This window comes from Mus caroli, unplaced genomic scaffold (assembly GCF_978045245.1).
Source record: "Mus caroli unplaced genomic scaffold, Mus_caroli_1 scaffold_6, whole genome shotgun sequence".
NCBI classification, from domain to species: domain Eukaryota; kingdom Metazoa; phylum Chordata; class Mammalia; order Rodentia; family Muridae; genus Mus; species Mus caroli.
In genome coordinates this window covers 50,794,517-51,767,500 of record NW_028227261.1, presented here as the reverse complement: position 1 = coordinate 51,767,500, position 972,984 = coordinate 50,794,517, and the positions used below count along the sequence as shown (strand labels likewise).

General features: G+C 42.6%; 1 protein-coding gene and 1 pseudogene across 4 annotated transcripts; both read left to right on the top strand.

Moving 5' to 3' along the window:
- The first annotated feature begins 66,554 nt into the window (after positions 1–66,554).
- On the top strand, positions 66,555–953,780 carry Dab1 (DAB adaptor protein 1). Of its 4 annotated transcripts, XM_085839129.1 has the most exons (24): positions 66,555–66,701; positions 69,740–69,842; positions 76,314–76,565; positions 139,704–139,796; positions 140,437–140,587; positions 143,522–143,681; positions 354,324–354,395; positions 472,824–472,935; positions 688,069–688,270; positions 816,416–816,555; positions 824,366–824,464; positions 888,366–888,497; positions 889,117–889,236; positions 889,739–889,777; positions 891,266–891,331; positions 898,027–898,086; positions 922,819–922,869; positions 922,961–923,008; positions 927,346–927,408; positions 929,662–929,770; positions 936,704–937,252; positions 940,791–940,918; positions 941,236–941,346; positions 950,433–953,780. In XM_085839129.1, the coding sequence occupies exons 9-23, from the start codon at positions 688,204–688,206 to the stop codon at positions 941,329–941,331; spliced, it is 1,767 nt and encodes a 588-aa protein (XP_085695255.1). In that variant the 5' UTR covers positions 66,555–66,701; positions 69,740–69,842; positions 76,314–76,565; positions 139,704–139,796; positions 140,437–140,587; positions 143,522–143,681; positions 354,324–354,395; positions 472,824–472,935; positions 688,069–688,203; the 3' UTR covers positions 941,332–941,346; positions 950,433–953,780. The 4 variants fall into 4 exon arrangements, with proteins under 4 accessions (XP_085695255.1, XP_085695257.1, XP_085695256.1 ...); XM_085839131.1 differs by lacking the exons at positions 922,819–922,869; positions 922,961–923,008 and having other exon boundaries at positions 898,027–898,080; XM_085839130.1 differs by lacking the exons at positions 922,819–922,869; positions 922,961–923,008.
- LOC115030879 (glyceraldehyde-3-phosphate dehydrogenase pseudogene) lies at positions 132,987–133,966 on the top strand (annotated as a pseudogene).
- Positions 953,781–972,984: the final 19,204 nt, after the last annotated feature.

The window sequence follows — 972,984 nt, the reverse complement described above, 5'->3', positions numbered from 1 at the left end:
GGGAGGAGTGATAGGAGTTCCCATTTAGGGCTTGGCTTATTCAAGTGTCAGTTATTCTCAGAACTTCAACCCTTGTAAGTCTCTGCAGAAACTGACACTGACTACAAAAGTGAGTCTCTTGACCAAAGTTGACAGCAGCACTGATCTGAGATATATACCAAATTTTTTCAGAAGACAAATTGACAGGCACATCATATCTAGTTAACAAAACCACTAACTTCAATGAAAACATTGCCCAGTTCCTCTTACAATCAAGAATAGAGCTGACTCTGTCATAGACTTAGTAGTCTCTATTAGCCAAGGGTCTGTTTTAGTCTCGGACCTTTTCTTGATCTGGCCTGAGCTTTTGCTACACACTCAGGCATATATGGTATATGTGGTAGATTGTATCTGAAGGTAAGAGCACAATTTCATTCTATGGATTGTTTTAGGGCTTCAGATCTAGTTCCAAATGTGGCCCATTTCTCCTTTCAGTTCAGAGAAAGGTGGGGGGTTAATTTAAGCACAGAAGAAGTCAAGTCTGTAGACTTCATTTTCTTGGTCCTACCTCTGACTGGAGTACATACCTCACATATTGATCTCCAGGGAAAGACTGAATACTTTGAGGTGGTAAATAAGGGACTATTGGAAAACAGAGCATACACATAAATCTCTGGAGAATCTAACCCTTCAGGAATCTATCAAGGAGAGGCAGACTGTAGAACAGAACTCTCAATGCATCTTCCAATAGACACCCTTCAGGAAAGGACAAGATCTATATAATAGATTAGTTCTAGGACTTTTCCACTTTATTGAGAACCAATGAATCAGAAATCTTCCATTGTCCAAGTCTGATCTCACTTGGGAAAGTACTGGTAAACATTATAGGAGCTAAACTCCAGTTCAGCCTTTAAGCAGGTTATGTAATGCATTCTGATAATGTGTTGAGTGAGTAGCATATTTGATTCATGAGACCACTTCAACAGGTGAATACCATCATCTTCTCAATACACAGAAAGGATCTGAGTCATTGAAAGTTCAGTCTTGTCCTGTCTTCTACTAGTAAAGAACTCAAGTGAATGGAGCCTGGGTGTGTCCCTTCAGAGCTCTTCTGAACAATATCATGAGCTGCTGAGATGGCTCAGTGGGTAAAGGCTAGCTAACTCTAATAGTTTTTCTAAGAGTAAATCTCACTGTCTTACATTATTCTAAAAAGTTCACTGAAAGTACTTCTAGCGATAAAAAGCTCCTTGTTGAGAATTATCTAATTATCCCATGTTAATGGGAGTTCTCCAGAGAAACAGAACCAATAGGGCACGGTTGTTGGGTGTGTGGAGGGCATTGGAAGATTAAAAGAAGCTTACAAGATCCATTCTAAGAATTTGGCTCCTGCAAATTTTGGAAACACAACTCCCCAGACCTGTGGTAAGTGAGCCAACACACACCAATGCCAATGCTGTAGTTCTTGTTCCTCTCTGAAGAACTAGTGGTACAGATTCTGTTCTAAAAGCCACCAGTTTGAGAGCCAGAAATTGCTGATGATTGAGTCTGAGAGCAAAAAAACCTGACATCCAAGCTCATGTACAAAGACAGCAAGAAATGTATCCTTTGTCTTTGTGTGTTGCCTTAGGCTTTCATCTGACTAGAGAAGGCCCACCTGTATCAGGAAGGATAGCACACTTTACTCAGTTTCAATCAAACATTGCTGTCATCTGAAGCATCCTCATAGAGAGACTCAGAGTAACATGATATTTAGATATCTCATGTCTCAGCCAAGTTGACACATTACATCAACATCAGATACTCAAGATATCGTTACCATACTGTGACCCCAACCAAAACAATGGTCACAAAAATCACTGTTTAGTGGATCTTTATACTACCATAAGAAGTGGCTATCCATTGTGTTTGCAGATGACTGTACAAAGCAACCATATCTACACAGATGTTTGGACCATGTTTGTAAGTCTTTTTTCTCATCTCTTATTTCACACTTGGTAACTCAGCTGGGTATTTGAAATACATTTCACTTGTGCCTTCTATTTTTGATATGGGTCATTAAAAGGATGGAGATGTAAGTTCACTTGTCCAAAAAGAACCACAGCAATTGGAACCAAGCCACACCCAGAGCTTTCCTATCTGATCTCTCTACTGCATGCCAGTTCATTGCTTATTTATTATTAGCCAAAAAGCAGCCACCACTTTCTGTTCCTCTCTCCTGACCAGTAGCAATTTTCTGATCTTATGACTATCGTTATATCTAAATATAGAGAAGGCACAAATTAACAAGCAAATCTAAGAGATATATTTGTACTTAATTCTCCTAACAGGCAACATAATTACAAGAGAGTTGAGAGCATTGCTTGACAAACAAATTAATAATAATAATAAAAAACACCCTCTCTCACACCACTCCTGAGCATAAATTTTACCACAGAAGGCAAGAAGAGGCTGTGCTTGACAGTTGTGAGGTAACAGCCTTGAAATATATCTACATTATGTGAGGGGCTTTTGAGGTCTGTTTTGGAATGTAGTTAGAAACTGTGCTAATCAACTACTTAATGGTCATATTTTTGCAGGATGCATCTTTATTTTTTTCAAGGCCAAGCTTCAAGGCCACAGCAGAAAACTGCTTAGTTCTACGTGAGGGTTCTCATTAATTTATGTGTTTGAAATAGTCAAACCTGTCCAGCAAGTTGGAAGTTGTTAGATCAGTATATAGGTTTTTTTAATCTCATAATATTTTAATAACGAGAACTGACTTCCATAAATAATCATTTACATTTCTCCTGTGCTTCATGGTTCATTCTTTTGGCAATTTGTAGAAGGCAATCTTTAGTGAGAGCTGAAGTGACCGATGCAAACTCTGATCCTGGTCTAATGGCTCACCCCTTTGGGTATTCTCAACTCTGCCTGTGGGTCAGATCACTGAAGAACATTTTGAGACAGCAATGTCTACCCCCCAACTCGGAGAACTAACTCTATTCCTCTGGTCTTGTGGGGGAAGGGGCTGGTCAGGCACCAGTGTTTTCTGAAATGCCAACATGTAAAGCCCGCCAGCTGGTGGCAGGGAGAGAGATACACGTGATAATGTGATGCATTGTTTTAAGGACAGGAAGGGGAGGGGGTGTTTCTGGCTGTGGAATGAGTATGATGATGCCTTCCAACCTTGCAGGAATTGTTACACTTGAGGACATTAGAGAAGGTTGTCTTTATTTTTCATTTTGGAATAAAGCTTCATCTGTCATTTGATTTCTATTTTTGAATGGCGACAGAACATCAGAGAAGGAGAAAGAAAGGTACAGGTGAAAAAAACCAAAGAAACACAAACATACTTGAAGAAAAGCCTCAGGTGCTAATTGTTTGAGTAGAGTGAATTCTTCTCAATAAGTCCATTGGCTAGTCAGGAAAATAAATCGTGAATAGCAATGATGATGGTAGGTGTAGAAATAATGACTGAAACTTTGACAAGATACTAAGATAAAATTGAAGAAAAATTCCAAAGTTGTGTCATGCAGATATCTAGAGCAAACAACCTAAAGGCAAGAGATGGGGAGGGAGGATGCGCACACTGGGGATTCTGCTTGGAGAAGCCTTTACATTTCCCACTGAGGACAAAGGAGAAGAGGAGAGGTCTTTAGATCCTTGTACTCTGTGGTCCAGAGATAGGTGAAGGATGTTCTTACCCACAAGCTTAGATGTAAAGGTCTTTTTTATGCTTCTTATAGTTAGTTGGGCATTCTGGTGTGATCTCTCCTTTTGGAGAGTATAGTAGTTTGAACATGCTTGACGTACAGGGAGTGATTCTATTAGGAGGTGTGTCCTTGTGGCGGAAGTCTGTCACTGTGGGAGTGGGCTTAGCCAGTCTTCTCCTGTTTGACTTTGGAGCAAGATGTAGAACTCTCAGCTCTGCCAGCTCCATGACTGCCTGGATGCTGGCATGCTTTCTGCCTTGATGATAATGAACTGAACCTCTGAACCTATAAGCTTGCCCCAATTAGCTGTAGTCCTTTATAAGAGTGTTGCTTTGGTCATGGTGTCTGTTCACAGCAAGGGAAGCCCTAAGACAGAGAGGTGGGGAATAGAGGTGCGGAAAATTTTGCTAAAGGACAATAGTAAGAAGGCTTTCAAAACAATACACTGCCCTGTATTCATCCTGTTTATCTGTTTTTCATTCTTTTAAAATGTAAGAGCTGGGATAGTGCGATGATGGCTCAGCAGGTACAAGACCATGCTGCCAATTCTGCCAGCCTGAGTTCCATCCTTGGGACACATACTGTGTGTAGAAGGAGGGAACTCCTGCAGGTAGTCCTTAGACTGCTCAGACACTGTAGCATGGGCGTGCCCCCCACGCATGCCCATGCATACTCACACACATAATTAAATGTAGTAAATGTTTTAAATGTGAAAGCCATGTTTAGCACTATGGGTTATAGTTTACTGACCTCTAATCTAGAAGAGAAATAGTCCAACCCTTTAGGTAGGGAGTCTGTTGTGGGATTCAGACTATACTCTAGAGTTGGGGCAGGGCTAGGTGAGTGCTCCCATGGACCTGCCCTGAGCCACACTGGAGATTTTGCAATGATCTCCCATGGTTCTCTATGACAGGCGTGGCAGAGGCAACTCAGCATGACTGGATTTTTAGGGTAGGAAGCCACAAGCAGAGTAGTTACAAACAGGGACACTTGTAAAAGGGACCATTAGTAACTCAGTGGCTTAATTAGAAACAAAGATGAGACAATGGGACCAAACCAGCCTTTTCTGAGACAAATCAGGATATCTGGTCAGTCGATTCCAAAGGGATCAAGGAAACTGCGATCTCGAAGCCTCCTTGGAAAATACCCTCAAAAATAGTATAGCTGCCTATGGTTATCCAGCCAGAAGTACTGGCCATATGTATATGTGTCCGTGTCTGTGTGTATATATATATATATATATATATATATATATATATATATATATGAGAAAACATCCGATAGAATATTGATATTCTCATGGTGGTTATATGTTGAAATAATACTATTTTATAAACTGTTTTAGATGTTTGCATTGGTATGAAAAATACCTGAAGGAGGAATTAAAGGGAGGAGAGATTATTTTAGTGCATGGTCTCAGAGGTCTCATTCCATCATGGCTGCCCCCATCACCATGACCAGGAAGCAAAGAAACAGAAACTCTGTACTATTGGGCTTCATTCTTCTTCCCTATGTTTCCCACCCAAACTATCAGCCTAGTAGGTAGTTCAATTCCACTACCTTCAGAACAGGCCTCTTCTACTTATTTAGTCCTATCTGGAATCCATGACCCAGATGCAACATCTCCTAGGTGTGTCTTTATCCAATCAAATTGATAATCAGAATTATCAGTCTCAAACAAGTTAGGTCAAATAAAAATACATCATTTATATAAGCCTTACCTGTTTCTTTTACCTTTTAATATATTGAAATTAGAAAATAGAAATTTGCATATATATCTCACATTCAGGGTCTCTGTTGTGTGATATATATATAATACACACACACACACACACACACACTTCATCTTTGTTCTGAATTCCCCACAGTTACCCTCCTGACCAAGAGATTCCCTTAGATTTATAAAAGACTCAGAGGCCCTAAAGCCAGCTTGCTATACTCTAAATGAGAACAGGACCTCTCTTAACCTATCTTCCTGTCTGGTGTGCCACTCAGAAGGCCATGTGGAGGAAAGAGAGGCAAGGGGGTACAACAATATTTAGCTTAGGACACAGTAGATGACAAGAACAAATGGGAGTCTTGGTGGACCCTGCCCTCTGCCTGGTCTACTGTGGGTTGGTTTTGTTTTGTTTTGTTTTGTTTTGTTATGTTTTGGGTTTTGTTTCTGTTTTTGTTTTTGTTTTTGTTTTTCCCTAAAGTGGCCAGAACCCAGATATGGAAGACTTAACAACACTAACTTATAGTTAGATTTTGATTTGTTTAGACTGGATGTTCTTATTCCTGAGTTGAATTTGTAACTTAAAAACAAAAACCAGAGAAGTGCCTTCTGTCTCAGAGAGAGAAAGAATTTGAATCTCGGGGTAAGAAAAGACTACTCCACTGAAGATATTTATCTTCTGATCCATCATTGATTCTTAACTTTTACTATCAGAAATTTAAACTACACAATGACGTAGAAAGGATAGTTAAAACCAGATTCTCTTGCCCCTGGATACAGCTATGTTGCTGCTTCTGTGAACAATGGAAATCTCAACTGTCGTCATATGCTGTTAACTAATATACATATACATTTTACAAATTTTATTTTACCTAATTTGCTTTTTTGGGGAAGTAAGAACAGGACTCAAGTATTTAAAGGAAATACTAGGTATCTTATTACTATATACATAAATACTATGAAGATAAATAATTTTCTTTTAATATAATGCATCGTATTTTAAGGAGATGGCAAAAACTGGGTAACTGTATTTCAGATATATCATGAGTTGTGCCTTTTAATATACTGTATCAATGGCAATATACAGTGGTAGGGAGCTTGAGACCATTTGTCCTCTGTTGAAGGTCACTGGGGAGAAGGAATTGAATAAAGTCCCCGGAGATAAGTCTGGTACTTAAATCTAGATCTACCCTGTAAACATTTAGCCAGCTTGCTCATCTTATGCCCCATGGGGCCCATTAGAAAAGCTTGAACTTGGCTTCCCAGGTCTCTCTGGCACCTTCAAGAAATTGCCTTTTCATTTATATCCAGCATCCCAAGGAGGAGATTCTTAACTATCAATTGTCCTTTCATTAGCCGCTAAGCTTGGATCTCTTCTTGGTGTGATTGTTTGGCACTTAATGTTTTAGAGAGGCTTTAAAGAACACTTTGGGGAGACATGAAGGGCAGGTGGATCCTCAAAGCATCCAGGACTTTGACTTAGATGTTTGGCTTCCAAAGGAAGCTTTAAAAGCTCTTTGCATGGTCTCTCTAGCTTCTTAGAGAAGGTAGTGGGTCACCTGAATTCTCAGGTGTGATGAGTCTCTCTAGCCTCTAAGAAGTCATTTGTCTCAGGTTTTGGGGCACAGGTTTACTTTATGAGAGGAGAAAGAGAGTTGAACCACCTGCTCTTTTCCCCTGGTTCCAGCTATGTTGCTGCTTCTGTGAACGATGTGAACTACTCAGCTGTAGTAACATCGCCCCACCTGAACTGGTGCTTCATTTTGTATAACTCTGATCCAGCCCATTCCCTATTGACAGTTTAGCCTTACTGCTACACCTGCTTGTCTCATCCAATTTCCTATCCTTTGCTTTTATCCATACCTGCTTGCTTCTGTTTTCTTGGGCCACAGATATGGCCACTTGCTACCCTGTTGTTGTCGTTGTTGCTGTTGCTGTTGCTGTTGCTGCTGCTGCTGCTGCTGTTTTCTTGTTGTAGTCTTTGCCATTGGTGCTTTTCCACTTTCTCCAGGCCTCACCCCATCTCACCCTACTTTCCCACTTAAGCCTATGGTCTCATGAATTCTTATTCTGCTTTAGAAATCTTCTTTCCAGGACTTCCATTGGGAACAACTAGAGCTCTCTTCTGGTTCTACTAATTGCTAAGCATGTAAATTGGGGTATGTTGGTCAATCTCTCTATTCTTCAGTTCCCCTCATTTACTACAGCAATAAGGTAACTATATTAGAAGATTTTTATTAAGACTTAAGTAGACTCTACAAAACACATCAGTGACTGGCATTGACTGTTTAGGTCACGCACACATGCTCAGATTCGTGCCTGAATGTAATAGGTAGACAGGAAGACTGGGTCTGGAGGAGCTTCTGGCTTCCTCTGCACACTGGGTTCATAATCCTCAAAGCCATAGAGATGATGTCAACAGTTGTTGACATGTTTTGTTCTCACCTCCACAACACTTGATTTCATTGTTAAATACCATTTGGGTGCGACTAGACGCTGCTTTTGTTTGTTTGCTTGCTTGCTTTTTCTTCAGGAGGCTTCTTAATGCTAAATTATTTATCTCAGTTTCTCACTAGGATCAGCTCTGCAAAACCAGAGAGGGGAGGGCCTGTGTGCAGTGGCCGCTTTATTCTTAGAACGAAACATTCACTGAAGCTGTGGTTCCAGTTGAAGTACATTTGCTGGAGAAGTAGCTGAGTTTGTCTTGATTAAAAGTTGCTGCTGCTATTGCCACTGCCATCGCCACCACCACCGCCACTGCCAATGTCCTATGGAACATTCCATTGCCTTTTTATATCTCTGTCCTCAGTTTATGGTCTAGTGAAGAAGCTCGACAGTATTCAAGCTCCTTGTAGAAATTCCAGAGTTAATGGCCATTAAAAAAGCAGAAGAAAGTTATTTTAGGCATTAATGGCCTAGCTTTCTGAGGAAGAGATAGTTAAGCACTTCCTTGAAGCGAGAGGATGAAAGGCAAGGCTCCTTATGCAGGTAGCTTAGGTTTATGCTCCTGGGCCTGTGGATGGACATGTCCCGTGCTACTGAATCAGATTCCACCAGCTTCAGGCCACCCACTGTGTAGACTAAGGTCTCTGGCTCTAGTGGGACATCAAGGAGGTATTGTGCATGTTTGAGAAGGATGTTTCAAATTTTAAAACGTATTCACAGTTCTTAGAAGAAAAGATGGACCATCTAGAGACTGCCATATCCAGGGATCCATCCCATAATCAGCTTCCAAACGCTGACACCATTGCATACACTAGCAAGATTTTGCTGAAAGGACCCAGATATAGCTGTCTCTTGTGAGACAATGCCGGGGACTAACAAACACAGAAGTGGATGCTCACAGTCAGCTATTGGATGAATCACAGGGCTCCCAATGGAGGAGCTAGAGAAAGGACCTAAGGAGCTAAAGGGATCTGCAACCCTATAGGTGGAACAACAATATGAACTAACCAGTACCCCGGAGCTCTTGACTCTAGCTGCATATGTATCAAAAGATGGCCTAGTTGGCCATCACTGGAAAGAGAAGCCCATTAGACACGCAAACTTTATATGCCCCAGTACAGGGGAATGCCAGGGCCAAAAAATGGGAATGGGTGGGTAGGGAAGTGGGGGGCAGGGTATGGGGGACTTTTGGGATAGCATTAGAAGTGTAATTGAGGAAAATACATAATAAAAAATGTTTAAAAAACATTATAAAGGAAAGGACTGAGATTTTGTAGCTTCTTGGGGGTGGTTATTGATATTTGAAATCAACATGCATTGGATTTAAGATAATAGAGGCATTGTCTTTTAGATTGGGACTAACTGTAGCAGCCACTCAGTATAGTGATTTAGGCTGTACTCCTAGGATAGTGGACCTTCAGACAACATCCAATATCCTTACTTGATTAGTTATACTGCTGAATACCAGCCTACTTAGCAATAGTATTAAGAATATTTCCGAAGTGATACACAAGGGAAAAAATGGACTGAATATTAAATAGGCCTAGGATCAAATTGACCCTACTAATTATGTGCTGTTGGACAAGTCACATCCTCTGGGGTTTCAGTTTTCTCATTTCCAAAATGTAGACAGTATTATCTACTTCTATGCCCTCCTTCTGTGCATATATATGTATATATATCTCATATATTAATATATTAATTAAAGCATATATTAATAGATATTAAAGAAGCAACATAAGACATGTCTCTGGCTTAGTATAATCACTTAGTGAATGGTAATTTATAGTAGGTAGCCAGTAAATGTTAATTTATGGTCTTCTTCCTGGGCTAAATATTTTCTAACCTTCTAGGGCTGACAAATGTACCACATTATTGATGAGGTAAGAGCTATTAGTAAAGCTACAACACAAAAGCACCATTTTATTCCCTTTCTATTTTTTAAACTCGGTGCCTAATGTTATAGCTGTAAAATTATGGGCATTTGTTCCAGTGGTGAATAAGGCCTTTGTAGCTAGCCAAAGGAACTCTTCCATAATTTAAAAATAAATAAAATATGAATTGCCATGGCAGTCTGAATCACCATCCTTTTTTTTTTTCTTTTTTGCCATTGGAATGACCCGAGCCATTTTAGCATCTCAGAATAATAGAGCCGGTAGTCATCTTAGTATTCATCATACCCGGACCATTCGTGTTATAGATGAAGAAACTGAAGCCCAGAGAGATGGTGTGAGTAGCTCTAGGTCACACCTATAGTGCATGATACAGCTGAGACTAAATGTTGGTTTCCTAACTCCAAATCTTTTCATTGTGTCATGTTGTCTCTCCAGAGAGTAACATGTGACACAATGATGTCCCTGCTGCATATCCAAGTCGTTAGTAATACAGCTGGCAGTCTCCTTCATGTACCATCTCTGACCATGTCTTTTATCCACGTGGGCGCCACAGCGCAGCAGGACTTTGGGTTTCTCAAGGAAGAGTAGGAGAGGTTTAAAAGAAGAAGAAATGGCAGCGAGGGTTAGAAAACTAGAAGTGTGATTACAAAAGCAGTTAATGCCACTTGATTCCCCACCCCCAAATGCAATTAGTTAGAATTTAAATAGAGATTGAGGTCTAGCAAAAAGAATACTAATATTTTTGCAAAGATACATTGGCTCAGATATTCTGGAACATGTTTGCATCTCTTAACGCAACAAGCAGCTGTAGTGGAAGGACAGAGGACCCAGTGTTCTCTGAACTCCAGGCTAGCTCAGCCCATATAGTTCTATGTACAGTGAAGATGTACTCCATATGGAAGAATAGGAAGTTACTTGTGTGATTCTAGACCCAGAGAGTGGGTGAACAATAGTGATAACAGTTTGAGATAAGGAAACTGCTGAATTCAGCCGTTCTTCACACATCTACCAACTCCAATGGCAGCTCCAGGGTCCGTATCAGAAACCACATCCTGCTCATTCATTTAGCCACTCGACAGTCAGGCCATATGCTTGCAAGATGTTTGAGATTAGATCCCAGGTCCCTTAGTCATTTGTTATGCTTTTATCTATTCGATAAATATTTCAGAATCTCCTTATGTCAGGTGTGCTGCTCCACATTGCACGCCAGCACATCCAGCCTTTGTGACTAAGACGACAGGAAACAAGACTCTATCCCCTCAAGCCATGGTGGACTCCTTCCAACAACATCGCTGTGCCTAAATTCAGGAGAGGATACCGTCAGTGCTGCAGTCAACTAGATTGAAAACCAGCTTCTTCCTAAGCCAGGACAGTGTTCTAAACTGGAATTTGTGGCTGGCTTAGCTCACAGCACTGCCTGTTTATTCTACATCCTGTCTCTATCATTCACTTACTTTGTCCCTGAGTAGATGGCAAAATCCATTAGCATAGATACCTAGTACTACTCTTTTCTATGTTCCCTCCTTAGACCAGCCCTGGTATATTTTTCATGATTCTTATCTTGTTTTTCCTGTATTCCTTCTTTCTTTCATTCTTCATCTCCTTCATCTTTCTCTCCTCTCTCAAACATATACATTGAGTTTGCTATACTGTACTAGGATCTGTGGAGTCCACAATCCTTGACTTACAGAATGTAAAGCTGAGAGATAGAAGAGACAACACAAACGTGTCTGCTGAGTGGTGGATGCTGCCACCAGCTACAAACCAGCTCAAAGACTGACCCAGAGCTGAGATGGAGTGGGGTCAAATGGAACACCGTGACATGTTCAACAGTGAGAGTTTGTGACCCCTTACCTCCAAATGAGGCATGCCAAAAGAGCAGCAGGCCTATGCAGAGAGCATGATTGCAGCCAAGTCCATTGTCTTAGCTACTTGTCATTTTGCTTTGACAAAATGCCCTGGATAGAGACATGTCAAGGAGCAGAGGTCTTATTTTAGCTTACCAATGAAGGATGCAGTACTTCATGGGGAAACCCTGGTGTCAGGAGCTTCAGGCACCTGATCACTTTGCACCCACAATCAGGAAGCAAAGTATGATGAATATTGGTAGTCAGCTAGCTTTTCCATTGTGTAGAGTCCACTTTTAGGGTATGTTTTGCCACTGCAATGAATTTAATCAAGATATTCTCTCTTTATCATGGCCATAGACTAATGTAACTTAGGTAATTACTCACAAATCCATCCAGAGACTTCCTTTCAAGTTGATTCTAGGTCCCATCAAGATGACAATTAATACTGACTCTCACACCATCACATTCATAGATATGTGACCTGAGAAGGGAGATTATTCATGCACACTATAGCTCGAGTCTCAACATCTAGTAGATATTTATTTCTAAACCCCAGTCTTGGAACTTCCATGGCAACTGCACAAGTCCAGGGTCTACAAGCCAGTGATTTTATGATGAGTTAGTCAGTAAATGTGGATATCCTTGAAAGGTAAGAAAGGTGACCAAAGACAACTATTCACTCTGAGGGAGGCAGTGGAGGGCTGTGGGAGTGTCTGGAATGATAGAGTTTGTTACTAGGCAACCAGACCCAAGATTTAGAAATGCAGAGCTCTCTAAGACCTGAGGTCCAGAGATGCTGGGAGCTGGAGTATAACTCAGCTACTGAAGAAATGCCAGAAAGAGAAAGAAAAGGTGAGGAAGATGTAAGGGAGAGAAAGGAAACAAGAGAGGGAGGCAGAGAAGGATAGACAGAGAAATAGAGGTGAAGAGAAAGACCTGTATTTGTCAGGCACTGGCAGAGCCTCTCAGGAGACAGCTTGATCAGGCTCCTGTCAGCGATCTCTTGTTGGCATCCACAGAAGTGGATGCTCACAGCCACCCATCCGACTGAGTACAGGGTTCCCAATGAAGGAGCTAGAGAAAGTACCCAAGGAGCTGAAGGGGTTTGCAGCCCCATAGAAGGAACAACAATATGAACTAACCAGTATCCCCAGAGCTCCCTGGAACTAAACCACCAATCAAAGAAAACACATGGTGGGACTCATGGCTCTAGCTGCATATGCAGCAGAAGATGGCCTAGTTGGTCATCAATGGGAGGAGAGGCCCTTGGTCTTGTGAAGGTTCTATGCCCCAGTATAGGGGAATGTCAGGGCCAGGAAGTGGGAGTGGGTGGGTTGGTGAGGATGGGGAGGGGGGATAGGGGAGGGGATTTTTCGAGGGGAAACTAGGAAAGGGGATAACATTTGAAATGTAAATAAAGAAAATATCTAATAAAAAAGAACAAAAAACAAACAAACAAACAAAAACAAGAAAAAGGAAAAAAAAAAGAAAAGAAAAGAAAAAATAAAGACCTGAATGTTGCATCAGGATACAAAGGCCCAGTGAATGGAGTCAGAAGCATGGATACCATGATCAGTCTCCTAGGCATGGAATTGCAGTCATTCCTCCAAGCTTGGTTTTGATGTATGAGAATGACTTAATGCATCATATTGGGCCTTAAAGTGCCAGGCACAGTGGCAAACAGAACTTTGACCACCATTTCAAGACCTGGTTGAGACAATGGGGAGAAGACAGCTAGTAAGAACACGGGCCTCTCCATTCTCTGGGTGCTGCTGAACTGAGCAGACTCAGAGGCACTAGTCAGGAGCTCAGCCAGGGCACTGCCAAAGCCTGTTTATTGACAATTTGATGGGGATTGGGAGTTGGGAACCACAGGGTGAGGCTTAACACTGAGGTTTGAGTTCTGTCTCTGTGCTAACTTTATTCTCTGGAATCGGGAAGCAGGAGCTACTAGAGCGCCTGAACTTGGCCTCCCCCACCAGCCTCACATATGGGGATGCCACAACCCACAAACCTCCAGTTGGAGCTTGTCATTATGGTAGCCACAGCAAATAATGCTATCAGCATCCACAGAGGACTAACTCAGTGTCAGAAGTACACTGGCTTCTTCACACCCTTCTAATTTCCAGGTTAATCCTGGGCAGTGTTTGGCACAGTGGTGGTTTAGAAATGGGGTTACAGAGGCCAGTAGAGGCTTGGTGATTTCTCAATGGCAGTAAAGTTTGAACTCAAGTATGTCCAGTTGTAGGGCTCCTTCTCCTATTGTGCTTGCAGTGGGGGAGCAAATGGTATAGAGACAGACATGGTTTCAGCCCTGTATGTCACATACTTACCCAAGCATATACAGACTTGGGGATGGGGCAAGGTTCTATGGACTAACTGTCTCCCATCATTCTCTGAGATCTGGCCCTGGCTTGGCACAGGTGGCAGTGCCACTTGGCAAGAACAGAGTGATGGGTTTCCAACATGGGCGTTTTAATAGTCTGTGCCTAATTGCACAGCCCTTGTGCTGATGAGACATTTGTCATGGGCTTCCTGCCAATGTGAGATCCAGGTGTCATTCTGGGTATTCTTGATCAGAAGTGCTCAAAGTGTGGTTCAGAAAGCCAGCCACGTGCAAATGTGCACAAGCAGGGGCCTGGGAGAGGCATACCGAAGAAAGCTGCAAGTTGCCTCCCATCGGGCTGCTGCCAGTACTGCTACTACAACCTTGGACAGATGACTCCATCTTCCATTGCCTGATTCTATGATTGTAAATAAAAAGAAATGCTAATGTATGTACTAAGGCATGTCTTAAAGATCCCGACTCTGCTGCAAAGTGCTCAGTACAGGATGGGTATACAGAAGATCTGGATTAGGGCAGTTCCTTTTATTGCTCATTAAGCATCCATTATCTCATCGTATAAGTGGGCAGTGTATACATCAGTGAAGGCAGAGGCTGCAACTACCTTGTTCATTGCTCTGTTTTCATTTCCGACACTGCATTCACACATAGTAGTTTTAGATGGATGATGGAGAACTATCTTACAGTTGGGTCTGACAGACACAGTTGGTGAATGACAGAAGATACAGTAAATATGAACAGTTCATGGAGAAGCTATCTTCTCCTAAATGAGGATGACCAGCCAAGGGTAAGGGAATTATGAGTGTGAGGATGTGAAGGTAAAGGGAGAGTGGGGCAAAGGTAAGACATTAGGATATAGAGAACAAAGGGGCCAGATGTGGTGCTTGGCTGTTCCAAGGAGGATTTGGCTACTTTGTAGGCTCAGGGACAATGAAGAACCATAGTGGCCAGGACACACATGTCCCCATCTGTTTTTAATGTATTAATTCAGTATTTTGAAGTTAGTTTTTAATGTTTCAAGGGGGATTTTAATAATAAATATAAAAATCATGCATAGGACTTTCCATGGAAAGAAGATCTGACATGCTGATTCTCTCAGTATCATTCAAGTGGCCATGGACTGTAGGTGACAATCACACTGACCCAGCATAACTGCAACTAATGATCACTAGTTCAAAACAACAGGCCCAGCTGTTCATATGCTCATAATCATAATCCTCTTCTTTCTTTCTTTCTTTCTTTCTTTCTTTCTTTCTTTCTTTCTTTCTTTCTTTCTTCCTTCCTTCCTTCCTTCCTTCCTTCCTTCCTTCCTTCCTTCCTTCCTTCCCTCCCTCCCTCCCTCCCTCCCTCCCTCCTTCCTTCCTTCCTTCCTTCCTTCCTTCCTTCCTTCCTTTCTTCCTTTCTTCTTTTCTTCCTTCATTTCTTTGTTTCTTTCCTTTGGGGTTGTTATTGCTGGTGAGACAGAGTTTTACTATGTTGCTCAGGTTGTCCTAGAACTAACTATATATGCTAAACTGCTCTTGAATCCCCCTGCCTCTACCTTCTGAGTGTTGGGATTAAAAGCATGCTCACCACACCTATCACAAACTTTTTCTTGTAAATCACATTTTCCTGGAATTTAGCCATGTTCGTTAATGTATATATCGTCTAAGCTATTTTCATGCTATAAGTTCAAGTAGGTGTTTCAAAAGTCATATGATTAGTAAAGACTAAAGTACTAATTATTAAAAGAATCACAAAGCCTATTCTGGCACCTGACTTAAATGCTTATGAGCTCTTCTGTCTCTCCAAGTAAGATGCAACCAGCTTGGTTCAAGATGGAGTACCTGAGCACCCAAGGATCTTTTCATCTCACTCAGCTTCACCATCCCAAGCACACTGATCCCCTCCCCCATTGCACTGTTTGTGTCCTTTCATTGCTACAAGATGACAACAGCAAGCAGATATCTGTTATATCTTGGAATAAAACCACCGATGCAGGAGGAAGGCCCACATCTTTTTCTGGTATCTTCTTTGCAGAAATGTCACAGAACCCTCTGTGTATCTCTTATTCTGAGCTCCAGTCTTGGTCATATTCCCTTGCAAATGAGACAGTATTAATGGAGTGGCTTTGAACTTCGGAAGCTCAAGTCTGGGTATGCATTAGAATGCATTGCATGGGATCTGGCTATGAGACTGTTAAAAAGCATCCATATGATTCTAATGTTCAGCCAAGAGGACATGGCCACTGAAGCAGGTGGGTAATTTTGGGGCTACTTAGGTGCTGCAAGCACACTCATCATGGTACAATGTCCATAAAGAAAATAGTAGCTAGCAGCCAGGCAGAATGGGTTCCTACTTAGCCCATGATCGACAGGGGAATCTTGGCAGCTGAATGGACTAGACAAGATATTTATACAGTGGAGGCCAAAATTAATATCATCAAAAATTATAAATTGTGGCCAGTAAGAAAAGGCACAATTGGTGCCAAGAAACAGAGCTATGTATAGATCCAGGGGTGCAGATAGAAAGAGGGCACACATGTCCACATCCCTATCTTGGGCCTATGGGCTGCATTTGGCATTAGTCAGTCAGACAGAGCTAAAGCCAATCATATAAACAGGAAAGGCACCTTCTGCTGCCTCTTGTTTGACTCTGGATTTCTTGATTGAGACACGAAACCTGTAGCTCTGTTGATTAAAAGCATTAAAACACAATAGTTTTGTGAGGGTTGGCTTTGTACCAGCTTGATCATCCACACAAAGGTGTTCAAGCTACTCCCTAGTGACCACTGTTTCCACATTCCTGTGCCTCTATTCTTTGTCTCGTTCTTTTTCTCTTTGGGGCCATCACTGCAAGCCTCTCTGTTACATCCTCCCTCATCCAGTTGTGTTATTGTCATCCATTCAGTCATAGATTCAGCCACTTAGCCATTCAGTACATGCTCACACAGTGTCCTCTGAGTACTTGGCACCCGTGCTCTCCCTTGAAAATCCAAGGTAGTAAACCTATAAATCCACTGTCAGCAAGTCCACTGCGAAGTCAGTGAGCTAGAGAATTGGTAATCCATGCCTATGGGGCAAGATGTAGTTGCAGTGTGACCTTTCCAGTTCTGAATCCAGATGATGTGGTTAGGGAAGAACCAGACCACAGTGGCCACATCTGAACCACTGTCTCTGATTGGTCTAAAACTCTCAAACCTATGAAGTCAGCCTCCTGAGCTGTTTAACACAGCCCAGCCATGACTGCTCAGTCACCTGTGGAGTCTCTAGAGGACAAACACCTGCAGCATTTGATGTTTTACTCAATTGCATGACCCCATACAGAGAAAGGTCTAACATAAGTATTTTGTTATTCTTCCCCTTGCCCTGTCCACCAAACTCATAGTGACTCTCAAGAATTTGAAATTGAAGGTGAGCTCTCCTTTTACTACTTCTGACAGGGTAGAAATAAGACAAGCGTGGGGTCAGACAGCTTATTTCAGAGTGAGGTTTTCCAAGTACCTTGGGTCTTGGCCGTTAGTACATTTCTTAGCTTCTCTGAGCTTTATTTTCTACATTGGAGCAGAAATAACACAACATTGTCTACTTGTGTGGATGTCATGGGACCAGAGGAATACTTTGTACTTGTTAAGTTTAGAGGCCCGGCATATCATCCCCACGACCATGTTGAATACGATAGCTATGATTATTGTGTTATTACCAGTGATAAATGAGTAAATGTTTACACCACAGATATCTTTGTAAAAGGAATAAGGGCAAGAGAAAATAAAAATACCATGTTCTGTAAGTGTGTCTGTTTCTGCAGTGTGAAGATGCCCACGGTGAATGACTCTAAGTTAGGATGCCACCTAATGAGGGGCTAAGGAGTAACATGCAGAGTTGACTCATCTGCTATGGGTATGTTCCAGCACAACACTGATTAGTATTAATGTCACTCAAGTAAAGCAGGTGACAATAGGACAGAAGCAGGGTAGCTCTGGCTTGGATACAACCACCCAGATGTTGTAGGAAGGAGTCTGTGCCAGACAGTGCCTGGCACTACCATCTGCCAGACTCTTGTTGGGGGTGATCACTAGTCAGTTAATGAGTTAATACCTTTGAGTAGGGCAGTTACTGCGAAAGGAAGAAAGCCCAAGAAAGCCTTCAGTATATATGTCTCAGAATGGCAGGAGCCTGTGTCACCTGTCCAGCCTCCTCTTGTGGATTGGATTCTTTGATAACTCCAAACCTGGGGTCCCCACTGCTTTTCTAAGGTGAAATGAGTAATGGCAACTCTGCCACATGACTTCACTTGGGAGTTTTCCTGCTCATTCATTACTTGGCCTTCACAGCAGGCTATTGTTACCTCTATGTTAGAGAAAAACAAATAGAATCTCTATTACACAGGGTAATTTAACAAAAGCTACTGTAACAAATAATCTTGAAGTCCCAGTGGCTGCACATAGCACAGTTTATTTCTCATCGCATAGTGTTTAGTGGTTTGGAGGTCTCTCCCCTTCAGGGTATCTAGGAGGAATTCTGTTGCCCCCTGCCTCTTTGGGAAGTTGATAAATGAAGACTTTTCACATCTGAAGGAAGAGAGCAGTGAAGCATCTGCTTGAGCCACAATCAGGTCGGGTGGCTATTGGGTAAATGTAGTCATTCCAAGATTGGTCTTTGAACTTCTGGGGTCTCTCAAATCCTTTCTTCTTGCTTGTTAGTAGATATCTTTGTTCAGGCTTCTTGGGCAGATTGATATAGGTAGGGTAATATTCACAACAGACATTCATTTCCTAAGGTAATAAGATCCAGGGATCACAAGGTTGAGGCACGGGTACATCTGATGCCTGACTCACTTCCTGGTCTGGAGATCGATATACTCTTGTGTCCTCATGTGAAAGATAACACAGAACCAAAGCCAGTCCTCATGTCTCTTCTTAAAAGGGTACAAATCCCATTTGTGAGGGCCACACCCTCATGGCTTACTCACCTCCAAAGCCTCCATCCTATAATACAAAATTAGGTGTTGGCTATCAAACCATGAATTTGGAGGAGAGGGTCAATCATCCCGTCCATATAACAGCTTAGATAATTGAACCTGAAGAGACTTCTGAAGAGGCAAAGGGAAGACAAGATGGAAGAAGGAAGCAGCCTGATTCCTCGAGTCACTTCACGGAGTAAACTACCTCCAGAAGTTTTTCAGATTGTGATGGAGAAGAAAAGCTTTTTGGGTTAAGGTTCTGAGATTCAGAAGTTGGTTTGCCTCAATGGCTATAGTCAGTTGTCCTGGTTATATCAGAATGAGTCCAGAGATATGTATTATTCTTCTCTGTGCTCTGGACATGTGAAATTAGATCACACTGTAAGGTGGCCTCTGACTCCTCAGACCAGACTGCAAACTCCCCTGGGAACAGTCACTATCTGTATGGTATCCGGGTAGCCATGGTTTTGTTCAACCTTCTTAAATAAAAAAACAAGCAATCATCTATCAGGTAAAGTATGTATGCTTGCTTGATAAGCATTTGTTTTTATGAAAATATTTTAAAAACAAAACCACAGAATAATCAATGCCGCCTGACAATTAAATAAGGAGAGAATTATTAAAAGGAATTCATACTGATGTTACAAGTAGTTTTATTTTTCTGTGTTAGTATTAACTGCTTGGAATTGGTTGCTTGGAAAGCTATGTTGAGAAATAGTTGAGGTTTCCTTTTCCTAGGGAGTATGGAATGGGCAAAGAGTTGTTGATAGATTAGTGATGTCTGCAATAGACATGTTGGTGGGGGGAGTAGCATATGTGTTTCTGTGGGCCCTGCAGGGCTAGTACAAAATGGAGCATCAGTAAATGTTAGTTGAGTCGAGTGGAGTTTAAACATAGTCATTGTGCCTCTCTCAATTTTTAAGCAAATAATTGAAGTGGAATATAAAGAAACTGAAATGGGATAAAGGGAAATTAACATGGAAATCATATTGCAGGCACTTGACAAACTAATTAAACTGGGAAATGCAGCTAGATTTTCTTTGGTGCATAAACATTCTTCTTCTTTTGCAACAAGGGGGTAAGAGCGACAAGTGTTCACATTACACTTTTATGTGTGTGCTCTTCCAAGCATGTGTGGCACTTTGAAGAAGGCTCTGTTGTGTTTGGAGCAGAAGAGTCTAATTGCTCTGAGAATTCTTGGAATTTTGTCAGATATGTGTACTTTTGCCTGAATGAAGGCAAAACAGAATGCTTCTTTCTGTAATAAAAGACTGCAGCTGCTTTCCCATCAAGTGCGTGGCCTGGAGCCTCAGTTCTTTTCATCTCTAAGGTGGGGCTAATTCTGCTGATCTTAGGGTTGCCGTGAGGATCGTGGGAGAGAATGGACATGATAGGACTGTTTACCATTGTTCACACACTCTGAGTCACAGTTATTACCAGAGTGAGTATTGGTACTACATGCCTGGCTGCCTTGGCTGGAATTCCAAATTCACCCCTCTGTCCACTGGACAAGTTCACTTCATTTCTCTGTCTGTTCTCATCCTTCAAAAAATGGAGAAAATAATACATGAAAATAACCTTGTGGAATTGTGCAAAAAGATAAGACTTGGAAAAATACAAGTCAATCCAAGGTTGGTACAGTTACTGTGATAAATATTGTCACAGGAAAGTATTTACTCAACTATATGTTTAGTTTCTGGGAAATATCATGCATGATGAGGGGTATTGCAGTAGAACCAAGGGCATGTAGAACACACTCATTTCTGATGGACTTTAATGTTGTGGTAGTGAGAAATGGAGATGTGCACAAAAATTATCGTATTAAAGGAATTTAGGAATTTTAAGTCCATTTTTATAATACTTGATAATGAAGCAAAATATTAAAAAAACAAAATTGGATATAAGAAAATTAAAATACGTTCATATATACTGTATCAAATTATCTTCATTACAACCCAATATCCTATAAATAGTATACATCCTACCAATGTCATGGATTTTTACAAAATAAGATGTATCACATAGGAAAAAGGAACCCTCATGGTACAAGTTCTCAACAAACTGTCCCTGCTTGGTGTCCTTGCTTTGGCTTTCTTCTAAAGGCACATAGGCACAGCCAAAGTGAAGCATGGACATGTCCAGGTATTAGTGATCACTTCGGAAGGGTTCCATGGCCTATAGACTGCACAATGCCAAGGTAAGTGGCTGGCATGAAGCCATAGTAACAGAGTGGAAAGGAAATCCCAAACAGCCATGTTTCATCTCTGAGGGGTTGATCTGAATCTAGCTGATGAAATTCTTCAGGTTTGAGTTTCCATGTCTACAAAGAGAAAAAAAATGCTACCAACCGTATTCGAGAGAAAAGAGGTAAATTATGTGCATATTTTTGAAGACTATTTTTGGAATACATACAAATAAATGCATATGGGTGTTCTTTAGTTGTTCACACTAATTGCTCAGCTATGTAGCGATCAGCCCGCATGATAAGGAGTCTTTCAGAATATAAATCAGTGACCTGGCATTGATATTAGGAAATAAGATCGGCAGAGTTGTGTAGCAATGAGCAGAATTGGGAACAGACTTGAATTCAAGTCTTTTGACCTTTCATACTAGAACTTGGATATATTCAGTGAGGGCTTGTATTTCAACAATGCTGGTATCTCAAAGTGGCATAAAACCAAACATTTTACTATACTGTGCAGGTGAAAGATACAGTTAATCATTTTTAACTTTTTCAATGATAAACGCATCACGTGCTAAGAGATATTCTACAGTTTGATCCCATGTCCTCTGTCTGTCTCTTTCACTCTCCACCTTCTTCCTACCCCAAGCTCCTGAACCCTAACCTATGCTTTTCAGGCTCCTTAGGCTTGTCCCTGCTGCTGAGTCCCATAAATGGTCTTTCAGACATTGATCAGCATGTGCCCCACTGCTCCAGACCTAAGCCAACTGGTGTCTCCTTTGGAGACTCTTTCCCACACTGTCCCCTGGGCCCTCTTTTCACATTTCTCTGAGCCTTCGCACTTCCTTGCTTCCACGTGGAACCAGATTTTACTTACTTACTCCTTGTTCAATAAGTATTTTCATGATTGACATTTGCAATTTTGGGGACCCTGGAACCGAGTGCAGTAATTCTAAAATTCCAGCTCTAAATTCTCCTCGGCACCCCCAGCTCTGTGGCCTTGAGCAAGTAATTGAAATAATCTGAACTTTACAGTTTTCATCTGCAAATGGGGACTATCTGGCCCTGAGTGTGGAAGGGTGAGTGAGAGCTCACTGCATGCTGTCTAACTGATGCTTCCATGCTGGAAGGGGTTTCTCTGTTTCCCTTTCCTGAAGAATGGAGATTCTGTATGGCCCATGCCTAAATCTCATGCATAATGCATGACTCAGAAAAGGTGATGAGGTGATATCATTTGTTCCCTTAAAAATTAGTAGGTAGACAGATGCATGAAAGATTGCAATATGGCCTACAAACTTTTCCTCCCTCCTCTCTGTATCTGTGGGAAGCACTAACCATATTCTGGGTCCCTCCTTAAGTAGAGGACATGTGTGTGTGTGTGTGTGTGTGTGTGTGTGTGTGTGTATGTGTGTGTGTGTGTTCATGTATTTGCAGGTGTATATTTGAATGTGTGCACAGAGGACTGGTGGTCATCTTCAGACATTATTCCTCAGGTGAAGTCCAGCTTGTTTTTTGTCTCTCACTGGGACCTGAGTTGGCTTGCTGAGAAGGCTACACTGGGTAACTAGTGAGCTCCAGGATCTACCCGCTTCCTGCCTCCTTTGTGCTAGCATTAAAAACAAGCACCACTATACTCAGCTTTTTACATGGATGCTGGAGATTGACCTCAGGTCCTTATGCTTGTGTGGCAGGAACTTTCCTGACTAACCTATTACCCCCAACCCCAGAGGATAGTATCAGTCAACCCTCCAAGTACATATTCAACTGCCTCTGTTCAATTGTGTGGCTCTCTGTCTTCAGTAAAGTGGGTGTGCTATACTATCCATAGATCATCTCCTATAAGAATGATCCATACAAATCTTGGGTGAGTGACATCGGTCTCTGAATTCTAGCCACATTGCCCACTCTTGTGAAGCAACACCAATGACACAGCCAACTTTCTGAACTCTAATGAGTTCTGTTGCTTATACATCAAATTTGCTCTGCATCCATGTTTGTTAAAGTGAGAAAAAAAAGATTAATAAAGTACGTGTTTAAGCTTGAAAGAATCATTAACAGGGTGGTATATGTTTTAGCTCTAAAGCTGTCTTCATGTCTTCACATTTAGCATAAAGCAGAATTTCCCCTTGAATCCTTCTGAGGATGAAGGATTGGCTGGCACAAAATTTTTCCCCTTAGGCATGTTGAATACTTTTTTAAAAAATGAATCATATTTAAAAATTATTATTTTTCCAAATTTCAAATAAGTTTTAATCAGCCTTGTTGTGGGATCTGCCTTGGTTTTGGATTTGCCTATCATTCAATTAGCTGCCTGTTCTTTGATAAAAGGGATCCTAGGCTGCACTAGGATTAAAATCACCCAGGGAGAGTGCTGTCTGTCACTCAGTTCTTGTCAGGGCTGCAGTGGTGGCTGGTAACAGCCCCCTCATGGACTGAGTGATTGGTGTACATAACAAACTAACATCTGTAAGGTGCATCTCTGTATGGGTGTCAGGGAGGCTGAAGACAAAGCCGAATGCCTTCGTTAGGGCCAGATTTAAGACTCCAATTTGTGTCACATTTGCATAACAACTCGCAGGAGCAACCATTCACTGTTCCCTTTCAGGATTCCCTGTTTCACTTTCCCCAAGCATTCCCCAGGGAGGGGAGGAGGAGATCCCTGCAGAAGAGGCTCAGCTACTCAGAATGCCTTTGTAAGAAATAGGTATAATATAAAGTAAATGAAGAGTCAGAGATGGGAGTGGAGTGCAATGGTAGAGTATTTGCCTGGTCTTGGGTCCTATAGCAAATCTATAACTAAAAAGAAAGGAATGAATGAGGGAAGAAAGGACATACAGATAAGAAAGAAAGAAAGAGCCAGGCGGTGGTGGTGCACGCCTTTGATTCCAGCACTTGAGAGGCAGAGACGGGCAGATTTCTGTATTCAAGGCCAGCCTGGTCTACAGAGTGAGTTCCTGGACAGCCAGGGCTACACAGAGAAACCCTGTCTTGGAAAGAAAAAAGAAAGAAGAAAAGAAAAAGAAAAGAAAAGAAAAGAAAAGAAAAGAAAAGAAAGAAAAGAAAAGAAAAGAAAAAACAGAGAGAGAAAGAAAGAAAAGAAAGAAATAAGAAGAGGGAAGAAAGAAAGAAACAAAGGGAAGGAAGGAAGGAACAAAGAAAGAAAAGCTTTGATACCAAGAGCTAGAACCCACAGATGGCCTGGGTCCTTTTATTAACTCAGTCTCTGAGCTCCCCAGTTCATCTCATAAGCCATCTCCTCACCTCTGCTGTGATAGGCCCATAGTAGGAGTTGGCCATTAGTGAGAGACTTAGTAACAGAGGTACTAAATAAGGATCCTTTATGCTTCCAACTGTTCCCATCTCTTCCCCTTTCAACACATTGAAGAAACTGAGGCACACACAAGGCGTTCTCCAGTTATTCAACCTGCATAGTAAAGGCAGAACCTTTCACTGCCTTTTATTTCAAGTGGTTGAGGCTCAATAGGGACAACACAGTATAGGATGATGTCGCCTATCAGGCCCTGGCACTGGCACTGAGGCACTGAGTGCTTGGAATGGGTTATCCTCTCTGTCTCCAGTCCTGGCCAAGTGCCCCAGACTCTGACCTATGTAACATCAGCTCCATTTGCCTTCCCATCATGCTTCCTTTGGCTCCAATCCTACCATCCTTAGCTGATTAAAAGGGCAGAGGTACAAGGGACTAAGATTTTTGAAAAATGGCTTGTAGTAATGATTAATTGCAGAGCTAGGAAAATTTGCTTTTAAAAAAAATCACTGAATTCTAAAATTGAAATTGCTGAATGTAATAAGCAAAACACAGAGGAATGAAATTAAAGACAAAACAGGGGGCAAGCAGTTGAGGATGCTTATGCTCAGACAGGTCATTTAAACAAATATGCAAACGAACAGTCAACAAATCAACTCAGTTTTCTCATCAGGAAAAAAGAATCAGTTCCTTGTATCCAATGCTTACGAGTGTATGAGAAGACTATGAAGACTATGGCTGTGATTGTTGGAAGCATACCTTGTCAACAAAAATATTGGTGTCAGGGAAGATGGCTCAGTGGTTAAAATGCTTGCCACCACATGTGAGAACATAGGTTTGTTCAAATCCCTGGCACCAAATAAAAAGCCAAGCATAGCAGCATGCAGCTGTCTCCAAAGCACTGAAGGAAAGAGGCAGGCAAATGCTAGGGGCTCCCTGAACAGTCATCTTAGCGGAGATTCAGGCTCAGAGACCCCATGTCAAAAGAAAGAAGAAAGAGAGAGAGAGAGAGAGAAAGAGAGAGAGAGACAGAGACAGAGATAGAGAGACAGAGAGACAGAGAGAGAGAAAGAAAAGAAGAGAAGTAATGGAGGTAACACCCCCCTATTAGCCTACATCTTCTACAAGGGACATCAGTCTCTGGCCTCCACATGTAACATGAGCCTTTGGCATCTACATACATCACCAGGCTATCTACTTGCATCCACTCTGGACATTCCTAACCTGCTCGGCCAAAGAAACAGGTTCTGAATCTTAACTCTGCCATTGACAAGCTGTGTGACCTTGGCTGTCGAAATAGGTTCAGTATTTATAACTGGAACATGCCCATATGTTTATATATCATAGGTCTTAAGTTATAGTTAAAAATGTTTATAACTACTGATCTGGGGCAGGGCCTGTGAGGAATAAGTGTTTAAATGTAGGGAAAGTCTTCAGGAGAATGGGTCTGGGGATCCCTTGCTCCAGCATGCCTGCAGCTAGAGAGTGATGGGGGATATATTTTGCTGGCTTTGGACCCCCACCTCTCATCTTTCAGCCAATAGAGGCTGAGGAAAGCTGAGAGCCTAAAACTGAGATGGATTCTGCCCAGGCTTTGAGCACAGCAAGGCAAAATAGGAAAGCAGCTGTAAGATGAGACCACAGTCTCTCCTTCCTGTTTGTAAACTTTAAGGCCAACAGGTTCTTAGAGCAGCCATCTGACAGTGATGGCTAGTGACATTTCCCATGTGGCCATGCTATGCAGGAAACATCCACAGATGTCAGTCAAAGAGCAATGACCCAGTAGACTTTGAATCTCAACCCAAGATACTGTCAGGGTGCCAGGATGCAGCAGAGGCACTCTGCATGCTGAAGAAGCTGGCACACAAAGGCTAGGGTGTCCGGATCTGTGCAGGTAGAGTCTAGAAAGGAAAAGGGGGCCTGACACCTGCAGTAATGAGAATGTCCTCATTTAAATTGGATTTTAGAGGGAAGTAGTTTGAAAGAAACCCTTGAGTCTTTGCTAAATGTAGAAGTGACTGATAAAAATGAAGTTTCTTTCTTATACAATATAAGTTTTAAATAACGTAAGTTGGATTTCCATAAAACCAAAAGCCATCTATTTAAAAAAAATACATGTCAGGAGAAAAAAGTCATAGAATCAGGCTGCTGCTTTGAAGTTTCTTTTGTCACTGAAGCAGGGAGGAGTACAATGTCCTACTTGCCTGATGAAAGAAAAAAAAAGACTTATTTATGAATCCTGACTACATACTATGGCCACTGGGCCAGCCACCTTTAAGCTCTTACAATAACCTGGTGCTGAAGTGCAGAGCGCTCAAGGCTCTAAGAAACAAAGTAATATGCTATGAAGATACAATTAATAAAAGGAATCCAACTTTGATTTTCTCTGCTAATAATATAGCCATGTTATGTGTTACATAATAGACAGGTCACACCTGCTGTGGGGCTGGAATATGAAACCTTGAAGCCTCTGTTACTTACTTCCTCCACCTCCTAAAGGTTCCACAAATTTCTAAAATAGCACCACCTGCTGGCTGCCCAGGGTTCAAACACATGAGCCTGGGAGGGACAAAAAAAAAAAAAATAATAGACAGGTCACAACAGATGCCTACATATTAGTAAATCCTTCTACAGTAAACTTATATGACTACCAGGGCTGTCCCCATGGTACATAGAAGGAACAGAGACTTAGGGAAAAATTAGTTTACAGGCAAGTCATGGTGATGCATACCTTTAACACCAGCACTCAGGAGATAGAGGCAAGTACATGTCTGTGAGTTTGAGACCAGCCTGGTCTATATAGTGAGTTCCAGGTCAGCCAGGACTACATAGTAAGATCCCATCTCAACAAAACAACTAGAAAACTTGTCTGATCTGAAGATATGACTCAGTAGTTAAGAGCATATGCTCTTCATGCAGAGGACTAGAGTTCAGTTCCCAGCACCAATGTTGGGCAGACTACAGTCATCTATAACTCAGGTTGCTAGACATCTGATACCTCTTAGAACCTCTGTGGATACCTGTACTCAAGTATGCACACCCACTCCTAGACATACCCATATATACATGGTTATTAAAAATTAAAAAAAATTAAAACTAACTCAAATCTAGGAGACTAATTATAAATGGCTGGGCTAGGAATCAAAGCAGGTCTGGTTGGGTATGAATTTCTTCTTGTCGTTTTTTTTTTTTTTTTTGCCTATTTGTAAAATACTAGCCCTCTAGTCTTAGTGTATGTATACTGGTTTAATTGAGATGGAGTGGATCCCCTATATAGCTGCTTATGACTTACATTGCAGCTGGGATCTCTTTGAGCAATCGTACTGCAGGTAGGGAGCCCTGTGCTTCCCTACGGGAAACGCTGCAGGGTCTTTTCTTACACTAGTAGATCAGGGAAGAAAAGCGTATGCAGTTAAGGCAGATGGGTATGTGGGAAGTGGGGCAACATGCAAAGAGTCATGGGTCTTCTCTATAACAAATACAATAGTCACTTTTGACCACAAGTGGGAGATTATGTATCTATGGGCTAGAAGGAGAAAACAGATAGTAATGCTGGACGAGAGTCAAGGCTAGGCAGGGAGTCCGCAACTACAGCAAGGAGCAAGGCAGCTCAGAAATTTACCATTGTAGCATAGGAGCCAGTATGCTAGCTTTCTGAGGCAGCTCTAACAATAACAATGAACCATAAACAAAAAAAGTTGTTGTTGTTGTTGCTGTTGCTGTTGCTGTGGTGGTGGTGGTGGTTATAGTTGTTTTCTGCACAGTTCTGAAAATCAAAATAAAATGAGTGATGCTGGACAGAAATCGTCCCCCAGCTTGCATATATGGGAGAGAACCTCATCCTTGCCAGATCAGCTCCCAGATGCCTGCATCCTTAGAGCGCAGCCTAATCTCTACCTCTTTTTCCCATTAACTCCTGTCTTTGGCAAATGTGTTCATAGCCCTTCTGTGGTGACATCCTGGCTGTTATTTAGGATGTACCTGGGTAATTCCACTGATTTCTCCCTTCCACAGTCTTAAAGAACTTGTATCTTCAAAGATCTATTTTCCACATTAGACAACATTCACAGGTTCTAACACTTGGGGACACAGGTTCTTCTTCTGCCTGTTTTAGCCAGATCTGGGACCTGGATCTGTATTCCTGGGTAGCAGAGCCATCCCTTGCGTTTTAAATTCTTTGCATTTGAGTATTATCCAGCCCCTGAAGGTGGCAATGCCCCCCTCTAAGAGCACTGTCCTCACCCCTGCTGAGGATACCATAGAGGGATGGACTACAAAAACAGCTTCTTTAATACCAGGCAGGTGGCATGCAGATGTGCTGCTAAGGACTTCCTGAGTCAAAACTGGGCAGGGGAAGAGGACATTCAGAGAGCAAGGGAGGGGCAAAGTGAAGGCTGGATGGAAACCAAGTGCTGGGACAGAAAAGGGAAGAGAAGGTGGCAAAGAAGGAAGGAGGCTGGGGTGGGGTGGGGTGGGGCGGGGCGGGGCTGGGAAGCGGGTGCCAGGGAAGACAAAAGCATGCTTTAAAAAACATGAAGATAGTAAAAGGAAATGGAAAAAAGTCAAACTGGAGAGAGGATGGGGAAAGAGAACAAAGGAAAGATGGGAGGAGGAAAAATGGGAATGGAAAGGATGGAGAGAGAGAGACAGAGACAGAGACAGACAGAGACAGAGACAGACAAGGCAAGCTGGAGGAGAGGAGCAAGCTGATGGAGGAAAGAATGAGGTGTGGGCTAAACAAGCAGAGAAGAAAAAGGCAGGCAGCTTGAGACCCTGCTGGGGGAGGGAATCACATAGGCTTTTGGTAAGGTGACAAATGTCTATATGTTAATATGCTGAAATAAATACAGCAGCTGCAACTTAGAAACCACATTCATCGGCTGTTACAGTCTGGTAATTGTCCACACGCACATTTTTTTTCCTGGTTCCAGACCGTGGCTTATCAGAGGACAACATGCTTTTGAAATGCCACATTATTTTGTAAGTACATTTCACGTCCAAAAGTCTCACTAAGTGTGAAATACTGAAGACTTATTGCTTGTGCTTCCGTTCATTGTTGCTCCCGGGCTCCAGCGCAAGGATGTTAAAATGGCCATTTCCATCATCAGTCTGCTGGCTTCCTGCTCATCCTCCCCAAATCAGTCATTCATCTCCCTCCCCCTCTTCTCTCCTCGCCCTCCCATTTCTTCATCCCTTTGTTCATTTAAGTGTGTTCCTTACTCCTGTTTCTCCTCCCTCCCTCCCTCCCTCCCTCTCTCCCTCCCTTCCTTTATTTCTTCCTTCCTTCCTTCTTTTCTTCCTTCCTTCCTTCTTCAATTCCTCCTTCCTTGCTTCCCCCTCTCTCATTTTTTTTTCATTTCTCTCTTCCTCTCCACCAACCTTGTGTCTTTTCACAGGGCACCATAAAGCTCTAAACCCCAGTGTATTGACTTGGGGCCTTATATTTATTTATCATGGAGACTGCCAGAAGCATTGTTGAATTTTAGCAGTGCTCCTGGCCTGTATCCACTGTGCCAGGAGTAATTTCCCCTCCTTTCTGTGATGACCACCCAACATGTGTTCAGGGCATCGCCAAGTGTCTGATGAGGGTCAAGCAGCTGTGTGATCACTGCTGGTTGAGATATTTGTTGGTGTGTAGTTAGATCTTAACTATGACCCCTCACCCTGTGATCACAGACAAATCCCACAAATATTCAGATGTATCCCATTACTTGTGTAGCTAATTTAAACACGGGGTACTGAATGCCAGCACTGGAGCTTTAGAGGCAATAGATTTTGGTGTGGCCTGGCAAGATGTTTGTTCTGTAAGCTCTCAGGTATGCTGTAGCTTCCAGTCAAGGCTATGCTCTCAGAACCACTCTTCTGCCTATCACTGGCTGGTCTTCAGTGTCTTCACTAAAACATAGGGCTCCCACCCAAGACATCCCTCTCCCTCTTATCCTGTAAATTAGTAGAAATAATGTACCTAAGATATGCAGCATAGGACACTGGTCCATGGTACGTGATTCATAAATACTAGCGCATGAAGGAAGTTCTCCTAAAGGAAGCTGCTCTATGACAGCAAGTGTGGGGATTAATAATGTGTCTGGATATATTCACCGCAGCACACAAATGCTTCCATTTTTAAAGAAGAGGTTCAGTGGCTTTTTAGCAACAAAGTATCTGTGCTTATTAATAAATCTCTCTCAGTGGGATCAGTCCCCTGCAGTAAGAGAAGATAAATGATGGAAGCCGGCACTCTACCTCAGATCCTGGGAATCTAAAATTGATAACCCGTACACACACTTGTTAATAAGACCAAGTGCAAACTCTGTTACTAATGTCCAAGAAGAGAGAGTGGCTGTGGTTGTAGGTACCTAATCTGTTTTCCCAACCCCTCTCCACTGTAGGGAATCAGTATTCCCCACAACACTGCTTGCTCAGAACCAGGCAAGGGGCTAGAGAATTCATCTTTGTGCATTCCCCTGTAAAGTGCCCTAGAAAGAAGTTGTCACGTTAAGAAACTAGAGCTCAGAGAGAGGTTAAATGATTGGTCATGTGACACCTAGTTGTTCAAGGCAGTACTGGGATTGTGCCTTTGTTCCCTGTGACTCTCTGCTCCAATACAGATAAACACCTGGCTGGCTAGAATTCCAGCAGCCCATGGAATGCTCTTTAGGATTTTAGTTTCCCTTTCAGGGCAGCAAGGCTCTTTGAAATCTCCAAGCTTAATCTGGCATAATGACCTGTGTATGATTGGCACCCACTGCCTGTAGGGTAAAACAATGAACATAGGATTCTCTCCATCCAGCGTTCAAGACGTGTCAGAGAAATAGCCAGGTACCACACGGTAGCCTGCAAAGGATTCTGGGTTCCAGGGTCTAAGTTTACTACAGATAATTTCATAGAATTGATGAAGCCAGTTTCCCTCCTAGCTATGAACTGAATTGTGACTATCTTCCCACACCCAATTCGTATGTTCCAACATTACTACAAGTGTGACTATATTTAGAGACAGGGTCTTAAGAAGGTGATTGAGGTTAAATGAGGTCATGGTCAGAGCCCTGATCCCATTTTTCAGAACTCATTTTCTCAGATCAAATTAACTGGTACTTTTATCTGGGGTTTCTGTCCTTAACCACCACTTTCTATTACTTAGGCTAGTCTGTCTCTGATGTTTTGTTATGGGAACACAGGAAAAACAGTTATCCTCCACCATACACATATGCACACACACGCACACACACATACACACTCATGTATACATACACACATGTCATACACACACATATGCACACACATACACACATATGCACACATACATGTACATGCACACACATGCACACACAGATACATACACTACACATACACACATACCCACACACCACTTTCTTTACCTGTAAAACATGAAGAATTTAGATTGAATATTTTCTTCCTGGAAAATCCCAGGGTGCAGCCCAATGTAAATGAGTCTGGTTTAATAAGAAGGGAACATTCTAAACTTTCCACTCTTTCCCTAGAAATTCATGAACAGGTGAACAGTTACGTGAAACCCCAAAGTCCAAACAAAAACTCTCAAGCAAATTTCACTTAGACAACTGTCTCAACCTTCCTGTGTGGGCACCAAGTGGCAACTAAACTTGCTTTTAGAATATGTTTTTAATGGATAAGAGGATTGTGGTCAGGACAGTCTCATAAGCCCGAGCTCTACTCATGTTGTGTATAAGCAACATGAGTAGAGGAAAGTTCAAACTCAGAGCTGCAGTTTAACATTTGTGGTGTCCCTTGGCCTGTGGTTTAAAACATCCTATGCCCTGCTTGTCCTGGGCAGTCAGAACCGACAGCATGGGGTTAAGTGGTAGACTGTTCAGTAATGATATTTCTGGCTGCTTCTGGATCATTTAGTATATTCCAGGTACTTCTGCAACTGGGTTGGATGCATTAAGTCATTTGACATTCATAAATACCCAGTTAGAGAAGAAGGCACTCATGTTCTTCTGGCTGAAAACTTTAACTTTGTACACAGGCTGATAAAAGTTAGAAGCTACTATTGAGCTGAGCCATTCCTGCCTCTAGGGTTTGTGTTTACACCACCCTAGGCTTTTAGTCACTGCCTCTGGTAGCATCTGCATTTTTAGGAGTTCAGCTAGAGTAGAGACATTTCTAGAGTTTCAGCTCAAAAGAACCAAGAACTGACTTGAAAATCATAGAGGATTTTCAGTCTCTTCTGCCTTTTTATTCTTTCCTTTAGTCTCTGGCTTCTACTTACAAAGTAGCTGAACTTCTGGTCCTCCTGCCTCTACCCTCCAGGAGTGAAGGGATTATAGGCATGTGCCACCATGCCCAGTTTATGTGACAATCCAACCCAGGACTTGGAGTGAGCCAAGTGCTCTCCCAACCCAGCTGTATTCCCAGCCCAAGATAAGGTTTTCTCATGATATTGCTCTATACACTCTATTTCTCTTTAATGCAGTTTCTTCCCTTGTCAGGCTATGGAGGGAATTTTCCCCTATCCACCATTGCCTACATTTTCAGTTTTGGGGTTGGATGTCACCTCTTGGAAGCACTGGGTGCAATCTGGAAGGACCATGACTTTGGAGCTGGTTAGTACTTCACAGACAGATGTTCACAGCTGGAAGAAAAAAAAACCCTTTCCTTGCCACAGCCCTAAGGCTGGCTCTCCCCATATTCTCCCTACAGCTAGGCAATGCCCTGGGACGTCCTCTTCATAACCATCCTCATCACCTGCAGCTCTATCTCCAAAACCATCCTAGGAAGCAAAGCTCCAAGAAAGGGAAAAATGCATGGAAAGGGAAGGCTCTGGGGGACTCACAGGAATTATGTGTCCTGATGGGTGGTAAGAAGGAGGGCCAGGGAGAAAGGACTCTGCAGCAGCGTCTGCAGAGCATGGAGCAGAAGCCAGCGTTCTCCTCACATTTACACCTTCCTTCTCTTCTGTGGTACTTCTGTCACCACTGACGCACCGTGCTGTCAGGCAACTTGACATCCATGTAAACAGCTTAGGCAATGCAGACGGGATCAATGCAGAGACTCTGAGCAGGAGATGGCATCCCAAGGATCCACATTCAGTTCCCTGAATCCAGGAAGCTCAGGGAAGGGGGTATCCAGTTCCCTTTGCTACAATTAAGGGGCAATGCCTTCTTAATGGAATTGCGCCTGAATTGTCATTTGTTAAACATCTCCTATCCTACAGGCCTTTAAAAAATATATAATCTATTTAATCCTCACCAGGGCTCTAGATGGGAGACATGATTACTCTCATTTTTCAAGTGAGAAAACTAGGGAGCAAAGAAACCCCATGACATTGCAAGGGCAAAATCCCAATCTGTCCTGGCTTCAAGTCTATGATGTTTCTGATATCCCCCTCCCCCACTTTTTTTTTTGGAGAAATTCGAGGTTGAGGGTCTCTGCTGCAGTTTAAGTCTCTGCTGGACTCATTTTCCACGTTTTAAACTTTAAAAGTTTTCAAGGTTATGCTATCATTTTTCAGCCTGTCTCTAGAGTATCTCCATCTTGATACCTTCAAGTTATATGGTTTGTTTGAATAATCCATTAACATTGAGACAATTACCTTCTCATTATGAAGTATTTGTCACCTTAATACTAATTACTCTGTATTTATTGAGGATTAATGACTGAGCAATATTTTATTAATAACCAACTGGCATTTATTATTACATAAATAATAAATAGTGTCTCATTAAATATAAATGCATTTTTATTTAGGCACCTTCATTGAAAGTATTGCCAAAACTTTTATTTTGCATTGATTAAAAAATCTCATTAAAATGGTTGGCTAATCTTGCCTTGGTGCCCTCCCCCCATTCTGCCCCGCCCCCCCCCAAGAGTTCCTGACAATTCCTATCCAATAGGGAGACTTGGGGATTATTCATCAGTCTGTCAGGAGAAGGCCCTCCGCTGCTGTGGATTCTGGTTGCCATGAGAACCTTAAATTTGTGCTCTGCTCTCATACTTTGTTATATTTACATTTGTAATACTCACTAGTGTCAGAGAGTCACTGCATTTAAGAGCTACAGCTCAGCATGAGTAGCACATCTGAAATCACGGACCCAAGGAAGCAGGGAAACACTGTTCTTGCCATTTCTTTTCAGGGAGGGAATGAAGCCCAGGACCAACAGCCATCAGCAAACAAGGCAGGAACAGGATGTGGCCTGGTGACCTATGAATATCAGTGCTTAGTCCCAGTGGTGCTGCTCACACTCTTACCTGTGCCATTGGTCCACCCATCTGTCTTACTCATCACTGTATCCTGTCCAAAGGTCAGCGGTCACAGAACTTCATCACCTGAGTTATGTCCTGATGTTTTCTAGCTCTAAGCCTCTCCCCACAAGTATTCTATCACTCAGAGTTCTTCCCATAACCAAGATTCCCCAGGTATGTGTTTACCTTCTCTCATAAAGCTAGTCTGTCTGATGACCATGTTACATATGTCCCCTTCCTCTCTGTCCTTGCCCCCTATGTTATTGGATACTCTCTGTCCAAATTCTTCTGCCAGTCAAATGGTGCCCATTCTGGGAAGAAAAGTGTCCTAGAAGACTTGATTGCTTGCCTTATCCCAAAGCTGCCAGTTTAAGAGATTCTGGGAAAGTCCAGGGATCTTGGAAGGAATGAAACCTTGTTCCCTACCCTCTGGATGCTATGTAGCATAGCATCTGGTGCCCTATGTCTCACTGTCTCTCACAAATACAACATCTTCAGTTCTGATCTTACCTCTTGCCCTGCAAAGGTTCCACCCCTGATCAGAAGGAGAGCACTAGGGGAAGGGGACAAATGTCATCACCCTCTTCCTTTGACTGTCCTTGACTTCATTTCGAGGTCTCTGGCCTCAGATTACTTCTTCATTCAAGTAAAGCTTAAAGGTGCCTAGGCATCTTGTGGATGAATGGAGGACCTCCACAGGGTGTTACTCTATTGGTTCTGGTATTGGAAATTTCTACAGGTCATCCATTCTTCTGTAGGGACACTGCCCACTGTACCTAGTCCCTTGTCCTGGGCCTTTTTCTTCTACTTTCACTAGGTGGAGGAGGACTTGGATCCCGGATATTCTGTCCTAACCCTGAGCCTGGAATGCTTCTTGTGTTTAAACTTGAATGTGTTTCTCCATCCCCTAATGTATTTCCCAGGGACTTCTTTGTGGTGTGTGTGTGTGTGTGTGTGTGTGTGTGTGTGTGTGTGTGTGCATAGGCATTATCAGGTGACCTGGGGCTGGACCTACAGGTGATAGTGTGCTGCTGGACAAGGCATGACATTGGTACTGGGAACTGAACTTGAGTTCTCACCAAGAGTAGAGAACACTCTTGATTGCTGAGATATCTCTCTCAGCCATCTTTTTATTTTTATTTTATTTTACTTTTATTACCTGGCTTCTGTGTCTCTAGCACTTAGTAGGCACCTTGTAGGCCTTCCAGAGTCACTTGATAAATCCACTTGAAAGAATGAATCTATGCTTCCTTCCTTTGGGGATGAAATTTCAAGAACCATTGTAACCAGGCTTTCTTTGACCTATGGAATGGGCTAAGCCCGGGAATAAAGGTCTGGTCCAATTTCCAGCTTCAGCCAGCAGAATGAGCTCTACAACATGACATTTGCATCTATTTCACTAAGACTCTTGCACTCTGTCTGCCTCCACCCTCAATCCTGTAACAATAGAAGTCCTCATTCCACTAAAACTGTGTCATTTCTTTAGCGTTTTGAGGGTTAGAAATTAGGACAAGACTATCAGCCAAATGCAGCGGGCACCAGTGTACTGACTGGGTATCTTATCAGATATTCAAGAATGCAGCAAGAAATGTCACGGGGAGCTTCCGACAAAAATATTTAATTAATAGCAACAGCTACAGAAATGAATAACAGCATCCAGGCAATTACAGTGTTCAATAAACCAGCTCTCCCAGGATGGGCGGCAGCAGATTACTGACTGATGGACTGCATTTAAATATGTTATCTGCTCACTGGAAAGACCCAGTGGGTCCCTCCCTTCTAAGACATGGCCAGGGGTTATGCTATTATTGTAGCCTTTTAAAAACGAAATAATAAATTAAATTATCTGTCAGAGTGGTCAGAGAGTTTTAGTCCTCCTCAAAATACCCAACAATTATTTGACCCTGTGATAAATACTGGGGACCCTAGAGGGATTTTTATACCTCGAGCATATGTTGGTGGTCAATGGGAGATGGGAGAAGTTTGGGCTTTTAAATTTCTAGTGCTGGCTGTATGACCTTGGATAATTTCCTCTACTCCATATACTGGAAAGTACAGGTTAGCTGTTGTCATTATTATGCACTGAGATTTTCCTAGCAGGGCAGTAGTTTAATGAAGGCGCTAGGCTACATAAAGCTCCTGTGAACTGTTGTAGTATGGTACCTGGTGATGCTTCTCGCCTTACTAAGGGTGTCTGTCAGTTAAGGAAGGGGAGCTTAGTTCTTCTATCCATTAAGCTGGCTGTATGACCTTGGATAATTTCCTCTACTCCATATACTGGAAAGTACAGGTTAGCTGTTGTCATTATTATGCACTGAGATTTTCCTAGCAGGGCAGTAGTTTAATGAAGGCGCTAGGCTACATAAAGCTCCTGTGAACTGTTGTAGTATGGTACCTGGTGATGCTTCTCGCCTTACTAAGGGTGTCTGTCAGTTAAGGAAGGGGAGCTTAGTTCTTCTATCCATTAAGGGACTCATCATAGGGGCAGGGAGCCAGCTTGACCTAGGGAGAGTTGAACGGGTCAAGCGGAGAAAGCACAGTTGGAAATATGGCAAGACACCTCTGAGAGGATGCAAGCAGAGTCGAAAACTTCCATGAGAAATGCAGGATTGTACTATTGTAAGGTTGACACAATGCCCAGGACCTGTGTTCTACAGAGAACAGGAACTATTCACCAACCCTATCCTATCTAGAGCTGTACTCCTTGGGATACCCCCTCTTAGGATGCCCCTTTAAAGGAATTTGTACCTTGTACAAATCCCAGAATAGAGCTTTAGTCAATAAATTGTGGGTCCCTCCTTATAGCTGATTCAAAGGCAGAATGTCAATACCCTGGACACAGTATATTTCACACAGTAGACATGCAGGCAGGAAAGTCCAGAAACAAAGCACAGTCATTTGGGATCTGTAGCACCTACTTTGTTCTGAGTTCCCTTCCAGTAGCTTAAAATCAACTGATGGGAAGCCAACAACGTGCCAAGAAAAACATCAGTTACCAGAGAGGCAATGGTATGGAAGTGGTGATCAGCCAGCACAACTCAGTAAGCACTGGTCAGAGCCACAAAGGTAAAGTCTGCTGGAGTGCATGAGCAGAACCTTGATGTAGCTCAATCACCTCCCATGTAGAATAAGCCTCACTAGCCAGGCCTGGTGAGTTCTTGTTGAATTAAGTAGAACCCAGCTGTCTACGAGAGGAAGCCAGGCTCTCGTACAGACACAATTTTCAAAGTTACGTAGGTGATTACAAGTCAAATTCTAAACAAAGTATGGAGAAGAATAATGGAAAGCATATGCTCTAACAATGGAAAGTGACATCTATCAGATGTGAAGTTGACATTGACAGAAGTAACAGAAAAACAGCAATAAACAGAAATAGGACCTGTGTGTATAGCAGACAGGACTACTTAGCACACATCAATCTTGCCTGCACACACCCATGGTCTTACTCGGCTCTCAGAAACTAAAAGAGGCTGTGTTCATGATGAAAGTCCATTGGGTATAAGCTGCTCTCGGGTTGGTGTGAAAGCATATGGCAGTGGACCTGGTAGGTTTGGCTCTGCTGCAGCATCATTACTTCGTCTCCATTTGGTTTAGGAGGAGACTCTGAAGCCATTCTAAACATCAGTTTCTTGGTGAGAGTAGGACTTTCTAGTTGTCACCAAAAAGGCAGTGAGAGGTTCATGATTGTGAATGGGAAAGTGTGTCATCTATGAGGAAACACTGTGGCTCTCCTCTCTAGAGCGTCTCCTGGCTCTTCAGATTTGGACCTCCAGAGGCTCTCTGCCTATTCCCATACCAGTGTCTCATAGAAACTTCATTCTAATTTGTTGAAATGTATTTCAGAATTCCTACCTACAGAGAGTGTCAGCTAGATCTCCCCATTAAAATATGATCAACAGGTTATGGACTTTTCTATATCCCTTATTTCTTTAACCCACTCCATCAGGTAGAATGCATTGCTGCTTGAAATTGAATATTCTTTCTGTCTCTTTTGCTTCTACTTTCATTCCTATGACCTTGACCTCTCCACTGGACCAGTGCCTCGGGGGTCCAAGTGAACATTCTCCTCACTTGTCACCAGCACTGAAATGGTCTTCAAGAACATAAGTCTGCTTGTACTGCTTTTTTTCCCAAGAAACTTCTAGTGATGTTCTACTACACTGAAAATAATCTTTAAACCCTTTCCTAAGACCCATGAAGACCACAGGGGTGAGGTTCCTGCCTGTCTCTGCCCACTCTTCCTTCCCCATTTATCAACACTTGTGATCAGGTGTGTAGCCCTGCTCAACCATTCCTTCTGGAAACCACCCAAGTGACTTTCAAGAGAGACAAGGCTGTAGGGTGACTCACTGAAATTGAGGTAGCAACGGTATCCACAGAAGCATCCCTCAAACATCAGGTTACTAGAAACATAACTGACCGTTAACATAAAGAGTAATGGAAAGATTTCAGCCTCTGTGGTTTTCCTCCTAGATCTGCATATGAATGCATTGATTTCATATATCATTACTTTGTTTGCATATACTAAGGTCTGTGTTAGGGAACAAAAAGGAAGAGTGGCAACCTTCTCCACTTTGATGTAGCATCATACAGAGCACACACTAGATCACCCTAGCTACTCTATTAATTGGTTCTCTGCTCTTCATTCTACCTATAACAAACAAAACACGTGTGTTAATAGATTCAGAGTTAGACGGAGAATGTACATAACAGATTAAGGGTGCTGTTTGTGGAGAAGTGAACTGAAGTAAGGTTTTGAAGAAGAACATGGGATTTGAAATGTCACAGGTGGGGTACAAATTCCCTTTCTGTCATTTAACAGCTGTGTGATCTTCATTAAGTAACTGATCTTCTATAGGTCCACCATGCTGGATTGTGGCAAAAAAATAAACAAGATGACAGGTGTATCTAGAAAGAGAATGATAACTAGAGTCATTGAAGCATCTCTATTATTCTGGGTAAGTAGAATCCCAGTTTACTATGATGTTTAGCGAGCAACCTGGGGTGAGAGTTGGGGGTGGATAAGACACTTCCTCCACTGGACACCTCACCATCCTTAGCCCTACTCTGGATTGCTTGCCCTTTAAACTTCTTCCTCGTGGCTTTCCAGAGTGCCTTACAGCCTGTCTTGGCTGAATTATCACAGTCGGGGTTGCCAGTGACCCAGGCAGGTCCTGTCACATTATGGAGAAATGGTACATCATTTGTCACAGCCCCACCAATACTTTGGATTTTGAGGGGGAAGGAAGCTGGGGTGGAGGAATAAAGGATAATGCAGAGTCTCCAAAATTAATGAGGTAATGGGTGAGCGTATTTCCATCTAAATGAGCTGGGGTCATGTTCCTGGGAAGGAACAGCAAAGAGGAATAGCCAATTGAAGAAGCTCAAAGTGGAAAGCAAGCAAACAGGCTGAATAAATCAATGTCCAGTTGTGTCTTATTTGTGGCAATTACCTCTCTGAGCCTCACATCCCCAGTGCCTCACAATTGGGCTACAGATGCTCATTTAACAGCTCTGAGGTTGACATCTTAATGTTTTCCTTCCCACAATAAAAATGAGTATCTGCTTCGAAATACATACTTGTCATTAGTGTTTTCCACAAAACCTTTTTGTTCCAGGAAATAAAGAGAATTTCAGGGATGAGTGCACCCTTGTGGTGCCAGGAGACAACCATCCAAGACACAGTGTTGTCAGCTGTCCTAGTCAAATGAAAAGTCAGTTCAGCAACTTCCATTTATTTGATCTCCATTCCACCTGTGTTATGTTCTTTGTTAGGATGAGCTTCCTCTTGGTCTAAGGATAAGTCATGATTGGGTATGATAACCATGTCTTTGCCATGTCCAGAGTATTCTCAGGCTAGGGAGCTGCAGGAGAAGTAAGAGGCATGTAAAACCCACCTGTTGGGCTCAGTGATACACACTGAGCTCGAAATTTGTATGTCTGCTCTATGAGGTATCAGCACTCATGCCTGGAGAAGTGGAAACTGAGGTGATAAGTGATTCACATAGCCAACTCGTGAGTGTCTGGTATGCCCATCTCCAAGGTCTAGTTTTTCCTCACAGAGGGGAGGCTGAGGGACTTCAAATGAACTCTGAGAATGCATTCCCCATCTCAAGAAACTGGACACACACACACACACACACACACACACACACACAAAGGAAAAGGAAAAGAGAAAAGAAAAGAAACTGGACTCATTAGAAGTATGGAGACAAAAAGGCTCATGGAATCATGGTCTGGCCTAAGTTCATGTCATGTTCCCTCCAGTACTCTCAGCAGAAGCAAATTTCAGGACTCATAGTTAGTCTGAATGCCTGGCACTGGCATTTCTTTGACTTCCCAAGCGGCTCTGGATACTTTGGCTTTTAAGCTCATGGAAGTTTAAGAAAAACTGTGTGCCTCAAGTCCTCAGCTCAGTAGTTCTACCTCCTTCCATCCCTGGCAACCCCCTGGGCAAATTTCTACCCAATGGATTTGTGTACTCTAAAAGTGCTCCACATCTCCATGAGAGTCACAGTGGGTGAAAGGCCAGGAGATTCCACATCTTAGAGACCAGGGAAAACCTTGTGAGAATGATCTAGGTACCACAGCTTGTTTCCCAGTTCAGTATTAGTGGGATACTTCTGTGGATGCAGGGACGTAAGTTTCTTAAATACTTTCTTTGTAATCTTCAAGTCCCTAATCTAAGATGCTGATAGGCCTTGGGTATAAAGGACCCCTTCAAAGGCTCTTCCCTTGAAAGCTTGATCCCCAGCTGGTGGTGCTATTATGAGGTGGTTGAGTTATAAGGGTACTTATTTCAATGAACTCATTCAGACCCTAGTGGGCTGTTGGAAAGTGGTACCTAGATAAAGCAAGTAGGTCACTAGTTAGAGAAAGTATGCCATGAGGACATAGTGTTGAAAGGCATGTCTTCTCCTCAGGCCCTTCCTCTCTGCTGCTTCCTGACCACTGTGAGGAGGATAGCTCTGTTCCCATCATGCTGTTCTTCCATGGTATTTGCCTCATCACAGTCTAGAGAAAATGCAGCCAAGTGACATTGATTAAAACCTCTGAAACTATGAGTGAAGATGAGCCCCGACTCTTTTAAGTTGTTTTTCTCATTGTCACCATGACCCAATCAGACAAGCAAATGAACAAACTTACCTGAATAATACAGATGCCTTTCACTCCCCTGGTTTTACATAAGGGAGAATGTAGCTTAAGGGGGTGAGTGATTTGCTCAAAGGAACACAGCTACAGAGTCAGATCTGCACTTAAAACTGCCTGCCTTTTGTGATGAGGCATCCTACCTCATGTTCTACAACCTCAAGGCTTGCCTTCCCTGCTGGCTCCCTCTAGATGGAGCCGGCTTTGCTTTTCTCATCAGGATGATTGCAATGGACCTCCACTGGCTTGTCCTGGCCCCCCTCAGATGGCTCCAAGTTTTCTACAGGTCTCTCCTGACCAACCTGGATTTGGAAGTGCTCACCTGGCCCTGACTCAGTTTGACAATTGGATGGTTGGTTCTATCACAGATGAGCTCCTTAATGGCATGTTTGTGAAGAAGAGGACAGCAAACTCTCCCCACAGATACTGTGGACATGTGATCACAGCCCAAGGAGGCTCATCTTCGATACAGTTTCTTTTTCTTTATCATTAGTAACTTTTTTTTTCCTGAACAGAAACCTACTCCTGCTTTGGACCAAACACTTCCCAGCACTCTCCATTCCTTCCCCCCAACTCCTCCACCAGCAAATTAAAAGCTCTCTCTGAGCACCAGCTGAGGCAGGTGTCTTATAGACATGGTAATTAGTGCAGCTTTCTGAAGACTGGATGGGGAAAAGCATTGGATTTTCTCAACTAAGCACCTTTGGCTGTGATCTGAAGCCCATGTACTATGCTTACCACACTTTACTAGGTATAATACATGACCAGAGTGGTTTGTACCACAGTAGAGTGAGCCCACATCTTACCTCTAGACAACCCTTAGCTTTATTCTTGCATCTTTAGGTTTTCTACTTGTCTGGGGTTTTTGTCCTTGAATAATAGACATGATACCTTTGAACTTCAGTTTCTTCATCTCTATAATATAGAAACCCATATCACCTCCCAAACAGTGTGGTGAGCTGGTTACGAACATGCTAGGGAAACACATTGGGTGAAAAGACACACATAGTTGTGAGTTGGCATCCTGAAAAGACAGAGCACCCATCTATCATTGTGGCTGGGCAGTGTTGGCTGCAAAAGCTATCTGTGTAAGGACTGGCAGTTCCCTTTTTGTGAAAGCAGCCCATGTATGATTGAATGAATCTGGGTGTTTTTAGAGAAAGAATCATAACCAAACGATGAATGATCCAGAAAGACAGTCATTAGCTAGATTAACAAATTAAAACAATCAGAGCCACCCAGACTGATCTAGAGCAGTTAGTTAGAATCAGGAAGCCTGTTGTGGAATCTCAGCTCTATGACTTGTAAGCTGAACAACCCTTCAGCCTTCAACCCTGTGATCTCAATACCATGATCTGTGAGGTAAAGGCAGTGGCAGGAACTATTGCATATAGGTTTTAATAAGAATTAAATGTGCTGGGTTAGTGAGATGGCTCAGTGATTAAGAGCACTGACTGCTCTTCCTGAGGTCCTGAGTTCAATTCCAAGCAACCACATGGTGGCTCACCACCATCTGTAATGGGATCTAATGTTCTCTTTTGATGTGTCTGAAGATAGTGAGAATGTACTCACATACATACAATACACATACATACAATAAATAAATCTTTTAAATAAAAAATAATTTAATGTGCTAAGACATGTAAATCACAGTATCCAGCATGTACTACATACTCAACCCATGATAATTTATTTTAACCCAAAAGGCAATTATAGTTGTGAGGCATGAGAAGTTGAAAGTTTCTTGTGGAGAGCCACAGAAGGTACATGGCTTTGGAGGCTACCTACAAACAAGGTCATCTTCATTAATTTTCAATAGCACCATGACTAAGGCAACTGATAAAATAAAATAACTTAATTTGGGAACTCATAGTTTCAGAGGGTTAGAGTTTATGGCCATCTTGGGGGTTGAGGGAGCATGGCAGCATGGGGGCACGGTGTGGAGTGTGACTGAGAGCTTATATCTCATTCACAAGCATGACACACGCACACACACACACACACACACACACACACACACACAGAGGGGGGAGAGGGGGAGAGGGAGGGAGAGAGAGAGAGGAAGGGGGAAGGAGAGAGAGAGAGAGAGAGAGAGAGAGAGAGAGAGAGAGAGAGAGAGAGAGAACTAACTCATAGTGATATGGCCTTTTGGAACATCTAAGTCCACTCCTAGTGGTGCACCTCCTCCAGTAAGGCAACATCTTCTACAACAAGACCACACCTTTTTATTCCCTCACAAGTAGCTCCACTAGGGACTAAACATTTGAGCCTATAGTGACCATTCTCATTGAAACCACCATAATGGCTTTGGAGGAGGACAGCACTTTAACAGGGTTGAGAAGGGAAACTCCTGTTCTGTTGTACACAGGACCTCCATTGTGGTGTGTTGCTACAATCCCTTCTCTGGAGACATAATCAACACCTACCCCTCTTCCTAGGGTACAAACTTCCCAAGGACAAACTGAGAAACAATTACATCACAGTTCACTTGGGGATGAAACTGAGTATATTGGGTTTTCTTATGGAATATGGATGGAAAGTTACTTATGGGAATCTGGGTACTTCCTCCCACAAAAGGCTACCCCAAGAAGTCTTTACCTAGCAGAGATAACACCTATAGCTACCTATAGCTACTGGAGAGCTAAAGGTCCCAGCATGGTTTTTTGACTTGGAGTATAATCCTGTACAGCATGATGTCTCTTATCTATGAGCTACATTTTCCAGCAAGAGAACTGATGAAGGACTCTTTGACAGACAGAGGAGAGAAGGTCTCCGAATGGCTGGCAGTAGATAGGGTCAGTGGTGTTTTGGTTTAAACAATTCAGTTTAATTTTTTTCAAGCTTCAGTTTCTCTATCCAAAAAAAAAAAAAAAAAAAAAAAAAATAATGGTAGAACTCACCTAACCTCACAAAATGGTTAGGATAAAACATGCCAAGAGATGACAAAGCCCATCAGACCCCTGGGTGCCTGGTCTGCTCATTTGCGTTGTTAGCATCCTCTCTCAGTATGCTACGTCTCTAGGTCTGGGCATGTTAGGGTCTTCACACTCCTGAAGTGCATGAAGAACATTAGCTACGTGTCTTCTCACCTCCTCCTCCTCCTGTGCTCAGTGGACAGCTCTTTCTGTGTTTCCAATGTCAAACGCAGAGCCTGAGGTGTCTAATACAGCCATTAATTTTCTCCTCTGAGAGTCTACAATGTGTTAAGAAGCACCTCAGAGGCCATATTTGTTTCACATTGAGTCCTCACCAGCAACTCATTCACCTACGCCTTTGAAATTATTAACCCCTATTAATATGTCAAGGGTATAGGGAATGCGCTCATAATGGGTTCTAGGATATACAAATTAATACCATATATTTCCCATCCTCAAGAAATACTGCAATACAAAGTGAACATATTTATTACAGGAATGCCACTATTTCCAGATTATGTACGCAAAAACAAAAAATTAGAGAGATACTATTATGAACTAAAGCAGATTTCCATTCCAATTTCTACTGTGTCTCCCTTAACCCTGCCCTGAGTGATGTAGTTTCCCAAGTCCCTTGATTGGATTATGGGCTTTCCATGTTGAACAATCAAATTTGGGGAGGAGAAGAGAAAATCAGGAGAATGGAGAAGTAGGCAGGAAGCAGAGAAATGTGATTTAACAGACTTGCAAAGCCTTTTAAGCCACCGACCTTCATGCTCCTGCAGAACCTGTTGAGCTTACAGCATGTTGAGGTGCCCCAGTCATTAATGTGGAGTGGGGAAATGTGTTTCTCAAATGCAAAGTAAAAGCACCTAGGCTCTCCAAACCCTGGATCTCATTAAGTGAGCTAATTCACCTACTGCTAATTTGATGGAAGCCCTATGAGTAATTAGGAGGCTGGCATCTTCCAAAATCATATTCTTAATTGTGGCATTCCTCTGCATCGCAAGGATGCTGGTCACCCTTCCTTCAGAAGACAAGCGGCTTCCTCTTCGCCCACCAGAGCTGTGTGGTGAGCAGTGAGTTTCCATTTAGCACACTTAGCATCATGATAATAATTAAGAAGAAATATTAATTAGAAATCTGAGGCCACCCTGGAGATCCAGCAGAATGTTTGAAGTGCTGGATTTGATCTATTGCTTTTCTTTCTTTCTTTTTTTTTTTTTTTTTAAAAGCAATCTGGGGTGGTGAAATCTTGCAGTTGTTACGTTACCAGGGTGAGCTCCCATTTCTTGATGCTGTTTGCAGCAATTTATAAGGGTTTACTGAAGCACGATGCTTTACTTTGCCTTGTAACCCACAGCACAATATTTCACTCTTGAGATCCTGCATCCATTTGTCATAGCAAAGGGTGTGTGTGTGTGTGTGTGTGTGTGTGTGTGTGTGTGTGTTTACACAGAAAGAAGCAACATTGTTCTTTACACAAATAACATTTTTCTGGAGGGAATGTCTTTCAGGCCCCTGTAAACTGATTTGGGCATCCTGAAGGTAAACTCACTGCTTTGAATTTGACTAAGAATTTTATTGAGGATTGATTATGAAACTCAAGAGGAGTCTGCAAGGAGATGTCATGGCAACAGTGTGTAGAAGACATGTTTTCAACTGGCTGCTTAGCTAATTGGTAGTCCTGGGGGCATTGACAGATACCTGGAGAGGAATAGTGGGTGCAAGTATAGGGGTGGGGTGTTCCTCAGTCAGCAACTCTTGTTGTGTATGGCACGATGAGCTATATCCTCCTGGCTTTGGTCTTTCATTTTCTGAGAACCTCAGTGTGCTCTGCCTCCCTGGATGGGGAAAAGGTGTTTACCATTCAAGTCTATGCTTTGACATGCAGTTCCCTGACCAGTCTTTGCTCCCCATTTCTCTGTCCAGTGAGCTCATCAGCTTCCCTGCCTTCCCAGTATTCTCTTTACTCAATGCCCAGAATTATTTGGCTAGATTCCATCCCCTGAACCTTGCAATGTAGCGTAAGTAAGGACCTTGATCCAATGTTTGGAAAGCGATTTTTTTTCTGGTTCTTACTCTACTACAAGCTTTTTGCGTGGGTGAAACAAGTTGTTAAACATTGGATGTCTGTTTTACTTAACATGTTCAAGGCCAGGGCTCTTTAGGTTCCAAATTTTGGTGACCTTGTCTTCGTTATAAGAAACCACAAAGACTAAATAATGAACAGACTGAGCATTTTGCAGTTTTATTTTCCCCCCTACCCTCCTTTGTCTCTTCCTAAGGAAGAAAGACCAATGGCATAATTGGGTAACAGGAATGGCAAAACAGCACCAGGTTGTAAGAGGATGGGCATTCAAACATGTGTGGCTGTAAGCCAGCTCTACCACTATAAAGCTCTGTGACCTCAGGCCTCTCTGCACTCTGGGGGCCCTATATCCTCTGGAAAAATAGAATCCTACTACTCCACAGCCAGAGTGTGAAGACTCAATGAGAGAGCATTCAGGAGTTTGTGTAACAACAGGAGATCAGAGGAGAGTTTTGCTCTATCCTAACCCTTCATCTGCTTTGACGAGGTGAAGCACCATAGCTGAAGTCATAAAGCAGGGACTCAAATTAATAAGTAGTAGCTGAAGACCGTGGGAATGAAGAGACGATGAGAAGCCAGCTGCCTTCACTGTGATGGAGAGATTTGCTCATTTGAAAGCAACAGGGGAAAAGGCAGTCTATACACTCTCTTTTATTTGAAGGGGAGTTCTGAAAGACACTGAGCCTCAGGGGAGTGTCCTGGTATGTGCCACTGTTTACATAGGCAGCCATCAGCCTTAGAGGTGATATGTATAAATCAGTTGGAGCCCTGCACTAGCCTAGTGAATAACCTAACACTAGGGAAGTATAACATATGCTTCGAAGCTGAACCTAAAGAGGAACAAAGAAGGGGTTTGGAATTGTTTGATTTAAAGCTATGTGCTCTGCCTCTGGCACTTATGCACTGGACAGGCAACACAGCCTTTGAAGTAACTCACACAAGTGAGTGCTTCACCTTGACTCTACCTAACATGGATTCTGGTAAAAATGCCAATTTCTTCTTGAATACCACAGGTTTGGTGAAAGGCAAGTGTCTTTTTATTGATGCTGGATAAGTCAGTGGAAACATTAGTTTGAACATAAATAGGCTGCCTGCAGAAAGGCATATCTCATTCATGGACAAAACCAAATCTGCATTCTTTAGGACTTGAAATTTCTCCCTGCTAGGAGGGACCTAACAAGCACCATTGTCTACAGCTCAGGGGCAGGGAGTGAAGGCTGACTTCCTGTCATAGAAAGAGAGACTGTTCTATATGCTACAATCAACTTCAGAACTGGGTTTTGACTTGAATGGGAGGTAGTCCCCTCAGAGGCAGAATGAAGAATTAACTGTAAAGAGCCAGTGGCAGGAGCTGAACTTACTCACAAACCCATGCTTACCAACATGACGTCAGTCACGAGTCTCTGTAAGGAGCTACTGGCTCACACTTATTTTCTTACGTAGCACATAGTAAGGTAAGGGAAATATTTTTAGTGATATTTTACTCTAAGTCTCTTTGGTAACATAACCTCTATTTTCCTTACCAAAAGCCGACGACATTTCTTGTCTCCATTTCTATCCATGAGGATTCTTTTTTCAGTGCTTCTCTAATGTCAGGGAGAAGCAGACATGAAGGAAAATTCTGAAATGATTTTGTCATGTCACGCTAATATGTCATCAATACTGCTTAAGTAAGGAGAAACGCACTCCAGTAAGAAAGGGAGGGCACTGAAGGGTTAAACTCCCTGCAATGGGGCTTAGCCAAGTCATGGAGTTCTACCTATGGCTGCATCTTCTTCCAGTGTGGTTTTGGTTTTCATTTCATTGTATTATCGCTATGTACACAAGTTTAAACCTTGCTTTTGTTTCCTGATCATTAATTCATTTTCCACATTATTAATTCAGACTTGTAAATATAATACTTAATAACTGCACAATGTTCTACCCAGTGGCTATCTCTTCTAATTATTCTCTCTTGCTCCTCCTCTTTATTCCCTTTCCTTCCTCCTTCTCATTTTCCTCCCCTCCCTCCCTCCTACTTCCCCTTCTCCTTCATTCCTTTCCCAACTCATCTTCTTTGCCAGCTCATGAAGAGGGATTCCACTTCAGCACCTGATAAGATAAGATAAGATAAAATAAGAACAACCTCCTCTTCTTCTTCCTCCTTCCTCTCTTTCTCCTCCCCCTTTTCTTCCTTCTCCTCATCCTTTGCCCATTTCTCTCTTCATGTGACTTACATTTATTAAGAGCATTGTAATGTGTCAACTTCAAGTTCAACTACTTCCTTGGAGCGTTTCATCTACTCTGTATGGTAACACTAAGAAGGAGAGTGTGTTATCTCTCTATAAAGACGAGTGTTGCTGGCACAACCAGCTCATGTGGGAAATGCGCCCGAGAGACCATGACTATTAAGAAATGGAAGTGATGTTTGTTCTTTCCGTCTTTGGAACTGCAGGTTTTTACTTCTCCCATTTCTCTCTTGTTAGCCATTTAGGTTGTTCCCGGTCCTCCCCTGTGAAATCATACGTGCAACTCATAATCATAAATGTAACTCTATTTATATATTATACACAAATACAAATATATATGCACGTCTATGTATTTTTTGTAGTCACTTCTTAAAACTCACTTATGGAAAAGTATAACTCAACAAAAAGCTTGACAGTTTTACAGAGTCAACTCTTAACTACCAGATTGCGTTTTAAAAGTCACATCTACTCGTTTCTGCCTGTGCTGTTTGAAAGGGTTTCCCTAGTCATTCACTGGACAGAAGCAAAAAGAGAGAGGAGGGAAGAAGCAGGTTGTGGACGTGCAGGAGCACTTGGTTATGGAGGGATAGCAGGGGCTTTTGGAGTATAGGGAAGCATCTTGGGAAGAAGGAAAGGATGAATAACATACTTTATACTCAGAAGATACAGCATGGAAAGCCCTCTCTACCTCTCTACCACTTACTAATTGTTAATGCAGGAACATCAGCCTCCTTGTTTGATAAGGTTGTCCTTTGGTTGTCATTTGTCCATTGGTTTCAAGCCTGGAGAATTAATATGAACTCAGGAAAAGTGTTGCGTATGAGATGAGAGAGAGAGAGAGAGAGAGAGAGAGAGAGAGAGAGAGAGAGAGAGAGAGCATGGTCTTAGTTATTAGGGTAGGAGTCCAGTTAGTAAGATAATAGAAGAGCATTCCCTTAGACAAGACTTGAGATAAAGACGGGAAGTCATGACTTCTGTGCACAATGTACAGTGGGATCAGCAAAGGCTGACAGCCTCTGCAGGTGGCTGTCCCTTGACTTGAGGCTGGCATGGCAATGTCAGAAAGGACTTTGAGAATCACACCTATCATTCTGTGGAGTTAGAACTTGACTAGTAGATGAAGGGATTTAATCAATTGTTGCTCTAAGAAAGGATGTTTGCTATGATTTGTATATTTGAGCTAGGTCTTAAGAAGGATAGAGGACTAGTCAATACAGTCAACACTACTTTGATGTTCCCTATACATCTACATGCGTGCCTAAGTATATGTGGTTTGACCAACATAAGTCCTTACTTCGAGTTTTAGTTCAAGTACCTAGGAGGTGGAACAAGCCCAGAAGAGGAACTGAATGTTTTTTAACCTGCTTTCAAGCTCAAAGGGAGAAATAAAGAGAAATAAAATACATTAAATATAACACAGATTCTCTGCAAAAGGAACAACTTTATCCCTATTTCACACATACATGAGACAAGCAAGACATGTTTAGGTTAATAAACATTCAACACTACATAGAAAATAATGCTACAATTTGAAGCCAAGTGTGTCACCAGGTCCCAAGACCCACCACTGTGCTCGAGTGTCTTACTGGATACCCCCTTGGTATCCACTAAGACGTGCTGGAGTATCCACTAAGACGTGCTGGAGTACGACCTTTCAGATGAGCCTCAAAGAAGAATGCCAGCTTTTTCCAGCTAGACAATTACAGATGAAGGCAATTCTAGGAGAGAAATGGCCTGAGTCAAGCAACATAGTGAGATTTTGTAATACTTCTAAGAATGCACAGACCTGATATATATGCATACATAATCCTGTGCTTTCATATGCATATATACATCTTTATATAGATATATCTAAAGGCAGTATATATATATATATATATATATATATATATATATATATGTATATATATATAATTTCTCTGTTGATAATTGATTGCTTACTATGTGCCAAACTCTATTTTTAGTACTACATGAGTACTGAATCTTTCAATCTTGTCTACAGCTTTTATTAGGTACTGTTATTTTCTTCACTGTACATGAGCCAGCAGACAACAACACATACAGCACGTAAGCTGCAGAGCCAACATTTCAATATAGGCTTTCCTAGCTCCAGACTGTCAACGACTTTGCTAAGTGGCCTCTTATCTATAGTGCTGATGCTACAGCTCATAATTCCCTGGCCTCAAAGGGAAGGAATGGATAAAGCCAGTCTATGGTTTCTTCTCTTTAAAGAGGAAACATGGACGTGGATATCTTTAATGAAGACCCTTACCAACCAAGGCAATCTGGACATCACTTTTTTTTAATAAACATAACAATAGTGACAGAGAAAGCTACTTTCCCCCTGGGACTCTGATGCTGACTAGGTATCATATGGGATGCCTTATAGATATCCTTTCCTGTACAGACAGCAGCAGGTAGGGGTATGTGTGTTGCCCCTGGACGGTGATCCCTGGGTAGCACATAGGATACCAGTATGGGAATGGTAGCCTATACTAGCTAAGCGTGGGCCTTAGCTACAGAGCAACAGGAGAGGGTTTGAAGCAAGTGACTGCTAAAATTGAACTGAAAGTTATAAACTCTCTCTTGGGAGTGATTGGGAGAGGAAAGACAATGTGATTTCAGGAGAGTTTGCATGAGACAGTTGATGGTGGCAATCTTGGTTCCTGGGCAGGGCCTGAAGTGATCTAGTGGCCATGGGAATGGAGGGAATGCAGGGAACGGAATCGGCCTAGGAGTGAATATGAACCCAGTCACAGGTAATGTCAGATTGTTTATGTACAGGGAGGCGGAGAGACACTGGGGATGGCACCGTTTCTGTCTTCACAGAGTACTCATTTCCTTGCTTGGCTGGGAAGCTTCATCTCTACAGAAAAAGTATATGGATGCTGGGGCCAGAAGCAATTTACTTGTTTACTTTTCTGTGCAGAGAAAGCTGAAAGTGTCACATAGCGATGCGCCCTAGCGATGAATCCAGATCCCTCCTCCCCTCCCACTTAAGAGAAAAATTATTTTGCTCATAACTTTGATGAGCTTGGTGAGTGTTCGGATATCACCCCAAGCTCACAAACCACCCAGGTGCTGGGGAAATCAGTAATATTTTACTGGTGGACTTGGTTGAGCAAACACAATAAAAACAGGTCCAGTGTCGCTGCACACTGGAAAAGCAGATGGCGGTCGAGCAGAGCTGGATCCGGGTAGTTTGAAATTTCAAATTAAATCAATTTGGAGCTTTGCTTGTGCCTCAGGCAAGATTGTCCCTCAAATGAAGGAGACAGGAGAGGTGAGCCCTTTATTCCTGGGCTGGCTTTGCAGCAGTTGGTGAATGACATGAGGCTTTCTCCTACACGAGGTGGGCTGACAGAGACAGGGGAATTGGCTTGCTCTGATCCAAATTTCTAGACTGAAGTCCTGGAGAATGAACAAGGGAGCAACGTGAGCCTTTCTAGGACCCTGACAATGCCACACACATGGTTTAAAGCTGCTGGGTCAGGATTGTCAGGATCTCATGTGGAAGACTTGATACCCCTAGATTTAACCTCTCCAGAAAGCACCTTGCTCCAACTCGCACAAGTCAGGGAATTAGCAGAGAGTGACCCAAGTGGAACACAAGAGTCTATGGTGGTGAGGGTGCTGGAGGTTCCAGGATTCTTACAGGCTGCCATCAGAAGGTAGGGATGAATTAGCAATTGCCTTGGGAATCCTCAGGCTTTTTTGCAGGCACTTTGCAGGCAAAGTGCTTTGCAGGCATAGCAGGAGGTAGTTAGCATAGTCTTTATCCCTTCTGCCCTGTTTCTTCTTTTCTCTGTAAGCTGGTCCTGAGAGTTCCCCTCCACCCGTGGTCCTCACCCCTGGCTATGCATCATGAAATTTTGTCATAATATGTGTTTTCAACCTGGAGATTTCAGTGTCACAGATCTGGGTTCATTGTCTTGGCTACATTTAGCACAGGTACTGATATGAGACATGATAAGCAAGGCAGGCTTCTGTTGAGTTAAAATAAACACGCTGAATAACTTATGTATACCTATACAAAGACACTAATTTCTATATTTTGAATAATTGTGTTCCCTTGGCACCAAGAACTCCCCCTATTCATTATCTTCTTCTTCCCACCTTTAGGACACTAGTCATTTGTTCCCTGTTTCATTTTAAATAGTCGCAGTCAGTATGGCATCTGGCAGTTTCCTGCCTTCCTATCTCTATGCTCCCTGCATTGGCCTTTTTCTCTGTTTAGAAATTGAATTGCTTTGGGGACTGTCTTAGATAGTTTGGACTTCTATAGTGAATTGGCATGCATGGGATGCTTAAACAATATTTGTCTATCAGAGATGTCGGAAGACTTGATGCTAAGTGAGGGCCACTTCCTACTTTTGATAATGGCTGTTTTATCACTGCATTTTCAGATGGCAGGGAAGGCTCATAGACCCTCTCATAAGGTCACCAATCATATCCATTGGGGCTCCAAACCCATGACTTGTTTAATTACGTAAGTATTCTATTCTACTCCTAAAAACATGAAGTTGATAGCTGAGATTTAAACCTATCAATTCAGTGGAACATGAGCATACAGTCTATAGCAGTGAATAAGCTATGAGGAATCTTAGCGCTGGGTACCCAGTCTATATATCAGTTGTACCACCTACCACAAAGAAAGAACCTGGGAGATGATGGTTTCATTTCAGTCATTGCTAGTTATGTATATAGTGATATAAACAGCAATGTAAGGAATATTAGTGTATGTGGTACCTAATATGTATACAGAGGTGGACATGGAAAGTCTATGCTTGGGGCTGTAGATGTAAATAGAAGGGTTTGTGTTGTGCCCCCATATTTAGTTCATTGATTCTTTACTCAGAGGTACTCGAGCATCTTACATTAGTATAAAAATTGTAGAACCCCTTGCTCACTGCCTTAAAATGTCTGCTTTGTGCTGAGGGGATGGTATTTTTAAAGATTCCCCACACATAACTCAGACTCTCAGCCCAAGTTGAGAGTCATTCATTAACTTGGTAAGGATGTGTCGAGTGCCTACCATATGCTGGCACTGTCTTGGACTCCAGGGACACACCATCGAACAAGACACAGAAGCACTTTTATTTGAATGGGAGGGAAGTAGATGAAAAACAAATCAATACATGCTGGAGAGACTTTAAAATTATACTAAGTGTTGCAAAAAGGAATAATGAAGGGGGGTGGTGATGAAATGGAGTGTGATTGTCGTGATCTTGCCTTGGCCAGGGGAACTCTGAGGAAACAGCCTCTGTGCTGAAAACTAAATAGTGAGGAGACAGCTGTATGATTGAAAACCTGGAGTGAGACAGGGGGAATGGCTAATACCAGAACCCCTGAGCTCTAAGGTGCTACTTCACCCTGAGCACAAAGGAGAAAGCTGGGAGCATGGGCTCTGAGTGAGAAATCTGAAATCAGCGTCAAAGTCATTGATCCAAGATGTTGCCTGGACACTGACTCTCTGGAGACACTAGTGGGGAGAGTCCATCCCTTGCCTGTCAGCTTCTGGTGGTGGTTTGCCTTGCTTAGCTTGTGACATGCTTCTCTAATCACTGAGAGCATCTTCTGTCAATCTCTAACTTTTGTCTTCACACTACCTTCCTGGATTTGTGTCAAGCTCCGTGTACCGTCTCTTCTTGTTCCTCCTTCCTATTAGGGCAGCTGGATTGCATGGGAATCACACATGGATAATCTAAGAGACGTTTCCCATCTTAAGATCCTGAAATCATATCTGCCTCCCTTTTCCAAGTGAGGCATCATTACAAGTTATAGGGACTTGAACCTGTGAACAGTGGGGCTTGAGCCATTTAGAGAAATACGAGGAGTATAGCTTCTCTGCTTCTCCCACTCTAGCTCCCTCTCCCTCTCCTCCTTCCTCTTCCCCTTCACTTCCCAAAGAGGTGTGTGTGTGTGTGTGTGTGTGTGTGTGTGTGTATGTATGTGTGTGTGTGTGTGTGTGTGTGTTCACCCGGGAGCATATGTATATGTGGCTATCTTGGGGAACCTGTGAACACAAGGCCCTCTTTGCCTGACTCCCACAAAGTACACCTGTTCTCTTTTTCATTCTCCCCCACATGTCATTCACCTATTTAATGCTCAGCAATGTGGTACACACAACCCAGGCTGTTCTTGCTTTCTTGCCACATCCAGATTGTATCTGGAAACCATTACAAGAGGAGTCCTCTGCTGATATGACTTGTACTTCCTTAGAGCCTCTAGGCAATCTATTTTAAGTTTGTCAGTACTTAGGGTTGTTTCCTAACATCTAAGCTTATGGAATCGCCTTTAAAGTTCAAAGTGATGCTTCCTTCCCTGTTTGCTGGGTGATTATGTTGAATATGATTCATGTGCATTGATGGAGAATGACACGCTGAAATGGAGTAAATGTGTTTATGAATGAAGGTACATGATAGCAGTCTCAGTGGCAGCCACTTATACCCAAAGACTCTGCTGGAGCCATATTCTTGGCAAAGGATAGATAATGTTGATTGTGTGTACAAATTCGTGATCCTTCGAAGTTTGGGATCTGTAGCCTACAGTGGAAAGTGTTATGCTGGAAATGGGAGCCATAAGATTACGGTATTCCTCACAGAGTTTGACTATGAGGTATGTTTTGGCCAATTGGTTACCTTTTATCAAATAGCTAAAACATGAAGCCTTTATAGTTTCCTGTGTGTTCTAACCCTCCCACTCACAATTTCACTAAAAAGGCCTGCTTTCTAACATACCTGGATAGCCCTTGAGGATATTTGCTTTGTGTCTCCTAATATAAAAATAATTATATACCTTTGTAAAAAATGCATTGTCTCTAGTTTGTAAAGTGCTTTGATATTTCTTCCCACATGCTTGGGACAGAGATGGGACAATATTTTTTCTTGTTTGAAAGACAAGCTAACTGAGACTCTAATAGTTAACCACTTGTCTGATGTCATCAAACTCATAAGTGGCCAGAAATCTGGGCCTCTTGACTCTCAGAAGGTGTGAAGATGATACTGATTTTGTATAATTGGCTGCTGTGCTCTACATTTGGAATTTGTTATTGTCAGCCGAGAGCCACCAGAATGAGACCTAGCGAGACAGGAACAGACATCTGAGCTCTGACAAAGGCCAGGTTAAACTCTGCCCACTGCAGACTATAGACCTTGACAGAAAAGGGTTAGAAATACAGGGAAAATGGTAAAAGAGATGGTAGAAAGTGCTTATCCACACTAGGAAAAATGAAAGGCAGCTAGCAAAAGATGGAAACCCAGCACAACTGAAGAAGGCAGAGCTCTCTGCTTTTCTCTGCGCCCTTTACTTCATCTCCAAATGCCTGCTCTTCTTTGCTTCTCATCTGAAATAAGGATGGAACAATGGTACTCACTTCCCTGGTTTTCAACCATCAGGGTGATGTTGGAATTTTCAGTCATGATATTCTGAAAACACCCTATTAAACGGAAGCTCCATCCTACGGGACAAAGCACAGAAGACGTTTAGGTAATATTCTAAGAGAGGAATTAATTTTCAATCTGTGTGGTCAATAAAATTCTCTTTATATATCATACAGACAATTGTGCTTTCTCAAAGGGACCTGGATGCCCATGACAGACCTCAATGACAGGTAATTTGAAAGTTGTCGGATGTTTTCCATAAATGCTGTAGGAACAGGCATCTAATCTATCCACTTTCTGGCTAGAAAAAGAGTTTTAAATGCTTATTCTAGGCATTTGGGTGGCTGGTGGATGAGGTTGAAGCTGGGTGATCATGATGGGTTTTCACTTTCTCAGGAGTCTATTTCTTGCTCATAAGGATTCTGAATAATCTACTGGTTTTAGCTAACACCATCTCCAGAGGTTGCAGGTCTTCAACAACCATGATCTTCAAGGGCTCTAGTGTTCCCTTTTCCCATGCTCTAGTTCCCAGATTGGATTGTAACTTTAGAATGTCTCAGCACGGAGCCCTGCCAAAGTCCATGAAGAACTTAGTGGGATTTTTTTCCAGTCTACTTTCCTGCAGGGCTTTATGGGAAACCCTGTCGGCTGGTTAACCTTCCTTAAGAGAGGATGATGAGCAGCTGTGATGGTCTCTGCATATACTTGTTTCCATTAATTCTGAAGCAAAACTCTCTCTTGCCTCTAGTTCTGATCTAATTTTCTTGATGCTTTTATTATTTTTTAATATAATTTCAACTGCAGCTCATCTAGGCTATCCACCATCCCCCCTCAAAAAACAAAACAAAACAATAACTGTAAGCCATATGGGGTTACTTTTGACAAATCTTGAGGTTGGTTAGGCAAGGTAAATTGCATCATCCACAGCCCAGCTGTAGTGGGACAGTAGAGTTAGATTCTAAGAGACCAAGAAAATGGCCAGTGTGGTCTGTGAAACAAGGTGAATTAGGAGTTAGAACCAAGGAAGTCTAACATAGAGCGCAGGAACTGACCATCAGTAAAAGTTCAGCAATGCCAGTCTGAATAGCTGACACTTCCCTCTCAAACCACTGCTTTAGAAAGTCAGGAAACTCCAGGCAACTCTCATAGTGTTGCTCCACTGAAAAGATCCAGCAGTTCTAAGGCTGATGCTGCTCAACTATTAATGAGTGGCTCAGGGATACATCTATAGCACCACTGAAGCCTAGTGGAGGTGGCATGTTATATGAGCAGAGCTTCCATCCAACAATGCCTGGCTCGTAAACCATACTCTTCAGAGCTTCCCTGGAAGCCCAGTGCTCCTTTACTGCACCAAAGTTTCTAAGGCAGTGATTCTCAACCTTCCTTTAATGCAGGCCCTTGGGTGGTGCTGACCCCCAACCATAAATTTATTTCATTGCTACTTCATAGCTGTAATTTTGCTACTATTTTGAATCGTAATATCAGATATGCAGCCCCATGGGGGTCATGACACACAGGCTGAGAACCACTGTTCTATGGGGAAAAAGTCACTTTGAATGTTAGACTACATCACCACAGTCTCATTAGTTTAGCTTGCTTTTGTGCACGTATGACCAGCATTCCAAAGAGTAGCCAGTTTAGCATGTTTTCTCTTGCTAGTTTGTCCTGACTCCTGTTATATAGAGGGACTTGTCAGCTCTCTAAATACCCATTGTCTGAATGCTCCAGGCTCAATCCACTTTCATTGTTTCTGCTGACTTCACAAAAGTCTTGCAGATGGAAGTGGGTATTTCAGGAATATGATATTTGAGTTGGACATTCTTGCTTTGCCCAGGGATCATGTACAAATCAAAGCACCAGAGACTAGTACCTGGTAAAGGTCTGCTTCTGCCTTCTCACTGTGACCCCACATGGTGGACACACCAAAGCAGGTCTCTACTGTCTACTTACGCTACATCCCCCTTCATCCACTCAGGAATGTTCCATAACATTCTAACCAAACTTTCAAGACTCCAGTTCAGAAGAATACATTACAGTGTGGGTTAGTGTTTTCACTTGTCAGTGGTGGGCACACAAATATTCCACCTAGAGCAAGCTCTGACGCACAACACTTACGCAGAGTGAAGAGATCATTAATCTGGTTCAGTCAGAGCCTAACCGGGCAGAAAAGTGGAACATACTCTCAGAAGTGCTACATCATGACTGCTGATTTGCTTGCAAGATTCCAGTGAGACATAATATATTTGACTACTTTGTAATTGTGTATGTAAGAAGCCATTCCAGCACTCCAACTTGCTGTATATTTAGTATTGAGATTGGGAAATGGACATAAAATACCAATGTCATTGCATTCTTGTAAGCTCTGCATATAGGTTTTAGAAAAGCATAGCTGAGTTTTAACTATTCCTAGATTTCACAGATAAGAAAACCAAGGGACAGAAAGGTGGAGATATAAAGGACCCAGAAATCCCAGAGGTCTTCTGACCGACAAGCCTCCTGACTTGTGTATCTATACTCCACTGCATTCCCAAAATTCCTATTTTCAGGTTTCTAGCCTCAAAGCAGCCATGCTAATTTTCTAGGCTGGAATTGGCCACGGGCCTACAGACAGTGGTTTGTTTTGTAAAAAGATGAAAAGGATGGCTGGCTGCATCTTTTATTCAGTTCTCAGAATGGTGTTTAACAAGTACTTCTTATCATGAGACCTCAAATGGTGGGTTTCAGCTCCCTTCGCTTCCCTAGATCCTGTTGCTACTTGGAAAGCCCCGTGGTTCACAGCTAATTAAAGAGAGATGGAAGAAAATTATACCTCTGTTGATGCTATTGTTTTAATCTATCTCAAAAGCTCCTTAATAGCAAGTCAACAAGCAGTGGCCCTAGAGGAGTCCTTGGTGACAAAGAGGGCACAGGAGACCCTGGTACATCCATCATTAAGTGACACTTAGGTATTTCATCTTGAAAGACACACACACATTCATGAACATGTGTGTGCACCCCCCACCATGGGCCTGCATGCATTTTTAGATGGTATCCTGGCATCTGCCAGGTTATAGGAAAGCAGGGAGATCCAGGATAAATAAAATACACTGGTGTTATGTATTTATTTATTGGATGCCTGACATCGTGTTTTCCTGTTACATTTCCTCTTTTAATTTCCAGAAGCATGTGTCTACATTTTATATAGGAAAGCCCTGAAATGTGGAAAAGTTAAGATTGCACAGCTGGTGTCAGACCTAAGATTCAAAACTACATCTGTGTTTGCAGGGTTAGAACTATCACTTTCATTGAAATGCCTCATAATTACTGAGGATTCAGTATGAGTTGAGTCAATCCTTGGCATGTCCTATATGTTAGTATTTAAATGCAATTCAGTACTCACTAAAACCTGTGCCATAAGCATTATTATCTTAGAAATATAGAATTATGGCTACCACAAAGTGCTATATCTGGTAGTCTAGTTTAGTTCTAGAAAATTGGACCTTGACCACAATGCTAGATCTCCATCCAACCTAAGCATCTCCCAGCTTTACATCCTGCATTAATGAGGCTGTCAGCGTTTGTAGAGCTTTGAGAGTCTCAGCTCCTTTTGAGCCATAATAAAAACATATATGACTCCAGTTCAGACATCCTTGGGTTATAGTTTTCCCAGATATCCAGACAGTATCCATCATAGACAACATTACAGCTACAGCAAGTGATATGAGTTCCAATAGGTGAGATTATGGGTCCACTGAATTCCTCATTGTTTAACAAAACACAACTCATTTTAGCATGAAGGACCAGTATGATCAAGTGACAACTTATAAGAAAAGGTTTCAGACCTTTTGGCACCTAGATGCATGGCCACTTAACAGGAATTTACCAGCACAGTGTGATCAGCACCCTGGACAGCTCCAGTATCCCTCTCACAAGATGCTGTCCTCTGATTTGCCCTTCTGGACTTGCGCAAAGACTCTGGACCCATGTTGGCCTTACTTAGCAACTGAAAGTTTAAAAGTGACTGACACTCTTGGGTGTGTGCATAAACATGCATTCACACATTTTTAAGTTTTATTTTACTGTAGTAAAGATATTTAATGTGAGGTTCCCCCTCTTAAGAACAGTTTTAACTGCACAGCATAGTATTGTAATCTATACTTAATTGGTCAAAGAATTTAGTGAAAGGATGTTTATTGTCACTAATCAGTAGAAAATGCAAATTGACTCCAAAACAAGGTGAAAAATCTCCAGATGTGTTTGTGTGTGTGTGTGTGTGTGTTGGGTATGTGTGTTGTATGTGATTCACATGTGTGGTATATATGTATGCTATACGTGATGCATGTGTATGTGTGTGTACATGCCCATGTGGAGGGCAGTAGAAGGTGTTAAGTGTCTTCTTCCCTTAATAAGTGGTAACTTACTGAACTCACAATTTTTTTTTTAAATCTAGGCTGAATAGCCAATGAACACTAGGAATCTTCTTGTCTCTACCATGGCCTTCAGACCTGGGGCTGTAGGCATGTGTGGCCACACTCAGAATTTTCATGGTGCAGTGTAGCAATTGCTTCTTAACTGATTCATTTCATCCTGTGATGTCACTCCTTAAAGCTCAGAATGTCTACTGTCAGCTCTCTATATGGAATGGGTAGGCATTTGCTCATGTCTATGTAGGAATAGTGTCACAGATCGCATGACATGTGGGGTCTGAACTCAGATCCCTATACCTGCCCAGCAAACACTCTTACCACTGAGCCACATCCCTGCCCACTCCTGCCATTTTAAGACTCGCTTTAGTCTTAAAGCTAGTTATTAGACTTTTTGAGTACTCGTTTAAAAACTGGATGAAAACAACATACAGGATTTCTAGAAAAACTAGTAATGTATACCTACATGAAAAAAAAAATCTGTACCTAAGCATTACATAACTAAAGAATCTCTTTAGCCAAGCTAAAATCATGATGTGACAAAGTACCCCCAAAGAGAGAGAGAGAGAGAGAAAGAAAGAGAGAAGGAGAGAGAGAGAGAGAGAGAGAGAGAGTTATCTCAAACAACAATATATTATTAACTTGTCAGGGCAGTTTTGATGGGTGTGTCTCCCTGGGCTCATTAATGTAGCTCTAAAAAAACCCCAGAGAGGCTGAGCTGACCCTCAGGGTATCTCCAGTTTCATGTCTAGAAGTTGGTGCTGCACCTTTGCTCAGGGCCTCTGTTCTCTCTGTGCCATCATCTTTTCCTGGAGGAAACATTGTCTTCTTTACATGATGAGGTAGGGTGACATGCCACCTCCTGGCGTCAAGTCTCTAGACACTCATAAGACAACCAACTCTCCTGCATGCTTGTGGTCAAAATGGCTTGTGGTCAAAACAAGTAAGACACTTACCCCCGGATTCAAGAAGGAAGCTGTGAAAGGTAGCCATATTTAACTTATCACAAGCTCTTGAAAATAACTGAACAAACTAAGCCATAATGAACAATACAGCCCCTCCCATGCTCATTATTTCATCTAACACTATGGTGTTCTGTGAGCTACTCTGTTATAATATTAATAGGTTTGTGCATTGAATAAGCAATTACTGAAGAGTACTTGTGAGCAAGGCAAGGCGCCAATTCTTTTTTTTTTTTATTTACATTAGCTCATCAAGTTATTATAAAAATCTATCGGATTCATCTTATCCTCCTATTTTAAGATAAAAGCACGTAATTTCAGAAAGATGAAGAAATTTGCCTCAATATATATGATCAACCCATAGCCATCTTCTATATAGTAGTTCATTTATCATTTGCATTTGGTCTGCTTCACTGCAGCTGTCTCTTAAGCTGATCTCTCTCTCCTGAGGTTTGTAAACTCAAAACAAGACTGTGATTTTTCCCTTTGTTTATTATCAATCTACAGGGCACAGCTGGAAAGGGCTTGCAGGTTCATAACATGTGTTGGTGGGTAGAAAGATTCAGGGACTTTCATACTGTGGGTATCACATTCTTTCTTTCTCAAGAACATCCCCCATTAATGCCATCTGAGTCCTTGCGGCAGAGAATAATACAACTCAAAATAACGACTTTTATGAAAAGTTTACAATTGTCTTAAATATATACTTCATAAAGCTTCACCAGTTCTGAAATATTTGCTATCATCTCTTTTTATCATTTACTATTATCTGTGATGCTAGAGGTTGACCTCAGGGTTTTCACACGCTAGGCAAGCACTGCCATTGACTTATATTCCCAGCCCAGGACCATCATCTTGATTTTGCCAACAAGGAACTAAGGAGAATAGAGTTAAACTCCCTAAAGTGTTTGTCTAGTGAGAAGACAGAGCAGAAATTTGAGCTTAGGAAGAAGTCAGGGAGGGGCCAGGAAGATGAGGGTTTGAAATATAAATTACAGCATCAAAACTAGAAGGCTGGACAGTGCCAGACATCACAGACATGGTAAATATTCACCTGTTCACTTCATAGGACCGGATGAGCATAGGTTCAAATCTGGATCATTTTCTTAGTAACTGTAAGCAAGTCATTTTAGGTTTCACATGCGCAGTTATTAAAGCTGTGAAACAGAATCAATAGCGCTGGTCTCAAAGGGTTTCTTCAAAAATTGAACGAGTAGTGGATAGCTGTCATGTAATCTCACTGTATTTTAACATTCCAAATCTTCACCTCCGTTAATTCTGGGAAGAATATGCAGCGATTAGAAGCATGTTGTTGGACAAATGAATGAAGAAATGGACAATTTAATAGGCAAATAAATGAAACCAGCAGTCTCAAAGTGGATGAAATTGGAGGAGCGCAGGGACACCAGAAAACCCTACAGGACAAGGGGCCATCAGTTCTATGAGGCACCAGAGTCCCAGAATTCATCTCTTCTGTCCCTTGTTCCTCACCCCACCCCCAAAGGCCATGCTACTGCTTGCTCTTTCCCAGGAGATCCAGGCAGCCTTGTCTCCTTTGCGTGGAAGAGATGTGTGATTTTACTGTCAGCGTGATAGTTCTAATGAAAAGCAAATGGCGTCCAATGTGACTTGGAAAAAAAATGCACAAACAACAACAAAATTACATGTTCTTTTTTCCTGTAGTGTTCACAGGGAGAGTATGCGACTTGTTTGCTGTCAATACGGCTTATAATGACATGGTGCACAGAAGCACTGCCAAAAGTGTGTGGCATTCATTACACACATGTATTAAATGTAATGCGATAGGAGTTTGGAGGCTCAGCAACTGAGCTGAGTTCTGCCCTGGGGCTAATGCAGAATTGCAGTGCCTCTTCCAATGAGACCATAAAAGGGGGTGAGGGGCGGGAAGAGGAGAGTGGGCAGCAGTGTGGGTGGCAGCCTGGGCTGTAGAATGTTCAGGATTGATGCCAATGAAGTAGACAGAATATCTTAGGGCTCAAAAGATCCTGAAAGATGTGTCTTCTTTGAGTGGGGGCAATGGTAGAGTGCCTACTAAGTGCTAAGTGTGGAACAGAGCCTGAGAATAAGATTTTTAGTTTTCAAGAAGTTAGCAAATGTGCAGGAGAGAAATGAGAATGAGGCTTCTTGGTGATGTTTACACTGTTACCCACAATCCTCACAGAGAAGGGCGTGCAGGTGGCTTCATGACACTGATTCAGAGAGGCCTTCTGGGCCTTTCCTAGATGACTCACCTGGAATGCATGTTCATGTCTCCTGAATCTTTTCCTTCATGCCCCATGTCTAGCTGGCTGCGTGTGATATTCACATCAATATCTATTTGGTTCCCCAACTCTCAGACCTCTTTAAGGCCACTCCGTTCAGCACCCAGACACTATGTGATAATCCAACAATATTTGTGCATGCCCTTGAAGAATTGAAATAATAATCATCATAATGACTAACATTTATTAGGAATCATCAGAGTCCAGGCAGGTGCAGTGATAACCCATCTCTAGATACATATTCAATGCTCTCAACAGAACTGCAGCTCAGTGCTGTGAAGATCCCAGCCAGGAATAGTAAATGGCTTGTGATCATCTAGATAATTTCCAAGCCACTCTCTGAGAAGACACAGCAGGTTGAGCTTGTCAGTATATAGACTTAAATCTAAGTCCTATGGACTCCCATGTCCTGTGAGCCTAGCTTTGATAGCAAACATATCTTTCCTGTCTGAGTGCTGTTTTTTAGGGAACTGTGACATGCTCACTTGCATAGATAGTTTATTGAATGTGGAGGGGGACTGTGGAGTTTTGCAGAAGTGACTCTTGAAAGTATGTAGGTACCCAATGTCTCAGTGAGGTGGGAGGGAAGGAATCCTTTGGTTAGAGAAAATGTTGAAATGGGTAAGTCATAACACAGGAAGCCCATGGGTCAAAAGTCAGTTAGAGGTCGATGAAATATTCCTGGGGTAAAGTTTTTCCATAGCATTTTGCAAAAACTATTATGTGTATGAGAGGGTGTGTGATGATAAATTCCCTTTTTGTGATTTTCCTTCATTTTCTGGACTATGGGCAAAGGAAGATAGAAGAAATTTTGATATACTGACTTGTGTATAAAATTCCCCTCTGTATCTGTGGAAGATTGGTTCTAGTGTCCCTTTAAATACTAAAACTTTGGATGCTTTAAGTATCTGTATTAGGGGCATACTATATATATATATGTGTGTGTGTGTATATATATATATATATATTTGATTATCTCTGCATTATATATAATGCTTAATGCAATCTTAATGCAATCTTAGGGCTGTCTCTCTAAATATCAGAATATACATATATGGATATTGTACACACACACACACACACACACACACACACACACACACACACACACTTTTACCTTGAGTTTTGCCAGTTCATCTATGTTGAACTTCTTATCTGTGAACACAATATCTGTTTGCACATCTGAGTCTCTGGATGCCCTGGAACACCTGAAGGTCCAGTCTGGAGTCTGTTCATTTAGTCTGAGATCACATACAGCTCTTGAGTAAGGTTTGCAGTAAGCGAAGGAATTGCCCACATATCACAAGGCAGAAGTTGTCTAACCTAGGCTTGCTAACCAGCCCTCAAGGGTCTCCCTATCTTACATCTACCACATCTCTCTTTCCCCTCTCTAAGTCACTCGATACTGTGCCATGTTAATTTCCTTTAAATTTTTAACTTGTACATTTGTGGGATATAATGTGATGTGCCTATATGCCCACATGTTATATAACCAAGTAAATCAGAGCAGTTGACATAGCTCTTGTCTCAATGTTTATCACATAGACAGAGACTAGCAAAGTGATTACCGGAAGGTAGAGTGGAGATAGGAAAAAAACAAGATCAAGGCTGGTCAACATACTGTCAAAATTATGAGTCAAGGAAGGACACCATTGAGTGCTCTATCATGAAACAGGGTGCCTGTCCTTATCAGTAATGCATCATATATTTCTAAAGGCTGAAAGTAGAGTTTGAATGTTCTGTCTTTTGCACTCCTGTATTTCCTAATATTTTGTACTGTTGAATTTCTCTGTTTGTGGCTTTGCTTTTCCCTCTTTCTGGGTGATGGGCTCATTTGAGAAAGTGGAAAGCTGGGTGTACCAATTTGTGTACTGTGCTGTGTACCCTATGAGGGCCAGCACACACATCAGCTCATTTGCCCTCCATAAGAGTTCTTGTCTGTCTTTTATGTGACACAAAAGTTAAGCTCAGAGAGAGAAATACGCTGAGCATAGGCACACAGCTAGAACAAGACAGAGCTTCAAGCTAGGCACCAAGGACCCTAAAGCTGTGATGTGCCCATTACCTCCCTGGTCTCAGCCCAGACTTCCTCTGCCAGACAACCTCCTCCCCTTGCAAATGCCTTCCCTGTGGCAGGACCTTGTGGCAGTAAGCCCGGGTAGTGTGGAGTGCTGCAGCAAACATGCGCTCTGGCAGCTTTGAATGCTGCACAAGGTATGCCAGGAAGAGGAGGAACAGTTGGTGAACAGTTGGCGAATGGATATTTTTATGCAAGGGTTGCCTAGAGAGAGGGAGAAAAAGAGTCAGGGAAAAAAACTGTTTATAAAGAAGCTACAATTAATAAGGTCTTTGTTAGCTTTTTGGATTTAGATTTTCAAGTCCATTGCTTTGGGTTTGAAAAGAAACAGAAAGGCCCCCACAGAGCCAAACCCCTCAGTTTCCAGAGCATGAAGGCATCTAGGAAGCTGATTCAAGCCTGAGTATGCATTGAAGGTTTTAATTATTCAGCACAGAGTTCAAAGATGGTCTAAATTCCTTTGGACAGTTTCTTATCAGGGTTGTTTATTTTGTAGGACACTTGGTATGTGGGCTTAAAAATCCTCAGAATGACAAAAGAAAGAAGGGAGGGGAGAAAGAGACAGAGGTTTGAAAACCCCAACCTTTCAAGGACTCCTGAGAGATGCTAATGGCCTATGGCTCCACAGCCCCTTCCAAAGCTTTGCTGTTCTCATCTATAAAATAGCAGTCATCAAAGTGAGTAATTTCATGTGTGTGAAAATATCTTATGAACCCTAAGACATATTGTTGGTCTTTCTAGAACATTCTAGTTCCCTTACCACTTTTTTTGTACATAAATTCATTCCTCAAGCATTTAATACCCATATTATAACACAGATTTTAATGTCATACATTAGTGTTTAGAATATGCTAAAAACTATAGTTTGCTATAATTGGCCCTTTTTGACAGTATAAAGTAGACATTTTTTCTCCCCTTTCATTTCCATGTCTGTTTGAGAGCTCACAAAAATGAAGGGGCCTAAACCAAAGCCAATAAGAGGCAGATTCAGGACTGAGAGATAACCACTGGGCTTCAATATCAGTTCCTGCCCACCAGAGTCAGAATCTCCATAGCCATCTCTATAATTTGCACAAAGATGGGTATTTGGTTATGCTAAAATTTGTACCCTACCCTACATGTTAATAATGATGTCTTAACCTCTAGGATCTCAGAATGTGATCTTATTCAGAGACTGAGTCCTCATAGACCTCATTCCTTGTATTAATTTAATCAGATTTAAGTTGTAGTCCAACATGATTTTAGTATCCTCATGTTAAGGGGACACTTGACATAGTGACAAGCATTGACAGATAGAAGATGAAAGAAAATAACAATTTATAGCCCAAAGCCTGAGGCAGATCCTTCTCTAATGAGTCTTAGAAAAATACCAACCCTATAAGCTTCTTGATTCCATACTTCCGGCCTCTAGAACCAGAAGAGAATGCAGGTGTTTGTTTCAGCAACCCAGTGGTAGTGCTTTGTGATAACATCTTTAGGAAACAAATACATAATACTGCCTTCTTTTATCCATAAACAACAGAAGAAACAGAGATAGACTTGTCTTGCTCATGTTGAAAAATACATAGCCCCAGGCCATGCTGAGATCGCCTTCCCTGTGGTGGCTGGAAAGCTTTGGGGACAAGCTCATTTTTCAGCTTTGCTCACTGCTGTGTCCCAAGCACTCATCTCAAAGTAGCACTTACTCAGTGAAAGAATACATTAGCTTTCCTTTTCCTAACCACCCAAGGTATCACAACTATGGTTAAAATATATCGTGTTGGAGTAAGAGTCCCAACCGTCGCATAGCTCACAGGGGTTGTCACAACGAAGAACAGTAGACTCTGTATCCATAAACCTTCCTAGTAAGACAAGTAATTATGAGCAAGTCTCCAACTAAACCTGGATATTTTGTTTTATGGATTCCAGGGTACAGAATGCCAAGATCCTAATTCTTTCCTGCCTGGAACCTGTTGACTTCTCTTCCTTTTTCTCTGGCTCCCTTGCAGCAATATCATCAGGTGGTCTTTTCTATCCAGAGTTCCCCCCACACACACACCTCTTCCTTTCCTTTCCTTTCCTTTCCTTTCCTTTCCTTTCCTTTCCTTTCCTTTCCTTTCCTTTCCTTTCCTTTCCTTTCCTTTCCTTTCCTTTCCTTTCCTTTCCTTTCCTTTCCTTTCCTTTCCTTTCCTTTCCTTTCCTTTCCCTCGTTCCCTCTTTCCCTCTTTCTTTCCCTCTTTCTTTCCCTCTTTCCCTCTTTCTTTCCCTCTTTCTTTTCCTCTTTCCCTCTTTCTTTCCCTCTTTCCCTCTCCCTTTCCCTCTCCCTTTCTCTTTCTTTCTTTCTTTCTTTCTTTCTTTCTTTCTTTCTTTCTTTCTTTCTTTCTTTCTTTCTTTCTTTCTTTCCTTCCTTCCTTCCTTCCTTCCTTCCTTCCTTCCTTCCTTCCTTCCTTCCTTCCTTCCTTTCTTCCTTATTTTCTTTCCTTTTTTTTTTTAAAGCAGGTTATTTCTCATTTTCTTAAACTAAACTCTAGAGTGTTCCTGGGTTCTGCGATTTTGTGTATGCTCACTCCTTTGGGAGGCTGATCCCCTCTACTGTCTTTAAATACTATCTAAGTGTTGACAATACTCAAATTGGTATCTTCTGCCTAGATTTCTGTGCTGAATTAGACATTTCTATATCTAAAAACCGGCTTAACATATCCACTCAGATATCTAGTATATATGTCAAAGTCAATATGTTCAAAACTGAACTCTTAGTTTCTCCTCTCACCCCCAACAAAATATAGCTCCATCTGAATTCTCCACATTAATGAAGAGTTTTATTCCTGCTTTCACCCTAGAATCTGGCTTGACTCCTCTCCTTCTTTCACACCTAACATTCAGCTAATCCTGCAGTGTTAACTCTTTTTGCCTGGATGATGGCACTGGGCTTCTTCACTGGCCTTTCTGAACCTGCTCATGGACAAGGACGCACTAATGCAAAGGCTGGTGACTTGGCAGAGAGCAGAACTGAAAGCCATGCCTCGTGAAGGAGTACAGGAGATCCAGTGGTGATCTCAGCATCACATTTGCCAACTCTGGCAAGTCACTTTGGCCTCTTCCTATACTGATGTCTATGGATGAAAAAGGGGTCTGGAATATGTATGTATTTCCTAAGGATGTTATCCCAAAGCTCTACCACCTGGGTGGCTGAAACAAAACCCACACATTCCCTCATGATTCTAGAAGCCAGAAGTGTGACATGGAGAAGATGGCAGTGTTGGTTTCTTTTAAGACCCAGGAGAGAGGGAACTGCCCCAGGTTTGGGCCTGTAAATTGTCACTATCTTTTGTCTTCTATCTGTGCACATCGGATTCTTTGTCTTTCACCCTGGGACAGTCCCTTCTGATTACACTTTTATTTGGGCTAACCCTGTCTAGGAATATAAGTCTAATCACAAAGTTTCCCAAACAGCCTTGACACATGAACTGCTTTCTGCCCTCTGACTGCATGCCTGTTATTTCCCCATTCGCTGGATTGATTTCTTTTTATTCATAATATTTATGATCATGTCCATTAACAAAAGTGTTCAGCAGACACAAGGTTTTTCTGATTGAACAGTCCTAGTTGAATTCTTTGTCTAACTAAATTCTATACTATCTCTAGTCTAGATCTTCCCAAAAGAGTAATAACTATATGTCACATTGCCTAGCTGGGCATTAACACGTTGTCTTCATTTGCATTGACTTTCTCTTAGGAGAAGACTAATCCCCCTGGTGTGTTGCAAGTGCTTTTGTGCCTCTTGTGTCTTTTGATCAAACTTTGTCAGCAAGAATCTAACCTCATTCATATAATCACAGGTAGGTAAAGATGCTACAGTCCCTTCTGTACTTTATCATCTGTCTCTACACCATCGGATTCTTCATGGCCTCATTAAAATAGGATCACTGTCAACCTTTCATCACCTGGCTCTCCCAGTTGTCTGGCTTGTATGAAGCACCTCACTGGCTTCTTGTGTCTAAAGGCTTTCTGGATGAAGCTCCAAACAGGAGAGAAAGAATTTTTTTACCTGGCCCCTTCCCTGTGAGATCACTCTGGGTTGGGCTGGCTTTGGCCCAGATACCACGAGAACTTGTTCTCATCCAGGTGTTCTCCTTTCTCTTCACTTCTGGCACGGAGGGTGCCAGGATGTACCTCTTAAGCCTCTGTTCCCCAGCCTACACCTTTGTAATCAATAATACTATTAACTGAATGTGCCATCAGTTTGTTGGGACCCAGGTACACATATCTATCAGTTGAACTATAAGTGTCCTCTTGAAATAGTATATTTAACCTGTAGTCATCAGGATGGATATATTCTCTTCCTTATCACAAATGAGCCTTTTCCTCTTCAGGACTGCACAACTGAAACAAGACAAAGTCTATCTTGAAGATAAGCTTCTAGGCCAACACGGCTCCCCTACTATCTATCATATCTTATGCATTTTTAGGTATTGATGTGTTGATCCAGGAGTTTCAAACTCATGGACTTACCTGGGATTATAGTTCAGCAGAGAAACACATGTGTAGCAACACATAGCACTGAGTTCAACCCCTGGCACTTCAAACACTTTGACTCCAGTCTTAGCCTGCCTCCAACTCCTAAGAAACTAGGACTGCAGATATTCACTCTGTGCCTGGATCTCAGGTATTTCAAAACCAGACTCATATGACTGATAGAAAAATATTTGTTCCTATTCTTTCTTCTTCACAGTAATGCATATCTTCTTTGAGCCCCTTTTGTCTCATTTTGGTTAACCCAATGTCTTAGATTTCAGTGAAGCTCTTGGTGTAGCACAGCATGTAATTTGCTGTCGGATAATTTTCTCATCAGACGGAGTTGCTCAGGAGCTAATTTGGGCTGTATCCTCTATTTCAGCCTTTTGTCTCAGTTGTAAAAAGCACATCATATTGTTTTAATCTGTACTTTTCCCTATCAGACTTTTCCTCCTCACTGAAAGTGAGACTTTCTAAAATACCACTCCATGCTCATAGCCATCGGCTAAAAGACACGGGTAGAAAATGATTCCACAATTAGAAAATACTCACCATTTTCCACATTGGAGGGACCTTTCCATGATCTTGGTTTTTGGCTTCACTGACAGTTACTGTATAAAGCATTTGATGAAATCAGTGCAACTTGGTTCTCTTCAGGTTTCCAGCCTTCTGAGCTCGGATTCAAGTTCACACTAAGACAGGTGAATGAAGTTACTAACAGGAGTAGTTCTCAAGGTGGAATCAAGGAGGTTAAGTCAGGAGGTGGAGAACTGGCATGTTGCCTGTCAGAGTATAACCTGGAGGTGGAAACAGAAGAGACTGTGTGTCTCAAGGTAAAAAACATGAAAAGTATTTTCAAACAGAGAAGACAGTGGGAAAATGAGTTGTGAATAGAATCTATGATTAATCCAGAAACAAGTTTATGAACACAGGTACCAGGACTCTGCAAGGAAAGCCTTCATGGTATGATCCCAACAAGGCAAGACCAAAGTGGAAAGTAGGTTTGGGGCTATAGCCTGCCTGAGCCCCAGGGTAATGTTAACTAAGGGGACAACACTCTCTGTCCTATTCATCACCTGAAACTCTTGTAATGATAAGGTTGAGATACAAATGTGAAGACATAAGCAAATATCTAGCAGGTACTTCACCATAGAACTAAGGTCATGTATCAAGGCAGTCAGCATCAGATTAACCATGGATTCCATCTCCACTAGGGATGCATTACCCTGGAGAAAACTATACACAAAGAAATATAAGAAAAACATCAACAAACTGCAGACTTAAAGAAGCCATTATATATCTGGGTTTTAAGGATGACAAGAACCATATCCTCAAACAAAGATGCTTGACCTCAGCAATCGCTTCTTTTGTAATTCCATTTAGCCAGGTATCTATTGTAGCTCAGCTTTTTCTTTGGGGCTAAAACATAGCCACTGTGGCTTCCAGGCTACCTATTCCTAGAGCTACCACCTACCTAAAAGAAATATCCTTCTTTAATAAGTTCTGTTTCAAAAATTCATGAGAGAAATTATATTGGCATGGATTCTATGTCTAGTCTATGACCAGGGAATGATACTCTTTGATTAACACGTCCTCACATTGGGTAAGGGAAGAGGCTGTTCTTTTTTTTTTTTAAAAAAACAAAAACCCATAAGTTTATTTTGTATTTAAATCAACTACTTTAAAAGGAAATTAATGTTACAATAATGGGGGAAAACATCAGTTGTGAAGAAAGTATTGGCAAAAATTTGGATGTAATAATATAGTGGTAAAATAAACAGGAACAGATTTTAAAGTTTTTTTAAAGATTTATTATTAATTATATGGAAGTACACTGTAGCTATTTTCAGACACACCAGAAGAGGGTATCAGATCTCGTTACATATGGTTGTAAGCCACCATGTAGTTGCTGGGATTTGAACTCAGGACTTTCGGAAGAACACTCGGTGCTCTTAACCACGGAGCCATCTCTCCAGCCTCCGATTTTAAAGTTTTAAGAAGAAATTATGAACTAACCAAAGTAATTGAGTAAAACAACCAATACACAACTTTCTTTTTGCATTGATTAGGATAATTGGCTAGAATAACATTTTGATTCTGTAATAACATTTTATGTGGTTAAAGGCTACTTAAGGCTGCCTGTGCATGACAATCATTTTGTGCCTTGTGAATCTTAAGGGCTTCACATTAGGAAACCATGGTGTTATCCAGTCTCTTCTGTCTTATAGATGAGGAAGCAAAGGTCCAGACCTGGCTGCTCCCACATTACAACAAAGCTGGGTATGCAACTGGCTTTCTATCCTACTTCACGAGGCTTCCTTGGCATTTTGGAATAACGTTGAAGAGGCACGTCTCTCCTACCATGCCTCCGACAAGCTAGCCAAAGTTAGCTGCTACTGATGCCGCTTTTAGACTCTGGACACTCTCCCCACTTTCATAGTACTCCCAAGCAGTGACTTTGTCAAACAAACAGGAAAACAGCCAGGAACAACACAAGTATGTAACTGTGTTAGCCAGCTTTGTCGTATTATGACAGAATGCCTGACATAATAAAGCTTTGAGGGGGAAAGGTTTGTTTCATTTATACTTTAAGAAATTTCAGTCCTTGCTTAGTTGATCCTATTGCCTTTGGCCCTGTGGTGAGGCAATACAGCTCAGTAGGAGTTATACTAGATAAAGCTGCTCATTGCATGCAGCCTAGAAGCAAGAGGGGAGACATGCAGAGAGACCAGGGTTCCACTGTCCCCTTCAAGGGGTCACTCTCAATGCCTAACATCATCCCAGGAAGGCCCACCTCTTAAGCTTCTGCTACCTCCCAGAAGCATCATGGACCAAGGACCAAGTCTCTAGGACATGCCATAGCCAAACTGTAACAGTAACCATGTCTCACGAAAGCAGCATGGAGACTTCTTACAGCTGACTTCCTGTCTGTCTTTCTCCCCTCAAACAATGTCCAGGAGAAAAGAGGTATCATGACTCACGGAAAAAGGCAGGGCAGTCCCGAGGGACACATGGACTTTGGAGTTAGTCTGGTTTTCTTGGAATTGTGATTCTTTGTTTTTCTATCTATGTGGCTACAAAAAAAGCTGTCTCCGTTCTGCGTGTTCTCCCACGTGTAAAGCGAGACAAGCACTGGGTTGCAGTAGTTCCTTAGGATTGTTGTATGGAGAAGATTTATAAGTATGTAATATTATTAGAGTCTGCTTTCTATTGTTGTGATAAAACATTCTGACCAAAAGCAGCTTGGGGAGGAAAGTTTTGTTCGGTTTACATATCCCAATCAAAGCCCATCACTGATGGAAGCCAAGGTAGGAATTCAAGACAGGAACCTGAAGCAGAGGCCAGAGAAGGGCGCTGCTTACTGGCTTGCTCAGTCTGCTTTCTTTTTTTATTATTTTTTATTTTTAATATTTTTTATTACATATTTTCCTCAATTACATTTCCAATGCTATCCCAAAAGTCCTCCATACCGCCCCCCACTTCCCTACCCACCCATTCCCATTCTTTTGGCCCTGGCATTCCCCTATATTGGGGCATATAAAGTTTGCAAGTTCAGTGGGCCTCTCTTTCCAGTGATGGCCGACTAGGCCATCTTTCGATACATATGCAGCTAGAGACAAGAGCTCCGGGGTACTGGTTAGTTCATCCTGTTGTTCCAACTATAGGGTTGCAGATCCCTTTAGCTCCTTGGGTACTTTCTCTAGCTTCTCCATTGGGAGCCCTGTGATATATCCAATAGCTGACTGTGAGCATCCACTCCTGTGTTTGCTAGGCCCCGGCGTAGTCTCACAAGAGACAGCTATATTTGGGTCCTTTCAGCAAAATCTTGCTAGTGTATGCAATGGTGTCAGCATTTGGAGGCTGATTATGGGATGGATCCCTGGATATGGCAGTCTCTAGATGGTCCATCCTTTCATCACAGCTTGAAACTTTAACTCTGTAACTCCTTCCATGGGTGTTTTGTTCCCAATTCTAAGAAGGGGCATATTGTCCACACTTTGGTCTTCATTCTTCTTGAGTTTCATGCGTTTAGCAAATTGTATCTTATATCTTGGGTATCCTAAGTTTTGGGCTAATATCCACTTATCAGTGAATACATATTGTGTGAGTTCCTTTGTGATTGTGTTACCTCACTCAAGATGATGCCCTCCAGGTCCATCCATTTGGCTAGGAATTTCATAAATTCATTCTTTTTAATAGCTGAGTAGTACTCCATTGTGTAAATGTACCATAATTTCTGTATCCATTCCTCTGTTGAGGGGCATCTGGGTTCTTTCCAGCTTCTGGCTATTATAAATAGGGCTGCTATGAACATAGTGGAGCATGTGTCCTTCTTACCGGTTGGGACATCTTATGGATATATGCCCAGGAGAGGTATTGCTGGATCCTCTGGTAGTACTATGTCCAGTTTTCTGAGGAACCACCAGACTGATTTCCAGAGTGGTTGTACAAGCTTGCAATCTCACCAACAATGGAGGAGTGTTGAGGCTGTTCTTTATTTGTAGAGTAAAAATTATTGAAAGGAACAAAATTAGATAATCACTACAGGGATCTAATTATCACTGCATCATTCATATATATATATATATATATATATGCATGAATAAATGCATACATTCCTCTGTTTTAAAGAATATCCCTATTGCATGAGTGCATGATGACTAGGTTGGTAGGTGTTCCAGCACAGGTCAGAGGAGAGCTTTGTAGAGTTGGTTGTACCTTCCACATTTATGTGTATTCCAAAGATTAGACTCAGGCTTCTAGGTTTGTTGGAAAGTGCTTCACCCACTGTGCCATCTAATCACCCACTCTCTCCTCTTCTTTTTTAAGAGTTTCTCACTGAGCAGTCTGTGCTGGTCTCAAATTCCTGATTGTCCTCCTTCACATGATAGATGCTGAGATTATAGATATATACCGTGCCATACCCAGCCCTAAGCTATGTTTTTGAGACTAAGGCATCTGGACCTTTTAGTATGGACTTGTTCTCCGCCCTTTGGAAGAATACCAAGAACAGGACTGGTAGTGAATTAATTAGGGTCCTGGGAGGGAACAGATGGTATACTCAGAAGGATGCTTTAGAGAAAGAACTATTTAAAGACATGTAAGAAGGGTTAAGAACAGACATAAAAGGTTGTCAGATATCTACAGATTGCTGTCAGTGGGCAGTCGTTTTTGTTCTTTGCCCTGAAAGAACAGAGTGGGTATCTGAACCCACTGGGTCATGTAACCATAGAGGAAGGCCAGCAGAGGATCCAGGGCCTTAAGTGCAGGAACCCATTCATTCCCAATAGGGGGTAAGGAGATAGGAGAACAGTAGCCTTTATTGTCTCCTATATTTCCCATTTCATGCTATGCCTCTCTTTGTCCAATCCAGGCCAGAAGTCAGAATTCTAAAACTTATCTTGGTTCATTTCTAAACAGTTGTATAACTACTATACAAAGCAGCGGAATAAAGGGTGTGAGTGAAGTTGAGGGAGGGTTTGCATGGAGCCTTATACAAGTCAGTCAAGCACAAGCTTATTTAGAGTCAGTCCTGTGAAATGGGATGGCTTATGAGAGTCATAGAACTTGAGGACTAGAAGACCCTTAGGATCGCTCAGACAAGATTCACAGACTTCTTCCCATCTAGGCACTGGGTTTATTTGGTGGCTAGCATGGTGCTATTGAAGAAAACCAGTACAAGTAAAGTATAAACAGACAAGGGCCATAAGTGTATGCTAGTATTTTTTTCATGTTACCTAATCTCTCCCATGGAATGAATTTATTAACCTCTCTTCAAATGATTTGATTCATAGACTTATCTGAAAAGCCTAGAATCCTCATTTTTCAGATGAAGAGGTTGGACTTGGAAAAGGAAGGCATGGATGGAATTCTATCTGAACAGATACAAATAGATGTTTACAGACCAGAGAACCATGTGCTTGCATAGGTGGGGCTGCCTCACACACTGGAGTGAATTATTTGAATGAGAGCTATGAGAGGATTCCATGTGTTCTATGTGGGCCCAGGAGATGAAACTAGAACAACACAAGACTAATCAAATTAAGGTAAGTGTAAGTCTGTATTTGTTGAGTCACTTCCCAAATGGTCTCATTGCCTCTGTCCATTGAGATTTCTTTCCCATCGGTATGGACAGATGGTCAGTCTACCGCACAGAACCATCTCATCGTAAAGGCAGCATTGAGGTCAACCTTCCCAGTCCTCCTGCTCTGAGTTGAAGAGACATTGGGTTGAATTAAGAGGATGGTATGAGTCTTCTTTGGAATTTTTTTTTTAAAGACAATAGATTGTCTTTAACCTGATTTGATTTAATTTCTATAGGACAGAGGCAAGGTGGGGGATTTATTTTAACCCTATCTTAGAATCACAAGCCTTCCTGTCTTGAAGAAGCTAGTATGCTTGCCTAGCTCCTCTTTGCGTTTTCTACCACAGGCTCTCTCCATCTGCTCCTTTAGGGTCCCCTCTTCCTTGCCATGTGTCACACTCAGTGACACCTCCACATGAGTTCTTGGCATTGTTAGTGAGGAGACTAGATTTTCTGCTGTAAGAGAGAGAAGCAGGAGAGAACTGGGGCTGTGGGATCTTCTGGATCCAGAGTATCCATGCCCAGTGCTTCTAAACGCTGACCCCATTGCATACACTAGCAAGATTTTGCTGAAAGGACCCAAATATAGCTGTCTCTTGTGAGACGATGCCGGGTCCTAGCAAACACAAGAGTGGATGCTCACAGTCAGCTATTGGATATATCACAGGGCTCCCAATGCAGAAGCTAGAGAAAGTACCCAAGGAGCTAAAGGGATCTGCAACCCTATTGTTGGAACAACATGATGTACTAACCAGAACCCCGGAGCTCTTGACTCTAGCTGCATATGTATCGAAAGATGGCCTAGTCGGCCATCACTGGAAAGAGAGGCCCATTGGACTTGCAAACTTTATATGCCCCAATATAGGGGAATGCCAGGGCCAAAAGAATGGGAATGGGTGGGTAGGGAATTGGGGGGCGCTATGGGGGACTTTTGGGATAGCATTGGAAATGTAATTGAGGAAAATATGTAATAAAAATATTAAAAATTATAAAAAAAAGAAACACACACACACACACACACACACAAAAGAACCCAGCTTCTATGCTCCAGCATCTCCACCCCTTTCTTCTCTCTCTCTCTCTCTCTGACTCTGCTCCTCCCCTCTCCCCTATCCCCATCCTCAGCAGGAGGAAAAAGACATGCAGAACAAATACCTTGGATTTGAGATGTGATAGATCACCATTTTCCATATCTTATTTCTGAAACTTTGCCTGGAGCAAAGAGGGCTGGGCAGTGTAGCTTCTAGCTGGTTGGTCAACTACTCTGTTAAAGTGCATAGAGCCTGGAAGAACAGATGAATAAACCAAACAGAGGGGGAGTAAATGAATAGATGAAACCAGGGAGCATTCTTGGAGGCCTCATTTGCCTTCTGAAAAGCCACATCTTTCACATACTGGTTTAAAGCCACCTATATTCTTTAACACGGCCTTTGACATCCTAAGAAGATTCAGTTCATGCTGTCATAGGTAAATGCAAGGACTACCTACATGAAGAGTTGGTTCGGGTGCCCCCACCACTGTCTTGTCTTTGTCATTTCCCCTGCTCAGCAAAGAGGAAAACTAAGATGCTATACGCTTAGGTTTATTGAACACCTACTGTGCTGCTTGGGTGATGGGTATTAGCTCATTTGCTCCCTGCAGTTGGCCCACAAATTAGGAGGTGCTATTGTCCACTTTCCATATGGAAAAGTAAAAAGCCAGTGATGTCACTTTTCAGAGCTCTGCAGCTAAGAAGTGCCACATCTAGAATGCAATCATAAAACTGTCTGGCCCCGAGGTTTTATGGCTCCTTTCTTCACAGAGCAACTTCTCTGTAAAGAGCTTTGTAATAGGAAGTTTCATAGAACTGAAACAACTGGGTAATTCGGTGTTGATACATTGGTCAGACTGGTAATTTGAATAAGATAGACGAGGCACAAAATTATAGTCATCTCGTCCATTGTGCTAATTTAATTTTCCAGGTGAATGTATGCTTCTTTGTGAATTAGGTGCCTCCTCCTCCTGGGTCTATTTTAAGAAAGTACTAGAGAAAACATATCCTTCCCTATGTCACCCCATGTCCCCCCTGCCACCAACCCTCATTTTCTTCCTGCCATGATTCCTTCCATGATTTTCTCTTGAGGAAAAGAAGCAGATTGAAAACTGTGGTTATATATGTACCCATTAAAATAGATGTTCTGCCTATAAAAATGAACTTGTGCCGGGGTCTAATAAATTACATTATAATGTGCCCGTTCTCTAGTCTGCAGGGGAATCGCTGTGACGCTCCTGATCACAGCAGCATGAGTCTGAGCTGTTCTGTCACTAGCTCCTTACCTGGCCCAGCTGAGGATTTAATAGACATTCACACCAGAAAGCAAGGTGCCGAATATGAGCATGTCTTGCCCTCAGGAAGATGAGTCTATAGAACAAATCAGGGAGTCTAACAACTGCTGTGCCCAATTTATCTGATGGCTTATGTGTATGGAAGGTGCTACTGGTTCAAAAGAGATTTGACTCTGAAATGAGGAGGGAAAAGAATGTCTGTGCTGAGTTTTGAAATAAGAGATAATCGGATGAGGTGGGTAGCATTGTAGACAGAGAGAACATAAAATACAAAAACACAGAGAGATGAAACAAATCCTGTGTTCTAGGGACTATAGGCAGATGAAACAGTTTGCAATGTGAACTAATGCCTTTAACTTAAAAACCTTGTGTGATGTATGACGGAGTCAGGGCCTCCATGAGCTTAGTGAAACTGTAGAGAGGCCTCTAGCAGGGAGAGATTGAGGATGGATCCCCTGATAGCAAGAACTGGCTGTAGACATGACACATTCCATGTTTCTTCAGCTCAAAGTATAAGACTCAGAACAAAGGAAGATGTCCCTGGAGAGGTAGCTGTAGAGGGTCTTGGATAGGAACTTTACAGAGCAGAGGAATAGGTAACTAGTTTGGAATCTGCCCTGTCTCGCTGCTGATGGTAAAAAGCAATCACCAGAACTACGTTTCTTGTAGGTTTCCATGTGCCAGTCAGTCTGAGACATCCCTTAAACCTTCCTAATGCTTCAGCCCTTTAAGACAGTTCTTAGGTTATAGTGACCACCAACCAGAAAATTATTTTTATTGGTACATCATGACTATAATTTTGCTCTGTTATGAATTGTAATGTAAAGATATGATACATAGAATATCTGATATGCAACCTCAAAGGGGTTATAACCCACAGCTTGAGAATTGAATCAAACTAGTATTTTTCATCTAGGAACCTTTTTTCCTTACATGGAACATTTGCCAATATTCAGAATTACTTAGGTCATCATGGCTGGAGTAATGGGCATATAAAACATATATACAAAGATGCTTTTACACACCCAGAGAGCACAGGTAGATACTCAAAAAGGAATATCTTTCCAGGATGTCAATGGTGCAGAAGCTTTGGGACAATGAAATATCCTGGCTGAATGTTGGAGGAACTTGGTGGGCTGTTGGCAGTGCTTAATTCTGGTCATGGGTCTATGGGAATTTCCTGAAATTTGAGTAAGTCTCTGAATCTTAGGACTGTCCTTGCTCTACAGAGTAGTCTGCTGGGCACATGCTTTCTAAGCCTGCAGCGATGAGGTCAAATTTCTACTCATCCCTCTACCAGTCCTGGGACAATCCTTCTCTATGCTTTTGATTTATTATTTTGTATAAGAGATAATGGTATCTACTTCAGAAAAGTAGGAGTTATTGGGGATACCCATGCAAACCAAGACACATAGCAAATGGTGCACAGACAATGTTTAATAACCATCATTGCCAGGACACCATGACCATGACTAGAGAGTCAAGTCTTGAGGATGGCCTCTAAGATGCTTTCCAACTCCTTCATTTGCTTTCTCTGTGTACAAATGCACACTTGATATGCTTTAAGAGAGAAGTAACTAGGCATGTGTGTCATACAGGGTTCTTGGAGGAAGCCTAGACTGGGAAACTTGGGGAAATTTTATCAGGAGTTCTGAATGTATAAATGGAGTTAGACAAACCAAGAGTAGCGAGGGCTCTTGGAATGTTTGCCTACACCCGGCAAGGCAAGGAGAGAGGTCATTATCAAAGTTTAGCAATAGCCAGCTCTATATAACAGGCCAAATAGTTGTGAGCCTTGTGAATAGCTAGGGAATGCCCATCAGGTTTTACCCTCTTCTTGTACCATTTCTTTTATGGATACTCATACTCTGGTTCTCTGAACCCAAGAGGAAGCCAGAGGGAAAAGCTATAAATCAACCCTTCTGATAGACCAGGAGGGGAAGTCAATCTGAGGACAGAGAAAGTATTGATACTAGTACAGTTTGAGTTTCTAAAGTAGCCACCTGAGGGGTTGGGAATCATGACTTTCCATCAGAGTCAACATATTAATAAGTGTCTCTTTTCAGAGGACAGTAAGCTCCATACACATATCTTTTTATACCATCTTAAGATCATCTTCACAGCCACACCTAGACCCTAGATGAAACACGTCTTCATCCTGATAAAGGTGCATGACTAAGAAGGGAAATAAGGGCTGTCCATGTTGCCAGACAGAAATGGCCCAGCCTTGGTAGGGAATCTGAATAACTGGATGGAACAGTGGTAATGGGAGCCTCAGTTCTGCCTTTGTTACTTGCTAGTTCTGTGACCTCAGGGACTCAGTTTCTTTACATGTTCCCTGGGGTATATAATATACCTATTCAGTAGCACTATCTGGCTTACAGACTTCTTTAAGGGTTCTATGCAATGAGAAGAAATCTGGTACTCACTAACAGTGCTGTCGATTTATTATTGATCTGATGAGCTGCTCCTGGGTGCCGACTATGTGCTGGACCTTGAAGTAAAATCAATGCAACTAAGGCGAGATCCATAACTCTAAGGAAATCCCAATAAAGAATGGGGTTACTTGCAGGGGTTGATAGGATGGTTTTAAAGGTTATATTAACCCTTTGAAATGGAAGACAGAGTTTGTAGATGTATAGGTTTGGGTATGCATTTTTTAAAAAAATATATTCATTAGATTCTCCAGGATATTGAGGAACTTTTAAATTGAGGAATCCTTGAGATGGAAAAATTATAGATGGACCCAGTAAAACAGGTCTTCCAACCATAACACAGCACGAAGTGTTCAGCGTGAAGAACACACAATTGGAAACAGGACCCCATAGAAAGTAACCCTTCATGGATATATTTGGGTTAGGGAGAGAAATTTCATGAGGAGATATTGGTTCCATCGAAATACTTAACTTTCCAGTCCTCAGATACCAGATCTGGAGGTGTTAGCACTCAAGGAGCCAATTGACAACCCACCAGTGGTATGCCAGAATGGGAAGCCTAGGGTCACATTCTGTCTTTAGGTTTTATTATCTTATGGGGAGAGTATGTGAAGATGATCACAATGAAGGGATGATGGAGAGAGAACTGTGTGTGTGCATGTGTGTGTGTGTGTGCGTGTGCGTGTGCATGTGCGTGTGTGTGTGTGTGTTTGCTTGCCCTTCCTGTGTGTGAGGTGCCACGGTTGAATGAGTAAGACACTTTTATAAGATGTGGGTGGGTGTGTGGATGACTGTCAGGAGACGGAGGAGATTATATCTTTTGAAATATCTTGCTGACCTCAAAGGTGTGTACCTCTTCAAAGGCTGTTTTAACTAACACACATAGGTATCATTAGACCCTTCTACATCATTCTGATAGCCTTAACTTTCACCAAGATTGGGAACCAAGGAAGAGTCTCTTTTGGAGTTCTTGAAGATTCCCATAGGGATCAATGATAAATACTAACTTTAACATTTCTTTACCTAGGAAATCTCAAGGGGAAAGTGACACTGATTTTCCATCCATCAGATATTTCTTAAGCACATATGTAGAAGAAACTGAACATACATGATAGATACAGGGGTGGGTAAAGGGGGAGAGGAAGTTTATCCTTATTGAATTGAAGGCATCTAATGTGCCTTAATCAGTATATCAGTTTCACAGGAGGCTATCATATTCATTTTACATTTACAGAATCAGGTTGGACAATTTGTCCAAGATTTAAAGTTGTGACCCCTGGAATGTCAGCTTTAGACTGAGGTGCAGTTATTTCAAACTGGGCTGTTTTCTGAATCTCTGCCCTCTGGCATTGTGTGGGAACATACCCATGAGAAGACACATCCTCTAATTGGTGCCCAGTGCAACCCAATGAAAGGAAGGGTAGGGATGCTGAAGAACCAGTCAGTGCTCACATTTTGCTGGAGGAACTGATATCTTAATCAAACCCTGGAAACTGGTTAACATACACTGGCTGGAAGACAAGAAGGTGGGTTGGGGAAAACCTGTGAACATCTGTGTCAGTCTTGGTGTGGGGAAGGTTAAGGGCAATCGACCAAGTACTGTAATGGCTGTAGAATCTAAGCCCGGGAGAGTAGATAGGGAAGAATTATGAAGAATGTTACATGTGTTGTGTTCAATACAAACTTTAATGACATTAGGAAGCCCCCATCTCTTTTCATCAGCCTTAATCTTTTAACACAAAACACCCATTGGCCCTTTCTTCAATCCAACATGTCTCTCCATAAATCAGGAGAAAATTCCAGGTTTTCGCATGGCTCTCTTGTTACCAAGAGAATGTTGAATGTGATGGATGGTGGATTTCAGAGATGATACAACAGAACTGTCCTGCCTTTCTCATTTACAAAGCAATTTTTATCCATGTATCCTGTTCTTTACTTTGATCCTTCTGGCTGAGGTGGGAGGTTCCCACAGTCACTGCTGCTAAATTACTGGCTTTCTTACTGATGAACTTCCCTTATGATCCATGACTGTCCTTTCTGTTGCTACCAACTTTACTTATTATAGCTGTGTGATAAGCAGAGGCATATAGAAGGATGAGGGCTAGTGTGTCAGGATAGTGTGTCAGTGTGTTAGCCAGCAGAGCTGATGGAATGTTGGGTTTCAGCTCCATTGACCTGGTTGGCTCTTCCATCAGGATAGGAACTCCCCTGAGGGTGCCTTGTCGGACACCCTTCCATGCTGCACACGCCAGTCTACTTCACAGGAGGCCAGTAGCAACTGCTCAAATCGTAACTGCCGGTATTCATGCTGTCACAAACTTGAGTGTACCTGTGGATTTGGTTTTGCATTATATCTAACTCTTGCTTGATTTTTAAGCATGGATGATTCTTTTCTTCTTGTAATTCAAAATCTCCAGATCTTGTTTAGTATTTTGTATATGAGTAGAAACCACACAAGGTTGTAGACAGGCATCTGCTTTTTGGGTTGGTTCTGGAATTTGTGTGTGTGTGTTTTAGCTGTGTGGTCTCTAGCAAGTCACAGTATACTTTTGCTTGTTATCTCCTTACCACTATAATGGAGAAGGCAATGATTTTCAGCTTAGCATAGTTGTGAAATTAAGACATGATGCAGATAAAAGTATATCACTCAGTGCCTGATACTTTGTAGCTGCCTAGTGAATGAATGAACCAATCAATCAATCAATCAATCAATCAACCAGAATTGCAAACTGCTTGTAGTTTAATATATAATGAAATATTATATAGCTAGATTCAAGACACAATGTCCCAGCAAGATGAAAATGTCTCTATTACCAACCACAGTGGGCAGGCAGTGGAGATAGGTAGCCCCATAACCCCTCACTCATCTGAGTGATCTAAGTTGTCTTGCTGTAGTATTGAATAATGAGGACTGCAGAGCGTGTTTGCTTTTGTGGGAGAATGATGTTTGGAAGACATCTTTCCCACGGGAGTAGAACTTGATCTCTTAACTACACCAAGCAGCATTTTGTCACTGCTAGGTTCTGACACTTTCACTTTTAGGTACTGCTCCAGTTACATCTGCCCTACCTCTTCTCTGTAGAAAAGCTGCCCAAGAATTAGGACTTTACTCCTCCCTCTTTGAGTGTTATTTTGAGCTCAGTGCTGGACCTGGCTCATTACAACTGCTCAGTGATTTTTAAGTGACTAGATAATTGAAGATCATGTTCTCTAGAGTGGATGCTAAGTCAGCCTACAGCCCAGCTTGTGAGGAATCCTACAACAGAGTGTGTCAAGAGAAACATGGGTCCTCTCTTCATGCTTCACAAAGCTGCCCAGAGGGTCATGAAAGCCAAGTAGCTCTCCCATTACTGTCTGCACGTTGAACCTTTGAGTAACATCTATTCATTCTATTGCCCAAGCAGGTCAAAGAGAGGTGCATGTAGGCAGGGATGGGAGAGGGGAGGGTGCTCTCTAAATACATAACATTTTACAGGCAAGAAAGCTAAGGCTTCAGATGGCTTAGGCACATGCCCAAAATTGCTTGCCCTGTTACTGCATCACGGAGATCACTACAAACACATTGTGTCCTTGTTATGACTCCTTAGTGTTTATATATAGGCCCGTGTAGGCACACTCACACGTAGAAGCATCCTCAACATCTTTTAGCACTGTACCTAGTACACAGGAGAGGGTGGACCACAATCAAAATAATGGCAGATTAGAGTGATCTTCTCTTTGTAATTTCTCTATGGTTTCATCCGTGAACACATTTAGCCTCGGAATGGCTGTTGGAGGCACTGTGGTGACTAATATCCTCTTTTTTTTGATTTTTAATATTTTTATTACATATTTTCCTCAATTACATTTCCAATGCTATCCCAAAAGTCCCCCATAGCGCCCCCCACTTCCCTACCCACCCATTCCCATTCTTTTGGCCCTGGCATTCCCCTATATTGGGGCATATAAAGTTTGCAAGTCCAATGGGCCTCTCTTTCCATTGATGGCCGACTAGGCCATCTTTCGATACATATGCAGCTAGAGACAAGAGCTCCGGGGTTCTGGTTAGTACATCATGTTGTTCCAACAATAGGGTTGCTGATCCCTTTAGCTCCTTGGGTACTTTCTCTAGCTTCTCCATTGGGAGCCCTGTGATACATCCAATAACTGACTGTGAACATCCACTCCTGTGTTTCCTAGGCCCCGGCATCTTCTCACAAGAGACAGCTATATTTGGGTCCTTTCAGCAAAATCTTGCTAGTGTATGCAATGGTGTCAGCGTTTAGAAGCTGATTATGGGATGGATCCCTGGATACGGCAGTCTCTAAATGGTCCATTCTTTCATCACAGCTACGAACTTTGTCTCTGTAACTCCTTCCCTGGGTGTTTTGTTCCCAATTCTAAGAAGGGGCACAGTGTCCACACTTTGGTCTTCATTCTTCTTGAGTTTCATGCGTTTAGCAAATTGTATCTTATATCTTGGGTTTCCTAAGTTTTGGGCTAATATCCACTTATCAGTGAATACATATTGTGTGAGTTCTTTTGTGATTGTGTTACTTCACTCAAGATGATGCCCTCCAGGTCCATCCATTTGGCTAGGAATTTCATAAATTCATTCTTTTTAATAGCTGAGTAGTACTCCATTGTGTAAATGTACCATAATTTCTGTATCCATTCCTCTGTTGAGGGGCATCTGGGTTCTTTCCAGCTTCTGGCTATTATAAATAGGGCTGCTATGAACATAGTGGAGCATGTGTCCTTTTTACCGGTTGGGACATTTTCTGGATATATGCCCAGGAGAGGTATTGCTGGATCCTCCGGTAGTACTATGTCCAATTTTCTGAGGAACCGCCAGACTGATTTCCAGAGTGGTTGTACAAGCTTGCAATCCCACCAACAATGGAGGAGTGTTCCTCTTTCTCCACATCCTCGCCAGCATCTGCTGTCACCTGAATTTTTGATCTTAGCCATTCTGACTGTTGTGAGGTGGAATCACAGGGTTGTTTTGATTTGCATTTCCCTGATGATTAAGGATGGTGAACATTTTTTCAGGTGCTTCTCTGCCATTCGGTATTCCTCAGGTGAGAATTCTTTGTTCAGTTCTGAGCCCCATTTTTTAATGGGGTTATTTGACTTTCTGGAGTCCACCTTCTTGAGTTCTTTATATATATTGGATATTAGTCCCTTATCTGATTTAGGATAGGTGAAGATCCTTTCCCAATCTGTTGGTGGTTTTTTTGTCTTATTGATGGTGTCTTTAGCCTTGCAGAAGCTTTGTAGTTTCATGAGGTCCCACTTGTCAATTCTTGATCTTACAGCACAAGCCATTACTGTTCTATTCAGGAATTTTTCCCCTGTGCCCATATCTTCAAGGCTTTTCCCCACTTTCTCCTCTATAAGTTTCAGTGTCTCTGGTTTTATGTGAAGTTCCTTGATCCACTTAGACTTGACCTTAGTACAAGGAGATAGGAATGGATCGATTCGCATTCTTCTACATGTTAACAACCAGTTGTGCCAGCACCATTTGTTGAAAATGCTGTCTTTCTTCCACTGGATGTTTTTAGCTCCCTTGTCGAAGATCAAGTGACCATAGGTGTGTGGGTTCATTTCTGGGTCTTCAATTCTATTCCATTGGTCTATTTGTCTGTCACTATACCAGTACCATGCAGTTTTTATCACAATTGCTCTGTAGTAGAACTTTAGGTCCGGCATGGTGATTCCACCAGAGGTTCTTTTATCCTTGAGAAGAGTTTTTGCTATCCTAGGTTTTTTGTTATTCCAGATGAATTTGCAGATTGCACTTTCTAATTCGTTGAAGAATTGATTTGGAATTTTGATGGGGATTGCATTGAATCTGTAGATTGCTTTTGGCAAGATAGCCATTTTTACAATGTTGATCCTGCCAATCCATGAGCATGGGAGATCTTTCCATCTTCTGAGATCTTCTAGAATTTCTTTCTTCAGAGACTTGAAGTTTTTATTATACAGATCTTTCACTTCCTTAGTTAGAGTCACGCCAAGATATTTTGTATTATTTGTGACTATTGAGAAGGGTGTTGTTTCCCTAATTTCTTTCTCAGCCTGTTTATTCTTTGTGTAGAGAAAGGCCATTGATTTGTTTGAGTTAATTTTATATCCAGCTACTTCACCGAAGCTGTTTATCAGGCTTAGGAGTTCTCTGGTGGGATTTTTAGGGTCACTTATATATACTATCATATCATCTGCAAAAAGTGATATTTTGACTTCATCTTTTCCAATTTGTATCCCTTTGATCTCCTTTTGTTGTCGAATTGCTCTGGCTCGGACTTCAAGTACAATGTTGAATAGGTATGGAGAAAGTGGACAGCCTTGTCTAGTCCCTGATTTTAGAGGGATTGCTTCAAGCTTCTCACCATTTACTTTGATGTTGGCTACTGGTTTGCTGTAGATTGCTTTTATCATGGAGAGATAATGTGTGAGTTTGGTTTTGTCGTGGAATACTTTGGTTTCTCCATCTATGTTAATTGAGAGTTTGGCTGGGTATAGTAGCCTGGGCTGGAATTTGTGTTCTTTTAGTGTCTGTATAACATCCGTCCAGGATCTTCTGGCTTTCATAGTCTCTGGTGAAAAATCTGGTGTAATTCTGATAGGCTTGCCTTTATATGTTACTTGGCCTTTTTCTCTTACTGCTTTTAGTATTCTATCAATATTTAGAGCATTTGTTGTTCTGATTATTATGTGTCGGGAGGTATTTCTTTTCTGGTCCAGTCTATTTGGAGTTCTGTAGGCTTCTTGTATGTTCATGGGCATCTCTTTCTTTAGATTTGGGAAGTTTTCTTCTATAATTTTGTTGAAGATGTTTGCTGGTCCTTTGAGTTGAAAATCTTCATTCTCATCCACTCCTATTATCCGTAGGTTTGGTCTTCTCATTGTGTCCTGTATTTCTTGGATGTTTTGAGTTAGGATCTTTTTGCATTTTACATTTTCCTTGATTGTTGTGCCGATGTTCTCTATGGAATCTTCTGCAACTGAGATTCTCTCTTCCATCTCTTGTATTCTGTTGCTGATGCTGGTATCTATGGTTCCAGATTTCTTTCCTAGGGTTTCTATCTCCAGTGTTGCCTCATTTTGGGTTTTCTTTATTGTGTCTACTTCCCTTTTTAGGTCTAGTATGGTTTTGTTCATTTCCATCATCTGTTTGGATGTGTTTTCCTGTTTTTCATTAAGGACTTCTACCTGTTTGATTAGGTTATCCTGTTTTTCTTTAAGGATTTGTAACTCTTTAGCAGTGCTCTCCTGCAATTCTTTAAGGGATTTTTGTGCTTCCTCTTTAATGTCTTCTACCTGTTTACCAGTGTTCCTTTGTATTTCTTTAAGTGTGTTATTAAAGTCCTTCTTGAAGTCCTCTACCATCATCAGGAGATATGCTTTTAGATCCGTGTCTAGCTTTTCCGGTGTGTTGGGGTGCCCTGGACTGGGCGAAGTGGGAGTGCTGGGTTCTGATGATGGTAGTGGTCTTGGTTTCTGTTAGTAAGATTATTACGTTTCCCTTTCGCCATCTGGTAATCTCTGGGGTTAGTTGTTGTCGTTGTCACTGTTTAAAGATTGGAGCAGAAGCTGTGTTCCACTCACCAGCAGTCTCAAAATCCTGTGGCGGGGGTCGTGGGTAGCTGGTGGTACCCCGGTGCTGGTCCAGCCGGAAGAGGCCTGTGGTCCTACTCAGGCCGGTTTTCTGCTTCCCTAACTAATGCAGTCTCAGGTCCCGCGAGCAATTGGATTGGAGCAGAAGCTGTGTTCCACTCACCAGAAGTCTTAAGATCCTGTGGCGGGTGTTGTGGGTAGCTGGCGAGTATCAGCCGACCCTGTGCCCTAGCTACCCTGGTGCTTTTCTGACCGGAAGAGGCTTGTGGCCCTATGTAGGCCGGATTTCTCCCTCCCCAACCAAAGCAGTCTCAGGTCCCGTGTGATTGGACTGGAGCAGAAGTTGTGTTCCACTCACCAGCAGTCTCAAAATCCTGTGGCGGGGGTCGTGGGTAGCTGGCGGGTGTCAGCCGACCCTGCGCTCTAGCTACCCTGGTGCTGATCTGGCCGGATGAGGCCTGTGGCCCTACTCAGGCCGGTTTCTGCTTCCCTAACTAATGCAGTCTCAGGTCCTGCGTGCAATTGGATTGGAGCAGAAGCTGTGTTCCACTCACCAGAAGTCTTAAGATCCTGTGGCGGGTGTTGTGGGTAGCTGGCAAGTGTCAGCCGACCCTGCGCCCTAGCTGCCCCGGTGCTTTTCTGACCGGAAGAGGCTTGTGGCCCTATGTAGGCCGGATTTCTCCCTCCCCAACCAAAGCAGTCTCAGGTCCCGTGTGATTGGACTGGAGCAGAAGTTGTGTTCCACTCACCAGCAGTCTCAAAATCCTGTGGCGGGGGTCGTGGGTAGCTGGCGGGTGTCAGCCGACCCTGCGCTCTAGCTACCCTGGTGCTGATCTGGCCGGATGAGGCCTGTGGCCCTACTCAGGCCGGTTTCTGCTTCCCTAACTAATGCAGTCTCAGGTCCTGCGTGCAATTGGATTGGAGCAGAAGCTGTGTTCCACTCACCAGAAGTCTTAAGATCCTGTGGCGGGTGTTGTGGGTAGCTGGCAAGTGTCAGCCGACCCTGCGCCCTAGCTGCCCCGGTGCTTTTCTGACCGGAAGAGGCTTGTGGCCCTATGTAGGCCGGATTTCTCCCTCCCCAACCAAAGCAGTCTCAGTTCCCGCGTGATTGGCGACTAATATCCTCTTTAACAGATAAGGAAACATGCTCAAGGAAGGATAAACTATGATGTTCTTACATTCCCTCGGGGTGGTACAACCTGAGCTCAGTTATCAGGGTTCTGGCCCTGCAGGACCCACCCCTGAACAGACAGAATGATACAGTCCAAACATTTCCTCCTACCCTATGGGCTGCATCCATCTCTAGAGTCAGGCTTTCTTATTAATGAGCTGTTGCTGGAAGCCCAGACTTGCACTTGAGTCCCAAGCTTCGGAAAAAGCGGTAGTATATTTTAATTATAGCCACTTGATAATCCTGGTGTGATGGGAGGGAGACAGTCCTATATCAAGTCTAAGAGTCTTGAAGGAAGGGATTGCTGGACATCCATGAATATTCATTGTTATGCTAAACCACAGGCTGCATTTCCCTTCATTCACTATAATGAGATGCTCTCTCCATCCTCTCTAGCTTTATAGCTGCTCAGTGGAAGCATAGAAGCATCGATTACCATTTGCTAGGGTTTCCTCCTGCCATCACGTGGGGATTTTGAAAGCCCAGGTGAATCACTAAAAAGATGAAAACCTGCCTGAAATCTGGCCAATAGTCCTCTCTTCCTCTGCTAGTGGCTTCTCTGACACTGTGGGACTGTGCACCTCATTGCTTCTTTGCCTTAGTTTCCAAAGTGGATGTGAGTGAAGGGGCGAGTTACTGGGATGGGATTCTGATATTCAAATAAAATCTCTGGAGCAGAGGCTAGTATTAGGGCCCTTTAGCAAGGCAGAACCTCAAAATTTACCTTGCTTCCACAAAATAAGAGTTTGCTCAGTGACCAGAAACTTAGGGTGTATGTTTGTAGGCTACGTACCAGGAGCATCAGGCTAGGAGAGAGGGTCTTAGCTGTAATCTGCTCTTCTCTGTCCCTGTGGTTGTGGACAAATCTCATAACCTTTGGACCACTCAGGCCTCTCCCAGTGGGTGAGAAGATAAAGTGTAGATATAATCGAATCTATTTCAGGGAGGTGAGATCTTCACAAATACAGAATAATAAAAAATAAAATGCATATCCTCTTTGAAATGTAAACAATGTTTTCTTGTGACAGTGACTTGTACAACAAATTAGGCACATGTCTTTGCACACCATGGTCCTAAATGATCAGAGATACAGAACCCTTGATGCAGGCCTTTCCTCTTCCTCTGCAACAAAACTCACAGTCTCTAGTGTTAGCAAAGGCTTAATGACAACCACTCAATAGTTCTCGAGTAGTTGAGGAAGGGATCGCCTATATTACACATTAGAATTTGAGGAAAGGGGTTGTTAGTCATGAATATTAATCGCTATGCTAAATTATGAGTTGTATGTCCTTCAAATTTTTCGAGTGCTAAGATAAGTGTACATTTAGCCTCTGATGGAGCTCTTGGTTCTGTGTAAATCCAACCTTCTCATCATTGCTATCATGGGATTGGACTTTGGTAAATAATGCTCATATCTTAAATGGTTGTGATACCACATTAGAGACACATAAAATTGACAGAGTTACTCATGGTCTGCTGTGAAGCTGGTACTGTTCATTTCTTCAGCCCATGTACTTTTCTGATGCAGTGCTATGGGTGGGACCAAGAAGGAAAGTTGCACAGCTTAGTCAAAGGTCAAAGGCCTCACCCTTCCCTACACATAGGGGTTCTCTTAGATTCACAGCTCTGTCCTTCCTACACCTGTGCCAGAGGATAATGATGTGCGAGGGGCCTGTGGAGAAGAGGACACATGTATACTGTGTCCTTACTGGAGGGATTTGGTTTGAGGCATCACCATGGCTCTGCCTTTATCAACCAGGGTGTTAGTTTATCCTGGAAGAAATCAGAGCTCTAGACTGGGACCTTGAAGACAAGGATGAGGCTGATAGATAAAGGCAGAGGTAGGGAGTGGCAAGAGTAGAAGGAGACCTTCTAGAAGCATGAGCACCTCCACATGTATTAATTACCCTCTGGGGAGACATCAGTCCGCACCCGTTGAAGCTAGGTGCAGAGGTGGAGCTTTCAGGCTTAGAATCTAACGTCCTAAGAGCTAGCAAGATAAGCTATCTCAGAAGTTGCTATATGAATGAGAAAGAACATATGCTGCACAGTGAAGCAAACCTCAGTCTCCATATCTGTGACGGGAATCTTGGAATGGCTTTCCATAATGGTTTTAGAAGTGGGATGTCCCGTAGGGAAATGGGCATGAGGGAGGCGTTCTCCCATGAGGGAGGAATTCTTCTGAATGGGATGTGGAGAACACTAGGATGAAGAGACCAGAGCACCAACCCTACCTTGTAAAGATGAAGAGAACACAGGCACCTGTGGACAAAATAAGCGTCTTTGCTAGGACCCACCACTCCAGGATCCTGATCTCAGCTTTTAGTCCAGAACATGTAAAGACTTTTTGTTTGTTTGCTTACTCTGTTTTTTAAGCCATCCAGTCTGTAGTAATTTGTTATAGCATCTCAAAGTTATCAAGATATTTGCCTATGGGAAAATTGTTTGAATAACATTATAAAGTGATCAGAATAATTTGGACGTTGAACACGTTTGGCTCAGCACTCAGCAAGCAATGGCAAGGTAGAGGACAGGAGGGGCTAGATACTCCACATTAGTCTACCAAGAGGCTGGTTTAAAAAAAAAAAGGCCATTGAAAATCAGGGGATTAAGACCCAATTTCTTAACCGAGGGCCTTGTTGGATGTGTTTGCATGGCAGAAATAACTCTTAAAATGTGTGATTTTCAGTGTTGGATAATGTTGAGTTCTTGGTTTTTAAGTGACCAGGGTACTTCCAGAAACCTAGGAGTGGGGCTAATGTCCTAGAATTTCTCCAGACCTCCTTCTGGCCCCTGTCTCCCGTCTACATCCCTACTTTCTCCTACTGGCTGAATCTCCAGCAGTGCTCACTGCAGTTTGATGTGTTTCCCATGGCCCTCAGACCTGCAGCTCTATGTCAGCTCTACCCTCTCTGCTGAGCACAGTTTTGATGCCCATCTTCTGCTCTATCAGAAGAGACATTGGCTAAGAGATTCTGGAATGTCCTAATGGGTGTGGCTAATCATCATTTTCAGGTGACTTTTACCACCTCTCACCCTATCCTAGCACCCAGGCAGATGCAGAAACAATTACACTGGTTTCTTTCCCTCGATGGCTACACTCCACAGACATCATCATATAGACTGAATAAATATCTGCTAGCAATACTCATATATGGCTCCTGTACATATTGACCAATCATCAACTATAAGACCAACTTAATTTTAACCATAGGAATCCCATGCTAAATAAGACAAGGTCTCTGTTTTCCTGGAGCTTCTGCTATGACTGGGTGGCTCAGAGTCAGAAAGTTAAAATGATAACAATATCAAGTAGGTAGCATACCCACTAACTGTATGGTGGACTAAGGGTGGTAGGAAGAGGCTATTAGTGTTTGAAATTGCCTGGGTCGATGCTTAAACAAGACATAGGAGACATGTAAATATATGCCCCTGAGATGGAGGCGAGATCCTCGGGTGGGAACACACCGATTGTGTCATAGGAGCAAGGACATCAATATGGCTGGACCCTAAAGTCCTCATTCAGAGCATAGGCAATCAGGTAGGGTTGGAGGCTGTAATACCGTGGCCATGATGGGATTTTAGCCTCTTACAGAAAATTTGGATATAATCGTAATGAAGGTATGTGCTCTGTACCTCTAAAAGAATGAATCATATTGAGAAGAAGCAGAAGAGAATCAGGAGTTGCAACCTAAGTCAAAGTCATGGGGAAGAATCAACAATTTCTTGGGCCAAAAGTAGATCAATTAGAACATGATCTGGGTGGAACATCACTGAGTCTAAGCCTCCAGCCCATGAAAATGCAGGGCTGTGCGAGACTCTCCACATCCCAAGGTAGGATATGTGCTTACTAATCTGCTTTGGGACCGTCTACCTGCAGGGCTTCACATTCCACAGACAGATTCTTTGGTGACTCAGGCAACATGCTCATTTTCTAGATGAGAACACAAAGGGTTAGGATGGTTGATTGACAGCCCGACCACACTTCAAGACAGATTTAAAAAACGTAGATCCAAATAGGTCTTCTGATGACTGAGCCCATGCTTGTATGCTCTTTCTTAAGATACATTCCTTCATCTTCAAAAGCCATGGACTTCTTTAAGCATGCCCCTCTAAATCAAGACGATCTGTTGGACATTGTCCCCAGAATGGAGCCCAAGGTAGCAGGGAGCTGTCCAAAAGGGAAGGGCATTCTTAGGGCTGCTTTTTGTGTGTGTGTGTACCCAGATTATTTTTCTAATGGTTACCCTGGACTTTCACAACTCAACTTCTTTGGTCTTTCTTAACCACTTTGTAACTTGTTTTCCTCATCTGCAAAATGGGACCTTTAACCTTCCTGTCAGAATCACTATAAATCCAAGAATAGTAAATCCAGCGTTTAATTAGTTTTGAGTGAATGACAGTTCACCACTTTGTCCCTTTCCTCTCACTGACCAGTGCCACTCACTTCTGTGCAATAACCTCGGATGGGGACAATCCCCATAATCATATTCAATATCTATTGACCACTAGGCTAAGAACTGTGATCTGGTTTACACTCATTACCTGAGTTAATCTTCACAGGAACTGAAAGGTATCTGTTGGAATTATTGTCCCCATTTTGCAGATAATGCAAGGGACAGCATCACACTGTTTTCCAGAGATTACATGGCTGGAGAGTAGGGCCAGGCACCAAATTCTGTCCCTTTCTCTGCAGATCAGACTGGGTGCTTCAGACCATTGATATTCCCTGCCCCTTGTGGCAAGGCGAGCTGTGCTGTTCAGCCCGGCTGCCTTGGTAATTATCCTCTGCAGCTGACATCAGTCAGCATCAGGCCAGAAGCTGGTGGCTGGGGAGCATCTCTCAATTAGGCTGGGAGTTTAACTTCTAGAGGAGAAACAAGAAACGGAATCTCAGAAGTTGCTAAGTGAATGAAATTGAAATTGCCAGAGATGACTCGCCTTAGGGGAGACAGACTCCTTACTTCCCAGGTCACAGAAATTTTGTTTTCTCTCTCTGGCAGAGTTCTGACCCAGCAGAAGCCATGCAGCCTTACAGCTGGCTCTGATGGAAACTTTAAAGGGTCTGAGAAATTTGGAGCAAACACTGACAGAAGGATTCCCGGTATGGTGTCCTCTGTTGTAGGTGATATTGTAGCATGATGTCACAAGAGGGCTTTGTATAGTCCTGTGAGCAGGCAACTCAGAGTTAGGCTGACATGAGTTCAGATCCTTCCTTTATCTGCAGGATCTTGATCAAATCAGGTGCTTCATCTGTGAAAGAAGCATTCAAACTGATGGAAGGTGTTGCTGAGAATGTTATACTACGTCATGCTAGCACACTGGGGCTGGGCTTCATGCTCCTTGCTGGAGGGGATGAACACCTAGAGCTTGGAAGGTTTTGGAATATGAGCAGTTTGTTTTATTTGTGCCGGCTCTTATGTTCATGCTATCAACATTGCCAGAGCACAACTTTGCTTTCTTCTAACCCCCACAGTCCAGAATAATATATTTTTTAAAATCCTCAAAATTCTGCCGCTAGGTGTTTCATTGTACATCATTTTCAGGCTGGTGAAACATCAGTTGTTCGTGTGCCTGCTGGACAAGCACAAAGATCTGGATTCAAATCCTCCTCCAACACACACATACACACACATACACATACATACACACACACACATACACACACATACACACACACACATACACACATTCACACACATACACACACACATACACACACATACACACACACACACACACACACACACACACACACACACACACTCTGAAGTGGTGGCATGTACCTGTCACCCAATGGCTATGGGGTGGGGTGGGGTAGGGCAGACAAGTAGGTCCTTGGAGCTCATTGGCCAGTCAACCTAGCTGAATCAATAAGACCATGTCTTAAAAATTAAAGATGGAAAGTTATCAAGGAAAAACACTCAAAGTTGCCTTTGAGCCTCCACGTAAACATGCACCCATGTGCAGACATGCACACTAACAAGGATACACACAAGCATACACACACTACATAACACATCATGCAAAAAATATTCTCAGATATCTTAGACATCTGAATCATCTATGTTCACAATGAGATTCTAAGATCTGCTTACCAAAATGATGAAAATTAGGAAGACAGGCATTTCATGTGATGCCAGTTGTGCAGACTGTGAAGTTGGGAAATGGTATAATCTCTGTAAAACTAGACTCATGCCTATTCTGTAACCATGGCATTGCCATTTCTGAAGAGAAGGTAAATATCTATCTACAAAAGAATTTAACTGAACTATTCATAGCAGATGATTTTATTCTGGCCACAGGCTGGAAGGAGCTCAGGTGTCCATCAATATAAGAATGGGAGAAAAATATACACATGAATACATCTCAAAAAAAGAACAAATTATTGATTAATATAACATCAAGGATGAATCTCAAAGTGTACTGAACAAAAGACTTATAAATGACACACATGTAGTGTGATCCTGTCTAGGGAACTTCTAGACAAGGCAAGACTATTGTGGAAACACACACAGACTTCCAACTCTGTCCTAGCCACTATCTTCTATAGGTTTAGTGTAGACAGCTCTGAGTTAAAACAAAAACAACAGCAGGAGACTGAGACATATGGAGGCACCTACACTTTTATCAATGTTGTCTCTAGTAACTTGACCTGGTTCTTACTTTCAACATTAGAGATGTAGACATGCCTTCATTATGGGGTGAGATTAGATGGGGTTTGTTTGTTTGTTTGTTTGTTTGTTTGTTTGTTTTTTGAAAGCATACAAGAGCATTCTATTCTACTTAACACAGCCTCACCTCAGAAAAGACTAACAAGGGTGAAGTTTGCTTAGCATTTATCAGAGCAATCTGGAGGATGTAAAATACCTCACACTACCTAGATGTAGCTGTCTATACAAATAAAAAGAAAAATGTTAAAATCTATGCCCAGGAAAATATTCTGTCTCACTCTATGACAGAGGAGAAGGAGAAGGAGGGACTGGCAAGCATACATGATAAGTCCACGGAGCAAAGGCTCACAAAAGACCAAGGTCTAACTACAGAATTGTCCAAAGCCGCTCCGTGAACCTTAGCACTACATGACTAAAGGCCTCATGATAGTGCTTCTTTTCACTTGGTTCACATGTCTGACTATAAGGAAAGACCTACATGGCATACCAGACAGATGAACAAATGGATGGGGAAATGACAGTGCAATATAGGTAGAAAGATGGAAATTCTGTGAAAAAAATAAACTAAAAAAAATGCCCAAGATCAAAGCAGAATGAACTTTTTTAATGAACTCGACACTGGTCCAGGACGCTGAGGAAAGGATCTCCAAGCAAGGGTGTATCCGTAGAAACCATTGACAGTGAGGAGAGAAGGCCGAGAAGATGAGACCTACTGTCCAGGGACCGTACCACACTAACGAAAGTATATACTCCACGTAATAGAGTATGGTAAAGTAGATAAGGTTTATGTTCCAATATAAGCCACTTGTCCTCCTAGTGAAATGACATGGTGCTATTTTATTAGTAGTAATATGTTTGCTGCTGACACACAGGTATCCACTAAACTAAGCTCTGTAAGAAAGGGAAGAAAGTGGAATCCTAAAATTTCCCAGTTGTAAGAAATGAATCACAATAAGGAAGATGGCAGAAATAGGAACAATGGAAAACACCAACTAGATAAAGCACTAACAGTTAAGGTAGATAATATCTCAACTAACTCGGGACTCACTGTGGATAGCAATGCTTTAAATATTCTTAATTAGAAGATACATTGCCAGAGTGGGTAAAAAATGTGACCCAACTACACGTTGTCTATGAGAAGCTTATTTTAAAGTATGGACAGAAGCTGGATTAAAAAGTCAACACAGGAGACTGTACCATGCTGACAATGACCCAAAGGAAGTGGGTATCACTATGATAATTTCAGAGAGAGCAGATTCAGAGGAAGAAAATTTGCCAGCGTTGAAATTCTGTAAAGCTACTCAGACCACTTGTTCCAGAAGTCTTCACATTTTTTTTTTAAGAAAAAGAAAACTTTAATGGGCAGAGAATTGCTTGTCCTGGTTAGACTTTTTTGTAATTTTTTAAAAATATTTTTTATTACATCTTTTCCTCAATTACATTTCCAATGCTATCCCAAAAGTCCCCCATACACTCCCCCCCACTTCCCTACCCACCCATTCCCATTTTTTTGGCCCTGGCCTTCCCCTGTACTGGGGCATATAAAGTTTGCATGTCCAATGGGCCTCTCTTTCCAGTGACGGCCGACTAGGCCATCTTTTGATACATATGCAGCTAGAGCCAAGAGCTCCGGGGTACTGGTTAATTCATAATGTTGTTCCACCCATAGGGTTGCGGATCCCTTCAGCTCCTTGGGTACTTTCTCCAGCTCCTCCATTGGGGGCCCTGTGATCCATCCACTAGCTGACTGTGAGCATTCACTTCTGTGTTTGCCAGGCCCCGGCATAGTCTCACAAGAGACAGCTATATCTGGGTCCTTTCAGCAAAATCTTGCTAGTGTATGTAATGGTGTCAGCGTTTGGAAGCTGATTATGGGGTGGATCCCTGGACACGGCAGTCTCTAGATGGTCCATCCTTTCGTCACAGCTCCAAACTTTGTCTCTGTAACTCCTTCCATGGGTGTTCTGTTCCCAATTCTAAGGAAGGGCATAGTGTCCACACTTCAGTCTTCATTCTTCTTGAGTTTCATGTGTTTAGCAAACTGTATCTTATATCTTGGGTATCCTAAGTTTTGGGCTAATATCCACTTATCAGTGAGTACATATTGTGTGAGTTCCTTTGTGATTGTGTTACCTCACTCAGGATGATGCCCTCCAGGTCCATCCATTTGCCTAGGAATTTCATGATTTCATTCTTTTTAATAGCTGAGTAGTACTCCATTGTGTAAATGTACTACATTTTCTGTATCTATTCCTCTGTTGAGGGGCATCTGGGTTCTTTCCAGCTTCTGCCTATTATAAATAAGGCTGGTATGAACATAGTGGTGGCACACGCCAGTAGGATTTGCTGAAGGAGGCAGAGGCAGGAGGATCACGAGTTCGAGGCAAGCCTTCACATTTGTAACATACATGCACCTAGCAGCAGAGTAGCAAACTTGGTTGGAAAAACATAATGGAGCTAAGAGAAGCAAGTGAAAACACAGTTGTTGGAGACCTAGGTGCTCCTCCATCAGAGCCAGAGCCATCACACAGGAAGGACACATTGGACTTGGCAATACCTTTAACCAATAGGATGTAATTGGCATCTACTAACTACTTTACCCAACAACAGCAAAATACACCCTTGCCAGACCCCATGCGGTGCTCATGAACAAAGGTGATATCCCAGGGCTTAAACATGTCCTCATGAGCTATAAATAATAGAAATGTACAAGGTTTGTTTTAGAGCACCATGCAAATCAACCAGAAATCAAGAACAGGAAGCTAACTGCAAGTTCCCCAAACATACAGAGATTAAGCAGCATGGTTCTAAATAATACATGGATTGGGGAATAAATCTTGAATGAAATAAAATCGAATGAAAATACAACTTATTATAATTGCTGGCTGAAGCAAAGGTGGGGCTTAGAGAGGTTCTCCTGGCGCTGAAAAATGTGTGCTGGAAAATAGGAAAGTTCTAAAATCAGAAAGTTTAAGTTTTCCCCTTAGGAAACCAGAAAAGGAAGAATAGTAAGGCCAAGTTAGGCAGAGGAAGAGCAATAAAAACTAAAGCAGATGTCAGTGGAATTCAAAACAGGAAACCAATAGGGCAAATTGTATAGACACGGGTTGTGGTTGCTGTGAGGTGTTTATAGGGTTTCGTGTCACTCACCTCTTGTTCATTTGCTCTCCAGCCATATAAAGACACAATGTCATCCCTTTTTAATCTCTGTCCCTTATACCATGCAACACACACCAACAGGGTGGAAGTAGAGCAACCCTCCCCAGACACCAATGCCGATGCAGTAATCTTGGACTCTCCAGGCTCCGAGACTGTAAGAAATTAATTTTCCTTTGTTATAAATGACCTACATGTGACACTTCATTACAGTAGAATAAACTGACTGGGACAATTGAAAGATCAAATGCCAGTCACTCTGAAGAGCCATGGGAGACCTCATTCACTGCCATTATGGAAAATAGTTGGCAAGGGTTTGTTGTTTTATTTTGCTTTGTTTTGTTTTTATAAATACCCATACCATATAATAGAGTATTATTTGTCTTTGGATTTGTACAAAGATTTTGAAAACAATGCTGCACAAAAATCTTTGCAAGTTTGTTTGTAAAAGCTTAATTGTAATTTCTAAACTTGTAGCAAACTAGATGTCTTCAAGTAGATATATAACCTCTGGTATATCCAGAAACTATAATGTTACTAGGCATTCCAAAAATAAGCGATCAAGCCACGAAACAACATGAAATAAATACAGATAAAAAATTATCAAAAAAAGAGAAAGAAACCAGCTTGAAAGGCTACAATATGGTATTGTCTCAGACTTTGTGACATTCTTGAAAAGGAAAGTCTAGAAAGTCAATATAAAGGTCGTTGTTTGCTAGGGGTTGGGAAAGCAACAAAATGAATACATAGAGAAAGGGTACGAATCTAGCTGTCCTGTTTTCCACCTTTGTGGTCATTTATCATTTAAACCTGCCAGAATGGAGTGGGTACTACTGGAATGCAGAACACTTTTAGTGCAGTGACTCAATTGTGTATGAAACTCTAAAGGACAATGATATTATAATGCGCCGAATAAACAAATCAATTCTGATGGAAGCTATGGTATTCACATGATTACTGCATCCCAGTGTAAGTTCACTGATGGTTTCCTGTGTAGTACTGTAGATGAAATAGCAATAATGTATGCTGGACAGGATGGGGCAGAGGGTATTGGGATGTCTGTGTGTCTTCATCATAATATTGTTGTGAACCTAAAACTATTGTGTTTTTATATATATATATGTATATATATATACACACATATATATGATGTATATATATGTATATGTGTGTATACATATATATAATATATATGTGTATGTATATATACATATATATATATATATATATATATATATATATATATATATATATATATATATTGCAGTTTTTTTAAGATGTGGAATCATGTTGATCTCTGAAGTGGTTAGAGGTATAAAGGAGAACGAGTTTGAGAGAGATTTCTGGTGTATGAAACATTGCACAATTAAGAAGAAGCTGGGTTATTCAAGCATATGAATTTGTCAACAGCTTTTAACTCTAAGTGAGCAAAAGCCTGGAAACAAATGGCAAACTCCAGATAACAATACATGTTCAGAGATTTAGAAGCCATGTACCGATGTCTCCCTGCCCCCTTAAAATGGGCAGATGGGGAGCCATAGAGACAGATAGATGAATATACACACAAAGTGCAGAAGTAAAATTGTGAACATGGAGGTGTTCAGTTAAAAATTCTTCTGTGGATTTGAACATTTTCATTGAGGGGAAAGAAAACCCAGCTCCCTGGACAGTTTGCCTCCATCTACCTGAAGAAGAAATTCTAAAGGTCACGCTGGAAAAGTCAGGGTTTTTCAAAGTGCAAACTTTCAAATTCCTTGTGTCTCAAGTTTCAAGCCCTCAATCAAAAGGCATTGCAATTTAGTGTAAGAATGTAAGTAGAAGTTCACAGTTTTTCAATGCCAGTATCTCTAGAGAGTGGTTGTCAGAATTTGTTGCTTTGTAGTTACACTGGTAGACAGGTCTGGTCCCCTGTAAGGCTGCTTGTTTGGGATCATTCCTTCTTCATTGTGTGAACAGGGGCAAGTGAAGGTGTGGAAATTTGTGCTATAGTACTTACATTATGAGCTATATTGGAGGGCTGCAAGGTGTCACTACCAACCTCATAGGACAGATGAGGAGAGGTTAATCTATATATGTACTTTGAGTCAGGTAACTTGAGAGTGGCAAAGGTGAGAGTGGAACCCAGGTTGCCTGGCTCTGTTTGTCCACAGCTGCCACTGGGAGAAAGTGTTTGTGGTAGGAACTCTTTCTTTGGATCTGAATGGTAAATGTCCCCTAAAGAGCATGGATGAAAACTTGCCCCACAGCCTGTGACTTGTTTGGGAAGTTGCAGAACCTTAGGAGGCTGAGGCTTGTGGAAGGAAGGGAGATTGTGATCTCGTAGGTGGAAGTTAGGCGCTAGTAGGAAGAAGTTAGGTTTAGGGGGTCATACCATTAAGGTAGCTCCGGAGATTCTTTGGAGACCTTGTTCCCTCCCCCTCCTACCTCCATGAAGTAAACTGCTTCATTCCACCACATGTTTCCTCCATGATGTGCCATGTTACCATGGTGTGCTGTGTCACTACAGGCTCAAAGAGACAAGATTAACCACCATGCATTATAACTCCACACCATGAGCTAACTAGAAACCTTTCAAGTTGTTTTTCCCAGTCATATTGTCTCTACAACAGACAGATGACTTATAATGTATACCTTCATCTGCCCTTTCCCCTTTCAAATTTGAGGCTAAGTGGGATTTTAGGGTCTCCTAAGATCCTACCCAACAAATGACATCATTTTGAGGAAGACTTATATTTCCTAAACTATGAACTTAAAAACAAAACAAAACAAAAAAAGCAGGCTTCCTATAATCATTTTGTGCTAATAGTCACATCTGATGCTAGCATGTGGCTTTGCCACTTGCAGAATGTCCTCAGGTGCAGCTGTTGGCTTAAAGTTTCAAAACCTACTTTAATAAGGGTTCTTAAACACCTTGACTTCTCTTCTAGGCCACCACCCACTTGAGGTAGAGGAAAAGAAAAGTTATTAGGACATGGGGTAGTGGACCTGCTGAGAAAGAATTTTGGGATGATTTCAATCTTCATGGTCAGGACATCAGCAGTTCAGTCAACTAGCAAACAGCCATCCATGAATCAGCAGCTGCATTCCAGGCCACTCTACAGACTCTGCATACGACTCAGCAGCAGAGTAGCACGAGAAATGAAGTCATGACAAGCACAGATAAAGGAGTGTGGTGCAAGGCCAACCGATGCCAGAGCGTCATCAGCAGAGAGTAGCGAAGCAGTGCATGGTGAACCAAAGCATGGGCCTTGTCACATCACCATCTGTGGTCATAGTTATATCCTTTCTAAACATCTCACGCCCTTTCACATTCCTGCTTCAGCAAAACATCCTCTCACCTGTGTCTTCTTCAGCAAAACATTCTCTCATGTGTCTGCTTTAGCTAAACATCCTTCCACCTGTCTGCCCCAGCAAAACTGTCATTTGACATAACTGAACTTCCAAGGAAACCAGAAACTTTCACTTCATGCAGGTATATGAGCCTCTCAAGTACCCTGTAAGACAAGGATAGGATCATTATTTCCATTAAGCCTAAGGGATGTTCAATGGTTTGACCAAGGTTACACATCTGGGCTAGAAATAAAGGGAGGAATCCCAGTCTCCCAGATCCCCTTTCACATGGCTCCCACATGACCTGTTTTTTCATCTCAGTCTGGCTCTAAGCCTCTGGGCCTACCTAATTTACATATGAGATCATGCAAGTTCTTGGGAAGTGACCAATATATAATGTGTAGCTAATATGATAAAGAACAAGTCCACTTTTGTTGCAAAGGAAGGGAACTCTCCAGGGGATCATAACAGTCAGGCCCCTCTCTGTGGAACTCAGAGAGTTTTATGGGCATCGGGAAACAATCCATCCTCACAATGGACCATTGGGCCTGGCAACTCCCGTTGTTCTCACCATTCTGTGGAAGGGGAAAGGATATTAAGAGATTTGGCCCAGGGTCACAGCATACAGGCTGTAAATCACACAGTCTCGGTGGCAGCATGAGCAATGGAAGCCGACTTTGGAATAACCATCCTGAGAGTTGAGGGTGTGCTCTGGCTCTTGTGTATGTAATGTGTTTTTAAGTACCCTCAAGAGCTCATGTTGAGGAGCAGAAATTGATGTCACACACGTCAGCCTTGACACTCATTATCGAGTTCCTTGTTCAAGGTCAAAGGAAATCAGAGAAAGATCATGAGGACTCTCCGTCTTTTTTTCCCATAAAGATGGGAAAAGAAAAGATGGGCTCTGCCCATCATTTGAGGGATGCTCATATTCTCACAGTTTTCTAGTCTGGTCAAGTCTGTTCCCCTCCCATGGTCAGGCCTCTGCTTGGGGATGCAGAATCGGGGAGAATACTAGCTTTGATAAGGATTACAGCCCACCTTTAACTTTATGACCTTGGATGAGTCACTTTCTACCTTTGAGTATTCGTTACTACTCCAGGAATGACAGTCAGAACAGATGACATTCTAGAACAATGAAGAAAGGCAAATTCCCACACAGAGGCCTTGTGAGCATTTTTTTTTCTACTCTGTGATTGGGAACACAAGGACTATTCTGTGTGCTCAGTGTGCTGTATCTGGCCCAATTCTTGACAGGAGAAAGGCACTTGATGGATGTGGAATGAGTGAATAAAAATGGCGCAGCCCTGTGGCTTAGGATGAGCAATGTTGCCCTGAGTTCTGTCGGTAGCTTGCATGAATTTCAAGCGTGACCCATTTCAGGCTGGAACCTCTGGCTGTTAGTCATCCCCAAGACCTGTCAGCATATAATCACCCACGTCAAAGGTTCCCATGACATAGAAGGCCAAGATTTTTTCTCTGTATCCAGAGGTTGGAATGATTGATGTGCAAAGTTAGTGTAATAGCAGGGGTCCACTCTGCTCCTGCCTTCCTAATGGTATTTCAGAGGTTAAATTTTGAAGTGGAGAGTGGTAATCTTGATGGGAGTTGGGGTGACCATTAGCTGGGGAAGGGAAAGCTGGGGTTGATGTCTCTTTGTCTGCTTCCAAGACCATGAGTGATTCAGTTTATCAACCTGCTATTTTTATAGCAAGTGCACAGATACTCAGAGTGCGGCTATGAATGGCTAAGGACTTAATTTAAATCCTATGTAACTCATGACTTTGAATAACTCTGATATGACTGCTATTTCAAAATGGCATTACTAAAATGTGTCAATCGTAACAACTGGTTTTGATGGATTACAAATGTCAAAAGCTTTGGGAAGCAATTATTACCACCCACCCCAAGGGGAAACTGAGACACAGAATGTTAGTAATTCACTCTAGGTTCTTGGCAGAGAAGAGAGCAGACCTGGTCTCTTCCTCAGTGTCTATTTGGCTGCAGAGCTGAAGTTTATGATCATTAAAGTCTTGTTTCATTCTTCCATCTGCTCCTCACAGGGTAGTGGCATAGATCAAAGGGGGAAGTTTCTAACTGTATCCTCCATCTAAGGATTAATTCCTCAAGGTGCATAATTCAGCTGGGGATCCTCCCAAGGGTCTGATTAACAAAGAGTGCTCATTAACAGTTTAGTGTGAATTACTAGGGAGTTAATAAGAACTCTTTACAAAGAGTCACAGTGCTTTCCAACGGGTGTGTCATTTATTTATTTAATGTTTCCAACTTGTATTCAGCTGTGTGTAACAACTCTGTTCTTGCAAGGTAGATATTGAAAGAAAGCAACTTATTCACAGAGCAGAGCCATTTTACTTTCCAAATACTGGTTTGTTGCGGATGTTTCTAATTCCTGTCACCGTTACTGATACTGTGTTATATCTACATTGGCATAAAATCTGCGTGAAAATTATGGCCTACTCTTCTATGTTCTCCATTTCTGATAAATCACATTCCATCTAAAGGCCTTTTATTAGCAATCTTACTAATGGTGGGAAGAGAGAGTAGAAGTTTTAGCCTGTAGAATTCTCACAGCAGCTGTGTAAGGCTCGTGTTCCTGTTTTAACTTTGTTATGATGATACCAAGATAGGTTCACCCAGCAAACCTCAGGACTCTGTTAGAAACATATGATATCATTTCAGACTTAGTATCTTCCCTGAAAGAACTTTGTGGAAGGCATTTGAGGGCAGTTGCCTTGAACTTTCCAGCAACTCCATGCACCTACTACCATTATCTTACTGCAGATAATGATATTGAAGGTCTTAAAAGTGAGAGATAAATGCTGTGTGTAATAATGAACAAATCATGTCAAAAGGAAATATTACCCCATAGATGGATGAAGTGAAATGAGGAATGAAGAATATTGAATGGGAAAGAAAGATAGAGGGATGTTGAATGTAGTATAAACCAGCCATTACTTGTATGACAAGACGTACCAAGGAGCCAGTATGAGTGAAGTAGGATGGTCAAAATGAGCCCATTCAGGAGATGGGTCAATGGTGGCTGGGATGCTCAGAAGCTATGTTAGGGATTTCTGGGTGAGGTACTGGATGGCAGTTGAGCAGAAAATGACCCGACCTGATCTGATATAGCTTTAAAGCAGTCACTTTAAGTGTCTTCCTTGACAGGAAAGGGATTATAGGATGTGAGATGGGAACAGAGAAGTGTTGGAGGAGTGTTACAGAGGCCCAAGGAGGGATTCTATTGAACAACATAGGCAGGTGTCCCATAGTGGCAAGAGAGGATCTGATTCTAGCTCTCTGTCCATAGCACAGCCATGGTAGGAATTCAGGAGAGTAGACACAAGAAAGAAAGAAATGAGAAGAGCCCCGGGGCTGCCTATGGTGTAGGCAGCCACGGACTGACCCCAGGAGATGGTGTGGATCTACTTCTTTGGAGCTTAATATCTACTTAGGGAGTCAGCATTTTTATGGTACTTTTACTTCTGTTGCTATAAATGAACACACAGCCTCCTGGTAGAACAGTCCTAAAATACACGCTGTAGACAGCCCTGTTTCCCGACTTCTTTCCCAAGAGAAAAACACTATTCCAATCTGTACTGTATTTTTCTAGACATGATCAAAAAATATACAAGAGTGTGCATGTGTTATACTTTCTTTCCTTTATTAAGAAATTATAAATTACTTTCTGTTGTAATACCATGGTCCAGACTACACAAGCTGTTCTACAGCCTGCTTTCTCATACATCTCAGCGATTAATTCATACCACTGCATATAGAAATGTGTCAGAGTCTTTTCCACTGTATTTCCTTATTGTTATGTATTTAATTAATTCCCTACTGAAGAACACCATTGCTGTTTCTAATATTGTTAAATTACTAATGATGCTATGATAAGTAATATCTTTGAACATATATATTATATGCATGTGGAATTCGGTTCATAGAATCTAATTCTGGGAGTAGATTTTATCTATGTACCTACTATTTATCATTTATCTTTCTTCTTCCTTCTTATCTATCTATCTATCTATCTATCTATCTATCTATCTATCTATCTACTCAGATACCTACCTACCTATCTATTATAACACACACACACACACACACACATCAAGAGTGCCACTAAAAGTATTGTAACTTACAGTCCATCCTCAGTGCACCTGTCAAGGAGAAACTGCTTATGATGACAACAACACAGATGGCAAGCTGTGTATGTATAATATTCTATATTTGGCTGACTGCCATCATCACTGCTCTTAGTATGTATTTTCTGATCTCCAAAATCAAATCCAGGGAGCAGCTATAGTCTGTACTTACTTTTTAATGTCGAGGCAGACACTAAGAGATAGCAGACTTCCTAGTTAGCAATGAAAGAAATAACTAATATACATGCTTTCTCAGGTAGGGATGGTCACCAAAACTCCTAGATGTGGTTTCTCTGTTAAGGTCATAAAGACAGAGCTGTGAGTAGATCTGGGTTGTTATGTAATGCCTTAGGGAGGACAGCAGGTATACGGAGCAAAGGATGCAGGCTGGCATCGGACATTCCTATCCATGCCTGGGAGGCCACAGGTCTAATGGTTAGAGGAATCCTTGTGAGGGCCTTGGAGAACCCTGCCGGAATTCCCACTCTGGTCATCCCACTGACTGTCTTCAGAACCTAGAATGAATTGTTTAACCCCTCAGTTTCTTCATCTGAAAATGGGACTTTATATTATAGAGTTATTTTCAGAGCTAAGCAAACATGTAAAGTCCTATCAGAGCAAGCTGCCTTCTCTCATTACACAGATCTGTCCTAGAGCTAGAGTATGAAGAATTTAAATGTCAGGCTATGAGATTCACCCTCTGTCATTCTTGGTTTGGACTTGAAGGAATCTGGGTTTGGAGGTTTCCTTATGTTCGAAAACATTAAGGTAGAGTAGAACTGGAGTCCAGGGACCAATGAAGAGTGGCTGCCAAGTTCTTTATGGTAATTTCATTGTCTGGAAGAGAGGAGGGCCAAGCTGTGACTGCACTTGGGCCTTGTCAGTGCCCTTCAAATCACCTGTCTGAACCAGCGCACTGGCTGCTATGGCCAGCTTTGAGTCAGGGAGTAATTATCGATTGTTAATTTATAGGAAATAGGGTTTATTTCTTTTATCTGCCTAGAAGAGGGTCTTCTCTATGGAAGTAGTCCTGAGATCTGCACACAGTTTGGGAACTGGCAGAGAGCTGGAGGCATTCACTCCTGCAAGGAGCCTAGCCAAGCTGGCTTAGGCTGTAATGATAAAGTATTCTCCTCTGTGGAGACACCTAACAATGTGACATTAGGCTTTGTCTGGTCAACCTCTGGCTTGGCTGCAAAAACAGACCCTCCTAAAATAAACTCCTACTACGCGTATAGCTGTACTTTACTCCCAGGAGAGCAATTGCAAACCATTGAGAATTGGACTGGGAATGCTCAGAGCTGATGGGCTGTAACCACTCTTTCCCCACTCCTACCTTGCACATATGAAAACCTTTAATAAACGGTGTACATGTGTGCTCGCCAACCTTGCATCTCTGTCCAGAGCAAGGCTTTGGAGAAATATGGTGCCCAATAACTTCAAGGGATCAAGCGCTTTCAAGAAAATTTTCTGTTAAGAAGTTGAGCTAGGGGGAATTGAAAGCGAGGCTGCCAGCTTTGATGTCTTAAGTAGGAAATTTCAATGGCTTCCCAGCCGCCAAACTCTGATTCTTGTGCGGCTGGGGCAAGATTTGAGAAAATGATTGTATCACACATCCCATGGGCGACAGGCAATGAAGTGTCAGAAGCTTGAGGAATCCAGAGAGAGTTTGGAGGTGGGAGCTGGCTGAGGTGGTTTACCAGTTCCTCACCCTGTTCCCTTTTCTTTATTTTTGTAAAGATAATTTGGTTTGGAAATTTCCCATTACAAAAATATTCTCACTATCAAGATGTAAAGAAATCATGGAAAATCAAAAGGAAGACTAAGTAATTTTGCTATTCACAAAAGGCAAATATTCTGTTGTATTATTTCTGTTATAAAAAGGTTGCTAACCGGATATAATAATACCAAATTTTCTTCTACACACTTCTGTTTGTATCCATAGAGTAGTGCACCCCTCATCCCTCATCAGAGAAGCCTCATTTTGCCTGTGATGGCAAATAATAAAGAGACCTACAGCTGCTGAGAGCACAGAGGATGTGTGGTAGGTAGAGTGCTCAGTCCTCAATTAAACATACACACACAGACACACACACACACACACACACACACACACACACACACACACACACAGCTCAGAAAACATTTCAGAAGAGGGGCTGGAAAGATCGCAAGAGCTGAAGATCAATCAGTGCCTTCTGGACATATCAGGGCCATTGAACACAGGAACTCACAGTGGTGGCAGTCATTGCCACAGACCTGCACAAGAGAAGGCTAGTCAAAATCCCAACACAGATGGGTGAGGAGCTCCACAGCCCAGGAGCTATGACAACTGAGGGCTGGTGGGGTGGAGTATCCGTTTTCTTCAAAGAAGTGGCCTCTGCTACAATGTCTATGCTCCAAGGGGCAGCCCTACACCCATGCACATAAGGACAATACTGATTGGACTCAGCAGACTATGGGAAGAGGACAGAAAGCTGGGTAAGTGGTGTGAAAGGAGGGGACATCTACGAGTAATTGGAAAGAGAATATGTCATTATGGTATTGGTATCCAAACATTGTATATGTGCATGAAATTAACGAAGAATTAATTTTTTGAGGTTTTATACCTTTTCAACTGTCTACATACCTTAGGGGTTTGTTTGTTTGTTTGTTGTTTGTTTGTTTTTGATGTCCTTGGTTGACTAGTTTTGTCTTGGCCAACCAATATGACAAAATGTTTCTAAAATGGTGTTTTTCAAGTTATTGCAAAACTCTCTGCAATTTACATGTGAGATGAGGAATTCCCTAGAGTTAAAACACATCTATATCAATGGTAGAATTTGTGAAAATTCTAGGCAGAGGCCTGGAAATCAGTATTTTATGACACATGACAATGTTGGTGGCTTGGAGGCTTATATGTCATAGATTACACTTGCAGAAACATTTAGGTCAAGTTAAATATCTTGTCCCTATTGATGCACTGAGTGGCCTTTGTGTGCAGTTTTGTCTATTTCTACCAAACTGACTGTATGAATGCTTCATGGATTTTCACTGTAGCCACCGTGAACATCCATGGCTATTCATTTTATTCATTCATTCCATAGAGTTTCCATTCATCTCTTGCACAAAATAAACCTTTTTTCTAGGTGCTAATGACCAGGTACAAGGAAGCTCCAATTCTTTGCATTAACCATTTATTACTGATGGATATAAACACAGAAAGAATCATTATATCACCCTGGGGTAGATTGGAAGAGGGTCTAAAAGAAAGTCCCAACTGCTGTGGGGAGATGATAGAAATTCAGATGCCCCCAAGGCCTCAGCAAAGAGATGGCATGTCAGGGAACCTTTAAGGGAGAACAAGAATTAGTAGATGTCATTTCCTAGATCTGTATCACTCCCATCCTGGGCTTCTGATGTCAAATGTGTAGGGAGTATACCACTGAGGGTCCAATTAGGAAAAAAATAATAAATTGATAGTTTACAAAGGGGACTGGATATAAAATAGTTTGGAGAGCTTGCAAAGCAAATGGGGAATGTGGGATAAGCAAAATTAGTTAAGTACAGGATGAAGCTGCCCTCATTAGTGGCTAATATACCAGGAAGGTTGTAAGGCTTCTAGTCCTCACCATTCCCTCTCACTAAGCCGTGCTGCCAAGAGTAGAGAAGGGAGCTGGCTGCTGCCAAGAAAGTGCTAAAATCCAGGAGAGGTGGAGCCATGGCTAAAGCTGGATCAGAGAAGGGCCTGTGTGGCTATGTCCCATTCCTAGAGTGCAGTGCAGGCACTGCTGAGAGCTCTCCAGGTGGCCATGAGAGAACTCAGTGAGAGCACCATGTGGCTGACACTGAGATTTAGGAGGCAAAGCTTCCTTCCTCTAGGCCTGGGATCAAGGACGGAGACTTACATCCCAGGAAGGATGAAGGTCTAGCTGCCCACTATGACTGAGAGGATGCCAGAAGAAACTGGTAACAGCAGGAAACAGCCCCTTTGTCTTTCCTCTTGCCTTTTACTGTCTTCCCAGAAATTACTATGGGTGAAACCAGAGCAGATGCCACCACGGAGGACAGAAATGGGAGCAAGATCAAAGGCATGTGGTCAGCACAAGAAGAAAGGAAGCCCCAGTCACCCATCCTACCCTACTTTTCCAAACTGCCCTGGGGGTGTTTGGCATTCCAGTGGTTATACATTCCATGACTCATCAAATCCTTAGAAGAATCCTCTTCAAGTAGTCTATGTGTTTGGCCTAGTAGCACAGGTCATAATCCTAGCTACTTGTAGAGCTAAAGTGTGAAGATTCAAAGTTCAAGTCTAGCTTTGATTTCCAGAGGAAGTCAAAGCAAGCCAGAGCAACTTAGCGAAACTCTACTCCAGATGAAAGGCAAAATGATGGGTCAGGGAGATGGCTCAGTTCACAAAATGTTTGCTGCATAAGCACGAGGATCTGAGTTCAGATCCTCAATGCCTATATAAAAAGTGGGTATGACAGGGTGTGGCAGAGTATGGCAGAGTAATGCCACCACTGGAAAGGCAGAGAATAATGATCCCTGGGGCTTTCTGGCCAGACATTCTAGCATACTTGCCAAACACCATATTCAGTGAGATATCCTGTCTCAAAAACAACTGAGAAGTGACTGAAGAAGACACCTCTGGTGTCTGGTGCACCCAACACACACACACACACATACACACACACTCTATCTATCTATCTATCTATCTATCTATCTATCTATCTATCTATCTATATATCTATCTATCTATACATATATATATATACACACATATATGCATGCACACACATATACATATATACACATACACACACATATATGTGTGTATACATATATATGCATGCACATACATATACACACAGTCACACATACATTCAAAGATAAAAAGAAGGCTGGGTATGTAGTTCAGTGGTAGAGTTGTTATTTATCATGCATTAGGTCCTACCTTTAATCCACAGTAGCATATACAAGCATGCATGAATGCAAATACAAGCACAAGTATATGTGAGAGCACATGTATACACACACTCTCTCTCTCTCTTTCTCTCTCTCTCTTTCTCTCTCTCTCTCTCATTTTGTGCATACATATTCCTTTGAGTTTAAAGGGAAACTTTTATGTAAATCTTGGCTTGGTGGATGTATGTACGAATGAATGAAGCCTTCACCACCACCATGTTGTTGGTCTTACACCTTGCTAGACTTCCTTCACTGCAGCTTTATATGTGCTCCTATCAAAGTGGGCATCACTCCTTTCAATCAGTGAGACTGAAGCTCCAGGAACTGATGAGACTCAAGTTTATTAGCCCTCACAGTACCCAGCTCCTTTAGCAATGTCCATATTTGGCAGGCCAAAGCTGAAGGACCATTCTCCCATAATCCACAGAGGCAGGTGGAAAGTGGTTTGTAACTTACTTGAAGTTCTTTTATGGTTTATGGGTAGTAACCTGGGAGCTAACTGACCATGAAACCCCAGTGGAAGTGACAACCTTGCCATTCAAAACTGTGCTGTGGCTCCAGGCTCCTGTCGGAAAACTCTCCCCTGACCTTTTCTTAACACATGGCATTTTAGTGTTCTGTTGATTACGGATCACTTACATGCAGCCCACAGTTGACTGTTAAATTGGAAAGTGAGAAAAAAAACAGAAAGTGCATGCTTGCCAGAGCAGTGCATCAGAGCAGTTGTTCCCAAGGTATTCATCTCGGTGGGTCTAAACACCTATAATTAAACTAGCTTTGGAGTCATGCCTCTTGGAGAGAACAGAAGAATCAATTCTGCAGTGTGCAGATCTTGTGCTGTGAACACACAGCTCAGCAGTGAAGATGTTCAGAGTGGACCAGATGCTGTGGCTCAAGAATGCAATTACCCACCTATCAGGGTGGATGGATGATGTCCTGATCTTAGGGACATCTGAGCTCAGGAGAGCAGAGGGAAAGAGACAAGTGATGAATATGGTAACCTCCAGTTCTCCGTGCCTTTACCCCAGCCTCATTTCCTTGTTGGGGATTTTATTTTTGTAGCATGGATGCAATGATCCCCCAGTAGCTTTGTGTTAAACAGCTAATTAATGGGAACTCAAGTCAAAGCTGTCTTATTTATGAGACTCTGGAGTAGCCAGAGACACAACACTCATCTGGAAAAATAAGTTGGGATCAAGCTGCATCTTCTGTATAAATATGTGAGGCTCTGCTGTCAGACATCAGTAGCCGCCAACACTGTCTATCTGCCCATGAATCACTAAAATGACCTGGACCTTCCGTTTGAGTTTGATTGTAGCTAATGTGTGCCATATAATCTCATATGCTCAGAATGTCTTGTGAACCAAGCGTGCTATCAAGATACAATTTTAATTAACATTTGCTTTTTACATAATATACACAATTTATTTTGGCAAGAGTTCATTGAATGTAAAATCTACATAATTAAGATACTAAACCTGCAATATTTTTTCTTTGTAGTAATTTTTTTCCCAAACGACACAGATTCAGCAACATTTATTGCCCTGCAGATCGCTGCAATGAGCAATCACAAATTTGTAGCTGCTTTTTCTCAATCTCCTTTTCTTTTTATTTATTGTTTCTCTAACCTCAAGATACAAAATTATATATAGCTTGTTCATTTTTTAGATTCAGGAGTACGAAGCTTTTGTGTAGTTGAATTTTACACTAGAAATGCAGTAGGACCTGGGTATACATCCCTATAAGCCCAGCACTCTGGAGGCTGAAGCAAGAGGATTGTGAACTTGGGAGGTACATAGCAAGTTTCAACATCGACTGAGCTATGTATGTATCAAGACCCTAAGAACAAAGAAAGTGAACTCCTGCTACTTTGGTATAAAATCCTGTTGTAAATTTGTAGGTTATTTCAGAAATCGGTATTACCTTCTGAGTTTGGTTCACGAAGCATTTCAATAATGATGTTACTGACTTACAGTCAAGTTGAAAGTGGGCACACCTGTAGAGACCCTTCACTCTGAGGTGCCTACTGACCCTGAGTAGGAATATAATCCACCCAGATCATATCCTGGAAGAAGCCAGAGCTAAGGTTGGAGCCTGTAGCCCTCCAGTAGCTAGACCTGCTTTGTAGAAAAATCTGCACTCTCTCTTCAGGAAGCCTCACCAGGAAGATCTTCTAAACTTGAAAACACCTCTGAATCCTGGAAATCAGACATGTTTGGGGGGGTGGAGAGGATAGAAACAGGCTTGGAGCCAGGCACTTTCCCAGATGAAGGGCAATGCAGTAGCTGGATCCCAGTTGCTTTGTTCTCCCAGATAATTCCTGTAATTGTGTCAAAAGGATAATGACTTGGCTTCAGGAATCAGAGCCATATGCTGCCACAATGCAGCCAGCCATGATCCCCCCAACACCAGAGAGCTGTCAATGGTGGAAGCCCTTGGCCTCAACTGAAGCATACTTCAACCAGACTGCTGCCCAGGAAGGGAGGAAGAACCCACCCTGCCAGTGGTGCCATTTTCAAGGTCTTCCCTCCACTCTTTCCAATCTGCTTCATGTCTGGACTGCCAAGTTCTTTCCAGACAGGGCCTAGACAAGGACCTTTCCCAGGACCCTGCTGTGCTCTCTTGGGATGCTCAGTGCATAAGGCACGGATGGTGCCTGTGTCAGTCTCCTGCTCAGATCTGCAGAAAGCTGCTAATTAGTGTCAGTAATTGCTGGAGAAGAGGGGAACTGGCTGCCTGTTGGCTGGGGGTGGGGAGTGGCCAGCTTTCTCCCTCCCTTTCTCCATCTCTCCAGCAATCATAAATGCCTGCTGGTCCAGCTGCTCTCTGTGGCATCCTGTCAGGGTGGTAGGCTGGCTAATGGATCAGCAAAATGCTAGTGACTCAGGTCATTATAGAAGAAGACTCAAAGGTATACTTCTGCAGAACAGAGGTCCCAAAATGTGTTTCTAAAAGGAAAGAAATAGCACTGTAATCTGAGAGCGACATGCCAGCAGATGGGGCAAAAATGGGGCCTCTATCTTGCCAGGTTTATTTTTTGCTGGTGCTGCCCCCAATAGCTAGGGCAGGGAATAGGCTTCTCTTAGCCTTAGCTTTTCTTACTCCCTTGATGGGCTGGAAAGAGCATCTACCTTGTAGAATTGAGAGAGGTTTAAATGGACTAACACATGTACATGCATGTAATGATGGGGGTGGTCTCAGCAATGCATGATTAGATATCCATACTTCTCGAACATCCAGAGGATACTTACAAACTTGTAAGATAGGCAGGCCAACATCCACATCACCTTGCAGCAATGGCTTCACAGGAGAATCTAGTGGGTGTCTGCCCGTGGAGCATGCAGGGCTCTTTTATAGTCTACTTGCTGTTTATGAGTAGAAGTAATGATAGTAAGTACGGGTCAGACATACATAAACCAGTATCACATATATCACGATTATAAAATGTTATGTACACTACAGCTTAGTATTGTACTTGTATGTAACTGACAATGATTCAGACTTGGCTACCTCAGAATCATCACAAACCCACGGAGCACAGCACACTATCCAGGCCAGCCCCTGCTAGAGTCTTTCCAGCTCTATGGTCATCTCAAAGGACCACGGCTACCTGCTGTGCAATGTATGGAAGTGCCCAGCTCAGAATAATGCTCAGTACAGAATCCCTGTCCCTAAGTAGGAGGTCCTGAATTACTATGAACTAGGTTAATGTAGATAGTACCCTAGAAACTGGCCGCTTGTGTGCTGGTAAATTTCAGTGCTACTTCAACTTGACCCCGGAACATCTTTTAGTGGGCTTTGATTAGCCCCCGTGGTCCTTTTTCCACCAGCTCTTCTCACCTTTTATGGCATGTGAAGGAAAGGTGTACTAATAGTGGTGACCAAGTTCCTATGATGAATACAACCTCTCCTATATATGTTCAGTGTGGCAGCCACGTGCTTACCCTGCTTAGGTCTTCGCCAATAATTGCACCATGCATCTCAAAGCCCCAGTAATATGGACCTAGACTATTCAATAATATGGAACAGTGGTACATTGCTTTATTTACACATGGTGTAAGTATAAACTAGCATTATTATTGTATGTACCGCTGTTGGTGTTTTAACCTTCCATTTCCTGAAGATAGAGCAATTGCTTCACCTGATATTCATTTGCTTAGCAAACATACGTATGGGTATATTATAATCTTACTTTTATATGTGTGCTACCAGTACACACACACAGCTCTTCATGTATTTATTCAACAAATAATTACTGAGAACCCAGAGACGCTCAGGATTGCAGATTAAGAGGGGGTTGAACAGCATCCTATTGAGGGCCTCAGTGGAGAGAAGGAGGCAATCACCCAAGAATAGTAAGGCTCATTTCTTCTCTTCAGGTAGACTCCACTGCCCCTCGATACAGTTACTCAAACAGCAGGCATACATTTCATCCTCTGGGATAGCCAGATCACAATTCTGGGGAGCAAAGCTCTCTGACCTTCTGCCTGGCATTGGGGCAGCTGCTTATAGTGGGTTCCAAGCTTATAGTCATCCAACCTCTTGTTTATTGGCACCACAAATCTCCATCACAGAGTATGGTAAGATAGGTAAGAGCTATGCCATACTGCTTGGGTTAGAATAATGGTTCTGCTGTGTTCTAGCTGTGGGATTGTGTATACATTACTTAACATGTTCATGATCCTCTATTCTCATATAAATTAAGGATGTTGAATTAACAATTTGAAACCTATGAAATATTCAGGGCTTATCTAGTTACATACATAAGTATTCATTTATTACTATTGGGTGTTCTGCATTCCTGAGAAAACTCTTCTATATACACCATGGTTGTTGAGGCACCAGCCATCCAAGTCACATTCTGGTCAACATGGATGTCAAAAGGAATTTTTCTTATTAAGCTGCTATATTTAAGGATATTCTCAAGGACTGGAAAATTAGATTTTATTCAAAATACTTGGCACTTTATTAAGATGTTGTCACTAAAGAAAAGGAGAAATGGTATGTTTTGAGCCAGTGATGGCCTCCCTTATATCTCATGGCTCATAAAAAAAGATCCTCACCCATCTGCCTCTCTCTCATTGGACTGCCCAGGGGCATGAATTCTACTTGTGAGCATAGGAGTCTATTTGGTCTTTCCAACCACAATCTAGAGCAGTGATTCTCAACCTTCCTAATACTGCAGCCCTTTTAATACAGCTCCTTGTATTGGCATGACCCCTAATAGTAAAATTATGTTCATTGCTCCTTCATAAATGTAACTTTGCTACTGTTAGCGATCATAATGCAAACATCTGTGTTTTCTGATGGCCTTAGGTGACCCCTGTGAAAGGGTCATTCAATTCCCAAAAGGGTTGCAGTCCACAGGCTGAGAACCACTGCTCTAGGATCTCCCAGACCATCTTCTCTCCACATGACTGTGACTCTTCTCTTCCTCTCAGCTCTGTATCTATGAGACCCATTGGATACAGAGTTCTGCCTGCTCTCCACCCACATTCACTGTGTGGCTAAGGACCAAACAGTACTGCTGATGCCAGCATTTGTACCTCTAGCCCAGACTTCCTCCCTAACCATACTTCCTCCCTAACCATTCACACTGATCAAATCTCAGTCCACCCCCTTGTGTGTTCTTCCCTGGGGTCCCTTCTCTCAGAACAAAGGTACATCTACTGTCTTCTTGAAGTCCAACACTTGGTAGTCAGCCTAATACCTCCATATGCTCAAATGTCTCACCCCACATGATAGTTCTTATAATCCTCACTTTTCCTGGACAGTTACACCTTAGTCCAACCCAGCAACATGTTCAACTGTGCTACAGAGTGTCTTTCCTAGGGAGTTATTTTGTCTCATGCTTTTCTGAACATAGCTATAGATAGGCTTTTTGGGTTCAAATCTTACTCTTACACATATTAGCTATTATGTAATGGGTTAAGCTTTGTTTGTATGTCTGTATAGGTATGTATGCATGTAAGTAGTTGTGTATGTATGTAGTTATGTATATAGTTATGCATGTATGTGAATGTGGTGTGCACATGCCGTAACACTTGGTCAGAGGATAAGCTATGCTGTCAGAGTCATTTATTATCTTTCAGCAGATATGCTTGCTTAACCAGCCTGGGAACATCTGAGAATTCCCTTTCTCTACTGCCCATTTTCCCATTAGAGCACTGCGATTTCAGATCCATGCTACCATGACTGGTTATTGTGGGGATTCTGGGTATTTGAACTCAGGTCCTCCCTTTGCACAGCAAGCATTTCTTAACCTCAGAGCCATATGACCGCCCCCAGACAAGCTTTGTATGATTCTTGTCACTGTTTTCCATCTGTAACAGGAGAGCAATAGTAGTACCTAGCTCGCACAGTTATTGTGAGCATTAAATGAGCTAATATAGCAAGGCACTCGGCAATGCCTGGCATGTAATAAGCACAATCAATAAATGTTGGCTATTATCATTAGCTCTTATTACTATACATTTTTCATGAAGCAGCCAGATGATCATTTAAAAACATAAATTAAATGCAATCATTCTTCTACTCAAAACTCTTCAGTGATTTTTCCATTTCAGCTACAATGAAATTTTAGCACCTCACAGAGGCCAGCCTGTGACCTCAGCCTTGCCTCCGCCTATCTGAGCACTTTGCCAGCACTCGATAGCTGGCTGGGATACATTAACATCCCATGCTTTTTGCTTCCTTTGGGGCTTGGCCCTAGCTCTGCCCTCTGCCTGGGAAGCTCTGGCCCCTCCAGCTGTTCACAGACTGCCTGTTCCCCCCTCCCTGCTTTTCATTAGATCCCCGTTAAGTCATCTCTCTTTGTCATAGATCCTCCCCCATAGATCCATAGATCATGGATATTAAGGAGCAACACCCCCTCCCCCCACCCCGTGCTAGCAACTTCCCCTCTCTGTTTTCCACAGCATTGACCATGCTCTTCCCTTTCTTGTTGGTTAATTTATAATCTTTCTCTACTAGAAAATGTGGTGGGTCTGATCTCACCTTGTAAGTTATGATTCCTAGAACCTCAGCTGGGCATGCACAGAGTAGGTGCTAGAAGCCAGTTGATAATGAGATGAGCCACCCCTGCAGAGGAGCTATGAAGGATATGCATGCCAAGGGAAAGGCAGGGATTTGAGGCAGTAGAAACAAACAGCATTAGCAAAAACACATGGATGGGGCACTACAGTTTGCAGAGCTATCACAAGCATGATATAATCCTCAGACCTGGGGAATCACCTGCGGGTTTCTAAGGACTGCAGAACCTCTGGCCCCAGCTCAGATATGATAAGTCAGAATTTGCAGTGTGTGTGTGTGTGTGTGTGTGTACATATGTGTGTGTGTATGTGTGTACACATGTGTGTGAGTGTGTATGTGTGTGTGTGTGTACACATATAGGTGTGCCACATCACAATACATATGCTGAAGCTTGCAGTCAATGTCCATGGTCTTTCTCTACTATGCTCCACCATATTTTTTGAGACAGGGTATCTCACTGAACCCAACACTCAGTGATTGGCTATGTTGCTGAGCCAGCATCCCCTAAATTCTCCTGTCCCACCTCCCAGTGTTGGGGTTACAGGCATGCATCCCCATGCAGGTGTTCTCTGTGGATACTGGGAATCCATACTCAGCTCCCTGGGCTTGCAGAGATAAAGAGCACTTTATCCACACAGCCATCTCTCCAGCCTGAGAATTTGCATTTTAAGAATGCAAATTCTTAAACACAGGGGTGTTCTTTGAGAAGAACCGGGATAGCATGTTTAGGGAACAAGACCTCTCCAGCATGGAGAAGGCAGTACACAGGCAGATGTGTGCACTGATATGTAAGTTCAGATATAAGTGACAGAACCTAGAACAGGACTGTCATCTCAGACAGGTTGATTTGTAACTCCTGTAAAAATCTGAGCTAAAATGGATGTTTAGAAATAAGTGGCTACAGGCTCAGCATAGTCCTAAGTAGTCTGTAAGGTGAATTTTCCAAGCTTGCCCTTTAATAAAGCTTTTCTGACATTTTGAGCTGCCTCTTTATGGCTAGTTGAAACAATCACCCCACCATAGTGAACACCCACTACCTGCTAGGAGCTGGGGACATACTGAGGAGGAAGCTACCATTCACCCTTAGGAGGCCTAGGGGAGAAAAGTTAGCAATGAGGTTGCTGATCCCTCCTGGTGACTTTTCAGGCAATGAAAGCTTCAGGTGCACACAGCAGGGGTCAGGAATGAGGCCTTGGTGATGGACGGTGGAGAGGAGCCCAAGGCTCATGCTTTCTTTCAGGACACTTAATTGGAGCAACAGAAAGCTTAATGGCAGACAAAGTATACAGCACACTGAACAACAGGGAGGGAGGAGCACCTGTGGGTAGAAGGGGAAACTGTTGATAAGAGCAACCACCTAGTATACAAGGGATGGCAGAACCAGGAAGCCACTGTTTGCAACCTGATCAAACCTATTATTCTAACTGATCAGTGGACTGTGAAAATTATTATGGCACTGTGAAAAGTTGGGAAGAGAATATTCATATGGTCTCAGATATAGTCTCAAATATATAGTCTCTGATTTCTAATTGGTTGAACAAGGAAAGGCAACTTTATAATGTAGAAGTCTGTCAGACATAGACTGGTAATGTAATATCCTTGATGACAGGGATTAATGGAATGGTACAACTCAAGTGGAGGGTCATTCTAAAAACAACTCAAAGCCCCTGTTCAAGAATGACAGTGTGGTGGTGGGAAGACTGAGAACCAGGTTCATATCACAGGACGACAAGAAATGACAGCTAAACATCATTCATTGTTGGATTGACTCCTGTCTGGAAGAGACGTACACATCACAGTATTGGGACAGTTAGGGGCTCATGAATGTGGACTTTGCACTGGGTAATAATTCTCTGGCATACTGAATGGGATCATGGTATTATGACTAGGTGAGACGATGCTCTTATTCTTATAATTGACATACTAAAGAATGTAAGTGTGAGAAATAATGATATTGCCAACTGAATCTCAAGTGGATTCAGGGCCAGGTAGAGACAATAAGAGATGAGATGGGCGTGGCCACTGTTAACAGCTGGTGAGGCTAAGCAAGGGACACTCGGGTGTTCTTTGTACTCTAATTGCAGCCTTCCTGTAAATTTCCTTTCCTTTGGAATCACTGGGATGTTTTACCATTTCAGAAGGCTGATTCTAGGTAGACTAAGTGAGTTCAGGGGGCACAGTGGCTTCCCAAACTCACATCACTTGTGTTTTAGCTAAAGGAGACCCTCATTGCTTATACACCAGGGAACGGAGTGGGGGTTGATCTTGGCAGAGGAGATGGCAGAACAGCAGAGATTCAGCCTCTGAGGGAAAGCTTGCATCTGTTTCCTTGAAGGAGAGTGGAGAGTCTGCACTCACTTCCACACCAGAAGCATAAAGTCTAAACTCCTAGGACGGTCTGGAAAGGAGCAGGGGATTTTGGGGTGGGGTGGTGCTGGAATTTTATTGGCAAGGGCAGGGGCTGTTATTACTGTGGGGAAGTGGGGTAGAGAAGTGGTGGAATTATAATTATGAAGACTTGAGAAGAGTGGGTTTCAAAGAACATTTTTAGTCACAGATGGTTGAAGAGAAATGCAGAGAACAGGCCCCAGCACCTCATCTTCCTATCTGATTGCGGGGGGTGGGGGGGGTGGGGAGAGCTTGCTAATGAACACATTTATTTCCCAGCTCCCTAGAACAATAGCAAATGCTTTTTGCAGTTATTAATTGGAATCCCACAGCAGGTGTGGGGGAGGGAAGGCACTGCTGATTTGGAGTTTTTCTCTAGGGATTAGGTGAATAGAAAGAGCAATGGCGAAGGTCATGTAAGCAAGGATGCCTGGAAGACTTGACACCCAACTCCCAGCCTGGCTTACAGACAGATTAACCTTTCCCTTTAGACCCTTACTTCCTCACTTACAAAAAATTAGAATACCAGTTCTCTCTGTGAATAACAAAAGAGTGAAGTAAGATAGCTAATATATGGGAAATTCTATGCTTTTGAGCCATAGACCATTTTTCTTCTAGGAAAAAAATTAAATCAAGAAACATTTTGAAACACTCACTCTGTGCTGGGAGCAAACAATGAACAGGAAAAACACGGTTCTTGCCTCCCTAGAACTGATCACAGGCATTGACAAAGTAGGATTAAGTGTTCTGATAAGGGCTAGAGATCTGCTTAGCAGGTAATGCACTTGCCATAAAAGCATGAGGATCTGAGTTCAGATACACAGGACTCTAAAAAACTGATGCAGAGCTGCACATCTGTAAACCTGGAGCTGGGGAGGGGTTGGATCTCAGGAGTTGCTGCTTAGCTAGTCTAGCTTATATTGCAAGCTAGAGAGTCACTGAGAGACTGTGTCTCAAAACAATTCGAGTGTAGAGCAATAGAGGAAGAAATCTGATGCCAATCTCTGCATCTGCACACATGCACATGCACACAATGCATATATGTACACATGCACAAATTTATTTTAAATCTGGAAAATCTGATGGGGACTGGCTGCTATTGAAAACATAGAACAGGACCAACTTGGGACATCAGGATGGGACACTGGAAGAAAGGAGTGTCATCAAGGAAACCCATCAAAACAGCAACACTCCCCCAGTGTCTTAGTCAGGGTTTCTATTCCTGCACAAACATCATGACCAAGAAGCAAGTTGAGGAGGAAAGGGTTTATTCGGCTTATACTTCCATACTGCTGTTCATCACCAAGGAAGTCAGGACTGGAACTCAAGCAGGTCAGGAAGCAGGAGCTGATGCAGAGGCCATGGAGGGATGTTCTTTACTGGCTTGCTTCCCCTGGCTTGCTCAGCCTGCTCTCTTGTAGAACCAAGACTACCAGCCCAGATATGGTCCCACCCACCAGGGGCCTTTCCCCCTTGATCACTAATTGAGAAAATGCCTTACAGTTGGATCTCGTGGAGGCATTTCCTCAACTGAAGCTCCTTTCTCTGTGATAACTCCAGCTGTGTCAAGTTGACACAAAACTAGCCAGTACACCCAGGTATCTGCAGATTGAACCTGGTTGGCCAGATGGGCAGAGGTCTGGAGACTTGTGCAGGAAAGGTTGAGTTCCCCCACCCCCCATGGAGCAATGGCCAGCCTGTGACCTCTAAACAACTCCTGAATTTCACTAAGCCAGAGCTCAGCTTGAGCTGGCTCAGCTACCAGAGCTTTTAGACCTCTGCTGGGCCTAAAAAGCTCTGTAGAAACTCTACCCACCATCCTGGAACAGGTTTCCTTATTCTCAGGGGACTGAAAGTCTTATAATAAGGCTTAAGTTTTCCCAAACTGGACAGGTAGCTTTAACCTCCTCCTAATACATGAACAGCAAGATACTGATCTTATTCCTGGATCCATCTGTCATCCCTCAATGTGTTCATTTCTCCCAGGCATACATATGTCTCCATGGGAGGTTGTCTGTCCCACAAGCCCAGTGCCTGCCATAAGAACTCTGCTATGAACGTGTCCCATTGCACTGGCTGCTTTTGTCCGAGTCCTATTACAACATCCTTCGAGTTGGGCTTTTCCAAACTGGTGGACCAATGGCCAGCCTACAATAGGCAGAAAGACTGGGAGTTTGCATTCAGTTCACATTTGGCCCGCGTTTTCTGTGCAGTCAAGAAGAGAAAAGCTTAGGGCTAGAATTCAGAGCAAATACTCTTCCAGTTCAGAGGAGCAGGTTCATGGGACTATTGCATTGTGCAAGGGTTAAAATAAGGGGAGAGTAATACAAGACCAAGTGCGGTGTATCATGCCTGTGATCCCAGTGCTTGGGAGGCTGAGAAAGAAGGAATGCAAGGAATGACAACTGTATGAGGTCAACCTGAGCTACATTGTTCCAAATTTGCCTGGCGTACAGAGTGAGACCGAGGCTCTAGAAACTAACAACAATGACAAAAACCAAAAAAAAAAAAAAAAAATGAGCATAAAATAAAGGGAAACACAAACATTCATCCTTGAGTTCCAGGGTTCTGTCCCTCTACTCCTTTTGGTTCTTTGTTCCTCATTCCTTGAGTGACCTTATGCAAGCCAGAGATTCAGAGCCTTTCAGGGACTCTATGCAGTCTGTCCTCCTCTGTGACAGTGGAGGTGTCATCTGTGAAATCTCATGTAGGAAGCAGTGGGGGATGGGGTGAATCCTGTAACCCCTGTGATGTCTTCAACGGCTTGGCCATTATCTGGTCAGACACTAATTCTGAATCAGTGCATATAATGGATATCATACTTGTGCTCCTGAGAGACAGATTCTGGAGAGGTACACAATAAGGGAATTTTCCACAGGCCTCCCAATCTGACGGTGGATTAGATCACCGGCTTCATTTTGTCCCCAGGATTCAAAGCAGTTCCCATGCTGTTGGTTTAGAGCACAAACTTCACACCTAGGTGAAGCTGAGAAGCCACTCCTATTTTATGAGAATCTTTAAAATCACATATTCTGTATTTAAGACTTCACAAAGGAAGAAAGGCATAAGATTCACACATTTGCAGGAAACTGCTGGTATCTGCATATCTCCCAGAAGCAGGGAAAGCTGACTAAAATGCAGTTGAAGTTTCCACATGTAAAAGAATAATACATCTATTGGTCACATGGATGAATAACACCACTAAGAAGATCCTGTCCAGCTGTTGTGGTTTCTGTTTGGTCTGTTTTGTTTATTCTTATTTCTAAGCTCTGGAATAAATTGATACCTGTGCTATCTTATCCCTAAATGGCAAGGCAAAGTTGTAAGACTTTGAATTCCTATCTCGTTAAGGCACACACATACACACACACACACACACACACACACAGAGAGAGAGAGAGAGAGAGAGAGAGAGAGAGAGAGAGAGAGAGAGAGAGAGTCAGGATTAGCCAATATGAAACAGAGATAGGATTTCATTGAATGTATTCTAGTACAGATTTTAAGCATGGAACTTAATAGGAGCACTTAGAAAGACACCCAAGTGTAAGTATTGGCTGCTTAAGAGAGAGCAAGAACAGCTGGAAAGAACCCAAATGTCCCTCAACAGAGGAATGGATACAGGAGAGAGAGAGAGAGAGAGAGAGAGAGAGAGAGAGAGAACACTGGATTGTCTTTGCTTTAGCCATCTGGTGGCTCTCAGTTCTGTCTCAAAAGGTTGCTAAGAAATATCTTTTTTTTTTTCATTTTCTCTCTCATTTGATGAGTGAGAGACTAAGTTGGCTCTGGAGGTGGTTGGAATTATAGCCTGGTCATCTGGGACTCACAGGGCTATGCACAGGGTTTAGGGCATCTCCTTTTCCTGTAAATGCAGTTCCTGGCGAAATTCCGAGAAAACTGAAGGTTTATAGCCGGATGGGGAAAAGGCCTTGAGCAGTTGTAGAAGTGTTTGCTCCTCTGCTGGTGAGATGCTTCTGTTGGACTCCTGGGTGAGAGGCTGCTTCCCCTTCCTGCATGCCATGTCCTTGCCTTCTATCCAGTGTCAATCTCATTCCATCACAGAGTGTGTGGGAGTACCCCAGCCATAGGAGGTTGTGAGCTTATTAAGTGTTTGCCTTGGAAAAGCTCCTTAGTCTGTGGCATCTTTTTCCTGGCTGTATAATGTGGGACTGCATTGTTGGAGAAGGATTCTGGGGGTGGGGTTACAGTAATCCAGAGGAGAGGTCATGACCTCCTGCTGAGCTCCCTCCTCAGCCCCTTCCCTTATTTTCTCTTGAATGCATCCCTTCTTGTAGGGCCTCTTCTCAAGTTAGCATACGGAGTGAGGATTTGTGGGGGAGAGGGTGGTTCTGACTGTGCCTTACAGTTCATTCTGCTTCTGCTCTTTCTCAAAGGAGCTAGATATGGACGCCAACTACCTCAGCACAAAATGGACTTTTGCTGTATCCCTCACCAAGCCCCCTTGCCAGCTGGGCCTCAGTTTCCCCACTTGTAACTTGGAGTGATCACACCATCATCCAAGTGTCCAAGTCATATCTCCCCACCCATCACTAGCATCCTCATCTGCAGAGGAGGCTGCCACATCCACTCATCTGTGCTGGCCAGAGAGTAGAGGGATCCAGTCATGAAGAAGCTGAAGTACCCTGAAAAGGGCTTAGGGCAGGGCGGCCAACCTGGAATGGGATGGAATTTTTTGTCTTTAAGGCATGGAGCAGCCTCTAATCTAGTGACTCCAGAAGACGCAATAGATAATTGGCCAGACCCTCTGTTGCTAAACTAAAAAATTTGTGTAATCAATTGAGAGAAAAATCAATAGCAGACCTTGCGCACACACAATGAAAAGGCAGGATTGCCACACAATTAAGAGCCGGGCTCAGGACGCTACACTCTGCCTGTCTTGTTCTCTTGTTTCTAGGCCACAGTTGTTCGTCAGAAATAATTAAACATTTTCCCATGGGCAACAATTACTTGCTTAAAATATTATGAGTAAGGAGAATACATTTATAATTACCTAACCTTTCTGAAGGTGAAAATATATATTATCCTTTTCTGTTCCATCAAAGGAGCGTCTGGAACTGCCAGCACTCTGCCTCTCTCTCTCTCTCTCTCTCTCTCTCTCTCTCTCTCTCTCTCTCTCTCTCTCTCTCTCTCTCTCTCTCTCTCTCTCTCTCCAGGATCTATGCTCTCATCACTCCGTGCTCTGTCTCCTGACTGCACTAATTGCCAGAAGGGTGGAACACAGCACTTTCCAGATACCGTTCTTTGGTTTTCATTTTTGGGAACTTTTACAAAATCAAATCACAGTTCCTCTTTCATTTTTTTTCACGCCATTAAATGGTCTGCCTGTCATTATTAGGCATCTTTGAATGGCCCCAGTGCTTTGTACAATAAGAATGATGAGTACTCTTTCTTCTTTGGAATCCAGAGCCTGGGATTGACATGTTTTCAATAGATTCTAGATTTCCTCTTAAACTCTCACACAGGGAAACCATCAAAGTAATGGTGATAATAATAATAATAATAAAAATCAGCAACAATAATGTACAATAGTGAACTCTTAGAGAAACAAGCATTTCTTCAATGGTCTTATCTGTATCTATTAGTTATACATAATAATGGGTTTCGTTATGGAATTTCATTCACACACATAATGTATTTTGGTTACATCCCCCCATACCCTGTACCTGCTCTTGCCCCCTCCTGCTGCTGCTAACCTCCCTCGTCTTCTCAATTAGCTCCACTTCTGCTTCCTGACTTTTTTTTTAAGGCAGGCATTCTAATGATGTATGCATACTGTCTCATTCAGTGCAAGCAGAAAATTTGCAGATGATAGAACTGAGGCCCAGAAATGTTAAGAATCTTGCCGAGGATCACACAGCTAATGACTAGTGAACTTTAAATCTGGTCTAAAGATGATCCCTCTGGTCAGCGTAACCTTTTAGCTGGAAGGCTTGCTCCCTCAGATTTCTCTATCAAGTCATTTCTGTTCAGGGTTTACTGGCAAAGGGACATATTTTGCATGAAATGCTCATCACAGAACTGGCGGCTCTCACCTTTTCATATTAAGCCTTTGTGCTCCCTAACTTTTTTATACCTGTATACACAGAAATATGATTATCTCTCTCCCTCAGTTCTTCCCCCTACTATACCTTCTCTTCCTCCTGAGTCCATTCCAAATCCATGTAGATTTTGATGTCCTTGTTTCTCCACCTCCTAATCCTTCTCCATCTCTTCCTCTTCCTTCTACTAACATAACATACAATTTCAAATTATTCCTACCACACTTGGTCAACTATGTTCACAGCGGCTTTATTCATACTAGTCAGAAAGGGAAAATGACCCACATGGCCCTCATTCAGAGAATGGCTAAAGAGAATGTGGTATATTTACACAATGGAGTATTACTCAGCTGCTAAAAACAATAACACTATGAAATTTGCAGGCAAGTGGAAGGAACTAGATTTTTAAAAAGTTCTGAGGGAGGTAACCCAGACCCAGAAAGACAAACATGGTATGTATTTACTTATAAGTGGATATTAGCTGTAAAGTAAAAGCCAATCATGCTACAGTCCACAGATCCAGAGAGGCTAAGTAACAAGGAGGGCTCAAGGTAGGGGTGGTTCAGAAATGAGTCTCCCTAGAAAAGGAAAATAGAATAGATATCATGGGTAGAATGGGGTGGTGGGAAGGATGGGAACAGCTAAGGGGAGGATGGAGGGAAAGAGAACTAGATGAGAGAGCTGGAATTTGGAGGGGGGATATCTTTGGGCTGAGCTAGAAACCCAACACATTGGAAACTTCCCAGGAATCTATGAAAGTGACCTTTTAAGACGCCAAGCAATGGCAGATATGGGGCCTGAAATAGCCATCTCCTGTAACCAGACAAGACGTCCAGTGAAGGGATTGGGACACCAACCCAGTCATATAACTTTTAAACTACAATATGTCCTGCCTACAAGATGTGCTGGATAAAGGTGGCATAGACATTGTGGTAATCACCAACCACTAGTCCAGCCTTAGACCCATGCCACAAGAAGAAACCTACCCTTGACACTGCCTGGACGGCCAAGCCCAGAGGCTAGATAGCCCAGAGACCAAGGATAGAATCAAAGTAGTCCTACTTATATATACACAAATATAGAGCCATCCACTGGAGCATGGGCAACATACCAATGACCACACTCCCAATGAAGAATGACTCCCAACAGCCATAAACTGCCAGTAGCTCCTTAGGAAGAGGTGAGACACGGTCTTGTATTGCTGATGTGAGTTTAGAATGCAATAGCTGTGTCACATCTAGAAGACAGCATTTCATAGCACTCCTTTGCATTTCCTGGTTCTCACATTCTTTCTGCCTCCTCTTTCACTTTATTCCCAGAGCCCTGGCAATGGTATCGATAATGGCAATCCATTTAGTACTGAGCACTAGCAGTCAGTTACCGTCTGTACATTGATTGGTATGAGCTTCTCCACTGACTGCTGCCTATTGTAAAAAGAAACTTCTCTGACCAAGACTATGAGTATAATCATAAATATATAAAAGCCAATTTCACGACACATCGTTTAATAGCAGGTTCCACCCTGAGATTGTTGTCCACTCTCAATGGGCTTTTCACTAGGCATTCAGTACCAGGTATGAAGTTACCTCCTGTGGAATAGGCCTTAAGTCCAAATAAAAAGTAGTTGGTTACCTCCACATAGATATGCCACCATTGTACCAATTAGCACAGTTTACCTGGCATGTTGTTATTAAAGCATACAGAATCCAGCGCTGGGTAAGACCATTGATAACTTTTCTTCCCCAACAGGCTGCATAGTACTTTCCAGCACTATGGCGGATAGGCAATAGGGGGGAAGCTTCCTGGTCACTTTAAACTTGATTTCTCAATGTCTTACATTCGGCCTTAATGGGTGTCCATCTAGCAATATGTTATAGTAGTAGCAGCTCTGCTTCAGTTCCTGAGTGCGTGACTGAGACAGACACTGACTTAGGGCCTTGCTCTTCTCCCCCAGCATGGAGAAGAATGATGCCTGGTAGGTATCTCACCTTGGTTTACCAAGGAAGATGCTGATGCGTGAAAAGGTTAAGAGGTATTGCTAAGGTCACACAGTTAGTAACCTGGAAAGCAAGAAGTTCAGGGCATTGGTACCCTGTTTAACCTGTTCTAACTCACAGCTCGTGCTGGGTCCTGACCTTCAGATACTAATGGGAAAGAGGTCTCAGAATCCACAGCTTTTGCTAGATATCAGCCTGGCTGACTCACAGCCTCGGTTCCAGGACCAGTAACATAGAGAGTTTCAAAAAACAAACAATGCTTCCTTCTGAAGTGCTCTTTCTCTTATTTTAGGAAAACAAGACTTGGCTAATTATGTTGAGTTTTAGTAGTCTTCAGTAGACTCAAAAAAATTAGGTAAAAATCTGGTTAAAATGATAGATTTCTTAAAAAAGAAAATAGTGTGTGCCTGCCAAGCATTTACACACCCTATTGGTTTGGAGCATGGTCTCTGTGTGGTTTTGATTCTTTGCTGCATTCCAGTGGCAGTGGGTATATGGGTTCCCTACGAGCTCATCCTCTGTGATGCCTGCAGTGTATACATGCTATAGTATTTTATGCTGGGACTCATGCTAGAGATGCACTGCAGTACAGGGTCTCCTCAACCAGACATCATTTCTTATTTGCATAGTTCATTGAGGTACAAATCCCTGAATGAAGGACACGTTCTATAGCCAACCTGATTTTTCTACCTCGGTTCTATGGCTAACCAGCTGTGTGACCCTGGACTAATTGTGCATTCCTGGCTTTTTCTTCCACCCATTTGTGATACTGGGATGATGGGAACATCAAGGGTCTCTGTGTGGATGAACAGGTAGATGTGGATCATGCTTGGGATAACTGGATCTGGCACACTAGCACCTGCAAGTGTGGGCTCTTATTACTGGTAGCCAGCCATAGACCTGTCATTTGAAGAACACTTTTTTTAAATAAAAGAAAAACAGCTCCTCATTATCTCCCTCCACCCCTACTTTCAAAGGGCCACTGTATTTTTCATATTCTCTTCTTGTAATGACACCCTGCACTTCTGGTGAAGGTGAGAACGCAGCAAGCCTCTGTGTGAACATTTAGAGCAGGCAGGAAATCTGCATTGCAGCACACTCTGCAATTAGCAGCACACTCTGCAATTAGCTGCACTGGAATTCATGTTACCCTTAAGTCCTGTACTGCAGCTCTGCTGTCTGATCAGTCTGTAAATTTTGATTGATGCAGCTGGTAAACTATTTTCCCTCCCTACCCTACCCTACAAGTCTTTGGGTGGCATCCCAGTTTGTATATTGGGGGAATCCTATCCCCAAGGACCCTTTAATTTTTGCTGTTTCTCTTATGAACCTTTCTCCACAAGGCAGCCAGAGGGATGTTTTTTGCAGATCAGATAGGGCACTTTGTCCTAGACATTCCTAGAGTCTTAAGAATTCCTAGAGTTGCAGTAAGAATCCAGACCTAGACTACCCTGTGGACTACAGGTCCTATGTGCACTGAGGTCCTGGGTTTACTTCACTGTATGATAACTCCCCTTTGTCTGCAATATTCTTTGCTGGCCATTTGCTATCCTGTGGTCTCAACATGAGCTTTTAATGGATCCTCAGATGCCTGCTTTATCACATTCCTGATATCACCATACTTGGCAAGTTTCTCCAGGTGGCAGGTCAGATCCATGATGGATACATTGTGGATAGGAACATGGAAGGCCATGCCAGTGAGCTTCACATTCAGCTCTGGGATGACCTTACCCACAGCCTTGGCAGCACCAGTGGATGCAGGGATGATGTTCTGAGCAGTCTCCCTAAGTGAGCCTGCTTCACTTACTCTGCATGAAACAGTATACAGCTACCTCATTGCCACAGTGTCATTATTCCAGAATCAAATGCCCTCTTTGCTAGATTATGGTCCTGTTCTAAATGTTATTTGCACATTTACCTGAGTCCTCTGTTTGCTCTGGAAAGAATAACACTGTCTCTGAGCTGTTAGTCACTGGTTTTGTTCTTTATTTTTTTATTTCTTGAGATGGAAATGAAGTCAGGATAAGAAGTCTCTAATCACAGCACTTGGGAGCAGAGGCAGGCAGATTTCTGAGTTCAAGGCCAGCCTGTTCTACAAAGTGAGTTCAGGACAGCCAGGTTTATACAAAGAAACCCTGTCTCAAAAAAAAAACCCAAAAAAACAAAAAGGAGGACAAGAAGAAGAAGAAGAAGAAGAAGAAGAAGAAGAAGAAGAAGAAGAAGAAGAAGAAGAAGAAGAAGAAGAAGAAGAAGAAGAGGAGGAGGAGGAGGAGGAGGAGGAGGAGGAGGAGGAGGAGGAGGAGGAGGAGAAAAGAAGAAGAAGAAGAAGAAGAAGAAGAAGAAGAAGAAGAAGAAGAAGAAGAAGAAGAAGAAGAAGAAGAAGAAGAAGAAGAAGAAGAAGAAGAAGAAGAAAGAAGTTGTCTCTTCAGCTGGGCTGGAGAGATGGCTTAGAGGATGCCAACACTCATTTCAGAAAGTTCACAACTGCCTGGAATTTAAACTCAAGGGATATAATTATAGTTTCAGCAGTTTGGAAATATGTGCACAAGTATATCTGGGATGTAGTTGACAGACAGAATTCTAGTATTGAGGAAATTACCAACTAGTGAGACACGACTAGCAGAGATGACTTAGTGCCTTCACTAGTTACCAGCTATGTGGCCTGAGTAAGTTACTTACTCACCTGGACTTCAGATCCTAGGAATGGCTTACTTTTGAGGTCTCTTCTGATTGGATGGGTTAGAGCGGAACCTGGGTTGTACTAAGGTTTCTATAATTACTGTTATAATTACCAAATGACTGCACACAGAGGCATCAGATGTACCTTTTCCACTGAAATGCATGATGAACAAGGGGTGAACACTCAGAAAGATTTCCATTGCCTTCCTGGTAGGCCTGGTAGGTTTAGAGCTTGGTCACTCCTTGCAAGCTAACGAGTCACTTCTGTATCCCAGAGTTTCTCAATCAGTACCCAGCGTCTCAGCAAGATCACCTTGTAGTTATACTCTACAAAGGTTTTAAAAGTTGCACTGTAGTATCTCTGCTCCTTCCTGTCCCATCAACAGCCACATCTTTTCATGTTTTGCCAGCCTTGTCTTATAGACATCATGGGAAAGATCAGAGTGAACAGATCGGGCCATATCGGGTGCCTGGTTACCAGGGCTGTCTTGTGCTCTGCATCTCACAAACTGGAGATTGTTGCCATCAATGACCCCTTCATTGACTTCAACTACATGGTCTACATGGTCTACATGTTCAGTATGACTCTGCCCACACCAAGTTCAATGGCATGGTCAAGACTGAGAATGGGAAGCTTGCCATCAATGGGAAGCCTATCACCATCTTCTGGGAGCGAGATCCCACTAACATCAAATGGGGTGATGCTGGTGATGAGTATGTTGTGGAGTCTATTAGCATCTTCACCACCATGGAGAAGGCTGGGCCCACTTAAAGGGTGTTGCCAAAAGAGCCACACAGGGTGATGTGAACCACAAGAAATATGACAACTCATTCAAGATCGTCAATGCTGCATCCTGTACCACCAACTACTTAGGCTCCTGGCCAAGGTCATCCATGACAACTTTGGCATCATGGAAAGACTCAAGACCACAGTTCATGCCATCACTGCCACTCAAAAGACTGTGGATGGTCCCACTGGAAAGCGGTGGCATAATGGCTTGGAGACTGCTCAGAGCATCATCCCTGCATCTACTGGTGCTGCCAGGGCTGTGGGTAAGGTCATCCCAGAGCTGAACGGGAAGCTCACTGGCATGGCCTTCCATGTTCCTATCCACAATGTATTCATCATGGATCTGACCTCCCACCTGGAGAAACTTGCCAAGTATGGTGACATAAAAGAGGTGGTAAAGCAGGCATCTAAGAGCCCATTAAAGGCATCCTAGGCTACACTGAGGACCAGGTTGTCTATTGTGACTTCAACAGTAACTCCCACTACTCTACCTTTGATGCTGGTGCTGGCATTGTTCTCAGTAACAACTTTGTGAAGCTCATTTCCTGGTATGACAATGAATACAGCTACAGCAACAGGGTGGCAGACCCCATGACCTACATGACCTCCAAGGAATAGAAAATTCTGGACCACCCACCCCAGTACACTGAGAGCAAGAAGTCCAACTTAGACCCAAACACTGAGCATCTCCCTCATGATTTCATCCCAGGCACCCATAATAATGGGAGGAAACTACAAAGCCCTACTCTCTTGAATACCACCAATAAGGTTCACTGAATCCTCCAAAAGAGGGAGAAGACATTTTTTGAGCTCAAAGTGTTAAGATAGTTCTGTGCTTGGCCTTGTAGCTTTTGAGGCAGGAAGGGGTAGGAGCAGATGTCCCCACCATGTCATGGGGTAGGAACTGATTGTCATTTGCCTAAAAATTCAGGAAAGTTCTTCAGATACTTTGTACTGGAGAAAGTTCAGCGTAGTGGCCATGGGAGGTCTGAAAAAGAGTAAGACTGGGGAAATGGGCGTCCTGAAATGTCCTCCCAGGGAAAAAATATATCCTAGAGGTAAAAGAAAATGGAAGGAACTAGGCTAGGGGATTATGGAAAAGTAATTCAGGTGATCAGGACTGAACATGGAGGAGGGAGAAGCCAGAGAATTCAGTGTGACTTGAGCTTGAAACTTAAAGCTTGTTATTCTTCATAACCCATCCTGAGAGTGTGTCATGGCTGACTTTGTTGAGTCTGCACAATGCAGAAACTTGCCTTGTTCTCCAGGCAGAAATCTCTTCTTCCATACAATTGAAACTTCAGCATGCACTTGAAACTATTGGATGCCACAGAGTCTGTAGACAAGTTGTCCTACAGGCACCCTGGGAAGGACTGGTGTTTGACTTCCTTATCTAAAGCAACCTGTTGAATTGCAAAGTCCTCAGTTCCCCAGACCCTTCACAGAAGAGTCATTTGGTGCAGCAGGTTTTAGCCCATCTTTTATGTGCAGGAAGTTTTTATTTAAAATATAATTCTGTTTTATTTTAATGTATTAGTCTAAAACCCTTTTAAAGGCAACAGGGTCCTTTTAAAAACTAGTTATACAAGAAACTTCAATATATAAAACAGAATAATGACAGTTGCTTTTGCTTAAAAAGAAAGACCTGAGCCCCAGGTACTTCTTTCTTCATTTATCTCTAATTTCATTACTCTACAGATCCCTTAGAGCATATTAAATGATCTTGAAACCATTGTTTTAAAACAAACATACTCTTTGCATCACTGACTTTTTAATAGAACAATCAAACGTATCTTTTTAATGACATGGGCATTTTATCAGAATCATTGTTGTAATATGATTGAGCTGGTGCAGATAATTTGCATTGACAAGGGCAGGGATCTAATTAAAATAAGCAAAGCCACAGTATTATTAACATGTACAGATTGTCAGTCTTCGTGTGTTGGTGAAAGGCCTACTTTTATCCAGGTGCTAATATGACTTTTCTGGGACATTCTCCCTAGATATCTGTTGATTCTACCTTTTTCTGCTGTTACCCATGTTTGCTCATGCTATAGATGCTGTATCCTTGTAGCAAATATGATAATTTGGGTAGTTCTAAGGTAAACTCCTTACAGGTCTTGAGCCTTTGTAGCAGGATTCTTATTGGCAATTCTTGGGTCACATATTGTCTTCATTTGGTTTCTGTTGCTGTGATAAAACACCATGACCAGAAGTTACTAGGGGAGGAAAAGGTGTATTTCACCTTAGAGCTGTAGCCCATCATGAAAGAAAGCCTGGGCAGGAGTGCAAGGCAGGAACCTGGGGGCAGAAACTGAAGTAAAGACTATGGAGAAATGCTGGTTCCAGGCGTGTTCTCCACAGCCTGCTCACCCTGCTTTCTTTCACCATCTGGGACAATCTGCCCATGGGCTTGGCTCTCCCACATCAATCATCAATCAAGATTCCCTACTGACTTGCCTGTAGGCAATCTGATGGAGGCATTTTCTCAGTTGAGGTTCCTCTTGCCACATAACTCAAGCTTGTGTCAGGTTGACAAAAACCAACCAGGACATATGTCAACCCCTAAAGCTAGTGGACATTCAAAAGTCACCGTGATTGATAGTTCCTCCAGTGTCCTGCTGGAAATGCCAGGTGAGACCACTCTCTGATTACAAAAAAGGTGTTGGCAAGAATAAAGTAGCAGATGTACACTACAGTGCTACAGCCTCTTTTAAAAAATACTGTTCACAAGGTAGCCCAATTAGGGGAAAGGCATCCAAAGGTAGGCAAAGTAGTCAGAGATAGCCCATTCTCCTGCTTTAGGAGTCCCACATGAAGACCCAGTTACATATGTGCATAGGGCCTACGTCTTCCCATGCTTTCTGTCTGGTTGGTGGTTCAGTCTCTGTGGGCTGATATGGGCCCAGCTTAGTTGATTCTGTAGGTCTTTGTGTGGTAACCTTAACCCCTTTGGCTCCTTCAATCCTTCCTCCCCCTCTTCCACAGGATTCTTGAAGCTCTACTTAATGTTTGGCTGTAGGTCTCTGTATCAGTTTCGGTAAGATGCTGGGCGAAGCCTCTTTGATGACAGTTATGCTATGTTCCTATCTGCAGGTATAACAGAATATCATTAATAGTGTCAGGCTGGGATCCCTTTTATGGCATGGGTCTCAGGCTAAACCAGCCATTGGTTGACCCTTTCCTCATTCTGCTCCATCTTTTACCCAATATATCTTGTAGAGAAAAAGAAAGAAAAGTAGATCTAAGGTTTGTGGCTGGATTGGTACCTCAATTCCTCCACTGGAAGTCTTACCTGGTTATAAGAGATGACCCATCTCTTTCATTGTTAAGAGTCTTAGCTAGGGTTGCCCTCATAGATTCCTGGGATTTTCCATTGTCTTAGGTTTCTAGCTCATTCCAGAGATTACCTCCCCCCCTCCTGCAATCAAATTGTCTCTCCCAGTACTTTCTCCCTCCATCATCCCTCACCTCATTCCTCCTCTTTCCATCCCCACCTCCTCTAGCACCTAGCCCGTTCCTTCCATCACCCTGATGTCTAGTCTAATCTATTTCTCCTTCTCAGTGAGATTCAAGTGCCATCCCCCTCCAATCCCTTGTCTCACTTCTCTGGGTGTATGTTTTGTAACATTGTTTTCTTGTATAATAGAAGATGTGCCTAGTCTTACTGCAACTGGATATGCCACGGCTGGTTGATATTCCATGGAAGGCCTCTCCTTTTCAAAGGAGAAGGGGAGGAGGGGAGGGGAGAGGGAGGGATTGGGTAGGAGAGGAGGGAGAGGAAGCTACAATCAGGTTGTAGAGTAAAAAATAACAATTATAAAAATACATTTAACATTGATACTGTATGTGAAACACTGTTGCAAAGATCAAAGATGGAAACACAGAAAAGCACCTAGGACTGTGTGTGTGGGTGCCTGGCATTTCATATAATCTGATGAGATGGACCAGGCAGAATTCATCAAGAGTCTGAAAGAAATTGACTGAACAAAGGAGCTGTTAATTGTTCCAGGGGAAATCAGCTATGAGTTATTTGGAGGTGACATTTGATAATGTTTTCCATGGTGGAGGTAAAAAGAGCTCTTTAGGTAGGAAAAAAAGAAGAAGAAGAAGAAGCATGGAGAGGCTTGGAATTAAGTACCAAGATGGGGTGTCAGAGATCAAAGCATGGATCTAGAAACCTGCAAACTGTAGGAACTCAGTTTATCCACACTCCTTCCTAAGAGCCACTGCCTTCCTAAAGGCATTTAAAGTCTGGAGAGGTGATGTGTATGGCATGAGTTCTGGTAAGTCTCACCTGTCCCAAGAGCTGGCCTGCTCTACTCTGTTTCCATAACTCAAGCTACGTCTGCACAACCCTCCAGAGAACTCTGGCTCATAACTTCCAGATCCCCTGAAGCCCACTGCTGTGGAGCATAGGACCCCTCCTTTCTTTCTGACCACACCCCTACTCTTCCTGCGCTCATCTTTTCTTTCCCCATTCTGTTGTTTGAATGATCCACCATACCTTTCACCCTTCTTAGGAAGAAGGCCGCTCCTATCAAACACCATCAGCCAGTTTATATATCCTTCTACTTCACCCCAAACTATTATGTGACAGTCAGAGTTTGTAGAATGTGATCTCCATCCAGGCTCCCTGAAATTTACCAGGTCAGGCTTAGAGCAAGTTGTAAAACCTCCCAAAATAACATCAACATGCGGTCAATTTGAGAACAAACTGTTCAATGGCTGTGCAGGCTCAGGGGTCCCTGGGCTTTGGGCACTCCTCTTGGAAGCTTGTCTGTGGCTGTCCTGGCTAAAGGTGTGACCTGCTTTGCATACTGCAGAGGCAGAAGTCTAGTCCCTTCATAATCACCAAGAAGACTCGGCTGTGCTCAGGGTTAATGGCATATTCCCAGGCTTGTTAGACTGTTGTCTTGTTCTCAAAAATTATGTTTTAGCCTTCTGGACATCTAATTTTGCAAATCAGTGTCGGGTACAGAAAAGATCCTGTCACTTGAGCAGCACATTCAGTAATTTTAAAGGTCAAAGCCCCACATGGAAATGAGCTTTCAGCTATTGAAGTACATTGATTTAAACACACATAACAGAAAATGTGTACTTATGGCACAGGGCTACTTATGCATATATAAATTAGCCCATTAGATGCACTGATAACCAATATCTCAAGCACTACTCACTGATCATCAGGGCAGCATGGTAGAAAAACACTGATAAGTGCAGAAACAGGCTTCATTTTAAGGACATTGCAATAATAGCTCTCAATTATAGAGTGTCTACTTATGACAGGCATTCAGCAGCTCTGTAGTTTACCTCAAATTCACATGACAATCTTGCACAGTAGGAAATCCAAGTTCAGCCAAAGAAGGGGACACATCCAGGACAGTACAGAGAAGAGAGCAAGACATTTATGGCAGGCCATGGAGTTCAAGTGCCCTCGACAGCACCCCTTGCCATGGATGGCGAAGTACAGAGAGAGCATGCTCTGTGGCAAAGGCTGCCGGGAGCAGGCTGCCCACAACGAGCTGGAGAATCCTCCCATATCTGTGTCCCACAAAGAGAATTCTTTTCTTTCAGAAGAATATGCTGATTTCAGAAGTGCTAGTGATAACCAAGGTTAATTATATTTTTGGTTCATATTCGTTCCAATTAGTTTCCTTATTTTGTATGATCTGATTGGGTTGCATTATCTAGGAAGTAAAAGACAAGCAATGATCTTTTGTGAACTATCCTTATATGTCATCATCAGTATAGATTCACAGCCACTCTCTCCAAAGGTTACCGCGTGCTCTCCGTTGCTTTGTTTCTCTTTACTCAGCCAAGCAGTGTATCTCTGAACTGTTTGGAATCTGGAAGCAAAACTGACCAGGACTGGTAGAATGTCTGTCTTGATAAATCGGGAACAAAAAGACCAAAACTAATGGCTTCCACAATGGCAGGTGCCCTGGGAAATAAAATATAGACAGAGGGACTGGGGGTTTGTTTACTATGATTCTGTGTATCCATCTGATGGGAAGTATAAATAGGTTTCTTTCCACAAAGGACCTGGGGAGCAGTGAATGGGGAATAATTGACTTGTCTTGGTATGTTTGTGAATGTGCATTTTTATCTGATGGTAAATATGCCGTTGGCCTTTGAGTCAGTCACCCACCATAAAATTTCCTCAGCCTCTTCTGCACCAAGATAACGCGCCCATCCCCCTACCGAGAAAACATTTCAAATTAGCATTAATCATCCAGTGTCTTGGTTTGGGCCCTATGGTGAAAGCCACCTACTGCAGCTGAATACCATTCAGCAGGCAAGAAGTGATTTGCAATATAATTTAAATGAAGAGTTGGTTTCCTTTCCCATTTAGAACACACCAGTATGGAAAACCGATTGTCAGACACTCTGGTGATGTGCATCAACTTGGCTATTCACTCAGAAAATGAAGTTTCCTGAGACACCGGTACATTTAATTTATTTTTTTTTCCTGTGAAGTTAACTTCAGCTTGTTAAATACAATGACTATGCAAGGCGCAAGAAAAAAAAACCAACACTATTAATTTTAATGGCTATAATGTAATGGAAGGAGATTATATTCATTTGAAATCTTTTTTCCCTTTTAATAGAATGTTTACTTGCCCCACTCCTTATGAGTTAATTATTACTTTCTCTCCATAACGCTCTACTTTTATCAGAGCAGCCAAACAGTGTGTCTATTACTGTCCTGAGTTTAAGAATTGGTGGTGAATCTAACATTTCTAAATGGTTTATTGCTAAAGCTTCCAAAGCTTGGCAGCATGATGTGTGACTGTGTAGCTGACAGGAACACAACATAGCTGGTCCCGTGCATAGCCCTGACATCTATTCATATAAAGCAGCTCCCTTTAGGACAATTTCTTTCTTATGCTTTGATTGTCAGGTTGAATGACTTTTCTGTGAATTATCTAGTAGTAAGTTATGATTTGGTGGCTTTCTCTCTTTGCTCATTCTCTTATCTATTTCTAGTGCATTGGCTTACTCAGTTAATAGACATTTAGTGACACTCACGTCAAAGCTGTGTGAAGTGTTAGGGATTGATGATTAAAACAAGTCTCCATTTTTAGGGAACTTGCTGTGGAGTAAGAATTGCAACAAGAAGCTATATCATGGGAACCAAGGGACTGATGTGCAAGAAAATCGGGTACTGAAAATAATAAAGAAAACAGAGGCCAACGTGGAGGCGAGGCTCTCTGGAAAGGGGACCCCCAAGTAAAGGTGTGTTGGGGCTGGATCTTGGAACCCTTGTCCTTGGCTTCCTCTTGTTCACTGTGGAAGGATGCTAACAGTATGAGAAGGTACTTCAGGCAGAAGCTCTAACATGTGCAAGCTGAGATAAAAAGATGTCCATGACTTTGACCTTCTGTTGGGTTACATCTCAGCAAAGCCATTCGCAGCTGAAAATGCATGGAGCTTACACACTTACAGAACATCATGGCTTGGCAAGTCAGTACCCCTAGATTACAGATTGTTCTCCTCCTGATCCCATAGTTGACTGGGATCTGCAGCTCACTGCCCCTACCCAGTGTAAAAAAGAATGCCAGAGTGTATTTGTCAGGTTGAGAAAGTAGAAAACTTTAAAAAGTCTAGTTTCTACTCAATATATATCACTTTCATCCATCACTGAGTCAGAACATTGTGAGTGGGACTATCATGCCTGTATCTTAAAAACAAAACAAAACAAAACAAGGCAACCTATAATGGTAAGGGCTAACACTCTCCAACCTCCCCATCAGTGGGCCACTGTTTTAGAGTTTCTTATTTGTAATCTGAGTCTTCGGATGACACTTTGTAAACAGGGTGTAAGCATCCCTGTTTACAAATGAAACACATGCCAAGTTTGGTAACTTGCCAAATAGCAGAGGCACTGGACTCAGCATCAATGGAAATCCAACTTCTTTGACTCCAAAGCCTATGACTTTTTTAAAGATTTATTTATTTATTATATGTAAATACACTATAGCTGTCTTTAGGCACTCTAGAAGAGGGAGTCAGATCTCATTACGGATGGTTGTGAGCCACCATGTGGTTGCTGGGATTTGAACTCAGGACCTTCGGAAGAGCAGTCGGGTGCTCTTACCCACTGAGTCATCTCACCAGCCCCAAAGCCTATGACTTTTTAATGCCGTGTTCATAGCCTCTACCCTTGAAAGCCTTCAGTCCAGCCTCACAGATGAGATGTGCAATGAGTGACAGTCACAATGCCTGTGTCAACAAGTGACAGCAGCACACACAAGTGAGGAAAGGTTTAAATGAGATGCAAAGTATGTGAAGTATTGAGAATCGTATCTGCTACACAGGGAAGCAGGTGCTGACTGCTGTCATTGTGATGATTAACCTTGGAATAGTGTTAGAGTCCAGGAGCACTAGGGAAATCAGAGATAGAAGAGTGTGTATCTGAGGTCAATGGCCATGAAATCCTACAGAGTTGGTGGCAGTTGATGTAGACTTGAATGGCTTTGGGGAAGAATCCATATTGAGAAGATTTGAGGGAACAAAGTGATTGCTTCAGCAAAAAGAACAGGATGCAGAAATGTAAGCTGACTGGAGGATTCCATTAAGTTTAATAAAAGCAAATAGACCAATTCGATTGAAGTGGGGCATCTGAATAGGAGTGAAGGAGATCAAGCAGAGAGGCGGGAGCTGTTTACAGATCATAATACCCATTGACAGACATTATTCACATTTAATTCTCATAAAACACTTGCTGAGGTTGTAAACTCGCTTTTTCATTGACAGAATGAGGTTCAGAGAAGTTGGGAAGCTTTTCTAAAGTCACCAAGTTGAGGAATGGTAGACCGTGGGCTAGGAACTGGAGTCATGTTCTTTTGGTTACACTGCACATTTTGGTTTTGTAGCTCATCTTTCAATGATATTGTCAGTATTTATAGAATCATTTTCATTCTGATGAAAGACATAGAAAAAAGTAAGAAAAATGTGTTAATGTGTTGACATGTTCTTCTTCGGGGTTTTGCTATCACTCCCTGTAGCCCAATATTTTGAAATTCTAGTTAATAGCCTCTGTGTTCTTTCATCAAGATGGTAAGAACCAGCTCCCTGGTTTGATTTCTTGTGTATTTCCCCCCTCCTGCTTTTCTATCCATGTGTACCTGTCATAGCATACATCATCAACAACAGGCCATCACTTGGAGTAGAAACTGAAAATTAGAAGACTAGGCTGTGAATGAGGATGTCAGGTGCTGGGGTTACAATCTTTACTCTGCCCTTAACAGCTGTGGTCATGAACATATGTTCTACGCTATCTTTGTTTCTATCTCTTTATTTGTAATAACAGTAATAACCTTAACCAGAGGTTTATTGTTAATTTACAAATAAGTTAATACATGTACTGGCTGCAATCTGCACTTAAAATGCTGTATCATTGATGAAATAGTAACACCTGTATTGTCATTAATGTACCTTCTCTTTCCTATCTTTCCATAGAAGAAATTTCTTGTCTGCCCTGTTTGTGAGGGTGTGGGAAAAGCCCTTTCCTATTTGCTGAAGAGAGTACACAATTAAACCTTTGCAGATGTCATTTGGTGACATTCATCAAAATTTAAAATATATAATTTAAAATATAGTTTATCATCATTGATTGTATATGTGTATTTTAGTATATGTGTATGAGGGAAGGTACCCACAGAATTCAGAAGAGGGTATTGAATGCTCTGGATCTGGAGTTGCATGTCATTGTAGGCCTCAAAATCAGTGCTGGAGACCAAGCGTAGGTTTTCTGTAAGAGCTTTGGCACTCTTAACTGATGGGACATCTCTGCAGTCCCAAATATACATGTTCCTTACCTTTGCTTCCACCTCAATGCGTTATTCCCACAGGTAGACTCGTAAGTAAAATATGTACAATTTGCAGTTTTGGTGCTTTGGCTTGCATGTGTATCACCCAGTCTAAAATCTTGAAATAGAGGTTGAAGAACATTTGCAGTTTCATGGGTTTTTCACATAGTTCAGCCCTTTGCTTTAGCTCCAGTGCAGCGCTCAGGGCTTCACACCCCATACTCTCTTCTGCTTTAGACAACAGGCCTCCTCCCAATCACTTAGTCCCAACTCCATGGTTGGGACCAAGTCAACACCAATCCTCCTTTCTCCTTCTGTAGTCTGCTCTCAAAACTGACATGGGCTTCTTTCACTGCAGCTGCTCCCTGCCCTTTCTCCATGAGTCCTGACTCTTGGCCCTGGCAATCTCAGAAGAGCTTCACTGAATTCCCTTCCGAGCAGAACCTGGGAACTCACTTCCCCCAGCATCTCCCCTGTGCAGCCTGGACACACTGAGTGATCCAACTTTTAGGACACTTGTGAGTACAACACTTGATTCTTTTATAAAAATATTGCAAGTCACCCTTCAGCCCGTTACTCTCTATTTTTAGTTCTCTCTTTCCTCCCTTTCTGGAGCTCACTGCTGGCCCCAGAGTTTAACACCTCGGGACCCTCATGCATTTAATCACTAACTATTGACTGTGGTGGTCGGCAACAGCTCTGAGAACTGCAAGGCACATGCCTTTGTTCTCCTGTGTGGTTCCTTTCAGGTTACTTGTCTCTCACTTAGATTGGAAAGTAAATGGATTAGAATAAAACCAATTTGAGGGGGAAAGGAAACATTCACAGGAACAGAAATAGAAAAGTCCTACTATCGTGGCTGCCTAAGATCTATAGACCTCACCAAGGAATTGAAAAAGTAATGTTTCTTATCATAAGTGACAGAAATATGCTGCTTTCTGCATCAGTAGATATGAAGATTAAAGGGTCTGACCGTATTAAACAGTTTCACACAGCACCAGGCACTTTGGGCAGTGCTGTCAGCCTTATTACCCTTCTTCGTGTGGCTATTTCAGGGCCAATTTAAGAATACAATGCAGCCTGGCTTTGCAAATTGACATCCTTTAATTTAAACTGTCTTATGGGAGAATTAAGAAATTATGGAACAATTATTCCCCCTCAGTTGAGAGCTGGATGACATCCGAAGATTCTTGTACATTAGCCATTTGAATTGATTAAGTCACGTAATTGAATTACACCTTTGCCCCCATAATATCTCGTGGCAGATATGTTGGTGTTTCGTGTTGGGAAAATGCTCTCATAAAAATAGAACAGGGGCTGGGGTTGCAGATTGACCTGGGCAGCAAAGAAACGCTCAGAGCAGGTAGTGGTGGGAAGAGGTTTGTGGTGGTGGTGGTGGATTGAAAAGGTCAGCAATTTGTCTGGCATCACGTGGAAATTCACAGATGGAAACAATAGCATGGTATACAATGTATCCTTCCCCATCATCCTTGAGCATCCAGCTTCGGGCTGTACCACTCATTCCCTAAGCTTTGGCTAACATTGCCAAGGAACAGAATGCTGGATTTAAGGCACCTTTCCTTTCTCCTCCCTACCTTCCCTATAAATGCCTTCATCAAAGATACCTACCAGGAAGTAGGCAAGTCCCCTTTCCTAGGCAGTGAAGTCAAGCTGGAAGCTATTCCCAGCTCATCTGTTTGAGCCGGATATACAGTTCTTTAACCTCTGAAATAATTTCTTTTCTATCATAGCATAGAGAGGTAGAATCTGCTTGCTAATTTTGAAAGCACCACACTTAAAAGTGTTTGTATCACCTGCATCTTTAAAAGATTGTATTTGTTAAACCCAATTTATTTATTTATTTTGTTCAGAGAATTGTGTTCATTAAACACAATTCTCCAAGTAATAGATACCGATTATAGACAAAAGCTAGGCAGATTCTAATGGAGAAAAATTGGTCAAAATTTATTTCCATTCTTTAGAGGGCCCTGATAAAAGTGGAGGGGAAATATCCAGATCTGAAAGTAGAAGGTGGACTACTAGGGATTAGAAAGCATGCCAAGAAGGAGCAGAGGGGACAGGGGTCGATAGAGATGATGGCTACATGCCACATGTGTGTTTGGGACTGTCATGACGGATTCTTATTCATTTGTGTAATTAGTATGTGCTAATAATAGGAAGAAAAAACAAACTGAAAACAGTGAAGTCGTGCATTACTGTTTTTTTTTTAATTGAGACCTGAAGAGCAGGTAGAGCACAGTTGACAGAAGTGCAGAAAAGTGGTAGTGGTCTTTCCTTTTCCTCCCTCTCTGGAGTCTGTGCTGCCCTGGCTGGCCCTGCCCCCTCACCCTTTCCCACAACATCCATTTGGAACCCAGCAGAGAAGAAACCTCTTAGATTCCCAACCAGTGTTCCAGCTGGACATGTGCCTTTCATTGGAAAACTCCTGTGAAGGAGAAAGGTTTAAAGCTCGGCTCCCTGCACCCCTCCCCCATGCCGACATCCAGCCTGCTACTGCACCGCACAGCATTCGGAGGCTTCGGATTCTTTGTCTATTCTGTGTGGCAGGAGAATCGCTCACTCTTTTTAAAAGCCCTTTACCTTTTCTTTGCTTTTATCAAAGAACACTCTCTGAGCTTTAAAACCCAACCACAGCTATCCTCCTGAATATTTCTGTGTGGAAGGGATTAATCAAGTCTGTCAAACGCTGAGCGGTAAAATCTTTAATATTTCTAAAAGGTTTAAAGCCTGCATATTTATCGCATGCATCATTGAGAATAATCTTTCTTTTTATATATATAAAAAAATTAAATGCTCATGGTGAAATCCCATCGTGATGAGCACAGTGGGCGAGAGGCTCATGCAGGACCCTGTTGTGATACTGGTATGGAGACTTTGGTCTAGCCATTCTGTGACATTACCTGACTAGGAGCCCCCATCTATGCCCACATGTGTTTATGCTAAGGCTTATGCTGGAATTTGAGCACAAGGATGCTCAAGAGAAAAGGAGGAAGAATGTAGTATGCAGCAGACATTTCTGCAGAGTGCTTGCTACCTGGGCAGAACTGTGTCTGCATCTCTTGAGGGGTTCTTATGTTTTAATTTTTGCAACACTCTTTTGTCCTGGACACCATCTAACTATTCATAGATGAGGATAACAAAGTCCCAAGAGAGGAGAGCAGTTTTCTCGAGCTCACATAAATGTCCATTGATGAACCTGGGACTTGACCCTGTACTTGTCTAAGTCTTTGGTTCTGCATGTATAGCAAGTGCTTAGTGCAGGAATGTGTTCATTTGTCTTGGTTAGGGTTTCTATTGCTGTGCTAAAACTCCACGACCATAAGCAACTTGAGGAGGAAGGGGCTTATTTCATTTTACAGCTCATAGTCCATTGTCTGGGAAAGTTGGGGCAGGAATTCAAGGCAGCAACCTCGAGGCAGGAACTGGAAGCACAGGCCATAGAAGAGTGCTGCTTACTAGCATACTCTTCATGGTTTGCTCTGCCTGTCTCTTCCATTGCCCAGGACCACCAGCTCAGGAGTGGTAGCAGGACCACCAGCTCAGGAGTGGTAGCAGGACCACCAGCTCAGGAGTGGTAGCAATTACAACGAGCTAGGTTCCCCCATAGCAATGCTCAATTAAGAGTTAACCTGCATTGTTGTCCACAGGTTAATCTGGTGGGGGGATTTCTCAGTCTAGGTTTGCTCTTCTCAGAGAGATGACTCTAGCTTGTGTCAAGGCCACATAAAACTAGCCATCACATTACTCAAACTCCATCAAAGGTGGTTAGGATTGAGATGTCTGAGGATATTTAAAGAGTCATCATTATTTTATAGGCAGACAGTATAACTAGCTGGACATGATTTTCAAAGTCTAAGCTGCTTTGCTTAATTCAATAAAGAATTTCTTAGAATAGAGATTCGCTCCTGTGAATATGACAGACTTTTACTTTTTTATTTAGAAAGTACCTTTATATGCAGTCTAATGTAATACACTTGATCTCCCTGAGAAGTAATATTAACACTACTGACATTTGACAAATGGGGAAACTGAGTCCCAAAGGTATAAGTCATGTCTTTGGGTATAAAACTAAAGCAGTTACAATGATGCTCAAACTCTGTTCCTCTTATTCAAGAATATTTTCATTAATATTATTTTAGACACACAATACACACAAACACACACACATACACACATACACTCGTATACACGTACACACGTGCACACATACACACATACACACGTACACACGTACACACACACTTAAGAGTATAGAGTTAAATGATGTACTGGTGGTGGTCAGTGGGTAACCTCTGACATGTGCCCTCATCTTCCAGCTTGTGTGGGGACAGTATTGCCTTATTTTTGCCTGTGGAGCATATCAGGCTGTCTGGCTGATGAAGTCTCGAGGACTCCCCTACCTTCTCCTCCCCCGCTGCTGCATGAATACTCAGATTTTATGTAGGGATTCAAGGTCAAGCCTTGATGCTTGTGTGGCAGTCTCTTTACACACTGAGCCATCTCTCCACCCCTCCACTAATATGATGGAAGTATTTGTTTTATGTCTGAGAACTGAATGAATAGAAGAGTTGTAATTTTATTGATAAGAAGTATACAGTTTTCTAGAGTGCTTTATCAGTTGTCAAAATATACTGGATTGGAATTTAATGTTTTTTATTTGAAAAGTTTTACAAACACTTTTCATTTAGAAGATGTAAAGAGTTATGTGTTATTTTATGGGAATGCATACATAATAATTTTCAGCTTTATTGGCAAATAAAATACAGTTTTGAAGCTTAAAAAGACTTCAGAGACCTGTGTGTCTAATTTTCAGGTTTTGCAGCTGAGGTCCCAACACTAACAGTAGTGAAACAAAGCCTCTATAGCATCTTGTGATGGAAGAAAAATTTCTTTCTTTCTGGTGGGGATCGGAGATACAAACTTGGGAAGTTTTATTGGAAGTGCAGAGAATTTTAATTATGGGAATATATTCAACAAGTGGTTATTAAAAACAGACTGGAAGGACTGTATGCATGGCACACTGATAACATGGGCAGAGGTTTCTTATGACAGCTCAAGCTTGTTGTTTCAATATAATGGGTTGTGTTATTGTATCCTTAGACTGCACCTTAGAGGGCTATCTACATAATTAGACCCTTGGGCAGACAGAATGTAACGTCTGGCTCCTCTATATCATACTACCATTTGGCATGAGCTACCACAACCGAAGGAAAGGCCCCAGGATTGGAAAGATGTGCAATCTCAACCCCATCCTATGCAAGAGTAGTTGCTCTGGATTTGCCAAGTCTTTGGATACAGTAACGGATAAGAGGAACATGAACGGCTTTTCTCCATATAGGCTACCAGGAAGACAATGGGTCAACTTCTGGAATTCTTTGGATGGGCAAGTTGTTTCCCCAGCTAAGATTCTGTATGTACACTGTAATTAGCATCTGTGAAGAAAGAGTAGTGAATTCTATCCATTTCTCTGTACTGCATCCTGCTCTGGAGGACTGGCCCAGACACTGGGCTTTTCCTATGTGTACCTGATCTATGCTGTTGAAATGAGTTCGTTGTAGGGTAAAGCTCTTACACGTACTAAGAGACAGAGGCAAAGGGCATGGTCTTTTTCAGATGGTGGAATAGGTCTTAAGTGCTGCAAGTTGGCATTCAAAGCTCTTAAGGGTCCCATTCATTCTCTCAACCCCATGTCAGCTTACTTGATATGCTAAGCACTCCACTGGACACAGGTCTACAGAGCACCCACAAGTCTCTCAAAAGTTGAACTGGCCAGAAAAGGTCAGGAAACTGAAAATATTAGCTGAGAATCTTGGGTTTGGGGACCTGTGAGTGAATCCAGTGCTTATTTTTATTAATTAGAATGAGCCACATTAGCGTCCTTATCAACGGCCCTTCCCACTCTTAGACTTAGCACAACTGTAGGGTATTATTCTGCTCATTGCACCCATTTGGGGAACTGGGTTGCTTTCTAGTCTTACATTTCCATTCCCTTCTCATGTTGCCAAAATGTTTAAAGAAGAGGACAGAAAGAGGGAGATTCCACTTGATGGTTTTGGAGGTAATCTAACTGAACACGGCCTACGTCTCTTCTAACTATAGTCACTTGGCTGGAGATCAGCCATAGAACCCACCGAATTGTGAAGGAACAGCAAATATAGGTTAGCTAGAGCAGAAGAGACACATGTATTTTTGTCTCAATATGTTCCCTTAATTGGTTTTTATTCAAACTTAGACAAACTTTCGTGGCCATGTCAAAAGGCCCCATCACAAAACATATTCTGCGGTGGAAAGAAAACTCTGCTGACAATTCACCTGCACACAGTTGTTCTAAAGATGGTTACCTAACTCTTTACCCCAGGATTCCTCATCTACTATCCTATCATAAAAATAGAAATAGCAGAGAATTGTGACCAAACAAATTCATTCCCATGAAGTTTTCTGAAATTTTGAAAATGAGCAAGAAACAAACGTTCACAAGTGAGAAAAAGAGTTTTTAGGGTTTTGTTCCCTTTTAAGCAAGGTAGAAATGAAATAAAATGATCTCTAAAGGCTCTTTAATGTTGTTAATGACATATGGACAGAAGGGAGGAGTGAGAACTCACAACAGTCTTTTCCTTGCAAACATATGCTTAGGTGTGTAGTTACAGACAACTGAAGACAGGAAGACTCTGCATTAACACATGGATGGATTTCTCCCCTGAGTGGGATAAGGACTCCTATCCACTCCATTGTTTCTCCACATAGATTTTTCTTCTAAACTTGCCATATCTTTTGTAAATATGAAAAGTATGACAAGGCTTGGTATGACGGCTCACCAGGTATGATACCTCCCACTAAGGATCAGAGTGGAAATCCTCAAATTTTATATAGAAATTGAGTCGATATGGTAGCCTGCCTAGAAACCCTGGCCCAGACACTAGCTAACCAGATTAAACAAAGCAGCAAGCTCAAGATTCAGTAAGAGACCCTGCTTCAGTAAAATGGGCAGAATGGTCAAGGGAGACAATGCCAACTTCAGGACTCCACATGCACAAACATACATGCCTGTGAACATGCATACATACATGCAAGCATACCACACATATACCTTGCCTGAACAAAAGAAAACAATTACTTTTTTTTTTCTTTTTAACAAAGTAGAAAGAATGGCTGCGGATGTCTGGTTCATGAACAGACTTATTATGCTGTGTGTCTTCCAATTGTATTAAGAGAGCTGGAGAAATAGCCAGCTTGAGACCAGAGGACACCATGGAAGTCAAAGGTTACACAGACTAAGATGTGAGTAATGCTTTTTTTCACCTGGGTTGGAGAGTACAAATCCCGACTTTAATTGCCTTTCAAAACTGAAATAATTGTTAGTTGTGATGGGACATGCCTATAATCCCAGTTTGGAAAATGGATCCGAAGTTCAAGGTAACCCTCAGCTACTTAGCAAGTGTACTAACCTAGTGTTTCTAAGGCCCTGTCTCAAATAGTAAAACCTCTGCAACAGGTGACTGATGTAAAAATTCAAGACTATGACCATGCGTTCAAATCGGAGACTTCTGTCTAGTAGTTGTCTGGCTTTGGCTATATAACATTGCAGCTCTGAATGTCCTTGAAAATTAGAGATGATGCCTCTTTCTTTATACTATTAGGGTTGCATCAAATATGATAATATCTTCAAATATTAGATTTGTATGCATTTAATTTATGTAGATATTTGTATTGTGCACACATATTTGCATTTGTGTCTATATGAATGTATAAATACTATACATGCACACCTGAGCACCTGTAACTAGAGACTTAGAGAAGTGCACTATCGGATAAAAGCACTTTCCTTATTGTACCTCTTTCCATCTTCTGAAGGCTTCTTTCCCCATCCCATGCCCTATATTTCCCTAGATTTACCCCTAGGACCACTTGGCGTTTTATTTCAGGGAGACTGCGCCTGGGACCCCACGTGCAGTGTGGGGAAGTTACTCCTGAGACTTTTGCCCTGTACAATTTCAGTTTGGTATGGACAACCCAGGCTCACTCCATACCCAGCTTGTGTGCCAACTGTAAAACAGGAGGAACAACCTTGCCTAAAAGTTCTAAGTAAGACCTTCCAAGGCAAAACAATTCTAGGTTAGCATTGGACATGGCTAACTCAGGGTATTCTTGGGCTGTGACACTTTCCAGTGCTTGCAGGAAAGGCAAATCTGGGATCCAGAGTCATTTTCTCAGTTCTGTCTAGGCCAGTTCTCAGAGACCATCCCAGCAGTTCACAAAAGAGCATACATGTGCAGCACTGGGCACCAGTCCCTTATGCCCAGGGGTATTCTCGATATTGTATTTCTTTCAACAAGGAGTCATATTTTTCTCTCTTTTTCCTTCTTGGGCATCTCTGTATTCAACTGCTTAGCTGGATGGACAAGGTCCTATCCATGTGTTACTTGGGTTGTCTACACTTTTTCTCTTGTACAATGGAAGGGATCTGGTTGGCCAAGAATCTTAGAGGGTCCTTGAACATCCTGCCTACAGGGCTTCAGCATCATTAAAATTGTGCTCAGTAACTTCTAAGAGAAAATAGGCAAGGAAATAGCTCGTTTGCAACTTAGAGCTCATTCCAATCCTAGCCTAGTCTCCAATTTATGCTGCCAAGAAGCCTATTGCTGATTATGCTGGATGCCCCATAAATTAATGAGAGCTGGACTTAGAGGTGACAACGATCGCTGAGCCTGTGGAGCAGAAAATGCAACACTAATACATATGTTTCAGAAATGTCCCTTTGTCTATATATTTGGAGAAGAAAGTGCTGATGAGGATCAATTTCATATTGACTTTAAATTTTTCAATTGACCCAGTGCTCTTTTTATTAAGTAATGCACATGAGAACATTTCGTCCCAAGCCTACTTTATGGCTTGGAGAATTCCCTTCAGAATCCAGTAAGCTGGATAGAATTTGAAATACAATTCATTCATGTATTCTTTTATTCATCCTTTAATAAATATTTATTGAGAAGCTGCTATGTGCTTAATTCTAGAAACGAAGCTAGAATGTGAGTAAGACCCAATCTGCCCTCAAGGAATCTAAACTCTAATGAGCTAGCCAGACCCATCAACATACAGCTCTGCCCTGAGCAGTTGCCTCTTATTAGTGAGCTGTGTAACTGGTAGGAAAGTACTTAGGAAGGACTCAGTATTCTTGGCATCTGATAAGTACCAGCTCTTTTTGAATGAATGAATAATTAGATGAATAAATGATATGGTCATTTAGCTGAATTTTAAAATGGCACAGCAATCAGTTACACAGAAAACAAAAGTCATTTGGTATTGAGGAATCCCAATGTGTAAGACAAGGCATTTTGGTGTTTTAAATGCCCCCCAGAGCAGGAGAGGAAGAAGTAGGGTCAGCTATTCTAGAAGACAGAAGAATCTTGGATGTTAAGCCACCACTTATGCAAATAGAATAGACCTGCTTCTAGAAGAGGCAGTTCAAGGTCCTCCTGCTGTAGGGATGGGTCTGGCTACCCAGTGAATGGCTCAGTTGTGACTACTTTCTATAGTTGGAACAAAGATGATAAGCAAAACAGAAAGTGACTGCTCATGCCATTGGATGTGCATCTGAACATGCTCCAGGTAGAGTGTAGAGTATTACAGTGTAGAGGCAGCCTGAGAAGAGCCAAAGGCCTGCTTTCAAAACGAACCTGATTCAAATCCTGTTTTGCCACATATCAACCACAGCTCTTGATTCTGGAAGCCTGGATCCTCCTGCTATCTGTGCTGTGTCTTCAGCTTGACTGAATGTTGGGCAATATGCTATGAAGTGTTTTCTCCTTTATGCTTTCCCTTCGCATGCTTTTCTCAACTAAGATTTCCCACATCCTTACTTACTGTCTGTCTGCCTGCAAGTGGTGCTGTTCTGTTTTGTCTTAATCCTGTTTAAGTCTTAAGCAAGTCTGGGCAAACATGAGCGCCTCTCTTTTGAACACCTGCCTCTGGGACAACCTCCCTGTGCTGTGCATAGCAGCTTGGAATCTTGGGCTCTCTTGAACTTGATGCAATGCCTGTAGTGGCCTGGTTGATTTATGGCTGCTTGCTCCTGTGTTTGATCTTAGAACAGTCAGCTGTGATGTAGCGCCTTCATTTTACTCACCTGCTGGCATCTTCATGTTTGGTCAATAGCTTGTTAACTACTCTGAGGACAGGGACTGCCCTTCCTGGCTAACATTGAGAGTGGTCTCTATGGTAACTGCATCCCATCAGAGACCATGCTCATTCTTCAAGGCTTTCCTCTTCTATTTTTCTCGGGTGACTTCTGAGTAACCTGTAAGGTTTGGAGCCCTGTCTCACCCTGCCAGGAAGCTAGTGCTGATTGAAAGTCTCACAGAGGAGCTGAACAAGACATGCTGCTTTCTTCTGGCTAGGCTGGCTTGTTCTGTGTTGCATTTGGGCCAGGCCTGCTGGGACCTGTCATGCCTCCTTTATCGTTGCTTTTTGTGGCGGTCCCCAGCTACTCCTCTTGGTCTCTCTCAGAAAGCTTTGCTGTGGATTCTCCAGATCTCCCTGCTCATTAATATCTTGCAACAATCGCCTCTTGAGTCCTGCCACTCTGTGGGTGCTTTTGTTCATTGTCTCTCTTTGTTTAGTCATTCTCTCATCTCCTCAGAACTGACTCCCAGGCTTTCTGTTCTTCATCTGTACCAGAGAAATTATGCCAAAGATACTCATGTAGACTGCTCAGATAGAATACAGAAGGAAACCATCATTTATATGAGATAGGATGCTAGAGTTTTCAATCTGCTTATGACATTAGGGCTCAGCAATAACACAGGTGATCACAAGCCTCATGTGGAGAGCTGTGTTCCAGGCACTGTGGTGAGCTCATCAAATCCTTACAATGCCCTAGCAAGGAACATTCTTTTTTGTCCTCATTGTATAGATAAAGATAAAGTTTCTGTCTCTTCTCCAAATCCCTTCATATTTTAAAAGAAGTATGCCTCGTTGGAAGCCTAGAAGGCATGCCACATTACCATGTTTTTGCTCTGCCCATTTCTCTGCCTTAAGTTCTTTCCAAAGCTTCCATGATTGTTCAGTTCTGTAATGCTGACAATTGAGATGTGGAGGCAGGATGATCATGATTTTTGAGGCCTCTTAGGACTACTCTGTGAGTTTTAGGCCACCTGGATTTTATATGGATCCACTGTTGTCTTAGCCACCATTCTATGGCTTTGAAGGGACACACCATGATGGCTCTGTTATAAAAGGAAGACATGTAACTGGGGGCTGGCTTATGTTTCTGAGATTTAGTCCATTGTCATCATGGCAGGGAGCAGCAAGGCCACTCCTGCTCCAACAATACACCTCCTAACCCTTCTGACTCAGGGAATAGTGCCATTCCATGATAACTAAGCATTCAAATATATGGCTATGGGGGCTATTATTATTCAAACCACCATATTCCACTCCCCAGTCTCCATAGACATGTAGCCATAAGGTAAGGCAGAAATGCATTTAGTCCAATTTTTAAAAGTTCCTGTAGCCTATCACAGTCTCAACACTGTTTCAATGCTCAAAGCCTCTTCTGAGACTCAAGGAAATTTCTTAACTGTAATCTCTGTAAAACCAAAAAACATATCATATACTTCTAAATGGCAATATATATATTATATATATATATATATATATTATATATATATATATATATATATATTACCATTTGAGAAGGGAATAAAGGAAACTTGGCGAGGAAATACTGGACCAAAGCAAGACCAAAAAAAAAAAAAAATAGGGCAACCTCTATATTCTGCATCTCTGTATCTGATATCAAAGCATTCTTCAAAACTCCAACTCCTTTCTGCTTTGTATATGGCAACCAACAAACTTGTTCACTTGAGCTGGCTCCATACTCAGTCTGCAGCTCTCCTTGGCAGGTATGCAATGACTCAGATATCACCAATATCTTGGGGGGTCTCCAGTAGAATCCAGGCATCACCTTCACAACTTCACACAATAGCCTCTCTGGGTCTCCACGCAGGGATACCCCTGACAAATGTCTGACTTCAGCCGCCTTCCTTAGCTATGGTTTAAAATTCCATAGCTCCTTTCTTATATTCTCAACTCTGAAGCCAGAACTAACGCTATCTACTTCTACTGCTTGGTGGGACTGGGACTTGGCCCCCTCTTTCCACTAAACTTGCAAGAGTATTTTATTGCTAATGGTTCCCTTTTCTGCGTTAGCTCTGCCTTAACTGCTTTTTATAATTAGGAAGCTTAGTTGTGTGGGTCTTCCTCTGAGGACACAGCTCCCTCTATTACATTAATTATCAGGGTTTTTTTTTGTTTTGTTTTGTTTTAAACATTTTTAAAACATTCTTTAAACATCTCCTTGAGCACTGGATTTATCTCAGTTACACTTCCTGGTGCTCCCTGTTCCTTACAGTGTACATTTCGTAGTTACCTTTGTCCAGCTTGCATGTTTGTTTTCATTATAAATGTGCTTAAGAGTGATTACTAATGTGCACATGACAGAGTCAACACTAGGCTGTTTTGGAATCTCTGCCAACAACATTAATACAAAAACTCTTCAATTTAGCCTCCGGCAGAATTTTTTGGACAAGGGAAGAAAACAGCCACATTGTTCAGAAAAAATACCACAATAATGGTCTTTACACTACCTACTTCTCTGGAACTTCCTTATCTGGACTCCCACAGTTCACATTGCCTACAACATGATCTTCCATGCTTCTACTAGAAGGGCCATAAAGTCATGCTCAAAGCATTTGACTACTTTTCTAGTCTAAAGTCTTCCATATCCCCCCAATAAGCACCATGGTCAGGCTTATCATAGCAACAGCTTCCTCCCTGGTCCTGGTCCATAGGTTGAGATGAGAAAGAAAGGAAAGGCAAGGTCTGGTGTGAGCTTCTGGAAACCTCAAGCCAACCCCCCAATGACAAACTTCTTCCAACAAGACCACGCCTACTTTAACAAGACCACACCTCACAATCCTTCACAAGTAGTTCTGCTCCATGATGACTAAGTATGCAAATGCATGAGCCGATGGGATCTATTCTTATTCAAACCACCACAGCAGTCTCAAACAAAACAAAAGCCCATTCATGTATATGTTCTATTGTTCTTTCTCCTTGATTCCCCTTTCTAACCATCTACCCTGGGTTCAAACTATCAAACTTTCCAAACTTTCTCCTTGTCCACATTACCATCTACAAGGGTTCAATCTTTCTCCTTGTCCACATTACCATCAACAAGGGTCCACTCTGCCTCTCTCTCCTGGCAGACTTACAATATTCTCAACTACAAAACTATTCTCAACTACTGTCCTCCTATTTACTTTTTCTCCTGGGTCACGGACACCCTTCTCCTCAATGCTGATGTGAGGAGGTGGGGATTAGGAAGAAAGGACCCACACCATTTACAAGGGTGTTTGATGAAAGTCTGTGCTTTAAATGCATGTATTTTGCTTCCATTTTAAAATTTTATCTTATAATTCTTTATATTCTATTTTACCCTTTTCTCATTTTGTTTTCTTTCACATAGCCAAAGGATGTGTTCCTAAAATTACTTTATGTCTGAATCATTCTGATTTCATGTGTTTTTAGATAAATTGCCTGCTAACAGCTGGTGAGGATTTTGTAGAATGTGAAAGGCCGATCCTGAGTTCAGGGTATGAGGGATCTGCTCTGAGCAGGCTAAGAGTATGACAGGGATGCTACCTACTGCTGTTGCTACTTTCCCATGAATTCAGAATCTCTAGGCATTCCGTTCTGAATGGCAGCTCACACCCAGCACCAAGAGATGCTTTACAATGATCTGCTCATGTTATTGTCAGTCATTTATTGGATGAGCCACTGTTTTCAGGTGCCACATAAAATGCTTTTCTAATACCATGTAGCTCACTCTTAGGATCAGTCACATTCTGATGGGCATATGAGGCTGTTCAGATAAGTAAAGTGAAAATACAAGCAAAAGGTCATGGTTTGTGGTCTAGTCTTCTTTCCCCATTCTTCATACAAAATTCATATATTTACATAGTTACTGTGTGTTTCATACTGCTTCTTTCCTTTATCAAGCACTTTGTATTTCTATATAAGTGATGCAAATGCACATTTTCTAAAAAGCCATGAGGTAGATACTCTAACCCTTTCTATAGTTGAGCAAGCAACACAGACAGCTCAGGTGAATTCCCCTAGGCCCAGAGCTGAGAGTCCCACATGAGTCTGTGTCATACCTAAGACCTTCAGACCTTTCTAGCATGCCATATGGATGAATTCTTTTCATCTTTCAGAACAGCTCCTTGGCTGCACTCAGCCATCTCTCCTATGACACTGTGCCTGTCCTCTGAAATTTTACTGGAAGTGTGTCTACAATCATATCGGGGTTCAGTTTTCTGCAGCAAATACCTAGTTGTGCACAGAGACCAAGTCTAACAGATATTGATGTTACTTTGGGCATATCATTTACATACAGCACAACATTTCATCTTCATATCAAGTCAACTAGGAAAAGAAACCTTAGTTAACACAGGACAAAACAGAAACTTAGATTGTGCCTTTCGTAGCATCATAAAATATGCCTGCCTTCAATACACACTGATACACCCTCCCCCTACTCCCAACCTCAGAGCGACTTTGGATAATGTGGAACATAGTCTGAGAAGACTTCATGAAGAAGAGGAAGGCTAATGGCACCACAGAAAGCTTATCACACAGCTGCTGGAGTGTACTGCAAGGCAACGAGCATGTTATTACAGCTATGATTGGGTTTCCATGTACTTCTCAAATCAGATGTGTAAATATAATCAAAACCATTTCTCTCTGCAGCACAGACCTCCAGCGGGCTCTACCTGGCATCCTGGTTCTGAGGGAAGATAATAAATTAGCTTTAATTAGCTTTCCCGAATGCTGAAGAAAAACTCTTGTCACAACTGGATAAAAAGGGTAAAAAGAGCTGCCCTGGGCCTCTCATAAGGAGAGTGGTCTGTGGTGGCTTGTGGGGTTGATGGATCATGGGCTGGCTGACGTGTGACCTGTCCTGCCCCAGATTGTGTTTCTGCCATCTCTACCCTATGGAATTTATATTTGCCCTCTCACCCTACATCCCTTCACCCTGTCTATCCTCACTGTGTCCTAGATTTCACTATCAGGAAGCATTTCCAGGATGAGATTTCTACTTTGTTTGTGCAGAAATTGAGTAATATAGGGTCTACCATGATCAGGCTTACACTTGAATCCTGGGGATGCAGAGATGGATAAGTACCGATATTTGTCTTTATGGAAGTCCTATATTAATGGAAGAATAATATCAAGAACTATTCAGTTTTAGTACCAGAAGCATGGCCATACCCAGGAAAAGCATTCTTTTATTTAATCTCTGCAAGATTAAAAAAATATTCTTCTCTCATACAATACACTCCTACCACACCCTCTCATCCCTTCCTCCCCTCTTCCCAGTGCTCTCAAACCACAGATCCACATATCCACTGCTCCTCAATTTCCCTTCAGAAAAGACCAGAAACTCCTGAGTGATATCAACCAAACATAGAATAACAAGATACAATAAAACTGTCCAGCCTGGAGATCCTAGCCACCTAGGCATTGTCTGGCAAGGATTTCCCTTGTGGGTTGGGCCTCACATGAGATCAGTCACTGGTTGGCCAAACCCAGAAGCTCTGAGCCACCATTGCCCTAGCGTATCTTGCAGGAAGGACAGGTTGTTGGTAGTAGGTTTGATGACTGGGTTGGTGTTCCAGTCCTTCCACTGGAAGCCTATCCCGATTACAGATGATGACCAATGGAGGCTCCATAGCCTCCATTACTAAAAGTCCTTGCTTAGTTCAGCCTCATAAGTTCTAAGAAGTTTCTACTGCGCTAGGTTCCTATATCACCCCCTAAATGCCCACCTATTCCCAGCCATCTCTTCCTATAGTCTCTTCCTCCATTAGCCCTCAATTTCCCACTAGATCCCTTCTGTTCTACAAGAGATTATTGTGGGCTTTTGTAGGCTGGGGAGTAATCTCAAGGAGGTAAGACATTTTCTAGTGCATGTGGGCACTCTGAATCCAATGCAGAGCGTCACTCTAAGCTACTAGATTACATTGTCTTACCCCGAAATGCAGGAGACCATAAAATAAACAGTGCCTGCAGTAAGTCATAGGGAGGCTGTGGCCGTGAGCTGTGTGCCAGCTCAGTGATCAAGGTGAGCTTTGGTGACAATGGCCATTGATCAGATGCAGTAAGGAAATAATCATGAAGGCTTTTTATTTATTTTTTCTGTTTAGTGTATGCATATGTGCATGGGAGTGGGTACAATCTGTTGGGGCGAGGGGTCCGTGTGTGTCAAGGTGCCTGTGTAGCTGTCAGAGCACACACAACCTTGTAAGATCGATTCTCTCCTACCTTTAACACCGGTTCTGGGGATTAAAAGCGGTTTGTCAGACTTGCATTAGAGCAGTGGTTCTCAACCTTCCTAATACTGTGACCCTTTCATATTGTTCTTCTTGTGACCCCCAACCATAAAATTATGTCGTTGCTATTTCATAACTGTAAGTTTGCTACTTCTCTGAATCATAAAACAAATATCCGATATGTAGGAATCTGACATATGACTCTGTGAAAGGGTTGTTTGACACCCAAAGGAGTTACAACCCCACAGGTTGAGAACACCCACATTACTGGATATGAAGTACTTTTTACTGGTGAGCCATCTAACCCAAATGGAAGCCATCTAACACCAAAGTGGAAGAGAAAAACATTTTAGATGGAAGAGTCAAGACATTGATGTATGAAAGAAAGCCATGGGAATAGGCAAGGGAGAATATGTGCTGTGAAGGAGTCATAAGGAGGCCAACTATGCTAAGCCACTTAAATGACAAACTTACTGAGTGCCTACTGTGTGTCAGTTTGTGTTGATAGCCTGAGGATTCATGTGGTGACATCCCAAAGCTCATACCCTTAAGGAATTCAGAATTTTGACACACTGCTTTTCAGGAGGCACCAGTCTTATTCCTCAAATGGCACTTGGCAATGTATAGAAAGCTAGTCTTTGCCTGCAACTGAGGGATGTTTCCTCTGTGTGGTGAGTGAAAGCCAGACATTCTCTAAAATATCCTTAACACACAGGACATCACCCCCCCAAACACACACACACAGTTGTCTGACCTAGTTGTCAATAGCTAGCAAGTGACAAGCCAGGGGGAAAATTTACCCACAGCTTTCCCATATAGCATATCTTCCAGCAAGGAAAGATAATATCAGATGGGGTGGCAGCTAAAAACCTCTGTCACCGTAAATGACATCCCAACACAAAAGAAATCAGTTTAATTACCTGGGCTCTTTTATGAGTGACCTCTGATGACCCAGAAAGTGCTCTTCCACCACCTCTGGTTCAGATCCACTCAGCTCTTATAAGAATCTATGGCCCCCACAAAGAGGATGTCAGGCAGTGTCTTCCTTCTTAATCAAATTAAGTAAATAGTGTCTCTACAGAAACACCACACAGCCGAGGAATTTATTACAAATTACCTAATAGCTTGCTTGCTTCTTCCACGGATGAGAAGTTGATCAGAGCACCTCTCCTCTTCCCCTCCTCACTCACTCCACCTTAAGCAATATTTATCAGACCTGCCTGGCTCACCAGTAACAGTCGGTGGATCTCAACTGTTTTTGTTTGTTTGTTTGTTTGTTTGTTTTTTAAAGTGGAAGTCCACTTTTCATGGTTAGTTCAAACACATCAGAGCTCTCTGGCTGATCTAATCCTGGGTGAGAGCTGGCTATGGCTGAGACTGAGGGTTCTGCTTCTGAAGGGTCACAAGAGTAGGGTCAGGGTGCTGGAGGCAAGCTCCTTGGACCAACCCTGGCTGTCCAAATTCAGTGTCACAGGCCTTCTTGCCCACCACTGCTATTCCCGGTGTAACCTTGAGCAAATTGTTCACCTCACCTCCCCGAACCTCAGTGTCTCTACCAGAAAGAGTTAAGAATCAGCATAGTGCTTTGTTGGGTTGTTAGGGTCTATCAAGGCGAAGTTACCAGCAAAAAGTAACGTGGCACAAAACAACACATGCACTCAGCAAATGGACGCAGGCTGATAAGGTTTCACTCAGATCTGGCTTCTGAATATGGGGTGTGTCCAAAATAATAAAAATAAAAATAAAAGCAGCTCTGTGGCTTAGTTACTTTCCTCGTCTGTTAAGCACCGACAAGGGGGAAAGGATTCCTTGTGCCCTAGTCGCTTCTTAGCAATTTATGCAATCCAGCCCATGTTGCAGGGTGCAGGCTGGGCTGCATGGAAGCTCACTGACAGATCAGAGAGAACACGAGGGAAAATCAATTAAAAGGGCCTTTCAGTGAAGGAGGGGTGGGAAATGCCTAGCATTAATCCCAAGAGATACCTGAATTTCCATAGCAAGCAAGGCTTTCACATTAACCCATTGGCTCCTCCGGTTGGAATTTCCCAGGGTGAAGTCCATTACTAGCAATGGGTGTGCCGGGCGTGATTAATGACCCTGGTTACAGGCCGGTTAGCAGCGGAGAGCTCCATCCATCTCACTTCGTGGAAGCATCACACACCATTTATTGTCTGCCACCAGGATGTGTTCCTTTGCAATTAGGTAAATGCCTTCTTTGTAGGGGATGCTATGGCTCCTTCATCAGCATCCTTCCTCTCCTCCCTGTTCTGTCCAGCACCTGCAGGAAGACACGGGCTTGGAGAGCCATGGTAGGAATAGGTAATAACATTGCCAATTGGGGTCCTGGAGCTTGCCTACTCCCTGAAGTTTTATATGGTGGTGGGAGGAGTCAGTATTCACCACAAAGAGACCATAAGTATCACAACTTTGAAATCCATCTAAGGGGTGGGCAGAATGAGGGAAACCAGGAGACAGGGTCTGTTAATTTGGATCTGGTACTCCCTCTTTACTGTACAAAGAATCCTTTAAAATCCTACTTTTAAAAGCCATGTTGGTCATTCAAGGAGTAATGAACTTCATACTCTGTAAAGTATAAGCTACATCGTTCCCAGCCACAGCTAGGGGCAGTCAGATTTGAGAGGCGAAGAGCCAGGCCTCTCTCTGAGTTACCCAGAACCAAGCTCTCCAGTCTCCCCCCTCTGTCCCCCTAATAGACAAGTATGAAGTAGGAGAAAGAGAGGGGCCACTTGTGGGTACTTGCTGCCTTAGAAGTGCAATAGAGAGCATGGATTCTTATTGCAGCTACTCATTGATACCCACGGCTGCTGGGCATCGTTCTGACAGGTTATCTGTGAAGAAGAAATGTTCATGATGGAGGCTACATTCCATCTATAAAAGGGGATGACAGTAATGACTGGCAGATGTGTACCTCAGATCCTGCTAAACATTTATATGCAACACAGCATTTAATCTTCACCGTTGTTATCAATGAACAGTGAATAATAACTATGGAATTACAAATGAGACAACGGTACCACAAAACAAAAAGGTGCACTAGTCAGAATTTTTGTGTCTTTCACAAAAGTCATGTATTAAAGTCTCTGCCGTCATGATCAGGATTAGACTCCAAAAAAGACTACAGAGAGATGTCATGTCCCTTCTACCACTGAGGACAAATAAAGAAGGCACCATCTTTGATCCAGACACCAAATCTGCCTGCATCCGGATCTTGGACTTCAAATCTATGAGAAACCCACTGCTGATAGGGTGCATAGTCTCCAGTATTTTTGTTACAAAGAACAAACCTAATGAGGATGGATAGAGTAAAATAACGTAGTCAAGTTGATGCAAGCTGATAGACTTGCATCTTGAATCCACAGTAAATGTCTCCAATTTGCTTTTGCATACTGAATAAACAGGTCCAGGTATGTGGGGATTCCTCTAGGCAGCTGGGAAAAGACTTTAGGAAGGTAACCTTGAACATGAAAAGCTACAAATTTTAAGAGGTCCAGAGGCTTGGAGAAGTGGCATGGTAAGTCTGTGGAAGGAAGTGGGGGTACTTCTGCCCAGTGAACTGGAGGAGCTGCAATTTTTAAACCACTGAAGCCAGTGTAGACTGAGTGTTGAGACCCAACAGAATGGCTGATACAAGGTGGGTATAGAGGTCAGGGGCTAATTGATATAAGCCCCACTAGGCTGTTTGGAATCTTACTTTACCATTTGGATCCTACACAAAATGGAAGCACTCTGTCTGAGATCATTAGTGCCCATTCAAATACCATGCTACTTATGTCTCATGGGTAATCATGGGTAAGTACAGGATTATCTCTTTTAGAAATGTTTTTATTAATTGTTAAAAATTTCATAAATGCATTCAATGCATTTTTAATCATCTATTCAATATATTTTTTACATAGTCATCCCCCACTGGCCCTCTTAACTCTCTGAGGTACTCCCCCTAGACCCCCTACTGAGTCCAGTTTGTGTTGGCTATATACAGGATATGGTGGGGACCATCCACTAGAACATATGGCCCTGCCAGGGACCACTCTCATGAAGAAAACTGACTGAACCCCCTTTAGCAGCCAATAATTGCTAATTGCAATAGTGCCTTAGTTAGATGTAGGAACACAAGTATCCTTCCCCTCTCTAGGCTGGAAAGCTTGTCTCTTGCCAGAGATATACTGGGGATTGATGCCTTTCATCAGTTTAGGATTAGGAAAAGGCAGGTGTGGTGTGGCCTCTCTGTCTATTTCAGTTTAATTTAGTTTAACATTGTCCCCTCCCAGAAGGAATCATCTGTGAGACTCTAGGTGATGGTAGACCTCAAGGATGGAAGGGGGCTGTTTGGGTCCTTGAATCACCCTGTGACACACAACTCTCTGTGGAAGAGATTTCTTCATGAGCAGAAAATAAATTATAGTTGTTGATATAATGAGGTTTATATTTCAAGTAGCTATTATTAGGATGACTAACTATGGAGACCTGATTGGCCTTTTCAAGGGATTGCTCTGGATATAGAAAGGAAAAGACAGAGACAAGACTCAGGAACCCATATGGTTCTGCTGAGAAGTGTGAAGCCCCCAGGTCAGTGTAGAGATGCACACAGGTGTACAGTATGCATGCCTTCTTTAACTCTTCCCGGTAGAAACTGTTCATTAAGAAAGACTAGCTTGAAACAAAATATCAAATTCAATTTCTCTGGAGCACTTCCAAGTGTTTTATTTTTATATAGTGTTTTCATGGTTTACAAAGACTAAGTTTGCAAATAAGTAAGGGTGGGGTTAGATACAGTGCATGTAGCTGTGAAGTCACACTGCTGTTAGCCCAAGCTGTCTACTGGGTGCTCAAGAGCTCACGATCAGTGGTCTGAAGAGCAGGTGGAACCAAAGTCCCTTCTCTAATGACTTTGATTGTAGTTTATACAATTCTAATAGATTGTCTTCATTCGCTCAACTAGAAGAATAACACTAGGTCTCGTCTTATGGGGTTACCCTAAGAACTCTATGGTACCCCAAGAGGGTCCAGTAATAAAGTAAATTATAGCCCGGCACAATTAATCCCAGCACTCTGGAGTCAGAGGCAGGTCGATGGATCTCTATGAGTTTGAGGTCAGTCTGGTATACCAAGTCAGTCTGGACTAAGCAAGACCAGAACATCCAGAGCTGTTACACAGAGAACCTTTATCTTGAACAAAAGAAAGAAACAGAAAAAGAAAAAGAAAGAGAAAAAGAAAAAGAAAGAGAAAAAGAAAGAGAAAAAGAAAAAGAAAGGTAGATAGATGCTGTTTTCATGATTGCACAGTAGAACACTTTATTCCCAATCCTACTTCCCAGCATCTTCTTTTGAACCCTCTGCATTTATCCTAAAGAACGTCTTCTCTCACACTCAGCTACCTTGACTTCTCCTGATTGCTCCTCAGAGGGCTCTCCAGGTTGCCCATTCTCAAAATGGTCTCTACACGCCATGACACTTTGCTGTACTTCCTAGCACATGAAGTCACAGCTGTGTGTGACTTGTTGCTTCTCTCAACCCTTTAACATGCTGTCACTTAGAAAGCAGCCCTCTTATTTCTAGTTTGCAGCTGGATATTAGGGTTCTAGCACAATGTTTGGCACAGAGTGGCAGCTAAGCGCACAGCCCGTGAATGAAAGGAGGAAGAGAAATCATCTTATAATAGGTGCTCTGTCCCAGGCCCTAGCTGGCTTCAGACCTCACTGTCCCCTGCCTCCCTGGCATCCTCATGGATCACCTAGTAATCAAAAGCCTGTGTATTAGTTTTAATCTATGATCCTCTCTCAACGGATGCTCCCTAGACCTAGGTGTCTAGTACATAGTTTGCTGTCATAAAACTTCTGTGTCTGATACAAAGGGGTCAACAGGTCTTCTTAGAATGGGTGACAGGCCAGCTTCAGTGCACATCAGTCCTCTATGTCACTGACCCCAATTATGGAGAACACACATATCTCCACAACTCCCTTTTGTCAAAACCTTCATATTAGAACACTCAGTCAAGTCAGAGGAAACTGCTTCCATACTCTCACCAAGGTTTTAAATTAACAGGCCATACAAAGACACACATATTCTACTTTCCACTACATACCAATTATGTCATATTGTTACATGGTAGAGACTAATTCCGTGATTAGGACAGAGCCTTCATGCTTCCATCTCTCCCTTTAACATGAGTCTTTGTGGAATATCTCATATTCCTATCATAACAAAGTTAAGAAGCTTCCTTAAGGGTCAAATAATTTACTAATATGCTAAAACCCTAATCCCAGTGATGGAATTAAATCCTGGGTCTTTAGGAGGTAAGTAAGTGCTGAGGGCTCAATCCTCATGGATGGGGTGAGCACTTTGTAAGAAGTAGCTACAGAATCATCTGACTGTTGCAATGTGGAAAAGAGCCCTCATCCATATTAACCCATACTGCCATTCTGACCTCAGAATGCCAGCTCTCAGGAATAAATGTCTGTGGTTTATAAACCAGACAAGCTGATATGTTTGTTAGAGCAAGCAACAGATAGGCATAAGCTGAGACATGGTCTGAGTTAAGTCTGTGTTTGCTGCCCTCACATACCCTGTGTTCATATTGCCTCTGCTTAGTCATTGTCTGGGACAACTACTACTGGCATGTTGTTCTCCAGTCTCCTATATCACAACATGCCCTCTTGTCTTTGCGCCAGTGTGAATAGGTACTTAGCTCCACAGTTGCATTGTTTATGTTTTGCCCAGCTAGTCACCCCAGGAAGTGGCCAAATGCCAGGCTGACATGCCTGAGGTCAACCATCTGACATGCTCTCTACCCAGTACCAGCATTCAGATCTCAGCTTTATGAGAGAATGGCACTCACCATCCCCAGTTGGAACAGGTCTTTCCTAGGCTCTTCCTTCTGGCCTATGAAACGTTTATTTGTTTTGGAAGTCTTTAGAAATGGCAGCTTTCTCATCACACCACAGTATGGAGTGTCCCCATTTGGTGCCTGTCCACCCAGCAGACAATATTTACTCTGTCATGGCAAAGCTGTTGGACCCTTAGATCCTAATCATCCAAAGATATTTTTGTGGCTTCTAGAAATCCATCCTGCTCTTCTGCAAGCAAGTGAGCCTGCCTCCCTGCCATCCCGATTACCAGTTCTAGTTGGCAAGAGAGCCATAATGATACTCACCAGATTGTGCCAAACAGATGTTACCTAGCAACCAGTGGGAGCCATTAGGATGCATCCTTGTATTATCAACACAGTGGTATTCTTTAAGCTTCCTGAATTTAATGAAGAGTAAAAGTGTGTTCCACAAGGAAGGCTTGAGAGAAGATCTTTGTGGCTAGACACACTAGACTCTATCCTGTAATTCTAAAAAGACTGCATGGTCCTCTAAGCCTCAGTTTTCTAATCTGGATGGCGGGGAGTAATAGTTGTGCCTTCTTCACAGGAGTGCTGCGAATATGATAAATGTCGCAGAATACATAATATTCTATAATATACTATTCTGTATTAAAAAGTTATTCAATGAATGTCAGCTCACTTTGGAGTATATTTTGTTTTCTAGGTTACATTATTAAAATATATAAATCTAAGTCTCAAAGGGGCCAGAATCCAGTTATCGGTACTCTACCTTAGTAAATCATTTTGTCCGTAAGGAAGTTTTTTAACTTCGTTATGATTTGAATACAAGTTAGCCCACAAAGGCTCATGTGCTCAAGGAAGCAGTCGGATCGTGAGGGCTCTGTCTTAATCAAGGGATTAACCTTTCGATGATGTAATAATATGGCATAATTGCTATGTGGTAGAAAGTACAACACGGAGCCTATTTGGAGCAAGTAGCTCACTGGTGACATGGCTTCAAAAGATATATTCTGTCCCCTGACTCTTTTTCTGTCTTTCTTCTTCCTGGTTGCCGTAAGATACGCAGCTAAGCTCCACCATCTTCTAGAACAATGATATTCTGCTTTGCCACAGGCCATAGACAGTGGAGTCAGATGGCCCTGGGGTAAAAACATCTGCCACTGTGAGCAAAATGAACCCTCTTCCATTACACCGCTTCTCCTGATGTTTACCACAGCAACCAAAAGTAAGACACCACTTTTTACTTCTTTCACCTGAACAATGGTACTAATGTTCCAAAGCCCTCGTTATGTGGAAACATAAGAAGAGACTAAAGTCTGGTCTCTGCATATCAGAGGTGGTCCGGACACCTGACTGAGGGATTTCATCAGAGGAGGGCCAGCAGCACTGGAGTCTGACCCAGGGGACTTGATCCAAATGTAACGTTCCCCTTTGTGCAGGTGTTCAAACTGCACAAGAAACTTGAAGTGGCACTGAAACCCATCTATTCTGTCTACCTCTGCCTTTTCTCTTTCTTATCTCTCCTCACCTGAGAAAATGCATCCTACATGTGTGATCCTATGAAAGCCAATTACCAAAGGGGATGGAAGGGATGCAGGGTGTGTGTTAATCAGGCAGGCTGGAGAAACAAAGTGCATCAGACTGGAATGATGAATACGAGGTACAGAGCATCTTGCAAGATTCTCAGGTTTGGAGTGAGGTAGCCATGGATTCTTGGTCTTGTGCTTTCCATCTCTGAGGACACTGAATCTCAGTCTCCTCACTTATAAAACAGGGAAACCACAATTCAATTGCAAAGCCGTTGCAAAGGACTGGAAGCAATGTATATAAAGTACCTATTATGGTGCCTGAAAGGTCAAGGTTCCTCAACACAGGAGATAGGTTGAATATCACCAATATCAATAATAGCAACATACAGACATACATAAAGAAAGTAGAGCCCAAATTAGAATAGTTCTGAATGGTTGGCCTGAATGGTCTGAAACATTCGATAGGGAGGCAAATATAAACAAACGTATGGGATTGGAAGCCATGGAGATGAGAAACTGGTCAGCAGACAGACTGACGGGGACAAATAACTAGGGGTTCAGACTAAGAAGCAGGCCTGATTTTTCGATTCTCAGCCTAGAGTGCAGAACAGGGCCAACATCGCCTACTTGGGCAGGTCAAGCCCTAGGTCTTTGTTGTGTCCATCAGGAATCCACTGGCAATGCTTTGAGAAGAGTTCACTGGACCACTGGGATGCTCTAGGCACAGGGTACTGGCCTGTGACATGTCTGATGTCTGTCCCTGGCATCACAGTTCCTCCGTGTAGGGAATTTCTCAGAAAATCTAGCACCAGAGCAACCCCGTCCACCTAAGGTAACCCAGTTAAGTTGTTTCTCCTTAATGAAGTGAATGTGGGCACAGCCTAAATGCCTTTTGGGCACTGTCTTGCTGGCTTCATAACCTCAGGGAGGCCAGCAGAAAGGTGATCTGGGAAACAAAGTGACTTGAAATGCATTCAGTTTATCCAGTCACACATCAGCCAAATGAAGCTTTGATTTCCAACCCAGCCTCAGAGAAACAGCTAGACCAGCAGTCTGGGAATACAGGTTAGGAGTAGAACAGAGTGTCTGTCATTAGCACCTACAAGGATGGCTTTCTTCTGTAACATCTGAACCCTAATTATCACTTGTCAACCTCATCGAGTTCAGAACAATCATGGAACAGCCAGAAACCAGTTCTGTTTCTAGGAGCCTGACACACCGAAGCTGGGTCGGAGAAAGTGACCCGGAATTCATCCACCTGTCATCTTATCTGTGCATTTGTGGATGAGGGCTGTTGAATTCACTGTGCTGGTGGCAATTCCTTCCCCCCACCAGGAACCCCAGGACATGTTATTTCATCACATGGAGCTATAATTTTTAAATACTTTAAGTAAGGGACAAATAACCCCTGAAGATCCCATTTTGAAAATATACTTTAAAGTGAAATGCTTATCAATCAGACTTGAACTCGAGAGCCAATGAAATTCTCTTCCAGCGATAGAGTCCCACAAAAGCAGTCCAGGTCCAGCTCCCAATTGACACTGTATGCTTGATGCAGTCGGCTTGATTTTTGAAAAGTAACACTACCAGCTTTGGTTCATTTCTGCTTTTGTAAATAAACTCTCACTCATATTCCTGTAAGTAACCCCCCAAAAACTTACTGCTTCACCTAACAAACAAGCAAACAAATAATAAAATAAAGAAGAAAAGATAAATAGTACTATCAAAACTTACTCGATCCAAGAGCTTACTCTTGTTCTGTGGCTAGTATGTGCATGCATGCGTGAGTGCATGTGTTTTATATTGGTGAGACAGGAACAAAAAGCTTGTAGCAGGTAACTTTTAAGGAATTTTCTGTGTGAGCATCCTAATAATCTTCGGATGGTAGCACTGCCACAATGTAAAAGTACTTGGATCATGATCTTAACTTCATCGCACATATTATAAAGAATTTCTCATAAAAGCCCTAAATTATCCACCTGTAGTATAAGACTTAGCACACAGGTGATGCCTAGGCACAGGTAGTGAATGGCTAGTTCCTGCCATCCATCTCACATAGCTTGTCCTGTCATCATCTCACATCTCCTGTCCTGCCATCATCCCACATCGCCTGTCCTGCCATCCATCTCACATCACCTGTCTATTTGCTTCAGTTTTGCAACAATGTGTCTCCTGGTAAACTGCTCAGTACCTATGTCTAGGACATGTGTAAAGTGGATGTATTAATAAGCCCTACCTCATGGAACTGTTTAAGCATAGAATGAGCTATCATATGTGGTCACTCATAACAGTGACCAGGACATTGTCTTCACCATCATCATTGCCCACTCTCTGTCCTCTCATGTAACCACACTGTCTTCAGAACTCTGCTCTATACAAGTTCATTTGATAATTCACAAATACCTCATTTCCTTGGGAATCTATGTTGGCTCCTTCAGTGTTGCATCTTTGATGTTTCTGTTGGGTCTCTTGAGTAATGTCAAGGATCAAGCATAGCATATCCTTTTCACCAGGTTGCGAAGTGAGTTTTCTTGTCTCCTCTTTTTTTTTTGTCATATTGTCATTTCAAAATGCAACACCAGATTATTACTTTACTTTCAGCTATCTCTTCTGCATCCTGCTTGCTAGTTTCTCTGGATTGCAAGGTGATATCAACATACATGTAGAGATGATGGAGGGTTCTGCTGAGTTGACTCATATATACTCTGTGAGCATGTAGTTAGTCAGTGATAACATGTCTGCTGGGCATTTTCTGTGTTTCACCTTGTTTTCTAGATACATGTGCTAGTTAGTTCTTGTCAACTTGACACAAAGCTAGACAAGTTTTTTTTTTTTAAGTTTGTCAATTGAGAGGTCACATCTATCTAATTAGTCTTTGGAAATGTCTGTGGGATACTTTCTTAGATTTTTAATTGATATAGGTGGGCTCAGCCAATAGTGGGTAGGCCTAGACTATATTAGAAAGCTAAGCAAACCAGAGGAAGTAAGACAGTAGGTCATATTCATCCAGGGTTTCTGCTTTAGTTTCTGCTTCTGGGATCCTGCTATAGTTTCTTTCGATAACAGGCTATAACCTAGAAACTGAATAAGTTGGTTTGGGTCATGGTATCTAACACAGCAATGAAAATCAAACTAGAGAAATACCCATTGTTAATTTCAAACACTGAATGTAGCATCTGTAGACCCTTTTATATTTGTTAAATACATTCCTATTGAACTCTTGCTACAGATTAGACATTCATATTTGTCGATAAACTTTTCACATACACAGTAATATGTTCATGGACAAGGATTAGATGTGAGATGCAAAAGGCTGGGTAGAGCTACTTGCTAATATTAGAGAGTGCACCATCTCATGGTCTTATTTATAAAATGATGTAACATCTTACATGTTATGATAAGTACACTGATATGGGTACAATGTATTTGTTTTCTCAGGCACTTTTCTTTCAGGAAGTACCTTTTTTTCCCCTCTCATTCTATTTCAGTCTCTGCACATATGTTCCTCTCTTGGCAAATTCCTTCCTTACAACTTAGTCTGAACTACCAATCAATTTCCCCAAACTTAGCCATTTAGCACCTTTATACTATCTCCCTTTGGCAGAGAACACAAACATTATTGATTTATTTGTTTATCAAAGGAACCTCAATTGTAATATCTGTTCCATGGGGACAATGACATTATCAGCCTTGTTAGTTTTCATGTTCACTGGAAGATCTGATATATGATGGCCATTCAATAACTATTTCTTAAGTAATAGATAAATGAGTATAATGTAGAAATATATTTGTAACCCCCCAAGGTTCAGGTTTTGAGCTTGTAAAATTTGGCTACTTCTTGCAATGACTACCTCACTTCAACTGGCAAATCCACCAGCCTACCCTTTCTGGAATGAGGCATTAAGCAGACTCTAACCTCCTGGTTCCCCTTCTCAGGCTCACTTATTCAGGAATTCACTATACCTCTGTTTCAGCAAAGTTAATGAATTTCTTTCTCTGGATTAATAAAAGGAAAGGTAAAGATACATATAGGAAATGTACGAGTCATCATTTTCTACATTTACAGTGATCCTCAATGCTTCAGTGTTAAAGTGTGCTGCTTTAACACAGTCCCTTATGCTGTGCTGACCCCCAATCATAAAATTATTTGTTGATACTTCATAACTGTAATTTTGCTACTGTGATGAATCATAATGTAAATCTGATATGGTGGTTTTTCTGATAAGTGTCCCCTGAAGGGGCCAAAACCCCGAGGTTGAGAATTGCTGTTCTACAAGGAATTAAAAAAGAAAGATCATTATCTTGTCTTTCATGACTTCCTGGCCATTTGTGTTGAAAATATGAATGTTAGCACCCCATGTAAATAAATTCACATCAGGGACTACTTTCATGGCCTCCTTGTTTTAAAGTCCCAGTCTCCGGGATCATGGCCCCTAGTCATGCTTCCCCAATACCTGGATTTCCTGCTCCCCTTGTTGTGCAACTGAGCAGATTCACTTCAATGCCAAGTGAACTGAGTTAGAGAAGTGAGCCAATCACCAGTTCTTAAACATACAGGCAGGCCAAGATGTGTGAGAGAGACACTGGGGGAGGTGCGAAATGGAGAGACTGGAGAGATGGAGGAAGGGAGGGAGGGAGATAGAACGAGATGAGGGGAGGGAGAAAGGAAAAGGTCATTGGTGGAAGACCCTGGAGTCCAAATTCAGGCACACCGTGCTCACAACCTTGTACATACCATTAATGTTCTAGAACCTTCCATGTTATAACCCATAAATGCCCTTTCTTGGAGTTGTTGTGAAGATAAGATTAAGCTGTCGTTCAGGATGCATGTTGTTCATGGAAACTTGGGGAGTGTGACTCTCCCACTCCCTTCACAGTCCCCCCCGCCACACACCCATCATGACATTAATATCCTCCCCTTTACAGAAATGGGAAGTAGGCTCAGTAATGGTGCCTTGCGGACACCTCAGACACAGTGGTACCCCGGTAATTATCTGAGCTTGTGGAAATGTCAGGGTCTCAATGTCTAAAGAGTTCTAACCGCATTTGAATTTTATTAACCTGGAAACGGTCTCCGCAGGATTATTTTAGGGAGGCAGAGAAGTATTGAGCATGGCGTGCATCGAATACATACATCTGCTGAGTGGGTGAAGGGATGCACGAAGTGACAAGTGGATAACACAAGCCCAAGAAGAGCTCCAGGGGTTCACACTGGTGTAGCAGTAAAGTGTCGGCGCTGGACCCTGTCACCCAGGGAAGTGACATCTGAAGCATGCTCACCAGAGCTTCCCACCGAGAATTTACTGTGCCGGAAGGCTGTCCTCACAGTACACATTTTACTTACAAAGATTGTCCTGAGATGATCACCAGCTACATCTGGGGAGAGAAAAAAAGCAGGCGGGTAAAAAGGAAAATTCATTCTAGTTCTGAAAGAATCAAGAATTTCAAGAAATTCTTTATTTTTTTCTTGGATAAATCTTTATTTACATTTCAATTGTTTTCCCCTTTCCAGGTCTCCCCTTCGATAACCCCCTATTTCATCTCCTCTCCCTCTGCTTCTATGAGGGTGTTCCTCTACCCACCTACCCTCTCCCATCTTCCCGCCCTGGCATTCCCCTACACTGGGGCATCAAACACCCTCAGGCCCAAGGGCCACTTCTCCCACTGACTTCCAACAACACCATCCTCTGCCACATATGCGGCTGGAGCCACAGTTACACTGATAACAAAACCACACAAAGACCCAACAAAGAAAGAGAACTTTAGACCAATTTCCCTTATGAATATCGATGCAAAAATACTCAATAAAATTCTCGAAAACCGAATCCAAGAACACATCAAAATGATCATTTACCGTGATCAAATAAGCTTCATTCCAGGGATGCAGGGATGGTTCAATATATGGAAATTCATCAATGCAATCCACTAAATAAACAAACTCAAAGGAAAAAAAAACACATGATCATTTCATTAGATGCTGAAAAAGCATTTGACAAAATTCAACATCCCTTCATGTTAAAAGTCTTGGAAAGATCAGGAATTCAAGACCCATACCTAAACATAGTAAAAGCAATATACAGCAAACCAGTAGTGAACATCAAGCTAAATGGAGAGAAACTTGAAGCAATCCCACTAAAATCAGGGACTAGACAAGGCTGCCCACTCTCTCCCTATCTATTCAATATAGTACTTGAAGTTCTAGTGGAAGCAATTGGACAACAAAAGGAGGTCAAAGTCATTCTTAATTGAAACCAGCATCTACCCCTCTAAGTCTCCACTACTGCCTGTGTTTCACTCATATTTTCCTTCTTTCTATGTAACCCAGGCTAGCACTGAACCTCCTATGTAGTCCAGGCTGGACTCAAATCTGTGTTCTTGCTTTAGCTTCCTGAGTGCTGGGAGCACAGGTGTATGCCTCACACCTGGCTCTCATTCCCCTAAACATCACACGTTGATTGTGTGTTCTGCCTGCAACTTCACACTTGGGCCATGCCCAGCACCCTGCTTTGTTCTTATGATATCATAATCAGCAAAGATCAGTATAATCTTTCACTAACTGTTTTCTTGAGTGAGAGAGAATTGTGCCACTCAATATGCAGCAAAAATACCTTCAAATCTGATTGTCCAATCTTTCCCCAGCGGACTTCTTGAGCGCATCAGTGGCTCAGCTAATCACATCCTGCCATTTGCTTCTTCCTCCTGCTTCACTGTCTTTCTTCATTCATTCTCCTCCACAAAAGCTTTGTCTTTTTTTTCCTGTGTAGCTAGAATCCTTTCCTAAGCATTGTGGTCTAATAACCTTTCTTTCACCTTCTACTGGAAGTGTCATCTCAGCCATACAGAATTTCAGTCTGCTGCCCTTCTCAGAATTGGTGGGAAAAGATTTCATGGCTAATTATACTCTATTTTTTACCCCTATTTGACAAATAGATTGCAATTAGTTATACTCTATTTTTACCACATTTGCCAAAAAAACCCTAAAAAATAAAAACACAGTGCAATTGCCCCAGCCCTCAAGTAGCTAATTATCACACTCAGCATAGTATAAAAAGACTAAGATTCACTCCTTTGACAAGTATTTATTGAACACAGAACACATGCCAATCCCTTCCCTCAGTACCAGCAATGTGGCAATGAACTAAATAGGCAATAGACTCATTTGAAATAAATAGGTAAAATCAACTTGTATCTGCTGATAACAAATGTGATGGGGAAAGCAAACCAGAAGGAGGTGCCGGGGAAGAGAAATGGGTTACTTGCTGCCCACGCAGGAGTGTGACAACTGAGATCCAAGAGAGAAAGGTAGTGTGGGCTCCCGAGTTTTTTCGAATATGTGTGATGTTATTTGTGATGGAATCAGGCAATACCACTGTGCTATAGAGGTGGGTAGTAGGGAGCAGGGAGAAAGTGGTACCCTTGGGTGGGTGTCTCTGTTCTGCTGCCATGGTGACATGGGCATCCTTACCACCACTGGTTGCCCTGGATCCTCAGAGTGCCTTGGCTGCCACCCTGAGTTTTACCAGTGAATCATCTGAAGAACAAATGGGATTGAAAGGTAGGGTTGGAAACCCTCACCTTCCTTCTTCACGGTGAGCATGGTAGAAGCAAAGGATAGGCCAGCAAGAAGAAAAGCATGTCAATTTTGTTTTAAAATGTTTTGTATGATATTGAATCTCTAGGAATGAAGGTTTTACAGCCCAGGGGAAGGAAAGTTGGTATCTGTGCAGACTGGCAAGAGTCAATTTCTGTTAATAATCCAAGGGAACGCCAGTAGGATTTTTCTGTTAGCCCCTGGGCCACCCTTTATGCAGCCTTTGCATCTCATTGTAGGACAGGACAGTTATTACAGGAAGTCATTCAATGGAGAAAGAAGAATGGTAGAGAATAAACATTTGTATTTCCTATAGTGTGTGTGTGTGTGTGTGTGTGTGTGTGTGTGTGTCAGAGAGAGAGAGATGGGGAGAAAGAGAGTATGCCAAGTATGTAGAGTACTCATGGAGGGCCAAAGAGAGTGACAGATCCCAGGGAACTGCAGTTACAGGTAGTTGTAATTTTCCGACTGTGGATGCTGTGACTAAGTCAGGGTGCTGGCTTCCCTGGAAGAGTAAAACATGTTCTTCAATCACCAAGTCACCTTTCTAGAACACGAAGAAATTGCTAGATTGTATAGCTTGCTCCAGATCAAGAGTCCTAACTTTCCCTTCTGAGGAGAATTTTAATTTTTCTGACATACACCAGGATAGAACAGGAGAGGGCAGGACACAAGTGTCCCAAAGAACTTGCTTCAGGGCTCCTCCAGTCTTCTCAGCACAGAGCACTGTACTCAATGTGTCATGGTGATCATTGTCAGGGCACAGTGGTTTGTACCCAACAGCTACATGGAAGTGGGAGAGGGTGGAAACAACCTGAAAAGTGGCCATGAGTGGAAGGCCAGGGCCAAATACATGATGGCAGAGTGAGCCCAGAATGCCAAGTACAAGTCAGAGAAACAGAGAGAGATGCTGGTTGCTGTCATGGGAGAAGTGCATACAGACCATGCCTGAAGCCCTCACACCCCCAGCAATGAGGATACATTGAAAGCCAGAGAATGCAATTGGACAAACTTTCAGAAAGACCAGTCCATTCAATGTTCTTTTTTTTTTTTTTTTCACTGATTAGTGAACCTATAGCCTTATACATGATGGGTAAGTGCTCTACCTACCATTGAGCTGCAAATCAACCTTTTTTTGAGATAGGATCTGATTACGCTTACCAGACTAGCCTGAAATTCACGCTGTGGATCAGACAAACCTTAAATTTGTAAGCTTCCTGTCTCAGCCTCTAGAGAGGCTGGGTTTATATCCCCGTGCCATCAGATTCAGCAGGAACTTACAGTTTTCAAGCCAAAAAGACAGAAAAAAATACCTGAAAGAAAATAAATGCTTCATCAGGGAGCAAGGGTAGAGCTTAGAAGAAGAGGAGAGGAGGAGAGCTCAGAGATGCAGTGTAAGACCAGCCAGCCCTGCAGCTGTTATTCTTTGTCCCTAAACCTTCTAGTCATTGGAGTCACCTCCCAATAGCTAGCACACTTCAAGTATGCTTGGGGCCATCATTACAGGCTGTGTCCTTTTTTTTTTTTTACATAGTCCTGATGTCCTTTCATGCAGAAATATACATGGAAATGAACAGGTGTTGTGAGCGGTACTATAGAAAAGGAGAATCAGGAAACAACATCTTCAAGGCCAAAATAATAACATTTTAATTGGAAATGTACCGTGAAGAGACTAACCTATGTAGATATATGCAAATCCTATGCAAATACACATGTGGTCTCTCTCACTATTGTCAGAACCTCAATTTGACTCGTGGGAATTCTTAACACCAGATTCTTGCTTTTAGCAGAGGCTAAGAGCTGTTGGTGAACAATTCTAGGTTTTTACCTGTGTTTAAACTATAATTAAGAAATATATTGACGGCAACCTGAGCTTAATTAGCCTAATTGAATGTTGGAATTGATTTGGTCTTGAGAGAACCGGGTCTCTGAAACTAAGCCTTGGGGACCCTGTAGGGTGTAGATGGTAAACTAAACTTGAAAGTCCCTAACAGAAATGAAGAAGAATGGGCTAGAAGCCACTGGGAGTATTATTAAAGGGAAAAGACTTTTAGCAGGGAGTTGAAAGAGGAATGCTTAAGTCTCAAGTCACGCACAACCATTCTCGGTGAGACCACTCTGTCAGGTTGGAGAAAATGTCTGTCAGGAAGCGAGATTCTGGGAGACGAAGGAGGAGAGGCAGGTGTTGAGGGTGGATATGCCGCTGAACAGAGCAGGCAACTAAATGGCTGTAGTACAACCCAGCATCCCAGACTCTCTCTTTACAAAGCCCTTGTACTGCAGGACGTGAAGAAGGGCTGTGAGGCTCTTAATAAGGCTAGTAAGGAAGAGGTTCAGGGATGCTGTGGGTCTTTGCCTTTTAGTTATTAAGAACTAATTATATAAGAAATAGTCATAGTTTATAAATGGTTGTACTAACCCCCTGAAAAGCAGTAGCATTACCTGGAATTACATACTGAGATAAAAACCCCATTGTTGTCCACATTTTACAGTGCGACCTTGGGCAAATGTTTTTTTGTGTCTGAAACTCATTATATTTCTTTTTTCTTTATTTAATTTTATTTGTAATTCATTTTTATACTCCATATTCCATTCCCTGCCCCTCCCCATCCACCATCCAACTGCTCCACATCCCACACCTCCTCCCCACCCACCCCGTCTCCAACCCCATCTCCACGTGGAAGCCCTCACCCCCCACCCCACCTGACTTCTAAACTCCCTGGGGCCTCCAGTCTCTTGAGGGTTAGGTGCTTCATCTCTGAATGAACACAGACTCGAAGTCCTCTACTGTATGTGTGTTAGTGGCCTCATATCAGCTGGTGTATGCTGTTTGTTTGGTGGTCCAGTGTTTGAAAGATCTCAGGAGTCCAAATTAATTGAGAGTGCTGGTCCTCCTAGGGTCGTCCTCCTCCTCAGCTTCTTTAAGCCTTCCCTAATTCAACAACAGGGGTCAGCTGCTTCTATCTCAGCCGTTAAAGGCTAGGCTCACAACCCAAAATATTATATATATATATATATATATATATATATATATATATATATTCAACTAGGAATAGTATAGTTCAAACATGTAGGAAGGAGGGGAGGTGGAGCGGTAGTGAGCCAGCATGGTACTGATGAATACCCTGACTTGTCAGTTCTTGGACTGACACATCTACCCAGGCCCAGGTCTTAGGTCTCCTTCATTCCTCCATGTATCTCTGTCTCAATCCCAGACCCCATTCTGGCCCCTGTTTCTCCTCAGAGCAACTGTGAGAGCACTGTCTAGAGGTTCTGGCTGTTTCTACTCCACACACCCCACATTCCCCACGGTGACTGATCCACTAGTGTGCTCAGAGCTGAGTCCAAGGTTAACTCAGCCGCTTGTATCTCCCTCCCTCAGCAGTGTCCCTGTTCATTTCTTCCATAAAACTCTCCCCTTCCCATAGCCATGACAATGGAATGACAATACAGAGTAAACTAGAATAGACAACTTGAATTACATTTTTCATTTCATTTTCATAATATTGCACATATGCATACTTGCACATCTCTGTACTCAGACAGGAAAAAAAAAAGGGAAATTGCTGGGAGGGAAAAAAAAAGCCAAAATGTTACCAGATGTTATTTTTGAGCATGGTTGGAACTTTTCAAATTATCCACAAGACATAGATTATTTTTAATGAGAAAAATAAATGGTAAAACAAACAAACAAACAAAAAACCCCAAACAAAAAAGCCATGATTTCACTAGCCTAGGAAGCCTTGAACCTGGCCTTCACCTTGCCTTTCTCCCCCAGTACTGTGTACCCAAGAGAGGTATGTTTTCTCTCAGAATTCTCTTACTTCATGCACTCTTGGTTTCAACTGCCAGACCCTGTTGGATGTAAAATTCAGGAAGGATTGACCTTTCTGTGGTGGCCACTCATGTGCTCTATTTCCTTGAATGTCAGTGCTGGATTCGGATTTTCTCTTACAAGGGTCATGGTATGTTACTATGAGCAAGGGAAAGAGGTTGAAGGAAGGCAGGGGTGGGTGGGGCTAATAAGTGTGTACCAGAGCAGGTAGGACCACATCTTTCTGGTGCAGTTGGCACAGTACCAAGGGCCCTTGGACCTGATCCACTCCATCTTTGACCTGCTGCATTCTACTGTCTTGGGGCAAGGCTTGCTTACTGTCTGCACCTGGGTTACAGTGACTACCCATAAAAATGCTAATTTCCTTGTTGGCTATACCCTGTCCCATGTTTTAGCTGCATAAGAGCCAAACACATTTTTGTTAAAGAGCAGTAGCTGGAATCTGTAATGTTATAGAAGCACAAAATCTGTTTCCAAAGTTAAAAGTCTAACTTTCCACCTTTAGAAATTCTGAAGCATTTTTTCCTTCAGGTACAGGCCCTGGAGTAGACTTTCTTATGATTTTTTAAATGATGCTATAAGTATGTAAACTCTTATGCAAACCCTGAAAATGAGAATTTTTCAGCAGTTCTGTACACACACACACACACACACACACACACACACACATGCCCCCATTTTGACCGTGACCACATGTACCTCCATACCTGGCTCAATAATTTCTTTAGTTTGGTGTAGTTCATATGCAACTTACAAGGTTCCTTCAGCCATGGGTATTATGCTACTGATCTGGTTTGGACAATCTTGGTCACCCTGCTCTATTCCGTCTATCTGCATCATGGCTCTTGTTACTTTCTGGTGTAGAACAGTCCCTTTCTGTCTGTCCTGGTGTTCTTAACATCAGGAGCTCAGACTCAGCATCACAAGGCTACAACTCTCATGGAATAAGTTATGTCTCAAGCTGGCCATGTGGTTTTCTCCTTTGACTTATGAATAAGAAGTATCACATTGCTATATACATATCTGGAATACCAGAAAAATCCCATGAATTACCATGATTCTTTTAAGAAAAAAATAAAATATCGTATTAAGTGTTCAGCTTAGAATTTTGCTGTCTTCTTCACATGATTGTTTTATGTGGGGTGTGTGTGTGTGTGTGTGTGTGTGTGTGTGTGTATGTGTGCATGAGATGTGTGTGAATGTCTGTTAGTGTGTGTGTTTGGTGTGTGTGTTATCTGTGTGAGAGTGGTGTGGCTCTGTATGTGCATGAGTGTGTGTGTGTGTGTGTGTATGTGTGCATGAGATGTGTGTGAATGTCTGTTAGTGTGTGTGTTTGGTGTGTGAGTTATCTGTGTGAGAGTGGTGTGGCTCTGTATGTGCATGAGTGTGTGTGTGTGTGTGTGTGTGTGTGTGTGTGTATGTGTACATGAGATGTGTGTGAATGTCTGTTACTGTGTGTGTTTGGTGTGTGTGTTATCTGTGTGAGAGTGGTGTGGCTCTGTATGTGCAAGAGTGTGTGTGTGTGTGTGTGTGTGGTTGTGTGTGTGTGTATGAGTGTGACTGCCATCTTGGTCAGATTATGATGTCTCTAGTGTCTGGATTTATACTGTGTTCAGATCAGTAGTCCATTCTGGATTTTTTTTCTTGAGGCCTCTTTGGATCCTAGCATTAAATCACCTTGGATGATCACTGTTCTCTTTTGCTTACTAAAAAGGGTGTGGTTTCTCACTCTGGAGTTCTTTAGCCCAACATTGAACATAACAGACTCTGTGGGTACCTGCTTCTCTTTGGAATGCAGCTTGTACATACTAGCAATTTAGCAATGCCTTACTTAGTCTTAGCTAATTCATTCACTTCCTGTTGCTTCAGCTTTCTCAGCTCTAATACAGGGTTAATAATTTATTTCCATGTAATAGTTTATGTTAAATATTCAACAAAACAATAGTTTGTGTCAATGTTCAAATTAATACCTAGGACACTGTAAACACTCAAGTCAGCTCTATATCGCTTTATAATTTTTATATTTGTACCTTATTAAAGATGGTATCTAGTTTTACCTTTTGTTGTTCTAGTCAATATCAAGATACCACGGAAGGTTAGTTTTTGTTATCTCTTTATACGTCTGCATCTTGGCTTGGTATATATTCTGCCATAGGTAACCGCATGCCTCTTGTTGCTTCATTGAAAAGGCTGCCTTTTATCAATATAAAATAACCTTCTTTGTCTCCCATAATGCCGGTTGCCATGAATTTCACTTTTAACTGTGGCAAGTCACTGCTTTCTCTGTGTTTGTTTTGTGAGCTTGATAAATATTTGCCAACCTTATCCCCTTTCTTCTTGTTTTTGTTTTACTGTTTGTCTTTTGCAAGCAGCATATGGTAGAATTTTGCTTTTAACCCAGTATGAAAGACTCTATCTTTTATTAGGGGAACTTAAACCATTTATATCTACTGTCATAACTGATGTGTTGGGCCTTATTCCTGTCTCTTTGTTTTGTGTTTTCTCTCCTTTATGTTTTCTTCAGGCTGGGTTTACTTCCTGGTTTTCATATTCAAGCTAGCTTATCTTCATACTTTTGTTACTTCTTAGTGATTTAAAAGCTGGATATCTGTCTTTTAGCCAATTGTATGTGAATTTGAAAAAAAAATCCCTGTGTCCCTATAGTAACATCAGTGGGTGGTAGGCAGGCCACTGAGTATGGAAATCAGTAAATCCTGTCTTAAAACACAGAAAAATGATATTGATCCTTTCTTAGGGAGTTGGCCATAGTGACATAAAGCTCGGGGCACACTGCTGGGCTCTTCCTCATATTCTTGTGTTGCATGTAGGAGTACAAGCTGCCTCCCATCTCCTCCAAGACCTAAGTACCATGAACATTAGGCATGCCTCACTATGAACCATTCTCCAAACCACACAGATTCTCACATACATCCATGTTTCAGCTCACCCCATTTCCTTCTTACACAGAAAGACCACTAAGACTTAATGTACACATGTGTTTTGCCTTTGGCTTCTTCATATTTTTCTATAGATAGAATTATGCACCAGAACTCACTAGATAAACTAAGCTGGCATCAAGCTTCACCTTTTTTTAGACAGTAAATGCATACACTTCTGAGCTACACACACTATTGACAGATTTGGAATGTGCCTCTCACCCCACCAAACCCTCGATTTCTAGGATAGTATTCCGGTCATGTGATCCACACAACATCTTCATTTATATTGACCAGCCTTGGAAAGAACCACAGGCCTATGGCAAATTTATTAAAATGTAGTCTATTTGTTCAATTTATTAAACAAGGAGTATGTGAAGGTTTTTCATTTAGAGAAGAGAGTTGATTTATTCTGTTTGGCTTCAGAGAGAGGCCAGGGCTAACTCCAGCGGGGCAAAGTTATAGAAAGACAGATTTTAGCTCAACCTAAGAATAACAAATGGTTTATTGAATGTGGATCCATTTCTTTACTTATTTGACATGTTTTCATCAACAGGGCATCAGAAAAGAGCTGACACCTTTTATGCAGCTTCTTTTTCCCCTCACTGGATCACAGTGGTAGGCTCTTTCTTATATGTCAATGTTTCTCTTTGCTATCCATCCATCCATACAGCCATGGTTTTATTTACATAACAATTGTTAAGGTATTCTTCATATAATTACCTGTTATGCAGTCATTAAAAACTCAACAAAGTTGTCACTTGTCAGGCTGAGCAATAGTTTAAGTCAGATCTTCTCGAGTTCCCCTTTTTCTGCAGAGTTCATTCTCTTCCCTCTTGACTCCACTGTCTCCCAAACAACAGAGTATCTTTTATGTATGGCCACCACAAATTGGATGCAAGATTAGAAGATCCATCATCCCACCCCACCCCACCCTCAATACTTTTCTTGATCTTATACCTATTTTCTGTTCATCTCTGCTATCCCCACAACAGTCCCATCATACACAAAATTAAATTCTTGGTATTTTTTTCCCCATCACATTGTAAGTGGGGGCACTTCTCCAAAGCATTGCTCATCGTCACACATGCCCTCCACTTCATGGTCTCATGTGTGTTTTCCTCATTCATATTTAACCTGGAGAGACATGTGGGGTTTAGTAGAAGTGACAGAGTAAATGGTAGATCTGTAAGAAACAAAAGAAAGGCATCGTTCACAAAGCAGGATTGGAGAATCAATACAGGCAGTGAGTTCCCCAAGGCTGGCATAGCAGGAAGCTGATGCCATTTCTACTTATAAAACAGCAAATTTGGAAATCCGTTCTCATGTGAGAGTCCGCTGTGGAGAAGCCACCTGCCATTCTGGATGGGCACAGCTATTGCAGATGAGGCTCTAAAACTGCAGGGAAGGAGGAAGAAGTATTTCAGATTCCCTCCTGGTTTCTTCATGTTCCCTCAGAGCTTCCCATTGTTAGGAACCAGCCAAAGGTTACGGAGGCTCTGTCACACTTCTGTAGGGTCAATTCTCTGTTGCTCCAGAGGACCAGCATAAAGGGGAACTCAGTAGAAAATAGCTGGTTTAAAGAGACGAAACAAACAATCCTGTGGGCAGATATAAATTGCATATTGAGCACCATGACAGAGCCTCCGCCAGCATCTAAGGCCTTACTGTCCAGGAGGGAAGAAAAAGAAACCTCTGCACAGTTTTCCTCTGGAGGTAGCTGTCCTTCTCAGAACCCTGTCAAATGTCATGCTACTCAATGGGAAAGGGTTCTCCTGGTTGTGATGAGTCGTTTCCATTCATTCACCAGAGAGTCACAAACTGTTGTACTTTATTATAAACACTGGGAAGGAAAGGGTGAAGAAGGTTGGATTATTGGTGTAAACAACATGTCACCACATGCCGGGGAAAACAGAGCATGGGTTTCTTATGGGGAGAGGAAGAAAGAGGTTATAAATGAACAGAATGGAACAGGTTTGTCCTGAAAACTGGCAAGGTAGGTGCTGAGGAATCACAAACGAGGAGATAGTATTTAGAAGAAAGAGCTTGTAAGAGGCTGTATCTATCATATTAAGGGGCTCAGGAACTTCTTTTAAAAAAAAGAAAAGAAAACAGAAACAAGCAAAAAAAAAAAAATGACGACAACAGCTCACCAAAATGTGGCTTCTTCTCTACACCAAATCATAAGCAGATATTCTCAGAAGATATTCTCAAGCATGGCCATCCTGCCCATTTCCTCCCATAATCCTGTGAGACAGGAAGCTGTGCCCCTATTGGTGGAGAAGAGCCTGGTGGTACCTAGTGATGTGTTTAGGTAGATATGGTACAAAGCCAGGTTATTTCAGGTTAGTTGGCTTTTTTTTTCAAAGCCTCCAGCTTGTAGATTTTCTGGACAATTGTAATAGGCTAGAACCTTGCCTGCAGTTGATTCCTAAATTGTTGAATTCCAGGAAGCTTCCAGGAGGGACAAATTTTTTGCTGATGCCCAAAATCAGGAGGAGGGAAATATGGTGTTTGAGGTTCTGCTACATGACAGTAAATGCATATCATACTTTTTTACATATCTTGTTAACTCTATGGTCAATTTTGCAAATAGGAAAGTGGGACTCAGAGATTAGGCTTATCTGAGATCACCTGATAATATATGAAACATAATTCAGCCTCATGGGGTAGGAATCTAAAAACCATGGTGTTGGTTGTCTTTACAAGACAAGGCATAGCACACACAATCAATACAGGAAGGCTGGCAGGAGGGGCCATTACCCTATAAATGAATGCATGTATGTTACAAGGTTTCTGAACTTAAAAAATGAACATGCCCTCTTGCTTCTTGCTTCCGTGATGTTGTACATGCCAGTCTCACGGCTGCTCTGTACTGCTCTATACTCTTCCCAAATTCCACACAACTCTTTTTTTTTTTTTTTTTTAGAATTAATTTTTTTATTAGGTATTTTCCTCATTTACATTTCCAATGCTATCCAAAAAGTCCCCAATACACCCCCCTCCCCTACCCACCCACTCCCACTTTTTGGCCCTGGCGTTCCCCTGTACTGGGGCATATAGGGTTTGCAAGTCCAATGGGCCTCTCTTTCCAGTGATGGCCGACTAGGCCATCTTTTGATACATATGCAGCTAGTCAAGAGCTCTGGGGTACTGCTTAGTTCATAATGTTGTTCCACCTATAGGGTTGCAGATCCCTTTAGCTCCTTGGGTACTTTCTCTAGCTCCTCCATTGGGGGCCCTGTGATCCATCCAATAACTGTGAGTATCCACTTCTGTGTTTGCTAGGCCCCGGCATTGTCTCACAAGAGACAGCTATATCTGGGTCCTTTTAGCAAAATCTTGCTAGTGTATGCAATGGTGTCAGCGTTTGGAAGCTGATTATGGGATGGATTCCTGGATATGGCAGTCTTTAGATGGTCCATCCTTTTGTCACAGCTCCAAACTTTATCTCTGTAACTCTTTCCATGGGTGTTTTGTTCCCAATTCTAAGAAAGGACACAGTGTCCACACTTTGGTCTTTGTTCTTCTTGAGTTTCATGCGTTTAACAAATTGTATCTTATATCTTGGGTATCCTAAGTTTTTGGGCTAATATCCACTTATCAGTGAATACATATTGTGTGAGTTCCTTTGTGATTGTGTTACCTCACTCAGGATGATGCCCTCCAGGTCCATCCATTTGGCTAGGAATTTCATAAATTCATTCCTTTTATTAGCTGAGTAGTACTCCATTGTGTAAATGTACCACATTTGCTGTATCCATTCCTCTGTTGAGGGGCATCTGGGTTCTTTCCAGCTTCTGGCTACTATAAATAAGGCTGCTATGAACATAGTGGAGCATGTGTCCTTCTTACCGGTTGGTCCGTACAACTCTTGCTGCATCTCCTTTTTCTTTATCATCTCAAAGTTGGCTCAGATGTCCTTCCTATAGGAAGCTTTGCATTCTTGCATAGTACTAGATGTGCCTTAATGATCCCTCACTTCCAGACACTGAGCCCCTTTGAACTCTTCCATGTGGCTTTAAGCACTGTCTGCAAAATGTCTTCTATCAAATAAATAAATCCAGATCTGAGAAATTCTACAGCACGCCAGGCACTTTATAAATGATAGCTTTCGTTTTTTCTCCTTCTAGAGACTGGCATTCAATCTAGAAATTGAATAAAACTCAGAAGCAAGCAAAATAGTAATTACTTTGTTTGAATTAACATAATCCAGGAAGTCTTCTAAGAAAGACTTCTTCCCTCCCTGTTTCTTACTGAAGAAGTAATTTCTAGGTCTCTGTATTTGTCCAGGCTGGGTCTTGACCACCATCATTCGGTCCCCTTGGCCCTGCATACAGAGCATAGATTCCACCTTTCCCAGGGCCTGTCTCTTGCCTGAAATGATGCTGAGGCTCTTCCACTCGTGGGGTGAAGGCGGGGCTATCTGATGGATTGGCAGGAGCAGGGTAGCACACAAAGTAACAGTAAAGCAGAATGATAATGCATTTCCTAATGGCCTCCTTCACAGCTGTGTACACTGATTTAATCTTTGCAAAGCACTCTATTGTTTATGAGGCCTCTGGGTACAATTTTATGCCTGACTGAAGAGGTTGCTAATAGCTGCCATATTTGTGTTTAAGGACCTGCAAAGGATTAAACGAAGTATTTTAAAGCAATGAGCCATAATAAACTAATAATATATTGCAAATAATAAATGTTTTTAGCCAATAACTAACTACAAATCTGGTGAACTTTAAATGACAAAACATACTAATTATAAATGCAGCCATTCCATATCTCCTTCAATAAGGATGGAAAATCTGAGATAGGTAGATAAGTTGGGGCCATTTCAAGTCACTGGGAATGGTCGCATGGTCCCTGAACTCTTCCACTGGCATCGTGGCTAAGAACCATCAAAGTCACTTAGTGAAATTCTGGGTTTCATTTCCGTCTTAACATCTTGGAGGGCTAAGCCATGCACTTATATTGAAGACTCCCCCTCCCCTATATTCACTGGCCTAAGGGTCCTCATGCTTGGTTTGAATTTATGATAATTGCCACAGGAACAACCCTGCTGCCCCATAGGATCCTGGAACTGTGGTTAAGTGGAACATAAGAAAGCGAGAGTTCATATTTGCAAAGTGCCAACTTGTCTTATTGTTCAGTTAAAGGATCTGAGACACAGGGATAGGAAATAAAAGGCAGAGTGGCAGAGCCAAGCACGGACTCAGGCTGTGTCTTCTTCTATGAGCTCTGTAGGACACATGAAAGGGGTCTCTGCTTCCTACCCTTAGGAAAGATACAGTTTGCCACTTTCAGATCTTTTCATCTCCAGTTATTTGGTTCAGCTTCCTAGATGATAAATAGTCATTTAAATTTGAGACCATATTTTAAACTCAATGAAAATTTAAACTACCTATAATTCTGAAATCCAAAATATCCAGTACAGATTTTCTGTGGCATTGTCTTCAGTAGAAATGTTATGAAATATTAGTGTTAAACTATATTGATAAATAAACTAAATATTGAACTATTCAGTACACTGATGGGCATTCCTTAGATTCTGAAAAGCAGGTGGATAGCTAAAGAAGTGTTTTCTGAATTAGGGATCCTAAGGAGAAGCATCTTTGGTGGTGGGGGGAGGAGGATGCCATGATGAGGCAGTCAGTCTTTTAAGGTAATGATGAGACTTTGTGCCTCAAGCCAGACTGTATTCCTGCTCTTCTTTTAGAGAAAGCTGTAAGGGGGAAGGTGTAGGAGGCTCAGAGGGGGAAAGACAAGATCTCTGTTAGCTATTATATGCAGCAATAACCCTCGCTGTGTTTATTGCCCATTTAATAGAGTGTACATTACAACCCACAGTGATAATCAAGAGATGGGAATGCCAAATAAGATGCAGAGATACCATAGGTGGGAAATTTATTTTCCTGCAAAAAGGTTCGCATTTATGAAAATGGATTCAGGATGAGTCTCAGTCCCTTACCTTTCTCAGTATCTCCTTCATTCCCCAAAGTGGGAGCTCAGAAACCTTTGAGCATGAGCAGTTGGAGGCAGAGATGATGAGCATACAGATAAGGATGTCCTGGCAAAGGGGTGACTCACCCACAGATTCTAAAGGCCATTCTTTTCCCTGAAGGGATAGGATGAGGACACCCTGGATTTTGCTGCCACTTTTCTAAAATGACAGATTCTTCCTGTCATAGTCAAAAGCCTCTTTCTTTTTTATTAAAGATTCACTATATTAAAGTATTATTTTTCTGTAACATAAGATCAAAATGTCTTGGAAATGTTGCAACAATAAAATGAGAAACGACTCATAAGATCCCAAGTGCTACGGTTGGGGTTGTTCATGTAATTCTTTCCACTTTCTCTCATTCATTTCTCCTCCATACTTTAACAGAACCAGCCATACTCCTGAGGCATGGGTTTCAAGTAGTTTCCTGAGGCAGAGAGAGTAGGGTATCCTTTATTTTCCTTGGGGCCTTGGTCCACATGGGTACAGTGTTCGAGCACCTATATTGGCCAAGACTCAAGCTAGCTCCTATAGAAGGTTACTGGGCTCTGCCAACCCAGGCAGTCTTCCCTCTGTTCCTGGGAGCTGGTTGGCTTTGGGATATCTTGGAAACAGCAGCAGCTGGTGACTGCCTGAACAGTCACCCGGCTGCAGGCTTCAGGAAGAGCAAAACGCAACATCTGTGTTTCTCCAGCAAAACAGCAGGGCTATTAAAATAGCTCTTGGGCACCATCTATCACTTCTATCATTGCACCGTTTCCCTTGTTTGCACAGGCTGTAGCTGGAGAAGCACGTCTGGAGAGGCAGCCTGAAGGATTGGTGCAGGAGTTGCCATGGCCTCTAGAGACTTGGATTCATGTCCAGGCTTTGCCTTAAAAATGCTGGGTGAAATTGGGCAAGCCATTTGGACTCCCTGGTCTCGTTTTTTTGGTTTGTTTGTTTGTTTGTTTTACCTTCAAAGCACTCAGAGGCAGTCTGGTTTCTAATGAGAACCAATGCTTGGAAATTGGTAGGAGGTTTGTTGTCAGATATTAGAAGACTTTTCATTGCTTCCATGACTTAGTTTCCTTTTCTACCAGCAAAGGCAACAATAACTATCACAAGTAATGGCTGCTAAAATTGTCTGTGATTCTGACTTGGACATTCTAGTCTTAGTTCCTGACTTACAGTAAGTTCCCAGCCAATGTTGTCTAATAACTTGTAAGGCCATCACTATATAGTCAGTCTACAGCACAGAATCTAGAATCACATTAAGGGTGAGTTCCATGAAGGATCATGTGTCCCATGCCCATCTTGTGGCCTAGCCACATTGCTCCTCACAGATACATGATCCTGAGAGTTTCTCCCACTCTCCCACTCTCCTAGATCTTCACCTCCTTTAAGCTGTGAATCCTCTACCAGAACTAATGACTCGCCAGGTGACATAACTTTCTCCAGTTCGGTAAAGGATGGAGTCAATGGGCTTGAGGAGAGCTTGCTTTACTCAAAGTCCATTCCCATTGGCCAACAGAGGATGAGGAATGAGACGGCCTCAGTCCTGGACCACATACATGACTTCTCTGGTTCCTCTGCTCCTCATGATAGCTTTCATCATATCTTATGTCCACATAGAACAGTATGTAGGAAAACTCTGCCAATTAAGGTTGACGTTCACCATGACCAGATAGCTTCTGGGCTTGACACAATCTGGAAGACCTCCTTCATTAGCAGGACTTCTCCCTTCTCTGACCTTGTCTGGGGGATTATAAGCCCCCACATATGCCTTTACCTGAGGAATGTCCCGTAGTCTCAATTAGATTGCAGGATCAATTTTCTTTCTCCTGATAAAGCCTATTAAGCCAGCACCTGAGGTTCCTGAAATGATTCCCCATGCTAATGAGGCATTTCAGGTACCCTAAGCCCCCAGCCAATGACCTTTGCCCATCCTGGATGTTCCTAACCTCAGTTCCCCAAAATTATATAAACCTCAAATCACCCTAGGTAAGGTTGATCTGCCTCCTGATAACTGGTCCCAGTGTGTACTCACCATATGTATTCATGGCTTCCAAACCCCATCCTGCTTGACTCTGCCACTGCCCTCATGAACTGTATGGCCAACTATCCATGAGATTGGAGAGACCCACAGCTATGTACAGTTCATGCATAGTTCTTTATGTATGTGTGTGTAAGTGTCTTTTAACAGTGATCGTGATGAATCACTGTATGTATATTCTTCCCATCTCACACATGCATATACAGTTTTTTATTTCATTCATTTCTCCATAGGCTGGTATATTTGAGAAGACAACCATGCTGCTGAATTCCTATGCACCTTTGTTTAAATAACCTAGCGTTTAAAACACAGAACTTGCTAATGAATGTTTAGAGAGTGAATTAAATCTGTAGCTAATTCAACAATAATTATTCATTGATTATACATTGTGTTCCTGAAGGCAGTTACCATGAGCCTTCTCTTCATTTTATTTAGTTTTCAATTGTTCCTCTTGGCAAAATGGTTGAAGTATAAACAGCAAAAATTGTATTTCCTTAAAACTTCATTTTGTACTTCTAACAAGCATTCCTAATCCCAGTGTGGAACTATGGACAAAACTCTGAAATTTTTCTGGGGCCTAAAATCTTATCACTATTACACCATTTGTTATAAGTCTTGGGATTATTTAATGCTACCTGTATTGTCACATTTTATTTTCTAATGCTTTATACAATGAAAGATTTCAATTCATCAGCTTCTGTTTAGGATTGTAAATAGGTTAATAAGATGCAAATGGAAGCCACATTTTTTTGATTCTGTTACAAATATTGTATACAGATATCACTATGCTATTTGGGCAAATGTAATGAAATGTAATTTAATATGATACTTTCCAACACATTAGATCATTCCTAAGGTCATTATAACTATAGTCCTAAACTGTGTTAAACCATAGCTAAAACAAGTCCAAACAAAATGAGTTTCTTTCCTCATTTTATGGGCCTTCCTAGTTTGATGGCTTTTGGTTGTCCATGCCAAATGATGTTTTGAGTTTCATATGGTTAGGCTGGGCTATAAATGAGTTTGAAAATATTCAGCTCTCCTCATGAGAATATATTGCTGTTTCCACTTTTAGCTTGTTCTTCAATTCACCAACTATTCTATTTATTAATTCACCAAACTCACTCACTCATTTATTTATTCTACACAATGTCTAGCTATATGCTCCTGGAATGAATCTTTCTGTTTTTTCTACTCTCATTCCTAAGTCATAGGCTGTGGAGTCTGGGATATCCTACTTTAACAGGGCTCGGGATAGTTCCTTGTTCTTAAAGAGATATGGATATACAGACACAGGAAGAATAAATATGTGCTTTCTCCTGAATACAATTAAGGTCATTTGCTCTAATAATTAACTGTACCACTCAATGTTTATGAAAGACACACTAGCAAACCCATTCCTATGTCTATAAATTGGGAATGAAACCCTTCCATGTTTTCTTTGAGGATGAAACAATAAGCCAACTTTGCTGGAACATGACCTGATATGTAGTGTTTGTTCTGTTCTTTTCCTGGTGAAATATAGCAGGATTTACTACTGAAAATATGATATTGCAACCACCAGGGGAACATGGGCAGGGCATATTTGTATATCCCAGCTCAGAAAAAAAAATCCAGAAAATGCCCCTGAGCACAGCTCCACAGTGTTGGATTTTCTCATTGGCCCCGTCTCTGCATCAAGCTAGCTTTTAAGCTTGGGAGAGAGATGAGAAATGACAATGTAAGTCCTGCTCATCTGTTCTCTGCCCCCTTTCACCTAGTTCACCTGCCTTGTCCTTCAGACACCTGCCCACATATCAGTTCCTCAGGGAAGCCTTCTGTGACACTTCTCTTTATGTTAGCCTGGGTGGCTTTGCGCCAAGCCCCACCCCCCACCCCAGCTCCTACACACACCTCCTCTGTGTGTCAGGTCCCATTGGTTTGAATGTGTATATGATTTCATTGCTATGCATTTCTCCGGTGGACAAAGTTACACGGCTCCCTTCTGATTTATTTAGACTCCAAGTATTATGTGGAAGAGCCTATGCTATTTCCATGTTTTCTTTCCTCAGCACAAAGCCTGGTGCCCACTCCACCCCAAGCCCCAAAGAATGCCTGGACATTTATTAGCTGGATGATTGGGAAAATAAAAGAAGTGTGTATTATTTGCTCTATAGAAGGACTTTTTATGTTATGAATGAGGAAATATTTTGAAAGGGGCCAGAGTCACCCATAGCAATGATTTCCTTGAGGCATATCAACCCATCATCACACTCAGGACTTGGATGTTTACAGAGGTCCAGCAAGTATGTGTGGCAGGATCAGTAGGAGGACACATAAGTGGAGTCCTGAAGACTCCAAATTCAGCCTTCCTAACTTCTAACCCAGGAGGGTCACATGGGAGTTACTTTACCCTGTATAAAGAAACAGAATTCTTATGCTATTTGGGCCCAAGGGAAGTCCTTTTGAAACTTTAGTGGTTTTGTTAGTTTCGCTTTTGGTTGTTGTTGTTGTTGTTGCTAGAAAGCATCTGTAGCCCAGGCCGTGCCCATAGGTTTTATGGATGCTAGGTATATACCCACTCTGTTTGATAACCACCAACATCTCAGCACTTGGGTAGAAAAGATGTGCTCAGCATAGACCACATCCTTTGTACAAACAGCCAGGTGCCATGGATCCATATTATGAGTTAAGGATCACTTGAAGAGCCAAGTGCCCAGCTAATACCCAAGGAGAGATCTTGTAAGCAGGCCCTTTGATGTAACAGCTTTGGGTACTTATACTGGTTCTGTTCCTGCAGAACACACCAGGTCTTAATTTACTCAGGTACGTAAGGAGACACATACTCACATGCCTGTTCACATATAAGCTGAGAGATGCTGTTTAGAGGTATGGACACAATGCTGCTGAGGGAAGTGGATAAAGGTGGCCAGGTCTGGGGACCAAGTTTATTGGGTTTCAAAGGCCTAGCTTTAACTCTGCTGTGTTTCCTGGGACAAGCTTCCAACATATGTATGCTATTCACTCACATGTGTAGTGAATAAAGTTAGAGGACCTCACAACACTGTTGTAAAGACGAAAAGAGATCGGGGCCTCATTCAATAGCGTTTGGTAGGGAATAAGTATGCCTTCAATGGGTGCTGTGCTATCTTTATCACTGTTTAATAAGTTACAATGTTTAGCACTCCATGTTTGTCTAGTGCATATTAGCTGAGTCGCTGAATCTTCATGGGACAAGCTACTGAGTTCCAATCCCCAATTCTGCTTCCTGCCAGTGGTTTACAGAATAACCTTGAGATATTACGTAATCTTATAATCTTGGCATTCTTCATTGTCTCAGTTGCCTTGCTTTTCACACTCTGTGTGTGTGTGTGTGTGTGTGTGTGTGTGTGTGTGTAGTTCCTGTAGCACAGCAGGAGAGAGCAGATGAAAGCCGGTGCTTGGTGCATAAAGTCAGATGATGGGACAGCACTCCAGAGATTCTTTACCCTGAGTGTTACCCATTACTATTGGCAGCACTGTAGTGATGCTTACTGGAGACCCAGGAGTGTGAGAATGTTCTGAGCGCCAACTCATTAGCTGGGTTATGTTCTTTCAGACAAAACCATTTTAGCCTGTAGTTTTTGGAATTATTTTTATTCGGCTGAGGGGGTAGTCTCTGGGGTTGGGGGAGGCACACTTCATAAAGGGGGTGGCAAGGAGAGTTGTCCCCCATCAGGCTGCAAGTTCTCTATACTGCACCCTTTCCTAACACTAGGTCCTCAGCATGTAGCACTATGTCTGTCTATCCCACAGGAAGCTTTCAGTAAGATCTGAACACAGAAATCTAATCAACAGGAGGGATGACTCCTCCATAGCAAAAGCATGCTGAATGCCTGCTGCCATGGATTGGATGTCCCACCAAAGCACATGTTGGACTGAGCCCCTGCTGTGGGGAATTAGCAGGGTGCAGATTATAGGACCTTTAGGAGGTGATTGACATTAATTAGAGCTATAAGAGTGGGTCCCTAATGCAATGTTGCTCTGACTTTATAAAAAGAAGAGACCTAATCTAGAAATTTCTGTTTCTCCTCACAGTGTTCCATGCTTTGGGTCTCTGTAGACAGTCCATATCTGCAAGAAGTATCTCACTAGAACATGGTAACTAGATGTACCCACCCAATCTTTGACTCCCAGTTGTTCACAACCATGAACCAAATGACCTTTGTTTTTTTATAAATTGACCAGATTGTAACATTCAGTTTTAGTAATGGAAAATGGGTTAAGATGCCTACAAATCTATGAAGCATATAATGGGTGATCTCATTATAGTCACTATCAGACTTAGAAAGCAGGCTTTACCCTTTACATCTTAAGCAGATGAAAAAAACGAGATCCTTAGGGGACCAACTAGAACGCAAGTTCAGTCCTGTGAGGCCCCAAAACCACCAGATACTGCCTAACTCTAAGACTGCCCCTCTGTTTGCTTACTCCAGTTTTCTTAAGTGGGGCTTCTTAAATGTTTCATAAAATTGCTAGTCAATAATCAGACCCAGTCTCATAATTCACTTTTAAAATTTTCATAATATACCTTGGCAAGAGAGGAGCCAGTCTGAATGCAGATATCATAAGTGGCCTTCCTGTCTGTCACTTAAGACTGTCCCCCCCAACAATGTTATTACATGAAGAGAAGGGGGGTTGGAAAAATGAAACATTTATTAAATTATCCCAAAGAGTGCTCTGCTAGGCTTCCCTAGTCTATGCCTTCAATGTGATAGATTCAGTGAAATAAAATTATTGAATTGAGAAGCCATTCATTAAAAATGAATTTCAGGAAACCAGAATGCTTTTTATAATATTACCACCACAGCTGCCTATTAGATGAAAGTTATGTGTTCTCTGCTGATATTGAAACTACTCGTTTGTCATCCTATCCTCCCAACCTCCTTTCTAACAGTGCAAAAACTTATAATTTACAACTTTTGACATAATTGGAAAGTTAATTAGTTTTCTTCAGATTTCACCTGCTTTATTTTAACCATGATTTTCTTAGCCCTTCCTTTTTCTATTCCTGATTGTCAGTAATGTCACAACATAGTGCATTCTCCTCTTTGTCTATCCTTGATGTCAATCGAAATCTAAAGCTCACTGTATTAGTCAAGTCAGTCTCTCCATGCATACGCCACTGCGTTCATTTTTCTTGTCTCATTTTTTTTCTTTGACTTGATTCTAATACTTTAGTCAACAGACTTTTGTTGAGCATATGACAGGATGGACAGAGGGGGGAAAATACAAGGTAGAGGGAAGAAAGGCTGAGGAAAGGATAGGGAGTGATATAGAAATGTGTTGGAAGAAAGCCTAGGGCTGCAGATGTAGCTCAGTGGTGGAGTGCCTCCTTAGCAAGAGACCCTGAGTTAGACCCCTATTGGCACCAATGCAATAGAAGAGAGGAAGAGAAGAGCAGGAAGAATACACAAGATTCTGAAAGAAGCAGAAGTTTGCACATCCACCATCTTGAATAGGTAGGATTTGAGTAAGAGATGTGTTAGTCCTCTGACCCTGGTAAGATGATGTCATTTGAGTCAACATGTAGTGACATTAAAAATAAGCCAGTGAGGATCCCCCAGTAAGGCTTAGAAGAAAGTAAGCTCTTGGAACTGGTCAGTGGCTCTCTTCCTCCATCCCCTCCTCGCACACACACTGCAGTTATGCTAGAGCAGGAGACCAGAAGTTGAGGCTCTTGGTGTAGATTTGGAATATGAGTAGACTTGACATCACTATTATCATAGAGGCAGAGAAAGAAGAGTAGCTGCTACTGTACATCTGGATGGCTTACCTTGAAACACCAAATGATTTCTCTTTCCCAGTAGAAGTTGATGAGTTGTATACCGTGCTGTGTCAGATTGAATTATGAGGAAACCATTTGGGGTGTTTCATTGATGGAGGCCACAGAATGATAAATCAACAAGCTAGGGCTCATGCATAGGTATGGTGACTATACAGACAGACAGACAGACAGACAGAGTGGTCTTTGGAGTATCCCATAGCCCAAGCATCAACCTCTGGCCATTAGGGTCCTCCAAAGTACATGAACCCACCTCCATCCCTTAGAGTACACTAAGGTACAGAAACCACCTCTGGCTACTGGTGTCCGCTAAGGCACAGATACCCACCTTCAATATTTACATTCCTACCCTAAGCAATGTGCTTTACTCAACTTCCTATAGGGACCTGAGCCACAGATCCCTCTCATATTTCTTCCTAGCTTATAGGAGAAGGGCAGATTATAGAAAAGAAACAAGCATAACTGTTTTTCAAAATGGGAATAAAAAACTGGATCTGGCCTTTGGCGGCATTAATTTTTCTTTCAGTAATGTATCTAAGATTTAGCTCCTCTTCTATTAAACAATAAGGAGTTACCATAGCAACCTCATTGCCATGTAATAACACTTACATTTTTCCCAACTGTAAAATCAAAGCCAGAAAGCAAATAGAAACTATCAAGCCACCCAAATAGCCATCCTTAGTCTCCTCCCCCTTTGTAGAGTGTCTATTGATCAGTCATTATTGTAGGTCAGTGACACTATTACTAATCTTCTTCCATTTTTCCATGTTTGTTGCTCTACTGATGAAGGAGAAAAGATGAGGGATGAGAGATGAATATTTGGTGGTGCCTTCAGCCCTTGGAGTAGCAGAACACTTGCTATCCCATGACGACAAAGTCTGACACTGTTTTATGGTTTGCTAGCTGCTGCCAATCTTGCCTTGGGGGTATTTATTTCTCATGCTGGCTACAGGACACTTTAGATAACCCCAGGCAGCAGGTGCATCTGCTGTGACGCCTGCTCACCGTACCTACTCACCCTCTGTCAAGAATTCACTGTCCATGTTAGAGCCTCAGGCTGGAGCCTCTGTAGCAGATGTTCTGTGCAGCTGGCCCAGAATAGGACACAGCAGTGCCTGCTCCCCATCATCTTTGCAAACATGCTGCAGCCTCCTTTTTCTCTTCTTGGAAGATTTTTTTTTCTTTCCTGAAAGAGTCCAGTTAGGCATGACCTCCATCAAGCACCGTGCCTGATATTCTCAGCTTGGATGAGGTACCTCTCTACATAATACATATACCTATGCTCTGTCCATCAGCAAATATGAACCTAAGAAGTGACACTCTATAGCACTGCATCCTGTAGCATACCAAGCATATGCAAAGAACTCAATAGACGTCCAGCTCCTCACTTCCTTGACACTGGATAGCTTGTGACTGTTTATTGGCACCAATCAATGGATAGATAATCAGACTGACTGGTCCTTCCTTTCCTTCTGAGATTTTAAAATGTGAATAAAGGTAGATGGGCTGAGAAGCAAGTTTGGTTTATCTGCAGTATCTCCAGCAAAGCACATCTTTTTAATTTCATGCATGGATGGAATGATACGTCATGCCTGTTCCAGTGCGACAGCTTGCTACCTTCTACAACTCAACATGCAGTTGCAGCTGGGCATGCAAAATCATTCTAAGAGGGGTCGGACCTAGGAAATCAGAAATGATACCAAGTTCCCCAAGATGGCAGGGGGTTTCTTTCCCCTTTCCTCATAGCCTTGTCCTTCCGGGGACTTGACCTTAACAACATTCATGTATGAACCCCACAAGGGACAATTTTATCTTTACTGCATGTAAGGTCCTAGGAGCAATATGCCACTAAGAAGAGAAATTTCTCTTCCTAGGGATCAAGAAATATTCATAGGAGCCTCTCCAATTGTTTGAGAATGAGTGAGTTAATGGAGGGCAGAGGCCATCTCTATTCCCAGTCCAACCTTTGCCCTGGTGCAGCTTCTCTTCTACATAAACTCATTGGAGTCTTCCTCATTTTCAAGCTCAGACACCCCTGATGGCATTTGTCTGTATAGACAGATTCCTGAGTCTGAACTTGGGGAGACAGGCATGAGCCTGTCAGTTCTGCATTCAGTTTCAGCTGTTGCCCAGCAACCCCTCCTCTCATGCTCCTGCTTCCTCTGATGAATTTGTGTTTCCTTTTTCTAAGGGTTTTCTTGTCTGGTGGGGAACTAAGGAATATCTAATCTCTTCCTCATAAGGTCTTTATGATAAACCAAAGTTTGATTCCACCAAAGTTTACCTCGAGGAAGAGGTGGACATATAGGGTTTATTTACATAGCATGGGTAAAGACTTACAGGTAGGAGTAAGTGTGACCCTAAAGCACCTGCATCGGATGGTTGCTTCACCATTGATACATGGAGAGAACAGCTTCTTCCTGCTCTTTCCCAGCTGGTATGCTCAAGAGCCTTCCTCCCTGAGACCAAGAGGCCATGTGCAATTAGGACAGAAATGTTCAGAGACCCTTCATAATTCCCTCCTTCTGTGAGAGAGTGTCAGCAATCTATTGGTTCTATTGTACGCGAGTCTTGGGTGATTTTCTGAAGATAACAAGTATCCAGTTTAGAGGATGTTTCATGGGAACAATGGGATAGGTAGTGACTTTCCTGAAGGGTGGAGTTCTTGAGTTTTTAAGGTTTACAAAATAAGTTCCTCTTGAAGCTGTAAGATCTACACCATCTATAGCTGGATGCCTTATCCCGTGACAAAGCCTTGCTTTCTGGCCAGCTGCAAGCTCACTGTGGACTTCTTAGGACCAGAGCATTGCTGAAGAGGGGAAATGAACTATATTAAACAAAGAATCGTAAGGATATGAAAGCAAATTGAGCCTGCTCTCTTGGAGACTGCTGAGAGTCAGAGCAGGTAAGTGATTTGTGAGAGCCTGGGAAAATCTGTGTCCATGTGGGCACTGTGCCCAGTCTAGGCACTTTTCCAGCTTCTTCTGACCTCCAACTCTCCCATGGAGGTATCCAGAAGGCCATTCATCTGCAGCCCGGTGTCATTCCTGTTCCTCCCCAGGCAGCTCACCTGTCAGCTGCTCCTCTGGGCTCCGAGCTTTGGAACTCCCTGGGAAAGCATTGTGCTCCCCTGCCCAGCTGCTGATGAACCCCCTGAAGCTTGACAGAGCTGTCTCTGCTGGCTAGTGCTGTGGATGAAGCCCATAAATATTTGCTGCAGGCAAGGAGGGACTGGCACCAGGAATAAATATTTGTTTTCTCTGAGAGGTTACACTATAATGTTGCTGAAGAGGTGTATCCCACTGCTGGCTTTGGGCAAAATTGCTAGTGAATATGTGATATATATCAGACTCGTACATGTTATCACTGAGGTCACAGATAAATCCTAGGCTGAGAATGGCCTGTATTGCACCACAGTCAGTAATGAAGCTCTCAGGATCACCTTGAAAGCCATTTTAAGACAGCATGTCTTGGATGTTGCATCTCTGTAAATCACCCTGGAAGAACAGCTAGGAAAATTTTTAAAAAGTAATCAGCTTTAGTCATCTGGGCCTCGAGGAAAGTTATAGGCAAATTTCTACTCATTGTCCTCTAGTTGGACCACATCTATCCATGGTCTGGGATGCACTGCAGGCAATGGATGAGAATGGAGGATAATTCTATGAAATGGACTGTGGAATGAAACCACCATACTTCAGATTGTAGTTTGGCTACTCCATCTTTGAGAAATGGCTTAAAGGTTCAACTCTCAGCTTCTTCTTAACATGTATCTCATAGTGACACCTACTTCCTAGGAGGGTTATGTGGGCTGCCTGGATTAACACAGAGTAAACTTTTAGAGCTACATTAACAAGTGCAGTCGCTCTCTTTTTCTGGAGGGTTGCTTTCCATTGTTCTAGTTACTCAGTAAGCTGTGCTCCGAAGCTATTACATGGAAAGTTCTAGAAATAATTAATTCATAAGCTTAAAATTATTCCTCCTTCTGAATATCTTGATGAAAATTCTAAAACTATCCACTTGGCATGTGAGTCATCCTTCTCTCCAGCAGGTCCACACTATAGATACTACCTGCCTATTAGTAGCCACCTCATATTAGATTGACTGATATGGCACTATAAAAATTATGTGTAGGATTCAATACTATCCATGGCTGCAGACATTGCCTCAGAGTATTAGAAAGTATTCCTTTGTCAGAGGGGGTTAGGGTAGTGTGTGTATTACTATAGCATGTAGTATGAATATTAACTATCATTATCATCATCACAGTGATAGAGCTGTTATAATCCTTGTAAAAATGAGTCACAGACTGGCTAGTAGTCTGGTGTAATGGTAGAAAAATGTGCTTCCTTTTTCTCTTTGGTGCTGAGAATCAAGATAAGGGCATTTTACACCCTAAGCAAGCTCTCTGCAGACAAGCTGTGCTTTCTGATTGAATCCACCTGTTAGTGGTACCTCACTTCACTATCAAAACAATCTTAGTTCAAATTATACATTGATTTGTTACCCTACTTAGGAAGAAATTCCTGAACCTGGTGAGTGCCCTTTTCTCAGAAGAGCCAGTAATTTTCTTTACTAGTCAATTTTCTGTTACCACAACAGAATACCCGAGAATGAGTACTTTATGAAGTAAGAAGTTTATTTGGTTCAAAGTTTTTTCTGTTTGGACTAGAGCAGTCCAAACAACATGGTTCTGGTTTCCTTAAAAGGGTTCCCTCGTTACATACCAACATAGCCAAGTAAAAGCTGCATTTATTTACATGCAGGAGAAGCCAAATTAATTGGTGGACTCCCTTTGTAACAGCTAGCTACAACCAGAAATAACACAGTACATGACAGCATCATTAATACTTCCTAAGTATGATGTCCAGTAACCTAATTATCTTGTCCTAAACCTCATATCTTAAAGGTTCCATCACCTCTACCCTCTACCCATGGTTGGACCAGGCTTTTAGCAGATGAACCTTAGGTAGACAAAGAGAACCATATTCAAACCTCCACACCCTGGTGGTATGGCCAGGAGGACAAACTCTAGTCTGTGCCAACAGGTCATCTTTTCTGTGGTTTCATTGCTCACTGCCCAGACCATCAGAAGAACTTTCAGAAAGAAGACTTACTTCCTATTTGAAAAAATAAAATTAAGTCCCAATTCTTGATTTCCGTGAACAGCATGATACTCTATGTCCATTTATGCAATTTACCTGCATTCTCTTTATTAGCTTAGTCCCTGTTTTAGAATAAGTTTACCAGCTACAAAATGGTCAGAGACACGTGCCATCTACTCCAGTCACCCCGTTTTCCCCATTCAGATCCCTGAAGGAAGCCTGAGGTTTGCAGACTTGGTACTGGGAACCAGACATAGTCTCTGCTGTGGTTCAGCATTCACCTACCTCTCTCAGGTGGTTTGAGAATACTATCTCCCTCCCAGAACTGTGGTCTTCAGAGGAGGGCATAGCAATTAGTTGAGTCCCTATCAGTTATCACATAGAAACTCAGCTATCTTGTCTTCTGTTGCCTTTTCTTAACCTTGTATCAGTTCACTCTCTCCAATACAGAAAGTGGTCACTATATGACTTTACTGTCCCCCTTATAAAGGAATGGCTATTCCTTCTCTGGTTGTTGGTATATAGCATCCTGACCTCGTCCTGACCCTCTGTTATCTAACTGGTGGGATGCAGTCCTTCACATTCTATTATGGGATAAGGTCTTGCTTAAATATTCTCTTGGTCAGTAAATTCTTCACCAATCCATCCTGCTTTCCAAGCAGCTGCATCCCCTGAAGTTCCAGAGCAGCTACAAGGAAGTTTGATGGCTCTTAATGGCTGCCTGAAGATACTCTCCCATTGGTTCATTTGTGCCTCTCAGGTGGCTGGGAAACTTTTATTTAAATCTGTAGTGGAAAAGCAAAATTGCACTCTGATCTATCCTATGCTGCCTCCATCACAGTTGTGACAAACAGAAACCTGACAGCTCAGATCCTGCCAATTAAGGAGCTGCTTCTAGCCTCACCGTTGGATGAACAACAGCCAGTGGCTGGGCTGGAGAAGCTGTGTTTCCTGGTCATTTGGGAAGAATTCTTTTTTTTCTCTCAATTCTTTTACCCCTTCCTTCTCAAGAGTACCTTCTGGCATCAGCTATACATACAGCCTGCATCATTAAGTACTGAGATTTCACATCCTAATTCTATGTGAGAGGTTTTCTCTCGGGGCAATGGTGCGTCTGCAGGAAAGGAGCCCCGTGTATGCAGGAGGTGATGTGTTGGTGGGGGTGGGTGGCATACTTAAGGAAACAGCTGTACAGAAACTTCTTGTGTTGGGGGCAGGGGAGAGAAGCTGTATTCGCTTGGGTATTTCACAATCTAATGTGAAAGGTGCTGTCTTGGCTTGGAGATTTGTCAAGGGAAAAACCTTAAAGTCCTGAACTGTAGCAGGAAAGAATGACAACTTAAGATGTGGGATAATTTGTTGAACTTACATTCTTTTCATATCTGGGAGGCTCATAAAGTGCTGAGCAACATCACTGATTTCCACTGTTCCTAGGAGGCTTCTTAATATTATTTAATACCCATTTCAATAGAACGAGGGCAAAACCAGGATAAAATTATGCTTTAATTTTTTAAAAATGTAATTCCTTGTGAAACAAAAAGATGTCTGTGTTCAGTAGCTGGATAGATGTACAGCAGATAGAGGAAAGGCAAACTGTGTAACATCAGGACCAGTTTCTATAGCAACAAAAATGTCAGCCATCCTTTTGGCTGATCCTATTAATCTAGTAGAAGCAATGATACTGACACATTCAAGATGTATTTAAACCAGAAGGTGGAAATACAAACCAGCTGCAGATTTTAAACAGAGGTAGAGCGAGACTCCACCAAGGTGGAACACTGAACCTGATATACTATAAGATGATCTCACGGACAGGCCTTGTGTTTTATTTATTTAACTCAGAGAAGCAATGAATCTCTTTCCCAAGACGTTTTTGCAAACATTCTTGGGCCAAATATAGTCGAAAGACAGGGAAGTACTGCCCAGCTTTGGTATTTAAAGTAGAACTGGCTTTTCAACAGTGTTGGCCCAGGGGAAACGGTAGATATTACTTGTTTTGTAGATAATGAAATCTGAAAGTAGGAGACGCCCTGGATGGATATGCATCTCTTCAGAGAGAAAACAGTAGGCCTCGAAGAGAAGAAATCTGGTTTGGGGGACCCAACCTATAGTAGTGGGCTCTGCTCTTTTAACTGCAAGCAGGGCTCACGTGAGGCCTGTGAACAGTCTCATTCTCTGTTAATGGAGGTAACCATCAGGCCCCCTGTCCTCTACAGTGCTGAGCCCAGGACCAAATGAGATAATGGATGTGGAAATACTTTGAAAGAAGCCTAACAGGCTCAAGTAATGTAACATGTTATTCGTATTAAGAAAATGCCAAAGAAACACTCTTTCCCTTAAAGAGTAGCCCTTGCAGGGGGAGCTGAGGAGGTGAACCGTCGTGTCTGAAATCTGGGTCAGTGGTGAGGCCTCGTCAAGCCCCTACGGGGGACTGTGAAGATGTTATTCTCCGCTTCTCCCCTTTGATGCCTTTTTACTTGAGAATCATTTAAGCAGCTAAATATTTTCTCACTTTTCAAAGCACCATGACAGCCCCTGGAATATTTTTTGCTGTGGGAGCACAAAATAAATGGGATGCAGATTTGTGTCGTTATGATGAAACACCATCTTCTCAGCCTTACCTTAGCATTCCAGATTCCTTGGGGGGTGTGTGTGTGTGACCACCTCTCATTATGGAAAATGAACTTGCGGAGGGGGAATCAGAAAAAGATATCTTGTAACTTGTTTTTGGTTCCTCCTGTTCCTAAAGCATGAAGGAAAATGAGTTCCGGGGTCTGTTCTTTGCTTATAGTCATTAAAACAATTTCTGTTCCCTCACCCACTCCCCAGGTCTCTGAAAAGGATGGTAAAACAACAGATGAGGATGGAGTCCTAGCCTGGGAAATAAATTGAAAAATTAAACAGGGCAGCCTTCTATAAAGAAATGCAATCTCTTAAAAAAATAAATGAGTGGCAAAGATCTGGTTGTTGCTACTGCAGTCTGGGGCCTCTTTCCTAGTCTTCCGAAGTAATTAACGCTCTCAAAGAAAAGGAGATGCCTTTCATTGTGTCTCCGAATAAAGCGTTGTTTTTTTTGTTGCATGTACTGTGGCTGGGGATATGCAGCTGTCACCCTCAAGCCCTGCTTCATGACTGATGATCAAGGAGGTTCCCCAAATCTCAGACTTGGTCCACATCCATCAGTCAAGCAGTCAGATCTGTGTACAGAATCAGGCACAGTTCATTCGGATCAAAGAGATGGATCATGAGACGAATGTAAATATATATATATATATATATATATATATATATATGTGTGTGTGTGTGTGTGTGTGTGTGTGTGTGTGTGTGTGTGTGTGTGTGTGTGTATACAAACATTCAGGCATTATAATGCCATATTTTTGTAAGAACACTTGATTAAAATACAATGACTATTTATGTACCCTTAGGGAACCAAAGGGGCTACTTAAAGGGATTAGTTAAAATTAACAGGCTTCAGAATTCCTGGTTCTCATTCTACACAGAGTCCTTCAACTGTAGATTTTGTAACTGCCCCATTAACTTCCCAGAGGCTCCTTTTAAGCAATTATGAAATAGTGACAAGGAGGGTCTGCTTATAGGGTCAGGCCTAAGCTGTATGACTTACCGGCTGAATTTAAGCAGCTTCCCTGAGCTTCCATTTCATTTCTTATAAAATGAAGAGCAATAGATCCTAACCCATAGGATTCCATAAGAATTTTATTAAGAAAGTATATGAAATATGCTTAGTTGACTGGGTGACATGTACTGAGAGTCCGATAAATATTAACAGGTGGGATTCTTACCCTCTGTGTTAATGTTATATAATATTTTGATCCCTCTTTTTTGGTTCAGCTTATAAAATAAGTATATTTTAGTAGCAGGTGGCAATACAATAAATACCTTTATGTCCCCCAAACTTATCCCAGTAACAGTGGTTTGAGTATATGTGGCTCCCATAGACTCATGTGTTTGAACATGCTTAGCCTAGGGATTGGTACTATTAGGGGGTGTGGCTTTGTTGGAGGAAGTGTGTCACTACAGGGGTGGGTTTTGAGAGCCTCCTTCTAGCTTCCTGGAAGATAGTCCTCTCCTTGTTGCGTCTGGAACACCATACCTGCTTGGATGCTGTCGTGCTTACCACTATGATAATGGACTAAACCTCTGAACCTATAAGCCAGCCCCAACTAAATGTTGCCCTTTATAAGAGTGGTCTTGGTCATGGTGTCTTTTCATAGCAATGGAAAGTTTTACTAAGACACCAGCCCAGGGAAGCCTCAGACATGGAGGAATATGTAGGGGCGGGGGGGGGGGGCTATGGATACGGGATCTAGGATGATGCTAGTAGATCCTTGCACAAAGGAAGGACTGTGTGCAGGTTTTGAAAGAGTATCTATTTATGTCCATTCTTAGATACATCTATCTACATATGCCTTGCCCAGGTTTTGATGTGTAGTGGCCGCCATGCTAACCATATTCTCTAATTTTTCTCCTTCTCTTCTGACAGTTAGCCTGTCACAGTTAAGCTTCATTGTCAGTTTGACTGGAGTTAGAATGAGCCAGAAGGCTGGTGAAACACACCTGAAAGGATATTTACAGGGGCATTTCTAGAGAGGATTAACTGGAAGAGGGGCTTGCAGATCCATTCTGCAAGTGGCCATTATCAGCCTACATCCAAGTACTTGGACAGAGTGAAGCAGGAAACCGCAGACCACCAGCATTCCTAGCTCTATGCTTCCTGGCCCCAATAACTGGAAGTTCTCTGTTTGGTCATGCCTCTATCTGCCATAATGGATTGATACTTCTGAAAACTTTTAAGTTGTTTCTCTCAGGTACTTGTCAGTGATGTAAAACAGCAACTGATATAGAATTGCATCTTGCTAACTCCAAATTTATTCAATTTGATATTCTAATTATCAAATGCTGTTTGAGAGAGTAAGTAGATATCTATTTGTTGGATTAATAAATAACAAAGATAACAAAGAAAAACAAATTAAAGAATTGATTTTTAAAATTAAAAGGAAGCCTGCTTATGTTCCCATGTGATGAGGATTGTTAGTGATACATGCTTTGAACTGGCTGACTTCCAGCTAGGAAACAAAGTAGTCTCTGAAGAGTGTGGTTCTATGGCTCTGGCCTTGGGCAAGGAATAGTTTTTCCTGGCCTTGAGGTAAGCACAAATTGAGAGGCTCTGAGAGTGTATGAATGGTAGGTCCTGATGGGGAGGGTAAGCTGGCCTCTCTGCGGCTCCAGCTTCAATTCTCCGCCACACACTCAAATCAATAATCGTGAGTGGGGCTGCCGGAAGAGCAGCAGCTCATCAAGTGTTGCCCGAGGAGCCCTCAACCTTCTGCTGCCAAGAAGTGTGACCTGCTCCCTCCACACTGGCAGTCAGAGCAGAGAGAGCCTGAGGGAGCATCTCCTGGGAAGGCAGAGCAGAAAATCCCTTCCAGAGCTCCTGGATAATAGGGACAGGAGATGGGGCTGGTGTCATGGTGGGAGAGCATTTTGATGTCTGATTATTTGTGGACAGCTGGTTAAAGAGCTTGGACTAGACATCTCAAGCAGTCAGGAGAATATTTCTAGAGTTAACGGTTATTATTCTAAAATATCTCTCCCCTTAGACAACTGCCTTTTGGAATGACCATGACACCAGTTACCCAAATCATCCCTTCCTTCCTTTGAATGATCCATCCCAAGGCTGAGCCCTGCCCTCATCCTCATTTTCTACCCCGATTCATCATCTTGGGTAAAATAGATATGGTCCCTGATTCTAAATGGTAAGTACAGCTGTCACGACAACCAATATTTACTTACTATCTAGCATGTGCCTTGCCTCTCTGTATTCACTGTGTCTTCCCCACATGATAAACTATGACATTGAAGGTAATCTGTGTGTTTAGTAGAGAGAAATTAGACAAAGAAGCACAGAAGGATGATGATAATGAGTTTATCTATGAGTGGAAAATTCAGTCTTGGAAGATAAGGAAGAGAATTCTCAGGGGACATAGCATCTCGAAGGCATGTGGATGTGAAAGGCTTGTTGCTTGTGAGTAGTAAGGTCCCTGGCACCATGGAAGTACTCAGCAAACACGGGTTGAAATAAATCAAATAACACATTTGGATGAGCATCACTAACTGCACACAGAGCAGGATGCAAGGGAGAGCCTAACATCCTTTGCTTTCAGAGGGATGAGTGATACAGATTTCTCTAAAAGCGAGAGCAAATTTTATGAGGGCCCCTCACAGATTTCTCATAATAATGAATTCACCATTAAACATTCTCCCCATTCACGCGCACTGATGGATGAACCTCTGAAACAGAAAGTCCTCCGAGAGATCTATGGGAGTGAAAACATATCAGAGAAGATGATGCCGTTCATCACTGGTTATTACAGGAGTCAAAGAAAGATAGGACCGTTTGCTGGACTCTGTTTGAAAGCCCAGTGACAAATGAAGAGGCCAGCTATGTGTTGTCCAGTGCTCCATTCATTTTCACCTCAGCTCCAGTCACTGGTGACTGAACAGGCTTTAACTTAGTGAAGGTGGGGTGTACAGGAGAGAGCATCCCATTGTGGGCTGAGTAAGACCAATGAGATCATTGTATCAAATAGAATTTTAAGGCAGAGGCCAAACAAATAAAGAAGGTGGAACAGTTGAGAGTAACCAGGCAAAGGATTCTGATTATGGGTCTCCCGAAGCAGACCCGTGGTATGTGTATCATATTGGTGTGTCCAGCAAGAGAAACAAGAACACATGGCATCATGACCTTTTAGTATCACCAAGCAGCTTCTAGCAAAGTCTCAACCTAGACAAGGGTCTAGAACTGTTGACTCTGCTGTTCATTCTCCAATATTATTCTATAAACATTGCTTGCAAAAGTATTTATTGAGTAGCTACTCAGTAATGGATACTGCCAGCTTAGAAGAGTCACTGAGAGAAGAAGTTTCCAGTTCTTACAGGGTCTGAGGACAAGCTCAGTGACATTTGTTATTTATTTTCTCAATAGTAGCCATTCTGGTTGGGGTTAGATGGTATCTCAAAGCAGTTTTAATCTACTTACTAGTTTCCAAATATACTGATGGTCCTTAAATCAGTTTGAAAAACCATTCATCATCTGAGCCTTGCCCCTATCATTTTATGGAAATGGACCTAGGAAGCTAAGTGACTTTTGTGCCCTCCTCTATAACCTACCATGGTGGTTAGGTCACATGGAACTGTAGGGAAGTCTAGTTGATTTCTTGGACTCCAACTCAGTTTCAAAATCTTTATTTGCAGTGCAGTGAAAATTTCTTTATCCCCCTGTTTTTTTCTTGTCCCCAGTGGCTGCTGGTTTTGCCTCCTCTTGGCCATTAGCATAAGATAAACTCTGAAGATAGGAACAGACTTAAACATGAACATAACCCATCCATGTACCTTGCTATACCTCATGTGCAGTCTGGGAAATCCCAGTAAGTCATTTTTCTTTCTATGCCATCTCCTGCCCTCTAGACTTTGCCAAATTAATATGTATTTTTCTAGAAATTTCTTCCAGTTGCTGTCTTAATGTGACTTGGGGAAGCTGGACTGGAGGGGAGGGCAGTGGGGAGTGAAGCTTCTTGAGCCTCATGTGGAAACCTTTCTGCTCTTTCCTGCAGGTTTAGTGAGGCCAGGCTCATCTTGTAAATATTTAAAAGCTCAGCATGTGGCAAGCCTGATTCCTTACAGGCTGCATCTATCCTTAGCTTCATATTTTCCAGTTCAACACCAGGACATGCCACATAGGGAGAAACCAGGATTGGGATTAGATCGGCATCTAAATGCCAACGGTAAAACATTCATTTCCTCACCTCTAATTTTCCTAACACTTCTTCTTGTTTAGCTTTGCCCAGACTGAGACGGGAGCCTGATGAAAAAATAATAGATATAAATTGTGCTTCGGTCGTTGGCTGTTTATCTTAAGAAAAGAAACTTGTTTCCAGGCTGCCTGATAATTGGACATCTGAAAAGTCCAGTAAGAAAGGGGAGGGCAGGCCAGCGTGGAGAGGCAGTGCCAGCATGTTGATTTTCTTCATTAGAGGAGGGAAGAGCCTGCTGATCTTTTCATTTCTCTAAGTTAAGGGCTTCATTGTTCATTGGGTGTGACACCTACTACCTAAACACTTCATGAATTATCTATGAATTCTAAGGCTTCCAAGCAAGCCGTTCTCATACTTGACTTGTTAAGGAGGGTAAGGAGCAGGCAGTCTTGCTTGGTAAAAGGATCAGTTTCTCAACAAGAAACTAGACTCACCTCTTCAACCAGCATTCCTCCTCCATTGGCTCATTACATAAGTGAACGCCATGCCCACAGGAGCAAAAGCTGCACATTCTTTAAAGTCTCTCCCAAGTTACAGCAGTTGGCCTTCTACTCTCGGGTTCCACACTGTGAGACAATTGCAGATTTACACATCCCCCTTTGCTGGGAGTTCCTGGATGGACAAAGCCGTGGTAATTTCCCTGGAGCATAACTCTGCTCAGTGCTTTCTGCAGAGAGGACTCCTGAGGTTGGAGATCATCATACATGCAAGTGTGATGAGCAACAAGCCCTTACTCTAAAGGAGTAATTATACTCAGGACTTAGTTATTCTGTCCAAAAGTACCCAAGTGCTCTGTACTGATTCTCCCAAAAATTGTCATCTTTCTGCTCATTTCTTTACTTATTAAAAGTAAAGGGAGGGCTTCCTTGTTAATCCATATTCCGTTTGAATTTAATACATATCTCTACATTCTCATTGTTTTTTATTTATTTTTTTTTTTATTTATTTTTTTTTTATTTATTTATTTTTTTTTTTTTGGTTTTTCGAGACAGGGTTTCTCTTTATAGCTCTGGCTGTCCTGGAGCTCACTTTGTAGACCAGGCTGGCCTCGAACTCAGAAATCCGCCTGCCTCTGCCTCCCGAGTGCTGGGATTAAAGGCATGCGCCACCACGCCCAGCTCTTACATTCTCATTGTTATCTCAAGTACTTTTCTATGACTTCTATGTTGTATGTGCATCTAAGCATGAGCTTGGGTAAATATATGATATATATGATACCTCATGCTTAGCAAATATATGTGTATGTTGTCCAAATATATTTATTTATCTGTGATATCATTTAAAAGAATAACTTGAAGATGGGGCTATATGAGGTAATGTGTTTTTTAAGGTTTATTTTTAAATTTTATATGTATACGTGCCTGTGTGTATGTGCGTTCATTTGTACTTTTGTGCTTGGGTGCCTACAAACCCCCCTCCCCCCAAAAAAATAGAGTGCCAGATGCCCTGGAGTTGATGTTATGTTACAGGAAATTGTGGGGTGCTATAATGATGTTGGGGTTGGAAACCCAACTCTTAACCACTGAGCCATTTCCACAGACCCAAATGTAGGAGACAGCACAACAGAGCAAGGGCTGAAAGAATGTACTCCCTCCACAAGTGACAATGTGGCAACATCCCTCTTCCCTGATGTTTCCTCCTCTGTGAAACTGCCACAGCTCCCTTTAAGATGGCACAAGTCTCAACTGAAACAGTAAATGGGGAAAAAAGAAAAGAAAAAAACAAAAACAAAAACAAAAACAAAAACAGCCCTTTGCTGACTGAATCAACGTGAAGGATTAGAAAATCCTAAGCGACTCAATGATTCAAGCGTGTGACTTGGACACGACCCTTTAGTGTTTGAGAATGCAGATGGGAAGAGAAAGCACATTCTGAGGCACCTTGCGCTAGCACTGGCTTTCAATGCGCTCCTGGCACTACCATTGCTTTCCACTTCAAACGTGGAATTCATTTCCACAGTCTTGACAGCTACCAAGAACACTTGTTAATTCCCTAGAGCCCATTCCCATGTTTCTCTTTTCCCTATAGTCATTCCTTTCTCCTGACCCACTGGAGGCCTGCACCTGTAGTCTTCTCTCTAAGGATGGGCGTGTTCAAAAGAATGCATAGGCACCTGATGCAATGATGTGTGCCTATAAATACCCTAGCCTTGGGGGTGACAAGGCGGGAGGATTGAGAGTTTGAGGTCAGTCTTAACGGAGTAGGGAGTACTTCAAAAATGTTAGTTCACTTGACAGTTCAACTTCTCTGCTCTTCTGCCCCTTCTAAATCTCATGGGGTTTGTCTTTCCACACTTCTTTCCAGCAGCTTTGTAGAGAAACTCTGGCTATGTGGATTTCTGGGACAACCAGAAAGGAGACTTCTTGCGGGCTGGTATCCATAGTGAGACTATAGATCTTTCTGTGTGGAGTACACAATACATTATATATATATATATATATATATATATATATATATATATATATATATATAAATGAGGCTAAACATACATACATCCCATTCCACTAATAAATGCAAACCAAATCAAGATATTTTCATCTTGAAGAAGTTATCTCTTTTCCATATTTAACCAGGAGAGATACAGGCTTCAGAAGCTAAAAGGCTAGGGGGTCATAGTTTTTGTCAAGGTGAGAGCATAAAATCCTGTAAAAGTGATTTTGTATGTGATGCCTTTCAGTGATTTGTGACAATCACATAAAGGTCATGATCTTCACTGTCCTAAAATCCCTCAGTGAGGTATCCACGTTATGATACAGCCCTATCAACGGGAATAGCCACACCAAGATGGCTCAAGTTTGCTAGAGCATTCAGGTTTTCATCCAACTAATTTTTTTCAACATATGTCCATTGCACATAGATTTCTGTGTGTCATGAAGAGCAGAGTGGAAAACAAGATCAGAGTCCTCATGACAATGACAACTTTGTGGAGGCTTGAGTGCCTGTGCCTATGGATACCTTCTTTCCAATTCCCCATTCTTGGAGTTCTGTAAGGGGCAAAAAGAACTTGGGAGCTATGATTAAGTTATAGATTCCAACATAGTGAGATTACTGTGGATTATCAAGGCAGTCATAAGTGTCTACAAAGCAGGGGCAGGGAGACTTGATGGACAAAGACCATGTGAGTCAGGGAGCACTGACTAAAGCAGTGTGGAAAGAGCCCAGGGATACTGGAGGGCAGGAGAAGCTGGAGGTAGATTCTGTCCTGGAGCTTCCAGAAGAAAATGACCCTAATAATAATGATGCCTTGATTTGAGCCCGGTGAGGCTAAGTTCAGAGATCTTATCTATAAAACCATAAGCAAGCAACTTTCTGTGGCCAGGTTGTGGCAATTTGTCATAGCAATCGGAAAGCAATATAGACATTTATATCTAGTCCTAACCAAGCAATCACCATTCAGAACGAAAAGTGTTTCCTTCAGGAAAGTACAGGATTTGAAGGAGACCCAAAGCAAGAGAATTTGTTCTAGAATGGGTCTTCATGGAAGACCCCTTGGATGGACTGATATCGTAGTCAAAATTTAAAAGTCAGGTGTGAGCTGTTAATCAGACCAAAGTCATAAGATCAGGTGGTTGGAGGAAGAGCAAACTACCTGTGCAGTCTGTACCTTGCCATGTCCTCCTGTCTTTCTACCTCACACATGCTAGCCCCCTATCCTTCCATGGTACCTTCATACCTGCACATATACAAGAATACACATAAAATGTGCACACGCGTGCACACACACACACACACACACAAACATTTTCCCAATGCTTTGTTTTATAGTGCCCTTTTGGAATGTATCTAGTCATTATTGAAGGATGCTGAGAGGTTCCTCCCAGGCATGACTGCCTCCTTGGTGGTTTCTAAATCCTCATAGCCAACATGTCCTGTTTTGAAGGAAACCTCAGTCTTGTTTACAGAAACCCTGATTCATACATATGGGAGGAGGGAATCCCAGCCCCAAGTGTCAGAACTGCCTTTTCATCCATCTCTCTCTTGGGAATCCAAGTGACCCAGAAAAGGGAAAACCTTGAGCAAGGAGGAACTTTAGGTGATGGCAACTAGGTTGAAAACTCATTCAGAAAATGTTATGGCCCCTCAAAAAAGTCTTCCAAGCTGGTGGGTGGGGATCCTTGGGAAAATCCTCTTAAATCCTTCCTGGTAAGCTGCTTTCTACCCATGCAACATCAGTGAGTGGGGCTTTCTAGGGTGCCCAGAGCTTCAGCAAAGAGGAAAGTCACGGTGGGGAACCAGTGGGTCTGATGTTTTCAGACACCTAAGAATAAGAAAGTTAATTAGTAATCTGTCTCTACTACTTTCCTTCCACCTAGAATAGAAGCAAACAGCTGTGTAATCAAAGACAAGATTTTTATTCCCTATTTTCCTACTGGTTGCTATGGTGTCAGGAGGAGAAGACCCATCCATAACTCATTGTTTTTTGAATCAGGAGACAACTATCAGTCCTCACTATTCATTATGAACAATAATAAGAAACGGTTGTAATGACGAGTTCCTAAGATTATGAGGGAACCCTAAAATAATCATGTATTCTCTACTGGGAAACCCTTTTAAGGTCAAAAAACACTGTCTTTGAGATCAAAACGTCTCTTCAGGTCCTAGCCTTTCTGTTGCTGTGATGTAATGCAACATTCACTGTCCTTCTTTGGTCATCAGTTTGCTCATCTGAAACATGGACATCATAACACTGACTTGTATGCAATATCCAATTCGTGAATAGAGAAGAATCACCCCTAACTGAAGGGCTTGATACAATGTCTCAGTCCCCGTAGGACTTCAGCAAATAGGGTTGATTAGAGGTAGGAACACTATAATGGACAGGCTGATGTCTTGGTGTGTTCAACTCAATTTTTAATTAATCAGAGTGTTGATTTCTAGTGATGTTTTTCTGCTCTTGGGAATGGCAAGTACTGTTGCCAGTTTATGAATGGACAGAGACTTTGGGCAGAATCTAAATCATAATGATTAAATCGGAGTATATCAAATTGCATTTTAAGTGTACCCAATACCACTCTGTTCAAAGGTTCAGACTTTCAAAGGCGCATCTGTGATTCAGTGTAGCCCAAAGAATCTATGAAGTGGGCTCTGTCCTTGAGAGCATGTGACTAGGTGTTTGGGGTGTCCATAGACTCCCCTCTCCTGAATTCGCACGAGCACAGCAACAGTAACAGCATGAGCCAGCAGCCAGGAACAGCGCAGAGAAATGACACGAGAATCTGCTCCTGTTCCATGACATGGTATATGAGATTCCACAGCTTCTTTGTCCCTAAATAATTGGAGAAAAGTCACATGAGCTAATATGTGTGAAAGCATCTTGAAACTAAAGTTTTCATTGTAATGGATCATTATTATTCTAATTACTGCTAATATGAAGAACCTAATATAGCATGGGCCAATTATCCAGATAAGAGTATTTCTGAAGTTGTGAACATTTGGTGCTCGGTTTTATGCTGTTTTGCTTTGTTCTCTAATTGTTTCGTGCATTTTAATCTTATGCCTCTATTCCAAGTAAATTGTAAGCACGAGCACTTCCTCCTTTAGTACAGTCAGTGATATCAAAATCCTTCAGTAGAGGCCTATGCCTGCCTATAGGGCAAAAGCCTGTAGCTGGGGAAACAGCAAGGATGCTTTCCCTGCCTGCCCTCTATAAGCTCTTACCTGGATGGATGGAGGAGACAATGAACCAAGAGCTGAAGGCTGTGAGGGTGATGAGGGCTCTGACTAACAGAGAACATCTTAGAGCTCACAGGGCAGACCATGGCTGGGGCTCAGACAGTGAGACCACAGTTGACCAAGCAAAAACAAAGCAAGAGGGGTTCTCTTAAGTAGAGAATACAGTAAATGTAAAATCTCTCTCTCTCTCTCTCTCTCTCTCTCTCTCTCTCTCTCTCTCTCTCTCTCTCTTTTTCTCGTGTGTGTGTGTGTGTGTGCGCGCGTGCGTGCATGGTAACATGCAATGTAACATGTGACAATCCAGGAATTTGGTAACTTATAACAACAACAACAACAAAATAAAAATAGAAATCATCTACTTGCTAACTTTCTTCCATGAAGGGTTGCTGGGGAAAGTTTGTCTCTTCTATGAGTTGAATAAAGGAGGAAATCCTTAGAGAAAAGATCTCACATACAACTGGTTCCAGATCAGGTAGGATCTTTGGCAAATGAAAAAAAGTTTCTTCTGTATAATGGAAAACCATTGAAGCACTGGGCCAAAGGAACATTTGTATTACTGTTTTTCTTACAATATGTTAGCTGCTTTGTTAGGAATAGAATGAAAGCACAGGCCCACAGTTAGGAGGTAACTCAGTCTTTTGGAGGACAGACTCTGTGGTTAAACCAAGGAACATCAACAGGGGATACACTTCTAGATGGACGGATTAGCTAATGGGAGATGATCAACAGGAAGATGGTGTTGTCATGAACTCTAAGTACATCTAGAGCTCAGCAGTGGATATGTTAAATCTGAGATGCCTGTAGGTATCTAACTAGAGACACCATGGGCATAGCTGGATATGCAAATGTGTGTTTCCAGAAACAGTCAAGACGGCAGGTATAAATTTGAATGTCATTAGTACATGAATATTTGAAGATATGCAGCACAGAAGTGTTTTTAAGAAGCAAGTTACCTTCTCTGCACTTTTTATGCAGAGTAAGATAATATTCTTTCTCTTCAGGCATCACAGTAGGAAAGATGACAATAGCCAAGGACAGGCATGCATAACCAGTCCAAGTTAGATGAAAGACTCTTAATAAAGAAAACCTGGCCACTGTTCTCTACATTGATGATGTATGTCTTTTGCTGTTTTCTCTGAATGACTGGGTTTCATTTCCAAATAGCTTGAGTTATCTTCTTGCTTCCTCAAGAATGAACCTACTTCCTGAAGGTACTTACATACAGTAGCTTCGTATTCCTAACCCATCCACAGTTCATTTCCAAGAAACCCGGAGCAGCATGCAGAGGGTTAAAACTCCCACCAATGGGGGTGCACAAACCGTTCTAAATCTCAATTCCACATGCCGCCTCAGGGAGCATCATGGACTACAGCCCAAGATAAAAAGGCCTGACAGAGATTATTGACGGTTTACCTTTTAATGAGCAGCTTGGATTGATTCTGTTCCCCTCTGGGATGGCTTTCTCTGTCCTTCCTCCACCAGAGAGGCCATGGGGACCACCACCAATAAAAAATACAAATCTCCAATTTGAATAATTGCAAGAATCTTCTTTCTGGCAAATAAAGTTTCCAGGGTGAGAAATAGCTTACAGTTTTAAAATATATAAATACATGTGTTTAGAAATGTTATGATTATCATGATTATTATTAAGCACTACTGGCACACAGGATATTTTCAGAGGCTGGTTGCCTCTAATTGGATATTCCTTTCAATTTCCCTCTGGGTAGGTCAGCAGTGTTAACTCTTAATCATCCAAGGCAATTAAATGCATGTGCTTCTAACCTATGCACCAAAGGCTGCTGGGCTCTTCACAGAGTTACAGTGGTAGAGCCAGAGGTAGAGCCAGCCACCCACAAGCAACTTAGGAGGCAGAGGTTACAATATAGACTCATACATAGCTGGTTAGCAAAAGGAATGTATACATTTGTAAATGGTGGTGAGTCAAAGTTCTGGCGATGCTAAACCCATAGCCAGTCCAAGTACATTTCCCTTGCCCTAAACTCTCCCTTGGTCCAGATCCAAACTGTTAGGTCAGTTGCTGAACTGAATAAGATCTTCAGACCTCCTGTTTGAGGGGGTTATGGCAGTGACTAAAGTATGAAAGGCCAAATAGGCAAATCAGTCATTTTTTGATCATCTTTTGCATAAGGTTAAAATGCTATGATGATAAGAAAACATTTTATATCGTCTTTATCCCCCCTCCCACCTTGACTGTAAGGCTATCTCTAATCTGTAACCCCGCACTCCAGTCCTGATACATTGCAGAGATGAGAAGGGGAGATCAATCATATACATTTTTAAGAACACCTCCAATGACCCCATACTTATTAGAACAGTGACTTTAGAAACTTTATTGAAATGCACACAAATATATCTTATATTCCAACTCATTTACTGTGCACACAAGTAAAACAGGGAAGTTTCACGTCTCTGAACTCTGGTTATCTGGCAGCATGGTCAACAGTAATTACAAATACAGTTTGATACTATATATTCTTTTTGAAAAAGAGTATATTGTGTCAATTAACTTGGAATTCATTGTCTGAAATGCATGGTTTGGAAATGTTGAGCTAGAGGAAGAAGCAAGGTGGTCTCTGGCATATGGGTATAAAAATTAATGAAGATTCCAACAGATCAACTTCTATCAAGAGATTTTCTCCCAGGCAACCTTTCCAAATTCTGGCCAAACTGTAGAGACCAAGTCCAATACACTAATCTGGCACTAGAGGTGTCACAGAATTTAACTGTGGGCCCTTAATTTGCACTGGATTGTACTTTCTATGCTCTTGCCCTTTCCAGACCACCCAGCAGTAGCTTGGGCTCTGCCCTGCATTTGGCATTAAGGAGTGCTTGGAATTTGCTGATTCCCCTATAGATCTGCAGTGTGCTCTTCCTTTGGCTTCCCACCAGGAAGACTATGCCACCTCATGTTGCTTCCTCCCTGGCTGGAACATATCTATGTTCCACTGAGGCAGATACCAGCAGGAGAACAGAGAGGGAACAGGAGGGTATGACCTTAGTGCGCTCTCTCTCTCTCTCTCTCTCTCTCTCTCTCTCTCTCTCTCTCTCTCTCTCTCTCTCTCTCTCTCTCTTCCTCTCCCTCTCTCTCTCCAAGCCTTTGGCTGAGAAGTACTAAATTCATTTGCCCAAAGGACAAAGTTCCAGTCAGATAGCCCCCTTTCCTCCTCACAGCCATCCAAGGCAGCAGGCAGCAGTCACGGTCCTTTGCCCCCGGGGATTGTGGATGTGATCCACTGAAGTTTAAAAAGAGTAATGCCACCTTCTCTTCCACTGTCTGTCCCTGAATTGCTCACTTATGCAATCAGCTTCAAGTTTGTTGAAACTTGAAACTCCTTCATGACCCACCTCAGTGAAAAGCCATACCATGTTGGGTCATGCTCCTTTAAGAATCCTTTCTCTAGTGACTAGGTGAAGTGAGGAAGCAGGCTGGACCAGCCAGGCAACTGAGGCCTGTCGTAGATGACCTAAGTGGACACTGCTTATCCCAGAGTTCCCACAAGGTGCAAAGCCTTTGGTAGGTACCTCAGCTCTCTCGCTCTAAGGTTCTTCCTACTTCCTCCTCAGATCTCTAGCTCACCCTGTACCTCTGCATCTGCCTCCAGATAACCCATTGTGACAGGAGACTGGAAGTCAAATTTAGCCATAGGAATACATCCTCTCTTGTCTTCCCTGAAAAAAAAATGACAGCAAGAAATGAATAAAGCGATAGTGCTCTTTATGCCTGACCATTGCCCTTTTATGAAACTCAAGTAGAGAAAGGATGTCCTCAGAATTATCCATTCCTCCTTAGGCTTGGATAGACACATTTGGCATCTCTCTCTCTCTCTCTCTCTCTCTCTCTCTCTCTCTCTCTCTCTCTCTCTCTCTCTCTCTCTCTGTGTGTGTGTGTGTGTGTGTGTGTGTGTGTGTGTGTGTGTAGTCTTTGACTCTTTCTCTCCTGAGACTTGCTTTCAGGTGGAATCCAGTTTCTTGGTTTGCTCAAGGTGATTTTGAGATATAGATTTAAATTTTGATCTGAACCAGAAGAGTGAACATTATAATAGCCTTTCCCTATGACTCTGATGAAATAAAATAGAATATTCTTTAGACTTCCTTTCTGAAGAGAAAGAGGACCTTCTCTCCCTGGATGTTGTGGCTGCTTTGTTTTCCTTGGCACAGGGCCTTCAGTATAGACAGGGAAAGTGTTAACTTGATCCCATACTTCACTTGTCTCCTTTCCTTCTCTAAGAATATTTAAGATGTTTGTTACATCCTTCTTGTGATGTTAAGTCACATTCTACAAGCTTTCTTCTTACAGAGAAAAGAATGGTATGTACAAGAGGAGGCCTTGGAGACTCCTAACATCTTGCCTCTGTAATAGCACAGACACCATGTTCTTTATAAAGTTGTATTCCCCCAGCAGATCTGTGCCTAAGGAAGGAGCGAGTGTGGCTCTCTTTACTGTCTTCACTGCTTATGGCTCATTGTGATGCTGGTTTTTTAAAATAAATTTAGCTGAGAGAAATGGCCGCATATGCATCTGCAAATAAGTAGGCAGTGGAGACTACTGTTTCCTGGGGAGGGAGGAATGAAAGATCCAATTCTGATTCTAGGCATGGGATCTCCTGGTCCTGTTTAAATCCATATGTTAGCTAAATAAATGTGATTTATTCTCCTTTGGATTCCTAGTGCCAATTTCAAGCTTGGCATTGAACAGGTCCTCGGTAAATTCTTATCTGTGCCTAGATAAATGAATGAATAAATGGCGACTGGGTACCAGCAGCTCAGAGGTAGGGTAGTCCCAGCCACCATCCCCCATCACTTTCATCTCAGCAGGCATCTGCTATTTCAGGTAGGCAGCAGGAAAAGAGCCAAATTACCCTGTAGCCCAGTCACCGGTCCTGATGAAGGAGGTTTGGGTTGGGGTGAACAGTAGATGCAGGTTGCCATTAATGCGAGTGATCATGCGATGTGATGTATTTCTTCCCAAGACTGTAACTTAAATCCCAATTACCTTCTGGTGACAAATGAACTGGCCAAGTCATTCATTCTGGTGGTTGGAGCTCCCACCTTCTGTGTTACCACCGCATGGGGAAGGTGTATGACAAATCCCCAGATTTAATTTTAGTGCTTGGGAGCCCAAGTGGCACAATTACCAGATCAAGAGTGATGGCAGAATATTAACATGAGCAGTTCCTGTGAAGCTGAGCTTTAGCTAAGGATACTCTGGCTTGTAAGCATTGTAGAGTTCCTGTAGGTTCCAGGATCCTAGACCTTGGGATTCTAACTTCCTTGAGATCTAATTCTGCCATTCCCCTCAAATGTCCCCAACACCTCTTTTGAATTCTTCCCTCTACATCATTCCTTACCACCTTTCATGATGACCAAAAAACAGTAAACAGTGATTAAACAAACAGATCTCATGTCCCACTGTGAGCTTGCCAATGTGCAAGACATTAGTATAGGGAATGCCATGACCCAGGTAAAATTATAGCCGGTAGCAAATGTGCCATTATTTTAGCTTTCAAGATAACATTGACATCCTAATCTGGTCCTTATTCGCTGTAAGTTTGGTTTGGTTCTCCAAACCAGTAACCTGAGAGTGCTTTCTGACCAAAGAGTAAATATTGTTAGTTTAGGGGCCACTTGGTTTCATGCAGCTAGTCAGATCTGCCAATGTGGCCAAAGCAGCAATTATGACTAATAAATAAATTATTATGGACAATAACATTTTATTTACAAATTATACAGGGTTGGTTTTATACAATTTCCTGGGCCATGAGAAATTATATATATGTGTGTGTGTGTGTGTGTGTGTGTATACACATACACACACACACACACATATATATGTGTATATATATATATACACACATATATATGTTTTTTCTTTAATTGTGATTCAGAGTCTATGTTGCCCTGGCTAGCTTTGAATTTACAGTACTTCCATCTCAGCATTCTAAGCAGCTGAGGTTATAGATGTGACTCACCATACCCAGTTTTGGTTTTGATTTTTAAAGAAGTTATTCAAGGCTTTAAGACTCATTCTTAGCTGTGGTATAGTATAAAAACAGATGGTGAGCTGAGCCGGTCTGTGAACTTTCCTTGGCAGGCATGTAATCTCTCCTCTATTCTGTGGCCACTTAATGTCCTAAAAGAAGCCCCGAGTTTTGTTTGTTTCTTTTCAGAAACCTCCACTCACTGTGTTCTCCACAATCAGACGTCATCAGTCTGACCATGAGAATGGTTTGAGTTCAGAGCCTCAGCAATTTCAACAGGATCTTCTTGGGTCTTATGTCACACTCCCAAAAAGTCCCCTTCCTTGCAAGAGTGTGTGGTATAATTGATTGCCAGTGAGTGAAATAGTGGGGGTAAGGGCAGCAGGCCCTAGTATGGCTAGAGTCTGCAGCACTGAGCATCACTGAACAGCACAGGGACAGAGGGGATGAGCAGATGAGGACATCACTGCTACCCTCCCCAAGATGCTCACTGTACCAAAAGCTTCCTCCACTCATCTGTTCTGTCCCATACTCATGAGGACTATATAGTGAAACTATGTCTCCATGTTCCAGCCAAGGACACTTACTCACAGAGAGATTATATAACTGGCCCAAGGTCACACAGCAAGTATGCAGTAGAGCCAGGGCTTGAATTTAAGTCATGTGGAAGCAGCCATTCACCCTCTGGAGTATTTTCGTGCATGGCAGCTGGTGACCTTCTGAGAGGAGCTCCTTCAATTGATGGAAATAAATATTCCATTATCTGCATAAATGCAGACAGAGTGCATAATACCCTTCCCCAAGATGAATTTCTCCTTTCTGTCAAGCCCAGATATATCAGGGGGAAATAAGGTACTTTATTTCCAGCTTCAAAACCAAGGCATAGTTTTCCTACTCCCACAGGCAGTCTTGAGGATGAGTCAAAGAGGAGGGAAGCAATGCTCTCTCTGTGTTAATCCATAGTGAAGGACTTGGTGCCTGGAAACACTGTCTATCTCCCTGCATCATCGTCACCAGGGGATCCATTTTAGGCAGAAAGGGAGAAGCTGCTAAAATGAATTACTCGTCTCATTTTCCTGCAGATGGAGGTGAGAACGGATGAAGGTAATATACCCTGACACAAGTGGCCAACTTCCTTTCACAAGACAAATTGGATCTGAATTGGGATGTTGGTGGGAGAGGTGAAGCCCTTTTACGTCCCTTCTTAGGATCTCAAGGCTTTTGATGCTTCTAGGGTAGGATGAGTTTAGAAGACAAAATGCCTCTAGCTATCTGTTTTGGGCATCTGAGCCCTTGTCAGGACATAGTGGAGAACTTCCCTTAGCCCAGAAGTCACTCAAGACCTTCATTCCAGGCTTACTTGTGCTTAACTTGCTGGATAATTTTGAGCAAGGTGGTTGGACCCTGTTTTGTGTCCTTGGTTGTGAGTTTCCGGACATTCTAAGCCCATTCCTTCTTTGTAGGAGGTTTGGGGGTAGGCACTCTGACGTTGTAGTAAAGGGCTTGAACTCTGAAAGCTAATCATTTACATTTGAACGTTGAATCTGTCACTCATTGCTGGGTGTCTTAGAACCAATGATTTAGCCTGCCTATACCTGGGATTCCTCATCTTCAAAAATGAGGAAAATAATACCAGTGTATTATCAACATGTGATGCAAGGGTTTGATGACCCGGTCCGTGTAAATCTCCCTACACTTTTATAGAACTCAAAGCACATGATAGTGCATAGGTGTAATTATCATAGTCTCCTGGTGAGAGCAAGCTAGAAAGCGATACTGATATTTGTGTGACTCATTACAGTTTTTATATAATTAAACCACATTCTATCTTTATGGGAATCTTATGGGATACTGTGGTAGATACGTTTGTTTCAAACACTTGTGAGATATAGAAGTGCCAGTGGGGTTAATTAATTGTCAGAAGCTACAGGAATTATTATATATTGTTGACCCAACCAGGCACCCTGTTCTGTGTTTTTTCCAGACTTTGTTAACTCTCGATTCTTTATGCCCATAAAGCCGAGCATCCCTGTGGAATCAGCAGCCCCCACTGTTACCACATTCTGGTTTTTATAAGCTTTATCCTATTTGCTCTTGTGTTGACCTAAAAAAATAATACTTTGAGGTTTCTGGTTAGAGTAGTGTTGTCTCAAGTCACTGAGAATATCCATTAAGTCACAATTAGATCAAATGTGCTGAGAAAAAAATGTGAAATCAAAAGGGGAAAATATTAATATTTCTTAATTTGTGAAGTAGAATTATATGGCAGGGCAGGAAGCTTGTCAATCAAACTGTAGACAGAAATCTCCAGTTGCATAGATCGCATCCTTAGCCACTGAGTTTGACCTGAAAGGGCCCTTTTCCCTGGCCCAAATTAGGAGAACCACAGAGTCAGCTGCCCACTAGGGAAAGGATCTAAGTCAAACCAGGCACTCATTGGTTAGTTGGTTTGTTGGTTAACTGGCTTGCTAATTTACTTACGGATTGGGACACAGAGCCTTATATACACAAGGCAAATGTTCCACCATTCAAATGCATACGTCATATGGAAAAGCCTCTTTCTCACTCTGAGGGTTGTTTGGAAGGAAAAGAACAAAACAACAAGATGGGGAAATGCATTGTTATAGAACTCTCCAAGTCAAGGCAAGCGCTCACAGGCTAAACCGTTCCACCACTGTAACAAACTTGTTCTTATTCCTATCCATTGTCTTAGACTTCTTGAACATTTAGACCACATCTGAACCTGCATAGGGTTTACAGGTTCACTGGTGAAGCAGTAAAGATGTGGAAACTAGAAATCAGACAGTGGGATCCCCCACAACAAAGTGGAGGAGGGGTGAGTGATGAGTGTCAGACTCATCTTGATATGGGCCTGCAGTCAGGGACCAAAGTACAGGACAGCAATGTTCAGACCAATCTCTGGAGCACACCAGACTAGACTCCTGCTACCCACATGGAGGGGGGGAGAAAAGCCAAGTAGTTCAGGGTCATGGCCCAGAGTTTAAAGCAAAAGGAGGCTGCTGTACCTCTACTCCTTCTCAGCCACCACAGCCCAGAGTACAACTGAGCCATTTGTTCAGGGAGGAGTAGGGAAAGGGAGAAACCACCCAGGAAATTGAACATTGTTTTGTATTTTTGTTTTAAATCAGAGACATTGAGCACCATTATAAAGGGCCTAAATTATAGAATTGGAATGAGCTGATGCTGAATAGTACATTTAGTTTGCCTAGAAATTGCCATCCATTATATGAGAGTTTGAGACAGAGCCCAGATTAGAGTAGAAAATAAATAGATTACGCTTTATGTACACACATTAATTCTATAGTGAGTTAAATTTAATCACAACCATATATATACATATGTATAATTTAATATATGTATGTGTGTATATATATATAAACGCTTTATAGTTTTAAAAGCATTTTATACACCAACAACATTTGTGTGTTCCCTTGTCTAGAAATCTGTCTTCAAAGATAAATCTGCAATGATCCAGGGGAATTCCTGTATCTATAATTTCTCAAAGTTTGTTTCTGGAACACTAATTCCCTGCCATGAAAATAGTTTTAACAAAGAAAAGGAATTCTAGTGCTCAAATAAGTTTGGAACCACCAGTCTAAGCATAGTAAATAGATTTTTTTCAGACAATTTGATAGGGTAAATGAAGTCTATAACTCCTTAAATAGAATATGGCACATTTCCCTGTTAACCACAGCAAATTCTTTTCCATGTTATTCCACATTATTTCTGTTCTTTGAAGCACACGTTAACACTGCTACCCTAATCAATAACTCTGATGAATGGGAGAGAGTTGGGACTATGACATGGGTCATTCGCTGACCATTAAGGTTGACTCGGATGACTGGATGGATGGATGGTTACACACTGTAATCCATGCTCTAGCAAACAGTCTACCTTTCCCGAGCGGACTATTATTAGGCAAGTGACTGTAGTTCCTGCTGGAGCACTGCTTTCCATAGTTCATATGTCTATAGCTGTGAATTTTTCTAGGCAGAAACATGGTCAGGCTAAGAAATGTACTACAGAAGTTAATTTTGTTTCTTAAAGCAGGGAAGAGTTTTGAAAATGTATAAGGAGTCAGACATTGTAGTGTGTGCTGGGGATATAGAGATAAATAAAACCAGGTCTCTCTGGTCACTGTTCTTTGAGGTTTCAAATCTAAGGTGGCCTTGAGAAATGAAACACATAGCAACTAGCATGATCAGCCAGCATGGCATTCAACAGCATGTGTAGTCATAGTTACAGAGGAGGTATAGAACCTGAAGGTCCCAGCAGGATCCAGAAAAACATTAAAGAGAAAGCTTATGGAGTAAATAATATGTTCATCTGATGAAAATGGTGTCAAGTAGAAGGCAGAGCATGTTCCCTAGCAGAAACATCTGAATGCAATGGGCTACCAGAAGACATCAAATGTACAACATACTGAGATGTATAGAGAGGTAGCCAGAAGGAAGCATGTGCTGGGCCTCATGTCCCATCACCAGCTTAGGACTTCTTTGTTCTGCTACAGTGAGGCTCTCTGTCTAATGACTTTTCTTTTTCCACTGACTTTAACAAAACATGGAGTATGACAAACATAGTCAGCAGCCTGAAACTATAGTGGGAGGACTTAGGACTCAGCCAGTCTGTAGAACCATGTCTGCACTTTGAACCCAGTCATGAGGTTCTTCTAGACCAGTGATAGGATTTATGGTTAAAGGAAACTCATAACCACAGAAAATATTGGAGGACCCAGGTCTGGCACCCCAAATTTAAGCTTTGTCTTAATGCTGTAAGGGCATGCCATGCTACTCAGGACCACAAGATGCATGTTAAAATCTGGGTAAACAATGTGGGTTTGAAAATGAGAGTTGATCACGATATTTGCCCGAGCATCTTTCCTAAAGGCCAAATAGCAACTATTATCTCAATCAATTCTCATAACACTTAGATGGTTGTGATTTTCTTTCTTTCTTTCTTTTATTGTTTCTATGCTCATTTTATAGAAGAATGAAGCTGTGGTTTAGAGTCAAAGAAATCTTGTTCCAGTTACGCTGGGAATCAGTGGGCCCCACCATGCTTCCAGGATTATTGGTTTGGATGCCCTCCCTCTTGGTTACCTCAACTGATATTAGCTAAAGAGCACTGAACCAGGACTCCCTGGACCTTTCCAAGTGCCAGCAGAAGGGTGAGAGTGGAGCAAGTCATGGCTTGTGGTACCTGCCGGTTTGGCCATTCGTAGTTCATTCACATCCATTCCATAACCTGTTTCCTCTGTGTTCACCCCTGGACCAATGTCTTCAAGTTCACCATTCTTATGGTTGTTCCCCTGAGGGGTTCAGTGCATTTTGAAGAAACAATCTCATCTATCCCCAGCCGTTCACTTGGGGCAGACCCCCTTTCTGGCCTCTTATTTCAGGTACTCAAGTCAAAGGAACATTTTCCAAGGTCACGGAGAATGTTCTCCACCTACTTGGGTACTTCAAGAGCCCATGTGGGAAGATGCTTTTCATTTATCTTTTTTCCTCTGAATTTGAAGTGATATACTCTGTCTACATATCAGCATTCTACCAGAGATGTTCTGTTTGAATAATTAAATTCCTTAATTAATTTACCAGCAGATTTTTTTTTAAATGAACTGCTGGAGAAATACTTATTGAAAGTCTAGGGTGGTGGCACATTTCTGTTATCCCAGTACTCAAGCAGTTGAGGCAAGAGGCTCTTGAGTTCATATAAAATAAGTTCCTATATTTGAAAAATAAATGAACAAACAAACAAAGGCATATTGAACACCTGCTATGTGTAGGGCACTGTGCTGACCACTGAAGGTACGCAAGTGAAAAGGGACCAAGCTAACCTGGCTGTCTAGACAAGAATTGATTTGTAGGAGGAGGCAAATCCATAAAAGAAAATTTCAGCATGAGATGAGAAGAATCATAGCAAAGGAATAAATGAGGTTTGTGGGAGCAGAGAATAGTTTCTGCTGTGGCCTGGAGTGTTCAGGGAAGCCAACAGAGAAGGCCTTGTTTTAGTTGAGGAGGGAGAACTGATGTCTCATTGGATGTAATTAACCAACAGCTACTTGTTCTTCAGCAACTAGAATGGGCTACCCTAATTTTAGTTTTCCTGTTTCAGAATTAACAACAACCACAATAAACTTTAACAAGTGAGGTTTTAAGAGTCTTTCACTTTAGGAGAGTGAGAGCCTTTGAAACACTCAGCCCTAAAGGGGTCTTGCCATGAAATTTTTCCCTTAGAGCTCAGGGAACCCCAAGGAAGAAGAGGAGGAGGAATGAGTCCAAAATCCAGAAGGGATGGAGGACATCTCTAAATCAACATGATCAAAGCCCATATGAACTCCTGGGAACTGAAGCAACATGCACAGGGCACAGGGCCTGCACAGGTCTACACCAGGTCCTCTGTGTAGATAGTATTTAGTGTTTTAACAAGGCTCCCCAGTGTGTGAACAAGTGAGTCTCCAAATCTTGTGCATCCTCCTGGGCTCCTTCCCTTTTGCTGGTTTGTCTTGTCCAATGTTGATGTAATAGTTCTACCTTACTATATTCTATTTTGTTATGTTTTTAAATGAATGAATGAACAAATGAATAAAGGAATGAATGAAAACCTAACCATTAAGTTAAAGATTAACAACTGACCTGTCATGTATGCCTGTTAGAAGAGAAAAATCAGTTTTCCTCAATGTAGTGATACTGGGTTATATCAACCACTTTGGAAGAGGCCTCATGTTCAGAAGTAGTTGGCCAACATGAAAAGGATGCCACAGGTGGATTTGTGTGTGTGTGGGGGGGGGGTATGGGGGATTGTTTGTTTGCATGTATGCTTTTATTTGGGTACAGTTTGTTTGGGGGTATTTTTATTTTGTTTTATTGATTTGGAGGGCTTTCCTTGAACTTTTTAAAAGAACATAAGGATGGCTGGGTAGGAAGGGGAGAGGATCAATAAGGACTTGGAGAAGGGGGAAAAGAATCTGCTCAGTAGGAAAAGATCATAAAGAGGTAATCTGACATCCTCAACTCCCCCCCCCCCCCGCCGCCACACACACACACTTTGCTCTGAAAGGTCCAGGGACATCAAAGGAGAGGACGTAGCAAGAAAGAAAAGCTGGAAGGTGGTGAGGGGTAGCATGAAAGGCTGCCACTCAGATAGAACTTTTGCAGTCATGAACTCACAGCAGCCATGGATACAAGATGGGCACTTCAACAGTCCATCATAGGTAGCAAGGTGCCCACAAGGTCCAACCCCTTCCTTCTTTGCTCCAGAAGAGGGTGTATTTCTCTAATATTGTAGCCATTGGGAGATTAAATGAGAAGAAAGGATAAAAAGGGATAATGAGAGCAAATATTATCATACATTACATATATATTATATGCATAATACATTATATATAATAGTACATATTAGTATATAATACCACATATTATTTATTATATTTTATTTATTACATATGTATTATATACTACATTATATAATTATATATTAAATTATCAAAAAATTAATGCTTTTACCAATGTAGGAATAAATATGTCTGGCATAAAAATAAATATATACATCTGACAATGAGGGAAATCAAAGAAAGTAATTGAAAGTAATAGGAACCTACATAGTGTTCAAAGTTATTGAAAAAGCTTGGTGAGATTACCATAATTGTAACAGACAAAGGCAACTTGATAAGGGAATGCCAAAATGAGACTAGTGGGGAAGATTGGAGCAGAGGCAGAGATGGATAATCCACTTTCCAAGTCCACATCCAGTTATCCCTCAAAGGAAGGGTTGTCGGAACCTCAGAGACCTGCCCAGCATAATTTGCTGTCAGGGAAAAGTAGACATTCCTTTAAAAAATTAAGTCTTTGCCCCAGTCACTGTTAGCAGAAGTAGCTGGGAGATGAATGCTGGAAAGGAGCATAAATTCCCTTTCAGAGGAGAGGGAGAGGCATGTGGAGGCAATAAAGGCCGATCCTGACAAGAGGAAGCTGATTAAGAAGTGAGTGTGCACAGAGATTGGGACAGTAGTCAAGCCTCGAGTGATTGATTGGTGTGTCTGGAAAGGTACCTTCCTAGCAGGGTGATGTCTGAGCATCTCTGGGCATTCAGCAGGGAGGGAGAGGAAGAGCCGGTCCTGTGTACACAAAGATATTGTGCCTGTGGATATGCAGGAGGTGGGGAGCTAGTGTCTGCTGGAAAGAAATTGCCTGCTGGGCACTGGGCTGGGTGCTTTACATAGCCTGTCTCATTGATTTCTCATCATACTCAGGAAGGTAGATGTTATCATAAGAAAACTGTGGGTCAGAGAGGTTAAATAACCTGTCCAGGTTCACATGGCAAGTGGCAGACCCAGAATTTGAACTCCAGTCAGTCTGATTATAAAATCTATACCTGCATACGCTCTTCACTTCATTCCAATGAAATAGTCATATCCCTGTGCATTTCCATAATGGATGTGTCAAGTGTAGTAAAGTGGTAGGAGCTCAAATAATGGTAGCTGGTGAAAATAGAGCAAGGAATTGCAAGAGGAGGAGGGGAGGAGCTGTGTGCAAATAGCCATCATACCTACCCAAAGAGCCGCTGTGAGAAATGGGAATGCGTGCCAAGTTCTCTCTAAGAGCCTGGGGTGGAGTGAGGATTCGGAACCTGGAGGGTGTTTCCTTGGTACTGAACAACACATATCCTACTTATCTGAGAAACTTCTTTGTCTGAATTCCCCTCCCAGATTATCAACTGCCTGCCAGTTTAAATATGCCCAAGTAAAATACAGTTTGCAAGTTACTAGATTATAAAAGAGCCTGGTATAATCCCATGTCCTGAGCTATTGTGTAGCCACTGAAGGTAACACCTTCCTTCCATCTTTCAAAAAAGCCAACAAGACACAGATGGTTCAAGAAGAGGTGAAACATTCCAACCTGCAGGCAAGGTTTAAGAGAGGAAATAAACAACTCAAAATAGCTTAAGAAGCTCCCTAGAACCAAGCAGATTCACTAAACTGCCTCCTTAAATCGCCACCCCCTTCTCTCGCCCCCCCCCCCCCCCGCATTGAGCATGATCTAAGCAGTAAAGTCGGAGAGAGTCACTCTCAGACAAATGGAACTTCTTAAAAGGGGCTCACACCAGCTGGGCTCCCTGGAAGAAGTAAAGACCAGCTCAGTTGTCTGGGACCCAGACCAATTGAACTACCTGGAATGCGCACCCTAGCCCACTGTGGGCAGCACCATTCCCTGGCCAGGCGTTTCTGTACTGTGTGTGTATAGAGGGAGTACTGAGTATGAGAAGCGTGTGTCAGTTCATTTCTTTCTTCTCTAGGCTGTGGATGTGATATAAGCAGATGCTTCAAATCCCTACCTTGATTTCTCCACAGTGATGGACTGTAACCCAAAACAGTGAATGAAAATAAACCGTATCTCCCAAGTTGCTTTTCCAGAGGGCATTTTATCATGGCTGCAGAAATGAAACCAGTACCAATCCTTTCTCTCATTTAAAAATAGTATTCCTGGTATTGAGTTTTAAATCCTTTCTCTCATTTACAAATAGTATTCCTGGTATTGAGTTTTAAAGGGTCTTATGCATTCTGCACACATATTTTTTTTTAACGGATGCATGTTTGCAAATATCTTTTTCTCAGTTTGTGGTTTGTCTTTTCTTGTGCTTAACAGTTTCCCTTGAAGAGCTAAAGTTTATAATTTTTATATTATCAGATTTTCCTTTTATGATTTCATGATTTTTTAATATCCTATATTACTGTTTTCTCTGGCCCAAGAGTACTGGTACTTTTTTTTTTAGTTTTATAGTTTTAGATTTTTATTTAGGTCTATGTTTCATTTTGAATTAATATGGCATAATGTTATATCTCTCCTTTTTTTCCTTTTCCATGTGGGTATCTAATTGTTTTGTAATCACTTGTATTAGCATTACATCTTGCAAGAAAAATCGATCAACTGTCTATAGCCAGATCTGCTGGACTGTTGTCCTGTGTTCTATTGATGCATTTTCTCTGCACAGCAGTACCCATTATCCCGATAACTATTGTTTTATAGCAATTCCTAAAATTAGATAAACTAAGTTCTCTAATTTTATTTTTTTAAGAATTATTTTTAGCAATATTCATCCTTTAGGCGTTCACATGAACCATATATTGCTGGTCAATTTAAAAATGTTGATTAGGATGTTGATTAGGATTATATTGAAACTAGGGATCAATCAGAGGTAATTGACATGTTAATAATATTGATTTTTTTTAACCTGCTACTATAGTTTATTTTTCTATTATCTGGACCTTCTATAAATCCTACCATCATTTTTTTTAAATGATAGTAGCAAACAAAGTTACAGTTTAGTTATCGCAATCCATCTATGTTTTGTGATTTTTTTTATTGTTTTTGAGAATTTCATATATAAGTACTGTAGAAGGGCTTACTGAAGAAATGGTGATGACATTTTGTCTGTACCTCCTTCCTGTGCATCCAGTCACTTCCCACTGTTCGGATAGTGGATTTGTTGTCACAGGCTCACAACACCACGGTGAGGGAAAGGGTACACAGCAGTGTGGGATTCTGGGCTGAAGGTGCTCCCCACTCAGCACCCAGCACTGACATCATTGCAGATCCAGGTACTCCATCTTCCATCTCCTCATCTGTATGGCTGTAATGATACCTGCCTCATAGTATGAGGACTTGGTGATCCATGTTAAACAATGGCAAGCACATAGAGAAAACTTAAACCAGGTTAGATTTTTGTGATTTATTAGCCATATGGCCTTGAGAAACCTAATTTTTGACCCTGGAGAAAGTAATTTTGATAAGCTTCCACCTCTATGCTTAGAGATGATGAAAGCACTTATGAAATGTTATTGAGGACAAATTTAAAATAAAGCTTTTAAGCTAGGCCTTGTGGCATAGGCCAGTAATCTCATAGGCTAAAGAATGAGGACCACATGTTCAAGGTCAGCTTGAGCTATAGACTAAGATTAAGGCTAGGCTAAGCAATTTTGGCAGAACCTGTTTCAAAATAAAAAGTATAAGAAGGCTACCTAGATAGGTTTGCACATACTCTTAGACCCAACACTTGGGAGGAAGTTAGGTGGACGTATAATATATATATATATATATTATATATATATATATATATATATATACACACATATATATACATATATACACACATATATACATATATATAATTATATAATATATATTATACATATACTTTATTATATACACACACATATATATTTAATCAACAGTACTCATATAGCCAAAGCTATACAGTGTGACCCTGTCTCAAAACTAACATATATATATATATGTATATATATATGTATATATGTATATGTATGTATGTATGTATGTATATGTATCTCTCTCTCTCTCTATATATATATATATATATAGAGAGAGAGAGAGAGAGAGAGACCCTGTCTATATGAGTACTATAGGTATATAGATATAGCCCTGGCTATTATATATACTGTAAGAAGGATTGGGAGTACTGACATGATGTCTCACCTGGTAAAATTCTCATCTGATTGGCATGATATGAGTTTGAACCCCCTACTACACCTATGTAAAAAGCCAGCTGTGGTAATACATCTCTGATGCCCAGCCCTGGGGCATCAAAGATCAATGTGATCACTAGAATTCACTGTCCTGCCAGCTTACCTCAGTCGGTAAGCTCAGGCTCAATAAGGGACATTGTCTCCAAAAATAAGGAAGAGAGCAATTGAGAAAGGCACCCAATATCAATCTTTGTCCTCCAAGGACATAAACACAAACAGATAAATGCAAATAAATTCAGGCAATACATACATACATAAAATCACAAAGCCTTCAAAACACAGTGCTTAAGCTTGGCACCCAAAAAGCCCCAATTAATATCAGCTTTGGATAGTATCTGTATTGGCACAGTATTTGACATGTGTCCATATCAACTATTAAAAAAAAAAAAAAGATACTTGCTGAACGGTGAAGTTACATAAGAGCTCTTAAAAGAAACTCAAGTCCTAGAAGGGGCTGTCACAATATTGAGATGATGCCCAGACCAGCTTACAGCAAGGGAACTGGCTGTTCTCAACCATTCATGTTGAATGATTTGCTTCAGCGATCCAGAATATTCCCTACCCCCACTCCCCCCATCCCTCCTTCCCCACACTGTTTATAAGCCTGACTGCAGACAGTGATGTTCAGGCCTGGAACTAAAATCAATCTATTTATTGTAATGACTTCTAGTTACATACACCCAATTACCACTGTCATTAAGAAGGCAGTAGCAGCCAATTTTGAGTAACAGTACAACATTAGGCATTCAATGTGTATAACTTCAAAACAATGACCTTCTGGGGAATAGGTAAAGCTTGTAGGAGAAAAACCTTTTGTTTTTCACTCATCCCCCTTTCAAAAAAGCAAACCAAAATCTTTATGTACTTATTAATATTGAGCCAGAAAGGAGGTTCAGGAAGCTGTGCATAGTGATTGAACGTGTTGATTATTGGCACACACGGTAACACAACTGCTAGGAAATTAAAGTCCAATCTTTTTGGAAGGTGTTTGCAAAAATGTGGGCATCCTGGTTAGTAAAGAAAAGGAGCAGAGCTTGGGGAGACCTTATGGGAAGAGTGGAGTAAGATGCAAGCCCTGCATGTGAGTTTCAAGCTCCATTGTGTGCTGTATCACTAGGCTGTGTGCCTTTGGCCTGATCACCTGACCCCTGTTCCCATGTGCTTCATCTTAAAATCTGGAGGAGTGCGAAGGATGGATTGGGGCTTGCCCTGGCTCGGATTCTCTGGAGTTAAGATCCATCCTCTGCCTTTCACCTGCCTTCTAGTTGAACGGAAAAAGGGGACCTGAAGTGCGTGAAGAATTATCCCAGTAGGATCTGACTAGGCAGTTAATTAACAAAACAAAGCAGTGACATTCTACATCATATTAGTTGTGAATTAGTGCTGCAGATTGCTACCTCATCTATAAGACAGATTCCATTACAATCCTTCTGGGGCCCATAGAGTCAGGAACTTAACAGTTTTCAAATTTCTCGAACACTGAAAGTTAAGTACTTGCCTTTTTGAACCTATTGTTTACCTAACCCTTTTAAGAATCTCCGCAGCAGCAATGTCACTTTTTTCATTGCTATGATGAAATACCACTTAAGGAACCAAGAGTACATTTTTGCTCATGTCTCTGAGGGAGAGATGGTGGGAGAAGCAGGGCAGCCATAGCAGAAAGCTGAAAGATCACATTTTGTGGCAGGCAGCCTAGAGGACAATTTAAAGTGGGCGTGGCTGGAAACTCTCCAGACTCCTACACCAAGACTCCACCTCCTCAGTGGTCCATACTCTCAACCCCAAACCAACCGGGGCCCTACTGTTCAGATGCTTGAGGCTATGGGGGACACTTCATTGACATCACTAAAGACTTAATAAGGAACAATTGTGCTCTGAAGACCTTTGAACCCAAACTATGCCTTACTAAGGTATAATCCTTAAAAATATAAAGCAATAACTTTCCTTATCATATTGGTACTACAGATTTCTGCCCATCCACTCAGGTATCTTCCTGACTTGAAGAGACAAAATTATCTATTAATTTTATCAATAATAAGTACTTATTAATTGATGTATATTTTACTAATTATAATTAAGCAATTATTAATAACTAATCTATTAATCTAATTAATATAAGCAATTTCTGCAGCTACACCATCACCAAACCACTCTGTCTGCTTTTCCCTTTGCTCTCTCCATCTTTGTAACTGATTATGTTGACTCTTCATGATGAGCTAGTCCATGTCACCTTGGGTTCAAGTTTTCCGATCCAGCTAGAGAGTAGCTGACTTAACAGAGAACATACCTAGCATGCTAGCAAAGGTTCCTCTGTTGGTCCTCAGCACCAGACAAAATTTTAAAACCCTCGGAATGATGTTAAAATAAAAGGCTATGCTTAAGTCTCATCTCAGCTATTTAGTGAACGGTGTGATTTACTTAAATGGCTTTTTCCCATGGGTCTCAGTTTCTCCATCTATTAAAGGGGAATGATTCCATTTTGTAGGATTTTTATTATGGTCAAGAAATCAAGTATAGAAAACCTTAGTAGAGTTCTGAGTACCAAATGTGTTTCTACGTAATCATTATTGGTATGCCTGTCTCATTCTGGATGAAGAGGAGGCAAGGCTTCAGAAACCTTTTCTCATTTCACTGCACATAATGCTAGATTCGTTAAGTGGTTTAAATTGGAGTTGCCTAAATAAAGAACTTTTTGTTTTTCATTCCAGCAGTTTGTAACCAGGGAAAATGGTTATGAATATAAGATAGGAAATTATTCAGCAATAAAAGCAATATAATAATGTGGGATTATAAGGAGAATTTTAAAAAATAACTACGGTAACAAAAGTGTATATACTGTGTGATTCCAAGTAGATAAAATACGCATAGAACAAAAAATTGGAGAGAAACAACGAAGAAAGTTTTAAAGTGGGTGGTGTTAAGAATATGGTATTTTTTTATTTTCCTACTTTTCAAACTATGAAAAATTTCTGTATATTTTGCAATGTGAATATCTGTTCTTTTTTTAAACTTTTATTTTTTTATACAGGGTTTCATTATATATTCCTGACTGTCTTACAACTCACTATGTAGACCAGGATGGCTTCATCTCCTAGAGATCCACCTACCACTGCCTCCTGCATGCTAGGATTAAATATTCCATTTTTAAAACTACAAAAATTCAGTAGGCATATTGAAAGATATAAAATACTATTTATTTGCATGCAGAGTGAAGAGTCATTTGTTGAAAAAATTTTGATGGGGAGGGAGAAATCCGGCCTACATAGGGCCACAAGCCTCTTCCGGTCAGAAAAGCACCGGGACAGCTAGGGCGCAGGGTCGGCTGACACTCACCAGCTACCCACAACACCCGCCACAGGATCTTAAGACTTCTGGAGAGTGGAACACAGCTTCTGCTCCAATCCAATTGCGCGCAGGACCTGAGACTGCATTAGTTAGGGAAGCGGAAAACCGGCCTGAGTTGGACCACAGGCCTCTTCCGGCTGGACCAGCACCTGGGTACTGCCAGCTACCCACGACCCCCGCCACAGGATTTTGAGTCTGCTGGTGAGTGGAACACCGCTTCTGCTCCAATCTTTAAACAGTGACAACGACAACAACTAACCCCAGAGATTACCAGATGGCGAAAGGTAAACGTAATAATCTTACTAACAGAAACCAAGACCACTCACCATCATCAGAACCCAGCACTCCCACTTCGCCCAGTCCAGGGCACCCCAACACACCGGAAAAGCTAGACACGGATCTAAAAGCATATCTCCTGATGATGGTAGAGGACTTCAAGAAGGACTTTAATAACACACTTAAAGAAATACAAAGGAACACTGGTAAACAAGTAGAAGACATTAAAGAGGAAGCACAAAAATCCCTTAAAGAATTGCAGGAGAACACTGCTAAAGAGTTACAAATCCTTAAAGAAAAACAGGATAACATAATCAAACAGGTAGAAGTCCTTAATGAAAAACAGGAAAACACATCCAAACAGATGATGGAAATGAACAAAACCATACTAGACCTAAAAAGGGAAGTAGACACAATAAAGAAAACCCAAAATGAGGCAACACTGGAGATAGAAACCCTAGGAAAGAAATCTGGAACCATAGATACCAGCATCAGCAACAGAATACAAGAGATGGAAGAGAGAATCTCAGGTGCAGAAGATTCCATAGAGAACATCGGCACAACAATCAAGGAAAATGTAAAATGCAAAAAGATCCTAACTCAAAACATCCAAGAAATACAGGACACAATGAGAAGACCAAACCTACGGATAATAGGAGTGGATGAGAATGAAGATTTTCAACTCAAAGGACCAGCAAACATCTTCAACAAAATTATAGAAGAAAACTTCCCAAATCTAAAGAAAGAGATGCCCATGAACATACGAGAAGACTACAGAACTCCAAATAGACTGGACCAGAAAAGAAATACCTCCCGACACATAATAATCAGAACAACAAATGCTCTAAATAAAGATAGAATACTAAAAGCAGTAAGAGAAAAAGGCCAAGTAACATATAAAGGAAAGCCTATCAGAATTACACCAGATTTTTCACCAGAGACTATGAAAGCCAGAAGATCCTGGACGGATGTTATACAGACACTAAAAGAACACAAATTCCAGCCCAGGCTACTATACCCAGCCAAACTCTCAATTAACATAGATGGAGAAACCAAAGTATCCACGACAAAACCAAATTCACACATTATCTCTCCACGAATCCAGCCCTTCAAAGGATAATAACAGAAAAAAACCAATACAAGGACAGGAACCACGCCCTAGAAACAACAAGAAGGAAATCCCTCAACAAACCTAAAAGAAGACAGCCACAAAAACAGAATGCCAATGTTAACAACAAAAATAACAGGAAACAACAATTACTTTTCCTTAATATCTCTTAATATCAATGGACTCAACTCCCCGATAAAAAGACATAGACTAACAAACTGGCTACACAAACAAGACCCAACATTTTGCTGCTTACAGGAAACTCATCTCAGAGAAAAAGATAGACACTACCTCAGAATGAAAGGCTGGAAAACAATTTTCCAAGCAAATGGTATGAAGAAACAAGCTGGAGTAGCCATTCTAATATCTGATAAGATTGACTTCCAACCCAAAGTCACTAAAAAAGACAGGAAGGGACACTTCATACTCATCAAAGGTAAAATCCTCCAAGAGGAACTATCAATCCTGAATATCTATGCTCCAAATACAAAGGCAGCCACATTCATTAAAGAAACTTTAGTAAATCTCAAAGCACACATTGCACCTCATACAATAATAGTGGGAGACTTCAACACTTTCACCAATGGACAGATCATGGAAACAGAAACTAAACAGGGACACAGAGAAACTAAGAGAAATTATGAATCAAATTGATCTGGCAGATATCTACAGAACATTCTATCCTAAAACAAAAGGATATACCTTCTTCTCAGCACCTCATGGTACCTTCTCCAAAATTGACCACATAATTGGTCACAAAACAGGCCTCAACAGATACAAAAATATTGAAATTGTCCCATGCATCCTATCAGATCACCATGGACTAAGGCTGATCTTCAATAACAAAATAAATAATAGAAAGCCAACCTTCACGTGGAAACTGAACAACACTCTTCTCAATGATACCTTGGTCAAGGAAGGAATAAAGAAAGAAATTAAGGACTTTTTAGAGTTCAATGAAAATGAAGCCACAACATACCCAAACTTATGGGACGCAATGAAAGCATTTCTAAGAGGAAAACTCATAGCTCTGAGTGCCTCCAAAAGGAAACTAGAGAGAGCACACATTAGCACCTTGACAACATACCTAAAAGCACTAGAACAAAAGGAAGCAAATTCACCCAAGAGGAGTAGACGGCAGGAAATAATCAAACTCAGGGGCGAAATCAACCAAGTGGAAACAAGAAAAACTATTCAAAGAATCAACCAATCAAGGAGCTGGTTCTTTGAGAAAATCAACAAGATAGATAAACCCTTAGCCAGACTCACTAGAGGGCACAGGGAAAGCATCCTAATTAACAAAATCAGAAATGAAAAAGGAGACATAACAACAGATCCTGAAGACATCCAAAACACCATCAGATCCTTCTACCAAAGGCTATACTCAACAAAACTGGAGAACCTGGATGAAATGGACAAGTTCCTAGACAGATACCAGGTACCAAAGTTGAATCAAGATCAGGTTAATGATCTAAACAGCCCTATATCCCCCAAAGAAATAGAAGCAGTCATTAATAGTCTCCCAACTAAAAAAAGCCCAGGACCAGATGGGTTTAGTGCAGAGTTCTATCAGACCTTCAAAGAAGATCTAATCCCAGTTCTTCACAAACTATTCCACAAAATAGAAACAGAAGGTACTCTACCCAACTCATTCAATGAAGCCACAATTACTCTGATACCTAAACCACAAAAAGACCCAACAAAGATAGAAAACTTCATACCAATATCCCTTATGAATATTGATGCAAAAATCCTCAATAAAGTTCTTGCTAACCGAATCCAAGAACACATCAAAACAATCATCCATCCTGACCAAGTAGGTTTCATCCCATGGATGCAGGGATGGTTCAATATACGGAAATCCATCAACGTAATCCAGTATATAAACAAACTCAAAGACAAAAACCACATGGTCATCTCGTTAGATGCGGAAAAAGCATTTGACAAGATCCAACACCCATTCATGATGAAAGTCTTGGAAAGATCAGGAATTCAAGGCCCATACCTAAACATGATAAAAGCAATCTACAGCAAACCAGTAGCCAACATCAAAGTAAATGGTGAGAAGCTTGAAGCAATCCCTCTAAAATCAGGGACTAGACAAGGCTGTCCACTTTCTCCATACCTATTCAACATTGTACTTGAAGTCCTAGCCAGAGCAATTCGACAACAAAAGGAGATCAAAGGGATACAAATTGGAAAAGATGAAGTCAAAATATCACTCTTTGCAGATGATATGATAGTATATATAAGTGACCCTAAAAATTCCACCAGAGAACTCCTAAGCCTGATAAACAGCTTCGGTGAAGTAGCTGGATATAAAATTAACTCAAACAAATCAATGGCCTTTCTCTACACAAAGAATAAACAGGCTGAGAAAGAAATTAGGGAAACAACACCCTTCTCAATAGTCACAAATAATATAAAATATCTTGGTGTGACTCTAACTAAGGAAGTGAAAGATCTGTATAATAAAAACTTCAAGTCTCTGAAGAAAGAAATTATAGAAGATCTCAGAAGATGGAAAGATCTCCCATGCTCATGGATTGGCAGGATCAACATTGTAAAAATGGCTATCTTGCCAAAAGCAATCTACAGATTCAATGCAATCCCCATCAAAATTCCAAATCAATTCTTCAACGAATTAGAAAGTGCAATCTGCAAATTCATCTGGAATTACAAAAAACCTAGGATAGCAAAAACTCTTCTCAAGGATAAAAGAACCTCTGGTGGAATCACCATGCCTGACCTAAAGCTCTACTACAGATCAATTGTGATAAAAACTGCATGGTACTGGTATAGTGACAGACAAATAGACCAATGGAATAGAATTGAAGACCCAGAAATGAACCCACACACCTAAGGTCACTTGATCTTCGACAAGGGAGCTAAAAACATCCAGTGGAAGAAAGACAGCATTTTCAACAAATGGTGCTGGCACAACTGGTTGTTAACATGTAGAAGAATGCGAATCGATCCATTCCTATCTCCTTGTACTAAGGTCAAGTCTAAGTGGATCAAGGAACTTCACATAAAACCAGAGACACTGAAACTTATAGAGGAGAAAGTGGGGAAAAGCCTTGAAGATATGGGCACAGGGGAAAAATTCCTGAATAGAACAGTAATGGCTTGTGCTGTAAGATCGAGAATTGACAAGTGGGACCTCATGAAACTACAAAGCTTCTGCAAGGCTAAAGACACCATCAATAAGACAAAAAAACCACCAACAGATTGGGAAAGTATCTTCACCTATCCTAAATCAGATAAGGGACTAATATCCAATATATATAAAGAACTCAAGAAGGTGGACTCCAGAAAGTCAAATAACCCCATTAAAAAATGGGGCTCAGAACTGAACAAAGAATTCTCACCTGAGGAATACCGAATGGCAGAGAAGCACCTGAAAAAATGTTCAACATCCTTAATCATCAGGGAAATGCAAATCAAAACAACCCTGAGATTCCACCTCACACCAGTCAGAATGGCTAAGATCAAAAATTCAGGTGACAGCAGATGCTGGCGAGGATGTGGAGAAAGAGGAACACTCCTCCATTGTTGGTGGGATTGCAAGCTTGTACAACCACTCTGGAAATCAGTCTGGCGGTTCCTCAGAAAATTGGACATAGTACTACCGGAGGATCCAGCAATACCTCTCCTGGGCATATATCCAGAAGATGTCCCAACCGGTAAAAAGGACACATGCTCCACTATGTTCATAGCAGCCCTATTTATAATAGCCAGAAGCTGGAAAGAACCCAGATGTCCCTCAACAGAGGAATGGATACAGAAATTATGGTACATTTACACAATGGAGTACTACTCAGCTATTAAAAAGAATGAATTTATGAAATTCCTAGCCAAATGGATGGACCTGGAGGGCATCATCTTGAGTGAAGTAACACAATCACAAAAGAACTCACACAATATGTATTCACTGATAAGTGGATATTAGCCCAAAACTTAGGATACCCAAGATATAAGATACAATTTGCTAAACGCATGAAACTCAAGAAGAATGAAGACCAAAGTGTGGACACTGTGCACCTTCTTAGAATTGGGAACAAATCACCCAGGGAAGGAGTTACAGAGACAAAGTTAGTAGCTGTGATGAAAGGATGGACCAAATAGAGACTGCCGTATCCAGGGATCCATCCCATAATCAGCTTCTAAACGCTGACACCATTGCATACACTAGCAAGATTTTGCTGAAAGGACCCAAAGATAGCTGTCTCTTGTGAGACGATGCCGGGGCCTAGCAAACACAGGAGTGGATGTTCACAGTCAGCTATTGGATGTATCACAGGGCTCCCAATGGAGAAGCTAGAGAAAGTACCCAAGGAGCTAAAGGGATCTGCAACCCTATTGTTGGAACAACATGATGTACTAACCAGAACCCTGGAGCTCTTGTCTCTAGCTGCATATGTATCGAAAGATGGCCTAGTCGGCCATCAATGGAAAGAGAGGCCCATTGGACTTGCAAACTTTATATGCCCCAATATAGGGGAATGCCAGGGCCAAAAGAATGCGAATGGGTGGGTAGGGAAGTGGGGGGCGCTATGGGGGACTTTTGGGATAGCATTGGAAATGTAATTGAGGAAAATATGTAATAAAAATATTAAAAATCAAAAACAAAACAAAACAAAATAAAACAAAACAAAACAAAACAAAAAATTTTGAGCACATTGATGAATCCATAGTGTATCTCATGCTAGTTAGAAATCAGTTTTGGTTTGACAAATACTTATCAAATTCTCTCAAATCAATTCCAACTGATTTCTTTGCTCTTATACTTCTGCTTTCTTATTATTATGATTTCATGCTTACCTTAAATGTTTATGGTATATACAGTGAAGACTGGCATTTGGTATTAGTGAGCTAAACTATTACTAACCAGTGGTAGGCATGATGTGCACATTTTAAAATGGGAGAGATGGATATGGAAACCTCCAGTGTTCAGAGTCCCAATGGCTCCAGTTTGGGTGACCATTATGTGAGGTCTGAGATGGCGCCACAATTTCCTTCTGTGACATAATAATACCCACTTAATTACAGATGTTTTTTTTTTTACCTCAAGGCCTTTTTCCTCCTATTCCATAATTAACCATTGATAAGAAGTGTGGGAGACTAGCCGCCAGGCAAGAAGTGTGGAAAGTGGCTCAGGGGGTGTCCAGTCTCTGTGCTTGGTAAAGGTGGAATAGCCCAGTCATCATAGACGTCTGGATAGAGCTTGTAATGGGGATTGCAGATGAGCAAGAAGCTCTGAGACTTACATCTCTCTTCTGCCCGGCAAAGCCTTTCTTTAGCTCATTAATGACAAAGAAGCAGTTTCAGCAGCTAAAAGGCATATGTCTAACCTTTCCCAGAAAGAATCTCAGATGCAGACGCATCCGGAACATCCTAACTATTGCCATTAACAGGTGGCACACAGTACCTTTGCAATATAATTGGGGGCGCTTACATCATTCCAAAGCATTTTAAAAAGTATAGTACTGTTAGGAATTTTCTTAGAGATAGAGAGATTCAAGCAAAAATCAGATTTTATCATCATCCTTTCCTTAAAAAGACAAAAACAAACAAACAAAAAACAAAACAAGCACAGTAAAATCATCTGTGCTATGACTCTCCCTCGTGGAATGTTTCATTACCAGAGCTATCATCTTTATTTATTTGTATCCATAATTTAACACCATCAGAAACTAAACTCAAAGCCAGGCAGGACTTTCTTGCCTTTTATTATTAATCCTCGATTCCCTCATTGAATACTTGGAGAAAGGATTAAGGGAGGACAGAAGGACATCTGGGAGGTAAAAGGCACGGAAACAATTATAGATCAAACAATCCCTAAAACTGTCCTGCCTGGTCAGTCCCTTACTCTGAATTTCACAGCTGAATAAATTGAGGTGAGAAGAGACTCTTACTGCCATTAGGACCGTAGCTAGTGAATGAACTCAGATTCTGAGTAGAGTCCTGTAAATACATCTTCTGGACCATCTCCAGCTGTGCAGGAGTGAGGCTGACAGTCAGCCGGCTCTTGCACTGCAAGCAAGTGGAAATCTGGATGAACTGTATGGAACAGCTGATGTTAGGTTAGGCACTGGACCTTGGAGCTGTTCAGGAAAACGATCCGTGAGAAACAGAAACCATAGGTGGCAAACAGTAAGCTTGCTCTGCTTTTGCCTTGAAGACACTTCCTAGATTATATAGCAGAGAGACAACAGCCATGCCGGGCATGGCTCACTTAACAGACAAAGAGATAGATGGTGCTCAGGTTTTGGTGGAATGGAGGCATCTTATGATTCTACATAGGATGCTCTACAGAGAACAAGCTCCAGTAGTATGCCCACAAGTCTGCTGCTGTTATTTCTCAAATGTTTAAATGATCGAGCTCATCCACAAATAACTGTTCAGACACATTTTAACACTGTTTAAAGGGAGACAGCAAACCCTGGGGACTCAATAACTAAACATTTACAGTGGCCAGCATCCAAAAAATACAAGACATTGTACAAACAGGAATGTGTACCCTATTCTTTAAAAAAAAAAAATAGTAAATGCTTGCAGACCCAGACGTGGCTGCAATGTTGGAATTAGTAACTTACAAATGGCTAGTCTAGATGCACTTGAGTTTAAAGCAACCCTGTTCATCGTAAAAAAAAAAAAAAAAAAAAAAAAAAAGATTAAACAATAAAGGAATAAAACAGAACTCATAGGATTTGAAAGATTATCTGAGGCACATAATTCACTGGAGATACATAATCCACTTTCCCACAGACTAAACACTGCTAAAGAAAGGATGAGAGAAGTAAAAGTCGTACGATCAGAAATGATATGGGCTAAGCCTAACAAGAAGAGAGAAAAGAGTTTTCACCAAGTTAACAAGTATGCAGCTTAGACTCTCAGGAAAAGGAGAAAAAGCAGACACTTTTTAAAAGTAATAATGTCTTGAATATAAAATAATCAAAAGAAAATCAATGAGAAACAGAACAATGCCAGTGGACATTACAATCAGTGTTTTGAAAATAATTAAAAATAAATATTTCAGTATTTTATTTATATTTTAAGTGTGTGTGCACACACAGGTACATTTTTCTGTCTGTCTGCCTGCCTGCTTATGTCTGTGTGTGGGTACATAAATTATGAGCAAGCAGGGAGGTGTAACCAATACTTAGAAAAATAGTAAATACATTCAAACCCAGACATGGTGGCAATGACGGAATTAGCATCTGCAGGTGCCTACAGCTGCCAGCACAGAGACTTGGATCTCCTGGAGCTAGAGGTATAGGTGGTTGTCAGCCACCTCACATGGGTGCTGGAAGCTAACCTGTGGTCTTCTATAAAAGTGATACACTACCATGCCATTTCTCCAACCCCAAATGAATATACTCGTAAGGTGCAAACAAAGGCTGGATTAAGCGTAGAGTAACAAAATAGTGACATTGGAACTTCCATCGGCTAAAATGCAGAACACAATGGAATATCTTTAAGATGCTTTAAGAGGGAAAGTGTCCTTCAATATTAAGACAGCAGGAGAGTTCTCCTAGAAAACCGAAGCAGAGAGCATGCCTTACTAATAAACCTAAGTTTAAGTAGCATTTTAAAAAGTTTTCCTTGAGAGGAGAAAATGTTATTTAATGAGAATTTATATCTATAAAAAGTTATGGGAAGTATCAGAAATGGTAAATAATATAATATTTTGCCATTTAAATTTTTATTTTAAATGGCATACTACTTAAAGCAAAAAGATAAAAGATAATATGATCTTCATGAAGCATATACAGATAACACTATGACAGCAAGCACAAAGAGGACATGGAAGTGACTTGCGGACATATTCTTACATCGTGAAACAGTTTAACAGCTTGTTAGATTTTGATAAATTACAGATGTAATTTATCTACATCAGAGATCTACCAAAATCCAAATAGCAAATCCATAAGCAATAGCATTGAAGGTGTAGCTAACAAGCCAGTGGCAAACATAATAGGGAATGGCTAACAATGTGTAATCCAAACACAAGTGAGACAGAAGAACAGATAAAACCAGAGCTTTCCAGTGAGCCTAAATCCAGTTAGACTGATAATGAAATGAAATCTGGCCACCCTGCCAAGGCTGGTGGAAAGGTGAGATAACATTCTGCATGAAAAGCATACCTTCAGAGTGGTTGGACCAGCTTGCAATCCCACCAACAATGGAGGAGTGGTCCTCCTTCTCCACATCCACATCTGCTGTCACCTGAGTTTTTGATCTTAGCCATTCTGACTGGTGTGAGGTGGAATCTCAGGGTTGCTTTGATTTGCATTTCCCTGATGATTAAGGATATTAGCCCAGAAACTTAGAATACCCAAGATTCAAGATACAATCTGCAAAACACATGAAACTCAAGAAGAATGAAGACCAAAGTGTGGACACTTTGTCCCTTCTTAGAACTGGGAACAAAACACCCATGGAAGAAGTTACAGAGACAAAGTTTGGAGCTGAGACGAAAGGATGGACCATCTAGAGACTGCCATACCCTGGGATCCATCCCATAATCAGCCTCCAAATGCTGACACCATTGCATACACTAGCAAGATTTTGCTGAAAGGACCCAGATATAGCTGTCTCTTGTGAGACAATGCCGGGGCCCGGCAAACACAGAAGTGGATGCTCACAGTCAGCTATTGGATGGATCACAGGGCCCCCAATGGAGGAGCTAGAGAAAGTACCCAAGGAGCTAAAGGGGTCTGCACCCCTATAGGTGGAACAACAATATGAACTAACCTACTCCTCAGAGCTCATGTTTCTAGCTGCATATGTATCAGAAGATGGCCTAGTTGGCCATCATTGGAAAGAGAGGCTCATTGGTCTTGCAAACTTTATATGCCTCAGTACAGGGGAACACCAGGGCCAAGAAATGGGAGTGGGCATGTAGGGGAGTGGGGAGGAGGGTATGGGGGACTTTTGGGATAGCATTGGAAATGTAAATGAAGAAAATACCTAAGTAAAAACAAAAGCATACCTTTAATCTCAGTGCTTGGGAAGCAGAGGCAAGCAGATCTTTGTGAGTTTGAGACCAGCCTGGTCTACAGAGCTAGGTCTAGGATATCCAAGGACACAGAAAGAAATCCTATCTCAACAAACCAACCAAACAAACAAACAAAAACTGAAAAGAAAAAAGAAAAAGAAAGAAGAGAAGAGAAAAGAAGGGAAAAAAGAAAAAAACAAACAAAACCAATAAAACACTGCTGAGAGAAATTGAGAGAAATGCAGAAATGCTAATCAACAACAAGCCATAATAATAGAATAATAGATTTGGAAACTCGGTGGTTTTGAGTTGTTCATTTTCCCCCAGTTGACTTCATTGATTCACCTCAATGCTAATGAAAATTGCAAGATTATTACCGTCCAAATTTACAAGTCTATTATAAAATGTATATAAAAATGCAAAGGGCTAGAACAGCCCAAATACTTTTGGACAAGACAGGCAAGCTGGAGGGTCTCTAATACCTCATTTCAAGTTGATGACCAGATGACAGTAATCTACACTACAATAGGATTGATGCAACCTGAACATTAAGTGCAACAGAGTTGAGATTCCAGAAATAGATCCATACATATATACTTAATTGATTTTCAACAGGATTGCTAAAACACTTCTAGGGGAGAAGTGGGAGATAATGGTAGAATTTTCACACGTGAATAGCAGGAGTCTAAACCCTCTCCTTACAGCATGCAGGGAAGTCACTTGAGATGGTGATAGATTCAAACATAAAGGCAGAATCGATAATCCTCCTGGAAGAAAGCACGAAGCAAAGGCTCATAACTGAGGTAGGAATCACATTCCTTAAGAAACCAGTCAGGTGCCACAGAAAGGCTACTCTATACCTTTTAGTTCATTAGAACTTAACACTTTCTTTTTTTTAATTTCATTTTTATTAGATATTTTCTTCATTTACATATCAAATGCTATCCTGAAAGTCCCCTATACCCACCCCTGCCCTGTTCCCCAACTCACCCACTTCCTGACCCAGGTATTCCCCTGTACTGGGGCATATGATCTTTGAGAGACCAAGGGCCTCTCCTCCCATTGATATTCAACTAGAGACACAGCTCTGGGGGGGGGGGGTACTGGTTAGTTCATATCATTGATCCTCCTAAAGGGTTGCCAACCCCTTTAGCTCCTTGGGTATTTCCTCTAGCTCCTTCTTTAGGGGCCCTGTGTTCCATCCAATAGATGACTGTGAGCATCCACTTCTGTATTTGCCAGGCAATGGCATAGCCTCACAAGAGACAGCTATATCAGGGTCCTTTCAGCAAAATCTTGCTGGCATATGCAATAAAACTTAACACTTTCATTCATTCAAAAGCAAAATATGCCTATGCTCCATTGATTCCAAATTGTGACATTTGCCTGAAATAAAAATGTTTATCTTCACAATGCCTTGCACATGAATGTCCACAACAGCTTTATTCACAGAAATGGAAACCTAAAAATAATCCAAATGTCCATTAACAAGCATCATATTCTATCTGTGCTGTCAGAATGTCTGAAGCTAAGTCGCCAGCATTCAGAGAGGATCATTTTACTGTATTATCATCCCTCGGTAGAAAGGCAGGAAAGAAAGGGAGAGGCAGTGATTGTACACATGAACAGAAGAATGGAAGACACTATGATGCATCTCATCATACAGAGTCACACCAAAGGCATGGATGCTAAGCCACTGACAATGGTAAGGCTTCACTACTGGTTAAAGCCCCCCACTCATGTTAATATTGGGGTACTAATACACTGAGGACTAAGTTTCCAATACCTGATCCTTGAAGAATACATTCGAAGCATAGCCCCAGGTAAAGATATAAGTTGTAGTAAATCTATTCAAAGGAATAGTGCTAAAAAGGAATAAATATTGACACGTGCAAATGACTTAGGTAGGGCTCATGACTAGCATAATAAAGTCAAGAAATATGACTCTGAACCTAAGCTACACTCTGTAAATTGCATGCAAGTGAGTCTCGGGAACCAAGGAAACTAGTCTATGCTCCGCCCCATCAGATTTCTGGGAACTGTGCTTCGGTGGAAAGTTCACTCAGAAGTGTCAGAGAACTTTAGGGAGTAATGGAGATGGGGAGATGCTTCAAAGGTGTACGCATTCACCAAAGATGTAATGAGGAGAAGGAGGAGGATGGCGATGATGATGATGTTGATGTTGGTGATGGTCTTGATGATTGGTGGTGGTGGTGGTGACAATGAAAAATACATTTGAAATGGGTTCATTTTTATCTTGGATATTATACATCCATAAATCTGAGTTTTAAAATAACTATCTGAGATTTGTCTGTGACGATTATTATCTACCTCCTACTGTAGCCTGCATATACACAAGTGAAATAGAAGAAGAGCCCTTAACACCAAGTGCCCGCCTTTCCATCGGCAGCCAACCAGAGCACTCTCCTGATGGAGAATTTTAGGACCTACTACAAAATGTTAATATTGGTATTTATATGTATTCAGTGGTTGCTAATTATTCTATTTCACAGATGTGGGTCAATTACACTATGTTCTGAATTTTGCTGGCCTTGTAGCTTTTATAAATTGCCAACCCCTAATAGAAACTTGATTGCAGTGAAGTGGAGGAATCTGGGAGCTTCTTCCTAATCAACTTGTGGTTGAAATTCTGGCCCTGCCACTTATTGGCTGTGTGATATCCATTCCTTCATTTTAAAAATGGAGCAGAGGATATGACAGGCCAGATATTTCCCTAGGTCAAAAGGTATGTAGTAGGTCACAGTCCTTGGCCCCCAGGAGCCACCTGTGCTTTCCTGAATCATCTACCTCCCTCTTTTGGGCTCTTCCTAGACTTTTGTCATCGTACAATGACTCATGCCTGTGTATAAGGATACAGTGAGGTCATGAAGTAATTTACTCAGTGTACAATAGACAAGAAACTAAAGCTCTTGCTGCTGTTCCTACCCAAGAGTTCTCAACTCCCTAATTGCCTTCTCCTCTCCCATCCTACCCTTCTACATCAGGCATTGTGCTTTGGGATGCTACACTGTAATATTATACCACAAATTGATACTTGTCTATATTCTCAATAAAAATGGTTTTTACATTTCAGAATGAATTCATTCTACTTTTTCCATTAAAATCATGTTATTAGATTTGATTCAATTTGATTAGGTTAGGATAGATTAGATTAGATGGCATTAAAATAACAGTTCTTGGTCTTGGTGGCACATAACTTTAACCCCAGCACTTAGGAAGCAAGGTCAAGTGGATTTTCTGTGAGTTTGAGGCCAACCTGGTCTACATAGTGATTTCTAGGCTAGCTAAGGCTACATAGTAAGACCCTTTGTCCAAAACTAACCAACCAACAAAAAAGAGTTCCTGCATTTATTTGGGAATTATCACCTAATTAAATGAAGCTCAGCATTTCTTAATAATAACTCTACATTTAAATAAAACTTGCCTTTACAAAAACCTTATAAAAATTGAGTGTGAGTATGCATAATATGTGTAGGAAGGGCTTGCTTCTGCATGCATGCTGTTATCAGAGGACAACCTTGTGGAGTTAGTTGTATCTTTCCAACTTTCAGTTGGTTTGGGGTATTGAACCCAAGGAATTTGCATGGCAAACACATTTACCTGCTGAGCCAACTCACCAGCCTGTCAATGCTTTTGAAATCTATTATCTCAGCCATCTTAACAATCCTGCAACAGATCAATGAGAGGATTATCGTGACTATGACAAGGCTTTCTTTCCTAGGATGGAAGTGTATTTAGGTCAAAACTGGAGCTTGATCCTGCTTCTCCTGACTGAAACATAGTTTCTGCTGGTTTTTGGGTTTTTTTTTGTGTTGTTGTTGTTGTTGTTGTTTGTTGTTGGTTTTTTTGTTGTTGTTTGCATCTGACTGAATTCATCGAGTACCAGTGGTACACTGGGTGTAGGGAAGCTTACTGTGTGTTGGGAACCAGGTTGCACATATAGAGCATCAGCTGTCATGTGCCCTTTCAGTGACTGGGCACAGCTAAGAACACAAGAGTGGAGGGTGCTCATCAGAGAGCCAAGGGTCAGTCCTAGGACATAGGAGAAAGGGAAACAGAGCAGTTCTGTGGCTGGTTATTATTACTGCATGTGGGCAAGGAAGGGAAAGAACACCCTAAAACCCCCAAATCTAGCCATAACCTGGTACTCACCAGTAGGGTCTGTACCTGTAGCTATTTCTTGAGTCTTGTCCCTCAGTCTCTGGCCCTGCGGAGCATGGTGTCACCTGACCAGGAGATCATGTGACCAAGGTCTGTTCACCAGTATGAATTTTTTGAAATGCATGAAGAATCAAATCGCCTTGGCATACTCTTTGTTTCCAGCATGTTTGATGAGTACTACCTAACAGGGAATGAAATAAAAAGAGAGCATCTATCCAGAGAAATTCTCATTCTATGCAAGGGCTGAGGTTAACTTGTAATCCAATGTTCACCTTTGAAGGAGACATCAATGGCCAGAACTGTTCCAGGCATTGGCCAGAAGTCTTGTAGTGGCCCATATTTATGTTGTTTTCCTTAGTATGGCTGTTTGCTTTGTTCAATTTCATTTTAAGAAGTATTTATATATCTTTTGGGGTACCTTATACCAATTTGAAATATGTATGTATAACAACCAAATTATTGTATTTGTTTCCATTGCTTCATGCATTGATCACTGTCATATGTTATTCATTTCAGGTCTGTTAGTGATTTTAAAATACCGCATAAATCGTTTTGATCAACAGTAGCTCTACTTCGTTAAGAATAAAAACTAACTCGGCTTTGGTACCCCACATGGATCTTCTTTCCATCTCCCTCCAAAAGCTCCATGTCTCCAGGGGCCACTATTCCACACCATCCATTCATGAGACTGACTTACTAGTTGTCACAAGTGAGTGGCCATTGTGGTGCTTGCCTCTCTGACTTATTTGACTGCGTTCCTTTCTTTTTTTATGACTGAGGAATATTCCATTGTGTGTATGTGCCACATTTTTTCTAATCTGTTCATTTCTGTGGGCATCTGGGTTGATTCCATATTTGAGCTACTGTGAACATTGCGCTGCAGTAAACATGGGATTGACTATATCTTTTTGGTTTAACGACTTCATCCTCCTTGGATGTATATCCAATGGTGGAATTGCTGGATCATATGGCAGTTCTATTTTTAGGGTTTTTTTTTTGAGGAATCTCCATAGTGTTCCCTAAAATGGATAAACTAATTTACATGCCCACTAACGGTGAAAGAGTTTCCCCATCTCTGCATCTTTGCTAACGTTTGTTACATTTTTTTCCTATTTTTTTTATAAGACATTCTTCCTGGAGTGAGATATTTAATTGTAAATTTGATTTCCATTCCCACGATAATGAAACTGAGCATTATTTATATACTTGCTGTCTATTTATCTGTCTTCTTTTGAGAACTGTCTATTTGATCCTTTAGCTTATAATTACTTCATTGTTTAGCCTACCTCTTAATTGGACTTTTCCTGGGAGGGGTCATTCATCTTTCAAGTTCTTTGTATTTTGGATATTAATCAGTTCTCAGATACATAGTTTGCAAATGTTGTCTCCATTATGTGGATTGCTCCATACTCCCATTGATAACCTCTTTGCTATTCAGGAGCTTCTCAGTGGTCATCCCCTTAAATAGTTTAAAGGTTATGCAAGTGTATAAGAGTAGACCCTCTGCTGGGCATTAAAAATGTGAAGAGAATAATACAATGCAGAGACTTCGAGAATTGCATCAGCATTGAAGAACACTGGCTGCTTTCACAGAGAACCTGGGTTCAGCTCCCAGCACCCATGTCAGATGGTTCCCAGCCACCTGGAACTCTAAGCTTAGGCAATTCAATGCCCTTTTCTGGACTCTGGGAGCATTGCACACAGTACACAAATTTAATCACATATACACCCAGTTTAAAATAAAAGAAACATTTTAAGAGGATGAGACGCACATAAAATATGGCTCACTGGGGGGCTTCTCCTGAAGGATGGTGTCTAGCAGAACTGAGGCTGAAGGTAAAGAAACAATAGCCCAGATGAAGCAGCCAAGCCAACCCAAGGAAGTGGCAGGTGACTATCTAAGAAAGCAGGCTGTGTGCCCAGGAAAGGGGAAACATCTAATGAATAGGTTGAAGGTAATTTTGTTGTGCTATGTCAAGTAAGCCCTCCTCCACAGTGCTTATGAAATATTAAGTAAATCTGTACTGCTCATTAATATTTGCTGAGTAGATTATCTAAGTTGAGCCCTGTATCAGGTTTGTATGAGGCAACAGAGACTGAACATAAAGATAAAGAAGTACATGTATTAATATATATGTGAGATCTACCTCCCTCTGTGTGTGTGTGTGTGTGTGTGAGAGAGAGAGAGAGAGAGAGAGAGAGAGAGAGAGAGAGAGAGAGAGAGAGAGAGAAACAGAAGAGAACAATTGCCCTCTGCTTCCTGGACACTTCACAGATTCTAAAAAAAAAAATCTATGCATGCCAAAGCCCCTTATAGAAAACAGCATAGCATTTATGTATCTATGAACTCCTATATGTATACTTTAAATTACCCATATACTGCTTATAATACTTAATAATGTGCAAATGCTATATAAATAGATATTATGCTGCTTTGTTTGGGGAATAGTGAAAACATCTACAGTTTGTACTACCAGGTTTTTGTCAGAAGATTTTCAGACCATGCATGGCTGACTCCATGGATTCAGAGAGCCCATAAATGTGGAGTGCCGACTGTCTGTGCTCTATAGGTATATCCCTTAATCAATGCATCCTGGGGAAGAAGAAAAGATTATTACTTGTACAGTACATCCTTAGTGTGGCAAAGTGGGCAATATGCATCTCCTATGCACTAAACCTTTTAAGGTACTGTAAGTACAATGTGTCTGCTCTAACATTTACATCAATTTTATCATGTGTGTACAGGCATCATTGAGCACTTTTCAGAGAAGAAATCTGAGACTTGGGGGAGTCAGGATACTCGTCCAGGGACACACAGTGAGAAGTGGAATTGAGATTTGAATCCTTGGACCCTGTCTCTGGTTTTTTGACTCATGCTCATTATGCCTTATTACATAAAAAAAGCTATGATTTACCTTTTAGTATTTTTATAAGTAACTAAATCCTCCAGTTAAGGCTCCCTGGAGGATTTGATCCCAGAGCAGCCAAATGCACAGACAGACCTAAGGTTTCCACTCTTGTGGTATCAAATGCATGATAGATGATAGATTTTGATGGTAGATCCTGACTTACCATCTTTAATTTGCTTCTTTCCTCCAACTAACTGTTGAGTGGCCACTGCAGGAGGTGCCATTTGTGGTGTTGGAGAAGGAGCAGGGAACTAAAGGGGGGAAATCCCAACCTACTAGGGAAGACAGCCGAAGAGGGAATGTTCAGCTCTCTGATCATGAGAGCTGCTTCAGAGAAGAGCCACCATGAAAGCACAGAAGCTGCTCCTGTGTTCTATAGAGGGCCAACAAAGCCTTAGGACCTAAGGACATTGGAGCAATAACCTAAGAAATACATATTTGGTCTTTGTCCCTAATACCCCTACAACCTTTGGCATTTCCTGAGTTTCAGATACAAGAAGAGCACTTTATTATTCATAACACCTTCTTTTCAACCAGACCTGAGACTATGCTTGGTGAGTGAGACACTTGAAGAGTCATGGAGGAGCCAGGCCCCTCCCTCTACCTTGCTCTGTGTGTCAGTTCCATTTGGCTGTCTCCAAATTGATGTCTATGACCAACTAGCAACTGTAAGCCAAGTGCCTTCCTGAGTTGTCCTAATGTATCATTGAACCTATCAAGAGAGTCATAAGAACTCCTTCACCAGGTCCAAATAGCACAGGAGTGTGGTAGTCTGGAGACCCATTGCTTGCGATTTTCACTGGATGTAAAGGCGGTCTTGAAAGGCAGAAACCTGGAGCCATGTGGAGTCTGATGCAACCTCCAGGTACTGAACATCAGGAGAGAACTGAATTATGGAACATGAAGCTGGTGCCCAGAATGAGAGAACTGATTGGCACAAGGACAACACACACTCATTTCATGTCAGAAGTGTTATGATGGAAAATAGCTCCAACAGAGACCTGTCGGAAGGCAAAGCAGTGACAGGGTAGCCTGGGAGGATGCTGAGGAGCAAGAATAGGTCTCACAATGCAATAGATATTTATATCATTAAACTGGCTGACAGAAGGGAAGAGGAGAGGAGAGGAGAGGAGAGGAGAGGAGAGGAGAGGAGAGGAGAGGAGAGGAGAGGAGAGGAGAGGAGAGGAGAGGAGAGGAGAGGAGAGGAGAGGAGAGGAGAGGAGAGGAGAGGAGAGGAGAGGAGAGGAGAGGAGAGGAGAGAAGAGAAGAGAAGAGAAAAATTCACTGACATAATTCAAAGGCACAAATCTGAGAAATGTCTGTATTTAGAGGCTGGAAAGATGGGAGGAGCTGGCAAACAATAGTTAAAGGGGAGAAGCCAGACAGGAGAGGAGGAAGGAGAGCTAAGCCCTGGAGGTCAAGTGAAGAGTGTGCTTTGTAGAGAAGGACTGACCCACTGAGCTGCATAGTGTTGACATCAAGTGAGGACTGATTACTGACCGTGCATCAAGCCATAGTGAGGTCATTGGTGACCTTCACAGATGTTGCTTCTGTGTGCTGGAGGGGACAAACGCTTGATTGGAGTGGGCTTAAGAGAAAATTGAGTTACCCCTGGATATGCTTTCACACGGGTTTGTCATCAGAGTGGAAAGAGAATCTACTTTCACACTCCTCTGAGCCCGGGAGTCTTGTCTTACACAACCAGAGCTCAAAGCCCTACTGCTTCAGAAGCAGCAAACAGAAAAGGGAAGCCTTTGAACTTGGGAATAGTATTAAATAGTCATCTAGGGCTTGAAATGTTGGCAGCACAGATCCTGCCCCAGGAAATAAAATGGACCTGTAGCTAAGACCACAGCCAATGATCTCACTTGTATATTTATGCAGGGAACATGCCTTGACAATAAACACAGCATGCTCAGAAGTCAGTGGTGTGGGCTGAAAATCTCCATGTTCAAAATTTCCTCTTCACGGTTCACAGTACCTCCATATATTGATGCAGCATCCATTGAACATCTGGCATGATGCTGTAAACACAGGACCAGGACACTAGAGAACTAGATTCAGATGCCTGCTGTGGTTCTAATTTACCATACAGAAATATTTATATCATTATACCCTTGTGTCTTCAAATTTGGGTAAATAATTTCTAAATTTTACCCTGAATCTCTGTCTCTAATTTTTCTAAAACATAAATTTGCAGGTTTTCCATTTACACAACTGTCCTTTCTTTTTACTTAATCACAGATCTCCCTTGCAGGAGGTAAAAGGGATATTTTGCAACCCTTTGCTTGACATTATATGTCTATTGATTTCAGTAAATAAACTTTGGAGAATTGTATTAGATTTCCATGTCTCAAAACCCCAGATCTGAACAGAGAATAGCAGATGAGACCCACCAATTTCAGGATCGAGTGGAAGTAAGATTGGTGCCCTGCAAAGTTCTGAATCCGATTGCCCCCTATAGACTGTTGGTGCGAGAGTCAGTCATCCCATAATAGCTGTCATGGGCTTCTGTGCCTTGGTATCTCAAAGAAAGAAGACATGTTTATATGGTGGAATGTAGGTATGGCTACTGGCACTTACCTGTCTCCTTACTAGATAAATACCTGCAATTTTTTTAGTTGCTTAGCAATATCACTCATAGGCATGACTGGAAAATGTGCATTTTTCCTCTTCAAGACAGGCTTTTTCTGTGTAGCCTTGGCTTTTCTAAAACTATCTCTGTAAACCAGGCTACCCTCAAATTCACAGAGATCTACCTGCCTCTACCTCTAGAGTGCTGGGATTAAAAGTGGGCGCCACCACCACCACCACCAAGCTATTCGATATTGCATTGTTAAAGAGGCTTGACTTGTTATAGCGCGATCTGCAAGCTTTTTTTTTTTTTTTTTTTTTTTTTGGCTATATGTCTACCCAGAGAGTGACCTGTTTTCCTTTTAGGGGTCTTTGCCTTGCTTTCAATATTCTCTTTCACACACTTTGGAAAGGAATGGGCATTTTAAGTTCCTTTGGGAGAATATAATCTTTCAACCACATTTGGGGTGCTCCACAATTAGTTGAAATGTAGACTCATCCTGTTTAACATCAGTTATTTCCTCTGCTCAGTTGACAGAGGAGTGGGTTGGATGACACAGACCCTATGCCTCCCTGGCTGCCTTTCAAGCTCCTTTGGGAAGGAGAATCTTTTCTCCCTCCTGCACATCTGATGCCTGGGCTGGATCTGGTCCACTGATGTATCACCACTGCTTGTTGGTGGGATGAACTGTTACTGGAACTCAACCTCCCTTGCTTTTGGGATGTAGTCAAGAGAGTGATGGCATGGGGTGTTGGGAATAAAAGACACCATCCAGGTTGGCCAAGACCCAGAAAAGACAGAGAAGGTGAAGCTTTGCAAGCCGATGAGTAATTTCTGCTCTGAGAATTATAATTCCCAAGCCATAGTCTACAGGTGGGCACTGGGCAGGACTCCTCACTGACGGGGAAAGAAAATGGACAGCAGAGTTATTTTTTTTTTCATAAAGCTAAATTTATGTTTTTAATCTGAGTTTATGGCCTTCCTGCATTTCTTTCATGGCTTGCTACACTGAAATAACCTTCTTTCGGAAATTACGGTGAAGATAAATGGTAGATGTTTTTCTTAATGTTCCTATCAGGGGCGAAAACATTGTTACCTTACATTGCCTCTCAGTTTAGTTTAGTCTAGTTTGGACATTTTTCTGCCCCGTGTAAGCTTTTCAAGGAGCTTTGTTAGGACAGTGATATATACTGAGATGTGTACCATTTTGGGAGTCTAAATTATTATAGCATCTTTACAGAAAAGTCTGTATGTATGTACACATACACACATTCATATACATGTGTGCACGCACATGCTCACATGAAAATGGAGAGAAAGAGAGACAGAGCGAGACAGAGACAGAGACAAAGACAGAGAGAATGTTTTGCAAATAATTCTGGAAAGTCCCCAGGCTTCTGTAAGACCAGACACGGAGCTTTGTGAGAAGCCACAAACTTGAGTTTGGAATTCTTGAACCAAAGGAATCAGATGCTTGGCTATTACCAAACAAGCCCCATTCCTCTGCTTTTTACTGAAATATTGACTATAAATAAGAGCCCATTTAGGATGGTGAAATGCCAGGGAACCAAGACTAGTGACCAGGGGACTTAACAGATATTTTTCACTAGCAAATGGTCCTCTGCAAAGGCAGCTGACAGCCAGTACTGTAGCTAGCTATCTGTGGCATGGTGGGTACACGGACTACACTTCCCCCTTGGCATTTTTGATGAACATATGCTACAACCCATCACCACTGGCAGAGCTCTGCATTTCCCAGGCTGTTGGGGAGTGTCTTGTTGAAGGCATTTCAGCCATCTGTTAGTGTTTTCTGCTCTCAAGAGTGCTTTGATGGCATGAGGAGATGCGACATGACATTTGGAATCCAGGCATATGTGTTCAATGCCAAGGGCAGGTACAGTCCTGGGATGACTGACCCTGGGTCCATAATATAGGGAGAGATGAGCATGCCAGTCAAATACATCTGGTTACATGGTTATATAGGCAGTTAGGCTGCTCACACTGAGAGGCGAAGGGCCTTAAAGACCTTCAGACGAGGATAATACCTTTTGATGCTCATCTTCTTCTGAGAAAGCCCTGGGGCTGAAGTGAGGAGTGCAGCTGGAGCAACAGCATTGGCATCAAGCTTAAGGAAACATAAAATCACTCCCGGGGAGAATGCCTCAATTTTTACTTACTAAGCTCCATAGTCATGGGTTTTTCTTGTTTGTTGTTGGTTTTCTTTTCTTGTCTATGTTCTGGCCAGCAACCATTTGTTGTATTTTATGTAACTCCTATTCATATAACATAATTGGGAATAAGAAGGAAATAAAAATATCATTAGACATTCTAGCTAAAGCCACTAGTTTGCAGGAGGCTCCTTGTTCAAATGAGAAATTAGAAAGGGCAGAGGGTTTGTTGAAGGCCCTTCACTGTGTTCTCAGTCAACTTTTCTCTGTGATGTGCTACAAGAAAAAGTGGCTAAAGATGGGCCAGAGAAACAGGCAATGGGTAAGAAAGACCCACATCTATAGACTTATACTTTATTTCTCTTCTAAGTTCCCAAACCTCAGCTCCAGGTCTCAGCGATAGCACAGTGAATACATGCTTGATCTTTTGCGTGGCAACTCTCTAAATTGAAAAACAATTTACTGAGGATGTAACTTGGCTTTGCTGGTGTGTGTGTGGGGACTCTGGGTTCAAGTTCCACTACAGACTATGTTTGTGAGCATAGGACTGAGCTGAAACTACTCAGGGACACAAGAGTTAGTCATGTGTGGCTGTAGGCTATCAGCGCGTGCTTTGACAAAATCGTCTCTACATAATGTGGTGGAGCAACAGCTCAAAGCTGCCTTGCTTTTCAACATCAGTAATCCATGCAGTGATGCTCCAATATGTCAGTATACTCTCCTGCAAGCCTTGCTCCTTCTGCCCGCTCAACCTTGATATTCTCTTTTAACTGCCCACAGAGAGCATAGTCTCCACAAACCTCAGTGTTTTCTGTTCTTCCTCCCCAGTTCCCTTCAGACATCTGAATCCCTTTCTCTGATATCTCCCAGGACACATGGACCTCTGAGTGCATCTCAGTCATTCTCTATCCGGGTGATCGGAACCCGAGTCACCCTTCATGTCCTCCCTTTGTGAGTCCCCATGCATGTGCCTGCAACTCCTACATTAAGACCAATTTTGCTCCATTCCTTCTGTGCCCACAACCATCTATGCTTATTAGGTCTCGTTTCTTCCAGTTCTAAATGGGTTCTGGGTATCATATGCTCCCCCAAATATTAATTGGGAATGCCTGATAATAGTCTAGTATGGTCATTTAGCTTCCCTGCTTAAAAAATAAAAACAAAAAAACAAAACAAAACACTTCATTGTCTCATCACAGAAAAAAATAATGCAGGCTTGTTGATGATTATATGTGATACTCTGCAGGATATGGGCACAACATTGGTCTATTTTGCATAAGAAAACAAGGAGTTTCCATATTAATAAGGGGCAACAACTCCAAGGCTAACATTCAGGGTCAAAATAATCACCCTTAATATAAAATTTAACAATTGTTAAGGGTAAAATATTATACTGATCTCTCCCCACCCCCCATAAAGCTTTTTATTCATATCTGTTTCCCTTACTCTCCATACAATTCTGTGTATAGATGGAATCATTGTCCTAGCTTTACAAACCTGAATATGCTTAAGTCACTTCCCCGAGGCTACACAGCCTGAGAAGCAAGGTCAGAGCCCAGGCAGACCCCTTTTCCCTGCCCGTGATTCATGGGAGTTACTAGAGGAGGGAGCAAGCAGCTGCCACCTCCTTCCTCAAAGCCTAGCTGTTTCAGGCTGTCTCACCGTAAGTTAAGACAGCTCTGCTCCTTCCCCCTCTGAAGAAAGCAGAACTTCACAGCAGCCACAATTAGGAATTAACTGTTTAAAACTGATAATGCTTCTGGAGGGCCAGGATGATCTTCTTCCAAAGAGGTGATTACCGGAACCCAGTGAGGACAGTGCGACAATGGAATCTGAGCAGTCCTAACGGAAATGTCAAAAGGATAATGTGTTTTGCAAATGTTTATTGCAAACAGACAAAAGTGGGTTCAATTACTCTTCACAGCCTACACATTTCTTTCTTTGTTGGCTGGAAAACACTCAGGTGTTTTGTTTTTCAAAACGAGGCGGGAGGGGGGGTGCTGTTTTCTTGGATGGCGAGAAAGTATTTTTAGCTTCAGATTTTTGATCTTGTATTTCGATGGCCTGCTTTAAAAAAAAAACAAAACAAACAAACAAACAAAAAAAAAAAACAAATGGCAATGTGGCTTTGAAATGAGAAGGCTAACAAAAGCTAGAGAAGATGATGAATCCACAGGACGTCATATATCATCTGTCCTTTGCCCCTCCCCCGCCAACAGGAACGCGTTTTACACCTCATTTGTGATTCTGGGCACTTTGAAACTAGAATCTATATTCAGCACATGTCCCTACATGGTTAAATAAAAATAATAATCATCTTTCTGACAGTTGGCCCTATAGGAGAGATTTCTTTTAACCACACCTTGGCTACTCTACTCCTTGTAAGCCCATTGGAGTGGGAACACATGTTAGGATTTGTGGAAATAAAAGTTTTAAAAAAGGGTTATAAATCATACCAACTGTTACTGTATAGGCACCTTTCCCTTCCCATCCTCAATCTCCTGTGATATGTGGTGGCAAGGGTGCTATCTGCTAGGCAGCTGGGACCTTAATGGGAGCCACTGGAGGAATGCCCAGGGCCTAGTAATCCTCACGATGTGATTGCACAGGTCAGTGAGCCAGATGTGCTTACCTTTAGTTTTCCTTTCAGTGTGACTCCATGAAGTGAGAATCATTGTTCCCATTTCACAGATAAAGAAAGAGAGACAGGGGAGGAGGGGGAGATAATTACATGCATGGTGTCATGCTGTTATCCCTACCTACCTACACAATCTGAACCCTCAGGGTCTCAGCATGGGACTCTTTGGGAGGGACCTTTATAGAAGTTGTTACAATGCGATGGCTCCTACCTAGTAGGACTGGATGGTTAGTGTTATACAAAGGGGAGATTGAAACCAAAGAGAGAGACATGATAGTGGGAGGACACAAAAGGAGAAGGCAGCTGTGTGACCAGAGTGACATATCTACATCTGCAAGCCGACAGTGGCCAGAGATGGCCAGATACACCAGAAGCTTGACAGACAAGGGAACTTTCTCCCGGAGAACCTGGAGGACAGAAGGCCCCCGCTGACAGCCTCCTGCCCTCCAGCTCTGTGAACCAATGACTCACGCCTTTAGTCACCCAGCTCTTGGGAGGTCACAGGAGCAGAATTGAAAAAAATCAAAGCTATTGCCTCAAGTCAAGCCACTCACAGTAGCATTTAGTCCTTGGTCATCTGGCTTGAACCCTGGTCCCCTAACTGCTGTAGCTGTTACAAGCTTGGTCCTTCACCAAACAGCACAGCCTCAGCTCAAAAGCGGGGTTGTCTGTGCCGCTCCAAACCTATCAAATCAGTCTTCCAAACAACATCCTTTGGGACTGCTTCTGTACAATTTGAGAAAAATGGCCTTTCCGTGTTGAGCAGCAAGCATCTAGTCCCCTCTCTTTGGTTTGTGTTTTGAGTCTGGCCAGGCAGCCTCTGGTAGGACTTTCTGTTGTGATGCATCTCCTATTTCATTTTCTTCTCAGCTCAGCACATCATCCTTAATCCCCCAAGACTAACTTTGCTGTTTAACCATGGCCAGGACTCTGAGGAACAGTAGAACCAGGATTTGCTTGAGGAAGCTGTAAACTTACTTCCAAGTGCTGCTCTACCCCGCTGAAGGTGAATGAAATACCAGATTGCTATGTCTTCTCTAAACTCCAACTTTTTTTTTAATGTATTCCTAGGGCCATGACCCCAGAAGATATCAACATCAGCTTCTGACTGAACTCCCGAAGTAGCCTTGTCACCTCCTCACATGAATCTCAGATTATCTTTGCAGGATCCTTAGTGGTTTCTCTCCCCCAAAGCTAATCTGGATCTGTCCTTTCCCTTCACTCTCTACCAGTGATATAGCAAACTTTAAGATGAAGCCGGAGTTCCTGAACCTGCCTTTCTCTCTCCTTAGTGTTCCGCCATGCATGCATTCCTACCCATCTCCCTTGCCCAGCCTCACATGCTTCTTTATTTTCTAGGTGTGCAAAGCTGCTTTCTTGCCAGGGTTGACAATCGCATCTTTCAAGGCCCTTTCTTGCACGGGGCCTCTCCTTCCCAAGCTGCTCTGACACAGGTGTGACTTCTCCGTGCTTTCCTGTACTGCGCTGTTAATCAGCCTGTTTATTAATGGTAAGTGGGGTTGTTTTCACTCCTTCCCACACTCCATGAGACCAAGGACAAGGCCACAACTCTCATTACGATGTTTGCATCCCAGCACCCAGTCTGCAATTGGTCCATAGGCAGCCTCAATGTGTGCTTGCTGAATAGATGAAAGAAATTGGGAGCTGACCCAGTTTCAGGCAAGCTCTGTGCATTTTCTTCAAGAAACATTTGCTTCAGAAATCCCACTGCCGTTTACAGATTAGGTGCCAGGTGCAGGGGACGTGCAGTATGTTTTTTTCTTTTCTTTCTTCTTCTTCTCTCTCTCTTTTTTTTTCTGAAGAGTCTTTGTTCTTTCCCACATAATGCAGCCTCCTGTATCCTATCTTGTTGAACAAAGCTACAGCATTTTCTCCTAATTGCTTTAGGGAAGACTGTGAGATCTAATCACTAATCAGGTGCTGTGTTTAAGACAGAAAAAAATGGCTAATTAATGGAATCCACTACTGCTGGCGTTAAAGATCATGGCTCAGATGTGGAGTTGTCGTAATGGGAGACACACTGTGGAGTATGAGAATCCTTGGGCACAAAGTGGCTTCTTCACCCCCCAGAGATGTTAAAACCCACAACCCCAGTCAAATGACAAGCAGGAGCTCAGAGTGAGGGTGAACGGTCACGGAGTCCAGGGACTCTGTCCATCCTGTAGGTAGTAACAAGAAATTCTAAAAGTTTGCTTGTTAGGATTACAAACTGCATCTCTTTGCAATTCTTCAATATGGCTTTATTTTCTAACCCAGTGTCCCCATTCCCTTAGCCACCCCTGCTAGCATAACCGCAGTCCTCAGGAGCATGCTGGCATGGAAGAAGGCAAAGATATCAAACGGAGGCAGCGCCTGGGAACACTGTGATAGGGGCAGTGCTGGCTTCTGACCCTTAGCCAGCTGCCTGGAAAGAGTGTTATCTGAGAGCTGGAATTGTGCATAGTCTGTAGAGCACCAGGAAGGCAATCTGGGAGGGAGGCTTGGGCAGCCATAGCCTGTGCTCAGGGTAAGCCAGGCCTCAGCTGCTACTTATATAATAGGCCTTCAATTTGCTTATCCTAACCTTACTTTCCCTGCTGAACACCACTGAGTTACAGTGTTATGTTAGTACACTGTGAGGTCCCTGAGGTGACTTCTACCAGCACTGTGACCCCTACCATCCCCAGCTGAAAGCATGCACCCTTCAAGTGCCTAGGTGGCAGGTCTCCAGGTTGGGAATAGGAATGGTTCCTGATCAAGATCTGGGAAAGGAAGACGTCATATTCATATGAGATGGGCTGATTTGAGTCTTTTATGTACCACGTGCTCCATCAATTACTATTGAGTGCATTTGCCATGTATGACATTTGCAAAAAAAATAATAATAATATTGAAAAGCTTAGAAGAAGTCATGAATGAATGGAGAGGAGTCCTCTACAGTGTGAAAATTCCACTCCTCCCCAAGCCCATAGGTTCATTCAAAACTGTTCTAATCAATTTCTCTCAGTGCTTCTCAGGGAAATGTTCAGGCTGGGCCTTAATTCATGGGCAAGTGTAAAGGCTTGAGAACAGCCAAGGATTCTTGAAAGAGGGGGAGATGGGAAGGGAAGGCTGACTTACTCTGCTAGGTAGCAAGATTTTTGCTTACGGCCCTTTTTTTTTTAATTTTAATTAAGAATACTAAGTTACAGAGGACACTAAGTTTTGAGACAATGACCCATAGTCATTCTACACTGAAATCAATGTGGCTGAAAAGGAAGGACACACAGCAAGAGTGTGCTGTCCCAGAGCACAGCCTTGAAGGAAGAGAGCCTAATCCAAGAACAGAAGAAAGAACAGGTACCCTCCATCTCAGGCAGGTATCTGAGGCCCTAGATCTGTCCTCCGTGTCTATGAGGTTTTGACAGTGGCTCAACTTTTCCAATTTTTTTATTTCTTTCTCTGTAAAATACATCTTAAATGAAATAACTTGAGAAATGGTTGTTTGGCTATACTTAGAAGTTTAAGTAAAAGAATCCAGATTCAGAAAGGCCATACTTCCCCTTATATATAGAACCCATATTTTATGTGTAAATGGGCATGCATGTGTGCAGATGCATGCACACAAACTTCTATCTATCTATTCTCTATCTCTCTATCTCTCTATCTATCTATCTATGAATGAATGACATGAAGGCAGAGGGGACTACTGGGATGGGAACTGGCAGGGGTGAGAGGACAGGAGGGGGTCATGGAGTTGATTGTTAAAGGACATGAGATACTTGAAATGAAAAAAGTCACAACGACACCTATTCCATTGTATAATTAATAAATACCAATAGGTTAAAAAATTTAAAAGTTGTAAGGCCCCTCCTGTAAACCAGACTCCATGCACCAGCGTTTACGGGTAATGCCACATAGAGTGGCTGCTTGGATTTTGCCTGGGAAGGAGCATGACACCCTGAGTGAGCAGTATACATGCCAACCTGGCATGAGTACTTCAATTCAAGAGTGGAGACAATGCATAAGTCAGATTGAGTCCGAGATGAGCTGTCTTTCCGGCTCTGCTTTCAACTGATATGACAGTGGAGTGGTCCAGAAAAAAAGGAACCTCACTCTCTGAGCTTTGTTTTGACATCTTTGGAATGGGAATAGTGGACTCCCCAGGGGATGACTGTTGCTCTATGATTTATGACCCCCATTTAGGAGATGGACTTGTGGGTTTGTCAGTCTTTCTTCTAAAATGAAACATGAAAGACTCTCACTGCCTTGTTGGGATGACCTAGACTCATATCTCGATTTTGCTATTGACAAAGATGCCATTGGAGAATATCCCAGAACCACAATGCAGTCATTCTCTATCATGAAAAATATAAAGAAAGAATAATTATGACTCCTTTATAGAGTTGAGGTCAGCATGGTGACAATTACACATGAAATGTTTTGTAAATGGGACAGTAATAGGAAGGTTGGTATAAGCATGATAGAAAACGTTGAAAACATTCTACTCTTTGAGTGGTAGCCAGTATATTATTTCATAACCCAGCTTGTGTGGGATGCAGCACTTTATTTTTTATCTTATAGATGGAACTATTGAGATTCAGAAGTATAGAACAGCTTGTCCTATAAGTCACATACCAATCATCGGCCAAGACACAAGTCACATTGCTTACAGAGTCAAAATTCAGTCTTATTTTTGTGCCCTATCTTTCCATGAATGGGTCAGCCATACAAAATGCTAGAGTCCTACAGTTCTCACAAGGTGAATGGTGGTGTCCAGAGAGACCCACTGAGGTAGAGAATAATCAGTCAGATGGTGCCTTCATCCCTACAAAGGAGGCAGCTAGCTGTGTTTGCACAGAGAAGGGTTGAGGGCTTTTTCCAGGAATGCTATATTAAAAGTCTTATTGTGTTGGGCAGCCTGGGAAAAGACACCTGCCTCATTGGGGCAGGAGAAGGTCGGCAACCTCAGGTGAACTTGCTCTTGGCTGGGGCAGAGCATAGATGCTGAAAGGAATCGCCTCTTGTTTGCTTAATGCAACTGACATGCTGTTGCAGCCCCAGGGAGCACAGGTCAGCAACTTCATGAATTACACTTTTGCTTGTAATCCAGTTGCAGGGGTGAAATATTATGTTGCCTAGGGCAGGGCTATTCCTGGTTCTTAGTTGTTTAAATTACCAAGTTTCCTGTTTGGAAGGAAGGGAGATTTATTGAATAGCTACCAAGTATCAAGCCTGGTGCCACTGCCTTTGCCATGATGGCTTTATTTAACCCTTACAAGAACCACATTCTATATTGTGCTATGTGGTTGATTAGATGTTAATAGGCTCTAGTAGTAAAAAGAATGTACCAAAGGTCACAGTTTGGTAGTGTTAGAGCAGAGACTCCCAGCCTGTGGCTGTCAGTCTCACACTGATGGCAGCAGCCTTCTGCCTATCTGTGTAATAATGGCAACAAATGTACCTGTACAATCCACAGCCCTTCACTGATGAAAGGCCTGCAGTGGTAGACAAGTGTGGTCTAGCCCAGAGAAAGCCTGCTAGTTTTGTAAACAGACAATAATTCGCTCATTTGCTAATACTGCATCTCAGCCCAAGTCTGAGTCCTGTGTGCCTTCACTCTGTCATAAGGCATGAAAGCAAGGATGCTTCTACAATCCAGTGTGAACAACATCTTTGAGCCTGGCAGTAATGGTGCATCCTTTGTCTCGACATCAAAGGCCCATTTATATCTTGACAAGTCTATATATGTATAGAAAAACACAAATAACTACAGAAAAATCAAGCCCCTCCGATATCCAATTGTCCCATTTTCCAAGAAAATGAAAGCAAGGATAACTTAAAATGAATAAAAATATACTCTCCATTTGGAAGTCTGCAATTGACAGTGTTTATCAGAAATTACATGAGCTGTAGATTCAAGCTTCTATTTGATTGTGGGGTTGAATCCACGCCTGAGCTCTGAGATTCGGGCTTGGTGAGTGATTGCTACGGCTGGGGGAATTGGCAGTGTGACCGGGCCGAGGGAAGGATAAGATGATTAGGTCCAAGCCTCCACTTCACTGCCTCTTCCTCCGAGATTTAGAATCCATCTCTCTTTCACTCTCTTAATATTTCCTGAACACCGTGAATTTCTCCAGGGGGGCTTTATGGCCAGAACTGATCACGTTCAATTCTCCCAGGAGGAAATAGGCAGGTTTGTCTTGTTTATTTATTTATTAAGTAAAGAGCAGAAGTGGAGAGGGGAGTCTCCTTACCGTTTGCTGGAGTGGCGGAAGAAGCCTAGGCAACTCAAGGGTGATCAGCCCCCAGCCTGAATCTCTTCTCTAGTGGATCACTGTCCCCAAAGCCTGTCTTCTGCTTCCCCATCCTTTTGCATGCCTTTCTTCTCCTCCCTCTCTTCCTTGCCTTGGCCCAGCAATGACTTCGCTCTGGACAGACACTTCAAGGCGCAGTTACCAAGCTTCACTCTAAGTATCTCAGTTAACCACAGATTTGTTTTCAACACTGATCAGCAAACCATCAAGGTTGGGGGCTGATGGCTGAGAGCTAGCTTCTCCCTCCACCTGCTGCTCAGCATCCTTGCCACTTCTTCCAAAGACAGAAGTGTCCAAAGACAGACAGTCAGAGCCTACCTGTTCTCCAGAACTTGAACTTGCCCATACTCCACAAGGCTGTGAGCTCTCCCTGTGGTTCTGGTCACTCATGCCTTCGTCTCCTTTGTTTCTCGCCAAGCTTCTTTTCCTCACAGGCGCATCCTAGTAGAATCTGTCTGATGCCCTTCATGGTTTCTAGTTTTCGATTCCCGCTAAGGCTGATAAGTGGGAGATGCTGAAATGCTTTCTTCTTCCTCTCCTGACTGCCTCCCACTAGGCAGCTACTCATGTCCGAAGTCTTGGCCTTTGGATTATCTGCCAAAAACATGGGGTGTTCAGCACTGTGTGGTTATCTGAGACTCATCAGTAAACTCAGGGGCACACCATCAACTACCTGTGGATGTGTCCTATGCTACTGCATTGTGGAGAAAGAATCCCAGAGGTGGGACCTTGAGAGAGACCATCAGAGTACTCAAAATGTTTAGGGCACCTCTAGGCCTGAGACCTCTGACACTGTGAGCCAGGGCAGCTGGTAGGCAGGGGGTGCTTCTTCAATGATAACATCAGATCTTTGCTTAAGACTGTGTCACACCAGTGACCATGAATATAAAGATAAACTGGCATGATCTTTATCTCCAAGACCCTTGAGAGGCAAGGCAAGTGGCATTCCGGGTCCTGCTGCTCAGGAAACACAGGACATCTAGGTCAGCCCCTGTTTCCCAGATGAAGAATTAGAAGCCCAGAGGTATTGTTAGTACTGAGACACTGGCCTAGGGTCTAGTTATGGATAGAGATTTCATTATATCTGAATGCTAAACACATTGTAGGTAGGTGATGATACTGGGCAGGGGTTGGGTAATATAGTGAGGGTTACTTATAAAGGCAGTATTTAAAACGAACATGTTGAAAACACAGCAAAGACTTTATTTTCAAGTCGATCCTTGCTCACCAGTGATTCATCCTTCATCCATGTGTTCATGGTGGACTTCTGCACACAGATCCTTTTCCCAAATGAACATGATGGCCTAGCAGGGAAGAGGGGAGCGTGAGTCTCACAGAGCCCGTGCATAGATGGCAGGACCTGGCTGTGCAGTGATAGAACATTCTCTCCTTATTTTCCCTAACTTTGAAGCTTTCTGCTTGAGTAAATTGCTATCTGAAATGGCATGCATACAGAGCTTTTCCTATAATGGATTCACCATGTTTCCTGTTCAGAAAGCAGCCCATCCAAGTGAGTGCCATGCTGGGGGCACCATGTACAGGAAGAGGTACTGGACTAAGTAGCTGCTGGCTGTGCTGGGGACATCTGTAATTGAGGAAGGCCCCCATAGGCAGGGGAAGAGAGGTGTTGGGTGTGGTATTTCATGTCATCCCCATGGCCTCGGATTTCTTCATCTCTCTTTACTCTTCCACCTTGGCCTCTCTCCCCTCTTTTTTCTATGTCTACTTTCTCCCCAACTCTTCTGTTATAGTTTTGTAAAATAGGTAAAATACTAGATTAAGATCCTGCCTGACATTGCCTTGGGGTTAGGGACCAGTAAACTTAGGACCCAACACTAGAGAGTGGAGAAGACTGAGCCACCGGTCGGCACATGCCTCAGCTTCAGATTATCAGATTCCCAGCTCCTCCTAGCATGAAGCTCAAATCTGGATTCGTGCTGCAAAGCCTTCCAGTATTCCTAAGTAACTTGAAAGTTCAGATTTAGTATGATGGTCATGATTCTTAAATAGTACCAACTAATTAAACTTTATAAAAGGCAAGATTCGACCCCTAGGCCTTCAGAGTGGTCTGTAGTAGTAAACATCATTTAAAGTCTGACTTCTCGACTCGCTGTTTAACTCCAAGCACATTTTCTTAACCTGAGTGTTAGCTCTATTGACTATCAAGGGTCCTATAAGATGGAGTATCAGAGCCCACCCCACTGTCCTCTGTAAAGTTGATGGCATCACAACCAATAATTTCCTCTACTCCCTCCCAACCACCCCACAGGGTGACCGTGGTGTTTTAGTCATAGATACATTTGATTCCAGAGAGGCAATACCAGTGGGTCCTGTACTCTCAGCCTGAGTTCTCCCTGTAAATGATCAAATCAGGAGAGCTCGCAGTGTGTTTTCACCCTGCTTTGTTGAAAGCCATTTCCCCAAAATGCATTTTACGTGGGCAATGAGTCTCTATTCATGCACAATTTCACATGAAAAGATTTGCCCTTTTCATCGCACGCATGGCTTGAATCGGCCAGCCTGCATGAAAATATTTCCATTCATTAGCATGCCAAATGATGTCACTGGCCTGGAACTTAGGTCGAGATTGCCATAGACTCACAGAATCCTAAGACTCCAAGCATTCTCGGAGGGCCCTTGAGTCTAACCTTCCAGCTAATGGTTCTTTAAATGTATCTGAAATCTCCTTCTGTGGTGGTGGAGCTAAGCATCCTAAGAAGTTGCCCTGACCACTCTTCTTACGTGGAATGCCTTCATTATATTGAATACAAGCTGGAATTTCACTAATTTCTGCTCACTGATCTACCTTCCAGAAATAATGACAAGAAGTTTAATGGCAGTACTTTATGAGTGACCACAAAATAATTGTAATGGTAAGAAGGTACATCACACATGTCAGAAATGTTCTAGATCTTCAATGCATATTTATTTATTTTACATGCACAAAGCCACTCTAAGGATGGCTGTGATGTCATTCTGATTTGATTAATGAGGCACAGAAGTTGCATGCCCCAGTTCCAGGGCTGTTAGCCCTTAATGTTTGCAGCTATAAGTCACCCTATGTACTAGGATCTACTGTAAGATGGAGATGCATGATGTAGCTCATAGCCAACTCTATAACTTACTGTAGAATGAGTTTGTGTATGCTATTCTGTATCCACAAAAATGTATTGATCATTGGTATATATTTATTGTGTCCAGTGGTAAGTCTTGTCAAGATATTGTCATACAAACACGTTATGCACTTTGACCTTATTCGACCCCCACATCCTTCAATTTCTCTCTCCCAGACAGCTCTACCTTCATGGTGTTCCCTCCACTCTCTCAGACAGACCTTCCATGTCTATGGCAGGGTGTTATCTAAGTATATAGGATCCAGAACTTACAAATGAGAGAAAACATGAGGTATTTGTCTTTCTAAGTTTGACTGTGTCCTTTTAATATGATCTCCAGATGTATCTATTTCCCCAAAGAGGACACAATTTCATACTCCATGGCTAACTAAAACTCAGCTGAGTATATATGCCACATTGTCTTTATCCACACATCTGCTGACAGGTTGATTCCTAACTTAACTATTGAAAATAGTGCTACAGTAAACACACATAGGCAAAAACCTGTGTGGTACAATGAGTTAGAATCCTTTGGTTACATGCCTACGAGTATAGGTGGGTCATATGGTAATTTTATTTTTAGTTCCATCCTGTATGCCACCATTTCTCAACCTGTGGGTCTCAGCTTCCACAGAGCTTACATATCAGAAATCCTGCTTATCAGCTATTTACATTACAATTCATAACAGTAGCAAAATTGCAGTTACTAAGTAGCATTGAAATAGTTTTATGGCTGGGGGTCACCACAACATGAGGAACTGTATTAAAGGGTCGCAGCATTAAGAAGGTTGGAAACCACTGCTTAAGCTATCTTCGCCCAATCATTCCCTTTGCTGTGCTTTTGCACAGCTTTATTCTCATGCAACACCATTGATCAATTGTTGGTTTTATTTCCTCGACTATTGGAATCCTTTGTTGAACACTTTTGCCTATGTCCTTGGTTTCCATATATTTTTTTCTAACAATTTCAGAGTCTTGTTTATGGTTGTTTAACGTCTCTTGTTTAACGTCTCTGACCCATCTTGAATTTTTTTCTGTGTGCATCGTGAGAGGTGGAGGTCTAGTTGTTCTCCATGTCACTCTGCAGTTTTCTAGCACTGGTCATTGAAGAGACTACTTTTCCAATATAGGATGGGTGTTTTGTTGTTGTTTTAATTTTAATCTCAAGTTGGCTGAGTCTGTGTGGGTTTATTTCTAGATCTTCTCTTCTGTTCCATTAGTCTACCTGTCTGTTTTCATGCCTCTAAATTTGTTGTTGTTTGGTTGGTTTGGTTTTAGCTATGCTAATTAGACTTAAAATCAGGTATGGTTGATGCCACCAGCACCATTCTTTTGCCTGGGATTCTATGGTGATTATTTTGTCCTTTTTCCCACCATATGAAGAATAGGATGGTTTCTCTTATTTCTTTGAGGAACGCCACTGGGATTTAGATGGGAATCTGCGGACTCAGAATTCCTTTTGGTAACTGAGCCACTTTACAATATTAATTGCTGATCCACTGAGGATGGGAGGTCTTTCCATCTTCTAGTATTGCAGTCAATGTCTGTCTTTGGTGTTTTAAATTTTTTGTTGTAGAGATTTTGCCTCCTTGGTTTGGTTTATTTCTACATATTTTTGAAACTATTGTGAATGAGATTGTTTTCTATATTTCTTTTTCAAAACATGTTTGTTACTGATCAGAGAAAACTACTGATTTGGTATATTTATATTCTGTTGTTATATTCTGTTGTTAGCCTACACATTTTCCAATGAAGTCTTCCATGTCTTACATACAGAGCCATGCTGTTTGTAAACAAGGATAATTTCATTTTTTTACTTTTTCTATTGTTATTAATTTTTATTTTTCTGATGTTTTTGTCCTAATATAAAATTTCAATGACTGTATAAAGGAATAATGAAGAAAGTAGAAACATAAATTATTTCTGGTTTTAGTTTTTCCCCATTTAGTATGACGTGCATAGTAGACTTCTCATATACAGCCTTTGTTAAACTGGCATGTGTTCATTCTTTTTAGTCCTAATCTCTTCAAGTTTTTTTTTTTTTTTTTTATCAAGAAGGGATGTTAGATTTGCTAAAGTGCCTTTCTGCATCTATCAAAATGATTGTATGGTTTTTTGATTTTTAGGGTATTGACATAGGATGTATTTATTACTTTATTGTTCTGAACCATCCTTGCATCCCTGGAATCAAGCCAGCTTCATTATAGGAAATGATCTTGTTATGTTTTTAAATAAATTTGTTGATATTTTATTGAGAATTTTTCTTTCCATCTGCAACAGGGAGATTCAGTTGTAATTTTACTTTTTATTGTATATTTATCTAGTTGGGTATCAAAAGGAGATTGGTAATGTTCCTTCCATGTCTATCTTATATAATAGTTTAAGGAGCATTGATATTATTTTTTCTTCAACTGTTTGGTAGAACTTAGCAATGAAGTTGCCTAGCCCTGGAATTTTTGTTGGAAGATGTTATTCTTTCAGTCTCATTGTTTGTTCCATAGTTATTTAAGTCATGATATACTCTTAAGTTCAGGAGGTCATGTGTATCTAAAAGCTGATCTATTTCTTTCAGATTTTCCAATTTATAGGAATATTCGTTTTTAAAATTCACCATAATACTCCTCTTAATTTCATTGATATTTGTTGTAATTCCATTTCTTCAGCTCTAATTTTATTACTTTAAAATTTTTCCTCTTTTTATATTTTGGTTATTCTGGCTTTAGAGTCACAGAGGAGAGCTACTTCCTTGGAATGTCTGTGAGAAGGTCTCCAGGGAGCTTTAGCCAACTCTGGATGTTGGCAACACAAGGCCTTGGCAAGATGCCTAGGCTGAGGAAAATGGAACCTTAATGGTAATTCTAAGAGAGTGTGGAAACCCAGAAGGCCAATAAAACTGTGGGCAAGGAAGACCTAGATTACAAAATCTTAGATGGGTCCAAGGATTCCATAGGGAATTGGTCTAGAAACCATTTATGTCATATTCTTACAAAGAACCTGTCTGCGTTATACCATGTCTTGAGAACCATTAAAGACTGTGGACACTCTTGAAATTAGAATAAATATACTTAACACTAGGAGTGGGGAATTAGCACTAGGAGAAGCAGGGACAGATTTTTGTGGCATAGAGTGATATGTCTTGGTGACAAGTTGTCATGGGGTGGAATTGTAATTGTTGGTTTTATTATCAACTCAATGAGATTTAGAACCATCCAGGAGACGCTGCTCTGGATGTTTGAATAAGAATGTTTCCAGAGAGATTTAATGGAAAAGGGAACACCCACCCTGAATTTGGTCTGCACTATTCCATGCCTGGGGTTCTGGACCAAACACAAATATGGAAAAGAGAAAGACAGAGGAGCACCAGCATTTGCTTGTCTCTGACTGCAGATGCAGTTACCAAAGGCCTTAGGCTCCAGTTACATGTACTTCCCACCACAATGGATGGTATCTGATGTAAAAACCTTGCATTCTTCCTTAAGTTCTGTTACCACATATTTCTTCACAATACTGAGAAAACTAGTAGAATGTTTCAACCACAGTCTGATAGGGTGGTCCCTTGGTGGGTTCCTGTTAGGTATTCTAAATACTTTCTATACACAGATGGACATCTCTTTATATTAATTTGGGAAATTTTATTCTATGATTTTTATCTAATACATTTTCTGTGTCTTTGGCTTATAGTTTTCCTTCTACATCCATTGCGTTGTCACGGTGCCCTACAGACTGCACTGTTCCTACTTTCTTCGTATTTTACCTTTATGTTTGTCTGAACATTCTAATTTAACTTCCTTATCATCAAACTCTACCTTCCAGTTGGTCTTTTCCTTCGGGGAGGTTTCCATCGTGTGTGTGTGTTTAATTTGACTTATTATTTTCATTTTAAATTTTCGATATTAAGATTTTAGTATTTTTATCTACTTATTGACTTCATTTTAGCACACTATATTGGATTCCTTACACATTCGTCTGCTTGGTCTTCTCAGTTCATTCAGGAATGACTTGCATCCTCTTTTGTTTTGTTGAATATTTTAATCATCTTTCTTTTGAGTTCTTTGGGGTTTACATAATTCATTCTCATAAGAACCCACTACCATGGCATTTGTGATTTTGAAAGAGTCATGTTCCCTTGGTTATTTCTTCACTGGGACTTGTTCATCTTAGATTATATTATCGTCTGCCATTTTAAAATCACCTCTGTTTGCAAGAGTCAAGAAAAGTAGGCCATAGCGGAGTTGTTGGTATCATTCATCCCGCCTAGACCAGGGCTATGTGACCATAGTGACACCCTCAGGCCACGTACTTGTGACGAAAGGCCTGCCTCCCGACCCCATTGCAAGAAGAGAATATTAACAACAAAAGCAACCACAACTCGCAAATATGTCTGCTGTACTGAGTAATCTCATTCTACTGGGGTTTGAGGTGCCCTGTCATGCTTTTATGTGCTTTGTCCTCTAAGTCTAGAATGCCTCCCATTTGGTGTCTGTGTGGTCCTGTGGTTCCCAGGTCCTGTCCTCCTAGTGGGTGGAGACAGTGTTTTGACGTTTAGAAATGTGGTTCTGCTGAATTTCCTGTTCTTTCTGACAAGGTGGTTTGGACTGCAGTTTCTCTTGAAGTCCGTTCTCTTTTTCCCCAGTCTAATAGTTAGGGATGGTGCAGTCAGTGGTTCTCCATCTAACCTGTGACTCTACAGCTGACAATGTTCATTTTGTCGTTTCCACTTCTGAATGTTCTTCTTTTCTCTTTTGTCTTTAGTTTATGGACCCAGAGTGGAGGCAGGAAGACCCTGTGTCCTCCTTATCACTTTGTTCAGTGCTTGAGGTTATAGTCTGTTTCCTTTACACACCTGATGTTCAATATTTCTGTTTTTCATCTCGTCTCCCAGTCTGCTGCTTTCTGACATGCTCCATCGCCTTTGCACATGCCTTTCCTCTTTTTCTTTTAGCTCACAGGACAAAGCGGACTGCTGTCTCTCCTCTGCCAACTTAACCAATCTCCATTCCCAGAAATTTAACCCAGAGTGATTCTACTTTTCATGGATCCTGTCAATAAAATCTGTATACATTGTGTCCAGTGATTCCTGACAAGGGCTTCATGTCTTTTAAGTAAACATTTAAGAGTCCCTGGACAGGGCTTTCCCTGGTCCTGCTCTCAGTAGCAGTCCTTCTTCAAACACTCTGCCACCCTTCTATGGATGCTCTTCACTCTCCACTGTCTATTTGACTGACTGTGAAGGATATTTTAGTGCCATTTGTCTGTCTCAGAATACAGTGTTCTCATGTGTAGAAGATCCTATGATCATAGCTCTGGTTCAAGACTGCTAGTATACTTCTTTCTTCTCTTCCAAATGTCTTAGTCTATTGCAAGCACCATGTTAGTAATTAAAGATAAATCTATGGGGTTTTACTAGCTTTACCCTAAAGACTATTCTGGTAGAATATTGAACGTGACACAACATTATGAAAAAGGTAGGAAGGGGACATTAAAGAGAAGAAAGCTTTTCTCTACTGAAGGGAGCATATCAAACACATGTGAGTGAAGAAATTATATATTATATATAGTGAAGGATACACACACACACACATTTATATATATATATATATATATATATATATATATATATATATAGAGAGAGAGAGAGAGAGAGAGAGAGAGCATTGGGGGTACCAAAATATCTACAAATCTAGAAATCATTAAACTCTAAGGTAATATGTACATGCCCTTAATGAATCCACAGAAGGTAGACATACAATTTACCAATATTACAAAAGGGAAAAGAAAGAATAAAATTTAAGTGAAACCAAGGAAACTTAATTTAAGTGAAATCATGCATAATAACATGCATCTATGAATTTTAACTTTTGTATTTTTGTATATATGGGAGTGTTCATGTACATATGTGGGGGTGCATATGGAAGGTGAAAGAAGGCATTAGGTCCCTTGGAGATGGAGGTTGTAAGTCACCTAGTATGTGTGCTGCTGGTGACTGAGCAGAGGTCCCCTGGAGGAACAGCAAGTGCTCTGAACCACAGACACAACTTTTTATCTCCTTGTGTCTTTTTTATTTTAATTTAAATCACATACAAAGATAAAGCAGCAGATGACGGTCATGCATAAACTGTGTCTCAAATGCTCTGTTAAAAATAAAGTATTTACTCACGAGAATAATGACTGCTGAAGACCACAGAAGAAATACAGCTGCTTGCAAAGGCCACCTAGAACTTTTACTTCTCCTGATAGGTTTGCAACAGCTTAAAACAATTTTAAAGGCAATTGAGACTAAAATAAATGTTAATAATTATCACCTATTCATGGCCAATTCAGGGCCACTTGTTTTATAACTTAGTGTCACTTTGTTTATTTTACAGTACAGCTCCGGAAGCACTTGAGCTCACGGAAAGGCTACATCTGGCAGTGAGGGTGCAGAACAGCGCTCTTTGCTGGCTTTCCTTACAATGGGTAATGTTAGATACTTGAACCTCCAGCTCAGGGGGAAAATGAAAGGAAATATAGCGATTTAAATGATTTCTGATTATAGACTTAAAAAATGCCATTAGGAAACAGTAATTTAATTTGGGGCTAACTACCAAATATAAACTATTAAACAAAAACTCCCACTTCGTGCAATTCAAAATTTTTTCATTCCAGATTCAGCCAACACTATAGTTTAAATGGCAGGCACATGCCAGGTGATGAGCAGACATGAAAAAGCAACTTCCTTGGAAGCAGAGCACCAACCCTCCCTTGGAGGCTGTGTTCCTTCACTTTTAAATCTATCCTGAGTCCTGTAATCCAGTACATTTCCCCCTAAACCTGGAAATGTGCACTTGATTGTCTTCCATCTACAAATGAATGTATTGAAATCAAGAATTTGCCCCAAGTCACTGTCAACTTGTGAGTGGCGAATGTCATTCTCAGACTCGGGTTTCCTGAGATTAAGACTTTGGGGAGTTTCAGTGACATCAAGGTCCCTTAGAAAAACCCAGCATTTTGTAAAATGTGACTTTCTAACTTTTACTTTTCGTCCTTGAAACTGAGAAAGAAAATTGTAGGTGGAACTAATAGTCTTTGAATGGCGGGCCTGCCTCCTGTTCAGCTGTCCTTCCCACTGTGCAGAAACCATGACATTGGTTGTGATTTGCTCTGTGCCGAGGGTGTGCGCATTTAAGTGGAGAGTCCCTCAGAGCACGCTGTGCACCTGCCAGTGACGAATCACCGTTGGGGCTGGGAGGGGGCATATGAGCTCCTAATTGTCTTTTCTCCATTCAGAGGACACCAGGTCTCATGGGGAGAGGGCAGGAAGTAAGAGGCTGGTGCACAAAAAGCAGTGGAATCTTTATATCCAAGGTCACGGTGTCCTTTCATCTTCACTTGTGACTTAAGTAACCATTACTGATCCTGAAATCATATGTCTTCTAAGTGGTGCCAGTTAGCTTATCCACATATCAGGAACTAAAGGAAGAGAATGTGTCTAGAGAGTCCTTTGACAAAATCATCACGTGTCCCCTGGTTGTTTCTCTTGCTCCTCAAAGTAGCCATATGAGGTGCAAAGAAAATTTTCTAAAATCATCAACCTGCCCAGCAGACAGGAAGTAGTAGATAACACTGTGGTATGTGGGTTTTTGAATTAGAGTTAGGGCTTAGACTGGAAGAGCGGACATAAATCCTGACAAGACTATACACCAGTTATCCTTGGCTCCACGGGCTGACAGCAGACCTCCATGGGAGCCTAGATGTTCTACCTGTTTCTGACTCAATTGTGGATCACCAGAGACATGCAGGTTCTAATCCAGCTCTTTCTCCTTGTGAGATGCCCAGGAGTATCCAAGATGACCTCCATCAAGGTACCCTAATTCCAAGGGTATAATATTAAGAAGAAATGAACCTGAAATGGGGTTTCCACCTTCAGACAGCATATGAATAAATGTGTGTACAATAAGGCGTGACTCCCATGTCATAGATAATTAGTGTATGCACCAAGTACACATGCATCCCCAAGGAACAGTAGCATATGGAATGTCTTGGTCCTGTGTCACTGATAACTGATGTACATAAATGCTTATGGTACAGTAGCATGTGCAGTAACTTGTTCATGTGTCTTCAATAACATATGTGCATGCCAAATATATTATACTGCATGGATGCAGTGGTACACGGGACAAAGGCACAGGGATTGCCCACTTCAGCGCTGATGCTCAGCCTGCACCAGGTCCATCTTGTGGGATGCTCATGGCCTTCTTACTTCTGTGCCTTCACAGTCATGGCTCACTGTGGTTTAGATAGCATTTTTAGGCACCGTGGCTTCTCAGCACCCACCCTTGTCTCAACCCTGGCATTCCTTCTTCATGTCAGCCTTCATCTCATGTCTCAGGAATGGCTTCTTGGCTCTCCCTTCTCTGGATTGCTTATTTCCATACAAGTCCCAGAGAGCCCATTGTTTTTGAGTGTGTGTTGGGTCACATTGGTAATCGGTGCTTTTTCTATGCCACAGGCATGATAGATCTAGGAGAACCTAAGAACGTTTTCAAGTATTCAGGCTCCTGTTTACATTTTACCAACACTCAGGTTCCTGGCCTCAGGGCAGTTCTATTGGTCTAGCAGGCATCTCCTAAGAATACTTTCTATACCCATTATCATATCATCCTCCTGATGAGAACGGCTTGGGACTCAATTGGAATTGATGATGCCTTCCCATTATGTCCCAAGGTTAGCCAAGATTAGGGTTACTTACTGGTTCTTCTCTCCCCACCCCCCATTTAGAGAGAAAATGTTCTACCCTAGATTCATCGCTATCCTTGTTTTTAAAATAGGTAACCTACCTACTTTTACATTTTTCTTTTACTGAAATACTGTGGTACACTACCTTCTTTCTGCTCTAACTTGCCCGGGTTGGTTGCCCCTTGTGGGACTCCTACAGTGCCCAGTTGGATGGCTTGAGGAAAACCACACCACACTTGCTTTTACTGGGGTTAGAAGTTCTGTAGTCACTGTGGCTTTTACTTTTATTTACAGATTTTACTTATTCACTTTATAATTCTGCAGTTGCCAAGGAGTTCAGTTGAGATCCCCAGTCTCTTCAGTTTTAATGAGTCTTGTAAAGCTCTGCATAAGTCAAATTGAATACTACCACTGCATTCTTCACTGACCTGTCCTACTAATATTAGCTCATGTGCCTGTAGGCCTTTAGTTTTCAACCTTCCTAATGCTGAGACCCTTTAACACAGTTCCACATGTTGTGATGACTCCTCCTCCCCCAAGTCATAAAAATTATTTTTGTTGCTACTTCATAACTGTAATCTTGCTACTATTATGAATCATAATGTAAATGTCTGTTTTCCTGTGGTGTTAGGCTACCCCTGTGAATAGATCATTCAACCCTCAAAGGGGTCGAGACCCACAGGTTGAGAAGGTCTGTCGTAGACTATCAGCATACTGTGTGAGTTTGCCCAAGCCTACCCTAGGAGGACTACAAGTCTCCATCCTGTCAAACATAGCTTTGCCTTATATAGTAAATGGGCCCACCTGGAACACTGATGTCCCCTCCTCATGGGATGCAATTTATTTATATATTCTGAGAAGAAGTATGGGTAGTGGTTGTATTCACATATTTTAAGTCAGTGAACCTCAGTATCTTTAATTATCAAAGAGGGTGCACATCAGGAATGTGGTGAGGCTCAAATGAAACACATACACTGTACAGCCTGTGGGAAGCAGTTGATACCTGGTAGGCTTCATCGTTTCCAATGTTAGTCATTAAGATATCCCTGCAGAACAAGATGGAAGCAAGGCATAGAAACCCTGTTCCTTCCCTGAATAAGAAGACGAATCTAGATGAAAGTGACTTCATAGCTTCCATGGGCATTAATTAAGCTCTAGCACTACAACATGGTCTATCTGCACTCAAAGCTGATGTCAAGGCCGGAGAGATGATCCAGCCATTGCGAGCACTTGCTCTTGCAGAGGACCTAGGATTGATTCCCAGCATGCACATGGTGGCTCCCAACTGCCTACAACTCCAGTTTCAGGAGATTTGACACCCTCTTCTGACATCCCTGGCTTCTCCACACATGGAATACACAGACATATACTCAGGAATACACACATACACACATCTCTGGTGCTGAACAGTAAGAGGGAGGTACTAACCTGTTAGCATTCTCAGAGTTGTCCTTCTAAAAGGGTGAGAACAAACTGACCTTGGTGAGTTCCCTTCCTGTTTCACCTTAGGGCTTTGTTTTAATTTAGCTTTTGCTTGCTTGTTTGTTTAATTTAGTAAGTATACAAAATATTGGTGTTCTTCTTATTGATTAAATTTGTTCTTTAGCAACTTAATACAGGTGTATAATACATTCTGTTAACTCTCATCCCCAAAAGTCTTGCAACTGCCTTCTGCCCCGTTATCTTTCACCTCCTCCCTACAAGTCTTGTTTTCACATTCATGTCTTTTGTCTGACTTTAGCCAGAATTCTGTGTGACTAGTTCAGGATTGGAAAGACTACTGAAGCATAGTGGGTCCATTGTTAGGTATACTACTAGGAACAATGGCTGCCCCTTCACCAGAAGCCATCACTACTCAATAGTCCCTCAGGGCAGAGGAGTTCTCCTTGAGTCCCTTCTATGAATGATTGTACACAGTCCCAGTCTTGTTCAGGTCCAGAACAGGCTGCTAAAGTTGTGTTTGCAGTGACTGTGTCATGCCCTGGGATAACATTTCACAGCCTTCTCCTCCGCATCCAGCTCTTAAATTTTTTCAACCCCCTCTTCTACAATGCTTTTGAAGCCAGGGTTGAACACACAACAGTCACTTATTACCAACACTTTGATTATCTATGAACCTATTCATTCAGTCATTCACTGAGCAGTTGGAGGTTTAGGGGGCAGAAGTAGTATGGCAGTGTTCTTAGTGCTATCAATGAATGCTTCTGATTACTATTGTATACTGTACATGTTCAGAATCATGTACAGTGTCTTTCTGTCTGCCCCTTCTTACACCCAGTGCCCCCTTTCTCTCCTCTCCTTTCTGCTTTTGTGGCATGTATATTATACCCACATATGAGAAAAACCACAAAAGATTGTCATTTATTCTCTCTTGTTTCTCTCTCTTGATCAATTCATTGCTCCATATGGTTCTTCTTTTTCACATCATATATGTGTGATACAATGATATATATGCATATATATGTATGTAACACACTGTGTGTGTGTGTGTGTGTGTGTGTGTGTACATATGTGCAAAGTACATACATCTGAACCTAGCTTCTGGGTATGAGAGAAAACACGTATTATTTGTCTTTCTGAGTCTGGGTTATTTTACATGATATGATTGATGATCTCTGGCTCCATCCATTTTCCTGCAAATGACATAATTTCACTCATCTTTATGGGTGAATCAAACTCCATTACACACGTATGCTACAGTTTCTTTATTCATTTGCCTTCTGATTGGCATCTAGGCTGGCTTCATTTCTTTGTTACTGTGAATAGTACTACAATAAGCAGGGACATACAACTATCTCCACAGACTTAAAGCCTTTGGGTGTGTTGCCAGGTGAGTCATATCTGGGCCATATGAGAGTTCTATTTTAGGTTTTTGGGAAACCTCCATGCAAATTTTCATAGTGTCTGAGGTAGTTCCCATTCCTACCAGCTAAGTATAAGGATTCTCATTTCCCCACATCCTCACCAGTGTCTGCTGTCATTGGCTCTCTTTATGACAGACATTTAGGCAGGAGCAATGGGGAATGTAGTTTTCATTTGTGGTTACCTGATGGCTACTGTTGGTGAACTTTCTATTTCTTCAGTTGAGAACTATCTGTTGAGTTGATTTTCCCATCTGTTGATGGGATGGTTTGGGGTAATTTTTGGAGTGTTCAATAGGTTTTCGATATTTCCCCCTTGCCAGATAAGGAGGAGCTTCTTCTACTCTGTGGCCATCTCCTCCCTCTGCTCCCTGCTGCTTTGTCATGAGGCATTTTCATTTCAGGCAACCCCATTCTTGCTGCCCTGTTTTGGGCTAGTGGAGTCCTCTTGAGAAAGTCCTATGTCTTTGAGTATTTCTCCTGAGTTTTTCCCTGATAGTTTTAGACTTTCAGGGTTTTTTGATCAAGGAGTTTGATATACTTCTCATAGACTTTACATATAGGTTGAAAGATGTAGGTTTGCTTTCTCAGCAAAATTTGCTCAACTGGATAACTTCTCTGGCATGTGTTTTTGATACCTTTATTGAAAAACCAGCTTGTGGAAGATCTGAGGATGTATTTCTTAGCCATCTGTTCCATTTCATTTGTCGACATGTCTTTCCATGTACAGTGCCATGCCGTTTTTGTTACTGTGGCTCTGTAGTATAGTTTGAGATCAGGTGTTGTTATACTTCTAACATTAATCTTTCTCCTTAGTATTCTTTGTCTGTTTAAGGACTGTTGTTCTTCTATTTGAATTTAAGGAATTTGGGGGAATCTTGATGGTGATGGTACATTTGTAGATTCCCTTTATATGTATAAACTCAGGCCTGCAACTTTTTTTTTTTTTTACCTTGACCCAAAACACATGGTTAGTAGTGCATGGCCACAATATAAATCAAGCCTGTCACCTTCCAAGCCTTAAGTCCTACTTACTAATACCTAAGAAAGGTATTACCAGTAGGATGCAGTAATTACCAGTAGATATAGGGACATTTTTGTGTGGCACACAAATGAGCATATATTGTTTTAGCTTTATATAACTTTGGAAATTGTGCCATGGAAATATGACTAGACGCTGAGGAAGGGCTGCTGTGTCTTTCAGTGTTAGAGGTTGTCTTTGCAAAGCATCTGGTAAATGATAGGGCTTTGGGATCATGGATATGAGACAGGAGACACTAGGAATTACACTCTCTTGTCTCCCCACCATATGAAACTGCAGTAGCAGGGAGAAGCATGCACACTGACCTGTCGGGGATGAAGCCACAGGACTGAGGTCAGGCTCACACAGGTGTGATTTAACACATCTGCCTGAATTTTTGAACTTGATACTATAGGCAATGAGGGGTTGTCTGTGACATCATGGCATCATCTAATAATACCTATCCTTAGAAGTCAGTGCATGATTACTTTCCACTTGGATGTATAATAGCTTGACAGTGTCAGTGAGTAAGCAGTGTCACCAATAGCCATTACAAACAGCTCCTGAATTATAACACTCTTAGACTATGTGGTGAAACTTGCTGAATAGCCTTAGCCTGCAACACTCACCTGGGCATCTTATAAATTAGGCCATTGTCTTCTTTCCCGAAAGTTGTTTCTAACTGACAAGCATGGTAATCTCGCATCTTTCTCTATTTGAAATCATAAAACTAATTGAACAATTCATTGAACCTAATGGCTTTAGAAAAATCAATAATTGCCTCCTTCCATTATTGATAGCATGGAAGAAATTACTCAATACAAAAATAAGCCCATTAAAATAAATAATTCAACAAGCTGTTTGGCAGCCTATTCAATTTTTGAACTTGAACAATTGTGAAGAGTTTCTTAAGTATAAATAATGAGAGAAATGTGCTTAACGCTGATAGGTTGTAAACAAAAGAGACACACATGGCAGAGACTGGGTCCTGACACTTACCTTTGAATGATGGGACTACGCTGAGAACACACAGTCAATTGACTGTTTATTAGCTGAGTGTGTGTGTGTGTGTGTGTGTGTGTGTGTGTGTGTAAACAATAGCTCCCAATGTGTTTCATTAGCTTTGAGGTCAAAACTTGATGATAAGTCGCCAATGCTCAAATACATCTCACAAAATGCAAGCAACTTTCACATCTACCTGTATCTACCTCTAAGCCAACTAGGAAGGTTGATGATGGGAAGCTGAGGGTCAGCAGCATGAATTGGCCTGTCCATGTCATGGTGGTAGTAAATATAGGGATGGTAATCCAAGTTTTTAAACTCGTTGTCCTCTGCTCAGTTCACTATTGTCACTGGTTTTGAGGTTTTTTTGTTTTTTGTTTGTTTGTTTGTTTGTTTTATTTCTTCCTGCCTGCAAAGGAACCTGCAGCAGAAGATATTAGGACTAGAAGGCTCTGAAGAATAAATCACAAAGAAGTACACTCAGAATACATGGCTTCTGTTCTCTCTGTGTTCTATGAGTCCAAGAGGCCCACACTTAAAGGAACTGCTGCATAGATCAAAGAGAATGAAACAGGCATTTGAAGACAGGTCTTCTAACCCTTATCACAGAGCCCCATTCTTAGTCTCTTCAGGTAGTCCTTAGGATGTCTGTCCCCAAGGCTAGGAAGCGGTGTGATTAGGGAAAACATAATCCATCCATTACCAAGAACATGTAGCATACCAAAGCCAGCTCCTCAAAGCAACCCAAGCAACCCGCTCATGCACCCCAACTCCAAGTCATTGGAAGTCGTCAACGTAGAGGTGATCAAAATTGATGGAAACTGAGGACAATGGTTCTGACCTCGAGGAAACAAGAATGATAACAGGAATGTTGTCAGGGAGGAAAAAAACCGCAACCACGCTCCCAAACCTGCTACTTTTCCCATCACCTCTCCCTCTCACATGTCATAGTAATGTCAGAGAGGCATCAGGGAGGGGAGTCAACAGAAGCTGTGGTTAAAGATGTTCCAGAAAGCGTTTTGCTCACTCATCTTCATAGTCCATCCTTGTATCTCAAGTAAAAGAATATGGGTTAGTTCTTTACACAGCCCTTGGTGTGCACTAGACACTGCTCTAAGTGCTTTGTACCTATTTATCTCAATCTTCACCACAGCTCATGAATAGATGCTTATACTATGACTGTTCAATGGATGAGGAAACTGTGGCATAGAAAAGTTAAGGCTCCCAAAGTACCATAGTAGTAGAACAAGGATTACAACTCAGCCAGGTGGCTCTAAACCGTTCATTGTAAACAGCTAGTGTATTCTGGTGGAGAATTGTCTGTTCTTGCCTATATAGATCTGTCCCTAGGGATCTCGGCCAACAGGCTTATAGCCTCCATCAAGAGCCATCTAGTGTTCATTGGCTTCTTGACAGTATTCGGCCAGTAGAAGGGACCAGTAAGACACCAGATGGAAAAGAGCTCGTAAGGGCAGGGGAGGGTCTCTTGGCTCTCTCCCTGCCAGAGCCTTGTGCTTCCCACCTAAAACCATAGTTCTTGTTTTGTGACTACAGACACAGCAATCTCCTGATCACAGGAGTTGCTCCCTCCCTTTGCCCACCCTTCTAGCATTAAAGTTAGCAAAGGTTGTCCCTAGAGCTGTCCTTGGACTGCTTTACATACCTTCTCCATTAGCCTTAACCCTGGCTATACCTACATGATCTGTCGCTACCTTAAATTACTGTCTGCCTAAATAAACCTACTGTTTCATGCTTCTCTCTAGATTGATACACATGTCTATAGGAGTGCAATCTATATAAGCTATGCACTTAATACAAATACTTTTGGAGAGAGAAAGGAGATGAAGAGAAAAAATGGGAAGGTAATAAGGAGAGACAGAGAGAAGAAAGACAGGTGTGTCTACTAACTGCTTAAAACATAAGTTACCTCACCTCTCCTGAGTCAGGCACCTTCCTACAAATAACAATAAGATAAAACATAGAGTTCTATGAAGCTCTTTCTTTTATTTATTTTCCTTCTTACTGATGTAGACAGAAAGGTAGGTATCAAACCTAGGGCTTTTCACATGCTAAGCATCTTCCCTCTCACTAACAATTGCTTCCCGAAAACTTTTTAAAAAAATTTTATTACATATTTTCTTTATTTACATTTCAAATGTTATCCCCTTTCCTAGTTTTCCCTCTGAAAATCCCTTATCCTCTCCCCCTCCCCCTGTTCTCCAACCCACCCACTCCAGCTTCCTGGTCCTAGTAGTCCCCTATACTGGGGCATAGAACCTTCACAGGACCATGTACCTCTCCTCCCATTGATGATCATATAGGCCATTCTCTGCTACATATACAACTAGAGCCATGAGTCCGACCATGTCTTTGGTTGGTGGTTTAGTCCCAGGGAGCTCTGGGGGGTACTGGTTGGTTCATATTGTTGTTCTTCCTATGGGGCTGCAAACCCCTTCAGCTCCTTGGGTCCTTTCATTGCTCCTTCATTGCTTCCTTAAATTTTTCTTTTAACTTTAAACACAAGCCTTACTAATTTTAAAAAAGTTTGTACTGGGTACCATTTGTACAACACAGTTAATTTAAACATTTCCATTTTGTCTGCACGTGAAAACGTGGTAGTAGAAAATAAATTTATAAGAATTTTAAATAGCAGAATAGGCAGTTTCGCCATGCAAGAGAAGTAATATTAAATATTAGTTTTCAAAAAAATCCACATTTAAAAATATTTAGTTCAAGTCACAGAACTTTTCTCAGTAGAGACCTCAATGCAATTCGTGACTAGCTGCCTTAGATGGCCTGTTTTGAAAGGACAAAATCCCTTTCAAAGTATAACTTTACTGATTTAGGGAAGCACAGAGAAGTCTTAAGAACAAGAATGCACCGTCTTAGTGAACGCCATTAAACCTCCTTACTCTTGCTTTGCTTTCTTTCCTCTGTTCCTCTTCCCACTGTGTTAATCATATTCTTGTTCTTAAGACTTCTTTTCTGTGCTCCCCTAAATCTTAATCATGATAAGGTTATTACTATGTAACCTAGGCTAGCTCAAACTCATAACCCACCTTCCTCGGCCTCCCAAATATTGGAATTTATAGGCATGTGCCATGTACTTAGCTTGTTATTTTATCTTAATGTGGATGGTATTATTCCCACTTTATAGTGCACAAAATTAATCGCAGAGGCTAGAAAATAATTTGCCTATGTTGATTAAGTACCTCATCCTAGACTGGGTCTGTGGAGAAATTCTGTTTTTTCATCCTGTCCACTTCCCTTTCAGGGTTGAAGTCTCCGACTGTCAGATGCTCCCTGCCTGACCTTATAATCCAGACACTGAGGAAGTGAAAACAACCTCGGAGGGACATCATTCTTTTGTCTGTGGCTTCACTCCCAGTGGGAGTTTAATTTCCTGAGCTTCTCTGCCTCTCCATATGTCCCTACTTGTTCTCTGGCTCCCCCTAAACCAATCTTCACTTTACTCATGGAGAAGAAAAGGAAAATGACTCCAGGGTTGAGAAATGTCTCAGGTTAGGTGGCTCCTTTCCCCCTCTGTCTTCCAAGGTAGCCCAGGAACCATTTTTATGAGGTGGCATAAAGCAATCGATGCGAGAGAGTCTAATGTACTTTTCTGATGGCTTCCTTTGAAAAATGTAGGTCTTTTTTTTTAACTTAGATATTGATATTTGTACAGATGGGTGGCATTTGAATGTATCACTGTGAAATTCCCTGGAGGACCTGGAAGGTCCCTCTGAGAAATGTTTATTTGAGAATCAAAAAGGCCATCACTTCTCTCCATGCTGTTGATTTCATTCCCCTAGAAGTGCATTAATTCTGAGCAGAGACAGTGCCTTTAAGGTAGACTGAAAATACCAGTTAAGAAGTCACATTTTTTTTTCTGACAGGAGGAAAAATTATGATTGTGTCTCTGAATATTTAACTTTCTAAACAACTGACCAGAAAATGAACCTTAACTGCAAGCGTGGATGCGAATCTAGGTTTCAGAGACAAGGTTGAATGGATTTTGGGGGATTGAACAATACATGAGTTTTCAGGCTGAAAATGAGGCAGGTGGATGGAACACAAATGAGAGAGCACATGGACTCCAAAGGCCTATGCTTGCTCCTTTATCTTATCCCTTCCCCTAAACAATGAGCTTCCTACCCGGGGGCATTTTATCTTATTTGGTTTCCCATCCTAGCTGCTAGAATATTAATTAGCATATAGTCATCACATGCTGGATAATTACCAACTGGCTCACTGTCTGAAAGAATGATTTATAAAATCATTTTTCACTTTGTGTTTGACCTTCCAAAATTTCAGTAAAATAGACACAATCAGAACTTATTCTCCATCCCACTTTATAGAAGAATAAACTGAGGCCAGGGTAGGTGCTGCGTCTTGTCCAAAGTCAGACAGTAAATAACTGGCAGAGCCAGAAATAAAATCTTGACATCTTTTAATTATTGGGGCAGCTGCTTTGGCAGTGATTTCTCTTAGTCTCATATTTTATCCTTCAGTTTAGTTTCCACACACTCCCCTAAAATAAACCTCAGAATAAAAATGGCATTTGGAAGCAAAAGACGGAAAACAAAAGTCTTTGTAAGTCAAAACCCATGAAATCCCTAAGTGAAATGGGAGCCAGTGAGTTGCCTGATACAGAGATCAATGTAGTAGAAGAAAAGTGAATGACAGATATGAAATTAATGACATTTAAATTTATGCAGTTACAATAGGAAACACTTCTTCTGGAATGCCTTCCTGAGGCTTTGATATGTAGCAGTAATTAAAAGGACTCCTTTAAATCATTTATTATAATTATGTTTTAAATGATCCAGTCTGGAATGTAGCTGGCTTGGTGTTGTTTACTGGTATCTGGTGACATTTGGAATTGACTAGGCATTTGCAATAATTTGACTACTTTTAATACACAGAGAACAGAATGCCTCCTGCAGCTGAGTTAGGAAAGTGAACCCCAATGTTTAGAGAACCAGGTACTTTTCCCTTCTCTTAGGATCTGATGACGTTCCTGGGGCAAAATAAAGTTATGAGGGACTAGGACTTCGGCTCAGACATATTCTGAAACTTCCAAAAATAGAAACATTAGTGAGAAAGTGGAGCGTGGGACGCCTACCCTGGTTGTGAGATTTCACTCTCTGCAGGTCCAGGCTGACTGTGTGTGACCTTTGTAGAGTTGCCTCAAGCTTGATGCTAACAGAGTCCCACAGGAATCACCTTTCCAGCAACAGCCTAGCCTTCCCCTGTCATGTTATCTTTTATCTTATATTTTCCTTTATGAATAACCAGGAATGAAGTGAGGACATATAGGTCATGGTGAGCCTAGAGAAGGTAAGATGGCTTTGGGTTCTGGGTTTGATGCTTTCTGCTTGGACTGTGTGGTGCACAGTGTTTGACAAGCATTGTGATACTTGTTGAAGTCTGTAAGTTAATGAAAAATAGATGTTTTTAAAGGATTTTTCACAAAGTAGAAGTATTCCACACTAGTGAACGATGCTGCTCCCAGAGGACATGGATTAGAAAGTGAAAATCTCAGTGCCAAGCATGGGTGACCTCTCGATAAGTTATTGGCCAGAGGGGGCTCAAAGGTATCTAAAACAACACAGGCTATTGCCGTTACTATTGCTCGACCATTATGATTAGAGTGTAAGACCCTAATCATGGTAGTACACGTTTTTTGGGTATAGGTCACAGAGAAATCAATCTGATCAGGAAGCACTCTCCCTGATATTAGCTTTTAGAGTATATGGAGGTTCTAGGCAGGCTGTTGGTAAGAAGAGACATCAGTGGTCTTATCCAGTGCCGGACCCTGCATGCTGTCATACCAACCTGTGAGGCAATCACGTCCCTTGATCAGTAGTGGCAAGACTGTTTATAGGAGTAACAAACTGCCCTCTTGATTAGATTGGAGACCTATTCTGTGGGAGGGGATTTGTGCTTAAACGTGATCAAAATCTGTAGATGGTAAAGGCATGGGACCTACAGGCTATCCTGGTGATGTTTTTCTAAATAGTCAAATTGTCAAATCGCCTTATAAATATGTATGTATATACTCATATACATAAACTTACACATCCAAACTTTGCCATCGATGCTTTCTATAACAGTGCATAGTGATTAATAAAAAAAGACTCATTAGTATTCAAAGTGATGAGAATAAGTGACGCTTAAATGCTCAGCTGTAGATGAGATATCTATACAAACTCCCTTCCCAAGGCTCAGGGAACATCCCAGAAGAAGTAGAAAGGATGCAAGAGCCAGAGGATGGGGATAGACCGTGAACTGCTGCCCTCTGGATGTGACTTGGCTGATACACATGTGAACCCTTAGCAACTATGGTTATCTAGACAAGATTAAGCCAAGTAAAAATTCCAGCATGGAGGACAAAGGGACTCCCAAGGCCCTAGACTACTAACTGGGGCACTGCTGCTGCTCCCCATGCCCCAGTAGATCACCCTATACCTATATACATATAGGATCCACTAACTTGACTCAGTAGGTAAAAATAAATAAGTAAATTATTGGAAAATAAGAAATTTGGAGAGAGATGGGATAAGGGGATCTTGGGAGGACATTTAAGGTGGGGAGTGAGGCTTTGATATGACCAAGATATATTGTATACATGTATGAAATACTCAAAGCACTAAAATGAATATATAATTTAAAAATAAAAATGTGTCCCCTTTTTATTTAGGTTTGGAGTATCAAGGTATCTAACTCAGCCAAAGTCCCACTGTGAGCATCACCTACATGGTTTTAACAGGTGGCAAACAGCACTGAAGGACACGCCGGGCGTGGTGGCACACGCCTTTAATCCCAGCACTCGGGAGGCAGAGGCAGGCGGATTTCTGAGTTCGAGGCCAGCCTGGTCTACAATGTGAGCTCCAGGACAGCCAGAGCTATAAAGAGAAACCCTGTCTCGAAAAACAAAACAAAAACAAAAACAAAGCACTGAAGGACACTTTTAAAATTGATTAAAGAATGGGGATGAGTAGGGGGAGCACCCTCATAGCAGCAGGGGGAGGAGGGATGAGAGAACTGAGAAGGAATCTTGAAGAGTTGGCCTCAGGCTTGTTGCTATGACTACTGCCTGCTCGGGCTGCAGCCCTGTCATGAACTAAGTTGCATCGTCTTGCTTCACCTACTTCAGCACTGGATTACACTGGGTGTGTCATGAAGCTGCCTCACGGTAGTGTGTTACGTCTACGTTCTCATTCTCCGTTACACTTGCACAAACCTTAATGGTAACTGGAGCGAAGGTTTTTGTCTGCATCTCACACCATCTCACATGTGGGGACACTTAAGACTGGGAACTGACAATTCCACCAGAAACTGGAACTGTCAGTCAGACCACAAGACTCCAGTCAGCTCATCCAGCTTCTCACTGCAGGTTTGGGGTGTGTGTACCTATTCTACCTTCTTCTGAAAGGAATTGACTAGAGCAGTGGTTCTCAACCTTCCTAATTCTGCTTTTCTTCAATATTCTTCCTCATGATGTGGTGACCCCAAACCATACATTTTGTAGCTGCTTCATAACTTTAATTTTGCTACTGATATACATCATAATGTAAATATCTGCTATGCAGGATATCTGATCAGTTACCCCTATGGAAGTTATGACCTAAAGGTTGAGAAGCATTGGACCTTAGGGTACTTACTTATTCCTGAACATGCTTCTTCGCTAATGCCCTTTCCTTAAAATCACACAAGACCTTGAAAACTAGAGACATTGCAGTCAATTGATTTCTTCCTAGGTAGCATGACTACAAAGATGCTAAGATAATTCTTCTACATATCCCAATGTGAGTAAGCTGGAGAGACAGAACACAAAAGAAACTATAAGGAATGCACCTATAATGCTCTTTCATTAAATATTAACTCTATTTCTTTCCTCTTTATTGTGGTAAGATACATAGGACAGAGCACCATTTTGAGGATTTATTAGTGCATTCAGTGGAAACACAGAGCCTGTTAAGGTAACTCTCCATCCCTCTCTCCAAGACCTGCCAGCGAACCCCCTCCTTCCCTACCTTGCTTTCCTCCAATAATGCAATCATACAGTATTTGTTGTTTTATGACTATTCCAGGTATCATCATGCATCAAATTTCATCCTCATTATAGCTTATCTAAGAGTGTCGTTTAAGGCTGGATCAAATGCCAATTTATGTTTATACTGCATTTTGCTTATGAATTCATCCATATCTGGACCCTTGGGTGACTTCATCTTGCACCTATTGTGAGTGATGCTGCTATTACTGTGTGTGTGTGCAAACACTGGCTCCTGACCCTGATTTTAATTTTTTGTATGCACTTGAACTGCTAGTTCATATGGTAATTCTAGATTTTGCTTTTTTTGAGGAATGCCCATACTATTTCCTATAATATCATTTTCCATTCCTACCAACAGTGCACAAAGATTCCAATCTCTCTATATTTGTACCAACACTTAATCATTTCTGCTTTGTAATAGTAGTCATCACAACAAGTGTAAACGGCTACTCATTAATTCTTTTATTCATCTACCTATCCATTTATCATATTCAATATATCAGATCATATTGAAACATTACTTTGTGAAGAACCAGAATAAAGAAAGTCTACTCTTGTCTTCTAGAAGTTCAGTGCTTTACCTATTAGGCAAAGACATTAATATTTAAAATTCTCCATACCTACTTCTACCCTGCCCAAACCTACAAGCTAATCCCCTGACCTTGTGTTACATTGATTTCCCATCTCTCTCCATACCTCCTTCTCCTTACCCCTTTCCACTTGAAGGCATCTAAGCTGGATTTCACTTAGAGAGAAGGGCAAAGCTCTATTGGAACTGCATCTCTAAGGTCTTCTACATTAGTCCTCCTTGAATGAAAATTTAAATTCATGTGCTAAAGAGCCCTGAACTTTGAAGCCGGCAGCTGGGGTTCAATGTTTTGGTCTGCTACTTCATGAACATGCTACAGACTTCAGAGAACAAATCATATAACCCCTCTTCAGCTCTTGTTTTCTCTCTGAGTTCCATGAAAGATTAAGCAAATTAATTTAGGCCTCCCTTATTTGACATCTGCCCCAACGACTTCAGCTCAGTGACAAGTGCTCTCTGAACCCCAGAGTACCAGATGGCTTCAACAAGTGCTTGAGTTGAGATAGGATCAGACTAAGATGACTAGTGCCAACTCCCCATTAGCACAGTAGAGTAGATAACACTGGGGCTATGCCATTCCTCAGACCCCAGCCCGCACCTCACTCTCTGCTGTCAGCTGGGGTTGCTTTCCCTTGCTTCACTTCTGCTTTAAAAAACAAGAGCAAAGGTTTCCCCCCCCCCCCCCGGCCTTCTAGTGTGAAGCACCTATAAAACAACAGAGGCGATTGTTTTCATTGTAATATTTGCAAAGAGCAGAAACAAGGCAGACAGTGAGAAAATCAGATACTGTCCCTCTCCTGACAGAATGTCATTCTCTGTTTTCCAGGGGACCACTAAAAAAAGAATTCCTGGGGACAAGCTGTTTCCGTGACAGAGATGTGTGGGCAAAGCCCCCGTCTATTGATCCTCTCAATCATAGCTTCCTGATTTGCTCTTCTTAACAGACCTCTCTAACTTCTCACAATTCCCTGGGCAGCTATGGATAAGCTTCTGCTGTCTTCCCTTCCACTTCAGGGCAGAAAGGATGGTGTGGGTAGTAGAGGATGACACTCCGTGAGCCCCAGAATCTCAGGAACTGGCTGCCCTTCAAAGCAATAGGTTCATGGATGGAAAAAGAGCAATAGCCATCTCTGCTGGACCTTGGGTCTGGACAGTCATGTTTCATCCAAATAGCATTTGCTTCCAGAGCCAATGTCACACACCAGAGCAGAGCTATGCTTCTGCATGGCTTACCATTTGCAACCTTGGTTTTCCTAGTTGGATTTGCTGAAACACAAAAGTCTGGACTTCCTTCTCTAACAATAAAAAAAAAAAAAAAGGTAAAGTCTTACATCAGCTACTTCAATGTTTCCTTTTTTGAAAAAGAATGAAAACTATTTTGAAATGAGTAGATGATCCATCCAAAAACTCTGAATAACTACCGTCTTATCAAAGGATGTGAGGCTCTAATGTACTAGCTCATCCACCTCTCCCTCTATTGGAAGGAAATGTTATCTGTTCATAGAGGAAAGGAGGTATGGGAATGGGAAGGTGTGTCCACTTTTCTTTTAGGTCAAAAGTAAAGCCACTGGAATCCAGTACAGCTTCAAAGCAGGTCTCCCTATTAGGAAGATATCTAGATTTGAGAGCAGTGTTTTGTGTAGCAAGAACAAAGCCCCAATAGCCTCCTTACCTTACTGATCACACCTCTCCAGGACTATGTCTTTAAAATTTCTCTGTGTTCAATATTGCATTTGCTACACACACACACACACACACACACACACACACACACACACACATTCCCATGCATTTTCCTCAAACTGGCTTCAAGCCCAGATCTCATCTTCAGTATCCAGACAACCACTGATATCATCATTTGTTTTGCAAGAGAGGTAGCTCTTATTGAGTCACTTCTAGAAGTACCTATTCGAGGGCTGGCTCAGTTTAAGAGCCCTTGATGCACAACTGTAAGGATTATAATTCAAATCCCAGTACCTGCATACGTGTAGACAACCACACACACGCACACACACACATACACATACATATACACTCACACACACACACTCAATACACACACATTTGCACACATATACACAAGCACACACACAAACACATGCGCACACATAATACACACACACACACATTTCTGCACAGGAGATCTAAAAGACCAGATCACATGAATCCCACCCTCTTTCTACTGCATCTGCCTCAGCCTCCCCACAGCCACTCACAACCACTCACATCCCTCAATGCACAATCACCACTCCCAAGTTAAGAACAAGACTGGCTGGTCCTTAGTAACCTGTATCCCTGGTCTTAGCTGAGTTTAGAAACTGTACAGGGGTGACACCTAAGAGTTAAATATAAAAAGCAAGCAGACTTTTCCTAACCACACTCCATTAGAGGAGAGAAAGACAGAGACAGAGAAGTGGAATAGGGAGAAGAAGGAGTGAAAGGGAGGCTAGATGGGAAGAGGAAAAGGAGGTGGGAGGCAAAAAGAGAGGATCTCTAGAGATGCAGAAGATTTATCTCTCTATAAATTATGAAAGTGGCCCGAGGATCCAGCAGCCATTGATGGAGCACGCAATGGTGCAGACAGAGTCCATTCATCACCATCCCTAAGCCATCCCCACCTGGTCTACCTGTGATTTCAGGGATACAGATGTGTTATCTAATAGCTGGGCAATATGATGTGAAGGAACAGGTGACACACAGGCTGCCTTAGCCTAATGCTTGCCATCACTTAGCAACTCGTGCCTCCACTGCTATTCCTGTGGGTGTCCGCCAAGTTGTGTAAACAGCTGCTGAGGTTTAAGGCATCAATTACGGTTAGGAATTTTGTCTGTGGAGTAGTTAGACCTGATGTTTCTTGAAAATAGCAGTGTCCATGTGCTGGCTTGAATTTTTGCCTGACACTTAATTGGGGATCCATTTAGGAATAATGAGCGCCTAGGAACCTCCTCTGCAGGCTTCTGAAGTTGAACTTTGAGTCATCTTCTCTAGCTGGGGTTCTTTCCATGATCCCTAATTTGCTGGTTTCCCTGTCCCCGTATTGTTGCTTGTCATCATCCAAGCATGCCACCTCCATAACGGTGTTCTCAAAATTTCACACTCAGTTGATCCTGTCATTCTTAAAGTCTGTTACAGAGCCCTTCAAATATAAAACTCAATGCTCATTCTTTCATTGAGCATGCGGTTCTACAACCCCTACTATTTCCCATCCCATTGCTATCATTCCCAAACAGAAATCTAATGGCATCAGAAGAGATTTTTGAGTAGTGACAAAAAGGCTGGACTGGGCAGAGGAGAGGCTGGGTTCAAATCCTACCTTTGTCACTTCTGAGTTGTTTGCAGCCTTTACCAAGACTTTTAACTACTCTGTGTGTCGAGTTTTTATACTGATCAAAAGGGAAGTTAATGCTCACAGTCTCAGCATGGTAGACATTTAGAACAACACGTGGCTTATGGTGAATTAATTCCCCAAGATCTTTAGCTGCAGTAATAATGACTTTCTTAGGGATCAAGGTTATCCTGTTGGTTCAGAACTTTCCTGGTGTGCAGAGACAGCAGCTGCTCTGTAGCTCCAGTCCCATACCCATCGTGCAAGATGAAGTTAAGGGTCTGCATCCCACCTCCCATGGATCCCACTCAGAGGACATCCTCTATCCCTTCCTCTTCCCTCTTCTCTTTGCTTCCCTCTGTCCCTCTCTAACCTTGCTATCCACGACCCTGTTATGTTGCTTTGAGCTGGCCATGATACAGAATGTATGGAAATACAGGGGAAAGCAGGAAAGGTATCCATGTGGTTCTTAATTTTAAACCTAGAATGAAAGCTAGCAATAGCCCTGCCCTACTCCCAGCTTTTCCACTTCTCAACAGCAAACTCTCCCGCCCTTAGTCTGATGTACAGTGACAAATGTTTTCTGGGAGCTTCCTTGCCCTGGCTGATCTTCAGCCTTCATTTCAACATGGCTGGAGCAGAAAAACAGGCAGAGGTGGAGACAAAATAAAAATCAGACCTGAAAATCACTCTTTCTCCCTGACCATGGAATACTATTTGCTGAAGGAGATTGAAGCCCATGATGGTGCCTGCTTCACTCCCTGCCAGTTTAGCGAACTTTTAGAGGCTGGCAATCAGAGAAACAAATCAGCAGTCTTCCCAGCTGAACTCTGGGACAGCAGAGGCAGAAGGAGCAATGGGCCTGCCCCCTGCACACTGTAGCCACAGCCAGCTAATTGGGGGCACCACATATCTGCAAGCAGGAACAGGGCTGAAAATGAGGAAGTCAGGGACAAGGACTCAGGGCAAATCAACTGCTTTTGTGAGAAGCACCTCTCCTTCCTGTCCTTCTGCCTGTCCAAGTGTGTGAGAGAGGCCTCTGCCAGCTTCCCATCCCAGGGCATCCTTCTTGAAGGGGAAAGTTGTTTCTCTGGATTTGAAGCAGTCACAGAGGTTGCTAAGCATAAACAGATGCCATACTCTGGAGAAGCAACCATGCTGTTACACGTCAGGAAACTGCAGATGACCACTCACTACCAAAAATACAGGTATAGCTGGTACTTACTCTTGCTAAATGACAGAAAAATGTCCTAAGAGATTGGGTCTCAACCTGTGGGTCATAACCCCTTTGGGGTCAAATGACCCTTTCACAGGAATCACCTGAGACTAAAAGAAAATATAGATATCTATATTATGATTCATAACATTAGCAACATTACTGTTACAAGTAAACAACAAAAATAATTTTTATGTCTGGGCATGGTGGCACATGCCTTTAATCTCAGAACTTGGGAGGCTGATGCAGGCAGATCTCTGTGAGTTTGAGGCCAGCCTGGTCTACAATGCCAGAAGCTTGGCTAAGACTGTGATATGTATGATCAGTGCCAAAATCTCATCTAGAACACCATGGAGAAACATTGATGGCTTCTGTAGATTGCAGACAGTTGAGCACAATAGTATATTCAAAATCTTTGGGATGCATTTCTCTTTGATCCTTTGGCATAGGAAGTTAGTTGTTAGTGTTTCTTTCATTCGAGCAGGAGAGAGGATGGAATTAGTCAATGGTTGAGTTGGGCTGAGTACCTTAGATGGAGCCTTTTACTGTGCTCCATCACTTTCTAGATGCCCAGTACTCACACACGAGTGCTCAAGCTTCTTGCTAGAATGGAGGGTATCAAAGATGCTGCACACTGTATCCCACTGGTATGGTGATAGACTCACCAAGATCCTTCTTACCTCTCACGCAGGGATGAACAGTTGGCTCTCTGTTCTCATTCCTTCCTAACCAATAAACATTTTGTAGTGAAAACACCACATGGAGAAGTTTGAAGCCCAGTCATGAGGAGATCTGTTTACTGTGTCCTTAAGCCTTTAAGTACATGGAGAGGGTACTAGACACATGGGTGATACATATGTGCTAGTCATGAGTCACTGGAAGAAGCTTGGAAGCCCCCATCTCTTTGGAATTATGTTTCATTCATAGAAAGAAGCTGGAGTGTCTAACTTACTTTTAGCATGTTTAGCCTAAGTACCTTTCTGTGCATGATAGTGTGGTTATGCCTTGCTTTGACATTGGGCTGGCTTTTTACCTTTCATTAACTTTCTTGTGTGCCCAGATTCTGCCTCTGGCTCTATCCCTTGCCAGCTGTGTTGGTACAGAACAGACTGCACAAACACTCTGCTGTTTCCTGACTTGCTAGAAGTAGAAATTAACCTAACTGTCTCATAGGGCTCTGGTGAGAAGTCAATGGACTAGTGTTGCTGAAACACTAGGAAGCTATTTGCTGCATGCCAAGTGATAATTATACTATAGTGTTTGGTTCTTTTTATTTGACCCACCTTTTCTTTTGAAACCCAGTTCAGGGTTGGATGCAGTTTGCTTCTCTGTCCATTAGAAGGTGTTATGTTCAAAGATATTGCCCTACTACCTCCAGACAGTGGTTTTTGTAGTAGGTGTATTCTCCTGTGGTAAGACTCCGGACAATTACTGGACTATTTTACTGCCTTCCTGAAAACCCCTTCTGTTTTAAACACCATAGGGTACAACTGTCCACCTGTGACTTGGTGGAAGGAGACCGAGTAGAAAGACAGGGTGGCTCCAGGTCAGAAGTACGGAGCTGTGGGGGTTTTAAGCAGGTGAAAAGTTGACTGGAAAATTGTACCATCAATATGAGCAGACAGGCTAATGAAGGCCTGCAATCTGAAGATGCCTATCTGTCTTACTCCTCTGCCTTCACAGGAGACAGCATATGCTAATCAGGATGCCCCTAGACTAGACCAGGGCAAGCTGTGGAGGAGGCTATATTTAACTTTGGTGGGAATTTTCTCAACTTTGATCAAATGATGTCCTTTCAGCCTTTCAAATCTCGATGGACAAAGCACAAAGGCTAGGTACAAAGAGAGCTTAAATGGAATTGGTCAGATCATGAGAGAAAAAGAAAGAAAGAGAACTTGAATAATATAGTTAAAGTAAGTAGAAGCATATGTTGAAGTATCACAGTGAAACCTCTCCTTTTATGTAATTAATATATGCCATTCAAAATAAATAGTACATGCTGGGCATGGTGGTACACAACTGTAATTCTAGCACCCAGGAGGCGGGTGGATCTTTCTCTCTGAGTTCAAAGCCAGCATAGTCTATATAGTAAGTTCCAGGGAATCCAGGGGTATGTAGTGTGAACAAAACATATATTTTGTTCATAAACAATAATACTTGTGCTATTGAGAACCCCCAGAGATGGATACCTCTGACTTTTTCTTTAGATCAGGGCAATAAAGTCAACAAGAGATAATTCAATTCCCCCTGGCTCCTCTCTATCTCTATGTTCTTTTCCATCCCATATTCTCAGAGCACGAGAGTGCTCAACTGTGCATCTGTGTAGTGGACCACACACATGTCACTGCTTTGAGAACTGGAGGGATTCTGGGTAACAGAGCTGACAGTGACTGGCTAGCGCGTTCAGTCAGTGTCATTCCGCAAGTCCTCTTAGTTTGGGCTCATTTGTTACGAGTTGAGGCAATCAGCTGAGATGTGTCAGTCATTCTTTTTCCATTCTGAGACGCCTGAAGACTATGACCCTAACTTGAGGGATCATCAAAGTTTTTTTTTTTTTTTTTTTTGAACCAAAGGAAACCTCAGAGAAGCTTTTGGATTCAAATCCTGCATTTTACAGTGGAAAAGGGAATTCAAGTCAAAGAGGCATTTGCCCTAGGTCATGTGGAATGGTGACAGTTCTGATGGCCTTCACATCCATCTTACATTTAAGCATAGAGAAAAAAGCCTTGTAGTGTACTCACCTACCTCTACTGCTGTATCCTATTAGACCCTGGGAGTGGCCTTCCCTCATTAGCTCGCCAGGATTCGTGAATAAGCCACATGAGAATATGGAGGAGGTTTTGTTATGGCCTCAACTCACTTCCCTCCTGCTTATGATTACCCCTAAGTCATCCCCGCCCCCCTTCTCTGAGGTTTTAAAACAGTTTTATGTATATGGATGTTTGCCTATATCCTGGCTAGTTTTATGTCAACTTGACACAAGCTAGAGTCATTTGGGAAAGGGCACTTCCAAATTGGGAAAAGAAAAAAAAAAAAAAACCCTCAGTGATTTATGTAGGAAGGCCCAGGCCATTGTGGACAGTGCCACCCCTGAGCAGTGGTCCTGGGAGCTGTAAAAGACCAGGCTGAATGAGGCATGAGTAGCAAGTCGGTAAGCAGCATCCCTTCATGGTTTCTACTCAGTTCCTGCTCTCTGTTCCTGTCTTGACTTCTCCTCACATTAAACTGTGATCTGCTTGGGACCTGTGATATGAAATAAACCCTTTACTCCCCACACTGCTTTTAGTCATGGTGGTTTTGGTTTTGGTTGTTTGGTTGTTTTTTGTTTTTGTTTTTTTTCACAGCAATAGAAATCCTGACTAAGAAGCCTCCATGTATGTCTGTGCACCCTATGATACCACAGGGAGAGGGAGTTGATGGTTGTGACCCTCCATGTGGGTGCTGGGAATTGTTCTAAATAGCTGAGCCATCTCTCTAGTCCTATGGCTTCTCTTTCAACCATACAAACCCTACTCCAGTCTTCTTGAAAGGAAGCCAAGAAATTAACAGCAATGCTGGGCCATGTGAACAACAGTTGTTTTTATGGAGAACAGGGAAGAGCACTCACTGTTGTGGTTATTTGTGGCACGCCATCAGCCAACAATGTAAATTAAATTAATTAAAAGGCATTGTATATTTCTAGTTCCAGCATGGGATTCACTCCATGGCCATGGAAATTTTGAATAATGGGTAATAGTCATCTCTAATTTCTCAACATATGTTTTTTTTCACTTACACAGCTGTGAAAAAAATTATATTTATATTTTTGTTGATGCATAATTTCCATCCTGAAAACAGAATTCTTATTAGCATTAAACTGCCAACAGGTGTCTTTTATTTAATTTCTTCTTCTGGTGAGCTGGAATAATCCCTTCTCTGGCAGGAAGTCGGTATTTTTTCTCATTCACTTTTACATTCTTAAGAGTGCCTTTAGCATTATTTTCTACTTGATAAAACACATCCTCTCAAGGCTTCGTTATTTTCACCCTGGTGTTATCTGATTGAATATTTCAATCACGGAAACTTGGCATATTTATTTCCTCTCTGAGACCACATAGAACTAAGGCATGGGGGGAGGTTGATGGTGTTTTAAAGGTTTTTCTCTATGGGATATGCAGGACTTTAAATGACCCAAGTGCATTCGAAGCCTGGATTCTTTTTTCTTTTTGACTATTAATTAAAATGTTCTTTTAGATGCAAGGTAATCAAACCAATTACAAATGCATCCTGCATTATATCTAAGAAGGCCTTTGGAGAGAGAAAAAATTCCCGTGAGACCCTGTTGGTTTCTTCAAAACTGCTTTTCTCTCTCTACCAACATGAAATAAATAAATAAATAAATAAATAAATAAATAAATAAATAAATAAGCAGCTTGAGCTGATGTGATGCCTCTTTTGCTTGGCTGCCCCGATGCTAAGTTCTCCAGACTGACTTCTTTGGGATTTAGCTCTGCAAGGGGCTTCTCCCCAGCAAAGACTTCCTGTATTGTCACCAAATGACACCCTCTTCCACCTGTGTTGTACATAGCTTGGTTTTTCTCTCTAAAATTTCACATTATCTTTTAGATGGAAAACATAGCAAAATATAGTTAAGGACTGGACCTCTAAAGCTAGATTTCTTGGGCTCACAGCCGAGCTTTGTCATACTCTGCATACTATTGAATAAAATATATAATAACCTCTCTCTGCCTTATTTTTTTCCATTGTGAAACAGAAGAAATAACAATACTTAGTTGATAGGTTTTTTTATGAGACAATATATGGAAATTACTTAGAATAGTAACTGGCGAGTAAGCAGCAAACATATACCTAATGATTGACACATCTTAGTTGTTATCAAGTGCATTGTACTTGATAATACATTGATTGAGTTCCCTTCATTTAAGAAGGCCTTTAAGAGAAAGGAAACATCCCTGTGGAGTCTGAAGAGACTCCAGACTATGCCTCTCTTCAGAGCTAGAATGTGGTTCTACACTCATGTACCCCAGGTGCCTGTGCTTAGGAACAGATGTAGGTAGAATGAATGAATAAATCAATAAAGACAGACAATCTGGAAGTCGGCAAGCAGAGGCATCTCCTATTTCTGTTCTGCAATGTAGTTTCCATCCTTGGATAGTCGTACCATAGTTCACGCTAAAGGTCTGCTTGCCCCCCCCATCCCCCAAGACTCTCTACACATTGGCTACACATTTGCAAGAAGGGTTGAGTCCATCGCCCACACTCTGGTGGCCTAACTTGTCCTGTTTTACGTTCCTTTACCAATGCCAAAATGCATATCCATTGATCAGATTTCCAGTATTCATCACATGCAGGCACCAGATGGATCTGAATAGTTTCCGTAACAACCAATTTGCATTTGGACTCCGCTCCAAAAATGCCTTCCCATTATAGCTTCCATTTGCCTTCGGTGGGTGCACTCCATCATTTTGCAGTCTTTTCTGAAGGCCATACCTCTGATTTTGGAAACTGTGGATCAATCTGATACAACTGAGCTGCCTGGAATTAGAACAAGGAATATTTTATTGCCAAATCATGACTTGCTCATGTATTTCTACGTACACCATGTAACAAAACTTGTCACTATAATTTTCTTTTGCAGACAGCCCCCCAAGGGATATCTGCGAGACTGAATTTCCCCTTGCACTCTTCCTAAGGCCTCATCTTTGGGTGACATTGCCTCGTTGGCACAGTTCTTAAGCCAAGGTCTTCCTGTTAGAATTGTTATGCTTATTTGAGACGCATGTTCAGTTTCATGAACTTAAATGAGGAGTAAGTAATAAATTCATGGGAGAAATTGGGTTAGTATGTGATTAACATCATGGCTGATGCAGATGGGTGTACCGATGATGGCAACATGTGCTTGTATCATGATGAAATGCAGATTAGAGGCCCTGGAGCCAACCCAAGGAAATCTGCCCAAAACGGTTTCATCTCTGTCAGCTTTAATCTGATTAAAAGAGAGTGTGCTTTAATGTACCAAGAAAAATGAGACTGCCTGATATAACCAAGTGGCACTCCTCCTTCCATAGAGATATTATGAAAATACTTTTCATCGCGATGCTTTGGGACATCTGCTGGACTCTAAGAGCAGAGGATGTGGATTCAAGTTTCCTCTCGGTCGCCAACTTACCCAATGCAATCTCAGCAGGGTCTCAGTTTCTACATCTGTAAAAATCAATGTACTGGGCGTCACTAATGATTTTCGATCATTTTTTCCCTTCGCATACAACTGAGAAATGATATTCAGGCACTCCCATGAGCAGCCTCAGGGTTATGCGCAATTACCCACATGCTGGGACAGCTCAGTCCCTTCTTTCTGCTCAGTAAGCTTGTCAGGAAGCATATGAGTGAAACTGACATTTCCAAATAACCTTGAATCCTGTTCTGCCTAATTTATTTAAAACAGTACAAGGCAAATAATTTGGAATTTTGAGTACATACTTAGCTTTAGAAAGTGATTTGCTCTGTAATTTCCACAAAGTGCATCTTGAAGCCCATGTTGTTCTTCTCCAGCCTAAATGAAGTTTACAGTCCCTTCCGATGATATTTCTGTTTCTCTGAAAGCAAATCAAGGGACCAGAAGAGAAAGCCTCATGGCGTGTAGTCTTTAGTTACTTGAAATGGAATCAGCAGCAAGGCAGGTGTGCAGGGAGGCCTCACTTTGGTAGAGTTTCTCATTCCCTCTTGAAAAGTGATGGCTTACAACAACTCCCTGATTCGTATGCTGAAGCACATGAAGAGATTCACTTGCACAGTGATGGAATCTCACCAACACTTAAGGACATGATGGACTACTTTTTAAATATAAGCCTAGTTAGTATTTGACTCAAAACAAAGCTAAGATAAGCTTCAAAATGTTTTCGTGTGTAGTATTGATCTGCATGAAAATAAAACAAATATTTGTAGTATCTAGTTATTAAAATTCTGAGTAACAGACAGATGTGTTTAAGAAGAAAGCTACAAACAGGCCATTGGATGTTAGTGTAATTATGAACGTAAATGGCTTACACAGTTTTTCCTTTGTAACAGTAGGCTACTATAGATAACCTGAAACACACCTGGATGAAGAAAGTATAAATGCAATTTGGACCTCGTAAGAAATAAGGGGAAATACACGAGTACTTCCTGAAACAGAGAGGGCAAGCTACAAGCCAGCAAGAAGTTTGAAGAGTTACAGAAAAAAAATAAATGTAGAACTGAAACACTTCTCGTTCCTAAGTCTTGGTCACCTATGCTTAAGTTTCCATTGAGTAAAGTCCTATTCCTTTACCAGCAGTTCTCAGGCCTCCGATGCTGAGACCCTTTAACGCAGTTCCTCATGTTGTGGGGACCCTAACCATCACAATATTTCTTTACTATGCAATAACTGTAATTTTGCTACAATTATCATAGTGCAAATTTGTCATATGCAGTATATCTGATGTGTGACCACTGTGAAATGGTCATTTGACTCCAAAGGAGTCGCAACCAATAGGTTGAGAACCATTACCTCAGGCTATCTCATATTGGAGTGGAAACTTTTGATAAAACAAAATTTAATAGGAAAAATATCTATCGAGTAAAACTTGTCTTTTAGAGTAGACAGCAATGAATCATACACAACGAAATCATTTTCCTTATGAATAGAAAGAAATCACTATAGCAAAATACCAAAATAAGATTGACATTAATATAATATTTATATATTTATAATTTAGTTTTATGCTTTTTATATGTATATGTATGTGTATGTTTATATATCATATTATACTATATTAATGCAATAACTGCTGTAATAAAAAATTGAACCATTTGAACACCATAAAGAACTTTGTCATGCCGATGTAACCCACTTTATACTACCTTCTCTAATCAATAGTAGGCTGTTCTCATCTTTACAGTTTTGTCATTTTGAGAATGTTATATATAAATGAAATCAAAGATAATGTTACTTTTTTCTATGAAATGTTTTTCCTCCATTGAAATCATTGTATATTTCTCCTGCTCATATCCTGTGGTAGCTAAGTGTATACCATAGCCTGGACACAGCACCTTTTGTTTAACTGTTCAAACATGGGTGGCTATTTTGCTTGTTTCCAGATGAAATCTATTACAATTCATGCTTGTAAGTCTCTATTCCACGAAATGTTTTTATGAAACAATGTTTTGATTTCTGTAGGTGTGGATACTCATGAATGTGAGCACATTAAAATGACAGTGGCTCCAGAAGAGTAGGGAAAAGAGTCACATGAACGAGGACTCGGTGTCCGAAGAAGGGAGCAGAAACTCAAGAGGTAGAAGGATCTGGGGAAATGGCTCAGTTGTTAAAGTGCCAGCTACACAAGCATAAAGATCTGAGTTCATATGCCAGCACACACATAGAAAGCTAGGAGCGAAAGCTGGGCATGGAAATTCATCCCTGTAGACCTGGCCCTAGTCATTGGCCAATCAATGAACTGCAAGTTTAGTGAGAGTCCCTGTTTCAAAAGACAAAATAAAATAAATAAAGGTGAGGAACAATAGAAAGACACAGGCAGTGTTGATTACTGGCTCCCAAACACATGCATGCATCCATGAACACACCCATACTTACAAGACCATCCAAGCTAGTACAGGCACCCAGGCACATGTGCATGCTTGAAAGACTTACTGTCAAGATACACCCAGCAGGGCTAGATGGGCAGCTCAGCGGTTAGGAGCACTTCTTGCTCTTCCAGAGAACCAGAGTTGGGTTTCCAGCACTCAAGTCAGGTGGCTTACAACTACCTGTAACTTTAGCATCAGAGGATACAACATCTTCTGGCCTTTATAGGCACCCACAGATGTGGGATATACTCACCCTGATACACAAGCATACATATAAATGAAAATAGAAAGTACTTAGAGACTTCCAGTTGATATTGTTGCCAAGGAAGTGGATTCATGGTGAGGCTAATGCATAAGCTTATTGTCTAATAATTTAGTGAGTGGCTCTCAGAGCACCTAGCCCCCCAAAAATGAAGGAGGAGGAAGAGGAGGAGGAGGAGGAGGAGGAGGAATGGGGTTAACCAATAGGGAGCAGAAACGAGTACTTTTTTTTTCCTGGGGGGATAACTCATTTGAAACAGGCCATTAAAATGAAGAGATAGGGTATCATACTCAACATATCAAGACTCGGTCTAGTATCTCAATCCTTAAATCCCAGTGCTAGGGAGGAAGCAAGCAGATCTCTTTGAGTTCAAGGCCAGTCTGGTCTACATAGTGAGTTCCTGAACAGCTAAGACTATGTAGAGTAGTGCTGTCTCAAAAAACCAAAAAAATAAATTACATAAAATAGGGATATCTATGTATGAAGTCATGGTGCTAACAAAGAAAGGGGTTGGAGCAGTGGTCTGTGTCTACATGAGTGAAAAAAAGATCATGAACTTGAGTGTGACTGTGGAGCTAGGAGTCCAAGGGCTTTTCCTCTAATGCTAGGGGGACTGGAGTCTTTCTTGTGGCCATGAAGGGAGGATGGAGGCATTTATACAATGTACTGAAGAGTCTCCCTGGAAGCACTGTGGACAACTGAGAGCTAAGAAAGGCCCAGGCTAATGGCAGCACCTGAGTAATGCCTCTCAGCTTATCACTCTTGGGGCATATGTGTTGAGTCTGTTAAAAATGAAAGTATTTCTTAGCAGCCCTACCTTTCTTCCAGATCTTTAACTTCTGTAAGTCTATATCATCTTAGGTCTTGAGATGTTAATGACTTTGACTAATTGTCAACACTGGCAATTACAATGACTGATACCTTATCATCTCTCACGGTGAGCAATGCTAATTAAAATTGATTGTACAAGAGCTCTCCTAGCAATTGTCTGGTTCTCCCTGACCCCCACTATTTTTTGTAAAGACTTGTGCTTATTGCGCTGACTTGGTGAACTACACAGGCAGGCTTATCCTGATTCTCAAGTCCTAGTTCCAGGTGTGAGCCACATCAGCAACAATTACAAAGTGTCAGGAAAATAAGAATGACTGAACTTGTACTGTTAGAAATATCCCAAATTTTGATTGATTGATTGATTAAGTCATACATTTATTCATTCATTCTCCCAACAGGTCTTAACAGACATCGGCTATATGCTAGGAACTGTGTTAGGGGGCATCAAAGGAGCAAGATGTAGCTGGAAGAACCTAGTGATAACAGCATACTTACAGGATAGATAAATGTCCGGTGAAAGTACTGAAGTGGACAGATGTGAACTCTGCCTAGGGAGCACGGAGAGATTACAGAAAGATAACAATTTTTAGATGTGGACTTTGAGCCATGGATGGCAACTTCTTTCCTTGACTTTCACTTCTGCTACCTGTCCTTATCTGGGGAATATTTGCAAATTATATAAGCACAGAAGGTTTGGAATCCAAATCAGGATACTTCCAGGCTAAGAATTCCAGGCTACAGAAAAAAGAAGCCATATTCCTCTGTGGAATGAAGTATATAAAGTTCTAAGTTAAAAGGAACTCATCTCAGACTCCAGGAAGATTCCTGGGACGTGTCCCAGTGTGTAGTACCGACAGGAAACTAGCAGTCAACAGAGGTGTCCAACAACACGATTACCTTCTAACTGAGCTTCACCAGCTCTTTATTCCTCATTAGGCCACTCTGTAGGGCTGAAGTATGCACATTGCCCTCAGCACTGGAGTTGATCTGCTGACTGCTTAACCATGCCTTTCTTAGGGCTCCATCATTAACACACAGTTGTTTTATTCAGGTTTAAGCCTCTGCCTAGAGAGGCAGCTTGTGTTCAGTAACTAGCCGCAGGGTCTTATCTTTCTTTGAAAAGGGTCATCTCAACCCCCGAAACTCCCTCACAGAACAACCAATGTATCTTTCCAACCACATGTCACACCTCAGATTTTTCCTCTGCTGGATCCAGCCAACCCCCACTCCCCATGATTTACAGAGCAGTTTTTGGCCAACATCATGCAGAAGTTTCAAACTCAAGGTTGTTTCCTGGAGAGCTGAGCCTCAAAGAGGCGTCTACTATGTGCTAGTTTGAGAGATCTAATAGTACGACAGTTAGGCCACCAACCTCACATACACCACAGGTCCATGGATGTCAGAGCTTCTGGGTGCAGTGCAGAGCTTTAGGAAACTGATAAACCCATGAGCTACGGGAACAGAGGAGGAGGAGGACTTCAAAGTACATGCAATTAAGTTGTATACATAAAACAATTAAGCCCGAAATATTAGGGTTCTCTGACTTCCCAATGCCTTTACAGATAAAGGATGGACAGCTAAAGGCTAGAGAAGATCTCTCCTCCTAAGACTACTGGGCACTCGAGATCACTGCCTTCTTTAAAAAGGATGATTAACAACCTCTCACGGTGCTGTATTCTAAGATAGCTTTTCTTAAGAGGAAATCCTTTCTTGTATTTTGCAAAAACATTTTCTCAGGTTCTGTCCTCTACAAATGATACAGATGGAATTGTCGCACTTGTGCAGGATGCTAGTATTTCAACATAAAAATAATTTACATGTCAAATCACTTTTTAATTTAGGAGATAATAGAAATTTTTGCATTAACTTGATAGTTCTTGATATGGGGTAATCTTTTAGTTGTGATAATAGTTTTAGTTTGTATTACACTTAAAAAGAATCATTGTATTTTCAACATACAAATTGAGCTATTTAGAAATGAAGTAATAGATGTGTTGAATTAACTCATGATAATGTGGAAGAAAAAAATAAGCAGGAACATAGATAAAATAAGATTGGCCATAAGTTACAGTTGAGACTGGATAATGGCAGCCACTTTAGTGACACACATCAAAATGTTCCAGGCTGGCAGGTGTTATGAGATAACTGTGTAGTAGACAGCCAGGATATAATGGATATTTGGGGGGTTGGAGGGGTGGGAGTGGAGGAGAGGTAGTTATGCTTGTTAGTTTTTATCAAGCTAAGAGTTGCCTGAGAAGACAAGCCTCAATTGAGAACATGTCTTCATCCAATTATCTGTAAGTAAGCCTATGGGTAAATTTCTTGATTGATGATTGACAGAGGGTTGAGGATTGGAGATTGGAGATGAAGGGCCCAGTGCATTGTCAGTGGTGCCCCCAACTCCAGGCAGTAGTCCTGAGTTATATAAGAAAGGAGGCTGAGCAAGCCATTAGGAACAAGTCAGTAAACCCTGTTCCTCCATGGTCTCTTCTTTAGTCATTGCCTTGAGTTCCTGCCATGGCTTCCTTCAATGGACTGTGATTCACAATGTGTCAGTAAAATAAATCAGCTCCTTTCTAAGTGGTTTTTGGTCAGGGTTTTGCCACACCAATAGGAACCAGAGTAGGACATGGGTGGATGCCTGGCTGCTATTTACCCCTCCTGGATAGCTCTACTGTTCTGTATTAGTAACCTTACATGAATCTCTCTCACAGTGTACTTATGTTCTTGGGTATGAAAACTCTGGGGAACTGAGCAGTGCAGTCAGTCTCATTGCTCATCATCAGTCAGTCCTTCATCCTGATACTTTGTATATCAGGGACTTCTTGAAATTTCTTATTTACTGAAGAGTACCTTCTCATTTTGATAGATTCTGGGTTTCTGCCCTTTGGCTTTCTATGATGTTTTAACTTTGGCACCAAAGAGTTTAAATACATGTACTGTTGCTGCTTTCTTTGATGAGATGATGCTGTCCATTTATTTGCATGTTCATTCTACCAAAGATCTCTGCTTATGATATCTTCTTGTTGAAGATCCTCAGTCAACATGGCTGAAATCCATGTACATACATGGCAATGTGTTTGTCACCAAACTAAGATGTTGAAGTTACTTAAAATATGTCTATTTAGGGTCTAGGGTATTGTGGGTATAATTAAGATGAGGCAATACTGACATAAGAATTTCCCTAATCCAAAATGGCCAGGGAGTGCATCCCTCTGAAGACACAGGAAGAATTCTGCATGGTGATAAAGGTAGAGAGTGGCCAAGGAGGTGCAAGCCAAGCCATCAGAAAGCTCAGAAGAATGAAAGAAGGACTGTTTTTCTCACATTTCCAAGGGAACAGTTTTCTGGTGGCATCTCAATTTCAAACCTCCAGAGAATAGTCTATGAGATAATAAATGTGTCTTGTTTTAAGCCATCCACTTTGTAGTACTTGTGTGGCAGCTCTAGAAGTGACGCAAACCGAAGGAGGCAACAGTTAAAAGTTGGTAAACATTCACTGTAGGAATTAAGGAATCCTGGAGAAATGCCCATAGCGCAGTGAGAGCCACAGTGTCACTAAGTTAGAAACCGCCTCTGGAAGGGAACACAAGCCAAGGAATTCTGGCCACACTGAAAGACACCAGGAAATTAAAAAATATGGATTCTCGCTGGATCCTCCAGAAATAAATTAGTTCTCTAGATAACTTGATTTTTAGCTTAGTCATAGAAGATTTGCAGAACTGTAATATTATAAAATTTATATTGTTTTAAGCCAATAAATTTGTAAAATTGTATTATGGCACTCACAGGAAGCTAATTTATTATCCCTTCCTGTAAAACTGCAGGCTTCTATCCCCTTCTGGGCTCGTAATCCTTCCTCCTATTCTTCTAAAAGAGTCCCCAAGCTCCATCTACTGTTGGACTGTGGGTGTCTGTATCTGTCTGAGTCATCTGCTGTGTGGAGCCTCTCAGAGGACAATATGGCCCCTGTCTGCAAGCATAATAGAGTATCATTAATAGTGTCAGGGACTGGTGTTTGCCTATGGGACAGGCCTCAAGTTGGGCATTGCCTTAGTTTCTACTCCATTCCTTGTAGACAAGATAAATTTTGGATTGGAAGTTTTGTGGGTGGTTTGGTGTCTCAATTGATCCAAAGGACTTCCTGCCTAGCTACTGGAGGTGGCCTCTTCAGGTTCTATATCCCCAGTGTTGTGAGCTAAGGTCAGCCCCTGTTGATTCTTGGATACCTCCCTTATTCCAGGTCTCTATCTCATCCTGGAGATGCCCCCCACCTCCACACACCCATCAGTTATAGATTTTCATTCATTTTTATGGCCATCCAGCCATCTCTCCTGTCCTTCCCCATACCTGGTCCTGAGCCCTCCTATTCCCCTCCCCAGCTTCCCTCCCTCCCAGTTCCGTTCCTCTATCTGCCTCTTATGAACAAAGTCAACTAACCTGGACCCTTGGGGCTCTCAGAGTTATACACAGGCTGGACCTAGGTCTCCCTACAAATATGTAGTAGATGTGCAGTTTGGACTTCATGTGAGTCCCTAACAACTGGAATAGGCGCTTTCTGAAAAGCTGTTGCCTGTACGGAAGATATGCTCTTCTAACTGGGCTGCTTTGTCTGGCCTCAGTGGGAGAGGAAGTACCTAGCCTCTCAGAGACTTGAAGTGCCAGGGTGGGGGAATACCCAGGGGGGTCCCTCACTATCTCAGAGGAGAAGGGGAGTTGGGTATAGGAGAAAAATTGTGGGAGAGGGTGACCAGAGGGGGGCAGTGAGCAAGATGTAAAGTGAATAAGTAAAACATAAAATTAAAAACACAAATGAACACAACACAACAGCAGCAAGCTGCAGGCTCACAGCTAGCACACCGGGACTGAGGATTTGGCTCCATAGTAAAGTACCTAGCATGCACTTGGCCTTGGATTTGATCCCCAGCACTGACAGAAAGGAGGTTGGAAGCGTAGTACCTGATCCAGGAAAGAACGATTGAGTTCCCCAGAATTCTCTTTGCTGTTACAAATACTAAGCTAAATCCATAGCTAACTATTATCTTTGTAATTGCTTCCCCCCCCCAATACCATTTTCTCATGCTGAATTTTCAGAAGAATCAAAGCCCAAAAATCTGCCTGAAAAGATGGAAGTGACTTTGTTGCCATCTTTTCCACAACACAGGTGTGCCCTCAAAGCAGTGAGACCTGAGTTCCAATCTTCATTCCATCCATCACAGGTTGTGTGATCTGGAATGAGCTGTTTTAAGCCATATAAGCTCCACCCTCATGAGGAAACCAAAGCTAGAAGTAGTGTCAACCTTCCAAGGTGACCAGTTCACTGACATGATATGATATGACATGACATGATAGTCCTGACCATCTTAAACTTGGAATACCAAGAAGTAGGCCCATGCTGGTGTTGACTTTACCCTAGAATTGTGGTACTGCCTAATTGTGGTAAAGCTTAAACTGCAAACCACTCCCTCTCACTTTGTCCATGTATAGTAATAGAATATATACCCTGGTAAAGGCTAAACAGTTGTGAATCTGTGCATGCATGTGAGTACTGACGTCATGTGTGGCCCATAAATCGCAAACACTACTAGCACAGCATGAAGAGAGGTTTAAATAATCATAATATGAACTTGAACATGAATTCAGTAGCTAGAGTTTGGCAATGACCCTCCTCCACCATCTCATCTCTATAGCCTGTGTGCAGACTGGAATAGCACTCTTAGAGATTTAAAGATGGTGAAGACCCTCCTCTGCACTCCTGTCGTCACCCTGCTCTCCAACCTGAAGTTCATTCCACAGTCATAGATGGTTTTAGTTCTCATCTGCCTACTGCCTGATGGCAACTTGTTTGGTTTCAACACACGAAGTAGAAACTTTGTTTTCTTGCTTCAGTGTCAGTGGCTTTTCTCAGCATTCCATGCTTAAGAGAATTTCTACCTGGGACATCTGAGTATCATTCAGATTGGACCTAAGTTCCAGACCTAGCTTCATTACTTTAGAGCCCTTTTGACTTGGACCAAGGGGCTCCACATCTCTGTACATATTATTCTGCAAACAAAATGGGGAGAACCCAGGTAAATACTGGAGAGGATGTATAGAACATATTTATAAAATGCCCAGCATTAGAATCTAATAACAATATCCATCATACTAACATTATTACTGTTTGTTGCTTCTCTTTCCCCTCCAAAGCCTGTCCTCCTGCCTTCCTCAGGTCTGCTTTTCAGCCTGATCCCTTGAGGATCCATCTCCAGGGGCCACTTCCTCTGATATATTGAGCTACAAGCTCTACAATATTAAAGAGATAACCAGTTCTTGATTTTATAGCATGTTAGTTACTGAATCAGGTGCAGAATGTCCTTTAATATGGCATCAATTAATAAAAGCTAAGCTGCCCCCTACCTAGTAGAGAGGATGAGAGCTTATTAAGACAATGTCTTCACAGTACTCATAAACCCCTTGAAAGACATTTACTAGGTAAACAGTGGGATTTGATTTTCATGTTGTTTGTTTCGATTCTTAATGCACGGTCCCTGTTCCCTGGAATGTTTTTAATAGATCTTCTGCAATGTCTCCCACTGTGTGGGTGCTTGTTAGAGCTGCTACATGCCCAGTGCTGGTAAATGCTGCTGTTGGGTGCCTCTGCTTCACAGGGTATTCCTCCCCCAACTCTCTCTATCTCCCTCCCTTGTCTTTTATCCTTTGGAGCCTTGGTCCCTCCCCCTTCAAGCTTCCCAATCCATCGAGCTTCACATTTGAGGACAAGTAAGACTCATGGGAGAACTTTCTGAAGAACTAGATGACAAAACTATATTCTAAACTATCAAGGCGTAGTCCATAGGCCAAGGCTCCAAGTTCAATGTTCCTAAGCTTTTCCAAGTAGTTCTAGTGTGCAGCCAAGGCCATGAATGGCTGAGCTCACCTGACTGCTATATATCCTGCAGATCCCAACCATGTGACCTGATAAACAGACAAATTAGGCCTTATAGCTTATCCCTACTTACCCAAGAGCTCCTCTATGACTTGTTTGTTTCTTCTTCTCCAACATCAAGGAATACTAAGACCTGGAAAAGAGAGGGTATTCAATCTACATTTCTTAAGCTAAAAGCATTCCTTTTCCACCCTCACGGGATTACCCTGGTTTCAATAATTGGTCAGAATTCACATTAATTTTACCCACTGATTGCTCATCCTCTCAGTGAAGACTAATTTTGTTGCTGTCTGATAAGAACAGCAGACCAGTGCAGTGGCATGGTGAAGCTCTCACCCATACGGTCAGTCTCAGCCAAGACTACCCACAAGAAGACTTGGGTGCAGGGACAGAGTAGAAAGAGCCAAGGCCTCCCAACATTCACAGTCAAGTTCAAAGACACTCTTCCTTCCATCCACAGTCCTCTCCCAGTGGCTTGGATAAAACGAAGGATAATGCTTAGTACTCAGGTGGTCTGGGTCATTATAAAACAGGATGTAATGGACTTGATGCACCCCATGCTGATCAGTTGGGACATCCACAGTAAAACACCAAAGAAGGTATAGCTTAAACACTGAGCATCTCTTCTGCTCATTTTTCCGGAAGTGGAAAAGATATACACACAGCTAGTTTTTTCCTAAGGCCTCCCTTCCTTATTTGCAGGACTGCCTTCTGGCTGGACCCCACCATGATGGAGAGAAAAAAAAACTGAGAATGTTATAGTGTATCTTTTTAAAAACTAATGTTTTTACTAATTTTGAGATTTTAAAAAATTTTTATTAGATATTTTCTTCATTTACATTTCAAATGCTATCCCAAAAGTCCCCTATACCTTCCCACCGCCCTGCTCCCCTACCCACTCACTCCCACTTCTTGGCCCTGGCATCCCCCTGTACTGGGGCATATAAAGTTTGCTAGACCAAGTGGCCTCTCTTCCCAATGATGGCAGACTAGGCCATCTTCTGCAACATATGCAACTAGAGACATGAGTTCTGGGGGTACTGATTAGTTCATATTGTTGTTCCACCTATAGGGTTGCAGACCCCTTCAGCTCTTGGGTACTTTCTCTAGCTCCTCCATTGGGGCTCCTGTGTTCCATCCTATAGATGACTGTGAGCATCCACTTCTGTATTTGCCAGGCACTGGCCTAGCCTCACACAAGACAGCTATATCAGTGTCCTTTCAGCAAAATCTTGCTGGCATATGCAATAGTGTCTGTGTTTGGTGGCTGATTATGGGATGGACCCCCGGGTGGGGCAGTCTCTGGATGGTCCATCCTTTCATCTTAGCTCCAAACTTAGTCTCTGCAACTATTTTGAGAATTGTATACAGTACATTTTGATTATATTCATTCACTTCCTCTGACTCCTCCTCCTAGATCCTCTCTGTAGCCACCCAACTTTATGTTCTTGCTCTCTCTTAAAAATAAACAAAAAACCATGGGGTTCCATTTTGTTCTCCAACTACTTCTGAGCATGTGCCTGCCATGGAGTATGGTTTCTATACTCAGTGCGTCTCCACTGAAGAAAACTGACTTTCCCTCTTTGAGCAGCTATCAATTGCCAATAGCTCCTTGGGTAGTGAACTGTCTTCTAGAAAGAACTTAAGTCCTTTCCTATTAGGACCTAGCCCTGATTAATTTAACTCCATGTTGGCTCCCTATCCAAGCATTATCCTCCATTGGGGGCTTAGCATTTCAACACTTTGGATCAGTATGTGGATCCAGCTTGTCCCATGGTTGTCTTAAGCATGTCATATGAGTTAGGAATAAAAATATTGTGCCTTTCCCTTGCTCCCTTCCTTACTTTCCCTCCTTTTCACTCTTTCTCCCTCCCTCCTTCCTCTTTCCTTCTCTCCCTCCATCCTTTGAGAGAACCAAAAACATTTCAATGAGTTTTGCTTTTTCTCCAAAGCTGAGGGACACTTATACCAGCTCTATATCTTGGCTAGCATGAGCTGTGCTGCAATATGCACGGGATGGCAGATGTCTCTTTGACATACCCTCATTTCTCTTTTCTGTATGTCCAGGTGGATCTATGTATTTTTTTTTTTAATTTCTAGAACAACTTCCATACTGTTATCTATAATGGCCATACCAGTTGATGCAAGATAAAGAAAATGTGAAACCCACACACAGCAGCAGAGTACCAGTTTACCTTTGGGTAAGGATGGAATTCTGTCATTTGTGCCACTGTGGATGGAACTATAGATTATTCTCCTGAGTAAAATAAGGCAGGTATGGAAACACATGCCTCCCATGATCTCACATGTGAATCTGAAATGGCTGATCTCGGAGATGAAGAAGATGGAGAGAGAAGAGAGTGTAGATGAGATTGGGGGTGGGGCTGCCCCATGGGAACTGAGTTACAGTGAGAGGGTCTGGTGGGCTCTTGTCAAGTGTGATGAAAGAGAAGCCAGTAACATAGTGAATATTGAAAAAGGCATATCAGATGTTTTCACCATAAAGAAATGATAAATGTTTAAGGCGATAGTGATAATTAAACTGATTTAAACATAACAATGTAATGTTTCAAGGTTCCATATGGTGTCCCATAAATGTATATAGTTTTATGTTTCCATGTATCGGTTGAAATTTGTAATTAAAACAAATGAATAAATACCAAATTTAGAAAGAAATTATATAGGCAAGCAAAGATAAATGCATTCAAAGAAAGGAAAGCATCAGAGGCTGGTTAAAAGGCCTGGTGAAATACAGTTTAACCAGGAGTGGGAGGTTGATCATGGCAGGAGTGGGGCACATTAATTAAAAAGGAGGGTGCAAAGCTAAGAGCCTTTGCATTTTCATGTGAATCTTTTTCTTCTGAATTTTCTTTGACAGTAAGTCTCTTAAGGCAAAGGCCTCGTTAACTGCCCCTTTGTAGCCCACGCTTAGCCTAGACCACTGCCTGGAAAATGCAGCAAGAATTGCCACACAGCTTGTCATATCAAAACCACTCTCTTTCACGTGTGCTCACTTTGACCTAAAGCTATCTGGTGCTTGCGTTGATCAGAACAGCTTGAGGGATCCAGCATCACTCACTTGAGACTCCATCCCTACTTCCTGCTTCTAGATCATCCACTGCCACAGTCTTAAACACTCCAGACAAATGTCTTGCCCCCAAGGGGAGAGGGTTGTGCAGTCCTGCAAGTCCTCCTGTTGCCCATGGGCATTAGTGAACAGCCCTGGCACATCAGCACCAGCATGCTCTACTACACACGATGGTGATGCCTCTGTGGCTCTGTACTCCTTTCCTGTGCCTGGTTGGCAAGGTCCTCTTAAATCCTTGGCCCTTCCCCAGGATGCCTGCATGAGAACCTTAACAACAGGTCTCAGCCTTTGTTCTCACAGTCACATGGAACTGGAGATTTTCAAAACCACATTTGCAACCTTGGTATAGTTCGTCTCTTAAGGGCTCATACACTGAAACTTTGGTTGATAATCATGACAATATTAGGAGATGGTAGGATCCATCAGAGGTGGAGCCTGGTGGGAGGTTGTGGGACAGTGGGCTGTGCACAGACAGTCTGGTTCCCAGTCGAGCAAGGGTCTTGGAACCCTGGTGACCTAGTTGGTGGTGATTTCCACCTGCATGGGACAGCAGGTGTTCGGCCACACCTCATGGGTTCCTGGTTCCTGTCACGCAGCTACAGCCTTCCACACCCCTCCCCAACCCCCACAGAGAGTTATGTGGCCATCAGTCACATAGGAACAGCACCAAGCCCTCCCACATACAAATACGTTTTCCCCAAAGCTCTCAGGCCAAACCAATGAGAAGTACCTGTTGTCAGACCCTTACCCACCCCCAAAACTGTATATAAGCATCCTATCTGGAAGGATAAGGATGTGCAAGAACTACTCCATAGTCCGAACCTTCTGTCCAAAGAGCTGTAACACTTGGGAGGAGGTCTGCCCTCTGGAAATGCTGCCTGAAGCTCCGTTGCACTCCTCACTGGCTAGTTGGCCTCTCCTTGGCCCAGCTCCACCCCACTCAGTGCAGGGCACAGAGTTACCTAGTAACCAGGAAAATGCTGCAGAGATGGAGGTGGAAGCGACTTCGACTTCCGACTTCACCTCGCTGCCAGCGCTCGCTTCCCTTCGCTGGAACTCTCACACCAGGCCCGGCCAGAGATCTCCACAGAAAGCCTCTGGTACACAGACCCACAGGAGGTGACTGGGTCTGGACTTCCCTTGTGAAGGAATCATCTTCATCTTTCGTAGTGACTAAGACTTGGGGAATGGAAGAGTTCTCAAGCGAGCAGGTTGTTGTAAACGAGACTAGCACCTCTCTCAATCATGTGCACTCTATCCCTGAATGCCCTCCTCCTTGTGATAATTTTCATCACCTTGTGATGTAGGTAGAATGCTGAATACGGATGCTCAGTTTGGGACTTTTACTCTCCATAACAGTGAGCCTCTTTTCTTTATAGAAGTAACCAGTCTCGGTTAGTGTGTCATAGCATTACCAAACAGATTAAAATGCATGCAACACCAGTTGTCATTTCTTTCTGGTTTGTGTCTCTTCTAGTGGGCACATTTTGTCCGTTGCCTCTTGAGCTCTGAGATATTTTTGCTAATAATCTTCAAAGCACCAAGCTTTATGCCTCTCCCTCACTTGGGCAATCTGAATTAATTGCATCAATGGTCTTGACCCCCTGAAACACAAATGCCTGTTTAAAATAAAAGGCTGATTATTATATAATGAACTATATTCAGTTTACTAAATAGTTAACTTAAACATAAATATATGTATATATTTATGCTGAATAGATGTGTAATTTATGCTAATGATAATTACCAATAATACAAAGGCATAATAACTCCTCTGCAGTGATGGTATTCATTACCCATGCTTCATTTCTCTTGTGCTCAACAGTCAGAGAGTGACAATTCGACATGCCTCAGGAACTGTGCTGGGCAGTGAGGACACAGAGACTGCTGTGATGTACGCCATGTCTTCAGAGCTTAGTTGGGGTGGCGGGGGGGTAAGGCAGGTGTGGAGCGGCAGAGATTATATTAGAAATCTGTGGATGAGGAGTGATGAGGTGAACCCTACTTTTGTCAGGACTCTGGAGCTTTCATATTTGTGGTGCTGTTTCTGCGTTAGCTGAGGCTTTATCTTGTCCACGTGCATGGCAGTCATCTCCTTGTATGTACCGTAGAGTATGTACGTCAGTTAGACTTGACTCCACTCCGATGCTATAACAAAATAACCCCTCGTCTCTGGATGAGAACATTAGCATAGCAAAGTTTTGGGATTTTTGTTCATGGTCTGAAGATGGCAGCAGCTGCTTCACTTGACTACCCAGGGATCTAGGATCTGATGGTGCATTTAGGGATTCAGGATCTGTCCGTGAGTTTAGGGATCCAGGATCTATTCGTGCATTACTCATTGCACAAACCACATCTCTCATATTAAAGGGGCCAAGGCAGTTTATTCTGGAGCCATTTTGAATGATCATAGCCTGGGATCACAGATCTGGATTGCTCCAAATTCCATGTTCTGATGTAGAAGCAGTTTCATGAAGTTTTACAGTTTTACAGAACAAAGAAAATCCTAGGTGAAGGCAAATTTAAAATACATCAGTGAGTATATTAGAAAGCCAGGTACAATAAGATGAAGGAAGCTTTCCTATAGGCCCAGGATGTTATCTGAGCTTTTGGGTTGGTGGAAGCTAGTGATCTGCTAAGTCAATAGATTCCAAAAGGTTCTGATCCATTAGTCACAAGATATTAGTTCAGACATAGAGTTAAACAAGGAATGGCTGTTTCCGAGGGACTAGAACTAGCTCGACATAAGGTAATTAGCCTCTGGATCTGCAAAATTCTAACCTCCCAGTTTCAGTTCCAATCAGTCAGCCTCTGCAGACACAGCTCCTTCTCAGTTTTCCTTCACAGTGCACTCGATGGAGTATCAGGCACCGGCTGTAGGCCTCAGGACTCACTTCTTGGCATCAGCAACATGCTACCTACAAGAAAGACTGGAAAGCAACAGAACCCATAGGTTATCTCGTGGCTGCCACTGACCTAGCAGGGTCATGACTTGAACTTTAAAGCTCAAGTTCCCTCTCTTTTGAATTCTAACTGCATTACTTATTTTTAGAGATTGCAAGAGGCAGGGGGAGGGACAATATAATAGTTCTCTTTCTTCTCTGGAATTTTGTAATTTAAATATCAAGATAGAATAAAAACAAAGAACAAACTACTCTTTCTATGTTAATGATTGGGAATGGATTGTAAAGTTATTAACCAAGTGGGTCCCCTGTTAGACTCAAGAATCCTGCTGGCATCTGGACCAGGTGAGACGTGACTTGGTGAAACAGAACTCTGTGTGGTACACGATGACTAGCCCCTGGGAGAAAGAGGAGGAATGGGAACACAGCATGTCGATTACTCTTACCTTCCTGCCAATAAGCTAGATCATTGTATCAGGGAGGCAGAGGCTGAGTGAGTGAAAGGGAAGAGGCTCTAATGGCAGGAAAGGAGAGGAGGGGAGGGGAGGGGAGGGGAGGGGAGGGGAGGGGAGGGGAGGGGAGGGGAGGGGAGGGGAGGGGAGGGGAGGGGAGGGGAGGGGAGGGGAGGGAAGGAGAGGAGAGGGGAGGGGAGGGGAGGGGAGGAAAGGAGAGGAAAGGAAAAAGGAAAGGAAAGAGGAAAGGAAAGAGGAAAGGAAAGAGGAAAGGAAAGAGGAAAGGAAAGAGGAAAGGAAAGAGGAAAGGAAAGAGGAAAGGAAAGAGGAAAGGAAAGAGGAAAGGAAAGAGGAAAGGAAAGAGGAAAGGAAAGAGGAAAGGAAAGAGGAAAGGAAAGAGGAAAGGAAAGAGGAAAGGAAAGAGGAAAGGAAAGAGGAAAGGAAAGAGGAAAGGAAAGAGGAAAGGAAAGAGGAAAGGAAAGAGGAAAGGAAAGAGGAAAGGAAAGAGGAAAGGAAAGAGGAAAGGAAAGAGGAAAGGAAAGAGGAAAGGAAAGAGGAAAGGAAAGAGGAAAGGAAAGAGGAAAGGAAAGAGGAAAGGAAAGAGGAAAGGAAAGAGGAAAGGAAAGAGGAAAGGAAAGGAAAGGAAAGGAAAGGAAAGGAAAGGAAAGGAAAGGAAAGGAAAGGAAAGGAAAGGAAAGGAAAGGAAAGGAAAGGAAAGGAAAAAGGAAAGAAAGCAGAGGAGGACTGAGGCTACCACTGCCTCTTGCTGGTTGTTCTATTGGATCTGCTGTGAAGCCTCTCTGAGGACCAATTTGCTCATCTGTACAAAAGGCAATCAGATCTCATGGTGTCTCCTTGAGTTTTTAACACCCCTGGAAGTTAGGGGGCTTGCTGGACACGTAGTGAGAAACAGTTTTTCAAATGTCTTCCATCAAATGCTCATGAATCCATGAGGTGACTGCCTGGTTTATAGAGACCAAATGGGTATAAACACGTTCTTAACCTCAGTATTCAGCAATCCTCTGAGTGGGTTCTTCAGAGAACTGCCCCACTGTTACTCAGCAGACATTTCTTCAGCGACCCTACAAGCTGTCATTGTCCCCACAGAAAAGGCCTAAAACACCCTTTCCCCTCAAAGCCATCCATTCTAGTCTTTCCATGAACGTGTTCTGTTTTAACCCATTCCTCACTATGCCTATTTGAGTTTGACTGACAGGGGAGAATGGGGGAAGGGTAGCATTCAGCAACGAGATGCATCCACTTTCTTCTGAAGGAATAATTAGCTTGTGGCCTAGAGAGCCTGAGGTTGAGTCTTCTCAGATAAGAGATTTATTTTTTTAATCTAAAAGAACTTTAAAAGTAGAAATGTTTTAAATCAAAGTATTAAATTACACAATTACATGTGTAGACACGGCCATTGAAGGAGTTATTTTTGTGGTGTAGGCTGAATCCAGCATAAAAATATTTACTGCTCTGAAATGTCAATATGAAATAATCAGAATCCAAAATTAAATATTTACCGTCTAATCAGCCTGCATTCATCCATTCACAATGCCCCCTAAGAAACACTGATTGCACTGCATTTGACCACCTGGAATCTCGTGTTTGCCGGCTTGAAGCTGGGGAGCCTACCAAAGTCTCATTCACAGGCATTTTCTAATATCTTTCCAAGGTACTTCTGGACCAGAAATGTATACAAAAGTACAACTGACGTCAGATCAATTAACATAACATGTTCACTGTAAGGAATGAATGTCTGGGTCCTTGCCCAAAAGAAAACACAGATTTTGTTTGAATACCCATCCCTAATGTGATTGTATTTGGAGGTGGAGTTTTAAAGTCCTCGGAAAGTTAAGATTCTCTTGAATGGGGTTAGTGTTGTTAAGTCCAGAAAGGCTCCTCATCCCTCTGTCTTTCTAAGGAAGACACAATAAGGTGTCAATCATGAAGAACAGAGATCCCTTGGTCAACCTCTAGGCCATGATTTATGAAGTCATTAATCCTCACTAATTCTGTCTAGTAACAGATCAATAATAAACAACTATACCAAACATTAAGATTGTATATGAGGTCTAGGCTCTTAGGAAATCTGCTATAAAGAGAGACCCATAAATAGTCAAGACAATGTCTTTTGCTCTAATGCCATGTTAAGTATCAGCCTAGTGGTAGTGCTTTATAAAGGTGCTAAAGACAACCCACTCTAAGATATTATCTCAAAATGAAGGTAGTTTTTTTGTTGTTGTTGGACAGAGTTGGAATTGAATAATGAGGCTTGTATTTCTTTAAAAAAGAAAATTAACATGTAGTCTGCAGTACCACCCATATCTGTTTCCTCTGGCTGAAAATAATAGCTCCCCTCCCTTGTAATTTACTCAGATTGCAATTTTCTTACAGCATTTATCATGGCTGGACTATTGGTGGTGGCTCACTTTTAAGAGGCACATCAAATTACAGGCGAGTGGGTAGGGATGGAATATTCTCTAATTATCAAAATTCCTCAAACAACTGAGCAGACCACCAGAAGCGTTTGCAGAGATCTGGGTTTCTTCTGTGTCATTTCTTCCCCAGCCCCACAGGTTGCTATTTCCTCAATGGGGCAAGATGGCTCACCACTGACTTGTATTCCAAACTCCTTCATCAAAGATGGGGAGAGCATAAAAATGGTGGTCATGTGATCTCCTCCCAATGAGCAGTGCTCAGCTCTGTTATTAATAATAAGTAGGTAATTTTCATGGGTTTAGTGAAATGCCAGTTTAGTCTGTGTTGAGTAAAAATAATTTCAGTGGTGCTGAATTATGAAATCAATATAAAGATACATGTTTGATCTTCTTGGTGGCTCTAGTATTATGACAGCTATTATCGTAATGAGTGTACCAGTATGGTTGCACTTGAGAGAGAGAGTTTCTTTTTGTATTTTGTTTTGTTATGAGCCAAAAATCGACTCAAGCATTTCAGTTCTAGTAAATTTTGAATTCCATGCATAACTCAGCAGCAGTCTCCCAATCCCTGCACTATTTTCCAGACTCTTTGCCTGTAGCCAAATCCTATTAGATGTATTTCCATGTCATGTTGTGTTTAAATAATGTGGCAGGACAGGGCCTTGACTTAGAAAATGACACCATTCCTCCAAGGCGGCTTCTATCACAAGCATCTCATACAGAAATCATGTCTTGTATTTTGCCTCTGTGGAAATTGGTGACGTTGTTAAAAATTTATTTCTGCTGCAAGAAAATCTGATTCTTGGCTTATTGTGTCAAACAGCTGCTCGTATGTGGCACTGGGCAACTATCCAGCTGTGCGGTTCACACAAATTAATTTAACCCTGCAGTACACTGTGAGGCCAATTAGAATGGTCCCTGCAGGTGTGGCAGGCACTAACTTAGGAAAACTGTCCATGGTGGGGCAGGAGCCAGGTTCCGGATAATTTGATGAGGTCCAGAGCTGTATAAGGAATATTTTCCAAATAGCAAGTAATCACATCAAGCATGTTTGTGGCAGCTTGAATACATATATGATCAAACTGAGCTGAAGGGGGTCACAGAAGAGCTTGGCTAGCACAGTTGAGGACATGACTTTCAGAGCAATTCATGGTATTTGACTACAATCACATCAGAACCCCAAAAGTCTTTCTGTTCTGTTCTGTTTTGTTTTATTACAGACATTTTTCACTTAAAAAGTCAACTAAGTCCAGGGGAACTGTTAGACAATCAGTTAACAATAATCAAAGCGGTTCAAATACTCGAGCAAAAATGAGCCCAGTCCTGATGGATACAAAGTGGGCAAAGAACCTAGTGAACCATTGCTAGTTATAGCAGATGCCCCAGCCTGGTGCAAAGAACCTAGTGAACCATTGCTAGTTATAGCAGATGCCCCAGCCTGGTGCAAAGAACCTAGTGAACCATTGCTAGTTATAGCAGATGCCCCAGCCTGGTGCAAAGAACCTAGTGAACCATTGCTAGTTATAGCAGATGCCCCAGCCTGGTGCAAAGTTCACTGTTCTGACAGGCAGCATGGCTCAATGTCCTATTGAAAAATTCTATATGTGTTTTTGTCATGCTTTTCTCTTCCCTCAGCCATTTCCAGATCTTCCCCCATCTCCTTACCCACCCAATTTTCTCTTCTTTTTCCTCCCTCTCTCTTTAAAAACAAAAACCAAGAAAAACACACACACATGTACACACATACACAGACACACACACATACATATATACATACATACACACATACACACACACACACATATATACATACATACATGTATACATACATACATACATGTATATGTTGCTATAAATCTCCAACCCAAATATGCCCTGGCAATGAAAACACAACACAATTAATATGAACACATGCTGTGTGCCTAAATTGGGCAGATCTACTGCTACACTACCGTAGTCTTCCACAGCTTATGAGACCCCTTAGAACTTGTGGTTTCTCCAGGCCATGTGCTTCTGCCCCGATTTTCTTCTTCTTCTTCCTCCTCTGTGTCCTCTCTCTCTTTCTCTCAAATTTTCTCCTTCTCCTTCTCCTTCTCCTTCTCTGTCTCTGTCTCTCTCTCTCTCTCTCTCTCTCTCTCTCTCTCTCTCTCTCTCTCTCTCTCTCTCTCTCTCTCTCTCCCTCTCTCTCTCTCCTCTCTCTCTCCCCCTTCTGCTCCACCTTCCCTTTTATCTGCCCAATCATCAGCTCTCCTTTATTTTACAAATGAAGGTGGGAAGCAGGTTTACAGGAAATCACCTAAGTGCTGACTCATTCCTTGTTCTCAACCACTCACAGGAGAACAGAATTAACACCAAATATAATTAGCCCCAGGCTATCTACAACATGTATACACATACAAACACACATATACATACATCTGCATGTACAAGTATGGAAACCAAGACAAAGAGAAAAAGACCAATAAGACAAAAATAAATAAATCAATGAATAAATAAATAAATAAATAAATTCCAAACCTAACAAAATGAGACAGAAAGTCTAGAAAAATAGCATTGAGTTGGCTTTACTTTGTCCAGCTACTCTTGGGCATGCAGCCTGCCCTGAAGTGTAGTTAATATACTCCTGTGAGGCGCCATTGGGATTCACAGAGTTTTTTTCCTTTGCCAGTAGGTATCAATTGCAGATAACTTCTTGCCTGGGTGGAAGGATGTCCACTCCCTCCTCTCAGTGCTGGAACTCTGTCTATCCTGAACTTGTTCAGGCCTTGTGAATAGTAGCCACAGTCTCTGGGAGTTCATATATTCATCAATCATGTTATGTCTGAAAGACACTGTTTCCTTGGAGACAACTGTCAACTCTGGCTCTTACTACATTTCTCTCTCTTCTTTCACAGAGATCTGTGAGTCTTGAGGGGAGGGCCTGGATGGAGACACTCCATTTGGAAACGAGCACTCCAATGTTACTCTCTGTATACAGTCCACTTGTAAGTCCTGGGTTAGTTCTTGTCTAGCAAGGAGAAGTTTCTTTGATGAGAGATGGGTCAAGCACTGATCCCTGGGACATTAGAAGTCATTTCAGTGCTATATTTGTTTAGCAGAGTGGTAGTATAAGTTTTTAACCATAGAATCATGACCTATCTAGTATCAGGTTCTTGGCTACTTTAGCAGTGTCAGGCATGGGTTTCATCTGTGCTAGAACCTTAAATCTGAATGGACTTTCAATCCAATCAGAAAGGGGTTACTTAGTCCCATAACATCTGTGCCACTATTGCACTATGTTCCTGTTGTATGGTTTAGGGTTTTGCATCTGGGTTACTTTTTTCCTCCAGCAGCGTGTAGAACAACTACCAGTACCATGAATGTTACTCAGTAGGGGTGAAGCTTCTAGTTAGTCACCAGCTCAACTTCACTGTGTTTGATGACACATGTAAGTGCTGCCTTCAGCACTAGGACCTTATGGTGTGAAGAGTAACCAATAGCCTAAGCAGTAGCCTGTGAGGTTTAGGGGTTTGCATTGGGCCCCTTAGGCTAACAACACACACACACACACACACACACACACACACACACACACACAGGTAACCTATTCCTGGCACAGGAGGTTTTACTTGGTGATATAGGATAGCTAGTTGGGGAATTGTCTCTCTGATTATTTGGTGACTCCATTTTTATTTCTTTCATATATGTACATATTTTAAGAAGTTTCTCCAATAGTAGATTTCCATACAACTTTTCAAATGACTTCAGTGCTAGTTGTCCCTTTTCGTATTCCCTCTTTTACCCCTCTCTTTCAGGACTCTTTCATTCTCCCACCCCAGTCTACTACCTGCCTCCCATAACAACCTATTTCCCTTTCCTTGGGAGATGCTATCCTTCTCCCTTGTCCCTTACCAGGTACCTAGCCATTGTGGTTACTAGCCATGTGGTATACATATCAAAAGCTTAAACACTGATATCCACATATAAGAGGGGGCATACAATTTTTGTCTTTGGGGACCAGGGTTACCTCACCCAGATTGGTATTTTTTTCTATTTCTATCCATTTACCTGTGAGTTTTGTTTTTTCTTTACTGTTGATTAACATTCTTTTGTATAAATGTATCACATTTTCACTATCCACTCCTCAGTTGATACACATCTAGGCTGTTTCCAGTTCCTGGATTTATGAATACAGCAGCAGTGATCATGAACAAGCAAATATCTCTATAGTAATATAAAGTCCTTTGGCTATATGACGAAGAGTGCAATAGTTGGATCTTGAGGTAGATCTATTCCCATTTTCCCATGGAACTACTCACTATAGAACACTGTGCTGACCACTTTGCATTAATCCAGTTTGCAATGGATTAATGTTCTGCTTTCCATATATCTTTGACAGCATATGCTGGCATTTGTTTTTATTGATCTTGGCCATTCTGACTTGTATATGGTGAAATAGTAGTTTAAAATTCCATTCTGATGACTAAAGATGCTGAACATTTCTTTATGTGTTTCTCAGTAATTTTTGATTATCATCTGAGGATCCCTGCCAAGTTCTGTACCCCATTTTTAATTAGCTTATGTCTTTTATTGGTGTTTGGGCTTTTTGTTTAGTTGGTTTTTTTCTTTTTTTAGTTCCTTATATATTTTAGATACTAACCCTCTATATCAGATATAAAATGGTTGAAGAACTATTCCCATTAGATACACTGTCATTTTGCTCAAATGATAGTGCTTTTGACACACAGAAGATTTTTCAGCTTTCTGGGTCCCATTATTAATCATTAACGTTAGTGCCTGCATTATTGTATCCTCCTCAGAAGGGTTTTTCTCAAGGCTCAGAACGTTATGATCTGGAACTGACCCAAATGTCCCCTCCCTAAAGACTAGAATTTGTGGTACTGAAGGTACCATGTAAACTTCCAGAGAGGGGAGGTAGCCAAAGTCTTGTCCCACTACCACATCTATAAATCATAACAATCATGGGAGGATAACCCATGGTTGCAGGAGTGGCATATATTCCTTGACAGTAACCAAAAAGCTCTATGATTGGACTTAATGAATGTTCAACAAAAGAAATACAATGCCTAATACTGGAAACCTAGCTAACTAATCAGTGCTAGTGAAATCATGGTTATAAAAGGAGAATTTTCAACCACTGGTTTACTAAACAGTGTATTCCCTAACAACAATCTATAAATATTTGTCCTGGCATCCACAGATAAGTGTAGCTTTCACCTCTCAGAAAGAAAATTTCTCTTTGAAGAAGACACTACAAAAGCCACAACCAATCAGTATGCTGAAACGTGTAGCCCAGTCCCAATGAATACATCTACAAAACAATCCCACAAGAAAGGCTTAGGGGACATTGCAGAAGAGAAAGTGGATAGATTGTAGAAGTCAGAGTCAAAGAGGGTTGGCTGTGGAATTGTTTCTCCTTGTAACATCAGAAACTGTTCACATAAAGTCTCACCAACATGACCACCCAAATGTGAGTTGAATAACAAGGGCACCAACAAGAAAGTCAAATTGTACAAGGAAAAACCCCATGGCCCTCAATGCTACACTAACAACTACAGGCAACTGAGTAAAGCTAGGAGCAGGACAGGTGGCCCTCCCCAGGGAAGAGCACACCAATTGGTTGTGTGGTGCCAAATGGTCAGCCCTGAAAAAAATACATAAAACTAAGGTGGTGTGAACTCAACAGATTATATTTAGGAATATATATGTATATACAAATGACATATATGTCTGCAATGACAATTGAAGAAAAAAGAGTCATTACCTTGGAGGAGAGTAGAGAGGAGCACAAGGTAAGTTTTGGAGGGAGCAAAGGGAAGAGAAAAATTATAATTAAAATGCAATCTTAAAAATAAATAAAATGAAAGAAAGAAAGGAAGGAAGGAAGAGAGGAAGAAAGAAAAAAAAAGAGAGAGAGAAAGAAAGAGAGGAAGAGAGGAAGAAAGAGAGAGAGAGAGAGAGAAAGGGAGGGAGGGAGGGATTGAGAGAGGAAAGGAGGAAAGGAAGAAGGGAAGAGAAGGTTCTTTACTGTGCCTAATTTTAAAGCCTACTCCACACTCTCTTTTGTCTGGTTCAGTGTATCTGTTTTATGTTTAAGTCTTTGGTTCATCTGGAGTTGAGTTTTGAGCTTGATGATGAATATAGATCTATTTACATTCCACATACAGTCATCCAGGTTGACCAGGACCATCGTTGAAGATGCTTCTTTTCTCCAGTGTATATTTGTGGCTTCTTTATAAAATATCAAATGTCCATAGGTGTGAGAACTTACGTTTGTGTCATCAATTTGATTCCATTGATCGAAGTATCTATTTTTATGTGAATACATGTTCTTTTTATTACTACAGCTCTGTAGTGCAAATGGAAATCTGGAGAGTGCTACCTTCAGCCATTCTTTTAGCATTCAGGATTGTTTTTAACTATCCTGGATTTGTCTGTTTGTTTCCATATGGATTTGAAATTTTTTCAATTTCAGTGAAGATTTTTTTTAAAGAATTTTGATGAATCTATTGATTGCTTTTATAGAATGGCCATTGTCAAAATTTTAATCCTACCAATCCACTAGCATGGAAGATGTTTCCATTTTCTGATATCTTCAATTTCTTTCGTCAATGTCTTAAAATTTTTATTATACATGTCTTTCATTTGCTTTGTTAGAATTATCCCAAGACTTATTTTGAGGCTATTGTGAAAGGAACTTTTTTCCTGATTTCTCTCTCACTCTGTCTGTCATTTGTATATAGGAAGGGGACTGATTTGGGTATGTTAATTCCATATCCTGCTACTTTGATAAAAGTGTTCATTAGATATAGATGTTCCCTAGTAGAGTCCTTAAGGTACATTATATATGAAATCATATCATCTAAAAATAAAGATACATTAACTAACTTCTTCCTTTCTTATTTGTATTGCTCTAGCTAACACTTCAAAGTAGTATATTTAATAGATATGAAAAGGATGGACAACCCTGTCTTGTTTCTGATTTTAGTAAAAATTCTTTGAGTTTCTGTTTCAGTTGAAGGTAACTACTGACTGATAGTAAATCATCCTTATTATGTTGAGGTGTGTCACTTGTATCCCTACCCTTTCTAAAACTTTTATCATAAAGTGTTGTAGATTCTGTCAAAGGCCTTTCTGCATCTAATGAGATGATCATGTAGTTTTTGTCTTTCAGTTTATGTGGTAGATTAGATTTATCAATTTATGTAAATTGAACCATCCCTGCATCTCTGGGATGAAGCCTATTTGATCATAGACAATAATTTTTTATATGTACTTGAATTTTGTTTCCAGGTATATTATTAAGGATTTTTTTGCATCTATATACTTAAGAGATATTGCTCAATAATTTCCTTTTCTGTCGGGTCTTTGTCTAGTTTTGGTGTAAGGGTAACAATGGTCTCATAAAAATAATTAGGAAATGTTCTTCCAATTACTATTTTGCATAATAATTTGAGGAGTGTTGGTGTTAGTTCTTTGAAGATCTAATAGAATTCAGCACTGTATCTATCTGACCATAAAATATGTGGGGGAGTGTCTGTGAGTGTGATTTTTAATTACTGCTTTTATTTCACTACAGCTGATGGGTCTGTTTAAACTTCTTATTTGATAAAATTTATCCATTTCTTTTAGATTTTCCAATTTAGTGGAGTACAGATTCTTGTAGTGTACCCTTGTGTTTCTCTGGATTTTCTAGGTATCTGTTCTTGTATTCCTGTTCTTGTATTTGCTGATTTTGATCTTTTATTTCTGACTTTTAGTCATTTTGGCTAAGGATTTGTCAATACTGTTGATTTTCTCAGAGCACAAACTTTTCATTTCCGTGATTCTTTGTAACACTTTGATTCTTTCTATTCTATTAATTTTAGCCCCAAGTATGTATATTTCTTGCCATCTTCTCTTTCACATGTCGTCTCTTGTATTTCTAAAGATTTCAAAAGTGTTGCTAAATTACTAATATGAGATCTCTGCAGTTATTATGTGTAGGTACATATCATTATGAACTTGCCACTTCAAGTTGCCTTTGTTGTATCTCATAGGTTTGGATATGTTTCAATTCTCATTTTCTCTAAAAAAAATTAATTTCCTTTCTTGATTCTTTTCTTGACTCATTTTATATTCAGTAATGAACATTCTGTTCCCATAAGCTTGTATACTTTCTATTGTTGATATCCAGCTTTAATCTATGGCAGTCACACAGGATACAGGATGTTATTTCTATTTTCTTATATCTGTTGAGGCTTGATTTGTGTCTAAGTATGTGGCCAATTTTGGGGAAAGTTCTATTAACTGATAAGAAAAAAAAGGACATCTTGAGTCTTGGTAAAATGTTTTGTAGATATCTGCTAGGTCTGTTTGATTTATAATATTATTTTACTCCAACATTTCTCTGCTTAATTTTTGTCTAGATTACCTGTCTCTTTATGATAATAGTGTATTGAAGTCACCAACTATCAGTGTGTTAAAGTCAATATGTGATTTCAGCTATAGTAGTGTTTCCTTTATGAACATGGGTATCTTTGTGTTTGGTGCATATATGTTTAGAATTACAACAACTTCCCTTTGTGGAAGATATGTGGAAGATATTTATCTCTTCTGATTAGTTTTGGGCTTACCTCTAATTTGCCAGTTATTAAAACAGCAATAACTTCTTGCTTCAATGGCCCAATGGGTTGCACTATCTTTTTGCATCCTTCTACTTACCCTGAGGTGATGTCTATTCTTAATTGTGAGCTACGTTTCGTAGATGCAGCTGAAAGATGAATCCTGGTTTTGGCATCCATTTTGTTACTCTGGTTTGTTGTTGTTGTTGTTGTTGTTGTTGTTGCAGAATTGAGATCATTAATGTTAAGAGATAGCAATGAACAGTGTTTGTTGATTCCAATTAGTTAGTTGTTGTTGGTGTGTGTGTGTGTGTATTTCCCTTTTGATTGGCTGTTCTGTGGTTATTTATTCTCTGTGCTTTTTTAAGCGTGGTTAACATCTTCAAACTGAAGTTTCCTTTCTAGTATCTTCTGTAGAGCTACATTGGTAGATATATTGCATAAAATTGATTTTACCATGGAATGTTTTTCTTTCTTCATTGCAAATGATACTGTTGCTGGTTATAGTACTCTAGGCTAGCAACTGTTGTCATTCAGAATTTGTAGAGCATCCATCCAGGATCTTCTTGCTTTCAGAGTCTGCATTGAGAAGTCAGGTAATATTCCAACTAGCCTGCCTTTATATGTTACTTGGTCCTTTTCCCTTGCTGCGTTTACTAGCCTTTCTTTGTTTTCAATATTTAGTGTTTTGCTTATAGCACGTTGTGAGTAATTTCTCTTCTTGTCTATTTGGTGGTCTGTATGCTTCTTGTACCTTGACAGGCATTCCTTCTTTGGACCGGGGAAATTTTCTCCTGTGATTTTGTTAAGCACACTTTCTGTGCTTTGACCTGCATTTTTCCTGCTTCCTCTATTCCTATTATCCATGCATTAGGGTTTTTCTTTTATAGTGCCCTGGATTTCTTGGGTGTTTGTGCCTGGATTCTTTTTTTATTTCTTTTAGCTCTTCTTCAACACCTTAGATTGTCCCTTCAGTTCCTTGTAATCTGTTGGTAAGGCTAATCTCTGAGATCTTTGTTTGACCTCATTTTGAGTCTTATTTCCATTTGTGTTTACTCTAGGGATTCCATTTTGTTGTTGTTATTGTTGATGTTAAATTATACTTCCATGCCCTGAATTATTTTTATTATTTTATACAAGTGTTTGTGTTTTCATGGACTTCATTAAGGGATCTATTCATATTCTTTTTAAGTTCCTTGAATATGTTCATAATTGCCATTTTAAAATCCTTGTCTTAGGCTTCAGCTACATTGTATTTTTCAGGGTCTACTGCAATAGGATTAATGGCTTTTGGTGGCAACATATTGTTCTGGCCTTTCCTATATGCGTTGTTGTTGTTGCTGCTGCTGCTGCTGTTGTTTTGTTTTGGTTTGGTTTGGTTTTTTGAACTTTCTGTGAATCTGGTTGGCATCTGGAGTTATGATATTTGAATATCAGTATCCAGTCTTTCCTTTGTTGGGTTTGTATTCCATTCTTGGTGAGCTATTGTGCTCTCTGAATCCTAGGCAACTCTTGGGCTGTTGGTTTCCTGGTAGAAAATGTCCTAGCCTGGAACAAGAATCACACCATTACCTCAAAAATCTCTTTTTTGTCTAATCTTCCTCTCTTCTCACTGTTCTTATCAAAAACATATTGAACTCTATGAATCTCATGATGCATGAGCAACTTTGAAAGTAAACCTAAAAGGTAAAATTTAGCAGAGATGTGATGGGCCTCGTGTGGTTCTCAGACCTTGGTCTAAGGATATTGAACTGAGCGTTCAGTCAATGTAGGTGATTTCTTAGACGAGCACACTCATAGACACAGTCATAAGAGCAAGCATGGAATTCACACTGTTGTGTCCACTGAGTGTGCTTCCATTCTTGTGGTTCAGAATATGCATAGATCAGCACTTAGCATCACGGTTAAATCTAAAGAAATGATAACTAAATCATCATGGTGTTCTCCTACACTCAACAATGTCCACAGATTGCTTGGTGGGAGGTGAGGGGCTTCAGAGAAAGAATCTAAATTTCACTCGGTCAAATCAATTTTCCAAGTTTTTGAAAGGACTCTCCTTTGGATCTTCGATCTCCTTTTGTCTGACTTTCACTTCAGCTGATGAGGATTTTTAAGAAGCAACACTATATTATGTACATAGGCTTTGGGGAAGAAATGCCCAGGTCTGGGCTATGATTCTTCTCTGCCACCACACATCACCAGCAACTTCCCCTAGACTATTTACTTATTCTGTTCTAATACCCCTCAGAGTTTTGACCTATGTGGATATTATAATTGACTCAAATAAATCAAAGTAGTCAGTAGTCATATGTGTGCTGATCTGATCCTGTATTCAATAACAGCAACCATAATGATAGCAATAATAATGAGATGATAGCAGCTAACTCCCATTTGACAGCTACCATGTACCAAGAATGATAATAGGTACTATTAGAGATACCCGTGCTGCCTCATTTAAGCTTCAACATACCCTTATAAGATAGGTACTTTTGTCCTTTCAGAAAAGAAGTTAGGACAGAACTATTCAATAATGTAAACTATATATGCCACCTTTCATTTTCTAGCATTCCTCATTTTTTACAAAGTAAAGAGCATTTAGCTTTGTATCTACGTAATTCAATGGCTGAGGTAAAACACAGCCCTATTTAAAACAACAACAACAACAACAACAAAAACCGAGTTTAGTGAATTTATTGTAACGACTTCCATTTTCTGAATTTCAATGAATGAAAAGAAAAAGTAAAAACATCCAGTTTCCTGGTCATACTGAAGTCTCTCGGGTGCCCAAGCATTTGATGTAGCGAGCAGCTTCTTTACTGCATGGCATAGACTTGTTTCTCTCTTTTATTTCAGTGAATATTTACTAAATGTCTTTTATAAAAGTAGTACTGGAGAGCTAAAGTCCTAGCTCAGCGTTAGAGCCCCGTGTGTTAGGTACTGAGTTTTATCCTTGGTACCAATAACTGAACTAAAGTAAATACAATGCAAAAGTCAAATAAAATAAGCATGGTTTGGGAGACATGGTAGGTAATAAGGCCAAACAGATGAAGCACTGCTGTGGGAAGCTTTTGTCACAGCAGGAATGATAGGGACAGTAGAAAAATAACTGGAGATGCAAGGTGGTATTCAGTATCATAAAAACAGCGTGGACATGTGATGGACAGGCAGTGGACAGATGTGATGGACAGGATGCAGTGAACAATCCCTCAGTCTGCACTCTGGCCAACCCCTGGGCAATGTTTCACATTGACTGTAATGAGTTCCAGACCTCAAACTTGTGCCAAGCAGTAACCCTGGGATGTGATTTCAGTATTCCACAGAGTAGTCAGGTTCTCCAACAAGGGAAGGCCATTTCTGCAAAGATTTGGAGGCCATTAGTGTAGGTTTCGATTCTTCACAAGCTATTTTACTAAGGGTTCTCAAAAGCTTTGATCAGCTCCCCATTCTAGCTCACCCTGCAAAGGAAGGGGAGAAAAGAGGGAAATGGGACAAGGAGATGTGGGCCTTTTTAGAAGTATTTCTTTGTGGTGATTCTAATCTCGGTTTGTTCGTATAGCAGCAGTTCAATTCAGTAGTGTCAGGATACCAGCAGTCTATATCCATCATGTCACCAAACACAAATCAGCAATGGAGGAAAGGTCCAGCAGAAACAGCCAGGCCTCCACCAAATTGGCACCAGTCAGCTGGGGTAACCAGAATCAGCTGGGACTCCAGGAGAAATTCTGCCATGCCTCTCTCATCAAAAATCAGCAAAAACACTAGACCAACAATGTATTGTACAGGTAGCTATGCAAGCAACCCATCCCTGTCTATAGAGTCTTATTTATACTCTCTCCAAACATCACGTGTCCTTTTATAGGCCTTGTCTTAGCAAAATATCATGTGAGTCTGACTCAGAAAAGCACCATGTGAGTTTCCATCATATGATACAACCAGAAACTTCCACTTCAATGAGGCAGCAAGCCACACCAGTATCTGGCAAAAGTAGGTTTTTGGAGAGTGAAGAGGGATAAATGCTTAGATTGAAAACGATGCTGCCCCAGAGAGCAAAGGTTGGAATGTTGAAGGGGAGTTTCTTGTTCATGAGGTCATCCTCCAGCATCACACTGCTTCGAGTGGGGGCTTCTCCATTAGAATCTAACATAGCCAGGCTCTGTCTCATTCATACATTATCTCATTATCTCATAGCATGTGTAGTGCTGACCATTCAATATGTAGTTAATGGGATAATACATAATTCTTCATTTATTCTATTGATCAGGAAACTAAACCCCAAAGAGATTAACATTAAATAGCAAGTGTGATTAGAACCTAGATGTCTGTGTTGCACAAACATGATCACGCATACACTGCATCTCCCTCAGCTTAGGTTGTCCTGAGGCCAGAGCCGTCCTGGCAGTCCCACTACCCTCCATCACTCTGTGCTGGCCCCATAGCTTCTTCCCCAATTTGTTTTGGAGATCTAGATGAGAAGAATGGAGAAGAGCAAGAACAGTGATATGTAGCACATGATTTGCCTTGCTATTCAGATCTAATGTCTTTTGGAGATCTAGATGAGAAGAATGGAGAAGAGCAAGAGCAGTGATATGTAGCACATGATTTGCCTTGCTATTCAGATCTAATGTCTTTTGGAGATCTAGATGAGAAGAATGGAGAAGAGCAAGAGCAGTGATATGTAGCACATGATTTGCCTTGCTATTCAGATCTAATGTCTTTTGGAGATCTAGATGAGAAGAATGGAGAAGAGCAAGAGCAGTGATATGTAGCACATGATTTGCCTTGCTGTTCAGATCTAATGTCTTTTGGAGATCTAGATGAGAAGAATGGAGAAGAGCAAGAGCAGTGATATGTAGCACATGATTTGCCTTGCTGTTCAGATCTAATGTCTTTTGGAGATCTAGATGAGAAGAATGGAGAAGAGCAAGAGCAGTGATATGTAGCACATGATTTGCCTTGCTGTTCAGATCTAATGTCTTTTGGAGATCTAGATGAGAAGAATGGAGAAGAGCAAGAGCAGTGGTATGTAGCACATGATTTGCCTTGCTGTTCAGATCTAATGTCTTTTGGAGATCTAGATGAGAAGAATGGAGAAGAGCAAGAGCAGTGGTATGTAGCACATGATTTGCCTTGCTGTTCAGATCTAATGTCTTTTGGAGATCTAGATGAGAAGAATGGAGAAGAGCAAGAGCAGCGATATGTAGCACATGATATCCCTTGCTGTTCAGATCTAATGTCTTTTGGAGATCTAGATGAGAAGAATGGAGAAGAGCAAGAGCAGTGGTATGTAGCACATGATTTGCCTTGCTGTTCAGATCTAATGTCTTTTGGAGATCTAGATGAGAAGAATGGAGAAGAGCAAGAGCAGTGATATGTAGCACATGATTTGCCTTGCTATTCAGATCTAATGTCTTTTGGAGATCTAGATGAGAAGAATGGAGAAGAGCAAGAGCAGTGATATGTAGCACATGATTTGCCTTGCTATTCAGATCTAATGTCTTTTGGAGATCTAGATGAGAAGAATGGAGAAGAGCAAGAGCAGTGATATGTAGCACATGATTTGCCTTGCTGTTCAGATCTAATGTCTTTTGTGCTGGCTATGGTCTCTCTCCTCTTTGCTTTCCCTGAACCGACATTCAGAAGATTAGGCCATGCCACTTCTCTTCCTCTTTCCTCACATGGTTCCCTTTGCATGATCTGCTCTTCCCAAGCTTATAAGCTCACAGACCAGACTCACAAGTGACACCACCCTTCTTGGTTTTCCTCTAGGGTGGACTTGGACTTAGACAGGTGAGTGGGCAAATGCCCCGGCAGCAACATCTGATGGAGGCTTCACTTGCATATTCCTAAAGGCACATGATGAGCAATGGTGTCTTAGTTTTTTCATAAGGAGGGGTTTCTGTGTTTTACAAATAGAAGGGGGCAAATGTCAGTTTTGTAAGCCAAAGATAACCCCATTAAACTTTCTTTTGTGTACTTGCTTGCTAACTATTTCTGTTTATATCCTATTTGTGAGTGTCTGTGTGTGTGTGTGTGTGTGTGAGAGAGAGAGAGAGAGAGAGAGAGAGCGAGCAATGGAGAGAGACAAAGACAGAGATGGTGTATATATATAATGTGTATAATGTGTAGTGTTTGTATGTGATGTGTGATGTGTATGTGCGTGTGTATATATATGTGTGTGAGAGAGGGAGATAAAGAGAGAGATGAGTGAGTGTGGTATGTGCGTTAGAGATGTGTGCCTGTAATGTGTGTGTAACTTGTGCATGCTGTGTATCTATGTTTTGTGTGTGATATGTGCATGTGATATGTATGTAAGTATTTGATATGTGTACGGGTAAAATGTATGGCTTGAGTAAGTGTGATGCACATGACAGAGAGATGTGTGACTGTGATGTGAAGGATGTGTGTGTAACTTGTATATGATGTGCCTATGTTTTGTGTGTGTGATGTGTACTTGATGTTTGTGATATGTGTGTGATATATATGTATGTGTAATCCGTGTTTAGCCATTTCTCTCCCTCCTTCCTCATATTTGGTTACTTAAAAATAAACTGATTTCCCTTTACATATATCATTCATTTTTTATTACATTTAATTGTCTACGTGTCTGTGTGAGTCTGCAGGCTTGTTCCATGCATACATATGGAAGTCAGTGGCAGTTTGAGCATGTTAGTTCACTCCTCTTTCCATGGGGTCCCAAGGATTGAACTCAGGTCCTCATGCTTGATGGCAAACCTGCTGAGCCTCTTGCCAGCTCATGTAGTATTCATGAACACTGCCTCAGTAGCAATATACTATTGTCCAACAACAATAGCACCATCTCCTCTACAAGCAGGCACATAAGTTGTTTCTAATTCTACTGCCATGAATGGTATGGCATGGCACATTTTTATCAGAACATAAATTGGGTGTGCAGAGAGTCCTTTGGTCAAAACCTCCCAAACGTGAAATCATTCAGTCAGAAGCTACAAGTCTCTCAGTCTGCTGCTCCAATTTGCTCAGGCACCATGTAAACACACTGTGCCTCTTTAAACTTTTACCTACAGCATGTGTCAAATCCTTTCTCTTCCTGATAGTGCTAAGTATTGTTGTTATAGCTTTTTATGTAAACTATGCTAAATTGCTAAAAGCCACAACTGTTTAATTAATATTCATGTGTTTGCTTGCCTTTAAACATGACTATTTTCATCTGCTTTTTATTCATTATGCTAAATATTTTATTCATGGCCTTTCATCATTTATCCATGGGGGCATCAACTCAGAGGATAGGCCCAACTCTTTATAGAATAAACTTATTGCATTTGCCAAATATTTCTCCAGAGACAAACTTTTCCAGAATATTGTTTTCCCCGTGTTGTTTATAGCATGAACTTTAATATAAATTTAAGATAGTCTGTACCTTCTAAGGTAGAAAATACATTCATAGTGTGCATTTTAGGAGATGCAGATAAGCAAAAGTGAGATAGTAAAATCCTCCTATCCTCTTACTATTCAGGAATAGACATTCATAAAATTTATGGATTTCATTTTTATCTTTTCCCTATGTATTTAAATACTTTTAAATAGATGTAGGCTCACAATGAACAATCTGCCATTCTGTTTTTTCCTATCTAATGTGTTAAGAATATATTTGACAGCAATAAATACTCTTTCTCGTTGTTTTAATGACTTCATAATAGAAACAGAGAAGTTCATTTTTCCAGGTCACTATTGTTGGGTCTACGTCTAATAGCTACTGCTTTGGTGATGGGTAATCTCCTTCAGTGTGGGATGTGGAAACTTCCATAGTTATTTGCTTAGGATGATTTTGCCTCGAGTCAAGTCAAAGGTTTAAACAAATGTTATGTTTTTTGGGTTTGGGGGGGGGGTTGTAGTAAACTACAAATTTCCTTTCAAACCCATGTCTTAAGTTTATGGCATGGAATTTACTTTGACTTAAGGTTATAAACTTTTGCACAGTATTTGAAGTGATTTAAAGGAAGGAATTTACCTAGCTCCTCATGTGTCAGGGGAAAATAAGATAAGTAAATATACAATGTGCCAAGCATCCAAATCCCCAGAGCAGATGCATCAACTCCAGAGTAAGCTAAGTTTCAAATGTTGGTCATTTGCTTTGTCCACATTTTACTGCACAAAGCAAAAATTTCCAGATCTACTAAAGATGTGGAGACAGAATCAAAGAACTGACAGTGCCACTCACACCTGCCTATGTGATGTGATCTGAGTCCTGGCCACTAGTGTGTGACTACATGATCTAAGTCTTGCTCACTAGCACATGCCTACATGATCTAAGACCTGGATAATCTCTACTCTTTCTCTGACTCGAGGTGTAGTTTCATTTTCCAAAAGAAGAATCCAGAGAACTTGGGAACATGTTGGGGGGGGAGAGGGCTTGTTCTGGTTCACAAAGGCATATGGCCTTTACTGTCTAGTGTTTTGTTCTTATGAATCAAAGGTATCAGCGTGACTTCTGCTTCTACCCCTCCCCAGTCCTGTCAACTTATATGAGGATTTCATGCACATTCGTAGCTAAGCTTTAAGAATCCAGCAGAAGTTCTCATTGTAGCCTTTGGTCTCTCTCCATTCTTCTTTATTTTACTTAGACCATTCTAATGCTGTACAGAGTATACCCAAACAGAAGAGTTTAATGCTAATAACATTAATCATATGTGTACTGTAAAATAACATAAACCCAGCAGCGATTGTTTACATAGCTGGGGATATATCTTAATATTTCTATATTCAGCATGGAATAATGTGGTTTGTAAAGGCCATATGGTAGAAAATATTTTAAGGAACTTGCCATAATTAATTAAAAACATGTAACAAACAAGGCAGACAACTGCACTCCATAGTGAGACACAGAACAAATGATTCATATATGTTTGGGTGCTTTGTAGAGGCTCAATAGAAAGAGATGTCACAAGTTCTTTAATCTTATCTTCATTTCTTACTAATATGTCACTTGGGAAAAATATCTCCTCTTTGGCTTCTATTTTCTCACCTTTAATATATAATAATATTTGCTTCAAACCTGGGAGTTGAGTTCAATATGGTAGTCCAGATGACAAAGTGGTATCAAAATATTATCAGAGAAGAAACAGGAAAGTATCGAGAACTGAGGGGTTGCTCAGTTGGGAGGGTATTCGCCATATAATCATGAAGCTCTAAGTTCAGATCTCCAGTAGCATGATAAAGAGCCAGGTGTGGCAGCCTCTGCCTAGTCCGGAACTGTGGCAGTAGAGACAGGAGAATTGTTGAGGCTCATGGGCCAGTCAGTCCAGCCAATCATTTAGTCCCAGGTTAGGTGAGATGGGGAAGTCACTGAAGAAGACATATGATGTTTACCTCTGGTCTCCACATGCCTGCTCACACACATGCACCCACCCATACCAAAAAACAATCAAACTTTTTTAAAGGAAGAAGGATAATATAAAACATGTTCCCAAGTATTTCTGGTAGATGACTTGTGAGAACACCATGTCCTTTGACTCCTGAGGTCATTCACCTCAATAGTCTCTTCCATCTCCACTGCACAACACTAGCTTCTTTCTCATCTAGGATAGGCATTCTCTGGACTTCAATATTGCATATATGACTTAAGGATGCTATCTCTTTGCCCTACCTGTTTATGTCATGCAAATACATGTCTCTGAGTCAACAAAATCAGTTTCCCTTTGCTCAAAAGTAGAGAAAGGTGAGAAGGCTTAATTCTATCTAAATCCTGAGAAACCATGAGCCTCTGATTCTTCCCATTACTATAGCTGCTATAGCTGGTAAGCAATACCATCAGAGAGATGAGACTTCTCTAGTCCTCGGGGTGTTTCATTGTCACATTTCCTTCTAAGGCTTATCATTCTTCCATTCCTGAGGCTAAAACTCTTTGCTAAAACCCTTCAGGACCTTTCTTTAATTATTATCCACTAGAAGCCAGAACACTGTCTCCAGGTAAATTCAGAGACAAGCCAAAGACTATACAAAAGAGACTCAAAGACATCTTGAGTCAAATCATTGTCCTGAAATATTGTAGCTTTTTCTCTCTGGGGAGAAGTCTAGAGAAAGTCTTGCTCAGTCTAGGGTCAAAATGACTGACAGGTGATGGCAGTAATCCTGCAAGGGTACAGATCAGCATTTGTCAGCCCTGTTTTCAAATGACAGAAACCGAGGCAAGTCAGCATTGCACAGAGAGGGGAACATTGAGTGACAACAGAGTCATTGTCCTTTGAGAGACATCAGGCTTGTACCACAGTGTCTCCAACCCGCCACCACCACAGGAACAAGCCTCCCAATTTCATGGAATTCTCTAGGTAAACAGTGTGACACAATGTCTTTCCTGTCACTGAATTTTGCCCATAGCATCCAAGAGTAAATATTTTTGTCTTGAGGATTGGTTGTTCTCATGTATTTTATTTTACACAAATTCATCAGAATTCCCTGCCACCATGCTCTGAGTGAATGACTTCCCTGCATCTTTGCTTTCAAGGGCTTTGCAACACTCCAGAGCCACTTTCAAGAAGCTGACTAGGAGTTGATTTGCATAGGGGATGGTACCGAAATCAGGATGTGACTGAGGGGCAGCCACACAGTGTCATAGAAACAACAGAGACCATGCCAGGCTCTGCTGCTGAGGTGGCACTGCAGAGTCGAGCCAAGTTGTCAGTAACTAGGTACCAGTGGGAGAGAAGGTGCCCCCAGGCAGGGTAACAAGGAAAATAGGTGTTAAGCTAAGCTGTCAAATGCCTGTCCTACCAGTCAGTTTCCAGTAAATGATAGTTCATGTATAAAGGAAGAAGTATTCACTCAGCTGTCCTACGGCACTGGGCCATCATCCCCAAACTGGCATTACCACCTTCCCCTCCATTCCATTTGCCATCTTCACCTATGAATGCTACACAAACAGGGAACATATTACACAAGCACATCACCTAGCACCCAGTACCCAGCACCTAGCACCCAGCACCCACAAGACCTCTCCAGAGTCAGTGAGCTATGACTGGAGTCCTCGTGACAACCTGAACGATCAAACACTGTTAAGAGAGGAGCCTCTGATTAGGAAGTTAGAAAGCCCGGTTTTGCTGTCGTTTATATAAATCTGACCTTTTTAAATTCACTCTGCCTTTGCTTCTTATGGTTGATCTGTGAATGTCCTTTGCATGGTTTTTGGTACATAACATGCCTTTAACAAAGATGAACTCCCCCCCCCCTTCTGTTCATAAGGTGGGTTTGGGTTACTTGTTACCTAGGGTCTCTCTGAAGTCCCACATCCACTCGAAATTTTCTGATTCTGTTTTATTTTCCTTCTGCATTCTTGATTGACAGAGTTTGTAATAGGCATCTTTGGTTTTTACTGAATTCTCATGATTATGAAATCTCATGGCTGGAGGCAACATCTGATTCCGTACACCCATCTTCTTTTACTCGTGAGTCAAGAAGCACTTTAGAATGGTGAGGGAGAAAATTAACTTGTTCAAGGTCACATCAGCAGTGACGACAAGGTAGGGAACACCACCCAAGCTTCTGAACCATCTGAGACTCGCCAGCCCCACCCCAGCCCAGCCCTAGCTGCAGCTAGTCTGTTCTGGTCTATAAAGCAGCACGGTCAGCTTTGCTTGTGTTAACATTATTCTAGCATGTAATATGAGGCAACTACCTGAGAAATACTTTTATTTCCAGGGCTTCGCTTAGTCTGCAGGGTTTATTAATTTTATTTATGTATTTGATCTCTCAAATGAAATAATAAACTAATTAGTGGGACAATTTACTGGTGTGTTCCACTGAGAGTGTTTTATAGTGTCTGTGTAAGCTGGTTGAGCTGTAGTGTCAGCAGATCCACTTTCTGCCCTGCCGCCCTTAATTGCAGCCATGAGACATACATGGCAGGCGGCCCTGTTTGGGACTTGCATTTCCAGAGATATCTGGAAAGGTCAGGCCATGGAGCAAAGGGAATTTTGCTCCCAGAGCCTTTCCAAATTCCTTCAGCAAGCAGGCTGCTTTATGTCATTGCAAGGATCTGATTGGGGCTCCCAGAGCTGGGTGTGTAGAACAAGGATTTCTAGAGAATAGGGGAAGTCTGAGAAGAGAAGTATTGGAAGTCAGAGCCAAATGGGTTCATAGTCCAAGGTGGAGACCATTGAAAACACTATTGGCATTGGGACACTGTAAGTCATAGGAGCAAGTGAAGGAGAAATGCTAGCAGAGCAGACATTGGGATTATAGGGCAGTGGACCTAAGTTATTATGGCCATTTGCTTTGTCAAAATTGGTTATGAAGTGAGTTCATTTCCAAGGTAGCCTCTCATGATACAGACAGTTCTTAGCTCTATTCTGTCATTGTGAGACTCTATCCTCATTTATGAACACCAAAAGTCAAAAGTGTCTAAACCTAAGAATTGAACCTGGGGTCTCTGGAAGCATTAAGAGCCAGTGCTCTTAAGCATTGAGCCATTTCTCTAATTCCCAGAAGTCATATAACTTCTCAAAACCATCTGTAATTCTAGTTCCATTGTATCTGACTTCCTCTCTGCCTGTACAGGCACTAAGCATGCATGAGGCACACAGACATGCACACAGACAAAACAGTGACACACAGAGATACAATAAAAAATTAGAAAACAAGTATCTAAAACTATGCGTGGAATATAAGAAGGGCTCAATAAACATCTATTGAATGAAAGAATGAATAGGTAGAGGGATAGATGGATGGATGGATGGATGGATGGATGGATGAGTGTGTGTATGAATAAACAGGTGGATCAATGGCAATCTGATACTTATGAACTACAGTATAGTCAGCAGTTCTTTCTTATGTGATGAGCTGAGATTACCTTTTCCATTCATTTATATTCACCATAAAATTATTTCAATAAAGTAAACCATATCCAACATACAAGCCTTCCTTGACTTAAGCATGTTTCTTGTTAGTGCACTCAGTACACATAACCACACTCATCTACAATAGACGTAAAAGCCCTACAGTGTCCTCGAGTCTCAACAGTGCTTCTTCTGCGTGCTCATGGGCTCCCTGGAGACACAAGTACAGTCATTGCTCTGGTAGTTGCTGCACTGTCACTGTGGATTAGAGCAGCATGTGGTTCTTGTTGGTTAAATTCCAGATCTCTTCCTACAACCTGGCTGGAGCACCAGTAGATAGGATGGGGAGAGTTACAATCATACTCATGAAAGCTAAGATGTGTTATGTTCATCAGTGGAGAAATCTCATATTGTGATTGGTTCCTCTAAGGCTTTTACTCCTTATACCTCTGCTATGATTGGTGGTACACAGATTAGCAAACTCTCAGTACAGTTGGTGCACATGTCAGTTCTGCTTCCCTTTTGAACTGGATATAGAATTTTAAGAGCTAGTTCCATGAAATGCCCCTGACTTGTCAATGCTGGTCATATACAGTGGCTCTTGTTGAGACATAGTGCATCCCTGTGTGTCAAGTGTGTTAAAGTGCTGGGCCCATACCTAAACCTGTGATCATAGATATTATGTGTATCTCTATGAAGCTGGGACACAAAAGGCCTCATTGATGTTGGGTTTCTAGATCTAGCCAGTGCGATGGTATATCTTAGAAATCCTTGGCAAATACCTACAATTATTTGTGTAACATACTGAATTATATGACTCACTGCTTCATCTATGCCAACCATACATAAATCACTGTGCCAAGGTTTTTCATTATAGTGCTTAGCACCACAGCATGTCCTCAAGTAGAGCAAATTAACTAAAGTTTAGGAAGGAAAAATGGTGTATCTGAAGTCATGTAAACCTCACTGTATTAGTAAAAAAAAAAAAAAAAAAAAAAAAAAAAAGATTCTAAATGCTTCCAGAATTGTGACAATCACCAAAGAGGTAAAAACCAAAGTGAAACAAATGTTCAAATAGCAACTTTCCACTGACATGGTTTTGTATGCATATATGTGAATGTGTGTGTGTGGGGGGGGGGGTGTATCTCTGTGTGTGTGTCTTTATAGATGTGTGCCTATAGGTGTGTGCATGTGTATAGGAATGGAGGGAAGAGGCTGCTGTCAGGTGTATTTCTCAATTGCTCTCCACATTAGTTTTTGAAACAGTCTCTTGATGAACCTGAAATAGATTGATTGACAGACTACTTGGACAATGGCTTCCTGAGATTCTCCTGTCTGGGTCTTTCCAGTGCTGGGGTTACAGATACTTGCTGCTGCACTGTACTTTTTATATAGGTGCTGGATATCCAACTTCAGGTCCTTATGCTTAGGTGAAAACACTTCATTCATTCATTGAGCCATCTACCGTGCCTCTCCACTGAATTTTTTTCCACCATGAATTGGATAGGTAGCAAGGATAGTGCTTACTAAATCTTAAACTATGATATCCACAGAAAGCTGGGAGAATGCCTACATTGAACTCTATCGAGAACTCTTTGGTTATTTCTGTTCTGTTTCCAGAACAGAAACTTTTCCAGGCTTCTAGATGCTCCCAACTGGCAAACTGCAATATCCTTCTGGTCTAAGCCTGCACCATGAATAAGGAAGCAATAAAAGCAAGATCAAGTGTGGGGTCACTAGAAGAGTGCTTCGGCAGTTTGGACCTTGAGAACAGAACTTGTGATTGTTTGGTAGTTTATGACAATTTATCATTGCCTGTAATAGAAAGTCTGTTTAGTTTATTATTAAATCCTGATAAGTAATCTTGATGCTAAATACTGATAAAATCAGTGTTTGACTTAGTTAGACTGTCAACATGTGCTGGAATAAACAATGATGAGCAGGTGGATGGGAGAATGCCATAGGCAGATACACCCTATTGGCTGTGAACACTCGGGTTAAAATCATAGTCATTGAAGTGTCATGGACATTTATAGAGGGATAGGAAATTTAACCAGTGTAATGAGATATTGAGAACAAATATAGAATCTAAAGATTTGAGGTCTTTGTGTAAGAAAGATCACTACAAATCAATTTTGAAATGAAGAACCCAGAACTAAATATTACATGGATAACACGCATCTACAAAGAAAAGTGGTAAAATCCTTGTATCACATAAACATTAATTCCAAGTAGACTAAATATGAAATTAACTTCTATAAAGTATTTAAAAGGAACTGGAAGTGTATACCCCAGAGGTCTTGGACCAATGACTTACCTCAATGAAGGTTTACAAGTAAAGATGTTTCGACAAAAGGGTATACTATATGATACACCATGATACACAGCAGCTTCCAGGGAAAGATATTTTTCCTGTTTGTTATTTTTATTTTTTCCTTTTTAGGAGAAGGATGCAAGGGCAGGGGATAGATAGGAAGGGATGGGGTGATGAGTGGGAATGGGGTACATAGTGTAAAATTCACAAAGGATAAATTAAAATAAAAGCAACAGCAACAAGCAAGTGTTAAAGAATACCCAAGATATAAGTTACAATTTGCAAAACACATGAAACTCAAGAAGAAGGAAGACCAAAGTGTGGACACTTTGCCCCTTCTTAGAATTGGGAACAAAACACCCATGGAAGGAGTTACAGAGACAAAGTTTGGAGCTGAGACGAAAGGATGGACCATCTAGAGACTGCCATACCGGGGATCCATCCCATAATCAGCCTCCAAACACTGACACCATTGCATACACTAACAAGATTTTGCTGAAAGGACCCTGATATAATTGTCTCTTGTGAGGCTAAGCCGGGGCCTAGCAAACACAGAAGTGGATGCTCACAGTCAGCTATTGGATGGCTCACAGGGCCCCCAATGGAGGAGCTAGAGAAAGTACCCAAGGAGCTAAAGGGGTCTGCAACCCTATAGGTGGAACAACAGTATGAACTACCCAGTAACCCCCAGAGCTTGTATCTCTAGCTGCATATGTAGCAGAAGATGGCCTATTTGACCATCAGTGGAAAGAGAGGCCCACTGGTCATGCAAACTTTATATGCCTCAGTACAGGGGAACGCCAGGGCCAAGAAGTGGGAGTGGGTGGGTAGGGGAGTGGGGGGGAGGGTATGGGGGACTTTTGGGATAGCATTGGAAATGTAAATGAAGAAAATACCTAATTTTTAAAATATATATAAAAAAGATTTTCCACATAAAACAAAACTCCTCCCTGGAAGACAAATACTTACATATCTTTTATGTAAAAAAGTATTTTCAAAATTGATACTGGGCTAGAGAGATGGCTCCATGGTCAGGAGTACCTGCTATTCTTGTGGAAGACTCAGGTTGATTCACAGCACCTACATGGCAGCGCACAACCATCTGTACCTCTAGTTTGAGGGGATCCTGAACTCCTCCTGGCATCTGTAGGCACAAGGCACACATGTGATGCACTAACTAACATATATGTAAGAAAAACTCTCATACATAGACAGTAATATATATATATATATATATATATATATATATATATTATATTACAATATTTATTATGGACATAACTCCAATAATATATTAAACCATATATTATATCTTATGTATATATGTATATATCATTCTCAGAAAAGGATAAATATATTACATCATAAAACATATGGTATATGATTGACATAAAATATATGATACATGAAATAAGATATAAGATGCAATATAATATACAATATAGTAAATTATGTATGTAGTATGTAACATCTAATATATGATATAATATATAATATAATTGTGTTTATAAGTAATATATAATAAAATAAATTTATGTATAATGATAAATATATTTATAATGTACATAACATAATTTTTAAATTGTATGTTTCTATAAACAAAGTAAAAAGTCAAAGTTTTAAAAATTATAAATTTGGTAAACTAACCTGAGGTCTGTTAGCCAAAACATATAGATGAGACCAGGAATAACTATAATAAATTTCTATGTCCCTCCACATCCTTTGGTCAGATATTGTCATTTCCCATTCATTGTGCAGCTTCTTCTTTTTTTTTTAATTTATTTTTTTATTAGGTATTTTCATCGTTTACATTTTCAATGCTATCCCAAAAGTTCCCCATACCCACCCCCCCAATCCCCTACCCACTCACTCCCCCTTTTTGGCCCTGGGGTTCCCCTGTACTGGGGCATATAAAGTTTGCAAGTCCAATGGGCCTCTCTTTCCAGTGATGGCCGACTAGGCCATCTTTTGATACATATGCAGCTAGTGACAAGAGCTCCGGGGTACTGGTTAGTTCATACTGTTGTTCCACCTATAGGGTTGCAGTTCCCTTTAGCTCCTTGGGTACTTTCTCTAGCTCCTCCATTGGGGGCCCTGTGATCCATCCAATAGCTGACTATGATCATCCACTTCTGTGTTTGCTAGGCCCCGGCATAGTCTCACAAGAGACAGCTCTATCTGGGTCCTTTCAGCAAAATCTTGCTAGTGTATGCAATGGTGTCAGCGTTTGGAAGCTGATTATGGGATGGATCCCTGCACATGGCAATCACTAGATGGTCCATCCTTTCGTCTCAGCTCCAAATTTTGTCTCTGTAACTCCTTCCATGGGTGTTTTGTTCCCATTTCTAAGAAGGGGCAAAGTGTCCACACTTTGGTCTTCGTTCTTCTTGAATTTCATGCGTTTAGCAAATTGTATCTTATATCTTGGGTATCCTAAGTTTCTGGGCTAATATCCACTACCCAGAGATGAACCCACACACCTATGGTCACTTGATCTTTGACAAGGGAGCTAAAACCATCCAGTGGAAAAAAGACAGCATCTTCAACAAATGGTGCTGGCACAACTGGCGGTTATCATGTAGAAAAATGCGAATTGATCCATTTCTATCTCCTTGTACTAAGGTCAAATCTAAGTGGATTAAGGAACTCCACATAAAACCAGAGACACTGAAACTTATAGAGGAGAAAGTAGGGAAAAGCCTCGAAGATATGGGTACAGAGGAAAAATTCCTGAATAGAACAGCAATGGCTTGTGCTGTAAGATCGAGAATCGATAAATGGGACCTCATAAAACAGCAAAGCTTCTGCAAGGCAAAAGACACCATCAATAAGACAAAAAGACCACCAACAGATTGGGAAAGGATCTTTACCTATCCCAAATCAGATAGGGGACTAATATCCAATATATATAAAGAACTCAAGAACGTGGACTCCAGAAAATCAAATAACCCCATTAAAAATGGGGCTCAGAGCTGAACAAAGAATTCTCACCTGAGGAATACCGAATGGCTGAGAAGCACCTGAAAAATGTTCAACATCCTTAATCATCAGGGAAATGCAAATCAAAACAACCCTGAGATTCCACTTCACTCTAGTCAGAATGGCTAAGATCAAAAATTCAGGTGACAGCAGATGCTGGCGAGGATGTGAAGAAAGAGGAACACTCCTCCATTGTTGGTGGGATTGCAAGCTTGTACAACCACTCTGGAAATCAGTCTGGCGGTTCCTCAGAAAATTGGACATAGTACTACCGGAGGATCCTGCAATACCTCTCCTGGGCATATATCCAGAAGATGTCCCAACCAGTAAGAAGGACACATGCTCCACTATGTTCATAGCAGCCTTATTTATAATAGCCAGAAGCTGGAAAGAACCCAGATGCCCCTCAACAGAGGAATGGATACAGAAAATGTGGTACATTTACACAATGGAGTACTACTCAGCTATTTAAAATAATGAATTTATGAAATTCCTAGGCAAATGGATGGACCTGGAGGGCATCATCCTGAGTGAGGTAACCCAATCACAAAGGAACTCGCACAATATGTACTCACTGATAAGTGGATATTAGCCCAGAAACTTAGGATACCCAAGATATAACATTGTGCAGCTTCTTGTCCTTCACAAGGGACCTGTGATGACACTGACTTTCAGACTTTCTAGTGTCTGCTCACCGTCCCGTTCAGTGTAACGCTGAGCTCCCACCCACTCCTGGCACTGTTTATTCGTTCGCACTGTGGCTTTTCCCCATCTCTAGCTGACTGACAGACTAGGCATTGGCTTTCTTACTTGCTTCATTTTGTCTCCCTCCTATATAAAGTACATTGAAAACTGGGCATAAAAGAGAAGCAAATGGCCAAAGGAAAAACATACATGGCCAATAATGGACAGAAGAAATCTCTCTCACCAGTAGTTAGAAAAGTGTTAATAAAATAACATGAGGTATTTTGCATTCAGAAGATTGGAAACCCTGGGCTGGAGAGATGACGTGGTAGCTAAGCAGAGTACCTGCTGTTCTTGCTTGCAGACACAGGCCTGAGTCCCAGCACCCAAACAGAGATTCACAACTAACTCCAGTTTCCGGGGATCTTATGTCTTTAGCTCCCAACCAGCACACATGTCTATATACCTATATACAAGCCACCCAGCTACATATAGTTAAAAATAACAAAATTAAATCTTAAAAAATTAAATTAAAAAAAAAAGATTGGACAACCTGAAAAGTCTGGCCACAAGAATATGTGAGAGAATGCTGGATAGATATCAACACAGCCATCCTCTTATGGAGCAACCTGTATGCAATGTTGAAGGTGGATTTTCTCTCTGCCTGGGCTATCTGGGTTGGATTTGCTCTCATACCTATGTACCTTAGAAGTGCATATATTGTCTCTTATCCATCTGTGTTGTCACAATAATACTGGACAAAATAAACTCACTCCTGATGGATGCCTGCAGTTTGAACACCATTTACACAGTTTCCGAGATTTAGCATTGGCTATATTGTTAATGGATGCAAGTGTGCAGTAAAGGCTGTAGCGCAGGCTGGTGATTTAGGAGAGCAGGTATCATTGGGGAGTTATCATTGGGGGTACTGGGAGAACATTCATGGCTGAGTTGACTTTCATCTACAGTGCTCAGTCTTAAAAGCAAAAGACCTGGGACACAGACGGGATGTCAGAGTGCTGAACCCCAGCCAGTCTGGTCGAACTACATGCCTCCTGGTATAATTACACCTGTATTCAACTCCATACATGAAATAGTTCATAAAAAAAGTGGAGAGCACGTGAGTATAACTTTGAGGGGAAAGATTTCAAGCCACAGTCTATCAAGGAATCCAGCGTGGCATGCTAAGATTGTAGCCCGAAGTTTGCTGGAATGGCTTTGTTCACCAGTCCTCAGAACTAGACATTCTGAGTTTGAATCTTGGCGTACCTACTACTGAGGTGTTTCAGGTTGATGGTCAGTCTGCTCATCCTTAAAGCAGACAATAAATCCTAGACGGAGATAAAAATAGAAAAAAAAATCAGCCTACAGACAGCTGAATCTTCAATAAACAAATAAATAAATAATTCAGCAACACATAGAAACCTTGAGCTAAATTTCACTCAAACAAGATTTCGCTAAAATCCGAAGTGAAATAAAATACAATTCTGCCAGTTTCACAGAAATTGCCCAAAATAAAAACTATAAACTTGAAAAAACGAGAGCTAAATATTCAAAGTGTGAAATGAGCTCAGACCTGTGGTGCCTTGCATGTGTCATGGCACTTCCTGAAGCTAAAACTGGGCATGCATTCCGCAGCACCAGGTATTGATTTAAAGGGGAAGTAATTCTGAAGTCTGTTTTTGAACTTCATGTTTTCTGTCATATTAGTTAGCTGTTTTTACAATAAACTTGTGAAATATAAATTCATTTTATTTATAAGAAAATTAAGCATTATAAAGACCCAATCAACTCCTAACACTGGGAACAGGACCCGTCTCTGACTCTCTTGCCTGCTTTGTGAACCTCTTCCTCCTACTGGGTTGCTTAAGAGAACAGGAGGTGCTTACTCTTACTGAAACTTGATGTGCCATGCCCAGTTGCTATCCATGGGAGGCCTCCTCTTTCCTGAAGAGAAATAGAAGCGAAATGTATGGGAAGGGAGGTGTGGCGGAGGGACTGGGAAGAAAGAGGGAGGGGAAACTGTGGTCAAGATGCAAAATAAACAAGAAAACAAACAAACAAACAAACAAACAAATAATAAAGGCCCAAGTCATTTACCCAAGCTTACCTGAATTACTGGGTCTTCCTCCAGAGAAATATAAACACAAATTAAAACCCTGTGTATATTTCAGTAGTTTTATGAATAGATTCAATTGAATTTCTATAAAACACCATTATAAGCTATCCCTTTGGGCAGGAAGTCAACCAACCATAGCTGATGAGAACTAATAAAAAAGACCTACCTTGTTTATGTATTTTTAACCACTAGTATGTAAGGGAACAGAATTGTTGTAAAGGAGTATTACTAAGTACATAATCTTGCCTTAAAGAGATTCTCCGTGCTGGAATATGCCAAAAGATCACTAGGGCATGTAGTCCATTACATTGGGGCTTTGTTATTTTTAACTACAGACTTCCCCTCCTTCAGTCTCACTGCTGTCTGTGAAAGCCTGTTTGCTGTTTTCTGCTTGGTGTCCTCTGGCCATGAATCCAGTGGAAGTTTTCTTGGTTATCACAATTACTTTGACTGAACGTTTTTTCATTGATGAGTTGCATATTCAATCGCTCACTCAGTCTTTTCTTTAGGCACCAAAGGGTGATTGAGTGACAGCTCAGTCGCTGGTTTAGGTTCATGGGATGCAAAGGTCAATGGAGAATGACAACTTCATCAGAGAAGCCCATGACTACAGGGAGGCAGGGAGGAACACGGATAATGCAGGGCCAGATGACACCTTCAGAATGTTCATCTCCATTGTGTGGAGCAGGGAATCCCCAGCAAAATAAGGAGGTATGGGGGAAGAGGCATGAAAATTGTGATGCTAGAGATGAAAACTTTATTTCTGTCTAGATAAAAATACAAGATCTTTGTAGAAACATTGGAAAATATAAAGAAATGAAAACTCCAAAATTATGCTACAAAGGTACCCACTGTTATATTCTATACTTCTCCACAGATGAGCTCAAACCCCATCAACAATTTTTGTTAAACCATACCAAGCACATTTCCTGTATTCTTCAAATTTTGAATCTTACTTTTAAAGATACATAATACCATCCTGTGAAGAAATACCAGCATTCATGACATCATGGTGCCACTGACTCTTTCTTACAAATAACAGTACTAAACAGTTCTGTATATAAATATGTGCCTGTACTTAAAGCTGCTTCCCTGAAGAACACACCCAGAAGGTGAATAACCCGGGAGAATTACAGATTAAAAGTTGTGATCGTCCTTCTCGGTTTTCTTGTGTTTTGGAAGTTGTATCTTGGGTATTCTAGGTTTCTGGGCTAATATCCACTTATCAGTGAGTGCATATCAAGTGACTTCTTTTGTGATTGGGTTACCTCACTCAGGATGATATCCTCCAGATCCATCCATTTGCCCAAGAATTTCGTAAATTCATTGTTTTTGATAGCTGAGTAGTACTCCATTGTGTAAAGGTGCCACATTTTCTGTATCCATTCCTCTGTTGAGGTACATCTGGGTTCTTTCTAGCTTCTGGCTATTATAAATAAGGCTGCTATGAACATAGTGGAGCATGTGTGCTTATTACCAGTTGGAACATCTTCTGGATATATGCCCAGAAGAGGTATTGCTGGATCTAGCGGTAGTACTATGTCCAGTTTTCTGAGGAACCGCCAGACTGATTTCCAGAGCGGTTGTACCAGCTTGCAATCCCACCAACAATGGAGGAGAGTTTCTGTTTCTCCACATCCTCGCCAGCATCTGTTGTCACCTAAATATTTGATCTTAGCCATTCTGACTGGTGTGAGGTGGAATCTCAGGGTTGTTTTGATTTGCATTTCACGTGGATATTTCATTCCTCCCTAGAATATGGAATAAAATATACATTTAAGGAGTTGCAGAGACAAAATTTGGAGCTAAGGTGAAAGGATGGGCCATCCAGAGACTGCCCCACCCTGGGATCCATCCCATAATCAGCCACCAAACCCAGACACTACTATATATGCCAGCAAGATTTTTGCTGAAGGGACCCTGATATAGCTGTCTCCTGTGAGGCTTTGACAGTGCCTGGCAAATACAGAAGTGGATGTTCACAGAAATCTATAGGATGGAACATAGGGCCCCCAATATAGGAGCTAGAAAAAGTACCCAAGAGCTGAAGGGGTCTGCAACTCTATAGGTGGAACAACAATATGAACTTATCAGTACCCCAGAGCTTGTGTCTCTAGCTACATATGTAGCAGAAGATGGCCTAGTTGGCCATCATTGGGAAGAGAGGCCCCTTGATCTAGCAAACTTTATATGCCCCAGTACAGGGGAATGCCAGGGCCAAGAAGTGGGAGTGAGTGAGTAGGGGAGCAGGGTGGGGGATACAGTGGACTTTTGGGATAGCATTTGAAATGTAAATGAAGAAAATATCTAATTAAAAATGTGGGAAAAAAGTTGTGATCATGAGTTGCAGAAAGATACATCTACATCCTGACTGCCCCTAAGCATGCATGCTATATCTGCCTATGCCCAACACTTAACAATGGTTGTTTGTGGGCTGGGTTTGGCAACAGTGGTAGTATCATTTTTACTTTATTATTGTTTGAATTCTCTGGGCCTGTGTGTGAAACGAGGCTGGTAGCTATTAGGGTCGGGGGAGCGATATCATTAAATAGTTCATGCTTAGCAATTTTATTATCGTGTTTATTTGTTTTTCAGCATTCAGTAAGACATGGTGGTGAACCAAGGCTCTAAGTCTTCATGATTGAAGGACTCTTACATGAGGCAAAGGTAAATATTTGAGTCTGGGTGGGTCCTTCTGGTGGAAGGAAATCTTTCTCTTTGAGAAGGTGGCTCATAAATGTGTCTGGGTTTCTTGTGAAGTGACAGCGCTGTGTGTGTGTGTGTGTGTGTGTGTGTGTGTGTGTGTGTGTGTGTGTGTGTGTGTGTGTGCTTCAAACAGGTTAGAGAGCTGAAAGAGTCTTTGGAAGTTGTCATGTTATGTGACTTTCCTCTGGTCCAACTTGTTTTTACTGGGAAGAATATTAATTCTTCTTTTTGTTATCTTTAAGAACATAGCAAATACCATCAGGAGCCTTAGGTTTCCCTGTCTGGATGTATTAGTTTTTGTGACAGATTCTCTCAGGCTGGCCTCACAAACAACAATGCATGCTGTCTTTTCTCACATGCCAGCCATTCTCAATGCATTTACCAAGGGAAGAAAGCATTCTCGATTGTAGACAATAAAGTTAAACCATAGGTAAGATAAATGTTCCTACCTAAGTAACAGACTTGGGGATTTATGAGCTGAAGAGACAAGTACTATTATTTTGAGTTCTGAAACTTTTAAATGATGGCAACACTGAATTATGTACCTCATGCAGGAGCCAGGAAGGTACAATCGAAAACGCCCATTCCTTTGACAAATTAGAAGCATCCATTCTAATATCTATTTCTTGTTTACTGGGGATAGTGCTGAATGAATCACAGACTGGTGGATGGATGTTCCATCCAACACTTTTAATTAGCTGCTCTGCCTATTAGCATGAGCTGAGTGTAGCTTTTCTGCCATAGATTACCACCCCAACCACCCCCCTTAGCTGGAACCGAAGTCTTATTCTCCACAAGGTAATATTCATCTTTTCCCCAGCCAGACAAGCATAGAAAATTAAACAATGGTCCTTTAAAAAGCCTAGATGATGTATTCATCATTTCCAGTTTATGTGAGTTTGCAAGGCAAATACAAGCAGGAGCTATTTGCTATGGGACCTTAGGGAACAAGGGACTAGAGAGGGAACTGGGAGGCCAAAGCATGTGAGACTTGTGGGGGGAAAATCATTAAAAATATGAGGAGATGCTCAAGACAGAAAAAAATTAATTACTCCGAGGGACTCAAATGCCACTAGTCATTTAAGTGACCCAGTGAGAGCCTGAGAACCTTTTGCTTCTAGTTTCTACAGCCAAGAAGAAGGGGGCTGGGATTCCTCGGCTGTCAATTTTTGTGCATCCTTCATGACTTATTGACATGTTCAGCTGACTTGTGCCCCAGCCTCCTCTAATGAGAAGAGTTAAATGAGAAATGCTGCTGTAGCCAGAGAACTCTCACCCTGTAGGCTTCCCGGGGTACTCAGATGAGCTTACAGCCCTGCAGCTGCCAGACATGAGGAAAGCCGATAACTCGCCGCAGTGGGCGGAAGAGGTGAGCACCCAAAACTGGCCTGAATTTCATCTTTTATTGTTGCCTTTTCATCCTCAGAGCCAGTTTCTGAAGTAAGCTGAATTTGGAAAGACAAATTAAGGTTTTCTAAGGAAGACAGTGATGCAATCACTTCTAGAAACAGCCATCTTTTCTAGATTGTTTATCTAATAAATCTCTCAGAAGCTTTGAAGCTATAGACAGAAGTTGAAAAATATATCTATGTAATGACCTCAGGGTTTAACATCAGTAAGCACAGACAGAATAGAGGCTTTGCAGTGGTGGGCCCTGCCTGCACTCAGAAAACCAAGGGCTAATTTTAAACCCTGCCCCCTCACCATGTGTCATCCTATCTCTCTCAGCCTCTATTGGGTCACTTATAAAGTGAGAAGAAGAATATCTATCTCCTATGATTTCAGAGAAGATCAATATATCCCAAAATAGCAGTAAAGGATGGACATGTCACACACATGTGGTGTCCTTATTATCTGATTTTAAAGCTTTTAAACATTGAGGCAACTCAATAGTCTGTGTTCCTTCCTGGGTCAAGGTTAAGGGGGTTGGCAATGCTATATTGGTTTAGTCAGTTAGGAATGGTGGGCGGTCAACCAAACATAGCAGAAACAGAGCTTGCTCTGAGAATTTCTTTGGGTCTGTATGAAGCATGGCTTTGAAGGAGGTTGGATCCCTGGGTATCCACATCCAGGGGCAAGCCTGGATAGCACTCCTTCTCCAGTTGCTGCGAGCCTATGCCTTTGAAGTAGAGATGAATCATGGGTGAGGAGGAGCACCGCTATGAAGTCAGGTAGTCAGGTACCCCCAAAGGTGGTGGAGGACATGTTTCAAAGGTTGCTTGCTCCTGGGAAGAGATGGCAGTTGAGTGAAGTCTGTAAGGCTAGAGAGGAAAGGAGAGCACTGGGGATCATTTGAAAGGAAGGAAATCCAGGCTTAGTAGCCAGCATGGGGATGCAATAAAGGAGAGACCAGTGCACTGGTCTCTAAGCCTTACACTGCCCTCCCGCCCCCAGGCACTTGTAGTGGCCATAAGGTAAAAGAGAAAAAGCTCTGGATACAATCCACCCACTCAAAGCTCTGCAAGGTAAACAATTGACTACAACAGATGGGACCAGGTCTAGGAGAGCGATACTTAGAAGTGTGCTGAGAGAGAAGGTGGTATTTGAGCTAGACCTCAGAGGATGAGCAACCTTGTGCTAGATAAGAATCAAAACCGACATTCAACAGGAGGCCACCTCCTCACAGCAGCAATGGGCCACAAACAAAAAGGCCTGTCACTAACTGAGGCTTTGTACACCAGCATGTACTCAGTGATGGTCAATAGCTTCCATAATGGACTGCTGTCTCTCCTGTTTGCTGCCCTTGTAGGGACCCAGGGAAACCCAGACACATGATGAATAACTGCTGGGGCCATTGTTCCAATTCCTTGGTGTTACTTTAAGCTTTCTATTGGTTACCTTTGAAAGTCTTCAGTTGTCACAGCAGATCTGTTGGCTGTTTTTCATGTTAATTTGAATGCCCTCCTTTGCTGGTGTGGCTGAGATATTGACCAATAAGATTCTATATTCATTTGCAGACGTCAGAGCTGAACTATTATGCCTTCTTGCTTGGGTAAGAAAATAGTATCAAGGCAGGGACTATACTTTAAGATTTATTCTTATTTACATGTGTGCATGTGTGTGGTGTGTGGTGTGTAGTGTGTGGTGTGTGTACCACATGTGTTCATATAGTGCCGATGGAGACCAAAAGAGGATGTCAGATGCTCTGGAACTGGAGTTTCAGGTACTTGTAAGTGTATCTGGGTCATCTGTAAGAGAAGCAAGTGCTCTTAACCATCTCTCCTTCCTTCCCAAGACAGGAAATGTTTTCCCTGCTAGGCTGCCTTTTCTTTCCTTCCCCTTCTTTAATCGATCCCTTTCACAGCTCCTATTTACCTCCCATTTCTTTTTATTTTCTCAGACTCCCTCTGTACGTCTGTGTTTCCTCTTTCTTGACATAGAGTCACACATTTGCCAACTTAAAAGGAAACGGGAGATTCTGGATACCAGGCAGCTCCACTGTAAAAGTTTAAAGAGGATTCTTAACAATGTAGCCGTTCCCTTTATCTGTTATGTTTGATGGTGGTGATGGGGTTGACTTCTGAAACTGAATGCCTGAGATTCAGATATCTGCTGCAGCCCATAAAAGCTATCTGACATTGAGCAAATCAATCTCTTTGAAATTCAACGTTTATATCAGCCAAACTCAGGAGACAGATACTTTCCAGTTGGGACCTTTAGAAGAATCCAACAAGAGAATGTATATGAAACGGTCTGGCACATTATGTACTCTTAATTTCTAATGTTAGCTCTTATTGTTGCAATAATGATGCATTCCTATTATAAACCCATTAAATGCAAATATATCGATTGTTTGCTAAAACAATGATACTATGGAGACATTAGAAAGCGGAAAGCCAGAGGAACGAAGGCACTGAGAGGAGCTGATGTGTGTGAGCTTTCTGAATGGCCTCCTTTGCTGGTGTGACTGAGATACCCGTCAATCCGGTTTCTGAGGTTTCTTCAACTAAGTCAACCATCTTCCAGCCGCAGTGTCCTTCCCTAATAGTGTGGTAGCTTTGTAATATGCCGACAAGGCCAGACTGAAGGAGGTGACATGGAAGGCCATCTCTAGCATGTGGCCACAGAATCTCTAGCATGTATCTCCATTCTGGCATGGGAGAATTGGAGATAGAAAAGATGTTCAGCACTTTTGCTCCAGACCTGCTGCTGGCCAGAGCTCAGCCTGGAGCAGCACTGGACCCTGTGGCTGCTCTTTGTTCCCTTGTTCCCTCCCAGCTCCCGAATCCCCTTCCATATGTCCCTCAGTCAGCTTGCACCTAAAATAATCAACTTACTTAAGGAGAAGGTTTGCTTTGGAGCATGGTTGGTCAGCTGTGTTGCCTTGGTCAGGTGGCACACTGTGAAAGGAGCATGGTGGAACAAAGATGTTTATTCGATTGCCCAGAAGCCAAAGAGAGGAGCAAGCACCTTCATTCTCCTAGTAAGCCATAATATCTCATTAGGCCTTAGCTCTTAAAGGTTTTACAATCTTCCATTAGCCCTACCTTGTGGAACAAACACAGGACATGAGCCTTTCAAAGATGTTCAACGCCCAAATGGCCTGCTGAGAACCCATCAACGCCAAGGTTCCAATAAGTTCTCAGAGGCTTCTGCTCATTCTCCAGGGTTCTCTGCTGCGTCTGATCTCTCCATTGTATCCATCTTCCCTCACAGTGATTTTCTGAGCAGACTTCAAGCTCTAGCGCTTTGGCACAGAGTGTGAGGCCATAGGGTTTAACCTGTCCCCACAACCTCATCATACTGACTTATTTATTTAAATAACGCATATGCATTCATTAAATATATACTTACATACATTAAACGTTCATGTGTGTGAAAAGCAGAGCCGATCACTACAACATCCATATGTATGTATGTACATGTGTGCGTACGTGCATATACACACAGGCATCTAGACATACACAAACACACATATACTTGATGTACTAGTGTTTGCTTCTGTGTCTCTGGTTGACCCCTCACTGATACAGTTAGTGATGAGCTGTCATTAATGGGAAACTCTGTTTAATGGACAGACCACTATGTTTCTATGGTATTGCAAGTAAGAATTAAGCTTTTAATCTGAAGATTTTTTTTCAACCTAAGATAAACCCCCCACACTTTCCTTATCATTTTCCCTTCTCCATCCTAAATCTTTTTAAGACTTTTAACTGTCCTGTACCCTGTTGTTCTTTTACAGTCTTTCTGTCTCCTGCAGGTAGACTCTAGGTATACAGCTCTTAATAAATTAACCCTTTATGTATGATAGCACAGAAATCTTTCTACTATTTCCCATCACAAGACTGCTCTCCTCTTCAAATTCTCTGCATCTTTTGCAGGTAATGCCTAGAATCTGGGTGCTTACAGGGCATAGTGTGAGGCGGGAACGGGGGACATCACAGAATCAGACTCCGAAGATGGTTACTGAATCCTGCTGTCCAGAGTGCTGAATGCATCTGCTCATTTAGCCTCAAAGGACCTCAGGTGTGTAATGGGCATACTCAGAGCTGACCTGCCCATTCTCAGACTGAACAGCTCTAAGCGCTGGAGGCCCTGTTGATCTCACTCTATCTGTGCAGACTTGGGCTTGTAAGTTCATGTTTGACTTACAGTGATGCTGACTGTGACTAAGAGGTGAACTTGGCAAGGCCTGGTGTCACAGGCCTGTAATTCCAACTGCTCAGCTGCTTGAGAAGATAAGGCAGGATGACCCCATGATTAAGACCTGCCTGGGCTACAAAGTGAGTGAAAGACCAGCGTGGACAGCTCAGAGTGACCCTGTCTCAAAATGAAAAGTAACTGGAAGCCTGAGGATATAACTCAGTGACATGTATGATGACTCTGTATGTTCAGTGCCCAATACTGTCAAAAGAAAGTTGAACTTTAGAATTCATAGGAGTGGCAAATCAAGACAATATTTTTATTCAAGCTATTTTGATTTTTAACAGGGACATAATTACAAAGGCATATGGGGCACACTATGACATTATGACTAATATCCACATTGGATAGTAATCAAATCAAGGTATTTGGTATATCCATAATTTTGAATATTTTCATTTCCTTGTGACAGGAGCATTCAGAATCAGCCTTTCTAGTAATTTTGGCAGAGTCACTATAGAAATGTGACTTCTAATGTGCTCACTACTCCACATAGCTCCAGTTTGCACTTACTGAACAGCATCTCCTGTCATCCTCTCTCTCTCTGCACTCCCTGTCCTCTGGAAACCACCCTTCTGCACTGAACTTTGATGAGATCAACTTCTTTAGATTCCACAAATGGGTAGGATTGTGTAGTCTTTCTTCCTATGACGGACTTACTCCCTTAATGTGATGTCCTCCCAGTCAATCCATGGTGCTGCAAATGACAGGATATCGTGTGGTTTGTGATATCTTATCCTATGTACATATCATAGCTTCTTTAATTATCTTTTGCTGAACACTTACGCTGATTGCTTATATTGGCTATTGGGAACAATCATATTAAACACATGAGTAGTCCAGGTGTCTTTCCCTTAGATAAATAAGTAGTGGGGTTGCTGGGTTCCTGTGTGATCATAGTTTCAATTGTCTGGGAAACCACCATACTATTTTGCTTAATGGATTGTTAATATACACTCTCGTGGACAGCATACAAGAGTTCTATTTCTCTATATCCATCCCAGCATCAGCTACTTAATTGCCTTTCTAACGATGGCATTTAACACTCTTACTTTAATTACCTTTACTTACGAATCATAATGTTAAACACTTTTCGTGTGTGTGTGTGTGTGTGTGTGTGTGTGTGGTGTGTGCATCAGTGTTGTTCAAGTGGGATCTTATGTAGCTGAAGCTGGACTTGAACTGATTTACTATGTCGCTAAGATTTGGACTTTCTGCCCTTCTGCCTCTCTACCTCCAGAGTTCAGGGCTTGGAAGTATGTGCCATTGTGATGCTTATGCCTTACAAGGTAACTGAGCCCAGGACTCAGTACATGGTAGGAAATTGCCTTGCCAACTGAGCCACACCCTAACCCTGTTTTTGAGTGATGTTTTTGAGTGATGTTTCAATTCAAGCCCTTTGCACAGTTTTCAAGGAAGTTTTTTGTTGTTGTTTCTACTGAGGTTTTTGGTATCATTGTGTATTCTAATGCTATTTTCCTGTTATATTCATACTTATAAATATTTTCTCCTATTCTCTATTGTCTTTTAATTAATTTCTCTTTTTTTTTGCACAAAACCTTTTTAGATTGATTAAAACTCACTTATTTTCTTTTTTGTTACCTGTGCTCTTGAGTCTTATGAAAAGAAAGTTGTGACTGAGGAAAGAAAAGGGAGAATTAGTAATTATATAATAATCTCAAAAATAAAAAAAATTAAAGTTGACCATATCAATATAATGAAGTATTTCTCCTGTATTTCCTTTAAGCAGTTGTGAAGTTTGGCCTTACATTTATGGTTTTGATATGTTTTAGTTGATAGAGGTATATAGTAAGAAATTGGGGCCTAGTTTCATTTTTCTGCAAGTACCATTTATAGAGGAAACTATCTTATACTCAACAATGTTGTAGAATATGGTCTTTTTCTATGTTTGTTAATCTGTTTCTTTGACCTCGTTGACTATTTTTATACAATATTATACTGGTATTTCAACTATTTCTTACTACTATATTTTGAAGTTGGGTAGTGTAATAGAAACTCGTATTTTCTTAAATAAATACCCTGAATTGGTAGTAGCCCATTCTTGCACTATTCAGTGTCTACTGTCGTCAGTTTTACCTAAAGTCTTTCTTGAAATAGTTGGAGTAATTGAATGCATAGTAATTCTTTTATAAATGGCTCTGTGTGTAAAAATGAGTGCACACGATTCTCTCCCCTGATCTGATATAACAAGAACAAAATAGCGTAAAACAGTCATGACAAATGAACTCATCATAAAGATGTCTACAAAATAGGAACTGTATGGTATGCTATAATGAAGAGACTTAAAAAGTAGCACAACCAAGGTTAGCAATTAAATGCATTATCAGTGGAGCCTTCCTGAAAGAGCTGCAGAGGTGGTCTCTCTAAGAGAAGGGCTGTCCTCTCAGATAAGCAGAAGAGGTAACTCTGGAATTATCTTGATGTGTGTTGTGAACAACCTATTGAGAACACACACACCTACACACACACACACACACACACACCTGGTAGAAAAATCTTAGTCATTAGCTGTTGCATGGATCCTAGACAACAATATGGAGAGGTTCAGGCCACAGTTGACATTGCTTTCATGGCCATGTGTCACCTTGTTTCTCTGCACACATTTATCATTGAACAACAGCCAAGAGTTAAAAATAGCTGCCTTGTCTCCACCCCTTCCTCAAATAAGTAACATACACAATTTCTGGCCCATAGCAGGTCCTCATGAAATGTTTGGTGGTAGGTCCATGTGTTATTGAGTCATGGAGAATCTTAAGGGGAAAGTCTACAACACATAGATAGTATGTCAGCATCTGGGACAAAGTGAAATGGGAAATGAGTGCCACTAACGATTTAACACGCTGATGCTTGTAACACCTCACTTCCCAAAGGTATCCCATTCAAAATGAAGGAAGCCACAGACAAGATTAAATTGGCACAGCTTCTGCAGGAGGTCTTGCCCATATATGAAGAGCTGAATTTTATCTCCAGGCAACGGATGGAGCTGTAACATGAGAACTTCTATTTTTAGTGTTTTGGGAAAAAAATGAATTTGATACAAGAGACACCCAAGATTGATAAGAGAAGATTGGGGTGAGAGGGGAGACTGTTTGTATGGTAAGTTTAGCCCCAAGGAGGCTGAACACAGTGATAAAGCAGAAAGGATAACTACGTGAAGGACCAAGCATCTCAGAGAGCCACCAGGAGCATAAGGAAGTGTTCTATGGGCTCTGATTGGAATATGATCTGATGTTACTTTGGCAAGCAATGTCAAAGTACACACCCGCAACCTAGCAAATATGCTTCTAGTAAGTAATGGATCCTAGCAATCCTCCTGTATAGAAATGTGTGTATCCCCTGTGGAACAGGAGGCTTCTTATAATTTTTATGTGTATGGGTATTTTACATGATTGAGTCTCTATGCACCATGTACATGCCTGGTGACCACAGAAGGCAGAAGATATTGGATCCCTTGAAGCTGAAGTTACAGACACATGTGAGACATCATATAGATACTTGAAATAAAACCTGGTCCTCTGTAAGAGGAGTGAGTGCCCTTAGTCATTGAGCCATCTCTCTAACCTGTGGCTTCTTTGTGAAGCCGCTTCACAGGGTGCAGCTGGTTTTTCACATCCATGGCTTCTGCAGCTGTGCACTTAGTCTATTGCATACTGAAAATACATGACAATAAGTTGCGTCTGTATTCGACATATTCAGACTTTTCCTGCCTTTTTTCACTAACTACTATATTATAAATAATTGACTTTGTTTCAGTTATCATAAATAATATAGAGCACAGAATAGTAGCTAAAGCATAAGTGAAAACTGTATAGGATGTATGCAAAGCTATTCTGTCTTTTATAAGGATCTCGGATTTTCATAGATTTTAATCTTCTCAGATTGGAGATTTTCTCATATCTAATCCCCATAGATTCCAAAAGTCTTCTACATATTATATTTGTTTGATTTTCCTTCACTCTTTTTTTTGTGTGATTTTAATGAATACTTTCATGTCTTTTCTAGTACAAACAAAAGTTCATTGATAAATATACTTAGATCAATTCTTTCTAGTTTAAATAATACAACTTCTGGATTAAATTTCCCATGATTGCCTTAAATATTCCAAACCCCACCCAAATCAACTTTGGAATTTCCATTCTGCCTAATAGTTTGGTATTTCTTCTAAAGGTAAAGTTGGATTCATGGCCATATTTTTTATTTTTTCTCTCTAATCATTTTGCTTTCACTTGCTCGCCCATCCTGCAAATCCTAGGCTGTTAAATAGATTTGTAAGAAACTTCCAAGATGAAGAGTGCATTCTAATGCTTTATGTGCCACATCTCAGCATGTGTTCTTCGTATTAAACAAAATGTGGATTCCCACAAGTGCACCAGCTAAATCCCTTTAAGTGTCCTCCTTGCCAGTTATGGATGACATGTACCATGATATGAGGTGTGTGTGACAGGCTAGAAAACTTCCCGATCGTCCTACTCTCACCAAATGTGGAGGACTCTTGTCCTTCGGTAAGCACTCTCTGAAGACTTCTGGGAAAGAAGATAAAGAGCAAAGATAAATGTTGAGGACACTGACAGGAGATCTGGTTGTTAGTAGTCAGAGATGCAGAGGGTGAACACAGGGTAGACAAGTCAGACCAAAGTCTGACTTAGATTATGCTAGATGGCCGGAACCGCAAGAAGAAAGTTGTAGGGAAAGTTACAGAGATAGGCTAGGGAATTCATCCCTGAGCATCCAGCTTGGCAGAAATCAATTATAAGATCATAATAGGTAAAGGGAGAAACATCACAAGTTGAGTGAACCAGGTCGCAGTGTTTCAACAAAGAACCAACCTTCCTCACCCTGACCTTATCCTTTGCAGCCTCCTCTCATTCTTTCCACCCACCTGCTGCATTTAGCCTGGGGCCAGAGTGTTGTACTAATGTTGGTGGCCTTATTTATCAGTGTCTCTTAACTGGGGACACTAGTACAGGGTTGCCCACAGGAGGTGATGTTCCCAGGGAGCTCACAAATTAGGGTGAAGAACGTGTGGCCACTCTTCCCTGTTAGTGAGCCTTTCATGCTGAGTACATTTAACTCACTGATACTGTCCTTCTTCCATCCTGAACATGGATTGATTGGAATGGGGACATTGGCTAGTGGTGACAGTAGGGAGCCTTTGGTGTGGAAAGAGCTTTGGAGATAAAAGCCTGACTTTAGGCTCCTTTTGACACCTCTTTCCTGGATGTATCTGCTTCATAGGTCGCCCTGCCCTTACTCACTTAGCCCTGTAAACATGAGAGCAATGGGAATTAAGAGGCTATTTCACCATCTATGTGAGAGTACTTGGTAATAAATAAATGGTTCTGAAGTGCAAGTTACAATAATACAGTTAGATATAAAACACTAATAGAGCTACACTACGTCATTTGTTGTATTCCCTTCAATCAGACCATCTTGGGATGCTAAAAAATATCAGAGAGGATAAATCTCTTTTTTGGAGAATGCAAGTCTTTCAGTGGGGAAGTAGCTTACATTATATAACAAATGGTACAAAAGTAAGTCTCTGGTTTGTGGAACAAGCTTCTGTATTGCCTTATCTTTCTCCTTTTTCACACGTTTGCACACTGTCTACAACAGTCTGTGATGGAACTTACACAGAACAGGAGTGGCAAATGGCACATGCCAGGGAGATCGTCTGTTCCCAGAAAGTCTACTTTTCACAGTAGAGTTCTGGGTCCTGTGTATTAGCAACAATTAGAAGGATAGAGGCTGAGATTTTAAGCCAGTGACCTGTGCAGTTGGGAATTCTGCCAGACTCTGCATTCTGTCCGAACAGCACTGCAGGGAACACCTGGTGTGTGATGCCTGCCTGATGATTCCCTTTCTGAACTAGACTCAAACACTTCCTTTAGTCTCCCAACCCACTAGAGTGTAAGGTCCATGGGAGCAGGGAACTTGCCTGTAACCCCTTTGTAAACATCACCAGTGTTGGCACAATATAGGGTCCAGAGTACGTCTCAGCATTAAATGAACTAGTAAATTTGTCTTAGTTCAGTGTTACAATGAAGATGACTTTCTGAAGAGCCTCCTAGGGGCATTTCCTCTCCTCATGAGAATTCTAAACCTCCTTTACATTCCCTGCAGCATCCCAATATATCTCAGACAGAGGCTTCTCTGCTTCAGGTGTTCCTATGACTTCCCTTTGCCTGCTGGAACTGAATGCTCCTTAAGAGACTTTAAAGTTCTGACTAACTTTCCAAGCATCTCCATAGAATTATTTTTCTCATCCCTATCTTCAATACATGAACACACATGCACACAGACACACAGACACACACATACACACACACGCACATGCACATGGACACGCACATGTACACACAAGCATACAGACGTACTCGCACACATGCATGCACCTAAACACATGAGCACCCAGATACGCATACATATATGCATACTCACACATACACACATGCTCATACAGACACACACACACACACACACACCCACACCCTTCTAAATTTATTTTCTAGTCACACTGGGTCACTGGTGTCTGTTTCCTGGATGTAGTTCAGTCCTTGCCACCATTTTTCTTTCTGGAGTGACTCTTCTGCCTCTTCCTCTGAATAAACACCTCCTACCTGCCCTTCAAGTTCTTCCCTCAAGGACTTGATGTCTCACAGACAAATCGGTGGACAAATACCTCAAGACCATGAGCCCTATCTCTGACCCTAGGATTAGCAAGTGGGGGAAGACCTGGAGTATTGAGGCCCTCTACATCAGCACTGCAGACTGTTGAGCCCAAGTTAATGCTAAGCTGAGCTTTGAGGATGACAGCATTTGCACTGGACCCCGCCACCCCCACCATGGCATCTTGAGCAGGACTGTCTGTGAGTGGGCTATAGAGCATCACATGGCAGCAGGATAGTCTACATGCAACCTCAGAAGGCATACTTCTCCACAGCCCCAGCTATGCAACCTGGTGTTTCTCACCCAGCAATACCTAACATGCACACTTTCTAAAAAGAAATATATGTAACATTGATATTTAACTCAAATAAAGATATCACACATGGTTTATTTGTTTTATTAATGAAAAGGAACAAAACATAATTTTATAAGGACCTTTTGGAGTATGTATTTATGCATTCTATTTTAAAATAAAACATAGTGCACTGTGCTTAGAAATTAGATACAAGACAGAAAATAACTATGACCCTTCATTTGGATGAATTTCACTCAGCTTTTAAACTGTTTTTACCATGTTCCATTTTATGAGATTTATTAGGTGGGCATGTGAATATAAGCTCTGGTTTGTTTCCCTTATAAGAATTTATTAACCATTCTGAATACGTCAGCAGTAAGTATTCTAAGTGACTGAATAAGAACCTATTAAATAAATGGGCTATTGATAAGGGTTGACCCATCTTCATTCTTCATTTCTGGAGTTCTTTCTTCCTTCCCTTCGTTCATTATTTCTTTCTCTTCCTTCCTTCCTTCCTTCCTTCCTTCCTTCCTTCCTTCCTTCCTTCCTTCCTTCCTTCCTTCTTTCCTTCCTTCCTTCCTCCCTCCCTCCCTCCCTCCCTTCCCCCCCCTCCTGAGAAACAGTATTTCTCATTAATGGATTAATTTACTCACTTTACTTCCCAATTGCAGCTCTCCTTTCTCTCCTCCTAGTCCCAACCTCAAACCTCCTCTTGCCATCCTCCCCTCCCCTTCTCAGAAGGAGAGCCCTACCCCTGCCTCCAAAATGGGTACCAACCCTGCCTGGCACATCAGCAGGACTAGGCACATCCTTTCTCACTGAGACAAGATTAGGCTGCCCAGCTAGGGTAAAGGAATCCAAAGGTGGCAAAGTCAGAGAAAGCCCCATCTCCAACAATTAGGGGACTCACATGAAGACCAAGCTGCACATCTGCTACATATTTGTAGGGACATAGATCAAGCCCCTGCATACTCTTTAGTTGGTGGTTCAGTCTCTGTGAGTCCCCATGGGCCCAGGTTAGTTGACTCATTAGGTCTTCTGTGGTGTCCCTAACTCCTCCAGCTCCTTCAATCCTTTCCCCAACTTTTCCACAAGACTGTCTAAGCTCTGCCTAATGTTTGGCCATGGGTCTCTACATTTGTTACCATTCACTGCTGGACGAAGCCTCTAGAAGAAAGTTATACTATGCTCTTGTCTGCAAGAATAGCAGAATATCATTAATAGTGTCAGGGCTTGGTTCTCTCCCATCCCTTGGTTGGGATGGGTCTCAAGTTGTGCCAGTCATGGTTTGGCCAGATTGGTTGGTGTCCCAGTCCTTCCACTGGAAATCCCACCTGGCTACAGGAGGTGGCCACTTCAGGCTCCATATCCCCCTCCACTAGGAGTCTCAACTAGGGCCATCCTCATAGACTCCCAGGCGCCTCCTCTGTCCCAGGTCTCTGGCTCATTCCAGAGATGTCCCCCAACCTCTGCAATTTCCATTCTTTCTCTCAACCCTCTCTCCCCCTACCCTACCCCTGCTCTCCCACACCTTATTCTTATCCTAGTTCTCATCACCACCCCTTCTCCTACCTAGTTCCCACTCTGCATCTTCCTCTGACAGCTCTTTTATTTCCCCTTCTAAGTGAAATTCAAGTAGCTTCCCTTAGGGCCTCCTTGTTACCTAGTTTCTTTGGATTTGTGGATTGTAGCATGGTTATCCTGTAGTTTATAGGTAATATCCATTTATAAGTGAGAATATGTCATACATGTATTTCTGGGGCTGGGTTACATCACTCAGGATGATATAGAATGGAACCATCCATTTGCCTGTGAATTTCATGTTGTCCTTGTTTTTAGTAGTTTTGTGTAGGGTGATAAATATGGATCTATTTGCTTTCCTCTGCATGCAGACATCCAGTTAGAGCAACATTTGTTGAATATGCTACCTTTTCACTATTGTGTGATTTTCACTTCTTTGTCAAAAATCAAGTATCCATAGGTAAGTAGGTTTATTTCTGAGTCTTCAATTAGATTTCATCAATCAACCTATCTGTTTCTATACCAGTACCATGTGGGTTTTATTACAATTGATCTGTAGTGCAGCTTGAAACCAGGGATGGATATACCTCCAGAAGTCCTCCTATTATATAGTATTGTTTTAGCTATCCTGGGTTTTCTGTTTTTCCATACGAAGCTAAGCATTGTTCTTTCAGGGTCTATAAAGAACAATGTTGGAATTTTGATGGGAATTGTGTTAAATCTGTAGACTTGGTAAGATGGTAGGATTACTATGTTAATCCTACTGATACATAGGAATATATATATATATATATATATATATATATATATATGCATTTAATTGTGTCTGGCTTACTGTCCAGAGGTTTAGTCCGTTGTCATCATGTCAGAAAGCATGACTGCATGCAGATTGACCTGTTGCTAGAGAAGGAACTGAGAATTCTACATCTGGATCTGCAAGCAGCTGGAAGAGAGAATGACCCTGGGCCTGGCTTGATCATCTGAAACCGCAAAGCCCAATCCCAGTGACATACTTCCTCTAACAAGAACACACCTACTCCAACAAAGTCAGACCTCCTAATAGTACTACTCCCTGTGGGCCTATGAAGGCCATTTGCATTAAAACCAACACAGCTTGTGACACTAACTTACAAATATACCTTTTAACAGATCATTAGTTATTCCCTTGAACAGGAACACTTCATCAAAATAAAAATTCACTCTTGCTCCTTTATGATGACTTTGAAGACCTATGTATACCAAGGCCCTCATCTTGGTCCCAGCATTGTGCCTTTTGAATCCTTTATTCCCTGTTAACCAATTAACCATCCTGTTCTATAATCCATTTACAGATCAAGATGCTCTTTCACTCAGTGTTGGATCTCCACTGTTTCTGCACATCTCATCTGACATTACCTCACCTCTTAGAATGAGATGGCATTTGCTCCCTAAAGAGTTTGATGGCTCAAGCATGGTGGATTAGGCCTTTTCTGCTGGGATGCTATGACTCCATTTACATGTATGTGTCTCTATCATTATCCATGGCCCTCTGAAACAGGGAAATACATCTTTTCTATTATTTTCCTGATTGTTAACACAGTACCCAACACATAGTGAAGTGTAGGATATCTGATAAACAAATCTATCAATAGATTTGGCAAATGGGGTAGCCCTGTAATATTCTATGGAAAGAGTAAAATATATGCAAATGTGGACAGATGGTGTCTCCTCTCTCTCAATTTAAAATGACAAAGTGTATTATTAGTAAAGCACAAAGAGGAAAGAGGAAAAAGACTGTACGTGGGAGTGCTGTAAAGAAACTGGCTGTTGAAGAGATGCAAAGACTTCAATAGATTTATTCATGCGCTTACAGATAGGCAGCTTTTTAGTCCATGGACATTTTATCATCCTGTACAATTGCTGTTGACATGCCAATGAGTTCCACATTTTTCTGTCCATCCTTACTGAACTCAGGACTCCTCTTGCATTCTCAAACATCTTCTGGAAATATTCTGGCAGATTAAGTTTCAAAATTCCAAACCCAAACTTATGATTATCCTCTCCAGTCCTTCTCTCTCCAACTTCCCCTATCTTCGTGAATGGCAACCCCAGTTTTCCAGGTGAGCAGCCAGAAACCTTTAGTGGTTTTCCTCTTGTCACACCTCCTCCCTAGGCACACTGTGTTGGATCTGCAGCATGATACATTCAGGACCTAGAGACTTCTCATCACTCTACCATTGCCTCATTCCCTCATGCTTTGTCTTCATTATAATAATAACCTAGAAATGCTTAGCTTTCAACATCGATCCATATTTTAAACCCAAAATCAAGCTATCCTTCAAAGATGTTTCCCAGTCTCTCTTAAAACCCATCTTGAAGTCCTCATGTGCATATTGCATTGTCTTTGGGGACTGTTAAAAGATAATGATCTCGACTGAAGGCTTAACACATAGGCATCCATTTATAATGATTCCAGATGCAAGTTCAAAGTATCTTCATTGCTGAATTATAACCAGAAGTCACCTCACTATGTCCTCACATGGTAGTTCCTCTTTGCAGACACTGAAAGAGAATAATCATGCTGTTGGTATCCAATTTTCTTCTTAGATACCAGTTCTATAAACTTATAATGCCACCCTATAGCCTCATTTAACCTTATTACTTTCCTAAGGATAATTTCTAAAAACTATCATATTGGCTGTTGGGACTTGTACATAAGAATCCGAGAGAGGGACCTCAGAGGTTAAGAGAGCTTCATGCTCTTTAAGAAAAATCCTTTGGTTCTCAGCACCCACATCAGGCAGCTAACGGTGGCCTGAAATTCCAGCTACAGGGATCCAACACCCTCTTCTGGCCTCTGTGGGTACTCACATACAGGTGACATACATGCACACACACGCATGCACACACACACATACACATAAACAAACATTTTAAAAATATTAAATTTATTATAAAACAGAATTTGGGGGAGGACATGACACAGCACAAATTCTTCTGTGATCCACAAAGCCCTGTTCTCACCACCCTCCGCTGCTCCAGGCAAGCTGTGCTCTATCTAGCTCCTTGTACATATTCAACACAGTCCCACTCCCATGTCATGGTATGAATATGCTTCACCCAGGGAGTGGCACTATTTGAAGATGTGGCCTTGTCAGAGTAGGTGTGGCATTGTTGGAGTAGATGTGTCATTGTGTGCATGAGCTTGAAGGCCCTCATCCTAGCTTCCTTGAAGTCAGTATTCCGCTAGCAGCCTTCAGTTGAAGATGTAGAACTCTCAGCTCTAATTACACCATGCCTGCCTGGACTCTGCCATTCTCCCACCTTGATGATAATGGACTGAGATTTTGAACCTGTAAGCCAGCCCCAATTAAATATTGTCCATATAACAGTTGCCTTGGTCATGGTATCTGTTCACATCAAAGAAACCCTAACTAAGACACCAGGTATACTGCACTGGCCATGCCTCCACCTGGACACATACAGGATTTTTACTCCTCTGCCCTTCTCGTGTCAAATGTAAGTGACATTTCCTGACAATTTTCTCTTTGCATTCTTATATTAAACAGCACCCTTGCCTCTCCCAATCCTGCCCAGTGTAAGTTTTGTTGTCCCTAAAACATTTCTCTCGCCTACCATTTTGCATTTACTAAATTATCTATGGCACTTCACTCTATTGCAAGAAGTAAGAGGTGACCTCCAGGAAGGTGAGGGGTTGGGTTTACACCTTTCTTGTTTTCATGTATTTTTTTTTCTTTTTTTTATTTTTAATATTTTTATTACATATTTTCCTCAATTACATTTCCAATGCTATACCAAAAGTCCCCCATAGTGCCCCCCACTTCCCTACCCACCCATTCCCATTCTTTTGGCCCTGGCATTCCCCTATATTGGGGCATATAAAGTTTGCAAGTCCAATGGGCCTCTCTTTCCATTGATGGCCGACTAGGCCATCTTTCGATACATATGCAGCTAGAGACAAGAGCTCCAGGGTTCTGGTTAGTACATCATGTTGTTCCAACAATAGGGTTGCAGATCCCTTTAGCTCCTTGGGTACTTTCTCTAGCTTCTCCATTGGGAGCCCTGTGATACATCCAATAGCTGACTGTGAACATCCACTCCTGTGTTTGCTAGGCCCCGGCATCGTCTCACAAGAGACAGCTATATTTGGGTCCTTTCAGCAAAATCTTGCTAGTGTATGCAATGGTGTCAGCGTTTAGAAGCTGATTATGGGACGGATCCCTGGATACAGCAGTCTCTAAATGGTCCATCCTTTCATCACAGCTACGAACTTTGTCTCTGTAACTCCTTCCCTGGGTGTTTTGTTCCCAATTCTAAGAAGGTGCACAGTGTCCACACTTTGGTCTTCATTCTTCTTGAGTTTCATGCGTTTAGCAAATTGTATCTTATATCTTGGGTATCCTAAGTTTTGGGCTAATATCCACTTATCAATGAATACATATTGTGTGAGTTCTTTTGTGATTGTGTTACTTCACTCAAGATGATGCCCTCCAGGTCCATCCATTTGGCTAGGAATTTCATAAATTCATTCTTTTTAATAGCTGAGTAGTACTCCATTGTGTAAATGTACCATAATTTCTGTATCCATTCCTCTGTTGAGGGACATCTGGGTTCTTTCCAGCTTCTGGCTATTATAAATAGGGCTGCTATGAACATAGTGGAGCATGTGTCCTTTTTACCGGTTGGGACATCTTCTGGATATATGCCCAGGAGAGGTATTGCTGGATCCTCCGGTAGTACTATGTCCAATTTTCTGAGGAACCGCCAGACTGATTTCCAGAGTGGTTGTACAAGCTTGCAATCCCACCAACAATGGAGGAGTGTTCCTATTTCTCCACATCCTCGCCAGCATCTGCTGTCACCTGAATTTTTGATCTTAGCCATTCTGACTGGTGTGAGGTGGAATCTCAGGGTTGTTTTGATTTGCATTTCCCTGATGATTAAGGATGTTGAACATTTTTTCAGGTGCTTCTCTGCCATTCGGTATTCCTCAGGTGAGAATTCTTTGTTCAGTTCTGAGCCCCATTTTTTAATGGGGTTATTTGACTTTCTGGAGTCCACCTTCTTGAGTTCTTTATGTATATTGGATATTAGTCCCTTATCTGATTTAGGATGGGTGAAGATCCTTTCCCAATCTGTTGGTGGTTTTTTTGTCTTATTGATGGTGTCTTTAGCCTTGCAGAAGCTTTGTAGTTTCATGAGGTCCCATTTGTCAATTCTCGATCTTACAGCACAAGCCATTACTGTTCTATTCAGGAATTTTTCCCCTGTGCCCATATCTTCAAGGCTTTTCCCCACTTTCTCCTCTATAAGTTTCAGTGTCTCTGGTTTTATGTGAAGTTCCTTGATCCACTTAGACTTGACCTTAGTACAAGGAGATAGGAATGGATCGATTCGCATTCTTCTACATGTTAACAACCAGTTGTGCCAGCACCATTTGTTGAAAATGCTGTCTTTCTTCCACTGGATGTTTTTAGCTCCCTTGTCGAAGATCAAGTGACCATAGGTGTGTGGGTTCTTTTCTGGGTCTTCAATTCTATTCCATTGGTCTATTTGTCTGTCACTATACCAGTACCATGCAGTTTTTATCACAATTGCTCTGTAGTAGAGCTTTAGGTCCGGCATGGTGATTCCACCAGAGGTTCTTTTATCCTTGAGAAGAGTTTTTGCTATCCTAGGTTTTTTGTTATTCCAGATGAATTTGCAGATTGCACTTTCTAATTCGTTGAAGAATTGATTTGGAATTTTGATGGGGATTGCATTGAATCTGTAGATTGCTTTTGGCAAGATAGCCATTTTTACAATGTTGATCCTGCCAATCCATGAGCATGGGAGATCTTCCCATCTTCTGAGATCTTCTATAATTTCTTTCTTCAGAGACTTGAAGTTTTTATTATACAGATCTTTCACTTCCTTAGTTAGAGTCACGCCAAGATATTTTATATTATTTGTGACTATTGAGAAGGGTGTTGTTTCCCTAATTTCTTTCTCAGCCTGTTTATTCTTTGTGTAGAGAAAGGCCATTGATTTGTTTGAGTTAATTTTATATCCAGCTACTTCACCGAAGCTGTTTATCAGGCTTAGGAGTTCTCTGGTGGAATTTTTAGGGTCACTTATATATACTATCATATCATCTGCAAAAAGTGATATTTTGACTTCATCTTTTCCAATTTGTATCCCTTTGATCTCCTTTTGTTGTCGAATTGCTCTGGCTAGGACTTCAAGTACAATGTTGAATAGGTATGGAGAAAGTGGACAGCCTTGTCTAGTCCCTGATTTTAGAGGGATTGCTTCAAGCTTCTCACCATTTACTTTGATGTTGGCTACTGGTTTGCTGTAGATTGCTTTTATCATGTTTAGGTATGGGCCTTGAATTCCTGATCTTTCCAAGACTTTTATCATGAATGGGTGTTGGATCTTGTCAAATGCTTTTTCTGCATCTAACGAGATGACCATGTGGTTTTTGTCTTTGAGTTTGTTTATATACTGGATTACGTTGATGGATTTCTGTATATTGAACCATCCCTGCATCCCTGGGATGAAACCTACTTGGTCAGGATGGATGATTGTTTTGATGTGTTCTTGGATTCGGTTAGCAAGAACTTTATTGAGGATTTTTGCATCAATATTCATAAGGGATATTGGTCTGAAGTTTTCTATCTTTGTTGGGTCTTTTTGTGGTTTAGGTATCAGAGTAATTGTGGCTTCATAGAATGAGTTGGGTAGAGTACCTTCTGTTTCTATTTTGTGGAATAGTTTGTGAAGAACTGGGATTAGATCTTCTTTGAAGGTCTGATAGAACTCTGCACTAAACCCATCTGGTCCTGGGCTTTTTTTAGTTGGGAGACTATTAATGACTGCTTCTATTTCTTTGGGGGATATAGGGCTGTTTAGATCATTAACCTGATCTTGATTCAACTTTGGTACCTGGTATCTGTCTAGGAACTTCTCCATTTCATCCAGGTTCTCCAGTTTTGTTGAGTATAGCCTTTGGTAGAAGGATCTGATGGTGTTTTGGATGTCTTCAGGATCTGTTGTTATGTCTCCTTTTTCATTTCTGATTTTGTTAATTAGGATGCTTTCCCTGTGCCCTCTAGTGAGTCTGGCTAAGGGTTTATCTATCTTGTTGATTTTCTCAAAGAACCAGCTCCTTGATTGGTTGATTCTTTGAATAGTTTTTCTTGTTTCCACTTGGTTGATTTCACCCCTGAGTTTGATTATTTCCTGCCGTCTACTCCTCTTGGGTGAATTTGCTTCCTTTTGTTCTAGTGCTTTTAGGTGTGTTGTCAAGCTGCTAATGTGTGCTCTCTCTAGTTTCCTTTTGGAGGCACTCAGAGCTATGAGTTTTCCTCTTAGAAATGCTTTCATTGCGTCCCCATAATTTTGGGTATGTTGTGGCTTCATTTTCATTGAACTCTAAAAAGTCCTTAATTTCTTTCTTTATTCCTTCCTTGACCAAGGTATCATTGAGAAGAGTGTTGTTCAGTTTCCACGTGAAGGTTGGCTTTCTATTATTTATTTTGTTATTGAAGATCAGCCTTAGTCCATGGTGATCTGATAGGATGCATGGGGCAATTTCAATATTTTTGTATCTGCTGAGGCCTGTTTTGTGACCAATTATGTGGTCAATTTTGGAGAAGGTGCCATGAGGTGCTGAGAAGAAGGTATATCCTTTTTTTTTAGGATAGAATGTTCTGTAGATATCTGCCAGATCCATTTGATTCATAATTTCTCTTAGTTTCACTGTGTCCCTGTTTAGTTTCTGTTTCCATGATCTGTCCATTGGTGAAAGTGGTGTGTTGAAGTCTCCCACTATTATTGTATGAGGTGCAATGTGTGCTTTGAGATTTACTAAAGTTTCTTTAATGAATGTGGCTGCCTTTGTATTTGGAGCATAGATATTCAGGATTGATAGTTCCTCTTGGAGGATTTTACCTTTGATGAGTATGAAGTGTCCCTCCCTGTCTTTTTTAATGACTTTGGGTTGGAAGTCAATCTTATCAGATATTAGAATGGCTACTCCAGCTTGTTTCTTCATGCCATTTGCTTGGAAAATTGTTTTCCAGCCTTTCATTTTGAGGTAGTGTCTATCCTTTTCTCTGAGATGAGTTTCCTGTAAGCAGCAAAATGTTGGGTCTTGTTTGTGTAGCCAGTTTGTTAGTCTATGTCTTTTTATCGGGGAGTTGAGTCCATTGATATTAAGAGATATTAAGGAAAAGTAATTGTTGTTTCCTGTTATTTTTGTTGTTAAAGTTGGCATTTTGTTCTTGTGGCTGTCTTCTTTTAGGTTTGTTGAGGGATTACCTTCTTGTTGTTTCTAGGGCGTGGTTCCTGTCCTTGTATTGGTTTTTTTCTGTTATTATCCTTTGAAGGGCTGGATTCGTGGAGAGATAATGTGTGAATTTGGTTTTGTCGTGGAATACTTTGGTTTCTCCATCTATGTTAATTGAGAGTTTGGCTGGGTATAGTAGCCTGGGCTGGAATTTGTGTTCTTTTAGTGTCTGTATAACATCCGTCCAGGATCTTCTGGCTTTCATAGTCTCTGGTGAAAAATCTGGTGTAATTCTGATAGGCTTGCCTTTATATGTTACTTGGCATTTTTCTCTTACTGCTTTTAGTATTCTATCTTTATTTAGAGCATTTGTTGTTCTGATTATAATGTGTCGGGAGGTATTTCTTTTCTGGTCCAGTCTATTTGGAGTTCTGTAGGCTTCTTGTATGTTCATGGGCATCTCTTTCTTTAGATTTGGGAAGTTTTCTTCTATAATTTTGTTGAAGATGTTTGCTGGTCCTTTGAGTTGAAAATCTTCATTCTCATCCACTCCTATTATCCGTAGGTTTGGTCTTCTCATTGTGTCCTGTATTTCTTGGATGTTTTGAATTAGGATCTTTTTGCATTTTACATTTTCCTTGATTGTTGTGCCGATGTTCTCTATGGAATCTTCTGCACCTGAGATTCTCTCTTCCATCTCTTGTATTCTGTTGCTGATGCTCGTATCTATGGTTCCAGATTTCTTTCCTAGGGTTTCTATCTCCAGTGTTGCCTCATTTTGGGTTTTCTTTATTTTGTCTACTTCCCTTTTTAGGTCTAGTATGGTTTTGTTCATTTCCATCATCTGTTTGGATGTGTTTTCCTGTTTTTCTGTAAGGACTTCTACCTGTTTGATTATGTTATCCTGTTTTTCTTTAAGGATTTGTAACTCTTTAGCAGTGTTCTCCTGCAATTCTTTAAGGGATTTTTGTGCTTCCTCTTTATTGTCTTCTGCCTGTTTAGCAGTGTTCTCCTGTATTTCTTTAAGTGTGTTATTAAAGTCCTTCTTGAAGTCCTCTATCATCATCAGGAGATATGCTTTTAAATCCGTGTCTAGCTTTTCCGGTGTGTTGGGGTGCCCTGGACTGGGCGAAGTGGGGGTGCTGGGTTCTGATGATGGTGAGTGGTCTTGGTTTCTGTTAGTAAGATTATTACGTTTACCTTTCGCCATCTGGTAATCTCTGGGGTTAGTTGTTATCGTTGTCACTGTTTAAAGATTGGAGCAGAAGCTGTGTTCCACTCACCAGCAGTCTCTAAATCCTGTGGCGGGGGTCGTGGGTAGCTGACGGTACCCTGGTGCTGGTCCAGCCGGAAGAGGCCTGTGGTCCTACTCAGGCCGGTTATCTGCTTCCCTAACTAATGCAGTCTCTGGTCCCGCGTGCAATTGGATTGGAGCAGAAGCTGTGTTCCACTCACCAGAAGTCTTAAGATCCTGTGGCGGGTGTTGTGGGTAGCTGGCGAGTGTCAGCTGACCCTGCGCCCCAGCTGCCCCGGTGCTTTTCTGACCGGAAGAGGGTTGTGGCCCTATGTAGGCCGGATTTCTCTCTCCCCAACCAGAGCAGTCTCAGGTCCCGCGTGATTGGACTGGAGCAGAAGCTGTGTTCCACTCACCAGCAGTCCCAAAATCCTGCGGCGGGGGTCGTGGGTAGCTGGCGGGTGTCAGGCAACCCTGTGCTCCCGCTACCCCGGTGCTGATCCGGCCGGATGAGGCCTGTGGCCCTACTCAGGCCGGTTTCTGCTTCCCTAACTAATGCAGTTTCAGGTCCCACGCAATTGGATTGGAGCAGAAGCTGTGCTCCACTCACCAGAAGTCTTAAGATCCTGTGGCGGGTGTTGTGGGTAGCTGGCGAGTGTCAGCTGACCCTGCGCCCCAGCTGCCCCGGTGCTTTTCTGACCGGAAGAGGGTTGTGGCCCTATGTAGGCCGGATTTCTCTCTCCCCAACCAGAGCAGTCTCAGGTCCCGCGTGATTGGACTGGAGCAGAAGCTGTGATCCACTCACCAGCAGTCCCAAAATCCTGCGGCAGGGGTCGTGGGTAGCTGGTGGGTGTCAGGCAACCCTGCGCTCCCGCTACCCCGGCGCTGATCCGGCCGGAAGAGGCCTGTGGCCCTACTCAGGCCGGTTTCTGCTTCTCATGTATTTTTTTGATGCACAAATGAACAATAAATTGTTATTGAAACAGTTAACAGAAATTTCATTCATATTAATTACCATACTTTTGCCTCAAAACCTATTCAAGATGTATATTGTAATTATATAGATGAGGACAGTAAGACTTTTAAGGGATGTATTTTATATATTTCTAAGTTCATTTGCTGAATACTTAATGCCAGTAATGGATATGCAAACTTGTTTCTATTTAATCCTTGGAGTAATCTAAAAAGATTATATATTATTATCCCCATTTTAGCACAATGTGACTTCGAAGGGTGCAGTAGGCTGGCCAAGGGAATTGTAATAAAGTAGCAGCCTAGATTTAAACTCTAATCTGACTTAAAAGAGCTAGTTTCTAATCTATGATTATAGTCTGTATTTTTTTCCCCAGCACACTGCCAGGTGCCAGGTGCTATGGCACTGTGAAGTCATATGACATTCTTGTCCTAATTTCAAAGATAAGATCCTGGAGACTCTGAGAGGTCATTGCTTCAGGTCATACTCAGCTGACCTAGAAGTCTGTGTCTCTAGCAGTCTACTCCCTTAAAGAGGCAGGTCTTGAACCTAAAACCTTCTACTGATACAAACTGCCTAAGTTTACCCCATAGTTCAAGATACTGCATCCCTGCAACCTTAACTTAATATTTTGTATTCTGATCTCAGTAGACAATTGTGAAACATGAAGTCTGGGCTGACATGGCAAATTGATGTGTCCATTAAAAATATTGACAAACGTTACATGGTGTAATTATCTTCAAAAGATTGTACAGTCCCTTCCAGGTTAAGCCAGCTTCTCTGTAACTGTTCTTTTGCTTTCAAGGTACCTAGAAAGATGTATGTGTGTTTTCTGTAGCCTTTCCCCTACCTCTAATGGCACTGCTTAGGTTCAGAAGTAGAGATGGGTAATTGAATCTATTTTTCAGGCTTTTCATCAGCAGACCCTATTCTGGGCACATATTATTAGAATTGTGATAGCCAGACATTTCTTTAAAGTAGAGGTTGTTGGGCTAAGGGAGATTATTAAAAGGCTTTACAATGCCAGTGGATAAAATATATAGGGCACATAGATCCCCCCCCACTGCCCCTCCTCTCAGCACAGCGCGCATTCAAACTACCTTCCCAGGTTCCTTCAGCATGTCTCACTCTCTGCAGCCTGGCCTCACTGTCTGCATCTCTGTCACATATTAGGCTGGTGATTTTCAAAGTGTGAACCTAAGCCAAGATCAGCATCACCAACATTGCCTGTAGACTTTTGACACCTCCAACATATCACACTCTACCCTTGGCCCACTCAATCTGAACCTAGGGGTAGAATCTCGCCCTCTGTTTTGACAAGACCCAGAGGGTTTTCATGCATGATGAAGCTTGAGATGATGCTGGATCAGGAGAAGGGGCAGCTATTTCTCCCCATCCCCCTCTCCTCACAGCCCTGCAGGTGCTAGACACCATTTGAAGCTCTCAACCCTACTCTTTGTCTGTAGCCACAATTAAAGTAGACAGAACCCGCTCTTGACATAACTTCTTGCACAGCTTTGAGCTGAGCACAGGCAACAATATGTTTAACTGTAGAACATACAGATAAGACACATTTATGGGTAATTGCCATCTGCTTTAAGAAAAATCTCATTACTAACCTTTCCCATTTTGATCATATCTTTAGTCTTATCTAATATAGCATAATAAGAACTGCTGTTTAATTGAGTACAATCTATTTGCTTTAAAATTGTTATTAAAAATCTATTTACTACATTTGAAACAAATAGTACTGCAACTCCTATTAAAGATTAGAAATCCCCAGCCTCTTGAACATGTATAGTGGAGATAAAAGAACGAGAATATCGTTCTTTTATCTCCACCCCCGCCCCCTTATTTTTTCTCTATAGCCTCACATTTCTAAACAACACACTTGTATTGCTGTTTCTGGACTCACTGATTGCAGGCATTATCTCTTGGCTTCCTCTTGCTGGGACCTGGGACATGCTGTCTTCCTGTGCTTTCATTATCTTCCTGACCCCCATAGCAGTCTGCCCTCTGACAGCTTTCTCTGCCTCTCTTCCCATGATGGATTCCTTGGGCAAACTGGTAAACTCAGTCATGGCATCCACCTGTCTCTGCCTCTCGATCCCAGCCACTGCATTTCCAACTCTCTCCAAGATGTTCAGTCACTAACAATTTTCCTTCAAGGTCAAAGGTCACATGAAAATCTCTCATTGGCTGTGGTTGGTCCTGCCTCTGTGTTAACAAAAAGTCCCCTTGAACTAGATACACCAAAAGAAAAAAAGATTTTCATGCCAAAAGAGATTTTCTTTTCTGGCTTTTAAGTAACATTTTGTATCTAACAATTATTATTAGGATAGTTTTACATTTTTATTAAATTTCATAAATTATAACTTTCAGCTGATAGGTCATACTGTATAAATACAATTTTATATTTGAAATCAAAGAACAATGCTACATTTTATAAATTCCCACTTTATTATTCTCTTCCTCTGGGTTTGTGTTAAGAAGGTCTTATGGTCAAAACTTTGATACTACCAATAACACTGTTTTAGAGATATGTAGTTTTCTGAGCTCTTTCCATGTCCTAGGGATTATCCCAAAACTAGTACATGTATAAATTGCCTTTTCTCTCAACCCCTGTATTGGTTTATCATGCTGTGTTTTGATAATGTCATACAGATGAGGAAGTTGAGTCACAGAAAAGTTAAATAATTTGCACCCAATTCAACAGACAGCTATGTAACACTCCTTTAAACATCGATTATAATAACCTTGTGCATGTCGTGTGAGGCCTTTTCGAGACTCCATTATCCTTAAACCTTACACAACTTCAGAAGTTTAGCTATAGAAGGTCCCTGGCCTCCCAAAATCCCTTCCATCTCACAACTGCATGCTAGTTGTTTCAGACTGCTCCCTTAAAAGCCCACGATGAAACCATGCTGAGCACCACTCTAGTGTTCCTTCCTGACAAATCAGATCTCTCCTGGTATTGATCCTGCTTAGTCTACCATGGCCCTGAGCCCCGGCTAAGTGGAGATGAGGAGGAAGCAATGGATGCAGACTCTTTTGGCCTTGATGCTTTGGGCTTCTAACTCTCCTTTCTCTGAGTCCCGGCTCATTCCTTTGCTCCGTGTCACGTTCACTATGTTTGTATGATTCTATCATAGCTACTCTAAGCATGTGTGTAGATGTTATTGCGTTTATACCATGACTACCTATGACTCTGAAGCAGGAACTTCTGTGTTCACTTCTTTACCGTCAGTCACAGCCTACTTTCCTAGAGAGTCTTTGAACTTGAGTGATGAGAATTCATTCAACAGAAGCTGTGTGAGTCTTCATAGAGATGGACTTGCCTAGATGTGTAGACTTTGTATCAATTTGTCTTTCCTCATTATTTAAAACATTAAATTACTGATGTTGCTTACAAATTTTAGCTCAAATTTCAGTTTCTTTTTACATTATAAGAGCAAATCTATGAATATGGCTGTAGTTAAGAACAGGGGAGTACACTATAACACTACAGCCTGGTGATTACCTCTCGTTCCTACTCAGTGGATAGCCCAGCATGGTTTGAGTCCAGGGCTCCATTTTTCCATGGGAAATGGTACTAAGAGAAGTAAAACAATTGGCTTAAGAGCAGAAATCTTCCAGGGGCCAACCCTGAGGTTTAATCCCAAGTCTTTGGATTCTGAAGACAGAGGGGTCTTACTGTCTCTGACTTACTTATATGTTACCTTCTTCCTTTTATAGGCTTAAACCCCAAGATATCTACTCGGAGGTTAAATAAATGACCTCATTTTTCTTTTCTCAGGAGAAATCATCACTTAGGTTAGCACGAAGAGACAGTCTTCCTGAGGTGAGGGTTGTCAAATACCTGAATGAGCTCTTGAGGTGGCTTATAAAATTTCCTCTTCCGACATCCACAAAAAGAATTGAGACAAGGGCTTTTAACATTGACACAGGTTGCCAATGATCTCTCAAGGTGTCCTCAGGCACTGCAAAGCTGCAGAGCTAAAACAGCTCAAGACAATTGAAACCCAGAATCAGTTTCCCTGTCATTGGCTCCGTTGGCTGTTTGTTGTCTTATTAATGAAACATTCCGATGACAAAACTAAGTGACTTTTTCTGCTCTCATTGGCGAACCTTTGCAGCCCCAGTCTCTGCTATGCCATTATCTTAGCATCCAGGTGGAAGGGATAGCTTAGAAAATTGGAAATAATCTTGGTTGTCTTTCCTCTGTTTGCTTCCTTCATCTTCTTTCTGTTTAATAAGCACAAAGTAAATACAGAACTGATTTTTTTATTCTGAAATGTTATGAACATTAAGCTTGGAGTATTATCATGGGAATGTATTTCATTTGAACTCGAAGGAGCACTAATGTAATTTTTTTTCAAGAGAGAAAAAAACAAATCCAAGCTTTATAATGCTGTGACAGTTTCTCTCAGCTGCATTGAATCTAGAAGACTTCCCCGTGGGGCAATATCCATGTGCCCAAATCCATCCAGGCCTTTGCATATGGATCAATGACCTTGAAGTATTTGAAGAGCTAAAGCCTGAAAAAGTAAGGACCATTCTGAAAGATTTATGGCTGATTGTGTAAATTTCTACCATAAATCAACCACTTGCTATATGCTATACATCTGTGGGCTCTAGATGTGAATTCCCATGTTGCTTCCACATATAGGGCCAATGAAAAGTCCCTAAAATCCTCCTTTGCAGATAGCCAGTAGCAATTCAGAGCACATAAGTGCTTTGTCCTGAGTCATCCAACCAATGTCTGACAACATTGGGCTTTGAACCAGGGCTTTGTAATTCCGACACTCAGACTCCGGCAACGATAACATGTTCCAGTATTGCTGCGGTGGCCAGTTGGCTCATCTGCCTCACCTGAATGTAGGCAGTCTCTAAGTCTGCGCTTGCATTTGGTCAATCTTTTGGGGTTTTGTTTTTATCTTGGTTGCCTGCCAGCATTCTCTTTGCTGGGCTTTACATGGCTGTTCAGTTTGTTTCTTCAAAGGAATTCTGGCCTAGCTCATCCTTGCTTCACCACTCACCCATTTGCTGTGTTCAGTCTACCTTCCCATTGAGCTGAGAATTTGAAGGCAGACTTCCAGTTGATGAGTTTCTTGTCTGAGGGACAGAGAAAGTGACATATAGAGACTTGGGGGAGGAGGAAGATTACACTATTATTGTGTGAGAGAGAGGAGAAAACAATCTTTTATGGGAGTTTAACAGTTAATTGTGCTTATAAAAATTTGGGAGACCTTCTAGAGGAGATAGAACTGGAGATGGATTTTAAAGATGTTTGTGTTGCCCTGAACTGTGTTTCCTCTAAGTGAATACTGATGCCTTAACTCCAGTACCTAGAAACCGGACTGCATTTGGAGATTGGGTCTTGAAAGTAGTAATTAAGTAATGGGAATGATGTGGGTGCACTCTGATCCAGTTTGACTGGTGAACATCTAGACACTTCAGGAAACCCTGGAGTGGCACACATGAGGAAGGACATAAAGAACACAAGATGGCAGCGGTCATCTTCATGCCAAAGAGAAAGACTTCAGAAGAAACCAGGCCTTTTGACATTTTGGTCCTGAGATGGACTACCTACCAACTTTCAGAAAATACACTTCTGTGCCCAAACCACAGGGCCTATCGTCTTTCTTCATGGAAGAAATAGCAAACACATGTAATGTGTCTCAAACCTTTCCTCCCTTTCTTCCTTAGTCTGCCTGAGCCCCTGCACAGTCCTCCCTTGACACCTGTCACTCATGTCTCTGTCCTCCCCACTTCCATGGAGCATTAGCGCATGCGTGCAGACTTGTTCTGTTCCTCTCATTAATGTAAGGAGTCGAGTTTTCATCCGAGTGCCTCAGCCAGGGGTCACATGGAATGCACATCAGTTTATAAATATTGATACTGGCAGGGCACAAATACCTCCTGGCCATTTATAAGAAATATATGTGTTTCTGGCATATTCTCTATAATCTTTCTTTAAATAAGCTCAGAATTTCTACAATAGTTGACAGCAAATGTGTCACTTTCGTGCCATGTACTAGAGAGTAGGGAACTGTTTCTAAGGATTGTAAGTGCATCTGAGATTTAATTACTTATATAATTTTATGCATTTTTATACATTTATGCCTTTAATCAAAGATTTGAAATTTGAAAGAACTGTAAGAACTCAGCGAACACAGAAAACTGCCAAGGAGCCAAGTAAGGGGAGATCAACTAGACTGCTAATTAAGTTAATATGCGTTCAGTGCTGGGAATGCGCCGAGTCCAGGCTATGCGCAGTGTTAGTGGGAGATTTAATTATTGCTTTGAGAGAAAAGTAGAACTCTCCAAAGCACAAAGATTCTTGGAAAATATTGAACATAGATAGTAAAAGCTGGAAATGAGAAGAATCAAACTTTGGAAACTGCTTTGATAAAAATGGCAAGTGAAATAGAAAATAAAACTCTAACATGTGGAAGACAAGTTAGAAATGAAGGTTTGAAATGTGAGTCATAACAGGAGATGTTCCTAGTGAGTAACACAGACCCTACAGTGCTCAGCAGCATATACACGCACACACACACACAAACATGCACACTTGTGCACGAAGGAGGGAAAGGGGAGGGGGAGAGAGGAGAAAGGGGATAGGACGGGGAGAGAGAGGGGTAGGGGAGGGAAGGGAAGGAGGCAGCATGAGCGCCTCTCCGCACATGCACACACATAGATGCATAGGCATGAGTAAGCACACATCCAAGTGGTTATTACAAAGGTCACATATTCCCAAATGTTATGTTTTGTTTTGTTTTGTTTTGTTTTTTTAATGCATCCTAATTTACCTGTTTCTCTCTCAGCAGAAAATAAGATTCCTAGAGAGAGAGTTTGTCTCACATCTCACTTGCTCTGGTATTCTCTGAGTGTACTGCTTTGATATCAAGTGGCTACTCGTGAACAGGTGACAAATGGGACAATGAAAAGATCAACAGGGAATGATGGCTGCAGTCACAAATAAACAGGAAAGTGGGTAGGACCTCACTGGGATGCTCCCAGTGGCTGCCACGTGTATGGCTGCATCTGAACTGTCCACTCTCTTGTGTCTCCTGATTGTGGCTTCCATCTGACCTCTAAAATGAATAGTTGGCACATGTGTGTCGCACAACATACTGTACAAACGCACCTGTCAGTGTATTGACATTGGACTTAAAACATGCCTGAAGTGGTAGGCAAAGCCAGAGCTATTTTATCTCCTTGTACAATTGAGGAATCTCAAATTCAGAGAGATGGCTTCTTGCTCAAGGTCACGTGCAGTGTACATTAGGCAGATTTGGGACCTAGTCCCAAATTATCTCTATCAGTCATACTTTCATGTCACCATTGGCTTTGGAACAGAGGAGATTATAAATATATGCGAGTCATAAAAGCCTTGCCCTGGAGCAAACAGGTGAATGTGGGTCATTCAGTTTCATATCAAAAGATCCAAGAAGCTTGGCTGCAGAAGAACCTTTGGCCCAGTCAAAGCTTGAAAACCAAGAACAAGGATGCCAAGGCCAGGAGGAAGACAAGCTCAAGGGAGCAAGCAGTCAGTGGTGAATTCCTCTGACCACTACTTCTTGTTCTACTGAGGCCCTTAACAGCTTTGGGTAATTTCCATGAGCACTGGGTCTAGTCATCTACTTTACTGAGCCAACACATCAACCTCATCTGGAAATACCTTTGAATGTGAACTATCCTTCATGGGCTCCTGTGTCAGAATACTTAGCCCCCATTTGGAAGTGCTGTTTGGAAAAAATGTGGCATGTTGCCTCCCTATGGGCCAGAATGTTGCCCACTGTGGGAGAAAGTGGGTCACTGGGCACAGGCCCTGAGGTTTTATAGCTCAGCCTCATTTTCTCTTAGCTTTCTTCTTCTCAATTGCATACGTCATGTGATCTGAAGCCTTCTGTTCCTGCTTCAGTGCCACCTTAGCCATGGAAGGTGATATCACCTTTTAGCTGTAAACCAAAAGAAGCCATCTTCTTTAAGTTGCTTCTTGTCAGGTATTCGATCACAGCAATGAAAAAAAAAAGATCAACGAATGCATGTAACCTTTAAGGACCTACAGAGGAGTGTTTAACCTAGGCACCTAGGCCAGCCGAGTTCAAACGAAGATTATCTCACAGGATATGGGAGTGTTTATGTTCTCTCAAAAGTTATATGCTGGACATAAAATATAAAGAAAAAAAGAAAAAGAAAATTGATATGTTGAAATTTTAATCTCCTAAGGCAAAGTCATTTGAAAGCTGTTACATCACAAGAGTGAAGGACACATGAATAGGTTCAGTGCCTTTATAGAAGATCAGAGAGCTGCCTGACCCTCAACCCAGCAAGGAGACAACAAAAGATGGGCACCTGTAAATAGGAAGCCTACATTTAGTGGACACCTAAGCTGGCCACGCCTGGATCTTAGGGTTCTCTGCCTCAAAACGATACTCATGCACCACTGTTGTTGGTAAGCATCCACTAAGAAACATTAATGCGAAGGGTACTTTTCACCCTGACTGCTCCCCCTGCATGACTCTGTATGGGGTAGTTTCCCTACCTGCCGTGCCCTGGTACTAATAAGCTTGTAGTTACATCTCTGGAGTTCAGAGCGCCTTCATATCTACAGTTATCTTCAGGCCTACATATTTTAACCACCACTACCCTCTTCTGTGGTGAGGATGCCCATTCACTAATAATAGGTCCAGAAATTTCAGCTAACCAGAGCTTATAATCCATAAAACACAGCTAGCAAAGGCAAATATCTCTCAGCTCTTATATTTAAGGGCGCAGGAAAGGGGGCTCCAGTCACTTCTTCCTTAGAAACCTTTGCTGGTTCCTTGCTACTCCACACATACAACCTTCTGAACACTGCCCCAGGAAGCGCTTGCCCAGAACACACCCAGCATAGAGCTCTCACTGCTTTAAGGCAAGGGGGCAGGAACTAGGATACTGAGCTTCACATAAAGTTAAATAGTCTATTTTCAACTCCTATACTTCCTTCTAAATATTTAGCATACTACATTTGGTGTTTAATGTCACTTTTTTCAGAGGATTATCATGCTGAAAGACAGTGTTTCTGGAAGTTCCCCTTCTTAGGGAAATGACCCCCCTGAAGCAGCCTTTTGGTTTGGTTATATTTTTTAAGCTGTTGATGAGATTCAGAAAGAGGTTTTCACTCTGGGCTGAACTGACTAAAACCATGGGAGCTGTAAGTTCTCCTCTGGCACCCTCCCCGCTTACCTCTGAATTCTCTGTCTCCTCCAGTCCAGCAGCCCTGGCTTGTTCTCTTCATCACCCCAACCACTCTACACTAGATAATACTTTATGCTTACCCTGTAGATTCCTCTGCCTGGATGCCTTGTCTTCACCCTTCACATATACCTTGAAGATGCAGAATTTGTACCTCTCTCTGCTTTTCAAGGCAGAGCTGATCCTTTCTCCCCTGGATGCTGACCAATCTGCACTGTCACATTACCATGAGACCTTGGCTCCACAGGGGCCCCATGACTCTTTTCTTTAAGAACAAACAAAGAAACCAAAAAAACAAAAAACAAAAAAACAAAAATATTCCTATCTAATGTAAACCCAGTGAATGAACCGGTGCAGAAAGGGCATGGAAAGGGGCAAGGGAAAGAGGCAGAAAGGAAAATATGGAGACATCCAATTGAGATAGAAAATTAGACACAGAGGGAAAGAGCGGAGCCATGAATACAAAAAGAAGGGGAAAGAGGAAAAAGGAAAAGAGAGAATAGAATAAAGGAGAACAATAGAGATGAAGGAGAGGGGCGGGGCCTAGGGAACATCAGGAGCAAAGATTCTCAGGAGCACAGAATTCCTAGAGCCAGGATTGCCAAGACTTCATGGTCTAGAGTGTTTCAAAGCTGCCTTCTCCAGGAAAACCGCTCCTCCCTCATCACCTCCCTCATCACCTAGCATTACCACAGTGCAGGGGCTTTAGCCTGGCATCCATTTCTCATCTAATAATCACTCGGATGCATTTGTAGCACATTATATTTTGATTGTCAATATCTCTGTAATTTTCCAACATATATTCTTTCAAGTACTGAAATAATATAATACACATTTAACCTCAGAAAGGGCCATTTAGAGAGAGCAGAAACTATTGTTTTTCTAGAGTATAGAACCTAGTAGTGTATGTAGGAATACTGTAGGGATCTGTAGAATGGCAGTTCTTGACTAGCTTAGCTCGAATTTAAAAGGGTTCTTTTTAAAGTATATTTTTTTTCATCTTTTTAGAAATCACCCTCAATAATGGAATTCTATTTTCCATGATGTCAATTTTTTCTAACTTTGGGTTTATTCAGCAATGCAGGGTATACTGTTAAGAACACCTTTGCAGAGGGAGAAGAACATCTTTGGACAGGAGAAATGGCTTATCACTTAAAAGCACTTGCTGTTCTTACAGAGGACTGGAGTTTTGTTTCCAGCACTTACATGGAGTAACTCAAAAAGGTCTCTGTGAGTACCTGCACACATGGACACACAACACACACACTTACAATCTTTGAAAAGAATGTCTTTTAGTGCAAAGGCATGGTGTCATTTCAAGCTAGATATAATCATCTGAATGTCTAGGATGCTAAGACTCTTCTTGAGAACATTGCATATTCCTGGACTCAGAGATGCAGAAATGCTTCACTTCTTTTGATCAATCCTGTTTCTTCTTTATGGGCAAGTCTATTCAGAAAGTCTCCATTACCAGGAGGTCACATGGCTAAGTTTCCTCCTTGTGCTAACATTCAAAGCCCATGCATGAGGCTGCTGGTTCTATGGACTCTAGCCTTCGATATTGAAAAGATAAAAGGGCATAGAAGCCATAGTTCATTGAGTGCCTACTATGCACCAATTTCATGAAACCTTCCATTAATGCCTAACAAATATTTGTATGGTCACAATTGTTCTTCCTGATTGCTGTTGTGGAGGGGAAGCTTCCAAGAGACTGAACAGCTTGCCTTGAGTCCCCAAAGAGCCTCTCTAAGCATTTGCCTGCCATACAGTACATGAAAGGCAGAGTCTGCTTCCCTAGAAGAGTGTTGCCCTTGTTTCTTTGTTTGCTTAAAGACCTGCAATCCACTGAGTGATGGAGAGCATTGTGCTTAGTACATATCTTGTGCACTTCACCTCAGAGATCTTGGGAGGAAACACCATCTAAGACCTCTCCTTATCTCATATACTCCAGGGCATAGATCATTTTGGATTCTGACAATAGACAATAATAAGCCAATATTCTGGGGCTGGCTAGAATTGGAAAATGTAGACTCAGCTTAAGGACATTCAAGTTTGATCTGCTTTGATACACCTCCAAGTCTATTTGCAGGTCAAGTATATTCCCCTGCCTCACTTCCTTTCTCTAGCTCTGAAAGATGGGGTAGTGCCTAGACCATGTGCAATTCAGCCTGTAGAGCCCGGCAACATCATATTTATATTCTTATTTTAAGACAGTATCGTTGATTCTCCTAGATCTGATATCCAAACCCATCCATCCCACTTTCCTGCAGCTTTTAACGCAGCTACATGCAGTGCTCATGTTATTACAAGACCCCTAATTGTTATTAATTGCCATTGGAGGTGATAATAATTAACACACTATAAAAGTGCTAGCCCACTATCCCCAGTATATAGATTTAACCCACGCTCATCTAAGGAGATTAACAGACTCAATAGAGACCTTCCATCCATCCATGGTGCCGGAGAAGAGGGGGCTATCTTTATTCTGGCTACCCTGGAAGCCTTGGGTGATGCCTGCCTTCCTGGGGAGCTCCCTGCCATGGGCCATGTTTTCTAGAGCTTCCTCTCTGCTTCGCTGGCTCCCTGCTGCCAAGCTACTTCGCTTGATCAGAGCAGCAGGCTCATTGGATGACATACCAGCATGGGCCTCAAACACCAATTACCACTCCAGGAATGACAAATATGAAGGGGGAGAAGCAGCAATGATCATTTAATAAATTAATTATGAAGACAAATGGCCCTTACATAAATCACCTTCCCTCATCATTAAAAAAAAAAAAAAAAAAAAACAACTGCCTTTTTCAGATACATAAACAACAAGGTTAAGTTTACAATCTTGAAAGCACAGCCTGTGGGTGGTGTTCAGAAGAGTTGGAGGGAGCCCCGTGGCCTCTGGCCAGAGTCTGTGGTGTGATTCCCTACAATGAGAAGAGTCACTGGTTCAGTTCTGTGGGCTCTTGGCACTGTGGGATGCTGCAGGAAAGAAACATGTGACTGGAAAGTATCCTGTGGAAACTTTTCATAAGTACCCCCCAATAGGTCTCTAACAACTTTATAACGTTGTTAGAGAGGACGGGAGGAGGATAACTAAGATATGGAGTGAGAAATCACTGCCAAGTACTAGGTAGGTGTTCTATTCATGCTTCACAGAGCAGATGTCCTCTGGCCCTTTTGAAAGTGTATGAGGATGGTGACTGAGCAGCAGAATACTTACCTGCATCAGCCTGGGTTTCCGATGCTTCCTGCACAAGTCCTCAAGGGACCACACGACTCTGTGATCTTGGTCATGTTACTTACCTTCTCTGGCTCCCGGTTCCCTTGGCCATAAAAATAAAGACGATGATAGTATCTGTGATATGGTGTTGTATTGATGGAGTTAAACAGTTTGTGGTGAATACTACTCAAAAATACTTTAGTTTTAAGTTATTATTTCCGACCCTCCCCATGGAAGAGGCCCACATCCAGGGTTAGATCTCACCCACAGACATACAGCTAGTAGTATAGTCTGGATACAAAGTGTACCACAGTCCCACTCTCCTGCCCATGTCTACCCTCTAAGGTTTCCCATGTGATTGAGCATTGCTGAAGTCTGCAGGACTTTACGGGGGGGGGGGGGGTCGGAAGGGGGAGGATGCCTTGCACACCCTTGTCTGTTTCATCCCAAAGGAGAGCCAGGGGCATGAGCTCCCTCTTCTTCTTTGCCAGCTGTACACTTCTGGGTAACAGGAAAATGTAATACTCCCAAATGTGTCATTGAAACTGCAGGAGTGCTGTTTCTGAAATGGCCGATCAACTTGCATAGTCACTTTTCACCCCTTTGCTTCCTGAGTGTTGATACCTGCCTCCTTGCCTCTCCTATCATCTGTCCTCTATTGCTTCCCATACTTGGATCAGCTGCAGGACTGCTAAAGGCATTTAAGATTTTTGCCTCCGGCCAAGATTGCTGGTAGACTTCAGCTGGGTCTTGTTCAGTGTCTATGTCTCCACATATAAGTAGTTAAGGGAAATCTGTTCATAACACAGACAATGGTCAAACTTCTGGCCAGTAAGTGAAGGTCTCCCTAAAGATATGCATTAGAGCCAACTATGTGTCCGGTGATGGATTTGAGGGTGAAGTCATGCAAAGGAGGATGCATTTTAATGTTGGAAACTGGGTGTGATTGTATTAGGTGAGCCACAAACTATCTGCACTGAGAACCCACTCACTACCAAGGACACAGGCCCTCTCCATTGAGTAGATGTTGTGAATGATGAGTGCAGTCCAGCCGGCATGGGGTGATGCTACCAAATACTATTATCCTTCCATGAAAGAACTAGAAGAGTCTTGCCTGTTCCCCATCTGAGACTCCTTGTTCAAAACCTTCTCAGGGATAACTTCCACTACCCCTGAGCAGAAATGCAAACGCCTGATTCTGAAGACCTAGTTTTTCAAGGCAAGTCTTTTCCTCTTTAGGATTAGCATACAGAGATGTGCCCCACCCCCAATAAATCTGTGTTACATACTGACATACACATGCTTAAGCACAGAAGTACTCACTGACACACAGATCTGCTACAAACAAGCTGAAGGTCATAAATGTTCTCTCTCCTTCATACACATAAGCATATTCTTAATCTATAGCCTACACCACCCCCTACACACACATATACACATTCAGGTCTTTAAAGCAGACCCAGATAAAAGGTGTGTTTGAAAAAAAATAGGACAGTGTGCAAATTGTCTTAAAGCAAGAGGCTTTGAGAACAAGAGTGTTGGCTTCTGTCACTGCTGATAATGTACACATTATCACTGTACTCTTGAGGTATACCCCATTTGTGTGTGTGTGTGTGTGTGTGTGTGTGTGTGTGTGTGGTGTAAAAATGTGATGTTCACCTAATCATTACTGACATTACTATTTTTTCAATATTAATTTCAAAAGTAGCTGGCAATTCATTGAGTCTTGAAGTCAAGTCTGCATGGTTGGGAGCCATGTGTCTTGTCTAACCTATTAATATGGGATGAGTCAGTAGGTGTGCCTGCCCATGATAATGCACACAGTAGGTGCATCTGCTCAGCTGCTGGATTTCTAGAGGAGCAGAAGCTGTGACTTCCTCCTCCCCTCTGGTTCTGCACTGTCCTCCCTGCTTCCTTCCACTGTTGTTCCCCAAAGGACAGCCACCTATCTTGTGTTTCCCTCATGCCCAGTCCTATGTGCTGTCCCACAAGAAACCCATAAAGACGGGGTCATATTGTTGCATGCATGATGGAGGCAAGGAAAGGGAGAACTTCCTAAGATATCTAAAACCTTCCTATGTGCAGAGACTGGCTTTTGTAGGGACAAGGAGGCGTTGAAGGACTATACTAAACCTCATCTATTCATTTATGTTGCTTAACTGAAAGTGTGCTTTGATCCCCATCCCTTGCCCTTGCTCTCACTCCCTGAGATTGCTAATCACTGTACTCTTGAGGTATACCCCATTTGTATGTGTGTGTGTGTAAAAAGTGATGTTTACCTAATCATTACAGACATTACTATTTTTTCAATATTAATTTCAAATGTAGCTGCTAATTCATTGAGTCTTGAAGTCAAGTCTGCATGGTTGGGAGCCATGTGTCTTGTCTAACCTATTAATATGGGATGAGTCAGATTCTCTACCCACCCACCTGGCAAGGGCTTTAGAAGACACTAGATTGGAACATGTCTCACTTGCTTTTTATCAACTCCACACAAAACTACGCTTATCTAGGAAGAGGGAACGTCTACTGAGGAAATCCCTCCATCAGATTGCCTGTAGATAAAGCCTATGGGGGTACTTTCTTGATTTATGATTGATGTGGGAAGGCCCAGTCCACTGTGGGCATTGCCATTCCTGAGCTGATTGCCCTGGGAAGAATAAGAAAGCAAACTGAGCTATCCAAGAGAAGCAAACTGGTGAGCAGAGTTCCTATATGGCTTCTGCTTCAGTTTCGGCCTTCAGGTCTCTGCCCTGCCTTCCCACAGTGATAGACTTGGGAAGTCAGATGCAGTAAACCTTGTCCTTCCCAGGTTTTTTTTGGTCATAGTCTGTCACAGCAATAAACAACCCACAACAGGCCATCTACACTGCCATCTCTGGGCTCTGGGTAGAAGAAAAGGACCTAGCATGGAGACCTCATCTTCCTCTTCTCCTGTAAGATGCCACTCATCAAAGCTGGTGGGACTGGGTCTTTCATCTTTCATCAGAGGGAGAACCCCTAGGGTCACATTTTGTTAGCCCTGAAACCTGCACTTAAGGGGATTACCACCATTCTGGCTGAGCACAATAGATAGTAACAAAGTCAAAGAGGAAGTAGAGGTAAGGTTTCTGAAACCCCACCCACCCCTTTAGTCACTGTCCCTGTCACCAGATATCCTGTCCTCTGATGGTCTCCAAATGTCCCACTCTCTGGCTCTGGTTTAGGCTGTGTTCACACACTCTTCGGCAGACATGTTTTACCCTGGTTCTCATAGACCTTTTTCTTTTTGAAGCTTGCTGTATGTTCAGCAGGATTATCCTTCCAGGCCATGAAGGGAATCATGGGAAACTCTGCCCTAGTTTCTCTGTTTCTGTTCTTTGTTCTTTTCCTCATGAGTGATTCAGACAGACAATGATGGTGCTCACCTTTAATCCCAGCACTTGGGAAGCAGAGGCAGGTGGATCTCTGACTTTAAAGACAACCTGGTCTACAGAGCAAGCTCCAGGAAGGACACCCAGGGCTACCCAGAGAAACCCTGTCTTGAAAACAACAACAAACAAACAAATAAAGGAATGATTCAAAAAGCTGCGATTAGGCTGAAGAGGTAAATAATAGGCCTAGTACAGCACGTAAGCTGGCTCACGTAAGCCCTTAAGGCACTCAGCCAACAAAAAACAAACAAAATGAATCACCCTCTCCATCTTCACCACATAGGACTCCCCCTGGCAAGTTTTTCAACTTGTTCTGTAGGATGCTCCATGAAGAAAGAGGCTCTGGTGTTCTTCATCACATTCCTGTTGTAAGTGGCATTAGCACAGTATATGTGGTGATGGTGGTGTAACTAGGGAGTTATGCAGTAAAAGGAAATCACTTCAACTCATTTTGTTCTGTTGTAAATGACAAATTGGGTACTGGTAGCAACAAGCATTATGTAGCATCTCCTATCTGTACCTCACATGCCCAGTGGTCTTCTTGTCCACCATATCATTTGCCCATCGTAACCATGATATAAAAATATTAAGCAGAATATGCCAGAAATAAACAATTCCCAAGTTTAAAATTGTGTGCCATTCTGACTAGGATAATGAAACCGGTACCATTCCACTCTGTTTTCCCAGGACATGATGGTTCAATATATCTATTCTGTATATGCTATGCTTCCATTAATCATGTAGTAGCTGTTTCCGTCATCACACTGTCTGTCATGGTGTAACAGTTCTTGCATTCAAGATACCTTTTCATAGTAGCCTAAGGCTAAAATAGAATGTTCACATCACTCATGTCACTCCATCCAATCCTGAAGTTGTTGCATCATCTCACATCATTACAGAAAGAGGAGGGCAGTTGCAGGACAATGGGATGGAGAGAGACAGGAAATCCTATTCACATAACCTTTATTGCAATTGATTGCTTCCTTTGCTTTAGTTTATTCTATCTGCCCATCTATCTGCTTGTCTGTCTGTCTATCTCACCAGATAGAATCCATGCCTTTACCCAAGCTAACCAATCACTCCACCACTGAATTATACCTCCAACCTTGTTAATCTATTCCTAAATTATAAACTAAATTGTTTTTCATAGGTAGATAAGATTAGAATAGGAAACAGTCTGCACTGGGTTCTGTATTATCCTTGGCTTCAGGCACCCACTTATGATCTTGGAACATAGTCTCTGCAGATCGGGGTAAAACTGTGAATACTGATTTTTCAAGTCAATATAGTCATGCTATTATTCCTACAATAACTATTGATAACTATCTTAGTTAGAGTTTTTATTGTTGTGATGAAGCAACGTGGCCTTGAAACGGTTTAATTCATCTTAGAGATTGTAGTCCATCATTCCAGCAATTCAGAGCAGGAACTCAAGCAAGGCAGGAACCTGGAGGCAGTAACTGAAGCAGAAGCCACAGAGCAGCACTGCTCATTCATGGTCTTCTTCATCAAGGCTTTTCCAGCCTGCTTTCTTATACAGTCCAAGACCACTTGTGCAGAAATGGAACCAACCTCAAGGGTCTAGGCCCTCCCACATCAATCACTAATCAAGAATATAAACTACAGAATTGCCCAGTCAGTTGGGAGGGAACATTTTCTCACACAATTTTCTCTCTTCTCAAATGACCCTAGCCCATGTTGAGATGACATTACAGCTAGCTATCACAACAAGTCTACCAAATATTAATTCTAGATAATATAAAAAGTCTTCAAAAACTCTGAGAGTCCCCTGCTGTCATTTCTTAAGACTCAGTGACTTGACCATATTCCATGGACCTATCATTATTGTGCATTACCTGGGATTCTTTGAGATCACCGGATGGCTCTATCACTTTGGTACCCCTTCTTCTCAAGAGGCAACCAAAGGACCAGAACCTAACAGGGGCCTCAGATCCACTTCTCCAACTATCTCCCAGGGCAGACATCCCAGAAAGTCACTCTCTCCTACAGTGTCTTCATCTTTCCATTGCTGCTTTCTAAAGGGGTTAGGGGTGGGTCGTGTCTTTATTTTCCAGGGGAAAGATCTTTTTCTGAAGTGTTTGTGTCACTGGAAGAATCCTTCAAGGGTCTGCTCAGCATCTCCACTATCGCCACCATACTAATGAGTCAAAACAGTGGGAAGTTTGTTCTAGTTAAAGTGAGAAGTTATACTAATATAGAAGCTGCCAGATGTTAATAAAGCTTGCAGTTTGTATCCAGTTCTATGCTGTGGAACGGGATGTATGTGTCTCTACCTTTGGTTGAATAAAACATATGTATATCTTTTATACGTATGGTGCAAACAAGACCTCAGGACTCTTGTAAAGTGAGATTTTGACATTTCTTCCTTTGAGTAACCCTGCGTCTGCTTCTCTGTCTTAAGAAACAACACAGGTTAAAGCAGCCTGAAAATATCATACCAGCAAAGAACTAGGCCCAAGAGACATCAGCCCGGGCTCGGCAAGCCAGTTTCCTCCCCAATGCCAGGAGCAAAGACTTGCAAGTGGTAACATTTTTAAAACGGCATCTGTGCTTATAGTGTAAGAGGATGGCGATCGATTTTCTGACGCATGCCAAAGGGCCAGTCTCAGTTTGGAACCCTTAGAAGATAAGTGTGAGACAATTCATAAAGTTCTTAGTAGGGAGGGCTCTCAACTAAGGTATGAGAGGAGAGCAGGCTGTGTGGAAGGAAGCTTAGCTAGGAGATGGTGCTGGAAAAGAGTCATTCTCCGTCACTGGAGCATGCGATGAGGAAAGGCATCTGACCTCATTGAGCCTATGGACAGTGGGGACAGTGTTGCTGACATAAAAAATGAAAAACCCTCCCAGATCCCGGATAGTGGCTCTCTTCTGCAAGAGGCTAGTTTTAAGGAAAGGCTCCATATGTGAACCATTAGTGCTCAGCACTCACAACAGCTGGGAGATGGGTACTCTAGCCCATTAAAAGGACTCTGGGCAGAGGACCAGGAATGTCTCTGAGTGACAGAGAATGAGAAAATCACAGCCCCCAGGCTGCTTAGTTTGCGCCCTTAGGTATAATGCAGACAGTTCCCTATACAGGTGAAATATCTGATTCAGAAAAACAAAGTTAAGATTCCTTTCCTTACTGTTGTGTGCTTGATACTACAATGAGTCACTCATCACCTGCTTCCTCAGAGAAAGGCTGTCATTCTAATGCTGCCAAGACCCTGGTGTGACTGGATCCAGGTACCTTTCCTGCCCATCCCTCTTACCCACCTATTGGGAACTGTCCACATCACTCCCCCTTTCTCTTCTAACTAGCAATTAAAGCATCCCCCCTCCAATCAGTAGACCTACATCAGTGCATATGGGCTAATGTGTGTCATAGTCACTTGTAGGGGATCGCATGGTAGATTCATTTTTATTTATTTATGGTGTTATTTGTTGGTTTATTCTCAATACTATGGATTGAACCCAGGACCTCATCCATGTCAAGTAAACACTGTACTGTACTGTAGATTTGTACACTCAGGACACCTTTTCACTTTTTCTTAGAGACAGTGTCTTTCTCCATTGTCTAGGCAGGCCTTGAACTTTTGAACCTCCTCCTGCTTCAGCCTCCAGAGTAGCTGAGGTTATAGGCCTATGCCACCAAGCACAGATCCGTGGCCCTGTTATAAACAATCTGGCAGGAATCGAAATCTCAGAGCATTGACTTATAGGTACTCATTGATTATCTATAATGCCTGCTCTGTCATTGTAGGTCTCTTCTAAGCACTTATGGAACATTATGGATTTCCTGTAGAAGCCCACAGATTGCCAATGATAATTGTGCCTCATTAAATGGCCATTCGTTCAACTCTCTATTGAGTATTTATTCAATGCCACACCATGGATTGGAGAAATTAGATGAACCAAACTGACGAGGTCACCGCCCTTATTCTAAGCAAAAGAAAGACAATCAATCCTCAAGAAGCTAGTACGTGAATAAGTTTAGCTGGTGTGAATGGGCACTGAAAATGAGGCGAAGCAGCAGCCAAGGAGGGCTTCTGTGAAGAGACAACATAGGAGATGGACATGTGAACTGGGACATACAGTTGTCTAGACATCTGAGAAGGAAACCTTCCTCAGGAAACAGCTAATGGTGTAGCCAGAAGTGGCAGAAAGCATGGCACAATTCAGGAGCAGGAAGAACATAACATTAGGGTTCCAGAGAATGTGTATATGTCGGTCAGGGGGTGATGGATGGGAGAAAACAAGAGCAAGCACTGGAAATAAAGAAATGAAAGCTATTTCACCCTCCTTTCAGACACACTTGGAGGGCACTGTGAGTGGCTATGAAGAGTTCCCTTACAGATCCTCTATGGGGGCTTATACTATTGTTTCAATGCCTTGGAGTGCCTTCAAAATGCAACCACCATGATTCTGTGTCATTGTTCATTTCCTGTGGGAACATGGCAGATTCTGGAGCCATTTAGTTGGTCAAGATCATAAAGTCACTATGACTCCAGCTGTGAAATGAGCCTTTCTCTCGAGGCTCCTTAATCATATACACAGCATCCCTAATGATCATTTGGAGATTATTTTAAACCCAGGAGTTAAACCCACTCAATTTCTCCCCTTTATTGATTAACATGAGAAATTGATCCCAATAGTGCAAATAATGGCCCCCAAGCAGAAATATTCTCCAGTGTATTCATTGGCTCGAAGCAACAGAGATACACAATCAAAGGGGTTTAGTACAATAGATGTCCATTTCTTCCTTGGGAAGAAGTGTGACATCCACAGATCCAACTCGCCAGTTCTCCATGCAGTAGACCTGGCATCTAGCACTACACAGCTCCCTGGTCTTCCAGCAGGATGATGCTCCAGCCACCATACATGTGCCAGGGATCAGGCAGACAAAGAAGGTGGAAAAGGGAAGGGAGCCTACTGGTTGTATGTTTAGAAAAAAATCAAGACAGTTTCTTAGCATACATACTTCTGCTGACACTTGACCAGAGCCAGTCACATGCTAAAGGACAGCCAGGTGACTAGAAAACATCATCTTCATTCTTGTGACTGCTAGCCCGGGGGTTGTTCTGGTACTGAGAAAAGCAGGGAAGTGGCGTATAAGAAACTGACTTTCTGTTCCCTGTGTGGACACAAAGCATGTGACAAAATTCCTATGAGGAACAGCAGTCACCTGTGCTTGGCAGCCTTGAGATTTAAGATGCTGTAGAACTGATTTGAAAGGGAGTCTGGGAGTGGCCTAATGTTGTCAACTTCAAATTTCTCCAAGTGAGGGCATAGAAAACAGGTGAGACCCATAACCCACTGTCATAATCCTAGCATGAAGAGGACTGTGAAAGGCCTTGTTCCACAAACACCTTCCTGGGAAAAAGGTAGCTTTCATTAGGTAGGGAAATCCACTTTTTTTTCTTTTTTACTAAAAGGTGGTAAGAGTTTCCACATAGGCTGGTATTATTAAATAGTACTCCAAACAGAAGGCATTTCTTTATCATTGTGTGGTTTTTCATCTAAAACTTCCCTGCACATAGCAATAAGAATGCCCATTTATTTAGTGCAAACTATTAACTCAGTAGACCTGGGTCGGATTCTATTTTGTAGATGTTGTATTTCACTGAGTCAGTACCATGATTTTTGTTCTTTTTTTTTTTTTAATTTATGGTCAGCATTAAAGCTCAAGAAATTTCTCATTTTAAACGAAATCAATTATTGTTTCTCTTGGAAAATGGGCAGTTCTGGCACTCAGGGCCTTGGTTTCCACATGGTCACTCCCAGCTGGATGCAGCTCGGCAACAGCTGCCACTTCAGATGGGCATATGTGCGCCAATTCATTACAGGTCCCACCTGGCCAGCTCCTCTCCTTTATGCTGGCCTCCAGGGCTCGGTGGGAGGCTGAGCCTGCCACTCCTAATTTGGAGTCACTAATGTTCAGGTATTTCTGAACTTCCCATCAGTTAGGACATGAAGCATTAGTATTCACACTTTACATGATCAGAGGCATGGAATGACCCGAGACTGAGGAGTTAGTATTTACCCACCTGTACTCTGAGCCCAAGGCACTCTACCACCCCACCCTCCAGTGGGCCTCAACCTAAATCTTTCTCCTCCTCACCATCCCCTTTGTCTTCTCCTTTTATACACACAATCTGGGTTGCACAATAACCATAAATTTAGCTGTGAAAACTTCTGATTTTCCAGTTTCCCCTCAAGTATTATTTCAGAGTCCTTTTTATATTTGTTCTTGGGGGGAGAGGGATGCTAGTTCGGGGGCGGAGGGGTGCTTGCCATTCATCATACCGACATCACATGCATGTAAACAGCTTTGAGCACAGACATGGCTTATTCAATTGGCCCTAGCTATCCCACAGAGTGAGGCAGTGAACTGAACTTTGGAAATAGCGGTGGAGGTGGGTGTACCTGACAGAGCTGCCCCAGTGGCCCTCCTGACCCTCCCACCCCATCCGAGCTCTTAGTGTTTCAAGGGAAAGGGCTTTCAGGAGATGAGGCTGACTGCATCCTTTCATTAAAGCAGCTCTGAAATAGAACAAGGGTTCCCACAGTTTGCAGCACTGAACTTGTCTCTCCTTACATTGGCACCTTTTTACCCTTTTACTCTCAGATCCACACTGAGGGCTTTGAGTCAGATGAGAAGGCCTCACCACCTTATGGATGCATCCTACATACTGTCAGGTTTCCTTTCCAAAAGACGCTGGGAGAATATTGACCATCTACATATGGATCACATATTTAAACAGGTGTCACAGTATTTGTTTTTCATTCATTCAAATCGAAGTGACTGTGCTGTGTCAGACAAGAAGGGGCAGTAGGTGTGTAGACAGGAGCAAGAGGCAGCCCTTGCACTTCAGCACCCTCAGCATGGGATGGAAGATTCTTCTGGGAACAGGCTACCATGTATTCATTCAATTGGTGGACAAGATATTTTTTTAATGCATCCTGCAATCTAAATTCCATTGTTGGTAGGACTTAATCTCTGTTGTCACAGTTTTCATTCTAGAGAGAATTTGCTCTCTTAGCTTTCTGTGCCCTCTGTAACAATACGCCACAAACATGATAGCTCAAAACAAGGTGAATGGTTTCTCTTCATGTTCTCAAAGTCTGAAATCTAAGATCACTTTCACTGAGCTAAAACGGAGGTATTGGCCATCCTGCATTTTTTCTGAAGGTTCTGGACCCACCCCCATCCCCACCCCTCCTTTCCCATCTTCTGTGAATGTACAAGCTTGGTTTAAGGCCACTTACTCCATGCTGGTTAGCCTTGCCCTTCTCTAACTCCAGTTCTGCCCTTCTTTTCTCTTTAGCTCTGCATCCCTCCTCTAAGAGCCTTGCAATTACACTGGCCCTGCTGGAACAGTAGAGAATCATCTTCCTGTCAGAGGAGTCTCCACATGATTCCATCTGTGAGGGATTGGTTTCCGGATACATAGTTAAAGGTTGGGGAGATTCAGACAGGTGAGGACATGTTTGGGGTCCTTATTCAGCCCTTTAGCCTACCACTGGAACAGACAGAAAATTGAAACTTTCTTGTGTGTGTGTGTGTGTAAAGAGAGGGAGAGAGAGAGAGAGAGAGAGAGAGAGAGAGAGAGAGAGAGAGAGAGAGAATGTGTGTAGTGTAGGAGTGTAAGGCAAGGGTCCATGCATAACTGTTTTAGGTAAGGCATGACCTAAGGAGGCTACATTTAGTTGGGTGAAGTGGGAGACAGGCACTCTTGGTGGACATTCTCAAAGCTGTGAAGTTTGGAAGAACAGTGAGTACACAGATTCCGTGCCATGAGTGAACTTGGAGTGCTGATTAAAAATAGCAAGGATTCAGGCAGGACTGGGTCAGAGCACAGCAGTGATGAAGGCAGCCCGGGAAGGGATTCAGGGTCTGTCATGAGTGTGACAGAAAGATCCTAGAGGATTTCCAGTAGAGGAACTGTGTGATCTGATTAACATTTCTATGTAACCTGGCTCCCAGGAGAACTGACTGAAAGGGGCACGCTGAGGAACAGCAAAGCCTGCTGGGAGCCTGCTCTTTGTCCAAAGTAGGGATGATGAAGCCAGACCAGGTGATGGCAGTAGAGGTGGCGATGCCTGATGCTCAAAGGGGAGCTTCGTAGGAAAGCCTGCATGGCTTACTGCTGGAGTGGCTTTGGATGCTGAGAGGGAAAGAAAGGTCCAGGATGGCACTGAGGTTTGGGATCTGAGCAGAGCTCTATGCATTAGATGTCCTCCAATGTTAGTTTAAGAGCTTGCATTCTGACCAAAAAGGCTTTGCTGACCTCAGGCAAGCCGCTGAGTGGCTCTGAGTTTCTGTTTCTGCTTCCATTCTGTGAGCTGACAGTGAAACATAACTGAGCAGTCTTTCCTTAGTGGCAACCTATCTTGTGGGGAGAAAGGAGTCACCATGAGTATGAGACTCAGAGCACCCTGGCTCGGGGTGAATAATAATCAGTGATTATTAATATCTATCCAAGGCTTTTGATTTACAATCAGAATCATTGAAACATGCTTTTACTAATATAGGAAGAAATAAATTAGTCTGGACCAATTCAGCATTGTGTCACACAAGCCTACTGGGTACTCAAAATTCAGACATCTGTCAACATTGTAGCCACTGGGTCCTCGGTTTATAAGGGAGGGTCAGTCAGCAGCAACCAGGTGCAGGGAGTGGATAAGGGCTGTAGAACCACAGAGAGTCCCCTGTAGGTGAACATACCAGAGAAGAATTTGGGCCCAGTGCCCAGCATTTAATGAGAGACTAATAAATACTCGTTCCTTGTATCCATCTGAAAATAGTGCCAACTTAGGACCTGTCCAGAAGAATTCTATTTGTCCAGAGTATGCTATTTTTTAAAGAAATAGGACTGTATTTCTAACAAATTGATCATAAATTTGAGGTGTATGCTGAAATGACTAAATAAGATGTTTTAAAATATACTTTATTTACACTTTGAGAATTTATGCATTCACATAGTGCATTTTAATCATTTCCATTCCTGGTCCTCCCTCCATCTCCTCCTTTACCATCCTCATCACATGTTCCCCCCAACTTCTTGTTCTCTCCCCTCATTAAGAAAAGAGCTCAGGAGGTCCAGCTTGTGCTGCCAGCATGCACATGGGTATAGGACATCACAGAGGCATGAGTAGCCTACCAGGGGCCACATCCTTAAAGAAGATTGATTCTCCACTCTTCAGCAGCCATCAGCTACCAGTAGCCCCACAGCCAGCGATGGGACCTCATGAGCTCCTCTCATACATATTGGAATTGTGATTGGCTTGATCTTAGGCATAAACAAGATAATTTAACATCTGGAATTTTTTAAATGCAGAATCTAGGTTTTTAAGATTTCTTTTACTACAGTTGTTTATACAAAGTTTAACTTTTTATAAGCATACAGTTTGGTAAAATGATACATTTTAGGGTGGGGGAGATGGCCTTGGTTGGTACTGAACACACCACCATGGCAAGCAGAGTTGACTCCCCAATGTCCAGGTAGTAATTTAAGTATAGTGGTACTGTGTAGAATTGAAATTCTGGGAGGACAGAGGCAAGAGAACCCATGGAGCTTGATGGCAGGCTAGTCTTGCTCAGTCGATGAGTTCCACTTTCACTGAGAGACCTGTCTAAAAATGTAATGTTGGAGGGGCTGGAAAAATTACTCAGTGGTTAAGGACACTTGTTGCTCTTACAGAGGAACAATGTTCAGTTCTCAGGCCCCACATGGTGGTTCACACCAATTCATAACTCAAATCCCAGGGGGTCTGATGTCATCTTTTGACCTCTGTGGGCACCAGACATGCATGTGGTGCACGTGCACGCATGGACACACACACACACGCACGCACAAGCAAAACACTCATGCATATAAGATGAAGAAAATCTAAATATGATGTTGTTAATTAAGGTAGAAAGCAATTGAGGAAGGCATAGATTGCCAGCCTCTTGCCTGCACACATATGTGCATGTATGCATATGCTCTTTAAAACAAACATGTAGGCACCCACAAATATGTACACATACAACATACATGTACAAATGCCCACAAACATACATACCAGGAAAACATTTTGCATATTGTCTACCTCTGAGAAATTTTAAGAGGTCATATTGTTTGATATTTACCAAAACCCAGTGGGTAGCCTGAATTTCTGGGAAGGAAACCTAAGATACATTTCTGCTACCAGCAAGCCATGGGTAACTCATTATAGAGAATCATGACTTCTTCCTTTTTAGAGAATATTTATCACTTCAGGGGAGCTTGCAGCTTTTAGTCTAGCATTCAAAACTTGCAGATAAATCCAGGGCAGGCGCTCGGAAGAGAACCGGAGACGTAAATAAGGCTGGTTTAGGTCCCAAGCACTTTAGACCCTGCAAACTGAAGAGTGTAAGGCACTCATGGACATTCAATTGTAATTTATATTCATAAATTGCATTTTCATGACATATAATTTTATCAAAGAAGAATAAGCATCAGTAGTTCATGTCTTCACAAAAACTTGAAAGTAGAAGGTGTCAGAGGGTTTCTCCATTTTACAGATAAAATAAACAAAAAACAAAAAACAAAAAACCAACTGAAGCATGGATGAAATAATTTGAATCTAAAAAGAGCATAACCAGTCAGCAGAAGACTGTGGGGAGTAAGAGCAGGTGTCTGGAATCAGGCAGACTCAGTTCAGGAGCCTGAATTTGCAGTGCGCTTCTCTCTGTAATTCTGAGATGTTGCTTAACCCATGGAGCCTTTTGCGTAATATGAGTGATAAGTTTTAAAGGGTGTTTTAATAATATGTTTTGTGTGTGTGTGTGTGTGTTTAGCCAAACCTCTGGCATATAACAAGTATATAATAAATAGTGGTTTGTTTAGCCACACTATTAATAGAAAAGAGAACAACCCAAGTATATTCTAGATGTGTATTTTTTCCTGAGGTCTATCGAGTCATCAAATTTGAGCACTCAAAAGACTTCTGGATGTTCCTACAGGCAATGATGAAGCCCAAACCCAAGAGGGCAATAAATTCCACTTTTTAGAACTATCTCTTCAGCCGGTTAGTTTAATGATCAGATATAAATTTGCATATAAGAGAGAAAATCATAAATTGTCAGAGCTTGAGGTGACCTTACTTTCCAGGTGAAGACACTGAACTAGAGAGGTTAAATTTTAACATACCCACACTCTGTTTCACATACATTCTTTGAGTTGCATAATTCATATGTATATGCACATTCAAATATATGTATTCATATATAAATATATACATATGCACATACATATATGATCATTGCTCCTAAGGGAATGATCTATATAGTGTACAGATCCCTTTTCCTGGAATGGACATGCCTGGATATTAGGCTATCATATATACTGCATATGGGAATAAGGAAAGAAAAATGGTCAGCTACCAGGCAATGCCACTTTTTGTCCCCATATCATATGCTCTGAAATACTTTACATCTCTAAGTTCTGATTTCCATATGGTTCTGCCTGCCTGGTGATGGCCTTGTCAGCTGAATCAAATCCCCTTGGTCATAACTGCACCAGTCAATGCAGGACCACATACCTTTGGTCTGTCTTGAGCTTCATTTCATAGCTCATGTGTGAAGGGCTTACTCTCATGTACTGTTCATCCTCCCCTTTTAGACTCCTCAACATGAGCTAGAAAAGCTTGGTGTGTGAGTGTGTGTGTGTGTGTATGTGTGTGTGTGTGTGTCTGTGATATGTTTGTAGTTGCTTTTCATAAAGAAGGCTCCTTTGGATGGCTTTGCAGAATTGGCACTGGGCAAGGTGAACTTTAACCAGGAAGCCCTAATGCAGAGTTCTAGGATTCACAGCCTAGAAATAATGTCAGTCTGTCCTAGCCAGGGCTCCTGAAAGAAAGGATGGAGAGATCCAGTTTGAACATGTTTTCAGGGTCAAGGTTAAAAGATGTTATGGCATCTGGTTTTACGTGACTAAGTAGATTTGACATCTAGTTTATATGCCTAAGTAGATAATAACTCTTACCAACAGAGAAGGCAGGGGAAAAAAAAAAACAATAGATTTGAGAGGAAGACAGCGAGTCAAGTTTGGCCATTAAGTCATATTAGGCCCGATAGAAATCTAACATTTGCACATAAATAGGAAGCTGATGTAGAGAAAAATGTGACCAGCTGTGGATGCAATTTTTTGGCCTGTGATCCAGTGTAAACATTCATGTAGCCAAACAAGGAGTTCAAAACAAGCATGCTTTACTGTTTCAACATCCATGATGCTTTCTGTGACTTAATGTAACTTATTGTTAGTATAACAAATTTCTAGTCGATACCTAAATAGCTGGCCAGCTTAATGGCTCAATGATATGCCATGGAAACACTGGACTCCCAAGTATAAAGAAGATCTTCAGGCAAGAGAGCAGACTGGATATGAGTCTGAAGAGCCACAGCAAAGGTTTTGTTCCAGGGATCACATTGGGAGTGATTTGAAGAAAAGCTTCAGTGTTCTGGGACAAAAGAAAATTCGACAGGTCATTGGCTGAGATTCAACATTATCAATAAGGAAAAAAATAACATCTAGTGTGGGGAGGGAACAAAGAATAGTTACGGAGTGTATTAGAATGTTGGACTTAGGCAGCACTGGCATGACTTCTTATAAAGAACGGAGCCATGACAAGAAGTGTGATTTGTACTAAGGGGAGGAGAGAAAAATCATATCAGTAATGCATTTCCATTTGAACTAGAGCTGCAGTGCATTCTCACAGGAGCCCTCCTTAGCACACTGCCGCAGTGGAATGCAGTCGGTGGACAGTGTGTTTCATCCTTCCCCATATAATTAACTGAATGTCTCCAAGGGGGCAAACCCTTCCCATGATTTCTGGGTAAAAGCTTTTCTGTTTGGTTGGGTTTTTACTTAAGAGATCTCCAATCCACTCTCAGAGTCGTTGCATTTAATTCTACACCATTTGCTCTCTGCTATGTGTACGATCAGAGAAGAATGTGCAGATGAGCTAGATAATCCCTGCCCTCCAGGCTTTCACAGTCCTGTTTCGAAGATAGAAACAAAAATAACTCACCTCAGGAGCCGGATGACTGCCAGAAAGGAGCACCCCAAACCAGCAGGGGGCAGCAGACAGGAAACTCACTCAGGGAGCACTCTCTCTTTGTCACCCTCCAGTTGCCCACTCCACTCTGGCTAAAGCACTGTGCATCTTGCCTCTGTGCTAATTTATCTAATTAGCTTGCTATTTTTGGATTTCTAACTTGTGCCACACTGTAGCAAAATACTTCATAGAAACAACAGAAGGGAGGGAAGATTCATTTGAACTCCTAATTTCAAAGAGATTTGATCCATCATGGCAGAGAAAGAAGAGCAGCTCTGTCTGTGGGGACAGGACTATATGATAGTGACTTGCTGACATTACAACAGACCTGGAAGCAGAGAGCTAGACCAGAACCAGAGGCAGATGCTACATGCAAAGCTGGCTCCTCACAACCTGTTCCCACTAGCTAGGCTACATTTCCTAAAAGCTCCACAGCATCACAAGCTGAGAAACAAGACTTAACATAAACCTGAGGGTAGATGTGGTGGCTTTCATGGGAATGGCTCCATAGGCTCTCATATGTTAGTGGAACTATTTGGGAAGGATTAGGAAGTATGACTTCAGTGGAGTAGGCATAGCCTTGTTGAAGGAAATGCATTGCTAGGGGTAGGCATTGAGATTTCAAAAATCCCATGCTAGACCCAGTGTCTCCCTCTCTTTCTGCTTGTTGCCTGCAGATCAGGATGTAAAGCTCTCAGTTATTGCTCCAGCATCATAGATGCTTTTCTGTTCCCCACCTTGATGAACATGCACTCACCCTTGGGAACTGTAAGCAAGCTCCCAATTAAAATGTTTTCTTTTAGTAGAGTTGCCTTGGTAATGGTGTCTTCACAGCACATGGGACTAGAACAGAAGCTGAGACTGGAAATTTTAGACCCAATAATATTCTTTAAGGTTATTTTTGTTTGTTTTGTGGTGTGTGTGTGTGTGTGTGTGTGTGTGTGTGTGTGTGTGTGTGTGTTTGCCATTGAGAATTGAATATAGGGTCTGTAGCATCATAGGCAAACATTCTACCATGGAGCCATGCATTTAAAACTCTCTTTCTATATTGTTAAATCTTTTTTATTACAGGTCTTGGTTTGTCAGGGAGCTCGTGTACCACTGCACAAACATGTGTGTGAAAGTCAGAAGACAACTAATAATGGTTTGAATGAGTATGTCACCCATAGGCTCTGACATTTGAATGCTTGTTTCCCAGTTGGTAGAACTGTTTGGGGAGGCTTGGGAGGTGTGGTCTTGTTGAAGGAAGGGTGCTGCTGGAGGTGGGCTTTCAGAATGTAGAGACACCGTTGCTGTCTCAAACTCTGCTTCTTGCTTTGGATTTGAGGTGTGAGCTCTCAGCTGTTCTGACAACATTCCTGCCTGCTGCCAGGCTTCTCCACTATAAAGGCCTTATCCCTCTGGCACTGTAAGTCAAATAAGCCTTTCTTTCCAATGGGTTGTGTTGGTCCTGGTGCTTTATTACAGTAGTAGATAAATAACTGCAGGCTCAAGCTTAGGTCACTAGGCTTGGCAATGATCACTCAGACCTTCTGTGCCATTCCACCAGTCTTGTGCTTTATTTTAAATACCAGTACATTATTTTGAAAGGCCCAACTGATATGATATTCCAAGGAAATATATAAAAGTCAGGGAAAACCTCATAGTTTCACCAACACATGAACTAGTTACCACACAGAGTCACCTTTCAACAGACATGCTCACAGACACAAGAGCCTTAGCCAGGGTCTCCAAGTGAACACTGGGGTTGTCTGAGGGTGCTGTGGGTAGTTATAGCTGTAGTGATAGTGTCATGAGCCATCCCAAACAGTTCTTGCTTGAGACAACTTACTGTAACCCTGCTTGTCTGGGCAGGGGGATGGGGGGACATCACTCAGGACAAGGTACACTGGGAAATGCTCATGTCATTTACAAAATGATATCTGGTGATTCAACTGAAATGGTATAAACAGCTAGCTGTCATGTGCAGAAAGTGGTGTCTGTCTGTCTTTCCTCTATTACTCAATATAGTTAGCACAGCACCAGCCCCATCTCTTTTTAATTGGTTTTTTTTTAATAATAAACAAAAATACATACAAAACCAAGTTGTTGTTCTTCATAATGGACAGGCTGGTTGGCCTTGTATAATCTCCTGGGTCAAAACAGCATTCCAGGGGGTTTTCATCTTCGTTTTTTAGCATGAAGACTCAGGACTTGGAAGCAACTGACATTGGAGTTAGTATTGGAGCCCAGTCTTGAAGCAGCTCCCAGTACTTGCTCTCTGTTTGTGTACCTTGCACATGGGTTTTACTTCTACTTCCACTGTACATAGGGTCACAACAGCTGACAGAAAAGAAAGCAACAGCCCTCGCTCTGTTCAGGACAGTGAAGGTGCCCGGAAGCACAGGGGAGAGCCAGCGTCAATGACCTTGAGACAAGGGCTCCAGCCAGAGGAAGGGTATCAGCATTCAGAGAGGGCTGTGGGAATGAGGAGCACGGTGAATGGTTGGGTTTAATACTGTGCACACACTTCTGATGAATATGCAAATGTGGCTGGTACCAGAAGCAAGAGGCGAATAGCATTTACTAAACAGCAGTGTTATGCCACTCTGAAAGGGGGTGTGTCTGCAGCATGGTAATCAAATTAATCCTCTTCACCTGTGAATTATCAGGGGCTTTGGGCTCTGTCCAAAAAAAGCGTCTGACTTGAGTTTGCTTTTCTCGGAGCCTCTTGTGTAAACTTGAGTTAATGGAAAAGCGAAGCTTCAGAAAACCAATACGAAATAGGCAGTAGTAAAAGATACCACTAAGAATCTGCCCCTGGTAGGGACTTGTTTGGTAATTCTTACCCAGGGAGAAACAGAAGCTCCCTAACCGAGCATAGGTAAGGGAACACTTCCAGGGATCTCATTGCTCCTCCCCAAAAAGGCTACACCAGAGAGACTTTATGGCTTTCCCATAGCCAAGGAGATGGAGATCCCTCCTCTAGTCTGTCCCAAGCCTATAGACTCCAGCCTTGGCCAAAGGCCATGTGCAACTAAGACAGAGTTGCAAACAGCAGGTAGTGGGAAGTTGCTGGATAATCAGGTAATGATCTTGTGACCCTGCACCCCCTACCATACAGTTATGTAAACGGTAAACCAGAACAGGTGGGATAATCTTTGGCAAGCAAGCACAGCCGAACACTGCAAGATAATCCTGTACAACAGGACCACAAGCAAAAAAGCACTTGGGTTGTGCCTGTTCTGGGTTGTCTCAACTGGTCTAATAAAGATGACTATTATGAAGAAGATCATGGAGGTTATATTAGGCCTTCTTCTGAGAGGCACTGAGCGTGTGTGGTCCAGGAAGAATTTATCACTTCAGTGACAGAGGAGGCAAAGGATGACTTGGAAAGGGATTGTTGGCAGGGACCGTGCCATTTCTGAGAACACAGAAACCATGGCTGACAGAGTCCTTTTCAGCAACTGAACTAATCCCAGTGTGGAAGTCACTCAAAGTCATGCAGTTAGTGGTGGTCCTTTGTCATTCAGAATGGCCAGATAATCTTACCCCCCTCTCTAGGAAATAGCTTCTAAAGGTCTTTGGGCATCTCCTAGTTTTCCCTCAGGAGCAGCCAGAAGATGTTCTGCTCTTGCATCCATTAGATCAGTCCGGAAGTCCAGTTATGCCAACTAGACTCTCTCATAAACCCCGAATTGTATGCAGTAATTACAGAGCAACATAGGCTTGGATCCTCTCGCCATGGCCTACTAAGCTTGCTTTTTAGGTCTCTAAATCCACCCTTGTCCCCATCTTCTCATGAACCTGGTCCTGAAGCCCCTTTGCCAACATTTAAACTATCTGATATCCTCTCTAGTATTTCATCTCTCCATCAAAAGAAACCAAAACCTATCTCTGCTGCTTGTGGGCAAGCAATCTGAACAAGTGCCCCCCTCATCCTTTCATTTGATGTCTTATGACCTCACCCTGTTACAGGAGTTGTGTAAAGAGGAGATCAGGGCTGTTTTTAGGGGTGTGACTTTGTAGAGAACTATACCTTTGCCGTAAAGCAGGATCTGGGCTGAAATCAGGACTTCTGTTTAATCCTCAGAGTTCGGTAAAAACTTGGCACAGGAGCAAGCACCTATCACCCTAGAACTGAGAATTAGAGATGAGAGAATTTCTGAGGCTTGCTAGGTAGCCAGCCCAGCTGGCTATTTCTGTGAGATCCAGGTAGATTGAGAGGTCTTGTCTCAAAAACACAAGATGGAAGGTGATAGAGTCAGGCACTTGACATCTGCCAATGGCCTCCCCAAGAATGCTCACACACATGCACATGCAGCCCAGAAGCTGTACACACTACATATGAGCACACACACACACACACACACACACTGATCATGTCATAGATTCCTTTGTGCCATGGTAAGTTGAATTCATGCAGGACAATGTGGAAATTTCTCCCTTTGCCATGATACCTACCCTAGATACATAAGTTAGGTCTTATTATTAGCAACTCTATTTTTCTTTTTTTAATTATTTTCTTTATTTACATTTCAAATGCTATCCCGAAATTCCCTATACCCTCCCCCCACCATGCTCCCCTACTCCCATTTCCTGGCCCTGGCATTCCCCTGTACTGGGGCATATAAAGTTTGCAATACCAAGGGGCCTCTCTTTCCAATGATGGCCGACTAGGCCATCTTCTGATACATATGCAGCTAGAGACACGAGCTCTGGGGGTACTGGTTAGCTCTTATTGTTGTTCCACCTATAAGGTTGCAGACCCCTTCAGCTCCTTGGGTGCTTTCTCTAGCTTCTCCATTCTCTAGCTTCTCTAGCCCTGTGTTCTATCCAATAGATGACGGTGAGCATCCACTTCTGTATTTGCCAGGCACTGGCATAGCCTCAGTCTAGACAGCTATATGAAGGTCCTTTCAGTAAAATCTTGCTGGCATATGCAATAGTGTCTGGGTTTGGTGACTGATTATGGGATGGGCCCCCGGGTGGGGTAGTCTCTGGATGGTTCATCCTTTCGTCTTAGCTCCAAACTTTGTCTCTGTAACTCCTTCCATGGGTGTTTTGTTCCCTAATGGAAACTAAAATAGAAAGTTAAGTTCTGCCTTTACTATGAAGCTCCAGAAGGGCAGCCTACATTAACTGTCAGGAAGGACAGAGACCTTAGAATGGACAAACAGTGTTTCACCAAAACAGAGCTCAGGCATAGGCAGGTAGTATTTTCCATTTTGCAGTATTGGCAGAGAACTGAGGGAAAGAATGAAATGCAAAACAGCACAGGTAACCAGGCATCAGTTAAAAGGGAAAAAAACCCACAACACTCCTTTTTAATTAAAATTAAATGTCCACTGTGAAGAGGGGGAAATGCAGTGAGCAACAAACACATCGCCTTGTTTAATCACCTGTGATGAATTATAATTAGGATTTGAAAATTATTGAACTTTTTCCCCCTGTTCACCTTGGATCTCTGAAGGTGAATTTCAAAGAGTACGGGAAGATGAATATTAAAAAGTTTGTTTTATACTTGAGCGCCAGGGCTCCCATCTCATTTTTCCATTAAAGCTCAACTTTTGAAATTTTCCTCTCCGCTTTGCAATAATTACATCTTCTGCCTGACAACTCATTACATGACAATGCTTATGCTAATGCGATTCTATAGGCTCCGCAAAGGAAAGCACAGGTTTTCAGGGATGGCCTTGGAGGGGCTTTTCCTCCCTCGTTCAAAGAGGCCCTGCTTTAACCCAGTCCTCCTGTGCTCCAGGCACTGAGTGTTGACAGGGCTACCAACGTTTACCTTGGGATGACAGACACCCAGTGCTGGCTGTGGTGCCCTTGCTCCTAGGCACCTGGAAGCTGCTTTATTGCATTTGAATTTAAATCCTGCTTTGTTCTAGAAAGGCAGGAAGTGGGACGACTTGCATGAAGCTTTCTAGTTTACCAGTGGTACAGGCCCATTCCTCTCACTTGCCCTGCAGTGGTAAGCTGTTTCCCTCAGCTTCCTGATCATGTGAGCATTACTGTGCTTGAGTTCGCATGCAGCTGGTAAAGTCCCTACTCTGTGCAGACTCTCTCCAATACCCCCTGCCTGCACTGAGCTTGCTTGTGTTTTTGTAGAGAATGCAGAGGGGAGAAACCAGTAGACAGTGACATGGCACTGCAGCTTGTCCCTCAATCCAACAGGAGAGCTAAAGGGCTCAGAGATCACCTAGACTTGGCAATAGGGTGTGTCACCATGGGGTGGGATAAGCCTTACCCATGAAGGTATCACACTTTCAAGTTCTCATTTGAAATTAAAAGGATTGGCTGGCTGGACCAAAAGATGCAAGACAGGAGGATGAATGTATTCACTGGCCTTCTGGAATCTTTTATGGCCTGCGAGAACAGCAGGTAGCCCTGCCTGGTATATCTTGAGTCACACCTCCAACCAAGGGGGCCTTGCTCATCATCAGAATACATTTGCCATCCAGATTCTTCCAAAAGCTTACAGGTCATTTCACCTCAGTTTGTCTTCTCGATTATAGAAGTAATTGTTAAATTCTATCGTCAGGAAAAGCAACAAGGAAAGAGAATCCATGGATGCTCCATCTGTAATAATCAACAAAGGCTTTCAACTACAACCCATCCACCCATGCCCTTTGCAGGCATGAACAATATAGTTCATATAGGGCCTTGGAAGCTGGGAGCTGTAGGCAGAGTGGGGAGAAGAATATCCTGTTTGGAGAGACAAGGGAGGAAGTCAACTGAGCCTGCTGCAACCACAGGGCTGGCTTCATGGTGTCACTAAGGAGACCTAGAACTCCTTGGAAGACTTTGTGGACTCCTTCAGAAGCAGCTGCTGAGGCTGGCCTCCAGCCCTATCAGTTCCTGTAGGCCCGGTGCCCAGCCCCCTAGGTGAATTCCTGTCACCATGTCCTGCAATGACCACACACCAATTAGTTCTTTCCAAGTAATTTCCCTGTTCTATGTTCACTGTCTCTTAAGAAGCCTGGCTCATCCCCATGCGTTGGCTAGGAGGCTGGCTTCTGAGCCTCTGGTCCTCCCACTGTCCATCCTACCCTGCCCTTCCTGGAGACCTTTCTTCAGCTCTTTATATCTAATGCAGTACATATGTTAGGTGTGGACTATGACCGTTACAGAACAAGATGTCTGCGGCACTCTTTCTGCCTCACTATGTAAATCAAAGACTAAAGAAGAGCGGGCCCCCAAACGTTAATGTGCAATTATGAGAAAGATACCAAGTTATGATTGGGGGGGTGTTTTTGGATGTGTTGTTGTTCTTTGGTTTGATGTAGCTTTGTTTTCTATTTGGTTTGTTTTGTTTGTCCACTTCTGTTGTATAGCTGGAGAAGCAGAGGCTTGGAGAAATTAGGAGGGATTCGAGGGGGAAATCCAGCAAAATAGTGATGGAGTAGGGATGACCAGCTAGAGGCTTATTTACAGTATAGATTCCCATTCCAAGCCTGCTCAATGAAAAAGTACATTAAAAGAATGTTCCTTTTCAGGTAACTTACTTGCACATTTTAAACTTTGGCTGGCTTTATCTGAAAGACGGTGTTAATGAAATAAGGATTGGAGTTCACACCCTAGCTTCCTGTGCACTTGCTGTGTGACTGTGAGAAATGCCATTGCTCCTTATTTTCCTTATCTGTATTATGAAGAAGTGAGAGAATCTACAAAATAGTAGATGTCAGTAGACAATGAGAGGTGCCTGCAGAGCCCAGCCCCTTCTTATAGTACAATGGAAGTTTCTTCTTGCTAGCTATTCTCAATGCACCATTGTAGCTCATAAAATGTGGAATGAAGATGTTGGACTAAAGGAGCCCTGATCTTAGGTCTGAAAGCTCCTGGAACTTAAGAAGCCTCAGGTGGAGATGCCATGGGCCCCACACATCAGGAATGTTTCTTAGTGCTCATTAGGTTTTTTTTTTTTCTCCCACTCGGTGGACTATATCTAATGGCACACAAAGCAGTCTGCCTCTCTGCTCCCTTCCCAGTGTTGTGCATCCAGGGAGGGGGATTTCTCCCCTGGCTGACTGTTGCGTGTCCTTGTTCACGGTTTTGACTCCTGCTTTCCCGTTTTCGTGCAAAAGGAATTCTGAGAGAAGCGCATGTTGATTCTCTGTATGGCTTCTTGATTAGATGGCAGATTTGTAACAGGGGTGGATGTGACAATCAGGCAGGCTTTGATTAGACCTTTCTGATATGTAAATCCAGGTGGATAAGATAAGTGGCGTTAGGCTGGGGCTGGCAACAAAGGTAGGGAGAAATCCCAGGTGACTGGAATTAAAGAAGCGGCTGAGCAGTGTTTGGTGGGAATGATGTGAATTTCAAAGAGCCCGGGATAAACACTCACTTTCAGATGGGCTAATTTATGCAGGAAGTCATTTGAGAAGCCAATTCTCTCATCCCAGAGAGTTCATAGAAGCTAGCAAAAAAATGGTTACACACTGGAGTGTAAACATTGGTAATTGGTAATTAATGGGCACACCTACGAGGAAGGCATATGCCAAATTAAATTGATTGCTGGAATCACTCATTGATTCATTAAGCCGTGTGTGCGTTTGTTTTTGAGCTCCGGCTTCATCCAGGCACTGCGCTTGGTGTTGCAAAGTCACAAACAAACAGTACCAGCTTCTGCCTTACAAGAGACCACAGATGAAAGGGATGGACAGTGGAGGTTGAGCACGGCACTCTTTTCTCCTTCCTTCCTTCCTTCTTTCACTCACTCTTCAGTCATTCATCCATTCTTTTCATTCTTGCTGTAGAGACTGTTTATGGTAGAATACAGAACAAATCCCACTGGGAGGGACCTGGATCATGGCATACGGCCATACTGCCTTCCTGGGACAGGAAACACCTAGAAGATATGCAGTGAGCTTTCAAAAAGATCTGTAAATGGATGCATAGACCCAGAACCACATGGGTCGTTCCTAGACTAATAGTTCTTAGTGCTAGAGAAGAGAGTCTTGATGCAGGGAACCTCCAGCAAACAAGGAAGGCTGACTTACCCCTTATCCAGGAACTGGGACACTTCCCTTCCAAGGCAGTGATCATAGAGATAACACTTGATTTGGGCAGCAGTTAGCATCTGTGAAGGAAGTGGGTAAAGACAGCAAGCATTCGTAGGGGAATGCATCCTGATGGGAAAATACCTACAAGACGGTAGGCCATAAGTAAGCAAGGGGGATGGAGAGGATGAGATGTCGGAGGTCAGCAGGCCAGTGTCTATCCAGGACTTTAAATTATGTTTGGGCCTCCTAACAGAAAGTCCATGTGGCACGGGCACTGCTACAGCCCAGCCTAGCAACATTTAAGAAGAAGGTATACTGTAAATTATAAAACAGTGTACCGCTAGAAGACCCATGCTCCTAACAAAGGCAGGAGTGCAACCCGTTACAGTGTGGTAAAGGGTTTGCAAAGGGAATAACAAAATAAAACAGAAAACACCAAGGCTTAGCACCAAAGGGACCCTCATTTGAATTTTAGAGCCTCCACTGACTTAGCTCCTGACTGGCCTTGACAAACCTCAACTGTACCCCAAGGCTCACGTAGTAGCGGATGGCCCTGTTGCCTCTCCCTGCTGCTGGTAGCAACAGGAAAACGTGGCGTTTGGAGAAATGAAGAAACAAGTCACAAAAGAGCACATGCCCTGTGATTTCACTTTCAGGAGGCACCTAGAGCTGCCAAGTTCAGAGACAAAGAGCAAAGTGGTGACTGCCAGGGCAGGGGTGAAGTTGGGTGGGGGAGGTGTAGTTACTGTTCGATCCATAGTGACAGTCTTGCAGGATGAAAACATTGGTTATGGCTGCCTGCCACTGGAACTTTGAGCTGTGACTTTAAAATGATTAGGAGTGTCTTCTAGACAACACATCCCTTCAAATTCCCCTGCTAAAGCGCTAGCCACCCTCATATGTCTTTGTGTGTGTGTGTGTGTGTGTGTGTGTGTGTATACATGGAGAGAGAACCTGTAAGAGAGCAATTGAATGAGACCAGAGGGGTGGACCCTGATACCATTTAACTCGCATCCTTATAAAGAATGGAAGAGATGCCAGGAGTGTACTCTCTCTGCAATCGGAGCAAAGGCCAGGAATGAACACAGGCAGAAGAGCCAAGGTTCCTGCAAAAGCCAGCCAGGAATGAGAGTTTCCCAGAAGTCAGCAGGACTAACATCTTGATCCCTAAGGCTTCAACCTCCGAGTCCACACTATTGTACTGTGACAGTCGAAGTTGACTGATACAGATGAAAATTTTTAGGTTTATTTTATCATGTTTTTAAACTGGGGGAAGTGAAGTGACGGGAGGTGCACACTTGCAATCCCAGCATTCAAGAGGTGCAGGCAGAGTACCCCAAGGCAGCCTGGGCTACAGAGGGAGCCTGGGTTTCAGAGGGGAGAACAAACAAAGCAACCGGTCTTCCTTGCAGCCCACACTAGGTAAGTCAAGTTTCCTGATGCCTCCCCAGCACCAAGCAGCCATAGCTTGACTCCGCTTTCTTTTATCTGTAACCTGAAAAGTCCCTACTAACCGGAGCCAATTTAAATTTCATCAGTCATGTAAAGAGGCTCACGGAGCATTGGAACATCTTATTAACTACAATAAAATTCCCAGCCCCCAGCAAGTCTTTGCTACCCTGTGCTACATACCCAGGTAACAGCTGTGCTGGTCAGTCTTTCCACCTCTCCCCAGATATCTTCAGGACAGAGGACACCAACCCCAACGATGGCCCATAAACAATCCAGGGGCTGCCTGTATTAATTTTTAGAGCTTATCCCTAAATTCAGAATTCCTGTGCTCAGAGATAGCCCCCCCCACTCCTCCCAAAAGACGCAGCCTTGAAAATAGAGGGATACTTCTCCTCAGAGCCCTTGTCTCCCTTCCACAGCCAGATGTGCCTCTCTGCGAGGGAGGCTTTTCTTATCTGGCTCTTTAAGGGCAGACACTCAGGAAGGGCCCGGCCTTGCTGACAGCCCGGCTTGCTGCTAAAGGGATTTCACACTATCAGGACTAACACCCTAGCCTATTAGATTGCAGAAATCCTTTCAAGGCAAGTCTGGGCACATTTGTAACTTATCTGAGGAAAACATCACAGAGAATATTTGTATCCAGGGATCCTTCAGGGGAAAGGGAACAGATGAAACCTTGCCGGCATTCTCTCCCTTCCAATCTAACTTCCAAAGGCTACAAAACTCCACTCTAACCCGCTCGCTGGGTGACACTGCTGACAGGCACAGACCTGCCTCGGGCAGATGGATGTTGATCACAGCAAGAAAGTGGGACCACCTGTAGGTGCTGTGTTTGTGGACACTGTGCATTAAGTTTACCATAATCCTATGGACGACTCCAAACACCCATTCTACAGACCGAAGGAAAAAACCGAGGCCGAGAAACTGCAAGTTGCCTGGATTTGGACAGCATCTCAGTTTGCAGAGCTAGGATTCGAATCCAGAACTATTTGCTCTCTGTCCACTAATATAAACTATACCCAACTCAGATCTTTAGTTTCTCTAAAATAATTTTGGCTTTGTTTGTTCTTCACTGGACACCACCTTAATAAAGCTGGCTGGACCTTCACTCCAGAGTGTATTGCTCATGGGCAAGATGGCATATGCCAGTCACCAAGAATAATCAAAATGCTCTCTGGCCCTCAGACCCTTTACAAGCTGACTTTATTTTTCTGATGGTGACACAGCCACTGTTGAAGGGATTGTAGCTGGGTTTCTCTGATGACAAAGCCCAGGAGCTGTATCTGGGGAATGCTGCCCCTCCCCCCAGAGTCTCCTGGCTGTGCATTGTTCCACCACAGGTACAGACAGTAGCATCCTGAACGTTTAGTTGCTGTGTACAAAGAGATCTTCCCTTCAACCTGGCTCTGTATCAGAAACACGTGAGGCATTTAATTAAAAACAAACAAACAAACAAACAAACAAATTCTTAGGTTCTATCTCAAGACCTTCTGTTCCGTGGCCAGTTGTCAACTTTACTTCAGGAGAAGAATGACGTTAGAGATCAGGATGTCGGTGAAAGGTGTCTATTTCAGACTCAGCGTGGCGGTGGGGTTTGAGTACTTCGTTTTGTTGCTCCTATCTTTTTCTCTTTTCTGAGTGAACTTTTAGAATTAAGGTTGCCTGGTTTAAGGGAAGGAATATTTCTGTCATGACTGTATGTATGTCTGTCTCTCTGTGTTATGAAATAAATTGTGTCCCCTTCACCCCTAAATGCAAAGGTTGAAGCCCTCCTATGACTATGGTGATAGGGATTTTAAAGAAGGAATTCAGATTGGGTAAGCTTGTAAGGGTGGGTCTGCTATGGTTTCAAAATGGTTGGCCCCAGCGTATTGTTACTACGCAGCCACACAGACCTATGATAGAAGGGCGTAATAGGAGACTACTGTTTCCTTTTCTAGTCACGGTGATCAAATACTTGACAAGAAGCAACTTACAGGTAGAAGAATTTAGTTTGGTCTACAATTTAAGAAGGGGTCTAGTCTATTATGGTGGTCTAATGGCAGAAATACGGAGGTGGAGGATTCTGGTCAAATAGCATTCCCAGTCAGGAAGCAAGGAGCAGGCAGGAATTAGAGTCTGGCTACCAAACTAGAGAGCCAACCCCTCCATGACTCACTCCATCTGTAACTCTTCAACTTACTAAAGGCTCTAGTCTTCTAAAACAGAGCTCAAGCTAAAGTGAGCGCTCAAGTGTTCAAACCAACCTGATCTTAATCTTTGAACTTCCAAAATATAGCTAAATAAGGGTTTTCTTTATAGGCAGCACATGTTGGGCCTCTTGTTATAATAGCAGAAAGCAGGGTTTTTTTCGAGACAGGGTTTCTCTGTGTAACCCTGTCTGTCCTGGAACTCACTCGGTAGACCAGGCTAGCCTTGAACTCAGAAATCTGCCTGCCTCTGCCTCCCAAGTGCTGGGATTAAAGGCTTGAGCCACCACTGCCTGGCGGGAACTGTTTTTATAGTTGTCCTGGCTAAAATTTTTCCTAAACTTTCTATGAGAGAACTTGGACTTTTTATTTTCTTTATTAGAAAGAAGCTCTTGAAGTATCAAACACACCCTTTATATCTTAAAAATAACAAAAAAATATGCTTTTTGAGTTTATTGTAAGTATTTTCCCTAGGCTACTATCTGTCATTTGGTTTCATTTATATTTTATCAAATCTGTTGATTTCTTTCATTCTAGTTTGCCCTTTTAAAATGGTACATTTGATGTCCTAGAAAAGGCAAGACGTGTGTTTTGACTCAGTTTTATTTGAAATCTATTTGAGAATAAAACTACAAGTACTTAACATCCCAGTAACTCTATTAGTCATCCATGGTTCCTGCCACTCTTAAAACATCCTATTTGTCATATCCTAACATGTTATAAGGTCTGGCCTCTCAGTTCTGCTTCATTGCTATGTCTTTGTTACATGAGAGGTATTGGTTTTCCTCCTAGGTAGTATCCATTGCTTCCAAAAGTTACATGTATGTGAAAATGAGGTTGTAGACTGTAGTAATTGTCAAGCCAGAAAGGACTCCCTGAATGTGCACTGTCTCATTCCCTAATGTAAGCAGATAAGAAGTGTTCACTTCTCCTTGATGCAACTTAATGATGATAAGACTTTCATCTTCTTTGTATTCATGATACTGATTCTCCAGTATTTACTGAAATATCATTAATCATTTTAATCACAATAAACTCATGCTCATAACGTGGATGTCCTAAGAGTTTAGATAGCAGTTTCATTTTCATTTCCCAATAATTAACTTTACCTTATTTTTATATCATTATCAGGGCTGAGGATAAAAACTTGCAGAGGAACCTAAAGAACACAGGATTCCTTTGTAAGGAGAGGCCTGTGGGCAGAGGAGCAAACTGGCAGAATCCAGATGTTTCCTATGGTCTGATGCAGCTGTGGGCTACTCTGTCCACGGAAAGCTGGCGCTGCCCACAGATGGGCAAAGTAAAATAACCTGAATGCCTCACATGTGGCAGCTTCCCTTCCCTCTCACCAGCAAAGCTCAACCAAACTTTACAAGATGACTAATAGAATGACATGGGAAAGGGCTTAGAACACCAGGAAGGGGAGGGGAATCAAGTGGCCCCAGAATCATAGGGGCAGAGGTTAGAGAAGGCCGTTGACCTTGCCAGAGGCCCTGGGACTAAAAGCAAAGTTGCTAGACTCTAGTTTAGGGCCAGGCAATACACATAAGCATGACCCATCTCCAGGATACTGGTGTCTGTGTTCGTAGTTAAGCTTGAGTATCCGTCTTAGTATGTATTACCAGTGACCTTCGGTAAATCTCTTCATTGTACAGGACCTGATTTTTCCTAACTTGAAACAGAAATAATCACACCTGTCTTGTAAGATGGAAGAATGAGAGCACTTTTCTGCTATTCCGCAGCCAGAGGCTGAAGAGGCAGCTCCTCCCCACCGTCATCCTGAGCTAGCTCTGTGGATCTGTGGATCTAGCGCTGAGATGCTTATGGAAGGACTGAGGCATGAAGAGAATTAAGCTGCAAGGTTTAGACAGCAAGTCTCACCTCTTTCCTTTCTTAGCAGTATGACCTGGAAAAAAAATTTTTTTATATATAATCTTTCTACAACAGTCCCCTGATATGTAAAATAGAGACTAGTAATCCCACAGCAATTTGGGACTCAGAGTTTTTGTGAGAATAAATTACCTAATGGTTAGGAAAGAGCATTGAAACCCCTCTAGGTGTTATTTGCCTTTCAAATGTGAGATATTGTTAGTCCATAGAGACTTCTTAGCAAGCCCTGAAACCCTGTGGATGTTGCTATCCTTGACACTGAAATTATCGTATGGAAGGCTCTTCATGGGCCCAGCAAAGAACAGGAATCTTTGGTCTGGAGAAGCTAATGGGAAAAACATTTTAACTCAATTAGGAGCAGCTGTCTGCCAAGGAGGACTGTATATACCTTGGGGACAATGTTCTAAATGCCCAGGGCTGTCTAGTGAGGCAGTTCTCCATGCCTGTCCTGTTCTAGTATAGCAACAAGACAAGCCAATCTTTCAGGCATGCTGTAAGATGGTTATGCACATTGGGCGGGAATTTATTCAGCTGGGAAACATTATGTATCTCATCTCTTGAGTTTGTCACATGTTAAACTCAGATGTGGAGATCAACAGTGATAAAAGTGTGACCCTAGCCTCAGGATCCTCGGTTATAACCAACACAGAGAAATGATACCATATAACTTGGGGTGGAGGGCAGTGATTTGAGACAGGGTTTGGGGTTTCCCTGTGCAGCTTTAGCTATCCTGAAACTTGTTTTGTAGATCTGGCTCAAATCCAAGGAGATTCACCTGACCCTACCTCCAGAGTACTAGAATTAAAGCTGTGCATGGCCACACCCTGCCCTCCATCTTACTTTCAAATAATAGGAAGATGGGAGTTGACAGGTGAGGGAAAGGACTGGACAACCAGAAGACAGAATTAGGAAGGTTGTAGAATAGACTCTCCAGGAAGAGTGATTCCATTTCAATACTTGCTTCTCATATTTCGTTGTTTTTGAGTTAAAGCCTCATGTGCCCCAAACCAATATCTAACTCCCTGTATATACAGTATGACCTTGAACATCCTCTTGCCTTTGCCTCTGAAGTTCTGTGGCTTGGGGTGTGCAGTGCCAGGGCTTTGCTTATGCTAGGTAAGCACTCTAAGAAGAAAGCCATATCTCAAGCTCTGGTTTTTAACTCTTTCAACTCTCTCTCTCTCTCTCTCTCTCTCTCTCTCTCTCTCTCTGTGTGTGTGTGTAGGTAGGTAGACTTAAGACTCAAATTCTCTAAAGAAAAAGTAAGACCTAATTTTATGTGCCACCAGAAGGAACCTGTGTGTGATTAAAATCTTTATCAGCAACCCCATCGGGATCACATGGAAGGGAGTGTTAGCCTGATTCCTTCAAAGAGAAGTCAAGATTTTATAATAAGATAGAGATCCGGTGGGAAAAAAATGTATATTACACTCCCTGTCCTGCAAGTCTCCTAAAGTACCCCCAACGAGCCCTAGAAAAAAGACTATGGGGATTGTGGCGATGTATGTGGGGGAACCAGTTCAGCAAAACTCAGACATAAGACAGTACAAAAAGAATGAATTGAATTCCAAGGGAAGAAGAGGAAGAAGTTAACTGAAGGTGGTAGGGAGAAAAGAGGTCCCTGGGCTCTGTGTTAGTTACTATGACCAAAAGCAAGTTATAGAAGAAAGAGTTTGTGTCTTACAGTTCTAGAGGGATCTAATCCATCAGGATGGAGATAGCAGGGCATGGTGGCAGGAACAGGAAGCTGAGAAACCGCATTTCATCTGCACATGAGAAACAGACAGAAGAGGAGCAGGACAATCAACCCTCAAAGCCCACCCACAGTGTTGTATTCCTCCAGCGTGGCTCTGCCTCTTAAACCTTCTGTAATCTCCTCAAACCGTCCCACTAACTGAGGACCACGTGCTCAAATACATGAACCTAAAGGAGACATTTCTCACTCAAACTGCTGCTTTAGCCTCTGGCCCCTGTAAGTTCATGGTCATATTAGAAAGCAAAAAGTATTTAGTCCATCTTCAAAAGTCACCAGTCTTTAACAGACTCAACACTATTTCTCATAGCTATCGCCCCCTAAAGAGAAAGCAAGGAAAAAGAAAGAAAGAACATACAATATACAATGGAATTTGGAATATACATTCTTGTTCCAAAAGGGGGAACTATGGCCACACTAAACAAAACTTGAACCAAAGGAAGACCAAAATCCTACATGGCAAACATCAAATTTTATAGCTTGTGTCTAATATTTGGTACTTCAATTTCAAAGATTTTTAGATGGCTCAGTTTCTCTAGCTTTGCCTCTGACAGCATGCATCTTACTCAGGTTGCTTCACCTCCCTCTATGTATCTCTCCTTGGCAGATGTCCCATGCTGTGGGCATCTCCAACATCTCCCCCACATTCCAGACTTCACTTAGTAATCTTGAGGGACTCCAACCATGCTGCACATTGCCTGACCTAAGTGGCTCTCTGAAGCTGCAGAAGAAGAATCCACAAACCCCACAATCTTTTATCTTTCTTGTTCCAAAACCACTACCATGTGGAGGGTACTGCCAAATTTAGCTGCCAGCTTGGGGTATACCGTCACCACCATTACCACAATGAACACAGCTTTTATGTGCCATTGTGATCTAGGTGCAGGGAGACCCTTTAGGCTCTTTCTTTTTTATACCCAGCAGTTTCTGTCTGGTAGATTCTTGTCCAGTGGGCACCTCTCCTGTCTTTCTCATAGAGAGCAGTAGCTTCTCTTTAGGGGCCTTAATCTCCTTTATGATGACAGACCCTCTTCAGTAAATGACCTGCTGTAACATTAAGTTTCCAATTGGTCTTTTCTTCTCAAACTGCATATTTTTCCCTTTTCTTTTTGCCTAGTTTGTTGCTCTTTTTCAGTATCGACAAGTATAAGAATTATCAGTAACAACCATACTATAGTCTCAGAATTATACTCTCTTGAAATTTCCCCTGCCAAATAAATTATTCTGTGGTCAGGACACAGACAGAATACAGCCAGATTCTTTGCCAAAATATCACACAAACAGCCTCTCAGTTGTTAGGACAATCATTGTTCCCTCTGAAATCTTATAAGCCAGACATCCACTGTCCACTGTAGTCTCAGCATTTCTGTATTCCAGGTTCCTACTAGGATGGCCCAACAAGCCCTGCTTATAGTATTCAACAGCCTTTCTAGTTCAAACTTCCAAAGCCTTTCCCCCTACAAACAAACAAACAAAATTTCTCAAGTTATTAACATCAGCAGTCCTATTTCTCATTACTAGCTGCTTTTCTATTGCTGTAATAAAATACCAGGGCTACAAGCAACTTATAAAATCTCCTTTTGGCTCTAGGGTCCAGAGAGAATGTGCCCATAGTAGGAGGGATAAGCATGGCTTGACAGCAGGAACAGGAAGCAGAGAGTTCATATTTTGTCCATATACAAGACATAGTCACAAAGAGACAGAAGTGAAATGAGGTAATAAACTCTCAAGGCCCACCTCCAATAATGTACTTCTTGTAACAAGAAATCATCTCCTAAAAAGACTCTTCAGCCTCCCCAACATGACTACCAACTCAGGACCAAGTGTTCAAATATATGAGCCTATGGGAACATTTCTCATTCAAACCATATCGCTGTGCCCTGTTCCCTTGGAACCCTAAAATCATGTGATTTGTAGCATTAAGTTACCTTTTGCTATGGGAATGCTTTCCCCACTTGTGTATAAACTTGTGCTTTGCAACCTAATTCTCATTCCTGATCAGCCCACTAATTCTCCAAATATGATCAGTCCCCAAAAACCTAGCACATATGGTTGTTGGACTAAGCTCCTGTAACTCCAGTGCCCAGGAATTAGTCCTCTCATTCCAGGACATGGGAATCTAGTATCACTAAATATCATGTCCTCAAAGCTGAGCCAAAGAAGTGAGGTGAAATGAATTCTTGAGAATCACTTAGAAGGTTCTATGAACTTCACTTTAAAATTAAGCACTAGGTGCACACACTTGATCAGTTAATATACATGTGCCGTGTTCTTGTGCTAACCATGCTTACATCAGGATTCATAGGTCCTATTTCTGAGTTGTATTTATGTGGTGTTAGATGTTGCTTCCAAAGGCTCAGAACCACATAGCTGGAATCGACCTTAGGGGCTTGTACATGCCTCAGGGGCTTGAAAGAAATGGTAGAGGTATAAATCAGATGCATTTCTGGTTAAAGACAAGGGTCGTGACCAAGACTTTGTAGAACCAGAGAGACAGATTCTGTAGGCCATCTAAGAGAGGCCACTGTGGCTCAGCAGGATCCAGTCAGTACATGATGAAGAAAAGTGAGCTCACAGTTATGCAGGCATCCGACTTTCAAGAGAAGATTAAAAGCTGGACCTGTATAGAGAATTTTTATGAGTTTCTTATTTTTAAAATATTAGTATCACTAAAATCATTTTACATCAAGCACAATAGAGTAAATTTTACAAATCCCCAGTGCTGCAGTTCTCAACCTGTGGCCATGACCCACACACAGGCGGCATCTGAGATTACCTGTATATCAGATATTTATATTTCAATTCACAACGGTAGCAAAATTATAAAGTAACAACAAATAATTTTATGGTTGAGGATCACCGCAGTGTGAGAAACTGTATTATAGGGTCTCAGCATTAGGAAGGTTGAGAGCTACTGCCCTAAACCGTTAGCCATGATCATTCACACAGAAGACTAACATATTCAGGATCTGAGATACCTGCCTAATGGAAGAAGCTCTGGGTGCTGTCTCGTGGTACATGAGACTCCCGGGCGGAGTTAAGAGACCTTCCCCTGATGTGCTTGATTTGTTTGAGAAACAATCAATGAAGGTAGCTAAGCTGAAACTGCCCATGGGTTACCCATGCCAGGGGAAACCTAGTCCAAACCTTTCATTTAGCAACAAAGAAAACTAAGGCCCAGGAAGAGTGTCTGAGGTCACAGTTTAGGTATGCACTAACCTAACCAAAGCATCCTATTCCTTGGGATGCTTTGGCTGCTTGTAACAGATGACTTAACATCCCTGGCAATGCTGGTGTTTATTGGATTGGATGGCTGGAGTTACAGGATCTTAGTTTCAGGTCTCTGAACCTGACCAGTCAATACTTTCAGTGCTCTGAGTTCAAAGCTTCCACTTTCTTGGTATTTCCCCTCCTGGTTTCAGGAAAGCCGCATTTTCTCAGGCATCTCATATTCACATCCCAGCACACAGGAGAACCGCCTCATCTGGAACCCTCCCCACTGTCATAGTGTCAGAATTAGACCATACGCCTGCCCACTGCTCAAACTCATCACCTCCCAAAAGCAATGAGTCTGACCTGTCGGGCTTGACCAAATCATGACTTACCCTATTGGGCAGAGTCACCTTTCTTGAACAAATGGCCCTTGGTTACCTAAACAAAGTCAGACAGAGCCTTGTGAAATCAGATAGTTGGAACTGTCATGGCTTCGAGAAGGAGGCTTTGTCCTCACACTAGAAACAGAAAGAGGATGCAGGCTCCTAGCAGCCCACACCCACCAACTCTGAAGAGGAGCCTCTGACACTCATAGTCTCTTGTGAATGTGACATTATCATATGACATGTTCAATTTCCCTGAAAACTTACATATTAAAATTCTAATCTCCAAAGTGATCGTGTTCAGAATCGTTGGGTGGGCTTTAGAATTAGAAGGGATCATTGAGATGAGCTTCCATGGTGGAGAAGAGCCCAGGGTTCTCTGCCTGGATATAACATGAAAGCAAGAGCAGGCAACACTCCTCATGCCAAAACTAGTCTATAGGAATATTCACCTGAAATTCTCCAACCCCAGAAACATAGGAAGGAAATTCCTGCTTTTACCATCAGCCTCCCATGCGTGTTATAAGTGACTGCTATGACCAAGATAGCCTGCCTCTCAGGGACTCATCACAAGCAGAGAAAAATACTTTCATGGGCCATTTGTCCAAGTTTCCAATAAAAGCAATATGTCACTCCAGCAATGCCTTCAAAAGAAGGCATTCTCCTCTGGTACATGCATGTCACCTGTCATGCTTTTTACTTATTTGCATAAGTGTAAATTTTATATCAATATTAAACAACTTAATATAATAAAATACATTAATGTATTCAATTTTATATAGCAGATATTATATGGTAAATATTTAATACGAATTGATTTCATATAAAAGCGAGCCTGGTGAAGTTAATACCAGCATTCATATTTCGCAGACTATAATACTGAGATGCAGAAAGGTTTAGCATTTTGCCTATGATCATTCAGCTCACAGGCAGCCCTGCAGTCAAGCACGTGGTTTGCCAGGCTAACATAAATGCTCCACCCAATAGACTTTCCATTGTATTCAAATGTTTCATATTTGGGACACTCAGAGATCCAGCACAGCCCATTCCTTTGAAGCTCATAGTATAAAAAAAAAAAAAAAAGGAAAGGAAAAAAAGAACCATATTTAGGTCGTTCATTTTATTTTTTGTTTCCCCAGAGTTTTCTCTGAAGTGTTATACTAAAAATATGTCATTCTATTAATGTCTTTTTTTTTCCTCTTTCCCAATCCTCTGAAGCTTTCGAAGATTCTATCTCTGTCGAGTGTAGAAATTGCCTTGGTTTCCAAAAGCGCCTAAACCATGCCTGGATGTTTGACAGGGAGCTTCGCAACCGCGAGGGCAGACCCAGCAGCATTTGTTTGTGAGGGGCACCTGCAGAGCATTCCATGGGGAGGGAGGCCACCCTGGCTTTGTCTCAGAGGAGAATCTTCTCAGTTCTGCCCTCCTTGGTGCTGGATCAGGAAATAGAAAGTACCCTGTTCTAGATTCCTCCAGAAAGCTCTGTAATCTACTGCCTGCTCCTGGATTCTGGCTGAACAAAAGTTAACCCTCTGGACCTCCATGAAGCCACATCACGGGTTGGCCAGTAGATGAGATGGATTGGTGTTAAGACACCAATGTGATGCTTGCGATGTTGCTGACACTCCGGAGTAGGACTTGACCCAGCTCTGACACTTTAGTCCCTGTGAGGACTTAGCACCTTCACAAGGTACTTTCCTTTTTGCTCAGGGTGCACAGAGGTGACCAGGTAGAGCTAAAAGAGATATTTGAACCTCTATTGAATGAAGACCAATTGAAAATCCCAAGGGTGGGAAGGGAGACAGGCTTCCGATGTTGGAAGGATCAGCCCCATGTGGAAGAAGGGTGAGGCTTGGGTCATGCTTCTTCCAGGGAGCCAGGAGTAGAGGCTGCAGAAGAAAAGGGAGCAAAGCCAGTGTCAGGATGTGAAGTTTCTCCATCAAGTAAAAGAGATGGGGGCGGGCTTCAGGGGAATGAGCTAAGTCTTCCTGGAGCTGTACAACAGAGGTGGCTGGGCACACATAGTTGCTGGTGAGAGGTCTCAGCCTATTGTTGCCCATTTGAGAGACATTGGCTGGAGGCTGGTCTGTTTTCTTCCACAAAAATACCCTACTACCTAACCCCATTCTGGCACTCTGCGCCTGCCTACTCCACAGTAGTGAGAAAATGGGCTGTGCTTGTCCTTATGCTTAGAGCATGTTTTGATTATTGAGGTTAGTCAATCTGAACACTGCCTTGTATCTCTGTTCCTTAAACACCACAGTGATACTGTTTCCCTCTGCCTTCTTACCCTCCTGTGGTTAACACTGATGTTTCTAGAAGGTTTCACCTGGCAGGCCCTGCTCCTTTACACTCTGTAAGGCTCGCTCCTGAGCCACATCTGGTCTCACTAGACCTCTCCCAACCCACCAAAGTTGCTTCAGAGGGGTACATGACAGGCGGCATGCATATAAGCCACAAACTGCTGGCCTCCATACCTTCCTGCCTGGTCCATCCAATTGATGTGGAATGGGTTTCAAAGAAACCAATCTGACAGGCTTCCCATTTGATGGTGACAAGGGAGACCATGACCTGCTCTCCTCCACACCAAATGCTGTCATTATTAAGAAGAAAGGAAAATAGAGATCGAGTCGGGAATAAAAATAGCCACATTATTACGATTCACGTAGTCTTAGCAAGCATGTTCAGCCTTCCTTCAGTTAACCCTCCTAGGAGCCTTTGGGGCAGATGTTGTTTTCCCTACCTGATTTTCAAAGGTAAAGTAAGAGTCCCTGCCTGGGCAGGGTCTGAGGTGAGTACCAAAAGCTAAGATTTAAACCCCACTGATTTTTGTCTCCAAAGTTTGCCATCATTGTCATTGAACAAAAAAAGGCCAAGATTTAGAGAGCCATTGTCACCATGGAGAAGGAAAAGAGAAGAAGCTTACTAAAAATAAAACAGGTACTTTAAATCGTAGCTCTCCCGTGGTGAGCTTGCTTGGCCTTAGTAGACACTTGCTTATTATTAAATTTCTTGCTTCGACTCACTAAACACTGGTTCACAGGTGACAGGTGGGGCCTCCAGTGTTTCCAGAACACTATAAGGGGTACTCTGTACAGGATAGTGACTGTAACTAGCCACCTACCCCTTGGGAGCGTTGCTTTTTCTCTTTATTTGCGTAAGTCCCATCCATCTGAAGAAGCTGGAGCTTTGAATGAGGTCCAGCTCCTGTTATGGCAAATTATTCATGTATTCGGGCAGTGATTCAGCTGCAGGTAGCAAATGCTGACTGTGTGCAAAGGCTTGACTGTCTTGCTCCAGAGAACTAGAAAAGGAATCAGAAATATAACCCAGGCTCAATGCAAACATAGACACGCGCGCACGCGCCACACACTCGGCAGCAGCAAATGCATTCTTGTAACTAAATTAATAAATTAAGCATTACATGTCGACCTTTGGCTATCCATTTATATCCCTACCACACCCTCCCCCGGGCAGACATCAGGAGTTTGATTGCAAGAGGAGTGTGTGTACCTGGGATGCACCAGGTAAAGTTAAGAGATCCAAGGGTGGGTGAGTCCTCTCTGGGACTCAGAGAGGGTGAGCAGGTTGCTCGATGTCTCTCAGGTTATAAAAGATGATGCCCAGACTCTGGGAGAGCCTTGGAAATAAGCTCTAGGCAAGTAGACATCTAGCCTGAAATAATTCTTGGTGCTGAAGAAGCTAGATCCAATCCAGGAAGGAGCCTGACTTTCAAGGGATACAGCTTTTGTCAGAGATCTCCTAAGGCCAGCACTCAGCACTAGGAACTGCCCTGTCTGAACCCAGCTAAGCCTGGCTATGAAGCAATCCAAGGAGGTAGAGCATCAGACGCTCTTTGATGGGATAAGAAATTCAAAACTAGACACCTTGGAAGATCCCCGTGCGGCAACCCCATTGTGGCCAGGGAAGCGCCCTCTGGCAGGATTTTGATTTGCAATCCCTGGCTTGACCTAATTTCACTTCTTTCATTTGCATGATAAATGAAAACGCCAAAGTGGAGTCCCGAAGGGCTTCCTCCCTCATTGACAGGCACCTGGGTCCCCTGCCTGCCTCCGGGCAGTTACAGAATGTGGGTACCTCTGTGGAAACCAGATGGGGACATGTTTCATACTTCAAGAGGAGAAGCGGCTTTAGCGTGTATTACCTCTACAGTCTGGCTAACATTTTTGGAGCTGCGCTTGGAACTCAAGGAAGGGAAGGGAAGGAGCCATAATCTGGACTAGAGAAGACTCATGGCATCCCAGGAATGACACCATCAGCATCCACAGGAGGCTGCCAAGCAGTGTCCCCTTCTGGAATTCTGGCTCTGCTCATCTGTGGAATCCAGAAACTTCCTTCAGGCACCTCCTCTCCCAGTGGCACAAGTTAAGATGTGAGTGGATAAAAGTCCAGCTTTGGCTTCCTCCAGCTCCTGCCAAACCTACTATGCGATCTTTCAAAATCACAGACCCTCTCCCAGACTCCTTGCTGGCTGTGAATTACGTCTACCTCCAAGATTAGGGTAAAAATTAAATGATAGACTATTCTTAATATCCAATTATGCTAGATATCCTTAAAAAGCATGGAGACAGCTATATTTCAAAAAGAGTTTTGATTTGTTTTGTTGTTTAGGAAGCTTCAATCACACAACAGGTCTTGATGCAAAAGCTCAGGGTTAAAGGTCCTGCCTGGCAATCCCCTAATCTATGAATGGTTTCCAGACCTCTCAAAGCTAGTTTCTTTATCCTTGGAACCTGAGTTTGTCTGGGTCAGATTGGGGAGGAAATTGTGAGAGCAACAGCCCAGAAAGCAATGGAATACTCTGCACAATCTCTGTGCTGCCTGTAACAACAAAGGTGATCAGAGTAGGTACCAAAATGTCCACATCAGCAGTCCTGATGGCTTGCTTCCCCGAGCATTACCATCATTTTCAGCTGTGGCATCCATTTGTATGCAAACAATTACTGTGCAATAGGCCTTCACCGAGTCTCTGCTCCAAAGTTGCTAGCTGAAATCTCGTTTACATTATTAATTTGTGTAGTAAACCTTTTGCAGTCAAGGTGAGTGAAGCAGCAGCCATAGCCCAGAGGCCTATGGCGAAGAGGAGTGCTGTCAGGCAAGAGGCTGGGGCAGGCACACACAGCATGCCATTCTCCTCTGGGGAGCAAGAGCAACCAGTGATAGTGGTCTGAGGAGTCTCTACCTTAAGTTCAAAACTAAGCTTGATTTAGTGTGTGTGTGTGTGCATGTGTGTGTATATGCATGGGAGTGTGTGTATGCAAGTGTGTGAGAATGTGTGTGAGTATATGTGGGTGATTTAGTAAGTGTGAGGGTGAGAGTATGTGTATGTGTGTATGTGTGAGAGTGAATGTGTGTGGAAGTGTGCTTAAGTGTGTGTATATGTGTGTGAGAGTGAGTGTGTATGTGTGTGAGTGTGTTTGTAAGTATGAAGATGTGTGTGTATGTAAGAGACTGAGTGTGTGTAAGTGTATGTGTGAATGTGTGTGTATGTGTTGTGAGTGTATGTATGTGAGTGTGTGTATGTGAGTGTGTGTATGTGAGTGTGTGAGAATATGTATGTGTAAGTGTACGTGGGTAGGTGAGTAAATGTGAGGGTGTGTGTGTATGTGAGTGTGTGTATGTGAGAGAGTGAGTGTGTATGTGAGTGTGTGTATGTGTGTGTGAGGGTGAGGGTAAGGGTGTGTGTGTGTGTGTGTGTGTGTGTGTGTGTGTATGAAAAGTTATATATTCTTTTAAGTAACATATCTCACTACCTGACTTAGTGTTGCTTTCCATAAGCTTCACAAGCAGGACACCTTAAAACAAGGAAATCTGATGTCTAACAGTTCTGGGGTTCTAAAACTCTGGTGTGGGCAGGGCCCCACTCTCTCTGGAACCTATAGAGTCCTCCCTGCCCCTTCTCCTCTTGTAGTGATTGCAGGTCACTGTAGGGGTTTCTTCTCCAGTAAATGCATTGCTCCATCCTCAAGTATGGTAGGTACTTTGGTGTCACTATAACAGAACACCCCGCATGAACAACTAGGGAAGCATTTATTTTGGCTTATGATTTCAGAGGGTTCAGTCCATGGTAAGCAAGGCTTGGGGAACAACTCATTGTGGCAGAGAAGCCAAGACTGAGACCAGAAAGCAATCTGGGCAACATGAGCCTGGGCTTACCCCCAGCAGCCCACTTCTTTCAACCAAGTCCCTCTTCCCAAAGCCCTTACTGACTTCCAAATTACTACTGTCATCGGGGACCACACATTCGGAACATGAGGCCCGAGGAGAGGCATCTGTATTCTTCCCATAATGCTTAATCTTTCTTCCTTCCTTGGGTGTTTCTTTTTTCTTTGCTCCCTTCCTGTAAGGACAGTGGTCAGATGGGATCAGGGGCCAACCCACTCAGCTGTAATGTCCTTTGAATATGTGACCACAGCTCTCTACACAAAGTAGGACAACATTCTAATGTAATGGAGTTACAATCTCACAGTGAATTTTTTTTTAGAAAGGGCCACAATTTGAGCCTTACCACCCACTATGCCTCTTAATTATTAGTGATCAGAATGTAAATATTGAGGGATCAGGGACTCAGGTCACTGTTTCCATGGTTTCTACATCAGCACTTGGCATGAAAGAACAGAACGAAGACTTATTTAATCAAAACCCTACTCAAAATTGCAATGAGGTCATGGAAATGAATCTAAAGTTTTTGGGACCTACATACTCTTGAGATCAGTACCCTATGCTAAAAACTTCTCTTCTGTTTTTCTCCATTCCTTCTTTCCAGAACTGAGCATAGAAACCAGGCCTGGCATATATTAAGCAGCTACTCTTCAGCTAAGTGCTTCCATCCTCACTAGTATTCTGGTTTGCCAGTTTCTTAACTTCTCTGAAGATCTATGTCTTTGTTTCTGTAACACACACAGTAACATTTCACAGCATTGCTACTGTAATAGAAAGGGGTAACTCTGCCTTGTACTATATGCATTTTATATTTCTCTTGATATCAATTCTTTATTATCTCGTTATGTCTTCCCCCCCCCCCCCCTTTCCTTCAATGGTTTGATCTTGAACACAATATATTCTCTCAGAGGCTCTGTTTCTCAATATGCACCATGGTCTGGAAATAGCTGTCCCAGCCTAAGTCATAGAGTTGATAGAGATGGAGCCATTAGAATTCTAATGGTAAATTTTGATTATTGATTTGACACATGTAGAATCACCTGGGAAGGGAGTCTTAATGAGGGATTGTTAGGATCAGGTTGGCCTGTGGTAGATTATCTTGATTATATTAACTGAGATGGGTAGACCCAGTCTACTGTCAGTGGCGCCATTTTCTAGTCCCGGAATCCTAGATAACATAAGACTGGAGAATGCAAACGGATTGTAAGCATGCATTTATTCTCTCTGCTCTCTGTGGATGTGATTAGCTGCTTCAAGTCTCTACCACCTTGAGTCCCCTGAAGTGCTTAACTGTAACCCGGAATGGCAACTCAAATAAACTCTCCCCTCAGTTGCTTTTGTTAGTATATTTAGTATCACAGTAACAGAGAAGGAAACTAAGACAGCAATCTAGGGGGAAGCATTTTGGAAACTAAACAGATCCGGTGTTCCCACCAGGAGTTTAAAGGTGCTATTAACATTATCTAACATTTATGCTGTTTCTTCATAAGGCTCAAAGAGATTCATCTCCATTGATGTCAGTGATTCCTTTATAGACTCTCTCACTAAAGCCCAGAGAGGTTAAGCAATTTGCATAAGATCACAGAGCCCTTTGCAAGGCCATCAGTGAAAGACATTCAGTTCCCAGAGCATCCTTCACCCTGTGCTCTGTTCCCAGAGCATCCTTCACCTTGTGCTCTGCTCCCTGCCAGCCTTGTGAGTGTTGGGTAACACTGGAATGACTCCAGCAATTGTGTCCATTTATGTACATTTTTGGAAGGTTCCTGGTAATCTCTAATTAGTTCATTTCACCTTCTATTCTTTCTTGGAAGGAATCATTTTCACAAATGAGGAAGTGAAGGTTGAATCAAGCAGCCAGAAAATAAGAATAAAAGGTCCTGCTTACTAGCCTTGAAGATTAGGGCCATGTGATTTGATCCAAGCCCGAGAGTCATTTGTAAGTCCTTGATCTCTGCTACCTGTAAAGCCACAGGCCCTGAGCCATGCTGATTCCTGAGTCTGGACAGGGGCACTCAGAAAGAAGAAGCCACCAACCAACATGTCACACCTAGCATCTGAGAAGCCATTTGGGCTTAGAATCTCACTGTCAGACCACTGAGTGCAACCACCCTGACCATACAGGACACAAGGCTTGGGAAAAGGAAGGGCCCAGAAAGATTCAGGGCTTTGACAGCAAATGAACTTGAATTTTAATTTTAATCTTGTCATGGTCAGTTAGAAACTGCATTATCTAGAAGGAGTTTATTTTCCTCATCTATATGATGGCAATTAAACAGGTATGAGAATTAAACGAGGCAATCTATAATCAGCACCTATTTCTTGACACGCAATAAGCACTCTAGAAATGCTTCTTTGTGGGTTGCTATCCTGCACCCAGCAGAGGACCTGCCTGCCCTCAACTCCAGCCTCTTGGGCAGCAGCTTTGATAAGGCCTAGTCTCCTTTCCTGCTTTCTCTAATGCTACCCCATCAGTCCTGACCACAGGAGGTAGCCTGGTAAGATAGGTGCTCCCGTTGCTTCTGAGCCTGGCTTTCTCCCTAGCAATCTCTGCTTCTATTGGCCTTACTCTCTCCATCAGAAAGTGCTTGACTTGAGCCTGCTTCAAATCTGTAGGACATTGTAATTCATGATTCTTTCCTCTCCAGCTGCTGTCTTTCCCAGAACTCTAACCTCAAAGTCACCCTCGTCTTCCCTCCTGCCATCTCTGGACACCCCTGAAACCTCACAGGTCCAAACCACATGGGTTGCAATCAACACCCCCCTCCCCACTCTGACAGTCAAAGAGCTAGTTCATTCCTCATTCCCTCCTTTCCTATTCCCTACTCATCAATTCAGCAGGTCTTTGGTGAGTGTACCCTACTACATCAGAACCCACCCAGCTTAGCACAATGCTGTGAGGAACACAGCGTGGTATGGAACAGGAGGAGCCGTCATGAGCAGCCATAGAATGAGAGACCCGAGCTCATCTTGGCTATAACCTCAGCCTCCCTGCTCTCTGACCTTGCAGAGGTTTGGCATCCCAAGGAATCCTGGAGGTCCCCTTTATTATGACATTAAGCCCCTATGCAGAAGTATATTTCAAATACATTGATATTCAAAGTTAAAGATAGATTCTGTTTGTTCATGAGCAATAACACATACCCCAAGTACTAGAGACCACACTACTTGGTGGATGCTCTGGGTTAGATAACCCATTTGGGTTTTGTACAGGTTGAAAAATATTTAAGGATTCTTATACAGGTATAAAGTCCATTCACTAGTTATGATTCATTGGCACTAAACTTCTTATGTGAATTTCAACCTCATAACAATCCTATGAGTCTTCAAAACCAAGCCTTATGCCTATGATATGGGGTGGGGGCTGGAGAGACTGAGGCACAGAGAGCCCCCACTGTGCCTAGTATCATATGTATGGCTGGAAAGTAGCAGAGCAGCGATTCAAACCCAGGCATTGTCTCCACGGCTGCTTCGTATTGGGTGTATGCTTACATTTGGCTGCCCACAGAACTTGGTTTATGTTACCCTCACCCCACCTCTGAGTGGGGTTTGGCTATCCTCTTACATATGAGTGCTGGCTTACTCAAGATCCCAAAACTACTCAATGACAGGGCAGGGCTTTAAGCTCAGGTGGCCAGTATAGAGTCAGACAATTGAACACCAGCTGACAATGTCATTCACATGACTTTGGCCCAGGCTTGCTTGCAGCTAAATCCTTTTGCATTCCACCCATAGACTCAGGCTTTTTTTTTTCCAGACCCGTGGTCCTCATCCCCACTGATTTTATTCTCAGTTGGCCATTCCTCTCATCTACAGGAATACTTATGAGTTCTATCTTCTCAAACCATAGCAGCACCCCTTTAACACTCAGAATCAGATTATCAGAGCATGTCTTATGAGGTTCTCCACCATATGAGGATAAGCAGGGCAGAGCTTTCACACTAAGAATCTGAGGGCTCCATGGTTAGAGTCTTTTTCCCAAAACTCCCTTGCTATTTAAAGAGGCCTGAAGTTACCCTACCCATACGTGATATTCTTTAGCAGTACTGAGTTCTTTGTTTATTTCCTGTTCTGGTAAAAATGATATACCTCTGTTTTCCTCCCAAATTCTATCCAATACATGTGACCAAAGGTATTTTAAGTCTTTTAATATCATTATTGCCTAAAAATTGGGGATAACCAGTTGTTTGTTTTCTTCTAGTCTAGCATACTATTTTAGCTGGGAGGAGAGTCCTGTGCAAAACCAGTACATTGTCTTCGGAAGAGTTTAATGAGTTTAATGTACTGCCTTCCCACTCCTAGAACATTTCAAATTATAATTTTTATAAGAGAAGTGTGCCTTACCAGGTCTATGCCATTCTTATGAGTTCTTAAGCTGAGGAGCAAGGCCGTCTTCTATAGAAATTCCATGGCAGCCAGTGAGGGCTGGTACACAGAACCTTGGTTTTCCCACCTGTAGAATGGTTGGGACTGGTGGCATTAGAGGCAGAAAGCAGCAAGAAAAAGATTGTTGATGCAACTGAGATCCCCTCATCCTGCCAGCAGTTCTCAGGCTGTAGGTCAAAACCCCTTTGGGGGCTGCATATCAGATATTCTGCATGCCAGGTATTTATATTACAATATATAACAGTAGCAAAATTATAGTTTGAAGTACAATGAGATAATTTTACAGTTGGGGGTCACCACAACATGAGGAACTAGATTAGAGGCTTGCAGCATTAGGAAGGTTGAGAATCACTTATTTAAAGTCTAAGACATCTTGAATCTGGGGCAGGAAACCTTATTCTACATCATCCCTTCTTGATTTTCACAGAAAGCACACACCTCCCACTCCCACTCAAGTGTTGGATCTGTAACAAGGGTGACATGACCCAAATAATACCATTAAGATGCAGGTTGGGCAAAGTCAATAGCTCATCTGGGAGTATGAATGAAGTAAAGCCCATTTCTCTGATGAAGAAGAAGAAGGAATAAAAGAGCATTCTTAGCTGGGAAAATGGATTTCATACCATGCTTGGCAGGATTTAGACATTCCACCATCATAAAAATCAACAGTGGTATATGGACATGGGACTCAGTTTGAACTCAGGAATCTTTAAGTCTGGTTCCACATCCTACATAACTAGCAAAGTGATACAGATAAATAGACGCCTAAATCTAAGTGTTTCTGTCTGAGAGGAGTGTGTGTGTGTGCGTGTGTATTTTGAGGGCATGTACATGCATGTGTTTGCCCACACATGTAGAGGCCAAAGAAAGAGGTCTAGTATTCTGCACAATTTCTCTGTCTTATTTCCTTGAGATAAGAAGCTAGACTAGATGGCCAGCAAGTCCCAGCTATCCTCCTGTCTCTGCTCTCTGTCTTCCCAGTGCAGATCACAGGTTCGTGTGCAGGTTGGCAGAGATTTATTTTTAACATGGATGCTAGGAAGCCAAATTCAAGTCCTCATGCTTATATGGTGCATACTCTTAGGCATAGAGTTATCCCCAGACCCCCAAAGGTATATTTTAAGAGTAAGAGCCATGTCCTCGACTCTCTCTGAGCCCAGAACAACCATAGCACCTAACCAGAAATGAACACTGTAATGATGACCAGTAAATAGCAATGTGTACATGTATATGTGCATATGTGTGTTTATGTGTGAATGCATGTGTATATGTATATGTGTGCATGTATAAGTGTGTATGTGTATATGTTTGTCTGCACATGTGCAAATCTTCATTTTTGTGTATGTATGTGTGTTTGCATGTACATATGTTCCTGTGTGTATGTATGGTGTATGTTTGTGTGCTGGTATGGTTTGTGTAGACTTTAAAGAATAACTCAGAGGTCATTACAATTTCTATGCTTATATTGTTTATTTTCTCAATACAGCATTTTTTTCTCTCTAAAGAAAGAAAGAAAGAAATTGACAGAAAAAGAAGCAGATGAAAAACAAATTTAAAAGTCCCTCAAGATTGCAGACTGCCATGTGGGCCTTATATAAATGTACCATAGGATCTCCCTGACCCCCCTGAGACATGGCCATTCTGTCAAGGAGGTGAGGGCCTCCTACAGTACCTTGACCCCACACTCCAGACAGAGCTTCTGCATTCTGATGTCTCCCATTTGAAAAGTTTCTCTAAGCTTTTCCAAATCAGCCTTCAAATGAATTTCAAAGGAATGGTCAACATATGTGTAGGGTAGTGTTTTATTAAAATCCCAATATCTACAATGGAACTGGCTAGAATGGCTACAGGTAAGAAGAGGAAACTAATCCCCCTGGCACGTGTGTCTGTTACACAAGACAGGCCTTAAATAAGAAAAGAAGTGTCTTAAACCCAAAGTGTTTGTACAATGGTTGATTAGAACTTAAAACACACTTTGCACAAAAGCTATAAAGATTAAGTTTCCTACAAAGATGAAGTATAAGCTTATCAACTTATACTTGAAACTACAATGGCCATATCAAAGACATGAGCAGCACAAAACAATTGGCTTAATAAATGCTTAGTGTAGTGTTTCTCAACCTGTGGGTCACAACCCTTCTAGGGTCAAATGGCCTTTTCACAGTGTTCATGTATCTGATATTTACATTATGATTCATAACTGTAGCAAAATTATAGTTATGAAGTAACAATAACATAATTTTATGGTTGGGGTCACCACAAAGACCACAAGGAACTGCATTAAAGGGCCATAGCCTTAGAAAGGTTGAGAACCACTGACCTAGTATGTCCCAGGACTGGGCTAAGTACTTTGTATTTCTGATGTCAAGAAACCTTCATAGTAACCTGCAAGTCAATACTTTTACAAGGACTTCCGGTGCCCCTGTCAGCTATTTCATGGTAGAAAGCTGAGTTCTACCTTCCGTGGACTCCTGGTTTGAACACTTCTCCGTCCTAAGATTACTTGCCTCCTTTGCCTAAATTCAGAAGAGGTGTCTCTTCTTCAGTTGCACCCTCATGTTTGTGACATCAAGTATGTCTTCTCTCAGTTCTTCTCTTTCATTCCTTCCTTTGATAACTGTTCCTTCCCAGCTCACGATTCAGGTCTGTCTCATCTTAAACAAACAGCAGTCAAACTTTCTCTGAACATTTACCTTGAGTGATATTCTCATTTCCATTCTATGGCCTTGGCTAGGTTTTCTTCCTGCAATCTGACCTCCATGTGAGGTGCTCCTTGTTTTCTTTCTATTGAATTCCAAAAATCAATATTGTTAACGCAAAGTTATAAGAATAATTTGTCGCGCAACACCATATAGGTGATGGAGAGGCACCTCAGGCCCAGAGAAACTCTCTTGTCTCCTTGCCCTCACCTATCTTGCTCCATCCCTCCTCTTGTCATTATTGTCCCTGCTACAGTGGCCATTGACCTCACCTCAGCAGCCAGTCATGTAAGTGACTTGGAAGCTGGATTTACTCTGGAGTCAAGTCTTTCTCCTGCTCCCCCCGCGACCACGGATAGTCAACCCAACTCTCACCCCCATGATTTTCCAGTTCTCTTCATCCCAGATGCAATGGCCTTCATCATCTACTTGCTAGACGACTGTCCTAATAATTTCCACTTGCTGTTTTACCATTCATAGCTGTCATTCCTCTCTTGCCTCTAGATCGGAGGCAGAAATTCTAATGCTCAAATTCCCTATGTAGCATCTTATAGAGTCCTAAACTCTTAATACTTTGCTAAGAATGTTCCACCTGTTGTTCTCCTGTTCCAAAATCTCTAACCTTATCCCTCGCCAAATTGCTACTTTAAAATTGTTCTTTCTTAACCATGAATTGGGTTGAGACTCATACACACAAAACTCCAACTCACTACGCTTGGTCTTTGCTCACATTTTGCCCTCTGTCTAGAATGCTGTCTGTGGCCACACTGTCTTCTGGGAACTATCCCCACACTTCTCCAAATGAGAAATAGAAGCCCCTTGTACTCTGATAGCCACAGAAGCCTTCCCTCCAGCATCAAGCATGTTGATCTGTAATTCTCATCTTTCCTGTCTTCTTTGATAGAGAGATCATTGAAATCAAGAGTCTTATTTCTCTGTTATGTCTAGCAATGTACTTGCCACCAAGTGGCTATTAAGAGAATTTTCATTGATTCTATCAGATGTAGATGACCTTACATCAGGAATTTTTAGAATGAAAGCTTCCTGGTAGCGGGAATATCAGTAGACTCCAAAGAAATAACCTAGTTTGGAAGTTACAACTGGAAGACAGACCTCACCAGATTAACCCTGGCTGCAATGACAGGGCAGTGCCCACCATGAAGCCACAATATGGTGGAACTGCAAGAACTGGGTGCAGGGAAGCAGGAGAGGTGCTTGGGAAGATCTTCACTTAGTGGGAAGGAAAGGGGATCCCATCAACATTCCTGCATCTCTTCTGTGGACCAGTTCATACAAAGGCATGAATGATGTTGCCTAACCAGGAGAACTCACTCATTACTAGTCAAAGGTCTGATTCAGGGAAGAACCTCAGTCTTTGTTCTCCTGGATAATTATTAGGAGTGCTTTTCTATGTTCCAAGTAGAAAAGTACCTTGTCATCTCTTTTTCCCCCACTCTTGACCTATAAACCCACCCATAAAGAAGGGCTTCACTGTTAAGGGATTCAGAGCACTTGTGGACACTCCAGAGACACTAAGATAGGTGTAGGTGAGCCAGTTGGTTCAGGAGTGGAGGTTTTCAAGTTGCAGACCTGTGTTTGCATAAGAAATGGTGTTGGTGCAAGCAGCACTGGGATCAGAGGTCTGTCACTTACTGACCCTGTGTCCTCCCATCATGAGCTCAAGTAGCTGGCTAGATTGCCTAAACTCTGCTTGCTAATTCTCCCTTCTATTATGGAAGTATCCAGTTAATCGAAGCAGGTGAAATCTGGCTCAGCATCCTCACACTGGGTGTGATTGCTCACTCACACACTGTCCATTCTCACTGTTGTTGGACTCCTGCCTTGTGGACAGAACAGGATTCTCTGGAGGTCAAGATGCTACTGAAGAGGCTAGCATCCTGGCTTCATCCCAAATACAAGTCGTACTCATAGACATCTGTTTCATGAGGTAAGGTGAGATGACAGGAGAAGCAACAGTTACTGGGCACTAGATGCAAGCTAGCAAATAGATAGTGTGCTCCTGCCCTCAATCCCCTGCAAGGCAATGGCAGAAATGCTAAGTAGCACCCACCCACTATTCCTAGATCCACAGGAGAGAGCATAAGAAGGTGAAAATGGTTGACCTAAAGACCGTCACAGCTGGCTCTATCTACATTATGTGATTTGGGACAGTACTTAGAACCCCTCAAAGATTCAAATTCATAAACTGGAAAGGGTATAAATGCTGTTACAAGGCTGTTCATACAGATTCTAGAAACTAATTATGCAAAGCTGCTCTGCACAGTGCTTGATACCAAGGAAGTGCTCTGTATTTTGCTTTAGGCCACTTGGGACACCCAACGATGACCTGAGCAAGATATTAAGTTATTAAGTTATTTGATCCAACTGATCACCAAGTACATTGGTTAATAATAAAGACAATATGTGGTAAAGTAATGCATCCAAGCAACTCATAATGCACCTGTGAGATTAGGACTCAGAGAAAGCTGTGGAGAGGAGTTAGAACAGAAAGGTAGATGATATAGGTGGATGGCTGGATGGCTGGTGGATGGCTATGTGATAGGATGGATATGGATGCAGATAAATGCAAGCAAAAAAGACAGACTACTTGTGTTAAGCCTTCTATTATTGGCTATTAATGAATAAAGAAAATAGTAAATGATTTGTCAAAGGACCTGAAGGCATAAATAAATGGAGGAAGACATATATGGAAGGTCTGAAGAAAATACAGTTAAAAAAGAATCTAACCAGCATACAGTCAACAGAAATTGTGCTCTAGCAGTCGCCTTACCTATATCCCAATACATGCCAGATTTCTATTGATAACTCTCCATTACTAGTGCTAGCCTCAGGAGATCAGAGAATGGACCACTTCTGTCAACTGCTCTATGGACAGTGTCTAATACGAGCAGCTCCTGTTTATTGGCAGTCTGCCTTTTCTATACATTATCTTAAGTCCTCTTAAGTACCTGAAGAAGGTGTTAGTATCCTCATTTTACAAAATAACAAATGAGATGCCCAGATCTTGCAGCTAATTAAGGACCCTAAAATCTACACCAGGTCTTTAGGGTTTAGTCTCCCGCCAAGTTATATCTGTCTATAGAGCACATTTCTGTGCATCAGAAAGACATTTCCTGGGTGTCAGTCGTGTCTAGCCTTGGAACTCCCTTCTTAACTTCCTTTCCTGAAGTCATACCCCTAATGCCTGCAAGTCCCTTACCAATTCTTTTTATTCTTTTTAATATGGTACTTAGAACCATTCCTTGTAAATCTCATTTCTGTTTCATAAATCCGTCCTTTGTTCTTTCTTTAAATTAGAGTTATCCAAAGCGAATCACAATTTTAATGACTTGCTCTTGATTTTATCCAGGCTGACCTGAAAGAGGTCTATTATCTGTCCCATTGCACAGTCCAGAGTCTCCTTTCCAAAAGATGTATTAGGGGCTTGAGCTATTCAAGGGATTCAACTGATTGTGCATGCTTGGGTCACTGTAATTTGATTTATCAGACTCTTAAAGAGTGTCCTTGATGGACTCAGTGGTTGCCTGGGGGCTGACTAGGGAAGCTTACCAAAACCCATGCCATCTGACCTTCAGGACTCAGAGGCAGTGGATGATGTCATTGTGTAAGCAGAACTGTTTCCAGACAGAAAGTGCTTGCCTCTGACAGGGAGGACTTCCAGAATTAGATCTGCTCTTCCTGTCTACACAGACCCTTGGTGTTCGGATTTAGGACTTCAATTTAGTTTTATTGCAGGCCTACTATGTGTCAGACACCATGAGAAACACTGATGTGGACAAGCTAAGATACACTTTCTTGTCTGGAGAATCTTACAGCTATAAACAACAAAAGGGCTCCAAGGGAAGACACCTACCCAGCACAGAAATATTCTGGTCTTTCTGTCTATACTCCAGCCAGAAAAATGTTCTATACCCACAAGCAGCTCATTTCTTTGAGAGGTAATATAAAATACTGGTTAAGCGTTTGTCTCTAGGGTCACATCAGTCAGACGTTTTATTTAAGCACTTTGTTTCTCAGTTTCTTGGTGATAAAATAGGGGCATTGATAACACCTATCTTATTAGGTTACTATGGGACTTAGATAGTTTAATGCATACAAGATATTGAAAACAGAGCCCAGCACATGTTAAACATGGCTGTTGGTCCTAGCAATTACTGTTTCAAAGAAGAAAGACCTCTGTGTATTAAGTCCAAAGTTGCTTCTGTCCACTAGATCTAAGTCTATCCCTGTGGACCACTCTAGGCTCAAACATTGTTTGAAAACAATCGATGCTGCTTGGTTAAATTGATTTTTTAAGCCATTAGGGGAGGGAGTTGAGGGGTCAGGTTGCATGTGGTATATGTGTGTGTGTGTGTGTGTGTGTGTTTCAGAAGAAACTACTGAACCTTTGCCATGAAAGGTAGGGGTTGGGTTGTCACCTGTCCTAGGGAGGGGCTCAGAGGCCAGTGATAACTGCTTGGTTATTCAGGGTGATGTGGGTACATAGCTGAACATGTGGGTGTTTATTGATCAGATGCAGTATGTAAAAACTTCAGGGTTTGGTGCAGTGGAAGCTGAGAAGATGAGTACAGAGCAATGCCTTGGTGTGCTGGTTTAGAACGTCAGCTCTGAGACATGATCTCAACTGAAACCCCAACTATGTTACCTGGTAGATCTGGGATCCTGAGCCACTAGCTTACATTTCTGACTTATAAAGCAAGATGATAATAGTAAGTGGAGCCAAGTGGGAGCAGCAGGAAATGGGACCTTGCCAGGCTGATCTTGAACTCATAAGCCTCTCATCTTAGCTTTCCAGATTCTGGGATGATAGGCGTGTTACTATGCCAGGATAAGAGCAAAATGGCTTTATTTTACATTATTTGGCAAAGTCCTTAGAATACAGTAATTATAAGCTAATGTTATATGAGACTAACACATCGTTTGTGCATTCACGGTCTGGTTCCTATGCAGAGAGATGAATACAGATGGTTATAACTGAATGTAAATCTGGTCAAAGTGCACATCAGATAAACAATCAGCCATAGAAGAAGGGGAAAAAAAGATGAAGAAATTGTGTCTGAGAAGATGGTGCTGGTTTGAAAAACGTGTAAACTGGTAGATTAAAAATTTCTTCCATCCTGTGTTTATCAGAGATTCTTTTGGGCCACATATCACACCAGGGGGACTAGGATGTCAGGGAGACAGAATCTCAGAAAGAGACAACAACAAAGAGGCAGAAGATGAAGGACGATATCTGGAGGATGGCTGAGGACAGGGAAGGAAGGTGAATGGACAAAGCGGAGGCTGGAATTGCAATGTTTGAACTTGACCTTCAATCTTCATGCTCATCATTCCCAATGGGGTGGTGTTTGCCACCAAGAGACATCTGGCACTGGCTAAAGGCAGTTTTTATTAGTGATGATTGGGAAGGTACTGTGGGCATCTGGTGGGCAGGGGCCAGGGATGCTGCTAGCCAAATTACACTGCAGTGTATACGGGAGCTCTACAACTAGAGTTGCTTGTTCAATATTTGATGCTTCAGTATTTAAGAAACTCTTACTCAGGGGGGAGAAGGAAGCAAGCTAGACTGGAGCAATTGGAAGTCCATCTGGCTCTTCTAAAGCACTCAAAGTTATGTAGCCTCTTAAGTGAGAAAGAGCTGCTGAGAGATTTAAAGACATTTGGGAAGAGGCTCTGAGGGGACCTGGGAAAGCAAGAACCCCATGACCACATGAAGGGTACTGACAGGGATTGTTTACCTACTGCATCTGTGGAAACATGAAGCACATAAATAAGAAAATATTACAGGCTGGAAAGATGGCTCCATGGGCAAAATGGCTACTGAAGAAGTGTGATGACTGAAGTCAGATCCCCAGAACCGTTCTAAAGCTGGATACAGCAGCATCCATCTTGGACCACACAGCTCCCACAGTGAGAAGGAAGGGGTTGCAGGGCAACCCCTGGAAATCCATGGCCAACTAACCTGGAGTATATAATGGCAAAACAGCAAAGAGACACTCTGTCTCAAATAAGATGGAAGGCTAGGAGTGACACCTGAGGTTGTCCTCTGACCTTTTCATGTGCCCCGTGGCACACTTATGCCCACACGCACGTACAGCAACATGCACATCACATCTCACATACACAAACACACACACACATGCATACACGTACACACAAATAGTAACAAGTAAAATCACACAAGATAACATTACTAATATTGTGTATGTTTCCAGATGTCTTTAAATAAACTGTCCCAGTTTTGGATCATTTTAGATTCTCAGATATGTTCCCCTGATAGTACAGAAATCTTGCATCTTCCCTCCCCTGGGTCACCAAGGGTTGCAATCTCCCCAAACCAATCCTTTATTTAGATATCACCAGCCTTTCACTTGCTTTTCTGTTTTAGAATGCAAACCAGAATACCAGGATATACATAGCCTCTGTATGTTTTATATGCATATTTGTTGAAAAATAAATGTATTTGCAGAGCTTGCCGTCAGCCCTGCCTTGAGCTCGGAGGATGCCTCAGTGAATTCAGCAAGAGCCTTTTGCTTTGGTAACATCAGCTGTCAACTTTGCCCGACAGTTCTCGGGATGCTGTCTTGGCAAAGAATCAGGCCAGCAACTGACGCTACCCTGTAAACGAAATTGCTATATTAAGCCAAGCTATAGCTTTGCAATGCTTCCCTGTAGAAAAATTAAATCTCTCAAATTTAGTGCTATGTTTAAAGAGATTCAAAAGGAAGAAAAGCTTTTGTTTACAGGTATTCTCAAAATGAACAAACAATAACAAAAACCACAGAGGAACTTTAACCGGAAATATAGAAGAAATTGCTGAGCCTTTGCAAACAGTCCTCAGTACACAAATATGAGTGCTTAATGTTTCTGAGCTCACTCTCCAGTGGGGCAGCCAGTGTCTGTGGTCTTTTGCTATGGCCGGTCTTTAACCTGTAAGGAAAGATGTCAACATGAGTACCTGGCCAGTTAGGGTCCTGTCTTCATCTCTGTCCCTCCTGGTTTTCCTCTCTCGTCATTTCCTCCTGGTTCTTCCTTCTCCTAGTTCTATACCCCAAGTCCTGATACCCTCTCGCCTCTCGTTCCTGTCTTCTTTTGATTCGTATTATAAATACAAACCATGAATGTGGTTTCATTGGAGAAAGCCAAAACTTTCAAGTAGATGCAAAGTAGATGCAGAGAACTTGAAATTATCCATCGTCTGCAACTCCATCACTATTAATATCCTTTCATTTTGCCTACTGCATATGTTTATACAAACTACAAATGCCACTATCCACACTATATGCACACCCACTACACACATACATACACCCACTACAAATACAAACCACACACACACTGTACACACACTGTATATACACACTACACACACATATATGCTGTACACACACTGCACACACATACACGCTGTACATACACACTAAACACACAAATGCACACTGCAAGATACACATGCAATCTGTACACACACACACATATACTGCACACTTCACACACATACACTGCACACACAGACACGGACACACACACACACACACACTCACCCTTACACCTTCCTTCTGCCCAGCCTCATCAATCCCTGCTGAAATAGCCCAAGTACTGTTGTGACACATTGCCCTGCCTTCTACATTCTGATTGGTCATTCCAAGTTTTTCTATTAGTGAACAGTGATGATTTCATCACAAAGGTCTGTTCTCAGGTCTTCATCTACACTTACACAAATATTTATTTCAGCAAACATTTGTTGGGTACCCATCATTTGTAAAGTTTAGAGGCACAAACAAGTAGCCCCTTCACTTGCAGCACGATATAATACAAGTGACTGTCAAGAATGGAAAGTTTAGTCAAACGAGGCTATTGATAACATGAGCCAAGGGGAAGCCAAGTTTGGGTTGGAAGCCTTGATGAAGGTTTCAGAGGCATTGGGCAAATGAACATCCCTTGTTTATGGAGTCATATGTGGTGATCTGACGTGTGGGATTTGCCAAGGGGCTGGTCTTGAGCCTAGAAATTGAGCTCAGCTCTCCTGGATGACCAACAGTTTGGGAAGGGCTCCCAGGAAATGAACCTTCCAGGACAGCATCCTAGGATAAATTGGTTACCCAAAATAGCTCTGAAAAATACAAATATAACAATTTGCCTCTATGGAGCAGATTGTGAAGCAGTAAAGGGATGTGAGGGTATAATATCGGGTGGATGGATGGCTATGATATCAGTTGCAGGAAGAGGGGCTGCAGGGCCTGACTACCAGAGTGACCTGCATTTGAACGGTTAGTCCAGATGCCTAGGAGGGAACATTCCAGAACAGACAACTCAAGAAGGACCAGAGAACCAGTGATAGGGTCTGCGAGGGTGCCCTGAGCCAGCTCACTCAGACCTGTGAGTTGTGGGAGACCATTTGAATTCTATCCTAAGACAGGATTATTGAGAGGTTTGCCAGAGGCACAGTAAACACAGAACTGAGCTTTATAAGGACTACTGAATGCCGTGTGGAAACAATGGGAGGTAGAGGAGGGGAGACAAATTAGAACTCTTGCAGTAATATGGGGTGATAGAGAATATACCAGAGAGTGTGGTGGAGAGGGGAGGCCACAAGCAAGCCTAGGCTTAACCTCACCTTATCTTCATCAGGAAACTTCTTAAAATTTATTTAACTTTTGCTAACCCTTAACCTTATCTGTGAAGTAGGGATTAACAAATTGTGGGACTTAAATGAAAGTGCATATGCAATCAGTGAGTGGTGACCTGCTGCTTAATTATGAAATCGGTGGAATGCCATAAGAATTAAAGTGTTGAATCGTTCATCTGTTCTTGAGGTCAGTGGCTAGCCATGACATAGCTTGAACAACTGGTCAGATGGAAATGGGCATTGCACACATCATTCAAATTCTGTCTTCCAAGGGTGTGTGTGTGTGTGTGTGTGTGTGTGTGTGTTTGTGTGTGTGTGTGTGTGTGTGCATATGTGTGTGCATGTGTGCGTGTCTGTCTGTCTGTCCTTCTTACTTTTGACCATAGGAGTAATGTCTGCCAGTCTAGTTTGTGTGACTATAGCTTAGCTGTTAAGGTCTCTTCTCTTAAGAAATGGCATTCCCTTCACCCCATTCGTATTCCTGCTTTACTCAGATCCTACTTCATCTGCTCTGTAGATCCTTCTCCAGATCTTTCATTCCAAGAGTTACTGCTGCCACTTAGATGATTAGCTCTACCACTAGCAGACTATCAGCTTTTATTATAATTATATTATAGTTATTTTATCTTCTCTCTTCTGAAGTCACATCACTATTTTTCTAATAAGAAAGTAAGAAATAACAAAGGTATAGACTCTTTGATTTACCTTGGTTTTTCTCTGGGCTTGCCATTCTCCGGGGAGCTTAGTCCCTGACAGAAGCAGGAGGCTGAGGAAGTATTGATGGGTTAGGTTGGCATGGCCATGTTACCCTCTGATTAACGTTAAGGAATCTAGCAGAAACAGCATTGTCTTAGTTAGAGTTTTTATTGCTGCAGTGAAACACCATGAGCAAAAAGCAAGTTAGGGATTTATTCAGGGTTTATTCAGCTTACACTTCCACAGCACTGTTGATCATTGAAGGAAGTCAGGACAGGATCTCAAACAGGGTAGGATCCTGGAGACAGGAACCTGGAGGGGTGCTGCTTACTGACTTGTTTCCCCTGGCTTGCTCATCATGCCTTCTCATAGGACCCAGAACTACCAGCCTAGGGGTGGCACCACCCACAATGGGCTGAAACCTCTTCTATCAATCACTAAGAAAATGCCCTACAGTCAATCTTATGGAAGCATTTTCTCAATTGAGGTTTCCTCCTCTCAGATAACTCTAGTTTGTGGGTCAAGTTGACATGAGACTAGCCTGCACAAGCATGCAATATGGGAAGGAGTAGATGTGAAGTCAGGCAAACTTAACAATAACTTGGGGACTGAGGTATACCATGCTGTGTGATGTATATATACATCACTTCATCCTCCCTTTTATGCCCGTGTTTTAGGCATTTACTTCTGTGTGGCAAATACCAGCATTAAACAACAGATATTTATTATGTCCCACAGTTTCTGAAGGCCAGAACTGGGGAAGCAGCTTTACCAGGTATTTATGGCTTAGGTCCCAGGTCAGCTTGGGGATCTGGTCACTTTAGCTTGATTTTGCTGGAGGACATACTTCCAAGTTCAGTGTCAGGGCTGTTGGCTTTTGCTCTCTCCACACACCAGTTTCCCACTGGGTTTGCTCTGCACAGAGCAGCTTCTCCCAAGTACACAGTCTGACAGATAGAGGAGGCCAGAGATCCTCACAACCTAGGCTCCGGATTAACAGTCCTCTGCCAGTCCCTCCTGTCACACAGACCCCATACTGGGCTGTAGGAAAGGGTATAGGAAAGTGAGAGGACAAGGAGGCATGTCTCCTTTGGTCCTTGTGGATGCTGGCTACTGCCAGTAGAGATGATGACGATGGCTGTGGAGAACAGAACACCAAGCTGAATCCTGAGTTTGCCCTGCCCTGCTTCTCATCACTGCCCTGTTCCTCCTGATGTTCAGCCCCTCCTCCTCCTTCCTTGGTTCATAAACTCCAACCTCCTGGAGCTCACTGGCCTCCTGGCCTCAACCCACCCTGTTCCCGTCACTTGGTTTTCATGGTCTTCACTCTTTCAACCATTCTTCCTCCCTTCTCCTCAACACCACAAGGTCTTCTTTCCCAATATCCCAAGATAGTATCCCTCTGGGCATGGCTCCCAGTAGGACTAGGGACAGGCCCCTGTTCATAGCCTTAAAATAAACCACCATCCTCATCAGGTCACCCAGAAGGATTACCTTATGGAAGCCACTTGGATTGTAGCTGTGGCTCAGACATGCACTGAATGGCTTCAAGAGTCAATGCACTTCTCAGACATTAGCTTATTCACTCTCATACATTTTATTACTGGGCAGTAGTCACATCTCACTGGGGCTCAGTTGACTGATCATAACATGGGAATATGTCCCAAATGTCTCTGGACTCTTCTCTGACCCACCTGTGCTTGATGTATAATTTCCTCTCTTCTGGGATCCATTGTTCTGACTCCTGTGTTCACAGCTTGTGCAAACATGACCCCAGCGGTTAAGCTTTCTGCCCTTGAAGAGATAGGCTACTTTAAGAAAGATGCTTAAATTCTTTGAGGCCAGAAAAAATAGCAACATCTAGTAATGAATTTTAGTAGTGTCAGGAATTACTAATGACACTGTGGTTTTCAGGAGGGCCTGGGGACATATTCAGTACCAAATAGTAGACAATTGGTTGATTTCTTTCTTCTTTTCTTTCAGGACCAGAGCAAACACATCAGCACACTCCATTTATCCAAATCTATTGTGTTACATCTCCCTTCTCCTATAAAAATATCCGTGCTCAAAAATTTAACTTGTTTTTCACAACTGAAGTGCCATTGAAAAGAAGTATGTACTAGTCCCTAGATGCCTGAAAAGGGCTCACAAAGGCCAGCCTTCTTATATGGAACTGTGTTGGAAGAGTTGTGTCAATCACTCCAAACTTCAGTTTTTCTACCCAATCAGGACAGGGAACCGACTACCTCTAGCGGATTAAATGAAGCAGGATGATTTGAACAGAGTTCCTAAGCTAGGGCTTAGCACACAGTAGGTACTCAGTAAACACATTAAGCCATTTCTAAGGCATGCAACATTTCATTTGGTTTTGCCATAATCTACTTTTGCATGGCCACTACCAGGGCTACCAAACTATACCATCAGTGTATTAAGGGACAGCCTCACCAATGTGCCTCCATGCTGGAGGGTGACGCGGCCTGAGCCTCTTAGCCTCTTATGTTTGGGGTTGTGGCATCCTCCTCCCCATGTCAGGGCAAGCTCTGGACCACCTTGTCACTGTGCCCACAATTGTCATGCAGGGAGACTTTCTTCTCATTCCTCATCTCATGAAACCTCATTATTTATGTACAACTCGCAGATGATATCTGGCCTTTTTAAATTACATTTATTTTTACTGTCTTCTGTAATCCTCCCATGTTTTCAATTACCCACTCACCCATTCAGAAGATCCCCCTCCCCTTATGGTGTTTTTTTTTTTTTAAAGCAAGTAATTTTGCAAAGTAGCTCCAAGGTTTCTCTCCCAGTGAGAATCATTCAGTATCTGGTGTCTCAGAAAAGAAATGTAATTTCTTAGCTCACAAAAGATACTCCTTTTCTGCCTTCGCTGTCTGTTACATATATAGTGACTCAAAATAATTTGAAATCATATATTCTTAATTTTGCTCCAGCTTTGAATATTATGTTATAGAATATAATTATATATAATTGATATAATATAATATGCTATATGTGAAATATATTTATTTATTTATATATATTATATGTAATGTATTCATTATAATATATTACAGTCTTTATAATGCTAGTTCTTTCAGTATTACATGTGAATCTCCTATGGAAATCAAGAGAAGGCCCACTCCTGCTTTAGATTCTGTAATTTTAAAGGTTTCCTGGTGTTCTAGGTGAATGCAGTGGGTTTTAAGAGGGAAAGACAGGCTGCTAAGGTTCAGTATCCCTTTTAAAACCCATTCTGAAATGTAATTGCCACAACTGATGGTGTTAATAGGCAGGTCCTGTGAAAGGTAATTGTGTCCTGATGACTGAGTCCTCATGGAAACAGACTCGATAGGAGAATTTAGTTATTACAGGAGTGGGGTCTTGATAAAAGGAGGAATTTGACTGTCATGCTTTGTTATATCATTATTGTTGATTGTTGGTGTCATGGGTGTTTGGCTTGCATGTGTACCTGCTTCTCACTTGCTTTCATGCCTGGTGCCTGCAGAGGTCAGGAGAAAACAGTGGATGCCCTGAAACTGGAGTCACAGAGAGTTGTGAGACAATAGTCGAGTGCTAACAATGGACCTGGGGTCCTGAGAAAGAGTAGCCAACGACTGAGCCATCTCTCCAGTCCTTGGACTCCCTTCTTTCTCTGTCTCTGTCTTCATTCACCTTTCCTTGATGTGACCCACAGTTTGTGGGGTTGGGAAATGCAAGATGAATGGGTTCCATCTGGTCATTGAAGGCTTGATAATGGCCCTCAATGCTAACACCATACTGAGGAGGAAGGAAATCCCCCCAAGGCAGTTTTGGGAACCCTCCAGCAAGAGCAGCTCTGTGCTCTAGCAGTATGATAGAAGCCATAAATGTATTAGTGTTGATAACTATCTATTGAAGTCACATTACACAAAGTAAAGAGTAGATGAATATAGTTAATTTTGATATTCTTTAACACATGCATTTTGTTGTTGTTGTTGTTGTTGTTCTTTTTTCTCACTGCTATGACTAAATACCTGCTCCAAGCCATCTAAGGGAGGAAGAATTTATTGTGGCTCATGGTTTTAATGATTGCAGTCTATCACAGTGGGGAAGGCATGACTGGGGAACATACTATGTCTGGAGCCAGATAGATGAGCAGATAAATGCTGGTGCTTCGTGGCCTTTTTCCTTTATATTCAGTCCTGCACTTTAGCACCATAGCTCCAATTCAGGGTAGGTTCTACCTCCTCACCCCACTCTGGAGAATGCCTTATAACACACCCAAAGCTATGCCTCAATGTTGTCCTAGGTGTTTCTTAATCAAATTTAGTCGATTATTAAAATGAACCTTTACAACACATGTATCTAACGTTATCATTTTAATATGGGATCAACAGATATTATCACTGCTTAATTTTCCTATGCTCTAATATAGATATCTCAAATCTTTGAGCTCTAGTGTTGAGGGCTTGGGGTGGATATCAGTGGTGGATATGTGTTTAATAGGCACAAGGCCCAGGATTCAATCCCCCCACCCCACAAGAAAAGAGAAAAGAGATGGAGAAAGAAAGAGAAAGACTGTGTGGTTCAACTTTGCTCCCCCAACTCTGTTGTTAGCTAGACATGGAAAAAGTACAATTCATCTATTTGTGTATTTGTATGTGCTTTGTATGCTGTGTGTGTGTGTGTGTGTGTGTGTGTGTGTGTGTGTGTGTGTGAACTCCAGAGGCCAGAAGTAAGCACTGAGTATCTTCTTTGATCATTCCTGACTTTATATTTCGAGAAAGGGTCTCTCACTGACCTGGGAGCCCACAGTTTGCACTGGACTGGATGGCCAATAAGCTCCAATGATGAACCTGTTTCACCCAACCCAGAGCCAGGATTATAGATGCACACATTTATGCTTGGATTTTATTTGAGCTCTGAAGACCTGCACATTTGTATGAAAAGCACCTTACCAAACAAGCTATCTCTCCAGCCCTAGAGTCACTGCTTTAGAACTTAAAGAGTGTTTGCATCACAAATAATAAAAGCCACATGAACAGAGGCATGGATGCGCAGGCCCATGTATGGGCTAGAAGGAGAAGGTGAGGAGCCAGGCTCAGTTTGGAAGGGTGAGACCTCATAGGCTGTAAGGAGCTTGGGTCTCCGCAACTGTGGCCAGTTGATTTCTCCAGTGCTTCCTAGTGTCTGTCAAATTGTTTGTTTGTTTAATCTTTGGTCTCATAAACCTACTACCAGGGTTTAAGAGAAATTAGGAAGGACTTTAAATTAGCTCAGTTTTTGTTTCAAAAGCTCTAAAGCCTCCTGGATACATGATCTTTCTAGGCTTATTGAGACCCCACCTCAGGGCAGGTTGACTCTGTGGGTCCCTTTTATGTTGGGAGCAGAGTAGTAATTATGGACGATTCCACTGACACTGAGAATCTGTCCGGCATATGCTTTTCCAGTTTAATTTCAACTTCAGATTTTGTGGGTGTCCTTCCAAGCCTCACTGTGGGGGCATTAGATGCATTTTTTTAAGACAATAATAACGCCGATTCGAATGATCCCATCTGTTAAAAATCCTTTCACAGAAATCTGTCCTGCTTTCTTGGCACTAGATGACTGGCAAAATTTGTAATGGATTGGTCGAGGGATTTGTCACTGGCTTACCATCAAATTTAGAAACCAACTGTTCCAAGGCAGCGTCTTGGTGTGTTTTGTGATGTAGTGGGACACGGAGCCACTAATTGCTGAAACCTAGCAGGGGAGAGAAGTATGTATTGTGTGGAACTGGGGTTTGTGCCTGCGAAGGGAAGCCCAGTCTAGAAGGCAGGCAGTTGGGCAGAGGGGACAACTGGTGGGCTGTAGGTTCCAAGCCCAGAATTCCCAGGTCCCCGGAAGCACGGCCATTCTGTCTTCACGCTCCTAACCCAAGCGAAGCAGACCCATTGTGCTCAGGACTCTCCTTTGGATTTTGTGACAATATTGCACGTTAGTTAAAGGCTTTTGGTAGATAATGCAGCCTGAGAACTAAACACTGTCATCTGTATTTAACAACACTTACTAGATCAGCCCCTTTAAGACCAGAGTCCAGCCAGGTATTGTACCTCATGCCTATAACCTCAGCACTGAGGAGGTAAGGCAAGAGAATTGAGTTTAAGGTTATCCTGGGCTAAGCAGCAAGTTCAAGGTTAGCATGAGCTACATAGCAAGATCTATCACAAACACAAACAACAACAAAACAAAACAAAGACAATAGATTCCACAAAGTGGTAACTGTCAGTCATTAGGTTCACTAAGGGATGGGTTTAGCATATTCTTTATTTAATTACTAATCTATTCGTTTCTCAAATATTTTTTACCTGTGGTGTCCTAGATACATTGCCAATACCTAGAAATATAGCTGTTATTAAGTTCCCTATCCTCATGTGATTTATATTATTGTAGAAAAGTCAGACAAGAAGCTGAGATACAAGTAAGTAAATAAAATTTTTATTGCTTGAGATCAGGAAGCTGATGTAGTGACAGAAATGGTGCAGGAGAAGAGCTGCTTCAGGAAGGGTGTGCAGGAAGAGGGTGGCTTAGCAAATGTCCTTAAGCTAAACCCTGGTGACAGCTCAGGGACCAGCATTCCAGGAAGATAGCAAGCACAGTTGGTACAAATAGCTGTGGCGATGCTTTGGATTATCAGGGACTTAGCTGACTGTAAGGCATGAACAGAGTGAGCTTTTGTACCACAGGGGAAATTTCACTTATTCAAGGCTTTCTGGAAGCCATCGTGTTCTCTAAATACAATGTACAGAATGTCAAATGTCATTGACATTTTTCAAAGGCCATTTTCAGCAGCACGCGTCATTAATAGGGAAACGGTGTCAAGCAGAGTGTTTTCCTAGACTAGCAGGTAGGGTTTATTTTTGGGTTTGTTATTGGATTTTTTGGTTTGGTTTGGTTTTTTTAATAAGGCATTAGAAGCACAGAAGGTTCCTGATCCTAGGTGGGGACCTGGAGTCAAACTCGAGGGACGTCTCCAGGACTTGCACCACCATGGAGGATGCTGTCTCCCTATGAGCTGGAAAGCTTGGTGCTCAAGGTCAAGTGGGACAGAAGCCACACCTGGCCCCACTTCAGGGCAGAACTGGTCCTGTCATCTAGAGCAAGATTAAGCTCACAAGCCAACTTGTTTGTAACTCTTGGAAGACAGGGTCTGCAGGGCCAGGAAGGTACCAGCCTCACCCTTGGAATGGGAGTGGCAGTGTGTTTTAATCCACCTTGAGAACTGACTCCATGCTGGAAGCCAGCACAGACCCACATCAAATCCACTTTCCCCACAGATTGCATCCACATTTTTGCAATTTGGTGTGTATCGATTTTCTCGGAGGGACCTCTTGTTGAGTTATTTAACTGCCATCATTGCAAAGGGCAGCGAGTCGTTTTCAGCATGGAACCACTTCTTCAGAGAAACTTCAGGCCAGGCCAGGCCTATAATTTTATTTCAGAGCACTGTGCATGATTACATTATCCAAATCTGAGCTTTGCTGCAGAGTGAATGGACCAAACTCAAGAATAGAAAAAGTACTCGATCTTCTTTTCTGTGTCAAAAAGCAAACAAACAAACAAAACCATTACACAGGAATAAAGTAAGAGGGGAATCTAGGAGGAAAGGAAGTCAAGAAAAGCATTCTTCATGTCTTTATGCTTCTACTTGGAAGCAAGGGCAGACTGGGCAGTGTGCGTCAGGTGTACAGTACCATTGGCTCCCTGGATTTGATGTTAGCATGCCTGAAATCCATTCACCTTCTTTCAAAGAATGATGAGAAAATTCCCATGAATATCTGAAGCTGTGTGCCCTCTCCCACCCTCTCTCTCATCTTTAAAATCTCACTCATAGAAAGGTTTGAGAGCATTCCCAGTTTTTCTTTTGTGAAGCTGTTGGTGAGGTTTCTCTGTTCAGGTACTGACACTACTGTTCATATTGACTACTTGCCAGGAAGCTGAAAGGTATATGTCATATAAGGGTTAGATAACTGATTTTGTTGGATGTGACCCACATATACACACACCCATACAGACACACCACATATGCAAATACCTGTAGTGAATTTTTTCTTCTATTTTTCAATTAATTAACTAAGGTAGGGTATTACTATTTGCTTAGGCTGACCTTGAAATCAGGATCCTCTTGTCTCAGCACACTCTAATTGGGATTACAAGCATAAAATCTTTCGTGCAGCTATAATTTGTTTATGGCCACATATCTGCAGTCCTAATTTTCATTCCTTTTATTGTCTTATTATGAGTTTACTATCAATGTTTAAGTTGTCCCAAAGTCTTTTTTGAAACCCATTAAGAAGTAAATGAGTAATAATTGAATTTTCATGCCTTGTCTGAGACGATACTATACCAAGTTTCAGAAGAATTCTGTATAGGAACTTAATAGGATATACCTAAGCATAGTGAATGCTGAAGTTCCCACATAGGGAACGTCATCTAACCTCTGAAATGTGATATCAGCTGCAGTGGGCGTTGGTCTGAGGGTATGGATACCACATCTATAGGCATATTAGAAGGAAGGTGGATCAGAGAAAAGTGAGATATATATGTGTGTGTATGTATGTATACATGTGTGTGTATATATACATACAATGTATGTACATACATGACAGAGACAGTATATATATATGTATATATGTTTGTGTGTGTATATATGTGAGTATTTTTAAATTTATGTGTACATATGTGTGTCTCTGTGTGTGTGCACATGTGTGCTCAGCTTCCAGTGAAAAAACAATGTTGGATCCCCTGAAACTGGAAGTGCAGGTGGTTGTGGGCCACCCCACATGAATGGCAGGAGCTAAACTATGGTCTTCAGCAAGGACATGAAGAGTCTTCAATGCAGGAGCATCTCGCCAACCTTGAGTGAGAGTATTTGGGTCTAAGGCAAGAACTTCTTCACTGGAGCCAGAGGATCTGGGTTAGAATCCCAACTCTGTCCCATATAAAGTATCTGTACTTTTTAGATAACATTATCGTATTTGGGATTAAATGAGTTAATGCTTATGATGTGGTATGACAGTGATCTGTGTATTCTAAACACTCAATTGACATTAGCTGCCGTTGCTACTGTTATTAGTCTTTTGGTAAGTACTTGGCCTGGGCCCTTTTATTTCCCCCTCATGATTCAATAAACTGAACATTGTTACCCCCCCTCCCATCTGGACACACTGAGCTTCCCTGAGTTCCCGCATCAGGATGCTTGGATTTCAACACAATTCAGTATGCTCAGATTGCTCCCACACTGATTCCCTTATCACACACAACAAATGGAGTGAGTAGAAAATTCCTACTGATGCATATCACAGGCCAGACAGAAGCACATTTTGGTAGCGATTCCTGCACTCCAGAAATTATCTGTGAATGATTCATGTCAGTCGCATAATGGAGATAAGTTTTCTTACAGGCTCTGCCCTCAAGTGGCTTCTAAACTAATAGGAAAGATAAATGAAGTAAAATGGAGTGCTGTATGAGAGATGCTAGATCGAGATACAGGGAGTGGCAAGAGAGAACATAGAGGAAGGGCATCTGACTCAGTGTAGACTCAGAAACTGGTAGGACAACAACTGGTTGAGAGCATTCACTGTCTTTTGTCTTTTGTGCTCCTTGGAAGAGATGGTGTTTTACAGTGGATGGTAGAGCAAGAATCCTGCCCCTTTAAGAATCTCCTCCCACATTCCCCCAATGCCAGCCCAGTCCCTGAACCCAGCTGCTTCAGGAAAACATTAAGTGAGCCCTCACTGACATTATGTTAAACCTAGATGCCCAATATCTAAGAGCCTAACAGTTATATTAGTAAGAGTTTTGCAAGCCTGTTGCTGAACAGCCAAGACTAAAAACAAAATTATATGAAACGACATTGAAACGAGTTACACAGAAGACAAGTTAATTAACAACCCACATGCGTAGCTTCCTGGTCCTGTGATGACCACTCTCTCTGCACTTGGGTTACTCTCCTTTCTCACATGTGGCTAGTGGACAGGCTGCACGGGTTGGGGAGTGGGGAGTGGGGAGGGCAATGGCAGCTCTTCCCAGGTCCACATTTAGCAGCAGCATGTTGCTAGTTGGCTGAACCAGCTGTGCTGGGATTATGCACAATACAGATGAGCAAAGGTCACAAATCAGGGCCTTATTTGCTCATAGAGCTGATTGTTAAACTCCATCTCACCTGCTCCTTCCTGTTGATAGTTCATTTAACACCACTTTATGCTTTCTCCCTGGATTGGTTTAAGCCATCCCAAGTGCTTTGTGATTTTGGACTAGAGGATTTTTTTCTGCTTTGGCCACTACTTCGACAATTAACTAACATTGATTTAAAATTGTGCCACTTAGCTTACTGAGTTTGGAGGGGTTGATTTGACAATGCCGGCCAACGACTCCACTACTTTCATGGTGTGAGATATGGTGTCAAAGACCAAGGCTAATGAAATGTCCTGAGAGCATCAGGAGCCCAGAGGAGCTGGGACTTGAGCCTGGGACTCAAGACCTCTTCCTCGGCTGTTTCCCGTGGCAAGGCGTTCTCTGCAGTCCTCTGTGGTATTTTTAATGCCTTCTCTGTATCGTTTAATTGGATTGCAGCACACTAAACAGTTGAAAAGAACTCAGCACAAGCTGCCAGGCTCTCTCTTAATGAACATTCTGGGTGTCATTGTTTGCCAAGAAAGCCATTCATTGGATAGAAATCAGGAGATTGAATGAAGAAGTAACACAATTTTTCCTTTATTCTTGAAATGCATAATGCTTGTTTTTCCATGTAATGGTTCTATCTCCCAGTCACGAGTGGATTGATTTCCAGCATAGAAATGGTTAACGAATCGCTCCCTACAAATTCCATATTTAATTTCACACCATTGCATTATATCTTGCATAATGTGCAAGAGCCTACTGGGTTCCATTATAAGCTAAATTTCCATGAATCCTTTTCCTTAAATGTGCAGATGGCATGTGTTCTGTCCATCAAATCTATATTGGTTCACAAGCCCAACATAATGATATGCAGCAGGGAAACTGAAGAGAGATGGCTCCCTATGTGCCACAGTTGACATATCATAACATAGCAGAATCCAGAGAAACAAGAACACAGACTCCTTGTCTCTTCTTTAATATGTGAGAAAGCTGAGACTCAGAGAGACTAACACATCTCCTATCACACAGAGAGATTCTTAGAAAGTCAATCTTAATACATAGCCATACTCTCAAGGTTGTTGGACCCAACAGAGGGCTGCTTTCCTAAAACCTTCTACCAAAATGCTTCTCTGTGACCTCCGATTGCTGCATGCATGTCACAGTGTAACATAATGGATTTACTGCATTCTCTCATAGTCTGTGAAAGTTGTGAACATAAGGGACTGTGTTCGTTGCTCACTGCCTCCCTAGCAACTGACAAGGGTGATTATACAATAGATACCCTGTACATGCACAAGAACGTGTGTTGAATATATAAATAGTAGAGCTGCTTCTTGGAAACATATAGAAGAAATGGAATTAGAGATTCACAAACATTCGTCTACAAAAATATTTCTACCTCTCAACTTAATGAACACGGAAGAGTCAATTACGATCAGAAGCACAGGTTACAGTTTTCACTGTTTTTTTTAACTTTTCCTTAGGAGCAATAACTTGAACACCAGCATTGCTGTGTTTGGACATTGGTCATTGGCAACTGTTCAGGACTGTTGTGTCTTCCTAATGAAATATTCTTCTTGCAGGTTTCTGAGTTCGAGACCAGCCTCGTCTACAAAGTGAGTTCCAGGACAGGCAGGGCTATACAGAGAAACCCTGTCTCGAAAAAAAACAAAAATAAATAAATAAATAAATAAATATTCTTTTTAAATGAAGTCATCATTGCAAGATGTCTCTATCTCTGGCAATAATGTTTGTCTTGAGCCCATTTTATTACTTATTTATCTATTGTCATATGTTTTTAATTTTTAGAATATTCACCATATAGCATTTTTCATTCTTTGTATTGGTCCATGCCTTTATATTTGAAGTACGTTTCTTAACGAGGTAAATTTGATCATGCTCATTACCCAGTCAGGCAATCTATGCTTCTTAGATATCACTTGCTATGTACATTTAATGTAAAATATTTTCTATTTACATTTAATGTAGTTAAGGTAGTGATGGATTTAAATCTCGTGTCCCTGTGGTGCAATTCTGTTTGTTTGTTTGTTTGTCTGTTTGTTTTATGGCTTCATGTCTTATTTCCTCTAGGTTGCTCAGTATTCTTTCAGTATTTTATTTTATTCCCTTTATTGCCTTGTCTATGCTTTTGAGTTAATTTTTACAGCTTGCTATATAAATTACTTATGCATCTTGCATATAGCTTCCCCTTTCCTTACACAGCTGGTGTGTAGTGTGTGAATTCTATAACTCAGTACTTTGTGCTCTTCCTTTTGCTCTACTGTCCTGTGATTTACTTTTTATCTGTTAGAGAATTGTGACATGCTCTTTTTTCTTTTGCATTAAGACAAAGTGTGTGTGTGTGTGTTGTTGTTGTTATGTGTGTGTGTGTATGTGTACATGTCTCCCTCCAGCACTATTCCACGCCACCTAAAGAACTTTGAAACGCTTAAATCTAAAATAAAACAAAATTTGAAATTTTGAGCATAAAATTAGCTTATAGAGAGGTTCTGGATTTTAGAGAATTTCAATTTTTTTTTCAGATTAGGGATAATTGAGTGATTAAAAGTTCAGGCAAATGCTGAAAAACTTCAAACTCTGAAACTTTTTTGCCTCAAGCATTACAGATGAAGGATACTCAACTCATATTGTAATCTTGCTAACAACAAAGTATCCCCATTTTTATTTATCAAAGTGTATTTATCACTTTTGAAATTCACTGAAATCGTGGATGCTAGGTCAACAGTCTTTGAATCTTCTTCTGCCTTCCCATGGAGAGTCTGCTGTCAATCTTACTGTATTTCTCACTTACATATTATGAGACTCCCTTTAGTACTTTAATATTTTCCCTTCGATCTGGCTTCCAGTAACTTAGGGATGGTGTGCCTTTGCATGCTTTTCTCTGTAATTACTTTGCTTAGAGTGTACCAAACTCTTGGACTAATGCTATGGCTTCTTCAAAATTCAAATTTGGAAAGTGCTGTTGTTGACAATTCTTTTTAAAACAATTCTACTCCATTCAGTTTCTTTTCTCACCCCGAGGCAACAACTATAGATGTGTATGTGAGTGGTTGCTTGTCCCTCAGTTCACATTGACTTCTTTCATTTGCTTTCCAAATACTCTTGCCTCTGTTTCACACTTCCACTCACAGCACTTCAGGTTTGCCATGGCTTTCTTCAGTTATGTTTATCCTATGGTCAATCTCTTACAAGAATTTTTGAAATTCTAACTTACTTTTTCACCTTTAGAGTTTATATCTGCTTTTTGTCGTTTTTAATTTTCTCTTAAAATATCCCCTAATTTACCTCTTTTGTCCAATATTTTATATACATTCAAAATATTTATTATAGGTGCTCTAAAATTTTATTTTTAAAATCCCTTTTTAGTGTTATTGTGTGCCAATTTTCTCTGCTTGATTTTTCCTTTGGTCGGTGAATCGGGTCACACTTTTCTATACATTTTGGGGCAGGTTGCAGAGAAAGATGCTATATAGTTTGTGGTTTGTTGGCATCAGAGTCAGAACTCATAGTTAGGTCCAGGTTTTTCAAATATTTCTTGTTCTCCATCAAATGTGGGAAGAGTGCCCCTCTCTACCAAATGTGTTCTCACCCTACACTCACTTATCCTGAAAAACTGATCCTAAATAGAAGAATATAGAATTGTTTTTAATTTTTATGTCCCTTTGATTATTCAAGAGCCAGGACAATTTTCAGTACAAATTAATGTATGTAAGTGTAAAATAAATATTGCCACAGTGTCTCACACACACAGACACACACATAGACAACTTTTGTGTAGAAAGTTTGGTGTAATCTGATTAAGAAAAGATGTAATACAGTTAAAAGTAACATGATATGCTATTCTTATTTGCAACAGAAATATGTCCATTCATCAAGGAGAGTCTATATTTGTCCAAAAAGCCCAACAGCTGGATGAGAAATTGGTCTGCCAAAGGTTCATCTTAGACTATATGAAGGATGTAGCATACTATAAAACCACAAATAAGGCAGAGTTTACAAGAGATTACATAGATTTCTATTACAAATTGAATTGAGACTGGAAAATGGCTCAGTGGTTAAGAGCACACTGACTGCTCTTATAGAGGACATAGGTTCAATTCACAGCACCCACATGGTGGTGAGCAACTCTTCTATTACTCCAATTTCGGATAATCTGACAACCTCTTCTGGCTTTTGTGGTCCCTTACACATTTAGTATGCAAACATAGAATCAAAATACCGAGATAGATGATAGATAGATAGATAGATAGATAGATAGATAGATAGATAGATAGATAGAAGTGAATTGTCTGGTTTAATGGAAAGAGCCCTGGGTACAGGAGACCTAAAACTTCATGTCTTGGGTCATTAAATAGAAATTTGAACAATAAACTATAAAATCAGGAAGAGTGCTAAATGGGATGTTCATATTCATAAGATGATGATTTTTAAATGGCATGTGCAATAGTTACCACAAATAGGGTCACATTAATTACTAATTAAATTACTTACCCTCCCCTAAAGATAATAGTACCTGCTTGTAAATGAGTCACTAAGCAGCATCAAACCATGCTTAAGTAAATTTTAAACTATAATATGTTGTTCCAAGCCAGTGTTATTTTTAGTTCTATAAACATGATAAGGCCTGTCATGGCAGAAGCCAAGTTTTAGAAGAGGAGACTGTGTATCATTCTTCCTAACCACCCTCACTACAATAGTAGATGATCAATGACTGCTTTCTGATCAGCAAATAAAATTTGAGCTACAATTCCTGCCAATCAGAGCTTCCCTCACTTATGATTTCAGAAATTCTCTGCATTCTTCTGGCACAAGCTTACTTAATTGAATGTAAAGTTGGAGTCAAAGCCTATCTGGAGATCCACAGACCTCACTGGGTAACCTCTGGGGAGCTAAAGTCCTAGCTTTCTGTTGGAAAACCCAGTCCTCTCAAATAATTCAGAAGTCTTTAAATGTAGGTTTTCCAAAGTTTCATGGAATCAGGATCCAACATGGTCTCTCTCATTTATTCAGGTAGAAGAAGTCTCTGGTGTAAAACACCTAGCCATATGAATTTCATATTTCATACCCTTGAGTTTCATTTCTTGTAAGAATGTTCTTTTTAACAATCTTGGAGCTGGGGAGATGGATCCATGGGTAAACGCATTTGGTATACAAGAACAAAGAGACCTGAGATGTGATCCCCCAGAACCCATGAAAGACTGGTGTGTAATGTAAGTGACACTGTCTTACACAAGATGAAAAGGGAATGCCAGAGCTCCAGGATGTCTCCTGAGATATCCATGTGCACCATTGCATGTGCATACCCATATTCACACACATTGATTTGCACAATCATGTATGTACGTGCACATGCACACATATTCACTAACACTTCTAATCAGAAAATAACGTATGGATGATTCAAAACAGCTATATGAAATAGTCTCTACTCCCAAGTTTCCTTCTTCAAATAGAACAAATTTCCACACTTTTAGCTGTTACCTTTTTCTTGATGGTAGATATTTGATGTGATATAAAATATGATAGTATAACATAACATAATACTTTATATTATTATTTTTTGATTACTCATTTTTTGGTTGCTCTAGGAGTAGAACATTTAATCTTTTTCCATCCCATGTCTGCTTTCTGTTTCTTATATTCTCCATAAATCCACCCTGACATACATCTCTAGTTCATCTTATCTTACCATTCTGGTATGGCTGTTTACCTCAGGGCTCTTTTCCTGTCCAGTGCGGATGGCAGTTTCCTGGAATTGATATTTACTTCCTCCTTTCCATGTGTTTAGCTTCCTGTGTCTCTTAGTCCTTTCCTTCCAAAGGTTTCAACACAATCTCTCAAGCACTTCTAGTAAGTTTCCAGTGATGACATACTGTTCCTAACTTTGTCTAGCTCTTTTTGTTCCCACTGCCTTCATTTTTGATGCCTCCCACTTCTTATTCTACTAAGGATTTGATGACTCAGGGTTGGTGCATGGCTATGGGCTCTGGAATTTTCCATTGGCAATCTTCTACACAGAGCTTTCTGCTCCCTTGATTTAGATAGATAGATAGATAGATAGATAGATAGATAGATAGATAGATATGTATATGAACATATGTGTGTATGTGTGTGTATATATATACATATATAAATATTCAGATTTTCAGATACTATCTTGTTATCAATGCATGTGTTTCAAGTTCTTTAAAAGTTTTTATTATCCATGTTCTTCACAATTTCATCTCGTTCTCTTATTATATTTTCTGTTTAGCATAGACTAAATTATTGGAGAGGTTTTTTTAACAGCTAGTATTCATCAGCTGCCTGCTAATATATAATCGTGTGTAGCGCGGCATGGTGGTGCACTCCTTTAATCCCAGCACTCGGGAGGCAGAGGCAGGCAGTTTTCTGAGTTTGAGGCCAGCCTGGTCTACAAAGTGAGTTCCAGGACATCCAGGGCTATACAGAGAAACCCTGTCTCAAAAAATACCATATATATATATATATATATATATATATATATATATATATATATATAATACCCAATATATATATAAAATCGTGAAGCAATTAAAAGCTGATCAGACACTAGGAAGAGATGTGAGACTTATGAGCAAGCAGACTAGAAAACCAACCTTCCTTCGAGAGTAACACTCTTCATCCATTAGTGCAATCTCCTTCTCTATGAAAGAGTCACTGCTCTGTGGCTTAGGAAAAGGCAGGTATCCAATTTGAAATGCTTTGGTAATATGGGGCCTAAGAGTGAAAGATGAAGCCTAAAACTTTAAGATCCAAATTTTACTTGATTCTGTGTTGCTAACTGTGTTTCTTTTTTTTTTACTCTTATTTTTTTTAATTAGGTATTTTCTTCATTTACATTTCCAGTGCTATGCCAAAAGTCACCCATACCCTCCCCCCCCCCAATCCTACCCCCAGCTCCAACTTCTTGGACCAGGCGTTCCCCTATACTGAGGCATATAAAGTTTGCACGACCAATGGGCCTCTCTTTCCTCTGATGGCCGAATAGGCCATCTTCTGATACATATGCAGCTAGAGACAAAAGCTCTGGGGGATACTGATTAGTTCATATTCTTGTTCCACCTATAGGGTTGCAGATCCCTTTAGCTCCTTGGGTACTTTCTCTAGCTCCTCCATTGGGGGCCCTGAGATCCATCCAATAGCTGACTCTGAGCATCCACTTCTGTGTTTGCTAGGCCCTGGCATAGTCTCACAAGAGACAGCTATATCTGGGTCCTTTCAGCAAAATCTTGCTAGTGTATGCAATGGTGTCAGTGTTTGGAGGCTGATTATGGGATGGATCCCCGGATATGGCAGTCTCTAGATGGTCCGTCCTTTCGTCTCAGCTCCAAACTTTGTCTCTGTAACTCCTTCCATGGGTGTTTTGTTCCCAATTCTAAGAAGGGGCACAGTGTCCACACTTTGGTCTTCGTTCTTCTTGAGTTTCATGAGTTTCACAAATTGTATCTTATATCTTGGGTATCCTAAGTTTTGGGCTAATATTCACTTATCAGTGAGTACATATCATGTGAGTTCTTTTGTGATTGGGTTACCTCACTCAGGATGATGCCCTCCAGGTCCATCCATTTGCCTAGGAATTTCATAAATTCATTCTTTTTAATAGCTGAGTAGTACTCCCTTGTGTAAACGTACCACATTTTCTGTATCCATTCCTCTGTTAAGGGACATCTGGGTTCTTTCCAGCTTCTGGCTATTATAAATAAGGCTGCTATAAACATAGTGGAGCATATGTCCTTCTTACCGGTTGGAACATCTTCTGGATATATGCCCAGGAGAGGTATTGCGGGATCCTCTGGTAGTACTATGTCCAATTTTCTGAGGAACCACCAGACTGATTTCCAGAGTGGTTGTACCAGCTTGCAATCCCATCAACAATGGAGGAGTGTTCCTCTTTCTCCACATCCTTGCCAGCATCTACTGTCACCTGAACTTTTGATCTTAGCCATTCTGACTGGTGTGAGGTGGAATCTCAGGGTTGTTTTGATTTGCATTTCCCTGATGATTAACTGTGTTTCTTACTGTGTGTTCTGTCCCTACAACAGAAGAAGAGCAGATGGGCACCTGGTCAGAGAGGAAAGTGTCTGCTTCCATCTGACCTACATGAGGAAGGGCAGACTTCTGGCTGAGGATTCTCTAAGCAATATTAGACAGACCTCCTCATCACCATCATCACTATATCATCATCACCACCACCACCATCATCATCATTCGCTTCATGCTTGCCTTTCTTAGGGTCTAGTGTCTTCAAAACCCATCTGTTCATTTGGCAATCCCCTTGGTAAGCGATCAGGGTTCAGCTTCTCCCTGCTAGCCCAGTCCTAATCTACCTTCTGAAGTCTTGGTCATATCCTGCCAGCCTCTTCCTCTTCCCTTGTTGTACCTGCTTCTCCCTATACACACTCCTGCTATCACTTTGAGCTGGTGTTTGGAAAGAGAATGAAGCCAAATGCCCCCATATGTGGTGCATTGAGTTTACTTGAGAACTTTTACAGGAGAGATTTCCCGAAAAAAGATTGGCCTTAGTGTCGTTTCCTGCTCCAAAGTCTGCTCATTACTATAAATTGCTTTAACTTACCAGATAAAACATATCCTGACCACAACTGCCATCGCCTAAAAATTAATCACCAATTACCATGCAGACCAGACTCAGAGAGTTGCTTGTCTACCCCTCTTCTCACAGGGATAGTTCCCATTTTGTAAGATTGTAATAATCCCAAGGGCGGGTTCACTGGCAGATCGATCTTCTTCCCAAAATGTTCTTTGTTCCCCAGGTTACCTTTTATTTGCCTAAGTTGTACTAATGTAGTAATTTGGAGAGGTTGTGAAACCTTTAGGAGGTGGCACCTTGCTGGGGGAAACACTTCATGAGGGCTGGGTTTTGAGAGTTTCTGTCATCCCCCAGCCCCACCTCTCTGCTTCCTACAAATAGCTAAAAATGTGATATTTCAACTTTCTTACATCATACCTGCTTACTGCCATGCCTTTCCTGACATTATGGAACCTTTTTCTGGAATTGTAAGCCAAAATAAAACTCTCCTCTAAGTTACTTTAGGCCATAGTGCTTTATCCCAGGAACAAAAGGTAGCTAATACAATGAGCCAATAAAGTCCCTCCAAACATTTGGGGACCTACACACTAAGAAGATGCTGAAGCCATGCTATTATATAGTGCTGAGAAGTAGCATGCTCTTTTCTGTAAATGGGGAGCTACAAAGACATTCTGACGGTCCTCATGGTTGCCTGATTCTTCTTCATTTCTGAGACTTATTTCTGTCCTTAGCTCTTGAGTCTCTGTGTGACTATAGAGCACGGTCCATGCTCAGAGTGGTTCATTGCACGCAGTTATTACTCAGTGAGTATTAGCAACCATTATTCACTCAAGCCAACTAAATGACTGTGGTAACTCTGGTTTCTCAAGGATGGCTTCATATGGCAAGTGCACATATTTTCCCAGCATCTCTTCTGTCTGCCTGTTCTTCCCTCCTCTCACTTCTTCCTGCTAGTTCACTCGTGTATATATGTCAGAACTCAGCTCAAGCACAAGGGAGAAAAACAAGAGTAACACAGTGAATATGAATCTCACCTGCAGTATGAACATGTGGGAAAATGATCTCAGCCTCAAAGCCCGCATAGGATGCCCTTCCTTTCTCCCCAGCCTAATTGGGCATCCTTTGCTGAGCATAGTTCTAGCTTAGCATGATTTGCCAACATTGCTCTTCCTTCTCTTTTTTTAACTTTTCATTTAGAGTGACATAGACACTTTGGTTTTGTGTCCTTACAATATTCAAATTAAATATAACTAAGTTCATCAAGAGAATATACTGTCTGCTTCCAATGGATAGCAATCTATGACACATTTTCCCAAATAATAGCCTTATTCTTATTATTCTTTTCTTTATGATAATTAGCTCTAGATGTGTATTTTGGCATAACGCTTTTCTCTCTGATATTGTAATAAAGCAAGAACAGCATGTGAAAAAGACTGATAACCCTTTAATTTTTCTAGGCTAAAGTACTGATATAAGTGTGAAGAACACACATCTCCTCTTTCCTGTGTATCAAATTCATTTGTCCTTAGGCAGTAGGGGAAGCATCTGAAGCTCACCAGTGAGCATGCTCACAAGAGAGAGGAAGCGGTCCCTGTCTGCACTCACTGATGGGGCTGTGGTCCTCAGAGTCAAGGGAAAGGAAATAGGGTAGAGATGAGCACTTAGTGGAGCTGCTATGCTCCGTTCTCCAGGCTGGCAGCTCCTGCAGGAGCCTCCTGCCTAAAGGATCTCGTGAGTCACCTGGACAGGTGATTCAGTCCATGCAGTAACCACCTTCAAAGAAACAAGGTTTAATGAGGTCAAGTGACATGGTGCCATCGCCCACAAGGTGGGATCACAAGTTACCTTAAAGCCAAGGAGTGGATGCTCTGTCACACAATTCCACTTTTGTAAAAATGTCTGTTACCAGAGTTTTAACTGGATGCTGAGAATATGAGTTATTCGTGGCATTGTTAGTTTTCTCAGCTTCCTGTAGTTAACATACATTACTTTTTACAGTTAAAAAAATTACATTTTTTTTCTGTGTGTGTGAAAAAAGCAATCCCCTTACATCAATAGGATTGCCGGGGGGATTTTATTCTTTGAACAGCTAAGTGTTAATTATAAGGATCCTTATTTCTTATTAATGTGCAGTCGGAGATAGGATTCAGGCAATTTCCCCAGCTTCTCACTATTAGTTATCAAACTAGCTGCCCGGATAACTTGTTCCTTCACACAGGTGACAGTTGCCTGTGCTACCACTTCCAGGCTCCCAAAGCCCTCCAGGAGCTTCCGTATGGGGTGCCTTTGCTGTGCTTAGGGGTTCTTCCATCCCTTTGAGGTACAGTTTCCTCGTCTGCAAATGGGGGTCAAAGCCCTCACTTGAAGACTGAGAGAGAACTAGATGAGTTGGTTGCAGCTACCCCTCATGGCAGTGACTCCCCACAGCCAGGGCAGAGCAGCAGCCGGCTGTGGAGTATAAACTGGACCAACTTCCTGCATGCTGATCTCCATTCTGCTATTTGCCTTGAAGCTATAGACAAACTCTTCACCTCTCTGTGTCTCTGTAAACTAGAAATATGTGGCTATATAGTCAGTGTGAGGCATAAATGGACTGACATAAGGAAGCATTCGGATCAGTGGTCTCTTGTTTGCTGGGACTAGAGTAGGTGGTATTGGGAGTTGTTTCTGTGGGTATTGTAACAAGAAGTATGAATGTGCATTTCACTGAGCAAGAAAGATGCCGTGGAACAGAGCCACCAAATAAATACCAGCATCCGTTTCTTGGGATGCCTTTCAGAAAGAATAGGCTTCTACTCAAAAGCTAAGCCAGAGCTTTGAACTGATGCCACTCCCTTCCCATTAAGACATTAGATGGCTGATCACTTATATTCTAAAGCTTTCTGGAAGGCAGACAGGCTGATTTGGAGAGTATCTGTTAGTTATATGGTAGAGATAAAGGGACGACAGTTCCCTCATATAGATGAGAGGCTTGCCAGGTAAGCACCTCTCCCAGCTACCAAAGAAAGGCAAACTGTGGCTTCCTTATCAGCTTTTCCAAATTCAAAACAGATGGGGATTCACAAGACATAAAATGCTGTCAGATATCAAACAGAAGAAATGAAACCAAGTATTTTATTGTTGTGGACAGTTTGGGAGAGTTGTGAATTTTATTTTTAATATGCTGTGATAGGGCAGCACGTGTATGGAGCCTGGGAGGGTATGGTGGCGGTAAGGAGGGGTTCTGTTTCATTCTGTATGGTCACCCAGGCTTCTCTGAAGAAATAGCACTTGAGTAGGACCCCAAATGAGAAGATGAAGCAGTGTCTACGCAACCAGGAGTGGCAAACAAAAGTCATGACATCAAAGCTGCTTGGAGATTCAAGTGAAAAGCTGATCTGACCAACGGTATGAGTATGGTATTAGACTGTACAAAATTGGTAATGACTGAGGCAGGTAAATGACCCCAGTGAGGATTCTATTGTCTTGATAGATTGGAAGATACCATTTGCCATATTAAAGTGCTTGAAGAGTTGCTTCTTGGATGATGGCAATGGAGTTTGGGTTGGCTCAAACTGGGAATCAAATTACAAGGAGTAGAATTTGTCTCTTGTTCTACAGGAGCACACTTGGGAAGCATTGAACTCTTTGGCATTGAAGGTGTGACAACAAAAGCCAGATGTCACTCGTGATGGTGGAGTTCACGCTCTGGGGCTAAGGACCTGAAACATTTGTAAGTTGTCTCTAGCTCACAGAATCTGTGCTTGGGGAAACATGTTCTGAAACAGTGGGGCAGAAAATGTCTGAAGAGGACATGATGTGTCTCCGTAGGTGCCCTGGTTCTCATCCTTACCCACACTGGCTAGCACTAGCTTCCCCCTGTGCAATGTCTTTCAAGAGCTGTGAGGATTTCTGTTTAAACAGCAAGCTTGAAGCCTGGTCTAGTTAGTGACTTATTTGCATGTCAAATTAGGGTTCAAAGAAATGCAAATATGCAAGCTTATTTGCTCAGATAAATTTGCTTTAGTAACCTGGAGGAAACAGTAGGGTCTAAAACACTCAAACTAAAATTAATGAGGCCATGGTGGCCTGGTGGCTCTTCTCTCCTCCCACCTTTCACCTTCCCTTTCCCCATCATGAGTCCCTGCAACTCAGCAAACACTGCTGATTCCTGCTGTCTTAGAGTCACAGGAAGAGCAGTAAACAGACCTGGCAAAACCAACACCTTTTGTTCCATGCAGAAGTAGGCCAAGAGAACAAAGGGGATGAAGAATGAGAAGTTCAAAGTACAATAACTGAGACACATAATAGGAAGCAAGCAAACAAGCAAAAAGTCAAGATTACCCTACATCTGACCAAGTAGAGAAGGACTTTGGAATCAACAATGAATTTTGACTGGCTAAGAGAAACCAGAAAAGAAACTCATTATACTGCTTTCCTTCCTGCCACCATCTCCCCTGCCTTGGGCTCAGGCTCTGAACTGGACGAAAAACTGCTTCTCATCCACCTTGTTAGTGCCACAGCATGTGCCATTAGATAGGGACCGTTGTCATCATACTGGAGGAGATGTATGATTATGTACACTGTGCTTGAGCTGAGGTGGGGGTAGCATGTCATTAGCATACCCAAGGTGGCATGGGTAGTGCTCTGGTAAAAAGCCTTCAGCGAGCAAGGCTGGAGGCAAGAAAGTGGAAGTCAGTTGGCCTTCACAGCAGTGTGAACTGTCCAGGGTGGCACTTGATAAGCGAGCTGTCTGGAAGGAGCAGAGGGAGACTGAGGGGTGGTGGGTGATTGTAGATAGCAAGAAGGAGGCTCTGTGAGCAACACTGAAAACTCTGGCAAGGGCTGTGAACCTCATTCCCTAGGAAGTTGGCAGCCAGCCCTTACAAGTTTTCCAGCATTCAGATGACAAGATCAGAGTAATATGGCTTCATTGTTCTCTCCTTGTCACAGTGGAGGCTGTGACTGTCACTGGTGATTAAAGGACCACGGAGTGAAAGAGCCGCTTTAGAGAAGTTAGAATGACAGTTGACTTGCAGGGTGTGAATATGCACTTCTGTGCGTATGAGCTGGGAGACTCACCCCCACCTCCATGTCTTTGTTGTATCTTCTATATACACCCCAGCCTTCTGAGTAACAAGCCCTAACGTCACCCTTTTAAGAACTTTAGGTTTTAAAATTATCCTCTGGTTCCAGCCTAACATTCTTGGTGTTTGAAGAATAGCCTTCCCCATGAGTCCCCATGGCCTCAACTGTTCCCCTGAAGCCTCCTTTACTTCTTTTCAAGGTGCCCCACATAGTATAAAATGCAGTTTAATTGTGTGGGTCTTTTCTCTTATATCTTTGGTAGAATTTACAGACTCCATATTAGTGAGATTTATTTGTACTACATTTATCTATTTAGTCTCTGTGTGTGTCTATGCATGTATGTCTCTGTATGTTTGTGCTTCTGATGCTGTCTCTCTCTCTCTGTGTATATCTGTGTGTGTGTATGTGTGTCCGTGTTTCTCTGTGGGTGTAGGTAGATATGTGCAGTGAACATCAAAAATGACTTTCAGCAATCAGTTCTCTCTCTTTTCAATCATGTGGGACCTGGGGATCAAACACAAGTCGTCAAGCTTGGCTGCAAGCACCTTTATCAGCTAAGCAGAGTAAAATATTTTATACACCCAGCTCTAAACGCTAGGACCTAGCCACAGAACATGGCATAGTGTGCTTAGAAAAACCCTAATAGATGGTCGGCTGAGTTGGAGAAAAAGGTAGGGATGGATGGAAAGAAAGATTTCTGGTTTAATCTATTGTGAAGAAAACAGATTCATCATTTTAGTGACCATGAAAGGATACTGAACTCCAGGAGAAAGACCACGAAGGGCAGGACGTGTCCTCTTCTGTGTCTTGGGCTTGAGGTCAAATACTCTTATCTATGTCTGTCTGGCATGCTGGCCCACAGACAAGAATTCCCAACACACAACCTGCTAAGTATCCAGTTCTCTTGGACTTCTACAAGAATATAACTATTCCTTATAATTCACACACTTAGTGTTAGGAAGCACACACACACACACACACACACACACACACACACACACACACACACACTGACTCCTGAGATTACCTTCAAGGTCTGTTAGTACAAATAACTTCCTTCAAATTGTATAGAATTCTCTAGAATTTGATCACTAACTACTGCTGGTTCCAAGGAGGTGATGAAGACCATGATGGTGACCTTGCACTGTATCATTACCTCCCTGTGGCATTTCATAAGAACTCTAAGTCACCTGTTATAATCAATGCCAAGGAGTTCTTCTCCCTGTAAATCAAACACAAGGTAATGGATATTGTAATTACCTCAACTTACCCATTGCACATGCATATTTCAAAATATGTTGCTTACCACTGATAGGCATGAATTCATTCGCCAAGTGAAAACTCAACCATATTGCCCTTAATGTGCAATACAGATCTACATGTGGGTTAGATAGTAACATGTTTGATGGAGAGAAAACAACAAAGAGAGAAGGTAGGTGAGGGGGATGAGGTTGGAGGCTTTGGGGGAGGGCCTCAGTGAAGAGGTGATAGGGTATAAGACTGTGAAGCAGGGAATGACTGGGATAAACAGAATCTAGGGAACGAGATGGCCAGGCAAAGGAAACAGCCTGTAGGAAGGTTCTAAACTACAGGCTGCCTGAACACTGAGGAATAGCCCAGTAGCAAGTGTAAGACCTTCGTGGATAATGTGAATGCAAACTAGAAAGGCATAACATTATAACCAATAAACCAGCACTGTCATCTGAGCTCAGTGACTAAACTTGGTTACATCATTATGTCAGCCATGCCTCCTCAATCTTCTCTATAAAACGGGAACACCGATTTTCCTGTCAGGCGCACGGGAGATTATATAATGATAGGCCTAACATGGAAATGGCAGATGGAGCCCTGACCAATGCTGGCCATGCAGTTCTACCCTAAGCATTCTCCTGGAGAGCCTCAGTTTGCTCCTTCTGGAGAAATGGACCACACACCACCAGGCAGAAGCCTGCAGACTCCGTTGCCTCCTGATACCCATCCTAACGATGATGCGCTCCTCAGACCTGCACCAAGCTTCCCAGTCACCTTCCCATTTGCTTTCAGCAGTCCATGGTGAACGCTGGAGTCCAGGAGATGCTTCCGGAGCGACTGTGCCACGGGCTGCCAGATGGAGAACAACTTGCGCTTGAGCAAACAAACAAAGCCAAACAGTTTCCAAGTTGTAGGCCTTTTGTTTATGTGAGCAGGGACATGAGCAAACACCGGCTTGGTTCAGTTTGAAGCAGCTTCTGGAGGAAATGCTGGCACTGCCGTCCCTAATTACATAATGTCTGTCTTCTTTGGCAATGGCCTTCTTATTATTGTCCTTTGTGTGAAAAACATCAAGTTTGAGACTACAACCTTACCCTTGTTAAGCTATTTTGTGGACCTATTTCTTAGTTCCATCCAGCCCAATTCCTTCCCAATGTTCTTTCCCTGGTTCTCTGAAAATAGTTTCTAGTTGATTGTTAAAGTGTTCAGGTAAACTTGTAAGTGGCAGATTTACTTGTTTCATAGATAGTTCTTAATCGTCAGCTTTAAATCTAGAAAGGGACTACACCCAGGGGTGGGTATATAACTATCCCCTGCCTTCCAGAAAGTTGTAAGAGGCAGATACATCAGATAATAGTCAGACTTCTTACAATCAGATGCACTTGGATATCCATCCTAACTTCCAGCTTCCTTTGTGAAACTAGGCAAGTTATTTAAAATTTCCAAAGCTGTGTGTGAAACAAAGGACATAATCTCTAACTCCTGTGTGATTATACAAGTTGAGTTAGCCAATATTTTAAAAATACTTGTCACTGTCCATAGCATAAAGCACACATTAAAATATCATCAAATGAGGCTGGAAAGATAGCTCAGTAGTTTTGAGCATTTATTATCCTTGCAAGGGATCCTGGTTTGGTTTCTAGCACCTATATAAGAGCTCACAGCCATCCCTAACTGCAGTGCCAGTGGAACTGAAACCCTCTTCTTAACTCCATGGACACCCCATGTATGCAAACATATATGCAAGCAAAACACCCATGCACATCAAAGTTTTAAAAATCGTTTTAGAAAACCAACTGCTGTTAACTAGTAGTATTATGATACAGATGAATGATCAATTTCTGGGATAGAGCAACGTGGAGTTCCTATAGTGGCTGGATCCATGGACACATGAGTTTTGCAAAATGGTCAAAGAGAGGGGAGACACTCCAAACACAAGGGACAAGAGAGCAGAGGCTGGAGACAGGGCTGCGAATTCATTCAACAAATGATATTGAATTTCAATAGCTCACGAGGCATTATACCAAGTTTTTGGGAAGAGAGTGAATAAGACAAGGTCACCCACCATAAACTCAAAAACTAAGCAAGAAAATTAATAAGCAAGAAAAATGTTTTGAAATTGTGTCTGTGATAGAAGTGGAGTGATTTCAAATAGAGCAATTAAGCACTTCTGCTGGTGGCATTATTTTATGTAAAGTGGTCATGAGTGGCCTCTTTGAAGGAGATGTGATTGAGCTGAGCTCCAAAGAACAGGGTGAGGCCACGGCTGGCTTTGGAATTCTGCTGGGGAGATCGAATGAGACAGGAGAGGCGTTCCATGGATTTGGCAAGATGGAAGGCAAGAGTTGTGTGGACAGAAGCAGCTTGGGGATGGGTTCAAACTGTGACTGGGAATTGCAGTGTGTCTAGCAGGCTTTTTGTTTAAAGTCTTGAAGCTAAATACAGATTACTATCAGTGTGAATCACAGGAGTACGTATAAAACTGTCTGCCTCTTTGTGTTTGTTTTTTGACTTCTGCTGTCTGATTAAAAAACAAATAGGAAAGTGAGAGTGCAGAGACAATAAGAGACATTTAGCTGGAAGACTTGCAGTGATGCTGGGCAGTGACTCGGTGGTGGATGGAGGAGCCAGGAGAGGTTGCTGTTCCTTTTAAATGGGAGCTATGAGAGTGTATGTAGCAGATGACTGAGTATCTCAAAAGAAAAGGGTATGTGTGAAGAACTAACATCTGTGGCAAGTAAGAAAGGAGGTACCCAAAAGATGTGGGCTTTGCCTTTGAGGGGCATAGGAAAGCCTAACACATGGAAGGGGAGGGAAAGACAGGTACTCAGGAACAGATAGTAAGCAAAGGTTCATTTAATTTGTGTGGGGGGAAAAAACAATAGACCACCCAGTGACTTCTGTTTCCAGTAGAGTCTGAGAGGAGGTCATAGGGTAGGGTGAGGGTAAGCAGGGGATATGAGGGTGTGTAGGGACACAGACAGAGAAAATCATGGACTGTTGACTCCAAGAAATGTGGAGTCAGATGCCTGAAAGCCATGAGCCCAACAGAGGACTGAGAATTCTGAGTCTAGATCTAGAATTGCTTCCATTCAATCACATTCTTTTCAGTCAACTCAAGGTGTCACTGAAGTCCTTTGGCAGCTCAGATCAGACTCATCGGAGGTGGAAGGGCTGTTGTAAGGAAATGGATGGGAGATGGTATGTGTTACAAAGCATTTGTCTGTAGACTAGGTGGTATGCCAGGCACTTCATCTACAATACCCTATAATGAGATTTAAGCAATGAGGTAAATGAGGACCAAAGACTCTGAATGCTCTTTCACAGTATATATGCATGTGTGTCTGTATGTACATGTGCACATGTGCATGTGTGTCTGGATCTGTGTGCATGAGTGTACATATATTTAGGTATACTAGATAAACATTCATTCGTTTTATAAATCTACCTTCATATGTAAACACACATAAATATCTACATGTGCATTTGAACTCTGATGAGATTCCATCACTTTCTCAAGAAATGCATAATCTGTCAGTCTAGCCAGAGAGATGCATTTGATGTACAAAGAGACAGAGAAGAGGTCAGCAGACTTGAGCATGTGAGCCAAGACCAATCTGCTGCTTTGTTGGTATTATTATAAATCAAGTTCCAATGAACCACAGTCGTGCCTATCTGTTTCAACATTGTCAGCTGTTCTATTACGACAGCCACAGAGTCGAGCACTGCACCCGGGAAACAGCAGCATCCGCATTCCCTCTGGCCACGTCTATCCGCTCCTCCAACACGTGCATTTCAGCATCATCTCTGCATTAAGCATTATCCCGGGTGCTCAGGATACAAGAGAAAATGCCACATTCAGATCTTTCTGCTCCTGTGGGACAGAGATCAGCAGAGGTAGGATTAAAATATGAAGACAGAAGAAAAATCAGAGTATTGAAGTAGTAATAAGAAGGTTCAGGGAAAGTTTCAGAAACAAGAAGCAGGCAGAGTGTCTGGCAGACTGCAAGGAGGGTGAGCCAGAGGACCTGACTACAAATATCAACTGGTTCTCAGTCTCTTCACAGGGTCTCCCAAGAACCTATCAGAAATACATAATCTTCAGAGTAATATTATTAATAGCTATAGCTTTTTTTTTAAAGATCAGTAGTGTTTGCTTTGTACCCTAAGTCTCTGAGGTATCTAGTTTTTGATTCTTGGTTACTCAGATTGTGTCAGGGTATGCGTTCCTTTTTGTGGAGCAGGCCTTAAGACAAATCAAGACACTGGTTGGCTATCCCCACAAGTTCTGTGCCACCACTGTCCTAGCATATTCTTGGGACTCTTTCCCTCCTGTTGGGTTGCCATATCCAACTTTGATATGATCGGTTTGCTTCATTTTACTCTATTTCATTTTGTCATGTTTGGTTGTTGTCTCTTGAAAGCCGTTTCTCTTCTAATGAGAGCTAGAAAGGGAGTGGATCTGGAGGGGAATAACTGGGAGGAGTGAAGGGAGGGAAAATTATAATCATTCTCGTAGCACACAAAATGTATTGTGAGAAACAATATTTTTAATAAAAGGAAACATTTAAAATTAAAAAAAAAATACATACTCATGGGTCAGAGTCTGCTCCTGCTAGTCCAAATTCACAAGGCTAGGACACTGGACTCATGCACTGACCACTTTCTTAGATGCTTCTTAAACGTATCAGAGTTTTGACTTAGCGTGGTAGACGTCTATTGGTGTCTGATGCATGGAGGAGTACACTGGTACATGGAAGGGAATGAGGCCTCCTCAGAGGTTAGCAAGACAGGCAAGGAAGTGTAAAGGTGCCTCACACTCAACACTCAAGACAACTTAGCATTCACCACAACAAAGATTTATCTGGACAAAGCTAAGAAACCTGTGACAGTGTGTCTGTTAAGTGTGATGGCTCATCTATCTACACAACAAGCTACACTGAGTTTAACTCAGAGAAGATCCCCACACATCTATCTGCAAAGCAGGACAGTGCTAAATGCACGGTGCATAGGACAGTCAGACTCTACACATAGCCCAGCCCCCACACCATCACTTCCTAGTGAAGACTGTTGGAGCCTAATAAAGACTACCTAATAAAGACGCTTGAGTATATCCACCTGTTTGTGATTATGTGGTCTCTAATTATGGCATTTGGGGTAGAAACAGAATGTGTTGTGAAGTAATGACAAAATTAATAGAGTGGATAACTGGGTGGTGTTAAGTGACCAGAAATAGCTTATGGGAGACAGGACATTGCCTTCAATGTCAAAAGAAGGATGATTATGTCTATAAGAACAGGAGAAACTCTTTGACCCAGGCAGAGATGGTACATCCATCCCTGCAGTAATGGGTTAACTGATTTGGCTAGTATAGCAAATTCATGGAGTGTGGTAATAGGTAGTAATCCTGGGAAGGTTGTTTAGAGCCAGATGGTGAAGGGGCTTGAATGCCAGGCTAAGGACTTTGGCATTTTTCCTGGAGGCAGTAGGGAGCCATTTAAGATTTTTTTTATCAGTGGGATTATATGCGTAAAGCTTTGCTTTAGGGAAATTAAACCAATGGAAGAATGGAAGATGGATAACAGAAGAGGGAGACTGGAGGTGAGGAGAGTCATTAGGAGAACATTGAAAAGATCAGGAGAAATAATGGGGGCTTGGATATGGCAGAAGCAATGGTCTAGGAGAGATAAGAGTTTGAGAAGACAGGAAAACTGCAGGGACTGGCAACTGAATTGAGAAATGGGGTATCTCACAGGGATGATCCCAAGAGGATGTGAGGATATCCTAACTGGGCATCCAGGGATGTAAAAACTTAGAAAATGAGGATGGGCACATGGGAAGTGCTGTGGAGTCTGGGAAGGGCCAGCTAAGCAGGTGGTTACAATAAAAGACCTGTGGAAAGATTGGTGATGGCAAAGTAGGCTTCCAGAATTTGCCCTTTTTTCTAGATTTGTTTTTGTTGATGTGATTTAAAAACCATGATGTTTATTACTAGAGAATTTGAACAGGGACTTGCAGGAACCAAGGACATTGTTGCTGCCTCATTTCCAGGTGGGTGTTTCCTTATATAGTGGGAGCCACCTACACAGAGAAAGGCATCACCTAAAGTAGTCCAGACCCTACTCCATCAGTTAACAATCAAGACAATCCAGCACAGCCACCATCAGATCAGCATGATCTGAGAAGTCTCTCAATTGAGATGTCATTCTCAGCAAACTCTAGGCTGTTTCAAGTTGACAGGTGAAGTTCAGTGGGCCAATGGCAAGACCACATGACCATTGATTGCTCCTAATGTAGTAAGTAATTCAGATCATTCTATTTTACACATGCATACACAGACACACACACACACACACACACACACACACACACACACACGTGCTCGAGCACATACAGAGGCACACTTACGCATCAGACTCCTTCTCAGTGTATGTATACTGGGAACAAAATCTTAAGTTATATGTGTGTGTGGAGATTGGGTTACTTCACTACACGTAGAAAAGTTTATTATCGAATACCCAGAAGATGGAGTGGGGCTATCAACATCTACTGACAAAATATTACTGAAGAATGAACAGAACTGAACAATCTGTTCTCATTCCAAAGCCCCACTTCTAAATATTTTTAGAAACACCCACTAGTACTTCAGAGGAGGGTCACAGTGAAGGTGACTATGCTGGGCTCTCTCATTCCTCACTTTCCATCCTTCTTTTATTTCCCAACAGTACAGTGCAAAAGTAAATGACCTTAGAAACTATGCTGGGCTCCAAAGGACTTTGGTACATCAAGAAGGATTTCCCAGAAGCTAAAGTTAGCAGGTCAGAAGCACACCGAAGGCCCTCTCTAGTCAAAGCAGAATGGAAACCAAAGTATTGTTCTACATCTTATTTCTCAGTGTGAGAGGAGCTGCTTGGGAGAACAGTAAAATCGGGACTTGTGTTAGTCTTGAAACCTAGATAATTATAGAAGAAAGCTAAGCACATGAGCATCTGTGTCTAACACTTCCATCCTCCACCAGCTTCTTCCTATAAGACCCCTGCCACACCTCTCTCCCTCCTTCTCTCTCTCTCTCTCTCTCTCTCTCCCTCCCTCCCTCCCTCCCACCCACCCCCTCTCTCTCTCACCTCCTCAGGGATAATCCTACTCATTCTGGATCTCTAGCCTGGTGTCATCGTGTGACCTCAGACTTGACAGAAAGTTCTCTCAGGCCTGAATCCTACTTCTGAGATAGAGTAACTGTGTGACCTTAGGCAAATCTCTTCATTTCCCTGAGATTTAATAGTCTCATTTGTTGTCCTGAGAATTAGATTAGTAAATGAGTGAAGAGTACTCCACAGGGTGCCTAGTGTGTAATGGATACTTGTTTTCAAATAAGCTTTCTACTTTATAGCAGCTCCATATTTACTAAAAGTAGCAAAGGTTATAGAATTCCCATATAACCCAAGCCCAATTTTCTCCAACAATAATATTTTTCATTCATGTGCTATGTGTCCGTCACAATGAAGCCAAACAGATATGTTATTAGTAATCAACCCCCATACTTAGCTTTCTTTGGCTTTTATCCAACTCATTCTTTTTTTTTTCCTGCCTCAGGATCTTATCTAAGATGTCCCATTACATTTCATCATCATGCCTCCTTATGTTCATGTTGGTTATTGCAGTTTTTACATTTCCCTTGTGTTTTCTTAGTTTTTTTTGTTTTGGTTTTGTTTGGTTTTGTTTGGTTTTGTTTGGTTTTGTTTGGTTTGGTTTGGTTTGGTTTGCTTTGCTTTGCTTTGCTTTGCTTTGCTTTGCTTTGCTTTGCTTTGCTTTGCCTTGCTTTGCTCTGGCATTGTCAGTTTGAAGCATGTCTTTTAGAATAGAATACCCCTCACCCCTCAACCGAGAATTGAATGTCTGTTCTGCCAAGCAACTTGGACCTACCTGCGAAGGGCAAGGAAGGGGGTCATGCTATGGTCAGCTCAGAATTATAGGCAGGTCATTTTGACACCGTGTAGATAATAGACGAGAGCTATAAGGGTGAGTGACACAAAGAAGAGCAAGAAGCTGGCTGTGGTGCTTCACAATTGTATTCGCAGTACTTGAGAGGCTGAAGCAGGAGGATGGCCCTCAGTGCAGCCTCCTTACCCCCACCAAAGAGAGACAACTTAAGAAGTAGTAGAACCATTTGAGGGGCACAAACCAAGATAGTAGTGGCTCCACTGAGAGTAATTAGAATGTGCTTACTTCTCAGAACCTGGACAACAAGAGAGAATAAGGCTCTTATATTTCTTTTCTCCCCAGAAAGTAAAGTCTGAATCCAAAAAGGAGAAGGGATTCCAAGAGAACGCCCTAGGGAGACGTTCATGATCGCCCTAAGATATGAGTCTTTAGAAACAGAGTTTGCCCGAAAAGTCACAGAGACAGAGACAGAAGAGCATTTATATATGATGGTAGCCACTTTCGTATGCAAGTGTAATCAAAGGTAATTATTGTTATAGGATAAGGAATCTGGGATTCAGAGGCAAGCCGAACACTGACTTCTGCTTCCTCTCCTTTGATGAATTAGCTTGTTCCATCCTAAGTTTATGTTTCTTTGCAGAGTCAGAAAGACAGTAGCACCTAGCTCTTGAAATTATAAGGACAAGAGCTGATGCATTTGTCACAGATATATGTGTCACCTATTATTACATTCAAACAGGTTTCCTTTGTATTTTTTCATTTATTTTTTTTATTACTCTTTCTAAAGTCTAGCATTTCCTCTTTGTACCCAGAAACTTAGACATGGAGAGGGGAAAGGATTCACTTCAGATTAAAGCCCTCTCAGAACAGGCTTCAGACCCCAAAGGCAGACCCTCTCCAGTAGAGTTGCAGTGCAGTACATGAACAGTACAGGAGGAACATGGAAGTAGTCATTGCTCAACAGCATTCCTTCCTCATTTAGTAAATACTAATTTAAAGTGTCATTTCATGACGAGCATTAGAGCTGACCAGGAGAGAGGACTGTCTCAGATAAACATAGTTTACCTCATACACTCAACATTCTCTATGAAGAGACAGGTAAACATGCACATGTAAAGTAGGCTATTGAATATGTATGCTTATGATAATGTGGAGGCATCTCTGTTGAGCCTGAAAGATTCTGCTTTAACTCTTTCACTGTCTTACCACAGTGGCTGTCTCTCCTCCACTACTGAGGGGAGAGAAAAGTGAGGCAGGGGTAACTAGGTGGGATGGTACAGAAATACAGGCACAGAGTTCCTTCTCAAGTTGGAGTAACTGTGTTTTAAAATTATGTATGGTTGGTTTGGGTAGAAGTAGGAGGCCAACATGGAATTATAAGGAACAAACCAAGGTCAAAAACAAGTTCAGAAGAAAGGACTGATTCTGCCATGCATGGCCTTTGAAGTGTTTCGGTGTCTTCTGACACTGTCTCTGCCACTTAATTTCACATTAAAAAAATCAGGCTACTCTCAATGAGAATTATGTTACTGATACCTCCTTTGAAGTATGATCTTTTAACATGGGCATTACATGTATTGTGGGACCAGAGAACCTTTATTTAATCATGCTACAACTCAGGTGGCCTCCAGCCTTTGGCTGATCAGATATCTACTGTTTGATTTCTACCCAATCCTTTGGATGTATTGTTCCCTCAAATTAAATGGCTTAAAGCAGCATTTAATGTTTATCATGATTTGATGGAGTGGTTAGAGAGCCACCTGTTTAACAAGGGATCATTCAAGCACTTGCTATTGGATAGAGGGGGTCATCACAGTTGGAAGGCTTAAATGGTTACATTCATATGGCTTCCAACTGGTGTTGACAGAGAGTGGGATATTTCTGTGACACCTTTTGTTCTCCAAAGAGTTAGACTGACAAGTCCATGGTGGTCTCTGGATACCATTCCAACAGTAACAATAAGATAAGGCCTCTTCAGGGCTCATCTCTACACCTGATCAAACATCACTTTTGCCACTGTCTTGTCTCTGTTGAAAACAAGCTGCGAGATCTTTCTAGAACTGGGGCATGGGACTGGCAACATGGCTGATAAGGTAAAGCTGATTTCTAGCAAGTCTAATGATCAGAGTTCCATCCCCAGGATCCACATGGTAGAAAGCAAAAACTGATAGCTGACAGTTTTCCTCTAACCCCCACACATGCACCATGACAAGTGGGTATACACAAGTGCACACATTAATAATAATACATAACATGTAAAGACATTTTGAATAGGTTCTGCCTCTGGGTAGCAGGAATGTCAAAGCCACGATAGGAAGGGGTGCCTATGTGGGGATATAAGAGACCTGTAGCTTTTAGTCTGTATTAAGGAAGACTCCACAGTATGATTCAATGAACATTTTCTATGTAATTATGAGAGTCCAACATGGCCGAGGTCTTGCAAAGGTCAAGCAAGTACTCTACCCCTGGTTACACAACCCAGCTTCTGCAATGAACACCTTATAAATTAAGTTTTGTTTCAGAGTCTAAACTATTATTTTCTCCAGGCCAGCAAGGTGGCTCAGTCAGTGAAAGAGTTTGCAACCAAGACTGACAATTTGACTTCAATCCATTTAGTCACACCGGTGGTAAAAAAGAACAAGTTGTCCTCTGACTCCCATATGTGTGCTATAGCACAGGCATAGGCACTTGTGTGCATACACAAACAGACACACATGGGAAACATTTATATTCCAGTTGCCCTTGCTTGACTTCCAAAGGTTGAAAGTAAACATTATTACTGAAGACATGCTGCACTTCAGACACAGGATCAAGACTCTAAATTCTAAAGCACCTGAACTAGACGGGACCTGAGAGCCTCCTCCTCAAATACTAGCTTTCATAGTACCAGAAGCCATTGGTACTGTACAAGCTACCAATAGAGGGAGGCAACCAACAGTCCTACCTAGCAAGGATGCTTATGGACCACAACAATGACCAGCATGACCCAATAATCCTAAGGCTGCAATAGTGGCACCCATTTCTTCTTGGTGGTAACCAACAGCTCCATAATATACTTAAAGCCTATTACACAACAATAAAATCATGCCTGGTATTAGAATCCTAGCCAACTACTAAAGGCTACTGAGGTCACGAATCCTGTAAGAGAACCTAAAACTAACACTTTACTAAACAAACGTAATTCCTAATTACATCCTAAATATTCATCCTGATACCCATGGATAAGTATTGCTCTCACCTCCACAAAGACTATGTTCTTTGCATCAGACAGGGCATAGACAAGCTTGTTAGTGAAAGTGAGGGCAAGCAAGCAAAAAGCTTCCTTCATCCATGTCCTTCTAGTGGGCTGCCATTAGAAGGTATGGCCCAGGTTCAGGTTGGGTCTTCTGACATCAAATAATCCAGATAGAGAGAGGGTTTTCCACCTCCAATAATACAACCAAGAAAGAGCTCTCACAGATGTGGCCACCTCCTTGGTTTTTAGTTCATTCCCGAAGTAGTCAAGTTGACAACCAATATTATCTAGCACAAGTCCATTCTGGTCTTCTTGACACACAATCATATCTCCTTAATCCATGTTTAATTTTCAAATAAAAACAATAGCCAAATCACAGACTATGAGAGAAAAACAAACAAACAAAAAAACAAAACAACCACTCAAACAGCAAAAAAACGAGGGATAATGTGTTACCTTAACCCCTACTACAACACAACTCCTGCTCAGGAAACATCAGGAAACAGGGTGTGGAATGATTCGAAGAGCCAGAAGGAAATGGTGTTTGAAGTGAAGTTGGGTCTCCTAAAAATGTCAGGGAAGCTACACCCATGAAATCTCAGGACCATGATTGCCTAAACAACACTGGAAAAAGGATACTGCCAACACACGTGCTAACATGAAAAACAAACTAACTACAGGCAACTAAGGAATGCTGAGAACAGAAATAAAGTCCTACCTGGGCAAGGGATGACCAAATGCTTGACCAATACCAAGTTGTCACTCCTGAAATCAAATACACTCAAGTAACATCATATGGTCAGAATAGACTGTTTCTACAAATTTAGAAGGGACGGGGCAAAATGGGGAGAGAGAGAAAGGGAGGGAGTTGTAACACCAATTAAAAAATAAAAAGATACCTTTTTAATTTAAGAGAGAATAAAGGAGTAGTAGATGGGAGATGTCAAAGGGAGAAGAAGGACAGGGAAAGGATGCAATTATATTTATTCCAAATAGTAATTTAACTGGCCAGGTAAAAGATGGAATGTATATTAAGGCTCTCAATTCAAAGGGGGCTTGTTTCCCGAATGCTTGTAGATAAGCCCTCACTGTCAGAGGGTTCCCCATTTGCTCACTCTAACAAATACTATTCAAATCAAGAGAAAGATTTTTTTTCCTCAAAGAATAAAGCACTTTAGTAGCAATGAGTTGGACTTTCCTATGTCTGATTAAGAATAAGTTTCTCTTTGGCATAAATGAAATCTTGAGTGAGGAACTGGAGGCAGACCAGACTTCAGATCCATCTACCACACAAATCCCTTGTGATTTGAATATATGAATTTGTTGAGATTTCCTGATGGCTAACAATATGCCTTCATGTTAGCAATGACAAAAACCTAATAGCTGGGCCTGGTATTAAAAGGGAAAAAAGTAGGGCTCTTTTTCATGTAATTGAATTCTTCAATCTTGCACTGTATTCATTGAGAAGAACTCTTGGGATGAATTTCTTTGAAATCTCTGCTACTGATTTTATTTTCTGATATGTTGACCTTCTTCATCTCCAGACATGTTGCAAGATTGGCAGGCTTCGTACTCTGTGCATCAGATACAGCAAAAGCTGTGTTAAGGCTCCTGTTGTTGAAATTTATTCAGTGTGGATGCTAATGAAGAACGTTAAAGCCATCTAGTCTGGTTCCTTCCTCTTTTTCTCATTTCTCCGTAAGGGGAAGAAATTGCATCTACTTAACAATGAGAACAAAAATAAAACCAAGACTGCCTGCTTCATTCAGGATCTGTTCTGATTTTCACTCTCTGTTCTATTTTGAGAGTCAAACTATAAATATATGTCAAGGATAGAGGTGAATATTATTTTTATTAGTAGAGATGGAATGGATAAATATCTTACTGGTAATTACCTGGTTTAAGTGTTCTCTGATGCATCCATTTCTGTAATGCATGTATTTACCATTTATCAGACATCTGCAATGTGAAAAATACCAATCCAGGCATTGGCAGTGTAAGTGTAAATTAGTCATGACCCTTCCTCAGCGTAGCTCACAGGAGTGTGGAGGATGGATGTGGACCAATTTGATCAGTTCCTACTGTTTCACCTGGAAATGTATTTAAAGTAACTAGAGATCAAAAGTGAGGGGGAAAGATACTATATTCCACTTAAGCAGTATACATAATGAGAAGTTCGTGTTGTCTTTTTATTTTTATTTATTCTTTGTCATCATGCTTTTTTGTTTTGTGTTTTTTGAGATAAAGCCTCAGTATACTATCCAGGCTGACCCCTGACTGGTGTTCCTCCTATCTCTGAAGGGCATGAACTACCTGCGACACCAGGGGAGCAAGGCATTCTTCATAGACCTGCTGCTTGGGAGTTGAACTAGAATCAGCTGCCAACCCCCTTGTTAGTCAGACTCCCACCTCTCTGGGTTTTAGCCCATGTCTTTAGAAAATCACCAGTCCTTGGTGAGCTCAGCCTCTCTCTGACTTGATGTTAGTGGCCATGCAAGTGACTGCAGCTTCCTCCTAGTGGATCTAGTGGCCTCACTAACAGCCTTGAAAGCACTGGCTTCCCACTCACCACCCACTCCCCTGGTTCAACCCATGTGTCACTCCTTATAATAAATATTCTCAGCTTTCTCCACTCTTTCTTTTTCAATTCCTGGTTCCTTCCAAACCTATTTCCTAACCTCTGACTCAGCAAAGGTTTCTGCCTTCTTTTTTTTCTATGTGATATAAATCCACAAGAGAACTCCCTCACCTCCTCCCACTGTGCATACAATCCTAATTGAATGTCCACCCCTGCCCTCACCCTCTCCTATTGCACAGGAGGAGTGTGCTCTGTGTACCTTGGTGAAGGCCGCTTTCTGTCTGCACAGCAAGCCTTGCTGGTCTCCCTTCCGCACAGTCATCTGGATTCATTCTGCATCCATTTTATTCTAAAGCACTCACTAAAGCCACCAAGTGTCCCTGATGGCATAAGCCTGCCTCAGTCCCCATCTAGACCCCTCTGTCAGGTCCATCTTTTCCTTTTTCCACCCCAGGGGACACGATTCTCCTGGTTTGCCACTCCTCTTTGCCTAGTCCTTCGCACCTTCTCAAACTGACTATTAAATGGTACTGTTTAATTTTTTTAATATTTAAAATGCTTTATTATTTTATAATAAAATAATACGTGGTTGAGTGTTTTATGTGCACCACATATGTGCAAGAATGTAAGGAGGTTAGAAGAGGGCTTTTGATCTCCTAGAACTGACATTACAGGTGGTTGACAGCTGTTATATGGGTGCTAGAAACTGAACCTGGATCCTCTCTCTCTGTAAGAACAGCAAGTGTAGTTAACCACTGAGCCATCTCCCCAGGCCCTGCTGTGGTTTCTTTAGACTCCCAATATACTTGTGCCTCAGAATTCCATGCATGTACAGGTTCAAGACGCAACAAATTCCACCCAGATTGCATTTCCAGTGCAGTCATCTTGAATCAGATCCACGTGTCTGTCACTTCACTTCTTCACGTAGGTCTTAGTGCCTCTCGTATGCAGCAAACTGGAAAGGGCTCCTGATTGGGCTCTAGAATTCACAATTTATTACTACATCAGATCCTGTTTTCCCTGGTTAAAAATAAGCTAAAATCTGAGTATTCTTTTGCCATACACTTTCCCTCAAGCCTCATGTAATTCCTGAGCAAAGCCTCTAATTTCTCATTTTAAGTTCGTTTTGATACACCCAGTTTTTGCACTTCCACTCTCACAAGCACCAGCTGCTGCCATCTCCATTCTAGGTCTGCTGTGGTTGTCTCTTGACTGCCATTATGATAGCCCCCTTCCAGTTCACCTTCCACACAATTATATATATATATATATATATATATATATATATATATATAGAGAGAGAGAGAGAGAGAGAGAGAGAGAGAGAGAGACACATATACACATACACATACACATACACATACACATACACATACACATACACATACACATATACATATATACATTACAGGACTGATTGATCTCTGCTCTGATTAAAGTCCTTAACAGTTTTCTGTGTCTGGCAGGTTGAAGGACATCTTCAACATTTCCTAACAACTTCTCTGTGATCTGACTTATGCTCCCGGGTCCACTCCCCACCCCGGTGATCACGGCCCCTCCCACCACTGCTCTCTGCTCCAGGAATGAGGCAAGCATTCCTCTCTATTGGAACATCAAGTTGTCATCAATGCTTTCTTAACCATCCGAGTGTGCACAGCAAGTTCCTTCTTTGGGGGAAAACATCCCAGGATCTCAAGACCAATTCACTTCTTGCAAGTATATGCCCCCTGCCACTGCTATTTTGATGGCTATTTGTCAAGTGTCTGTATCCACCACTAGACTAGAAACACCGTGATGATGGAGCAGAATGTCTCTGTGACCCACTGCTGTTTTCCTAACACCTGCCCTACTGTTTAAATGAAACAAATAAATGCACGTATACTGTTAGAGATAATGGTTTCTATGAAGAAGAGCAGTGAAGTAATGAGAATGGAGCAAAGTTAAGGTGTGCTGGGGTTCTTTCGTTTAGTATCTAAAAGGCTGGTTTAAAATAGAAGGGCTTGGCCTGTAGGAACATTCGAACAGGGACCTGGATTACGAGAAAAGAAGATATGGAAAAAACTGGGAGGAGAGCTCTCTGGGATGAGTGGGAGCTGATATGTAAGGAGATGGGCCTGGTGTGAAAGAAAGCTAAGAGTTCTTGTGGACCAGGAAGACAGTCTTACCAGCACAACAGCAGGCTGGAGAGGAGGGTGGGAAGTTCAAGTAGAACTGTGTGAGGATTCATACTTCAGCTCTAGAAAGCACTTTGCATGGCACACACACAGGAGCGAGTATGTTTTATTGAGATTCCAACTCTAAGGGATCCATCACCAGCCTCTAAGTGACACCCAATGCAAATCCCTTTTTCTTCCCATGCCCAGTTTTCTTACACTGATGAAGAGAGTTCATTCAATTGTCTCTAATATTCGTTCTAGATCTAAAATCTTTTTGTTATGAATGTGATTTTAAGAGAACAGTGTGGAAAGTCCTTATTTGCCGTTGTGATTTTAAGCAAGCAACCTTTCTACCTGGGTCTGTTCCAGGGTTTGGGAAAAACAGGACTAGTCGATTTCTCTAAAGATGGGTGTGCTGCTCAAAAGACCAAAATACAGTGAAGGAGGCTCTTTGTAGAGTGTGAAATGATTCATAAACTTGCATCTGGAACTTACTAGAATTTTCCGTCTCCTGGGTCCTGTTTTAGACTCTTCTCCTGTACAATATCATCCTCACAGCTACCTCAAGGTACAGATCTATTTACCTGAGAATAACAAAGGCCCACATGCCCTTGAGAAGCCAAATGGCAGAGTTAGTCTATGTTGACGAGCCTTGCAGGTTCTTTGTCACAATGCAACTTCAGAGTGGACTTGGTAACAATAGTGGCATTGTCTGACACTGGAGTAAGCAGAACCCACACACTGTTTTTTGTGGGAACTAGGGAAACCTTAATAAGACAGGAAGGACCTTGCATGGGGAAGGCTACTTAAAACTAAGATTCATATGTAAGCCACAGACTCACCACCACTAGGGAAAGCAATATTTTCACTATCATGTTTCCTAAACCCTAATCTGCATAGTTTTTCCACATTTTAATATCTGGAAAATGAGAATATATCCCAAAATTGCTGATCTCAGAATAATGAGCTTCAGTAGCACTGCCCAGCTGGCCAGAGCCTTTCACACCGCCATCTCTTGACCAAGTTATGCCCACAGCCACTACAGCAGGCACTCACTTTGACTGACAGCTCAAAGAACTTCAGGAAAGATTACACTCTGATTCTGCTTTGAAATGAAAAGTTATTTCTACTCCGAGGGGGAAGAAAACACAGGAAAACAAGGGCAGCACGATAAAGGATACAAACACATCTGAGGGATTTCTCAGTGGGACTAAAATAAAAATATGAGTGACAAGAAAGTATTGTCATGGCTTTTCATTGAGGCACATGAAAGACTAGTACACCTTGTAACCAATGCCTCTTAAGCAAGATGACATGATGAATTTCAATTAATCTAGGCAAAGCTTGTATTTTTAGAAGCTGTATCAATCTGCATTGGGCTCTGGGTTCACTTAATTTTGTACAAGTTAAAGCCAGCTTTACAAACTCCAGCCATCCTATTTCTATGGCATTCATCATTTGAATGGATGTTTTATTCCTGCCTCTTTTTTCTCTCTCCATCTCCCCCCAGCCCCCGCGCCCCTGTCTCTGTCTGGGTGTCTGGGTGTCTCTCTTTCTCCTCTCTCTGACTCTGTTTCTCTCTCTCTCTCTCTCTCTCTCTCTCTCTCTCTCTCTCTCTCTCTCTCTCTCTCTCTCTCTCTCTCTCGTTTCACTTTTTCTTTCATTCTCCTGCGGTGGCACCACTCTAATCTCAGCCCCGTGTCCCAGGTTGTTGAAAATTAGTTTAAGCTTTGGCTTTCTTACCCCACATAGTAGCCACAACTCCTGTCATCACGGTGATGGCTCCTGGTCACCCAAGGATGATCTTATTATCTAAGTATGTTATTTATAAGGAATTTCACAGCTGAAGTGAGGTACAGAATGACCTACTCTAAAACAAGAACGATTAACAAGTTTGGAGCACAGCCAGGCTTGAGAACAAGGTTGTTATTGGCATGATTTTAATCATGATAGACAATTAGCCAGGCTTAATTATATTGAGACGAAAAACCAGAGTGAGTGGCAGTAATGAATTTCTCCAGGAACTCTCCTGTGCCTCCAACTCAAGCTGGCTGACCTATAAAGAGTGTAAAATGATAAAAGATGTTTGCGCACATGTACAGGCTGTGTTTACCTCGAGGAACAGCCAGCACGGGGAAGGGGCTGAAGGACTCCCTCTTCTATCGGGACCTATCATAAGCACATACGGGATTCTCCAGCTCCACTGGCATTTCCCCATCAGCAAAAGAGATGCAAAAGAGAGGAAAACATCTTTAAGCTGAACTTGGGCACATTAAATGTTAATGTGATTATGTAGCTAGGGATTCTTTAAATGTCGCCTGTGGCTGAAGTATTACTGCAGTTGTGTGTTAGCACTTTCTGGTGTTATAAAAGCTTAATATTTTCACTGACTGTGTCAAGCCCAAATAGAATACCCAGAACTTCAATAGAATCAGAGTGATTAGAGTAAAAAAAAAGAAAGATAGAAAAAAAGAAAAAGGATAAAAAGAAAAATTAACAATCTGACAGTCCTTGCCTCTAGGTTTGGAAATGAAATTTAAAAGAAAATCCTCCCAGAGTCTCTGGTCTCCTTTTCCATTATGGATTTTAATTGACTTATTATAATTGAAACATGGAAGAAGGAAAAGTTCTGTGGAATAATTGAAATCTCTATAGTTTGTATAGTTCTTTAGCCTTCATAGAATATACTGATATTTAATCTTTATACCAAACGTAAATACATAGTACCCGTACACACTCATGCACGCATTCATACACAGAAAGAATAAGCTTTTGGCCCATGTTAAGAATTAAAAATGAGAAAGCTGAAGACTAGACATTGGGATAGCTCAGTCAAATAGCAGGAATATACACTAAGCCTCTGATCACAAACACAGGTGATGTTGATTTCAGGAAAACAACTGCCCATGCAGGGGTGCTTGCTAACGGGGAGGCTTGGCAGTGTGGTGACTGCCTCAGTGGGAAGGCACATCGGGCTTTGTGTCTGGGTTGTGACTGTATCAGCCTGTCATCCCTCCCTTCTTATCCCTTGATTTGCTTTCTTTCACTCCATCCCTTCCCCTGAGTACTCTCACAGCTTCCACGTATTTTCAGGATTTGTGTACTTGGTGTTGAGAATGTGGCGAAAACTATGCTATGAAATCCAGCCCCATACCGTGGTTACTAGCACCACATTCACAGTAGCAGAAAGGTGGAAGCAAGTTAGATGACTGGATAAGCAAATGGCATGTGCATAACACACAGGGATATGTGTACTCTACAACGAAACACACAGGGCTATGTGTATTCTACAATGGGTAAGGATTTAATACATGCTCAATGTGGATGAACTTTGTCAAAGACATTATTTTCGGTGAATTCGGCCAGACACAAAAAGTCTCTAAATATCCTTGAATGGAGTGTTCCTAGATCAATTAGGCTCTCAGAGTCCTGCACAGGGGTGAGGCAAATGTCCCTGGAGGGGAATTAAGAGTTTGTGTTGGGTGAGTTCAGAGGTTCATTTTGGAAAGATGTTAGACTTCTGGGGTAGACAGCGATTGCTTGCACAATATTCCTTTGTACCGGACTGCATTTGAAACAGTTAAAATGATACATTTGTGTAGTATATATTTTACTGTGATAAAAAGCTTCATATTCTACCATAGTGCATGAACACTGTGGACCAGCTGCCCAACAAAGCAAGCCAGCCAGAGTGTGACATGAGCTTGCTATTGACACCACTGGGCTGGGGACCACATTACACAGCCAGCGCAACCACAGGGTGAGCATGACAATTAAGAATGATTCTGCATAGGATAATGCCTGAATAAAGGGGAGAAAAAGAAAGGAAAAAAGAGCTCAGTGTCTCCTAGGAAAGTGGAGGAACAAAAATGGGCATCCATTCCATGCAAGCTACAAGCGCAGCAGAGAGTGAGCTTGGGAATCCATTTAGTTACGTTCCTGTCATTGTCATAATACCCCATGGACAAGGCAACTTATGGAAGAATGAGTTCATTTTGACTTACAGTTCCAAAGAGTTAGAGTCCATGATGGTGAAGAGAGCACTGCAGCAGGTGCCTGGTGATAGGGATGGCCACTGGAGCAGGAAGCCAAGAACACACATCTTGAGCTATTGGGACAAAACAGAAGTATAATTAGGCAGATTGAAATAGCTTCTCCAGAAGCAACAGCATATCTCCAGCCCATGCCTCCACTGCCTTCAGTGGCTTCTTTGTTCCTGTTCTACATTTAATGTCCATTACTGGTGTCTCTTCAATATCACCTAGAGAAAGTACAGATCCCTGAGTCTGACAACCAGAGCCTTCCTCAAATTGAAATGAGAACATCTGGTAGTTTCTTCTTCCCCTTCTCTCTTCCAACATGCCCTCTTCCCAGGGCAAAATGTCACTCACATTCCAGCCCTCTCAGCTTTTGCTTTCCTGGCACCCCTTCCTGGTCAAATATAGCTCTCTTCTCTACCAATTAGATTTCCCCATAGCTTTGAAGCTGTAGTTGATGATCCTCCCCTCCTGGCCTTGACTAACCAATGATGTGAAGACTCCTTTTCTACTTTCCTCAAAGCCAGGACAGAGACCTGACAACACTAGGGAAACTACACTTAGAGATCTGCCCCTAACCCCTAGCTGATGCCTCCTCTTCCTCCTCCTCCTCCTCTTCCTCCTCCTCTTCTTCCTATTCCTCTTCCTCTTCCTCTTCCTCCTCCTTTCATATTCCTCCTCCTCTTCTTCCTCTTCCTCCTCCTCTTCCTCTTCCTCCTCCTCCTCTTCCTCTTCCTCCTCCTTTCATATTCCTCCTCCTCCTTTCCTTCCTCTTCCTTTTCCTCCTCTTCCTTCTCTGGTAGTGACCCTTATGCTGTGCAAATGGGATCACACAGAGATCATTTTGTACATCCTAAACCACCGGTGCATTACAGAGCCTCCTCCGGAGCAATTCTCAGTTCTGCTCTTAATATTCATTGAATTCATTTTATCCACATTCTGCTTCGCTTATTTTTTTTCCTGCTCTATGACAACTGCTGCACTGGACAAGTGTATGCTTTGAAGATATGCTGTTGTTTAACAACTCTGTGAGGAAGATACTGTTATCTCTACTTTGCACTAGCAGTGAATGAGCTGAGCTGAGAAACAAATTCATAAAGCTGTAAAGGAACACAATCAGAGGCTGAAGCCAAAACCATCTGACTTCTATGTTTGGGGGTATGGTAGTTCTGGAGATGAAAGTCAGAGCCTTGCAGATGCTAGAGAAGCACTCTATCATTCATCTACCATCCCCCTCAATCCAGACCATATGAGTACAGAGCCTCTATACCTTTCCCCTTGTTGCAATAAAAATCTTTCCTGAAGAAGGAGAGAGATTTCTTTAGTATCACAGGTCCCTGAAAGTTACAAAACACCCACATTTGGAAATCTTCTGACTCTACTTTATACTTGACACAAACTAACTAAAAGTCTATTTGCAGTTAATTTCCCAAGAACTATGAAACTCTACACAATCATCTCACACCCTGAGTGTGGTATTTAGAGAGTAGGAGAGAAGTAGCCCAAAGCCCTAGCCTTGTTTTGAAATCCAAATGCAGTCTTTAGACACCATCTCGACAGCACAGGTAGCAGAGTTTGGGTTTTTGTGAAATGAATAACATTTTATATCAGAAACACGGTGTAATCTCCAGTTATTAGTTATGTATCCACTATTCTGGAAGCTAAGACTATAACACTCTGGATGTGTGAGGGTTTAGGATAAATAAATCACATAAAGAATTTTTTTTAAGTTCCAGAAAGTCCTTAGGACTGTAAAAAGTTGAAGAAATCCACAATTTGCATATGTCTAAAATACTATCATAGAAAACTAGGTCGTATAGAATTGATCATCAATTATAAGTATAGATGCAACATGGTAAATAAAGTATTCTAGTTAAAGGAGAATTGTCTCATTGCAATGTGTAATTTATTTACCTACAGAAAGAACAGTTATTCGATTCTGTCCCATTCAGCTAGTGTCATATGCCTGCACCTGGGTCAGACATTCCTGAAACCCAGCAATCAGACATAAAGACTGAAAGTCAAGTGTATGCATACCTGTAATTGGAGTACAGAACAGAACATGCTCATTGTAAGAGAGGCTTGCAGGCATGGTGAAAGATATGAAGTCAGCATGGGCAGCCAAGGGATTAATACTTCATCACTCAGGAGGATATTCCAGACCCATTTTCCCTATCTGCAGTGTCCTAGTGCTGGTGCTAATGTCAATCTCTGTAACTAGGTAGTTTGTCAACCAAGTGATGGTCAGCCACCACTGAGATGAAAAAGATGCGCTTTCTTGTTGAGCCAGCTGTGTGTCTCACCCTGTGCTAAGACCCTGGCATTGGAAGTTTGCTTGATGATTTTGTGGTCTCACCTCTGTCTCGATACACATAATCTCTGCACAGTAGAAAGGCCAGTAACATCTTCTTGATAATGTTCTAGGCATAAAATAAGTATGGACAGAAAACATCAGATACAGAATGACTGAGAACAGTTATTCTGACCCTGCTTCCAATGGTTATAGATTTGGCGTTCCAGGGCTTTAAAATATAACAGGTGACTCTTGGTTGCAGGATTTCCTGCTAACTATAAGTTTAGGATTTGGTTTATGTAAGAGTAGAATAATAAGGGGACTGTGACTCAGTAAGTTTCTGGATTGTGCCAGGCAGCATGTGGTTAACACTTCTCTGCTTAACCATAGACAGAGTCTGTCTTCTGACTAGGAAAACAGAAGATTGAAAACCAAACAACCTTTCCCAAAGTCACCACCCAGTGAGTGGCAGATAAGCCCAGCTGTAAATGTTATTCTCATGTAATTTCGTGGTGCAGTACCTATAAAAATTTTAATGTACGTGCCAGTTGACTCTCTGATTCCATTCCAAGTCTGTCTAATTATACTTACATATGAACACACTCATTGGGATAACTAGATGTTTTCAATAACACTAAAATATTCATCTTGTGAGTACATATTACAGGATGCCTATTACAATATTCATTATAATAGCAAAAGAAAGGAAACTACCTTGATGTTCATCACCATAGCAAGGTTAACTGCATTATAACAATTCACTATGGAATATAATCGAGCTGATAAAAGGTGGTGTAGAGTCTTTGTATACTTTAATCTAGGAGAATGTGTATGATGTACTATAAATAGGAAGGGGAATATCTGCAGGGGAATAAATGTATGCCATTGATTTTTTATTGATGTGTTGTGTGTGTGTGTGTGTGTGTTTTCCAATAAAGATAATGAAGAAGGGGGAAAAAGGTCAACAGCAGGTTAGCATTGTTAAGCCAGGGGGGATAATATTGGGTGGAAGTGAACGTAGTCAAATCTGAATCTTTCGACCAATAACTGGGAGCTGGGTGTTAATGACCAAGTAAGAAAGCCGGGTGCCAAACCCGAAGAGGATCCTCTTCCTGAGACAGAAACAAGATCTGGAGCCAGGTGAGGGGGAGCCTGGCAGAAAAATAGAACTGGAAGCAACAGGCAGACTTTGAATACTTGCTATGGACCCTGCAGGCAGTTCACACACTCTCAAGGAACAGGAGTGCCTGGATATGAACCAGGCTCTATGGAATGGGCAGTATAGAGACAGATCAAAGATGAATCATGGTGTGGAGGACACCTGAAGTTAGAGGCTATAAACAAGCATGCTCTAAGAGCCTCTATGATACCTTCCCTAGCCTCCAGGTAATGTATCCACCACAATGTCCCTAAAGACTGAGTCTAGGCTACATCTAGACCACCACCCATCTTCAGTTCCTGTACTCCTCTTGAGAAAATCTTTCATTAACTTAGAGCCTTCTGCACACCATCTTAGCCACCCATCTCCCCATTTATGAAGCTCCTGGCTATAGAAGTCTCTCTCTTCTGTTGTTGTTTATACTTCTGTGGGTGTCTGTGACTCAGACTATCTCAAGTTTCTACCCAACACTGTCTCAGGAAGATTTATCACCTCCAGCTTCTGGCTTCTTCCCTTCCCAAGGCCACCCACAGATGGGGTCGATATTCCCCTGTTGGACTTCACTGCTACACACACAGCTCAGCCACGTCTGTCGATCAGGGCACCAATAAAGAAACAAGAAAAGAATTGCTTTCAAAAGCACTACTTCCATGTTCAGTTCCATAGGTCCTCGTAACTGAGAGTAAAGTTTTGCTAGGGTCCCTTCTTTGTGTACAATTGACTACTATTCTAGATGGTTCATTTTCCATGGCATAGAGTAATTATGATAGTACACTAGGTATGAACAGAACTGCTTGTCAAAACTCAAGTTGGTACTCAGGCCCCTCTGTGTCTCACTAAGGATAGCCATTTGGTATATAATGTATTTGGGGCACTTTCTTTCCCCTGGAGTAACAGAAGTTCAAGTCAGGATCCCCTTCATGGTACATAATGGTAATCCTGACACAGGAGGATTGGTGCAAGTTTAAAGCCAGAGTGATCTACATGGCAAGTTCCGGGGCAGCTATGACTTCATAGCAAAAAAAAAGAAAAGTGAAAAAGCAATAACAAAACAAACAAACAAACAAACAAACAAAGAGTCAGGGTCCTTTCTTTCTGAGGGACCAATATGAAATTCAAAATGGCGGGGAGCATACTCTAAAGACCAGGGAAGAAAGTTAACAGCTTTGTATTCAAATAGACCAAACCTAACCTGGACCTCAATGGGGGCAACAGTTAGGTCCCAGAGCTCCTGAGTGTTAATCAAATTTTTGCAAATTGCATGGGTTTTAACTGTGCTTTGGGGGTGCATGACTTAAGGCAATCGTGAGGGATCCTCTGGTGCGACAAGCAATTAACCCTAATACATGTGTTTTGTAAATCTGAATTTACTCCTGTGAATGGAGGGTTTGAAGAATGAAAAAATAGCCAAAGAACAACTAATTAGGGAAGACTTCCAGAAGGGGGTCAGCCAGGTACCAATCTAAGAGTAGACAGTGGTCACAAGAGAAAGGGACAGGAAGTCTCAGTGAAATGTACCCTTATGTCTGGAGCCATAAGTCACTCCAGAACAACAAGGAGGACTTCTGAGAGCGCACAGAAGTTTAGTTTGCAAAAGGCTTCTGTCACATCACTGTGATGCTTAGCTTTAATTGTCAACTTGACGTAATCTAGAAGGATCTGGGAAGAGAGTCTCAGCAAAGTGTTGTCTAGATTGCAGGTGCTACCCCATGGGCACGCCTGTGAGGGAGTTTCTTAACTGGGTTAATTGAAGTGGGAAGACAGACGCACCTTGAATGTGGGTGGCACCATGTGATGAGTTGGGTCCTGCACTGAATGAACAGGAAAGATGCAGCTGGTAAGCATGCACATATTCCTTCTCTCTCTCTCTTTGGATTCCCATCTGCTTGAAGTCCCCATGGTAATAGACTGGATTGACATCCTCACGGTGATAGACTGGACCCTGGACTTGAGAGCTAAAACAAACCCTTCCCCCTTAAGATGTTCTTTTCCTGGTACTGTATCACAGTAACGGAAAAAGAACAAGGACCATCTCCATCACGACGGCAGCCAACAGGGCTTGCCCGGTGTACCAGGGCTGTACCAGGACTACGTGCTTACAGAGTGAGCTCACAAACAACCTATGTGGTTTAGTATTAATATCATCTTTTCATAGAGAGAAGAAACTAAGACAGAAGTGCTTAAAATCATGTGCTCTTTGTAAAACAAAACAAAACAAAACAAAACAAAACAAAAACCATAGGTGGGTAGCAGAAGAGCAAAGATCTCACATGAAGCCTATTGTGGCTTGGTGATTCTAATCACATCATGCACAGAACAGGATGGGGGTCAGGGGCCTGGGGGGGCAGCAGAGCATGGAAAATAGAAGTAATTTCTTTATTGCACACTGCTCTTTGTGGTCTACTTGCCAGTTTGTAAGTATCAACTAATTTAATCATCCTAGTAACTTCTCAGAAGAAAGGAGGAAGGGAGGACAGGGACAGGGACAGGGACAGGGACAGGGACAGGGACAGGGACAGGGACAGGGACAGGGACAGGGACAGGGACAGGGACAGGGACAGGGACAGGGACAGGGTCAGGGACAGGGACAGGGAGAGAGCTACAATCCCAGAAAGTAACTAACCAGGCCCACACAGCTAGCAAAAATGTTAAGGCCTTCCTGCAACCAGGCTCTTCAGCACGTCTCCTTCCTGCCACGCTGGCCTCTTGTTTTGACATGTGGGACCAAGGGGTCCAAAGAGAGGTTTCTCCATCTCCAGGAGCTCTGCATCCAGGAGGAAGAGCCAGAATGTCAGCCAGTAGCAGTCAAATATGAAATAGCAAGAATCCCAGGATATTTGGGAGTGCTCAGGGGGTGCTTAGCTAGCTGGACCTGGGGGTTTTAAACCTGGGCTGCACTCCTCCATATTTAACAGACAACAAAGTCAAGTTACCTGTGGCTGTCCGGTGAGCTCAATGTGGCCGAAGCTATAAGAGGCAGCGGCAGAACAGTCAGTTGTCCCACCCAATAGGCACCTGTCGCTCTCAGATTCTTCCAGTAATTTTTCAGAAAATGTTGAACATTTTATCAGGCATTTTCACTGGCTTCATGTTGGTATAAATGCTATCTACTCTAGAATTGATAATTTTTCCCCTCTGTCTACATTCTCAAATAAAATACAGTTAAACCCCCCACTTCTCAGAACTGGCTTCCAACTTGCTTCTTGGGTGAGTTTTACCCACTCATTTTTTCAGCATCTTTGCCCCAAAATGTGCCCAGATCTGACCCCCTTGTCCACTCAGAAATTAGCCTGTCCTAAACAGAGTTCTTAAGAAGCCCCCAAGCAAGCTCATCCCAGGCCATACAACCTAGTCAACGGCAAGATCACCTTAACACATCTCAGACACAGTCTTCCTCCTCATCTCCATCCATGTCCCTACCACACCAACCACACCACTGGCTTTTCTTATCTGATTGGGACTAACCAGGCCCCTTGACTTCCCTCCTGCTTGGCTCCTTCCCTGCTTCCTCCAAACTGTTTCCTGCAGAGCAATCAAAAGTGCTTACACCAGGTAAAATAAAGCAAACTCCCCATCCTTGGCCAAAACACATCCCAACATTCCAGAGCTCCCTACAGTGTTTGAAATAGAGCCTGAGTGGTTTGCCACCCCTCATGAGGTCCCCCTCTGATGCCTCGCTTCTGCTCTGTGGTACTGGCTTGGAGGCCATCTATTGCCTGACCAATTTCCCACCTTGGGCTCCTGTCCTTGATGTTTCCTTCCTGGAAATGCTTTTCTGAGGTCCTGTGCTGTGCTCTGCCCTGTCCTCCCGGTTTATGTTCAAGTTCTCTCACCATCACCAGCAAGCATGCCATCATATCTTCAGACCTTTAGACTTACAACTGCCTAAAACATTTACTCTCCTATGGATCAATTGACATGCTTGCCTTCTTTCTTCTTCTTCTTCTTCTTCTTCTTCTTCTTCTTCTTCTTCTTCTTCTTCTTCTTCTTCTTCTTCTTCTTCTTTTGAGACAGAGTTTCTCTGTATAACCCTGGCTGTCCTGAAACTCACTCTGTAGACCAAGCTGGCCTCCAACTCAGAAATCCACCTACCTCTGCCTTCCGAGTGCTGGGATTAAAGTAAAGGCATGTGCACCACGCCACACACTTTCTGCTTATTATTCATTTCACCTCTAGGAAAGAGGCTTGCACTTATACATGCAAGCACTTCCCTGGTTTCTTTACTATCCGACCTCAGTGTTTGAACAATGAGAATAGGAGTGATGTTCAATAGAAAAGTTGAATTAATAATTTAACTATCATCATCAATTACCAAAGTAGTACATGGGTATAGCAGAAAGCTGGGAAATAATAGTAAAACATATTTTCTTTTGCACCTTTTCCTAGGCATATTTTTTAATTGAAATGATTCTGTATACTCAATTTGTATCCCATTTTTAAGATTCAGCATCCATAAGCAATTCTTTGCATTGCATCCCATGTCTCATGTGACCTCTGTTCAAATAGACATCCATTTCTTTTTCCTGTCTTCATCTCCTTCCTGATTACTCTTACACACGTGATGTCACTGTTCTTTGTTTTGTTTAGTGAGCTATCTTAATCCATGGACAAGAGTGCCTGAGTGTACTATTAACATTTCCAGACCTCAGTGTCTTTATCCACAAAATGGGAACAGCAGCCACCACCACCAAAACCTGCCTTTACTAATTTACGGGATCCTGCCAGGATCTAATGAGGTATCAGGACAAACATGTCACTAGGTATTTGGGGTAAATGTCACTTTTTAAACCATGGCATTGTGCAAGTCCAATAAGATTTACAGGAGGGATGATGAAAACAAGTCATTTGTAAAGTAATTTGTAAATGTGAATAAAAAGCTATTGGCAATTTTTCTAGGCTGAGTGAGTGAGTGAGACATGTCCTAATGTTTGCATCTAATTGCTAAACAGTTGCCAGTGCCCAATTCTACGTTTGTACCCTCTAACAGCTTTTTAAAAAATCATTTTGGAATTTTTTTTCTTTTCTTTCTTTCTTTTTTTATTAATTGATTTATTTTTTCAGAGCTTTCAGCTGTAAAGCTGGGGTCAGTTATTTTTAACTATCCCTTCAGCCTGTCTCATTAACCAAGTATTTTGGGGGTAATAACGTGGGCATATTTGATGATTGTTCATTTTGAAAGATGTCATTTTGAGACTTTTCTGGAAATTTCAAAGCTGCCTGTGGGAGACCTGTTTTATGCCAAAAATGTCATTTCACATTCAGCCCTACATTCTGCCTTGTGCTGTGCCTTATAAATGTTTCACACCACCTGCATTTTTTATCGTGGCTCTTTCATGTGAACTTGGATTTCTTGTGGCTCACCTCGACACTGTCTGAAGGGGAAAAAGTGATATTTTAAATGGCCCTTTCCCCCTTTGTCACAGAAGATGAAATTCCCCAATTATTTTCCCCCTGCATAGATATCTATATTAATATTTCAAATAATAGATTCTTTCTAGTGTTATTCATAAGCCATGTATTAAATTTAAAACAAATGTATCCTTAAAAATGAATGTTTAATCTGTGTTTAATACCTGAAGTCAGATTTGTGTTGACTTAATTTGGCTTCAAAGGAAATGTATAAAATGATTCACATTCTTTCATTCACTCCACAAATATTTTAACAAGATTATTGATTGCCACCCACATCATCTCTTTTAATCCTTATAATAGTGTGGCAATTTAGGAATTATCATCATTGTCATCATCATCAATATCATCATCATCACCAACAACAACACCACTACCACCATCATCATCATCACCACCACAATATGGTGTAAAAGAGAGAGAGAGAGAGAGAGAGAGAGAGAGAGAGAGAGAGAGAGAGAGAGAGAGAGACTGTAAAGAGCCCATTTAGTTGGCTCTTTACTATAGTGTGGAGTCTAGGGCTTATGTAGAAGAACCTATATGAGGAAAACCTTTGAGCGAAGAGGTTAGGAGAAAATGCTAGAGAGGCTGGGGAGATAGACACAGTATAGGAAATTCAAAACGGAGACCGGGAAGAGTGTAGGCCACAGCTGCCTAGTTTTGCTTCACATCTGCACCCCCTGGGTATTAAAATATCCTCAGCTTTGGCTTCCATCCTCAGACATTATGCCATCACCGGTAAGGAGTGTGACGACGTAGCCATGAGAATTTCTATGTAAATGTTTTAGGTCATTCTACCAGTCAGCACAGCTGATGACCCACAAACCTGAATAAGGCCTAAACTCGGTGTGCACAATAGCACAGAGATGGTCCTCTTCATCTCCCCTAGGTTCTTGATGTTCCAGGTACTGTGCAGGTTCCTAGGTCTTAAGTTAAAATGGACAAAGCAGAGATAGAAAATTTGCATGGCAAATCCCCATGAAAAGAAAGGCTATGGGAGATGAGAAGAATTTTATCTGACTTGGTTGCATGCTGTCAAAATTATCCTAAGTTCATGCGTGCAGCTGCCCTGCTATGACCAGAGGACACTTTCCTGGGAGTCATCCACAGTCCCTGGCTCTGGCACTCTTTCTACCGACTCTTCTACAATGATCACTGAGCCTTGAGGGGGCGTCATTTAGGCTGGAGAATCCTGCAGTCTCTTATTTTTCAGCACCTGATCCAGGTGTGAGTCTCTGTGTTGATCAACATCTACTGCAAAGAGAAGTTTCTCTGATAAGGATTGAGAGATGCACTAATTTATGGGTGTAACATAAGTCACTAGGAGTTTAATGCTATGTCCATTTAACAGTAATAGTAGTAGGTTCTCTCATGGAATGTGATTCGTTCAGTCATAGCTTCTTGGCCCAATAATGGTACTAGATATGGGCTTTAAATCTAATCAGAGAGTAGTTGGCTACTTCCATGGTGTTAATACCACTATTGTACCAGTTAACAAGTGTGGGACGAGTCAGCCATTATTGTAGCCAGCAGGTATCACTTCTGGGTAAGACCGATGGCAAATTTTCTCTTCTGGTTGCATGCATAGCATCTTGCAGTACCATAAAAGCTAGCTTGTAGGGATGAAGCTTCCGTGTCAGTACCAGCGTTATCCATGTCTGTACCTTAAGTATGTGATGTGTTCAGCAACATGATGGTGCTGTCAAGTTCTGGAGGGAAACCAAGAACATTAGAAATGGGCTATGATGTTTGGAGATCTTTGAGACCTCAGTAGCAAATGCAATGGGAGTAATTCCTTCTCTGCATTGGGTTTTTATAGCTTACTTTCTGGTGTCTAGTTTAGGCATTATTGTCTCATTCTGGGGTAACTCCATTTTAGTTCTTTTTGTGAGAGTACATAGAAAACTTCAACAGTAGTCAGCGTCTATATAACTTTTTCAAAGTCTTTAGCATTAGTTATCTCTCTTTGGATTCCCTCCTGTAGCCTTCCCTCTCCTCCCAACCCCAGTTTAACCCTTTCTATTCACTATTCTTTTTTAATTCTTTATACCAGTGTGCTCTATATCCCTTCTGTTGAAAGGCCTCTCCTGTGACCCCTAAATAATTTCCTAACCTTGCTGGGTGTTCCAAATAAAACAGACATATTTGAAGCTTCAAAGCTAACATCCAAAAATGAGAGAAAACCTTCAACATTTTCAGAGCTTCTTAAAGAGAAGTCTCCTATTTATTAATGGTTTTGATGCTATAGATACCAGTCAATAGAGTTATCAAAACATTAGAAACCCCATTAATTTATCAAATTAGGTGAATGAAGATGGGTTATGACTGCATCTTTCTTCATGACATTTATAAAATCACTTGTATATAGCAGACACTCATTAAACGTTAATGTGTTTTGCTACTAAATTCTAATATGCAAGAAAAGAGAAACGCTTACAAATAGTCCCTACAATCATATTTCTGCTGGAGAGTTTTTATTAACAAAGGTTCTTTGATGGCCATCTAAATTTCATACCATTGCAGCACATGCATTACATTCCTATTTATGGAAAATCATTTCCCATGGGTTAGGGTTCAGATCGTGTGCATAATATTTTCAAATCACTTGTTAAAAATAAAATACATCATGACAAGCCTTTCTAATACTGTAACTACTGAATGCACTTCCAGTTAGAAGAAAAATCCACTCATGCCACCCTGAGACCCCAAGATTCCTCTAGCCCCACTCCACCCCCAGCCAAATCTTTATGCAGCTGTAAATAGGATAGAATCCAATGTTCTGGGAAGTCTGCATTTTAGGATGAGGTGTGTAATTTACTGTAAAGTTTATCATAATAGAATCTAGCAGTTACCGCTCTCATCAAAGCATAAGTCCCTACCTCTTCTAGCCCCACTCAGCTGAGGCATCCTGTGTTTTGCCAGCAAGGCGACATTTTGACCCTGAACACTAAACAATCATAACGGTTCCGCTGCTCCTGACCCCTTGAACGTGGCTCACGAGGAACTTCAGAAAATGGACTTTTGATTTCTTTCCCACCTTGCCAGGAGTCATTCTGTGGTTGTCTGAATGAGAACCTGCCCCTCTAGGCTGAGGTATTTGAACACTTGGTCACTTATCGGTGGTACTGTTGGGGGAGGTTTAGGATGCGTGGCCTCACCAGAAGAAACATGTCACTGAGAGGTAAGCTTTCAGGTTTCCTAGCCTCACCTTACTTCCCATTCTCCTTTGCTTTGCTTGTGGTAAAAGCTGTGACCTCTCGGCTCCCTCTTCCTGCTGCCCTACCTGCTGCTATGCTCTCTTGACGCAATTATAATTACGGGAATTATAAGCCAAAAAACACTCCTTCCAACTTTTATGGTCATGGTGTTTTATCACAGCAACAAAAAAAAATGTAACAAATACATACTTTCACTCTTGGTGGGGCCAAGGACCAAGCACACTATACAGAATGATTGGGCACTGCCCATTTTCATGCCCAGCACTAAAACTGTGCAAATGATCAGTACTCTATCTGCCCTGAAATTTGACTTTCCAAACTGTGAGGGTTGCTCCAGTAAGGGGTCATGATATCAATGTAGCTGACTATAAGCATTTTTTAAAACCGGGAAGGAAGATAATTTTAACTTTAATTTTTTTCAAACCCTATTTTTAATGATGGTTCTTAAATGCTTTTTCTCCATTGTAGCCACCACCCATCAGAGGTAGTGGAAAAGGAAGGATGCAGGGGAAGTTGACCTGTTTAGAAAGGTTCTTTGGAGCAACTCCTGTCTGTGTTGTCTGGACATCAGCAGTTCAGTTCATAGGGATCAGCAGTGGCACCTTGATCCACTAGCAAACACTTCACAGGTATACCAGCAGTCCTCTTCGGTAGAGTATGGATAGCAGACAGGAATCATCAGTGGTACACTACCTAGCAGAGACAGCCAGGCCTCAGCCTCAGCTCTAGTCAGCAAGAAGGACATGGACAACAGGAACGCCAGGAAAAGTTTTCAGTTGTTCCTCTCAGTGAAGCAAAGATCAGTGAAATCTTGAGACCAACAAGCATGAGACCCACAAGTGTTTCACAGCTAGCTCTATAAGCAAGCCTCGCTCAGTCTCCACCACTGTCCATTTATACTCCCTCTAAATATCATGTGTCCTCCTTGTGTCTTGCCTCACCATGTGAGTCTGTATCAGCTGACATTACTCTGCCAATCAGCCTGATTCCTCGGAAGTGTCAAGAAACTGCAGCACACTACCAGAAGTTTCTTGGTGCGTTTCTCTCTATGGAGTCCCAACCGATGGAGCTCAGCTATGCAAGGTAAAGCCGACCAATGCTTGCGTGTCATTAGCAAAGTATCCTTCATCACGTGTCCTTTCGCGTGCTTGCAATTAGCAGAACATCCCTTCTCCTGTGTCTGCTTCAGTGAAATGTTCCTTCATGAGTCTGCCTTAGCGTCAACTTCAGGAAAACACTCCTTCATGTGTTTGCCCCAGCAAAACACCATCCAGCACAACTGACTTTCAAAAGAACCCCTAAGTTTCCACTTCAAATTATGGAAGAAAATACCACAGAGTAGAATGGAATAGAATAAGGGACTGGAGTATAGCATAGATAGTGTATTGGTTATTAAATTTTGAGTGTGTGTGTGTGTGTTTGTGTGTGTGTGTGTGTGTGTGTGTGTGTGTGTGTGTGTGTGTGTGTTAAAATATGATGACGCCTTTAATCCCAGCACTCGGGAGGCAGAGGCAGGCGGATTTCTGAGTTCGAGGCCAGCCTGGTCTACAAAGTGAGTTCCAGGACAGCCAGGGCTATACAGAGAAACCCTGTCTCGAAAAACCAAAAAAAAAAAAAAAAATATGATGATGTGTGTATATTTTTCTATAGTGGTCATTATTCAGAGTACCAAAACTTTCACATCAGAACCCATTTGGCACACTGCCCTTTTTACTGATAAGATCCTCTGTAGACAAACCTTCCTTTGTCTTTCTGACAACTTCCAGCTCTGTCTAAGACATGAAGCCTTTATGTAGTTTTGCTGTACAATATGTAGGTCACTTTCCTTCCCACAACAGACTTCTGAGTTGGGAACTATTATTATCCCTATTTTATTGACAGATACATGAAGAAAATTGCCTAAGGTAACAAGATTGACAGATAGGCAACCTGAGATTTGAACCCATTGCCTTTAAGGGCAAAGCCTAGGCATTCAGCCATTAAATTGGCCAGTTTGTCCCTCACACATAAGGCTGGACCCAGCACTTTTTCCTGTGTGCTTTCCTGAGACACAGCCTTCAAGACAGTACTTGTCACATTGTTTAAACGTCTGCATCCTAGCAGTAAGTTGTGACAGCTGTAAGGACAAGAACCATATTCTCTGCTGTTTTAGGAGCATGCACATGTATGTGTCACACACGGAAAGCCTCAATTACCAATAACTGTTATCATATGGTCTCCACAGAGGGAACATTGTTAGGCATTACTATGGTTATCAGGTGAACCGACAAATTTAGCCAAGAAGCTTAGCCCAGGTTACTTTATACTTTTTCTATTACAATAAACACATGAATATCATTCAGTAAAAGAAATAAATGATCACTTTGGATGCAGGTCATGGAGAGTCAAAGAAATCACAGAAGTATTAGCAATTTTATGGGCAAATAAAAGCATGATGAGAAACATTTCACAAAGTATCAATATACATTTTTCATTCATGACCATACTGTTCATACACATGACTGAGAACCACATTCGTTTCTCTTTACGGTACCATTTCATCTGGCCCACTTGTTCAATCTTTTATTCAGCAGAGAGTTTGGAGCTAAATTCCACAGTTGGTCCTGGAATATATGTTAAATATGCACTGTTTCTCCCCATCCAGGAATTCCCGGTCTACACTAGAGCCCAATAAGTAATCAAGTAGTTTGGGATGATTTTATCTAGCAGCAAAGGGTCTGAGCTCAAAAATCAGTTGGCTGGAGACTCTAGGCTGGTCTTCCTCAGTAAAGATCTGCTGCATATTGAGCAAGGTGCAATACCACCAAGGATCTACCAGACCTTGAGTGGGGTACAAAGCCAGCTAGGTACTGCTATACCATGAGTAAGATACAACATCAGCAAGGAATTGTGGATCCAAAAGCAAGGGGTGCCATCAGCAAGAAACTGGTATGTTATCATGAACAAGGAATGACACCATCAAAAGTTTGATGTACCTTGAATAAGGTACAACACTACCACGAATCTGTTGACCTTTCACTCGAGCACTTTATCAAGCCACTGATGTATCATTTCTTACATCTGCTATTAGAAAACACACACACAAACTCTTCTAAGCAAACGGAATTTATGTTTCTAAATGCTAAGTGTTACTCCCCCAGAAAAGTGGATCTCTCATCTCTCATTAAAGAAGCTTCGTTTGCAACAGATAAAGATTACACAGATCCACACGTGGTCAAAATGTAGGGAAAACAAAACTGTGGGATGCCCAACCCCAGCTGATACATCGGCAACAGTACAATACCTATACCCAAGGCTTGGAGAAAATCACACACTTAAGAGTAAAAACACTGTAGGGGCCAGAGATCTCGGGCATCTGTGGCTAGATGGTGTCCCCTAGGCATGACAGGGAAGATGCATCCAAGAAATCTTAATAATATGGTCGTCTGAACATGACTAGCATAATGACAAGATCATCTGACATGCCAACATAAGTGGGAGCAGTTGCATATGGCCCCACACCTACAAAAGAGCTACAGGGCATCAGTAGCTACTGAGAGAGGGAGAATTAGTTTCCTTCAGGGACAAGCTCTCTCATAGGAGGTTTAATGTATCATGTGGTGAGTCCTGGACACATGTACATACCAGCAATGCTAAAAGGATTCCATACATTGTATATGTATGTGTATGCAAATGTATGTATATACGTATACATACATATATAAACATATGTGTACATGTAACAATGGTAATGGAAGATCATGGATTTGAGGGAAAATATAGGTGGACTTGGAGGGGAGAGAGAGGAGCTAGAATGATATAGATATATAGTACTGATGTATGAAATTCTTTTCAAAAATTTTAAACATGCATAAAAAAACTTCACAGAGACATGAACTCGGCTCCCTATAAGTAGAAAGGGTGGGATGGTAGCCAACCTGAATGTTTTTAGATGTATAACCCTGGGCAAGGTACTTGACATATCCCTCTTTGCTTTGATTTTTGTGTCTAGAGAAAAGATCTGAGTCAGAATGTTAATTACTATTCATCGGTCACCCTCCATGTGTCCATTGATTGACCCAGGCATTGTGCTAAGTCTTTTCCACGTATGAGCTCAGAGCAGGATGATGGAGATGTGGGCATTTGTCATTTTAGGATGTCACTGCTGAATCCAGCGCTTGTTCAAAGTTCCTCTTTTTTCATTCATCTTTACTAAGCAACCTTTTTTTCTGCTTTACATCCCCTAGAGCCCAACACTTCACACACACACACACACACACACACACACACACACACACACACACACATATATATATATATATATATATATATATTTCGCAGACCCATTGTAATATATATTTATATCATAATAGCGCTTGCCTCATACCTACCCCCACACAATCCAATCTACCTCCAACACTAAAGTTTATGAGAAAAATACTTTAAATGTATCTTCTTAGAAGAATATCCTTCTTTTGCCCAAGGGAAATTTCTTTATAAACAAAGCATCAACATGCTTATCTCTCATAATAAGATAACTCTGTCTTGCTTCCACATTATCCTGTAGACCCATGATGCTGATGCGCTTCTCGTTTACATAGCTGCCTGAGCTTGGAAGGCTTTTTATGGAGCAAATTATGGAACTATAAGTTCATATCTCCTAATGGAACAAAAAATGTACCCATTTCCATCAAATTAACTCACTATGATTTCCTCTTTTTGAATTAAACAAAATTGGTCTATTTAGTGGGCATAAATGGAGTGGTCAGTAGGACATGGAGCATGGACTGATTTTCATGGCTGTGAAAATGGGTAAAACCCTGAAACAGCCTTCATTTCCCCGGAAAATGTACTGCATGAGCCTTGACACCTGAATCAAGAGTCAGGCACGTGCTCACTTTCATTATGTACTTGCAGTGGCCTTGCTGGCTGCTTTGTGGGGAGTTACACACTTAAAATCCACAACTTCAGGGCCAGGGGGATGGCTCAGCAGGTAAACACACTTGCTGCCAAGTCTGACACCCTGACCCTAAGCCTGACACACTGACCCCAAAACCCACATGGTGAAAGCAGACAATGGATTTGCAAGTTGTACTCTGACTTCCACATCTGTGCTTTGGCACTTGCACACCCGAAATAAACTAATAAATCTAATAAAAATTTAAACACAAGTCTGCCAGCTATCTTTCAGTATCTGAGACTATATATCTATACCTATATGGGTGTGTGTCAATATATTGTTAATGTGGCTACATATAAAATCTCAAAATCTCACTTGATAGTTTATTTTCTAAATGTTTCCTGGACTCTATCAAGGTGTCTTGTTCCCTTGTGCAGGCTATAAATCCTATGACACACTTCTGTTCCCCTCTAACAGATGCTCTACTTTTCGTCCTCTTTTCGCTATGGGTCCTACATCATTAGTGATGTAATAGACACTTCTGTGTCTATTCTAGTTAAAGGAAAATATACAAAAATTAGTATGGCAGAAGTTTGAGACACTGGCGGCAACAGAGAACAGGATGAATTCAGACTCTCCCAAAGGTGTGTAAAGTACTCTGATTCATTGTATAGCTGGCAAAGTGAGGTTTAGGGCAGCCTTTCTTTGTCCCTTTTGAGCAACTGTAGGTGCTCAGCATTGTGCTGGAGGCTCCAGATGTGTGGTTACTGATAAGAGCTGCTTCAGGGTGCCAGGCAGTGTACAGCTATTACTTACTCCTCACAACTCTAGGGAGTGAGACCCTGAGACTCTTAGTCTAAGAAGAGGATTCTTAAGTAGTTGATGTCCTGGTGTAGTAGTAGGGAAAAAGAGAGGAGAGAACAGCAAGGAGTCAGGGCTAGAAAAAGATGTGGTGAATGAAGCCTCTACTCCAATCTTGCCTCACCTAGAGACAGTGGCCCAAGGAACATCTAAGAAAAAAAAAAAAAACACTTCAAGGTATAGGATGTGCCATAATGAAGCCCTTCCCACCATAAAGGAGCAGGAAGGACTCAGAGTTGATGCCCAGCTCCAATCATAGCAAGTCCTCCTTAATATTTGAAGCAGCGATTACTGTCATTATTTTTCAAAGGAGACTTGAGGTCCTCAGAATTTACCTTGACTAAAGCCATTCTTAGATTGAGATTGAAAGCCCCAGATTGATGGCTTCATGATCAAAACTGCTTCTACTAAGAGCAAAAAAATCTTGTAGACTAAGGGCAGGCTCTGAGTTCAGAAGTAGCACAGGAATACACGGTGATGAGCCCTCCAGAGAGATCAAGGAGTGTAGTGCTTTGTGGAATGGTGAAGCAGGCCCTCTCTCTATGTTGCATAAAACAGAGATGACTCTGCCCTTAAAATCCACAGTCATAAAAGAGGAAGATTTTATTGTACTTTTTTGTGTGTTTCAGAATGCAATTCTGTTACGCACTATAAATATAAAGATATGAACCTGCTAAGCAAAATAAAAGCAAAGCCCCCCACCCTTTCTAGGGGAAAATGCTTCCCTAATGAAGGGAAATGGGCAATGACATTGTTTCTTTTCTCTGGAATGGTCCTTTATAAGTCTTAGAAGTGAAAATGGCACATCACATTTCTCCTAGAGCTGGTTGGTTCTAAAATTGTATGTGCTAAAAGGTCAGAAGCCAGTTTGCCAGAAACCAAAAAAACTGGTGCAGCAGAGAAAGCCAGTCTGAAAGCTCAGCACTCCTGAGTTTTCATAGCTGCCTCTCCCACTCACCCCACTGGGAGCAAGAACAGTGTCTCCAAGGACTTTGCTTTCCTCGTTTGCAAAACAGAAGTGATGTATGTTCCCCTGTCTCCTGCGTCCTCTACATTCAAATGCCATCTCTTTCCATTCTCTAGACCAGTGGTTTTCAACCTGTGGGTCTTGACCCCTTTGGGGATCAAATGACCCTTCCACAGGAGTAGTATATCAGATATTCTTCATATCAGATATGTACATTACGGTTCATAACGGCAGCAAAATTGCAGTTATGAAGTAGCAACAAAAATAATCTTATGACTGTGGTCACCCCAACATGAGAGGCTGTATTAAAGGGTCATAGCCTTAGGAAGGTTGGGATCCACTGTTCTAGATTCTCATTTTTAATTCTGCATGACTCAGGTTATCTATCATCCACATGGATTCATCTTAACTCTCTTACATTTGTTAACTTGGAAGAATGCTTCCATCTACATGAAACTTCAGAGCAATTTTACCTATGTCCAAAGCAATCTAGAATATGGATGTACGAGGACTTCTTCAAAGGAGACCCATCAGAATGTATATCATGATTCCAGGTCATCACCTAAGGACACACTGCACTACACTTCTGGACTTGCACATTAAGGAAAGTTTAGCTTCACTTTTGATCGAGACCTGATTTCTTTAAATACATAGAAAGCATTGAGTTCACAGAGTGCTTCCCCTTCCCAGGCCCCCATTTGGGAGGAGCGGCATTGTCCGATGAGTCATTTTTGTCATCATGATCTCTGAGGTGTCTGAAGTTGAGTGAGGGATCACATCACCTGCTGAGATCAGGTTCTGCCGCTCATCCTGGCTTTAAGTTTGGGTCATCATATTCTCTTCAAATATCTCTAAACAAAACAGTCTGAGAAAGTTGGAACTGGACGCCGACTCTCTCTGCTCCTTTGATTCCACTCCAGTGTGGTGATTAGATGAGTGTTTGCCTTGTCGCAGATCAATTATTTTGAGGACTCAGAATTTCTTGCTGTCTTGAGTTGTGCGGATGGTTTTTAAGTAGGCCATAAAAATTCCTGCGAATGATTTGTTTAATTATTGTCTTGCTCCTCATTTGCATTTTTATCTAAAACTCTGAGAACTGAAATCTGCATTCAACTCCATTTCCTGTGAGCTACAATTCGCCTTATTGGGAGAAATATCTGGACTGTGCTTTGTGTATGGAATTACATCAGTGGGCAGCCAAATGTCTGGGATGTTGCTCTGATGGCTACAGACATTGCTATTTTGGCTGCTTTTCCTTAGGTTTAAGACAACATTTGATGGTTATCCAATTGCCTCGATTCTTTATGTCACTTGAGCAATTATTAAGGTCTGAATATCTTTAGACTTTCTTATTCTAAATTAGCTTCTGAGGGTGGAGAATTCTGGCTCATTGCCCAGAACTTGTTTTGTTTGTTTTTTTTTCCTCTGCTTGTTCTTCTTTGTTCTTCTAACTTACTTGAAAGACTGTCCTTTCCATGATACATATAACTAAGTGCATAATAACACAGTGAACCCATCCTATTTAACGCTGTCCCTTTACCACTGAGACAACTGTAGCAGGTTGTGGTAGAAAGAACGTTTTAAAACGGTGGGAACGTGCTTGATGAAGGATTCTGTGAGGTTCAATACAAGAAGAGCTTTGGAAATTCTAGAGTCTTGACTGAGATTAGAAATGCTGCAAAGCACTAAAATCGTGGGGGGTGGGGTGGGGGTGAAAAGCAGCAGTTGCAAAAGAAACAAAGCAAAATATTCTCGAGGTGTGGGTACCCACACTGCCAAGATGGCTCACGTTGGTGGAAGTACTCTGAGTGTGCTCCTGTTGGACTGGAATGAAACAGGTCACTCCTCCGGTTCTCCACTGAGACGGAGTTCTGTGCCTGCTCAAGGACTTCCGTGAATTAGTGACACGTTGGGAAGAGAAGCAGCAAATCTTGACTCCAAGTCTAATGTTCTTTCGCCCTCCAACTGCTATAAATGTGACAAATTGTCTTATTAGTTTAGCCTAGTTCAGCATTTCCTCAAGTGTGGGGTGTTAATAGGTGTTACATGAAATAATAGTTTCATGGTCAAATGAGTATAGAAAACGATGTTAAATAAAATTAAACACATTTCTTTATTTCAGGCTTCTCTGAACCTTTAATATGTTAATATATATTGGTGACTCTCCTAGAGGGAAGTCAGATATACAGCAGCTCCCAAAACTTACTTGACCAGAGAAAATTCTTTTGCACAGAATAACTCACAGAAGGCATTTGGAGAAGTTCTGGCCCCCTGATAAAAGGAGTACCAGTCAGGGGACTGAGGGAACAATAAATCAAATTAGACATTTCAAATGATGAGGTGAATGATTGTACTCCATGCACAGATAGGAGCAGAACTACAGAGTGGACAGTGAGAGTGAGCGAGTCACCTACAGGCGAGCAATGGAAGATGATAGCCACTTGGTTGAAAGCAAGACAGGGACCCAGTGCATGCTAAGAGGGATCCTAAGGATGGAGCAGATAGGATAATGAGATTCATAAAATGCCCAAGCATTCCTCTCTCTGCTTTCTTCTCTGTTGCGGAACAAATCTGACTCAGACCCAGCCAGCTGTAGCCTCATTTCTAGGTCCAACCTCTCGGCCCCAGAGGGGTCCTGTGTGCCCTGCCCTAGGTGTTTGGAATGGGATAATTGCTTCCTTACATGTGTTTGCCATCCAACAATGTAGGCGTCACATCCATTTTCACATGGAGTAGACACAAACTCACTTAGCTAGTGAGAGATGGATTGAACCCAGGTTTATCTGTCTGCCTCATTTTACCACATTGCTGAGCCAGAAAAAAATTCAGACATTTAAGGAAAGCTTGAAGCACTCACAGAAGAAATTTTTCATCTCCAATTTTGAGCACATTCCCCTTATTGCTGACATGATTAATCCTCTAATGGAATGAATAAATTTAATCTGGAGGGAGTTTTCACCCTACAGGAATAGAAAACCTTGTATTCATCTCTATAACCCAAGGACCTAGATTAGTCCAGTGCTCAGCAGAGCTAATATTTGTTGAATGAAACAAAATTATTGAAGGAAGGAAAGAAGGAAGGAAGGAAGGAAGGAAGGAAGGAAGGAAGGAAGGAAGGAAGGAGAGGGAGGGGGAGGGAGGGAGGGAGGGAGGGAGGGAGGGAGGGAGGGAGGGAGGGAGGGATTGCAAATCAGCATTCCAAGAATGTTTGCTTGGAGCTCTCCTAGGACAGAAACAGCCCTTAAGTCTATTTTTAAGTATTGTCATGGCTTGAAATGGGACTGTTTCCATCTTGAGCATCTGCTCTGACTATGCTTCTTTGATGGCTGTGACACCTCTCTCCTTACAATCCCCCAATATACACATTAACCATACACGTGTGTGCACATACCCATCTGTGGTTCTGTGCTTCTGTCTTAACAGTACCAATTCCCCTCTGGTCAAGAGACAACAGCTCTGTAATACTAATTTTTTAAGGTGCCAAAAATCACCAAATCTTATGCCAAACTTCTTCTTCCCTCAGACTACCACAATGCCCCTATGTTGCTCACTACCATAAAATGCATCTTTCTAGTTTGGTTGGACATTACAATTTCCACTACTTCAAATTTTCTATAACTTCACTAACCTTAAGTCAACCAACTCCACTAAAATGAATTCTTATATCCAACTGAGAAGGAATTCTCCTTCAAAGTTATTTATCATTCTCATTCTCCCATACACATTTTGCTTCTTCCACAACACTGTCTTCTTCTCTACTTCTTGCATTCTTTTGTCTACCCATTCATTCATTCATTCATTCATTCATTCACTGAGGCCCTAGTGTACACCAAGTACATCATAGCAAAGCAGATACCAACACAAATAAAGTTTGGTTTCTGAACCATGCACAGCCTTTCATGGGAACCTCACAAAAATAAGCAAGATAACACTATACAGTGTGCTGAGGATTGCAATGAAGGCATGAGTTAAAGGAGAGAGCCCTGACCTAGTATCTCCAAGAATTCACAAACAGCATCTCCTCCTAGCATCCTATACATAGCTGGAGCCCAATTATAATGTTTGTGAATGAGCATGTGAGCTAGGCAACATTTGAACTAGGCTTCTACACTTTGTAGCTGAGGTTCCCTTTGCTTATATGAAAGAAAATACTCTTACAATTCTCAAAGTGTGCTTCGGATAACCTTCATTGAATCCACTTCTATTGTATCTGTCCAGTGATAATATGAGTACCGAATAACCCCAAGTTTTACTTACACTTTTTCCCCATATATAATCTCTCATGGTGTTGGGGATTCCACTGAATTGAATCTGATGGGGCCATCATATTTTTATAGAAGCATATATCTGGAAGAGGAACATTTGAAGTGCATAGAGTTCACGATGTGGCTCCATCCTGGGAGAGCCTCCACAGGCAATGCTTGTCGGATTCAAGCCTTAGAAACAACCTGGAGTTCTTGTTACAATACGTATTCCAACTCTATGGGGTGGCGCCTAAGAGTCTGTTTGTTTCTAAGACGCTCCTAAGAGGTGTTGATATTCATGACCCATGGGCCCCAGTTTGAGCATCAAGGTAAAGGAATAAATGAAAGAAAAATGGCACTCCCTGAGCTTCTGTTTATATCAGGTATTGTTCAACTTGTTCATTTTATTAAGATTCACAGACTGACTACATATTCACGTAGCCAAGGAAGATTTTTTTTTTAATATACACATTCTCAGGATCCACTCTTAGAGATGCTGATTCAGATGGCCTGGAACAGAAATAGTAATCTCATCATTTTGAAAAGGACCAAGGTGAGTCTAATATACTTTCAAGGTAGCAGTCTAAGACCTTGCCTTGATCCGTGTAGTCCTCTGTCACACTGATTATTATATCATATCGTGTAGCAAAGGGAGACTGAGGGGGGAGGGAGGTATGGTTTGTTCTAAGCAGTATTTTCTCTGACTTGGACCAGGAAAAGGAGTTTCAGAGATGTCAATGGTGAGAAGCAGCACAGGCAAATTATTTCTGGCTTGAAGATAGAAGAATTGTATGAGACACCGTGTTGCTGGCCCTAAAAGGTCCCTCACGGACACCAGCAGGGAAAGAGACTTCAATCCTATCCTTCACAGAGCTGAATTCTCACAATGATTGGAAGGACTTTGAAAGAAACTTCTTTCCCAGAGTATCCAGATAAGAGTTCAGTCCAGCCTAGCCAACACCTTGACTTTACACTCTGTGAAATGCTAAGGCAAAAATCTCAGTGTGGTCTGCTCAGACTCTCACGCATAACTGTGGCAGAATCCTTGCATGGCTTCCAGTTGGTAAAACTGTAGGGCTTTGTTTCACGGCCGTTAAAAATTCATGCACACAAGGCTCAGTTCAGCCACAGCTATGCTAAGTATCATGATGTTCCTCAAGTTCTCATTCCCAGGTGCCTTGTCCTCACATTATAGATGACCACGTGAGGCTTAGCGGGCTTTGATCCTATTCTGAGGTCTTGTATCTAGTGGCAAATCTAAATTTGAATTTATGAAGCTAAAGAAGATAGACTTTAGGAAGTAGACATCAAGAAAACGAATCCTGGAACTTAGTCTGCAGAGGTGAGAGTGAGGACCACAGAGGCAGACAGCTTCTGGGACAGGCGGGAGCCACAGAGTCGCTGAGGCAGCACCCTTTTGGGGCTGCAGACATCCAGCACCCTCCCAGCCGGAGGACAGTGATCCACCCTGCAGGGAGCGCCATCTTGGCTCCGGGGCTCCGCAGAACTTAGTCTGCAGAGGTGAGAGTGAGGACCACAGAGGTAGACAGCTTCTGGGATAGGCAGAAGCCACAGAGTCACTGAGGCAGCACCCTTTTGGTGCTGCAGACATCCAGCACCCTCCCAGCTGGAGGACAGTGATCTGCCCTGCAGGGAGCGCCATCTTGGCTCCAGGGCTCCTCCGAACTTAGTCTGCAGAGGTGAGAGTGAGGACCACAGAGGCAGACAGCTTCTGGGACAGGCGGGAGCCACAGAGCCACTGAGGCAGCACCCTTTGGGGGCCGCAGACATCCGGCACCCTCCCAGCCGGAGGACAGTGATCTGCCCTGCAGGGAGCGCCATCTTGGCTCCGGGACTCCTCCGAACTTAGTCTGCAGAGGTGAGAGTGAGGACCACAGAGGCAGACAGCTTCTGGGATAGGCAGAAGCCACAGAGTCACTGAGGCAGCACCCTTTTGGTGCTGCAGACATCCAGCACCCTCCCAGCTGGAGGACAGTGATCTGCCCTGCAGGGAGCGCCATCTTGGCTCCGGGGCTCCGCCGAACTTAGTCTGCAGAGGTGAGAGTGAGGACCACAGAGGCAGACAGCTTCTGGGACAGGCGGGAGCCACAGAGCCGCTGAGGCAGCACCCTTTGGGGGCCGCAGACATCCGGCACCCTCCCAGCCTGAGGACAGTGATCTGCCCTGCAGGGAATGCCATCTTGACTCCGGGACTCCGCCGAACTTAGTCTGCAGAGGTGAGAGTGAGGACCACAGAGGCAGACAGCTTCTGGGACAGGCAGGAGCCACAAAGTCGCTGAGGCAGCACCCTTTTGGGGCTGCAGACATCCAGCACCCTCCCAGCCGGAGGACAGTGATCCGCCCTGCAGGGAGCGCCATCTTGGCTCCGGGGCTCCGCAGAACTTAGTCTGCAGAGGTGAGAGTGAGGACCACAGAGGCAGACAGCTTCTGGGACAGGCGGGACCCACAGAGCCACTGAGGCAGCACCCTTTTGGGGCTGCAGACATCCGGCACCCTCCCAGCTGGAAGACTGTATTCTGCCCTGCACAGGAGCCCTCTGCCTCAGGAGCAGGGAGCACATCATGGATCCAGGCCTCCTCTGAACTTAGGAACGTAGTCTGCACAGCTGAGAGTGTGCACCACAGAAGCTGACAGCTTCTGTGACCTGCCAAAGCAACACAGCATCTGGGAAAGGTCCTGTTTTCGGCCTTCTTCTTCGGCCAGGAGAAGGTCCAAATGCCAGATGTCTGTACACCTTCCCTTTAAGAGGAAAGCTTGTCAGCAGGGAGTGCTCTAACCACTGAAACTCAGAGGAGAGAGCCTGTCTCCCAGGTCTGCTGACAGACGATACTCAGAATCCCCAGAAGAACAACCTCTGAACAGAGACAACTATAACAACTCCAGAGATTACCAGATGGCGAGAGGTAAACGTAAGAATCTTACTAACAGAAACCAAGACCACTCACCATCATCAGGACCCAGCACTCCCACTTCGCCCAGTCCAGGGCACCCCAACACACCTGAAAAGCTAGACCTGGATTTAAAAGCATATCTCATGATGATGATAGAGGACATCAAGAAGGACTTTAAAGAACTACAGGAGAACATGGCTAAAGAGTTACAAGTCCTTAAAGAAAAACAGGAAAACACAACCAAACTGGTAGAAGTCCTTAAAGAGAAACAGGAAAACACATCCAATCAGATGATGGAAATGAACAAAACCATACTAGACCTAAAAAGGGAAGTAGACACAATAAAGAAAACCCAAAATGAGGCAACACTGGAGATAGAAACCCTAGGAAAGAAATCTGGGACCATAGATGCGAGCATCAGCAACAGAATACAAGAGATGGAAGAGAGAATCTCAGGTGCAGAACATTGCATAGAGAACATCGGCACAACAATCAAGGAAAATGGAAAATGCAAAAAGATCCTAACTCAAAACATCCAGGAAATACAGGACACAATGAGAAGACCAAACCTATGGATAATAGGAGTGGATGAGAATGAAGATTTTCAACTCAAAGGACCAGCAAACATCTTCAACAAAATTACAGAAGAAAATTTCCCAAATCTAAAGAAAGAGATGCCCATGAACATACAAGAAGCCTACAGAACTCCAAATAGGCTGGACCAGAAAAGAAATACCTCCCGACACATAATAATCAGAACAACAAATGCACTAAATAAAGATAGAATACTAAAAGCAGTAAGAGAAAAAGGCCAAGTAACATATAAAGGCAAGCCTATCAGAATTACACCAGATTTTTCACCAGAGACTATGAAAGCCAGAAGATCCTGGACAGATGTTATACAGACACTAAAAGAACACAAATTCCAGCCCAGGCTACTATACCCAGCCAAACTCTCAATTAACATAGATGGAGAAACCAAAGTATTCCACGACAAAACCAAATTCACACATTATCTCTCCACGAATCCAGCCCTTCAAAGGATAATAACAGGAAAAAACCAATACAAGGACGGGAACCACGCCCTAGAAACAACAAGAAGGTAATCCCTCACAAACCTAAAAGAAGACAGCCACAAGAACAGAATGCCAACTTTAACAACAAAAATAACAGGAAACAACAATTACTTTTCCTTAATATCTCTTAATATCAATGGTCTCAACTCCCCGATAAAAAGACATAGACTAACAAACTGGCTACACAAACAAGACCCAATATTTTGCTGCTTACAGGAAACTCATCTCAGAGAAAAAGATAGACACTTCCTCAGAATGAAAGGCTGGAAAACAATTTTCCAAGCAAATGGTATGAAGAAACAAGCTGGAGTAGCCATTCTAATATCTGATAAGATTGACTTCCAACCCAAAGTCATCAAAAAAGACAGGGAGGGGCACTTCATACTCATCAAAGGTAAAATCCTCCAAGAGGAACTATCAATCCTGAATATCTATGCTCCAAATACAAAGGCAGCCACATTCATTAAAGAAACTTTAGTAAATCTCAAACAGCACATTGCACCTCATACAATAATAGTGGGAGACTTCAACACACCACTTTCACCAATGGACAGATCATGGAAACAGAAACTAAACAGGGACACAGTGAAACTAACAGAAGTTAAAGATCAAATGGATCTGGCAGATATCTACAGAACATTTTACCCTAAAACAAAAGGATATACCTTCTTCTCAGCACCTCATGGTACCTTCTCCAAAATTGACCACATAATTGGGCACAGAACAGGCCTCAACAGATACAAAAATATTGAAATTGTCCCATGCATCCTATCAGATCACCATGGACTAAGGCTGATCTTCAATAACAAAATAAATAATAGAAAGCCAACATTCACGTGGAAACTGAACAACACTCTTCTCAATGATACCTTGGTCAAGGAAGGAATAAAGAAAGAAATTAAGGACTTTTTAGAGTTCAATGAAAATGAAGCCACAACATACCCAAACTTATGGGACGCAATGAAAGCATTTCTAAGAGGAAAACTCATAGCTCTGAGTGCCTCCAAAAAGAAACTAGAAAGAGCACACATTAGCAGCTTGACAACACACCTAAAAGCACTAGAACAAAAGGAAGCAAATTCACCCAAAAGGAGTAGATGGCAGGAAATAATCAAACTCAGGGGCGAAATCAATCAAGTGGAAACAAGAAGAACTATTCAAAGAATCAACCAATCAAGGAGCTGGTTCTTTGAGAAAATCAACAAGATAGATAAACCCTTAGCCAGACTCACTAGAGAGCACAGGGAAAGCATCCTAATTAACAAAATCAGAAATGAAAAAGGAGACATAACAACAGATCCTGAAGACATCCAAAACACCATCAGATCCTTCTACCAAAGGCTATACTCAACAAAACTGGAGAACCTGGATGAAATGGAGAAGTTCCTAGACAGGTACCAGGTACCAAAGTTGAACCAAGATCAGGTTAATGATCTAAACAGCCCTATATCCCCCAAAGAAATAGAAGCAGTCATTAATAGTCTCCCAACCAAAAAAAGCCCAGGACCAGATGGGTTTAGTGCAGAGTTCTATCAGACCTTCAAAGAAGATCTAATCCCAGTTCTTCACAAACTATTCCACAAAATAGAAACAGAAGGTACTCTACCCAACTCATTCTATGAAGCCACAATTACTCTGATACCTAAACCACAAAAAGACCCAACAAAGATAGAAAACTTCAGACCAATATCCCTTATGAATATTGATGCTAAAATACTCAATAAAGTTCTTGCTAACCGAATCCAAGAACACATCAAAACAATCATCCATCCTGACCAAGTAGGTTTCATCCCAGGGATGCAGGGATGGTTCAATATACGGAAATCCATCAATGTAATCCAGTATATAAACAAACTCAAAGACAAAAACCACATGGTCATCTCGTTAGATGCGGAAAAAGCATTTGACAAGATCCAACACCCATTCATGATAAAAGTCTTGGAAAGATCAGGAATTCAAGGCCCATACCTAAACATGATAAAAGCAATCTACAGCAAACCAGTAGCCAACATCAAAGTAAATGGTGAGAAGCTTGAAGCAATCCCTCTAAAATCAGGGACTAGACAAGGCTGTCCACTTTCTCCATACCTATTCAACATTGTACTTGAAGTCCTAGCCAGAGCAATTCGACAACAAAAGGAGACAAAGTGGATACAAATTGGAAAAGATGAAGTCAAAATATCACTTTTTGCAGATGATATGATAGTATATTTAAGTGACCCTAAAAATTCCACCAGAGAACTCCTAAGCCTGATAAACAGCTTCGGTGAAGTAGCTGGATATAAAATTAACTCAAACAAATCAATGGCCTTTCTCTACACAAAGAATAAACAGGCTGAGAAAGAAATTAGGGAAACAACACCCTTCTCAATAGTCACAAATAATATAAAATATCTTGGCGTGACTCTAACTAAGGAAGTGAAAGATCTGTATAATAAAAACTTCAAGTCTCTGAAGAAAGAAATTCTAGAAGATCTCAGAAGATGGAAAGATCTCCCATGCTCCTGGATTGGCAGGATCAACATTTTAAAAATGGCTATCTTTCCAAAAGCAATCTACAGATTCAATGCAATCCCCATCAAAATTCCAACTCAATTCTTCAACGAATTAGAAAGTGCAATCTGCAAATTCATCTGGAATAACAAAAAACCTAGGATAGCAAAAACTCTTCTCAAGGATAAAAGAACCTCTGGTGGAATCACCATGCCGGACCTAAAGCTTTACTACAGAGCAATTGTGATAAAAATGGCGTGGTACTGGTATAGTGACAGACAAATAGACCAATGGAATAGATTTGAAGACCCAGATATGAACCCACACACCTACGGTCACTTGATCTTCAACAAGGGAGCTAAAAACATCCAGTGGAAGAAAGACAGCATTTTCAACAAATGGTGCTGGCACAACTGGTTGTTTTCATGTAGAAGAATGCGAATGGATCCATTCCTATCTCCTTGTACTAAGGTCAAGTCTAAGTGGATCAAGGAACTTCACATAAAACCAGAGACACTGAAACTTATAGAGGAGAAAGTGGGGAAAAGCCTTGAAGATATGGGCACAGGGGAAAAAGTCTTGAATAAAACAGCAATGGCTTGTGCTGTAAGATCGAGAATTGACAAGTGGGACCTCATGAAACTGCAAAGCTTCTGCAAGGCAAAAGACACCATCAATAAGACAAAAAAACCACCAACAGATTGGGAAAGGATCTTTACCTATCCTAAATCAGATAGGGGACTAATATCCAATATATATAAGGAACTCAAGAAGGTGGACTCCAGAAAGTCAAATAACCCCATTAAAAAATGGGGCTCAGAACTGAACAAAGAATTCTCACCTGAAGAATACCAAATGGCAGAGAAGCACCTGAAAAAATGTTCAACATCCTTAATCATCAGGGAAATGCAAATCAAAACAACCCTGAGATTCCACCTCACACCAGTCAGAATGGCTAAGATCAAAAATTCAGGTGACAGCAGATGCTGGCGAGGATGTGGAGAAAGAGGAACACTCCTCCATTGTTGGTGGGATTGCAAGCTTGTACAACCACTCTGGAAATCAGTCTGGCGGTTCCTCAGAAAATTGGACATAGTACTACCGGAGGATCCAGCAATACCTCTCCTGGGCATATATCCAGAAGATGTCCCAACCGGTAAGAAGGACACATGCTCCACTATGTTCATAGCAGCCCTATTTATAATAGCCAGAAGCTGGAAAGAACCCAGATGTCCCTCAACAGAGGAATGGATACAGAAATTATGGTACATCTACACAATGGAGTACTACTCAGCTATTAAAAAGAATGAATTTATGAAATTCCTAGCCAAATGGATGGACCTGGAGGGCATCATCTTGAGTGAGGTAACACAATCACAATGGAACTCACACAATATGTATTCACTGATAAGTGGATATTAGCCCAAAACTTAGGATATCCAAGATATAAGATACAATTTGCTAAACGTATGAAACTCAAGAAGAATGAAGACCAAAATGTGGACACTGTGCCCCTTCTTAGAATTGGGAACAAAACACCCATGGAAGGAGCTACAGAGACAAAGCTTGGAGCTGTGATGAAAGGATGGACCATCTAGAGACTGCCGTATCCAGGGATCCATCCCATAATCAGCTTCTAAACGTGGACACCATTGCATACACTAGCAAGATTTTGCTGAAAGGACCCAAAGATAGCTGTCTCTTGTGAGACTATGCAGGGGCCTAGCAAACACAGGAGTGGATGCTCACAGTCAGCTATTGGATGTATCACAGGGCTCCCAATCGAGAAGCTAGAGAAAGTACCCAAGGAGCTAAAGGGATCTGCAACCCTATAGTTGGAACAACATTATGAACTAACCAGTACCCCGGAGCTCTTGTCTCTAGCTGCATATGTATCGAAAGATGGCCTATTCGGCCATCACTGGAAAGAGAGGCCCATTGGACTTGCAAACTTTATATGCCCCAATATAGGGGAATGCCAGGGCCAAAAGAATGGGAATGGGTGGGTAGGGAAGTGGGGGGCGCTATGGGGGACTTTTGGGATAGCATTGGAAATGTAATTGAGGAAAATATGTAATAAAAATTATTAAAAATTTAAAAAAAAAAGAAAACGAATCCTGATTCTATGCTATGGACACAGGAATTGCAGATACCAATCTGACCTCTCTGACAGAGAGTTGAATGGTCTAAAGCTCTAAAGGAAAGTGGAGACTTTTTGCTATCAACATGGAACCAGGATTCATGGGATAGAGATGGCTATACAGTCCAGTGCTCCTGACAGGGCTCCAAGTGTTGGCAAAACAATAAAGGATATCAGGCAAGACACAAATGGCTTACCTGCTTCTAGTTCACTACAGACAGAGAACACTTAGGTAAGATTGACAATCTCCACCACTTCCAAGAACATGACTTGATTTCATGTGATCTCAGCAAAGAAGTCAAACATTGGGACTTAGTGGACTGTTGACAGAGGAGTAGCAGGCTCTCTGGCTATTGGGTCAGGACTAACTAGACAGTCCTGTGATGCGTTCTTGTGCAACACCACCTACTACAATCTGATCTGTTCCTTCAGTGTTTCTTGGTTCTCTTGGAGATTGACTAAGCAAAGTCAACTCCATCCACCCAACCATCTATCATTCCATCAGCCTGGCCTGTCTGCTTCCTTAGGTTCAGCTGTGCAGTCAGTGGGGTATGGAAGCAACCAGTCTCTCTGACAAGACAAGAGCTTTGCTGGAACAAAAGCACTTTCTCTTAAGAAAGAATAAAAATTAAAAATTAATCCTCCATTATGATACTGACTTTTGAAAAGAGCTTTGAGCTATATTCACCTATTTGTACGGGCCTACTTCAAAAGCATGCCGTAGGAATTCTACAGAAACATACCCAAGAATAATTTATTGAGCTCTTTCAAGTGAAGACAGGTAGACACTTGCACTGACTTCACTCCTTGTCAGTCACTCATTGGCTCAGGGGATAAATAGTGGGTGTTTTCCATGTGCTCCCAAAGGAGGCAGAGATACAAGGCAAATGGAGTAAAGGCTTTATATTTAATGTCTAATACAGGTTGCTCAAAACATACCAAGAAGAACAACACATTTAATGTACAGAGCCCTTGGAGGGAAATCTATGTCTCTACTCTTAAAGTCTCATTTTTTTTTTGAAGTGTAACCCCAAAGCCAGAGGATTGTACAGGTAGATTTTTTTTCCTGCTGGTTGAGGTTTATTTCCTTATTTAATCTGCTTGTAAAGCCCCCGCTTTCCATTCCTACGGCTGCTCCTTGAGGAATTTTGATGAACTGGAGGACAGAAAGCCTATCTGTATGTAAAGAAGCCGAGGTATTCTGCTCTGCCTTTTGGATCTTTCCTCTGACAAGTGGTTGGCATCTGCTAACAACACTTTTTTTCTTGAGCTTTGTACCATTGCCAGGCTGAGAACTGAGCTTTGAAAGAGGAGATGGGGCTGTTAACAAACGCCTTTGTTATCTCTGGAATTGATTATTGTACAGTGATTCACAGGGAAAAAAAAACTTGATGTGTATCTTGTCTCAATATTTACCAGCTCCTCCCAGGAAATATTGTGCTAAGGGAAATTCCCTGCCGTACAACAATTGGCAACTTCCTATGATAACTGGTGCAATTCACCAACGGACTGTCCCTTTCCCATCTGTGGGAACAGTATGATAAGACCCCAGGAAAAAAATTCTTATTAAGTGCTTGAAAATTCTCTGAATTCATGGACATTAAAAGTGTTCCATCTACTTTCCTGCTCTTTTTTTTTTTTCGTGGAGAAGTATTTATAGAAAGCATCTATGTGCCCGGTCCTTTCCTGGCCTCTTGGAATACATTAAGAATGAACAAGGCAGAGGGGCTATTGTAGAGAGTGACTGGTACAGGGGAGAAGAGAGCATGTGGTGGTGAGCCAAGATTGGGGAGTACAGTTGTTCCTTTCAACCAAAAGAACACGATTTTTAAGATAAAACAGAGGGAAAGACAGGCATTGGGGGCTATCCAGGGGAAGGGCTGGCAGAGTGACAACTAGGACATCATCGTAGTCTAATAAGAGAGCACATTATGCAGGAAGGGGTCACAGTTGCAAAAGGGTGCTGCAAATCACTTTAGGAATGTGACATCATCTTAAAAAGCCTCAGTTTTCTCCTCCAAAAAGGGGAAATGATAAAATCTTTAAGATGGTGCCTAGAAAATGGGTAGTTTCTATAAATGCTCGTTCATTAAAATGCCCTCATGGAATGTTCGCTAGCATCTGTGCACTTGCTAAAGGTCTAGGAAAAAACAAACAAACAAAGGTCCATGTGATTTAGCTTCTTTGTGCTTTCTCCCAATTTTGTATGCCAGGATTCCTTTCCTGCTAGAACATAGCCTAAATTGTACCTAAGAAGCTTTCTGGTGTGTACATGTAAAAAAGTATTTGTCATTGATATGCCTATAAATTTCCAAGTCACAGCTACCAGGTCTTTGGTGACAAGTTCTGTGCCTTATTTGTTTCTGTGTCCACTAGCCATTTGTAGGGCCTGGCACAGAATGAGTGAAGAGAACAAAAAATGAACTAGAGACAGTGCAAAACACCACACAAATGAACTAGAGACAGTGCAGAACACAACAGTGTGGGGCGCCAGGTGTGGGGAAATAAAGAGGGTGGGAGAGATGACCCATATCCCACCAGAGCTCTGGGGCTCTGGGCAGGCAGACGCAGGGGACTGTCATGAGCTCTCCATGCCACCGGGGCGGGCATCTGGCTGTGGGAAGTCACGGAACTGCAGTCTGCCAGGCTAGAGAGGGAGCAGTCCGTGGTCCCTAAACCTCACTGAGTCCAGGGATGACAAGTTCTAGCTCTTGGAGATCACAGGACATCCCTGGAGATCACAGAAGAGCAGAGAATGGGTGGGGGCCCCAGAGCCGCTCACTCTAACATGGGTCTGAAAGGAAAGGGGGTGGGGGGAGAAGGCTCTGGGTGGTTCTCACACAGGCGGGCGAGAGTCTGTCTAGCACAGCAGGTCTTGATGAGCAGAGATGGTCCATGGTTTTAGACCTTTATTGTAGAAAACAGAGAGAAAGAGGGGTGGGGTGGGGGAGAGAGAGAGAGAGAGAGAGAGAGAGAGAGAGAGAGAGAGAGAGAGAGAAGAGAAGAGAAGAGAAGAGAAGAGAAGAGAAGAGAAGAGAAGAGAAGAGAAGAGAAGAGAAGAGAAGAGAAGAGAAGAGAAGAGAAGAGAAGAGAAGAGAAGAGAAGAGAAGAGAAGAGAAGAAGTGGCTGGCCATTTCCACATGGAGAGAAGGGAGAAGAGGGGGGAAGAAAGAGGGCAAGAGGTGAGAGAAAGAGAAGAGACAAGACTCAAGAGAAGGAGGAGGGGCCAAGCAGCCCCTTTTATAATGGACTGGGCTACCTTGCTGTTGCAGGATAACTATGGGGAGAAGCATACCTGGCTATTGTCAGGTAACTTTGGGAGTGGAGCCTGGACAGCCTATGTGACTTATGGCCACAGAATGATGGAGTTGAGTCCTCATGTCAGGAGCCTATGTCTGGGAGCATGGCAAACAGCCCATGCGTCCCTTGCAGGTTAATCTGTTGGGTCTCCGGGATTTGAACCTAGCTCAACCAGAAAACAGGCTGCCTTTCACTGTCCTATACAACACAATCCTACTGACACTCTTTTCAAAGAAAAAACACTCTTTAATTTGTCACCAAGATCCTTACTATGGAAGTGACAACAGGAAATTGCTGCCCAAGCCACCAAAGGCTTGAAACAGTAGAGGAGTGAAGCATTCCCCACCTAGGTATTTTCTGTGTTCCCGTAGAGAATACACTTCAGCATTGGCCCCTTCATAAATCCTGTATACAAACTGTGCTATGAGATCCTAAAAGTCTTAGACACTAAATATTATCTGAATTGTATCGTCATTTAAAGAGTTGTACTTTACATGTTTTAAAATATGTGTATTTAAAGCTATTTTAAATATACCCAAACAAAGCATTTATCCTTGAGCCTTTACCCTTTATTCTAAACTACTGTTATATTATCATATGTTTAGATATATACACATACATATACACACACATATATAGATACATATACACATATATACATATACATACACACATATATACATATACATACACACATATATACATACACACATATATACATATAGATATACATACAAATATACAAACATATATACATATGTATATGTATATGTACATGTATGTGTATACATATGCACACATTTACATATACCCTTAATCCTGAGCTGAATAGCTGAGGCTCAGCACAAATACAGAAGCTGCTCAGAATATTAGACTGGGCAGAGATGTGGCACTAATACCTGCTGCATTTAGCTAAGTGGTGACACTGTTACCTGAACTCTTATGCTAACATGAGAAAATGAATATGAATGCTGGAGAGATGACTCAGCCATTAAAGGTAGATAAGGAAACCTTTGCTAGATTTTATAATTTATATGATGGCATTATGTTTCATTCCATTTCTCTGGAGTCTAATGTCTTCTCTGGAGCCTATATTTGTCTAGATCTCACTCTACTGACATTTGAAATCCTCCAAGGAGCCTTCTTGCATCAGCATGACTAGAAAAATTACCTATTCCCTTCACTCTACCCCATGGCCAACCTGTTTTCTTCCTGTCTTAGTGCTTTTAACATAGAGTTGTCTTTCTTTCTGTATCTAGACACTCAACTCAGTGATAAAACTCACACATTTTAGACCTGAAAGCCACCTTCTTTCAAATCTTATCTGTAGGTGAATGTGAATGTTGTTTCATTTTTCTGTGGTTCAATTTCTCCATGAAGAAAAAGAGGAAGAGGAAAGAAGCAAGAAGGAAGGAGAAGGACAGAGGAGGGAAGGGTAGAGGGAAGGGTGGAAGAAAAAGAAGGTGAGACAATCCTCTCTCAGAGGAAGACATGAGTTAATCCACACAAGGCACCTGTTGACTTTCAGTAGTTGTGGACTATTTCCTTGGATCAATAGTAATATATGTTCAACTTGCAGCACAAATGGAGCTGAATCTGACGACACAAAGTAATGGAGTTTAGGGACACTATCCACCCCATCAAGTCTCTGGATCTCCAAAGAGCAAAGTTTAAAAATGATTTACTTAACTTTCTTTATACTTGTCTTTTCTTTCTTTCTCTTTCTTTCTTTCTTTCTTTCTTTCTTTCTTTCTTTCTTTCTTTCTTTCTTTCTTCCTTCCTTCCTTCCTTTCTTCCTTTCTTTCTTTTTCTCTTTCATTCTCTCATTCTCTCTTTTCTTTCTCTCTTTTTCTCTTTCTCTCTTTCTCTTTTTCTCCCTTTCTCCATTTCTCTCTCTCTCTCTCTCTCTCTCTCTCTCTCTCTCTCTCTCTCTCTCTCTCTCTCTCTCTCTCTCTTTCTTTCTTTCTTTCTTTCTTAGATAGGATTTTCCTGTGTAGCTCTCACTGTCCTGCAAGTCATTCTATTGACCAGCTTGGCTTAGAACTCACAGAGATCCACCTGCCTCAGCCTTGCCAGTGCTGGGATTAAAGGCGTGTGCCATCACTACCCAGCTTAAAAACAAAACCCCAGAAAGACAGAGGGACGTCTTTAGGTTCCTGAGACAATAATTGGCAGCATGAACTGAGCTTTGGTCAAATGTCTCCTGTTCACATCCTATAAGACAACATCTGGCTTAGTTTTGATTTCTCTTTCCTCTCCTACCTCTTCCTAGCAGAGCAAATATCTATGTACAGTTTGGTTCATCTACTGAGTCTGTAAACATGGCCAAGAGCAGTGCTTGCATTTGTGGGCATCCTGTTGTGGAGAGGATTGAAACAAAGCACACCATCACAACGAAAAAGAGAGGTATAGAAGGCAGCATGGAGGAAAGATAACTAATTCGGGGTACACCCTAATATAAAAGGATAACCAGGATCTCACAAATTACATACATCGTGGAATTCTTGGCAAAAAGCATAGCCTAAGTCAGTGTCTCTCAACCTTCCTAAGGCTGAGACCCTTTAATACAATTCTTCATGTTGTGCTGACCCCCATCCATAGTATCATTTCATTATTACTTCATAACTGTAATTTTGCTACTGTTGCGGATCATAATGTAAATATCTGACATGCAGGATATCTGATATGTGACCACCGTGAAAGGGTTGTTTGGCCCCAAAGGGTCAAAAACACATAGGTTGAGAACCTCTGGCCTATGTAAACACACAGGGCAGAAAAGAGCATGTTATCTTCCAGGAATTGAAAACCAGTTCACGAAACATGATGTATAAGCCAGGACACGAGGAGACTCGGGGTTAGAGAAGAAGATGGAGTCACATACTCAGGGAAGGTTGAAGGGACAGGGCATATGTACAGTTCTAGAACATGTCTGCATAGGTTTTAGTTTACAGAACAGTACATTTCAAATTAAGTCAAGCAGATTTATGTTTGAAGGAAAAGAACAAACAGAACCCCTGTGTTTGAAGAAGCACTCAAACAGAACATCACCAAATGTATGTTTGTTATCTTTGAAAATGATGAGCAGGGAGAACCCTCCCCAACAGTAGACCAAGCCAAAGTGCTGAGAGTCAACATAATGAAGACATTGACCAATGACTCTCTGTATGGCTGTGGTTCCGATCCCCCTTGAAAAGTGAAGACTTGGTAGTGATGAGGGTCACCAAAAGCTGTGCTAAGCCACCTTAGCAATCCTGTGCTTTGTCCCTACCTGAGAACAAATGTTACAAGTCAGAGAAGGCAAACAGAGAGGGAGGAAAGACAATGGATGAGCTTCCCTTTAGCCAGATGGGGAAAGCTGCAGAAGAAGATGCATGAGTCTGGTGTGTGCAGGCTCCTCCCCAGTGCCGCCCAGGACTGGGGAACATACGCAGCTAGAGTAAGGGGCCTCTGCGCCTGTGACAAGAAGTCCTGGCAGATAGAGCCTATTTATTAGTGTCTCTGCTCCTCCCCTGCTGTTATATTAATATAATGAATTGTTCACAGGTGCATCAAACGAGGTTTAGATGATCGCTGGGAGCTTTGCTACCCAAACAGGCCAAATTAGCCACAGCAGATGCCGCCGCCAAACAACAGTCCCATAGCGAAAGTACAAAGCTTGACTTAATGAAGGTTGGAGCTCACATTTGGCCTTGATGGGCCCTCACAGTAGTGGGGTTTGCCCCTGTTTAACTCTTGGTTGCCAAGAAGCACTCTGTGCCTTCACTTTGGAAAAAAATCTGACTGAAATGGTGAGTGTTTCAATGAACTCTGCCCCCTCCCTCCATGAGAAGAAACAGTGTCTCCCTTCAGTTGTGCCTCACCAGGTGGTTGTACAGGCTTTTCCCAGAATCAACTGCTTCCAAACAAAGGGACGAATGGGGGCTGATAGCCACTCTGTGTCATTCTTGCCTGACTCTGGGTCCTGCATGAGTTATAGCCCCTAGAACAGTGGTTCTCAACCTATGGGCCATGGCCAATTGAAGTTCATCTATCAGAGATCCTGCATATCAAATATTTTCATTACAATTCAAAACAGTAGCAAAATTACAGTTACGATGTAGCGACAAAATAAGCTTATGATTGAGGGTCACCACAACATGAGGGTTACAATATGAGTAACTGTATTAAAGGTCTGTAGCATTAGGGAGGTTGAGAACCACTGCCCTAGAAGGAAGGATGCCTTTTCTTTGTTCGTTTCTTGACTGTTTGATTTTGTTCTATATTTTTAATATTTACCTAAATGTATGTATGTGTACCACATATGTACTTGGTACCTGAGGAAGCCAGAAAGGAATGTCATATTATTGCATGGGAAAAGAGAAATAGAGATTGTGAGCAACCATGTGGGTACTGGAGCCAAACCCAGGTCCTCTGAAAGAGCAGCAAATACTAATGACTATTGAGCCAACTCTTCTGTCCCTGAAATACCTATTCTTAGTGGCACCAAATTACCATCTGCTCAGCAATATACGCCTACACTTTTGCAGGGTGGGTGTCTTTTACTAACCCTCACAAAGATGGCCTAGAAAATGCTAGTCACCCAACAAATACAATCTGTCATCCTATAGCTAGCTTGCGAAGTATGCATAGTGTTGGGATTGCTGACTTGCATATTAGGAAACTGAGAGCCAGAAAAAGTAAGCAATGGGAGGTAAGACTGACACAAAGCAGAGACATGATGTGATCAAAAAGAAGTGAATCCTGCTTTTCCTGCTGACTTAAACATGGGGGTCATTTAACTCTGCCTCTGGAAGAAGAATGGGAAAAGAAGGGTGCATTGGTCTGGGAGTGTTGAGAGGGGCTCTGGGTCAACTAGTGGGAAAATCTAAGGCTAATCTTTGTTGCATGCAGTTATTACTTTGGGGTCTCAGAGCTAGGAACAATCCTGAGTCCCCACGTCCTGCTCTGCAAAGTAATGGTTTCATTGGATGACTGTTTCCTAAGCTTTTAATTGGCTCTACAACCCATAAGTCTAGTGGGCTTTTTCCCTTGGTTCATTGTTCCTGTGAAAGAACTTTGAAGATGATATCAACTCCTTCTGTTTTTGAGGATGACGTGGCAACACATAGTAAACACTAGAAAAGTGGATACATAACCCCTCTTTGTACCATAATTACAATTGTAGACAATGCCTCAAGGAAACTGTAACAACAGATCTCCAAGAAGAAAGTCATGGCATACATGCACATGACCTGCAATAGGAGAATTATAGCATTGACATGTCATAGGGTTCCACATATGAAGCTGCTTCAGGGAGAAATATGCACAGGCCTTTTCAAAACAAACGAGATAAAGGCACGGAGGGCACAACTGTTTGTAAACTAAAGCAGAAGTATAAAAGTCACTTTCAGACTGGCTCACAAGACAAAAGAAAAGACCAATAGTTCATTCTGGTTACAGGATCATGCATTGTTTAAAGAATTTACAATTTAATGGCACCTCGCTTTGAAGAACAAATAATTCAAACATTCCCTCTACAGTTTTCTTTAAACATTTTTTTTTAACTTTTCTGGTGATACAGATAAAGCTCTTCATTAAAAAAAATTTTGTTAGTAGTTTAAAGGTTCCACAGAAATAAATGTGTTGAAATTCCAACTCTTAGAGGCCACTTATTTTCAGATTTGATTTCTATGTCAGGTCTTAGTGTCAATTAAGAGTGAGAATTGCTGTGTATTTTCTGTAATTAACTGCCATTTCTTCATTGAAAACTAAGTAAGTATTGGAATTTTTGGCTGCTGTATATGAGAAAATGTTGATGAAACTAAATGTTTAGCATGGAAAAAAGGAAAACCAGCACCTGAGATGTGATCTCCCAGGAGTTTGACATCTGCATGGCATAAGAGAATGAGCTGATTCTGTAAGATCCTGAGATGTAGAGCTAATGTCTGTAGGAGGACACTTTGAGCAAAGAAGTTCAAACACGAAATTGGAGGCTTCTAGACACACTGATTGGAGTTTGCTCATTATACACAGCATCAAACATGGTACCTTGGATGCAGATCAAGACCTCCAGTACATACTAGTCATTTGAAAGACATGTTATGACCAATGAATTTATACAGGGAATGGACCAGCATCTGACGGTGATGCTTTATAAGAAATTCCTGACTGGAGAAGGCCTATATGCTGAGTCTAATGTCTGTGACCTCCGAACTCTTTTGAAGATGGGGGCAGAGAATATTTTCTCTTCATCATGTATTCAACAAGATTGTGAGTGATGTCACATGGTAGTGTGGAGATCAGGTTTTCTCTGTCTTGTCGAAAGCTAGCTGACTATGTCAACTTGGCATCTCTGTGCTGGAGAAATCTTGGTGAGTGTAGTGGTTCTGTTAGCTGGCATTTCTTACTTGGGTTGATACTCATCTCCTGAGTGGGACCTTAGTTTTGTTTTGCCTCCAGACACTCTTGTCTAATCCACTTTCACACTGTGGCTTGAGGACTCTCATCTTCACGTTCAATATCCAGGCTCTTCCACATCGCCTAAGGGAAAAGCCCTAACTCTCTAGAATTCACTCCAGAGTCAAACTCTACTAGTGTAGATTTTTACATTGTTAAGCCCCAGGTGTGTGCCCTCAGTCAGCTATATGTGTTTTTGTTTCCTCATCTGTAAATGTAGGATAATAAATACTGCAGCTTGAGGTCTATAAAAATTAATTGTACATAGCAAGCACACCTGACGTGATACACAGAAAAACTTGAGACTGCTCCCTTGAATTGATATTACTGTTAGTCCTCAGAGGCTCTTACATAACAAGTGAAACCATTTAATGTGTCAAGTCCTTTTGTATCTACATAGCATGGCCTTCAGTTTTGAGCACTTTCTTTGTTTCTGTTTGAAATCCCTTTGACTCTCTATCTCAGAATTGTGATCTCTATATAGCTTAAGTCTCAGTTTGACTCCTCTTTTTCCTTTATTGTGGTCTCCCCCATCAATGATGCTGTTCTTCTTCTCATGTTCTTTTCATATATCTTTATTAAAGCACTTGTAATGGGAATTGAATTTTAGTACAGTCTACATATTTTTGCCAGATCTCCCCTTAAAGTCAGATTCTTCTGTATTTTTGTAATCCCAGGGGGTGACCTTAAATTTCAAAGCCTTGTTAAGTAAAGGAAAGGTTGAACAGAAACGTATCTTCTGGAAGCCATTACTATGACATTAACTTTCCCTTTCATCTAGATAACTGCTTATCATGTTCAGCAATGTGTTGTCTTGGTTTATGGAGATGTAACTCCTTTCTCTTATAACTCTACTTCTACAAGGGCTAAAATCCAGTTCAGTGTCCTGGTTGCTATTTTTGCTAACTTGACAAAATCTAGAGTCACCTGAAAAAAGGGAAGCACAAATGAGAAAATACTTCTGTAAGACAGATCTGGAGGCAAGACTGTGGGGCATTTCCTTAATTACTGGTTGATGTTGAAAGGTCAACTAATTATGGTGATGACCTTTGGGTAAGAAGTATGGGTTGTGTAAGAAAGTAAGATGAATAAGCCATGGGGAGAATGCCAGGAAGCAGCATACCTTCATGGTCTTTGCTCTCAGTTCCTGCCTCTAGGTTCTTGCCTTGAATTCCTGCTCTGCCCTGCCCTCCCGCAATGATGGAGTGTAACCTGAGCCTTGTAACTTAAATAAGCCCTTTACCCTACATTGCTTTTGGTCACAGTGTTTTAACCCCCTCCCCAACCCCACAAAATAGAAACCCCAACTAAGAAGCACAGGAATTCTGAAATGGGAAGAGCAGAAACCACAGTCAATAGCAATCATCTGAAAGTCAGAATAAGAAAAGACTGGCAGAGCCAACCAACACTCTTGTGAGCACCTCCAAGCACATAGTAGGGTTGAGAGTCAGGTACCTGGCTGACAGGCTGAGAGATGAGACATACTTGATATAAGTCCAGGAACGAACCTGGGAGAAGCTGCCCATAGAAGGATCTAGTGTCCCGTAGAGCTAAAATAATTATCTTCCAAAAGTCACCATCCCTAAGGTTCATCAGGAGGTTTGTGGTTTTCTTCTTTTATGCATATGGAGAAATGCAGAAGTCATGTCTACCATAAGCAGCTATAACATTTTTTATGAGATAAACTAAAAATACATACAATGCCACTTAATGCACTTGCATCTTTGGTTGTAGTTACTGCAAGCTCGGCAAGATTCATATGCAATGTGATTAAACTCCTCTAGCACATAATTTATGATTGAATTAACAAAGAAGCTGATTAAATGAGAAAATTGATTTCTGTCATTATCCTTTTTGGTTATGTTTCTTTATTAAGACTATATCTGAGCATTCAAAAAATAGTAGATTACAAAGTTCAGTGCTATGGTTCAAGAGGTTCCTTGCACTTGGTAACCTTGCTGACAACAAACCTTCTCAACTGCATTGTTTTTTGCTAAGACACTACAGCACAAGTTTCAGGGAACTAATAGGGTTATCTACATATCCAAGACAGAAACGTGGATGACTCACGCACTAACAATCATAGATTTGTGTTATGTTCATGCGTGAGCCTACATGTCTAAGTGTGTTTAAGTGCACACACATGTGCTTGTGGAGACCAGAGAGAGGACAGGGTCCCAAAGTCATGCTAACCTTATCAATGGAGTATCACATGGATGCACTCATAGCTTAAGGGGCTTATGAGAGGAGGCGTCTGGTTAAAGAAGTAGAATGAAGGTTACCTTTGGAAGGTGTGTCTTGTCTCCAGCTCCTTCTCTTGTTTTTGGTTCAAGCAATGGAGTCTACCACAATCCGAGAGTCAAAAATCAATCTCTTCTCCTTCTGAGTTATTTATCTCAGGCAACGTGTCACAATGACTAAGTGTTCAAGACACAGAATGTGACTACTTAGTAAGGTTGAGTGTATTCTTGGAACTAGAAGACCCATTCTAGAAACTCCAGGGTGGAAACTTAGTCTTGGTTAATAAAAGAAACAAGGCATTTAACCAAGCCATCACCTTCTTAGCATTGCTGAAGGTCCCATTGGGGTTGGGATAGGGGCATCTTTTTCTTCTTGGGAAGATATGAACAGAATAAGCTAGATTTAATACCTGGATCTGCTACTTTGTTTCTGGATATGACCTTGACCAATGAATCCCTTTCTTTGTACCGTCACTGTCACTTCTTCAGCTTTAAAATGGGGATGATAGCGACGAGTTGCTGTGATGGTCGAGTGTGTCACTATACTTGTGTGCAGTGCTGAGAACAATGTCTGTCACACAGCAAAGGCTGAGTGATCATTAGGGTTATTGTAAACCATGTGACTTGTGACCATAGAAACCCAGCACCCAAAGTTCACAGTGTGAATTCAAGTTTGCAGCCAAGGTTAGCTTGACACAAGGACAGAAATTTTTGGTGCCTCGAGTTTTCCCAAAGAACAATAGTGACAACAATCGCTACTGTTATATAAGCATGGATGTTACATAGAATGTCCTGTTCTGTAAGCATGGATGGCTCTGGGGGCTACTCGTGGCTAGGAAGCTTCTATCTGAGAATCCAGCTTTATAACTTATAGAGAGACTAGAATCAGAGCTATGCAAGTTTAACAGGATCCAGGATCGCCCAACACAGCAATATGAGTGTGCATTAACAAAGCTAGGGATGGGGCTGGTGAGATGGCTCAGTGGTTAAGAGCACCCGACTGCTCTTCCGAAGGTCCAGAGTTCAAATCCCAGCAACCACATGGTGGCTCACAACCATCCACAATGAGATCTGGTGCCCTCTTCTGAAGACAGCTACAGTGTACTTACATATAATAAATAAATAAATCTTTAAAAAAAAACAAAGCTAGGGATGAATCCTGCCATCCAAGGGCGTGAGATCATCCAAACAAGACAGGAGGACCACACATGGTGGTTAAACATCCATGGTGCCACTGAAGCACTCATCAGAGGAAGGGGAACCAAGCTCAGGGAAGGGAGGGCAGTCAGAGCAAGACAGTAGAACCAGATAGGTGGTGAGTCCCTGTGGCTCCTCTTAAACTCTAAAGACAGAGGAGAGCCAAGCTTTCTCAAGTGCCTACCTGCCTCCTCCCATGTTTTGATTCTCATAGCAGTTCATTGGTATGGATGGAAACAGAATAGTCGAGTGTTTTTCCACTGTACTAACTGGGTGACTTAGGGCAAGTTATTTAAACTCAGCAGAGCCTTTGCTTTCTTTTGTTAAAAAGCAAACAACCTTCTGCTAATTTGGCTATCTTTAAAAAAAAAAACAATGCCCTGGTCTTACTGGTTTAACAGCTCCAAATCTGAAGCTAGAACTCAGTCTCTTGTGAGGTTCACTCTAGCGAGCCAGCCTTCCACATCTACTGACTTCTAAGACATGACAAGATTGATTTTATGGCTCCAACTTGGGAAAATCAAGTCATACTTAGGAAATGTAATCCAAGGTAAGTGTCATCTCATAAAACCTTGACAATTTCCAGCCCATCTTTTTCTTTGGATAATGTCCTGGGAAAATGAATAACCTTTCTACTTTCTGCAGGTCTCTGTGAGGGTCACATGCAGTGAGGGTTGGACAGGGCTTTGTAAACAGAAGGCAGGGAGGGCATGACTGTGAGGGGAGGTGAAGGAAGAGGACAGCCTATGCTGCATAATGGACTCTTGGTCTTCCAGATTTCCAGGAGAGGCTGGCAGGGTCCAATAGCACAGGAACAATTCACCAGACAGTCCCACACCCCCACAAAGACTTCTCCTCCCCCCACAAAAATAACGAAACCTCATTTTTAATATCAAATCCTCCCTGCTGGTTCAGTGAAGCCCCGGAAACAGCAGGTAACATGTGTAAGTGACTTTGAATTAAGACTGAACTCTCCGCGTCCTTCGTTTCTCCCTCAAATGTGGAATGATTTCCTGAGAATTTAATTATCTAAGAACACAGCATCAAAGCTGTTAGACCCTTGTTAGTGTTAATTCAAACTTAATGTGCATAAGATTTAGAGATCTTGGATACTAGGGAAATGATTTCAATTTAAATAGCTCGCTTTGTCCCACACATCACAAAACATCTTTTAACATAGGTAATTTTCTTCCTAATAGAATACTGTAACCTAGGCCTTCCCTACTAAAAAGGCATCACACTGTGGAGAACTCAGATGCTCTGCAAACCAGCGGGATGCAGTTGGAAGAACAAATATAGGTTCTGGTGCCTTAGAAACCTAAGTTTAAATCTTAGGGTTTCACCTTTTTCCAGGTGTCTGTGGGCAGAAGCTTAACTTCTTTGAATCTCAGTAAATTAACCTCTCAGCAAGGAAGACAAGCTGAAGACAGAAGGTCAGGTGGGGAGTTACAGACAAAGGAGTGTGTCTGCAAGCTGGTAGCCCTCATAAAGCCTGGGAACTGACATCAGCTGGTCTATGGCAAGGCAAAGCAAATGAAAGACAGAGTGGCAGAAAGGAGTAAGCAAGTCCACTGCCTTTCATGACCTGCAATTAAGGCCTAGCTGATATGCAATAAGATAAGCCTTTTCTTTGGAAGATGTAACTGTTTAAAAGGCCTTTTATGGTGGGGACTGGAGATGTGGCTCAGTAGTTGAGAGCATGCCTTGCTTTTGGAGAGGACCAGAGTTCTGTCCTCAGTAACCAATGCCAGTTATAAATCTAGTTCTGGGATCTGACGCCCCCTGCTGGAATCCATGGGCCTTGCACTCATGTGCACAAACACACACACAAACACATATGTATGTAACTAAAATAAACAAATGTGTTTCATGGTGTTTGAAAAAAAATATGTATCACTTGTGGTGATTAGAGTGTGGAACATATTGAACATAAAATATGAGATGTGTTCCAAAACACTGATTACCTTGAAGAATATAAAGGCATAATCTCTTTATTTAAATCTGAAAACATGTTTTTAGTAAGTTGATGTTCACTATTTGAAAAGTCTGACACAAAATCATATGTGATTACAACATTGGATACATGTGCTTACAATAAATTTTAAATTAGTTTTTCCTGTGATTTGAAGATTCTTTGAGGTATCTACCACAGTGTAAACAGTAGCCCTGTCCTGAATGTCCCACATTTCCCAGCCTTTGGACAATGTAATTATCACAAATAAAAATATGTATCTCTTCTTTGCTTTAATCTTTCATCAGTCAATCTAGAAAGGAGGGCCCACCATAAGCTACTTTATCCATTATGTAATAACTCTCCTCATCATATTGATTCCTTCTACCAGGGTTCGTTTATTTCAGAATCTAATGGAGTCTCTTTGTCTACCTGCTATCAAAAGCCATCAAAGCTATTTTATGCCTTTTCCTGAGGACATGTGAACAAATGTCTACTCACCCCAGATGGCATATCAACAACGGATCCGAGAAGGAAGCTAACCAAGTCTAGCTTACTAAACCACTGATCATTGGACTTACTTACAGACATATAGATGAGTTGTTATTCACAGGGGAATGCGTAGCTCACAAACAACTGCATGTTCAAAATGCTTATCCCAACATAGGTAAGCACTGATGAAAGCCACATCCCTGGAGTTCCCTGACAACTCCATAGGTTGAAGAGTCTCGTCTCCCCAACAATTATAAAATTACATAAATGATCTTGAGGATGGACCTTGTGGATCTTGTAAATTTCAGGAACTTTCGTAGCCTGATAAATTTGGTTTTAATAGGCCTGAATTTGGAGGACATTTCTATTCAGCAAAAGATTTATTTATAAAATAATATCTCTGTTGGTTATTTCTTCTTTAATGTGAATTTAAGGCAGTATCTTGCTGGCTATTATTTTGCCAGTTGTTACAGAAACTGTCATAAATTAATTCTCTAAATAGTTTGGGACTTCATAAAACCAACCCAACAGATATAATATTACGTGATGTCAAATAAGTTGTTTTCATAAGATGGGTTTAAAAATACAGTATATGACATTTAATAAGTATTTCTAGCCACTGCTAAGACTGGCAAAGTGTTTCCTAAGGCACCTGAATAATCCTTTATCATTTATCCACTCATTTAATAAAGTCATAAAGAAGAGTACAGAGACCTCAGCTGAAGTGCCAGTGTGAATCAGAGTTCCCTTGATCTCATATATACAAACTCTTTGTTGGTAGTTATGTTGTAGAACAAGCCACGTGTCATATAGTACACTTTGTTTCTTCAGTGTATGCAGTTCTCCTTTGAAATCTGGGATTGGGCTGATGTGTTGCAATGTGGCACTAACAATTGTCCCTATCTGTCTCACTGATAGCACTAAGACTCCTAATCAAGTGGAACAAAATGTTTAATGAAGACAAATTAAAATGGTTTTCACTCAGAAGGGAATCAAAACTCCAGGTTGGAATTTTGTAATCTATGTAAACGTGCTGTGAAGGAACAGTGCGTCTAAGGTCAGACTTGGGAAGATGAATACCTAGCCATCATAAAAGCATGAATTAGATGCTGTGAGGTCTGAGGAGATGGATCAGTGCTTAAATCACGTGTGCAAGCAAGAGAAACGGAGTTTTGGTCCCCAGAACCCACATAAAGCCTTGTGAGAAGCCTGGAAAAGTAGTCAGGGAATTCCCCAGAGCAAGATGACTAGCCAGACTAGCTGCATCAGCAAGCTCTGGGATTGATTGAGAGACCTTGACTCAAAGTACAAGATGAATAGTGATCAAGGAAGATTATCAGCAGCAAAGTCAGGCCTTCATACATACATCCAGTTTGTGCTTGGGCACCCATCCACATACATATGTATGTATCCACATACAAACACACATATGCACACATATAAACACAAGACATATATACATGAATAAAACACAATTTAGGACTAAGAAAATGCATGTGCATGTGCGTGTTTGTGTGCCTGTGCGTGTGTGTGTGTGTGTGTGTGTGTGTGTGTGTGTGTGTGATGGTTGACTTGAAAGCATGTAGGAAATGCAGAAACAAAATGGGTCAAAGTGAGCCCTATTGGTTTCTATTTCATGCGTTGGAGCCCTAAAACAAATGGGCACATGCTACTGCTGGAAGGCAAGAACAATGTCTCCCCCAACCCCTTGTGTTTTGTTTCCTACTAGAATAGGTGACCAATAATTATTTATTGAATAATAAATCTATCATAAGGGACAGATCTAACAGTTGCATGTTCTGCATAGTAACTCACAATAGTGTTATTAGGTGTAACTCACAATAGTGTTATTAGGTGTAACTCACACTAGTGTTATTAGGTGTAGATTGTATTGTCTGGGCTCTAAGTCTCCAAGTAGCTGGAGGAACTTTTTTCTTGTAAACTAATTTATAGCATTTGTGTCTCTGCTCAACTAAATGAATACCCAGATTCAAGTCACACTTTGTAATGAGTGCACAAAGCATAATGACTGCCCACATCTTGATTCCCATCACTGTGACTAGATGAGCCATATATACACCCCCAAAGAGAGGAAGAATTGGTTTGTCACCTTCTATGAAATGTTAGCCCATGGTCAACTGGCTTTGTTGTTTTGGGTCATGATGATGAGACAGGGCTATGTAGCAATGGGAGCATATGAGGGAATCAAAACTGCATACTTCAGGGTATCCAGGAAGCAGAGAGAGATACCCAAGGCAAGCTTCAGTGACCTAAACCCCACCTCCTGATACTCCCCTCATCTCCAACAGTGTCCCCTGCTGGGAACCAAGCCTTCCACACAAGGGTCCTTGGTTTCAGGGGGTGAGGGGCATTACATAGTCACAACATACTAAAACACAATAATTCAAGTGTGTAACCATATACACCTGTTCAGAATGGCTAGCACACATAGTATGCTGTTTATACTAACTAATGACTTACTGGGAATTGTAGGGCTTGTGTAGAGATTCACAGTAAACTGAAAATGCTTACTGAATGGTGCCTGAGATGACACACGGGATCTGGCTTCAAGGCTTCATTTTGAGCTTTTTACTGAAGTACTAGTCAATGTAGTAAAAATTCTTTGCAGTTATGTTTGTTAGGAAAAGATTTTATGAACAATGAGGTGGGGTTTTGGTTTTGGTTTTGCTTAGTTTTGTCTGTTTGTCTTTAATTTCCTTGAAAATTGATAGCATACCTCATTATGGGGGCTCGGGGTTGGGAAAAAAGTTCAATTGTCTATGAATTTCTCTGCCATTGTTGCTTTATTCAGGGACTGTGGAGGAAGTTTCTGAAAAAAAAATATATATCAGTTCTGACTACTCCTCCACTAAGAGCCCATCAGTGAGTCCTCAGGTCACAACATAAAGGAGATCTGGCTGGCTGGCTGCTAACATGTAGAGATCTTGATAAAGGATGTCGTGGCAGCATAGGCAAAAGCTTACCCAGGAGGGCCATACCAGAGATTAAAATTCCTGGGTTTTGCCCACAGGCCCTGGGGAACAGTGAAATGAGTTTGAATATAGGCCTGGGCTAATCAGATTTAAGTTTCATGTTACAAAACTATCATATAATATTTTATTCTGGGATCCTGGCTTTTTATTGATCTCTCTGAAAATAAAGCCCACTGAAGGAGCAAATTTTCCTGTAAAAACTACGGGATGGATTAAGCCAGTTACAGTGAGAATGTGGGCCCAAATAAAAGAATGTGTCTGCATCTGTAAGGGACAGTAGCCAGACAGCTGCCTGGAGAGCGATAAATCTTCACAAGGAATTCTGTCTTTGGTGGTCCTTTGAGGATTTTACCATGGTGACCAGTGCCACTAGACAGGATTAAGTTAGAGACCCTATTAGTAGCCATGCGTGCAGTGGGTCCGTGGCTTCAGAATGGCTTTTGACCTAGAGGACCCTGGGCTCCTTCTCTTGAAACCTTACAGGATGCTGTCTATCCCTAAATGATGCTTTTGGAGGAAGGGGGTTGAAGCACTTAGCAGCTAGCTCTACATTAATGCACAAAGCTTTTGCAAAACTACTTACTTGCCTTTTTTCGCAAATTTTCTGGATAATTTTTAGCAGAATCAGCCCCCTATGCTTCTGTGGCCAGTGCCTAGAGCAAAAGGCATGCGGGAGAGCCTTTAGCTATATAACCAACTACATGGACGACAGGAATGCAGACTTTGTAAGTAGAACTAGCCATAGCTGTTCAGTGCAGTGGATTCCAGGGCTGATTTGAAAGGCTTCAGCCCTGAGTGTGGTTAAGGGAAGAGTGGCTAAAGAGGCATGGGGACGTAAGGCAGGGTCTGCAGCAGGGGAATTGACTAAATGGCCTGCATTTCTCCAAGTATACTAGGTTCTTGAGATTTAGTCACTGATGGAAATAACATGTCAGGCTCTAGAAATCACTATGTAGTGTGTGTGTGTGTGTGTGTGTATGTGTGTGTGGTGTGGTGTGTGTGTGTGTGTGGTATGTGGTCTGTGTGTGTGTGGTCTCTGTGTGTGTGTGTGTGTGTGGTGTGGTGTGTGGTCTGTGTGTGTGTGTGGTATGTGGTCTGTGTGTGTGTGGTCTCTCTATGTGTGTCTGTGTGTGTGTGTGGTATGTGGTCTGTGTGCGTGTGGTCTGTGTGTGTGTGTGTGGTCTCTGTGTGTGTTTGTGTGGTGTGTATGAATGTGTGTGTGTATGGTGTGTATGAGTGTGTGGTGTGTGTGTGTATGTGTGTGTGTGGTGTGTGTGTTTGTGTGGTGTATATGAATGCATGTGTGTGGTATATGAGTGTGTGTGTGTGGTGTATGAATGTGTGTGGTGTGGTGTGTGGGTGGGTGTGTGTATGAGTGTGTGTGTGTGTGTGTGTGTGTGTGTGTGTGTGTGTATGTATGCACGCCTGAGTGCATTCCTGTGAGTTATGTGGAACAAGGACCAATCTTAGATATTGGTCCTTGTTCCATCTTGTCTGAGACAAGGTCTCACTTGTTGCTGTTCCCCGGTGTGTACACCATGCCAGTGAGCCTCCTGGGACTCCCTGCCCCGCCTCTCATCTCACTGCAGGAGTACTGGAATTCCAGATGTGTGCCTCTCATTTCACTGCATCTCACTACTGGGATTCCAGATGTGTGTTCTAGTCCCTGGCCTTGTGTGTGTTCCTCCTGCTTGCATGGCACGTGAAGTACACACTGAGCCACCTCCACAGCCACAGTTCACTTCACGGACAAGTATTATATAGATATAGTTAGTGTAGGGGTACATTTAGATTAAAGATGGGCTACTAGGAATCTACACTGGCACTCATATAGGTTAAACTGTCACTGGATGGCTGAACAGGGTGGCAAGTTACACCGCGAGGTAGTCTGATTTCCACAACATTGTTCATTCTCATACACTGGAAGAAGAGAAGTATGGACTCAAGATACTCCTTTGTGTTGATAGGAAAGAATGTCTCATTTGTTCATTTTTGTTTTTGTGGATTTCTCCCCATGATCTGTGTACTATACATTAAACTTCAACTGTAATTGTTAGAGACTCTTCAGGTAGAGTCACAAATGATGTGACAAAGGTCTCACCTCTGGAGTTGACTTATTCTATGCATTTCTTTAGATTTGGAGTAAATTCTTAAATGAAGAGAAAAATGCCTGATAAACTTCTTAAATATTTGAATGCTAGATGTGAAATCATAATTAAATCAAGTTACAGAACAGTAAGTGCCTATCTAACGTGATATTCCCTTGGATTCCATGGCATGCCAATGGATAATTTTTTTTTTAATCTTACAGTTTTTGAGATTGGCTTCAATATTTATTTCATTATCAGTGAGGACCTACACATACTAACTAGTTTATGAGTGCTGTTATCTTTGACTGGAGACAGCAGCAAGCTACCCAATGCCTTTCATTAGAATGATACAGTTGTATTTAGGGAGGATAGAGTAGAAGCTGCCAGTGTGGGAACTGTCTAAGCAAATGCGCCTTCCCTCTGCCTGAGCTGGCTGGGTGACTTTGGGGTTACTCAGATAACCTTTTGCCATTCTGTAATCTTCTTTTATAAAAGAAGGAAGTTGCCTAGCTTTGTCATCTTCCTCCACATATGTAACCTCTAAATGTTCAGTACCTACAGTTTTGTAAAAAAACGAGTTCTAATTTATTACAAGCTGATTATTAACTTGAATCCATTCTGATTTCTCTGTAGTGGTAGTTTCTGTGTGACTACTGAATGTGTGATTCCTCTTCATTGAATACTCACATCTTCCTGTCTTCGTTCATTTATAATATAGTTACTGGGGGCTGGAGAGGTCACTTAGTGGTTAAGAGCACTTGTTGTTCTTGAAGAGGACCTTAATGCAATCCCCAGAACCCACTGGCTCATAACCCCAGTAAACTCCAGATCCAGGGAGTCTGATGCCCTCTACTGACCTTCATGGGCACTAGGCATTCATAATGTACACATACATACATGCCAGCAAGACTCTTCTATGCATATCATAAATCTTAAAACAATTTAGAGATATTAATTACTAGCCAGCACTCAAAATACACAGGTAACAGAACACGTTGGTTTCCTAGAGTTACTGTAGCAAGCCATCACATCTGTTCACTTAAAACAGCAGCTGTGTATTCTCTTGGATGTCTGCAGGTGTTAGCACAGCTGGGTTCTGTTGCCCATTCTTAGTGGCTTTTGATAGTCTCAGCTGTTCCTGATCTTGTGGTCACATCATTTCAGTCTCTGCCCTACCAGACATTTTCTCTCCATTCTTCCTTGAGTCTCTGTGTGTTTTGTATTTTAAGAACACCCATGATTGTGCAGCTGGATTAAGGGCCTAGTTACAAAATCCAAGATTATATTCTTTATTTCAATATGATAACTTAATTTGATTTGCAGACTCTTATTAACTAACATTTACACATTCCAGGAGTTAGAATCTGGTTATACATTCCCAGTCACCCTCATTCAAGCCACAGAGTAACCAAACAAACATGTAAACATGTAAAGGTATTGATTGGACTTTATGGAGCCTAGAGTCTATGGGTGGGTAGATATTTAGGTGATTATAAAAATTGTTTTTATATTATTATATTTTATATATAGCTATAAATACCTAGTGATAAATAATGGCAAAGTATAGGAAAGGAAATTGGAAGGTGCTTTGAAAAATTATCACCAAGGGACCTCATTAATAAAGAAAGGGGTAGGTCAGAATTCTCTGATGAAATGACATTTAAACTGATCAGTACAGATGTACGATTAGGGATTTCCAGAGAAGTTGTTGGAGATGTGGGTTACACCATCTAAAGCAACAGAACATTACTCATCAAGGCCGGTGAAGGGGCTTGTAAAAGAGCCTGAAGGCCACTGAGTCTTGTGTGCACAGAATAAGAGAATAAAGTATGATTATTCTAAGTCAGACCATGGGGGACCATGAAGTCTTTATCGAAATGGCACAAACCTAAGTGTAAGGATATGTTCTGAACACAAAGTGAAAGGAGATAGATTGTCTTTTAAATAGTACCGTGACTGATCTTTAGAGTGTATATTACAGAAAAGCAAGAGAGAAACAGAAAACCACAATGTACGAAGTAGTGAATGGCCATGGCTCGGCCAGGGTGAAATCAGGTATATGAAGGAAGGTTATGGTCTTGAGTGACATGCTGGAGAAAGGAATGATGGGCTTGGGATGTAACTGCTTTTAGAGAAGTGGGGTAGAGGGGAGCTTCAAAGAGGACGTCTGTTCTGTTGGAATGGCAGGCATTAAACAAATGACTACAGCAGGGGGATTCACAATGCATTCAGGTGATACTTAGGAGAGAAACAGAGAGTAGGGTAAGCAAAGGGTCAGAGAAGCTACTTCAGGGTTGGTCTTCAAGAAAGTTAGGGAGGTCTATTAGTCATGGCAAAACAGTGAACAATAGTAACTCAAGGGAGGGAGAGTTGAGAGTTTACTTCACCACAATGTGATGTGCCTCTGCTGCTCACACTGTGCCCTTAGCCAAGAAGCAGAGAGAGAGACAGAGAGAGAGACAGACAGAGACAGAGAGAGACAGAGAGAGGGACAGAGAGAGACAGAGAGAGAGAGCACTTCTGGGGCTCAACTTACTTCCTCCTCCTTATCTGTCCTGGACCACAGTCTGAGATGTTGCTGCCCACATCCAGGGTAGGTCTTCCCTTCTCAGCTAAATAGCTAGGAAGACCCTCACAGACTGCCCAAAATTGTGTCTCTTTGGTGACTCTAAATCCTCTCAAGTTGACAAGGGTAACCATCACAATAGGTAAAATGGTTAGAAAGGACATTTCATGCTGAAGGAGAAGCCTAAAGAAAACATCCAGATGTGTGAAAGTGATGAAGGTGTCCTGTGCTCATGGAGGGCCCAATGAAGAGAAGTATAAATGCTTATGGTCCCAACAGCACTTCTTTTTAATGGCCCTGTTTCTCCTAGTCTTTGGTAACAGCCCTAACTCAGTTCTTCCCTTGACCTGGGCCTTTCAACTGTGAACCCATTTGAACAGCATGAGTCCAAACCAGATCAGTCCACAAAATCAGGGAGTACAGACTCGTTTGCCTTTAAACTGCATAAATATTAAAGATTGCCAGACATGAAGATCCCTAGTGATCAGCTGTCTTCTTTCAGTAATTTGCAGCATAAGTTAACTTTATACTGGAATCGACAATACATGCCCATGATCCTTGCTTGACTATGTTTTTAAATAAATACCCAAGACACTATGCTCTTGTTTTCTTGAGGTTTGTGGGTGGTAAGTTTCTGAGTATGTTGTACCAAACAATGTGGAGAGACAGAAGAAATACCTGAATTCATGGTGGGTTGGGCATATAAATCACTCTTTCTACTTTTACATCAATACATCTACTACAAACACATAGCTCCATGCTTCAAATATTCAAAAACCCTTGATATTGTCCAATCACCTAGAATAGTTTCCATGGATACTCATGTGGTAACTGTCACTCACATGGTCAGCTCTCCTCCAAGGGCAATGCCCAGAGTCATTAGCACTTCTGGCCCCATTGCAGATGTATCTGTCTTTCTCTCCCCCTTAGGAAGACAAGAGTATATAGTAGTATGAGAAGGGCATGGTTGTAGGTATTGGCTGGAATCTTCTCTGCTGGGATTTACCACCCAAGTCAATGTGTGCAGACACTGCAATCTTATGATTTGTTCCTGGTTTCAGGGTAAAATATCTCACTCAAATAACTAAATAGGTACAGATGTCTTAACACTTATCTAGCAGGACTAGGGCATTCATTTAAGAACTGTGTGGACCACGATTGTCATCAGTACTGCCAAAATCACTGTGGTTTTGTGCTAGAATATGAGGGCTTATTATCCCACAGGCCATTTTTGTAGAAGGAGCCAGGAGAATACAAGGGAGAAGTTCATGTCCAAATGAATGATGATTGTAGGAACATGTCCTGAATGTCACAGATTTACTAAGATCCTGTATGCTAAGGAATATAAAAAAAACTTCTTGAAATTTGTAATCACTACTCCAGAAGTACAGTTATCTTTATAATATCCATTAGCATATAAATGCAACAGGACTCTCAAGATCATATCTCATATCATCAGAACTAAGATTAGAAAGTTGGCTATATTTCAAATGGTATGCTCCTGTTTAATACCCTTGGTCCCTCCCTCCACCTCAGCTTCCCTCCTTTGCTCTATCACAGGATTCCCTGTGTTTCTTCATAAGCTCCAGTTGGACTACAGTCAAGGCATCCTGATAGGAAGGAGTTTCCATGTCCTTAAGTACTTTTGATTGATGTTTGCCAATGGAGACTTATGGTCACATTGACTGAATGGACTTGGACACTAGTGCTGTGGCAGATGTTACAACCAGCTCTATCTCCATTTATAAGGAGCTTAACATCTACTCTGGGAGATTACAATCTCAATGGGGAACCAGCCATGTAGAAAATTGCTCCAACCCATGGCAGGAATCAAGACTCTAAGCAGGCAGCCACAATATAGACAAGAAGGGGAGGAAAAAAAGAAAAGATCAGAGGAGGTTTCATTTAAACTAGACTTCAGATTGGAAAGGACAGCAAGAAACTCAATCCAGGAAGGAGGATCCTAGATGGTACAGCATTGTTGCGGCCTGCCCGCAGTCCACAACACGAACGGTTCAACTGAGAATGGCAGTTCGAACTGAAAAGAGAGGAATCTAGACAGGGCAGAAGAAAGAATGGAGCTAAGACAATATTCTGATCAAAGCTCAATTTTACTATTTCCAGACACTCAGTTATAAAGGAAGGGGGAGGGAACCCGATTTCCCGCCAAGTAACTCAGGGTCCAGTAGCAGGACGAACACGTGTGTGCCTCCAGGCAGCAAAGGCAGGGTCCAGCAGTAGGCGTGGCAGGACGAATGAGCAGGTAGCTCCACCCTTGAGCAAGCAGGTTCCAGGCTGGGGGAAGGGAGGCCACATCTCCTCCCATTAGTTAACAAAACAAACAAACAAAAAAAAGGGCTGGCCTGAGGCAGAAAAATTATTTATGTTCAATAGTTCTGCCTGAGTTCTTAGGGCTAAAGAAAAAACCTGTTTCCGTGGGATTCCCTAACTTTTCTAATGGTAAACTGTATCTGGCTAAGACTGTCCTTATTATCTTAGTAAACCACTAACAGAATAGGCTCTGACTTTATAATGCTAATTAGTGCTGAATAGGTAACTACCTGTTTGCATTTTAAGTAGGGTGTTGGAACCCTGGCTGAGTTTAACTAAACAAATTTAGAATAACACTGAGTTGATAATCCTCAGCAATTTTGGATGGCAGGCAGGGAAACAGGGAGAAGGGGTAAGACTGGCTGGCTCCTAGTACAAGGCCAGTTGGCTTTTTTTTATTTGGGTGGGAGGCAGTGAAGGGCTTGCCCTTTCGACAGTAAGGTCTCCAACCTCTCTCCCCACTATTAATTAAGTTTAAATAGGCAATGCTTAACAGAGGTGATCAAATGATTCTTTTCATCCATAGATGAGTGGGCCTTTAACCTTGACTTGGGTGGACATTGACCTGATTCCTCCCGTGAGCTTTATAACAACTCACATCTGTGGCTCTTGGTATCTTTTGGGAAGGGGAGGCAGAGCCTTAGGTATTTTTGGTTTTTAGCTGGAGTCAGATACCAACCTCCTTCAAATCAGGTGTGTCGCACAGGGAACTCAGAAACGGTCAAGCTGGACCTTCCCCCGCAGTAATCTCCTGCGCCAAGCGGTACCCATACTGTATTCATATGATTATGAATCAGTAGCGCAGTTCTGAGCGATGCGCGGTCTCTATATGAGACTTGTCAACCTCAGATTTAGCAAAGCCTAGACAAGAATTATGTCAGTATTAACACCATGGATTGTGGTTAAAATACGAGCTGGAGGTCTTTTCTCCTCATCCCTGTTATTCCCTAGCCTGAGGAACTAAGGACACCTTGCAGTAACAGCAAGGGTGAAAAGCCAGAGGCCAGCTAAGGGACTAAGCCCATCTCTATCAAAATAAGAACTAATCTCTGTAAATATATGAAATTTCTACTTCCCTAGCTCTCCTGGTAAATCTAAATCCTATCTCAGGCTGAAAGCCACGTGCTGGGATGTCCTTGGAAGGGAGATTAGCAGTACCACCTGTTTGCTCTTAGGGGCGGAGAACCGGAGAATGTGGATTGACCTGCTTGAGAAAAGAAAGAAATCTAAACAATGAGAGGGTAGCAATGTAAATTTTCTGTTTGGAGAAGTCAAGGTACTTTATTTAGATGCAAATTGTAAAACTAAAGCTAATCTCCGGCCTCCTGTAGGGGAATTGGCTCAGAGGAAAACAGTTTCTGGGAGCTTCCACTCCCAGCTGAATTCTAAGCACAAGAGGAATTTTAGTCTTTAGAATGATACTTAGGAGAAGAGACAGAATCTGTGTTTACCTGACAAATTAATCTCTCTGGTAGCCACCGTGCTCCATCTTCATCTCGTGAAAAAACACAAACCGAGCCTCTTCCCCAGATTAGAACTGGATCCGGACCCTTCCATTCATTAGTCAGGGCGTCCTTCCATTTTACCAATGCATAAGAATTAGAAGTAACTGGGTGCCAGTGGCATTCCGCTGCAGACTGACCTTTAATGTCAGTTTGCAAAAAGTTTAGGACAAATAAGGTGAAGGCAAGATGAGCCTTTGGTGACCTTGGGGGATATAGATGCCCCTCTTTTGTTTTAAAAAGCCAATTCTTTAAGGTGCTATGAGCACGTTCAACTATTCCTTATCCCATGGGGTTGTAAGGAATTCCAGTTTTATGTTTGATACCGAATTCTTTACAGAATGCAATAAAGTTTTTACTAGAATAAGATGGCCCGTTATCTGTCTTAATAAGTTTAGGCAACCCCATGGTATTAAAGGCTTGTAGGCAATGATCAATTACGTTTTTTGAAGCCTCCCCTGTATGCAGAGAAGCAAAGAGAAATCCTGAACAGGTATCAATGCAAACATGTATATATTTTAGTTTTCCAAATTCTGCATAATGGGTTATATCCATTTGCCAAATATGATTAGGCATAAGGCCTCTAGGATTGACTCCTAGATGTGGCACTGGAGATAATGTAATACATTTAGGACATTGTTTTACAATCATTCTTGCTTGCTCCTTAGTGATCTTATGTCGGAGCCTTAGGGTATGGCTAGAGAGGTGAAACCTTTCATGATCACGTTGGGCCAGAGCAACAGGATTCGAAACTAAAGCTTCTCCTATTAGAGCTCTGTCAATGCGATCATTACCCTCGGCCAGAGGCCCAGAAAGACCAGAGTGAGACCGTATATGGCCAATATAAAACGGATTTTTCCGGGCAAGAATGATGTTTTGCAATTCTGAAAATAAGGATCCTGATGGCGTATTGAAGTTAAACGTACCACAGGTTTCTAATAAGGGTACTGACTGAGCAACATATAGACTGTCAGTAAAGATATTAAAAGCCTCATTTACAGACTGAAAGACCTTTAGCACTGCTGTTAATTCGGCTAGCTGAGCCGAGAGACCAGGAGTCTCTACGATAACCTGTTGATTATTAATAAGATATCTTAAGGTAATGGGCAATTCCTCTATCTGAGTGATTTTTGTTAAAATTCAGTCCATCATCAGAGTTTCCACATTTATCAATTTTTGTGTTAAGAAGATTTTTTTCTGAGGAGGCCTTCTCTGATAGGCACTCCTCCTGAGATACCGCAAGCTCCGCCTGAGGGCAATTTAGCCCTGGAGAAGTTGCATCTTTTATAGCATCATTTACAAGCGCCCAGAGACCTAGGGTAAAATTATCTGTCTGAGCAATATTCAGGGCCTCACCAACTTTCTCCCAGGTTCCACAATCTATCATTTCTTCTTTCTTGAACCATGGACAACAGCTATCTATCTTATCTAAAAAATTTCTTACTAATTGTACTTCAAGCCTTACTCCTCTGGCCTGAAACAACTCCTGAAAACTAAAAACAACCGCCTGATCCATGACTTTAAACCCTTCCTTCTTCCACCTAAGCAGCTTTCTAAAAAGCTGCGGCACACCGCCTGTCTCCGTATCTAGTTCCGATTAACGAGCTGCTGACCCAAGCAGAAACAGTGTTGGGTTAGCACTGATTCAAACTTGATTCGTATCCTACCGCATCCTCAGCAACACTTTACAAAACTGAAATTTTAGGCTAGCGCTAGCATGTGTACCTGTCCGTTGCTCCGATGCTCCGATGCTCCGATACGAAGATTCTTTCCTTTCTTGTGGAGCTCCACACAGCAGTCGTTTCTCTTAGCATCCCTCTGCCATTCTTCAGGTCCCAGTTCTGGCGCCAACTGTTGCGGCCTGCCTGCAGTCCACAACACGAATGGTTCAACTGAGAATGGCAGTTCGAACTGAAAAGAGAGGAATCTAGACGGGGCGGAAGAAAGAATGGAGCTAAGACAACATTCTGATCAAAGCTCAATTTTACTATTTCCAGACACTCAGTTATAAAGGAAGGGGGAGGGAACCCGATTTTCCACCAAGTAACTCAGGGTCCAGTAGCAGGACAAACACGTGTGTGCCTCCAGGCAGCAAAGGCAGGGTCCAGCAGTAGGCGTGGCAGGACGAATGAGCAGGTAGCTCCACCCTTGAGCAAGCAGGTTCCAGGCTGGGGGAAGGGAGGCCACACAGCATGAGCCTGACATGGAGGGAACAATTAAATGCAGGCACGGAAGGTCCATGATTTTGGCGCTTTTTGATCCAGGATGTATGAGCAAACCTGTTAGAAGAGGAAGTGGCAGAGCACAGGAAGACACTCATTCACCATAGGCATCTTAAGATCTCCATAAGATGCAGACTTGTGGAGGGTGACAACTCCTCTTTCACTTCCATGGTCAATGCTTCAGGCAATTGCCAGGATTGAACCTGATAGTGTTTGACTCACAACCTCACTAAGTCCTTCAAACTGCTTCTTACCACTTTTTGGTAGAAAGTAAAGAACAAAACAAACCAACAAAAGAATCTGCATGTAACATAGGCTTAAATGTTGAAAGAGCTATGCTAGCTCAAACTATTGTTAAGGAGATGCTGCCTCTAGGCTGTCACATAGCATAAAAAGGATGAAATTCTTCCCATCTCTTTGCTTTGATCTCCTCCCTTCCGAGCCTAATATGTGGCTTCTTGGGCAATAGTCCTCCTTGTTACACTTTGGAAAGAGGGTTGGGAATGTAGCTTGGTGACAGAATGCTTGTTGGATATCATACTCAAAACCCTGGATTTGATCCTCAGCATGGAAAAGAAAAAACAATTAAAGAAAAAGATAAAATGTAGGCATTTTCCTCTCTTTCCTGAGACTCATTCTGGCTAGACAAAGTTAACCTTGCTGCTGACCCTGAATCAGCCATTGTGGTTAGGAAGAGGGGGCACATTAACTAACACAACCTTAAAGCTGTGCTCTAACCCAGAGTCCACGGTGTGGTCAGTGTCAGCTGTCACATATTTTCTCAACTGGGTACTGAGAGTTTTAGGCAGGATAAAGTGGAAAGGGCAAGAGCAAGGCGATGGCAGGTGAAGAAAAAGCCAATGAGTGTCCCTTGTAAAAATGGCACCTTTATTTCCTTCCACACCTGAGGAAATGGGAGCTCGTGGTACTGTTAGCTGCACAGAGATGAAATAGTTTTCTTTCTCTATGAGGAACATAGATGTCATGGGAAAAAAATTAACTACACATGTTGTTATGAAGTCCAGAAGATGAAAGGATGCTATGTGCCCCCTGGATTGACAGTATGTGTTGTGTCATAGGTGGTGACCCTGTACAAGTAATTCAAGTTCTATTTTCTCCCACAGTAAAATAGAGATAATAAAAGTTACTTCATGGTGTTGTTGAGAGAATTAGATGAAACATTTACGCACACAGGTGACCCAGTGCCTTTCTACCCATTGTGTGTCCAATTCTCACAGCATTCTGGGATATAGCAGAGGACATTCCATCTAAGAGACACACTTGCCAGGGCTTAGTATGGTTGTTAGCAACTGAAATCTTATGATTCTAAGTATGACTGACTCCTTTTCCAGGGCAACGTGTGGTTAATGATATCCTCAGCGCTCTCTCTCTCTCTCTCTCTCTCTCTCTCTCTCTCTCTCTCTCTGCCTTCAATTAACAGGATTTGCATGGAGGGAACTATACATGCAAATTATTATTAGCATAAAAATAGGTAATTATTATTTTTTTTACATTTGCATCATCACAGATGATCTTTGTATTAGGCATTCTTTAGCAATGAATGACTAAACTAAGGAGATTGCAGTTCATTCAGACACTCATTAATTCTAAGTAAGAAATTAATTTCATGTCACTCATGTTGCAAAGAGGAGGGTGACTGTAGAGTCATAAGTAAGGGATGTAATGGAAGCTGAAATTCACCTAACCCAACCTTTCAATTTACAGGTGTGGGAAAAGAAAGCTAGAACGGGGAAGGTCGCAGGATTAATTAGTAGCAGAGCTGAGACTAGAACTTCTTCTCTCTACTTCTTTGCCCAAGTCTTGCCATTAAGCCATGAATGCTGATAACACAGCACCCAATTGCTTAGGAACTCCCTGATTGTTTAAAATATCCTGAGGGTGTAAGGACAGAGAGAAGTTTGATGGGACAAAGATTCCTCAGTGAGAGTGTATTAAGCATCCTTCAGAAATTCCCTTGTGCTGTATTAATTTTATCTTGATTATTTCTGCAATGCACTTACGAAGAAGGGAGACAGCTATCTGTCTATATTGAATGGTCTCATTTGAGTCTTGCCAATGTAAAGGTACGAACTGAAAAAACCTCCTACATTAAAACAGCAAATTGCTTATGGTAACCATTGCATAATGAAGGAACACAATGAAGAATTACGGTTCAAATTACTTATCAGGTCTCTTCCATTTTCTAAGATTTTTTTTAAGTAGAAAATTGCACAGTATAATTACAGTAAGTTAATTTGCATTCATATTACAATTCAATGAGCAATTACATTCTTTTTATTTAAAAAAATATTTTATGAAATGTGATTTGCATCAGTATGTTTCTAGGAAAGAGTGGTGACTTTTTCCTTGTGAGGTTTTCATGCAAATTGAATGGCACAACTCATATATTCCAGTATAAAGCTGGGCCTGCATCATTGCTTGTGGGTGGAAGTAGGGCAGAGGAGCAGAGAGCCATCTAAAGCATGACTATGGCTTCTGAGCTAATGAATCCGTCAAAGAATACTAGATATCAGTTTTGGAAGGAGAACCTAAGGTCTTATTGATGGAGAGCCTTGCTCCATTCCCTTTACCATCTTGAATTTGAATTTCTCTATGAATTCTTGCCAAGCCATTATCTAGTCTCCATTTGATTAACTCCTGTGCCAGGATATTCTTTGCCTTTTGATGACATCTACTTCATCACCAGGAAGTGCTTTTATTTTCTGGAGGGTGGTTCTGTTTTGATCTGATCATTGGTGTATTAATGTAATTTAAAGGACACATTTTACACATCCATTGCTGTCCAAGTGCTAGGCATGACAGAACATCCTTTTTACATTTAGAACAGAGTATTTTTTTTCAATGCTTGTATTATTAGCATAAGTGTCTGGGTTGGCCATGATAAAGAGGAACACACAACAGTTGTAAAGGCTGGTTGGCTGTTTTTTTTTTTTTTTTTCTTGTACCTGCTTTTCCTAATGATGTTTAAAGTAACAGAGGCATACACTGAACATGCAGATCAGTTTTCACAAAGGTATTTGCTTATATAATCACGATGTTAAAATATGTATGACCACTGAAACTCCCTGTTATCCTGTCTTGTCACTTCCTCTCCAAGGTGCCAACTGATATTCTCATTTTTCTCATTGTAGATTTATTTTGCCTGTGCTCAGTTTTCACCTGAATGGAATCATAAGAATGTCCTCTATTAGGCCTGGTTTCTCTCTTTCCCTCAATATGTTGTTAATAGTTAGCCATGTTACTCCACATGTCCGTAAAGTACTTTATTTCTTGCTCAGCAGTATGTCAGTGCATGGATCTTGTGACTTGTTTAATCATTCTATTGTACATGAATTTTTGGATCGGTTCCAGTTTTACTTATCATGAATAGAGCTTCAGTGTGTGCTCCAGTGGACATGTATGCATGTTTTAGCTCTCTCGGGTAAACACATAGGAGAATTAAATATGTAAATAGTAGAAGCACTCATAAAGTGGATATTGTATAACTTCGTAAGATTGGGCCAGGTGGTTTTTCAAAAGATGAAATCATTTTAGATATTTACTAGTAATGTACAAGCAGTGTATAACTTCATCAAGATTATTTAATGCCATCAGACTTTTTAAAGAATCACTTTTACTATTTTTTAAATTATGTGTATGTGTTTGTATATTGGTATATGTCCCTGAGTGCAGGTGCCCTTAGGGTCCAGAAGAAGATGCTAGATCCTCTAGGGCTGGAGTCGTAGGCAGCTGTGAGCTACTTGATGCAGACCGAATTCTGGTCCTCTGCTGAGCCATTTCTCCATTCCTGTCATCATCCAACTTTTAGCCTGTAGCCACTTTAGTGAATATGAAATAATGCCTCACTATGTCTATTTGTATGTTTCTCCCATTACTAATGTGTCTTTCCATTCTAGTGTTTATTGGTGCGTTCTCTTTTGTGAAGTATCTATTTAGATCTTCTGTCCATTTTAATTAGGTTGTCTTTTTTTATTATTAATTACTAAGATTCTATGTTTTTCAAGATTTAAGTCCTTTGTCAGATAGACAAATTGTAAATATTTCTTTTCAGGCTCATGGCTTACCATTTAATTTTCTTAATGCTATCTATTAATCAGCAGCTTTAAATTTTGATTAAGCCAGATTTATTATGTTATACTCGGTGTTTTTTTTTTTTTTTTTTTTGCATCCTTACAATGGAAACTGAACATACCCCGAAATAATGAACAAAATAAGGCTCTCTTTAGTGTGTTTTGTTTTAAAGTCTTGCTATGTGACCCAGGCTGCCCTTACTCTCATCCCCCTCCTGCTTCAACATCTCCCATGGTGGGACCAGGCATGTGCCTCTATGTCTGACCTCCTCCAGGACCTTAACCAGTTCATCAATATCCTTTTGTTCTTACATATGGTGCAGAGTGGGTTATGGGTCTTTCCTGCTTCCCCAAAATGCCTTTAAGGGTGTCTTCAGCCCTTAAACTACAGCATTTGTGGGTAGGAAACAAATCAGCAACTGAATATGTTTGTCTGTTTCTGGGTTCTCTATTCTGCTCTAATTATTTTATTTATCTTCATTAACTTAATCATGCTGTTCTGATCAATGTAGGATGGACCCTCCAGAACTGTCCTTGTTTCTTGAAAATATTCTGACTTTTCTAAGTCCCTCTGCATTCTTGCATACATTTCAGAACTGTTAATCCCCTGAAAAAACATATTGGAATTCTTACTATAACTGCATGAAATGTACATTTCAATTTGAAGATCATTGACATTTTACCAGCACAGATTATTCTAAACCATGAACATGGTATATATCTCTTTACGTTCATGTGTCTGCTTTGGGCTTATTTGTTTGTTTGTTTGTTTTTCATCCAGGGTTTGTAAGTTTTGGTGAACAAAATCGATTCACCTTATGTTCAGTTTATCCCTAATGTTGTATACTGAGTTTCCATAAATAGCATTTTATCTGAGGTGTAGTAAGTATTAATCTACATGCTGCATAGAAAGTACATACTATAAAATTTAGCATAACTATTTTTATTCAAGTGAAAAATACAATTCAAATCATCTTAAGTAAAAGAAGAAATATATGAGAGACTCACAGGAGAGAAGAGTCATGGGGAGAGGGTAGCTGGGTTTAGGGAAGGTTAACCCAAACCCTCTAAGACTGGCTTCTTAAATCTCTATTTTCTAACACCCAGTCCTCCTTACTTCTCTTTTGCTTTATACTATGTAGTCTTTTTCTCCACTATTATACATGGGCTTAATTTCTCCCCGGTTTGGGGCAAGAAGAGAATGTCTTTCCCAGCCAAGCTACCCTAGATACACAGTACATCTCCAATTTGGTGTGACCAAGAGATACGTGTCACTGCATTACCTGTCTGTTCTGGGCTCGACTTATAGTCTCTTTTTTTTTTTAATCAGAACAACAATAACAATAACCACAAGATCAGGTAGGGAAACAGTAAAGCAATGAACAAGTGGAAGTATTATTTCACAAGAAGAAAGAGCGCCACCCCCATTCCACATTCCCCTACCCATAGTAAACTGCATAAAAGTGCAGTCCCTTAAGCACAGAGGCAACAATGTATCCTTGCAGAGTTGGATGCCTAGCAGGTGATTGTCCTGTGCTTCTGACTCTGATGTCACTTCCACTCTTTTCATCTACTCCCCTTTTCTTTTTTCCCAAACACTAACATCACTTTAAGTCTTACTTGATTAGTGAGAAACTTGGGGGGGGGGTTGTGTTGGCCCCTAAGAGACATCAGACATCCACTTTGTTTCTTAAGCTCTCTACTTAGTTTCTTTCTAGTGTGCATTTAGCTACACAGAGCAGACTGGTGGAGGAACTGCCATCCCTAGGTTCTCTTGGAAAATGGAAGGAGCACAGTTTACAGCTGCCAGAGAGCAGAGTCCAGCCTAGTACATCCTCCATGCTGCCTTTTGCTGGAATCGGGCGGCCAGGATAGGAGAAAGAGAACATTCTCTGTTTCATTGCTATTGCCCCTTTGACCACAGAAAGAAGTAGCAATTGGATATTTTAACCTGTGTCTCAGAAAAGTAAGAGTAAACATTAAATAGTTGCCTTTAAGACAGTGGATCCTTTATCTTTATGCTAAATTAAACATAGCAAACAGACCCCTAGTTTTTATGCTTGCCTCTCAAGGGCCATCCCGGGCACCCTCACAGAGAACTCTCTGCCCTGCTGCCTTTCACAACTCGTTTCTCTAACTTGAACCTCTGGTTGAAATGCCTTTCCCCTTCATTCACCTGACCCCTAACTATGTTTCAAAATGATCCCTTTTCTTTATGAGGTCTCTCTCTCTCTCTCTCTCTCTCTCTCTCTCTCACACACACACACACACACACACACACACAAGTTATATCTAGCATACTTGCCTGGTACACTGAGGATTGTTGCTGTTGATTTTATTTTAGTTCTTAAACAAAGGAGTGAGACTTTTTCTTCTCAAATACAGATTTTTGAACATGGCAAGAACTTCTATGAAAGGCTTTATATGGAAGCTTAATGTACCTCTGCATTATTAACCTTTGAAATTACCCATTCCATAGTAGTGTCTTTCAAGTACATGGTGGCTCTGACAAGCTTGGTAGGTGTTTCTACTAATCACTATTTAAACCATATGAATCTGAGAACTTGAGATGTATATTTATATTTGAATAATCACAGCATGTGTGAGTGCTACTGCTCCAAAGTAACTATTCCAAAGCTAAGCAAATGATTTCATTTACAATAGCATAAAAAAGAAGAAACTACTTGAGAATCAGTTTAACCAAGGAGGTGAATAATCTCTACCCAGAAGTCATAAGACAATGAGTAAAGAAATTAAAGGGGCACAAACTAAAGGAAACACAGCCCAAGTGGGAGACTTAATATCACTGTGCCTATCCTACCCAAAGCAGCCCAGATCCAGATCCTATCAAAATTCTGTGGACTTTTTCCCCAAGATTTTTTTTTTAACTAAAAATCCTAATTCATGTGTAACCACAAAAGGCCTGGATAAGCTAAAACAGGAACCAACCATATCTGATTTCAAAGTGTATTACAGAGATATGGTGATCAGAACAATATGGTACTTTCATCAAAATGGATAGATTAGACCGGCAAAGCAAGATAGAGACAAAGGAACACATACTAAGAATGCACAGGGGAAAGGCCAACACATAGAGCAAATGGTGCTGGGAAAATATTCCCATGAAGAAAGATCAAATCAACCTCTTAAACTTTATGTAAAACCAATTCAAACTGGATTAGAATTTAACTATAAGACCCAAACCATAAAAATTTGAGACCAAAACTTCTGGCTAAACATTTTTGATATTTGGTCTTGCCAATGATTTTTTTTAATTTATTTTTTTTTAATTTTTAATATTTTTTATTACATATTTTCCTCAATTACATTTCCAATGCTATCCCAAAAGTCCCCCATAGCGCCCCCCACTTCCCTACCCACCCATTCCCTTTCTTTTGGCCCTGGCATTCCCCTATATTGGGGCATATAAAGTTTGCAAGTCCAATGGGCCTCTCTTTCCAGTGATGGCCGACTAGGCCATCTTTCGATACATATGCAGCTAGAGACAAGAGCTCCCGGGTACTGGTTAGTTCATCATGTTGTTCCAACTATAGGGTTGCAGATCCCTTTAGCTCCTTGGGTACTTTCTCTAGCTTCTCCATTGGGAGCCCTGTGATACATCCAATAGCTGACTGTGAGCATCCACTCCTGTGTTTGCTAGGCCCTGGCATAGTCTCACAAGAGACAGCTATATTTGGGTCCTTTCAGCAAAATCTTGCTAGTGTATGCAATGGTGTCAGCGTTTAGAAGCTGATTATGGGATGGATCCCTGGATACGGCAGTCTCTAGATGGTCCATCCTTTCATCACAGCTCGAAACTTTGTCTCTGTAACTCCTTCCCTGGGTGTTTTGTTCCCAATTCTAAGAAGGGGCACAGTGTCCACACTTTGGTCTTCATTCTTCTTGAGTTTCATGCGTTTATCAAATTGTATCTTATATCTTGGGTATCCTAAGTTTTAAACTTCTGGCTAAACATTTTTGATATTTGGTCTTGCCAATGATTTTTTTAAAAGACAAACAAATAAACAAACAAACAAATGGACACCAGAGGGAGAGGCGACAAAAGACATTAGCAAAGTGGGATGCTTCGGATCCAAAAGCCTTTCCCTAGCCTAAGGAACCATCAGTGTCATGGAAAGGGAACTTTGAGAGTAAGGGAACATCTAGAAAGATAAGCGCCTAGTGCCCAAGACATGTAAAGAACTCAAAGAATTCCCTTTCGAGGCATTACCAGCTTGGCCACTTGATGGTAAAGGATCTGAATAGAGGGGATTTTTTTCCTCATAAGGAGACACGGATAGCAACAGGAATAAGCAAAGTTCCCAGACTTGAATCAAACACACAAGGAGGTAGAATTGCAACCTGCTGCAATGGCTAATATTAAAAAAAAAACCAAAAAACCTAGATTATAACCATTATTGGTAAAGAAGGAAGCCCATGCCCCAACAACTGCTGGTGGGGTTGTGAATTAATCCACCTATCTTGGAAAACACTGTAGAGATCCTTCAAAAACCAAAAGTAGAGCTCCTTTCCACGTATGTAAATCTAAGGAATGAACTGATTGTCTCCAGGAAGTGTCTGAATGTCCGTGTTCATTTCAGCAGATTCATAATAAAATCAATGGAATGGCAATCAGTGTTGATCACGGATTAAGAAAAAGTAGCGTGTGTGCTTCTAAAATGGAATATTATTAAGTTTTAAAAAGAAGTGAATCCGCCATTTGTGACAACACAATGTTCAATTGCACTGCGCTACAAGATAAGCCAGGCACAGAAAGACAAGATACAGAGTATATATATATATATATATATATATATTTAACAAGACAGGGTCACAAGATCAGGGTTGAATGGTAGTGTCCAAGAGTTACAGGGTTAAAACAAATAGAGAGATTCTTGTCAAAGGTGTTAACCTTTGTTATAAGTTCTGGACGTCTGTGTACCACAGGGTGAGTTAGGCACATCTAATAATAATGTACTCTACACTTGACATTTGCTAGGGGCTAGATCTGAAGTGAGCTTATCACACATGTAAAAAAAAATCTACTATGTGAGGTAATAAATATGCTAATTATCTTGATAGTGCTAATCATTTCACAATGTGAACATATGTCAAAACATCACATTGTGCACCTTAAATATACACACGACTTACTTGCCAACTATTCAGCATTGATCTGTAAGAAAAGACTCCCAAACTTAGAGCCCATAACCCACTATCAAACCAGACATGTATTTGAAAACTGCTAGGAATAAACCGGATTTAAATAGTATACAAGTTACAGAAGGCACCACTCTGTGTTCTTCCCTTTGGGGGAGTGGCTATCACACACTGAATTTATGGCAGGTAACCACAGGTCTGGTTTCCAATCCTGGGGTCAGTTGTGTTAACTGACCCTGAGTGCCTGTCACAGGGATCACAGGAAGATAGATGACATCAGTCACATGAGGGTGGATGGCATATATTCAGTAGCTTGCCTTTTTTCCCAGTTTGTGTTACTTATGCTGTCTCTGTCCAATGAACAGAGCTTTTAACATAGACCTTGATGGACAGAAGGAACCCTGCCAAAATTTGGCGAATCAAAATGAACTATTTGGACGTATTTTGGGAAGAGAACCAATGTCTACTGGGTTGTGCTTCTGCCTGCTACCTCATTTAGGGCTCATTGCAATCTCGTAAGTGAAGTGTTTACCACCAGAGAAGCACAGAGAGATGGCCTGCCAGAGGCAAAGACGGCCAACAGATTTCCAAGTCCGTATTGTAAAGGTTGTATGAAAAATACCTCAAACTACTCAGAATGGATTAATATATACAGCCTCTGCTATTCTTATTATCTTGCTGCTTCTCAGATTACATGATGAAAGCACATTTATTGATTTTTTTCTTTATGCCATACTTAATACAAATCACATTGGTATTTTCAAAATAACAGCAGTAAAGCCCCACACCTTATCTTTCAGATGAGCTATTTCTTGACATTTAGCTGAGTGGCACAATATCCCTTTAAATTTGGTTCAGTTTAACCAGGAAGGCCCTGAGGCCCATAGTGGGCAGCTTGTACCTATACATCACACTTTCTTCCAGGCTGGAGATAGGAACAGCTGTGTCTTGTTGCCCCCATTGGATTTCATGGGAAGTTGCCCAGTTTCCACGGTAGACTTTGTCCAGCGCCGACTAGAGATAGAGTTTTACGTTCTCATACACTGTATGGCTTGGCAAACTGAGTTTGCCAGTTCCCTCTGGCGTCTGTAGTGGCAAAGTCAGGTGAAGTCAGGAGGCAGCTACAGGTCAGACCTCAGACATGAACTCTTATGTGGATGTTTCAAAGCTGCCCCTAAATCAGGGAAGTTTAGATTTTGTTGTGGTAGAGTCTGTAAAAAGTCAGATTGACGCGAGCTTACCTAAGGTCTGGCATTTACTAGCCTGTAGAAATGACTAACACTCAACCATACTCTCACTTATTTCCTCTGCGAGGTCTCAGATTTCTCTCTTTTCTTGGTATGGAGTTCAGACTCCAGGGACTTCTCTTTGTAAACAATGGAAGTAAAATGTTTTCTTGATCACAGCTGAGTCGGCCCAGCCAATCTCAACTTCACACTGGGTGTAGAACCTGGTGCCCAACTCCTCCCACTTTCCAGAACTTTTGTAAAAGTTGGAGAGAAATCCGGTGGAGGTTCCCTGGTCCCACCTTTAGACTGACAGCCACCCAGAGGGAGACAGAAACCATCAAGAATGGAACCTCTCTGCCAAGTTGTGGGAAATTTCTTCCGATCAGCCCTTCTCAGTAGATTTCATCCTGCCTATGACCTCAGGATTTTTTTCTCTTGTCTCTATGTAAATTGCTATCTTTTCAGAGGTGCCTGACAGCCAAGTTTTGCAGGGCCTCCATTTGTACAGAGCTGTTATTATGGGATAAGCGTAATGGCTCGTGAATTTTGTGGAGGAAGGGAGGGTCTCCAGATGACTTTGTACAAACCAGGCACGGACCTACTGACTCCACAAGCAGTGCATTAGGCTAAATATTTTTAGCCCATTGACTCTAGAGGTAATAACCCTAAATGCATCATTAAATTTTCATGGGTGAATAACAGAAACTACCAGAAAAAATCCCCCCCAAGAAGACCCCCCAAAACAAGCCACCGCTTTAGCTTTATTATCGCCCAGCTGGAGGGCAGGAGTGTGACCCCTCAAAAGAAGAGTAAACTTTAAAAGCAAGTATTTGGTTCTCTTCCTCTGCTCTCAGGCACCAGGCTCCCAGAGACAGGCAGTAGGTGATTTTCACACTCCCCCTTCCCACCAAGCTTTCAAGCCTCTGGAGACATGCGTGCCACACTGGCGTTGACAAAGCCGAATCCAATCTCAAGGTGGAAGAATTTCCGACTAATCCAATTATTTTTTGCCACTCGGTGTTTCTGAGATCTTTTTGTAAGGTAGGACCCGAAGAGCCTTCTTCAGCACAACAGGTTCTAATTTACAGGAGGGTCTACTGCCCTGCATTCTAAGAATGGAGTAGGGAAAACAAGTTAACTGGGGCCTGCGTGCCCTCAGGGACACAGGAGGCTGCCTAGAGCCGATTGTAATAGTGACAGGTGCGGAACAACTTTGCCTGGGAAACGCCAATAAAAGGCGGGCTGGAGCCGGCCTGGGAGGCTGGGAGAGGGCGCCCCCTTCTGCCAAGGGGCTCGGGGCAAGAAGCTCGCGCGGCCTCCGCTTGGCTCTGCGCCCGTCTACTTGTGAGCATAGAGGCTTGGCTAAAAGCAGGTGCTGGAGAATCGGCAGAGTCCTAGAGGGGGCTGCAGCGGCTGCCTAAGAGCGTGGCCGGCTCCCAGCGCAACCCCCCACCCCCACCCCCTGCGACGAACCGCAGGGCGGGGACCCCAAGCTCTTCGCTCCGATCGGTCTCTACTCCCGGGATGGGGGGCGAGCGAGGGGGCTGGAGAAGCGCGACCGCGAGCCGCGGCGCCCCCGCTCGCCTGCTCGTTTGCTCTTCCCCTTCGTCGGCGCCGCGGCGACTCCGCTGAGCTGTCGCTCGGAACGCGTTCCGGCGGCGAACAGAGCGCCCTGGCGGGAGAGGGAGCCGGCGAGGAAGGGCTTGGGACGCTCAGTGGCAGGTGAGCGGCGGGGCTGGCGCGGGGCGGGGGCCGCGGGAGGAGGCGGGTCTGCGCACCGCACGGGGGCTGGTCTCCTCCCCCTGCTCTGACGCGCGCCCGTCGCTTCCCGGGGAGGATGGACCCAGCTCGGCGCTCACCCGGGCTTCCCCGGGCTGGAGAGCGCGTCTGAGTGCGGCCGCCCGCAGGGCATGGAGAGCCGCGTCCCGGGCAGCTGCGGCAGCCAAGGAGGATGCTCCGGGGGAGCCGAGGTGAGAGGCGCGGCGGGGGGCACGCGGGGGACCCCGAGTTGAGCGGGCGCAGGTGGCCCGCGGGGACACCCGGCTTCCGCGAGCCCGGCTGGGGCCCGCGAGCCCGGGTACGGAGGAAGGCTTTCGGGGCGCTTCTCTAGGGAGTTTGGCGCGAGGTGTCGTGCACTAGCGAGTGCCGCAGTTTTCTATCATCTCCCACCACTTGCTTGGGAAGCTACCCTGCGTCTCCTTTCCGGTTGGTCCCCACTTCCTTCATCCTACTTCTGAACACTCACGATCCTCTCTTTAGGCTTGCCTACCCCAGACCCTGTCGCCGGACCCCCTGTGTTCTCCTCCGGCTCTAGCCACCCGAGGCTGCCTTCTCCCACTATAGAACCTGCCGAGTTCTCCCTAAGCTTCCTCCCTGTCTTGCTGGTGGTACACGCGGGTCGGACCTCTTACCCACTCCGCGGAACCTGCACTTCCCTACATCCCAGCAGCGCGTTGGCTCTGCCTCGACCTCTCCATTAACTGGACCCATCCCAATCAAGTCAACCCTTTCCGCGGACACCAGCGCTGGACCGAAACCTTTCTTCGGGTCCTGCGACCCGGTGTTCCCCGTCGCGCTCCCTCCACTATTCAGTCCTCAGGCCCTTGGTCACTTGCCACTCCTCTCGCATCAGGCCCTCTTCTGCCACAACTCTGTACCCCACTCTCTCGAACGCAAGATTAGGATTTTTCATGCTGGGGAAACTTTGATTCTTTATGGTTAGTCTTGTAAAGGAGCCCTACGATTCAGTCCAAGTCACCAAAGGAACCCGGAGTCAGGGAGTCCTGATTTAGGGGTAGTTTTGTGTTAAGGCTCCAGGAAGGTACTTGGTGATTCTACAAAGTGTATTTCCACACCCTGCTGTCACTGCTTCTGCTGTCTGCATCCCGCAGAGTATGCTTGTGACCCCTGGTGGGAGGGTGAGTCTTTACTGCACTTTTAAAGGCGCTTTTTCTTTCTTTCTCTATTTCTTTTGGGGTTGGTGCTAGTGGACCCGGCGGGGTGGGCAGAGAAAGCTGCTTTGCAAACTGATGCGGCTAAGCTGCCACACGGTCTAGTAGTCCACCCTGCACGCCCATTCACGTTGGGAACCCTCCCCAACCCCCATCTGCATCACACAAGTCCTCATTGTTGGGGGTCTGCGGGGTATTTCCGCCGGGGCTACGAGAGTGAAGGAATGGTATGGGGGCGGGGAGCCCAGGGCTCTAGGCGACTGTCGGGAGCTGGAGACTTGGAGAGCGCCCCGGCGCGGGCAAGTGCTAGTTCGGAAATGTGTTTCTGAGGCAGGATGCGTGGCCGCGTGGAAGGGCGGGGGTGGGGGCGGAGAGGGAGGGGGAAGGGAGAGAGGAGAGAAAGAAAAGAAAGAAAGAAAAAAAAGAAAGAAAAGAAAGAGAGCTCGGAGTGGAGGAGAGATTGCGGAGGCCGGATCGCCATTCTCTGCTCAGAGGCCTCCTAAAGGATGCCACAATGCCTCCCAGTGCCAAACTCCGGAGGTGAGAGCATCCTTGCCACTGCTTCCCCCGTCTCTGATTTCCTTGTGGAGCTGGCCCATTAGACACACTTTCACAATGTTGATGGTTTTGAATGAAGGCTTTGTGGGGGTTCTGCTGACACTTCCCAACACTTAACATGTTTGCAAAGTAATCATATAAATTAAAGGTGGCTTACGTTCAGAACCTCCTAATTATCCAGTTCATGCTTGTACATTCATGTGCCAATTATGGGTCTTCGGGAAATCCATAAAATTATAAACCATCCCCACCCGCTGAATTAGCACCCATTGTTTTTTATTATCTCCAAGATGAGCAATTCTGGATGGAATCCTGAGTTGCACAGCGAAAAAGAGAGATGTGCTATGGGGTGAGGTTAGACAAACGCCCCCTTCCCATCTCTTTTCCTCCCTATCTTGACAAGGCTTCGTGGCTCTTCTAGAGACTGAAAGGGATCAAAGATTTTCTTGATTTCCCATTGAGCTGGGCGACCTAATCAAAGCTGTATAAAAGTCAACTTCTAAGCAATCAAATTGTCTGCTGCTGTCCTTGATTGAAACCCTAGCATTCAAATGGAGTATTGAAGAACTCTCAGAAATGGCTTTTGAAGTGCTATTGTTCTTTTCCATACACACGGGCTCTCATAGAGGTTTAGGAAGTTCAAAATGCAGTGATGTGAAAGCGATGTGACTTTGTAACTATTTGACAACGCAGGATCTGCAGCGAGAGAGAAGAGGCCAACGTGGGGAAGCGACAACATGTTACTATATTCCTGGGAACTGGGTAGCTCTCAAGTGGGTACATTCTTTTACTCATGAACTTGGCCATTAAATCTAAAAGCAGATTTGGAACGTGATTTTTAGTAGGAGGATCCTATATGTTTCTTATTTGTCATGATTCTTTTTTTGGTGGTAGTTTGCTTATCTGAAACATTTAATCATGTTCAGTGTACTCAACAATAAAATCTGAATAGATTTTAAATCTGCTTATTGTTGATGAAGCTCAGCTCACAGGCTGTTTTCACAGTATGTCCTGTTTGCAAGGAGCACCATTGTGTGAGGCTGCAGAGATGAGAGGCTCCGTCACTTACTGGTCCCTCCCTAGAGCCACAGAAGAAGCAGATGCTTCAGTCCCCTCTGCCCTCCGAAGTCATTTTAAGCAGGTGGGCCTTTGGCTTGGTTCACGATCATGTACCCATCTGAACATTGCATTTGGTGGAGTTTTGAGGCTTGGAGCCATGCTGCAGACAGATGAAGAATCTATTTGAGGCAGCACTTCATGTTGATAATTCACTCGAGTCAAACATAAAGCAAAGAAGCAGAGTTGACGCCGTTTAGACGGCACCGAATCAGACAGTACGCATTAAAGGCTGTTGTCAGAAACTTGAAGTGTTGCATAGGACTCACTAAATCTTACAGAGCTCACTAGTGACAAAAGATGTACACATCTTAAGCAATTAAGAACTAATCCTATGACTTCTCACAACTTGGATGTCATCACCTGCAAAGCAAGGATCTACTTGTGGACCTTGGATCAGTTTTAAAGGAAAATCCCCTTCATGAGTGTTTTGGCACATAGTAGGATTTCAAGAGAAAGCATGGAAATGGAGTAAGGAATGGGGGTGCCTTTTGTAATTGGAAGGCTAGGATTGGATCCAGGCATTTTCTTTGTGATGTTCCACAAGTCATTCCTCATAGTAACAAAAATACAACTCACAGTCCTGAGTCTCAGGTAAGGGGCAGGTACCCTTCTCGGCACTTGGCACACATAGCCTTACTTCATTCAGAATCCCTGCAGTCTCAGTTTTGTTTGTTAGATGGGGAACTGGGTACAGGGAAACCTGGTCATTGAGCTGAGATCTCAATCCCTAGGAGATAAGGGGATTTAAACCCACCTACCCACTCTAGTCCCAGGGTCCACCTCAGCCACGGATGGGGAACGACTCTGGATGGGGAAGGGAAATGAGCTACATCCAGGGCCTCTGTGAACTCTAATCCAGGCATGAAGAAGTGGTTAAGACCTCCTGTTGAAAGAAGGCTCCAGATTTTCCCATTTTGCAGGCAGTTGATCCAGGTGGGCGTGGCTTGGTTCCCAGCATGTCATTGGACTAATGGTTGCACTTTAACCATCTGTGACTTCTTTGGAGCTTCTAGAAGGTTCTGGTTGGTATTGGGTCATAGCTATCTACTCTGTGGCAATATTTGTTAATTAGGTAATTAATCAGCAAGTAATTGATTAGGCAGTTAATTAGTAGGGTGTCGTTGCTACTGTCAGTGACTGCTGTGGTAAACAACCGCTCCTATGAAGAGCTGGTATCGCAGGTGATACAGATTCCCCACGAGGGGCCACATCACCTGGTTACAGACTCCAGCTGCCCCAGCTCTGTAAGCACTTCTCAATGCCTTAGTTTTGTTTATGCTAAAACAGTATGTATTTTATAACTGTTGGGAAGGGTCAGCAGAAAGTGCTTGAGACAGTGCCTGGCATGAAATATTTATTATCAATGAACTATTCAGATTGCTCTTCAAATGAAATAAAATCTTTGCTTTTGATAATGAGCAGATCCTCTTTTTTTATGCCAGTTTTGCTAACCCAAGGTATGTTTCAAGAGTTCCAGCCAACAGTTTGTTTTTTCGATGTTTTACTGGAAATGTGGCTTTAAGCATTTCCACTGTTCAAAAAGCAATCATGGAAGTGCATGTCATGCTGAAACAGTCACACCCTTTCTCTTCTGTACTTATTCTAAGGGGAATAACGTGGCTTTGATTGATTGAATTCTCAAGGTGGATAAGTCAGTTTGCCCAGTTCACTGATTAGGTCAGGATAGAGGAGAGTCAGGCTCCAAAGGATACATGATTTTGCAGAGATGAGGCACTGTTGTGGCTCAGAGTTCTTAGACTCTTCAGACAGTGCTCCTTCTACTAGGCCAGATTGCCTTCGGTACCAGGATAGAGAAGTGGCTTGAAAATATAAATAACACTTGGCTGGGAAGTTGCTGTCAGGCTAAGAGCAGGAACCAGCCAGACATTCTGTACTGAGAAATGAGTGTGAGTGAGCAGGGGTACACATTCCTACCCATGAACACTAGCACTGTGTTCTATCTATGAAATGCATGTCAGGATGCGAACTCATGTAAACACAAAGCAAAACAGAGAAACCCATTACGCCAGTTAATCACCTGAACATTCCCTGGGGTTGGAGAGCAAATGCTCAGCTTCTTTTCCTGTGACATTCTCTTTGTATTGTCCTCCCATTTGGGCCTCGGATATGGGGAGGTTTTGGTTCAGGAATCATAAAACTCCTTTGGCTTCTATTTCATGAAATATGCAGCATATTCTATTGGAAAGAAATTGCCAGCTTGCTTTTATTATTATTATTATTATTTTATTTTATTTGAACCTGACATATATAACCAATCTACAGTGCCAGTGGGGGATTCTCATAAAGCGCAAGGAAAACAGAAATAAAATTCTGCTGAACAGAAGAGCTCACAGCTAAAATGACAAAAGTTGTATGTTTCAAGGCAGGCTGCTTAGGTTAGGGATAAGGAGGAGGGCTGGGTCCCTTTAGACTGCTCTGGTTGGTGTACAGTTAACCCAGGTCCAGTAGTGCTGACCATCTGCAGGGGACTCCCCACACTCATTCTTTCATCTGTTCCAGGATTCATCCCTGTTTCTCATCCTCTCTGTGGTCAGTCTCCTACTCTCCCACCTGGGTTGTACTCTGTTGGTTTACCATCCATCAATTTAGTCCTTTCTCCTCCCCTGTCTTCCTGCCTCCCCTGGTTTCACTGTCTGTCTTTGTCTCAGGAAGTCTTTATGTCTTCTCGTTTTTTAATCTTGTTAGTGTTACCGCTGAAAACAAAGACTGACAAGTTACTGATCTGCATTGGGGTTCTGTGGTTTCAGTGTTTTCCCAAGGCTTCATGTATTGAAATTTGGCTGCCATGGTGAGATGTTCAGAGGTTGGGAACTTAAATACAAATGTAGGTAGTTTCTGTGGGAAGTAATTAGAATCCATGTCCTTTTGGTAGAGGCCCCTAGGTTCAATCCTGGTGCCTTTAAAGAGGAAGAGACACCAAAAGAGGCAAATACTTGCATCTTTCCCATCCTGTGCAATGATGTAAGCCACTTTGGACTCTGGCAGCATCAATGTCCAGATGCTATCCTAAAAGTTTGGACTTTCAGAACTGTGAGCCAAAAGAAACCTCATCATATCGAAACTTACCCAGTCTATAGTAAAGGTATTAGCAACAACAACAACCAATGAATGAGTGTACTGGGCTCCTGGGCAATGAAGGAAGAAAATTCTGGTCTTGTCCATTGACTCACATTAACCAAACACCGACTAGGTCTGACTCTGTGCCAGGGTCACAGTACTACACTATAAACAGTAGCAGGGTGTGGAGGTACATGCAGCCTGCCATCAGAGTTCAGCCTCATGCATGCATGACCAATAGATGGAGCATGAGATGTGGTACAGACAATAATATCAGGTTAGCCCTTGAAGCTTGCTGGTAGAGGGCAGTAGTCTTTTGGAGAATTTCGAGAGTGGGGAAGCTGGCGTTTCAACTGGATCTTGTATTCTGACTAGGAGCTTCTCTGGGATTCAATGGTGTCCAGACTGAGCTGAGCGAAGGCACAGGTGGCTGCAGTTATAAAGCAGAAAATGTCGTTGGAAATGTTTTTCATTCAACATTCTCCTAGCTGAGTTCCAGGAACCACTAATGATCCCCCAGATTGTGTTGACTACATCAAGGAAGAGTGCCCCAGAGTGCACACAAGCCCCTGCTCGGTGCTGTTAGGAAGGCAGATTCCTCACTCAGGAAGTGATGTCATTTCCTAATCCGTGAGAGACTCAGAGGTTTCAGCCGTGAAGAAAATCACAGCTCACTGAGAATTTCCTTAGCTTGTTTTTCACTTGTTGGGCAGCTCTAAGACTGTAACAAAACACCTGAGATACAATTTACTTAAGAAGAAGGGAGGTTTACTTTGGATCATGCTATCAAATTTCAGTCCTTTTTCTCAGCAGCTGTTGGGCAGGGCATTGTGGTGGAGACCATGGGATGGAACAGCTGTTCACTTCATGGTGTATGTGAAGCTGAGAGGAAGAGGAAAACCCAATATCCCCTTTAACGGCATGTCCCCAGAGACCTAACCTCTTTCCAGTAGATTCTGTCTCCTGGTTCCACCACCTCTCACCATCATCACAGGCTGCCTGTCCAGCTTCTCACATGGGGGCCTCTGGAGATGATTACATCCAGATTCTACCATGAAATCCTTTGGTCTCAAGAGGTACCTTCTAGTCATTTATGAGGTAGACAGGGAGGAAGATTTAAAAATCTTAAAATCTTAATATTTTAACAAGATTTTCAACTTCAAAGTAACAGGTGGGGCTGGAGAGTTGGCTCAGCAGTTAAGAGCACTGACTGTTCTTCTAGAGGTCCTAAGTTCAATTCTCAGCAACCACATGGCGGTTCACAACCATCTGTAATGGGATCCGATGCCCTCTTCTGGTGTGTCTGATGACAGCTACAGTGTACTTATTTATAATAATAAATCTTTAAAAAAAAAGAAAGTAAGTAACAGGTGTGATTTGAAATATAGGTGTGTGAGTTACTTTCAAATCCCTGTGCCAAAATACCTTGACAAAGGAAACTTAAGGGAGGAAGATTACTGTTGGTTTACAGTTCCAAGGAGATACAGTCAGTGGTGATGGAGAAGGCACAGCCACTGACAGGAAAAGCATGCATACCAGGAATAGGAGACTCACTGGTCATATCTGCACTCAGTGAAGGAGAGAGAGTTAAGAAGAACTGGGTCCAGGTTATAGAGTCCTCTGAGACCTACTTCCTCCTGCAAGGCTAAATGTCACAACCTTCCCAACTAATGTTACCTATTGACAACCAAGTGTTCATAGCTCTGAGCCTGTGGGAGACCTTTCTCCTTCAAGCCACACCCACACGAGGGGAGACTAAGAACTATGAGAACTTTATATAACAGTATCGTTTCTTAAACCTTGAGTAGTTACCACTCAGCCAATGAAACAGAGCCATGCAAACACAAGGGAACCCCCCTTGGCACTCTCTCTGATCTTGGCACCTCCTCCCTCCTGTTAGATACAGTGGCCAGTCTTTTGGCTTGGCACTATTCCAAATGATCTTTTAACATACTCTCCAGAAAAGCAAACCTAAATTATTCCAATGAACTCCCATTCAGTGTTTTGATTGTTCTTTGGTCATGAAGAGAAAAGTGGCTTTGTCCAATAGCTATCCCAGAATACTTTACATTTGTTAGTTGTTTAGTATAAAGCACTGTTTCTGCTTTTAGCTCTAGCATTTAGAACATGGTTGATGCACAGTAAGTGTCTGCTGAGTTGAGTGAATGTGTGCAGTTTCCTGTGGCTCATTAAGTTGACAGTGGTAAAAGGAGGAATAACCCAAAACATGGTTAGCAATACTAAACTTTTTGTTGTTCATCTTTACTTTGTGAGATGAGGTTGGGTGTGAAAGACAAGTCATCTGCTAAAAAGGCATTGCTGACGTCTTGTAGGATCAAGAAGAGGAGCTGTCCAAGAACAGGGGCCATCCACTTCCATTCAGGGAAAATTAGAAATGCTTTGCGTCGAAAAGGAAAGTTATAAATCACCATGCTAATTAATTACTCATCATCCTGACACTAAATACATGGAAGGTTTATGAGGGTTCTATCCTTGAAGTCCTCAAGAAATAACTTTCAGTAGCAGAGGGTTGCCTTTAGCTACTGCCATGACAACGGGGTTATGTGTCCTGACATATAGAAGGGACATTCCCTATCATAAGCTCATATGATTTATAGCATACTAAATGACAGTTTTCTGATTATCCTAACCTATATTCATGTTAAGTATACCTATCAGCAGGAAGCACAAACAGCAAAATACTGGTGCAGAAGGCATGGTGGAAGAATGAAGCCCCTTTATAGTTTTTTGGGCTTGCCATTGGTGCTTTTAAGTCATGGCTGTCTAGGAGGTAACAGATAGTTTCTCCCTTGGGCCTGAAAGTTGATTGTGCAGCTAGCCCACCTTTAGGGATTCCTGTCTTTGCTCTTGGTGGTAAAGATTTTTTTTTTTTGATAGAAGGTTGATAGCTAGATTCCAGCAGATAGCAGCAGCAGAATGAACTCTGTGATATGAATGAGGATTCTATACCAGAGAGTGTAGGGTCTGGGGAGAGAGGTGCTGCAGAATTATCCCTTGAGTTGATTGGTGGGTAGCCCCACCCTACTTGCTTTTTACTGGGGCTGACAGGGCACGCAGCTCTTATTTTTGATCCTATAAGAAGCCAATAACACGGGGAAATGCCTTTCAACAGATGACTGTTGTCTTTCTCTCCCAAATCCATATCACAAGGTAAAGAAGTACAACAGAAGTTGAGGATTGCTGACCATGTGTTTGGGAATCATTTAGTTGGGTTGTTGTAGGGAAGGAAGCAGATTAGGGTTTCTAACCTCTGTCAACCTAATTACCATTTTTTATTACTGTGCACTGTCACAATGACACATAGGAGTGCTTGCCTTGAACTGTGGGTCACCTTATTCTCAGCAGCTTCGTATGCCTGTTCACAGAAATCTAAACACAAACCATCACCATTCAAATGTCCTCAAGTTTAAACTGGAAATTCATTCACGTAATCCAATTGTGGAAAACATCCAAGGTGGGCAAACCGTATGCTGAGTGAAGGTTCCGGTGTGCACCGCTAGAGCGTAATCACAGTGAATGCAGAATGGTTGCTGTCATTTACTTCTCTGGGTAGCTAAATAGATTTATAGATCACAGAGAAGTTAGGTTATTGCCAACCTCAGGCTTTCTAACGTCTTAATTTTAATGTAGCTGAATTTATCAATCTTTCATGGTTGGCACTTTTTATGTCTTTTTTGAGAAAAACTTTTTTTCTGACCCTGATGTCTTGAAGATCTTCTCCTTCATTGTCTTCTAAAAGCTTTATTATTTTGCTTACCTATGTAGGCTCTGTTTCTCGTGTGGAGTGTTGAGTGTGTGGTATGAGGCAGGAATTTAATCTATTCTTTTGTTTAATATGAAAAAATCACTTTTGACATTTAGAAACAGTTTCTAGACACCCTTTGCCATTCATTTCTTTTCAAACCAACTTTTAGTATTGTAGCTATATGGTAAGCCTTCACATTACGTAAGACAAATTCGTCATGTCGTCCTTCAGAAGGATCTCAGCTTTTCCCACCCATCTACATTTTATACTCATCTTTCTGATTTCAGACAATTTCTCTTGAGATTTGATTTACATTAACATTAAATTTACGGACCAAGAGTGACAACATTGTGATGCTGAGTCTCTCGATCTATAAAAACCGCAGCTCCGTTTATTTAGGTATTTGATGTCTTTCAGAATGGTTGATAGCTTTATCCAGAAGGGATGCACTTTCTTACTAGATTTGTTCTTCTATGAATTCCATTTTTCCGTTGCTATTGTAAATACTATCTTTAAAAATTGCATTTTTCTAGCTATGTATTGGCTTTTTATCATACACTACTTTATCTGAATCAGGAGAGGCTAGCCACCACCGTTTAGTGTGGGTTTTACCAGGTGTTTTAGATATTTGCTTTTGACCCCACAGCAGCCTTAAGATTGGGGCTGTGGCTCATTGCCCTTCCTTGCAGACCTACAGCACTGGGGATGCCAATGTCTGGTGGGAATTCTGAGTGATGGCAGGCTAAAGGCATGGTGAACCGCCATTGCACCTGGTCATTTTGCTTACTACAAGGAGGTTTTGAGAAACACCTCTGGTTTCCCATAGATGGTGAAGAGATGTGTGAGGGGAGATGCTGGTTAGATGTTGCATTTGTCATCATTCTGTCATGCTGGCTAAACATTTGAATGAGATCAACTTGAAGGAGAAAAAGGTCTTTTATAGGGTTATTGCAGGAAGCACACAGAGGAATAAAGCTGCTTACTTTCTAGGAGCCAGGGATCAGAGTAACCAGGAGTGAGGACTGGAGACAGAAGGTGAGAATGACGTAGAGCTTTCCAAGGCAAATTTCCTATATTACTTTACTTGTTGCTGTGATGGAACACCAGACAAAGAGGATTGGGAAGAGGGAAGCGCTTGTGTGACTCACACTTTGAGTGCATTCTATGATGGCGGGGAAGCCATGCTTTTGGAGTGTGAGGCCACTTGTCATATTGCTTCTGTGGTCAGGAAGCAGGGAGAGATGGTCCACTGGCTCAGCCTGGTCCGTTGACTCTGTCTACCCCTTTTATTCAGTCAGGACCCCAGCCCATGGCATGGTGCAGCCTTCTGAGTGGGCTGGCTTCCCTTCTCAGTTAAGTCTCTAGAAGTGCCTTCATGACACACCCAGAGCCTCCTCTTCTAGGTGATCCTAAATGTAATCAAGCTGACAATGAAGGTCAATCTTTGCACTCCCAGCGTAGCTCCCTTCCCTCAGCTAACACTTACTTCCGAATAGTCCACTCAAGTATGAATCCCCCCATACTCATTGCCTAGGTCAACACCCTTATGATCTCCTCATCTCTCAGAGCTCCAGCGCATTGCTGTACTGGTGATCAATAAGGAACATTTGGGGGACATTTTATATCTAAGCCATGCAGATGCCCAGGCTGGTATGAGTGCCCAGAGCTGGGGCTGGAGAGCCAGGCTCTGGTTCTGCTACTGTGCTGCATTTCGGGCAGGTGGTGGTGACTTCCTGCTTCCTTGAGGGGTAAGATCTGGCAGACATCTCCAGTTTTAACTTCTCACATGACTAAATTTCCATCAGTCCCACTTTTAAAGGAAGAACTTAAGGTCTAGAGAGTTGAAAACAGATGTTTTAGTCACCAGTGTGAACTGGAACAGAGCACCCAGACCAGGGCTTTTTGCCATCTCTGTCTATTGATTTAAGATTTTCATCTAGAGTGTGATGATGGCAATTGAGTAAAATGCTGCTGGGAGCTACAATTATAGGAGGAGATTGTTGCATCTCATCTGTGAAGAAGGGCCATGGCTCTTTTCTCACTGTTTCCCCCTTTCTATTTTTCACTTTAGACCAGGTATTGCAATCCCCTCCTTTCTCCTTGCCCCCCGCCCCCATCTTATTATCAGCCGATGCTTGGTGTCTCTGGAATGAAAACAGTAGGTGCAGATATGAAGGAGTCTGTCACATATAACACAAGCTTAAAGAAAAGAAATGCTGACCACTTGGTTAACCCAACAGATAGCTCCGTATATTTTCTGTTTGTTGTGTGTGGGGTCACATGAGGCCAGAAAGCACCCCATGCATACTGGTTGCCCTATGGGTCTCTGTGGAGAATTAGGTCTTGATTTGTTTGAGTAGCCATAAATCAGCATGGCTGGAGGAAGCGAGGCTGTGAGCAGGGTACAGGGGTCTGTGCCCTCATTGGTCTCTCTTGAACATCAAAGGTCGTACGTCTTAGGCCTGATCTCATCCTGGCACCCATTTTCCCTACTACTTTCAAGGTTCATTTCTCTTCCCCAGGCCTCTTGAGTGTGGGACCCAGCACTCCGCTTCAAGATGACTTCACCTGCCTGTCCCAGATTTATCAATCTAGATTCCTCTAAAGATCAAGGATCTATAAAGGACATTGTCTTTGATGCTCCCTTTGCTTGGCTTTTGGACGAAATCCACTACTAATTATTGCTGTGTTTGAATTCCAGCCCATTGTTTTTAGAGTAGAGGGAAAAAGAAAATGTCCCCACAGTTGACTAATTTGAGTCTGTGAAAACAAAATGGAGACTTTCCTTGGGCACTTCCTTTGGGAATAGGGTTTTAGCTCCTCATTTCCAAATGGTATTTTGTCCTTCCCCTTCCTCTTCTTGGTTTTCCCCCTTCTTTTATTCCTTCCTCCTACTCATTTCATTAAAATATTGGTAATGTACATGGAGCTCAGAGGACATCTTGCAGGAATCAGTTCGGTCTCTCTACCTTGTTGAGACCCCTACTTTCTGCTGCACTGCATGCCCCATTACACTACACCCCAGTACTGCACACCCCAGGAGAGCTGGTCCAGAGCTATCATGTGCTTCTCCCCCTGTGTCCTGCATAAAAGCACTAGAATTACAGCCACCCTGGAGGTCCTTCTCTGAGCCAGAAAAACGGAAATGTACTAGCATCTCTTTCCTCCTCCCATCCCCCACCAACCTCTCCCCTAAAATCAATCTACAGTGGAGCCTGAGAGATGTAGTTGAGCCCAAATTCCTGCAACACCCAACAAAGCAGGAAAAACAGCAGAAGTGGATGCAGTAGGAACAGGCAGAGCACTGGGTTTTGATTAGCTCCCGATCCCTCCTTTTCCATGTTCTCCTTCAACCTCATGTCCTCATGCCAGGAATGGCATTGACTCTGCTCCCGGTGTGTCTATCCTGCCATGGTGGCTTCTAGGTTCTTGAGTACTGGTATCCTGGTGAGTGTCACCCCTGCTAGGTTACATAGGCCCGTGGTCAGTCCAGAATTCCAGAAAATATCTAAAGGCACAACATCTTAAAAACTCACAGGATGGTGAGGCCTACGCTGGACCTGCCCTAGCTGGCTCAAGTCAGCTTGCGATGTGGTTTTGATTCCCTTTTGGAGTCCTGGCCATGCATTGTGCTTTGGAGGCAGTGAGGAATTTATTTGATTGCAGGGTGTCATCACAGATCTGGGTAAGGAGTGGTCTTTAAACACCTTTCTAAAGTCCAGCATACAAACTGTCTGTGGAGCCCAGTTGGGCAGCAGAGAATTGGGATACGGTTTGTGAACTGCGCCTCAACATTGATTGAGAAGGAATGAACAGAACTGCAGGTTAGTGGTATGTGGTTGTGGTACAGAACCCCTAAAATCATGGAGTGTCAGAGCTAGGTAGGCTCCCATAGTCTGGCAGTACAGCCCGTCTATTCTGTAGAGGAGGAGATCATTTAAGGAGGAGTCCTGGTACACATATTGTAAGCTTACATTTCTTGCGGAACTCAAGTCATCAACACATACACACTCTACTCATTTTCAGAAGCTTTCTACTTTGGTCTTCAGAACAGCCCTGCCCATGGACAGAAGGGACCACTGTGCTACCTCATTTAGCAGGTGGTCAGCCAGAGACCTGACCAATAACTAGTACTGTGGCTACAGGCAGACCTTTACTTTCTGAGCCTTAGTCAACAATGATTATCATGGGAATTTCAGGCAAGGGCTCATGTGACTCAGTCTGGCTTTGAGTTCTCTATGTCCTTGAGGATGGCTTGAACTTCCATCTCTTCTGCCTCTGCAGGTGTGCATTACCTTGTCTGGCTTCCTGGGGGTTGTAGCCAGGGCTTCACACACATGCTAAGCAAGGGTTACACCATCCGAGCTCCATCCCTGGAGCTGGGTTTATTTTGTAAGTCAAAATAAATAGCCCACTAAGCACAATTCGATTTGTGCCTGGTGCACAGTGTGCTACCAAACGCGACTCTTCCATCCCTCACTGTCCACATCCAGAAACCTAGAAGCAGTTGTATGCAGCCGCACAGCTTCACCCTTGGAAAAAGGGCCGCTTCAGCCTGAGTGATGGTAGACCTCTATGCCTTTGTAGCAATTTATAAAAATGACTTTGAAGGAGGGGCTTGACTTAATGCCACGTTGTGCTACATTTTTCTCTTGCTATCCCAAGAACCCGGTCATGGTTTGTGGTGACCTAGCTGGCCTTTGCTAGCCTCCCAAGTTAGGAGGCAGTTTGATATTTATTTACTTTAAATCCCACCGGAGAAAGCAAACTACCACCACCCCAAACACAATTTGCTACGGAAGCAGTGTCATTTGTTGTCAGCCCACACGGGACTTCGTAGGCTGCAATTCATGTTAGAGATGAATAAGAAAAGGTTTTCTGTTTCTGACTATTTTACAAGATTCATAAAGCCATATTCTTAGGGAAACTTTATTAATCCATAACTTATAGAAAACTCCACAGAGGAAGCAGAGATGAGAGATGTTCTGTAGGTAAAGACATCAAACATGTCACTGCTAGATCTGAATTCTGCATATATTGTTCGGTGAGCTGTCTTCTGAGCATATAACAGGTATTGTGAGCATGATAACTGTTACCTAAACAAGTCATTATTTCATTTTATATTTAAAAGGAAAGGATGTGAAAGAGTAGAACATGGAATGGAAACATGCAGAATGACTATGGGTGGGATTCCAATCCTCTTCTTCCCCTAGGCTGTACTTAAGCTACATCCATAAAAAGGCATGTGTTTGGACTCTGGCTTCTGAGCAGTGCCTGCTGGGCTCTAGGGTTGGTCAGAGGGAGGTAGGAGTATAGGGCAGTGATGGACATGATGGTGGTGAGGGTGCGGGACATGGCTACTTCATTGTCCATTATAAGAGGTAAAGATTTGCATGAAATGACTCTTTGCTTCATTACTTCATTCATTTATCCAGCATATATTGAGTTAATGTACAGTCCTGTGCACAATGATCTGCTTTGTGAATGTGACCATAGGAGAAGGCACCAGCTCTCTAGAAATAAATAATCAGTGAAGTGCAGATAAATAAGCTGGTAGCTCAGGGCGACTCAAGCACCAAGGGGTGGATTTTGCTAGTTTGGAAGGGTCGACCTCTGAGTCAAGCATTTGGAGAGTGAGTTGTTGGTGTTGGGCTCCATAATTGATTTATGGTGATGTGTGTGGCAGAAACTTCTTACCCTCTGAGTGCATACAGTCTGTTACAGAAGACATGACTTTCTGGCTCCGAGGGCCAGCATGATGTCTGGAGAAGGCTGAGCAGTTTGGGACAAGTGGATCATAGAATATGTGTATGGACCCAGGGATGTAGGGGCCATAGAAAAGACCTGAAAAGACCAGTGGTGGTTCCTAAGTCTTAGAGGGGCGATTTCTGCCTTCCAGCTTCTCCTCTTGTCCGGAGTGAAGGAGCAGACTGTAGAGAAATAGGGCTGTGTTTATTTGGTTTATAATGAAGCTGCGTGTCTCAGGTGTGGTGGATATTAATCGTCTTATAAATCCTCATAATTCCTGTTGTAGGAACTACAAACTCAGGTGCCCACAAGGATGGGCCTCCCTGAGTGAGACGGATGAGAACGACCACTGTCAAGCTCAGCCAGTGGCTCCTGTAGGGAATGTTAGAGACTGAAGTAGAGAGTCTGCATCCTCTGAAGATCGGGCACTAAATTAGATAAACAAACAAGCAAAAAATACGTTACAGTGTTTAGCTTATGCAGTACCTATTGGTGAATTCTGGCCTCTTCATAAGTAGTAGGTGTGTGACTATTTATAAATCTACAAGTGGAAATTCAATCAATAAACCAAGGTGTGGCAGGGAGTCGGACCATTTCTTAGTAAATGACAACGGGCGTGTAGAAATGGGTGGAAATTGGCCCTTGTGTATTTTTATTTCCCCAGTCACCTTGTTTGTCTTTTGTGATTAAACACTGCTGATACATCGTAAAAAGCTCGAGCAGAGACCTTGTCCACAGCGGCGCTGGCATGCTCTCTGCCATTGGCTCTATTGGCTCGGCAGCACTGAAGTCTGCCTTCGCCTCTGCTGCAGCTCCGTAATTAAGCCCCTTATGTTCTGCTCTCCAGCCATATCCTTGCAGTGTGTCAAATGAGTAGTCTTCAGGTCTTAATGACAGTGTTGCCTGGTTTCCTCATTGAGGGTTGAGACTTCCCAGCCACTGAAATATGCACATTTCAATCCAGAGTTGAGAATACCAGCAACTTAGTAGTTACTGTGGAATTGAGTGAATGTCATAAATATTTATTTATCTTTTTCATAGCTGGCATAAAAATGTTAGGATATAAAAAAGTTGTTCAGTATAAAAACAACAGGAAATTCATTGGCTATACATCTCCTGAATGCGTGTGTCTCTTCGGGTTTTCATTAGCGTCTAGCAATATACTTTGAGAAATTAGATTTGAAGCAAAGCTCTGGCAGAATATGAAAGAGCCCAGTGCTGTAATTAACCCGTTTTAAGCAAGAATCCAGGCTCACAGCAGCTTGCTGTTAACTGTATAGTGGCTCAAGCCGAGGTGAATGTGTTTCTCTTTTACAACTTTTAAAGATTAAACTAGTCTCAAGTTAATTGAGTTTGGAGAATGAAACTGGGGCAAAGGTCACTTACACTGTTTCTATGCAGAGGCAGCCAGTGTTACTCTTTTGAGCTATGGAGAGAAAGAAAGAGGTTTGGGGCTAGATCAGCATCAACACATGTTTCAGGTTACTTGATTTTGACAAGTTCCATTTCTCTCATCTGTAAAGGGCAAAGTCAACATCTGCTTATCTGCTATTTTATGGGGCTATTTTTTTTTTTTTTTGCGGGGTGGGGGGGATGGATTTTAAGGGATTTCTTTTTCTTTTAGGCACTTTTTAGTATATTTAATGGGCTAAAAGAAACTCATTTAACAAAACAGGATGCAATTCAATAGTGATTCAAAGCAAGCATGCCAAGTACAACATACAGAGTTACTGGCTAAATCCAACTAAAATGGCGAAGGAATGAAGATGGATTTGTGCTGTGGCACTGGGAAGAACACGCAGTGTGACTTTGTTTTGGATGATTTTGATCATAGCATTTCTCATTGCTTTTCTTCTTCTTGATACTCATCACCTCTCTCTCTTGTGATAAAAGGGACTGCCCAAAGAACATGTGCTCCAACCCATGTTTTTAGGCAGTAAACATCGATACAAGGAGTACAGAGAATAGAGTGTCTTTTAGGTAAGTTCATTGGTTAGTTGATTGAGTTGATGTTTTGGTTGATTGAGTAATTGCTTGGCTGATTGGTTGATTGATGTGATCCAATTGGTTTCTGTATTAGAGTTCACTAGAGAAACAGAATTGATAGAGTGTGTATGGGTGTATGTGTGTGTATGAATGCATGTGAAGAATGAAGAAGAGCTTCCTTCTTTCATGTCCTTCACATAGGCTGCCACCAGAGTTTGTAGCCTAGACTTAAGATGGGTCTTCCCAATGCAAATTATCCAATCAAGAAAAATCCCTTATAGTTGTACCCAGCAGCTTGTGTTTTAGTGAATTCCAGATGTAGTAATGTTGACAGCCAGGCACCAAGAATAGCCATCACAGCCTGATTGTTTGGATAATCTAATTGGTTAATTGCTTGATCTGGTTGGTAGCCTTTTTACTTTCAAAGGTCTGGTAGAGTTCAGGAGTGAGTCTTGTGAGTTTTTCTGGTTCTGGACTTTTTGTTTTTGTTTTTCTTGAGAGGGTAGGGTGGATTCTTTCAATCTCACTATTTGGTATAGGTTTCTTAAAGTGTTTATATATCCTTTTGGTTTAATAATGGAGGGTGGTGATATATCTAGAAATATGTTTCCTCTAGGTTTTTCTTATTTATTGGAGTATAATTTTAAAGGTATTTCCAAATGATATTCTGAACTTCATTAGCCTCTCCCCATTTCATTTATAATTTTATTACTTTTGGTCTTGCCTCTCTTTGGTTAGTTTGGCTAAAGCCTTATCTTGTCAAAGAATCCATAGATTAGCCTCATTGTTCTCTTACTTTTCATCTCAGTAATTTCTGCTCTGCTCTTCATTATTTCTTTTCATCTGCTAATTGCAGGTTTGCATGGTGTGTGTCCTTGCATTTCCAGGATCTTAAATGCATCTTTAGAAGTCTTTCTTTGCTGTTTTGTTTTTATTTTGTTTTCATAGGAATCTGTGGCTATGAAGTTCCCTCCTAGAACTGCCTTTACTAGATTCTAAAAGTTCTAGGAAATTATATTTTCAGTTTTACTTGATTCTCAGAAGTTTTTAATTTCCAGATTTCTTCCATGTCCTTCAAGAGTACTGTTCAAGCTTCATGTGTTTGTGAAGGTGCTGTCATTTCTCTTGGTGTAGCTTTCTAGTTTTATTCCATTTTGATTTGATAAGATCTAGCAAATTATTTCAATTCTACTTGGTTAGGACTTGACACATAAGGCAACTTTGGTCTATTTCATAAAAAGCTCCATCTATGGGCTGCTGACTTGAATGTATATTCAATATTCATCAACTGTTCGGTGGAATACTCTGTTCATATCTGTTTAGTTCACTTGGTGTGAGATATAGTTTAAATCTGGTTTCTTTGTTGCAGTTTTGTTTGATAATCTCTCTACTCATGAGAATTAGGTATTGAAGTGCTCACTATCTAAATGTATCTACCCCCTTATGTCTAATACTGTTTGCTTTAAAAGATTTGATATGGCAGCATTTGATGCCCATGTATCCATTGTAATATTCCTGATGGAGTATATACCTTATTAATATATAGTGACTTTATTTTCTTGAATTAATTTTTAAGTATGCATTGATAGAAATAAGAATGGCCATTCCTCCCTGCTTCTTGTTTCCATTGTGTGGAATGTAGAATCCATCTTTTGACATATTGTCTATGGAGTCTTTGTCAGTAAGCTATGCCTCTTGCAGACAGCTAGTGTTTGGATCTTGTTTTTCCATTTAATCAACTCATTTGTGTCTTTTAGTTAGAAAGTTAAGACCACTAATATTTATGGTTACCACTGAGAGAGATTTGATAATTCTTGTAATTTGCATTGGTTAGCTCACACCGTTTCTTATTTTCCTTCCCATTTATTTATCCTAGAGATTTGCTAATTTACTAAGTTGGGCATGCTTGATTCTTTCCTAGTTCTCATGTGTTCGATGAGTTTTCTTATGAGCTGTATTCTTTCCTGTGCTCATGTGTTATTATGCCATCTTCAACTGTGTAAAATTCCTCTGGATCTCTTCTGCTGTGTTAACTGTGCTCATCAATTGCTTTAGCTTTAGCTTTTGCTTGTCTTGGAAGGTCTTTATTTCTCCATCAATTAAAAAAAATATGTTTGCTGGCTATGATAATCTTGTTTAGATTTGCTTTAAGGACTTGTAGTATATCATCTTGTGCGTTTTGGGCTTTCAGCGTTTCTTCTGGAAGATGTAGGGAGATTCTGACGAGTCTGCCTTTTGTAAGTAAGTTGCCTTTTCTTTCCTCTTCTTGACTACTCTTTCTGTTGTTATAACATTTTAATGATGAGGTGTCAAGGTGTGATTCTTCTCTCGTTGGGGTTCTACATGCCTCTTGCACACTTGTGTCCATTCCTTCGCCTAGACCTGAGACAGTTTCTGCTACAAGTCCACTGAATAGTATTTCTGTCTCTAGTTTTTAACCTCAGCTTCCTTTCCCAAGCTGTGATATTTAGGTGCTGTCTCTTTCTTATGTCTCAGAGTCCTTGAGAGATGCTGTCATACTATTTTTCCTTATTGTTATCTGAACGGAACCCTCCTCCATCTTGTCTGTTGATGGTGTTTTCCATTTGGTTCTCCTGACTGGTTGACTCTTTCATTTTCGACATTTCTGTTTGGTTACTTTCCAGAATTGTAATTTCCTTGCTGAACTTTACCCCTTCTGCCACTGCATTTCTCAGCCTTCTTGCTAACATTCTTGTCTATACCTCTGACTCTCTGGTCTGGGTCCTGAAATGATTTCCTTACTTCACTCATATGCTTGTTTGGATCCACTTTGAAGTTGTTGGACATTTTGAAAGGTTGGATTTTGAATTCTTTTCCTGGCATTTCTTGTTATTTCATCATTATCTTTGGTGGCGTGGACTTCTTAGGAGTGAGTGCCACCTTGGCTCGTTCCCACATTCTTTGTTTTGTGAGGTCCCTCTTGGGGTGGATGTGTGTTTTAGTTTAATTTTTTTTCTTTTCCCCACTCTTTGGTTTATTTATTGAATGTGGAGCCTCTTCATGATCTCTCCCATGGCCTCTGATCCTAGCTATGCGTTAGACTGCAGAAAGAGATGGAAGTGACAGGAGCTGTAGTTTGACACCACACCTTGTAAAAATGCAGTGGGAAGGAATGGGTACTTCCAGATCATTAAAGCTAGCTGATGTGATGGCTCATGCCCATCATCCCAGAAGTCAGATGGCAGATGCAGGAAGACTGCTACTAGTTTGAGCCTGACCTGGGCTACATAGGAAATTGTGGGCCAGCATGGCTATAAAATAAAATACCCTGTCTGCAACCAAACCAACAGGAAATGCAGCCCAAAAGACTAGTGAAGCACAAATCTGTAAGAGGTCAAAAGGTGAGACAATGGGGAGAGGAGGCAAGGGAAAGCAGAGAGGCATTATGGATGGAAGGAAAGAAGTAGAGAAGCAACAGGGAAATGTGAGCTCCTTCTGCTGGGTTATCTTTTGAGGTAATTTCAGCCGGTGGGGGAATAGCTGCACTGTGTCTCTGAGGTTCAACCGCTTACACCAGGATGCTTGTATGCAGTGTTGTTCCGGAGTTCAAGCAGGTCAGAGTAGGATATAAGCAAGCATCCCTGTCTGTCTCCATCCTGGGCTGAATTTCTGTGCAGGTGTCTGCCTCTGGTAAGAGTTTCTTAGCCCAGCCCTAGAGACCCTCACAGATGGTCCCATCCTGCCAGCTCTGTGTGCTCTTCCATATGTACTGAATGACCAAGCTCTACGGGAGCACATTTCTTCGTCTAAGGCTCCAAGAACCATACACTCACTTGTATTTACTTTTGCAACTGGGCACTCTTATCTTTCCAGGGATCAAACTGCCTCACTGCCAACATCACACAGTCTTTGCTTGGTAGTATCTGTGTCCACTGAGTTTTTTGTCTCCTGGGATTTTATGGGTTTTTTCAGGGTTATCATTCTCTTAGTGTGGAGGCTTTCAGGTTTGGAAACGTGGCTACACAGTTTCTAGTCTTCCTGCAGAGTGATTTCGCATAGTTTTTCTCAAGCTCTGCTTCTGCCCACTCCTTGATAGGCAGCATGGTATAGCTGGAATTGGGCCCATCCCCCCCAACCATAGACTTATTGTAGCTTACCAATCTGCCCTCTAAAATGCTAAAGTTTGCTCTGTTTGTCTTTGTAGAGCTTAAGCAGAGGAAAGGTGGGGAGAAGGAAACATTTTGTTCCTGTTCTGAGTTCTCCTCTTTTGATCATTAAACCAGACAGTGCACTTAATCATTTAATTATTGCATGACACATAGAAAATATTAGAAAACTTAGATACTATGATTATCGTTCTATAGTATACATACATTGTGACAGTCAGCATCTCAACATACTGTTACCTTTTGTTAGAAAAATCACTACCCTCCTATCTTTTTATAGGGCACTCCCTAGATGGCCTTTTGGGAGTCATAGATTGTACTATGTATGTATGTACTTGTATGTATGTATGTATGCTACGTATGTACTTCTGTCAGAACTCAGCGTTCCCATTAGAGATATGAGTTGATGCTCAATCTTCAGCATCTTCATTCCTTAACATTTGGTGGCTGCTTAGTTTTTTGCAGTTGGCAGGCGTGGCATGAGCAGGGTGTCACCCCTTTGCCCACTGAGCATTAAGTGAGTAGGGACATGCTCTATGCTGTCCAGTAGAATACTCACAAGCCACCTGTGTTTGCCAAGCATTAAAAAGGTGACTAAAATGACCAAGAAACTAGAGTTTTCTTTTGTTTTAAAATTGGATTTATTTATTTTTAAATTATCCAAGTGGCTGTTGACTACCACTGTGTCTGGCACTGGACTTACACTGTTCAAGTTCAATGACCAGAAATGACACAGAGTGTGGGCACATGGCAGAATATTTAGCTTTTCTTTTCTGGTCTTTTGATCTCTAGGATAGTCTGAAGGTCCTGTGTTTTTGTCATAAGATTTTTTAAATTTTGGTGGAAGGTTGGTAGAGAGTATCTCACATGCTTGATGACATGATCAACCAGAGATGTAAGTGGAACACGGATGACAGTGACGTCCGTAAGATTGTTGATGACAAGAATATAGTTTAGTCTGTTTTCCCATCTAGGAAGGAAGCTCTTGACATACATAACCTAATCTAGATGCAGTTCAGCTGCAGGTATGGCCATTGTAAATGCTTTCTCATCTCTGTTTCCACATTTGATTTGCTTTCTCTGTGTTGGTTTTGTTAGTAGATTCTATTCCAGTTGGGCAAAGGTAACTGCCAGCAAGCTAGGCTTTCACACCATTAGCATAGCAACTCCAGAAAGAGAGAAGGCTTTTCCTCCCAATAGGCTGGCAGAGTGGCAAAGAGTCAGATCTCAGTGGCCAGGTTTCCATTTCTGAGCTAGTCATGTGATCAGAATTGAGGAGGTAGAATCCATATTCATCCTCACCAGTCCAAAGGGTCCAACCACTGGAGCCAGAGCATGAGATCAGCCTCCAAACTCTATGAACTAAAATTCAGGAAACAGCATGATTTTCTAATATATCAGAACAGGACGTGGATCCCTGGCTGAGAGGCAGGTACGCAATTGACATGATACACAATTGATGTGTACTGCATTGTGCCGTATCACATAGGAAATAGTCTTAAGAGTCTGACCTGCATATTTGAAACATTCTTGGTTCCCCCATTTGTTTTCTTAAGAACACTAGCTTGTTGGACAGGCGAAGGGATCCAAGAGAGGTGGGTAAGATTTTTTTCTCTCCTGTAAATTGCTGTCAATTCACATAGCAGGCTTGTATGCTTTAATGGCACAATTCCTTTATCCAGAGGAAAGCTTTTGAGATGTATCTTGCAATTTGAGAGATTGGGATGTTTGGCTTCTGCTTGGTCTTGCACTCATGCTTTTGACAGCATACTCACAAGCTAATGCCTTCTCCCCAGGGAGCAGCAGAGACTTAGCAATGTTAGTAAATTGATGCATCTATTGGGATTACCTTTCTTTATGAATAAGGCAAAAGATATATTGCCTAAGCCCCTTCTTAGAAATGTGTGAATCAAAGCTGATGGGATTTGCATGCCAGGCTCCAGGTAATCTCAGACTCAGGTAAAGAGTGGGCACTTCAGTCCTCAGTCAGTGTATTGGGATTTATGGGTGTAATTAAACCATATCTATTAGTAATTACAAAAGCAGACACATGCTCTTAAACGTGACTATAGCTTATCAGCACTTCATAAAAGCATGAATCTATTTATTTAATAAGCAAAGCCTATATGGGAAATCGTTTAATAATATTCTAATTTTCTGATCCAGCCCCTTTGATATAAAATGTGGCAACGAAAATGTCTTTCTTTGTACACGTGTTGCCCCGTCTTACGAGAGAAACGCGCTTCTCATAGGACCATTTATGCTCAGTTTCCTTCTAAACTTTTCAGTATGCAGATAATCATCAGCAAGTCAATATTTCCCAACTGAAAGATGAGTTTGACCTCATAGAAATAAGCTCATTTTGTGGTCCCAGGCTCTATCATTTTGTGAAATTAGAGAGCATTTTACTTGTCTTTCTCAGCTTATTATTATTATTTTTTTTTACTTCATTGTGGTAACGTGTTTATAAATTAACCAACTTCTAACAAGCCAGTGACTATTATTCAGTGCACACAGAATCATGAGCACAGCTTGGCTTTCATGGTGGTATTATTTTAACTGGAATCAGAAACAGGCAGCCTACACATTTAAAGCCTTGGCAGTTGAGGGCAGTCTTAGAAAATTTCTGTGGTCACCTCTGCTGAGTTACCTAGGTTGGGTTGAATTTCTTATGAGCAGATAGAAGATGAAGTACTCTTACATTGTGGAGAGTCCTCCAATGACACACACACACACACACACACACACACACACACACAGCTTCTATTCACAAGTTAGGAGAAGATCTGAATTACTTTCAACTAACTACCTCCCCTCTCTGGCCCTACATAGTCTTCAGTAGGGAAGAATGTTTCAGAAGTACAGCCTCCTAGAACCCTGCCCCTGTACGATTTTCCACACACTGTGATGGCCTACTAGACCTTGGCAGTTGTACTACTAGGTAGCGTAACTATTAGATAACATGATGTTGCATGACCTCATGGCCTCTCTGACACCCCCCTCCCTATAGCCTTCTGACCTGAGCTATGTCCGATTCTTAGTATACATTACACATAGCAGAATGGACATCTTTACATGACTTGCCTCTCCTATCAGGCCCTGAGCTCCCTGCAGACGGATATGTTTCACACACATTTCCCCCATATCTGAAAAGTATGTTGAATTTACACTTAGTAAATATTTGGCCACCACATATGTGAGCTGCATTTTAGAGATGTTACAGGGAAAGATAAAGCCAAGTCAAATACAAACACATCAGAAAGGGGTCTCCTACATAGTTGTGGTGAAATTGCCTAGGTACTTATGCCCTATAATGCAAATTCAATAGTTTCTCTGGGAGATTGCATTTTAATGTATATAAAATGCCAAATTTTTGCAGTTGAGAGGAGAGGTAAATCATTTTATGCACATAATGGGATCCTTGTATGCATTTCTGATTATTCAGCACCTTATAGGAGGGCTGTGCAATGTTACTTTCCATCATAGTAAAATGTGGCCTTTTGAGGGGTCAGGCCAGTCTGGTGCATTTGAGCATTGAAAGCACAGGGAACTTCCACCGTGCTCAGCCAGGTTCTGATGCTTGCAGATTGTCTTTGCATGGGTTCAGGAAGAGTCAGTCCACAAAGCAAGAGAATGTCCAAAGATCTCCCCCAATCAATGGGGAACGTGCTGTTCTCTAGAAAATTAGGTTTGAGCCGCATCAATGTCAGTGCTCAAGACAGACTGAATCCCACTCCCTGGTTGTACTGTGTATGACTTGTTTAGTGTGTCTAGTTGGGCAGAACTATGACTACTTCTCTTTTCTCAGCATTACTAAATGGGGATCCCATGGCTCTATAGGATGAGAAGTATCTCAAACAGCCCAGGCAATCCCAGATAAGACAGCTCTTGCACTTGGGAAGTTTCCAGAGAATGATATGAGATTTACTAACAACCAGAGACAATGAGAAACATATTCATTGGCTTGTTTACCTAAAAAGCTCTTGATTCTGGCACGAAGGATTCAGACAGTCTTGTTGCAAGCAGTATTAAGTGTAGGTATGCCATGTTACAGTGGTGAAGGCAACCCTGGCTTGTGTTTCTTGCTAGGAGGTTCATGGAAAGATCAGGTGAAATATGTGGTTGTTGGGTACCAACCATGTTAGGAGTATTTTAACAGGGATGTGTGTCAGATGGAAACTATTCTTTTAAAAGATTTGTTTTATTACTTACGCATATGTGTGCACGTTTGTGTGCACAGGTGTATAGGGATCTGTGGATCTATAGGTATCTGGAGGTCAGAAGAGGATATCAGATCCTTTGAGCTGAAGCTACAGGCAGTTGGAAGCTCCTGAAGGTGGGTGCTGGCAGCTGAACTCTGCTCCCCTAAAATTGCTGCAAGTACTCTTAACCTCAGGGCCTTCTCTCAAGCCACAAAGCCTGTTGGAATTTTGTATTTTCTTTGACTCCAGTCTTAAAAAATAAACTTGAAAAATAACTGCCTGATTTCCAATGTACGGATCATTTTTGCATCCATGTATGGTCACTAGAGGCTCATCCTGGATTGAGTCCTTGGAACTGTCAAACGATAGCATTCCAAGGCTTCTCTTGTCCCCCTATCTATAGGAAAGTACCTATTATTTCAATTCAATAAATGATAGGCATAGGTATCTATGGACTCAGCAAGTGCCTAGCTCTTTATGAAGGTAGGGTAGGCTATTAAAAGTAAGTACTGCCTTTTAGGGCAACTGTCATTTATAATTTGGCATTGGCTGTCACTATGTTACCTTGTTGGCTCTTCATTGCAAGGAACCATAGAGCTATTTGAGTCCATTAAGTCCATTGTGGCTCTAGTTAATGTGTATTCTTTTTCTACCTTGAATATGAATGATCAGCATCCATTGACATTCCAATAAATTCAGTCCACGCTACAGAATTGACTAGTGATATGACTTTGGGCAAGTCAGTTTGCTCCTTCCAGCCTCCTTTTTTCTTACCTCTCAAACATGAGTTGTTTTGTTTTGTTTTGCCTAAAACTTTCTAGGGTATACAAACAGGATGTTGGTTCTTAGTGATAAATGAGTTAGACTGGGAAGCTGTATAAGAGCCATTTAGTGTAGCTTCTTCCTGTATAGTTGTAGAATTCTCTCACTTGGCCTATCTTCTGAAGCAGAGGCATATCGTACAAGTCAATATGCCTGTCAGTGTTCTAATTTTTTTTTTTTTTATTATTTTTATTACATATTTTCCTCAATTACATTTCCAATACTATCCCAAAAGTCCCCCATAGCGCCCCCCACTTCCCTACCCACCCATTCCCATTCTTTTGGCCCTGGCATTCCCCTATATTGGGGCATATAAAGTTTGCAAGTCCAATGGGCCTCTCTTTCCATTGATGGCCGACTAGGCCATCTTTCGATACATATGCAGCTAGAGACAAGAGCTCCAGGGTTCTGGTTAGTACATCATGTTGTTCCAACAATAGGGTTGCAGATCCCTTTAGCTCCTTGGGTACTTTCTCTAGCTTCTCCATTGGGAGCCCTGTGATACATCCAATAGCTGACTGTGAACATCCACTCCTGTGTTTGCTAGGCCCCGGCATCGTCTCACAAGAGACAGCTATATTTGGGTCCTTTCAGCAAGATCTTACTAGTGTATACAATGGTGTCAGCGTTTAGAAGCTGATTATGGGACGGATCCCTGGATACAGCAGTCTCTAAATGGTCCATCCTTTCATCACAGCTACGAACTTTGTCTCTGTAACTCCTTCCCTGGGTGTTTTGTTCCCAATTCTAAGAAGGTGCACAATGTCCACACTTTGGTCTTCATTCTTCTTGAGTTTCATGCGTTTATCAAATTGTATCTTATATCTTGGGTATCCTAAGTTTTGGGCTAATATCCACTTATCAATGAATACATATTGTGTGAGATCTTTTGTGATTGTGTTACTTCACTCAAGATGATGCCCTCCAGGTCCATCCATTTGGCTAGGAATTTCATAAATTCATTCTTTTTAATAGCTGAGTAGTACTCCATTGTGTAAATGTACCATAATTTCTGTATCCATTCCTCTGTTGAGGGACATCTGGGTTCTTTCCAGCTTCTGGCTATTATAAATAGGGCTGCTATGAACATAGTGGAGCATGTGTCCTTTTTACCGGTTGGGACATCTTCTGGATATATGCCCAGGAGAGGTATTGCTGGATCCTCCGGTAGTACTATGTCCAATTTTCTGAGGAACCGCCAGACTGATTTCCAGAGTGGTTGTACAAGCTTGCAATCCCACCAACAATGGAGGAGTGTTCCACTTTCTCCACATCCTCGCCAGCATCTGCTGTCACCTGAATTTTTGATCTTAGCCATTCTGACTGGTGTGAGGTGGAATCTCAGGGTTGTTTTGATTTGCATTTCCCTGATGATTAAGGATGTTGAACATTTTTTCAGGTGCTTCTCTGCCATTCGGTATTCCTCAGGTGAGAATTCTTTGTTCAGTTCTGAGCCCCATTTTTTAATGGGGTTATTTGACTTTCTGGAGTCCACCTTCTTGAGTTCTTTATATATATTGGATATTAGTCCCTTATCTGATTTAGGATAGGTGAAGATCCTTTCCCAATCTGTTGGTGGTTTTTTTGTCTTATTGATGGTGTCTTTAGCCTTGCAGAAGCTTTGTAGTTTCATGAGGTCCCACTTGTCAATTCTCGATCTTACAGAACAAGCCATTACTGTTCTATTCAAGAATTTTTCCCCTGTGCCCATATCTTCAAGGCTTTTCCCCACTTTCTCCTCTATAAGTTTCAGTGTCTCTGGTTTTATGTGAAGTTCCTTGATCCACTTAGACTTGACCTTAGTACAAGGAGATAGGAATGGATCGATTCGCATTCTTCTACATGTTAACAACCAGTTGTGCCAGCACCATTTGTTGAAAATGCTGTCTTTCTTCCACTGGATGTTTTTAGCTCCCTTGTCGAAGATCAAGTGACCATAGGTGTGTGGATTCATTTCTGGGTCTTCAATTCTATTCCATTGGTCTATTTGTCTGTCACTATACCAGTACCATGCAGTTTTTATCACAATTGCTCTGTAGTAGAGCTTTAGGTCCGGCATGGTGATTCCACCAGAGGTTCTTTTATCCTTGAGGAGAGTTTTTGCTATCCTAGGTTTTTTGTTATTCCAGATGAATTTGCAGATTGCACTTTCTAATTCGTTGAAGAATTGATTTGGAATTTTGATGGGGATTGCATTGAATCTGTAGATTGCTTTTGGCAAGATAGCCATTTTTACAATGTTGATCCTGCCAATCCATGAGCATGGGAGATCTTTCCATCTTCTGAGATCTTCTATAATTTCTTTCTTCAGAGACTTGAAGTTTTTATTATACAGATCTTTCACTTCCTTAGTTAGAGTCACGCCAAGATATTTTATATTATTTGTGACTATTGAGAAGGGTGTTGTTTCCCTAATTTCTTTCTCAGCCTGTTTATTCTTTGTGTAGAGAAAGGCCATTGATTTGTTTGAGTTAATTTTATATCCAGCTACTTCACCGAAGCTGTTTATCAGGCTTAGGAGTTCTCTGGTGGAATTTTTAGGGTCACTTATATATACTATCATATCATCTGCAAAAAGTGATATTTTGACTTCATCTTTTCCAATTTGTATCCCTTTGATCTCCTTTTGTTGTCGAATTGCTCTGGCTAGGACTTCAAGTACAATGTTGAATAGGTATGGAGAAAGTGGACAGCCTTGTCTAGTCCCTGATTTTAGAGGGATTGCTTCAAGCTTCTGACCATTTACTTTGATGTTGGCTACTGGTTTGCTGTAGATTGCTTTTATCATGTTTAGGTATGGGCCTTGAATTCCTGATCTTTCCAAGACTTTTATCATGAATGGGTGTTGGATCTTGTCAAATGCTTTTTCCGCATCTAAGGAGATGACCATGTGGTTTTTGTCTTTGAGTTTGTTTATATACTGGATTACGTTGATGGATTTCCGTATATTGAACCATCCCTGCATCCCTGGGATGAAACCTACTTGGTCAGGATGGATGATTGTTTTGATGTGTTCTTGGATTCGGTTAGCAAGAACTTTATTGAGGATTTTTGCATCAATATTCATAAGGGATATTGGTCTGAAGTTTTCTATCTTTGTTGGGTCTTTTTGTGGTTTAGGTATCAGAGTAATTGTGGCTTCATAGAATGAGTTGGGTAGAGTACCTTCTGTTTCTATTTTGTGGAATAGTTTGTGAAGAACTGGGATTAGATCTTCTTTGAAGGTCTGATAGAACTCTGCACTAAACCCATCTGGTCCTGGGCTTTTTTTAGTTGGGAGACTATTAATGACTGCTTCTATTTCTTTGGGGGATATAGGGCTGTTTAGATCATTAACCTGATCTTGGTTCAACTTTGGTACCTGGTACCTGTCTAGGAACTTCTCCATTTCATCCAGGTTCTCCAGTTTTGTTGAGTATAGCCTTTGGTAGAAGGATCTGATGGTGTTTTGGATGTCTTCAGGATCTGTTGTTATGTCTCCTTTTTCATTTCTGATTTTGTTAATTAGGATGCTTTCCCTGTGCCCTCTAGTGAGTCTGGCTAAGGGTTTATCTATCTTGTTGATTTTCTCAAAGAACCAGCTCCTTGATTGGTTGATTCTTTGAATAGTTCTTCTTGTTTCCACTTGATTGATTTCGCCCCTGAGTTTGATTATTTCCTGCCATCTACTCCTTTTGGGTGAATTTGCTTCCTTTTGTTCTAGTGCTTTTAGGTGTGTTGTCAAGCTGCTAATGTGTGCTCTTTCTAGTTTCTTTTTGGAGGCACTCAGAGCTATGAGTTTTCCTCTTAGAAATGCTTTCATTGTGTCCCATAAGTTTGGGTATGTTGTGGCTTCATTTTCATTGAACTCTAAAAAGTCCTTAATTTCTTTCTTTATTCCTTCCTTGACCAAGGTATCATTGAGAAGAGTGTTGTTCAGTTTCCACGTGAATGTTGGCTTTCTATTATTTATTTTGTTATTGAAGATCAGCCTTAGTCCATGGTGATCTGATAGGATGCATGGGACAATTTCAATATTTTTGTATCTGTTGAGGCCTGTTCTGTGCCCAATTATGTGGTCAATTTTGGAGAAGGTACCATGAGGAGCTGAGAAGAAGGTATATCCTTTTGTTTTAGGGTAAAATGTTCTGTAGATATCTGCCAGATCCATTTGATCCATAACTTCTGTTAGTTTCACTGTGTCCCTGTTTAGTTTCTGTTTCCATGATCTGTCCATTGGTGAAAGTGGTGTGTTGAAGTCTCCCACTATTATTGTATGAGGTGCAATGTGCTGTTTGAGATTTACTAAAGTTTCTTTAATGAATGTGGCTGCCTTTGTATTTGGAGCATAGATATTCAGGATTGATAGTTCCTCTTGGAGGATTTTACCTTTGATGAGTATGAAGTGCCCCTCCCTGTCTTTTTTGATGACTTTGGGTTGGAAGTCAATCTTATCAGATATTAGAATGGCTACTCCAGCTTGTTTCTTCATACCATTTGCTTGGAAAATTGTTTTCCAGCCTTTCATTCTGAGGAAGTGTCTATCTTTTTCTCTGAGATGAGTTTCCTGTAAGCAGCAAAATATTGGGTCTTGTTTGTGTAGCCAGTTTGTTAGTCTATGTCTTTTTTTCGGGGAGTTGAGACCATTGATATTAAGAGATATTAAGGAAAAGTAATTGTTGTTTCCTGTTATTTTTGTTGTTAAAGTTGGCATTCTGTTCTTGTGGCTGTCTTCTTTTAGGTTTGTGAGGGATTACCTTCTTGTTGTTTCTAGGGCGTGGTTCCCGTCCTTGTATTGGTTTTTTCCTGTTATTATCCTTTGAAGGGCTGGATTCGTGGAGAGATAATGTGTGAATTTGGTTTTGTCGTGGAATACTTTGGTTTCTCCATCTATGTTAATTGAGAGTTTGGCTGGGTATAGTAGCCTGGGCTGGAATTTGTGTTCTTTTAGTGTCTGTATAACATCCGTCCAGGATCTTCTGGCTTTCATAGTCTCTGGTGAAAAGTCTGGTGTAATTCTGATAGGCTTGCCTTTATATGTTACTTGGCCTTTTTCTCTTACTGCTTTTAGTATTCTATCTTTATTTAGAGCATTTGTTGCTCTGATTATTATGTGTCGGGAGGTATTTCTTTTCTGGTCCAGTCTATTTGGAGTTCTGTAGGCTTCTTGTATGTTCATGGGCATCTCTTTCTTTAGATTTGGGAAGTTTTCTTCTATAATTTTGTTGAAGATGTTTGCTGGTCCTTTGAGTTGAAAATCTTCATTCTCATCCACTCCTATTATCCGTAGGTTTGGTCTTCTCATTATGTCCTGTATTTCTTGGATGTTTTGAGTTAGGATCTTTTTGCATTTTACATTTTCCTTGATTGTTGTGCCGATGTTCTCTATGGAATCTTCTGCACCTGAGATTCTCTCTTCCATCTCTTGTATTCTGTTGCTGATGCTCGTATCTATGGTTCCAGATTTCTTTCCTAGGGTTTCTATCTCCAGTGTTGCCTCATTTTGGGTTTTCTTTATTGTGTCTACTTCCCTTTTTAGGTCTAGTATGGTTTTGTTCATTTCCATCATCTGTTTGGATGTGTTTTCCTGTTTTTCTGTAAGGACTTCTACCTGTTTGATTATGTTATCATGTTTTTCTTTAAGGATTTGTAACTCCTTAGCAGTGTTCTCCTGCAATTCTTTAAGGGATTTTTGTGCTTCCTCTTTATTGTCTTCTGCCTTTTTATCAGTGTTCTCCTGCATTTCTTTAAGTGTGTTATTAAAGTCCTTCTTGAAGTCCTCTATCATCATCAGGAGATATGCTTTTAAATCCGTGTCTAGCTTTTCCGGTGTGTTGGGGTGCCCTGGACTGGGCGAAGTGGGGGTGCTGGGTTCTGATGATGGTGAGTGGTCTTGGTTCCTGTTAGTAAGATTATTACGTTTACCTTTCGCCATCTGGTAATCTCTGGGGTTAGTTGTTATCGTTGTCACTATTTAAAGATTGGAGCAGAAGCTGTGTTCCACTCACCAGCAGTCTCTAAATCCTGCGGCGGGGGTCGTGGGTAGCTGACGGTACCCCGGTGCTGGTCCAGCCGGAAGAGGCCTGTGGTCCTACTCAGGCCGTTTTTCTGCTTCCCTAACTAATGCAGTCTCTGGTCCCGCGTGCAATTGGATTGGAGCAGAAGCTGTGTTCCACTCTCCAGAAGTCTTAAGATCCTGTGGTGGGTGTTGTGGGTAGCTGGTGAGTGTCAGCTGACCCTGCGCCCCAGCTGCCCAGGTGCTTTTCTGACCGGAAGAGGGTTGTGGCCTTATGTAGGCCGGATTTCTCTCTCCCCAACCAGAGCAGTCTCAGGTCCCGCGTGATTGGACTGGAGCAGAAGCTGTGTTCCACTCACCAGCAGTCCCAAAATCCTGTGGCGGGGGTCGTGGGTAGCTGGCGGGTGTCAGGCAACCCTGCGCTCCCGCTACCCCGGCGCTGATCCGGCCGGATGAGGCCTGTGGTCCTACTCAGGCCGGTTTCTGCTTCCCTAACTAATGCAGTCTCAGGTCTCGCGCAATTGGATTGGAGCAGAAGCTGTGTTCCACTCACCAGCAGTCCCAAAATCCTGCGGCGGGGGTCGTGGGTAGCTGGCGGGTGTCAGGCAACCCTGCGCTCCCGCTACCCTGGCGCTGATCCGGCCGGGTGAGGCCTGTGGCCCTACTCAGGCCTGTTTCTGCTTCCCTAACTAATGCAGTCTCAGGTCCCGCGCAATTGGATTGGAGCAGAAGCTGTGTTCCACTCACCAGCAGTCCCAAAATCCTGCTGCGGGGTTCCTGGGTAGCTGGCGGGTGTCAGGCAACCCTGCGCTCCCGCTACCCCGGCGCTGATCCAGCCGGATGAGGCCTGTGGTCCTACTCAGGCCGGTTTCTGCTTCCCTAACTAATGCAGTCTCAGGTCCCGCGCAATTGGATTGGAGAAGAAGCTGTGTTCCACTCACCAGCAGTCCCAAAATCCTGCGGCGGGGTTCCTGGGTAGCTGGCGGGTGTCAGGCAACCCTGCGCTCCCGCTACCCTGGCGCTGATCCGGCCGGGTGAGGCCTGTGGCCCTACTCAGGCCGGTTTCTGCTTCCCTAACTAATGCAGTCTCAGGTCCCGCGCAATTGGATTGGAGCAGAAGCTGTGTTCCACTCACCAGCAGTCCCAAAATCCTGCGGCGGGGGTCGTGGGTAGCTGGCGGGTGTCAGGCAACCCTGCGCTCCCGCTACCCCGGCGCTGATCCAGCCGGATGAGGCCTGTGGTCCTACTCCCTAATTTATTTTAAAAATGATACAAGTCTAGAATCACAGGTTCAAATTAAAATTAAAATTTAATCAGAGCACATTTTGAGATTAGAAAACTATGTTATCCATCCATCACGTTATCCTTCTCGTTTGATATTTATTAATATGGAGTGCCTGTTATATGCTTGGTGCTATGCACAGTGCTGAGAAAACAAAGAATTATGAGAAGGCACAGTCTCTGTCCACAAATCTCTCCTGAGCGCCCTAAAGAGGAAAGCTTGCACTGAACACCACTTGTTCTTAGTTGGGTCGCCTTTGTCTCTGTGTACTGGGAATGAGGGTGGTGTGCAGCTAACCACCAATAGAAAAGAAGAAAAAGTTTCTCAGCTCTGGCTCCTGCAAACACCTTTAATCATTTCAAGCTTCAACTAGAGACTGAATTGGAAGGAAACCTGGTGGAAAGCCCATTTGTAAACAAAAGCCCAGCTAGGAGGCAGATTGCATTTCTCCCAATGAAGTCCCGGGTACCAGAAGAGCACACATTCAAATCCAACCCATCCCTTCACGCCAGCCTTCAAAGAAAGGAAAGGCCACACAGAAAATGCAGTGTAATTGGGCACCCTGGAAAGAGGGGAACAAAACCAGGCAGCATTCTGAAGCCTTAGTGTGTCTGCTCCCAAGCCATGGCCCTTCCTAAGCCACAGAGGCAGCCTTTCAGACAGGAGTGAGCCCTGCCAGGTGAACACGAACTGTGACCCAGAACCTGGAAGACTTTGCTCTCGTTGAAAACATGGGTGATTTTGCTACATATTTTAAGGTTAAAACAGGAAAAAGTTTTAATAACCCTCAGATCAAAAAATAGGTATTAAATGAACCATTTTTGGATAATGTGGGGTGACTGTGAATCTCCTGAGTGGATTTCAATGGAGCTCTTAGAAACAGAAAAAATATTCCCAAATAACTCCCCAGTAGACATGATCACGCGAATCGTGCAGGTTTCCATGACCTCTCCTTTCTGCCCCATAGCCTGGTGAGTTCCCCTGAAGGTCCATTGTCCTGACAGCTCAGAATGAATGGCTCTCCCTCCATTCTCAGTGGTGCCACCTTTAGGTGTAGTTATTCATGACGTGCTGGCTGCTCACTTAAGACCTCGTCCGAAGCTTGGTGATCTTGTCTCTTGCACATTAGAATCTCCTCCCTGTATAAAGGTCTTGCTCAAAGAACGAACTCAGTAGGATTAAGTGATGGAATGAACAAATGTATGAAGGGAATGGCTAGTCATATCAGAGATGTCTTGTATGCTAACTCCATGCCACAGAGAAAGGGGTCAATGTCAACCTACTTTATTTTCTAGCGAACCTTGTAAAGGTATGGACAGGCGAAGGCAAATAGCCAAGTTAGAGGCTGCATAGGAGAAGGATTGGCTGATATGACCAAGGATGTGGTTAAGGGAGACATGTAGAGCATTACACTTCTGAGATGACAGGAAATATTAATGGTGAAATAGAGTGAAAAGGTAGCTAGCCCTCCAAACAAAAGAGAGAATCTGGGGGGGGGGGGCAGGGAGGTTAAGTAATTTAAGGTGATACATGTTACTGGAAATGCCTGATTGTTCTTTGATAGTTGATAGGAGTCTTTAGTTCATAAAGAAGTTGTCCATAGATTCCCAACTCTGCACACAAGCTATGTTTGGATGCGTCCGCTACCACACTGGACAGTGAATCTGTAAACATGGCAGGAAGTCCTGTGCCTCAGTTACTTTCTTCATAGATTTCCATTGGGCCTTGAGGGTGATGGAAAGATAGAGGTAAGGGAACAGGAAGGGACTGAGCTAGCATGTATGCAGAAGCAGCATGGAGGAGGGTCAGGTAGATAAAAATGCACTGTCTCTCAAAGAAATAGAGCAACCAGAATGTGGGTATATGGAAACATGTCTATTGTTGAGGATAAGTGTGAGTGTGAGTGCGCGCGCGCGCGTGTGTGTGTGTGTGTGTGTGTGTGTGTGTGTGTGAAGAATTATCTGGGCACAGAAGTGGCCTCCTTCCCCACAGCTTACCAGCTGAAGAATGTTCATGGAAAGGGGTACTTGGGAGACTCCCCAAGTTATACCGAGTCAGGTAAAATGATTTCCAGGGATCCTTCTAATTCTAACATTTCATAATTTATTTTGAATAAGTAACTGCGTCCTTTTGGACCCCAGGGAGAAAAGTAATACGCTAATATAAAAAAGAACTATTATTTCTTTGTGTTTCTGAAACATGTTTAATTTCATCATCTCAAATGACATTTATAAAAGAGGCATATGTAGGGGAGACATTGCTACTATATAGTAAAATCCCGCTGATTTAGTATGCTCATTGCCTTGCATAGCCTTGGTAAAGGAACGCAGTCTTTGACTTGGAGACCAGTACTATGGTCAGGCTATTGTGTTAATATGTGACAGCATCCTGAAGAGCCAGGTTCCACTCTTCACTCCATCTTACAGATTGGAAACTGAGGGATACAGGGGTTGAATTGATATGATTATGGTCATGTAATAATAGCATGGGAAACTTGGTGTTTGAACCAGACGGTGTGATTTCCGACCTCGTCAGAACCTCAGATACTGCATTTCTGTCTTTCTCACCCCTCATCAATGCAATTTCTCTTCCCAGCAGACAGAGAGCTTTGCAGAAATCTGTAACCAATCAAATTTGCTGCATTGTGGAGCCCAGTCCCAACTGCTACTCCACCACCTCCCACACCCAAGGCTCAGGGATCATTGAGGTAGATGAGGGTGGAAAGATTGTAGGAGTCAAGAACAGACTTTGTCCTTGAAATGTTAGAAGCTACACCTGTAAAGTCACAAAACATACCTAAATACAAGCTGAGCAAGGCCAACACCAATAGACACTCCTAACATGGAAAGGGAGAAAGCTCAGAGGCCTGCACGCTAGACAGAGAGCTGCTGGTGACTGAGGATTGCTGAAAGTGGTAACAATCGTTTTGCCCAGAGAAAGGGTACACCGAGTGGTTATTCAGTACCAACAGGTTAGCCCTAAAAACAAAATACATGCATGCAAATAATACTGTATGGACTGAGAACATTGTATTAACAGTTAAAGAAACAGAGTCCACGTGTTGGGAAGGGAGCAAGAAAGTGTATACATGGAAGAGTTTGGAGGGATGAAAGGGAAGGAGGAATGATGTAATTATATTACTATCTAAAAATAAAATCCAGCCACACTATTCAGCTGCCTGTGTGGTGCTCTGTAGTCTCAGATGCCTAGTGGCTACTATGGTAGAGCCAGTGGCCGGGACATATGCTGGCCATTTCCATCATCACAGAGATTCACTAGAGCAGCTCCATTGCTGCAGGATAGAACTGGACAGAGATGACTTCAGTCTTGGTGACTCTGTAGTTAGGAGATGTCCTTTCTGGTCCCAGTATCTCCATCTGCAAAAATGCAGATAGTTCCAAATGTCAAATGGGATGTCATAAGAGATCAAGGCCTTCATTATTCCCCTGGATAGCTCAGAGCTACTTGGTAATGATAAGAGTTGCACACTTTTGCCCCTGTGTGAGTTGTCTCTGTGAGTACAACTGATACCACAGAACTTAACACACATATTAGTAATCATTTGCTCACTTCTGGATAAAATAATTATCCCCAATGCACCCCTCCCAGCATTTAAATGAGCATATACTTTCTAAGAGAGTTATGGAGAGCGATTGTATTTATCTAACATGTTTACAGTCTAAACAATCACTGAGTTACATTCCTAGGATAAACAACCCAGAAAGGTTTCCTCCAATCAAGTAAGTTTAATGAACCCTGGGTGTGCAACAGGTTAAATGTTCTGAAGGAGTCCTGGCAGAGAAAGGCTGCTCGTCATTTCTAACTTGGTGTTCTGCACTTTTGTGAACCTGAGACCCCACCCCACCCCCGCTCTTACACAGCACCCATTAAAACAGTGTTCATGGGAGCCATTGTACAGAACACCACTCAGAAAGCATAGTCACAGGGCTATTTTCCAGAGGCATCTGCAGAGAAGGCTCATTGAAAAGATTCTCTTCTGTACTGACCCCTAATTCTCACGTAACAAAGGGGACATGGTACATCCAGTGCAGTCGCCTTTGTAGTTTCTTAAGGAAAGGCTAAATCTGCAGCTAGTTCAGGACCTGTACGGAACCTATTTTGTCAACGTTTAAGGTTCAGTAAACAGCCATTGAGCGATCTCTTGTGTTGCAGACAGGCACAAAGGCTGTTTTTGTGCTTGGAGACTAGGGGCTAATGGAAGTGAGTTTTCATTGGCAGGCAGTTTTCCAAGCTCTCTGCCTCCAGCTGTTTGTCTGTTGGGACTGACGTTGGTCTGACAGAAGAAGGGGAGAAGTGTTTCCACCAGCATTAGGGACAAGGTTGCTTTGAATAAAGCACTATCTCTGTTAGGCTTGATAATCAGGCAGGGTCTGGGGTAACAGTCTCAGCTTTGCTTCTTGACTGTAAGGCAAATGATAAAAGTTGACAGGTAAACATTTTCACAGAAAGTTGCCATGTGATGCTATATACAGAACTGCTAGTCAAAGGTGATGACCAAAACAGGTAAGGGTAATTAATGGGAAGAGCCACTCACTGAAGCTTTACATTCTGCATGTTTGTATGTTACAGGCCTCACTTGGTGTCAGTCATTAAATCCAGTCACTAAGTCCAGGAGCTCAGAGATCTTCTGAAAAGACTGGAATATATATATATGTGTGTGTGTGTGTGTGTGTGTGTGTGTGTGTGTGTGTGTGTAGTCATGTGCTTTCTATCGTATCTGAACTCCGCTGTTATGGCTCAAATCATAGGCACAGCCACCATGGAAGTATTTCAACAAAACTTTCGTGACAGAAACAAATGCAGAGCTAAGCCTCCTGGGGTTCAGTTTGCTAAACTCTGTACTATTTTTTTTCTTAAAAAATTAATTTATTTTTTATGTGTATAAGTGTTTTGTTTGAATGTATTATTTATGTTCCACTTAAGTACCTGGTGCTATCAGAGGCCAAAAGAAGGCATTGAATCTCCTGGACTAGTTATGGTGGTTGTGAACCACCATATGGATACTGGAATCAAAATTGTGTCCTTTGGAAGAACAACCAGTGCTCTTAAGCACTGGGCCATCTCTCTAACCTCTCTGATCTATTTCTTTGATCAGAATTCTAATCCCTGACTCAGGGAAGTTTCTGCAAAGTAAATCAGATGCCAATGCCAAATAAGAACTTTGAGAAAAACCAAATATTCTTTTAATGAATACCTAGCCGTACTGACTTTGCAATGCCAGGTCATTGTCACTATTAAACAGTATGCAGGCATTATTCCAAATGCCCCTCAACTGTCACAGCAACACTGTGAGTTAGGGATTCCTACCATTTTCCTCCTTTTCAATTAGAAAACAAGGCCAACAAGTTAGTCTGTTCAGGATTCCAGGGTGAGGAAATAGGCTGGGTCTGTCATTTAGAGTGAATATCTCAGTCAACACATGTACACCAGAAAGGCAAAATGTGCACTTGTCAATTAAACCAGAATCAAATAGCAAAAATGGTCAGACACTGATGAGGTCTTTGCCTCTGAGTGTGAAGCACAAGCCCTTGGGCATCAGGGTTTATGCCGCTCTCCTAACATGATACTGCCCCTCAAGGGAATGTGTGACTTAGTGCACATCCTGATGTGGGGACCGTAGCCATTGCTCCATTTTCAGCGCCATGTGCCGAGTTCCAATGTGCATCTTTGTAGGAACTACAGTGATGTTCTGTTCTAGATATTCCTGAATGTGCCGGTCCCTCTTACAGATTAGAATGGGAAGAGCTCCATAGCAAATTGGGATTTCATTTTTTGTCATTCCCTCTCCTGAATAATTTGAACTCCTCTGTCAGGTCCTGCGAAAATGACATTCACTTCAATTTTGGCAAAGTTCTCTGTAAGACTCATTTCTTTTATCCCCACGGTGTTTGCTGAAATTTAGTTGATTGGTTTACATTCCTTGCCTGAGGATGAGTTCTTAGCCAGGAGCATCCTCTCAGTTAGCGACTAGCACAGTGCTCACCATCTAGCTAGTGATTGTTCAAACAGATTTTGAAGTCAGGGAAAGTGAGAGGATCCCCTGTAGATGCATATGGGTGTTCCTTAAACTCTTTGTTAAATAACTAGGGAACTTCATAATTTATGTCTGTTGTGTGAAAATAGCCGTAAGACATAACCTGAAAGGCTCTGCTGTGGTTTATCAGGACACTCTAAAAAATTAGTGGACCTGATTTTAGCTCGACTATCTATAAAGCAAAGAACTGGTAAATGGGAATCAACATTACTATTAGTATGATCACTCTATTTTACTTTCTCAAAATGCAGTCTACTGAGATGGCCCAGTGAGTAAGGCACTTGATGACGGTAGTTTGATTCCAGGGACATGCATGGTAGAGAAAGAGAACTGATTCCCAAAAGTTGACTTCCACAAACAGATGTGCCATGAACCACCTGTACACACACACATTCACACACATTCTCACACACACACACACACACACACACACACACACACACACACGTATATGTATGTCTTTGATTTAAATGTGTAGGGTTCACAGATTTTTTAGCTCTCCAGCAACAAGTTACAGAAGTTTGTCTTTATTTGACACTATTAAGGTAGACCTCTAGGTTCATATCCTGTTTCACAGTCTTCATTGTTTTCCAGAGCAATTGCTTTTGTACACAGTAGGTGCTTAGTGAATGCCATATGTTAAATGAACCATATACCATGATTTTAGATGTTCTAGCTTAAATGTGTATGGAGACACTTTTTAGTAAACTTCACTTTCTAGTAAACTGAAAATGCAGGTACATCGATCACAAGGACTCAAGAGGCCACCTCTGACTCTACTGTGTCTTTCATTTTTTTCTCTGTGATGGACTGTTCAATAGAGTTTGGATTTACTGGACTACCTGTGCCTATGCTGTCATATGCTTGTGATAATGTAGACCTCAAAGAAGCAGATTGCTCTCTGTCTTCTCTCTAAGAATATTTTGAAGCCCTCCAGCCCGTTAGATTGAATTTCTTGAGTGACCCAATGTCAAATAGAGTCCAGTGTTCTTAAGTACCATTCTTGAGTGAACATTCTTGGGCCACAGTCACTGATTTAGGTATGTGTTTGATGGACTGAGTTTGCATGTTGACTGTGCAGGTGTGGTTCTAACCTCAACACTGCCCCTGGCTGGCTATGGCAAGGATCAATTCAGTTTTTCCTATACAGCTAAAAAAGGGGAGGGGGCAGGGAGCTGGCCACTGGGAACAAGGCAGAAGGACTTAAATCATCATGGAGCACATATGTGGGTATGGAGTTAAAAGCATCCCCTGTATAAAATGACTTTTGTGACCTGTGAAGCAGACAGAGATGGTTGGGGAAGGGGCATTGGCTGAAGCTAGATGTGGGCACCTAGGAATGTGGCTCTTCGGAAACCAGGCATCCTCTGTACCATCAGCTGGGCCATGGTGAGAATGACTAGCATTGGTAAACAGGATGCCAAGAGAATACCAAAAAATGAAATAAAATCTAGGAAGATAATGGATGTTGAAACATGAGGTAAAAATGTGCATGCTGGCTTTTCTTCCATTCTCTTCCTCTGTCCTGTTCTCTGGGGAGCTAGAATCATCTCTGAAGGTCTCCTTTGGGGGAAGATTAGCAAGGAGTGGGAAAGTCATACTGGATCAGATTATTGTCCAGAAAAAAAAGTTGTGATCCAGAGCCCTAGGTATTTATGCCATTCAATAAATTTAGGCAAATATTTGCAGACATATACTGTGTTGCTCTGTGTAGCCTTCCTGTTGGGAGAATATGATCATCTGATCATCGTTATTTGGGTATCTGAGCAGAACCACTGGAAGGGAAATGATGCTTTTGTAAAATGTTCTCAGAGGCATTATCTCATCTGCTTTTGAGAGCATTCCTTGGAGGACAGGTGCTAATATCTCCATTACGAGGAGAAATTGAGGTTCGTGCTAAATGATTTGCCTAAGGCCTCATAGCTAATGAGTAATAGGAAAAGTTGAATCCCATCAGGTCTACCGAATCAAGCTTTATTTTATTTTATTTTATTTTTTAACCATCATGGTACTCTGGAAGCATACTGTAGTCTACTTCCGAGGGCTATGCGAGACCCGAACCTTTATTGGCAGTGATAAGATGATCATGGCAGCTATTAAGGGCATGTTTTCAAAGCTGGCTGCATGCTAATACCTCGTGGTTTAGTATTGGTGAGGAATTTAATAACGTTATTTGGGGACAGGAGACATGGGTTTGCACTCAGCTTTCAGTTTGAGTCTTTGTGGTCTACTATGTTAGTGTTAGCTTGCTATTTATTGAGGAAAAATGAGCTAATGTTAGCTTAAGAAATTGAAAGTCTTCTGGTGTGTAGTAGTTATTATTTTTATTGTTATTTTCAGGCTGGTCTATGAGGAGGAAGTTAAGTATACAAATGGACAGTACGAAAGGCAGCATAGGACTGGTTTCCTGCCAAATCCTTGTAAGTTGGTTGGGGGAAAGTTTAGTGATAGTTGATTGAGGGATAATTTTAAATTAAAAAAGTATTATTTTATGAAATTGCTTATTCATTTTTTCCCTCCATCTGTCCATCATTTTGAGTAGACAATAGAAGAATGGGTGGGTAAAAGATGAAAAAAGCCTTTGAAATGAGCATTGGAAGGGTATTCCCAACTGAGAGAAAAGCATCCTTGTTGTACACGAATTATTTCCTTAGTTGTACTCAGAGCAATGCGAAGTGGTCCTGTTGCTGTTACCTCCAGTGAAGCTTGGGCAGGGCTGAGTTATGGAATGGGGAGACAGTGCTGTGCAGGGCCAGATCCTGAAGGGCCTTGGGTGCCATATTGGAGTATGTTGCCTTTTTCTCAAACTAATGGGGAGCCAGTGGAGCTCTGTAAGTGGGAGAATTAATTGATCAAATTTGCTTTTTGGAATCAGTGTAGAGTAGCGGGTGTGAAGGGCAGATGGAAATTGACAAGGAATAAGTCAGGAATGTGAGTTTAGGGGAGTAGCAGAGAAATAATTAGGACCAGAGCCAAGATAGTGACAACAGGAAGGCAGAGTAGTGTGGGATTGGGGGTGTGTAGAGCAGGATTCCAGTTATGCTTTCATTTAAACTAGCAGGAGAGTCCAGGCACGAAGTTTTGGATCTCCCATGGTGTAAAAGGGAATGTCTTTGAATATGTTTTTTTTTTCTAAACTAATAAAGTGGAATAGTTTTCCAGGCCTTGAACAGAGCAAGTAAGAGAGGCTTTTGAGAGAGAGTGGATCTCAGTGAGGATAAGAGATTTGGCACCAAAGGAAAGGAAAGTGTGAATCAATGGGCAAATAAGAGACAAAGAAGAGGGCTGGAAAGGGGAGGAGCTTTGGGGATGGGGTTGGGTGGGATTGGATGGGGTGGGATGGGGTTGGGTGGGATCAGTATGGAAGTGGATGCTGAGTTCCCTTATGGCCTGGATCTCAGTGCAGAGAGAAGAGGGAAAGGATGATAGTGTATCTGTGTGGGTGCTGGAAAGACAGAATGACTCACAGAGAAAACACAAGCCTATAGGGGTGGCTAACAGTAGAGGCGAGTAACAGAAGGTTAAGAGGAATATGAGCGAGGAGGTATACAACACAGTGCTTGGGCGTAGCTCACAAGCCATCTATGGAGGCTGCAGAGAGAAAGGTAGGTTCAACGGAGCCTAGAGACTTGGAGGTGAACACATCAGTATGGGATGAAGCAGTTTACACAGGAACAAGAAGCATAAATAGCATAAAATGCCAAAGACTTGTGCAGCTTTGGGGAAGGAAGAGACAGCTGCAACTTTAGCACCAGGAGCAATGCTGTCTAAGATGATGGGATGTCCTCAGTGAGTAGGGACTGCATAGCTACGAAGAATCATAGGACAAGAGTCCTGTTTAACAAGCATTGGCTGGATACCTGAAATGAAAAGAAATCTTTGTTGAAAGATGTATGTTCTTATGATTATTTCTGTGGAAGGGGAAATAATCCCATTTAGAGTATTCATGTCCCATGCAGAGAAATATGTGAAGGAAAGATGCAGACAAGGAGAGAGAGACTTTATTCTTATGAAGAGGGAGGTCGTTTGGGAGAGGGTAGGGATGGAGATGAAGTCCATCTTTAAAATTTAATTCAGGATTATTGAAAGCTGTGAAAGAAGACTGGACAGATAGAGAATGCACTTAAGTCAAGAGCAGCCAGCTTGAAACCGGTTTCACTCTTTTGCATGGCGCTGGGGGTCTTGCCCAAGTAGCAAACAACTAAACCTCATCTTCAGCTTTCAAGTGCGTCACCTCAATTTATAGAGGAATTTTAAACTCAATCCTTTTTGCATTCAGCAAGCATGCAGTAGGGCCAAATAATGGTGTGTGTATGCACCTGCATGGGCACACACACACATCTGCTCTCTAATCATCACAGCAATGCAGTGAGTCCATGAGAAGCTGAGGTTGTGACTTTTAAAAGTCAGGTACCAATAGTGTCTGCGTTTGTTTTTCTGTATAGCCCACCATTTCTCCTCAAAGAGCATGCCATAGGGACATGCTTACATTTATAACATGCTTGGTACATACCCCACATATGTACATACCCTTAATGACCCGGCGCTGTTTATCATTTATAATTTAATTTTAATACTATCCCTCAAATATAAAATATATTATGTTGACCATTTTAAAGTATACACTTTCAAATGAGACATAATGAACAATAATATAGTATTATCTTATATAAATTAGAGACATAATTAAGAATCTCAGCTACAAAGGAAATACTGTGAGTTCATATAAACAAACAAGAGAGCTTTTTTGTGAGCAACAGGAAGCAGCCATATCTACCTTCCCTTTACGACATGCAAGCCAGGGTCAGGGATCTCACTTTGAGACCAGGGCTATCACTTGGGTAAAAGTGTTCCCCAGCACCATTTGTAAATAATTGCAACCTCATATTACAGTTCTAAATAAATGCTTATACTAATGGTCTATAGTTACTATACTATAAGGGACGGGCATAGACAGAGAATCTGGGATATGATTTATTTACACAATGTACCACAAGTGCATTTCAGTGGACCTGGAACGGCTGTGTATGGCAGAGCCTCGACTGGTTTGCTCGTAATGCTTTTCACAGAAAGCTGTGCTATGTTGTGATAGAGATGCTTCCTGGACCTGAACAGCGTAAAGCCCTTCTGTATAAAAGGAGGCAAAAACATGGAAAGCAATCTGTGTGAGTGACACATAAGAGGCTGAGACACAAAGTGGTGCTTCGTCTACAGACATTAGCATCTCATCAGTATATTCACAGCACCGTCTTCTGCATAAAGATACTCGGGAGCCCTCTGTTTTATGCTCTGGGCTCCAAATGACTACACCGACTCCACACAGGAGGAATGGGAAGCCAGGATTGACTACCTACCGCTTGCTTGCTTTCTGCATTTCCGGTTCCCTCTCATTTGACAAGTGCCGCTATCGTTTTGTTCCGTTACCTTCTAAGTTTGAATTGTAAGAAATAAGCTGAGTCAAAACAGTGCCATCTTTCTTGAGTTATAAAACCAGCCGCGTGAAGATACCCTGAGTGCTGTTCTGCTTGTCGGTAACTAAGAACCAGTTCCTAGTGGTGATTTTGCAGGTGATTAGCCTGTCGCATAGAAGCATCCCTTTGGGGATGACACAGGAACTTGAGATTGTATTTCTCTACAATAAACAGATTACAGGAGAGAAATTCTTTCCCCTCTTCCTTCCTCTCAGCGAGATTTAGGGGATTTTAATATTGCAAATATTTTTGGAGGGAAATGAAACGTTGGTTTGGAGGCAGCAACAGGAATGCATATTCATTAACTATTACATGGCGTATGTAATGATAAATGGGTTGAGGGGCAGGTGTGCGTGCATGGGAAAGGGAGGGATATGAAGGAGGACTTAGACACACGCATCCCCTGGGTTCGGAATAGCCTTGCACTGTATGCTCAGAAAACTTCTCTACCTCTTGCAGCTTTGAAATCAAAAGTTCTGCTCTGGAGCCTTTCTCGGTTCATTTTAGAACCAGGTCTCCTCCTACAGCAATTTATCCATCCTCATGTTTGCCTCTGTTCTTCTGTGTCCTCCTGGGATCTAACCCTTCGAGGGCAGGAAGTCCTCTGTCATTTCACCTTTGTATCCCAAGTGTTGATATGCTATAAAAGCCCCAATAGCAATCAACACATCACCACCACCACCATCATCATTACATTTGTCCCTCTCTATCCATGGGCTCCACGCTCATGGACTTGACCAACTGTGAACCGAAAATATGTTTGAAAATCACATCTGTACTGAATGTTCATAGACTTTCTTGATGGTGTTCCATAAAAAGTAGTGTATGTTTCATAAAAGTAGTATAAATACCTTCATAATAAGTGCATTGTATTGATTTAGGTATTATAAGGAAAATATAAATAAATTACTTCTTAAATTTTAGTGCTTCTTAGGGTTGGCTTTTCATCTCACTGTGCAGGCCTGAAACTTTCTGTGCATCCCAGCACAGCTGGGAATTCTCATAGCTACTTTTCCCCCTTCAGCCCGTTGAACTGCTGACAGGAGTGTGGCTTCTGTTTCTTTTGCCTGGATTATTCTGTAGATATCCATTAAATCCATTTGATAAGTGATATAATTTAACTCTGAGGTTCTTCTGTTGATTTTTAGTTCAGATGACCTATATAAAGAGGAGCATAGGGAATTAAAATCCTCATTTTTATTGTGTCAGGATCTTTCTAATCATCTATGTCTGTTAGTATCTTTTTTATGAAATGTTTCACGCATAAGTATTTACAATTTTTATATATTCTTAACAAATTGTTTCCTTTATTAGTATGTAGTAACCTTCATTATCTTTTCTGATTATGAAGGCTACTTTGTCAAATATCAGAATATAGATACCAGTTTGGCTTTGAGTTCCATTTGGTTGACAGATTATTTTTCTGTCTTTTAGGTTTCTGTCTCTGGTTTTCTTTACCAGTAAGGTGTGTTTCTTTGAGGCTATAGAAGGTTGGGTCTAGTTGCAGATCCATGAGACAGTCTGTGTCCTCATTGCTGAGTTGAGGCCAGTTTTTTTTTTTTTTGATTTGTTATTCATTATTGTTGTCGTTATTAAGAGGTGTTTACTGATCTCTACGATTCAGTTGATTGTTTTCTGAGTGGATTAATTACTGCCTGCTCTCTGCTTTGCTCCAGTTTGTACCTGTTTGCTGGTTTACTCTGTTGCAATGTAGCAAGTAGTGATTAAGCAGTGAAGCCACGCCCATGCACCCTTATTCATGTCAACCCATACAGCAAACTTGCCTATGGATTGCAGGGCTGAGTATTGATTTCATTCTTAGTAGGTGATTCTTACCCTAGCTCCACTAAGCATGCAGGGTCATCCTTGGGAATGAAAAATGAAGTTGGGCAGATATCACTGTCAGCTTTAATAAGTCCGAACAGAACGGGATGCAATTAAGTCCATAGAATTTTATTACACGGTATGCTGAAGACTCATAGAGACCATCTAGTTCAGAATAATTTTGTTTTTAAGCAGTGGGAAGCTTCATATAGCTGTGAGATAAGAAAAGAGTCAGGAGGGTCTGGTAACTCTACTTCCCTGACACCACCTTCTGCCTCAGGGGATTCCTGCCAGACCCTGGAGGCAACTGTGTGGATCTTCTTAGGGCCACCTACAGCATAGGTTATCTTCAGCTTCCAGCATTACACTCCAAGGGTTTATTTTTATTTTTTTATCCTTTGATCATTTTTTTACAGTCCAACCCCCCCCCCCCCGCCCCGTGCCAGTCTACCCTCCGACTGTTCTATATCCCTCACCTCCTCCCCCACTGTCTCCAAGAGGATGTCCCCACCCCTGCCCCCACCCCTCACCCTACCAGACCACCTCACTCCCTGAGGCCTCAAGATTCTCAAGGGTTAGATGCATCTTCTCTGACTGAGTCCAGAACCAGCAGTCCTCTTCTGCATTTGTGTTGGGGTCCTCATGTCAGCTGTTGTATATTGCCTGGTTGGTGAATCAGTGGCTGAGAGATCTTGGGGTCTAGGTTAATTGAGACTGCTTGTCCTCCTATATTATAGGGTCACCCTCCTCCTCAACTTCTTCCAGCTTTTCCCTAATTCAGCCACAGGAGTCACTAGCTTCTGTCCATTGGTTGGGTGTAAATATCTGCACCTGACTCTCTCAGCTGCTTCTTGGGTCTTTCAGAGGGCAGTCATGATAGGCCCCTGTTTGTAAGCACACCATAGCATCAGCAATAGTATCAGCCTTGGGGCCTCCCCCAGGCTGGATCTCAAGTTGGGCCTGTCACTGGGCCTCCCTTTCCTCAGGAGGTGAGAGAGTCTCAGGACTCAAAGAGAATCCTTAGATGAAATGCCCTACAGTGGGGAGAGGGAACTTGTGTTCACCTCCAGTAGAAAGACAGGGAATCAAGTAGAGGGATGGGGTTGCCTCTCACAGTCAAAAACTCTGACCTGGAATTGTTCCTGTCTGAAAGCACTGCAGGGACAAAAATGGGAGACATAGCCTCTTGAAGCTGTGTCTTTTGACATTGGTTCCAATGCTCTTTCCACTTTATTACAATTCATTTTCTCTAGAAGAGAAGCTAAGTAAGGGCAGGTAGGAAATGCTGATAGGAGCAGTGCTTTTGGTAAGCAGAGACTCTCCTCTGCTCAGTTTGGGTTCATGAAAAAGGCTGTTAAGCATCTGTCCTGAGCTGCCTCCCCATCACTGAGGCCCTCTGGGCGAGGCTGCCAAATGGCTGGCTGTCCATTCCAGGGTCTCCTTCCTCTCCCTAATGCTCTGCTAAACATAAGAGAACGGGCATAAACACAGATGCTGGGGATCAGCTTTGAGTGGAGCACAACTCATCCAAGTGTGAACATGGTTGCTACATCCTTCTGATGCTCAGATTTGCCTATCTACACAGAACCTACTAAGTCAGGTTGGATCTCGGGGATTTCATGAAGCTCCTTAGTACCCATGCCTCTCTAATCCTGGTACCCATGCCGAGATATCCAGGAATCAAGGCAGGCGCAATGAGTGGCTTTATTTGCCCTCACTTCGTACACGAGGCCAGAAACATTTTTATTGTTGTAGGTAAACCGATTTGGGATAGCAATGATATCCTCGCTGTTAATTATTTGAACAGTGCCCGAGGAGTCACAAGTATAGAGCACCAGTCCTGAATTATTCAGAGATTTGGCGGTTTATGCTGAATGTCCTGCCTTTGTCTCTCCAGATCTGTCCTCACCCTGCAATTTACCCTGGACATCAAGTTGTATCTTCTGTTTCAGTTTTGCCCTTTGGCTCCTTCTTCTCTTTTCCTAGTGTTGAGCATTTACAGGACATGACTGAACTCACTCAGTTTAGTCTCTTTTCCTATGCCTCAGGGTCAAGACTGGCCGACTGCTTTTGTTTAAACAGAGGCTATGTGTGGCCTTGTAGAGAGCCCCCCACCCCAACCCCAGCCTTTGTCTATAGATTCTAGTAACTCATCCTGCTCCAGCCATAGCGGTAGTTACAGCCCCCTGAAGTCAGCTGGCCTTGCAGTGTATTCAATTGCTTCACACAGCTCCCCTGTAACCCTCCTCGACCTTTGCAAATAGTCCCTTTTTTCCAAGTGGGTCCCTGACAGGTAGAGGTTACTCAGTCACAGATAGTAATGTGAAATGCCTTCTATTTGTCATCCTCGAGGCCACAAGAGTGGGGAAAGCCCACTGCATTGCCAAAGTAGTCTTTAGTCTTTCTTTTTCTCTGACTTCCAAATATACCCTTGGCTCTAGCAGCTGGAGTCTAAGCCCATGCACATGTGACTATACTTCTTTTTTTATGTTCCTAAAAAGCATATGGGAGGGTTCCCAGATCACCAATTTCAGTATTCCCCTCCAAGGATTCTAATTGTGCCACCGTAGAGTGCAGCTACGCTATCTTTACTTTTAACAGTTTATAGCATTCAAGTGACTATGGGCTGTTTGGATCACCGTTGAGTCCTTACAGCATTGAGTCCCAGCCCTCTGTTCCTACCTCTGTTTTGCATCAGTAAATGTCTGTTAACGCTGTCCATGCCTCCAGGGTTGTAGCATAAACTCCCTAAAGACAGGGGCCATGCTTGAGCCATCTTCCTATCTATGGATGGTGACAGAAAAAAAGTGTACAGATTTTTTGTTGGTGGCATACATACTGCTCCTTCACTTCTAGGCATGTGGAAATGGAAGACGTGTCTGTGCAAGCACTGTGGAAGCAGAAGCACATACAGCTGCAGGCTGCCGTAAATGCTGGCTGTGGCATTCGCTAGCCTTGTGACACTGACACACCATATACCTTCGCTCCTTGTCTGATGTCCTAGGGATCATTAGGCTTACATGTGTTCATCTGTGTGAAGGGCTCAGAGTGGAGTGGTTGTCAAGAAAGAAGCTTGGGTTGAAGCAGGTCCATGGTCCCTTTGGTTTATGCCACTTCCTAGGTAGCCCTTTTACAATGTTCTTGTCCCAGAGGGCTACTGTGAGACTTCAGCAGGAGCCTGTAGATTGAGCAATGAGTACAGTTCCAACTAATCTTTGCCATCAAATGGCCATTGCCATCTCCTGAGGGAACTGAGAACAGAGAGGCACTTTTTGTGAGATGGAATTCTCAACCTGTGGGTCTCATTCCTTTTGGGAGTCAAATGACCCCATCACAGGGTTCACCTAAGACCATCAGAAAACACAGATATTTACATTACAATTCATAACAGTAGCTAAATTACAGTTATAAAATAACAATAAAAATGATTTTATGGTTGCAGGTCACCACAACACGAGGAACTGTATAAAAGGGTCGCAGCATTCGAAAGGTTGAGAATCACAGTTCTAGATTAAGCTCAAAACTAGATACTGAAGGTCCCCTTTTTCCCATGTGCTATTTTGGAACCTAGGCGGGAAAGGCAGCATTATGGTCTGTAAATCAGGAAAGCTTACCAAACTAATTGGATTAGTACCTCAAACTGGAGTCTTGTGAGAGTGACAGGTAGGATCCATCATTATAGATTTGGTGCTGAACATTTTAAGAATTTAGCCAGAGGCCTTTGCTTGGCCTTTCCTCTTTTTTTTTTTTTTTTTGTTTTTTGTTTTTTGTTTTTTTTGTTTTTTTGTTTTTTTGGTTTTTTTTTGTTGTTGTTGTTGGTTTTTCGAGACAGGGTTTCTCTGTGTAGCCCTGGCTGTCCTGGAACTCACGTTGTAGACCAGGCTGGCCTCGAACTCAGAAATCTGCTTGCCTCTGCCTCCGGAGTGCTGGGATTAAAGGCATGCGCCGCCATACCCTGCATTGACCTTCCCTCTCGAAGGAATGGATTTCAACAGCAGTCTTGATGTTGAAATCCCTGCCCCTCAGTACTGGAAAACCCTGATGCCCAGGCCAATGTTAGATCAGTTACATTACTGCTTCTCCATGTGATTTGAGTATTCCATTGAAGATCCTGAATGAAGGTAATGTCCAGCCAACCTTTGGAAGGTACCAAGGGGTACCAAGGTGTCCCGTGTGTACAGAGGGGCAGAAACAGCGACGGAGGGCAGTGGATGGGGGAAGACTGGTGAGCCTGTACAGGGAGGAGAATGTCTTCCACAGCTTCATCTCTTGGTTTTTATTCCTAACTATTGCAACTCTGAATTTATTTAGCATAATCGGAGAGGTCATTTACCCTGGGATAAAGTTTCTTTTGTGTTAAATATTAATAGAAGGGTTGTAATTTGAAAGATTATTCATTTCCCCAAAAAGCTTACTTCTCAGGCTTAAAAAAGAGAATACTTTTTAGATACAGAAGTTTAAACGAAATTAATAAAGGTTTATATATTCTTGGTTTGGGGTTGAACAAGGCATTGAAATTCCAAAACTCTACACTGTTAGGTGATCTATCTTATAATGGCTTCTGACAATAAAGCCTTTCTCCCTTCTTAAGCCTCTTGTGTTTATTCTTTTTTGTTTTCTTTAACTGCCAAAACATTTAGGCTTATCATCCATCATAAAATAATCCATTTGTTCATTTATTCTACCAGTGTTTCCTGCTAAAGTATAAAGGTTCTTTCAGTTTGTTTCTTTGAATTCATTCTAGGCAGCATTAGCATGCCCGCATCTGTAGACTGAAATCCTAGCAAAGATGGGTCTCCCGCAACGTACCATTTTTTTTTAAGTCAGGAATTTTACTGGTTTCAAAAAAAAAAAAATGTTCATTCTCCTTTCTCCCCCTTGGGGCATGCTTCCTGGAGTGGTCTGAAAAAAGGCTGGAGAAATTGTATCCAATTCTTTAATAATCCTTTAAGTATCTTCAGATATGTGTTTCAGAATGGCGGCACAGATGTATAATTTGTAATGGGAAAAAAATGAACTTGAGTTTTATAAGAACCTAGCGATTATATTCTTGAAATATGTCCCCGCCTGTGCCAGTGGTGGGGGACCCATCGGCTCTGATTTATTCCACACGGGCTGGAATTTGTGACTGCTGATTCCTTTTCAACCACTTCTACTAATAGATTCAGGAAGTAATTTTCAAATGTGGAAACAGTAGATCGCAGATAATAGAACAAGATCATAGGCAATTTAGGAGGCAGATGAGTGTACGCAGCTCAGGTCTCTTTATGCTGCTCCCCCGCCTTGTACTGGTACTTAGACCTTTTCTCCTTTATTTCCCGATAAACACAAAAGTCTGCAAAGTGGGTCTTGGGGCGTGGATGGTGAAAGTAGTCTGCCAGGATTGCTTCTGCATATGCGCATTCATGCACAGTCTTGCATAACTTTATGCTTTTCAGGAAAACTTGATTGGCTCTTTACTGTACACTCGGTTCATAAGCCTGCAGTGTAACAGTTTAACCTCTGTTGACCATCATTAAGGGGTCATGAACACTGGAGAGAGGTGTCAAACTGATGGTGCAACCTGACCAGCATGGAGTATTCTAGTCACTCAGCCATTTGATTGCCTTTTAGGCAGGCATAGAATGGGAGACAGGCTGGGTTTTGCTTATAAAGGGGATACTCTAAGGAGTGTGTTATATATGCGTCTTAAAGGTCACATGGGCAGAAAGAGTTCTTGAGGACAATCCTGTGTTATTACAAGATAATCTACTGTACATATTGTATATGTAGGCGCTCTCAGAACAAAATGGTATTTCTTTCCGAGCTCTTCAGTCTTGATAGAGAACCGGGGGCTTGGATAGATTTTTTTTCTTGAGGGCAAGGTCTGCAAAAATCCTTTTATGGAACGTGTGCACTGCAGTATGCTATGTATAGTCAGGTGGAGGTCATTACTGTTTTTATTAGGTGATTATATTATAAATATGAGTTGGGGCTCAATCATAAGCAGATCCTTTATGCATGCTTCTGAGCAGAGTGCTAAATCCCAAATTGGAGTATTGATTGTCTTATGCCTGAGTTACAGCTCTTTTCAGATCTTGAACTAGGCCTCAGGGTACACATGTCTTTCTGGAGATAAGTTCCACTTGTAAGTTGGCGGTAGCACGTCTTAAGTGATGGCCCTGCAAGGTGTACCACCAAGGGCGTACTCAGGTATGCTTGTGTTGTGAATTGAGAGGTATTAAACATATCACTTTATTGTATGCATATGAAAATTTCATAGTTTGTAAATTTTCCCCCAGTCTCCATTTGGGTAAGGCAAACATTCATGGATCCCTATAGATATTTGTTATTTTCATGAAAATTCAATTGAATGATATATGTTGACCCTGACATTTTTCGAATGGTCAGATATGCCTTAAACAGGCCTTTGCAGTCTCTGTTATCAGTATTTTGGGCTAACTATTTAGCAGCCTGCTTGGCCTCTATGTCAGTTTTCCTCTCTCCACTACTTGTGACAACCAAAACGGCCTTCCAGCATTGACTCCCAGAGTGTCAAACAGCCTCTGATTGAAGATCACTGACTTTCAGCAGTGCCCATTCAAAGCCCCTGCATATTCTTAATGCAGAAGGTCATGAATGTAAAAGTATAAAGTGGGGTGCAGTGCCAGCCTCAGCATGGAAGATACTTGTTCATGTATATATGTCCCCTCTGGATATGAGTCCTGAATTTTTGGTTTGTTGAACGATAGAAATGAATTGTCGGTCACTATGTGTTCCCAGATGCACATGTTTTGTGCACATGTAGGGACATACATGTTATGTGCATATTTCCATTTACTGAGTCTTTATTATTCTTTACTATGTCAGTGTCTCAACAGCAATAGGCACATAGCAGATATTCAGTGGATGTTGGTTGAATGGCTACCTGGCACATAAAATGTACATTAAAATGATAAATTACCCACACACCCATGGCCATATGCTACCAGTGCTGTTCTGTGGCAATTGCAGCCATCTGTACAATTGGATGCAGGGCACTCCACAAGGCCCCTCCTGCAGATATTTGTTTTGCCTCCTCTGAAACCCAGGCTTGATAAGTCTGTGCCGAGGTCCAGCAGGGTCTGTCTGATCCCTTTGGGTGTATACTGGTGAGCAGAAAAGCATTCTGGCCCAGTGGGGGATGAACGACCTGGCCACACACTCTTGATCTCCATAGCAGGGCAGAGAGCCACTCTCTATGTCCCCAAATCCCATGGATGTCTTGTCCTGCCAGAGCTGTGACCAACCTTGTTATCCTGTACCTAACGTGTCTGGAAACCTGAGAACAGCAGCTTTGGCCCCAAGATTTACGCTGAGACAGCAACCAGAGGTCAGTATTGTTGGGAAGTATTTGAAATCACTTTCTAAACTTTAGATTTAAACGCATTCTCTCTAGACTTTGGCTGTAACAATGACGGGAATTTTAAAATGACCGTAAAAAACCATTTACAAGGTACAGTGGATTTCTAGGTCAGAACTCAGGGAGGAAAGAGGAACGTGGAGTTAAAAGGCTCTTAGTTAAAAATCAGAAAGAAGGGCAGAAAGATGAGGAAACTCAAGTGATTGAGAAAGGACTTGTCCACAGTCACAGGAGGCCTTTTATTTTCCTTCTCTTTGTCTGCATGTTGTTTCTGTGTTTTCATTCCCCATCTCAATTAGATGTCAGATGCCTGTGCACAGGTGAACAATGCTTTTCCTAATTAGCTAAACCACTGGGCATCGATGTGGGAATTTGACTCTAGTTAGACAAGTGTAACTCTTTATGGCTAAACCGGTCCAAAGAGACATTATTGTTGTATTACTTTTTTTTTTTTAAAGGTTAGCATTTGGCAAAACTGCAACTTCAATGAGCCCCTTCTCTGCTTGCTTGTCTTTGTAGGGAAGCAAGCATCTTTCTCTTTGCCTCTTGTGCTCTCCTGCCACACTCACTCACTCATTGGTCTCTTCATTCATGAATGTTTTGTAAGCATCTGCTCTGTGTTAGTGACCTGGACCCAGCGGTACTGGGACAGGAGCCTGCTCTCAGGTTAGCTTTCAAAGGAGACTTAGAAGGCAGCAGAGGGTGCATGGTCTTCATGGAGACCCCCGAGGGAGGCATGTCAGGCAAGATTCCCAATTGGAGGGGAGCTGGAATGTGAAAGCCACTTCAGGTGCACTGTTGCTTATGACAAGAGTAAAGAGTTGAGCTGGGGGAAGGGTTGACAAGAAAGTTAGCCTAGTGGAAGCCATGGGAGGGCACAAACCTGGAATTACATCCAGGCATTATTGCTTCTCAGCAGGGGAAACTTGCTTCAGTTTCTTGATGCTCTGGTCCTCACATGGAGAAGTCCAGACAGTGGTGGCTGTCTTAACACCTTCAATAATCCACCTAAGTGCTGTCCAATGGGCGCTCCATCTCTGGCCCTTGCCAAGTGCTCGCTGGAATCATCTCCTTGCTCTAGGGCAGATGGTTTCCTAGAATCTGAACTGAACCTTGGTTCCATCCTAAACCTAAATCTAGAGCAAAAGCCACTAAACTCTGCCAGTCCTGGGAGAGAAAGACTGCTGGCAGTTTGATGACATGGTGGAAAAACAGAGATATAAACTGTATACTGGTGTTAATTGTACAATGAAATCTCTGTCCATTTCTAGGTTCGTCATGTCCAGACTCATAGAAGGGGCAGGTGTGTCTATCCCCTGCATTTCTTGTCTGTTCCTTTTCTATTGGAGGTAAAAGTACGAGTGTGTAAAATAATGAGAAAAGCATTAATGGTGTGAACACTTGGGTCTACAGGGAAGGTATTGTTTCCTGGCCATGATGTCTTTAGTTAAGGAATCCCTTAGATTTGGACCATCTTGATAGCAATTTGGGAGCCAGTTCTGTTGCCTGTCTAGCTTCCTGTGGTTGGTTGAGTTTTTACTCTCATAGTCTAAAGTTCTTGCCATGTGCTGGCCATTGTAATGAATCCATCAAGAATACAAAGCAGAACAGAGGAGCAGAAGCCTGGAGAGCTCACTGGCAGCTGTCAGAGCAGGCTGGGCACAACATTGTGTCCTACTCCAGTGTGCAGGCTTAACAGTAAGCTCTGTTGGTTAGCTCCCCAACCTGAACAGATTCCCTGGGATGCTTTCTGGTACCTGATGTCACAAACACAGCAGCAACGTTCCTGAAGTCCAAGCTACTCCTTTTAATCCCACTCACCCTACCCTCACCTTGGTTAGTGACCTTTCTCTTAGTGTGTTCTGGGAAGAAAAAGTGGGCAACTTCCTTAAGTGCCATATGTGACCTGATCGTTAGACTTGAACTTCTGTGGTCTCTTTTTGTAGCTGCAATTTTAGAAGGGTTTGCTGTTTTCCTGACTCATCACACTCTGATGGAAACATAAAAACTAAAACTAATGCCAACCCTTATGCCTTTGATAACCCACCTCGCAGTGGGTCTCTGGAAAGGTATGTTTGTTGTTCAGATGCCCAAACAAGTCAGGCCCCAGCTCTGATTGGAAATTGTCTTCAGACTCCTGCTCTTTTCCAGACAGCTGAGTCAGATGTCATCATTTTACACTTCTGGACTTCATTGTCACTGCCTCTGCTAGGGATATTCAGAGCATGTGGGAGCTGAAAACACTGAATCCATATTGACAACTGAGATACTGGCTCTATCACTTGCCCCTGTGTTATGGGCAAGTGCTTTGATGATTTAGAGTGAAGTGAGATAATAGTAATGCCAACCTTTTGAGATAATTGTAAAATATGTTATTTTTGTACGTATACTGCCTAGAGTACTATCTGACAGCAGGAGCAAGGGCTCATTGAGCAAAGAGTTTGCTGTGTCAGCATGAAACCTGTAGTTCAGGTGCCCAACACCTACATAAATGCCAAGTGGTTGAAGCCATCTGCCTAGACTCTCAGTGCACAGGAGGCAGAGATGAGGCTCTCCAGAGCAAACTGGATCACTAGACTAGACTAGCCAGATTGTCGATGCTCTGGGTTCAATGAAGAGACCTTGCTTCAGTGTGTGAGATAGAGGAAGATACCTGAAGTCAACTTCGGGTCTCCACAGGCTCAAACATACTGGCATGCTCACCTGTACACACAGATGGGCCCACACACTTGTGAATGTGAATCCGCACCAACACCCATGTGTGAATGAACATGCATTCATATCCACACCAGCATGCATGTATAAATGTACATTGACATCTGTGACATGTATTGATATATGTTAGCTACTATAATAATGAGCTGTTATGATTTACTTTTCAAACATCTATTATGCCACTGGCATGTGCCAAATACCAGGTAAGATGAGGGGGAGAATTTCTGTGTCCCTTTCAGCTCTGACACTCAGTGATGGATGTAAAAATCTCAGCCCTCCATCCTGGGGGAAGTGCTCTGTAGTTAGCTCCAGGGAACTTAGAAATCGTTATGTGGGAAATGAAAAATGCATTTAGCTATTACTTTCTTTTACTCATCTCGTTCACGTAGGTGGGTTGCATTTTACTACCTAATTAAGAGTTAGGAGGAAAAAAAATGGAAGGGAGCGCATTTGTAGCTTGTGAGTGGGTTGAAATTTCCTGAGATGGGAAACAAACTCATAAACAGGAGAGACAATAACAGTATTTGAATTGAAATGTCTATGGCTATCCGAAGCTGGAGCAGTGCCATTTTTGCTCTTTTTGGTTTGAGAAGGAGGAAAGCATGAACATATTTGACCATATTGCCCCTGCTTAAAGCTGGTCCTGCAAAGAAAATTATATGCAGACCTCTCTAATTTGTGTGATCCAATCTCTCTGCTCACCTTTTTACTGCTGTTCAGACTGGGCCCATGGTGCCCGACTCCATGCAGACGAGGTTGCAAAGGGCTGAGCTGAAAACTCTGAGAGGACTGGCTGTGTTTTTGACTTGCCGGCAGATTGCAGGGCTCGGCAGAGCACAGTGACAGGAGCTAGGGTTCAGAGTCAGGTTGTCTGTGTCTGACCTGGACAGTTCCAGGCAACCTTGAGAAAGACACAGCCGCTTTTTGAGACTTGTCTTTCTCTGCATCAAGCAAGAGGCTGCTGCTGTCCAGGGGCCTATTGAGGTAGATGACAGACAAGCTTTGCAGTGAAAGAGGCCTTGTCTGGAGTAGAACCTCTCCACTTGCCTGAGCTCCTCATAGCTTCTCCCTTCATCTGAAAACCATAGGTGTTACTACGTCCCAAGTTATGCAGATTCAGTGGTATGGATTTGGTTAGAAGGTCATTATTTAGTTTCTTTAAAAAAAAAACCTAATTATTATTTTTCTAATTATTACTTTTTCTACTATAGTTTTTCCTGGCTATGCACAGGAGTCTGGTTCCAAGACCAGCCTTAGGTATCTACACATACTCAAGTAGTTTTTATAAAATGGTGTACTATTTTCATATAACCCATATAGCTCTCCCTGCATACTTTACTGATGTCCAGTCCAGTGTGAACACTGCAGACCATTGCTGTGTTGTCTTGTTTAGGGGATGGTGGCAAGGACAGCAACATCTGCCCGTGTTCACTGTGGGTGCATTCAGCCTTTTCCTGAGCATTCTCCATCTGTATATGGCTGATGTGAGGAATAGAGGGCACATGGTCTAGCTACATAATCTGTTTTCTAATTCTGAAATACCAGATATATACAGAGAAGCCCATGACACCCACACACAACTTAATGACAAATAGAATAAAAACAACAACAACAACAGCAACAACAACAAAAACAAACAAACAAACAAACAAACAAACAAAAACAAGCGCTCTTGTCTCAAGCCAAGGGACAGGATATGATAAGTCTCAAAAGTCACGGTGGAGCCTTTTCTTGATCACAGTTTCTCCCGTCCAGGTAACATTTAGACTGCATTTTTTAAAAAATAAATAAACCCTTTGGTGATTTTCACTATATATCTCAGCAACTTATACCATTTTACTCCCTTGATCTTAAACTTTATACCAATGGAATTATGTTGTAAAATAATCTTGGGACTTCGCCCCTCATATTTTCAAGATGTATTTAATGGGTATATATGTAAGTCATTGCTTTCCACTGATGCATAGTATTCTATTGTAGAGGCAGTCTTTATATCCTGATCTAGTCATGGGACATGGAGCTATTTTGTAGTAATGTTTTACTGTCATGATAATGTTCTTGTATCCTTCGATCTCTTGAGTTCGAAAGTCTTTTTGGTTATATAGTCTGATATCTTGCTTCTGACTGGTCATTTCACTTGTAGATAGCTGTGCTGGAGATTGGAGAGTGGTTCCCAAGCTTCTAGAAGTAGCAGAGAGCACTGTAGGCCATGTACCCAGGTTTCGTACTCCCGTGGCTAATCCCTAACTATTCCAAGTCTGACAGGTTGCCCTTTAGTTTCCATTTCCCATGCTAATCTTTTTCTGCTCCTCAAATGTCCCCTTGGGATAGTTATCTAAACCTCCACTAGACTTGTGCTTTGCATGTGCAACCAACACGAGTTCTTTTCTCCCATCACACAGTTGTACCGCGTCCCATTATGGTAGCACATCCTGGAGGGTAGGCCCATTCATAAGCTTCATCCTCCCCTCTGGCAGCTTGTGCCTCTGAGATGTGTTCCAACCAGGGAAGAAGTCAAAATAGACCTCACGTGATCAAGAGGGAAAACTGCTGAGGAAACAGGATCTGAATCCTTACGAGGCGCTTTTGTAGGAAATGTCCCTTTCCTATAAATAGAGATGGATGTTCAATTTTTGGCTCCTTAAAAAAAAAAAAAAGAAAACATAAAACAACTCTGAGAGTGAAATTAGATTTGAAGCTGATGAAATGAATATAGGATGGGGAGATTCTGCACCGAGCTAGGCCACGTCTGAACATTCCGAGCAGCTGGTGTGGCGGAACAGCTGAGCTACAAACAAATACCAGAGAATTCTAGCACTTCTGTCTTCTACATGTCCTGGTTTGCTAGTTCCAGCATGTGGCTCAGTGTGCGGTCTCTTCATGAAGAACCTCAGGGCTTCACCCTGCTCTGCCACAGATGTGGGCAAACTTCATGCCTTGTGGGTCCGGTGCTTGTCTACTCTCCTTAACTAGGAGTAGTAAGAATTTCCCTAGGAGCTTCTGGTGTCAGAAGCTACTTATATTCTTCAGTGAAAAAAACGAGTCTAGGAAACTGAGGCATGGCCGGCCCACCTGACACTATTACACAGGAGATTGTGACTTTTATTCTTGAGTGATCTTGCCTGACCACTGCTCCTCCTACTGTACAATTGGGAATTCTTCTAGATGAACATCTTCTTCCTTCCATAAGCCTCATTCACCACCAGTGCTTGGATACCCAGGACATGTCAGCTGAGGAGGTACAGAAGAGAACTCAGCTAGTATCCTGAGGTCCTGGTCTCCATGTATCTATGGAGGGCACCCAGCGTGACTCTGTCACCCCAAAGGATATTTGTCCCCCCAAACATTTAAGAACCAGGTAATTAGTCGTTAAAATCACCAAAATAGACAACTGTAGCCGGCTATTTGAAGATCAAGACTAGATCTATTTAGCTTACAAATGAACGAATGTTCCATGGTTTTGGGTGGTTACTTTGTAATGATCTAACCAACAATATGATGACTGATATTCTAGTCACACTAAAAGGCCTCACTTTCTAATCACATGACATTGGTTCAACATTTGAGGTAGTGTGGGGGGGGATATTGATCAGAATAAAGTTATGCATTCAGTAGTGGTATTTTATAGCTGGTATCATTGAGAAGGTACGGGAGGAATTTTTTGAGTACATTAAAGCCACCTTATAGTTGTTATTTGACAACTGTCATTGTTAGGGATGCAAATGTATTTGGGGATGCTATTTACTGAGTAGGTGTTAGGCTTGATTTCTGAGAACTCCCTAAGAATTAATTGATGTAACTATCAGAACTGTGGTTTTAAATAGGTAGTGCCACTTCATTTGCTTAGGGGTAAAAAGATGGAGTAAAAAGAGCTTCAGGACTTGCCTGAGGTAAGTATGAAAAGCAGGAAGAAACATATTCAATCAAATCTTATGGCAGGTTTATCATAGGGAACAAAATATATGTGCTTCAGCAAGACCTTTGAGATAATGCTGAACTCCAAAATATTGCCTCTTCCTGCATAGTAAAAGGTGGACACTGAAGCATTGATTATCTGCCTAGCCTAGGGTGTCTTTACACACAATGTTGGTACTTTAATACACTCTACACATAGGATTTTCTTGCCACTTCTATGCTTGTTTTGTTAGCTGTTTGTCTTTACCCATATGCTATAGAGTGTCAATAACTGTAATGGCAGCCAGGAGTTGCTTCAGAATTTCAGTTGTTTAGGAGCTTGGCTACAGCCCTAGTCAGCTCCAATCCAAGAACTACTTTATCCTTGGGATCCAGGCTCTGAGAACAGCTCCATCTAGATTGGCTAGTTCTCTATTACTGAGAAGGAATGTAAAAGCCTGTACTGTATGACCATGTGTGTTTACATTTTCTTCCAGACTGAGGTAGCGTGTGTCACATCCATCCATGTTCCATTAGTCAAGGCAGCTCGTGGGGCCAACGGTCAGACCTGACAGTACGCATCAGGGGAGGCTTTCCATGAGCTTTGAGGTGCTGGCAGTCACATGACACAGGCAGGGCTGCGTAATTCTCTTATTAGGAAAGACACAGATATTGGAATCCACAGTATAGTATTCTACCATCTGCCTGTTCCTAGACTCCCAGTTTCATTCATTTGGAAAGTGAAGGCTGGAGATGTCACATACATATAATTATGTGATTTGGACTGTTATCTGACTCCCTGTCCATGTTCTTTCCCATCTGGTACCCAGTTTTTATCTCTTTCTGCTTGAAGCACGCACTCGTTTCTTGGGACATGGCGAGTTTTATAGGATTTATCAAAGCAATATGTGTACTCACGTATCTGTGACTTCATACATTCTGTTACATCTGTAATTGAATTTTTTTTCTCATTCAGTGCAGTTAAGTGTTCATTTCTATCTCCAGTGGAAACTTAGGCTGAGATGCAAACCCAAAGCCTTCCTTTCTATTCCATGGAATCCTTTCTCTTCTCCTTGGGCTTATCTTAACAGTGTGTGTGCAAGTGCGTGTGCGTGTGTGTGTGTGTGTGTATGTGTGTGTGTGTGTTTGTGTGTGTGTATGTGTATGTGTACGTGTGTGTGTACGGGTACTCTGCTCATCTCAGACTTTCTATGGCAGAAATAGGAGGCAGTTTTTACTTATGGGTCCCTACGTGATGAGTGTAAATAAAAGGTGCCATAAATGTATGTAGAAATAATGAATAATCAAGACAGCATTGTAGGGTCAGTACTCATGCTTTTGGTAAACCCATTAACTCACTAGGATTTAAATCATCCCAGAACAAAGGGAGATCTGTTTGCTTTCATGACTTACATGTGTTCTGTCTACCAATTGTTCATTCTTAAAGAACTCAGCAATTTTTGTACAATGTGTTTCCAAAGTGATTTTTATCCCCCCATTTTCTGCTATAAAATCAGCTCTAATTATTCTCTTTAATTAAGTGGTTTTATTTTATTAATTGTTTCTAACTTACAGAATTCCCTAGAGACCTTTTACATGTTTCAAAATGAAGGCAGGAAGCAAAGCACATTAATTATACACACAAACTCCTTTTGGCGAATTAAACATGATGCACAGCGAACATGAAATGACTCGCCCTCCTGAGTTATCAATCTTGTCATTAGTGATGCCTTGTATTAGTAGTATTGACATGGGCTTATCCAAATTGGATTCTGCAAAGGTTCATTTTAATTTTCAGCAAATGTAAGATGACAGATCAGTTTGATATAGTTATTTTTAACCCTTTCTTTTGCCTAGCAACTGGGGCTTTTTTGTTTATAATACCACCCTGCATTTAGTAGAGTTTTAGAGTCTGTAAAGCAGTGGACCAGACATGACCTTAGCAACTCATAGACAGCCCCTAGGTAAAAGAGTTTTACAGGTGAAGAAATAGATCACGGAGTTAAAGGCTGTTCCTCAAACAGAACAGTTGAGTGACCAGTACTTTTTAAATGTATCTCTAAATAAGGGAAGCGGTTGTGTTGAGTTTGAAGCCCCTCCCTCCCCACTTTTTTTTTTTTTAACTTGGTCAAATGAACAGTAATCTAGGGATGTTTTTGTTAGGTTGCCGATCTAATAAGCATTCCTTGGGCACTCGTGTGATGGGATGATATACTTAGGGTCAAATGCAACATTTTATGAACTTGCTATATGCTAATGTCTTCATGAGACTAACTCAGTTAACCCACTCAATGAATCTTTAGTCTTTGTGTTCCCGCTACCTATTATGGCCAGGAGACATTGAATAACTCTCTTAATGTTGTTTGGTTGCATGGTAGGAGAGTTGGAATTCAGAGCCGGCATTTGGGCACAATATTGATGCATACTTCCCATACATCTGGGAAGTATGCTGTGTCTTCAGCAGCAGGCTACTGGGAGGATACACAAGGCTTATGGAGGAAGGCAGTCAGAGTTTATAGTTTCATGAGAAATCACTCCTGTGCTTACTGCAAAGTATCAAGAGTACCATCAGTCCCCTGGGTAACATGGACACATCTTAGACAGTTGCTGTTGGCCACAGCTAATGTTTTTCCCTGACACAATGTGTTTCTAAGATTTGATTCTCTCTGAAAACAGTTGACTGTAGACTCTGAAAACGTCTTAGGGAGAGTATTCACCTTCAAAGCTAAGGAATCCATTGGACTGATGGTCAAGCTTCCATGAGTCAGAAGCCATTGGCCATACCCCAAGCAAGTATAGAATAGGTATGGCTCAGTCTTTGTCCCCAGGGCCTTCCATGGAAGGAGGACAAATTGATAGAACAGCATCAGGACTTAGGATAAGCCAGTATTCATTTTAAGTTCGTTACTTAACATTCATTGTAACTATTTTTAAAATAGGCATTTCTCCCATGTTATACAGGTGACTAGATATGACTGAACACATTTGAGTGATGTGACCCTTTAAAGGCAAGGGCTTTTCCCCCAGGTCCAAAGTTGAAGTCATTGAGCTGTGCCATCTTTGCAAACTGTTCACCCCATGATATTTATCGAAGAGGTGCTGTACTAAACACTATGCTAGGAATGAGGATGAGAATAGCAAACAAAGCCACATCCATGTTCTCTTAGACCTCTTTCACTGGGGCTGGCAGACAATAAACATGAGGCAGATGTAGTAGGTGTGATGGAGATTCAAGAGTTATAAAAGGGGGAAAGTTAGCTTTCAATTTATAAAAGGGTGTGCTCAGAGAGGAGGTGTGTGTGTGTGTGTGTGTATGTGTGTGTATTTTGATTGAGGTTTAATTAAAAATCAAATCACAATCGCCACTTCTAGTTAAAGCCTAATATTTCCCTCCATTGCTCCCAGAAAATCCTTACATTTACAATTCCCCATAACAGGGACTTGCTTACCTCTGCAGGCACATTGCATATTGTTCTCCCTAACTATACCTTAGCTCCCTGGAGCTACCTCTATTTCCTGGAATATGCTGTATCCTTTTGTCTTCACACCTTTGCATAGGTCCTCTCCTTTGGGGCAACATTCCCCTACCTCGTCAGGAAGCTCTCTTCATATGTGCACAGATCCCAATTCCTACACATTCCTACAGCACCAGGGTTTTATTGCACACACTATATTGACATTGTCCGTGTATTAGTGACATCTCCTTGTAGACTTGGAACCTCGTATAGGGAGTAACTTTCTAAGTACCTATTAAATATGGAAAGAAGGAAAGTAAGAGCTAGGTAAGAGAGAGAGATAGGTGAGCCAGGAAGAAAGGAGATTTAAGGAAGGAAGCTAGGCATAATGGAGAACAAAGAGAAGTGCAGAAAAGGAGCTGGGAGAAGGGAGGCAAGAAGGAAATCAGAGGCTTTTGATTGGTTGGCAAGATGAGAAATTGTGTCTTAGAGACGTTTATTTGGCCAGTGTTCTGAAGACATGGTTGTTTAATCTCACCGCGCACTTTTCTTGGTTTAGTGACTCTATAAGACAGTGTACATTCCAAGGCTCCTGGTTCCATCAAGTTTTGGAGAAGATAGGGCTGGTAGAGGAATACCCCTGGGTAGATGTCAGTTCTTGGACCTCCCACAGCCTGCAGCATGATGAATCCCAGCCCTTCTGATTGGAAATTCTAACCACAGCTCTGCCATCCTTGACAGTTCCTTTCATGCCCCTGCCTCTCTGATTATGGTAGCTCCTATGCATGTGTCTGTCATCAACAGGCAAAACATGATGGATTGGTGAAGGAACCTGGAAAAATCCTTCCTTCTTCTGCCATCTGGAGCCCGTGTCATCATTCTGAATAGAAGAAGTGCAGTATTGCATTTGCCTGTTTGCTTTTGCTGTTGTGAAAGAGAATGATACAGTATGGAGAATGGAAACACGTGGTGAGCACTCCAGCTCCACAAACCAAAGGTGGCTGGGATGGCACATATGTCATTGATCACACTCCATCCTGGAGATTTCTCTGAAGATGTTACACCCTTTTCAAACTCTGGAATGGACAGCAGTCTCCAGAGTGACCCTCGGAAGCAAAGCCAACCCAAGGTCCAAAATGATTAGGATTGATTACGTTTTACCCTGGCTCCAGGGCAGTTTCCAAATGTGCTTTCTTTGGATAGGAGCTGTGGGTGTCAGGTGGTTCCTACTTTATTTTTATTTTTTTTTAATTTGATTCTAGGACCCCGAGTCTGTATTTAATGTTCCAGTGAGCAAAAATAGTTATATTTGGCTCCCGCAAAAGATTGATAGTGGCGATTTTCAGATGTGGAATCAAAACAGAGTGAAAAAATGTCACGTTTAAATAAAATGCAGTACTTGGAGGCATCATGTGGTCTCGTAATAAATGAATTTGTGGCAGAAATTTGACAGCTTTTGGAGGAGAGTTTCTTTCAAAAATTTGAGGTGATTCATTTTCATGATTAAGTATGGTAAAAACAATTACTAGGGAATTTTTAAATGAAAGGAAAAGCAGCTTTGAGCGGTTTATAGATAACATCCGCCACTTTCATTTTTATACCTTACCTCAAGAGAGCTATGGAGGTGTATGTTGGGGGTGGGGGTGGGGTGCTGGCTGACAGCCCTGGGGCTCTGGGTACTCCTTCACTGGAGCCTCTTCTGCTGTGCAGCTTGGAAGGGGGAGAGACAGGAATAGATACAGTGGTGGGAAGCCCCTGGCTCTGGCCCCAAATGGGCTGTGTGTGAATCACACTGCATGACCTAAGGCAGGCTAACTAACCTAGTGGAAGGGGGATCTGTATGTGTTCAGATTGGGGCACAATGAAGCAAACACAAGCATGGACTATCTAGCATGAGACTTTGCATGTGGCAAATCTTGCAAAGCAGCCAAGTCAAACATAAATATGTATTTTATCAGCACTAACGGACATTACCTGTATAGCCTTTTGTAAGCTCTGTCCTTGATGTGCAAAGACGGCTTGTCAGCCATTCAAGCATCGGGTAATTCAGAAAAGTGACAGACTAACAAGGGATAAAAAACCATGAGCAGGGGAGGTCAAAACAACATCCTACTCAAGGACCGGTTCCCACCTTCTCTTCAGGTCCTCCTAGTGTATGATCCATGTGACATGTCCAGGGAGAGCCTGCTGAGTTGATGTTAGGAAGGGCGGGAGAGGACAGACTGAGGCTTGTGTGGGGTATTATCATGGTGGCTGGCAATTCTAACAGCTGCTGTGGCCCAGGCCCGGGGAAAGCCCAGAATGTAGATAAATTCTACAGGCAATCAGGTAGACAAAACTTCTTATATCTGGGAAGATGGTTCTTTGTGTTCTGGCCATCAGTGGATTTGAGGAGGCTTATCCATACTATGGAGGCCAGCCTGCTTTACATACAGGCCATTGATGTGACTGTCAGCCTAGTCCAAGAAGAGCCTCTGGGTTCACACAGTTAACTAGTATGCTCTAGAAGTAAAAACTTCCAATAGAACATCAAGAAAGACCATCCTTGTCTAGAATGCCTGGCTTTAAAAACTTCATCTTCCCTGTGCCTGAGTGGTACCAGAGTCTGCTCCACAGAGATCCTATGGCATTTAAGAAAGTCATAATTTGTAAAATATGTGTTCAGCAAATTGAAACAGCTGTTACTACTGTTGGTGTTAGTCGTAGGGAAACATAGCCTTTAAGTTTAGAACACTACTCAAGACTGAAGTCCTCCCATGTTTTAAATGTATGGGCAAAACTATAGTTTCAGATCATATTAGTAAGGTTTCAAGTGGCCACAGTAAGCATTTTGTCATCTACTGTATTGAAGAACTATACACATTTTCTGACTTGATGATCAACATAAACATAGCATTTGGTATATAACTGTGCCCATTTCCAGATAACCTGAGGCTTACAAAGATTAAATGGTTTATTCTTGGTCATGAAGAGGCTCGGCAGCAGGAGAGGGTCTCAGATGGCGCTCCCAAGTTTTATTTAGTGGCTTTCCATCTTGTTCTGTTTGTCTTGGTGGATGGATCAACATCTGCCGGGTACAAGCTTTCCCCTTGGATGTGGAAACAGGTCTTTTTGTTTGTGGTTTATACTTTTCTTTGCATGTAATGGGATTGTCTATGCAGTGCTAGACATTTAGCATTCTTTCTACTTTGCTTTAATTGCCTTTATGACTGCAGCTAGTCCCTGTAGACATGACAGGCACACACTCCAAGGAGCGGAGTGTTATCACAGAGCAGGGAGAAATGACAGCTAAGCATGTGTGAGCTTTATCTAAGCTTAGTGTCAGCAAACTGGGCTGTCTGCAGCTGAGTAGACCTGTGGACCTTAGCTGGATTCAGCTTGTTTTCAGTCACATTGGTGTCTGAACTCTGATTAGGTTCTGCTCTGAGTAAATCCCATAAAAGATGTGTATATGGGCATATGCGCATGTGCCTGGGAGCCCATGTGTGTGCACATGTGTGTGCATGCATACATGCGTCTCTGTGTGTGTGTAGTATTGACACACTTATGTATCACTTTTCAGCTTGTCTACACCTGTGGCCAACTGGTCCTGATCACTTATATTTTATATAATTGCCTAATATTCCTTGGTATGAGGTTCCTTTTTCTGCCTCTGTGCTCCTGAGTTCTTCCTGACATGAATGTTCAATTCTGCTCCTCCAAAACCTTATTTATAAATGAAAAGCCCTGCCTTTCCTCTGTGGCTAGCATGAATCCCTTACTCTTTAGTAGCTTCTCCTGGATGGGTACCAACCTCCTTTGTTGTGCTTGTTGTGTGATGCAGTTTTGTTTTTCTTGGCATCACATTAGTGTCAAAGGTCTTTGAGTCTGAAAACTTTGTATTTGGGCAAGAAGAGTTCTGTGTCTTCCAGGGTTTGACCCTTGATAACTCACTTGGCCTTTCTGTACTGTTTCTTGCTTTGTTTTGTTTGTGTTTTTTGAACTGGTAGATAGCACAAATATAATATATGGCCCCAATGAACATGAAATAGCCCAGTGTAGGACCAAGGCTCACTCACACCCAAGAACTAGAGTGACAGCCGTGCAGTGGTCTGTCAAACCTACTGTGTGGTGTGGTGTGACTGCCTCAGCCTAAGTCCTTCATAGAGCCTGAGTATCAAGGCTGCCTTTTGTTTGTAGCCCTAGATGATAGAAATTGTACTTTAAGTGCATGCCTGCAAGGGTTTATCTGTTACTCTGAGCCTCCGTGGAAGACAGGTTATCTTTAGATATTCTTTGATGTTTGGGGCCTTGTCTGAGGCATTTCCAAATCACTGGTTCCTGGGCACCAGGCTTCCAGTGACCCTCTAGTAAGTTGTATGTGAGCCAGATCTAGAGAATTATTGTGGACAACAAAGTTCTGTATAATTTTAATAAGAGCCCTTTGCTTTATGCTAATGTTTGGTGTTCGAGTGATAGGTGTTTTCCTGGGAGGACACATGAAACAGGCTTTGTGTGTGTGAAGTCTCTGGCATTTGGGATTTGCTCCTTTTTCATTTCCAAGGTCATTGTTTTGAATGCCAGACGGAGTCTTTATGTTCTCAAGACTGACTCAACCAGGTAGGGGCTTGTAATTGTTGGTTTATTCCTGAGTGCCACTATGAGAGTTGGTCTCAACACAGGACACTCCTGCTTTGCTGCAGAAGGGACCTGGAAGGAGCTGACCCAGCTTTACCCTCTGTCCATGGCACTAAGCATTTATCAGCAGTAAATGCACATTAGCATGAGACTTATTGTCAAAAGCCTCGACACTCCTGCAAAGGAGCTCATCTTTACCTGGAGTGTGACAGTGGCAGCAGACAGCCCACAGTGATGACCTCCAAGAAACCTGTCTTCGAATTCTAGCTGTGCCCCCGCAAAGCCCATAGGACCCAACTTAGGGCTGATTCTTTAACATTTCTAAGGATTCTGTGCTGTCATCTAACCAAACGCAAACAACAATGACATAGATAGAATCAGCCTTATAAATCATAAGAATTAAACATCTAACATTACAGGGCTCAACTGGTCAGGACAATGTAGGCTAAGGAGCCATCATGGGTTACTAGAAAGAACACTAGACTCCTGTCCATGTGGCCATTAGAGGAACCAGACACCTAATTACAAATGTCTGTGACTACAGAAATGGAGGATGCTTCTTTCTCTGTTCTTGCCCATAAGGAAACTTCTATCTCTCTGTCTGAAAAGCCATGAGACAGTGAGGCTCTGCAGAGATAATTAATGTGGTACCGAAGCTAACATCAGCATTGTAGTCACATACAATTATGTCCTCTTGGAGTGACCCTTGGACAAAGTGCAGATGGGTCTAATTAGTTTCTGTCCATCTCTTTATCTTGCCACTTCTCCCCTCAGAGAGAAAACCCTCACTACTACTGTGTTCTGTGGGTATACCTGCTAGAGCTTCCCAGAGATCCTGGATCCGTGCTTTCTCTTTGCAGGCCAGGATGGTGCAGGGGCATGTGAAGCACCCGGAACAATGTTTTCCCTGCAGAGCAGGGGAAATATGTTAGCCTGTGCATTCATGCAAAAGAGGTTATTTTCAGACATTCCAAAACCCTGGGGACTCTCATCTGGGGAGTTCCTGTGTAGCAGAGGTTTAGCCAGGATAGGACAGGGAAGGCAAATCTAATGCTCAGAAATCCTGAAATGCCTAAAACCAAATTAACACAGGCCTTGGGATTAGCTATGTCATTTTAGTCTTTCATTAGCACTGATAACTGGCACAATTTAGAATGGGCATTTGCATTATGGCTCAGACAACAACACAGCGCTAGGAACGAAATTACCATTCAGCTTACATTTTCAGCGAGATTTTGAAATCGTTGCGATAAAAATGAAGCTAAGTGTGCTTTGATGCTTGGGGGCTATGAACCCCAGAACCAAAGTGGATCATTGGATGGTGATAAAAGTCCCATTTTGAGCTGCCCGTTATCTCAGAAACTCGTGTAGCAAATTACATCCTGCACGTCTTTTTTTTTTGTAGCAATAGAATCTTAGTAAATTATAGCAGGAAGGGATCACAGCCATCATGTCCGGTGGACCCTTTATCTTGTGGGTGGAAGAGAACAGGCATGTTCATTTTATGCCCATTGCAAGCCTGCTTCACAAGGTAGGGAGGGCGAGTAGCAGTGTCGTGTTCACGAGCGAAGCTGAGGATTGAAGGTGAGAATTGTTTGCACCATTTGGTATAAAAATGCGTGGCACTGGAGCCCACAGCCTCTCCTGAGCATCTTCACTGTGTCTGCTCAGCTTGACTCTCAGGGATGCTTGCCAGATCCAGACTTCAACAATTCCTCCCTCACTGCCTTTCCTCAGTCACTCTCCTCACTCAGATGATGTGATGGCTTATATGGATATGGAACGTCACAGAAAGTGTATCTCTTTCTCTCTCTTTCTGTATGTATATGTATGTATATGTGTATATATATGTGTGTGTGTATATATATATATATGCATATATATATATATATATATATATATATATATATATATATAAACATACACAACACATATAACTTCACAGCCTTGCCAAGGATGCCCATCAAGGGCTTGTTGAAAAGCTGAGGGTTTAAGTATATCGTGATTTTCACATCAAAATATTGGAGTGACATTCTTCAAGCAAAATAAGGCAGTGTGATCTGTGAGGTCAAGTTGAAGCTTTCGAGTTAACTGGCCAAGAAGTTCTTTACTACTCCTCTTCCTCCCTCTCCTCCTCTGCTTCTTTCTTCTTCAATTCTTCCCTGTTTCTTTCCCCCTTATCCTCTTCTTCCTCTGTGTATTCCCTCTCCTCCCTCCCTCCTTCTCTATCCCTCCTCCTTTGTTGTCCTTCGTCCTTCACCTTCTCTAAGATTGTGGGAACTCTTCCCTGGGCTGATGGATCTAAGCTGTGTTTTTAGAATGACCCAGCCAGCCCAGTTTGGGTATTTTGTAATCTTAGTGGCATGCAGCCTCAGAAGGTAAGTGGCGTTAGGTTCCAATCTAATTCACCACTTCTGCTTTCAGTCAGTGACTCAGGCCATTCACCTACTTCTCTCAACCTAAGGTGTTTGGTGTTGATAATGACACCATCAACCTTAGCTGTATTTGTGCACTGTCCACAGTTCCTCCCACCCAGTGGCTATTGAATAGCCCTGAACACCCGCTCCCTTCCTGCATCTGCTGCACATTGAAGATGCTCTTTCTACTGAGGAACTGGGGAACCTTGGAAGTGCAGAAAGGAAGGCATCCAGGGCTGCTTCCATTCGCAGACACCGGCAGTAATTGCAGGGCCATGAAACACGATAACCATCTCGGCTCATAAATGATGGTACATTTTAATCAGATTTTAAATGTTATGAAAGCTCCAAGTAATTACAGTTATTTTTGCCTTAAAATTAAACTGCTGTTATTAAAATTCTTTTATTAAATCTTTCTCCCCCTTTGGTAGTTATTGAGGTAGTTATGAGAGATTGTTTTCAAGGGAGATGTTTGGGCATTAGACATCACATAGGGAAGAGCTCAGAATAGCTGCAAGCACAGGCCTAAACAGGTGACTTTGCTCTCACCCAAACTCCATCGTAATGGTTGGACCTGGAGAGGTGTCAGTGGCTTGTCTGTTTCTTCCCCTTCTCACCTTTACTCCAGTATCATGCTTCATTTCCTCTTTATAAGGTTATCTCCATGCATATCTGCTTTATCTAAGGTACTTGCTGTTATTTTCACTTTTCAGATGAAGAAATGGAGGGCCCAGTATGTCACTTGCTCATCCAAATCAATCATCCTGTGGTGGGCTACTTGCTTTCTAGGCTCTGGGCCAGGCAAGCAAATGGTCAGCGCAAGTCCACCTGGCCCATAGAAAGTGGCAGATCCCAGGAGGGAACAGGTCCTCAGATGTGGCACAATACTCCTGCCATTGGGGCTGTCTGCCAGAGGGGCTGACCAAGATATTACATTCTGTTCTGTGAATCATGCTGACAACAGCACTCATCATGAAGAAGAGTTGGCTCTAAAGTGATGCAAATGAGAAGTACCAGGATATTGATGTAAAAAGGAATGCCTGGGTTCCTCCCTTGGAGCGCAGCACATCACACGGAGGCAGCTTTTGACACAATAATAAAACAGCAAATACTGCCAGGGTGCTGTGCAGGCATTTAATTCCAGCAGTCAGGAGACAGAGACAGGCAGATCTCTGAGTTCAAGGCCAGCCTGGTCTATACTGTGAGTTCCAGGATGGCCAGGAACTCAAAAGCAAATAAAAACAAAACAAAACAAAACAAAACAACCACTTAGCTGCTGTTGCTATGAAGAGGTAACATTTAGCCAAGATTTTTCCTGAAGGCTGCATCCTCATAAGGCTCTGTGGTGAGGTATCTGTCTCACAGCTAGGGTCCATAGGCTGTGTGCCCTAAAGTCAGTAGTCCCAGGGAAACACTGTTGCTCCTCTCCAATGATGTGACATACCAAAACCAATGTACCAATGTGGGGATCCATCATGGACACCTTTGATTTCTCTATACTTTGTTCTGCCGGCCCAAGTGGCACCTTCTCTGTAACTTTGCCCTTGGTTCACTGGGATGACGACAGGAGCCTTTTTGTTTGGGCAGCTCCTAGGTGTCCTGCACCAACACTGTCTGAGCTGATTGTGCACAATTTGCCCTCCTCCAAGCTATGACATTCCTCCTTCAAACCAACTGTGAAAGCCTTTAAATTAGCTTTCACGGTTTGATTCCCAAGCAGCAACTGCAAAGCAGCCCCAGATTAATTTTTCCAGCCTCTACCACAATGGCATAGCTGAAGGCTATCTTAGCTCATTACCTTTAACAGGGAGAAAAGCTGGGCATGTGCTTGGGAGGACAGTGTTCTAGGAGAGATCTCAATGACGTCAGGACAAAAGTTAGGAGATGCACAGTGCAGTGTGGGACAGAGGATGTGGACAGCTCAAAGTTTGGAATTGGACCATCTTGGTTGGCACGTTGTTTCTGCTGTTAGCTGGTTTTGTGGTTCAGGGGCATGTTCATTACTCTTCCCAAACCTTAATTTGCCACCTCGTAAAATGGGGAAAATATTTCCAAGGCTTCTGGTATCCATGTGTTGTGACTGGGGATGTTGAAAGTCTTAGTCACTCTAGGCTTTCATCTCAAAAGCACAGCCTACTGTCTTAGCACATAGCATTTATTTAGCACATACTATATACAAAGTACTGTACCTGGGCACCACAGATAAGGAAATATGACCTCTTGCATAAAGAAATTGTCAGTCAGAGGTAGATAAACATTGAAACTGTCTTTTCAGTACAGTCTAGTAGTGCAGTGTAGTACTTCTGACCAAGCAGCATGGGGCAGGGATGTCAGACAAGACCTTGTTTGGAGAGAAGAGGATGCAGAATTAGTCAAGGAAGGGAAGTGAAAAGTTCTAGATAGGGGCAATATTCTATGACAAAGAAGAGAGGTAGCCAAAAGGTGGATTCCATTCTAGTACTCTCTGGTTCCAAATGCTAATTCAGACTATGTATGGACATGGAGGTTAACTGTGCCTCAGTTTCCTCTCTTGCAGTATAGATACAATAGTAGTTCTGGCCTCACAGCACTGATTTCAGGATAAAATAGATAAGGCAAGGAGTGATGCTGTTGTGTAGGTATTCCCTTGATTTGAAATATTTCTTCTTAGGAGGAGGAAGGTTCATGAAGACACTTAAAAGGCTCAAGAAGCTAAGAGAATTAGAAGACTCATAAGACCCCTCCCTACATTTATATAAGCAGCCCATACCTGCTGACTGAGAAGAAACTCTTTGGTGGTGCTAGCTAGAAGTTGAGAAGGGAATTCCAAGAATATAGCCAGATGCCTTGTGACGTCAGAACTGCCTCCAAGTCCCCCATGCTCCAGTAAGTAATGCGAATAAACTCACTGGTTCACAAAGATTGACTTTGGTAGCAGCATTTTTTGGTCTGTCATCCATGCCCTATCTGGGATGAGCAGGAATTTGTTTGCGTGGAAAAAAAAATCACTCAACAAATGCCCATAAATACTTTCTCTGTTACTATTAGACTTGGCATAATGCTGCACATGACATAGCAGAAAATGTGTAGTGGATGCTGACAACTGTTGAGCAGTGTTTTGCAGATGTCTTTATCATACGGGATATAGTCTAGAGTACAGCCTCAGAGGTCAAAGCACCCACAGTGGTACCCGTGTTTTACACTGTTCTGAGTGCAACCTTAAGCAGACACTGATGGGTGTGAGTCCTCATGTCTGCAGGTCTTAAAATAGCACCTAGCCATAGTGAGGGCTATAATCATGATAGATGCCAGATGAAACCCAGATTCAGTACCTATTGAACAATCCCCAGCTTCCCCAGCCTCTGTCCCCTTTGTTCCATGGCATACCATCTAGATGAATTTGGAAAATGGGCCTCAGTACAAGGCTGGGGCTGGAAGACCCTTCTTGTGCATACGTACATCGGTGCTGACTTGAGAACCCTGTTCACTAAGTATGAGATGCTCCTCCCTGTTCTGACTCTTCATCTGCATCTTCAGCACAGAAGAAATCAGTGTGGCTGTCGTAAGAAAGAAATGACATAGTGTGTATACCTAGCTTATGGCTCGACATAGGCCCAACAATCTATAAATGCTACTGATTGTCACACACTGAGCCTGGCTGGCCAGATAGGCCTTGCCATCCCCCAACCTCCAAAGGAATTGAAGCAAATGCAGATTGCATCTTACCTAGCCTAGAAATGGTTATAGTGACTCATTTCACAGTGCCTTCTCCAATCAATACAAATGGCTGCCTGATCAATTTGAGCACAGTGTGTCTGATAGACAGAGTTTACAGGCCATGACACTGAGGCAGAGGTTCTTCTGAGCTAAGTAGCAGAATGGATTTTCCTCTGGTCTTTCATTAGATCTTGGATCCTGATTTTCCAATGCAGAGCACTTACGAATTGATGGCAGGCCCCGTGCTTTTGAATGTAACCAAGAAGAATGCACCTGTGTTCCAACCCTCAAAGCTTTAGCCCACTGTTGGGGTTTCTGGGGCCTGGCATTGTATGTTTTCCTTAGTTCTTTGACTTTCTGGAGAGGGGCTCCCATTATCTAAAGGGGTATTATTGCCTCCCTGCATATTTTCAAGGGACTGAATGAAAATAAGCTTCTCTCATTGTCTGCTTTGTAAGTTCCCCTCTTAAGGATATCAAGAAGGGTATAGATTCCCTTGCTTCTACTCCTAGGTATCTTCGAAGCTGCTCTGAATAATGCCCATTAAAAATTTCTATCAAGTTTGGATGAATCCAAACAGTTGTAGACCCTTCATGGTCTCTTTCATCTTTACAATACTCCAGGGTCCTGCTTCCTGGTGCTGACTTGGGAACTAATTAAGTCCTGCTTCTGAACAACCTATCTATTGCTTAAACATTAAAACCTTCTGTTGATCCTTAACTTTTCAGTACTAATGTCTTTCTAACCAGATTGTAAAGTCTATGATAAGGGACCATATCTTAATTTCTAAATTCAATACATATTTCTAATTATTATCCTTGACAACTCTTACAGCAAACGGTCATGTGCACATGATTATGTTCAGCAAATACTGGTTGGATTTTGATTAAAAGGCGACTGTAAAATGAGTCTATTAGTACTTTAAACATACAACTCAATTAAAGTGTCATCGTGAAGTCGCGGCTCTGTTACCACGTTTCTTCCTTCTGACTGCTTTCTCTCATGTGTCTCCATAGAAATAGCAACTCTGTAATAAGAATCTAATGAGATGTTTTCTTAAAGGGCTTAAAATCGTCTGTTGAGCCTTTAAAGGAAGATTGTCCCCGTTTTCTCTAAGGTGAGAAGGTGGGCAGAATTGGGTAGGTGAGGGACACATGCTGAGCAGATGTAGCGCGTCAGGCTTCTGTTTGTGCCCTTTTCTATCTGAAACTCACTCAGCGATAAACTCTGCTTTATCCTTCCTCTCAGAGGGAGGACAAGAGACATCAGGAGGGTAAATGAATCCCACTCCTGGATTAATTATATCAGTATGTCAAAGAGCCATCTGGCCTCCCGTGTACATTGTAGCACTATTCACAATAGCCAGGAAAGGTGATCAACCTGATTGTCAGGGGATGAATTGATACATAAAACCTGGGATATGTACACAATGGTGTATTATTCAGGCATTTGTCACAACTTGGAAAGGCCTGCAAGATGCTATAGTAAGCAAAATTTATCCAGGCACATGGAGACAGATGCCATATGATCTGAAACATACATAGATTCTAAAAGTCTTGACCTAGTAGCTTAGTAACTGGGAGAGGCTGGGAGAGTTTGAAGAGTGGGAACTAGGGTACAGATAGGAGTTATAAGTTATAGTGTTGTATCTAAGAGTAGGGGGGGTGTTACTAACAGTAATATACTATGTAGTCAGCACGGGAAGTAGGATTTTCTTAATAAAATGTCAAAACATATTTTAAGAGACTAGCATGTAGAGTGGTTGGTAGAGGGCATGTCTACCACATACAAGGCCCTGGGTTCTATCCTTGGAACCACATAACCCAAGCATGGTGGTTTCACTTCCAACATGTGGGGTCATAAGCATCAGAAGTTCAAGATCACTTTTGTCTGGAGGGTGAACTCAAGACCAGTCTGGGGTATAAGAGATCTTATCTCAAATAAATAAGTAAAATTTTGTTTTATATGTAAAACATTCCAGAAAAGGAAAATAGGTATACTGAGGTAATATTAATATTTAATATTGAGAGTTCATGAAGTTCTTATACATATGTTGTCTCATTTGTTCCTTCAAGTCACCCTAGGAGATAGAAATTCCAATTTTAGCATTAGATTAACAGGATAAATGGCTTTTCCAAGTGCTTACCCCTGGCAGGGGCAAAGTATGACTATTGCCCAGGCGTGTGGACTGCAAGGGTAATGGTGAAACCCTGTAGTGTTCAGTGGTCACATCCGGTGAAGAGCTAGGCTTAGCTGGATGAGCTGGACATCATGTATGTGTCTCCCTGGCAGGCTTGCTTTTCTGAGAGGAGTAAGGGAGGGGCGGAGAGGGAGAGAAACAGAGAGAGGGAGACAGACAGAGAGAGAGGAGGACAGAGGGGGGGACAGAGAGAGAGACAGACAGAGACAGAGAGAGAGAGTGAGTCAGAGAGACAGAAAGATAGAGACAGAAATGGAGAGAGATCATGACAAAGAAAGACAGGAAGGAGGGTGGGTGGAGAGAGAGAGAGAGAGAGAGAGAGAGAGAGAGAGAGAGAGAGAGAAGAGAAGAGAAGAGAAGAGAAGAGAAGAGAAGAGAAGAGAAGAGAAGAGAAGAGAAGAGAAGAGAAGAGAAGAGAGAGACCGAGCACACACATGAGAATAAGAACAGGTTTGTTTCTAAAATTGGAACAGAAAATTAAACTTGCATCCAGATGCTTGTGTTCAGGCACCAAGAGATGCTGAGAATGGCCCCTGCAGGGAGAGAACTGAGCATGGTAAGAACAAATGATTGTATATTTGTCTGTCTGTCTGCCTAAGTTAGTTAGCTCTCCCCTGGCAATCCTCTATCAATCAAGTATCAATATGACCATCTACTTTTCTGTCTGTCCATCCATGTAGCCATCATCTCTGGCAGCTAGCATCTTAAGATGAGCCCAAGGGGTCCATGTGTGTTTGATGATGCTATAGCATCTAAGGATTTCCAGACGCAACTCCTCCTTTATGAATCAGATACTGGGAACGCAAGCAGAGGAGAGGGAAAAGAAAGCAAGACGCACGAGAAGAGGACTTTGGTAGGTGGCCTTGGCTACTGTGGATACTCAACTCCTGCCATCCTTTGTTCCATGTGCACAGATACTTTCATAAGCTCTCGCTCGCATGCTGAGTGCTGCTCTGGGTGTGAAAGTAACCCACAGCAAAGCAAACAGGATGGCAGGGTGCATTAGAGCCTGTTTCAGAGAAACCACAGCAGGGGAGGCAGATGGGAGCACAGGAGGTGGGGCTTGTCTTCTAAATGGGGGAAATCAGGATGGCCTGCCTAAGGATGCATTTGAGCATGGACTTGGAGAGACTCTAGGAGCTTGCAAGAGCATTACTAGGTCTAGGAGGCAGAAGGACCAGTGAAGGCACAGCTGGAGCCTGTGGTGTGATTCAGATGTGATTCTGTGCACCCACAGAAGGGCACAGGGGTCTGGAGGATGTTGGAGAAATACAGGTCTCAGGCAGCCTGTGTCACATGGAAGATCTATATGTTGCTTTGGAAATGAGTTATATTGATGTCTTCTGTAAATGCCGAGAAGAGAGTTTATTGCAGGGGAGGGATACAATAGTCAGCAAAGAGGGGTATTGGTGGCTTATAGGAGAGCATTGTCGAAGAGATTGAGAGTTTGCCTCTTGGTAAGGACCTTCAGAGCACTGAGACTCAGGGCACTGACTGGTCAGTGAATTATTTCCATTTAGGACATGGTTTGCCTCTGGTGTGAGGGGAGAGGCTGAGGCCACAGCAGGAGCTGCCTTTCTTGGTCCAGTTCCACCAGGGTGAGTGAGAATTTGAGCAGCACCCCAATTCACCACCAGGTCTTTCCTTGTGTGTGAAATGGGAAGTGAAATCTATTTACAAGCTCACCATACACAGCAACAATTTAACACCCTGCCTAGGGGCAGATAACTGGAGCCAGCCAGGTGGCAAGTGGAGAGAGAGCTAACACCTGGAGATTGCTAAGGGACAGAATAATGTCCACAAGAATCCCAGACTCACAGGCCATGCCTTCTCCAACCGTGGTATCTGTTTGCACCGTGTGTTACTGAGCCAGGGTTCCTGTGGCAAAGGGGTTGGCAACACAGCCTTTCCACTAAGTTAGCACACATCACTTGCTTGTTGCTCAAAATATCCTAAGACTGACTGTGTGTGTATGTGTAGGGTCCATTACACCTAATTCCAGTGCATTTTTTTCCATTCTGGGTTTTCTGACTCCAAATTCTGCCTGAATGCCAGCTTCAAGCAAACAAAATCTTTTTTATTTGGTTCTCTTTTTTTACCGTTTCCCATGCAATCAGGGTGCCTCTTTTTAATTTCTTTCTGGGTTACACATGTTTACCAACAGCTCTAGGAACACATTTAGGCTTTGATAAAGAGAAGGACAATAGCTATAACAAGGTATTAGAGGCTGTGTAAACTCGCCTTACTAGACGTTAATGTGAAAAGTGTGGAGGAGAAAAATAACAAGGGGAAATTTGGAAAATTGGGCCGTGCAGCCGCTTTGCGGGGATTCCACCTGCACCTCAGTGCAGATGCACAGTGGGTCTACGCCTGCGCCTTGCATCCCAAAGCTCTCATCCCATCCCTTTCAGCGATGAGGTATTTCTTTGCTGTTTTAGATTTTTCCACTTGCAGATGCCAACAATGATTATTTGTAATTTCAGAAATAAAGACGCTCAAAAGCAACATCTGTGATTCCATATTTTTCTGTGGGATTCGAAATGCATGTCTTATGCCTATCTGCAACCAGGGGCTATTTACAGTCAAACATCATTCCTGTGTACTCGATTTAGCTCTGGGCCAGATTGACTCTAAGGTTTGAAAGTGGTGCCCAGGCTTACACTATCTGTACAACGTGTGTCCTCAACCTCTTAATCCCCATTTTCTTTAATACAAATAAAAGGGAGTTTATCAGTTGATTCAGATGAGTGGGGTACGCCATGTGAATTTCAAGGAATTATGTGCTAAATTACAGGACCCATTTGGGGGCTTAAATATCATTTTCTAGTGCACAAAACTGGCATGGATTTTATTTTAACTGAAATGGCTCACAGTGGCAGGCAATTATTTTTGTTATTGTATTTCCTATCCCAGCCTCCACAACCTAAGGACAATAGAATGGGATGTTCATTTATATTTTGACCTCCTGAATTGGTCTTGAAACGCAATTTAATCCTCGTATCAAGCAAAGTCTAATGCTGTATTTGCCAGTAAAATAGTCATTTGCATTTTTTATTGACAATACAAATTGTGTTTAATCAGGCAGTCGTGTGCTAGCATTTCCAAATGATTGAAGACCCAGTTTTGCTCAAACTACATATCCTATTGGGGGTCAGACATTACTTTGTTCTTTTTAATTATCAGGACACACAAAAAGTTGTTTTTCTAAACATTGCAGTTTTAATTTTTATCATTTTCAGTTGTTCATTCCCATATTACTAGAGTCTTTTGTCTCAAAAAAAAAAAAAAAAAAAAAGCCCAGAGATCCTAAATTCTTAAGCTTATACATTTACAAATTTCACCCCACCTTAGAGGAATAGTTAAGGCATATATTTTCTAACTTACTTGATTGCTAGAAGAAAAAGATAGTTTTCTACTTTCTATTGAATTGCTTCTGAGGCTGGTACCTTATTTGATACAAAGGTATAAGAGCACCCCCACTCCCTGCCCCCTTAACTCCTGGGATTTTCTACCAGGTTTTACTCTGTATCAGGTAACAAGGAGACTCAGTCCCCAGGTCTAGGAGTCAGATGACCTTTAGCAGGGTTTCAGGCCTTCTGTATGGTGGGCGCTGTACAGTACTAATTTCATAGGACTTTGCTGAGAGCCAGGGACTATATGTGACCCCATGGGAAGTACTACATGTACGTTCAACAAGTCCAAATTCATCCTCTGACCATATGTAGCCTTTCCTTCTGAGCTGTGTGTAACCTAAACCAGTTCTTTCCTATCTGCAAAGTACTTCACCAAGCCTAGTGAGTCCTACACATTTGCTGCTATGATTATCTCTAGTGTTCCACCATGTAGTAAGTGCTTACTGTATGGGAGACATTGTGACTTCACTTAGGAGAGGACAAAGGCCCAGTGTGGTGAATCCTCTTGCGTGGGATAAGCTTAACAAGTGGCATAAATGACTGGATTCCAGACTGGTGGTCTTTACCACCCGTATCCTTAGTGTCCTTAGCTGCAACTGTTTTCCATGACCACAGCATCATAGCTGCCTCCTTTGTACTTAGGGCTGGATAACTTTCACATTCACCAGAGGACCTTGTCTTAATTGCCCTCCTTATTTATCCCCACTGGGACTGGCTGTGGTACTCCAAGGGACTGGAAAGTCCCATGCTGAGGACATCTTTCTGGTTCCCCTCCCCCAGATCTCTGCCCATGGTTGTCATCTTCTCATCCCTTGCCTCTGTTTCTCTGTCTTACTCTGAGTCCAGCGAGCATTGCCAGCTGAGGTGTCAGGACAATGAAGAGACCAGTGAGAGACTCCCATTGGTTCTGGAGTAGACATTTGCTGATGGTAGGAAATAATCAGTTTATTTAGGTTGATCCACATAGACTCAGAATAATGGCCAGCGTTTACTGGGCTTTATTATGAGCCAGAACTACTGTAAGCAGTTAATGCTTATTAATTTACTTAATCCCCGCAGCAGCACCGTGTGGTAGATGCTAATGCTGTCTGCAATCTACAGATAAATCAGCGTACCATAGTCTGGAGGGAGTGTGGCGGCTTTGTGAGGGGCGGGACTGGAGGATCCCCAAGAGTGTAATCCCACTCATTTCTTTCTGGTCTGTGTTAATTGGTTGGCTGTTTTTACTTCCTTTAGCAATGTGTTGTGCCATTCAGTACACATTAGATAAAGAGGAAGAGATGCACATGGGTTGGGCTCATGTGGGCCAGATGTGAAGCTTGCCAACCACCAAGGGTGTAAGAGCCCTGGCAGGGAGCAGACCCACTCTAGCGCTGAACCGTGAGCCATCCAGCAGGGTCACTTTTCAAAGGGCAGAAATGGGCTTGATCTTGGTCTGTCCAGCTACAAGGCTTGACTCTGCCATTTGAAGGTTCTTCCCCTCTCCTTCCTAGCTTTCCTTCTAAACAAGAATGTGTGCCCAAGCAGGCTTCTGCCCTAGCCAAAATCAGTTAGTAAGAAACTCACAGGAAAGTCAAGAGGCAGATTATTGTCCCTGTGACTGACAGCCACAGGGGAAGTAAACAAAGCTCGTGTTTCAGAGGCAGACACTTTACCAGAGCAAGCAGGACGGACTCCGAGGGCCAGCAGATGGCAGAGACACAGCCAAGCAAGGAGCAAAGCAGACTGTCCCAGGCAGACGATACCCTGGGAGAAAAGAGGTCAAAACATATATCTAAGGAAGCAAGGAGAAGGGCGTTGAGGCCAGTGTGTGGCAAAAGGTCACACCAAGCAGGGCATCACAACAAGACTTTCTTTAAACTCCTAGAAATGTAGGAGGTGTGTACCTGAGCACCCCTTTCTACTGTGGCTGTCCAGGTTTGGCTGGGTGCCTCGCAGTAAGTAAGGGCCAGCTGATACAGGAACTGCAGAAGCTCTTCTTAAACACCATGGGGAAAAGATGGTGGTTTCCTCTGCTGCAGCAGCCTGTGTAAGAGAGGAGGAGCCCCTGCAGGAGGCCTGATACAGACAATGACTACCCAGAAAGCTCTTGTTATGCCTGAAATTAAGCTAAGCCACTTAAACATGTTAAGTTGATTTTCATGGCACTGTAAAGGACAGATAGGATTGTTACCTTCATTTGACATTCAGGGTCGTTAAGTCTTGGCATCATGTGTCTGGTTGTTAACGACAGAACTCAGTGCCCTCCATGAGCAAAATGTTCATTCTTACTATGTAACAAGAAGCCTCAGCGTCAGAGTGAGTTGGTGCCAATAAACTACTCAGGAAAGGCCCGGAGAACCCAAGATCCGTTCACCTTTCTGCTACGGCATCCGTGATGTGTCATTTTTATTCCTCAAGAGCTTAAAGTCGTTGCTGGGGCTCCACTTTCCTTCTTTTTTTTTTTTTTTTTTTCTCTCCTTGCCAAGTTGGGAGGAAGAAATGAAGCCAGAGGAAGATGTGATGGAAGTGAGGAAGGCTTTCTTGGGAACTTGATCTGCATCTGTTTGGCCTCCAGCTGGGGAAAGTAGCCAGCCTTCCTGAAAGGGGTAGCAGGATTCTGGTATTTTGTTCCTTCCTATCCTTCATCTTAGGCAAAGGTTAAAAAAGATGCTGTTTGGAGAGGCTGGCTGAGTCAGCCCATATAATTTGTGTCCCATTCACAGTCTGTAATAAGGGAACTGAGGTTTGTCAGCCCACTGGCCTTGACCCGAGTAAGCCTGAGTTGGGCCACAGTGTGTCTTACAGCATGCTGTGTAGAGGGTAGGAGTCACTGGCTAGTTCTTGCCCCTCTTGGCTCTATTTGCACAGCAGCAGAAATAGAGCATGTAAGTCCTGGGGCCATTATGAGGATGAAATCACCCCCTCCCCCCAATCTCTGGCATGAATTGAGGGCAGCTGCTCTTACTGTCACATTCCTTGTGGGTCCCCTGAGAAGTTTCTTTCCAGATTTTACAGTTATGAAGAATCAAACAGGATACACCAGAGCTTCTACTCTCCGGGGGTTCCTCTGTCAGACTTGGTCATCAGCCCCAGTACACAGGTGCAGATCAGTGACAGAGCATGGGCAAAGGAAGCAGTGGGGAGGCAGGCTCTAGGGGGATGACCTGGAAGAGATGGACAGGAGAAAGTGGCCAAGGATAAAAGGATGGTGCTACAGAGAGTTGATGCCCCTTGATGGCTGTAGGGAAACTAGGCATGCTCACTGAGAAAAGACAGGTACTCCTGGCAGAGGTAAAAGTGTGCTAAGCATGTGTTGAGTCACAGTAGGGCAATGTACAACCTCTCGGAATCACAAGAATCTCAGACACACTGGAACGCTCTGTAGGATCAAAACCAACCAGACAGGCTGCAGCAGGATTCCCTGAGTACCTCCCTATGCCTGGAACTGCCTCTGGCTCTCAATAGTGCATCCTATAGGTACTGCATTTCCCTATTTACCAGATAGAAACACAAAAGAAGCCTGATTTTGGTTAACTGTCTGTGAGTCCGATTCAGGGCTGGATGCTGAGTGGGCATTGACTCCCTCATCCTGGAGTGAGGATTGTGCTCCCCTTTTACAGATGAGGAAATGGAAACTCAGCAAGATAACCCCTTACCCAGGGATACCTGGCTAGTAAGCCATGAGGCCAGCATGAGGTCCTGCTTACTGGGCAGCCTGACTGTGTTCTGGAGGCAGTGGCTGCTGCTGCTGCTGCTGCTGCTGCTGCTGCTGCTGCTGCTGCTGCTGCTGCTAGAAGCCTGAGTAATCTGCACAGCACACAGGCACCATCCTAGCCATCAAATGACACAATGTTGGAAAGCTCTTCAGAACCAAGTGCACTACAAGAGCGGCGTGCATTTATCTATTTATTTACACGTGTTCTTGTTTATTGAGAACAAGCAAAGCCCTTCCTCTCCACCCCGGTTGATTTCCACCAGCTTGTCAATTCTTCTTCAGCCAGGCTGATTAGCTGGAGTGGAGCTGTCCAGGTTACTTACATGAAGCCGATGACTTGATTGCAGTTCAATGCTTCAGCTGTCACCCAGCTGCCTTCTTAAATATGATCTGAACTGCCCTGCTAACCCTTCCATAGAAACAGGGAGAGGATAAAACATCGCAGGCATCCCTGGATGCCTGCTATATCCTTTCGAGGTAACATCAGAAATGCTCATTGGTGATGTGGGGTTTTATTCAAATACTGTAGCTTAACTGACTAATGAATATCATATGTTATACTCGAACCTAATACAACACTATCCATTATCTTGTTATTTTTATTGATTGACTGTTTCCGAGGTATTTAGTGGTAGATTTTTCACTACGAAGATTTACTGGTGAATTCTTAGGTACCTTTTCTTGATGTTATGTCTTTGAGCTGGAGCCCAACTTACAAATATAGGAATATTTATGTACATACATGCTTTTTCACTTCTTTGTGAAAGAGACAAATTGCAAACCATTTTGAAATTAATGAATGGTGTGCACAAATAGTGTGGCTAAAATTGGAGGTTTCCAAGAAACAGATAGTCCACCTTCAGATGTTGACTAGCAGGTTGAATATGCAAAGAGTCCTGAGAAGGGAGTGTCCTCATGCAAAACTTAGGGGCAATGGAAAAGATGAGTAATGGCCAGGCAGAGGAATGTATGTCACCAACCTCATAACTGAGAACTGGGACATGGAGAAATCATGCCATGTAGCTTGCACGCAGTAGGGTTGTTTTTGACCTCTTCTGGGCTATGTGGGAAGACAGTGACCATCAGGCTGGCTGCATAAGAACCATTCCCCTCATGACTCATATCCATTCAGCTGTCTGGGGTTGACTCTCCTGCTAAGCCAGATGCCTCGGGCAGACCCTCACTCTCTTTCAATTCACATAAGCAATGTAGCGCTTTCCCCTAGACTGTCCCGTATAGTAATATTAATGATCAGTAGAACTTGTCTAGCAGTTTGCATTTGTTTGGACTGAAGCCAGGGCCCAATGCGAATCAGACAACCAGTGCTCCACCTGAGCTTCATCTCCAGCCTCAATCTTTAGAGTAATGTATAGACATAGCATCTCAGTTCACAAAGGCAGGCACTGTTCTAGGTAGATGTGGATAGCTAAGGTTTCTCACCATTAATTTAAGATTGATGTGGGAATCAAGAATCCCCTTTGACCATTGAGTGTGGCATCCGGTGTATCTAGTGAGTACTGCCATCCTTTGGTACTTGTAGCAGATTGGATCTGGTACCTACATGGATACACACATCCTCAGTCTCCTCTGTAAAATGATAGTGTTTGCATAGGCCAGTGCACATCCTCTTGTAGCTGTTGATTCATCTCTAGACGATGTGTACCTGAAGCCATGTAAAATGCATTGGGATGGTTGCTATAATACTCTTATTTTTTTAGGGTTTAATAGCAGCAAAGTCAAGCCTGGACATGTTTAGTACAGAAATAGTTGGGCCTTTTGTTGTTGCTTCACCTTTTGGACAGTTTTGATCTTTCTTTGGTTCATACTTGGATGCAGAATCCACTGACTGGGAGGGATAAATAGACTGACTATTGGACGATATAACCTTGAATAGTGACTTTCTCCAGGGTTCTGTTTCACTACTGTGCAGAATCTCATATGTATTTGTCTTTGGAAGATTTGGAAGACATCTGAACGATAATTTGGTATGGGCATGTAGTTTAGGATGCTGCACAACTGAGGCACTTCATTGCTCTGAAATGCAGTACTAACGTTTGTCCTAGTGTAGGATGTACCTGCCATTCAGGCTACAGCCTGCCTCCAGAATCCACCCGACATTCTTTTCTTTGAGCACATATCAAGTCTGTGGAACTATTTTTCAGTAGGAGTCCCTGGTCGCCACTTACTAGTTGGTTGACTGTGACCAGCTAGATGAAAACTTGGTGCCTCTCCTGGACTCTGCTGGACTGGTAGTCCCAGAGTCCACCAAGGCCATTCTCTTTCTGAGTACTTGGTTTTCCTTTGACTCCCGAATTTCCATGTTCTGACCTAGAAAACTTGCAAAACCAACCACTTCTCCAAAGTTAGGTGTCTTGTGCTCTGTGCTACCGATAGGGTGGCAGCTGTGGGAAATGTCACCCTGCAGGATGCAACAGCTGTCATGGGTAGCAAACAGCCAGGCAAGGCTAAGAGATGCCTATTTTTAGACCATTAGACTCATTGGTGTGTGACATTCCTCCCTAAAAATATGGCCTGCTAGGGTCCTCAGGGAAGAGCCCCATTAAAAATATCACAGAAAGTTGCTTTTAAGCCACACAAAGGAAGCAGTTTAGTCAGATTCCCATGTTTTATGTGTTGTGTTTTGAAGACAGGTCTCATTCTGTATCTCAGACTGGCCTGGGACCCATGGTCTTCCTGCTTCAGCCTACTGAGAGCTAGGATTTCCTGATAGGAGATCTCACTCTAGCTTAGCCTGACCTTGAATTTCAGATGAACCCCCACCGTCAGCCTACTGGAAGCTTTGATGACAGGCCTGAGGTACCATCCCTTGAAGCCAGTTTTTCCTTCCTATTGTTTCTTTTATACGTTTTAAATCCCTCCACCCCAGTGGAAAATTAACTTTGGCAAAGGGGATGATCTGGCCACCCACTCCTCTCCAAGAGGCAGCATTTGAGCCACTGAGGTGCTCCCACATGAAGTCTTCCCTTCTCATGTTGGTGATGCTCCTGCGTATGCCGGGGTTTGTTTCAGTATTTGAGCATCCTCTCTGCTGCCTGGACATAGGAGGAATGTTCGGACACATGGTACCACTTGTTGAGACCTTTTCAACTGCTTTTCTATCATCGGCTATGGCAGGAGCTAACTGCTTGCAAGTTTTAGAGGAGGTCTGCTGAGGGACCAGCTGCAGCAGGTGTTCACATTTTTGGAAAGATGCCCAACACTCTAGAAGGGCACCTGGCCACTGCTTTTAGTGCACAGAAAACACCTGGAAGATAATGTCAGCTGTTTCTTTAGGGTCATCCTCCAAGCTGTCTCAAATGGAGTCCCCTGACAGGCTTAGTGCCTTCATCAGGACAGGAAGAGAGCTCTTATTCTCCATCATGTGAAGACACAAGGAAGGTCGCCATCTTCATCCATGGAAAGGATCCTTGGGAAGCTGGGCCCCTAACTGTTGGTACTTTGTTTTTGGACTTCCTAGTCCTCAGAAGTGTGACTTGCAGCCACATCCCTAGGGATGGAAATGGGTTCACAGCAATGCATCACCAAGAAATCATGAGAGCATGGGCATCATAGGTCGGAGTTGCCCAAGGTAGCACATCCGTGATACAATCTGGGAATGCCAAGACATGTGAGGTCTATCCTCAGTCAAGATGTAGTTCACTTGGTCCTCACACCAAATCTTGAGGAGAAAGGTAGCTTCTTTAATAAGTAGAACAAAGAAAGCTCAGAAACAGAAGCCAAGCTCTAAGGTGCAGGACTAGGTGTTGGTCTTTGTAAGGATTTGTCCTCCCCATCCTTAGGGAGGACTCACAGAGCAGCCAGACCTTCCCATGGCAGCCTGGACCATGGTCTGAGAATCAGAGATGAGGTGTATGGAACTCAGAAAGGGGAACACAGGTTTTTCCTCTTGTCTGCCTGCCTTCTGCCACCAGGCTTGTACAGGCTGGACCTAGAGGCAGGTGGGTGACTGGACTCCGAGAACCAGCTCCTAGAAGGTGGCTGTCAGTGAGGATTGCTGAGTGTGAAGTGTTGACTCTGAAGGATGACCAGGGGTTAGTGAGCACAGGAAGGAAAGGGCTGCCCTTGGGAGGGGCTTGAGTAGGGGAGAGAGGCAGAGCAGGAAGACAGATATGGCCTTGGAGGTGGCTTACCATGGGACAGGGAGGCAGAGAGACTAAGTGGGTGAGACTTAGGCTTTTCAATGCATCCTCTTTCTTCCTCTTTGTCCCCTTCTCCAATACAGACCATTTATTGAATGTTTCTTTATAGATTCCAAGACCCACATTACTATTACCTACTTTTGATCCCATACAATGCAGGAGGGGGCGTCTCTTGGTTTTATCGACTGCTTCCACTTCTTTATCTGATTTCACGTAATTAGAAAATAAACAGATAAAATGATACCTTCATTGCTAATGAATGATTCATGCCCTCCCCCACCCCCTTGTCTTTTGTCATAAGAGGAAGCCTAGCAGGTCTGTCTTAAATGAGGATACCTGTAGATGAGAGAAAAATGGGAGCGATTAACTCCAAATTGAGTGGATTGTGAATTCTGAAGAGTCTGAGGGGTCCTCTGTAATAAAGTTTAGATTGGTTCACTTAACGGTTCACCTGGCTCGGGGGGAGCCCACATTCACAGCATATGAATGCTATTGACCTGTTAATTTGAAATGTTCTAATCTGCATAAAAATGGATTATATTAATTGTTTCACATTAACCAGGTCTGATTGTAATGTCTGATTGAATTAGGCTGAGTTTTTTCTGTCCGCCTCTTCCATCCGCTCCAAACACATATAACTTTCCCCCTCCCTGCCAATCATGAGGACTGGAGGGGCTGCATTGCTCTGATATTGCAGAAGCACGCCATGATTTTACAAATATAAACAGCCATCAGCTCTGTGTGTCTGCACTGCGTGACATGGCTCTCCAGATGGTCCTTGTTTCTGATTACCCCCAGTCACATTTCTCTCCCCAACTGCACTGGTTTACAACCTTTTTCAGAATCTTGATTAATAACGTATACACCTTAAACCAACTCGTGCTTCAAAAAAGCCACAGAATGGAAAAGAAATTGATGTTTTCAAAATGTAGTTCTTAACCATCCTAGTAACATCCAGCCAGATCTGTGGTGGTCTATATCCTGCTACGTCTTACGGTTTTAATTCAGGGTTGAATTTGATCCTGCTCTGGGAGAGGCTGAATTCTGCGCCCTGGTGATGCGACTTAAGTATATGAAAAACCAGCCACAATGCTAGTCAACACAGAAAGGGAAGCTTTCTGCTGCATAGGGACTCTAGTTTAGCTGTGTGGTGGTATCTACAGAGAAGAAGAATGCCTTGCAGAAAGTACTGGTTCTATTTTGTCCCCACCTCCATCATTTCTGGATGCTCAGGCTATGCATTTGTCTCCCATAACTGTCCATGACTCAGAAAATCCTAACCTGTGAAGCCTTTCTTCCCTGCACCCATGTGTAAGCCTCTCTGAGTATCTCATCATAGGCTAGAAAGCATTGTATTTATCTTTCTACTTATTTCAGTGAAGTGGGGCAAAGAGTCAGTTATCTATAAGAAGTCAAGGCTTCAGAGAGAAACTTAGGGGGAATCTGGTCCTGTTTCTTAGGCCTTGGCTATTCAGCCTGTGATCCAGTGTCACCTGGGAAATGGGGTAGGCACAAACAATCTCAGCAGGATCAGAGCAGAATGTAAGTGTTAAAAGCCCAAGCAGGGAGGGGCGAGGGGAGGAGGAAAAGAGACACAGAGACCCAAGAGACACATAGACACACGTACACACCTGCAGAGACAGACACAGACCACAGATGCACACAGAGAGGCAGAAAATAGTGGGGAAGCACTGGACTAAAGAATTTGGCTTTGGAATCAACCGAGGATCTTTATAACCCCTTGGGTCGACCCTCATAGAGCTCCTAATTCTACTGGTCGGGGGCCCTTTCAAAGCAATCCTGAGGGAGCCTGGTTGAGAGGGCCTCCTGGCAGCTGGCTGAAGTGCCACTATGCCCCTCACGCTCATCTTGCTCTATTGTCATTTTCACTTATGTCCCCACTTAAACATTTATGTACTTTTTTTTTTTTATCCTGCGACTTTAATAAAACCTCTCTGCATAATCATTCTTGAACGTGAATGGCAATGAGTCGCTGCAGTTGCTTTAACGCCGATTTTGGTGATGAAATTGGAACACATCTATGGAAAATCACAATCAATAGTTTGAAGAGCAGAGTCATAGAAATGGCAGAAAAATGATTCGGAAAGTTGTTAGTTGAGTGAAGTAAAAGCTGATGGAATAAATCAGGTGGTTTGCACAGAGATAAGTTAGGCTAGAAGAAGACGTAGCTTGATCTCCCTTAATACGAGAGACACTTACAGGTCCCCCTCCCTCTGAGCCCTAGGCTACACAGCTGTGACATTTATATGGCTACTCTATCACAGTACGATTATCAAATGCATTAATGAAAGTACAGTGTTCATTTAGATCAGGTACTGGACTGCCGTGTCCCCTGTAGGTACTGCACATTGAGGACTTAGTGAGCATCATGGGTAATATAGAAATCACACCATGGGAGGTGGAATGTGTTAGTGTGAATGCCTGAAAAAGAGAGGATGTAGTGAGGACATACATTAATTGCTTTTTTTTTTCCCTCAGAATGGTGACCAATGTGTGGAAAGACTGGAGCTGTGCTGTGCTTCGCCACAGGACAGCACAGAGGCCAGTGGGATTCAGGGAGGCAGGCTTTGGCTGATGTAGGAAAGACTTCGTGCCAGAGAGAGCTGTCCAATAATAGAACCGGCTGCCTGGGGAGATGGGGAGAGCAGGCGAGCTCTCTATCTTTGGAAATGTTCTAGCAGAGCCTGGATAGCCATCTGTTGTGGGTATTGTGGAAAGATTCCTGCATTTGATAGATGAATAGAATTGTGTTGTTGATAATAGTAGTAAATGTGTCTACTATGTGCTCTTTGCAGACACACTGCCGGGTACTTAGGCAAGTTTGTCTCCCTTGTCACCTTTCACCCACGAAAGCCATGCTGGGATGGGGGCTGTCACTCCATTTGTGTAGATTAAAGGGATTCAGGGTGAGAGTTTGAACTCTAGGTTTTCTGACTCCAGTGCAATTTGTCCAACAGTTGTGTCTGCTTTTGACAATCCTATCCATTGCAGAGATTCCACGACGGATTTCAAGGTGCATTCAAGGTGTCTTGTAGGCAAGCCAGGTAGGTGTAAAAGGCACTGAAGGAGATGAATAGGAAGTCCAGGGAGCTGAGAACAGTGGTCAGGTATCAGAGGGAGACTTGAACATCCTTGGCCATTGGATGAGAGGAACGGAGTTGGGGCTGATGTTTGTGAATGAGGACTATGACATTGTTAGAAGTTTAGTGAGTTCCTATAAATTTTGTTTCCTTTTGTATAAGGTAGAGATGGAAACAATTCCTTATAGGGTTTTGAGATGAAGTGAAATTTCATGCAGAGCATGCTCATAAGTACCTAGGAGCCTTTGATGTAGACAGTGGCCATCGACTTGCTGAAACTCCCAAGGTAGTGATTGCAGAGGCAGGAGACTGTAAACTCTGACTCCTGTTTTCGGAGGAGGAAGGGGGAAGCTGCTACTGCCTATTGGAAGATAGGGCGTTTATTTGTTTGCTTCTTTGTTTGTTTTTGGTGTGTGTGTGTAATGTGTACTGTGTAATACGGAATATGTAGCTGTTCGGTGCATACACAGTCCTATGTTGATCCACATGTTCCTCTCTGTGTGTGTGTGTGTGTGTGTGTGTGTGTGTGTGTGTGCACACGTGCGTGTGTAGAAGCCATTGCAGGATATAGGGAGCCTTCTTCCATTGCTGTGTCCTTGTTCTCTTGATGCAGTGCCATCCCCTCACTGGTGCTCACTATTTTGCCTAAGTTGATTGGGTAAAGAGCCCTTGAAATCTGCCCGTCTCATGCCCCCAGCTTTTTTTATATGGGTACAAGGGTCTTGCAGTCAGGTCCTCCTGCTTGCAGAGCATGTGTTCTTATCCTCGGGGCTGTCTTCCTACTCTCATAAGGTAAGCTTATAGCCTCAGTATAAGGTTCTTTCAATGCCTTATCTTCCTGGAAACTGTGTGAGATCAACGTTGACCCTGGAGTCTTGAAACAGTGCCTGAAGGTATGCATTTGTTCCTGGGCCCTATCTGGGTGCCAGTGCCGCCTGGCTGTGTGCTCTCCTGTACCATTCCTTCGTATGCCTCAGTTTGCTCAGCTGTAAGATGGGAATGCTTGTTTATCGTCCTTAGACCCGTTTACGTAATAAGAAGTCGGTTCACTGTTTAAAACGAAATTCGTATCATTGATGACCATTAGACTCTCTAGCCTAAATTAACACTCTTGTTGTGATTTTCCAACTGCTCCTTCATGATTGATTCTACCTTGTTTATCACACAGAACAGAGTCAGCATGAAGGAGTTAGGAGGACTGGGCAGGTGGACTCCCTGCCTTTACAGTTCAGTTAGTGCTTACTGTCTCTGTGACTTGGGGCAACTTGAGGTCTCTGCAAGCCTTGGTTTCTTTCATATAATGTGGTCATAACGGCAACGCCCGTTTCATATCCACTTGAGAATAAATGGCATACACGTGTGGTGTATTTACAACAATGCCTAGGAGTCTTCAACAGTAAATTGCCAACAAATGACTCTGTATCTTTATCTTTACTGCATGGATTTATGCTACCTATATAATTCTATGATATATGAGCATTATCTATAGACAGGTTTCTGTCTAAGCAAGCATTGCCTGCATGGCAGGATATAAAGGGGTGGGCTTTTATAGAGAGAATTTCTGGTGTTTGTAATTGTGCTGTGGAATGGAAAGAAACCAAGATCTATCAAGGTGGATGAGAATCTTGCAGAGGAATATGTGCTAGTTAATAAGAGACAACGGTTAATTTGGCTAACTGTCACTTGAGGGACACAGACATCTTATTGCTGGGTACAGCAGAGTAAGTGTTCCCAAGGTCACTGTCGTTGTTTAAAGATGCAGTCAGAGGCTCAGGTTCCTTTTGTTAGCTCCTTGGGTTCTTTCATGGTCTCAGACTAGCTACCACAGATCCACATCACCCTTATATGTCATTGAAAACAGAAATAAGCTAAGGCACTGGGGACAGTCAGATGGAACGTCCCTTGTTTATTTACTATTTGTTTTAATCAGAGGAGGAAAAAAAAAAGATGATTTCCCAGAAGGGACTCCCGTATAGCACAGCACCTACTCACTTCCTGCTTTTCTCTGTTTGCCAGAACTGGATCGTTTTGCCACTTGCAGCCAGAAGGGAGGCCAAGAACACAAGTATCTGGCTTCGTTCAGCATCTCTAAGGGAGAGGTGGGCAGGGGGAAGGGGGAGCGTAAGTGGAACAGCTTTCCATAGGTCAGTTACTAAGTGAAAACATGGCAGCTCATGGCCTCTAGGAGAGGTCACAAGGGTTCTCTGATAAGTGGAGGAAGCTGGGTTTTCTGGGTGGGGAGAAAAACAGACATTAAGGAGACTTCAGGGCCCTTAAAGAAGCCTCCCACTATAGAGACATCATTTTTCAGTAACTAATGCAGAGGAAGCACCCGGGTTCCAAATATGAGAACAGGAAAACTGTCATGGAAGAGGCAGCCAATTGCTCTTGCTTGCAGCTGCTGACTCTGACCCTATACACCCTCTTCAGTCCTCAGCTGCTGGGTACCAGTGCATCCTTTTGGGAGCCAGACCATGTGTTAGGGCAGAATAAAGATGCTCATCTCACTAGCTACTCCTGTTCTCCGGGCGAACTGTTTGCAGGGAGAGGGGCAGTGTACACAGTAGTAACAGGTCTAGTAATTAGCAAGAGCCCCGAGGCCTTGCATCACTTCTGAAAAGACAAGGTGATTCAATAAGATCTGTCACTACCCCTGAGAGTTTCCCAGATGGAGAGACAGGTGGGGACCTCCAGTGCTAATGACACGGAGGCCCCTGGCCCACAGTTGTTAGAGTAGATGAGGTGGGACAAAAGCAAAGCAGGTGGGCATGAGGCTGCGTGCCTGCTGGGGATATGCGAGTCTGTTTTTACACTCACTGCCTGTAGTGTATGCACCATCCTGGCAAACTGGGCCACTCTAAGGGTAGAACTGTGGTGGCGTGAGCCTGTTAACACACGTAAATGGGACAGCATAGCAAAGCAAGCCCTAACTTCTATCCATGTCCTCTGTCCCCAATCCACAGGCCAAGGACTCATATGAGCATTTACTTTTGTTTCAGTACATATTAATTGGCAGATCAAAGATTGACTGTGCAGCAGTGCTGGTGTGCTCATTCTCCTAAGGGAGGCTGGAAGGGAAGAGCACCTACAGAGGAGTCCTGGAGTTTGCTGTCTCAGCAGGAATTTGCTGGGCTCCTGGCTTTTACCAGCCAGTCACAGAGGAGGCACTGGGGTTCTGGGTGAGGTATTTGGAGTGGAGGACTTGCACTTCAACAGCAGCTACTGTAGAATGCAGGAAGTGTCCCATTTCTTTCCCCTTCCTCAGAAATAGAAACTTCGTTTTTTTCTATTCTACTACATAAACCACATGATTGGATGGGACAATCACTTAGCTCCACCTTTAGACCCATCAGATTGGTCTAAGTGTATGCTCATCATTTTGTCTGAATCTTGAGTCTTTCTTGGAATATTTAAATGGCTGCTAGGAGTGAGATCTGAGTCAGCCAAACACTAAAGCTTGTTCACGACTCGGACTCAGCAGCTCAGAAGCACTATTGGCTGTGGGCGATAGCAATTTAATGATAGAATGAAATTTAATGATAGATGTTTAAATTAACTTTGATCAAACGATAGATGTTTAAATTAACTTTGATGATGGGTGTAAAACTTTTAGAAATGTAGCCCCTACCTGTTCCTCATAGAAGCAGACTAGGTAACTCCAAGGGGATAGAAATCAGTGAATATTAACATGTACTATCTTACTATCCCCTTTCTCTCATGAGTATGTGTGTGTGGCATGCATGTATGCATATGTATGTGTATTGCCTAGATATAGGTGCATGCATATATGTGGGTGTATATGCAACATGTGTGTGTAAATGTAGAGACCAGAGGTTGATGTCTAAACTCTTGCTTGATCCTTGTCTACCTTATTCATTGAGGCAGGCTTTCTAAATCGAACTCAGAGCTAAAAAAGACCTCTCCTGCAGGTAGCCTAGAAGATCTATTGTCTCAATCGTATGAATCCTGGAATGATTAGTGAGCTACCATGTTTGCTGTGCTTTTCGGTAGGTTCTGGGCATCCAAATTCTGGTCCTCATGCTTGAGTGACAAGCACTTTAACCACCGAACATCTTTCAGCCCCACATCATAATTCTCACTGGTGTAGAATATGCAGAAAAACAAATTACAGTTTAAAGAGTATTTTATCCCATGTTAGAGCAGTGATTTTCAACATCCCTTACCTGCCAATCACTTGGGGGTTTTCCCAACAGGCGGATTGTGGCTTGGCAGATCTGAAATGATCTCCCATGTTCATTTCAGGCAACGTGCATATGGTATAGCTACCACTAACTCACTGCTGGAGCTTCCAGAACCAGGAGTGAGGCTGGAATGGGGAGCCTTGAGCTACCATAATAATCTAATGAGATTATTCCAATAAGCCCAGGGAGGTAGCATTTGAGCAGACCTGAAATAGGCAATTCTATTTACACAATTCAAAGACTATTCTTTTTCTGTTTAGATACACATTCACTAATGCTTGCTACATAATCTATTGCTCAAAAATATAGCACCTTAAAAGTACAAACTTATTGTGCCCTACTCTCAGGGTTAGCTCAGGTTGTCTAAATGGGTTTTATAATCCAGGCACTGGCCAGGGCTTCTACAGTCTACAAGCTTAGCTGTACTGGCTCTGGTTGCATCACAGAACATAGCAGGCTATGAGGTGGAGGACCTCAGTGATTCTTAATCTTTTGTCTGGAGGCCTCCTTCAGTTTCTTGTCATGTGGTTCTCCCCATAGGCCAGGTTGCAGGATGATAGTGAGCTTCTTTATGTCAGAGGGCAATGGTTGGATTACCAAGCTGAGAGCAGTGCTGTGGACAAACAGTTGTATAGGGACATCTGGACATTAATAGAAATAGAGATAGTTTATTAAGAATGAAGACACTCTGGAGTATGGGAGTGGGCTAGTGAGCTGGGAAGAGGTATACAGATACTGGTCTACAAATCCTGTGACCCTTGTGTAGGTTATTTACGTAGTTCCTATTGTCTCTTGTGGAGTTTTTGCACTTGTAGCTTTGGGTTACCAGTCTTTATCAGTCAACTGGCTTCTTTCATCTGTTAATCTTGATGTCACTCTCTCTGCATCCCACTCTCCCTCCACAGCAGGGCCTCTCCACAACCTAATCTGTCAAGCAGCATCTCCTCACTTCTGCCCTGTTCTGTTGCTGGAAGTGAATCATGAGGTTACTCACACCTGGGGAGATTACCAAAGTTGTGAATGCCACTAGGTGAGGGTCACCATATGCCATTTTATAGGCTGACTACAGCAGCATGTATTAGCTATCTGCGTATCAGCTGTCCTTATGTAGGTTGCTGTTATAGACCGTCTGTTAAGCAAAGAGCATCAGGAGAATGTTTGGCTCCCAATAGAACCCAGAGTTCCTCCAAAGGGTTCTTACTGAGCTAGAGTTGGGTTTGGCCTACCTTCAAATTTTAAAATGGGGGAGGTTAAGCCATTTTCTTGATTTTGAGATATTCAAGCAGAAGCTACAAGGCCACCCGAGAGCTTGTGGGCTGCTGAGCTCTGACTGACCCTCTGGTCATTTTACTACTGCCAATGAAACTGCCCGAGGAGCTGCCAACGAGACAGATGCTGCTGCTGGAGAAACACCCTCTGCAGCCTGGCATTTGTCCGGTAATTGCTCTCCAAGAGAGAATAAACTCTTCACTTGAGGGGGAAGGTGGATGGCGCCTGATTGTCAAGTGTAGGAGTGATTTAGAACAAGCCCTGCAAATAAAATGTAAAAGATTTCATTAAAAAAGCAGAAGACATTTGTATGGGTCTAAAGTTTGGCTGCTTAAAAATCCACTGACTCAAGCCGTGCTCAGTTCCCGGGCACAGACTAACATGCAGTAAATTGAATTATGGGCCAACAACCTCACACTGCCTTTCTTCTTACTTGTGAAGTCATATTTCTTTTTGCAGCAGTCAGAGCCAGTATTTCCTTCTGCCTTATAGTCTGATAATCCAGAAATGCTGCCTTCGGACTGGGTGCTGTACATGCCACCCCTCCTGTGAGGGATTCTAATGCTTTTTCCCTCATAGTTTTTATGTTTTGAATCTTTCAATGGAGAGAGTAGCATTTTTCTTATAAAGTTGTAATAAATAGTAAAATAAACAACCCCAGGAATAGAAATCTCCCACCTAATAACTATTGTCTCAATTACTTCTACTTAAATCAATAATGGTCAAAAAGCTTTAAACCCCCTCCGCCCAGATGGGAAAGATAAAGCCTATGAAGTTTAGGGTGTTTCCTAAGGATCACTTGATACGTAAACTTGCTACCTACTACCTACCTACCAAGCACACCTCGCTGGGGTGTATGCTCTTCCTGCAGTGGGTGGAGTGGGGATTGGTGGGCTAGCACAGACACAGAAACGCTGCATGGAACATGGACTGCAGAATAAGAAGGGGTTGAACTATGGAGTGTAAGTGGTAGAAAGGACACCGGGCAGCTGTGTTAAGTCATGTGACAGCTGAGTGCAAGAACCATAAGATGAGGGGACAGGAGTGAGAAGCACACTGGCAAAGACCCTGCCAGAGGAAGAAGATCATGGCGGGCACTCTGCAGCTCCTTTGTGAGTATATCTGCTTTTATTCAGAGGAGATTTTTTGTTGTTGTTTAACTGAATTGTGGCATCTGGCTATAAAGGGCTACTGTGGTTCTCTAATAATAAAGATTATTAAATTGTTAATATACTAACATTCATCATGGATTTTCAAGGGGCCAATATATTGTAAAGTGTTTACAGAGCTGGTCAACCACAGTCAGCCTTCCTTCCCTCTCCTCTCGCTCAACCCCAAGTCTCCTACTGAGCATTAGCTGTCAACATAGGAATTGGGGAGGGGAGATAGTCGTGGTTGAATTATGCTTTCTAATTTATGAAATAAATATGCTGATAACCACTGATTGAGGACTGCCAGATGTTGGTAAATGGTAGTGGATTTGTATATTTGAATGCTGATGCCCCTCACATCTTAAGAGGTAGGATCCACCCCTTCCATCCATTCATCTGTCTGTCTATCCATCCATCTATCCACCTACCCACCCATCTACCCTTCCACCCATCCATCTATCTATCTATCTATCTATCTATCTATCTATCTATCCATTCACCCGCCCATCCATTCATGCATCCATCAATCCACCCTCCTACCCACCCATCTACCTTCACATCCACCCATCTACCCTCCTATCCATCCATCCATCCATCCATCCATCCATCCATCCATCCATCCATCCATCCATCCATCCACCATACCATCTATCCACCCTCTTATCTACCCACCCATTCATCCATCCACCCACCTCCCCATCCATCCTTCCATCCATTCACCCTCTCAGCTACCCATCCACCCATCCATTTCCAAAGCGGGGTCAACTTACCCTTTTAGTTCAATAGCCATGATGCTGCAGTCCCATGGTAATATTAGAGACTCCACTAAAATGCTTCACTTTCTTTTAAAATAAAAAAGATAGTAGCAAATTGTAAGGGATGGAGATTGCGTTTGTCACCATGCACAGGTGATTAGAGAGTGTCTTTTTCAGTATTTTTTTTGTGTGTGTGAAGGGAGAAGCCTTGGGGGACCAGAAGTTGCAATGCAGAACCTCCAGGAGGCTCAAAGGGGTTGCAGTTAGTGGTTCAAAGCACTTGCTGAATACTGACATGGACCCAGACCACCATCATTTCCCAACTGTACTGTGAGGTCTCGTTCTCTTTTGGCTTCACCCCACACTTGCACTGAGTATCATTTCCACAGAAACAGCAAGTGCCTAAAAACTGGGGCACCACATTCTTAATTTTAGCACCCCATCTGCTCTGAGTAATGACAAACAGAGATGCACAAAACCATCTTTTCAGAGAGCCTCACCCCAGGATTCCTGAGCAAATGCAGCCCCCCACCCCACCCCCATGAAAGCTAGTACTCTCCATGCCCTACCCTGATACCGTGGCCCTGTGGACAGTGCAGTTTAACTTGGAAGTAGCACCTTACAACCTCAGAAAATGAGCAAGTGGAAAGGCAGGTGGGAAGCCATTGGGTTGGAGTTTGCACACTGTATAGCTGCCCAGCAGCTACTTCAGCAACTAGTGAGCTTGGGAGGTTTGGCTCTCATTCCCCTGCACGCTTGGAATGGGGGCTGGTTTCCATTCATTGCAGAGCGCGCTTCCCTCCAGTTTCCTGTGTGAGCTGCGGTTTTAATAAAGCCATCGTATGACCCTGGATCTAACAACAACTAAATTGATCCTAAGTGCATTACTGCGTGTCCTGGTGATGTTCCCCGTGGCACGGAGTGTGTGATGCCACACTACCTTTGGCTGAGTTCATTACCAGAAAGGAGCATCTGAATTATTACAGGAGGCATCTGCTTAGGTAAAGTTATATGTCCCTCTTTGAGTCTCAGCCTCCCTCTTGTGTGAAATGAAAGACACAGGTCATAAACTCCCTGGGCTCTGGATTCAGTTGTTTGAGTTTCCCTGGTTAAAGGCTGGGGAGTTGTTGAGAGAATTAGAGGAGATCATGGGTGGAAACATTGTAAATATTATTCACTTTCATCTTCATGAAGAGGGACAATGGGGCCAGGGCCACTTCACATATTCATCCCAAGAATATTAATACCATAAGAAAACTTAACATTCAAATTTCAAAAAAGCTAGCAAATAGTAAAGATTTGGGCCAGAAATTAAGGGCAACCTCACCTATGCATGGCCCTGTTGTTTTCCTATGACCATTTGTTTCACAGTCATACTGAGAAGGATGCATACACATGCATGCTCTCTGTCTGTCTGTCTTTGTTTCTGTCTTTCTCTTTGTGTCTCTCTGTATCTTTCTCTGTCTCTCTCTCCCTGTCTGTGTCTGTTTCTTTCTCTTTCTCTCTGTCTCTGTCTATCTCTCTGTCTCTCTGTCACACACACACACACACACACACACACACAGCAGCAGCAGCAGCAGCAGCAGCAGCAGCACTACTGACCCAGTCACTGTGAGATGAAGTTGGCTTGTGTTGAAATGGCCACAGATGACCTTGGTTTGAGTGTGGAGTCTGTTGGAAATGAAAGGTGTAGACAGTTCAGGCCATAAAGCATCCAGGTAACATTTAGCTTACCCAATGAGTCTAGCTGAATATTCATGTATTGGGAGCACCATCTAATGCTGTAAACTAGTGTTAATCAACAGAGCTGGTTTTCCTCTGCTTTACCACGTAGGCAGGGATCTCCCAGGTCATTCCCAGGCAGCCACAGACACCTAGATGTCTGAGTACTTTTTCTTGATCGATCTTGCAGTTTGACCTTTGAGCCCAGACCTCAGTTTCTATTGGGCCTTTGATGCAGATACCCAAGATAAGCACTGCTTCGCTGTCTCTTCCTTGGGGTGGGTGTCTCCCCTCAGGGCCACCAACCTCCCATGGTGTGAGAGCTCTTCTGTCCCATGATGTCAAGAGGACAGCAGCAGCCTGGAAAGCCATGTTTTCTGGTACTGTCCATCGTAGCTGTGGAGCCAACCCGTCAGCAGCTCAGTACTGTGAGCTCCCAGATGACAGAGATTCTGGTCCACAGTCTCCTTCTAACACCATCCTGGAGTTTGCTGAGAGATGTCACTTTGTCCCTGAGTTTCTTATCTGTGGCACCAATGTGATTTTGATACCGAGTATCATGTTTAACCTTTGAGATCATTTCACCCAATGAAAGAACCAGGGTTAGTGGGACAGGGCATAGGGCATTCCCTCCTTCCCTCCTCCCTCCTTCCCTCCTCCCTCCTCCCTCTCTCCTTTCAGTCTTCCCTCCTTTCTCTTTTCCTTCCTCTTCTTTCTTTTATTTATTTTTATGTTCCTATTTTTTCCTCTTTCAAATACAGATGTGGATACTCCTGAAGTGTTTCTCTCCTAAGATCCCATGGCTAGTGGCTGGTAAGAACCTCCCATCTAGATTACAGAACTGCTTAAGAACAAGGTCCTTGACTTCACCAGAGCCTGGCTCTGGCCTCTACCTTGCTGGCCTCCTGTTTTTATGGCTTCCTCTTTCCAACATGCTGAACTAGAGTCCTCAGTGTCCTTAGGTCAGATTGACTTGGTGTCTTGGGCTCTCTTTTCTCTCTGAAATGCTCTCGCCCAGCCACACCCAGCCACGCCCAGCCGCACACTCCCACCCTCTTGAATGTTTTACGCTGGAGCAATTTGCCCTTTCTCTGACAACCACCTTAAAAATGTCCTCCTCTCTGGCTGAAGATGAGACACACACCCCCACTCCTGTTTTCTTTCCTAGCATCAGCCACATCTGGCATGTTATGTTTGATTTATATTTCTGTTTACTGACAGCCTCCCTCCTCCAGAAGAACACCAGCTACACTCCAGAACTAAATAACACATGGCACAAAACCACTTAAAAATGCACTGAGTGGTCTGTTAACTAACCATGCTAGTCCACAGCTGTATTTGGAGCAGGGAGGTCTGTGCCCTGTGTTCCCCGCCCTGTTTGTATTTCCCGTAGACCCTTACCTGTGTCTCCCCATGTGACCACACCCTGCCCCACTCCTCTGCTGATCACTTATCAAAGTCACTAGCTGTGATCTGCACTGTGCCCTTTGTCCCTCTCCTTTCCTTTGGTGGCCAGTGTTGCCGGAGAGCCTGTGCAGCTGCCTCCCTAGTTGTTGGACTCTTCGGCTTGGTGAACTTGGGTATTGTGCTATTTAATTTCATTTAACTTTTTATCTCAGGGTAGAGATCTTTATTAGAAATAAATGCACTCAGCTTATGGGGTTTTGTTTGCTTTCAGCATGCTGAGGTATTTCCCATGAGTTCTTTCTCCCTATGCCTGAGGTTTGGAGTACATTTTCTAGAAGCCACTCTATGAAGCTGACTCGGGGGAAATTATGTTAGAAACAGAGGCCTCCTTCTCTAGAGTATGCAAAAGTTTGATTGCCTTTTTAATTCTTAAAGGTGTTTTTTTTTTTTTCCTTGAAGTTCTCATTGTCCTTTTGAAAACACCTTCCTCTCCTCTCCTGGGAGAGTGAATGGCTGTAGATGTTAATAATCTGCGTGTGGGAAAGCAGTCAGTGATGAAAGCTGTACTATTTTTTTAGACCCTGGAGGTGGCCAAGATGGACTGGGAACCAGGTGACTCGTCTAATGGCTTTTCATAATGTCCTAATTGGGTGACTTGTACAACCAAGCCAGTCAGTCTCTGGGATGTGAATCCTCCCTTGAGCAAGAACAGCTCTAGGCCTTTGATATAGACCATCTCCAATATCCCGCCTGCTCTACAGCACTAGGCTGGAAGCCTGAACACTGGGGGCCTGCCTTGCACTTCACTGCACCTCTGCTGGAGGGAGCTCCAGGTGGGCCACTCTCCTTCCCAGAGCCTTCCTTCCTAGGTCTATGCAATGAGGACTAAAGTCCCTGGTAGCTATTTTCCCAGCAGTATCAAGAGCATTTTATTTGGGCATCCTGATGTGGAGATACTTTTGAGCCTTCAGGCCTTGTGATTATTTGAAGCAACTTCTTTTTTTTTTTTTTTTTTAATCGTGTGATTTTTTTCTGGCCATGTGCCACCAGAAAGGAGGGATATAAGTCGGAGGATGAAAAAGCATAGCACATCACACTGACAGTTTTTAAATTCTCCCTTTTAAAATATATTGGGTTTATGTCTCCTTTTTGAGCTTTTTAGTTTTTAAATCTCCACTTTACATTTTAAGTTCTTGACTTGAGGTTGGGGGAGGGGCTCCTGGCTTTCATGCCGCTTTTCCGAGGCCTATTTGAGATTCAGAGATTTTCACCTCTGATTTTCCTTGGGTGTTTTCTTTCCTCTGGAATTCCTGGGGGAAGGAGATCTTTCCTGCTTCCCGCTGATCACATGACCTCGCTTCTAAACTGCTGGGGCCTAGAAAGACTTAGAGATGGCAGAGGATTTACAGGGCTATTAACTGCTTTGTCTAAGCTGCTGGTTACGGGCACCTAATGAAGACCAGTTCAGGTTTTGCTGTTGTTGTTGTTTGGTCATGTTTTGCTTCTTGTATTTTGTTGTGATTTTTGTTTTTGGCTTTGTGTGTGTGTGTGTGTGTGTGTGTGTGTGTGTGTGTAACCCAATGAAATACCTGGAGTAATTGATTTACTAGGTTGGCTCTTTCTTGTAAGCCATTTAGTATGAATTTGATTATCATGTTCTTGATCCCCTTATTTCTGAAGAATGTTCCTAATTTAGATTGGAAACTTTAATGACCAAAGGTGGCGTTCCTTCCAAAGAGAACATCCTCAGTAGGTCAGAGCCCCATAGCTTTGGCCAGGGAGCAGAGACTGAGTGAAGGGGGTATGGTCTTGACTCTGCAAATGAGGAAGGAGGTGTGGTCTCACTGGGTGGGGCTAAGTAGAAAGGGTTGGCATAGAAGATCCAATCTTCTTGGTGTCAACCAGGATGGGAATACCCACACCCACATCTCTAGTCCTCAGGGCACTCTAGATTTTCAGTCCAGAACTGAGACTCTCATTAAGGAAGTATAATAAAGACCCAGGAGTCAGGTGCTATTTTCAAGGTATGGAAATGGATCTTTGAGCCCAAAGACATAGATTCCAGTTCTATTTGAGCTATTGTTTGCTGGGTGGCTTCTCAAGCCAGGGTAGCACAAGACCAGTGTCATCTGCTTGCCTGGGTTGCCATGAGAATAGAATGAGAACACAGAAGAGAAGGTATTTGGTAAACCACGAGGGTGGCTATGAGCCAGAAAGAACCCCTGAGTGAAGAGGGGGAAGTCTACAGGGTGCCCTTCTCCTGGGTCCCTGCGCTCCTTTCTTGCCTCTGTTATGCTCTGACAAGGCTTGCTGTCTTACAAGTCAATGAAAATGGGAAGTGAATGTGGAAGAGGGGAGAAGAGGGAGGGGGAGAGAGAGAGAGAGAGAGTGAGTGTGTGTGTGTGTGTGTGTGTGTGTGTGTGTGTGTGTGTGTATGTGCTCTCGCACACACACTGTTTAGGCCTCAGGCCTCCACCTCCTCTTGAGTCTTCAGCAGCTCACCTCTGCTGCCCTACTGAGCAGGTAAGGGGAGTTAATGATGAAATGTCAGAAAGGCACTTGGGGGCTTTTAGAAACACTGTCCCATGCCATGACACACAAACATGCTGTCAGGAGGCAGAACAGCCATGTCTGCATCTTTAATCATCATGTCACTTTTGTGAAATGTAATCAAGAGCCCTCTTTGAGGAGAGTTGTGGGAGACCCTCAAGGATGTGAACCTAATGCTCCTTTTAAAAGTTTGCATGAGGAGAGACTACTCAGCACGCTCATTCTCAGCAGGCAGAAATTAATCTGAGCCATTCTCCAAATTTACCAGGCAAGCACTTGCCTGAATAGACAAGGAGCCTAGGGGGATTTTTTGTGGGAGTGATGAGTTGTGAATCTCAATATGATATGTGTGTAAAAAAAAAAAAAAAACAAAAAACAAAACAACACAACATCGGTCGGTCTGTTGTAAGAGAGAAAAGATGTTTGAGTGTTTGACAAAGCAGGTTATTTTTAAACTGAGAAAAAAAATAGTATTGCAGGGAGTTGAAAGATTTCACGGCTTTATTTATTCAGTTAATATATATGGGGGAGTTTCTTGCATCTTATTAAGACAGGTGTAGAAGAAAATGCAAGGGAAATAGGTGACCATCTGTGCCCTCGGGTGGCCCTCAGGCTCACTGTGGGACGAGATACAGGTAGGTACAGCTGACAGCTGATGCAAGGCAGGCTGATTTGGTGGGGACATTGTTATACACTAAGCCAGGTATTCTTGGGTGTGCTTGGATTCTGTCAGAGAAATAGTGTTTAGGACTCGGTGTCCCATCAGTTTGTGCCTTTAGTTTCTCCTGCTGCAAAATGGGTCTCATAACAGCTTCCTGGCTAAGCAAAGATTGAATGAGACAGGAGTTAAGTCATGCTTAGAGCAAACCATAGCCCAGAGAAGGCACTTGGAGTGTCAGTCTGCCTCCCTGCCAGCATCTCCTTTCCTTTCTGTGCTACATCCCAAGCACATAGGTGTGGGGTTGGTTTCCTTAGGCTTTTGAAGAATAGCGAGCAGGGCAGCATGTTCTTCTTAGGGTCTGAACTGGGATGTTGAACAGATGTCTTTTCCGTGTCCCTCTTGGTCACTCACTTCTCTTCTCCAACTTTCTCCAGAAACTGGCATGTGGATCTCAGAGACTGGCATGTGTGGGCTGTCTCTGTCTCATTGCCTCTCTATTCACCCTTAAGCCTCCTGGATGCTTATTGGAATTCTTGAGTCCTGAATCCTGGCAGGAGGAAGTGAGATTTCCAGCCTTATCTTTTTAAGTTTCTTCCCACTGGGTTGCCTTTGGTCTATCACCAAACGTCAAAGCTCCATCTAAAGCGGCCATTTCTCCTCACTCTGGACATCCTCTGCCAGGCTTGGTAGAGCTAATCCTGCTCCATTCCTGGGACGCTGCACTGCCCTGTGAGGTAGAAAGCACTGTGCCCTTAAACACAGCTCACTCTTATATAAGCAATCTCTCTACGAAGCCTTTTGAACAATCTTACTATGAGGTTGACATCTGATTCCCACTGAAACAGCAAAGAGGGAATGGAGTTTAAATGGGAGAGGAGCTGTGCCACTGGGTGCCTGTCATGCTCTGAATCTGTGATCTCCAGAGCAGTTAGAGTATGGGCTTCATGTATGCATGAGGACTGAGTTTTGGATTGGGGTAGATGTCCTGGACTGGAGCCCGAGGGTCAGGTGAAGTTAGAATATCACATCTCTTTTCTCAAAACAATTTTTCAACACTTGTGTTTCTTTATTAATTTTTGACAAGTACACATTGACTAACCAATTTGTATATGGTATAGGAGATAAATATTAGGAAAGTTTCCCTTTTCATTTCAAACATTTATATATGAATGAAAAGGACAGATGGAAGGAAGGAAGGGAGGGAGGGAGGGAGGAAGGAAGGAAGGAAGGAAGGAAGGAAGGAAGGAAGGAAGGAAGGAAGGGAGGGGGAAGGCAAATGATATACAATGGATTCCTCTCTCACTCTGAAGCTAAGTGCATTATATGCTGCCTTCTGTGTCCACTCAGAAGACATTAAAAAAAGAAAAAGAAAGCGATTCCAATGCTTGGTTTCACTGAGGTAGACACTGAAGTTCAGAGCTAGCAAGAGGCCACACTGTTGGTCATGTCTCAGGGAGTTGACGGAAGCACAATTTGTAATCTCAAAACTCAAGAGGCTGAGTCTGTGGATCTCATGCTTCTCTGCCAGCCCCAAAGAGAGGAACAGCAGTGACTTCAGCATTTTGGCAAGGATTAGCAGGTGTGCTTGACTGGAAGCTGTAGGTAGCATGTAGCCCCATCCCTGGGGCTGGAGAATATCCCCTGCTGTGGCAGCAAGGCCTTACATAAGAGTTCATGCTTGGAGTCTAAGAACAGCCATGCAGGCAGCCTGGCTCAGGAAGACTGGAGTATGAATTCCTAGCAGGAGGAGGTCTTGGATGCCTCCTGGGAACTAAAACTAAATTAATCCTGTGGTCCCCATAGTGTAGGACTTTGTTTGCTCCCTGAAATGAGTAGCTCAGCTTCTTCTTCTCCTAAGGTGACCTCCCTGCTAATCTTCCCACCCCTGGGCTGACACACAGCTCCCACCAGGTCCCTGCTGTACTGCCTTGGGGCTCTTCCTAAGTGCTGGTCTTGTGGACAGAGTCTGCATCAGCGAGCTGAGACTCTTGAAGGAGTGCATATGCCTCTCTTTTACTTGATTCATTTGGGTAGTTTCTTGCTTTGTCGCAATTGAAGATTCAATCCCAGGTCCGGGTAGCTGGAACTGGATGTGGGTAAAAGGGCTTCAGGAAGCAGGGTGGCACTAACAAATTGACAAGTTTCAGAATTAGGGGCTGGACATCAGTGAAGGCCATTATTCTCCCCATCACTGTTTGCCCTCTGGTGCCAAAGACCGATAGTCATTCTACGTGCAAAAAACATCCATGGCATCTCAGTGTCTCTATGGTCTCATCCATCTGAAACATCGTATTTCCTCCGAACCTCATGAGATCCAAAGTCCACATTTTCATTATCTAACTCATTCCCATCGTGTCCCAGAAATTAGAGCGTGAACCCTGTGGAGGGACATTTTTCTGCCTCTTACCAGTGCTCCCCTCTCTGTGATGAATATGTTATGTAAAGCACACCATGTCTGCCAATAGCCTTATGTGCTGTGTATTCTGAGTCATTTCAGTTTTCAGTGACCAGATCAAGTTTCAGGGTTTTAAGTAACATATTCTATGGTGCACTTCTTGATCTGGGGTGGGGTGGGGGGTGTCATGCAGCCCCTAGGGCTCACGGGAGCTCTCTTAACCATCATTGTCATCTCTGAATTCTGCTGTCAGGATAACGTAGGGAGCATTTAGTCCAGTACCTGGGATGCACCCACACAAACCCATCAAATGAGAGTATCAGGGTGACCTTCAGCATGTACCAACCTATACTGCTTGCAGTGATAGTGGGAGCTGTCAGGTGTACTGTCTTCTTAGAAACAGTTCCTTGTGTACAGGAGAAGCAGGTCTGTGGTAAGAGGAGGTGTCTCCTTGCAGGAGTGTTTGAGGTGAGGCGTTTTGGATGTTGATCAGTGAATCAGAGAGGAGCTTTGCTGGGAGCACAAACAGCCTTCAGTGTTGCTCAGTTGCTTGGGAGTTGCCAAGAGTGATTGTGGGTTTGTGTGTGTGTGTGTTTCTGTGAGATGGTTCAAATAAACACACAAATCAGGGAACAACAGAAACAGCGCTCCCTTTGTCCGAGCGTCCATCCTCATTTACGGTTTCAGGAAAACACAGCCCCATGGTTAGCATGGCTGCCTATACTTTCTGTTAGGGAGATAATTGTAGAAATTAGGTTGCTTCCTATGAAGTGCAGCTCCTTTTGTGGAGAAAATTTGAGGCATCCATGTATCCTATTTTATAGTAATTGAGATTGGACTAGCAGATCATTAACAGAGCAAAGGAAGATGATAGCCTGTTTTGGGTTTGTTTTTGTTTTTGTTTTTGTTTTTGGAAGGAAGGTGGTAAAAATTTGATGTTTGAGAAGAGAAGGGAGAAAAATAGGTTGTCAGGAGTGGGAGAGAGCATGCCACCTGTCTCTACTTTCTATGAGGGAGAGGATGGCCTCTGTCAGTGAGGCCCTTGAGGGGCCAGATAGGCAGAACCCTTGCAGGAAGAGCGGTCTAATGATCACTGTGTTCTGGAAGCTGTTGGGATGAGTCCATGCCCAAGGTCAGCCTGGAAAGCCAGGTAGCAAGGCAACATCTGTTGCTCATTTCACTCAGCTAGCTAGCTAGTTCGTTCTCTCTCTCTCTCTCTCTCTCTCTCCCTCTCTCTCTCTCTAGTAAAATGCAGCTTGTGGAAGGGAGAATAAGTAAGGGCCGGAAAGCCGGGTGTTGTGGCGCACGCCTTTAATCCCAGCACTCGGGAGGCAGAGGCAGGCGGATTTCTGAATTGGAGGCCATCCTGGTCTACAAAGTGAGTTCCAGGACAGCCAGGGCTACACAGAGAAACCCTGTCTCGAAAAAAAAAAAAAAAAAAAACAAAACAAAACAAGTAAGGGCCGGATACATTTTTAAGTAAATCAGCACGTCAAAGCCAAATGCAATATTTGCTTATTTAAAGCCCCCCCCCATCTTCCTGAGAGGGACTCATTAAACACTTGTCTCTTCTTTCTGCAAGACCCCAGGGACTGCGGTCCTTTTGTGTCATCCAGACTCACATCACAAGGAGACACACATAGAGAAGAGGAACAAGGTTGAGGAAGGAGGAGCAAGTGGCTGGTGTATTTGCCTGGGCAGTACAGAAGAGGTCAAGATGAAGGGAGAGCCTAAATGGGTCTGTGAGGGTTGTTATGTTGGAGGAGGCAGTGTGGTGCCTGGCTGGGACCTTTGCCCTGGGTGGATGAAGCAGCAGCCAGCCCATGCTCCATCTCTCTAAACCTCCCAGCATCTGGAGTCAGCTTTGCAGGGTAGTGCTGAGGGGCTGAACATTGAACTGATTTGATTGGCAGACACTGATTAATAGCCCTGCTCTTACCTTTCCTGCATGAAGTTTCATTTATCGGGGACATCTCAGGTAGGGGCCGTGGAAGGATAGCAGAAGCCTTTAAACCAAGAAACTCTTCTAATAGAGGCAAGCCATCGTTCCCCATCCTGGTTGCTGGCCTCCAGACCCTGGAGCCAACTGAGCTAACACAGTAGGGACAGAACCGGAACAGTCCCTGTTGCTTCCCTCTGGTACCAGCCAGCAGTCACCCTGCAGCTGTAAAGAATGGCTGAGGTCTACACCAGTCTATGTTTTTACCCACATGCTTGCCTGGTTTATTTGCTATGGCTATAACTGAGTTCCCAAGATGTCCAGTGGTTTAGAAGAATAGCTCATGTTTTGTTTTCTGACTGTATCTGTCTCCTTCTCTGGCCATCTCCCTCTCTGCCCCTGTCTTTGTCTCTAAGGTCTCCATCTCTCTCTGTCAATGGGAGCTTTGTTCCTCAATATGGCTGGCATTCACTAGCTTTTCAGAAATCAGCTGGAGCATACCTGTTGCACTGTCTCACTCCGTGTCGTAGTTATTGACAACATTTGCTTCACCTGCTGCCGACGTTTGTCCCCAGACTGAGGTAGAGCCCAATCTGCTGTGCACCACTCTGCCTACCTTCCTCCTACCACACAGTGGCTATCTCTGGTTACCTACCTAGGAACCACTTGAATGGCTTGATGCTGGTATAACTTGTCTTTATCTCTTTCTGAGCCTCTAGAGTAGAGGATTCCAAGGGAAACGGTTTTCAGTAGCCACTTTACCAGTGACTCATAACCTTGCCTTTGAGTTTTCTTATGTGTTTCCTGCATGATACACTGGGGCCCTGTGTCTGTGGATGTTGTCATCCAAAGGTGGCCAGGTATGTTTCCATTCACAGTGGGGTGCTGTGATGCCTGACTAAGACAGTAGACACATAGCTGTATTAAAAGATCGGGAATAGAGGGGCCGGCGAGATAGCTCTGTGATTAAGAGCACTCACTGCTCTTCCTGAGGACCTGGGCTTGATTCCCAGTGTCTACATGGCAGTTCATAACTATTGTGATTCCAACTACAGAGGATGCGATGCCCTCTACATAGAGTGAATAAGTAATATTCAGATGATGACAGTTCCAGGGGCTCTACCACCTTGTTCTAGCCTCCATGGCTACCATACACACATGTGGTACACAGAAATACATGCAGGCAAACATACATGAATAAAATAATAAGAACTCAAAAAGATGGGAATTAAGACTGAGATAAGTCAAGAAGGTGAAACAGGGAGAGGGCAGCATCGATCAGAGAAGCAAAAGCAGGCAGCTGTGAGAGTCCATGCTGCTTGACTCATTGACTTCTGAAAACACCCACCAAGATAGTGCGTTTTCCCCATTTCTCAGATGAGAGGACTGAGGCGGAGTAATAAAATAGCACAGAAAACCTAGGCTATGTGGGCAGGCATGTAGGAGTCAGGTGCAGTCAGGCAGGATTCGAATTCAGCCTCTGGACAGCTTGTTAAGTTTACAGCCTGTGAATTGGTGTTGTGGAATAAGAGACCAGGGATTTAGAAGGAAGGACTCGTAATACTGTAAGCAATGGCAAGGTGACTTGAGGGTCATAAACTTAGCCTGCCTTCCTATCTGCCTGTCTGCCTGCCTGCCTGCCTGCCTGCCTGCCTGCCTGTCTGTCTTTATCTTTCTTAAATTTTTGAGTTTTGTTATTGGTTTGTTTTGGTTTCCCACATACAGAGTTTCGTGTAACCCAGGGTGGCTCAGATTTAGTGTGAAGGTGACCCTGCTTTACTGATCTCTCCGCCTCCATCTTCCAAGTGCTGGGATTATACCTCTGCGCTTATACCTTTTAAAATACCCCCAGTGTTACATAGTGAGTTTTCATAGTCCTCAAATATTTAATGAAACTATATGGTTCATTAGTGAAAATAAATGCCTCTAAGCATGCCGTGTGGCTCTCACAGAAACTCCTTTAATAATGCTAGAACCTGGTTCTGACGGGCTGGCTTTGGGTTTGATTAGACAAAAGTATTCCAAAGTCCCTGGCTTTCAGAGGCTGCAGGCCCTCGAGCAGTGGCTCCACCTGCCTTTGAGGATGCCTTGTCCCTTCAACAGGCTCACTTCCTCAGACCTTCCCCTTCTTCCCATTCCTGTCAACCCGTGGAATTAACTCCATTACTCTCCCATTTTACAGTTGTGCCAGATGATGAAATTATCCACAGTCTAATTCTAGATTTTTTTCCACTAGAAAAGTGAAACCAACAGATATCACATAGCAAGTAATCCTTTATATTTTTACATCAGTTTTGAAAAGGAGAAATGTTTTTTGTTCATAAACTATTTTAAACAAGTTCAGCCTACATCTGTTTGTCCTGCTTTGGGCCAGCAAGATGGTTCAAAGTGGAAAGGTACGCACGCTGCAGGCCTGGAGAGTTGAGTTCTGTCCCTGGAAGCCATATCAAAGTTGGAGAGAACTGATTTCATGAAGTTGTCCTCTGACATCCTTTCGTGTGATGTGACATACATGTCTGCCCTCATACCTCCCTCCCTCCCTTCTTTTCTGTCTCTGTCTGTCTCTGTCTACACACACACATACACACACACACACTCACACACTCGCGCACTTGAAACAAAAAGCATTTCTGCTGGTACTGTATGTTGTGATCTGAGTTAAGCTGTAGAGTGTGTGTGTGTATGTGTAAAATGGAAATCCTAAAATTGGCAAAAAAGTGAAAGGATGAGTTCACTTGAGCCTTTTCCTTAGGTTGACAATGATAATGTTTTATCTCCTATGATTGGTGATGTATAGCCATTATGTTTTAGGTATTGCATGCATACACACATGTGCATTTGTATGTATATAAATTTCTTCTAGATCAGTTCAAAGTAATACAGCCATATCTTGGCCCTTCTAAATATTTGATGTATTTCCCCAAGAATATATATATTCTCTTACATAACCATGGAAAAAGTTGTCAAATAAATTTAACATTGATACAGCATTGTACCTAATATAGTTTTAATTGTCACAAAGATTTTCACTGTGGTACATCCTTTCTCTTCAAAATAGAATCCTGCACATAGATCATATCTTTGATATATTTAGTTCACTTTCATCAAAACTCTCTAGCCTTTCTTTGTGGTTTATTGCATTTTGGAGAGCATAGCCTCTCATGGCTTCCCTGTTTGAAAGGTGTAACCTGAGCAGGTACCAGGAGGGTTAGCAGGGTCTGAGGAGCTGCATCTTCGGGTTGTACCTCCCCTGTGTCCTCCTTGTTGACACTGATCTTCATAATTTAATTGAGATGTTGTTCAACTCCTCTATTGAATGGTTATAGATTTCCCCTTGGAACCCACAGATTAAGTGGGAAGACACTTTAAGACCTACAGAGTCCTATACCTCATGAAAAATTCCCAGGTCTACATTTGTCTAGGATTAGTATCTGACTGGTCTCTACTCTGGAGGTTTCAAAATGTCTCTGTGTAGTTGCAGTACTCCCTTGTTACTATCATTCCGTGTCGGCATCCACTCTGTACAAGGCAACCTCCTAGCCATCCCCTTTGTTCACCTGTCAGCAGGGTTGGGCATATCCAGCATAGCTCCAGGGATTTGGAGCGGACTAGGATGGCGAGGGAATAAAGAACCAGCAAACACAGAGAAACACGGCAGAGCTAGGACCAGCTGGAGTGGGGTGCTCAAACCTCAGCCTCCTGGAAGCTCAACCAGTCTCTTATGTAGAGTGGAACAGAGAAGCAGGGTTATTCAGCACTGCTGGACAAGAAGGTAAGGTGATTGTATTCAAGTTAAGGAGGAGGCAGGGTTTAGGTATACAACTAGACCAGAAGAAGCAGTATCTATAGAGAAACAAGGTAGGCTGTAAATATCCAGGAGGTAGGGAAGCTATGAAGGATATTTTCTTTACATATTGTCAAGACTTGGTCCCTTGAGGAAAGCTTTGTATCCCTCTGAGCCCTAGGTCATGGGATCCTTGATATGGTTGTGCCCATGTCAACTGCACACAGGGCTGCTGGAGTTAACTAACATTCAGTCCATGTTAACATTAGCAGGACTTAACTCACGGGGGCCTCCTTTGTTTCCTACGGGTATGGACTTATGGATTTCTGTTTTGTTGGATGATGTATTATTTCCTATCATCTTGCTGCGTAAATCATTCTGTCTGAGGTGGTCCTAGGACCTTTTCTCCTGTAGTTTTGCACTGGGCACTTCCTCACTTTTTGGAAGAACATGGCATCTGACCTGGTTTTGTTCCTATATATCCCAGCCCCAGCTTCTTATGTAAAAAATTAAGGTAGAGACCACCCCCCAAGTTGGAGGTATCTTACTGTGCCTGGGACTCTTTGCTTCTAGGTCTTTTTAGGGATGAACACACACACACACACACACACACACACACACACACACACACAGAGGTTTCATTCCCTGAAACCTCCAATTTCCAATCTGCCATCTAGCGTTCTTTCCTGCCTTACTCTTCCTATGTACTCGAACCAATCTTCTTTGCTGAGAACCTTGACTCCCAAGACACCTGTGCACCACTCCCTTGCTCTGTAGTGTGTCAGAAATAGTTTCAGGTTTCTTTTGCCTGTGGCAATACAGAAAGCAGAAAAACCTTCTAAACAGGTTTGGCATTTCCCTTTTAGACGTTGGATGCTCTTTCTGCCCAAGATGGAGTATTTGCAGTTATATCACAGATTCCTAAGTGACTTGGTCTGTCTTTCCCATCTAGACTTTGCATCACTGGCCTTCAGATTCTCATGGCTCTCAGAGCTGAAGTAATCTGCTTCATTTTTTCCATGTCCCCCAATTCCCATCCATGTTGATCTTCAATTGTATAGAACAGTATGCAAAGTCTACAACGAACTACCTTCACCCTCTGTCAAGGCACTTGCTACCTGGTTACTGCACCATCCAGCCCTTTTTGTATAGAAATCACCACTCTTTCCTGGATTATTTACCCTGTTTTTTTTTTAAAGCTTTAAATTTAGTCCTTGCAACAACAACAACAATGACAACAGCAAAAAGAATTGAGCTGGCCTTGTTGGGGTGGGGTGGAGGCACTCCCTTACTTCCAAACCCCTTACCCCATGTCGTGCAGTTTTTAATTTAGGGATGAAGAAGCCAAAGCTGTGTGCCTGTACCTTGCAAACATTTGTTCCTTACTGAACTAGCCTGTTTCATGTGCTTGTTATTTGTACAACATGGAAGAAGATGTCCCGCAATGCTAACCATGGTGATAGTTGGGTGCAGTTTTCAGTGGTACCCATATGGAGTGCTGATCCTGAGTAATGGCTTCAGATTTCCAGGCACCCGTTGTCTTACTCTTTTAGAAGGGAATATGTACCCCTCTTGGCATGTCATATAAGACTGTATCAAGTTGAAGCCGTTTTATTATGACTTTTCAGTTGAGATGCAAGTTTTATAGCATAAAATGAACCATTTAAAATGTTTTTCTTATACTTATCACAGATATTTGCAAACCTAGCCTTCATCCCCATCTATTCCAAAATATTTTCATCACCCCAATCCCCCAAATTGACTAGGCATCCATTGAGTAGACTCTTTTACTATCAACCTTGTCCAAACAACCACTGACCTGCTTGGTGGGGGGGCCTTACCTGTCTTGACCATTTCCTAGAAATGAAACCATACACTACGCAGTAGTCTTTGTCTAACTCCTTTCACTTGGCCGATGTTGCCAGGGTCCTTCCATGTTACAGCTTGTTCCTCCGATGTGTTCATTTTAACAGCTAAGTGATGGTCCACGGGGCAGAAGGACCACACTTCCTTATTCATTCTTCCACCGATGTGCAGTGAGAGGTGAATGGGGGCAGAGACTGGCTTCTGCTTCAGTCTAACTCATGTATTTGCCCTGTGACCTTGGATTAGTCCTCATGTAACCAGGTCCCAATTTTCCCATTGCTGAAGAAAAGTCTAACATCTAACTCTTCATGTTGATGAAATGATTGAATAAGTAATGTCTAAAAAGTCTATAGCTCCAGTAAGCCTTTTTACGGCAAAACTCTATGGTAGGGGAAAGAGCATCTAAATTTGCATTGTAGTATGTGTGTTCCCTTGTGCTGGCTCTGTTAGAGTTACCAAAACCCTCCCTGCTTTGTTTCTCAAGAAGAGGCATCTCTGTTTCTTCTGTTTTGTGGTAGGGTGGGTTTGGCCTCCACCCCATCTCTTCCCCAACACGGGATTTTACATTTCGGAAGCAGTTCACTAGACAGAATGTCTGTAGTGGAATGTTACATAATTCACATTTAGACTTGAAGAGCTCATTATAAAAAACCTGACACACTTCAGAAATATTAAATTACTGCAGATTGTGTGGAGCAAAGAAACATTATTGAAGCATTTCAAAATTCCAGACGAGCCTGAGTTTAACTGATAGGGTTTCACAGCTTTTCCTGGGGAAAATGATTTGCGTTGTCACATGCTTTCTGGCCCTGGAGGACTTTAATCTCCTTAATTACAAAGAAATGAATTTCCTAAATAATTTGGAGTTACTTCGCAGAATTCGCTCAACCTCTGGCTTTTGGAAAATTAAAGGGAATGCCAGGCCCGTGCTGTGTGTGATTTCCACCACAGCTTCCCTATCTAAGTTTCTATTCAGAATGGCTCTGGTGTTTCCCATCATTATTGGTACAGGGAGGTACTTCAGAGATTCACAAGTAATGCTCACAGCACTCAAACCTATCACATTTTGCCAAACAAGAGACTGGATTGCCCAGGGGAAATGGAGAGGTACTAGATGTTGGCTTTTGAAGTGGAAGGAGAGAAAATAGTCCAAATTTTATCCATTTTCATAGAGCAGCTTTTGAGAATCTCTGAAATCGTATAAACTCATGTCTGGGAGCTCCTTTCTATATTTAGGGATTAGGCACCTACTGTATACAGCACCACAAGAATAGGAACAGCTGATATCCTGCCACTTCCTATACTTTGTCCATTCTCAGAAGGTAGCCTTAAGCTCTCCTGGTTTCCCCATCTACAAGTGGTCACATACTAGACACGAGGCCTGGTTTACACCACACAAGAACCTCTGGCCTCTTGTTTATGAAACGCTGGGCAAGAGGGTCTGCTAGGCTGTCTTTCAGTCCTGTAACAGGTATGCTCTAGGTTCTACAGTGACTTTGTTGATTGGGCAGCATTAGCTCCATCCTCCAGGTAAAGAAACTGAGTCAGGGCAAGCTCAATGGCTTCCTTGGTGACACATGGCTGGCTGGGCAGCTGTCAAAACTCTGGACTTAGCCACAGACAGTATGGACAGAAGAGATTCCACTTTACAAGAGAACTCAGGAGGTTTCTCAACTGGATAGTATTTTTTGAAGTGAACCTTAAGTGGTTGGATGAATGTCAAGGCAGACCTAACAGAAAAGAGCGAATGACCAGCAGAGGCACGAGGGAAGGGTGCGAAGATGATCCATAGTGAATCACCTTCCTGCCAGACTTGAGCGTCCTTTCATTCATTAGATGAGTGATTTCCAGTCTCTGCACTGTTGCTCATGACAAGCCTTCCACTAGTTTAAAAAAAATACTCATGCATTCACTTGTGTGTTTGCTCTCCATGTGTTTATAGAGGTCCTTCCACTGTGTGTTCGACAAAAGTGTTGTTGTTCAGGATCCCATAGAATACAGCTAATCCCATGTGTAGCTTTTATGAAGGTAAACCAGAGCATACACTTGCTCCTCTGAGCCCCGGGCATGTCAGCATTTATGTCGGCGTTGGCTCTGCTCATGCAGGGGTCTTGCTGCTTCCCACAGCACTGATGCCTCTGCTGGGTTTCTCTCCTTTGTGGACTAGCAGCAGGCTACCAGACTTGCATGGTGTTGGTTTACTCACAGTCTACACTAGAGAAGAGTCAATATTTATTGCAATGAAACGATATGTCAATATGTGACCAGTAACTGTGACTCTACTATTCCCTATGGGACGTGTCTTTGGAAAGATGGTGTCGGTATGTACCTAATGCCCCAAAGATGATGAAGGCATTCTCACTTTTTAATGTGTGGTTTCAGAAAGTCCATTCTACAAAGGCAATTTTCTCTTTTCTTTCCCTGTAAGCTTAGAGCTACTAATTCAAGTGCTTACGTACAGAGATAGTGTCCTTTGAAAGAAACTAATTAGGCTATTTTTAAAAATCTGACCAGGTATCATTGAATAAGGTGGACATCGCCTCACAATTAAGTTTGAATGTAATTTTGTATGGCTTTCTTATTAAGCCTTATAGTTAAGCCATCTTTAATTGTCATGATTAAGAGGGTTAGGTCATTATTCTTTTTGAGCTCCAACTGGCATTCGAGGCCAGGGCTCTTAGATTAAGCACTTCTAATTCTCTGGAACGAGCTAAATCTTGCTAGTACGATTTCAAGAAGCATTTCTAGATCTTTGTTTTTTTTTCTTAATATCGATAGTGGATAACTAGTGAGATGTTTATTCTCAGTGGATTCTCAGCTCCGACTATCAGATGAGGACTGGGGAAAAACTATTGACAAAGGCAGTATGTTTATTCAATTTAAATGAGATCTAAGGCGACAGTGCATGTGTACCATTGAGGTCAGCGTATCGAACGTGTCTAGTAAGTGCATAGTAAATGCTAGCTTTAATTGAAGTGTCTGTTGTTAAAATCATCATCACTCTCTCCCTAATGGCATCTATTCTTCATAATCCTCATTACTTCTGTAATACCTGTTCAGGAAAGGCAGAGTGAACAAAACTTGGGTCTTCCATTCCTGTCCCCTTTCCTTTCTTTCCCCCCACATTAAATGCTTGTCTGCCCTTACAGCTAAGGGAAAAGCTGACATAAAAATTGGCTGGCTGCAAACTTCCTCAGCCCCATTTGTCACCTTACCCTTGGAGCCCAATTGCACGTCAACTCTGTGTCCCCTCTGATGCCTGCCAGTGAGGGACAGACTGCAGGTGACTCCCCTATGATCTGCCTTAGCTGTTCAGGCTCTGATCAAGCTTGGCTGATGGATGGGTGGCCTGTGGTTGGAAATGTCTCCACGGGGCTGGTCAGGAAATCCGTCTTTGTGATATTTTCTGGGTGGCATCTAGTGCTTGGCCATCAGGAACATGGGCAACAAAGAGCTGGGGTTTGCTGCTTTTGGAAATTTACGTTTCTTAGCTTGCTTAAACTGCTTTGCAAAGAGTGTGCTCGTTTTCCTTGTAACGTCAACCCCATCCAAGGCCTTATAAACTCAGACTGAGACGAACATTCATCCACAAAGACTAAGGTGTTCTTGCTGGGGCGTGCTCCTTGGTTCATTTCCTCACATTTCTCTTCAGCCAGAGGAGGACTGTGATTCTGACTATTTTCTTGCTTTTATTTGCAGCACTCCGCCAGAGTGAATGACATGCACGGTGTGGGGTGTCCTTTCTGAAGGGAGGAGCCTTTCTCTTGGAGAGGATCCTCGATGAGCCTGGCCGAGGCCCGGGGTCTGTGTGAAGAGGACTAAGGATTAAGTAGGATGTCAACTGAGACAGAACTTCAAGTAGCTGTGAAAACCAGCGCCAAGAAAGACTCCAGGAAGAAAGGTAGGGCTAGCCGTGAACCCTTCACAAGGCTGCCTTTCTGTGTAATAATAAAGTTAACTCTAGAACGATAGAAAAACAGCTGTGCCGCAGGTCTTGTTTTTATGGTGATTTTGTGCTCATGTTTTGATGGCTATTATTCACCAGGTTCAACCCCTAGTTATTTTTGTAAGACCCAGGGTCCTTCTGCTTATGTCCTCTAGCCATTTCTCCATCAGGGTCAACCCCTGTTGACCCCACCTCTGCTCCGACTCCAGACTTTCTCCCTGTTGCATTGGTCTTTTGCATATTGCTGTGCTTCTCAAACTCTGACCACACCAGGCTACTGAAGGCTGATGACAGCAGAGCGTGGAGTATATCCCCAGTGAGTGTCCAGTATCTGCAGACTGCACTGCTAATGAGTTCCCAGGCGATGCTGGTCTGGAGGCCCCACTGAAAACTACAGAGGCATCTACAGAAAGCCTGTCCTTGCTCATTGCCTTTTCTTCATGGATCAGTACCTGTTGTCCAAACTGGGTTTTGTGTAATCTCCTGAGCCTTTTCTCAGTCCCCAATGGAGATGGCAGCTTGCTTGTTTTGCTTCCGTTGCACTTTGTAGTGTCTTGCTTTATTTAAAATGTCTTATATTTCTATGAGTCATCTGGAGTAGCAACTCTTAGAGCAAGGCCCTGTGCTCCCCCAGGACACTAAGCACATAGAAAGTACTTAAGAGAAGGTCCACAGGTAGCTGGTGATGAGGATTGACATGTCCAGAGTCTCTTACAAAGATTATTCTATCATTATGCATATTTTGCAGGGAGATTTGGTTCCATGGTTTTATGAATATGCGTATTGTTAAGTGTGTGCCATTTGGTGGTTAGGTGGTGTACTGGCTGGTTTTGTGTATCAACTTGACACAGGCTGGAGTTATCACAGAGAAAGGAGCTTCACTTGGGGAAGTGCCTCAATTAGTGATCAAGAGGGAGGGCCCCTTGTGGGTGGTGCCATCCCTGGGGTGGTACTCTTGGTTCTACAAGAAAGCAAGCTGAGCAAGCCATGAGAAGCAAGCCAGTAAGGAACGTCCCTCCATGGCCTCTGCATCAGCTCCTGCTTCCAGACCTGCTTGAGTTCCAGTCCTTACTTCTTTTGGTGATGAACAGCAATGTGGAAATGTAAGCTGAATAAACCCGTTCCTTCCCCAACTTGCTTCTTGGTCATGATGTTTTGTCCAGGAATAGAAACCCTGACTAAGACAGGTGATTAGAAGTGTGCTTATTCGATCTTTCCTCTCTGTCTCTGTGTCTCTGTCTCTGTCTCCACCTCCATCTCTCTCTCCCTGTTTGTGTGTGTGTGGTGTACGTGTGTGATGAATGTTGTGTGGTTTTTTTTTTTTTTGTGTGTATATATATATATATATATATATATATATATATATATATGGAGAGTGTTTGTTCCTGTGTGTATGTTTGTGATGAATGTTGTATTTTTTATGTGTTGTCCATATGTGTGTATATGTTGTATGTGTATATATATGTGTGTGGTGTGTGTGTGTGGTGTATATGTCTGTGAATGTATGTGTGTGATGAATATTGTGTGTTATATGTGTTGTGTATGTGTGTGTGTGTGTGTGTGTGTGTGTAGTGTGTGTGGTATATGTGTGTGTTCCTGTATGAATGTGTGTGATGAATATTGTGTGTTGTATGTGTTGTGCATATATATATATGTGTTGTGTGTATATGTATGTGTTGTGTGTGTGTCTGGTGTATATGTGAGTATTGTGTGTGTGTGTTTAGCCCCATGGTGGAGTTCCTCTCCCCTGTCTTCTCAGCTGCATACAAGGAGTTTAGAAGAGTTCTTTCAGGATTTGAAATCTTTGTGGGTTTGCAAATCAGGATGCCCTTGGTTTCTGTGTGCCATCGGTGATTTGTTGGAGACATCACTGTGCCTGCCTAATCATGTTTTGTGATGGCATCTGTCTGGCACCTGAGAAGTGCAGGGCATAAATGGAATCCACATTCAGCCCCTGAGCTATCAGAACCCCAAGATGGACTATAAATTTTGTGTTTGATGTTTATATGAAACACAAATATTTTGGAGACAGTCTGTTTTATTGCCTGAAACTTCATGTAGACCTTGCTTTTTTATGCCTCCCAGTCTGAGGATAATAGACAAAAAGCAAATGGGCAAGGGAACGGGTCTTGAGAGACTGTTGTGTGGGAGAAGGTTAGAAAGTTTGCTGGGCTCTAAAATTCAAATGCTTTTGCAGTAGAAACTGACAAGTTGTATTTTTGCTTCAAAATTAACCTTTCCACTAAACTTATGCTCTTGAATGTTTAATGCCTTAAATTTTTATCTTAGAGAATATTTTAATGTGTGTAACTCAGCAATCTGAAGAGAGGAGTTTTAGGCTTTTTAGCATACTAATGTAAGGACTTGGACTTGATGGGAGAGCTAAGCCAGCCCTTTTCCATCCTCCTCGCCTTCCCCTCCGAAGAATCTATATTGCTAATGTAGAATATATTGGAGGAGTGTGACTTCTTTCTGAGACCGTGGAGTCTGGGCAGGCAAGCCCAAGTTCACATTCCGACGATGCTACTTTCTCCACATATGACCTTAGACCACTGGGTCCACCTGCCCAGCCTCATTCTCCTCTCCTATAAAATAAACTATGATAGTATTTACTCAGGATCTGACTGTATAGGTTAATTTAAACTAAGGCAGATAATATCTATAGCCTAGAACTTGGCGTGTGTTAAATGTTCAATAGAAGTTGGCAGTTTACGCTCTGTCATTTTCTCCCTTGTCTCATTTTCTTTCTTTCTGTCATCTTTATTTTCTATTTCCTCATCATATATCTTGTCTTAGTCAGCTTGAGCCACCCTTACAAATACCATAGATCGAGTGGCTTAAAGCACAAATACATTTATTATGGATGGATGTATATGCTAGAGGTGTGAGATCCCCACCGTCCCTCCCCTTACAAAGGCTGTCTTCCTGACTTGTAGATGGCCACCATCTAACTGGGCCACTTGGAGGGCAGAGTACCATTCTCTTTCCTTCTCTTTGCTTCCGTGCCTTTCCCTTCTGCCTCTCTTCTACTTTAGTTCCTGCTATCCATCCCCACCATGCTTCTTCCTCCTTCTCTCTTCTCCTCTTCCTCTTCCTCTTATTCCCATCATGAAGGTCACACTATCATCTCATTTGTCTCTTTGTCTGTGCATTCAGCCACCTATCCATCCAAAACACCATCACACTGGGTTTGAAAGCTTAATATTTTTGGATGTTGATGGAGCATGGCTGTTTGGTTTATAACAGATGCTGCTACGTTCTCTTCCCTCTCTTTTCCTTTTCCGTCAACATCACGATTATCATAACCACAGGTTTTTCTCCTTATCATATTTTATAGCAAGGGAGCTGTTGACAGATATATTGCCAGTTTGTCCCAGAGAATGATTTTATAATTATTTTTACTTGTGCAATAGTAACAAGCACCATAAATGCACATGAACACATTAAAATAGAAAATGAATGTGTAGTAGCAATATTTATTCATTACTTTTAAGGATTTGATAATAAAATAAGTATTTTTGTTAAAGGCTGCTACCTTGCTCAAAATAAGTAACTTTAATGGATTAGTTTACATGTTGATCTTGAATCCTGAACATACTAATGCTATGTTCTTTAGCTGCTTTTTGGATTTTTTATAAAATCAATATAACATATGAAAATAAGTATTTTTCCTGTCATATCGCTTTGGTAGAGTCTGTCAGTATACTACTTAATAACAATAACCACCCTTTGTTCTGGATCAATGAGAAATATTTTAAATTATATTGAAGTATAATATTTAACTTTTACGAAAGGGTCATAGTTATAAGTTCTTGGTTTTGTGTTTTATTTTTTTAAAGGAAATTGGATCATAATATGTTTCTATACTTGCTTCAGAGACTGTGGAAATCACCAGTAAACTGATTACCTTCAATTCCTGGCTCATCTTTTCTTGATCACAGTGTATTATTTTCTTTACCCTGTTGGGTATGATTTGTTAAGTAAAGAAAAAATTTCTTAACCCATAGTCATCAGTAGGACTGACAAATATACCTTTTCTATCTTTTAAACTATTGTAGCCTGCATTACTGTCTGCCATCATATATGGATGCTGTCAGAAAGGAAACAATGGATAATGTATAGTCCATTTTTTATACCTAAATAATTTCCTTGGGTAATGCATGCATGAGACTATACAATCTGTAGAATTTCATATCTTGATTTATTATCTGCCATTACTTTCCAAAATTATTACATGATTTTACAAAATAAAAGACACCCATAGGCAGAATTTGGGTGGATCCTAGGGAATTTATTTTATTTCCTGGAGATGAATACCTTGTATCTTGAATGCTAAGAGGCCCTATTGAATTTATCAGAACCCCATTTGCACGTTCCTTTAACCTAGAATACAAAAGCAAGCCAGGCAGCTTTCAAGTGCAAACAACACAGGGTATATTTCTTCAATGAATAAGTTTCTAGACAGGCTGTGTATGAGGCTTAGCAAGAGTATTCAATATTCAAAGGAGAAATGGAAATAGTAAAAAAATAAGGTTGTTTTCTTCATTTCATAGTTATTAGATTGTGTCACACATACAACTTGTCAAACAGTGCCTGTCTCTGGAGTGGAATTTTATGGAGGGCCAGAGGAAGGAAATTTCTATTTTCAGGTCCCTTAACAGCCACCAAAAGGGGAATCAAATGACTCAGTTCTTGCTGGTTGCATTCCCAGGACTGGGTTGCTGGTGGAAGGCAATGGTGGAAGGACTGGCCATTAGACTAACAGATAGAGGCATTTCTTGGGTCAGCGCCTGGGTTGTATCACCACCTGGTACCTGAGTGTGTACAAAGATCACTGGGTTAGGTGCAGGAAAGAACTCGTTTTTATTCTAGCTTTTCTTCACTTCTGTTGGGTAACCAGAGATGATGATAGAGCCTCCTCAAGCCTGGTTTTACTGATCTTTAAAACATGCATGTGTGCATGTTAGACAGGACAGGTAGACATATGTGAGTTGCCATGGTTGTGGGACCTAGCAATGCTAACTTTTTTCTTTTGATCTTTCTGAGGTCACAGGCCATCATGGTCTCCCTTTTTAGAAATATCAGCAAATTAACATACTGTTGCTGTGTTTGTGGTAGAACATTATCCCTGGGCTAGCAGCTAACTACAGCAGTGATAAAGAGCCAACTTATTGTCGGTAGGATTCTAGATTCAAGGCCTCACTAGGATCTAGGTGGTCTTATGACAGAGGCCTCCACATCAGCCATATTAGAAAGCATTACAATCCTGACCAGATTGTGTTGAGTTTATGATGGTTTTGGTAAGGCCATAGTCAGGGTTCTTACTAGTTTGTTACACTTAGGAAATAGCCTGTTAGTATTGGCTGACCACTTTGTTTCTATATTCGTATTCCTTGGCCTTTTAGAACCCCAGGACACAGAAGGGTAATATTTTCAAGAGTCTTCAAAGATTCTCATCTACTGTTATTGCTATCTACTGTTCCTTGCCTATGGTGATGAGGGATGTTGCCTGTAGCTCACTGAGACACTGGATTTTTGCTCTCTCTCTATCAGGCCACTGCTTTCTGATATAGAAGCCTTAAGTTTCCTCCACTACCAAAACTATGTAGAAATTGTAACTCCTCGCACAAGTTTGAAACATTTAGAGACATGATTTCATCCTGTTCTTCACAGATATTTACCCAGCCTCACCCATGAGCTCAGCTGATACTTGATACCCTAGGAAGAGATGCTGGATCTCATCCGCCCATGCTATAGCAGGCGATTCTAGCTGAGGGAAGCATTCTGACTTCTATAGGGTTTGTCTTTCCCAGAAGAGATAGATTTACTATTTCCCTATTTTGTTCATTATTAATTCATTACAGACAATACGGTTTTTTAAAAATTATCTTTATTCCAAGTTGAATCCTAGCATTAGGCCATAGATCGAGCCCAAAAAGATTGCTGCATGTTTGAGGTCTATATGATCCAACTGGAGCTTTAGAACAAGGCCCTTTCTTAAAATAAATATAAAAATAAAACCACAAGTAGGTCAATGCCTTAAATTTTGAGTTCATCTGCATGTGATTAAGTAGCCTAGAAGTTGAGACACGTAAAAAGGTATGAGGAATTAGTGGATGGAGGGAGCCAAGCCTGGCTCTCACGGATAGGATCTTGAGAGAAGGAACTGCCAACAGTCATTCTGAGGGTTAGATGAGCTATGATAGTTGTTGTTGTGAGTTTGACAGAACCTAGAATTGTTGGATATGAGCCTCTACTTGATTATATAAATTGAGGTGGGGACTCACCCACTGTGGGTGTTCCATTCCCTAGGTATAGGATCTTGAGAGAAGGAACTGCCAACAGTCATTCAGTGGGTTAGATGAGCTGTGATAGTTGTTGTTAACTGTCAGCTTGACAGAACCAAGAAACATGTGGGAAATCAGCCTCTACTTGATTACATAAGTTGTGGTGGGAACCCACCTAACCATGGGAGGTTCCATTCCCTAGGTATGGGATCTTGGACTATTTAAGAGTAGGGACTGTGAGATAAGCATTAGTGTACATGCATTCATTGCTCTCTTCTGAAAGCAGATATAATATTACTGGCTGCTTCAATCTCCTGTTGCCTTGGTTTCCCCACTCGGATTGAGTATGCCTTGACCTGTGAGCTAAAGCAAATTCTTCTCCCTTCTGTTGCTTTTATCAAGGAATTTTACAGTAGTAATAAAGGGAAACTAACATAGGAGGCGGGGCTAGAACCTAGGAATGTCTCCTTGGCTGGAGCACCTTCAGCTCAACCGATTCCGAACAACTTCTAGTTTTAGCATTAGCCCCACTGACCTGCCTGTCTTTGTTTTATTTCCCCTTATTTGCAGCAGAGCCTTCTGAGAGGAATTGGCGCTCTTCTTGCATTATAACCATTTGAGACAAGCCCTCCCTAATGAGCCCAAGTCTTAGGCTGCCCTTCTGCATATATAAGAGTATCATGTAAATCAGGAGACTTGTTTCCATTCATATGGATTGTTGTAGTCATTATAGTATACACATTCTGAGGGGTTTTCCTATGTCTCAGTGCTAGGGGGTAAGGGCTATGAAACATTGCAAGGACTTTACCAGTTAATGGGCAGGGCTATGGGCACTGGAGCCAGGGGAATCTATGGTAGTACTCTCTGTCTTGGTAGTTGTTATGTTTTGTTTGTCTGTTTTTATAATGAAGTAATTGTTCACTTTCTTCACTGACTTTGAGCTATGTAAGTTTTAAAGTACTTCAAACCAAAGGATTTTGTTACAAGATATCATAAATCTCCCTGAGTTTGCTCAGTAAAACTCATGGATACACGGTTGGGAGAAAGCTGTAGTGGTTTCAGGTCAACCAGTCTTGATGGTGAGCGTGGCTCTCCCATCAGATGCTGTGCGGTGGGAAGAGGCTTCTGTGTTTTCTGAAGTCACTGATCCTGAATTTGTTACTGGATGCGGCACTCAGTGTAGTCATTTCCTGAATACAAAATCATCCCCAGAGGCTGTCGGGGTGCCCCTAGATTAAAGCCTCATTTTAACTGGTTTTCTTAGAAGAAATCTGGGTTTCCTCAAACTGCCATTTGTTCCTCTAGCAGCATAGCCCATAGGAAAACACACCAAACTCTTTGACATATGGCCCTGGCTGCTTTTCTCTACCTCGCTGTAGCTGAGCCACACTGATCTCCAGGTCCTAGGATGTGCCTCTGTGACCTTAGTGGAGATGGTCCCCTCATGTGGATCATCTCCCTTATCCTAGCCACTGGTTACTCACAGTCACACTCTAGCATGCCGTAACCATTGCAACAGGCCATTATCCTTAACCTTTTGAGCCTCTTTGCATCCTCAGTTAATGAATCACTATTATCAGCATGTGACAAGTTGCATGTCTTTCCAACCCATTAATTCTTTAACTCCTAACTGTCCTCCTCCTAAAGGTACTCCAAGCTAGCTTTTATCTCTCATCTGGAATGTTCTGTAGTCTCCTAAGTGTGTCCTGAGATTTCCTGTATTAGACATCTCCAACCTTGTGTTGATTTGATCAGGAGATTTGATTATGTCCGTCTGCTTTAAACCTGCAGTGAGAGGCTTCCGATGCCTCAGCTTATCTCTATGTCTAAGAAGCCGCGTGTCCTCGCCTGCCCTTATCTTTCCACACACATCCCCTTCCACTCTTCATAATCGTAGTTCATACACTGGCTCAAGCAAATGAATTTCAATGTACTCACCCCACTGTGATGCTTTCGCTTTGGGGGATTTGCACATGCCTTTTCTTCCCCGAGGAAGGAATTCTTTATTTTTTCAAAGCTAACTCCATGTATGTAGTTTAAAGTTAGATGCTTTTCCCCCTGGAAATACTTGGTGATCCATTACTCCTCTCCCATCCCATCCTGGGGCTTTCAAAGTACCCCTTACTAATAATCACAATATGTTAATTTAAGGGATATATATTTTTTTCTCCTCCTTTCACCTACGAGACTCTGAATTCTGAAGGAGCAGGGGCTATGTAGTCACTCATTTCTGCCACTGAGCACTGAAGTTTCAGGTAAAAGAGATGCAGCAGAGTTTAAAGTATCCCCACAGGAATGCAGGGATGAATTCAGAACTATAAGGCTTGTCTGCTCCCCTGGTCTGGGTAGGTCCCACAGAATTGGTCCCCACTCAGGTCACCACATTGGCTGAAGTTCTTCAGTCATCTTTTAACTATTTCTCAGCCTCTTCTGTTGGCTGTAGGTTCCTCGCACAGCGCTTGACAAGGGGCAGAGATTCAGTCAGTGCTCAGTGAGTAAGGTTTCATAAAGTAAGCGGGAAGGATTTGCATACAGAGAAAGAAAAATAAAATAAAAAAGAATACAAACATCTCTCAGAAGAACTTTGCCTCCTGAGGTTCTTGTTATGTGACATTCAAAAGTCTTGCCATTCTGGGAGCTTCTCCTCCTGTCTGGATGTGTGTCCAATCATGTCTAGTGATGTAATTTAGCATGATGTGGCCCATATTGGTAGTAAGAGCTATACGATTTGCTGTATTAGTTCATCCCACTGCTTCATTAAGCTCAGTATGCAGCCTCTGGCAGTGGCTGGGCCTGAATTTTGATGTTTGGAAGAACAAAGCCCTTCACTGTAGCCTTTTAAGTCCTCAAGAGAGCTGCAAGTCAGGCTAAGTGTATGCGCCTTCTCCAAGTTCGAGGTTCTGTGTCTTTGCACATCATCAACAAATGGCCTAGAATATGGGGCTTTGTTATTTCTGTGGGTTTGTTGAGCAGATGTGTCCAGGTGTTCTGAGATCTCAGAAATATCTCCTGTAGCATGGTCAGAGGACACCTGCTGTGATCCTAAGTATGTCTATGTAGCCCATCAGGAGAGCACCACAGAGGTCAAAGGTGGCAGCACAGAATACAGTGACTTAAATTATCTTTATAAGGAGGGCTAGAGAGATGGCTCAGTGGTTAAGCACACTTGCTGATCTTTCAGAAGAGCCAGGTTCAGTCCCTATGAAGAGCACATATGTGATGGCTGACGACCATCCATAACTCTAGTTCCAGGGGAATCCAATGCAGAGGAAGTTCTGGTCTCTACAGGCAATAAGTGTGCATATGGCAGTTGTGCATGTGAGCACACACACATACACACACACACACACACTTTTAGGTGAAGCACCTAAATAAATAAAATTTTAAAAAAACTAAAAGGAAATCACTTTTCCAAAGCTTTGAAAGTGAGTTATGTGTTTGATAGTATTATTTTCCAGATGAGGAAGTCTGTGCTCCTGAGATGTTCGGGGTGACCCAATATGCATATGGAAACAAGTCTAAAGTAGCCATTGCATAGTATTTCTGCACCATCCTATGTAAAAGTTATTCTGTTCCACTGCTTTCCAGTAGTGATTATTGAGTAAAGCCTCAGCAAACGCTTGGGTCCCAGGGGCCTCCTCCTCCCTGTGAAGCAGTAACTTTCGATTCTGTTTACCTTCATGAAGAACCCATTTGTGGTCGTAGATTCTCCCCTCCAGTTTGGGGAACACCATCATTTGAGTCCTTTTACCTCCCTTGGCTGATCCTACTGCTCTAGGGAGAACTTGCATGCTAACTGTTAAATCAAAGGCAAGAAAAGCCACGCAGGAACTCACACATTGGACGGAGCCCAGCAGATGATGAATAGCAGACCTGAATCTTATCATGTATTTCAGAATGATGTACGGTACTGTTGGAAACTGCCTTTGACAAATGTGCACGGGAAGGGGAATTATCTCCAACAATGAAAAATGTCCTTATTATGTGATCCTAAAAAGGATCAGGACCCCTATCATTGGGAAGATGATCATCCTAAATCCCTTATTAACAGCGGGACAGAAGAGTGTGTTAAAGACATTGGACATTGTACCGGGGCGGTGATGGATAACATGAGTGTTGAAATCAGGTCGGACGAAGGAAAGGATGCTTGATGCTTGAAAGCAGGTCCAAAGCTTGCAACTCACTAAGGTCTCTTTTTAGTCCTCGCTTCATGAGGATCTGTGAAATATGTTCTGCCCTGTCTGTCAGTATCCAGTGGCTTTTTAGTAAGTTCAATGTTATACTTTAACTAGTGGAAAGTACCTGATATATGTTGGTAAGAAATAAAACAGTTGTGCAAGTGATTTTGAATACTTATTTTCATTTTCTTTTCACAATTTGCACCCCTATGTTCACCCACATACTGAACCTGTAAAAGTCATAGAGCATCAGCAACTCTGGTTAGAAGCTGGAAGTTGGGATTTGAACCTGAGCAGTCTGCATTCATCTCATGCTTTGTTGGCCATAGTATCCTCTACTGAAAAGCCTCCTGGGATTCAGAGTGATGGACCAGCTGAGCATGGATAGAATGATGAAGGAGTCCTAATTCAGTTCCTTACCTAGACCAGTGCTGTCTTTTACTTTGTTGGGACATACTATTGCCATCTACAAACTTCATTCACAGTTGTCCTAGGACATCACATACCTGTCCTGTTAGCATCAGGTGGACATTATCTGGAGGAGGTGATCCAGAAAGGTTAGTTGATTGAAGAATGTTAAAACATTATCTTCATTAAATACAAGGCTCTATGAAAATTTTAACTCCTGTTTTCTTTTTCTTCCTATTGTTTAGTTGTCTTCTACTTTCCCCCACGTGTTTCCCATATCCATTTAAAATGTTTTATTCAATCCAGGCAGAATGATTGCCCTACAAGACTGTGGTCAGGTCTTGGACTCAAGGACCTTAAAGATATGCTGTGACCGATGGAACGATACAAGGCAGTAGGAGTTGGTTGTAGTAAGCTGAAATCACGTAACAGGAGGAAACAACTTCCATGGGCTTCCTATGGGGTTAAGAGAGTTAGTAAAAGGTCCTTGAGGTTCAGATGGCTGTTAAACAGTTCAATGAATGCTTCGTGCAAAGCTCACCATTCCACAGACATTGTCTACCCATCACTCTTAAAGCATTTACATGGGTACTGTGAACAGCAAAGCCCATCCTTTCCCCAGAGACTGACAGACCAGCAAATCAGACATCTCCTTGAATGGTAACTTGTTCTCAATCCTTCAGCATTTCAGTACCTTGAAGTTAGTATATTTTATACATCTCCTATCATGCACAGGGTCTGGCATATAGTGTGCATTCATTATGCATTTGTTGAACAATAGATCAGCCTTCATTATATAGGCAATTCTTTGGCCTTTGGCTTATATTTTCCTAGAATCAGCCATTTATATTCCATTAGTTTTTCTTTAATATTTTGAAATAATCATTTATATGGTTTCCTCTCCTGTTCTCAAAGCTATAGATTACAAATAGATTTTTGTATGATTTGCCAATGTAGATCAATTTTAATGGCTGCCTCAAGTGCTCTGCAGAGTGTTTGTAGCCCCAGCATTTTCTTCAGTGAACAGTTAACACTCACGTGTGTTTCCTTCGGATGTTTTTTTTTCTGCACACAAGTGTATGCAGAGATGAGTGCAAAACATATGTAATTGAATCCTGTTCTGCATTTACCTCTGTATTAAAAAATGTGGTTATCATTGTTAAACATGGTGAGTGGTGTACTATTCTTTGGTCTCTGTCCTTACCCCTGTACCAATGTTGTCATTTTTCACTGGTCCATTTTGTGGTTTGCCAAACATTCCTTAAGGTGTGTAGGACATAGAAGTCTTTTGAATAGTGGATAGTTCACACTGCCTTCTGCCATTGAGTAGATTCAGTGAGGACTGTGTGGTGCAGCAGGGGGGATATGACTTGTTTTCCTACAAGGGGAAGAAAGCAACGCTGGGCTGGGTGCCCCTTAGCTGGATCCAGTACTCTAGCATGGTGCTGGCATTAAGATTCACCAGTGGATGCCTGGGAGAATGAGTGCTTTTTGCAGTTCAAATCTTCTAACCCCAGCTTATCAACTTTAATATGCTATCTTGGTGCCTTGATTTTTTTTTTTTTTGGTTCATCTATTTTAATGTGATGGAATGTAAAAATTGAGCTCACTTTTGTTTCCTTACAATGACTTTAGGGGATTTTGGCTGATAACCTATCCTTCGCCTCTCAGGGATTCGAATTTTAAACACCCCAAAATACGTTTTTCTGATATCTGCCATCAAGTGATTAGTGCAACTATTTAGTTCTGGTCTTCTTTCCTATTCTTAGTAGATTTATTTTCTCTCCTTAGAATTCTATTCTCACCCTCTCTGTCTGGGAGACTGGAGATGTCATTTAAACATTGCTTATTAGGATTCCATTATTTGCCTCATATACAGTCAGCTAAATCAAAAAGTCAGGCAGTGTTTTTAAATTGCAAATTTAAATGACAATTTATAGACCAGGTCTACTGGAAATTTTCTGTCCTTGGCATCCATCAATGCCTATGGGTGTATAGTTTTATATTCTCCTTCCCTCCCTCCCTCTTCCCCCCTCTCATTCTGTACCCCACCCCTGCATGCATATTACACCAGAAAGATCAGAACTACTTTAAATGAAACAAAATATAGTCTCATTTGAAAGTAACTGTGGACAAATACCCAGACCCAGACCTTACTTAACTGTTAGTTCTGTCTTTTCTCTTCTTCCTTCCCCTTGCTTATGCCTCAAGGAAGAAGCTTGCAATTGTCACTTTATTTTAAAGTGTTTTAAAGCTATATACTTACACACACACACATCTTCAGTGAATGCCAGGAAAGTATCAGCTTCAAGTGTCTGGGTTAGTCTTCATAAAACAAAACAAAACGAGACAAAAACAAACAAGCAAACAAAACAATGCGGCACTCATATCTTCCTTGATATTTATTGAGTGTTTATTATTCACCAGATTCTATTATGTGTGTTTCTCCCTTTAATGTGTGTAACATAATCATCTTGGATGTGTATAAAAGGGCTTGAAATTCATGAGAGGTGATAGTGAGTTACTGAGCATTGAAGGTCAAGCAGGATAGAGCCTTTTTGCTTTTGCCTTAGAACACTTTTGACCACAGCAGCCCATTTTCATTTGCAGGGGTTAGGATTTGGAGTCTGTGTGGTTTCTCTGTTTCATAAAAATGACAAGTTGAAAAGTCTTCTCACTATGCCTTACTGAGTTTTAATTTTTAGCAGATTGGGTTAGAAGAGGCAGCTTTAAACCTTGAAATCATCTTCATTTATCGGTCCATTTTCTCTGGGATCAGAGTAGATTGGCAAAGCATTATGATCTTCCATTTCAAAGTTGAAGGATTATCCATCCTGATGGATGAAATCATCTCTAAAATCCTTCTGGAGCTGGTTGAGGCGTTGGTCCATTTCAGAAAATGCCTGTGTTCCCAGCAACGTTAGAAATGAAAATTAATGGGATAAAGTTTGCATCTTGAAGACCTGCATTTAAAGGGCGAGCCTACTGCATCTATTGTATCAGACTTTCCCACCTAGAGCAAGAGCTAGAGTGTCCTCTCTGTTTGGTTTCTACTCAGCAGCCTTCAATGCCAAAGGCAGAGGGGCAGATTTTGTTCTGACATAGGAAGTAAAGTCATGCAGAACTGGGCAGCCTCTCTCAGGCTAATGGAAAAAAAGTGGAGAGGGAATCTTTAGCTCACAAGGTAGGTTTGCTCTGGGTGAAGATGGAAGGAAGGAAGGAAGGGGAGAGGGAGAGAGGGAGGGAGGAGGGAGGAAAGAGAGAGGAAGCTAGGTTGGGTGATACACTTGAAAGTCATAAGTGTCCTGCTAAGGAAATTTCAACAAGACCATTGGTGAGTCTCTGAGCCAAACTCCCTCTCCATCCTAATTGGTCCTTCAGTGGCTAGAAGTGGTCCCTGGGAAATGCAGTGTTGGAGCAGCTGTGCAGGTAGACATCTAGGGGCCGCTCTTGTGCCACTTAGCCAGTTCTTTCTGTGTAGTCAAAGAGCTGTAGAGTGCATGCTCCTGGGCCACATTGCAACGAAAGGATTCATTCGCACTATATGCGCATACTAGAAATTTCTATAAGACACCCTTTCATACCTCCATCTTCCTCCCACCCCAGACAGACTAGCTAGCTAGATTGTTCTCCACAAGTCACCCATGCCTCAGAGGCAAAGGTGGGCAAATGAGTGTCAAGTATGCTGCTGGTAGAAATTGGGTTACCAGCTTCTCTGGCAAGTTGGTCCAGTAATTCCTAGAACACGTTAACCTTTCTTGGTCTACAAGGACTGGAGAATAAAGCAGAGGGAGAGAAAGCAGTTACTACTTATTATCCAAGGAGAAAGCCCCAGTGACATCCCTGTACCATTCCCAAAGGAAGACCATTTAAAGGCTAGGTAGGCGGTGTGGTATTCTAAGGATTGGTGTGTAACACTGGAGAACTAGGCTGAAGTCCAGTTTGAGGAGCAGTTGACAGCATTTATGCTTTAGCTCTCTGCTCTGCTGTGCTCATTCCTATATCTGCCTCCATGGTTCTTCTCTGACCCTTGCCTGTGCAGCCCAAAGCTGCCACAGAGTAGGTACCCAGCTGATGCTTACAGAACAGTCAGTCATCCAGATGGGATAATGGTTGCCCTAGGCAATGAGAAGGACTTCCTGGTGGCAATAGGAAGCAGTCATCCTGCCCCAAAGCAGTTGTTTTTCCCCTTCAAAGTGTGGGCAGAAGTGAGTTCCCACGGTAGCTTTCATGCACGCTCATGCGATGCATTCTTTGATCCTAGACTCCTGTAGGGTTTGAATCTTCGAGAGCTGCAGCAGCTTCCCATTTAATAGCTGTCCAGTGCCCAATAAGTTAATGCAAATTAGCTTAGCTAAGATGAAAATGTTGGGGACTTAATGAGCTGAGCCGGCACCTGTTCATTCAGCACTTGGGTGACGTCGTTTTGAGCTGCCTAAGCTAAGGAGGTGGTATCAGACTCATGCTTTCTGGGGAATGGCTTGCTAAGGCGTTTTCCTCCATCTTTCACAGACCTATAGTTAATTTCCTATGGATGGCTGATGTAAAGATTCTTGGATAAAAGACTTTGAAAGTTTCATAAATAAAGACATACCCCTGTTTCTCCTACTGCCCACCTTGCCTCAGACCCTGCAGATCCAGAAGATGCTCTCAGTGGAAGAGATAGCACATGTGTGTCATTCCGATGGGCTGAGTGTGAATCTTCATCTTTGCATGGAGGAGCTCGGTGCTGGGGCCACCTAGACTGCCTGGTGCTCATAGTGATGCAGGATACTACAAAGGCACAGTGGGTGGCGAGGGGGATGCTCAGTTGAGGATACAGGTGTGCTCTCTAGCAGGCACAGCTAGGGCCTGGCACAGCTTAGATACCTTGTCAGTATTTGGCAGATGAGTGAGTGAACCTGTGATGTTCAGGCCTTTAGTGTGCTAGCAGATGACGACCCAGCCTTGAGCGTTGCTTCTGTATTTCTGAATATGTTGTTAAAGATGGGTAATTTCTTTCATCTTTCTGACTCTGGTCCTTCCTTGTATGGCTTTAAACTATGATCTGATGCATTTATTGCATGGTTATATATAAGTACACAGCAAACATTCTAATAACTTGCATTAATAATGAAAACATAAGTTGTTTGATCCACCTCAATTTTCTTATTGATAAGATGGGACCCATTCCATTTACATCCAAGGTCCTCACTCAGAACATGTGAATGTCTGGCTTAGGGCTCAGGAAGAGGTAGATGATGTCATTACTATTGGATGACTTTTAAGGCACAGGCTATGCCCACCAAGCAACATCGAGACTGCATGCAGGAGAAAGGGCTGTACCAAGCGTTCCCAGAAAGACAGACAGACAGACAGACAGACAGACACACACACACACACACACACACACACACACACACAGTGTCTTTATCATTCCTCCTCCTCCTCTTCCTCCTCCTCCTTCATTCTCCCCCAAAAGACTTGGGAGTTTTTAGAGAGACCTTGGGCTACATTATCAGACTTTCACAGAAATCGACTTGCATGATTCTCATGACCTAAAGCCAAGCCCACTTTACAAAAAACAAAATACAAAAACAAATCAAGCAAACCCTTCCACCCCCACCAAAAACAAACAAAAAAACAAAAGCAAAAAAACAAACAAAAGCCCCTTAACCCTTTGCACTTGTCTCAGTAAGAAGAATGACCTTACGCAGCCTGTCACCATAGGTGGTTTACAGAGTGTCCAGGTAGTAACCTTCCTCTCACTGCAGACCCAATTCTCCTTACCCTGATCACCGCTGAGCCTCCAGACCTTGTCCTCCTCGGGATGGAAAGAGTTAAGTCATCTTAAGATGAGAGGATGAAGGTAATATTCCAGAAGGAGTGATGGCAGGGGGTGTTTATATTCTGTATTGTGGCGTGGATAAAAACTGTTCATGTGCTCAGGATAACCAGAGCGCCCCGCCTCCCCGACACACCTTTGTAGCACCTCCCAAAGAACATAGCACCCCATTACACGTGGTCCTTACTCGCTTGTCAGACTGAGCCAAGCAAAAGACAAAAGCTCCCTTGCTCTTTAAAAACCACACAAGATATAGCCATCTCCAGGAAGCACAGGGGGAGTGGTCATGCCTTTTCTGATAGGCTAGCTTTCTGTGGCAGCAAGGGTAGGCTAAGAAATAGAGTAGGCTAGGAAAGTCTGCCACATAGCTTTATTTTCAGATTCCCTTTTCACCCATGAAGGCAGGGGTGAAAAGGGAACAGACACCCATAAGCAGTAGCTCTTTTTGCCCTTCTAAGGAGAACCTTGGGTGTCTCCTATCAGATGGGAGGTCATGGTAGAGGACTGAAGGCAGGACAAAGGGAGAAACCTGTTCCCTCTCTTTACTCTGGCAGCTGCTCATTCTCTCCTGTCATGCTTCCCTGACAGCTCCTTTGGCCCAGCAGAGTTCCAGCTATCTCCCAGGCCCATCCTTTAGCCTGGCTCTGGTCAGACCGCCCACTCCTTTTGTTGGTCTAATCCCCTGGCTAGTATCCACCTCCTGCTCTCAATAATCCTTGAATGGAGTCCTCCTTCCCTGGCTTTTAGCCTTTTCAATGCCATTGTGAATGTTCTCTGCTTTAAATTCCCTCTGAATAAATGACCAGGGCTCATTTTGTCTGACTGGATCTCCGGGGGTGGATCCTCAGTGTTTGAAACCTAGCCCTACAGTATCTGTGAACTAGAACCTTGGAGAGACTCCTTAACACCCAGAACCCCATATTTCTGCCCTCCTCCCCACTGCAATCTGGATTTGGAATTAGACTAGGTGTGTAAACACCATCAGAGGGCACAGCGCACAGTATGTCTAGGAGTGCTGGCTCTTGTTTTATTATCAAAAAGCCGCTTCCTTCCTGGGGAAGGATCCTGATGTTTCACTTTTTGTCTCTTGGCTAGTTGCTACACACTTGACCCTTAAGGAAGTAAGTGAGCTTAACCCACTGTTTCTCCACACCAGGGTTTGGATAAGTTGAAAGGCTCTGTCAACATCATCCCAACACTCCTCGAGGGAGAGTTGCATGGGTTTTCCTGGTGCCAATACTTTCACTACTGAAGGGCCCGTGAAATCTTTTTTTTTTTTTTAAAGATTTATTTATTATATGTAAGTACACTGTAGCTGTCTTCAGACACACCAGGAGAGGGCATCAGATCTCATTACGGATGGTTGTGAGCCACCATGTGGTTGCTGGGATTTGAACTAAGGACCTTTGGAAGAGCAGTCGGGTGCTCTTACCTGCTGAGCCATCTCACCAGCCCCATGGGCCCGTGAAATCTTAATTGCCATAACTTTCACAAATACAAAATGTCATAGCCGCCCCTGGGATGTACACCCTGTATGGCTGTCACCACCCATTTCCTCCTATTTCTCAGCAGCTTCAACAGGTTGTTTTTCTTGTTGTTGTTGGTTGGTTGGTTTTTGTTGGGCTTTATTTTTGGAGGGTGATAATTTTGGTCTGTGCTTTCTCTGCCATTGTTTCTTCTCTCCTCCTTCCCCAGAGTGGTTGCCCAGAGCTGAATCCTTGGCCACGTCTCTGATTGTGGCTCACTCTGGGTGAACACAGATGGTTCCCTCTGCCATAGTTCCTGGAGCCAGATGCTCTTGCTTAGGGGCAGGAATCATAAGGTTTCATTAGTCACACTTGCTAAAAGTACAAACCCTCTAGTGGGCTTGTCGAACATGGAGAAATCCCGGTGTGTAAATATTTATGGATTAGGAATCAAATATTAAATATTTACCTCAGCTTTGTGGAATTATAAATGATTTAATAAACCCTGTTGGGAGTTGGAATGGTGGTGGTTAAAACCCACTCTTATGTTTAATTGTTTCCCATCCCTCACTCCCCACCATGCAGTGTGGGGAGCTTGGGATGCCGGTGGAAAGGCAGCATTTGGATTTTAAGTTTGGATCTGGCTCATATTTCTAATGTGCCCTCTGGGTTACATAATGCATGCCTCAGAGAGGGACTCCTACAGGGCATCTCAGCCCCATAGTTGTCACCATCACTGTGTGTCATGATCACCTGAAACTACTTTGAAAAACTCAGAGGTAGGTAGGTATCAGCATGTGTCAGAAACTTGGATACAAGCAGGATGCTAGAAGGTTCCCTGCAAAGGCTGCCCTGGGAGGCCCAAGGCTGTGGGGACAGGAGGCACCCAGGTCTACGCCTCACCTTTGTTATAGAATAGCTACATACCATAGAGAGAATGCTTCCTATCTCAGTATTTATCTAAGGCCACTGTAACAAATGACCCCAGGCTTGTCCACTCAGAATGACATGGATCTGGAGGCTTGAAGGTTTTGGCAAGGTTGAACTCCAGGTGGCAGCTCTGTAGAATCTGCCCTTGCCTTCTTCAGACTATGGTGACCACTGCCAGTCCTTAGCTTTGACCTCTGTCTTTAGTTAGTTTTCCCCTCTGTGTCTCTTAGGGTATACTTGACATTGGATCTCAGGCTACCTGAAGAGGAGAGAATGATCCCAAGATCCATATTTTTTTTTAAAGATTTATTTATTGATTATATGTAAGTACACTGTAGCTGTCTTCAGACACTCCAGAAGAGGGCGCCAGATCTTGTTACGGATGGTTGTGAGCCACCATGTGGTTGCTGGGATTTGAACTCTGGACCTTCGGAAGAGCAGTCGGATGCTCTTACCCACTGAGCCATCTCACCAGCCCCAAGATCCATATTTTAATTGCAGCTGTAAAGACAGTTTTTTTCTTTTTCCAATGTGGATTTTCAATATCTTTCTAGGGCTATTATTTGGCCTGTACACTGTTTAAAGGGCTAATAATGTCTTTCGTTGACCCCAGATTGGGTTACTGGACAGTTGAGCCATATATTTATTTAGACTGTGTGTATTTTGTGCTCTTATGGAGGTTGGCAGTTAACAGAATGCCCCTAGGCAACCTGGCAAGGGGCCATTCACTTAATGGTGGCTTCTTCTATTACAATTTACAAAGTATGGTTCATATTACATGCCCATGGTCCTGCAGATATAAAATATGTCACTTTCCTAAGACACTGGGCATGGGCATAGGCAACACATCCCTTGTGATAAGCAACTTTGTAAAGGTAATTGACAGATGCAGCTGGGTGATCAGAGAAGATTTCCCAAGGGAATGATGTGGGCACTACTTATGCAAATCAATGGGTGTGGCCCTCTCTTCTCCCTCAGGGCTCTTGGTCACCTGCCAACAAGGATGGACAAAGGAATAGAGTTGGAAGAATGGGCCTTCCTATGGAAATGACTACCAGGATCAGCTTCAGAGAGGAGCAGCTCAACTTTAATTAGAGTGAATGCATGGAGAGACATGCCAGAAATTACAGGTGCTTTTTGGACAGGTTCTTATCAGGAGAAGGGAAGTTGAACCTGTAATCTCACCAGGGCTCTTCAATGTTCCACAGGTAGAGGATGGGGGTTTAAGGCTCCCCAGAAAAGACCAGAGGAGAAGCCCTGCTGGTAAAGGGAGTCCCCCATTTTGCAAGGAGCTCAAGAGAGCCTTCTAGACAATGTTAGTCTTTGACCCAACAGATGGGAACAAAGGGAAGGCACAGGCATTAAGTATTTAGGAATTAGGTATTTCTTGGAGATAGGAGGAAATTAGGAATGTTGGAACATGGAATTCTAGAAGCAGAGCTGTGGAGGTGAGGCAGCCACAGGAAACAAAGCCAGATACCATGTGATGCTCACAAGGGAAAATAGGAATCCCATCTCACTGGGGATGAAAGAGAAAATAGTTTAACCACAACATGTGCCTGGTTATTGAAGAGCTCAGATCCTTGCCACCTTACCCTGTGGCAGCATGCCGGCACCACTTCAAGGCTTCCTTCAATTGCTTGTAATGCTTTAATCCTGCATTTTTATTCCCTCTGTATTTATTGGGAGACCCTCAGTCCAGGACCTCCTTCTAGTGAGCGCCTCTGGGCTGCCTTAGACTTGGCCCTTGATAGCCTTCTTTCAATGAGTTTTACTGCTGTGGGAATTGGGGCACCAAGCAACAGAGCTGGATGGAATTCTTTCTGAAGTCTTCTCTGACCCCTGTGCTCCTGAATTGAGTCTGTTTACATAGGAAGGTAACATTTGCTTTGTGGGGGGTCAAAGTGTACACATACCATGTGGGACCTATTGCTACTGATTTCTCTGGAGACTGGGGACTAGTTACACAGCAGCTCGCTTACTGGCTGTCACATGCTTTCTTATTGGTTTACATGTATAGATCCAGTTGTTTACCATCCACATGAGTGCTGCACTCTCAATAATTCATAGAAATGTCGTATGAAATTAATCTATAGTGAGAACTCAAACTTGACTAAAGCCAAGCCACCGTGCTCAGGAACGTCTTTGTTAACTGACAGCATCCATCTTGGGTTTCTTTTTTTTTTCCCCTTTCTCGTGTCTCATGAGTTCCAAATTCTCCTGTAAGAGGAGCCAGATTGAGGAAATCATTAATCTCTGACAATTGTGTAGATATAATTAAAGATATATGATTATAAAAATACCTGCTATCTCAAATTACTTCCTAAAGGAACAAGGAGTGGGGACAGAGAGTGTTCTATTTAAAATGTCAGATACAGGCACATTAGCTTGAGTAGTCAAAGCACTGTGTGCCTGTCAGTCATGAAAACTGACAATTAGCTCCATAAATAGATTTTACAGGCTGTCATACAAGAACGTACATCCTGCACCACTGAGGCGCATGAAAATTAGAACTGTATCGGCTGTGCTGACTCACAGGAGACTAGAAGGCGTATGAGGCATAGGATGAGCTCTTTGGAGCACTTATGTGGTCCCTCGAGGCCTTGGGAATGGCTCACAAGGAGAAGGAAGCCCACTGGTTCCCTCCGGTACCCTTCCACTAGCTCTGCCCTTAATTGTTTGCATGAACTCTGGCCACTCTGCTGTCTTCCCGGTCTATTTTATTTTATCTAAAATGAAATTAATGCATGAATGCCATGTTCTTCTAATGGTTGTTCTGGAGAAGCCAATGGAGCTAGAGGAAAACTTGGCAACTAAAAGAGGAAATACACATAGGTTAGCAGTTGACTTTCTGTTACCAAGGTGGCTTGTTGATAGTGACAGCCGAGTTGGTTCTATAGGCGCCAAGTGGCTGATCAGAAGGGATGCTAAGTCTGGGGCCTCAAAATGTCAGAGAAATGACAAACTGAAGCTGAGCTTTCTTTCATCCAGTGAAAATGAATGTCCAGAAAGAGAGGGTTAAGGGATGGGGATGTCTGTAGATCTCCTTCCAGGATCTGGCCTCCATCCTGTCCTTCCTCTTAAGAGCTCAGTCTTGTTTAAAATACATGACACCTGTGCCCCTAAGATTCCCTTTCCACAAAATGGGGCAGATGATTTTATAATCACATTCTCTTCAAGGCTGAAATAGCAAGAGCATCTAATACCAGGGATCTGCATAAGGAAATTGCAGTGCCACTGGGAAGCTCGTGATTAGAAAATATGACCATTGTCAGATGGGGAAGGGGACAGAAGCAGGTCAGAAGCGGCGCCCATCCCCTCCCCCACCCTCCGTGCGCAGGGGGCAGCAGAGTTTTCCCTCACTATGTATTTCATTGGCTAGCTGTATTCCATCATGGAGTGGGGTTCTACACAGGCAGAGAGGTTTCCTCTTTTGTTTATTAAAGTGTCCATGTAGCTAGAATCCTTCCAGTTGAGACACATCGATAAAACGAAAAACAATAAATATCTTGTGTGTTGAGTTGGTTCTATTTTAGGTGGTATAATGAGAATTACAGATAGCAGGAAGTACAGAAAAGAAAAATGGAAGCTTTTTTTTTCTGTGTTCTGTTGGCTTGGGGAGGTAAAGTAAAAAATTACCAAATACAGTATATACCATATGCAAAAGACACACACACACACACACACACACACACACACTAGAGCCGGGGAGCATTGGAGGTGTCCTCCCAGGCTAAGAACTCTTTCAGAGGTTTGAGTTCTCTTGGGAGTCTGCTTCCTGATACTACAGTTGGCTGGTGTGCTATAGTCTATCTACATAAAGAAGCACCAGCAGGCAGAAGCATGGGGGCATGCTCCCATCTTCAGCAGCGCAAAGAATTCCCTTAGTCTTTTAGAGACCGGGATTCCAGCCAAATTGGGGTGCCTGAAGCATACGTAGGGGGTTCTATTGAGCTTTTTAAGAAAGGAACTCTCACAGAGAATAAAAGCACACCTGAGAAAGTGGTTGCAGCCTTATGGGGGTGGGAGGGGTGGGAGCACGAAAACCCAAAGTGCGATATACCCAACTGTATAGGCTCCTAAAGGGTGCATCACAATAAAGTGTGTCTTGCCACCAGCCAAGCATACCATTTCGGTGCCTCCCAAGTTCTATTTCCAAAGGCTCTCAAGTTCTATTTCCAAAAGTTGCTAAGAAACCCTTTTCTTTCCGGAAGCTTCTGTCCTTTCCTTTTACTCTCTGCTCTGGTAAGTGTGGCTGGAGTACAGTTTCAGAGATGCCTTGGATGGGATTTTAATCTGATAAGGTAAAAAATCCAGGAGTCCCTAGATTTGAACAAAAGCCTTAGCACATGTCCTTGTTCTGTAAGCGGGGTTTCTGGTGTGAGTCTTAGCAAATTGCAGGCTTATATGTGGGCAGAGAGAGAGAGAGAGAAACCTTAAATAGTTATGAATTTTGCTGGAGTTTTCTTTCTTTCCTGCTAATTTGAGGCTTCTCTTTCTTCTTCTCGTATCTCAATAATTCCTTTTGTCCTTTCGAAATGAGGTGAAAATGGAGAGTGCTTGAGAAGGATCCAGGCTGTCTTGCCTCAATCTTGGGTTAACTTCAGAGTGAGGATGCCGGGAGCTTCCAGCCACATAGAGATTCCTCTGAGTTGGTGGCTCCAGGTCTGTGTCTCATAAACTCAAAGGTGAAGTTTATAGACCACGGAAGGGTTAGTTTCCATCTGATTTATCAGAGGGCTGTAAGTAGGAGCTTGGGAGAAAGCAAGCAAGGAGAGCCCCTTAGGTCAGGAGTGGGTCCAGAGATGGGGGTACCATAAAACTGTCAGTCTAGAGACTATATAGGACTCCCAGCAGAAACTGGGGTAGTAAGGTATGCACGGGAGGTAAGCAGGTCAGTTCAGTTGGCCTGTCTACCCTGTCCAGGTGCCTTTCTGTTTTGGCTGCATCTACACCTACTGCTTCCAGAGAATGGTGGTCATTTAACATTTTATGAAAGCAGGAGAAAGAAAATGGGAAACAAGACCAGGGACCAGAGCCCCTCCAAATCTTTTGGGCATTCCTGGCTTCTGGTACAAACAGGATTCCTAATAGAACCAAGGATTTCTGGCTTCTGGGCAAGAACATAAACCAGAATTGCTGTTTCTGTGTTTGCTGCCCTAAAATGCCTGACCGATTTCTGCTTCCTGTCCCCATCATTTCTGTGCTGCCTCACATTTGGCATGGGGCAAATGAATTTGAATCCAGACTCCACCATCAAATGTGACCTTGAGTAAGTCATCCAAGCACATTAGAGTCCCAGTTTCTTCAGGTGAAAACCATAGCCAATATGTAACAGATGATACAGGCAACCCAGTGACAATTGCTGGCATAGAAGCTGGATCTCTGTCAATGGTATCCGGCCCACCCATCATTTTTTTTAGTTTCTGTGGAGTTCCAGCCCAACTGCAGCTCTTCCGGTCACTTTGCACTGACAGAGTTTTTCTCCCAGCTTCTCACTGACTTCATCTCTGACATACCTAGCATGGTACTTCTACTGTCCCATTATCACCATCACCATCACCATGGAAACCATTTCTAGTTCTGTTGAGAAGCTTTGACTAGGTGATGAAGCATTTTATATATACAATTTCATTTGTCACACAAAATTGAGTGAAAATGTATTATCTTATTCTGCAATTGATGGAATGTAGACCTAAAGGTGTTCCAGTGACCTTAGGAGACACTCATATGATGCTCCCTAGTCACTCAGTCCTTGAGCTTCTTGGGGGAGAAGACTTACAGAGGCCCACCTTATATCGAGTGCACTAGGCAAGCTCATGAGTTCTGCTTGGCTTACCACACTTGGCTCAAGTGTGCTGTCTCTGAGGTGGCGTGGAAAGGTGTCATCATGTGTCATCAGTCTTGGCTCTTGGGAGCCATAGTCCCGGGATCTGAAAGCATTTTCCAAAGGGTCTTTCCTTTCAGAATCTGGATGTGAGCAGAGATGGGAGGGTGGTGTGTTGGGGGAGGGTAGTGTGTTTGGGGAGGGTCTTATATGGGGGCTACTTCATCAGCAATAGAGCTCTGCTTTCTCTAGATCACATTTCTTATTTTAAGTTTAATACCTTACAAAGGCTAGTCCAGCCCCAGCAGGGGAGACTGGATGCAAATAAGTCTCTTACACATGCAAATGTTTTCCCTATAAAGAGTCCTGGTTGACAGCAGAAAGGAAGTAAGACTAAAACTACTGACAACTTAAAGAAAGAAGAGGAGGAGGAGGAGGAGGAGAAGGAGGAAGAGGAGGAAGAAGAGGAGGAGGAGGAGACAGAAGAAGAGGAGGAGGAGGAAGAAGCAGCAGGAGCAAAAGAAAAATTCCTATGGGGTCTTGCCTGTTATTAACAATGCATTCCTTTTTAGGGGCCTGACTGCAGACTTGTTCTAACATGTAGGCTTGGTGATTTATCTATCGATCTTTATCTTTGTGGGTAGCTCTGGGGATGACATCTAGGGCTGAAGCTTGGACCTAGGGTCCTGAAGTTCTGATCGAGAGTATTAATCGTGGCACTCAAGGTTGATAAGAGAATTTCTGTGACAGGCAGTCTTCCCTTTGCTTTGCCCTTTGGTCACTTGTCATGTGATCCCAGCCCAAAAGGCCTGCTTCAGAGGTGGTTTTTGCTACTTCAAGTAAGTAGTTTCATCTGCCCAGGCCTCAGCGGCTTCACTGGTGCAACTGGAATACCGGTGCCCATGTCCCTTTTCTAGTTCTCACTTGTGGTCCAGGATTCCACATGTTTGAAGGTCCTGCCTCCCCTAATACCTGGCTAGGAGCCCTCAATGGACTCTTATTTTCCTCAAACTCTGCTAATCTGTACATTCTGTAGGGATGATGGCTTAGCCTGGTTTATTTTCAGTGTCCAGTGCAGGTAGAATAGACCTGAGCACAAAGGATGAATGAATATTGTTATTTCTGTCTTTACATACACGGGAGCAATGACAGGTAGCCCTTTCACTGCATACATCACTTGGAGAAGTGTTTTTGAATGTTTACTTAGTTATGTGACTTGTGTGGTATGATTGCTGTTTTGCAGACAGACCCTTGACAATGCTTCAGTGGAAGTCATTTTCATGACATCTCGTACTTCATTTACTGCTAGCCATTAGGTGACTTGAGACCTCATGTGTGAGGCACTGAAAAGGGTGCTTTTGTAGGTTCCTTTGTGGAAGCAGGCTCCCCCCTCCTCAAAAATAGGCACACAAACGACAAGTTCTAGATTCTTCCGATGCACCAAAATAGACATAATCATCACCTTCATGGCGTTCACAATCACCAGTGGGAACTGTGACAGAGGCTTTGGTGAATGAATTCATCCTTCATACCAGAGCAGAAGAAGACACAGGTTCACTTAGTATAACGGGAAGGCCACAATGTCATAGCATCTCATGTGACTCTGAACCAGCAGTGCACGTTGTTGCCACTATAGAGTAGTCCTCATGTGGGCCGTATGTACCTATACGTACACAACTGGATGCCTTCTAACCTGAACAAGCAAATGAAGGCATTCCTGATTGGAGGATTTCAGTTGTAAGCAAGGTGACACAGGGCAGTGACATTAGGGTACTGGGCTGTCATCAGTTCTGAGGTCAGAGACAAGTCCTGGTCTCAAGTGGTCTGATTGAGCCAGGGTCCTGTTCTCTCTCTTTCTGATCTCTTCATCATGGTGGCTTTTCCTCTACAAGGAGAGAGAGAGAGAAAGAGAGAGAGAGAGAGAGAGAGACAGAGACAGAGACAGAGTCAGAGAGACAGAGACAGAAACAGATTGATTGATTTTGAGAGTACTGAGGTAAGCACTTCTCTTGTTACTTTTATAAACTATTGTGCTGTTGGAAAGAAAGTCAATGCCTGCTGTGCAGGTGGGGTTAGAGGGTAAAGAGAGAGAGTACTCTGTAGCTACCACCATCATTGTATGAAACAAATGCTATTTAGTCATTGGGTAGATAAGGGGACTATACGGGTATAGCAGAGAAAAATATGTCAGACTCCAAAGAAGTTCGTTTTCAAGTATGAAAACTTAACTCCAGTCTGACTTGTTTCTTACAAAGCCTGAAGTAGAAGACAGGGCTGCTCCCGAAGCCTGGTGGCTGGTTTATATGCATGAACTGAGAGGGTTGGAGTCTGTGGTCATAAATGTTACGGTTAGTGAGTGCTTAGTTTGGACTAGCCACTGGTACATGTCTTTTCAGTAATTTAATTGGCTCAAAATGCAGTGTGATAAGGCCTGGAGAGATGGCTCTGTTGGCTAAGTGCGTGCTTGTTGTGCAGGTAGAAGGGCATGAACTCAATCCTTAGTACCTTCATCCAAAAACAAAACGAAGCAAAACAACAAAAAATGGTGGTGCTTATAATGTCAGGGCTAGTGACGTGGAGCCAGGCAAGTCTTTGGGACTTGCTGACCAGACAGGCTATGCTATTTTATAAGCGCTAGGTCAATGAGACATCCCCAAAAGATGACACTGACTGTTATTCTCTGACCCCTCTGTACGTGCCACATACATGTGCAGGTATACCAACACACATGTGTTTCCTCATGAACACACAGAAACCAAGAATCATCATCTGATGGCTGTTACCATGAAATGGGGGAGAACCTGAGGCACAGAGAAATTAATCTAAGTTGAATAACAGGATGGCAGAGCCAGCATGGGAGCCCAGGCCAGCTCTTCCCAGGCTCTGACTATTTAAACATAATTCCATTCTGTGGAGAAAACAGATGATTACAGGCCTGAACCGGGGCAATGGGAGTGAATGCATGGTGAAGTCCTTTGAGTGTGGAATAAGTCTATTTTGCGACCTTAGGTGTATGCCCAGACATCTTTTGGCCTGTCTGTACTATGGTAGGTTTGCGCTAGAGAATCCGTTGAAGACCTTTTTCTGTACTCCGTAGCCCCAGGGTCTGCGAGTTTCAGCCGATGGAATAGACAGGTGACACTCAGTCTATTCTTCAGATCCTGGGCTTTGACTCAGAGTGACATAAGCTTGAATTGGGGCTCTGCACTTTACTAGAAATTCTGGGCACTTGAATAACTAGGTAAAGTGGGAGCACACGGATCTTCAGTTTTCTCATGGATTAAGTGGGTGTGTCTAGAGATCATCTCCTCTAGAGTGAATCTGAAGCGTCAGTGAATCCATGCATGCAGAAGATATGCTCATCACCAGGAGCCCGGCAAGCATCCCCCCACTACCTCCCTTTACTGTTAGGCAGACGCTGGATCATGTAGATCCACTGATGCTCCCTGTAGGAGAGGAGGGGCATGCATCATCTTTAGCACCGCATGTCTGAGCTTTGGCCTCTGGCTGAGTTTGTGGGATGAAGGGTTGAAGGGTTCTATGCAGAGCAAGTGGGTGAGCCTGATGCCTGGCAGAGTGATCAATATGACCGGGACTCTCACTGACACAGCATTCTGGAAGTCTTGGCAGGGTTTCAATCCTAAACTAACAGTTGGAATCAGGAAGAAATTTGCAAAAATAACCAAAAAGAACAAGATGTGGAAGAGAAGACAACACCATCATCTGGAGAGCAGGTAGACTCTGAGAGCCCTGTTATTTCTCTCTGTTCTCATTCATTTGGTGATATGGTATCCACAGCAGCCATAACAGAGGGCAGGGTTCCTAAGATAGGCAGTTTATACTATACTGTTACTCTCAGTTCCATCATGGCCTATGCAATGCCCACCTTATGCCTCTTCCCCTGGGTACTGCTCTGAGCACCTTTGTACTGTTCTGTTGTCTCGTGCTGCCTTCCTGCTTCTGCTTATGAGGAACCAGAAAAGCCTCAAGCCTTCTAGATCCTTCCTCACCTCTCATCCCATAGGTCTCTGCTATTTCCTTCACCTCTGCTCTGCCTCCCCCCTAAGCTGTGAGGCCTCTGAGAACCTGTTTTCTCTTTCCCCAGCTGCCCCTTCCTATAGTTCGCTGAATGGTCAATGAATCCAAAGAGGTCAGACAGTGGCCTCGGGGCAGCAAAGACCCCATCCAGGCAAAGGGAGGATTGAAAGGTACACTGGGGGCACTGCACAGGGAGCCTTGCGGTTCCTATTTCACAGCAGCTTCCTGGGTAGCGTGATCCAGATGCAATGATCTATGCAGTGTTTCTCTCCAAGGTGCTTAATCAAACCCATCTCGTTAATCCTCACAAAAAAAAAAATCTTCCAAGGAGGCGAGAAGGCAGAATTCATCTTTTTGTAGCATGAGAAAATGAGACATCAAAGGTGCTGAACCCGCACATTTGGATTGACACAGTTAACTCTCTGGCTCCTGGGGATAGAGACACAGAACTCACTCCCCCACAGGGCTGGGCTGTACTCATATCCTCACCATGACATCCTCCCCACGCGGACCCCCCACTCCCCACTCTATCTATTTATGACCCCCCTCCCCTTCACATCCAGGTTCACAGATGATTTTAGAAGTGAGGGGTGAGCAAATCCTGTCGAACAATTTAACCAGATTCAGAAGGATTGGCATCATTTGCGTAATTGGGCTAGCAGATGGTAAATGTAGTTCAAAGTACAAAAATGTAGAATAATTACAAGGGGAGAAAGTAACAGAGCTTGTGGATGAGGAAAGCCATTTGGGAGAAAAGCTCACTGAAGCCATCATGTCAGTGCTGAAGAGAAGGACAAACAGCTTTGGGGAGCAGAGGAGAAAGAATTTACAGAGAGCAGCCTGCAGAGGAGGAGTCCTGAAGAAGGCAGGAGAGAGCTAGAGCGAGCTTGTCTATTCTCTGCAGTGAGAAAGGAAATGGCCGTGGTGGGAGGGTCTCTGAGAGGGTGACAGAGTGGGGAGCATCCCTGGAAGGCTGTCAGGGTGGAGAGGTTCCCTGGGAAGATAGTGGGGTGGGACAGATGGTGGGCAGGTCCTTGGGAGGGTGGTGGGGTGGAGATAGTCCTTAGGAGAGGAGTAGAGAGGGAGAGGTCTCTGGGAAGATGGAGTGGGGTTTGAAAGGGCCCCTGAGATGGGATCAGAAGGTTCCCAGGGAGGAAGGAGGTGGGAAGGAAGAGTTCCTGTGATGGTGGTGAGGTGATAGGATCAGGGAAGGTCACTGGTAGCCTCGTGAGGTGGGAGGCTCCCTGGGAAGATGATGGGGTGTGACAGGTCCCAGGGAGGGTAGAGGGGTAAAAACAGTTCCTTGGAGGATGAAGGGTTGGTGCTGTAAGGGGTAGGAAGATTCCCTGGGAGGGTCCTGGGATGGGGAGGTTCCCCAGGAGGTGGGTGGAGAGGGTACCTAATTGGATTATGGGATGGGAGTAGGGAGGACTCTGGTCACATACTGAGTATTTGGGCTGAGAAATGATCAAGAAATACCTGCAGCCAACAGAAACAGATGCCTACTGGAGCCCCTAGTGTGAAGAAAGCCCTCTTGACACTTTATTTCTACTCCGCAGAAGCGACTTCAGTCTTCTGGTGTCACAGACCTTGAGAAAACTAGAGAAATGACTAGAGGTAGAAAGGGCATGAGACCTGTGCACAGAGATCTGAATCAGGTCCAAGCCTTGATCATAGTTTCTGCATCTCTAACATGGAATGGTAACACGGGACTGATAAAGGTTACTGAGCTGCTGTAAAAGTGATGTTTGTAGCTTGTGCACCATGGATACATAAAACCGTTGTTAGACTTTCTTTTGAGCTTTGCATCAGGCTGCATGGAGTCAGTACTCTGAACTTCAGACTCCCTAGTGGAACACATTGTGAGAACTGGATTGAGCGCTGTGGAGGCACCCGGGAATGGTGGAGTCAGACAGTCTGTTTGTAAGAGGTAGAGCCATGGATACTAACTAGACAGGGCTCTAAGTCTGCTTCTTTCCCAAAGGAAGTTTTAGTTGTGTGGAAAAGCAGAGCTCAGAATAATGACGACTGTTAGAGAAAAGGATACTATCTTATCAGGGAATCAGAGTGTAAATAGGAAAGGTATTCTGAGGATACCAGATCCTTGTGTTTGGTTGCTGGTAAAGAATTGAAGAACATGGCTAGGTGCATCCCTGAGCCACTTGGATACTGAGCCTTACTATTTTGTGGTCCATGGTATTAGCACTGCAGAGTCAGAACAGTTCCAAGGAGCTGGGTGGCTAGGAGACTGTCTACTGGTGCCTGCTCTGGAAAATGGAGGCAACTGGCTGAGAATTTATCAGCAGGACCTTGGAGGGCAAGGGGCATTTGAAGGAAGCTAGGTCTTACCTTAAGAAGCAGCAGACTGAGTGGCAGACATATTTCTTCATGGAGTTTTGATGTGGAAGGAACGAATACAGAGCTCTTCACTCCATTCAAGGGTTGGAACCTGAAGAACAAAGCCTGTGAGTATGGGGTGAGAATCTGAAAAGCTGGGGCTAAATGTGTGAGAGCTGTTGCTAAGGTGGCTCCTGAGAACCTTTGTGTGAGAAAGAGATGCTGGACGTGGCACTGAGAAGGTCCCAATGAGTCAGGCAGAACTGCCCTGAAGTTTATTTTTCTCTTAACCAGATGTTTGTAATGACCTACGTGGCCCTCTCAGAGACTTTCCTCTTAAATTTGGCTTCAAGATCCCACCTTTAGTGTCTTCCACATCCACAGCTGAGCTGCTTATGTGATCTCTGACTATACCTCGAACTACTGAGCATCATTTAAGGAAAGGATGTGTAGAGAGAAGGGAGGATGTGGGAAGGAGAAGTAATTAAGCCTAATAAGACTTTAGAGAGTAACCATTAATTTGGATGTGAAATATCAAATTGCCTTTAAAGTAATAGAGGATAATGCCGGGTGGTTGTGCTGTCTAGCATGGGGAGGGGTGGGCTGTTAATAACACACCAGGAAAGATCACGCATATAGAAGCTCCCGGGTTTTTGTGGTATTAATGATGTTGGTTTCACTTCACTGCTGATTTAAGATACACATTTCATAAGTGGCACATTAGAGCAAGTCAGTCAGACGCAACCTCTGAACAGTCATTTCATATCTTAAGGTTAATATTTAATCAGGAGATATTTACAGCTCTTTATTTTAATGCCTTGAGATGGCAGTTCAACAGAATTATCAGGAATGTTCTGCGTGGGGCTTGTGGGTATGCAGAGCTTGGTTCTGATATCTGTAGACACGGAAGACGCTTGAGGACTTTTAAAGATATATTTTGATTTGTTTAACATAATAACAAAGGATCTGGATATTAACCATTGGCGTGGTAACACACGTGTTGCTCGGGTTTCACAGAAGAGTCTTCTGGATGCTAAAGTCCCTTACATAAAATGGCCGAGTGTGTACACATAATTTCTTGTGTGCTTCCCATAATCTCTGTCATACCTCATTCAGTGCAAACACTCTGCAATTAGCCACTGTTCTGTGCTTTTTTTTTTTTTTTTTTTTTTTTGGTTTTTCGAGACAGGGTTTCTCTTTATAGCTCTGACTGTCCTGGAGCTCACTTTGTAGACCAGGCTGGCCTCGAACTCAGAAATCCGCCTGCCTCTGCCTCCCGAGTGCTGGGATTAAAGGCGTGCGCCACCACGCCCGGCTGTGTTCTGTGCTTTTAATACATGGTCTGTTTCTCTTCATGACAGCCACCACAGCCTTTGTGGCAAGTATTTTCAGCCCTCTGAATGTGTGGGCATGGGACCCGTGGACACAGAAGGCTGCGTGTCCAACACAGAGTTAGCATGATTTCTATCCTACTTTACTTTCTAATGCCGTGATGAAACACCACAAACAAAAGCCACTTGAGAAAGAAAGGATGTAACTGGCTTACATCTCCCCATCACAGTCCATCATGGAGGGAAGTCGGGGCAACAATAAGAGCAGGAGCAGAGGCAGGAACCGTGGGAAAAAACTGCTTATTGTCCTACTCCCAGAGGCTTGTTCAACCTGTGCTATCTGTCCAGTGGTGGCACTGCCCATGGTGGGCTGGGTCCTCTCACATCAATCATTTACCAAGAAAATGACCGACAGGCAATCTGATGGGGACAATCCCTCAATTAAAGTTTCTCTTTTTCAGATGACCCTAGTTTGTATTGTATTGTCAAAAATCTAACCAGGTATAGTAATACATAGGTTTGACTCAACCTTCTAACTCTCAGAAATTATCAGCATGGAGGTCAGGTTGTATGTTCTAGAGCAGCGGATTGTCATTTGACTGTTTGTGGAAGGAAAGGCATGTACTCATTGGGTTGTTTACTTATCCATCCATGAGGTATCTCTTGGCCATTTGTTAGGGATCAACAGTTCAAAAAGACCCTGGGTTTTTCTACTCTATATTGTGGACAAGTAAGTATTATATTCCAGAAAAATGTACATTTCCACACTTAGTGATCAAGGACTTGGCGGAGTACTTATAAGATGAGCAGAAAAACTCATGTGTGTATATAGAGAAAAATTATTGCTAGAGCAAAATACTCTGAATATTAAACATGCATGCCTCCGATTTTGCAGATAAAGCATTTATTTTCAGTCTTGCATTTATATTTTTCAAGTTTTCCATAATAAACATCCCTAGCTTAACAAAAACTAAAATAAGTAAATAAGGTGGTATTCGGTTATATAGTTGGTCAGCGTGGGTGACTGGAATATTTTTAGATGCTTAACCATGGTACATGGTACATAGCAAAACAAACTTTGTGTAAAAAGATTGTTCATTTGAATTCTTGCCCTATCAATTTGAATTTCCCCACTTCTAAAAGCCATCAGGTCTACTGTCTTGTGTGGTATATGCTTGTGTCTGGCAAGATCAGTGATTTCTGATGTGATTAAAGGGGCTCATGCAAGTGAAGAATTATTCTAAAAAATAGATGCTTTGGGTAATTGATTATCTTGTGTGTGTTGCCCTAATGATGCTGTCTGCAGGATGAAATATCTCTCCTCCATTTTCCAAAGCAGCAGTCTGTAACCCCAGGTGACACTAGGTTTTCCTTACTAGCTTTAATTACTCAGTACAGAAGCTGCCGTGCCGAGCTTCGGTGGGCTTCACCCACAATGTGAATGCCCACTGATGAGCTAGCCCATCATTGCGCACTGGGGTAGTCATGGAATTTGGAAACCATTAGAAAGCTAGGCAATTTCATTATTCATTCACTTGAAATAATCCCAGGACTGCTTTCAGTGACATGGTTCCTTCGGCAAATAAAGATAAGCCAAATCCCTGGGCACTCCAAGAAGGGGCAGATTCTCTAAATTAATTCCAGGCTCAAATAATTCAGCAGTATTTGTAATATTCTGTGCATAAATTGCCAATTTGCTAGCGAGATCAGGAAATGATAAAGGCTTCTGCTCCCCTCCCCCCTCCTCATCTTAACAAGTGCAGCTATAAAATAAAAGAAATGTTTTATTCTTAATAAATGTCCTATCAGGTAGTGCACTGATTAAAGGTGTCCAAACATGGCATCCCTCCCCCTACAAAGCAATTATTTTTCATCAGAAAGACTAAACTATATGGGGAGCTAAGGATGGCTGCAATTGGGCTTTTCCACACAGGAAAGTTTATGTTAATAATAAATGTACTTGCAATGTGAAGTATTATGTTAATAATAAATGTACTCACAATATGAACAAGTCGGAGATGAAGGGTGATAATACCACAGGTGTCCTTTATTCATTGTAGCGAATGTTTTAATTGTTTTGTTTGTGGGTTGTGAAAGACTGTTGGCTCTTTCCTGATGACCCCAGGAACCCCTGAAGCCACTCATCATTTCTGGAATCTCTTTCCTCTTTCTGCCTACTACTGCCTTTTGGGCATCCTGATTCTGGCTGGGGCTGGGGCTGGGGCTGGGGTTGGGGCTGGGGTTGGGGCTGGGGGCGGGGTCTTTGCGAGGTCCGCTTCAATAACAGAATGAAAAGGCTCCTGTTCCTCTGTCCTGTTCCTTGGCAGTGGTGCTGAAGCTGGGCTACAGCGTGAGCCTTAGATCCCTCCAGTTGTGCCCATTGAGTGAATGGAGATCCACAAAGCTGACAATCCTCCAGCAGGTCTGCCCCTATCTCCTCCCTGCAATCAGTACACAAGGCTGGGGACTCCTGCTCTGCTGCTGTCTCTATGAAGGGCCACTAGCAGAAACCCTCCATTAGGGGGAGCTCCACACCTCACAGCTCTTTCCTAGAAATCAGAGAAATCACCCTTCATATGGCCCCCAGCAGAAGGGTGGTGCTAAAGAGTGGATGCTGCCTTCCTGCTGTGTAGTTAAGAGAGGGTAGTTGCCCCTTTGTTTGAGTTGTTAGCTCTTCCTCCATTTCCCCTGATGATGCATCCTATTCACTTGGGCAAGAGCTGTCTGCAGTCACCTATTGAGAGCATAGAAGCCCATCCTCTGCTGCTGTCTAGTTCTTTTTTGTTGTTGTTGTTTTGTTTATATTTTTTGTTTGGTTTTTTTTTTTTTTTGGTTTTTGTTTTGTTTTGTTTTTGAGACAGGGTTTCTCTGTATAGCCCTGGCTGTCCTGGAACTCACTTTGTAGACCAGGCTGGCCTCGAACTCAGAAATCCGCCTGCCTCTGCCTCCCAAGTGCTGGGATTAAAGGCATGCCCCACCACTGCCCCGCTTGCTGTCTAGTTCTTTGAGCATGGTTTTAAGCATTTTCCCGACTGGCTCCTATCTACCTCCCATTTAAAAGTAAGCCCCAGCCATACCTTACAGTTGATATAATGTTAAAGAGAGGCCACTTTCACTCAGCTCCCTGAGCCTATGCCAGACCACCACTGTCCAGGTTGAATGCCTTCTTCTCGGTGACAGAAACATCTCTTATTTATTTTATATCCATCATTACTGTAAATCACATCACAAATGTGATATCATTCTTTGTCCAGCTAAAGACATGAGAACTCATATCTAGCACATAGTAGGTCCAGTGTTTATCTGATATATCCATGAGACTGCTTTTATTTTAGCTATAAACCATACATTGAATCCATCTAAGATTGTGAAATTTACTTTTTAAAATTTTCCATGGAAATAAATATTTCTTAATGTATTTTTTCACTATATGTAAAATAGTCATACAGATCTTTGTTATCAATGGAATCAAATAAGGTAAGTGCCTGCACCTCTTCTCTGGTCCTTCAGGTTAAGCTATTATGAGTTCTTAATCCAGTACTTAGATTGCAAGGAAAGAAGGGTTTTACCTGAGCTGAAATGTTATCCACCTTGCTACAGAATCAACTTGGAAGACGTTGGCTGCAGGCCAGGTTTGCACTGGTAATTAATCAGTACTGGATAGGAGCTTTTCAGTATGAAAAGGACAAATGAATGGATCCTGAGGTGGGTGTCTGTGAGATTCCCCTATTATTAAATGTACTCTTAAGTTATAGAGAGCTCTGCTTTGCAGTCTTTGGGCCTGTGGTTTTGGAGGAACTGTGGCTATGCTTTATCTTCAGGGCTTCGAGGGACAGGCAGGCAGCTGGTGGGTTTGCTTTCATCACATCCCCGACTCTGCTCAACAATTCAGGACTGGAGCGTCTACCACAGCCCTCGAACAGGGATCTCTACTCCTCTTCAGGTCCCTTGGTCACACAGATGGTCCAGCGTTCTCTGTTGCTGAAATTGCTATCGCCACATAGGGAAATCTCTTCCCAGCTGGCTTTGCTGGAAGAGAAGTGTTTCAGAGACCAGCCAAGGAAAAGCAAAAACCATCGTTTCCATTTCAATGCATGGAGTGGAACCCTTTTTAATTAATTTTTTTCACTCTGTTTAAATGGATCTGATAAGTCTTGAAGTGAGAGAATCAAGGGCTAGAAGTTGCATGGCCTTGTCTGGTGATGTCTCGTTGTGTCTCCTCAAGAGTGTGTTTAAGCTTCTCACTGGCTGTCCTAGTGTACTTCAGGTGATTGGTTGTATAAAACGCTAAACCTTTAAATACTTCTTTACAAAATTATCTAGCTCCGGCAAGCTAGACAGTTTTAATAGGCTTGTCCTTAAAGGAGCCATCTGGGTATAAGAGGGAGTTGTGAACAACTCTACACGTCTCAGCGTTTCTGTGAGTTCTAAGGATACCCATGATGAACCACAATGTCAAGGCAATAAAATGACTGAGTTTCCTCGCATCCCTGCAAGCCACCAGACCTAAAACCATTCTTTTTCCTTCTTGCAATAATGGCTTTCACTGGAAAAACAAAAGTCATAGACAGTTGAGTATTTAAACTAATATTCATCATGGCTTGTTAGGTGGGCTGGAAGGGATATTTTGGTAATTAGATGCCTCACAGTCTTTATTGACAACATGTGATTTTTTTTCTATAAACTTAATTATTTTACCATACTGTTCTTCTAACAGGCTTATGCTGTACTGCCCTGTGTGCATGCATGGGCATTCTGTACCAACTCTACGAACACACACACACACACACACCACTGCCATTAGCGCCACCATCACAGAGTCTCTGATCTCTGATACAGCAGAAGCAACGTGAGCTTTGAATCCAGAAAGATGTAAGTTTCAGTCCTGGACCTGGATGTTGTCACTCAAATCACTTTCTCTCAGCGATACTTTTCCTCTCTCATCATCATGTAAAATGGGGAATAGAAGGATCCCCTGTTGAAGCATGAATGTGGAAGCATTGTGGAGTAAAAAAAATGTATTATATGATACTAAACTAATGAATGAGTACTGTTGGGATGAATGGATCTTAGCTGGAATGGTGGACAAAAAGAAGCCCCAGGAAGCCGCAGGGACTTCTACACTCTGGGAGAAAGAGAATCTTTCAAAGATGTTCTCAAGTGATCCTGCTCTAGGTAGACTTAATGAGAGTTCAGGCTTTTGTCCCAGGCAGTGGGGGAATCTCCAAGGACTTTTCATAGTCTGTCCTTTTAGATCTCTATGTGATGGGGGCTGAAGACAAATGTTCAGTACTGTCAGTGTCCCATGCTTGTTTGTTCCCATTGTTATAACTTTTTACAGGATGTTCCCTTAGGTTTTTACATCTTAATTCCTCAGTAGTTACTGCCTAATTACATATTCTAATTCTTTAGTAGTCATTGTCTGGTTACATTATAAGAATTGAAACATGGATGACCCCAAAGATGATATTATCAAACTTCACCTGTCGGTGGATTGTGCCAGCTTGGGAAGGAGCTTTTGCCTTCATGCATAGTTCTACAAGCTACGAGGTGTGCATGGCTGCAAATATAATTCTTTCCTATGGCACCATAGGCCCAGCTTCAGATCTATTCCCTATCCTCCTGTGACCGTGTCAAAACACTTTCATTTCTTTGGGCTTTGATTTCTCCTTCTTTGAGTTCAGTAGAGTAAAATTTGTCAATGTGATTGTGTTCTGTCTTCCAAGACCACTTAAAAATATTTACTTTTATACTTTGATAACAGTATGTGTTGTATATTGAGCATGTTTCCTCCATTCTTCTTACTCTTTCCTCTTTCCTCTTTCACCTCTCCTGTACAGTCTGCCTTGTTGCCTAGTCAGGCTTGTTTGTTCTTTCATGTCATGTGCATGCATGAGAGCGTGTGTGTGTGTGTGTGTGTGTGTGTATTGCATATGCCTGTGTGTTCATGTGCACATGTGTGTACATGCTAGTGGAGGTCAGAAGTGGACATTGGATGTCTTTCTCAGTTGCTTTCCACCTTACATTTTGAGAGGCTGTCTCTGATTAGACCTCAGGCTCCTGGATTCAGGCTGGCTGGCAACTGAGCTCCGTTGTAGAGTTACAGGTAGACAGTGTCTAACTTGGATGTGGGTACTGAGGCTCTCACTCAGGTCTTCATCCTCATAGAGCAGGCATCTGTTGAGCATGAGCTGCCCTCTCTCAGCCCTCAGTGTAGCTCTATTTTGCAGATCTGTAAAAATTAGTGAGATTTTTATATGTTTATTGGTCATCTTATTTATTCCTTTGAAGACCTATTTATTTATTTATTTATTTTTGGTTTTTCGAGACAGGGTTTCTCTGTGAAGCCCTGGCTGTCCTGGAACTCACTTTGTAGACCAGGCTGGCCTCGAACTCAGAAATCCGCCTGCCTCTGCCTCCCAAGTGCTGGGATTAAAGGTGTGCGCCACCACGCCCGGCTTAGACCATTTTATTTTATTAGCTCATTTTATTGAGCTAAAGTATCACCTTTTAATAGGTGACATAGACAAAAATATTACAAAGTATAACAAATGCATGATAAAGAAAATTGCCAAAGAATATCAATTCAATGAATTAAATGTCTTTTTAAAAAAAAAACTCTCTTTATTTTATATATATGATGAGTACACTGTAGCTCTCTCCAGACACACCAGAAGAGGGCGTCGGATCTCATTACAGATGGTTGTGAGCCACCATGTGGTTGCTGGGATTTGAACTCAGTACCTCTGGAAGAGTAATCAGTGTTCTTAACCACTGAGCCATCTTTCCAGCCCCAGGGTAAATGTCATGATCGGAATAAGGGTTGATCAGAACAACATAATAAAAGAGGTACTATCAAGGTGGATGTTTTCATGGATCAAGGGTGTTCTGGGGAGAGAATTAGTTTGTATAAAAGCAGAAGCCATGTTGTGTGCTGGTCAAAAGTTGGAGGGCTGTGTAGAGAGCTTTCTGGGTGCAAGGGCTTGTCTTATTTACTGATGTAGCTCTACCTCCTTGAATAAGACCTGGGTGTGATGTGCAACAACCAAATGGATGATGGGATGTTAAGATTCCATAATTATTTATATATATATATATATATATATATATATATATATATATAATTACACACAGACATGTATATATGTATATGTCTAAATTCTAGATGAAAATATGGCCACTGTGCTATTTTGAATGTTTTTCTTTTTTTCAACTCTATCATGCACTCCTTACTAGCACAAAGTACTTGGAACCCTTCAGTAGATATGTGACAACAGAATAATGCTTTCACACCTGAAGCATTGTGCAAAACTCTTACAGATGGTCTGGCTTAGCACTGCCCACACATGACCTTACAAGTCTATCTTGTCTGAGGGGCAGCAAACATTTGATGGGTTAATTCTGATAATTACCTGGGGAACCGGGACAGTGAAGCCAACACAGTTACTGCAAGAGGCTCCACCGGGACTTGTGAAAAGGAGGGAAGCTGTTAGGGAAAGATTCATTGGGGATTAAATAACATCCTATCTACTATAATGAGGGCCTGAGCAAATGCAGATACCTGTGGTTAAAGAAAATCACAGTCCCTACACAACGAGCACAATTGTGGGCGTAGGGGACCTTCCTGGTTCATTATTCTGAGGAATAGCATTATCAGGGAATTGCAAAGATTTGAGCTTCAAAATCAATATGTGCTGAGAATTACACGGCAGGAAAGCCAGGAACTGTAATACTTTGAACACTGTTTTTATAGTCAATTTTGAAAAAGTCCATGAATTCAAATTCAAGGACACATCTCCAGCACTCAGACTTGTTAGCTGATATAGGCATGGACTTGCTCATTTTTTTCCCCTGATAGAAGCATTAATGATTAGACAGTATTGGTTAAGCACTGTTCTAATTGTGTGGCAGATTCAGTGCTATGGATTGTGCCCTGAAGGCTCATGCAATTGTTTGAGTTAAGGTGATTGTAGTCACGCTTATCAAAAATGGATAATCATTCAAACAAAATTGGTGTTAATCTCTTGCTCATATAAGAGTACTCGGTAGGTAAACCAGTTGGTGGGCATCTCATTTGCAGGCAGCCAGAGGTTCTGCTGTTTTCTGAAAGTACTTTGCAGGGTTACCTGGGGGCAGATCTTTACACCAGCCAACTGAAAGAGGCAAGAGGCACAGAAGAGCACCCAGGGCTGGTCCTTGAGATCCCCAAAGTGCTGTTGCTTGTTCCCAGTTACATGAAGTGAGCAGGAGCCAGTCACAAGGCTAGAAGCAAGAGATGGTAGGAAGTATAATCCTGCTGTACACCGTAAGGAAGAACTCCATCTTTCAGGCCTTGGGAAATACTCTATAGCCTCAACCTACAGACGATGTGAGGTTGTTCAGAATCCATGGAGATACAAGAGGAAGGAATTCTCAGTAAGTCTGGGAGTAATAAATGAATGGCCCCTTGTTTTATAAAACATTCACGAAAATTAGAGTTTGTCCTCTAAGTCACTTTATGAACTCCTTCCTATACCCTTGCTCTAGAAAAGAAGAAATGGAGACTGGATTTTAGGTGATTTCCAGTTGGGTTTATGTGAAGGCACTAACGAGAGGAGAAGGGAAGGCCAGAGCTAGATGGAGCCCCCTGCTTCCATCATTTGCAGCATGATTAACAGCGCTTGCGTGGGTCGTGAGTTATGGTGCAGTGCGGCAGATGCCACTCTGGGTTGCGGTACTGCGTGGGTCGTGAGTCGGTGTGGTGCAGTGTGGTGCGGCAGATGCCACTCTGGGTTGCGGTACTGCTGTTCTGCGCAGGTGCATTTGTTTTTATCTCTGGTGTTTTGTTTTGTTAAAGAATTCACAGTTGCTTTTCTTTATCCATTTGTAGTCATTCGTTTCCCACCTGCAGAGTTTAAATTGGTACTTCCCCAAGGATCTGGACTCTAATTGCAGCTTATGTTTAGATTAAAAAAAAATATATATATATATACATATATATATATATATATACACACACACACACACACACACATATATATATATATACACACACACACACACACACACATGAGTCCTGTATCTCCATCCTTTCCACCCCTCCTTCCCCTTGCTCCCTGCAACTCCTCCTGTACTCTCCCTCTCTCCACTCTGACCTGTGCCCAGAGATCATTACTTCCTATTCTTTGTTCATTTATGCATTTTGGGAAAGTGTGTGATACAAATATTTATCTGGTGATGCTCAGGACACAGGACAGAAATGTATCACTCAATAACTGACTTGTTGTGATCTAGTCTTTTCTTCCTTCATTACTCCATTTCCTTGTTCTTTTGCTCATCAAGTATGAGCAGTATCTCACTTGGGTCGCCTAAATCCAGCATTTAGACTACAGGAACCAAAACACAGCGCGTCTCCTTTCACCAGTTAACTGTTCAGTCAGGCATGGGACCATAAGGCAGAGATAGGTTTTTAGAAAAGGCATGGGACAGAAGATGTCATTGGACCTTGAAATGGGTGTGTCAAAATCTTCCTGAGTACAGCCCAATGCAATGGGTGAGACCAGAAAGAAAATAAAGAGGTTTTGCTGAAAAGCCCTTCCATGTAGAAGAAGCAGAAGGCTGAGTAGCACTAGGAAAGGGAAAGTAGAATATGAAGGCATCCTGTGTTCAGGACTGACCACTATGACAGCAAAACTACCAAGTTTAAGGTACTTGTAGGCATAGCAGAAGGTGCCCTTCCAGGATCCCTGTAGAATAAATAACTCATACCCCTGTGTCGTTACTGGATGTATCCCTGCCTGCAGTGTGGAAGAAGCATCTCCTTTCCCCTGCTTATATGACCTGGAAGTGGCCTTCCTCAGAAAACCAAGTGAGGGAGGAAGTGAGCAGGGACCGAGGCTCCTAAGCGCTAAAAGTTGTCTGGTGCTGTGTGCGCATAAACTTGACAGAAGGAAGGGAGCCCCACAGGTTCGACTTGATAGGTCCATGGTGAACAGAAAGCAGGGGTGACTAGGTCTCCTCTTGCCTTTATGGTATGCACAGGTCAGGGGACATGGATGGGTTGAAGATAGACAGATGCAGAGATAGAAGAGAGAGGGAAAACCCAGTTTTTTGTTTTGTTTTGTTTTGTTTTAGGGGGGGGTGCTAAATGCTTGGCATCCAATTAGCTTAGTTGGGACAAGAAATAAGAAGGGGAGCTAGAGATCAGAGAGTATTAGAAAAAATAAGCTCTGAGACAGAGAGAGAAAAGGAGAGGGGAGAGGGGAAAGGGAGGCAGGCGCCATTAGCAACTAAACCCCAGAGCTAGTTTTCAAGAACATCTCAGCTGGTTTTTTTTTCACAGTGTTTTCAGTGGCCACTCATAACTGTACCACATAAGTCCTTAAGGGTGATTAAAATAAAAATAGTAATAATAGAAGGCTTATGTGAGTATTGATCCACCATGGATGGCCAATCACACCGTTTCTGTTTATCTGGGTGGGCAAGCTGTGCTCACGGGCGCAATGACTCACACCTACCTGGTGTGAATCAGTCAGGAGGAGCTCAGAGCGTCCACTTTGGGCCCCTCCAGCTGCTGGCAGCAAGCCATTTCAAGCCAATTCAAAAGTGCTCATCCAGCGTCCCCCAAGTACAGGAATTATGCCTTGAGAATCACAATGATCAAAGGGGACTGCTCTAAAATTGCCCTCCTCAAAATTTTTCCAGTTGGTTTATTGTGTTTAGGATGGCAGCTCTGGGGAATGACAAGTGGGGACTTTCTGAACACAGTCCTGTTTAAAGGTTTGGAATGCCTAGGGAAAAAGGCTCCTTTATAAATGGAAAAGACGGTTTAGAAGTTGCCTTAAAAACCAAAAACAACGACAAAAACAGTGAATTGATTGTCTTTAACATTCACTAGCAAGTATCAAGGTTCAAAATACATGATTTTAAAAACATTTTTTAAAGCACTGGACATTGCAGCTCACACTTGTATGTTTCACACATGAGAGACCAAGGCAGGGAAATTGTCATTAGTAGTTCAAGAACAGCCACTACATAGTGAATTCCATGTCAGTGTGGTGTACAGAGTGAGACCCTATCACAAATGTAAACTAAATTAAAACTGGGGGTGGGGGGCTGTAAAATGATTGAAGGAGAGGGAAGTGGTTATCCCAACTGTAGGAACATCTATGAACTGTGCAGCCACCAGAAAGAAGTTATTCAGAGCAACCTACAGTGATCTGAGTGCTACTGCTGTGTGTGTGTGTGTGTGTGTGTGTGTGTGTGTGTGTGTGTGTATTCATTCCTGGTTTCTGCCTTTTTCGTTTGAGCAACAAACTACAGAAGTCAGAAAGAGGAACCTGCTCCACAACAGCACATGCTCTGAGCACCATTTTTGGCAGTGAGGGTTCTCCTGATGTTAGTCTCTTCCAGTCAGCACCATCAAAGGAAGGAGCCCTGAAGGTGCATCTCCCTCCCCCTGCAAAGTCTCTTTGTTTCTTTTTCTTTTTTGCCCAGGAAAAGACCTTTGTGACCCCTCAGCTCACAGTTAGAAGATTAAAGGTGAAGAAATGCACCTGAAAATGCTTTTGTCGCCAAGATGCCCTGAATCCCTGCCAGGGAGAAGCGGCAGCAATACTTTCAACTCTTAGAAAGGGATTGGAGCGTGGTGAAGGTTGCTTGTTCCCCTAGGTCCTTAGAACTGGCTTATAGAATATGCCTTCCTCTGAGCAGTATGGGTTTCAGCCATAAGCTGACATATAAACCTTTTTCCATGTAACTCTTTTTCTTATATATGATCAAGGAAAAGAAAGCTCCCTCAAACCTAAAGCCATGTGGTCATTAGAACTTAATCAGACTCCGCAAAGGCTCTAAGACTTACTCTAACATGGGGACATTTAAGAATAGGGGACATTGATTGTGACTAAAGTTGTTAATATATAGTTCTGTAGATAGATCCATGGGCAGCCTGGATTCTCCTTCAGCTGGATCACAGTGGGAGGAGAATCATATGGTATAACAGATGGTGTTGGCAGCAGAAGGTATATGCTTGGGGCATTTGAAATCCCGTGTGCTAGAGAAACTCTGTGGCTTCCCTTAGAGGGCAGAATCCAGTTAAGAGCTGAAGAACAAGGAAAACAGGGACTTTGTTCTTGGACTGGACCTGCCAACATCAGCCTGAGAAGTACTCCCAAGTCTCATTCTTATCCCACATGAAGAACATTGTACACTTGCTAACCAAACAGGAATTATAGTCATACACATTGTCCATGCACACAGAGGAACACTTTCTCAATTACTCCCAGGCTGTGAACACCATCTTCTAAGCTCAACAGAGTGAGGCGATGACCCTATGACCGGTGACGGTATCTACTTGCTAGTGAGGTTGATTTCTCTTGTCTTCTGATCTACTCAGTGAGGTTTAGTCCCTCTAGACAAGAACCTGGAAGCTCTCAGCAAGTCCGAGTGTTTGTGACAGAGGGAAGAGGCAGGCTGCCAAAGGTCCTAACAGAGGAGAGACCACGGGCTTATCAGTTCCTTTCTTAAGTCTCTTCTTTTGTCTTTCCCTGTTACACTACATGTTTACATGTCTCCCTTTTCAGTGTTGGTGCAGTGGAGATTATAACCACTGACAATAACAACTGGGTTAATGAGAACAACACAAAAAGCTGGTCAGTTCAATAATTCAGCATTTTTTAAAAATATCTGATCTGGACCAGGTGCTTGGCTAAATGTGGGGCATCTTTGATAAACATGGCAATCTCTGAGTGATTTCTGCTCCAGATTTTAGTTGTCTTCCTTGGGATACCCACTGTGCTGGTGGAGACATGTATGTATGGTATAGACTCATTCAAACGTACCTGTGCTCCGTATTTTAAATAGCTAGGTATAGGTGGCTAGAATAACCACCACTGGCAACTAGAAGAAGGAGGGAGATCTGCATTTATCATGGTGGGGGGTGGGTGGGGGGAGGGGGTGGGGTCCTCTTCAGAACAAGAGGAAATCCCAGAGGGCAGGATGATATAATGAACCAGGCATTGGTAGTAAAAGTGCTCCTTGTAGTTTAATCACCCAAGTCCACTCTGCAATAGTAAGCTCGGTTTAATGACTAAAATTTTAATTTCCGTGATGGTACTAGGTCCATCCTTCATTTTCAAAGCCCTGCCTCCTCAGTTCATGGAAGTCTGTGTCCGGCTTCTTATCTCTCATTTTTTTTTTCTAAGCCACAGAAAACGTAAGCCATAGTATTGGAGGCAGTGCTGTGTAGTGGAAGTAAGAGCTGCATGCAGGGGGTCTGGGAGCCTCTCATTACCTGGGGCATGCGTCAGATGAGCACTTGCTAAAACACAGTGATCCCTGTCCATGATAATGTGGGTGCCTTAGGACCAGCGCCAGCCCTGTACTTCCAAACAAGCCCAGTGTGCCTTGGTGAATGATGAATCTGTATATGTATATATCAAATCATTATTTAAAGATCTGGGTTTTTTATTTACCTTTTAAAAAAGTTTTTACATTTTTAAAAAAAAACTTTCTTCATTGAGATTATAACACTTTTGCCCTTCCCTTTCCTCCCTGCAAAGTCTCCCATTCACTCCTCTCAGCATTCCTTCAAAACTGTGCCCTCTTTTTTCACTAATGGTGATTATTACACACACACACACACACACACACACACATACACACACACATACACATGCATATACATTCACTTGCCTTTTTAAATTTAGTGTTTTCTTCAGTTTCTCTGTGTGTTTTTCATGTTGAATTACTCCCATCAAATTCTCAACTCCTTTGGGAAATGCTTTTTTCATGCATTCATTTGTCTTTTCTCCTGCCCTGGGGCTGTCGTCTGGGAACTAGGGCATCTAGAAATGCTCAGCAAAAATGTAAAATATAATATTTATATTAATTCTGCAAAGTTGTCATATATGCATACAATGCATTTTGTGCAGAACCCCCATGCTTCTCTGCCCGTCTCTTCCACCATCCCACTTGCAGCTTTATGTCTTCTGTTTGATCATAACCTAACAACCCTGGCTTGTGATGCTTATATATTGATGGTTGTGGAGCCAACCATTGGAGTGTGGTCGACCGACCAGGGATCACACCCTTAAGGAAAAAGAACTGTCTCCCAGAAGCCATCTGTCATGGTTTGTATATGCTCTACCCAGATAGTGTCACTATTGGAATGTGTGGCATTGTTGGAGTAGGTGTGTCACTGTTAAGTGTGAGCTTTAAGACCCTCATCCTAGCTGCCTGGAAGCCAGTATTCTGCTAGCAGCCTTCAGATGAAGATGTTGAATTCTTATCTCCTCCTGTACCATGCCTGCCTGGTTGCTGCCATGTTCCTGCCTTGATGATAATGGACTGAACCTTTGATCCTGTAAGCCAGCCCCAATTAAATGTTATTCTTATGAGAGTTGCCTTGGTCATGGTGTCTGTTCACTGCAGTAAAACCCTAACTAAGACACCAACCATTGTCAGTATCTCCTCAGATAGGGGTTCATGAACCCCATCCTTCCATGAAATATTTATTTCATTTGGGTGTATGTGTGTGTGCGCACAATCAGCTAATGTTAAGATATTGTGTAAGTATTTGTTGTCAGTATGTCTGAAGGCCTTCCTTCAAAGCCTAGTGAGCTCTGTGAGGTGTGGCACACTGCAGACAAATGAAGCCTGAGTGTGCGCACTGGTCCGACTTGAATAATAAGGATCAACTGGCAAGGCAACTTTTAAAGCTATGTTGCTTTTTCTTCTATGCAATCTCAGCAAAAGGACCAGGCGCACCAGGGGCTCCATAAAATCCCCTTGTTTGTATTGATGGGTTAATTAATTAGTTAGATGACAAATGCCCTGTAGATAGTAAAGGTCTCTGAGAGTCATAAGGCAGAGAATTTGTGAAGTGCTTTGATTTGTTTTTCTTCTGGCAACCTTATTAAACAAGCTGGGTTCTTTCAGGATGAGGTCATCTTTTAAGGGAACACAAAGAAAGAGGAGTCTATTAGGTGACACAACAGACACAGAATAGGCAAACAGGCCTTATATCAGTGACTGGTCCAACTGAAGCACCGCATGAAGTGTGAAATCCAGGGCTGGAGGATGCAGGGTAGAGCACACCCCATTGTCCCTGTCAGGGGACCTCAGTTATTTAGCATACTTGTGATCTTTGCCTGTGTGCTAAGTCATCAGTCTAGAGCAGCGGTTGTCAAAATGTGGGCCGTGACCCTTTTGGAGGGATTGCCTAAGACCATAAGAAAGCAAAGGTGTTTACATTATTACTCATAACAGTAGAACAATTACAGCTATGAAATAGCAACAAAAATAATTTTATGGTTTGGGGGGGTCATGACACTATGAGGAACTGTTTTAAAGGGTCACGGCATTAGGAAGGTTAAGAAGTACTGATCTAGATTCTGTACATATTCAGGGGACAAAATACACATCTTGTTTGCCTTCACAGTGCTCACAATCAAGTTGGGCGTTAATAGAGAACAGCAGTGCCAAGTGATAACAAGATCTCGGTACAGTGCGGTGCAGAACTTCTGGGAAGATGGGTAATGTGCAAAGGATGACTACTGAGAACGGGCAAACCCTTTAGATGAGTAGAGCATCCCTATGGACACTTGAAGTGCAGCAGGGGGCCTGGTACATGGAGATAAGGGTGGCTGGTGCTTATGGAAGTGGGGGATGAGGGGGACGTGAGTTTCGAGGGCCTGGATTTTAGTGAAATGCATCATTTCCAAAACACAGTGGGCTACAAAGAAACTTTCCTGTACTATTAATATTTGTAAGTAAAGAAGAATGTTATTCAGCCATTAAAAAAAAGGTGTTTATTCTCTCCTTCTCAATCCAAGGCCTGAACCCCAGGAACACGTGTGAACATTGTACACGAGTGCATAGTTAGGTTTCTCTTTACTCTGACTGATGGTCAAACTACTGTGGTACTAGGGAAGGCACTGACTGGAACCTAGTCTGGGGTCCCTTTAGGATACAAGGAGGAAGGGTGGCTAGAGAGGACGGTGATGCTCACATCACACAGGGAGTTCACTCTTGACCTGACTCATCAGGTCCCTGGTTCATCAAGAGCAGCAGTGTGAGTCTGTTTCAGAATGAACAGATACCGAAATCTAGTAGTAGAGATGTGGTCTTCCTTTGTCTACCAGACATGAGGCTTGAGGACCACAGACTTCTCTTCTCTCCTGTGCTGCTTTCTAGCCTGCTGTGGTGCCAGCAGAACAGATTGTTAAAGAAAATCAGAAATAGACACCCAGGTAATTCAGAGGTTCCAGGGCAAGACATAGACTATGCATTTGAACGCCTTTATAGGCAGTGATGCTGTTGTCATAGGCCCAGGGATTATAGCACTGTGCTTAGTTCTGGCCTTGGCATATTGGTTTAGGATCATGTCTCTTCTTTCTCAAACTTTTGCTTCTATCTTCTGTAGAACCAAGCTGAACTCCTCCACCTGGCAGCATGCCACCCCTTGCTCTGTGAAGGCTAGATGTTTTATATCCTACGTCCAGATCTAATCTGCTATTTATGCTCTAAGATGATTCCATCTTGGCATTGGTTTAGATTGCTGTATAATGTATACATTTTAGGTTTATTTGGTGTTTGAGACAAAATGCTCCCAGGTGACTTTGTATCTTAGAGAAGCTCTTCTTTTCTCATGGAATTTTTATCTTCTGTAAAAAAATGGGAAAACTGGTTTGAAACCTGAAGTCTTTTGGGATCAAGGCCCTGAGCCCATAACGTTGTATTTCTTAAATCACAAAGTGCTGGCTGGCTTATTGTGTTTTCCTTAAAGGGCTCTTGTTTTTCCTCTCCCTGCCCCTCCCTCCTTCCCTTTTATCTAATTTTTCTTTCTGTACTAAAGATGTAGCTATGGCATACAAAGCAAGCTCTCTATCATGGAGGAACATTTAATAGCCCAAAGGTCATTTCTTACAGTTACGGATCTTAGAAAAAAATTATAAGTATTTTTGGGGTTAGCTAGTTAGCATTAAAAGATGGGGCGGGGTGGGGTGACGTTTTGGAAGCCAAAGAGACAAAGAAAACAATTCCCATTGAGCCTGACCTTGGGATGAAAAGGTAACAAACCACCCTTCATTCATGTCTCTGCTTGGTTTACCTCTGGGGTATTCAATAAACATCCTAGAAATGGCTTGTGGTTCATTGTAAGGCTTCCTTAGGAAAAGATGAAATGCTGCCCCCATGGGAAACTCAGTTTTATCCCCAGTGACTGGGAGATGAAGAAAATCTCAGCACCATGTTTTCTAGGACAGTAGCCATCAGCCTCCTATTCTAGAAAAATTTAAACTTAGAATAAACCTTGGTACCACTTAGTTTGTGCACTTACAAGACCCCCCTAGCCAGTGTCTGCCTCAGTAAATAACAGTCAACATTTCTGCCATCAGAGCAAGTCCTTTGGGGTCTACCCTACAACTCTCCCTTAGAATGTATCTTAATGTGCCAGAGCCTTTTAGGTCCTGTGACATCAATGTCTTACTAAAGCGCTGTCCCTTTAATTTGACTCTATATACTCTGGAATAAGTACTGAGTTCTTTAAAATATCAGGACTGACCTTTGTAGATAAGGTGGGCCACTATCCTGTTCTTTCGCTATGACGTCATTCCCATTAGTATGTTATCATTGTTGCCCTGAACTTGTCAGTTATTTTTCAGGTCCTGACGTTTGACTCTTCCAGATCTTTGCCTACAATGCATCCCTTCCTTTCCCCCTTCTTCCTTAACCAGTCTGTGTGGTCCTTCAAGACCCTAGTAAATGTCTACATAAATGGCCACACTCTTTCCTTGCTCATATGGCTCTCCTGTAGCACTCCTAAGATCTTCTTGTGGTCATCTGTTTCTGTTCCTCCTACTTGAATGTGAGCACCTAAGGGCTGACTCTGACTCCATCCCCTCCTTGAACTTGAGTGGCAGGTTGCACCAGGACTGAGTCGCTTCTCACAGGAGTAAGGTAGCTGCTTTTTAAACACAGGGCTGAGTGAGTGAGTGAGTGAGTGAGTGAGTGAGTGAGTGAGTGAGTGAGTGAGTGGCTGGCTGGCTGGCTGGCTGGCTGGCTGGCTGGCTGACTGACTGACTGACTGACTGACTGACTGACTGACTGACTGACCTAGTGACTTAAGTGGTAAACAGCCTCCTTCATAGGCCACATGAAGACTAGAATGCTTGCTAGCCCAAGTCCCCAACCCTGACATTTCTTTTCAAACCCTGGGGAATCATATGTCTGTTCAGAACCAATACCTTTGAACTTGTGGTGTTAGCCTAGACACTAGGGCCCCACTCCCTAGCATGAGTTAATCATTCTAAGAATAATGTAGGTCAGGAGATAAGGAGACAAACTGGCTTCTATTTAGACAGATGTTGCTAATAGGCTCTGTGTGTACTCCTAATGAAGTGGGCCATAAATTCCAAGCTCTGCATACTATGGCAAGGTGGGCCACTTGCATTGTGATGAGTCTACAGTATTCTGCTAGTTTAGTGTTAAGGGGATTAAAATGCAAGCCATTAAATTGTGCTTACTGTGGCGGCTGTGATTCAAGCATGCATAGGGAACTTGTTTGTTTAAAGTTCCTAGTAGAAGTTTCAGTACTAGGAACTAAGGGAGATCCTGGTTTGGACTCTGCTCTCATTTAATGAGGGCATTGTAACAGTTACTCGAGTCTTACATTTGTTGAACCTTAATTTCCCATTATAAACTCTACTGCATTTATCTCCCACTGGAATCCTCAATATGGAAATGATGCTGTCATTAGAAAAATCTATCTTATCTTTCAGAACCAAAGATAAGTTTCTGAGGACCTACAATATTCCAGGCATTAGGCTAGTCTGCCTCATGGGTGTGATGTTAGTAAATCCTCCCCATATCTCTCCACAAGGAAATCAATTAGTGCCCACCATTTTTCTTATTATTGAAGCCCAAAGACATTAAGCGCCTTACACATAAACACCCAGAAGAAAGAATGGATGGAATTCATAGCCATCCCTGCCCTGCAGCTACTGGTTCAAGGGTGCTCCCACTCATACTGTTGGACATCCCCTATTAGGAAGAATTTCTAAAATGGTGCTGCAGAGGTGCTGTGAATATGATAAATGGTGCTCTAGTTGGCTTAAAAGCAGAACAGTTACTTAGTAGCTTCTTTCAACCACATGAAGTCCTTCAACAGATTTATTTAATGGCATGTATCAGCGAGATTTAGTGCATTTGAGAATGCTTGCTATTGCTAGCTCGAACCCGGAGAGGCCATGTTAAATGGACCATGGGTAGCCTGTGAGAATAGCCAGTGGTACCCTCAGCTTACTGTGAGAAGTGGGCACAACAGGCCAGCAGTCACAGGAACTGAATTCTGCCAAATCAGTCAGAGCCTGAGAATGAGTGCTTTTCCAGAGCCTCCAGACAAGGGCCCAGCATGGCCAACGGCTTGACTTCAGCCCAGTGAGACCCCAGTGTTGGGTCCCATTGAGCCTGACTGCAGTCCTGACCTTTAGAGTTGTGAATGGTACATGGGCATTGGTTTAAGCTGATAAGTCTTCAGTGATTTGTTAAATGGGCAAAACAAAACTAATACAAATGTGTTGTATTAGTTTGTAGCACACCATAGCACTGATTGGGCATATCCAACCCTAGACTGCCAAGGACAGCTATGACCACAGCCCAACACAGAACTGTAAACATCTTTACAACATTATGAATTGTGTTTTGTGACTCATCTGCACAATCTTCAAGAATGAACTTGAAATGGCAATATTGGGTCACAACTCGGTAGGATAATTTTGTGGGAAAAAAATGAAAGGAAAACTATGAAATACTTGATACACTCTCAGAAGCACTTATAAACTACTTCTTGGTCCTAAGAGAAAACTTAGTGTGTAAAGTACTTGCCATGCCTTGACTGTGAGTCTCTAGAACCCACATAAAAAGCTGAAGGTGATGGCACATACCTGTAATCCCTTAGTTAGGGAGGCAGAAGATTACCATGACCCACTATCCAGATAGCTTGGACTATGGGTAAGTCATAAGCCTAGAGAAAAATAATGGTCACTCACCCTGAGGAACAACACCGGAGGTTGATATCTGACCTCCATACATGTACTTGTGTGCACACATACATCAGCATACATGTGTACACACATACACCCGCGCACACACACACACAACTTGATTTTATACATCACACTCATGTGATAAGTAGTAAACTAAGGCTTCAAATGAGTAACTCGCATCCTGAAAGCCATGGAGCTGGTGAAAGTCAAGGAGCAAACACTTAAGAGCTGCTTCTTCTGAAGGCTCACGGTCCAGAATCATAAATGTACAGTGCAGCTATCCATGGAACCTCCAAGAATAAAGATTCTTACATTCTGACCTCAGTTGTCAGGATCTAAGACCAGGGTTGGTCCCAGCTAATTATAGTTTAGATGCTTCATGAATGTTTTTTATGGTCCTACCATAGGAATGTATGGTCAGTACTGTAGGAATGACGTCCTTGAATCTGGAGTCCTTATAATCACACTTGCATCTGGAGTAGGGCTCCCTTGCCACTTTGCAGATGTTCCCTTGATAGATGATACAAGGTATAACAGTGTTGTAACAGTTGCCTGTCTCTGACATCCTGAGGATGCTGGGCTAAACTCTTAGCTTCAGTCTCTTTGACCTTGGAGTAGTTTGTGGTGAACCCATTTCCTCATCTCCATCCATCACCTTGTTTAGATGGCTAACAGAGCAAACCCTATAACTACATCGGATACCTTTCAGGGCTTATGAATCAGCTGTTAGCATCCTTTCTCCCCAGTCACCTACAGGCACATAGTTCCTTTCTTTTCTTACTCTGCCGAGGATCCGTTTTTTCCACCTGACAGCAAAGGGTTTAAAATAAGCTGGTTAAGAATAGGAACAGAAACAAAGCTGCCTTATGGAGATGGCGAATCCTTCCTGAGTGGGCTGAGCTGGGGGGGACAGGCAGATAAAGACTGAGCATGAAAAGAACATTCGAGCTCAAAGTGGGTTCCCAACCGGGAGCGCTGGCTTTCGGATCATCTTTGCAGTCTCAGGAGTGGGCATGCTTGGTGCCTCTCTTGTTTCCCACTCAGATTTATTTTTAAAAGTTTCCTTTCTCAGAACAGTGCTACTCCTAATATGCCACACAATGAAAACCTTCTTGAAGAAAAAGGAAGGCAAGTGGAATCCCTCAGACACATGGCTGTCTACCGGACATGGGTATGCTAATGATGGTCCCATTCTAAAATATTTATATGGACCCCAGTGTCTTTACAAAGAAATAGCATGAGTCTGTCAAATCAGTTTATGTGGCATCTACTGGAGCTTCTGACAATGGATATGAGAGCTGAGATCTCCCCATTCCCCAAATGCCAAGGCTGTAATACTCTGCCTTCATGGAATCTAATAAATGACAGTGCGCATGTTGCTGTTCAAATGGCTGCCATCTGCTGGACTGGAGAGGGCTTCTGATTGCAAGGTGGAAGGGAGTGTGCATCCACTAGCTCTTTAGCATCTGTGTCTGTTTCCTCTCTAAAGCCAAGAGAATGTGTTTACATTCCCTCCAAGATATATGTAAGCTGTCGGAGCCCAGAGTACATTAAGGATGTCCGTGATCACCTATCTTGTTCTTCCTGCATGCTTCTTGCTTAGCACAGTGTCCTGCAGGTAGCAACTGTATAGTAAATATTTACTAATAAAGGTTGGCTGAAGTAATGAATCTGGGGCTACCCTTGAAGTCTGTAAAGAAATCATTGCATATTATCTGTGTAAGAACAAATGGCCATTGCCTTTGACTATGCCATACCTGTGTTATTATAGTAGAAATCATGGATTTACTGTCCTTTGGCTCACCAGTCCCCTAGACTTTAGTTTCATATAGAGCTTTCATGTTATATGGACCTCAAGTGTTAGCCAGTCTGGGCATCACATTGTCTGAGAAGGCATGTATGACCATGGCCATTGAGTATATATAGAGAGAACCCAGAGACCAGAAGCGTACTTCATCCTCAGTTACTCTGTGAAGTGTTATCATGTAGGAATGTTACCATAACACTGTGGAGAAATGGCAAGTCCAAGACCAATGAAACACCCAGCCAGTGAGCCAACAGCTAAGGCAAAGCTATAGAGACCAAGACCTGATTGACATCTGATATCAGAATGGAGGCTACTGAAATCAGAAGTCATATCTGCTGTTTTTCTTGAATGGCCTTTCTCCTAGAGGGTCTATTTACCTTCCCTTTCTCCAAACAGAACACATGCTGTCTTGGTGGTGGGTCTCAGGCAAGGGAATTCAATTTAGATAAAGTTAGACAAAATTAGAATATTAAACAAAATGATGTCAACAGCTGGCACTGTGGTTCACCAAGCCATAATGAGTGATACACCTCTAGGTCTCAGATTCTCCATTATTAATATGTAGCTGATGAGACATTCATGGTATTGGTGTGGTCATAGTGCCTAGCATATAGTAGGTACATGTTATCTTCTCTTTTTCTAAGATTTACTTACCCCCTGTCTTTGTCTTCTTGCATGCCTAGTATGTGAGGAAGCCAGAAGAGAGTGTGGATCTCCTGAAACTGTAGTTAAAGACAGTTGTGGCCCACCATATAAGTACAGGCAATTAAACCCAGGTCTTCTGGAAGATCAGCCAGCCCTCTTAAATGCTACACCATCTCTTCAATCTTTCTGTTCTCCATTTCATTCCTAGTCATTCCTTCAATGTGACTTGGATACCAAGTTTTGTTTCTGATATAGGCAGATCCAAACATAGACAGTCTTGTTTCCCTTGCCGCACAGATGAGTGGAAGCAGCAGCCATTTGGCAGAGAAAAAAACAGCAAGTGACCATATAGTTGGTTACATCTATGCCATGAATACAAATGGGAACTATGAGTTCTAGTCTGTGGGGCAACTATAAGTATGATCTGTTCTTCCACAGCATAAGTGTTTTAAGATGTCTTAGTTAACCCAGTTTGGAAGGCAAGTGCTCTCTAACATTTTGTGTGGTGCTGTATATACCTTTCTTACTGAAAATTGTATTCCTCTGTACTCCAAACAGTCAAAGGATACTCGGGTATAAAGATTCCAGGCCATGTGAGCATGCATAGTGAGACCCTATGTCAAAAACCAAAAATCAAAAAAAAAAAAAATCCTTGGGTATGGCCATCGTGAATACATACCTGGAGATCTGTTAAAAAAAAAACCTTTCCCTATGGGTCAACCCTCTGTCAAATGACCATAGTGCTAATTTACACTTATGACAACTACAAAGAACAGAGGCTGAGCACCTCAAAGTCAGAATGCTCCAAAATGTGGAACTTCTCCACATGCTCACATGATGGCCTTATGGAAACACTTTGCAAACTGATCTACTGAGTGACACACAGCTGTCCTGAACATACTGTACATCATCCTCTTCAGGATACGTGAGTGAAGTGTAGATGGAGCACAGCAAATGCTGTATATGCCCATGGATCTCATTCTCAAGGGAATTCTGCTCCTGCATATATTCTGAAATCCAGTTAAATCCAGACTCTGAAATTCTTCTATCTCAAGCCTTTCTGGATAAGAGATCTAGGTCTATAGTCATGAACTCACTTTTAATATGCAACATAAATTTTTCTAAGCATTTACATTCGCCACCTTAGCTAATACCCCTTGGCTTTTCATAACAGGCACATTTTGTTGTCCCCATGAGACAGATGAGAGAGCAGGAATGTCAGGTAAGTAGTTCTGAAGAGCCACCAGCTCATGACTGGCAGAAGTGTGAACTTCCAGGTTTGCTTGACTTCAATGTCCACGTTCTTTTATGAGAACATTATGCTGCCTCCAGACAGCTCTTTATTTAGAAAAGAAAAATAACGTGATTGAGTTTGTTAACAGCAGATCCAAAATAGAAAGCTGTAAATGCTGTCGGTTCTGTTCTATATAATCACTTAATTTTAATAATCCTATTTCCTTATTAGGATGACATTCTTTTTTGAAGATCTGCTAAGTACACTTGATATCTCTGTTGTCATTTAATTTAACATCTTTAGCAGCTGTTTTATTTTTGCCAAAGGAATGGGAACTGTAATCTCTAGGGGGAAATTTTACATGTATTTTTTTTAAGAACACATCAATGTTGAAAACAAAATAAATGGTTAAAGCAATCCCTGAGTAGTAGCTCCCACAATTCAGGGTAGTTGTTAGCTTGCATAAAAAGATAATATAGACACTGTCAGAATGAGAGTTAAAGAGCTCAATTTTAGGTTGCTTGAGAAATCATCTGTAATCACCAGGAAGATTGCTTGGGTGTTCATTGAGTTCAAAGCTGAACTATGGAAGGCTATGCAATAACCATATATTTTTCATGTGCTGGCAAGGGGAAATGTATGCTTCAATAAACAAGTCTTGATTACCAAGACCAAATAAGGAAAGCGAGAACTATGCATAACTCAAACAGTGGCCAGTCTCTTGCAAGCCCTCCTTCTGGTGATTGGCAGGATGGATTTGGGGCATCATGTCAGGGGCTCTCAATTCAGACAGAGGCCAGCTGAAAGACTTCTGTAATGCAAAGTGACCCAACCTGGGGAGGGGGGAGGGCTACTTCAGTCCCTCTGATGGTGACAGTAATAGGATATATTTCCTTTGGCTTAGAAACAGAAATACAATTTGGGGAAGATGCAGATGGCCTTGCACTCCTGCAGGCAGCATCACTTCATACTGAGAAGTGGACTCCTTTGGAACCCAGTGAACCACCCTGTTTGTTCTTTGTGAATCAGTTTAACCATACAGATAACTGCAGAGCATAGTCTAATTAGCATCAATATACCTACTAGCCAGCTTTGACAAAGCATGAAAATTACAAATATTTGCTTTATATATATATTTTTCCAGTACAGATTAAAGTATGGGGCTACCAGCAAGATAGTTCAGCTGGTAAAGGCATCTGCTACCAATTTGATGAGCTGTATCTGATTCCCCGGTAAAGAACTGACTCTTAGAAGTTGTTCTCTGACCTCCACATGCATGGCATGATGTGCACAAGTGTACACACACACACACACACATACACACACACACACACACAGAGAGAGAGAGAGAGAGAGAGAGAGAGAGAGAATATTTAAATAAGTAAGGGGGCAGAGGGCTTAACCCCACTATAAGATAGTCCTTACCTCAAGTGCTTGTCTCAGACCCTCAAGTAAAGAGTTAGAATAGTCCAGACACGGAACAAGTTCCCTGTTGGACGTCTCATTCAACTTTCCATTCTCTTTTAAGAAGAAAGAGCTATGTTGGGTTTCATGTCTAACATTTCCTAGAGGCTTTTAAAAGCTAGATTATAAGTCCTTCATGTGCATATGGGTGTGCACCACAGTGCATATGTGGAGTTCAAGGACAACTTGTAGAAGCCAGTTCTCTCCTTCTGCCACGTGTGACCCAGGCATGGAAGGATCTCTGGTGGTCAGCCTTAGTGGTGACTGTCTTTACCTGCCAATCCATCTTACAAGCCTACTGTTGTATGGTATCTATTTAAAACTAAATATAATCTAAGTGATATGCATGTTTTGTACTTAACAAATTGGATTTATACTAAACATAGTCATAGCCTTTCTTTCTTGACTAAGCATTGTGAGCTTCAACTATATTGAGATAAAGTGGGTCCGACCTTCTGTAACTACTACATAGTAGTATACTAAAGCAATGGAACAAGTTGAAGAGATGAAATTCATTGTTAAGACTCTTCTGGTGACCTTGACCTCAGTTTCAAGCGCTCATACCAGGTGATTACAACCACCTGTAACTGCAATTCAGGGAGTCCAACACCCTCTCTGCCTCTATGACTCCATAGTCACCCCCCAACACACACACACACACACACACACACACACACACACATACACACACACCATAAGCACACAAATAAAAAAAGAACATATTATTAAAGAAAGGAAGAAAGAAAGAAAGAAAGAAAGAAAGAAAGAAAGAAAGAAAGAAAGAAAGAATAAGTAGACAAATTACTGTTTTAAAGGAACTGAAGTAGGGGGCAGAGGGCTTAACCCCACTGTAAGATAGTCCTTACATGATATGAATAAAGTAGTAATTATTTACATAGTTCTGATTCAGGTATCTTATCATAGGGAGCTATAAAAATAAAAGTTTTAGTAAATATCCTTCTATCTACTGTTTGACTTCACATAATAAGTCTATATCTAGGCACAAACAGCTGATCCTACCGTATACATGCATTCTAGTTTTGCTAGAACTGCATCTTCAAGTGGGTTTTCCTCGTCACAGACCTCTAGCAGAACATGAGTGTTCCTTTTGCTCCACTGAAAACAAGAACTTAATTATTTAGTGCCAGGCAGTTCTAGGCATGTGCTAATTCGAGGTTATAAGCTGATTCTTTATCTTGGTTTGGTTATCCCCAGCTCTGTCTAAGGTTAGCTTATTTTCATGTGCTTTTGGACTATTTGAATCTTCTGAGTTCCATGCTCATATCTTCACTCTATTTTCATCTTGACTTCCCCCTCTCACACTGAAGCATAATTCTCCATGTGTTCCACATATAAATCTCTTTGTACCGTTATAAACTTTATTGCTATTTTTGCATATGAGGCAATATAGTAAGTGCAGTGCAGATCAGAATTATAACACATGTGGGTGTTTGTGTGGATAGTTTGATGGACTCCAAAGTGTTTGTGAGAATCCCCATGGCCAAGAATAGTGCAGACTGTTTTGAAACAAAACAATATTTCAGGGATTGCACTCCTGCATAGCAAGGCACATCCATGCCCTATATGTACATAAACCTGAGATGTTACAGGCTTAATATGAAGTGCTTAGCATGGCACACAGAGTATGAAAAAAATGCAGAATTCTTAATTGCTTTAGAGACATAAATTTCTGATATATCTGATATATTTGGTAAGAATCTAAACTCAGTTCTAGCCTAATCTAAAATCTGTACCTGAGCACTCCAGGCCTCTGAACTCAGTACTTAGATGTATTAGAGTTTAGGATATAAGTGTTTATTATATTTAAAGTATAGAGTGGTGCAGAGCACAGCTATCACTTCTATCTTGACCACTTATCAGAAAGTCAAGTGTCTCCCCTTAGCTATCCATGTCCTCCTGTGCTGCTTCTGCACAGCTGGACTCAGGTCCTCACTGCACATTTGCTACAGCTGCTCTCTGCTGCCCCCTGCCTCTTTACCCAGCGTTGCCACCCTGCGACTTATTACCACTTGTGTATGGCATTTCATTTGGTTTTGCTTCATCTCTCTCATAAGACTTTATAACCTTGGTGATGATAAGCGTTTATGTTCATCACTGAACCTCAGGGCCTCTGATAATGCATGGGCTATGATAGATTCTCAAACAGTATTTGTTGAATGAATAAATGCATTTATCTGTTCTATATTACACTTTAAAACCTTCCCTTATTAAAAAGGTATATTTTAGTTTCATTAAGGCTAAAGTTATAAATGTGTATTGTCTTCACAGCATAAAACGGTGCATTGCCAGTGTGGGTTTTAATTAAGAATATAGACTTGATATTCAGCCAGAGGTGGGCTTTAATCTTAAATCATTCTCATTCCATTAAATCCCTGTTCCACTGATCACTTCTTGGTTGTAATGTGACTATTCTTCTATCTATCTTCTATCATCTGTCTATCTGTCTGTCTGTCTGTCTATCGTCTATCTAACAAGGCCATTAGTAAATACTTTCTTCTGCCCTCTTTCTCCTAAATGGCCATTTTGGGCAAAGGCAAATAGCAGAGAAGGCCACTGAAAGGAGATACTTCAACTACTGCTTGTTTTAGGGGGGAAATATTTACTTTACATACAAAACAATAGACACTACTGTAGCTGGAGATGATGGTGACACTGGACCTTTTGGACAGGAGGGAAGATAATGCAGATGTTTGGTTTCCATCCATCCCTGAAGTAGTGTCCCCATACATAATTCCATTTCAAAAGGCTGAGGCAACGCTGATGGAGCTGCCAAAAATGCAGATGGGTGTCCTTCCATGCAACATCCTCAGAGGACCCAACTCACACTCCCTCAGGAGGGAAGGACATGCATGAACATTTTAGTCAGGCATGTATCAAGCTGCAGATGTGTTGGGCAGCTTGACTCTGTTCTCTGACATCATGTCTCTACAGTTGCTGGTCAGCTGACCTAGAGTGTCCCCCATAAGTTCCATAAACTCCAGCTTCCCTGACTGCTGATTGTGTGTGCTACCAGTACCTGATATTAGAAGATTGTTACAATGGTCCCTGATGATGGCCATAGAAATCTGTCATGACAACTGTGCCTTACACTAATGTTAATTGTGCTAATACTTGTACCATCCATGCCTCTACTCCAAGCATTAACCGGCCCAGCTCTTCTTGTAGACCACAGGACAAAAATAATGTAGTAAGTCCCAATCTTTGGTTGTTAGCTCTGAACACACCTCCTACGGATGCACTTCTACCCAGACCCTTAGAAATATCCCCTTGGTTTTCCAGAAGGATTATCATAATATAACATCATCTCACCAGGACACCTTGGGAGACTTCTAGTATGTCAAAGACTCTTGAACACATAGAATTCCAAGTATTTATTTTCCAGAGTTCCTGGAGACAAGCACACAGAAAAACAAACAAACAAACCAAAAAAAACCCAGTAGTCTTAAGTCAGGACCAAACCAATTCAGCATAGGGTACAAATATCCATAAGCCCTATGAGACCTTCCTTCAAGGTACATTCACTGTACTATATCAGTTAACTATTACCGTATAACAAATTATTATGAACATAAGGACTTAAAGCAACACACAATAATTATCTCATGGTTCTCATGGGTCCAGATTCCAGATTCTGAGTCAGCTTGGCAGAGGCCTTCGCATCACTTCCTGGATTCTGGGAATGTTCTTTCTTCTGAGATCTCATAGTTGTTTGTAGGATTCAGGATTTTTATGGTTATAATACAGCAATCCCTGTTTTCTTCCACTCTCCATGGATTGAGCTTAGCATTTAGAGCCTCATAAAGTTCTCTGCCATACAGTTCCCTCATAGACTCTCAAGGCCTGAATCTGTCACTCCAGTTCATATAAATGAGGCAATCTGGATAGCAGCAATTCCATTCTTAATATTATTTTGCCATATTCTGTTAATTAAAATATGCCACAGCTTCTTCTAGCTGGGGAAGGCAAATCAATGATGGAACTCAATGTCGGCACAATAGGATGACTCTGTCCTACAAGGTATTCCAGAAGGAATACAGATGAAGAGATTTTTAAAGCACCAATTTGCCTAACCTCAACTGATCTAATCAGAAGTGTTAGAAATCAAAACAATATTGTGGTCAGCAATTTCTCAAAGCCATCCTGATTGAACAGAAAGGCAGCCATCTTTTATTCTGCTATGATTTTCTCCTTTTAGTGCTGAAATGCCTTTCTTCTTTTAAAAGAAGTGACAGTAATAGCAGATGACATGTTTGAAAACATTGGTAGTGACAACCCCGGTGAGACTCATTTGAACTAGATTTGTCTTTGTTGCATTGAGGTGTCACTCTTCATGGACACCTGGTATGTCCTACACATCAGACCAAGAGGCCTTGCGTTCTCTGAGTCTTCATAGCAGTACTCCAGACAGGGCTCACCTCTAGTTTATAGGTGGGAGGTTTAAAGCAATAAAAATGGGTCAGTAACTTCTCAAGGCCACATAGACAATAAACTGAGGTATGACAACCCACACCTTCACACCAGATTTTTTAATGAGTATCATCCATCCACTAGCAGGCATTTGAAGTTGTCATCTACACCACTAAGGACAGTCCTGAGAGTGCATGAGACGTCAAGGGCCCTGGGTCCTGAGCTGGCATTGTTATCTTGTTATTTGCTGTGCACCTACCTGTGCTCCACACTCACCTGAATCTCCAGTCACATGGCTATGTCTGCACACCTGTATGGGGGCTACCCTCAGTATGTCAATATACTGATCGTGAACTAGAGATGTTTGCCCCTCATACCTTCGACAAAGTACTTGATTTTATAGATAAAACAGTTGTATAAAGGACCTTGTCCTTGTCTTAAAAGGGTATTTTCTGAAATTCAGAGCCCTCCACAGTACTAGAATGTATATGAAAGAAAGAGAAGCTAGGAAACCCCTTTGCCAGGCCTGCTGGGGAGGGGCAGAGTCTTGGGAGGAGGCTATTTTTTACGTTGAGTGATCACTGTGTTTCCATTAGAAGTCGGATGACCTTCTCAGAAAGGTCACAGAATCATTATTAGAGATCGTCAGAGCTGACTAGACACTGGATTAATGGGGATTTGGTAGATTTCTATAAAGAGTGCTTTAACGAAAGATTCATAGGCCAACACACAGACAGTTTTTCTAATCGCAAAGAGTGTGTGCTCACAAAGTTTCTGGCTTTAGGAAGTTAATGACAGACATAGGAGTACAGGAGTCTCTGAGGGAGCCATCAAGGCAAAGGCTGGCATCCTTGGTGGCACATTTATCTATTGTTTATCCCACATGAGGTAGTCTTAAATGACAAAAACAGTTGGTTCATTTTAGTGAGTCCTCGTGGAGAACAAATGTTGCTTTTATTAAAACGTGCTTCGACCTGAACATTTCCCTGATCACCTCTCCTCTCCACCTGACTCAGGGTTGCTCTCTCCTACATATCCACACCAAGTTAAGGTTACACATTTAGAATAGAGTAGGGAGCTATGGGACCTCAGCTCTGCATCAAACCCTACCTCCAGCATCCTGGGCTTCAGCTCCCACTGAGGTAGGAGGAGGGCATTTGCATGTCTCTATCTGCTGACACCCAGAGGACCCTTAACCTCAATCTCCGACTTGGGAGCTGATGTCTCTCCTATCTTAAATGGGATGAGGTCTCTACTGGTTTGTACTGTGTTTTGTTTTGCCTTTGGGATATGAAATAAAAGCTATGCCCCCTCCTTCTTAGGCTCTTTGGACCATAGCATCTCAAGTCTGCCCTGGGTGACCCATACTGTATAAATTGTTCACACCAGCAAAACAAACCAAGTGGAAAAGGAAGTTCTGGCTTAGTAACGATAACGACAGAGGTAGTATCCTTTCTTCTGGAAACTGCTCATGATATCCTCTACTCGTGGTTTTGCCTTGCTGTGGTTTTGATGTTCCCCATCAAACCTCAGTGACGTCAATGTGATAATACGACATAAAAGACCTTTAGAAGGATCAAGATAGGAAGGCTCCTTCTTCAGGCATATGATCAGTCCCTTTTAAAAGAGACTTCATGCAGTCTTTGTCTAGTTTCTCCTTCTATGTTCTGCTGTGTAGGGACACAGCAAGAAGCCTCTTTGACCAGGCCAAATACTTCGGCCATGACCTTGAGCTTCCAGATGCTGAATAATGAGAGATAGATTGCTGACTTGGATAAGCATAGGTGTTTCTGGTAGAAGCATAAAATAGCCATGGGATTGAAGGGTTTTTGATTGATATATATATATATATATATATATATATATATATATATATGTATGTATGTCAGAGAGATCAGAGGACAAGTGAGACTTGTCTCTATGACTCCAGCAACTGACACAGGGCACACCAAGCACACATCTGGTGACTGGTGAGAGTTTATAAAGAATGAAGAGCAAATTGGGAGAGGATTGGCAGGAGTGAGAGATGGGGAGGTAAATAGATCAGACAAGCACAGGAAAATAGGGTTGAAGATATTAGTAGAGCCCCTGAGTTAGTAGAGCTACCTGATTGTGTAGATAAAACAGCAGGGTCTGAATGGTGTTACTTGCCTGTAATGTTATTACACCTAAGCTTCCTTGCGCAGACCAAGCACTTCCTGCTTTCTTACAAATTCTTTACCATGAAGAGAAAACAAAACAAACAAACAAAAAAATAAAAACAAAAACTCAGAGGTAGAAAGAGGTTAAGGCATGCTTAGGATGGAAGGCCCACCTATGGTTCCAGGTAGAGCCTATGGCATGACAGTGGATCCATTGATGGGGAAAGTGAAAAGTGAATGATGGGGAACGTGTTTTCTGGCGCTCCCTCTTTTATATCTGCAAAGGCTCAGCCAGGGAACTATTTATCCCGATGCTTACACATCCATCTGCACAGACCAAGATGGTGGCCTCTAATCACGTGTGACTGATGAACACTAGCATATGCTATAGAGTTGACTGTGTGTGTAAAATGAATGCCTTAGTACCTAAAAAGATTGTGAAATACTTCATTAATAATGTTATTTTGACTTTATATTGAGATGGTAATACTTCAGATCTGTGGTATTAAGTAAACATTGCATTAATAATTTATAGCTTGTTCCTCTTTACCTTTTAGATTGGTTCCTATGAGGTCTGGTTTGGGTAGATTCCCTCCAGACATTCTTCTGGGATCTTTGGGATCTAGACTACTCCTCCCCCGCCCACTGCTTGTGTAACCCACTGTTCTTCCAGCCATGATACCCCCTTCCCAGCTCCTTTCATCCATGATTCACCGTGCCATAAATGTCAGTGCAGGACATCAGAAGTCTCCTGAGTTTGGCATCATGTCCAACCTTGGGTTCCCACTCTCCCACTGTCTAGCCTCTTAACTGTTTTTAAGTGCTAGAATCCTTTTGATTTTCTTCAAATAGGAATAGGAGTGATAATAATTTCTTACCTCTCTCAGAAGATGTTTTTCAAATGAAATGAATGAATCAGAGTGTGTGAATGTGCTTTGTAAATAATGTTCCGCGTGTACATGGGCATCATGACTTGTGGGTGCACACAGATATTATAAGTAACTGTGCGTTAGCCTTCCTGTCAGTCATTAGTGTGATGATCCAGCTCCCATCTATAGCTGAATCTTAGACCATTTGGTGCTCCTCACTGGGTATCTACTCATCTGTAAAGTAGAGACATGGGCTGGACAACTCTCCTCAGTTTTTTGGTGGGATTCAGGATGTTGCTATGTAAATACTTTAGGAGGTTCACCTTCTAGGACTGAATCATTCCTGCCTTTCTAATTATATCATATATGTACTCTGTCGCTTGCTCAGAGGACCAATTGCCAAGTTATGGTCAAATGGAAATCCCAGTCTGCATAGAGATGCCCTAAGGTCTTAGCTTTGGATAGCCCTTCAGAATTTAGTTTTCACATGTAATATTGGCTTTAATATTTCCGTAGCAATTAGGATATAGCCCCATTTGCATAGCTCCATTTTCCAGGTGACTAAATGGAGACACCGCTGTTTAAATGATCTCTCTTGGGTTAGTTATTTGTAAGGGGAAAGCAGGGATTAGAAAGTGGTCCTTCCCCTAGTTACATCTTCTTCCGTGCATGCCAGGTTATAACTCAGATACAAAGAGAAGTGGGGGAAACTGCCTGTGTTTTGTAGTACCATGGAAGTCACACCACTTAGCACCAGAGCCTGTGTGTGGGCGTATTCTTCACACTTGTCCACTGAGTCCCATCAGATTGCAGAGCTGAGTACCAGAAAGGCCAAGGCTCTTCCCGCCCAGATCTCTCTCGCCGAGGAGCCTTCATGAACTCTGACTGTTTCCATTGACTTTTCTGATCTTCCAACTCAAGTTAAAAAGCATCATTTTGCTTTGCTGTCAGTCAATTTCATTTTTGTGAGAATTTTAAAGATGTATAAGCCCCTAAGGTGACAGTCCCAGCCTGATGCTGTCATGCTGAACTGTGTCATATTGAATTCTGTCACTGAAAAGAAACAAAACGAAAAGCACCCAGGTGTAAAATTCCAGGTCTTGTTCATTCTCATTGATACCACACAAGAATGGCAAGACTGAAATTAGGAAATCAGAATGATGAAGACTGATGTTTCTTTATTTTAATGGACTGGTAGTAAAATACATTATCTGTATTTCCTATATTCATTGGCATGTGTAGACAAAGAACAAGCAGAGAAAGTTGTTGATTTGGCCCCATCCTTTAATATTAATATCTTCTTGGCAATTAGCCTTATAGGGCCCACAGTGATAATCAGGTTTGATCTCTCTTTCCCTCCTTTAGTCCCTCCCTCTTTGAAACCAAATTAGTTTGATTGAATCCATCTGGCCTTTTACATCAAATTTATTAACGTGCTCATTGATTTGAAAAGAACTTTTATCCCGATGTGTGTTTAAGTATATTTTCTTAAAGTGTTCCCTCAAATATCCATAATTTTTTTTTAAGAGAGCAAGTTGACAACTGAGGCTTTTGCTGTTACCAGTGAGTCTTGGATGGGTGTGTAGGAGACATGGAACTCTTAAAATATTTCTAGGAAATCTCTGTGCCCCATCAGGTAGGATGTGCAAGATCCTGCAGACCCTGACTGCAGGGCACAGGCTGAGGTTTTTTTGTTTGTTTGTTTTGTTTTGTTTTTCATTGATTTTTGGGTTTTTTGTTGTTCAGAACAATGATTATTTATTTAAAATTTTTTTAAATAGATGTCCTATTTTATGGTCTATCAAGTATGTTTTGGTTACATTGTAACATCATAATACTATTAGTCTCAAAAATATTAATGTAAATTTTATAACTTTAAACCAGCCAGCAATGATGACTTTGGCAACACAACACTTATTAATACTAATGCCAGTGCTGATGAGTTTCCATGGATTGAGTTTTAAGCAGTATTTCAGACCACACACACACACACACACACACACACACACACACACACACACACATCTTTCCATTTCTTCTTTATAATAATCCCAAAAGTTAAACATTATTATCTCAGTTTTATTAATGAGGAAACTAAGGCTTAAAAGGACAAATTCGTTTGGCCAAGGTCATGGAGTTTGCAAGAAGCTAGGCTGAGATTTCAAGTCTCTTAAGTCTGTCTGTGCAGCACATCTCCTAATCCTATAAATACGTTTCCTTAAAAATGTCATCATGTTCCCACTAGAACAGAATGGATAGGTTTGGAGAATGACTGCTGTGCATGAGTCAGGAGAAGGCAAAGGATTCAGGTCTTGGGACGAGAGAGGAGGAACTATCCCCATTGAATTAAACAATAGTGAAAGGCCCTGGGTGCTCTGAACTTGGCATTATACACGCTGGTTGCTCCCACTTTGCAGTTGCTGTTTATCCAGTAATAGTAGACAAAGTTCAAGAACAGATTAAGGTCATATAAAGCAGCAAAATGTTAGCTGTCAGATCTTTTCAGCTCAGTGACAGGAGATGTGAGTTATATTTCAGGGTGGTCCCATGTGCTTGAAAACAAAGGTGCCTGGCAGAAATGGAGCTGGCCGCCAAGCATCCGTCTTTCCTCACGATTAGGCAAAGGGCATCATAGACAGCCACAAGCACTGTGCAGTCGGATGTGGGGTACGGGGTGCGGGTTCAGTGAAAGCTTTCCATTCTTGTGAGGATGAGGTTTGCAACAGGACATGCATACTTGCCCACTTCACTCAATGATCTTTGCAGCAGAGGAGAGAACCTGTTTTTCTTAAAGCAGAAAAGGCAATATGTTTGAAGCATGTGCTTTGGGGCTTATCACATCCTGCTGCAAACACAGTCGTGTTCGGTCAATGCTAGTCAAATGAACGAAAACCAGAGTGTGAGACTGTTACATCCTTGCCAAATCACCATCCTTCATATCTCCCACCCTGCATATCCCTCAGGGCATCCTTGCTCTCCCTCATAGTCAATACCTGGTCTCCTCAGGAAGCCCCAATATTCCTTCCCTGTGTGCCATCTGTCCAGGCATAGAGAGGGGAAATCCTGAGGGCATCACATGCTTAGGGAAAAGCAACAGTGGGATTGTGTCCCCAACGACATACATGACTCACTGCATGCATTCGTCTCTCAAACACACAGTGAACTCTGAATTTCTTATGGCTTGGCTGGAAAGCATCTGCCATGAGGGTTCTAAAGGCCAAACAATATATTCAATTTCATCCTGGCCTCTTAATTTCTCCAGGAAGCAAGTCTCCTCATCTGCAAAATGGGCATGGAAAATAATAAATAGAAATAAACCTAAGAATTAGGGGAAAGTAATAATGCCATCCTTTTCCATCCTACTTAGCTTGGAAGAACATGGGTCAAAAGAGACTTCATGGCTTAACAATGCACACTCGTAGCATATCTTGTGCTAGGTACCCTCAGCATCAACCCCTGGAGTTGATAGGGCTATAGGAGAGCATAGTAAATATGCAGAGTTGGAGGAATTTGCCTAAGTTGCTGACTACCAAAAGTTAAGAGGGTGTGTGTGTGTGAAAAGTGTGTGTGTGTGTTTGTGTGTGTGTGTGTATGAGAAGTGTGAAGGATCCAGGAGGTCAATAGAGGGAAATGGACTTAGGGTGGGAACTGTGTGTGCTCAGACCAGACTTCACTGCATTCCTGACCCTGGTGCTCATGGACCATGACAGTGGTAGATGCTGCCCAGCTGCTGATGCTACAGGTTAGACATTCAGGACTGGTGGATAGCCCTGGAGGCAGCACTTATTCAGGGGCACTTGAGAATCAACCAATGGAAATATCCCAGCTCCCTAACCTTTGGCTGTGAATATTCCAAGGGTGCTGCTTTATGCTGTTGGCAGTTACCTGGCATGCGACCTAACACCCTCTTTGTTGGTTCTCTTACCTGCCTCTACTTCTTTCTCATTTCCAGGAAGTGATCCCTACCTCTCCCAATCAGAGTACTTACTCTGGATTCTCATTTCAGAGTCTCCATTAGGGCAATTCAAGCCAGAAGTAGATTCCCAGATTTCCCAGCTTGCCTCCATCAAGGGTGTGTGCCTGTGTTTCTAATCTTCACTGGTATTTTTCTTGTGACTTGGGAAGTCATTCACCAATGTATTGGAATTGTGTCTTTTTTAAACTTAAGAACTGAGCCCTTTATTATGTAACTGTATAGCCCATACCAGAGTTTAAGCTCTGTTTAGAAAGTAGTTAAGTACTTCATATTAGTTTTTCAAATGAACATGAAAGTTTTTGTTTTTTTTTCCTGTTCCTCTTTTGGGGAAACCCAGGACCTTGTCAATATTTTTATGATGTCTGGAGCCTGCTAATTCCTCATGATAGACTCGATCATCTGTCATGTGAGTGGCAGACTGTCCCACACTGCTCATATACAACATGATAGCAACCCTGGCTCTACATAAGCCTCCAAAGGACTAAAGGATACAAAGACCCTGGTTACATGACTCCAGAACAGTATGCGCTTTGTATTTTCACACCTTGCCTCTAGATAGAGCTCCTCAAAGTCATGTTGGTTCTGTATCTGGGAACTGGCCAGGAGGAAAGTGAAAAGGATTATGACTCTCATCCTTGGCTTTCAATACCTACTGTAAAACAACATTCATTTGTTCAGTCAGGCTGAAAATCTAGGAAGAGACAGGAGACAAGTGGGCCTAGGTTCTGACTTAAATATAAGGGAGGTAAAGATCAAGCTCTGGGTGTTGATGGCCCTGTCTTCTTTAGCATCATCCATTACCTCATTCCCTATGTTAGCTGTGGGGCAGGGAGCTAGACACTGGCAATAATGGATATAGAGCCTGTATTGCACAGAAATACCATTGCATCCCCAGGCTGCAGAGGGAGGCAGATGAAAGATCATCTCCCGTGGCTTTAACATCCCTAGTTCCCTTCCCTAAGCATCCTTTCCTATCTGTCTTTCTCTCTCATTTTCCTTCCCTGCCTCCTCCCTCTCCTCCCCCAAAGCCTTCCTAACAAGCTCTTAGTTACTTAAATTACAGAACAAAGCCAGCTTCCTGCTAACCCCTTTGGACTTCAATTACAGACGTATTCAAATGTGTTCCTTGCACCAGCACAGGCAGCACTAAATAGCACATAAGCACTTCTGCAGTGCTTAATGTAAACTTGTTGAAAAATGAACATTATTTTTCATTGACTTTAAATTGGATAAATGTTCATTGGAAAGAATAAAGTGAATTGGTGCTGGAGAGAGCATTAAAAAAGAGAGAGAGAGAGAGAGCGAGAAAAGGAGCCAATAAAGGCATGTGGTGTCTAAATGTACATGCACTAATTTTTCTTTGTGGCAGTCATTTGGTTTGTACTCTGTGAATCTACTTGTAGATGTTGTACATGTTAATGAAATTAGATTTGTTAAGCAGTGTGATAGAAAGGCAAGCCATAGCCGAAGAGAACTTGCTTCTACTCTGAGATCAGACAGTGCTGGATCTGCAGCTTAATTTTGTGTGACCTTCGGCAAGGAATTTTGGCTTTTCTGAGCCCCCAATTCTCTCATGACTGTGATTCAAGAGAAGTAATGCCTAGCCTCGCGGTGGTTGTGAAGATTACATGTGAAGGGGTGGGCTTGCTTGCATCCCAGGAAGGCTCTGATGCACAGTAGTTGATGGATCCCTCTCAGCTACACTTCCTATTCAGACTGCTGACCTCATAGTCTGCATTTTAGTAAAACTATACTTTCCTTTCTCTGTAACTGTGGCTCTGCTGTCTTGAGTCTGCCTGTTGGAACTGTGGTAGGGTGAAGTCATCTCATCTACCCTTTGCTTAGTCATTAGCTAAGTTGCAAGATGGCAGAGACTTCCTGTTCACCATTCTGAGCCGGGTGCCTGGCTCACTGAATGTGCTTGGTAATCACTGGGCCATGCCTCTTAAGAGAAAGAATGAATGGCATTAGGCTGAATTAGCCACTTACCATGAGGAGAAATTGCAGGAAAGCGCATTTCCTGGCCAGTTCTGACTTTCAGAGCTCCCTGGCCTGGAGTTGTGTCTTGAGTACTGTGGAGGCAGAGGAGGAATGCTGAGGTATGAGAAGAAGGGACCCATGCCTTCAGAGGGGAGTGGTTCGCAGCCATCCCATTAACACCTTCAAATGGGGACACCACTAATTTCCCACAAAGCAGCCTTCTATTCCAAAGGTGAGAGGATCATAGCAGAAATTGTTTTAACTCCCTTTCACCTCCCAGTGGAAAGCTGCTTAGATTTTAATGAAGGTAAGAGCTACCATTTTTAGTTTTCTTGGCACAGCTCTCTGCTTACACTGAAGGGAAAGACCACAGGCTGTATCCCAGGCTTCAGCATCCTGGTATATCCTGAGAATAGGAAATAACTTGAAAAAACTATTTCACCTGTATTGAACAGTGAATATTTTCTTGTCATTTCATAAAGAATAAGTATAAGCATTTATATATTATTTACATTGTATCAGGTATGATAAGTAACCTAGGGATGATTATGTGAAATATTTTATAAGATTCTAGTCCTCAGGACAATTCCAGTAAAGGTTTTACTATACTTCCTCCTATTTTTGTGTATTGCATATGTATGTGTATGATATGTAAATGTATGTATATGCATACACACACAAACGGAGGCTCAGTAAGCTGAAAAAACAACTCAGAGCATGCCATCCAATAAGTGGCCAGGTCAGCAATAACTTCAGGTGAGGCCAAGCACGTGTCTTTCCTCTAGGGGTTTCGGTTCCAAAGGGAGGTTTCACATGCTGTAGCTGCTGAGGTCCGCGCTGGGATGGTTTCCCGAACAGTATGATTCTGTGTTCCCTTGAGACTTAGGTCTGCACATGGTCCTCGGGATCTGCCCAGGCTGACAGGTACTAGTGTGCTCTCACGTCACCCACCACTGTTTCAGATGAACAGATGATCATGTCTAGTTCTCTTTGAGTTTCTATCCTGCCTAAGGTGCAGAACAAAGCCCAGTCTTAATGTGTTTTCATTTGAAGGCATATGCGTCAGCTCCAGGAAGAGACCAAGTAGCATTTAGTAAGGCTTCTCTCTCTGTCCAGGAAAGTGCCTCAAGACTAGAATGAGATTCATAATGTCCCTCCAGCAGATGGGTACCGAGAGACAGAAGTCCAAAAGTTCCTATAAGTGTTGGGATGAAATGAAGACATGCATTTCAGATGCAGAGATTACCAAATGTTTCACTACTGTAACCAAGAAGTTACATATATGCTCATTGTTAGATGGCATGTGGGGGTGGTACAAAGCCCTTAGTATTCATTTTTATCCTTGGTTCATTTCACTTATAGGCTGGCCTGCTTAGTCTCTCAGCAAGTTACTTTGACATGAACCATTTCTTTTTTAGAGCAATGGCCTATTGGGTAGCATGGCCAGTCTTGTGGGCAACTAGTTCCCATTACATCTAGCCCCCCTCCTCTTGTCTTGAGCACCAGGTTCTTAGGAAGCAGAAAGGACACAGTGAAATGAAGTCGTAAGCTGTGGAGTAGAGAAATAACATTGAGTCTTTCTGTCAGATACTCCAGAACTTGAAGAGAGCAGGAATTATGGAGACATTGCTACCAGCAGCTCCAACATTGGAACTGATGGTCATTTGTACTCTTTGTCCTACTGTCTACTCCACCACAGCTCACTGGCTAACTCAGGTCCCAGCTGAGACTTCAGCAGCCCTATTCTGGCACTTCCTGCCATGCGTTTGCAGGTATTGTCTCTCCTTAGTAAGCCACTGCTGTGTCTCTGTTGACCATTCATTACTAGACAACAGATGAAGGCAGAAGACATCGTTGTTAAGGTAGGTCAAATGAAGAAAGGATGAGTCAGGATTTTAGATACCATTTTGCAGACAACAAGACCGCTCTGAACTTATGAAAGTCTGGAAGTTGCATGATCTAATTTGTACAATTAAAGCTAATTGGTACCAATGTGATGACTTAATCACAGGGCTTCAGTGAAGCTGAAATGAAATAATGGATGAATGCAAAAATGCTTTTCTAAACTGTAAAGTGCTCATCCAAATGAAGGGTCCAGTTACTACACCATTTCCTCCCTTAACCTATAGTGTAGAATTAGCATTTCAGTAAGCTACCTCCACCCCTCATTTCTACTCTAGATCCAACCCGTAATTTAATGGTTAATTACACTCTGCATGGTTTTTTTTTTTTCTTCTTCCAGAGTGAAAGCAGGTAAAAGGACCCTAGTTATAGACCTGGCCTCTCTTTGCATTTCAATGGGTCCCCCAATGGAACAGCCAAATTCCAGCTTGCTATTAAAATGGGCAGCAGACCAACAAAAATCTGTGCTCATCAAAAATTCAGTAAAATAAAAAGATGTAAGAGGACATTTTCAAAGAATTCGGTCTGACCCCCTTGTATTTTTAATGTATGCAAAATGTATTTTTTTTTTTTGCACCTGCAAGCACAGTCTATAAGCCAACTCTAGCCTCCAAATTGCCAAAGCTCAAAAAAGAAAATATCTGCCTTTCAAATTCAACCCAGAAACCTAGTAATGAGACAGGGATGGGATGGAGGGCTGCCTAAAACTATTTATAGGAATATTGAGGGGGATAATTGCCATCTTGTGATTTGTTCTGAAGTACTACTGCCTGGCAGAGATGTGTGCAGCACACCAGAGGATGAAGGGAATCCTGAGAGATGCAGGGATACCTGAGCATCTTACAGCTGCAGCTTGACTCCCTCCCTTTCCTCCTCCTCCTCCCCTTCTTCCTCCTCCCCTTCCTCTTCCTCCTCCTCTTCCTCCTCCATAAATGGCTGGCTCTGTGTAAGTTGCTGTGGAAGTGCAAAGCTCTGCCTTGCAGCCACTTGTCTTTCATGTGAACTTTGGTAATGTAACCTGTTTAGCACTGACTAGGCTTCAGGCTCTGTGCTGGCCTCTGAGGATCCAGTAATGGACACCAGACAGGTCTCTGGAGGACATAAGACAGCACCATTTGAAAGACAGTTATGATAGGATTCCTATTTTAAGTTATCATATAGGGCATTAGTTATCTCTATGGCATTTCCCAACAAGTATGTTTTAGTAGATTCACTTTCTTACTCTGACCATCCATCCTAATTCCTCCTTGTCAATCACCCCTACCTGTATCTCTTTTTCTCTCGTTTATGTCCCATGCATTCTTTCCCCTGCCAGCTGCCATACTTGCTTAAAGGACTCCATATATTACTGATACTGGGGAAATTGGGGTCCCCTCTTGGTGTTCTTAATCTCATTAGATAAAAGAATTTAAGAGCAGACTCCAGTGGAAATGCTAGGACAATTTATTAGGATCCAAAAGAAAACCCCAGGGCAGGGAAGCTTTAAACCCCGGCTGCTGTGTAAAGGAGGGTAAAGGCTAGTCCATTTGAGATGACAACATGGAAGACTTCCCTGTGGCAGCAAGCAGTGTGTGTGTGTGTGTGTGTGTGTGTGTGTGTGTGTGCGCGTGCGTGCGCGCGCGGTTATGGTCTGCTTTAGAGGAAAATTAAGGAAGCCCAAATTATTAACAAAGTTATACATTGGGGGTGGCATCCAAAAGCAAGAAACAGAAAAAGAAAGGAGGAACGTTGCAGCTTAAGAAAGTAAATAGACCCAAACCTCATGCCAACCCCATGAGGGCTTCTTGGGGCTGTGCTGGGGGTGGGAGTGGGGTAGGGATTCTAGGCAGGAAGAGTCCAATATCTCCTAGAAGGAGCAATGATGCCACTGATATCTGTTTGACATGGTTTAAGAAACCCACCTTTCTAGAGACGCTCCTTCCATAAGGCATTTGACCTGCCACACTGGAGCGTTAGGTCTTTACCCAGGCCAGGGTTTTAGTCTCTTGGCCAGTAGCTTTCTGTTAATTGGCTTTTGTTGGTGCTCCAGCACTCCCTTTGTTAGACTTGTACATCCATGTTTGTGTCTGTGCTGTTGACAATAGCAAGGAAGTAGCCCCTGCCCCAGCAACCATCAGCAGGGGCACAGGGAGTGGATAATAGGAGCTACATAAGTGCATAATGGAAGTTTATTTTCTGTAAAGAAAAATGCAGTTTGCAGGAAAATGGATAGTTCTGGAATGTCTAACATTAAGTGAGGTAGCCCAAACTAAGAAAGACAAAAACTATATGTTCTGTCTCACATGTGGATCCTAGCTAAGAGAGGGAGAGGGAAAAGGAGAGACAGAGGGAGAGGGAGATGAGATAGGGCTAAAAACTGTAAAGAAGGCCAAGAGGATATAAAAGAGGATATTTTTATATAAACTATAGGACATAGGCAGCATAGTCAGAACATAGAGATGTGCTAATGCACATAGTAGGTGTGGCCCAGAGAGCAATCGTCCCCAGGGATGTCAGGTTTAAGCTGGGACTAAGAATAATCAGAAAATAATGACTTGGGACCGCCTTTCTCTTAGAACCATTGTGTGACAGAGTCATCACCGCCATTCGAAGGGTTGTGCACAGCCCCACCCTTGCACACTGAGGCACGGAACCAGACTCCCTTGGCGCTTCCACGGGACTTTTAAACACAAGGCTGGATGCCTTTGCTGTAAATTCTGGTACTGATTTCTTACAAAACCTCCCAGGGAGCTTTGGTTCCTCTCCTCTTGACAGACAGGGAAGCTCTGGGAGCTAAGAATGATTGACTCGAGGTCAAGGAGCTAGTCACAGAGTTACAGTTGGCCCCCAACTTCTGACTCCCACTCCACCCCCCACCCCTTTCTCTTACTACTGTTGCATCTTTGGCAACAGCATTTTTATGCCCTGGATGTCTGCAGTTGCCCTGTCAGTGATCCATGGCTTCTCTCTAGTCACAGCTGCTCCCCTGCTAGGAGACTTGGGAGGAATGACCTGTGCATACATTGCCCACAGCCCTAAGCTCCGCTCAGTTGTCATGACCACGCTTGCATTTTTCCCAGCGTGCACATTCTCAGTAAGTGTGTCTCCATAAGTGGCTGCTAAGCCTTTAGGAGGGAAGCCAGCTGTTTCTTCCCATTACATTCTTTAAATACAGGTGACAGCACACTGCTTTCTTCCAGATGTTTGCTCTGGCAGCCTATCCCTCTGCCAGAGATACTTTTGTCTCTCTGCCCTTTCCCGAAGTCCTTGTGTGGGCGTCTTAAGGTATCTGATTGTTAACCTTCTTTTTTAAATGTTTGTAATCTGAATTTTATCTTAATAAGTGGCAATATGTTCTGCAGGAGCCCAGATGGTCTCCTCTCATTTAGGAGAGGTCTCCTCAGGAAGGTGACAGAGATGCTAATTTCCTGCTGACACATAGCAGTGTAGATGCTTAGCCCTGTACTCCAGTGGTTTTAGAACCAGGTACCAGTCTTCACTAAGTATAGCCATGGGAGTCTCTCCCATTTCCATCCGGTTCCTCACATGAGAAATTCTAGTCAGTCTTCTGTGAAGTCCCCAATGCGGTTTTCCTTAAAACAGGAATGTTCTTAAGGCTATGTTACACTAGAGCTGACTTCAGTGTGTTCAACCCACTGCGGGCAGTTGACCTTAGCTGGCAGAGCCTTAAAACCCTGGTCCTACTTAGAGTCTTATCTGACCCCACAGCCACTCAACCCAGTGCCCCACATGGGACTCTCCATTGCCCTTTCACCAGCTACATCCTCCTTCTGTCTTACCTTCAACCCCACCCCCAACCCCACCCTTGACTTCACAGATCTTGTCTCCTTCAGATTCCAAACATACTCTTTCCTCTGAAAACCTCCATTCATTTTCTGCCAGTTTGAATTGATGGGGAGAGGGGAACATCTGTTGAGCAGGATCTAGCTGGTGATATTCGAGGCAGAAGATAACCTATAATGAAGGAGAGGGGAGGGATGAGAATAGAGACTGAGGCATTGAAGAAATGCTGCTGCCAATGTTCTGGAGATTTTTAGAGCAGGCAGAGGTGGCTTACAGGGTTAAGTGGGCACAGGAGGTAGGGAGCAATGGAGGTTCTGTTTTTATTGTAAATGTTGTGAGTAGATTTTGAGAGGCTTTCTTACTGTGTGTGGAATCCTCTTGCTTAGGACCATACCTGCCTTGCCTGCTAGACTGAGCATGCCCTGGGAGCAGCACTGTCCCTTCATCCCCATCCCCTGCTCCGGCATGGGGTAGGGCTTTTACAAGGCCACACTGAGCCATCACTGGAAAGAAGGGATCTCAATTTGAGATCTTGGCTGGCTTGACTTTCACACCCAATCCTGCTGGAAGTGGTGTGTTCTCTCTCCCAGTTCTTCCAGCTCATATTTTAATGTCCTTCCACCTTATTGGTGTAGATTTGGCAGACGAAGTTTATGGGAGAAGCAAAATTTCATTTATTGTAGTTTATGTTTATCACATGTATATATTCTCATTATTTTGTGTGCAAAGAGTGTTTCAGAGGCGATACTCTTTAGGGAGATAATATGCAAAGAGATCTTCTATTTCATTTTTACTAACACCACTGCAGTTTGCTAAATCATCACCATCAAACCATACTTTAATTTAATCTGCTTTATTGCTTTCCAAAGCATTTCCTATGAGTAACATTACATTCTCTAAGTTTTTTAAAAAAATAACTCGCTCTAAAATGTACAAGTGAAATTAGACAAATGTTTTGTCCTCTTCAGCCTTTTCTGTGCCCGTCTTTCCCATGTGAATAAGGAAAGTCAGGAAAGCAAAGTCGGGAGAGGGAGACTTGTAAAAGGGCCTGAAAGCATGTGTTCTCCCAAGCAGCCCTTGGACTTGGAAAGAGTTGAATCTACTACTAGAATCCAACCCTACTACTGCTTGACTGACAGACCTCAGGCAAGCTCTGTAATATTTTAAGCTCCTGTTGCCTTGTGTGTGAGATAATGGTGTGTTGGCCTATGTTGTGGTTTCACTCCAACTCAAACTCTTTCAACCGAAAATCAGTAGTACACTTGGCAGGCGCTGAGGAAAAGGCTACTATTGTTAATGGATAAAATGCTGGGTCTCACCCTGCACCTTCAATCAATGTACAGGGACTCTTGTGCATCCATATCCTCAAGTCTAAAATGAGGAAGAGGCTGGCAGTCTAATAGGTTTGTTGTGTGGATGAAATGAACCAGTACCCATGAACTGATGAGGAAATAGCCGGCCTCCAGTGAATCCACTGGAGACATTAGCTTCTGTTGTTCTCTTATCAGTTGTTGTCATGTATGCTTGCCCTCACTCTTGGGCATAAAATAAAATGAATGGTCAGACCATAGAAAGGCTAAAATTTGAATTGCACAAGCAATAAGGACTGGAACAGACTTTATTGATTCTTCCCTTAATGGGAGGCACCAGCAAATCAGAAGTATTTTCAATATCTGGTTTATCTGAACAATTGTCTTTGTTGTGGTAACTCTAATGATCTGAAATCTTCATCCCCTATAGCTCAGTTGACCCCATTGAAAAATACCCTGTGACTTGAGTCATAAAAATGACCTCAATTAAACAGAACTGTCTAGAGTCTGTGTTGAGTCAAGACCAAGAATTCGGAAAGCCTATTCATCAATAAAACTTCTCTTCCTTAGCCTGCCCAGGGCTTCTTCATCAAATGACTAATCAGCTTTACTAACTTCCTTGCTAAGCACCCATCTGCCTCCATGTGCCTGCCTGGTTCTCTTATTACATGAGGTACCAGGAAAGAAGAAATGTTCTGGAAAAATTAAGTTCCCAGCTCTATCTCTGGCTCTGGGGGATGTTCTAAGGTGAGGACAATCCAACTAGTCTGCCCATTGGCAGACCATTCTGTTAGAAATGCCTTCTACATATGGCTTCATGATCGAGGGTTGGGGGGTAGCTCAGTGTTAGAGCCACTTCCCTAGCATTTAGAAGACCCTGAGTGTAATCCTTAATGCTGCAATACACCATAGAAAATCAACCCCACAGTAAATCAACAGCACTATTGGACAATAATTGATAGAGAATGTGCTTAAGGAAAGCACACATTCAATAGATTTGGCTTCACATATATGTGATATTACCACCAATGTGGTCAAGCATTCTTGTCCTCACAGCTGCCTTGTCGTCAGTTACTATTCATTTTGTTTTCTAGAACTGTATATCTATGAAGTCGTGCATCATGTACTATTATTTTAGTCCAGGTCATTTGTCTTGATGTTATCATCTGAAGTCTAGAGCCACACTGCTCACCTATAAAGTTGACCACTTGGACTATTCCTATCAATAGTGACCAGTTTGTGTGTGTGTGTGTGGTGGGGGTGACTCAGAGAGAGTCTATGCTGAAATTCTCATGGCAACCTTCTTTATTCAACAGCCAAGGAATATGGCTGTGATGTTCCTCAATGAGGACACTGTCAAACACAGGTCTATTGACTTTCAAACCAACATTATTTCCATCTCTATGGTTGCTGGAAACAGTGCTCATTCTGGAAGGAGGCTGGCACAGATTTTAGAGAAAACCAGGCTAAATCCAGGGCTGCAGCACTTGCAGCAGCAATCGTCAGGCAACATTCTTACTGTTTGCATCTTAATCCTCTCGCTCTAAATAGTGTAAGTGCAACAGCCATTTGCTTGCCAGTCTCACCTGCTCTCTAGTGTTAAATATCTTCATTATTGATAATGTACAGTATATCCACAATAAAAGAAGCTTTAGAAGGGCAGAAGTGGCCCTGTTTAGTATTAAACTGGCACCCTGTATTAATATTAACAGATGAAATTTTGTTGAGAAAAATGGGAATGAGAAAAGTGTAGAGAGTCACATTAGACTTTGAGTTCTTGTCTTGACTCCACAGAGCATACTATGACAGCAACTAGACTCAGTCAATATTTGATGAGTGTGTGATCAGTGGCTGAAGAGTGTATGTGTGTGTGTGCTGTTTCCACAATAGAATCAGGATGATTCAGATAGGGACACCCACGTTAGACAGGAACATGTTATGTCCTTGCAGCCCATCATGGGCAGGACTCAGAAATGCAGTATCCTGAAACCTAAGATCCAAGTCAGAGATGCTCCATTTCCCCCTAGTCCTAATCTTCACAGGCAAATGCGTGAGAACCAGCCCCTCACCTGTTATCCGTCTGCAGGCAGCCTTGGAGCATCTTATGTCAAGTTATGGGTACCAACACTGTAGGCTTCCATACAGGTGACCTATCACTGGTAGGACATGTTCTCCCATTGTGTTTCCCTGGGAACTCGAAGCTCTCCACAGCAACTGTGAGCACAGAGGCAACATGGCAGCTGGTGTGAGAGTTTGAATCTGGGCTGAGGTGTGGAGAGATGCTCAGAAGAGAGGAAAGAACTCAGGGCTCCTACATGCCAGTGGATGTCTATCTTAACCAAGCTCCGCAGTGGCAAAGGAGCTTTTCCACTGTCCCACTGTGCTGGGGGAAAAGCCATCCCTGGCCAAGGCAGGGGAGAGGTAACCTTGCTTCTCTCTTGCAAAACACAGTAAAGCTTTTGCTCTACGTACTGCCATTGGACCACAGCAAACGTGTCTAGAATGATAACTTAGCATTCCCTGAGTGCTGATCATGCATTACAGGTTGTGTAAGCAGTTTTGATGAAGCAATGTGACCTCACATCAGCCCCATCGACAAAGACTTGCACTGTGGTGCTCACACTTGCAGATGGGAAACAGGCCCAAATAGGAGACCTGACTAAGGTCACACCTTAACACTGACTCTAGAATCCGAACCAGGCTAGTGCAGGCAGTCATACTCACCTGTTCCTTATTTGAGGGGCCTTATTTGTGATAAGTGATTATTTAAATTAGCAGTTAAAAGAAGTCTTTGGAAAGTCTATAGAAAAGGGGGTCCAGAGTTTCTAGAAATTAGATATTAATGTAGATTAATCTTTAGGGCAATGTTCAGTAAGCCAGTAACAAGATAGAGGTAGCAGGTGATCTTACGTCCATGTGGAGTGGTTACTGAAGGAGAGGCTAGAATGGGAATATGAGCTGGGATGGAGAGGGATTTAGGGGTGCAAGGGTTCAGTCCCACAAAAAGATGAAGAGAGCTTCAGTATGCACCATCAATATTTACCTATAGTAAATAACGGCCTGTGCTCTTGAAATAGCCAGGAGAGCAGTGGGGCTGCAGGGCCCTCATGGAACAGCGTTAGAATGTGTGTGTCACGCAGCGACACCATAGTGGATGCATATTTCAAAACATCACATTTTAGGCCATAAATGTGTGTAATTTTGTGAATTTAAAACAAATTTAAACAGAAAGTACTGTGAAATTAGACAGTGGTGATGGTTGCACAACCCTAGAAGCGTACACTTTAAAGGAGGGAATTTTATGGTAAGTGAATTAAACCACAATTTAAAAGACAAGGACTAGTAATGGAATTCTGTTTCCCTTGCTAATGGAGGCCTGGAGATTGTAGATAGAGTCTCTTTAACTCAGATGGCGCACATGGGGCACGGGGACAGCAGGACTATAATGAAAACAGTGCCAGAGCAAATTGAGTAAGGATAGTATTGCTGCTGCTGCTGCTGCTGCTGCTGCTGCTGCTGGTGATGGTAATAGTGATGCTTCTGGTCATCTGGTCTCAGTATCTCTGTGCTCTCACCATGTGCTAGGCATATTAACACTTTCCCTTCCTTACTTCATTTCATTTCACAAATGAATAGCCCAAGGTAATAGGAAGGTTAATTCACTTACCCAAAGGCACACAGCTCATACACAGAGTAAAGATCTGGGAGTGAGGTGACACATAGGTCCAGCACACATATTTTAATACTTCATCCTATCCCCTTGTACTGTATTGTGCTATGGTCTGCTATGCCATGCTTTCTGTCTTAAAGAGCATTGGTTACATGTAGCATGTCGGTGTCTGATATGTGCTACCATGCCTACTATGTACAGTATGGCCCTCTGTTCAGCTACACTGCCTGACTAGCTTTTGGCTCTCAGAGCCATCGTGAGCAGCCACTAAGAATAAGTGTTATTTCCCACACATTATACAATGAAGCTGAGGATGGAGGACTCCCTCAGAATGAGTCACTGTCCAACATCGACCAGATTTCCTGTCTCCCTGTTCTGCACCAGTGATCCTGGCATTGTGGTATCTGGGAGCCTTTTCTTGGTGTCCAAGTATTTTCTATCCAGAGGCACTGTCATAGGGTGTCTGCTGCACACAACTTGGAATGGAGCCCCTGAGGCGTGAGTCAGAGAATAGTGTTGACCTGTATATGATCTAGTGAAGGAAAACAGAAGGTTGAGGTGTCAGTAGAAGGGGAGACATGGGTCTCCATCTTTGTTGGTAAAGTACTTGTGAAGACACTGTGAACGAAGCTCCAGGAACAAGCCACAGGGAGGTCTGGTGAGCAGGAGAACATAGACCATAAAAGAGTCGGGCCATATTGTGGATGATTTGTTTCATTTTGAGTCTTTGAGTCCATTAATACACTGCCAAAAATTGTAGCATCTGTGAATATGTCATAAATACAGAAAGATGGGCCATAGCACCATACGAAGAGTTCTCCCAGATGTGCACTTATTTGGGTCTCAGGGGAAGCAAGTGGCTAGGGGCCAGGAAGCTAGTGGCTTTGGGTAATATGTCATGAATTAAGACCGACTATCTTCCATCCTATTTCTCACTAGCCTATATTTCTAACCACTCATGGCTCATAGAATTTTCCTTGTTATAGCAACAGTAGCAACCGAGAAAATATCCATTTTCCATGTTTCACTTGTAGCTCTCCCTTGTTTTGTGATAACAAAGTCAGTGGAACCGCCCAATCTTAGGCACATCGGCATTGTCTTTGGACCTGAAGCCTCCTGATTGGATTAGAAATGCTTTGTACAAAAGCAGCTATATGTCATAAGCATCCCAACGTGTACTGTAGATGATGGAAGTCCTCAATTTTCTTTTTTTTTTTTTTTTTTTTTTTTTTTTTTTTTTGGTTTTTCGAGACAGGGTTTCTCTGTATAGCCCTGGCTGTCCTGGAACTCACTTTGTAGACCAGGCTGGCCTCGAACTCAGAAATCCGCCTGCCTCTGCCTCCCAAGTGCTGGGATTAAAGGCGTGCACCACCACTGCCCGGCTATGTGTAGCCCAGGCTGGCCTCAAACTCGTGATCCTCCTGCCTCTGCCTCCTTCAGCAAATCCTACCGGCGTGGGCCACCACTACCGGCCTCAATTTTCACATTCTCAAGTAGCTCCCAAGTTTAACTATGAAGTGCATGTGATCTACCTCTCCATCGCTGTTTGGGCTGATCCAAGGACGAGCTGGGGGTTCATGTTCCTCTGTGTGGGTCATCTTAGATGCCTCAGACAATGGAGATGTGCAGCTGCAGGTTGAGCATGCTAGTAACAGGGTGTCCTGCTGGACATGCGTAGATCCTCAAGCTGCTCATCTTCTTGAGGTTTGCTTGGATCATCTGCAGAAGGCTAGACTCTACTCCTGGTCCTTCATATCTGTGGTTCTCACCATTTCTAATGTGGCAGCCCTTTGATACAGTTTCTCATATTGTATTGACCCCCCCAATCATAAATACTGTTGCTACTTTATGACTAGCGTTCTGTTGCTGTTATGAGTCAGAATGTAAAGATCTGTGTGTTTCCATAGTCTTTGGTGACTCCCATGGAAGGCTCCCTCAAAGGGGTCACAACCCACAAGTTGACAACCTCTGCTCTATAGCACTGTGAGCAGTGTGACCTTGGTCATGCTGCTTTACCTATCTGGACCTGTGTCTCCTCATGTATATCAAGGAGGGGTGTGTGTGTGTGTGTGTGTGTGTGTGTGTGTGTGTGTGTGTGTGTTGTTTATGGCAATTACAAACTCAGTTGCTTTGACTGTAGTCAGAAGATTAAATGAAATGATTTTTAGGGACTGACCAACTCTTTGTGTGTGCTGGTCACAGCTGATCTTCCCTCCTTGGATTTCTGGTGACTTACCTTGTCTAAAGTAGCAGCCAGCTCTCAAAATATGATCTGCAAACCAGCAGAGCAGCCTTACCTGGATGGCCCTGAGAAAATTTAATTGGAGGCCTCACATTTGTGCACCAGATCTACTGAATCAGCACCCCTGGGGGTGGGTTCGGCCACCTGCTCCTTAATAAGCACTGTGGGTGTTTCTGGCACAGTGGGTGCAAAGTTTCTGCTCCTTCTCAGGGATGGAGAAGAGACAGAAATACTGCCTCAGGCTCCCATTCCCACCCATAATCCCTAATTATGTTCAGTGCTACAGGAGATGCCACCACACACTTCTTGCTATTTCAGAGTCCCTCGGACTAAAGTAAGGTACTATGATTGTTTTATCTTACCATTTTCCCCTTGGAATTTTCTGCCCCCCAAAATGCAAGGCATTGCAGCTTTGGACCAGCCTCTATCTTTCTAATCTAGGTTCACCTGCTTCGTGTGAATAGGAACCTCCACCCAGTGTCTTCTCCAGATGGCGGGCACATTGGCCTCGTTTCTCCCCATCGGTGACAATGTGACAGCAACATGATATCTCCCAGCTCAACATCATGACCTACTGACCTTTTACTGTCAGAGATGACAGGAGAGCTGAGGACAGCAGGTGGCAGGAGCTCTGGACAATCTATTAGAGTTGGTGGCTCTTGTAAAACCATTTGCTCCAGTCAAGAATTTCCTTGCAAATAACTCTCTGTCTCAACAAGCTGAGGTCTGTTATCACTAATTATTTTTGGATTAAGAAAGGCTAACAGGACTCAGCCTTGGAAGGTCAGAATAATTTGAGTAGATAACGAGATAGCCGCATCCCCTGGGAGGAAAGGATCTCCAGGACCAAGGTTCCAGGAGCTTTGATTGAAAGGAAACAAAGCTTTTGTTTTCTCTGATAAATGCTGATAAAGGGACTCATTTATAGGAGTTTTTTCCATTGTCAACTACTAGGTGTTATGACAGAACCATCAGCAAGGTGACATCAGCCTTTAGATTCTAGGGCAAAAAAATTACGAGAGAAAGAAGAACCAGTGAGAGAGAATTTTGCTGTGAAGACAAGCGGTAGAGAGAGTACTGATTGAGAAGGGAGCCACTCTGTCCGACAAGCCAGGGTATTAGCTTTTATTTCCCACCCTCAGCCCTCCTCTGAGCTATTAAATCCTTGGCAATTATCACTTTGAGACTCTATTTCTATACAGAATGTAATACAGAATGTAAGTAAATAATGTTCACTATTGCAACATTACACAAACATGCACGCACACATGCACTCACACACTTGTATATGCATGCAAACACTCAGGCATGCACACATGCTCACACACGTATGCACTGTGGTGGGGATTGAACCCAGGGCCTTGGGCACACTGCACAAGTGTTCTGAGTTACATCCTTATCCTGAGAATTCTGTCAAGATAATCTTAGCATAGTGCCTGACAGAGAAGACTCAACAACCATTGGCTCTAATTCATTTTGAAGCTGCAGTCTTGGGCACAGTGAGCAGCAAAGCCTTGGACTATTATGCCCCTGGTTTCTTTCTCAAATCACTGAGTAATGAGCTGAGTTTGGTCCTAAAATATACAAAATGGAAGAAAATCTGCAGACTAGAAAGTATCGGGAAGAAGCGACGTAGAAGTGATGGAGAAACCTTGGGGCTTTGTTTTCTGCTCTCAGGCCTGATCCCACCTCCATTCCCTATGATGCCAAATAAAAAGCTGAAGCCTCCTCCTCTTCCATCAGCAACTTCTCTGTTCCTAGGAAATGCTCTGCACTTATCTGGGAGCCAGATTCCTGTCTTTCACATCTTCACTTGATTTGAGATGATTTTCACATGACACTGTGAAATCAAAGACACTGTCTTTGTTTCTGCCTTCTAAAGGCCACACATGTGGGCTGTCCCCCGACAGTGGCAGCTCATGATGAGCAGAACACCTGGGAGCAGAAACCAGCAGGTCACTTACTCAGGAAATCTGAACAGACCAAGGGATCTCAGTAGTGGCACAGCCAACCTGGAGAAGCCTTAGCACTGTAGCCGTACATGATATGGAACAGCTTTAGGAAGCAAACAGTGTGTGAGGGGGTTAGAAAAAGGTTTCTAAGGATGTAGGTGTAGAAAGCTCACTAGGTAGTTGAGAACAGTGGCTGCTCTTCCAGGAAACTTGAGTTTGGTTCCCAGCCATCACCAACATCAAGCAATTCATACCTATCTATAGTTCCAACATCATCTTCTGGCCTCTGGGGGTATCCACTTGTATTTAGTAAAAAATACACGCAAACTATGCGCCTACACACAAACTAGTAAATAAAAACAAAAACCCCGTCTTAAAAAAATATAAGTACTTTTAATAAAAGAATACAGTTAAATAACTCCTATGGAAAGAACGAAATGGATGACATCTAAAACGGTGCTGGGTCCTATATATTATCTAGGTAAGACTATAGATTTTATTCTGAGCTTCCCAGTGGTCAGATAAAAAGAAATGCCTTTAAATTCCAAAGTAACTGCATAAAACAAGGGGAGGGGGCGCGAATCACAGGAGGCATATAATTTATTTAAGATATGTTCATGTTTTAAAATTTTATGTGTGATATAAAGGTTTATTGTTACTCCAAATAAACTGGAAGCTTTACGCCTAGGCTCTCTGGAAGCCACCTTTTTTGGGGTGATATCACAATTTGGCATTCTGATTCCACATAGAAACCAATCAGCCTTGAGTTGAGCATCTAGGAATTTCCAAGACTTCCCCAATTGAGAGTGCTTCATCCAATGAACACAGACATATCATTCCTTGAACAATTGAAGTAGAGTGGCTGCCTTTCTATTAGAGTATTCCCAGGCTCCTGGCCAGCTTTCCCTTGGAATATAATGTGCCTTATCCCATTAACAAAACTTTGCTAATTATAACAATCGGTGAACTTGGGTCCTGGAAGAAAAATGTTTTGCACACTTTACAAATAATAAAACCTCGGAGGGGCGAGTGCTGACTCTCACTATTCATACTTGGGCTTATTTGGATATTCATAAGAGTCTCTCTTTGCTGATTATGTCAGCACAACCCCTTTATTGAATTATGGATTGGGTATTTAATCAAGGCCTGTGTCTTATTATTAGCCATGTAGCACTTCATTGTTTCTGTGGAAAATGGAGAGTGTAAAACCTGACTCACAAGAAAAATCCATTGCCCCCCTCATAAATAACCTTTTACAGGGTGTTTTTCTTTTATACCGCTATAATCCTTATCTGCTGCAGAGTTGAGAATAGATGTGGGCCTTGTGCTGATGGTGGACTGGGGGTGTGGCATGTGTCAGAGTGGTAGGGAGCTGAGCCCTGGTGTGGAGTTTTGTGAGTTCTTCTCTCCTCAGTTAATCTTGGCCTTGGCCTTGGAGCTGTTTGGAGAGAAACCCTGATGAATATTGGGGAGCATTTAAACCCTAGTATATTGTTCAGTGAGGTTTGCTTTGAGGATCTAACTACATGGCTGTATCTTAAACTTTATATAGGACAGGAATAAATACCTTCACGTGGGCTCAGTCCTCGGGGATTGGCTTACCTCTTGTAATAGGGCCTCCATACTTCTCTGAAGTGCCAAGGTTTTGCTGATATACAACCTAGACTGAGGACCAATGATCTGTACTCCCAAGAGAGTCAAGGACTAGTCTGTGTAGTAATTACTGGCTCTGAGCTGAATTTCAAGACTCTTCTGAGCTTCCTGTGGTTAAGGGTCCTCTAGGGTTCTCCTTCTGGATGCTGATAGGAGCAGAGCATGCATTTATTGCAGAGGAAAAGGTTCTTGAACCAGGAATGTGTAAAGCACATGTGTCTTGGTGCCTCCTAGTTGAGAGACTTGGAGCATTTGTCTTACTCTGGAAAAAAAAAAAAACCTGAAAGCTCCCTCTTTAACTGTAGAGCCTTTTCCTTGGGATGACAGCATCCTGAGTTTTGTTGCATCAGCACCACTTTCTAGCTCTGCTAATATGGTATTGAAAGATGGGTGACATTTTTTCCTTCTCAGAGCTCTTTGCACATTTAAATATGATTATCTGGTGGAGGTTCGTCAAATGGGAGGCCCTCTGTGAAAACTTATTGGTGTTCTCGCCCTGCCCTGGAATCCCCACTTCTGCTGCCATTACCTCCTCCTCTAGCTCCTTCATAACCTTCCATGATCTGGCGTTATGTTGTGAGAATCCCTTCTCTCTGAGCTACCCTTACCCTGCCTGGATACATGTTGATCCTCCCACTCTACATTCTGCCCTCTCCTGCCCCCTGTGACACTACTGCCAACTTGTAACAGATCTTGAGGCCTCTCAACATCTGTCCTCTTGATGTTCTTTTGGTAGTGGGTGTAACAGCCATATATAAGGTGATGACTAGCAAAGGAAGGAGAAAGAACACCCAAGGTGCAGCTTGCTATGGAAGTAGCTAACATGGGATGCACTATATTTCAGAAAGCTCTGGAAGATGCTGTCTCTGTACTTTAAGCAGGTGTAGACAGAGATGGCCTGGAATAGAGAGGGGATACATGCCCCAGGCAGGAAAAATGAACAGAGTCACAGACTGAGCAGGAGCCTGGTGGTAGGTGCAAAAGAATAAAGGTTGTAGAATCCTGGGCTGGGATCTGGAACCAGGGCAGTCTCTGAAGGGCACCTGGGGACTTTCCAGTGCTGGCCACTGCTTTTTCATCTTTACCTTTAGTGTCAGAACGTGTGCTCAGTTATATGTGTTGGGTCATCATACCTTTGATATTGGGAGAGGAAGAAGAAGCCATTCTTGGATCGGTGGTGTTTGAAATATATTGTGGAAAAGTGCATAGGTAGAGGTGGGGTGTGTGTGTGTGTGTGTGTGTGTGTGTGTGTGAGAGAGAGAGAGAGAGAGAGAGAGAGAGAGAGAGAGAGAGAGAGAACACAACTGATCCAGGTGTGTTTCTGAAGGATGAATTGTAAACCATGTGAGGAGGGACAAGGACATAAAAACAGATGAAACTTCTCATTCTTAGAGAGGAAAGGAAAATTTTCTTACTCTACAGAATCTGTAGCCCTCTAGCCTTACTTTTGGTAACTTTTCATCTTTTCCATGAAACTTCTAATGGGAAGTTAAGATGTCAAGTTAAAGATTCAGGCCTTCCTGCTGGGCAAAGCTACCAGATTCTAAGCAGTTAGGGTTGAGTGCGCTGATGTAGACATTGGAAGATGTTCCAGTAGTCAAGGGACAATGAATCAGCAAGGACCAGAATAGATCTAGTGCAACTATGAATCTGTGGCCTCGACCCTCCAGTTGGGGGAAGTCCATTTCCTCAAACTCTATTGTAAGCTTCTACATTTATAAAAACGTGATTGAAATTTATGTCTGTGGCTCACTGCTGTTCTTTTCAATTGGACCACACGAGCCAAGTTTCTGTAGTTCCTAAACTGAAAGAGAGGTCTTCGGGGGTAAAGAAGCAGGGTTCTAGTATGTTTTCTACTTCTGTTTCTGAAATAGACCCTTAGCCGTTTTTGGAAATGAGTTTTAAATCTTTTCATGGAAGATAAAGTTGGAAGCAGAGGTTCTTTAAGTTCACAACTCGCTAGGAAAATGGTTCTATTCCTGCATAGGTGCTCCCCCATTCATCAACATTGTCTGCTGACTCCTCAGGCATCCAGTGCACACCTCGAGGCAAAGACATCTTCTCCTTCAGGAAGACGACCGTCGTATATATTTTGCCAACACGTTTGTCAGTCTTTTCTTGTGTTCTTAATTGTGACAATGGGGACTGTGCCTGTGACAGCCTCTTGTGCCCTTGCACATTATGAGCACTATGAAGAAAGGGATCAACTCCTCTACGTTTCTTCTAACTTGCATAACTTACTGCAGTGCCTGCACTTGCTGCTATTGCTGTAGGTGAGCTAGAGTCTGATGCAGACATATGAGCAACATCAGTAGGTAGATGACATGAGCTCATCATTGCCTAAAGACCATCTCAATCAGGCTGCTCTGTAGGGGGAAGAGGAACACACCCAGGGATGAAGTGTCAACCCTCGCAAACTGCTTCCTTCCTTGTTCATATCCCAGATGATGCTAACTTAATCCAGAGAGTTGCTGGTTCTCCATCTTCTCAGCACATCTAACCCTGGCTCTCTGGTACCTGCATTTACTGACTTCATATGTTTCTGCTTTCAAGCTGCAGGTTTCTGCCAGCCTTAATTCTCTTGATGTCTTAGAGTAAGCCTTTCCTTGCCTTCCACTGTGGCCTCCAACTGAGGACTGGATGACCTTTGAAGCCCAGACCAGCTCTTGTTCCTTCCTCTGCACCACTCCCCCACACACACACACATACACCTCCCACCGCCACCCCTGCGTCCTCCTGGATTTTATCATACAGAATTGGAAACCTCAAGTACCAGATGAAGTCCAATAGAACTTCGTGGAGTACTGGAAATATCCCTTACCTACGCTGTTCCGGGTGGGAGCCACCGGCACCACGTGCCTATTGAACACTTGACATGGAATTGATGTGACTGAAGAAGCCAAGTCTTCCTTTTATTTTGATCAATAACTTATTTTTAATGATTTTTCTCTGACAGTTTTATACTGTATATAACAAATTTTAGCCATTTTCACCCCTCACGCCTCTCTTTCACCCCTTCCTCCTCTGAGTAATCCTTTATTTTTTTTTTTTATTTTTAAAATTGAACTTTAAGGAACCCTGCTTGCTAGTGTCATCAATGCTAATGCTGCCCTGTACCTTTCTCTCTGCACATGTGGGCAGATTGACTCCTCCAGGCATCTTCATCCCTACATGTAACCCAAGAGAACATGTCCTATATGAATAGCAACAGATACTTCTTGCCCCATAATACCCTGCCCCAACCTCAGGACTGAGCAGCTCAGTGCTCAGGTCAGCTGCAGAATACAACATGCATTTTACAGGAACATGGTGACTCAGTCTTGACTCTGTTCATGTTTTCACTTTGGGTATGCACATTAGAAAAATGGAGTGATGGTCCAATCCTGATATTCCAGGAATACAAGGCAGTACCTGTCCAGCATGCACAGGGTACAGGCCTTGTGACCTTGGATATAGTGGAAAGCAGTTACTGCACTGTCCAAGTCCGTCCTGCACCTCCACTCTCCCACCTGTAGATGGGGCATGATAGTTCGGTTTTCAGAGTTTACGGGGATTTACTGATCGGACTTAGGCAAGGCCTGGGATGTGCAGGCACTCAGTAACTGACAGCTGCCATTCTAGAAGTGCTGGGGTCTGTCTTGCAGCCATCTTTCAAGCACGCACATGCTAGTCGGGGCAGCAAGACCTGGATTTGCATCGCAACACTCACTCCTCTCCAACATCCCTGACGGGCATGGGGATTTCCTCACAGCCAGGACCACCAGGATGCAAACCCAGGCTGCCCAGGCATCCAGGCTGGCACAGACTTCCTTGTGCCTGCTTGCACACATTTGCACTTATTCCAGATAGCATCCTCTGTATTCAGTCAGCAGTATGGATCACCGGTGAAGACAGTTTTACCATAGTCCCATAGGTTTTCCCTTTATATTCAGTCAGCAATGTGCATTACCACTGAAGATGCAATTTTTACCATAGCCCATAGGTTTCCCTGTTATATTCAGCCAACAGTGTGGATTACCAATGAAGGCAGTTTTACCAGACCCCGTAGGGTTCCCCTCGGCCTGTTGATTTGGAGACTGATACTTGCCTCTCTTGCATGGTGCGCTTCCATTCCTTGTTTGCAGGTTTGGATAAAACGATGAGGAAGCATCCAATCCATTCTCTCAATTAGGTTGTGTAAAAGATTGTCATGGGCATTTTCAGGAGAAGGGTTCAATGGTGGTGTCGTGAAACGCATCGATCAGCTCCTTCGCAGATGGGTCATTGATTATTAGGTCTGTGTCAAGCAGAAAGGCTGCTGGCATCATCCCATCCTTGGAAGGCTTAAGCTTCAGGTTTTGAAGATGGCTCAGGGACTATCAAGACAGGCCGCTCCCTTGTCTGTACAGAGTGCCTTGCGTAGGCATCAACCTGCTTGTAACCTCAGCTCTGTGTAACCTAGTCTCTTGTGAATATCATTTTCCTGCCCTGCCAGTCTCTGACTGTGCACTGTAGGCAGAAGACTCACTCACCTCTACTAGAAACACAGCACTCATGGAGAGAGGGCTAGACACAGACATAAAGATGCCCATGAGCAATTATAGCATCAGCCATGGTAAGTAGAATGTACATCATTTGGGAGCCTAACATATAGGATTATGGTAAGGATGCTATTATTATATATTCTTATTCCTTAATAGCTACAGAAACAGACAAAGAGATTATACAACTTATCCAAGGTGGTATAGCTCCTCAGTGGCCCGTCTCTTAAGCCTTTGCTAAGAACCACAGTTTTATTCTGATTTTAAATCATCCTACTGGTGATTACAGTGTGATGCTCAATGGGAGAAGAAAGTGGTTCTCAAATTATTCTCTATCAAAAATTACTCCCAATGCTTTTTAATATGATTGTAATATACCATACTAGGCATTCTATATCCAAAATCCCTATGAAGGGGCCTGGAAAATGGAATGTTACTTTAGAAGTACCCATGTTTGGGTACACTAGTCACATGACTAAAAGACACCAAGTTTTATGATAAGTCCAGGAGTCAAAGGCTCATTCCTCTGCAGCAGAGGCAGTTAAGTCGTTGAGAGTTGTTGAGAGATGTTGTTATGAACTGGGTTTTAACAGTAAACAGCAGTTAGCTGTGCAGAGGGTAAAGTCAGCTTTGTTTCTTCCATGCGCATAAGTCGAAGCTTATGTACTTTAGGAGAAAAGAGGAGGGTGGGACCTCTTATGTATGTTACAGTGAGCGCAGATATAGAAAACTAAACCAAATGCTTTGTTATTTGTGCCTAGGACCAGATTGAATGTAAAAGTCACTACCTTGTGTGACACGATTTCAGGGTTCCACAGACTGTAGCTCACCTCCCACCCATCTTGAAATTTCCCTACCAGAGCTTCATATTTTGGTGCAAGCCTTTGCCTCGAGCTTAAAAATCTAAATGTACTGGATTGCTGACACATGAGAACACTACGCACAAACACTTAATGTGATTAGTGTAGCCACTTCAACCTTTACAGCGCTCACCCCCAGGGACATATCAGAGATGGGAGTGGCGTCATGCGAAAATTATTAGTCCCAGTAAAATCTCCGTTGAAATGGGTCGGGGAAGTGGAGCCAGCAGATCTTCAGTGGGGGGAGCACACAAAGGGTGCCCAGGAGGACAAAGACATGATTCTTCCTTCCCCCTTCCCTGCTACCTGTTACCAAATCACATTTGCAAACTGAATGTGCTCGGAGTCGTGGTGAAGACACAGCTGGGAGAGATCAATAGCGTCTAAGTCACGTGTATGAAAGAAGGATTCTAACCAAGTGGCTATTATTGCACGAGCACACACGTATCTTTTGTTTCTGAGGAAGCACAAAATAAGCCTGTAAAAGAAGGACCAACCCCAATCCCCAGACATCCAGTGTGCTGCATCCAAAGTATCAGTCTATGACCACTATCTGTCCTGGTGCTTTCTTGTTTTTAAATGTCACACATAAAGCCAAGCCGTCACAAGTCACAATAAGTTTACAGAGAACCAAACATTGTACCCCCCACACGGGAAGAAGGAAGGAAGCTTCACCTTCACAGCTAACTGTTGTCTCGAGCTCACGTAAATGTTTCCGATGTGCAGGGTTTGAAGGCAGGAGTTTCACTATCCTCCCCCCTGCTTGCCAACCGCGTAGGATAGGAGATTCCAGGTGATTTATTTTGATGATTTTAGTAATAAAACTCAAAGGGGAAATTGGTTCGTAGTGAAAGCAGCCACTTTTCATTAAACACTGTTAAAGGCTTCAGAATGAATCTACTGAGGCGGGATCTGCCTTTTGAGTCAGGGACAGAGAGACGATTTGCATGTGACATAAATTCTCATAGGTCCTGTTAAGAACACATCAGACCTGGAATGAAAATGGAATTGACTTCTCACCCATTGTTGTCTCTCCCCAGCTTCACTCCACTAGAAGTCGTTAATGGCTGTACTTGTAGAGGATAAGGATGGAGCCCTTTGGGGTTTCCCAGTCACAGAGATGTTTAGCAGATTGCTGCTTGAAGCGTTGCTTCACTCTTGAGCCCCTGGCTGCCTGTATCAGATTCTCCTTTAAGTAAAGCATCAGTAGCTTTGAGCAGTGTCCCCTGCCAGAGCAGCCCTGCCTGATGACCCAGGGTATCCTGACCCGGTGCATAATCCATCCCAAATCCCAGGTACTAGACTGTTTGCTTTAGTAGTTGTGAAATTTGAATGTTAGGGTTTTTAAGGGAAGTTTAAAATCTGATGATACCTCTTAGGTTTTTACACACAGAGAGAGAGAGAGAGAGAGAGAGAGAGAGAGAGAGAGAGAGAGAGAGAGAGAGAGAGAGAGAGAGAGAGAACAATCAGGGCTCTCATAGACCTTTCTTCCTGAATGAATAAAATGTGTTACCCCTTTATTAAAAGCAAATGAGGAGAGTGGGTTACTTCTAGTTACAGAAAACCTATAAGATAGGGTATATGTGAGAGAGAGATAGGGAGAGAGAGAGAGACAGAGAGAGAGAATTGGGGATAAATGAGTCTGTGCACACTTGAGGACCCAGCAGGGATATCTATCATTCTCTGCCTGTTCCAGTGAGACAAGTTCTCTCACTGAGTCTGAAGCTAGGCTGTCAGGCAGCAAATCCCAGAAGTCCTGTCTCCACGTTCTTACCCCTCAGCATAGGGTTGCAGGTGTACATTGACCACATCCACATTTTTAAAGAGTTCAAGGGATTTGAACTCAGGTCCTCATCCTTGCTTACCAAGCACTGTTACTCTGTGGTCCATCTCCCCAGTCCCCAAATAGGATATTTTGTATTTATATTCCCTGACCCTCAGAAAAAAGAAAGTGAGGTGAGAGTTAATATCTTTTCAACTGATATGTGCCATGTTGTGTCATATGCAAGTTGTATATTATTTTTCAGATTTTTGTTGTATGATATAAACACTGAAAATAAAAACACCGAGTATGGCATAGCCTCCTAATGAATGGGTGTGGCATCAACACTCAGACATATGTCAAGTCATGACCATCAATTGTCTTCTCCCATTAATTTCGGTTTTATCCCTTTGTCCTATAACAGAAGCCCTCTCATTGCTATTGGTTCATTTTGCTTGGTTGGGTTTTGTAGTCCTGGGACTCTATCCCAGAGCCACCTTCTTGCTTATCAAGAGCTCAACTGCCAAATCACATCCCAAGTCCTCTGGTCCTCTTTTCTTTTCCTTGTTTTATCATCGTTCAAGAAACAAATCAAATGCTTTGATTTCACTTGATCTTGTGTCCCAGTGCAGGCACCGTGCACATTCTATTGTGCTAGCCTACTTATTTAAACAAGTATGTCTTTACAATCCACCCCAATTGTCACATATCTTTACTTTTCATTGTCTTAGACTGTGCCATGACCTTTTTCTCTTGTATCAAATATACTCTTTTTTTCCATTTATGTTTTGTGCACAGAGACTTACAATAGGGTTGCTTGGTGTATTAGTCCCTTTCCCGTTGCTGTAATAGAACATAGTAACAGCGGCAGCTTAGAAAAGAAACTGTTTATGTGGATTTGTGGTTCCAGTAGGATAAGAGTCCATCACGGTGAACTCTTAGGGAAGGTGTGGCAGCAAGTGCCCATGGCAGCAAGTGCCCAACATGGCAGTAAGAGCAGGACTCCGAGAGCTCACAGTTTCAAATGCAAGCAAGGAGCAGGGAGAGCTCCAAGACTTCTGCTCCTAAAGCCTGCCCCAAGTTACAGACTTCTCAAGCAAGATTGTGTTACCTAAACCTCCCAAGCAGCCCTCCCAACGGGAGACCGAGGGTTCAAATGACAGAGACTCTGGGGAACATTTCCTTTTTTTTTTTAATTAATTTTTTATTAGGTATTTTCCTCATTTACATTTCCAATGCTATCCAAAAAGTCCCCAATACACTCCCCCCCACTCCCCTACCCACCCACTCCCACATTTTGGCCCTGGCGTTCCCCTGTACTGGGGCATATAAAGTTTGCAAGTCCAATGGGCCTCTCTTTCCAGTGATGGTCGACTAGGCCATCTTTTGATACATATGCAGCTAGAGTCAAGAGCTCTGGGGTACTGGTTAGTTCATAATGTTGTTCCACCAATAGGGTTGCAGTTCCCTTTAGCTCCTTGGGTACTTTCTCTAGCTCCTCCATTGGGGGCCCTGTGATCCATTCAAGCCACCAAACTGAGTCTAAGCGCATGTTATCTGTTTGCCTTGAAATAGGTATTTCTAAGTGCATCTTTATTATATCATATCAGCTTCCTGAAGTTCTGCCAACACTAGGCCATGTGGGCCAGCCAGGAGCACATGGAGAGAGGGTGGGGGGAGGAGAATGGGGAGAGAGGGAGAAGAGGGTAAGGGGAAAGTGCAAGAGGAGAAGAGAGCAAGAGAGTGAGGAGGGGGCAAGCAGCCCCCCTTTTAATTAATTAATTAATTTACACTCCTTATTTTATTCCCACCACCCCATCTACCCTCTGACTGTTCTACATCCCATACCTTCTCCCCACCCACCTGTCTCCACATGGATGTCCTCACCACCCATCCCACCTGACTTCTAAACTCCCTGGAGCCTCCAGTCTCTTGAGAGTTAGGTGCATCATCTCTGAATGAACACAGACCTGGCAGTCCTCTACTGTATGTGTGTTGGGGGCCTCCTATCAGCTGGTGTATGCTGCCTGTGTGGTGGTACAGTGTTTAAGAGATCTTGGTAGTCCAGATTAATTGAGACTGCTGGTCCACCTATAAGGGCACACTTCTCCTCAGCTTCTTTCATCCTTCCCTAATTCAACAACAGGAGTCAGCTGGTTGGGTGCAAATATGTGCATCTGACTCTTTCAGCGGTTTGTTGTGTCTTCCAGAGTGTGGTCATGCTAGATCCCTTTTTGTGAGCACTCCATAGCCTCAGTGATAGTGTCAGGCCTTGGGATATCCCCTTGAGCTAGATCTCACTTCAGGCCTATTGCTGGACCTTCTTTTCCTCAGGCTCCTTTCAATTTCCATCCCTGTAATTCTTTCAGACAGGAACAATTATGGATCAGAGTTATGATTGTGGAATGCCCCCCCTCCTCTCATTTAGTGCCCCATCTTCATGCTAGAGGTGGGCTCTGTAAGTCCCTCCCTTTGAGTCCTGAGAGTTTCTCACCTCCCAGGTCTCTGATGCATTCTGGAGGGTCCCCCCAACTTCCTATCTCCTGAGGTTGCCTGTTTCATTCTTTCTTTTGGCCCTCAGGGCTTCAGTTCTTTTCCCTTACCCAATACAAGATCAGGTTCCCCTCCCACTCCCACTCCCTCCCCCTCCATCCACTTTGCCTCTCAGGTCCCACCTTCCCTCCCCACTTGTGATTGCTTTCTTCTGCCTCCCAAGTGGGACTGAGGTGTCCTTTCCTTAGACACTTCAGCTTGTTGACCTTTTTGAGTTCTGTGGTCTGTATCTTGGGTATTCTGTTTTGTTTTTGTTTTTGTTTTTGTTTTGTTTTGCTAACATCAACTTATTGGTGAATACATACCATGAATCTTCTTTTGGGTCTGAATGACCTCACTCAGGATGATATTTTCTAGTTCCATCAATTTGCCTGCAAAACTCAGGATGTCCTCGATCTTAATAGCTGAGTAGTATTCCATTGTGTAAATGAACCACATTTTCTGTATCCATTCTTCTGTTGTGGGACATCTGGATTGTTTCCTGCTTCTGCCTATCACAAGTAAGGCAGCTAAGAACATAATGGAACACGTGCTCCTGTGGAGTGGTGGGGCATCTTTTGGTTATATTTTCAAGAGTGATATAGCTGGGTCTTTAGGTAGCTCTATTTCCAATTTTCTCAGAAACCTCCAGATTGATTTCCAGAGTGGTTGTACCAGTTTGCAATCCTATCAGCAATGGAGGAGTGTTCCCCTTTCTCCACATCCTCTCCAACATGTGTTCTCACCTGTGGGTTTAATCTTAGCCATTCTGATTGGTGTAAGGTGGAATCTCAGGATCTTTTTGATTTGCATTTCTCTGATCACTAAGAACTTTGAACATTTTTTAGGTGCTTCTCAGCCATTAGAGATTCCTCAGTTGTGAAGTCTTGGTTTAGTTCTATACCCCATTTTTTGATTGGATTCCTTTGGTTTTTTGGTGATTAGTTTCTTAACATAGTAAAATGGCCATCCTACCAAAGGCAATTTGTAGATTCAATGCAATCTCCATCAAAATCCCAGCACAATTCTTCAAAGACATGGACATAGCAATTCTCAAATTCATCTGGAAAGGCAAAAAAAAAAAAAAAAAAAAAGCCAGGATAGCAAAAACAGTTCTTAACAATAAAAGAACAGCTGGGGGAATCACCATCCCTGACCTCAAGCTTTACTACAGAGCAATAGTGATTAAAAACTACATGATATTGGTACAGAGACAGACACATTGATCAATGGAATAGAATTGAAGACCCAGATATAAAACCACACACTTACAGACACTTGATCTTTGATACAGAAGCCAAAAATATACAATGGAAAAAAGAAAGCATCTTCAGTAAATGGTGCTGGTCTAACTGGCTGTCTGTATGTAGAAAAATGAAAATTGACCCATATTTGTCACCGTGTACAAAGCTCAAGTCCAAGTGATTCAAGGACCTCAACATAAAACCAGATACACTGATTCTAATAGAAGAGAAAGTGGGAAAGAGCCTTGAACTCATTGGCACAAGGGGAAATTTCCTAAACAGAACTCCAATGGCTTATGCTCTAAGATCAAGAATTGATAAATAGAACTTCATGAAACTGGAAAGCAAAGGACATAATCAATAAGACAAATCAGCAACCTACAGATTGGGAAAAAACCTTCACTAACCCCACATCCAATAGAGGGCTAATATCCAAAATATATAAATAACTCAATCACAAAATTGCAGCCCCTTTTATAGTGAGTCAGGCACACCTAGCTATTGCCAGGTAACTGTGGGGCAGGGCCTAGATGAAATGCCAACACTCATACTGTCTCCATGATCTTGTTACTTGGTGTTGTGTTCTCAGGAGTGGAAGAGTGTCATCTGTCTTCTCCTGGGGAATTTTCTAAAAAAGAAAAATCTTTGCCTATAACCAAAGCCATAGACTGATTAGACATTGAACACCCAGTCTCTGCTCACGCGTATATATGACATGAAGACGTTGCGATATTTTAAAGCAAGATTGAGATTAGGGTGGCAGGGTGTATGCTTAACATACAATGAACCCATCCATGACACTGGTTACTCTTGCAACTAAATAAGTGGCCCAGGGTGCCTCGTGTGTCTGCACCTTCCAACAATTTAAGGAAGAAAGGTGACTTGTCCCAAAGCACACGGCCAGGATGAAACAAAGCTAGCATTTGAATACAGACGCCTCTCTGTTGGTCTTCACCTACTAAATGAGAAAGTCGGGACTCCAGACACTTGAGACTATGAACCCTGAAGCGAGCTTTCCTGCACATGGAGTTTACGGAGGCTGTCAATCTGATGTACTTTTAATGAAGTATCCATTGCCCAGTGCTTAATATTCTCTGCTTGTCCAACAATAGCTAGAATTCTCACAGCAGGGACCAGGAAGCTGAATCATCATGGATTTACAGAAACTCTGAGAAGTTTCCAGGTTTGGTCATTGTTGGAGTATTTGTCCCTATTATTTTATGGGAGACATGTTGCTGAAGTGGTTAATATTTTCCTCGTGTCCACTAAGGAACCAAATACTCAAGTTCTTTTTTTTTTTCAGCTGTAATATTTTTGTGTTGCTATAAATATGACTCTACTTCAAATAGGTTGAACAAGAAAACTCACAAATAAATGCTCTGACATGACCACAATTATATGGTGTCGAATTGACCTACTTAGTGAGAACACTTCCCCTAGAGTTCCTTAGCTCATAGTATATTAAGCTAACAGAGAAATCTTCCTCTTAAGAGAACTCATCAGCAAGGAGTGGAGCCTGTAGTTTGTCAGTTAATCTAAAAAGAAAATATGTGAATCATTAAAAATATGGCTATCTTTCAATTTTACCTTGACTGAGAACATATAATACATGGATATTATCGAATTATGGATATTTTGATCCTGATACCAAGTCAGTTTGTAATCATTCTTGATATCGGAATGCAGTTTTGCTAATTGGAATGTTGGGCCTGATTTTTAATGAAAGTCTTGCATATAATACATGTCCTGTATAATTTCCAGTTTGAGCTTTTTAAAAGTAATGTAGGCATGAAACAAAGCGCTTAGGAATTTTATAGAACTTCTGGACCTGTGTGTATTTCTATCTAATTCTTCTCAAGTGTGTTGCTAATACCTCAGCAGTTCGGGTCATTCTAAAATGTTAAATTGTCATTTTTATTGAAACAACCCTTTTTTTAAAATTTATTTTACTAGTTCATAAAGCATATTTCAAAGATCATGTGATCCTGTCAGAGTCAGCTGACATAAGCAGGTTCAGAGGCAAGTGTGTAGGACTCTGGAAGGCAGCCAACCTCTGTACACAAAGGGCCTGTCTAGCATTGGTGTTCAGAATGCAGCTGCCCTCAGACTGAGACACAGGTCACTCCAGGGCTCTTCACTCACATCACTACATTATTGCAACGCTTCTAGACAAAGTCAAGTCTGGAAACGGAATGGCTCATAGATAAAAGAAGAGAATACTGAAGTATGACTCTTATGTCCTATTCTTTCTTCTGGGGGTTCAGGGCTAACCTGTGTGTGGTAATCATTCTGTTTGGTTGGCTTATTCTGTTTTCCTTGTATGGCTTAGTACCTACTAGGCCTTGTGTAGATGCCATCCTGTTGAATCCAAGACTGGTTCTGACTAGGTAAAGGGAATGTACTCCTGCTATATGCCCGAGTCTGGGGCTGCTTCGGCAAGGGAATGTGAAGATGCCAGCGTGGGTCTGCAAAGACCAATGGAGACACTGGCTCTATAATCTGCTTAGAACCCTGAAGCCAAAGGCTGTAAATCAGAGGAACATTTCAAGCACTCCTGTGGGGTTTCCCTCTGGTTGGTTCCTTCTTTCTTGGTGCCTGATGGATCCAGTCACCCAGCTTCTCTGATAACAACCAGCTTTCATTTGCTGTCAGGCAAGAGGGCAGTGTAGGAAGAACAAAGGGGGGCTCCAACACTGGAGACTTTTAAAGATAGGGTGATATCTTCCATATATATATATATATATATATATATATATACACACATATACATATATATACATATATATATACACACACACATCAAAAGGCAATTATAGTTATTAGTTATGATATTCTACACTTTCAAATCACACAATTAAGAGCACCCAAACCCCTGGTATGGACAGTTAGTATTCTTCATGGTGTGTGTGTGTTGGGGGTGGGGTGTGACATACACGCCATGGTCTGGTATAGTGGTCAGAGGACAACTTGAGTCAGTTCTCTTTCTGCTTTGGATCTCAGGAGACAAGCCTAAGTAATTAGACTTGGTATCCAGTGCTTTTCCCCACTAATCTATCCTGCTGACCCCAATTCTTCATCTTTAATGGGGAGAAAACTACTTGTCTAATTGCTGATTACTGTGATGATGAGGATCAAGCTCACTCTATCTAAACCATAGCTAATATTTTCATCAAATGGAGAGCTATTGTTTGCACACTGTGCCAAGTAACAAAAGAATAGAACCAAAATAACCCTTGTGACCATTTCTACAAAAAGAGCCTTTCTGCTCTAGATTGTCCTGGTTTGACAAATCTGTAGTAATGGCTAAGGAATAATCTCTCTACACCCCCCCCCCTTGTGTGTGTGTGTCTGTCTGTCTGTCTGTCTGTGCTCTCCCCCACTTTGTCTTTTAGACTCTTTTGACCTTGGTGTTTGTGTTTAACAGCATCTTAATTTTATATTTACCTTCTGGGGACAGGTGGCAGGTAGGCTCTGTGCCTCTGGACACTCTGTGATGTACCATGCAGTAGAGATCTTGAAAAGAATCACCACTGGCCAAAGACTGTTGGCAGAGCAGATGTCTCAGGTTTCACTGTAGCTTTGGGGGTTCCCTTGGTCCTGAGCACCTGGCTGAACACAGAAATTGAGTGGTGAGCCAGACCGCATATAACGCTCATCTTTTTCTCCAGTGTATTTGTCCCAAACCTTTGCTCTGCCCTTTGTTTTTTGTCAGTCTGGATACAATTGTCTTTTTTTTTCCATGATGGTTTTGAAGTTTAAATGATCTAACAAGGTGAAACAGCTGTGTTAGGAGCTGACTTGTGCTATCTCTCTCTGAACTCTGATACTGAAGTCCGAACTCCTGGCAGCTGATATCTCTATGAAAGCTACTTGGTTGCTAAGAGTCTACAGACTGACCCAGGGATTGGAATGTTGCCACTGGGCAGTTAGGATGTTTCCGGACGGTGTCAGGTTGTCTTTAATCCTCATTCATTGCTCCAGCCTCTCTGACCTTGACTGGTATCTTGGGCTATCACATGGACACACACACAAAACAAAGACCACCTTTGGGACTATATTAGTTCAGTAGAACATGAGCTCCCACTCACTCGGATGCTCAGCATGGTCTATGATAACATTTGAAACCAATAGAAGAAATCTCTCCACGTGTTTGATCTGCCTACCTCAGGTCCCCACCAACATTTTTGATAAATGCATCAATTTATGATGTGCTCTTGTTCTGTGACTTATGCAATCTCATCTACAGTGGACCAACATGCAGTTTCAGGGCATGGTTCCTAGACTATGCTTACTCATATTTGACTCTGGATAAACCACCTCTTTTTCCCTTTGGAGAAAGGTGTTTGCATCAGCAAACTCCATGTCTTGGAAAATGACCTGATTTCAGGGAAAATACCATCATTATAAATGAGCTTCCTTAAGCTGAGGTCATTGGCTTTTCTCCAATATATGATGGATACATTAATAAACGAAGAAGCTGTGAACACGACAGGTGGGGAGAAGACATAGGAAGATGTCCTCAGAGAGCAGGGAGATATGACTTCAAGGCAGGAAACATTAAGTATTGGCAGCGGCAGCAAGCCAGTCAGAGGCAGGAGAAGACAGAACAGTTTCCCTCAGCCTCAGAAGCCATCTAGCCCAGCCAAGGCCCTTGGTCTTAGATGTCTCACCTTCAGAGCAGTTAGAGGGTGAGTTTGTGTTAAGGCACTTGGGTTGTATCATTTTGATACAGTCGCCCTGGCAAACGAATACACCTCTCCTTTGATGTTATTGTATTCCTCTTTTACTGTGTCCTGTTTCCTCCCAGCTTCTGTCAGGTAGCTTCAAATTGGCTGCCTCAGGAACCCTCTCTCTGCAGGACAGAAACCCGTGTGTTCAGGGCTTCCTGGTTCTGATCTTGCATTGGGCACATGGGAGTGTTCTCCTTGTGATATGTAATATGTAGGTGGTAGTTGTTTTAAGTCCTCTGGGTAGTGCCTGCAGGTCTCTGCATACACATCCTGCTGTGGACGATTCTCCAGTAAAAATCTCCTCAAGAGGCTAACCTGAAAAGAACCAGTGGTTGCAAAGACCTCGCCATGCTTGTCATTTCGAAACAATGTTTAAAGCATCTCGGAGAGTTGGGGAAAGACGGGGTCTTTGCTTCTAGGTCTCCTGTTTCCCCCTCCATCAGGAAGATGTTTGCAGGTGTGGAGAAGTCAGCAGGAGAATGGATTTCCTGAAACCCTCCTTAGGTGACTAAGTGACCACCAATCACCCAACTTTTGTCATTCATGGTAACTGTGCAATTTCAAATTTTAAAAGAGTCCCTTTAGGGGTTTGTGATCAAGGCTGTGTTCTGCCTAGCTCCCTAGCATTTCTTTGAAACTGTTTGGTACAGCTTTGCTTTTGATTGATGTTATATGGAAAAATCCTCCTTCTGGTTGTACAATAGACCCAGTATTACATCTGTCAGCAACATTATAGTAAAGAAATTCCAGCCCTGCATCCGATAGCTCAGAGGGATTTTTTTTTTTTAATTTGGCCTTTTTTCCCATCCACAACACAAAATTCCATTCTGCCAAGCAGTATTGAACCCTTTGCCTTGATCTGAGGTCCTAGGATCTCAGAGACTTCAAGTGTTGCAGGCTCTGGTGAGGGAGCCAGGACCCTGCAGTGCAAGCTGCCTGCAGGCTGTGACTTCCAGCAGAGAGAAGGGTTTGAAGCATCAAAAGCCTCACACCTCAGGGTGATTTCCATGCAGAGACAGAGAAGGAGAGTGACCCTGCCCCTGACCCTCCAAAACTCACATCTGTACACCCTCCCATCTAGGGGAGAATAATAGCCTTTGTTTTCCTAGACACTGCAGGAATACAAAAAATGGGAAAGACCCTTGAAACTCTGGAGGGGGAAGGGGACAGTAGGGCATGTCAGAGGGCCCTAACCCTGCACTCTGAGACTTGTGTTCTAATCCCACACCTACCCTCCATCTAGCTGGGAAACCTTCTCAAAGCCCCTGCACCTGCCTGAACCTTTCTCTATTAATAAAAATAGGTTAATAACAAGTACTTGACCTGACAGTTCTCTCCCTGGAATTATGTCTCGTTGTGAGTGAATGTGCCTTGCACTATTTATCCCTCTGTCAGCCTCCTCTCTTCCCTCCATCTGTCTCCTGCCACATTTATCACATCATTACTACATGCCACGTGCTTTGCTAAGTATAATAATGTTCATTAATTACATGGCTCAATGAGGCACTATTCTGCTTGTGCTTAAAAATCGCATTACTTGGGTTCAAATAAATCCCAGCTGTCAGCATGACCTTGACCAGATCCCGTGGCCCCCAGAAGTTCAGATCTCTTACTCATAAATGGAGAGAGCAAGAATGACTACATGGGGTGATCCTTGGGAGAAAGAAAAACATGTGTGTCAACTATGCCTCCAGACACCTGACAGCTATTAAGTGCTGTTTTAAAAATCAGGAAAAACAATAGCACACACTTGTGGAAAAGTGAGTTTCTCTATAATGTCCAAAGAGATGTGTCTACCGGAAGATTATCAGCCTCGTCTGGGACTAGAAACAGTTGCTTGATAAATGAGTTAATTCCTGAAGTCCAGTGTTCCATTTCTATTTCAGTTTAAGCAAATATTGGTCTCACAGATTTTTTTTCTTTTTTAAAACTATTTATTTTTTTAAATGCGTTTTTAATTGAAATAGAACTGCATCACCGCCTTCTTTCCTTCCTCTAAGCTAACTTCCTCAAACTCTTCCCTCGTCCCCATCCTGAAGTCAAAAGTCTCTTTCGATGATGATGATGATAATGTGAATGCACAAATATATAAAAATACAACCAGCTGAGTCCATATTGTAATTCCTTCTTTCTCTATATATGTAATTCCTATAGTCCTATATAGTTTCAGGGCTGACCAGTCTGCATTAGACATCCAGTAATGGGGATCATATTCTGCTAGCAGTCATTCTTATAGAAGTTTTCAGAGGGCACTAGGGAGAAAACACCTTGTCATGTCTGGGAATGGGCAGCCTTAAGGGTGAGAAACCAGCAATTTGGAAAGAACTAAATTCACTGCTTAGAAGAAAATTAGCCCTACAACAAGAAAGGTACAGGGTGAAAGGTAGGACCTGGTAGGTAGGTGGGGTAAGAGGAATTGTTCCAGCCGGAGAAAATGTGAAGACAACGGGGGAACTAGGATTTAACTGAATCTCACTGGGATAAAGCAGAAAGCAAATGTTAGGGAAAACAGAATAAAAATAAGTAAGTTGCTTTTCCGGTGGGAATGACTGCAGTGTCTCTAACGTTAGTGGATGTGTCCACAGGGTTTATCTCTTGCTATCTGTTATTTAGGGAGTGGGCATGTAGCAAATAGTGGATGGTATATTTTAAAATGGGTCAGAATTTGTTTTATTTGGTGTGGAAGAAAGTTAGAAACCTGTGACATTTTCTGAGATGAATAGAATGCCATTATAATGCGAGAGAGAGAGAGAGAGAGAGAGAGAGAGAGAGAGAGAGAGAGAGAGAGATTGCCCAGGTTCTTTTTATCACTGGGTCATAACAAGGAGAAATTATAAACAGGTAGACCAGTAGATCATGGAATGTTGGATGATAGCTATGAGGACTAGAGTTCTGCAGCTGTGAACAGATTTTGGAAATAGTGTTTGTAACTCTTTGAATCTGTGAGGAAGATGCTATATGGAAGAAATTGAAAATCTCTCCCAAGTTTCTTCCTTGGGTGACCTCTGTCACCTGCATGGTGCTGGTCACTCTTGAAGACACTGAAGACTCAAAGGTGCACAAGAATCAGAGTTCATATAATATACTTAAGTTTCCTTCCCACAGAGTGCTGTTGCCAGTGTGTTTGTTGTTAGATTACTGTGGATACAGTTGGGAACTGAGTCTCAGGTAGGAAGAAGTGGTTTGGGTGAAGAGGATGTCCATCATCTTTGTCCTATGCATATCAGCTGTTGGCCATTGTAGGGGAATTTGGACTTCGACGTTTAGCAGGGAAATGGAAATGAAGTGTGCAGCTCTGGAGAAGGGCTGAGGCAAAACCTGGTTATTTAGCTGTTGTGTGAGCGTGTATGACTAACAGGTGAAAAAAGGATATGGCAGAATGTCAAAGAATGTGCCCATGAAGGTTCCGGAAGGAAAGGTAGACAAAGATAGGAGTCATAAAAAGACAGTCATAAGCCGTGTAGTGACAGAAACATGAGAGTGACTTCTTCAAGATGGTGGACGTGGTAAGGTGTGCAGCTGAGTGAAGAGACTGGGGTGAGTTGAGTGTGCAAAAGGGACCACAGGAGAAAGTCATTCCCAAGGATTTGGTTTTCCCTCCATGGAGCATGTCACAGATTGCAAGGTCTCCACGGTAGCCATGTATTGGCTGTCTTGTTTCATAGTGAGTATTATTATGAAATATAATGCAGTGAGAGGGTACCTGCCAGGCCCATGCCAAGGTGTCCCCTGAGAAATCACACCGTGCAACAGAGCTTGTATAAGGGGGCTTATCTGGGGGAAAGGAGGGGAGTGAGAGCCTGGAGAAGGGGTAGAGGAAAACAGGTGGACATGTAGACAGACAGACATACAGACAGAAGCAAAACCATGAGGGCAGAGAAAGTGAGGACAGAGAAGGACAGAAATGGGTAGAGAGAGATGGCTGGAACACATGGGAAGAGAGTGGCGTGGAGGTGGAGTGGCAGGACAGTCCTTTTATATGACATCAGCAGTTGCTAGGTCCCTGGGAGGAGCACAGCAGAATTGTCTATAAGCTAACACGTAGGGACGCAGATCGTTTTGGTTGTAGACTGTTGATGTCCTGTTCACGTTGAGGGTCCAGGGGGGCTTGCTGATGGTTTGCCTCCAGCAAAGAGGAAACTCTGGTGTTCCCAGCCCCCATTTTCCTTCACAGACTTGCACACTTTCTTCCTGCTTTGCACCCCCTCCATTGTTATGCTGCAGTGCATCACAGTGTGCTCAGTGCCCTTCCTGGCTCATCCAGGATTGTAAGCCGAGAGTTTCATACAGGCCCATTTGCAATAACCTGGCACTGGTTTTACTTTTCGCCTTGTCTAGGTGTGGTCCTCTCTCTCCCCTGAATTGTATTATTGGAACCTGGTTACTAATCTTACCTCCCATTCCAAACTCCCTCTGAGGATTCGGGTTCAAAGTCATCTTTGCTTTTGTCAAATCTCTGTAATACTGCTCAATATAATATGTCTGCTAGTTGTTCTTGGCCTGGCCTGGGCCATGACTTCTCTTGTTCTGCACATGTTTCCTATCTTGATTTCTTGTTTCAGTTTTCAGAGGTTTATGTATTGACACTCTGACTTGATTGTAAATTCCCTGAGGTGATACAAAGGCCGTAAATTTTACTCTACCTGTAATTTATAACTGTTTCTCCTCTTTCTGTTCTTTTATCTTTTTAAAAAAGTGATAGCACATGGTCCAGAAGAGAACAATAGATTATTTGGAAACCCGAATTTGAATTTGTTCGCAGCCAAATGAAATATAAGTGGCTGTGGAAAATACTGTTTATGCATTGTGAGCTTTAGAAAATTGAAAAATAGCAATATTGACTCACAGGGTCTGGATGGCATAAACATGATGTAATAATTGGTCATTCTTCATCACTTTTCTGGGTACAGTGATGATTATCGGTGGGCCATGTCCCCATCCAAAAGGTGTCCACATTCAAAACTTGAAGGGGAGACTTCAGTGTCTCAAATATTCAGATCAGAGACATTTATCTGACAAGATTTATTCAAAGTCCTTAAAGGTTCAAAACTGCAAACCTCCCTGCTCCCAAGTATTGTGGGTAAGGGAACACTCAACCTCCCATTTATTGTTATTCCTTGAAGAGTTTTTCACTGGGTGGCTAGAGAGATGGCTCAGCGGTTAAAAGGACCAACTGTTCTTCCACAGGTCCTGAGTTCAATTCACAGCAATCACATGGTGGCTCACAACCATCTGTAATGGAGTCTGGTGCTCTCTTCTGGTGTGCCTGAAGAGAGCAATGGTGGTGTACTCATATGCATAAAATAAATAAATAAATCTTAAAATAAATTTTTTTTAAAAAGTTTTTCTCTGGAAGCCCTTCCCCTCAGTCCTCCACTGAAAATGCCATGTCCTTCTGGTTGTCATGTATCCATCCAGCCATCCATCCATCCATCCATCCAAATGTGGCTTCTTCACACATGCTCCTTCAGTGCATTGCTTGGAGCACAGTTGCTACTACTCTACAGGCAGAAAGCACAGTTAGAGCTTAAGAAATGAAAACACTGAGACAAGCTTGCTGGCTAAATCTTGGAGGAATCCTATCACTTTGTTGGCTGTGTGATCTCCTGGCAGGTGCCTTGACCTCCCAAACCCCCTTTCCTCCTCTGCAGGGAGGGAGTCACTGTAACTCTGAAGGTTGTTGAATGCTTTGATTACATCCTATAAAAAGTAATGCAGGCACATAACTTTCCCCTGGACCTAGAACTAAGTGCTTAGGAAATGACGGTTCTAGCCCCTCACAGGAAAGATTCCAATCCCTATGGTGGTGGCGGTGGTGGCGGTGGTTTGTTTGTTTGTTTGTTTTTTGACCAAATTAAGCAGAAAGTAATTCAGTTCTTCCCTCTCCTTCCCACTGATTGTTTTACTATTATTGCCCACGAACAAATTTGCTTCCTCTTCTCCCTGACAAGTTCCTCTGTCGTTTGAATAATCATTAAAATCACTCTTGCAAACCAAGCCATTATGAGCTCTTAAGGAGAGAGGGGCTTTGTGGTGAAGCCAAGGCTGCATTCTCTTTCGGATCCAGAAGACCCTTCTGGTCTTCATTTGCAAAAGGTAGACAGACAGAAGTGGTTTACAGGGAAATCGGTGGTTCTGTTTCGAATTCACTGCAAGCTGAGCATGGAGAGAGACAAAGTAAAGAACTAGACAGTTTGCAGTCTGAAACTGTGGGAGTGAAAATGGAGCACAGATCATCTCGGCCCTTTGTCCACTGCTTCCTTAGGAGCGTCCATGTTAAGGTAAAGGGTGTGGAGAAGGACATCCATCCACAGGATAGTGAATCAGGGCGTGGGTCAGCACATCCCTGACTCTAGTCAAGCATACTGTAAGGATCTCAGCCTTAAGTAGTGAAGGAGAAGCAGGTACCTGTATCAGAAGTCTGAGCTTCAGGAATGTGTCTACTTACCAGATTTCTTTCTGCTTTTTAATGGAACTTGAGTTCTCATCCCCCCGACCCCCCATTAGCCTGGGGAATTCTTAATGGGCTAATTCCATGGCCTAATTTCTATCCATTATCAACACTTTCTAAATGGCTTCAAGTAACAGAGTCAACTTTAAGAGTTAGATAATAGGGCATATCATCCGAACCCAGTGGTGTCTCACAGAGTCAAGACAGGACAGGAACCCAGGAATTTGAACTCAGCTAGAGCTAAGGACGAGACCCTTGGCAGGGACCCAGGAATCTGAAATCAACAAGAACCTTGATTGCATTCTTTCTGGGCTCACTTCTTCAGGATTCTTTCTACCCTCTTACCCTATCTCTTTTCTTCTCTCTTCTCTTCTCTTCTTTTTTTCTTTTTCTTTTTTTGTTTTGTTTTGTTTTTTGTTTTTGTTTTTCAAAGACAAGGTTTCTCTGTGTAGCCCTGGCTGTCTTGGAACTCACTTTGTAGACCAGGCTGGCCTCGAACTCAGAAATCCGCCTGCCTCTGCCTCCCAAGTGCTGCGATTAAAGTGGTGGGCCACCACTGCCCGGCCTTCTCTTCTTTTCTTTTCTTCTCTTTTCTTTCTTTTTCTTTCCTTTCCTTTCCTTTCCTTTCCTTTCCTTTTCTTCTCTTCTCTTCTTTTCTCTTTTCTTTCTTTTTTTTTTTTTAAGTCTGGTTTTGTTTCCCTGACTTACTGTAGAAATAAAATAGCCCCTTGATTTTTTACTTACCAGCTATGGCATGCTATGATCCTCCCCTAAAGGGGATGCTGACTTCTCTCCCTTTTCCTGCCCCTCATCTGTACCCCCTCTCCTCTTTTCACTCTCACCCTCATTCTCTCTGCCTCAATATTCAATTCCCAGAAATACAACCCTCTGATTAATAACACACGGGTGGACCAGGTGTTACTGTCCAGTGCAATCAAGAGGGGCCAGAGGGTAGGTCACAGTACGTAAGGGCAGTCACATGCTCATAATAGGGGAGTGGTTGGGTGGTTACTCAATCACTGAAATCCAGGCATGGATCACAAAAGGCAAGTATCTGTCCTTGACAAATGAGGCAGGTCCCTGCTCTCACAGTCTGTGAAATGTTAGTGCCCCAAATGGCAGGGACAACAATACTCCAATATACTGATATTAAGAGTCAGCCATAATGTTTCAGTGTGAAATCTACCTTGAAACTGAATGGAAAAAAAGCTCATGTTTGCAAATAAACTCAGCCAGGTAGAAGCAATACTCTTATTTCTTCTTGCACACACAGCACAGACTGGGTAACTTTTCATGGAGAGAGGCTTAATTGGGCTTGTGATACCCAGGTCCAAGATCGGAGGCTACTTCGGTCAGTTGCCTTTTTGCTGCCAGAGTCCTGAGGAAACAGAGTACCATGTGGTGAGAAGAAGGGAACATGCGCGTGTTTCTTCTGGTCTCTTACACACACAGTCCATCATGGCGCTCCACCCCAGTGACCTTATCTAATCCAGAATCACCTTGCCAAGGCCCTACTCTGAACCTCAGGCTTGGATTACATCTTCACTTCCCAAATATCTCATAGTGGCGATCAGATTTCAGCACATGGAATCTTGGGAGTCACGGAGCCTGTGTCTGAACTGTATCAAAAGGCTATTCGTCCTCACTGTATTTGCAAACCTCATGTTGGTTCTGTCTGTTCTACATGATAAATGAAGAATGGAACATCCCATCATAACAGGAACTACCTGAGATTCCTGACTTAACTCGGGACTGTACCTCGTAGTTGTTTTTTGTTCCTGAATCTCGAATACTTGGCACAACTGGATATGAAAAGCCTTAAGTGGAACACTGAGTTGCCACCTTCTCTGAGCAAAGTTTCCATCAGTCAAGAGGATTTCACACAGGGAAGTAGCCCTGGCTTTCGCCAAGCTGCCCAAGTTCTTCTCTTTTTCTGCCTTCTCCAGTCTCTGTGTTCGGTAAGCCCTATCTGCTTGTCAATGGTGATAAAACACCATGGGGAAAAGCAACATGGGGAAGAAAGGGTGTATTTCAGCCTACACTTCCAGGAAACTTGTCAATTACAGAGGAAAGTAACTCCAACACGAAGGAACCCAGAGGGAGGAACTTAAGACACAAAGGCCATGGACGAGGGCTGTTTTCTGACTTGCTCTCTGAAGCTGGATCAACCTCCTTTCTTGCAAATGCCCGGACCAGCAGTTCAGGGATGGCACCACGGTTGACATAAACCCTCCCATGTTAATCACTCACCAAGAAAATGCTCTACAGACTTGGTATTTTCTCAGTCCAGATTCCCTCTTCCCAGATATGTCTGTGTTTGTGTCAAATTGACCAAAACCAAACCAAACCTCACCAGCACACCAGTTTGGACCTAGGCCATCATTATTCTAGACTTCTGCTGTCGCTCTCATTGGGTCTCTCCTCTGTCGTCCCTGGCCCTGCTTGGACTCTTCCCTTGAACACGGAGCATTGAGAAGAATCTTTTTTATGCTAAGCAGCTGCTTCCTTATGAAGACCCACAATGGCTTTCCACTGCTTTGGGAATCAAGCCTGCTCCCCTTGCTTACCCTACCAGATAATGCAATAGTGGAGACAGCCCCACTGCCCCATCCCTTTCCTTACATTGCCCCACTGTCCTCAGGATTGCATTGTGTGTGTGTGTGTGTGTGTGTGTGTGTGTGTGTGTGTGTGTGTGTGTGTGTTTGTGTGTATGTTTTCAAGAACAGTTCAAGCTCTATTCCTCCCAACATGACTGCCCTTCCTTGTCAGGAATCCTTGCAAATGTCTTCTCTATGGCAAAGTCTCCCTGGATCTGGCTATCTACAAGAAGTGTAACCCTAGCAACTCCGAGTTTTGTTTTTTTTTTTATAATTTATTTTTTTATTAGGTATTTTCCTCGTTTACATTTTCAATGCTATCCCAAAAGTCCCCCATACCCACCCTCCCAATCCCCTACCCACTCACTCCCCCTTTTTGGCCCTGGGGTTCCCCTGTACTGGGGCATATAAAGTTTGCAAGTCCAATGGGCCTCTCTTTCCAGTGATGGCCGACTAGGCCATCTTTTGATACATATGCAGCTAGAGACAAGAGCTCCGGGGTACTGGTTAGATCATATTGTTGTTCCACCTATAGGGTTGCAGTTCCCTTTAGCTCCTTGGGTACTGTCTCTAGCTCCTCCATTGAGGGGCCCTGTGATCCATCCAATAGCTGACTGTGAGCATCCACTTCTGTGTTTGCTAGGCCCCGGTCTAGTCTCACAAGAGACAGCTATATCTGGGTCCTTTCAGCAAAATCTTGCTAGTGTATGCAATGGTGTCAGCGTTTGGAAGCTGATTATGGGATGGATCCCTGGATATGGCAATCACTAGATGGTCCATCCTTTCGTCACAGTTCCAAATTTTGTCTCTGTAACTCCTTCCATGGGTGTTTTGTTCCCATTTCTAAGAAGGGGCAAAGTGTCCACACTTTGGTCTTCATTCTTCTTGAATTTCATGCGTTTAGCAAATTGTATCTTATATGTTGGGTATCCTAAGTTTTTGGGCTAATATCCACTTATCAGTGAGTACATATTGTGCGAGTTCCTTTATGATTGGGTTACCTCACTCAGGATGATGTCCTCCAGGTCCATCCATTTGCCTAGGAATTTCATACATTCATTTTTTTTAATAGCTGAGTAGTACTCCATTGTGTAAATGTACCACATTTTCTGTATCCATTCCTCTGTTGAGGGGCATCTGGGTTCTTTCCAGCTTCTGGCTATTATAAATAAGGCTGCTATGAACATAGTGGAGCATGTGTCCTTCTTACCGGTTGGGACATCTTCTGGATATATGCCCAGGAGAGGTATTGCTGGATCCTCCGGTAGTACTATGTCCACTTTTCTGAGGAACCGCCAGACTGATTTCCAGAGTGGTTGTACAAGCTTGCAATCCCACCAACAATGGCTGCTCCACCATCTTATGAACACTTGCCACTTTCTGGAAAGAGTCTTCTCATTGTTTATGTGTACTTCCTCCCTCCCCCTCTGAGATCAGAATCTCCAGGGGAAAGAGGGCTTCTCACTCTCTGCCGTTCGTTACTGTATCCTGGGACACAAACCAGTGCTTGGCACCAAGTGGTACTTGAGTGTGAATTTAGGGAATAGAAACATATTAGAGATGTGGGAAGCCAGGACTGGGCCTGTGCCCTTGCATCTATTATGAATCACTGCTGGGGACACTTAGTCACTGTCTACCCCTGTACATCCTACTTAAACTCGCCATCACTGAGATTTATCTCTGAGTTTAATCAAATGTAATTTATACTGCAGCCTCCTCAGTAAATAATTGATTTGCCCTCTCTGTTGTCTCCATCACACATACTTCTTTGTACTCTAAAGAAATGATTTAATCAGTCGATAGTATACACAGCCCTCTTGTTTAGAAGGCAGAGGGAAGATAAAGCCTTGTTCGCACTGGAATATATACCAGCACAAAAATAATCTCACTTACAAAAGGCACTCTTCAAGTAAGTTGGCAGCAGAGAAAACCCACTGAATCCTGTGTTTTTCTAATGAAGATGACCCTGAACATTGTATCAGTGCAGAAGAAAGTAGCTGTTTGCAGGCTACTCCTGACAAGGTAAACTCCTGTTCATTTGTGTTTTAATTAACCTCTGCCTGAGCCTCAGAGGAAGCTCTCAAATACCCAGTATGAATGCCCGATGCTGGAGAACTTCAGAAGGGGGATTCCTTTGGCCAGCACTGCCTTTGACCTCAGAACCACTAGGTCGCTTGCTGTCAGCCTGGCAGGCATTGCCTGGCAGCTTGGCCAGACTCTTGAAAAATCTGCATCCATCCACTGGATGCCCTCTGTATCTCCTGAAGAAAGCTGTCAGGAGAGGAAAGTTTTACATCTGTTTTCACACATTTGTCTATTTTGAGCCAACATGTTTCTGGAGCTGGAGAAGGGAAGGGGGTGGGGCGAGCACGAGGAAGCATCAACACTGAAGACTCCACATGGGCCTTCTCAGGGGGCAAGTACATCTTTGTAGTGCCTTTAGAAGTAATTCTCAGTATTGTATTTCTTTGTGCTGTTTTAATTGGAAACATTGTAACTGTTCAATAATAGGGATTGTTGAATAAATTATGATACATCTATGGGATGCAATGTGGTGCAGCCAAGACTAATCTAGCTGCTACAAGCTCTCTGTTATGTATGAGAGAATATACATCATTCTTTGCCAGGTTTTTTCTTCTTTTTTTCTTTTTTTTTTTTTTTTTAAGCAGCAGGGCTGAGGCTGGAGCTCAGGGGTAGAGCGCTTGCCTGGCGTGCCTGAGGCCCAGGATTCCATCCCTATATTTACAGCATGAACATATGTTCATACACTTATTTATTTGAAAAAAGAGATGTTTATGTGTGTATATATATATACCTCAGGAAAATCTGGACAACCATGCACTCCGTTGCAGCATTAAATATCACCAGGTGGCATTAGGGGTGTCGTCTCCTTTTTATTCTCTTGTGTTTGCCACATTTTATGTCCTGCACATATTTTACTTTATAATTAGAAGCTTATTAAGAAGCATTTATTTTAAGGAGTAGAAATTGCAAAAGTTAAAAGGAAACATCTGGGTTTGGGTGGTTTTTGTTGTTTGGTTTGGTTTTGATTTTAACATTGTTTTGTTTTGTTTTGTTTTTTTGAGGGGGTGGTTTTGGGTTTTTGTTTGTTTTGGTTTATGTTTTTGTTTTGGCTTTTTTGTTTGTTTGTTTTGTTTTGTCTTCCTGTGGTTGTTATTCACCCTGTGTCCTGCCCCTAGGGCGTTGCTGGTGGCTGATATCTCTGGTCACATACATTTCCCAAAAGGAGGAGTAGTGAATTGTGAGCCGCAGCTGTATTGCTCACTCACTGGTGGTGGCAACAAGGTCATCTTAGATTGGTACTACTGTTCTCACCCTTACAGATGTGACCCGGCTACTGGGGGGTGGGGGGGTGGCGCTGACTGGTGCCTCAGATCCACATTCGGAGATGAACTATTGGCTCAGAATTTTTCTTGGCTATGTGAGATTCAGAATCACACTATTTTACTTTGGAGGATCTGAATTCTCCCCACCCCCACCCTGCCTCCAAGCCCTCCTCCCTAATTGTTGTGGAGACCTTCTGGCTGCTCAGTCTTTCAGACCCTCTCTATCTCAAACAACTCCTTTAAATTCACTGGGTTTTGACCCACCTTTAATGGTGCTCTAAGAAATCTGCTGGTGGAAGCTTGTGGAGGAGTGCCCAGGTGTCCGGATAATAAGTGGTGATGGAGGAGGACGGGTGGTGCAGACAGTCAGAGGGAGGAAGCAACTAAGATGCAGTTCCAGCCTGTCCATCAGAGGAGCCCTGACCTAGTCTGCAAAGATGCCACACATTGAGACATGAATTCTAGGCCTTTCTGCCTGCCTGACCTCAGCCAGCTGATTAGAGGCAGCTAGAAGGGGGAGGAGTCAAACCTGTGGGGGCAGGGCATGGATTTGGATAGAGGTGGCTCTTTCTGACCTAGGGCAATTCCCTGAAAGCAACTCAACAGATCCTTCCAGAGAAAGAGTACTTCCCCAGGTCAAGAGTGTAGTCCTAGGGTGTAGCTTGGGTATTCATTCTATAGTTCCTAGGAGAGGGAGTGGAAATACTGTGAACAAAGACTGGCTAGCTGTTTTGTTGGTTCTCTGTACATGGAGATGTGTGTATTCCTTACAGATTCTGCAGGGATAGACTTTTCCCCATTTGCAGAGAGGAGATGACTCTCCTGGCTGGAGGGCTGTGGGATGGCCGGCCCAGCTGAGAGCCAGTTTCCTCCTAGATTGGGTTCTTTCCATTCCTCTCACCCCACCCCATCTCTTTCCACTTTAGAGATGATTTTCTTGTTGGGTATGCACATGCGCGCATTCGTGTGTGTGTGTGTGTGTGTGTGTGTGTGTGTGTGTGTAGATGTGTCTGGAGGTGAACTCCAGATCTTATTCCCCGAGTGTGTCATCCACCCTGTTTTATAAGACAAGGTTTTTCATGTGACCAATTAGATTAGACTGGCTGCCCAGTGCATCACCCATCTCTGCCTACAACCTGTGCTTCCACACTCAGCTCTGTCCCATGGGTGCCAGTAATAGAATTCACACCCTCAGGCTTGCATAGCAAGCCCTTTAAGGCATCTCTCCATCCCTACTTTTAGGTTGAGCATACATCATTTTGCCTTGTCTTCTCCAGCAGCCTCACAAGCACACAAGAGCCCTTCCAATTATAAAATGGACACACAATAAGTAGACACAACCGCTGTGGGTTCTGACCCAGCTTTCTACATTCTGTGGTTTTGTCTTTCCCAGTTGCAGATTTCAAATCTCCTTCCTTTATGATGTCTTTGATCACTGCCATTTCTTCAGTACCCACACTTTTGCTTTTCCTGCTGGCTCCGTGGTCTTAGGATAGTCTTTAACTCTGAGAATCTCGTTTATAGCATTTTATGTGGTTGTTAGGAATAAAAGTCTGATGGTAGAGAGCTTAGATGTTGCTTCAAGCCCAGCTTGAGCCTTGCAGCGAGGTAGCCTTTAGAGGCCTGTATTACATACCTAGGTTCATACCTTATCCTTATGATATAATGCTGTTATCATACTTATAGCAACTCACACTAGTTTTTATCTTCTCAGTCTCTTGGTAACCAGGGGAAAGACACAAGCCCAGTGATTAAAAACAAAACAACTTGGCAGTGAGCAGTTGTGCATCATCCGGCTCTCAGTGAGCGAGTGTGTGAACTATAAAGCTGCAGGGTTGCTGCCTGCATCGTCAGCTGTTGGCCCACATTACAGGATATATTCTGTGCCCCAGCTTTCATACAAGGACGGCGGAAGGCCTGTACAATGAAGAGTTATAGCTGTACTCACTAAGAGGTTTTCCTTTTTTTTCTGTCTCATTCTTTCTCTAATTTATACCTGAGGAAGTGAATGCCATTTTTATATTTTTTCTTCTACCACCTTCTTGCCTGACAAAATTCCTGAGCTATGGGGCCAGCACATCTGAGCGACAAAAGTTGAGATTTCAGACACTGTGACTAAAACCTAAACTTGGATTTGCAAGATTATAAACTGTTATGCACCTGTGTTGGGGAGAGGCGGTATTTGAAAACTCTGGGAAGTAAGTTGAAGCAGTTTCCCTTAGCAAATACATTTTTCAAGCAAATATTCACTGAACGTCCAGGGTGTGCTGGAGACTAATACCTCACAGGGGGCACAGGAGAAGAATATGGCTGCCCTCAAAGGCCTTCTGGTCCACTTGGTGGTGGGATGGCGATTGCCAGCCTGACTCCTTACCCAGGTGCTTACACTGTCCAAACATAGAATTGCTTCATCTTTCTTCAGAGAAACACAAAAACTGCATTTGAAGAGATGCTGTTTCCAGACCTGGCTCCTGAGCCCCTTTCTGCACAGAAATCTACATGTCACTTCAGACAGTTGTTTTAAGGTTTAGTTAAAGTGAGAGGGCATGGCCAAAGAATATTACCTATTACTTTTTAGAGGTTCTCAATATTACCGTGTATTTTATACAATAGATTAAAAAAATTTCAAGTGTAAACAGGCCCGGAATTAAGAACAAGCAAACTAGTAATGCTTCACACACCCCCCGCCCCCGTCCAGATTTTAACCATTATTTTTTACTGTATGTACCTGTTTGTGCTATTTGTCATGTGTGAGGATCTGCCAGTGGCACTGCATGCAGATGGTGGCCAGAGGACAATTTTCCCTTCACCTTTATGGAAAGGTGGTTTTTGGAGATGAAACTCGGTGGGCAGGTGAGCCATCCCCAAGGCCCCCAAGGTAGTAAGATTTTGTCGGGGAAATGAATGCAAAGAGGAGTCTCAGAATGAAAGAACTATCCCTTAATGCAATGCCACCAAAGGCATCGGTTATCATTTGTACAGATTCTTGGGGACTCCAAATGAGGGAGTGAGGCCTGGGAGCTGACTGCCAGTCAGAAAGTGTCATGTGGTGCCACCATTTCAGAATTGCCAAGACTTTTCTTTAGAGACTGTGCATGAGTCATAGGCTGAATATTATTATTTTAGCTTTTTAATTAGTTTACCTTTTAGCGATTATGACAGCAACTGGGCTCATAAAAACCCATTTTAACAGCCCCCTATGTGTGTTTCCTCTATCCCGCTTGCTACCCAGCTAGTCAATTACACAAACTCAGCCTTCTCTCCCACATGACTAGTGTACAGAGTTATATGTCTGTTACAGATCAACACCTGGGTAATAACACAGTAGAAATCTTAGAAGAATCGGTAATCTCTGTGTTTGACCCTTGAAGTTCCCCCCAAATCTGCTCTCAAATCAGAAAACCTACTAGACAGTAGGGCTCTTGCAAGGAACAGACAGCCTGATTCTGGGCAAGCTGGGAAACCCTTTGAAATGTCCCTATCATCTAGCCTGCGAGTCAGAGAGAGGTACCAAAGGATGGGGACATTGTTCTTGCTAATAATTTAGAAGGTAATCTCCGTATTGACTCCAGGCTAGAACATTCAGTCCCTACTTGTACTCTCATCCCTGTGAACTAGAAAATTCGCAGGCAGTTGGGACCACTAATTCTGAGACAGTGTGACTTCAGTATGGAAACTTCTTTTCTCCTGACGCTTGATATGAAATACATTACTGAAGCAAGGCCATAAATATTTCCAGAAGGGTCACCATGTGCCAAGCAGAGCGCTAAGAACATCATAACATGTCAAAGGTTTAAGAAGTGAAGATAACCATATCCCTTTCAGATGGAAAATCTGATAATGTTGTGTTAACTAATTATCCCAAATGCACACAGTAGGTATTATACTACAGGTTAGTTGTAATGCCTTCCTCCTACAAAGGATCAACAGTGTGCCTTTCTGTAGCATTGACAGTCTGCTCTTACACAGTGACCTTGTCTCCTGATGCTTCAGTTCCCTTCCGGAGTGTGTAATAGTCCTCGCCTTCAAGGCTAATGCAAAGGCACCTTATAGAACAAAACACATTCAGGTGTCATCTGCATTTATACTTCTTCTCCCTGATTCCAGTCACTCTGTAACTAAGTGTGATTCATAAGGCAGATTCCCTAGCTCCCAGGGACATGGCATTTAGAGGTGGCACATTAGGTAGGTGAAGTCAGAGGGGAAGATTCCCCAGGATAGACTTAGCACCCACTTAAGAAAAGAGAGACCTAGAATGTTCTGACACTTACCCTCCTGCTTCCTTCTTCTCTTCTTCATCTTCACCATATTCTGTACTGCACATGGCTCATGGAGCTCCATTAGAAAGAGACAGACAAGACCATGAGTAGGTCTTGGGAACACAACATGTGATAGTGCCCATCTGCAAGGCTGGAAGAGCACCAACCTCCCACACCTTCATTTGGGTCTTCCTAGCACCTGACTTGTGAGAAAGGAATTTCTGCTGCTGAAACCACAGAGTCTACCCTATTTCACTGAGCCATTCTGAGCTGCATGATACCTCTATAAGGGTTATGAGTCCAGAACACAGAAATGAATAGTCACCTGGAGTATGCTGACATTGGCCTGATTTAGACTGAGGAATACTGTAAGTAGGAGAAAAAAATAAAAAGCATTCACAACTGCACAGACCACACTAGGAAAAAAAGAGGACTCGACTTAGTGTAGGTTGGTGCAGCCACTCATCATATATTCTGAGGCAATGTAGGAGCTACAGAAACAATAATCTTGAGTGTGAAATATCTTTTATTTGGCCATTAGCAGTCTTTAGCAATCAACCTGGAGTAGGAGGCCATGCCTGTCTCCAGTAGACTCTGTGGCCAATTCCCTTGTGTTAATAGATGTGCTAATCACCTCCCTTCCTGGAACCTGACTCCTGGAGGTGTTTGTTTATACTGAAGTGTCTGCAGAGCAACTTTGAGTGTCAGACCTCAATATTGACAGTGCCTCCTGCTCCAGAACAATGAACTTCCAATGGCCTCTGAGGCCTGTTCAAACTGGGCTGTTGGCTCCATGCCTAAGAAATGAGCCTGATTTAAATTCAGGAAAGAATGCACTTCCAGTCTAGAGGGTTGAGTAGGGTACGATGGTGTACAGTCATTCCTGCCTAAAGGCATAAAGCAAAGCCAACAATAAGACAATTATAAGTGTGGAACTTACTTTGTCACACTAACACTTTTATTTGTTGGAGACTAGGTGAATCACAAGGTTGGGTAAAGTAGGGTGTGTATGGGAGGGGTTTTTCCTGACTTCTTTGAGGCTTTCCCTCGGTGTTCCTGACTCCTGGAGCACACTGACTGGCTACTGTAGAACAAAGGCACCAGTTCGCCCATTCAGCCATTCAGGAGACCTGAGGCCCCGTGGCTCTAATGCTGTACCATTTGCCACACCAGGAACAGCTGAATCAATCCTTGTTTCCATGGAGCTCAAGCATAGAGAAGAAGGCTAGGAAAACAAAGCGAAACTCCACGAGTGCCAAAACAGATGCTGAAAATGGATAAAGTGAAAAAGTATGCAAGCCTATTAAGAACATGCGGGGCACCAGGAATTCAGTGGTCAGCTGACCCAACAGAGCCTCTGCCTTGATTGGAGTTCATGGCCTAATAAGGACAAGAGCTGTTAAGCAGATTAGTGCAAATGAGATTAATCTACTGCAAACGTGCATAGGAACGCTGAAGCCATGCTCTAGCTTCATCATCTACTGAATAACTCTGGAGCAGAGGACTCAGGGCCTGGGGCGTTAGAGGGAGAGGGTGGAAGAATGGAGAGACAGGAATGATTTCTGGACCCAAAGAACCTTAGGTACAGAACTGAGCACAGTGTGTTAGCTTTCTGTCAGTAATGAAACATCAACGTAATCAGCTTCTAAAGAAGAAAGGCTTCTTTTGGCTTATGGTTGTAATGTTTTGGTCTGTTGTTCTGCCCTGGTGCTTTTGGGTATATGGTGAGGTGATCCATCATTGTATTTCTGTAGAAACCTCTTCTTTACTTTATGTAGCTATGGAGTAATAATCTGGTTAAGGGCATCCCCAACTGGAATAAGTCTCTGCTACTGGAGCCTATATCCTATAGGTCTCAACACCGCCATCAAGTGGGGACCATCCTTCAGCATGTGATCCTCTAGGGGCAGGCCATTAAAGTTTGCATCTTAGTGACTTGATCTGAATGAAGGTCCCTGGACCAATAATTTGGGGTTGGGGGTGAGGAAAAGCTGAATATAGTCCTAACTAGGCTGATAAATTGAGCAAGAATGCAGTTTAGAGAGCAACTTGTAGGAAGTGTCCAGTGTCAAGGAGGTTAGCTTTAGTTAGTGAAGAGGTAGGGGTAAGAAGGGAGACATGCTTTGAATAGAAGCATCATAACAGGACTCGATCTGAGTCTGTAATGTGTGTTAAGGAGACAAGTCATGTCAATGGGATAAAACATGGCAAGGGCATCGGACATGGGGGCTTCTGATTGATGTATAAGGTGTGGGAGCAAAGATTCGGAAAGGTGTGATATAGTGAAAGGAAAGAGCCCATGGCAAGTGCAAAGGAGACAGTGGAGTTTTCAGGCATCTGGAGTGTGTGGAGGTGGCTAATATAGGGAAGTAATCCATTTGGGGCAATGTGGCCTGGCTTAAGGGGATGTATGCATGTGATGAGGCACAGAACACACACACACATACACACACACACACACACACGGCTGCTCCAGGGTGTGGTAAGGAGAAGATTTTTTAATTATGAGTAAACGGAAAAGTATAGCCAGGGATATCTGGAGGAGTCCAGAACAGAGAGGAAAGAAAACAGACTAGACATGGCCAGGGATGTCTGTGAGAGAATGGAGAATAACAACAAGAAAAGAGAAAGAGGATAATGAGGGAGGGAATGATGGAGGACGGGAAGGAGAGGGAGGGAGGAAGAGAGGGGGGAGAGAATAGCAAAAAGAAGTATCTGAGAGAAGGAAAGGGGCTAGCACGGGCTTTAAGTTATATATCAGGCACTTTTAAGTAAGGACTGAAGGAGCGTGAAGGTCTGCATAGGCTTTGATATGCAACAACAGGTAGCCAAATGTCTCTTATGCCAGAAGTAAGCCAATGACTCTCATTGGCAGAGGGGAGCCTATTCCTGAGGAATGCTGGCTCTAACCTAAGCACCAGAAATCCTCCGATAGTTCAGCTTGAGGTTATCTCTAGATATATGGCCTTCCTGAGACCTGGCAACAGGGAAGTACAGCCACTGCCATTCCTGTAAGCCTTCGGGTGCTCTCCCATAATGTCCACACACACCCCTACCCCACAGTGGATTAAAGACAGTAGCCTCTGGGCTCCCCACAACACTCTGCAAAAGTCAGCAGAGAAGTGTGCTGGAAATACACACATCTTGTTAGCGTTGTCAGTTTGCAGCTGCTCCCTGAGGACTTCTCAAGTTGTTATTTCTCAGGCAGAACTGTCTGCAAGGAAATTGTGAGATGCAAATAGTCCCCTGGGTAAGCAGATAATACTCGGGCACACAGGAGGAATATGAGACATCTATTTATGTTTAGCTTTATACGATAGGTTTAAGAGAAAGTAAGAGATGAAGTAAATGAATAATTGCCAAGAGTGTATGTACACCATTTATGAAGAAATAGTCCAGTTTTTTGAGTTATAAGTTCAAAACTATTTTCCTTGTAGAAATGTATGAAATACCCTGGGGAAGTCCAAGTTCAATGGATTTAGGAATACCTGGGTTTATTTTTTTGGCACTAGTGTTTCTCTAGATCTATCAATGTAGGCATCATAAACGCTCTGAGTTTCTCCCTCTCTGCCTAAAGTTTAATGACACTGGTTTTTCTGTGACTGTAAGTGACATGCTCAACACTTATCATATAGTTCAAGCTCTGGGCAAGACCCCAGATATTAATCATTAATATCATCGTGGGTAATTGGCATTCAGAGATGCTTGGGAAGACCATCTTCTCTCTAGAAACACCCATCAGATGCAGCAAGAATGAAGCTCTGTATCAGTGAAATGCAGGATGCTATGTGATCTCTTATGTGAAGGCGTGCTGAGAGAGAGCATGCTGAATCCACAGCCTCCGACTTCCAGACAGGTATTGCTTTCCTTTCAGGGACTTCATTTCCATGAAAGAGTGCGATCCTATGTAAACCCAGTATCTTCATCCTTTGGAATTCAAATCAAGGAGATACTGAAAACTTCGGTGTCACATAACTTGGAGAATTGGCTTAAAACCCCTCCCACAGCACCTCCTACTTATGGTGATGTTAATTCCTCTTGCTCAGGAAACCAAAGCAGGTCCATCAGAGCAGAGCAGAAGGCTTTAAGCCTCTCAGTTAGCACATTGGCTGTGATCTTCTCATGTTAATACAGTATCTTCTAATGTTAATACAGTAGTGAGCCTGCCTCCCATGTACACTCTCCATCTCCCGGGCATGGGTGCCCAGGCAGCTACAGATGAACCTGAGTCATAGTTCCAACTTAATGGGATCTGTTTTTAAAATAATATTAGTAATCTTCAAGTATTTTTTTTTCTTCACATTTTGTAAATGTTTAAAAAGTTATCATCAACTTTAAAAGGTCCAAACTGGAAAGTTCTCTTTTGAGGCCATGGGTGGAGAATCACAAGGTGTTATAGTTTGATTTTAGGGTTGCCCTCTCACCACTTGCTTTTGTTGATGACTGGCAGCTAATGAGCTCTGTCTTCTGTGCTTCTGTACTGGTGCATACCCTTTCCTCATGGGAGTCACTTAGGATCTCCTGATGCTGGTTTTATGGAGATTCTCCCTAAGACTAGAATGGCAAAGGCTGAAAAATCTGCTGATGTTTGATCAATAGATTGGACAAAAATCTATCCACTAGGATGCAACCTAGAGTGTTGTCAACAGACTGAGCATTTGCCATATCTCTGCACATCTTGGAGCACACAGTAAGCACTCATAAACATCTTGAAACACATAGTAGGCACTTCTAAATATCTTAGAACATACAATAAGCAATAAAAAAAATCAATAAATAGCAAATGAGCCCATTTTCTTGAAATTCAATACCACTCAGGTTCTTGGAACACAGGTGGATCAAAGCCAGATTCTTAGACCAAATATCAGAGGAATGACCCAACCCCAAGCTCTGGTAATTCTGGTTTTCCTCTGAGTGCTCAAGAATAGGATTCTCACTCTTCATGTCCTCTCAGCACGGCCCATTAAGAAGCGTTAGACTTTTTGAGTCCCACATATCAAACTCATCCATCCATTCACAAGCCATCAAATAGTTCCAAAGTCCTTAGAATCATGGGGTCAGGTTTACTACAGCAATTTCTCAGTACCACTTGTTCTGTATTAGTTACTTTCTTGTTTCTGTGATTTAAAGAACAAATCTCTGACCAAGGCAACTTAAACAAGAAAGGGTTTGGTTTTTGCTTACTGGTGCAGAGGTACACAGTCCGTTAAAGCAGGGGAGAAGCAGCCACATGGAGGAAACGCATGGTGTCAGGAGGCAAAGTCTGCCTGGTCATACCGAGTCTACCTCAAAAAGCAGAGGGTAAACAAAAGGAAGGGCTCAGCTAAACAGCCTCAAGGCCTGCCCGCAGTGACCCAGCTCCTACAATGAGATGTCACTTCCTAAAGTGTCCCCAGAAGTGATAACTGTACATTCTGTGAGTCCTAACTCCACTGACTTGTGTACTTTCCATGGGTGGCTTCTATAAGACGCAAATGTTGTATTTTTACAGCTGGTACTTGAAAGTAGCAGAATCTGTTGTACTGCTGTGGTCTTCTGTGACTTCGTGCTTATGACACAGCATAATTCAAAGAGCAGGCAAAAAACTAGTGGAGAGATCGCATGATGTAAAACTCCCGGTGGAAGAAGGGACACAGTAAATGCTGGGTAATAGATGGAGAAGCATTGTAGGACTTTGCTTAAACGAGTGACATCTGCTTAGCCTGTCCCGAACCCTGGCTTCACTGTTTGCTTTTAGTAGAGATGGACTGTGCGAGGCTGCCGGGTGCCCCGCCCTCTCTACCCGCTGCATGTACTCTAGTGAGATCACACACTTAGGGCTCTGATCTCTGTTATTTATTTTTTAAATAATATAACTGAGACCTTGCTCAAGATGTGCTTATGAAGAATCACCCTTTTAATGGTGGAACGTTTAATGAGAAACTGGATTTTCTACTGCATAAGTGCCCTTCATACAAATTAGCTTCGGCCCTGGGTCCGGATCTAAATTAGGCTTCTTACTTTCCTCTAAATGGCCTAATATTTTCTTATTAATCTCTGCCCTTTCCACCTGCCCTGACTCTGCCTCCTCATGTGAATCTCTTCTCAGCAGCGGGCTGTGTCTGACCCATGTTTCTTCAAGCTCTTTGTATCTGACGGAAGGGCAGGTTTTAGACAGGACTAGTTTTCTGGAAACTACTTCATTCTATTTTCAAATTTCCTCTATGTCTCAACGGAGTGTTTTTTTTTTTTTCCTTCCCTTTCTGCCTGTGTGTTTATGTTTAGGAACAGTGGACTTGGGCCAGGTGAGTTCTGGTACGAGGTAAAATTGGGGATTCAAAGGGAAGTTGGATAGATGAAAAACAATTAATCATAGCTGTTAAAAGAACAGGCTTGGAAAACAGTGCGTGTTGACCCAAACCCAGGCTTTGGTATTGAGCAAACCTGCGCCCTAGTTGCTAAGTGAGTGTGGGTGGGCTTGATGGCCACCACCCTCTGCCATTTCTTCTTGTAGAAGTCTGGCATTCAATGCTTATATTATATAGACATTATATTATATGATGTGTGCCTTTGCATCATTTGCTTTAAGGACTCTTGTATCAAAGCTATTGGTAGACTAGGAGTCAGAGAATTCAGTAATAAATGACTATTGGGAGTTAGGAACTACAGGTTCACACGTGTCCCCATAGCCACCCCTTCACCACAGCATGGTATCTCCAAGGGCTGCATTTATTGGTCTGATCACAGAGAGATGGCTCCTGTTTGCAGGGAGATTACTGTGAACGTGTGCACGAGCTTCACTCACACTATCTCCTTTAAATGACTGTTGGCACTGTGTAAGGCTCCATAGAGAGAAATGGTGTTTCCTTGATGCACAATGGCTACCTTTTTACACACCTGCCACAGTGTACAGTACATTTTTATTTTCAGTCACAGAAACAAACAAACATCCTAGCCCCTTGGGCTTCTAGGGTCATAGATTGTCTCTTCATTTGTTGGCAACAAGTAATTGTTTTTCGCTCAAAGGAGATGATCTCTACTGGACGGATGTGAAAAGGCAAGGAATGAAAGTCAGGCTTCCTAAGTAGAAAGGAACTGTGCTATGATCAGCTATTGTTTTCTTCTACAGAACATTGTCAACCTCATATTATAGAAGGAGGAGAATGGGCTGACTTATCCCTGACGTCCTCACTTCAAGGTTTATGATGACGAGGGAAGTCACGAGAGGGAAAGAGTCAGGAGCTAGAGCCACTGATAAGTGTCAGAGTCCTGGGAGACCCCGGGTTGCTAGAGTGGTAGGTCTGGGATCTAGATTTCTGACTCTGTGAACAAGCTACTGGAGTTTATGTCCATCCTCCTTTGGGATATGGAAATGGTTTGGCTTTTGATGAATGGTTAGAAAGTTTATAATAAACATCTGTATGTCCCTTTCTTAATGTGGATATTCTTGAACTTCTGATTGATGTAGGCAGCAAAATAACATATTAATAATGAGTACGAGAGCCTCTTGCAAGATACAGGTAGTCAATACTGAATACAATGGCAAGCTATTTCCCTGCATATCTGTGTTACCAGAAGCAATATCATAAAGCCATTTTTTAAAATAATTGTTCAGTGTCATTACTTGATGGAAAGAAATTATTCTGGACTTTTACTATGAGACAGTTCATGGAATTGGGTGTAAGGAAGGTCTTGGACCTTAGCCAAAGCATCATTAAGAGTTATAAATACTGGAAACTCAGTGCTGATGCTATCCCTAGCAAGACATTTGAACTTGAACTCCTAGTGATAACTGTTGGTTCAGTGCCTATCGTGTATCAAAAGCAAATTAGATATGTTACCCATGTTATCTGATGTTGTCTCTTGCTTTGCTGGGGTTGATTCTCTGTACGTTTTCCTTTTCTGTCCAAAAGGTTGATGCTCAGGCAAAAGTAATCTCCATGTTTAAATGGGTAGAGGCAGAGTTGCCATCTCGAAGTGGCATTTTGTTTCTTTGGATTTGACTTTGCAGGCATGTAGGTGTCGGCTGGGAATAGATCGCTGGATGGTAAGTTCTGAAAGCCAACAGGGCTTCAGCGTGCTTGTTTCTGAATCCATTTTTCTTCGTTTTCAGGTCAGGATCGCAGCGAAGCCACTTTGATAAAGAGGTTTAAAGGCGAAGGGGTCCGGTACAAAGCCAAGCTGATTGGGATTGATGAAGTGTCCGCAGCTCGGGGAGACAAGTTATGTCAAGATTCCATGATGAAGCTCAAGGTGCCGTGCAAGCCCTTCTTTATGATTAGCTTTGGTTTAACACGGGCGAGGGAAGGAACTGCTCACCAGCTCCATGGCAGATAACCTCACTGCTTGAGTGATTTGGCTCCTGGAAGCATCACCATATATATTCACTGGGAAGAAACGCCAGTGGCTTAGAAACATTGCCTGGACACTTACTAGGGAGAGATTTAACCAGGCCTTGTTCATGCTGTTTTGAGTGGACCATAGTTTTTTCTAGGTTAACTTCCTTGTAAAACTCCTGCAAAAATAAAGCCACAAATGATCAAATTCTATAGTCCTTCATACATTTTGAAGTTTTTGCTATTTTTGTTACTTCTTAAAAATGTTTATGTAACTTGCCCTCTAGTGACCGATGTGAAGGGGCAAAGCAGATGGCATTCTTTCTTGTAATTGCTAAGATGTATTCCAATGTTTCACAACAAAGGAAGGAGGCCTCGCTTTCATATGCAGCTGGACTACAAAGATGGCTTTTCCTGGAAAAAAAAAAGCAGAGGAATAAGTTAGAAAAAAAAAAAACCATAAACAGAGAGCACACTCTTTTTTCAATCAGAGAAAGAATTCCCAGCCCACCAGATCTTGATTTCTCATATCCTCTTAATTTTTTTAAAAATGTGGTATAAAATATTAGAAAAGCAAATGATCTAACAAAGCCCTGTTTCAAGCATCTAACATATATAAAACTTATTTTTCTCAACAGAAAATTCTCATTATAAACTTTGGAAATATAAGGAATAAAACTAAAATCATCCAAAATCCCACAAAAATGAGAGTTGACATTTTTGTGTTTAATCTTCAATTGTTTTGCTTCAGCAATATAAACAATACACATTTTATAATAAAAATGGATTATGGTTTATATAGTTTTGTAGCCTGATTTGTTTGAGCTCACATACATACACACACGCATGCACACACAGTGTGTGTATACACACACACATATATACATTCTTTCTCTCGCTCTCTCTTTCTCTCGGACACTGTTAGGTCAGTGGACTATTTTTAAGTATAGGAAAAGAGAAAACTGGCTACCTCTTGGCAAAGTGCCTAAAAGTATTTTAAGTGGCAGAATTTTGTAAATTGCTGTCTGTACCACCTTTTTCTTACTTGCTTAATAAGTAACAACTTTTATTTTTTTTGTTGGTGCTATACATGTCTCTTAAGACTTTAACATGACTGTCGGATATAGTCTCCCAGTGCCATGGCTGTTAAAAGCTGGATTTTTAAGTCTACTCAAGTTTCTATGTTTTACATCCTTGTTTTTGCTATTTAAAATGCTATATGGACAAATGTTGTTTTAATCAATGCATCCTTAACTTTAGGTATATTAGAAAAGGGCATTGGCAACAATATAATCATGACTTAACACTTTCACCTTGGAAAGAGGTTAGTGATTTTTTTTTCCAGATAATGAATCCATGTTATGAGATTTCAGGGCAGCTCAATAATGAGCCCTCTTTCTCTTCTAAATTCCAACCTGAATGATGAATAGATGAGGCAGTCAGGCACGAAGATTCCCACGGCCGCTCCTCTGTAACTGATGAATGCTGGCCTAGGGGACTTGACCAGGAAACAGGACCCTAGGCAGATGCTTGAACAACATAGGCTGTGGTGCTTGGCTTGTAGGAGAATCTTCTGTTCTCTCCACTGTTGCCTGACGCCCAGCCCAAGTAGCGCCCAGATTCTGCTCCTATACACATGAAATCAGAACACAGCCCCTCTGCCAGGACAGGCTGCCTACAGAGCCTCAGAGATACTGAGCCTCCTGTGTGGTAAGAGAGCCACTCCCACCACCCCAACTGGCAAATCAATGGAGATTTGCTTCTGCAAAGTTTCATTAAAAGAGAGCAAAAGTCCTTGACTAGTGCATAGACTTGATTCTTCACCAGTCTATGGAGGAGAGAAGAGTTTTGCATCCCCTTTAACCAGTATCTAGGAGAAGCTGCTCATCAGGTACCAACTGCTGAGAACCTTATTGGCCAGCTGCATTTGTAGAAGGACCCATATCTAAGTGGGTATGAGGCGGCAGTTTCTTCTACTCCTAGGAGTTAACACTTGGCCATGGTAGCTGAGCCAGGACTAGCTATAAGTGCCTCTGTGTGTGTGTGTGTGTGTGTATGTGTCCTGTAGTGAAACATTCCATCTGTCATCCCTTATAATCATGAGGTCCCAAGGCCCGGAAAGTCTGTCCTGCTATCCCACTCTCCTGTCAAACGCAGTTGAACACATTGAGGGCTTCTTGGTTTCCAGATGATTGTGTTTCATTATTTGCAACTTGCGGAGAAGAATGTTGACATTTCAGCTCCCAGTAGTTTTTCTGTAAGAAGCACAGAAACATAAATGATCGATTCTGCATTTGGCCACCTGCCCAGGAAAGAGACAGAGACGTACAAAATTCCTTTTAGCCTTGAAAAAGGGCCCAATTTCTCCTATTAGACCAGAAGAGAACTGGGGGAAAAAATGGATTCCCTTTGCTAGACTCTGAAGTTGATGTAGCGTCCATTAGAGAATTTCTTCCTGCATTGCAGAGGTTCCAGACAGTTTCTTTGTGTGCATCTGAGGGGCCCACTGTCTACTGACAGACATATCTACTGACCGTCTATTGCAGTATTTCAACTTAGAGTCAACAGGGCACCTTCACATACAGCAGCTTTTGATATTACAAGTTAGAGATTGGTTTGTCTGTAACTATAAAATCTAGGTCCCGAAACATTAAAGTATTTCTTTCACAGTCTTTCCCAGAACTCAGAACTGGATCTCCAGAATGCCAGCATTTAACAAATAGTAGTTTAACACTCAGTTGTATCATATTTTATGTTGGAGTTTAATTTATCCTTTCTCAGTTTGGTTTTATTCTTCTACCTCTTAGGTACTAGCCATATCTCACTGACTTTTAGAAAAGTCAACTTTCAGAAACCTTGGGTAGAAGAGTGATGACTGAAACCATAGGTGGGATGAGTCCCAGAGATAGAGCCTGAAGAACAGAGTATAGGACTACAAGTGTATGCCAGTCAGGGTCCTGTGAGATGTAGAATCAACCCTGAAAAGAATAGGGTAGGAAATGTCAGGCAAGGTTAGGAGAGCAGACGTGGTGGGATATGTAGGATCTAGTATCAGGTACAATTTCCCCTAACACCATGTATTAACTAGAGTCCAAGAGGAGCAAAATAATCTCTACCCTCCCACCCCCATCAGACAACAGCCAGTACTATAGACCATGGTTGGTAAGGAAGCAAAGAAATTATCCTGGTGTCTCCCTCTGTCAACTCTCTGACCTCTAGTATATCCCTTATATATATATAGCAGAATCCAACTGGAAGCCTGGCGAAGAAACAGATGACATCAGAGCAGACAGTCTGCTGGGTGCATACACTTTATCCAGGGCATGAAACATGATGGAAAAAGATATTTCATTCCCTCAGTAACTAGGATAAAATTGAATTTATGATGAACAATCTCCTGTAACTAGCAGGACTGAGGATGGCGATGAAGCTTTTGGTAACAATAGACTCAAGTCTCAGTGTTTGTGCCGGTGGCCTGTTGTGTTTGTACATGTGCTTCCTGTCACCACAGCCTTGCACAGTCTCATGTTCATGTGATATAATATTTGAATATTCTCAAATCCGTTGTATGTATACCATCAAAGCTAACTGGCAAAACACCCCCTGAGCTGGACAGCCCACTCACTTTGCTTTAGAGGACTTTCCTTTTCACTGATTCTACAGGCTTCCATTCAGACCCTACCTGCCCATGACTCTCTCAGGAATCTGTGTTTTGGCTAATCCACACTGTTGCTGTCTAACACGGACATTCGTTTTAGTAGCACTGATGGCTGTTGTGTGCTGAGTATTTTTGGCATAGCCTATTGGTGGTAATGTGTATAGAATCCATCTAAGTTTCTCAGCACACTTGGAAATAATAAACGTGGCCATCCCCACTCCATGGTTCTCCTTCAGATTGAGTTTGGTAGCCGACTACCAAACTACTTTCTACCTAGCTACTGCCAGAAACTTGTGAACATATTTGCAGCTTGAATGCAAGGCCATTTCTAAGGTCCATATCATAGAAGAGGTTCTTAGAGAGAGAATAGTTAATAGTTTCAGGTCCTGTCAGGACCAGAAGGGCCGTGGCCAGGGTTATAGGTCTGTGGTTTATCAATGTTGGCTCCTTTGGATTTAAAGAGGCCACTTGATCACTAGACTTGTGCTTCCTCAACTGCAAAATGAAACAGATAATTCTTATTGCCCGTGATTTTGATGTGCAAATTATATGACAAATAAGAAGGCATTTATAAGAAGTACTAAAGAAAACGGTAGGTCCCCAGGTCCTAGGGTTCCAATTGTGAGTCCTAGACCCAGTGTCCTGATCAGTTCCTACACGTGCAGCATCCTGACCCCTAACCAGAGCTCTCCTCTCTTTCTCATGGCTCTTCCTACACAGCTCAATAAATAATCTTGAGGGAAATCATGATTCCCTGTGGCATGCTAGGATGGCAAGTGTCCCTGTACTAACTGAAAGTTCCCAGGACCTGACCCAGCAGCAGCCCACAAACGAAACATCCTTGATATTATTGTACTTTTTATTATTGTACTTTTTAATTTCCCCAAAGATAGCACCATATGGACGGCCCTTCTCTCCATTCTCCATGAGCAGGCACAGGTACTCAGAAACACAGCCCCTGGCTCTTCCTGGCCTAGTGGAATGGTCATATTCCATTAGGGCATAAGAACCTCATGGTACCAGTAAGCAAAGATGGCCTTGGTTTCTAGTTAGCACCATATGCTAAACTGTATTGCTTTTTGATGTTGCAGTAATTTCTGTGAGTCAGGGACTCTATTGTGAAGGTAAATATTAAGGCCACCCTTGCTGACTGTAGGTGTAACATTTGCCCCCTGTCCTGTGATGTCCTCCCCTAGGAGGAAGAAAGAGGGGTTCCCTCTGGCTCAGTCCTAACATATTTTCCTTTATGAGGGATGATCTTAGTCCATTTGTGCTGATGAGGCAAAAAATCAGGGTTATGTAATTTATAGAGAACAGAAATGTGTTTCCACACACAGTGGTGGAAGCTAGAAAGTTCAGGATCAGGGTGTCAAAAGACCAGTGTCGGATGATTGTCCAGTCTTTCTGCTCCAAGATGGTACTTGCTAAGTACTGCCAGGTGGACAGCTAAGTTCTGTGAAAAACGATAGAGGACAGCAAACCATCTGTGCAGGCACAGCCATGTAGGAGGTCTTTGCTCTTGTGACTTCATCATTTTCCAGAGGCTTCATCTTTAAACATGCTCACAAAGGGGATTAAGTTTAAACATGCAGAGTTGGAGGAATACATTTTGGACCATAGCCAGAAACTATTCTAAATTTTAGCTGGATAATTAACGTTAAAGTCCAGTATGGAAAGATAAAAGTGTATGTTGTTTTATACAAATCAACCAGAAAGAATGAGTGCCAAGTCTTATTTTCCTAGGCCTAGTATCTGACTTGTCCTCTGATTTTTTTTTTCTCAAATAAGCGAAAGAATCTCACTTCTCTTTAAATGTATGGTTTATACCAAACTCCATTCCAGTCACTGGGTCCAGGGAACAAATTTAAGAGTCCCATACACAATTAAATATCCCTGCATCCAGCAAAGTCAGATCACTATCTGATGTGACACATTAAATGCTGTAAGTTCCTTGAAGATAGGAGCATCAGGGAGATGAAACAGATGCAGTTGGCCTGAAGCATGTCTTCAGTGGCTAAGAGAGTCAGGCAGGGTAGCGCTGAACAGAAGTAGGGATTACTCTGATTAGACAGAAGACACATGTTCATCATTTCTCCTTGCTACTTAAAAGTCTTCACAGTGAACTCAAATGCAAGCAGCAGAGGAAGAATCTAGAAACCATTGACTCATAGAACTCATAGAAACCATAAATACCCATAGCAGGGGTGAGGGGGGAAGCAACAACACATTGCACTTTTGAAGGGAGTCACTATGTGACCATTTACAGGGAAATTATCAGTGGAGGCTACTGTGCAGCAGTCATGGGGATGGATGGAGAACATGGAGGAGGAGGGAGATTTTACCTGCAAGAAAGATCTGATGTACAGAATAAGATCTCTCACGCACCAGAGCTTTGAAGGGCTGAGTTATGGTCTCAGCTTCATAACCATTCTCTCTGCTAACTAACTCAGGACTCCCCGCCAGCTTCCCTAGCATTGGTTTTCTCATCAGCAATAGTAAGCCTTTAATCAACTCATTTAAAGGATTTTTCCTATTCTGGCAATTCTGCATGTCTGTAAGATGTCCTTGAGGGTAACTTTTGAGAGTGTGAATTTCCTGCTAATATTACCCATCTAAGAAGGAACTGGATGTCCATTCGTTACCAGACGAAATTAAATTGACTGCATGTCTTCTGTGTGATGGGAATTAAGCTAGGTAGTTTACATAAATCTTTAGTTCTCTCACCTGTGAGAAACAGAACTGATACTTGTGGAAATAGAACTATGATGAAGTCCTTTGTCCAGAATCAGGTACACAATCAAATATTGTGAGGTGGAGATGATTTCCAACACCGAAAGTAAAGATAATCATACAGTTTCATATACAGGGCCCCTCTTGTACCTCTTGATGTCCTGACTGGTCTTATACCAGTTATTCCCTGAAGGATTTCTGGGAGCTTAATGTTCTGAAATCCATACACAGTACCTCTTAGAACTGTGAAGTCCATATTACTTCAGATTTGTCTATGCCTGAAGCCCAGTGCAACTGCTGCTGCGACCTGAGCTTAATCTTTAACAGTGATGTAAGACTAGAGATCTTGTGGCACCCAATGCTGAGGAAACCACAGCCTACACATCACTAGACATCTCTGCAGTTGCGTTACCTCGTGTGTCCTCGACTATGATCACCTGTAACTGCTACTGCAAGGTCTAACTTTTAAAAGTAGATGGTTTTTCTCTTAACATGAGCCCCATAAGCCATAGAGTTGATAGGACAGACTCATTTCACAATTATCTCTTGACCACCTGCTCCCAGTACCAGTTGGGGATGGTATCATCAGCTTTAGTGCTAGACCAAAAAGCAAAGTAGCATTGCTAGCTTCTGTGGGGTTTACCTTCTTGGGTTTATAAAGTGTCTGGGCAGGTGGGAAATAGATTATTTCACAAATGGAATGCATTCACTATGTGTTTCACCTTGAAGTACAAGAATAACCGGGGAAGAATAATGGAGAAAGAATATAAATGTCTTTGAGTAACTATTTCAAATGCCAGACATAAATATTATGATCATGTTTTGCCAAGAAGGAGAGGGGAAAAAGGAGGTAAGATGTGGGGGGGGGGGAGGTCTAATGTATTCTTGCTTCTTTCTAATATCAAAAATTTCATTCATACAAAAATATTTCCAGAAGTATAAAACCGTAATCTTTATTTGAGACTATTGTGAGTGACTTGCCTTTATTTAAAAGATTAAATCCACATTCAATATAAAAATCCAACACATAAATTAATATGAGGGTCTTATTATTTCCATCTCAGGTAGTCGACCCAACTCTGAGTCAAGTATTGCAGCGCAAAGAAGGCATTACCTATAGTGGATGGCCAGGCGTGTATTTATTCCATGGTAGAACAGCGAAGACCAGTATTATCCTAAAACATAAAACGTGAGGATATGATGTAGACTCCCGCAGGAGGGCAAAGGAAGGATGTGTGTGATTGGTGGCTCTAGCTGATGGTGTCTGACATGCTTTTGGCCTGGAGAGAATTTTCAAATGAAAACACTAAAGTAAAAGCCATGTTCTTCCTTCCAACAGGGTGTTGTTGCTGGCGCACGTTCCAAGGGAGAACACAAACAGAAAATCTTTTTAACCATCTCCTTTGGAGGAATCAAAATCTTTGATGAGAAGACAGGGGTAAGCGAAAGCGTCACGTGGCAATGCGAAATTGAATCCATTGACAGATGTGCCCCTAAAAGCCTCTTTTCTGCGGGCAGGAATATCAAACAAGCATAAAAACACATAAAGCAACTGACAAACTTGATCAACTGTGATCATCCATCAAGGCTCTTGCCTGACTTGGCCACGGCATTACTGCTCCGTGCTTCTTACACAGTAATTGTGGTCTAAGTGTCACGCTGTCCCCGTAATCTAATGGGAGATTGATGAGCTCTGAAGAGTGTTAGTCATGTGACAGCTTGCATTAGATTCTTGTGTGCATTGGTATCTTCAGTGATATGCACTTGGGGAGACATATGTTGGCTTTGGGAATATGTTAGGCTAAGCCCCAGACTCTCCAGTGTAAACCGTCACACTTTGCAATTGCTGTTATCAAAGGAATAAATAGAGTTCTTAATCTAAAAATAAATAAATAAACAAGCTATCACTCTCTAATCAGTCAGGGCAAACTACCATGTTTGTTGAATCCACCAGATAAAGAGGTTTGTGTTTTCATCAAGCTCATGACTGCACTGAACTACCAGGCTCAAGCCAAGAACTCCTACAACACTGTGCAACACTGTTGGTCTTGGTCATTGAGGGTTAGAAAAAAAAAAACAGATAAGCATTCTGTGGTCCCATGCCCAAGAGAGCCAGAATGTCGGTTTCCTTGTATTCACTCAGTGTTTCACAGCATATAAAACACCTCCATATACGTAACTCCCTTTGAACTTTGCCAAGATAACACCTCAGGCAATTTATAAGCAATACTCCAACCAGCCATATTATTTGACCTCAATCATGTTGTTATTATTACCTCTTGCTTGTTCTGACTAGTAACACAAGGATAAGAAGATGATAAGCTAGAAGTAAGGAATGTGTTTTGTTGAAGAAGCATACTTCAGGAAAATTACTTCTAAATAAAGCGACATAGAAGAGATTTTGGTCATGAACATAGTTACAACCACCAGAGAATAGGGGTGGCCCAAATAGCCATTGGATGAATAAAATGTGGAATGCTAGGGAGCCTGAACATGCCAGGGATGTCTGGCAAGTGCTGCAATCTGGATGGACTTCGAAAGGAAGATGCTGAATGGGTCACGCTAGGCACAAAGCGACACTGAATGAGGAACCTAAAACATTCAAAATCCTAGACTGTGAGGTATACCAGTGACTGCCAAGGCTTAGGGAGAATGGAGATGGGAGCTGGTTTTCAATGGCATGGGGTCATGGTCAGTGATTTAGAAAGTAGGTGAGAGTGATTATTGAAAGGGGCACAATGTATGATTTGGGGGTACAAAGATGGTTCAGCAGTAAATACTGCTCTTACAGAGACCAGAGTTCAGGTTGCAGCACCCATGTCTCAAATGGTGCCTGCAACTTCACAACTTCAGCTCCCAGGGATCTGATACCATCTTGCATATGCATTATATATATATATGTGTGCGTGTGTGTGTGTGTATGTGTGTGTGTGTATGTATGTGTGTATATATATACATATATATACACATATATACATATATATATATATACACACACATACATACACACACACACATACACTCAGAGACTAAAATATAAATCTTTTAAATGTATGTGTCCTTAATGCCTATATTCTGGCTATATACTTTAAAAGAGTTCATATAAATTTTGTAATATATATTTTAGCACAATAAATATAATAACTAGTAATAAAAGTATGCACTTATCCAGTGCCTCCTACATACTAATTATGTTAGTCATTTTACATGCATTATTCAGTTTCATCCTTACAACCATGCAATAATAGTAACTGCTATTTTCAGATTCTGTAGTAAAACACTGGAGACAAGCTGGCTTTTTAAAGAATAGAGGCTTACTTCGCTACATTGATTGAACCTTAAAGTCATAGCTTTGGCATTAGCTTGGCTGTGGTGAGGACCCTATAGTGTCTATTGTCCCAGCAGTGTAAGCATGAATGAGGGCAAGAGATAACACTTGGAAACAGGGAGACAGCAGGCCACAGGGGTTCCACAGCCCCTTCTAAGGGCAAAAGGATTGCCCAGGAGGTCCTTCCCCTTAGAAGCACACACCATTTCTGACATTGCCACCTTAAAGACCAAATCTTCAACACCTGAACCTTGAAGGATACAAAGGTTCAGATTGTACCCAACCCTAGCCATGTTGTGTTCCAGGCATCCTGATGCTTCATAAGTACCAGGTTACATAAACATCCTAACTATCCAAGAGCTAGGTGGCACCACCATCTCTGTTTTACAGATGAAGATGACAAGGACAGAAAGCTGGGCACGGCTTTTGGAAAAATGGGTAATTAGAGCCAGTGCATTTTGGCCAGTGTTTGCATGGCTGAAACGCCTGTTATATCTTAGGTTTAGTGACAGTCCTAATTTTACCGATTTGCTCGCTTGTTTTTGTTTTTTTATGAACAAGTCAGTCAGATGCACCTTCTATGGTCAGGAGAGGCTCCAGAAGAAGCGAACAAGCAAAGAGAATCCATTGACAAGTCCTGGAGAGGAAGCATAGCTCACCACACAGGGTCACATGGGGAAGACACAAAGGAACCCAAAGACCAGAAGATAGCAGTAGAGGGACCTCCTAAACCTTAGACCATAGCCTTTATTTGAATTCCCACAGGAAATTGAATGCAGAGCAAGGGGACAGTTTGGAACTGTCTATGGAAAATCATCTCCTCTACCTCTAAGCCATGCGTGTAGTCTCCTAGTCCCCAGCACCTGACTCTCTCATGATTAAGCCAGAGCAAATGTTCTCTTGTGGCTTTGGATTGGCCAGTTTGCCTGTCTATCAACAGCATAGTCCTTACTGGACCTTTTGTTGTGTCTAAGAATTTGCTCTCCCTGAGAAGGGCAGTGCTTTCCCATCCAGAAAGGCTTATGCATATCTCAAAACAGCATGATATATGGAAAACTGAAAAGTATTTACAATGCAGTGTTCAGGGATAGAATATAGATTTAACCTCCGCTTCCCCTGAATAGAAAATCAATACAATTTACCTCTATATTATTGGAAAAGATCAGATTGCCTGCTGGTGTCTTGATGGAAGGGAGTTTAGGATAAGGGCACAGGAGTCAGGAGAAACTGGGCTTGAATTCTACAGCCAAGTGTAAGCCTCCACTACTTTCTTCAAACTGTGGTCTCAGAACCTGAGAGTTTGTGCCCTTCCTTGGAAAGATTATACTTTTGGATACCTGTGCTCCACCTGAAACATCACATTAAAATCAGGTGAAAGGATATTGGCAAATCGGTATCTGTCCTGGTGGTTAGGACCAATACCAGGACAGGGACTAGGGGACTGTGAAGTACTCTGGCCAAGCCTTCTCAGCACACACTCCATCTCTAGAATCCTGTAGCGTACCAAGTAGAGAATGGCAGGTCTGCACAGACTTAGAGAAGACATCTGTCTTTCACCACTCTGTGGGAGCCAAGTAATTGGGTGTAACCTCAGAGATACTTTTGCTGTGGTTTATATATCAAATATTATGATGTCACCTCTAGTTCTTTCCTGATTCCAGCTCTGTTTATCATAATGACAGCCAGCATGTTCAAAGGGACAGAGACAGAAGCAGGAGCTTGGGGTATCTGGTCTCTTTCCTTGTTTGCAGACCATGATTTGGGCTTTGCTACTCCTCCTCTATGCCTCGGCCCTCCATCAAATAGACCATGACTATGCCAGATAGAGATCTAGTACTTTAAATGTTTACCAGTGAAGAAGAGTACTTTGCATTCTTAACATTTATATACCTCCTCTAGCATCCATCTTTGAAGTCGTATTTTATTTTATTCTTTATAAAAGGAAACAGTTAAAAAAAAATAAAATCAGCCCCAAAACAATTGGCTTGGTTGAGTAAATGTCAGATCCTTGGTGGAAAATCAGAAAAGGAGGCAGAGTTCAGTGTATGCTGTCTCAATCCACTGCCATTTTATGTGGTTAGCCCTGGTCCTATGCAGCATCTACCTTCTGTAGATGTCCCGTATTAGTCTACCACAACATAAGTCCTGGAAAAACAGCAAAAGGTTTGAGAGGGCATTGGATCTCCTGAAACTGGAGTTACAGATGGCTATGAACTACTACATGTGGGTGCTGGGAATCAAGCCCAGGTCCCTCTGCAAGAGCAACAAGTCCTGAGTTTTCTCCAGGGTGAGTTTATTCAAATCTTAAGTGTGACTGATGAGGGGGTAAAGAAGGCTCCTTGCTGGAAGTTTCTAAAGGGCAGTTTTAGTATGTAGATACCTTTCCCAACAGGCTGACCTGCTCAACAGAGTGATGGGCTATGCTCTGTGAGTGAGTTCACCATCGCAGGGGGCAGGAAGACTGCATCTTATGATAGGATTGTTGAAGGAAGTATGGCAAGAGATATACAGCAAAGCCATGTCTGTTAATTTCTGAGATGAATTTTAAGGGTCTGTTCCTCCCTGAAAGTAAGAAACCCTGATGTTTCTGCTTGAAAGCCTTCCCTGGGAGATGCCAGCACTGAACTGAACCTCTCTGCCCTTGCCCAGCAGGGAAGTGCCAGCCCACTGCATGGTGGGATTTTCATGTTGAGGAAAGGAAAAACTAGACTTTATCATTTGGAATGATAAATCATGATTGATGGTTTTTTTTTTCAGTCTGAATATTTTTGCCCACGTTTGACTACACTTTTTTTTAAGCTGAGAAAAGAAACATTTGCTAGAAAACGTGACAATAGCTAGAATTTTAAAAACCTAAAATTGTCAAAAAAAATGTTTTGATCCCAATTAAAAAGACCCTTTGCAGCAATTTACACCCTGTCTTGAATCTCAAAGAACTCCTGGTCCCTTGTATGAGTGAATTGTGTATTATTATTGGCATGTGGTGGTGGGGGGATAAATCATTGTTGAAAGCTGCTCATATTCACACACTTAAGACATAGCTAATCTATCAGCAGGATTGGTGAGAAGAGAGAGATGACATCCAGTGCATTTCTGTTATTAGTCATGCGAGCAGGAGCCCATCGATAAGCAGGAAGGAGATGCTCAGCAGTAAACCAGTCGTTCTCTAGACAGTCCGGTCTACCAAGCCCAGAGCCTCTCACTCACATTTCACAGAGAGGAAACTGAGCTGCTGGAATGTCCCTGGCCAAGTGTGTAGACCCAGAGCAAACCTGGCAATGCCAAGAGCTTCTCCATTCCTGGGATTATCACTAACCCTCTCTTCTCTCAACTTAGATTTTTATTCCACAGAGTCATTTTACCTAGTGCTATAAAAAAAATCATAAATATTGCAAGATCCTAAGGATGGGTCTGTTTCTTCGGATGGACCATCATGGCCTGCATCAACGTTTCAAGAGGCTAGATTATCCTCATCACAACCGCATATGAATTTCACTCTTTCTTTGGGTGCGCTAACAGTTACCCAGATGCTATCTTACAACCCACTCTATGAAGTAGTCACTATTATTATCGCCATCTTACAAGTGGGCAATTTTAGATCCAAGTAGTTTCAGCCACACAGCTAGTAAGTAATAAAATCAGAATGCAATATCAGGTAGCCTGATGCAGAAACCCTAATACTGGCAAGGGCTACCTAATGGCACCATGCCTAATTTTATAGATGATTTCTTGTAATATATAAGAGAGCAAATTCACATGACCTCTGTCTGATCACCACTGTCATTTTCTTCTTGTGTGCCCTGAATGGGGATAAGAAGCAGAGCAGATAAAGCTGGGATGCCGTCCTCATGGGCAGGCAGAATGTTGACAGTTTGACTCTCAGGTGATTAGCCAGTAGCATCTTGGAAGCCTGTCTATGCCGTGTGCAGCTTGGTTCCTAGGGATTTAAAGATGAATAAGACATGGCCCTTGGCCCTGAGGCATTCATAGCTTAGTGCAAAAGCAGTTTCACAAAGTGAACTGACAGCTGCCAAGGCACAGACATGAACAAAGTTGTCCAGGCTCAGGGACTAAAGCCTAGCTTTGCCTAGAATATTCCTGGCAGTCTTCACAGGAGAGGACGCGCTGATTTGACAGTGGAAGTGGCTGATTGAAAAGATGAGGTGGAGGGGGCTAGAAGAGACAGTAGTGTCTATAAATTCACACCTTTCTTGAAGGGAAGTTATGTGTGCTCATTCTTTGTTTCCTGCAGGATATTGGGTGCCTCTATAAACACGTAGACAAATAAGGCTTTGTCTTCCTGTTCGCCACTGTTGTCTGTTTGACTCATGGTGACTTCCCCAATTTGGGGTTCCAGTGATATTTACTGCAGCAGGAATAAATTGACAGCGTAATTAAAAACCACAAATGCACTGAATAAGTAGAGCATAGCACAGGAAAGGTAGAGAATGACCAAGGACTCCACCCTGCCCCTCATGATAAATGGCTAACCGTGTTTTAAATGCATTGGCTACACTTAAGTTTCAGGACTGGTTGGATAAGTTCCTTTGAGTAAACAGAGTGTCACCTTTAGCAGTACTTCATCAAAAATTGGGCTGTTCCTAGTCAGTTCAAACTGAGTGTTCTGAGCATGCTCAGGAAGAGCAGCTGAGGTCAGTGTGGGAGGCTGGCTGGCCTCAGGGAGGACGACTGTAAGATGAAGGGCAGTGTATTGGGAGATGGGAATCTTCAGAGATGGTACTATCATCTATCAAGAGAGATGCTGATAGCCACACTGTAAATGTAATGACATCGTTTGTGGCTACTGAATCCAGTTGCATGGGATCCTAACAATTCCTGAAGTTTCCAGATTTCCCCTAAGTTGCTATTTATAACAGAAGTAGATTTTTTTTTTTTCGAGATGGGGTTTCTCTGTATAGCCCTGGCTGTCCTGGAACTCACTTTGTAGACCAGGCTGGCCTCGAACTCAGAAATCCGCCTGCCTCTGCCTCCCGAGTGCTGGGATTAAAGGCGTGCGCCACCACGCCCGGCAGAAGTAGATTTTTTTAATCACCTTTTTTTTTTGGGGGGGGGGTGCGAGACAGGTTTTCTCTGTATAGCCCTGGCTGTCCTGGAACTCACTTTATAGACCAGGCTGGCCTCGAACTCAGAAATCAGCCTGCCTCTGCCTCCCGAGTGCTGGGATTAAAGGTGTGCGCCACCATCACCGGCTTTTAAATCACCTTTGATGACTCTTGAGCTTTCTTCTTTCTTCAACTCCTAAGTTTTTACAACAAACTCATCTTGTCTCCCTTGTGTATGTGTAAGGAATCCATACAGCACTTTTTCCTATCACAGCTCTTGGGGGGAGGGGTAGTAATGCAAGAATTTAATTGTTAGGAACTAACTGCTAAGTATTCTTGCAATACTCAGGACAGATGTACACAACAGAAGATATTTTCCTGTGTGATATGACTTTCAAATGTCTTGCCAGACATTCATGTAGATGAGAAACCTGTTTGTAATTACTTGAATCTAAAACCTAGCTTGGTTTCACATATCAGCAAAGAATTTTTTGTGTCATATTCAGATCTCAAGAAAGGGGTGGGGGGAGCACTTTGTTTTGTTGAGAGCTTAGCAAGACCTTTCATGGATTCAGAAAACCACACTGCTGCTTTGTTGATCATGGCTCAGTCAGCCCTCCTTGTGACAGCCATCCCTCATGCCACTTACCCCTACTCTAGCCGTCCCTCATCCAGCTCTCCCGTTCATTGTTTGGTTGCTTGTTCAGTTGTTCTTTGTTGACGTCTATTCTAAACAAAGGAGTATCAATGTCCTTGATCTCTACGTTCTCCTGAACCCTTGTTTATTGATAAGAACGGAGCATACATTGTGACTCTTCCACTGTAGCTGTAACTGAGCACCTATACATAGAAATTCACTTTCTTTTATGGGCTGGAGATAGAGCTCAAGGCTAGGGTGCTTTCCTAGCTGGTGTGAGGCCCTGGATTTAACTATCAGCATCACAGATAAAAAGCAGGGGGAAGTAGAGGGATTGGGAACGGGAGAGGGAGATATGCACATTATTATAAAATCAGAAAATATTTCTTACATTATCTTTATGTTATAATTAGGATATTTTTTATTTGTGTGTGTGTAGAGTAAACTTTATGTGTATAGGGGCTTCTATAACTACTTCCAAATAAGAGGTGATAAAATATGTTATTAAAAAGGAATTGGGGGCTATGTAAGGTTGATTGAAGACTTGTCTCTACCACTGGGAATGAAACAGCCCCAACCCCCATTAAGAAACACAGAGATACATCATGGGGCAATAGATACCCAGGGGAGCCTCCACCCACTCAGATGAAAAGGGGAGGGGGAGAAGGATTGTAGGAGGGGGTGACAGGAAGTGGAGCAGTGAGTAGGATGTAAAATGAATGAGCAAAATAAATAAATAAATAAAACACAGAGGCTGGGCATTCAGGTATATGAATAATAGAAAACTAAAAGAATTTGAATATAAAGGGAGAAAGATAGACAATTAACATCAAAGTTAAGAATAAATGACTTTTTTCATTTGACTAAAAAAAACCAACAACAGAGAAAGATCTAAGAAGATGGGACTGAGGCTTAAAAGACATACAGGAATTAAAGGTGGAAACCCAGACATACAGTCTTCACTGTGGTCTTTGAAGTGGAAAGGTCACAAAGGGGACGAACACAGGGGAGAAGTGGGCCTGGGTTTGCAGTCCTCACCAGTAAAGCAGTTGGAACCTGTATAACTCTAAGAAAAAACAATACCATGGAGGAAAATAACCCCCAGAGCCTCAATTGCTTGTTTCTGTATCTGAATGACTATGTGGATAGGAAGCAAAATTTCAAAATTCATTATTTTAATTGATATGAGTGAAATGTATTTTGTTTGCACAACATGATGTTCTGAAAAGCTTGTGTAATGTGGTAAGAACACGAAGATGTACTGTCAGACATTTCCAAGCCTGCCTCCATGGCAGTTGCCATGAACGATTGAAGGAGCAAGAAAATACACTTGTATCCTCTCTAATTGTTCAGTGTTGGAACAACTGAAAACGTGACTGGACATTGGACACATGACTGGCAAAAACAGCAAGCAGAGTAGTTATGTGCCCGTGGCCATAGGGAAGGAGAGTGCTAGCTAAGCCAACAAGATGGAGACACAACCCGTCTCCATAGGGTAGAGAGACCTGAAGCTGGAGACTGTTGCAAAGGCAGAGTAAACCATTGCGGGGGGGGGGGGAGGAATTAATGAACCCAAAGTGTAGACAGCAGCCTGGGTCAAAGTTTGTCTGAACTCTGGTTTCACAGCCTATCTTAGTCTCTTCTATGGAATGAGTCTAATCTTCCTTGGTTGGTAAATTACAGAAGGAAGACAGTAGCCTCTGCAGCTCCCTCTTGAAAGATCCTGTTCTTGGGTAGGAAGGGAACTCAAGCATTTCCCTGTTCCCAGGTATCTCCTGTTTAAACTACTGAGAACACTATGGTGCCCAGTTTGGGAGTGAACCCCTGAACTTTATCGTCGGCACTCTGCTGTGCCGTGCCTCTCAAGATCTTATTCTGCATGTTTAGGTGGAATTTTGTGTCCCATGAGCAACATCTCCACAATTGTTTTTTTTTTCAAGTTTTAAATTGTATTCTTTGACAATTTCATACATTTATATAGTGGATTTTAGTTGTCTTCACCATTTTCCTATCTTGTTTCCCCTCCACAGAAGTCCTTCGTTTCCAAGAAGTCCCCATCCTACTTTTATGTCATGTTTAATGTGTGACTTCATGAGTGTAATCAGGGTAGCTTTCATGAGGATGGGTAGGAGGGCATTTAATGAATCATGAACAACCTTTTCAGTGCCTACATACTGAACAAAATAACATGATCCCCACAGCAACCATTAAGAGGTAGGGCCTCGTGGACTGCTGCTGTGACATATTGACTGGCTCAATCTCCTTTAGGTCATGACAATTGCATGACAGTTCCAGTCCAGAAGACCAATTTTGTGTGTGCCTGTGTACTTCGCCTTATCTTCTCTCTCTTACATTGTTTCCAAAGCATTGATATCCACTATAATCTCTGTGTCTCAAAGGCGAGCCACAATTTCTTTTAGCCTGCTTTGTCCTTAGAAGCCACTATCTTCTCTTCTTCAGTAGCTTCACCATTTGTAGGCTCCATGATTGTTAGAGTGCTTGCCTAACATCCATGCCCTGAATTCAATTCTTGGCACCTCAGATATCAGGAAGGTGAAGGGAGGAGGGCCAGAGGTTTAAAGTCAGACTTAGATACATCCTTTGAGGCTGCCTATGGTGCCTAGGAACCTGTTTCAAAAAAAACCAGCAAATGATATAAGTGTCTGGGCCACATATCAGATTCCAAGGTGCCTCTTACGAAAGAAATCGGTCCTGTGGTGCAATGGATACTGGAAGCCCTGAAGCTGTTCAGAACTGACCAGTCCCAGGTGTCAGGGATGCAAGAGCCTTTACGCATTTAAATATCCTCATTTCCAGAGGGAGAAGCCCAGAGCACACATGGAAGCAACACCTGAGACCTCCTCACAAATTAGTTGTAAAAGTCTGTAAAGGAAGATGTCCACATCAGTCCCAGTCATCTGCTTAAAATCCCCTTATTCTTTTCTATCCAGGGCTCCCCCAGAGCCAGGGCTACCCCAGATGGGAATAGCATGGTCACCAGGTATCTGAAAGAAGAAACAGGGCCTCTTATATCTCTTCAGTGTCTTGTTTGATAATGATCATTTCATCATTTTCCCCTTTCCTTTCTTCCCTATAGACCCTTCCATGAGTACTTCCCCTTGCTTTCAAATTTAATTTTTAAAAAAGTGTTACATTCATACATATATATCACATTAACAATGTATAGGTAAAGTCAGCCATGGTTTTGTAAACTGCCCCTGTTTGGAAGCTCCCTAAATGAGAGAACCCAAAGCTGAGGATAGTTACAGTAGCTAGAAGACTATGCAGACTCCTGTCATATTTGGCCAACTCAGAAAATACATCTTTTCTTCAGTCTATACCCTCACTAATCCTGTTCTTTAAAGTGGTAAGGACATAATTCTTAATCTAATCCTATAACACAAGTAAGAAAAACATTATTCCCATTAGACAGATGCGAAAACTGGGGCCAGGGTTGATTTAGCAGTAAATATCCAGTAACTGGAAGTGGACCTTCAGTCCATGGAGTGCTAAGGCCCCTGCTTTCCACACCCTGCATATGCTGTGTTTCCCCTGCTACACTGCTCAGGGCCTCAAACAAGCAGGTAGATGTTCACTGGCTCCCAAGGAGAGTGGCCATACTGCCCTTAGGCTTGTCATCATGCAGACAGACACTGACACTGAAGGTTTATTGGGTACAAATAACCTCAAAGGCTCATCTTAAAATTACAGTGTAACCATGGAATGGGTCATCTATCGCTAACAGGAAAAAAAATAACAATGTCTAACCCATAGGCCATCATCTTCTGACTGTTCTGGGTAATTTTTATGTTAAAGATTAGTCTAATTTTGTCCTTCTCTATAGCCACGGATCCCCCCCTGGGATAATGGGGTAAGGACCAGGTGAGACCTCTGTGTCTTCGTTTCCTGCTTCTTTGACCCCTGGTCTTTTGGCGTGACGCACAAAAGAAAACTTATTTATTACTCTCTTTTATTGAGCATCCCTTGACAGACACAGTTGATTTCCTCCCTGATGTTGGTAACATGTATCTTCACTGAATGTTATTAACCCCCATTTTACAGGAGAGATGATTGTGACGTCAAAAATAAAGTATTAGATCACTTGACCACCTTTAAATTTGCATCCATTTACGCATTCAAAATTACCTCCTGTGTTCTGTGAGATGCTGCCAGGCATTTGGTGACACAAAGGCAGGTCCTACCTCGTGGTGCTTATATCCTAAGGTACTAAGACTGGCATGTTATACTAGACATCCATAAATATGTAGTCTACTAGGGAGTCCCCAGTTTTATGGAGCAGGTCAGTGGTAAGGAAGGAAGGTCAGGGAATCCTCCCACCCCAGTGCATATCCCGTGTCCTCCCTTGCTTTGTGTTTTCTCTAAATCACCCATATTAGCATGTTACCAGGGCTTCCTGCAGCTTCGAGGGTTACCTGTGTAATGGAGAAAGACGGTTCTGAAATTCTCATTGGGATTCTGGCAGCTATTAACTTGATGAATCAGGGCTGTCCAGTTGTGCTTCTTCTGTTTCCGTGGCTGAGTGTTTTCTTTGAGGCTTGCCGGTTATCTTTCTATCGCCCTCCATTTATTTTGAATTTTAATTTAAAACTCATTTTCTGTGACCGTGCCTTGGTGTCTAACAGGTGCTTGCAGGTTCCGGAACACTATCCCAGCAGGAGCTCTGCGTGTCCAAAGGGCGATGCTGTGATTAAACAGACTGTTTTCTGCTGAGACCTGTGCAGCAGTGGATCCGGTGGCAAAGGACTCAGGGTTCTGCCTGCAGCAAAAGACTGTATTCTCAGAGAGGCCAAGACCAGAGCCTTGATGGGAGGAACAAAAAGAGATCTTTCTCCTGGAGCCTGTGGAGATGGCTCAGGGATCAAGGCTGGTCTTGGGGCCTGGTGACCACTGGGGAGTGTGTGGACCGAGGTGATGGGTATTGTGGGGAAATACCTTCGTTTGCTATTAGGAGATGTGAGTTTGAGCTGTCACTCCACTGTAGGTGCACGGGTTGTGGTAATACAACCAGCAGTGTGATAATTGAGGTGGTGATAACGTTGATCACACTTACTGGTTCCCAGATCTCTGTCAACACTGTACATACATGTCACTTCATACGTTGAGTCTTAGAACCTGTTAGCAGCTCCGTGTTCTCCTTTGATGTATGCGAGAAGTAATTAACGGCCAGATCTTCAAAATGATCTTGCAAAATAGATGTACTGCCTCCTTTTCAATAGCAGATGCCACAAAGATTCAGAGACAGGCAAAGGGTGGCCTGGCTTCTCAGCTAGGACAGGTGCCCCACCCACCGCGGCATTTCAGACTGCTTCAATTTGTTCACTGTAACAAGAAAACCTGAGGTGAGAAAATGCCCAACGGTGACGGTTAGACACATCTGGAACAGATCGTGTCCATGTACTTATTCAACTTTTGTGCTTCTGTAGATGTATTTACTTCCGGGATTTATAGTGAGCTTAGTTTAAAGCCCTCTTACCATTTTTAGTTTTGAGATCTCAGCCGCTGTTTTTCTGGACTTTTCTCTGCTTTTCTATGAAGTCGGGACAACCGGGCTAATTATATACATCTAGTGTTTTCAATACGAACTATGGGAAGGATTTCAACACAGCAAACCGAAGTTCTAGCTTGTTAGAGATGGGGAGGCAGGTCTCTGTGGTTGTTACTGTGTCTCTGGCCTCTTGGAACTTCCTTGGCTCCTGGTAGCTGCTTTTGGAATTGTACTGAATATCTTGTTGTGCAAGTCATGAAGCCCCTGGTTCACCTCCCTGCCTGACCAGCTCCTAGACCTCAGCTCACTGAGAAGACCTCATAGTGAGTATCTCTAACAGTCAAAAAAAAAAAAAAAGGAAGGACCAGTAGTGAGACTCCCTTTCTTCTGGCCATGCCTGGCCTTCGCAGGGATCCTATGAACAGAGATATTTGTAAACGCTGCTGCGACACATCACATCTAGGTCTGATGTTCATGATTGTGCTGTTCTGTCTTGCTGTTCCACCATCTCCTCAGCTCCCTTCCCTTTTCTCCTCTCTATGTGTACACAGGTGTGCCTTTTTTCTAAGAATCTCCAAAGAAGTCATTTATAAGATGTAACATATAATTTGCTAATAAATTATGTCGAATGACAGGAAGAGACTTGAAGAAGAGACTCACATTTGCTGAGCAACTACTATGTATGGAGGACTGTCTCAGTTTAATACAAAGTCCTATGGGATAGCAGCTCTCCCTGAACAACCCCCCAGCCTGTGAGTCTCACCTCTTCTACCTGTCCTGCCCTACCTGGCGAGGGAAGGCTCTCCTTAACTCCTGTTAAGTCTCAGTTCCGGGTTTCTCATACCTGACACCCTACGCTCTGGAGCACGTGAAAGCATGGTCTGATCAAGAGAGAAAATGGTAAAGTCAGCTTGGTATAGCTGCACAGGTGGTAAAGAGATGACCAGGAGATTTGCTTCCTAGAACACATTTGACTTCTTAACTATTTAGAAAACCAGGGGATTTTTTTTAATGAAAAAAAAAGAAAGAAATTACCAAAGAAACATGGCCTCGCTATCTACATAGCAAATGTTAGCACCCCGAGAGACCTAGGTTTGCATTTTTCATGATGGCTTAAGAGATGCGCAAACTATCTGGAAATTACATATTTAAGTTTTTGAAAATAAAGACTGTGCTGGCAATTGTCAAAACTGAGCACAGCGATAACCTCACTTTCGAGAGGAAGGTAGTTCGTCTTCTATACAAATGGCTGCAAGGAGAGTGTCTGAGACTCTGATACTGAGATGCATCATCTCGTGACTGACTCTGGGCTGTGATGTATTTCCCCATGTGAATAGGCACGCACAGTCTTTCATGTTTATTTCTGTGCTGTCAAAGTCTGTGCCCATGGTCTCCTCCACCCCCTTTACTGAATCCTATGGCGCAGCCCCATGCATACACTTAAAAACTCCTCCATGTGCTGCAGTGAGAAAAAGAATCTTCTAGGATCACCAGTCTCTCTGTAGCTTCCAATGTCCACTCACTTTGCCCCTCACAGCTGATCCTCAGCATTAACCTCACAAGGTGCTCATCACAGGATGGAGCTGAAGCTCAGAGGGGTTGCTGGTCCAGAGGCGTGTGATTGTAATTGATGGAGCATCATTCTTATTTACATCTGATGTCTTTTCTTGCTTCTAAAAGCAAGATATAGTTATTGTAGAAAATTTATAAGACACAATGACGTAATGAACAAGATGAAAATCATCTGAAATACCACCAATTAGAAAACTAGCTAATATCTTACATGAATATAATTTAAGACGATATTATAGCTAATTATACATGTTGCTTTATAATCTACATTGTTACTTATCTGCAAGTTTCCATATTGAGTATTTCTCTACAAATCATTTTCAGCCATGGAAGCATCATAGCATAGGAGACACACGGAATTACTATAATTTTAAAAACAGCATATTGTTAGCACATGGAGGTTGTATCTATGTCTTAGAGGACATTTCTCTACATATCTCTGATTATTTCTCTCATTTAAAACCTGGAATTTCTGGATCAGCATGTATGTGTATTTTAAGACTTTTGATCTTATTTCATTGGTTAATTTTTCTTCTAAAATATTATACGCCCAGATGTCTGTTTTACTGTGCACTTCTCTCCACCTGGAGTATGAAAAATGATTTAAACTTTTTGCTATTGTTGTTTACTTTCAATATCTCTGATTTAACTTCAGTACCTGCTTATAAATATTACGATAGCTCAGTAGCATCCCTCCTCGTGCAGAATTAGCTTTATTAACATATTCTTTTGCACAGTGCTCTTTGATCTTGGGGGATCATTTCACCCAGGTTTTTTCCATCATGATTTGGGAAGGGGGACACTAGTTCTTCTTTGGAGGTCTGATGCAATCATACAGGTAGGGGGATTCCTGTAAAATTTCTTTTTGTGTTGTGAAATGCTCTCTGGGGATGTGTCGTCTTTTTCCTGTGGCGAAAGGATGAAGGTGGCACAACTCAGATCAATGAATGAATCTACCTCTGCAACCCATCATTTCAGATATGTGTGAAGTGTGTGCATCTGCTTCAAACAGTATAGGGGACGAAACGGCACGGATGGGGACAGTGGTGTTACAGCATGGTCCCCATGGTGATTATAATTGGTTTTTGTCTGCCCAGGACACCTCAGTGGCTGTCACAGGGATGAGGGGATCCTGAGACATGGCTGAATTTAAAACCTCATGAAGCCACTTCTAACTTCAGCCATTGTGATTTTTCATGTACCCATATGGATGGACATCACTGGGAAAACTAGGGTTCAATATTCCATGAGGTATAGATCCCACCCAGAGTTCCATAAACACTTTGGGTATGGTGTTTTCTTTGTTGCCTGACTCCCCTCTATAAAGTGGAAATTTTTTATCAGGCTTTTACTGAGTTCCTACTGGACATCAGGCACTGGGATGGGAAGATGAATTCCATCCGCCCTCCTCAACTGCACAGATGGCCCAGTCGTCCAGTCAACACATGATTATCCCATGGTGCAGTTAGTCACATCCCGGGGTAGCAACCTTGCCTCAGGCTCACATCTATGTGCTTCTCTCCTGGTGGCCTGACAGGCAAAGCAGACAGACAACTTCTATGAAATCAGCCAGTAGGAGATACTTCATCAACCTGTACAAGCAATACTGGTGTAGTAGAGGCACAATGTAGGGATAATATGCAGAGAACAGACTCACACCAAAAATACCACCCTCCTCTCTCTCTTCCTTTGCCTAGAAGAGTCTCTCCCAACCCAGTTCTCTTACCCAGTCTCCTTGTCCCTTCCTTTATCTGACTTATGCTAAATAACTATCTGTAGGTCTTTCAATTCAAGCCCTATTTCTTCAAGAATTCTTCCATGTCCCACCAATCTAGGATAGATAGATCTCTTTTCTAGTCTTAGGCATGCATATGCTACTTCTGTTGTAGTGCTTATTAAATATATTCTACAAAGAGAGGATACAACACAAGGGACCATCAATGGATAAATAAGCTCTCTCCCTCCCTATCTATCTATGCACATTATACATAAATAATAAATATATGTGCATGTTATATATAAATAAGCTATGTATAGGTATAAATATGTATATAATTATAAATAAATATGTAAGTATAAATATGTGTATATGAATAAGCTATATATACACATACACACATATGTATGTATATACATATGTGTATATATATATATATATATATATATATATATATACTATTTGCCATTGATGGTCACTTGATTTATCTCTACTCTTTGTGTGTGTGTGTGTGTGTGTGTGTATACATGTAATCGAATACTCTACAGTCTTAGGGAGATATGACATATCCTTCAATGTAGATGAACCATAATGACATTGTGCAAGTTAAATAAGGCAGCCAGTAAATGACAAATATTTTATAATTCATCTTATTGTGTTCCATAGTTGTCAAATTCAAAGAGGCAGAAAGTAAAGTAGATTGTAGGAGATAGGCATGGAGGGAAAGTGACAGATTAGTGTCTAATGGGCTTGTAGTTTCAATTTGGGAATCTGACAATATTCTGTATGGGGATGGGGGTCATGGTTACGCAACAGTATAAATATATTTGGGGTTACTGAACTAAGTGTGTAAAATAGTAGAAATTATACATTGTGTTACATAGGCATGTTGCAGCTGGATAGTGCATGGCAGTGTGTCTTTCTGCAGTGTCAGTTCCCTATACAGTGAGGATGAATGGGCTCCATCAATGGGTGTGTAGTGTCAGGCCATGTATCTTACAGGTGAAAGGTGCTTCCTTAAGGAAGAGTGTTGGCTCTGCACATTGCCTTTGTCTTTCCCAGGCCAGCAACATAGCCTCATTTACAAGTAGAGAAATTTAGACTTAGAGATGCGCGTTGACCTTGTGGAACTCACCTGAGAAATGGTCAAGTCAGGCTTGAAAGCCAGGTAGTGTCAGCCCCGATCCAGAAATATCCCCTTCACTGTGCCAGCCTTTATTTGTCGTCTTCACTCTCTGTGCACAGTTAGTGGGAACCAGCTGAGACAGAGGCACGCAGGTGCGGGTGGAATGCCCCATCTTACACAGAGGATGAATGTAGAAACCTGCAGAGAGTGGGAAGGCAAGGAGTGAAGGAACCTGGCCAGGAAGCTTCGTGAGACAGGCACGTCCCATCTCCCCTTTATTCTGGTCACTTTCTTTTCATGTAGCCAACAAAATGGAATGAGAAGATTTATTGAGCCATCACTTGCTCCCCAAGGGGTGTGTGGAGTCCCCATTTCTTAGGTAATTTAACCTAGAGGGGGGTTGCTATAGGCAACATCCCACATAGCTGAGGATTGATACAATGATTTAGTAGGGCCTCTTTTTACCCTAGTCACTGGCCTTCCTTGTGGGAACCCCCTTCTCCAGCTGCATTAAAGACTCCATTAATTTGCTTATGTATAAATTTAAGCTGCTTGGGTACTATTGCATTTCTGAGAGGTCCTGGCTCAAGAATCTTCAGCTTGTACCTTCTCCCCATCAGGATTGACCGATAAGAAAGATGCATCATACATTTTATTGCCTTGTCAACAGAGGGCATGTGACAACTATAAAGCGCATTCATGTACAGTATGAATAACTGTCAAGGTAATTGATAAAGCCGCCTGTAATAAGGGTGGCTGAAATGGCCTCCTTGTAAGCTGAGGGCTGTAAATGCTCGGGGGCAAGGGGTACAAAATGAATCCCGCCCTCCAGAAATCACTGTTACCTTTAAATAAATAACCAACTGGGATCTGTAGACTTACCTTTCAAGTAATTATTTTATGTTGCAATTCATTTCATCTGACACATTCAAATCAACTCAAAAAAAAAAAAAAAGAATACCCTAAATCTCACATTGTCTGCATAAAGCACACGTCTGGGCTGAAAGAGGTTTGAAACGGAGAGAGGCTGCCCCTTCATTTAAAGAGTTGGGGAAGATGAAGATGCTGGAAGAGATGTAGTCCCTGTTCAGAAGGGTGGCATGGCAGCAGCCTGTTGCCATCAGTTTACTTATCCAAAGCAGTGTCAGGCTCTCGAGTGAATTCTAGGTCAACTCTGTATAACAACAGTAATTGTAGCAAAACCCAACATTGAGCACCCACTGTGTCTCCAGTGTTCTCTTCTCTGAAGAGTCATAGGAGTGGATCCACTTCTGCTATCGGGTGATCTCTGTGCACCAGATTGTTAATGTGAAAACAGTGATAATACAAAACCCCAAGTCCAATCAAAAGATGAAACGGGTCAAATATCCACAGTGCCCGGAACATTCCCAGTGCACAGTGAGTGTTTAACTGTAAACTGACAACAGCCAAGGGCCTCAGAGTTTCGGAGGCTTGGTGTGGAGCTGGGAATGGAGATAAGTGGAGAGAGGGGCAACAAATACATATGTTGTTGGGAAAAACAACATAACCGATGCTAATTATGGGGAAGCTATGTAATAAAAGAGCCATCCCTGGCTTGGAGAGAAGGCTTAGCAGTAAGAGCACTTGCTACTCTTGCAGAGGACTAGAGTTTGAGTTTGGCTATCAGCACCCACATCAGGCAACTCACAACTGCCTGTATATCTCTAGCTCCAGGGGATCCGACACCCTCTTCTTACCTTTGAGCCCCACCTCCACATGTAGCCTGCACTCACATAGAAATACAGGAATACATATGAGTGCTTTCAAATCCCACTGTCTGGGGGCTGGGATGTGGTTCAATGGTGATTACTTCCTTAATGTGTGGGAGGCTCTGCATGTGAATCTCATCCCTCAAAATAAATAAGTAAAACAATATTTTAACATCTGTCCTCTTCATGACCAGTATAGGAAATATGGAGGATTTAAACATCCTAGAAACAGGTTCAGTGTTGTGCCACAAGCAAAAGTGACCTTGCAAATGCAAGTGGCAACTTTGTAAATATGGCATATACATATATATATATATATATATACACACACACATATTATATATGTATATACGTGAGTATATGTATACATATACGTGTGTATGTATAAATATATAGATATTATATATTACATATATATTATATATATGCACATATACATATATAATATATATGTAAGTATTTCCCACTTCAAAAAGTGAGAACAAGGAAAACACATACTTTTTACTGCAAAATGTCTAGCCCTCTCAGCCAAATGACTCTTCTCATTTATTTTATTTCTTAATTGGAGAGAGAATAGGGTGCAACCAGGCACCAAAGCCAGAGTCACTGGGCTCTTTCCTGTAGGTACAAATTAGATCTGTGCGGCTGCTTCTGCCCCTCATTTTGCTGTCTGCAGACTGGTGTTTGTGTGATGCTAAGATGAACTAACCCAGACTTCTATTCAAGATAAATGCTAGTTCTGTTTTGCGCTGAAAGATGTATGCCAGGACACAGAAAGGATGCTCTCCATGGTACTCCTTTAATTCACAGCAGTCTGAGAGCTGTAAAAAGCCACCTAATTACCTTTTCCTCCCCACTGTATATTTCAATGATGGCAGGTATCCCAATAGGTTCAAGAGAGATCTGATATTAAAGCCATCGGACTATAATCTTCTCCTTTCCCCAACCATATTGTAGTCTAGTGGGGAACAGTGACTATTTGTCCTTACAGCCTCCTTTGTCCTTGGGTTTCTTCCATGCATAATGAACTGGGAAGACACTAAACGTTCCTCTTTGCTCTGCCAGCTTCCACCTGGCCACTTGTAAAATGGGAACGGCCAATCGTTCAAACTGGTCAGTTTGGAGAATACTGAAATGACTTCTGAAGAAGTTGACTGTGTGATTAAATGACCCTGGGAGTTTCCCAGCCTGCCTTGTGAGAGAGTCTGTGAGAAATACTTATTGTCCTGATGGGAATCTGCTGAGCTTTGCAAACAGCAGCCACACTTGTCAAGAGTGTGTTTGCAATTCGTTAGATCTCAGTGCGAGTGTGTAGGAACCTGGACTTGAGTTATGGAGGAGGCAAGAGCAACTGCAGTCATTCGCCTACCGGTCAGATGAATGTCCATCACGAACTTGGTACTCGGGAGCTCTGTGAAGCATCCAATCAGCTTACAACGACTTTCTCACCAGCCGCCTAGTTCTTTGAGAAGCATTGAAGGCCCTCATTCCCAAACAGAGGCCAGGTTTCCTACAAGTCACAGCCTTCTCATATTTATGGTCTCAGCTCAAGGAATTCCTGGAGCCCACATGACTCCTCCTCTTCCTCCTCAACCTTCCCCCACTGAACAGCTTTCCTTTCTGAATGCAACCCCATCCTGTATAGTAGCCACCAGCCACATGTGGTTATTTAACCTTAAATCTGAATGACTCCGAATGAAATAAAATATGTGAACTTGGGGTCTGAGCCACACCAGGTATGCTTTAAGTGTTGAGTGGTGCCAGTGGCTACCAGATCAGAGTAGATACAGACCTTTCTCTTGTAATACAAAGTTATATTGTCTTGGGCTCCTCTTAAGTGTGGCTCACTCTCTTTGCGCTGTATTGGAAACATGCCCATTGCTTCCAAGTTCCTAGCCTGTGCTGACTACATAGACGTACTTTATGATCCCCAAAATGACTTTAAAGTTAGGTGTAACTTAATACCTGACAAGCTCAAGGCTTACTGGTATTAAGCCATAGAGTCTTGGCTGAGAAATAGCTACAGGCTCTGTGCTGACACCAGCGCTGTGTTGGCTACAGGTACTTTTGCATTTAGGAGTGTCATCACATCATTTGTTTCTGATTGACGTCTGTTATGAGCCTAGGAGATGGGGCTGAAGAATTGGGCTGGGCCCTAGAGTGTGGGCAGGATAATGGCACCCATCCACTTTATAAGCTTTATTCATTTTGTGCTTCACACTGGGTTGTATATGCCCTTTCCAATTCTCCTAATCATCACATAATGTAGATGCCATTATTGAATTCAATGTTTTTTTTTTTCAATTAAAAACAGGAAAATGACTAGTAAGGGTAATCAGAAGAGGAAATTAGCAAGTAGAAACTCACAGATCTCTACTGAGAAGCCAGAGTCAGGACATGGAGTCTTGTTACTCCAATCCACTACAATCAGGTCTTAAGCCTCAGCCTCCAAAAAACGTGTTCTCAGCTTCTCTACATAGAGGAGCCATGGAAAACCTCTTCTTGCATTAGGAAGCTAAACAGAGGAGGATGTCTGAGAGGATTGGATGCCTGGAGCTTAGGAACTCGTGTGGTCCCTCGAGAGCAGGCCTTGTGTAAAGACCCGCTCTTTCCCTCCTCTGCGGAAGAGCTAATCGATGCAGCAAATATGTCTGATTGACTTCTTGTCACAGCCCCATTTCACAACAATGGGCAACATCTTCTGTAATCCGAAAACTGATTACAGTCGTACGATCCTGATTTGCTTTGCTTTTAAAAAAATAAATAAATAAATGGAATTCCTCTGTAAGAGTAAGAACTCTTCTGCTGCACTCCCTTATGTTTCCAAGGAGGTTCCTTTCCCATTCCTATTTTTTTTAATTTTTAATATTTTTATTACATATTTTCCTCAATTACATTTCCAATGCTATCCCAAAAGTCCCCCATAGCGCCCCCCACTTCCCTATTTTAAGTGAGTTTCTTAAGTTACAGTGACTGAACTTGAAGATACAGCAAAGAAAAAAAAATAGCACCATCTGCAGTCCATTTCCATTCATTAAGAATGCTGAAACATAATGAAAAGATGACCCAGGGTCACAGTAGTTCTTTCCTATGTGATGGTCAGCGGTTTATCAACAGATGAATCTCACCTGTAAAACTGATATATCTTAAATCCCAAATACAGAGCAACTGGGAGAAGAGATGAGAACCTTGCGAGTAGAGCCCACTTTCCCACGCACACTATGGTCAGGGAAGGAATTTAAACAAGGATCACCAGGGCAGGGAGACCAGGTCAGTTTCCATAGAAACTGTGTCTTACAGTTGCTTTGAGGCCTCACCAAAAGCAGCAGGAAGTGTACAGCCTAGAGTAGAATTCACCCTAGGAGAGAATACATTTGAATTCTTTGACCATTCTCACTCCCTTTGCATTGGTAACAAAGGGTATAAGATTGCAAAGAGAAGCCTGGACTCAAGGCTGCACTGGTCTAGGCAGGTCCAAGTGCACCCTTCATACCCAACGTATAGTTGGCACATCCTAACACGTAACACAAGCTCATAGTCCAAATCCTTCATGACACCTGTGTTTGTAAAAGTGAAAAATAAGCATTTACATCTTAAGGTTATTTTTTTAACTAAAAGAATAATATGTATAAATTATTTCATGAACAGCAAATTCCCATGTCCACAAGTATGGACATATTACATCATGATCACACCTGTTCATTTACATATGGTCTGTGGCTATAGCTGACCTCTTCTGCAGAGGCAGTATGTTCACAAAGCTGAAAGCATTTAACATCTGGCCCTGCCCAGAAAAAGTTTGCCAACCCTGATCTAGAACTTTTAAAGTTAATATTATTTATTTGTATTCCAGCATCTTCATCTAAGAAAGCTAGTCAGTGGTTGTTCCATCCCATGGCAAACATGCAGATCAAGTATGACAGTGAAAGAGCTCAGCATAATGTCTACACATCACAACATAACACACAACATAAGTGGTAATATATGACCATACAATTTGGTCAAGTTAATGAAATGCCAGGCTTTGGAGTTTCCTCATCTCTGAAATTCAGATAGTACCTACCTTATAGGATTTTTTTTTAATTAAGGAACACACCCGCAAGAAGCATTAATGTAATGGCCAGTGTTTATGTAGCACTTACATCACAAGTAGGAAAACCAACATAAAAAATCAGTAAACTGACTTACGGACTCTCCTCAAGTAGTTAGTGATGGGGCTGGGTCATGGAACATACCATTCTTATAGCCTGTAATCGGGCCTAAAAGACTATCACCTGGCTGGCCTCAGTGCCAGGTCTACACCCATTCTATTCCTTCTCTTTTTACTCCCATAGTGGTAGAGTCCTCATGACTACAGTTGTCACAGCCACCATTCTGCCTTATACTATATACTAGTACTACAGTATAGTACTATATACTATATAACTAGCATTTCATGTTTGTATTCATTTAAAATCGTACTGCAGATAGCAATGTCCCTTTGTCATCATTTCTAGAATGTGACTCTTTTGAGCTTGGAAACGTTGTCATTTGTTCTTATTACCTTCTCTTGCCTAGCATCCTCCCTGGGCATTGTTGGTAGTGTTTACTTATGCATTGATGAGTGAATGAACAGAAAACAAAATTTTTTGTTAATTATTTGTGTGTCTTCTTAAATGAATCCTATTGGTTGTAGACTGGCAGGCACTGTTGTGAAATATTTGGTGTATAACTTCTCAGAGAGTTTAGTGAGCCTGGATTACAACCTGGCTCTTTGAGCTTCTAAGAATGGAGACAGCACAATGGCCTCCTAGTTGAAAGAGACCTTGGCCTGCTTGCTCTGAATCGTTGCTAGGCTGCTTTATTCATAGTTACTCTTTGGCTTGCCAGTGTACATAGGTTCCTCATTCACAAGACTGCAAAGTCAGGAATTGTTCCACTACTCTGTCTTGGTGGTGAGTCTCCTGCGGGGCTAGAATAGAAGATCCTCCAGGGGATTGTTGCAGGTCGCAGTGAGCCACGTATTGTGTGTTGGCATACAGTGACTTGGTCTGGAGGTAACAGAAATACTTAGTCTGCAGTATGCCCTTGACTTCATTCTGCACACAGGTCCCTGGAGGTATTTGATACACTTAGTCTCCCCGACTAGATGCAAACTTCTAGACAGGCAGAAAGGAGTCCTGAAATGAAATGGATTTTTTTCCATGTTAGACCCCAGAGTAAAAAAAAAAAGTATGACAGCAATAATTTCATAATGACATCGCAGACTTTTATTTCAGACACTTTTAATATATCTCTAAGTGTTTAATGAATATTATTATTCTTACTTGGCAGGCATTGAAACTGAGATTCCCAAGGTAGAAGCTATACATAATGAGTGTTTCAGAGCCTGAAGCTGAGTTTAAGATCTTTGACTTCTGGTCACCTCCTTCAAACTAACTACAAATGAAGTTTAGATGCAAGGCGGGGATGATGCAGTCCTTTCTCTACTCACCAAGTCTTAATTGATCACCCATAATAAACACAGAGGAGTCATCACTGAGTGGGCCAAAAAGACAAGGTCATAGCCCTTATCACCATCTGTCTCATTGGTTGCAATAAACTTGTAAATATATGAATAAAGTAATTCCAAGGAGGGATACATTTTATAACGCTTTTCTTTTCATTGAAGATAATAAGCTGGGGAGTGACCAGGAGAGAGAGCACGCATATTGGAAGGTTCAGAGAACTTGTCTCTAATGAGGGGTCACAAACTGTGACTTAAATTCCAGGCCAAATGAAAGATTAGAAGAAGGAAAGTTAAGCAACTGGTGGCTGGTACATGTGCTCTCAGGTGGAGAGAGATGAAGGGATGTTTTTCTCTGTGAGAGGGTATAGTGGGTCTCCTAGCTAGGACCACACTATCAGTTCAAGAGGGTCTCAAGTCAAATGGGCCAACCTATCTCCTCATTGACAACTATGATTCTACTGTACCCACAGTGCACTCACCTGTAAGGTCTGGTGGCTTTGATGTCTACCCCACTCCTAGATGCCTTCCCTAATTCTCAGTGAGAAGTCTGCCCTTCCCCATGCCCTCACCTATATGCAACATGGCTTATTGTTATCAAATTTTTCTTGTACCTGTTCCTGGTCATCATCAATAATCCAGTGGGCAGTGTAGTAGCTCAGACAATGATGCTGAGGTTGGGCAAGCTCTGGACTGAGGCCCAGCTGTCCACTGTGATGCCAGAAACATTGATCTCTCTAGATGTCAGTCATATCACCTGTAACTGGGTATAATTACAGTGCCTGTAGCATAAGATTATCCTGAAAATGAAGCCATGCCACAGAACACTTTGTTAATATTAAACACTCAGTAGATATAAGTAACTGCTATGGTTATGGTAACTATATGCCTCATTGCAAATTATTCAGTTCCATTTATTAGGCTGGGGGTTTCAAAGCAGAAACTTTGTATTACCTACCCCAGTTCCTGACTACAATTGGTGCCAAGTAAGTATTTTGAGGGATGATGAATGAAATTTTTCCCTAGCAATAAAATAAGCATAGCAATAAAATAAATATATTACATTTATATTACTATTTCCAGGATAGAGGTTTTACTAAGAATCAACTACCTATTTTAATCAATGAGATATTGAGGCCAGCAGCATTAAGAGTCACACCTGAAATGAAAGCCTGTTCAGGGCCTGGTCCCCTCAGCATGGCTTTGGATACAGAAGATGGTGAGAAGCCACACAAAGGGCCAGAAAACTCCACTCTATGATTAATCAGAACTCAGTATTCTGTGTGGTCAGAAGACTCGAGTTCCTTGAGCATATGGAAATGGTGGCAGGGGCTAATGTCACGTATCTTTCTCTGCCTAGCAGAGGGCAGACTATGGGACGGAGCAGATGTTCTGTGTGCATGTGATGAACGGGTGGACACATGTGGCCTCTTACTGATGGCTCATTAACCTAATGTGCCTCATGTGCAAATAGATGTTGAGGGTGATATGGCTCTGTGTCCTGTGTCACAGAGAGTCTTTTGTCATCCCAGGCTTCACTGTCACTGTGGCCTGGGAGGTAATATGCATTGATCCGTCCATGATTTGAAGTCTTGTGAGTACTTAAATGACACCCATGGTTATTGACTATGGCAGAGCAAATTGTGTTTAGAGATCATTTAATGGCCTGAGATTCATGTAATCACTCAGAAAATGCTTGGGAACACCTACTGTGTGCCCAGGACTTTTTCTGTATTTGTGGAGAATGTGGGAAAACAATAGTGTCTTCCCTGTGTAGCTGGGGGGGGGGAGGGCTGAACTCTGCAGATGGATCATAGAGGGGCCATGAGCATCACAGGGTGATTGTTCATCATTTCAGCTAGTATTAATAAAATGCATGTACTCGTGGAGTTATGGGAGTGGCTACAGTGAAGCAGAACACACTGAGTCGTGCCAGACTTACTTTGAGTTCTCAGATCACTGTGCTGCAGATATTCCCAACTTTAGACTTACCCTCAGAGCTTCATCCCAAACAGATGTTGGAAAAGCCCAGCCTTACTGAAAATAACATTCATCCTACAGGTGATCAAAACAGGAGGTTGCTAAAAGGCCTGGTATGTGTGAAAAATGCAGTCCTGTTCCCCCAGGAGCATGTATGAAACTCTCGTCATCATTGCGCACCAGGTGCAAGGTGTGTTGAAAACCCATCCTGAGTGAGAGGGTAGGAGCATGACAGGGTCCATGTCCAGGAGTTGGGAGCAGAGGCTGTTGACCCTCGGACGAGAGGACAGGCTGAATGAGCAAACGCTTTTCAGAAGAAGACTCCCCAGCAGCGGTACAAAGAGTAAGAACTGGAAACAGATGCAGGTCCATCAGAAAGAGTGACCTCCACACTGGAAATAGAAACCAAATCCCAAGGGCACACACAGGGAGGGTTGAAGTTGCAGTTACCAATCCCAACACCCGGACTGCCACAGGCAGTGACAGTACATGAAGGGCAAGCTGGAGAAGATCTGTTATTGTCACATTCTGGGTATGGCCGAGACTAGTTGGGTCAGAGTGAGGGATGTAGCATCAAGCCCTGAAGGCAAGCATGAGTAGGCCCAAATGGTCATGGAGGAAGACTGCTCTGTTATTCACAATGCTGTCTCCTTTACTCCTGCAGGCACTCATCAGCCTACTTTACCCGGCTCTTACAGACTAAGAGACTTGACTCCATAGAATGTTCTCTTGATATCTAGACTATATTAATTCAGTCCATGCCCCTATGTCATGCACTTGGGTAGACTTAGGAGTGCAGCCCTGACAAAGACAGTAGCATCTTGTCCTGGAACAGCTGGCACACCCAATAATGGAGGCACGACCCTAATTAAATAGCTAGAAGAGTTTGGGAAAGGGAGCCATGGAGAACAGAACTGTGGTAAGGAGTGGGAAGCCGCCCTTCTGACTGCAGGGTAGATGTTAGGGCAGGGAGGAGCTGCTGTATGGTGAGCAGGGACTGAGGCTTTCAAGTGTGTGGCTAAAGATGGACTCCCTAACTATGTGGAAGCTGAAGGTCCTATAAGAATCCATCCTGCATACTCTCTCCTTACTGAATTCTGCAGACAGCTGAATCTTCAGTAAAGCCTTCTGCCCACATTGGGGTAAAATGTTGTGTTGGAATAACTGGGTTTGGTTTTATCTTATACTCTTAATCAAGAGAACTACCAGGAAATGGTCTACACAAAGAAGGGAAAGGCCTGTCCAGAGCTGATTGTGCACGGTAGATGGGAAACCATCTTGGTGCTGACCACATTAGCCTAGTGTCCTTTCCCACACTCTTTTCGTTGAGTGGGCTCCTCCCAGTGTAGATGAGCAGCAGATGAGCTGGCCAGGGTTCAGCAGCTTGGGCAAGGGGAGAACTTGGCTTTCACCCCAGACTTTGTGATTTCATACCTGGACTACACTGTGACTGTCCCTTCTGAGCCCACCCAGTAGGATGCATAGAGTTAGGCATTTGTATTCTTACCTAAATGTCAATGGCTGGCATGGGTACAGTCCTATGGACTTCCGCCAGCTAAAGTGTATTTTGCCCAAAGCACTGGTCCTCAGTTCTGAGCTGGACTCATTCAAGTTGTGCCAAGTTCTTCTTGAGACAGAGCTCAGTGTCCTGTTCCCTGAGCAGGCTCGTTTTTGTTCTTCCTCATTAACCACGTCACATCTCAAGGGCTAACTCTGTATCTATGCTCCTCAAATCTAGCACGGGGTTACATATGGATTGGCTACTCATGTGTATTACTTCAAAACGACCAATTGATTGATCTTGGTTAACAGTGTGAAGAAAATCACTTTCTATTTCTGGGCCTCGGTGACCTCATCTGTAAGTCAGAGCTGTCAGACATAGTGCTCACCTCATGAGAGCAGGGCTCATCAGTCCAGTGCAGCTAGACACTTGCCTCCCCGAGACCTGGATAAACTTAGTCTATTCTGCCTGGCTTCATTTATTCTTTTGCAATGGACATATTTATCTGGTCCCCCTCCCTCTGTCTTGTCTTGAGCACAGGAATGGAATCCCACTAATTTCTCCCAAGCTTAACACCTGGAAGGAGCTCAGAAGATGAGGAATGTCTGTCTGTCTATCTTGCTTTCATCCCTTTACCAACTTCATGCCTTTAAATGGACCTCCTTGTCTTATCACTGAATCAATGAGAAACCACTCTGTGTATCTCAAGCTCTTTTCTCTCTGAAGCATTATACTATGAGTGGAAATTCAAATTTTCGTGATTTGCAATCCTGCCTGGCAGTCCCTAGACAAGACAGGAAGAGAAAGCCCCGCCCTACCAACTGGAGCCCTCTGGGGCTGATCCAGACCCATGTACATCAAAGATGGCTTATGCTGGCTGTTTATAAAAGAGATGCATGCCCCGCCAAACTCAGGGAATGACCTAAAATTTGTGATGAAGCTTTTAAACTGGGCAAATAGAACACTCACTCCTCCCACCCCCTGTGCAGGAATGGTTTTAATGAGCCTGTGCCTTGTGAAGATTAAAGGAACAAACCCCTGCAACCACTCCCGCCCCCTGGACCAAAAAAAAAAAAAAAAAAAAAAAAAAAACCTCTCAGTGCATAGAAAATACTGGGGCCAGGGGAGGGGTTGTCAGAGGAATAACTGAACAGGAAGAAAGATTTCAAGACATCAAATAAATATCAAATAGCAGGAGCTCTCCATGCCATTTAAGATCTTGTTTCTGTTGGAGAAAAGGTTAATCCAAAGTGGATACTATTGCCTAAGAGAAAAAGAAGGAAATTAATAGAATGGGGTGCCTGCCCAGGGGGCCTCAGAGGATGGGGTACTCCAGCAAGGCAGGTGCAGGTCTTTGCAGTGGAGAGGCTCATGAGGTGAGGAGATCTGCCAGAAAGAAGGTGTCAAGCCCAAATACAACTGTCTGTGTGTGCGTCCCTCCCCCCCAAGCCAATTGAAAAGAGGGTCAGGAATAGCATCCCTGCCTGCTTCGCTCCAACCCCATGGATATGCCCTACAAGGAAATGACATCACTTATAAAATTAGAACATGGAAATTAAAATGGAAAAATTTTAAAGGAAAAAAAAAAAACAACTTTCCAGAAAATCAAAGAAAGTACCAGAGTGAAATCCTGCTGAGTGTTGGAGGCTGTCTCCACACAGACTGTTTAATTGGCGTTGTATTTTGAGGGTTAGATTAGAGGAAGAAGAAAAAAGACAGTGTTCAACCTGATTTACATGAAAATGAGAAGAAGGGAAACGTGGGATATTAAAATGTGTGAGTTGAATCCTTAGATCTCAGAATTGTGAGTGGCACACGGCAGAACTTTTAAATTGGCTACATTGCTTTAATTGAAATATAGAATTGTAATAACACAATGTGACAGGTGCCTATAGGACTGTGGGGTGGGGAAAAGGACTGAAGCTTCCCCCACCTCTCCTTGAAGCAGTAGGAACAGATGAAAAAAAATATATATACAAAGATAGACATTCACACAAGTGTCAGCATGCATGGGAACACACACACACACATGCACACACACACAGAAGCACACACAGGAAGAGAAGCACTTGAAAAGGCTTTGTTCTTTTATAGGTTCTTTGAGGCTTGCTTTATTGAAAAGTACATTTTTCCTTATTCGCTTCAGGGTCCAATTAATGCACCCCATTGCACCCCAGTTTTCAGCATGCTCTTGCCATCGGGGTATTTTGCATCAATTAGCATATTTGTTGTTTGCTAGATGGAAGAAAGGGATGTGTAAAAATATCCAGGTTTGTTCACAAAGACCCCCCAAACCTGTGGCTGGTATGTCACAGGTTAGAGGTTTCAGAGGTCCCCCCACCGACTCTGCATGGCTGTGGCTCTTTTCAAATGTGAACAGATGCTGGAGTGTATACAGGGTGACTTGACCCAGAGGCCAACTGGGGAATGAGTTTAGGAATAGAGGATTGATTGTTGTGAGAGTCAGAAAAGAGCCTAGGACCAGATGCTTTCTCACTGACCAACCTCCTCATGTCTCAGTCCATTCCTGTTGGTGGCACTCACTGGCTGGTACACTTCTCTATAACCATTAATTGTGATCTCATCCTCTCAAGTCTCTTCCTCCTCCCAAGACCTATCCCTGTGTCAGCATGCATTGTGTAGTTCAGAGGTCTTGGTGCAGCCATCACCAGCCTCTCCTTGCAGATACATGGGGCCAGGGTACCCTGAGAACTCTGCTTTTCCAATATGAGCTTTCCCGTAAAATCTGGACCTGAGAAACAGCTCACCTTAGGCAAACAGCTTTTCTCCACCATCAGGCATAGAATCAAATAACAGACCATCATTTAAATTAACTGACGCCCTCCCGGCCTTATTTCCTGGCACGCATCTCCTTCACATCAGCCCACTTCAATGTTAAAAGGAAGGTAAAGCTTATTTTAAAATGTAAATTTATCTGCTCTAGGTTGTGGCAGCATTCCTCTTTGGATGATTTATGTTGAAAGACTATATATTTGTTTTTCCTGCCTGTTGTTGTCCAGGGCCTTGTGTGCAATAGTGTACCTTTTGACCGTCTATAACTCAGTATGTGGCTATGGCAAGTGGGCAGACACAGCTGTGTGCTGCCTAGTATGCCAGGCTCATGAAGAGTGTCCTTGCTCTGGTGACACAGTACTCAGATGATTCGAGCAGTATCAGCCTATAGGCAGAGCAGTACCACACTACAAAGCATAGAACTCGAGTTCAGGACATCGTTGACTTCTTACCCCGAGAACAAGTCTCCTCCAGGGGCATCTGTCTCTGACCATTTATCCATCTGCACGGTCCAGACACTTGATGTGGTTTTGTCTTTCCCCCAAAGCCTTGTGTGCTTGAAGGCTTTGGCCTAGCTTGTGGCACTGTTTGGAAAGATGGTGGAACCCTTAAGAGGTGGTACCTCACTGAAGGAAATGGGTCAATGAGGGTCGATGCTGGGGTTTTATATCCCACACGAATTCTGTTCATACTCTGCTTTCCGACTACTAAAGGTTGTGACCAGTATAGCCTGTTAGTGCCTGTCAGGATGGACTATATCCTCTCAAAGCCAAAATAAACTACTTCCTCATTAAGTCACTTATTAGGAGATATTTTTTCTTTTTTTTTTTATGTGTAAGAATTTTATTCACTTTTTAAGAAGTGACAACATCTGATCTTTGTCTTGCAAACCGTACTCACTGATCATTTCTGTAGCCACCTTAACTGGCAAACTCTACAAGCAAACTCTTTTTTTCTTTTTTTGAGAATTAATTTTTTTATTAGGTATTTTCCTCATTTACATTTCCAATGCTATCCAAAAAGTCCTCAATACACTCCCCCCCCCACTCCCCTACCCACCCACTCCCACTTTTTGGCCCTGGCATTCCCCTGTACTGGGGCATATTAAGTTTGCAAGTCCAATGGGCCTCTCTTTCCAGTGATGGCCGACTAGGCCATCTTTTGATACATATGCAGCTAGAGTCAAGAGCTCCGGGATACTGGTTAGTTCATAATGTTGTTCCACCTATAGGGTTGCAGATCCCTTTAGCTCCTTGGGTACTTTCTCTAGCTCCTCCATTGGGGGCCCTGTGTTCCATCCAATAGCTGACTGTGAGCATCCACTTCTGTGTTTGCTAGGCCCCGGCATTGTCTCACAAGAGACAGCTATATCTGGGTATTAGGAGACATTTTATCAGAGCAATAAGGACAGTAACTAATACAGGAAATTTATAGTGAGAAGATGGGCCATTGCTGTGATAAACCTGATTATGTGACCCTTGGATATTTGAAACTGACCTGAAGGAAGAGTGTGGAAGAGTTTGGAAGTTTGGTTCGAAGCACCCCGGTCAGCAGTGGTTAAGGAGCCCATTCTGGTGGTCATTTAGAGCAGAATGTCAGCAGAAACATGGACAGTGGTGGCCAGCTCATGAGGAGCAAGAATGACATTGTTCAGACTCTGTTCTAGCAAAGAATCCTTCTTTGTTCTATTCCTGGCCTGACAACTTGACTGAGGTTGAATTTAAAAGTAATGAATTAATGTTGGATAGAAGACATTTGGAGGCAGGAAAGCATTCAGGATGTAATATGGATACTTCTTACCACTCATATCCAGGCGCTTCATTAAGTTTCTATTGCTGCGACAAAATACCATGACCAAGGCAACTTACAGAGAGTTTACTTTGGCTTGGAATTTCAGAGGGTAAGTCTATGACTATCTAGGTAGAAACATGGCTGCAAATAGGCAGGCATGGTGCTGGAGCAGTAATTGACAGCTAACATGCTAAGACAAAAACCTTAAGGCAGAGAGAACTAACTGAGAATATCATGGGCTTTGGAAACCTTGAAGCCCACCCCCGCCCGGTGGCATACCTCCTGCAAAAAGGCCACGCCTCCTAAACCTTCCCAAGCAATTCCACCAACTGAGGAAAGCATTCAAATATGCAACCTTATTGGGGGGGGGGGGTGTTGATGGTTATCCTCCCTAAAGAGAAGCCAGTCTTCATTATGACAAAAAGACCCATCTATCAAACATTCCACATAAAATGCAAATTTATATGAAAGGAGAGAGGCTAATCTGAGAATGCAATTGAAGGGGTTCCTGGAGGCTGTGGTGGCACAAGCCTATAATCCCAGCACTAGGGAGGCAGAAGCAGATGGATCTCTGAGTTCAAGACCAGCCTGGTCTACAGAGAAAACTCCAGAACATCCAAGGATACACAGAGAAAAAGTAAAAACAAAACAAAATGAAAACTACCTACTTGGGGAGGAATGTGCCCACGTACATTAGACAGAACTATGGTATTCTCAATGGGCCAGGCTGCATTCTGAGCTGGCAGCAGAATGTGGCATTTGTCATAGAAGATAACAGTACTGAGAGAGTCATGGAGTCTTGTGTCAGAGTTCCAGAGAACAACTGAGGCAGGCAATATGTGGCAGAGTCAGGGTGGCCTTAGGAGTCCATTATTGAAGCTGTGAAGATAAAGCTGTCTCCAGAATGTTGAGTATACCAGCACCTTAGGTCATACATATGATGAGGAACACTGCTCGTAAGGTCATGGAGCTGGTCCTGGAGAGAAGCTATGGGTATTACCCGCAAGCCTTTCAGAGGTCACATGATTCCATCATCATCCCCAGATGCTGGGCCCGGAGCTTCAAACTTAAGCATTTGACCAAATGAATTTTATCCTTGCTTTGGCCTGATGTTTTCTTGCTACGCTCCAATTCTTCCATTTGTGAGTGGGGAAATGTATTCTTACAATTGTGTATTAGAAGTAAGTAGTCCTCTATTTTAGTGTTCTAGGGTTCCTAGTTAAGAGATTGCTTTGAGTCTCAGAAGAGATATTGGACTTTTGAACAATTCTGTGCCTGTTTAAAGACTGGGGATTCTCAAAGTCAGAATGCATGTATTTCCCACCATGAGATGGCCAAGGCCATAGTGGACAGAGGGTGAAATGTTGTGCTTTAGAAGTGAGATGTCTCCCACGGTTCTGTTTCTGGACACTTGGCCATCTGCTGTTTGGGGGTGTGTTGTGGAACCTTTAGGGGTGGAGCCTTACTAGAGGAAGTGTGTCACTTGGGATGGGCCTTAAAGTTTTGTAAGTCCTACTTCCTGTTCACTATCTGCTTCCTGACTACAGGCACGTGTAGTGTAATGTGGTACAGTGTAATGTGGTGTAGTATAGCACGAGGCACTGCCTCTAGTTTCTGTTCTGTCTTCCCTATCAGAACAAATGCTGCCTCCTCAAATAGTAAGGCAGAACCAAGTCAGGACATTAAGAAAAATAATAGACTTGATCACCACTCTTAAATTTGCTTCCCTTTCATCTTTCAACCTCCCGCCCTCCATTTCCTCATAACTTAACCTGTCAGGCCTCCTCTGGATACTGCATCATCCTCTTGCCTTGTGGCACTATTGTGGCGCCTTCTGGACTCATTGAAATCTGTTCTTCAACTATCAAGCCCCAGCCATCTCCTTACCACACAGTCACAAGAAGGAACTAGGCTCTGAGATCAAATCTGTAGATGTTCTAGTCTGCAGTATAAAAATTAAACTGTAGTCCATGTGATCTATGAAAATTCTGTCATGTTATTTATAATATATAATACCATGAGAATGCTGTAGAAATAGATGTTACAATGCATTGTTTCAGGACTAAGACAAAAAAAAAATCTGTACTATTGGGAGTGGATTTGGGTCCTGTTAGTTGAACCCATTGGTGTGGAAGTCCTGTTGTGCTTTCCTTTTGCAGTTTGGGACAAATCCCAAAGCACTTGAGGTGGTGTGCAGAGTGCTGGGGCCCTGGCACCTGTCTGCCTCCAGTCTCAGCTTAATCCTGAGCTTCACTGTTAAGTCCACTCCCGCCCCCCACCCCCTGCTGATCATTTATTTTAATATCTTACCCACTAACTAATGTGAACGTTTAGCTCTTTGCTCCCATGACTCCATGTCCGGCAAGGAGAGGCTGAGAATAACTAAAAATAGTACCACTTGATCCATTTTCTCTAGAAAGACCAGGTGTGGGGTGTCCGCAAGCCAATCATCACAATGATGGCCCCCATCTCCACTCTGTGTGTTCTGCTACCTCGAGGCCTGAGCTGCCTCCTCCTTTTAGCCTTTGTCAGCTTCCTGGGCTGAAACTTCCTTGACCTTTGCACCAACCAAAAATAACTGAGCCCAGTTTCTAGGAGGCACCAAGTGCCTTCTGGCTTCGTCTAGCACGTGCAATTGGAAATCTACATCTCCAGAGAAATGAACTATTCAAGAGATGAAAACATCTTTTCGATTTAGAATAGGCGACAGAGAAGCCCTGAACTCTGCATCCTCATGATACCCTATACTTTGTGTCATCGACCTCCACTGGAAGCAGGAAAAGCTATGAAAAGAGAAAGCAGGCTTGACGGTGAAAATGGCTGGGCAGGCGCTGGCGGCAAGAAAAATCCACATGCTGTAATTATAGATTTTTGTTTGTTTTAAATCCTGGTGCTCAATCTGTGAGCTCAGTTTAATAATAAAATACTAGAATTATGCATGCAAGTGCAAATTTGGTATCATGTCAGTCAAGCCCAAACACTATTTACGGGATGGAATCATTACAGTGCATTAATATAATGAAGAGGCAGTGTGGCCCAGTTCTGTACGATCTTCAAGCATTACCGCAAGATGCTTGTTGGAGCCCTCCTCAAGAGTTTGAGTTTGAGTTTGAGCCATCTTTATATCATATGGGCTTTGTTGTTGAAAGAACGCAGTTCTTATCCTGCTTTTACCAATGTATGTAGCAACTGCTGCTGCTGACTTCGAGGAGGACAGAAGAAAGGAATAGCTGAAGCTGGTTATCCATTACTAAAGCCAAGGCCCTCCATCCACTCCTGTATGCAGCTTTCTGCTCCTGCCAAGCTCATGCCTCGTTGGCACTGCATTGGCTCTGTGCGCTGCTACAAGAGGACGAGGAGCTCACTGAAAGCATAGGCTCTTGTTTGTCTCTGACTTAGGTGGCAATATAGCATAGTGACTCATTCAATGTCATTAGTTTTATTTGTTTTGCTTTTGAGATAGAGTATTACCAGGTAGCCCAAGCTGGCCTGGAACTTCCTACTGTGTCCAGGCTTGCTTCAGACTCAGTCCTCTGGCCTCACTGTAACTTTTGACCTCAGTGATAAACTTCGTAGGCTCTCAAATCACCTTGGAAACAAACCTGGAGGATGCTTGTAAGGGGTTGTCTAGATGGAGTTGCTGGGTGGTCTAGTGAGGTAGGAGGGACCATCTTCACTGTAGATGGGATTGTGCCATGACTAGGGGTCCTAGACTAAATGAAAAGGAGCAAGGGATCTGGGCACAAGCATTCAGCATTTTCTGCCTCCTGACTGAACTGCAGTGGGACCAGCTGGACTCCCCTCTTATGGCACACTTTCTTCATTATGAAAGCATGTGTTCCCTAGAACTGTAAGCCAAAACAAACCCTTCCTTCTTTCCTTAAATTGCTTTCTGTCTGGTGTTTCACCCCAGCCCTAGGCTCAGAAATGTGCACTGTGGTGAAGGTCTTGCCATTGCAATTTAAAACAAAATATCTCAAGCTATACAACCAAGAATCAACTCTAGTCAAATTACATAGCATCTCTGTGATTTTATGCTGCTAATTAGCTTTTCTGTACCTCTGTTTCCTTCTCTGTAAGCTATGTTAATTTGATAGTACCAATGCTTAGCTCCTAGAGTATGGACTAAGTAAATAGAGCCCTAGAAATGCTCCTGGCTCAGAGGAAGTGCCCCCTGGATGCTTCCTGCTGTCCTTCTCTCTGCCCCCCCCCCCAGTCCCTAGGATGGTATTGTGTTGAGAGATGCGTGACTAAGCATTATGTGGAGTGCACAGAAGCAGCAACAAGCAGCATAGCTATGATCCAACGGTACGCATTGCTCATCTGAACCCATAGTTTTCTTTTTATGACAGTGGCTGTGCCAGAATCCAGGCCTCTCCTTTGTTGGAAGTTGAGCCTGCTCAGAGACGATTGGACCTGGTTCAGAATAGCTATCGAGGGAGACAAAGAGGTTTGCACATCGGGGACCAAAGTCAAGCCTTTGTGAATGTGCAAAACCGAGAATTGATGCAGAAGTCATTATTAACTCACACATTTAACAGGATGTTTGCCTTTCAACAAAGGGTGACTAATTAATGTAGCAGTTGATTATGTGGCTCCCTTAATTTGTTACTGGTTTTTAAATACCAAAATAATTACATCACCAAAGGAGGACAGTTGCTAGAAAGTCAGTTTACAAAAGAGAATCAGAAAGGGTTGTCTGTTGGTTCCAAGTCCCTTTTTGGGCATAGCTTCGCATTTTGCTCTGACTTGGCCGCAGTTCACAAGTCTCAGGAGTAGAAATCATACCCAGTGCCTTGCAATGGTGGGAATCCTAAAAGTCTCTGATGCAGTGAGCTGGTGTGGAGGAGCTGTGGGATCAGAGTGCTTGAGTTCAAATCCTGACTGCCACTGGCCAGCCCTGGAAATGCCTACCTATGGGAAAGCTGTAAGGATTAACTTCCTGACATAGGAGAAGCACTAAAAATACTTAATATAATTAATAATCATCACGTAGCTTCTGAATTTCTCTCCAGCCTCATTTCCTGGCATTTTCCATTCTGACCCCTATTTCCTGAGCATCTCAGACCCTCCTGCTGTTACCTATCTCTGAGCACTTCCTGTCCCCCACTGTAGCTTGCCAAGTAACCATTATCCTTTAAATCTTAGCCAGATTTCTGAAGCTTCCCTTTCTCTTCCAGGCAGAACTAGACACAATCCTTCCCTGTGGCACTTTATCCCTTGAAAATACTGTGTCATTGATTTTAAGTATTATTCCCTCATGTCTTAGCACCTCTGTAATCAGGGTTCACTTGGTAGCCTGTCTGGTCTTCTCAATGGCATACAGCTTATCCATTATTCTTTCTGCATCTCATGTCCTTTTTTTCCACATCTTTGTAACCTGAAGAAAATAGAATCCATGTGCTAGCTTTCCACTCTCAGGGGCTAGACAAAGTATTCAATCAAATAAGAGTAAAGGAACAAACAACACAGGCAGTGGCTGATTTTATCAGGTAGTACACGGTCTCTGTATAAATGCTAACATCCCACAAGTGACAACAGTTAGCAATACACAGCACTTAGTATGTGCCCAATTCCACTTAGAGTCTTCATAGGTATTAATTAACCTACTTCATCTTCACAAAAATAATGAGCTAGAGTCTATTTTTACCTTCATTTCACAGATGGGGAGAATGAACTTCGGGGAGGTTAAACAAGATGCCCAGGATCCTGTAGCTGTTGAGGTGGGATTTGAACCCAGGTTATTTGGCTTTCAAGCCCACATCTCGAATTCTTACTCATGGCTCTTTTACTGTGTGATGGTAGATTAAGTTAGGTTTTTTTAGCCAAGCACTTAAAGTCACCCGCCGTTTGCCTGGCAGTCCATCCAGTTACCATGTTCGTGAACTCCCAATTAAGATGGGCCCACGTCTTACCATCTGATTATTTTCCTTTCTCTGCCTGTAGTCACACCTGTGTTTTCAGTATCAGCAGTTCAAACATCCACCTGGCTTCAAACGTCATCCCAACCCATCCTCATCATGTGGTTGGAGTCCACTCTGCCCCACCAAGTAAAAGCTTCCTTCTGAATTGACTCATAGTAGCCTTTGAAAATTAGCCATGGGACACTGTAGGCAGATATTTTACCACTGGGTTAGAGTCTATATCCTGATAGCTTTTCTAAAGGTTTCCATGGCAAACTGTCAACTCCTTGAGGACAGGTAGGTCTTATAAGTCTTTGTGTTCCTCTCCAAACTCTTCCAATTGTCCCTAAAGTCGTAAGGATTAAATAAAGGTGGGATCCATAGGGTTGGTCTAATATGATAAATTGCAGCTCTATCATACAGACGGTGGTATTAACAGTTCACTCTTCTGTCATTCAACTTACATGTATTGAGTAGTTATGCCCTAGGAATGAAGCTAATTATTAGCTGCAATAGCTGCTAATAACAGCCATTGAAATCTCCTGAGCTCTTGCTGTTTCTCAGACATCATGCTGAGATACGTAGATACCTTCAGTCCCCTACAATAGCCCCAGAGAGTCCTGACAATAGACCTGAAAATTGCTAACACTATACATTTTATCTTATAAGCATCTTAGACTTATGGTCTGTCTACTTTCCTTCATCCTTTTATGCCTGACAATTTTAGTAAATGTTTGTTAATAAGCTAAACGGATAGATTAATGTTTGTTTACAAAACCTTCCCCAGAGATTACAATATTATCTATTCTACTTTGGGTCTTCCTGGCATTCATTCCTGATGAAAAGAAGTTGGCATGTTGGCTCAACAGATAAGGACACCTTACCTCAAGCCTGATGGCCTGAGTTTTATCCTGAGACTAACACAATGGAAGGAGAAAACCAACTCCATCAAGGTGTCCTCTGATGTCTGCATGTACACCTAAACATGCATGCACATGTACACATATGCACACAAGATGCACACATATACACATATGAATAAATGATGCAGATTTTTAAAATGTTGAATAGTTTAGCATAAAGATAATCTTACCATATTAACTGTCTATAGGGTGGAGTGAGAACCAATCAACCCACCTTGTTTATCTACCTACGTCTCCTCCTCTTTGTCCTCCTTCCTTTTTCTCTTCCTCCTTTCCTTTGACTGATAAGACTCCAAAGCAGTTAAGATTTGGTGCACTTGGTGTGTAAGTCTAGACAGTCCCTGGTTTTTTGTTGTTTTTTTTGTTTTTTAACTTGGTCTTCAGTGTTCCAATGGGTTCTGGTATTGTTTCACAGTTTGTGAAACTTTCATCTCTTTTTTCTGATACTCGTTTTCTTTTCACATCTTTTACCCAAGCACAAGATATGATTTACTCAGGATAAACAAGAGAATTTTGTACGTACACACACACACACATACACACACACACACACACACACACACACACCATTTCTTGTAAGATACTCTTACAAGAATGTGGCAGCCCAAAGAACATCGGGAGTCAAACCCACAGTTCACAGTCATTGTCCTACAGATAGAACAATAAATTCCAGCTCCATCGATGTGGGGACTGGGAGGAGGAGACATCCGGCAACTCTTTTCACAGAGTGCTAAGTTTAAAGTCAAGTTGAATTATTGTGAATTGTGATCATAAAAACAACTAATTCCTTTGAGTCAGTCTCATTTTCTACTTATGTCAAATTAAAATAACATTCTTGCATCATTGTGCGGTACAGAGTTGATGTTCTACAACTAGAGAGTAAAAGGTGGTTGGCAATGAGTATTCAGTACATGGATTTACTTGAAAGAAAGCTGTGCTTAGCTTTAATTTATATATATAAAACACATATATTTTGTATGTTTCTATGTATATAAAATATATGTACTATATATGTATTGTATGTGTATATATGTGTGTGTATATATGTAATATACATATATGCACACACATACACACTCTTGGGAATTTTCTTTCCACCTTAGTTTAGATCTATAGTAACAATGACATCATATCTAAGAGCACAATATACACATATGTATACACACAAACACATACACATGCACACACACACAAATGCATACGTGTATGCACACACATACATTCAATTGCTGGTCAGCTGCCGTGTTTTGATAACTAAATATTAACCAGAGAGTGATGGATTAACGCATGAGATAAGTGGTATTTCGGTCACCTGGACAGCACAGAAGTACTAGGGGCAGGCAGTCCAGCCCTCAGCTCTCCCCTGCTTTCCAAGTATTCGAGAGACCTAGCTACTTGCTTTGCAGCCACATCTCTCCTGTGTTTCCAGCCCTTGCATTTAAGAGTCACATGGCCATACATGTGCCTGCCATGGTACTGGTCAGAGCACACAGCATCAGTCACAACCTAGCCCCTTCTCCTTTTGTCTTGACAACTGTTAGGCTGTCGGGATTGGAAAGCAGCCAGTGACACTCAACTTGGGTTGAGTTGCGTGAGAGCCTTGCCAACTCAGGCTTAGAAGGAGCTTAAGTGAATAAGCCACTGCCAGTTAATAGTCAGCCTCACCTATCAGAATATATAAAGCTGCAGCCTACAGGCCGTTAGCAGTGTCCTTGGACTTAATTTACATAGTGGGAAAGAATTGTTTAATTATTTTTTTATCCATCTCTTTATCTAGTCACATTCAACAGTTTTCTAACACCAGCTTTTCATCAGTCTAGTTGTTGAAAAAGGCTCCACTGCCTCTGCTTTCGTGGGACCCAGACCTAGCTGGACACATAAGAAAACCACACTACAATGTGTGATTAAAGAGTCAGAGGAGGGAAATGGGAACCAGAGAAAGGGACACTGATCCAGGTTTGGGGCCCTTTGAGCTGTGCCTTAGTGGACGAATGACACTTTCACTGATTGAGCAAATAGTAATCAGCTAAAATCTGCCATGTGCTGTGGACAGAGCAGTGCACAAGACAAACAGATGATAAATAAAGACAAACCAGCAAATTAATTTCAGAGAATACTGAAAATTACAAAGTCACTAAAAAAAAAAAAAAGTCACATACCAGAGATTTACTAAGGAGAGGGACATGGATTTGAAGATGGGAAAGTGGCTTGTGAAAGACAACCTGTAGAGACAAGTTTATCAGCAACTGTGGGCTCTGGTGTGGAGCCCTGGTCTGAGGGGAAACTTTCCAGATGAGAGAATACGGGGCAGAAAGAGGTTTCATTTCTATGTGAGACGTTGCCAGGATACCCAACTTTTCTCTTGCTGGATTTAATTTTTCTTCACGTTCCCTTGCTTGCAGCGGGGAGTTTAAATATATCTCTTCCAGAAGAGGTATCTATTATTGGACTTGAGTGTTTTTATTTTAGGCATCTCTGAGAGCAGCGTTCTGAGAACAAGCAGGAAAGATGAACAAATAAGCTTTTAAGCAAAGAGGTTGACGGTAGAAAATTGATGTACTCTGTGGATCCGCAAGACCCATGAGCCTGGAGTCCGAAGGCCTGGTGGAAGGCCCGGCACCCTTTGTTCCAGCTGGCTGAGTGTTTGCAGAGCTCATCCTTGTGGCTTCCACATTCTTGCTGTCACCTGCTGGTGTTGGTAGCATGAGACCTGCTGGCTTGTTAGGCTCTGGTGACATAATGGCTGCATATTGTAAGCATGGTGACTGGGGCGAAGGAAGCACTCAGGGAACATCGTCAGCTGTCAGCTGTCATGGGGGGAACCGTTCTTGTTCTCAGCTTCATCTTCATTACCGACATCATCAGTGTATGTATTTTGTGGGAAGCATTATTCTTCCCTGTGGGAGTGATACGTTTTCTAGGGACTTGGCTTTTACTTATATGACAAATTACAGGTAGCTTAATTGTCCCTGGCATGTCAGGTTGCAGATTTTCAATTGTATTTGAGGCGCTCTCTCCTTTGTGTCTAAATAGCATTTCCCCTTCTTATTGCTACTCACCTCCACCATGCCCCAGGAGTCCCTCCTCTTGCTCCATCTCTGAGCTCTTTATAAATGCTGGTTCCCACGCATTGTAGAATGTCCCCCTGCTTGGTGGTGATAAAGTAGGTTGAGTTCCTATTCTGCATCTGCTATTAAAGGGGCACGTTGCATAGGTGATCACAATCTTCACCCCCTAAGAAGCAACTGAGACTTAAGAATTTTGTCTCAGACAACTCAGAAGCATGAGGAAGGGTTAGGGACATCTATGTGAATCCTCACAATATTCTAGGATGGACCTCAGGACTGTCCCCTCCACCTTTCTGACATAGGATGAAGAGCCATAGCCTCACTGGGCCCCAATCCACCATAACCAAAATTGGAAGACAGACCCTTGAGCTGAACTGCAGTGGGACACACTCAAAGAACTCTCAGGAAACACATGAGGCCCTTGCTCTGGGGTGTCAAGGGTGGGGTGGTATCTTTCGGAGACACAGACACTCTCACTGGAATCCTGCCCTCCCTTGGGTTTTAATGAACATGCAGGGTGAGTGCAATGTGAAACTCCAGTTTGCTCTGTGCCAACCAGGTCATCCTAGCCTGAGGGGGAGGCCGAGTTCCAGCAGATACGGACATTGTAGGTCAGAAAGGCAAAGCTGTAGCCAAAGAGGAGCTTTTAGCAAGAAGTCACGGATGGGCTAGAAGCAAAGAGAATGAAGACAAGTAAGGCCTCAGAGCCCAGATAACTCAGGGGGAGATTGAGACAGAGGTCCTAGGTACTGAATGCTAGAAGGTGCCAGCTGATTTTTTTTTCCTGTCAGCTTGACACAAGCTAGGGTCAACAGGGAAGAGGGACCCACACTGAGTAGATGCCCCCATCAGATTGCCCTGTAGGCAAAACTACAGAGGCATTTTCTTGATTAATGATTGATTATGCAGAACCCAATCCACTGTGGCAAGTACCACTCCTACACAGGAGATCTTGGGGATACACACACACACACACACACACAAACTAAGCAAGCCAGTAAGCATTATTTCTCCCATGGTCTCTGCTTTAGTTCCTGCAACCATGTCCCTGCCTTGAGTTCCTGTGTTGCCTTCCCTAGGTGGTGGGTTGACCTGAAAACCAAATGAACCCTTTCCTCCCCAAGGTACTTTTGGTCATGATGTCTTTAGAGCAGCACTAAAAACCAAACTAAAATAGAAGATGAAAAGATGCCGACTTTTCTTTGGTGCAGCAGCTTTGGCAAGAGACCTCCACTAGCAGTTGGAAAGTCTTGGAAACCAAACTGATAGCCCTCTGTAGCCTGAACTTCCTAGATCAGCCTCCAGGAATTTGTCTCTTGCAATCCTGGTGTATCCTGGGAAAGAGAGACAGGAATGAGAGCACACAACAGAGAAGAGGGACCCTCACTAAGAAGATGCCCCCATCAGATTGCCCTGTAGGGCAATTTTCTTCTACTCCTGCTTTAAAGCTATTCTGTTTAAGAACGTCCCACAGCTTCTGGGAGTAGGTTTTCTCAAATATACAGGATATCTCCCTTCAGAGTTTCTTTTTGGTATGATTTTAAAAAAAAGTTTTATTTTATTATAAGATAATGAGGAACTATATGGCTTTTTATACCCACCACCACCACCTGATTGCTAAGTCATTTGCTTCTGATAGATTCAGCGAAAGGGAGTCATTGCCTTTAGTTCTGACTCCACCAGTTCCAATCCAATGGTCACACAGATGGCCTTGGTTAAAGTTAGTAGGTCACATGGCAAAGCCGAGTGCCCCGTGAATCTGGGACTGGGACAGCTAGAGATGGGATGGGGAGATAAGAGAGAATGTGAGGGAGGTAAGGAGCCTGAATATATTATGTACATGTATGAAATTGTCAAAGACCAAAACCAGTTAGTAAGTAATAGTAGAGAAAAGTCTGCTGAGGTCAAGTTCTCTGTGCTCTGGAGAGAGACAAGAAAAGTGGTGGGTTGAGGGTCCAGATCTCTGTGTACATTCTATAAACAAACAAACAAACAAACAAACAAACAAAATGGATTCTCTGTTTTGACATTAGAATGGCTAAGCTTTGAGGCTTGGGAGATAGTAAAGTCCCAATGCAGAAGCAAGAGGATCTAGTTAGATACTAGCTCCTACACAAAAAGCTAGGCATGGCCTGTGCATCTTTATCATAGCACTGGAGCTGAAGAGACAAGAGAAGTCCTGGAGCTCATTGCCAGCTAGCCTACCTGCATATGTGAGTGCCTAGTTCAGTCATAGAACATTTCTCCAAAGATGGGTAGAGAACAGTTAAGGAAGGACCCAGCATCACACTCTCACCTCCACAGGCATGTGCCTACACACCATACTACACACACACACGCACACGCACACCATACCACACACACATACAATCACATACACACCATGTGCCTACACACCATACTACATACACACACACATACACACATGCTCACTCACATGCACACCACACACACATACACACACACTCACACACACACCATGTGCCTACACACCATACTACATACATACACACACACACGCACACGCATGCTCACTCACATGTATACCACACCACACACACATACACACACACACACACACACACACTCACACCATGTGCCTACACACCATACCATACACACACACTCACACACACACACACATGCTCACTCACATGCATACCATACCACACACACCATGTGCCTACACACCATACCATACCACACACACACACACACACACACACCACACCACACCACCACCACCCACCCACACACACATGCACACATACAGGCACACCACACCACACCACACCACACCACACACATGCACGTACACACACAGAGGGGTGAAGAGGACAGACAGACAAACAGAAGGGCTCAGATGCATGACTAAAAGAATGATGTGAGGGTTTGTGAGCTAAGCTTAAGGGGCAGTTTTGAAAGGGTTTCTTCTTTGAAGGTAGTTAGTAGAAGAGATGACAGAGATACCCAAAGTAGTCCTGCTGGTAGCCAGGACTCATAAATTTTACTCAAGATACTCTTATATAATGGGAGAAGAGAAACCCAGGGTTTTAACACTGAACAGCAGTTCTTGAGTTCCTGAGCTCCTGAGCAGCTGACGCACTGGACCTCCTGGGCACACAGTCAGCTTGCTGAATTCATGATCTGGATGGGTAGGCTAATGGCCCATTTAACCCTCATGAAGAGGGTTACCCCAGGTATGCACTTGCTATTCATCCCGTTCATTTGCAGGCTGTGATTTCCTAACCCAAACAGTTGATCAGAAACGTATTATGAGTCTAGTAATGTGATTCTGCATAAAATATCGCTTTCTTTTTTAATCAAAAATTCCTAATTGTATATTTTACTGAGCATAAAAAGTAATAGGTTTCCTTGTGACATTTTCACAACTGCAGGGAACTGGTTCCAACTGCAATAAGACTTTCCCTCCTCATAGGTATGATAAAGGACTATATTTATTATTCCAGTTCCTTAGACTATGAAGCTATGGCTCCCAAGCCTTGTGATGCAGGTTAGACAAGCAGTGGTTGTTCCTGTGTAGATAAGATGGTTTGGGGGACTAGGGTGCATCATAGCTGTCAGCCTGGAACCAGAGTCACTGAACATTCTGATGCATATAATCACATCACATACATATGATTTGTGAGGTGAAGGACTTTAAGGCTGTGGAAGCTCAGAGTGGCACTTGGAGCAGGTGAGTGTCTCTATGTTCTGGTGAGTGTCTCTGTGTGAACTGCGTTGATTCAGCCAAGGTTGCATCTTGATGACAGAGACACAAGCAACAGTGGGAGTTGCTCACCACTGCTACAATTTCCACCTGAACCCAGATCACCTTTCTGATTTATCTTGAGACTCCGAGCCCGCTCTGGCTTGGATCGATGCTAAGCTCTGTGTTGGAAGAATTACTGTTTAAGGTCAAGTCTACCTGGCACTTTCCACTATCCTCTCGGGACTTGGGCTTGCTTGGCCCTCTCTCCCATGAATTACAAGCCTGAAGCTGCCCCTCTCAGCCACTCTCCACTGCCCTTAGTTTGTATCTGGGGATGCTTTGTTCACTTTTAAAATAGTTTTTGTTTTTTTGAGGATGGAAAAGTAAATTATAACAGTTTTCAAATGTCTCTCCCATTTGAAGCAGGAAGTTGGGACTTGCCTGTAGCCTTTTCATATCACAGGTACCTCATGTGGCTTCTCACAGCTTCTCTGGGGCTCTTTGGAACACATGAGTCTTGATCATGCTGGGTCCCCACGAGTCCATGAACACGGGAGCTGCAGCAACCATGACAGTTTCAGCACTAGATCTACTGGGCTCTTGGGAAGTGAACAATCTTGAACCAACATGTATCTATACACTGGAGAAGAGTAGTGTGCCCTGGAGGGTGGGCACAGGGACACTTCCTTATTTTGAGTCAAAACAGAGAGCCTCAGACCCATCCTTTTAAGTATCTAATCTGTGGATCAAAGGCAGAGGAAATGCAAATGTGAGTCCCAGTGATTCCGGTTAGGGAGTCAGACAACCTGGATTAAAATTCAAGCTCCTCTGTTCCCTCTCACTATAGGGCCAGCAGCAGAGTAGGGAGAAGAAAACGGAAGAATATTCTGAAATAAATTAAAACCAAAATAAGCAGAAGTTCCACATGACCACATGGTATTCCTAGGAATTCTCTTTAGTACTAATTCCATTATCTTCTTCATGACCACAGCCCCCTTGGGGCAGGTCATATAGCTCTTAGCTCAGTTAATAGCTACATATACTGGGACACAGAATATGTACATAACTGATGAACCAGGACCCAGGCATTCTGGCTACAGAGTCCATAGTCCTTTCCTCTTACCCATCTTACCACGGGAATATAATATTGGACTTGTGAAATCAGGAGCATTTGAATTTGAGCACACTAGCTTCCTATCTACAGCTTCCTCCATGCGAATCTGGACCAACTACTCCACCTCTCTGAACTAAACAAGTACTTGTTTTAACATCTGACTAGAGAATGAGATAAAAGAACTTTTTAAAAAGCAAAAATCAATTTGCATATGCAGAGATGAAACGCTATTAACTATTAGAAGCCCAAGAGCTTTGAAAGATACAGGGAACCGGGCAGTGGTGGCACACGCCTTTAATTCCAGCACTTGGGAGGCAGAGGCAGGCAGATTTCTGAGTTGGAGGCCATCCTGGTCTACAAAGTGAGTTCCAGGACAGCCAGGGCTACACAGAGAAACCCTGTCTCTAAAAACAAAAAAAACAACAACAAAAAAAAAAAACAAAAAAAAAAGAAAGAAAGAAAAGAAAAAGAAAAAAGAAAAAGAAAGATACAGGTAGACATTTGGCTTGTGTGCTCTCAGAATATGGCAGGGTGGGTGGTTGGATGGCTGGACATTGTCACGATTTATCAGTAACTTAGAAGATATATTCTATTAGGACACGTTTTTTTAAAAGGAAATGTGTAAGGAGAAGACCATTGTCATGCTAGTAAACTTGAGAATGGGGAGGGGACGGGGTCCTTTGAGAGCACTTAGATCTGCAAACCCACCTCTAGAAGCCTCAGTAATCCTTCTGCCAAATAAGTGATTGGCTCCAGATGATAATTAAATCTGATCTTGAAGAAAAGCACCAGGCAGGTGGGAAGTTCTCTCTGCTTGCCTCTCTGCCTTCCCACTTCCTCTCTGGCCCAGTCCCCTGAGACTTCTGCTGTACCCAACTGATAGGAAGCTGCCGGGTGATCCCCTCTGGAAATTGATTTCCTGAAGTGGGATGAGGGTGCTCTGAAAAACAAAAAGAAAGAACAGGAAGAAAGAAACCAGCCCCATTTTCATGCTTGTGTTTACCTGCTTACAGGTGCAACTGGCAAGGGAGCCCCCACTTCAGCAGGGGTCTTTGTTCTCCTGCAATTAAAGGCGCCTTGCTAATCCTTCTGTCTCCCAGATGCTCTGAGAATATTTTTAACTCATCTCTTTTATACGCCTCACTCTGAAGACATCTTATTATTCATTTCAAAACTCGACAACTCCTCTCACTTTGTCCCCCATCCCATTCTGATACACAAAAGGAGAATGAGTTATAGCAATCGCAAGCCAAGATTTGCCTCTGCTCAGTACAGCCCAGAGCTGCAACGATTGCTTCTGTTCCCATCCCACACTGTGGCCCAACTCAGGGTGTCAGCCATGCCTCGAAGACTCAGGCACTTTGTGTATATGATAGAACGCTCTGCTTCATTTTGTTCGGTATAAGCTTACAGTAGTACCACATGTGCTGCTGCGGACATCAAAGCAGCAATCACAGGCCAGACTGAGACAAAGCTGAAACCATATAGATAGGGAATCAGAGACAAACATTCCCAACACAGAGTTGTCAACTGCACAAGCATCATTACCTTACTGCCGCCACTAAGATAGCCCCTGGGTAAAGAGATAGTTTGCATAAGTAGAGAATTAATTGCCTTTTCGGATATACTTTAAGTAACCTTGAAATGGCATAATCTTTATTGTGTACTTACTGTACTCAGGGGCAACAGGTTAAGCTTGTCCTGAGTGTGAGTTCATGGTCTCATAACTACTCTCAGGTGGCAATAGTTATTCTCATCAGCCAGTGAGAAAGCAGACCCACTGGCAGCGCCCAGCCCAGAGGTGTACAGCTGTGAGTAGAGACCCCTGGCTCTAGAGCCTTCACTCTTAGCCAGACTGCCTCAGGGTCTGGGGTGATAATAGTCTAAGTGATTTTAAGTTAAGCTTAAAGCATGGATCTCAAGTTGCAGATAAAAATAGTATGGAAAGAGAAGCCCCACCCTGTGTTAGCTAAAATGGCAAAACAGATTTAACTCATAAACTATTAACATAGAAAAGAGCTACACTCTATCCCTGTTTATGCAGAGGGGACTAACGGAATAATGGAGCAGTCAAGAGAATAAAATATTACAAAACCTCAAGGTCAGGCTAATCGTTATGAAATCCACCTGGGTTTGCTCACACAGTGGCAGCTCTGATGCTCCCTAAGAGGCTGGGAGACAGATGCCTTCTCGATAGCTGATGGCTGGAACAAAGATCTTTTGACTTCCTGGAAGTTTCCAGGCAGGCCTCTAATGGAAACAGGCTAGAGCCATCCCAGGAACCTGGCCTTAATCCTATAGAAACTATACCTATATGTATGTATTCATGCATTTATAGACCATGATTGAGACCTAGTCTAGAAGGCAGACCAGAGAACCTAGGCAGAGGATATTGTCAAGGCTTCTAGAAAAGGGACGGCAGATTTAGAAGAGAAAGGAGTTGGAGACAAGTTGGGACAGCTAGATGAGTTGGAAGCCAGAGTGGCGATCCTTTGTTGTCTTACCCTGAAACTGCCACAAAATCACCAAGATGATGTGCCTGGGCCTCCATACACTAGCCCTGTCCTCTCTCTCTCTGTTAGCTCACAGTGACGAGTGACTCTGTAAGGAACACATAGATGACCTCACACAGATGCACACATATCAGTCACCCTGGGAGTTTTCAGAAGTCCCCAAAGCCAGCTGCTTTTGGCCATGGCCTTCACTACTACCCATGCCTTAAAGTGGTTGCCTGTCCCTTAGTTGATCCTTAACTTTTGTTTATTGATCTAAATATCTCTTCTTAGCAGCCCTTACTAGAGAGGCCAGCTCCCCAGTTTAATCCACTTTGGGTCTGGTCTCAGCATCTCCAGGTGTCTGAGAACCTGCTAGACTCTACTCTAGTAGAGTAGACTAGAGTAGAGACTCCAAACTTTTCTCTCCTGACCATGGGCTCCTGGAGAGGTGGGGCTGGCTGCCTCAATTAACATATATTTTCCATGTCTTGTTCCTCTGTGGTGTCTTATAGGGTCACACAATGATTGGAAGGGCAGGCAAGTCCGCTCTATGTCTAAGGTTGTTTCTGGCACATCAGGTGCCACTCAAATTTTTATACCACCTAAGCACATAAGTTTACCATGCAGTCTTCAAGGTGATGCCCCAAAATAGCTTCTTATGAAAGAGGATGACCAGGTCAGTGACGTCCCCACATCACAGATAGAAGAAAGTGGAGAGCCAAGAACAATTCAAACCGCCAACTCTTCTTCACACCTCGGTCACAATTCACCATAAGTTAACATAAAGCCATGAAGATGACGTCAGGAGCCACATCTAACTGTAACCACCATGGCTGAGTTTTAGTAAGACTAAATCCCGTCATTAATTGCTAGGAGAATTTGAAGTTTTTCGGCCACAGATTGAGGCCTGTCAAGCAGGAATTAATAGGTCAGGGAGACTAGTATTCATCTTCAGTTCACAAGCACATATCTAGACCCCACCCCCACCCCCACCCACCCAAACCACAGAGTCTGCTCTCACAACCCAGGGCCAGGTTGCTGGGCTCATTCATGTGTACTCTAGCCCAGGCCCTTAGACAAACTGCTCCAGCAGGGGGAGCCCTTTGAAGTGACTGTCATCCAAGAATCACAGCAAGATCGATTTTGTTGCAGTGAGTTGAACTGAACATTTCCACCAGCCCTCAGTTTTGCTCTAGCTTGAAACTCCTTCATCCCCTGGCCCTTCCTCTCATTGTCACCTTCAAAGACTGTCACCCTTGATGTCACATTTTATGGTCCCAAACTGCTGCATTTCTTATCCCATGTGTTTTATAGCTATGTGACTCTGCTTTTGTTCTGGTTGGAATATCTTAAGGCTTTCCTCCTCCACAGTCACTTCAAGCCTCTATTTCTACCTTGTTATTACCTTGATTATGATATAAGCACAGTATTTGGTCATTCATCAGCAAATCATTACTAACAACACATGTGTACACACACACACTTTCAGACATTATGCTAGGTGATAGGGATACCATACAGAAGAAGAACTGGAAATTAAAATTACTTCTCTGGTTTCCTTAGTCTATGGAAGAATCAGATGCTAACCAAGGAAGCAGACACACAAAGGGAGATTTACAGACCATGGCGTGCATTGAGAGACTGGGCAGGGGTCCTTTGACAACATTAACTTCCCTGTCACTGCTATGGAAATGAGCTGCAAAGGGGCAGGTATCTTGCTACCCCCAGCATCCCACACAGTACTGATGGTCATTTATAGGAGTCAAGCTTGCTTACGAGGTCTGGGCCAATGCAAAGTGGTATTTACTGCAGAAGCTATCCTTATATCTCCCTTCACTTGGGTGTTGCTGCCCTGGAGTCTGGCACAGAGGTGAAGCTGTGTGAAGAAGAGGAAGGAGAGATGGGAGGGAAGACAACCGAACAAAGCCAGATTACCCATAAAGCTTGACACCACACTGCCCTTCATCCCCAGCCTGTTCTTCACTATTGATTGAAAATTGATTAGGCAAGTTGCTTAACCACCCTGAGTCACACTTCTCCCTTCTCAAATAGGAAAAGGATTTTTGAGTTGATGTCCACTCTACCTCTGACACCCTCAGGTAGCTTGGAGAGATGATAGAACTGCACCTGATGCCTTTCCGAAGAAGAAGGGGGCAGTTTTGTGCTAATTTCTTTTACTGACAGTTCATTTTCCAAAGCAACAGCCTAACAAATCATGGGGCCAATTAGTGTAAGAGAAACAATTGATCCCTGTGCTCTGTGAGCTCAGCCCACCGCCTCAGTGGTTTGCGGCGTATTTGGGGAATGCTGCACAGCGCTAAATGGGAACTAATTGGACAGATGCAGCTGTAAATTGCACGGCGCTGCACTACACTGCAAGCTTCCGATGGCGGCAGCAGCATGGCCTGACAGTAATAGGAAAACTATTACCAGGCTTCCCGTCACATACTGAAAACCAGCCCAGCTGGGGGTCACAGCCCTGCCTCCTTGTCTTACAGCAGGGAACAGGGAGGCTCACCCAGGGAACAGAGGCTGGACAAGATACCATCGCAACTGTTCAGTGCTGGTTTCCTTTACCCCTGACCCCACCACCCTGTTGTCCTGGCAGCCTTCTCAAATAAAGAGTCCTAGAAATACAATGTAGATGTCCAATGGCTTAAGGATACTGCAGCAAAGCTCTAGCATACTGGGTAATGGAAACAACCAAGGAGAGCTGTCCACTGTGTCAGAGGCTGGGAGTCTCAGGCCAGTGTCTACAGGATGATTCTGCCCTTGCTCTTAAAGGATCCCGTGTTCTTCTCATGGCTTACTCATCTTCTTTGACACCTCTTGGGTTGGGGATACAGCCCCATGATCTCTGCTATGATTTTATGTGGAATTCTCTAGATATGCTTGTTTTTCTCCAGTTTCCCCCTTGTCTGTGATAATTGCATTAGGGTCTCACCATGCTCCAATATTGGCTTCTCTTACTGTGTATGTAATTAGTGTTCCCAAATTAGGGCATCTCCTGAAATGCTGAGATTTGGGACTTCAGGGTACGTACTCGGGAAGAAGGACAGTACATATTTCAGCAGGCAACAGGAACATATAGTTTCAGAAACAGAACTTTTGAGGTGGGTAACAACTCTTCATGATTAGGCACTCCCTGTACAGGGCAGAACACCAGGAATTTTACATGATTTTATTCAATTCTCACCTCCATTCAAAGAGTCTGGGAAATCTGTCCTATATAACAATACCGATCATGGCGGATTTACAATTCAGGTTGCGATCTGTGTCAGGCTGAAATCATGTCTTGCCACAGCACCCTGGGGTCTTACTTCTGTGGGTGCCTCTGCCAGCATCAGCTCTCCTTACTGTGTAAACCATGGCATTGGCATCCCCAGCTTCTCTTCCAGCCCTCCTTCCACCGGCTGCAATGTAATCAATTCACATTCTTGCAAGTTTCTGTCTCCATAAGACACTTTCCTGTGACCAAGGCAAAGGTTAATTTCAAATTGGTAACAACATAAAAAGTAATCTTCCGTTAAATATAATGACCTCATTTCTGTGGTGACCTGTGGCAAAACATGAAGCTTAGTTTCATGCAACCACACTCATTTACCTACTTGCTACAATAATTTTATACCACAAGTTAAAATGTTGAAATCGTCAGTTATATTGCTAAAGACCTATGTCGGCAATTAGGATTCCTCATGCAGAAAGAAAAAGAAATAAAAATAACAGATATAGGGGAACAGAAATAGAGGCCATCTAAGTACATTAGAAACTATTTGGAGGCAAAGAGACAGCTGGAACTTGGAACCAGCCATCCCTGGTGGCAACTCATATTAGCTGTGTGACCCAAGATAAGCTATTCCACTGGTTAGTATGTGTCAACTCCACACACACTTAGTTATGCCTTGGAAGAGGAAACCTCAATTACGGAACTCCTTCTATCAGATTCACCTATGGGGCACTTTTTGATTGCCAATTGACTGAAGGGGACCCAGCCCACTCTGGATAGTATCATCCCTAGGCAGAGGGACATGGGCTGTAAAAGAAAGGTAGCTGAGCAAGCCAGGGGGAAGCAAGACAGTGAGCAGCATCCCTCCATGGCCTCTGCTTTAGTTCTGGCCTTGAGTTTCTGCTTTCGCATCCCTCAATGATATAAGATGAAATAAGCTCTTTCCTCCTCGATTTATCTTTGGTCATACTATTTATCATAGCAACAGAAAAGCAGAGTGGGGCAGTTACTCAACCCTGCTGGGTCTCAGTTACTTGAACAGTGAAAGGAGGGGGAGATGTCTGTAATGTTATTGGATGGGTGAGACAGATGAGGGTTACATATACAGAGCACCTAGCATAATTAATGCCTAGCAGGTAGTGAGAACTCTCTGAATAGTATCATTTTTATTTTTAAAAAAAAAAGGCTGATAAAATAAAAAATATAAAGTCTGGATGCTTACACTGAGAAGAAATTCCAAGTTTCTCTTTCTCTCTCTCTCTCTCTCTCTCTCACACACACACACACACACACACACACACACACACACACACACACCAGCTATTCAAGAGTATAAATTGTCCCCATTGTCGCCGTGCCCGTTCCACCTGAGCATTTAAAATGCTGTTACAAACTGAAAGTCCCCAGCTGATGTCCTGCTATCCTTCCTGGGATAGGAGAGGAGCTCAGGAAAGTGGTGGCTGCCCTGCTCAGTGCTTCTCAGCACAGTGTGTCTATAAAGTCACCCGAGGGTTCAGGAGCAGTGGCTGCTCAGGTGGACACGATAAAGGCTTTTCTCTAACCTACTTTCAGTGAAGCCACGGAAGTTGTCAGTGCCTTAAGTTCTGCTGTTCTTGGGTAAGGGCCTTAAAATGTGCTATGCTCCCTACCCCATCACTGATGTCTTCATCACTCTATGAATGAAGGCAGCAAGAGAGAAGGGAAAGCAAGCATACTGAGATCTATCTGTCCTCAAAGACTTATCATGAAAACGTTCAACCACACAGGAAATTGTGTAAGGCTAACTCTAAAACTTAACCTCCTGCCACATTTACTTTCTCTGGCTCTAGATGGGTTAAGAGATCAGTAACTAAACAGATACTAGCTATGTCCAAAGGGCTCAGAGCTACTGGAGTTTCATTGGTTCAAGTCCCTTCTAGCAAACAGTGCTAGGAACATATATTTTTTTTTAAAAAATAATAACCTGATATTGATGTTTCCATTTCAAATTTAACATTACAGGATTTCTTCTTAGGTTTTACAAATATCGGTGTCTCATCTCTATCCTTTGGGCCATTTTGATTGCTAATAACAATGTGTTTATGTACTAACTGTATTCTAATATATATCCAAAGCTATCTGAAAAATTATAATTCCAACCTGAATTACTGCTGATGAGCCAGGTGTGCACTGGAGTTACCCTGGTCCCATGTGTCCTAAGCCTGTTTCCTCCTGTGACAAAGATTACTGATAGTGACCAATGTTCAGAAATCCCTGGGTTTCAAGTGCTAGAAAACTTGAGTCAAATAAACTGATCTCAAAAAATCTTAGTGCCAGAAGGAAATTACTGATTTGTGTAATTGAAATTGTAGGGTAGATTTTCAGGAATGATCGATCCAGATTCTTAGATCCCAGGATAAAGTCAGACGCTAACCTTCAGATCTTTTTTTGTTTTTTTCCTGTAGCTTGATCTCCCAGACATGCTCTTACCACACTTTGTTGCCTCCCAGACTTTACTCTGTTAGCTCCAAGGAAGCCTTGTTGAGTTTGTGCCCTAGCTACCTGCACAGCAGTAATCTATATTGAGGAGATGTTGGATTGAGAATCTTTTACTCATTTGCCTCTTGGGGGATGGGGGAAATCTCTAAATGAAGTGCCTTCCATCTGATATGCTAGATACGCTAAGTGGACTGCTTCCCAGCCCTGTGAAGGAAGAATCCTTTTGGTTTTCCATGCAAAGGAGCTGAGGCTCCATATAAGAAGGTGATTTTTCTTAAGGCCACAGAGCCATAGAAGGATTAAAATCCCTCCATCACATGACATACCTTATGTTTCCTATACCAGAATCTGCTGCATGTAGAAGACTGGGAGTTGAGTCATGGGGCCATCCAGGCCAATCCACCAATGGTAATGATGTTATAGGTACCCTAGCTCATGAGCTCTGGGGTTTTGAGTGAGCCCAAGTGTTAGGAAGCTACAGTTGAGGCCTGTTTCCCTGGTGAATTTTTACAAATCAGCTTCCATGTCACTTGGCTGATTGCTAAGTGATTAAGCACACCTGGCTCTTTGCCTGGGTACCACATTTTATCACAGGTCTGGGATGCTTTTTGCTAGTTGACTAACTCATCTCTCTCTGTTTTAAGCAAGGTCCTTGTCACATCTTTCCAGATCTGTATGTTTATACCATATGACTAGAGAGCTGTTAAGAAACTGTTATAGCTGTTGTCATCTTAGGAGATTTACAAAAGAGTCAAAGAAATGCTGAGGGCTAGAGAGGATGCGGGTATTTCCTGGTCCCCACACCGAATTTTAATTGCCAGGGAAAAGGAAGGTTTAGGCAAACAGATGAAGAATTCATGGGGCTAGAGGGGGCTCAGAACAGACTTGCACCCCAGCTCTTGCTGATTCACTCATTGCAGATTTTCACTTTAAAATATATACTGACAGATGTATAAACGGAGATAGACTAGCAGTTGCCAGTAGCTATCAGGGAAGGCAAAGAGCTGTTTATTGATATAGAATGTCAGTTGGGGAAGATTAAAATTTTGTGCAGGTGGATGATTTCAGAACAATGTGAATATGCTAAATGCCACTGAATTGCATACTTAAAATGCCAAATTGTATGTTATGTATATTTTTAAGTATAAATTCACCGAATCCTTAGTACGTATCAGGCTCTGTTCTTGATCAATAGGGAGAGTGGAAACAGCATTATAACCTTGAGATAGATACTAATCAACACAGTCCCATCCACAGAATGGCAAACCGGGTAGTTCATCCCAATGAAAGGCACAGAACCCAAGAGGACTTGGGAGGCCTCAGAGAAGTGGCGTCTATATTAAACTCTGAATTCAGAAAGGAGCTGATCTTTCTCTGCATGTGGAGTTTAGGCATATATATATGGAAGATGGTGGCTCATTCAAGGGCCAGAAAAACAGCCATGTGGCATTAAGTGGGGGAAATTTTGGGAGAACGCAGGGAAACAGCCATTTCACACTGGTGATATGCGGAGGCACTGCTAGGCTCTCCGACTTTATTCCAAGGGCAATGGGAAGCTTTGGTGTGATTCAAATACTGGAAAGCCTTGAGGAAATCTGCCACTTTTTCCCTCGGTCCCTTCACACCATGGTGTGACTATCACAGGAAGGGGAGCAGTAGCTGAGCTGTTCTCCTAATCCATGTATGAAACAATGGCTGGGCCCTGGTGGGTAAGACATGGTGATGGAGGCATGAGGAGTGGGTGCAATGAAAGGCATTAAGGAGATATGATACGTTAAAATTGGAAGGAGAGGGAGGGATTCTTGAAAGGCCAGGAGGGCTGCTTGTGGAAATGGAGAGAAGAAGGCATGTGAATTAAGTTCATAATTGGAAATAACATTATTCTGTATTTTTCTTTCATGCATAATTATTGTACCAACAATTGGTGTAAATAAAAGGAGTCCTATTTTAAGAATAAGTAATAATTCCACCCAGAGACAGCCTTCATTGGGACAGTAACAATAGACTTCCAAAGTTCTGGTATACATAGATAGACATCTTTGTCTTTCTTCAGAAACACGGTCATTCTGAACATACTATTTTGAATATGCTTTTTCAAACTCAACAGGATGCTGCTAGAGTATTTCCGTAGCAAAAAATAATACCCACTTTCCTGAATGATTTTTGCCATACTGCATACTGTTTTACAATATAGAAACATGAATTTTTCTCAGCTATTCAGTGAGTACTCAGCAGCTTTGGATATTTCTAATTTTTCACTGTTCTTCGGCACTGTGGGAAGTATCTTGTATCCAAGTCTTTGTCCGCAGGTTGCATTATTTCTGGATAATTAATTCCCTATGAGAGGAATCATAGGGTCATTTTGTGCATGAGTTTAAGGCTTTGAAACAGTAGACCAGCTCTCCAGAGAAGTTGCATTTCCACAGATAACAAGAAAACAACCCTTCGCCTCAGGTGCCCTGTACTACAGTAAGCAATTCACACCCTAACTTATTAATCTCCTCAAAGCACTAGAGAGATGCTGCCATTTTCCCTATATTACACCTACACACATTGTGTGGTCTGTATTTCTCCACAGCTTCTCAACTCTGCATAGTATTTGCTTCATTCTGAAGGGGAGATACATGGAAGTTTTATCTGGCAACATTTGGGGTTCTGTGTCATTTCTCATAGTCTACAAAAATCAGAGAGGGACATCTGAGAGAGAGGGAAAGAGAGAGAGAGAGAGAGCTTCTAAGGGGCACACAGGCAGATGGGAGAGCTGTGTTTCGAACTGTGTTTTCCCTGGCCTGAGAGCACCTCCTTTCTCCCCATTATCAAGGCATTGCTCAAGGTAGGCAGCTGATCAAGGTACTGATCAAGGGGCCTCGACAGCTGGAGACCATGTGATCTGAGAAAAACCTGAAAGAAGATTTCAGGATGCCACCCAGGGAACAGCTCCCTCTGACCTGCTCTGTGAAGCACTTGATGATGGGGTGCCCGGGGGGCTGGAACAGAGGTTGCCTCCCAGTTTTGTTGGCACTGCATCACAGTGAATGCATCCAAAAATATGTTACAAAAGAGAAAGGCTTTTATAATGAGCCCAGGCCTCCCTTTGTCTTGTGAGGTTTTAACTACTGTAATTGCTTATCATGTGAAGTAGTGTTTTTCATGCTTCTATTTTTATTCTGTGTCTTTCTACTTCTCTGTATTTTGTATTTTTTGTTTTGTTGAATTTTGGTTTTCTTTGTTGTTGTTGTTGTTGTTGCTGTTGTTGTTGTTAGCATACTTGAATTGTGATGGATATTTTTTCATGAACACTATTGCGTCAGGGAAGGGGTGGGCATATACACAATGATTATATGAAAGCTAAACAGGGTAGAATTCATTCCTTAAAAATAGCTAATGGTACAGTCTTCGGCAGATGACTTTCTAATCCATACTGTATTTAATTGGCTGTATTGAACCATAGTACAAATTAAGTCTTCTCTGTAATTTATTCTGTCAGACAGTAGCCCCCCAAACAATTTGATACTTCATTTAAACATTGTTAAATGGCTCATGGAAATGCAAAGAAAAAGATTTAATGATGCTAAGAATCCCTCTGTTCACAGAATGAGTCCTATGTGAAAAGTCATGAGTTAACCCAATGCAGCCATTCAGTGAGTGCCTACCTTGAGCAGTACACAGAGATGGCTCCGCCCACCCTTGCTCTCCTTCAGAACCCACTATGAGTTACATATTGTCCCAGAGAAAACTTTTTAGGAGCTGAAGAGAGCCCACCATGGATCTTTTCTGAAGATTTACCATTCCCAACGCAGAGAGGAAAGCTGCACTCTCTATACCACAACCTTTGCCCTACTCTTCTGGAAAGCTTCCATTTACTCTTCAAGACTTAGACTGAGCCCACAGCCTCTTCTGGCAAGTCTTCCACGTCCCCTCCCTGATTTTGCTCCCAGCCTATGCAATGTGCATTTAATGTAAATATTACCATGCTATATTATGGTTTTAGGGTTTGCCACATGTCTTATGAGACCATGAGACCATCTGCATAGTTCCAGATCATAGCCAACCTGTAGTACATATATGTGCTGTGAATCACTGAATGTTATGATAGATTTGGAGCAAAACAAATCAAAGAACTCTTACATGGAAGGGCAGATGCGGCACCATGGGGTTGGAGGGGTGGGAATTATCCAAAGGAAATGGAGGAGTGAGGGAAGGGTCCTTGATGACTAAAATGCTCCAGCTGGACTTGGAAGCTGGACGGCAGCAGTAGTGCTGGAAATAGTGCAGTTGCCTATGTAGCTAATGAAGCACAGGGGACAGGAGGGAGAGAGTGAGCCACAGAGAAAATCACAGGCGCAGTGGTACAGAGGTGGGAAGGTGCCCACTCGAAAAAGGGAGGTGTTTGTAGGGTGGGGCACCTAAAGTTAATGGAGAAGTCAGACTGCACTGAGGATGGTGACGCCTGGGCGATCCCTGGGATCTTCTGCCAACAACTTTAATCCACAGTGTAGAGAAGAGGGTGCAGACTAAGGGCTCCAGAAAGCCCTGCTCTTAAGTCCAACCTGCTTTCCTAGCAAGAGCAGATGTCTCCGAGACACCGTTTTCCATGAGCCGTACGAACCAGGCATGAAGAGAGTGTGTGCTCTCCCACTCTCCGCTTTCCATGCAGGTCTCATCTTCTCTGCCACGCCTCTAATTTTCCCATGGAATCACACTCCTTGAGTGAAGCTTTCTTTGTCACCCCTGATCAGTGGTAGCTTCTCTTTGATGGTTTGGCCTTGGCTGCTCTGCAGACACATAAAAAAATGTTAGCCAGCATGATCTGGAAACGATTCCGAAGAACTCGATGTAAACGTCCAGGTCTTGCTTTCTTGACTACTTTCTCTGTGACCCCTGTAATTCACCTCTATATGTTTTGATTTATTGCCCTCTCTGACCGACCTCAGACACTTGCCTAAATTGCAGACAGTCCCCACTTCGTCTGTCTATCCAGTACTTCATTTCACTTGCTTTCTCCTCCCTGTTGATGAACTGCAGCTCGTGCTTGTTCAAACTAGAGAGTCAGGCTTCTACATAACTCTGTTTTCATCATCAATGCTTCTCCATCCTAGGTAAGAAAGACAAGTCTTCGGTTTAATAGTAGTTAGGACAGTAGTCTTTGGTCTTTGGTCTCTTTGTGAAGAAACTCAGAGCCGAGCTATGGAACATCTAAGGTTCCTTCTGGCTCCGAGTGCCTTTGATTGTGTTGTATAACAAAAAAATCAACTTGAAGACCAAGACAATTTCTAGGCTCAGTGAAGAAGCATTTGCCTGATGCTCTGCGTTGCTAAAAATGAAAGTGAACAATACAACTGTAGAATTTACCAAATCCCAAGGTCTGTGTATATTTCCACGTGCCCTGAATTGTATCTGCACAGTAGAAGGTCGGAGAAAGAGGAGACATATCCCCTCACTGATGGTTGCTTTTCAAATGAGTGGGACACTTGGAGAGCACTGCTCTTTAACATGTCATAAATTTAACTACGGGAGAAGATACCGTAACAAATATCATTTAAGTACTTTGTGCACACGCACTGACACAGCTAACACTTTGCAAGGCAATATTAGGTATCATCAAGCATTAAGAATGTTTTGATTTAAAATACTTAATGAGGATTTGTAGATAAATTAAACCATCTCCATCTGCCATCTTCATGGTAGGTGATAGCTTTGCCATTGCACACTCATCTCTAAATCTAATTCCACCAGGAAGATTTCTAATCGCTGCTTAATTTTAGAGCAATATTCTGCTTGGCAATCAATAAGGCAGTGTCGTCAAACTTGGATTTAATAGGAGACGTGGATTACATCCTCTACATTATGCAGGGAAAGAAATACTTTCAGGGAAAAAAGGAGAGAAGAAAAGAATGCCTTTGTCTCCAATTTTCCCCTGCCACATACCATTCTAGCTCACAAAAGCTTATAAATCAATGCCCCATGTTGCGTGAATATAAATCTCATCAATTTTACATCATTAACACCATGAAAAAAACTACTCCTCTCAGAGCAATTTCCCTCTGCTAGCTAAATCTGTCCTTTTGATGAAACAAAACAAGTGAATTCTGATTGTTTTGCTAGCAAACCCTTCCTCCACCAACTTTAATCACGTCAAAATCCACTCAAAGTATAAATTTGCCATATTGCCTGTTGAGAGACTAAGGACTCGATCGAGGGGGTGATGCCACACTGCAGTTCAGGGAGCAATGGGTCCCTGGAAAGAGGATGAGGCAGAGAGGAGAGTTCTAAGGGTCATCAGATGGGTGAGTAGCAGCTGCATTGTGGCAGATGAAGGCAAGGTGGAACATTCTAGAGCAGCAGATGATGCACATGGTCAGAAGCCTAGTAGAGCAAGAGGCTGAGGAATTGACATTTTGTGAGACCAGTGATCTCTAGAATTAAGGTGATGATCCTCATGAGAACCAGAGGCCAACTGAGCCAGGAGACCTGAGTGGCTTTAAGGGACAGGAAGCCTGGTACTGAACCTAAGAGAATACATTCCCCAGTAGATCCAAAAGCTTGCATAGAGGAGCTGCCTGAGCTGCCTTTGTTTCTCCTTTCTTCCTGGCATCCAGAAATAGGAAAGATTTTGTATACCATAAAACACATTCATTTTTCTTCTTGGACTATTTGAGTATATTTCGCTCAAATATAAGCTAGGTAACATAGCAACAATAAGCAGATATAACTCTAATGAAACATTTGCATGCACAAATATATAGAGATATATTAGGAATAATTATAAATTTATATCTTTCAACACCAAGCCCACAGCCAGCACCATTCTACAGTGAGAGGAACTCAAAGCCTTTTCCATAAAATGGGGAACAAGAATATCTACTCTCCCCATATCTGTTCAGTATAGTACTTGAAGTCCTTTTAGGTTTTGAAACTTGCCTTTCTATTCCCTTTATTAATAGAGCCAGGGCTTTCGAATTAGGATCGTTGGGTGTGTTTTTTCTAGGAAATAAACTGGTACAGAAAGGACCAGTGGGTAGTTTGCTTTGGTCCAGTGACTAGAATTCAAGCTTCTTGGTGTAAAGAAGATGCTCTTTGTAAGGATTCAGGATGACTGCAAGCATCTCTGTGCATCTGCAAGCCTTTATAGAGTATTAACTGATATGATATACGGGATTATTATAGGAAAATAACCACAAAGATGCACAACTCCTAATAGGATGGGAAACTTTGGTCCTGTGGTAGCCTGAGTAACAAAAGCAGAAAGGTCAATTTCCAGCTACTAGCATAAGCCAGATTTCTTCAGTTGACCAAAATGGGAGGAGCTTAGGGCAAGGCTAGAAGATGGCAGAGTTCAAGAAGACAGAGTCTAGTGTGGACAGTGGTCCTGATGAAGTCAGACAAACTTAGCAGAACAAAATCTGTGGCCATTAATGGGAGAGAAATCCATCATGAGTTTGAAGGGACTAATCCTTCAAGGAGAGGCAAGGCTAGCCCTGTTTCAGGGGCTGCTTAAGAGATCTAGTGTGTCATTTCATGTGGCCATCCAAAGAGAATTTAAAATGGTGACGAAATCAGACATTGCAGACAGAGAGACTCAGCCAATGAAAAGTGTGTGTGTGTGCGTGTGTGCGTGCGCGCGCGCGCGCACATGGGCGTATGCATGCGCCCCAACCTCTGCCCAAATGACTTTGAAAAAGACAAAGTTATTCATCCCTCAACACAGATTTTTCAACCAGCTGCTGGGAAAACTCAGTAGCCCTGCAAAACTCGAGTACTGTGACGTTCACAGCACTCCCTGGAGTTGTTTAAGGGACAGCCCCTCCCTCTGTATGCAAAGGCCTGAGAATGTAAGCGCGTTCACTATCGAGACAGATTGGACGGGGCTGGGCTGTGAAGGTTGCAAGCAGAAAGAAGCATGTAGGCTGCTTTCAACTGGGAGGCTTTGGCAGACAGTGTGAAGCCACCTCTGCAGATTCTCACCCCCATATGAACAGTCCTGGTTTCTCTCTGGTCACAGCAGTGAGACCATGGAGGGAGACCTCCTTTTCTCAAGGGCAGGCGTAGCTCTTTTTCCTTCCATCTGTACCAAACAGCTTTCGCAAAGCCCCTTGGGCCTTTCGCACATGGTGAAAACACATCTCTTATTGATCAACAGCTCGAGGGGGTGTGTTCCCTGAAACACGGTCTTCCTTTTGTGTGTCTCCAGGCCCTTCAGCATCACCATGCTGTTCATGAAATTTCCTACATTGCAAAGGACATCACGGATCACCGGGCTTTCGGATACGTTTGCGGGAAGGAAGGGAATCACAGATTTGTGGCCATCAAAACAGCCCAGGCGGTAAGTATTCCTGTCCAATACAGGTGTCTGCCTTGTTATGGGGCAGGACAGAGTCAACACTGTGGATTTTCCAAGGCCCAGCCTGACCAAATGATGGACCACCACTGTCAGCTGATGTGCAGAATCCAACCTAGGAAAGATAAACAGCCTTAAAGCAAAGATACAAGGCTCTGCCCATTCAGCTTTATTTTCTAATCCTAATGGGTATTTCCTAATGACAAATTACTTTCCTTTTCTGATTAAGCTAGATAGAGACACGTATACAAATAAGTTTCCTTGTGTTCATAGCCTCATTTAAAAAGAAAATAAGAGAAAACAAATAGCTATTTTGCATGTGGCCTGCCCTAATTTTATTGTATTCCGAATCACTAATAAATAAAAGCAATGCTTTTTATGCTTATGATTATTATGAATTTGCAAATATAATTAGTTGAAGAAATGAACTTTAGCCTAGAAGCAATTTGCTAAACCAATATAAACAAGGTAGAATTAATTAAGAATGGAATGCTTTCAGTTTAATAGAAAAGGGAAGGGCTGCGGGTTGGAGCAGCAGACAAAAATTAGTAGCTGCACTTCAGCAGCGTTCATTACTAATGTGTCCCACCACCCTTCACTCCAGGCTGAACCTGTTATCCTGGACTTGAGAGATCTCTTTCAACTCATCTATGAGCTGAAGCAAAGAGAAGAATTGGAAAAAAAGGCACAAAAGGATAAGCAGTGTGAACAAGCTGTGTACCAGGTATACCAATGTGTTTCTCCTAGTGCTGCAGAAGACGGGGCCCACAGTAAACAGATGGGAAACTGACAAGTCGAACCATCTCCTCCTGGTGCTGAACAGAAATAAGTAGAGATGAAAGGTTCCTGTGTAGATTATAGACACCCAAACCAAGCCATTAGAAGGAATCCTTCTTGTTTTGTTTTGTTTTGTTGGTTTTTGTTTTTTGTTTTTCTGAGACTCTAGATAGGTTAGAGAAAGGGAACTCTTTAATCCAGGGGAAGAGTTCAGGGGAGGAAGACTAAAGGCCCATAGCAGCTTTTCTGGCTTTGCTGTTGTTAATGCTGGGAGAGAGTGGGGAGAGAGCTGCGGGATTTGGAGTTTCTTTGTGTATTTTCTGCATTCATGGCCTCCTTCCCTATCCTAATCAATGCTGGCTCTCTACTGTGCTGTAGCATCTGAACATAATCTCACTTCTCTCCCTTTGCATCCTTTGCTTCCTCCCTCCCTCCCCTCGCTGGGATAGACCATTTTGGAAGAGGATGTGGAAGATCCCGTGTACCAGGTAATTTCTGAACCACATCAGGGTTTTGCATGCAGCTGTGAAGGCTCTTTTGACTGAAACTTGAGGATTCTGTTGAACGCAGAACCTGCAGAAGAATTAAGATGATTTCTGAAGGCCAGGGTTGCCAGCCTCTGCAGGGAGAGAATTTTCCACACTAAGAAGCCAGCAGCCGCGATGGGAGATCTAGAAACCCACTTCCTTCTTCGTGCCCTTGCTTCAGACCCCTCCCCAATCTGGAAAGTTTTATCCTAGAAATAAATGTTTTTCAGTGGTCTCTTGACTGTTGTAACTTTCTTAGAGACAAGATGGATAACGGAGTAGACTCTATAAGCCAAGAATTAGGGTCGAGGGGCTGACATTTGCATGACATTTGAGCACAAGCCTAACAAATGGTTTTCGAGCTTTAGCAAGGATGGAAGAATAGTTCTGAAGCCCTGATAATGTAGCCCTCTGATTATTTGGCTCATGCCACAGAGCTGCTATAAAATGGGAGAATCCTGAGATATCTCTGTCCAGGGCTTTCTCTGCACTTCTTTCACGGTCCACAGCACAGGGTAACTCTTGAGGTCAAGTTCAAGGTCTATGCAAACAGCGATTCAGAAGAAAAGGAAGCAATGGCTTTCCCCACTCTCTCCTGTGCTTACTTCCAAGGAGAAAAAGTGGAACAAGATTTATACACACTTTTTGAACCTAAAAGCAAACCTTCAGCTCGGATGTCTAATCACGATACACAGGCGTGGTTTATGTCTGCCTTATTATGCATACATTCACAGCAACAGCTACTATGGTTATGATCAAAATGAGATGATAAGTAGATACAGGCATAGATACATAGGCAAAGAGATAAGTCTCAAAATAGAAGTATCTAGCAGATCTATGGTAAACACGAGTCAGAGCTGCATTACTCAACACACCCTGCTTTTGAGGGATGAAGAAGAAGAACTTATAGCAGGAGCTTCAAGCACTGCTCACTGGGATCATGGAGGATGAAAATGGTGGCCTTTTAGAAACACCCCAGCCCCTTATGTCTGATATGTACACATACAAAAGTTGGAAGTTCACTATTTTATGCTGATAAGATTCTGTTTAGAGAATCAGGGAGGTTGGGGAGTCTGAGCTCTTAAGCAGTAGACTGGGCCCTTAGGAAGGGAAGGGGACCGGGACCGTAGAGTGAAATTTGCAAGGTCATAGCCCCATGCCACCATTCCATTCAGCTGCTACTCAGACAAAATGCTACTGGATAAAGACATCACCTCTTCAGAAAGACTTACAGTGGCCCAGTACCCTCACTGCAGAGGCCAAGCAGCAAAACTCTACCGTGTCCCTTGGCAGGGTCCATTTTATCCCTATACCCATTTCCGACACCCCCTCTTGTGCCTGTTTCTGTGTTGCTTGCTGTGATTTGCATCTAAATTGGAAATACTTTTCTCGTCTTTCTTTCTTTTTTTTTTCCTTCTGCCTTTTCCTCTCTGGCTGCTCCTGCAATAGTACATTGTGTTTGAGGCTGGACATGAGCCAATCCGTGATCCTGAAACAGAAGAGAACATTTACCAGGTATAAGATCCTTGCTTCTTCCTTTGCACCCTCCACCAGCAAATGCTAGCATACTAATAGGCTCAATTCTGAGAGGTTCAAGGCATCGGGGTCTCTTGGTCTGCCAGGAGTGGGAGATACCTTTGGGAACACTGACTGCTGGGTCCCTGACAGTTTCCTGCAGGTTCCATGCCTCATCATTGCAATCTTGAGTGGCCTGTTGGGTACAGTATTCAAATCTGGAATAGATCATAGGTATTTTAAGTAGCATTATTTTAGTTAGGGTTTCATTGCTGTGAAGGAACACCACAGCCAAGACAGCTCTTACAACAGAAAAGGTCTAATTGGTCTGGCTTACAGTTTCAGAATTTTAGTCCATTTTTATCATGTCAGGAAGCATGGCAGTGTGAGGGCTGGCTGAGATGGAGCTGAGTGAGAGTTTTAACTCTTGATCTGAAGGCAACAGAATAAGACTATCTCACACTGAGCATAGGAGACTTCAAAGCCCACCTCCACAGTGACACACTTCTTCCAACAAAGCCACATGTACTTCAGCAAGGTCACGCCTACTTCAACAAGACCATACCTCCTAATAGTGCCACTGTCTATAGGCCAAGCATTCAAACACATGAGTCTATGGTGACCATATTTATTCAAACCATCATAAGCATACAACCCAAGCATTCCACTGTACTGAGATAATGCACTGGAGAATTGCAATCCACCAAGTAGAAGGATCTTTCCAAGGAATGCATGTATCCAGTTTGTTTTAAAACTCCTTCCATTAAAGGCTAGGATCATAACCAAAAATAAAAACCCAACTTCCTTCCTATACATAAGGGACAAGTTTGCAAATTCTGTATGAGAACATTGTTGGGGGGATGACTTGAACAAAGGCAAGCCCAGCTGAAGGCTTTCTCCACCCTGAGGAGAAGCACGGTGATGCTCGTAACTGTGATGAACACTCGAAACATTTCTAAACTCATCCAACTCTTAGAACTATGTCATCAAATGGCCATCTTAATCCCTGTCTTTTGGTGGGGAGGGCCATCAGTGGAGTAAAGTTTAGAACACACTCCACAGGCTTACACAGCTATTTATAGCCAAGACTGCGGAGCAGATGCAAGTGGAGGCTGAGCCCCAGCCTCCTCTGGAATCCCATGTAGGGGCGTGGACCTTGGGCCCCAGTAGAATGGTATAGTGATACCTCAAGTAAATATGATAATTTTTCTCTAATGAGAGCCTTGGTCTTCATTTGAAGCATAAGCACTATGGGGAAAGGGGTGATTTGATGCATTTATTTAATCAGTGGTTTTAATTTACTTAGTTGTGTGTTCTATTATTCAGCCTTAGGCGTGTGTTAATTGTGAAATCAAAATAAAACCTATTTTCAATTTCTATCAAATGTGTAGAATTCAAAATGAGCAAGCCCCATGCTGTTTCTCCCAACAACTCAGTTTAAACCAGCCTTGTAGACTAGTGGTTTATTGGTGCCCACATGGGTCCACCCCAGACTCTTCCCATTGGGCCTCCACCAGTGAGAACCAGAGAAGGGATGGCTTCAGAGAGGATCTACTTGAGAGGCAAGGTATTCAGTCTTCACTTACAACGTTTCTGTCTCTCGAAAGAAAAGTTGCACCTGTCCCCAGAGACAGATCTGAGGCCCTGACCCATCCTGTGGTGTCTGAGCATTGAGGCCAAAAAGTCATTAACCTGCCGCCCCCGGGAGGGAGAGCACCTTGTCTACAGGAGAGGCACTTGAATCCAGCTGAGCTGTAGTTACATAGCCCTCGGGGACAGCAAAGTGCCAGTGACTGCCAGAAAGAGCTGCCTTAGGCTGGGGCAGAGCTGGGCGTCTAGTTTGGCCCTTCTTACCATCTACCTTTGGGTCATGGTTGGAAGGCAAGACATCTACTGTTTTTCAGACTTGACTTCTTCAATTTATAAAGTAGATGGCTCCACCCCAACCCATGTCAGTGAGAGACCAAAACACACTTATATGGGGATACAGTACTGTGGTAGCATCCTGGAGCATAAATATCTATGTGGATCCAGATCGTGTTAGCTCCAGCCATTGATTTAAATTGCAGGGTTTTCCTGTCTCTGGGCCTTAGTTTACCCACCTGTAAAATGAGTAAATAAGGTCCAAAGATCTCTCTGGGTAAGCTCTTTCCTTCTGTTTGCAACACCTTGCAAGAAGCAGCTCAACCACACAGGACTGGGTTCTTGTTATAGAATTATGCTGACTCACTCAATAGGGCAGACATGGACCCCACGTCTGAGGCAGGACTCAGATGGCTTGAGTCATTTCCCCTCCTTTCAGAGAAGGGGAGTGAGGCTTCTGGGGTCCAGGGATCCTGCTGAGGTTGCTGAGTCTGTGAGATAGGATCTCTAAGGCAGGTCAGTCTCTCCGACCTCTGGAATAAGTACCTCTGCCTCTCAGCTCTTTTCAGCTCCATGTTTCTTGGCTCTGGGCTTCCCAATTAGGTCCTGTGTATTTTAAGTAGCTATCTAAAAGATCTCACTTGTTTTAATAGCACTGGCCTCTTGATCTTCCCATCTGCCTATCATTAACAGGAAGGCATCATTTACGGGAATGAATATTTTATCCCATCTATTGGAAAGGCCTGTGGCCATGTTCCTCTCCTGTACTGCAGATCCACCTGGGCTCAGTGCACTTAACAAGAGATAAGCCCTCGCCCCAAAGATTACCAGGCCTTCAAATCACTGCCATTAGAAGGCCTGTTGTGTGTGTGTGTGTGTGTGGCAATTACTACATCGCTGATCCCGCTGCATGCATCTTACTGTTTCTACTACTGTGGTTCAAAGTGATCTCATTTTTATCCTGGCCCCTGTTTCTAGAAGGAAGCACACAGAGACCTGAGGCCTTGTAGCCTTTCAGTGTTTTATGCCTTTGGATGATATCCATAAATTTTGTCTCTCAGCTTCCTGGACTGTGAACTGCAGATAGTCCAGTGTGGGCTCCACACTCAGATGCTCTGATATGCCCTGTCCACAGAAGCTTCTGTGTAGCCATCCCTTCCTTTTACTTTTGTATCATCATCATCATCACCACCATCATCATCAGGCACCACTTTTGATGATTCTGTCCTAACAGAAAGAGAAACTACCTACAGAGCTCACTTTGTGGAAGAGTCCCCCAGAAAGCTGAAGCCCTGCTTTGCTGTTGTGCCCAACATGACAATAAAGAGGCTCTGAGGCAATTGAGACATCTTTCCAAGGGGGAGCAATGCCTCCTCCTATTAATAATCATAATTGTCTCTTGTGTCACATGCCTCAGAAAACATTCGTTCTCTTTAGAACAGCACAGGGCAATTTTACACGTGACTTACCGGTGACCTTTCTGTCATTTGGTGAGCTGAGAAGAGAAACTGAGGCTGTCATTTTCAACATAAGGGAATCAGAGTGCCAACATCAGAGGCTCTAATTCCAGTCCACAAGTGGGGCCTCTCTCTTTCTAAGTGGGTATTTTTCACTTCATTTGTTCAGAGCTTATTGTTAATCTCCCCATGTGTTAAGTATCAATTTTAAACAGTAAAGCTAGCCCTGTGTCGCCCAACACACCCCTGAATGGCCTCTCTACACATAATTACCACACTGCTGACCTGAATGTGCCCTCTGTGTGTATCACTTCAGGTGTAAGAGTCTACTTAACTTGTTCATTGAGAAGTATATATGTGGGCACCTAAGTATCTGCTGAGCACCTAGAAAACTAATAGTGACCATTGCACAGTCTCTGTCCTTAAGGAGTTTAGAGAAAATCCCCTAGATGCTCATGTCAACCAGTAGAGGAAACTGGGGCTCAGAGAGCAACATGACTCCTCTAAGTCACCCACCCTAGACCCAAGCCTGGGTTAGGAACCAGATCCTCACTGCTTCATCTAAAATGTTAACAGTCTACATCACTGTTGTATACCTCAGTGGTCCCTTACATGAAACAGATCCCATGTGCAGAGCCAGACCTTAGCCCTCACCGGTGAATGTTTGATGAGGCAAGTCTTTGCTTAATGTTTAGATATAAAAGTTGAAGGATAACTGAGTATGCATCCTGTGCTGAGCAAGCTTACAGAGCTGTGGTCCTAGTGACACACAGACAGCACGTGCTGTCGTAGCTCCATGAGTAGAAAAAGCCTGTTTCACATTCTGCATTAGTAGCTTGTATATAGTTCCATTTCCCCCAACCCAAGGAGTTCTGCTGACTCGGGGCCGTATCTTCCATTCTCCCTGTCTGGAAAAGGCACACTCCCTGACATAGAGCAGTTACTTGGGGATTTTTCTTTTATGGTGAAAGAGTAGCAGGGAAACAAAACAAACCATCAAAAACCTCCAAACCAGGTTTGGTAGAGGGAGGCAGGACTGGTGAGAAGATGTCCTGAAGGAGATAAATCTTAAAGGACAAACAAGCAGATTGATATCTCACCCATGGGAGAGCCAAGTAGAAAAGTGTTTTCAATTATGCACAGTTTGGGTTTCTCCATCGCAGGGCTTGTGCTCCATTTGCGGGGATAATTGAGAAGCAGCCGCAGTTCAACTGCGCTAAGTGCCCATAGTGAGCAGTGAATTACAGGCAACAGAACACTCCTCACTCTGCTCAGTAAAGGGGGAGCTACTGAAAACAAAAATGAGGGCTGGGAATTTATCGACCCTCGTTAACAAGGACTCTCTAGACATTCGGGGGAGGCTTCCTTCTAAATGCAGCCCAGTTATCAGGACCAAAGAAATGACATTCTCCCTTGGATACCTGCAGACTGGGCTTGGGGAAGGGCATCTTCTACCTGGCCCTGCTTACTCATAGCTCTGCTTTTCTGCAAGGATGCACATGGGCCTCTGGGAACGCAGGGCATGATGTTTTATAAAGAAGGATGTGGCTGGAGCAACCGCCTGAGCAGTGTAGCAATAAACAGCGAACTGCCTGAGCTGCAGGGCCTGGCCGCCCCAATCCCTGACTGCTGGACCCTCTCTCCAGGCCTGATCTTCCTCCTCTACATCACAGAGCGGGATGGCTGTAGTTCTGAATGACTTATCCCGGTTATTCTGTCGCTATTTATGGAAAATGGAATGTTTGCCTCCTTGCCAGCTCCTGGGACTTGCCTAGTGCCATGTTAACTAACTAACTAGTAATATTAAGACTAAACATCTTATTTTGATACCTGAAAGATCTGGGTTTGGACACCACCAGGTCTGAAGTTTGGGGCAAAGTCCACAACATCTCTGAGCCTCACTTTCTATCGTTTGAGGGTAGGGTTGGCGTTAGGAGTCTAAGTTAAACGGGGGTAAATAGAGGAGAATTCAACATGTCAGTTCAGGTTCCTACTCAGGGATGGAATAGCTGGCTGGTCCATGTGTGGCAAGCAATCTTTTTTTTTTTTTTTTTAAGTATCCCCCACACTGCTGTATGGAAGATTTACCCAGCGGGTATTCAAAGCGGGCCTTCTGGTTGTGACATACTCTATCTGCTCCTGAGGAGCATCCATCCTGCTGGAAAGACAGTGCCACTGTCAGGACATTATAAATCCACTGCTGCTTGGTCTCTGCAGAGGAGTGCAAAGCCGTGGCAGTCTGGGGGAGGAGCAGTTAATGAGTGCTTCCAATCTGGAATGTTTCGGTGCAGAGCCCTTGATTGACACATTAGAGAAGTATTCAACACTATTAATATCACAAAATGTGTTCATATACATATGTATATGATTATGTGTGACAAAGGAGATCATCGGCCCGCCATATTGCAGTATTGTGGGGCTTCATCGTTCTTGCTCATCTGATATCCAGTTTCTCCTTTTGCTTCTTAGCATAACCTGAGTGAGATACATTGTCGGTCAGGCCTATTGAGAACAACAAAGCCAGAGGGGATGGATGACCTGATCAGGGTGTTGCAGGCAGCAAGTAGCCCCAGAAGGCCAGATGCATGAGCAGGGGAAAGAAGTGAGGGGTGATCTGGAGGGCTGTCAGCTTACTCAGGAACTCCTGGATCCTGGTGTCTTACATTCCCTGTCATGTGAGCCCTTCCTTTGATTGGCAGGTGGCTTATGTGAGACACCAGTAGAAAGCTGGCAGGTACTAGGGACTTGGTTTGTTTGTTTGTTTGTTTGTTTTGTTTTGTTTTTTTATAGCACAGCAGTCTTAGCACAGAGACATATATGCTCAACCGCACACTGTCTGTAGTTACATCAGGGAAAGTCATAACATCTGAACCTCCTGTAGGATTAATCAAATGAAGTTGGGTTTTTTGTTGTTGTTGTTGTTGTTGTTGCTCTGTTTTGGTTTTTCATTTCCACCACATGATGCTTGAGGTCCCCATAGCTATTCTTTGATTCTAAGAAAGGCTCAAGAGCAAGAATTTATTATAAGATAGTTATCCCTGTCCTGATAAAATGTTCTCAAGGGAAATAGGTTGGCTTGAGGCCTTCACAGCTAACACCACTCCTCGGGGCTGCGTCCTGGATCTGTCTTAGGGGCCATCTCACGGACAGTCAAACGTGCAGACATGATTTACTGCGTTGAAAGTGGAGCACCAAGCCAGATGATGGTGGCACAAACCTTTAATCCCACCACTTGGAAGGCAGAGACAGGGGAATCTATGAGTTCACTGCCAGCCTTGTCTATAGGGCAAGGTCCAGGCCATCCAGGGCTACATAGAGAAAAAGAACGAAAGTGGAACCCCAGTGTTTTGACTGTTGAATTTGATTTCTCTCTAGGTTCCCACCAGCCAAAAGAAGGAAGGTGTTTATGATGTGCCAAAAAGTCAACCTGTAAGTGTAAGTACATGTGCCTCGGTGGCCAGATTCACGCAGAGGCTGCGCCTGATGGGGGCCTCTTCTTCCAGAATTAGTCTTACATATGGCTTCTCATGAATATGGGGGCAGAGACTTAAGGGAAGAATGGTACAGATGAGCAAGGGGCCAATCGGGACAAAGGACTGTTCCTCTTGTTCCTGTGAGTAGAGAGGGATGGGGTTGGATAATACAAACAGCTCTGCCTGAGGGGGCTCAAGGTCCCAGGTATTCCAGAATAAAGGGCTCCAACCGCAGCTTTATAGTACATGGTCAAGTATAGGACACTGTTGGTTTTTTTTCTACCCATCCAATCTGAAAATGGTTGAGACATTGCAAAGGAACTAAAAAAATAAAGGGCTGGTCCAGGCCTTTGAGTTATGTAAGAACACACACCATTAGCAAAGACTTACAGAAAAGGCCCTGTTTAGCAGGCTTGCAGAGACACTGGCAGGAGGGTGGGGCCATGGTAAGGACAATGTCCAGTGTACCTGGACGCCATCTGCTGGAGGGTCTCCTAGGAATCTGAGCCAGAAAGGGAAACTGAGCCCTGCCCTGGCACCGAAGGCCAGGAGCATTGAGGGCTGGCCTGCTCTTTGGGTTTCGATTGGTCCACCCCCCTCCCGCCCCCTTACAGTTTCCTTCAGCTCGGTCTGGGCCTGGATTGACTCACTTGCCCCTGACAGGTTTGGATATTTGAGGAAACACGCTCTATTTGCTGCCCTAGTTCTTCTGATTTTATTAGCCATTCTGGTCACACCCTCTCCATGCTTAATAGCTCCAAGGGGAAATAAAAACCTAAGCCTCTTAGCCTGGCAGACAGGCTGTCTAAAGGGCTCCATTGGCTCACAAGTCTCTTGCCCCTCTTCTGGCCCAGCTCTCCAGACCCTGCCTTCTTCCTGCTCTGTCTGCTGCCTGATATTCCTTTATCCAATTATCAGGGAGACATGGGTTTCTGCTCTGGTCAGCCCTATCTTGGTGGCCCTGTAACATTTATTCCCCTATGAATAGCATGTCTTCCCCAACACCTCCATGAGGTTCTTGTATTACCAAAAAGTGAACCCTGGTAGTTGGATGCCAGGCTGGAAGTGAGCTTAGAAATATTTAATGAAAGATAATTGACTCTATCCCTTGGAAGGAATCTATGAGAATTCCTGGTTCTTCTATTTAAAGGGATTCCCTGTTTGTCAGCACCCTAAAAATATGAGAAGTTTTGTGTGGAAGGCACATGGCTGGATCGCATTGGCTGCTTGATTGCTGTTTCTGAAGACCTAGACTTACCCAGTGGGCTAACAAATGTCTACATTTTCAAAGGCCTGAGAGAAGCAGGAGGAGTGAGGCTTGGGCTGTAGCTTACAGACATAAACACAGACATTTAACTCCTGCTCCTGCCCACCTCGCAAGCTTTGGTAGAGTTTCTACAACCCTTGGTCCAAGGTTTTTCAACTACACAAAGGAGTTACTGACTTGAAGAGAAAATAGTATGTGTCTTGGAATGCTAGTCTCAGTTATGTCAACCTCAAAGAGATTCGTGGATTCCCTTCGGGCCCTCTGCTCTGCTGTCTGGATGCTCTGCAAGCTTTGGCATAAAGCCCCACCCCTCTGACAATGTGTTTTTTCCAGAGGGCAGCTCTCTGCTGTGAGAACCCTTTCCGTAATTACCCAGGCTGCCCCATTTGTTTGTTGTCCTCATCCAGAAAGAGATAGGAGGCAGAGGGAACCCTGCTTGTGCACCTTAGGTAGGTATGAGAGAGCTGTGAGGTTACAACTGCACATCTCCCACATGGAGGCAAACTGCATAGCTCATCATTCTGTGTTGCTGTGACAAGCAATGCTTGAGCTGACAGTTTTGACCAATATGGGGACAGTCAACTTCTCAATTTGTGTGTGCACCTCCTTTGGGAAGCCCTCTTTACCTCAGACAGGGTTACTGGCCTTTCTGTGGGCTTTTGTGCTTCCCTTTGCAACGATAACAGTGAGTGTTGTTTTCTTCTTAATTTGTCTACACGAGCCACTGGCTTTTGTGTGCCCCAAAAGCATTCAGAGAGATTATAGCTGCTGTAGTTCAGGAGTCCAGCACTGTGCCTAAAGTTTGGCTGTCTTCGAGCATGGAGGTAATGTCCCATGGTGAGACAGAGATCTGGGTTTGAGTCCTGGCTCCGTTATTTCTTTTGTGAGGTTGCCTGGGTCCTTCTCTTTAGTCTTCTTGTGTTTTTAATGGCAATAGAAAATCGTGACCATTGGATTCTCAGAGTTGATATCAAGCACTCAGTATACAGCATCTACGGATAGAACTGAATACATTTGCTTTAAATTACTTGTGTGCCCATGGAGGATGGAGATGATGCCCTATCAGTGACCTGACTGCTAGAGCGCATTAGCACAGAATAGCTGCCCTGCAGGTGTGTGAGAGCGAGTGAATGAATACAACTGAAAATGAATGACTGGGTAAAGAGTGAATGTCTCTGGGGTAAAGAGAGAATGTCTCTAGATCCAAAGCTTATGTCTTCAGTTCTTTTTCCCCCTAGAGCAGTATCTCAGATGCAGACAGTGTTTGTTCGCTGTCATAGCAGCCCCTTGCCCAACCGCTCCCTGCACTTTGCCTTCAACAGCTTGTGCCCTGTTCTGCCTCCAACCTTCATAAATATGTGTGTGGGGATTTTTTTTTCCTTCATAGCTTGGAACACCAAGCTGACAGATGGCCTTCTGAACACACACATGGAAACACATGCGCACATGCACGCATGCACACCTGCACCTCTCTCCTCCCACATCAGCAGCTCTGCCGCAGTCAAAGCCAAAACATTTTGCTGACTTGGCAAAGTTATTTTGGGGTTTTGTTTTTGTGTTCTGCTGCCTAGGGGTGGGTCCAGAGCTGCCGTCCCATGGAAACTGTTTACAGCCATTACAGTGCTTAACATTTTCTGAAGAGAGACCACTACATAATAAAATAGTGAGGAGATGGCCTGACAGAATTAAGAATCTGCATAGGCTTTCGACCCAGAACGCCTTGGAGCCATTTATATGTCATAAAGAAGGCTAGAGAAAGGATAAAGGTCCATTGATTATACTACATACTCATCTGAAGACCACTATAATTCTTGCATTTTTAAGAGCGAATCAATATATCTCTTACCTATTTTTAGATCATCTAGAATTAAAAATAGCAATTGCACATTTTAATTTTAAACCTCATTTAGCTGTAATCTTTCCTTCAAAAAAGTAGAAGTTTATATGGTAATATAACATATAAACAAGGTAAAAGCACAGCCCATGGTAGCTCTTGAGGCTTACCTGTCTCCTCAACAGAGCAAAGACAGGCAGCATACATTTCCAAGCTGGTGTTTGCAGGAGCATTGGCCAATGAGATGTTCATCGGTGATTCCAAAAATCAAACTGTTAATTTTTTCAGGTGTTTAATAAATTTAAAAATATACTATGAATGTTAATGTGTTCTTATGCATGAATATGTAATAGGAATGTATTTTGAGTTATGAATATATATTACATAAATTGAGTATTTCTCCATTTTCTTTGACCTGAATACTCTTTTTAATGTAACCTCAAATACATCTCAAATGGAGACTCATTCCATTAAAGACTTGCTGGGCAAGAGGTATGGAAGACATCAGGTACATGCGCAAAAACCATCTACTCACAAAACTCAGGTGTAAGCACCACTGTTCTTCACTACTTACAGGCCTGTGAGCAAGCCATGTGGTTCTTCTTCCTTCTGCCTTTCCCAGGGTTCCTTGACTTCTGTGACTTAGGTTACCTGTGTGTCAAGAGGCAGCCTATCTCTGCTGAGCCAGCTCACAGATTGGGGGTTTGGTTAGCTGTGGTACAGGTTGGCCTCAGGAAAGGTAAAAGCATTCTCTTCCATGTAATGTCTCCTCTTATAACAGGTCAGAGTCCCCTTGTGGTGACAAAGGGTTCCAGAGTGTGAGCGGAGACACCCAGGACCTCTGAGACTAAGGCATTCTTCAGCCAAAGTCATTCCAGTCTATCCTAGATTCACATCTAGAAAATAGGCTGAACGTTTTGGTAGATATTGTAGATTTAGTGCAAAGCCTAATAAATGCATGGAGAATGCATGGGAGGGTATCTCATGCAATCCATTTATTTTAGTTGACATCACTACTGAATTATAATAATCAAGTTGAAAAATATTTGCCTCCTCAATACTGCTTTCTTTTCATGTTGCCTTGCCTATATTTTGCCATTATCTGGGGTGATTTCTGATTGTTCACTCTGTAGGCTGGCCCATTGGGTACCCTAGCCTCCCAACCTAGAGCCCTCAGCCCTTGAATATCTGTGCCTGGAGACAGCCTAGGTGATCAGACTCTTAGGCGCCCTCCTTTCTCTCACCACCAACCTCCATCTTCCCCTCCCACCTCACTAGTCATGCTACAAACATTCTTGCTTTGAGATTCAAGACTCAGTTAAAATATTTTCTCTGCAACTGGAATCCCTAAGAAACTGCTGTTTTGAATTCACTTGTATAGCGCTTGTAATGGTGTTTTTATCATTGTTCGAGAGCAGAATTCTGTGACTGGGAGCATGGCCTTTGTGATTGGGGGCACTTGGATTGGAGTTTAGCCTCAACATTCATTCCCGAGCTTTGTGACTTTGGCTGTTGTATTAGCTCTTCTTAGTCTCAATTTGTTCTTCTGAAGATGAAGCTTACAGCTGGTGCCTTTCTTAGTAGGTTTGTCAGAGGATGCTGTGAGCTAGTCTCCATCAGCACAGAGCCCAGTGAGGATTCAGAAGTCATGAGCTGTCATTCCATTTTTTTTACCTAAGTATCTGTGAACTGCCAGGGGACAGGAATCATATCCTGTCTCTGAAGGAACACTTTCTGGGATTTCTGGTCTCCTTGAGATGTTGATGGTACTATTGTGACACATGCACACCAGTCAAGGTCTGTGGGTCTTGAAGGTGACATGAGCCCACCTCCACTGTCCCAGAACCCCAGGGAGCAGCTCAGCACCACGTGTATCAGCGGCAATGGCCTTGGCATCAGAAACATCAAATGAACCAGAGATGCCAGAGTTCGGGGAATTGTTAGAATGTATTGTTTCTCAATGCTTACTCCCTGCTCCACCTTGCTTAAGACTCAGTTGCTTAAGAAAGCTTGCTGCCTGCTTCCTCCTGCTCAGTTACCTATCCGTATATCTACCTCGTCTCCACCTGATTCATAACTTAGCTCAGCCCTTTCTTACCCTGATTTCTTTCCTTTGCATGCTTATTTTATCATGAGTCTGGGCTGTCCTTCTAGCAGATTTTTTTTCTTAGGGTTGTCCTGCGCACACACACGTACCCTTCCAGCACCATCTCCTGGGAATTCTAAACCAAAATAATCCTTAATCCCACCCTCACTTAGAAATATACACATTATCTCTTTTCCTGGTTTGGACAGTAGGAAGCTTTGCACAGGGGGGCTAATCTCTTTTGTAATCTTAAATTCACAGGTGTATTTTTATGGAAAGGTCTTGCAATGCCAAGGGTGTACATGCTTGGTGATTATGGGAAGTTAGCTGTGGAGAGACAGGAAGATTTTAGGATGGAAATTATAACTTGAGCAAAGCTCTGTAGATGAACAGGATCAGAACAAACCCCAGGCATAATGCCAGCCCCTTGGTGACTGATTAGATCACAGAGAATTTTGACGCCCGGGTCCATATTGACCTTACCTAGCAGCACTCTGGGCTGATGGACTCATCATGAACTCCTGTATCGAAGAGCGAAGAATACAGACATTCTTTGTATCTGCCAGCTCATAGTGCTGGGATGCTTTCAGCCAGATATCCTGGCCTTTGGGGTGACTATCAGGCACGTGCAGTCCTGAGTGGAGGCACAGGCTGCTCAGTGTGGCATTACTGCATTTATTATTGAGAGCTTTATGCACTGTATTAGCCTTTGAGACTGATTTAGTTCCCGGTGTGGGGCTGCTGGGCTGAGAGGTGCACTCGGGCGCCTGAGTACCTGTTTGAGACCCTGTGACACCAAGGAGGATGAGACTTCCCCTCTGCACTGGGCTGTTTCAATGACACAGACCCAGCTTAGATAAGATAATGGTGCTTTTCTTCTCCATGGTCCTCATCCCCTTTGTAACATTTTTATGCCTGAAAAAAAAAAAAAAAAAAAGAAAGAAAGATCTTTAATCCTTGTAATTGCTCCCACTTAAAACTCTTATATAGTAAGTAGTATTCGGTATAAAAGACTTTCTGATTATCAGTAATAATTGTGCATTCTGTCAGAATCTGCTTTCCCTGCCCCACCTTCAAAAATCAGCCTCACTAGAGATTCTTGAAGAGTCTCGGCATGATGGCAAATAAGAAGATGGTCAAATTGATACATTGGATCGGACACTAGTTGCCTTGAAGTGAAACATGGATTTAGAACCGAAGGAATAATCAGATGCCTCCCCAAAGTTCTTCCTTCCTTCGGTTGAGATCTTTCTGTTTCTTCGACTTCCTGAAGCTGTTTCTCCCCCTCTGTGTAATGAAAGCACTGACTGTCACCTTCTGACACCTGGAACCCTGGGAGGCTCAGTGCATTCGAAATCACTATCTTCAAATAGGATAGAGCTGCTTGCAAGAGACCCTAGAGAAGCCAGTACCAAGAAGGGTACAGTTAGCAGTAGCCAGTGTCTGGACTGGGTATTTTTACATTCTCGGCTTCTTACTCAAGAATAAAACAAAGGTATACAAAGATTGCCAAGTGGCAAGGAAATTGTATTCAGATGTAGCAACAGCATGGATTAAAGAAGAATCCACTGTCAAAATAGACAGTGGACCATATGAGTGATAAGACACAGGGGCCCTGATTTCTGTGTAGGGCTTCCTTTTATGAGGTACAAAAAAAGAGATTGGTTACTAAGAAGTGTGGTTTGGGGGTGATCTATTTTGCACAGTACATAGGCATTAGAAGGTGAATAGGAATTTTTTTTGCCAAACATTCACTTTGAGGACATAGTTTACCTTATATATACACATGTGTGCACGCACACACACACACACACACACACACACACACACAGATATACAGAGTGAGAGAGACACACACACACACACACAACTAATTTAGCCCAGACTTGCTGCTTTCCTACCCTCTATACCAAGACACGGCCTGAGTAAGACTGACTAGGATCTCAGTCTGATGATCGTTAAGGCAAGGAGACTCATTCTGTTGTTCAGAGGGAGGTATGTGGGAAGCCTGATGCAGGGGGTGGAGGGCCTAGGTTTCTAACAGGCTGCTAAAAATGCAGTGTTTAGAGTGAGGCACGTGCATAGCATGGGCACATACACTCAGGCTGCTAAGTGCGTTATTACAGGAGGCATGTGTGCATAGCCCAGACCAGACAGAGTCCCAGGTCGCTAAGCTACTCCTGATGCTTGCTGCATCAATTGATCTTTATTGCTTCTATTTATGACCAAGAGATGAGACACCAGTGACATGACAAGAGACGGTAAAGGTGGGCTCGAGACAAGGAGCTTTTAAACCATCAGAGCTGATGTCCAGAGGGTGAGGCAGCGCTACTGAGTGGACAGCCCACTTCTCCTAAGATATTGGAGCAGCATAAATGGTTCCTCATCACTTTGTCTTGTGAAGGGTTCAAAATTACCCACCTATTTATGTTCCATTTGCTCCCATGTCTGCTATAGTGGGCAGTGTTTATCCTTTAAGCTTCTCCTAATGCCTCCACTGCCAAATCAGATATCATTGAGGCCTACTCTAGTTTCTTTATCTCCCTGACTCATAGGGGCACACTCTGAGGCACACAGCAGTGAATGATGGGTTTGTCCTGTGCAGTTAGTGCTTTAGATGTGAAGCAGTTTATCAGGTGCTAATCAAGTCAACTCCCTGAGCAAGCTTCCACCATGGAACAGCTATCTAGAAAACACAGTCCTTCCTAGTTTCCTTCAAGAAAGCCTGAGATCTGGGCAGTAGATCTGTATAGCCTGAAAAGGGAGCCACATTGGAAGTGATAAACATCCTAGTAATGGGATTTGACATTCAACCTGCAATTCAGTGCCTTCCTTGGTTTTATGGTGCCAGGCACTAACCAGATGTACTAGGAATTTAAAGCTAATTTAGCTGTGAAAATAGTAGCTAGAATTTACAGAGCATCTGTTATATACTGTGGGCAGCCTGGGCTCTGGATTTCATTTGTCACTCTCCCTTAGCATGGGCTTTGGTAGTGCATGCACTTGCAACATACATAAAATGGGACATCAGGGCTCCAACTGGTAAATGACAGAGTCAGGAATGGAACCCTAGTGTGTGTGATTCAGGCAGCCACACAACTTTCATTGAAACATACTATGTGTTTGTCAGTTTTATTCTTTTTCTAGATGAGCCCATGAAGGTGGAGAGACTTACTCCGTTGTTCAGAGAAGGGTATGTGGGAAGCCTGATGCAGGGGGTAGAGGGCCTAGGTTGCTAACAGGCTGCTAAAATGTCGTGTTTGGAGTGAAGCACGTGCATAGTATGGGCAGCTTAGGGTCTCAGGCTGCTAAGTGCATTATGTAGTCTAAGACTTAAGAACCACCTGAGTCCAAGGGAGACCTCGAACTCCCAATCTTGAACCATCTACTTTTGAAGTGTGGGGGAAAAGGTCCTGTGTTCTCCTACTCACTTTATAAGGTGTTGGTAATCAAACCAAGGCCTCCATCATATTAGGCTAGCACTCTACCCTCTGAGCTCCTCCCTGGTACGAATCAGTACCGCAGTCCCAGGACCTCACATCTGTCTCCTAACCTCCTTTGTTTCTAGTATGTTTATAAATATTAATCTTGCCTCCTGGGGCCTAGCACTCCTGGCTGGCTTCATACGCCCCTTTCCTCATTTAGACAGAGTTTCAAATGAGGATATCCTGTTACATTTACTCCCGCACCTTCGCTCTGCCAAGCAGACTGCTGTCATCTCCTGATGTTAAGGAGACATCTGTAGATGCCAAGGAACAAGTCCTACTGGAAGTACCCCCACTTCTGAGGATAAGGAAAATCCTCACTTTGCCACAGTGGCCTTCTTCCACTCCACATACTGAGCATCTCTATATGAGGCCCCTGTGCCCCGGCAGCCGGTGTCTGTCTGGCTCTCCCTGCTTGAAGGTTTAATTCAGCTTCTCGGCTACAAATGTGGGAAGAGTCAATCCATAAAAGTGAAGAATTGCAAGAATTCTCTTGACAACTATTCTCTACTTCCCCCCTGCAACTCCCGTCTTTTATGGCAAATAAATTTTCATTCACAATTCGCCAGTTGGTTTTTCCTTTAGTTGGAAATCTGGATCAAGATGTTGCATAATTGGATTAAATCTAGTCTGAACATTTGTCAGTTTCACTTCCTCATTAAGCACCACATTGTACAGAAATTATAATTATTGCAAGGCAGTTAACAGAGATGTCACACAAGAGAAGGAACCGAAGGAGGGAAGGGAAGCCGAACCCATGCCTTTCCAGGCAGGAAGGGGAAGGTGGCCCCTTCAGATGTCCCTTAGGTACTTCCTCTTAGACTTGCTTACAAAAGTTGTCCTGAAGCAGAATCCTGAGTCCCCATGGATTAAAATGAGGCTTGTGATTGAAACTCGCCCAAAATCCAAATTCCTCCCATACAGTTGTGTTAGATGTGGGGGAAAAGTCTCTATTGGTTTTGCACTTGTAACACCCCACTGACCTTTATTACTTTCATATTCTCAGAGCCTAGGACTCTTAACAGATCATGAGACCTCTTTAATAATCAATTTATAGATCTTTCCTCTCTCTCTCTCCCTATCACTCTTTCCCTCCCTCCTTCTCTGGCATTTTCAAAACAGTTTCTCTGTGTAGCACTGGTAGTCCAGAAACTAGTTCTATAGACTAGGCTGGCCTTGAACTCACAGAGAAGCTCCTGCCTCCACCTCTGCCTCCGCCTCTGCCTCCTCTGCCCTTGCCCCTGCCCCTGCAGTACTGGGATTAAAGGCATGTGCCATGACCACTCAACTTAACGAGCTCTCTTAGAATCTCATTCATTCATTCATTCATTCATTCAGTGAGCAAATGTTTATTATGACCCTTCTACCTTTGAGACAATAGTTTGTTTTCTATCAGCATAGAGATGAAAAAGATAGGTCAATGAAGAATCTTGGCAGTTACAGAAGACCGGGCATAGAAAATAATGATTATTAATACAAATAACCAAGGCCACAAGAAGCAATGTACAAGAAGCCACAGGAGAATGGTAGAAGGCAGAAAGCTCTGACTGAGGGAGTGGAACGAAGGCCTCTTCCAGGACATGCACTTGTGCTGGGGCCTTGTAGAACAGAGGAGTTTGTCAATGGAGAAACAGGAACAGATTTAAGAAAGAGAGAGCTGAATATTCCAGAGTACTGGAATGGGAGAAGAAAAGTCTGGCATATCTCAGAAACTGGTGGGTCACCCCAAATGGACAGGCCAGAGTGTTTCCATGGAATCCAAGGACAGGGACACCCGAGGAAGCTTGCCCTAGCATGCAAAGGTCCTGAGTAAGCCGGGGGATTGGGATATATCAAGAAGATTCTGGTGCTCTCTGGTCACAGTTAGACCTGTGTTTCTCAGTGCCTGTCTGGTGGCCTGCGGCAGGTGGCTTAGCAGGTGGGGAGACCATTAAAGTGCTAATACAATTATCTAGGTGCGACCAGCAAGAGACTCGGGGAAACATGCCAGGCGGCTTAATTGAGAGGATTTATTGTGTGGAGCTAGTTACAAGTTACTAGAAGAGCGGAAAAGACTAGCGGAACAAGGCCATTGGATAGCCCAGATTAGTAATAGTTAGAAAGGGCCAGGGCAAAGGAAGAAGTGGACTTCTCAAAGCCTGAGACCAGAGGCTGCCCACAGAGAGAGGGAGGAGCTGTCTGTGGAGGCCAACAGCTCCATGGAGACTCAGCCACTCACAGTCACTGGCAGACACCTGGGCAGTGTGCAGTCTCCACCTGTTCGCTCCTCCGACTGATCAACCTAGGTGGAAACTCATTGTCAAGGGACTATATAGAGATGTCTATATAGACACACACACACACACACACAGAGAGAGAGAGAGAGAGAGAGAGAGTTAGAGTTTCCCGCACAATATAGGATAGAGAAAGGGCAAAACTGATTCTTAGGGCAAAGAGGCCACGGCATAGGCAAGTGACTACCTCTGTGAATTCCACGTAGGAATAAGACTGGAGAGGAAAGAGCTAAGTTGGTTGGGTGGAATAGTGAGTAGATCTGGAAAACCATCCAGAGCCTGTGCTACACTTGAGATAATGAGCTTTGGGAACTGGAGTAATGGGGCAAATGGGACCAGGTGCCCCCCTTCCCTTTGAGATTTGTCACTTCAGAACACCCAGATCTGTGTCTCTAAATCTATGCTAACTCATGCATTAGTCTTACCAACAGCTGTCTCCACATTCTAGCCAGACAGTAAGCAGTAAGGCCATGCGTCTTTCTAAGTGACTCCCATTTGAGTTGTATAAAGTTATTCTAGCTTTGAGTGAAGTCTAGCTTTCTTTCTCAAGGTAGAAAACCTTGATTGAGTTAGTAAAGAGTGGAGTCCAGCAAGGTTTTAGGCAGCCCACTGTTGAATCATGCCTGAAACTCGTTTTTTGATGAATGGCAATGTTCTTGAAAGAAGTTGCGTGTCGCCTGTGTAGCTGCCTGGTATCATGTTTTCAGAGTTGTGCACTGGAAAACGGTATCTGTATAAAACAATGGCTACTCCACTCCTCTGCTGAAATGCCTGCCCCTGGATCCCAGTGATCTTTAGACTCTTTGTAAAATCCAGAAGGCTTTGTTGGTATGACCCCCACTAAGCAGGATGCTATTGAGGCAGGCCAAATGGGAGAGATGGCTGAGGCTAAGTTGGACCTTCAGGACTTTCTCAGTAGGAGTACACTCTCTGAAGGATATATACTCTAAAGTATAGAAGGTTCTAGAAGGAAGGAGATGGAGAGATAATAGTCTGGAAGCCATTGCTCAGAGGGTCCTGCTTACTGATTCTGTAGATGGAAGTGGGAAGGTAGAAGCAGAGGTCTGTCACAGTATTTCCTAGCTCAAACTTGGATTTCTTTTTATAAGTTGGAAGGCTGTGACAGCAGAGAGACCAGGAAGCTGAGAGTAAATCAGGACCTTCTATTTCTTAGGTGTACAACTCTCAGAAAATTCCTGGATTTTCTAGCGACCAGTTGACACAACACACAGAGCCACTTTCTTGTGTTATTGTGGAGACAGAATAAGAGGAACTGTGCTATTACAGTAGCATTGTGTCATAAACTAGGTAGACGTGGTAGGAGATAGAGGAATGCAGCTGAGTGTGAGCTCTGCATCCTAGCTAGCTGGGCTTCAGTTTGTATCCCTCAGTTACCAGCTGTGCCAACTCTGACTTCCCTTTGCCTCAGTGTGTTCACCTGTAAGGCATGGATAATGACTGGGGCACCTGCCTCACAGAGTTTTTTGAGTTTTAAATAAATAATTCATATTAGACATTTATAACCATTCCTGGTGCGGAGGAAATGCTCAGTAAACAGTGGTCATAATTATTATTGTGAGCCATTATGTAGACTCTAATCAGGGCTTGAAGACGTGAGCATGAGTGACTCCTGCCTCGGTTGCTAGGGTGCTTGCAGTCAGCTAGGGGGTCAGCTAGGGTGCTTGCAGTCAGCTAGGCTATGGCATCCCTAGTCAGTTTTACTGACAACCCAGGATGACACTGAGCCTCTCTTCGTGACCCACGGACAGCTCTTGGGGTTGTTGTGGCATCCACTTGAGCTGCCAGAGCAAAGCACCAGAGTCAGGGTGGTGGCCTAAGCAGTAGAAGCAACTGTGTTTACAACCTGCGCAGGCTGCAGAGTCCCAGATCAAGATGAAAACCGTCCCTGCGTTGTAGATTACATCCTACCATGGCCTGTGCTTGACAGCAAGGGGAGAGAAGGCAGGGAGAGAGGGAGAAGGAGAGAAAGCCATATTGAAAGCTAGGATGTTAGCCCATTTGTCTGGGTAGGAAGAGACATAATCAGTCTTTCGTGGCAAGCACATTAGTTAGATTTGTTGTTGTTGTTGTGATAAAACTTCATGATCAAAAGTAACTTGTGGAAGAGTTTATTTTGGTTTACACTTGCAGAGGCATAAGAGTCTGTCATGGCAGAGAGGCATAACGGCAAGTAAAAGACATGCCATCAGGAGCAGGACACAGACATCACAGGTCCTCTGCAAGCAGAAGGCAGAGAGAGCAAACTGGAAGTAGGGTGGGGTTATATAAGCCCAAAAGCCTACCATTGATGCTATAGGTACACATCCCCCAGCAAAGATGCACTCTTAAACTTACCCAAAACTGGATCTCCAACTAGGGACCAGTTTCTCAAATACCAGACAGAGTTCTTGGAAGCCAGTTTTCAAGCCACCGCAGCAGGGATGACAAACAAGTATCAATAACAAATATTAAGCACCCCACTGGGCTAGACACCATGCATTGTTATCTCAAAATTGCCCCAAAGTACTATAACAGTGGGTGTCCTCAAGACCCAGTGGGGTGCTAAGGAAGAGAGGCATTAGGTCCATCAAATCGCTGAGTACAGTCAGAAGAAGCAGAGCTAAGTTATCTCTCTCACCCACCTCTTTGACCCTAAAGTTAGAGTAACCTAGTTTATCCTCCAAACTGGCCCACTTCCAAAATGAAAGGGGAGAAGTGTCACTATTAACAATTATATCAAGACAACAGGCATAAACAAGGTCTGCCTTAAACAAACCAGGGTCTGGGGCTGCCCTACCCCAAACTGATTTATTTTCCTGCTGGACCACATGGCCTCTAAAATGAAAATACTTGAGCCCCAAAAGCTGGAGATTCCTGGCCATCTTGCTCCTGCTGCTTTTTTTGTGGGTGGCACTTCCTGTGCAGAAGGAAGGACAGTAACTCTTCCATGGACAGGTGTCATGTGCTCCTGCTCCTTCTGTGGTATTCATCAAATGACTAGAAGATCTGTGCGTGGGGTATCTGTTAACTGCTGCCGCCGCCGCTGTGAATCCGTCATTATTCCTCTAATACAGATCATTAACATTCACAGAATCTTAACTACAGCATCTTAACGAGCAAAGGCGTAATATACAGCTTCCTCATAAATATCCATCGGTGCTGACGCGCCTTCTCTCGCCATACAGTAATTCCGCTGCTCTGGATAAATCATCCCGTTGTGCTTCTTTCTTTCCCCCTAACTGCCGTTATTAGTGGTTACAGAAGAGTAATGAACAAACTCCTGTCAAAGAAGAAAGAACAAGAGCTAAATGAAGGATCTTGAGGCCGGAGAATATATATGTCAGAGGCAGGCCTAACTGAGAAAGCACGGAGCTCATCTTCTGCAGCAGCTCCGAAAGGAAACATGAAGCCAGCATTTGCTGGAGTCCTTGCCGGGTCAGTGCTGTGCTCAGCACCCCACAGTTCCCTCTTCCTGTGATTCTGAAGACTGCATGGCAGGGCTATGCAGTGTTCAAACCAGTGAGCTTCCCATCGCTTTCTCTCCTGTGAGGTAGCATTGTTGCTGTCCATAGCTCTAGGGTTAGTCCTCTCTCCCACCTTGCTCACTGGCAGCCCACAGTTTGGGGTGTCTCCCTACTTTTCCTGTACTATCCAGTCTCTCTGACTTGTCCCTTTGGCTGCTTCCATGTTGTTCTTTGAACCTTCACCAGGGGTCCTGTCCCTCTTCCTTGAGCATCTCTTGGAAACTGACATATCAGTTGCATATCTTCCATAGCAGTTCCATTTCTGCCTCTGAAAATGAGAGAGGTAATGATGCCTGCTTCAGTTGTGATGATTAAATTAGTTACTACATGAAAGCACTTAGAATAGTGTCTGCTGCACAGAGAGGAATTCTAAGTATCAACTGGAAGTACCACTGTCCTGCCCAGCCTTCTGCCAGGCCAAGAAGGCACGAGGCTGTGTTGTTACTGCTTGGCCCATTGGTTCCTCTGTAGTCTACATTGAATAGTTTATGTGATTTGTTTGAGTGGGGTGTGTGTGTATGTGTACTTGACAAAACCAGAAATAACAGTACCAACTAACTGTGGCCCTACCTAACATATGTATGTTACTGCTTTTACTTAAAGGGTCTCACGGAACACATGCTGCAACATGTAGGGGAGCATGCCCATGTAAGATCAGTTATACCATCTGTATCTACTAGCTACACAGTCTTCCAAGGTAACCCAGGACAGAGAACAAGCAGGAAAGGAAATAAACAGGCCAGGTTTCAGAATGACAAATCCACTGTGCTTACAGGGGTGGGTAGTATTCTTTTCTGTTATAACAGTGCAAGTGTCTATAGCATTGGAAGTCACCTCCTAAAACCATTCTTGAGGCATTTATCCATCTACCCATCAAGCATTTATCATTCATCTATTCCACGGAGATTGTTGAATGTCTCCTGTGTGTCAGGCACTGTGGTAAAGACAGGAGGTTTACAAGTCAGCCCACGTTCCTTCTTAAAGCCAGGTCTCCTTCTATGGTAAGACCACCAACAGACAGGTAAACAAACACAGTGGTACAAAGAAGGCCTCTTCCAAAGGTAACAACTATACCAGGATCTTAATTAGGACAAGAAATCAACCAGAGACAGACTGTGCCTGAATAAGAATGGCTAAGAAAAAGACCTGAGACTGGAAATAACTGTTGGATGGAGGGGGAAGAGAGGGAAGACAGGATTGTAGTCTGTAACGTGGCAGAACAGAGACTACGGTGAAGGAGTTCAGAAATTGTGACCTCCAGTGTGTGCACAGTCCCTGGGTTTGAGGAAGGGTTGGGAGTTTCACCAACTGTGATAGAAACCCACCGGATGCAGTCTTCATTCGCTTGCTGATTGTACGTGATGAATATAAGAGGTGAGAGTGGAGACCACAGCTCAGGCCAAAGGAGGGCTATACACAGACAGAGGCAGGCAGACCAGAATAACGTCTAGACAGAATCAGCACTTCCTTGTGAATGAAATGGAGGGTAATGCTATACCAGGCATGGGCGATGTCCCCAAGGGGCCTGTGTTTCCCCAGAGTGGTGCTCTTGGGAGCTGGTGGTGCCCACCAGGGCGCCTTAGGAACACTGAAAGTGTTCCCTCAAAGGGAACTGTGGAACTGTACACTCCTCTCCACTTACCATTTCATCCTGGCCATGATGGGGGTGGTTTATCTCTGTCACACAGTTTGTCTACAGTGGGCCATTTGGGACCAACAAATCCTAGACAGGAACCTCAAAGCTTGTGCATTAAAATGAACCTTGTATTTATCTAGATAGTTTTCGTGAGACAATGTCTCAGTTTGTAGCTCGGCTGACACTACATTTGTAACCCTCTTGAATGCTAGCTAGGGTCATAGGCACGTGCCATGATGCCCATCTCTGCCCTTTCTAAGTTGGTCTTTCTCAAACTCTCGTTACCATAACAGCAGGAACTAACTCATACATACCTGTATACCTGCAGATTTGGGTTCTAGACATGTGTTGGCAACTGTGTAGAAACCAGAAGATGAGCAGAAACCAAGCTTGGGAAATGAGCTGGATGGCTTTATGTCAACTTAACACAAGCTAAAATCATCTGAGAGGAGAGTGCCTCAATTAAGAAAATGCTTCCATGAGATTGGGTTGTAGGCAGGCCTGTAAGGCATTTTCTTAATTAGTGATTGATGTGGGAGGGCACAGCCCCTTGGGGGTGGTGCCATCTGTGGACTAGTGGTCCTGGGTTCTATAAGAAAGTAGGCTGGTCAAGCCACAAGGAGCAAGCCAGTAAGCAGCAGCTCTCCATGGCCTCTGCATCATCTCCTGCCTTCCTACCCTGTATAAGTTCCTGTGCTGGTTTGTCCCCAGCTTGCTTTTGGTTGTGGTGTTTCAACACAGTGCTGGTAACACCATTGCTAAGACAGGAAGGTGATATTCAACATGACCTCAGGAGATGAGCATCCCCCTAATGTTGCCACGGAGAAGTCAGGGGATGAATGGACAGATTCTGTTCTGAGAATGACAGAAAGCTTTCTTTGGCTATCCCCAGTGGCTGGTGCTGGCTTCTGTTCTATGAATGGCATCATGACTGGAAATGGCACATTCTCTGTAAAAATGCTCAATATGGTTCCCTTGTTGCGACACTCCCCTTACAGCGGCTGGAGTTAGTCATCTTCAGTTTTCTCTAACCTCACTTGCTTTAGCTCAGGGGCTTGGCGGGGGGAGGGGAGGGCAGTTCAAGGACCTCTTGGTGCCAGGCTAGCAGTAGACACCCAGGGCATTTTGGAGGTCACCAGATTCATACTGTGAAAAGCAAATCTAAGAGGGAAGACCAAGCAGTGAAATGAATTCCCATGTCTGTAAGCTGCCGTCCTGTGGAGAAGGAGGGGAAACCATGTTGCAGGGAGCGGCTGTCAGAGCAGCAGGCTAAGGCTGCTGGCTATTTTTTCCTTTGCTGTGACATCTCTCCGTGTGTGCTTGCCTCTGATTTGCTCGGATTCTGCCTCTGCCACTCGGCTTGCTCTCAACCTCATCCAATATTTCTTGTTAGCATTTGGGGACCATCTGGACCTCAGCAGTAGTCTCCCCAAGAAGACACAGCATCAAGGAAAGTGATGGACTCCGTTGTGTGTCCTGCCCTCTTCCTGAAAAGTGGGCTGAGAGCCTGTCAGCCTGCTGACAGGAGCCAATTTCACATTCCTGTGACTCTGATTCGCTCCCTTTGCAGGGGCCTGAAGCCATGCCAAATCTTGTTAGGAGGTTTTGAAAACTCCTTGAGTTTTGGCTAATGTGGACATAGGATAATAGAATTTTAAAAGGAGACGAGAGAAAGGAAGAAAGAGTTAGAATTAATTTCAAGCTTTTGGGGACCGTTCACCTTTGGTTTCTAGTCCTCTGAGCTCCTTGGACCCATCCAAGTCCACTTGTTCTGTCTACAGTCCTTAAGAGCAGCAGGGGCATCCCCCAGCCTGTTCTCCAGCCACAGGCCACAGGAGGGGTCAGGAAACTCGGTAAGTCCTCCTGTTGATGTGGGATCTCCTGGCTCCTAGATGATGTCACTGATTAGCCATAGGTCCCAGAAGTCTGCACAGTCCTTCCCAGAACCCCTCGACCACTGCACAGCCTCAGCTTTCTCAGCATTTCCACCTAGGCCCATCACCACTCTCTCTTGCCATCACGATTGAAATAGCTGCATCACCCCACTGTCTTTTATGGTCACAACATCACCACTATCCAGTCCCTAATGTACCATGACTCGAAGTCTTCACTGCATCCAGCTGCACCCACCTGTGGAGACTGAGCTAGAGGCTATGTTTAGTGGTACAGGTAGAGGGAGGAAAGTAGTCCTATGTGCTCAAACATGTCACGCCTTTTCACTGGGCACACATGCACACAGGCACTGGGCTGGGCATCGTCTCATTCATTACCACAGCTCTGTGTAGATTTTCTGGTTTCTCTTGTTTCTCTGTATGGTAGAAGGGCAAGACCATGTCCATAGATGCTTAGCGGATTATAGATGTCCTTCCCTTTGTCACTGAAAATCTGCTGTTTGTGCCTAACCACCAAATCATTAGCAGCCTGGGAATGGTTCCATGAACCTTAGCTCCATGTATATTTCTAGACTGGATATGTTTGAGAAAATTTAAGCATGGAAACCTAGAGTCTTTCTTTGTCACACCCAAAAGCAAACTCCATTTTGCCAAATTCTGGCAGTTAGATAAAAGCTAAAATTCCTTAGGAACTGGTGAAGCAGGGTCCCCTCTACCAAAGGGGAAATCCCTTATCACCAGCAGACAGACAAGTTTCTATCTGTGGTGCCTAGTAGCACACCAAAGTGCATGCTGACTTCCATGTTCCCTCAGTATCATGGGTACTTGCCTTTGTTCTCTCTTGCTCGCTTGTGCTCTCTCTCTCTCTCTCTCTCTCTCTCTCTCTCTCTCTCTCCTTGTCTCCCTCTCATTCTCCCTCTCTCTCCCTCTTTCTCCCTCTTCCTCCCCCCACTCCCTCTCTATGTCTCTGCTCTACTCCTGCTTCTCTCATGATCAAGTCAGTTCTTCCCTCTCTCTCCTCTCTCCTCTCCCCTCCCCCTCACCCCTCCCCTCTCCTCTCTCCCCTCTCCCCTCTCTCTCTGCTTGGGACTCTTTCAGATGCTTCTGGCTGTTCTTTCCCTCTTTTCTACAATAAAAACCTTCCCTTAACCATACCATAGAGCTATCATGTCCTCAGTTTCTATGCCCTCTAAATTCCAAAATAGGTGGCAAAGGTGGGAAGGAGAAGAATGGAGAAGAGAAAGAATATGGTGGGGCAGAGCCAGAACAGTTCACTTTGGTTACTGTTCAAAACTGGGGGAAAGGTCACGGGCAGGAGCCTGCAGTGCCTGTATCTGAAAGGCTGCATCTTCTGCAGCTGACCTTGTTCCCTGGACCAGCACTTCCCAGGTGTTCCCACACCTGACACCTGCTCACCCTCGTCATTTTGTCACCTGTTCTTTGCTACAGTAAAATTTTGGATGTGACTGATGTTAGAAAGAGGAAAGACAGATTTCAGTCACAGTTTTTGGAGGCGTGTGTCGAGTGGCCAGTGGGCCCCAGGAAGGGAATATCAGAACAAGTACTTAACTTTGGCAGACGCAGAGAGAATGCTGGTTGAGGCTCACTCCTTTCAATAGTTCTGTTGAGGACTCAAAGGAGCTGGCACTCTGAGATTATGCCCCACAGGCTGCCGTCTGCCCTGCAGCCTCTTCATTACTTTCTCCCTGCACACCCATCCTGCAGGTACCCACCATCAGCCCTGTTTTCTTCCCACAAGGCAAGTCTGGTTCCAGGACCAAATGAGCTTACCAGGAGCGTACCTGAGGGTGTGGTCAGACAGTGGACGGCACTTTTGTACTGATGCTGCTGTTCTGAATCTCCAGTTCCCCATCTCCTAAATCCACCTTATTCTAACTACCCTGTGCTTTTAAGTGCTAGCACATCAATCAGGCTTTCTTCACAAGAGGGGAAAGTGAGAAAATAGAGTGTGGAGTCAGAGTCTTTGCCAAGGCTGCCCCTGCGCCTTCATGTTAGTCACTGAAGTCAGCTCAGTGCTTGTGAGCTCTATCTCTATCATCCTTTTTCACAGCACAGGCAAGCCAGGCATGGTGGTACACACCTGTTACCCAAGCACTCAGGTCTTGGAAGGCAGGGACAGGAGGTTTACCACAAGACTCGTTCCACACCATTCCTGACCAGAACATAGCAGGACCCTGTATCAAAAGTCTCCAAAGAGCAACAATAGCAACAAAGTACATCTTCAAGGAAGTAAGGTTTAAATGTTTCATTGTCTGAGAGACTGAACACACCGCCTACAATATACTCTTTGAGGGAGGACGCCATCTTCATTACTGCATTCAAGCGTGTTCTATCAAGCTTCCAGATAGACGTATAGAACACGTCCTGAACAATAGCTAGAGGAAGAAGAGATTTGGCTGCAAAAGGATGCCCAGCTTGGGGTACTTAGAGACCAGTTTTCAATCACCCCAAAGCTGAGTCCTCACACCAGCTCCAGACCCTCCATTAAACCACAGCATTGTGTTCTGGCAGGAGTCAAGCTCACATCTTGTAAGGCCTGGCACACGTGGGCAGAAAGTGCAGCTCTGTTTCCTTTGACTGTTGACGAGGCCTCATGAATTTCCACTTGAAACAGCAATCTTAGCTGGCTTCATGAATTTCCATTTGAAACTTCCCCTTAAAAGACTCACAAGTATCTGGCTCTGGCTTAGCCCAGACAGAGGAGAAAGAGAAGGAGACGAAGACGAAGGAGAAAACTTCGATCCAGAAGGTGGTTGCGGTCATTGCAAACTGAACTTGGTGATTTCGTGGTTCTCTCAGGTCATAGCAAGGAACTAAATTCTCCCAAAGAAAATGTCCAGTCCGTGTAAGTGTGGGAGAGTCTTCAATAGAGCAGAAGAAACTGCACAAGGAAGGAGAAGCCTAGTGTTCAGAAAGGGGCCAGCACTGGATGCATGGCTGATGGTTTACTTTTTCATGCATTTTCTGTCTAGTTGCGCTGGCTCCCGCAGTTCTAACCTGTGGCTATTTAAGGTGAAACTAATCCAAAGTAAGTTTCCCAATTCAGTCCCATTAAGCATCTCCGTGGTACCCAGCATACACCTCCTACCAGCTTGGACTGGAGAGAGACAGGACTCTCCACCATCATAGAACGTTCTACCAGACAGTGCAGCTCTGGGGAAGAATCGCATGTCAACACAGTAGTTCAGCATCCTCCCCCAGCAGCCCCCACCCAAGTTCACTTCCCAAGCCAAGCGTTTCTTGACTGTCTCCTAAGAAGTACAAAGTGGCCCATCTCCTCTTTGCTAACAGTGGTGCAGAACATAAGCTGCTAGATATCCCCGTGAGAATTAGTCTTAATTAGCATGTGCCCTGCTTGTTAAATCATGCACTTGGGAAAGTAGCATGCATTCGGGTGCTGGCAATCACTGGGTATCCTTAATACTACCCACCTGTGTGTAGTTACAAATCACTTAAGTTAATCCATTCCTCCCGGGCCATCTAAATGGATAATCGAATTGATTCTTTTGCAGCCTTGGCCCAGGTCCTAGCTTAGATCTAAAAGCCTTGTCCCCTCCCATATGCACATTTCTGTCTGCTTCAGATGACAAGGACTACACCTCACGGCCCTACTGAGAGCACGGACCGTGTATTAGTCATCATTGTGTCGCCAGCACCTGTCTAGGTCCTAGCAGGTGGGAAATCCACCAGCGATGTTTGTTGAAGGCCTTAATTAATCCATTACCTAATCAATCAGGATGCCTTCGGTTCTCCCAGTAGGATGCTCACTGATTATTCCTGAAGAGAATCCATTCCCCAGCACAGCAATTTGAAAAGCCAGCTGCACATCAGAGTCACTGAGGACCTGTGGAAACCTGGCAAAACCACCACCCGCCACTCTGCCTCCAGGAGAATCCTATAGCAGAGGCTGGGGCTCAGGTCTCAGGGTTTTGTGAATGCCTCCTCCACAGTATTGTGTTATGCAGCCCAAGATTACATTGTAAACCATGGCAAGTTCCTGAGTTGTCAGCCATAAATATGATTTCCTCCTATCTGATGTTTGTACCACACAGCCTATCTCATCCACTGTCATTTTTACTGCACGAGGGTCATCACTCTGTTCTCCCCCCAATTCCCAGTATAGAGTTGTCATTCCTCTGCTATGGGACAGGAAACTCCTCATGGGAACTTTATCTCAGTGTCTTCTTCAAGAGTGAGGGAGAATGGAATCCCTGAAATCTCTTCTCAGAATGCTGAGGTCCTGGTATGCTTGACCCTGTTGAGTTTTTTAAAAGAAAAATACAAAGCAAATAAGAAGGGGGAAATGCCAGAAGAAAAGTCAAAAATTGAAGATAATTGGTAAGCCAAGCCAAGAGTCCTGTGTTAGGTGTGGGTAAAGCAAATACTGGGTGGGAGCCAAGGGATGGATTCCAGGCCCTAGACATGAGTCTCTATTGGGAAATGGGGCATTGACTAGAAATACCTCTTCACTGGCCAGATGCGCTGCACTGTCACCTATGCTCACACCAGACAGGAGGAAGGAGGCTGGAGCAGTGACAAAGCCAAAGTCCAAAGACAGCAGCAGACCAAAGGTATCAGAGATACCACCATGAAGAAAATGGTCTGGCAAAACTGCCTAGGAACAAGACAGGGGTTTGGAAGGAAGGAAATGGAGTCAAGAACAGACTAAAGGCTCCTTATTCTAGTTCCCAACATCAAGTAACAACAGTTTCCTCAGATTAAAGAACACATGTTAAAATGAGCCAAGAGATAAGAGAAGGTACTAAATAATGGCTGTAATTTATTGAGCGTCTACATTGTGCCTAATACCAAACAAAGCTATGCACACTTTTCAGTAAGACTGGGAGAATGACTTCACGCTGCTACTTAGAAATAGAGAAAAGTGAGTCTCCTTGAGTTCCAGAGCCATGTGACCAAGAAGTGGCCTGACCAATGTAACTCCTAGGACACATGTTTGTCCAGATTCCTAGCCTGAACTTCCTCTGGATGTACAGAAGTCACTCATCGTGCCTCACTTCTGCAACTCCCCAGAGGCCATGTCTTCTGTCACCAGGAAGGTGACAGGCACACACCGATGCTAGAGGTCCTCCCACATTTTCATTATGTGGCACATGGTGAGGCTTTTATGAGACTCCACCACGGGCTGTTTTTCAAATTTATTTAATTCATCCATCATGTTCTGAAGCCATTTGCTTTTTTATATTGGACAGATGTAATGAGATTTTGGACACTAAAAAATGTTTTTATTAAAAGTTATGACCCAGAGCTAGTTGGTAGGGGCCTAGCCATAAATCCCCAGGAGTATGTGAATTTATAAGGGATGTAGTGACACAACCTTAACCTTCTGGGCCACACCATAGATTACATGGTCTCCTGGATGATTGCCATCTCCCCACAGCCCCACACACCTGTGGCTAAATAACAATAGCAGTAATTATCAGTCCCCATAGAAGTGGACATAGTATTTCTGTAGTTATTGCACATGACAACTTTTCATCTTGTCGCCATGGTGAGCTAGATGCTGGTGGAGACAGGTGACAGAACCTACTGACGTTGTTCTAAATGACAGTGGTCCTGGGCACCTTGGTTCTCCCGCCCCATTGGAGGAAGTAGCAGTTACAGTTTCTGTGGGCAGAGTGAAGGCGATTTTAGCAACCGGACAGTATTTTACAACTGAACCAAGCCCTGTTCAAAATTAGGAAGCCTTGTCACCTCTCTGCTCATGCGCAATGACTCGGTTCGAATGCCAGTAGGCACAGATGCTATTAGCATTGAGCTAACTTGGAAATTATCCAAAGAATAATTAGCTTGTATGTATAGACCAAAACAAGGTTATTAAGATATGCGTGTGTGGTAGATATTATACATTTCCTATAATACATGATATATACAATAGAATTATAAGTTAAGAGAACAGTTGGTTTTGGCCGGCTGCCAGCCACTTGTTAAAACATGGATTCATTCATTTCTGTTGGGCAATGCTTATGTATTAGACCCTGGGGAGCTGCTGGGCATTTGGGGAATAAGTTACACTCATGAAAGAACTTTGTATAGAGCAGCTCGGTGCAGCTGAGGCACTGAGGACTCGAAGAAGGAGAAGTTTCACAGCAGCGGTGGTGGTGGCAGTTACCTGGGCTTAGGGAAGTAGGGAACTAAGCTTGCTGGCATAAGAAGAGGTGGCTGAGCAAAGAGAAGGGATAGCACAAAAGATGGGCACAACTGGTTGATGATGCGAGAGAGTGTGTGTGTGTGTGTGCAAATATGAAAATTTAATAATGGACCCCGTTATTTTGTATACCATAAATAACCAAAAGAATCAGCACTAAGACACAATTGAGTTTGGCAACTACAGGATGGCGAGTCTTCATTTTCAAAGAAGACTGTTCTATGTGGATACACTGGCTCTTGCCTCTGGGCCTAGCTGAGTGGGGTATCTAGTCGCAGGAAGGTGGACTTTCCAGACATGCTGCTGCTGGGTCTCCTAATCAGACCCATGCTTTATCATCTGCTTATGCTGGAAACATATCCCAGGCTTCTCGCCATACATCAGAATCGGCTCCCGCCCACTGAGACCAGGGGAGTGTAAACCATGGCTGCCGTCATCATTAAACTCATAAATCCATGTCATTTGTGTGTCATTCACTCCCTCCTCATTCATCATCCCTTGCACTTGCAGAATAGCCAGCCGCTGGAGGATTTCGACTCGCGCTTTGCCGCAGCCACGCCGGTAAGAATGCGAGGGCCTTGTCTGTTTAACTGTTTCATGTTGTCGGACCATCACTCATTCTGTGCTCATCCATCATGCCTTGTGGTTGCAGAACAGGAACCTGTCAATGGACTTTGATGAGCTTCTCGAGGCAACCAAGGTGAGTCTGCCAGGGTCCTGTTAAATTAGAGTGCTTCTGCTTAACCTCATGTGTCCCATGGTGTCCTCATCCACCTGCATAAATGGCCATTGTCCTACTCTCTGCTGCTCCAGTAGGTGCCCATTGCAATGTTCACAGGAAAACTGAAGGTGCTGTAAGGTTTAGTAGGAAGAGTGTATGTACAAACAGGGTGTGTGTGTGTGTGTGTGTGGTGGGTGTGGTATGTATGTGGATGTGGGGGTGTGTGGGTGATGGGTGTGTATATGGGGTGTGTGTGTATGTATGTATGTATGTTATGTGGTGGGTGTGTATATGGGATATGGGTGTTTGTGTGTGTGTGTAAGAGTATTGAAAAGGAAATATCACCCCTTAATTTCATTCAATGAGTATTTTAGAGGTCTCCTAACACATCCCAGATATGCTGGTGGGGAAAATACAACACAATCTTTGTGTCCTGAGAGGAAGATGAGAAGCCAATGGGGAAAGGCATGACTGACTAGAAAGAGCCCTTGCAGAGGCCTGAAGATGGGTTGCCTTTCAGATCCTCTGGACTCTGTCCCCCTTAGCGCTGCATGGCCTGACTGTGTAGGTCTAGCTTCCATAAGGCATCCAGCTACTGAACACAGGGACAAGAGCATGGTGTCCTCAGGGAGCATGTGTCCCTGCTCTTGGCACAGTAGCCAATGCATGGTAAGAATTCCTACCTGAAGGATCCTGGGATCTCCTGTTGCCAAAACATGGGGAATAAGTGTGTGAGAGAATGTGTTGTGAAGGTCAGCCAGTGACATCTTGTTCCCTCAACTGTGTCACCTTGCAACAGTCATGTTGAAAAAAGGGATGGGGCACAAATCATGAGGCAGCTATACAGTGTTTCATATGCTTAGGAAACTATTACTTATTTAATCAAAGTGGCTAGGCCAAGGCAAGGCCTGCTGGGAGATATCAAGGGGCTGGACCCAAACCTCTCAAAGCCTTCATTTCTCAAACACTGGCCTTAGCAGGTCAGCCTCAGTCCACCTTCTGCTGCAAAGTACCCAGTATCTTCTAAAAGAAACATCTGCCACCTAGAGCTACATCTCTACCAGAAGCCCTTTGGAATGCTAGTGTTGGCAGGCAACCCTCTAGCATGAACAGACATCTCTAGCTATAGCTGTAAATAGCCTCCCCCGGGTGTGCACTGAGCAGGTCTCTTGGGAACCACAGCTTTTAGTTGGAACATGTCATAGAGCTCACTACCACCATTAATAAAAGCTGAGCAGGGACCGGTGAATCAGCAGACAGACTTTGAAAGGGTGTGGTTACTTGGCAGGTCCATGCATCCAATCCCCTTGTCCCCGTCACTTACCTCAGCCTCAGTTAAGGCGTCTGTAAAGTGCCGACTGACCATGGAGCTGACTTTCCTAGGCTCAGGCAGTGTCAAACATGATGATAATGTATGGGAATGCTTATTGTACGCTGTAAAGTGTTTTACAAATGTGAACTCTTAGCTTTATTCTCTTGAGGCCTTTAACATGATGGATGAGGACAGTGTTTCCAGATATTTTCAGATGGAACATGGTTTATTAGGTTACAAATAATCGGCTGGGGTTCACGTTGGGGAGGGCGGTGAAAATAGATACTATTCCTGATTCTCCATCATATGTGGTTATTCAGATTATTTTTAATTTTATGGCCCAAGAACCCCCTTTTTCTATAAAATTTAATTAACTCAGGGTTCTATTTAAACAGCAAATCCAATGAAACGAAATAACAGCCTATGGTTTATGCCTCCCCGTGTTTTTCTCGTTTAATCCTTGAGTGAAAATCATTTGGCAAGAGGAAGGGCTATATCTCAAGAAAGGAGGTTATTTTAAAAGTTGTGCTTAAGGAGAAAATTAGCCAATAAATTATCTTTACGATGTTAGTAAAAGTCTGCCACGAGTCCAACACATTTGAGATGTAAATTGTGTGACTTAATTATTAACTTCATTTTAATATTTTCCCAACGCTGAAAATAGTCCTGAGCCATTTTATAAGCATGGAGATCCGGACTCCAGGAAGCCCAGTAGCTTCCCTTGAATTCATTAGGCAGAGTCAGTCTTTCATACAGCAAGAGCAGGATCAAAGGGTAGTCTTCACCCTATCAGGTGAGGTGTTATCAGCATGCTAAAGAAGGCTGGCACAGGAATACCAGGAGGGTCCAGATTTAGAAGCACATGCTACACCCCAGCTGCTCTGTGCACATCAGCTGCTGGGCCATCACTGGGTGAGACTGAAGGTGTTAGGGGAGCCAGTGGAGAAGATTGAAATGTACACAAATGCCTGTGCTAGCCTCAGCCAGTCCCCTTGCCATGTCCTCCCCCAGGAGAGGTGCATGCTGGTAGCACCAAATAGCTTCTGCCCTCCTCAGTGCTCTTCCTGGCTCTTACACTTCCATATTGTCTTCCATGGCTTTGTCACCAAGCTAACTGTACCTCTCCTATTGGATTTGGGAGACAGGCTGTTTCCTTTGGAAAACTCTGACCAAATTCTCCCCCTCACTGATGGGCTCCAGTTCCCCATCAGAGACTTTGGCCACCCTTTCTGTCCTGTTACCTTGAAGAGATCTGCATCTGTTTATCTGTCCCCCAACAGACCATTTACTCCCCACAGTTAGGATTTGGCAGTTCTTTCTATGCCCCTAACACCAAGTACAGTGCCCCTTCTTCAAGATTTGCAGGGAGAATGTTGTATCCTTTAAAAGAAAGAAAACACTTGGTGTGTGCCAGGCACTGTGGTTCAATCTGAGAGCCCAGGGGGGAGGATTGGAAGTGGCACTCACACAGATGAGCTTCATTCTTGTCCAGGAAAAGAGTCTTCGGTGCCATTCAGCCAAGCGTAGCCAAGTAGGAGAACAAACAAGCTCTATTATGAGCATCCCTTATTGGAAATGCTTGAGACCAAACGTGGTTTGGATTTTGAAGTTGGGACATATGCAGAATGACATACCTTGGAGATGGAACCAAAGTCCAAACACTAACTTTTTTTCTGTTTTGTATATACTGATACTTACAATGTCATTCTCTCTCTCTCTCTCTCTCTCTCTCTCTCTCTCTCTCTCTCTCTCTCTCTCTGTGTGTGTGTGTGTGTGTGTGTGTGTGTGTGTGTGTGTGTGTGTATTAATATGCTAGCACTTTTTTACCATGGCCCTTATTGGGGGTCAGGTACAGAATATTCCATTTCTGGCACCATATCAACACTCGGAATGCTTGGGATTTGGAATGTTTGAGGTTTAGAGCTTTTAGGCTTTAAATCTCTAACAGAAGAACTCTATCACCCAGCTTGGGTAGAGAAGTTTGGGAGGTGCTTCAGAGGTAGAATCAATATGCATACCCAACAGTGGGACCTTCTTCTGAACTCAAAGCTGACTCACTCTTGAAAAGGAGTAGTCATTTCTCTTGTGGTATGAATCCTATAACCAAGTTGAAGCTAAATGTCTATGTGGGGACCGGAGTAGCAGTGCAGCCAGCCTCTTCTTGTGCCTTCTGCTGACTGGGTTTTTGCCGTTGCCTGCACTGGGAGCCCTTACTTAAGATGAGAAGATGAGTGGGAAGTAGGTTTTGCTCCGTGGACAGCTTCACACAAAGCGTGTGATTATACGCTTTGCATAATTAACTCAGGACTTTTGGTTCCTGGCCAAAGAATCCCTATAGGCCCTGAAGCTAAAGTGTATGCAGATTAATTTCTAAGTGTATCTTAAAAGGGTTCTTCTGCTCTTCTGGTCAGGCTTTTTCACACCCCCTGTCTGATGGATGGGAAGATGGATGGAGCCGTGTCTGTAGGCATGGAGCTCCTAGGAGTGATTGATAGTGTGTAGACTGGGCTGGTTTTGATGCTCTTCCTGGTATTAAATGAAATGTTTTCTTTTCATTCAACCACATTTTTTATCCCAAAGACAGACTTCTGGGGAATACATATTTGACTGCATGCTCTCTATATAGAAATTACAAATCCTGACCTGGGTGACTTTGATGTCACCTCTATGGGAATCTGTTTCTTTACAAAACAATGTGACTAAGGGATCCTGCCTCTCAGTGCTAGTGCTGTTGGGAGCATTAACTGAGAAAGGACCTCATAGTGGTCTCTTGGCATTCTGACAGGTGGGTGGCTTTGGGGTGGGTGGTTCTACTCTTGAAAGAAGCAGTTTGTAGGATTGTATTTCCATCCATGGCCTTGGAGCCATGAAGTATAGTAGGGAGTGACTAGTTGATCTGTGGTAGTAACGGGGGTGGGGGGGTTATCCTCACAATACAACATATTAAAGCAAGTCCAGCAACATTGGCCCTCATGCTTACATGATTCCTCTTGTGTCTTTCCAGGCTGTGACCCAATTAGAACTTTTTGGAGACATGTCCACCCCTCCTGATATAACCTCTCCCCCTGTAAGTATGTACCACCCTCTGAGCCCCTGCTGCCTGACCCTTCATTCAAACAGTGACACAATCTGGGTTTGGTGAGAGAGCCTGGCTAGTAAATCTCAACTCCTGCTCTTGCAAGTTAAATGTTCAAGGAATGCCCCTGAACCTCAGGCTCCTCTACTATAAAGGAGTAAGGATCAAAGTCTCTGATGTAAAAAACAAATGACACCATGCTTAGAGCGACCACAGGGCATTGCTTGTGACTTCCTCCTAAGGCTCTAAGAGGGGAGTCTGGAAAGATGCATAGTTTGAGCCTACCAAGGGTGGGTAGTTGAGTTGAGAATATGGACACGAAACTTAACATGGCAGGAAGCATGCGTCAACATGGGCCTGGTCACCCACCGCACAAGTGGGCAGCTCAGGAGAGGAAGCCCCTTCTGTTCCGTCTTCTTTCCTCCCCATTTCCTTTCTCTCCTCCCACTTTACTGGGTTCACCCTCCACTGGCTTACCTTTGTGCCTTGGAAAGCATGAGCCGTGCCTCCCTGAGCCACTCATGAAGTTCTGGGTTCACAGGCATAGCTCAGTAAGGGCACCCAGGGCACTGCCTGCGAGAGGATTGAGACTGCATAGAGCCTTTCTTTGAAAGTACACATTTAAAAACAAAAGATAGAGAAGGAAAAGAAAGAAAATAGCATGAATAAACAAAGCAGGATAGAACCTTAGTACCAGATCTTTGATAAGCAGTCTTGTCACTGCAGCAGCTACTGAAATGCATGCATGCCCTCTTCAGCCCCTCCCCTGCCTGCTCCCCAGAGGTGTGGCAAGATAGAGCGCCAGGCTGCACCAACTGAAGGCGGTGGGACGGCTTTCCTGGCACCACCCAGTTGTGCAAACAGAGGCATAGCACTACAGCTCCTTGGTGGGATGCACCTCCCAGAGAAAGGGCTACGATCCCACCACTGAGGACAGATGGCTTGAGACCTTGCTGCCCACAGCTGCCACTGGGGAATCCAGACACAGCTGCCCTGTTCCCAACCCCTGATGTCCATTGCAATCTTGTCTCGTTCCCAGAGAAGCCAGGTCTCTCTTGGGAGCCTTTCGCTCCTACAGCAGCACCCTCAGTACATAGCAGCTGGGGTAGAGAACAGGCAAGAGTGGGCCTGAGGGGCTCTTCCTTCCTTCCCCCTGCATTGTACAGACGAGCAAACTGAGACCCAGGGAAGACATGGGACTTCTTCAAGGCCATGTGTGTGGGGGGAGGGAGTGTGAAGGGGGTGGCTGTTCTGTCAGTGTGCAAAACTGCTTAACACAGCAGCTCAGGGCTATGTTTCTGGCCCTGAACCCAAGTGCAATCCAAATGGGTATTTAGTAATCCTCAGAACAATGCCATTCGTCCCGGAAGCTGACGGTCTAAAAATGGCCCTGTCTAATTGCCATGGTTTCAGAATTAATTGCTTGCCCCAGTCTGTTCCAACGGAGGAGGCGGGGACCGACAAAGATATTATGGCATCACACAGACTTACACTGTAGGCAGAAGCCTACAGTTAACAGGGATGGACATTCTTATTTTGATAACCACCCCCAACCCCCCACCCCTTACCCAGCACTTCAGGCAGCTGACCTTTCTGGAGCTGCAGCTGAGGTCAGGTTGGGGCTAGAAGTTTCCAGATACGCAGCTATGGCTTGGTTGTCTTCTTGAAAGTATTTTGTTCTCTTTTGCAAGGGGAAAGAAGGTTCAAGCAGGAGTCTGTAAGGCTCCAGGACACATAGACCAGCACTCTATCCTCTCCACAAGCTTCCTTTGTCTATTTAGCCACCTGTTTACTGACCACCTAATAAGTGACAAGCTATAACAGAGAATGCAGTAGGCTTCAAGTGCATATACTTAAGGTTGAATTGGCTGCTTGCAAGTGGTGAAAGTCATATACAACAGAGTAAGTTGGCCTGAAAAATCCCAGAGGTAGGGGCTCAAATGAGTAGTCCCACTGCCCATCATGTACTGAGCATCAACTATGCCCATGTGTGGTGCTTAAGAAAGACTGGGTAAAACTAATTGTTTAGATGCATGGTTTCATTTAGTCCTCAGAGCAGCTCATTTAGACACACACACACACACACTCCTGGGGATAAGCATAATGTTTCTGTCATCAGCCAGTGGAGCACAGAAGTGACTCAGACTGTTTCTGGCTTTAGTGACACCCGCCTCACTCCCCCTATCCGTGTGGAGTGCTGAGCAGGCCTCATGCATCTGCTCCCCTCCCCTCTCTGTCTGACAGACTCCTGCAACCCCAGGTGATGCCTTTCTCCCGTCGTCGTCCCAGACACTTCCGGGGAGTGCAGATGTGTTTGGCTCTATGTCTTTTGGCACTGCTGCTGTACCCTCAGGTAAGCCCACCTTCCCCACTTCTGCTTCCTGTGGACCTCAGACAGCTAACTGAACGAGTACCAAACACAGAACACCCGAGGAGCGAGCCTTGTGCCCTCCCATGGCTCACCTCAAGACACAAGGCAGACCTGTCCTTGGACAGGTTGGGGTCAAACCCAAAGCTATGGGTGCTGATGCCAGGAATTCTGGGATGGCTTCCTTCCACCTGGAAAATTCCACACTCAAGGTTATTTAAGAAACATGGCATCATGCATACAGCCATACACATCAGTGCAGGCCTATTTCTTCCCGATCACTTCAGCCAGAGGCAGGAAAGATGGTGCAAAGGTAAGAGGAGCCGTGCCTCTTAAATCCTGATGGGTAGAGGGGACTGGCTTGCTGGGCTCAAGGAAAGAGAGGTCCCCCCCACTCACATGGGGAGCCTTGTAGGACAAAAGTAAACTGCTAATGGTTAACTGAAAAGAGAAGGTAACATTTAGAGATTTAGAAAGTATCTCTTTATTTTCCAAGTTGCCTTTACAATGCATAGATTGTATTTACACAAGGGTAAAACTACCTATGACACACAGTTGGGTAGGTAATTTAGAAATGGTCGCATCTCAGGGGTTATACTTTGTTTCTATAATAACTGCCACTCCAGGTAGCCAGGCCATTCCACTTGGAAATGACCACTGATAGGTGAGGCTATCTTTTAGTTATCTGGGAGCTTGGAACAGTGTTGCGTTTCCCTCTGCCTCCCTGCACTGAATTGGGGGCTCACTATTTCTTTCTCAGCTTTATTCTTCTAAAAAGCAAATGAGAGCTTGAATATTTTAGAATACAAATCTGCTTGTGCTTTTTTATGTAAATAATTACTTTTAATTATATGGTACTACAAACAAATTCTTGCTACTAAATATAAACCTTACTTTTATTGTATATAAATTAAAAATTCATACCCTGTTCTAGAATGCAGCTCCTCCTCTCGAGTTTAGGGATCATTACAAACTTTTAGAAGCAATATAGTTGGTAGACTCATAGCTTAGAATCTATAGGCATCCTAGAAATGTATTCATTTACAGACTCCCCTGTTGAATTGTTTTAGTGGTCTCTGAAATGGTTTAGTGGTGATGAGTTGTTTTTTGAGTAGAAAATAAACATTAAAATCTTGGAAACAGCCAGTAGGATTTGCTAAAGGGGGCAAAGGCAGGAGGGTCTCGAGTTCGAGGCCAGCCTGGGCTATACATTTATTGGGCAGTGGTAGCTTATGCCTTTAATCCCAGCCCTTGGGAGGTAGAGGCAGGCAGATTTCTGAGTTCAAGGCCAACCTGGTCTACAGAGTGACCAGGACAGCCAGAGCTACACAGAGAAACCCTGTCTTGAAGAAAGAAAGAAAGAAAGAAAGAAAGAAAGAAAGAAAGAAAGAAAGAAAGAAAGAAAGAAAGAAAGAAAGAAGAAAGAAAGACAGAAAGAGAGAGAGAGAGAGAAAAGAAAAGAAAAGAAAAGAAAAGAGAAAATCTTGGAAACAATAAAATAGGACATGTAGTTTAAAATATGAATAAAATTGTCTATTAGGAGCACCCCTGAGCTAGAGCCCTGTATTCACATACACACGCTGTCCCCATTGCTTTGTCTATAAAGATCAAAGATAACAATAGACCTGTACTAATCTCCAGACATGCTCACTCTACAAGTATTCACTGGGTGCCCACTGTCGGCCAGCTCCTGTTCCAAGTGCTTGGGCTACACCATTGAACTTAGCAGAGGGTTCCCCTCCAGCTGGGATCCTAAGCCAGAGCATCCCTGAGCTGTGTGGTACATTAGAACAGTAGACTAATAGGAATAAAATGATGCACAGGGCAGAGACTGGACACCAGAGTCCTGGCTGAGGAAGGCATGGTAAGGAGGGTCTCTCTACTAGAACAACAACAGACGGTGAAGGGTCAAGGAAGAAGACAGGCTTCCTGGTTACGCGTGTTCCAGGCAGAGGGAGGAAGTTTGGCCTCTCCTACTTTCATCCTCTTCTCTATAAATGAGGAGCTGGCACCAGGTGTGGTTTCGAGTCTCACCTTGTACTTATATTAGATTACAAATGTCCTGGAGACCGTTGTCAGACATAGTGCTATCAGACATAGGAAAGGTACTGTTCTTTTTCCCTGGCCAAACTGAGGACATGTAGCATCTTACTACTTAATCAGCTATGTGTCAAGCTATTGATCTTTGCAGTGCTGTCTCTTTGGATTATTGAAACATCCGATCGGTTTTCAAAGCACAAGTCTAAAATTAAATTTGCATTAGCATATTTTTATTTTCTGTCTTTGCGTTAAAATATACTTTAGATAGTCTTTGGAAGGTGGTAATCTGAGCCTGTACATCTTCAACTAGTATTAATATATTGCCAGACCATTTTGCTTCTATCTACTTGCATAAATTGTCTGGTCAGCAATAGGGAGACAAGGTCAGGAAATGACCCATGTCGCACGAAAGATAGCGGGTTGCTGAGGACTTCTGACTCTCCAAGTCTGGCTTACTTTTTAGGTAGATGTTGGGGCTGGTAATCTCTCAGAAGCAAGATTTCATCTTCATAACTGGATTAGGAAAAAAAAACAAAAAACCTTGTGCTAATATCATGAGATATTAATATCATGAGATATTAATAACTAACTGAGATAACTAAGGGCCTCTGAAAGTGCTGGTGCATTGTAGATGCTCAATGTAGAGAAGGTTATCATTACTTTATTATCATAGCTCTGGATATAAAAGTCAGAAGACATATGCCCTGTCCTAGCCTCCTTCCCCCTCCCCCTTATCTTCTTGGGAATTTTTTCCAAATGCATCTAATAAAGTTGAGTTCTTTGGTCTCTTGCATGCCTATGGCAGAGATGGCCTGGGTGGTCTGGAGAAGCAGGCCCTGCTACTAACCAGCTGGTAGATGGCCCAGCCTCATCTCTGCTGAACTGAGATGCTCACCTGTAAAATGAGAGGTGGTGATTAGACCTCCCAGAGTGGTGATGAGAGCCTCATCTTCATGACTTGTGTGTTACAGAAGACCTCTGTAATATTGCCTGGAAGTGTGATCTAAGCAGGAACTCTGCAGACATGTGTGCCTTGCTGCTTGTATAACCGGCTGGTGTAAGCTATGCCCTCATAGAAGGAGAATTTTATGCATAAGAATAAACAGAAAGTGGTAATAGCTACCCTAGAGGCTTACTGCAAGCATCTACTCCCCCACCAAAAAAGGGAGGGGTGTTGTTCCGCTCCTCTCTGCATCTCTAGAGACTGAATCAGAGCCAAGCATCCAGCATGGATATTTTTGGATGAATGAATGAGTCAAAGGAGGCAATGCAGCTAGGAGGTTCCGAACATGTTCTATACAAATGCAGCGAGCCTTTGTTTCTAATGTGTTCCTTATAGGTTACTCTGGTTTGGTTTTTCTTTCCTCAATCATGGGTACCGGTGTCTCCTGAGCTGGCATCTTGTTATAGACTGCAATATTTTACACACACACACACACACACACGCCCTTTAACTTCAAGGTGGGAATGTGGGTGTTCTCTCTTTGCAAGCAGCAAAGAGGTTTGTAATGCCTGAGCTTTTATGACACAAACAGATGTTTCTTGGCACCCTTCCTTCCGCTGCTGCACACGAGTCTCCAGCTAACAAATTGTTAGGTAGCTGCAGTGGCTGCCATGAAGGTGCTTCCTGAAACCAGCGCTGTTTTAGTCCAATTGCTGAGTCCATGTCCATTCAGGCATGCGTACGGCCTGTGGCTAAAAAGCAGTAGCTCACAGGCTTGGGGAGAGCTCAGGCTTAACAACCCCTCCTCCCCCAACCAGGAAAATGGAATGAGATCTGTAAACTCCTCAACATGGTACCAATTACCCAGTGTTGCCTTTTTCTCTTCTGAATATTATACTTTGGTCTGGAGCAGATGGCGTGAAGCCAGAGAGACATGCTAATAGCTCTCTCCCAAAAATTGTGCATAGCCCATCTGTTAGCTCCCTGTGGGGGGAAAAAAGAAAATATGAGGGGGGGGGGCTTGCTGCCTCCAACAGTACAATCATCAGAAATGAATCTACCTGTGGATCTTAGGCTCCATTACACTCTTGGGAAAACATGAAGATGTCCATCCTCTGGATCTCTTGAGCCGGTACTCGTGAGCCAAAGCCATGTCTCTGAGCCTTATGCTCAAGACCTCGAAGTGCAGCACCGACTCCTAACTCGTGGCTCAGGATGCTTCTCCTTAAAATGATTTTTCTTTGTGATTATGTGATGGCAACATGCATTCTGTAGAAACCACACTGTTAGTGTTGCTCTTTCCCCCAGGGTAACAATATGGGATACAATGTTCTCTCTATTGCTGGGCAGCCACAGAGAGCTGTGGCTCCCAGACAGCCATGCAATCAGAGGGAAAGGTCACTCCACAGTCTACTGGGCTGCTAACCTAGCTGTGCAGTAGGTTATCGCCTACAGTACCTCTACTATAGGTTATAATCTCATCATCAAAGAATAGGTATATTTCTGGTTTAGAAGAATGGTGGAAAGGAGGGTGGGGCATGACTGGGCCAAAACTGAAGGTTTCTGCTCACTCATTAAAATGGGCATTAGATTCACCAAGGACATTGAAAGGCCCACAGTTGAAGCCTAAATCCTTTTTTCTACTCAAAATAGCAAATATCTGCAGTGTTATAGGAACCCATTATTTTCCTACACCATTTTTAATCAGTATAATGTCACACTGATAGTATGGAATTGAAATGAGAAGTGATTTATAATAAAAGCATGTGTTTCAATAAAGAAATACTTGGGCATGACCATACTGTAGGACATAATGAGTAATGAGATGACGATACCTAAGAGCAGAATTACCAGGAAAAACTTCAGCTGAAAATACAGGCTAGTCCCAGCCACAATGACAAGTGTTTCTGTCTGGGACCACCCTTTCCCAAAACTCTTTCGCATGTTCCAAATCAAATGACATACGTTCTTCCCTGAGTGTACACGCTTGTCACATTCCTGGGAAACCACAGGTGTTGACTCTGTGTGCAGAGAAATTGAATTTCTTAGCCATTTGGTCTGTCTAGGCTTACATCGGGAGGCAGAATCGGTCATTGTCCTGTGCATTGGTCTCACAAGTTTTGGATATCTGCTGTCAATGCTGGTAGCCCCTTAAAAACTAGGAGCCCAGACTTCCCTGCAGTTACCATAACAACTAAAACATCCCACCAATTTTCTCTTCACCCCTAGGGGGCGTCAGCATTCCCTCTGAGAACAATTTAGTTAATATCAAAGCAAATCAAAGAACAAGAGAAACAAGTGGCCTTGTTGTCACTTAGTGTGTTAGAGGTCAAGGCACTGCATTAGTAGGTGAGCTACCAAACAGTGTGAATAAATCAAAAGCTTGAACAGTGTACCCCAGTAAAAACAAACTTAAGAGTTCTACCATGATGTCTGTTTCATTGTTTCAAAGCCTTTAACAGTGGCTGGATTCACAAGTAACAAATCCTTGTGCCCTGTGTAAAGCTTCCTCCTGAGGCAGCTTGGCAAGGGAATGGAGAAATGACCAGACTTGGAATGTTGACTTGACCCAGGTTAAGGGGCAGTTGAATTGAGACTAGAACCAGGTACTCTTGTATATGATCACTGTGGGCTCAGAAGAGTTGCTGACATGAACCATGATGTAATCATTGCTACGGTACCTGTCAATCATCCTTTTGGGTGTTGCTAGCATACCCTGAATCCTCTCCTGTTTCGTTCTGATCTCACCATTTTTGCACCTATAGTTTTATTCTGGCAGCCATTTGAAGTGCTTCTTTGGGCAAAGCTAGCTTCTCTACCCTCTGCCCCGACGGAACGGCCACATGTCTCTTAAGCTTAGGTGTCCATGTAAGTGACCACTATGTCCCCATGAGAACCATGAGGACCACTGGAAGCATTTAAGAATTCCAGTGGACCCAGAGTAGTCCAGACGCAGTGCCTGTGAAAACCCTGAAATAGGTGTGGGTCATCTGGATGGCTGCACAGAAAACAAGGAAGAGAATCCTGACTAGAGATGGACTCAGCTCAGTTTGGATCCTGATCCTACCTTATGCAAGCTGTGTGACCCTAAGCATTTCCCTTCCTGTTGCAATCACCCAAAAAGAATAATTGGGCAAGTAGTTACCATGGTGATAAATTATGAGAACCTGCCTGGGTGTGTTTGTAATATCAAACTAACATGGCATGAGGTACCCTCCTCATTGGCTTAATAATTTCCAATTTTTATTTTGTAAACTTGTAAAAAGTAATCCTACAGAAGTAATGTATTCCCACCCCCTAAGTAAGGTGCTGTCAGTTACACAACAAGCAAGCTATCGTGTGCCTTTCAGCGTTCATCTGGGCCATGTTACAGGAGTAGCTAACGTCTGCTGAACGTTCACTCTGTGTCGGGTGCAATAGTCCCTTCCTTGAATACTGAATTATATTAATCTTCAGATCATCCTACAGAAATAGGAGCTAATGTATGCCCATTTTATAGATAAGAGCCTGGAGCATTGCAGATCCTAAGGGGCACTCCCAGATGACACATCGAGGAAGCAGCCGTCTGGCCTTTCATCTATGCCTCTGAAGTTCTAACAGTCAGAGTTTTACTTTGCACCCTGCCTGCCTGATGAAAAACTTAATGAAAATTAGGTCTCAGTGCCTGGCTCTGTCTCCTGCACTATGAGATTCGGTAAAGTGAAACAATGGGGAAATGTTATTATTCCCAGATTCAAGCTGTGTTTCGCCCCCTACTTAAGACCTCTCCCGTGAGGGCTGGCCCTTCCACCAGTAGGTCAACATCTAGAGGTCAAGACCCAAGAAGTCCTAGTACAGCCCAGGACTCTGTGAATGGGCAGTACACTTCTGTCAATCACTCAAATCCGCAGATTTTTTTTCCCCAGGATGCTTGATCCTCCTTTCTCCCGTTCCAGGTTATGTCGCTATGGGCGCCGTCCTCCCATCCTTCTGGGGCCAGCAGCCCCTTGTTCAACAGCAGATCGCCATGGGTGCTCAGCCACCCGTCGCTCAGGTGATACCAGGAGCTCAGCCCATCGCATGGGGCCAGCCAGGTCTCTTTCCTGCCACCCAGCAAGCCTGGCCCACTGTGGCCGGGCAGTTCCCGCCAGCCGCCTTCATGCCCACACAAACTGTTATGCCTTTAGCAGCCGCCATGTTCCAAGGTCCCCTCACCCCACTTGCAACCGTCCCAGGCACGAATGACTCTGCCAGGTCAAGTCCACAGAGTGACAAGCCCAGGCAGAAAATGGGGAAGGAATCGTTCAAGGATTTCCAGATGGTCCAGCCTCCACCCGTACCCTCCCGGAAGCCTGACCAGCCCTCCCTGACCTGTACCTCAGAGGCCTTCTCCAGTTACTTCAACAAAGTCGGGGTGGCACAGGATACAGACGACTGTGATGACTTTGACATCTCCCAATTGAACTTGACCCCTGTGACTTCTACCACACCATCTACCAACTCACGTGAGTTGTCCTTTCACTGAATTCTAAAACCTGACCAGTATAGTGCCTATGTCCTGTAACGTAAGCTACTAGCGGGTAGAATCTACCTCACTTGCATCTCAAGCTTGCAGGTATCACTGATAACCATCCCCATAGCAACCAACTTGGCCACCAGTTATAGCACTTCCATGAGCCCCTTACTCTCTAGGCCTCTTTTTACATAACATTGATACCAAGTTGCACTAGATCTGTGTGACAGGTAATGGCAGTAAGGTTCGCAGACCATAGTACACAAAGTGATACAGATGAACACATGCCTGGCATTTGTCACAATGTCACCATGCTTGTTAGGACTTTATTGATAATGCTCATTCGTATTTCTGTATGTGTTAGCTTATGGCACACAAGTTTTAACATGGCATATTAAAATGAAAACAAATGTAATATTTTTTTAAGTGGAAACAAAGGGCCAGAAAGATCTCAGAAGGTAAGGGTGCCTGCCGGTGAGCCTGAAGACCTGAGTTCAGTCTCCAGAACCCTGGGGTCAGAATGGATCTTACTGGCATCTCGTGATTGCAGTTTATCACTGATAAATATCCCCATAGCAACCAACTCAGATACCAGTTATAGCACATATATGAACCCTTACCCTCTAGGCCTCTTTTTATATAACATTGATATCTACCATATAAATTTGTGTGAAGGAGAGAAGTGACTGCCAAAAGTTTTATTTCTAACTTACATATTTACATACATACATACATACATACATACATACATACATGTAAACAATACAGTTTAGAAACAAGGCTTAAAAATTAGAAAAGAAGTTAAGATCAGAGGAAAATGCAAGGCAGAGTTTACAGAGTTTATGAGGCCATGACGGACACTGCATGAACAGTGAGCCCTGACTGGAAACACGGAGGTCTCTTCATTCCTTCTTGACTCCGTGCTTTGCAGCAACAGTCTTGCCTCCATGGGCTTTGTGGTTCTTAGCTCTAAAGCCAATTATTTAAAGGCATTACAACACAGAAGGATCTTTAGATCTTCATCATTGTGTTCTTGTTCAATGGGGATTTTGTTGTTGTTTGTGTTTTGTTTTGTTTTGATTTTGCAGGTCCCAGGGCCGGGTTGCTAGTGCTGGCTCCATCATTGTGAGCTGTGTCTTAGGACAAAGCAAGTTGCTGCCCTGAGTCTCTGGACTCCTTGTAGGAGCAGCAGCTTCCTTCTGGCCCCAGTACTAGAAGACTCTGTTTCCACCTTACTTTTCTATTCCAACACCAAAAATAGCAAGCCTGCTGCCGAGTCAGAAGCCAGACACACTTGAGCACCCATGGGCTTGTCAGACACAATCGGAAAAAGTGTTCCAGTGACTCAGCCCGTGCTTTGACAATTGATAAGGGGAAAGAAAAGGCTCATGGTACAATGACTTTGGCGTTTTCATTACTGTCACCGGTGATATGGATCACTGGATGGCCAATACCATGAATTGTCAAAAAAAAAAAATTTAATGTGAATACAATTAGATTGTGTCATTCAGCTAGGCTCACAATGCTATTCTAAAAACGAAGGCCTTGCACTCAGGCCATGGGTACTACATAGCCAAGGCATTTCTATTAATTCTAATCCATGGGGTTTCAATGAAGAATAATGAATAAAAAATGAAATGCTGGAGAAATAACAGTCATGCATAAATGAACAAGAGTCTTTTAAGAACGCATGTCTCATTTTCAATGAACCATGAGCTGCCTACAAACAAGAAAGTTCTCTTGAGGATGGAGACTATCTTGTCATCATCCCCACACTTCTCAGAATGCTAGTGGGGGGCAGGGGGGGGGCTGGCACACACAGATATTAGGAAAGGTTAAAGGGGATAAAACTAGCTGTCTAAAAGGCCTTTTCACCAAAACTGTGTCTGAGAGCAAGGTTTGCCAGTGTGTCATGGCTGATATGTGAGAACAGACGATTCTTACTTAGCATCTACCCACCAAATGCAAAGAGCATCTTTATTCTGTTCTTCTAGTTATGACAGCCAATAATAACTCCAGACATTGCCGCACGTTCCACTGTGGGGAAATGACCCCACCCATCCACCTTGAGAGAATACAGGCTTGGAATACTGAAGCGCCCTGCCTGTAAATCCTTGTTACAACTAAGACGCTTGCATAAATAACCTCTAGCTGTTGGTTCCACTGGGGAACGGCGAGCAGTATACTGTTAAGAGACTCAAGGAGTCTCAGCATTTTGTAAGCAATAAGCCACTTTAAACACACTTCAGAACCCAGTGACGCTAATATTACCCACTCAGTGAGGCATCTTTATATAGCATTAAACCTAGTAGTGTAGCTAGTTTGCACTGAAACCAACTCGTAAAACAACAAGAAAGACACAATCTTTCATTTGAAAGAAAATGAGTAAAGTCAGTTTTCTCATCCTCTTCCCTGACAGCAAGCAGTCCTTCAAAATGGGACTGAGAGACGAGTCATACAAAAACAAAAGCAAAACATAAAAACAAACACCTCGAATAGAAAAGAGCCCATAGTGTTAGACATATCTTTGCCACATCCCATAGCTCATACCCATACCTTTGTTGATATAAGTGATCCCCCATTACCCTCTGGGCTCTGGATCCTGATATCTGAAGGAAGTGTATAATACCACATCTAGTCATTTGTATTAGGGACATAATGATGAAAAAGAGTGTAGCCGGGGTTAGCCTCATTCCATATTGTGAATGGTAAAGGAGCTGGAAATAGTGTTCGTGGGGTTAAAGATCAGCACAACTTTTGCAATCATCATTGTCTGATAAAATACCAGATTTCTTTTGCTAAGCTCTGAAACAGCGTAACAGGGAAGCCTGACCAATGGCAATGCTGCTCACCTATTCAACTCAATCCATGCCTTGGGACTAAGCCAGTGACCAGAATTCCCATGCTAAGTTAAGCATTATGAAAAGAAGAGCATCCACTGACACGTGTGTTAGAAAGCTCAGGAGTAAATGAGAAGAGGGAGGCAGGGGAGGGTCATGGCAGTAAATGCATATTCTTTACAGCAGGCTTATCATCGTCTTTTCCAATCCAGCCTGTGCTTCTTAACCGCTGGGTGTATACAAGAATGCAAAGCCTGGTTTAGCAGTTGCCACAAAGGTATTAGCAACCTCCACTTTCCTATAGAACTTAGGTAACCTCTATCTCAGAGAAGCTTTACAAATTTGAGGAATACTGTCCTTCAATTTCCTAATAGTGTCTGATCCACAAAAGTCAAACATGCCTTCTAATAAGAGAGCGAAAAGAGAGTCAGCCATGACTAGCTTGCTTGTGTGTTAGAAGCACTGTAGGAGTTGTTTGGAGCTCCTGACTCAGTGGCTCTCCAGTAGGGTCGGAGGACTGGTGTTCCTAAATCATGGGAGGAATTTAGATCCTCAGATTTGGCTTGAGATGGGAAGTAGGAAGACTTGACTCAAGGATAAGGAGACCTCAGGTATCTTTATGGGATATAAATGGTTGTGGCTTATATGTATATTTACCTCATTTCCTCTTTTGGTATGATCTCTGTGTAGCTCCAACCCCAGCCCCTAGGCAGAGCTCTCCATCCAAATCATCAGCATCCCACGTCAGTGATCCGACCGCAGATGACATCTTCGAAGAAGGCTTTGAAAGTCCCAGCAAGAGTGAAGAACAAGAAGCAGTAAGTGACCTGCCGATAGCTCTACTTTTCCTTAAAATTGAAATTTGCCCATAGACAATAAGAAGGCCAACATAAAAGAGAATGCCAGCTCTGAGCTGAGGTTTGAAGAGCCACTGAAGGGTGTACCCACCGGAAGCACTGATCTTTTGTTAAACTGTTAGGAGCTCTCACATCTGGGAGGTGGCATCCTCTGGGGGAAGTTTCAGCCTCCTGTAAAATAACTGGTTGCATATGCCGCATGAATATAATCTTAGTTGCCTTATATTTTCAGTTGTTGAAGAGAGAGAAAAAAAAAGTGTTATCTTCTTGTGTTCTAGCCTGATGGATCACAGGCCTCCTCCACCAGTGATCCATTTGGGGAGCCCAGTGGTGAGCCCAGTGGTGATAATATAAGTCCACAAGACGGTAGCTAGATAGCGCAGGTCTGGGTAGGTATCTATCTGTCCTTTTTATCTCCTTCACCTGCAAGGTTTCCCCTATTGCTTGCTCAATACCGCTGCTGTGTACCCCAGTGTTTGTGCTTTGTCTCCTGGCCCATGCTGTGTTACAGTGTCCATATCATCCCTCCATGTCTGTGATTGCTCCTAATGCTTGCACGCTTTTTTTCCCTCATGCCTGTTACTATGCTGCCATATGTTGCCAATGTTGATACCCTATCTCCTTGCCTGAGCCATCTCACCGGTTACCAGTGTTTGTACAATCTCTCTTTGCCTCCTTTCTATTTTGCCTTTGCTTTTTCTCATGGATGAATGACCTTTGACATACACCAAAATGTAGAATTGGAGGGAACATGGCGAATAGTTCTATTACTTAATCAATGATACATTCTGAGTTGGTGACGGTGATAGGATGGGGCCCAGTCAATGGCACCTAATGGGGATTGAGTTTCTAAATTTTGGCCCTCTGGAGTAGGCACATACACTCACTCACACTCTTATGCGCTCTCTCTCTCTCTCTCTCTCTCTCTCTCTCTCTCTCTCTCTCTCTCTCTCACACACACACACACACACACACACACACACACACACAAAGTCTTTCTTTCCCCCAATACACTCACACTGTGTCTTTCACACTCATACACACTCACATACATACTGTCTCTTTTGCACACATAAACATACTCTTACTCACACTCCCTGTTTCACAAACATACACACAAATACACATACACACACGTGATCAGTTCTCAGTGAAATGAAGTCCTGATGCTTTATTCTTGCAAGCAAAATGTCACTGCATTTGCCTGCATGCCACAGAGCTAAAGAGGTCACCAATCAAACACACTGAGAAGCCACACTATAAAACAAAAACATGCCATGCTTTAAGGTCATAGTGGCCTGTACCGTCTACCCAGGAAGAGTTCTATACCACCTTCCAGTGTGTCAATGACAGCCAAGGACATGTAACTCTCACTCTGGAGGCTGCACCTGTGCTGCATCTGTGGCTTGCCACCACATCAGTTCAGATTCTTTCAGCAGCTATTGGAGAGAGGCATCCTTACCCTGATAGAAGTGGCTTTTGGAACTCGACTTTCGATAAACCTGATTTGATCATAGTAACGAGCCGCTGAAGAAGCCCACCTTCTCGAGAGCAGAAAGATGCTTTGGTCTTGCAGATGTAACTTCTTAGGCCAGCTTTGACAAATGTTTCAAATTTTCAGATATCTCCCTTGTTTCCCATAAATTTGTAGGACTGCAAGGCCAGACTCAAAGTTCTTCACTCAGACTTCTTTAGTTCTGAACAGCAGCATCATTGCCATTAAAATGATGAACTGCGTTCACTGCTTAGAACTGGATCCTATGACTATGACTGTCTTTCATGGTCCACACACAGATCCTTTTGACAGTTACTGAAAACCAATATAGGAGTCTGAAAGTAAATTCTGTTAATAGATGTTAGGATTCAGGAATTCGGCATACTATATCTTGTCACATCTTATATCTGTAAAATATAATAATACACTGTACCATACAAAACCACAGACACCCCCTGAAAAAGTCAATCTTTCACAACTGTATTGGGAACTGGTCTCTTAAAGGCACAACCGACTCGAAAGGATAGGGATTCTCAGCACACTCCTTGAGGTGACTCCCAGGAGGGTTTCACCTCACGTGTATGTTGTACTGCAGAGTTCAGATTCTCTTTAGAAAGTTTGATGAGTGAACTAAGGGTGAAGAGAGCCACTCATCAAGATATCAGCAAACACCATCCTAGAGCTGAAGAACTTGTTAGAAACCAAGATGGCTTACTCCATTGGCAGGTCAATGCTTCAAACTCCCTTCATGAGCTTGTTTGCCTCTGAAGCACTTACCCAAGCTGAACTGTTTCACAAGGCCTTGGTTTATATCACACTCCATGCTCCCTCCGGCATAGCTGGGTTGTAAGTGGACCCTGCATGCTTACGTAGCAAGAGCTCCAGATTTGGAACTTCAGTTCAAATCTTAGCCACATAAAAGTGGGGAATCTTGGGCAAGCGGCACTCTTTCTCTCCTGAATATTGATTCCTTTTCGTTTGCTAGAAGAGGTTATATTACCCTTGATATTAACTAATATGTTCTAAATCTAGTCTGTGGCATAAAGCCAGATCGTGCAAATTTACCTTAAAACCTAGTCTGGTTTGGGGGTTTCTGTTGTCAGGGTTCAGAACCTGGGATTCATCCTTCTTGACAGTGTCCCCCTGATCAGGATTCTAATCTTATTTTCTTCATTTGAAAAATAGGGATAAAAATAATGCCCATCTTACAGGACAAGTTGGGTGAAGTCATAAGGTGATGTATATGAAGTTCTCAATACAGTATCTGGCACATGGAGTATCTGGTAGCTACCATCACTACCACATCCCATACCCTTGTCATCAGTAGCACCCCTGCCCTGCTCCACCTCTCACCATCATCACCAACACGATCATCACATTACCATCACCATCACCACTACCTCCATCATCACTAATATTACCATTACCACCATGACTGCCACCTTCTTAATCTCCATATCACTAGCAGTACATATCAGCATCAGCACCATTGCCCTTTCCGCAGTCATCCACCTTCATAACCACTGTCTTCACCCCAGCACCACCACCCTCCTCAGCACACCCACCAACATCGCAACTGCTGCCCTCATCACTGCCTTTACCGCCATAATCAATACATGTTGGTGCTTTATTTTAATAATTTGCATGTTGAATAAAGTCAATGACTAGGTTGCAGACTCATAGACCACCTCTCACTCCCCAATAAACACACACACACACACACTCAAAGCAATCTTAGGTTCATATGCAAATCACATCTTAGCTTTGAGGAGAGCTAGATTTTAATTTTTGATGATTCAGCCTGGGCATTTTCCAATTCCCTATCAAAGCTGTGCCGTGGAGTTAAAGCCCACCTTGCAGATAGGTTCTCTGTGGCATCCACAGAGGAAGTTCCTGTGAGTCTTTGTGTCCCCCTCCATCGGTGTCAAAATAGCACAAGTCAAATGTGATCTTTCAGCGTCCATCCCCTTTACCCATAGAACCAACTGGAAATTTACTGACTGTAATTTCTTAGTGCTTTTGCGGACACTTGGAAAAATGATTCCGTGCAGAGATAGTTGTGTCGGCGGCTTTATTTCCCTTCTGCTGTCATGGAGTTGGGAAGCAAAGTCCCTACTCTTCTTATCGCCCTTGCAGCCACTATCTCCAGCTGTTTTTATTAGAAATAGCCACCCAGTTTTGAGTAAGCAAGGATGACATCTGTTGATAAGTTAAAGCCATATAGCTCCAGAATAAAAGAAAACAGACAGACTCAATCTGCACAGGTGGAAGCTTAGGGGCCAATACCAAATGTTTCTGTTTTAGCAATAAAGAAAAATATCTTCAATTATTTCACTTTCTTCCTCTTACCTTTCCATCTGGGAGAATCATAGGTCTTTTAAAGACTGAGTCAACAGAAGAGAGAGAGAGAGAGAGAGAGAGAGAGAGAGAGAGAGAGAGAGAGAGAGAGAGATTGAGAGAGAGAGAGAGAGAGAGAGAGAGAGAGAGAGAGAGAGAGAGAAAGAGAAAGAGAAAGAGAGAAAGAAAGGAAGAAAGAAAGAGAGGGAGGAAGGAAGAACACCAAAATAATATTATAATGGCTGGTGTGGGGATGGCAGGTAATTTGTACTTCACTGATGTGTTGCTGGAGCAATCTTAAGGGCGAAATGTTAGCCTTTGAAGGGATAAAGAAAAATGAAAACATTTATTTGGTTAAATGGCTAAGTAAATAAACTGCCTATCAGACTTCCCCAGCTGTCAGGTCCAAGTAGCATCTGTAACAATAGGAATCGTTTGGTCTGTCTCCCTTTGTAACAATAGATACTGCCATAAGTAATAAGTCGCTGTCACTTTTTTAATACTGATCTCTGTAGTGGGAACCCAAAGCATATAAAGTATTGCCTGATCGTTTCCTAGCGTTCAGGGAGAGAGAAAGATGGACTTCTAATGCTTTGGGAGGGTGAGTGTTCAGTTTGGGGCTGTTGGTTAATTTGTTTTTAATGACTGAAAGAAAGAAAACAGAGGGCCAGAGTCTGAATGAGTCTGAAAATCAAGTGGCCATAGGCAAGCATGTCTGCCCTCCCATGAAGAGGGCCAGTGATACAGTAGTGCCCTGTTCAGGTGTTCCAATGGTCAAGTGATGAGGATGAAAGGACTTTAGGGTTTGGAGAAATCACTTAGTGGTCCAGTGCTCATGATTCCCAGCATCCATACATAAAGCCAGGAATAGCAGCAAACACTTGCAATCCTAGTGCTAAGAGGTGAGAACAAAGGAGTCCTTGGGGCTAGATGGCCATCTACTAGCCTAATCACTGAAATCCAAGTCCCAGGGATAGACCCATCTCAGACACTAAGATAGAAAGCTCAGAAAGAGCTTCATCCAAGACTGATCTCTGATTTCCACACAAACCCATACATACATGTTTAGACATTCACCCACACATACATGGGAGGTAGTTTAGAAATCTCAAAATACATGAATTTGGTATTATTATCCACATTGTCTTTTCTTTTTATTGAATGATGTAGCTTAGGTTAGCCCCAACCTCACATGAATTCCTTCTACCTCAGCTCCCAAGTTCCAGGCTATACAGTCACACACCACAAACCTTAGCATTATCCCCTTTTAAAATAGAACTGAACGGCAGAACCTTAGAAATACTGTATTTGTTCATTCATTCAAATCTTCAAATTTTGAAAAATCTAACTTTAGGAGAATAAAGCCAAATTGAAGAGTTTTGAAGACAAAGAGATCAGATTTGAATGTATAAGTTAGAAGCGAGTCTAGCCTCAGCTTTTGAAGTGAACAGTCCCACTTCCTCAGATCGTCATGGAGTGACTTTCTCTGATCTTCCCAGATGGAAATCCACTGGAGTGGTAGAAAGTACCAGGGTCTGGCTAAGAGCAGTGTCTACTGGAATGGAGAGGGAGGCTTGTTGCCAAGAGATATTCAAAAGATCAGATTGTCTGAGATGAGACAGAGGGACATGGGGATGCAGAAGAGGAACTGAGCTAGACTCTGAAATGTCAAACTAAGTTGGACCAGTTGTTGTTTTGTAGAGCACTGAATAGCCCAGTTGTTTTGTAGAGCACTGAATAGCATGCTGGAGCAGGAAGTAGGCAAGTGGACTTTGGAACCACCTGAATGTGAGGTGATCAAGAGACAATCAAATAGAGCAGGTAGTAGGATGCAGGATGTACCTTCTGGAGGTCAAAGGCGAAATCAGGGTAGGCATGAAGATTTCAACATGGTTTTCAGCCATTTGAGTGGGTGCAAGAATATGCTGCCCATGTAGACCAGAAGTCAAGAGACTATACTATGCATGGTATGTTGACTGCACAGACAATTGTAGTTTCTCTGCAGTTGTGAATAGAACATAGCAAAGACAAGGCTTAATGAGTGGAGGTGGCTGGGTCTTACTCTGTGCACAAAACCAGGAAGCTTCTAGAACTGACTAGATTGCTTGCCCATGATGGAGCTCACACCCAGTGTTTCTAGAATCACTCAATGGGAGCAAGCATGATACCACTCTCCTACTGCTACTAAAATATATGCAAAGACTAACACCACTTCATTTGTTTTTTTTTTTTTTTAATTCCCAATTCACAAATTTGACAAGAAAGAAACAGAGCTACTTGCTAAAATTCTAGACTTGCCCAGGGAATCTGCACTGGGCCTCCATGCAGACTAAGCAACTGAGCACCACTCCAGCAGGATCAGGGACCTGGCTTTTAGCAACATCCTGACTCAGTGAATGCACGATAAGAGGCAGATGCCTTATCCTCGGGTTTTTGATTGTCCCACCTGCAACACAATTTTTAGCACAGGTTCATGCAGCAATAACATCTTAGGATTGTTTAATTTGCCCAAGTTCACTCAGCTACAGCAAAGAAGAACCAAGCTTCAGATAATGTCTCCCAGCAGCTCCTCCCTTAACAGGCAAACCTGGGTCCCAGCTAACCAAGAAGAAGGCAGAATCTCTGAAGTATGGCAACTTTTTTTTTTTTTTTTAGAAAGTTCAACTTTCTGGAATACTGAAAATAGCTTGAGGTCTCCATCATGACCTTGCCAAAGCCAGGTTAGAAATGTCTGGGTCAGATGGTTTCTTAGCTCCTCTCTGGCTCTTACAGCCTACTGATGCTATACCTAGGAAGGTAACAGCTACCAAATGTATACTGCATCACAGCGTCAGACTTTGGGATTATCTGCTGCTTGGGGTTTTCCACACCACTGCTCCCCTTCATTAGTGGGGATAATTGAGAGCTGACTGCAGTTGTTCCCACTGTTGTGATGGGTATTTGAAGCTAGATTCCGGCAAGCGGGAGCTGTGTGAATATTTATCTCCGCTGCAGAAAGTTAATGCAGCGCGGCATTAATTACCCTGTCTGAGCCTGCTGTCGTCTTCTGTTTTTAGGTGTCATTCTCAGTTGGATAAATTGGTTTCCAAAATTGGAATAGAGCAAATTGTAGGGTGAGATCAAGGCAGGCTGACTTCTTCGGGAACCCAGAAAGAATGGGATGCGTGAGAAGGTCCATGGAGGAAGCATTGGGGTGAACGAACTCGTGATGGGAAATGGTTCTTCTCTGGTTGTTGTTCCTGACAAATTTCCTATCCCATTCCCATTTGCTCAGTGTGCCTCATGCCAAGAAAACATGCATATACATGCATGTGTGCAAACACACGGGGTGGGGGGGGGGCACAGAACACAACATTTCTATCTAGTCTCACGGCAGATAGTCATAATAATTCAGATATTGGAAGAAAATGGATTAGGACTTAATGGGTTATCCTGCTACAGATTTTGTCAAATTCAACCTTAGGAGAGTAAAGCCAAATTGAAGTGTGTTGAAGACACAGAGATCAAAATATCAAAGATATTCGAAATCTTGTCATAGCCATACACTAATTCACCAGACAACCCCTCCTTTCTCCCTACAGCGAGGACCTACTATGTCATATTTCTGTGTGTAAAAGTCAGAGGAAGCAGTAGTTGGCACTCAATACGAATAGGAATAGAGAGAGGGGAGGCCTTTCCTGTAGTCAAGAATTTCATCAGATTATATTTACTTAGAACTCTGTTTCCTTCAACGGGGTGATCCCATGGATGGGGGCACAAACCTTTGTGCTGTATGACAGAGCAGGGTGGCTAGAAAGGCAAAAGTTCTTCTCCCAGGGGAACACATCTGTGTATCTGTAGCCAGTCATGGAGGAGAGCGCACTGCCTCTGGTAGTGAAGTCCTGCCTTTAACTCCAGCATGATGACTCAGTCCTCACGTCACACTGGGAAAACACTGAGTGATGCACTGCAGAATGCTGGTCTATAAACTAATGGGCCAGGCATTGTTCAGACATTATCTTCTAGGCCATTCCAAGGATAAAACATGGAGCAAACAGTGTGCTAGATCACAGGGAAGATGTAGCACTTGAGTGTACAACCTCTTTCAACTTAAGGTTTTGAGTGCTTCGTTTTTGATTCTTTGAGAATTTTTGAACACAAATAATGATGCGTTTTGATCAAGTTCACCCCTTCCCTCATTCTCTCCACTCCCAATTCCTCCCTCAAGCGACTCACCGTTGTCCCCTCCCAACTCCATAGCTTTGGTTTGGGTTTTTTATTTTTATTACCTACTGAGTCCACTCAGCAATGCCAATATGTGCCTGGATGTAGGACCATCTACTGGAGCTTGGGTGGCCTCTTGGGGACTACATCCTTGGAAAACGCTGACCGTTTTTGTCCCAGCAGCCATCACTGTGCTGATAGCTCTTCAGCTAGGGGGTGAGACTACACACCCACCTCCCTGCTCCATGCTGGTATTTTGTCTGGCTTAAGCTTGCGCAAGTCTTGTGTACGCTGCCACAACTACTGTGAATTCCTATGTGCAACTGCCTGTTGTGTCCTGGAAACACTGCTTCATTGTAGTCCCCCACCGCCTCTGGCTCTTAGAGCTTTCTGCCCCCTTCTTCTGAGATGATCTCTAAGCTTTGGGAGGAGGGGCTGCCATGTAGGTGCCCCATTTAGAGCTAAGCATTCCACAGTCTCTTATTTTCTGCACTTGAACTTAAGTCTTTTGTCTCCAAAATGAGGACAGAAGGAATAGGAGCTGCTTCCAGGGCTGTTAGGTAGATGAAGGTAAGATCTGAAAGGTGCTTCACAAACTCTAAACCTTCTACAGATGGGAGGGCTGCTCGTTCCCCCCCCCCTCTCTCTCTCTCTCCTCCTCCTCCTCCTCCTCCTCTTTGCCCTTTCTTCCAGTACTACCAAGTATTATGCTAAATATTGTCTGTGAATTATCTCTACTTCTCTCAAGAACTTTGTAGAATTAAACAATGTTATTCTCATGGTGTGGTTGGAGAAACTGAGGCTCAAAAGGGATAAGTATTTTGCAACTCACAACATAGAACTTACCGAGCTTGCTCTACCATACCATGCTATTACTGTACCAGGGAATCAGCTTCAAAACCAAGGATAGAACCACCTCAAGGAACTGAGGCAATTGTTCAGCCTGTAAATTGTACCCCACAAGCATAAGTTCAATCCCCAGCACCCATATAAAAACCCAAGCATGGTGGTACATGCTTGCAATCCCAGAACTGGGAAGGCAAAGACAGGTAGATCTCTGAGGCTCTCTGGCCAGCCAATTTGGTCTACCCAATGAGTTCCAGGACAAGGAGAAACCCCACCTTAAAAACAAGATGGATTGTACCTTCAGAATAACACTCAAGGCTGACTCCGGGCCTCCACAGCATGCACACATATGCACATATACCAAAACAGCAGCAACACACACACAAACAACAAAATCTGTTGTGTTCTTAGGGATGTTAAAATTGTCACCAAAATAAAAAGTGCCATGAGGAGACAATGAAAAAAAGAATAACCTAAGGTCATCCATCATCAACTGTCACCTTTCTGTTTTCATTCCCGAGTGCTCCTTCCTAAAAGCATCTCACAAGCCTGCTGCTAGCAAGGCAGGCCTGACTGTTGTGTCTCTGTCCACAGGAGCCAGAGCCTCTCTATGCGAAAATCAACAGACCTAAGAAATAGCATCAATGCGAGCTCATGGTGGGTGCTTCACGAATGGCATGGGAATCTGCAGTACAACAGGCTCTCTTGGGCTCTCACCTCACTTCATCCCACAGAAAAACTCACAGTCGCCCAGTGAAACCACCTGAAGAGGGAACAACGTGGTTTTTGGCAACCAATGGCAGATACCTATGGCAGCACAAAAAACAAAGCAAAACAAAACAAAACAAAACACAACAACCCACAAAAGTACTTAAAAAAAAAAACCTGAACAAACAGAAACCAACATTAATCACCAGTCAAGCCAATGCTTAACCAACAAATACCTTGAGCTCTCTCAGCCAGGTCTAAGACGCCCCTGGATTTGAAACCGTTACTGTGTTTTCCTTTTGCTACCTGTTGACCATTGTAGAGACCACAGATTGGGAGTGGCAGGCATCAGAAAATTGCGACAAGGTTGGCACTGACTCACTTGAGGCCAAAGCAAGGGATCCTTTGTGACCACAGTGTCATCCATATGCCTTCTGGCTGTGGTGACGTGCGTGCGCGCGTGCGTGGCATCTCTCCACAGGGCCTGGTCTGCCATCCTGTCTCCCCTGTCCTTTCTTTGTCCTGTTTGAGAATTAATGGGTGTACAAATTTTTGTATTGCTTTTGACTTTTTTAGAAATGGGTGAAGAAGTCTAAATGGGGGAGGGAAAGCCTCTTATGAAGTGAATTAACTTGAAATCACAAGGCAATGAAGTGGTTGGTGATTCATTATGATCAAGAATGTTGCCAAAACAACTCTGTAGTTGTCCTGTGTCATGGTGAAGAACGATGGCTTTTGGATAGAACCTTCATTCTGGGGGTAGCAAAGGACATCAAATCCCATTGATGAGAAAGATGGAAAATGCATCCAGTTTCCTCAGAAATTCTGAACTCTTGAGTACAATAAAATGATGTCTTTATTTTTCTGATACTTCGCTGCTGTGATACTATGCAGACAAGTGTCTTCTCCATGCGCCATTTTCAAAGAAAAGTCATTTGCCAAATAATTCTGGTACAATTCTGCTAATGTGGTTTTGGATCTTAGAAACCAACTTTCTAATGGTAACATAAATATTCCATGTAACAAACTGATTCTGTGGTCAAATGGTTCATCTCTATCTCTTTTTGTACATCAGAAAATTCAAATGGGATTTTTTTTTTCTAACTTGAAAAGGAAAACCTTACCATTAAACTCTTTAAGGGAAATGGCTTTAAGGCGTTCTAATGAAAAAAAAAAAACCACCACCTTTTTTTGTAAATATAAATGTCAATAAAGATGCTTTTTAATAATACCATTACACTGTAGAGAAGGTAGCAGATGGAGCATAAGGTGCAACGGGCATGATGGACCGGGCTCACTTGCCAGGTGTGTTTCTGGGAAGACTGGTAGGAAGCTAGAGTTCCCAGACAGGCAGGAGTCAATAGCAGCTAGTGAACAGGAGGAGGTGGGGCTCCACCACCAGCTGTTCTGGAGAGTCTTCACCCTCTACCCAGTGAAAGAGAAAGGAGGCTCACGCATGAAAGATTTGACCTTCAGATTTGGGAAGTCACTCACCTCTCCACTCCCACATACTCGTCCATAAATCATGGGACTGGCCGTACATGAACCAGAAGGATTATACTTCCTGTTTTTACACACATGGGACAAAGTTCTAGTGTTCATTCCTATGTTTAGCACACAGCTTTCATAAAGAATCTATATATTTTTACCCTATAGAGAACTGTTATACAGGTCAGATGTGTTTTCCTGGTGCTCCTATGCAGTTACATGTTAGATGTAGTGGTTTAAGAAGGAAACCCACAAGAATCATGTGATTGGATCTGGGAGTAATTACTCTTACTATTAAGTTTTAAAATTTGAAAAGTCAAACTAACCTTGATATGACTGATTGAAATTGGCCAGTATGCTTTGACTTCTTCCTATCTATAGGAACTAAAATGATTTTGAAGATGAAGTGGCTCTTCACACAAAAATCACAATACAATGTCAAAATGATTGTCATTATTTAGAGTCCACGTTTTATACTGGAATATAATTTTCCCAAACAGATAAATGAACCATATGTCCACTAGAAATTACCACCTTACTATGGAAATGCTACCCTACGGTGGAAGGTCCCAAGAACTAGACAACAAGAAGGGTTGTCCATTGCCCTCTGAAGCTGCTACCTGTTTGTACAGGATTCCTCCAGACAATGTATCTGTGCTATGATGAGGTGACCCTCTTGTGGAAAGCAGAAATGGGAGGTATAATGGCCACAAATTGCCCTGAAAGCAGTCCTGCTTCTCTGAAGTGTTGGCAAGATAGGCAGTTGCTGTGGGAATCAACTTCAGTGGCTATGGGGTCATGGTGCTGGGTCTGTATGAATGGTGCCATCACCTCCCTCAGTGTGGCTATCTGAGTCTGTCCATCGGTGTCATACCCGTATCCCCATCCCTTGGGGTACCATGATGCGAAGTGAACTCTGACGCTATTTTCAGGTGTACCAACTGCAGTTAGCTTTAAAGAGGGTGGTGACAACCCAGCCAATTGCCATCATTCCCTGAACATGACAGTAACTGGATCTGAACTTAAGGAAGATACCTAGATGACACATTAAAATGAGGGCGGGCGATCAAGTCAAGATTTTAAACTGCCATCTATATTTCCATTGGCAGAATACTGGTTTTGTTTTTGTTTTTGTTTTTCCTTTCTAAGCACCATTGGGTAAGTTCAGAACCCCTGCCCCCCTATCCCAGGAATATGGTGACATGTTGGAACAGGAGCTGAGGTACCAATACCAAAAGAGCATGGGAAGTCTGCACAGTTCTGCTTAGATAGGTAGGAAGATTCTCATGTGCAATGCTTGCTTCCTCCTCCTCTTAGCACTAAATTCGTCACTTTAAATTTTGAAACCAGGGAAATGCCACCTGTCATTCTGTCCCCATCCCCCATAGCTCTTTGATCTTTACCTACCACAAGACTTTTTTGATAACTCGTATCCATCCCAGTGTCTACAGAAACCCCATCATGTAACGTACCGGGCACCTTCTTTTAAGGAAATGTTTACTCCGTGGGTTCGGTTCCTTTCAATTTCTGCGTTCTGACACATATTTTTTTAATAAAGATGAGAAAGAGAAAATGACTGTTGCAGTCCGTTTCTAGACCTACTTTACCTCAGATGACAGTTTGTTAACATATATGGACATATTATTTTTAACTTTATGTACAATACATTCAACAGAACAGCAAAATTTTTAGAAACTTTCCATTAATTTCTGTAACACGCCATGTAAAACGGTTACAAATAAACACGTTTGAGAACAACAGCTTAGCCTGGTTTTGTTCCACAAGCTTCTAGCTGGTCAGTCAAGGGACTGGAAGGGGAACTGCTTTCCCGTGTAAAAATTCCATCTCCCCTGAAAACAAGCTCCGTTTCCCTGGCTCTGAGATGGAAAGAGCAAGCTTCGCTGATGGTCCACGGTCAGTGGAGAGCTCCGACTTGTTCATACGGATAAAACCTAGAATGGTTTGGAAAGGCAGGTTGTGTGTAGCTTGCAGAGGTAGAGAAGTCTACCAAAGTGTGGACTGGAAAACTGTAGTTACTGATGGCGGCTATGGAATTTCCTGCCTTCCTCAAAACTTGTTTGCTCCAAGGGTCTTAAGGAAGCATTCGTTTCTCTTTTGAGTAGTTTACACGCACATTTTTAGAAAATCTGAGTCTGAGGAAAGGGGAAATTTATGTATATTTAAGAACCCAAAATGCATCTACATATTAATGTGGGCTGTGTGTGTGTATGTGTGTGTGTGTGTGTGTACGTGTTTGCAACTGAGTCAGTTTATATATCCAATTCTGAACTACATTTCAGTTAGGTGATTGAGATGCCAAACCCCACTTCTGTCTAACAGGGGTTGTGTAAATGCTTGCATAAACACAAACCTTTAATCTGGCCTTGTTACACTGAAGAGACTAAACAGATGTTATCACCAATTTTGAAAAAAGGAGAGAAATGGCTTGGAATCCAGCAGAGGGAAATTCAGAGCAGACTGAGAAACAGCTCCCATGGGGGCAAGAAATACTAAATCCTGGGTGGCAGAACTCCAAGATGTTCCAGCAGTTTCCCTTAGTAATGAAAGCCATGCACCCTTTTGAGCAACTGGTGTGTCCTGGTGGGTTTGAGATGTTCCATGTATGTTGCCTCCTCTCCCACTCACTCTAAACAGTCCAGTGTCCAGTGTGGTTGCGAGTGATCACGGAAGCCTTAGGCAAAGAAACAAGGACAAGGAAGTTCACAGCTGCACGACAGCCTAGAGAGTTTGATGGCTGAGTTCCTCTCCCTGTAGCTGATCTCTACTGTAAAATAGTCTGAGAGCCCCTGTTTTGATAGCCTTCCACGGGACCATTGAAAACACTTTCTCACTGCAAACCTCTAGTTGAGCTTTGATTGTAAGTTTGATTTCTAAATGTCTCTGGGTTAAGGGAAAAACAAAAGACCATTAAGTGTGCCTATCTGAAGTTGTCAAATAAACACTTGCTTCTTTAATTAGCACCTTAGAAGGGGTGGGTGCTCAAAGGGTAGGGTATAAACCTCTCTGCCCAACTCGTTCAAACTGAGCTGAAACCGAGCCCTGGGGATTTACTTTGCCAGCCTAAGTGAATCTTTAAGAAGTGACAAATTAAAAGGTGCCCTATTTAACTGTGAGGCATCTGCCAAAATAAATCAAGCAGATATACCTTCTTTCATTCTGTGCTTGAGAGCAAAGCCTTGTTGTTTTGACAGTGAGTGTTTTTTGTTTTACCCGAGAGTGACAGTCGGAAAAACGCAGGGAATAAAAACAGGTTTCATTGAAATCAACCTTCAGAGCTTTGAAAGTCTTTAAAAGGTGGTGAAATTCGAGGGAAATGGAAGCAATGATGCCTGAAAGATGCGATGGGCAAGGATAGTGGGAACAGGTGTGAGCAGCTATCGACCAGTCCATGACCAGTTCTCCCAGTGTGAGTAGTGGTCGCCACTGTCTGCTCCTGCTCTTTTCAGGCCACTTGTTTACTTCCTGTCCTTTCCAAGTCCTTAGCCAAGCCTGAGAGCAAAGACGCATTCCTCCATCTCACAGGCTCTGAAACTGAACCTCACATTGTAGAACAGCTCTGCGTTGATGGCATTGATGGCCGAGAGCCCAGCCAGAGGGGGGCGGAGCTCTGGACGGTCTCTTCCTGCAGTTTCAAGCCACCATGTCCTTCTGTAAAATGCTTCTGTGTCCACTTCCAAATTATGGCTATTATATCAGAAAAACCACAGCTCATATTACTCTGTCTGATTGGTACAGAGATTGAGTCTATAGTAAAATGCTTGTAGTTATTTTAAAACAAAGTGAGAAATTCAGTTTTATTCCTGTTTGCAGGAAGGGCTCTAACCCAGTCCAATGAATATTAAATTCCAAAACAAGACCCTCACACTCTCTTTATCTTCCAAGGTACAGAAATCTGAAGAGGAATCTTTCTGAACAGGCTTCCTGCTCATTCTCTGCTGAAGAATATTAACACCTGCCAAGTGAAATATGTTTAAATGGTCTGTGAGATGGCAGCCTCTGGTGACTTGGATCTTTAATCCTCTGAACAACCTCTTGCCACGTCTGTCATTCAATCTTGGGTCACTACTTGGTGTGGAGAACCCATTGCATGGCTAGAGGCAGAATAGGCAGGCCAGAAGCTGGCACATTGTCAGCAGTGAAATGTCAAACCATCTCTCTTGGTACTGTACCTATAACAACTCTACTGTACCTAGGCTTTGATGTGGATAAGCCGATGCCTCTCTCATCTCACATAATGGGATCACAACTCAGTGAAGAGCTGAGGGCGTGGAGCGTAAGTGTCTAGGACAGTGGTTCTCAACCTTCCTAGTGCTGTGGCCCTTCAGTCATTTCTCAGGCTATGATCCCCCAGCCATAAAATGATTTTGTTGCTTCTTCATAACCATAAGTTTTCTACTGTCATGAATTATAATGTAAATATTTGACCTGGAGGATCCCACAAGGGTTATGACCCACGAGTTGCAAACCACTAGTCTAGGAAGTCAGTGTGGCTGGAACGGTGTTTCCTCTTATCTGTCCTGTGCCCTTTTAGACTTTTGTGGAAAGAATGAGAAAGCACACAAGTGTCCCACAACCTTGTTTATCCCTTCAGGATAGAGCACGCCCTAGCATAAACTAAATAAAGTGAGACTCGGTTGTTAGCCTATGTTCAGACCAAGAAGAGATGGCAAAGAAATAGCTGGATGCTAGTTTGCCATCTTCCTATTGGGCACTAAGAGTAAGCAAAACCTGGGAAATCATGTATCAGAGCAAGCTGTCACTCTCTGCTTGGCATCTGTCTCTTTTCGCATCTATGTGGAGGGCACTGTTACTACTGCTGAGGCCAAGAGAGTTGTATTCAGATGTTGGGCTCCAAATCCAGAAAGCCCTTGCTTTAGATTCTGACTCTCTGGGTCTGCCAAGTTGTTCAAGCTCAGACAACTCACTTAAGCTCTCTAGAATGCATGCACATGTCAACTTGGGGGCAGTTATGAAAAATAAAGTTGATAATTCTACACATGCAATAATGCTCAGTCACCCTGCCTTTGTTACTACCAAAGAAAGGGGATAAGCTGTGGTGTGCATTTGTACTTAATTCTTTACTTTACACTTAGAGTTCTCTTTCACACCCATTATCTTAGCACAGTAACTCTGCAGAAGTGCAGAATACAGAGGGATTTCTCCCCCTCTTCTCTTATCAAAGACAAACAAAGAAGTATACACACAAATCTTTGAAAATTTTCACTACAAAAATGTGTCAAGGATTTATTCATATAGCAAAGAATTATTAAGCATAAGCTGTTTGCCAGCTCCTGAGATGAGCTCTGAAGATTTAAAATTTTAAAGCAAATGAATGCACAACTCTGGTAGCTCCAAGGCATTCAGAGCCTGGTAAGAGGAGAAGAGGTTAGGAGAGTCATAACCTAGTGTAAGATTGATTTTACCATGAGGGTTTATGCTAATCTCGTGGCACTTGTTGAGTTGGGTGCTCAGGTATGAGTGATTGAGCAGGAAGTGTTCAATGGCAGTGGGTGGAAGAGCATCAGCAGAGATGGAAGGCCCAGTGGGCACAAAGTGCCTACAGTAGCTAAAAGTGAAGCCAAAGAAGGAAGCCCCATTTGTGCTGTTGAATGACACAAAGCTTCTCAATTCATATTTGAAAGCTAGAACAGTGAAGCATCAATAGAAGGGTACAAATTACAGCCTCGATAATCCTTGGGATACAATTAATAAATCTAGAGAAGCCTGACCATCAAAGACATCAGAGCAATTCATTAACCTCTTCAAGATGTTAGAGAGTTGGGCCTGGCAGGGCATGCTTATAATTCCTAGTTCTCAGGAGGATCCTGATGCAGGGTCAGTCTAGGCTCCAGAGTGAGCTAAATAACTCAGTAACTTCATGAGACCTTGTGTAGTATTATTAAAAAGAAGGTGAGGGATGGGGATATAACTCAGTGGTAGAGTGCTTTAATCTGCCTGGCTATCATGTGCTAGGCAATGAGTTAAATCCTGGGGGTGAGGGAGAAGGAGGAGAGGTATTAGAAGGTAGAATATGCTCTTAGCACACTGTCTTAGCTAGGGTTGCTATCGCTATGATGGAAGACTGTAATCAAAAGCAAGTTGGGATGAAAAAGGCTTAATTGGCTTTCACTTCCATATCATAGTCCATCATTGAAGGAAGTCAGGGAAGGAACCTGAAGGCAGGAGTTGGTGCAGAGGCCATGGAGGGGTGCTGCTTACTGCCTTGTTCTACCTGGGTATGTCTACACACAATGAGCTGGGTTGTCCTTCATCAGTCACTATGAAAATTCCTTACAGGCTTACCTACAGCTTTAGCTTATGAAGCACTTTCTTAATTGAGATTGCCTATTCCCCAATCTAAACTAGCCAGCACACACATAAAATAAAACTTACCTCAATCCAATAACTAATATGAAAAACCTCTCCAGTGGACAGTAAGGGTCCCCAGTGAAATTAAAGGTCAAAGATGGGTGTGGTAGAATATACCTGTGAGGCAGGAGGATCTCTGAGTTACAGTCCAGCCTTGGTTACATAGTGAGATCCTGTCTCAAAAACATAAAAGAGATCAGGGATGTCAGCTATCATACCATTTATTGACATTATTCTACAGTTTAAGGCAGTGCAAAGAATGATAACATGTTTAGATAACATGCTGATCTTAACTGGGCAGTAAGCAGACAGCATGGGACAGCAGAGTGTGTAGCCATGGACACCACAAATGCATCCAAAGGGGGTGGAGTGAAGGGAAACCTGGAAAAATAAATGAGGAGGCATAGACGAGCTTAAAGATAATAATCCCTGAACACAAAGGAACGTTATAAGGGTGTTCAAAGATCAGTAGCAATCCTAAGAGTGAACAGATTACCATGCAGTTTAGAACACAGTAGTCTCAGATCTCAACCACAGTGTTCAGGCTCCGTTTGCTGGAGCTGAGTGGTGCAGTAACGTGCAGTCAAGAATGGACACACTGGGTGCAGCACCAAGGCCAGGGTGAGATCCCATGATGTAGCACAAAAGCGCTGCATCGGGAAGTGCACAGCCTGAAGCATGTTTGAGTCTACCAAAAAATTATTTCTAATTTGAAGGTGGTAAGGAGTTTGGCAACAATGAAAGGTCTCAGCACTTTCAAATTCTGTTATAACCCACAGTTTAAGAAGCCCAGTTAGGAAGGAACTGCCATGTTACCTCTATTTAGTATGCACCCTTTGTCTTAGTAAACATAAATGCTAAAATATTTTAAGCTATAAAATACATGAGTATTAAATATTCATAAATCTGCTCCTGGTTACTTTGCAGGAAACCCACTATTTCACCTAGCCCCTCCTGCATTCTTCCAGGTCTACATTTGTGACTGTTTATTACACAAATACTTAGTTCTGTCTCAGGGTTTACTTTTTAAATAAATGCTTTTATGTACTTTGTGCAATATGATTTTCTTCATTGAGCCGTAGATTTTGGGATATGTTGGGGTTGTGTATATACACAATGTGGAGGTATTCCCGTGGTCAAGTGCATGTGTCTTCCAGTTTTATTACTAGTGTGTGTGTGAAATGCCTTGCCTATGGTCAAGGTAAGATCGAAATTCCAGCCTGAAAGTTTGAGGTCCATAGATGGTGCAAAGCAGAGCGGTATCTTTCCTCAGTCTGTGCACCTGGCTGCTGATGCTGCACATTATACTCATGTTGCCGTCTCTAAGGCAGGAACCATTACTGATCCCACCCCTCTTTTGAGCAAGCTTTGGACAACCATACAAGTGGCTGGAAATTTCACTAGGGAACAGGTGGTGGAGACCCTCTCTTCCTTGCCTTTCAAGGCTCTGTTTGGGGGAAGCCCACATGACCGGTTTCTCAGCCTCACCTTTTGTCAGTATATTAAACTCCCTGGGCTTTGCCATTGCATGTGAGGTGAGGAGTAGCACCAGGTATAGTGTAGCTCTGTGGATCTGAGCATGCTCAGTGACAAGGGAAGAAATGGGCCCTGATACCTTTTGGGCCTCCTCCCAGTCTTTACAGAAGAGTTCTCATCATTCCACCTTGACCAGTTTTGAACATCTCTAGCACACCCCACCACTGGAGAACTAGTCTTCTAAGTTGTCATCTTGTCTTTGTCCTTTAAATCCATCTTGAATAGTACCTGGTAAAAGATTCCCAACGCTTCTGCTGATATACTCTGATTTTCTAAAGCTTTCTGTGTCTCTCTGTTATCTGTACAACTGAGAATGGATAGTCTAGTATTTCTTCCCAGGCATTCAAACTAGCCTGGGGGGAGGCCAGGCAAGAACTAAAATTACAAGTGGCAGGACTGGAGCCGCAGCACTACGATATAACCTGGGCAGTTTCGGATTCACCTAGACATCCCGTGAGACTTGGTAGGACATCTTCTTGTCCAAATGGGGAATGAGCTGAAATGGGGAGCATTTTCCAGGTTTCTTCTCCCTCGGCCCTAAGTTCATTGCCAGCAGCACTCTGCTCAGAACTGAGTAGGTTGTGACCACCAGTGTCAGTTTTGGCAACCCTACCCAACCAGCAGGCAGATTTGGAGATGCTGAGTTTTCTCAAACTTAAAATGGGTCTCCAAAGAGCCAGGACCTGCCTTTCAGACCTGGCTGTGAATGCCCATCCCCAATAATCATGTTTAAATGCCAGTGTGCAATGTCCAGCGAGACCAGTGCTCCCTCCTCACAACACAAAACTTGTTTACCTGGAGCTCTAACAGGATTTCTGCAGCAGGGTCTTTTTGTCCCTGGAAGACTCTCCCTTATTGTGCTAAAGGGTCTGCTTCAAATACCACTCGTCCCTGCCTCGTAAGTCCCCTTGTCTACTTGCTAAGAGATACCAAACTCATTTGTCTATTCTGTCTACCTATGGTTATTTGGCTATTTACCAGGCCCTGGCATCCCCTCATCTCCAAATGCCTACTTCCAGCATCTGAACCTTAGGTAGCTCATATGTCATCTCTATCATTCAAATTACTCTCCACAGGGTCCCTCCTTCCCTATCCCTTTTAAATGTGTGTGTGTGTGTGTGTGTGTGTGTGTGTGTGTGTGTATGTGTATGCGTGTGTGTGTTTGGAGTCTGGAGTTAGCATATCTACATTCTTGGTTTGCTTTCCTTACAGGAAATATGTATAGTGTAACCCCGATTTTATGAAGATAGAAGTTGAAGCATAAGGGAAACAAACACCATGCCTAGATACATGTGACACCCAGTAGTTGACCTCTGACTCCCAGATTCCAAAGCCCTTACTCTTTAACTAACTGTGACTCCAGGAGAAAGGGAGGGATAATCATTGCTTGCAGGAAGCTTGGAAGCTCTGGTCTGCCCAGTGTGTTTCTTGGCTCATTCCACATCCACCAATCCAGAATAGAGGGAGCTGATCTGACATGCTATATTTATGAGTAGGATTCATGGCTAATCATGCCACATCATCTCTGTGAAAACATTGGGTTTATGTGTGAATATATGGGTTTCTGATGAAAAAGTTTTATCAAACCCCAAATAGGCATCTTTAAAAAAACAATAGTGGAAAGAAAGCCATGTGTTCTGAGGATGCCTCGGGAAGAGCAAGGATTTGGTCTTGCAAAAGATGATGTAATTTTGCTGTACCCGAAGCCATCGTCTCAAGGGAAAAAAAATGCCTTTACCAGATTTTCCAACAAAAAGATCAATACACCAGAGGTGTAAAGTAAGTTAGCCCAAGGATAGGTCTTTAATTGTGCCAGATCATGTTCATATCTCTCTCTCTCTCTCTCTCTCTCTCTCTCTCTCTCTCTCTCTCTCTCTCTGTGTGTGTGTGTGTGTGTGTGTGTGTGTGTGTGTGTGTGTGTGTGTGTGTTGGCTTCACCAGAGCAAGAGGAAGAACAGTTGGCAGGGGGTTTGGGTACCTTCATCCAGACAAGGAGCTTGAGAAGAACCTCAGAATGATGAAGGAGCCTGGGTACAGAAATGCCAAGAAAATCCAATAAAATGTTACCCCAACATAAGCAAAGGCAGAACATGGACAGAAGCAGTTGTCAAGAATACAGAGAGAAGAGTTTAGTGCCAGGGTAAGAGAAGACAGAGCTGAGCTCCTGGGAGAACACCAGCATCTCCATGACCTACTCTTTCAACTTGCTCAGGCCACTGATGGACATTGGTCCTGGTGGGAGGACCAATAGTGTGGTTGACTTTACTACAAAGCTTTAGTGCAGAAAGATGGCCTGGCCTATCGCTGCACAGAGCACCATGCCTACCATGAAGGGGCTGAGTTCCACCTGGAGGCTCTTGGCTGAGCAGGTAAGGCTGAGAGAAAGCCTGGGCTGAATGAGAGAGTCTAAAGTTGGCTTGCAGCTCTGCTTTTACAAACCTGGGCAGCCTCAGTAAAATTATCTTTCTTTAAAGAGCCTCAGTTCCTGAGCACAGTGAAGAGACTGGGGGATGAGTGTTATGCTCTTACAATGTTATAAAAAGTAGACTCAGCCTGGGAATAAATGCATTAGTGAATGTGAAATTGGTGTCAATGGTGCTGTTAACCTCCTTCTAAGCAAAATTATGTCATACTCGAAGGACACCGATAAAAGGGTTGATTGTATCCAGATGAATAAGGACAAGGCCTTATTATGGAGGAATGCAAAGGTAGGGACACTGGAGACAGAAGCTCAGAATCATACTATAATGGAACACATCAACACCATCGCAAAGAGTCCAGTGGGGCCAAAACAGAATGGTGAGGGGATGTGTCTCAAAGGAAGGAGGCATTTGAGCACTTGAGTGTAAAAAGGAGAACTTGAGTTCATCAAAAGGAAACTGGGACTCAGAGCAGAAAGGCCAACCAGGCAGAGAAGAATGTACACCAACTATCACAGGTCAGGGAATGTGGGATTTATCAATGGAGAGGAAACCCAGGATTTCATTTAAACTGGAATGTGATCCACTGGCTTATGGCAAGGAGAGAGACACCTAGAGGGAAGGGCCAGCGGGTGCTGATCCACAGCATTCAAGAGCTAACAGAAGAAACCAGACAGTGGGCTTCCAATCAGGAGAGCTGAAGCTGTAGACTGAGTCTCAGAGGGGATGCGGACACCATCCCCATCACAGTTTCCCAGACTGAGCATCTGTGTCTCACCACCTCCTCTTCCTCCCTCTTGTCTCCAACTGATAATGCTGAGTTTAAATAGATTCATCTGCCATCTACCAAATCTGCTGCCAGGCTGTCCCTTCAATAGGAAGACAGCTCTACCTCAGTCTGATGGCTCAGTTACAGTCCATTGCAGGTTAAGTCTCAATTAGGGAACATGGATTACTGTGCACTGTTAAAATGATAGCTTATGAGAAGAAGTGAATTTTCTAAGGCCCCAGAGCTATAGTGTGGCATGAATGAAATTAAGGCAGGCCCAGTCCCTCTGTATATCTGTATATATGAGTCTATGATTCTAGCATCTTCTGTGCCTCTGACATTCCTATGATAAAATGAGAATGCATGCATGCCCCACCATCTTTTCGTTATGCAATGGCACAGGTTAAATAGATGCTCCCAGGGCTGGTGTACTTCAGGACACAAGTGGGAGCCTGCTCAAAAGAGGGGAACATTTCTTTCTTACCTGCTCCAGGGACTTCATTACCAACATCAACTGAGACATCTACGTTCACCCAAAGAGTCCTTAACCGAGTGTCACTGAGGGAAGTGGGGATTCTAACTTGTTACCAATAAGGAGAATGAAAATCTGAGGTTTGACATAAAGTTCTCACCTTGCCATTATCAAATAATTAATATTATTTTAATACCATACTTGACTTGAACTGATCCTTTTCTGGGTGCCAGGTATCATAGAAATGGCTCCCACACACCATCTTTAATCCTGACAAAAAAAAAAAAAATATTCCCAGAAAGGAAGCCTTCCTATTGCATGGATGAAGAGATGCACCTTGGAGACTCTGTGGCTCATGTCCTAGGTGACACGGGGATCCTCTGTGGCACCCGAGGACTGATCACCCTGACTCCATACCTTGTCTCTGAGAGCTGTGTGACCTTGGGCAGTGCAGACCCCTCATCTGTGATGTGGCAGATAATGATAATAATTCATGTTGTAGAAGGACTCTGGGAATAAATAAATCAAAATGAATAAAATAATTCTAACCCCACTGGACTGCTGTCAGGATTGAATAAGTTGATATGGGAGAGTGCTTGGTAAATGGCAGTGCCCCCTGCTAATGTTATCACCATTATTATTATTCCAAAAATATGGCTTCTCCCATATAGTAAAACCAACTGTGGCATGTGTATATGGCAACATACTTCAGAAACAATTTCCATTGTGACAGGTTGCCTCCCTATCATGTTATTAAAAGGTTAAGGAAAATGAACAGTGGAGGATTAAGATTAGATCTTTCACACATGAAACCACAAAATCAATAGAGCCCCCTTAATCTATCTCATGATATGAAGAAATATACTGAGGTGCCTGGAGCAATTACTCAGGAAAATGTCAACAGGTATTGACAGGAAGCCTGGCAGGGAGATGGCGGCCAAGGCTCGGCCACTGACTCCCTCACCTCCTGGCCAAAGGAGACTAATAATGTTCCGAGAACTTCAGAGGGTGGGAGCCCTAAGAACAGACACTCTGCATTCCCCCAAAGTTCTGCATCTGCTTTGTCTGTTTCTGCAATTGGGTCAGAGCTGCATGGGGGGAAAATGAGCCTTGCTGCAGCACCATGGGGAGCACGTGATGACACCTATTTGTGGTCACTATGGGGCCTTGTTAAAACCTGCTATTAGTGTCCTTATACTATGATGGTCATTATCACTGTGGCTGAGAATTATTTAGCATTTAGAGAATGCTAGCTATTTTCCAGCCACCTGTGGGATTGGAAACTAAGGCTGGAAAAGGGTGCGTGGGAACAGCAGAGGAAGAAGGAACGTGGTGAGTATTCCAAGCAGGCTTGTAAGGCAATAATTTAAGATTTGGCTAAATCCCAGACTCAAGCCAGGCACGAGGACACCCTGAGAGAGAATAGCCTTTCATCAGTCTTGGCAGCTCCATGGTTCTCTACCTGGGTGACCTTCTTCCTACACTTGGACATACAGGACAGAAAAACAGCTTCACACGTGGAAAATCTGCCTAGAGTCAAGCGAGACAAACATTGTCCCCCAACCCTCATAGCCCCGTACAACTCTCCTCTCTTCACAGAGAAAGGTCTGAGGATCTGAGAAGCATAGCACCTTGCCTAGAGTCACACACTGGTGGATGACAGAACTCAGTGCAACTCAGGCTGCTGAACCACAGATGTCCAGTGTGCCAATCTTCAGTGTTGTTTTTCAAAAGCGCCAGTTCCCACCGGGCATGATACACACCTGCAATCCCACTTCTTTGGAGGCTGAAGTCAGAAGGATCTCAAGTCCAAGGCTGCCTGGGCCACATAGTGAATTTGAGACCAGCCTAATCTACATACCAATGTATTGTCTTAAGAAGGAGGAGGAGGGAAGAGGAGGAGGAGGAGGAGGAGAAGAAGGAGAAGAAAGAAGAAAAGAAGAAGAAGAAGGAGGAGGAGGAGGAGGAGGAAGAGGAGGAGGAGGAGGAGAAGGAGGAGAAGAAAGAAGAAAAGAAGAAGAAGAAGGAGGAGGAGGAGGAGGAGGAAGAGGAGGGGGAGGAGGAGGAGGAGGAGAAGGAGAAGAAAGAAGAAAAGAAGAAGAAGAAGGAGGAGGAGGAGGAGGAGGAAGAGGAGGAGGAGGAGGAGAAGGAGGAGAAGAAAGAAGAAAAGAAGAAGAAGAAGAAGAAGGAGGAGGAGGAGGAGGAGGAGGAGGAGGAGGGGAAAGGAAGAAGAAGGGAAAATCCCAAACCAGAAACTGTGGCTCAGCCAGAAATATAGGGCAGAACTAACTGTACAGCTCATCCCAGACACAGCCAAATAGTGGGACTCACAGATGCTTAGTGTATCAGCAGCAAGAGCCCTAAAAGGAATACAGAAAGTGAGCAGCCCCTGGAGCCGACCAGGAAGGACTGGACTTAAAGCTCAAGGTTTATAAATAAGCCCCACTGCCAAGGTCCTCGCTGGCTGTCCTCCCCTACACAAGGGCTCACAGTATGAGGTGTGGGGATAGAGCAGCCCCAACCTTCCTTCTATAAGCGGACTAATATAAGCCAGTGTGGTATCCAGGCTCTGGTGCATCTTTGCCCCATGTCAAGAAGGTGAACTCTGATCATCACCTACTTTCCAGCCTCCAAAAGAACCCCAGGGACTCTGGCTTCAGCACCAGAACATTTCACCTTGTATCGCCTGGCTCTGAAGTACCCAGGTAATGCTATAAGGATTGCTGTTTTATTATAGAGGTGGAAACCGGGTTCAGAAGAAACATGGCGTTGTGGAGGATACACACAAGTGGCAGAAACAAGCCTAAACCTAGTCTCTGGGGTGGGTGAATCTCAAGACTCTTCCTCCCACTTACCCTGTGGCCCAGTTCAACAAATAGAATGTGAGAGATTTAAAAAAAAAATCAGTTCAAGTACATCAAGATACAACAGCTTCTGCTCTGAGCTCTTGGGAACGTTGCGCTTCCATGTAAGCTGCCCAGCTTCCCTGAAGGACAGAGACCATTCCAGCAGCCTGTGGGGTGGGGTGACTCCTTAACAAGGCAAAGCCCTTGCGGGAACCCAGACTCCATTTGAGCTGGCATAGCCAGCCCTTACCCATCAAACAGCCAAGCCACGTCAAAAGCCCTGTGAGTATAGAAGTATTTGAACGACTGCAGCCTGCCGGCTGGTGACCATCCCTGCTGCTCTCAGCCTGAGTTCTTGACCTACAGGATTGTGGCACTAGTGATAATGTTGATTTTTTTTAAGCCTTTCTGTTTTAGGGTCATTTCTTCTGATAACAGAAGCCCTGAATATCCATGACTGCAACAAAAAAGCTTGACCTTTCAACTGCTTTGCTCCTTTGCTCCCGGCTCCACAAGTATAGACAGATGCTTATCTTATTTCCCTACCCTAGCCCCCAATCCAGGAATCGATTGAGAGTTACTAATTCATCCTTATAGATATATGCAATGATTTGAATTTATTTTCTCTCCAAAAAGATGAAGGCTCTTTAAATGCAGTGAGTCAGGCCTGGTAGTTACTGATGTCCCTCCACCTTAGTGTAGAGCTTGGTCCACTGCACAGTGAACATTGAAAAATAATTATTTTTGAATGTATAAATGAATCGATGGAAAGTCCAGATTTGTATGAAGTTGAGAGCATTTGAAGCACACAGATTGAAAAATTGTTCATTTGCTGGGCTAAGGAGTTTGAACTTGGTCCTATAATGAGTGAATGAGCAGATGAACAAAGTGGATTAGGTTTCACCGTTTGCTGCAGCTAATCCACAAAATCAATGCAAATACATAATCCATCCAGTTGTTTAAAGTCCCCCAGGTAATTAGTTCCGTGGCCCATTGCCAACTACTTTCCCAGTTTTCCTCCTCACACATTTGAGCATTTCTGGAAATATTTGAAGCAAAAAATGAGTCCTATGAATATTTCTCTTGTCTTTAAGTTCAGCTGCCTACACTGAGTTTATTTTTATTTTTTATTTACTATTATTACTAGTATTACCATTAGTGTGTGTGTGTGTGTGTGTGTGTGTGTGTGTGTGTGTGTGTGTGTACATACATGCCAGAGGCCAAAAACCATCTTTGAGGAGTCAGTTCTCTTCTTGCACTTTTACACTATTTCCAAAGTTTAAACTTGGGTCACTAGGCTTGCCTTCCAAGAACAGCTCAATTCCCCCATGGTCCCCTATTATCCCTACCTCATAAAGGTTCTACTCCACCACCACTAACTAGCCAGTGACACATACCATGCGGTTGAGGGGGACACACACTGAAGCCATGTCTAAACCTTAGCATTTGCTATCCATGTTTGTCAGGGAGAGCAGCCTGTTTATCCTCTGTGGACCTAACACACACAAGAAGAAGCCTGTGCTTATCAGCACAGAACCAGCTACTTATTCTCCTCTTGAAGAGATATACAAAGAAAGGACACACAATCCCTCTGCCTAGCAACACAGAACAAACAAAACCCTTGGGCAGCAGTGAGCCTCTCTCAGGAAGTAGATGCCACCTCTGTGCCTTTCCAGAGCAGGCGGGACAGAGATGGCTGCTTCTCAGCCATGACTTTTCCAATGAATGTGAGCCATGCTGGGAGATGGGGAATGAGATTTAGGGGAGGGATAGACTATTCGTTTAGGTAATGCTAGTCAATATAGCAGAAAATCACTGGTATCTCTGTGGCACAGAACAGTGGTGATCTCTTTCTTACTCAATAGTCAGCTGCTCAGCAGGGGGTGGGAAAGATTTTGTTCCATGCAGTCATGATGTGACCTTGGCTGCCAGCCTACCCTCTTCTGTGTCAGCTTCCAAGTTCATGCCAGCTGTCCACAACTGGAAAAAGAGAAGAGAGTCTGTGCATGTCCTATATATATTTCTTTAAGTGACATCACTACTGCACACCTTGCCTGGCAGGTCAGTGTTGTAGCTGCTGGGCTCAGTGCAGGGGAAAACTGTTGCAGTCTCTTCTCCTCAGCATCTTCTCAGCACCTTTTGACACGACAGAAGCTTGACAACATGGGAGAAACTTCTCAAGTCTCCTTGTTGACTTGAGATTCATTTCTGGTATGGTGAAGAACCTGGGAGGCCCACCTTTTTCTGAGGAGCAATTGGTAGTTGATAGCAGCTGGGGTAGAATAGTTATCATTTATTTGGGGATATGGCCACTAGTAGGTTGCTCCCGTGGGTGACCCCATACCCAGGTACTAATTGGACACAGTGGGGATATACATATATAGGTAGATACTGAGACAGTGATAGATATAGATATAGATATAGATAGATAGATGATAGATAGATAGATAGATAGAAGATAGATAATAGATAATTGACAGATGGATGATAGATAGAAGATAGATAGATGATAGATAGATGATAGATAGAGAGATAGATAGATAGATAGATAGATAGATAGATAGATAGATAGAAGATAGATGATAGATAATTGATAGATGGATGATAGAAGATAGGTAGATAGATAGATAGATAGATAGATAGATAGATAGATAGATGATAAATGAGGTGGGAAGAAGGCCATGTTGAGAGTGGGAGCTGATGAAGGCGAATATGATCATCATGTATTGTATACAACTATGAAATTCTCAAATAATAAAATGTAAATGATAATAGAGGAAAATAGATGAAAATACTCCACAGGCTTGTCTACAGCCTGCTACAATGGGGACATTTCTGTCATTGAAGCTCCCTCCTCTCAGACTTTAGCTAGTGTCAAGTCGACATAAAACTAGCCAGCAGCCAGGCATGGTGGCGCACGCCTTTAATCCCAGCACTCAGGAGGCAGAGGCAGGCAGATCTCTGAGTTCGAGGCCAGCCTGGGCTACAGAATGAGTTCCAGGACAGCCAGGGCTACACAGAGAAACCCTGTCTCGAAAAAACAAAACAAAACAAAACAAAACAAAACAAAACAAAACAAAACAAAGAAACTAGCCAGCACAATGCTGTAATCAGAGTGGGGGAGGGGGCCATCCTACTGTGGATGGTGCCATCTCTGGGTTGGTGGCCCTGGGTTCTATGAGAAAGCACTCTGAATGAACCATGAGATCAGGCCAGCAAGTAGCACCCCTCCATGCCATCTGCATCAGCTCCTGATTCCGGGTTCCTGCCCTGCTTGAATTCCTGTCCTAACTTCTGGTGATGAACTTTGCTGTGGAAGCACAAGCCACATAAATCCTGTACTCCTTGAAGTGAATAAATAAATAAATAGGCAAAATGGCATACATTGCTTCTCCCTCTGTTTCTCTGAACAAACTTTAGACCAATAATGAGCAGTAATGGGAGCTGGGACTGGAAGGAGATGTGGCCTCCATCATCAGCTGTTCTCTTGGCCACAAAGGGATGAGACTCTCCTGTATACCAGGGCTATGGTTAGTTTTCCTTTTATTTTCTTCCTTCTTTCTCATTTGGATCTTGTTTTCCCCAGAGGGTCCTCCTGTAAGCTTGCCACCCGCTCAGCTCACCACATTTCTTCCAGGAACAATTTTAAGCCACAGAGATGATGATATGCATGCCATGCTTAAGGAGTTGCAATGTGCACAGCCACCTCCAGGGATGTAGTTAGCACAGCCAGCCATCTGCTAAGGGCTCTTTAAAAGCAGGTTCCCTGGACCTCAAGGAAAATCCTTCAGTCAGTCTTACAGAAATCAGGGGTTTTCGGACACTAGCTGAGACTCTGCTGCTGCCCAAAAGGGTGTGTGTGTGTGTGTGTGTGTGTGTGTGTTGAAGAAGCAAACTTACTCATACTGCCCAGAACAGTGCTGCTCTGACCAGCTGCCGCTCTCAGCCCCTGGGAGTTAATATGCCTCCCTTAACAGAGCCACGATCTCTGTCATAGCACTTCTGCCTTTGTGCAGAGCTGTGCAGTATCCAAAGCCGCTCACAGACAGCATAGCATTGGCCTCTCTCAGAGACTCACTCAATGCTTATGCTCTGCTCCTATCTCTGCCTCGGGGCTCCTTGCTCCAGTGCTTTTCCCTAATCCATTCTCTGTGCTGCAGCAGAAAGACTCTCTCTCACAAAGTGAGCGGCCCCTCCCCGCAGCCCCTGATGTTCAGACGCTCTCCCAGCGCTTAGAATAAATTCCATGTCAGCAGCACTACCCATGAGGCCCTGGTAACTATCCCAGCCAACCTTCACATTGTCTTTCCTCTCTACTGATAGTCATGCTGCCTCCCTTATGTGGGAGACCTTTGTGTCTCTACCCTGATACCCTCTGTCCCTGCAGGGCTACAGGCCCTCCTTCTGGTTTTCTGACTTCTCCTTAACTGTTAAGACAAGCTACTGTCTGAGAATACACTCTCTCCCCCGTCAACTACATACATGCTTATGCACTTGTCCTGTGCCCGGAGTATACCAAGCAGGCGTCTGTCACAGTGAAGTTTCCACAGGAAGCTGTCAGCTCTCATGGACAAGGCCTAGTACATCTTGAGACATAGTGACTTGGCATTGTATTCATTGTCGAGTAGGTGCTCAATAAAGGACCACTGCCACATTATTGCCTGCATTTGCAACTCGGGTAAGTATTGCTCAGAGACCTTAAGAGATTGGTTCAGGATATAAATTAATAAATAAGTTATAGTGATTGACCTTGACTAGATTAAGGACCACCTGAGAGTTTAACAAAACATGCCCTTGAGCGTGTGAGGTGATGCCTCTCTAGAGATGGTTCGATGGTAGGTTAGATGGTTGGGGGCATCTCTAGAGATGGTTAAATGGTGAGGGTACTCATGGAATGAACATATCACTGGCTTGTTTCATTCATCACAGGATGGCATTAGTTTCAGGTGTTGAAAGATGGTGCTTGGAGCCTTGATGGGGCAAGTAGGCCTCTCTGGGTCTTCCTTGGGGACTTTATCTTGTTGTGGCCTCTTCCCATATGCTGTGTGATCATTTCTCGACTTTTAAGAGGTGAAGAATCTTCGCCACATGCTTCTGCCAACATGATGTTTTGCAATAAGCCAAGTTGCTTTTGATCATGATATTTACCACAGCAATAGAAAACAAAGACACAAACCCAGAAGCTGATTGAACCAACACAATTACCAGCTTTGCCCAAACGTGGTAAGTGACCTACCAAGAATGCAGTGCTTTTCTGGCAAAACCATAAAACTTGGAGTTGGTAGTGGACCTGGGTGGAGGCTGTAAAAATCCATCAGCAGAGGTTGGCATATGGATTCAGATAGTAATGAATTTCTACAAAGAGTTTAAAGGTTTAGGGATCTATGACCCATTTTAAAGCTCCCTCCTGATCCGCAGTAAGAAGTACATCCCTTAGGACCGCAGCTAGACCAGAGGACTGAGGAAGTCTTACCTTTTCGCCAGACTTGGAGCAATGTTGACACTCTCTAGGAGCGGAGGAGAGCCTCTGAACATGAAAAGACAGTGTCTGAGGGTCAGAAAAAAACCAAAAGCTTTATACCTAGCAATGGATTTGCTGCCATCATCCAGCTGTGGAAGCAGCTGTGGAGCTGCAACCTCCAGGAATGGGAGGGATCTCGGGTTTGTTGATTTACTGTTGATTTCAAATAGGCAGAAGGTCTAGCTGTGGGAATGTTACTTACTATCTCTGCAGCTGCAGGCTGCCTCCCACATGGCCTTCCATGAGCTGCATGGAGAAGCTCAGAGGGTGCTATGATGTTTAAATTCCAGATGTTTCTAGGGCCCAAAGGACCTGTGAGGCAGGGATAAGCCAGCTGGGAGGGTCACTTGTCCAAATGACATTGGCATAAAACAATGAGTAATATTTAACCCCCTGTGGCATCTATTTTGGGCAAGCATAGAGGTGAGAACCCATGATTCATTTCTGTAATGTTAACTTTTAGGTTCCTTCATGGATGATTGGCAGTGAGGAGGTCCGAAGGAGACCTCCTCTTAGTCCTCTTACATATGTGGTGTTGTTGTCTTTCTCTCTCTCTCTCTCTCTCTCTCTCTCTCTCTCTCTCTCTCTCTCTCTCTTAGAAAATGCCTGAGTGGTCTGTGGGCAAATCTGTGGGGCATTTTCTCAATTAATGATTGATGTTGGGGAGCCCAGCTCACTGTGTTTAGTGCCACTACTGGGCAGGTGAGCCTTGGATATATATATATATATATATATATATATATATATATATATATATATATATATATATATATATATAAACAAGCTGAGCATTTGTAGACAAGCCAAGAAGCAATATGCCTCCATGGTCTTTGTGTCTGTCTCTGCCTCTGACTTCCCTTCAGGACAAACTGGGATTGGGTTGATGAAGCCAAATAAACCTGTCCCTCCCTAAGTTGCTTTCGGTTGTGGTTTCTTTATCATGGCAATAGAAAGCAAACTAACCCATGCATGGATGGAAATGGGGATCGTTCTTGG

Coding starts and splice junctions, on each gene's coding strand:
- Dab1 (XM_085839129.1), top strand. CDS start 688,204: ATGTCAACTGAGACAGAACTTCAAGTAGCTGTGAAAACCAGCGCCAAG. Junction 888,498..889,116: donor CCATCAAAACAGCCCAGGCG/GTAAGTATTCCT, acceptor CCTTCACTCCAG/GCTGAACCTGTTATCCTGGA. Junction 898,087..922,818: donor CAAAAAGTCAACCTGTAAGT/GTAAGTACATGT, acceptor TTGCACTTGCAG/AATAGCCAGCCGCTGGAGGA.